Below are 1,038,027 nucleotides of genomic sequence, written 5' to 3'. Positions count from 1 at the left end.
CGGTGGATGCAGAAAAATCCTCTACAAGTCTTCGAAAAAAATTTGCTTCCTCATAAAGTTTTCAAACACTCCCTATTTACCACAGCGTTAACAAAATTCGTAGAATATTTCATTCTTAAATTTATCATCGAAAATGATAGAGAATGAAGATTAATTGGAGAATTCACTTGAGAGGAGCGACGTATATCTTTAATTTTAAAATTAAATTTAAAAATTTTATTCAAAAAGCAAAAGGGACATTTTATAATTTTATAATGGTTCACATACTTTTAATAACCTGTTCGGTATTCCAGGCATAACAGATGAAATTCAAGGAAACGATCCACGTAGAAGCGAAACTGCGGAGCTCGAAAAATATTCGACAGATGGTGGAACTCGTTCTCTGTGAAGAATGATCGATCAATCCTGAGGAGGCAATAGAAATCCGTGTATTATCGTCGTCCTCGATGTAAAGACTCATTACGAGACGTGTAAGGTGATAAAAAGATGTTCATTGATTTATAAAACATGTAATGGAGAATTGCTTGGGAAATAAATATAAATTGAAACAGGGGAGGAAAAATTTTTGTTCAATCTATCTCCTGAATCGATCTAAGGAATAAACCGAATATACGCGTAGTACGTGTGAAATATAAAAGTGTCTCGTTCACATGATTTAACGAATCAGTTCTATATGCTGATATGCATATAATTAACAACGTAGAATGCATATTTTATTGAAGAAACGAGGATCGGAAGATTTTAATTTTACAGTTTAAGGAAAAAGATGAAAATCAAAGGGTAAACGGGTTAAAAAATGATATGATCGACGAGAAATAAAAAATTATCGAGGGTCTGGAAGGCAAAGAAGACGAGTTGAATCGTTTGATCAGAATGGAAAGAGATTTCCAAAGGAGGGACACGATCTAACCCGGGGATCACACATCAGGGTTGAAGGTCAGGACAGATACGGATGTGCACGGGTGAAGATATACGTGTCAGAGACATCCACGCTGGGATCAAGGAAACCGCTAAACTCTCCTGTCCGATAATAGATCTCTCTCACAGTGCGTCTCCTGCCAGATCTGTTGGCTAAATTGCCTGCTAAGTAAGATCGAGTTAGCGAGGACGAGCATTTAATTAAGTTTAATTAATCATTTTATATTGCAAAATAATATTAATATTAATATAAAGTGTTTTGTTAATCTCGATTGTGATATATTTGAACGTTGAATCGTTTAATTATTATTATTGTGAATTTTAACGAAGTGACACAAATAAGAAGAAACACTTACTCGATGTGCGAAGCGTCATCGTATTGGCTCATTAACTGTATACATTGTTACGAATGCTCTTTAACGATTTGATTTGGCTTTGATTCGGTTTGATTTCGGTTTACCCTAATTCGATGCATTCACTGGCGCATTTACTGGCATAATGATTTACGGCCATTCTGCAATTTACCTAAGTGTTTGCCTTTCAAATTTTCAGTTTACGATTTAATCTTAAAATTAATTTTGTAGAACAATAACGTGATAAAATGTACATTATTGTTCAAAAGTTTGAAAGCGGTAAATAATCTCTGAATAAAAATATCCAAAGCATGATGATAAAAAAGTGTATCGATACGAAAGATGACAAAATAATTACTTATTAAATTAAAATTAAATTTTTGCTTTATTACAAATATTCATTATTTTATTTTTAATTGAATAAATTTAAACAAATTTTGAATATTCTGTCTGGAAAAATATGATTGCTTTCGAAACTTTTGAACAGGATTTGTCGATACTTGAATAAAATTTCAACATTGTTATTTATATTTCAATTAATCCCTCTTTTTAAATTTCAGAAAAACAGTGTATAAAATAATTTCAACAAGCTTCGTATTTTCGTGAATGTTCAATTTTCGCTATACGTTTTAAAATTTTAATCTGTTGGACCGATTTTAGATCTATTCTAGGAAACGAAATGAATCACTTAATCCTCGTTACCATAGTTTGAATATCATTGAAAATCAAATGACCTGAAAATTATATACGAGATAGGACATAACGTGGATGAAGGTGTTTTAACATTCAAAGGAATTTGATAGATTTATTCTATTGGGGCGAATCGATACTTCATTGTTCACGGCAACGTTCCTCCGCTACTAAACTAAAATCTGCTCGAATCAATTCCATTCGAATATCCACAGACATTATGCGCCAGCATAAGCATATCCATCGCTTAAACATATATTCTTCCCATATTTAACTCCAATCGGAAATAAATATTCCTTCAATTGATCGAGTACTAAGGCGTCCAATTCGCCAACATCGGGAAGTAATTCGACGACGATCGTGAATTTCGAGGGGAATGATTCCAAAGGGGATGAAAGAATCTCTCGAGTTCAACGATGAATCACGAGATAAGGAACAAGTCCTTCATCCGATATAATCTCGTTTAATGGACTTCTCGAGATTTCGCGCGACTCTCATTCAGCAACGGAGGAGAAAGGATACCCTTCTCGATAAGCAGCCGTAAGATGGTGTCGAACGGTCGAACAATAGCCGAGGCAAATGATGTGTTAAGTGACCAAAAACGAAAGTGTGGGCGCGTAAAATCAGGTTCCATTGTGTGTTCCTTGTAAACTTCGCTCTTCATACCGAATAGGTCGAAGTGCGAAGTGAATGAAGAGAAGCAACACAGACAGAGGGAGAGAGAGGGGGAGAGATAGAGAGGAGGGTGAGGATAGAGGAGATTCGAGAGCTGTTTCTAGCCCATCAATCATGGTATTTACGCGCGCAGGCTAACCTCCGCGTGCTAGCCGGCACAATGCTGAAAGCTCGTCGAAAGGAAAGCCCCGAGTTTACTGGGAGAGCTTCGGAAACCTCGTTCGTAAAGCTCGCCCTTTCTGTACCCTCCTCCATTCTTCGCATAATAATATCCAACAAGTATGGTGCTGGCGAACCGTGAATCATACGAATCGGAAGAAAGTAAAGACTTGATTATTATAGCTGGCGATATTTCCATTAGAAATGAGATTACGAAGGATCTGGAATTAACGCACACGTTAATCAAGATTAAACCTGAGATCGAGAAGATTTTTCGTATGATTTTTTTAAAAGAGCTACAGAGAATTTCGTTATAAAGTAACGATTTTTCAACTAAACTACTTATTGTATCAACAATTTCATGTTGTATGATTTAAAATTCTTGATTAATTTGATTAATAAAGTGAGGTGATAAGACGATATATAAAAATCTAAAAAATTTGGATCTCGAAGATGTGTATCTTCCAATTTGAGCAACACAATATGTAAAGTTAGATGGTAGCAGAAAATTTACGTAAAATGTGTCTCGAGTTAAAAAACTTTTTTATTGTGTTTTCGACAAACACGTATGAAATAAAATATCTGGTTCTTATTTTAAAAATACATTCGGAATGCAGTTTTTCCTGTATTCCATCGACGATCTTATTTTAAATTCCAGTACAGTCGTGTCGGGTCTAGGGAATTCGCAGATCCACAATTTTCTTTCCAAACTGTTATCAGTTTCCTGGAATTCCTCTCTACTGTATTAACCTGTTTTCTTATTCGTTCGTATTAAATTTCTTCCTGAAACGATATCAATATAGTGTCCGCGTTCACTTCTTTACGCTTGCAATGATTTTGCTTTACGAGACAGCACAGAAATCGTAAATTCGATCAAAAAGGCACTCTGATCTCTATGAATCTATTCACTTCTAACTTTTCCATGAAATATTACTTCTGAAAATTAACGCTAGAAATGTTTCCTAGCTAACTATTTTCCAGAACGCTTCTGCATTCGTTAGATCAAGAAATTGAAAAGTTTCAGCTCAAATTTTATCACTCTCTTCGTCTAAATTTTGAAGTAAATATAGAAATTTCCAAGTACTTTTAATCGATCTATATACAAGTAGCGTACGTAAATTTAGAAAATTAAAAATTTTCACAAATTAAAAATTTCACATTCCCCTCGTCTCGCTTTAAAATAAATACAAAACAAATTCAAACAAAAATCTCCGATTATTTTCTACGTTAATCTCTATTTTAATAATCACCAACGCTTCATTTCTCTCGAATAAAAACCCACTCGAAACGCGCAACGTCTACACGATCGCGATATAAAAAAATGTTTATTCACCTCTCCATCGTTGTAATTCCACCGATGTTGCCACACATTTTTGCGTGCTGCTTGTAACTCGTCGAGGATCTACGATGATAAGGAAGTAAAATTGCACGCGGATGCTTTTTAGCAAAGGACAAAAGCGTGTCCAACGAACGAACCGGCTAATTACTCGTCGACTACGTTGCTGTATCAACTGCGTAAAACCAAATACACGTACGCTCTGTATGCGGTTTGCGTCCGTCTAATTGAGGTGGGGAGAGACTTGGAAAGCAGACTGATGCACCTTTACAAAGTGATTCCATTTCGAAGAGAGAAAGAGAGAGAATGAGAGGAGGAATAGAAAGAAGAATCATCAGGTGTAAACACCGTAAATGCAGTCTGTCGCGATGCTCAAGCCTGGTATGGATGAACACGATGAGTATCGATTCGATGAAATTGGCTGTGTGTCGAGAAAGTAATCCGCGGTGGAACGAGTCCTTTCAACTTAAAGCGAACGATAGGGTGTACGTGGCGATTCAAGATGCAAAATACGCTGTTTCCAGCTCGGAGAAGCTTTTACGACTTTCACCGGTGGAACTCTAGTTCCATCGGTGAAACGTGCCGAGAAATATTTATACGTTCGTTATTTAATTAACGAAACGTGGAACATGGCGAGCATTTATTCGATTATGCGCTCTTTCATGCTTCTTTTTTTTCTTTCTTTCTTTCTTTTTCCACAGACATTTGTATGTTGCGAATTGTGTCAATTGGAACCTCGTAGATTGGAACGTTTGACGGAAATTTTCTTTCTGGCGTCACCTATTGAAATAACACAAATAAAATTGTACTCCATTTTCGAAAATCTTAAAGCGATTAAATTAAAAATGAATAATTACTCGCGAGTAAGAACTGTCCTTTTTTTTAACCTTTGAAAAATGATCTTTCCTCGCGATTACGTCATTGTTCCGGAGAGCATTACGCGTCTGTGGGTTTTAATTTTTTCGAGCCGGTTCTTCTAGCACGGTGGCATAAATCGTATCCAAGCACATAAAACGATCCGCTCGATTTATGCCCTCCGTTTCTTTTTTGAACCGAAGCCAGAAGAAAATCTATCGATGGAAAAGATCAAAGGTCAGCAATCGAGAGATGCTGTGCAGCTGCGGGTGACGTCCGGTTGGTGTAGCGCATTTATAGCCGCGTGGTATTCCGCGTGGGCGAGACGGCCTGAAACAGGTAACTTTTATTCAAAGAGTGTCCCCGAACGCGAGATCAAATTAGTTCTGGGTGTCGGGTAAAAATAAACTCGCTCCTTCTCTCGCGTTTCATCGCGAGAAAAAGGGCGAGACAAGGGACAAGGGACGAGGGAAGGGAAATAAGAATGAGAGGAGAAAAATACGAGAAAGGAGGCATTCACGCCCTTTTCATCCCCTTCCGCTCGCGTTCCACCATTTTATTTCGCCGTGGCTGGATGGAAGAGCTGGATGGCTCGAGCCAGGAAAAGAAAAGAAGCTTGGCAAAAAGGGGGCGAGGGGAGGGGGAGGAGTAGCTGCGGATATAGCGAAGGAATTGCACGTGACGCGGAAATTCGTTTACACGATGTCTGCTCCTCTTGCCCCCTGTAATGTGTACTGATGACCCCGCGTTCCATTCTAGCCCAATGACGCGGATTCTCGGAAACTTTATTTCTTAAGCACGAAGAGAATACATTTTTACGAACGGGCGCCACAATGTACACCATTGGCTGGTGTTGTTACGTCGTACGTAGAAGGAATTGTTGGGAAGAAAAGAATGGAAAGTTTGCTTTGGAGGAAACTTGGTTTCTTTCTTCTTTTTTTTTAGAATTTATTCTTTTTGGGCACAAGAATCGCAACAATTTTTCTTGACGCGTCATTAATGTTCAAATCTTTTCTTGATCGAATGTGGATTGAATAATAAAGTGGATTGAGAACATACTTTGAATCGAATTGAATTCAGAGTTTTGGAGTCAAGGGAAACGCGTTGTTAAATGAATTTTTTGGCTGGTATTTAAATTTATTTTTCGAGCAGTTTTTTGAGCGTTCGGTTGAATAAATTCGAAGCAATTCTCAAATCTCTAAGGCGATTTCATTCGAATTCACGGATAACGTGTTCTAAAATTGACGTTGGAAGGGTAATTTCGAAAATTGCTCGTTGTGGCGCGGAGGCAGACACGAAAGGGGACAGAATTACCCCTTCCATGCCTTTGGAGGGCTGAATTACCAACCCTACATCCTGTGAGTGACGTTATCACGGTGCATTTGGTGCATTTGATGCATCCGGTAGGTTCTGTCTAGGTGTCTGTCTGTCCAGAACAGCCAAGTCACTGCATTCGATATTCCATATTGCAGAATGCTTCTGCTTGCCAACAGGTACAACCCGCTCAGCTGTTATTTGCATTTACCTTTGCTCTAATAGCAAACAACGCATAGCTCTCATAGGTTATGATAAATCTGCAATTATCTTTCCCATTTCATTATCCACATTTCATTATCGTCCATTGCTCGAAATAAAATTCCAAAATCACCGTAATTCTCGTAACATTCTCAGCTTCTGAAAAAATTTCAAAGAAATTAGAATTACTTTTTCCTTTTATTTTTTCTTTCCTGATTCTTTTGAAAAAGTTCTAAAAGTTCTAAAAGAAAATCTAGATCAACCCAATGACATCTTCGATTTCGTTTCGTCAATTTTATTTCACCTTTTTTGTTTGTTTCCTCGTCGAATTATCAAAGATATCTGAGCACAATAACATTTCGCGGCTTCAAACACTCTCTCCCTCAATGGCCCTAATTAAGTGCTCTGTTTAGCGCAACACTCTCATCGGCGAGCAAAGTTCCGCCGGTCAATCGAAAGTTTCCTCCAAGTTGGTGGGAGGAAACTTAACCGAGGCAAATATTCTATACACCGAGGTAACACGTGCACGGCCAACCAACGTCCTCCCCAAGACGAGATCCTGTCTTGCATCCGCGGCTTCTGCATTCCCAGCAATCCAACGACTAATTCCCTGCAGTCCTCGAGTAGAAACGTGAGACACGGAGGAGATCGTGTGTCGTAATGGCGATAACCTTTACGGTTCCAGCACCATAGTAAAGATACCAACTACCTACGTCTCAAAATCTCAAGTCTACAACTATAGCCATTGGGGATGCTACGTGATTTCATCCATTTCCTACGTTCCTGAGATCATCTAAGATATAGGGATATATCACTCCTTGTGAACGATCGATGTTCACCACAGTTGTTAAATGTTGCCCCATCTCGACTTGTAATTACTCTTTAAATCTTTAAAATATCTATCTTTAGATATTTTTGGATTGGACACTTGAAAGTAATCTTTACGGATTAATTTTTTTTATTAGTATATATAATACTTACAGAGCTTTGTACGAATAAAATTATCTTTGTTCAAATCGATAATTCGTAATCTATCCATCACTTTATCCACGTCGAAAACAGAGAATTGCTATTTATAGCATGTCACAGTGTAGTTATTAATTACCAACACGTTGTATGTATGTGTTACCTTTGTTCAATTAACAATTATCGATTCGGTTTGTTGTTTGTTTTATTGAATTCCAAAAAATGTCCACCTGCGTTGATAAATTATGGACGAATAAATACACAAAAGTCGATATAATTATATAAAATTTACGTTCCAGAGAGAATATAATGATTTTACTCTCGTATCTTGTAAACGTTGAAGACAATTCCACATTTGCATAGATATTTATTAAAAATAATTTCCAATATATAATAATAAAAAAAACAGACAGGAAATTTCTATTACCTTTTATTTTTTCTTAAGTATCATATTTATTCTGAAGATTCTGTATCTATCGAGCAATTTCACCATCGAGAACAAGGAGAGCACGTCTTGTATCGAATCGATCGAATCGCAATTTGGATGGACCCCTCATACAAGACGAATATTTCGCTTCGTCGAGCAGCCTCTCTAGCAATAGACGTTTCAGATACTAGATAAGAGCTGTTGGGTGTTAGATTGTACTCCTGGGTTTGCATCATCCTTCATCCCTGATCTCGCAACCCTTACCATACATGCATTTCCTAACCCTATAAATACTCCAATATCATGCAACAAATATTTATGATTTTTAAACGAGTTTCTCTGATACTTCTTGGCCAAGTGATACATTTTTTAAATTGGCATTTTAGATTGGAAAGTAATAAAGAAATATCTTTCAATAAAATAAAAGTATAAATATACGTTACAAATAAAAAAGTATCCTTGCAAACCACTTTCTTTCTTAAACGTATCTTTATAACAATTTTGTAACTCGCTGCACCTGGAAAATGAAAAACAATTAAACTCATAATAATAATAATAAGCTCTGTAACGATCGAAGAATCAAATCTTATTATCCTATTTAAACGATTCGTTCAAATTTGAAGAAATTTATTCCTTTCCTAAATTTCCTCGTTGATTTTAATTATACCAAAATAAAAAGAGAGAGGCAGCAATGCAGCAAGCAATTGGGCTGGCAAATGATCTAACTTCCGGATTTCGAAGCTATCGTAACGAAGAAGGGAAGGGGATGAATCTGGAAAAAGAGCAAGTTTCCCTCAGTGCATAATAAAATTAGCATAATCGTACGTAACAATTATCGTTCATCGGGGCCACCGAAACCCAGTTGAATCTTTCCTCCTCACGATTTGCATATACACGGCGAATCTCGAACGACTTCCGAACAATATCCATCCATCGAGGAACAATTCTAAATTCCATTGTCCCGTTTAACGAAATCTCCTTCTTTTTTAATTTATCTTCTCCAAAAAAAAGAACAGGAACGATTCGTTGCTGAAAAAGAAAAAAACAAAAGAATATGAGAAAAAAAATAAAAGTGCAGAAGTGGAAGAATAATGCAAGAAGGTCAAAGATATCGTGGACGAGGGATGCTGGCGGCACAGATCGAGCAACGGTGGCTGTAAAAAGTAGTAATTCGCGAGGGGTCTATAAAAATGTTTATCACCTTCAATAAAAAGTCTCTCTGGCTCTGGCGGCTTCCTACCTCTTTTTCGCCCCGCCAACGTACGATGCTGAAAACGCGAAGCTGAAAAGGAAGCCAAAAAAAGATGGGAAGAAGACAAAGGAGAATTTCTAATCTTAACGATGGAGCGCTCGATAAAATCTGCTGGCCGTTTTCCTTTTTTTGTTTTTTTCGTTTATTGGAACGAATTTTTAATTCGCTCGAGACTTCGTTGCACCATTTTTCAGTTGTAATTTGAGATTTTTTATTAGTGGTGGAAATAATGGAACGAGATTTCGTTCGAAATTTGCAATATTTCTCAACACATTTTTACAATAAAGTGAAGAAATATTTTCTAATTGCTGAAACAAAAATTTAAAAACGTTTTAATAAGATGAAAATAAAATAATATCGAAATAATATCGAATAAAATAATATGCATTGAGAAATATTAAACATATTAAAATTGAAATTTAATTAACAATCTTTTTATATTATTATTTGAGATTCTACCATCCATAACTATAAAATATACACGTGATTTTAACTGTTAACATCATTTTGGTATCTATCGATTTTTAGATACAATAATTTTGCGGTATCACTATATCGCCATTCCCTATTACACTGCGGTTCCAATACCTTAGCCCCTTAATTATTGGTCTATCATGAACCTAAGGTCGTATTATAGCAATTAACAACCCTTAGTCGTCGAGTACGACATCGACAATCTGACCTTGTGATCTTTCTCGTGTCTGTGTCATCCCCATGCACTTCGTAATATGATAGCAAATCTCGAATCCATCATTTTTCAAAAGCATTACAATAAATTTTTATTCTTTAATTATTAAGATTTACAAGTCAAGAGTTACGAAAAATATGTACGTGAAATTTAGATGCTAGGATAAATAAACGTGTATTTTCAAAAAAAAAAGAACAAGAATGGAAATCTAGTGAGTTAACATTATCGTGAAATATTTCAACGTGGTAAATCCGTATTCACCATCAACAAAGAATATACGAGACAACGCTCTTCTATGTTTACGAGTCGAAAATATATTCGAGGAAATGGTTTGAAAGTAGTCGAATAAAAATAAAAAAAAAAAAAAGAAAAGAAATGATGGACGACTTTATGGTTGGTTGGAAACAGTTTCGATTTTCTGTAGACTTGATTCAAGACACCAAATCGACATATCGTCGAAGTTCTCCTCGATACCTTCGAGATACCTTTCGAAATTGTAAAATGGAAATGTAACATCTTTGACTGTCGTCTATTTAACATCTTCAAACATCGCGCAATAAACGTAATTGTGATAATATCTTTTTCCAATATTTCTGGATCCAAAATTTTTTATTCTCGTCCATCTCCATTTCCAACTATCCATCTTTCCATCTTTTAAACGGGTTTCACTTGACGATGCAAGCGTGAAAGATGTAACGTTGCAATACAGTTATCTGCATCCGTGGCAAAGAAAGTGTCATTCGACAATAAATAACGTCATTATTTCCACAGATAGCATTGTGCTTTCTCTCGGTATACGACACGTGCAAGGGCAATTTCATCGTGTTTCTGCATAAACTTTTATAGAGGTAATAGACATCGCGAAGTCTTGTAAGTACAGTTAAAATTGTCGTCGAGCTAAACAAGCTTCACTGTATGTATATATATGTATATACAGAATGTACTGTACGGAATTAAAAATCTTGGTAACAAATTCTTAATTGGATGAATAGAAATTCCCGATGTAATGTTGAAAATCTTTAAAATGTCCGTTCCATCGTCAGATAATGTTTTATTGTTATTGCTTTGGGGAAGATAAAGTTAAAATCTCTTTCAAGATTTTATCCAAGCCGTTGGCACGTGAGTGGAAAATAAAGCAGATGGTTGATACATTGGACAGGTTAATACGAAGAGATTTATCTAGCTTATCAGGTGCAAAGATTGACGAGTTAATTTTAAAAGATTCATGTCTGATAATTAGAAACGAAATCTGATAATCAATTGCAAAAAGTTATATCGACAATATATTCTGTCAAAATTAAGAAATAAAGAACAAGTAAAACTTAAGATCTATAATCTCGTCGATTATAGAAACATAATTTCTATAAAAAAAATATAATTTTTGAAATTTAGTAAATTAAGAAATTGAGAAAAACTTCTATTGAGATAAACAAAAATCAATTTCGAATTGAATTAAATTTCGTAAAAATTGTTGTCCGTCATAAAATCCATTTACTTTGTTACGAATACTTATTAAGTGGCGAAACCAATATCCAAACACCCCGATTAGTTCCCTAGTTTATCGCTCGTGTCGGAACTTTGATGGTATTAAATTTCTAACGCAGAATTATTCCAAACATCCGTCAAGTTTTATCGAAGCCAGAATTTCAAACGTTTAGGAAACTCTAGCGTTGTACAGCTGCCGTTCCTAATTTTCACAACTACATCTGTCAAACACCTGTTGAAAATTAAAATAAAAGTTTCGAAATTCGTGAATTTTAATTTCACATTACGACCATCGAAAATTCTATCTGTAAAATAATCTTCTACTGCATCATTTTAATTGGATTGAAATGTATTAAAAAAAAAAAAAAAAAAAAAAGGCTAATTAATTATTATTCACGTTAACAACCCATTGTTTGATTATTACTCTACAAATGCTGATAGAGCAATATTATAATTGTTATTTCATGCTGTATGAAACATTTTCTGTAATTACGGCACAAATTACAATGCGGTCCACGAGAACCTCTCGTTAATATAACACCAATGCCTAGTATTCTGTGAACGCCCAAACTAACCACTCATCCAAAGCACATCTCATTAGTATGCATGGGTTCCGCGATGAACGTTTGCATTCAAGTAACAGTCGATACCTGTTAGACGACTGGGCAATATTACAATAACTGGAACCAACGTGTAATTTAATAGTAATTAACGTTAGCGGATAATGTATTGACATCGACGCAATGTCCAGAAGCATCAAAATATAATTCTCGAAAGTGTATTTATTCTATTAAACGCTATAAGTACATTTGGCTATATTGTTTAAAATTTTTCTTTAATCTATTAAATTTCAAAAATTATATTTTTTTTTATAGAAAGAAATTACGTTTATGGAGATTTGATTTGAATATTAATTTTTCCTCTATTTTTAACGATTCCGTCTTATAAAGTGTTCGTGTTTAATAATTGTAAAGATTATATTGCAAGTGTATATTTTTTATTTTAAAAGCTATTTTCAAAAAAATAAATGTACGAAAATACTTTTTCTTGGAGATGAAATTTCTCTGACAGCGTTAAGTCTTTTTCAACCTATGAGATAATTGAATTCTCAAGAATCATTACGTCAAAACATTCAAATAATCGAGTTAAAGATATATTAACTACACGTGAAAATGATTCAATCCCACAGATACTGCAATCACTTTGCAAGATGACCTATCGAAAAATCATTATCAAGCTTTACGACACGATTAAAATTACTCGACGTTCGAACGATGTCCAAATACGATTAAATATTAATAAAAAAAAATATTTTAATATTCAATTTTAGGCGAGAGCAATTTTACTTTGGAAAATTGAGCAAAATATCTCGTTATAAATTCATGAATATTTCTGTTGTTTTCTATCGACGAGAGGGCATCACTTTCCCCGTTGACAAGATTTTAAATTATTTTCGCGAGGCGAGGACGGAAGAGAGAAACGGTGAATTTCCATCAAAGGGAGCGATAAGCACGGTAACTTTTATCTCGGTACACTTTGTCCATCCCCTTCCCTCCCCCCGCCCTCCCCTTTCCTTTGTCTAGACGCAACCCCTCCATATCCGTGCGACTCGCTTTTTAACATAATTTCACGTTTCATTGTCTCCGGGAGTTCCGAGTTCCTGTGAGGGAGTCTTGAATTTTAATACATCCGAGTATACCGAGTGCACCGTCTTTTCTACCTGGGATAAATTTGCGTACAAATGCGAGCGCGATCCCCCATACGCATAAGAAAGAAATTTCGCTATGCGATTGCATCCTGAAAATTTGATGAATCTGGTAAATTTGCAACGAACCTCGACACGTACCTCGTGATCTGGTATTTCTTATGGAATAGAAATAAAACGAGTCTTTTATATCGTGGGAATATTGTATATAATAATAAATGTGTGTGAAATTATAAGGATAAAGATAAAATAAGATAATAATCTATTCTCAAAATTTAAGAATTTCTGTTCTTCCAGGAAAATTTCTTGTAATGACAAATTATGGATGTAATATATTGATTTTTTCGTTTCGATTCGTTTGATGTGTTTCAGAATATGAATTGATATCCAAAAATTGGCAATGCGAATGGTGAATTATAACTGTTATTGTCTTGGAACGGTGCACAAAGTTAAAGAGGTTCATATTCACGCAGTTCAACTCAAATAGCATTCAGAGAGTTGCTGTATTCGATATAATTTCATATTTCATTGTCTTCCGAGTTCCGAGCTATCGCGCCAAGTTTGCACAGAGTACTGAATTTTAATACACCTGTGTGGAAAGTTTCTATCGCCTTTTCTGCCTTCCGAGTTTCTCGGAACACCAACACCGTTTCCCCTCGTAACAAACTGATTTTCGGCTAAGGTTATTACCGCTATTACCATCGAATTATATAGAAAAAAGAAAGAGGAAGAAAAAACAGCGATGTTTTCATTTCTTTTCCTATTCCATTTATTTTTTATCGCGAAAATTTCCAATCCCAATTCCTTTTACGCGAAGGATGATAAATTATAATTCGAAACACGTTTCTCCCTTATTCCAAGGATTTTTAAATGATCATTTCGCGAGATTGCAAACTTGAAGAATCAACAGAGTTTGAGGATGAGAGGGTGAGAAAACAGTGGACGGAGCGCCTCATTATTCCTAAAGCTTGACTTCCCGTAAATCCCATTGCGAGCTTTGTGGCACGTTCCACCCACAAACAACCCTTCTTGCCCGGAAGGGAGAAACCTCGCAATAATATCCAGGAATATCGATCACAAAATACAACATCTAGAATAACTCAATTGATATTATTCTCCAAATATTCTCGAAAAATTCTACACGATTTCTTCGTTATTTTTGTAACAAACAGTAGAATATTTCTTTTAAATTTCTTTCTCCTTTTTACATAGAATTAATAACAAAACAGCAAAATTTATTAAGAAAAAGACTTCAAATTTCAAATTGAAATACAAAGTAAATGATTCGTTTCTAAATTGTTAAATCACTCTCGAACCATTTAATTTTCCTTATCCACGAAATCAAATTCGATCGTGACATCGTTTGATTCGTTTCTCGCAAGAGAGAAAAAAGTACAAGAAACAATTCGCTCGTCGAGAGAACCAAAATCAATTCAATTCTTTCGACGATCAGCCTCCTCGAATCTACATCTATTCGAGGATGAAAAACAGTGGTTTATATCGTGACCGTTGACGAGATCGTTTCTCCTCCGCCGATTCATCGGCAATTTTTCTCCCGAAATCGAGGAACAAAGGTTTTCCTCGGATCACACGCCCCCCTTGACGTGTTCGGCCACCCGTTGTGACGAGAGAACGGGTCCCCTGAACGAGGGGTCGGGAACAAACGAGCACATTTTCCTGAAGGCCAGGGCGAGAAAGCAAAGCCAGTGGAGAGGACTTTTATCGTTCCGGGACGACTGGCTCGTGTGTAAATACGTATTTCTTTTGTTTTCCCTCGGACCCTCATCAAATTTCCTGTCGCAGAAAAGTACCGGCTGTTTAACGGGGAAACGTTCTATATACGTGCAAGTTTGCACGAGTAGCGTGAGATCGTTGTTGGAAGTCGAGGAAACGGAAATGGAAAACGATTTGGAGTATTTGATGACGTAAAAATTGATTGTGGCGCGCTCTATGGATAAATTTAATTATTGTTGTAAAGAGGTTTGATAATATTGTTAATGATTATGGATGATTATTATTTTTGGATGCAATCCTCTTTATAATTGTTAATAAACTGTTTTCCATCTTGAGTTTTAATAGATATTCATCGTTGGAATCTATCTGCACCACAATATATCGATAGATATTATCTAAAGATAGTTTTTAATTTTAATGATAATCATTATTGATTCATTCTCTCAAATTTTGAGACCTCCTAATCTAGAAATCCAGTTTATGATACAGTTTAGTTAGCATGTATGAGTGCAAAATTTAAAAAGAGAAATTTATCATCTATCATCCCTTAGAAAGTTTCTATTTTCTCAAACTTACTTACAAAACCGCAATTTTATAAAGGACAAGATCAGAGTACAGGTTGATACATGATTGATGGAAAGTAAGATGGAATTTATTCACCGATGGCTAATAATCGTATAATGGATAGCTTTGGAAGCTCCAAGTGCACCAGATATATCCATAATCCATATATATATAAGATTCCAGCAAGTTTCATGGGTGTTGAAGTTATTAACGGCTTCACGATTCTATAGAGGTTCTATGGGAGTTGAGATATTGAATATCCAAAGGCATCCAAAGGCTTTCACGAACAGTAGTTATTCTAATGTCTTGTGAGATCCATACGATCCTTGAACCAAGGATATGAACTATAAGATTAAACTGAGAGTTCAATTAGAATAAGTTTAGAATTGGAAAGTAAGAACTTTCAGAATCTTAAAGTATATCTTCCCTTCTATTAATCATGCATAAAATCTTTGTGGAATCACAGATGATTATAATAATATTAGGTATATAATAATATTAGGTATGAATATATAGATAATGAAACTAATCATCAATATATAGATATCAGTACACAAGAGAGAGAGTTAACTATTAATGCAAATATTAGTGGAGGATAATATTTCAGATATTAAATGATGATGTAACATTAATTATCATGTGTAATATTAAATGAAATTATTATCAATAATATCAATGAATAAATATATACAGAATTAGTCACTAGAAATGGATCTAAATATTAGATGACGTTCTATATTTGTATTATGATGATACCAAGCATCGATATATAAATACCAATAAAACTATTTATCGATGCATAAATATCGAAGCATAGATACAAAAAGAATAAACCTTGACCAAAGAGAAACGTGAAGCTCAATTGCGGTTTAGTAGTTTCCTTTTAAAGTGAAATTGAATGGTAAATCGACGTAAAGGTCTTCTCTTTCAGATACTTCTCGAAATCGAGTTCTACATGTTTAATAGCTATTGTAATTGATCTAAACAGAGGACGGAATTGCTTGTGGAAAATAATGGAAATGAGAGAAGGATGGACCCGGTCTGATCCAAGTTTCCTTCATTGAGATGCAAGGATAACAATTTGAAAGGGTTGCTCGATGCTTCGGGAGACCATCGTGTAACGGTGCGAAAATCGATGTTCTGTACCGTCGACAAAGTGACATTGGTTATAAAGATAAATTGTACTCTGCATCTATTGCAAAAAGGAATTACAAAATTTTTTACTTCCGTCGCAATCTTATCTCATTGATAAATAATTTTTCAGTCCTTAATAATTTTGGAATATTATTTCAACCCTTAAACAATTGAGATTTTGCACCTGTACGTAGAATTTTATTAAAAATCGACGTGTCAATTGATACGTGAATTTAATTTTCTTTATTTATTGAAAAATCGTGCAACTGTATAACTATTTTATTAAATTTGTTATATTTTATTGCTCGTGATATATATATATATGTATATTTTATTTATATATTTTTTTAAACATTTATTTTGACTTTTCACTATAATTGGCATCGATGAATGAGGATTTAACGATCAGAAATAACGAGCAATTAAAAACTAATATCGATACATTTGAATTTTATAACTGGTCCCTGGTTATTTTTACGATTTCGAAATATTGAAGTCATTAATTTAATATAAACGTTTCCAAACTCTGTAGTTAACGAAATTTTATTCCCAAACTTTCAACCAGTTTAAAATTCAGTTTCAACTTCCCCCCTCATTTTTTATTCAGTGCCGATTCAAACAGAAGAGATAACGAATAAATTTTTCGCGATATCCGTTCGTGAACTGAAAAATTCGGGAAAATATCTCATATTAATTTGCACGAAAATTAAATAAAATCTATTCGAAATAATTATAATTATTCCATTGAAATAAAAATGAAACCCACGATATTATAAACTTACTTTTCAAATATTTATTAAAAAAGCAACCTCTTCTTTTTTCAATCTCAAACCAATTTTCCTTATCGATCCTCTACAAGAAACCAACAACGAATGTCACTTTCCTCCTCAATTTTCGCTATCCATACGTCGAAATAATCGAGAAACATTTCACAAACCGTTCCCCTCTCGTCTTGAAAAAGCTTGAAAGAAACTTTCCTCATAGCTTTTATTCGCAGTTGTTGTTTTCTTCATAGGAATAATTATTAATTAATCCTGGCGGACAATAGAGGGTACAGAGAAAGCTGGTGGAAATCCGGCAAAGTGAATCACGGCAAAGTAAATCTGCCGAACTAAATTGCACGAGAGGATATCCTCGACCCGCGAGTGGACGAATTTGGAAATGGCCGATCCCTTTGGGATCGGTTTAAGAGGAGATCGATCGTCCAGAGGAGTTTCCACGATGGAGGACACCCCGAGGATCCTGCAGGTAATAGCGCTTAACTATGAAATATCATTGTCTAGAACGATCCTGGCCGAACTCAGACACCGGAAACGGGACTAAATGGACGTTGAACCCCCTGTTTGAACGAGCCTCACCGGAAATAATTGAACGCCTTTCGAGTGGCCATCCTGCGCGTGACGTCTACACCAGTGACGCCACCGATTTTGATAATCGTTCGAACCGGATAATTAATCGTTGCTTGGCCTAGGTGTCGAGGGAGATTAATGGACAGGGAGGTGGGCGCAAGTTGTTTCGCTGGAAATAAATGAATCCGATCGAAGTTTCGAATGAAATGCTAAATCGAGTGAAACCGAGGAGGAGGGATGGGCTTCTTCAAAGGGGAACTCGACTCAGGATTAATTGCAGGGAGACAATAAAAATTAGGAGGATCGTTTATCTTTGGTACCGATGGTCTGAGTATCAATCTCGTACGTTCAAAACGAAAAGTCCAAATATGAATTCGTATACATTCCCTTATCTCAGCAGTAGAATTTAATTTGATATATACACTATAATTTGATTGTATTTCGGGATTGTTTGAAAGAAAACGTGACCTTTTTTTTTTTCTTTCTTAGAAATAATTGTAAAACATAACGCATACCACGGGACGTATTACGTTAGACTAGTGGAAAGATCGATACACTCGTATCCCATCAAGTTTCGAAAGGAATTCACCGATCGTATCGAGGGTGAGCCGAGACAGGGGGATCCTTGGCAATAGTTGGTGGGGTCGAAACATTCCCAAAGGAGTCCTAACGCGGTATATTCATAGGAGTGTATATCAGGCCCATACGTATGCGGACGTGCGAATACACTTGGACAGCTCCAAACTGATGCATCCGGACACATAATCCATAAGAACGTCTCAGATGTACAGCATCTAGAAAGAGAGAGAGAGATCTATTTACGAAAGGTGATACGAAATTCGATGATACTTTTCCGTATTTTGCAATTGTTTCCAGTTTCTTATTTTTGGAATTGGAAGTGAAAAGCGATCGTGCATCGATTAATCGATCAACGGATCGTGCAATATTTGAAAGAAAATAAATAGTTGAAGCGCATTTAAAAATTTCTAAGGATAAAAAGAATTAATGGAAAAGTGAGGGAAGAGAAGTGGATAAAACAAATGAAACTGAATGGATATTTATGACATGTGGATATTACAGTACACTAGAGTTGAAGAATGCAGATAAATGGACGCGATAAAAATTCTAGATGTACGTGCTTACTTATAATCTTTGCGTAGTAAGTTAGATACTTCGCAAGAAAGAGTGTTAAATAAGAAATTTTCAAATAAATAAACGAAGAAAAATATAACACGATTGAAATAACTTTTGCGTGATCTAATATAAATTTTTAAAATATTGTTGTTGTTAAATTCAAATTATGATATTCTTTCAAAATATTCTTAATATTTGTATCGTATTCTGTACAGGAAATCTGTAAAGAAATTTGATTTAATATATAGTTTGATCGTACATGACTACTTGCATAATTCACCGGAGGACACGTAAAAGATATCGAGGAGGTTGGGTCTCGGTTTGGTCAGAAACGAGATTGGTCAGGAATCCTGGGCATTTTTATGGGGCTTCCTTCCCAGCAAGATTATAGAGAAGACACGTGGGATGTATACTTTGAAAGGGCGGAAAAGGAAGAACGCAAAGAAGCTTCCTCAAAACGACTCTGTCTTTGAAAAAAACTATCCCGTTTGTTTTCATAAACATCGATCGATCGATTAGTTTCATTTGCTTTCAAACTTCTTCCAAAATTTCTTCTCAAAATTCTTCTGAAAACAATATATCACAGGTTACAGAAATTTTTATTATTTCATAGAAATTAAAGAATTCATTCAATTATTTAAAATTACTGTTTCTAGTAAAAAAATTGAAAAATTCTTTGAAACTCGGAGAAAGAATCGTTTCCTTCCCAAATAAAAGGCTGAACTCTAGAAATAAATTCTCGGTTAATAAAATGACAAAGCAAACCTTTCAACAGGAAGTTCTCACAATTTTTATAAAATTTTCCCTTGGATGGATAACAAGCCGGAAGCTACGTCCCCCTCTCACGTTCCTGTCTGCAGCTACCAGACAATTTTCACATATTCCATGAGATTTATTCAATAGACCAAGGTACCTGGCTCGATGAGCCAGGTGAAAGCGTGAATATGAAAAATAAGAGGGGGAAAAGAGACGGCATTTAAATAAGGATAGCTACCTTCCCTTATGGATATCCCACATGGACTGCATTGTGTCGGCCAGCTTTGACCACTGAAGACGGTTTCCATATTATTTTCTCGCTTCTCACCTTTTCCATGGATTTACCCCTGTGTCTGCAAACTTTTCCCAAGTCATTTCCACGTCTGTTCGAATCTGCTTTGGATGGAACTTTATGCGAAAAGTTTTCATGCGTTGTGAAAAATCTTTCTTCGTTGACCGTTGTTAAAAGCTTTTCAATAGTCGATTCGATTCTATGAGAAAGATAAAAAAAAGAAATTATTGTTATTCGTCTTGCGTTAAAAATATTCTAAAAGTTAAGAAAATTGATATTATCAACTTTTTCTTTGTTCACTTCTATTCCTCATCCAATTTTACTTTTGTACTTCAAAAAAGTACAAGTCAAGATTGAATCCGTGGATAAAAAATATTCAAGCAAGATCAAGGGAGAAAAAGAATAAGCAAAGTTTCAAAAATTTATCCAAGAAAAGAAAAAAATTCGCGAGCAATATCTTTACAAATGCCGAAATCTTTACAAGACTGCCTCCGGACATTCTTCGAAATGGTTCTTCGATATCCAGTGAGTCAAGCAAGCAGTGTGCTAGCCTAAATTCATCCCCAGGGATTCTCACCACCGTGAAGTAATTTTCACGAGACTATTCTTTGGTCGTGGATAAAATCGAACATGATATGCAGCAATAAGAAAAAAAAAAGAAAAAAATGAAAAGAAAGAAAGAAAGAAAAAAGAAATAGATAAAGAGGTGGAGAGAAATTCTTGGATGATTTAAGGGCGAGGGAAGCAAGATTGACCTCTTGTTAGGTCTAGAGAAGAAGAAAAGACGTGTTCCTCGTTTGAAACGTGATGGTCGAGTGGCAATAAAAGTCAGTGAGTCCGGATAATCGAGAGAAATCCAACCTAGCGAACCGATGTCTCTTTGATACTGTATCACTCACGTTTCAAATGTTTCCATTGCTTCGTAAATTGAGAAACAACCGGTCGAATCGATCGGTTTCGCCTCGATACTTTTTACGAGTATGTATTTTTAAGTTCCACGCTTTTTGGTTACGAGAAATCCTTGATTTAATACGTTTCAATTGTTCGTGAAAAATCGTTGATTTAGTATGAGAAAGGCAGAGGATGAATTTCTTTTTTTTTTTTCATTATAAGAAGAACTTCGTTCCATCTTTAATATTCGATTTCGAATTTTTTCGAAAATTTATCAGAGTCGAGATTTTGAAACGGATTTATATCTCATCTATGTTTTCGTCGTATCCTTTATGAATGACAATGGAAAGCTTTTCTCTCTGCGTTAATTAGAGAGAAGCTAATATTTCTTCACTGGCCAGACGAATTAAACAGGCGTGAAACTGTTTCACGTATTCGCCAATTTAACCGTGAAAAGATTCACCATGCATGTGCAAGCAAAACGTTATACACTGCACGCTGCTGTGACGTATAATATCTTCCTTCCTAGGTCGTTCGTACTTGCCCAAGGGAGCCTTGCTTCCTGCAGGATAATAAATAATTTAGTCCAGGAAATGTTGCAAGTTATTACGGTCCACACCGTCTACGTATCCAGTTTACTTGGTTGACAGAAAAAAGCTCGTATCGCATCAGATTTATTTAAGATCCGCGTCCTTCCACTCATGCATTTCTTTTCATCTTTCACAATTTTATTCCCCTCTCCTTATTTTTTTCGTTTACGAAATTGCGCAGAAGAAATTGGCGAAATTTGTGATTCGAAACTCGTAGTTTCTTTTTTTTTTTCCCCCTTGAAAAATTTCGTATGTGGATGCAAATTAAGACTCGTGAGTATGAATTTATGTTATATTTGTCCAATGGGGCGTATATATTTGTATAACGTGGATTTAGAATAGCAGAGAAGAATGTAGTCGTGAATTTGTATTCGAGGAATTGATGATCGTGACAAATTCGACTAATTTATCTGATATACTTTTCCAATTTTAATATTTTTATTATTTTCGTTTCAAATTATTTATAACAAGATGTTGAAATTTTGTTCAAAGTTTTATTAAAATTTATGAACATTTAAATAAAAATAATGTAAAAATAATTTCAAAAAAAAGCTTTGTATCATGAACACAATAAAAATATTATGGAAATGGATCAGATGCATCTAGGTGAATAATATGCATGCGTATAATCCACAAAAATGAAATATTCATAATACAAGCAAACATGAATTCTTGTGGAGAAATACGTATATTTATATTTTCAGTATGGATTTAAAAGTATTACGTCGATGAACGAAATATGAAGGAATACAGCGTCGAAAATTACACATTGGAAAAGTGTATAATAGAGGGATCGTAATGCATTCTTGGCAAGAAAATTATAGCGATACACGACAGATGCGTGAAACGTGTAAGTACAGCGGAATGCATATAATAAATCATATGTATTACAACTAGAATTTTCACACAACATTATGATGCATTAACAACTTTTGTGAATTTTGCGAAGATGAATTCTTGAATGGAATTTGTTTTTGTCATTTCAAGGCGATCGTATTATATTATTTGCAATTCTTGATAAAATAAAAATTAAGAGAATATTTTCATATAATTATATAGAATTTCCACTGAAAAAATAAAATTAAATTTATTCAATCTTGAGAACATTAAGACGGATGTGTTCTCTTTATTATCTTTATTGAATCTTGTCGATGCATTCAATTGATATCCTGTATTCCGTCTTGATAAGTATAGACAAGGAAAGTAAATATTGGAAGAAGGATAGAGATATAGTAAAAATTATGCAATTAGCGCCATCTCCAGAGTGCCGCAGATGAAACATATAGACAGAGAAAGGTATAAGTGAAAGAAGGATAGAGATAGAGTAAAAATTATGAAATCAGCGCCATCTCCAGAGTGCCGCAGATGAAACATATAGATAGAGAAAGGTATTAGTAGGAGAAGGATAGAGAAAACGACAGAAGTGATTGTCAGCGCCATCTCTAGTCGAATAGTTGGTGTGTCAAGTGTGAAGTTTGAATATTTTTGCGTGCGTGCGTTAAGAAAAGAATTTGTTTGAAAGTGAATAAATTTTTGTGCAAGAGAAGTATGAATAGGATGCCGTTATTAAGATCTTCAATTGGCACCAACTTCAATATGGTGAGTCTTGAGAAACCATTATTATTTAATAAAATATATCTCGTCGTGCAGCCGTGATGTCGCAGTACAATTGTAGTACAATTATATACGTTATAAAAAATAATACGAGCGTAATTACATTTCGTGGATAGAAAATTTATTAAGATAATGGATTATATTCTCGTTTTCGTTTCTAAAATCATAAAATATAAGCAGATTTTTACTTTGTAGTTTTTGAATAATTTCATATGATTTCGCATATGCGCATTTAGATTATAACATACTAGATGGCGTAAAAGGCAGTCTACTCTTTTCTGACATCGGTAAATATGACGCAGTTGCATAAGATAACGACTGTTCTATTATTTCTGTGTTATTTAAGAGATGGCGCCACATTTACAATTTTTACTCTATTTCTATTCTTATTCCCATTACTTGCTCTCCTATAGTTTGTAAATTTTTAACTTCTAAAGATATATTAATTATTTTTATAATTCTGCTTAATTTATTTGAGAAATTTATATGAAAATGATTCTCATTTTATCTTCCCTTGGAAATATCATTGAATTCCATAGCAGCATCTGCAATAGTAGTTTCAGAATCAATAATTTTCCCATTGATAAAATTTAAAAGAATATATACTTATAATTTTACAATTGTCTTGCACAATATATTACTTCTAATACACATATATATTAATATATTTCACATTTCTATATTTTCCAATATTCCTAATCAAATTTATCTTCTATTTCCATATTCAACTTTATGAATCCAATCTAGGATTTTTAAAATAACTTTTAAACTTTCTTATTCAAATACAATCATCCAATATTTGATACGTATCTTCTTCTGCATCAAATTAATCAATAATATTTTGTCTCATTTTCTCATTCTGAAAAACTTTACTCCAAATTCTTGTTTATATTTAACACGATACCTAATAATTATCAATTAAACCAGCAACGTTGAAAATTCTCACCGGACTAATACTGTTGTTAAAATTAAAAAAGTAAGAGTAGAGTAACAGTAGGAAGAAGAGAAACCAAGATCGATGCAAAGGAAGTTATAGGTCTCGATTTCTGACAAACCCTGATAAATATTTATATCTGACTTTCTCGAAACCAATAGTTTCGCCTCCTGTATCCCACTCGGAATTTTACCCTCTTGTTTCCTGCCGATAGATACTGTTCCTGTGCTCACGTTCCACGCACGTTGGTCGGTAACACAGATAGCATTGTAATGCCCTATTTTAACCAACAACCGGCTGCCGAAGAATTCGAACGTTTCCGGAATAATCTCCGGATTCGGATGCCACGCAATTCTTCCTCGAGTGTCTCTTCCGACTTTTAGTTTCCATTCGACCATCCTTGACTCCTATACCGTATTCTATGTGAGGGTACGCGCCCTATGTGTATTGTTTCCACCGTGTATTGGTGAGGTATTGGAAACGTGGGCTCGAGAAATCACGTCTCGCCAATCGGGCCAAAGTTTGAAATTTTTAAGGGATGAGAAGAAAAATGGGAAAATCGTGATTCACATGCTATCTCATTCTTATACTGATTATGACACCATGAAGAGCCCGGTTCATTTTTCATCAAATTTTAAGTTGATTTCTTTTTTTTTTAAAGTCCTTCCTTTTATATCCCCCACGCAATGAACGTAAATTTTTAATTTTCTTTTATATCTTTACTACCAATTTTTCTTTCTTCCATTAACGAATTATCCAATCTTTCAATTCTTCTCAATCGAGCAGCACAGGCCATTTCTTTAGAAAATAAACGCGGAATCACTCAAAACGGTACCTCCTCCCCCTCATTATCCATTAAACATCGGGGATCCAGCATAAAAAGCTGGCACGTCGCGTCAACACGCACGCCACCCCCAATTTACAATTAATCAATCCGCGGCCGCTTAAACAACCCCCTGAGCGTGACTTCAAAGACTGGTGACACCGTTCCGGTATATAAATCATCGCCGATTTCCCGATTTCGAACCCCCTCCCCTCCTCCCTTCCAAACGCTTTCACCGTCAACCCGGATGCCCGGAGTATCTCGACTGCATAATAACAGGGGCCCATAGTTTATTCACCGGCAGGTTTCGAATAAACACACCGTCACCGATTCGGTTTTCACCGATCGCGCCCCCGTTTAATTGTCGGCATTACCCCCTTCCCTCCCCCGTTCATCCCCCTCCCGGGGAATGAAAATATTTCGCCCGGGTTGTGACATCGATTCGCCGCGATTCGTGGATATTCGTGGATGCACACTCGCACGCGCACACACTATGATGCACGCTACGTTTTCGGATCCACGGGGCCCATTAACCATCCCACGCTTCGTCTAAATGCCGTCAGTTACGCCCTCGTTTAACGATACTTACATTAACCGAAGCGTGTTTATAACGCCGGACACGGGGGGGAGGGAGGAAGGAAGGAAGGGGGGATGGAAATGCGCCGTTTTTGGCGCATGGCACGTGCACGTGTGATTAATTAACGCCGCTTTTGAATGACAAAGCGCGAGTTTCGCCGCGCTGGGATATGTACACGCGGATGATCGATGGTCATCTGGGGTCTTTAAGGTTGAATCTTGGACTTAATTCTTGGAAGAGGGAAGGGGATGTCAAAGAGATTTTTTTTTTATTTATTCGTTGGAAATTTTTCGAGGGCTTTTGGATCTTTTTTTTTTACGGGTTTGAAGAAAAAGTTTTTAATTTTTGAGAGTTATTTATATAAATAGATGATTTTTGGTTAAGTTAATTAGATTTTAGAATTGAAACGAAATTTCTTTTTTAACGAGGGTATCCTGAATTTAAAAATGTTTTGAGAATCTAGAGAAAATTTTCCAAAATTGTTATAAGAATGTATATTTATAAAATATTTACGAAAGGCACGTGTTATTCTGATTAAAAATTCGTAAAATAAATTATATATACGTGAAATAAATTAATTATGCGTTTGAATATCCGTACGCGAATATTAGTGGCCTCTAATTCAAATATACATATGTATTAACATATTCATACTTTAATTCGCGCGCATTTGAATACATGGATATTCAACTATTTAAATACAATTTGCGGAACAAAGATACGACTCTACAAATTTCCTGGATAAATGGAAATTTCGATGTAATTTCATTTGACAAAATTTAATCAATTAATTTTCCGTTTTGATTTGATACAACATCAGTTTTATGACAAATATGTATTTTGTCCTACGACATATATAGATACATGCATCATATATATATTTGCGCGAATATTAATAATTTTTCACGAACATTTATAATATCAATAATAATACGTAGTATCGTAATTGAAAATTGAATTTTTGTTGCAACTTTGACGTAATTTCTATAAGAATAATTATACATTGTTGCACGTTATTAATTTGCTTGGGCAATTTGAATTAAAAGTGATTAAATTTGATAGTCGAATACATTTTTGTATAATTTTGAGAGATGAAAATGTTTTTGAAAATCAAAAAACAGAATGATTGAAAATTCCAAATATCAAGCTCTTTATTCTGCAACAATTCATAATATTTCCTTCTGGAAAATGTTCAAAATCTAATCATCTGAATTTCCTCCCCTCTCCTCTTCATTATAAAATGATACATTGAATACATCGATACATTAAATACAACGTAGTATATTTTAATACAAATGTAATATGAAAATAATCGTTCAGAATTAAATATTAAACATTGAAGATAGACTGTGGAATGATAGAATGCGTCAATTAGTGCAATTAAATTATTCGTGCATAGTTTGGAACTTCCGGATAGCAGTGAAGCGCAAATTAGCAGAAGTGAATAGTACTTCAATCTCTAAATTATAACTAAACAGGGGATAATTCGATTAAATCTATTAGTTGAAACATAATTAGTTTCTGTTTGAGGTATTAGCTTGTCAAATATCATGCCTATAAATAAATAAGGAGGAAACATTTAATGGCATATCAATTTGAACATATATATATACATAAAATAGTGGTAATAACTTCACAAATAACTTCCTATTATCAAACAAATAATTACATAATTATACATTATTTATTAATTATTTATCGCGAAATTCTTCAACGGTTATTCTAAATGAATTTTGAGCGGAAATTCCAAACGTCTGCAACTTTGGTAACAATGATTAATGATTTTTGTCAGAAATACACAACAATTTATACAAAATGAAATTCCTTTCACTTACATTCTCTTATAAAAGAGAAACTCGTACAACAACTCGTCGAAAACTTTTAATAGTTTTCCTTACAAAATTCAACTTTGTAAATTTAATAAACAGGAACGTTAAACTTTTCCTATATCTTTCGATATATAACTCGACTTTCATCTTTTGGAATCGTGATATTTGTAAAAAAAATAAAAGCTTAATCGTATCAATATTTTTCTTTCAATCAAAAATTTTTTAAAAATTTCACCACTTGGTGTAATCAAAAAAAGTAAACAAATAATTCCGATAAACGTTGATTCAACATCAATCGTCCGAAACTGGTCGTCCATGGTAAATGATTAAAAGATTGGACGTTGCTCGTTTAACCGCTCGACAACGCGAATCACCTGGAGGAACACACGTTTCTACTTACCTGTTGAAAATTAATCGAACTATCCACGACTACATCGGTTTTCAATTAATTTTCCCGCGCTATCGGCGTCGATTGCTACAAAGGCGACAGCTCCCAGGAACCTGGGAGGATGAGGGGGAGGGAGGGGGTGGGGGTGCATGCATTTGACAGGATGTCGGCTAATCACTTTCCTCAAATCTCGCCTTTACTCCGCCACGCCACTCACCTGTCTCTTCCGCGATCCAACGTGTTTCACGCGTGTACAAGCTTTCACTCCCCTCTCACTCGCTAGTAACGGGATAAACCTTGCCACTCAAAACGGTCCAAGGAAATAGAAATCGTAGACAGATACTTCGTACTTCTATCGACAAGCTGCGGATCGGATCGGGATGATTCGATACTCGTGATCCAACGTGTCGATTTCTCTCCTTCCAAAACGTATCGCGTCGTACTTCCATATACTTGGATATTGTGAATAATCGCATCAATTTCACATTGTTGAGAATTCCTTCTTAATATTCGAGAATACGAGAATTCTTCTTCGAGAGCGACGCCTTGTCTCGAGATAAATAAATAATCTCATCGTCGAGAGGCGAACGAATAAATTTTAAAAATCATCGAAAGAATGAATGGTAATAAAAGTAATTGTAACATCGACGTGGTCAAGAGATTCCCAGATCCAGATCCAGATCCGTGTCCACCTACACCAAATTCCATTTGTAAAATAGAAGCACGAATGGTTCGCATCTTCATCAGTTTAATTAATTCAATCTATGCCGAAATACTTTTCACGAATACTTCGCGCCCCCTCCCCACGATACCTGACCCTTCCATTAAGGGTATTGAATTTCGACTGTACGTTTTGGCTCATCTCCTCCCCACTACCCCCTTTCGGTGGCCCGAATTCCAGCACCGATCAGACTATCCGGACCATCCGATTCCAGCTAACCAGATCCGTTGAGACACGATTGTACCGGCGTGCCAGAGGTGGACGTTACCGCGAAGGCTATTTTCAATTCGGTGTCGGGTAGAGGAAATTCAATGGGAAGGGGGTGGACCAATTCGAGCTGGAAGCATGTTTAATCAATTGTTGCCGGACGGACAATCCCCCTCCCCTTTTCCTTCACCCACGATGCCTCTATTCCTTACGTCCTTCCGTTTCTATCTCCAACGATTCGCCATCTTCCATCATCGCCACTGTTTTCTGTTCGTTAAAGGGTTACGCGACGATTTCTTTCGATCTGTATTCGAGATTCGATTTATAATTTTAGAGGTGAAACATGAATTATGACAGGTTTGTGGTTTAGGGTGATGGCATAGAAGAAATGATGAAAAGAATTTATTTAGTAAATTTGTTTTCTTTAATTTTGTTAAAGGAGGATTTTTATTGAATAATGCAATTTGTTCCTTTTATCTTCTTATAGTTACTTTATGTGATATATTATAGCGAGATTGGTAATCTTCTTATAGTTACTTTATGTGATATATTATAGCGAGATTGGTATTATCACGGATTGATATTTTTGAATGGTTTCCTCTTATTTGTTATTTTGAAATTGCTTTATACGTGTTATTTTTTCTTTACATTTTCGCATTTCTTTTTCTTCCTTCGTATTCTCACTCGAGAAATGTGGAAAGAGACAAGTTTCGTCCCCTTCCAATCTCTACCTTCTTGCGCCTTTCCTAATTATTTCGAAGAGAGAATGTTTTAATGCATTCACGTAGCCGTTGCATCACGGATAGAGAAACGCGTCTCAACTCCTTGAGTCGCAACAAGCATCCTTGTCATAAGTCGAGAGAAACTTGTCGAATAGTTTTAATTCTGGTTCACGCTCTCCGATGGATACTGATTGAAAAGCCATTGGATTACTTTAACCATTGTCAAACGTTTGATTCCTTTTTCTTGTCAGTTTTTCTTCGTTATAGAAGGAATAAAAGGATGATACTTTAATCAGATATTCTTCTTGTATTTGCCCAGGCTCGAAATCTTTTATAGATATATTTTCGAAATTAGAACATTCTTCGATTCATTTTATTTAAAAATAATTATAGTAGCTCGACAACGAATTTATATCTCGTACACACGTACACCTCTTTTTATATAGTAAATATTATGCATGAAAAGTTTTATAACATTTAATTTATAACAAAGTATCATTGTTAAAGTGAATTTGCATTGGATTAAAGCGAAATATCATATGAAAGGAAAAAACAAATTAAAATATAAAATAGAAATGCATTCGATAAAAAACATTTTATCCAATGGACGCATAAAAGAAAGCGTATGAAGAAAAGTTGAAAAAACTGAAAATATTTTCAGAGCCGAGAATTCTTGCATATTGTTATTTACCGAATTATTCGAAACTTATTTAATTTTTTCCCCTTTCTTTTCGTTGCTCGAAAATGAAGGAAGAATAGGTCAATGCTTGTTGGAATCGTAATTCCAAATGCTCGAGGATTCGCGACGCTCTCGTCCTTGGATCCTCCCATTAACCTTGATAATTCCCCTTACAAAGTGGAGGAAATCTTGCCGCGGAATGAAAAACGCACCAGGAAACCGAGCAGACAAAAATTTTAATTAAATTTCGAGGAAAACGCAGTTGCGAAAATTTCTCGTCCCGTGGCCTGGCCGGAATTTCATTATACCTCCTCCTCGATCCTACGAATTTATATCGTTCTGTTATGAAAAACAGTTCTTATACTGGTATAGAAAAGGATGGTCAAATATGATTCGTACTTTTTTACGTGTTAATTCTGCAATTTTAACACGTTGCCCTCTTTTCCTTTACCCTTTTTAATTTTTATTGATTAATTAGCTTATTCACCTAAGAGTGAATGTCATTAAAAAAATAATATCCACTTGTATATGTTTCTTCGATTCGACAAATTTGTTTGCTTTTTAATTAGAGAATTCCTTTAATTTTAATTTTTCTGCATTTCCAAAGATATTAATATATAATAATAAAAAGAAATTGGATGATAATTGCTATTGAAGGATTAGAAAGATATTGATATCGATATGATCTTCGAGCTGTTATCGCTTTTGTTGTGTACGATCCATCTTTATTGTAAAGAATTTTATATATAAAATTAGGAATAAAATGTATAACGGTATATACAAGTAGGATTAAATTAATCGAATATTGTTTTCTCTATAATGAAATTCCATGATTATTTAGATGTGTATAATTAGTTTTCAATTTAATTAGAAACGTTACAGCTCTTTGAACACCTAAAATCCTTCGTATCTTCAAGTCCTTTGAGTAATATTCCTTTATTCTTAATTACAATTCTTCACTTCCAATTTATTTTCTTTTTTTGCTAATCTAATTATCTATCCTTTTCACTTTTGGTTGCAACCTTTCAATTATAGAAAAAATCGATAATACTTTGCAATACCATTATTCTTCCTATTCGTATTTTCCACGTTCATTTACATTTTTCAATTTTCTTCTTACTGTCCTTCTCCCTAATTTTAACAGCATCGACAAAACGATATTATTTTCACAAAATTTACCCTGCAAAAGAAAATAAATAAATTAATATCATTCCTTCCACGTAACAAGAAGCAAACTTCAAATCTTCACATTTCAACTCGAAAACAATACACAGTTAACGATACACCCGTCACAAGCAAGCTCAGGAATATTAACTCTCTCTCTCTCTCTTGCTTTTCCTTCAATTATTTCATCCGAGATTCCACGATTAAACGGATAAAGAGAGGAATGAAACGGGAGGGTGCTGCTCCTTCTCTTCCGGGATCTTGGACGGATCCATTGGCAAAAACGAGGGTATGGCCCACTTAATATTTCACCGTGTATATAACCGCGGCATTCGCAGATTACTCATGGGGCCTCTCATGGCGGGGCCCCCGCCTCGAGAGTGGCAATCGTCGATAAAACGGAATTACCGGCGTTAATAATCGAGGCAAACTCGCGCGTTTACTCGCGGGACACACACCCCTCCCCTCCTGGTTGTCCAGCAACGCGTGAATGTGAATTATAGAACGTAACGACGACGCTGCCATTTCAACTGCTCTGCGAATTTCTCGGTGAAAATTTCGGTTTGCGCGTTTAGTTTGGTGGGAAAGATGGGGGTGAGAAGTTCTCTTGTAATTAAATAATTGTTACGACTAGTTTGTGAGATTTAAAGGGGATGTAATATAATGTTTGACCACTGATGAAATCGTAGAGATATGCAAAGATTGATTATGATTGATATTGTGACTTTTGATGAAATATAAGGATTTGTACACAAAAGAAGAATTCCATGACAGAGAATAAGCAGAATCAAAAATAAAAATTGCATTGATTGAATTAAAAACGTTATTAAATATTAAATCAAATGGAATAAGGTTTGATACTTTAAGTATAATTATGATAAGTATTTAATTTCAGAAGTAGCTGACAAGTAAGTCAATCAATTGTTTCCAAAAGTATTTCCATATATGAAGTAACACATATATGGCATCGTGAATGATAAATATATTTGATATATATATTTATAATGGCTTTTTTTAAAATGTTTAATAACGTTATTAAAGAATAAACGCAATTTAAATTCACGATTTATATCAAAGATTAAAGTTATCTGAGAAATAGACGGCGCTCTGAAAGTTTTGAGGGTAGAGGTATAATCCATGAAAATGTATGCATTACACTCTTGTGTGGTTTTAGAAGATGTTGTTTTAAGAGGAGGAGAGTTGTAAAGCGGGGGAAACGAATCCCAGGATACGCATCGATACTTTGGGGGTGCAAGCGTCATAACCGTACTTGATAAAAACATCGTCGAGGGGGAAAAAGAAATGAGAAAGGGTGATCCACGAGAATTGAAACTTGACGATAAAAAATTAAAAAAAAAGAAAAAAATCCTCCCTAAAATCGATATTCTATAAATGGAAAGCAATTACTTTTATTATCGAATACAAATAACGCGATTATACGTATATCTAACGAGTATATTGACATACCGTGAGTTGAAACGCGATCTTTAAGTAATGAGCTCCCTTGCATATATATAACAAATGGATCTATTATACAAATTTGGTTACTTGGAAACTGGTACATTGTGTACTTTCCCCAAATTCCTCTAACAAATATTATTCTTATACATTGTATCTATCTCCATTATAATTGTTCCCTCGTAACGAGATGTATACCAAATTTCTTAACACAATTTCAAGATATATCGAGCTAATCTTCTTAAATTATTATATAGAAAAACTCCTGAAATTTCGAATTAGAAAAGATCCCTATAACTTATAACAATAACGGCGATGTCTCTCCACGTTGAGTGAGAAAAAAAAAAAAGGAGAAGAGAAACTTCCGAATATCCCATAGATACGAAACGCACGAAACCGTGGTCGTCTCCAGTTTCCCAACTCGAGGGGCAGCTCGCCAAAGAACTTGGCCCCGCAAAAACTTCCCGGAGAACCTATTACTCGGTAATTATCGAGGGGCGTGGGTACCATCCCCGGGATTATCATAAAAATGCCCCCTTATTATCACGTGAAAATTTCCCTCGATATTATTCCCCGAGAATTACCACCCCCTCCCCCCACTCCCCTCCCCCGCGTTGATAAGCTTTAACGAGCGACCAACGAAACTTTTATTTTTCAATGATAGGGCTAACTGCAGAATGGAGGGGGAGGGGGAAGGAGGGATACGTCCACGAGGACCGCGAAACGCGCAATATCTGCCGCCCACTGTCACGTTTCGGGGATTTATCAGGCCGCCGGTTGACAGGCAAAATAATGAAGTCGCCGCGGTGTGAAAGCCGGCCGAGAAGTGGCCGTTTTTCGCGATCGCTTGTATATCTGCATATTTAAATCGGCGGCCGGCCTCTATTTCGCTTTTTCGAAAACGTCCATTACGTGACGTTACACCCGATCGATGGCACCGCATAAATTTTCTTCGCGGAAGGGGTCCGTTCGAGTGAGTGGCGGACAGGATACGATTTGGATTGCTTTTGATTGTTTTTGAACGGCACGCGTTTGCCTTTCGAACGCGAGAGATGGAATCAAATTTTTAATTACTTGGTCGTTGAACCAAGTTTTTAAGAAGACATGGCGCGAAGTATTTTTTAAAGTTGTTTTTTTTCCTTGAAAAGTTTCGTTCCGTTAAATTTTGATAGTAATTGGTTGGGTATAATAATCGAGATATTTCTTTGAATTTTTTGAATTTAGAAAATTTGTCGAGCTCCTGAATTCTTGAAATTCAATTTTTTTGAATGTTAAAAGTTCATAGAATAATTTTTATTTGTAAAATTTTTTTGTTCGATCTTGTGTTTGGACGTGAGCATGAAACGACAGCTGTTGAAATGTTTTTTCGACTCTCCACTGGAATTAATTAATTGATTCATGCTTTGTAATTTTCGAAAATTTATCAGAGCGCGAAGATTCTACCTCTGGAAATTCAATTTTTTTTTTTCTGTTTTTATTTCAAAATGTATCGATAAATATAATAAACGTTACAGTCACACGACTCGTTCTACTTTATGCAGAGTGAACAACTCGTGATTAATATTTGATGGACAAACAGCCTTTCGATACACGACAACGTGTGGATAATTTTAAAGCGATTCGATGTTCACTGTTCTAATTAGTGCTAATGGTGTGGTAAACAGAATTGAAATTTTCCCGACGTCGAGATATGATTTATAACCCCGTAACGTCATATTTCGAAGAACAACAAGTGATTCTGTTGGCATCAGGTGGCGAGATAGGTCCAACTTTTACCAAAAGTCGTTAACCGAGTGTTGCGTTTAATCACATTGTGAATTTATTAGAAGGGTGGAATTTTTCCTCGTAAAAAATGCGGTGCGAAAAGGTTTCAAAAGGAGACAAAGAATTTATTTCTGCTAGGTATTTGCCTTGGAAAATCCGTGTATTCATCAAACGTACTTTGTTAACGGGTATCCACACCGTCATAAAATTACCCAAGCGGAAATCATCGCTGGTGTAAATCAAAACTGTGGAAAATATAAATTTAATTTCCCACGGCCTGTGTATTCGCCTGTGTTCGGCCAGAATTAACACTCCTTTTATTAAATGTAGACCAACTTCCGTGAAGCGAATTTAATACTGTCACGGAAGTTTCAACGTTGCGTTCTGTTCCATTTAAAAGGAAGTTCTCCACGTTTGCTCGAACCAACCGAAACCAAACGATTCACGTACACATTTTCTACTTGCGTTACACGTTCTCCTTTCATTACAGTTACACCCTTGTGTAAGGGTGTTTTCGTTACTACTTTCGTACCTGGACCACACGCAAAGAAAACGCGATAAATTCGTGACTCTAAAACGTGATTAAGCTTCTCTTCTCTTAACAAGTCCAAGAAGATTAGATTATTAGAGCGTTGTGCCCCTGTAAAGATAAAATAATTATACCAGATAATTACAAGATTTACAAGAAAAGTTACTTCCTGTAAGATTTTCAGGATTTTTATTTCGAGCCTTCTTTTGAAATTGAACACACAATCTTATTTTGGAAAATAAATCTCTTCACTGTATCTCTTCACTTTATTTCTTTACATTAGCCTTTCCTATTTAGATTTTAATCTTTTACAAAATGTAGATAGGATCCAATATCTGTATCGTAAAACTATATGCGATTAATAAAAATTCTCAACAAATTCCAAAGAAAAAAAAAAGAATTTCACTATTAAAATATATATCATTTTCATTTCTCTTTTCGTATCGTCATAAAAAAGAATAAAGCTCAATTTTTCTTGCGTCTCTTTCCTTCTTTTACGCGCTTATATATTTTTACAGTTTCTATATCACTTCCGTATATAAGCAGAAAACCCTCTCTTAACTCTTTTCGCTACGAATTCCGACCATTTTTCCGTTGTTTGCATAAGCATGCGTTATCTTACGATACTACATTTTCACATTTTGACTTGCTCATAAAAAAAAAAAAAAAGAAAAAGGAGAGAGGAAAGCGCCTCAGTTTCCGTGTATACTCGAAGCAATAAAATCTCTTCAGGAGATGGTTTTTTCTTTTTTATGAACAATTCGGAGGTGGCGACATATGCAACGAGATTTTTCTTCGCCTTTTCCTTCGTGTCCACATTTTAAGGCCATATAAATCGCAATATCGAATACGTTATCCGGATTACATTCTACTTCACGATGCATTTTTATCTTTTTTCCATTTTTTTTCCTTTTCTTCTTTTTTTCTTTTTTTACGTGGTCGTGGCAAGACCACTTTATATTGGCTTTTACTCTAAATTTTAGGATGAAATTTGGTTGGGAATTTTTTTTTAATCGATTTTTCGTTTTTATGTCGTTAATAGCGGATTAATTGAAGTAAAAATTTGTTTCCTATGAATTTTTGAATCTTTCATTTTGTATATTCCTTTCCTCCTTTTTTCCTTTCTTTCTTTCTTTCTTTCTTTCTTCGTTTTTTCAGCGGTCATATTTTCTTTCCCAATGGGAAACGAATATTTGAATCATTTATGTATGTTATGTATATATATATCTGAATGATGGAGGAAGGTTGAATTATTTTTAATACATTCTGTCTCGATTATTTTTTAAACGAATATACCATGTAGAAGGGAATTTTAGGGAGAGAGAAAAAAAAAGGGAAAGTAGCAGCGAAAATTGATTTTAGCTTGGACATATCCAGCCTTTCGGGTTAGCATATTCATAACTGACTCCACTATGTACATTGCCATCAAACATGCTATCTATCAAAACTTTGCAACTCCTGTCGAAACTCTCTTGCTACGCGAATATGATTCAAATATTGTGTAATAATATATACCAATAAAATTATTATTGTCGATATATTACCTGGAATTATGTTAAATTTCTTATAACAAGTGAAAAGTCGAAAAAAAGACTTACCGTTGGAAATATTTCTCGGCCGTTCCTCGATGATTTCATTTTACGACATCATAACAATTCTTAATTTGAAATTAAAAATATTCCATTCCATTTTATTATATCCCTCTAATTATTTCATATACAAACGAAGGAAATATTTATATTCGATTCTAAAACCTTCGACAATAATCCGATAATAATCCGAAAATAAGAAGAATCTTGAAAGGAAAATCATCCCAAGAATTCGCTCCCTCTGAAATAACAAAAGCTCAAAATCGCGAAGAGCAAATCGAATTTAATCGCGATTCAATACCCGAGCAGCAGCGATTAATTAATCGAACTAAACTCGAATCTCATAGAACAACAGAATTTCCCCCGATCCCGATATCCGGGGATACGCATCTCTGAAAGGAAATTTCTCGTTGGAAAAATCGGCCGGCTAATTAGCCCAGTGTGCAATAACGATAGGGATCCGCCAATTGGATCGATCGCCCCGCCATGTCGGCCCGGAACACACATCCGTTGACCGTGAATAAAAGGGAGAGCAATGCGAATGATAATTAACCGCTTCGCAAATATTCTCTCCAGCTTTGCCGCATTCCATAAGCCAAAAACTTGGGTACAGCACTCGACGGTTCAAAGTAAAGCAAACAACAAGCGCCCCACCTAGGTAAGGGATTCCTCGCGTAATGAACGTTGATGGGGAGGGGAGGGGGTTGATATCGCGAAATTGCACCGATTAATGGGTGGTACAGCGGTTCCCCCAATCAGCAATTCGTCGACTGTTGTGATTTTGTCGTCCAGTTTTTATTCCTCTCCTCTTCTTTCTTTTTTTTATTGCCCATTCCTCAAACAGGATAAAAAACAGGGATGGTTGGGGTTGGCCGCGTGGCTGGAGAATGACTGTCGGTTACAGAGCCCAGAATTTCCAGGGATTTTCGTTTTCGAAAACACGCGTGATTTAAATGATACCCGTGTAATTTAATTGCATTGTTCGTCAACGATATTTGTTACGCCCGGATAATTAGCCCTTGCTCGTTCCATTTTTTTTTCCGGAAATGGAATTGGAAAGTTTGGAATTTCGATGGATGAAACGTTTTTTTTTTTTTTTGACACCTCTTTCCGGGAATTTGGAGATTCCATTTTACAGCACGGTCCATTGTCTCGAATCATGACGAAATTTTTTTGTTCTTTTTTCTTTTTTCTTTTGTGACGGGGAAATCGAACCGAATGATCGGTTGACAAAGTATGGTGAACAGCTGTCTAAAAAAAAGAATTAAAAAAAAATATTGTAAAATTATTGTTTCGATTTAATATTGAAGAAATAATAATTTAAAAAATATGATATATTTATACAATAAATAATAGTCATCGAATCGATAAATCTTTACTTCAATTTCTTTATTCCACGAAAAATAATTATTTTTTGATATAATTTATTGATGTATTACTGATTGATGTATTACTCATTTTATTAATCAAATATCGAAAAATAATATGATCATACTTACACAAAATAATAATAGAGGTCTAGGTTTCAAAATCTAAAAATAAATCGCTCTTTTTTTTTTTTTCTATCTGAAACATGCAAACGATGCAGAATATTTTTTTCTTTTTACACATATTACACGTAACGGTTAAAAAATTCGAAAATTGAGTTTGCCCCTTTGTTGCAAGGTCCTCAATTTCGCGTATTTGCCGATTCCTCCAGGCGAAAGCGAAACAAACGTATCCCTCGTGTTTAATCATCTGCCTCCCTCCTTCCAACGTCATCGTCCATCGAGTTACCGGTTTAATCGTTACGATTCTCCTGGGAGAATGAAAAAAAAAAAAAAAATAAAGAAGAAGAAGAAGAAGAAAAAAAGGGAAAAAGTAAATTAGGCTACTTTCGCAGTCAGATTTGCGCCCAATTCATCGAATGAATGGGATGCTTGCGAATCGCTTGTGAAACGGTACACACGTTTAACCCTTTCACTCTGCGGAGAATTGTTTGCTGACGGAAAATCGATAATCCTTATTTAGAGACAATTGTGCGGGGAATTTCGTACGAATGTTTATAAGGGGTGAATGGGATTAAAAGTTCGGGGGTGGGTTGAACATTTTAGATTAGGAGCAGGAGTGTGTGTGGTTATGTGTGATATGATCGAATTTGATGTTAAAGAGAAAAATAATTTGGAAAAACAACCTTTTAATGGTTTTTAGAGTATTCAGTTTTTTGATTTCCGAAAGGATTTTTTTTTTATTTTTTTTGATTAATGTAGAATTAATCCGTCGTGGATGTAGCACGATTAATTTTTGGCCTAGGGTTTTTTTTCTGCAAAAAAAAAAATAAAATAAAATAAATTGAAATTTATAAAATATAAAAATCGCCAAAATATTGAACACAGGCCAATATTTATAAAATAAAATGGACAGTCGATGAGAGGAGATGAATTAAACAAAATATTCTCCTTGATTTTATTCCCATTTTATATTCTTTATTTCAATTTTTTCATAAAAATAAATCACGTCTAATGGGCTTAACCATACGATATTGAACTATAAAAATACCTACCTGATCTCATCCGTGAGATTATCGTCCAAAGGATAAGCTTTCTTTTTTTCGTGATTGGATAACAGATGGTACGTTTTGTTCAATTTCGTTGATACGAGATAAGGAAAGAAAAGCAACGAAGATCATTTCGTTATAAAATCGTCAAATAAAAGAAAAATATACATACGTGGTACATCCATGTAACCGATAAATTGTAACTATACATGGAATTAAATTTTGATCGTACAAACGTAACAAATTTTTTGAAACTGTTATTAACTGTTGAAGTGAAATCATAAAGTGGAAATATCTGTGTTGAAGGTAACAACGTTAAAAACGTATAACATTGTTTTTTCAAACAAATTGTTTTCAAATATCTATCTCGAAATTGCGAATCAATATTGTAGTAAAGTCTTCCAATATACATTACAAAAAAATATCTCAAGTCTTCTGTAAATTTTATATTATTAATAATCCATATATAATACATATAATTTCTCTGAAGTTCTCTTCGAAGTCATACCTGAAATAATGATAGGGTTAAATTAAAATAAATAATACTCCAAGGATGCACAAAAACGTTAATATAATAACAATAATATATATATATATATAACGTATATGCATGTATACATGGTTCTTATTAACAATTTCATCATTTTCTTTCCCTAGACTATCTAAAAATGTCACTGGAAGTGGCCGGTCAAACCCGTCTCGTTTCCTCCCCATGAAAAATCTCACTAGACAAACGATAATTTTCACAGGTTGAAACGAACAGGTTTCCATAAATTTCCCCTAACCACCCGGCATTCTCGCCGGTATATGCGTATTTATAATATATTAACATTTTTCTCTCTCTTTCTCTTATCTCTGGACTCTCGTTCGCTCGCTTATCTAAACGCAATTGCAAAAAAATGTTGCCCTAAACCTTTTAATTTCCTTTTTATACTCGTATTTCCATCGGAAGTAATGTAATTTTACATCAGGAATCTCGAGATCGATGACGAGCAATCCGATTATAAAAATTATATAAAACTAGAACGGAAAACTCCGAACAACGTTACTATGATTTGGTGAAAAATATATTGTTATTTAGAAATTGATTAGTATTATATTTTTAGGGTGTGTTTTAATCCTTAACCGGCGAGATGTGATCCGATAAATTTGTGTTTATAGAGTTTTTTTTTTAATTTTATTTTTTTCAAAAAATATTAATTAGCTAATTTCTAATAGGTCGACTATTTTTAGTTTCTTTTCTCTTTTTTTTTTCTTTTTTGATTATTTCGAAATCCATAACACACTCGAGGATGAACGATATGAAAATCTATGGGTTCTCTTTCAAAATACATGGAAGACGCGAAACAAAAATTTTCTAGACATCCAACTACCCCTTTTCACATGTGTGTTACTATCAATATATACAACTATTTTGGATTTCTCTTTTGTACTCGTCGAAAAATCGACATACATCTTCGATTTTCCATTTCTCTTTTTTTTCTTTTTTCTTTAAACTTTATATGAAACTTTCCTTCGAAATTTCCTATATATAAATTTCATTGTCTATTTTACCGTCTCTACGTAATAAAACGATCACTCACACGGTCAAAGATTAATCATCGACACAAAAAGTAAAAAATACGAATATTCGGACGAAAAAGGGGTGTCGTTCCATCTCGGGCAAAGATCTCGAGATTCCTGCCCTATCGTTTATCTCTGTTTCAACGTGACGCAGAGTGATAACAATACGTGTCGATCTGGAGCAACGATAATACGTTGTTTTTTTCTTTTATCCATATCCGAGGATTCGTGATACAGTTATTTACAATTACAATATTCGAAACAGTGTTCGAGCCAGGAATGACCGTGGTTATCACTTAGGTTCCCAATTGCTGGAAAGCGTTAGACAGTTTTAAAACAGTTTTGTTAAGGGGGTTGTTTTCGATACGTTACGACCGGTGTCTCGTATCTCGTTGACGAACTCGGCAGCTTTTCCGATTCCGTGGAAATGTTTCGGGAATGGAAAAACATCGGAATGTCTGCGGCAGTGCACGCGATAAAATTCGCAGTAAAAGTTCTCTATCGATACGGGGCGATCTTTCGACCTCCTGGTGTTCACAACTTTTCGTGTCTTTCGTGTGTGCACCTACGTAGTCTGATAGTTCCTTCTTTTTATCTCTTTATTTTCCTTCATGCTCTGAGCTTGGTTGGAAATTTATATATTTTTCTGAAACGTGTCTGTTTCTGGATAATCGTGGTGAAAAAAGAGCGGAGAACAATGACAGAATTGGGGAAAAATTGAATATCATGTTGTATCAAATTTTGAAGAATCTTCGATCGTTCATTTTGATCTTTATTAGTTTCAATTTTAAAAAATAGAATCCTTGCTGTGTTTGATTGGTAAAGCGTTCAGGTTTCTGAAAGAAGAGTATTCCAGTTTAGTGATACTGAATATAGGTGAGGCTATTCCGTTTTATAGGGCAAATAGAGTCGAACCTCCTCCAGCTGAGGTCTAAAATTTGTTGCTTGTTCCTTATCGAAACACAAATTTCGAAGTTTAGTATCCAACTAAGAGTGCGGTTATTTGTCGAATCTGACGTTTCATTACTTGGAAAAGGTTCTTGTAACAAATAGCCTTATTCCAGCGCTGTCGAATAAAATAAAATAACTGCATCGATTATCGAACCTATTCCTTTACGATCCAATATTTCAATTTCACAAAGAAATCTACTACAAGGAGATAAAATTATCGTTAAATTACAAAAAATGGCACGTTTTTCAAATTTTCATTATCGAAAGAAATAGAATATATTTCTGAAATCATATATATGAAAAAAAAATTGCCAATTATGTCATTGTTCTTGCGAATCGACGATATTTTGTTGCAAGTTTAACTTGTTTAACCCAAGAACGGTTTATATTTACAATTCAACATCGTGTAAGTGAATCAATATATAAATATTAAAAGGGTTAACAACTTGAAGATACAAAATATTATATGGAAAAATCTAGAGTCACAAGTTTTTAAAAACTTGAATACTCGAAATCATGTTATGTAGAAGTATAAATTCATATAGGCAGTTGGAGTAGCTGTAGAGACAATCGTGTATTATTTTCTTCTTCATAAATATAATATAATCATAATATATATTTATATATATATATATGAAACTTACGTATTTCCTATTCAAATGAACGTATAAATACAAACGTAAGTGAATGACTGTAATAACACAGTGAAATCCTACAACTATGAATATTCGTTTAAAAATTCATGTTTTTATATCGCGATGTTTTATATCTTCTTAAGTGAAACCTAAATTGTACTAAATCTATTTCAATATTAACCCTTTCAGTAATTTTTAAAAGATATTAACGTCCCTTCTTACGTATTTTGGAATATTTAATAGGCCTTCGTTCCACAATTGTAACAATGTATAATAAACAAAGTATAACGCAAAAGCCATATTGAAACTTTTCCATTTTTTTATACATTTGCCAATCCAAAAGACTGTTACAATTACTCCCAACACAACAAAACACTTTTCACTCCCAAAGAAGAATATTTTCGCTTTCGAAGAATTAATTAATCGTTCGATCGATATCGCTCGTACCATTCCACGATCACAATGTGATACATTTTATATCAAGAATCACTGAAAGAGTTAATCCAAATTGACCATAACAAATCATGGCAGTGTGGAGATACACGTATCTAACGAATCCTATTACCCTGGAATAAGTGGAGCGAATTCGATAGCAAAGGAAGCGAGATTAAGAAGGAAAAGAAGGGGGAAGAAAGGGGGAGGGGGGCTGCAAAACGTGCACGTCAGATGGAACCGGAACAAAAGTCACGAAACTCGAGAGCCCGGTTTTCCTCCCCGGACGAAACACGTATCTCGACGAGGAGGAGGCGATGGGGAGGAAAAAAACCAGTGCCACGCTTTCACAGGGTTTATTTTCACAGACGAACAAGCCGAAGAAGTCGGCGACAGTGGAGAAAAAGCTTCGTGACAGTGGGGGAAACGCGCGCGAACACAGAAGAAGGAGGAGGAGGAGAAGGAGAGAAAAAAATGAGGAGTGAAATTTTACGAGCCTTAACCCGTGGCCGCCCGTGGACGTAAAGCGGCTTTACGACGTCTAGAATGAAAGTTTCATTCCGTGACGGCGCGACAGAGTCGTCGAAGGAGAGGAAACGGCGTCGGGGATTAACTTGGCCGGAAATAAAGCGCGGGGGCTTCCGATAAAGATAAAGAATTGCTTGGTTGCTTTCGCGTTCGAATCGATTTTCGATCGGATCTAGTTGGTGGAGGAGGGGAGGGGTGGTAACGTATAAGATGAATGAGGGAACGTGGCACTGCGATATACTAATTTACATGATTACAGGATGCACTAAACGAGGGATGGGGAAATGTAGGGCACAATGCGAAGTACATGAAGGATAGGACGCTTTCTTGTTTGGGAATATTGTAAAGATGTTTTTCTTTTTTTTTTTGTTTTTTTTTATTGGAAAAATTAATACTTTGACAACTGCATTTCAATAGTTAGTAACACTTAGATAAATTTTTAAAGTAAATATAAGATTAAAAATTCGATCAATTTCTCTTGTTACTTGAGAACGTTTGTTGTATTCGTGTAGTAAGTTTGGAATTTTATTATTAGAAGAAAAACTATTGAGAATTAATTATACTTATTGTAAATTTTCTTCTAATATTTTTTTTTCTTTTTTATTATAGATTAGCTTTATTTTAGCGTTATTTTACTACGCAATACTTTTTCAATTCAATAGAAATGAAAAAGTTTTCGAATCGCGATTAAAAACATTAGTTTAAACACGGACAAACGAACTGGACAAGGAATATGTTGATGTAAAAAATTATAAATCACATATATAAAAGCGATAGCAGTTGTTAAAGTGTTAATTTCAGGGGAAAAAAGAAAAAGTAATAAATCCTAGATAAAAATAAGAACAAATATATAAGAAAGTTCGTATTCCTATCTTACAAAAGAACGTAAATAATTATCGAAACAACAAAAATTACAATTATTAATTACATAGACAAGAAGGAATGTCGGAAACAATCGATAAAGACAAAATACAGAAGAAACTTGTCAATCTTACCTGGACGAAGACAGACACTTTCATGATCCTTATTAGGTCCTCTTAATTTTCAATCCTCTATGATAAAAAAATACTCGCAAGGTAATGATCTTAAAAACTTCGTGTATAAAAAACGTATCGTTGTTGATCGTACAAATGGTCCCCTAATAACTCTACGATCATCGATCGTGCCATTTCGTTCGATGGATCGAAACGCGATTGAAATCTTTTAAAACTTGTTACAGTTGAGCGGAAGGAATTCTTTTACTCGCAAAAAAAAAAAAAAAAAAAAAGAAAACTGTTAACAAATTTCAATTCCGTATCCGTAGCAGAGCCTCATCATCGTCATCAGCTTGAAAAATCTTCAACTCCGCTGGTTGGAAAAGAAATATATATTCATAGAGGATCAAAGTGAGACGTGTTCGTTGGACGGACATTCACGCCTTGAAAAAAAGTAAAAAAAAAAAAAAAAAAAAGAAAGAAAAAAAGGGAAGGAGAAACATCTCCCGAAGCGGAGTCGTTTCAGAAGCTCTCTCGTGAAAGGAACTGTTGTCTCTCGGACAGAGAGGCACCACCTTTGTCGGTATCGTCTAACATCACGCGAGGAAAGTAATCTAGATGAAGAGTTTATCTCATGACAACGCCGGCGCCGAGCGATCGTTCGTCTTCGTTTTGCGTAGCTTTACCGTTGCGAATATGTTTGTCCTGGAAGAATCGAATCATCAAAGGGGATTTAATCAGTCGAAATTGTGGATCTCTATAAAGAATTGATGGAATTTTTTTTTTAAATTTTCTCATTTATCCAAGCAGTTCTTCTTCTTCTTCTTTTTTTTTTTAATAAAGTAAGAAATTTTAAAAGTAATCTTCAAACAAGTTGCCCAGAAATTAATTGCGATTTATTAATATATTTCGTTTGAAATATTATTAATTAATTGTGAGGAGATATAAAAATATGATATTTTATAATTAAGAATATAAGAAAATCGAAAAGAATTTTTAGCTCTGGATATCGATTTTTGATAAATATAATTTTGGTAAAAAGTAATAGTAAAATGGCCAAAAGCGTAATAAAATCAAGGATGCATGTAAAAGGGAAATTCGAATGCTCGAAAATTCTATTGTTTAAATTTCTGTCTTTTGAATTTTTTCTTTTTTTTTTCATTTTTATGACGCGATTGTCAGCCGTTCTGAAATAAAAAATCCTCGCGTCAGTCGCTAAATGTTAAACCAAGAAGCGAAAAAAGAAGAATGCAAAACTAAATTTTAAATTGAAATAAAAATTTGTAATTCAAATATTCAATAAAAACTGCAATTTATTTCCGGACAACTTATGCATGATAGAAAAGATAAGAGACTAAACGAAAATTTTAACAGGAAAGATTGAACTGCTTTGATCTTAAAAGATATACTTGTAAAAAAATCTTTCGCAAGCTATAAATTTACCATGAAAAAAATGTAAAAAATTCCATGCAAAAATTGGAAATAAAAATTGCAAAATCCGCAGAAATCCGTAGATTGGTTACAATAAACTGACGTTACAGTATCACAGAACAACAATGGACAGCATACAGCGATTCTCCAACATTGACACGATATTTCATGCGAAGCGTAAACACAAATAAAAATGAAAATTTTTTTTCGCACGAGAACAACGCGCTATTTAACATTCAAATTTCATCGGATGGCAAGTGCTATGAAAGAAGATACGCAAACGAATTCTTCGAGCTACGCAAAAATGAAACGGAACATACACACAAACGCACAAACGTTCGAAAACAAAAACGATTGATGAAGATTTTTTACAGTTGCGACAAAAATTCGTTTGGATTAAAATACGACACCACTGGCATAGTGATATCAAATTCCCCCCCTCCCTCCCAAAAAAAAGAAAAAAAAAGAAATTTAAAGCAACGAATGGTATCCTTCATGACATATCGAAATGAAACATCGTGGGAATGGAATTGAATTCTTCGTGAACACTCGTGCGCAAACTGCAGATTTTTATGCAAATGCAAAAATTTTGTATCGCATATATTTTGCATATATTACATAAATATCAATCAATGTAACATATCTTTCCTTTTATACCAGTTTCATCTGCATAATAGCTAAATGTTATAAATAAATCTAATAATATTCTGAATGTTGATTATGATTGTGGCGTATCGAAAATTGCAAAAATTTTGAATAGTTGTGTTCGTAAAAGGATAAAGTTTCATTATATAAATTAATTTTTTTTTTTCGAATAAACGATACAATTTATCAAGAAAAAATTTAAAAAAACTATTATTTGCATTACTTATAAGATATATTTATTAAAATAATCTGTTAAGTTTTCTATGATTTAGTTAAATATTTGAATAAATTTGCATAAGAATCTACAGTCTATTCATATGCAACAGTCGAATGAATGTTACGACATCGAGTATCAAATTGTTTCGGTCAGAAACTAATTTACACGGGTAATGAAGGAATGGGCACAAAGTTTCGAACTCGAATAATTATTAATGCGGAAACTAGTTTACACGATCGTTTTTAAGCCTGTCGTGGAAATGCGCGCAATATTATTTATGCGTTCGTTTATGCATCGACAGGAACGATTTATGGTAACTGACAGATTTAATTCCGATCATTCAAGCATACGATTAAATTTCTAAAAACTTTTCTACTCGTGTTTCGTTCAATTAATTGTCGAAGCGCGAATAAAAATACGAATCAAGCGTGAAACTTTTAATTGTTAGAGAATTAATTCGAAACCATCGAATTTAATGGTTGATCAGAAATTTGAAATTAAAATTGAAAAATTCACAATACACGTTAATAAAATAATCATTGAACGACGAATCCAACAAGAGTTACGATTGAATCATCATCCATAACATTGTTCTTTCCATCGTTGTGACAGGCTGATATAAATATGGACCAAAACTTGTTCCTTGCATTCTAAATTACGATATGCTTTATGCTTAACGTCAACACAATGATATCCGATCATAAACAAGCGTCGACGAAAGCAGTAATAAAATAACAACTATGCTCGCAAAACATAGGCTTAAACGTATCAAAAAAAGCAATGGGAACTGCACTATGTGGAAGACTTGCGAAACGGTCATTCATGGTGTTGATCTGATATACGAGGGTGGAGATGATATAATAAAACTGGAACATAACGACAAACACAAAAGAAGAAGAGAAAAAAAAAAATAATAAAAAAACGAGCAAAATCTTAAAATTATAAATCATATCGTAAGTATCTTCTCTTATCCTCGAGCTCGTTCTCGTCTCAAAAATCGATCATCTCGTTTCGTTTCGGATCCTTTTTCGAAAGAAGACGATCTCACGTCTCGTCGACGTATGTACGTGATAATAACTCGACGTAATAACGTTTTTTAATAAACTTCGAGACGTGATAAAACACTTCCAGTTCGAGGCCCACGAGGGATTCAAACAACGATACTGATTCAAGACGCGGTGGACGAAGAAGAGAGTTTAATAGATTTATTGCTGTTTCTTCTTCTTCTTCTTGTTCACGGAGGCGTCCACTCCCCAAAGGTCGTACCACGGTCCACAAGTATTTTTATCTCGGTCAGAATCCCTACGGAGTTTAGTTCTAGGAAGAAGAGTCTTCTCGGCCACTGTTTGATCTTTGACCACGATGCAACTGTACGTAGACTCCTCGTCCGATGCTTCCGTCTCGCTCAACGTCTGGGTCAAACCGTCCTCGTCGTCCGTGTACTTTTTCCTCCTCTCGTTCCTCTTCGCCTCGTTGTTCTCCTTCAATTCGGCCACTATCATGTTGCGTTTAGCCTCCAGGCTCCGCTTCCTTTCCTTCTCGATTATGGCTTTCCGCGATACATTGCCCATGAAGTAGGATCTCTCGTCCTGGTGCATTCGATATTCGGACCGCTCGACAGTCTTTGGTCTTTCCGCGGGCGTAGGGAAATCCTCGAAGTAATCCGATTTCTCGGGCACGTGGATCCTCTCAGCCGGTTTCGGCTCCTCGTGATGCGAATCGTTGGTGATCGTCACGTCACTGTTCCTTTTCTCCAAACTTTGCCGAGAATTCGGGCTACCCTCCGGGCTCTGCTTCTTCGAATCGTCCATGGCGTCCTCCTTCGCTTCCTTTTTGATCATTTTTGGAATGTCGACCAGGGATCTGTGCTGCCAAAGTGCCATCCCTTCGAGAACGTCGGAATCTCTCCTGAACCTCCAGAAGGATTTCGTTCTCTTCACCAATTTAGGACTCTTGGAATCGACATCGAACGCTCTACCGGTCTGTATCAGGTGCCCAACCGCGGTCGTCTGCCTTGGTAGCAACGGTTTCCTATTGTCGTCTTTCAGCATATTGTTATTCGTGTCGTTCTTCTCCAAGATTTGCCCGTTCCTCTGGAACTTCTGAAGATTGCTCTGCCCAAGATTCTGATAACCGTGCCTCTCGATCACCTTCGTCCTCTCGAGCTTCGTCTCGAAATTCGACTCGTAGCCGCGTTCCTTGTCCATAGACACGTTTTCTCTTACGTATCTCGTCTCTCCGTAGATAGCTTCCTCCTTGTCCGAGTATCTACGCTCTCTGTAGACGTTGCGGGGCTCGGTCGGTCTCTCAGGAGCTTCTTCGGAGGGCGGCCTCGGCCTCTCGAAGCGGCGACTCGAGGCTCGCTCGATGTTCCTATTTCTATCGGGATTCTTCTCGAACGTTCTTTCCCTTTCGTAAGTGGACGTCTTCTGGGCCGTGGTTGGAGACTTTTCCAAGTATCTCTCCCTCTCCCTCTCCCTCTCGAACCTCTGTGGCCCACCACGATTCCTCTCGCAATCGTTATACCTCTCGTACGGCGGGGGTGGCTGCTTATCCTCCCTGCGCTCTAAACTTCTGTAATCGTTCCTTCGTTCTATGAACTTGGGAGGACTGTGCTCACGAGCGTACTTTTGCGCCGTTTGCTCCAGTTTCTGCGCGATATGCTCCACCTTTCTGCCGGTCTCTGGAATCGTGATTGTGCTCTCGTCATCCGTCCCCGAGGAAGACACCGAGGACATCATCTTCTCGTTCTCGTACTTCGCCTCCTCCTGGGCAATCGGCCGATAACCTCGACGAGAGTTGCGGTTATCCTGGCCCTCGCTTCTGTCTCCGTAATACTTCTTCCCATCGTACTTCTGATAATCCATCCTGCCACCATAGGTATCCTCCTCCTCCTCCTCCTCCAACTCTATCTCGTCCTCCTCGGTCTCCTCTTGCTCCTTCCTCTTCGACTCCCTGCCACGTTCCTGCTCGGTTTGCTCGTTGCTCCTCCTCGTAGATTTCCTAGATTGTTCCTCGTTGTTCAACGGCTTGCCCTTGTGGCCGGGATTAACGCGGCCACGGTTATCGTACTCGTTCTTCTGCCCTCTCTCCTGCGCAGATTTCTTCCCGGATTTCCTGCCCGGTCCGTTCTCCATAACTGCGCGGTCCGAGAAGTCACGCTTCCGTTCTTGACTGTTGTAGTGGCGATTCTGCTGATGGTACCTCGCCTCCCCGTTCTCGTTGCTCTGATTCGCATTCGCCTCCGCCCAAATGTCCATCGCTGTCCTGTAAAGGTGCCAGCTCTTCTCGTCCCTCGGTATCGTCTTCCAGGAATCGTTCTCCCAATCCTTGCCGTTCGACTTGTCTTCCTTCTGGTGTTGCTTCACCGCCTCCGTTATTCTATCGGCACGCGGCTTTCTTCTTCGTTGTCTGCGTTTTCGTGCGGGCTCGGGATGAGTAAAAAAAAAAGAGAGAGAAAGAAAGAGAGAAAGAGAGAGAGAGAGAGTGAAAAAGAGAAGAAGAGTAGAGAAGAAAGAAGAGAAAGAAGAGAACGAGAGACGAAGAAAAAGAAGAAGAAAAAGAGGAAGAAGAAGAAGAAGAAGAGAAGAGAGCGGAATAGTGCAGCAGTATGGAGAAAAAGAACCAAGAGCCAAGTACGTGGGTAGGATTAGTTATGCGGCTGTCGAGCTTTGTGGTCGCGGACATTGCGATATGCGGGGATGGGGATATGGCTGCTGGCATCGCAGGAGCCCGGAGAGGTGAATGAGCCACCACCACGCCGTATTTTATTTCCATCGACCACGATAACGCATGCGGAATCTACAAATCAGGAGAGAAAACAAAATCGTGACTCTGAGATAAAGCCTACGGGTTCGATAATGCTGGATAATTGGGTGTGATCGCGATTATTTCCTTTTTCTCTTTCCTTTTCTTTTTTTTTTTTTTTTTTTTTTAAGAAACGATGAGCGAAACTGATCGCAGATCGAAGATCTAATTTTTGGTTGCCGGCCATCGCTCTTTTCGTTAAATGTTAAACACATGGATTCTTCTGCAACTCGAAATACAGAGAGTAGACTTTATATCGATTGTTATTAGTTCGCGGTTATTAATTCACGGGATTAAAAAAAAATAAAGAAGACATTATATGAAAATGATTCGAGCACAAAAGGTATTGTCTAAGGAAAGGGTCTATGAATTCTACATACGCATGCATAATATATATATATATATATACACATATATATATGTACATCCTATATTATTTCGATTCATACGGAAATGAAACGAAATGAGAAGAAGATATTTAATGGAAAGAGGGAATGGGGGGACGTTAGATAAAAGAAAAAAAAAAGAAGCTACGATATCTATGATACAAATCTATTTCTGTACACTTCGTTAGGGAGAATACCGAGGAACCAAGACAACGAAATTAACAGGGCTGCAGAGCAGGGATAAAATACAAAGCTCGAAGTCGACGAATCAGACAGCCAAAAGCGTTTTCCACAGGTTTGCCAAACAATCATCAACTACTTCCGACGAGGTTCAATTAGAGTTATCTAAAGTGTGTCTCTTCGACGAAATTTTCGTGGTTGTCGCTCACCTCATGGCCTCGTCGTCGCTGTAGTCGATGTCCGGTTGAGCTGGTGGCTCGTTTGAGAAACCGCTGTCGTTACTGCTGTGAAGAGACGTCACGACTTGAGGGGGCGGAACGGGTGGAGCAGGTGGCTGTATCCTCCGGCCACCGGCCAAAACAGTGGGCAATGTGCCCGATGGACGGATCTGTGTGGAGGAAGAAGTGAAGGTTTATGAGATTTACGTTTCCTTCTTTCTTTTTTTTTATCTTTTTTTTTTTTTTTTTTTTGGAAAAGACGCTGATCGAAGGAAGAGATATCCGGTTTCTGAGGGTATATCTCTGTTATTGAATCTCTGTTCAGGCTCTTTGTGCACGAAGATGTTTCTTTTATTTGAACGTTCTTAAATCTTTTAAAACGTGAACATTTAAAGGAATTTTTATTTCTTATATTTGAATCTCTTTCAGATTTCATTTAAATTTTTCGTTGTTAAAAATTCTCTTTTCTATCCGATATACTAAATATCTTTTTTTCCAGATTTTAGATTTAACAAAATTTTTACACTCAAAACAAGCATGATTACATTTCTGTACATCTTTTATAAATAACAAGGTAATGCAATAATTCATCAAAATGTCATATCGTGGCAAATGAACGAATTTATTGGGGGAAAATGGTGATTTCTCCGAAATGAATTCAACGATATCGATATTCGAGCGAAAAATCATTCTCACCGGTTTCGTTTGACGTGCAGTAGGTGTCGCCAAATTGTGAGAACTGTTGCTGTTCGGCACATTAGTGGGTGTGCCTGTACTGCTGTTATTGTTGTTACTGTTGTTGACGTTGTTGTTTCCCACCCCATGGAATCCACTCGACACTTCATCGATGCTCGGTGTCACTGGCGGGCGGGAGGGTGGCGGCTTACAGGGTGGAACCGCCTGTGGCTCCGATGCGCGACCATTGTTTGTTCCGTGACTCGGCGATCTTCACATATTATCGTACACATTCGATTTTAGTGATAATGCTAACGATTGTGGCTAAATCCGAATCGTTGAAAATGTCAAGGGGTGGAGAGAAGGGGAAGCGTCATTTGTCAGAGATGCATTCTCTGTTGCGGAATATTGGTAATCATAAAATGTATCTCCCTGACAGGGGGAGGAGAAAATACGTATATGTAGGAAATATTATTGACTTTGTCATGTCGATTTTTCTCCTCTTTTTATTTATTTTGTTTTTCCTTTCGTTTAAATTTTGTTCTATCCATTTTAATTGGAATTTCAAATAAATTTGTAAGATTTATCTAATTCTTATTAATTAAAAATTGTATTATATGATTACAAATGTAATTTTTACACACGACATCTTCGTTTTCGTAGTCAAGATCATAATATGTCGTTAACATTTTGGTGTTAATTGTTGAATATTACGAATTCTTTCATCATTTTAGACAAGATTGACTCGGATATAAAATTATTCTTACAATTTTCTCATAGTCCGAGTCTTCCTAATAATAATATTTCTTGCAAACTACATTTAACAAATACATTAACAGAACTGGTTTTTAAATAAATATTCAAAGTGTTTGACATTTTCTTAGATAAACGAAATTAAGAGAAAGGAGAGGAATAAAAATTTACGTTTATGCATAATTGCCAATTCGAGAGGATCGTTCGAAAGATTAAGAACCGGGATTAACATTTTTATGCCATCGAAATTCCGAGGCGGCCGATACATATATCAAACGTTAAAAGCTTTTGTGACAAAATTTCCATATCGTAAATCGAGTGTCGGAATAAGGGGATTTAGTGGAGTGTATGCAACAATAACACCAAGACAAATATAGGTTTAATGGGAATAGCTAGTATCGATATCACCCATTGCTGTCCCCTCCCCCTCTCCCCTTTCCCTTCCTCCCCTCTCCTCTCCTCGTTATCGTTCTAGATTAGCGTAATTGCATTCGACCCATGCAATTGTTAACCAACGAGCAAGCTGTAACAAGATCTGTTGTGATATCGTTCAGCTTGAACCAAAACCAGGAGTCTTTCCTACCCCTCTGTTAACTTACCCTAGACTATCGTCGATAATAATTTCTGTGTACGCCAGTGGGAACCATCCGGAACTCTGTGTGCGGAGATTCTCCCCAAATTGCCACCCTTTCTGACGATCTCCTAATAATAAGGTAGTTTTGTGAAATAGAAATAATCGTTTATGGCGATTGTTCGGTCGGAGACGGTTCGATAAGGGGTTGGTAATTTCGAAGGGATGATTTTTGTCTTACTATCTTATCTTTTGTACGGATAAAATAGTCTACACGATATTTTGATTAAGCAGCTTCGTTTCGATTTCTGGGGAGAGCGATATATGTATACGTAAACTATATTAACTAATCAAAGTTTAATCAACTTTTGTCATTTGCTTCGAAATATTTTTAGAACGATTGCATATAAAATATTGCAAATTCGTGTCATAGATTCAATTCTTCAATGATTCGAATGAAAAAATTGGAAAATAGTAGACCTTGGATCTGATTAATTATTAATATTATTCCTCTATACAATAGAAAATATCCAAACTAAACTAATAAGTAAATAAAATAAAAAAAAGGTCTTCGAATTCCATTTCTTCAAAAATTTTAACACGTGTCACTCGATATCCACACACATATAAACACAGACTACCCTCAAAATTTTCGCGATTCACCCAGGAATACTTGGAAATTTCTCAAAGTCCAACGAACACCCAGAAATATTTCACGTGTTTCCCGATCACGATTTCAATTCTATTATATAACATTGTGGAACCGTAATTACAAGTTATCGTGCATATACGAATTCCGGTGGCCGTTATACTAATCTCGTTGCGGTCAGGCCGAATAATAATCCCGTGTCTCGAAATCCTGGGTCCAGACATCATCCACTCACCCATCAACGCGATGAGATCGCCCTCGAGGAAACTCAGCTGATTTTCCCCCGAGCTCAAATAGGCGAAGAGGGCCCTCGCGAGGGGTGCGTCACCCCATCCGCCGGAGCTCACCCCTGTCCCGCTGCCTCCACCGCCTCCGCTTCCGCTGTTGCGTGATGCCGGGGGCGCCATGGACCTCGGCCTTGGCGGAGTTTCCGGTACCTCTGCGAAAATAATAAGAGGGGGAAAGGGGCGAAAGGGGAGGGGGGACGATTAACCCGGCTCATTTCGTAATTTGCGCGTGGCGTGAGGGGTGTGTTTGGGATCCTGGAGTGGAAAAGGATTTCAGTCGTTTGGGATGGGATGGGAGTTTTCGAACTCTTCCTCGCGTTCTTGCGTTCCACATATTACTGGATCTTCTTGAGGAATTGGGCGGGTGAGCGTTTGTGATAAAGAACGAATGTAAAAATCAGGTATGTGAGTATTCATTGGTCGTCAGGTATAGGTAAGAAAAAGAAATTCTATTGTCTACGTACTAATATCGTTCATAAGATTGTATCTTTTCATTCCTTGTCCTTATAAAAGCTAATAAATTTTTCTTTTTTTTTTTCTTCACTCACACGGGATGTAAATTTGCGAATTTGTTGGTAGTTTTACGTTATGGTTTTTGGAAAGGTAAAATATATAAAATCGATAAAAAACTATGGTTATAAGTTGTGTTCCACGTTATTTTACAACGTTCCATTCTTCTGGCCCCGAAAGAATGGCCGTTGGCCAAAAACCATCACGGTCGAAACAAAATGCTTATTCGAATATTTTTATCCGAATCCTTTTTTTTCCTCCTCATTATGTAGTATATTTCTCCATCGCATCATTACCAACTGATTCATAATGCGTTTGGCTTGAAAAGAATACCATGAAACACGAAAAATTTCGACAATCTGTTTACTGCAAAGGAAAAAAAAAATAAAAAAGAAAGAAATAATCGATAACTTCACTTTCGATCAAATCAATTCAATCAATCAAGATATTTTAGTTTCCAAATTTCAATGGAAAGGGATCGTCAGTTCTCGTCAGTTCGTTATTATACAGATATCGATTAATATAATTTTTTTTCTTTTTTTTCTTTTTCTTTTTTTTTTTTTTTGCTCCACGAAGTCGCAAAATTCCCGACCGTGTGAAACGATCGACAAATGGAATTCGATATTCGATACAGCGGACTCTCTCGGCTTTCCAACTGCTTCACGAGCACTTCTCCACCCGATCGTGTTGCACTCGTTTGTTACGTGTTCAACCCCCACTCGATACGACCATTGGTATTCGTTAAAATAAAAAGGATCGTGCGGTGTCGCGTTTTCGCATTCTCCATTCGCTGCATAGCCTATCGTGATTCCATATATATATATACATATATATGTATATATACAAGATCGAATTAAAATTTCAATCCTTTCGGATTTACATCCCATGTCGAGTGTTCAGGGAGTGCCCTTCCAATTTCATCGTTTCAAAATTTTTATCAGATTGTTTTTCCTTTGTGCTAATCCTGCGCGAGATTTTGTAATGTAAAAATGGGGGAGAATTTACCTGGATCGAGGGACAATGTCGAAGCGTGGAGATTGGCCTCCGATCTTGCTCTCGAGAGGGCGGATGAAAGATGCGAGGTTGGACCTTGATAAGTGGTACTTGGCACATTTCCGGATGGCGGCCCAGGTCGAAGTTCCAAGCAAGAACTATCCATGCTTCTGGTCTTTCTCAATTGTGAGCTCATCGTTAATTCGGATCCACCGTTCTCTTCGTCCTCCGGCCAGAATGACACTTGCTAAAACACGAAGTGAAAAAAAAAGAAATTAAATATCACGGATAATATCGATGCGTTTCTTCTGAAGAATGATGCTATGATTATTTAATTTCAAAGACGGTTAAAAGATTAATTTTTCATTAATAGTTTTTACAGACGAAGAAAAAATAGGAAAATTTAGAGTCTGATGGTTAACATGTTAAAATATGTACGTTGTAAATTCATAGAACTGGTGATTGTAGCTAAGAAAAATACATTCTGTCTAATAAACTCCGAAAGAAAGAGACTGTAGCGGAAAAATATTCGAGATATCACTCACTCTAAGCCTGGAAGCGAACATATCTTCCACGGATTGGGGTAAATATTCCCTGGTAGCAGCTACCTCGCGCCACTTATCAACCGAGGGATGAAGAGCAGCTAACGCGACCTCATGAAAACTCGCATAATGTTTCGCCAACGAGCATTGTCGTTCGAGAACAAAGCCGTACCTTCTTCGTTCCTGAGTCATAGCCTGAAAAAATAAAGTAGAAAAGGTTCTTCAAAATCTTTCTTTCTTTGTACCTTGATCTAATTGATCTATTTCTCTCGACGTTGCGAAGCCAACATGATTTCATCTCTTGATAATTAGCCAGTTAATATTGTTAATACAGAAAAAAACTTTAAGTCGAAATAGAATTTAATTTTAGACTACTTAAAATTTTGAAAAATTAAGTAAGAGGTGCTCATATATGGAAAAATGTCAAAAATTTAATTTTCTTTTGTTTAAAAGTATAAAACATTTTTTTTTTTGGTATAAAAGTTAATACTGATTAAGAAAAATATCTATTTTCTAGAAAACTATATCATTAACTTAACATATACCAAATTCATGCTTATATTTCATATCAAATAACAAAAATATATCTATATGAATCAATTTATTAATTTAAACAGAATATCAATTAAATTTTTTCTCTTAAAAAAAAATCTACATTCTTCCGTGGATCTACATTCGTGGATCTACATTATTCCGACATTCCTCAATCAAGGGTTAATTATCATCTCCCCTGTTACCTATCGTGAACAGTTGGCACAAAAAAAAAGGAAGAAAAAAAAAGATTTCAAACGAGAACGTATCTGGTCGCTTTTCATTATAAGAGCTTGTCCATTACATACTTACATTCTTCAAACTCTGTTCACAAAAGGCGTCTAGCTTAGACTTCTCCTCCTCGAGGATCTGCATATTCTTCAGCTCTTTGTCCATGGCCAGTCCACTCTTGCTCGCGCCCCTCGACTTTTTCCTCTGCTTCTTCATCGTGGCCGCCGCTTTGCTATAAGTTTCGGACCTGGTCTTGTGCTGCTGCAGAAACTTCTTCTGCTCGCTCTATACGGAACGAATATTACATTGAATTATTCAGAAAAAAAGAAAGAAAGAAAAAGAAACGACGAATCCGCTGGTGCCATCCCACCAGGATACTGGTCGAGGCGATACTACTCACCTGCACGACCTTGGTGTCTTTCTCCAGATTCGTCTCGAGGGGGACCAGTAGGTCGACGTAGAACGCTTTCAGCTGAAAGCAAAGTGAAACGCTAGTTAGACAGAGTTCAAGACGGTGGAAAATTTTAAAGCGTGGAAGAGGTGAATTCGAAACGAGCTTAGGTAATGAGGGACTTTTAACGTTTCCTATGTAAAAGAGGCAACCGTTTCTTTTCTCATTTCGCGATGTTGCTGGTTTTTACAACCCGCCTGTTTTTAAACCTGCTTCACGTGGGGTTTAGGGGGGAACAGTATGACCGGTTGAACGCGATCTCGTAAAATTTTTTAACCACCATTTATTGTTATCTTTGCGATTATTCCAGAGACACATTATTATTTTAGAGACAGTCTTAGGGACGGTTGGATGATTTATATTTATGGTTATTAAGTAAATTTTTATGCGAATGTTTAAAACGAGCGAGGATGGACGAGAAGTGTTATATAAAAGTATTTTTCTGTTCGAATTTCTTCGGAGTTTCATTCATTTTTTATGAAACTCAAGAATATAGTTTCGCGACAGAGATACGAATAGATTCAATAACTAGAAGTATATTTTAAACGTGTAATACATAGTAAAATAATTTTTGAGATTCTTTTCTAAGATGTTAGGGGGATCTTTGCTTAAGAAAAAGAATTTGAATATTGATGATATCTTCTATATAAGAGGAACTATATTTGTAGGATCTTTTAATTAATTTTGTGAAATATTCAATTAACTTTCGTGATATTTGATCGTGATATTTATCTATAATTTAAAATTTTTTCGATCCGATCAATCAATATTTAAGTATTATACGTGTATAACAAATAGAGTAACAAATATTTTAATACAGTAATTGGTTACTTAATTGGTTACCGCGATTTTTATTTTTTTAACTTTGACAAAAACGCGTTTGCTTTTTGAGCAACAATCAAAATTGTACGTTTTCCAGTGAACTATCTATCGGGCACGACAAAATAGAAATCAGAGAATCTATTCGTCGAGACCCACGGAGTTGACGTTGGTTGTGGACAACTGGATAACTGGGGGTTGATCGGAATTTTTTTTTTTCCATCCCATCCACGACTTAATGGATATTGATTAGAGACAGCGTTTCGATCAGAAATACGTTTTCACGAGTGGATAGCCTTCTATCCCCCGATGGTGTCCATGAAAAGGGAACAGAAATACGAGGAGTTGAAATGGAGTTGTTGATCCGTTGAAAAGATCTTCACGATTCGTTTTGCACGATCTCTTACTGAGGATCAGCTTTCGAATAAGTCGAAATATTTCTTAAGAAAAGAACTTGTGTATTAACTTATCAATGAGCATTTCGTGTATGCCGACTAATACGTTTGATCATTTTCATTCATAAATGAGGAAACTCGAAAAGAGATATTGAGCAGCTTTAATATTAATTTAGAATCTAGAATAATTGTATAGTTATGTTTTTCGTAGCTGTTTCTTCTTATCGGTATCTTTGTTCTAACATCAAGAAGACAATAATGGAATTTTACAAGATGATAAGAGTATTTTTTTAATTTTTTTTTTTTAGATATTAAATTTATTTTCACGATACACGCGAATCCGTACGAATATATATTACTTTATTTCTCCAATTCCAGAATACGCAATATTCTCGAAAAGAGAAGGATTCAAAGGAGACGTTTCAGAGACAAAAGTTATCCATACGAGTGTATATAAAATATCGTGAAGCGATTGTTAGTTTTTTCATTGTGCGGCGAACAAATCATGAATTTTTCCACGTGACTCTCGTTGCGACTCTTCTTGAAGCGATGCAATGCACGCACGGTCGATTTTATTTAAGCGTTTTGACAGTTTTACGTTCGGCTTTCTCGTCGCCTCATAGAAGCACATGGAGTTATTTATTCGTCGGATCTTTCCCTCCTCTCTTTCTCTCTCTCCTCCTCCCTTTCCCATGATTTTTTCTTCCTTCCTTGTTCCCTGACAAGCCGATCAAAAAGTACATTTTGCCAGGAAACTTTTCACGCTGGCAAACCGTTGCTTTCTCCCTCTCGAGCAAAATGCTCGAAATTTCGTTCAACGTGTTTTGATTTACAAAGTCTCGAATTTAATTAAGCAATTCGAGCAACGGGAAGGATAACCGTGAAACAACACCGTGCAATTTTAATGCCGAGTTCGAAACTTTTACAGTCGGACTTTACGATCCATTTCCAGGCTTGTGGCTTTAGTTGCTTATTTCATTGTTTTCACCCCTTCTCCCTTCCCTCTCCCGCTCCCTTTTTACTCTCCATTGCGGAGAAGGAATCCACCACCGTTAACCCCTTTGTTCTTCGCGATCGGCCAATACCAATATTCCAAGTATAACGATTGATCGAAAACCAATCAACTTTTGCCTGTATTTTTAATCACTGTTGACCGAACATATCAGTGAAAAGAGTTCATACATCTTTTTCCTCACATTTTTAAAACATAATTATTGGCTCATCATGTTATCAACTTATAATATTTAGATTTTTTTTCACGGAGGACACTTTATAGTGCATAAGACACAAATAAAACAGACCTTTTACCATAATAAATATACAGATAGATTGTCTTTATTAAATTTTATTCGCGCGATACTTAATTTTGAATCTACATCCCCTACATGCCTCCTATTCCTTCGGAATTCCTCCTCCTCCTCAGATCCAAGAATGCATCAGGGCTTGATGACGACTTGGCCCCGGCAAGCATCCATCTAAACTACGAAATCTATTCAGTAATTCCCAAGTTCTGGGGGAAAGAAGGCGGGCCATCGGGCGGACAGCTTTATGTTCTTAAGTGGATTGCCAAAAGGGGGTGAGAGAGAAAGGGTTTGGCGGGGGTGGAAAGGAGCGAGGATGAATCTTTCGAGTGGTCTGGCTCAAATTCGAGCAGCTTGCATTACCTTTCGAACCTTTTGAAGCTATTGGCGGTGAAACGATCGTCTGCAAAAAGGGAAAGGGAGGGGGGAGGGGGCGATGGACCCTTTCGCGCAGATTAGCGGGGAATCCAATGGGCCGTGGTGAAAGGTCGTGACTCGGAGGGGTCTTCTATCATGTTCAATCAATGGTTATTCAATACAAACCCCTCCTCCTCCCCTTTTTTATTTTTTTGCAAATTTTTCAAGAAGAACCATTCTTAAAGCCGGAACCGGAATGTTCAAGGATTGTTTGTCGGATATTTTTTAAAAATATATGTATGTCTCCTCGATTATGTTGGCGGTGTCAAGGGAGAAAAGTTTCTGAAAGCTCGCATCCGAAAGAAGCAAGTTCCACGAAACGTTCGCAGGATTTTCTGTCAGATATTGAATACGATGAAACGTTTGATATACCGTACGAACTTGGAAGGAAGGGAACTTTTGTGGAAATCGTATGATATTTTTTTCTTTTCAATAGAGTATTAGAGTGGATGATCAAATTATCACGAATACCTTTGAAATTATTATCACTCGATTGAAATTTGATCAAGGATGGAATTGAATTAATACTAATATTAGAATTATTATTCATAAAGATAGAATGTTTTTTATATTTTATTGTTTTATTGTATATATATAGCAATATTTTATAATACTAAAATTTATTTGAAAAAAGAAGATAAAGACATTTTATTCGTTTAACAAAAAAATAGAAAGAAATAAACAAGTTGACTTTTAATTATTTAACGAGCATCTTTTTGAATCATCAATTCCGTTCCTCGATCAAAACTTTGAAGGGATGACAATTTACAATTCTTCGTAACAATCTGATATATAGGGTAGTAAATTCATAGATAGAGTAATTGAAACACGAAACGAAAGGGGCCACCGCTCCTTTCAGCAACAAGTTACGAATTTAATGATCACGGCTTCTGAAAGGTTTCTCAAAGAGTCCCCAAAGCTGTTCCGCCGGCAACTTTACACTGGGAAAAGTAAAAGTTCTCAAAGGAGGGAGGGGGAGGCTTCATTATAAACATCGCACCTTTGTGCCGAAGAAGGCCGCTTCTACGATTGTTGTTACAGGATTCCCCCTCTCGAACGAATGGCTAAGTAACTTGAATCGAATCTTCATGAACTTTCCCCTTCCTCGTTATTAATCGTTTTTTTCCTCGACGAGAAAAAGGGATGGTAGGGTAGCACGGTGAATCGGCAATAATAAAGACCGATATATTAACGGGCCTCGAGTTTTTGCCAAGTGAAAAGGTACGATACGACGAAGTTTTTCTTCCCTTCCCCTCCCCTTGTTGTGACTAGAGAATGTCCCTGGCTGGAATGAAGCCAATCGACGAGCCTTGTTTTCCCTTTTTATCGAGGATGGTGGGAGCGCCTCTGAAATATGGCAATCGAGTCGAAAGTGTTGACGGAGACTCTTGAAAAACTCAAACTTCTTCGGGAAAAACTTTCCTCCGCATACATGGAAACGGCATAAAATAAATTGAATACAAATCGAGGATTCCTATTGGATATATATATATATATACGTACGAGTTCTTAATAAGTTTAAATAGATATGTGTACAGTTTCTGTATTCTTTGAACCAGAATTATATTATCTGTCCGAAAGTTTGTAAGTTTAAAAACGAAATCGGATTAAGAAAATAAGTAAATATCAACAACTATATATCTAATATAATCTTTCATAAAGTTGAAATGTTTAATTTTAATTTTAGCAAGCGTTTTATGAAAATAATAAAGCACAAATGAAGCCTTCCTATTGAATATCACGTTGAATAGCGTACACGTTTCTGAATACAGGAGATATACGAAATATCTCATTAAACCCCGGGTTAGCCACTTGTACAATACATTATTTAATCAGATTTACTAGAGAAAATTTGAATGGGAAATTTATCGTACAAGCTAATTCCAATTTTCAACTCAATTCTTCCATTCTTCCCGTCGCAATTCTACACGTAACTCCGACCCCCCCCAAAAATTTCGAATTTTAATTCCCTCCTTTTTAAAATTCCTATTCCTCGATCCCTTACAATAAATCTCTTAATCCCATTACGCTTAAATAAACAATTTCGTCGTTAGAAAACTTGAAAAAAGAAAAACAAAGAGACCCTGTTGAAAAACGGGTCATACACCTTCCGTTTTACCTGCCGCCCTTTCCCAGTGGCGAATCGCGACCAAAAATACCCAGCCCCGGCAACGTATCATTACGTCTGGCCCGGAACGAAAAAGAACCTAACGTTGGGGGAGGGGAGGAACGTTGGAATTCCGTCCGTTCGCCCTTTCTAATGAATATTGAAACGCGGACGTAAAACTCGCGCTCACCCGCCAACGTTAGACGTTCCATTGACGCACGGCACCCGGAAGTGCCCAGGATTCGGCCCCGATGAAAGCGAATACCATCCGGTACCAACCGGCTAGACGTCGAGTTTGGGAAAGGGAGATGGGGGCGCAGAGAGGAGCAGAGGGCGCTGACGCGCTGAGTTCCCACCCGTTCAAATTTGCACACGAGGGGGGCGAGGACGAGGCGGGAGAGGGTGGGAAAGAGACAGAGATGTTTGCCACGGGGAAGGTCCGTGACTTTGCCCGGCTTTTTATACCCGGGTTTCCCCACATCCCCGCGTCTTGAAAAGCCCTTGCTTCCCTGGCTACGCAGGAAAGGGGGGAGGGATGAGGAAGAAAGAGGAATGGAAGGATGGATAGAGAGGATTTTTCTTTTTCACTTCGCTTTGGAGCAAATCTTAGCGCGAGACAGTGGCTGAGGATTTTTTTGTTTGTATTTTTTTTTCGGGTTTTTTGGGGGGAATTTTGATTGGTATTGGATTTATTATTTGGTGTGTCTGGTATCTTGGTAGGAGTGAGATTTGTCTCGAAGAGAATTCGCAATGAGTTGAAGGTAATGGAGGAGGAAGCGGAGGATTTTATTCGGTTGTTATCTCGTTACTGGCCTAGTTTTTGCGGGCAACCATTTGCTCGTTGACTCCTTGTTAAATTTCGCTTGGGGGGTAGCACAAGTTTCCAAGTTTTTCATGATAAATAGATGAATGAATTAGAGAAAAGAGGGACGAATGTTTGTTATTCGATTCTATTTCTCTCTCTCTCTCTCTCTCTTTTAATCTAATCCAATCTAATAAATAAATAAACTTGTACTTCTGATTGTTATACGATATGACGAGATCACTTGTCAAAGAATTGAATCGCATTAACATCTATCCACACTTGGAAAGAACAGGGTTACATTTGTAAATTGTAACCCTGAACCCTGAAAAAGATGGGAGAAAAATTGGGACACAATCATAAAATATCTGAATGGAGAAGGCCCAAAATTTCATCCGACCAACCGAGCTATTCTATCCTGCTTATTCCACGCCATTCACATCCCATTAACCCCTCGAATAATCCACTAACCCTGCTCGTCACTTCGGGGGAAACTATATCGACAAGTGTAGCTGGAAAAGCTTTGGCACAACCGGGGAGGGAGGGGAGGGAGGGGTGAGAGTAGTTTTCATCGAGAGAGGCGACTTTTCCCCGGGGAAGCCGCTTGTCCGCCCTGACAGTAACTACATATCGAGCTCGAGTTTTTTCCGCGCTTTTTCTCCTTTTTTCCCTCCCCCTCCTTCCCCCCTTTTCGCCTCCCTCCCCCCCCCACGCAACGGATCGGGGCTACGAATTACACGTCACGAGAACCATATCTCAAAAGTTTCTCTTTCGCTCCCCGGAGAAACAAACCGAGCCAAACGCGGCGATCAATCGACGACGCGCACTCTTTTGTAACAATGAAGCCGCCACGAGAGGAGACAGTGAATTTTCATCTGGCGAATGTTTTTCGCCCCCTCCCCCTCCATTCCGTTTCTTAGTCGCGGGGAAATTCCGCGAGACAACCGATGGAATCAACCGTGAATGGAACTATTGGGGGAATTCTAATGGAAATTCGATGTGTGGGATCGAACAGTCACTTGTTTCTCGTTGATTGCCTTTCGTTTCGAATTAGAGGAACGGATGTGGATGGGTCGTAACGTGATGAGCAACGCGAGTTGGAATTACATTTATGTAAATTTTGAATATGCTTCTCGAATCTCCTCTTTTTTTTTTTTTTCTTTTTCCTTTTCGCTCGATAGTTTTTGAAACTTCGTTTCGTTGTTTAAGCGAGCTCTAGTAAGCTTCGTCACGATGATACCCTTTGATTTGATTAATTTTATTATCGGGGCAACCGATTCATTTGGATTGGAACGCTAATAATTTCATTTCGGTTTATTTTTTTATTTATGTTGTGGATGATCAGAAACGTTTTGTAATATGATATTACAGAGGGATCTCTTTCTATTCTAATCTCCTCTTACAGTTCCAAGTACAAATCTCGAGAATATCTTTAAAGTAGAATTTAATCTGGGAAGAAAACAAGAAAAAAATAAAATTTATTTCTTACGCTGCGAATTAACCGAGTTTATTAAAATAACGAGTTCTCCTCTTATCTTATCTTATTAATTCTATCTTATCGGCGATGTAGCATTCCCGAGAATTATTATTTTTTTTTTTTTAAGCGTGGAACGGTACCACGTATTAATCGATGAAAACAATAAAAATGCAAATGAAACTTTCTAAAAGCTGAAACTCCATTTGTTCTTCCTCATTTCTTTGTCGCTTTTACGCATTTCCACCGTCCGGTACGTAGACGGGATATATGTTATCTATGGAAAAATTTTTATCGTGGATTTCATTAAAACCTTATATCGGTATAGCCGGGTTGGCTTAATTACGTCGAAAATTAATTCACTCGCGACGCAGATACCAGGACGAATATTAAATATTCTCCACGCAATTTTCTTTCCTTTATAAAAGATTTTTATAATAAATGGTATCACGTCATGTGGAACTGAAAGAATTATTTCCTTCCAATGTATAAGCGACGAGTTAATTAAAATGTCGAAAAGAAAAAAGAAAAAAAAAAAGAAAAAAAGAAAGGAAAAAAGACATTTGTTGCGAATTACATTTGTGAAATCTTGTGGAAACACGACGCGACTGTTCCATATAATCAACTAACTTTTGCACCCAAGAAAATGATCCTCGAAAATGTTTAATACGATATTATATAACATCAATTATCGCATTTACTGTATAAAATACAATAAATATGTAAAATACAAAACAATGGAACGAAAATTTAGCGATTTTCTTCGAGTTCTATTTTAATTTTTTAATCTCGTTGATCAATCGTTATTCCGATAATCGAGACTCTCTCTGTATTTCAAGTTTCCAATGGGACGATGGGAAGGAAATAAAGTGATAATGTCTATGGAGGAAAATTTAAAATTTCGATGGCTCGAGAATCTTGGGTACACAAAGGGATATTTCGTCATAAAATATACAGAGAAGAATCTATCCCCGATAGTAGCTAAAATATCCATCCATTCACGGCCTTGAAGATCGAGGGGAGTAATTTGACCTCCTTCCATTTTCCGCCATCGCTGTTCTCATTTCAGTCTTCAGGCTCATCCGGTCGTCGAGCATCGTAGTCGATTTTCAGCCTCGAAGAAAAATGCGATAATGCCTGGTGACGCTTTCCAGGTATTACCCTTCCAAATTGAATTAGTCCCTTCGACCAAGAAGAAGGAATCGGCGTCGTTTATCTTGTTAAGCGAGTGCATCGAGGGTTGATATTCGTATGTTGAGAATGGAATGGTGATTTAATAAATAAAATTCTATTTAATTATTCTGGCCGTCGATACATTGCGTAAATCGATGAGATGAAATTTTTAATTTACAGATTCTTCGTTTTCGGAAGAGTTAAATTATATTGGAATAATGCAATTCGATGTCCGCCACGACGGAATTTATCCGGGAAATATCGAAGTAACTGTAAAACGTTCGTCGAATATTTAAAATGTAAAAAATTTTTCCCCAATTAGTTAGATTAAATCGCAACAATTCATTGATTTGAAGTTATTCGGCCGAAAAATTCAATAAAAGAAGATACGGTGTATATCCACGATACAATAAAATATTTTAGATACGAGAAAATTCAATAATATGCGCTGTGCAATCCATCTGAAAAAAGGATCTATTGAAAAACCTTTATTAAAAATCGGTTCATGATTTCGATTTCGAATAATTGAAAATAACTCGACACGATATATTTACGCGAAACAAAAATAGGGCCGCAGCTTATGATAAGATAAAATTTTGCTTAAAAAATTCGGCAATAAATTTTCGCCCATCATCCCCCTAACCGTTTCTTCTCCATCAAACCACCACGATAATTAATCTTCCTCCTTCGACCGGACAAACTTCCCATCTTCCCCGATGAACCTGACATAACCCACGACTCCTTTACCATCCTCCAAACATTTTACCGTAACAACCACTTTCACTATTTTCCTTCACTCGATATCCAATCCACTCGTAAAATGCAAATCCCCAATAATTAATCTTCTCCCCTCCCTCCCCACAGACAAGCCTCTTCCACCTTTCCACCTTCGGTTTCACATTTCACGCATACTTTCTCCCGTTTAATATTTTCACCCCGCGTTCCGTACATATGTCTCGCCCCTCCCCCTGCATTTCCTTTCCTCTGAATTCTCAGCGGGCCCTCTCGACCCCGGGACCGTTTCCACCACGCCACCACTGCGTTATAGGAAACGCATATCCAAACCCATTCACGCACGAAAGGTCGTTGTCTCAGGCCAACGCGCATAGCAGCATCCCTCTTCTCCCCAATCCTGAGCTTTCTTCGCCTCGCGCCGCTCCCCTTCTTCCGCTTCCATTCCCGAAGATTACGTCAGAACCTCGGCTCTCGTCTGGCAACATCCGCGAGGATGTCCTTTCCTCGCCACTCCGCTCGTTCTCGCGCCTCCCCCGTGCTTCGTTGCCAAGCCTAATCGCGCGGAAATACACAGTGGAAGAACAATTTGGTCCGGCCGTTGAATCAGTTTTATGGGTTTAAAAGATGAACGGTCGAGGGCGGGGGAGGGGGGCTCTCGTTTAAAGTAACGAGATCGGAGTTGCGGTCGAGGTTCGGTTTACCGGTACCGCCACGGGGTGGCAGCACTATGCGGTGAACGAATTCGAAAACGTCTTTCGTTTCTCCCCGAAATGAATAATATATACGAATTAAATTAAGGTATCCTGGAAAATCGGTAAAATTGGAATTATTGGATTATTTAATTAAATAGGAAAATTAACTCGAACGACTCGATGCGTTTGCAGGAATTATTCCGAATTATTTTTGATCTTGGTGGAGCAAATTGTGCTGTGTATAATCTGATCTTTATTTCGATTATTAATCGAAAACACTTTAACAGCGATAGTAATAGTAAATATGTAAAATATTTGATAGGTTCTCGATATAAAATTAGGACAATAATTGTGAAAATTTCATGACAAATATCAGGGATGTCTCCTCGTTTTCTAATTTCATTGGAAATTCGTTATGTAATATTTTCTATGAAAAAAAAAATATATATACAATTTACTACGACTCGGAATCGAATAAGGGAAAAAAGATACTCGAATCGAATAGAACGAAATCTCATAACACGAGGCGGCAAAGTTTACTTCAACCCCTTATTCATCCTTATCGCGGAGAAATCGAACGCGAAACATTCATATACAGGAATCTCCATCGAAAAACTTCCTTTGATACGACTCTGTATCTTTGAAAGATTCGACGATTATTCCCACGAATCCTACCCCTCCCCAGGAAAGGAAGAAGCTCTAAATCATCCAATATCGAGCCGAGCCACCCCCTCGAGAGCTATAAAACGCGGAAAGGAGATCATATCTGGCAGTTGTTAAGAGAAACAATTACTTCTCGATTGTCTCGACCACGATCACGTACAAGAAACAATTAGAGTTCGAACGAATCTCGTGGCCTTCTTTCATGTCCACGTGATTTTCACGTCCGATCTCAGAGTGGAAATGGAGATGGAACGAGATGGTTCGACAATTCCCGTGGAAATAACTGTCGTACAATAACCAACTGGTCCTCGTTATTGCCGCTCGAAACATTGTTCTTCGTTTGGTGGAAAATATGGGGAGAGAGGGGGAAGGGTTTGGATCCCCCAGCTCGAGGGGGGATCAAAGGGGCTCAATCTTCGAGACTTTAACGTTTCGCTTGGAAACGATTGCGCGGCGACGGCTGTTACGAACGGAGGATCGTTCATAATGGGTCTGGGATCATTGTTGGGGGGATATTCTCCATAAAGGAGGACGGGTATCAACGCGACGGGAATATATTTCGGAGAAAACGGAACAAGGGACGTTGCCACGGATTTTAAACACCGCGTGGAATCAGCACAGTGGCCCCGGAGGGTGGACGGTGGATCTTTATGGCGCATTGTCATTGAAATGAAAACGGGGTGTTACCTTGCGATACTTGGACAATGGCAGTTTTGGAATATTCATATGAAGGAAGGGGAAAGGTATATATGTACCGATCTATCGTTTCAGATCCACTGTTTTTTTACAGGATCTTGATTATGCTCGATTATCAAGGATCTTAAGAGCTAATAATGTGCAAAAATGAACAATTTTGGTAAAGAAAGATTCTTTTTTCTCATTCGCTTTTGAAAATATTATTTTTATTGAATTAAAGAAGATGATTTCTCTTACTCAAAGGGGAAGTTATTCGTACTAAGCTTTAGGATAAACAAATAATGAATATTGCTTGCGAGCAAAACCACACCTTTCGAGATTTCTCACTTCTCCACTCGCTTCCAAGATCCAAAAGGATCTTTTTTTAAAATTCCAAGAACACCCACCGCCACAGTGGAGGAGTGGGCAGAACGTTTCCTCGCGGAATGCCATTTCGAAAACACGGTTGCCCGTATCACTGTCCGCGGGGCGAAATCGTAATAACATGTCGTTACGGTCGAAACGAATTTTCACTCTCAAAAGAGAGACGTCTGCAGGTGTGTAATCTCACCCGGAAGGCAGGCTAGGGGTCGCGCAAGGATCAAAGAGATTTTCCATGTGTTTCTGAGCCGAGGGCGGATGGGAGGGATGAAAAAAAAAGGAAAAAAAGAAAAAGGAGGAGCCACCGGGGGAGGCGGGTGTTGGAACATCCGCCGAAAGACTGGAAGAACATCGAGAATAAGGGAGGGTACGAAGTTGGGCGATCAAGGGAGGGGAGGGTTAAATGACCAAAACTCCCTTTTAACTTTCCAATTAATATTCCAGAGAGGAGGGAGGGGGTTGGATTGGAACTTTGGCCCCCGCGTCACGGATTCGCCGTTTCGTCTCTTCCCTCCCCTTCCCCAGTTTTAATTGCGTCAGCCAACGCTCGTTTATTTAAATAATTCGAACGTGAACAGGTAGAGGCGATTTATATCCGAAATCTCGATTTCTCGAGAAGAAATTCTTGGAAATCCTCGTTACGAATGCTTGCTCTACCGTGGATCGTTCTTATCAAGTATTCAACGTTTGATTTTGGGAAGGTGGCCGGCGATACTCGGTGAGATGCGATTTATCGAGGGAGATGTATACGCAGGGGGTGTGTATAGGGTTCGTTAGGGTGGAAGATTTATCGCGTTCCGCGCGGATTGGAAACGTTATGGTACATAATTCATTGCATTGGCCGGGGATTTGGAAAATCTTTGCCTCCACGTTTATGGTGTTGAGAGATTTCTTCAGATATTAACGAAAGGAATTTTGTCTTTTTTTTTTATAAAATCACCGTACTTGGAACGCTACATGTTTAATATTTAATTCTTCCATCAGACGTTTCTTTCTTTCGTTTTTTTGAATGGTTTTGGTAATTTATCGTTGTTTTCTTGTGATCTGATAGAGTTTCAGTCCAATGTTACTTTCCCTTAATTTGCAATTTATCGTCGGATTCTACATTATTGATTTCTTGCAACAATTTAATAACATTCAATATAAATATTTATCATTCTAAGAATCACGAAGATACCAAAGGAATTATATGAGATAATAATACATCGAAAACATTTCTCTTACTCATTTTTTTCTTCTCTCCCTGCGTCCACTCACCTTAACTAATATCCATCGATCGGAATAATCTCGACCAGAATAATCTCGAGCACTCTTCTTTCAACACTCCGGAGAGATTCGCGTAGCGTAGCTACCTCTCTACTCAACAAAATCCTATTACATTCACCCCCTTCCCCTCCAAAAAAAAAGAAAAATAAAACGAGAACAAAACACAGGCCAAGTTAATGGAACAAAAATGTTATCCCAGAAAATTTTCCGGTTAAATTTCCAACAACAGCGGCGACAAATCCGAAATACCAAAAAAATTATAAAAAAAAAAAAGGACAAAGGTACTCACGATATTCATCTCCTGCTCCTGTATCTCCTTGTACACCTCGACGATCCTCATCAGCGCGAAGCCTGCAACACAAAGCGAATTTCGATCGTTTTGAAAAGCTCTCAAGCTCTGTCTCTTCGTCGACGACACACCAGAGGCTTTCTCCTCCCCCTCCTCCCCCGTCTTGCGGCTCTCAAACTTTCGTCCTGAATTATTCAGTCGCGGCTGGTGTCGCCGATACTTTAATCCGCGGCTAAAGCACGGGGAAGGAGGAGGAAGAGGAGGAGGAGGAGGAGAGGAGACTTCTTGGTAACACGTTGCCGCCGATTTTTGAGCGAATCTTCGGTTCGAAGAAGACCTTCCCTCGAGAAAAGATGTGGAAAAAAAAGGATGAAACTGCGGTGAAGAGAAGATAAAGATGGAAGGGGGATGTGAAAGAGTCGCAATGCTCCTCGAATGTTCTGGGCACGGCCAGTTTCGCGGTGGAAAGTTTTCTCTGCCCCTGCGTCGTTTCCTGTCCGTTTCCTCTCAGGAGGAAGTCCTCCCTGGAAGAAGTGTTCCAGGGGTTAGCTGTGTTTGTCGTAGGTGTGTTACGTATGCATGCGTCGCGTTCGGGGAGAAACGCGATTAGGAGTTTCGAAGTGGGGATAAATTTTGGAGAAGATTTTTAGAAGTGGGTGGGAACGAGAAAAGGAAATGGGTTGGTGAATTTTGTGGATTCAGGAGGAGGATATTGTTGATGTTGATGAGAAGAGGAGGATCGACTTTTATCCTTGGAATTTTTTTTTCCTTTCAGGACGATTTCCTCGATGAATCGATTGAATTTTTCCCCACATCTCTTTCCAGGATCGATATTGTTTAATTGAAAAAGCGGTAACAAAAAAAAAAAGAAGAATATTCTTAAGTTTGATCGACTAATTAAAGTTTTAATTAAGTTAGATGAACGCCAATCGGCTCTAAGTTTAAATTAGATTATTAAAGTATCAAATAAAATAAAGTTTTCTGTCCGATTATGAACTGGCTTTTGGTTACTGAAAACTTTCATCCCATGGAAACTTATTGTAATCGAGGGTTTTCTCTTTGTAAATTCTACGATACAGAGAAGTAGAACGAATTGATACGCCTTTTTTTCGATAATCAAGAGATTGGTCGTTTCTATTAAAAAAAATTTTACACAATAAAAAATTTCTGTTGCCTCTTGTTTCTCTCGTTTCCAAGAATATCCACTTTAATGTATGGTCAAGATATATTTGTTTTTTCTCTCTTTTCTCTCTCTCTTTTCTGGCATAAACATTTACTGCGATTCAACTAAAGCGAATTTTTTGTATCCTTCATTGAAAAAAATGTTGGTATGATTTTTTATCGTAGCACATTTATATTTAATGGGCGCAGAATGATCGTAAAATCATTGTTTATATTTTCACGGTTTACATGGAACCACGCAATGGCATTGAAAAAATATAATAGAGTATATCGTAACGCTTTACGATACTTCCTATAGCATCCTATAATAAAAATTGAAATTTTTCTTCTTAGACTCGAATAATAATTTCTTATCATTGTATAAAATATACAATGATTTCATATCGCTCTTTAACCAGATGAAAAGAATAACATGGTAATAATTTTTCTTTCAATCTCTTAGACATATATTAAAAAATACATTTAGCATCGTTCAATTCCTTCGATTTCAAAATAATTCTCTGAAATTCTTTTCCACCGATCTTCAAGTCGAAATCAAATATTTTTAATACTTCAGATAAAATATTTAAATCTCTCTCTTGACGTTATCGTTAACGTTCGATCACTTTCCTTCCTTCGTTAATAATATTAACAAAATCTTACACGCTCGATTTGAACATGGATTTTCGCAAATCCTCCTTTTCTTTTTTTAATTACTGGTCGTCGAGGGAATGAGGAGCGATAGAGAACGGAAGAAATCATGAGAGTGAAATGAAAAGGAATACGGGGATGAAAATCTTGTCAAGGACCTGTGTCTCTCCACTCGGTCCCTCCCTTCAATTCCCGGGTTAATATATGGTGGATCGAGGGTAACGCGCTGGGACTTCTCGACATATGGGATTTCCTTTCCTCGTCGAATTTAACCCCGCACGAATCGCAAAGGGTTTCCTACGCGTAACGAGTATGCGCGTTCCTGTAACCTCTCAGGCGAAAGGTTTCGCGATAATAATCGGCGAACGTTTCTCCCCATCGTTTACTTTCTTACTCATATATATATACTATGATGCAACCGCTATGATACAATTTTACCACCGAAGAACCGCGTAAATTACATACCTCGCGTTTCATCGTTCCTGCAATCTTGCAGAGTCGTAACGTCTGTTTACGTTCGCTTGTAACGTTCGTGAAACATCAATTACGGACGAGGCTGGTTTCCTAGATTACGAAGAAAATGAATCTAAGGGAGTTTCATATTTCTGAATTCCAATTATAATAATTTTAAGATAATAACAATTATCCTTACATTTTCAGAAAAATCCGAATTAGCGATATATTAAACTTTCTAAATTCAATACACCAATAGCAACAATTTAATCTTGCAAAAAAAGAAACATACGAAAGCAAAATATCCAATATTAAATCAACAATCCAACTTCCTGCTAATTCCAATTCATCCAAGTGCGAAGCATCTAACCCGCCGAAAGCACGCCTCAAAATTCCAACAGAACCTGTCCCCGCAGTTTCGAAACGGCAAAGCCACGGGATCTTTGCTCTTCCTCATTTAGCATACGCCAACTACATCCCCCCATCCGTTCCCACCGAATTACGCGGCGCGAATTAACTCTCAGCCCGGAAACCGAGACGGGGGAGTGTCGGATACGAAGTTGCGGCTTGCCAGGTGTCGAAGAAGAGTTAAGGAGTGGGGGGGGATCGTGTGTTCGTGCGGAAAGGTGCAGGAGATTCTGCAGGAGAGGGTTTGGGGGAGGAGGAGAGAGGGGTTGTATAAGCGTCCCGTATCTCAACTGCACAATATCGTGATCCCTAGCCGTATGTAAAGCTACGCACATGCGTACGTCTTGTCTACGCGATGTACACATACACAAATATATACGTGCGCTCGATGTACGCACACGTAAATTTGTAAGACGAAGGGCTGAGTGGCTACGTTAAGTGTAGTAACGTGTACTCTCGACATGCGGATGATCCATTCCAAGGAGCTACTTCCGATGCACATGTTTTGAAATTCTTCTACCTTTTATGGGATGGTATTCCTTGGGGAAATTTTAGGTATGTATGAGGGGAGGGAGGTATCGGATGAATTATGCTCCGCTATAAAGCGAAGCGAGAATTTTATGAAGATTTATTTATTCTTGTTTGTAGTTTGTATATATATATGGAAATACAACGTCGACTATTATATTATTTATTATAAAATTTGAGGATTGTCGTTTCTTCCAAACAATATTCTATCTCCATGTTGTATGTTTTTAAAAAGTTGAATTTCAATCTCAAATGAAATTTGAATTTGTCGTTAATTTTATGAAATATATTTTAATCGGATATAGAATTAACTTTGAACACTTTAATCTCTTTTAAGGGTATTGCAGGCGTCTCTCGGGTTGCTTGTTCGCTTGTATGATGCTAAACGCTTCCATAATTTTCATCTTGCGCGAAGTAACACTCAAAGGGTTACTCCTTTGTAACATGAGCGTTAAAGAAGTCATATAAAAGATTAACGTGTATCCTTTATAAAGTGACGAAATTCGTAATTTTGTGTATTATTAAATAAAACTATTTTAAAGATCTTCTTTCTATTATATCTATCTTGTTTAATCTACCTCCAATGTCCTGATTTCTGACTTCGATTCTCCTTCAAAGAAATTCTTCCCTTTAATTTCGACCGATTAAAAATCTCTTTCGAAACTAATCCCATCGTTTTAATCAACGTTGCAAGTTCGTAAAACTCGTAAAACTTTGTATTAATCACAGTCGAATTTTGTTTGCATCAAAATTTTTCCACGAAATTCGCAACCAATCAAAAATTTACGTGTAAAACGTAACAAATGCCTGGTACAAAGGATCGCGATTAATCCCATCAAGGGTTACTAAACTGAAAAATTAGATTGTTATCCCCACTGGATCGATTCACGTCGGTGTTACCGTTGAAAAATTGTCTCGAAAAATTCGCCGTGCGTACAACTCGTGACAAATAAAGAAGGTTGGGTTTACACTCGTCTTTCTCGCGCAACATTTACAATCCATAAAATGGATCCATAAAATATCTCAGGATTAATCGATTCAAAAAATTTCTAAAAAAGTCAAATTCACATTGAAATAAAATATATCCCCGTATTCGCAAAAAATATAATAATTCGAATTTAAAACTTACTTAAAGTTCGAAAGGGGGTCAATTTCGTTGGCTTGGACAGGAAACGAGTGTGCGCGAATGCGATACGGATTAATTTCCAGGGGTAGCTGGACTGGTAGGTGGTATATATAGGTGTCAGTAATTTCGGGATCGAGGGAGGAGGGTGGAAGGCGTAACGCGGCGTAACGATGCTTATGGGGCTTTGGATCCTCGGCGTGGGGGTTGTCTGGTTTAATGCACGGCGCAACGGGTTTAACGCGTAACGTAAACACGAACGAAGCGGATCTATCGGCGGCCAAACAGCCGACTTCCCTTGCGAAAATCAACCGGCGTCTCTCGTCGCATCCACGCAAAGAAGTCGATCGCTTGTTTGGAAAATATAGCCGGAGAGACACGGCTCGTTGGAGATCGACAAGGGAGGGGAGGGGCGCGTTTGAAAACGTGATATTGCACGAGAAGTTATCTCCTTCCGGAAAGTGGATGGATAGTTGGATTCCGGATATGTATATGCACGCTGCATTGTTATTTTCGTAAAGTTGAAAAGTATGTAATTTAGTTTGGGAATTGTGCTTGTTTCCGGAGAAACGAATGGTTTCGTGCCACTCCCTGGTTTGTTTGAGAAACTGTAATAACAATATGACGGTATATAATGTTAATGTGGAAGTGTAGGGTACAGGGAATTAATTAACTTGTATTATTCATAAGTTGGATTTCTTTTCTTTTTTTTTTTTTATTTGAGATTCTGTTAAATTTTACCGAGATATTACTTTGTATTGTCATTTTTAAGAAGGTTAAAAAGAAAATTTCGAAAGCTATATGTAAAAAGTTTTTAAAAAATGGAATTCTCGCAAAAATTAACGCAATTAATTCGTAACATAATTGCGTCAATCATTCGCCGAAGCTGTATAATTTACACGATTACACCCACCGAAAAATACCCCCGAGAAAAACAATTCATAACGATAATTAAAACTGGAACACTCCAGCCAGAGCCCACTGTTATTACAATTTTTTCCCACCCTCCGCGAAACATTTTAAACCGTAATTCCACCCTCGGACTGTGCGTTCCACTCTCTACCCGCGGCCCTGGCTAAAACAACTCTGAAGCTTAATTACTCTAAATTTTCGAATTCAAGCACCGTGCGACAAACCGTCTGAAAAATTCGCGGCCCAACCCCAACGCTTCCAAACGGCATCCCCGAAAATCTCGCGCGTCCAACGCGGAGGAATAAATACGAAGAGGGTGAAGCGGCCTCTGCTCGACCCCTTGTGTTGCAGAGACACCGTTTCTCTCCCTCCTCTACCCCATTTCCCGTGCGCTGCACCGCGAGCCAACATCATAAACATATTCGTTCGAAGGCCAGCAGCGAATCCCCCTCACCCCTTTCGTGAAACATTGCGTTGCGCGTGACTTGGCGTGCTGGAAAAAGAAAAAGAAAAAAAAGAAAAGAAAAGAAAGGGGAAAAGGAATTTAGAATTTAGTCGTAAAGGATGGAACAATCTCGAGTCCATCAAAAAGGGTGGAAGAGCACGGCTGAATATTTGATGTCCCGGGAGCGATCTCTGATCGATCAACCGCTCGGACAGAGCCCAACGTTCCCGAACTTGCAAGAATCCCTCAAGAAAAGTTTACCGGTTGCAAGCTTTCCACTTTTCTGCCCTCCTTATTCGAGTCTCACGAGAACTTTCACGCGTGTTTACGCGCCCTGTGCATAATTTATGTACGAGTTTTGGGCGGGGATTGGTAAGGAATATTCGTGGGCAATCTTACCTGTTTCGATTCTTACCTCTTCGATTCTCCTGGTTCTCGTTTGTTTGTGAAGATCAATTTAAATTAAGAAAATACTTCTTGGAGAAGGAATTTTTTAAATATATGATGAATATCGGTTCTAAAATGTAGATATCCGTTTCCATATAAAGGGTTAATGAATGGAATAACGTGACAATATTTTTTGTAATGCCTCTGTGAATGCCTCTTGTTAAAATGAATTGTCCAGAGAAATAATTTCATAACGATGAAATGAAAGTAAAACACACCGGTTAATTATTGTTTCTTTTTTCTTTTTTTTAACAGGAAAAGATATCTGACGATAAATCGTTGGTATCCACCTGCGATTCTGCATAAGGATGAAAACACCTCTCGCAAAGGATATATTCGATAGTATATGAAATATTTTAGAGAGGTATTGCATTTTACTTTATCGTGGTACTCTTAGGGAAACGGTGCATCGAAAGAATCGAAAACAAATTCCGCTTATCCGCAGTGGTTCAATATTGGTTGATCTCGACCGCCTTCGACTTTGTACTTTTTCCTTGCCATTCACCCTTGATCCGAAAATCGTCCATTCCTTTCCGTTTCGAGCCCCGAGATATTTCCCCGTTTCTATCTTGTTTGACATTTTGTTGCAAATCGAACGATTCCTCGCGCTCCCTCCCTCCGAGAAAAGGTCTTGGAATGCATTCAAAATTGGATCTCGTTCGAGTTCTACGAACGGTCCTTTTCCTCCATGCGTGTATTTGTTTCATTCGATTCGACGGCAGAGAGCAGCGATCCTTCTCTTTCAGATTATTCAACTTGTCGTTTCGACGGAAAGAAAATATTTTGGAGAAACAGATTATAAATCTATTTGTCATTTTGCATCGTTAAACGTAAATAATTCGAGAGAAAGTGCGTTTAAAATTAAGATACAATATTCGATACTCGATGAAAATGGTTAAAATTGTATCGAATATGATTGTCTGCGCTGTCTAATACGATAGCATTCACGTTTCGTAGTAGTTTCGAATGGTCGACTGCGTGCAGAAACTGTTTAAGAGGATTAGTCATTAATCTTGAAAGGAGTCTGCCTTCCCTATCCTCTTACCATCTTCGAAATTAATTAATATAATCCTTTGTATTAAATTAGATCGTGAATACATACGAATTCGAGCAATAGTTTCGTTCACTCATCTAACTTTATTTAAACCAGAAATATCGCGAAAACTGTATGCTCCATAAAAATTAAATTTCTTCTTTCTTTGAGATCAAACAACTGTACGTACATTCCAAAACAATTTATATATTTTTATTAAACCCATCCTGTTTTTTTTATAATCTATATAGAATGTCATGAACAAGTTCGATGAATGAGAAAGAAATGTATGCCTTTCCACGAGAAGCAAGTTAATCGAAAAAGAGTGTCTCTCGGGCAGCAAAGTCAAACAATTTTTCCCTTCCCTTTGATGTGGTTCCCAACACTACTAATTAAGATCGAATTCGTAGAGGGCGGCCCGTGAAAAGTGAAGACCAAGACAAACAAAATTACGCGACTGTCTGACTGGGTGAAGATCGGGCAAGCGAAATAAGGGGAAGGGGACGAGAGGGATCTCGAGCACCGATGTAAACACACGAAACGTACCACTTAATTAACGAATCGAGCAAAACGCACGCAAAGTGGGCGATAGTTTTAATTGACTCGAAAGAAGATGAAAGAGGTTGCAGATATATATATCTCGAATGTAAAGAAAACGTGAAAAATTCTTTGGAATTTGATAAAGAATGACTCTAAAGAGAACGAATTCTAAAGAAGGGAATAGAGAAAGTACAAGTATAGAATTTTTAGAAAATATATCTTCGAAGAAGTGAAATTCGAAATGAAGAGAGTTTAAATTTCTCAGAAGCGAAAAATTCATATTAATCAATAATTAATCAATAATTAAGAAAGAGGACGAAAAAAAATTCTGTGAATTATTCTCGCGATTATTTCGAAACCTGGCAAAAATATTTTTATTGGTTCGAATTTCAGTTAGGAATTCATTGTGTTTACCGGCCTGCAAAAAATCCGAGCCAATTCGGGGGTAGTTTTTAACGAGGCCTTCGAAACAAAACCGCTCCCCATGAAAACTTTTTCCAGTTGTAAACAACGAATCGTCTCTGCAAAAAGAGACGAAACTTCAATTCGAAATAATTATTCGTCGAACGAATATATATAGCCTTTATTATTTTTCAACGAGTTAAAAGATTTTTAATTAAAAAAAAAACAATAATAACAACAACGATCCATATCCATAACGATATAATCATCAAAATTATCTCACCGAGATCGAAAGATCAATTGATCGAAATGGGATTCAACTCGAGCTTAAAAAGGTATTATCTCGAAGAATTGGCAAGATTAAAAACTAATCGAAGATTAGTTTATTCCCGAAACAAATTATCCGGGTAAACTGTCAAGGAAACCGAGCCAGGAAATCCGATTATCAAACACGGGCAAGCATCAATCATCCGTTCCGACCAAGAAGCGACATCAATCCACCCTCTCCGGCTACTTGATTCCTTGCTCAAATCACCGTGATATCCCCCTTCATCCTTCGATTAGAAAGGGATAGACGGCGCCCAACCCCGTCCAAGGGAGGGGAAATGACCAGGTTCCAAAAGTTGCCCCTCGAAGAGAAGGACGTTACGTAGTTTTCCGCATCTGTGCCATCCCATCCCTTGGTGTTAACCTTAACCAAGAACCTCCTCCTCCTCCTTCTCTTCCTTCGAGTCGAGAGAAAAAAAGGAAGAAAGGAAAGCAGAGGGAGAAGCAGACGGAAGAAGGATGGAGAGCAACAATCACGAGTTATCCCCGCCGGCTAACTAGTCGTACGCGGACAGGAAGAAGGGTAAGGCAAACAGTTTTCGCCCGGCCCGACCATCTCGAACTAATTAACGTGGGACAGGGGCAGGCGGCGGCATGTGGCCGAATAAAAGCCCCGCCGCGAAAACTGAGGGGATCAAACCCCCTTCCCTCCTCCTCTCGTAGGGAGAACGCCCATTTCGAATCGAACGAGTAGGATGATGTAATCTTGGTAATGGAATTGGTTGATAAGAGAGCGTTGGCCCCTCTCTGTACTCGCCTCTGTGTTTCCTTCCTTCTTCGCGATTATGATGGAATTTGAATACATCCTCGGCTCGATAACTGAGTTTCGCGATAGTTTCTCCACTCGGGCAAATTGACAAACTTGAGAGGAGCAAGATCCATACCCGCGGAAACTCGCTTCACAGGTCGAATTTATTCCCCAGTTTATTGTCGCCGGCTCACCTTTCAACTTCTCCAAGAAACTTCTCCGGAAGCTTCTCGTCCGAACTTCTTCTCCTCGAAGAAGAAGAATGGGTTTTGAGATTTTTCCATTCCGAATTAGGCTCGCGAAGAACGGGAAGAAATATCTCGTGCTCGAAGCTGAAATATTATTAAGATCGAAGGGCACGTTTGTTTTAGAGTGCAAGAAAAAAAAAAGAAAGAAAGAAAAACAATCAATTCGATTTCCTTCTCCTCGAGGTCCATTGTGCAAGGGATGCGCTCGTTCGATGGAAGGGAAGATAGAAAGGCCTAATCAATTTCGTAACCGTGATCAAGAAATCCATCTGGAAAACTCGTCTCTCTCCCGGAACCGTTTCCGCAGCGTTGAATTGCATTTCCTTCCCTTCTCTTTCGCTGCGATGCGCAGGAGGAAACGAAAGGGAAAGGGTGTCTATCGGGGCGGAAGGGGATCCCGACTCGCGCGAGTAAATAGTGACACGAGCGGGTGTTACGCGGTATCAGCGCATTTGAAATGGAAATGCGCCCTAAGATTCAGCAGCCTCGCCGGTAGTAGCCGGCTCGCGCCACCCTTTTGTTTCATAACTCGCTGCGACACGTCTCCATGGCGCCATCTTGGGTTTCACATTCTCTTCCATTCTCTCATCCCCTCGTCCACCACCCCTCCCCGACTTATATATCCCGACGCGCACCGTCGGATCCACGGCCTCGCTCCTTTGTTACGGAATCCTCCTCCTTGCCGAAGGGGGCAACTTCTCGGACGTCAAAAGTATCGCGTTACTACCCCGTGTCGAAAAGGAAAAGGAAAAATGGAGGAGGAGGAGGAGGAGGATCGTGGAAGGAATACGAAAGATACGAGAGAGCAGGTGACCGAGATAAGGAGATTTATCGTCACGAGGAATAATTGAGTTGAAGGGCCATCGGGGGAGAGGGGGCAGGGGTCGATACTTCATCGAGTGGACACGGGAGAGGGTTGTTTCCGGTCGAGGGTCCCTCGAGCTGCATCTCAAGTGCCACTTGAAGCTGAGATTGGAGGGGTGGGAGGATGGAGAGGGATGATTCTCGTCCTGGGACGTCCTGGACGTCTTAGATTGTCCTTGGGATTATGTGCAAGTATCCTGTAAGCTGTTAGATTAACAGGATTACTCGTCTTGCGGGTGTGTATGTATATATATCTTGTTTCTCTTTCGGAAGGAATTCTAAAAATTTTCGGAAAGGAAATAATTTAATTAAGAAAGGGATTTTTCTTGTTCGAAACAAGATTCGGGGGAATTCCAATTTTACGAGAATATCTTATCCAATTATCAGATCTCGATTAGAGACGAGCGACGTTTCGAAGATAAGATTCAAAACACGAGGAACGATTCGCCGTTGAGCGAAAGTTTTACCTTTTTGCTAATTGGCGGATGAACGAAGATGTTTCGAAATAACCTGACGATTGCACCCGCTTCTTCCATTCGAGTCGTTTTCTTGATAAGCCTCGTGCAAAATTGAAATCCTCTCTCTCGCTCTCTCTTTCCCGCGAGAGTTTTTTCGAGCACGAATCCAAACAGACGGGGCAAACGAGATTAAAACGAAAAATAATTTACGTCTTCCAGAGAGGAGGGAAAGGGAGGTGAAATGTTTCTTGGACTCGAATTATCGACGAGTCGTTTTAATATTGGAAGAAAAAAAAATGTTGCAATGACAACGATAATAGAAAAATTGTTCTAAGTCAATAGACCGAATCATTACGCGGATTATACGCGTTATTCAATCGCCTATTCTTACGTGCATCAACGATTTCTTTCATTTCTATCTTTTTATATCTTTTTTCATTCGCAGCCATGTCTCCAAGAGACACTCAATCTTCTATGCTTTGATTAAACATTTCCTCGCGAGATCGTAATGGTGACCGACAAATAAAGCGTAATAATTGTTCATCCACTAATGAAACGAGGACTAATATAAAAAATATCCTCGTTCGAATCGTGGAATAGTCTCTCTCTCTCTCTCTCTGTCTTTCGATAATTCACAATAATTCTATTTACGACGATCGAACCGATATGATAAATTTCAATTCATCTTTCTCCGCGTAAAAAAAAAAAAAAAAGAACAAAATTCGAAAATCGCTCAAAATAGCTCGCTACTTTAATTCGTTCCATCGACGACATTGTCCGCGAACAACGCCATACATACGATCGAACGATCATTGGCAAAGAATTGCGGCGCACGCGTGCCCCCGACAACAAACCGAAAGAAAAACCGAAATACCGGCAGTTGCAGCCAACCGTGTCCATAATACAAACCAGCCAGCGTATTCGTATATTACAATAGCGAATTCTCGACACGCGCGATTCGTCGAACCACCTCTCCACCTCGAATAAATCCGTGGAACACCGAGATTACGGCTCATTACGCTTTCAACCCCCTCCCCCTTTCCGCGCGTACATTCTCCAAGATTCACAAGAGGCGCGCGACTCTTCCTCCCCCTCCGGAATTCTTCCAGCCTCCTCCTTCCTTCCACCCGTCCATCCATCCAGAGATTTCGGTATTCCGTGGGAGTAATGGTTGATAAGGGTGGGGGAGGAAAGATGCATCCCTGGTGGAAGACGGGAAGGTAGATTCGCCGGATAAACGCGAGATAGAGCTGTCAGGAAGAGGGATGGAGGGTGCACGTGCCGCCTCCCTCGTGTGTTTCGTTATTCAACGCCGTGTGTAACACGTTCAACCTTCCTCCTCGCCCTCCCTCCTCTGCCCTGTGTGCATCCATCCCTCGTGCAACTTTCGAGGAGGGAGGGCCTTTCCTCGTGTTCTTGGCGACACGCGTGTTTGCATTGCTTGCGCGACACGCGTGTTCACGCATACGTTGCCCCCTGTATGACTATGCATTTGTTTTTTGTAGTATTTTTTTTTCCCCCGTTTTATTTTCACTTCCTTCCCTCCCTCTTTTTTATGCAAATATTCCGCGCGTTCGTATTTTTGTTTCCCGTCCTCTCTCCCTCCCCTCTCCCCACGTTGGAAAATAAAATGCGAGAACGTTGTAGAGAAGGAGAGGTGGGGAGGAGGGGATTTCAACCGCTTGAACCGCGCGAGCCGGGGAGGGGGGAGGGGGAGAAGGGTGAGTAGGTTTGTTTAATTTAAAAACATATCGATTCGTATCGCGTTTCCGTGCAATTTACAGATTTGATTTTTCGCGCTGTTAAACGAATCGCACAGGAGGCCTGCCCCCCTCCCCTCCTGTTATTTTGTTACAGTCGGTCTCGATAACGGATGTAATTTGCGCGAACGAGGGACAAGTATCGAGCATTCGAAATGAAATTCTTCCCGATTATCGGTGGCTTTGTTTGCAAAATGTTTTGTAATATTTCGTTTCATTAACGACTCGCCCCCGAGTTTCCCCATTCGTCCAAAACGAAGGAAGAGGGAATTTCGAGAGAGAATATCGTGCATCGAGTATTAACGTATTAATAACAAAAATTCGAATACTCGAGAATGAAACATAAACGATAAATTAGTTAGAAAAATTGAGAACAATCCTCCCTTAAAAATCATTTCGAATTTGATTCTTCCAAATTATATTCCGAAAGAAGAAAAAACTCGTCCTTTGATTAATCCTCACTGCCCTCGTAGACCGATAATAGCGGCAAACGCTGCTATTTGCGCGTGTATGCGCGCGTGTACCGCAAGAACCGTTTCTCACGAAGGCGGAAAATCGTCCTGGGACGCGAGAAAAGCTTGCTTCCCGAAACGAGATAGGGTGGGTGGGGGTGGCCGAGGACTCCTGAGAAGAGGGGGGTTGGTTGCGCGAAACCGGGGTGGGCTGCTTCGGAATTTAATCTAAAGTAGAATCGCCCTCCCCTCCCTCTCCACGGGGGAAAGCTCGCTTACACTTTACTTTATTTCGCTTTATACCTTTTTGGCGTGGCCGGAATGGTACTTTCTCTCTGTATAATATCCACACGACTGGTACAGGCGTGGATATCTGTTCCACGGTATTTTCAACCCTGTGAACGGAGGCACAGGGTTTTACAAGGGCACGTTTCGCGAAATACCGCGGCGACGATGGAGAAATTTTGATTTCGAGACGAAGTAAGACGATTTGTGAAGTGAGAAGACTCGTTGAAATATTACATTTCAAGAATACGAATCTTTCTTCTTCTCCCCTCTTCCCCCTTTTCTTCAATTTTTAATATTCGCGAAGAAACGCGAGCGATATGAAATTTCTCCTTCGAGCGACGAATTCTCTTCGAATTATATTTATAAATTTACACATCTTGAGAATCTTTGATTCCATTAATTTTCCGATCCTCTTTCGAAGTAGAAATAAAAAAAATCGATCAAATATAATAATTTCTATTTCGTGAAACGAAACCCAATAATCTAATTATTTCAACATCCCCTGTAATATTTTCTAACAGAGATATCGCGTAACACCTTTACAACGATCCTGTCCCATTAAACGCTTTTTACTCGCGTGCGTATTACTAATCGCTATCTACGTGGAAATCTTATAAATTTTGCATCCCCCGCCGCATGAAACAATGGCGCACGCTATTTAAATCGGTCTCGCTCGTTGAACAATATCGCGTGCCGCATCAATTGCAATATGTTAAAACGCGCGAGGGGGAGACGCAACGCGTGGATTAATCCGCAAATTTTTATCACGGCTCAACGCAGCCGCAACGCACGCAGCCGTGTCGCAGACAGATTTTTTTCTTGACGAGTGGAAAAAACTAACCGACAAACTAACTAACGGACAAATAGTTCCGTCATTAATTTACGCACGACGTCATTAAGCAAATTGAAACGAACTCGTGCGAACGGATCGGTGTGTATTCAGCGTCGAGGAAGGCCAGATGTTTCAACGAACGAAATGATTAAATGAAATACATTCGGTTCTCGTCCAAGAGTGCCGTTGCCACAGGTGTGCGCGATACACGATGTTTCGCGATGTCTAGAATCTCGAATAAACGGAGATAGACGTAAATGCCAAATTTGAGGAAGGAATACGAGGAGGATGCAAATTTGCGGATCGATCATGTTGGTGAATTAAATTTGAATTTTCATCTTCACGAATTCCTCGATACTCGATGCTTGGATAAATTTTCTAATTGCGCACACAGTTTCGCGAGAGAACTGCGGCAAAAGGGAAATTCGAAAAGTATTATTATAGGTACAAAAGTATTATCTTCCTCTTAAAAATTTGTCAACAAGCGCTAACAATAACGAGTACGCAACCGCGACAAAACAAGACACGACTCTTATTATTACACTGACACCAAATGAAATAATTGCTTCACCAACGATCAATAACACATTCAAGAAACATCAAAGGAAACTTCCTCGTCGTTAACTCGAACGAACAACACTTTTATCGTTACACAAGTTCGATCCCTTCGAAGGCGAAACCAAAGATTCATAGATCGTGCGGCAAAGGGCCGCGTAATTAACTTTTTCTTCCGTATCCAGCGAATCGATTCTTCGATTTCCAAGCAAATTAACCTCCTTCCCTCTCCAAACGATCCAAGCCGTGCGCACAGAAGACGGAAGAACAAAGAGGGGGGAGGGGAGCACACACGCGAAGACAGGAGACACGTTTACGTTACCTCGCGCATAATTAATCCGAGAATAATTTCTTTCTTCTCCTCCATTTCCCTTTTTCTTCCGTCGCTCGCTTCGAGTTGCGAACACTCCGCGTGCAAATTGTCGACTGAAAATTCGAGTAACGTTATCGTACGTATTCCCCGTTTGTATATAAACATTCCATTCGAACGTTCGTTTCGCACAAGCGAATGCTCGAACGCTTATCGCGATATAAATATTTGGCACGATTTATTATCTCTTATTTTCCTTTTCTTTCGAACGATTCTCGCGAGTTAATCGCGCTTTGTGATTTTTTTATTATTTTAAGCGAGGCGTATCGTTCGTTAAAAAACATTATTATTATTATTTTATAAAGAAGATTTTTTAAATAAAATATCTTTTGAATGAACGAGTTTAATGGAACCGATATCGTATTAAAATTTTTTATTACAAATAAAAAAAAAGATTTTTTTAATCATTTTTTTTATATCCCTTAAATAAATAAAAAATATATATATATATTTTTATACGATTCGCGCGTCCTTTCAATTTCGAGATCGGGAATAATAATCTTAAAAAAAAAAAAAAACAACAAATTCTCACGTAAGACAAGAACACATTAGGATTCATCGATGAATCGGGAATCGCGAAACCGCTTCGATGCCAATCAACGCGCATCCGAAACAAGGTTAAAACAATTTCCGAGACAGCGAGCCGCGCTTCGGTTCGATTTTATAATTAAATAAACTGTACGCAACAATACCCGTGGAATAAACCCCGGTGCTCTCCTCCCCCTCCCCTCTTTCTCTCTCTCTCTCTCTCTGCGTCCGTTATATGCTTCTTTCTCCCCCTCTGAATAAACTGCGTTATAACACAGTTTTCCGTCATAACTCGATTGCATCGGCTTGCTCGGACAAATGTCGTGTGCAATAATTCCGAATCAATTACGCTTCTGGCTGAACGATTCCCAGCCGCGCCCAGTGTCGAGGGAGGGGGAGAGGGTAGGTTTGCACTGAATGACATTCCACCTGCACTACGCGTGGCAATAGTATCGAAGACAGAGTGCCTGGCGTGTATTTTTCTTCTTTTTTTTTTTTTAACCCCTCCCCCTTTTATTCATCGACAAATATTGTCGTTTCATTTTCATCCGTCGAAACGAAAAAATAAAAAGGGGAAATTTATAAAATAATAAAGATGTAAAATAATCTCGAAGAGGGAAAAGCGAAACAACAAGTCCCTTCTCTTTTTAGATTCAGAATTTTTATAAATGGGTAGATAGGTGGATAGGTTTCGACGAGTGAGAATTTGGAAATTCAGGGTTGTTTTTTTGTTTCGAACGATTTTGAGGGAGAGAATCTCATCGTGTGGCGTTTATAACGGTATTCTATTAGCCTCGCCATTAAACGCTTGCTAATCTACGTTTGCATGCATCCTGCGGTTTCGCGGTTTTCTCACAAACACCTAATTTGCAATAATGAAGATGGGCGGAGCGTGTCGAATCGTGGAAACAGCGGAGGACCGGAAGGAAAATGTATACGCAATTTGGAAATTTCGAAAGTATCTTTCCAGCAAATTATAATCAATCCTATTAACAAATTAAAAAAAGAGTCACGAGTAATCAGAAAAATTCAAATTTTGGATCGTACTTTTCCTTTCAAAATTTTAATTAAGATTTAGACTAAACGTTTTGTAAACTTGAATATATTCTTAATTTTATTTTACGCGAGGTAAAAAAAGAAAAAAGAAAATTAATAATCGATGAATTATTTTCATCGGATAAATCTCAATATATCTTTACAGAAATTCAAACGAATTTACCGCGAGCTCTTTGCGAATCATATTTCGATACAGCGTTGATTCAGCCCTTTGATCAAATATCATAAAAATTCTATTATTATTATCGAGCAATACGAATGCGTTAAACGGACGTATATATATATATATATATATAAAACAAATACGTATTAACAAATTTTTGCGACATTTGATCAAAGGGACGACGATAGCCGCCAACGAGGGGAATTTACAACGTGAATGAGAAGCGAGGGGATTACGACACACAACCACCAACTTTTCGAGCCGTCCATCAATCGCGACAAAATAATCCTTTGTCGACGGCGAATTTAGAAATCGAAGCATACACGTTTCAACGGGGGATTAAACCCGAAAGTAATGAGAGCTTACTATCAAATCGATTTTGCATAAATATGAAAAGTAAAAGAGAGGAAACGGCTGCCTTCGTGTTATTTCGCATTTTGCCATTCCCGTTTCCATCCGCTCGCATATTATATTCTCTTCAATAATAATAATAATGATATAAAACGTTTAAAAATTACCATCCCTTTTTCGATCTTCGTACAACGTTCGAATTCCAAATTTTGAATATTGTTTTATCATAAGGAAAAATAAAAGAATATATGTATATACAGAATACAAATTTTTTCCCCTTTGAGACTTAATTTTAGGAAAAATCATACGTAATTTAGTAACACATACGTTTTTTCTAATAGAATATATATGCTCCTTTAAATTTTAAAAACTCCTAATTAATATCATTTTGTGAAATTTTCATCTTTACATTATCCAAACATTGATATTTCCCAAACTGAGAAAATTTCCTCCTCTTTTTACCTTTTCTTAACGCGAACGAATCTCGGACAGAGCTCGCATCACAGTCATTCAGTCGCAGAAACGAAGCAATATCCCTGTATATGTAATCGTGATGTTTTACCACGAACGAAACGCAAATATATTTATTGCACGGGCCTTGGTGTGTACACAGGATGTCTGAAATTTTGGGAGAGGGGAGAGGGCCCGCCGCAAAGACAAACACCTGAATCTGTCAAGCTGACTCGGCAGTAAACCATCCTCGGCTGCTCCCTCCATTCGTCCGCAACGCGCACGGAGGGAGGCAAATTACTCGAGGATAGCAATTAATAAAGCTCGTAATAGCGGCATCGCCCCCCCCGTTAATCACCTTAACGAGTGCTTTTGTTAAAGGCCAACCTAACCTTAACCTCGAACCCCCAAGCCGAACGAAGAATCGGAAATAAAGAGGCGAGCCGACTCGCCTTCGGGCTGTTTGCTACCCTCTCTGATCTTTTACCCGCCTTGCATCTCAACGTGCTCGCAACAACCTGTTTGCCTTTCTGATTATCCGGAAAGGAAGTCGACCCGATTAAGAGTTAACCGATGTCTAGCTTGTTTTTTCCTTCAATTTTTCTTCCGTTTATTATTTTGCTTGAGTATATTTTTCCCCGAGGAACACGGGGAGATAAATAATTGGATATTTTGGAAAGTGAAGCGATGGAATTTAATTCGTTTCTTCGTTCGCGAATGAATTGTAGCTATTTCAAAGATACGATTCAAGTAATTTCATTTCTCGTGGATTTGTTTCATAGATTTATAAGATTGGACATAATAATAATAATAATAAGAGAAAGAAAGAATTTAAGATAAAAAAAGTGCTCGTTACTTTACCTGTATCAAAGTTATAAAAAAATTCAAAAATAAGATAATGAAGGACGAAGGAGAAAAAAAAGAGAGAAAGAAAATAGCACGCGACAGCTTTTGTGCGATGAAATTTTCACAGGAGGACGGGGCGTTCGTGAAAAAGGTGGAAAAAAAACCTGTCGAATCAATTTGGCTATCAATTTGAGGAATGTTGGATATACATTTGTCGCGGTGTATGAACAAAAATGGTATCTTTTTTTTCACGGGAGGTGGACGAATGAACACAGAAGCGCTAAATCGAGGATTTAAACAACGTTCACGGCGGTGAGATAGGCCAGTCATTTACGTGGATTAAAAGCCGTGAGGGAGGCGTCCAGGCACCCCGAGGGATGCGGGAGAGAGAGATGGTTTTGGGGGCTTTGGCCACAATCCGGTCACACGCCTGACCAATTCCTCCAACGCTCGCTCCCAACCATCACCGTTGTTGTTCGCAGAAAACTAGAGTGTTAAACCATATCCATTGTTCATTCCTTTAAACCGCTGTGTAATCTGTCGAGCACGAGTCAAAACAATATGCGGGATATCGAGGGGCAGGGAGAACGTGGCTCTCTTCCGCCACGTTCAGTTATTATTCTTCTTCGACCAATTGTTGAAAAGTTGTCGAAACAAATTCTTGCGAAAGATTTCCGATTTTGGAGGTGTTGTACATGCGCGAATGTAAAACTCTGCTATGAAATATTTACATTGATAATATCGGGGATCGAATATCGCGATGTGTCGATTGAATTTTTAAAATATTTTTCATTACTGCATAAACGTCCAAGTTTTTCACATCGATTTTTATTAATTAAAAATTGATTAATATATATCTGAATACGAGCAGTTGAACTTGACTATTGAATTATTCCTTATTAGGATTTTTTATTTATTAAAATCGAAACGACTGTTAAATATGCAACTTTTTATCTAAAACGTTTTTTTCTGTTCATCTCGATATGATTTTCGATTCCCAATATATCGTCGCGATAAAATACATACAGATAAAATTTTCTCGTATATTTCGCGTATTATTGTATCAATTGAATACTCGAACACGTTTTGTATAAAAATTCACAGTTTATGATAATTTTAAAGGAACTCAGGGAAGACTTTAAAAAAGGCAAGATCATCTTCGATTTGAATTCAACTATTGAATGGAAAATTAATCTCGCATAAATAAAATTACTTTTGCATAAATGAAAATATGGAGACACAATTTAAATCAAAAACACAGTGAATTTCAAAATAAACCCTTAAAACCTTAATACCCTTAAGAAATCCATGGTTCAACGGACGAAAGTAGGTCGAATCTCAGATCGGAATCGGGAAGCCAGTTTTCGTGTAACCGAACTAAGTGGCGAAGTGGACAAGTTTGGGGGAGGGAATGAACGAAGCGAGTAACGGAAGCAACTCTCCCCCCTTTCCCTCCCATTCTGGCAGCCTTATCTGCCAAGGCAGTCGACCGTCTCCCGCACGGTTAGCCCATTATACGTGCAATGCCGGCTAGACGCAATTAAGTGGGCCTCGCACCAGCACACCACCAGATATACCATTCTCCTCGTGTTCCGCGAGGAAGGATACAGGTCGGCGGAGGGAAACGTGCCACGAGCAAGGACACGGCCGATATCCTTTACGGTCCGTCTACCTTCTCTCCTCTCTCGCCCCTATTGCGCGGACCAACCCCTTCTCTCTGTTCCTGACGTGTGAAACTGGGATCCTGACTGGCCGAATGCGGCTACCAGAACCGTCTTTACCCCCAACCGACGTTACTGGTCAATTCCGACGCCACTGGTAAATTCCTTGATTAGTTTGTACAAGCTTTGCATCACTTTTGTTTGTTTAACGTAACTTGGAGTAATGGGCTCGGGGAAGCTTGATTTTGTGGAATGCGATTCGTGATTCGAAGAGGTAATCATCGAATTTTGTTAATTTAAATTTACTTTTGACGTGGAATTCTACTTCTATTTGAAAAAAGAAAAAATATGGATATTGTTTACAGAGTCTTCGAACGATTTCGATTTAATTAGGTTTTCGTCGTGTGCTATAAATGGCGTGAAATTTAAGAAGCTTCGTTCATCGAGTCTGAAAAACTGTTTGAAAAACCGTTGATTGTCATTGTTGGGCCGGCCACGACTAGTAACATGGCTGTACTACTTAAATCCCGAGCCAAAACGCTTGAAACAAACTGCATCGAATAAGTGGTCGTTCCAGGGCATGGTAATTGCTTTCCTGGAGGATTCGCGGAATGATCGAGATCACAATTTTGGGATAGAGAGTCGTGGCCGCCGTTGCTCAACAAGGTTAGCAGGAGAAACGTTGAATTTCAATTTAAATTCCAATTTTTCGTCGCGAACGGGGAAAAGTTTTGGGGAGGGGGTGGAGGGAAACGGACGCGGCGGCGCAAACTTCGCGGTAAATTGATTTAACGCTTGAAAATATTTTCAATGACCACAGGGGTCAGCCGGGGAAATTTTACGGAAATTCTGCTCCCTCCGTATCGAAATACCTTGAAAACTGAAAAGCCGGATTATCACGCGAAATATCAATTATCGGTTATCAAGTTTAACGACCAAGATTAATATAATATTCCTGGGCTACAAATAGATATTGCGTGCAGAGACTATTACTGCCAATATCGTAATACCGCATTAAATTTGTAAACCGTGACGGATTACGAAGCTCTAATATTCCTACAAATTCATAGTGCTTGTATTTAATGAGCTTATATTACAAAATGTACAGGATTAATAAGCAACGATTACAACAATATTTACAATAATTAATTTTAATTATTTTTCACGTAAAACTCGAGCCAAAGTCGATTCCTTTCTTCATTTCTCTTCTTAAATATTAAAAGTTCGATCCGCGTTTCGAAAGTGAATTTAGCGGCGAAAAATTTAATAGGAAAGAATGTTAATCGAAATTCTGTCGATATTTTCTCGTTGAATATAAATAAATCGTATTTAAGATATTCGAAGGAAAGAATGTAAATATTCTGAAAGGATATACGAACGTACTTTATGCGTCGGATTCGACGATAATTGCGGGAGGAATTCGTGATTGAGAAGAGATGAAGAGAGGAATGTTAAAGGGATACAATTGTCGACGAGCATAAAGGTGTGATATAATACCAGATTTTTTTCAACGTAACCGATGCATGCAGAGCGAGTGCACTCTTCAATTTGTCGCGCCGGGCTACTTGACTCGACAGTAATTTTTGCAACGCTTCGCCAGACAGCAATGCAATTGTCTCTCTCGTTGTATGTAACAACTAAATCAGCGAATAAATTGATGCTCGGCTGGACAGATTTCGCTTGATACGTTTATTTTATGACACCTCGAAGGGAGAAAACACACGTTTGCTTTATTCAAAGAGAGTAAACGAAGCATCGTAAAATCGATCGATTTTGTGAAAGTTCGTTTGACGGAATTAGGCAAAGAAAAATTTCAAATATTTGAAGAAATTATTTACTCGTAGCTCAATTTTCAGAAACTTTCTAATTGCTAAATGATTCATTGTTAAAAATAAACCTGGCAGTAAAATAAAATCTATATACTTTGCGAAATTTCAAACATAACAAAAGCGATGGAGCTCTTCAACGAGTTCCGTTCGATCAAAAATTCTATTTCACTTTTAAATTTCAACTTCTCGGTAAAATTCAAAACTTGAGGAGAGGAATACAAATACATAAGAAAAAAAAAAAAAAAATACCAAATTTCAATACCAAGTTTTTCCTTCATTCTCTCAATTTTTTTTCTCGTCAAAATTCTTATCCGAAAACGGGGCGAATAAGCCGAAATCGATTTAGCGAAATTCTGTTCGGGTAAACATGGCATTATCTATGCGCCGCCCGCATTGACTATGAAATAGGAAGAACGGAATTGGCGGACTAACAACGGATCCCGCGCAACGTGCAACTGCACATCGATTTCGTTGCCCGGTAGGCAATATTCAGGGGGCGAAGTGCAGGTATCCAGCCGCGCTCGATAAACATTGCCGTGTCTGCAGCCTGTGCCACTGCAGTCAGCGATCCTTTCATCGGCTCAGATCACCGCTACAATTGAGACGACGCGTATAATGCGGGGGTTGCAACATCAAAGTGGTGAATACGAGTTAATTGCGGCGTGACTATTCAGCTCTGCGTGAAAGCTGAGCAGTAACACTGGAGGAGGATACCCGCCGTTCTCCCTCAGCCAGGAGGAGCAGGAGGAGGAGGAGAAAACTTTATTTCCCGACCACGTGGACGAACGACGCGTGCAAGCTTTGATTTAAATGGCCGGCATCTGCTTCTCTATCCCCCTCCCGATCGATCCGATCCATGATAAAGGATGCAAAGCGCGAAGCCGAACATTGATCGTGGATAATGATTTCGTGTTGATGAAACGCTTCGCTCCTCTCTGATTTCGTTCGCTTTGACAGACGAACGGTGGAATTTCGGGAGAGGGAAGCACTGTTCCGGCACTTTTGTGATTACGAGATTCGAAAGATCCTTTTTTTTTTGTTTTTTATCTTGATTTGGAGATTTTTTTTTTTACAAATTGGATGGATCAATTATTCTGGGGTGGCAGGTTCAATCTGTGAACAATCGTGTCGTTTCGTTTCATTTTGATTCGAATCGGGGATCGAGAGTTTTTTCGAGGGCAAATGCAAAAAATTGTCAAGAAATTCGTCATTGATCCATATTCGCAGAGGGAAAAACTGCGTTTGGCTTCTTGGGTGAAACAGATTCTTATGTTGTAACATTGTAATTACGAGCGAATAAGCTCGTTAAATGTGCTATTTACGCGTGCTTTAACCGATTAAATTTGGCCGATGGATAAATGAAATTCCGCGTAAACAGAAGAGGCGAAATAAATGAACGAAATATAAAAGAATAAGAGCAACGAAAGTGAGCTTCAAGTTCCGATCAATTAATCTTGGCATCTCCTAATCTCCTAAAGCATAAACATTTTTTTCTTTTTTCTCTTCCTGGAATTCTTACAGCGCATTCCTCGTTCGTCGATAAAATTTATATAACGTTACTCTTACTCTTTGCGTCCCCTGCATAATTGAGATTCAACGAGACGATGAACCATCAAAACTTTATATAAGATGTAACAAGTATCCACATAAATATTTAAAAAAAATTTAACAAAATTCTAATTTGTCTCACGTTGCAAGGAAAAATTACCGATCTATATAAAATTCACCTAGCGTTTCCGCGAGGAGGGGGAACGAGAAAAATCAAACAAAAAAAGGGAGAAGGAAAAAAAGAAAGGAAGAACAAACGGAAGATGTAACAAGTATCCACATAAATATTTAAAAAAAATTTAACAAAATTCTAATTTGTCTCACGTTGCAAGGAAAAATTACCGATCTATATAAAATTCACCTAGCGTTTCCGCGAGGAGGGGGAACGAGAAAAATCAAACAAAAAAAGGGAGAAAAAGGGGAAAAAAAAAGAAAGGAAGAACAAACGGAAGGCAACTATAGCGAAATTTCACCCTCGGCGATTTTTAACCCCCCTTGTTGCCGCTTGGGTTCGAAGATAACAGGAAGGGGACGAAAATTAAAATTCCACGAGGCGCTCGCGCCAACGGCCGTGTAAATGCGCTTTAATAATAATGTAAACGCGTAACGAATGGGAGTTAACGCGCGGTCACTTTACCGTGAAACGAGGCGACGCGGCGTTTCCAGGGTGGCGTGGGCGGACAGGGGCTCGCGGAGGGCACGTGGACACCCGAAATCCTCCTACCCCACACCCTCCCCTTCGAATTCCAGCCGCGCCACGACCCCTCAGTCTCCGTGCAAACGCACAAACTCGGCGGCGGCCGGGTTAATACGCATAATTGCATAAAATTACCGGGGCCCCCGAATTATCGGGGGCCGTGCTTTAAACGAGCGCCCGATTACACCCGCGACCTCGCCGCGAATAATTCGACTCGGGTTTTCTTCTTTTCCGGACACGTAGATTCTTGGATGAAATTAGCCGATGGCTCGAGAGAAATGGTTCCGCGATGTTTCGAGCATGATTTTCGACGAAGCTTTGCAAATAGATGGTCCGTCTCGGGGCTGGAAGAATTGGAATCTTATAAGCGTCTATGGCTCTAGTTTAGGGGCAGAATAGTGGAATAGTTTTGATGGATAGAATGTTTAACGAAAAGGGAAAGATTGGAGTTTAAGTAACGATATTATTTGCCAATTCGTTTCGTCGATGCTTGCATTCGACGGGTTATATTAAATAATTTATTTGTTACATTGCAATAATGTGCAAGACGGGTGTATTTCTATGTATATAGCCCTGCTGCATCAATCAACGTCATGATTTAATATTTTAATTTAAACTGTGTGTATATACAAACTCTATATATATATGTATATATAAATAATTTAATATAGGCCGGGAAAATATCGCGTGTAATTTAAATGCACGAATAATGAATAGGCCGGATATTGTTTTAACGCGATTTTCCACGGATCAATGCCTCGTGAAGAGGACAATCGAGTTGGTGATAAGCTTATTAACGAAGTAGGAAGTCAACGCCAATTATTCGCCTACCCGTGTATCCGCCAATCTCAAACGCCTCGTCTCAAATCCTGTCCCCCTTCGATACGGAAAGAGAGGGGGGGTTCGATCGGATTGTCGCGGCTATGCTTCAATTTACCCTATTAGACCGTGACGCGCTTCGCTGTTGATTTCTGCCAGGTATCAGATGCACAATGTTTATTGATTCGTTTTAACATGATTAAGCCTATCCGCAGTCGTCGTGAATTTGTTTCATACGGGCTTTAATAGCATTGTCCCTTGTATCTTGTTATCCAATAAGAGGTATTTAATGGAATCGAGAAGCCCTCGTAGAGAAAGAAACTGTAGAGAAAAATTGATTAATCAACGAGCAACGTTTGTTTAAAAAAAAAATCTTATAGATAAATTACAGGGTTATATTAGAGAATATATATATCTATAAATTTTTTGATAATCTCAAGAAATTAGATATTTCATAATGGTAAAGCTCAAAAGGGATTTATAGGGAATTACATTATTATTTTCAGAAAATTTCCTCACCTCAAAGTGGAATAATAATTTTACACGGGGGAAGGATTGGCCCTTTACAATTCCCGTTAATCCCCTACGAATCGTAGAAGTGGCAATCGACCAGATATTAAAACTCGTTCTCCATCGGCAGATATTATCGGGATATTTTGAATAACTGGAAATCCATTCGATATTAATTGGCATTCGGTTTTAATATCACTTGCGATATTCTTCGACACTTTTCGACGGATGGCAGATTTTTCATCGGAATTCATCAACCGCTCGTTAAAAACGTTATAGGACATTCGCGCGGGACGAATTTACAATAATTCGCCATTAATGAAATTACTTGGCGTGCACGCTCGATTGTTGCGTGTATCCTCGTTACGTGCCGATCCGCGTACTACGACTAATTGTAGAGAAAAGCAAGCGAACGAGTACTCCGTTCGTTGTATAAATATAAATATTGTCGATGAATCGACAAAAGGGCACGGAGATTTCGACGCGGAGAAAGAGAACGTTTTCGAAAACAATAATAATAATTTATTCGATAATAACGAGGACGCTAATTGTACGGATTATTGGCAGGATATAATTGTTTATCGACGAACCAACGATTCGCGAAGGATGTTGAAAAATAAAACATGACACGTGTCGCGTTTCATGTTCCATACGAAATTAAACGCTGGAAACTATAAAGTTGTTATATGCAACAAATTAATAAATATATATCATTAATTAATTAAACGAAACGAACTCCTTCTCCCGACATGTAAATAAAATATTCCAAAGATATGGAAGAAACGATAATTTAAAATCATCCATACGAACTTTTAACTCGCTTTCACAATCATCTAATATGAAACATAAATTTGAAAACAATACACCCGGATATAATAAATTATTAAAAATACAATCGTCTCGTTCCAATTTTTCTCCACGAGGACGATTTAAAAAGGGTGAGAAACTGAACTCCTCCTCCACGTTAAGGAATTAATATCGAACGAATCTTTAACGAAATCTCAACAATCTCGTTACCATCGAGTGGAAAGGGTGGATTCTGAATGGAAAGGAAATTCGCCACCGGTGGAGGGGAGGGATCGCGATCGATTTTAGAGGGAAGAAGGGAGAAATGGTAGGGAAAAGTCGCGATATTGCCAATTTCGCTATCACGCTTTCATTTCGACGCAACCCTGCCACCTAACATCGTAAGCATCGTGAACGTTTCCCTTCACCAAGCCAAGACGGGTAAGGGAAAACGAATTTTCCTCGCTATCCCCGAATTTCCACCCCCACTTTCCTCGCAAATGCGTTATGTTATGGTAATACGCGTGTAAGACGCGTTTCCACGCCGTTGTATCGCTCCCGACGTATGCTCGTGCAAGAATTATTGAAAAATCCTGATCCTGATTTCGACAAAGGGATTTCCCTCAGCCTAGAAAAACGGCGATAGCCGTGGAAAAACGGGAGGGGAGAGCGGGAAACGTTATTTCAACGAGAAATTGATATAATAATTTAGAGAAAGCGATGTGGCAATATAGAGATACAGTTTTTAGAAAGTTTGGGATAAAAATTTGGGAAACTGAATTATTATCGGATAATTAGTTAAGATAATTAAGACAGGATTTATTCCTCCTGGATTTTAAATAAATAATAATTGGAACGGCGATAATACTGGAAAACAATTTGTATATATTTGTTATACGTTTGTTTAACGAAATGATATAACAAAAAATTAATTGATGAATATTAATTTCATTGAGATAAAATTACGTTAGAGGATAAAGCATTGAAACATTTTGTATACAGGTATAGCAGGCTGTACGCAAATAATACGCGGTATAATAAATATTTACGGAACAAATAATTCGTGGCAGACTGGCCATAATTAAGTAAAATTGGGACAAATGCGGCAAACAGTGTATTTTGCAAGCAAATGAGCAAACAGGAATATTCCCAAATAAATGCAGAATATAATTCGTAATATAAATAAGCGCGTGTAAATTTTGAAATTGAAGGTGCATTTATTGTAAATCTTACCATTATATTATGAATAAATACACACGTGTAGACACAAGACACTCGACAAATTACACTTTTCTTAATATAATAATTCCCTAACTCGAATATCTTTGAACAAAGATTAACGAAATTCAATAGAAGAATATATATATATTCTTTTTACCACTTTGCCTTACTCCAACTCGATATTTTTCACGTTCCCTCAAATACCTTTCGCTTAAGCGCGAAACCTAATTTTACAGAAGGAAAACCGAAGTGGATACCGGCCGACCGATAATCGGGGTCAACAGGAAGCTGTTCAAACAGGGGTGTAGCAGCAAGCCATCGATCGACGACTCTTCGATCAATCTGTCGAACACGACTTTTCAATTTCCACGCGTAGGTTGATTCGGGTCGGCCCCATACGAGGGTTCGAATGAAACCTCTAAAGAGGCCGCCGCCGGGAAATTCGGGGCGCTGACTCCGGGTTAGAATTAGAAAGGATTATCGGATCAAACGATGGATGCTGACTGCGGATAGATAAATCTCGCTGATGAAGATCGGCTGATAATGGCCCTCGTGGCGTGATTGAATCGAGTGACCCACTAAAGGAAACATTAATCCACGATGAATTGTTATTAATCACGACCGCGCGATCTTATCCTTCGATTTTTCCTTCGATGTTAATGTGGAACGGCGAAAGTGGAAGAACTTGGAAGAAACGGATAAGAGAAAAGACTTAATAAAATTGGAAAGGATTTGTAAGCTTTTAGAAATTTTTACGATAATTTGAAATATTCTATTTTATATATTTAATATTATTGTATTTTTAGGAACTCGTGATGGATAATGGAGATATATTCGAGATTGTATCTTCTCACACGACAGGTTTCACATATCCCTCTGTAATTAAATGATACGTACAAGGAAGTGATTAAAGATTAATTTCACTTCTTCGGAATGAATTTTTCCATAGAAAAACTTGCGGCACGTTACGAACGTTAAAGTTTGATTAAAAATAGAAATTCCATTATCGATTAAATTGTTTTGTTTGCACGAAGACTTTCTCGTCTCTCGGTAATATAACGTTAACGATTGACCGAAATATGGCTGGTTCAGGAACTCGGAATCTGAACGAGCAGTGTCAGCCAAATTACCGATTCGAAGTGATCGATACTGACTACAACCCTACAATGAAGACCCAGATGCATCGTTTCCTCCGCGTCTCTTTGAAATCGAATTTCGGCCATTATAGTTATTCGAATTACCGAAAACCTCGAGGCTTCTCCAGCCTCTGCTCCGTATTTAACGTTTTATTGCCGAGGCTGTTGGCGAATGAAGCCGTGGAAACTGGTACTTGAAATCCATGGTATTTGAATTTGTCGATTTACTTATGGAAATTGGGGCTTCCTTCCCCGACCAAGGAAGAAGATTTTCGGAAATATTATCGTCCAAACTACTCGTTCAAGAGCCTCTCGCCGAGAAGTCATTTAATGGCAAAGCGAATTTCGTTGGAAATTTTTAGAACGTCGTCGTCGATATTTCTTGAAGAGTGCTATTCGAGAAGAAATATTACGGAGGAAATTCCACGATTATTCCTTTAATTTTAATTGAATTACTGTCTTCAAGAATAATATCTCTTCTATAGAATGATATTACATCGAATATATGTACGTATAACTTTAAGTATTATTATTAATTACAAATATCCATCCAAATTGGCTATTTTGGCAGATATCTCGATATTCATCACGAGATGTTTAATGTTAAATCCGAAAAAACAAAATATTTAAAAGGAACGAAAGAGGACAGGCGTGGAATAACAATCTTTTTCCGGATTCTCTCGTTCGTAATAATTAAAAAGTTTAATTTAGTTTTCGACAAGGCCGAAAACGGGAGAATCTCGTGTCTAAATTGAACGAGTTTGTCTCTCCGCCGGGCGTGTGTCGTTTCGCAGTTGACAAAAGTCCGTCGATTTAAACTTGAGCCGCCGGATTCCTCGGTGAGCAAGTTTGAAAGGTTCGTCGCGGGGGCAAAGGAAATCCCCGCCCTATTCAAGAAACGCCTTGGTAAACTGTCGATGCAACCTGAAACGACCTTCTTTGAGAATGTTTCGCAATAACAGAGAAACGTTCGATTAATCAATTCCCAAAAGCAATCGGCGTTATTTCGCTCGATTTCATTCTCGTCGACTCGATTCGAAATTTTTGACTTCTTGCTCGATTTCAGAATCCTCGTTTCTTTTTCCTTAAAAAAAAAAAGAAAAGATGAAATAAAGATGAAGATAATTCACAGGAATTAATATTATATACCCGAGATCGATGTATCTCTCTCTCTCTCTCTCTTGTTATTTCGCATCGAAGATGAAACGCGGTTTAAATTCGCGGAGAATTTAATTTAAGGAAGGTGGAAAAAAGCGTGCAGTATCCTGGCACGAGGTTGGCCACGTTCTAATGAAAATTGAGTTCTGTAAAGAAGGGAGGAAACGTTTAGTCAACATTGGCCGAGCGGGGAAAAGTTTCGAAGGCATCTCTTTAACGAGTGCAAATTGGGATACACTGGAAAACTGCCAAACGTCCAAACGGAGGTAATAAGATATTCCATCCTGCTATCCCCATCGATTGTTGTAAGAAATTCCAAAAGTGTCCTCCAAACGCGATCAATTTTCCACGAATTTCATTCGGTCCCCTAACCTTCCGTTTTATCATTCGCACCGTGATCCGAGCAAAATTGAATCGTTGTAATAATTTTATTGTTCTCCACGCGATGAGATATGTTTCTATTGGACGAATGAACACTTCAGAATAAACATAGACATCTTATCTTACAATAATCGTAATATCGAAATATGAAACGTACTAATAAAAATTTCCAAAAGTACGTACATAAGTTTTTCTTCTCTGATTCGGAAAGTAGGATAAATATTTTTCTATCGATTTTATATTTTAATTTTAACGACGCGAAAATAATTTCCTTTTTTTCTTCTTCTTCTTCTTCTAAGAAGTTAAATCAACTTTAATTAAAAGAAGACCGGTGTAGCGGTGTACTTGGAACGAAGCCTGATAGAGCAATAATTTATACGCTTTTCTCTTATTCGTGGCCAGTTGGAAGGACAAATAATAATACGGTAACCCTATTTCGAGGTAGCACATACAGGGCAGAGTTTAAATTGGAAGCCGCCCGAGGGCTTCTCGTATGCAGTTAACAGGGGTTGTACCCAAGCCTCGGATATTCTACCCGACCACCGATTGCAGTTAACTTCGGCCACTATCCACGAGGATGATACAACGTAGGCGTGTTCGAGAACTCGTTTTGTATTATCTTTCATAACAGCGACCGTGAAATCCTTTCCTTTAATTACTGCATCCCGCGTTCGAGTATAAAACGACTCGGTGCAGATCGGGAGAATTTTTTTGGACGTCATTTCTTTTTCTTTTCTTTTCTTTTCTTTTTTTTTTCAGACGCGCAAAAATATCTTGATAACTTGTGAATTTTGTCTACGACAAAAATTACTACGGTCGATGATCGATGAATATTAGCAATATTGTTCGACGTCTTGATGATAGACCAAGTTTGCCTTTGTTAGAAGTTGGTATGGATATAATAATATCCTGTAATTATATTGTAATACGTGTTAATTAATATCACAGTGTGCGATATGCTCGCTTCTGAGATCTGTATTTGTTACCAAAGTGTCGAAACTTTAAATGATTGGATCGGGTTCCTCGTAAAGTGATTTTAATGATTCTATTATTTCATCTTATCGAAAAGTGATTTCGATTTTCTCTACTTCTCGAATAGATTTCAATGAAATAAAGGCAAACGAATATCACTCTTTACTGACCTCGATTCATATTTCCAAAATTCGGATCAACGGGCAAAATAAAAATTATTATTTTTCGATTCTTCGACGAAGAACTCTGGACGAGAGAAATATCCCGCGCCTAACTATTCAACTATCCAACTATCGTCGCGAGGAAAATACTAAACGAGCAACAAACGGCCAATTCGTTTCGAGATCGAATGGGATTTCCGGGCGAAAAACAAATAAAAACTCTTCCGTCGCACTTGGGCAGCTTCCTAAGACTGTTGCCTTCGTCTCGAGGCTTGGCCAGCCAGGCCAAGGAACGGGTTATCGACCCAGCCCTTAATACGTACACTTATCACGCTGCAATGATCCTGTTAGCAACTTTTTTCCACCTCTCCCTCCCCCTGCCTCCTCTATTCTTTCCATAAGATGGACGAAGAGAGAGAGAAAGAGAGAGAGGCGGAGAGACGGTTAAACAGAGCGGGTCTTTATTGGCTTTGGAAACCACGAAAGTGCTCGACCGACGTTTCTCGCGCTGACAGACCAAATTTCGTCCAAGGCTGATGATAATATCGTTTCTCGGAAGCGAGAATCCTCTATAGGATAAATTAGAGTTATTTATATCGATTATCCTTGTCCCTATTTTTACCACATCAGGAATTGTAATTCTGACGAAGATAATTGCGATAATGGCGAAACGGTGAAAGCGATAGGAAGATAATAAAAAGGAAAATCGTTAGGGGAATATTTTAATACAAAGAGGATAAAAGGAAATTTTTGATAGATACCTCGTCAAGGTATCGAATATTCTGTCGAATATTGTTAGTAGGATAGTTTCACGCCTATCACGCTCGTAAATTTTAATAATAACGGCATTCGTAAAATTACCACGTTGATCCGTGTAACGATATCGAAACATCGATTGTGCACCGTGGAGTGATTATTCCATTATGATGCAATTACTTCACAACTATATTATAATGTATTCCTTGTTATGTATATTGGACGTTAATTTAAACACGGGTGATACGCTGTGAATTGTTTCATCAACCGTGCGGTAGGATTATCATATCGAAGGTAATAATAATAATAATAATAATAATAATAATAATAGGTTGACACGAAATTACATTTAGAGCCATTGTAACTGCAAGACACGAGTCCCTTTGCCTTCGTCAAACAACTACGCGAAATGTTGTTTCTTTATTTCGTCAGATTTATTCGTCGAGAAAAAAAAGAAAAAATTGGCACGCATCAATTACATCCTTCTACTCTAAAAAAAAAAAAAAAAGAACGATAGACACAACTCAAAATAAATATATATTATTTCATCGTGTAATCGCTTACATGATTTCGTCACGGAGATATCGTCCAAAATTAATAGACATTTCGAACTCTGTCTGTAGCACGTACACGTAAGAAGTATAACCCGATCCTATAAAAGTTAACTCGTTATATCCATTGAAATCGTTTTCCATTTCATTCCCTTTACAATCGAGTCGGGAACAAGCGACGAATCAATACGAATTAAAATCCTTATTAACCGGATACCGTTGATACGAGCCGGGCGTGAGTGTTTGCTGGCCATTAAAATCACGGAAAAAACAATTAAAAACGCAGCGCCGGTGTAGATGAATCGGCGACCAGGCCGATTTTAATTGCGAGCCGGTTCTCTATTAATTTCCTATAAATATCCCCGGCTGCGTCGGCGTAATTGAAATAATTATCATGGAACGCGGGCAATCTGGTAATTAAGAGGCGCATCGAAACGAAGACAAAGTCGTGGAAGGGATATGTGTGCGTGCGTGTGGGAGGAAGAAGAGAAGGTAGGGGAGGGGGTTCGCGTGTAAAACTACGGGTCTAAATTCAACGGTATAACGGCAAAGCGTTTTCGAACAAAACGTAACGATCGCGGGGACAAACAAATTTTCCAACAGCTGTGCCACGATCCAACGATTTATTTGCCCGTCTAATGATGCGTGGAACGCTAATTAATTAACCTTCGTCGACGCAGCTGTCGTTTAAGAATCGACCCTGGTTCATTCGTCCATAATTACGTGACAAATTTTAATTAATTCACCGTAATTATCAAGAACCGGCGGGGAGGGAGAGACAAAAGAGATAATATACGGGCACATATACCATGATCCAAGGTTTCTTAAAACTAAAAAGAATAATTTCAATTGTTTCGAAAATAAATATTTCCTTTCGCGTTCTTTTAACATGTATTTCCGAATTTTTCAAAGATCATGTCAGAGACTTAAGGAGGAAACGGCGAGTTACTTTTCAACGATTTCAATGAAAGAGGAATTACTGGACGCCCGGTATATGCAATTATCGTTTTGTCGCGGGGAGCCACGTATTCCTATCTCCGTGGGGACGCGTCGACGACGAGAAACAGGAAGAAGAAGTTTCGAGGGACGACGATAATAAGAAGATTGGGAAACTTACCGACATCCTTGGAACCACCCCATGTACCCAGTTGCGCCTGGCGTGCTAATCGAGACAATGCGTCCACGTACACCCTGGATGCGGCTGCGGCTCCTGGAAAATAACGAAGCACACACACACAACGTGCGTTTGAGTTGTGTTTACAGCAAGTGTTTACATCGCGATTTTCCTATATCTCTTTATTTCTTTCTTTTATTTTCTTTTTTTTTTTCTCTCTCTCTCTCCCTGGTCGCGATAATTCAACGACACGGTACTTTCTCTTTAATTAAAAGGGTCCACGCGCACAGAGATATATGGCTCCTTAATCGTATGGAAGTTCCATCGACTCGTCTGGGATGGGACCGTTTTTAATTTCTCTTGGGAATTATTTAATAATTAAACCGTGTATTCTTCCGTGTATTCCGACAATTGTTACTTTTCTCTTTCGATTATATTTTAATTTCTGCCTCCACTACACGGACGGATTAATATTTAGCGGGCGAGTAACGGGTAGTCTTTGACCTTCCGCCTTCTTTTTCTTTCTCTTTCCTTCGTCGTGTGATGGATCAATGAACGAATTAAATCCGTTGTCTTTTTTTCTATCTCTTTCTCTCTCGCGTTGAATATACAGGTGTGAGAATCAATTACAAGGTATTGTTCAACCTTTTAAACGTTATAGTTTCACCAATACTTATTTAAGTAAATAGTATTCTCGTATAAAATTCATTTTGATAAATAATTAGAATTGATAAATCAAAGAGAAAAGAATCAAGTAGGCTCGATAATATGGCGAATATAATTTCTTTTCATCCAGAATATACATCTTTTTTCTTAATACGATGAATTCCAAGTTAAATTTTACACAAAATTTTTCAAAAGATTTATCTAAAAAAAAAATCTAATTGCAATTAAATATTCATCGAAGTCGTTTCTTTGTAATATTTTACATACAAAAAAAATAAAGCTTTATTCGTGATCATAAATTAAATTTGACGATACACAAGAATATCCCCAATACAAATATATCCATTACATATTCGCTAATTATCGATCACCTAATTATTACATGCACGCACGTGTATGCAATCAAATAAATAAATTAACCATCCAAATACAAATTACCGTTAATTCGAGCAAAATTAAAAGAGAATGAAAACTTTTCATTCGACTTTCCTTTTCCATATATATACAACAACCCCTTACGTATAACGAAAGTCCAGCTCGTTCATAGCCTCGTCGAAGGGGTGGTGGAATAAAACCGCCGTTAGAAGTGGTCTGGTTATCAATAAAGAACGATCATTTCCCACGAAAAGTCCTCGTTAAAGGCTATGGGGTGGAAAAATTGGGACGGTACTAGGAAGAGCACGAATGGGTGGTAGTATGAGTGGTGGAGGGGGTGGTACGGTGGAAATTGGCCGGTGTGTACCCTGTTTCCTCGGAGAATCCCTCATAAATATAAGGGTTGTTTGGTTCGTAACTGGCTGCCGTGGCGTAGGGAAAAAAAGGAGAGAAAGAGAGGAAAAAAGGAAGAAAAGCTCGGACAAGAGGGATAGGGAATATCTCGAAAAGAATGAACTTGTATAAAAGTGTAAGGGTTGTTTTATGGCGAAGGGAGAGGCGATCGTTCTCCTGTTGTCCTCTTAAGATCGGCCCATGGTTCTGCCAAGGAAAATAGTGGACACTTTGGATTTAATTGTGTAATTTCTTTTAAATTTTATTAATAATAGACGTTTAATAACTCGATATTTTGAGGAGATTATATAGTTTTTTCTTATGTGATATAAGAAGACTTTTTCGTACAATAAAAGTATCTTCGTTGATAGTTACCAAAATCGATCAACTTTTATTTGGAAAATTTTTGATTAATCAAAGAGCCTTGTTTTATTCGAATTATCCTGTTTAATCTTTTCGCGTTGGTGAAATTCTTTGGTGAAGAACTTTCCAGAGGCAAAAAAAGAAAAGGAGGTCGAGGCTGATCTGGTTTACCCATTACGTTCTCCTCGAGGAAAATCGCTCGCCCCATTCATCCCTATTGAGACAAAAGCAAGGCATTAGACGTGCACCACAACCGAATACCAATTGCAACCGAGAAGTATTAAGTCGCACCCTCCAGTTTAATCCTTCTTGCTCTTCTTCAAGAACGATTGTGAACGCGTTGTGAATCGATTTTATATTTGTCAAAGTCACCTGAAAAATCTTAAATCTTTCTCGTTTCTTTTTTTTTTTTAAATTAGAACTCCTTCATCGATTTTACTCGCGATGCATAAATAACAAATAACGAATATTATAAATTATAGAAAGAAAAAGAAAAACGTATTTGTAATGCAATACGAGCGTGAAAGGATTAACGATTTATCACTCCATTATTCGTACAGGCTTCGTTATCAAACGTGGAGAGAAATTTGAATAATTCTATTTTCTTTATATCCAATATATTTTATACGTACGAATAATTCTTTAATTTTCTCTAATATAAAGATAAGGATATCGTCCCATCGTCTTTTTAAATTTAAAATTTTCACGAGTAGATTCACCGTCTGCCGTCTGAAATATTTAATAAAAGCGCGTTAATAACACAATTTAGGAAAGTAGGTGAAACTAATTAGTCCCCTCTCGATCACAGCCCCAACCCCGTGTTTACTGTAATGCAAATTCAAACGACCTTGAAGCTTATAACCTCCATCGTACACCTCGAGTCCCATTCTGTTTCCTGGTCCTTGTCCGAATAGGTTTGCTTGACGGGGATGGAGGAGGCCACCCTCCACTCGTTACGGTGTTAATTGTTATTCTCGGTCGTTCTCCGTAATTACACAACGTTTCACGAGCAAAGGCCTCGCTCGACATCGAGTATGTAACGCCAAGGTTTCCCCCAGCACTATACCCCCACTTGCAATTGGAAATTGGAATAATAATCAGGCAGGTGATGAAATTAATTATCGATTATTTCCAACGCCTTTCCTATCTTCCATCGTGGATAATTTCATTTCAAAATATATCCTTTCGTGCCTGAGCACGATGAATAAAATCCGTAGTCACGAAACGTACATTCGGATTATCCCTTGTTTGAATTATTATTATTCCAACAAGATTTATCATTCAACAAGAAAGATTTTCTTGTTTCATTTCCATCAATATTCGGGCCAAGACAATACTGCCTCGCCATTAAATTATATCCTAGTCGTATCCTTTCGTATAAAAAATCAATGGATACAAAATTTGCAAAATCAACAAAATCGAACAAAATTGTATCTGTACAACATCTGTACTCGAAAAATTGATTCGATCGACTCGATGAAAAACTTCAATCGTCTCGAACTTTCGCCTATAAATTAAATAAAGATAAATTCCAAATCCAATTTCTCAAAAAAAAAAAAAATAAATAAAAAGAAATAAGAAGAGAACCCCTAACGACCTTCACCCTATCAAAAAGAATCCGCATAGTCCAACCCTCTCGTAGAAGAGGGATCGTTTAAGCGAAATCATTCAGAATCCCATCCGGAAGGTTGAAAATCCCGAAAGGCGCGTACGGGAGAAATTTTCAACCGACAACATCCCTCCCTCCCTCCCTCCCTCTCTCGGAAATGAAGCGGAAGAGAGACGCGTGTAATCAAGCGGATGTCGACAAGCGGAATTTCGAAGAGGTGTGCCCCCTCCCCCCTCGATAGCGGGGTTGGAAGGTTGGAAGGTTTCAAATATGACGCGGGGGAGCAGATTTCCAGAGTATTAGCAACCCCTCCGGTAACCACCAGTCAGCACCACGGCCGCTTTTACGACGACGGCGCCTCGATTCTGACCTTGCGCGAGGCAAAACTCGCGTGAATACTTGAGACTGGGGTGCTCCTTTCTTCCGCCTTCTTCCTCTTCCCCTCTCCCCCCTTTCCACGCTACGTCTCACTTCCCGCGACTCTTTAACGTCGGAAACGCGTCTGGCTACCGGTGGAGAGAATCTGATTCCATGGTAATTGCGTAGTTTACTAGCTTGTCGGGAGTAGAAGAGACCTCGTGATTTGGAAAATTGGAGAATTATACCGGTGGGTATGGGTGAGAAAGATGTTTGTCTCCCTTATTCTTATCTTCACAGAATGTAAAAAATAGGATGAATTTCTGAAACAATTATTGAAATAAAGTGGCGAAACGTAAAGAAACGTGGAATAAATGATATTTAATTTGGAAGAGGGATATAAAAAGAACTGTCTATAATTTTCCAAAGGAAAATCGTAATACAATTGATTTTATTTTTTTAAGGCAATTTCTCGTGCAATCTTTATTACGTGCACGGAGCAAGAAATTATTAAAAGTCTGATCCGTTTCCTGTGTCGCGATTTCATCCAAGCTTCTCGGTTATAATTCGACTGGTAATTGGAGATTAATCTTGGCGACAGACTCATCATAAGCCCGAATAAAATTCATCGATCACCTTTCGAAATTCGTTTCACCGAAGGCAAATAGCGAAGAATCCCCCGTTGAACTTTGCTCTTCACTCTTGGAGAGTGAATCGATCAAGCCATTTACATTCAAATATCGTTGCAAACCTTCGTTTCCTTATAACGAGACACAATTTAATTTTCCTTCTTGTAATTAAGCGGTTGCTAAATCGGTGCGAATGTTTCACGTTCAATTTAACTCAATTATCAATCATAGTATTACGAATAATATTAATACCAATAGCGATATTTAACAACATCAATATTAATAAGAACATTAATATTAATGTTAAATAATTAATTTTATAATCATTCATGTTTATTTCATCATCGTTAATATTTAAAAATTGTAAATTTAAATTACGATACGAATGAAACAATATCCCCAATATCCAATTTCTTTCGTAACGAAACAACTTTGAGGTAATTTATAATTAAAACTACAACATTTACGTTTCACTAACTGCAAATAATTCTACCTTTTCTTGATAATAATATTACCGTCCAATACGTACGATATCTTTCTCGTCTCGATCAGAAATTCGTCACAAATCTCTGACAAATTTCCAACGATAAAGAATTTATCCTCAGCCACCGATAAACACACTCTTCTCCCTACGGTTCAAAGAACTCGCCGGGATTGGATTCGAGAAGAAGCTCCCTTCCCTGGTCAGAGACATTAAATTACACAGCTCGATGCTAATTAAGCATAGTTACCACGCCATTCGAATTAACTCGGCAAATTCTCTCGATGGGTTGACAAAAACCGTCCTCCCCATTCTCGTCTCATCCCCTCCTCCCCGAGCTTAGCTCGTTCGCCTGTCCGCGGAACACCGACATAACGAGATGTGGGTCTGAAAAACGCGAGCCATAAGGGAGGCTGTGAGTGTGTTGGAGGGGTAAACAGGAGAGGAAAGGGTCTGAAAGGATGCGACTGAATCGGATTCGTCGTCAACTAATTCGTTTCAAAAACCGGAGGCGACGGAGCCAGTCAATTAGCGCTTCCCTCTCCCTCCTCCCCCTGTATCCGGGGGTAAGCTGCCTCGGAAATATGGGCTTTTCCATCCGAGCTATTTAAGAGCGATGACGACGACGACGACGACGACGACGACGACGAGGACCGTCGTTGATTACCTTGGCTTGGAGGATTCCGGGGTGTTGGGATACCGAGGGGGTGGAGGCTCGTGAAAACGCTTTCGATCGGAGGCGGAAAAAAAAAAAAAACGAACGTTCCATACCGTTTGGTGGTATTCGAATTATCGGGGATCCTGTAATCCTGCGTGCGGATCGAATTGTTGAACGTGGAACGGCTCGAGGAAATTGTAGGGTTTGTTAAATTCTCTTCCGATCACTTGTTGCGATTTAGATCCGTTCTCTCGATCGTGCAACCTGTGAATGGAATTATGGATTAAGTGGATTAAGTTTCTTTTTCTCGTATCGAAACGTCTCCCTTTCAGCGTTTAAAAAAATTATCGTAGCCTCTTCAGATCATTTCGGGATAATTTCGTCGGGATAAGCTTCGAAGATCTCTCGTTTTTCGACTGTATATTTAACGAGAACAACATCATTGTAGCGCAATAATGAACATCTCTTTCATCTCGAACGCAAAAATCACACAATCACACGGGAAATGAGGAAATGAGCCACGAGTAAAAAAAAAAAAGAGAAAAAAGAGAGAGAGAGGAAGAACAATTATTCAAATTGAACCATGACGCGTTTCAATTTCAACAGCGGTGTAATTCCGCGGGAAGGAGAGGGAGGGAACGCATCGTCATCGCGTTAATTCGATGCAAAAGCTTGAAACACGCCCCCAGGATAGACGACGCGCGAATATCTTTGACGAGCGTTACCAATTCACAGCCGGCTCGTTTGTTTACTGAAAAACAGGCTGGCAGAATAAACCGAGTGTTTAAGAGAGAGATTTGAAGAGTGGAAGAGACTCTGGAGAGTCTCGCTCGCGAGAACCGCCTCCAGGCCCTGAACTCTCTTCTTCTCTTCCTCTCTTTCCCTTTCTTTCTCTCTCTCTCTCTCTCTTTCTTTTTTAAATTTTTCTCATCAGAATAGTCGGACGGATGGGGAGTGTTCTCTCATCATCAACGAGAAGGAGGAAGAACGTCAAATAACGTTCGAACGAGGAACGACAAAGAGGAAATCGTATCCAATCTTGTTGCAGGATCACAAGGAGGGGGTGGTATTTTTTTAAAATTAAATTTCTCATCCCGTTGGATAGAACGATCTCTTCTCTCCTCGGCCTGAAACAATAAAAGACATCCCTCCAACCAACAACTCTTCCCTCTCGCTCCTTCATTCTCCCCTTTCTTTCTTCCTCTTCTCTATTACCATCTCTCTCTCTCTCTCTCTGTTTCTCTCTCTGTTTCTCTCCCTCTCGAGGAGAAACAAGGCACAGGTTGAGGTTGAAGTATAGAAAGTCGGAGCTCTCGTTCAAGAGGGTACCATAATTTACGCTTCACTCGTTTCCTCATCGTGTATACGTAACGTGTACGAATGAAGCATAAATTCACCCCGCGCGCCTTCCCTCCTTTTCCGTCTCTTTTTCCTTGCCCGAGCACGGAGAGGGGGAGGGGGAAGGGTACTTGTACGCCCGAACAGGGAACGTTTAGCAGCGCGAAAACCCGTGGACGAGGAAAGGAAAGGAAAGAGAGGATGGAAGGAAGGAAGGAAGGAAGGAAGGAAGGGTTTAAACGGTGGAGATAGGGATGGTGAATGGGCGAGACGAAATGAAGGAAAAAGTTCTGCCCCTTTTCTACCCTCGCTAGTTCCACGCTCACGGTTTGTTTCATTTGCGCGTTACACTGCGAATGAACGATGGGATCATATCAAAGATGCACGCGTGAAAATTATGCGTGCGCAAATTGATGGTGGAGTTGTGGCGAAAATGTAATTCTATATCTGTAAAATCCACGTGGAAAATGGGGAGGAATGTTCCATCTTGCGGCGGGGTGAGACCGTCTTTATGAATTTTTGACCCTGCATTAATTTTTATCTCTCTGGGAAGAAACCAAGCCATCTATGTATAAAATGAAATTCTGTATTCATCTGTAAGAGAAATAGAATCGAGACAAATATATATATGTAAAAATACATAAGTAAATAGACACATTGACTGGAAGTTTCAATTTTTCTTTCCTCCTTCCTTTTCTTGGTAAAATTTTCAAATTTTCTAGGATTATTTTATGGAATGATCGTTTCGAATTCGATCTTCGGAATCTTTCTTTAACGAGATCAAAGGATTTCATATTTTATTTCCCTCTTGTCCAATTATCCAGTAAAGAGGGTAGAATCGTGTAGAAGGAAAGACGTTTCCAGAATTTTATTCTATCGATAGAATTTTATCTTTATTCTCTTGTTTTTGTCCGATCTGGAACACCTGGGATATCGCTGTTCCCACGATTCTTTGCCGCGTCCCACGTTTATTTATCGATGAAAAGAAAATGGAACGGCGAGAATAAAAAGTTTGGAGAATCTCGTACATTATTTTTCACCTGGAGATTAGCCTGGACTATAATCGTCGCGCGACGTATCAGAAAAATTAATTTATCCAGCATCCAGAGTTATTTTATTTAATTTCATTTCTACGGGGAAACTGGTATTTTTCCATTCTGAACGCGATAACGATTCTCAAAATCTCATGAATATCTTGATTTATCGGTACTTGGTATTTGGAACGGAGAGAATCTTTCTTTTAAAATTTACCTTTAAAACTGGCGTGGCTCTTACTGTTTCCCGAGAGTTTATCTTTCCTTTATTCACATGGAAATTGGGAGGAGGGGGAGAAAAAAGAAAAACGAAGCAGGAAACATCGCGACCATGAATACAGATTACCTTCTTTCATTCTATTAAACTCGCTTGTTATAAATCAAAATATATATACAACTCCAAGAATAAGAATTTCTGACACGAAGAATTTCTCTCGCCCATTTATCAAGAGAATAAACATTCGATTAAATTTAGAAAATTTTAAGCAAGGAATATCATTTACGAAGCGTTAAAATGTTCCGTTATTTCGTTTTTAAAATTGATTCCATAAAACTTCGAGCCGTGTTTATTTTATCTTTTCATTGCTAAATTTTAGAAAAATCTATGGAAACTTATCGATCTAATTTCAATATTAAAAATAGCGTTCCGAATATATAAAATCTTGATTATTATAATCTTAAAATTAGCTTAAAATTTTCTCCAAAACAACGCGCTGAAAATCACGTACCGCAAATTAAAAAGAAAAAAAAAACAGAAATTATTCCCTGCATAAAAATTAATCGAAAAATTTCACTTTCCAACTAAAAAATCCAATTCAAACGTATCCAATAAATTTAAAAAAAAATTCGATTCCACGGCGTCCACGGTAAAATAACCTCGGACCGATTATCTTCTCGTATCCAATCAGGCATCGATTTTATTTTTTACACCGGAAACCTATTCACTTTCCGTTCTCTCTCACACGTCCTCTTCTCGCGGAAAACATTGGAATAGCCTAATGGTGGGAGAAAGAGTCTAATGGGGGGAGAGAAAGACGCGTGGCAAACGAACGAAAACAAAGGGAAGGGGGAAAGGGGGGCTGGCAGAGCGGAAGAGACAAAGCTGTCCTCGGTCACACTGGGATTTTCCGAGTTTCCACAACACGGAGCCGGGGTATTAACCTGGATAACAATAAACGTTAAGGTCCGGTGCAGGAGCGGTGGCTGCGCTTCCGGTACGCTTGCACCACCGGAATAATCCACAGACGTACGGTAAAGCGCGCCAGTCTAACGTGAAAATAGCCCTGGAAAACGTGGCCGCAACTGTTTCGAATTATTCGCGATCGTGGAATCGCGTCTCCCCGTCTTTGCGATTTCCCCTCTTCGAAAAAAGGGGAAACGCGTCAAGGAAACATTGTATTTTCTCTAAGTAAGGGATCAAATAATTTTCGTTTCCTATTTATTTCAATTCTCGAATTCAGAGATCCCTTAAGGATTGTTGTAACGATCGGGTCCATTTTAATTCGAAGCGATCGATGGAATGAAATCGATGGAAAGTGATTTGGATTTGCTGGAAAAAAAAACAATATGTATATTTTTGTTTCGCTTGAGTTTTTACAATTGGAAAAAGTGTATTAATATTTATATAATTTTTATTCGAAGATTTTAATTGTAGAGATTTTACCTTTGAGATTTGAGTTGCAAGTCGTATTTATTTATTCTGCGCGTAACAGGCAGACAGAGTACAGTCGATAGATCATTATTTCGTGAAAGAGGATCGAAGGCGATGTATTTTTCTTCGCCTTTTGAACGGGATGATGACGAAGCACTTATGTACAGAGAAAGTTACGTGTATGCTTTTCGTTATTAATTACCTTGCTCGTTGGAAAATCTTCTCTTCACATCTGAGAGAGACTCCGCATGACATGGCGGAAACAAGATAAATTTAATGGAAAAAATTCGAAAAAGAAATGAACGAGAGGAAGACGGTGATAAAGCAACAGCAAGCCATAAAATTCATACGTTTTATAATAATTCCACCAACCACCAGTTTTATTAACAAACTCAATTTTACTCTGATGTTAATGAAACTTTGTGAATATAATACACAGCTCAATGATTGTACGCACCGGTCTTTTTTTTTTAAATATTATTTTTCGTGTAAAACGAATAATTTTAAATTTTAATACTATCAATATTCTATCGTTCCAATATTCAAAACAGATAATTCGCCAAGATCAGAATTCTCGGATTAAACGAATTTTCTTTGATAATAAATCACTCATTAAAATCAGAGTTATAACAAACTTTTATCTCAATTACTCACTGTACTTAATTTACCAAATTTCCAAATCCAAATAATTTGCGATGGAATAGAAAATTTATTCCATATCGTACGTACTACTTTAAATAGACCCCTTTCCGACCTCATCAGCTTCGCACATCCCCCTCCTCCCCCCAAAAACATCGGATATCCACGATGTCACAAAGGATCCAACGAATCGTCCCTTCGAATCTTCGATCGAATCACCGGATCAGCAAGATCTCTCTCAGCGGCGATGAAGTTCTCGAAGGAATGCGAAAGCGTCTAACGTTGATCGCTAGAGAACGAGATAAAGAGATACAGATAGATAGAGAAAGAGAGAGAGAGAGAGAAATCGTCCAACAGGGTAGAAACGCTGAGCAACCCCGAAATTGCCCACCCTCTTGTTTGCGGCCAGCCTAGCGGAGGGTGGTTCCAGGAGAGGGAATCAGAAGGCTGATGGTTGAGGCAAAGGCATCAGGAATTGGAATCTGTCCGAATGTGAACGATCCCCATCCTCCTTCAAGGGGGATCTGTACACGTACGTGTCGGTGGACACTGTCTTCGAGCTGTCTCCAAGTTGCACGCAAAGCCAACCAATCATCCTTCGTCTTCGTTCACAACTATCGGCAAACTTTCGTCTGTTGGAATGAATGTGTCCCGGCCTGATGGATCAACCACCGATCGCGACCCACTATTAGAACGTTTCGAAATTGAGTCGAGGAATCTTGGTGATATTCGGTTTGTTCGTTGTTGCTCGCAAATATTCGTTTGTTATATATTTTCATTATTATCGTGGATACTGAAAACAAATTTCATTTGCGAAATTCGAAATATAAAATTGCAGGGGGATTTTTTAACGCAGGAACATTTCGATATATTGAAAACGGTTAGGATCGGTTACGTGAAATTTTGTCATACCCCTGCGATATCTCATGTATGCAATAACCTTCGCTCACTTTGGTATTCGCCACCGTTTCGCATCAATTTGTCAATGCCACAAGATTCTCCCCCATTGACGGATCAATTTGACATGATATGGGGATGAGGAGAGGTATTTACAAGAGCAAGTCTTGCGGCAACTCTGTTTCTCTCGATTAACTTTTCAACCATTTAAAAGTAATTGTATATTATATCAGTCTCATTTAATATCTTGCTATTGCAAATGTTTTATATTGAACGTGGATCAAAGCCAAGCAAAAATCCACGTATATTCATCAATTCCCTTCGAATTTTTAAAACCACGTACAATTTTCGTAAATATCCCTACTTGGAATTATATGTGAAAAGAATCCATGAGCTTTAATTTTAATTATAACGACGAATCCACACTGTCTGTTTCAACTCTTCGATCGAATAGGGGAAAAAAAAAAACTTCAAACTCAATCGATCGGAAATTACGTTGGATAGAAAGAAAAATTCCCCCTGTCGAGAAAACGAGGCGTCGTTGATGATAGCGCGACACCCGTCTTAAGCAATCGATCGCAGACTGGAAAAACCGATACGCGCCCACACCCGCGACAGATTTTTCCTCGAATCGAGACACGCGGTTATAGCGGCGCAATTTCACGGCTGAACGCCTGGCCGCGAAATAAAAAGCCGCGAGTAACCGACGAAGGGGGTACAATTGAAAACGTTGACGTGTTCGGCGGCTTGCATAACGAGAGTCATTCCTCAAGCACGAAACTTTGCCGGGGGAATAAATGGCGTCGTCGTATTTTTTCCCCCTTTCTCTTTTTTCTTCCTTTTTTCGGCCACGATCCGTCACCACGGTCCGTTTTCCACCCCCGATTTCGCGGGCCGAGGAAAACTCGTGGAAACTCTTTTTCTCGTTCCAACGATCGAAATATCGATTCGATCTCTCCGTGCACGAATTGCGAACGAAGCCGCAGACGAGGAAAATATCGGTATTGTTATTTCGATTTTTGCTTAGGTAATTCCACTCCCACTCCTCGAACATTGTTCGTGAACCTGTGAGAGAAAAGTTTGGCATTATTTTTGTTTGCGATCGATAGCGTTGCAGATAATCGCGCTTTGTAATAAAAATTTTACTCCATTTGCGTATGAAGAATTGTTCATGTATCATGGTAAGAAAAAAGTGCGTATACCTGTTTTGAAAATAATTGGATCGAGTTGGAAGGATTTTTCGAGCAAAGGGACGAACAAAAGGAAAATATAAAGGCGGAGATACTTGGAAATTTGCAAATTCGATAATTATACTGCTAATTTCCCCGACAATTCTGAATTGAGCCTAGCGACAAATTAAGCTATTGACGACACGGAGGTGGGTAAGCGCTTTTAATTAGAAAAGTCTCTCTTTCCACGGTCGTCAAAAAACACGATTCCAGTTCCAAACACGAGTGCCCGTCCTAATTTCCCTTACAATGAGCCATCGCACACTCCAATTAAAACCGACTCGTCGTGAAATTCATCCTCCTTTTTCACTCCCTTCGTAGGAGCTATCACCGCACGCTTTCGTCCCTATTACATTTTTCAAAGAAATCAATTTCGATTCTTGCGCTCTCCTTGATCGAAAAAATATATACTTCCCTCAAAATTGCCCCCAAACTCGAAACAAAAATTTCCTTTCGACAGCGTTTCCATTCCACGCTCAAATAACTCGTCCGATACTTTTTATATCGTGTCCCAAACAATTCTCAATAAATTTCCTCCTCTCCAGAGCGCGGAAACAGGGGGATTAACGACGTTTTAAGCGTCGTGGCGCCACCCCCAGAATTTCTATTCGCAAGCTTATTCGAAAGTACGCGAGTCACGCGTCAAGGAGATATTGTTTCTCGCGTAATACACTCGATATGCGTCTCCCATAAATCACCACGGCGAGAGAAGACAGTGGCGAAGGAGAAGGGATTGCTTGTCGATATACGCTCGGATCAAAATATCCATTTTTCACGATTTAATACAGCCTGTGTACGGGGGAGATCTTTGGCGGAGTGTAGAGGAGAGAAGGCAACAGCTGCCAACGGCAACCCGCCCTCCAAGACCCTGGAATCGTAAAATTCGTATATGAAACGCGTGAATGAAACTTGCACCGTGCATACAACGGTGTCTTGTATATATCACACATATACATAACTTCAGAAACGTGTTTTCTACCAGTGAAAAAAAGTTCTTGTAAAAGTGTCGCGGATTTATTCGAAAATTTGTGACTCGAGAAAGTACGTACTTTTTTTTTTAGATAAGGCCAAATCCATAAATATTCTATTTAATGCACGAAATTACCTGTTATAACTATATGATGACTTGAAATACACGATCTGTTTGTTTTCGAATTATTTTTTTAACATGATGCATCTGGTTAACTTTACAAAAAATGCTTCTATGCTTTCTTCCATAATTTTCAATTTTTTGTTTCCACACACGATAACACATTGCTACGCACTTTGCCATTAAATGAATTTAACGATTCGTGAAATATTAAATTACTTCAATCTACATCTATTCCCCTAAAAGAATTAATGAAATTTGTTATAAAGCAGGATCAATTCTTTAAACGAAATTAAATTAATTTACCATTGACGATCAATTTATGAATATTTTTTTTTTTTCATTCTTTCCATCTATTATAAAACTATTCCCAAAACGATTCAAACGATTTGTATGTACAATTGCAGAAAAAAATAAAAATAAAAATAAAAAAGAAAAGAAGCTGATCCGTGGAAAATTTCTCCCATTGAAAGTTTGTTGGATGGTCGGTGACATCGAATGGTGTCACGTGACACTACGGGGAACCACATAAATTTTCCTTGGCGTTGAGAAATAATAAACGCCGTCGAAAGAAACCCGTGAAGCGTTGCCACTCTGGAGAGAATAGAAAAAAAAAATAAATAAATAAATAAGCGAGAAAAGGGGAGAGGAAAGAGGAGGAAGGGATTGTTCTTCTAGCAGCAAGTTGCTTAAAAAGAAGGGGAAACAGGTTTGTGTGATACTTTGAAAACAAGCCGAGGAACGAAGAAACTTAGTTTTCCGGCTGGATGCCTCGTAAAAATTTTAATGCGAGCGCCGCCGGCCAAGAAACTTCGATCCTAGGGAATTTTAATAATAACAATAAAAATACCCAGCCGCCTAGTTGAAATCAAGTTCAAGAATCGAAGAACGTTTCCGCGAGTGGAATATCGGCGTATTTCCTTCCTTCGTCCATCGCTCGAGGGGGATGAAAAATTATAGACAGAAAGAGGGAGAGAGAGAGAGAGTAATCGAGGCGATGCGCTTTTATCGTCGCCCAATTAAAACTCCATTTCTCACTAGGACTTTTCATTTTCCACGCCGGTGTCGTGAACAGTCATCCGAACTTCTCGAACCAACTTCCCTGTAATCGTCCCTTGATTCATTCATCATTGAGCAACCAAGTGTTGGTTCTTTGCCCGTTTTATAGTTCCTTTTTATCACGGTTTATTACTGCGATTAAGCGATAATTATTATCACAGAGAAACGAAACTTTTTATTTAGCGCGATATGAAGTTATGAAATTCTATTCTATTATTTCAAAAAGAATTTGACATTTGAATTCTTTAAGACTTGAATCATCATCATTATCATCATTCAATGTGAAATTGTTGAAGTCAAATTGTCTATCTACGTCTTGTCAAATCTACGTCGGTTTGTATCTTAATGAAACGTGATAATACGTAAAAGTTAAGTGAAAATTATGAATATGATTAGAGTAAACTCTTAAACAACCGAGATTTCATCCAAAAAGGTAAGCTTCTTCAGATTTTCATTTTTTCAAAGTTTTCAATGAATCGTTGTTGAAGCACAAGTTCCTCCAACTATCGTTTATCATCTTGTGTGTTTCACGTTGATTAGAAAGCGAGAATAAGGTCCCCGAGGAGCTTCTAAATCTCACTCGTTACTGTGTTTATTCGTGGCCTACCAGGAGACAGACGAAACAGAGGTAATTTCGCCAAGATTAATACAGATTAATGGAAATTCTCGATAACTAAAACTTCTCTTATCAACTCCCAATATCTTCAATCTTATCTTTTACAAAATCTTATTTTCCTCAACGCTGAAATAAAACAGAAAATTGACATATTAATAAATATAGTGCTCTATTATATAATCAAATCAAATAATTTTGTTTTACGACGAATTTTAAATATTGGAAAGTAATAAAGTTTTATAGGAGGGAGGGGATGAAACGCGTCTGTATTGTTAAAATCCATCCCAAATAAAAAATAGCTTTCACTCGTACCATCAACTCATGTTCCGGATATTCTGTAATATTTACAGCCTTTCTTCCTAGTCAAAGAGCTTCCGTTTCAAGGAAGGAGGAACACGAGGAACATTATTGTGTGAACAAGGATACTGGAGGGGGATAGCAAACAGAAAAGAGAAAGCTTTCTCTACTTTTTTCCCTTCTATGTTAATGTTAGTTCACGCTTAACAAACGTGAATCGAAACGTTAATTTCGCTTACGTATGAATATCACGTACGTCTCGTCTCGTTATTTCTTTCTTTTTTCTTTTTTTTTTCTCTCCTCGCTGATCGAAAGTGTCATTTTGTGTCAACGAGACACAAAATTAAATATCATAGTTTTCCACGAGTATGAAATATCTCGTAATTTATGCAACTTGTAATTGGCCCCCTTTTAACCATGGAACGCAATTTGTTAGAAATTTTACGGGGACGGGCCCGTGCTAAATTAATTACATTTCAACGGTAATTTTATATCAAGAATACGAGGGAATTTAATCAAATTCGTTCTGTTAATGGTAAAGTTAACTGTACCACTTTTTCCAATATTTTCTTTTTTTCGTCCCCATCGTTCTTTCGTCCAACGTGTAATTAATTAAAGGGCCGGCAATTTTTTCTGTACACACGTCATCGAACCCCTCCTTTGCCCCTTTTCCTTCCTTCGAAAATAACGACAACCTTATCGAGACAACCTTGCCATTTTCAACGAGCTCGCTCTAATTTAAAATAATTGCATTGAAAAAATACGAAGAAACTCGTATCGACAACATGTTTATTCAAATAACGAGACGAGAAAAATCAATTGTCAACAAGTAGGAGTCGTAAACATTAATATTCGAATAATTCACGATCTAGTTGGATTAAAAAAATTTTTAAACTTCCAAATACCAAAATAATCTGGATGATTATTTCCGAATATCCAAATATTTACGACTACGTTCTTTTAAATCTATCTAAAGAAAAAATAAATTACAATTTTAATTAATTCCACTTACGAACTTCAACCGATTCCTCTCCCAGCAAGTATTCTACGATATTTTCAGTCTCGCGCATCATATCGAAAAGAAGATGAAGAAAACATCGGGAAAATAAACGAAGGATTCGCGTTTTCTTTTTTCTTCCTGTAAGACGGAGTCATTGCTCCTCACACGTGGAGGAGGAGACTGGAATACATGCTGTTGCAACTTCGAAGGGATGGCTGGCTTTAATATAAGGACAGGGAGGATCTTGATGACGAGATAGCGGGGGATGGATGCCACCACGTCGAAATGGTATGCGAGGAGGGCAAGTAACCCGACACGAATTCCTGCCACCCTCCGGCTGACGATAAGCTGCGCCACTCTGCTTAAGCGTATCACGTGCAATAACACACACGATAACACCTTTTCTCCATCGTTTCTGTTACTTGAACGCCTTGTATGCAAAATCATGGCCCATGATTCTTGGTGGTTGAATTGGTTTAATGGCTTGGACGATGTTCGAATGTTCGAGACTGGTTGAACGGATAAGGATCTTCTAATTTCTCTTTTCCTTTCTTCTTAAGATAGAAAAATTCTTATATTAGATTACAATTTGAATGTTCGAAGTCGAATAATTTATTTTTTGCGTAGATATTTCACAAAGATTCTTTTATTCTAATTGAACAAAAGTTCGTTGATATCGACTGGAATTCATAATCCATATAATACCGATACTTGTCGTTTTGTCGTTGAAAATGAAAAGAAACTTTCAAAATAAATTATTGCTATTTCTCGCTATTAAATAAATTTAAAAAATTTAAACGAAAACTTCTCTAATACGAGATTTTACTCCAAGATTTTACGCACGACCGACAACCTCGACGCGAACTTCTATACTGCGACGAATAAAGGTGTATCGATTCTAATATAAACAAATCCCCACCGAACTCGCTTATATACGATACGTATATCGATTTGTTTTTATTCTCGTATTTACATTTTCGAAACCGTAACAATCATTATTATTTCCAACTCGATTCAATCTTTCGTCCAATTTAACATTTCCAACTCCCTTTCAAATGTTTACTCGTTAAATATTTTATACATTTTATCGTATCGTAAAATTTTACAAGTTTTTTTTACAAAAAAATTTCTAAAATTCCTTGCAAATAAAATAAAATAAAATATTCGCGAGGAACGAGCACATTTCGAACATTCGTTACAACGAACTTGAAAACGCGAGGGGGAGGGAGAGGTCATAGGAAAACTGTTTTCCTACGAGGGCGTCGAATGAAGAGGTGTCGGTTAATTGACATCCTCCTCCCCGAGTGCCTCTGTCATTTATTCTTCTTCCAGTAAAACATCGTCTACCCTTTGTCGCGGCGTGATTGTCTCCGGTGATTACGGTTTCGGGGGTTGTTTGCATTTAGGAAGCCATCAACGCTTAATCGCATTCCTTCTCGCCTCGGGAGATTGGAAGTTCTCTCGTCGGGAGAGAGAGAGAGCTTTCGTTCCCGTAACTTGCCGCATTTACATCGTATCCACGTACAAGCTAAATAGGCTTTTCCATGGGAAAAGAAAAAAAAAAAGAAAAAAGAAAAAAGAAAAAAAGAAAGGTACAGCTATAAAAATCCAGCGCGCGTGGGAATAGAGGAGGGGTCCGCGGCGAATGGAGAAGCAAACCGTGAAAAGCACCCCGGATCGATTTTACATACCGTTAAATCAGGCTGTGCGAAAGAGAGGATAGAGAGGGAAGGATAAAGATCAATGATGGCGGACATAATGATGAGAGGAGGGAAGTTCAAGGCTATGAGGGGGAAAAAAATCCTTTTGATTCTCCCGTTATATCTATAAATAATGGGAATACGGCAGAATTTTATCGAGCGTTTTTCAAGAAGATTTCAATCGAAGAAAAAGTTTTAATTTAATATATAAGAAAGTAACATTTGTGTAAAAAAAAGAATATAACTTTTAAAAGTTATTCTTGGTGTAACAAAGAATTCTTTGATTCTCTTGAAAGAGACGATACTTAAAAAAAATAAATACCAACGACGACAATAATAATAATTGGACACAAGAAAAGCAAAGTTCAATGGTAAGGGGACGAGTGAAAGAAAAATTTCTCTCTCCCCTCCCCCGGATTCAATTAATCAATGGAATGCAAAGTTAATCAGGAATTTCGTAAAGGAGACGTTAATTGAAATGTGTCTGGTTCTGAGCGCAGCCGCTCAGAGCACTCGAAACTTGCCACGGAAAGAAGAGAAAATTCGATAAACCACAATGGCAAAACTCGTCGAGGGACCATTTTCCGTTCCGCGCCGTGTAACTTCCTTTTAAAGCCTCCCGCGTACCCTTGCATCAACCGAGGGGGGTCCATAAAGGAAGGGGGAAGGAGGGTGAAGGAGGGTGGACTCGCGAAAAACTTGGCCCCGTGTTAAAACGAGCCCTCCGCCGCGCATAATTAAGACCAATTAATATTCGGCTCTCGTGCTCCTCCACGCCCTGCCGACACTTCCGGGACTCGCATTCCGGTCGAGAACGTTACTTCCCCGCGTCGATCCGCGGCGATGACTCGAGAACGGGTATGAATAATTAAGATAAATAGAAGAGGATGCTCGTTCCGAAGGGAAGTTGAGAAATTAGTTTATCCTCGACTTTTCCCGTTCTTTAACGCGAGTACAGTCGTTTTCGACTTTTCCATCTTTCGATAAAGATATCGATGCTTGCTGTAAATGCCTCGAATAAATTACGACAGGATCATTGATATATATTTTGGAATAGTGTTGAATCTGAAAATTATTATTATTACTTTTTTTTTAGTTCCTGTATGAAAATTGTTTAATTGAACGTGATGTTAGGATATCAATTTTACATCGATCTTATTTAATACTTGAGAACGTATATTTAAAAAATCATATATCATCTTTTTCTATTGAATAATATTTAATATTTAGAGAGAGAGAGAGAGAAATTGTTATTCGCTAAGTTGCATAGTTGTACACGATGAAATACAGAATGTTACAATTCGTACGAGAGAAAATCCAATGCGTCGTAGCAGGAAATCCTAAATCATCCCCTATTTTTCCCTTCGCGTTTTCCCTTTCTGATTCTTATTCACCTCTTCGACGTTCTCGAGGCATCCTCGAGCACCGATTCCAGAACGATATATCGTACACGGGAAACCAGTTCATACCAGAATAGACTTTCTCGAAATATTTCTGACATTTCAAACAATAAATTTATTTCGCTTTATTCAAACTCGACTATCCACTTTGTCTCGTCCCGTTACCTGCGTTATCCATCGAAAAATTTTCCCACGTGTTTTCCAGATGCATCGTCGAAATTATTGGACGCGAGTTAAAATTTCCATCCAGGAGGAAATCATTAGAAATCGAATCGTAAGTGAATCAAAATCATCGAGAGATCGATAGAACGCCAGTGTTTCGGTGAAATTGGCCCCCTGAGCAAGACGAAGCACGATTCAATGGGAAATGGAAATGGTCATTGCATAAGAAATTGAAAATTCCCGATTCGATGCTTCGTCAGAATTGAATTGGCAGCTTGAAATACCGTTCAACGATAGGAGTGGCGTGTCCTATGCGTGTTTCGCGCAGAGTTCTTTCTTCGTTCTCATAGCGGGTCGCTCAATTTTCCAGCGCAACTCCAATTCCGTTGGAAAAATATCTGAATCCGAGGTGAATCTGAAAATCAATATTGTTCCACGAATTCTCTTGTAATTTGCCAATAGGAGGAAATAAAATTTGGAGATTTTACTTGCATTTCCAGAAGAAGCGAAAGAGAAACGACGAAAGAAGCGGCATTGAAGCTTCGCTCCCTTCGACGAAATAAAAAAGTAACACGATGTCACGAACGAAATCAATTCCTTTGATTCATGCAAACTCGCCCTTCCCAGCCTGTGGCCGTTAAATCCAATGACAAAAAGCCTCGTCTAACGCCATCAGTATCACGCCAACACTGCAACCCCCGAAACGTCACCCATTCTTTCTCCATTTCGAATCACTTTGCGCCCCATGACCTTCCGTCTACACTGTCCAAGATATATATACGTTCGAAATCGTACTTTTCCACCCTCGTACACTTACGGTTCTATAACATACCCCGCACGAGTCGTCCAGACCGACGTTTTCCCTCCATTATTTGCGCGTCTACTCATTGGACCACCCTCCAAGAGCTTAACAATACCGCAATTGTGGAGCTCGTAGTAATATCATTACACTCGCATTTGCTTTCGAACAGACTGTCGCGTAATTTCCATGAATCATTCCTCGTATTCCTTTATTCTTTCCTTTTCTCGAACAGGACGTAGGAGGAACATCCCTTTGATCCGTTTATTGATTTTCAGAAATCCATCGTTTCTTTCACTTATCCCAATTTTTAACATTCAATTTTCAACTTTCTCTTTGTTAAAGAGAATTCAACGATGAATTTGTCGAAAATAAATTCGAACGAAAAGAGGAAAGACGAAAATACAAACAATTTCAAATCTTCCGAGAAGAAACCCTGGCCCAAACATCACGCGACGACGGAATTTCCACGGAACTCTCCCCTCCCCCTTGGAAACTTGCCCGAATTGCATAATTCAACGAATTACGAATCCAATTCGTTCGTCAGCATATCGTGCACACGAATTCCACCTCGAAAAACACCAACTCTGGCGAAACTGAGAACTGTCATCTCGCCATCTCGTCCACCTCACCCTTTAATGGCCGTGTGCCATTCCTTTATTATTTCCCCGCGAAACGGGGGATATAGGATTCCCGGGGGGTGTTTCGCTTCTTCGCTGCGCGAGAGGAAGAAAAGAGGACGGAGAAGAGAGAGAGAGAAAGAAGGGGTGGATGAAGAGGATGAAAGGTGAGAAGAAAGGGGTTCGAGACTCGGCCCTAGGCTCTTCTTGGCCGTTTCTTTTTTCTTTTTTCAGGTTTTCCACGCGCGAAAGGGGTGCACGACGAAACGTAAACTTTAAACGCGGACAATGCCGGAGTTGTCGGCGCGCCATTCTATTATTTTCGCTCGTTCGGTCGGCCGTCAAGCTTGCAACCTCCAGGCGACACCCTCCCCTCCCTAGCCGCGACAGACGCTTTTAATTTCGTTATTCCCTCGCCGCTCGCCTTTTCCCCGATGCCGCCATCTTCTTCCTTTCGCCGGCTGTCGTCAACGACGTCTCGAAGGAAAGCCGCGAATCAGTTTAATCGATTCGACGATGTCGATGGTGGAAGAAGATTTGGATAAGATGAGATACGTTTCCCTTGAAATGAGGATGTTTGTTATAATGTATTTCTTGATATTTGCTTAAAGAAGAATTAAAAAACAAGTATGCTCGTAATTAAGGTGAGGCTGAAAATTGGCCCATTATTATTTTTTCTCACCAGAATCAAAAAAGGCGTGGAGTAATGGACGGTGAGAAGAATTGTAAGTGCTACACTTCTGACGGACATTTTTAGCTCGAAGTGTACAGCGTGTTCTTGTTTAACCTCGCGTTAAGCTAAAGGGTTGCTATGCACAAGGTACGCACGTGCTCGGGTGGAATGGGTGGAGAACAAACATTTTATATAAAAAAATGGTCGGTCAAGAGATGACCGTAGGGGTGGAAACAAGAGTACACTATAGAATTTTTCCAAGATACGAAGTTTTTTCTTGGAACAATTACCTTTCAAATTTGATCTTGCCAACCAGAATGTTGGAACAAATTACTCCTTTTGCTTTTTTCTCGATGAATAATGAAACATAAAATTTATCATTAAAAAAAAAAAGAAGAAGAAGAAGGAAAGAAACGTTGAATAAATATTCTACACAACGTTATCTCGAATTTCTGTTAAATTTAAAAAGAGAAATGGAACAATGCATCCATATTCCAAAAATCGTACTTCTATAATTCTTGTGCGTATTTAAATATATACAACTTTTATTATTTTCAAATTTAATTTACGAGTCGATGCAGAACTTTTCATTCTCAGCATATTTTAATCAGCAAATTTAAAAAAATAAAAAAAGATCTCTCCTTCTCTCTCCTCTTCTCTTTGAAAGATCCTCGATTTCATTTACGCTCGCTTCGCCCCACGAACCTTTAAAAAAGAAAAAAGAAAGAAAGAAACGATGATCGAAGGAACAACTCGAGACGGGAAAGGAAGAAATAATCCTTTGAATTAAAAAAAATATCCCGTGCAAACTTCAACATCTTCGATTCGCTCTTTGCTTCGACTTGGAGCTCTTACCGCCATTGAAATTCGCGATAAGAGGGCGAAGAATCAAAATCGTTTTTCCCCTTCGAATTCCCGCCCGTGTTAAACCGCTCGATTCATCCGAACCGATTTTCTTAATCCACGAAAGGAAGGAAATGGGAAAGAAAGAAACAGGATGTTGAAAATCGATACGTCTAAAATCAACGCGAGGATTTATAATCGAAGAGAGAGAGAGAGAGAAAGGAAGATCTCGAGATTGTCAGACATAATATTTAAGGATTATTCTGTCTCGAATAATTCGTGAAACGGAAGGAGCGTGGCATTGTTCCGATCCATTAATATCGTTCGACCGGCAAATTGGATTACCGGGGAATCCCTTTAAAGGGGCGTTGCACCGATCCCCTGTCGCGATATTTCTTTTTTTTCTTCAAAGACATCGATGTTACGTCTCAAATAAACTTGTATAATAAATTTATATTTATCTCGCGTCCATACTTTGCGAATAAATAGAATTTTTTTAACCGGATGAACTGGATAAAGATCAATAAAGTTATCGTATTAATAAAAATTCGTGAATTAATTTTTATCATTGCCGTTTTAAATCTTTAAAAGAAAAAAAACAAAGAAGGTAATTAAGCAGCATTAGCCTTCAACCTGAGTTGAATTTATTAACGATTCGATATGCCTTCGAAAAAATCTTAAAAATTCCTGAGAAATATCTCTTCGACATCTTCATCCCCCTTCACTGAATATTATTATATTCCATTTTTTAACTTTGAAGGAAACACGCAGTACATTTTCGAGATTTTATTATCCCCAAGGTGAGGGGATGGGGGGAATCACGATGGAAATTCAGGTTGAAGGGGGCCTCGAAAGGATACAGGTCTGACAGGTTAATAACTTCTTTGTGAGAGGATACACGGGTGCACGATGAGGCTAACGATAACCGAAAGAAGAGAAGCGATCTTAACGCGCAATTTCGCGATAAAGTGAGACAAAGAGGGAGGGGGAAGAGAGGGGGAGGGCAGATTCTCGGTGGTTACGACTTTGCAATTACAATTACGAACGAGCACGATGGGATTAATCGACGAGCGATGTGGATCTCGCATCGGATGGAAATGAAATCGGATTTCTTTGACAACTATTGCACAGACAGGTGCGCGGTTGGCACGAAAATAATAATCACAGCCGACTAAACGACCCTCCGCAACGGTTCAATTTACTTAACGTCATTTAAACCGGTACGTGACAAAGGGCACCGCGGCTGCTACGCGGGAACAGACTTAATAAAGAGAGGCAACGGGGTGACGAGAGGAGAACAACAATTACTCGAGTTAAACAAATTTTCGTTTCATTGAGTGAACAAAGGACCGGAGATACCTTCCTCCGTTTTATCATAATAAGGACCGCGCGACACTCGCGCTCCTCCACCTCGACATTGAAGAGGAAAACAGCGTAAAGCGTTTCCTAAAAAGGGCTCTCGCGTTTTAATAAATATGCTGTGGAAGAAGTCGAGCCGGGAGATCTGGAACGAACAAAGGATCTTTTTCTTCTTCTTTTTTCTCTTTTCCCCTCCTCGCCACTTTTTGCCTCGTTTGGAGTCGCGTTGTTGCGAGGAAACTTCTTCCTTCTTTCTGAATCTCTCTCTTTTTCTTTTTTTTTTTAGATATCGAAGAGGAACGAGATATCTATGAACGTTGATTCAAAGTAAGTGTGTCGATACGATGCCAATAAAGATTTGGATTCTTTTTTTTATCGTAATTAAAATCATTCGTGCGGAATATTCAAATAGAGAAATTATATTTATTAAACCTATTAAGACACGGTATTATTAAGTTACGAAGAATTGCGTAAAGTTTGCTTCGTTATTCTTCAACGCAGAAACAAATAATTTTTCTACACAAACATTTTTACATTTCTACCTCTAAAATCAACAAAGATGAATGTATCAATTAATTATACGTAAAAAGAAACGGTGGCTCTTCTTCGTTATTCAATCTCGCATCTCCGTAAACATAATTTTACCAAGGAAACGCGTAATAACAAACGGGAAGAATGAATCGTGTTGAATCAATTTAAATTGCCTTCTAAAGTTCACCGCCAAAGAAACTGTGAATGACTAATTAGCATCTAATTACACGTCGCACCTTTTTCTCGGTCACGGTGTAAAATGAAAAGTTGGAAAGAAAGAGGTGGCATTGAAATACCTGAATCCTGTAATTAAATGTTAATTCGCCCGGCTCGCTTCTTCGTTCAATTAAACGTACCCGGTGTCCTCGATGTATCAATTAACAGGGAGCCGAGGGCCAAGTACAGCAAACAGACGCGAACGAAATCGATCTACATTGACAGACACCGTGCAAATGAAAATAGCATTTCTTCTTGCTTTGGCAATCCGAATTGGAAAGCGGCGTTTAACGATCCGGCTCACAAAGGAAGCAATTTCAAAGTGAAACTTAAAATCGTTCCAATAATTAATCGAAAGGGAAAAAGAAGAAGAAGAACCTGCAAGAATTCAGACAAACTTTTCTTTCTTTCTCCCTTTTTTCCGTCCATTTATTTTTTTTTTTATAATTATAAAACCAAACACAAATAATATATCGCCATTGAATTAAATATAATTCGATTTTCTTTATCACGGGATACAACAAAGATGGGGGGATAGATTTAATTAACCGAGATAATTTTTTGATCTCCAGAGGGAGAAAGAAAATCAAGAACATCTCCCCCCTCCACTGTTATTCCTCGTAACAATGGGACATCCATGGTAAGAAATAATAGCGCGTCTCCGGGTAAAAATAGATCTTTATATATATCGAGAGATGAACTGTCGAATGAAAAGCTCCAAGCTCTTTCATCGAGGAAGGATGAAATCCTGATATCGTACGAATCTTTCTCTTATCAAACCGATAGGAGAAGAGGGCTACTCTTCCAAGTGTTCACCAACCGAAAATAATTGAATCTTCGCTACTCATTGGTTAGCCTTTTTTTTTTTTTTTTTTACAGGGACGTGGCCTTCCCCGATTCGCGCTCGATTCCGTCAGACAAACACTCGAACGAGAACGAGAGAACGGGATAAGCAACGGATAAAGGGTATCGCAGCGTTGATAAAGGGGATGGAAAAGGGAAAATTTCGGTGTTAAACGAACCAAAATTATTCCTTTACACGGGGCATGTCCGATGGATTATAGGATTATCGATGGGAAGGAATCGAGTTTACACCGAATTCGATTTCTAATCTAGAACTTAACTACATTGGTTGGGAAAAAAGGGAGAAGAAGAATAGGAGGGAGGAAAGAGGAAGAAAGAAAATAAAAGCTTTCGCGTTGGGTTGGATTTTAAAAAAAACCAGAAGAGGCTGTGATTGGAGAGAGAGAGAGAGGAAGGGGAGTGTAAAAAAATGCGGAGGGGGGAAAAAAAGGAAGAGGGATAATGGAAGAAGGTACTAAACATTTTCCTCACCTATATGACCGAAAAGGTGGAAATTATTCAGGCTCTTTAACTCTCTCTTCAGAACCGTGCATAATAGAATCTATAATGGCGCATCTCGGCATCCCTTTGGACGTTTTTGAATCTTTTAAAGCGACTGATTGCTTTTACATTTCACCCTCGCACGCTCACCCTCACCATTCGGATAAATACTTCGTCGAAAGCGGTGGCTGACACTTGCCCCTTTCTTTCTTCCTTCCTTCCTTCCTTTCTTTTTTTTTCTTTCTTTTTTCGAGGGGGAGGGGGAGATGTCACGAGGAAATCGGAGAAAATTCAGACCTTCGACGGTTTGGAAAGGGATAAGAGTGTTTCTAGGAAATCCTTCGCCAAGATTTCACCCTGCTTTCGGATATTTCGTATTATTTTCCAAGAGCTTAGAGAAAAGAGAAATCATGGAAGCAGGACGAATATGGAAAATAATTTTTCCATTCCTCTTATTCAATTAATCAATTATTATATCCATATATGTCATTCATAAATTTATCAATTTTTTTCCTTTTCAACTCTATTCACGAGTTGTTAAAAAAATTTATAAAATACGCGCAATTTCGAAAAAAGAGAAAAATAAAATTTTTGCTCGACTCGTACGAACATCTCTCTACTTGAGCCAACATTTCTTTTCCTTTCTTCATCACCGTTTCTCTCTTGTTTTCTCCACCCCCTGAATTCCTACAAGCATCGGGCAAATACTTCTGCAGGGACAATTGTCGATATCTCATTCTCTTCCCGGGCAGAAAGTGACACGCAGAAGGTAGCTCGTTACCAGAAGAAAATCATTCCTAATTATATTTACTCTACCTCTAGCCATTTTCTCGGGCGCGGTGAGCAAACGTGCCGGATGAAAGGAAACCGGAATTAATTAATTTACTCGTCTCTATATAATTAAATCAAATAAAATGTTTAAATACGTTAAATATAGCGATAACGATTATATTGGACATTTTATAATTGGACTTTGTAACGAGACTCCATCATAAGTTATTAAATTTCTGCCTTATTGTTAGAAATAATTTATTAATTAAAATTTATTATTAACAATAAGTAGAAATTTTAATAATGAGACTTGTGCAATTAAAAGTTCTCACATATGATATTTAGATAATATATATTTTAACGATATCGTATCTCATTGCATCGTATTTATGATCAAGAGATTAAATAACAGAATGCAGAAGTGGAACGATCTTTTCATTTCCTTGAAGAAAATAGTGCAACAGGTTGACGCTTTGTTTCTTCAATGTAGTGCACTCCAATTAATTTTCGCCATCTTTGTTTCCATTGCTGTTTTAATCGTTAATTAAACCATCATCGATTGTTCAGAAGATCAGAAGATTCAATACAGAAGATTCTTCAAAAAATTCTTTGATTAATAATGTGGTTTAAACAGAAATATAATTCAACTTTGTAAAATATCGTTTGATTTAAGACCATTGTTCTGATCTGTTGAAAAATTTTGCTTCTCAAGAGTTCTGATTAAAATCGAATAATATTCTTTCCAGTCTTTCAAATAGTTCTTAATACGAGTTGCAAATAGAGAGAGAGAATTCAAATATACGTTTAATTTATCATCTGATGAAATTTTTCAAACTTTTACGAAATTACGTGTTTCTACGTTAAAGTTATTGCTAAATATATAATGATTAATAGTTAAGACTTTCACCAATCTCTACTTTCTATCCAGTAACGTTAAATTGTAATTTCTGAAAAATGACAAGAAATAATATTAAGTATTAACTTATTTCAGTCAAGTGAGAATAATACGTCAATTAGTGCAGACCTAGAAAAACTTTTAAACTTTCTCTCGCTAACTTGTTTCCAAACTGTTGCTAAAATAAAATTTATATTATTCGTGTGAAACATTCAATGTTGTGATAATAAATTTGTTTTAAAAATAACTTTCTTTTATTATTCATTTTAACCGAATTTAAATTCTCTTATTTGCGCACGTATAATTATATCTAATAATTTTATTTACAACCAATTAATTATTATCTTTCTTGAAATATTTCGAATTCATCGTGTACGTTGCAAAATATCATGCATCAATTTTTTAAAAAAACCGAAATAATTAACAAATTTTATTTAAAATTTCCTTTAAATTATAACGATTAAAAAGAGAGATTTAAATATCGTTGATACATTTTCTTTTGAATATAATAATACAATTAAATAAAGAAAGACATAAAAATTCCATTCAAGGTAACAAATTTCGAAACAATATCTATTAAAAATAACGAGGAAATAAAAATCGTTAAGCTAACAAACAATAAATAAAAAGAAAAGGCCGATGGAAACGTAACTCGAAACGCGTTACAAATTCGAACATTGACAACCGTGTTCCCCTATCCACAATTCCACAATTCCCAGAGAGAGGCATAGATTTCTATCTTGCGGAAATTACGATTGGCAAATGAAGCTTTCACGCAACACCATTAAAGAGTCAATGTAGCGCAACACAGTTTAGGAATCCGCCTCAATTTCGGTTAATCGCGAATACCTTACATATTCGTATCCACATACATCATCCCCATCGCGCATACCGGGTGTGCTAATGGAACCATTACGGAAACCGATTCCACGCACGTCCGTAGATCGATCATATCCAACTAATCACGGCCTGGCGACGATTCTAATTAACCGTATGAAAGCTGCGAACTCGAAATATCACCCCTCGAAATATCATCCTTCAATATCTATTTACTCTTAGATTTCGCCTCGTTCGTTTTTCGAAAACACGTATGGAATTAACGTTTGATCGCGGTGGGAACGAAGATGGAAATCGGAATCATTTTTCCCATTGTGTCTGGCCGAATTTTCTTCTGTTAATCTTTTTTATTAATTCGAAATTAATTATGAATAATAGTTGTAATTATTTTGATAACTTGTTGGCCAATAAAGAACACAATTTTAAATGTTTAAGTTTTCTGAAAAGAAAAAAAAGAGATTAAAATCAGTGTGGCGATATTCTAATCTCTGTTTTTTAAATAAATTTTTGAATTCCACGGAATAAGATATGATGCTAATTTCATTCAAGCGTATCGAATGAAATCTAATAACTTTGGAAAACTCGCATTTCGTGCAGAATATTTTAAAAATCAACAATTGGAATATGCGTGGATATTTTCAACGCAGATAATGAATCTCACCTAGCTAATATATAGAAAATATCGAAATAATAAGAAAGATTAAGTAAAGTAATAAATAAATATTGTTTAATCTACTATCGCTAAGATTAAAAAAAGAGAAATACTAAACTCATATCAAACACGTAAACAAATCTCGTATTTTAACTCGAGATCGTTCTCTCCACGTTTCGTATTCGTATTTCTCCCTTCAGAAAGCAATATCCACTGTCCCATTTAAGAAGAAAAGGGTGAAACCACTCGATGAAATCGTTCTGCCGTCGAAACTGGGCCACGTAGATCAACAACAAATACGCGTAAATTTCCACGATTGCCATGAAATCAAATCGCCATTGAGCCGATGGAAATACGCGTTCGAATTACGTACGATGATGATCGAATCCTCCCTTCCCTCCTCCTCTTTTCCTCCTCCTCTAAGTGATTACCATCGATCTACTTTCGTCTACCCTTCCCTTCCACTCTCCCCTTATTTTCCACCCTTCTTCCCACTCGAAGAAACACTCGAGGATACTTATCAGACTACTAATCCGCGAGATTTCCCTTATTACACCCCCTCTCCCCTCAGAGAAAACAAACGAGACTCGTCATAAGCGTTGCGGTCTTCCTTGTGATAAATCTCTGTCCCTGTAAGGGATGAACGAGAGGACGAGAAGAAATACAAAACGACTGTGGACGAAGGAAGGGCGACAAGGGAGTGACAACAACGTGACGAGGATGAAGAAGAAAGAAAAAAGATGGAGAAAGACGGGGGTGGGAGCCCCTAGAATGTAATTTGAAAAGTTTTCTCGTTAAATTGCGCGAAACGCGTGCGGTACGCGGCCACGCAGACGGGACACCAAGGGGGACAAAGTGGACTGGAGGTCCAACCAGTCGGGGACAATGATGGGGACACGCCAACTGATTTTAATTATGGAATCCGCGCAGGTAAAACTCTCGATTCTCCCCACGCCGCCCTCTTTGGCCACCTCTTTTTCGCCTCCACCTGGCAATTTCAATCGAGCGCACCCCTATGCATTACGTTCTCTACGTTGCAACCCCCTCTAACCTCCCCCTGGATCGATCTCCACTCGACTCCAGGAAAATATCGACGAATTACGATTCGACGAATCGTGTTCGTCGAATAACAAATAAAACGCTCGTGAACCCTCGTTTATTTTTTTCTCTCTCTCTCTTTCTCTTTCTACTTGTGTCTTCTGTGCAACGATACGCAAAATGGACAGTGGTCGCACGAGATGTCTGCGTGATTCGATATATATCATATTTTTCGATATTAAATTGGCGGAGATATTTGGGCGGATTCCAGGGCTGGCGTTCTCGTGTATTTGTAAAAGTTTGGCGAAGGGTGATTTTTGTATGGTGTAAACGATTGTATAGGGGACTTTTTGTGATACAGAAACCGAGCATCGCCCCTTCGGATTGTTCTATACACAATTCAAATTAATCGAAGCTCTTTTGAATTCAAGTTTATCTTCGATTCAATTTAATCTGCTAAACTTTCGAAAATTTCGATCCACATTAATCCACCTCCCCAAAAGAATCCTCCCCAATTCGAAAAGTAAATCCTCTACACCCTTTCATTATTCATTCACCCTTTTCACCATAGTCGAGGGCATACTCTTCATATCATCGTGGCTGGTCAAAGTGCAAAACCATTTACTTCCGCGAGCGTGGATCCGAAATAACCACCGCCACTCCAATTACCTTGGTCTACATTTTTTTTCTTTTTTTCCTTCCACGCAGAAGAAAGCTCGGGGAAAAAATGGGGAGAGGACACGCGAAAAACGCGGGAAATGGTGGACGAACGACGTATGCGAGAAACCGAACGGCTGGGTGAAGAAGGATGGCGCGAAAGAAAAAGACCTTTGGGGAGGGGGAGAGTAAGAGGGTGGACAGAGAGATCGGTCCACTGTCGGCTGTTTCACGGGTCTCGGTAATTACGGTTTTGGTGTTTTCCGGTGTTAACAGTTGTATCTGGCCCTGACATCTACCTGACCCCCCACCATCCTGCTGCTTTTCCACCCTCCTTGCGACTGCCCTCGCAGACGACGCAATTTTCCAATTCGGGAATAACGCTTGCCAGGCTGCCTCCTTTTGTCCTCGTTTTTTCCTCTTCCCTTTGTGTGCACAGCCCGCTGTTTCGCAGGATAAACACGTGCCAGACACGATGTTCGGGTCCGTGTTTCGCGCGTGAAATCTTTTTGAACGTGTTATCTTCACCCCTTTTTTTTTTGTTGAATATTTATTCTTACGCACGAATAAAAGAAGTTGTTGGAAAATCCATGTTAATCCATCTGGTATGTTTCTTCCTTTTCAAGTATTGAACGTGGTAGAGATCAGTGAGAAAAGTATTAGGTTTCGACATTGGTAACGTGGAATGGAATTTGCATGAAAAAAGAGGGTGCGAGAGTGCACGAGAAAAGGGAAATAGCGGCGCGAATTTTCACGAAAACACTTTAAACCTTGTTCTTCTCACTTACATCGCCATTATCGTAACGAAAAGAAAGAACCGGTGTTAAAAGTCTGGAACACACGGTGGCACAATACCAGGTGCGCACGTCGAATGGCAATTAACGTTCTAAACGATGTACTCGTGCGACCCTTTGCCACTTTTGCATCGAAAGCGTCGAGAGACGTTTCTCTCGCGGAGGGTGAAAACGCTCTCTCCAAAGGGATCAAGATATTTCGCAGCTCGATAACAGCAGCGCCAGTTTCTTCCACGCTTTTTCGAATAATTCTGCCTTTCCGCCAAGAATTTCCTCCGCCTTCTCGATCGCAAGATTCACTCTCCGTCTGAATCTTTGCGAACCGGTATTTAAAACAATTTTATGCCATTTGAATTACGAGTCGGTGATCCAATAACTCTTTCAACTGGAATATTAGATTCAATATTATTTAGGGATGGTCTAATACATATCTATCGTAGCTTCTCCATTTAATTCCATTTACGTTGTTATTAAAATCGAGGTTTCCATAATCCGTGTCTCTGCGAACGACTCGACGACGAACCGATATCCGGTTTCAGCGATAATCAGTTACTATTTCAGTCATTCGATCTGCGAAGCTGCAATATTTGCGAAAGGACGGTGTCCATCGATTTTGATATCGATCGGTATTTTATTATAAAATTTTCCGCAGGCATTCGAAATAAGAAATAAGAGGGCGGGAAAGGCAAAATTTTAATAAAAATTATCAATAATCCCTGAAAAGATCAATTAGAAATCGTCAAAATTTAATCCACGATTTCACCGATCCAACCTCTTCAACGTTTCAAAAAATGGTAGAAATTTTTCCGAATTGGGGGAGGGAAAAAAACCATCCGGATCATTCAAAGAATTTAATTAGCTCGTTACGCGTTTTCGAGCCAATCTCACTCGGCGGTTAAAAAAAAAAATTCCGCAATAAGTGGTCGTTTCGAATAGGCAGGGATCAGAGGATGATCCGGAGTTCGGTTCGAGAGGAGGAATAGGAGGGCGGGAGAGCCCTCAAAGTAGCTCAACGACTCGTTATAAATTGTCGTCGACTGCTCCATCTTGGATCCCGGCTGAAACGCGGTGTAATGGCGCGGAGGAGAGAGGAGGGTGGTGTGGGTCCGCCTCTATCGGCAACTTCCTTCCGACTGGCGGAGGAATTAATTCCGTAAGGACGAAAACTCGGGAACAAAGACGAGATGCAGGATTCAAAGGGAGGCAATTGGATTCGAGGAAGGACCGTTCAGCGTCTCTCTTCGCTACTTTCCTGGATACAGTGGTGAACTTTCTTCATTCCACGCCACCACCTCTTCTTTTCTTTTTTTTTTTCCCCTTCGACGAAACGCGAATCCTCGCGACAATTGTAACGATAACGTAATGGGATAATGCATAAGTTTTACACAGAATTTTTAACGTGTAACTTTCGTAAAGCAAACGATAGTGAAAAAGTACTTATTTTCGTAATATAGATTAGAGCTTAAATAATATTTAAACGTACATGTAGTATGAAAAGTTCAGAATCAAATCGAATGCGAGACCCTTTTCACACATCTGATTTCTCCTTATCAATCGATACAAAAAAAAACATTAAAAGACTTTAATAAGAACTCGAAAGAAGGAAAGCGAAGCAACAACGAGAGAACAATCGGGATGACCGTTGTCCGGCGACTATATCGATCCTCCACGAACAATTTCTCTATGCGAACGAATATTCAAAGTCGGCCGTATAAAATTTATCAGAAGCATCTTCTTGCCATGTTTAAATAGGGGCAAGGCAAACAATTTGTCAATCGTTTCTTGCGTGTCTGGGGCGGAAACGATGCCTGCGTAGACCGCTTTCGACAAAGTGCTCTCTAATTACTGCTCTCCGGTGAAATATCACCGATCGCAAGAACTACCTAATGATTTCCCCGAGCGCGGAGCCGCGGTAAAAAGGAGCGGATCGAATTCAGTGAGAAGGAGCGAAGGGGGAGGAGGAAGGGAGGAAAGGAGAGAGAGAGAGAGAAAAAAATACACGGGGACCATGGCTCAAAGAACTTAATTGGATTTGCTAGGCTATTCGAAACGGACGGGAATCGCGTTCTATTTTCTTCATCGCGTTCCTCGTGATTTTACTTTACTTCACCGTCCTTGTTTCGCGCATGAAACAAAGAATTTCGAGCGAGAATTTTGCGAAAGGCAGAAGGAGCTGCGGAGACGGTTGCCTCACGTTTTGCATAATTTATCGCAATCTCGAGAAGTGTGTTTTCAAGTAAGAAGCAAGAGTTGGGAAACTCCGTGAAAGGGAGAAGAGAATTTTCTTTTGCGAAGAAGGAGAGAGGACAAGTATTTTGATGGTTATCTTAATGTTTTCGTTCTTTGGAAACTTCGCTTTCTTTTTATATATATTGGTTGTTTGGATCGATAACATCGATAAGAAATCTTTTCGAAATTGTATCCTTTTGGCTTGGTGAATCAACTTGATCTTGATTAACTTTTAATAGATTTGCGTATTATCGATATCGATGAATGTTAAATCATCGATGAAATCATCTATGATAGTTTTCAAAGATTAGAAAAGAAAAGTAATTTTGCGTTGTATTAAGAAAGTAAATACTATTTATTGTCAATTGACATTGAAAGAAATCGAATTAAAATTGGAAAAGTTTCTCTTCTCCAAATAATAATTGGCAAACTTTTATGACATTTATTCTATCCAAAGGGACGATCAGATTCTTTCACGACGAATTATAGGATTCGGGAGAATTTCGTGAATTGCGATTAATAGCCCGCGAAACGAGGTTACGAGCTGCCAACTACCTAACGTGCGTTTTGCATAATTCATTACGTTTTCGCAATGTCGCGTTCACGAGGCCGATTAAACGGAGACGTAATTTATGTCAGAATCGCGTTTTCATTCTCTCCAACATTCTTACTCTCATCATTTGTATTCCGTGAAGCTTCCGCGAATTAAACTTCATCCACCGCGTGTTTAATCGTTCCGACTTTTAATCGTGTAAAAACCTTGACAGCGATTAAATTTCTCTCTCTCTCTCTATCTCTCTCTTTCTCAAAATTTTCATAATTCCTTTTTACGATCGATAAAAATACATTCGTACGTTCCAAACAAACGGATGTGGCATAAATTCTGGAAAAAAGAGAAATTCCAAGGTGAAACGTGTGTTTGCACAGGCATGACGACTGCAACGAGAATTTATTAGGTATGTTTACAGAGTAAATATACGCGGGGAAAGGAAGCGTTTAAGGAAGATATTTACGAGTGTACTAAGAAAGATAGAAAGTGTCGCGGATTAGTTCCAGAAATACGGAAGTATATTTATTGTTACGAATACCATCGCGAATATATATATATTAAAAACTCAGTTTATAAAATCGTTGATGTTTCTCCGTCAAAAATATCTTCCATCGTACAATTTCTTTTTTTTAAATTTAATAATTCAAAACTTTCCTCTTTTCTTCTCTTTTGTAAAATATAAAATTGTACTCAAAGTATAATTTGTTATAATATATATCGTTGTTATAAGTGTTGTTATAGTAGAAATATGTTTTTTTATTTGTGTCCACGTGTTCTTCCGAGAAAAAAAAAAGAAATTTCACAATTCCATTCGATTCGAAGAGTCACTATAAATTTACAGGAATAAATACGTCGATATTTCTAGCTGACATCAGCTGGATCTTGAATCCCAATCCTTCCTTTTTGCCGCTTCCCTCGTCGCACCCTTCTTCCCACTTTCCATTCTTTCCATTCCACCCTTCCCCCTTTCCAATCCATATTCCGATGTTAAACAATATTTCTCTTTTCACCCATTTTCTCCCTTTTGTCTCATCAGCATCGCCTTTGTACTTTTTTTTCACCCCTCTTTTCTCTCTTCTTTCATTCTTATTTTCTTTCTTTCTTTTTTTTTTTTTTTTTAATCTCGATACATTCGACAGAATATACTTTCCTCCATTTCTTTCATTCCAATCATTTTTATTTTTACACCAGATCCCTTCGTGTTTCTTTCTCTCTAGGTTCTTGTTTCAACATAGCCCCTTATCTCACGTTGACATTTTCATAGGACATATTTTACACTTTATTCAACGTTTCCCCCTATTCCACCCTTGAAAAGCGCCCAAGAGCACCATAAACAGCACATAAATGCCCCCTTATCGTTCCCTATTTTTCTCCCATATTATCCTTTCTTACTTTTAATTTCCTCGTTATTTTTCAAGTATTTTCTACCCCCGATCGATTCCATCTTCATTGGTTCTAATTTTCTACGCCACCTCTTCGTTTACTTTATCCACGTATTTCTTCAACCAACTCAATAGAAACTTTTATATATATATATATATATATATATATATATATATATATATATATGTACGATTTTCTTCTCCTCGCTTATTCTTTCGCCAACCTGCTTCTCCATCCACCGTTTCTCCTTTGTACTCCCTCCCCTTTTTCCATCCCCCCTCATCTAATTGTCTTCGTTTTGACCCTCATTACAGACCATTTTTCTCGCCTCTGGCACATCTTCCACCTCGTACGACAATGACTCACCATTGTCTTTATTTCTTTTTCCCCGGCCACCTATTCTCGATCGACCATCACTACCACCACCCTCCATCGATTTCTCGCAGGAGCCGTATCTCTTCATCCGCGTTGACCACACGTCTTTCCTTCCGTTCCTTTCCATCCCTGTATTCAAATCCTCTCTCCACCTTTGTTTGTCATCAATCTTACTTGCACGCCATCCGTCTCTCTTATTTCGTTTCATTCCCTTGAAATTCGAGTGGAAATTTATTTTATAAAATCTCCTACATGAGTATAGATAGATACGTAATAGAGCGAAGAAATAAATACGTCAACTCGAACCACTTGTTACTCTCGTTCAATTTTCTAATTACATTTCATCCTGATTTGTTTTTAATTTTTTTTTCTTATTCGACCATTCATTTATATACAGATTTCGCAATAATATTATCTACGTTTCCAGTATACGTACAATTTAACTCTCTCCTTCTCTCTATGCGCGCACATTCCTCTATTCTTCGTTTGAACCATCCCAAGAGGATCGTGTCCAGACCAGGGTGCAAGCATCACCTCCTCGTGTGATTCCACGTGTGCGCCTCTCCGTGACAAAGCCAGATTTAAGCCCCGCTTACGAGTCGGAGTTTTCCAGCTGGAACTTCTCTCTCTCTCTCTCTCTCCTATTGCAACTACACGTATAACGATTTTCCTCCCCCCTGACGTTTCGTTATCAACCATAATAGACTGCGTTCCGTGGAACCAGAGTGAATGCACACACCGAGATTTAGAGGGAAGCTCTCCCCGTTGGATGTTGCCGCGAACATTTTCGAATGGAAAAAAAAGAAATGGAAAAAAAAGAGGGGGGAAAAAAATAAAATAAAATAAAAAAAATGAGAGAAGGGAAAAAAGAGACGAGAGAGAGAGAGAGAGAGAGAGATCACGGGGGACACAATGGCTGCCCTTTGTGTCGTGTAATGGGGATGGAGGCTCTCCCTCCCCCCTGTATCGCCTGCTTGCCAAATATTTCCCCGTTGGATGACTCCTATTCGCTGGTATCCGTTTCAAACGCGGTCTTTGAGGGAATTTTGTCTTTGAGCCGCGCGGCGGTCGGACTAAATTTTTTAACAGGTTGAAAAACTGCTTTTCGTTTTCTTTTTGCGCGGGGGAAGCGAGGGGGGAGGATGGGATAATAAAACGCGTCGATCGGTGGGCGGAATGGCGCGTGGTTTTGTTGTTGGTAGATGCGTTTTTCGTTTTTGCTCTATTTTCTAGTAGTTTGTTGTCGATGGAAAGCAGTATAGTAGCCTTGAAATCTTTTGGAAAGGGATTTTTATATACCATTTCGAAGCTGTGAAATGATAAGTAACGATTTCTAAATTTAAAGCGGATAAATTTGGATCCATCTTATTACACGAGTAAAAATTTTAGCGCGTGCAACTTTCGATGTGATTAAACGAAGGCTAATTCGAAAGCAATCCAGGATTAATGAAACGATGTGGAAATAATTTGGAAAATATTCCGTTGAAATATAATTTTCAAATTGTGAAAAGTGAAATCTAAATTAAATTTAATAAGATGAAAGATACATTGGAAAATTTCCAAATATATTTCAAATTTTTCCACTGATTCAATGATCAATAACGATTTCGCACGCGAGCAAATACGAAACTCGACAATTTGTTTCTCACGGTAATATTTACTTTTCTATTAATTATGATTCGTAATTTTTTAAGAATGATAAAGCAAGGAGAAAGAAGAAAGTTATGCGGCAAATTATACTTTTTGTTGTTGATAATCGGGAGAAGTGAAGTGAAAAATACGACACCTGTCATCAAACGCACAATTAACCGTGAATGAGTACTCCGCGCTTTGCGCACAACTCTTAAACGCCAACAATTTCGAGTTCCGTTATGTTTTCACGTACGTTCGAACATCCATCGGGGATTAATCTCGCCGATGATAATGCGGGCGACACACATTTTTCATCTTGGCTCAAGCCTAGCTGCGGGATTTCTTTCAAGGTCAGTGGGTTAATTCTCGAAAATGATCGATCATTGCAAAAATGCAGGAACGAAAGTGGAGGAAGGAAGATTGGTGATCTTTTTTCGCGAATCACATGGAAAAAGAAACTCGAGAGAAATGTGTGAAAGCATCGTGATCAATGTTCGTGAATATTTAATGAAATATTGGAAATTTTTTTTGTTCTAATTAAATTGAAAGAAATACATGTAGCAATTAATTCTTGTCTATAAGGAGAAATAAAGAAGTTTCTCTTTAAGAATTCGATTGAATAATCGAATTCCTTTAATCTCTATTAGAAAATTAATGATTAAGTGTACATAAAAGGTATCTGCATACCGTAAATATTTTAGCTTGGTAATTCAAGTTGATTAGATCGTAAAGAAAACTAAACGAGCGATTACATTCTTTTCTTTTTTCCCTTTTACTTCATTTTAAATTTTTCTCCAAAATTAAAAATCAAAAATATTCCATTCCATTGATCGATAAAAAGAACTGAAATAAAATAAACCGAGTTTAATTGCAAGACTCTTAATTGAATGAGCTACCAAGGGACGGATGAGTCTGTTTATTCATTGGGAGAATCGTGTCTAAGATTCGAGGAAAGGAGAGAGAAGATCGATCGATCGTCGATAAAAGGGAAAAAGAAAAGCAAGACACGTGGAACGAGAGAATGAGGGGGACAGGGATGGAATAGAGGCACTGTCACCCCTCCAGTGTGCAATTGTGACGAGCTGGCAATTCGATTCCGAAACAGGACTCAGGAGAGGGCATAAACCTCGCTCCACGTTTGTCCTTTCTTTCTTCATTTCAACCCTGCTCCACCCCCGACACATCGACGATCGTCCTCCTGTCGCTATTTGTCTCTCTAACTTCCCCGCCTTTTTGTTCCAGGCCATCCTGATCCACGCCACCCTTCTCCCTTAAAGATTCAATTTAATTCACTCACCATGAAGAGCTTTCAAATATGCCTTGCCGGCGTTGATCAGCTGCCTGGCCCCCGGGTTGAACTTGTCCAGGATGTTCTGCAATCAGAAACGTAAAACGTGTTTGTGATTCTGCGTTCGTTGGTTATCCGTGAATTAAATTTTATTGGAGATCGTCCAAAGTTTTAATAAAAATTGAAATATATTATCTATTATTTTTTTTAATATATTCTAAATTTTTTAATAAGCGTGGATATGAGTTTAATCTAATTCAATGGATGTTTTAAAAATATATCAATTCCTTTGACTGTATTTTTAAATTAAATGAAAATTTTGAAAAAAGAATTTTTGTCTATGATTATACCAGTCGAGAAATAGTATATATTTCTTGTTATTTTCTTTTTTAAGATTCTACTGAATTTAATAAATCTATATGCCACATTCAAAACCAATCGAGGCTTTAAAATAAAAAAAGGGTGTGCATGTCAAAAATTTCACAGGTAGAGAGATAATAATTCACCGTGGAAAAATTCGATTAAAATTAATCCAATCAAAAATTGATGAATTATTCAACAGAAATAAATATTGCACGCAAATTGTCACTTTTAATCCGGGATCGATCAATTTGTTTTCGTCCAGATTTAACCGGACCTCCACCTTGATCGAAACTTTTAATTGGATAAAAATGACGAATGGATACGATGCAATAGAAAGAATGCATTCGACGTGTTCGATTTCATCACGAGTTGTTCTTCGCGTGATATAAATAGCCGTCTACGCAATCGTAACTGCGTGTCTCTTTAACTTCACGATTATCAAACAAGCGTCTTCATCGGACCTTGATCGATAACCGGCCATACTGGCCAATACATTAACAAGCATGAGCTAATCGGAATGTATCTATGACGAATTAGTTATTATCTCGAGCAAAAGACAGCCTTCAAGATCGTGGAATGCGGTTTTCTTTCTAAGTAAGAAATTCATGGATTCGCTCCCTCGCTGTTATTTATCTTGCTTTATAGTTGAAAATTTTGAAATGTGATAAGTAAATAATTATGTTGAAATATTATTGAGAATTTATTTTTCAATGAGGATCAATTTATCAATATTGAAGTGGTGAAATTTAAAGTCTTGCTCAAGAAACTACAATTGCTCGATTACCTCTAAACTTTTCGAAATTTTTTAGTTATATATTAACAATCAAGAAATGAAATAATAATTACATCATGTGACAAATTCTATCAAAATTACCAGATAGACAAAGACAAAACCCTATATAAAATCACAATTGCTGTTCAAAATTCCAATTCAAACATCACTAAAACAAATCTGCATCATCGAAGAACAACAACAACGATGAAAATTGAGTACTCAAGTATCCCTTTCTTACCGTCAATTTCTCAAATGCAATCGTTCATATCCAACACATTCAATATCCAAATGTATCCAAATTCCACAAAATTCATACTCGTCTCCAAGATCATTCTCCTCTTCGAAAGTGAAGCGGAAAAGTAAACCGAAACAATGTCAGCGGAAATTTGGCGGTCAGAATAAACAAGATTCCCCGGTGGTGGACGAATAACGAGGCCGGTGGTTGCATTATCAGGCGTATACGAACGCCTGCGGCATTCCAGCTTTGAGGACAAGCGATTCACCGTCTCTTCCTGCGTCTATCTCTTCCTACGAGCCATCCTCTCTCTCTTCTCCTAGAGCTTCCTTTCACTCAACCGTTCAAGGCGGCGCCTTTTACTCGCCTCGGCCTTTACGCTCTCTTATAGAGACCCGTGTCTACTGCGGTTGGAGGACGGCCAGAACTCGAGTGTGAACTCGATTTTTCGAGAATAAATAAATAAGAAAAAGGAAACGATAAATAGAAATCATTGGCGTAATAACTGAGATTTGTCATTCCGTGTACCGCCGTTGCTTCTCTCTTTCGTGGTGGAGAATGGAAGAAATTGGCTCTGAGAGGAATGTTAATAATGGTATAGTCTGTGTAATGATCCGTGTATACCAAAAGAAATAATTCTAGAGGAGAATGGATAGCTTCGTGGAATTTCGAGAGGATACATCTGGGCTATGGATGATCGAAGAATTCTTTTGATTCACAATGATTTTCTATCATTCTTTATCCGTAGAATTTTAGACAGCAGAGATTATTTATCGTTTCACTTGAAAGAGATTGGAAAAAAAATGGAGAAAGGGAATTGGAGGGTAAAGAGATGTCGTGTTTGGTTATCTGATTTCGATTGTGGATCTTGTATAAACGAAGAAGGCCAGTAAATGATGGAGCGCGAATGCGTGTTGAAGATAAACAGAGGTTTCAACAAATTTTCATGCGCCTTGTGGATATAACAATAAAACTTTGTAAGTTTGGATAAATTTAATTTAATTGGAAAGATCGACGAGGATCGTCAGCCAAGTTATTAATTGATAAATTGAATTTTTAACGCATTGATCCACAAATATGACAGAGCTATGCTTCTAAATCCATTTTCAATTTACTCGAATCCTTTAAAAATTCTCTTAGAAGGGTTCAAAATTAAAAACAAACAGAAAAATTCCACGTATCTAAAAACTCGAACTGAATAAATGGAACAATAAATGATAATTTCTTATCGTAGAGGAAGAAACTACTTCAGAAATCAGATCTCGAAACTAAAGGAGAGTTTCGCGGGCAGAGTCGAAGAACAACATAAATGTGAGCTGGATAATGGCCTATAGAGGATATCCTCAGGCGGAATAACGATTCTCGTTGTTTGGGGAGGCGGTGGAGGGGACGCAGGCGGCGGGAAATGTCTTTGGTTATCACCATTACGTAATTTGGTTGGCGCAAACGTGGCAATACAAGCGGAGGAACGGTCAAAGGGCCAAGTATCCTCCCACAGCGAGTCCCAATGGTGCGTTGACTCGAATTCGAAATTCCTGTCCGGGGATGATCATGTGCGACTGCACGCTACTGCATTAGAGCACCGCAATCCGTGGAGAATTCTTCTTCTTAGATAACAATTAAACGTGAACCATTTGCGTTCTAAAAGTCGAGGAAAATTGTTACAATTTTAATTATATTTATTTGTTATATTCTATGAAGAAAGAATTGATTTTTCTTTTTTTTTTTTTTGAATTATCGACTTAAACTTTCCACTTTTCATCGTACTTACATCTTGTTCATCTTTGAGAAATTAAGAATCGCTTCACGAATGAAATTTCACAGACATCGTGGTTCAATCTGTCCACAAGAAGGAGCGCAACAGGCGAGTCGTGCAGTTTGGATAAATTCAGGATTAAAACGTCGTAGAATTCTTCGCTTTTCCACGCGCGAGGCTTTAATTCGTGCGATTTCGATTCGAGAGTGTGTCGCTGTAGACAATCGTTTCGCAGTGACCTGCAATGACCACGGACACGAAACGGTTCGAGGCGGTGCGCTGTCAGCTTGGAACGTGGACGAGGTGAACGAACGATTCAAGTTGGCCTTCCGCTATTCGAGAAACGACTTGTTTGCTCGACGATATTGCGCCCCATTACGCCAGCATTCCGTGGACGAGACGACGCATATCATTTCGCGGACTGTCCGATATTTTTCGGGGTTACATATTGTCACCTCGCCTCCCCCTTCCCCCGTTTCTGAATTTAATAAACGAGGGGGGTGTCGTTTGCTGAGTCTCGCACGAGCTCGAGAGACTATTGATGGTCGCTTATAAATCCGTGTCGAGTATCGGGTATTTTTATTCTCTGCCCTCCTCCGTGGAATTCGAATATTATGCGGAAGGAATACTTGGCTATTTTTTATTTTTGGTGAAATTTTACGTATAGAATTTTACGTAGCTGCATATGTTAATAAAGAGGAAGAAGTGGGTTTATTTATAGATACTTATTCAAGTATCTTGTTATTTTTTTTTTCCAGAGGAAATATTTATAGAAATTGATCTCTCATACGGATATTGTTCGTGGGATATTTTTGAATGATCCTCTAAAAACGTAAATCTCGATCGAGATTCATTTATTAAGTTTATAATATAATTTAAGCGATGGATAAAAGTGAAAATTCCTATTTCTTTCGATCGATATTTATCCTATTTACGTCGTGTTTGTCGCCTTCGACAACTGGCACTCGAAACGTTTCTATGGAAAGAGATTTAAAGGCAAATGCCTCGTTCACGCTGGATTGGAGCAAACGAATACGTTTTAATGGAATTATTGGACGATCTAATGGAATCACCAGGGTTCCGCCAACGATCCCAGAATAACGTAACCCGGTGAATCGGCGATCGCCACGCGAATTCGAGCCGCGATTCCTTTCAGAGAACCGGTTTCCCTCGGAAACCGCATCATCCTTGACCTCGACGTCCGTTTTAAAGAAAAATATCCTCCGAGTACCGTATGCCAGCGCCCAACTACCGTGATACGTGGTTTCGCAATATTAATTTATAGCGCTGCTTTTCCTCGCCCTGTCGTTAACGCGAAAACAATATATTTTCTATGCTTATTTACGACGTTATAGAAATTAAAGATTAGACGTTTTGCGTGAAAGAGGAGGAGCGGTTGAATTTCTCGAATGGGATAAATTAATGTAACGAAACGGTAAGTAATAACATCGAAGGATGAACAGAAGATATTTAAATATTTCTTCGATATATTCGCGGTATAAAGACACTTCAAATGCAATATATTTCGAATAAAATATATCTTCTTTCTTCACAACCGTTTGAAAAATTTGTATCGTCAAAAAAGTATTCAAGGAAAATGTTAATAAAATATTTGCCCTTTATGTTATTCCACCCTTATACTTTAATTTCTCAGATTTTAAAACACGTGGAAATATATACATACATATTTTTCCCCCCTCCATATACCAAGAACTATCATTTTATACGCGTGAACTTATTTTATGTCATATTACATCGCGTTCTACCTGTAATAAACGGTAGAGAGTAGTAATGGCGCAATATCTCACCGGCTAGTCGGAACGTCGAGTTATTTTTCTGCGGGGGAAAACATTAGACAAAAATTTTGATATAATAAACGAAGCAACATATTGCGCCGTGGCACGTGTGCAACGCGTGGAAATATTTTCATTCAACAAATGGTTCCATGCCCATTGTGCATCGTCGAAACGAATTACAGTCATAACTTCTTCGAGTAGAATTTTTCACATAGTTTATTATAAAACGTAATTTAAAAAAATTACTTGTAAAATCCAAAATAAAATGAAATAAAAATTCTTTAGTTTCACTGGGATTTGGATGGAACTATTTGTTGTGTAAATTATTGTCTAAATTTTTACTCCAAACGGTTTTAAAAATGATAATATAACAAATGAACTGATCTTTCTTCAATTAGACGACCATTTATCTTACAAGTAAAATTTATCGTTTAATCTAAACGCCATTAAAATTATTATTCCGTCGAGAAAGAAATAAACGAATAATTGGAATAAGATCTGCGTGCAAAAGAGGGGGGAAAAAAAAGGTATAGCGCAAAGATTTATTGAGTTTCGATCAAAGTTGTCATTGGAACGTCGAAACCGAAGATGGATCGCGGTGAAACAACAGAAAAATAGAGTGGAACAGTATACTTCGATTTCAAGCAATACCGTTACAAGTACGACTGTTATACACCGTAGCCACAATGGTTGCCATTGAAAACGTTTTGTTCGCGATAAAAATGCCTTTCCACTTCCCGCTATTCCTTTTGTCCTTGCCTCTTTCGATCTGTGGTAAACAGATCACGTATAATCGCGTAGAAATTTCAGCCTTCGCGAGCATATAAAGGAAACGTTTCCTATAAAAATGTATTTATACGTGTGTACGTACAGTAAGAGACAAACGTTCTAGTTTACCATTTTAAAAAATAAATTCGTTTAGAAATTCTATTTTATAACATATGATATAAAGATTTGCGGGTAATTACGAATGAGAAGCACTGATACAAACTGATTATGATAATACATATAAAGTGTTCGTTACGTAAACAGGATTTCCTTTCCGTTTTGGTGACACAATTTATCAGGGGTGAGGAAAAAAAAGATTTTCATCTCGCACTGTACATACTGTACTTCCACGAGAAATCCATCTATCGACGCCATTAAAATACATCGAGGCAGGATAAAGAGGACACGTTCGAAGATAGATGAAGGGAATTCATTAAATATTCCATTCCAAGACTGTAGGAAATACACTTTGTGTATCTTGTTCACCGGTATAACATTTTATAACGTTTATCTTGGATGGTGAAATAACACGTTACGCCTCATGAATATTTTAATATATCGAAATCATCATCCTCCTGTCCAAGGTGTTCGTTATCCTTGATCAACGCGGCGATTTTCTATCCCTTGGAGGATTTCTGCGGCTATCGATGATTGGAAATAGTTAGCTCGATCATTTGCATAGAATTACCATATAAGTAGCGTCCTACGTGACAGTGGCGAGTGATTATTTGATTAAACGGATTTGCGGTCATTGAGATCGCGACATTTGATGATCATGATGATATGATTATTCATGCTCCATTTTTACACGCATCTTCCCTTAATAAAAACGCCCTTATCTTGATAATAAACGATAATAAGTATTAATTACAGATACGAGTAATTATGATTCAAATATAATTATAAAACGAGCAAGATCTAAAAGTCTAACTATTTTTCACGTTTCAAAAAAAAGTGTCTCAAATTAATTAGCAATAATTATGAATTATACGATTGATTAATTTTTAATCAAATTATTATAATTATCTAGTGACAAATACTCTTATGTCTTCTCTTGTAAAGATCCCACGGCTGTTCAAGGATGACAGGAAGGGCGCAGGACGCGAAACAAGGTCAGTGGCGGGCGCAGCGAGGTTAAATTTAACCCGGTACCGATTCCGTTATAGTCCACATAACTGGGCAGGCTGGGTAACAGGCTAAGAAAATGGAAGCAACGCGAGCAACAAGAAGAATTTCTCTTATTGGCAACCAGTTGGTCTCCTCCAACGGGTATGGAAAGAGGAGGAGAGAGGAGGAAGGGATCGAAGGTTGGACGAGGACAGGGAGACGGAATCGGAGGAGAAGGGGAATGAGAGGTCGTGGTGGGACGTTGGTAGGTGAGAGAGAAAACGAAGGGGAACCGGGCTTGGAGATGAAGAAGAAGCCAATGAATGTCGACTAACGGTACGCGGTGCATGGATTTCGATGTGCAACGATGTATCGGTGCGTGCGCTCTTGTAAATGCCATTCGACACGTGTAAATGTATATCCAGGGACGGGGCAACGACACCCGAAACCCGGCCTCACTTTTCAATTGATTTCAATTTTTCACGGACCAGATACCGTTATCGTTACGTCCCACTGTGAATTTTAATACCACTTTTCAAAGTGTTGTCTAACCAGAATTCGAGTTTCTTCTTTTTAATTCTGAGTTTGGAGTTGGTTAAATGATATATTTTATTTTTCTATTAAATAATAATATTTTTAACTGTTAAAATATTCCCTTCAAAAGATAGCAAAAAATATAGAAAAAGAAGATTTATCGTATTCGCGTTCGCGACGTGTGCTCGCAATTTAAAGCACAATTATTTAAAAGTAATAAATTGAGCTGAACGATTATAAACTGAGATTACAATTGTGCAATTTTTTTCTGCGGACGTATATAATTTATACGCACAGATAAGAATGAAATTCTACCCGAAACACGAGGGAATTTTCTATCATAATTCAGTCAATCGATCAAATTTATAAAAATATTTCTATTATTTAAATTAATCCCAGAATTCTCTGATCAAATATCTAAGCCTCTCGCTTATCGAAACGATCATCAACAAGATAGAACAACAATTTAAACTTGGCGCGCAATGTTTCAACGACCATTCGATGATTTCGAATATTAACGCAACGATCTTAAACGACATATGTTAAACAGCGATTTAACTTTCGTGAAATTTTCCGACTCCAGTGGAGAAAGTCGTGGGAAATTTCTGGGGAAGTGAATCCCAATGATATATCGTACGAAAAGAAAAAGAAAGGAATACCGGTACAAATTTAATCGCATAACATAAACTTCGGATGTATATTTTTTTTTCTCCCCCGCACTCGTTCAAATTCCACCCTTTTCCTTTTGCAACTTTTCAGCTTCAAAGGGGGCAAAATATCGTTAAACCGAGCCTGAGCACACGAATCGCTGATACATCCGTCCATCTTTCTCCAACCGCCGTTCCCTCGCTCTCTCTATCCAGCGACTCCAGCTCTTCGATTCTCTGTTTGTCTATCCGTGAATTCATCCTGACTATCTGGGAACGCCATCGACTGATCTGAATTTCAGATTTCCATCCTCTCTCTCTCTCTTTTGCTCGTTCTCTCTCTCTCGCTCTCTTTCTCTTTATTTAAGTAATGCTCGGGCTCGAAACGTATGATCTGTCGGCACGACACTTGTAACGAATGTAATTTTTGGCGCTTGTTCGGTTCCACGAATATAATGATAGATGATAGACGAACAGAGACTTTCTGACTTTCTCGGGAATTACGTTACATACGTCGCGTTTCGGGCGACTTTTTCGATTAATTTTGATCGATCCGGATCGTGGATTTGATTTTTTAAATTGTTAAATTTATTATTCGTGCATTTTTGCGTTAAAATATTTTTATAATATCTCTGGCTTTTGATATTATTCAAAAGTGGTCTTTCTATGTTATTTTCTGGAGGAACGATTTAAAATTATTCTAATATAAGAAAGGCATTGAATAAATTTCACTTTCGATTTTCTATTGGAAAAGTAATATAATCGAAAGCATATTAATATTTGAACGAACCAATTTGTAGAGATAAAAACCGAATTAGAAAAATGTGTCAAAGCGAATGAATTTCAATTACGTTCTGAAGCAAAGGAGGAGAAATCTGTTTAAAGTGTTGATCCACGATGCCCGATTTCTCGGTGCAAATTCATTCTTCCTTGCAACGAGCGAGTGCAACGAGAGGGATTTAGCCAGATACAGGTCGTAATCGCAAACGAGGCTGAAACGTTGGTGAAATAGATTTGCTCACGGCTATAACGACGGTTGTAGACATCTAAGGAAAGCTGTTGGATTATTTTCATAATTTTACGACGCCAATGTGTTCTCGCGTTCACACGTCAATTATCCAGCTTTCTTGTTCTTCTTTTCCTTTTAATTTGAAAAATATAAAAAGAATTAAAGCAAATACAAAAAATAATAAAGCGTCGAAGTGTAAAATCGAAAAGAGTTGTGACGGATCGATGGAAAAAAAAATTTGTTAAATAAAATTGGAAAAGAGATAGAGTTGAATAGTTTTAAAAAATTGAAGTTGCCGCAAAAATGAGCAAAAAGATTACTGAAATTGGTTGTCACGTGAAATTGAAAAAAAAAAAGAAATAAACAAAACTAGACACGAAATTCAAAGGGACGATGCTCTTTGCTGCATAAAGTTGAAAATAGATATAAAACAGGTTTGAAAACTTGAGGAAAGTTGCAGCTGGTTACTCTACGAAATTAAAAAAAGAAAAAAAATTGAATATAGTCAAAATAAGTTGAAAAAAATCGAAACTAAAAGTTTGAAGCAGATAATCAAAGATATCAAAGCAGTGCAGAACTTTAATTAATTAGATTGTAATTATTATAAAAACGATCTTTTCGACGAGTGATTAAACTTTTATCCAATTAATTTCCCCCATTAATTATATCCCCGTTTCGTTTAAACTTGGATCGAATTAACGCACGAAATATCATATACTAATCGTTATAATCACAATACCAATATTACACAACGAAATTAAACCGCGGAACAATCGAATTGCGAATGAATTGTCGCTTCTTCAAAAACAAAAAACCGTTCCAATATCCACCAACCATCTTTCGTAAAATTAACCACCGTGTAACGATTCGATTAATTTGCAACGCGATTTCAAGCTCCATCGAGTGTGAATTATTTTTCGACTGTGTGAATATCGAGATAACGAAAGTCGAACGGAGAAGAACCAAGTTTGAAAGAAAGGGGACGCACCCCCTCCCCCCATTTTCTTCTCGCGGCTGAGTAACGAAGTTTCACGTTAGAACAATTTTATCACCGCGGGACTCGCGAATGCTTTCAGCCGTGTGTGGCTGTAACGAAAGGGCAGAAAACGAGAGGGGGAAGTCTGGACGGAATGAAGGAACAACCCCTCGTTCACTGTATTCCAGCAACGTGGAGGGAACTCATCGCCGGTCCCACGATCATAAATATCGAAATAAAAGAAACGCGTCGTGTGTGTGTGGGGGAGAAGGAAGGAAAGAAACGAAAAAAGAATGTGCGCCACTGTGATTCCTATTTACGCTTCGGATAACGTCTGGAAGGAGGAAACATGGGAGGAAAAACGTGGAAGGGGGGATGTATCTGCCGAGTCTTTGAATTATGCACATTTAAATCGGCTGAGAGAGAAGACGAACGGTGTTAGAAAGTGTGCGGCGGTAATTTAGAATTTGCATTTTTCCAAAATGGAAATTATGGTCGGGGTAATGCGTAGAGCGTTGATGGAAAAAATGATCAAAGGATTGCTTTTTTTTTTTCTTTAGACTGGTGTGCAGCATTGACGGGAACAAACAATTTTTCAATGGTTTTTAGATTTTTCTCTCAGGCTTGTTTCAACTTGTCAACTTTGATCCACGTTGCTTGATATCATTCAAGTGTTGTAAAAAAGAAAAAAGGTATTTGCAGATTAAACTTGCGGTTCGATTATATTTTTCTATCATTAAAAACTTTTTGAAATTTAAACCTTTGCGAGAGAAATATGAAAGAGCAATTGTCAGTGACTTCTCGTTCTAATTTTATTTCCAAATTGTTTACGAAACGATAAATATACACTTTTGATTTACATATACAAGATCCTGACTGCTGACTTATAAATCGATTCTCGCGTTAAATTCCTTCTCTATTTTTCTCAATAATTATAAGAGATAAATTGGCTTTTTCTGTTCAAAAAAATTCATAATTCATTTCCAATTAACTTCTCCACTATAATGTAAAATCGCTCGAAACCTGGCAGTACAGTAAATCACCAATTAAATCACCACGTAAACGCAAACACGTGGCAGCCCCTGGCCTCTGCCAGTGGCTCGATGGCCCACGATCGCCGAGCGGAAAACAAATTCCGGGAAAAACTGTCGGGCAGACGAGGAGGCTCGAGCGTCTAATTATCCTCTTCAATTTCATCGATCGCCACGTTGGCCACGCGCGAGCCAACGAACGCCAGTTTCCACGAGTTGTCCGTGGAAATTTCTCATCGTTGAGGCGGAACGAGACGTGTCTCCGCGCCCGGCAAACTCCAATTGAGGATTAAATTAAATAATGACAAGGACGCACCGGCCTCTCTCGCCACCCCTTCCCCGTGCGTGCGCGCGGCTTTGCCAGCGAATCGTGGAAAAGGGCACGGGATTTTAAATAACACACCGTTCCATCGGGGTGGCGTGTAATTTTGCTTGGAAAAAGAACATCGATAAAGAGAAATTAACGATGGAAGCGCAGATACGGGGGGGAGGACTTCAAAGGGGCGTCTTTAAACGACGCAATTGGATGAAATGCGAGATCCGGGTTTCATTTTCTTCTTCTCTATTCCCTTCCCATCGGGAATTTTTCTTCGATCGGGCGAGAGATTCGTCTTTTTTTAGACCTCTCTCTCTCACTCTTCTTTCGGAATTAAATTTTCCACCGTTGAAAATCGAGGATGGTTCCGTGGAGGATGAGAAATTTTTGATCGAACGTGTATTTTTGATTGTATCTCGTTGAAAATGATCGATATTATTTGTTCGAAGGATTAGGATTATTATCGAAAGTAAGGTGTATTTTATTGTATTTTATTAAGTTTCAGGTGTTGTGAATATTTATTTTCTTCGATTTCTTTCTTTCTTCTTTTTTTTTTTTGGAATAAAGTGATTAAAAATGAACGATAAAATCGGAGATGAAGAAAATATGATGGAATTTTATGGTCATATTTAATATTTAATACATATTTAATACGATATTAATATCTCGGTTTTCGGTAAAAATTTCACCAACGGTAGGAAATAATGCAATAACGTTGTATAAACAGAGACCTCTGAAAAATTTGTGAAAAATACGGGATATAAAAGATGATAATGATATTACTTTCAAAAACAAGAATAAATTAATTCATAAAATTAATTCAATGACATGTTGATTTTAAATTTACATCACGTAGATATATTTATTCAGTATTTATTCCAAATTTATTCATGAATCCTCGCTATCTCCTTTTTTTTTTCAAGTAAATAAATAACTGTGTATAAAACTAATTTCCATAAAAGTATATTCGCGAATAATCTCTCTGTTGGAAAATTAATCTTTACGGTATCTCCAATTCGTTCTCCAATTTTCTTCGCCAATTTTTCACAATATTTTACATTTAATTCCATCAATGGAAACACAACATTTTACTCAAGGAATCACTGTCACCGAACAGTTGCACTCGAATGTTTGATAAGCTTTCACGAGGGACGAGATAAGCCAAACGGATCAGGGAGAAGCAGGAAAGTAGAAATCGAAAGAGTCGTAGGATGAGATAAGGTGAAATATATGGAGACAGCGAAGGAGGTAAGAGAATCGGTAAAGAGGTGAAGAGAGAAATGTGGGTCTCTTGGGCACGACCTCATGACCCTTGTGAGTTAAGAGGCGATTGTCATGCCCGTCCTCCACGCAAAATAAATCCTTGGAAACTCTGTTGGCCAATAATTTAGTAGCCTGGGGTCGTTGTTCCAAGAAAAAGCTACGTTAAAGAACTGCGAAACATGGTTTGAAGAGATCTGTCATGACACGAATAAATTTTATTATTAGTATCACAATACAACGTAAACCACGAAATAATTATTCTATATAAGTGTACAAATTTTTATGCCCAGTCCAGTGAATTTGATTAAAGATTACGAATTATTATCTTTCAACTTTGTCGCTCAAGTTTTATAAATTTTGAAAGTTTTCTTCGAGTGAAAATCCCACGAAAAGAACAACTTTTCGTTCAAATTTACAAAATTTCAATCAATCGTCGTTTCATCAATGTAATTAAAAAGAAATAAAAATCGACTCTTCTTCATTCACGGTTCCAAGAAAGTTGAATTAATCCCAGTTTTAATCCGAGTTTCGCTCCTGATCAACTCTGACACCGATACATGAAATTAGACGAGCGAAATTATGTAAAAAATTGAATGATAAGCGAGACAGTACAACGAGAGAATAACTCTTTAATCAGGTCCACGACCTTTAAAAGTAATAAAGCGTAATTATCGTTAATTGGTAGCTGGATTACTTGACGAATGACGCCTACGATTCCAGACAGGTTGAAGAAGGCACCGTAATAAAACGGGGATTAACACTTCGTTCAAGACTGATCGCCATTCGTAGCGAGAATCCTTCGCATTCTTGCGCCCTTCCATCTCCACCTCTGCTACTTTCATTCCGATCCTCGTTTTATTTAATCTCAATGGCCGGAAGTCATCAGTCACGAGACGCAGCCGTGAAATTGATGAACGAAAGAGTAGATTTCGGAGTAGATTGATTGATTTTTCTTCTTCTTTTCTTTCTTTTTTGGATTTAAATGGAAGAATGGAAGAATTAGAGGCAGGGGATGGTATGTTTGTCGGAATAAAAATATTTTTCATAGATTTTTTTATCGACCATGTCCATTGAGAATTAATTTTGTCCGAGAAAGGGGATAGATAGTTGGATTAGTTGGAAGAAAAAAGCGGGATTAATTCAGAGAATAAAGTGTTATTAAAAGATAGAAGATAGGTGGAAAAGTATGGAATAATTATTCCATATAAATTCGAGGAATGATTATCAGTAATTATTATTTTAAAGAACGAAGATTAAAGAAACATTACGTTATATTCCTAACCATTAACTTTTTTAATATAGAAAAAAATATACTTGCTAGCTATTATAATATTTTATAATAACTTTTACAAGTTCTATTACAAATAATTATTATAAGAACATTGATCTTAAAAGAATCAATTTATTACAATAAATGAATTAGTTAATTGATTAACACTATTTGTAATATACTCGTATTTCATTCAAAGAAATCTTGGAAAATTTTAAAAGAAAGAATTTATTCGTAAACAGAACTATCCAACCTACGTAATAACAATCATAAATAAAAAAAATCCATAGCTAATCAAGATTTGATAATTCTAACGAATTAAAAAATCTTTATTAGACTCAACGATTTGATCTTCTTCCCAAAAGAGAGAGAATTCAAAAAAGAAGAGGGGAAAGATCGGTTGACAAAATGAGCCATTCGTATGCTTAATTTAAAGAGATCGTTTCGGAAGATATCGAACAGCCATTAGAGAGATAGCCATAATTTCTAACGATTATCTCCAACAATTAATTCGATATTACGTTCGGAGGATCGAAGCGTTCACTCGTGGAAAACGATTTCCCAAAGGAGCCGTAAATTCCACCCTTGGATACGAATCAATTATATGTTAACATTTAACACGGTGCAATGCCGTTTCCGCCACGCTTTGATTCAAGTGGTATTAAACCGGGAATTTAACTGACAGCTCAGCCAATCGGTTCTTGGGACCTCACGGTTAAACTTCGTTTAACGCCCACGACTTCACGGCTAAACTCTGTTTAACGCTTAAACTAAGCTGTAGGAGCTTAGTTCTTGGGGGAAACGTACACACAACTTGCCCCTGTTTAGATCTTGAAACATCTGCCTGGAATCCACGCGAACTTGAATAAACTTCCGATCTCTCTTCCGTGAAATTAGTTATTACACCCCCAACTGTTTAATGCAAATGTATTCCGCCATTACGCGTATACGTGTGCACAATGATATTCGATATCGATTTGGTATCGATAACAATCGTTTGACGATCGGATGTTCGCCAGGGAAATTATTTTATGCTTTCGATCACAGTTTTCTTCATCGTTGAACGATATTTTCAGAGTTTTAAGATGACTTGGATACATTTCCAATGATATTTTGCTGCATCGTTTTCGAGGATTGTTCATCATCGAGCTTGTATCCGTTTTAAATATTCTTCTTCGAGATTATTAAATAAGGAATATATTTCAGAAAAAAAAAGAAAGAAATTAATGACTTGAAAATAATTAAATTTAACTTTCTCTCTAATCAAACGATGTCACTTAAAAGATTATTCCTTATCTTCGAAAATTACTACAATTTTTCATTTTTCTTCCCGTTTCTTTTTTCTTCAATTAAATTTATTTTCTTTTCAGAAATTCTCCTCTTCCGGAATAAAATTATTCGATCAACCGAGGAATTATTCACGATCGCTGCTTCTTAAAGCACGTCCGCAATTATTGTCTTCGAACAAGTGGTAAGTAAAGAAACGGTGCATCGATGAAAGAAGCCGATTACACGTTGAAGAAGGAAGTATTACGTTTTCCCGTGTACTCAGTTGGAACGAAGAACGAGAGAGAGAGAGAGAGAGAGAGAGAGAAAAAGTGATAGCACTTGATATATACCGTTACGATGGAGGAAAGGCTAAGAAAACCGGTCGAATTTTTGGGAGAACGGATTGCAACGATTGAACTCGTTAATAAATTATCTGAGACGCGATACAGTTACATAATTTCTACATAGTATCTATTTTATGCACGCGATTATGGTAAATGCAAAGGTATAATTATTTTTTTTCCATTTAATTAAGTCTTGAATTAAATACTTTTTCTTTCTTTTTTTTCTTCTTTATATTTGAATAACGGAATATCTTTCCAATTTAGATATACATCCGAATGGAAATGAAAAATTATTTACATAATCACGAGATAACGCTTAATTGAAGTGTTATGTAAAAAAAAATTTTTTTTCAACACGATAAAATTAACTGCTCGCATTAATTCGATTAATTTATTACACTTGACACGCACTGCTTTTTAAATTGTATCTTGTAAAAACGCTTTTATTATACATCGTTTCTATCTAATTCTATCTAATTAAGAATATAAATTTTTCGAAACAAGAATAATTCTTCTGGAAATTATTCGACCGCTTTTTCGAATGATCAAATTAATAAAATTACTGGTGAATATATTTTGGTAAAAATTTATGACGTAATTTATATAATTAATAAGATTTTATCCTCTAATTGTTAATAAGTATGGAATAATCGGAGCATAATAATCCAACGAAAACAGATTTAATCCGAACGACAAGCAGAAAATTTATAGTTAAACAGTTAGCGAAGCTAATTAGACAGAAAGCATCGAACTGATAAATTTACCTATTAATTCTCGATAAGGCCGTCGACGATGAATTACGCTTTTAATATCCGATAATCAAATACCATCGATCTATTGTCCCGTTTTAGTCCTTATTCAAAAATCCTTATCAAAAATTTACACGTTATACGATCTCCAAAATTCGTTCACAGAGTTCGTATTAAAAAAAAAGGCAAAAAAAATTTTAATATCAAATATAAAAATAGAAAATTATAATCGATGCTCCGTACATCGAAGGATATTAAAAAGATTAGAACGATATAATTCATATTTAACAGTATCTATTTAACGAATTATCGCGAATTATTAAAAAAATATAATTACAATTTCAATAATCCGTTAATCCTGCATACGAGACGATATTAAAATGATGCCAATGATTAAAAAGTTCGACCAAAGATCTTTGCACGATTTTCGGTCTCCAAGTAATTATGCAATCCGGAAGCCAAAAAAAAGAGCCAAAGGCTCAGACGTCTCGTAGCGATCGTTTCTCCCAATTTACATGGCATGAATATATATCGTAGAGCTGCGTGGAATTATTCTTTGGACCTCGCGTTCCCACACAAATGATTGTCCCGTGTTGATGGTTAACCACCGAACAACCGAGACATTTCTATCGGATTAGATGGCTCCGAGGAACCTGACGAAGTTTTAATTAAATTCAGTTAACAACAGCAAGAAGATGGCGCCTCACTTGGCCTCGTCACGCGAAAGATCGTTCATATTTATGAAATTTACTCTTCCTGTCTGAAATGTGCGTGGTCTTGAGATTCCCACGGAATCTCTTTTATCCGGATCGCGAATTCGATTTAATGACGCGTAACCGGCCAGAATTAGGGGAACAAAGGATGATGATGATGATGATGATGATGTAATCTGAGTTTTTGAGGTTATGACGAGAAAAATTCATTTGTGAATTATATGGCGAATTGTTTGTTGGAGATCGTTCTCTTTTTTTTATTTTGAATCGTACTTTAATGTTTGAAAAATTGATATTTTATTTAACGTTTCCTTTTAAAACGTTACGAGTCTTCTTGTTTTCTTGGATAAGAGGGAGAGCAGGACATAAAAATTCGAGGGCCGTAGCAGAGTTAAGGAGGAGATCGACGGGACAAGTGGATAGAAGCGTGAGCAGATTTTTTTCGATGAAACTTTGTGAAACGTTAGGTTCATCGGAAATTTCTGTTGCTAAAACTGTATAGTTCTAAACTGTTTGAAACTTTGTACTCTACGTTATAACAAATGTTGTAACATCGCTAAAGGAACGAATTATTAAATTAAAATTCAATAATAATTGTGAAAGATACGACAAAATGAAAAAAATATTAGATTTTGGAACATTTATTTTTATTCCAACACAAGAATATATCCATTTATCCTGAACAAATGATTTGGAATTCCTGTATCTTATTGCAAAGCAGCACCCCTTTGATCGAAACACGAATATACGAATTCGCAAACTTATTCATTGAAAGCCCTATGCGATAAAGGACAGGTCGTAACAGATATTTCCAAATCGGTAGACTTTAAAAAAAAATTACGATTCGATGAATATCATTAAAGGGATAAAAGAAACTACATTACAACGACCGTTCTTTTCCGTTTGATCGATCGATCGTTGTAAAAACAATAAGAAATAATGGACAGAAAGGTAAATATGGGAAATTTCACGAGGGAAACTTTTGAGGAAAATCCACAAATTTTCTTTTTCTTTTATTATTATTATTATTTCTCGAATTTCAAACAGCCGCAGGTTTGCATAAAATCTGATCTTCGCGTACGGTGAAACGGAGAGCACGGTAACAACAGTGTCCTCGTTGAAGATATTTCGCGTAAACGGTCGCTCTCCAACCTAGTTCTCGAAAAAAGAAAAAAAGGAAAAGGAAAAAGGAAAAGGTCGAGAGAAAAGGAGGATACGAAATGGAGGATGTACGTGCCCTTCCACGAGTTCTTTCCTTCTGTTTTATCCTAGAACGTGTATCTCGAACGAGGGATTGAGAGCTATTGAAAGCTACAAAAGAGGATGTATACGTTTATAGAAGAGGTAAAAGGGAAATACGAAAAAGCGGCGCGCAAATGGAAGAAATCTTGGAAGAAGTCTTAAATCCTTGGAAAGAGAAGGGATTGTTATTTCTACGTGTCTATCTGTTGCATCCTCCTCGATGGCACCGTGTGCCTTCTTACAAAGGCGCGGGAAAAAACGCTGAGAGCGCCATGTGTCTGAGGGGCCAGGCGAATTTCTTCAATCTTTTTTTCATCCAAAGCAAGAGACACACCATCGTTTATGCTTCCTACCTTTGATGAGATTGTACGTCGTTATTGTAACTCTGAAAGAATTCCTCTCTTTCTTTTTTCTTTTTCCAAGTTCGAAAAATTGTTAGGAAATTGTTTCAATATTTTGAAACTTTAATGACGTTGGATAAAGGAAATAGCGATGAAGGAAGGTTCAAAGGTTTTCATCTTCTTCCAAGCGAAATTTAATACCTTCTGCTTTCTCGTTAAACGTTATAATTATTGATTTATATGATTTATATGATCCGTGTTATCGGAGGAATTACGTACAATCGATCGGAATTGTGTTTAATTTTTTTTGGAAAATTTTTTCGTCCAATTGTTACGATCCTATTATCAGATAAATTATCAATCGTTCGATTTATAAGGATTACATCGATAGATTCTTTCCAGAAACGAGACATTTCGAATACATCGTGCTTTTTTAGGGATACTTGCAAAGAATCTATATATATATGCATGGATATTGCGACATATTGCTTGGAAAACTATTTCTTTCCCTCTTTTTCCAATTTTTTTTCTTTTTTCGATAGAAAAAACGCAATGCTCCCACTTTATCGCGTACCGTATCGTGAAATCTAATATTTCAGATTCCTGTATTTCGCTCGACCACTCAATATTAATCTGGCGGGCCGCCAGAATACCAGAGAAAGCCGGACATATGTTTTCATATGTGTGCACGCGCGCGATATCTATGGACATTACAATCGTACTAACAAATTCTTTTATATAACGGCAGACATTTGCATTAAATTTTCTGCGCATGCAAATCAACTGTTTAAACGTTTATCTTCAATTTCCCGTTTTTGTTTTTTTTTCTCTCTCTCTCTCTTGTTGTAGTAATGTACAATTCGAAACTCAAAACTTTCCGTAATAATTGTTCATCTCTCGAACACTATATTCATTCGTTTTTCTTGTTGTTATTAACTTTTATCCTTGAAATCTTCCTATTGTGTTCTCTCCTCTTTTTTTCTTTTTTCATTAAAATTCACTTTGAATTTATAGCTTTTCGAAACCGCGGTTTCCAATTCGCTCAGCTTCAATTTCTCACTTCTAAGCAAATCTTAAATCAAACGCTTGTAATTAAAATTTCGCACCATAAATTTCTATCGGCCGCCCCATAATGCTCAATCTAAACGTTGGAATAAAAAAGGAAAAAGTTTCTTCGATGGGAAGTAATTACATGGAGGATGATTAATCGAATCACCGCTCCTTTACTTTTCTCGATTCGTCGATTCGTCGGCTTTATGCTTTCGCAAGTTCGTGACGCGGCCAAAGTTCGTTAACGGGGTGGAAACTTGGTAATTAATATCATAAACGAAATGAAGGAACGTCGGAAGGGTTGCTACGCCCCCTCAACATTGAGTTAAGCTGCGTTTACACGAGTGAAAAGTTACACACGCGACAAGAGAAAAGCCTTTCGATGGATTAGCAATAGCTGGTCTAATTTTAACATTATAACATCAATAAGAAAAATATTGTTCGATATTTTTATAAAATCAAGGATGTATTTGACAATTGGATCGCTATTATGTATTTACATAATCGAAAATACAATTTGCATAACAATTCCAACCAACTTTAATAACTCTAATCGATCATTGGCGTTGTCACACGAGGAAGACATATAAACTTATTATCGAAAGTAAGACCAGCTTCAGTTCCAAGGGAAAAAGAGGGAAAGGAAAATTTCATTCCTTATTAAGAAGAAAGGCGATATTTTGTGGAAACTATCGTAGCCAGAAAAACAAGAGTGATAATAATTTAAAAATACATCTCTCGAGAATGTTGTACGGAAGATAATACGGGGATGAATATCGCGAAACTCGATACTTTTTCATCTGACAAAGGAAAAAAGATTCCTCCTCGGTCATTGCCCTAAGGAAATGCCATACGTTACGAACCTGGCGAGCTTTTTTATTGCTGAAATATACCGCTTTCTTCCCCGATATTGCTCTTGTTTTAATGGCGAAAATTTCTTGGTGAAAATTTCGCGGTGAAAAGGAGTGGAAGGTAATTCGAGTCGGTCAGCTGGTATAAATTTTGCACTGGGGGTAATACGTAAGAGGCGGATGTTTCGTTGCGCCAAGAAGTTATATTTTTACGCGCGAGGAACAAATGCAAAATACGTGACAGTTTTAAGTCGACGAGATAAATTGCGATCCGCGATTCTTGGGGAGGGGGAACGTTGCTGCTATTGCCAGTTACTTTGTTCGAGAGAGAACGAAGCTTCTCGTGTAAAATTGTTGGAACGTCTCGAGAACTAAAATGTCTCGGCGAAAAGAAGAGTTTCTGGGACGAATTCGAGATACGTGGAGTCATATGACATAGAATGAATTTAACGTAAATTTCTTAAAATAAAATAATATAGGATTAATTTATCGAACAATATTCTACTTCAAATTTTATTCGAATTCGATTATCTCTCTCTCCTAATCTTCACTTTTTCTAACTCGAAATAACTTTTATATAAAACATATAAAACTTCTTCGAAACTATTTGAATTAACACTTTAAATAATTCTCGTTAACACTAAACTTTTGCACACGTATAATTGTTTTCAAAAATGTTGCAATAATCTTAATCAACCATGTACGAATTATATTCAACTACGAATTACAGATTGATAATTCTACCTTTTTATATACCCCCATCCCTCCCCGCAATGTATATTCTAACGTTAAAGCGTCGTTTCAAAGCTTCATTTGCATAACCTCGAATATCAAAACGGTTTAAACTTGCACGTTCTATCCCCAACTTTTGGAAACTCAATTTTCTCCGCCGTATCGACGAATCCTGTCATCCGGCCAAACTTTTAACACACAAACAGGCAAATTAACGAACGTTCAAGTGAAAAACCGAGTTCCCGAAATTCCACGTTAATTTCGTGCCGCTGGCCACTCGACGACTAATTATCACCGCAACTTCTTTTCAGAAACCGGTTAGTTAATTAACACGGAAGGATCAAAATGGACAGAAAATCACCTGACGCGATCGAGTTTCCTTGCTTTCGCCCTCGTTCATGGCCTTTGCGGAGGTGGGGCCGTGGATTTCACGAGGAGAAACGGAGAAGGTGTAATTATCGGTGGCGCGTGAACAGGCCGTGGAAACGATGTGAGAACGAGCGAGTTTGGCGAGAAACTGCGACGACACTCGAGTAAGATGTTTATTGTCCTTCCGGGTTTCTCTTGTTTTTATTTTACTATGTGATTCATACTTCGCGATTTGTTTTGTTTCGTGTCACATTCTAGCGTTGTTATTGTTCCCAGCTTTAGGAGGTTATCGCCGTTTGTGTTTGGAAAATTTCATCCTCCGAATCGCTCGAAGAGAAATATTTTTAAATATTTGAACGAGATTAGTGTTGAATTTTTCCACACATTTTTGAGAAATAAGAGCGGTATAGATATTATGGAATGATTTTGTTTATTGTTTTAAATACTACGATGCACCGTGATGAACGAAATATATTACTTTTATTTTTTAATCGATTCACTTCTTCTCCAGTGTTCTATTTTCGAACAATATAATAATTGGTACACAAGGAAATTAGAATCTCATTGTTAATTCCAACTTGCCTTAATTTTTACTTCTAGTCCTTCCTTTTGCATTCGATTCTCCGATTATAATCTTTGAAAAATCAAGTCCAAATTGAGATCGCGTTAGAGCATAAAATTTTGAAATGCCAGACAGATAGAGTACGTATAATTTCCATTTCTAATGGAAAATAAACGGATAAAACGGTATGAAATCGTAACAAGTGGATTGGACAAGTGGTACTTTTTTTTTTTTTGTGAAAACGATAAATTCCAGTCGAAAAATAAATATCGTTTTCGATCCGCGGTGTACATTCGCATTTGAAACGCGCTACATCGTGTGTGTAATTCAAAAGAGGTATCATGATCCTCTTTAATGGAATTTGCTTTTCAAATTTTACAGATTTCTCTGTAAGAGATTTTTTTTCGACCCCCACCATAAATTTCGTTTCGCGGTTTACCAAGTTTCACGATTGAAAACGTTCCACTAGAATTACCGTTCGAGATTGCCTATACGATGTTAACCAACTTCTTGTAATCTAATCTACATTAAAGGCGAGGCGAGAATAGTGATTATATAAAATGAATTTCTAAATCGCGTAAAACTAATCGTTCGTGAATAATATATTTACAGACGATAAAAATTGGTGTTCAATAATCTGAGCAAACCCGTAAATTCTAAAATTATTAATTGGATATATGACGTAAGAATTAATTATGGCAACACCTATAAATTTTACACACGAGTCAATTAAATTGCATAACGGACAGATACATATATAAAAATAGGAAACAGTTGATACTCAATCTACGCGATATATGCGATTCTGAGAATAAGTTGATACGAGCCACGAGGAGGGATGAAAACACGGGCGGGACAATCGGTCATTTAAGCGTAAGTAAAGTACAAAAGATATGCGTACTTGGATAAAGTTCCATCCATCTTTTATTGACTCTCGACAACGAGCCGTGCACTTGAAACAACATGGAATCTTCAAAAGATCCCCGGGGACAAAGCGAATAGCCAGTGTCTATCGTGTTTGCCAATCGGTCAATCGTGATCCGTATAGTCAGACAGATTGTTAACAGTGGACCAGTGGAATGCTCTGGCAGAATTACGCAACCGACTAAGTGCCCCGGAGCAACTGGACAACTTTACTATCGCTCGAGAAAGGGATATACCCTTCTCTTTCCTCCCCTCCCTCTCCCCTCCATCCGTCTGTCTCTTACCAACACAATTGTACACTCACTTGGCTACTTTACCACCTCTCAACGGATTCGACAGCAATTTGTGTAACCGTGGTTATCAACCGTGCTTACGATGCTTTATATTTCCGTCGTGAATTTTCTTCCAGTCGAATATTTTCCAAATTAGAATACGATGTGTCGCGTTATCGAGTGCGAATATATGTCATCATGACGTAACGACGTGTCGAAAGAATGATAATGAAATCGAGTTTTTTCTTTCTTGGTAAAAGATACATAAGAGAGAAACGTAGCTCATCTTTGAGAAACATCCAGTGGCCTAGAATCTCTGCGGTATAAATCGGTGTTCCGTAAGACTCGCGTTGCAAATGACGCGAGAACATGGAAAGCTGATCTATTAGCGCCTCGCAGTTTCTGCTTAAAGAGGTCGAGTTCGGCGTAGGAGAGGTGAAAAGAGAAATTGTTCAATGATTCGCCGACGAGTTTTCTGATCCAATTTTCTGAACGGAAAGGGTTTCGTGAAGCAAAAGTTACTGCTATATTTACCTAAACAGGGTTTATTGAAATGAAATTCGAGTTGGAGATTGATCGAGCCACTTTTGCCAATTAAATCCAGTTGGACGAACCATTGAATGGTTTAGAATTTTTGATACGATTGCAAATGAAATCAAGGAAAAGTTTATCCTCTAACGAATCCTCGAAACTATTCGACGTAACCTCATCGAAATTGTTAAACAGATCGGTATAAATGAAACATTTTTATCCATTCTTTCGTCAATTTACATCCCTCGAAACAATTGTTCGAATCTACTCTCAAAATATTCAAATAGATTAATTTAAATGCAACACCTTGTATATAAATGCCTAAAACAAAATTCGATCCCGTGGTACGTTCATAAACATCTCCCCTCCTCCCCCTCCCCAAGAGATTTACCTAAATCAAGTTCCACGCACCAAGTACACAAAATACTCGACAAAAGTAAACCAATACATGCATATATGATCCACCTTTGAACGATGTAAATCAGCTTTCACGATATTAATGGATAAGCTTTATACAACTGCTCGAACCTGGTCGCACCTTCCCCCCTCGCCCCCACCCCCGCCCCTGATTCATTCAACCTTTGCCTTTATCTCGCGATTTAGTATCGCGCCGGATACAATGGTACAATGGCGTGATAATATCACGAGTAAAAGTCCTGGCATTGTTCGAACGATTACGCCCGCCCGCGTAATCCTTAATTGCGTTCGCCACGATCCATACGATCCTTCGTGTAACCCGAAACTACGACGACACCGTCCGTCGTAGCGAGGCCGTCACCCTGTGGATCGAGATCCATCCCTCTCGACATTGTCCACGAATATATATATATATGTACACTGTATCGAAATTATTATATCTATTATTATATGAACGAATAAATCGAGGAGGTTTCTCGTTTTCGTAATTTGAAGTTATTAGATTTTCTTTTTTCTTTCGACGCAAGTTTTGGTCAAGGCGATGAGAATTTATTGGGATCAACTGTGAAATCTTTTGTTCTTGGAGAAAGAGAGAACAAATTTTCCTCGAGGCTTATTTCACTTTAGACGCTAAAATTTACGACTATTTTTTATCACCCTATGTAAGTCAAATTCAAATTCTTCGTAACTTTGAGAATATTAATTTTTTTAATTCAATCTACCGTGATCTTTTACTCTGATCTGTCCTCGGTAAAAGTATTCAATTTTTCACGTATCACTCTCATACAATTCGATATATAGAGTCTACTGTACTATGGATCTGGAATGGCCTGTACACAATAATCAATCTACAGATCAACAGCACGTACGATTCAATAATACATATCCACACGTGCATCGATGACCTCGATTGATGGAATATCGAAACGAGATATCCTAATAGATCGAACGTTGATTTATCAGAAAAAAGAAGAAAGACGGAGGGAGCTCATTAGAGTAAATTTTCCTTATCCGTTCCATCGTGTCTCGAAGTATCCAGTTTTATATAAATTCGGGGCAGCGATCGCTGTTAATGCACAAAGTGACGAAACGAATGGCCGGCGATAAATAATCCCTTCCCTAATACATATTCAGACACGGCAGTTTCTCAGTAAGTTAAGGTAATTGGTTACAACGGGGCAACTATCGACGCATTTAATTGGACGATATAACCCTTTCGCGTCTGCTTTATGCCTAGTCATTTATAAAAGAAGCTTACCGCGATACGATAGAACTACAAGCGAACCGGTTCCTCTCCACGAGAACGTCGTTTGATCTCGCAACACCTCGTGCACGAGCCGAATCATTTTGAAATTCTCTATGGCTAGATGTGTATCTGAGTCTCGAGATGCATGCCGTACGTTAACCGTGTACACGCTTGTTAAAAAGTAATGATTTCAAGTTTTATGGACTTAACTCGGTGGAAAGGTGTAAAAGAGACTTGCATTAGATGCCTAAGAGGCTTTTAAATTTCGAGAAAAATGACGAGTATATCTCCTTTATTTTATTTTATTTTTTTTTCCTTTTTTTGATCGACGAATGTTTGTGAATAGAGGAATATTATTTTTTTTTTTTGGAACAATTTCCGTTTTTGAATTTATAATGGAGAGTATGTGATATATTTGGATTTGCAATAGGATGAAAGTTATAAATGGAATTTAAAATTTCACGAATTTTGTAACATTTAGTTAAAATTTAGTTAGTAGTTTATTTTATCTATGTGGATATAGGCCATGAAAGTATTCCGACGTGTAGAGATCAATTGAATGAATAATGTTCTGTTGCAGAAGACGTAAGAACTAATAGCTCCAATTTGCGTGGAAATATTACACAACGAGTTTCACTAATAATTATTCTTTGTTTCGAAAGTTTTGACAGTTTCGAGAAATAAAAAGAAAAAGAACGATATTTAGCGAATAATTTTTTGAAAAATCTAAATTGGACAATTTCCTTAAATATTTGATTCTTTGAGAGATCGTTACCTTTAAATGACTAACACTCTTCTTCATTCATCAATGAATTTGAATATTAATCAATAAAATTGTATCGTTATGTAAATTTACTTTTTGGAATAAAATTTCTAATTTTGGATATATGGCGAGAGATAATATTTACCCACGCGTAATATTACGAAAGTGGATCTTAAGGGATTAATTAAGTGTAATTATGAAATGTAATTACATATTTGCGAGCTACTTGAATACAGAAAATAATATATTAAATATAAATGAAGAAATTCCATCTTGAAATTATGATTGTTAATTCTTCTATATTTACATTAATTCAATATATATTACATTGCTCTATAATAAGAATTCATTGTTCTTGAACACTTTTCTTGGGACACCCTATACGTATCTACAATGCCTAGAATTAGTGGTGTACAGGTATAGATCTTACTTCATGGTTGGCTTCTCCATTTGAATACTAAACCTATTGGATTTGATCTATTCTAATGCATCGAATACTCAGACTGGAAATTATTGGAACTACTAATTGGTATTTTCTACAAAATAATATCGAATATTTTAATTCTATACATTGGAATTGATGGATATACGACGAATTTACATGTACATGTTATTATTTCAATAAATAATAAAATTGCAAAAAATTGTTCGATAGAAACTAGAGAAGAATAGAATATCCAAGCAGAATATCACTTACAATTTAATATTTATTCCATTTATCTTGTGAAATATTATGGGAATATTTTATGGAAAAATAAACATATATATACATACATTCGACAAAACGTGGAAAATTAAAAATCTGCAAAACATTTTATCGATCTATCGAGCCAAACAAGAGAATTTTTCCGCGCGAAAAAAAAGAATTTGTCAATAGTTGAAAATGATAGCGCGCACACCCATCTAAATCGTAAATACACAAAATCGCCGATATTTAAATTTCAAACGGTTCAGATTTCAAAGCGAAAACAAACATGGTTCTATCGCGGCAGAAAATACGGTAACAGTTACACTCGTGAAAATCTGTGTGCTAGAAACCCGTCACTCAACTACTACACTGCCTAAAGCACCTTCGACCTTTCTGCGGCAGTTTACAGCCGCAATTGCACAACCTTAATCGACAACCATGATCCGGAAAACTATCATTGTCTGTTCCACTTCTATCGAAACACACGTACTCAGTGAAAGTGGCAAAGAACTCTGTTTTAACAGGAGAAATATCTTAACAATCCTCGAAAGGAAGATTTAATAGAGGACATTTCTTTGTTTCAAAATGAAACAATTGGAATAATCCGTAAAATAACATCTAAATTCTCCTTTCGTTGAAAAATCTTACAATTAAAATTGTGAATTATTAATGCAATTCGAGTCAATATCGAAATAATATTCGTCTGTCAAATTTAATTAAGAAAAAGGAAAAGAAGATCGGAGACATTCATAAATCGTCTAAACGTATCTACGTTTCAATATCGCTGCACAATACTGTTCTATTCAACGCTGTTGGAACTTTCGAGTGCACGCAGATTGTGATATAACTTCATAAATAGAACGGAATGACGCGTTCGATAATAACTCTTTGCATACGCATAAATCCTGGTTGTGCAACCGGAGGTTGTGCACCACGCCACACCACACGTTGCTGGAGAAGGTCGTAGGTGGTCTCAGGTAGGTTAGTCGCCCAACAGGTTTCCATCGTGGCCGACCATCTCCTGGAAACGGCGTGGAAAGTCCTCGGGTTTACCATTCGAGGATACGCAAGAATGTTCTTCCGGAAAAGACGCTCTCGCATATATTTGCATTAATTTCTCGGTTGACCGGTTACGCGTGTGCGTAACCCTTTGTAAAGGTTTAACGATGAATCCTAATTAGCATTCATCCTGGAATTCTCGCCGCCTTCCTCTCTCCGCCTTTCTGACATGTTAATTTCGATTTAAACTTACTTTAAACTGTAATTTCCTACGTATAATATTAATCCCGACTCGCTTCGAAAGATTTAAAGGTCGGTTTAATCCTTTCCATTCGTCCAGCTCTTTTGTTAAATCGTTTTGTGAATTCTGTTAAATTTTAATAACTCTTTTTTTTTCTACGATCTTCACATATTCGAAAAAAAGAAATTGGAACACGAAATCATCGAAGAAATGGGTACCCAGATGCCCACATGAAGATTACTATTGGAAAAGTTATTTTAAGTCCGGATAATATTTAATTTTTTCCCCTTTGAAATTCAATTTGTATACAATAGTGAAATATAGGATAATTGGATACTCTGGTAAAAAAGGTTACATAAGTATGCATTGTTAACGATCTGTTATTAAAATATTGTAGTTTCAATATTTATTAAACAATTTTTCGAGTTATTTCCGAGTTTGTTTTTTCTATTTGCAAAAGTGATAGAAAGAATCGATTTTGTTGGAAAATTATGAATAATTTTTCCCGTGTTTTTTTTAGCTCGCAGCTGATTTACTCCATCATTAGAATTAATGTAACGAGTGTGTTCAACAAACAAGTTGATTAATAGATGAGAACCACGATATGAAAACCACGTTGAAGACAAGAGAATAGTAAAAACCTCCAAGCTTATTCTACGGGGAAATACACTACCTCTCAAAAGTAAACCGCTTTCCTTCGAATAAACGAATAAACAGGTTTCGTTGAATTTTAATTGGATAAAAAAATTTGTGCAAAGTTTTTGGACAAACTTTAAACAAAACGGTTCAAACGCGTATCGTTTAAAAATATCGCTTTTATTGTTTTTAATATGTCGTACTGATTTTTAATTTACATCTCGAATCGATACCACACGCGTATCATAAAAGAGTCATATACAATGCGCGTGATTAATTCAAGCAATGATATTTAAAACCGGCACACCGAGGAATCGCGTATTTAATTTCAATATATTGTTGATGAATTTTCAAGTAAACAATTTAAATTTACAATCTCGCCATTTCACGCGAAGATGACATATATTTTTATTATTTATTGGCCGATCATTAAATTCCATTACAGGATGGGGAAAATAAATTACGATTTTTAATAGTGACATGTTTAAAACTTCGAATCCATGTTTATTATGCGACATGTCACTTTATTATGACACGTCGTTTAATTAATATTTTAATTTCCTGAAAACGTTAAGTCTTATTTGCTTGTTGTTCCATACGTTACGTGAGATAACTCACTCAAAATAATCTCTCCGCAAAAATGCTTCGTTGCAATAGTGTGATGATAAAATGAAACTACGAAGTAATTTTTTTAATAATTGACAAATCACGGGATCTCAAATTTTTATAATGATGCTATATACGTTTATAAAAACTTTATAAAGTCCTGCGAAAATTATATTCCACGATGAAAATCACACTTTTCTAATTTCTTAAAACGTTTCTTGAAACATATATATATATATAAATATGTACAAATTATTATTTATTTTGTGCATATCTTTTTAATTATTGCACAATCGGCCGGTATATAACGTGGAAAAGTTCGAAACGACATAACTTCAAAAATTGCAATTAAGTTCCAGGCAACCATAAAGTTTAATAATATTTTTCCATTGTCGTCAGAGATTGTCCAGATATTTATAGACGATAGTGTACGTCTATACGTGTTCGACGAATGGAAAATCGCGTAGGATTGTCGCTCGTTGTGGAACTCGCGGAGCGAAAGATCACGCGGCACGACGAGAAAGTTGCTTTCGCTCGGTTCTTCGAGAGGAGATCGGCCACTTCTCGTAGCCATTAAAACGCGGTGCACCGTATGTCCAGGGCCGTAATCAAAGAGGAAGAAGAAGAAGAAGAAGACGTTCACTTCTGTTAATCGAATTCTCGACAGAACTCACGATTTTTTATCGTGAAGAAGTATTCAACATATATATACATATGTTGATATTTTTATTCTTACAATCGAAAATTAATTAACGGGAAAGATTAAGATTAAGTTTGAGCTCCATAATTGATAAAGGAAATCCATAATTGATAATTGAAAATGAAACGATTTTTCAAATAAGAAGCTGAAGTAAATTTCACGAATTGGATGGATTTTTTATCCTTACATTTGGAAATTAATTATATATGTGTCTCCGGATATTGATAAAATTTATCACAAAGGAAATAAATAAAAGAAAGAGACGTGAAAGAAACGTTGAATTGAATTTACGGGCAAATTTTATGAAGAAATTTTAAGATTTAGAGAATGAGAATGTGTAAATCTCTCGCGTTATTAAATATATTTTATTTTAAGTCTTCGAGGATGAGTTTCGAGTTTAGATAACGTGTCATATTCGTTACAGAATTTACGTAACAACCAATTTACGTTGTCCCGTTATTTATGCAAACGAAGTTTACGGCAATCGTTATGAATAGAAATAAAAAGAATATGTGAATAGTAAATGAAATCATGAAAACGGTTACTAAATTTTACAATACTAAATAGCATGGCTATTCATACAATACAATTACTCAGGAAAAGCATTCAGCGACTAATGTTTGGATCTGACAAAAGAATCAATTTTGCAAGATAATGATAAAAATGAAAATATTAATTGTAGGAAATATTTGTTGGAGAAATAGAAAAAAATTGGGCAACCATCTATGCGCGAATATTAATTTGATAGTCCGTAAAATATTGAAAAATTTATGATCCATGCCGAATAGAAATATTCCCAAAAGTTTTAAAAATTATTACGCAAGAATTAATTGTCAAGCTATGTTTCTAATTTTTGCACAAACACTGGATACACCGTGTACACATATATGATAATAAAATTTCGAATTTCTTTTTTCCTTTATAATCTCTTTAAATTAAATTGCTAAAAATTTCACCAACGGCCTCGTCGATCCGAAAAACTTATCCATCATATATAAAATTCCACTCTTCGTCAACGTGTTGAAAATTCTTTTCACTCCGTCTATCCAATTTTATAAATCTCGTAAAACGATAGTAAATCTTATCTCGACAGTGATTAACTTCGAAACACCCGATTGTTGGACACGGCGGAGCTCCGAAATCGCGTTTGGTCATGGTTGTAAAATACCTCGTCAGACTTTAACGTTCGATACGACTAGTCGGACGGTCAGATACAAAATTCATTTAACTTGAAAAACTCCTGACTTTTTTCTCTTTTTTCGAATAAAAAATTTATCCGCATGAAAACCATAATGGATCGCGCGTAATGGAGCGATTTCATTTTCCAGTAATCATTAAATTAAGAAAAATTAATATAATCCTACTGGATCGTTGATCCAAACGTTATGCACAATACACCATCATTTTCTACTAATATCATTAATAATACAAGCGATAGTGTTTCGATAGTATAAGATGGAAAATATTTATTTCCAACAATTTTACTTATTCGAATACTTTCACGAGCCGCTGCATACGGCACTGCAACCCGTATCTCCGAGTTACTTCGCTATCGAGCGCACGAACCACGTTCCTTATTATTTCCCATTAAGGCTGGAGATGTTCCCTGTTGCCCTCGAAAGAGTTTCTCGTCCTCACCGCAAGGCGTTTTAAAAGCAAACGGTCGGCAGGAAATTTCACAGGGATTCGGGGGCAACTCGTGATAAGTCCTCACAGTTAGTTTCGCTTTCTCCCTTCGTTCTATCCACCATCTTCTAAAACGTGGAAAGGACTGGGAGGCGAACGAGCAAGGAAACGGGCCACGTCTCTCGATCTCCGGTGGATAACCACACCGTGGAAAAACTCGGCGAGCTCCAGTTTTATCCGCGAATTTACGTAACTTTTGTCAAGCTAATGCTGAATTATGGCCGTCCACGATTTCCTCTGTATTAAAGAGGACCATTAAACGTGGAATTTATATGGAATTCCTCTCCAATTCTTTTATCGCTCCTCGTTTATTGTTTGAAACACGGTGCGACGAGGAAAAGAATAATAATTATTCGATGATATATATTATTTTTACGGCGATTTGCTTAAAATATATTCCATTTATCCCCGCTCGTTTATTTATCGTCATTTTCTTTCTCTCATAAACGACACATCGATCCTTAATAATTTCACTCACATTACGAAACGAAAAGACGAAAGTATTTCTTCTCGAAACTTTATCTCAAAAAAAAAAAAAATCCTTTATCCTGGCCCCGTTTCACGATAACCTTTCGCGCAAGCTCGATTTTCGAAATTCGAAACACAAAGGGGGAAGCGGAGGGGTGCACACGGAAGCGCGGAAACGATACATTTGGTTTTGGAAAATTCAGAAGCGCGCAGGAAAGTTTCGAACAAACAAGCTATCGATGGTATTCGATGGTTCAGCAGCGAGAATCGGCTCGCAACTTTTACAAACCGGTGGATAGATAGATAGGTAGGTAGGTAGGTGGATAGGTAGGTAGGTACTGTTACAAAACGGGAAACTCGAAACGGCCAGAACAAGTAACAAGTACAACGGCATGTAAACTTCGAATGCGTTTTATTTGGTATATAACAGGAGAAGCTGGTAGCCGGCGATAAGCATATTGGAAGAAAGTTCTCCTCGTTTGCAGTTTGGAAACTCGATGCGGAGATAATGCGGGGAGAAATTTGCCGAAGAGTCGGATCGATTTGCCGAATTGGGACCGTGGATGTGTCGTTGATTTATGAGCCAAATGAGGGTGGAGGAGGGTAAAATCGGTGGCCTCGTTACGTTGCATATTTCCTCTTGTTTAGAGAGAGGAGAGGGTTACGTAAAAATTCTCGAAAGCGTGTAATTAAAGAGGATGGGGATCGCGCGATGCACTGACACGTTCGGATAAACTTTCCCGGTGTCGATATTTTTACGATCCTCCTCCCCTCTCCCCACTTTCGAAGAAAAAATTATTGGTATTCGGGGAATTTGCGATTGTAGGGGAGAGGGGGTGGGGAGAAAGTGAGAAGAGAATTTGTTATAAAGTTAACTTTTTAATTGGCTGAAACTTCTTATCGCGTTTGAAATCGCGTTTGAATAAAAGAAAAAAGTAATAATTGCGTGTTCTTCAGAGATTAAATAAAGTGATAAAGGTAAAGTTGGAATTCCTTCGGAGGAAATAAGCGTTACTTTCTAGAAAGGATTTTGTTAAAAATAAACCAGAATTTGTTGCAAATAATATTTATCATAAGCATAATAACAAATAATGAAAAAGAAAGGAAAAAAGAATATTAGATAATACGATTGTATATTTTTTCCAAAACCGTTCTTCGAATAATTTTTTATATCTATCGACCAAGTATTATTATTTTACACGGAAAGTTTTATTTCAACGTTTCCTCTTTGATAGTGAGCGAAAATTTTTATTACTTTCTGTCGCTTTTAGCTTGATATTTTTACAATAGCTTTTTACACTTTATACAACAAAAAACCCTTCAGTCACCTGCCATTTCGATCGAAAACGTTTTGTCAAAAGTAATGTCAACATTTTACATTTTCTAGAAGATTAAAAAATTCTTTACTTTTTATTTAAAAACAAATATGTATATATATGTATATTTGAAATGTTATAAAAATTGATCAAGCCTTGTAATTGAAGTTAATTTCAACGAAATTGAATCAATTTTTATTTCGAACTATCAGGTGTCGATAGAAAAAGTCGTCAAACTTTATTTTATCGATGTCGAGACTTGGAAAACAATCGTAAATTTACAGCAAATTTATGCGGATAATTCCAGGAGCAGAGAAGGGTTTATACGAGTGAAATTAGGGCAATCAGGTTTCGGCCACGACTTAAGAGGGAAATGCGGTGTTCCGAAATTTTCGGAATTCGCCTCTTCGCGAGGGAAATGAAACGGAATGATCATTTTCCGGCAGAGTGGATATCTAGTTTTGAGTCGAATGAAAATTAGGGTTCAAAGCAAACGTGAACAGAAATAGGTCGGACGATTGATCGCGAGAGAGCTCGAGTAATTTCATTGGTGTTTAAAAATTTTTTTATATAACAATACGGATTATTTTCAAACTTAATATTACAGATCTTTACATATCTTATCGTCCTCATTGAAAACTTATTTTTGAAATTTAACTCTCATCTGCTTAAATATAAAAATTATCTTTAATATTTACAATTAACATTAATAAAATGTTACATAACTATCCCAAAAACTATATATATAGAATAATATTGACGTAAAAATATATGAGAATAATTCCTCGGGGGAAAGACGAACGAGAGTGCTCGTCATCGAATTTTTCACTGTCTAAAAACTGCATCCGTATTCTATCGATTTCCATGGAAATCGAGCCGAATCGTGGAAAAGTACGCAAGAAGTTGGACCAAAAAATCCAAGTCGATATCCGGGGGAATAAGTTCGCGAAGGGGAGCCCGGAGGAAGAGGAAGATCGTTGGAAAAGTTTTTCCACGCCGGAAACAAGGCCCTAATGCCTCGGTTCTGTCCCTCGGCCGGTTCATATCCAGTTCCAGATATGACTCACAAACAGATTTCATATCCGGCGGGAGGAAATTGCATTATTCGTTGTGCTAAGTGATATCTCTGATATTATTTTATCTGGAAATCCATGGACCGTTTTTACCATACGCGCATCCTTCTCTTGTACATTTCGAGTTCACTTGGAACTGTGTGAAAGGGAAAATTTCATTTTCACCCTGACAAACTTTATTCCAAGGGATTGTGGTCGAAGGAAAAAAAAAGGGGGTGCAAATCGAAGGGTCGAATTGGATAAACTTGCTCGATTGCAGATTCGTGATTGGAATCTACATGGTGGACTCTGCAAATCGCTTGAGAAAGAGGTAGTAAAAAGAAATAGAAAATGAAGAAATTTTGTGATTATCTCTATTTTATATTATCAAAATATTATTAGAAAGGAATATCAGAGTGGAATGAAATTGTTCATTTATGATAATTGTTATTTTTCAGATTTCGCGTGCTATTATTATTTTATTTCCTTTCCATCAATTTTTATTAATATATTTCGTTTTCCAAACGAAAAGATATTTATTTGAATCCCCATATAAACGCAAATACAAAACGAATAGAAAAATCTGCGGGAAGAAACGTGTCGAATTAAATCCGAGTGGATGAGGAACGAATTAGACGAGCGTCGTAAAACTGCAAACGGAGTACTATGGCGGCGATAAAAGAAAGATAAAATTGTTTCGAAGAAATCGTGACACCTTCATAGCATCGTTCCGCTTAATTGTAATTGTAAACCATTTCCATCCGTGACAAAGAACTGATAAAATTCAGCTCTCGTGTAAATAAATAATCAGATACTTGCACGATCAGGAAATTGTATATAATAATCAAACGAGAATAAAAAAAGATATAGAAAAAAGAAACTCATCTTTCCTCCACTTTTTCCTTACTTTTGACATTTCGACATTCACCTAAATCGTACAATTCCTTCCTTGGCAATTAATGTGCCAATAATTTATAAATATGCACAGCTGATCTCGTTTAATATTCTCTCATCCCTTAAACGCGATTCCCTAAACGCGATATTAACCGACAAGTATTGGCAAGATCGGTAGAGAAACAGGGTAGTAGCGATAATTAACCGGATGCCCAATGGAATGGAAAATCGTGGGGATCGATCAAAGATTTTTAATTCAACTTGGAGACGGAGCTTGGAGATTGATAAAAAACGGGAAAAAAGAAGAAGAAGAAGCCTCATAAGCCGTGGCAAGAAAGCGAGTTTAGAGCAAGCGGATTCGAAACTCTCGAACCATTCTACCGTTAATTCCATCTCGGCTTTAACGGCTTGTTTATAGAAGCGCACTATGATTTTATAACGATTATGGAGGAGCGCAGACACGGTGGTATAAGCAGGTAAATAGATGGACATGGCCAGAGGAAAGGAATCGTCTATTTATTAGAAATAATAACTGAGAAGACATTTCTCATGGAGAAATGGAGAAATTTTATTTTATTTTTTTCTTTTTTATAATTTAGACAATGGTTTTAAATTATAAATGGCTCATTATTGAAAAGAAGATTATAAGATTTTTGTATACGATAGTATACATTATGAACAATTACGATATTTTATTCGAAAGAAATTAATATAAACTAGCATTTAAAAGATTCAAACATTATTTATAGTTACACTCCTTTAACGATTAATTTATCTATACCCTACACAGTTCAATTTGCATGCACGCGTTCACATTCCAATCCCAAGTTTACTTTCACAATTCCTAGAAACCAATATAAACAACGCAACCAAATATCCATTATCTATAAATTCCAGCATATTTAAAATAGAATAACAATTTCTCGGTCGTCGCGACGAGAAAAAAAGGAGCGTATCGACACGAGAGAAGGACGGACGTATGGGGAGGGAAACAGAGATTCCATCCACCGCGGCCTGGTCGAGATGGTCGCTCATAAATATTCATACAGAATTCCTGAAGCCAGGAAAACATCCATTCCTGTAGGAGCGCACGTGTGCCCCCGTGCATTCGGCAATTTCGTGAACGACAAATGAAAAAAGAGCACCGGGTGGATCCGGAACCGGCATGAACCTCCAACAGACGAGGGAAATTACCATAGGCCAATTTCTGATCGGTTGCCGCGCACCGAAAATGTGCCCCGTTGCTTTCGTTTAAACGGAATTTAAGGAGGGGGAGGGGGGCCATGCGCGACACAAACGACCGGTTTGTATAAATAAGAATTAACGATTGCAAGGCGATGAAATTAACGTCCAAGTGGCCGAGGAATGGCATTGTTCAGTCGAGTTGTTAATTTTATGGAAGATTTTTGAATTTTCAAAACGTGAAATGTGAAATTGAGGGATTATATAATGTTAATGTCGAGAATTGGATATTTTTTTCAGAATTGTGTGCGTCTCGAGAATGATTTTGAAATAATTTTTGGCATAATTGAATATCGATTTGGTTAATGTTGTGGTAATACCATTTTTATTTATCAGATTTCTTTCAATATTTCGTATATTTTAGCATAATGTATATAAATGTATAACCATTTGCACTTGGGCTTTCAAGTTAAAATGTTAAGAAATATTTATAATTTTTATTTCCTACATTATTTTGTATATTTTAGCATATCGTTCGTAACAATTCATACATAAGTGAAAAATTTTCGAATAATAAATGTATAATAGTGGTTAGACAATTATTTAATTATCGGATTCGAAGATCTTTTGTCAAGAAGATAACAAATTTTATCTTAAATGAATGATTGCTCCGAGGTGGCGAGTATTGACAAAAGAATTAATCATGAGAGTAGAGGCTTTTACCATATCGTACATTTATGACGATATTGTATTTCATAGTATCTCAATTATCAAAGTTCAGGCTTTTAGATGTAAAGTGGGTCCTTTTGAAAGTAACACTTGAACATTTAGTGAATCCACCAGTCACTCTTCTGTGAAGAGTTTCGAGCGAATAATGTCAGACTGTTTAAAAGGATACAGTTTACACCCGAAACCTATCGTACTGATAATTTAATCTTGGACCTCTTTTAAATCTTAAACCAGGTCGAGGTCAAGGATCGATGCATTCAAGTGTCGATCCAAATCCTAATTCTTTCTTCATCCTTTTATATTTCTTATTATCCCTAATTTTTATCCCTATTATTTTCCTAATAAAATCGTAAATTGGTAAAAAGCTTGCAACAAGTAGAACCAACGTGTCAATCATGATGCAAATTCTACTTTCAAAAAAGAAAGAAAAATAATTTTTCCATTTTCCTCGATTATATCTCTCACTACAATTTTCTCGAATAAACTCGAGACTCTCGCACTTGTTATAAGACACATTTTGCAAACAGAGTTGAATCGAACCGATGGATTCTTCTTTCTCTATCGTTCTTATTAGGATATGGAAAACTTCTGGAAAATTGTGAATCGCGCAGAGCAAACAAAGGAAACGCGACGAATTTCGCGCGAGCGTGCAAATAAAAAGAGGTATAATGTTTAGTTTATTTTCTCGACCGCTATACACTCGATTTTCCCATGTCACGATTTCGCTTATGCGCAATGGTGGGCGAGATACGAGAAACGAAACGGGGGAGATTGATAGTGGTTTGAACAAAGAAAAAAATGATAGGGAAGGAATCTCTTCGCGGAATGAAATGTCGGTAGTTTGAATCGAAACTTTTATACTGAGATATACGGGGTGATAGATAAAAAGGATTTATAACTTTCGAGATAGATAAGTGTTGGATAAAGAGAGAAAAATATTTTAATGAGCAATTAATGTATTCAGAATTGCAAATGTCAAGATAAAATATGTAGATATATATAAATATGTATATATTTACGTTGTATTAGGAAAAAATGATAAAAAAATGATCCAATTAATTCTCACGTCGATAACTAAAGTTCCTAAAAAAAAGTTCCTGATATTATTCAATTTCGATTATTTTTTTTTAATTACATAATTCAATCATACAGCGAGTAATTTCTTATAAAAAAAATACAAGGAACAATTTTCTTTAATCTTAGTGTCTAAATATCAAATTTACCTTATACAATATAATCCAATTGAATTTAAAAACTTTCGATAACAAATTTTAAATTTTCTTTCAAATAAAATAATATTATCGGAAATTAACAAACAAATCTTTATATAAAATATTAATTTTCCAACTTATTAAGACTAACCAAATTGTTAATTGTCAAGCGTTTCGTCCTAAAACCTCCGAAACCCTCTTTTCTCATCACCCTGTAGAAATGACGCTTCCGAAAAAAGAGAAAAAAAAGACGAATTCTTCTTCCAATATCGATTCCGCGCTTTTTGCAAATAGTTGCACACGTTTCGACTGGGTACGCTTTGCAACGCGGAAAAAAAAAGAGAAGGTAAGAGGAATCTAACGGGGAGGGAAGGGAGGAGAGACACGGTGTATTTTTACAGGTCACCGAGCGCGGGAATTTTTCTTTTCGACGGGAAATACAGTTGGAGAAGAACGGTACACGCGCGATTTGTCACCGCGAGGATTCTTCCTACGGCGTTAAAATCGCTAGATAAATTTTACGACGTGTCATTGCGCGCGTTTTTTGTTTTTTTTTTTTTCGCCAAATCAAAAAAAGAATGCCGCCTCGATTGCCGTAACTCGTATTTACGTTTATAGCCTGTAGGAAATTTCTAATCCTGATGGCGTTATCACGCTTACATATATAAGAAGCAATCATCGTGGAAATAATCGTGAAGAGTATTCGGGGAATAACTACAGGGATTTCCTTCGTCTTAATTAACTTCTCGAAACGATTTCTCCTGATACGATGCTCGAATTTTTATTTTCCATTTGACAAATTTTGTTGAAATTTTTCGACGTAGATGCGTCTGTCCAGATTATTTGTTAAAAATTAGAACTTAATTTATGATTACATGTATACGTGGATGACTAAAAATTAATATCAATTTTGAATAATTCAAATTTCTAAAAGGTTTGTACGCTGAACTGAAATGGATAACTTTATGGTGATATATAAAAAGATTTCAGAATTTTTGTAGAAGAAGTAAGAGTAATAAAAATTTTACGAATTCGTCAACAATCGACAAGATCGACATCTTGCTCGAAACACAACGTAATTCCAGAAGAGCCAAATGAGTATCGATCCTAGAGAAGATTTACGATCTATCCCAGGAAAAGAGCCATAGAAGGGTGAAGAAAAAGCAATAAAATCGGCATTCAAATTGCCTGTTCGAAACAAATCTTCCAGATATACATATACGTTCAATAAGTTTCGAGTCCCCCCCTTCTCGATCATTTCGTTTCTATCGGAACAATAATTTCTCTACCACGAATGTTTGCTTGGCATTGGCCGAGAGAAATTTGCACGAGGAGATGGCGTTCTCCCCCTATAAAGTAAAAATTTATAATTGGCTGTTGGCCAACGTTCTGCGACGTTCGCGCAACAATCGGAATTTTTGATTCTGATCGTGATTGCAGCAACAAGAAAGATTCGAAAAATTTCGTGGCAATCGTGCGGAAAATTATGCAATTCTTCTCTCTTCGTTCGTGTTCCCAATGTTCTTCGAGACCTATGAAATTGAGTTGGAAAGAAGTAAGAAATATGAAGGAAGAAGTTGGTTCGTCATCGAGGAAGATCGTAGAAGATCTGTGATAAACTTGAAAATCTGGATTATGATAAGATTTAAGCCGACTTATTAAGAGTTTAATGGAAGAAACGTGTAGGAGGAATATTGATAAGAACCTTTTGCTAAGTTTCTAATATGAATGGTTTAATAAATTAATAAATTATTTTACATGTAATTCTTTTAAAATTATGTTAACAGCTTTTTTTATTAATATATTCTATTTTTACCTAAAATTACGTGGCAAAATTACTTCAAACACGACATGACAATTAGAATATTAGAAGGGGAAAATATTACTAATATATAAAATGAATTCTCTCTCAAAACAGAATAAAAAGTCTCCAACTTTCCTTTCTTATATTTTTCGTCTACCAGGAAAATTTAAAAGGAACAAAAATGCAGTTTTATACAATTATATAAGCCATTCAATTAAATAATAATAAATAGAGAAAAAAAAACTCCTTACAAAATAATCGAACAGGAATATCTTCTCACTAATTTCACTATTTCTTCAGCCAATTCAATCCAAACAATACTCGATATAAACGATATCAAATTTACTAAATTAAGTTAATAAATGTATTTAATAAATCATATCATGGGTTAAAGAAAAATTTGCAAATTTGTTAATCGTCTTATTTAGGCAGCAAATTTTACACGTTGAACAAAAACAAGAATGTTTGTTTCGCTTTTTTTTTTTTTTCGTTCCCCACTGAATGTTTATCTCCTCGTTGGAAACCCGTGGTTATACGTCAGTTACAAGTCTGCTCCTCTCAACGCGGAACACATGACTCAGAGAGGTTGACTACTTTGACAATTAATAACCAGGGAAGCCCGAAACACCTGGATCGCGATACTATATAAGTATCATAAATGTTGGCGGCTCAGGAACAAGCTTTCTCTATATCACGCGGCGGTGGACTGTTTTCAACAACCGCGTTATTTCAACAAGTTTTTATTAAGTTCCTTGGAAAAACACTGAAATATGTATCGTAAAACTGTAGCTTGAAATAGTCGGCTTTAATGAAACGAAAGGAGCAACAACGTAACTTCAATTTTGCTCGTTTTCTAATTTCAGTGTTAGATGGTATTTATGATACTGATACTTTTCTTCCTTTTCCCCCGAAAAATTTGACGTTTCTTGATTAATACGTACTTCTGACATTATACAGATTTTCAATTTTTTTAAGATACCATGTTTGATTGCCGATTTAATGGTAGAAAATTATATAATTTCTGATTTATAACAGCAATAAGATATAAATAATATAGACATGAAAATAGTCATGAAAGTAATGAAAAGAAGTATTATTAAAAGGAATAAGGAATAATTAACTTTTCCTTTTGCAAATATTAAAAGTGTGCAAATTAATTTTCATTCATTAAGGCAGAAGTAATATAAACATTTATATAAAAATATTACTTGCGTGTATAATACATTTAAACATATTAATATTATATTAATAACTGTATTTCCAATATTTAATAATCAAGATATCAAAAATACGACTCATTACGACAAGAACGTACTTTCCACTGGAATACTCGACCAAACAGAAAATCATCTAATCGCTTTCTACAAATTCCATCAAGCTAACCAATGGTTACAATTTTACGGAGGCTTAATTTACAAGCATTACTCGAATTACTACCAATAATTGATTGTAAAAATGGCTACCATTCGTCGAAAGAATTCGTGGCCAGTTCGTATCGAATCGAAACAGCGGTATGCAATCGGCAGAACTCGGTATCCTCGCCCTTAATTGGCCGTTTCTAGTTCCTTTCTCTATCTACATCCTTCTCGAATGACGACAATGTGCCCTGGTACGATAACGCGCGGTATGCACATCGATTTCAACCTGCTCCTTCTCCATCGCCCATGAAACGAGCATTACCTGTGGAATATCACGTTTCGGATTGCGATCCGGCCAAGTCGCGTCAAGGATTCGCGCAATTCGCAGATTTCACAGAGGAATCTCGAATATTTTTCCTTCGGTGAATAAGAGGACAAGATGGATAAAGTGATGTAAAAATTTGTCAAACTGGAATTTCGGATTTTCTAAAATTTTTCTATCGTGATGATCGAGACGAAAGAATGGAATATCTTTCGATCGTTAAAATTGAATCGAGATTTTTAAAATATTCTACATCGAGATACAGCGAATCTCGTATTCTGCTTAGAATTAGAGTTGAAGGATTGGAAAAAGGATCTTTGTCATTTTCTACACTTTTTAAGAAGGATGGAAAAATATTTCATTCATCAATTATGTGTACATATTATAAATGTTATCTCTCAAATATTTATAAAATCTTAATTGACATCAAATTTATTCTTTGAATTGATCAAAAACTGTTTACACGTTTACAGATCGGAGAGGGCACGTGCCCCCCTCGTTCAGGAATGGATTTCGACTGAGAGTTCTTGGACCGATAAAATCAATTGATATAACACCGTTGTTTCAACGCGGCGTGCAATTAATTATATTACTAATGTCTATAAATGTTTTCGTACCCGAATTATTAAATTGAAATTATAATTTCTCCCCGGCTGAAAATGCGGCATCATGAAAATTCATTCACGGTGGTGCGCCCCCGCGTTCATTGAATAATGGCTTTAATAATGTAACAATAACGCAACCGATATAAATCCTTTGTGGGCAAATTGGAAATGCAAAATGTCCCTGGACAATCGCGTTAATTTCCAATTGTATCTTTCAATCGAAACGAAATTCCTTTCCCGTATGAATATTTCTTCCTCACTTTCCGCGATCTCTTAATCTCCTAAAAGATACAAATTGAATTGTATTCAATTGTCTTAGAGAATATTTCTATCTTCGTTTCATGGTTTAATTTCTTTCTTCGCAATTTTACTTTAATAAAAGACGCGGAATTAAGAAATTATCGTTAGAATTGTGTATTTTCAAATTTTTAGTTTTCTCAAAATGATAGCTAATGATAAAAATATTACGTAACTCTTCACGATTAAACAATATTAAAAATATTCCTTCCTTCCTTCCCAAAGTGTATATTCATTTTTTTTTTTTTTGCATGAAATTTATTTCAAAAAATTCTAACGAAGCAGCGCGTGGTTATCAAAGGGCGTCAGAGAAGCTGCACAAGTGCCGCGGTAAAAAAGAAGAAGGAAAGAAAAGAAAAGGAGAAGAAGGAAAGTTGTTCATTCACGCGATACTCTTCACAGGACCAGGCCGGTTCATTACTATTTCTATCTCATTAACGACCCAGACTATCAAGACGAGGCAACCGTGTCTACTCCTTTCGGCGAGAAAATATAGCCGCGCCTCATTAATTGGACCGGCTAACAACGTCGTCGTGTCCACGACGTTAGATAACGAAAAAATTTATCCGCGTTATTAACCGTCGGTTAAAAAAATGGCGCGATTTCCCCAGGAGCCGGGCTGGCGGAAGAACGATATTTTATCGCAATTGCATCTAGATTCGATCATTAACCAGCCCGGTTGCCCACCCCACCCCTCGTCCAAAATCACGATACGAACTTTGTTTCTCTTCGTCGATCGTGATACTCGTTTTTCATCATGCCCATGCTTTGTTTGGCCATCAACGTGAGTTCGTATTGCACGTTTTTTTTCGTTGTACCATTTATTCGTACGTGTTGGATCGAAAATTGTATGATTCGTAATAAGATAGATTGCGAATTTTTTTTTATTGCAAATTTATTATAAGACATCCGTTCTTTCTAGCAAAGTATTTAGTAGTTTATTATTTGTAATTCTAAATCTTATCCATCGAAGATACTTTTCAATAATAAAATTTCAATAATGAAATTTTTCGTCCTTTTTATCTTTTAATCGAGATATTTTAATTACAAAGCATAGGAACAGGAAAGATAGAATTAAAATTCCTCGAGCTCGACGTAAGAAGACAAACATCGAAACTTCTGCCGAAGGTTTCTTATCACTGTTTGAAGGTAGGGAACAGTTAAATCCGAGAGCTGCTTTATTAAAAAAGGGAAGGAAGAAGGGTGACTCGATACGGAATCACCCTCGCGAAATTACATCGTTCGGTTTTTTATTGTACCCTGAAACGCCCCTCCTTCGAACGTGCCTTCATATTACGGACGTGGTAACGAATTCTTTTCTTCACCAGATAGATCTCAGATGTCTTGTATCACGGTCGAAGGAATAGAAAATTAAACGGATATTAATTTTTTCCTTTGACGAATTCGCGTTACAAAAAAATAATTTTAATATCGTTCTCACTTCTCGCACAAGAAATCATTTCAATATAATTAAAATTCTAATCTTAAAACTGTTCCAATCTTTTTGTTACCGATAGAACACTTACTAAAATGTATATTTCGTAAAAAATAATTATTATTTTTAATTTATTATTGTAATATTGTGTTCATTGCCAAAAAAAAAGAGATTAAAACGTTTTATAAACGTATTTCCCGTTGTTGCTAAATTTAACAAAAAGGATAAAATTAGAATTGGCGAAGAGTGGAATGATGAAACGATAAATTGTATTATATCGGAGGTCGGTCGATCGTAAAATTGCAAATCTTTGGTGGAAGAATTTCTCTCGCTTTGAATATTAAAAAAATGAATCCCGATGGACTGTTCAGGAATAGAGGGGGGACGTCTAGTGGACGACAAATGGTCATAATGAACGTTCTAATGAATATGCACAATGAACAGACCCTCGTTAGGACACGTGCAGTACTTACTTGGCCAACTAAATCGCGTTAGTCGCGGCTTACCACTGTACGTCTGCTCACCTTTTTTAAAAATTATTAACAGCCTTGTAGCAATTAGGAATCTTAGCTTTGTACTCTCTAATCACAGCAGTTTTTTAATTAAGAGGAACGAGCGACAATTATTAGATGTTATTAACTTTCCCGAGAATTCCAAATTCTATCCTAACGATATCTTGACGATAAAAATGATTCAAGAATCGATTATTGCTTTAAGTTTCAACGAGAAAAATCTTAGAGAAATATTGAAAATTATAATTTTTAGTCTTAAGTTATTGTCTCCATTTTTATTTTCATTCCGATCACAATCAATACACAAACCAGACACGTTATGTTAAATGGCTTTCGAATGAGTCAAAATAATAACATCAACATCTGTTTCCAAATTCGTAGAATTTCTATTTCCACGAACGCGAACGAAATAATTCTCTTTCGTAAATAAACACACAGCCTCGAACCTCGTCCTTATACGTCGTAACTTATTTGTATACCAGTTTAACCAGTTATCCAAACCGCGCAGGGAATAATCGAATAATCGAATAATCCTTCGTATCTCCTCTCAAATAAAGAATAACCCTTCTAATAAAATTCCATGAACCTTGCGACACACGCGAGGAAAAAAAAATAAGCGAAGCAAGCCTCTCCTCCGGTCGTCGCCTCGGCAATAAATTTTCTGCTGGAATCGCCATAATGATAAATCAGCCGAAGAGGTAAATCACGAAGAGGAAGAAAGATTTCCAGAAAAGAAAGGGGACAACCCCCTTTTCTCTCTCCCCTCCTCTCACTCTTTCTCTTTCTTCCTCGTTACAACCTCGATTTCCTCGAGACGAAGGCCGTTAGAAAATAACGAGGTAACTACAGGTTAACGCCGCGTTATCGCATGACGAGGTTTATGGGGGCCCCATCGCCGACAACCGAGCCCCATGGCGCGTGTATATCACGGCTCCGTGCAGTTATGTTTCAACGGTGGTGTGTTCCATGGAGGAGGAGGAGGAGGAAAGGTGCGCGTGGATGTATCGGTGGATATTAATTGGCTTCCGATCGGGATCGGGGCCACCTGAGTGGAGACTCCCCATCCCCTCGAAGTTGGCCGCGAGGCGTCACCGACCACCGACCCCCATCCCCCTCAGGAACCGGTGTTTAGGCCTCTCGGCGTGGCCAAGTACGCGAGTAATTTATCTCGGAAACGTAATAATCCGATCGAGCACAAGTGAGCGGCCCCCTCCCTTCGGCCATCGATTAATCAAGATGGTACAGGGAAAAGGGGGAGAGGGGTACATAGATAGGATTCGTCGAAGCGAGTATTTAGATGATTACTTTTGATATTAAACGGTGATGCGATCGATTTTCATATAATTTTGCGTATAATTACGTTTAATTATATTCAAAGAGTTATAAAAGTAAAAGAAAGATAGCGTGGAAAATCGGTCGAAAAACCGATTGTTATCGTGCGAACGCAAATCCTATTGCATTCGTAATCTTGCGTGAATCCCTGTTAATTAATGAAATTTATTTATTGCGGTCTTTGTCCAAACAAATCGACAAACGCAATCAATATAAATTTCATTTAAATGTGACATCGATAATCGATCGATACGTAATACATCGAGATAGAATGTTGCAAAATTTTACAAAGAAGAAAAGGAAGAATTATTTTCAACGGAGAATTGAACACCGATCTCTAAAAACTCTACGAGTATCTCTAAGTAAAGGTATTTTAATATCGAAATAATTTGTACAGTTTATTAAACTGAAGTGATTTTCGAAACTGGCAAATACTACGGAAATCAAGTGCCGTAAAATGGCACAGATTATTTCTTAAACCTCTTCGGTATCTTCAATACACCCTCCAAAGTGTGATCAACCATAAATTACACAATTTATAATTTAACACCCCGCACATGCAATATACAAAACTCGATCTCGTCACTCAATCCCATCGCTCAACATTCGCAACGCGTCTACGTGCACCGATCTATACGTATCGATACGTGCTCTACATCCAGCTTCGCCTATGATTAATATATGCGCCGATGGATACAAATAGCCGTCTTTACGCGTCACCATGCGTAAGTTTCGAATCCGCATGGTATACACACCGTGCGTTCATACACACACACACACGGTCCCTGCCCTGCAAAATCGAATCCGCAAAAATTAAAGGATTATCCCGGATTACGAGCTGCAACAGCGTCACGCAACGGCCGCGTCACCACGCCCGTACCCCTCGATCATCCGACGTGGTTTAATTTGGACGCGGGAAAAACCGATTTGTATCCTTTATTTCCTGCGGGCCGGGGATGTTAGATCGATTACCGGGGGTGCGAAAAAGGGGGTGTAGCCGCGCCACGAGCCACCCCCTTAAGCTTTTCACTGGTAATTACGTTAATAACTTCACGACGGGAGTGGAATTTATGAACGTTGGTCAGAGGGATGGATCTCTCTCTCTTTCTCTCTCTTCTTCGCACCACTTGGAGAAAGATCGGGGCGTCTTAACGAAGCGTTAGTATTAATATTCCCTCGGCCATATTTAATTGGGGCAGCGTCTTCCGTCCAATTTGTCGCGATTTATTAATGATTGGTCGATTCGATTGGAACGATTGGGGAAATCGTTCGCCCGTTGTAATTATTTCATCGTTCTTTTAAACAGATCTCGAGATTTCGTTGTTTGGTGGACCTGAATCAGGATGGTTCAGCATCATGGTGATAGAGAGGAATGTGAAGGATTGAGGGTTAAGAAACTTCATTAAGGAAGACGATAATTACTGTAAACAATTTTATTCCCCTTGTATTTAATGCCCTCTGGAGGAATTATTCAGGAATATTGGGAAAGAGGATTTTCTCGAGTTTGTATCCACCGCTCCTCGGCAAACTGGAACTGCTTATTATGTTAGGGAATATAATAAGCTTCGTACAAATCTCGTTTCCGGGTATAAGACGGCCGTCGTTGAAAGGTTACCAACGTAATTTTTCCTCGATTCTCCTTTATTCTTCTGTCTCTCTGGATCAGGACACTTGAGGCGCACGTCTGTGCTGATTACATCCCGCAATTTGTGTTTGCGATTCTCGTGAAAGAGTGTAGAAAGAGGGTATTATTTGAGTATCCTGGAAAATTTTCCTTTCATGGAAATAAACTTTGCCTCTCTCTCTCTCTTCGAGAAATCGTTCGATCGAACATGATCTTTGGATCATTCTGACGGTGTATTCTTTAATTTGTAAAGTTTAGGAACGAAAATAGATGTTTGAAAAGATTAAGCGAAACTTCGATCTTTAAAATGTGTCTGTATAAATTTTTTTATTTTATTTTTGCAACAGTTTGCAATATTTTTCTACTAAAAATTTAGCTCTTCTTTAATTTTGCATACGAACGTGGATAAAGCTCTTTTCCTTCTCTTTTTTCCTTCTCTGAAGTCGTTATGGAAGATATTCTTGGATAATAAAGATGTCTCGAGCGAATTATCATAGAAGGTACAATATATAAATGTGGTAATAACCGAGATAAGTAGAAAGTCAGGAGAGTTCATCGTAGATTTACGAAGGTGAAACGTCGAAGAAATTGTCAAAGAAGAAATAAATCGTGGAATCTAATTTTTATTCTTTTGGAGAAAACTTTGCGAGATTGTTCGAGTAGTTTAAGGGTAATTTTCAGTTATAAATTGCACGGAAAAGTTTTCCGTTGAGATAAAGAGATAAACGATGGGAAGAGTATAGGTATTTTTTTTTTTTTTTTTGCATCGATTCGAATGATGAGTTGTTAACAGTTTTCAATAGCTCAACTCATCTCTAAATGCATTTCGATATTTGAATACGAGGTTTTAATTGCAACGCCGACAACAATTCGATACTTCGTAATTTGTTGCGAAAAAAAAAAAATTGCGATCTATATCTATCACTTTTCCCATGTGTTTGGAATACATTTTTCTCCCCCTGTTGAAATCGTAGCTTTCGAATTGTTGTTTGGAAAGGATGATAGGTATTCCATTTCTAACCATATTTATTCGCGAAAGTTAAAAGTTTGGCAAATATTAATAAATACCACGCTATTACTCTGATACTTTTTTTTATAAAACAGACGAGTTAAATATTAACTCAATTGTATCGAAATATAATATTAAAATAAATTTTATCGAAATTGATTGATTGAAATTATTCTATATCAAATATATATATATTTATTTCCACGAAAGAAGGAGATGCGTTGACTATTTCGATTTTCCACGAAACATCCGTGTCGTTAGTACGCGGAAACAGGCTCGTCTATGGGGATAATAGGGGATGCCGGGCTCCGTGGCGCGAAGGATCGCGACAAGGATGAAGAGAAGGGCGTCAGGGTTTAAAGGAAAGCTTGACTGCCGAACGACTAATAAGATTACCTTCCGCCTAATCATTCTCGCTTCCGTGAACGCCATCCGACGAATCCCTCTCCATCTCTCTTTCTCTCTCTTTCTCTCCCCCTCCCCCTCTCTCTCCACCTTTCTCCACTCCATACCCCTCGATCCAGGCCCGCCGCCATGCTTGTATTCGCGACGGATAATTTTCCAAGGCGACACCTAATTATCGGGAAATTCCGCGGGAACGTTGTCTAAGGGTTTCCGCGTAAACGCACGTTTTCGAGGCAGACAGTCGGATAAGTGGAGGGATAAACGGATGGATTAACCGGAAACCCGGAAGAGGACACGATGGAACTTTTGTACAGATACGGATGAGAAGTGTGAGAGCTTTCTGTAGATGGGAGGATGATGGTTATGGTTCCGCGGATAGAGAAAGTCGAGGCTTGTTGCCGATCAATTTTCCGTGAAATTCCTTTTACCTGGGAGGAAACGTGAAGAAAGAAATAGGTCTGCTCAGGGAATATTTATACGTTAGGTGTTTTCCAATTGATTTCAGTTATTGAGTTTACACTTCTGATAATTTAATTTGGAAAATTATTCATTTTTTGTTTTATATATATATTGTGAATTGAGCAATCTGAATTTTAAATTTTGTGTTCCAAGCTATCGGCTCTAAAAATTGAATTGAATTCTCTTCGCGAGTTTTAAAACTTGTTTTTACCTTTTTTCAAAGGGTTACACTACAGTCGTTGAATATTCGAAAGAAGAATTTTTAAAAAATATACGTTTCATTTTCTTTTTTTTTTTTTTTTCTATCGATTGAATATTTTAATTTCGAACTTTCTATTCCGAGTAATTAGTTCAATATTCCATGCATTTTCTAAATTATTTTCGAAACTATCTAACAACGTGACCACTTTTTCAAAAATGTTCTATCTATCGCATGTATCTTCTATATATTTCAAACTTTCTATCTCCAATAATAATCAAGTTTAAAATTCTATACATTTTAAAAACTATTCCATTTCGAGCTACGAATATTTTTTTCATTATTGAATATTTCAGTTTCAATAAATAATTATCCTTAAAATTATTCCAATCATATCATAAAAATTAAACATTTTTTTTCTTAATTCTTAAATTCCATTCGTAAGGCGATATATTTTGCTGGTTGTATTGGCAACTTGTTGTATTGCGTTGGTATTTTTTTATAGTTATATAGGACACACGTGTACCGTTAGAATCGAGAGGGTTGAATGACCTGGCCATTTATCAATCACTACACCTATGATTCCTAGTAGACATTACAGACTTCGAAATTGTCTTCATTGTCTCGATATGGCGGCGCGAGGTTTACGATCTTTCATCTATAGATCATAGTTCATCGTACCTGTTGATTGTCTACTAAATAAATCTATTTGTCAATTTTATAGCTTTCTCAAGATTGAATATTCTCCGATGATTGATGCCATTTGTCCAGCAATAATTTTTTATAAACTAAAATAATATTTATACAATTTTAATCAATATCAATTTTCCCAATATTTTCATCTATAGATTTACAAATAATTATCGAGAGAGAGAAAAATTTGGAACAATTTCTAATATCAATAAACAAGAAAAAGAATACGAAAGTACATCTTTCCATCCGTAAAATTTTTCAAACGTTGAGACATTCGAAAGGAACCTTCAGAAAATAAATGAAAATGATTTCCAATAGCGCAGATCGATATCAATTTTCTTTCGACAGAGAATAGAAAGAGAGAGATAAAGGAACAGGACACGCGAAAAACTGGGATCACGGAAAAATAGCACGCCATTACAGCAACGATAAGTAATATTCGCGAAAAACATTCCAGGAGTTTTCTAAATTCAATATCCATGGTAAACTTTCACGTTCCACAATTTTATCACGTACGAAGCATCCCTGGACAATGAGATAGCACCTTATCGCGTGATGTATAGAGCCAAGAAAAAACTTGGCAAACGGTTAAGAAGGGGCGGATAATGTCGCGAATTTCATACGCGCGTATACATAAGAGAAAATCCATTTTTCATTATATCACGTGTACCGACCAAATAATCGAGATATCTTGGTGTGTTTACACGGCGGCGATGGGTGACAAGGCTTGATGGAAAATTCGTTGAACGAAGGGAGAAAATCCCTTGTGATCTCATCACACAGGTATCAAAACGATTCGTGTTGGTTTGGAAATTAGGAAAAGTGGAATTATTATATATAAATATTGATAGATTTTTACTATTGCTTCGATGAATGCTTCGTGTAATTTGTTTTTGACATTTTATAGGAAATTATCAACTTCCTATCGCGTTATCATTAACTAATTATTAAAAAGGAAAGTATGACGTGGAAAATCGAAATTATATATTCCCAAAACAAAACTGTAGACATCAAGAATTTAAAATTAAGAATTCACATTTGCGATCCCGCATACCTTGCGTGAAATCATCCGTTCCACATTATAAACAGCCATTAATTATAGACCATCATCCTCATTCCATTCGCCTGACCATCTCTCCCCTTTACTTTTTTCATTCGTCTCTTTTATCATCTCTTTTTCCACGGAATAAAATCGCCGACACTATCGCCTAATTATGCAATTAATGAACCGCAATATCGCTCGACCGATTAATTTTATCGAAAGTGTAACAGAACTTTCCCCTTTTCCCTGCCAATTTCCACACCAATTCCACCTTTCCACGAAGCGAAACCAATTTAAATAACGATTTTAACCGCGAATATCATCCTGGATCCTGGATCGATACTAGATTGGCCCTTGATTGCTTACCTTGTAGATCTCATCTACGAGTCTAGTGAGTTCTTCGGTCTCCATGGTAATACTCCTTCGATGTCTGAAAGCTGCACTTTAACCGACTTCACGAGATGCTCATATTTTTTCGTCCTTCCGAAAACCGGATCTCACGTAGCCGTTCCACTTTCGCGAGGTCGATCGTTCGGGATCGGAAACCGATAAATTCCCTCCTAATTCGTCTCTCGGCCGGACCTGGAATAAAAAAAAAAGAAAGAAAGAAAGGGGGGAGGAAAAAGAAGAAAATGAAAAATTATAATAATAATAATAAAAGAAAAGAATTAACGGAATGATTCGTTTTAATGTCGATACGCGCCTTGAGCGTTCATTGGTCGTTATCGAAGTTGCGAAATTTGAAGAAGGGGAGGAGGGAGGACTTTAAATTCGATTCCTCGAGTTTTGCACTCTTGGAAAATTGGAAATCGGCGGAAGGGATGATAGTTTCAAGCTGGATCAAACTATTGGATTGTAATAGGGGGTTGAAGGTTCGTAACATTCGAACATAATACTGGATACGCTGTTCGAATGTTGCGTTATCCTATAGCGTTCTGCTATATCGAACTGATGCTTGCTTCATTAGCTTAAATATGAATGTTATTGTACGTGTTAACACCTCATGTGAAATGGAATTGAGAAGGGGAGTTTGTGATATTGATTGTACGGAATAGAATATATTAAAGAAATTGGGAAATAATGGTGAATATTGTGAAAGAAACGATAGAAATAGGTTTTTCAAAACGAAGGTTATCTAAAAAATAATGATAATTTTTAATCTCGACGACTTCCTTTGGTCACATTTTATTTCATTACGGAATATTTTCTTTTCAACTATATTCAATAAAATCATAATTTCAGAGCTTTAAAGAAAAGAGCGTGAGAATGAAAAAATGGATTTGGCTCTCGGGTATATCTCTTCTCTCGAGCATCGTTCTCAACTTGTAAGTCGTTTCTACTCATCATTCAGCTTCATTACGACAGTCGAACAATGATATCTCTAGAAATTTGAATTTAAATCGTTAGATTAGGTTCGGGGCATTATGCAAATTCGCGAAAATCTGTAAATTATTAACGCAGCGAGTCCTGGATACCTGGTCCCCGGTTCAACAAGATCCTCTGTATTCAAATTAATATAAAGAGGCTTAACAAAGTCGAAACAGTTGCCAAGCATGCTAATGCATCATGCTGATACAGCGCTAAGTGAATTTAACTGCTATCTCGCCGGTCGAAGTTTCGTTTACGGGCAACGAAATTGAACGAATTATCTTCTGGGTCGGGTTGTTAGAGGCTGGTGGTGGCCTCAGGTGCAATAATTCACGGGTAACGGGCGCATTTAGAATAACAATTTACAAAATCTTGAACGGTGGGTTCAACAATGTTGCTTTTATGTTAATGTTGACGCATTAAAATTCTCATCGCGCGATACCTCGCAAGGACTCGCAGCATCTCCTCACTGCGTGCTTAATGAAAACGATCATGCCACTTCTCCTGTCGCGAACTTTCCATCAGCAACAAATAACAATTCGAAACCTCGTTTTCTTTTTAAAAAAAGATTAATTTATTTCGAGAAAGATAATTAACACTATCGTTGTCCAATTTTTTCGTTGTTGTTTCGATGGATGAAAGATTAAATTATTTTAATACTTGGTTAAAAACGAATTATCAATCTAGGATTATTAGATGAATGAATTACGAATTGTATTAATTCAATAATCAAATCAATGATAAATAATTCTCGAATATGTCAAGCTTGCACTTGAACAATCCATCGCAGAAATCTGTAAACTTTTCCATTCGAGAAAGCATGCTCAGGCTTAGCCTACAACCTAACCGCTGCGGCTAGCATTACTCACAGCTGGAAGGAGAGGTCACGTTTTCCAGGGTACTTTCATCCCGCAAGGACACCCGGTATACGTGTCTGCGCGTGTACGTAAACAAGTGGAGGGAGATCAGGGCGGAAAAAGCGGCATAACTTGGCCGTTTTATTTCTCGACACGGAGCGTGTGGCCAAGCGTGTGTCCACATAAGCGCACGCTTAAGGTGTCACGGATCGTCGATCGAGAGTCACTCAGGTTTTCAACCTGATTCGAGAGCAGATCGAGAAATCGTGAAAGCACGACACGGCCATGCAGTAATTGAGAAGATTTAATCGTTTCTTTCCTTTTTTTTTCTCCCCTGTTTTTGTTTCTCTCTTCTCGATCGAGAGAATCGAGATTAGATAGAATTCTTTTGTTTTTTTTCATTTCGATTTCGAATAGAGTTGATATTTCTTTTGCAGGTTAGAACGATATTCTGCATTTTATCTTACAATCGTTGTAATATCTTTTATTATCTATTGGCCACGAGCCACGAGAAGGATCATTGAAAATAACGTCTGATAAGATTGTCCAAGAAATAAACACGTATGTTTTTCTATCTTACAAATTGGCCACTTAACGCAATACATAGATGTTACTTGAACAAAATAAAAACAAGATAAAAACACGTGTAAAAGTATCGTTAAACTTAAATATTATATCTTACGAACGAAAATCTTTTTTCACTCAACCTAGTTTTTCCTCATTGTCGCGAAAAACACGGAAGAAAGAAAAGATTTCTGGATGAACGGTGCCGTGTAACGATCAAAGCATAACGATAAAAGATAGGAGAATAGATCTCGAATCTTTTGTAATTATTTCGGTTCTGAGGCAAGCAAACCTCCTTTCTCTCCTTATTTTACAATAATTTATCGATGCGTTGGAGAAGAAGTTAACTACGATATCGTAATATTGAAAGAGTATTGCGGCTGCACAGCGATTAATTTTTCGCATCGACGTTGTGAATTATGATACCGGGAAAGAATGGATCGATTAGTTAAAAAGCTTGACTTAGTAGGGCGTGAAGGAAACATATTGCAGCCAGCTATTTCTACTTCTGTAACTTCGAGTTTATTAAACTAATCTCCTCTATCTTTGTCAAGATGTTAATTAAAATATTTTCCTTTAATTTTTTTTCTTTCTATTTATAATATTGAAATATCGAATAATGTTAAAAATTGAAATTCAATAGAGTATAGTCTGCAATACAATCGCATGTTATATATTTATGAAAAATATTGAAATTATTAAATATATATATATATATATAAAGGATATTTTTAAATTATCATAGTGATTTTTATGCTGATAGTTTTAATATTTTTTTATAAAAAAATTGAATATATCACGATAGACTTAACTGAATATCTATTGAACTTTAAATCATCTCATTATCGGATATACATTGTCGAATATCATATCATAATCGATAGTTCTGAAATATTATGGATATAATCAATTAATCAAATACGATAAGATATTACAATAAAGTAAATAGATTAAAATAAAATACCGATATATTGATTTTATCTACACGCGTTTTCGTAAAATCTGATATGAAGAAAAAAAAATATTTATAAAAAAAAGTTATTTATATTAGTTACGATGAAAGCAAAGAAACTCAATCGTCCTGTTTGAAAATATATCGCAATCGCATGATTCCACGTTATTGCAAAGTGAATTTTACAGTAACTTTCCAAATGTGACGATACCCTCTAAAAGCTTTCAGGTGAATTAAATTCTCTCGAAACGTTTACGATAAAATGTTTCCCTTTAATCTCTCTAATCACATGTGCTAGGCTTGTTCCACGCATGCTACAAACTTTGGGAATTTCATTCGATACATTCGTTCGCCTGATATTTTTCTCATACGAGGAGGGTATCGATAAACTTGAAATATTTCGCTTCAGAACTGATCTCTGAAGGAAAGGATCCCATAAATTTTGTATTACGATCGGATAATTCGGCATAAAATATAATTAATGCGTGATTTCATTCGAACGTCATTTCTTGAAAATTAATAAAATTCCTCGATTTTCAGAATTAATTATGGAAAGGATAATTGAACGAACGAAATTGTATTTTATATCAATGATATAAAATATGATCAATGATACAAAATGATATAATATTCTCCTTTTTGTCTTTCGTTTTGTTTTCACAATTTTTATCATTATTAACATTCTTAATTGAAAATGAACGAATTGACTTGTAAAAGAGGAATTTAAAAAAATATGAAGGATACGATATGAACGTATGTGTAATTTAAAATATTTTGTTTTCTTCCCCTTCCTGTTTCAAAAACAAAAAATATTACTAATACAAATTATTTTGCATTCGTTATACACTGATATTCGTTCATAAATAATAAGTGTGATTTTATGCAAACAATGATGAATTTCAATAATCAAAGTTAACGAATTTTGTATTTAGCAGCCTAATAGATAATTAATTATAAAATAGCAATTCTGTAAATTGATTTCTAACGATCGTTATAATAATTTAATTAATAATATGATTACAAATTAATTTACAAATTATTAATTAATAATATATATATACGTTTATTATTATTCTTTCGAATCATTAATACGATATTCGGATTAAATAATAAATAAATAAAGATAATACGATCCATTAAACATTACACAAAATTTATCAATACATTCATTATCCTTGAGTGAATTAATGGCAAAAAAAAGAAGGAGAAAAAAGAAAAAACTAAAGATTTACGACCAAGCAATGAATCTTTGCAGCTTTATAGTTAGCCAATCCCATAAATCCACCAACATTGTTCTCCGCATTTAAATCGTGGATCCTTACGGAACGGAAATTGGAGATATAAGCGGATACGGATAGAATCTAAGAAATTGAAGAAGTTTTCAAGCAGAAGGGATTGAAGTTTGCTTATCGATTAACCAGAATGCAACAAAGTCACGCGTCACTACAAGAAAATCGAACGTCTATCGTGTCCCTACTGGAAACCACTTTAACGGTCTAAGATTTTCAACAAACTTAATCCAAACTTTTTTTCAGATATGCATATTCTAGGATAATATGAGAGGAAGAGCAATTCGCTATCGTTGTGCATCTAATATGATTATTTTGGACATTGACTTTTATGAAGATGAAATTGCTATTTCGTATATTTTTGTAAAATAAATATTTGCAATCGAATAGTTTACTTATAAATCTGCGGTATCGAATAACGCGGAACACATTTGTACGAATTCTAACACCGTTTTTTGTACCATGGAACCAGTTAATCCTGTTATTCGAGGATTGTTCGCATATTGATAGGGTAGAAAGGAGAAAAATCGAGATTCAAGCCATGGAAAATAAATTATTATCTCTCGTAAATATAGATTTTGTAATCAAATTAGAAAAAGAAATTAACCTGTCATAAGTGATCAGAATATTATACGCGATACTCTGTTTAATCGTTCTGCAAATATCTAAATTCCAAATGTAAAATAATAAATATTTGGATTATAAAAATAATTTTTAATAATCACTTTTTAATAAAGATCGATACAACGATAAATTGCTTCCTCTCCAAATAATTCCACGAAATTTAAATTCTTCTAAATCAACTTCACGCATTTTTCACTACCCATACAAACATTTTAAAAAGAAAAATATTTTCCAAATATACACGAACCGCATTTAACTTTCGCCGTTCTTGCATCGAAAGATTGACGAGAAAATATATACGTATATATATATTATTTTATCGAAGCGGTCGACAACCTGTATCTTCTCGAATCAACGCTCTGCTCTCACTTTTCCAGAAACATTCTCCGCCTTTCTTGATAAATTTCTCTTCTCTCCTCTTCCATAATGTTAAATAACCGATCTCTCTCTTTTTTCCCCTCTCTCTATTCTCGAATAATCGGCAGCAAGAATGCAACAGCGAAATACGCTTGGAAATAGTGGCAAAAGCCTCTAACCTATCGTGACGAACAGCTGCTCGAAAACGAATTAACCGTTCGTGCGGTGGCCGTGCGGATTCGAGCGTGTAATTTTATGGAAATGAATGAATCAAACGTTACTGTCCTTTTACTGCCTCGGTCCTGGCCATTTTTATCCCGCCGTCCGATAGACCGGCTGCGGCGGAAATGCATTCTTTCACGGTTTATTGGCCAATCGAGAATTATTCCATTGATCTTTCCAATCGAATCGGTTACAAAAACTTGTAATTATTGAAATTTTGAAACTTGCATTTTTCGTTTCTTTTATTTTTAAAAAGATTCGAAACGCTTACAAACATGAATTTAATTCTCTACCAATTTACACGATTTGATATTGCATCTAAAATATAGCTCCTTCGTGTATTTGTCCAACAACTTGAGGATAAAGATTTCTTTAAAAAGTTTAAATCAGATCCACGAGAAATCACACGTTTTTAAATATTTTTGAAAACACAGAGGTCTCTATTCATTTTCGTCCTATGATTTTCAATCATAGGAGTGAATAGTGTTGACAATAAAAATTGGAATGCCTCTGGAAGAATCGAAAGAAATATCCAATGGTTTCGCGTGCTTGAAATCCGTAGAAATTCGCGAGTTTTATGACTTAATTGGAACGAGTGAAAGGAATTATGCAATGGCCGCGACTCCTTGTGTAGATATATACATAATACACGTACAGAAACGGCGTGGAGATCGCGGGGACAATACGAGGAATTTCTGCGCGTCGTAGAATCGAAATGACATCAACCGCATCTGTATCCTTTACATTCCATGGGCTTGTAATTCCTGCGGCATTTATAGAATGTAAACCTGTTGGTCGTGAGCAACGTGCACCTGTGTGAGCGTTCTCCTACACACGATACGTTCGTTCGTAAATAACCGGATGTTTTGATCGGTTAATAATAATCGAGGAAATTAAGTTGGGTAAATTAATAATATCCATAATTGGATTTATTTATGGCGATAATTTAACGATTATCCTGCATGGTACAATATCAAAATGAATTCTTTTCACCGAGTTGTTCAAAAGAAACTATATTACGATGCCATCAATGGAAAATATAAAATTCGATATTAATATTTTAATCGATACGTCAAATTATCTTTCCTACGTGTTAAGTTCTACAGTTCTAAGAAATTAAAGAATTTTTCGAACATCGGAGTGATCGACAGCCATATAAAGAATATATTTCTTTTATCGCGTATTTTTTTCAAACCTCTCGCATCTATGGACGACATATCTCGTGACGCAACGTCATTCATACCACGCTCCAGACGAGATATCGCAGGTGTGTCTTTTTTATTAAAGCACGAGATATATCGTCCATAGATTCGTTCATAAAAAAAAAAAAAAATCATTCCTCAAACAAGGAATGGGTTAACGACTTATATCACGTATTTCGAAAAAAAAATTTTGTTTAGCTTCCCGTTTTACACAAAAACAACATTCACTTGTTTATGCATGTTATATCGTAAATTAAACACGCGAGATATCTCGTCCAAAGCGGAGCATCGAGTCGTGAGATATCTCGTTCATAGCGTTGCATGAACGACATTGCGCCGTGAGATATCTCTACCGCCAATGTAAAAGGGGGTTGGAAATCAATTTTACCCTGCTATAATATTCTGTAAAGTGTATTCGAATTAATTCGATATTTTTGAAGTGTATAATTGTACCGATTAAAAAAATAAAATTATTTCTTCTTAAAAAAACCACGACATTTATCAATCCACTGAATCATTATTTTATAATTATATTTAAAATTCAAATTTGCGATTTGTCACTAAAAATTTTCGTTCAAATTTTTTTTTTAAATTTGACAGAATCGATTAACTTCTTATTCGGATCAAATATCTTTGATCTAAAATAAAATTTTAAATCCGATATAAATCCCAAATTAAGCACCGCTTTGAATCCTTCGTTTGAAATATAAGCAATCGATCACAGCCTATTTAAAATAATCTGAGCCTGGTTAATTAGATCATTTGAGCATGGTCCAAACGAGCGTTCTACGCGATTTCGATGAGTAGCACACACCTGTAAAATAATCGAGAAGCGCGTGAACGAGGGGAACATCGCAAACTTGGGGGGAAAAATCGAAATTTTCACGGACGAGTCGAGTTACACGAGAGCAACTATTGGCGCTATTGGAAGAGGATTGAATGGGGGACTCGGGGAAAAAACTTGGGCGGAGAAATGAAATTAGCGGGAATCGTTCGAAAAACGTTCTCGAAACTGGCTGGATTGTTTGCATGAATTTTTCGACAGGTACGCATAGAGCGGCATAACGCGGCAAATTAACGAACGGAAGAGAAAACTGTTTCCCGTTGATTGAAGGATACAAAATAAAATGTCGGGAAATCCAACGGCGAGTTGAACGAGTCGAAAACGAGGCACAGGGAATAATCCATTTGCCCGTGTTCCGAGATTAATTATACATCCGATGAATTCGAAGAATATCAAAGTTCAATACTTAAAACTTGGCGCAAAAGCGACCAAATTTACACCAATATGAAAAATTATGCGTCCGAGTTTACGCCATATGCTCCTAATTTATGTCGAGGAGAGAGATATCACGTATGTACAATTTAAATCGCGTTTGGAAGAAATTATGAACAAACTTTGATTTATTCTCGTTTAAACGATACTTGGATACTGAATTTATTATATAATTCACATGCTGATCAATTAGGCCCAAGTATCATTTTCGTATAATCTAGAAAACTAGACGCTATAAAAATGAAATATAGAACCGGATTGGAAAATGTTGAATCGAGAAAATGAAAAAAGAAAAATGCGTGCACGACCGTTCAAAAGGAGTCAAGAGATTAAAATATCGCGATAATATTAATATTGCACAGAAATTCCGTCATTATAAATTCTTCGTTACGAATAAAATTACTAATATATTCGTATTTCATTCGATAACGCGTCGACAATTATATATTTCATTCAAATAAAACAGCATTGGAAATATCCATGATATCGAAAGCATCCGGGGACACGTGTTTCGAGTCACACGATAAAAGGAATCTCGGGTTTTAGGGAGTTAAACATTTCGGGAAAGAATCCCGTCGAATCTCCCGCCCGGAAGACACATGGCCACGTTAATAAATACCGATACCAATTTGCCTAAGGTCCTGGAGGATGAGGGAAGAGGGATGTCCAATAAATTTCGCAGCGGGGAAAACCGATTTCCGTGCTCTGCCCCGGTGATACTTTCCGCGGGAGAAGCAAGATAAAACGCTTCTTTTTTTCCGTGAGAAAGGCTGTAGTAGCTGCTGGAATTCAGGACAAATTCCTGATCTGGCAGTGGTTCTTTTGCCAGCCCCCGCCGTCAAGGTACCGTGGAAAATGTACAGAAAGTGGGGAAAAAAGAGAGGGAGGGAGAGAAAAAAGGAAAACAGGAGGACGAAATAAAATTAAAGAAAGTCACCGATGACCGGTGACTTTTTATCGAGTAAATGTTGGATCAGAGTGAGAGGGAAAGAGGAGGGAGAGAGAGAAGAATGGCGGAGGAAAAAAATGTGAAAGGTGCGCCAGGCGGAGAATTATCGGGATTTGTTCGTGAGGTCGCATTCAAATCGGGCCGACGTTGGAATGTCGTCCTGCCTCTTCTGTCGTAACAGTTATAAAACGGTCCTGATATCCTGCAGGCAGTAACGCACATGGCCGCGTGTGCGCACCATCGTCTGTGCACCTGTGCAATCGTGGGCGTATTCGTTCGGAGCGAGGGGTTCAACGGGTTCAAACCTTCGATAATATCGATCGATCGCCGATTATGGGAAGGGTGGAGGGCTCGACAATGGCGAGATTTTTCGTGTTTTGGATTATTCTTTGTCTTCCTGCGTCCGCTACGGGTAATTAGGATAATTCTTTCGCCACGTGGAAAGCGAAATAAGGGTGGCAGAGGACGAGTAGTCGTTTCGACCGTGTGAGTGTTACGTGTGTCGAGGTATTGTTGGATAGTTGTCTTTTTTTTTGTTAAATTTTTCTTCTTTTTCTTTCCCAATCTAAATCAATTATCGAATCTCACACACGATACTCGATACTTGTAATATATATATACATATATTTTTTCCCCCCCTCTCACTGTTAAACTTATCCGAAACGTCTAACGATTACAAGTCTGGAAAAAGCAACTGCGTACCGCAATTTGAAACTTCAAAGTTCGAAGTTTCCCTTGTCGATCGCGGTAGTATAGACAAAGGCAGAGAACGTAAAAAAGGAAAGGAAAAAGAAAAATGGAAAAATGGAAAAATCAAACTCGGCGCGCGTGTAATAAATTACAAAGTTCTGGCATTGTCTGTGCACGGGGTGAAGGGGGGGGAGGGGGGGAAGGAAGGAAACGGTTTCACGAGAGGAAAAGTTGGGTGATATGCGGGACAAAAGAATGTTGTCGACCGCAGTCAATGCCTTGTCTCTCTGTACTCGAATAAGGATCGATAACGTGGTTTCATTTAAAGGGTGCATTATCATTTCGCTCCACAGGATGAAAAAGCGTGGCGAATAATCTCGCGAGGTTCGGGAAGGGAAGAAACGGGAGGGAAATCGAGGAAAATAACACTGAAAAGGGAGTGGAAACGACAACAGAGGAGGGCGAATTGCAACAAAGAGTTGTTAAAACAATAAAGTTACGCGATTCTCGCCACGAAATCGTTGTTTATTGTTCGGTTGTTTCAATATCGACGGGAGGAGAGGGAAGAAAAAGGGAGGGCCGTTATCGTCGTGAAGAAACGTGATCATGAAATGTGTAAAGTCGAAATTCAGAGGCGGGGAAGATATGTGACAATTATGCTTGATTTATCCAGATATAAAATCGGCGCGAATTAACTCTCGAAAATTTCTGATCAAAGTAACGTGTACATTTGCCGATTGGCATTGTTTATCGCTCAATACTAGAGTCTTGGGAATTTCGTCTCCATGTATGTACGTGAACACAATAAATCGCTTTTAACAAAGAAATTATAACATCACAAATATACGGAACGACTGATTAATCTAATTGTCGATGATTGATTTAAAACTTAATGAAACGACAGCGCATCCCTAATTGGAAGAAATACAAAAGATCTAAAGGTTAATAAATTGAAAATTATGAAATACGAAAAATCATCGAGCGCAAAGCGCGCGAGAAAGAAAAACGAAAAGCGCAGAAGTGGTAATAATGCAAGGGGTGGAATGCAAGAATAATTAGTTGCGGCGTTAATTCGGCCGAATGGCCGTAAAACTAGGAGGAGGCTAGGTGTAAAGTTTCGCAGTGTTCCAAACTCAGGTGGAACAATTCGTGGTCGTTAACCGGAAAAGAAGTTTTCCGCCCGCTTATTTTCTTCGCGCAAATATTTTTGCTCTTCGCCGGCTCGTACAGCACGAGTTTTCCACAGCGGCCACCGCGTGTATGCATTTTCCCTGGCATTGTGCCGCAATGAAACGAAGAAACTGAACGTTAAGTGGCGAGCGTTGTAAAGTTCCGCGAAAGCTTTTAATTAGGATTACGCATTATCTCAAGCTCCCCGTTGTGCGAGTAGCTATTTCAATTATACCGCCGAACAGCTCCATGGAAATGAAACTGTTTCGAGTTAATTTCAGATACGCGGGCAATTACGATCTGAATTATTTCTACTTTTCGTTCGAACGTTACACGTGTCGTTTATTTCTTCCCCTTTCTCTCGTTTTGTTAACGAACGAATTCCATGTCCGAAAAATTATGAAAGATATTCAAAAATGGAACTCTCATATCTTTCTCGTGAAATTTGCAGTTAATTTCTCGGCTGAAATTCAAACTGCGGCAAGAAGTGTCCGTTGCTGGTGTCTTTCTCTGTTTCCTTCTACTCGTGAATACAAATACGTCTGTCCGAAAAAGTGAGAAACATTGACGATACGAGCGGGGATAGAGAGAAAGAGCAAAAGGTAAAATTGGAAAAAAAAATTTTGTCACGAGTCTGAAGTAAATTTAATTTAACATGAGTTATACATGCGGAGTTAGATTATAAAATAAGAATCTTAACGTAAAATTTAATTAAAATCTCTTCCTCTTTCTTACTCATATATATATATATTGTATTCATTTATTGAAAATAGAAAATAAATCTCACTACAATCTCTCTACGCTAAAAATAAGCGTATAATGATTTTATCTTTATACGCGTAATCTTGAAGATATGATTAAGAAAGGAAATGAATGTTGAAGTTTCTAAACTAGTTTTCTCTAAATACGATCTAGGATAACTTTCCAATTGCTTATACACTCCGGTATAAATTTTTGTTCCCACCGCGAATGCAGATTTTCCGCCAACGAGCGGAACGCGATATGATATCTAGGTAAAAAAAAAACTGGTGATTTTAACGGCGAGCAAACGAAATTTGATTTATACCCACGAACGTATGAAATAAATTCACAACTGATCCGTGTCCAGTGCTCGATATCGGCTTAAAACAGGAAAAATATTTTCGATTAATACTCCTTTCGAATCTTTGTCCCCGCTCATGTCCGCCCCTGTGGATGCTCATTAAACTCATTGAAACGAGTCATGCGTTGAAAAACAAACGTCATCGGAGACCATCGAACCGGGGAATCGAATAAATTCCATCGCGCTCTATTTTCGATCGACTCGAGGGGATGTGGGGTTACGATAATGCACCTGTCGCTCGAATTTTTATTGAATTTTTTATTCGATGGCAAACCCTTACGAAAATCCGTACCTATACACGCGATTGAACGAAATTTTACACAGGTATATTCGAAACATTGAAAAGTAAAAGTTGCTATTTTATAATTTTAATCTTTATCTGATGATAAGAAGTGCGATATGGATCTATACGGGATATCGATATATTTATAAAATATTTTTGAAGGTTTTAAAGGTTAAAACGAGCACAAAAGTTGATGTATGTCTATTTGTGAATTTATTTGTTTATTAAGCTATTAAAATTTGCATTATTATGATTCTTAGATTCTATAGATTTTCAATTTCCATAAATGTATAAACAATATTTACTTAAAACTTGACTCATGAGAATTGTTCCACAAATATAATTAACACTCTGTGAATGAACAAACTAATAAATATAATCTATGTACAAAGAAAAAGTTTTCCAAATAAAGTTTTTTTTAAAAAAGAAACCAAACCAACAATTTTCATTCTCTCGAATATTTACCATTATCTTCGAGCGATACATCACTTTTACTGTTTGAGAATCGAAATAAGTCGTGATATAAATGATACTCCTTTCATATATCTCATCAAACGATAAAAATGTTTAAATCAGAGTTATAAATGATGCAAAAGGATGGAATGAAATTATAGATTTAATAAATTTTATCCTTTGAAATATTACCTTCGACGATTACCACTCTCATCACTCTCACGAGTCAATTTGCATCGATGGCTCGAAAATCGGATCGAATCGTAGCAAAGATATGGTTTCCTTTATCTCACCGAATGTAAGTAATTACAAACGTTTAAATCAGAATTATAAACGGTGCAAAGGCATCGAATTAAATTCCAGACTTAATAAATACGAAATTCAGAGGAGACAAAAGGAGGAAAACGAGCAGCATCGATCAATTTCCCTTCTTATTATTCGTCGATTAGAAAGAAGGCAGCGGGAAGAGCAAGGGGAAATTACGATCTCCAGGCGATAAAACAGCTCGTGCAATGAGAACGAATATTCGCCGCTGATTAAGGAAGGAAATTACGATCACGGATGGATAAAATGGCTGCGAGATGAGAACGAATGCGACTTGGATGGAAATTGTTCTTTATCTTTTTTTGTGCGGATGCAACGTCTACTATGAGAAAGAAGCATCGACAAACCGATCATCTGGGGAGATATTCGATTATTTACTTTCAATGCCATCGATCGAAATTAACGCGAGATAACAGGATTGTTTCTTTTCACCCTCTGTTTTAAAAATACATCAGAGGAAAAAGGGAGGTTTCGTTGCTAATTACCATTTAAACTGGTAGTTTTTAACCATAGTTGTAACTATGTTAACAGACTACAGTTAACAGACTAGGATTAAATCTTATAAAACGAAAATTATATTCCAAAAAATCAGAGAGTATTATTCTATAATTCTCTTTCTGTCTTCCATCGATATCAGAAGAATAAAGATAGAGATTCGATTATAAAATTTACATCCATTGAAAAAAAAACATTTGCATTAAAAACAATTTTCCTATTCTTCTTATTTAATAAATAAAATAACACGTTCTTATATTACACTTTTTCAAAAGAGTGTATACAGATCTTCAAGACATAAAGGGAAGGGGTTGGAAAACGCTGATTATAAACAAAGAAATTGCATTATGTATTATGAGGTCGCAATATTCACGGAATTTTCCTCGTTCAACGTTCAACAACTTTTCCACCGGAATAATCGTGTCCGAGTGCTACATAAATTTTCTCTTCGGGTGGAGTTAAGTACGTGAATTATACTCGTTTCTTTCCTTCGAACAGTTCATCCTCCCCGTTTCTTCTTTCCTTCTCTTTTTCTCCCCTCCCCCTCCTCGGATATATTAACCGTGGATCGAAAACAGAATGCTAATTACAGGGACAAGGGATGAAATGGCCTCGATTATCGTTCCCTGATCGGCCATTCGATGCGAGCATGCCACTTTTAAAACAAAAGCGACCTCTTTTCCTATCGCATTATCGTCCCCGGACTCTTCACTTTCTTTCCGCTAATTGAAACTTCCCTAATTGTCGGCAAGAATTGTCTGTAGAAGTATCATCCTCTCCATAGTTAGTTCTATTCGATCGTGTTACCCCTCCCTCCGAACAAATTGACCTCTTTCAATCGGCCACCATCTTGCCGGGGAAAAAATTTTCCAGAGAAGGAGAAGGGAATTGTTCGAGGAGAAAACATAAATACGTGAAGGGGGAAGTTGAACGAAAGTTTTAAAATTTATATTTTAAGGGCCGAGTTAAGTGCGAGGGTCTATTTACAGCAGTGGTGAAGATGAAAAGAATAAGGGAATAATTTTATTTTGATGTACTTCACTCGTTGATGGAACGACCAGAAACAAGTTTCCGGTTTTAGCAACTTCCTCTTGGCCATAAGTTTTCATTTTCTGTGGCCTAGCGTGAATCGTTTTTTTTTTTTTTTGTTTTTTGAAGTTTCACAGAATGGAAATTTATTCGCCAAACTTCTTTGGGGCGAACGTGGAAACGGGGTTACTTTGCCACGTTGTGAGAATGTGGCTTAATTAACGTTAGCAAGGGATTCGTCGAAGATGTTTCTAACAAAACGTTTCTACGAGGTTGAATGAAAATTTGGATGTAAAATTTCTGTGTTCGAAGCAAAGAAAAGTTCGTACGAGTTTTAATAACTGATATGAATTAACTGGAAAATTCGTCAAAATTTTTGTTTACAAACGAATATCGAACGATTTTCATAAAAATTATATGCAAATAAAATTTTAAATTACAATAATAATAATAAAAAAATGTTTCGTTGAAAAATAAAAGTATGCCACTATATAAAACTTCTATTCTAAATTCAATCAATATTTTTGAAACACCCTGTACATTGTTCCCGAAAAAATAAGAGAAAATTCGATTTTAAATGTGTTGTTCGAGGTTCGTAAATTGGCGGGGTGAAAATTCTTTGTTCGAAATAAAGGGAGCAAGGTAGCACGTGGTATCTCGAACCGGAAGTTTAACGACACAGTTTTGAAAGCGATCAATTCAAAGGGGGATCTTATACGCGGTGATTTCCCGGTTAGAACGTCATCAGTTTAAAACGACTCTATTTACAGTGTAGCGTAGTAATATTCACGGTTTATTTGCATAATCGAAAAAAGAAGAGGCGAAGAGGGGAAACGTCTTCAAAAGACGTTTTTTAAATAGAAAACGCAATCTCCCATGGTCTCCCTCGAATGCTACGTTAATAACGTGCCATCTTACTGCTGGGCTGCACGGCATTCTCGAGGTTCAAAAAATACTTGGCGACGTTTTCTCGTAACTGGACTTCGAATCTCCCTTTTGCGATGCACAAGAACGCTTGTGGAATATTCTCTTTAATTAAATTGCGTTTCTCGCGGTATATACAAAATTAGAAATTAAAAAGTTAGGATAGAGAGTTAATGACAACCTTTTTCCTGTTTTCTTTTTTCTTAATAATGAGAAATTCTTCATGTTAATTTATGTTATTAATATATGAAAAAATTAAAATAAATATTATATTAATTGATATTATTAATTTTTATCTTTTTCCTAAAAATGGAACAGGAATTCATTTCTCATTTCTGTAACGTTTTTGTATGTCTTTCTTCTAACGTTTAATATAGAATAATCGTATCTTTAAATGTTTAATCAATGTCAGGTAATAATTTCAAAATATTTTTCAATTTCATCGATCATACGAATTCGAAAAACAAGATTAATGTCTTTGTTTTTATCTAATCTCTATTTCGTTTCTCTTTTAATAATCCGCATAATCTTTAAGTTTCGTCAGAAATCGATGAAAGTATTATTCACGCGCGATAACGAATCATTAAAAGCCGCGATTTAATTTTTTTATTGAATCGATGAAAACGATACAGTATTTTTATCAATAGCCTCGAGCATCGATTATCGGTTATTTAATATCCTCAATTAATTTTTCCTTATCTTCACCGATATATTCGACATACAATCCTTTACTTTCTAACATTTCTCACTTGACACGCGAATATCTGATTTCCCCAATTATTATTTGTTTAAATATAACGAATATTATAATATAATTCTATTAATTCTACGTTAATACTGTGATCATTCTGTGGAAATACTCGAATTGGTTTTAGATGAAATTCAGTTTTGATTTTTGCTCAATAAGAAGCACTTTTCGATTAGCAGAAAACACGAAAAGTTTACACCACGTGAGAAATTCACTTGGGTGTTTCGTTTCATCCACTGTTATCAATCATCCTCCCTCAACTTATGTGTGTACTTTTTATGGAGCGCGAAGAAAGATGAAAACTAAACATTTACTTTTGCAATAGGGAAAGTTGATCCAATTTTTCGAAACATCGTCTGAATAGGAGATTTAAGTGATTAACATTCGACGAATATTTTCCTCATTATGATTATCATTCGTCATTTTTGAATTTTTAATTTTTAAAGCAATATCAAATGATGGAACGACTATAAATAATAGTATTAATTCTCGAAAAGAAATCTTATTCTATCATAAAAGTTCGATTGTATAAAATAAAAAGTATATTAAATAAAATTAAATAAAATAAAAAATTATAATTGACAATTATTTTCTTTATCTCTCCATTCCTTATATTTAATACAAATCGAGATTTTAAATTTTAAATCAAATATAAAAATAATGATTTAACACCAGAATAACTGGAATTATATTGTTTTCAAAATCTCAATAATATTAAAAATAAATAAGTAAATAAAATTAAAAAGAAATAGAAATAAATGCATTAAAATAGATCCTATTTTAATATAGATAAAAATTTAGAAATATGTTTAATTTTAAAATTTTAAAAAGCAAAAAAAATATTATTGATCGTTTAATCCTTTCTACTTTCTTTTTTTTTTTCGATATCTATTTTCTGTATTACTATTTTCCTTTTTTTTTTGAAATTGTAAGCAGCAATGCCACGTCATACTAAAAACCGTTTGTCACTGAGTTCGCAAAAACGTCTGTTCTATTTTTTTTATCTCTAAAAACACGTCGCATACCCCCAAATTATTGGAGCGAGAAGAAAACTAACTGACCGAACGCATATTGAACGGTACCAAACGTCAGCTCCAAAACAGAATTTATGTTCGTACAAAATGACAAATAATTCACGGTCGACCCGGTCATATCATGAAAAATTGTACTCGTATTTAGACCATAATATAGAGTTTAATGCGAGAGACGAATATATATATCTGTTTCTAAAAACGAAACATTGTGATCGGAAATCGTGTTATTTTTATTCGAATCAAAATAGAAAAATATTGTTTCAATATTTTCGTAGCAATTTTTCTACATTTTCATGGAGATTCTATATTCATATTGCGACATCTGTGTATTAAACAACTTCGATCAAACGCGACATCTATTAAAGTAAATTGATCATAAAATTTTTATATACGACATATCGCTAATTTAAAGTAAAAATCTTTTATACATCATTAGAAAACGATATTTTCACAAGATTAAGATTAACCGATAGCCAAATCCCAGAATCTTATTTGTCGATTTATTACTAGATTCAGTAATAAGGAAAAAATTAATTATTTATTAATCATCTATTATTGTCACTTTCGAAAATAGCATCAAATTAATAATTATTCTTCATCAATCGAATAATCATCAATTCAATTATCTTATAAAACAATGATCTATCACGAGACTAAACAAAAGCATTTATAATAATATTATAAAAATATTAATCTTTCGAAATATTCTAAAGACGCAATATCAAATTTAAAAAAGCGTTAAAAACGCGCGCTTTTTGTACTTACCTCAGCCAGTGGGCCGAGCCGGAAACTTTCAAAACGAAACTTGGAAAAATTCGGGAAAAAAAGAACGAACACTTAAAAAAATATATATCACGTTATTCGTAAACTGTTGTATAATATCTACACGTAAAAAACTGACTTTCAAACAATGATTAACACACGAAACAATCCGTTTTTCACGATCGACAATCGGTAGAGAATAGATGCAACACAACGGCACGAGGCGCGCGAAGCGACTGAACCTCTTTCGAGCGCTGGAGTCGCTGCAGACTAACCGACCTCTACCGAATCAAGCGAAGACTATCGCTCGTGCGAGATCGTAAGGATTCAGCGCGTCCACGTTGCAAAACCATGCTACTTTACGCGCCCGCGAAATAATCGTGCCACCGACGTTGAGTAGTCAATATGGTTCCACGCGTACATGATGTCTCTGTCAAATGCGAATGCTTGGTGTGAAATGAATATTTATTGACGTGAATATCGCCGATTACGACAATCTGACATCAAGTCTGAAATGTTTTGCTGTGTTTATGAATTATAAATCTTATAAATCGTGATGTCTGCTATCAAGGATTAAGGTTTACACAAAAGATTAAAATTTTAAATTTATAGATTGATAGGTTATAAAGAATAATAAAATAATAAGGATTTATGAATTTTAGGATAATAGAAACTTGACAAATGAAGAAATAAAGTTCTAATAAATATAGATGGAGAGATTTATTGAGCTGATAAATCATCAGGTAAGATGTGAGATTGAGAATTTTAGGTTAAACAGGATATTGAAATGAAGAAAAGTTTTTTCTTAAAAAATTTAAATTTATTTTTAATCTATGATGTAATACGAGCTATTGAAATTTTCAAGATTTTAGATATATAGAAAATTAAATTTTTAAATTTTATGAATAAATATTTTGCATATGAATGCATATGGATATTTTCCAGAGTTCAAGTTTCTGATCAAATTATATTTAAATAATCAATATGGTAAAAGAATTTAAATATATTCAAATCTATCCATAATTTCATCATTATACTTTTAAGATTTATTAAATTTTAGATGATAAATGAGATTGGAGATTTAAGAATATATATACATAATATAAAACCTAACCTAAATTTAAATTTTCTTATTTCGTTATTTTATAATTTCATAAATGAATTCAATTCAAAAGTATTGACGTTAAAAATTTGAATTTGCAAATTGCTATTCAAATTTGTAAACTATAGACAATAGATAAAATAAAATTAATATTTAAAAACATTGAATATATTTTTGATAGAAGTAATCTTCAAATATTATATCTTTATAAATAGATTGACCTAACAAAAAATTTATAATAAATTTCTGAAATTAAAAATTCAAATTTCTCTATAAGATTCATATTAAGATTCATGAGATGATGGATGAAAAATAAAATAGAATAAATATTTAAGAATGGATAAAGTAATATACATAATCTGTAATAATCTGTAATAATATGAAATACTAGTTTAATAATGTAAATAAAACTGTACTTCATTAAAATAGTTGATACTATTGAATCGAAACACGTAGTACAATTAATTTGCGTGAATATCGGGACAATTATTACGATTATTAATTTATAGCAGCAAGAGTAGAAATTAATGCAATAAACAAACAAGTTTGCAGGAGATAACAGTTTCAAATGAAATATATCTGTTTCAACATACGTATCGTGAAACGATAACGGTAACTAGCATTCGTTTTTCAATTTACCTGGAATTTATGTATATTTTAAAAATTGCGTTTCATTTTGTACCTCGGTATGAACACGTGTGCTAAATATCGATTATTCTCTCATGAATATTTCCCTTCCCGATTCACAGGAATCATCAGCATTCACAATTATGGAAAAATACATCAACTGTTATTTATTTATACAGGTATCAAGAGAAAAAGAAATTTTTTATGGAAAATTTCTAGAAATTCCGTGAAGCAATGGCATTTTTTAAAGATTTAAAGATTCTTCGATAATTCACTAATCGATTTCTAATTATACGATTGGATTTCATTCAACTGTAAATATCTTCAAGTTTATGAGGTCATGTTGAAAGGAGGAATCGATGGAATTTATTGGCTTTTATTGGAATATGGCAAAGGCCAAAATGAAGGTCTTTCAATTGGTTGTACAAATCTCTAGTTAGTCATATTTCCAATTTAATAGAGTTAGTAAGTACATACAAATCTTTGGGCTATATTCTAAAATAGCAATAAATTTAGTTAAAATCATGTTACACGAATATGTTACAAAATAGGAAAACATTCAAGTTTTCTTTTTTTTCTTGGCTTGAGAAACTGAAACCATGAATAAATGAATGAAATAGATCATTCTAAATATTAAATAAACATTAAAATTTTTCATTGCAAGTTTTTAAGAGTTGTGAAAGCTAAATCTGTGAAAATGTTTTTGAAAATTATTTTAAAAATTTATCAAATTCTAATTATTATTTATATTATTTAAATTATATATAAATAGCAATTTTTTCCTTTAATATTAAAACTCATCAAACTCATCACTTTTTTTTTCTTAACTTTTATTTTCTTGATCTATCTTTATTTTCTTTATTAAGAAATTATTAATTGGTGATACTAAGTAAGTTCCCTTTCTTTCTCCCTTTTCGAAACTTCTCAAAGAAGATCCTTTCAGATGCTTATCGATTTCCCTCGAAAACTCTTCGGTATCTTTAACATTGAAACTTCGTTATTTTATTGAGACAACGTCGAGGAAACGCGATTATGAGTTTCAAATGAAAGTTTCAACGCCGTCCAAATACAAGAATCGAGGATAATCTAGTGATGTCGACCCACTTGCAACTAAAATTTATTACTCGCATCCGAGCCCTATCATCTTCGATCGGTGAAAATAGCTTTTCTTCTTTCTCATGATGCTTATTTCCGCCTGCATGAACGATGTCGGTTATTTTCTATCTTCGCACTTCGTCCCAACGTTCACTCATTTCTTCTCAGATTTTTTATTCTCATGATTGAAGTATTGACTGAAAAGAAATAAGATTCATGAGAATCTGAGTAGAAAAAGTTGTTATGACATTTTAATTGATTAATCATAAAAAACTTTGTAGAAAAAAATTTATTCAAAAATTTGTATCTTTTGCGAAAAGAAATTATATTTTTCACACTCTGCTTAGAATATCAAATCGATAGAAAATTAATATTCTCCGCTCTGCGAAGTCACGAAAAGAAGTACCGGCAATTATATTTCTCCATCAAATGTTTTTCGTCGAAAAAAAAAAAGAATGAAATGCATTCCGCATGGTTTGTTATGCAAACGAGCAGAAGCTGTGCAGGGTCGGTTCGAATTGGAATCTCCCTTGCGAATCAGTCTGAAAACACTTGGCCGAACAGAACGAACGAACTGTCAAGCGAAGCACGTATGTTCCCTAATTACACGCACGGGACGCGTGCGTACACCATTTCGAACAAGTCCGAAGCCCTTGGTACATCGGTTCGTTACGCACCGGATCGGACTACAATTTACGTAGTCGTTTACCGTGTCCAGGCACGCTTGTACGCGTTAATCGTGACTTATTTCGATTCTTCGATTGTAACCGCGTTAACGCTTGCAAATCTGTTTCCATTTTACTCCTATTCTCTTACTGCGTGTTCGATCCGAAGGGAGAAAGCGAAATCAGAGAGAATTAAATACGAATGTAATTATCAGATTGATGAGAATTTCGTTTTTTATATTATAAATATAACAAAGGTTTTTTTTTTTAATTTTGAGAAGAGAAATTTAAACGTATTAATTTAGATAATAAATTAATAATGAAGAAATAGTGTTGGTTTATTAAAATTTAGATTAATTTTTGAAATGTAGATTAATTACTAATAAAATATAAACGTTTCTTTACGTTTAAATTCTTCAAATTATTGTAGATATATTTCGATATATTTTCACTTTCCAATTTCACTGGTTCGTGAAATGTATAAAAAAAATCATTATCTCTGGGAATACAAAAGTTATTTAAGAATCTAGAGATAATGAAAAATTCTGAAAATTTTAAATTACAATTGAAGGTTTGAATTTTCTTTTCCAATTAAAAATAATTTAGTGTTATAGATTTAATCAGAAGAAAGTGAAATTGAACAGAAGAAAGTTGTTACGCACAGATGTGATTTCCATGTGTTGCTCTTTTCACCGTGACCACTTTCTTCTATTTGATCCAAGTGTCACGCGTTCCAGCACTTTGTCATTTTACGTAACGACTTGTCTTTATTCGTATAATACGGGAAAAATTTATTCGCGTCACGTTAAAAATTATTTTTTTTAACGAATCTATTATCTCTTGTACAAATTATATTTATAAGATTTGCACATTTGGTTGAACGTGTCAGCATCATGAGAGCAATTGCGTGTCATATCACATTAGGAAAATTTACACAATTATCTGATTCCGAATTGATGCTCTAGGCAACGATGTGAATTAATCGTGATTTCATCTGATCAAGCTTGAATAAACTTGCTTGTATTTCTGCTTAACGATATACTTGTTCATGATAAATTGATTGCGCAGCTAAACTTTGCACTCATTGATCCTAACTTATTGCAACATTGAACGATTATATTCTGTTTAGACTCTATCAAAAAATAAATATTTAAGAGTTGAAAGATTTATAGTGTTCGTACCAATTAGAATCTGTATTAATTCTTTTGAAATGTGAAATTATTTATGTAATTTTATACGTAGAAAGAACATTAAGCTATGTGCTAATAAATAATATTAAAATAATTAAAGAGATCAATATTGAAATTATATAGATCTAAGAAAAAAATATTGTATTGAAACATATTATTAAGAATATAAAGAAAGAAAATATTAAATAGAAATAATAAAACAAAATTTGATTTTTACAAATCTTTCATTTTCTTTTCATTTGAATATATTTATAAAATATTCTTATGTATAAATCACATGTATTTTTAAATTCTCACTTTGTATATACGTTTTCCATTGTTGTTATTCAATTGTATTGTTGATTATGAGGCAGTAAATTATTTTATTAAGTATTCCTACAAAAAAAAATATGAAATTGCATCAAAGGTATTTATTTTAGAATTATTTCTCATTCTTCTCAATAGTTAATAAACTTATTTAATATTAATAAATTTATAAATAAAAATAATTTATTTAATTATTCTTATATATTAAAAATCTTATTTATTATCAAAAAACAAAATGCAATTAGACCATTTGGTTCGTTTAATATTACTGTAAATGTTACTCTATGATTATTAATTATAATACAACTCGATATATTGTAAATAATTTTTAACAGAGTATTACAAATTATATATTTTCAATTCAATTTAATTTACTTGCGATTATATATGTTAATTATAAAAATTCACGATACCAATATCGCAACTCGTTACAATTTACCAAGCTATTTGATGTACTTGAACAAGTTAACGCTGCAGGCGTCGACACGAGCTTCTCGTGACTTGGTCTGATTAGGCTTGCTTATGCTTCATTAAATTTAGCAATGACTGCTCGAAGGCAAATTACGTCTAAATACGGTTTTCAAAGGCTCGAAAATTTCTCTTTCAATGATGTTCATCTATATGTTCATTGTGTGTTTCGTTTGATCGTGCCAATTATACATTTTCTATGAACTTTATCGCAAAAAGGAGAAAAGAGGAAATAAACTTTGCAATTTTAATTAAAATTAACGATAGAGTTTAATTAAATTCTGAAATAATTTATTCAAATGCAAATATCGAATGCGATGCAATTGTCAGAAGATAAATTAATTAATTGTAATTTCTAAATTTTTTTAACGTAATAATTTAGTACTAAATTTATTAATGTTTTGTTTTTAAATATTAAATCATTCATTCATTATTAAACAGAAATCAAAGTTGATATAAATTTCAATTTCTAAATTTTCTTATTTTATATTAATATTTCATTTTTATCTAATAATTTTCATTCGTAATATAAATATAATATTGATCAAAAATTTTTATTTTTAATTCCAACATATATTTATCTTTTTAGAAACTAAATAATTAATTTCAATGGATTATTTAAATATAACTTATTTATATTTTATATAAATAAGATCAAATAATAGAACAGAGATAAAATTTTGATTATTTCAAGAAATATAAACTACTTTACAACTAGGAAATTATAAATACGATGGTAATGTATAAGGATGAACGATCTGGAGTATGTAAACCATTTATTATGGTCTCGTGGTTGATGTTATACCCAAGCAAAACAACTGAACGATATGACTCATTGTTTTGTAGATATTTGCCTGTTGCCTAATTCCACCACAATTTGATTACTAATTCGTGAATCTGTATTTCCTTTCTTTCAATCCGAACGAATAAAACTGTTTGCTCTCGTTTTAAATACCGAAGTTTTTTATGTTGGATATTATCGATGAATATAAAAATTGAGATAAATTGAGAAAAACATGTTTTTATCAAATATATGTAGAGATGAAAATTTAAAATTAATACAAGTTTTATAAAAATTGTTTCTCTATTTGATATTTATTATTAATTTTATTACAATATTTAGAAAATATTATTATTCGTTAACGTCGTTGTTATTTCTAGAAAATATAATGTTTTATTGTGAATAGCTTAAATAATTCTTATATTTTATATGTCAATATAATTATATTTTTAAGTCCAAACAATTTATTCATATAAAAATTTCTGATTTCGAAATTAAAATTACGCAATTAATTACATCTTTTACTCTCATAATTAAAAGTATCCTCTTTTTGCCATAAAATAACATCAAAGTCAGGAAATCGGCAAAGACTAACTGGTAACATTTTCCTTTTTCAGTCTAATTAGACGGAAAATTTCGGAAAAAGACGCGTGAAATACAGATCCTCGATAAATTTGCGAATATTCATGCTGGGGCAAAATGTTGGCATAGTTGTTAATCAAACACGCTGTAATTGACACCAGTAATTTGCAGCATCTTGAGAAGCATGCGACGCTTCTCATCGCAAACCTATGGCCGCGAGCGACAGTTTAAGTTGTCGCAACTTCGTCGTCGTTAGGGTGGTTGTTATCCCGTATTAAGGTTAAACACATACGAAAATATTAGACCAACAGCTTGAATATTTAATCATTCAATGGAAAAATATGGACGTAACAAATCAAATGAATAATAATTTAAAAATGATTGATATAAATAAAATTAATTTCAACAATGTGATTCATTAATTCTTTTCCAATTTTTCATTGTCGTATTTAATGTTCTAAATGAAACGTTTCTTTATTTTTAACAAATTGATTTAATAAATTCTTCAAGTATTGTGTATCGATGATTTGTATTCGCTGTTCTTGAATTTCAATTTTTTAGAGTCATCTGATGTATGTAACTCATCAAGTCAGAATATTCGTATTCTAAAGTTGCAATCTTTCTGATGTCATCTCCGATATCATCTTTATATATAGCATGAAAATATTATTGTATCGATACCAAGATTAGAAAAAAAAGTTATCTCGTATTCATTTGAAAAATTAAATTGCAAAATAAAACGTGCAACAAATTTTTTTTTCTGCATTTAATAATTTCAAAATTTATTGAAATGTTGAACGTGCAAATTTGATCAAACAAGCAACACGTATATTTTATAAATACGCTTTGGAAAATAATTTTCCTTGATATTTGAATCGTGAACAGAAATTTTATCGTGTTCGTATAACATACTTCATGCCTAATTTAAAAATCATATATTAGTATTTTCTATGTAGAAACTTTCACCAATTTTCTGATCTCATCACTTTCTCGAATTTTTCATAAATTTTTCATTACACAAAGAGGAAAGATATTTTAAAAAATCGATATCAGATTATGACAAATGTGATAATATGGCGCGTAAGCATTTGTGAGAGCGAGGATAAGCATGTAGTATGTAAAAAGAAAAAAAAAAATATTACGATAAATAAATGCTCTTTATTATTGCGCATTTATTTTAAAAATAAACGTTGAACAAGTGGGCTGCAATGAAAAATATTTGCATTGTAATTATAAATCTCTTATTTTTTTTAGCATGATACAATGCAATATGCATACGTAATATATGTATGTACATGTATCCTGTTAAAAAGTAAACTCATTTAAACGCTCTTTGATACAGTCAGTTTGTTACAATTAATTTTTCTCGTATCACTCTATAATTTAATACTTAAAATATATTTATGTTTAATATTTCACGAATTGTTTAACGTTTTTAATTAGTTCAGCAATTGTTTATGAGTAATATCTATTTAAAGTGTTCAATATTTTAATAATATATTCTTAAATAATAAATATAAATAATAAATATATTCTTAACAGGTCTAAAAAATTTAATCACAATATGTTTTCTCTATAAAAATTCACAAAAACAAAAAAATAACTTTTGTATCATAACTCAAACAATTGATAAAAAAAATTAATTATTATTACATCATACCGATCATCAATAATCGACAAGTTTATCGCAAATTCATTTCTAGATAATCATCATATTGATAATTAATTATATTCACCAAGAGATGAAATATAAAAAAAGAATATAAACCTCTATACTTCATTATCATACAATTACATGTTTCTCAAATCCATTGTCTGTATTTCATACCGCGAAATTTATGCAACGTCAGTTCTATCTTATATAAACCTGTTTCGCAAAAAAAAAAAATATAGGCTGAAAGTGCCAGTGAACCGTCGAAATGACTACGAAACGCAGATATAATTAATACACCGCCAGTCGATATCAGCTTATCAAGCTCTCATCCAATGAATTTTCATCGATGCACTCGAGAGTGCATAACAATTTGTACGACTCTAGTTACGAGTGTACACACTCATTTAAATTCGTACTTTATTATTGTCGATTGTGATTTATAAGGATCGACCGTTCCACTTGACATTTTCATTTTTTTCTCTTTTTTTTTTTTTTTCTCCTGAATTATAAAGGCTGTGATTGTTCGCCAGACACGCCTAACGTGAAATTGTCGTGTTACAGCTGTATATTAATACGCAACGAAAGTTATAAAATTTTCGAGATTTATCGTCTCGATGGAATTATTAGCAGTGAAATCGATACACGAGTTTGAGCGAGTTGAGCTTAGTTTGTTGGAAAAAGAAACTTTATGAAACGACATGTTTTTAATTAAATAACGTTACGTAAGAGTGAAGATTATTGAAGGAGAAAACATTGGTGAATGATATCGATCTTAAATTTGTTTTTGTACGAGTGTTTTTGTTGGACAAACTTAATTTCACAGGTGTTCGATTTGTGCTATTTTTCTTCTTTAAGGGAGAACCTTACTATAAGAGTCATCTATTTTACTTAACCTAGATAAGACAGTTCACCTTTTAGAAGGATGAGAAACCTAAATAAAAGAGCTAAATAGAGTTTCTAAATTAATTCCTGGTTTTTTCGATAAAGATATCATATTAGTTTAATATCATCTTGGAAGAATGGCTTGTTATATTAGCAGTCGATAATTGAAAAAACTATTGAAAATATTGTATAAAGTGGTATCCATTGAAATAATTTAGTATGAAAAATGGAATTTAATATCTAATTATTTATAATAATTTTAAAACTTATAAACAATAAGAGATACGTCAAATTAATTAAATAAAAGTTAAACTATTTTAAATAATTTTTTAAAATTTATAAGAAATTATAAGATAATATAAAGACTTTCATCAAAAGGGGTGGTTTTTTATTTTTTATAAAATGTACAAGTTAACATAAACGTACAAAGTTCCATTAAAATCAGTGTATCGGTCATTATTCTTAACAAATTGAAATTGAACAATAGTTTAAAGAAAAAATATAAAAGTAATTTTAGAGGCTAAGAACAAAATTTAATATTTTCACGATTTTGCAAAATTCCAACGTGATCGCCACGTGTAATTATAGAAGTAAGTAGATGTAGGAAAGTTTAAGATCAGGCTAATTTGGTAAATTACGATGTATAATTTATCTCAGTGTGTAAACTGCTCTTAGGAAGAAGTTTAACCCTTTAAGTTTCATGAACGCATGCAGGAACGCATACAAACGTACGTACTTACATTACGTTTGGTGAAATCTCATCATGGATTATGAACCAGCTTAAAACCAAAAGATACGTTTTATTTATTACGATTTATATAATATAAATATAAAAATGAGAAAAATTCACCTCGTACAATTTTATATAATGTAATAATATTGTATATTATTTCAACAATAAATAATGTCAACACCATGTATAAAATAAATTTTATTTTTATTCCATATTTTTATACTTTCCACAAATAAATCAGCAGGGAGATGTTCTGTAAAAATTTTATTCCAGTGAGTTTATCGTACAAATGACCTCGTTTAAAGTACGTGAAATTAAAGAAGAGTTGATATGAAATATAATTTATATTTAATTCATATTTTTTTTTATTTTTGAAAGGAAGAGAGTAAATTTTTTAAAAAATTTTATTGATCCACTTTATGATTAAAAATCAAATTTATAAAATTTTATATATAAAATGATACCAATAAATCCAACGACGAATCAAAAATGTTCAATTGCAAATTATTCAAATCTTAAGAATATATTTTTATAAAATAAGATTTGTGAAAACATATTTTATCAAGATATCTTAAACGATGATATTTTGAAAATAGAAAAAAAAATGTTATATATAAAAGAAATTTTAACTAAGGACAGCATGTATTGCATTTATATCTAAAGTATCTAAAGTAGAATCGACGAGGAAAATTTTAAAATTTCGCGTCTTTAATTGAAACAAGTATGCAGATTGAGATATATATATATATATTTCTTTTAAATATAATAATGTAATAATTGGCGAGCGTCGAGGGAATATATTTTAATCTATACGAGGAAGAATTTTAATTTATACCCATGGATGCGTAATTAAATTTATAAAACGAGAAACTGTATATATATCGTGTTTGTATTAATTAAAGAATAACCGAGATAAAAGAATAGTTTTACGTATCCGAGTTATTAATAAATTAAATAATATAAATCTTCTGTTTTGCAGTGCATTAAAGATAAAATATATTTTAATGAAACATCATTTATTGTAATCGTTGAATATTTTTAATGAATTTCACGTATGATTGATTCTCCTTTTTTTTTTTATGTATAATATTTATCGTATAAAGTATCTACTTTCACGATTAAACGTGATTGATGCATCGAAATATTTTTCATTTATAAAAAAAACTTCTCCTATAACTGTCCCATAGGGAAATCCCGATGTTTTATCGAATATTCCATTATAAAAAAATTTATTGTACAAGGATTGAACAAAAGAAGAAAAGAAAAGCACGAATATGTCGTTTCAAATAGGCAATCGTTATATATATAAATGGAACAAATATATTGTATACGTTTACATACGTTCCGCGAATTATATCTTTTATTTATCGCAAGCAATGACTTTTCTATCTTATCGTCACATTTTATCGACTCTGTCTTAATTCTCTTTACTTTTATCATCAAAATATTTACTCATTTATTAACAATGTAACATATTTCTATGAATGAATTTATAAAAATCTTTTCTATTTTCGTGTCAGAAATATCAATCACTTTCAGTGTTAAAAAATTAATCAATCAATCTCACCCAAAAATATTCCAATAGATTAAAAAACCTTCGTCTTCAAATTTAATCTCCAAATTCCACGATTCGAAGCACACCCACCCACCAATTAAACAGCAACGATCGCGAGCACAGCAAAAATATCTAACACCTCCCCAGTCTCCAGCCACCAACTCCAGTCTCCAGCCCAAAACTCGAGGCAAGGCTTCAATCTTAAACCTCTACGTTTATTCCACGTGGGTTTGACAGGTCGCGTGATGGATACGCTGAAAATCGTCCCCCCTCGAAGGCGAAAGCTCGACCCTTGCGAGCGAAATCCAGTCGGATGCCTCCACCCTCTCGCGCCAACTTGTACTACGTTCCACCAACCCTCTCACCCCGCAATATTTCACGGCTTATTTACTTTTCGCGGCGCGAGGAGGGCCACGCGAGCGGTCACGTGCCGTGCTCTTTCACGACTTTCACGAAGAAAACGCTCGCGTCGATAAGAGGAAAGTAATGGGATACAATAGTTGGGGAAATTTATTTGCGCCCGAACGAAGACGGGCCCTTGGGCCAAGCTTTATTGAAACCTTTCCCTCCTCTCTGAGATTCCGTGAACAAAAGCTGTGTTTTCCTACTATGCGCCTCGATACTCTATGCCTACCCATGGAGAAACGGTTCTTACGTTTTCCTTTCGGCGGAGCATCGAGGACGAATCGCACGGAAGGGTGAGTTGGGGTAAGTTGTACGTACGAGGGGCGGTTGTGATTTCTCGAGCGTTATTGTTGCGTGGTCCCGCATCAAGTGGATGGAACGTTCAAGCGGGGGTTTCCTCTTTGCGGTTTGTCGTCATTTGCTGGAACAATAATTGGAGAAGTGAGAAACATAGCCGTGCTCGATGCATTATTGGTAAGAATTTCACTTACACTATTTTTATTTCACAGGGCGTAATCGAAGGAAACCGGGGCAACGTGTAATAGATAAATTTTGTTGTGCGTCTGCTGAAAATGGAAATGGAAATAGTAGGAGGAGAGACGCGTTAGAGTCGAAGGGTTGCAGGATTCGGGAGGAATGCGGGGATGTCGAATCGATCTTACATCTCGTCGCCGCCGCGCGGAGAACAATTCAAGTAGGGCGTACGTATGCGTTTACATAACTGTCTCCTCCGGTGGAGAAGATAGGCTTTCATCGTGGCGGGAAGAAACCGAGACGAGAGACAGACATTCGAGGGTCGAAAGCTTTTTCACGCTGATGCACATTCTACGTTAACGCACCGCAGTTAGTGTAGACGGGCATTAAAAGCGTGCGATTAAAACTTTTCGATCGAAAAGTCCATCCATTATTTAGACAGCTTGTCGTATCTGTGACAAATAAAATTCTCGAATCATTTTAATGCAAACGATTTATTGTTAGGTTTTGATTCGATAGAGTTTTATTTGATTGCGATGATTAATCTGGGATTAATGGAATTTTATTCGAAATGAAAATTTAATTTTGCCTGTTTGGAATTAAGAAATTTTTGATACGTATACGCAGGAATTTCGTGTTTAATTTTCATTCATCTTTTCTTTTTTCAAAATGTTATGGAAATATGTTAGAGCAGTACAATTCACGGTAAGTTCTACGAATTTTTTTAATTTTGCGATTGATTCAGTGATTTCTATTGCGATTTATTTTTCCATTTCTCATAGTTCCTCGAAATTTCAGAATTTACTTACAGAAATATGAAACTTTTCTCTCGTCGAAATAAAATATCTTGTTTCTAACCCTTGGGAAAGTCTCTACTTTACTTTTCGACTCTATCCTTTTCATTTTTCCCCCTTGCTCCATTAAATATCTCCGTTTCACAGCTCCCCATTAAGGACGTCGCAATCTACGTGTTGTGGGTGACGCCTTTTATAAAGATTCGAATAATCGAGAGTCGACTATCAATTCGAGGATCTTCCTGCACGAAAATATTTCACGATCAGAAGAATCTGGTAAGGAAAAACAAATCTTTTTAACGAGAGAAACCAAAAACTAAAATTTACAGTCATATATTTGAAAATATATTTTTAAATTTAAAACGATGAAAAATATTCTACATCTCCATATGTTATAACAATTCTGAATGGTATGAATCTCTTTGTCTTTTAAACTTTCGATTGACAAATCAATTAAGTCGTTACTGCATTATGAAAGTAGTTATTTAATCGACTCGTCAACTGAAAGTTTCAAAAGTAAAGGAATTCCTGAATTGCATAAGCCATCTTCAAGGAATTATTTACAATTGGTAATAGTTAAATGATTTCTGAATTGTCTCTCTCTCTATATAAAATAACAGCAAGAATTATATTTCCTTTTAATCAACTCATTTATTCTAATTTCCCAATAAAATTATTTTCGAATTACAGTGTCTAATTTCTATTTTCTTTTTTTTTTTTAAGAAACCAATATTTCCAAATAATTCTCGTAGAATTATATGATTACATCCTTTTCCACAGATCATCACATCTTCACAGCCGCATCCAATAACGTATTATAAAACAGACGAGTCTCGATCGATTAGCATACGTTTTAAAATCCGCACGAAAAACATCGGTGTTATTAATACGTTATTTTGCATAATGCATGATGGAGGGGTGGGTTTCTTTTCTGATTTGGCCGACGATCTAGCTCGTTCGTCTTTGTCTTATAGGGGAATCGTGAACAGAATTCGGAGGTTCTTTCACGATGTGTCGCGGCCGTTTAGAAGGTAAAACAGCACGATGGAACGTGATTGTGCAAGAATCATAGAATTAGAAGGACAACCGGATTCCACGAGCCGTTCAACGATGATCGTGCCTTTTGTTTTGTTAGTTGGCGGATTCCTGATTATCGATTCAGGTATTTCACTTTGTTATTCTCGTGCACTTTGCCTTTCCCTCTTTCGCGATATTTATTCTTTCGAATTTTATTCTTTTCTCTATCTTCTTCTTTTTTTTTTTATAATTGAGTAAATTCTTCTTTGCGATTGATAATTGGATAAGTAAAGTAAAGTTTCACTTATAAAGAAATAATTAACCATATTAAATTAAGATTGATTATTATTTATTTAAGAAATTACAGAAAATTTTTAATTTTTAATTAACTCGGTATTTTATTTATGAGAGAATTTTACTTTATGATTAATTCAGGATAAAAGAGAGTTTGATTTATAAAGAAATTAATGATTTATTTCGTTAAACGTGTATAATTCTTGAAAATATTTCAATTTGATGAAATCCGAGATTTAATATAATAATATTATATTTTTATAAAAATTCTATGCTCGTTCGTTCGTTGATAAAAGACAATTAATTTGCGAATAATTTAAAAGAATGAATTTTAATAATATAATGTAAAAACTTTTAACTCGTATAATTTACAACGGTTTATAATTATTTTTTATCTAATTTAAATTCATCTATGATGGATGACGATAACGGCAAGTATAATGATAACTTATAAATTTACGATGCAAATGTACACGATAAAACATGCGTGTTATAATTGCAAATGTGAAATCTTCTTAATGAATATTTATTTATCTGGTAAAATTTCAATATTAATCGAGAATGTAGTGAACATCAAGGGAATTACGCTCTTCGTATCGTGTACACAATGACAGTAGAAACTTACCGCCGGTATGAACACGAATGTTAAAACACCAAAGTGGTAATGGCGACATTTCGCGTGTAATAGCCTGATTCAGATGTCCCTAATGCACGTTTCAGGGAATATTTGTTATGGACGAGACAGGCAACGAAGAAACTTTCTGCAATGTTCAATTTTACAGAGATATTATTTTTCAATGGCCCTTTCATAGCGATATTCAATTCGTTCATGTAATAATAATTCTGTTCTCTTAAATTTCATTCAAATTACACACGCATTAATGTGAGATATTATTTCATAGAGCAATATTTTATGGATGAAATGAATTGTGCGTGATCATTAAAAGTATCGTTATTATTGTTACAAAAAAATATAAAACTTGTTTCAAAAGTAATTTAAATTTTCGAGAATTATTTTAAATATTAATATTAAGAATGTTTTATATTAATTGATCTTTAAGAAAGAAAAAAGTATATAAATTAATTTAAATAAAAATTGTAGCTGAAAATAAAATACAACTCTTCATCGAAATGAAGATTTAAAAAGTAATTGTATAAATTGTACACAAGCGAATATATAATATTTGTTCAAATAATAATAATTTAAACGAGAATCGTAATAAATATGAACGTTCAATCTCCGAAATCAAAATCTAAAAGTAATATTTTAATACAAATTTTACACAAGTAATTAATTTATAAATTTCCAGAAATAAATACACGAAGCTTATCCAAAGAACAATAATTTAAATAAAATACGATTATTCAATCGTACGAAACGAATGTTTTTAAAAATAATGATTTTATACGAATTAAATATATCCACATATCTTCTCTCCACACAAATAATTAATTCATAAAATTGTACAAATACATAAAATTATAAAATGTAACGTATCTATGTACAAAAGTAACGTAATATACACAATTCAACCATTGATTGTAATTAAATTTTAAAAAATAATAAAAACCACTTCGATAAAAGTCTTTCCAACTACCGGAAATACCATCATAATTAACGACAAAGGTATTTCTAAGATGTCACGTCCCTTTTATGGGATTATCATACGTTGGGCTGACTTCGAAGAGACAAATATCAGACAAGGAAGCCCTAGTAACAGCCATACAGGAAGTCTAACGCTTCGAACACGTGCACTCAGGTGTCTTTAATGTAGCCTGCACATTGCTGTCACTTTATCCGCCACCTACTTTGCTCCAAGCATGGAGATATCCATGTGACGTAATGGGGAAAGTTCGCGGAATATCTGGCACGTTGTGTCTTCCTTTTCATTAGCCTGCTCTTTGCGAAACCATCCCTTGAAAATTTCATCCCATTTTCTATCCCTTCGATTTTTGCATCGAGGATAGTTTTCCTCGGTTAAATGAATTTTCTTCGAAATTTATTTGTGTCGTTAACGTGGAGAAAAGATTTGTATTTCCATAAAAGTATCATTCGTAATATGGATTTGCATGAAAATACATATTTTTCATATATATGTTTTACTTATTTTAATCAACGTAATATATAATTAATTTGATTAAAATTTGAACCGCTATAACTTCGAAGTTGATGACTTCCAGTCAACGAATGAATGGCCATTAAAAATACGGAATCTTGCCTCTTGAAATGGTTTCTCGTTTATTTCGATATGGTTTCCAGTTTTTGAGATATCGTTGTCTAAAGAAAGGGATAATAATCAAATATTTGAATGTAATTAAAAAAATCGATGAGACATCGTGTAATATTTTAACGCCAACGTTAAAAGATTTTTCTTAACTTTTATAAATCTCCATATCATCGTATTCCATTCCATTCCCGTTAGTTTTACAATTATATGATTAATACGATATTGCGAGTAAATTCTTTCTTTCCTTTGGCAGGACAAATCCTCTTGAAATTCGAGGATTACCAGGGATGATACGTCTCGCGGAAAGTAGAAGAAGATCATAAAGGTCTGGAAGCCTATGGACGGTTGAAATCCTGTTGAACTATTGAAATCGTTTAAGTTAAACTATGTTTGGTATAATAAATCCTTCCTGAAATGTTGGAAATGTTAGACACGCTCTCGGTAATATGGTAAATCGGTTTGAAAATTTAAGAGCTTTCGTGGTCAGCTTCTGGGCAAACCGCACATGATTCAATAGTGGATTTTAATGAATTCTATCAATTTTCATTGCAACCGCCTTGCGCAGATATGTGCCACTGTACGAATTCAATTTCGACCGATGCTTCTTCCTGTTATCTTGCTACTGTCGTAAAAAAATAATTAGTAGAAGAAAAAGAATTTTATTGCACAGATTTATCTTAATTGCCGGTGTTGTGATATATATATATCTGCAACTCTGCTTCCGCTTTTCTTGCGAGCTTCATTTCTATATAGAAGGAAACAACTTTGGTAGATAAATTCATCTAATGTATTATCGTGGAAATTACTTTTTATTATATGTAATTAGTTCAACAATACTTCAAGAGCGTCTAATTTATTTCAAGCTTTATTTCAAACTTCGGATCTTCACGATCTTCATTAACTTCACTTCACAATACTTCTTACTAATTCTCCAATCAAATTATATCAAATAGGAAAAGCACGAAAACTTAACAAACTTAACATTAAAATTCAAAATATAATCAAGGATAAATCACTTAACCCCTTAAATGTCTATTCAAAGCACCACAACTTTTCCTTCAACTTTCAAATCCAATTACACGTCCAAATCCAATTATACGAAACAAAAAGAAAATCTATCAAAAAAGAAAAACTTAACATTTCGTGGGATTAGAATAAATCACCCCATCCATATACAACACAATAACCCCAATAATGTCCACTTGAATCTCCACACTTCCTCTGAAAATCCACCGCAATCCCCGCAATAATCCAACCATTCCGCATCCAACGCGGCACATCAACTAATTTATCCATGCACGTATCCACGAATCGCGATGGAGGAAAGTTCTCCTTCTATCCTTCTGCGAAGGCTTAACTTCCGTTCCCCACGCGCACAAGCGTAAACACGGATAGAGACAAGGAGATCGCGTTACGTAAGGTTTAGCAGACATATTGTCGGCTCAATGTTCCATCCACGGGATCTCAGTTGGCACAAAGGCACGCTGTGTGCATCCCCTTCACCCCCAACCCTATCACGCTCTACGCAACCCCCTTCTTCGCCCTATGGATCCGTATTGTTCCTGCACGTCTAACCGTTATCTGGCCACGCACCTGATGGTTCCTCCTGCAAACATATTGCGGTTGTGTTGGTACGCGTGGAAAATGGTTGGTACCACTGCCTGATGTATTAGAGGGATTGATTTCTGGCAACGTGCATGCGTTTTATGATGATTTGGAAAATAAATCTTTCTGAAAAATGTGAGGATATTAGCGAGATTTTAGCGAGTTTTTTTTTGATGTTTGATTTATAATTGTTTGAAGTTCTTTAAATCTAGCAATTTTTTATAATTCATCAGTGAATTCTGCAATGAATACGAATATTTTATTCCTGTTACTATATTAGATATAATGTTTTAGTTTTTTATTTTTTTTAATTTTCTTTTATTGTTATTTTCACCATTGAAACTAAAATTATATATTTAGATTTATATTAAACTTATAAATATGAGAAATTATTCTGATTAGAACTTTTATACGGGGAACAAGTTTTAAAACTTTATTATCATTGTTATATTAATTTTTTTTATCTTTTCTTGTTGTATCATATTATCATGTGATATATTATAGGGGGATAATGAAATGATTTGGAATTTATTTCTTCAAGATTCCAAGAAAAGAATTTATTCTTTTTTTGTTATAGATTTACGAAGATATTTTTAGGGATACTAATTTTTGTTGGATTTATCTGAGCTTTCTATATATTTCTATTCTCTTTCTTTTCGTGGATATAATTTATGAAGGGATGAAGAAGGTTAGAAATATAATTTTGGTTAGAATATCCTCAAAGAAGATCATGGATATTCGAATTTTTCTTTTTTTTTTTTAAGTTATTGAATATATTGAATTGTCTAAACTGTACATATTTAATTATCTTTTTTATGTATATCTGTATTTGTATATTTGTAATGAATACGCAATTGAGAAAGAAGTTGCAAGAGTGGTTCAAAGCTAATGGAATTTTTGTCGAGGAAAAACTGAAGAGTTTTAGGAGAGAAGTAACATAATTTTACCGAAGTTTCGAGACATGCTTAAGTGTTCTATTAAAGGAAAATTATTAAATGATGTTTTACATCCTTTGAAGTAAATTTCAGGCTTAAAATTATCTTTTTTAAATTATAGAATTTTTTAATTCATTAAAAAATAAATTCTTTTAACTTATCCACTCTCTTCTAATCAAATACAATTCTCTTATTCGAAATGAAATGAATAAATTTCCTTTCCTTTCCATTTTTCAATTTATCATTTTAAATTTATCGTCCAAATTCTATATTGTGATTATCGAAAAAGAATTTAATTTATGACCTAAAAAAAAAATTCGGTGAGCATATATTTTTTATACAACAATGCCAATCATATCGGGAAATTAATTTTAACTTTCCATCGCCAGTAACACGTTCCCTAACTACGGTAATCGAAATATGTACATCGAAGTTCAAACGAACATTGATTAAAATCATCGATCACCAATCAATCTAATTAGCAATTAAACATATATCTATTACCTATTACCTGATAAATTAATAAATCGCAACGCATCAAGAGATGAAATTTTATTGTACATTCACAAGTGTAGATTAATTTTAATCATTTCAGAGTTTTATAACTCTGCGCTTTTGTTCGAGATTTAAATCAGTCTGCTGTGAACTATCGTATGACCTAATAGAAAAGAAAAAAAGAGAAGAATGAAAAAGAAAGAAAGTAAATTATTATGCTTATTATTTGGATTATTTATAAATATTTATAAAGCGAGAAAGGAATCGAGATTAAAAAGAAATAAATTTTCATAATTATTTTCGTTAATCACTGAATATAATAGGTATATGATTAAATGTATTTAATTACTGATTGAATTATAATATGAATAATCTTTGATATATTTTGTAAAGAGATTAATTTTTATATTAAAAACAAGGTAACTTTTTTTCTTAAGAAATTGGTCGAGTATCTATTTTTGTTTGCTCATCTTTAATACATGATTCTCGTAACTAAAACGGTGTCAACAAGCATGCTCCATTTGCGAAAGAAGAACAAGGTGGTTGAGTTATCATACACGTAGAAAAAAGGATCTCTCACGGTTTCGTCTCTAATTTACTGAAACTACGACTAAAGAGGATGCGTATTTATTAAAATTTTTCTGAATTAATTCGAGGAAGAAAAATACAAACCATATGCATATTATTAAATACTAATATTTTAATAAAAAATTTTATATATTGTTATAAAAACTTGAAGAACTTTTTATTAATAAATTTGGTAAGTATATCTATATCTAATATTTATAAAATATTATGAAACGAAATATTGTTTTTCTTCCTACCTAATAAGCATAAAAATATATTACATCTTAAGGAAAATACATGTACAAATACAATTATGGTAAACATCATAAGATTTTCTTTATAACATTTTTCCAATTAGATTTATATATATTGGAAATAATATTACAAATAATATTATAAGCAATTATTTAAATAATTTATTTTTTAAAAGGAATTATTTTTTTTCAAAATAAACATTTGTTTATTTAATTTATTTCAGAAATCATATGATGGATATATTCACAAGCAAATACTAAGTTTAAATATTTTGATAAAAGTTTTCTGTATTCTATTATGTAGACTAGAACATAATATTCCATAAAATAATCATTTAAATAAAATAAAAGATGTTTTACACATGAATATTCTCCTCCTTTCTCCTCCTTTTCGACAAAGCGTAAAAGGAATATTATATTTTAATTAAATAATATAGAGGAATATTATATTTTGAAATTAAATGTCATAAAATGGTACGAGTTACATTCAATCTTTCTTCTTCGTTTTTTCTTCTTCCTTACAATAGAATATTCTATATCGCTTTATTAATATTTTCAATGTTCCGGGTGCAATTCCATTTTATTGTAATGGAGATGAAACGATGCTGAGAAACATCATGAATGAAGACAGATTATAACCAAGGGAAAAGAAATATGGAAATAAATTAAATAAAAGGATATTGCAATTAGATAAATTTACAATATACGATAATACTTTTTAAAGTATGTTTTCGCAAATTGTCTTCATGAAAATTAAATAGACAGTTAAAAACAAATTTAATAGTAGCTTTTACACAAATAATTTGACACCTAATATTGTAAAATAAGTAAATAATATTCTAACTAAATAGTACATATTGTTTCGAATAATAAATTATTGATTAAATTTATTATTAGAAATACGTATTAAATTTATTATAGAAATATTATAGAAATTTTATTAAGTAATAAATTTTAATAATTAAAAATTATTATGTATATATGTTACTTTAAAAATTAACAAATTTAATAAATGACTTCATAGAATTAATATAGTTATTTATATAGCTTATTAGTAAAAATGATAAATTTTATTTACTTTAATTAAGAAATATAATAAATTATAATGTTATATAGAATTAATAAAATATTATTTTAATCAATGAAATATTGATTATAATATTTAAAATAAAATAATTCGATAAAATTACAGGTATCTATTTGAACGGTTATGGATATCATGTAATTTTCATTCCCTGTTTTCATTTACATAAAATTATGTATGAATTTTATATTAAATATATATTTTTTTTATCTATGAGTGTTTAATGCACGTTTATTTGCAAATATATAAAACAGTTTCATTCATTTTATTCAATACATTTTATTTTATCGTTATTATGGATTGATGGTAAGTTACTCTTATGCCAGTATATAATCTACGAACGGTAAGATGGATGTTTTTTTAATATTAATTAAATATAAAATAGATATAAAATATATTTTCTAATTATTCTTCGGAAAAAATAACAGTTAGAATATTTTAAGACGACAAAAAGTCGATAATTAATTACATAAAGCAGTTAAATTTATCTTAAATTCGTAAAAATATATTTCAATTATTATATTTAATATCGCAATAAATTTTTAGATATATAAATTAATAATAAAAATTAAAAATTTGCTAATTATTGATCGATATATTCAAAGAGGCGTTTCTAATAAAGATCGGCAAAGAACGTATGTTTTCGGTAGACTTCGTTGCCACGGCCTATAAAAGGAAGGTCGCACAGGTTGAGCGATCATTTCTTAACAAACTTACCTGATAAGAATATCGATACTATAGCATTCTAACTAAATTCTTATAACATAGAGAATAATTTTTAATCATTTATTTTTAATTAATATTTAATATTGCTATCATATATTAGATATTATTTATTCATTTACATATTCATTTACTTTTAAACATTTATTTTTTAATTTGACTTACTTTTTAATTTTTTTACTTTCAATTTTAATTTTTAATTTTTTATTTTTAACTTTAACTTTTAATTTTTTATTTTTAACTTTAACTTTTAATTTTTTACTTTTAACTTTAACTTTTAATTTTTATTTTTAACTTTAACTTTTAATTTTTTACTTTTAACTTTAACTTTTAATTTTTTACTTTTAACTTTAACTTTTAATTTTTTATTTTTAACTTTAACTTTTAATTTTTTATTTTTAACTTTAACTTTTAATTTTTACTTTTAACTTTAACTTTTAATTTTTTATTTTTAACTTTAACTTTTAATTTTTTATTTTTAACTTTAACTTTTAATTTTTTATTTTTAACTTTAACTTTTAATTTTTTACTTTTAACTTTAACTTTTAATTTTTTATTTTTAACTTTAACTTTTAATTTTTACTTTTAACTTTAACTTTTAATTTTTTATTTTTAACTTTAACTTTTAATTTTTTATTTTTAACTTTAACTTTTAATTTTTTATTTTTAACTTTAACTTTTAATTTTTACTTTTAACTTTAACTTTTAATTTTTTATTTTTAACTTTAACTTTTAATTTTTTATTTTTAACTTTAACTTTTAATTTTTACTTTTAACTTTAACTTTTAATTTTTTATTTTTAACTTTAACTTTTAATTTTTTACTTTTAACTTTAACTTTTAATTTTTTATTTTTAACTTTAACTTTTAATTTTTACTTTTAACTTTAACTTTTAATTTTTTACTTTTAACTTTAACTTTTAATTTTTTATTTTTAACTTTAACTTTTAATTTTTACTTTTAACTTTAACTTTTAATTTTTATTTTTAACTTTAACTTTTAATTTTTACTTTTAACTTTAACTTTTAATTTTTTATTTTTAACTTTAACTTTTAATTTTTTATTTTTAACTTTAACTTTTAATTTTTTTATTTTTAACTTTAACTTTTAATTTTTTACTTTTAACTTTAACTTTTAATTTTTTATTTTTAACTTTAACTTTTAATTTTTTATTTTTAACTTTAACTTTTAATTTTTTACTTTTAACTTTAACTTTTAATTTTTTATTTTTAACTTTAACTTTTAATTTTTTATTTTTAACTTTAACTTTTAATTTTTTATTTTTAACTTTAACTTTTAATTTTTTATTTTTAACTTTAACTTTTAATTTTTTATTTTTAACTTTAACTTTTAATTTTTTATTTTTAACTTTTAATTATTATTTTACTTTAACTTTTAATTTTTAATTTTCTATAACTTTGAATTTTTATTTTTAACTTTAACTTTTAATTTTTTATTTTTAACTTTAACTTTTAATTTTTAATTTATTTTAACTTTCAATTATTATTTTACTTTAACTTTGAATTTTTTTTAAAAATTTTATTTTATTTTTACTTTAAATTTTTAATTTGATTTACTTTTTGATTTATTATTTTTAACTTTAACTTTTAATTTTTAATTTATTTTAACTTTCAATTATTATTTTACTTTAACTTTTAGTTTTTAATTTTCTATAACTTTGAATTTTTATTTTTAAATTTTTATTTTATTTTTACTTTAAATTTTTAATTTGATTTACTTTTTGATTTTTTATTTACTTTTACTTTTAATTTTTAATTTTCTATAACTTTGAATTTTTATTTTTAAACTTTCATTTTATTTTTACTTTAAATTTTTAATTTGATTTACTTTTTAATTTTTTATTTCTTTCAACTTTTAATTTGCTTTATTCTTAATTTATATTATTAAAATTTATAATTGTAATATATGGGTCTCGATGTAGTCACCTCCTCGTTGGTGAGACCCGGTAATTGGCATCGGTTTTCATTTTATATTATTTGATTTTAATTTATATTGCAAAAATTGTATTAAAATTATATTAGAAAGATTAGTTTCTGAAAACGGATGCCAAGCTAAGAACTACACTAACTTTTTTTTCTATGTTTCAGATCCTTTTAATTTATTTATTTGTACTATATACTATTTTGCTTTCTCATATTCAACTATAGAATTATTGATTATTTTGCAAAAAATTTCGAATATTTATAATTCATATCTTATTAAAATCTATAATCTAAATTTTAATAACGAAGAATTATAATATAATTTTTCCAAATTAAAAATTCATAAACATTTTTAAATATTAAGAAATATTTTGTAACTTTTAGCAATATTTTCTTAACAAATGCTTAAAAGAAGAAAGAAAAAGAAGGGAAAATATCAAAGAATATTTTACTTCTTTTTCTACCCCATCCCTCTCTATTAATTCCATTTTTATTTTCAGCAAATTTTTGTAACCGCGCGCAATGCGGTTAGTAGAGTCAGTGTTTGCTCTCGTGAAAGTTTTCTTCCTTAATGAATAACGCGAAATTAGAGTCAGTGTTTGTTCGCCGATTATAATATTCGCGAATATATTAAATTCAGTGCTCCTCTCAAGAGAACAAGGCGACTTCCACTTCCTCCTACACGATGATGGCCTTTACGATGACTTTCCATAGCAGCATCAACGTTTCTCGCATCGAATGGTGAGTCGCATGCATTTATGTTCCTCCGATCATTCAATCATGTCGTAGGATGAAAGGTCCTAATCGACACGGGTGATTGGTTGTATACGTAGATTTTTGCAACGAGCATAGTGACCATGGGTATTTATTATACCCGTGAGTAGTAATATTTCTTATGTTTTATTTATTAGCTTAGGCTAGATCTTCTTGCACATCGCGTCTTTCAAATATTAACATAAGCAACTTTCTTTATTTTTCATTTTGCTTTGTATAATAGTTATATATTTTAAATATATAGTTTGATAAAATTTTTAATTCTATTTCCTTCGTATATAATAATGTGCAAGAGGATATTTCGCGACAGGTAGATTTCGGAATCAAAGCAATAACTTTTGAACATTACTTTCTTATTTTCGAAAATATGCTTTGATAAAGGAATCGCCTGAGGTTATCAGTTTTTAACTTTAACTTAGAGCCAATTATTTTTAACTTTTTCCTGTTTACCTAATAGATATTTAAATTTTAGTATTTAATTAAATTAAAGAAACAGAGTCATCAAATAAAATTATAATGATAAATTAAAGAATATTAGCCCGTTAGAAATACACTTATAATAATTCTTTTTAGTTTAGGATTTTCAGATTTAACCCCTTCCGTGTCCATTGCCACGATCTCACTCACGTGCCCAGGTGTTACTTGGGTGAGAGAGAGGCAATGGGTACGATGACCAATAGTTTATAAGTTTTTTATCAGCGATTGACTGATGAGCTAGTGATCGTGCACGACGTATTTTCCACATTACGTATGTGTGGTTAGGCTGTGGAATTGCGTCGGTTTACGATTCTCATTTCACTCACCATATCAATTATACGATTATACAATCGCAATATTTCATCTTCCATGAAATATTGCAAATTTTGAATAACAATTTCATCGATCTCGTTGACCAAATTTCTCTTTTACATCGATGATTAAAATTAAAATTAAAATTAAAATTTTTTAACGCGGTTTACGCAATGATCACTAGCCATCGTCGATCGATTTCAGGAAAATGGTACGTAAAGTTAGAGTGTGAAAGTATTGCCAAGCTCGGGTGTCGGAGGCGTCCCGGGACGCTCTCTCTAGTGTAGGCTTTTTGCACCCGGGTGTAATGTGTGAGAACCGTGGAGTGAGTGTGTTGGTGTGCCTGTCTTGCCATTTTTTAAATATAGAGTTAGGTAGGATAGGTAGCATACTTTCTGGTGCGCCTGTTAATAATAAGTAGGTAGGGCCGGGCAGGTTGTCACAGTCTCTGGTCGGGTAGGCGCGTTCTCGCGTGACAACCTGTTTCAGGAAATCAAATTTGAAAAATCGAGAGCGAAGCTGAGACAAGTGGTCATTTTAGATCGCTTGTTTCTGGTTTTGCTTATCGAGTTTTCGAATTTCGCGGTCGCGGTCGCGGAAATGAGTCGAAACGAACGTTGCGCTCGAGATTTTGCGCATGTGCGGACAATGACTATTGGTCGTCCATGTGCATTTCAGCTTTCGCGATTTAGTCTTTTTTTTTTTTTTTTTTTTCTTTTGCGATCAGGGAATCTCGAGCCTAGTTGTAAGTTTCAGCGGGCATCGCGCCCGAAGAAGGAAGACCGAAGAGGCCCGACAAACTGTCACGAAGAGGGCTGCAACGAATGGCTTCTCATTTTTTGGTTCTTGTTTGGGTCCAAAGAATGGGAAGTCATATTGTTACTACTTTGTCACTATGCTCGTTTTAGAGTCTGTAGTAGTAGTTGTAGTAATAGTAGTTATATTTACTGGCCGATGTGCATTCCGGCCCAACGTAACAATCATCATGGGCAAATGGGCAATCGCGATTTTTTAATTAGCGTTGCGATAAATAAATCACGGTTTGAATTAGAGTTGCGAATAAATAACGATCGCGTTTGCTTTAGTTTTGCGTTTTACGAGACATCGCGATTTTTTTAATAATTCTAATGAAATATTTAATTTTTTAAAAGAGAAAACGGTATCAAAGATCTTTATTTCGAGTTTTAATTAATACCGAGATATTAATTTTCAATTTATCTCTATTTTTATTAAATTCATTTTAAGATTTTAGTGTTGTGTTAAAAAAATTATCGCGTTTTTGAAAATAGTGTTGCGTACATAAAATTGTCGCGTTTTTCAAAGTAGTTATTGCGTACATAAAATGCCCATAATTCTTCCACTAATATTGTGGAAGTGATCCTCTTCTTGGATCACCAGACGCAGCTATAACAGCTGCAAGAATGTGATCCGATTTTTTGGATCATAAAGTGGGCAAATGGGCAATCGCGATTTTTTTAATTAGCGTTGCGACAAATAAATCACGGTTTGAATTAGAGTTGCGAATAAATAATGATCGCGTTTGTTTTAGTGTTGCGTTTTATGAGACATCGATTTTTTTTTTAATAATTTTAATTTTAATATTTTTTTTTAATATTAAAGAATTTTATGTCGAGTTTTTCATTATATAGATATTAGTTTTTAATATATTTGAATTTTTATTAAATTCATTTTAAAAGTTAGTATTGCGTTAAAAAATTATCGCGTTTTTGAAAATACTGTTGCGTACATAAAATGCCCATAATTCTTCCACTAATATTGTGGAAGTGGTCCTATTTTTGGATCACCATGTGCAGCTATAAAAACTGCAAGAGGGTGATTTTTATAGCCCTTTCTGGCTATCTTTTCTTTTCAGCATCCCAAATTTGAAGCATTTGTCAATGAAAATATTGCTAAAAAGTTTGCTCTTGTGAATTTTTTTAATTCTTTTAGTATTAAAATCATTATGGTTATAATAAGAATATTAATTTATTTAATATTCTTATTATAACATATTAATAAAAATTTAATTTAATTTTTTAGAATATATATACAATATTTTTTGATTCTTTAATTAATAAAATAAATGTTCGAAATTGCTATGCAAAATATCAAAATCAAATTTAATTTTCATTTACCTCTTTTATGTTTCAGATTTTTACTGCCTTTTTATCTTGCGAATATTTTTAATTATTTTTTTACAGACGTGTCTCGATGTTTAACCTTCTCCTCGTGGTGAGACTTATTGTTTTTTCTTACCAAATTTTTATTATTGCCTTTAAGGATTTTTCAGAAATTAATCTGTCTGAAAAAGCAATATAAGTTAAGAATTAAGTATCAGTAATCAAGTCTAGACATATATCAAATTCTTTTTGATTATTTTACTCGTCTAGACTGGACTGCATCATTTTTTTCCCTCGCAATGAAATGGGTATATTTTAAATTTGGATATATATTAAAATTAAATCTTAATTTTAAGTATAACGTAAGATGTTTAAATTAAGTTTATTGTAAGCACATTCCGTACAAAAATACGCTCCTTAACACAAAATGAATTACAATACGTGCTTTCAATCTCTTTATTTCTTCTCTTGTCAATAGAATCAAATCGTTTTTATTTTTTTTCCTTGGATCTTTTTTTCTCTTAGTTGTTTTACTCATTCATTTTGTTTTTTTGAATTTCCTTTTTGCAACGATGGAAAATACTTGAATATCAATTGAATAATTAATAGTTTTTCTTTAAATAAGCAGTGTATCTTTAATACGGATGATACCAATAGAATACACGAATCTTAGATTTAATATTTAATATTAAGATTTAGTATTAAAATTTAGATGTAAACCTCATCGACTTACACTTTTGTAAAAATCAATGTAAACACTTTTATTATCTTTAAATGTAAGTTTTAGATTTATTTTTATATGATTATTTTTATTTTTATATTTTGTTTATTTCATATATATTTTGTATTCTTTTATTTCATTCAATCTTTATCACTAATGAACTTTCCATGTTTTATATTTTTATAATTTGTTTAATTTAATCGTTAATTTTAATGTTTTTTTTTATTTTTTAGGTTTAGGTGGGTCTCGATGCGTAGTCACCTCCTCGTCGGTGAGACTCGGTAATTGGCATCGCTTTCAAAAATCTTATATCACAAAATTTATTTCATTAAAAAGTTTTCGAAATATTTCAAAATAAAATCTATATATATCAAATATATTTCATCAATGATAGTGTGTGGAAAGCGATGGCAAGCTAAGAACTACGCACATCTGCAGTCCAGTATAAACTTTGTATAATTTATTTAATTATTTTGATTTTAATTTTTAATTAATTAAACTGGACTGCAGATATTAGTTATAAGTTAATGTAATATATATATTGGATTAAATTTATTGTAATAAGTGCGTTTCCGTTTATTACAATAAGTATCAAAATATACTTCCTAATTTAAAGCGAAAAATAAAAATTTTTAATTTTCTTATTCTTTTTTTATATTTTTTTTATATTCTCGATTATTTTAATCTCATGTCATGCAACGGTGGTAGGAGTTGTTGGGCCGATGCTCTACTTCCGGTGGCCAGTTAAGGGTCCGCGCTCTGATTAGTATCTTCGAGTACTCAATTAGAGTTAGGTCTTGTGGTAGAACGTCGTCTTTGTAATCCTATGGTGGTCAGGGATTTATGCCTTGCTCCTTCCTGTGTTGTTGGGACATAAGGCGTTCAACTATTAGGCCGTTGTCGTAACCCTCGATTGGTCACTGGTGAGTATCATCTGTCCATCGATTTTCGTAAATCCATTGATATAAGTCGTAATATGAGAGCGACAAAGAGGGTTGATTTTTCATCAATCACGTATCTTTATTCTTCTTTTAATGTTTCTTTTTATGTTTTAGTATAAATTAATAATATTTTGAATTTTTATTTTTTTTGCTTTAAGTTAGACGAGAGTATTCTTGATACGAATAATTATTAATTATTAATAAAAATGTTATGTATTATAAATTATAGGTTTAAGATTTTAAAATATAGTTTAAGTTAGTTTTATAAGCTATCATCGTGCGATTAATTAGCGAGCGAATGTAAAAAACTTTTGTAAAAATCGTTGTAAAGATCCATTATACATTAATTCAAATAATTATGTCATTTCATTAATGTATTTACAATTAATAAATATTTCTTTTATATTTCTTTTAATATATTTATGTATAGCTATTAATTAATCTTTTATATTTTATTTGTTATTTTTCATATTTAATTTATTTGAATTAATCATTAATTTTAATGTTTTTTCTTACTTTTAACCTTAGGTGGGTTTCGATGCATAGTTACCCACCTCCTCGTCGATGTAACCCGCAATCTGCAGTCCAGTAAACTTTATATAATTCATTTAATTATTTTGATTTTTAATTTTTAATTAATTAAATTGGACTGCAGATATTAGTTATAAGTTAATGTATTATATGTATTAGATTAAATTTATTGTAATAAGTGCGTTCCCGTTTATTGTAATAAGTATCAAGATATACTCTCTAATTTAAAGCGAAAAATAAAAATTTTTAATTTTCTTATTCTTTTTTTATATTTTTTTTATATTCTCGATTATTTTAATCTCATATTATGCAACGGTGGTAGGAGTTGTTGGGCCGATGCTCTACTTCCGGTGGCCAGTTAAGGGTCCGCGCTCTGATTAGTATCTTCTAATACTCAATTAGAGTTAGGTCTTGTGGTAGAACGTCGTCTTTGTAATCCTATGGTGGTCAGGGATTTATGCCTTGCTCCTTCCTGTGTTGTTGGGACATAAGGCGTTCAACTATTAGGCCGTTGTCGTAACCCTCGATTGGTCACTGGTGAGTATCATCCGTCCAGCGACTTTCGTCCACCGATGTAAGTCGTGACATGAGGGCGATAGAGAAGATTAATTTTTTAAGTTTTTTCTTCTTTTTCATCAATCATCGGACTTTAGATGTTTTTTTAATACTTTTTATTCTTTTGGATCGCATTTGATACGTTTTTGAACATTTGTATTTTAAATGCTCTTTATATTGTAATTTTGTTTATTAGTAATGATTAATATTTTTAATTTTACTTTCTTCGCTTTAAATTAGATGATAGTATTTTTGATACTGATTCTATGTTAATAGAAATGTTATATATATTTTGGATTTAGTATTAACATGTTATTATTTAGATAATTTAAGATAACTTAATATCTCGATGGACAATATGGGACAACATGGGACAACATAAGATGACGATGGACAACATAAGATGACGATGGACAACGGGGAACGACGTTGGACAATGTATGACAACTTGGAATGACCTTGGATGACGATGGACAACATGAGACTTAATTTTCAATTTTATTATATATTTCTTATAATATATACATATATAGTACAAATAGTACAATAGTACAAAGCGAAAAATGTAAAAAATTTCTGCAATAATTTTTATAAAAATTTATTGCATGTTTATTAATTTATGTTATTAATCTTTATTTTGTGTTTCAGATTTGTTTAATTTTTATATAACATTTTTTTAATGTATTTTGTTTTGTATTATTGTATTTTTTGTATTATTTAATGTATTTCTTAGCTTTATTGCATGTTTATTAATTTATGTTATTAATCTTTATTTTGTGTTTCAGATTTGTTTAATTTTTATATAACATTTTTTAATGTATTTTGTTTTGTATTATTGTATTTTTTGTATTATTTAATGTATTTCTTAGCTTTATTGCATGTTTATTAATTTATGTTATTAATCTTTATTTTGTGTTTCAGATTTGTTTAATTTTTATATAACATTTTTTTAATGTATTTTGTTTTGTATTATTGTATTTTTTGTATTATTTAATGTATTTCTTAGTTTTAGGTCTCGATGAGTAATTATCTCTTCATCGGTGGTAATTAACATCGCTTTCCAAACTTTTTATTCTTCAAAAATCTTTCATTCTTCAAAAATTCTTCAAAATTCTTTTCTCATTTCTATGGGAATTGGAATCCTTTTCTCAATTTTATTTTTATGTTTTATAATTCGTTATTTTCGTCGCTTTTTTGGCGTCACTGTGAATCATCACAAAAAAATTGTAAGATTTCATCGGACTGATGTTCTACTTTCGGTGGTCAGTCGAAGGTCCGCGCTCTGATCGATTGATATCTTTGTATATTTGATCAGAGATAGGTCCTGTATATTAAATGTCGTCTTCGGTAATTCGACTTCAGTGGTTTTAGAAAGATTTTAGTTCCTTCCTGTAAGTCGTTAGGACTATGTCTTGGTAATTCGGCTCAGGTGGTCCTGAAATGATTTCTAATTCCTTCTCGTGGTCGTTGTGGACATTATGCATTTAATTACTAGGCCGCTGTCGTAACTCTCTGCTGATCAACAAGGTTATCATTTGTTTGATGATTCTTATAAATCGACTATTATATAAAATTTAAATTTTCTTAATTTCTTTTTTTTCTTATACATATATATAATTTTTTTATTGTGTCAATAACTTTTCTTCGTTTAAAGTGGGTATCTTTAATATCAAGTGATATCAATGGGGTGCATGAATCTTTGATTTAGTATTATTATTAGGTGTAAATTAAGGTAGATTTAGTATTATTATTAGGATTAAATTAAGATAGATTTAGTTTCATCGCTGGACATTGTGGGATAAATTTGTGGGGTAAAAAATATAAAAAAAAATGCTGTAAAGATCATTGTCAAGTTCTATTGTATAATAATTCAAATAATTATTTCCTTTTATGTATTCATAATTCATATTTTTTTTATATTTCAGATTTATTTAATTTTTATATTTATTTATAATTTATATTTATATTTATTATATTATATTAATATTTGTATTTATTATTATATTTATATATTTTATATTTTTTTTAATTTGTTAAAGTTAATAATTAATTTTAATTTTTTTTTTTAGTTTTAGGTGAGTCTCGATGCATAGTCACCTCCTCGTTGGTGAGACCTGGTAATTGATATTGATTTTTGTATTAATTGGATTAATCTTTGAAAATTTTCTAAAAATTATTCTTTAAAAACGATACCAAACTAAGAATTACGGAGTGTCTACAGCTCAATTTAAATTATTAAATTCTTTTTGGATATTTTGGATATTTGATATTTTGATATTTCGTCTAGATTGAGCTATAGGTAGTATTAGGATTTTTGATATTTTGCAAAATATCAAAATCAAATTTATATTTTTATTTATTTATTTTACATTTAAGATTTTTAATTTATTTTTATTTCATATAATTGTTTTTATATTTAATTCTTTTCAGATTCTTTTTTTTCAGGTTCTTTTTTTCAGATTTAATTTATTCTTACATTAAATTATTTTTTACATTTCATGCATATTTAATATGTAATATATATAATATATGTAATATTTGCAGTTCAATTTAAACATTCCATTTAATTATCTTGATCAATTGTTGATATGCATTGTTGATATAGTTGATATATATTGTTGATATGGATATAGTATAATATGGACATATAGTATATATAGACTGCAAATACAAATAAAATCTGTACCAAGATATTATCGTTTTTTATTTTATTCTTCAACAATGTAAATACTAAGTAAGTATGTAAGTATACTAAGTAATTTAAACATTCCATTTAATTATCTTGATCAATTGTTGATATAGATTTTTTGATATTGTTGATATGGATATAGTATAATGGACATATAGTATATATAGACTGCAAGTACAAATAAAATCTATACCAAGATATTCTCGTTTTTTATTTTATTCTTCAACAATGTAAATACTAAGTAAGTATGAACATAAATTTTTTGAAGCAACTAAAATATCCCCGATGCAATTAAGTTGCAAGTTGTATTTACTATACGCATTTCGTATCAAAATATTCTCCCTAACTTAAAGCGAAAACAAAATTATTTTACTTATTCCCATATGATTTCTTTTTTTGCCATTCCATCACAAATTCCCATTTATATTTAAAGTATTCGTTTATTTCTTCTAGAATATATTCCTTTTTATTTATTATTTTAAGATGTTTGCAAATTTTTCGTCGCTTTTTCTAAATCACTGTCAATCACAATATTGCACTGTCATGCAATAGTGGCAGGACTTCCATCGATTTTCGTAAGTTTATTGATGTAAGTCGTATGGGGGCGACAGAAAAAGTTGATTTTTTATCGATCGTAAGTTCTTCTTCTAATGCTTATTATTTTTCTGGTCTGTATTTACTTGCTTTTTGACTTCTCTTTTTTTTTTTTTTTAAATTTTATTTATTATAAATGATTTAGTATAAATGATTTTGAATTTTTCTTTTTTTCGCTTTAAGTTAGACGAGAATATTTTTGATACGAATAATATTAATAAAATTGTTATGTATTGTAAATTATAGGTTTAAGATTTAGGTTGGACAACGTGGAATTAATTAGCGAGCGAATATAAAAAACTTTTGTAAAAATCGTTGTAAAGATCCATTGTACATTAATTCAAATAATTATGTCATTTTATAATGTATTTATAATTAATAAATATTTCTTTTATATTTCTTTTATATTTCTTTTCATCTATTTATTGTTTTTAATTAATCTTTTATATTTTATTTGTTATTTTTTTATATTTAATTTATTTGAACTAATCATTAATTTTAATGTTTTTTTTTATTTTTTAGGTTTAGGTGGGTCTCGATGCGTAGTCACCTCCTCGTCGGTGAGACTCGGTAATTGGCATCGCTTTCAAAAATCTTATATCACAAAATTTATTTCATTAAAAAGTTTTCGAAATATTTCAAAATAAAATCTATATATATCAAATATATTTCATCAATGATAGTGTGTGGAAAGCGATGGCAAGCTAAGAACTACGCACATCTGCAGTCCAGTATAAACTTTGTATAATTTATTTAATTATTTTGATTTTAATTTTTAATTAATTAAACTGGACTGCAGATATTAGTTATAAGTTAATGTAATATATATATTGGATTAAATTTATTGTAATAAGTGCGTTTCCGTTTATTACAATAAGTATCAAAATATACTTCCTAATTTAAAGCGAAAAATAAAAATTTTTAATTTTCTTATTCTTTTTTTATATTTTTTTTATATTCTCGATTATTTTAATCTCATGTCATGCAACGGTGGTAGGAGTTGTTGGGCCGATGCTCTACTTCCGGTGGCCAGTTAAGGGTCCGCGCTCTGATTAGTATCTTCGAGTACTCAATTAGAGTTAGGTCTTGTGGTAGAACGTCGTCTTTGTAATCCTATGGTGGTCAGGGATTTATGCCTTGCTCCTTCCTGTGTTGTTGGGACATAAGGCGTTCAACTATTAGGCCGTTGTCGTAACCCTCGATTGGTCACTGGTGAGTATCATCTGTCCATCGATTTTCGTAAATCCATTGATATAAGTCGTAATATGAGAGCGACAAAGAGGGTTGATTTTTCATCAATCACGTATCTTTATTCTTCTTTTAATGTTTCTTTTTATGTTTTAGTATAAATTAATAATATTTTGAATTTTTATTTTTTTTGCTTTAAGTTAGACGAGAGTATTCTTGATACGAATAATTATTAATTATTAATAAAAATGTTATGTATTATAAATTATAGGTTTAAGATTTTAAAATATAGTTTAAGTTAGTTTTATAAGCTATCATCGTGCGATTAATTAGCGAGCGAATGTAAAAAACTTTTGTAAAAATCGTTGTAAAGATCCATTATACATTAATTCAAATAATTATGTCATTTCATTAATGTATTTACAATTAATAAATATTTCTTTTATATTTCTTTTAATATATTTATGTATAGCTATTAATTAATCTTTTATATTTTATTTGTTATTTTTCATATTTAATTTATTTGAATTAATCATTAATTTTAATGTTTTTTCTTACTTTTAACCTTAGGTGGGTTTCGATGCATAGTTACCCACCTCCTCGTCGATGTAACCCGCAATCTGCAGTCCAGTAAACTTTATATAATTCATTTAATTATTTTGATTTTTAATTTTTAATTAATTAAATTGGACTGCAGATATTAGTTATAAGTTAATGTATTATATGTATTAGATTAAATTTATTGTAATAAGTGCGTTCCCGTTTATTGTAATAAGTATCAAGATATACTCTCTAATTTAAAGCGAAAAATAAAAATTTTTAATTTTCTTATTCTTTTTTTATATTTTTTTTATATTCTCGATTATTTTAATCTCATATTATGCAACGGTGGTAGGAGTTGTTGGGCCGATGCTCTACTTCCGGTGGCCAGTTAAGGGTCCGCGCTCTGATTAGTATCTTCTAGTACTCAATTAGAGTTAGGTCTTGTGGTAGAACGTCGTCTTTGTAATCCTATGGTGGTCAGGGATTTATGCCTTGCTCCTTCCTGTGTTGTTGGGACATAAGGCGTTCAACTATTAGGCCGTTGTCGTAACCCTCGATTGGTCACTGGTGAGTATCATCCGTCCAGCGACTTTCGTCCACCGATGTAAGTCGTGACATGAGGGCGATAGAGAAGATTAATTTTTTAAGTTTTTTCTTCTTTTTCATCAATCATCGGACTTTAGATGTTTTTTAATACTTTTTATTCTTTTGGATCGCATTTGATACGTTTTTGAACATTTGTATTTTAAATGCTCTTTATATTGTAATTTTGTTTATTAGTAATGATTAATATTTTTAATTTTACTTTCTTCGCTTTAAATTAGATGATAGTATTTTTGATACTGATTCTATGTTAATAGAAATGTTATATATATTTTGGATTTAGTATTAACATGTTATTATTTAGATAATTTAAGATAACTTAATATCTCGATGGACAATATGGGACAACATGGGACAACATAAGATGACGATGGACAACATAAGATGACGATGGACAACGGGGAACGACGTTGGACAATGTATGACAACTTGGAATGACCTTGGATGACGATGGACAACATGAGACTTAATTTTCAATTTTATTATATATTTCTTATAATATATACATATATAGTACAAATAGTACAATAGTACAAAGCGAAAAATGTAAAAAATTTCTGCAATAATTTTTATAAAAATTTATTGCATGTTTATTAATTTATGTTATTAATCTTTATTTTGTGTTTCAGATTTGTTTAATTTTTATATAACATTTTTTTAATGTATTTTGTTTTGTATTATTGTATTTTTTGTATTATTTAATGTATTTCTTAGCTTTATTGCATGTTTATTAATTTATGTTATTAATATTTATTTTGTGTTTCAGATTTGTTTAATTTTTATATAACATTTTTTAATGTATTTTGTTTTGTATTATTGTATTTTTTGTATTATTTAATGTATTTCTTAGCTTTATTGCATGTTTATTAATTTATGTTATTAATCTTTATTTTGTGTTTCAGATTTGTTTAATTTTTATATAACATTTTTTTAATGTATTTTGTTTTGTATTATTGTATTTTTTGTATTATTTAATGTATTTCTTAGTTTTAGGTCTCGATGAGTAATTATCTCTTCATCGGTGGTAATTAACATCGCTTTCCAAACTTTTTATTCTTCAAAAATCTTTCATTCTTCAAAAATTCTTCAAAATTCTTTTCTCATTTCTATGGGAATTGGAATCCTTTTCTCAATTTTATTTTTATGTTTTATAATTCGTTATTTTCGTCGCTTTTTGGCGTCACTGTGAATCATCACAAAAAATTGTAAGATTTCATCGGACTGATGTTCTACTTTCGGTGGTCAGTCGAAGGTCCGCGCTCTGATCGATTGATATCTTTGTATATTTGATCAGAGATAGGTCCTGTATATTAAATGTCGTCTTCGGTAATTCGACTTCAGTGGTTTTAGAAAGATTTTAGTTCCTTCCTGTAAGTCGTTAGGACTATGTCTTGGTAATTCGGCTCAGGTGGTCCTGAAATGATTTCTAATTCCTTCTCGTGGTCGTTGTGGACATTATGCATTTAATTACTAGGCCGCTGTCGTAACTCTCTGCTGATCAACAAGGTTATCATTTGTTTGATGATTCTTATAAATCGACTATTATATAAAATTTAAATTTTCTTAATTTCTTTTTTTTCTTATACATATATAATTTTTTTATTGTGTCAATAACTTTTCTTCGTTTAAAGTGGGTATCTTTAATATCAAGTGATATCAATGGGGTGCATGAATCTTTGATTTAGTATTATTATTAGGTGTAAATTAAGGTAGATTTAGTATTATTATTAGGATTAAATTAAGATAGATTTAGTTTCATCGCTGGACATTGTGGGATAAATTTGTGGGGTAAAAAATATAAAAAAAAAATGCTGTAAAGATCATTGTCAAGTTCTATTGTATAATAATTCAAATAATTATTTCCTTTTATGTATTCATAATTCATATTTTTTTTATATTTCAGATTTATTTAATTTTTATATTTATTTATAATTTATATTTATATTTATTATATTATATTAATATTTGTATTTATTATTATATTTATATATTTTATATTTTTTTTAATTTGTTAAAGTTAATAATTAATTTTAATTTTTTTTTTTTTAGTTTTAGGTGAGTCTCGATGCATAGTCACCTCCTCGTTGGTGAGACCTGGTAATTGATATTGATTTTTGTATTAATTGGATTAATCTTTGAAAATTTTCTAAAAATTATTCTTTAAAAACGATACCAAACTAAGAATTACGGAGTGTCTACAGCTCAATTTAAATTATTAAATTCTTTTTGGATATTTTGGATATTTGATATTTTGATATTTCGTCTAGATTGAGCTATAGGTAGTATTAGGATTTTTGATATTTTGCAAAATATCAAAATCAAATTTATATTTTTATTTATTTATTTTACATTTAAGATTTTTAATTTATTTTTATTTCATATAATTGTTTTTATATTTAATTCTTTTCAGATTCTTTTTTTTCAGGTTCTTTTTTTCAGATTTAATTTATTCTTACATTAAATTATTTTTTACATTTCATGCATATTTAATATGTAATATATATAATATATGTAATATTTGCAGTTCAATTTAAACATTCCATTTAATTATCTTGATCAATTGTTGATATGCATTGTTGATATAGTTGATATATATTGTTGATATGGATATAGTATAATATGGACATATAGTATATATAGACTGCAAATACAAATAAAATCTGTACCAAGATATTATCGTTTTTTATTTTATTCTTCAACAATGTAAATACTAAGTAAGTATGTAAGTATACTAAGTAATTTAAACATTCCATTTAATTATCTTGATCAATTGTTGATATAGATTTTTTGATATTGTTGATATGGATATAGTATAATGGACATATAGTATATATAGACTGCAAGTACAAATAAAATCTATACCAAGATATTCTCGTTTTTTATTTTATTCTTCAACAATGTAAATACTAAGTAAGTATGAACATAAATTTTTTGAAGCAACTAAAATATCCCCGATGCAATTAAGTTGCAAGTTGTATTTACTATACGCATTTCGTATCAAAATATTCTCCCTAACTTAAAGCGAAAACAAAATTATTTTACTTATTCCCATATGATTTCTTTTTGCCATTCCATCACAAATTCCCATTTATATTTAAAGTATTCGTTTATTTCTTCTAGAATATATTCCTTTTTATTTATTATTTTAAGATGTTTGCAAATTTTTCGTCGCTTTTTCTAAATCACTGTCAATCACAATATTGCACTGTCATGCAATAGTGGCAGGACTTCCATCGATTTTCGTAAGTTTATTGATGTAAGTCGTATGGGGGCGACAGAAAAAGTTGATTTTTTATCGATCGTAAGTTCTTCTTCTAATGCTTATTATTTTTCTGGTCTGTATTTACTTGCTTTTTGACTTCTCTTTTTTTTTTATTGAAATTTTATTTATTATAAATGATTTAGTATAAATGATTTTGAATTTTTCTTTTTTTCGCTTTAAGTTAGACGAGAATATTTTTGATACGAATAATATTAATAAAATTGTTATGTATTGTAAATTATAGGTTTAAGATTTAGGTTGGACAACGTGGAATTAATTAGCGAGCGAATATAAAAAACTTTTGTAAAAATCGTTGTAAAGATCCATTGTACATTAATTCAAATAATTATGTCATTTTATAATGTATTTATAATTAATAAATATTTCTTTTATATTTCTTTTATATTTCTTTTCATCTATTTATTGTTTTTAATTAATCTTTTATATTTTATTTGTTATTTTTTTATATTTAATTTATTTGAACTAATCATTAATTTTAATGTTTTTTTATTTTTTAGGTTTAGGTGGGTCTCGATGCGTAGTCACCTCCTCGTCGGTGAGACTCGGTAATTGGCATCGCTTTCAAAAATCTTATATCACAAAATTTATTTCATTAAAAAGTTTTCGAAATATTTCAAAATAAAATCTATATATATCAAATATATTTCATCAATGATAGTGTGTGGAAAGCGATGGCAAGCTAAGAACTACGCACATCTGCAGTCCAGTATAAACTTTGTATAATTTATTTAATTATTTTGATTTTAATTTTTAATTAATTAAACTGGACTGCAGATATTAGTTATAAGTTAATGTAATATATATATTGGATTAAATTTATTGTAATAAGTGCGTTTCCGTTTATTACAATAAGTATCAAAATATACTTCCTAATTTAAAGCGAAAAATAAAAATTTTTAATTTTCTTATTCTTTTTTTATATTTTTTTTATATTCTCGATTATTTTAATCTCATGTCATGCAACGGTGGTAGGAGTTGTTGGGCCGATGCTCTACTTCCGGTGGCCAGTTAAGGGTCCGCGCTCTGATTAGTATCTTCGAGTACTCAATTAGAGTTAGGTCTTGTGGTAGAACGTCGTCTTTGTAATCCTATGGTGGTCAGGGATTTATGCCTTGCTCCTTCCTGTGTTGTTGGGACATAAGGCGTTCAACTATTAGGCCGTTGTCGTAACCCTCGATTGGTCACTGGTGAGTATCATCTGTCCATCGATTTTCGTAAATCCATTGATATAAGTCGTAATATGAGAGCGACAAAGAGGGTTGATTTTTCATCAATCACGTATCTTTATTCTTCTTTTAATGTTTCTTTTTATGTTTTAGTATAAATTAATAATATTTTGAATTTTTATTTTTTTTGCTTTAAGTTAGACGAGAGTATTCTTGATACGAATAATTATTAATTATTAATAAAAATGTTATGTATTATAAATTATAGGTTTAAGATTTTAAAATATAGTTTAAGTTAGTTTTATAAGCTATCATCGTGCGATTAATTAGCGAGCGAATGTAAAAAACTTTTGTAAAAATCGTTGTAAAGATCCATTATACATTAATTCAAATAATTATGTCATTTCATTAATGTATTTACAATTAATAAATATTTCTTTTATATTTCTTTTAATATATTTATGTATAGCTATTAATTAATCTTTTATATTTTATTTGTTATTTTTCATATTTAATTTATTTGAATTAATCATTAATTTTAATGTTTTTTCTTACTTTTTAACCTTAGGTGGGTTTCGATGCATAGTTACCCACCTCCTCGTCGATGTAACCCGCAATCTGCAGTCCAGTAAACTTTATATAATTCATTTAATTATTTTGATTTTTAATTTTTAATTAATTAAATTGGACTGCAGATATTAGTTATAAGTTAATGTATTATATGTATTAGATTAAATTTATTGTAATAAGTGCGTTCCCGTTTATTGTAATAAGTATCAAGATATACTCTCTAATTTAAAGCGAAAAATAAAAATTTTTAATTTTCTTATTCTTTTTTTATATTTTTTTTATATTCTCGATTATTTTAATCTCATATTATGCAACGGTGGTAGGAGTTGTTGGGCCGATGCTCTACTTCCGGTGGCCAGTTAAGGGTCCGCGCTCTGATTAGTATCTTCTAATACTCAATTAGAGTTAGGTCTTGTGGTAGAACGTCGTCTTTGTAATCCTATGGTGGTCAGGGATTTATGCCTTGCTCCTTCCTGTGTTGTTGGGACATAAGGCGTTCAACTATTAGGCCGTTGTCGTAACCCTCGATTGGTCACTGGTGAGTATCATCCGTCCAGCGACTTTCGTCCACCGATGTAAGTCGTGACATGAGGGCGATAGAGAAGATTAATTTTTTAAGTTTTTTCTTCTTTTTCATCAATCATCGGACTTTAGATGTTTTTTTAATACTTTTTATTCTTTTGGATCGCATTTGATACGTTTTTGAACATTTGTATTTTAAATGCTCTTTATATTGTAATTTTGTTTATTAGTAATGATTAATATTTTTAATTTTACTTTCTTCGCTTTAAATTAGATGATAGTATTTTTGATACTGATTCTATGTTAATAGAAATGTTATATATATTTTGGATTTAGTATTAACATGTTATTATTTAGATAATTTAAGATAACTTAATATCTCGATGGACAATATGGGACAACATGGGACAACATAAGATGACGATGGACAACATAAGATGACGATGGACAACGGGGAACGACGTTGGACAATGTATGACAACTTGGAATGACCTTGGATGACGATGGACAACATGAGACTTAATTTTCAATTTTATTATATATTTCTTATAATATATACATATATAGTACAAATAGTACAATAGTACAAAGCGAAAAATGTAAAAAATTTCTGCAATAATTTTTATAAAAATTTATTGCATGTTTATTAATTTATGTTATTAATCTTTATTTTGTGTTTTGATTGTTTAATTTTTATATAATATTTTTTAATGTATTTTGTTTTGTATTATTGTATTTTTTGTATTATTTAATGTATTTCTTAGCTTTATTGCATGTTTATTAATTTATGTTATTAATATTTATTTTGTGTTTCAGATTTGTTTAATTTTTATATAACATTTTTAATGTATTTTGTTTTGTATTATTGTATTTTTTGTATTATTTAATGTATTTCTTAGCTTTATTGCATGTTTATTAATTTATGTTATTAATCTTTATTTTGTGTTTCAGATTTGTTTAATTTTTATATAACATTTTTTTAATGTATTTTGTTTTGTATTATTGTATTTTTTGTATTATTTAATGTATTTCTTAGTTTTAGGTCTCGATGAGTAATTATCTCTTCATCGGTGGTAATTAACATCGCTTTCCAAACTTTTTATTCTTCAAAAATCTTTCATTCTTCAAAAATTCTTCAAAATTCTTTTCTCATTTCTATGGGAATTGGAATCCTTTTCTCAATTTTATTTTTATGTTTTATAATTCGTTATTTTCGTCGCTTTTTTGGCGTCACTGTGAATCATCACAAAAAAATTGTAAGATTTCATCGGACTGATGTTCTACTTTCGGTGGTCAGTCGAAGGTCCGCGCTCTGATCGATTGATATCTTTGTATATTTGATCAGAGATAGGTCCTGTATATTAAATGTCGTCTTCGGTAATTCGACTTCAGTGGTTTTAGAAAGATTTTAGTTCCTTCCTGTAAGTCGTTAGGACTATGTCTTGGTAATTCGGCTCAGGTGGTCCTGAAATGATTTCTAATTCCTTCTCGTGGTCGTTGTGGACATTATGCATTTAATTACTAGGCCGCTGTCGTAACTCTCTGCTGATCAACAAGGTTATCATTTGTTTGATGATTCTTATAAATCGACTATTATATAAAATTTAAATTTTCTTAATTTCTTTTTTTTCTTATACATATATATAATTTTTTTATTGTGTCAATAACTTTTCTTCGTTTAAAGTGGGTATCTTTAATATCAAGTGATATCAATGGGGTGCATGAATCTTTGATTTAGTATTATTATTAGGTGTAAATTAAGGTAGATTTAGTATTATTATTAGGATTAAATTAAGATAGATTTAGTTTCATCGCTGGACATTGTGGGATAAATTTGTGGGGTAAAAAATATAAAAAAAAATGCTGTAAAGATCATTGTCAAGTTCTATTGTATAATAATTCAAATAATTATTTCCTTTTATGTATTCATAATTCATATTTTTTTTATATTTCAGATTTATTTAATTTTTATATTTATTTATAATTTATATTTATATTTATTATATTATATTAATATTTGTATTTATTATTATATTTATATATTTTATATTTTTTTTAATTTGTTAAAGTTAATAATTAATTTTAATTTTTTTTTTTTTAGTTTTAGGTGAGTCTCGATGCATAGTCACCTCCTCGTTGGTGAGACCTGGTAATTGATATTGATTTTTGTATTAATTGGATTAATCTTTGAAAATTTTCTAAAAATTATTCTTTAAAAACGATACCAAACTAAGAATTACGGAGTGTCTACAGCTCAATTTAAATTATTAAATTCTTTTTGGATATTTTGGATATTTGATATTTTGATATTTCGTCTAGATTGAGCTATAGGTAGTATTAGGATTTTTGATATTTTGCAAAATATCAAAATCAAATTTATATTTTTATTTATTTATTTTACATTTAAGATTTTTAATTTATTTTTATTTCATATAATTGTTTTTATATTTAATTCTTTTCAGATTCTTTTTTTTCAGGTTCTTTTTTTCAGATTTAATTTATTCTTACATTAAATTATTTTTTACATTTCATGCATATTTAATATGTAATATATATAATATATGTAATATTTGCAGTTCAATTTAAACATTCCATTTAATTATCTTGATCAATTGTTGATATGCATTGTTGATATAGTTGATATATATTGTTGATATGGATATAGTATAATATGGACATATAGTATATATAGACTGCAAATACAAATAAAATCTGTACCAAGATATTATCGTTTTTTATTTTATTCTTCAACAATGTAAATACTAAGTAAGTATGTAAGTATACTAAGTAATTTAAACATTCCATTTAATTATCTTGATCAATTGTTGATATAGATTTTTTGATATTGTTGATATGGATATAGTATAATGGACATATAGTATATATAGACTGCAAGTACAAATAAAATCTATACCAAGATATTCTCGTTTTTTATTTTATTCTTCAACAATGTAAATACTAAGTAAGTATGAACATAAATTTTTTGAAGCAACTAAAATATCCCCGATGCAATTAAGTTGCAAGTTGTATTTACTATACGCATTTCGTATCAAAATATTCTCCCTAACTTAAAGCGAAAACAAAATTATTTTACTTATTCCCATATGATTTCTTTTTTTGCCATTCCATCACAAATTCCCATTTATATTTAAAGTATTCGTTTATTTCTTCTAGAATATATTCCTTTTTATTTATTATTTTAAGATGTTTGCAAATTTTTCGTCGCTTTTTCTAAATCACTGTCAATCACAATATTGCACTGTCATGCAATAGTGGCAGGACTTCCATCGATTTTCGTAAGTTTATTGATGTAAGTCGTATGGGGGCGACAGAAAAAGTTGATTTTTTATCGATCGTAAGTTCTTCTTCTAATGCTTATTATTTTTCTGGTCTGTATTTACTTGCTTTTTGACTTCTCTTTTTTTTTTTTTTTAAATTTTATTTATTATAAATGATTTAGTATAAATGATTTTGAATTTTTCTTTTTTTCGCTTTAAGTTAGACGAGAATATTTTTGATACGAATAATATTAATAAAATTGTTATGTATTGTAAATTATAGGTTTAAGATTTAGGTTGGACAACGTGGAATTAATTAGCGAGCGAATATAAAAAACTTTTGTAAAAATCGTTGTAAAGATCCATTGTACATTAATTCAAATAATTATGTCATTTTATAATGTATTTATAATTAATAAATATTTCTTTTATATTTCTTTTCATCTATTTATTGTTTTTAATTAATCTTTTATATTTTATTTGTTATTTTTTTATATTTAATTTATTTGAACTAATCATTAATTTTAATGTTTTTTTTTATTTTTTAGGTTTAGGTGGGTCTCGATGCGTAGTCACCTCCTCGTCGGTGAGACTCGGTAATTGGCATCGCTTTCAAAAATCTTATATCACAAAATTTATTTCATTAAAAAGTTTTCGAAATATTTCAAAATAAAATCTATATATATCAAATATATTTCATCAATAATAATGTGTGGAAAGCGATGGCAAGCTAAGAACTACGCACATCTGCATTCCAGTATAAACTTTGTATAATTTATTTAATTATTTTGATTTTAATTTTTAATTAATTAAACTGGACTGCAGATATTAGTTATAAGTTAATGTATTATTACAATAAACTTAATCTAATTTATATAAGTGCGTTATAAGTGCATTTTCCGTATCGAGATATACTCTCTAATTTATAGCGAAAACTAAAAACTAAATTTTTAATTCTCTTTCTTTACTTCCCTTTTATATTCTCGCTTTTCGTTTTTATTATTTTTCATCTCGAGTTTTTATTTAAATAATTATTCGCTTTTCACTTTCTTCCTCAATTTATCCTTTTAATTATTTTATATTTTCTTTTTTTCTTTTCTCGCGTATTTTAATCTCATGTCATGCAACAGTGGTAGGAGTCGTTGGGCCGGTGCTCTACTTCCGGTGGCCAGTTAAGGGTCCGCGTTCTGATCGATTGGTATTTTCGAATACTCGATTAGAATTAGGTCTTGTAGTGGAACGTCGTCTTTGTAATCCGGCTCCGGTGGTCAGGGATTTATGCCTTGCTCCTTCCTGTGTCGTTGGGACATAAGACGTTCAACTATTAGGCCGTTGTCGTAACCCTTGATTGGTCACGACTGGCAAGTATCATCTGTCTATCGATTTTCGTAAGTCCATTGATGTAAGTCGTAATATGAGGGCGACAGAGAGACTCGATTTTCTATCGATCATAGATTCTTCTTCTAACTCTTATTATTTTCATGGCCTGTATTTAATTGCTTTTTGAACTTTTTAAGTTCTCTTTTTTTATTGAAGATTTGTTTAATGATTAGCATTTTCTTCCTCAATTTAACTCTTTTCGTTATTTTATATTTTCTTCTTCTCTTTCATTGCTTATTTCAAGTCAATCTCATGTCATGCAACAGTGGTAGGAGTCGTTGGGCCGGTGCTCTACTTCCGGTGGCCAGTTAAGGGTCCGCGTTCTGATCGATTGGTATCTTCGAATACTCGATTAGAATTAGGTCTTGTAGTGGAACGTCGTCTTTGTAATCCGGCTCCGGTGGTCAGGGATTTATGCCTTGCTCCTTCCTGTGTCGTTGGGACATAAGACGTTCAACTATTAGGCCGTTGTCGTAACCCTTGATTGGTCACGACTGGCAAGTATCATCTGTCCATCGATTTTAGTAAATCCAGTGATGTAAGTCGTGATATGAGGGCGATAGAAAGAGTCGATTTTCCATCGATCTCACAGTCTTCTTCTAACTCTTATTATTTTCATGGCCTGTATTTAATTGCTTTTTGAACTTTTTAAGTTCTCTTTTTTTATTGAAGATTTGTTTAATGATTAGCATTTTCTTCCTCAATTTAACTCTTTTCGTTATTTTATATTTTCTTCTTCTCTTTCATTGCTTATTTCAAGTCAATCTCATGTCATGCAACAGTGGTAGGAGTCGTTGGGCCGGTGCTCTACTTCCGGTGGCCAGTTAAGGGTCCGCGTTCTGATCGATTGGTATCTTCGAATACTCGAGCAGAGTTCGGCCTCGTGGTCGAACGTCGTTCTCGTAAATCGATTCCGGTGGTCAGGGATTTATTCCTTGCTCCTTCCTGTGTCGTCAGGACGTAAGTCGTTCTTCTGCGAGGCCGGTGTCGTAACCCTTGATTGGTCACGACTGGCAAGTATCATCTGTCCATCGATTTTAGTAAATCCAGTGATGTAAGTCGTGATATGAGGGCGATAGAAAGAGTCGATTTTCCATCGATCTCAGAGTCTTCTTCTAATGCTTACTATTTTCTTGACTAGCATTTAACAAATGCTTTTTGAACTTTTCTCTTTTTTTAGTTTTGTTTAGTATAAGTGATTAGCATTTTCTTCCTCAATTTTTCCTTTTGATATTTTATATTTTCTTCTTTTCTTTCGTCGCTTATTTCAAGTCAATCTCATGTCATGCAATGGTGGTAGGAGTTGTTGGATCGGTACTCTACTTGGAACATGATCTTTGTAATTCGGTTATGGTTACAGATTTATGTTTTGCTCCTTTCTGTAGCGTTAGGATATAAGGCATTCTTTTGATGGATCGCTGTTGTCTTCTATTGGTCACAACTGAGAATATCATCTATCGATTCATGTAAGTCTACTGACATAAGACATAAATGTTGAGGCGTACAGTAAGTGTAAATTTTTCTTCATTTCTTTATTATTTTCCCTTTTTTTGATTCTTCTGCCTTATTAATTCTTTTGCTTCTTTACACTTCCTTTTCATGTATTTTCTTTGTATCTGTAATAATTGAAGATATTTGAGTATCGATTAAATAAGTAATAATTTTAAATTTTTCTTATTTAAATAGAAGTGTATCTTTGATACGGATAATGCCAATAGGATAATATGAATCGTAGATTTATGATTTAGTATTAAGATTTAGATTAAGATAGATTTAAGCCTCATCGATGGACAACGATGGACAACGATGGACAACGATGGACAACGATGGACAACGATGGACAACGATGGACAACGATGGACAACGATGGACAACGAGGGACATCGAAGACAGCGATTTATTTTTTAATTTAGATTTAATTGTATGAACTTATGAAAACATATTGTATTTATATGTATTTAATTTTTATGCTAAAATTTTATTTATTTTTCAGTATTTTATTTCTAAGACATATCTTCCTTAAGTTTCAGCTTTCGTATTAATTTGTTTAATTTTTAATGTGAATATGTTTGTCATGTTTTTTTCTATATTAACTTCTTTAATATAATATAATATAATATAATCTGTTGATTATTTAATTGATTTTTGCTTGTAAATTTTCTTTTTTTTAGATGGGTCTCGATGCGTAGTCACCTCCTCGGTGGTGAGACCTGGTAATTGATATCGCTTTTCATAAGTTATTATTTAAAAAAGTTTCAATACTATTCTTAGTAATGTAACTTTTTTAATTTACTTTATGAAAAAACGATATCAAGCTAAGAACTACGATATTAAAATTTTTAATAAATAACTCGTTAATTACATTGCAATAAATCGAATCAGAAGTAAGAATATAAATTTGTAGATTAAGATAAGGAAAACAAATAATCGAATATAAGAGAAAAATTATGGAATTAACGCTATCTCCAGATTATATTTATGAACAAAAACAGATAGTAATAAGTAAGAATTAACCATTATTTCTTACATATCAAAGATTTATAAAGATATTAAGATAAAATAAAGACTAAAGATTAAAAATAGAATAGAATAAAATAAAAGAAATGCAATCTTTAAAAATTTTTTGTTTTTAACATAATAGTATTAAAGTATTTACAATATTTTATTATTTATCTTCTTTTTATCTCTTTTGTTATTAAGCTATGTATTTTTATGAAAATGCATATTTATTAAATTAAGTTTTAAATTTTCCTATGAATAATATATATATATATAAATAATACAAAAAGAGGAAGGAAAACAATGAAAAAAGAACAATGATAGTAATAAAAATTCTATAACTAGTATTACTTTCCAGAATACTATAAATTACACGTAAAACCAAAAAAAAAAAAAAAAAAATAGTGAGAAAAAGATAGAGAGAGTATAAGAATTATATGTAATAACTAGTGCTATCTTTTGAATATCGAAGTACTCATATTTTCAATAGTAGAATAGACAACAAGAATTGAAGTACAGCTCCATCTTTTGGATGGTATAGATGGTATATTTTTTAGATAGTTAAAAGATAGCGTTGCCAATTAATTCTTACTCTGTCTAAAAAGATTTCTTCAATACTCGAAAGATGGCACTAGCAATCAATTTTTACCTTATCTCTATCCTTCTCCAACTATTTCCTCTCCTTGTTCATATGTGTTTCATCTGCGGCACTCTGAAGATGGCGCTGATTACACTATTTTTACTCTATATCTATCTTTCTTCTTCTATTTGCTCTCTTTGTCTATATTCTACGAAATTCGTATATCTCTAAGAGACGGCGTCGACGTTCTATTAATTTTATTACTTTATTTGCATAACCTATTGATTAAAAATTTTAATAAATCATATTTATTCGTATGTATTTATATATTTACGTATTATATATAAGTATACATTATTCTAAAGGCCGAAACAAAAATAAGAAAAAGAAATACAAAAATATCGATTATTTATTAAATTATAAGGAATTTAAATTTGCATTATTAGACGATGGTCTTTAACAAATAAAAATATAATACATTTTCGTTCTGAAATTTAAAATTAGATACATAAATTCAGAAAACACAAATTTCTGTAAAAATACGAAGACATATAAACCCTGAACCAAATCTGTTGTACCGCCCTGTTCACGTCTTCCATTAAAAAAATAAACTACCACGATACCGCCAACATACCACTAATAACACGCTGTACATAAACGAAGCAATTGAAAGAAATCACATTACATCTGGCAGCCAAGCTTTTGGTCGTCCTCTTTTAATTATTACATATACCACCTGTGTTCCTGACCCGGCGCACAGAGGTTCCCAACATCAAAGCAAACGAACACGCGAGTCAACAACCTACGGACCTACATAACGAGCGGTATTATTCACGATATCGCGTTGCAACGAGTAGACTGTGATATTGTAACGGGAAAATAAAAAGGAAACGGTAGAGGAGGGGCTGACTGGGATGGAGAAAGAGAGGGGAAAAAAATCGAACTCTGGTGTCTTTCTCTTTTTTATTTTTGCGCGCGCGAGAACGAGGGTTTAAACCCGTTACTTTCGCCTAATTTTCCACGAACGTTTCGCAAACTGTTTCGCGGAACTTTCAAAGCGTTTTCAGATGGAAAAAAGGGGGGAAAAAAACGGGGAAACCGCGAACAAAACGGGATAGAGTTCTCGTTACGAAGAACCTTTTTCTTTCTTTTTTTTTTTTTTAATTCGAAATTATTTTTTTCGCGCTAAATACAAAATGTGCTTCGTGCCGATTCGAATAGGCAAATAAGCGATTCGTCGCATGCATTTTCTCGCTGGAGAAAACGCGATTATGAAAAATTATGGCGGAATGAGTCTTTTGGAGCGTGTTTTATAATAAAGAGCAAACTTGATTAAGCGCGATACTTTTTTATTTTTATTTTTATTTTGCGCTTGTCGCCAACTATCGCGTAATCGTTAATTCTCTGTAACGTATCGGTCCCGAGAACCGATCGATCAAACTTTCAGCTCTGCTCTGCTGTGTCAGGTTGGGACAGAATATCTTAATACTTTCAACCGTGATACATCAAATGTTAGTTTTTCCGCATCATTTCGTTCCAATCTCTCTATATATTATGCTTCTATTTCCGTTTCCTAACATTAAACGAATATTTAACACGTTATTTTATTTCTTGATCGAATAACCATCATTCTTAGACTCGCAATAAATAAAAATAACTGATATTCAAAAATTGTCTTGCAAAAAGAGAAAGAATTATATTTGAAAATATATTTAGTTTCGAGGAATCATAAATTAATTCGAGGATAATTTCTCTTTTGATTTTTCGATGATTGTTAAAAATTTAAATTTCGTTTCATCGTACGATGCTTACTCTCAAGAAATACGAATAACCCATAATTCTAAAACGTTCTGCGATAAATCCACCCGTTCAAATCCACACTTTCCACGGAAAAAGAAAAGGCACAATGATCAGTCATTTATCGAGATACAAGAAACTTCTTCCCCAACGAAAGAGTGCCAATTACAGCGCGTAGCTTAGTAAATTAATCGGAGAAAGCGAAAAATCGGTGGCAAGAAGAGTGGCGTCAGTCGGTGGCCCCATTATTGCACGAGTCGAAGGTTAAGGAAGATATAGTGAGGGTAATGACCCGTTTAGGGCACATTGTGGGCGCGAGGAGGGCGAGGAAAATCGATATCATTCTGCGTTTAGTCTGTGGGAAAGCGCAGGATGGATCTTAAACCGCGATTTCTTAGCTGCTCGAATTCTCGGCTAAACACGTGTTCCGGGGATCTTCTCGATATATCTCGAAGGGATTTAATTTTGCACAATTGACGCGAAAGAATCCGCGTGGGAATCCTGTAATAAGTTATGTAAAAAATTATTTTTCGTGTCATCTTCGAAGTTTATGTAATAATTTTGAAGATAATTTAACTTGGACAATGTCCTTTTTAATTTTCCTCGATAATTTTCTCCTAATATAAATTCTAAAAAAAGAAAATCCTTATTTAATTATACTCTCACGATTGAACAAAGATCTACAAACTCTATATATTGTTTATAAGATTTTTAAGTCATAGAAAAATCATCGATTCGAATTCGAACCAAAAATTTCGCGACGAGAACGTCTCAAACGAGAGACACTTAACGTTTTAAAAACACGCCATTACGATTCTCTCGTTGAAAAAAAAATCCATAATCCTTCAAACACGAAAAAAAAGAAGAAGTAATTCTACTCCAAAGATCAGATTACCAATCTACTTCCTGGATATTCAAAAGACCATTTGAAGGATTTGGAAAAGCATCTCATCATCTTAGATTCTGCTCGCTACAATTTCGTGGGCCACAAAGAATTTCACTTCAAGAAGCAAGAAATTAATCATTTTTATCGTCCCTCGTCGAAGCCTCTGTGGAAGCATGGCCTCTCGTGAACCATAAGGATAAAAGATAAAGCTTTCGCTCGATTGTCTCTTTGAACCCTCTAATTCCGATCCACGTTACCCACGTGCTCCTCGTTGTTTAAGCTCGATTGGCCTTGCCGCCACCCGTTTTCGAGTTCTTTTCCCGTCAATGGGCCGAGGAAAATCAGCAGGAGGGAAGGAAAAGGCGGGAAAACCCGTATATCTGATAGCCCTTCAACGTGGCAACTTGCATGGACGATTCTTTTCGTCTCGTTACGAACGAACGAACGAACGAACGAACGAAGAACGAGGATTCCGAGCCACTCGAGGAGAGAAGACGTTTGTGTGTTTCTGAACGAGCGTTGGGGGGAGGGTAGCGATAGGATCGAGTGTACCACGAGTATTATTTTGTTCCTTAAGATATTAAGATATTTGAACAAAAAGGAGAGTTATAACGAAGAGATTAAGACGATATGATAGAAAATACTCGACAAGTGGAATGATTATTCATCACAGCAAAGCAGATATTTCTCGGTGATTTATCAGGCAAATAGAATGGTCTTGATAAAAAAAAAAAAGTGAGACATTTGATTAAGATAAATAGAACGATGCGTATACAATTTTTTGCATTGGAATTCTTGCAATTTCGATTAGAATTTATGAGTACGTATTGAAGTTAATCCCATCGCTAGTCGAGGGAGGAAGATTCGTCTTCGATGACCATGAAGAATCATTGCCTCTCCACAGGACTGGGTCAAAGATAAAGTAGAAGAGAAAGAAATGAAGTGTGGGAGAGGCATCTTCAGAGATTGAAATCTTTCCAAATTCTTAAGGGATATGGATTTTGGTTCATTGATCTCGAGTTTTATTGCTCGACCGGTCCACGAAGAGTTGAAAATTATATTCCTCTGCGACAGGGGAATTTTTATCATCACATTTCCCCTTCCATTATTTCATTCATTATCGTAGATATATATTTGATTTAAACGGACCATGTAAAAAGAATCGGCTGTTTATTTTTCTTCGTTGCTGATACACCTTTTGAAAAATATTCCTTGCAAATTAGAAAAATGAATTATAAAATTCTTACACGCGATATTATATTCAACGATTGTAAACTTTATTATTGAAAATATATATACAAAGATATGTATATATATATATATCCGACTTTGATAAGTTTTATTTAGTTTTAGAATGGAAGAAAGTAATCAATAATGTTCGACAACAATCGAACAACTGAAAACTACCTCACCAGAAATCGCAATCAACCCTTAATCATCGCATTACACCCCAGATACATCAAACCCAACAAAATCCAAACTTTCGGTTGAATCAACTTCAACCCTTTCCCAATCAAACTCTCTCCCTCGTTCTAATCAAACGTTCGGGACGCGACATAAAAATCCCCGACACGTATCCCCAAAATCAACGTAGGAAGTCTCAACGATCAACGTCGTTTTCGCCGATCAACCAAACACCGCATCACCATTAACCATTACCATTATGATCGAGATAGAGTTCCTCTAGACACCGCAACGCCCATCGTCTCGAGTACAAGAGAAACCACGCGTTGGATCAACCACGAGTAGCGATGGGATCAAGTTTGATCAAAAGCAAATTAGTTTCACAAAATTCGAATATTTGTTAGGATGATACGCGATATATTAATAGTAGTTCTCAAGTTCCAAAAATCTAATTATAAATATTATCGAGATGAACAAATGAATATTAAAATATTTCATTGAATAATTCATTCTTATAATAAAATTAGAAAAATTATAAAAAATTCTATACATATTCAATAGACAAAATTTCTACAATTCGTTACATTTGTATATAATCGATCGATCAAATCCAATTATAATAAATTTTATACTACTTGTTTTCGCGTAACTATATAATAGATTCAATACAAATATAAATTCAAAGTGCAAATCCGATTCTTTTCTTTTCTCGAATGTTCAAATCACGCTCGCGATCTGCTTAGCCCCATCACTAGCCACGAGGCCGTGAGCGCGATATCCGTATGCTTGGCCGTGCAAGCGTGTAACACACGGAACATTGTGCACCCGATGTCGATCAATCCGATGTGAAAGGTGTTCCACCAAGCGCCGCCCGTATCCTTTTACCATGATTCCGTGTACATCGTGTGTGCCCGCCTTCCAAAGCCATGAAGAAAAGATAGAGTGATAACGCCGCTGAAAGAAAGTGGCTGTTCCATTTCGCGTTGGATCCCACGTTATTGGAACCGGTCGTTAAAAAAAGGGGGTTGTTAAAGATGAGGAACGAGGGCCAACGTTCGCGAGAGAATCTTCTCCCTCCCCCTTCTTCTCCTTTCGTCCAGAGATTAATGGAATCGTTGCGCCTGTGATATTGAGCTGTTAATGAGAGACAAGAGTCTCTTTTTGCTGAGAGTAGGAGTTTATTAGCGAACGATGCCGTGGCTATATTGATTTCGCGCGTTTGAGGATTAAGTTAAACCGTTTGTGTACCACGCTCTACTTTCATTTTATATATATATATATTACTTTTCTGGCTTCACAGTGTATTGTTATATTGTAATTTCTGTGAACATTTTTGTGGTTTCAATTTTGTAATATAAATATATGAAATTAATTTTTCTTTTGAATTGAAAATTGAGGATGTAATAAATAGAAATGAGAAATTGTATTTTGTTTCTAGTAGGTAGCTATTTGTATGTCATTCTTTTCACTTTTTTCAATAATTTTTCTTTTAAATGAAAATTGAAGAATTGAATATAAGAGAAATTGTATTCTTTTTTTGTGCAGTTATTTGTTATTTGTTTCATTCTAATCTTATATTTGTATACATATATATGAAATGTAAAAATTTTGTACATTTTTTCAAATACAAACTTATGAGTTTCTGAGTTTGTGAGTTTACTTTATCATTTCGTAATGTATCTGTGCTTGTTAAATCTGTGTTAGTTAAAAATGTATAATTTTCTCTTATTACTAATATAAAAAATATTTTCATAAAGAGTTTGCTACCATGTTTTATCGTTAAAAATAATACGACGGTTTCGTATAAACAAAAGCCTTTAAAAGCATTATTAAAAAGTCAGAACAAGAATATGGGACACGAAGAAAATGGTAATGGTCTCGCTCTTGATGTACGGTAAAGCAAAAATAGATAAACGACGTTCATGTCATGCGTTAATACGTCACGTTCATTGAATTAATGGTTCGTTTGTCGAATAAATTCAATAGCAAGCCGATATTTTAGGCTCAACGAGATGAATAGCATTTTTCGAAATATGATAATTCATAGATGCAGTAATAATATTAATGTATTTCTGAATTTATACGATATCTATTCGATCTTTAATATATTTATTTCGTTATTTTTCTTGTTTCATCACTCGGCTATTTTTGTTATTTATTCAAATTAATAATTTTATAGTATTTAATATAATGATTATTAAAAATAGACGTAACTTACAATTTTAATAATAAAGTAAAAAAATATGAAAAGAGAGAAGAAACATTAGAAGATCTGTGTATAATATTTTTATGCAGACAATTCTTATACAAAAATATTAAATATATTTATTATACTGAAATATTAGAAGTTATATTCTCTCATTAATCAATTATTTTACATAACTTTTTTTAAAAATTAATCTGTATATTCTCTGTATAATCCTTTCTGTGTATTCTCAGAATCATTTCTCTCATTCGCATCAATTATTTTGATGATTCCATTCAATTATCCAATATAAAATAATATAAAAATTTTGGAAAAGCCTTATCTTGAATAACCAAAAGATCTCATTCGAGTGACCAATACCTTTAAGCACTACTCAACAATAGTCACACGCTATCATCGTTATTTATGGACTCTTCTTCGAACGATTCTGAACCAACTAAAGTAATATTTACGAGCATGGTTAATACTGATACGAAGTTTCAAATACGAATGATACTTCTTGCACACAATATCGTGCCACCCATAATTGTTTGCTGTACCCACGAATCCTGTTCATAGAAATTGGTCCACTTCCTGATTAATATCCTTTTCATCGATATTAATGAGCCAGAAATTGAATTTTGTTAAAGGTAATATTTTAAGTTATCTTCAGAAATTTTTCCTTTACGCCAATTGATTATAATTACTTTTGAATTAATTTTAAAATTTTTTATAAATATATTTTCATATTCGATGAATATTTACATGTCAAAACATATTTACATGTCTATGACTCTATATGATTACTATAAAAAAATAAAAACTGAAAACAAATGGCACTTCCTATTGTAGAAATTAAGTATGCAATCAGTGAGTATCTCAAAAACTAATAACAATTGTTGAAAACAGGATCCAAAATAAAAAATAACATATATACTAAAAATAAGTGTCCAGAAAAAAGTATAAAATATTTAATAAAAAGTCTTACTCAATCAAAATAACAGAAAAATTTTGTACCTCTTATTAAATTATTACAAATTCGAAAATTTTTACATAAAATTATGTCTTGAATGAAATATGCATGACACTTCGCAATCATATAATTAAAAAAAATTATTCGAATTATTTAAGGGCTAAAAAAATCATAAAAAACACACTAAAGGTGGCAGTTTTTTACGATAGAAAATGGATATCTACAAAATACGTACAGAAATTTACATAAATTATGAAGAAAAATGTTTTAAAGCTCTAAAAATATACCAACGCTACGTAAAACGGTAAAAAATTACGTACCGAATCGGTATATATGTGATAAATGTGAAAAAACTCCTTTTAAGTTATGTTTTCCTAATACAGAATAAAATATTTGGCCGAAAGTTGCGTTCGTACGAAATTCATTCGGAAATTTCCAAGAATTTGACGTCATTTCCAAGAATTTCGGAGGTTCCAAGAATTTGACGTCATTTCCAAGAATTTCCGAGATTCCGAGAACTTGACGTCATTTCTCTGTATTCTCTACAAAAAAGTATTAGGGCATATATAGCGAAAAACGAATAGTTTAAGAGATATTTAAAAAAATTTAAATTATAAGACCTCCTCTCGTATCATGTTCTCCTAATACAAAATCGAATTTTTCGACAAAAATTTTTCTATCCCTCGGTGAATTTTGACGTTAACAATTTTTCTTTAATATCTCGCTTAATACTCGGAATATTAAAAAATGCTTGGAATAAAAGTTGAAAGGTATCGAAAGGGCTACATTCTGGTGTCCTCAGTTTTTTCGTTCGTCGATCCATAAAAAAGTTATCAACGTCAGTTGTATTTGTTTAAATGTAATGGTACATTTTTTAATGCATCAGTCGATACACCTCCGTATTCTCTACAAAAAAGTATTAGGGCATATATAGCGAAAAACGAATAGTTTAAGAGATATTTAAAAAAATTTAAATTAGAAGACCTCCTCTCGTATCATGTTCTCCTAATACAAAATCGAATTTTTCGACAAAAATTTTTCTATCCCTCGGTGAATTTTGACGTTAACAATTTTTCTTTAATATCTCGCTTAATACTCGGAATATTAAAAAATGCTTGGAATAAAAGTTGAAAGGTATCGAAAGGGCTATATTCTGGTGTCCTCAGTTTTTTCGTACGTCGATACATAAAAAAGTTATCAACGTCAGTTGTATTTGTTTAAATGTAATGGTACATTTTTTAATGCATCAGTCGATGCACCTCCGTATTCTCTACAAAAAAGTATTAGGGCATATATAGCGAAAAACGAATAGTTTAAGAGATATTTAAAAAAATTTAAATTATAAGACCTCCTCTCGTATCATGTTCTCCTAATACAAAATCGAATTTTTCGACAAAAATTTTTCTATCCCTCGGTGAATTTTGACGTTAACAATTTTTCTTTAATATCTCGCTTAATACTCGGAATATTAAAAAATGCTTGGAATAAAAGTTGAAAGGTATCGAAAGGGCTACATTCTGGTGTCCTCAGTTTTTTCGTTCGTCGATCCATAAAAAAGTTATCAACGTCAGTTGTATTTGTTTAAATGTAATGGTACATTTTTTAATGCATCAGTCGATGCACCTCCGTATTCTCTACAAAAAAGTATTAGGGCATATATAGCGAAAAACGAATAGTTTAAGAGATATTTAAAAAAATTTAAATTATAAGACCTCCTCTCGTATCATGTTCTCCTAATACAAAATCGAATTTTTCGACAAAAATTTTTCTATCCCTCGGTGAATTTTGACGTTAACAATTTTTCTTTAATAACTCGCTTAATACTCGGAATATTAAAAAATGCTTGGAATAAAAGTTGAAAGGTATCGAAAGGGCTACATTCTGGTGTCCTCAGTTTTTTCGTTCGTCGATCCATAAAAAAGTTATCAACGTCAGTTGTATTTGTTTAAATGTAATGGTACATTTTTTAATGCATCAGTCGATGCACCTCCGTATTCTCTACAAAAAAGTATTAGGGCATATATAGCGAAAAACGAATAGTTTAAGAGATATTTAAAAAAATTTAAATTATAAGACCTCCTCTCGTATCATGTTCTCCTAATACAAAATCGAATTTTTCGACAAAAATTTTTCTATCCCTCGGTGAATTTTGACGTTAACAATTTTTCTTTAATATCTCGCTTAATACTCGGAATATTAAAAAATGCTTGGAATAAAAGTTGAAAGGTATCGAAAGGGCTACATTCTGGTGTCCTCAGTTTTTTCGTTCGTCGATCCATAAAAAAGTTATCAACGTCAGTTGTATTTGTTTAAATGTAATGGTACATTTTTTAATGCATCGGTCGATGCACCTCTCTATTCTCTACAAAAAAGTATTAGGCCATATATAGCGAAAAACGAATAGTTTAAGAGATATTTAAAAAAACTTAAATTATAAGACCTCCTCTCGTATCATGTTCTCCTAATACAAAATCGAATTTTTCGACAAAAATTTTTCTATCCCTCGGTGAATTTTGACGTTAACAATTTTTCTTTAATATCTCGCTTAATACTCGGAATATTAAAAAATGCTTGGAATAAAAGTTGAAAGGTATCGAAAGGGCTATATTCTGGTGTCCTCAGTTTTTTCGTACGTCGATACATAAAAAAGTTATCAACGTCAGTTGTATTTGTTTAAATGTAATGGTACATTTTTTAATGCATCAGTCGATGCACCTCCGTATTCTCTACAAAAAAGTATTAGGGCATATATAGCGAAAAACGAATAGTTTAAGAGATATTTAAAAAAATTTAAATTAGAAGACCTCCTCTCGTATCATGTTCTCCTAATACAAAATCGAATTTTTCGACAAAAATTTTTCTATCCCTCGGTGAATTTTGACGTTAACAATTTTTCTTTAATATCTCGCTTAATACTCGGAATATTAAAAAATGCTTGGAATAAAAGTTGAAAGGTATCGAAAGGGCTACATTCTGGTGTCCTCAGTTTTTTCGTACGTCGATCCATAAAAAAGTTATCAACGTCAGTTGTATTTGTTTAAATGTAATGGTACATTTTTTAATGCATCAGTCGATGCACCTCCGTATTCTCTACAAAAAAGTATTAGGGCATATATAGCGAAAAACGAATAGTTTAAGAGATATTTAAAAAAATTTAAATTATAAGACCTCCTCTCGTATCATGTTCTCCTAATACAAAATCGAATTTTTCGACAAAAATTTTTCTATCCCTCGGTGAATTTTGACGTTAACAATTTTTCTTTAATATCTCGCTTAATACTCGGAATATTAAAAAATGCTTGGAATAAAAGTTGAAAGGTATCGAAAGGGCTACATTCTGGTGTCCTCAGTTTTTTCGTACGTCGATCCATAAAAAAGTTATCAACATCAGTTGTATTTGTTTAAATGTAATGGTACATTTTTTAATGCATCGGTCGATGCACCTCTCTATTCTCTACAAAAAAGTATTAGGCCATATATAGCGAAAAACGAATAGTTTAAGAGATATTTAAAAAAATTTAAATTAGAAGACCTCCTCTCGTATCATGTTCTCCTAATACAAAATCGAATTTTTCGACAAAAATTTTTCTATCCCTCGGTGAATTTTGACGTTAACAATTTTTCTTTAATATCTCGCTTAATACTCGGAATATTAAAAAATGCTTGGAATAAAAGTTGAAAGGTATCGAAAGGGCTACATTCTGGTGTCCTCAGTTTTTTCGTTCGTCGATCCATAAAAAAGTTATCAACGTCAGTTGTATTTGTTTAAATGTAATGGTACATTTTTTAATGCATCAGTCGATGCACCTCTGTATTCTCTACAAAAAGTATTAGGCCATATATAGCCAAAAACGAATAGTTTAAGAGATATTTAAAAAATTTAAATTATAAGACCTCCTCTCGTATCATGTTCTCCTAATACAAAATCGAATTTTTCGACAAAAATTTTTCTATCCCTCGGTGAATTTTGACGTTAACAATTTTTCTTTAATATCTCGCTTAATACTCGGAATATTAAAAAATGCTTGGAATAAAAGTTGAAAGGTATCGAAAGGGCTACATTCTGATGTCCTCAGTTTTTCGTAAATCGATCCATAAAAAAGTTATCAACGTCAGTTGTATTTGTTTAAATGTAATGGTACATTTTTTAATGCATCAGTCGATGCACCTCCGTATTCTCTACAAAAAAGTATTAGGGCATATATAGCGAAAAACGAATAGTTTAAGAGATATTTAAAAAAATTTAAATTATAAGACCTCCTCTCGTATCATGTTCTCCTAATACAAAATCGAATTTTTCGACAAAAATTTTTCTATCCCTCGGTGAATTTTGACGTTAACAATTTTTCTTTAATATCTCGCTTAATACTCGGAATATTAAAAAATGCTTGGAATAAAAGTTGAAAGGTATCGAAAGGGCTATATTCTGGTGTCCTCAGTTTTTTCGTACGTCGATACATAAAAAGTTATCAACGTCAGTTGTATTTGTTTAAATGTAATGGTACATTTTTTAATGCATCAGTCGATGCACCTCCGTATTCTCTACAAAAAAGTATTAGGGCATATATAGCGAAAAACGAATAGTTTAAGAGATATTTAAAAAAATTTAAATTATAAGACCTCCTCTCGTATCATGTTCTCCTAATACAAAATCGAATTTTTCGACAAAAATTTTTCTATCCCTCGGTGAATTTTGACGTTAACAATTTTTCTTTAATATCTCGCTTAATACTCGGAATATTAAAAAATGCTTGGAATAAAAGTTGAAAGGTATCGAAAGGGCTACATTCTGATGTCCTCAGTTTTTTCGTACATCGATCCATAAAAAGTTATCAACGTCAGTTGTATTTGTTTAAATGTAATGGTACATTTTTTAATGCATCAGTCGATGCACCTCCGTATTCTCTACAAAAAAGTATTAGGGCATATATAGCGAAAAACGAATAGTTTAAGAGATATTTAAAAAATTTAAATTATAAGACCTCCTCTCGTATCATGTTCTCCTAATACAAAATCGAATTTTTCGACAAAAATTTTTCTATCCCTCGGTGAATTTTGACGTTAACAATTTTTCTTTAATATCTCGCTTAATACTCGGAATATTAAAAAATGCTTGGAATAAAAGTTGAAAGGTATCGAAAGGGCTACATTCTGATGTCCTCAGTTTTTTCGTTCGTCGATCCATAAAAAAGTTATCAACGTCAGTTGTATTTGTTTAAATGTAATGGTACATTTTTAATGCATCAATCGATGCACCTCCGTATTCTCTACAAAAAAGTATTAGGGCATATATAGCGAAAAACGAATAGTTTAAGAGATATTTAAAAAAATTTAAATTATAAGACCTCCTCTCGTATCATGTTCTCCTAATACAAAATCGAATTTTTCGACAAAAATTTTTCTATCCCTCGGTGAATTTTGACGTTAACAATTTTTCTTTAATATCTCGCTTAATACTCGGAATATTAAAAAATGCTTGGAATAAAAGTTGAAAGGTATCGAAAGGGCATTCTGATGTCCTCAGTTTTTTCGTACGTCGATACATAAAAAAGTTATCAACGTCAGTTGTATTTGTTTAAATGTAATGGTACATTTTTTAATGCATCAGTCGATGCACCTCCGTATTCTCTACAAAAAAGTATTAGGGCATATATAGCGAAAAACGAATAGTTTAAGAGATATTTAAAAAATTTAAATTATAAGACCTCCTCTCGTATCATGTTCTCCTAATACAAAATCGAATTTTTCGACAAAAATTTTTCTATCCCTCGGTGAATTTTGACGTTAACAATTTTTCTTTAATATCTCGCTTAATACTCGGAATATTAAAAAATGCTTGGAATAAAAGTTGAAAGGTATCGAAAGGGCTACATTCTGATGTCCTCAGTTTTTTCGTTCGTCGATCCATAAAAAAGTTATCAACGTCAGTTGTATTTGTTTAAATGGAATGGTACATTTTTTAATGCATCGGTCGATGCACCTCTGTATTCTCTACAAAAAAGTATTAGGCCATATATAGCGAAAAACGAATAGTTTAAGAGATATTTAAAAAAATTTAAATTATAAGACCTCCTCTCGTATCATGTTCTCCTAATACAAAATCGAATTTTTCGACAAAAATTTTTCTATCCCTCGGTGAATTTTGACGTTAACAATTTTTCTTTAATATCTCGCTTAATACTCGGAATATTAAAAAATGCTTGGAATAAAAGTTGAAAGGTATCGAAAGGGCTACATTCTGGTGTCCTCAGTTTTTTCGTTCGTCGATCCATAAAAAAGTTATCAACGTCAGTTGTATTTGTTTAAATGTAATGGTACATTTTTTAATGCATCAGTCGATGCACCTCCGTATTCTCTACAAAAAAGTATTAGGCCATATATAGCGAAAAACGAATAGTTTAAGAGATATTTAAGAAAATTTAAATTATAAGACCTCCTCTCGTATCATGTTCTCCTAATACAAAATCGAATTTTTCGACAAAAATTTTTCTATCCCTCGGTGAATTTTGACGTTAACAATTTTTCTTTAATATCTCGCTTAATACTCGGAATATTAAAAAATGCTTGGAATAAAAGTTGAAAGGTATCGAAAGGGCTACATTCTGATGTCCTCAGTTTTTTCGTTCGTCGATCCATAAAAAAGTTATCAACGTCAGTTGTATTTGTTTAAATGTAATGGTACATTTTTTAATGCATCAGTCGATGCACCTCCGTATTCTCTACAAAAAAGTATTAGGGCATATATAGCGAAAAACGAATAGTTTAAGAGATATTTAAAAAAATTTAAATTATAAGACCTCCTCTCGTATCATGTTCTCCTAATACAAAATCGAATTTTTCGACAAAAATTTTTCTATCCCTCTGTGAATTTTGACGTTAACAATTTTTCTTTAATATCTCGCTTAATACTCGGAATATTAAAAAATGCTTGGAATAAAAGTTGAAAGGTATCGAAAGGGCTACATTCTGATGTCCTCAGTTTTTTCGTTCGTCGATCCATAAAAGAGTTATCAACATCAGTTGTATTTGTTTAAATGGAATGGTACATTTTTAATGCATCAGTCGATGCACCTCTGTATTCTCTACAAAAAGTATTAGGCCATATATAGCGAAAAAGGAATAGTTTAAGAGATATTTAAAAAATTTAAATTATAAGACCTCCTCTCGTATCATGTTCTCCTAATACAAAATCGAATTTTTCGACAAAAATTTTTCTATCCCTCGGTGAATTTTGACGTTAACAATTTTTCTTTAATATCTCGCTTAATACTCGGAATATTAAAAAATGCTTGGAATAAAAGTTGAAAGGTATCGAAAGGGCTATATTCTGGTGTCCTCAGTTTTTTCGTACGTCGATACATAAAAAAGTTATCAACGTCAGTTGTATTTGTTTAAATGTAATGGTACATTTTTAATGCATCAGTCGATGCACCTCTGTATTCTCTACAAAAAAGTATTAGGGCATATATAGCGAAAAACGAATAGTTTAAGAGATATTTAAAAAATTTAAATTATAAGACCTCCTCTCGTATCATGTTCTCCTAATACAAAATCGAATTTTTCGACAAAAATTTTTCTATCCCTCGGTGAATTTTGACGTTAACAATTTTTCTTTAATATCTCGCTTAATACTCGGAATATTAAAAAATGCTTGGAATAAAAGTTGAAAGGTATCGAAAGGGCTACATTCTGATGTCCTCAGTTTTTTCGTAAATCGATCCATAAAAAGTTATCAACGTCAGTTGTATTTGTTTAAATGGAATGGTACATTTTTAATGCATGCATCAGTCGATGCACCTCCGTATTCTCTACAAAAAAGTATTAGGGCATATATAGCGAAAAACGAATAGTTTAAGAGATATTTAAAAAAATTTAAATTATAAGACCTCCTCTCGTATCATGTTCTCCTAATACAAAATCGAATTTTTCGACAAAAATTTTTCTATCCCTCGGTGAATTTTGACGTTAACAATTTTTCTTTAATATCTCGCTTAATACTCGGAATATTAAAAATGCTTGGAATAAAAGTTGAAAGGTATCGAAAGGGCTACATTCTGATGTCCTCAGTTTTTTCGTACATCGATCCATAAAAAAGTTATCAACGTCAGTTGTATTTGTTTAAATGGAATGGTACATTTTTAATGCATCAGTCGATGCACCTCCGTATTCTCTACAAAAAAGTATTAGGGCATATATAGCGAAAAACGAATAGTTTAAGAGATATTTAAAAAAATTTAAATTATAAGACCTCCTCTCGTATCATGTTCTCCTAATACAAAATCGAATTTTTCGACAAAAATTTTTCTATCCCTCGGTGAATTTTGACGTTAACAATTTTTCTTTAATATCTCGCTTAATACTCGGAATATTAAAAAATGCTTGGAATAAAAGTTGAAAGGTATCGAAAGGGCTACATTCTGATGTCCTCAGTTTTTTCGTACATCGATCCATAAAAAAGTTATCAACGTCAGTTGTATTTGTTTAAATGGAATGGTACATTTTTAATGCATCGGTCGATGCACCTCTGTATTCTCTACAAAAAAGTATTAGGCCATATATAGCGAAAAACGAATAGTTTAAGAGATATTTAAAAAAATTTAAATTATAAGACCTCCTCTCGTATCATGTTCTCCTAATACAAAATCGAATTTTTCGACAAAAATTTTTCTATCCCTCAGGGAATTTTGACGTTAACAATTTTTCTTTAATATCTCGCTTAATACTCGGAATATTAAAAAATGCTTGGAATAAAAGTTGAAAGGTATCGAAAGGGCTACATTCTGATGTCCTCAGTTTTTTCGTTCGTCGATCCATAAAAAAGTTATCAACGTCAGTTGTATTTGTTTAAATGTAATGGTACATTTTTTAATGCATCAGTCGATGCACCTCTGTATTCTCTACAAAAAAGTATTAGGCCATATATAGCGAAAAACGAATAGTTTAAGAGATATTTAAAAAAATTTAAATTATAAGACCTCCTCTCGTATCATGTTCTCCTAATACAAAATCGAATTTTTCGACAAAAATTTTTCTATCCCTCGGTGAATTTTGACGTTAACAATTTTTCTTTAATATCTCGCTTAATACTCGGAATATTAAAAAATGCTTGGAATAAAAGTTGAAAGGTATCGAAAGGGCTATATTCTGGTGTCCTCAGTTTTTTCGTACGTCGATACATAAAAAAGTTATCAACGTCAGTTGTATTTGTTTAAATGTAATGGTACATTTTTTAATGCATCAGTCGATGCACCTCTGTATTCTCTACAAAAAAGTATTAGGGCATATATAGCGAAAAACGAATAGTTTAAGAGATATTTAAAAAAATTTAAATTATAAGACCTCCTCTCGTATCATGTTCTCCTAATACAAAATCGAATTTTTCGACAAAAATTTTTCTATCCCTCGGTGAATTTTGACGTTAACAATTTTTCTTTAATATCTCGCTTAATACTCGGAATATTAAAAAATGCTTGGAATAAAGTTGAAAGGTATGGAAAGGGCTATATTTCGGCAACCTTTGTTTTTTCGTAAGTCCACGCATAAAAAACTTATCGAATCCAATTTTTTAAATGGCATCGTATACTTTTTAATGGACAAATCAATGCGTCTTAGCATTCTCTATAAAAATGGATAGGGCCACCTATAATAAAAAACCATTAGTTTACGAGATATTTAAATAAATTTAATTATTTTCTAAACTATCAATTTTTTACCATGTATGGCTCAATACTTTTTTGTAGGGAATAAATATAAACATCAACTAATGCATAAAAAATGCGTAGTTACATTTAAAGAAACAACATTCACGTTCATAATTCCTTTACTCTTCAACGTATAAAAAAATAAATCGCAACAGTATGTGCCACCCTGCAAATCACGTAATTTTTATTAGAAACATTTTTTAATATATTCCACAAGAAGCGAGATACACTAAATATTATTATTTGGACACCCGGTATAATATATGGTGTCATAGGTTGTTAAAAATAATCGTGATACACCGAATAATTAAAAAAAATGGCTCGAATTCTTTAAGGGTTAAAAAAATCATAAAAAACACTAAAGGTGGCAGTTTTTTACGATAGAAAATGGATATCTAGAAAATACATATGGAAATTTACATAAATTGTGAAGAAAAGTGTTTTAAAGCTCTAAAAAGATACCAACACTACGTAAAACGATAAAAAATTACGTACCGTATCGGTAGATATATGATAAATGTGAAAAAACTCCTTTTAAGTTATGTTTTCCTAATACAGAATAAAATATTTGGCCGAAAGTTGCGTTCATACGAAATTCATTCGAAAATTTCCAAGAATTTGACGTCACTTCCAAGAATTTCAGGCATTCCGAGAATTTGACGTCATTTCTCGAAAAAATTTTTCGATCGACCTCCTATCGTATCATGTTCTCCTAATACAAAGTGGAATTTTTGGACAAAAATTTTTCCACACCTTTGGGATTTCCGATATTATTCTTTTTTATTGAATATCTCGCTTATTCTTCGTTATATTAAAAAATGCTTCAAATAAAAGTTAAATGACTTCGAAAGGGCTATATTTCAGCCAGCTTAGTTTTTTCGTAGGTCCACGCATAAAAAACTTATCGAACCCAATCTTATTTTTTTAAATGGCATCGTATACTTTTTAATGGACAAATCGATGCGTCTTAGCATTCTCTATAAAAATGTATAGGGCCACCTATAATAAAAAAACCATTAGTTTACGAGATATTTAAATAAATTTAATTATTTTCTAAACTATCAGTTTTTTAGCATGTATGGCTCAATACTTTTTTGTAGGGAATAAATATAGACATCAACTGCATAAAAAATGCGTAGTTACATTTAAAGAAACAACATTCACGTTCATAATTCCTTTACTCTTCAACGTATAAAAAAATAAATCGCAACAGGATGTGCCACCCTGCAAATCATGTAATTTTTATTAGAAACATTTTTTAATATATTCCACAAGAAGCGAGATACACTAAATTTATTATTTGGACATCCGGTATAATATATTGTATCATACGCTGTTAAAAATAATCGTGATACACCGAATAATTAAAAAAAATTGCTCGAATTCTTTAAGGGTTAAAAAAATCATAAAAAACACACTAAAGGAGGCATTTTTTTACGATAGAAAATGGATATCTAGAAAATACATATGGAAATTTACATAAATTGTGAAGAAAAATGTTTTAAAGCTCTAAAAATGTACCAACATTACGTAAAACGGTAAAAAATTACGTATCTAATCGGTATATATGTGATAAATGCGTAAAAACTCTTTTTAAGTTATGTTTTCCTAATACAGAATAAAATATTTGGCCGAAAGTTGCGTTCGTACGAAATTCGTTCGGAAATTTCCAAGAATTTCGGAGGTTCCGAGAATTTGACGTCATTTCCAAGAATTTCCGAAGTTCCGAGAATTTGACGTCATTTCCAAGAATTTCCGAGGTTCCGAGAATTTGACGTTATTTCTCAGAAAAATTTTTCGAACCTCCTATCATATCATGTTCTCCTAATACAAAATGGAATTTTTGGACAAAAATTTTTCCACATCTTCAGGATTTCCGATATTATTCTTTTTTGTTGAATATCTCGCTTATTCTTCGTTATATTAAAAAATGCTTCGAATAAAAGTTGAATGGTTTCTAAAGGGCTATATTTTGACGTCCTTAATTTTTTCGTAGGTCAACGCATAAAAAACTTATCGAGCCCAATTTTAATTTTTTGAATGGCATCGTATACTTTTTAATGGACAAATCGATGCGTCTTAGCATTCTCTATAAAAATGTATAGGGCCACCTATAATAAAAAACCATTAGAGATATTTAATTAAATTTCTTTCGTTTCAAAATATAAATTAACAAAGCAAGATTTTAATCTTAGAGCTGTGAATTTTTTAAAATTTTTCTTTATTTTTTTGAAGGATATTAATTGAAAAGAATTAGCAGATTAAGTATTTGTAAAAGTATACTTACCTTAATACTTACCTTGATACTTACTTTTTTGTCGGTAAATTTTTCAGGCATATACAGTTTTTCAACATTTTACTTAATTCTAGCTATTAACTATTTGATATTTTTAATTGCTATTTATTGCTACTTACGTATTTTAGCAAAGGATGTGTGTGGATGTACCATTTGAGAAACTATAAATAGATAGTGAAAACATTTACAAATCTGTTTTTTTTATTGTTATGTTTTCCTAATGATGCATCCTATTTTTTAGATTTTAAAAATTTTACATATTATCTTCTTATTGATTATATTCTTATAATAAAAAATCAAAAAGTTTTCCAGAAGTTCCTTTCTTTCAATTCATTTCAAGAAAATTCTATTTCGAAAATTGTAAAAATTTGATGTCAGTTTTAAGAATTTTAAAGAGATTCCGAGAATTTGTTATCTATGAACTGCTAAAATTTTTGAAAAAAATTCTCAAACGATCTCCTATCAAATTATATTCTCCTATATAATACAACATCAAAAATTTGATAAAAATTTGTCTTGGAAAAATTTCGCGTGCTATCTCCTGTCACATCATATTCTTCTAATACAAAGTTAAAAAATTTCTATATGTAAGAAATTTCGTGTTATCAGTAGGAGAATATAATCTTAAAGAAATTGGCACAAAATTTTTCTTGAAACTTCAAAATTAAAAATTTCCATTCATCTAATATTATTGGTCAATTTTTATGATTTTTTATCAGAAGAATATAATTCACGAGGAAATGAAGCATAAAATTTTTCTTATAATTTAACATACTTTTACACATTAAATGTGTTACATTTTCAAAAAATTCTTTTCTGTATTTTTATGTAATATTAATTATGGAATTCAGCATACCTGTTTCGGCTACAGTTTTTAATTGTATCCGTTTTATATATAAAGGAAAATTGTTAGAGATAATGTTCCTTACGTATTTCATATTTAAAATCGATGAGAAGGAAGCTAATCGGCAGGTTCACTCGAAAATTTATTATCATAAAATCCAGTGCCAACTATGCACCAAAACCTCGTTCGCTTTCTATGCCCGAATGGTGTTAATGCTCTCCAAAGTGTACCACGTGGGCGTTATTGAAACGGCTGGTCTCAGATGCGGCCAATTTACACTTTGAGAACGTTGCTGACCGAATTGGTTCACGTATTATTTGGAATCTTGTCAAACTATGTAACGTTCATTGTCGAAAGAATTGGTGAATGATTTTATTCGAGGTTTCCAAATTATGATACGGATCGTGAGAGAAACTGTGGGGGAAAAAGTAAAGAAAGGATAATCTTTTGGTGAGAATTTGCGAGAAGTTTATATCAGAATAATTTTATCCATCCTTGGGTTCCTCTACGTGGTCTGAACTATTTTTCCATAACGTTGGTATAGCAGAAATATCAACAGGTTAACGTAACTTTTATTTATTACTTCGAGTTTGGAATACGAAGGAGGACCTGTAGTTTCAACGAATAATATTGGAAAATATAGCAATTAATATAACTAATAGTTGTCTCTCTTTTGTACTCTCTTGTACCAAATAATTGTAGAATTAAATTTTTAAATTATCTTACAGTAAAAATAGAAAATTGTCTGTAATTTTTACAAATCATAAATGCAACAGAAAAAAAAGCAATCAAGTTAAATAATTAGGAATTCAGGAAGAATTGAATTTCCCATTACCTTTTTCCCTCGAATGATAATACATATAATTACGATAATTATTCTTGTTAAATTCGAAGCAGAAATGGGAATGCAATGTCTCGGTTCCTTAATCTCGTACACATCCTACGCAAGCTTGCCACAAAGGACATGTAAGCATGCAATGTAGGGGCGTTGCACATGCCCTTAATTTTCGAAACCAGTCCTACTACGGTCCTAACTTCCACTACGTTCCAACTTTAGGTATTCTCGCAGGCTTGTGATACGTGGTAATCGTTATCGAGAAGCAAGAAACAACCGAGAGCCTTCGAACTTGCTAATTAAAATCGTGAATTTCCCATTCCTCAATCGCGGAATCGAAATAATTGTACCATCGATACCAATATTATCCGAAATTTATTAATAATAAAGCTAAAAAAAGCCGATTATTACATCGATTAAAATAGCAAGTACGCGTCAGCAAAGGGAGAAGTGGAAGAAAATGTAAAGAATAACACAAAATTTATACAATTTAAACAATTTAATGTCATTAATTAAAATTAAAAGAAATTGAACTGAAATTAACCATAATCGATACTTTAATCTCAACCATAACATCCCTCCAAAAAATCAGAAATTATTTAAATGATCGAATATTCAATATTAGACGTGCCCACAATAATTTATTCAAATTTCACTCTTTACATTACAAATAACAAAAACATAAATTCGCAGAGAAATCCTCGCCGAAACGATTGCCAGCAACTCGAATATTTTAATGATCCCCTCCTGGATTCTGCAAAGGTGGTTTCTCGCAAAGAGAGCTTTCCCTCATAAGTCAAGGGAGATACCTGGCTTGCATACTGGACGATAATACGCGAGGTACTTTTCTTTCCCCGTGAAATCCTACGCTCGAAGGAGGGAAGAAACGCGAAGATTAGTGCGCGTCTCGTGCCGTTCTTAAATGCAACGTGCCCCACGGATAACCGGCGGGATCCAACGTGGAGGCCACGATAACGAAACCTTTATACAGTCTGTACGCCCCGTGTCTAGACGTTCAGAAATAATTTATGTCGGATCCGTGCGAAATTTTTGCGGATTTCATAACTTCTTCCCCGAAATGGATGGCTTCCGTATTTTCCTTAACACCCCTGGCAATCGTAAATTTCATTACTTGCTGTCCCTCCATTAATCGCAGCGTTGATACCAGCGCTCAGAGGATTCTCGTCGAACGAGTACAATCCAGGCTCGATAATTGATGCACCTTTTTTACTATGAACTTTATGCAAGTTGTTTTCTAGAAAAAAATAACAAAAGAAATTTGAATATCATTTGTTCTTGTACGTTATTCGAGAATGTGATTGCAAACATTTAAAGAAACGGGACTTTAAATTTTGGAAAAATCTCGATCCAAAACTTTCCCCATTTCTTCATCCCGGAATAAATTACAAAACCTATAATAATACATCAACAAGTACACGTTTTAATCCGGACGATTTAACGCGCATTCTATCATCCGGTCCACTCACCTTTCAAATCCCTTCTCGAGAAAGAAAATCTCAAGGTTTCCGTCTCGGTGTGCAAATGGTTACCTACCTCTCCCCTCCCCCTTAACGTTTAACACCGCTGCCTCGTTTCAGCCCGAGAATTCCCCGGATTTGTGCGAGGCGAGCGCGGGGGGTATCCCTGTCACGACGCCCTCAAAGATCGTATCGCGTCGGAGAGGGTTGCGTGGCAGCTGACCCGACGACAACGAGAGAGAAAGAGAAAGAGAGAGATCATTCCCGACCCGTACCAGCCGAGAGCCAGTCGGTTCTCGAGCGCGTCAAGTAGAAGTGGTCTGCGCGTAACCCGTCCGCGCCTCGTAACGCGTAGAGGTAGGGCGCATGCGTGGACGAGGAGACGCCAGGCCGCACCATCATTTCGCGCCGCGACGCCGAGCGGCACCGCGTCCGTGGTGAAAACGCGGCTGGTCCATGTGCGTTCGACGTCGTCGCGTGCACGCCGTCGAGCAGGTCGACGAACGAGCGTGTATCCCCGCGCGTGTCCCCCCGCCAAGGATCTACCACTACCATCCGCCTCATCGAGGAAGTGATCGTCGTCTCCGTTACCGGTGATCCCTCACTCCCCCCCCGGAAAAAGTGATTTTTCTCCAAGCTCGGGTTGAGGAAGGGGGGAGAGGGGTAGGACGCGTCCCTCGACGAGACACATCTGTCAGCGGACATCGAGGATACATCGGGAGAAGGGGAGGGGGGGGACGTGAGGAAAAGATGCGACAGACGAGTGGCGATCGCGTGTCGAGGATGCGTGTCGCGATTAACAGTAGCAAGGATCCACGTGTGGTCGGACGTGGGTTTGAGCGCGGCTGCGGCAGTGAACAGTCGCCCTGCATCTGAGGAAGGATCGTGCGTCGCGGTGGAGTTTGGCAGGCACGAGAGGGATAGGCCGGTTTATACGCATCTTCCCCGCGGCTTGATCCTCCCCTCCGCGGTTAGGCGAATCATCCCGATTTGCAAAACACGCGATACAATCGAAGGATAATTTCGAGGCGAGTCGAATGAGTGGAGTACGCGAGTCCGATGGCGAAGCTTCGTTCGGTATATGTGTCCTTCGGGTAACAGTGACTGCGTAAGTAAAGATGGTACAGTGAAGTTGTCGTGTACGAGTTGCATAACACGGTCCGATAGAGTGTGTGGATATATATATGTACATATATATGGATGTCGTGAAGGGAAAGTGGTCGAGAAAAGGGGGTGGATAAGAGTTTGGAAGCTGTTTTAAGCTCCAAGCTCGTTCTTGGCTTCCTTCTACGTCTGCATCGAGGATAATAACGATAGAAGAAGAAAAAAGGACGAAATTAAACGACGGTGGGAACGAAGTGAACCGAAGTGTTAAAAATGCTGTGTCGTTGGCTCGCCCTCCTGATACTCGCTGCTTTTCTCTTGGTTATCGAAGGGATCGCGGTCACTCAAGGTACGTGTATGTGTGTGTGTGTGTGTGTGCGCGCGATCAACATCTCGCTATCATCTCGGTAAATTCGTGGAACGTGCACGAAAGAAGCGCGTTGTTCTTACTTTGAATTCACCTGGAGCATCCCGTTTAAGAGCTTCCCGCAGCTTGTTCCGGGTGCATTCGCATGCATGGCTCAGAGTTTCCAATGGTTCGACCAACGGTTTAACAAGAATCCCAGAGGGGGCAGGGGGTATTATTCGATAATATTCGGTATCCATACGGGGCGAATTTAACGAAGTGCATGAGAAGTGTTGCAAAACGGAACGTAAAAGTGTGAGAACGTTCCGGTTTTGCGGTTGAATAGATGCTTCGTTTTCGAATGCATGTGTTAAACAACGTGCTCTAATCTTTGGATGCTGGATTTGAAACATCTTTTGCCCGAGAATTTTTCTATTTTTGCTTTTTAATTGTTTATCGAAGGTGTTGAGTGATCGTCTTGAAGAATTGAAATATCTTTTTAAGAAGATATCGTTATCAATATTAATTTTCGGATAATAGTGTGTATTCGTTTTGTGTTCAATTCTTTTATAAATGATAAGAAATTTTATCAAGTTGAAATTGAAAAAATACATTAGTGATTCTATAACAATGTAAAAAAATTATGCGACAAGTTTTAATTTTCTTCTCAGGATTGAACTCGCAGTTTATCGATGAAAGAAGTAAATTTAAAACGAGTTCATCGTTGAATTAAAATAATAGATAGCATTTACGATGCGATAATTCTCTTCTTAAACTTCCAAATAATGTTGTTATTTCGTGAAATACAACATACGACATACTATCATTTGGAATTTACATTTTTGTCAGTGAATACTTCATCCGACACGCATCTTGTAAATTGAGGAAACTCGGAGAGAAAATTTTTATCTTTAGAAAATTACGATTCAAGCTGAATTTGAATGGAGGGAAAATATGTATATTCTTAATTTTAAAAGATACGTTAATACACAACCTTAAAGACTCGGAGATTTATCATTCCTTAAATGAATTCGTATCTTATCCGATTTCCTCTACTTCATTTCGTGTTTAAATAAATGCACTTGTACCACATTTTTCACAATACTTCTCAATTAAAAGTTTTTTAATCTTCCATATTGTGCGACCACATATACGCAGGAACAATCTCGACGAATCTTTGCACATTCAAAGTTTTCCGAATGAATATATAATCGGTAGGACATAAATTTTAAAAACCTCGCAATAAATAAAATAACGAAACCAAAATTAAATATTTCTTATTAAATTATCTCAAAATTTAATCTCGAATTATCCCTCCTCCCCATAAAACACACGATCAATTTCGACGTCTTAACAACTCGGTACACAGAGGCGCTGCATTAAGACGCATCATTCACCCCAACATCTTTCTCCTCCACCCCCTGTCGCCTAATGCGGCTGCTCGCGGACCCAACCGTCTCACGGCTAGTTTATGAACCACTTCGGAAGGGAGACACACCCGGGTTAAGTTCCGAAACCAGAAATTTCATCTCGCCCAACAATACCTCACGTATCATCCATCCGACGTTATTCCATCGATCAGCAATTCGATTTCGCTTGCAAGCTCGACGATTAAAAGGCGAGGAAAAGAAATAAGTGGGAGTAGGCCGCAAGCCGCGGTTCATTGCCGATGAACAACGCGCCACGATCGCATTTACAAATCAAGCAAGACGTCAGCGAGGAGCTGCACCGATGCTAATTGAATAATTAAAAGTCCGCCGTGGTCTGTCCAGTGGAAAGTGCAATGTCCGTGACACGGCGGTGACACGCTGCGGCAAAGCAAATAATCGCCGGCCGTAATTGTGCAATCAGTGGAACAGAGGCTGCTCAAGTGGTCTCACGTGTAACGTGTAACGTGTGGCCCAGGAATAACCGATTCGAGTTGCACGCGATTAAATATGGAATTCCGTCGATACACATCCTCGAAACATTAACGCGTTCGCCGCGTTAACGTTTCACGAGAGTTGCAGTGTTGAGAGAATAAGTTTTTTATCCTTATATTTATCGCTAATTGAAATATTCCGATTGAAATGTTTCGATATTCGATCGAGAATGGTTTATTATTAATATATCCAAGATAAATGTATCTTGAAAAAAATCTTGTAAAATTTGAAACAGATGAAAGTATTTTGCATTTCGATCATCTATATTTTTACCTTCAATTAAGGAAATTTCTTTTAAATTTGTATGTGGTTTGTAGATTTAATTATGATACGATTACATGAATGTAACAATTTAAAAAGATAAGGAATCCAAGTACTATTAGTCGAATGATGAATAAAATATTGATTAAATTTATGCTAGTAATTTTTACTTTAATACGTCGTTGGTGTATAAAAGAAATATGTCGTGCAGAAAATTTGCAATATCTATCACCGCAGTAATTTCTCCATTTTTTTTGATATGAGAATTGCAAAAAAAAAATTCTATAAAATAAAAACGAAATATTGTATAACATGCAATATTCAGTTATTTTGCTGGAAATTTCTAACCTTTGTTGAAAATTTTTCAATATATTTCACTGTGATATTCAATTTTTAAAAAATATCATATTCCGTATCACAATTAAAAGTGTAAATTGTTAATACAATTTCATATTATTCAATTACTTCGTTCTATTCTATAATATTAAATTATATTCTTATATAACTTATTTAAATCGTTAAAAATTTTTTCGAGGAAATTTAATTTCAATTTCACGAGAAGGAGGAATTTTTCTTTTTTCATTAAAAATTTCGCTACTACTTCTTTTTCATGAAATTTGAAAAAATTAAATAATAAATAATTAACTTACATTTACGAGCTTTAATTTTCAATGTTGCAATTATAATGAAAAATTTCGAGGATTTTTGATATTTTAATACAGGTATTGTTCCTTTCTAAAATACGTTCTTTAATAAATATTACATAATAATTTACATAAATTTACTTTTCGATTCTGAATAGAATCGATTCAATGTTTGTTGAAAAGAAATCCAAACTCGGAATGTTCGAGATTAGTTCGTGTGATAAAATATTAAAATATTTGAGATTGATATTTTCAAGATCAGCTTGGAATCATGAATCGTGTTGGACGTGCACTTTCTCGTGCCTGATCTGAAATTCCAATGGTGGAAACATTATGCGTGGTTCTCTCAGACGCGAAATTATTTATGAATTATTGAACGTGTTATGTTGTTTGTCGTAGGATTTGCGGAAAGTATCTGCGTCAAATAATGCGGGAGCATAGTAGATACGTTTCCCGTATATATTAAATTTATTTCGAAATATCGAATTTCGATTAATATCAATCAAGGAACGAAAATTCTATAAAACATTTTCCATCGTATAAAGTCCAGAAAGATATATTACGCTTCATGTCCTTTTTTCTTGTTAATTAAACCGATTAGGTGGCAATTATTGGAAGATAAAGGAAAACTGTAGATAACAATCGGCTAGAAGACTTATTGAATTACGGAGAAGAAAAGTTGCAAGAAATTGAATACGATATTTCTCGAGAGATAATATCGAATTCTTGCAAGATTTAATGAATGCTGTATAAGTTTATTTCTAATTATAATTGAAGATTGAATAATAGACACGAAAAATTGCAAAGTTTCTAATAAATAGAAATACCAGCAGAGATTCTTATCTCTTATTTACGATATAAAATTAAATTTAATTGACGTAAAAATACCAAAACGTGGTATGAAGAATAAATTTAGATTCATGTTTCTATTATCTTTAATGATATAAAAATCTTAAGATTTTTATATCCAATTAAAAATAATTTCGTAGTCAAATTATTTTTTATATGGATAATTCGAATATCCAAGTTGGTTTTGTCCAATATGAAATATTGCTAGCACATTTTTTTTTATATTGCAAAGTTACAGACGTTTCTATTGATTATCCGATGATGAAGGCAGCGAGTAGTGGTGGAAGCAGTATTAGGGGAGGTGACGATGCTTCGTCATGGTGGATGGAAATTTCACGCGAGAAAAGGAATTATGGTTGTACACTCCATCAATCTTTTTTTACCATGCATCTATTTTAATAAATAAACAAATTATTATATCTCTTCTCTGAATATTAATAACATAATACAAAAGTTACAGCAAAAAGAATCGATAAATTGCAATTTTATTACTGAATTATTTCCCTACAATTAAAACGACTATAAAATATACCTTAAAATCTGTAAAAACGCGCATTTATGAGGCAACTTTCCTCAACTACTACACGAAAAAAATAGAAAACTTTCCTTTGAAATATAATTCTTACAAATCCTCATTCTTTTTTCATTCCAATAAATTACAAATTACAAACGATTAAAAATTACAAATTGAATCTTGTCACAGATCTCGTCAAAACGCGCCGACAATCCCGGGAGACGCAATAAAAAATAAGAAGAAGAGAAGCTCGAGGATCTGGAGAAACTGCCAAAAGATCCGGAGGCATTCAATTGCCAAGCGTTGCGGATAAAGTCGGCACGTATTAAAATGCAACTTTGAGCCGGCGTGAATCTGAAAAATCGATGAATCGTGGGTGCACGGGCTTACAAATGGTCGGATCTTTAGACGATAACCAACTTTCAGCGCGGGCACGCGGGGTAAAAGCTCATTCATCATCGTGTACTTGGGTGCAGCGCATTGTCCGCATCACGTGCACGCGCCACGGGAACATTAAATCGATTCTCGTTCACGCGTGATTTACCGCCGCGAATTGAATCGTGAAGAGGCTCGGGATGCTTACGATTTTTCCTCTGTAATAATCGTCGCGCCATCCCTCTGTCGAGGACACGGGGATTTCGCGCAAAATCGCGAAATTATTTTTGATCTCGATCTGAATACGAAATATTTGTTGCGTTTTCTTTAAATGATATTAGGCTTGCTCGCAGTATTTGGTATTTTAATATATGTAAATTTGATATTAGAATAAAAAGATATGGATGTTTTTATTATTATTCTTATTATTTCTTATTGAAGAGTAATTTTATTTTGTGATTTTTCGAGGGTCTATTAATATTTTCTGAACATCTTAAAAGAAAATATAACAGAAAAATTTGATCAATTTCCAATTTTATTAAATAAAAGGAAATAAAAGGAAAAGTAAATTTTATTGATCTCTAAGAGAATAAAATTGCTTAATTTTAAATTCGTTTTAATATTTATCTAGCTCTACTCTATTTTAGTTCCATTAGCTCTGTCTACAATCTATTTACGACCTGTTCTCTGTGATGTTTAACAATCTTAATTCAATAAAGACACTTCTATCACTTCACAGTGTATTTTAAAAACTTGATATACGTATTTACATATCCATCACTTGAAACTACCGTTCTCATTTGTCTTCTCCATTTATCTTCTCTCCCATACGTCTCCAAGTTTATTCATCCTTTTAAACTGAAACTGTAAAAAGACTCGTCGAAGATAAAACAACAAACTACACATCGAATTGAATTAAAAATCTCTTCATCTTCGTATCTTACAAACGATATTTCCCTCAAATGATATCGAGAATAAATCAGTAAATCATCTGTCAAAGTTTTATGCTTGTATTAAATCACGTTTAAATTTACAATATTTATAACATATCTGATTTAATAATAAATATCTTGATTTTAAGTATTTTGCAAGTAATCATCAGTCTTGTTCTTCTTATTAATTTATTTACGATTAATTTCTACATCTTCGTTAATATTTCAACTTTCATTATTTTAATTTCTTAAATAATAATATTCAACGTGTCAGAGATTCAATTAAATTATTAATCATCAATCTATCGCAAATATAAAAGCGAAATAACATTGTTTTCACAGCAAGTTTTCGAAACACAAATCGAAAAACAAAAACGAAATTTCAACCGAGGATTACACTCTAAGTCTACAATTATTTATTTCCTTCTCTCTCCAAGTCTCTTATTGTCTCATTGTATCACGTGCCAAAAGTCGTTTAGTGGTTCCTTTTTCCTCGGGATCGCGAGAATTTTTAGAGAGAATCGTACACGACATTGCTTTGTCTCGCCTGGTCCAGCAAAATTTCTTCCTTCGATAATCGAGGAAAACTTGTTAAATTTTCTTACATCGTTCGAAACTTGTTCCTTGGGAGAGGAATTACGATGAAAACAAGTGGTTGATAGCGCAAGAAATTATTTCCAGATGCATTTGAAAAATGAAGTTTCAATGAAGTTTTAATTACAACTCCGTTTTACGTCCGAAAGGTTAAGTAGCAAGTTCTGTGCTCTCATTTTTATGAAGCTTGGAAAACTCTTTGTTCTTTAGATTATCTTAAATTTGAAGTACACGAGCAATTGTTAAGATTTTGAAAATTAAAAAATTTATGAGATTATTTCGGCAAATGAATTAATTGAAAATGGATATTTATTTCAATATATATTCATTTCGAAACTATCTCTAATCGAAAAAGATAAAAATATCAGAAAAATTTGACGAGAGGAATGGTACGAAGAAAAATTAACTAAAAGTTATCTTAAAATTCTAATTTTGTTCAGATCTTGAGCAGTCGATTTCTAATGTATTACAAATATGATTACAAGTTTATTACAAACATTATTCATCAGATCAAATTAATTTGAAATTACTCGAGCTTAAATCTTGCCTTTACTATTATACCTCCGAAGGAATAGACGAGGAACGAAGAAAAAGCATGATTATGAAAACATTTCTTATTATTATCAGACAATAAATAAATTTAGGACTGGCGGTGAGCAAACTTTACCTTGAAGAAAACTGCAAAGAAACATTTAACTATCATTAAACTGCAATTCGAAGAAATTTACTATTTGGTTCTTACTGAAACTTCTGATAGCATATGGTATCCTTAATTTTAATATCAGATTTTAAATCAAATATCAAAACATGAACGTTTTCATGAACAAATCTAAACTAACACTTTTTATTAAAAGACTTCTAAGACTATTTTAAGATTAAATATATAGTTTTATACAATTTTAAAGTTTGCAAATTAAATTATTAAATCTTTAATCACTTTAATTCATTTTGCTGTTCACTATTCTTCTGTATAATATTATTTTTTCGTAATAATTTTTATTTTCATCATTACAAATTAAATTGGATTAAAAAGATTCACGAGCTTGTCTTTACTTGTCGCAAATTATACAATTTATTTAATCCCAATCATGTCGAGCATCCACTATCGCGTACAATAAACTGTGCGATACAATTTGATTACAATTAAAACGCGCTATTTTATTATTAGGACCGCGTGATGCGAGCAGTAATAGAATTGTCCAACGTGCCAATTGAACCGATAAGATAATAACACGATGAATAATGCATCGAGATAATTATCGAGGGAAGGAGGGGGGTGAGGAAATAATATAGGCGCGTGCCATGGAAAATATTATCGATGTAACGCGCTTGTGGAAATTTCCGCCCAATCGATGTACCCCTCGGACGAGCTTCTCGAGGAGATGAACACCTCGATGCACAAAAATCTGCACAACCTTCGAAGGTGGATCATAAATCATCGTTGGCACTATGACACTTTTGCCTTTATATGTCGCAAAACCCTGCTCTGTTTTATGCATTGCGTAAAGTCCGTCTTTGCCACTCGATACGCCCCTCTCTCTCTCTCTCCTCCGCGCCGGGTTGCGATTACGTTGCGCTCTCTCGCTCGTTGCCCGTACAATTTTGCCGCACTTAATTCATTTCCGTGTCGCAAAAGAAAGTAATTTCAATCTCTTTAGCGAATGAAACGCTTGATCGAATTATAAATTTGAATACGACGATGATCAAATTTAGTAACCGTTGATCAAGTTTTGATTACTTTTTTGAGACGAGAGAAAAACAAATGTGAAAAAAGAAGGATCGAGGAAACGAGTGCAATTATGAGATTATCGAAAGGGGAATTTAAAAAGTACTTGGAATAAAAGGAAACCGATCAGGTATTTTTCTTTCTTTAAGTAGTAGATAAAACTTTGTACCAATTGTTTGAAAATTCGTCGAATAAATTTCTACGGAACACGAGTGAAATTTATGCAGAATTAATCAATATCGTGCAATTTAGAATTTCAATCGTAAGCGAGAACTTACAACTAACAGTTCGCAGTGAATTCGAAGCCGATATTATCGAAAATGTTTCGACAATGTCTTATTGATATTGGAAAATGTATCGCAAACAGCTAATATATCGATTTAACAGGCGCAAGGGATAGGTGTATTAACGTATACAATAGGACATTAAGTAAACCGTAATATTGGCACAGGGATCGTTCGATTGGTAATAGTTTAATGACGACAATTCTCTGATAATGCCCGTGGTATTAGCGTTCTCCTCTGCCTACGGATTGTTGCATATCAGATTAAGATTTAGACCTGCCCCAGGCATTGGGGTACTAACTTCGAAACAATCTTGCGTATGTGTGCGTGTATACGTACACTTAAATGTTACAAGAGACCCAACATGTTGTGCACAGTCAAAGTGTTGCCTCAAGTTCAAGAACGTAAGCTCCGGGATATACAGATTTAACGTGATTAAACTTATCGTTAGTGTCCTGTAGTTCTATACACAACGATCTATATACTTTATGCACATATCGAAAAAGTTTCCATCCGATAATCTACTTTCTCCTTTCTCTTATCCCTTCTCTTATTACTCGAAAGATTATTATTCAAAAATCGAAACGATTCCTTGATGTCTCGATTAAAAATTCCTCGACGTTAATTTTTGGAGAAATAAAAGAAAAAAAATGTTGCGCGCAAATTTCACATTTCAGAATGCAGCAGAAATAAAGTTAGAGCGGGGAAAAAAAACGGAGAAATTTATTCTCATTATCACCCTAAAAGCATACATTAACGGGGACAATTTTCGCGCGTTCTCGTATCTGCCGTGAAACTCGAAAAGTGTGTGGCTCGATTACGAGTACCTTACGATATCGATTCCGGGGAATTCGAGGAGTTCGCACTATCGGTGATTTTTATCGAAAAATACGCGGCCGTATAACAGTGGCATCGACGGTTCTTCATCAATGATGCGAAAATCGTCCCGCAATAGAGGCCACATTTACGATACTTCTTCAGGTCATAAATTACCTTTTTATAACACCATTTCACAGTTCTTTCTCGATGGCTCGTGGCATCGCGAAGAGTTTTACCAGATATCGCTGGCAGATTTAAGGACACCGTTCCTTTTAAAATCATTTTGAGAGAGAAAGAGTGAGAGGGGAGGTATACTCTCTGTAATCACGTATATCGCTTTCCTTCCGAAGCTTATCACTGGCGCGCCAGTTTCTAGGAATTACTAGTCATAAATTTCCAACTTTCTTTTCTCGAAAATCGCGATACTTCCCAGTATTTATCCTATCTTTCTATAACGATAGTTGAAAACTTTTATTCCAAGTTCAAAAGAGGATAGATTTCCATCAGGATATATTCAAATTATCATTCAAAATTTTTAATAATTCTTCCTTTTATCCCCTGTAACTCGACGTTTCTCGGGAAAATACGAACAAATACGTAACTCGATTCTAAATTCGAATCCGAATTCTAAAAAAAGAAAATAGAATTTTAAGATGTTGAAATTTTTAAAAATAGAAAAAAAAATCGAAGAAAAATTTCCGGATGGATATCGCGGCAAGTATTCAGCTTGGAGATCTCGAAATTGGATCTCATAATGGAATATATATCGATATTATCACTCAACCGATCGTAAATTATTCTTTCACAACATCGAGACAACATCGAGGTCCAAGGGCTATCCCAGTTTTTGCGTTGTCGTTGATACACCCACTACGCGTTCACGTCAGTTTAGAGAGGACTTGGCTATGCATGGAAAATGTCAAGCAACTTTTTCAACAAAATATTCCAGTCGTACCGCCCTCGATAATGATTGATGCATCGAATGCCCACACACTGCGGAAAGGGATCCGGGATTTATGGCTCGATTCTCTTGGATAAAGGGAATCTTTTGTATAACTATAACCCGGCATTATAGGACACGTATATAATACGTTCGTGGATGGTGCGTAATTAGAAAAACCGAAATTATGTATTCGGTTTTTCTTCCTTTCCAATCGTCCACTCTCGTTTACGATCCTATAAACAGGAAGATTAACCTAGATTCTCTTTCAGATTTTTTAATCAGCCTTTTTTTGTTCCAGAAATTGTGCTCCGTGAAACGGTGAACCCCTAATATATTCTTGATGAACCTTTTGTTGTTCTTTTCGAATATTCTTCTCAAGAAATAGATATTGCACGTTATTCACATGTAAATAATATGATCGAACACGATAGTTAATCATTTTTTTAATAGATTTTTTTCATCTTACATAGTTTATCTAGTTAGATTAATATTTTTAAAGTGTTTTATTTAAGAATAAGAATATACAAGGGAGGAATTGGATGTAACGAGAGATATATTATAATTATAAAAATAATCCTTTTTCATTATCTAAATATATTCGAATAAACAACGCTGAGCATACAAATTACCAATTAATAATCATAATTAGTAATTTCTAGAAAAAAAAGGAATGGAGAGCTTCTATCTCAAGATAATCCAGACTTTATTCCAAATCGTATTTCGACGGACATCCCCCTTCTATATTCATTATGCATTAGATTGGTCTTATATAAGTACGATAGACTATTATACGGAAGATTAGAAGAGGTTTTAGGATCCTCGGATTTCAGGGGTCTCTCGAGGTTATTATCCCTTCTTATAATAATAACCTGTCAAATCGTTTACCTAATTTTTAACAAGTTACACTCCAAAGTAACGCGACAAGATTACGTTTCGCATAAAATAAATAACGCACTATATTGTACGATACGAACGAGGGAGAGAGGATAAAGCTGTGCCCTGTCAATGAAGAAGAGGAACGAGAGAAACGAATTATCCTTTAGCGATATCTGTTTTAAAACAAGGGGAGGGAGGAAAAAGGAGAAACTGAAGAGAGAGAGAGAGAGAGAGAATAAAAAATAAAACTGGAAACCAGGATATCCCTGTGTATATCCACGACTACGAAACTGCTCGATAAATTTCTCCTGGCAGCTCGACTTTTTTCCCCTCCTGCCGACTAAGTTTTTTTCGCAAATTGAAACTGATCATGCGAGGCGTGCGTCAGGTAATTACGGAAGCAGTGTCCACGAACTAGGCGGAAACACGGGCGGTCCCTGCGTAATTGTGTCGTCACAGCTTTCCTTCCTTTCTCTCCCTTCTAACCCCTCCACCCCTCGCTTTTGCCATTCGGTAATTAATGGACCGCTATTTTTCTTCCACAATGGTTATTTTTTTCCAACTCGACCCCGAAGAGAAATGAAAGTTTCAAATCTATCGATTGCGCTGTGTTTATCCCGATGATCGAATTATTGGAGTTGGGAAATTTTAGAGATTAATTTTTCTTTTCGTCTCCAATTTTTAATTAAATTCAATAACACGAGTCGATTTTATTTAATTATACGGTTTGTAAGTATGCAAAATATACGTACAGCGAAACAACAGCAATAATAAGTTTATAAAACACCGTTTCAAATTATTACCAATTACTTTTATTACATATTTGTTATATTACAATATAACAAAATTTGAAACGAAATGACATACGACGCGTTATATATAAATATATAAATTTTCTTTTGCGATAACGGCAACAAGGATTGTTAAATTAAATATTTTAAAACTGTGATGCACGAAATGAAAACAAACACGTGTAAATCAAACTTCCCTATATCGTAAAATTCAATTAATTATAAGATCGGATACGAATATTAAATACTTTAATTAAATCCAAATACTAGCGAAGTACCGAAACGCGTGCACAATTCACGGTTCGATGATGCGGTCATATATTTCCCATCCACGCTCAGGCACCCCTAAAGGCACCACCACCCCACCAATGCGTGATGGCGCACGGAGGGAGAGCCAGCAGACAACCCCTAAAACGGACAATCCGGATAATCTCGCGCAATGAGAATGATGACTCCGGCATTCTTTCGTCTCCCCCTCTTTATCACGAAATCACCGGCCGCCATAATTACACGATCGATTCGAGGGGAGAGAAAGAGAGGGGGAGGGACAAGGATTCGTTGAATGGTTCGTTATTACGTTTCAATTAGCAAGAGGCGGATATTTACGGTAATTGCGATCGGGTCACGCTGTCAGGAATATTCGAATAACGAGTGGTGGACAAAGATAAACGGGATCCGGGTAATTTCCTACTCGTGACGTTCTCCACTTCTTATTGTTTCGAAATTAACTTGGTCAGTTACCAGGGATTTGTCCAAGAATTTCAATGGGGAAAGTTAATTAATTCCGAGCCACCGGTCGATCCCCTCCCTCGATTATTCATTCCGTGGCGAATGTCAGGTCTCGAAACGTCGAATTGTTTGTCTTAAGTCTTGTGTGCGAATAACCAACAACGTTGCGCGAGGATGTTAGCTTCGTTGGAGAGTCTCGATTATAGTATTTTCAGCATTGCTGCTTATTGATTTTGTCCTGGAACGATTTGTGGATTTACGGTTGGAATTGTTGGTGGATTGGAAATTTTTAACTTATTTTTTCTCTTCTACTCGCACATAAATGATTCAGATCTGGTAAATTGATCGAAAGTACGTATAGTATCCCAGAAAGTTACTTAAGCAGTAGTATAAGTCAAACAATGAGGAGATTAATAGTGTTTCGCAAGACAAATTTATTTCAAGTAACTTGATACGTTTTCAAATTTCTATAATGCAATTTTAAATTTTAAATTAATAATTTTCTTGATCCCACGAATTCCGGTAGCACATTGTTTAATCCCACTTTGATATACCGTGCTATTTATCCTCTAATAAATTCACGGAACCGAAAACATAACAATAAGCCCTTGAAATAGTTTAAGCAAAATTAATAATCGACGAGTAGTGAACTGGACAAAGCGGTCCGCGAAGGGAGTCTCTCCCCGTAAGAGATTCGACATGGCGAGAACTGTATAATGAGCTTGTGCACAGTTAATAATAATTACCGTGCTTCGTACGGTCGATACGGAATCCCATGCATATAGGAGAATACGGCGATGTTTGAAGTACAATTTACAAGGTTGTCGTTTCACCCAACAGGGGAAATTAGTACTTAGAGACGTTCGAGTCATCTTTAAGAGCGTTGTGAATAAATAATATAGGCACGCGAGACCATAACGAGATATTTCCATCGAGTTTTCTTTTTTTGAGATGACGACTAAATAAAGAACAAGAATTAATTGTTCGTTTCTCAATTTCCGTGAATCTCACGCGACTTGTCGTCGACTTATTCTACTTGGTTGACGAACGATTGAGATGTACTATTCGACCTAGATGTCCCATTCTACTTGTCTGATCAATGATTGATGTACCGCGCGACTGACTATGACTATTCTATTCTACTAGATTAAACGTGACCGACCTATTCTAGACGTCTATTCACGGCGGTCTTGTTCTACTTATTAAACATGACTTGGTGACATGATTAGGTAAAAATTAAAGGTAAATCTGGTTAGAAAATTTTCAAGCGATAAATGTCACTTGCTAGGTTTTAAATATGATTTAAACGACCTGCATGGAAACATTTGCCTCGTTGCAATTTACTTGGTAATTACGTAATTATTTATTTTCGCGTTGTGAATATGCGAGCAAAATATTTTTTAGGATAATAAATTTAAATAACTTCTTTTAAAATGTTGAAAAATATTTTAGAATTTAGAATTAATTTTAAAACATTTGTTTATGCGTAAAAATACCCTTTTCGGAAATATAGAAGAAAAAAACTATTCCTTCAAAAGAGAGAGAAAAAAAAAAGACAGGCGGGAAAGAAATTTCAATTTTGTCTCCGATCGCCTTTATCTCGAATCTTTCGTTCATCCATCGATGCAATTACAATTTTTTACAATATCTAGAAAATTGAGGTTTAATGCCAAATCCACTTTTTCAGAGTTCATTGAACACTATTGCCGATTCGAAAAGAGTTAAACGAAAATTCCTGTTTTTCCGTCGATACGTTATATAGATATTTGCCGCCACGATTTCAATATTCAATGGCTAAGTGGGAGGAGTGGAAATTTCTGAAACGAAATTAATCTCTTTCTTTGGGAAAAAAAAATTCACCCATTCGATTCGAACATTTTCATTACGGATTTAATCTATGCCCCATGATATAATGAACCGTCTGGCCTTCGAAAAAAAAAAAAGAAAAAAGAAAAATGGTTTTTTGCCCCTATTAAAATTCCAATCGGTTCAATGTTTACGCGTGTCCCCCGTAATCCTCTTAAAACCGTTTCGCAGAGTTAAAGCGGGCAGAATTTGTATTATTACCGACGTTATTTCGCCCAATTTTCCCGGTTTAACCCTCTACCCCGTCGATTCTTTATCGTAAAACGAAACCTGTAGATTCTCGTCCCATCGATATTTCGAATATTCATACGAACGTAGAACTTTCCCGGATAAAACTGAAATTTACACAAGCCGCTTTACGGATCGCAAATACGGATGTTCGACGTATAAAGTACGAAATTCGATGACGTTGATTGAAACGGTACACGAATATACGTAAATATACGTAATTTTAACGATAAAAATATATATAAATTACTTTGTGTATCGAGATAATGAGAGGGGCGTTGATTCGTTTAAATCGAATATTAATTTAAATGGACGAATTTTTAAAAATTCGAAACGAATATAATAATTCTTTGGTGGTTTGTTAAATTTAAACGAATCGAGAATTAAGACGGTGAAAGTGATACGATCGATTGAACGAGGTTGAGAATAATAATTTGTATGAAATTAGGAAGGAAAATTGTAAGAAGCGATAAATTCCCTTTAATTCTAACAATTGACAGAGTTTAAATGATCAAAGCAATCAAGTATAGGGAGGGGGGTATGGATTACTTAGTCTCGGTTTTAAGCGAAATTTATTTATTCTATTTTCCATTATCGCTAAACGAATCGCAGAAACTTTGATAGAGGTTCAAGAACCAAGAATCGAGTATACGAATGGTCAGGTAAATTGACTGAATGGAATACTAACGAAGTGAACGAATCGGAGAAGTTCATGAATTCAATTGACTAATTGCTATATTCTTTTTATAGTATATATCTCCGTTTCCTCGATTCCTCCTTGTGCAAAATTCATTATCTTCGCTTTTCTATCGATTTTTCCCATATCTGTTCCTATTTATTTTAAAATTAAATTAATAAAGGAAATAATTATTTCCAAGTAGCATTTTATTATAAATTAAATGATATTCAATGCTTGTCGATTCTCAAAATACTATTCAAACTGAATGGCTCAAAGAAGAATGTAAATTTGAAAAACTTTTTCTTGATTTACTTAAAGAAAGATCCTGAATTCTAGCAAACAAACGTTAAGCTATTCTAACATTTACAGAAACTTCTAACTTCATACTTTTCGTAATTTCCACGATTTCCTTTACTTCACTCTAAAATATTTAACTTGTATATATTCTAACAAATTCGTCTTTCTTTAATTTCGCTTTAAAAAAATTTAAATCAATGAAAAAAAACGATTAAAAAATTATTCAAAATTACAATAAAAATATCCAAAATTTCGATTACAAAACATTCAAAGTTCCAACAGCAAAATTTACATATCCAAGAACTCGTTCGACAAACTCAATTATAACATAACATTTCAATACTTTATTTTCATCAGTCTCTCGTCATTAATTATCCATCATTCCCAAATTGTCCAATATCGAAATCTAACGATTCGTTCACCTTTCTCTCATCGAACAACTTTGATCAATCATGAAAATTGCGGAATCTCGAAACCGCGAGAATTAAATCGTAGTGCGGTTAATTTGCAACTATCAGGATTATCGGGGCTGTTTCCATGTCGTTCGCCCGCATATAACGTGATGGACATCGATGATTTCCCGATTCGGCCATCGCCGAGTAATCTCTATCCATCCATCGTTTATCCAGTTATGAAACGATTCAACGAGTCGTAAAATCATTGTCGTAAATTTTCGCGGTTAGGGGGGGAAAAAGCAGTGGTGGCGGGGGAATTAGTTTCGCCCCCGTTTTCGGGGCTTTCCTTGAAAATCATCGCGGCAATTTTCATTTCGACCGACGAGAGAAGGAATGTTCCAATTCTCTCCCGTCGACTGGTTCCCCTCCCCCCTTTTTTAATCCTTCGATCCGGAATTTCAGCGAATTCGAGGTCGAATGGATGGTTGTTGGATTCTTTATCGTTTTGGATTTGGACAGGGGGGTAAGAAAATTTGGGGTGAACGTTTGGCTCGGTGACCACGGATCGATGCATCCTTTGGGGAAAATTTTATAACTCGGAATTTCAATGGTTAATAACGAAATCTATCGTTAGTTATAATTTCAATAATAGAAGATTCTACCAATCTGTTATCTATTTTAAGTTTCAAAATAAAACAGGGTTCTATCGGGTTCAATAAGAAAACTTGGAAATTTTGTTTAAAGTTTGAGCGAAAATTTGAAGATCTTGACGAAAAATTAGAACAAAAGATGAATACGATTCGTATCAAGGTTTCGGCTGTAAATTTAACGTTCTGTATTAAGAGATAGTTGAAATTTTACTTCCTGCGCTATCTTAATATAGTACAATTCCGTTGATAAAATCTGTCCATTCTGTCCACGTAGCTTAAAATGATCCAATAAAATTCCTACGCGTGCCCTATGTAAATATACATACATTCCATTTTATCTTCTTGATGTTATAAAAAACGATATCGCCGAATGTGAAATACATTACGGATTATTACACCAATGTGCGGTAAACCACGACGTGAACAAAGATTTTATCCAAAGTGCCATGTAATTGCCCGACAGAAACGTGAAAGGAATAGAAATTTTTAAAACTTTGTTCTGTAAAGTATAAAAACATTACAGAAACGATTTAATTAGTGGTAATAACAATTACGAAGATTAAAATTATATTTAATCACGTATATTATTTACATAACCATTAATTTTGAAATGTTGCTTTCCGATTTTTCAAAATCATTTTACGAATAATTTTAAATTTAATTTGTTTATTGGCGGATAATGGATAAGCAGAGAGAGAGAATTATTCATAATGAATAATTTATTGTTACCTCAACAACTAGAGTCTACCTACGTTCGCACGTTGATATATGTTGGCTGCGTATATTATAGTGGCCATTTGTACGCAATGGTAGTAGCTTCGTCAGATGGTCACCATGTATAGTGGCTATTTGAATACAGAGACAGAGTCTCTGGAAAGCCATTGTAAGCGGCCGATATTATATTACACGAAAAATTTAATGAATTAAAAATTAAATCAAATTGTCCAAATTCGTAACAATATAGTAGCGTGGAATAATTTTGAAGAAGCAATAACTGCATTAAAAAGAACAGAGAGAAATAAATATTTAATAACAATATTGTTGATCGATATAATTTTATGTAAAAAAAAACATTTAATATTGACGAATATATAAGCAAAATTCTTTCGACAATAAAAACCTTCGCGGTATCGCGTTATGGGAGAAGTGTTTGGATTGCAAAAAACGATCTCGACGATTCCAAGTTTCTGAAAAGAAGTTTCCAAACTACCCTTCCATGTCATACCTTCAATGGACGTGTAAAGAGTGGTTCTTTGCAAAAATTGTCTAACTATGGGCGAAAGATTTGCAACTTTTAAACCTGACAAATCCTTTAGCTACTATCTTAACTATCTTTACCACTCCCCTCCCCCTCTCGCCTCGCGTGATCGAGAATCTTTCCTTTCTGCGCGCAAGAAATTCTTGGCAATTTTCTAAAAAGCTTTTGTACATTGAACTTGTCGCAAATCCGCAAGAAAACACAGTAATAATTGCGAACTTTTCAAATAGTGGAAAGTACTTGTTCGTGACCGATACTACGCTACTAGATTTTATGATTTCAACAATATTCTAGTCTGGATGATTCGACGAAAATAAACGAAAACTTTGTAATAAAAAAGAAATCTCCAATTTCGCTCTCAAGATTTTCTTTCAAAAAGAAAAGAAAAGAAAAGAAAAATAGAAATAATAAATTACAATAAACCGATCGAAATTCCTAATACAAACAAATTTTTATTCGTATTTTATTGCTCTAATCTTATTCATAAAAGCGTAAGTTTGTATAAATATGTTCTGTTAACTAACTGTAAGAATAAAAATAAAATTCGACGCTACTTAAAAATTAAAAAACACAATTTCTCACACATAATGTTAAACATACGAAACAATATTCGACAAGAATAATCGGATTAATACGATATTGTCGCTGGATGTTGGTACTTATAAGCTAAAATTTCCAAATCTTGTGACGCATTCATCATCCCCGACGAAAGCTCGTAATGTACACCTGTTTACGTTACAACATCTCGCGTTTTCAAGCTTAAACGATATAACAAGTGTTTGCATGCCGTACTTCACGAAGATAAGTCCGATCACATTTCAACGTCATCCAAAAACGGGCAAGAGGACTCTGAGAAATCGACTGGCTTCGTATCTTCGTGTTCCTGTTTTTCGAGGGCTTAAGATTGCTCGATATTTCAGGAAGGTATAATAAATGATTCATGAAAGCAGATTAAACATAATCGATCAATTTTAATAACCAGAAAAATGCACGATACATCATATTCCCTTTAATACCAAAACGGATTATCTAGTGTTATCGAGCTAAATTATCTCGTTTTTCTTTTTTTTCAAACGCGATACATTTCGTTTTTATCAATCGGAGCGAAACATATCGATGACGAAAGATCACATGTACGAAATGCATAAATGTATATGAACACGTAATTAACACATTTTCTTTAATCGCGAATGATCAAAATTATTAGAAATCGAATTACGAATCGATCATCTTGTTTCTCACGTATACGCCGAGAATTTCATACGTGACCTAATAACCCAGCCAACGAGAAATATGAAGCATGGAATCTCATAATTGACAACTAGTATCGTGTAACGACATTCGTGCAACCACGTGACAAGCCCAATTATCCGACGAGTCTGTCCTCCCCTTGCGCAACGTTCCAATCTACTTGGGAAACACAACCCTTAAGCACGCGTTTCGATTGTTAAAAGCCTTCTGCCATCGTTTCGTTCCGTTTCGTGCACGTGCACCCGTCGTTTATTCGGTTTATCGCGACGAACCATCCCCGTACTTACCGGGGCGAAAATTCCGTTCACTGTCGAATTATTTCGCCGAACCAACTATCGAATTTACACGGGCGTTAACACGGACTTCGGTTGCACGTTTCATTACGCGCGATAACGGTGTACACTAACGTCCCGTTTTAACGAGCATTTAATACGTTTACATTGAAAACATACAATCGTTACCAACTTGCTTCTCCAACGCTAATTCCGCTCCTTCCATTTTACTTAAAACTTTGAAAATTAAAAGTCAATTGAAACGCAAATTCACTTCAACTTTGAGAATGGTTTCACACTGTGTCATTTTATACCTGTAATTCCGATTCCGAATCGTCCGATTATTACGAGTTGGTGTTTAACTTTTACAATTTTCAATAGTTATATGCCACTATTACTAGCCTTTGAATTTACGTACGTAAAAGTCGGGAGAGTATATGAAAAATTTTGTCATCAAAAGCTAGTCGGAACGCACTCTTTTTTATTCATTCGAGTATCTCGATTCGTTGCAGAGATATAAGGACTCGAAGTCTCTGTAGTACTTAACGCAGTGCAGAAATTGTGAATGGTGGCGCCATCTAGCGATCTACCACATATTTTTCCTAGAAGCGCATAGTGTACGTTTTTCCAGGAATCGCGTCTGTCGCTCGTCTGGAGTTTAAGATAGGTCAGTGAAAGGAGGTGCGAGCGAGAGATCCGAATAAGCGATAAGGAGAGAAATAGTAAACGATTAAAAATTACCCTTCGCTTTACACGATGATATCTCTGGAACCGGAAGTGGTATCGAGATAAATGAAAAAGCGTTTTAAAGAGAAAGATTCCGCGCTTCTAACGATCGTTCGCTCGTTGACCGGAAGTCAGTATCTTGAAAGTTACAGCGGTTTAAAGTTTTCGTAATTTCAATAAAGTTTAATCGAATTCCAAGGTAAATTATACGATAGATATATTAATTTTCGAAAGAATGTTACCTATACAGATGATATATTAAAGATTCTGATTTAAAAATTGTCTCAACCCTTTTATATTTATTACAAGTTGCAAAATGTTTAATATTTCACAATCTTCTCGTATTTTATAATAACGTTTAATTACTGTGTGTGAGATCGATTCACGTATGAATAGAAAGAGTATTGCGTATTGCTCGAAAACAATTGTTAAGATATAAAATGTTTCGGGAAACGAAACAGAGGGGGATATTTCGTAATTGTTCGTTTTATTCCCGCTATTTTCATCTCTCGTGGGGATATAAAATTCCAAACTGTTTAATCTGCCGGCAAACATTCTGCACAATAAAAAATGGTTGTTTCTCTGTATTCAAAACGGGGAACGCGAAACTCATACGTTAAATGGCGCTTTTGTCGACAAGAAAGCGGGGAACGCGACGATAAAATCGCCGGTTCGAGTCTTTGTGCGTTCACAATCAGAAGTAGGACGTGCAATTAGTCAAAGTTTGTATCGAAAACTTAACAATTATATTAACAATCAACATTGAACTCGATGGAAAAATAACCGTGAGTATAATTCCATAACTTATATGTGTTTCAATTCTATATAACACACAAACATATATATATCAAAATCAACGAGAATTCATTAATTTTGTATAAAAGATGATATATAATATTTCCTTTCCTATTCTTTATAAAAATTATAAATTGCTTGAAAAAAATAAACAAATTAATTGAATATTTATAAATATTCCGATATATCTACGATCGAAGATGTAACATATAAAACTTGAAACATTTCGATACGATCGTTGACAAATATTGAATTAAAAAGTGCGAAACATATTGCCATTTTTCGAAATAATTCCTACGAGAAATTAAATAAATCGCAAGATAAATTTTTTTTCTTCCAGCATCGTGTTTCCAACAAATTGACACATACGATCTTCCTATAAAAATCATATTCCGATCACGAAAATATCTCGTCCAAAAAGTGAATTACAATAAACATTATATCTGAAAACTCGTGTATATATCTATCCATGAGAACGATCATCTCTCGACTTCTCAATTGGGGGATGGCTATCGGTCCAATTAAAAATCATTTTCGCAGCTTTCTGTTTAATCGTGTCGATCCTCCACCCGCTGGCAATTACTTTTCACGTTCGAACACTTTTCATTAATTCGCGCTACTTGGAAATTGGACTATCAGGGAAAATGCGCCGCTTCGAAAAATACGAATAGAAAATATACCGTGGATCGATTCAATAAGAAACTGGAAAAAAAAAAAAAGAAACAAAAGGCAAACCGTATATTTTTTTTTATTCTTTTTTCTTTTCCTTTCTTGTGCTTGGTATAATTACATATACGAGTATTATATATATTATAGAGATGCATAGAATGTATTCATACGATATAGATAATTAAAAATTGAGAAAATGATTTTCCAAATTTCTTCTAAATATAATAATTTCTTTCGAAGATTTTTCATACTAATTGAAACAATGTTGTATAATAAATACGTATCCTTAAATAAACTTGTTCTGAACAGATAATAAAAAGAATAAATAATTTGATTCGAGAAATTCATTTTCTCAAACACTTTATATAAACTCGATTAATCACCTGCTAATCCCACAAATAAATTAAGCTGTCAGTAACAATTAGACCAGCCATACGTAGAAAATCACGTTCAGAATAAACCTATCATTTGTACCCCTCCTCTTTCCTTCCTCTCCAAAAAAGAAGTCTCCCCCACCTCATCGTTATAAGAAACAGAAACGTTCCACCCTGAAACGTTTCCGCCAATTAAACTACCCTCGGTCTATCCCATTCCCTCGAATTCCCAACCCTCGAACTCTGAAACTCCACTTTCCTCACGCAGCATATTCCCATTAATGAAAAATGCTCGACTCAGAGTTATCCCCGTCTCGTAATTCCCGGGTGTGCCGTTCACAAGGTTCGATAAATAAAAAGACCTCGTTATAATCTCGACCATTCGGACCCTGTGTACAAAAGGTCTACTTATTATATATATAGAAATAGAATTATTTTCTCAGTGATATTTGATATTGGAAATTTCTTCCAATTTTGTATTCAAAATCAATATCAGAAATATACATTTGATAAATTTCATAGAAAAATTTTCCAACCCCTTTCTCTAACGATTCTAATCCGAATCTTTCTTTGTCTGTAAAATAATTATACGTTGGTGATCTGCAGTATCCATTTCATCTAATCATCATCTTCCATCTTCGGATCACAATAGGTAGATCACTGTATCACATGTACGAAACCATAGTCAAGCATATCTCTATTCTGTCTATATCTAGGCCATAGTGCATTCCTTCGTTATCTATTTCAATAATATTGAATATATTCTATATAATCCTTCGATACATCGATCTAAACAATAATAACCAATACGTCCACATTCCTTGTTCATTATCTGTTCCACTCTTTATTTCAATATGATAATTTATCTTCTTTGAACGCACGCTGAGCTAATTTGATTCATCAGCAATTTATAACAGCAATTAATGATATCCAGTTGACAATGTTGTACATTGAACGGACAGAATCTATTGTTTTCTCTAACGAGAAATAGAGCCTCGAGAGATGATTATTACTCGCGGTCGAGGAACATTGAATTATATCGGTAGCCCTCGGGATAAATCCGAGACTTGTTATCCGAGGTTATGACAGTGTAAAAATGGCCGTCGTTAAGCCGTCGCCGAAGAGAGTGACGGGTTATGACGGAGGGTTGAAGCCGGGAACAAGGTCAATTGACGTTTTTCGTTGCCTGTTTCGTTCGTCTGCTTTCTGGCTTTTGTTGCACAGCTCTCTCTCTCTCTCTCTCTCTAACGTTCCCTCCCTCCCTCTTTCTCTTCTTTTTCTTTTTTTCCTGGAGGAGAGGGCATTTGAAAAAGTTCTGTTCTACTCACTTCTCGTGAATGAATGTATTCCCGCTACTTGGAAATAGCGTAGAAAATGAAGAAAGAAAGAGAGAAAGGGAGAGAGATGAAGTTGAAGAATGCAAAGCATTGCATGCTAATAAAATGAAAAATGCACAGTGGATTTGGAATGATGATGACAATCGAATAATTTTTTGAATCTTGGATTTTGTAAAGAGATGTTGAATAGATGAAAAATTTTTCGATTTAAACAATTTGATAATTTTGTCTCTGAGAAGGATATGAAAAGGATATTATTATATAGGATAGTAATGAAAGAGATTAATGAATATTTATTCCAAGATTCTAAATGTTATAGTTATATTGTAATAAATGTTAATATTGATTAATTCAAATACGATAATCTTACAATCAAATACATTAAATATAAAAAGTTATAGAGGATTCTATTGAAGAAGCTTCTCTCGTTTCGCTTAAATATTTCATCGCGTGTATTACGATCTTTGTTAAGTGAAAATTACACACGAAAATAATACCTTGATAATTAATGAACTCGATATTTTAATATTCTCTCGCGCAATATTAATCTCTAAAGTGAGAAAATTTGGAAGATGCTATTAATTTTATATTTGAATTTCAACACATACGCACAATATAAAATTGCAATTCATTTGTCCAAACGATTAATTCTGTATCGAATAAAACACACGTGAAATAAATTTAATTTCCCAAACAATTCTTCTCGTCATTCTTTTTTTTTTTTTCAAGAATCTAACCCCTCAGAATCTAAACCCTCGACCGAGTTTCAAGATTCTACTTCGTCGAAATATTATGAGTCGACTGTTGGCAAGCTTTCTGTCGCGATTACTTTCGAAACTTATTCGAGCCCGCAATAAATTTCTCCCGCGGCTAGGCGCGAGAAAAATATTTTCCAAGCAAAAACGATGCCCACAAACACGGTTCTACGCCACCACGGCAACTCGATCTGATTTCCCCGGGCGAAATCTTTTTCGAAGAATGATCGTTCGCTTTTTTTTTTCCTTTCGCCAGCCCCTCTGCATCAATAGATTTTGTTCGAATGAATTCGATATAAAATCGACATATGAAATTTCATATTCCAGAGGCTGTCGAGATGGAGAAATTTCGCGATGGATGTCGCGTTAAGTTCCTCCGTGTAGCAATTAAAACGAATTAAAATCGACGCACTTTTCGAATTAAAACTATTGTTCCAATAATTCTGGCAAAAATTGTATCATTGTATATGGAAGATAGGAAAATTGAAGAATTTTCTAGATATCTAAAAAAGTTCGAGATAATAATAGATTCAAAAATTTTAGAGACATTTTGTAATAATTTGTCTATATTTATGTATAGAGAGAGTTATACGAAAAATAAAACGTTAATTCTCGTACGAATGAACTTTCAAGCTCCTTCGAGTTTTAAAAATTCAAAGAAAATTCCGTTATCGTTAAAATAATCTTTAATCGCGCATTGTTCCAGAATAATTTTCCATCGTGTGAAAATTAACGACGCGTTATAAACACTCCTATCATTGCCTCTATAATAAATGTATCCGGACATTAACTTTTATCATTAAATACATAATAACCGAATCGAAACAAACGCAACGAGACTATCATCGCTAATTTCCACTAATTACCATCCACTAAACGAACAAAATTGTATCCGTTAATTTTACAATATACCGATTAATCAATCGGTTCCCTCCTCAAAATCCGCATAACGTTTCTCTCGAGTGGAAACTGTGTATGCAAATAGCACAAAAATATTGGGCCCTGTTACATCCTCGATAATAGGGAAAGAAATAAAACGAAAAAAAAAGAGAGGGGGGAGGAGAGTTTCGAAAGAAGAAAATTGACAGAGAAAATTGGATATACAAGGAATTAGCGATGCGGAACACGCTGTTTGCTCGAGCGGAAAGGAAAAGAAGAGGGATACGAGAAACGAAAGATGGTGGTGGAAGAACAAGTGACCGCCTGGGGGCCAATAATTGCACGCCACTTGCCATAAGTTGTATTACGCGGTAGTGAACGCATTAGCGAAATGACGCGATACTTGTGCGAGATACAATTAAATATAATGAACTTAAATTGGTTAGAAAATTTAGGAATTGGAACGATGATCGAGTGTGATGAATTAATGAATTTTGTTCGTGCATCGATCTTTATTGTGGAATTAAGGAAATTGTAAATTAAAATCGCGAAAATAAATCGTTTCGTATCGTGAATTATTGTTCATATACCTTGCACTGCACATTGCATCCCTTCAACCGCCACACTATCCTAATATTTCCTCATCCAATATTGATTTTCTTGTAATACAATTTGAGAAAAATCTGCAAACTCTATTCTTATATGTAAAATTATAAATTAAAAACTGAAGAACAGTTAGAATATATATTAAAAATGAGAAACAAATTAATTTCTATCATAGTGCGATGATACACGTATTAATACATTTTGAATATCACACCAATCCATCGTTCTTCCATCATTTATTTCCTTGCGGATCCTTCTGTCAAACGAGAGAAAGTTTGCTCTGGCCAGTTATGATACCGGTTAAAGTGAAAAATAACTATCGGATGCGAATCGCGCAGATGCGCTTAAACGGTGATCTATTCTCATTAAACGCAGGCCGTCTTTATTAGGGGCAACGGCCTTCCACATTTCCTTGAAACGAACGCCAGAAAGTTCGACTGAAATTAGTTCAACAACTAGGAAGTGGAATCTGGTTGATTTAATTTGGAGATAAATAGCACGAATGATATTCTTTGATACTTTTCAGTGTTTGATATCTTTGAATAATACTTTTTATTAATAGATGAATAAAATATTCTCGTAAGCTTGTTAAAATTAATTTAAGACGAATATTTAAACAGAATTATTTGTGTCTTTTATCTTCTATCTATTTTTACATTAACGGAGATACTTTTTAATATCATTATCCGTAAACATCCGTGTAAAAAAAAAAAAGGATTCGTTCCTTCTTCTTCCATTTCCAAGAAGGAACAAAAATGTCAGAGTCGATCGAACGATAAGAATGATGAGAACGATCTTCGGCCGCACGCAAATCGACAGTATTCTACGAAAAACCTTTTGTAAAATAACAACTCCATTAGAAGTAACTCGGTTCGAGCTATGCGATGGAAAAACTCGAGAAATTCCCCTTTTCTGGCCGAGAATCGAAATACCTGGTCGGTGAATTCAACGGACGGTGGTGGTGGCCTTTGTACACGAGCGATTCATTCACTTCTCCAATGTGGAGGAACGTCAAAGAATTCTTGGCCCAGGTTTCCTTTCCGTCGCACTAACCACCATAATGTATTCTCTCTATTTATCTTCCGCATTGTACAAAGCATCCTCGGTTCCTTTTCATCGCGATACACGCACGTCGAGGTAAGTGGTAGTCGTCGAAATATGTGAAAAAAAAAAAAAAAAAAAACATGAGCGAAATATACGTGAAAAAACCACGGTTCTCCGTTTGGAATGATATCCGGATTGCACGCGGTATACGCGTTTCTTCCTTGTTATTATTATTCGAGAACGTTGATACTTTTCTACGTGGAAAGAACATCAACGAGGAGATCGTTCTAGTTTTCGTACGAAATATAATAGAATTCGATACATTAAAAAAACTAGGATGCGACTAGATAACAATAATATTTAATAAAACGATAAAATTATATAAGGAATTGGTATGAAGTTGTTCGATTTCTAACAATCGATTAATTTAATTTTTCTCGAAATATCGATTAGTCTCCGAAATTTGACCATTTTTTGAATAAAATCTTTCTAATATTTTCGTAATGAAATATATATTACATTTTTACGATTCACTTCACTCTTGAAATACTTAGTAATTTTATTTACCACGAATAATTCGATACCGTCTTTCCCAATATATATTCAACAATAACTAACCTCAAAATTTACGCGTCCGAAACTTCATCGCAAAATTCTTCAATTTCCTTACGATAATCAAACCAGTCACTTTTATTGAGAAACCTCGAGATTGTTAAGACACCAAGAATGTTTACGTATTACGCAAATTTATAGGGATGCTGAGAAATATGACGGAACACAGTTTAAAGGACTAACTTGTAACAATGCACGGAACGAAAACTTGGGTATCGTAAATTATCCGCGTGGTGGCGCCTCGGTTCCGAGAACAGAACACGCGTAATATTTTCTTCCCGCCAACACTGTGTTTACAACCTTGTTTCCTGAACATTTCACAGCTACGCTGCTAATATCAACCGGTGAATGTGTGCAAGGGAAAAACACTCATTCGCGGCTAATACGTCCAAGCATCGTGTTTATAGCGAATTCGAGTGCCCGCGAAATATATTCAAACGATGCTGTTACGGTTTTCTCTATTATACAAGACTTATACGAGCTAGTAGTAACGTGACCAGGAATAATTTTTTTTTATGGTAAAATTGTACGGTAATGCAGAGGAAATAACATTGTAATTCCGATGTTTTTTTTTTTTATTTGAATGAAATATAAGATGAAATACAGACGATATTTTATAAAAAAAAATTTTGTATTCAAATTGTATTAGAAGAAATTTGTAAATTAAAATGAATTATACAAATATTGTTCATAGAATAACTAATTCTGATTTTGTAAATGGAAAATAAAATTACAAATAATTTCTATCCTTTTTTAAGGATAGAATTAAGAATAAAAAATAACGAATTGTTTCTATAAATTTTAATAAAAAAAAAAGAATATGATATTCCTTATCATATTATTTCTTTATTAAATACTCTCTTGCAACATTCATACTGCAGATGAATCGATTAGAACAAGTTGAAAATTACAGTAAATAATACTTTCATAGAATATCAATGGTGCAATCGAATCTAGTCTATGACAGACTGATAACTAAATATCCACTTCCGTTATCACAGTTTAATACAGGAACACAGGAGGTTAGTGATATGTTAGCCTAAATAACCTAGTTTCGCACAATTTGCAATTATTTGATAATCCGTTAACATGCTCGGTTTAATTGATTACTAATTTATTAACCCGAAGAATTCATTGAAATTACTGAAATTGAGAGAGATTATTATCGGACAAACCATTTCGATATATAGATATCGTGGAACGTTGGGAGTCCATTGTTTCCAACGGCACAATGCTCTGTGTTTGGAAAACGTTTCCGGTAAATCAATTTTTCCGAATTCCCTTGAATTCGGGAACCGTCAAGAAGAAACCGCTCGTTAACGAATAACGCTGTTTTAATTTCCGCTCGATTATTTTTTTTTTCAGAGGATACACTTATAGTGAAAAAATTTTGTTTATCGAATTAGTATTGAAATTGTATCGAGAAATATGTTTAAATTAAAATTGATACTTTCATTATTTTTGCTTTAACAAAAGTTAAATTCATCGCTATATTTAATTCTGCTGTATAGAATTTAAGTTTTTTATTTAAATTTTTAACGAAGTGAAATTTTTAAAAGTGTTTCGCAAACTTTTAATATTAATTCTATAATTTATTTTAATTTATGGGAAATTATGAGATTAATTATTAAAAGTATAATTTTCTATTAAAAGAATAAAACGTGGAATAAGATAAAGATGAATTCCCGGAATTTCTTTTTCAAAAATAATTTTATATTCGAATAGTAACGATTATCAAAATTAATATTTATTGAACGTAATTTTCGTGATTTTCAGAGGCAAGAAACTTGATTTTTTTTTAAATATTTCCATTATACGGTAAATTTTCTATCAAGCAACGGCTTAATAATTTATTAATTCCATTAATCCTTTGTCCCCAACATCCTAAACAAAATGGTCACTCATCCCATCCGCATCATTCACCCGAAATATCGACCAAACAGACCAAACCACCAACAAACGACAAGCCAAAACTTCCTTAGTAGCTTTGGAAGCATTACGCGATCATATAAATCAGTGGAAGCTTTCGCAGAATTATCGTCCCAAGTTTGGCCTAACTCTATACTGGGAAAACTCGATTCATATACCTAGAGAAGGTATGCATCGAACATTTTACAATCAATAAATAATTCAGATGCCAAGTTGTATCGACCTTTTCGACATGGATTTTTAAAGATAAATTATAATGGATCAAATAAATTCATTTTTTAATAAGATCCTTACATAAGATCCCCACACTATTTAACAATTAATTAGATTTTCTATTCTATTCCAAGTATATAGTTTCTTCTTAAAGAACTGAAGATATTGCTCAAATTTTTATAAAAACTTGAAACGTTATAGACAAAAATTTGCACGAATAGTGGGAGAGCTATTGCTCGTCGAATAGAAAAAAATTACAACAACCTTGCAATCGTTAAAAGTAACATCTATATCTGTCATTAATTCAATTATACTTCCACCTGAATAAATATAAATATCACTTTTCTATCGTTAAATTAAAAAACAATTTGTATCCAACCTCAGAAACGCGAATATAAATGCAACAGCAAAGAAGTAGCTGAAATTTGTACGTGTCTCGATATATAACGAAAGCAAGTCATCCGCGTTTCCCTTAATCCGAGCCGCACACACGATCGTAGTGGCAGCATTCAATCACGATTGAAATGTGGTTTTCTTATCGCGCGGAAACCCGCACATATCGTGGGCACACGAGTTGCCCTCTTTGTAACGCGGACATATTGAGATCCTTCATCGTTTCCGCCCGTCACAGAGCCTTGTGCGTCGGCCCTTTTATACGTGTGCCCCCTCCCCCTCCCATCTCAATAGATTTTCCGATCGGTTAACGCGAAAGGATATCCCGCCGTTCCATTGCCAATGCGATTCAACCGTAAATTGCAGTCACCGGATTCGAGGGGGAAGGAGGGATGCTCTCGAGGCGCATCCAATTTGATTGTTCTCGTTTTCTAAATAAGATATGGGGACAATAACTGCAGTTGGAACGAGGTTTTTGAGGTGCGAAGGAAGATATTGGATCGGAAGAACGAATAGAGCGATCCCTATTTTTCTTTGCGCGTTGTGGAAAATTTAAATATACGAGATAGAAAGGCGCGATACATGGGCAGCGTTAATTTTTCCATAAATAAATATATATATATATATAAAGAAAAGAAATTTGTCAAAAGATATCAGATAATTTCTGTTCGCGAATGCCAGAAAAAAAGATAGAAAATCTCTCTCCCTGTATGGAGATTTAATTCCTCCCTTCATTACCATCCCGTTCATTGCCATCAAAGGGGATATTTCGGGGAAACCGCGGAGGACTTTGTCAAAGGCGATCGAAAACAAAAATACCATTCCCGTGGACGGATCGAATTAAAGCAGCCGATCAAACGTTGGCCGTTGGAAAGCCAATTTTCCGCAACTCGTGCAGGATTAAAATTGCACGCGCCTCGCCCTAATTCGCCGACACGTGACACGATAAAACTGGAATACCGGGGCTGGATGAAATAATGTAATCCCCGCAAGGGCCGCAAGACCTTAAACTCCTCCATGTATTAAATTTAATGACGAGAATCGTTTGCGGTCGCTCGTTCTAATTCGGCCATCACGACTCTGCACACCCATGACCCATATCCACCGTGGCGTATTATCTCGTTAAATCACCGAAACCACTCGTTTCCCTAAACGAAAATCCATTAATGCCCCCACTGTATAGGGTGACGCTTCCTCTTATTGGGCCGAGGGGAGATTGGATCGAATCATTTCATCGATTCCAGCCAGGTTTATTCTCTCTTCAAGTTCTTCTCGTTCATTTTCTCGTTTCTTTTTTTTTTTCTTTCAATTTTACCGATCAATTAATCAGAGCTCGCTGTTCCATTTTTGCTCCTCCTATGAAATTGCATTTCTTTTCAGAATTGGAACGTGTATACACACGTATGTCGTTTGAATTTGTATTATTTTTATATTTAATGAATTTTTGGAATGAATGCGTTTGGCGTTTGTGGAGAGATAATTAATTTTTTAATCGACCTGACAATTTCTTTATTTATAAATTTTACATTATTGCTTTTATCATAATGTATTTGTATTTTTAAGTATTGAAAACAATTTAATCGAGAAAAGTATTAAAAATTTACCCGAAATTGAAATTGGCCAGATTAATCTTTGATTTCAACGTTATCGAGGAGTCTGATTAAATGATATACAAACTATCTAACGAAATGATTGATCAACACAGTTGGAAAATAAAAATAAGCGAGATAATAAAATCGGGAGGAGATAAAATAAACAAATAAAACAAATAAGAATAAGCAAGCATCGTTTGCAATACCATCGAGCGATAGCGTAGCAATAACCTGCTTTGCAAACTTTTGACTCGTCCTCCTTTCTGATAGTCGGTTCCCCATTGTGCTCCAACTTCCGTGCAACGACAAAGCGTTACGGCAAATCGTCGACCATAAATCGTCAACCGCGCTCCTCAGTATTTTTCATAACAAGACGCTACTATCTTGTATCTCGAAAGTTGTTAAACGCGCGCACGCTCGAACGCATTATTCTCGAAGAAGCTTATGTCCGTCTCAAAAGAAACGCGTATAACAACGACGAATCTCTCGTTTGAACCATTGCAATTTTTGACTCGTTATAAATCCTTGAGAAACGATTCACAAGGAAAGCGTGGAAAGAAAATTTCAAAACTGAATTATTTCACACTCCTTGCAATTCAAATATTATTATTTCCAAGAAATATGAATTTCTGTATTAATTTGTCATCATCATCAGGAATAATAAAACCAATTTTTTCTAATTTTCTGACTACAACCTTAACTAAGCTTCTCTTCACCAAACAATTGAATATCAAGTAATAATGAGACACTCGATTCCTAAACGATAACAAAAATGTAATAACTTAAAACGTGTCCACTTGAAAATTCCACAAAAACAACAAATCCTCCTACTAGATTAATTTCTCCTATTATTCCTAACCGCTCACACGGTGAAACGCAGATATCAAAGAGAAAAAGAGAGAGAGAAAAAACCACTTCTCCGTATCTCGATCCCCTTTACTCGCACAGGTGATCGCCCTTTCGAAAAACGAGGATCATCCTCGCGGAATCGAATCGAGAAGTGGAAAATAGCGCGCTGGGGGATGCGTTGGCAGTGCATCAACAAGATAAGAAAAGTTAGGGGAGGAGACAGAGGAGGAGAGAGAAAGGGTGGAATGGACCACTGCTTTGCTAACGGCGTGCATAAAACTCTGCGCGCCTGATACGTGTACTTGGAAGGTCGATGCCGATGTATCGAGCCGGTCCTTCCTCCCGTGTAATCGTGATATACAGCCAATATTACGGGACATATAGATACCGCAACAATGCTTTCAAACGCAGCGGGGTAGATGAAGGGAGGAGGGAGGAAGGGTTGGTCGGAGAGAAAAGTAGGATTAATCCACGATGTGTATTGGAATTCTGTGTTGAGCTCGTGGCCGCCGTCCCTGGCTAGTTCTTCCGCCATGCTGCGCGGGGAAATTAGAAAATTTTTGGGGAACACGCGTGGAAGAGTAATGGCCACGTTGCACGATGACGATTCATAAATTCTACCACCCCCCCTCGTGAAATATTTTTTTCTATTGCGGCGATTTTCAATCGTTGCAGCAATGAAAGCTCATGACTGTGTTAACGTTTGATAATTATCGAGGAGTTTTCATTTTTAGTATAGATTTGATAGGTATAGATTGGCTTTTCTCTTTTTTTTAATCTCTTCTAAAATCATTTTTGTAGAGATTTGGTATTTGATGCGGAAATTGAAACTGATCTATTTTTGGTTTTTTAAGATTCTTTGTACGATGTAAATTTTTCTTTCAAATTGATCAATCTCGCAGTATCTTGTATTTTATCGTATATTATTATATTTTACAAATTTGGAAACTGTATATAATTTTTTAATCGATGGTCTAGATAATAGATCAAAATATTTCAAATCAATAGTTTGAAAGAAAAAAGAAAACCATTTGGTATCCTGATCTGTTTTGCATCAAATACGTTTTTTTCCCCAAAAATAAACGAGACAAACTCGTGAATACAAATAGAAGTAAATCTATGAGTTACATATATTTCGTTCCCTACGATATTTCGAACAGCTCTCCACCATTCAAAAATCGTATATTTATTTTTACATAGTTTAGTTTCTGAACGCTACCAATAAACACAAAGGTTTGAAGAGAAATACGAGTACACAGGACAATGGTTTTGATGTTTATAGGATTGCCTTCTACATTTTTTTGTTCCTTTTTCCCCCATGTTTTTTTTTTCCTTTTTTTCCCCCCTCCCTGTTTGATCCCATATCCTGTCTGAAATCGAATATATCTGCTCTCTGTTGTATATAAATCTGCAGAGAACGTTTGCCGACCTATTGCGTTTCGTGCCTGCGTATTTGTTAACAATGCGGTTGTAACTGTAGAAACAGCGAATGTATGCACTACTAAACGATGAAACACGTTAGACTATAAACGATCGTTGGATCGAAACCATTCGATCTCGGATCGAAAAAGGTTCCTTCCAGATAAAACATGTGAAAGGAATCCTTTCATAGGGAAGAGAACTAAAGCTAGATATATCGCATATTTGCTCCCAATGGAATAAACTATTTTATCAACGCGATGGGGAAAAAAACCGATATAGGAGATATTGTACATCGACAGAAATTTCGACACGTTTTATCAAACGAATCTTGAAAAAAAGGAAACAATGGTTTCCATTCAATTCTGGTTATTAGAAATTAATCAATATCTTTTTTATGACTGTGTATTTTACTTCTACCACGCTACAACTCGAGATCTTAACAATTTTCATTCAAAAATTTCCATCGCGCCATTGGCAATAAAATTCCAAAAAAAAAAGAAAAAGAGAGAAAAAGAAACTTACCATAAAAGGAATCCATTATCGCCATCACACGTCATTACGCCACAATTCCCATCATCCATTCTTGACAAACCTCATTGTCAACGAGCTAGAAGGGAGGCTAGAATCGTCTCTCTCCACTATATAAAACTCGACGACCCATTCTCCCACCCACAACGTATCACGATCCATCGCCAACTCCCCTCCAACAACGAAATAATCGAACAACGAGCCCGGCGTTGTAATTAATCGATCACGCGAGAAATATCAGGACAGAAGTCTCCGCCACGTACTTGGACAGCCGCATTCCTCTCGCTTGCATTTGATCAACGCTTGACGCCCGATCATTATTCGACATATGGACTACAGTGGCTTGTTCGATGATCCAATTATAGAGGCGCACGCGTTTCCACCGTGTTTGGCATACTTGCGCGCGATCTGCGTTTGACGCCGCTTGATTCATTCCCCCCCCCCCTCCCCGGCCCCTTGTTTAACACCGAAACGCATTTTCCGCCGGTTTAATGCCGCCGTGAAAATCACCGCCGCAGGAACATTGAAATCGTCGCGTAATTTACCCCCACCCCTCCCCCACAGGTACAATGGCGCGTTGGATTTTCAATCAGATGGGGGAGGAGAGCGTTTATACGAGCACTCGTCGTAAAAATCTGCGCGAGAGTATGACGGTTCGAGCGACGTTTAAACGCGGGCCGATTATTTTCGGAAGGGTTTCAACTGGGATCTGGGCTTGATGATGAAAGATTAATATTCGATGCATCTTTGAAGTCTTCGAGAAGGGGTTGGTTTTGTTCAGTTTTGTAGCATGTTTTTTTGATTATTACGAAATGGAGTTGGTTTTCTCGCTAATGAATGTTTATTGTGAAATTTATTATTCAGTTGATACAATCGATCAATGAGTGGTAAGTAAGTCGAGTTGTAAATTGATATTGTACGTACGTTTCAGAATATTTCTACGTACGCGTCACTCTGTAATTCTTCGTGACATTTTCCACATACCACATGTTCCAATTTTCCATGGATTTTCAATTTCGAAATATTCCTCGATACGAGAAACAAAATCGAAACAATTTAATTCAAGTTTGAAATTTAAAAATTTTCTGCGAACAATCAAATATGGCCAGTTAATTGATTTGCAATTTCGTAAGATGACACGAAATTGGTCAATTGGTTTTAAAAAACCAAGTTTACGATTAATTTAAAATCCCAATATCAATGTAAAAAAGAAACTTACTAATCTATCCGTTATTATAAATTCGAATTTAAAAACTTTCGTAATTTCGTAAGATTGTCTCTAATCCCTGAATGAAAATTTTCACACCGATTGAAACAGCGCCAATTAGTTCGATAAAAATATGAATAATAATTTCACGTTCTTTTCAAGTCGGACAAAATTCTTAATTCTTTTAATTAAATTCTTCCATTCACGAAAGAAACAAGTGATTCCACTGACTTTTTTCTCGTATTATATTTCCATCGATCAACGAATCATCCCTTACCTTCTTCTATTCCACTTAAAAATTTAAAACAATCGATACATTTGTACCGCTTAACGAGTTGAATTGTAAATGCGGTAACAACTCTTTCCTCCACCTCCTTCCTCGTCCTCCACGAGCGCAAGAAAAGGGCAGCGCCATTATAACCGTTGCGTTGCCGTTTCACTGCGACGAGAAGAGGGTTGGCCGGCCAAGTAACGAGGCTATCCGTAAGGCTGAAAAGAAGAAACGACTCGAATGAATATTGTGCCGCGAGATTGTAATAGGTTGAGAGATGCGCCGTCAAAAGTGGAAAGAAGTTTCCTCGAGATTTGTATTCCTGTCTTATAGCTCCCTTCTTCTATGAATCTCCCTCTTTTGCATTTTCCTTAGCGCGCGTCTAAAGGAGCGCGTATTCAGCTTGTCTTATCGTCGCTCTTTTGAACGATCCTTGGAAGAGAGAAAAAAAAAAAAGGAAGAAAGAAAAAAAGGGGAAAAAAAAATCACCGAGTCCGAGTAACGAGAAAAACGACAGCCTTGAGACTTTAACTCTTTTGAAGCTAGAATTATGCATCATACACAGTTATCTTTGCTGTTACAATTTTTATTTCAGACAGTTCACAAAGGTGTGTGCGTAATTGAAATTAAAACTTTTGCTTCTTTTTTCTAACATGTATGATTCTTTTGATCGATATTTAATAATCGTTCCATTTTTATCTCGATTGTGTCAAATATTTCTTTTCTGGATTCTTTTTTTTTTTTTTGTTATTGAAAATTCTGGAACGCTTCCTCTTGTTAAAAATTTGACCACTTGGTTCCATACTTTCTTTCGCGGTCTTAAACCTTTTATGGGTAGTTTGATAATCGCTTTAATCGAAGAAGTTTTCTGCGATTACGGATTCTATTTAGGGGAAGGAGAACAATTTATTACCCTAAGAAAATAACCTCAACGTTCCATAATGCCAAACTTCAAATGGCTATAAATTTCAAAGCGTTTCTTAACAAAGAACCCCCCTTTTTATAACGCCGGTTTAGTAATTTTCGCGCCTCGATATATTATAGTTCCCTTCCTTTATCCTTTTTTTCAACGTCCGAGTGATGCATTCACCAGCGTAAATCCACTTAAACAAGAATCAAAAGAAATATAACATACACGAATCGTGTACTTTTACTTTTACCTTACACTTTGCTGAAAAACTTATACGTTTTCGAAAAAGGTTTTTAAAAGGAAAAGAAAAAAAAACTTTAATTATTCTTTTAACGAGCAAAGAAAAATTTCTCATTCCTCTTATCCTTTCAGAATAAATGTTTCGCGCACCACAATAGACGTTTTATCTGAAACAAAAATTATTATATAAAATATACATTCTACTTCCTTAAAAATAAAATAAAATACAACGCAGTATACAGCTATATATCTTCTATTTATAATTTTCCACGATATTTCACAAATTTCGACGAAATTGCGTTCGAACAATTTTAAAATTTCTTTCCCAATCCATATCTATAATCCAAGCCCCGAGTAAAAGCCAGCCTCCATAAAAACCAAACACTCACCCCAGGAACACGGGGTAAACAAGTGACGATTTAACGGCCAGAGCGATAATTTCAAGAGCCTTTAGAAGAAGCATCCTCGAGGATCGATGCCGGAAGATAAGGTTCGCCTTTCCACTTTCTTAAGCTCCTTCAACCGCCTATTACTTTCATACCCCGTCAAAGTGTTTTCGCGAGATGTAGCGGAAGGATGAATCGAAATGGAAGGGTGGCTGCTTCCAGATCCTGTTCTATTGGGGGAGCAAAGTCTCTCGAAGGAGAGAGGGAGAGAGAAAGAACTTGGAAACTCATTTAACCGATACGTTGTGTCACGGATGACACGGTTATATCGGTCACGAAACTCGTTTCGATTCGTGCCACGGTTTCTAATCGAGGGGAGGGGGTGTGGAGGGTGAACGTTTGTCAGTAACAGGGGTTATAGATCGCCGCGGTATGGAAAGCATTGGCGAATCGTGGGTGATTTACGATTCGAGAAATCGTCGAGAATTCGGTGGAAGCTGCTCGATGTCGACTGGGTATTTACTGGATATCGAAGGTCGACAGGGGATTCACGTTGAAAGCGTCATCAGGCATATTACTTTTTCAAACGTCTCCCAATGTCAATTCCCGGATCCTTCGTTATATTATAGAAATTCTTGGTAAAACGAGATTTCCTTCGAGATATCTCGCTGAATTTGCTCTCGATAATTGTCGCCGATTGAATTTTACGCGAAATATTTTATACACGGTTTTCAAGCAATAATTTTTCTTTCGATCAGGACGAATTAAACCGCATCACAAATATATTCGAACGCGCACGCATATTTTATCGATAAAAGAGACGAGAGGTTACGTTCATCTCGCACCGAAAAACTCAAAATGAAATAAATATATCCAACGTAACAGAGGCTCTAGCCGATTTACGTCAAAATTTTCTTCTTTTGTTCCTTTTATTCGCAGCGAACACGAATTCTGGCGAAAAAAAGAAAGAAAAAAATTCTCGTTTAGCAGAAATTTGGCGCAAAGGAGCAAGGGTACATATTCGTGTGTCGAGATTTGTTCGAAAAAGTTAATAAAAATTCTGGCTTTACCAATTGCACGGCCAGTATTGTTTAACCACATTGCGGCGGGTCATGCAACTCGCCAAACATTTGTCGGCCTTTTGCCGGCAGAGATTTTCGCAGTCGGTTACACGTTCCCTATGGTCTAAGCAGCTTTCTCGTGCTTTTATCGAGCAAACACTGGTCTCGACCAATATTTCATTAGGCGGAAAACTATCGAGATTACTCCGCTTTTTTTTCTCGTCCCTCCTTCCCTTTCTTTCTTTCACAAACGATAAATGAAAATTGCACTTGTTGTTGTTGCGTACAATCGTGTTTCATCGATTATCGAGCATATACACGTAATTGGAACACGTTTCTACTCTACTTGAAATCTTTCTACTATCCCGATTATCACTACACTTGTACGCATCAAATTTGTCTCTTTCTTTCTTTGAACTTTATCGCACAATTTCGCCAAGTTTATCGTGAAAATATGCTCTTTGATTCTTCGTTTTTCGGCAAAAGTTCCGAATTGGGTTGGTTCGATGAATGAGAGCGAAGGCTTAAAGAGTTAAAGAAGAGGTGTTCAAGATGTATAATTAGTTTGAAACTTGAATGTGGAGTGGAGAGGATTGAGGAAGAAAATTTTGGAAGTTTCAATTGCATTAATTTCTCTTTTCTTTTATCCAGATGTTCCAGATATATTATTTTCATTCAACAATAATAATAATAATAATTTACGATTATTACACGAATCTCGAATACGATATTACGAGAAATCATCTCGATCATTTTAAATAAAATAAAATCTTCACTTCGGTCGCGACTCTCCAAGAGATTTCCAGTAATTTAATTTTCGATCTCGCTCGAGGTATTACGTTCCTTCATCTTCTGTCCCAGTTGCCGCATTAAGGATAGTGGTTTTCTCTCCCTTCGTGCTCCACTTATGCTAGTTTATGGATCTTGCGAAGGGACACTGAGGGAAAGGATAATGGAGAGCCTTTTGTGTTCCAAGAAAATACATATGCGCCCCCTCCCCGATAAAATATCGTATTGGTGAGAAGAGAAATATTTATCCATGCCCTGTTTAAGACAACATCCGGCTCAATCTCGGATTACTTGATCAAAGTGCTTAATCATTCGTGTACACTTTGTTAACGAACGCTTTTATTTAATCCCTCCAATTCTCTTTATTTGAGAATTTATTTATTTAATCCATAGAAATATATGAAATGTAAAAGTAGAAAATAGCGTATGTATCAGAGCAACGAATTAATCTTGGTTGATCATTTAGACGAGGAGTTATTTGGATGTGCTATTTCTCGTAATTCGTTTTGTAGATTCATTTCACGAGCATGAAGAAACAAATAAGACACAAAGTCTTTCCACGATAGAAAGATATATTTCAGAAGAATATATTCTATATGTTGCTATTTTTTTTTTCGCATTAAAAATATTCTTTTAGAAGACACGAAAAATTAAAAACATCATCGAGGTTTTTTGAAATACCTTATGAATGACGTTTCTGTGTTATTCTTTCTAGTTTCGCAATTAATTACTGGACAATGTATTTACGAGGATAGGTTTTATTTTTAAAAGGAAGACAGAGATCTACGTCTTTTAAATCCGTCGAGATTTAATAAAAATTGTAATTTTACTCGGCAAATAAGGTACGCGGGGAATGAGAAAGTTCAAGTTACAAACAGTTTTGTTTCTTTCTCCCCGTTACATTTCCTCTTTCTTTTATTAATTTCTCTTCTTCTTCTTAACGTTCTTCAAATATGTGTTATTCATCGTTCGTTTGCTAGAAACTGTAGTTTGTCCTTTCACATCACGATTTTATTTATTTTGAATAAGAAATAAATTTTATTTGTTCATTCCCGAAGAATGATGTGATTCGATGTAATTATTTAGAAATAGGATCAATATTTTTTTATATTCATACAACTTTTTCGCACTGGATTTGTTCATGCTCTCGTGCGGTCAATACCCAACGCTACTAGTTGCACTTTGGTTATTGGCCAATGTTTTGTAAGGAAAAATATGAATTCACCTCGGAAATCTTTCGTCAATCGACGATCATGAACGAAAAAAACTTTTAAAAAATGCTAAGGTTTCTAATGATCGTTCGTTCCTCGATGGAAAATTATTATCTTTCAAGTTGGAAGTTTGGTTTAAAGTTTTCCTAAAAATTCAATAGAGTTTAATCGATTTTAAAGTAAATTTCGTACCAGATACGTTTATTTCTGGAAGAATACTATCCATAATGTTCTTACTCTCACGGTATGTTAAAAACTTTAAATTGATTTAAAAGTTATCTCAAGTCTTTTGCTTCGAAGTTATCTCGAGTAAGTTGGAGAGGCTTTGATCGATCTGGTCGTGAATCGTGTCAATTAATAGAGGAAATTTTATAAGTTCTTGGAATACACAGATTCAGATAACAAGTGTTCTTCCATGCAAATACTCTTCTCGATTCTTCTTTTCCGAATTCTTCTTCCGCGCGTAATACATTCGATTCGAAGTTTCTTCTTCCCCTCGTTCAACTTTCTCAAATTATCCCGATTGTCTCTCAACTTTCCCGGCCGCAATAATTTTTTAATCTTTTTTTTCTCCACCTACGGAATTCCACTCTCCCCACCATCTTCTCAACTTTCTTCGACCGAGTTCCAAACGATCCGTTAATTAACCGGTCGAGGGAGAGATTTCATTAAAAAAGATTATCGAGGAGAGGAAAAGAAAGGAACGACGCTCGAAGAGAAAGAACCGCCCCTCCGTCTACTCCATCCATATTTTCGTAATGCCTTTGTATCTGGTCAAGCGATGTTTAAAGTTCCAGATCCCAAGATTCAAAGCGCTGCGTAGCTCTACGTCCATGATAAACCTTTCACGATCGTGCAAGCAAATGGGATTGGTCCGCTTCCAGCCGGAGCTATTTGATTTCTAAAACACGGGCGATCCTTTGTCGATGGCCATCGGTTAAATGAGACAAAGCTTCATCACGTGGATACGCGAATCTCTGTGTAAAATGTCGCCACGTCCGGTTGGATCAAACAAGAAACTTTACGGATTTCTGAGCTCAATTTGTACCCTCGCCCCTATATGTGTGTATGTGTATATATATATATATATATATATATATGTGACGTGCGTAATTGCGAAAGGTCCAACGTTAAATTCATGAAGGAATATTCATGAAACTTGGCACTTGGAAAGCGATTAAAATCTCTTTATTATTTTTTTTTAACTTCGCAAAGTCGTAAAATCTAATTGACTTTCCTTTATTACGTCTCTTTGTTGCCGACAAACAATGGGGCACGATGAACGCAAACTGAAAGAATCTCCTCTCTGTAATCCCGTAAGATATCTATATCTCGATTAATCCATTACGACCGCGTAGTTTTCAATTATCCACGATTTCATCGAGAGAATCATCGGATTAAACTTCCTTCTGCAAACAAATCTCTTGATTTGTTGATTAGCTCGGATTACTTTCTATTCTACAACTTTTTCGGGAAAATTTGACACAATTCTCCTTCTTCCGATCCCTTCCAAGAATTATCCTACCTCTTCACGCGTCTTTTCTCTTTAATCTTAAATTTAACAAACGATAATTCAACATATACACACATACGTATATTACTCCAAGAACAATCTAATTTTTCCCGCCCGACGTAGAGGCATTCATTCATTCATTCATTCATTCATCCGTCCAAAGCGAAAGAGGGGCGGGCACGCGGAAACAGTTTATTCTCGGCCGCGGCGAGGCGCGAAATTCTTCGCGTTAACAAGCGTCATTTTGCCCCCTCCCCTCCCCCCGTGCCATGTAATTGTCTCTTTCCTTTCCCCTCCGCTTCTTTCTCTCAACACGCCTGTTATCGCGTGGGCGAGGCGCATTTTCGTTTCCTGCATTTTTCAACAGAAGGGAATTCGGAATCGCGAAGAGGAGAGGAGAGGGACGAGGGAAGGTTAATTTGTCGAGGCGTGTATCGCGTTATCTCGTCTTGTCTCGCGAATGCTGGAGAAATGCTCGACTCGGCCGAAACCTCGGCGAGAGAGATTTAATTTCACGGATCAAAAATTCGAACAATTCGGGGAGAGGCCGAAGCGAATTTCACGCGGCGTTGCGGCCGCGTGTTTCGCCGGGGATACGTAAATCCTCGGCTGCGGTCACGGAATCCTATGATTCAGTTTTAGGCGCCGAGCGGTGTTGTGTATCGACGATAAATCGCACGAACGTTTCTTTGTCCTGTGCGGCGCAACTGTATTTAATCACCTCATTGTTGCGCGAAGAAAACGGTCACGGCTTTCACCGCGCCATTTGTAACTCGCGCGTAGTCTCTGTCGTGTATGATGAAAACGCTAGGTTAGGAGGCTGTTTCTGTCCGGATAAATCTACTACGAGGCTGTCTTCCCCTATTGTTTTACACCCATCGTGTCTCTTCCTCTCGAGAGGAGAAATCGAAGCAATCCATCCGGCTTAATTCTTCGATTTTCTTTTTTTTAAATTAGTTATTGATCGACATCGAAACGTGGGGATTATCTTCCAAAGATTCTTATGCGAGGAAATTGCTCGAAATATCCAAGCGTTGGTTCAAGAATTTGTGTAAAGAGAAATCGTCGAGTTTTGTTCGAGGTGCGCAGGGTATGAAATCGCGGGCGAGGATGATTTACGATTGGATGGCGGCCTTATCGAGGCGGGCCGCTGTTTACAGCGCGATCCCGCAAGCGGCGGGACAAACGGCGGCGGCGTTACGCTCCGTCGAAAACTCATAAAATCACAATATAAATTACGGGACAATAGGTCGGCAGATACCATGAGGAAACCATTGTATCGCCGGCAGCCAGGTAACAATGGTCCACTGGGACAATAATATGGCAGAGAGGGATGTAATTATCTTTGGCGCATGAGATAGTCGGCATTGTGTCCCGGCGAATGTCTATCCGACCGCCATTCGAGGCGTCGGCAGATCCGTCAAACGATGAAAGATCCGCGACAGTTTCCAAGTTTCGTCGATCGTGAATATTCGCCGTATCGCTCGATAAATCGATCTGTACAAGCTTTTTCCACGGGTTAAACGCTTTCGTATTGATTTTATCGAGGGTACGACGATCCTCTCTCTTCGCAGATTTTGATTTTCGTCGAATTTTTATTTATCGATTTATGACTCGTCGTACAATGGAAAGTAAGAGATGGAAATTAGCTCGAGTTGATTACATTGATTCAATTTTGGTAGAATTGTTTTGCGCGAGACAGATAAAGGGAAACAAAATTTACACGATACAATGAGATATAAATGTATCACTCGTAAAATGGAATATCATATATATACACATTGATATGATTCACGCATGGATCTAGCCACCCTCTTCTACAAGTCCGACACGAGAGGGGGTGGCATGTTCGTGGTCTGAATATGTCTCTTCTACCTTTATATCACGTAGTAGAGGTAACTTACCAAGAGAAAAACTAATTTTCTCTTGTATAACAACGTGTATACATGTGATGCACGTATAATGAAAAGAAGAAAAAAAATTCTACGATCAAAAAAAAAGCATAAGGAAAATAAGAAGAAGAGTCAATTTCTATCGTATATTATCTCCGTTCGAACGAAATAAAAATATTCAATTTTGAACACGTGCTATTTTCTTAAAATACTTAAAAAAAAAATGATTAAAAGAGGGAGCGTATAACTTTCGAAAAATTAAAATCAGCTTTCATTTTCACAAACACTCGATATCGTATCGGAGAATTTCCCATTTCTTCATTTACCAAATATTATCCACGAAAAAGGTTATTCATTCTTTTATTAAATCAATGGAATATATTTTCATATACTGCATGCAGATATGACGCGTAACAAACATCGACTAGAGTTAGCAAGGGGTAGATAGATCGTTGTGGAGTATTATTTTTGATCGACGAAGAAGAAAAAAGCTCGAGAACAATCCCTTCGGATATCGAGTTTCGCGTTTCCGCCGGATAAAAGAAGCTTTAGCCTTGGTGTACATCGTCGAGTTATAGGGATTCGAGAGGAAATTGTTTTATCGATGATCGCGATTACCTTGTTGCCAATGATAAGGGAAAAACGTTGGTGCAAGTGGATGACATTTGTATAATGTACGATATTCCCTTAAAAACGTCTCGACGACTTATGGAAACCGATTTAGACACATGAGCAACAGATGAACAACAGTTTGGTCGTTTTTGATAAAAGTAATTCCCGAACCAATAGATTTTTACGCGATCAATATTTAAGAGATGTTGATGTAGGTATGTAATTTTTTTTTAAAATTGTCTTAATAAGGAAAAATTGTTCCTCTTTTCTACGATTTGTGTAAATTAAACTTTTATTCCTGTCTTAAATTTATATATAATCTTGTTTCATCTTATCGTTGTTTCGTCGAATTTATTAAACTGGCTTCAAACATGAATGTATTATTCTAAAATCTACGTATAATTATTCGGGAGAAAGAGAAAAAATATAAAAATAAACTTCTTCTTTCAAGATTAATTTTTCTCTAACGTCGAATGCATTAATTATGCACGTACGAGAAACGAAATCAGAAATTCGTCCGATAAAAAAGGCAAGAACACGACGTTGCACAGGCGTTAATTTCGCTTCGAAATTCAGTTCGACCACGGACCTCTTTCATCTCGCACGTCACTTTCAGATTCCAGTTTCGTTATACTCGATATTCTATCAGTGATTCTCTCTACTTATCGAGAAATTCGAGAAATTCTCCTCTGTAATTCTCCCTTTACTGAAAACTTGCACTCGAATTGCAGAGGATCTGCACGTGAATTTAACTTGAAAATCTAAAATTTACCTCTCGTGATCCTCGTTATAATCAATTATCTCGTAGAAATCACTCTTTATCGACAAGACTTATTTATTCCTAAGAATTTAGAAGTGACAGAGGAAAAGAATATTCTTATAGACACTTGTAATAAATTTCTCATCCCCATAAACGTAAATTAATAAATATTAGTTTAACGCACGATTCATATCTTGTGGCCAAAGAAAAAATTAGGTAAAGTCTTTAAGGATGAATTTTACTTACCTGCAGACATAGAGAAGAAAATTCCAGTGGACCAGTTGAAACTAGTCTACGAGTAGTTCGTGAAACACTTCATTGCCGGATCGAGGGAGTGAATTCTTGGGGAGAAAGTCGCGAGGTTTCATCAAAGTCTCTCGATTGACCGGTTTCTTTTAAGAAAAACTGCCAATTAGAGAGAGGAACTCTCGAGCTCTGAGGAAACTAAAAGTTTCAAGAGTCATAGCTCGGTACAATCAATTAAAAAAAAAAAAAAAAGAAAACTAAGTCGATATTAACGGATCAATCAGACAGGTTTAGAATTGATCGATCCAAGAACAATCCGTTTGATTCTGGATTCTGGAATTTAGGCTCTCATTCGAGAGATTTTGATCAAATAGAATGGTAGCTACGAGTTTACCTATATCTTGTGGCCCTGTAACAGTGTCGAACAATGGAATCGAACAGAACTCTCCAATGTCACGTCATTTTCTACAAATATTCTCGTGTGAGAAAGGGATCGTGTGAAGTATTCGTAGAACCCTTCGAACTATTCCATTATGCAACTCTCTGTGCGGGTAGAACGTGTCTTTTACACGTCCTCCGTTTAATTTGGACAGGTTTTGAAAAAGAAACATTCATAAGGGAACATTCATGAAGGGAATACGAGTTTGTACAAATGTTACGTGAATTTCGTGTAAAATTATCTGTCTCTTCAAGAAGAAATTACAATTATTCAAGCGACGTTTCTTTTGTACAATTTCATCATAATATAAAGGGTTGAACAAGTATTTTAAAGTTCGATGATAATACGTATTGCATTACGATCTTTCTTTACGCAACTTTACACGTTACAGAGTGTAATTTGTTAGACACGATCCCCTTTTTTCTTATAAATATTTCGTGCAATAGAAGTGGCAAGTTTTTACGAGACTTTCTCCCTCGATGGTAAAAATTTTCTTTCGAAAGAATGTTTCCCTAGAAGAGTCGGAACATTTCCCTCATTTCGAGAATAGTTTTCTTCTTTCTCGCGTGGAAAATGGAATATCCAAGTCGCGAAAAAATATATAAATATAAAAATTTCAACGATCAAACGGACGATAATACCCGATTCCGGTCATTTCGAAGGATTAATAGGACTTGAAAAATTTATCCTCCATCAAAATTCGTAGAAAATACAGACTACTACGAAATAGAAGTTGCTCGAACAGAAGCACGATCACGTATTAATCGCCAAGTGCGATCAACCTACATCCCTCCAACCCCTTTCCACGCATACCTCTCGACTGCCGCTTGAAAAGGGAATAACAAATCACTCTCCAATTCCTCGAGTCGAATTCATCCGATGAATTCACCCGACGCAGGCATTATCGATACATCGAAATAGCTATTTTATTTGCTCGGAGAGCGCGACCGCGAGCAAGGAAACACCTCTTCCTCCCCATTTTCGCTCTCGAAACGGGCCCCAAAATCGGGTGGTGCATCCCTCCCTTTCTCCCTTTCTCTCTCGAACGTACGCAAGTGGATTCGCAAACCCGATACTTTATGCTACAAAAACCATTCGTACTTGGGCAACACGCTTCGCATTCGCCTCTATTTACATACACCCGGCAAGCTTTGTACACGCCTCGACCGAGTTTATGTACACCGTCTCTGTATCCACTCTGACAACTGTTCCTTTACAAACCCGGCTTCAACGGTGCATTTATGGTGCTCGATATGTGGTGCAGTGTGTGTCCTTGGGTGTACCAAAAATGCGAATTCGATTATACTCCTTTTGTCTTTCAATGATCGTCAAAGGGTAAAAATTGAAATACGATACGAGACGACGATTGATCGATATCGTTCGAGTGTTAAATATTCTCTACAGCTAGTGAATTAATAGTATAATTGCGAGTAATTTAGATCTGTTAGATGATTAATATAACGCGGGAACAAATAAGAAAAGCAATAGTTAAGAATTTAGAATTTAATGAATTTCATTGTCGGTCAAATATATTCTTCGAAATATTAAATAAATGTTGAATATATAAAATTTATCAGGATTCGCGAACGGTTTTGTAACTTTTTTTTAAATAATTGTTACGACTAAGATGATGCAGAGGGAATATATATAGTTTGGCCATGCGTCTGATTACGCATACGCTCACTCTACTTGGAAAGTAGCACACAGATGCCGCGGTTCACGAAGCGGCTCTCTTCTCTTCGTATTTGAAATTTTCGCATCAAGATTTCGTGGATTAAATGGCCTTTTGAGCTATTTACGGATGAAACATCGGTTTTACGCCGATACAAAATATATAAAATCGGCCTCTATAGGAGCGTTTACACAAATGATATTTTTTTTCTCTTTCCTTTCTAAACATCGAGAGAGAGAAACGTTTAAAAAATGGCGAATTTGTGAAAAAATACGCAAAGCGAATGGAAAAGAAAAAAAAATATATTCGGCTATATTTCATGCCGGATGGATATTCGAAAATAAAACGTGGTTATAAATTTGAGTAATTTTTATAAGAAGAACTTTGAAAATTAATTCAATCGAGTTTATCAATGTAAATCAGTTTGTGTTTTTGTTTGACGTAAAAATTAATAATTTTAAATGATAAATATCCATTTTTTTTTAAATTTTAAATTTTAAAAAAAGAAAAACAATTGATTTTTTCCGTCCGTTGCAATGGTCGCTCTCTCGACGTGACGTTTTAATTTTTCAAAAATCAATCGAAAATAAAAAAAAAACAAGAAAAAACAAGATCTATCGAAGCGTTCATTTGTAGTTCGTTAACATTCGCTACAGTTAACAACCATTCACTCGTACTAATTTGTGTGAACGATGTAAATTGGTCGTGTAATTTCATCACGCGCTAACAAAATAACTGGAAGGAAAATCTGTACAGAGGACTCGTTACTTTTTTAATCCTTTGTTCTAATTTTTAATACGGCTTACGTTAAAATGCTGCCACGAACTAAATACGGCTAGAATCTAGAGAAGATTTATAAATACTACTTCTTTCAAGTCTTCCAAGCCGCTGTAGTAAAGCGCCAGCACTCAGAAAACGCCATATTTAACTACACAAAGAGGAAGTTTCATTGTGAGACGTTGTTACAGCTTCTTTTGTCCGATTTATATTGTTGCCATGTTAAAAGGCATTTATTGTCGTAATTAATTATCGCATACTAGTAAATACTTTTCAATATGTTTCAACAGGATTATTTTTCGATTATCGATTACAAAATTGGATACAAAATGATATTACTTTGTCAGCTAACAATCGAATTATTTGCTAGGAAAATTTGGAACAGAAAAAAATCTCATTCGAAAATCATTCACTTTGCTATTAATCTGTCTTATATCTTACATAAAAATGAAATTTGTAAATTTTCTTCGCACCTTCATTAGATCAAAAATTAAATAAAAAAAAAATATACATATAAATAGAATTTTCTAAATTAAACAATCCTCGAGAAGAGCGTACAGATTTAGAAAATACCTGAAAACAAATATATATATATATCTTCAAAAAAAAAGATACTTTAATCAAAAAGTATTTCTTCGATCAACCATAAAAGTTTCTTCGAAAAATGAACAAATCTGGAAGAGCATGCAAGGGACGACAGACACGTTGACACCTGTATCCAAGATCTGCTCGAGTGGATAGAGAGACGAGGTGAGGGTGGAACGTGTCCAGGTGCAAGCGAATCTTCGCAGGAAATAAGTGGAGAGGGGAACGAGGTGACACGCCTCGTCAGCGTCTCCAACCTTTCGCTCTTTCATTAACTCGAACAGCTACGTTCGGCCAAATGTAACCGTGGTCCACCGGATTGCGTTCTGGAAGGTTGCCGATCAAACTGCTGCCCGTTTCTTTCCGCCTCTCCACTTTTCCCCGCTTCGAAATTAACGAGTAGACGAGGAGGATGGATCGCACCAACCACCAAAACCTTTGCGCAGTTGGCCGCTGCGTGACATCGACAGAAAAGACGCGAGGGGAATAAAAAAGGAGAGAAACGAAGAGAAATACGGGAGAGACTGTATCCCAGATCCGCGAATGGAATTGTAACAATATCGAAAATTTATTCTTGGTACATTCGATGAAATAATCCAATCATAAAGAAGCTTCCTTCTAATTTAGGTAAATAGTTTCTGTAATTATTTTCACAATAATTGTCGTTTAAAAAAATTAATCACGGTAATCAAGTAAAACTTGATATTACATCCAATTTGGACAATAAAAAGAAACACGATTACTTACACCAATAATCGTTTCCTCGAGCGATCACAGACAACGAGAGAGACAAGGTGAAGATTGTTTTGGATATTTGCATTTTCGCGTCGCTAATCCCCCCGTGTAATTACAATTCGGCTTGAACAAACAACAATTACGGGCAGGTATGTAGCAGCAATAATGTAAACGATCGAAATCATTATTTCGTGCAATTACGTGCCTCCCTTCCCCCTCCAATTACGGGGGTTTCAATGTTTTATCGGGAATCGTGTTTGAACTAAAGATTATTTGCAAATGATCGTTCCATAACGAGACACTTATCACCGAATTTATGAGTTTGTTACGCACACCGTAACCTAATTGAAGTTACCCCCGGTGTGCCCGTGTTGTTGCATGAAAATACGCTCATAACGTGCCCAGTCACGTAGTCAATACTTGCATCCGGATTCAGTGTTTGGCGCATCGCGGCAGATGGCTTCGCGTCCTCCTTTCCTTTCCTCCCCGTTTTTCACTATATATCACTTAGGTAAGCGGAACACCCTTTTTTTTCACTCCATGCTAGGACAAACTACTCGGCGAATAATCTTCCTGCAATCTGCGCAATCGTGTTTTAACTTTCTATACGAGAGTAAGGAGATTCCATCCCGAATATTAATCGTTTAATTCTTAAAAAAGAATTTCTTCCGGTTTACTTTACCCAGTAAAATTGTAATATTTGAACAACGTTTTTCTAAATATATAAAGTTCGATGTTGAAAAAATTTTTGAACAATTTTTGAACAAAATTTCTGAAGAATTTAAATGATACGAAGAGAGGAAAACAAGTAATAAAAAATAGCAAGAGAAATTCCAACAGCAATGCCCTCCTCTCTCTTTCTCCTTAAATTTCACATCGGATCAAAAATCGCTCGAATAAAAATAAAAAGAAGAAGGAGAAGAAGAACGAATGAATGGGAAGAAAAATACAAAGAATATTCTTTTTCAAAGGAAAAGGAAAGAAACTACTGCAAAGAACGCAACAACGAAGGAACAAGGTCAATTAAAGCAGTTCACCCGCCACTTGGAGAAGTCGGTCGATTCCACTTCAGCCACCCACACCCTCTTGGTCAATCCGCAGCCCGTGGGCTCTGCGTAAACGTTAAGCGGAGTCTTTATGAACTTGTTGCGGCGGTTACGCGCGCATTAAGCAGCGAAATTTTCACCCCTGCGAGGGGGAGGGGGATGATACGCGCGAGGAGCGATTCAATTAGACGGAGAATACAACCCTGCGCAATGCTAGTATAAGTATCCCCCGATGGAACTCCGGAAAACCGAGTTCCTCTCCCCCTCCCCTTCCCCCTTCCCTTCATTTAACCGCGAATGCCAACTAATTTCATGGGTTTTGGTGTACGCGCATTGAAATCGTACATCGGGACAAGTTCAACACAACTCCTCGGTAATCCTGGATTTTCGAGGGAAACTGACCATCCCCGATCTTCCGCGTTCAAACAAAGAAAAAGCCTCCTCTCCGACGCACAAGGATCCATCCACATTAAACTGTGGATTCGTTACTCGTTTGAAGATGTTTGAGATTTTGGGGAATAATGGACAAGAACTTTTTTTATAAATTTAATTATAAAATATCTTACGTAAATTTCTCTTTCGTTTAATCGTTTAATAATGTCGCGTTTGAAACGTGGGTTAATATAACGTGGATTAATCAGAGGATCAGCAAGAATATTATACGTCTTCGGGTAAGGGTAACCTGGTTTAGAAATTGCATTCTAGAAATTGCCGATGAAGCTGTTTTGCTCGCGTTTTAAATAATTGCGGTCCACCACCATTCAATCACTATTGTACATAACTGTTATTAGATCTGTTGGATCCATCACGGAGTAGCCGAGCCATTGTTCCATTGTTGACGGAGCAACCCTCCGACGAGGAACAAAGTGAATCTACTTTACAGTAATTACTTCATTTATTTCCCTTCTATTTCTCGATCCGATAAAAAGATGCGCGCGGAAAACAGTCGGAATTATCCTGTTTCCACTCAATTCGCCAATTTTATTTCAACGAGGCCCGCTTACGACCTTCTTGCGATCAATTGTTCCCTTTTTTTTTGCTTCGATAAAAAAATATCCCATCCACCCCTTCGTTTCAACGATAAATATTAGGTCATTCCATAAATAATTTTCAAATGTGAGTTGTAAACAATTCGTGTTTTTTTTAGGAAAATTACGTGTCGAAATACTTTCATAAAGGAACGAAAGATGGTTACGAGAAAGTTAAGACATTATTGGAATAGAATAGAATATAAATTAGAATAAATAACGTTTGGACATAAATTGGCAGATAGAAACAGATGTAAAACGAAACATGTGGTAAAAGTATGTCAAGAGGAAGCGAGATGTTTTATTCATAATAAATTTCTATAAAGGAGAAAGAAATTAAAAAATTACTTCCAAAAATAACAACCGATATCTTAAAATCAAAACGATTAAATCATCCTTTTTAAATTATATATATCTTTTTAATGTATCTTATATAAATTACGAATAAAATAATTTGTTTATATCATCGATATTACCATAATTGTATACGCGTTTATAAGATCGGACAAAGGATTGTTCTCGGGTCAGAAAATACTTTTGTCTTTTTTTTTTCTCTCTTCTTCTTTTTTATTGCATCATCATTAACAGACAACAACTCGCAACGTTCCCTTGAAGCCCACTCCAATTACAGTATTGCAACAGCCGAATTACTCTTCATACACTCTCGTACGTAACACGCCCCACATATCTTGAAAGAAGACAAAAGCATAACCCATCGAAAAAAAAAAAAAAAAAAAGAAATACTCGAAAATCTCGCGATTCTACGAACTTTGATTCTTTATCCAAGATTCATTGTTGCGCCGAAAACAATTTTTTAATCCCGGCTTGACCGCGATATGGCCTGCAATTTTGTGAATCACAATGAAACGATATTAAGTATTTAAAAGAAAGTGAACAAACTGCACTGTTGCATGAAAATTATCTATAAGGATGATCATGAACGCCAAGGAATTTTCGTTCGAACGTGGAGGATTAAAGTGGAAGCATAGAATTTTCTTTTAATCTCCGTTTTCTTTACAAAGTCTATCAAATTGGATCCAATAAAAATATACCTTTCTTTTTCAGAGAACTAAAAATGACACTTAACAATATTCTTTCAGAATCGTATATTTCCCATACTATTTCATTTCTTTTATCCGAATTTATGGAATTTACGTATCAAAATATGTGTTTTAAAAATAAGTTTCTTATTTTGAAGAAGAAGATTCGAATAGAGAGGCATCACTCGCCAAAATGTAGTCTCTACAGCTGATTGAAAACGTTGTATCTCGAGTATATTATAGGAATTGCAGATGACCCGTATCGATGTTTACTGGATGCTTCAATCGCTTTGCTCGATGCAAAGATTAATCCCACGTGGACTCGATGAATCTTTGTCGATGCAACGCGTTCTGTGGAATTCTCGGGCTTCCCTTTCGAGAATGTGTATTAATTTTCGATTCCACATATTATGATATATACGTTATCTCGCTTCAAACGAAATCGCCTAATAAACGTTCCCAGACTTTCTGATCGATTACCGATTACATTGTGGTAACGAAACACGAACGTGTTATTGCTCGCAGTAATCGTAAGAGGAATTTTCGCCAAGAGATCCTCGTTATGTAGACGAGTCAATTAGGCTCGTTCTTGCTTTTGACACTTTATCGTTTCTTCGCCCGAGATCGACGTACACGCACATCTGTTGGAACATTCCCGATGTTGGCGCAACCACTTCTAGTTATTAATTTGCGTAATTACCACGCCACGTGACACATCGAGCAATTGGTTTTTAATTGGGCCTCGATGCATATCCTTGATTTTCTGATCCCTTCCGTTTCGATGGAATATATACCTCTTTGAAATCATCTCTTCGGTTCCTTACTTTTTGTTCTATTTTTAGTTTAAAGAAAAATTTATAATAAATCCTAGCGATTTTTTGTTACGTTAATTGGATTCCTTCTCGAACGATGATAAGTGTAATCCAGTATAGAGAAATTCCTTGTATTCGCAAATTATTTATTTCCAGAATCAGAATCAAAAGTATAATTTTAACGAGTCTTTTCAAAATCATATAATAAATTGAATAAATAATTATGAATAATCGAATAAAATCGCATTTAGAAAAAAACGAGACGAAGATTATAAATAAGCTTAGAAAATTCAATTTCAACGTTCCAACGAATACGAAATTCAAGAGGAGAAAATCAATTGTACCACTTGTGCGTCATTTTTTTCCCTCCCCTTCAACTTGGAGATACTGGACATCGTATTTGAAATACTGGAGGGAAGATAGATCCTCCGGATTTTTTTCCTGCCGATATAGAAGCGTCAAACTGCGCACCAACCGACTCGAAAAACTGGTGCTGATAATAACGAAACGGGTTTCGAGATAAAACGAACGAGCGAGTTTTCAGACCACTTATCGATTCTCCGCTCCTCTTTTTTCCCCCTCTCTCCCCCTCCTTCTTTTTTTATCGTCGATCTCGAAAAAATGATCCACGACTTTTTCGTTAACAAGGAGCGGAGAGATAGACGGTGATCGTCGAGAAGAAATCCCTCGAAAATGGTCGAGATGTGAAATTGATAGAGCAAGTGAAAATGGAAACCGACGATCGTTTCCAACGTACATGAAAAATGTGTACATCCGATAAGCGTTGAGTCACTGATATAACAAACAAGCAGCTTCGAGATTGAAATTCTGTACGAATCTTCGTGATGAAATTACGTATATTTGTATAATTAATCGAGAACAGAGAGAAACGAAATTCGAGAAAAAAAAAATCTCCTTCAGAAAACGATTGCTTTGGAATACGCAAAATTATCAATCAATATTTTTAATTATTCGTTTGTAGCATTTATATTTAAGTGTATCATTGTTAAAAATAATAAGAAATAAAAAATTGTTGCAGTTTACAATTATCTAGAACGTTTAAACAAATTTTATAAAATTGTCGAATCGCTACTTCATTTTAAAACGATTACGAATATTTAAAATTATATAAAAGGAAATTGTATAAAATAAAATATTTACAGTGTTAGTAATAAAAGTACATATCCGCAAAGTATCGTTTCACCCTCGATCAGAATAAATTCTCAAGCAGCACGCCACATTTTTCCCATCAAGTTTACACGTTGCATTATTCAACAACAAGCCGCGTGCAGTTAAAGAGCATTGATAGGGCTCGGTCCCATTGTATACATGAAGTATCCGATTCGATACTACGAATTCGCGAAGCACCGTGTAGAAAGTGTATTCAAAGTATAGAGGCACGTAGTATAGAGTAGAGCAAGGACGGTGGTTGAAGTTATCGTGGTTGATAACTTTTCCAGATGAAAAAAAAAAAAAAAAAAGGAAAAAAAGGAAAGAGAAAAAGGTAGAACTCGTACGCTCCTTTTGTAACTTTTCGAGCGACTGACTTCTTTCTGTTCCTTTTTACTCTTTTCCCTCTTTCTATCACTATTACCGTGAACGCTTCCGTGGACAATTGGCCCCATACTCTCCTTTTCGAAGAGAGTGACCGTACCACTTATTCGGACCACATTTTGAAAAAAAAATAAAAAATAAAAATACACGATATTTTAAAACTCACGAATGAAACTAATGAATCGAACAGAATCGATTTAAAAAAGTTAATAGAGGCTGGGGTTCTTCTAGAAGAGGATTTTAACCAGGGCTGACCAAACGTATGATAGATCACTTAAAGTGATACAAGTGATCGTAAAAATCTTATAAAGATTACTTCGAATATTGTTCCAATTTTGTTTGATACTAAATTGAAAATAATTAAGAATATAATAAGAAAGATATAATTAAAATTCTTCGAGTTCTAAATAACTTGATAGAATAAAAATTTTTATTAACGAGAGAGATTTCTATTTTCTTTTTATTTAAAAAAAAAAGTATCCATGGAATCTATGAAGTGTTTCTATTCAAGTAATTGTAAACTTGTATCATAATTTCTATTTTATAAACTCTCTATGACCCATTCAACATTATTTTCACGAGTTATTCGATAAAAGCGGGTCATCAGCCGTTTCATCGTACGATCGACGTTAATTTGAACGCACGATAAACGCGTGGAAATTCCAAGCGGCACCCGAATGCTCGATTTTCGTGTCGAAGCGACAGTCAGTCCGTTGTTTTCGATCACTTCGCATCCATCGATTGAATACATTTTGCTTTTGATCAAAATTCAATATCTTTATGTCCAAAATGGAACGAATGAATCATTTTTGAAATTGAGAAATATACTATCATTGAAAATTCGTCAAACAAATTCTCGAATTATTCTGTATACAAAAATATGATAGCTTTTTTTTTTAATTCAAATCGAAAACCATCTTTTAAATAAAAATAATTTATTTCACGTTTCTCGTTTATTTTTTTTTTTTTTTGCAATTAAAAACGTGTTACTTCTATCATTTCTCTTCTTGATTATTACAATTTTTTTATCGTCATCAAATTCTTTTAATATAAGGATGATTGATATACGGATTGGCTTTAAAAAATTCACACTTAGGAAATCAATGCGACTGCGAACATCGATTTCTATTCATCCTCACAATTTCTACGAACGTTGAAATCTGGATCGTTAATGAAAACCACCGTTCGAAGTTAATGACGTGCTTGATAATTCTGTTGCCGTAGAATTTCGATTGCGATTCAATTGCTCGATCGTGATAACGCAAGAAGACCAACAGAACCAATGTCCGAATGCACTTTTAACTAAAATCCAGTCTCTATTGGAAACATTATGCATTCTCTTTATTTCCCCGATAAATCTTCCTGTGCAGCGATAAATTATTATTTCATTCTTCAAACATGCGATTCAGCGAGACGAATAAAATTCATTGATTAATTCCTCTAACGAAGGAGTTTCGATTTTGTAAAAATTTTTTGGCAACTGAACTAACGATAAGATTCGTTAAAACCTTGCGATAATTATCGAGATTAATTATGAAACGTGACGCCGTCGTTAAATAATAATCATGGAACCGTGAATAATACAATGTGGGAAGCATATTTCCCATTAAAATTGTTGTATGTATAAACCATAAGCGTCACGAATCATTTCCCTGAAAGATATCGAAGATAACGAGGAAATTCTTGTTTGACGTCTCGGAGAGATAAGGGAAATGCAACTCTTCCCCCTTGGGGTGCGCCGATGCTACACATGTCACAATAAATAAGTTCTAAAATGTCGAAGAACTTTGCTTTTACCATCTTGAAGAACTAACACCATGAATAATTTATTTGAACCGATATTGGCGTGTAATATATCGTATTACGTGATAATTATATTTTTATAATCACGATACTTACGAATTTGTTAATAAATGTAATTTTACATTGCGTCAATATATTGAAAGTTACAGATATTAAATATTAAGGGGAGAATTGCTTGATACCATAAAAAATGTTTAGGATGATCAGATATTTTATCGTGACAAATAGCGCGTCGTTCTTTAATACCCTGGGAGCAACATCACTGACTGTTACTACTGCAAATGAAATATGTCGGACGAGGAGCACATCCCATCACTCATTTGTTCTGTTTCGAAAAACGAAACAGTGGCATTGAAAATACATCGCGCTAAATAAAACGAAAGATAATTTCAATATCGAGAAAGTAACCTTTTTTTATTATTATCATGCGATAATGACATACGAATCCGTTATTCCGTTGAAATTTATAATTGAAATATATTGTTCTTTTGAATATATTTACTTATTTTTTTATTATTCCCTTTGCAATATTTTATCTTTATCTTATTTCTCTTCATCCTTCGTTTTACTTCATAAACGTTCAAATTATTTGAAGACTATATTTTATCATTCCACGAGTTTAAACAAATAATTATTGATTCTAAATCGAATTCCACGTTACATTTAATCTTTTTCCACAAAAATTCCAATTCACACCGGTTTAAATTCTTCTCGATCCAACGCCTCGATATTTGAAAATGTTCCAACTAACTCGAAGCGGGCGAAAAAAACAATGATTGGCTGTGGATCACTCTTTTCACCAGGGGTACCACACAAGAAACCGAATTGAATTCGTGCGATCGATCAGAAAACAATTTACATAGACGTGTCCGCAACGAGACGTAACCTAGCTCCGCAAGCTGTTACACGTAACAAGAAGAAGGGTGCTTAAGACGCCACAGCGATTCAACTGGGAAATTCCTCTCTTTCTTTCCCTCTCGTGTGGTCACCTTTGAGTGACCTCACGTCCTTCCAGAGGGCTTGTATTGGCTTGAATTTAATGCATTTCGAATTTTCTTCTCCCACTTGGAAATATATTCTCTTGAACATCGAGTTTCTCGAGGATCCTCGTCCTGATTATTTGAAAGTGATGTATAGTATTTAAAAAGAGTGAACTCTCCGATTAACTTTCAGTTTTCGACGTCAAGTTTATATTTTTTTGAAATTACACGTCGAATACGCGTTGTAGAATTTAATGAATCGTCTATGGGTAAAAAAAATTTTGTAATAAAAATTGCGAAAGTTAAAAGGTTAATAGAGTTGAAATTGTTATCGAGTAGACAGTAGAACTACACAAAGAATAGTCGGGCAAGATGATAAGCTTGAATGTATCGATGCCTCGAATTTGATTACGTGAAATTTAAAAGTGAAAAATCGAAATTTTTAATGGAACATCAGAAAGATGCGAAATTAAAATTATGAAAGATTAACAAGATTAAAAGATTTCTATGTGAACACCCAGAAGTAGTATAGACAGAGAATAATCGGATGGTGGATGAAATATTGATTCGAAAAAAATCCATAAATGAGGTTTAAAAATAAAAATCGAAACTATTTGGAGTATAAAAAAAAGATATAAAATGATGAAAATCCGAAATAAAGAATTGTTATGCGAATAGACAAAAATAGCATTAGATGGAGAACAGTCAGACACGAGATCCAACTTTAATGAATCTCTGGAAAGATATAACGATTCATACCAAGATTCACTGGTGCTTTTCATGATGCTTCATAAAAGTATCAAAAGAAGCTAGATCTTTTGACAGAAAAATAAAAATAACTTATTTAAAAAAACACTGAAGCAAGAAGAGAAGTGCAATTATTCAAAAGTATTATTTCTTTCACAATAAAATTTATTTAAATTTTAATATTTAATTTAATATTAAAATTTATTCCAAATAAAACCTCCTTTTCGAAAAATATTTTTCAAAAAAATCCACTTGATTGATCTCATTGATCCCCTATCCTCCCCTTTCCTCCCCAAAAACATATCCATTCCATCCTTGAACACCATCCTCTCTTGGACAAAATTTCCAAGTGATCCTAATACGTTTCTTCCCCGAAAACTTTCTTCAGCTAATTACTGGCTGCATTTCCTATATTTACAGCCGATGTGATACTTGCTGCTCATATATCATCGAAGCCTGTTAGTCGAGTATCAATGGGGAAGAGGAAGGGTGGAAGAGATGATGGTATGGATCCGCGAATTATTGAGCCGGATTTCGAGTCGTAGGTTGATTGAACTCGGTGGTAACGCAGCAGGGATCGTTAGACGATGGCCAGGTATCGATTTCGCCTCGCAATCGCGCTACACTCTCTCTCTCTCTCCTCTTCACGTATTATTGTCGCGCGAGTATCTCGCGGCCAACACATCGTGACAGATCGTTCGTTCTCGAGGAAGAGGAGGAGGAGGAAACAGCCTCGAGGTATCGAGGAGCAGTCTTGACAGCGGTGTTAATTACGATTGATTGTTCCGCTCAGGAGGGCGAGAGTAACTTTTGTGTCGCGGACGAAGCGTGAGAGGGAGGTGAATCGACGAGAATAAGATTTTTTTTCTTTCTTTCTTTCTTTTTTTTTTTCTTTTTTTTTAATTTGTGGCAGTTGGTAATTTTGAATGAAATCTTGATGAGCAAGTATGATGGAAAGATAATTATTGGATATTTTTTTTTATGCGCGAGATGGGGGATATGAAATGTGTGTGAAAGGTTGCGGAGATTGATTGCGAGGAAATTTCAAATCTGAAATGATTTATGGAAATAAATTTTAATTAATGGAAAAGGGAGGAAAAAAAAGAAATTCAAGAGACGATTATTATTAGAGAGGAAGATAAAATTGTAATAATTGTCTAATATTTCTCTCCCCTCCCTCCTTTTTTCGTATTATTTCAGGTTTTAAATTTTTATTACATAGCGAAAATACGAAATAGATTTTCAAGAAGAAATGGAGAAGATCATCGGTCTCTGTCTCAACCGAAGATAATAATTAATCAATTATCAAGATGTATCAAGTATTCGGTATGGAATTCTGCAAGGAAAACATGAGTTCAAATTGTATGATTGAACGATTGAATAAAATATTACTTTAATCAGTCTTTGGAATTGAATTGAAAGATATTAGAATTCATGATTGAATTATATCTAAAAATTTTGTTAAAAACAAGAATAATTGAAATTATTTTCAATTAACGGCAAATATATCACACGGCCATGCAACTATTCACGTGGCAATCTTAAAGGATCAAACGTATTTCACATATCTCTGATCATCCTATTTGTAAGTAATTAGGATATATGAGGATTGTTAACTGATCCAGCTGGTTAATCTGTTGCTGATGAGCTGTTCCATAGGCCTCTCGATCCGAGTGTCCTAACGGTAGAGCTTGGTCGTCTCGCTACGGATGAACACACGGTTCCACAGACTGCTTACTCTTCCTCTGACCGGTTCTCGTCGTGGTTCCACACTGTAATCTGGTTCCATTCGCTATTTGCATAGGCACGACGATTGATTCCCCGCAATTCTTGCGAATAAATCCGAATCGAGGAGCCAATGTTGCGTGAACTAATCTTTTGATCGCATTTGCAAAGTGTTATCTCTCATACGTCAAGTGCTCTTCTAATTTGTGGAATTCATCGGATAGAACGATCCTCCGAAATATTTCGAGATGAGAAATTTGTAATAGTAATATTTTAGAATTATGTCCAATTTATTTCTTTTTTTTTTTTTTAGATATTTTAATATAATAATTTTTATGTAACTTTTAATAGATATTCAAACTTTTTCTTGTCAATATTTCGAAACGAAGACGAATTAAAATTTTTAGATAAAATCTTGAAATAATTCCACGAGTGGAATGGGGGGGAAAAGTTGATAAAGTGTAACGTGAAGTAATTTAAATGGAAAGCGAAATTGGTAACAGCTTAACCATAAATCGAAGGAAATGTAACAGTATATTATTAATGCAAAACAACATCTTTGTTGATTAATTCCTATTCATAACACGTAACATCGTGTTCCCTAATATTACAATTTCCGGGAAGCGTAATATATCGGAAAGTAGACATTTCCAGTTTCGACATAACCAACTATTATGAAATTTAATGCAACCCGAGTAATACACGAGCGAAATATGATATTTCTAGTCAAATATATCCAATATTAATACGAATCATAACGCGAAAATTTAACGATGGCCTATTAATGAATATATAATCTATTAATCAATACATCCACGCTTCAAATTGAAATTTTTTTCCTATAAATATATTTCTATAAGTATATTATATCAATTTTCCTCCATGATATATTGAAAATTTTTCTTTAGGACTTTGAATGATAAACGCGATAAACTATCTCGATCGATATTGTGCAAATAAATGATAGCAATCTTTGAAAAATGGCATCATAAGATTTTTCGAAAGAAGATGATAAAACAAAATGGATGAGCTACATATATCCTACCACTATTCATCGAATTTTGCACTATCTAATATCCATAAATAAAAATAGACAAAAACGGACACAGGCGCAAAAGAAAAACCAACTTCTCTCAATTCTGTTCTATTTAACAATCTTGACAATTTCTATATTACGACGAATACTACCGCGATATCCGTGGCGTAAAATTACGCGTTACGGAATTATTTCAAATCCGAAATCGATACTAAATTAATTAAGAGAAAACCACCTTTCTCGACCCTACCACGGAATTCGCCAGCGAAATGATAATAAGCGTCCCCGTGTCACGCGACTGTCGCATAAAACGAGCAACTGGGGCTCGTATAAACCAATCACAGGGACAGGATCGAGGGCAGGATGTATTTTACGATACGCGTGCCGTCGACCGGTACGTATATTTCTATGCGACCGGCCTATGGCGAAATCGCATTGTCGCGTTTTCATCAGGGTAGGGGTACAGCTGACCGGCTCGAGATACGCCGGTGTACAGTCTGGTAAAAGGATTTGACAAGATATAGGCGAGAGACGAATACAGGAGGTGAATCCTGGTTATCTGGCATCGTGGCCACTGTGGCCAGATCAATGGTACAAGGGGCGCTATCTGACACCACTGTGATGGGGAGTATTGGCAGCACGCGTTGATTGACACGTTCAAACTGGTCCATTTTCGCTGATCTAAATAATAATATCGTGAATGTTATTCGGAATGTATTAACAGGGGATGGAAAGCTCGCCCTCGACGTCGAGGATTATTTTCGAGGAATATTTTTGGTCGTGTGATTTTGTAAGAAAGATTTTTTTAAAATATCTCGTCTCTCTCTCATGCTCTCTTTCAAGGAAATTAATGTATTCAGCTACGTAGAATTCTCGTACAATTCCTCGGTTTATAACAAAACAATTTATACCAACTTTCCATTCGCGTAATCTTCTTTTACGAAACTTTGATTAATTCGCAGGAAAGTTGAATTAAATTCAACGCATTTCACTTTAATTGAGAAAAATAATCGATATAGAGAGATACTGTGATCTAATCAACCTCCGCCCTCACAACTTTCCAATAATAATAAATTCACTTAAAATTCACTTCGAAAATTCAAATAAACAATTTACGGATTTAAGTTTTCTTAATCACTCGAATTTTTATCAATCGACGTCCTCGGATTGGAAGACTCGAGTCAATCCTCGTCATTTTCCTTCTCGATAAATCGATCAATAGAGGGACATCTGACCGAGGCCAGAAGAACTTCTCCCTTCTTTCCTCCCCTTTCAACCAACGGCCTCCTCTTGAAAGGGGGTGGGAAACTTTTCAGCCTCGTTTAGACACGCAAGAACGTCCCAATCCGAAGAGAAGAGGAGAAAGAAGGAGGAGGAGAGGCGCATAAGAGGATTGTTAAATATTTCTCGTGGAATTCAACCGATCATTTAACCCCCTCGCTCGTAATACTTCGTTACAACACTCGAACGGTGGATAATTAATCGGCCGTGCAATCCACCCAAGACTTAATTCGCCTCCAATTCACTTCTTCGTTCGTGGCCCCGTTTCCCCCGGAAACATTAGAATTAACCGTGAAATTAGCATATTCAAAAGTTTTGCAGTTTAACGAACGAGAATCTTGCATGAATGCATCGGGTGTCTTGAGAGGCAGATCGTGCATAAAATGTGATCGTGTCGATCTTTCGCGGGGGGAAAGAGATTTGTTCGAGATTTTATTGTTACTTGAGAAAGAAATATTAATCAATGAAAAAGATTTCGAAAGGGAGTCTTATTTGGAGAAAAATTTTTTCGCCAGAGTTGAGTGGAATTCTTTCTTGGAAACGAAGAGAGAAACAAAGAAATTGTGCTTTTGATTTATACATATCGGTTTTGAAATTTCAGTATTTATTCTTCTTTATAAAGTTTGCATTAAAAATAAGCAACGGTATATTTTGTGAAGATGAATTTCGTGTATACCGAGGCTGAATAATTACAATCGAAAATAAAATTGGAGGAATTAACAACGCGGATTTACAACGGACTCATTATGCCAACTGTTTAATTAGGTTTCTAAAAAATATTCGTTCACATACACCGTGTATTAAAATGGATAAATTTGCCTCGTGTTCAATACTTAATTTGCATAAAGAATTTATCGCGAAGTTGTATGCAAAAGCACGCGCACCACGACGCATTATGTACAAATAAATCTTTATAAATAAGTTGAAACGCTTAAAAAATTCATTCTCATTAAATATTTATCCAAAAGATTGAAATTTCTATCTAATTTTATATTTAATCTCTATCTTTTTTATTTTGAAAAATTAAAATTGGAAAAGATAAAATTAATTTCACAATTTTTCAAAAATAAAAAAGAAATTATAACACAAATTATAATTTCGATCGCAAATTTTCTATATTTTTATTTTTTTTATTTAGAAAAAGAATCGTAATTTTATTATTCAAAAATTAAAATCGATGCTTCGACCGGTGTTTACAAATTTCATAATCGTCCAAGGATAAAAATTAAAACTGAACTTCTCCGTTTAACAATGTTACGTCGTCAGATAGGATTTCATTCCTTTCAAACAGGTTTCCTGCTTTATCGAAATTTTTCCCGTCGAGATGATTCCCTGCTATTAATTAAACGCCACTTGAGGAGGTGGTGGAAAAAGTTTTTCCAGCCACTCCCCCCCGCCACAAAGAAGGAAAAGTTAGAGGCTTATTTACTCTCACACCCCCTCCTCCAATAACGTTCCTTGCAACGTGGTTTCGGCTGTCAATCACTAAAACTTGCTAAATTACCTGTGCTCAGCCATCGAATTTATTTCGTCGATACAGTAATGGCAAAACTTTTCCACTCTTGGCTGTGTGTGATTGAAATATATAGCGGAGGAAATTTTTTTTGGCGTCGAGCAAGTTACGAAAGATTTACCGGCTACCCTGGAATTTGTTCCCCGATCTTTTATTAACCCGCTCAAGTGAGGAAAAAAACAAGTACTCGAACTATTTTTAGAAATAAATTATTTCTGCGAAAGGAAAGAAAAGATTGACAAATAAAGATTAAAGGAATTATAATTACGAAAAATTGGGATTTAGAAAGAAAGTTAGGAATTATGATTCATAAAAATTGAAATTGTGAAAATTTGAAGCTTCTTAGGAGTAAAAAAATAGAATATAAAAAATTTGAAATTTCCTTAAAAATCCCATGAAAATTGCAATTACGAAGATGCCGAAGAAGAACTTATAATTGGAAAAATCGACATCTTCGCGTTTTTAAATTAAACTTCGTATAAGAAGTTGTTATAAATTGATAAGAGGCTCGTTAGGGGAGCACGACTATAGTATAGATGAGGCCAGTTAACGTTTTTTTCAATTAATTAGACGCTCGACAAAACCATGCATATTTACGCGAGGGTGGATGCTCGGCAGAGTTTTCGCAACGAGCATGCAAAATTCAAGAGAAACGCCCAGGAGTCATATCTATTTCATCGACAGGTTTCAAGTTCGTGCCCACGTTTACAACACTCTTTGAACCTGTAAAAGTATAAAAGTGGAAAAAGAAAAAAGAAAAAAAAGAAAGAGAGAAAGTTGGTATTAACAAAACCTTTAGCGACATTATTTTTGCTTTAAAAAAAAAGGAGATCCCGTAAAAGGTTAGACACGTTGTAAAGAATTAATCTCGAAACATGAATAAAACATGCTTCAATAAACGCAGGTTTTTTAAAATTTAAAATTTTTATATAAATTCACCTAAAAAGAAAAGTCACCTTTGCTTAAAATTATTACCAAAGAAAAAACAAAAATTTTACTTTACTGACAGACACGTATTTCTAAAAAAATCATCGCTATATGAATCGAACGAATTTTTAAAATTCTTTTTTTATTACATACGAAATGGATTATCTGTCAAAGAGAAAAGAAAATTAGAAATATCGACGCAAATATCGTTAAAAATGATATCCATTATTAACTTCCATCTTTTAACATCTAACTAATGTGAAATTAAAAAAGAAGGAACAATATTCTTATTTCGTCTTAGAAAGTGAAGAAAAATGAAAAGCGAAACAGTATGGAAGCAAGTTTAAAGAGACCGAACAGACCACCCTTTTGCCTGGATTACAAATCTGGCCTTGTTCGAATTCCCATCCAACCGAGCTAGTTCGAAAATCGATCTTCGTAATTACAATCGACTTTCAGAGCTTTATAATCGAACGTACGTAATCGTTGCTTCCTCCCCAAGTGCAATTACCGGCCATCGTTCTGCTAAGCTTGCAATTAAACCTTATCTTTAATCGGTGTAACTCCTCGGATAATGATCCTTCATAGATTTCGCGCGGCTTTGTAAGTCTGAATCAAGAAATCGGGATATTCATTGTCAAACGGAATTTCTTGAATCTACTATAATTTTATACGCGAGGATGAACATTAAGAATGAATTGAAGATTTTTCCCTGATTTAACGATATTTTAATCAGTCCAAGTAGATTTAAATTTTTATGACATCAAAAATTTAGCATTATATATATATATACGAAATCCTGATTTGATGCGTTTCGGTTCAAAGTAGAACAATTTGGGAAATGCTTGAAGAAGTTACTTTGAAATTATTCGCGTATATAGAATTTTAATTCGAATATTATTTGCCTAGAATAAAAAATTTGTTGAAGCGCTCAAAGATTTATCGGGAATTATTTATGAAAATAGCGTTATATATCGCGATGAAATATTTGATAAATCATAAGTTATAAATTTTCTAGCATTAACCCTCGATCGATTAATGGCGATACGAGTGGCTGACTCTGGATCATTTATGAACCACTCAACCGTGTATTTCAGGAACAATTTCTCTAAAATCAAAATTTTAAACTGAAATTTTGCGTTAAAAAAAATACGCCTATATCAAAACATTTAAAAAGTAGGAAATAAAATTATCATTATGGATCATCATCTATTCTAGCATTTATTTTAAATATACCTCTTCTCTATAAAAATTCTATATTAAACAAAAATTACTTGATTAATGGAAAAAGTGGGGAATAATTAATAGAGAATAATATGAATTTACACGAATAATATTAATTTCTCTTTTAGAAAAAGAATCCACTTATCCAAATGAATGAACGTATTCACGATCCACATATGCAATTATACACGTAATACTATATTTATTTTACACTTCCAAACTCTCGAATTAATTGCTTACTTATTATGTATTAAATCTTCTTTTCGCGTTTATGGTTTTAATGACTTCCTAACGAGTTTCTCGCTTTCCCTGACCCAAAGAAAATCGTATCTCTCTATAACATCCATCTTCTATTAAATTCTCAAAATTGAATAATTACTTTCGTATATATCGCTTATTTTATTAGATTACAAATTTTTTCGTTATTTGTACATTCCAATCTAATACATTTATCAAAAAATGAATTTTAATTTTCTCAATTTAATTAGTTATATATCATTAAAAATTAAAAAATTCCAATTTTATAACCCGTTATATATTTCATGAAAAATATATCACATTTATTTTTATTATTAGTTATTATAGTTTATTATAAAAAAATTTAATGAAAATTCACTCGTAAAAATAACAAAACACATTTCCAAAGACAAACATAAAAAAAAAATCTAACATTTTACATCATTCAACGAACCAATTCGATGGTCTCTAATTCGAAAAACAATTTCATTCAATGTTAGCAGGTTACGTAACGAACATAAAATGCGTTTTACACATTCACCGATAACACAAATAGTGTATGTGCAATTAAATAACGATCGTTCGCAACTGAACGACAATGAGTAATGTCGCGCAAAATAGAGCAACGTGTTTTTGCAATAAACACGGAAAATCGGTTGCCACGTGTCGCGTGTCAACCAATCGTTCATCACTAATTACTTCTAACCACGTTGGTGGAATTGTTCCGATTTAATAACGTAATTTTTCATCGTTATAATCACAGTTATCATTCGGAAAATTTGCATTCGCCGAATAAATTCCCTTTCCTTCACGTTTCAATGATTTTCACGGTATTTTGTGCATTGTGCATACGTGGTATTCGATAATGTAACAACAACGTTGTTTAAATGCTTTCCTCGCGATATCATTGATCTAATTATAAATGATAAAAATAATGGAAAACGAATCAGTAAACTTTATCACGAGGTGTTAGATTTTTTAAAAATATCAAATATTAATTATATGTTTCGAATTGTTGATCAAGTAATTTTTAACCTGAATTACGATTACTATATATCAATTTAAGTCAGATATGTGTAGATAATACGTCTTGCACGAAAGTTTTAAAAATAATTTATTAATTTCCTTCCAAATATCTACTTTTTGAACTTGTAATATTTTATTGAGAAAAAAAAGAATTAAAAAATTACAATTTTTATTAAAAAGAAAACAAAGAATTGTTTGCCGTATCATGACGTATGTGTACCAGTTTGAAGGTCTATTTACTGAAAAATTAATTCAATTGTTCCCGAGTTATTTCTGGAAAAAAAAACAAATAAAACAATGGAAGAGATGTTATACGAAGAAAGGAATATTTACATACAAATTTAAAATTATGAATTATGAAATAGAATTATGACGACACTTGAAACGAACACTGTCAACACTCAAAAGGGAGCAAATATTCACGGTTGATAGCTAGGGGCGATTTTTCGAGTTTGAGAAAAGATTAAAAATTTTCCATTCCCTCTTCGCATTGTTCTGCGTTCCTCCCGGAAATAAAAATCAAGAAACTTTTTAAAATAACGATCTTAAAGTTAAATCGATATAACTAAAAAGTATATAAATTCTTGCAACATTACGTGCTCACAAAATATTTCTCTCTACCAATATTCTTTTTCCTATTAATTCGAATAACCGTCCAATAAAAAATTCCATATTTCCTTTCTACACAGAAAAGATTAGCTTCGCTTCAACGCCTCAAAATTTTCACGAACTTTCGCAAATTCTCTACAGATTCAAAGAAATCAATTATATATAAACAAGACATTTTTCCCTTTCCTTTACCATCTCCAAGACCTCAATAATCGACACCTTACCCCACCTGCATTATGTCACCTATATTATAGTCTAACCTTTGCTAAATAATAATCCTATTACCAAACCATAAGTCATTATTAATCGACTCCCTTTTCTTCCTCCACTACTATCTTCTCCTTAAGTCCTTCGAATCCCTCAATATGCTTCCCAGTAACACGATCAATTCACCACCATCAAAACCTCGATACTTCATCTCTCATGCAACCTCTAAGCGAATTATTTGCACTGCATGAAGTACGAGAGAAAAGATAAAATTAAGAAAAGAATACGATTCTATCGTTCGATTTTAAATAAATTTTCACTGACCAGGAGAATAAACGGACGCAATACCTCGAGTGGTTAAGGTTTCTTGATTCCTCTCCTTGAGGAGCCAATAGCAATCTGGTTGGAATCGTAAAAATACGGAAAGTTGTTGGGCAAAGTACGTGGCGACAATGTATCCCAAAACGAAGTTGTTGAACGCAACAACCTGTGTAAAAGGGAACTTATTGTCTCACTCGTTATCCAAGGAACGAGGCCCCGATCCTCCTCAAAGATGTCGTAGAAAAAAAAAAAGAAAAAGGAGAGATCTTGCTCGTGGATCATCCAGGAGGGGACGTTGTTACGATGCCTAGTTTTTTACAAGTTTATGGCAAGGAATGAATCTCATTATCCTGATGTATCCTCGCAAAACATCTATACGTGATAAATTTCTCTCCGTTTCTCTCTTAGATTAGAGATTTAATCGAGATAGAAAAATTTTCTCGAAATACGAAATAAATTTATTTGTTAGTTTTCGCGTTCAATATATTTTAGTTGATTACTAGTAAAACTTGATAGGTTGAAAATTATAATTTTTGTGGAAAATCATTGTGAATTCAATTTTTTCGAATATTAAATTCGTATCTTATCGGAAGTTTATCTGATTGGAATCAATCTCAGTTGAAGATTTATCAAAGTTGAATCGTTCGAGGAAGAAGCGTCAAATGATAAAATTAGTATTCTTTCATGAATAATATATAAAGATCGTATCGTATTTTTCTGTCGATAAAGCAATGAAAGAATCTTAAATGGAAAGTTGTATTTTCTTTTTACAAAAATATCGGGACAATTCTGCATAGAAATAAACGAAGAAAATATGATAATTCGGTCTTCGGAAAAAGTTAACTTTCAAATCGCAATCGTTAAATTCTACACACAATGGCCTCATCATCTCGTTCCTTTTTAATCGTATAAATTATATTAATTTTCATTTTAAGCAGATTCCGCCTCGTGAAAATAAAAAAAAATAAAGAAAGCAATATATATACATTCATTCGGATAAAATTCCAAGAGGAAACGTGCCATTTAAATAATAGAACAGAGATTCTGCTGCAATAATGGCCACATTTAAATTCTTTTACGGAACAATCCTTTTAATTCAACTTATTTCCCCGACGAATTTAATCCAGAATCAATAGAATGTAAAATCAATCCATGCAGAAATTTATTTTGAAACGAATCCATTACCAAATCTATCCATCTTGCGATCAAATTTTATTACCTTAAAACAATTCTATCCCGGGAATATCATATTTTCGAATTCAAATATTCCAAAGAGCATCTCTTCAAAATTGCTCGGCCACTCTTAAAAATACCCACGAAATCGATCCGGCCTCGGAATTTCTTACTCACATCGAAGAATATTCCATTTGTTTCCAGTGCACACCGAGTCGAATTAACCGAGAAGAAGACTATGCATGCCTTCGAATCAATCATCTTCTCTGCCATAATCTCTTCAAGTTCTATACAGTTAACCGCAAACTTATAGCGGCCATGTTGTACAAGTAAAGTTCTCCTCGAGTATATGAATTATTAATCCACTTAGGAGAAGTCCAGATATGTTGCAATGCTTGTTTAAAGATTTATACATAAAAAAATATATACATATTGACACGAAAAAATAATCGATTTTGCGAGTATGAATATTCATCCAAAAAGAAAAAGAAGAAAAGAAACTAGGAATGAAATTGTAAATTTTATTTCCAATGTACCTGTTGAGAAACAATTTGCACTCGATCCAAAATACAAGCGAAAGGATAACGTAATGTAATATTACATACGATTGCCAGTTTTCATACGACTGATTAATAGAAACGGAGACTTTCTCGCGCGGACTAATAACATTCCAGAGAAAGGAAATTTGGGATGTCGAACTGTTAACGGGTCCATCGACAAATTGCTTATTTGCGTCAAATGCTGTGGAACGTTCTGTACAAGACCGGTCCAATTGCAATGCAATTCCAACCCCGGCATATAATGTCCTGCGTCCGTATGAACGTGCCAAAGAGGGATATTGAATTAACTGGTTCTAACTTTGAAAGCCTCGCCGTGTAACTCGCTTACGCTTCACACGGAAAATCCGTTCAAATATTTAAATATCATTTATGGTATTACATATCGTCGCAATCGAAGTTGTATAACGAAAAAATTTGATTATATGGGGATGTGTTGAATTGAACAGTGCTCGTTAATTATTTTAATCATTTTCAATTTAAATTTTGTTATATATTATACATTTCGTGTGCGCGAAACACCGTGTAAATTTACATGCAAATCTAGAAATTTAATGATAAAAAAGGAATAAATTATAATTCGTAAAAGTAGAAATATACTTTGTACAAATTGTATAATTTTAAACTGTATCACTTGCGATATCACGAAATTGAGATAATTGTAACCCGAATATAAATTCTCGTGAAAATTTAACCAAGTTCACGTGGTAACCGAGCGTAAATCGTACATAATTATACTTGGACGACGAAATTCAATCAGTGTAAGTTTCGGTTTGAGAGAGTTTCGAGAGGAAGGTAAAAATTTGCGAAGACGTTTCGCTCTATCCGTGACAACAATTTTTCCAAATTCGTTGATTTGCAACAAATCGGAAGATGAAACTTTTATCGAAGAATATTGGAATTAACATAACTCGATTTTTATATTTTGAATTGTAAAGTAGCATATGTCGAAGATAATAATTCTCACGAAATCGAGGAAAAAGATCAGAAACATATATCGATATACTTCATCGTATATCGTGATCAATAGTTTTCCAATTACAAATTTTGCAGGAAATATTGTTATAAAACTAAGTTTCGCGAGAATTATCTGCGTGATAGAATTGCATACGCGCGAAATGCAAAGCAATTTCTCAGATATAACGAAACTTTACGTATTTGAATTAATTTTTCCCGCAATTTATAATGCTTCAAAACAAACATTGCGCAGTGAGTTTTCTCCAGATTCGCGAAATTAAATCATCGAAAGTGTGCTTCTCATACACGATAAATTTTTCCACGAAAATTAATATATTATACATAATGCTCGTGAATGTTAATATAGAACTTGAAAATTTACGATTAGAAAATTCTAAGCTTTACTTCTGAAAATTGTTTAATCTTAATTTAAATGTTCAAAAACCAAGAAATTTTAATCAAGTTTGAAGTTTTAACCAATTTACAATTCTGTGTAATTTATTTTTTGGAAGCTATGAATATTAATGCAAATTCATATACTTGCAAATAATGAATAAAGTATAGAAACCTAAATAAAGGCTAACTCTAATAAATATTATAATCTGGAACTTGAATTTGAATATCTTCCAACCAAAATAATCTATAATATACCCAAATATATTCTGAATCCAAAATTTGTTCTACATACCATGTACATTTTACAAATGTTTACACATTTAAATGCAACATCTGCTGTCTAATAATGCGTTCTAATATGTTTTTGGAAGCACACGGAACGTTAATTTTACGTTTATTTTATATTTTACCTACAATTTTTCTCCAACTCTGAAGATATACAAAGTAGATACTGAAGATATACAAATATAAGTGAAGTAATTCATAACTGTGTGATGAATTAACAACTTTTTTAAACTAAAAAGAATCTTACAAATATCAACAAGAGCTTTTCTCGTCGTACAAAACGCCATTCACAACAAAAATTTCTCTTTCCTAAAAAAACTAAATTTAGAATTTTTTTTTTTGATAAAAGTTAGAAAGAAATTTGCGTGCGTGCAAATTTAAATATGTATACAACAAGGTGTTTTCCATCGGTTTTGCATTCTATTGAAAGAATTCTACTGGAATAATTGCCAATCGACTAAATGGATTTCACCACCATTCTCAAAGAGGCAGTAATTACTCTCGACCCGAGGAAACTCAAGTGCTCGAGCACACCTGTCGCCAATAAAATAATTTTATAACTCATGATGATGACTGTTGTTCGATTGCCTTCTAGCAATAAAATGAAAAAGCTGTCTGTGAATATTCAACCAATAGATATCCCTATCTTTTTCTTTTCTCGCCTATTTTCGCTCAATGAGATTCGAAAAACACAAGCAGAGAAGAAGGATAATTCTTTGAAAAATATACGAGAGAAATTACTATTCCAAATTCATAATCAAACTTTGTTTTGAAACTCGAATTTTAAGAGGAAAATTAAAATCTTTGAGCTATGGAAGTCCGAGAAAATAGATTCGATAAATTGAAAATTTAACATAGCGTTAAACAAAATTTGAATTGCAGAATAAGATTTAAATATTTTTGCTCATCGAGATTTCACGAAAGAAATAAAATAAAGACAATTATATACAGTTTTAGACAGGTTTTCAAATTACAAAGTTTTAATCCACGTATTACAATTAGAATTTAAAGCAACATGTAATAAAATTCCTTACCTACATCTTAAAATAGTAATAAGATTTTTACGGAGATAAAATATGTACAAATATCAGTTCCTCTTTACGAGTAAATGAAAATCGCCTCAACCACGAATAACATTAACGTGAAGCATCTACGTTTAATAAAATACAAATACAATTTTAAAAATTATCGCATCATCAAATTAATCTAATTATACTGTACTATAAAGTACATTGACCAATAATATCCAAAAACAAAATGTCAAAAATCTTTGACAATTTAGAGTTAACAAGTTCCAATATTAAACTTCTCTACATCGAACACATAATAAAATTGCATCAAAGAAAACCCATTGTAACCGATTCTCGGAGCAAAAAAATCTCAAACACTCTTCAAGTTAACGAGGCTGACAGTTTCGGTATTAAATCCACCCTGCACTGAAAATATAATAAAGTTTCAAGTCAAAGGGCAAAAACTCATTGCAACCCAATTTACCTTCTCATCTCCCTATATAAATCGAATAAAGTTTCGAGTTTTCATTTTGTTTCATACTCTTCGTAAAAACATGAGCGAGTTCCATGCCGAAAAACGCCAACGAGTGAAAATCATTTACATCTATATTCCTTATTCCACTCGTGTACAAGAAGAAAATATATCCCGCAGTGAGAAATCCAGTTGTATCAAACCATAGTCTGTTTTCTTCTTGGCGGAAGACACTTCCTCACGTACTCGGTGACATCTCGGAGCGTTTTGGTGGCCTCTTCTTTACCTCGCGCGAAAAATCTAGCCGCACGTCTCCGTCATTTTTAGATCTGACGAAAATAACAACGTTCAACGAGGAACACGGTTTCTGCATTTAGAACGTGTCATTTCTTTCTTTCTTTCTTTCTTTCTTTTTTGTTTATCTTAAGCTTGATAAACTAAACTTAAGTTTAATCTTGGATTAAACTGGTTTTTCAAACAACTTGGTCAAATTACCGCAAGTTTTCTTCAAATTTTCACGTACGTTGCGAGTAGCGTGTATACGGGAGAAGAATACCAGGGGAGTTGGAAAAAAAGTGTGTAGAAATTGTTTTATTATTCGATAGAAATGATTTCGATTCCAAGTTTTATACGCATTAAATAACCCCATACATCAATAACAGCATTATAGTTTTCCATATCGACTCCTCCTAAAATAGCGATTCCTTGAATACGATCTATTTGAAAATAAGTAGAAAAAAAAATATATAAATTTCTACCTTCCATTCCAAAACTTAAACACTAGAGACATCTAGCGACATTATTTCCCACGTATCCATTCCTCCTCCTGAAAAGAAGAGATATACAAAACGCGTGTCGAATCACACACACACAATCGCACATACATATACACACGTATCACGAGAACGGTCCCCATCACGATGAAATTTGCAAGTCCATGCATCTAAATGATAACCGAGAGGCCTGCCTCTCCCCCGATGGCCCGTCTTAGCAAGGCCCTGAGGGCATCTTTTTCCTTTTTTCCAATTTCCCCGCACAGCCCTGAACCACGTGGGACACGCGAAAAGCAATAAAAGCACCTTCTGTCCGTCTTAAAAGTTCGGCCTGGCTGCCAGGAAAAGACTAGTTTATGGCCGTGGCTACGATCCGCTCGGGAGCCATGGCGGACCAGGAGTACGTTCTCTCCCTTCCCCCTCCGCCCCCCTCGTTGTTTATCTTTTGTTGTTGGCCTTAAACTAGTTTCCCCTGTTCCTGAATTATTAGCGGCCACTCCCTGGGTCGACTTTTTCAAACGAGAGGATCGATCTAACTGGTTCAACTGGTTGGAATTTGGATTTTGCATGCATGCGGAGATCACGGATGGGATCTCGGCGATATTCGAGCCCTTTTCCTTTCGCCAATCAAAATTATAATAAAGATGAAATTTCCTACGAAACGATCCAAGTTAATAAATTGACATACGATGATAAAATTCTTCTTGTAAATTCTACTTGTTACTCGTTCAATTTATTCTGCCTATATTTATTTTTTCGCATCGTGCGAAAACGGATGGAAAATTTCTACGTCAAATTTGCACGTTCTCGTAACGCGACACGATTCGAATGAAAACGTATGCGCGAGCAAACGGAGGTATCGCGATAAAATTCTATTATATCGGGAATAAATGCAACATTCTTGTTTGCGAATTCCTGCAACGCAGCCCGAATAATTTTCCTCGAATAATGGAAATAACGAAGGAATAATTTTGCGTTTCATCGCCACTTAAATCGAATCAATAACCATCCCCCCCCACACCACCACCACCAGCCGGGTTATCGAAAATCCGACCGAATTTTTACCCTTTCGGTTGGAAAGAATTTTTCATTCCTCCACAAAAGGACATTCTTATCGCGTATAATCGATGAAAATTGAACGCCATAACGGACGGCCCAACGGAAAGGTATTTTATCATCCACCTTGGTGCATGCGATATCGATAACTGGGCTAGGCGGTCATATTACCTATTATTTCCAAAAATTCGTTTGAAATCTGTTATACTTGGTACGAGAATAATCGAAATAGAAGCAAGAGCGAGATTTTAATAACTTCCTTTACCTTCGATCACGGGGAAAAGTGACGATAAAATTGAAGTTTGAAACGATAATTATTTGTAAGAGTTTCGTAGAAATTTGGTTTCTTCGCTCGTGATATGGAAATCAGTTTAAAAAGAAAAGGAATCGCGTGACAATTCCGACAGTTTAGAAGTAAACGATATGGAGAAAATACCTGAATCTTTAATTAACACCGATGAATATAAAAAAATTGTTTACATTATCACCGGTTGCCCTGTCGTTCAAGAAGATAAAGAAAAATTCGTCGAATCGTAAAACGTTAAACACAGAATTCTGGCAGTAGATAACTTCACGGGCGATGAATGTTTTATTACGTCATAAAACGCTAACTTAACAAAGTCCAGTCTGGTTCACTTTATGCTCGAGGATCGATAAAACTGATTCATTTATGCCCAGTGTCGTAAATCGGGATCGGGACGTTTGACTTTGTGAAAACGATTTGTCCCCAAAACTTCTACATTTAACTTCAACGGGCAAGTTTATGATTGTCCAGAGTTCGAGACTGGTCAGGATGTATAAAAAGTGGAACAAGGGAGAGAAAAAAAAAGAAGAAGAGAGAGAAAATCATTCGCCATTACTTTTCTAGATGTATTTATTTTAAAAGTTAAAAGCAACGCTCTCGCCCGGTTACGAATTTGTATTCGAGATTGACGTTTTTGCTATACAAAAGGATGCGTTATTGAAATCGTACATCCTGTCCAAGTTATTTATTCGACAGAGAAATTCCAAATATGGGATAAATGAACGTGAGATTCGAGGAATACGAGTTTTTGAATTAAAAATACGATCAAGATATCGAGAAAATGATGTGCAGGTTTTAAAATCGTAAAAGTTACGAAATTGAGTAATCGTTGGAGCAGTTTGGAAATTGGAGAGAAAGAATTTTTAAAAATTTTCGAAGAGTTGGCTATATTTTAAAATTGGTAATATTAAAAGATAGGAAAGTTGAAAGATATTGAAATTTCGAAGATAATTTCTAAGTTTTAAAAGTTGAAAGTTAGGAGTGAAAAAATTCCTGATACTTTCAAGAAATTGAAAATCCTCGATTTTGAGAAATTAAAAAGTTTGAAAGATGATCTCTAGAATTTATTAAATTAAATCCTTTCTAAAAATCTAAGAATAAAAAGAAAAAGTGGAAAATAAATTCTTAAATAAAAATTAATCTTAATTTCAAAAAGATAGATGTTCAATAACCACCAATTAAATCACAACAGGAATATCTCTATGCGAATTGCAAATTTCCTAATATCTCTCTCTCTCTCTCTAATTTCAAAGACCTTTATTTAGAATAGAATTCGAGAAACTACACAGTTACCATTATTTACTCCGTGTACACTTAGCCGTGAGCGAGCTGTTTTCACACGATCCTGCAGCCGAGGCAATTTCAAAGATGCATGCATTCACTTCCAATGATATCAACCTGAAAGGGTGAAATCAGCGAAAGGGGAAAGAGACACTTGAACGAAATAAAAGAAAAGGAGGGAGGGAGGGAGGGGGGAGGCCACTTCGTTTAACGGTGATTCGCTTGATTCGATAACCTTAAATCTTGTTGCTGATTCATTCACCCGTAGCATATCGTTTTTCCTCTTTGACATCGCACGAGTTTTCTTCCCCGTGTGCGCAAGAACGATTCTTCTTTTGTAACTCTACGAGTGGCTGTCACTGTTTGATTCATTATTTCTTCTTTCATCTGTTTTATCTTTGTGAAGCCGCTTAAAAGAAGGTAATTTCAATTCGAATGTAATTTTCGAACTGGAAAGAGAAATTTCATATACCAAGAATTTTACGTAGAATTATAATTTAGGACAATTATCGTTGAATGCAACAGATATATTCGGTTATAATTTCAAGCTGATAGAGATATGTGGGAGATGTGCGAATGAGAATTTTTTCTTCTTTTTCAACGAAAAATTCGAAATATCTATTATGACGAGGAAAGATAATTAATTTTGTGAATAACTTCGATTGAAATTAAAAGGATTAAAATTAATGTCCGATAATTGTAAAATTTTAATTTCTTTCCACTTAATTAGAGCTGATAGAGTAGATTTCTCTAAAATTCTCGAAATTCTTCCCTCTTCCACCATGGTTAAATATAAACTTCCCAGGCACAGGAGGTAAATTTAAATTCCATCTGAACTATGGTTTTCGAAGTACGGTACCATGTAAATCATTTTCCTCGAATATAGTCGTAGACCAATTAGTATGCAAATAGATTTTCATTATTAATCTATGACTTGGCTGAAAGTACTCGAGGATATGCTTCAACTTTATCTCCTTCTCTTTTTTTCAAATACTTTTCCGAAGGAACTCGATTACCAATTCTGATATCATATTATAAAACAATCAAGGAGGAATCGATTAAAAATTATAACGAATAAAGATATTCCTCTTCTTCTTCTTACAAATCATAAGATAATATTACTAAAAAATATTAGAATAACTAAATTCATCTAAATATTTTAAGTGTTCAATCATTCAAATCATTAATGAAATATGTTATCCGATAAATATATAAATATATAAATTTAATATATAATCTTGACATCATATCCATTATATAATATGCCTAGAATAAATAGATCAATAAATAAATTCTCCTAAAAAATCAAACCACAAATCAAACCTAATCAACATATAATCGATAATTCCTAATAAATTTTACTCCGTGATTCAAACATCTAATTCTTCCAAATACTTTCCATTAATCTATCCCAAATTACGAACAAACAACCACGAAACAAATACATCAGCAAACCAACCGAGGAGCATGAAATATTTCAACGAAATTCGAATTTTGTAGTATAAATATTTATCTAAAAAAAAAAAAAAAAAAAAAAACTATAGTCTGTTCGTAATTCCTCCCTTATCACCAGTCTAAAACTTGAAAAGTTCGCGTCTCCACGAGTTGGTGGAGAAGAAACTTATCCCAGACACGAAAAAAAAAAAAAAAAGAAAAGAAAGAAAGAAAGAAAGAAAGATGAGCATACGTGAAAAGAAGAACGAGGAAACATTTTTCATCGTTCAGACGAGGGTGTTATACTTATACGTATCCACTAGTCGCATGTCCAAATCTCGCGTCCCGACGTTACTTATAGTTAGGTCGGTCGAAATCCTGCGAGGATTTCCCGATTTCCTCGATCGGCCCGAGCCTTTTTACTCTTCTTGTTCGAGGGGCGGAGGAGTGGAACCAACACGCGTCCATCTTTGGACCGACATCAATAAAATCAGGGATCGTGCACGTCCATTTTCGGAGCTGAGTAGCAACGGCCATTGTCTTCCACGCTCTTGAAACCCTTACGAAAGCTTTGGGAACGAGAGAGAGTCTCCTCTTTAAGACGTGATTCATTCCCTGGGACTACGTTTGAGGGATTCGGTGGTTAAGACTGTGGAGAAGACTGATGCTGTGTTCTTAAGAGTTCTCTCTATGTTCTTTTCGGGAGAGTGGTTTAAATCATGTGGACGGAAGTTTAATTATGGATTGGGCCATCTTTGAATCATGATTTCCCATTTTTTTTTCTTTCATATCGAAGAATGGCTATTTTTAAATTTCATTTAAAAATTATATCCTTGAAATTGGGTAATCCTCTTTAAGAAGAATTTTGTTGCTCAATTTTCTTCAAATATTTAATTATTCGTGGATAATTTGCACATCGTACGATACCAATTAATTAGATTCGAATGTATTCGATTTAATATCATCATCAACAGTGGAAATGAATTTAACATTAAACAGAACCTGATAGAAATACCTTTAAATTAAAAAATAAAATTTTCCCTACCCTTCGAAACGAGAAAGGGAAATTATACCTATTTTCCCTGTAACAAATGTATAATACTCGACGAATATTTACGCACCGTGTCAAAATTTCAAATCTACAAAAAGTACACACGAGGGACAACAAGAGGTATACCACATTAAACGATAATAAAAATATCCATATTAATCCGGGTTCATAAAAATTCGTATTTGCGTAAAAATCCGCGGCCCCCGCTAATAAATCTCGTTTGCACTTTCAACAATGTTGAAACAACCAATTTGCAACACTATGAAACTGGACCGCATCGACACGCAACCGCGCCACGACATATCTCGTGCGTCGCTTTTATGAATTATGCAAGGGACGAGCGCGACCCTCAACTCCGACCACGCGGCTTTTTCCGTGTACGCTCTGAAATCCGAACACGGAGAAAGAGAGAGAGCCATGAAACGAATGACCGGTCGTGTCGTTACCTTTTATGATCGACGGAAAAGCTAACGTTGGAAAACACAACTCGTCAGCGAACGATAAAAATTTCGCGAGAGAGACCATCTTTCTCTCTCTCTCCCTGATACGATTGACCGCCATTTTTCTTCCACCTTAATTTCCCTCTTCTCTTTGAGCGGATAAGAATTTCGATGATGCGCCGCAAAAAATGAACGACGAACATTTTTGCCCGTCCATTTTCGTCATTTTCTCCCGATCCTCGAGTTCCTGCGATCGGAATTTCGAGAGGTCTTGTTGGAAAAATATCTCGCGATTTTCAACAGACGCGTCGAATAATTTCCTTTCAAATTCTTCCAAATGTGCATCGTGATATTTGAATTTTTAAATTTCTTTAACGCGTTCTCTCGAGCGAAAGGAAAATTTCAATGGAGCATTCGCAGCGGGGGAAGGAAAATGAAATTCGATACGAAAGTCGGAATGTTCGTGAAAAATAGGAAGTGTCCAACCGTGAAACTGAGATTAATAATCGGTGGGTCGGCTTTGTTCGTTTAACGAGGAACAAAGGCTACCAGGAGAGAGGATAGTTTTGATGGGAACGAATGGAACAATAGGACGCACCATCCCACAACTTTGTCGGAGGATGATGCAAAACTGTGTGCACCTCTGATCTATGTCAACTTCTAAAATGTCAATTATCGGAGACGAGAACTTCTCGAGAAAAATGAAACTCTCCTTAACGAATGTTATCGAACTTTGAACCCAGTTGAATAGAATTATTATTATTTCCAAAATAACAAAAGATCTTTCCTTCTTATAATTAATCTGAATTTTCAAAGTTCCTTTAATCCATCCCATATTGTTTTAATATTAAAAAAAGGAAACAATTGAATCTATCTTATCAACGATATAAATAAATCGAAATCTTAGAACAATCCCGTATAAACCGAGCTTAAAACGCAATTTATTTACCCATTCTCACCTTCCTAATTCATCCACCAGTTTCATTAACAAGTTTCTCTAATACGAATAAAATGATTCGTTCCCTCGACAAGACCAAACCTCCTCCTTCCCCTCCCGCACGAAGACGAAGAAAGTTCCCGATTAAGAAGCGACCCAGTTAACAAAAGCAACCCCCGCTGAACTATCATCCCATTTCTCGGCGGAGGGCAGAATTCGTGGCGCGGCAATGAAGGAAATACCTTCGTTTCCCGTGGATAAAACGATCATAATCCCGTGGAACATCGGATTACGATCTTTGCGCGAGGATCACGTGAAAATCCCGGGCGGAAGTTCCGGTCGCCGCCGAAATTCCGCGAATTCCGCCACCCGGTCGTTCGTTTTTTGGGCCGAAAAAGGGCCAACAAGGACGTTCATTTCCGGTAAAAGGCTTCCTTTGCCAACCAGCGCTCTTAATGGATCACGAGATGCTTCCGCTGAAACAGGGAGCCCTCCGGTGCGAACAGCTTTGCAAATCAGCCTTGCAATAAAGCGCCACCCTTCCCCCCTCTACCCCTTGCCACAGAATCCCAAGAAAACGGCTCCACACGGCTCCCTGGCAACTGAACAGAACTCTGCACGGATCATGGTGAATCTCCTCTCTCTCGTTTTCTGAATTTCAATATATTCGGAGCTGCGTCCGTTAATTACCATTACCTTACCCCCTTCGACAAATATTTGGCGACTCTTCGGGGATCGGAAGAAAGTGTCGTCGTCTCTTTGAAATTTTAATTCAACGTTCGAGAGCAACGGCTTTCATTAATTTCGAGAGCTGCACGCGACCCTCTCCTTCTGTCCTCTCGTTCTTTCTTTTTTTCTTTCTTTTTTTCTTTGCTTCCTCTTTGTTTCCTCTTCGCGGCGGATGATAAATGACGGTACCGGGGGGAGGATAGGATAGTTAAAAATGGCCGTGGAAATTTTTCGTATCGCAAATCCTCGGTTTCTTGTAAACGGCCCGTCGTTCGACTGGTGTGTGTAAACGTCGGACGATCCTCACGTTGATATTATTACGCGGAAATTTCGATTCCCGGTGTTCAACTTCGCTTTTCGACGCAGGTTTTTATCGTAATAAATACAAGGGATTAAAAAAGGAGGGAATTGAAAGGACAAGATGAAGAGTGTAGGAGATTTTTTTGTAAGTAAGAGTGTCACAAGATACTTCAAATATTATTCGTTCTTCGAGCTTTCTTCGATTTCTACGCGCAATTGATAATTTATCCGGAGAAAAAGAAGAAAGAAAGAGAAACGTCCACGGTCAGCGAACGAAACCGCGGACATTGCAAGAATATTATATATGGAAGTTAATTAATTTATCCGAGATATTTACGAAACATCAAGTAAGCAGGGACACTTAATTTCGATGAAAGCGGATAATTTACAGTGAAATTTCAATTACGATAAAACATCGGATAACGTTAAAATATCGCGGTTTTAATTCACGCTGTTGCCAACCCGTTTAATCACTCTTTCGTACCGGAGAGTTTCCCTCGCTTCCACGAAAAATTACTTGATTTATCTGTTTAAACTTTCTGCTCGAAATTTTCTCTCGTACGAACGAGAGTTGGAGGTTATTTCATACTCCAGGTTTCCAAACTCTTTTTATTATTTTCTTTTCTGTCTCTCTCTCCTCTCTCTCTCTCTCTCTCTCTCTCTTTCTCTCTCTCTCGATGAAGATTGGCAAAGTTTTAATATTAACGTCATATATTTTAATATCACAATGCCGGGATGGGGTATTGTTTCGAATGACATTAATATTATGTTCGTTCAGACTCGTCGGCCTTGTTTTAAGAACAAAGACCATTCTTACCGGTTAGAATGGAAGAAAAATTGCTAACTTTTCCAACAATAAGCTTTCCACCTCTTTTATCGAATACTTCTCAACTCGATGATTGATACGAAATCACACGAAATTTTGAAACTTTTTCCCCGGGGAGAGAGGGGGAGAGACACGTGAAAAATATAACTTTGACAATTTTGAAGAAAAGGAATTTATTAAATATGAAATTTGACGATAATTGGCGTGGAGGACGTGAAAATATAAATTCTACATGCATCGAGATATATTACTATAAATACCTTTGTGATAAAATCTAAGATAAAATAACTCTAATTGGAATTCGTTTAAAAAAAAAAAAGAAAAAAGAAAGAAGAAAATTTAATCTTTTCAAATATCGAATAATATTTATTCCGAAAAATTTTTGTATTATACCATACTCGTTGTAAATTTGATGATAAATATCTTTGAACGTTGTCAATAACAAATAATAAAATTTTATTTCATTTCAAATTAATATAACGCGTAATATAAATTGGAAAATTGCATAAAATCTCGTATCCTACGCATTAAATAATTAACTCTTTATGCCAATTAAAAATAATCCTGGCTTTTTGGAAAACAGCGAGGAGAGGTGAATTTATCGAAAGCTGAAGGGAATGGAAGCAATTCAAACGGAAACGGATCGATTCCGTATTGGCACATTAAATTGGCAGATCAATGAAGGCCATACTTACTTGTTTGCTTTTCAATTTCCATGATAATAGGACTGAACTGCCACGGGCAATTCCTTTCCATTGGTTTACATACACTTTCTCCTCTTTCCAACGAGGGTCAAGTGTTTTGCGCTCGTTAACCAACACCCTATTCGAGATCTTATTAATCCGACGAGGGATTAAAAATATAATCAAATGAAAGTAACGTTAAAACACGCGCTTCACGTTCGTTAAACGCGACGCATGCCCCAGGAATCCATTAATCAAAGCACTGGAAATTTTCTCTTTACAAAATGGGGAGAATTAAATTCTTCGATTAATTAAATTTCACAACAGACACCCTCAGGAATTTAAATATTAAATTTACACGAATTATAAATAAATTTCTCGATTGATATAAACGTTTCGATAATTTTCCTTTGATAAAAGAACACTTATGATATCAGCGAAGTATTCCATTCGTTTAATACGAAGTAATTGAAAGGAAATTGCTTTGTTACAATATACTTTCTTTTAATGAAAATTGGAAAAGTTCAAGATAAATATCTTTCCTGTACACGAAATTGGGAAATGAGAACAGGATTTTTGACCCTGTAAGTTTTTTTTAACATAATTAAATACTATTACCAAAAATTTATGACGAAGATTTAATAACTCGTTGTTATACTATTAAATTACAATATTCTTTCTCTTTTATTCTCCTAACAATTTTAATTTTGTTAATTGTTCGAGATATGCTAAATGGAAAAACAAACAATTCGTTGAATTCGAAGATATTAATACAATCCTTTTCTACACATCCTATACCAACTTTTATCTCTCACGATGCAATAATAATAATCTTACCAAATCGATCCGACCAAACTTATCAAAAAATCCCGCTCGTCCATTCAGAATCAATCACTCTTCCGAAGAAACGATAAATAATCCAACGAAATCGAGAAATAATTTTCAAAATTTACAAAATTTACTTTAAATTACTTAATACATTATCCGAAGTTAGTAGAAAAATTCTTTCGTTTTCTGTCTAATAATCGATTCTTTATTCCTGTTTTCACTAATAATTCTATCTTTTAAAATCTAACGATATTATTCTTTCATGCTCTTGCAAAATTAAGATTTACACGATAGTTATTTCGAACATTTTTGATACGATTTTGTAACGAAACGTATCCCCCCTTTTCATTTCGACTCGACGGAACAAGTTACGAAGAATCGAGAAAAATAATTTTCAAAATTTCCACTCCCAAAATTTACACCAACCTCGATTTACCGAACCCATCGGGAATCCTGTTCTCATTTCCCAGTTCCGTGTATCCACGGGGAACACAAACACCCTTAAGGGAACTCCGGGTTTGCTCCCGTTTACGAAGATCGACAACCCGGGGGAAGGACAAGACGGGGGCGAATTGATAAAAGCATCGTTAATCGTGAACCGAACTCTCCATCCATTCATATATATATATATCGCGTATTCTATTCCCACAAGGGAAGGGGCGAGCGCAAATGCGAGCTAGTTAAGCAGAGGGAAGTGGGGATCGAGAAATCTGACTTGGCAAACGCGAGGATAGTAATGGTCGTTTGTTTTTCAATTTCCCGTCGTATCGACGCACGGGACGCACAAATATACGCAGACGCACGCGTGTGTGTGTGTGGAAGGAGGGTGGAAAACAGCGTCGTGAAATATACGGGGGAGAGTTGAGGGATAACGCCATTCGTTCCGGTCAGACCAGAAGAATTTTCCGCTACCTAGCTGCTAGCTGCGACACGGGATTCTGGATACCCAGTCGATCCGACTTCCTTCGTGATAGATAGTACGATTTCGTCCAGAGACTTTCTATACTTAATACATTATCCGAAGTTAGTTTGGAGAAAAATTGGAGAAAAATTCTTTCGATACGATTTAATATTATGGTGATAATTAGACAACGAATTCTGTTTTGGGTAATAATTCTATCTCTTAAAATCTAACGATATTGTTCTTTTGTGCTCTCGCAAAATTAAGGAGATTTACACGATAGTTATTTTGAATATTTTTGATACGATTTTGTAATGGATATATGTTCATTGGAATTAGAAAATACACAATTTGGAATTAATCGAATTTTCTATGTCCCTAATAGCGGTTGAGAGATATAATGGTAAATTTACATGAATGATGAGAGGTTCCATTTAATTGTACACGTATCAATTACACGTAGGTATATTTGGTTTTTATTGATTAATCGTGTACCAGTTACGTACGAATTTATAACTGAATTTACACAATGTGTATCGAATAATGGTTGATTAGTTGTATGAAAATTATGTAATTCTAAATTGAGTGTATAATGGAATGAATTAAAATAGTCGAGCCACAATCTAACCGCAAACACCAGACACGTAACATCGTCGAAACAATAGTTAAGAATTATTCTGCTCGTTTCATTATGATCCATTGAAATCGAATCGTAAATCGATCAATTCATCGCAAAGTTGCCTCTAATTGAATCTCATTATGCACGTGAAAATGCAGGAAATAAAGGGATATCTGCTTGATAATTAAATATCATTATTATTTATTTCTATATCTCTGTAAATTATACCTGGGTTCCAATTATCTTTTTTTTTCCTTTTTTTTTTATTTACAGAGCGAACGAGTATAATCGATTTCATTCAATCACGTATAATTGAAAAGTGATTAAAATAAAAGATTGAAATATATTACGTTTAATATTTGCATCTCGTCGTTTATTTTTAACGTAATTATTCTTTTTAACAATGGGAAAAGGATGAATGAAATATTCAACAATATTTTAATTACTGCTATTTCATCGTTCAAGGGTTTAATTTGTGAAGAAATTATGAAACCTAATCGAATCATCGACGAAACAACAACGAAAAAATATCTATACATACTTATTTAATCAAATAACAAATAACACAATGAATTTAGATGCGAATTAATTGCAATTTTTGATGTTTAAAATTTCTATTTCTAAAATAGAAACATATTCAATAGAAATAAGAACAATGCAATTTACGATACAATGCACCTCTCTATAAACTGATTCCCATTTTTGGAAAAATATAGGATTTTACAATTGACAAATTCTCCAAACATTTACATAATTTGTTCTCGAAAATTATGGAAATCGTAGAAAATCGTAGAAAATTGCAATCTATTTTGAAGAAATGGAATAACATAAAAATAATGTACACTTTCAGTTCGACGCCTTTTTACGAAGATACTATCAATCATCAAAATATGATTCTGACAAATGATCACGACGTCCAGAGTTTACGTTACATCGCCAGATTAATCCGAAAGAATATCTAAAAAGTATCGTCACTTCCTTCCCACGTATCCCTCGATGACGTGGACAAAATCGAACGCTTTCCAAAGGCAACTACCTGCGATTTGTCAAGGATTTGGAATCGCGACGACGAACAGAAATATACGATGTGGTGATCCTTTGCATTACATCGAATCTCGTTCACGAATCAATAAAAATTCCAGAGAATTCCTCTGATATTCGAGGAACTTATCAGATGATTCCTACATGATTTCGGGAGCCAACACCTCGAAGAAGATCAATTTAAACATTTTGGAAAGCAATTTTAGAATTTTACAGGCATTTGTTTGATTTAACATTTATAAATTTATAAATTTCCATTGTTTAGAAAAATTTTACGATTCTAAAAGAGAATCTTCTATCCATATCGAAGTTCTACAACGAATCAACGTCGAACGTTTTATTATAACACGTATCCTGGATACGATCGTTGGTTCGATAATCGAACCGGGGAAGCAATCAGGAACAGGTGCCACTTATTACTCAGAACGATCGTGATTAAAGAAATTAGCGGCCGCCACGGTTCCTCCATTACATCGCCGTCTATAAATAAGGATTACGAGTAATCTCGCCGAATAACCGGTGCCCTCTTTTCCACGTTTTAAAGAAACCGTGCCCGCAAACTCAATTAATTTCGTGTTTGAACCGTCTCCAGGGGGAGGGGGGAGAGAAAAGGCGAGAGAGAAACGCGTAAAAATATACATGTCGACTTTAACTGGATAAATATTTCATACGGGGCTCTCATCTCTTAATCCGTGGGGTTTTGTACGCGATCCTTTCGCGTGCAATGTAAAACCAGACCTTTTCTTTCCTCTCTTCGTTTTTTCGGTGGCGTACTTCGGTTTCTCGAATGGTTTCTCGGTGTGAAGGGAATGAAAATTGTTTTTTACATCTAGTAAAAGGATTGTTATCAGATCGTAATAATTATCGATGAAAGTATTAATTTTGTAAAATCTATTTTTCCAATAGAGGGAAGCTCTATTGATCGAAAGTTAAATGAACGTGAGAATCGTATGATGTGCAAATTTGAGACTTTGGGATTTCTGACATTTGCCTCCCAAAAAATATTGAACTTTCTGAGAGCATGAAGCCGATCTAAAATTCTTAAGAACTATCATTGAAACTGAACTACCGTGCTTGTTGTTTCATCACGTAACATTTTTCTTATTCGAAATACACGTTAACTAAAAAAAGCAAAAACTTGCGTATATAAAGAATGCTTAATTGATCATAACAACATTAAGTCGTGGAATATAAAATAAAGAAAGTAACTAACGAAAACATTGCTTCGTTGTTCGCAATACTAATGAAATTTCGTGCAACTATGTTTCATAATGCATGACACTAATCTAGAAAATCTAGTACAAGCGTGCAAGTCTGCGAAAGAGAATTATAATAATGCGGTAGTTTTGTTTTTAGTTCTTAAATTCTACGCTACAATTCATCGTTAGTAAAGATTTTAAATTGTTTGCAACTTGGTTGGCAAATTAAGACACGTGTTCATTTCGCGTCGCAAATTTAAAAATTAAAATACGCCCCCTTATTTCATATTAAAACGATAAGTTAAAAATTAAAATTGAAACGACTTGAAAAAATATATTGTGTTTGAAATTAAAAAAAAATTATATTAAATACGAGATCATAATTTAATACCGAAACTTTTGCGCAGTTTATTGCTAAAAAGAGTGCGAAATTATTCTAATACTACAGTACACCCTAAAGCAACATTCTATAATCAAATTTAATGACGAATAATACGATTATTAAATCGTGACACAACTTTTAAAAAATCACGATAAATGCAATTACTAAAGCCATTTCAAATTAGATCCAAAACTACTTTGAAGGATTAATTAAAATTAATAGTTCTTCACAATGGTAGGACAAAACGTGATCAATATCAATTCATATCACTTACCTAAACTTAAGGATTGTCTCAATACCTTCACGTGAAAATGCATGCAAAGTTAATTATTACTACTATTATTACAGGCAAGTACAGTGACAGAATAATGAAAAGAATGACCCTCCATCCAAAGATGCAGAGCCATTAGTAGTTACCCTCTTGCATGGCAATTTGCCGGGCCTCTTCGGCACACAGCCTCTTTTTTCTCTTTCTGAAACTCGAGTTTTAGCATTCGAGGAACACTAATTTCGAAGGGAAGTAGAAAATTTAAGAAGCGTAAATGATCTACGATTCCATCCCGTATTCTTCGATAAAATGCAAAATTCAAATTACAAAGCACTCTCATTGCCGTGAAAATAAAAATTGAAATTGATTTCATTGAAAGGATTTTCAACTATAATTTATTTCAACGCGAGTACTTTGCAATATTCAATAGAATTTTCAACGCTAATTTATATCAATATGAATACATTGCAATATCCAAAGGGGATTTTCAACATTAATTTATTTCAACGTGAATATTTTCCAATACATTAACACATTAAAAAAATAACATAACACCTTACAATCGAACAAGCGTTAATGTGAAAATTCCGAACAAACCAATTGAATTTTTGCTACGTGACAAACCTACACAAACCTCGTTTAAAGATTTTTCTGTGCGATACTCTGTGCAAGGACCTATACTAGAAAGAATGTCTCGAGACGCCTTCGATACCCAAGCTTGGCATACTTGTATCATTTAAAATAATACATACCATTTTCTTGAAATCGATTAGCAGAGGTTGGTGACCATTACATAAAGAATATTCGCATTTTATATATATATAGAGAGAGAGAGAGAGAGAGAGAGAAAGTATTGTAACATTTTATTTCAAATTTTCTTACTATTATTTTTATTATTTCTAATGAATATTCATCTACTAATTGTACACAGTGTATAATTAGCAGTTATTATTATTTCATAGATATGATATTTTAAACTAACTGATAGTAAAATATAGTAATATGATTTGGTTTATAATATCCAAAACTATGAATAATATTAATAGATTATTTAAGAGGTTTCATACAATTCCATAAATTTACCACAAACTAACCGTAAACTAAGCACGAATAAATTTATATATAGATATATATTGAAAATATATTATGCATCGATACAACAATATATTGTTAATTGTTTGGAAATTATAAATATTATATAATATTATATAATATTATGAAATAATTAATTGTCTATTTAACTAACACCGAATAGAATCATATAACGAGATAATAAATAAAGAACGTGCAAAATATAAAAAAAAAAGATTCTATTCCTATTATTTTTTACTTATTTATTTTTTTATTATTTTAATATGCAACATAAAAGTTATGATCCGTTTCACACATGTAATATGCAAATTACAGACAATAACTCAACATTCTTATCGATTAAAATATTTTAACAAATATTTATTGCTACCAATATTATTATTGTTATCGTGCAACAATAACAATAACGAGAATCGGATATTTAAACGAAATTCTACTACATTTAAAACTCGAGGGATTTATATCAACATGTTAATCCTCAAAAATTAAAAACATTCGTTCCGAGTTACTTATTTATATTATAAATATATTTATAATATAATATATTTATATTATAAATACAAAAATTTATCGAATATAGAAAGATTTATATCTTAATATCTTTTAAAATATTTTTAAAAATTAGATATACAAAAAAAATTCTAATTTTATTATTTCAAAAAATATAAAATTGTAATTTATGAATATATTTATATTTATAATCACTGTACTTGCCAAATCCAAAATAAAAAAAAATATAACCAGTCATTCCATACTGATTCATTTATTTTATGGTTGGAGACTGGAGGAATTAAAAAATATGACTCACCATTTGTAGAAAATGAATGAAACTAACAGTGAAAAACCCCAAATGACGATAGGTTGATGATACTGTTATTCTGAGACAGTCATCAGATGAGTTTCCAGGAAAATTCATCAGGGACATCATTAAGGTAGATCCTCTATGTCGATGAATAAAGGTGAAAAATTGCAAAGAATCTATAAAAAACAAAAATAAAACCAAAAAAGATTATTATCTTATCTAGAAATTATATATAGGTGAAAATTCCAAAGAAAAGCTGAAAACTTTAATTTTTATTTATTAATTATTAAGGAATTTAGATATATTAATTGCATTATGCATTAAATGTAAATTTAAATGTAAATTTGTAAAAGATAACAATTCTCTAATAATAAAAAATCATTTATTTTAATTTCTAATAACAGATTAGATATTATTAACATTAATTTCTAATTTCTATTAGTTTTTTTAAATTTAAATTTTTTTTTAAATATCTAATATCCAAATGATATTCATAACAGTATAATAAAGAAAATAATATAAATATATGAAAAAGAATGGGGAAAAAAAAAGAAACTATCAAAGCAAAACACAGAAAATTGCCAACAAAAACCTTCGCGATTAAAAAGTCAAAGAGACTGCGACGCTCTGGAAGCAATTTACAATGCGCAACAAACACAGACTCTATTGTCACATGTCCCTAAACCATAAACGAAACGCTACTCAGTGCCACTATGCTCTAAAAAACAATAAAAAGCTTCTATACAGCATGCACTGACCCTACCAACTGCATTGCGCATGGTCACTAAATTTCCTGAAAGTAAAAACTTCGTTAACGGATGAAGAAAAAGAATGAAAAAAATCAGACAATATCCTCTATCATTTTCGTTTTCTTTACTTGTTATTGTTTTTTCCCTAGAATAATTAAATTTACAATTAAAATTTCTCCATTGATCTTAATCAAATTGAAAAAGTTAAGATAAACAATAATTGAAGATAGAAATACCAAAAATATAATATGATATACAATATTTATGAATTATGATTTATGAATTATCGAACACAATAAAATAATGAACATTAATTATTCGATTCCTACAGATTCCTATTGAATGCTATTAATAAATGTTCAATATATTAGGTTATGTCTAACATGCTGGGGATAACGTATCATACTTACAAGAAATAATTAATGTTTCTCCGTTTTCGAATCACTACAAATATTTTTCTCAAATATTATTTATTACAAGGAGAATAATATTAAACACATTTACTACACTAATATTTGCACTAAACAATAATTCTACGTGAATAGGAAAAAATATTTTACCGACTTCTTACGAAATTTTTTAAACTGAATATTCTAACTGCGTCATTGCAACTTACATGCTGCCCTCTAATGTATATATTCAACAAACAGGTGTCATGGCGTCTTTACTGCGCAATATTTCATCCAATTGGACATCAAGTGTCATGACGTGGGCTCGCTATTATTCGAATTTTAAATGATTACATTTATATCAATGTAAATATATAAATTTACAACAAATAAATTCAAGTGACATATTTTATAACGAATTAATACAATATTACATTTAGATATTTATAATATATTACAATAATTCGATATAAATTACAATTTGTATTCTACACTTACAATAATAATAATTTGCAATATTAAATAAATTTAAAATTAAAATCTTATGAATGTGGAAACACAATATTGATAATATACGAATAAACATAATGATAATGTCTAAAAAAAAGTTAAAAAATAATAAATAAACGTACCTCGATTTCAAAGCAGCGTAAATATACGTCCTACCAGTTCAATGTTCCAATAACTAATGAAGATTGCGAGTCGTGTGGTGGGGATAAACACATTCCCCTTCCACTAATTTGCCGCGTATTCAATGTTATTAAATGTTTATACTATGAATATGTAATACTATTATTTTAAGAAAACGAGATATAGCAAATATATATTTAAAAATCTTATAAAATTTCAAATCTGTCAATATTTAAATAAAATATTTCATATTTATATTTTTAAAGATTTTCTTTCTTTAATCAATATGTCAATATGAAGATCGTTTAAAAATTTAATATATATAATTGTTAAAATATAATTATTAACTGTAAAATTTTAATAAATTACTATAGTTACTTGATTTTTTTGAAATTTAAATATATATATATATATTTAAAATATATTTAATATATAAAAGATAACTATTATATTTTTAATTATATTTTTAAATTTCAAAAAAATCAAGTGACTATTGTAATTTATTAAAATTTTATAATTAATAATTATATATATATATATAATAGATTCTATTCATTATATTTTTTGAAATGTTAAAATAAATAAAACAAATAAATGTAAAATAATATTACTTATATTATAATATTATATATATTATAATATATATATTATAATATCTATCTTATTCATTTCTTTACTAAAATCTAAATAAGAGAAGTAGAAAAAATTTCCTTAATATATCATGATAAATCATGATAATATGAACATTATATATTATGGACATTAAATTGCAATATTTAAATAACAAATCCTTAGAAGATTATGAGAAACATGAAGATAGAAGTATCAAAAATATAAAATGATATACATTATTTAAACAACTATGAATTATAGTTTATAAATTATCGAACACAATAAAATAATGAACACTAATTATTATTATATATATATATATAAAATATATTTAATATATTATATATACAAGATAACTATTATATTTTTAAATTTCAAAAAATCAAGTAACTATAATAATTTATTAAAATTTTACAATTAATAATTATATGTATATATATATAATAGATTCTATTCTATTTTTGAAATGTTAAAATAAATAAAATAAATAAATGTAAAATAATATTACTTATATTATAATATTATATATATTATAATATATATATTATATCTAACTCTTATTCATTTCTTTAGTTAAAATCTAAATATGGAGAAAAGAAATTTCCTTAATATATCACTGTTTAATCATGGTAATATGAACATTACATATTATGGACATTAAATTGCAATATTTAAATAACAAATCCTTAGAAGGTGTAAGAAAAATGAAGATAGAAGTATCAAAATAAAATGATATACATTATTTAAACAACTGAATTATAGTTTATAAATTATCGAACACAATAAAATAATGAACACTAATTATTATATATATATATATATATATATATATATAAAATATATTTAATATATTATATATAAAAAGATAACTTTATTATATTTTTAAATTTTAAAAAATCAAAGTAACTATAGTAATTATTAAAATTACACAATTAATAATTATATATATATATATAATAATTCTATTCATTTGAAATGTTAAAATAATAGTAAAATAAATAATGTAAAATAATATTATATTATAATATTATATATATTTATAATATATATATTATATCTATCTTATTCATTTCTTTATTAAAATCTAAATAAGAGAAGTAGAAGAAATTTCCTTCATATATCATGATAAATCATGGTAATATGAACATTATATATTATGGACATTAAATTGCAATATTTAAATAACAAATCCTTAGAAGATTATGAGAAAAATGAAGAGAGAAGTATCAAAAATATAAAATGATATACATTATTTAAACAACTATGAATTATAGTTTATAAATTATCGAACACAATAAAATAATGAACACTAATTATTATTATATATATATATATAAAATATATTTAATATATTATATATAAAAGATAACTATTATATTTTTAAATTTTAAAAAAATCAAGTAACTATAGTAATTTATTAAAATTTTACAATTAATAATTATATGTATATATATATAATAGATTCTATTCATATTTTTTGAAATGTTAAAATAAATAAAATAAATAAATGTAAAATAATATTACTTATATTATAATATTATATATATTATAATATATATATATTATAATATCTATCTTATTCATTTCTTTATTAAAATCTAAATAAGAGAATTAGAAGAAATTTCCTTAATATATCATGATAAATCATGGTAATATGAACATTATATATTATGGACATTAAATTGCAATATTTAAATAACAAATCCTTAGAAGATTCTGAGAAAAATGAAGATAGTAGTATCAAAAATATAATATGATATATATTATTTAAACAATTATGAATTATAGTTTATAAATTATCGAACACAATAAAATAATGAACACTAATTATTCGATTCCTGTAGTTATTGAAAGCTATTAATGAATATTCAATATATTAGGTTATGTCTAACATGCTAGGGATACATGTATCATACTTACATGAAATAATTAATGTTTCTCCGTTTTCGAATCACTACAAATATTTTTCTCAAATATTATTTATTACAAGGAGAATAATATTAAACACATTTACTACACTAATATTTGCACTAAACAATAATTCTACGTGAATAGGAAAAAATATTTTACCGACTTCTTACGAAATTTTTTAAACTGAATATTCTAACTGCGTCATTGCAACTTACATGCTGCCCTCTAATGTATATATTCAACAAACAGGTGTCATGGCGTCTTTACTGCGCAATATTTCATCCAATTGGACATCAAGTGTCATGACGTGGGCTCGCTATTATTCGAATTTTAAATGATTACATTTATATCAATGTAAATATATAAATTTACAACAAATAAATTCAAGTGACATATTTTATAACGAATTAATACAATATTACATTTAGATATTTATAATATATTACAATAATTCGATATAAATTACAATTTGTATTCTACACTTACAATAATAATAATTTGCAATATTAAATAAATTTAAAATTAAAATCTTATGAATGTGGAAACACAATATTGATAATATACGAATAAACATAATGATAATGTCTAAAAAAAAGTTAAAAAATAATAAATAAACGTACCTCGATTTCAAAGCAGCGTAAATATACGTCCTACCAGTTCAATGTTCCAATAACTAATGAAGATTGCGAGTCGTGTGGTGGGGATAAACACATTCCCCTTCCACTAATTTTGCCGCGTATTCAATGTTATTAAATGTTTATAATATGAATATGTAATACTATTATTTTAAGAAAACTAGATATAGCAAATATATATTTAAAAATCTTATAAAATTTCAAATCTGTCAATATTTAAATAAAATATTTCATATTTATATTTTTAAAGATTTTCTTTCTTTAATCAATATGTCAATATGAAGATCGTTTAAAAATTTAATATATATAATTGTTAAAATATAATTATTAACTGTAAAATTTTAATAAATTACTATAGTTACTTGATTTTTTTGAAATTTAAATATATATATATATATTTAAAATATATTTAATATATTATATATAAAAGATAACTATATTTTTAAATTTCAAAATCAAGTAACTATAGTAATTTATTAAAATTTTACAATTAATAATTATATGTATATATATATATAATAGATTCTATTCATTATATTTTTGAAATGTTAAAATAAATAAAATAAATAAATGTAAAATATTATTATTTATATTATAATATTATATATATTATAATATATATATTATAATATCTATCTTATTCATTTCTTTACTAAAATCTAAATAAGAGAAGTAGAAGAAATTTCCTTAATGTATCATGATAAATCATGGTAATATGAACATTATATATTATGGACATTAAATTGCAATATTTAAATAACAAATCCTTAGAAGATTATGAGAAAAATGAAGATAAAAGTATCAAAAATATAAAATGATATACATTATTTAAACAACTATGAATTATAGTTTATAAATTATCGAACACAATAAAATAATGAACACTAATTATTATTATATATATATACATATATATATATTTAAAATATATTTAATATATTATATATAAAAGATAACTATTATATTTTTAAATTTCAAAAAAATCAAGTAACTATAGTAATTTATTAAAATTTTACAATTAATAATTATATGTATATATATATAATAGATTCTATTCATTATATTTTTTGAAATGTTAAAATAAATAAAATAAATAAATGTAAAATAATATTACTTATATTATAATATTATATATATTATAATATATATATATTATAATATCTATCTTATTCATTTCTTTATTAAAATCTAAATAAGAGAATTAGAAGAAATTTCCTTAATATATCATGATAAATCATGGTAATATGAACATTATATATTATGGACATTAAATTGCAATATTTAAATAACAAATCCTTAGAAGATTATGAGAAAAATGAAGAGAGAAGTATCAAAAATATAAAATGATATACATTATTTAAACAATTATGAATTATAGTTTATAAATTATCGGACACAATAAAATAATGAACACTAATTATTCGATTCCTGTAGCTATTGAAAGCTATTAATGAATATTCAATATATTAGGTTATGTCTAACATGCTGGGGATATACGTATCATACTTACAAGAAATAATTAATGTTTCTCCGTTTTCGAATCACTACAAATATTTTTCTCAAATATTATTTATTACAAGGAGAATAATATTAAACACATTTACTACACTAATATTTGCACTAAACAATAATTCTACGTGAATAGGAAAAAATATTTTACCGACTTCTTACGAAATTTTTTAAACTGAATTTTTTTACTGCGTCATTGCAACTTACTTACACGATGCTGCCCTCTAATGTATATTTAACTAACAGGTGTCATGGCGTCTTTATTGCGCAATATTTCATCCAACTGGGCATCAAGTGTCATGGCGTAGACTAGGGCTATTCGAATTTTAAATAATTATATTTGCATCAACGTAAACATACAAATTTAAAACAAATAAATTCAAGTGATATATTTTATAATAACGAATTAATACAATATTACATTTAGATATTTGTAATATATTACAATAATTCGATAAAGATTGCAATTCGTATTGTGCATTTATAATAATAAATTATTCGCAATATTAAATAAATTTAAAATTAAAATCTCATGAATAGGAAAGTCAATATTGATAATATACGAATAAATATAATGATAATGTCTAAAAAAAATTAAAAAATAATAAATAAACGTACCTCGATTTCAAAGCAGCGTAAATATACGTCCGACTAGTTCAATGTTCCAATAACTAATGAAGATCGCGTGGTATGTGGTGGGGATAAACAGTTTCCCCTTCCACTAATTTTACCGCGTAGAATGTATTCAATGTTATTAAATGTTTATATTATGAATATATAATACTATTATTTCAACAAAATTAGATACAGCAAACATACGTTAAAAAATCTTGAAAAAATTTCAAATTTCTCAATATTTAAATAAAATATTTCACATTTATATTTTTAAAGATTTTCTTTCTTTAATCAATATGTCAATATGATTAAAAATTGGTTTAAAAATTTAATATATATATAATTGTTAAAATATAATTATTAACTGTAAAATTTTAATAAATTACTATAGTTACTTGATTTTTGGAAATTTAAAAATATAATAGTTATCTCTTATATATATATATATATATATATATATATATAACTTCTATTTATTATATTTTTGAAATGTTAAAATAAATAAATATAAAATAATATTATATTATATTATAATATTATATATATAAAATATTATATATATAATAACATTATATAATATATTATTAATAATATTATATAATATTATATTATATCTAATATATTATATTACATATATTATAATACAATATCTATCTCATTCATTTGTTTATTAATATCTAAATAAGAAAAGTAGAAGAAATTTCCTTAATATATCATGATAAATCATGGTAATATGAATATTATATATTATGGACATTAAATTGCAATATTTAAATAACAAATCCTTAGAATGAAAAAAAATTTACTAAATTAAAAAGTACAAAGGTACTTGACAAAAAATGAAGATTATGAGAAAAATGAAGATAGTAGTATCAAAAATATAATATGATATATATTATTTAAACAATTATGAATTATGATTTATAAATTATCGAACATAATAAAATAATGAACACTAATTATTCGATTCCTATAACTTTTGAATGCTATTAATGCATGTTCAATATATTAGGTTATGTCTAACATGCTGGGGATACATGTATCATACTTACATGAAATAATTAATGTTTCTGCGTTTTCGAATTATTAAAGTTTTCTCAATTATTATATATTACAACGAGAAAAATATTGAACACATTCACTACACTATATTTCCTCTAAACGATAAATTTACGTAAATATGAAAGAATATCTCACTAATTTCCGACGAAATTTTTTAAACTGAATTTTCTTACTGCGTCATTACAACTTACTTACACGATGCTGCCCTCTAATGTATATATTTAACTAACAGGTGTCATGGCGTCTTTACTGCGCAATATTTCATCCAAGTGGGCATCAAGTGTCATGGCGTGGACTAGGGCTATTCGAATTTTAAATAATTATATTTGTATCAACATAAACATACAAATTTAAAAGAAATAAATTCAAGTGATATATTTTATAATAACGAATTAATACAATATTACATTTAGATATTTGTAATATATTACAATAATTCGATATATATTGCAATTTGTATTCTGCACTTATAATAATAAATTATTCGCAATATTAAATAAATTTAAAATTAAAATCTCATGAATAGGAAAGACAGTATTGATAATATACGAATAAACATAATGATGATGTCTAAAAAAAGTTAAAAAATAATAAATAAGCGTACCTCGATTTCAAAGTAGCGTAAATATACGTCCTACCAGTTCAATGTTCCAATAACTAATGAAGATCGCGAGTTGTGTGGTGGGGATAAACAGTTTCCCCTTCCACTAATTTTACCGCGTAGATCGTATTCAATATTAAATGTTTATAATATGAATATATAATACTATTATTTTAAAAAAATGATATAGCAAATATATGTTAAAAAATCTTATAAAATTTCAAATCAATTTATTTTTTCGAAATTTAAAAACATAATAGCTATCTTTTATATAATATATTATATATATATATATATATATATTATAAATATATATAATAGCTTCTATTGATTATATTTTTTATGAAATGTTAAAACAATTAAAATAAATAAATATAAAATAATATTATTTGTATTATAATATTATATCTATTTGTTTATTAATATCTAAATAGGAGAAGTAGAAAAATTTTATTAATATATGATAAATGTTCATATGATAAGTCATATATGAACATTATATATATATATATATATATATATATATTACAATATTTAAACGACAAATCTTAGCACTAAAAAACTTATTAAAAAGTAAAAATACATATAATTAATTCACATAAAATATAATTTCCTTTATTAAAATTAATTCTATACTTTTTTTTTACGTACCTGTCAAATTAATTTTCTCTTTTACAATCCCATGCATTTATGAAATCACATTTATGAATAAATTCCTAAAAAAATAGTTTACATTGAATTAATTCAAACAATTACCATTTATAAAACAATATTCAACATAACCACCATTTATTACTCGAACGAATAATCGAAATAATCACTAAATAACTTAACATAATACCAAAATATTCAACCTACACTCTCTGTTTTCACCGTTCTCGTGTCAAACCATACCCAAACTTGTTTCACATGCGGTGAACACACCTTGGACGCAGAAACGCGACCAAACACGCATCGATAACGCCACATCCGCACATTTATCCGTGACAATGGTCTCGTTCATTCCGCCACCGGTCCCAAAAACCATAGAGCCACCATGAGAATCGCAAATTGTCGCGCGGAACGAGGGCGATCTCCAAAGAGCGGCCGGGGATGAACCGCGTCAAAGCCAGAAACTTGGCCGCGTTGTTCTATTATGCAACGGAAAAAGCAGGTACAGCAGCAGCAGCTGCACGCGACGTTGGCAATAGAATTTACTACTCTTTCGTCGACGACTTCTTCCGTGAGGAGAGACCGCGCGACGCCACCTGAAATATCGATGAGGACGCAGGCGAGCACGAAATCGGTGCTCATCCAGTTAGCTTGTGTTACTTTCCAATTCGTTCACCTTCCAACCTGGATCGAACGAGCATTTTGCAAAGCATTTCGCCGGATGATGTATCGCAAATCGAGTGTTCGCCACGCCGCTGAAACGCACGGATGCGAATCTTTGAAATTTATTAACCGTGGAGGGATGACGGCTCAGTGGAACGTAAACAAGATTCCATATTGCGCCCCTAGTGTTATATCTTGTTTGTAACTGGAGAGTAAAATAACGGTCGGCTCTTCTCTGTCGAATCCGAGCAACTGCTGTGCAATTTGTCGAGCAATTTATGCATCGCATATTTGTGCATATTGACGCGAAAAAAATATTATTATAATATCATTTGTTTTTATGATTCGAGATTCATTGGGAATTGAACGACACTATTCTGAATCGATTTAGATGTTTCGTTCACTTCGATTTCTGTCTATTTTTACGAGTAGTGAAATTGGATGCTGTGCGATTCTGTGAAATTGTAATATGATGATGCTTTCATTGTTGTCTTTTCCACAAAAGAATAGTTCGTTATATTATATTATATTTTTTGATTCCGTGTTTATTTAAAAAATATAATTGATAAAATTGATATAAATTTCAAACAAGTGGTTAAAAACAAATAGGGGAAATTTTATTTAAGAATCGTATTGACTTCGATACTTTACGTACGCGAATTACCTTTAACATGTGGACGATGCAAATAAAAATAATACCGCATTGAAGCATCAAAAAATATCTCAAATACCAATATTTTTTTTCTCCAGTATCTCAATTGAAAAATATTCGAAATACTTTTATACAAATGGAAAATGTAATATTCAACTTCGAACCACGAACTTTTAATTGGCTATAAAATGTTTTTTTATAAAATCCATAAAAAAATAAATTTCCAGTTTGTATCTATTTGTACGTGAACAAAAAGTATAACATTCAATTTCAATTTACGTAGATTATATTATGTTTCTACAAAATGAATTCTAGGATCACAGGAAATAAGAGAAAATGAAAGATTTATTCCTTTGATTCAATTTTTTTTCGAAAAAATTCAATATTACGATTCTTTACACGTTCATATCTGTGCAAAAAAATCGAATTTGATGTTGAATTATAATTTACAAAATTTCCTTCGTTATACAATAACAATTTCAATAAAACAATTGCATTTATCCCGATTAGGAAAATTTAAATAGACACACGCAAGAAATATTATTCAACAATGCGCTCTCGTTTTTAAATAATTTTACCAATTATATGCAATAATACTTTTCTGAACGTAATTGTACAGTTACACGAATTCTCCTGAATTTTATCATATGAAAATATGAAGAGAACGAAAGGGCACCGACGTAGAAATCAGACAGATTAGTTGATACGATTGTTAGCCCGGGCTAATCGTACCACTGCAAATGAGCTATTTCGTTTTCTACGTTGATTACGCGTCAGCCAATGGTGATAACGTTTGTATAGAGTCCCTTTATATCGTCCAACAACAAGGATTCCAAAGGATTTCACGTGCAACGTAGCTAAATTCACCCGTGAAATTGTGGCGCAACCTTTAGTCTCGTCACCGGCCTGTCACAGAGAAATCTCGTGATCCGGGTCAATGTGGCCAAAAGCGTACCTCCTCTCCCCCTCCCCGAGAATCGGTTTTACCTTTTCCACCGTGAATTCGATTCCAATTGAAAGTTATTAGCGTGAATCGAAAGTGTTTCTCTCGCCACTTTTTTCTCTTCGCTCTTTCGATTTTGTCACTCTTTCTTTTTTTTCCTCTATCTTTTTCTCTTTTTTTTTTTTTCCTACCAGTTAGATGACTCGCAACGGTCTTTATCGATGTCGCGGAAAAGGAAATAATTGAAATTTAAATCTCGTCGAGGTGGATGGTTTTAATTTTCAGAAATCGCTTTTTTCGCCCACCCGCTCTTCTGCGGGAAACAATTTTGATTTTGGATTCACGACGATTATTAACATGTTCTGAGAAGGTTAATTGGAAGATTGATGATTCAAAAATTATGATTCAATTATCTTGATTTTCCAACCTTTTCTTTTCGATAATAATTTTCGAATTTAATATCGAAGAATAGAATAGCATCGATGAAAAATAGATATAAAGTAATTATTAAAATTCATACTTGTCACCAATATTATAGATTTTACTCGTAGAAAAATGAAATGAAATAGTCCAAAGCATCCATCGTTATCTCCATTATCAATTCCTTGATTAATCAACGCGTGGATTAATTCTGAGTTGAATATTAAAATATAATATTTAATTGAATTTAATTTCACGAACGAATGACAATATACTCGGGACAAATCCATAATCGATGCAAAATCTTTTTGCAGATACAATTTTATTTACACGTTGCTATTATCCGGATCTTCTTCGGTCAGCTATTTCTGCAACGAGTAGAGTACACGCCCTCCTGAAAATCTAATTAACCGGTTGCAATTACTAACTCCCTCTCCCCCTATGTAATTACAGTTGATTCTCATATCCACTCGACGTCGCGGCAAAATATACTTTTTGATGAATTTCCGTGACTCGTGCGCGTTACTGCTTCCTTTGCAGAAATTTTCATGTTTAATTGCGCACGAGAACGATCGACTATTAAAAACCATGCTTTAATCTCTCTTCTTGTTTTCCTTTTTTTCTCGAATTTTTTTACCAAAAGAAAAAAAAATGCAATTGCACGTATATTTGTGATTCGTTAACGTTGTACCATGATATATTAAACCCACGTATAAATTATCATAAAAGAGGAGAAATAAATTTTATTTGATAATAAATATTGTTTGTTAATTAATTAAATTTATACATTAATTTTTTCATTTGTTGTCTGACGATACATCGATATTTATAAAAATGGCGAAACATGCAACGATAATTTATATATAGAGATATACTTTTGTTGAAGATGTCGCGAAAATTAAACGGGAGACAAACTATTCTAGAATTAAAATTATTCATCTTGAAAAACAAGTTGAATAACAAGTTATTGATGAATAATTTTCTATAAATGTGAATGTAAATCACGGAGGAAGAAGCATGGAACAGTAAATATTATTAAAAATTAATATTTCAGGTACAAGAACATATTTCTCTTACAACATCCTTGAACCTTGTCGAGATAGTCGCAAAATACAGAGAATACCCGAGGAAATTCGATATCCGCATAAAGCACTTGAGAACCGCGTTGGTCTATTGAATTCATGACACAAGGTGACCAAGTTCACGTGATCAAAGAGACTAGTCTGTCTTCTTGGATATCACGTTCACGGAAATTCGAAGGTTGTCGAGAAATTTGCGAGGAACAGGTTCCAAGCATTAGAGGAACCATCAAGGAACTTTGAATATCTTCAGTTTCCTTTTTCCGTAGAAACTTGGATGCCAAAGACGCGCTCCTTCACGCGTCGAATTCATAGACAAAAAAGAAAAAAAAATATTCATAAAATAATATGATAATTAATGATTTATATAAACGACATTTATCGGTAACCGATATTTTGCAAGAATATTCCACGTACAATAAAGTCGAAATGATTTAAAAGGAGTTAAAAAAAATCGATCATTCGAATTCAAATTATTAAATTATTAGATTAAATTTACAAAATAAATTGATACATTCGTTCCAATAAACGGTGATTTAATTTCCTTTATTACTGTAACTGTAGGGTAGTGTAATTTTTGCGATAAATAATCGCAAATATTCGGAAATTCCAGGAACAAATTTTAAAATTAATCAATTTCGTAATAATATTAATAATATTTAATAAATAAATTCAGTATATTTATACGATTATACCTCGGATGTTTATAAATTAATTTTATTTCGTTCCATTTAATGATATTTCTGTTCTTTTTTTCATACGAAAAAATAAAAATATACACGTTTATTTCTCTTCCATTCCAAACAGGGGACACATTTCTCGTTCCATTTCAACAATCAGGATGGTAACTGCTTAAAAATGATCCATTTTTTTTTATTATTAAATTCGAAAGGAATATAATCGATAGAAACGCAAATATCTCGTCAACCGCGTAGAGGGAACGTTTTTATTTCCCCGCAAAAATTCACTTTACTACCCTGTCAGGCGAACGAATTGACGAGGTGATATATATATATACATATATATATACACAGTATGATATAACTGGTATTATAAATGTTTTTCGCGTGAAAATAAACGTCCGATTTTGGAGGATAAAAAAAAGAGAGAGAGAGAAGAGAGAGAGAAAAAAAGGGAGAAAGGGTTGCGCGATATCGCGTTTACTATATTATTAATCGTGAAAACGAACTCGCTTGAATTATGACGTGGAAAATGCTCCAGGCAGCCATTGCACAGACATGTAACGATTTTTGCTCGTTGCAATCGACAACTCGTGTTATTTAGTGTTCCTATCTATTGATCAGGGCGGATGAAACGACCGCAATGACAAAACTATATCACAGTGTTGTGGTACATTGGCGGAAGGTATCGAGTATACGTTTTTTTTTTTATTTATCGCGTTTAATTCGTAGATCGTTCGTTTTCGTAACGACACGATACGATTCGAAGTAATATCTTTTTTAATCATTGCCGTTCGCGAGATAAATAACCAAATAGCAATGTTTCACGAAAAAGAGAATATACTCGTGAGAACGCGATCCGCTAATTGATATTTGATTCTTTATGAGAAATTCGGGCCGTGGAAGAAAAATCCGATTAATCGCGTTTTTAAAAAATTTTCAGTCGAGAATTATTACTTTTTTTTTTAACATCTTAGGAGTTGCTTCTCGAATGAGCCGCTGATCGAATGTCAATTCCAGAATCTCCAAGTTTTCGAATCCGATCGGGAGAAAAACGGTTAACAGGTTTTTGATACGTGGAATCGATCATAAATCTTCGTCGCAAAAAGGGGATGACAATTCGAGAGAAATGTAAGGCGAGAATGAAACACCAGAGATTAGAAAATTTAAGAAAAAGTTGGAGTAAGAGAGCGAAGAGAAGAAGAAAAAAATAGGGGGAAAGTTAGAAAAGCGTGGGAATCAATGGAGAGATTTAGAAATAGGACACGGTAACGCCATCTATGAGCAGAACGGAAGCTAGGCGCGGGATTAACATACAAATTCCAACGAAACTAATAAAATTTCCATCATCCACGAAGCGAAGCCATGATCTGCATAATTCCAGCCGTGTCGACGTTCGATACCGTTTTCCGGAGGATAGGTGCGGAGTTAATAAAACAAAATTCAAAACTGAATATAGGTATATCCTTTGGAGGAACGATCAAACAGGGCTCACGTTTCTCTACTAACTAAATTCACTTCGATATACGGCGTTGAAAATGGCTCGACTTCGGCAAGCAATATTACAGAGATCACTGGCCAGATAGCCTTCACGTTGCACGTCCGATAAGTCGTTTTACGGCCGTTGTAAAAAGCTGAAATATCTCCTTTCTACGCGTCACACGGAAGTTGGTCTTTTTCCACCAACATTCCCTCTGAATCCGATGGAAACCTGGCATGTAGTTTTGAATTCTCTGGCAAGAGATTCTTCTTTCTCGTTTCTGGTATTTTTTTTCCTTTTTTCTTTTTTCCGTACTTCATTTTGATCAAATTTTTATTTCACCTTATCGTTTCGTTCGATTGAATTTTACGCGCGAAATTTAAATATTTATCCGTGGCACGATTTTCCGTTTGAAGGAATTGTTTGTGCAATTGTTGTTGTTAAATTAATTATTCGTGTTATTAGTTGAGGTAAAAATTACACGATTGATCGCTATTATGATGTTTAAATATATATATATGTGTGTGTGCGAATGATTAAATTGTTAAATAATAAAATGAATCAACTAGAAACTTGATATATTTCGATTATTCATAACTAATTTCGAAATAATAAAAGAGTGGAAATCGAAATTTTATCGTTCTTGGATTTTTCAATATAATATTTTGTGAATTAAATAAATAAACTCGCATATGACGGATCTAAAGAATACCATTTAATTTACCATTTCTGAACGAGAACTATTTATTTAATTAAATATCCAAATACATTCAATATCAACGAGTCAATATTAATGTAATAATTATCGAAACATTTCTCACCAATTTAAAACGGACTTTAAATAGGGTCTGCGACCGCGAGAGCTCATTATTATTCATTCCATTACCAGCTATTATAATCCCGAGCAAACCGTTCCAAACTTTAATAAAAAGTTCTCTCCGGTGTTTGATCGAAGTACAAAGAGTACAGGGGAAGTTTCAGGTGTTGACTGAAATACGAATGAAATCGAAACTCAATTCCGCCTGATACTCGATAACACGAGCTGTTTTTGAAAAGCGAGTCCTACAAACGACAGCTAGTTTCCCTTTGAATGTCTGCTCCCGCGACGAAATTTAACGAACGGGCAGAGGTGGGGCGATAATAAAAACTATCAAGCAAACTATCGTGTCGATGTCAAAGAGGTATCTCCCGACCGACGACGAGCAGTCGTCCCTCCAACTTTTCGTATCTCGTTGATAAAAGTGTCGTTTCTCAAATGCGAGGACGAAAATTGTCTTGTCGGAAGATGAAAACCAATTAATAGATTTCACTACGCGGTGGACGGGTGTCTGATGAAATGGTTGATTCGGTCGACGTTTCTCCCCGGTTAACGAGGATCGAATCGACGTTGAAATATAACGTGTGCTGGTTGCACACCGTTTTCAACCGTACTTTGCAAATGATAGATTAGCAATAAATATAGCTTGACGTATGAATTATGCGTTCCATATTTGAGGAATGATGGGACTAACGTAATGATTTATTAATAACGCATTTCGAACGTGCGTATTTGTAGAATACTTTGAAAATAATGTGAAATTGTATGTCTCGATGTATTGGTAGAAAGAAGATACTGTAATTCGATTAAATATTTCGTGTATATAATTTATATGTAATTCTTTGATATAATTTTATTATTTTTATTCAATTTATCATTTTCTTCGTTATAATAATTTCGAAAATTTTAGTTATATCCCCGCGTCGGGATATTCTGAACGTTCCCATGAATTTTTTAATTCATTTCCTAATGTTTCTTAATGTTTATTGCAGGCTAGTCATTTATCTTATTCATTCGTGCAAAATTTATTCTCCCTCCTCGGTGTACATAAATCTTGCTATTATTTATGAGAATTTCTCCCTTCCTTTGTTCCGTTCCATGAAAATTTTAACCCTTATATAACGCAAGTTGCACTTTTTCCGACTGCAACGTTCAATCTTCTTAAAAGACTCTATGATGAATAACCTTTCCAAAATGCTAAATGTTGTCGTAATCATTGCATATAATAAAGAATATATATATATATAATTCAAACCATTCATTCAATCGTTGAACATATATATCTGAAAATAATTACATTTAAATTTACAGACAAAGTAAAAATTAAATATTAGAAACATTACCTATTTATCCACAATTTTAATAATAAATATTAAATAACGTTCATCGAAACTTGTACGAGAAACTAAAAAAAAAGGAACAGAAATTTTTTCTGTACAACGAGAGAATGCTTCGACCATAAAACTCGTACAAATTCCGAGCAAGGAATTAAAATAAACGTGCGCAAACGTCGCGCGGAGAGGAAGTTTGATACTTTAAAACGTATCCGCAGATTTGAAGAGAGTTTGAACGACGACTCGTACGTGTCGCGAAACCTTAAATGCACCGAATGCGAGCAACAATCGCGAGTGGCGGATGGCAGGTCGATTTCGGGGTCGAAACTCGCTTCGAATTCTCCTACTTTATGGCTCTATAATTTTGCGCTGTACTACTTCAGCCTGGCCTTGTGCAACCCTCGTGTCTTGAACGGGCACGTATAAAATAAGATATTGCGGACAGAGGGATAAGGGTTGAATGTGGAAGATTTACGAAGATACAAGGATTTAGCAAGAGAATTCTCTTTTTATTCTCTTTTATTTTCTCCTTCCTTAATATCGTATGTTCCGGATTATTAGCGCCCTAAAAGAGTTACCATTTTTATTCGGTAATGCGTGCAAGTGTTCGGCGAATGTCGAGAGTTTCCATCCGACAAGTTTGCGAAACAATTTACGAAGCGAAATGAAACGAATTATAAAATTATATACCGTTGTATATATATATCATAAAACATGCGTTGAACTATTTGGAATAAATGTTGAAATTTTTTAATAACAATCTACAAAATCACGTTATTTTATTATTTGTTCTTTCAACAATTTCATCCGTTACCTTAAATTATTCGATAAACATGACGTCGATGTACTTAACTCCTTCCATTTCTACGGTTTCTTGTCTTGTCTCTAGTTGCAGTAACCTATATATCAACATCGAAAAAAAAAAAAAAAGAATAAACTTTCTTGCGGGCGGAGGAAGAGAGCCAAGACTGTCTTCGAGACTTAGACAGTGAATGGAGTGATCAAAAGACGACGCTGCAATTTATCCAGCTTGTCACTTCCTCGTAGCGCCAAGAGAGAGAGTAGCGTGGTGATTATAAGATACAGGCGAACATCTAGGTATTCATGAAAGCCCCACAGATTCACCCAAAGATTATCCAAGACTTCTATCGATTTCTACCTCTTTCTCGTTTATTCGAAAGTAATTTCACAAGGATATATTCCGTCTTTAATAAAATGGATTTTTAAATCGACAATATTTATAAAATTTTTTTATTATCCATCGTTAAACGAAGCTAATAATTTAAGAAAGAATTAATATGCTCATATCCTAAAAAAAAAAATATAAAATAAGCCTCAATAATATCAAAGTTTTAAATTGAACAAAACTATATAAACTTTTACAGTTCGTTGAATTATTATTCCAAGGAAATTGTCTTTGGGAAATAGTTTGGAGGAAAAAGCTTGGTCTCTTGGACAAATCTTTGAAGCAAGTATCCATCTATCTCTCTCTATCTTCCACCGCATCAAAACATCATCCAAGATCTCTAAATTTACCAACTAGAAAGCTTCCCAGTCGAACTCGAAGAGGAACCAAAAAAGGAACAAAGAGCACCTCCTCCTCGGTATCTGATATTCAAATAAATGCGCCGAGCCATCAGAACTGGTATGAACGCTCCGCGAAATTTTTCCTCCCTCGACAAGTCTTCGACAATCGATCCTCACCGATTCCAATAAAGAAATGGATGAAGGCTAAGTGCGCGTTATCGATCCAAGCAAAAAAAAGAAAAAAAAGAAAAGAAAAGAAAAAGAAGAGAACAAGTTCGATCAAGAATCAAGAATTCTCTTCTTCGATCTTTCTAGTTAATTAGCAAAAGTCTTACCGCGATCCGAAAGAATTTTTCTCGAGTCCGGTTTATAACAAAAAGGGCAGCCAATATCCAAGAGAATCTGGCGAGGATAATCAGAAAGGTGGAATATTAGTCTTTTAAAGAATAAACCGGATGAAAATCTCGTGTTAGGCAGGCGCAATCTGCAAATATTGCGCCTGTTCCTTTACCTTTCTGTTAAAATTCTCGGATTAATAAACGAAACGAGATGAAGCGCCCCCCCCTCTCTCTCTCTCCCTTTTTGCCTCTTTCTTTCCATCCCTCCGCGATTTCCTTTAGATCCGAACCTACTTGGAAAGGTGGTTCCGTGGCACAATTGAAACTCCTTGGGAAGAAGAAAAAAATGAGAAGGAAATAAGAGACTTTCTTCCTCCCTTCCTTGTGCGAAGATTGCGAAGATTATCGTGTCGCGAGACACGAGATTTAATTTGTTCGTTTAATCGAGCGACTCGTCGATTCGTCGTTATTTAGATCTCCATCTCTTTTAAGGAATTCCTCTTATTGAATTTTTCTTTCGATAAAAAAATAGTGCGCGCACAACGTGGCGGTATGGAAATACGAGTGGAGTTGCCTCTCGCCAAAATTCAAATCTTATTCAAATGCGGATGACCCGGCGTTTAACCGCGAAATTTCGCGATGATCGCATGGAAAATACAGGGCGGACTGCAATGCACACACCGGCGCAAAGTTTGCCTTCCTGGATGGATGGTCGATGCGAGGGTGTTGGCGCGTATCGATATTATTTCAACGTTTCCATCGATAGATTTTGTAATAGGGGTACGGTGTCAAGAGTAGATCTATCTAGAAAAGTACGAGGTGGTAAAATCGATGGTGGAATTATATTTGAAGAAGGAATACGGATTCTTCGCGTTATTTTTATATATCGTATAAAAATGGACGAAAGATGTAAATTTAATTCGTAATTTATTAATAGAGAAACGTGTATATATATATGCGTGAAATAAATTGAATTAATTTAATTCAATCTTGGTATATTTGACCTACAGAGATGGGGGCTGATATTAAATTAAAATTTCTCTACTTCGATTAGAAATTTATGCGTTTCATATCGAACCGATTCGATTTCGATCGAAGCATTAATAAAGGAAATTCATCTTCTACACGCTACTCCATTGCATTAAAAATCCTATCTCGAATAATTAAACTCGTGCAAAAAAGTATTTTCCGTTGCACGCGAGTTATTAAATTAGTATGAAAGATAAATGAAATATAAATATAGAAAGTATCCGCATATTGAATCCCTAATAAATATAAAATTAATATTATTCCAGGTGAATTTTAATAAAAAATATATATATTGGTCAGGCGATCATATATTTGAATATAGAGAAATATTAAGAATTTCGTCTCCATCCTAAGAAATAAAAACAATAAGAGTTTATTTTTGATACGAAAGAAAGAATAATATACATACGAAAAAAACACTTTCTGATATCTAATTAATAAATCGAATTTACGAATAACACTTTGAGCAACGATTCCAAAGCATTTCCTCGCAAATAGGGCTTTCACATGCTGTAACACGATCCTATAAGTAACCTAATTTAGGGATGCATTAAGCTCGGTTCGCCTGAAGTCAAATTCGATGCTTTGCCGACATCGTCACAGTGAAACTATCCATTGTTCCAGTTTCGAAAAGAACCTGTTATCGTGGAATCTAGAACGTTGAAACCATAACTCGAAACAGACTTTTCACCTCCGGAGGGACCTCCTCGAAGGAGAGAGGGAGAGGATTAATCGAGCGATTTCACGATTTCTGGCCAGCGTCGGAGACGCCCAGTGTCGTACAGCTATCTGGTTCAGGCATCGATGCAATCAATGATGAAGTAGGCATTGACAGCTGTCATTGGAATTCCGCTATTTCTCTTGATAACGCCAACAATAGCCAATAGAAATCACAATGCGCCGCGACGATTCCTTGTCGATCTGGGATCACATAATAGTCACTGTCATAAAAGACTATCGTGACCGTGGGAAACAATAGGCCCCCTTCCAAGTGTTAATGGTGACGTTGAACGAGCATTGGTGTTCGAAAGGTGTTATTGAATTTCGCTCAGGAAATAGGAAAGGAACGAATGGTATCTGGCGAGGTTACGAAAGATCTTGGATTAATTCTTGCCAATTTTGGAAATATTCCTTTTCATTTCGAGGATTCTTTTTCAGACTCTGATGCTATCCCGACGAATACGAAAAGCTTCGAATCGCTTTTGTTACGAGTTCGATAATGATTAATTATTAAAATTTAACTAACTATATATATTCTGTAGTCTGATTAGATAGAAAGTTTGATAAAGGAAAGAAAAGGGGGAAATTTAATTTTGGCGACTCACGTTTTTCAGGCACTTTTGCTCGAGATCAAAAGCTGGTGGGAGGAAATGTGTTTGGCAATCACAATTTCACCAACGGACCAACGTTCGAAATGAACGTTCCACGAAATGTGACCACAGCAGTTGGCCAGACTGCTTTCCTTCATTGCAGAGTTCATCAACTGGGTGACAAAGAGGTAAGAGGATTTACCTGTTACTTCCGCTCTGGTGTAGCATTCATCCAGGAGGGGGAAATAACGAGGAAAAACGATCTCGCATTTTATTGCTATTTAATTTCTCCAATGTAATAAAAGTATATTGCACTTACATTTGAAACAATTAGAATTAAAATATACATATATATATATATTTCAACTTATTCCTGTGAACCAATGATTCGATAACTATTCTAACTTTTATAATTCTTAAACTTCAAGCAATATTCTTAATCCCATATATAAATCATATTTGTAATATTTGCTCCTAGAATTAAAATAACGTTAATTAATCACGGAATCGTTGGATATTTAAACCGAAAGAATACAGAAAAATTCAAAGATCAGGAATTCACAACGATCCTCGAGTTGAAAAGAAAGCAATTCTTCACAAATTTTCGTTAAACTTCGCTCTCGTTTATCTTCTTTTTTTTTTTTCTTCCTTCGATATAATTCGTGGGGAGCGAGATGCCAGCGGGAAGAAAAGAGGAAAAGAAAAGTCACGTCCGCAACTTGATCACGGGATCAAAGGCGAGCAAGCGTGGCTTGCTCTGTTGCGGTCACGGCCACTGCCTCGTTTTTCAAAATCTTCCCGATCCAAAGCCGTGGATCGATATGGATCCGACAGACTTCCGGAATAACATTACCGCGAGGTTGCCGTGCGGTTTTGCGCTCGTCGATAGAATATGCATGGGGCGTGCTCTAAGAAGGGAAATGGCCTCAAAGACCGACGGGCGCGGTCATTAAATTTTTCATTTTATATCGCGAAAAATTGCGGATACGTATATCCGCGGGAAAAAACGTGTACGGAAAGAGTAACAGGTGGAGGCGTTTAAACAGGCCATCTCTGAGCTTTATGCTATTTTTCGTATTATTGTATGCATAGTATATTGATAAACACAACGTGCACGTTCGTTGTAAATGGTGGAGTCATCGTGCGATGATCGATAGAAATACAAGCTCGAGAAGAATTATAATTTTGATCCAAGGAGGGATAGAAAAATTGTTATTTAATCGTTAACGAATTGCAGTACATTGATTCGAGATGTATGCAAAATTTATGTATTTATGTCGTATCATCGATAGGGCAACGAAGTGATAAATTACATCGATCATTTCGATATTTATTTTTACATCATTCGCTTATCTTTATATTCTCTCACAACAGATGATAAAAATATTTAAAATCTCGGGCGGATTAATTAGGGAATGCGAGAAGCGTAATAATTTAAATTTACCGCGTGTATGTTTAAAGAGAAATAATAAGAGAACGTGTATCGCATACGATCTTTAATTACATCACGTACACATTGCGAAGAAAAACCACATTTAATGAGATTCCGAAATGAATTCGCAAAAAAGAAAGCGAGTAGTTGAGAAGCAACTACAGGAAAAAGAGAAGAAATTATTTTCCAACATGTCGAATTAACTCTAGAGAATTGACTCTGCAACAAAAGCTGGCCAAAATAAAGAATCGCTTCCCTTCTTTCAACGTTTCTCTTATCGTAAATTTCTCGACAATGATTTGAACAGCAATTAACCACGTGTAATCAGGAATTTGACGGATACGTAACACAAAATCTACGATAAATGTCACAATTTTGTAAATACTGTAAATTGTCCGGTATCCAGCTTGACAAACGGGCTACGTAATAGCAATCGTACATATTTATATGTTAATCGACTTGATACAAATTAACGACACTAAACTAGACGCTAATTCATTTGGAACGTGTGATGACGTTGCAGTAGGAGCTTTCGATAATCGGATTGTCACAAATTTTACCTCGTTAATACGATGCGTATTAGAATAGGAAAGGCTACTTCGACACGTTAATGCCAATTCGATTTCCGTCTCCATCACAAGTGCAAAATATTTCCTATTATTTTCTTATATAAGCTTGAAAATAATCTTTCAATTCTGATAATTGTTTAATTTCACTTTGTAGAGGTGGTTTAAAAATATGCTTTTTCCACTCCAAGTAGTGTAAGTCGATAACAGGATCGGGCTTGGTTTTCAACTTTCCGTAACGATACGAGCGCGATGAAAATTGGAGGAAAACGGGAGGAATCAAAATTGAAGCGAAATTTCACGAATGCGCAACGTTTCATAATGTCTATCGTAGTTTTAATAAGAGAAGAATGCCGAGTTAAAGTCTTCCTTACGTCCCCCGTCAAACGATGTAAAAATTAAGGAAACGCAATTACTGTAAGCACGTTATAAAGGAGGATATAACGTCGTTACGCCACGGCAAGAGTCGCTCCTACGGATATTTCCTAATTTAATTCCTCCACGCCCGTCGGAGAAATGGTTGAGCTCGTCTCTGGATGCTGTTGAAAAATGCAACTTAACCACGGATGCGCGAGGGAAATGGCACATGGTTAGGAGGTCACACGTGATGCGTGGTGAAATCTGTGAACCATCCATCTCCTTCTTCTTCTCTTTTTTCTCCCCCTTTCCACGCTTTCACGTCGAAAAAATTTCGAGTTTCGGGTTTTCAGGCCGTGGCGCCGACCAGAATATCGTTTCATCCCTTCTAATTAGGTCACAGCTTGTCGGTGGATGCCCCTTTCCTTTTAAAGCCATTGATGTTCGTCGAATGAGGCAATTAGAAGACCCTTGGAATAGGCCAGAAAGACCAAAGGAATAAAGCCAATCGATTTTATCTTTTGATATATAAATCATTACGGGAGAATTAATCCCGTTCGATTGGCAGGAAATATTTTCTGTCTGTCGGATAATGGATTTATAATATTCCTTCCATTCGTGTGATATTTTTTTTTCTCTTTTTTTAAGTTTATCGTTACGCGAGAATTATTACACTGAAAGTTATATCGAATATTAATAGAGTTCGGTGTTATTTCATTTTATATATAATGTAGGTTAAAGTATGAGAGTTATGAAATTGAAATATTGATCACGGCATAATTTACATTTGGGTCAGCAACGTCAAATAATAAACTTTTTCAACTAAATTTGTGTAATAGAGCTGTGCAACTGTGTAAGCAAAAAGTTGATTTTAATTTGCTCAATATTAAATGTTCTTCTGTTAATATTTGTAAATTAAGGAATGATAAAATGAACGAAATAAATGCAAACCCGATGGAATCTGGAATAAAGAAATTAATTAATGATTTTTGTATTGACCGAACGATTATTACGAGAGCACGATAAATAAATATGTATTAAAAAAAAATTATTCTTATCAATTTGAAAAAAATCCATCAAGAATCAAATAAGCATATATAACTCTCGATTTATCCATTTTTATCAAAGAGAGATCAAACTCTTTCATACAAAATTATAATCTATCAAAGAAACCGGAAAATTCATAGAACCAAGAATTTTATTAATCAATTTACAAAGTTAAAAAAAATTTTTATAACCAAGGAAGATTATTTCTCATTAAAAAAATTTCCTTCATTCTTCAATCAATTATACACTCTTATTTAAATATCGAACCATTCACTTTTAACCATTAAATTTACACGAATACTACTTCTCAAAAGTATCAACTACGATAAAAATGGTTTACGAGAGTTTAATTGGAGGGTAAAGGATAAAAATAACAGGGATTTTTATTCACGTACTTACCGTATAATGTTCCATTTCGTTCGAAATGATTACCTGGAACGCTGATTTTATTATTATTAACCCTTTCTCAGTTGCGACCGTTTCTCAAACGAAAGATTTTTCATCTTGGAAGGGAAGAATCGTTTTTTTGGTGGGAAGAGGGAAGAAGAAAACTCCCTTTTCGGAACGAAAACAACATTCATTTTTTAATTTATTATCTTGAAACGTAAATTAACTACCGGTAATTACACTGGGTAGATAGAGAGCGGAATTAATTTTGTTACCCTTTGTAAATTTTTATGAGAAAACTGTAGAAATGTTTGCAGACTGCTTAATTAAATTTTAGATATATTTTAATGGACTTTTAATAAAGATACATTTGATTTTTTCGTTGCTTTGTGTCACGTTTTTGAGAAAGAGAATATCTTTAACGAGTTACTCTTTTTTGTTCAATTTTTTATTCATTTCAATCGTCGATCGTATAATTAAATGGAAGAAAGATTAGGATGGAAAATGGCAGATAAATTATGCAATTATCACATTTCCGTTAGAATTTTATATTAGATCTAAATGATATCAATCTTCAAATTTTGAAAGATGAAATAAATGTTTGGTAAAGGAATAACTACAAAGACTATCTGTATTTCAATCACGTCTTTTATGCAAGCTTAAAAGTTAAATGCAACTTATTTGAATAATAATACACTCAACGAATGAATGTTATCTGATAATTTAAATATCTTCTCGATTCAAAGGATCATAAAAGAGCTTTGGTGTCGTTCAGTGGTGAACACGTGACAATGTGGGATGCAGATGGCCAAATATTTTACATCTTATGACGTTGCCGAATGATAAAGTAATTTCAGAGTTGCATAGCTCTCATAAATTCGGATAATTTTATGCAAGCACATTTATCTTATTCATTTTACGAAGCGCGTAAAACGTAAAATTTAAATTATTACCCTTAATAAATGTAGAAGCATCCTAACAAATTTCTTAATTTCCTTAAGCCCACGAAAATTCTGATGATATTAACAATTACTAAAAATTTATTCCATATATTTTGCCTACGTATAACAATTCCAATCAAACTCGCTATTGATTAAAATTAAAAATTAAATTAATTTCCCTAAGATATTACAAAACTTTTTTTTTTACATAATTTATCAACGAAAATTATTACCTTGTATAATATCTTGTGAATCATTTCTTCAGAGAGATACTATTTTTTTAACCAGATTACGAAGGCAATTTCCAAAAGCCTTACTCGACACCCAGAGACAAGTAAATGTATTAAGAAATATGACGTGACCATTAGGCTACCCTTAATGGAAACGAAGCCAAGGCATAAAAGTCGAATAAGATCAACAAGATACACGAGAAAATCTCTCAGAATACGATGCTCAGAATAGAAATTACTACCGTTTCTTAAAATTAATCCCATTAAAAACCAAAACCATTCTAAGACAACAAAAATTCATTCGTCAACTTTCAATATTCAACTGAAAGATATCTGGTGAAATTTATCATAACGTTCGATTTCGTTGTGGGATATCGGCACAATACCAGCCAAGCTACGTTTCTTCTTTCGTAACGAAGTTAATAACGCGCGACGGGCGGTCTAATGCTGTTTAGAATGTTGCGGAATTTCGACAGAGTGTTTACTCTGGCATATTATGTCAGTGGTTTAGCCCCGCACGAAATCGGAACATTAACTACGTTTGCACGTGTGCCCGGGTACCGACTTCGCGCTGGCTTACGCGGCTTACACACAGCCTGCCCATCCGTAAAATGGGACGGAGCATTTGCATTGCTAATTTCCTGCATCGCGCGCGTTTGTTGACCCAGAACGGAAGATCCACTGTCGCTTCTTATTTGATAACGAACGTGCTGAGATCTGCTCTTTTCTTTTTTTTCCTCTTCATTGATCGCCCGCAAGGCTTACGTGTATCCTGGTTTGCGACGGATTTGGCGGCGCGGATCAAAACATATTTTCGTCCGCTTCTTTGTTTTGCGAACCAAGTATAAACAGAAAGTGGATTACGGAGTGGATTCGAAAGTGGAAAATCGATGAGCGAGGATCCGCGATGGATTTGTATGGAAATGTAAATAGAAACTGTTATTGTATGTTTGATGAAAAAAATTGGTAACTGGTTTTGCAAGTTGATTTGAGCGGGATTTTGACCGATGAGAAATAGGAAATATATGCGTTCCAATCACCTGACTTCGGATCGTAATCGAAGGTAACGGAGGGATTAAAAAATTTTAAAAGTTTGGATCGAATTATCGAAGAGTTCCATTTCGGTTCGGAAGATGATGATCGCGTTTATAGATTGAAGTGGATCATTCTACACACTCCAAAGATTACATTAATAACAATGGTTGGTACTCTGCAGAGCGATAATAATTGTGTTCTGTTGCGCTTGGATGATTTTGTTGAGACTGACTACTCCAGCTTTCGAGCTCGAATATAGTAACACCTGCGCGCATTGAGGCGGATTACAAAAACTAAGAAATTAAATTTTGATTGAATTTCTGTTCGAATTATTTGTTATTCCTTAATTATTAATATAAAGATAGAAATTGTTCCAACGAAATCTTCTTCCGCGTGGAAAGTCGATTTTAAAAAATAATTCAATGCCGATAATCCCTTCGAGATGACTTTTTCAAGTTTCGATTGAATTCAGGGATACGGATAAATATTAAATCTTTCGATGAAAATACGGTTTTGAATGACACGGATGATCCATTCGGGTGAAATTTACTCGTGGGGAGGCAGGGTTGACCCTTGAGATATGAAATCTCAAGTTTGGCAATTCATATACTTACATAAAATATAGGATCCGATGTACCAGATGTGCTACCAAAAGTGATGCAGCCTATTTTCTCGCAAACTGTTGCACGTAGATTCTGACACTCCATTTTTTAAATTTGTCGATTCAATGAAGAGAAAAAATTTTTTTTTCTACGCACGTGGTTAAAATGGATTGATTATATCTGGTGTTTATAATTATTCGTCATATTGAATAACATGCTACGTTTAATTAACACGAGTACTAAATATAAGCTAGCATAAGGAGGACATTCTTTGAGGAGGACGTAAGGGATGTTTATAACATAAGGGATATAAATATTATACGTCGATAATGAAAGACGAAGATATTCCTGTTCAACAAACAACTAATTTTATAAATAGGTTAATTGATAAGATACTTCGAAAGGAAATAATATTTTCTCGTCATCGAGAGTAACGCAGGCAAAATACTATTTTTATTACTGTACCACATTTCACTTCAATTTGTTTAAGAGAATTGCAGAGAAAGAATTATAAAAGTATTCGTATAAAACAACTTATTATTTCTATCACGTTAATTCTAACTTTTTTATTTACTTTTTATTATATTGTAATATTACAAGTTGTGAAAAGGAAAATTTAATAGCACAAGAGGATTCGCTTGTACTATTAACAAATTATTGTACAAAGACACAGCGACGATTAAAACATCGCAGTAATGAATTTCATTACAATTAATCCACGATTAATAATTCAAAATCCATTATCATAACCATATTACATTACATTAATTGACGCGGGGAGTCAATGATTTTTAAATAATCAATTTCTTTTTCTAATTTATTTTCCAAAAATTAAATCAAAACCTTCCGACAATATAACGAGACATTTGATACGCTCCCCAAAGATCTATAAAGTTGAGCCGCTGTTCAAATCGCTATGAAAGTCGGAAATTTATCCGCGGGAAAGCCCTGTTCGAAATCGAAGCCGAGGCTCGGTCGTTTCGAGTTTCTGCTCGTTTGAGGAGAGACGTTAAAGAAAGTTTAATTCGAGCAAAGTCCTCTTGAGAATGCCACGGAACGAAGTTACGGGGGCAAAGTGTCAACGGTAGGCAGTTTCGTAATTTAATCGTTTCGAAAGAACTCACCTTCCTCGTTTCGCATAAATATCACCTGGGAGACGTTCCGTTTCGTTTATTAGCGAACTGGAGGATCGAGAAAGTCGAGGCCATTGTTTGCATATCCCAACTTTCAATTTGACCGGATTATTTGCTCTCTTTTTTTTTCCCCGAGATCAAAGTGGACAAATAGAGTGCTCTTACTCCCGGATAAAGTCGAAATAAAATTGTCGAGGAAATTCTTCGAATTTTTCGGCTCGGAATTTCGTGGCTAACCCGAGACCACGCGTTTCGAAATAATTTTTACGCGGTTCTTTAGAATTTTAACAATTTTTTCGTACGAGAGATGATGCGCTGTCACGAAAGATTGATTAAAATTTTGAAAATTTAAAACTAATTTTTTATTCAATTTGTTATCGTTATAATATTTGTCGTTGTAATATTATCAACAGTTGTTGTTTAGAATTAATATGGACGTGATGAAAGTTATAGACGGTAAATGGCAAGGAAAAATTTATTTGCCAGAAAAGAAAAACCGAGTTTCTTCTAGTAAGCAGTCTCTAGAGGATTTAATTCGAAAAGGAATTTAATTTCAAGATTCTTATTCCAATTAGAGTTAAAAAGGTTTAATTCTAATTTGATCCGAGTTAAACTCATTCGTTCATGCTTCAAATGGTTGAAGACTATAATAGAATTCGTAAGATAAATGAATTCAAGCAGTTTTCGGTTGGAAAAAAAAAAAATTGAAAAAGATTACTAATTTGTTATGCACACATATGCGTACATATGTAGAACGACGATGAAATGAATCACTTTATATATATTTTTTTTTAATTCCACTTCCCTCGAATTACGAATTAAATTGAATTGGCGATGAGCTTACGTTTGTATAATTCTTAATTTCAAGAAATTCTTGCGAAAGATTTTACACAATTTTCCATGCATATATATTCAGATTCAAAGTAAACAAAAGTTGACGTAACAAATATTAGATCTGTCAGAAAGTTTTATCGTGGATTACGCTGATGACGTAATATATTTACCTTAAGGTTCGTCACAAATATAATTTCCATTAATTTCCATAACAAAGTCATGCTTTTCCGACAATCCATGATGCATCTCACTCTAGTCAAACTTTTATACTTCGGGATCGAAGTGTTTCGAATATCATCGAACTTTATATTCTTCGATATCTTAAGAAAGAAGATCGAATAGAGTTTATAATGTTTTTAAAATGAAAATCCTATCAAAAGAAAGCGATTTATTAAGGATAAATAATTTAAATATAAAAAATGATATTATAAATCTTAAATAATGAAGATTTCCGAAGATAATTAATTAAAATTCGTAACTGTTTGATTGTAATTCGTTCTATTACATATCTGTATACCTCTTGTACATTTTTTTTCTTTTTTTAATAAAATCTAATCGAAACAATTTCGAATTCGTTAAATTTAAACGTATAATTACAAATTTGGTTGAAAGATTATGCGTTTAAATTATACATAAATCTCCGAATAATTTCAAAATTGAATTCAAACTAAAATTCACAGAGTTATAAATTTAAAAATATAATTGAAAATTTGATCGAAATGGTATATCTTTTGAATTATATAATTTTACACCAATTCATTGCAAATTTTCGTAGAAATTGTATATGCACAAATGCTGATTCGATTGAAATAATAAAATTGGATATACGCTCTTTTGAATAATTTCAAAATAATTGAAAACAAAATCCATAGAATTTGAATTTAAAAGATAGAATTATAACTTCGATTGGAAGAGATACTGTGCACTATATTTGTGCATTAAAATTTTCTTTTTTAATAATTGAAACTTTTCAATATTCACGAATCAAATTTTTGAAGAACGCATCTTCTAATATCAGAATATATTTTTTAATAAAAAATTGATTCTAATAACAATTCAAGCAATTGAAAAAAAGCTTAAATTTGTCAAATTGAATCTCAGAAACGATGATGAGATATTTTCACTCGAAACTTGCATATCGACGTGAACGAGTTTTCAAATAGTTTCGAGAGAATTGTTTAATGGAAAATAATTTGTGCATTCTGAAAAAAAAGAAACAAACAAAAAAATAGAGGAGGAGCAAGTTCGGGCCATAATACAGTTCGAAAAGTCGATTAAGGCTGCCGTTTCGAAGTTTCGACATCTCGACGATCGTTACAGAGTTTTGATTGCGTAATGAGCTCATTAGTGCTTCCCGAATTCTCATGGTGACATGAAAGGTCGCTGAAATTTATTTTTGTAACAATTTTATCCATTCACGCCCTCGAAATTATGATAAATATATTTATTAAATGGAACAAAATATTACATTATAATTCATAAAATAATTTCTGTTATTTAATAAGTACGCAATGATGATCGAATCTAAAGAAACATTGCAGAGATTTATATTCAGCAGATACGTTAGGTCGATGTTCATTAAAGTAATTAATTTGAAATTAATGAAAACTCGAAAACGTAAACGTTTATGCAAAATGATTTGATGAAGAGAAAGAGAGAGAGAGAGAGAGAGATTTCAATTTATAATTAATATTCATAAATGTATTAAAGTGGAGAGATACTTTTCATAATTATATTCAAATAACGAGAATCAAGAAGTTTCGAGTTACATCAAATTTAAAATTTAAACTTAATCGTTTCCAAATGAATACAATTTCAAGAAAAATTAATTCGTTCTCGTCTATGAATAAATATTCTTTTTTTTCCTTTTGTCTTGTTTGAATTCGGATTCAAATTTATGTTCCCTTTTAGATCTTGGATTTCGATGGAAAATTGATGAATGCATTAATAATAATCTATTCCACCTATAAAGATAAAATATTTTCATCTTGCAATTGCAAAATAAATTATAACAGTTTCGGGGATAATCAATATTGCAAATTTTTCGTTTTTGTGAAATTTAAAAATTAAAAAGGCAATTAAAATTCAATATAACAACGATTTGTAAACGATTCTTTTTTTGTAGTAATTTTTTCTTCTTCCATTTAATTAAACTCGAATGATGAAAATGTTAAATTTATATTCCGTTATAAATATCAATTTCTCACGCTCATATTCAATTTTTCGAAATACGAAATATTTCGTAGAATTTTCCAAATTACAGTGATTAAGATTTATCATCATTTTCACCTTTGAAATTTGAGATAATTTAACGCAATGTGAAAAATAATTATCGCGAGGAATCGCAGTGGTACAATTCATTGTTTCAAATCCTTTCTCATAATTTAACGTTTCAAATAGAAATACAATCTGTATAACTCTCCGCGATGAACAAATATATCTTTCAATTACTCGGAACAAATTGACAGAAGGATATCCGTTTGTCAATGTAATGCATATACAGATTCGAAGCGATAATTGGTGGCAAATTTTGAGCAATATTATCGAGGACGTATAAATTACGATTACAAATAGAGAAAATTGGCGAGACCACGTGCCAATTAACTAATTCGATTCTTCTGAAACAATAAGTTATCATCGCAATAATAATCTATTCTGACGTTGTCGACATTCCACTTCGATCCATTCGAATCGCAATTCACGTTAAATTCGATTAATTAACAAAGAGTATTTAAAATCGATGGTAAATTTGTATAGAACATATTCACAAATATTCTAGTTTTCACAGTTATTAGATGATAAATCGAGAAACTTTTGAATCGTAAACAAGATTATCACCTATTAGGAATGAAAAATAAAGATATCAGAGGAACAACAATAATATTTAACGAAGAGAATTTTACTAGCTGGTGGTTCTCGTTAAAACTTTATTAAATTCTAAGAAATGCACTTTCATTTGCATTCATTAACGCATAAAAAAAAAAGGAACGATTCAAAGTTTCCTTTCTTTTTCAATCCATCTCCCCCACTCGTCTCAAAACTCGCTGAAAATTAATTTTCATCAAAAAAGAAAAAAAAAGAAATGACTCGTTAACGAGAATGAAAGAACCCAAAATTTGCTTTAATTACGAAACATTGGCCCTCTTTTATTCCGTTTCCACTTATATAATTGTATCAACAATTCGGCCAATGTTACCCAGATAAACAGATGGTAGCTCGTTTGCTTAAAAACGAAATATAATAAAAATCAGACTTCACCTTTCGACGAAAATAATTTTTCTTCCCCCTCTTGAAACGAAAATTGTTGAAAATATCCGATAACTTAACGGCCAAGTGATTAAGCAAACTTCCCAATAACACATCCCCACCCCTCCCCTTCCCGTAATCGCAATCATCGCTCCTCGATCTGCGCGATTACTGGCGCAACGAAATAACGCCGATTCCGCAGTAAAAGTTAATCGTGTCGTGAGACGGAGCAATTTATACGGTTGACGCGGCGCACAGCGGCCGTGCAATTTGATCCTGATACAAATTATGGCCGGGGAAAAGTTTGCAGCGATGATCATGACCGACATAACGGGGCGCGCCAGCCTGCTCCCGGCTCCCTGTGGTTCCACACCCCAATTTTCCCTAACAAATTATCGGGCACGCAGGCAGCTTGTTAACGCAAACATAAAGCTCATAATACGACAGGCATTTATCGGTGTCGTTAAATTAAAATGCGCTTATTTAAATCGGCCACCGCGGACAAATCGCGGGACAAATTTCGAATCGTTGGCAAACTGCGTGATATCTCGCCATTTCGCCCCCCTCCCCCCTCTTGATGAATATTTTTCGCGACGAATTAGATACGAGGCGAATATTATTAAACGCGAGTTGCGAAGAAATGTAAATAAGGATAGGTTTCGTGAGGGGTTTCGATAGATATTGTTGCGAATTTCGAAGAGGCTAAACGAATAATTAATTGTATAATTTCAAATGTGGAGGATTAATAAAAATATTTTATAATTCAAAATTATTTATAAGAGAAAGAATCTTATCTTATCATTTTCGTTTTATTGCCATTCACTTTTGCGCGATAAATGTGATTTTTTTTTTTTTTAATTCGTAAATTATTTTATATGTCGAACGCCAAATAAATGGAAAACAATGCTTTTATTCGCATCAAAATTAATTCCGCTGAAAAATTTCGCTATTTACATTATTATATGAATAATCGAAAGAACAGTTTGTATTTCCAATAAATTTACGTGAATTTTATCCTTTTTCGGAAAAAAAGGATATAAAAATTTAAATTGTTTAAAAATAAGTATCATCAAACATCGAATCCTATTTATTACCACCACGTTCTTTTCAAAAGATTCTTCGATCCAAACGGAAAAAAGGCATTCCTAAATCAATTTCTTCGCCGCAAGAAGCTAGAATGGCCGATCCTCGAATCGATCTAATCGATAAAGAAATGCAGGGGAGGAAAAAAACGAATCGAATCGAACGAATAAGAAGGAGCAATTTAACGAATAATTCGTCAAACGTTCACGCATCCCTCTCATACTTTCCCATTCATACCCTCCCCCCTCCCCTTAAACCCTAATCCACGTATTTATCCCGAAAAACTGGAATGCTCGATATTCAAGATCGGTCGAGGAATGTTTTGTACGAGGATCTAACACCCCTCGATCGACGGATGGCAGCCGTGAAATTAATTGAATATTTCGAATTTCTGATCAGGGCAGCAGGGCGGTAATCGCGATTCGATCGCGCGTCCAGCGGCGCGATATCGGTGGAATAAATTAAATCTGGATATGAAAAGGTCCGGGGCGGAAGACCGCCAACGTTTAATCCGGACAATTGCTTTTCCGATGCCCGGCATTTTGCCTCGCGCTCCTCCAATTTCGCAATGTCCACCCTCTGCCCTCCTTTTTTCCCCCCCTCTGTTTACCCCCCGCGCTTACTTTTTATGGCGTAGCAATTGGCCGGACAAAACGAGCCGATAAAATTGCAAAATAACTTGGACCGGAATCCGATTTCTTTCCCCCTCCCAGCCCCATTTCTTCTTCGACCGTTTCGTCGTTGAACGCGATGTTTTCGATCGTAAAAAGAGAGAGAAAAAAGAAATTTGATAACAAATAAGTCGATAGGAATCGTAATTTCGCGTAACATTTTCTCCGATCGATGTGACATTATCGATGTATTTTTTCCCCCGAGCAAATTCTCGCTGTTATTAATCGTGGGACAAAGAGGGAGAAGAAGATTCACTTGTGTCGTTCGGCGAGATCGTTCACGGTTTCCATCTCTCTCCTTCTCCCACTATCTCCCTCTATCGACCCTTCTTCCCGCTTCGAGGCGCGCCACTTCGTTAATTAAGATACTTTGCGAGCGTCGAAGCACCTCTCGCCAGAAAGAATTGGTCACTTGTGACGGGGCGCGTTTTAGCTTGAAGAGGGTTTCGTGAATTATATTTTCGCGGAGGGAAATTGCGGCGATTCTTTGAGGAAGTGGAAGGGGCGCCCGTTAACCTACTACTTGTGTAACCAGTCTCGTTCTGGATGATGATCTTTATTCCCCCACGATTTATCTTTCGTTAAATTTTATATTCTCCGAGGCTAACTTCTTTCTTTTCGTTATTGTAAATGTGATTAATTCGTAAGTAACCTCGACATGTTGGAGTTTGTACAACTCGCCTTTCCTCTGCACTTTTTTCGGTCTAGAAATGCTATTCGAAACTCCTGAAAGTATAACGAAAAGAGCGAGTGGGTGAGCGAGAGAGAAACCAGTTGAAAACTACTACTAACCCCTCTAAAAAACGAAACACAATTTAAACGCGGCACTTTCGGCTGGCGAGCCATCCTCTCGCATAATAAACCAATGGTGAAATCAACTTTCGAATGGAAAAATAGCATTGGAGTCGCGGGACAGGTTTGCAAAAAGTGGCCAGAGAACCAGTTTTTCGCGGAAACAGGAATAATAAAAGGTGTTCCGTGAATATTCTGGCACGTTGCGCGAAAAATTCCCGCAAAATGTCTGAGGCTAAGCTCCGCGCCCCAAAAAAAAAAAAAAAAGAAAAAAAAGCGCTACGCGCAAACAAACTAACGAATGACTCGCGCCACCGTGTATTAATAAAAGTGCCACCGTTGGCGTTGGCCTTCGAGCAAAGCGAGAGAAACTAAAACCGGATCCTTTGTAAGATTATGAAAGTATCAAATGAACAGAAAGTGTTAAAACGTGTTTGTGAACCTCAAGTATTTGCATTTGTTAATAATTAATTAGGGATGAAGAAAAATTTGATAGATGCGAATTTATTATAATGCTTTACGTATCCTCTTTTCTTTTTTTCTAAAATTTAGATTGTTATGATTAGAAGGATAATGGAGAGTGCATCATATGCATACCGTATATCCATACATTTGTTTGTTAAAGAAAATAGAACAAAAAATTTTCGCATTCCATTTTCTCGCATCCCGAATATCATACATTTAATTTTTACTTTAATTCTTACTTACTCGTTACGAGAGGATAATACAGAAAATAAAAATTCCGCGTTTAAAAATGTCTAATTTTTAATTCGGGGATGAAGCGAAGAGAGAAGAAAAAAATGAAAGAAAAAGAAAAAGAAAAATTAAATAGATTAAAATTTAAACATCGAAATTCATCTCGACTTTTCATAATTTATATGCAAATCGAGAGAATTTTTTTTTCCTAACTAATCCTTATTAACTAGACTTAAAAATCCAACAGATAAAAAAGAATACTTTTTGCGTTACAATATATTTAATAATCAACGATAGAAATCGATATTGCAATATCAATCGAGAGTATACTCTTCATCGGATATCATTAATTAATTGATCATTAGACGCTTTTGGTTCAAGTTCGATAATTGAACAGTTAATTAGCAGTAAACCCAAAATACCCTAGATATGTGTATGCATATTATGATGTTGTATATCACTGAAAATGTTTTGACTCGAAGCTCGAGACCGCAACTCCCAAGACCTCCACTCCTCCACGAGACGTATCCCCAAGTGTGCGGATGGAGGGGGTGTAACATGCCTGTTCCGTGTCCGCTGTGTGAACGAAACTTTGGCAACGGGAAGCCGAATTTCCTCCGAATACCGAATCCGCGCCCAGAAACCGGCAAAAACTAATTTCTGTCCCGCTCTTCAGAAAGTTGGGAGCCCATGACACGTTAGACTCCCATTGAAACGCGGGGAAGAAATGAAAATCTGAATTGAATTGTCGTTTCCATCGTTACAATAGTTTCTCTCTTTTTTTTTTTTTTTTTTGCTAAACCCAGCGGTAAAGGGGATGAAAAAGAGATCTAACTTTGTTGGCGAACTCTAATAGAAGTTTCATCGTGTATCTTGCGATGAAGATATAAAGTTCTCTTAAAAAAAAAAAAAAGAAAAAAAAGGGGGAAGTTGAAATTCTGTTATTTGTATTTTAATATTCATTATCGTATTTTTTTGTATAGGAATTTTAGGAATATCACCTTTTCTTAATTATATTAATTTATTAAAAATTGTATTTGCAAAATGCAATAAATGAAAAGATATTTAAATAATTCTTTTTTATATGCTAATATAGGGAATTTCAGGAATTATAAGGATATAAATATTTATCACAAAAATCTGTGCCTGTGTAATCGTGATATAATTTGATTTTCATTCAAAGTAATTTATTTAATCCATTTTTTTCTACTTGTTTGACCACGACACTCTTGTGCTATTCGTTTTGTTAAAATTATATTTTTCCACTCATCACGACTGTCTCTCGCATACAACGTAAATTTGATATTTTCATGGAAAAATATTTGCAACGATCGAAGCTAACAGATTTCTGCACGCGTGTTTATCACTTTTATACTAATATTAATATTTCATTTCAGAAAGTTTCATTTTCTTTCAAGAGAGACAGAACTTACGTCCATATACTTGTAAAGAAGATTTGCAGCTTAAAGTATTCTCGTGGAAACCTGTAATATCTTTGTAGGTCACAGATAGAATTTTATATTAGAATTCTTAAATAACTTGGAGAACTTAGGAAAGTAACTCGGTAGGCAGGAAAATTGATCGAAACAGCCAACTTCGGATTGTTAATTCCCTTAAATATTCGTCGCATTTTTATTAATTCCCTTATTAAAAATGCATCTTCAATATTTTTAATAAAAACGACAAATATTTCACCTCAAAAAAATCAAAGTTCCCTATCCCTCTCTTTACCTTCCATTCATCGAAACCAAGGGTGGAACACATACAAAAAAAAAAAGAAAAATCATAAACACCGCGAGTACGTCTCAGTCTTCTCGACTAACGAATCCGTAAATCCATGGAATTTCCACCGAGACTAAGAAACACCCCCTCCTCCTACTCCTTTAACGAGTGCCTTCCCCGGCGACGAATAATCGCGACGAACCCTGAGCAGGCTGAACATAAGAATAATTCATCGCCAGGGCAACAAGGGCGGCCGTTGCCGCATTGCTGATACGTTTTCTCGCGTCTCTCTCTCTCTCTCGCCTCTATTTCTACGCGCATACACGCTGTATGCGCGTTCAGGTGTGCCGAGATGTATGTGGGTCAAGTTAACAATGCATGGCACGAGGCTAGCGGGGACTAAAGACGTCCGTTTTTTAAAATATTGCCACCGGAAGGCGATAAGCGCGAGGAGGCCGACCGAGGATTTTCCAGACGGCCGACGTTCCTTTGGCTGGCCGCTTTGTTGAGGGAAGGGAGAAAGAAGGGAAGAAAGGGAGAAAGAAAAAGGGCCGCGGAGATCCATTAACGCAAGACGTTTGTACGTCGCCAGAGGGAAATTCTTCTGAGGGCCAAGCAACCCTTTTCGCGGATGCGTTTTGTGTTTATTGGGCATAATATACTGGGTGAACGAGTGAACGTGGGCGTTTATTGGGGCGAAATTGGTGAATGGAAAAGTGGATCTGTTTCTGTTTTGCATTAGAAAAATCGTTGTTTGATCGATCGATCAGTAAGTGTAGATAAAGTGAAGATGATTAATAAGTGGATTAATAAATCAATCCTATTTAGAATTAAAAAGAATTAAAAAGAGAAATTGGAGGAATATTTTAGGAAAAATTATGGATTTGAATAATTATCAAAAATTCCAGGCGCGCACGCGTCTCAAGTAATGAAATGGCACAAGGATCAAAAAATGTGCCAGAACGCCACCAGGGCAAATTTAAGTATGCTCTAATTACAACTGTACAATGTGGAACGGCTTTTCGGCTGCATGTAAATTAATTTTCGTAAACGAATCTCGTTAATTAATAATTGTAAATTTGAGAAATTCTTTACAATTTATCATTTATTGTTTATGTCATTCCTGAAATATTTTCCACGCATGAAAATATGCAAGTTATTTATTACACTTGTTATTATATACTAATCAAAAATTCTTATATGGCGTTTAAAAGAATAATCGAAGCTGGTTACGTGGTTCACTCTGTATGCATAGGGAAGAAAAATACGCAGGAAAGATCTAGGGTAAAGATAAAGAGCAACGAGACGCATTGTTTGGGATCTTAAGATTGTGAATCTTAAATGTAGTGCATACACATCCTGAGACACAGTGGTGTGCAGCCTGTTCTATTCATAGTGAATTAGATAATTATCGCTAGAAGAATATTCTTGGATTTCATTGCAAGTATATAAATTCACTTTCATACCTCGTTAGATAAACAAAGAAATGAAATGAAAATGAAAATTGTAGACAAGAAACATATCAAGAAGTGTAAAATGTGAAAATGATTTTTCCAATGATAAAATCCACAAGATTTCTCGAATGCATACAGTTAATAGAAGAGACAGATATAATTTCATTTAACCCTCGGTAATTGCATTTCGAGGAATCGTCAACATTCTGTAAGCGTAAATATGGAATATTATGAAATTTCCAACTATTCAAAACAAACTATTCTACAGCGTGGGAAATTCGCGACATTAATTAACTTGAACTGAATTAATATAATCCTACTCGATCACGATTTATACGTACATATTAACAAGGGATGTGTGGCTATTCGGTGGACAAAGAACCGATTTAACCGAAACCGCGGGAAATTAATTTCTTTCCTGCGATAATTTCAATTTTGTGATTGAAATGTTTCTTTGAAGGATCGAGTAAAAAGTAATGGATCCGGTTTATTTATTAATTCATTCAAATTAACGCGTCGTTCCTTCAACGTATCCAATAAATATTTATTAAATTATATAATTATAAAATTATATATAGCTTGTGAAAATGAATATATTTTTCTATTCGTTCGAAAAATTGAATTACTCCATTCAAGTTTTATCACGTATAATTCAATCTTGGGTCGCAAGTGGAATTTCTTGAAAAAATATTTTCAAAATTTAAGAACCGACGTAGTCAATTTTTCATGACTTCTTAGAACTCGCTGCTCAATAGAATAGATTGGTCATAAAGGAAAACGTTTTACTTTAAAACGCAAGAATCGTAAATCCAATATCGAAATTTTTGAACTCGAAATTAATGAAGACATAATATTTAAACATAAGGCGATTTCTCGATGAATTTCCCGACGATTCTTCCCTCTCTCGATCATTCGTTTCTTTTTTTAAATAAATATTTGACCATTGGCAATACTCTCTTTACAACAACGACAAATATTTTCAAGAAATAAAATAATTCCAATTCACAGACCCATATAAAATCATACAAAATAATAATCAATATAGAATAAAAAATGAAAAGGTTCAAGTATAACGTTCTTTTTCTCGAAACTAATACAAATATATACGCTACAAGTACTAATACCAACATATATAGAGAACATTTTACATCTTCACTCTGAATCCGAAAATGCTACGAAATAATTCCAGTTGCCTGGAACGCATACACGTGCCCACATCATGTACGTGGCTGCATCGATTTGTTTATCCGCGAAACGTGGGAGAAAGAGGAACAGGGTTAAAAGGAAGACTCTGATTTAGCATCGTAAAGGGTGTGTACATCCCCCGTTTAAATATTTGCTCTTGCCTCTATACACCCCTATAATTTCAACTTCAATCGAATCCGCCGTCTTTTAGCGACCGTAATATTTCTCAACATAAATTCCATTCTTGCCAATATTTCTCGCCCCCAATACGATCAACAATTTCAATCGTCAAAGCACGCTACATTGAAAATATTCACTCAACATTCCGTGTCTCGTGTTTTTAATTTAGAAATCAATATTTATACATATTCTTAAAGTATGCGTGAAAATTATTAAAAAAGGAATAATGAATGAAAGGAGGTAAGAAAACAAGCTCGAACGATTACAGCGAAACTAACATCTTTCGAATACAAATAGAAGAAGAAAAAATTTATACAATTATCGATCGAGGAAAGCGCAATCCCTGGGCAATCGTTCGAAACGACGACAAAAGCCAAATACCAAGAGTTAGTACAGCGGAAACAAACAAGGGGGTGGAGGGGGAGCGCACACTGTCTTAGCTCGAAGCCTTTCCAGTCAAGTCTCCTCCCCTCTTTTCCAGACTTTTCCCTTGTTAAAACTTATTTTTGCATTTTGATGCAGACCGGCTGTCGATTCTTCGCCTCGAATTCCCCCCAGAACCCCGGCGAATTTCGAAACTTCGGACACGCGGAGAATAAATTAGGGGGGATGGGATTTCGGGGCCAATCCTTTCCGGAACATGCATCCTTTCCGCGCATGCATCGAACGGCTCGCGTTCAGGAGGACTGGCTGCACGCTATTTCTCCAGCAAAATTTCTTCGATTCTGTCACATTCGGAGAGGAGATTCGTTTTTATTTCGGTCTCTTGACGAAACAGGGAATTGGGGACGTGTGTTTGGCCGTTACCGCTTTCAGTAGAAGTGAAATTCTCTGGTTTTCTCAATGTTATGAATTTTTCATTCCACTTTTAACGCTGTTGTTGTCGTTATTTCTTTTTTTTCTTTTTTTGGCGAGATGAAGAATTTATGCAAAAATAATATTTTAATCATGTTTGTAAAACGTCGGTTTGGGAGGTAGTTTTTTGTTGATACGATGCGTTTGTATTTAATATTTTACAATAAGCCTCGTGCTTTCCATGAAACTTGATTCCGGAATTCGCGCAAAAAAGTATCTCGCCAATTATTTTTAATTTGTGAAGCCACGTAATGCGAAGTTGGAAAAAAAATTTTAATCTTAAAACCAAATATTATTATTCTTGAAAAAATTTTTTAACGAGGAATCAGAGTGGTTAAAGTAATTAATAAAAAAAAAAAACGTTATTGGAAAAAGGAACAAACATAGTTAGAACGTTACAGTTTGTAAAATTTCCGATATCGATATTGAAAAAATTCTGTTCCAGAATTCATTATAAGCTACCTTTCGTTGGTAGTTAATTTAAAATTCTCATTATAAGATAAAAATCATTTAGATCTTTAAATACGTTTCACGTTCTCTCCGTCTCGATTTAATTTTACAATATAAAAGTAGTCGAATAAATAAATTATGGAGGAGGGGAAAAAAGAGAAATCTATGAAACAAATATCTGAAACGCTTCTGTTCCATGAATAAAATATGCGTGTGCGAGAAAAATATACGACGACATTATTTAAAACTATCGTGGAAAATCTGTTACTCGATGCTATTAAAAAATAACCATCATACCTCGTAATAAACTCTTATTGGAAACTATAAAAATCATGGTACATATTTAATATTGCACTAGCCCCTAAAGTCTTCATCCTCTTTTTATCATAGCTTTTTATGATTAAACTGACAATCTTTTACCAAGATCGTAACGTTGATCGATTCCCTTTGGAGAATTAATTTTAATCGTATTCTCAAATTTTTCTCAAACTTTTTCTCGCATTTTTATACACGTGCATGTTCTAAGACAAATTCTTTCGAGAAACGAATAAATTCCATAACGAATTACGAATAAAAAGGAATTTTTCCACGGATTTTCCTCGACGATTCTTGACAAAAAGTCGGTTCGATATCAATGTCAAGATTCGATCTTGTCCAGTACGATTATCTTTAATCGACCCGTCGCTAGTCGATGAAGAAGGGAAGGTATTATTTCAAGCAGAGATGAACGAGCGGCATCCCTAAGCTATCCTGTCGCTATTCAACTTCCTCTAATTTGATCAGAGCAGAGATATTGTCGCGAGAAAATGCTACAGATTCGAAAATCTTTCCGCAAACTCTCGAGACTCTCGAGAAAACTCTTTTCATCCCTCCAAGAAACAGAATTTGATGCATTTTGCGAGGGGAAGAAATTGATTTTCATTTTAATTTTAAACGTGTTAGGTTCGTAGAATCTTGTGTTAAGTGTAAAGAAAGTATGATTCCAATGAGTATTAATTATCCTGAAATAATTGTAAAAAAATAAAAGAAATTAAAATTATCAGAAATTTAAGATGATTTAATTTCTATTTATCGTATTATTGTAATTTTTTAATTCTAAAGTATATTGTTATTGATAAATTAAAATAATATTCTCTCCTGAACGTATCAAAAATACAAATTTTTGTTACAAAGAAAGCTTCCTTTTCTTTCTTATATATAATTTATAAATTTATATAATTAAAATATTTAAAATATCTTCTTTAGAATCATATTGACTTTAACCACTATTGTTGTTTAATGACAAAACACATTTTACATCGATCAAAGGAAAGAATCTGAATTCTTTTTAATCCGCGAATTCTTACGCTAATATAAAAGTAAGATTAATTTAAATCACTATGACCATAAAAGTATAAAGGGTTGCGGTGAACCAACCTTGATTGGCCATTAAACGACGAAAGGAATCGATTTAAATTTCTTTCGTTGATTAAGATTCCTCGTTAATTATCAGCGTTCTTCATTTATGCATAAAAGAACTTCCTTTTTAACATTGAAACAGAGATGAAACGAAATCGAGTAACACGCGATAATTCTATAAGTGGAAATTTATCACAAGGAATCACTGATATTATATAATTCCCGTAGATAAATATAAATTTCTCCAATAATATCGTAATTATTTTCAATTAAGAATCTGATTGATAAAAAATCATCATGAAATTATTTCAAATTGCTGGAAACGAGAATAGGTAAAAAACGAGGAAAAATTTATTTACACCCGCATTAAATATTATTCTATACCAAACATAAATTTTGATTTAACACGATATTACCGCATATCTTCTTTATACATCATTCTACGAGAAACTGAAAGGGAAGGAAGCCGCCATAATAATCGCCATAATCACTGTAATCCGAAAGGGTTAGCGGTTTTCTCTCTTCCAGCCAAGTAAATAATGAAATGCTAGAGAGGAAAGAAGGCATCCTATCGTTACGATCTTGCAGAAGTCTACTCTAAGCTAACATTGAATCAACTTTTAAATTAAATTAAATATTTCTCAATTTCTTTCTTTTCTTCTTAAATAAAAACTTGTCCCTGGATTTATATTTAAATAAATAACACTTGAAACATTTTTATTCGAATAACGAGAGAATCGCATTAAAAATTATACACAATATTAAAAGAATAATGGAGAAATTTTTCCAAAGATCTTCATTAGTTTAATCCTTTAAAAATTATATAAAAAAGTATTCGAAACAAAAAGAAACGACAATAATTGAATCAATTGCTGAAAAAAATTGCTAGAAAACAAGGAAGAAAATAATAACAATAATAAAAATAAATCTGAAAGCGTATAAAACACGATATTTACTTGATAAAGAAAAAGAGAAATCATTGGATCCATTCCATGCTGATATATAAATTCGATAAAGCTTAACTTGCGAAAGTAATCGATTAGTTGAAGCCGAGATAATATCGAAGAAATCGAGGCCGAATCGCATTCGACGGGGAATCAAATTATAACCCGCTTCTTCCTCCTCCTCTTCCTCTTCTCGTTGGGTAAAACATCTCCCCTGCACCATCCATTTCCATCAGAGTAAATCTTCCCTTCCCCCTCCCCTCCCCGGAATTATCAAACGTTCGAGGCCGTGGTTTATGCGCATAGATCGCTGAAACGAAATAACTCGCCAAAATGGTGAAATCTCTCCCTCTCGTGGGACAGACGGTTTGCGTAAACCTCTGATCAATTTGCTGTCGCGAATGCGCATCGGGCAAGCGATACGTAATTTCGACCGGATCTCGTCACGCGTTTACACGGTCAAGTGGCAATCATTGCATCCCCCGGGCGGACAAATGATGAATTCATTCATTACCGCGTCAGCTTACTAAGGAATTCTACTATCCTCTTCCCACGAGTTTATATCCCGTTGGATTTACTTTGGTGTTGTTGTGATTCCTACGAGTAATAATATATATGTATGAATTTGTGGCCAGAATGTAAAAATTGAGGTACAAAAAGATTTTGAAGATATCCCTCTCTAAAGGGTTAGTGTTGTGAGTATATTAATAGCGTGTATGTTTGTTTTAATAAATGTGCGTGTTGTAATCTTTTTAGTAGATTAACAAGAATAACGTGAAGAGATTAGTTTTCGGATTAACAGGTGAAATCAAAAATTTACAAGTGTCAAAGTATCGGGAAGAGGGTGGTAATTTTTATGGAGAATAAAAATTCGTGAAAAGAATCGATGAAGATGAATTAATTATCGAATGAACGAGGGTATCGATCAGGTATTATTTATTTGCAATACGGTTCGACAATTTCCAATTCAAAAAAGAAAAAAAAAAACAAAGCTTTCGCTCGTCGTATCCTAAAATTTCCCAAAAGCCATTCAACAGCTCTTTAATTCAATCAACCGCGAACGCTCGATGAAAACCGATGAAATAATTCTCGAACGCGAAAACTAGATGGCGGCCGTTTATTATTTATCCCCAATTTACATAAACGATACCACGGCGATGCAGCCGACGACCAATCCACGGCTAGATAAAACATAAAGCACGATTTTGTTGTTCGAAACTTGTTGTGATTTCCACGGTTGATTGATAAAACCAATGTGTATGTATAAAATATATCTCGACTAATTTCTAGCCGCGAGAGAATCGATCGAAGCGAAATAAATTTTCATATCCTCGATCGCGTATCTCCACGCGGCTACGCATTAGTTATCAACGAGGAATTCGAACGATACCCCTCCTCCAATGCGTTAACAATCGAGATTTTCCACGTGTTCACCAATGATTCCACAAAGATTAAAAGATTTACACTATGGAGGCAACATCGAGATTTTTCGTACCCCGAAACAAGAGCAACCGATTATTGGTGAATAATTATATATTATTCAGTTCAGCTTGTGTAGAATTGAATATTTTCAACGATACTTTTATGAGTGTACTCGAAAGCAAGTTAGGCATTGGTAGAACTCTATTCTTTATATTTTGTTTGACGTTTAAAGGAGCAATTTATCGATAGGGTGACAACAAGGTGTCATTATTAACAGTTTGAGCGTTGATAGGACAGCTCAGGTACGAGTACATTAACTGAGGGACTCAGGTGTGGGCCTGCATGAATGGCCTAATGCAGGTCCGGATAACCCCTGAAGGGACATATTAGGGACATATTAGGTTCATTAACCTCTCTGTTTCCTCCGCGTAGTTAAGGAAACTGAGATCAGATTTGACGATTTGATATTTGTACAAGCGATAAATATCTTCTTTGAATTCTAAATTCATTATTAAGAAAAGCAAAATTATCTTCTGATATTTCTGTAATGTAGTACTAGCGATATATATTTTTTCGTTTCTTTATTCTGATTTCAATCTTTGGATATTGATATTGGTCGTATTTAGAGAAAATATTCGTCGAAATTGGTTTGCGAATTCTCGATTTAATCGATAAAAACGCGAATAATCTTATTCGAATTTTAAGTGGGAATATTTTAAAAACTTAAATACAGATAATTGGATGAATTTTAATTTAATTTTGACAGAAATCTGTAAAATTGTTATTTCGAAAAATATTGAAGCGAAATCTCTTAAAGGAAATAGTGGTAAAATAGTTGAATACGAGTATACGAGATAAAAATAGCAAGAATATTTTTTAAAATAATTAATTTGCATATATTTGATTTATTTTATGACTGCAGCTATCATTAAAATATAATATATTATTTATCAGATATCATTACGAATAAATTTATCTCGTTCGTTTTATTTCTTCCTCAATTTAATTCCTTAAAAAAAAAAAAAAAAAAATATTCCAATTAAATCAAATATATACGATTATGAAAAATACACGATTACGAAATTTTCCTCAAACGGATTCGCTCTTTTTAAAATTGAAAATTTAATAATTTAAAGACAATTAAAAACATTTGAGGGTGCAATGGACTAATTATATCGTAGAAATATGTATCCAGATCCCTCCCATTTGCATCCTAATTAAAAATTAAACTGCGTGTCTCTCGTATTTTACTTCGCGTGTTGTTTTTAATAAATCAAGATAATGATAATCAGAATAATAAATTGAATCGAGGAAAATTCGAAATTAAAATATTAATAAAAAATTAATGGATGCATGCATTCCCCGATTGAAAACCTTGCATATCTTCACATTCGTGCAATGATCGTCGCTCATTACACCCGTATGCGTCAAAATATTATCAACCTTTATTATTTCGCTGTAATCAATCAACACATATTTCACATTTTTCGAAATTTCACCCCGTGTTTTATTTATATGCTTCGTATCTCCCATTAATTAACCAATTACCTTTAATTTGTATTTAATACCATTCACGAAATTCTACGAGAAAACGAATTTTCAAATCGTTAATTCTAATTAAATGTTTGTCATGCTCAATTAGAAATTTGAAATATAGAATCGCGAAATTTTCTAAGCAAAAATAAAAGGAAAATAAGATTAATCTTACTCTCCATACTCTATTATTTCCCCCTTATTTATTTGATTTACAACGAAACATCGAAACGGAACGTAACGAGGATATAAAAAATACGCAAGGAGAATTGTTCTCTTCTTTTCAATCGGATATATAATATTTTTTTCAAAAGAACGTGAACGCGCCAATTTGATTAATCGACGATATAAAATGGCGAGTGATTCGTATTATTTATAGAAATTTATGGATTTCGATATAGAATTGAATTCAAGATGATTTTAAATCCGCCATAATACTGTTGGATTTTTCAACAATCGCGGTTTCAAACCCGCGCGAAAGCCGGCTCGATCCCTTCGAATATTTTCATTTCATTACGGCAGGAGGGGGGAAAGAGGGGAATCGATAATCGTACGGCCGTGTTGTATCGAAAATCTTGCGCAAATAAAAGTTGAACAATAAGAGTGGCTCGATGGAAAATCGATCAATGAAACCCGTCCGCGATCGACTGAAAATTCCAACGATCGTTCTATTACGGTGTCACGTGTAATGAGATCGAATGTACGCGATAACAATGGCGAAATTGAAAATAAATTTAACGAGGCAGAGAAGTGATAATTATTCGGGAGAAGTATTGTACGTTACTTCCAATACTAAAAACACTAAAAATAATTTCATATATTCCGTATTTTTAAATTACGAGATTTCGAGAAGATACATCGTTTTAATTTTTCTAAAAGGTTCATTCAAATCGAACGAATATTACACTCCTGATAAATCCAGTGAATAATGGCAATAATTAAACAATTGCGACGAATTCTGAAATAATAAGCCAGAGAAAAATAATCGATAACGAAAAAATAAAAAGGAAAACGTTCCAACAACATCGAGCTACTGAAAAATAAACCAGTTACCAACAAATCCTCGAATTAAACGTCGATTCGTAAACGAATTACTATCTCGATAATAAGAAAAATCGAAGAAGCGGAGCGATCTTTTTTCCTCCCAGGGAAACGTGGAATAATACCTGTTAATTCTCGCGCGAAATAATTGATGCCCGTTTGAAAAACGGGGCGATATAAATAATCCTGTTCGGAGATTGAGAACGCGTGAAAATAGAGAATTTACGCGGGGACGAGACGCGTGCGCATGCATCATGGATTATTGCGAGCGTATTCGAAACGAGCGAGAATATGCACGGGGCGATATCATACTTTTTGCGAAGCGAAAGTGGGGGGCCATGAATGTAAGGTTTAGATGCGGAATAACGTGAATTACGGGGCCACGTTAACGTGGAAAATATACCGTCCAATCCGCAAAGTGTAGCCGATAAGGGATCGGAATTATTAGTAACGGTTACGACAAGTTCGTGAGAAAGTGGAAACGACGCGAATTTTCATATAGTCTTCCTATTTCTATAACCGTGGAAATCACTCGCGATTATTTTTTGCGATATGATATAAAAAAAAACGTGGATCGAAGATAGACAAAGAGTCCATCTCGAGTGATATCGGATTGTTATTGGAAGGAATAATTGGAAGGCTCGTGTTTTTCGTGATTAATTTTAATTCATATCTGCTACTTTATAAATACTGGCGATTTCTCCTTTTTTATTCAATATCTAGAATTAACTAGGAATAACGAAACAAGAAATTTTATTATTGTTAATCAAAGAGGAGATAATTCCACGAATCTGGAAATAAATTCAAATTACACACGAAAATAGAAATATTTTTAAAAATTATAATATCGGAAAATTTCGAAAAATTTGTCGCAAGCTATGATATTGTTTTCTTTTCTTCTTCTTCTTCTTCTTTTTTTAATAATTAATATAAGAAAGCAAGGTAAGCATACGCCGTAGTTTCACTTTGTTGCATAGAGATATACCATAGTCCACTACCACAATACGTGACCAACGTGAATATCACCTCTTAAACCTTTCGTCAACCCCCTTCAACTTTTCTCCCTTGTGAAATTCTATCCACATTGTTCCTATGTACTGGCAACTCGAAGCATACTCCTCGTGCCATGGTTGTTAAGAGGATTTAGAAAAACTGATGTGCTTGCACATAACATATTTTACAACACAACAAAGGCAACAGTGTAATTACGTCAAATAAGTGAGAAAAAAGGTGGATGCATATATATATATAATCAACTTAATTAATCATGGGATATGATCGATATATTTCGTCGAGAAATTAAATAATTAATTTATATTTAAATCAGAATCTACATATAATGTTTCAATTTATCTTTCAAGGGAAACATACTTCAACTTTATATAACTTTATTTACTATTACAGTGGACATATTCGTATGTTTTTGTTTTGCAATTTTTTTCCTAAACATAAGTTTCAAGAAGAGGCTTGACAAAATTCTTTCTGGACCACGTTTTGAGCCATTTATGAATGGAAATTTTTTGAAGTAGTAGAAAAATTTTTTGAGCTTATATACACATGTGTAATTTAATTGAAAAGTTTAGTATGTGAGAAATGTTCAGTGGTGAATTGGATTAAAACTTGAGAAACGTAGGAGTTAAGACAAGAGCGTAATGTAATTGTACATGTTGAAATTCAGTAGTTAAGAGACGAAACAGTGAAATGATGTTGGCATAAGAACCTCACAATTTCCTAAAAACATCTTGACAAAGTCGTGACAGAGGAATTGAATTATCCACTGGAGATTTCAACGCGTCTCTGGATCTTCTCTTGTTATTCTACAAAAATTTTTGCAATAAACCCATAAACTGTTTATCAACTTGTAAGTGTTGCACAAAGCAGGACCGTTGTTGCTCGAACAAACAGTCACACCAAGTAACTCTTGATAGGTCAAACGAAATCGATTGACTTCGAGTCGACTCGAAATCCCCTTTGTAAACTGAATTTCGAGTAAAATAATTATACAGTATGGAACAATTTCCAAGTTGCCAGAATTTCAGGGTATAATACGAAAGAAAATCGCCACAAGTCTTTGTTCAAGTTGAAATTGTATGTTTGAACGAAAATAAAGCTGAATAATAAGCACGATTAATTTTTGAAAAGAGAAAATAGAATATCGGTTCGAGGGAAAATTTGACACAGTTTTCGAAACGAGGTTTGTATCAAGATCTGAACGTGAATTGCAAGAAACATTCCATTATTTCAGAATATTAAATATAAACTAAACGAAATTCAACGAATGTTTTTCGTTATTTTATACAAAAGTTCTTGAAATATGTAATAAAACCGTGTTTCTTCGGTTTCCCCGTATTTATCTAAAATCTACGCAAACATCTTGCCCCAATTTCACAACGAAAAATATAACTGAGAGCAACCATACTAAAAGAAAAAATTTCTAATAAAAATCCTCGCTATTTATCTCATTGTATATTTATCGACAAGTTTTCATGAGTTTAAATAATTTAAATGAAAAAGAAAACGTATTTTATATATAAAATATCACTTCCATACGCTTCTTTTTCAACAACCCCTTAAATATAATTTCGAAATATTGAATACCATAAAATAATAATTAATTCTTCAGAAAAATCATACTACCACAAATATCCTCACATCAGTCACGCAACCAATTGATTAATCAATTAATTAGAGAAAAGAAATGGAAGTTTCGATAGCTAGCCCGATTCTGAAAAATCATCTATGCGATAGCGGTGATATGGAAAGAAAGAGGAGACGTTGGCCGAATGGAGTGGCAATGAAAGAGTTCGCTAGATTGAACGAATCAAATATGAGCCGTGAAGCGGGAAAGCGCGAAATAAAGCGCGAGTGGAGAGGTTACAAAGGGTTGAAAGACGTGTTGCATTTTTCCGGATGAAGTAACCGTGGCGAAACTTTTGTAGAAACGTGCCACGCCGGAATATCGATTCACGCCGCCGCGCGACAATGCGGGAAGGGTGGAGGAGGTGATTTCACGCAAGGTGGTAGGCCAAAATTCGCCAAGCAAAGGAGAAGAGTTTCGAGATAGTTGGTTTCTATCGACGAGAATAAAAAGTAACTCGTGAAATCGTGCTTGCTATCGTGCTTGAAATCGTGCAAGAAGAAAAATTCCAATCTTGTTTGAATTTTAACGAAAGTAACGTATTCGCCGAGATCAAGATTTAGGAAATTTCTTTTTCGTATATTCGAATGGAATTTTGCCCGAGTGAAAATTTTCTTCTCGCTTTTTCCATGACGAGAACGATAGAGCTTTGGAATTAAGTATTTTTTTATATGAAAAATTCTTTGTCTCGCAAAGTTATGTTAAAAGGAAGGGAAAAGACGCCGAAAACTTTAAACGTTGGTTTCCTTAAAACGTTATTCCTCGAAGGAAGATTATTCCAAATATGTAATGCATTATTCGCTGAATAGTTTGAACGGGAGAAAAGTTTGAAGGAGAAGGGATTTTTCAGTTTTTTCCTTTATCTCGCCACGCGAGATATCTCGTCCAGAGAATTGCATTAACGATTCCATTGTGGTCCCGAGGTTCGTCTCGTCTATGGTGGCGAAAGGGTTAAGGATTGGTCGGAGCGGATATCTCGTGGTCGAAGAATGGTCGCCATTCCGTGCCTCGATGATCACGAATGAGAGAAGTTAAACGGGACTTGGAAAGGAGATCACTTTTAATTTGGAATAATGGATTTCGAAGTCGTTGTTTGGCTTTCGAGGTGATAGACGAGGTGGTCGCTTCGAAAAGGAAAATCGATTTCGAAACGGGGGATTGTTTCGTAGACGAATAAAGAAGGTAATTTGGGACGGTTGAAATATTTGAAATTTATACATCGGATATAAAATTCGAATATACGTAAAATTGGTTTGAGAAAAATTATCACGATTGATCAAGACAAAAATATACGAAACGGAATAATTTGCATTCGGTAATCTTTCCTTTTTTTTTCCAAAAATATACCAATTTTTTTATGCAAATTTTAATTCGAACCTTAAAAAGGAAAAAATTCTTAACTCGAAGATATCATTGATCAAAAAAAAGATTCTTACGTAACCTCTCACGAGTTTCTCTGCGAAAAATATGATACAGGACTAATCACGATCGATCAATTAACGAAACATCACCAGGCCAGGATCGAACAAAATCGAAACGGATCCTAATGATTCTGGCAGAGACAACGGATCTAGCCGCGCTAACCACCATATCAGACGGTCTTGTCAAACCTATCGAATGAGCGATCGAACAACTAGATTTGGCACGTTTACGTGCACGCATTGTAGCAAACATTGGATCAAAGCTATTGCTACTCCCGGCCACTCTGCCCCCATCCACCCCCTCCTGGCCTATCCAGGCCAAAACCTGTGTGCATCCAATCCAGGAGGGTGGCCAATTGCGTTACACGCTGCGAAAGCTATCGTTACAATGCTCAAAGTCGTCTTTACGTTCCGTTACGTGACTCCGGACACCGGCGATAACGGGAAATCCACGAATTCGGAGCAATCCGGAACCCGTCCACCCTCCACCCTACTTTCCTAACTACTCTGTTTGTGAGAAGGGGCTTATATAAAGACGTTCGTCCAAGATTGATCGTCCGGATTCGAATCGAAATATCGGTCAATCGACTTCGATCGATCTTCTCCCCAATCTTGTTCTAATGATGAAGTAACCAAACGGTGAATTGGTTTCGAGTCGATGGTGGAACAATCGTTATGATGAGATTCGTGCAAGTGATCGTTATTAAAATGGTACGAGTGATATAGCTGTCTTCTTTCTTTTTTTAATGGATTTTTAAATTTATCGAATATTTTTTTGGGGGAAAATGTATTTATCTGGGGAGAAAAAAAAATTAAAAAGCGTTGTTCTCGATGTAAACTCTTGATAAAAAATGGAAAAATTTTTTGGTTTTCATAACACTTAATTTTTTTCAATCTACGTATCATGCTTCTCCCGTTTCAAAAAATATATACATGTGATACACTCATCCATGAAAATCATTTCTCTCCAACATTTCGAAATAAATTTCAATATTATTCTTTCAGTATATTTGTTAAATATACATTTTACGAATAATACGTACAAGTGGGGGTAATAAATTTACCTACGAAAAGTTTTAAACTGTCTATTTACAAAACGAATTCAATACAGTTTTAATACGTTAAAAATATCGGTTTTATTCTGATCTTTCTATACCATTTTACCGAAGTGTTCTTTACGTGTCGACGATAAGTTGAAATGGAATTTTTCAAAGGAGATTTTCAACAGTTTCCTATATCCTGCTCGACTTCAAAAATTGCGCGTGAAAACGCGCGTATTGTCCAAGTTCAGTTCAAAGGATTTCAACCACAGTTCCATTTGCGCCTCTCGATACGTCGTATCGGCTCGTGTAACTACGGTTTGTACTTTTCCAAGAGAACTTGCACCGCTTTTGAAGGAGCAACATGCCGATCGTAAAAGTTCACGCGAGGGAAATGCACTCGAAGAGTATCACTTTGTGAATTCTGACAGAAGAAGAACTTTTGTTAGACGTGGAGGTTTCGTTTTATTGTTTAAAAGTTCGTAATTTGTTATACCAGATGTTAGATAATTAAATATCTCAAAATTTATTTATTGCAGACCATTTTTGCCGTCAGAATTCTATCTTTTTTTCAATTGAAATTCTGTAAAGGCATCTATCCGTGTACTAGCTTCGTAATTCGGTCAATGAGATCGGAAAAAAAAGTTACATGAACGCAAATCTTTATTTACAAAACCGATATCAACTCTTCGAGATATAAACGTACGATGAATCATAATCACACATTCTCTATATCTTTTGGATAACGAAAACCGAGAAGAGAGAATCTAAAAATGAAGAAAACAAAGAAAATAAGGAACTCTATCACAACTTTTCCAAATATTCCCATTTAATCAATTTCGCCGCCGCGAAAAATGATTCGGCAAACGCGAAGAATCGTTCTCGTTAACTTGTCAAAGTTATTATTTCCCGAAATTTCTCCCGAAACCGAACTCTCCTCCAAGTCTCGACGATCGACGGACAGAAATTGTGCAAATTATAGACACCTCCTGGTCTTAGTTATAGATAATGAGAGCCAGTGCTCGAACGGATATCAGTCGAGGAAGTGAGTCGTTCGTATGAGGGGGTTGTTGTGACTGCGGCAACTTTTAACAACAGAGAACACAAGTGAGCAGAACCGCGTCCCATCCCCGGTAATGAGTTTAATGCACAAGTTTCCAAGTTTCGTTCCCGTTTCGCCCAGAGAGAGAGAGAGAGAGAGGGAAGTTTTTCTTTAAACTGTGACCTCGATTTTCAGCCAAGAGCGAGATGATTCTTAGGGATCGGGATTGAAGTATCTGGGATCGTTGACGCGGAGATGCACGGGGAAATGTCATGGATAAACTTTTGACACGCGAGAAAGGTTCGCTCTCGAGTCGACTTCCGCCTCCGAGTTCTTAATTTTCGACGAAGGAAACTGTGTATGAAAATTTAACAAGCGTCAAACGTCGCGTTTATCTGGACGGAATGAGAAGAAATGGGAAGAATTTCTTGGCTTGATGGAAGGCATCCATGAAGAAGGATCTTCTTAAAAATGCAATGTTTTAAATGAAAGTAGTAGTTATTCGCAATTTTCGTGCAAATTATTTTCTAATTTCTTCGAGATTCTATCGGGATATTTGTTAATTAAACGAAGATTATAAGAATTTAATAGATTAGATTCCTTCGATTTCTTTATTGCATTTTCTTCGCACGAATCAATCGTTCCATCAGCGAAATGACAAGATCCTGTATTAATTAGTTACATTTCAGGACGAGGCTGTAATTTTTAAAGAGATCTGAGACGAATAAAATCGAGAAAAAGGATTCGAAAAGAGGAGAAAACACTCCCTTTCGTCTCCACCAACGAATTACACCGAATAATACATTTTTCCCCTCGACTCGCGAGACCATCTTTCCTATTATCCAGCTCGTCACTGACCAACCGTTCATTTACCCTGCCGACTCCGCCCTTCCATAAATCACCCTCTCCCCTCCTTCCCTAACCCCCGTTAAATCGAGAGGTCAATCTCGGGGAAACCAGTTAAAATCGCCGATAAATTTCCAAAGAGGGAAGAAACAGAATTTTTATGAATCTCGGGAATTAATCATCATTACCCCTCTGATATCGAAACGCGAGGAGAGCCTCTGATTCTGGAAAACCGGATACACAACGCCTCTCCCTGTGAATCCAGAATTCGTCGATACATCCAGAGGCTATCGAAGAAGAAGTGGCGAAAGTTTCCGCCGCAATCCCGATTTATCGCGCTAATTGAAAGCCGACTCTTAATTCAACTTGGCCGAGTTTAAGTTTTCGGTCGACTCTCGTCCAGAAGACAAGGGAAATCTTGTAGTCTCCTAGCTCGAGAGGAATCGCTCCTGCGTGTGGCAAATGGGGACGTGATTCTTGTTAAAACTGTGTTCATGACGCGGTGATTCTTCATCTTGTTCGATTTTGTACGAAGTAAAAATCGCACACGAGCAACGTGCAAATGGAAAAAACGAAATATAAATAAAAGTGGAACAGAAGAGATAAATTAATTCAATCGGCGTGGAAAGGACATATAACAGAATTCGAACGAACGAAAATTTAGAAAAGGTGGCTAAAAGATTGAGCTTAATCTTGATAAATGTAAACGCGCAGAAAGTAATAACGATATTTCAGAGAAATGATGGAAAAAGTGAAAGGAACAACGCGGTTAATCGCGGCCAGCTTGGCCGCAAAGATTTCCCCTGGAACCAATGGCTTTATCGCGCCCTCGCAGCGTGCCAATTCCCGAAGAACCTGAATACCGGTTCATCCTCCCTTCGGTTTCTCGATAATTTCGAGAATCCGGAGACGGCGTCGTCGCTTCTAACCGGTCTTGGCTACAGTTCGCGTCGTTGGTTAGACTACTACGTTTCGCAAAATTTCGAGCCTCGATAAACAATGCGATGAGAAGGTTGGGCAAGCCCTTCGTGCACGGAATTTGTTAACGAAAGGAGGCAGAGAGCGTGTTTGCGTATTCGGTATTTGTTCGACGCAACCGTTTGTTCCCCTCCATGTTTGTCCGTGTATTTGTCAAAGGGATCCTAATCAAGTGTCAAGAAAATAATGTGTGGAAATGTAAATATAAACGTGGACGAGATTTTTCCACTTTTAATGAATTAATTTTGCTTCAAAATCCGTTTTCATTTTTTCATTAGTTCTCATCGAACTCGTAAACTGGAAATTCGTAAAATGAAATAAAAATTCGAGAATTATTCATAAGAAAATCGAACCAAATAACATCTCGATTTGAAATACCAAAGATATTCTTCGTCAAAACCCATCAAACATTCGAATCTCCCTCTCCTTCTCCCCCCAATTAACGAAAAACAAATCTCCACGTCGGTTTAGGAAGGAAATCGTATTCCGGTGAAACGCTTTCACCACGAACCGGTGATAAGACCGTTGCTGGGAGGACTGTGATAATTCTTGACGAAACCTGTCTCCACCCTTCAACGTTCACCTTTGAAAACTGAGCCATCCTCGCGTTTCAAATCTAAAGGATATTAAGTCTAAGATTCTCCAAGAATCTCGAAGAAGAGGAGGAGGAGGAGGAAAGGTTTATCGCCCTCGGACAGATACGCTTTTATGCAGAGAAGTTAAACCGAGTTGCTTTCGAAAATCTCCTCATTATCTCGAGAGTTGGCCGTTTTCGATCGTCGTGGTTGAGGATGTTGGAGAAATCGGGTAACATAACTTCGTAACGCAAGTTTCACGGCTGTTATTCCCTCCATCGAAACATACACACGGCTCTTCCGGATCTAAGTAGGTCGTTCCTCACGCCCTGTTAACGCGTCAAGATAAATCGCTCGTGCTCGGATATTTCCCGCGAGGAAACGATTTTCTTAATCGCCTTTCCCGAATTCTGAAGACGACGACCATCGCACTTCTCGAAACTTCGCGATTGTCCAAGGATTTTCCGCGAGTTTAATATCCGTATCCGTGGATACGTTTGTAAAGAAGGGTTGAAACTCGAATTCTTGGAGAAGGAGAGTAACGATTTTAATCCTTTAAGGAAGACGGGAAGGGAGAGAAAAAAGAGAGGGCATTGTGAATTTATTTCCAGGTGTTTACTCTAGTTTCCCGAAATTAAACTTTTCTTCGAAAGTTTTTCGAATGGAGGGAAGAAACTAATTTAAAAAATGAATATTTCAATCGCTCTGCTCCTTTAATTTAGGGAAATTTTAAATTTTTCATGCATTTTTGAACAATCTTTTCTTTTTCGCGCGATATCCTGTTTATACATATTTTCCCTCCATAAGACGGATAATTTTACAGTCTGACGGATAAAAATATAAAAATTCGAAGTATAAAGATTGGATTGGATACATAAAACGGGAGAATCCCTTGAATTTTTCTAATATAAGGTTGCGTTTAATATGGTAGTGAAGCTTTCTAAATTGTCGATAAATCGAACGTGTGATAAAATTTTAGATGAGTTGACAGATATTTTTCTCAACAGCATGATCTGCTGCAAAATATAGCGGCCATAAAAATTCTGGAACCTGCAAGTTTACAGCGCGAATATCGCATCTGTAATCTCCTTTCCAATGATAAGACTCGGATGGAAAGATGCTTGAAAAAACTACCCTGTCAAAAATACCACTGAAACGTTAAATCACCCCTGCGAAGAAATTTTTCGAAATAGAATCATGAAAAGTTAAACCGTTCGTGTAAACCTAACTCTTTTCGCGATCCAGAACAGTGTTTTCTTTTTCTTATAATTCAACGTAATTCTAAAAAAGCATTAAGAATTTTATTTTTATCGTCAAATTATTTATCCTTAACGGAAAGAACACAAGTAAATTAAAGAATCACCGTAGAGTAATTAAAAAGAAGAATCAAATTATCAAGGATTTCTGGAAGAAATTCGAAAGATCAAGAAATCAATTCTCGTATTTTAATTCATCCGATAGTCGCAATTGTGGAAAGCAGGGAATCTTAGCGAAGAAGAGTGTTAGTCGGAAGAGTTATCGACGCACAAACTCTTCGTTATGACGCGATGAGTCGACCATAATCGTTACTGTCCAAGTTAAGCGCTCTACATCGAGATTGAGTCGAGCCGAGGAGATGACGTTTAACCAGCCGCGTTTAAGTTAATGGAATCCTGTCCGAACTACAAATTATCCCCCTTAATCGAATGAGCGGAAAAAGTTATTTGTCTCGAGGATCGATTTCATCTCGAAACGCAATTTTCCCAGTCGAAATCATTTAAGATAGTTAAATTATAGTTAAAGTTGTACGCCTTCCAACTCGACCTTACCTAAATTATCGTTCGTTAATGGACAATTTTGCGATTTCTCATTGATAGGTTGCAATTTGCAAAGGAAATTCGAATAATAGTTTGAATTTGAAATGGTCTCCAACGAGAGAGAAATTCAGGTTCCAGAATTTTTCCAGCAAACAGACGGATTGAATTATTTTGAAGTCGATTCATTTTAAATTCTTGCAATCGTTAAAAATGCTTAATATTATTATTCGTTCGAATAAAAATTCATAATGCTGCTTTTGAAAATGAATTCACTATGGACAATTATTCTCTTCCTCCCGTAAAATGAACGGTCCATCGAGAAAATATTCGATCGAAATGGGCATACCGTTCAAATTAAAATAGAGAAACACGATTTTTGTAAAGTTCGAAACCTAACGCTCTAATTTTATTGGTTCATTTAATACCGTGCAGAATGAGAGAAGGGGCATAATATGCAAATGATTAGGGGGAAGGATGAATTTAAATGAAATGAAGCGCAAAGCGAAAAAGTTATATTCGTTTCGAGGACTGAAAAGCCGGCGGACGCCTCGAGCAAAGAGCGCTCTATTCGAAAATCCGCTTTTGCAGGCCGCCCCGTGGGCTCTTCCTACGCTCACTTTCCCCTTTTTTCCACCCCCTCCCCCTGGTTCAGAAGGGCAACTCGACTCGGCCGCCCGCCGATAAACGGAACCCGATTCCTTGTTTTATTTGCCTTTATCGGCGCTCATATCCCTTGGACCGCCGAATTATTGGAAAAACCGATAATAACGAAACGCGCGATATCACCGTCAATGAACTGCAATTGCTTATTGCGGACCATTTTTGTAAGCTTGAATTTACGTTGTGTGCCCAAAAGAGATACATATACCACCACGAAAAATTAAAATTATCTCTTTTTGGATTTAAGATTTTTATTTTATTTCGCGTATTAAAATATCGTCAATTGAATTTTATACCGATAAATATATTTTCTATTATATTACGAAATCGTGGATAAAAAAAAAAAAAAAAAAAAAAAGGAATATTTTCATTCGTGAAATGTACAATTCTTCCGTTTAAACTCTTGTTATTAATAATCGATAATGGTGAACAATGGTGAAAACAAATGGAAACAGTTTAACAATTTTTTGTTTGAGTAATAACGTTTTTGTTTTTATATTAAATTCAAGCTTAACGTGCTCCTATCGGCTGATCATTCACGGGTCATACTACTGTGGAATGGAGCACCCTTCGGTGTAAAAAGTGCCATTCTACGTGAAAGAATTTCAAGTGCAATTGATCAACGATGTCAACACGGATAAATCGTGAATCGTATTGAAAATTTTTTCTAATCTAATTAATTACACGCGTTGAATTATTTTTACGCAATTGCAATATTTTTCAATATTGTAATATTTTATTACATTTTTTTTTTCACATTTTAGAAATTAATTAATGAAATCGCTAGAGTTGAAAGAGATTTAAATAAAATAAAAAATATTATCAATCTCGTGTGACTGATACTCAATTAATCGAATCAATTAACCATTTACTTCAATTAAATTTTATATCAAATGAATCAAATTTTATAGAGAATTTCTCTCGATACGAGATCGCTTACCTTTCGAACGAAATAATTCAATAATTAATCTATAAAATCTATCTATGCATTATAATTACCAAGATTGATATAAACTGCGATACACAAACGATAAAATTACCAAATTTTTACTAAACTTACTTACAAAATTTGATTATAACAAGTGGAAAAATTACGAGATATTCATAACTGCGATTGAAAGCCAATTTCGCGAACTCTAATTTCTTCTATCTAATTAAAACTATAATTAAAATCCAGTTTCATCCAGAAACAAGAAATCTTTCTTCAAATTCTACCGCTATTATCCAAATTACCCGCCTAATCAATCCAACAATTCACATTTCATCCAAAATACAATCCTACCTAAATACAATCGAAATCCAGTTCTATTTTACCATAACCAAAAAAGAAAGAAAGAGAGAAAGAAAAAAAAGAATCTTTCTTCAAAATTACTTACCCAATTTATTATTATTCATCAATGTTTCGTCGCCAATAATCTCAACTTATTCTCAAACTTATTCTCAACATCCTGGAAAGAAGGAAACGAGAGGAAAAGGCATCGATCGTCCGACTTTGGCCAAGTGACGATCGAAATTTTCAACCGGCTTAATCGAATCAACGACGTCCCCCTCCTCGCGAGCCGGGAATCGGCAATCGGATTTTATCGGGCATTTGTCGGCCCAGCGTTCACCAGAAGCAATTTTCCGTGGCGTAAAAACTATGTATCCGAGGTTTGGAAGAGGATAGTGTCCACGGGTTTTTTACGGTCACGGGCCGTGGTAATTGTTTTTTTATTGACCGTCCAACCTCTCGCCAAGTCGATGGCGTTGGCGCCTCCTCCTCCTGCATAAAAGCGGAAGTCCGGGACTCGGTCGGTAACCGATTGACTGGGAACGTCATTCCGCGGACAGTTCGTTGCACGCTTGGTTCGTTGATTTTGCTAACGTTTCTGCCGCAAATTAGCCGTGAAAACCCCTTTGATGTTCGAATCGACAGATGCACGCCGCGGTTTACCTTTTATCGCCTTAATTTCTTTTGAGACCGGCCATCGTTTCCACGCGGATGATCCTTTTTCGATCGCTCCTCGCGTCGAGGGATGTAAGTGATTCGACGAGTGTTTCGTTAATAACTCTGTCATTAGCGTGGATACACGATGTTTGGTCTTTTTGTTCCCAGATATTTGTCCCCACGAGTGCAAAATTTTATAATCCGTAATCGTTAGATCTATCGAAATATTGAAATTGAGTTAGTCTTACCATCATCTGAATCACAGCGATCCAATAGAGGAATAGGATATATTCGCGCAGAGGATATTTCTCTAAATTATTCCGTGAACTGGTTAAATCGCGTTTTAACGAATAATAATAATAATAATAATTTTCTTAGAGTTGAAAATGTTCCATAGTGCCGGTAATTAGCGTCGTAAAATTTAAAGTTAACTAGAGCGCGATAAAGGGAAGGAAATTTAGAGTAAGAGCACAAAGAAAAAGAATAAATTTGAATAAAAATTAAATACCATAAACAACCATTGTCGTTCCTTCGAATAAGAAATAAATAAATTTCGATCGCTCGACGTTTATAGCATAATCTCGACACACACGTTGATTAATTATGTAAAGATTGAAACAAATGCAAGAAGAGAAACGAGCTCAGGAATAAAATACAAACACGTATGGAATAATATGGGAAAGGATCGATAAAAATATCATTCTATCTTTTTAATCATAGATGAATTTCCCTGCGGCGGATGGAACGAAAAAAAATAAAAAAAAAAAAAAAAAAAAAAGGGAACCGAAGCCACGTTAAGGGAATATATCTATATCTATAATTAGAGATTATACGGAATATATAGTGGCCGTAATTATCTCGAACAGGCAAACATCTCACCTGGGGTTTCTCCGCTGGCGAGCGTAAAAATGAACGGGGGGAGGGAAGGGGAGGGAGGGGGAAAAAGCTACCAATGACCTCGTTTCGCTGGCCACTCTCGTATCACCTCTTTATCCCCCTTCGCATGCGTTTATTTACATAGCTTATTTCGTTGAAGTTTTATCTGCTCCGTGTCACTCCGTGTCCGGTTTTATTACGCCAGGAATTTTCATTGAACGGCCGTAACCTGGAACGAAAATGGAAGAGGGAAATTGATTAACCAGAAGGATGTCGAGGTAATCCTCAAAGTCTGATGAAAATGGACTCGCGGTTTCGTGAAATATCCCCCCCCCCCTGACTTGAAATTCGCGTCATCCGACGATGTGCTCAAAGTGTTTCTTGCCTCTTTAGAAATTTGCGTTGCGATCACGAATTGAGATCGAAATGAAACTTGTTAAAAATCAATAAGAAGGAAAGCATATTTTTAAGTTATTTAAATTCTAAATGTGAATAATTTACATTGTGTTATCCCGTTCCTTTTTCGGAATCATATTCAGTTCCAAGGGATTTACACAGCACCCGAGAATAATCTTCGAAGCAATTACTGTTAAGTAAAGATTAATAGCTTTCAAGGAAGGGTGAAACAATCTTGTCTTACCGTGAAATAATTCGATAGTAGAAAATAATTAGAAGCTCAAAATTGGAACGAACTTAAATTCAACGAGCCTATCAAACCCTTCTCCCGCAATTAAAATACAAACACGTCGAATAATCGAAAAATCGAGAACGCGTTTACCTTCGAAATCTCTCCAATATCATAATCATCCGAATATATATCACAACCGTCACCAATATCGATACCCGAATTACCAGTAAAATTCTCCGAATCGACCCAATAACAAACCAATAACACCAAATTTCCGCCTCGATCAACGGCCCACATTCGAAAACAAAGGGTGCGAGGCCGTAAATGACAAATCTAACAACAATCGCCAAAATCCATCATCCCGCCCTTTATTCGTCGAATCAAAATTCGCGAAAATTCCTCCAGATCCGATTATAATTATGCGTAATTCCACAGCTAAGTCGTGCACCGGGTTAACGATCCTATTTCGTCGATCGAATCGATGATAAATTTCCTTCCGGTGTTAATTAAAAATCGACCCTTTATGCATCTGGGTCGCGGCTCGAATAAGTGAATTATCGATTCATCGATTTTCTATTTTTTCTCCCCTTCGCGACACAGAGGGAGGGGAAGGGTGGACGAGTGTTTGGCTTAATCGAGATGAAGCGAAGGTATCGGTCGATCGGCTCGGTAAATAAATCATTGCTCATTGCACGCAACGTCGAAACGGATTGGTTTGGCTGCTTTCCAGCAATAGTTGACATCGACGACGTTGATCTTCGGTGTGGATTCAGATTAGGGGTTGATATCTAGATGTTGCTTCACGAACACGCACACGTGTGCGATTTTCTTTCGAATTTGTAGTTGTTTTAAAGCGAATGTAATATTGTTTAAATTGAAGTTTGTATGAACTTGTTGAAACGTGTGATTAGAGGATTGTGAAAGTGTTTGAACAAATATTACGTTTGATTTAATATTACATTACGTAGCAACGTGTTAGTCGTTTTATTTTTTTCGAAAATAAATATCACGAATCATGAATAATCAATTCTCTCGCATAATTTATTATTATCCGTCACTTGTATATTTAATCGTATTTGCGAATTATTTTATATTATTCCTTCAACTTACTTCGTAATGTGTGTTCAAAATTTATAGAAACGAAAATTGTTTAGATACCTTCGAACGTGTTGAATATAATTTAAAAGTTTAAAAGATAACGTGAAATCACTTTTCTGATATAAATATCGTGTTATCTTGGTGGAATATATCTATATATTCTATTACGTGTATGTCTTTGCGTTCAATTAATTTTATATTCAATTAATTACGTCATTTCCATCATCATCATTCATCGACTGTCGATAAAGTAATCACCGAAATAATATCGTTGGTACGGAAGAACCGAAATGAAACGAAGTGTAAAATCATCATATTGCATTTTAAGTTAATATTTGTCTCAACGAAAACGTAATCCATTTACGATACAACAATTGATATGATTGTAACCATCGCAGTAACAACATCCCATTTTAATTAATTCAACTTCGATTATATATAACAACGTTATTCCCAATTTTTTTTAATTATTTCCCTGTTGAAAAATAACTTTTCTCCAACATAATCATTGTTTGAAACGCTGCGAGTTTTTACGTGTCGAAGTAGAAATTCTTTTACGCCGCTTCGATAAATTTCTAATTTCCATATCGTCCTTTAATCCACGAAGATATGATCTTTCCGTATAAATACACAGACTATCGAGTGTGTAAGTAATTGGCAGGAATGATGTAGTACTAGGTGTCGTAGATTATATCCGGCCCATAATCAAAATTTATTGAAAGTAATCCCATTATTCAATGGACATCGTAAATCAAGCATCTCTTCTGCTTGCTTGTTCCGACAAGCTGAAATCAGGATCGCGATATTCGGCCTGGTATATGAATAGTTTGTCAACCGTCCAGAACTTTTTTAATACGAACGTTAATATCTCGGATCTATTCGCGAAACAGCAATTATTTTGCAATTTTTTATTTTAATCTAACCGATATTTACCAACGATTTATCGTTAAATTAGAATGAATTGAATTACAACAATGAACGTAACGAAGAAAATGAGAATCACGTTATAAAAACAAAAGAAAGAAACTAGATTATCATACTTTTTTACCATCGATATTTCCACCAACGATCTACGGTTAAATTATAATGAATTATGCAATCAATGAGTAAAGAAGATGGTATGAAAATCACGTTTCATATAAGATACGCTTAAAACTATTTTCTCGTATTATAAATTAATCTAATCGACATTTCGATCTATGGTTAAATTATAATGAATTGAACAAGTAACGAAGAAAATGAGAATCACGTTTGATATAAGAAGCGTTTAAAATTATTATAAAAAAGAAAAAGAACAACGTAACCATACCTTCTTCATTATTATTCATTGTACGATATTTTAATTAAGAAATTCAACCGGTCAAAAGCAGGTCAAATAACGTTAATGGGATGTAAATTAAGCGTGTTACGAATATCGGTAGCAGTACACAGTATATGCAAATTTGTCTCCTACTATACTCGTGCTTATTAGTTCAAATTATAGTTGTGTGGGAATGTTGTCGTAGCGACAGGATTCACAAATAACTGATAACTCCGATGTATGATTATATAGAAAATCGAGCAACAGACGTGAATTAATCATCGATACTTACTTTGCAAGACTTATAAATATGCAACGAGGGATATTTAAATTTCGATAGAATTATATTAAATTCTCACGTCGTGTATATCGATGTATTTTCTATATATTATTCTATATATTAGCAGGAGTAATGAGTTATATAAATGGATCGGAGAATTGGAAGCAATATAAAAATGTTAAAATTTTTTTTCCTACATAACATTCCATCGCGACAAAAATAAAATCTCACGGCAAAGAAATATCATACTGTTTAATTAATTATAAAAAAAAGATTTGTTTTCTAAAAATTTCCAAATTATTGATCCAGATTGAATTGATAGATAAAGCAAGCGGACGTATATATCTATCTACTAACAGATAAACTACCATTCTAAATTCACTGCTATCATCCGACGATCGAAAAACGAATAAATCTCCATTTCCCCATAAAATTTCCCGTTTGATACACCGTATCGAATAACAGTGAACAGAGTTCCATTTGCCATTTAAAGTGGTAACGAGGACGAGCATTTTCGCTGGCTAGCATGGTTTATTGACAATTTTAACAGAAATTTTGGGCGTGTGTATCGTATTCGTGAGTAATGGGAAGAGCGAGTCGGAGACAAGATTAGAACGATATCTCGCCAACTTAATCTCGTGAGCCACAATTTCCCCTTTAAGCTTGTCACTGCTCATCGGATAAAGTTCACGCAATTAACGGGCAGACGCGATTAAGAGGTCCTTGAACGTGAGGATAGGCCACTTTTAGGCGACTTATCTCGAAGAAAAGAATTTCACGAGAAGAAATTGTTTTCTCGCGAGGTGATCGATAAGCTCATCGATGAACTTTCCATTTTGGGATTGACATATCTGGAAATTTGCTTACAAATGTCTTCTTCTTAGATATAATTTTTAATTATACCGAGATAGAGTAGTTTGTGTTAAATATAATGCTATTGAAGAGAGAAATTGATTTTGCGTGTGAAAATTTTTTTGTACATATGAATAAAAATACGAAACGACAATTAATTATCGATAAAAGTCATATTCTGAAATTTCAATTATCGACAGGCCAATTTTATATTTGCCGATTCAGAGACTCCAACAACCGAAATTACGAACATAATTACTCGTAAATCGTTTACCTAATTGACTTCTATTGCTCCCATTATCAATGTTAGAATTATTGTTGTTCGCGAGATATGAACTAGTCGATATATGAAGCATATTTCATTTTATTAGTCGACCGTGAAACATTCTGATTAACATCGTACTAGAATCAATAGAATTATAATGGAGAATCATATAATCAAACCATAGTTCGAATTCACGATGGAAAATACGGAAAAAGTACAATTACTCTACAATGATTTCGTTAAGAATTTAGATGCTACTTAAATGATGCGATTGAAGAGTAAAAAATATTAAGACGCTCTTAAATTTCAATTGCTCAAATATCATTAATTAACTAACCGTGTTTGAAGTGGAATCTGAAATACCAAGATTATTCTAGCTCTCTAAGATACTTTAGAAACGAAGTGCCTCGAGTTTTACGCGATCTTCAACTACAGAACTTACTTGGAACGCTCGTGATGAGCAAATATCTCTTATTATATTACACGCATTATGGAAACGTTACACTACTTTCGTGCCTCTACAGAGAATCCGTTAGTATAAACGGAATAATTTTGTCTACAGAAATTCAACAATACGTATCATTTGATTCGATCTCAATTATCATTGTACACATCTATCCAATTAGAGATAACATATTCAAATAACACTAGAACATTCGAAATTATCGTTTCCATCATTTCGAATTATCCGAATAGAATATTTACTATCGTTGCTGTCAGTAAATCCAAAGAATCTTCAAGACTATAGATTCTATATCATTCAAAATTCTTTGTTATTAAGGATTAAAAAATACTTTTCCTTTTCCTTTTTCTTTTTTTCATCAAATCAAATAAATCACAATAACCAATACACACAAAGAAATATCTCAACCCTATGATTCCTTTTATATTCTGATCACTCGAGTAGTAATTTTCCACTCGGAAAATCACCGAACGTAGCAAATCCTCCTTATTTCTTCCGAATTGTCGGGAGTTTTCATCCCTATTGTCGCGAAAACAATGGACAACAATGGAATAAAATATCCCGTTGCGTCCACAAAAGAGAGAACGGATAAAAAGGGGCGAAGGAGGGACAATCGAGTGCGAGTTATACATTTAGGCCAATACATCGGGGTCAGAGACACGGATGAGGAAAAACAATCCCCCCGTGATTCAATCGATCGTCGAAATGGGTTGAGATCGGTTGCAAGACGACCGATGATTTAGCCGTGGATAAAGCTGACCGACCCGAACGGATGAGATCCCGGATGTTCCCGCCCGGAAATCTCAACTGAGACGTCTCGAGAGAAAAACGTGACAATCGTAATGTCATGTTTTTTGGCCGCTCGCCAAGCATTCTTGAAGAAGCTCGGTTAGCTTAGCTGGAACCATCTTCAGACGACTATCGAACGATACTTGTCATTTTTTCCCATTTCAAACTTGTTTTTCGAGAAAGGAAAAATCGAGGGGACGAATAAAAACGAAGCGATACGAGCCTTTTCTTTTTTTTATTTAAAATTTTGTTTCAGAGGGAAAGGAAATTTTATTCCTTTGATAAAAATTAGAGTCAGTTGTTATTGAAAATTGACGGGAGAGGAGGAATTAAATTTTCCCTACTATCATCTCATCCATCTATCGAAGATTAAAAATTGAAAAAAGAAGAGGTAGAAATGCTCTCCCGTTTGAAATTTTGTTTTAAGGATGAGAGAAAGATATTCCTTAATAAAGATTAAACTGGATTAAATTTTTCCAGACCATCATCGATTCCTATCTCTTTTTATTTTCTGAATTACATCCAAGATTTAATCACCTTTCGTCAAATATTTTATCGGCCTTTTCGAGAGGCGAACAACGAACGATATCGTATATTACGCTAATCTGTCATTCGATAATTCCTCCCGGAGAGAAGATAAGAAAGAGAAGGTGGAGGAGCCTTTGCTTTCGAATAGAAAAGGAAAAAGTTGCGAAAAGATAAGATAAACAGCCCTTGCTTGGCCGAATTGCGAGGGTAAACGGAGAATGGCGTCGAGGGTAATTAACTTCGTCTTTAGAGCAAACGAAACTTAGTAGCAGGAAAACAGTACAAGTTTCGATGTTACGTAAAGAAAAAGCTCGTAAAATAAAAAGCACATTAGACGTACGAAGCGAATTGTAATGCGATTCAAGAAGCGTGTATTCTTTTTCTAAAATTCACAATCTCAAAGATTTCATCCCTCGTTTTCCAAATATTTCACGTAAAAAGCACGATTTGCCTAATTTCAATGGCAAATAATTATACACAAGACACTCCGTGTCGCAGTATATACGTACCTAAGCTCACTTAATTGGTTTGAGTTCAAATAATCCCTACTCGAGAAACTGGTAAATTGGAATCAGCTATTTCCACGTGAACACCGTCTGCGCTTTCATCCATGCACAGATCCAACTATAAGCCATTGGTCTTATTCGATGTCTTGCCATTTAACCATCTATCAATTCCTTCCATTCCGCTAATTATCTGTTCGCCAAAGTACGAAACTATATTCGACCCCGGCTGAAACGTGCACTTGCGAATTTCGACGATTCGAACGTTCCATCATTCACTCGTCGACTTTCTTGGATCTGACAACGCATTGACAGCGAAACCGCCAATGGAAATCCTTGCGGAGGAATTCGCGGCGATGACACTTTGCATTTCCGAATTCGACAGATACTGTCAGTACAATAGTTGCCATTCCGCGACTCATTTGTTTCCCGTGCTTCTATCGCGTTAAATTCTATGTAACGGTTAACCTGAACTGTTCCCTACAGGTGTTCACATTTCGAGCTAGAAGTTCGAAGCTTTGAATCGCGTGGATTAAATTGGTTATTCGTAAATTTGACGGGAGAGTCGCGTTAATGAAGTTCGGATTGCTTCGAAATTTCATCACCGAGTGTTGAATTATTGTCGATTCTGACGGTATTTGTTATTCAATAGGATGATATTTTAAGTAGAAGCTAGTTCAAGCTTTTTGAAAAGAGTTAAAATATTTTAATTCTAGATATCGATTCTAATTTCGTCAGATATATTCGTATCAGAACGAGTAATTAACTCTATTTTACTCGAAACTATTCTATACAAAGTTCCTATCGATCAATTAATATGACTATAAGATGCATAGTATGCAAGTTCGGTAAATCTTGCTTCTCTGATACATTGCAAGAGGTCACTTATTGAAGACGAGTTGCTAATCTTCGAGATCTTCGTGAACCGCACTACGGATAGTTATCGCCAAGTTTAGAATACTTCTAAACTTCCATGGTTTCTACATCACTATTCAAGAAGAACTAGTCAAGAGTTTGTATTTGATCTAGAGAATCACTATCGAGAAGAAAAACATTGTATGAATGTATTCGTTCAATGATATTTCATATTGTATGCTTTCGCGTGAAATTTTAAAGCAATGTTTTTTTACGAGTATTCAAAAGGGTATAAGCCAAGCAATATCGTTTACAAAAAGAAAATTCTATTTGATTCGATGCATCAAACAGATCTGTATCTTCAAAAATTGATCACTAGATTATTATCAAATGAATGGAATGAAAGCTAGAATGAAAAGATAAAACGAAGCCAATTCATCTCTGTTCGACTGCAAAGGAATCTCTGATCGTGGATAAAATACAATCACGATCATCTGTCGCTCGTGTTTCTCTCTTTTTCATTTTTATCTTTTAACGCATTAGAAATTGGAACATTTAACACGAGGTAATTGGGATTTTGAAACAACAATTGTGTGGCAATTGTGGCGCACATACAATTGTTTAAATTTTCAGAAGAAATCTCAAAGAAAATGAAAAAAAGAGAACAAAAAGAAAAAAATATTTTCTTCTGAAAGAAGCTAATCTAACCTAGCCTGAATTCTTATTTCAAAGAGAGAGTGAGATTTTATTTTTATTTTTTTCTAATAGTAAAATATATTACTTTGTTGATTATAAATATCAATTTTTATTGATATTTATAAGAGTTTTAAATTGATAAAGATACTTATAGATACAAATTAACAAAATCAATCTTTATTTTATAATTTGACAGTGATAAAAGTAAATATGAAAATAATATAACTTATATTCAAATCAAATCATATAAAAGAATAAATCAAATAAAAGAGGATAAAGAGAATATCATATATGATTATATTATATATGATTAAAATTAATTAAATCATTTATGATGTATTAACTAAAAAGAAATATGAATTTTGAAATGATTTTGAAATATTGTTTTAATTACTATGCTAAATTTAATGTAGATAGAATATAAAACATTGAAAATTATAACATTAATAAAAATTAAATGTTTACGTTATATAAATTTCTAAAATACTATATAATGGAATCAATAAAACATAAAAAACATATAAAATTATAAAATTAATATAATTTTAAATATTTCTTTAATTTAAGATCAATTATAAATGGAAATGTTTTCTATTCTATATTCTATATTCTATATTATATTCTATTTTCATAATCTATTCTAAAATATTCTATTCTATGCTTTAAAATCTATTCTAAAAGTATTTTTATTTTTATTTTTAATACATTTGATTAGTTTTTCAATAAATATATTAAATATTCAAAAAAATTAAATATATGCACAAACTAAAATTTATTTGAATATTATTTTAATAAGAATAAGATTATTTTGAAATATTTAAAAAAAAAACTGTAAAAAAAAAACAAAAATATTCTTTATATTTTAATGATACAAATAAATATAATATAATATATTATATTATTGAACTACATACGTTCTAATCTTAAGAATAAGATTATTTTGAAATATTTAAAAAAAAAACTGTAAAAAAAAAAACAAAAAATATTCTGTATATTTTAATGATACAAATAAATATAATATAATATATTATATTATTGAACTACATACGTTTTAATCTATTGGTAAAAAAATATTTCATTGTTGAATTGCAATACGTTGAATAATATATTGATAATATATTTTACTATTAGATTATTTTAGGTTATTTTAAATTAATACTTTCAAAATATTAAATTTACATTAAATAATATTTGAATGATAAATTAATAAAATAAATATAAATTCCTATTTAATTATAATTATCAAAGTATAAAGCTACAGAAGAAAAATACATAAGAAAGTAGATTAAGGATAATTGAGGTTAAAATCAAATTTATGAATAAAATATATTTATCGTTTGTATTTTCGCATTTCTAATATATTTTAATTTGATAAATATTATTCAAATAGTATAAATTAAAACATAAATTATAAAAAAATGTGTAATATATACCTGTAACACAGAAGTTGTCTTGTCACGAACAGAAATATAGTCTGTCAATCGCACAATGTACTACGTCGTACCACTTATTCAAGCACTTTAATAAGTAATTTAATAAGTAGTTACATTAACTTTATTCGAAATTTTCAATTAATTAATTTTTCAACGATAAATGCCCACTTATGATTCCAAAGCACGATATCACTTTCCTTTAATGGCGAACTTCACGTCACTAGTCAAAACAAGTACAATTTGCAATTATTAATTAACCAAGAAAAATATATAACGTGTAAGAAAAATATATAAAATTATTTTTGTGTGGAAATATTTTATGTAAAATTAATTTCAAAATATGGATTATATTTGATTGATAATCAAAATACGAAAATATATGTCAAATTATATACATCAAAAATATATATAATTCAATAAACAAAAAGTTTTTATATCTATTGTAAAATTAATATTTTCAGTTTAACAGCCATTATTTAATTAAAGTCATTTAATTTACAGTAATAAAATAAATTTAAACGATCATTAATAATAAAATTCAAACATCATTCATATTATACATAATAAATTAAACAAATATTTGACTAGCATTTTTCTGATGTTCCGTTATGCTGCTTGCATATTTGCTGATTTTTATGAAAAATCATTTTTCATAAAAAATTTAAAATGTAAAAATTATAAAAAAAAATGTTAGAATTTTCTGTATTTTCAGATATTTACATAGTTCTTTTAATTTTTAATAAATTAAGAAAATAGACATTCATTTGGCGGGATTTTCTTTGGCATACTTGCTCTTGACGCATGCGCAGCGTCACGTTTATTCATTTGGCATTCTAGTGTCGTCAAGTGAAGTGCGCAGTTACAGTAGTGTAAATTTGGAAAGTTTTGTAGTTTTATTGTTTAAAAAGTGTATTTTTGCATCAAGAAAGCTATAAGGAGTTGCATCCTAGTACAAGTGTCGTCTATATTTATTCGCAGAAGTGGTAAGTACAAGAATAAATCTTAAATCTGTCGAATACGTAGCATGTTTCATACGACAATACGGAAAGACGTAGAAGCCGGGACAATTGCTAAAATCACAATAAAAAATAGCTTTATCTCGTATTTAGATTATATATACGAATGAATGACTAGGAGAATTATCGTAATATCATATTTTTTATTATATAATTATATAAATATTGGCACATAAGTACAGGCATTCTATAGAGCTCAAGTAATTGCAAAGATTGCTTTGCTTGTGTTAGTATATATAAATTAAGATGGCGACCATTTCGAATCGTACATTGAATTTTATTTTTAATGCTTCAAGTTTTATCTCGTGTTTAGATTATATATACGAATTTCTTTATAAGAGAATTGTTATAATGTTATACATTTTACAGTTATATAAATATAGGCACGTAAATATATATGCATTCTATAGAGCTTATATAATTGATTCTTTGCATGTATTAATATATAAGATAATTAATATAAAATAAGATGGCGACCAATTCGAATCATATATTGAATCTTATTTTTAATATTTCAGGATACTGTATGAGCATAAAGAATATTCGTATAATAATTATAATTAAAGCATTATATCTATTGAACAATATTTGTAAAAAATATATCTTCTGAAATTTTTAAAATATAACACCATTAATTTAAATTAACAAATTTATAATAGTTTTAATTAATTTATATATATATATATATATATATATATACACATACATACATACATACATATACATACATACATACATACATACATACATACATACATACATACATACATACATACATATATATATATATATACATACATACATACATACATACATACATACATACATACATAATTTTACATACACATATAATTTTTATATTTATATTTTTTATGCTCATTATATTTCAAATTTTAATTTAATATACGGTTTATTATTAGTAAATAACAAAACAAACCATATTAATTTGTGTTTAATATAGAAAAAATTTATTCAAATCTCTATACCAATCTTCACATTAATATTTTCTACGTTATATTTGGTCAACTGAATAAAGATTTTTTTTTCTTTTTTTCAACTTCCCGTGATTTCTATCTTTCGTATACTTGGTTTATCCCATGCTTAAAAGATAGAAGAGAATCCCTTTCAATTTCACCCAGGGACCAAATGTTTTATTCCCAGTAATGCGATATTTCACCAATTCCGCGAAAGCAAAAAGCCAGAAGTACGAATCTCGGCTAGGAATCTTTGTTTTTTCGCCTCTACGATCGATAGACCCCCTTAAACGTATTTTTCTCGTGTCACGATATTTCTTCCATTTCATAAAAACAATTCCGAAAGCCAAAGGTTCAGGTGTGGGGGATCAGGAACGAGAGACAAAAGAGGGAATATCTAGAATCCACTGTTTTTTTCGCGGATAGATCTCTCACAAATGCATTTTCCACACCCGGGAAAATGACAGTGGACAAGGGAACGTGTGTGCATTGGACACAGCGTATAATTTTCTAGTATCCAGCGGCCAATGACACAGACGCACTGGCACCAAGTTTTCCGGTTTCGAGATATCGATTAAATATAGACCAAATTCGCGGCTCAATGTATGTCCTAAAATGGACAATAATTTTTCTACCGCGCAGGATGCTACATGTTAAATAGAACATCGCATACAGGCGCAGATAATAAATTTCTGAGAATCGCGAGAAATTGTTTTTAAGTCGATAACAATAATAATTCGTACAAATCGATTTCGTTGCGCAAAGATTATTAAGATTGAGGTTATGTATAATACGATTTCGATACAAAATGATGAATAAGTTTGAGATATTCGAGGAAATGCAGTAAAAATGATATTGTATATAATCGTAGATGAAAGATGAGAACATTTTTTTGATAAAATTATTGTAATTTGGATTTAACAGGAATTCTGAATTAATAGGAATTTTCTCTCTTTTTTTTTTTTTTTTTTGTAGAAATTTTTCAATATTATTCTTTCGATAAATTTATAGTTCAGAAATAGAATAATGTTACGAGCTTTAAAGAAAAATAGTTTTGGTATCAAAAACCGTTGATGTAGAAAATATCCACAATAAATATGGATAGTCGTGCCTTGAGATAACTGACATGACGTGTGGTTAGAATATAAAATATTTTTTAAAACGCGAATACAATGATACGGAAAAGAATAAAAAATTTTTTACCGAAACATCAAAGTAATAATAATTATAAATGTAATTCTAATAACAATTAATTAATAGAAACAACTTAACGGTAGTAAAAGTTATAATCAATTAGAACAATATGTAGAATTCATTTCTCACTTGAAAGGAAGTTATCTCTCAAGCAGAATTCAGTCAGCCAGAAATAGAATTATAGCCCAACATTTAGTTATAATCCAATTAACGTCTCGTTAAAGTGAATATATTAAATACATTGTACAAACGAGAACTCATCATCGCGTTCAAATCTCATTCTTTGAACATTAGATGATAGTAGCTCAGATATTTTAAAACTGCTGTAGAGTTACAGGGAAACTTCTATCCAATAATTAACAATAATAATCTCTTTATTTAGAATTCTCTTATCTAAATTCTCCAGCGTGATATTAATAATCACGAAATCCTTTCTCATCAAACATACTCGATATTCCGATATTCGAATCGAAAGTTTTAAAATAATTTTTCCACCTTGCAACACGATAGAACGAACCGATCCTATTCATTGAAAACAATGGGAATGGGAATCGAATCCGAAAGAAGATCCGTGTCGTTTCACTTTCCTGTAATTCGCGCGCCTCCCGTAAATCACGTTATATAATTTCAACCGTGTTATGAACTCGTAAAATGAACATCGGAGAACGAGAATATTCAACAACAGGCGGGCATTTTTAATTAATCCAGGCAAAGCTCGTCCAACTCGATACAATCTCGTCGAAACTCTCTTGTTCCACGTGGAAAATAATAAAAGGAAATCATTTTTCATTTATACACCGATACAGAAGATCGCTTTCGACTCGCGATCAATCTAATCTCTCGTTCGCCATTCACAAGTCCCCTCCTTTTATCCTTTCGAAAAGCGTTTAGAACACGTGGATCATTCTCTGTGCAAAGCTAGGGAAATGGAGCGAAATGGCAATTTGCCCGTTTGGTGAAAAACGTTTCGGGCATTCTCGTCGAAAAAAAAAAAAAAGAAAGGGAAAAAATATCGGCTTCTCTTTTTCTTCGTCGCGTCGTCACGGTAAACAATCTTTTTGCTAGTTTTCGATCCCGGCCAAAATCAATTCAGAAGCGTGCTTAAACCGATTCTTTTCATACTTTTCTCGTTAATTTTGGAAACAGAAGAGAATGATAGGCTTTCATCACCATAAGAGAGAGAGAGAGATGGTTGTTCGTGTGTCGATTCACTTCATCCGTTTTCCCTGTTTTATTTATACGTTTGTCGAAACGAATTGCACGCGGTTGTGAATCGTCTCTTTCAATATCTTGATGCTTTGTATCGTTTCCAATGCATTGTGTTTTTTTATCCGTGAACAAACGTGTTTCGAAAGATTCCTTATTTACGTATCACTCGAATCGAGTTGGACTAATCTTTTCTTTCGAATAGGCATTCACCGCGCGGAAAGGCCTTTCTTCTTTTTTCTTTTTTTTTTCTTTTTAGCTACAATAAAAGCAATGGTCATTTTCTTTTATTTTCAAGTTTGAACACGCTTTTACGCGGTATTTTAAAGAGTTAGCGCTCCTTTTTATCCGTGAAACTTCCTTCAGTTAACATTGATGAAGTAATTAAGGTCTTTTCTGGGTACTGAAAGCAACGTCCATCAAAATTTTTAATATAAGAATTCCTGGTTTCGACACGTGCAATTGTGAAATAAAAAAGGAAGGGGATGTTCGTGAAGTATGTCTGTGAATATCAAATTTTTTAATCCTAGTCGTGATGAAGTAAGATCTAAGAATTTAGGGATTTTAACGATTAAGAAATACGTTTTTCCATGATTAATTATTTTCTTATATACGTAAATTTGATACATGATCACGGATATGATTTAAAATCTGAAATATTCACAGAAACAACAATTTTAATATTAAATTGATATGTTTCATTATTGCATTAAAAACAATATGCTTACGATACAATAGAACGTGCGTTTCTTTACAACAATTTTAAATTAAAAAGAATAATCAAAGGGTTCGAGACAAAGTGATATTTTTGAAAGAGTTCATAGAACGAAAAAGAATCTGTTCCTTGCAGAATCTGAGAATGATATAATTTTAAAAAAAGATTAAAAAGAGAATTCGTAAAAGAGGTCAGAGCACAATGAACTCCTTTGGCACAATAGGAAGTGAATAGCGATCGATCACATCTCGAATTTCCAACAACGGTAATCCCCTTCCTTATATTTTTCCGTGTGATTTGCACAATGAAACTTGTTACCTCCTTTGCAAGGAATGCGCGATGAAAATCGTGTAGATGAGGTGGAATGTTAAGGAAACGTCGATTCTTCCGCCGAACAATAAAAGTGAAAACTTTTCCAATCTAGATGGATCGCGTGCAGGCAGAAATCTGTCTTTGAACTTGCGTTTGGATTAATCTTTCCAACCTTTCTCTTGAAAATAAGGTTAAATGATTCATTCGGTTCAATGATCAATAATCTTATCGATCGTGGATCGTACTTTCCTTGCTCGATTAGTTGGAAATTGATTCTTTTTTATCGAAACGAGCGTATTTTTCAGCTTCTTTCAATAGATGATAAATTTTTGATAAATTTCAAACATCTAGGAAAATTTGTACAGATATAAAATTAATTTTCCGACTCCGCATATTTAAAGCAAATTTTCTTTTTATTCTCGGATATCATAAATATAGTTTAAAATGTGAAAATTTAATCAAAATATCATTTTAATCTTCCGCGAATATTTCGTAATCATTTCTTTCCTGTAATGATAAATGAAATTAATAATTCCAATAAATAAAATCGAAATAAACAATAAATTACGCGTACCGTGAACAAGTGTACACGTAATATTAATTATTATATCCGTAACAATGCCGATCATTGTCGTAATGATAAACACAACTACAACTCGTATCATTGTCGGGCGAATCCTGTTTACAAAATTAACCTCGAAAAATATATTATTAACTGTTGCGAAGATGGGGAAAAAACGCACGGGTATTAACGAACGAAACAGTGGTTGATGTTGAAAAAAGAACGCGTCGATAGAATCTTATCTCGTAGCTCAACAATATTCCGCATCGAACGATTAATTGAAACAAACCCTGCTACGTGACCTGAACATTTTAACGAGCAGTAACCAGACAATGAAAGAAAATGAATTTTATTAAAACGTACTACCATTCTTCCACCTAGTGTTCTTCAAACACGATCGATCCGGTTTAACCGAGGAGGGAAACCGAGTTTTCGAGTTTTCTTTTAATTTTTACGCGGAAGAAAAGAGGAGGGAAAAAGAAAAGCACGCAATTAGTGGGAATATCGAACGCGCGACACGCGAGCAAAATCGGCGCAATTTTCACTCGAAATGGCGAAATGGCGCGCAATTTGCAATTATAACGATGCTCTTAATGTTTCTTTAATTTTATCGGCAATTTTTTAAACGAATAAACCACCGGGGTAGATATTTCAATGACGTATACAACGAGAGTGAATGTATAATAATGATCGAATGTATAAATTATATATGCGCAGAATTAAATAGGAGAAAAATTTACATCTATTGTATTGTACGCATCAATATCGATCTCTTGTTTTACAATTTAATCGAGAGGCGATGGATGGAAACGAAAATATTCAGAATTTTCCTTTACGAAATTTTCGATAAACGGCTCTCAAAATTACAATCGACATCTTCTTCGCGCTGAAAAAAATTGATTATTTTTACAAGATTCATTTTTTATTCTCACTGTACGTGTGTCGCAAAAATATCGAACGTTAATGTCGGAAAAAATTATTATATCTTCGGTGAAAATTAGCAACCGATAAATAATATCGCGGTCGTGCTGCATGTGACTCTCGTAAAAACCATCTCGTTCCACGGATTTGAACGAGGAACGAAAACGTATCGGGAATCGCGAATAATTATCGTTTTAATTGCGATAAAAAAAAGGAGGAAAGAAAAATCTGGAAAAACGAGAATTGCCCCGATGTTTTTCGCATCGTTCCCGCGCCAAATTTGTGGACATTGTAACGTTAACAGCGCTGCCCCTTCGCCGATATATCGGTTATCAATCGACCATTCGAACAGCCGATGCAAAATTCAGTCGGTCAGAAATCCTTTCATCGCGCACACGCGGGAAACAAAACAATTTTTGCGCAGAAGGTAGAAGGCAGAGTTTTGCCCGGGTTTCGAATTTCCGATTGTTCGCAGGATTCGTTGTTCTGTCGGGAGATCGATATTTTCGTAAATAACGATTAAATGTTTTTTGTTTTCGTTCTGAAATGAAAGTAGATCTCGTGGATCTTGGCTACTTTTATTCCTTTTTTAATTATTTTTAACGTACGATGTTTTTGCTCGAAATTTTTCTTGAAATTTTTTAGAGAATCCAGGAATTTGAATCCAGAGATCCGCGAAAGGGATTATCAAAGTCGTTTAATATTCTATCTAAACCAAAAATGTTTAAACTCGATGATTTTCCTTGAATTAGATACTAATCCTTTGAAATTCCAAATTCGAGAGACTCACGAGGAAGATCGAAAAGGTGATTACACTCGTTTCTCGTAATTCGAGTTCCTTTAAAATTTAACTATATTCGTAGCTAGATCATTTTATGAAATTCGTACAATCCTTCCTATAATCGCGAATGTATTTCATAGAACCTACATGAAATCCTTATTTTAATTATGCAAGATTTCTATCATAGTTATCTTGCTCGATATATAAAGATTAATATTCTTGACATTTTTAACTAACGAGTAATCCACTAGATCCCAATTCTGTGCTTATCAAGAATCGACGAAGAGATTCCTCTTTCCAAATCAATCCCCCGAATTGCTAAATTCGATCTGTAAAATTAATAAATTTAAATGTAGATACCCCAAAAATTTCGATCACTCAACAACAAACCAGAATGAAATAGAATCGCGAAATCACGTTGAATCCCGAGCGCTGAATCGGATCTGAAAGAGTTGGAAGATAGAGTTGGAACGATTACACGTCCGTAACAATCTGTGTTTCGCGTTATCAGTCCAGTGGCCCGGCAAAATTATGATCAGAGTAAGAAAGACGGAAGAAAGGATAGGCGGGTTCGCTCGATAAAGGAGGAAATAATATCTTCTACCTCCGGCTAGTCGATAAGCATCATTCCGTGGCGGTTGGATGGGAAATTGGATTGTCTCCTCTCATACATTTTATTCCTATTACCTGGAACTATACCCGATACGGTCTAATTCAGGCGGACGCTCGCGCGATTAGCGAAAACTTGGCCGCGTCTCCTGCGCCTCTTTCCAATTCTTCCCATCTTCTTGCATGTCTCGTTGTTCTTTTCTTTTTTTCTCCCCCCAAATTGTTTTCCAAAACAGTGAACAAGCGATTGCCGATTTCTTTCCTGCTCGTTCGATACCGGTTCGTCACGTCGAGCTTGTTTAGACAAGTGTTTGATGTCAGAGAAATTGATTGATTGGCATCCCCCTTTCCTTTTCTTCTTTTTTCCTTGCATAAACGTGGAAAATTTTGAAGGGATGAGTAGGAAGATTCTGATTTTCTGCTAATAGAATTCTATTTGTGTACAAATCAATAAGTTAAATAAATAAGTACGATTTAGATTGGATGATTCGAGGAAGTAACGTTAAAAAATTTTCCACTTCCGATCAGATATCGGTCAAGAATTCCTTGCTGCCTCGTATTTCTTTTTCCGTTCTATGATCCATGATTCGATGCAATTTTAACAAGTAATTAAACTTCAACGTCCTGTTCCTCTATTCTATTTGAAGTTCCAGAAACGGAAGTTGTTTGACCGCACAGTTTGAAACTACTGCATAATAAATTACCATTCACTCGTAACTCTGATTTGCACTTAAATGTTAAATATTACCAAGGTGGTTGTCTGTGTAATCTTCAATTGTAATTTCTAAATCCTTTAAAGAAACATTCAATTTCTTGGATCCCAAAATTAGAACGCTCCACGAATTCCTTCAATTCATCGAATTAAATTCACGGAATATTTGAATTTCGATTAAGCAGGTCACAAATTTTCCTTCCGAATTCTGATAATTCGCATCATCCAATTCTAATTATTCTTCAAACTGAAAACAGAACGAAAGAAACAATTACCACCATTATCGCAATTATCCAAAAAGCAATCGGCCTCGAAAACATTAGGAAGGAAACCCTTCTCCTCCCCAGACGAACGCACACGAATGATTATAAAAATTTCAGACCTACTCGTTCACCCCGCTTCTTTACCTTTCCTCCCACTCGAGTCTTCCAAGCCTTCTCCCGAACCGGAAGAAGGAGAGGCCCGTGGCGGAGATCATTACGGCCTAAGAAAATAGAGTCTGGTGCTATGGGGAAAAAAAGTTGGAAGGAAACCGAATCTTTGATAAACGAGTCGCGTTTCTCCTTTGCATCCTCCTCGACCGATCCAACTCCCTCCCAGTTTCTTTCTTTCTTTCTTTCTTTCCTTTCCTTTCCTTTCGAGCCTCGCTCTCGACCGTGTCTCGAGGCTGTCCCGCGGCAGAATTCGAGAGCGATAAAAAGCTCGAAACTTCGCTCGAACAATCGTTTTTCCGCCCGCTTCGGGGCAAACCTCGAAGGGGGGAGCGCGTGAAGTCACGTATACACGGTCGAAGGAAGGGTTGCATTCACGGATGCTCAAGGTACTTTGAACCTTGTGCATTTTCTTGTGTCTGGCTGGAAACGAGCCGCAAGTTTAGAACTGTTAGGAATTGTAGATGGAGAGAGTCTCGACCGAGAAAGTTCAGCATTCTTGCTTCTTACGCGGCCGAATTCTTCCTTGGAGGGAGGGTTTTAAAACGCGGCTTGGAAATTTTTAATGGCCCCGACCCCGTTGTTTCGATCCCCTGGAATTTTTCCAGTTGATAGGGTCGCCAGGATAATGATAATGATCGTCGTTAACCCATTAACTATCAAAGGAATTGGATCGGATGATTATTCGTCGAGATATCGCGTGTAAATTTTACCACGAATGTCTTTTTTTTCTTTTTTTTTGTTTTTTTAGTAGTAATTCTAACGTTATGGAATTATATCTGAAACAGAAAGACAAAAGGAATATTAATCGTATAATTAGATAAACGAAATCCTTCCACGATTATTATATCGAATTTTGAATAAGTTTATTATGTGTATGGTGGATTGATTTTATAAGATTATTAAGGAAGGAAGTTGCATGGAATAATACAGAGGAATTCAATTAGAAATGGAAATTTTGCAATGAGCCAGTTTAAGTTAATCCGAATGTTTGAAGAGATAATAGTTGGCCCCGCTCCTGGTTAATTTAATAACGCGTCGAATAAAGATTAGTTAATTCATATGCAACGGAAATTGCGAGAAAGTTTCCTCCAACCGGGAGAACTTTTCTTGCGTTTTCGTATAAGTTACATACGGTGAATACATTAATCCCGATCACAAATCCGGGAAGAGGATTTCCGTGTTGTAAAAATAGCTTGCTGCTCCCTCCCTCCTCTCCTCCCATTTCATAAACCTCCGAGACATCTGTCAACGTTTCATTTTCTTAATAAAGAGGGTGCGCTTCGAGGAATAATATGGAGAGCGTATAAATGTAATATAATACAAATTACGAAGAATTATTTAAAAGTGGAACGGTGGAATATTACTTGGAAACTTTTAATACGAGAGAACGTAATTCAGTTGTTATATCGACTTTCATACGGAGATATTAAATATATTTGTTTCATAATTTCCGAGAGAAAGAGAATTTACAGATTTCTTTTTTCTTTTTTTAAGAGGAAACGAGGTATTTTATGAGAAACGAATATAATTATACGAAAGGGACAACAACGAATTGTTATGTCTTATCATCAACTTTTCTGAAACGATTAGATGACGCGATAAGTAACTTTCGTTACTTTCTTTAAACTTTCTTTAAACAATGAAAACAAAATTCGAGGATATTTTTCATAAACAGATACTGCGTTCAGGATTCACTCTTCGAAATCTTTAATTTCCGAACTCTCGATAAAATTGTCTATTAACAAAAAAAAAATAATTCTCAAGAACAACTTTTGCGAATTTTTATTATCAAATATATTCGCGTTCGTGGAAAGCAAATATTGCTAGAGTTTCTGTCGAATAAAATTTGTTTTTTGATGATTCCATCGGTGAGAACAAACGAAAGCGCAAACAACGTAATCCAATTTTAGCCTGATCGAACAGAGCCTCGATTAATATCGAGCGAATCGTAGTCTCAGCATCCGATATTTTCGAGCGAGCTGCTAATTGATCACTCCTCTATTCCCTAGCGGGGGAGAGGATAAAAAAAAAAAGAAATCTCGCGATAAATTAATCCTGGATTGGCTATTATTTTTCTTTCTTGAACGCCATACGTCACTATAAGCGGTGAGCATATTTTCTGGTGGTCCATCTGAGCCGAAAGTGAGGAAATTCATTTTGTTGAACTTGCTCTCGCGTTGGTCCGTTCGAAGTTAAATTACTATCGAGCTCTTTATTTTATTTCTGTCCGGAGAGAGAAAGAAAAAAGGAGAAATAGCTGTTTAATATACTGTAAAAAGAAATTGTAAAAATTTCGTGTCACGAATATTTGTGAAATGGAAAGGGAGTGAAAAATTAAATAGGATAATTTTCCAAATCTATTTTTATAACATATTTTTATAACTATTATGCATTCAAAATTAGAATGCAATATGTGAATATAATTTTTTGAAGAATGTTGCTTATTTTTAGACTTTTAAACAGTGTCTTCTTTGATCATGATTCCATATTAATAACCACAATTTTCATTTAATTTCTTCTTAATTAGTCACCGATGAAAAGTTTGATAACAAGATCCATTTCAAGCGGCATACCAAAGATCTTTTATCGCCCTTCGAAAACAAAGAATCTTTGACTTTATTCCTCCATTTCCCTCCCATAATTTGTGAAAAATGAAACGAGCAAACATATCTAAATTATACGATCCAAATCTTCATTGCAACCCTGGTGTACCCGCGACCACCAATTTATCATGACCGCAACGGTATCGATATTCCCGCACAATTTTCTTCCCATTCGAATCTCCTCGCAATAGATACGCAAATAGCTATCCCCTCGATCGAGGATTATCAGCCGAATCGTACAAACTTGCTCGTACCAACTTGTCTCCCTATTTCCATAGTCTTTCGCCTCCTCTCTCCTCTGTTTCCCTCCCATTCTGCCGGATTCCTCCTTCGGTATCCAATTATCGGCTATTTGGAACGTCGAAGCGGGTCAACGGGTCAACCCATTTCCAATTCGTGTTGTCGCCGTTATCTTAAAGGCAAGGTGAAAAAGATTCTCGTCAATCGTGAAAATATGATATCGTTTTAGAGTGTGGAGTCAGTTTAATTCTTGATTAAGTTTTTCTGGATAAGGTAATTATGAGAATGGAGTGGAGAAAAAAAATTGTAAAGAAACAGGCGTGATTGTAGAAAATGTTTCGTTGATACTGGACTATCCAAGGGATAAACGAAACATTTTGTGGAGGAATTTTATTTTGGAGTAAATTGTTAAGCCTCGAAATAGTATAAAATGTAATAATTTTTCAAATTTAATCGTCTTCTCGAGAAACAACTAATGTATTCGTAATATTCTTGTATTAGTTAATTAATTAATATTCACGAGAGATTAATTTCAGGGATGTTCTATCTCCGTTTACAAAATATATCGTAATCCTATCTTTACAATATTCTCTCGAAATTGAATACGCTTCGATAAATTCTTTATATAAAAACAATTTACGAAAAATTACCGAATCACGTTCGAATTAATTCGAGATTAATTCCAACTTAGTGAAAAAAGAAAAAGTATCGATTCCTAAAATTCCCTCCTCTCGGTCAAATTTGAAAATTTAATCTTCGAGGCAAGATTTCGAGTAAACAGACCAAAGAAGTAAACAAATTTTATCGTCTCTCTTCTCATACGCGCGACGACATCGTATATAACCATCGCCGCTCCGAAATATCTCGTACACAAAACAAAACGAAACACGAAAGTGAGGGATTTGCATTCAGTTACACCCGAATAATACGTGATTAAAGTTAAATTTCGACAACAAACGCAGATTTCCCGTCAGATTTATGTATATCTTGATTCACGAGTGTGTTACTTTAGAAAACCGACAAAGAGTTTGATCGGCTCCGCCGGAAGAAATTAATCGAACCATCCAGAGTTTTGTGTTTTACCGGGTTTGAGTTGAGAAAGGAGGAGAAAAGGGAGGGGTTTGCGAGAGGCGAAAGAAGCGAAGGAGGGAACAGTTTCTGGGCAAGTTTCTGTATGAAAATTTCATGGTTAAAGGGGAGGGGGGAGAGGTTTTTCAATTTCGTTTTGGAAAGTTTGCCCGAGTCAGGCCGAGTTTATAGGATTTCCCGGTGGTTATGGAAGCTTTTAAAGTTTGAATTGGACCGTGTCTCAACCATCGATTCCGGGATTGGTCAGTTATTTTTTATTGTCCGGATTATAAGTTGTCTTATTATCGTGTAGCAAAAGGGGGGAGGGGAATAATCGTTGCTGGAAAATACTTGGAAATATCCCCTCCTTTTTGCGCCTCTTTATAATTTCATCGCCTCTTCTCTGCAAGTACGAGTCTCGGATCCGTTTTTATTAATATCCGTCTGTAACGAACGTTTCTACGTTTTCTAGAAACTGAGAATCGAGAAGTTGTTGATCGATTTCTTCCTTATCCATCGATTTTGAATCGTGCCTCTTGCTCGCAGATAATTGTCGCGTTTTTAATTTCGAATTCATTTTTTTTAAACTTCATCGCTTTCCAATTATCTCGAATAAGAGGGGAATAAGTTTTTCGTTGCAAAGTAGAAAGTCAAGTCTGATAACACAGTTTGTTAAAAATTATATCCGTTCCATCGATGCATTAAAATCCTATGTTTCTATATTCGATTCGATCGTCGAGATCGTGACACAGCAGCGTTTATAATTCGAAGCTAAAGCGGACGATCTCGCCAGTGTTGTTATTAAACTGCCCCCATTTTCAAAATCGCGGGATAACGCAACCTGGCGCAATTCGGGGCTGGTATTCTGTCCAGCCAGCAGATAGTTGGTTGACCCAATCCAGTCATAACCATTAGAGTTGGCTTTGCTCCTTTCCCTCCCTCCCTTCTCCCTTTCCTTCCGACCGTTTGGATTTTGCATCAACTGCACGTTTACTACCAATATCGAGTCTCCTTTTGGTTTATGACACCGAACCGGGGGGCGTTCTAATAAAAATATAACCGAAAACCGTAATTCCCTATCCTCTTCACGATTATTGACCAGTTTTCCACTGATGTATATATATATATATGTATATGTCGAATTTGATTTATTGCAAATGGGAAATTATAGAATCGTTCTACTAAATCGTTCTAAGAAATAGCCTAGGATGTAATAATTAGTTTTCTCTATCTTTTTTTTTATTTATGATATGTTTTATTTTATTTTTTATTTATTCCTGTCATTAGTTGAAGGATGGAGTTAGGCTCTTAAGGAGATGTAGAATCATGGTATTAATAATTTATTGATGCTTTAGAAATTCAAATTATTTAAAATGATTGAATATTGACGTAGCAGCAGTACTAGAGTTATTACTAGAATTATTATTAAAATTAGCAATGTCGAAATATGACAGAATATAAATTAATCTTTGAATCTTCAAAACTTTGAAATCCTTTGATAATTGGACTTTGAAATTTGAAAATTTTAAATTTATCAGAAAGTGCAAAACTTTTCGATTTCATTTTTCATCGATAAAAAATCATCTATAATCTCCATTCGTATAAATACTCGTTTGAATTCCATATCGCCACTCTGTCCTCGAACGAAACTTCTTCTTTCCAGTTTCCAGTTCAAATATCTCGATATTCATGCCCAATCGAGTAAAAAATAACACAGGCACCTATATTTCGATAATTTATAGAGTTGGCAGGACACACTCGCGAAGGATTCGGTTGTGGAGGACACTTTAATAACTCGAAATGAAGAGAAAGTTTTGTTTCGACGAGATTTAAACATGCTGTAGATCGTTTGCAATTTCGAAACGTCTATAAAAGTGCACTTATCGATAATTCACTGGTAATTTATTTGATCCAAGATTGCCGACGATTCTTCAGGGAAAACTTGAGATTTCGATTACCAATGCTGTAGTTGCTGGAAGATTTAATAGGTTTGAAGTAACTCTGAATTGTTCGAAAAATAATAGTAAGTTTCTTCATATATATATAGTCTTCCAGAAGAATTTATCATTCCAAATATTAAATTTTATTTAGAAATGGTTACAAGCTATTTATTATAATGTTATGATATATTATATAAGGCATGGTAAGAATTTGATAATCTTGTTTGTTATTACACGAATCTTTATGGAAAGAATATACAAAGGATTGTATAAAACTAACATTTTTCAGCGGCGTATAAATCATCAAAAATATTTCTGACACGGTTGCTTTCTTAAAATTGCAACATTACAATTTCCTTGTATTTCGGCATAATTTATCTTCGTCAGGGGTTGCATTCGTGATGCAACATCCTTAGCATAATCCGTCTGACAATAAATCATCTCTATACGCTTCTTATTCCGCGAATAAATGGACTTTCCAGTACGGGGAAAGTAAAAAGCCAAAGGATTAACTCGGATATTTCGTGGGGGGGGATGTTTTTCGCAGAAATATTAGCCGGATGGATATACAGGATCCGTGTTTTTAATTATTGTTATTATTTCCCTTCTTCTTCTTTTTTAAAAAAAACTGTATCTTATGTAGAGTTTGAATTGGAAAAGGAAAAAGTTTGCTCGTTTTTCGAATGAATTTCAAAAATAATTGCTGGTCATATTGACACTTTGATTATAATTAAAAGTTTGGAAATATTCAATAAAAAAACAAAGTTGAAGACTGTTTAAGATTAATATTATTCGTTAGACAAACTTCTGTTTTTTCAATTTTATATCTCGACAACTCTTTACGAGTCTTCTTTCGTTAATTATTGTGATATTTGTTCAGTCGTGTTCAAGGAAGTATCGAGGAATGTGTTTAAAAACAAGTTTTGAAATGGGCGCGTATAATCGTTCAAACAACATAATCCACGGAATAATTGAATTTCTCCGCCATCTTCTTTGCATTCCACTTTTACGTGGACGTTTAATTAATCGTAAAACGCGAAGGAATTTATTGTATCTCATTAATCGTAAAAAATAGACACCAAGTTTTACATTCGTGCAATAAAAGCGCGCGAAACGTGGCCGATTCTCGAACGTTGATTGGACAAAGTTGGGAAGGGATCGGATGGTGTTTCGCACTCGTATTTCCAGGTATTTCATCAGAGAAATGTTTCGCGTGCTTGGATTGCTTTAAAAATTCCATTCGTCAGCACGAAACGCTTTGTGCGTTCCCCCATTTATTTCAGCAGTATCGATAATTGGCTTTCCCGGATCTCCGCCTTTCTTCTGAAAGGTTATAAAGTGTATAACTACGAGCTTCTGTTCCACTGCCAATCGTGCGCCATCAATTTCACGATGGAAAGTATAATAAATTTCTACCCGTTTCTTTTTTCTTTCTCTTTCCCCTTTTCCTTTTTCGTCCTTTCGTAGAAATCTTCATAACAAGAGAAACAATTTTGTAAATGCCTCGAATGAAAGTATATATTTAAGGTATATCGAAACGAGATGTGTTCGAAAGGGGAAACTGTAATAGGATAATTTAAATATAATTTGTGTGCAGTTAAATTATCTTTTAGAGAGAACGAAAATTCGTGCAATCGACGATACGAATGTTACAATTGCCATGAAATCGGATTTTAATTAGTTTTAGATCTTTATAAATTTCGATTTCCAATTGAATCACAGATGAAAAACGCAGCATAGTTTTCCCTCGAATTTTAGTAAAAACTTCTTTCACCATACGTAGTATTATTAATTTTATTTTTCTTATCGATTGCGAATCAATTCGAAAGAGAATTTCAATTATTCGAGGAGAAGAATCAAAGGAACGAATATTTTATAAAACATGAAGCGCACAGAGATGTCTGTTTCGCGCCCCTTTGTTCAGTTTACCTGTATGTGACCATCCGGCGAAATCTTGACGGGTGTGAAACAATTCCTCGACTGTGTCGGTGGTGCGATAATTAAATTCTACAGAACAGGCACAAAGGAGGGTTAAATGAGTCACTCGTACGTTTAGAGTTAGAGGATCGGGTATGTGCGCGCCTTTACATGATATTTCGTCTCCATGAAACTGAACTCGATTCCATGGTTTCTGGTTCTCTTGTCGGTCTTAAGCCCCCATCCTTTACCAACGTTCTCAATTGCGCAAGAAATAATATTCCGTGAGACAAATTCTAGATTATTAATAACTAGTTTTCGAGATCTTTTACGTCTACACCAAATGTGTAGAGTTTTTATTTTTCCTTTTTCATCTTTTTTTTGAATTATCGCATCATGACTGATCAAATAGTATTTAAAATTTTCTATTCAACTCCTTGGAAATCCTTAGCTCGAGAACTTGAATTTTGGATAATTTTGGATACTTTTCCTAACGAGATTGAAGTTTGAAAGAGGACAACCTATCACTTTATTTTACATGGAAATTAGTGTTGCGACAGAATATCACGATGTATCCAATCTTTCTAATAAGATTTTCCATACTAATAATTTCGAACAAGGGTGAAATATATTTTGTTCGAGCAAGATATTTAATAGTTTCGTGCATTCGGATTAATTTCATTCGTTTTTTTTTTTTTTGGTTGTTTAATTTCATTTTATTTTCTAAGAAAATTTTTTCCTCGCCTTCGAGAGATATTTTAAACTCGATGTGGGACAAGAGTAATTGGGACTGATATAATTTAGTTTCGTTAGTCTTAGAGGTGATATAGGAACGTCTTCTCAAAGCGGATTATAAACTTTTCACCAAGATCATGGTGAATTACTCTTATGAACTCGGTGAAATTGTTAGCATGGAATGAAGTTTCGTTGCTTTTATGTTTGTCCCTCTTATCGTTCCCGTGCCTCTTTGTTTCAGAAATTGAAAGACTTAAAAAAGACGCGTTCCTATAAGAATTTATCATAAATGTATATTTCTTTAACTGTAATTTAATTGTCGTAGAAAAGAGGGGATCGTAATCGAAAATGTAAATATTCGTTTCCATTTCCAAAATGAGAAATAAAAAGAAGAAAGAAAATATTTTTTCATTCGACAAGTATACTGATCCGTCTCTCATTAAAATTTCCATTAAAAAAAAGTCGGAATAAAATTATTATCTTAATCCTTAACTTCCTTTTCCATCGTGATTCTTTTGCTCAAAGTGAGCATTGTCAAGATTCAAGGTGGCGTATGAATATTGAAATTCTCATTATTCCAACCTGCCTGCAATTCGGCTATGGACGGGCTCGCGTGTCACCAGATATAATTTAAAGTTTCTAAACTAGCCGGCTTAATTACGAATGTATACACGACCATTAGACATTTGCAAAAAGTCAACAGAGTCGCCTCGTTCATCGTGCACACCGGACACTCGCTATTTAAATAGTAGATTTAAATATAATAAAGAAAAAAAAAAGGGAAGAAGAAATGAACGTAATAGGGGAGTTACGTTTAATCGAGGTGAAAGAAAAGAGAGAAACAAATTAATTTATTTCCAAGTATACGATGAAAAGTTTGTTCTATCGACATTGTTTTTTAAAAGTGTTTTTTCATACGCGTTTGCTTTCCTCGTGAAAAGAGATCTCTGCATAAATTTCATCATTTTAGCGTTGAACAATATTTTGTAATTCGATTGAAATTTTTTTTTTTTTTTTTTTTAAGAGAATACACGATGGATCTTAAGGGAATTATCTTATTGGAAGGAAAATTTAAAAATTTGTTTTTGAAAATCAAAGAGTAGATAATTTTGTTTAATGTTTCAAAATAATTGGGTACATTTCAGCGCGAAAGTTCAAAAGTGACGTTGAACGAAAGAAGAGAATGAATTACGTTGAAATTTATAAGAGCAATTATTTAAATAGATTTCGACGAACTTTAATCACGGCGATAATTTTACTTTGATACTTGTTTATCAATTTCAAAATAATTGATGGTGGTTATAATAGGCGCGTTCGAAATTTCTTGTAAATTATTAGGTGTTTGTACGAGTTTAACGTGAACAGAGAGACGCTTCAGGAGAAAATAATTAAAGCTTGGGCCGGTGAATTTGAAATCCCATCAATTTTTGAATATTCATTAACGAGACCCGGATTGCATACTGAAATAAGCTTTATTATTTTCTCTAAACTATAAAGTTTTTCGATTGAATAATCAATCCTGCGTATTAATTGAATATTCTTCTATTTCCAGCATTGTAAACATTTATCTTTCCTTTAATATTAAAAGCCACCCTCGTTCTTTAAAAGAGATACGGTTATACGCGCGAAGAATAATTCGATTCAATCTCTTTCAATTTTGTAGAATAAGAAAAAGAACGGAAGTGAGAAAAATGATATATGTATAAGCGAAATTGTTTATAAAATATTTTCATTGCAAATTCGAATCCAGGTTGTACAAAGTTGAAAAATGTTTAAAAGTTCGATGACATTTTGGTCCATGTTGTACGAAGTTGGAAAACTACTCCACAATTTTGAAGTGTATATAGCGATCAATAATATTCTGACATCTGAAATGTCGTTGCAAATATTTCTCTGGATATTCCGCACCACGTTTTTGTCATATGAAAAGTGGTTCGACAAGTGGAAGGACAGTAAATTCAATGGAAATATTTGATGTACCGTTTTATCGAGAACTATTAGAGAAATGATCTTTTCAAATATTTTGAACGTAATAACAGGTTGTTATAGGTAATTGTTGTCATCCTTTTGTTTATAGATTGATGGATTATCATTGTGTATATTTATAGATTGCAATTATTTTCTTTGCATACCAGTGGTAATTTATCGATCGATATCGTTCGATCGTCATAAAATTTATACAATTATAGGATTTAATCGGAGATAAATTGTTCGATACGAGGATATATTGAAAACACTTGTTAGTCAATTATGATGTCGGATATTCGTAAAATATGGCAGTTCAAAATTTACAAAGAAGGGAAAAATATTTTTGATTCCACGAATCTCGATACAAATTTAACTAAACATCATTAATTAAGTAAAACTGAATTATGAACAATTAGTTAATTTTCATTGAGAACAAAAATTAGAATAAAAAGTATCGTTAAAATATTTGCAATTTTAAAAAATCTTTTAATTAATTTCTCTCGAAAGTGGCATTTTCTTTTCTTTTTGTTTATTTAAATAGTCAGGCTTCTTTGTTTATTTTGCCTTTAAAAAACACCTATTTGTTTCCTTTCGATATTTCCATTCGTTGGATTCTTTGATTATTTTCTTTCTTCTTTTATTATGAATGCATTCTTGATAATTCTTTCGCAAAGATTTTGTTAAATGGAGAGAATAAATCGTGAAAAATTTATGATCAGTAAATTATCGAATCTTTTTTTTCTTAATAATAATATATTTCATAAATTGCAAACTGCTTTTTTTATTCTGAATTCACTAATTTATACTTACACGAGTTATTCAGCCTCATAATTGAATCCACCTTCCTATCAATTATATAGTATAACATTATATATAGTACTACATTTAAAAAAATTAAAATAATCTTGATGTATCATTACATCTCCCTCAGAATATTTTACGGATCCGTGAAACGAAAATTCAAATATCCAAAAACCTGCAGAATCCGTGTAAAATGATGTTGTAAAATATCCAAAGAAAGATACGTTTTATCCAAAAACGTGGAACGGGTATCTTTCTATTCCATTTCTGTATTCATGAAAAATTAAAATTGCATAAACGTCAGCCCCACTCTATTAATTATACAATCAGAACTAGCACAACTTTGACTTTGATTTTTCTCTTTTTTTTTTTTATCTTATTCCTTTCCACCGTAAATTTTCACACATTGCTCCATATTGTGTGAATAACATCAATGTTTACGAGAACACGTGCCAGCGGCTAGTGGATTATCACGAGACGATGTTATTATATAACGTTTCTGTTTGAAAGAAAGAAAGGAAAAAATGATTTTCAAAGCACAGCCACGGCCAAGAGAGAGAGAGAGAGGTTCATACGTGGTAAATTACGTATCTCGAAGCGACAGGACAAGTTTGTTCTCCCTGGCATTCGAGTATCGCACCCTCCGCTATCGCACACCGTGCAAACTTGGAAAGTTGACAAAAAAGTTGGCGTTGTTTTTGAAATCGCACTTACATTTGAAATGAGGGTGTTTCGGGAAGGGGGAAGGGTCCTTTTTAAAGCGTTTAAGAGACAAGAGGCGACGCGGGGATTCGTAAGGGAGGATAAAAACGTTGAAATACGCGGAATGGGGAATGGGTGTGCATTTTTTATATCGGCTCCCTTGCGGCATTGGTAAAACGCATTTTAATCCCTCGAAATCTATGCTCCGCTCATTTTTTCTTTTTCTTTTTTTTTTTTTTTTTCAAGATTGGACCGCTGTTGCGGTTATTAAAATGTTCCTCCTCCTCCTCCCCCCCATGTATCACGTACACTTTTCGTATTTTCTATTCATATTCTTCCACCCATTTTTCGTTATTTATATTCGTGGATTTTTGAGGAAGAAAAAATTGGGGAAGGGGGGATATAAAACGATATAATTTTTAATTATAAAGGGACGTTTCGTCGTTGAAATATTTGACGATGTGGTGGTTGAACTTGCTTTTTTATTTATTTTACTTTTTTTAATTACAAATTTGTTTAATTATTGTTCAAAAAGAATGGAAATTTAGACTGCATGTGAAAAATATTTTTTTTTATATACAACCTTTCCTTGATACATTTAATTAAAGTAAAATGAAGATGAAGATTGATTGCGTCAATGAGTAAAATTTCGGTGAATAAAGAATTGTTTTTTTTTTTTTTTTTAATTTAGCTCTTGTATATTCATCAGTTACATTTTTTTTAAAAACAGAGTAATAGGTTCAATCATAAATGCGACGACATACGCAATTTCATGGTAAAATGTTTCTAATTTCCAAGTCTGATTCGTCAGCAACATATTTAGATAACATATTCTCGCTCGTTGATTCCGATGTTGGAAACTGAATTATTCCTGAAATTATCTTGATGAGATCTCCGCGTATATCTTGATAAAATTATATCGCACTGAATTTTCTTCTACTTCTTCTAAATATTACCACATTCATCGAACGACAATACATATTATTTGTCGAAACGTAACATTTCAAAGATGTGTTTGATCAGAGTTAATTAATATTTCTCGATATCTGAGCTGCATTTAATTATAAGACGATTTGCATACCCGTTCCAATGTTGGATTTCGCAAAAAATTATCCCGATGAAACTTATATCGTTTATATCATAAACTCCAATAATTATCTCTTCGTTAATTACATAATACAGCGAATATCGATTTAACGTTATTTCTTAAACATAATTATTTACCCTCCGACCTATCTAAAACGCAATCGATCCATGGAATTTTCCTATTTCCCTTATCCAATCACGATTGCCTCGATCTACCTGTTTAACCAAGACATTCTCTTCGTTTAACCACGCTTTTTCTACTTGCCCGATCACAACTCGGCTTGATTCATTTGTCTAATCAAGACTGACCTACTCCTCTCGCTTCCAACCACCACTCGAGTTCGTCTGCTCCTAACTAATCCTATTCCACTTACCCCTTCCTTTTCGTTCGTACAAATATAAATCGCAACTTTTATTACATCCATTCTCAGTTTCATCACGCTCTCCTCCTCTTTCGACTGCATCCTTTCAATCACGATCTCGAAACACTCTATTTCCTCCGAATCCATCAAATTCGTCTATTCCTCTACGTCAAGACGACTATCCACTTTCCTTCCAACAGAAGCTCGACGATTGTTGGCCGTTGAACGAATGTATGGCGCGTGTCAAAGCTTCGGTAGATTCTCGCGTCGTATAACCGGACACGTCGGCCGGGCCCATTAATTACACCGGCTAATTCCGCGAATTGGTCATTAAGGATCAGCTGTTCCGCACTTAATGTCAAGCTAACCGCGCTCAGTTCACTTGGCCCCTTGATCCAACGATAGTCAGTGCTCCTTCGTACGACGCGGGACGCTGTAATTGGTTTGTTGGAGCTTAACTAACTACCGGATAAAGTCGAACGAACCGGCCGCCGTTTAAGCACGGATTATCCAGAACGAGGTGAACAATATTTACTGCTAATTGCCCGGATTTAGTTTCCCCGATTTATTCCCGCGATAAGAAAATCTGGCGAGCACGCACCTGCGATTCTTTTACTTTTTTTCACTCTCCCCCTCCTCCTCTTTTTCTATTCTTCTCCTCCCCCGATTTTGACGAGTCTCTCTCTCTCGTATGAAGAGCGGGGGGAATTATTAACGGCTAAGTTTCCTGTGTTATTTTCGCGATAATTTCGAGAAAGTGTTCTCGATCTGATTAATTTCTTTCGTCTCGAAAAGAGTTGGCCTTGCCTCGCGATTACGTGTGTAGAAAGATATCGAAGAAATGTTTGTCTCTCGCCAATTTCACGGGAATAGTGAATTTTTGCCGGGTGATGGCCGCTCGTTCGTTCGTTCTTTCGTCATAAAAACGAGTACAATAATTTCGCGCGTCGTACGAAAGATTTAATCTCTCAAATGAGATTCGAATACGTGGCTCGAGGCAGGCCGCATTAAGCAGAGAGAGAGAGAGAGAGAATATCCCGCAGAGAGCTTAAGCACACCTTTTTGCCAAGAAAAAATTAACCGTTCTCCATCGCGGAGAAAACGAAACTGCCGCTGATCTGGCAATTAACCGAACCTGGACCAGCGCCAACTATTTATATCGCCCCTATTATCATACGTTTCGAGGAGAGGGGGAGGAGAGAGAGGGGGGGTAGGCACAAATAGTCACCGGTTATCCGTGTAATTCAGAGGAGGAATTAAATTATAGGAGAAGGGATGGTGGATTTTAATTTTAACTCGTCGGATCGAGGGAATTTGATAAGATAAGATAGAGGGTAGTCGAAGTAATTTTTACACGGATTTCTTGTCGAGATCGCGTGGATACTGTTTTGGAGAATTGAGTCAAGTTTTTGAACGATCTGTTGCGATCTGTTATTTTGAAACGGCTTCTGTGATTTATATCGTAATAGGAATTGTAAAAAATTGTAAGGATTGTTTTTTAGTGATATTTAATACGATAAAATTACAAAAATGTTCGACTCAATGCAATAATAATGATAAAGAATATTAGAATATTGAATGAAATTAAGGATTTAACACACGAAATTTTTGTTACGTAAACTTGTTAGAAAAAAAAATAATAAAAAATTAAATTCTTCTCTCACACGATGCAATTATCATATCCCCACATCTCTACGGATAATATACGAGATAATAGTAGTAATTTCCTTCTTGGTTACTGGTGCTGAGGGCTGTTGTTGATACATCTGAATGAAACATAGGCACAAAGATGAGATAAATTGACGTGCAAATACATACGTACACGAGGAATAAAATCGTTTATTTAAAAAAAAAAAAAAAAAAGAGAAAAGAAAGAAAAATTTTGTTTGAATTATCTTTGCAATTACGAACCTAGGATTCTGTATAATCGAGTTACCAGACGTTTGATTCTCGTGCGGTTGAAACGTCTCGTTGGACGGCCTCCTGAACAGTTGAGGATCCATGATGAGCCTCACGTTGACAGTGCTCTTCCACCACCTATACCAGGGCGACACCTGGTCCTGACGAAAAGAAAAATGAGTTGACCGAATTGGGGTGGCGAAGTGGAATGAGGGGGAGGGGGAGGATCTGTACAAGCGTACTCCCCGTGCTTCTTTTCGAAACCGGATTAAATTATCCGGATAGTTTCGGTTGTCACTGGCAAAAGACACTCCGGTTCGATAAATTAGAGCGGAGTGGTTTCGAAGTGGGCAGGTTTCGAGCTGGCCTAATCGAAATCCTGGCCGAAACTGATTCCTGTGCCGTCACGTATCAGCGATAATTCTTAATTAAATGGCTGGATTTCGATTCCGACTACTCGACGACCAATTGAATTTATGCAGCCGCGAACAAGATTTTGCTTGAAATTCTTGCCCCGTCCACGTACAGATATTCGTATCCAACGTCCTCCAACGCGTGATTTATCATCTCTTGAGAATCTATCCTTGCTACTCCATCGCTGTTTCCTTGATTCAAAAAACGGAATCGTTCTTTGGGCAAGTGTTGTTCGTTCCTTTTTGTGAAATTTTTCATGGAATAATTTTAAAATAACTCGAAGATCGTTCGAATCTGAGAATTCTAAATTGTGGAAAATTCGTTACAAGATCTTCGAGTGTATTAAAAATCGTTCCCCAACATCAAAAAGACATTGATCCAAAAGGCAAAGAGAAATTCTGTCTCATTGTATTTTCGTGGCTTCTATCAACCAAGTTCCAAAGGATGAAAGGAACTGCTGGCGATTCCTGGCTTAGCTCAGCTCTTCGCTTTTTCATTATCTCGTTGCTCCTTTTGGAATTCAACTCGCCATTTTTTGTCCCTCCACGTTGTTCGTTACTTTACGACCGTGTCTAATCGAGGCAATTTTACAACTGCTTTTTCTTCGTAACCTCGAAAACTTGTACGAGAAAAAGAGGGAGAGAGAGAGAAATATAGTCAGAAACGTGACGTGTAATTTTCTGCCTCAAAGCGATTGTCCCCTTTATACATCACCTCGATTGTTCGTTAAAAATTTTCATCGATGTTTCTCATTCTTTCTATTTTCTTATATCTTTATTAAAGGGAGGAACTTGGATGATGGAATTTTATAAAACGTTTGATCGTGCAACTCGTCGCGCTTCTTCGAACACCCTTCAGCATTTGACTTCTCGAAGATAATGATTTTCTTTTATCCGGAAAAACCGATTCTTTTCTACAATTGCGGAGGATGCAAAATGGTTTCTCTTTTGATTCGAGAGCAGATTTATCTTATTGAGGTAGATCACGAATATTAATAAAAATTTACTTATAAATATATACCATCGAAATTTATTTTTCCAAGAAAAAAAAACAAAACAATAAATATTCGAATCTTGATAATAAGGAGCCTTCGACAATTTGAAAAAGAAAGAAAGAAGAGAAAGAATCGCATTACGAAAGCGTCACCTCGTTTATAAAAACTCCCCGCGTAGTCTTGTGTTTCCTTAACCGGAAAGAGCGTGTCGCGCCACGTTTGTTCCGGTTCACCACGTTGACGCTTTTCCCATTCAACGCGGCGCACCGTCGCCTCACCTGTTTCACCTTTGCGCCCCTTAATGCATCCGCTTCGAGGCAGCTTGTTATCTGGGTCGGCGGGATCGCGCCGCGTAAACATAAACCGCGAAAGACAGTCGACAACCCCTCGACGCGCCGCGCCGCAAAGAGAGGAGGACGTCGACCTAGACCCGCCTTTTCGAGCAGCCGCATTCGTTCGTCCTCGAACGAAAACGTAACTCGATACACACCGACGCGAAGGGTGAAAAATTGGAAGGAGAATGGAAGTTGGAAGTGGAACGAAAAACGACCCCGCATTTCGGGGGAGAGATCCTTTAATAGGATAATTGGAGTTTGTCGAGGAGGGAAGGCGATACTTTCGATTCCATCGTGGATTATCCATCGAGAAATCGGGCGAGGCCGATGATTGGGATTACGATCGAGTCGTGTGGTAAACAAGAGGGAAGGACGAGATGGAGGAGGATAGATTGGGAATCGATAGATTGATTGGGATTGATGGATTTTGATCGATGGATTTTGAAAGGTGTTTGTTGTATATTGTAGAAATATAAGGATATCTGAAAGAGATATGTAAAAATATATTCGGTTTGGAAATCGTGTGTTTCTAAATCGATTTTTCCATGTTACAAGCAACCACCGATTATTTAAATAATTCGTTGGCGAAAAAGTAAGAAATTGAAAAGTATATATCGTCGAAAGTTTGATGTAATTTTGGTTATTATTGTTCGATCCTTGTAACACGGATTTCAAACTTAATTGTATTATTTGTTGGTACTTTGAATGAAAGATTAATAATTACTTTTCCAAGTAAATAGACTGTTGTGATGTAACCCAGCACCACGATAGTAAGAAAAAACCAAATAGCTCCTCTTGTCCAGAGCTTCGAAATTCCAATTTTTTTCCCTTCGATAACGAAATATTGCATACCTATATGTTACAACATAAATAACATCAATTTAAACAATTAAACAATAATATATATATGTAATATATATATATATATATAATATATATATGTAATATAGTTTCTCGTTAACTTCATCTCGGATAGAAAATAATAAAAAAGAAAGAGGTAAGAAAAATTTTATTTGCAATTTTATTTCGCTATTTATTACATCTAGACTCACCTAAAAGACAAACAGTAACCAAACCGACCGTAACGACAGAAAGTAATGTGAAGATAAGCAAATCTGACTGTATGTTTCTACGATTCCTGGGATGGGTAATCCATATTCTCAACGATTCTGGCCTGAAGGTTCCCATAAAAGTGATCACTATACAGGTCGAAAACAAGTTGAATTTCATGTGTTATTTTCGACGTAAAATCGAGTTACTTGGGTCAAATATTCATGAACAATTGCAAATATTAGAACGAAATTTGAATATCGTCTACTTTTACACTTTTACACCAAAATTGTTATTATGCGTGTAATGACGAGTCGAAGAGAATAATCAACGAATTCTTTTTTAATGAATGGAACGTTGGATAATTTAAATTCATCGAGAAGGAATTGAAAAAAAATTGATAAGATACGAAATATATAGAAATCGAGTACTTACCATCGATAGCGTGGTGTTTCGATAACGTTGAAGTGATAGCGACATAACTCGCAATAAGAGCGACACGATTGATTCAACCATCTTTCCAGGCAGGCCAGGTGCACATAAGCTAAGGATCCCTTACACCTGAACAAATTGTTTCGTTCTATGAAATCGATTCAAAAATCTAAACGTGTATTCTATTTTAAGTCTATTTTCTTGGCTGGCCATTGTTATTCTATTCTACTCGTCTTCCGCCTCGCCATGCCTGATTTACACTACTCGTTAATACTCTTATTTTATTCAATGTATCATTAAAAAAATATATAAATTTATTTACCAATTTCACAATTTCTCTTCAACTTTTTCTTTTTTAATAAATTCTTTTAAATTTTGAATTTATCGAACATAAACGAAGAGGAGATAAAAATGGCAGAGAAGGAGGAAAAATTAGAAATCCAAAGTATAACTTCTTTTTATATCAAAATTTTTATAACGTCATTCTCAAATCTTTAGTAACTGTATCTTCCTTGGAATTTTATCTTATCCTTACTGTTTTTACTCCATTGTTTCAATTTTCTTTCTTTATTCCTTTCTCTTGCGTTGCTCTTTATCCCTGAAATTCCTTCTTCCATGGAAAAATGTTCTTTCGTCGGCAGAATTCATTCTAGAATCGCCAATAGCGAACCATTTCTTCGAATATGGAAATTTTTCTGAATTTTCATCCTGGTTCGAGCGAGATATTCTTTGGACTAATAGATTACTTCGTACCATTGATCCACATTGACATCGTCCATGGAAATAGTTCGAATCGGACAAAGAACCGTCAGAAAGATGTCTCAAAGATCAAATAGTAGAGATGATTTCGAAGAAAGTGGCCAATGGAGACCACGGAATGGACGCCATTTAATGCAAGTGGTCCACAACTTTGGAGATTCTGAATTAATTAGAGTCGTCCGTCGGAAAAAATTTTTGATATTTTACTTGAAAGAACTTTACGCTCACATATTGATGATTGAAAAATAAAGAAAATGGAAATATTTTTCGATCGATAGAAAAATTCAAAATCAATCATAATAATTTTTTCCTTATTTTGATTGGCACGATATACGGAAAGAAATCAACTTATCGTCCCTGAATACTATTTATATCGAAGGAAATTAACGCGGGAAGTAAGTTGAATTTCTTCTTTCCTCGTCGATTCAATCTTGCAACTCGGCGAACGCGTCGAAATTCGCATTATAAAACTGGTCGCGCATACATCACAAAGCGGAATCAAGCTAGCTCGATCTTATTTCCTTCAGGGTGTTCAGGCTCCTTATATTTCACAGTAACATTCGAATAAGAATAGAAGTTGAGTAAGTTTGAAAATTACGATGTCGACCGTTCACCGAAGTGATTTGCATCCGACCATCTTCTCTTCTCGCGTTTCTCGCTCTCTCTCTTTCCCTTTTCCAACTTTCCCATCATATCGAGTATCTTTAATCATTCGAACGCCGGTTATCTTGATATCGTGATTGCGAGTCGATGATTCATAGAAAAATTTTCACGTCGACTTATATTTTCCTTTATAAATATAAAAGGGGTGGGAGGGGAAGAATTATTTTATCCATTGAAGGATCGAGTGAATGATACGCGTTCAAATTGAAACAATTTAATCAATGATGCAATTTTTGGAATTTTCTTTTTTTCTTTTGGATCGAAAGAATAACGAAGAATTTATTAGAATGTGGCTTATTAATTTTTAAACATATTTTGTGTTACAGGTAAGGAACTCGAATATTTGAAAAAAAGGGTCAGAAACTATAGTGATCGGCATCGAGCAGATAATGGGTAAAGTACACGTTCCAACTAGCTTACTTCATTATCTCTGATCGAACAATTCCATTTCAATAGAATGATCCTCCACGGTTCAGTTTTATTTTCAAAAAAATCCAAGTAAAGATCAAACGAATGAAAAAAAAGATCTGTCGTCATTCGAGTGAATCGTTATGAAAATATGAATTGCACGACGTCCCTTGTTTACCTCACAACACGACGCCACGTTAATTAATTAATCCACTTGGAGGACGTTGTTCTCGATTTATATATATTTATCGCCAACAGAATTTTACTTCGTTTTATTTTATTTAACTACGGCCAAGTTTTCGCGTGCTGTAAAGAATTCACCGCCCCTATTATTCAAATCTTTTCCTCTTTCGTGTAAGGGAGACGCGAGGAAGATGTTGAAGGAACAGTTGGAAAGGGATACTCGCGTGTACCTCGCAATGATTTCTCTATTTTCCGCAAAGTGGTGCACGAAGATAGCGTTTCCATTACATCCTTTCTCCGTTTATACCTTCTTCGTAATTTTCTATTTCTCCTTTTTTTCTTCTTGCCCATAATTTTTGATCGTTTGATATCTCTTTCGTAGAAAGATAATTCGATATAATTGCGTTTGTAAATTCTTTGGATTGTTCTTTGAATATTTTACGCTATTGTGAAATGAGAATAGGAAAACTCGAGAACTGGAGAAGTGAAAAAAGGAAAAGGAAAAAGAAAGATCGCATCGGTGTTCGATGGACGACTGTTAGTTGGGATGAAGAATCTGACATGCAACGAAACAAAGTTTTAAAAACTTTCAAAGGAGAGGCTCCTATAACTTGCACAACGATTTCTCGTTACACTGGAACAAGCGTAACAAAGTTTAAAGACTAATTGACTCAACGTGATACATTTGTAACGCGCTGTTTTCGCAGTTGGTCCAACTACTTCGAGAAAATATGTGTATTAATGTGTTTCACAAAGTTCAACCAATCTTTGTTCTTATTATTAGTTAATAGGTTTTATAAATAGAGCTTCGAGTCTCCTGTTATATTTCCAACAAGAGATATACTTTAATTCCAAACTTACGAATCTCTCAATGAATCTCAATATACCTTCTTTCTAACAACTTTTTAATTTTCTCCGATCATTTCCCAAAATTAAGTTTTAATAGAACAAGAAAAGATAAACTCGGCTGGCCTTTTTTTTTATCCGATTTTTCACACGTTTCTCGAACCACTCGTTTCAACGCGAAAGCAAAAGTTCATCCCCCTTCAATTATTCCCCGCATCCCGTTAAACTAAATTGCACAGTCTACTTTCTAAATTTCCATCCCGACCGCCATTTCATCAAACTGTTCGTTCCTCGCCATTTATTTGCATGTCCCCCACTCGAGTCTCATAGGAAAATAATAGAAAAATTCCGCGCGAAAAACGAGGCGGTTCACGATCGAACGTTTACTTTTTTTTTCCTTTTTTTTCTTTTTTCTTTTTTTCATAATTTGTCCGACCGATCTTTTCGCCGACCAATATTACGAACGCTCCGCTTCCGTCCCTCGTCAATGTCGAAAATATTTTTTTTCCTCCGTCGATCATCGATTGATTGGTATTCGAAAAAACGATATTCACCTCGCGTTTCCCATTTACACTTTCTTCTTCGCTGATAATCTGCGTTTGAATATTTTATTCTCGGTATATAAATCAGGAGATCGATTTGTTAATTTCTAGAATTATTGGAATAGGATATATTTATTACAATAAAAATTATAATCGTTATAAATGAAATAATTCGGATAAAAAACAGTAAATAAACAAATTACGTGCCTGTCTCCTATTCACCATCTATAGATCGTCGATCTACATCAACTGATAAGATAAAATAATCAATTACATGAAAATAATTCAACAGACACCCTCAATAATAAATAATTATAAGATGATCCGATACTTAAAGAGAGCAGATTGCGAAGAAAAATCAATCTCTCGCCCCAATCAAGCTTCGATCCAATTCTAATCCATAGACGTAGTTAGGGATCAAAGGCAGTCTCTATGGAAGGGGAGGGAAGATCCCCATCGCGATCTGGCTAATCTCAATGACGGATTGCGTAAGCAGATCAATGCTCGCGCCAATGTCTCTGTTAATCCCCGTGAATACGTATCGCCGTAACACGGCCTGTCACTTTTGTTCCCTGTCACCCCCTGTTACGCAACCGTTGGACGGCGCGAGATTAAATAATACATCCGCCTGTAAACACATTTCACGTGTAACGCGGGCAGGGGAGGGGGATAAAAAACGGGCAACGGTCTTTTGACACGCTGTTGGACACGATATTTACCAGACTTTTGAGAATGTCGAGTCGAGTCGGGGGCGAAAGTCGAAGCGAACGAGTGAAAAGAAATGGGTCGCGTGATACGCGTGTCGTTCCACGAGAATTCTCGCGAGGGCCACGAGGTGAATTAAGTTCCTTGTGGATGGCTGTGCGAAAAGGAACGAGTTGAGATGGAGAGAGGGAGAAAGGTGAACGAATAGGTGGGAAAGACGAACGAGTGAAAAGTAATCGAAGGAAAAATTTAAGAAGGGGGATTTATTTATTGTCTTTTCTTTCGGAAAAATATTCAGAAGAAGATTGCTTCGAACTTTGAATCTTTTTCCCCCTCTCTTGAAGCGAAAACTCGAAATTCGAAAAGTTAAAGAAGAAGAAAATTTACACGCAATTTGAAATTTTCATGCATTCGTGATTCGAATTTAACGATTAAATCGATAAAATGAAAAATACAATTAAAAAAGGGTGTAATATGATGAGATTTTTATTCGCGTATCGAAAACACGACTCTCGAGACGAGATTAAAACTGTAGAGCCGGGACCAACACGAGTCCTCGAATTCGATTAAGAAGGGTTAGAAAGTGTGGTGGGGGGAGGGGGTGGTCGTAAAGTTCGGAGCAAACGTTTCGTGAAACCGAGATAACAACTGCGAAAGAAGTTTGCCGTCCGTGCCATTGTTTCATTGAAACGATTTATTTACGTTGGAATAATTTTAACGGATTTACTCGGCAAGGGTGAGGGTGTTAGACAGAGGGATAATTCCAATTTGAACGCAATCGCGTTTTCCCTTTCCACGAAAAATCTAATTTCGAGGGAACGAGACGGTTAAATGGGAGCCCACTTGGGGACACTCGAACGCCACAAAACAGTTGCTACCGTTTCTTTGGGTTAATGGAGTGTTGTTTAGAAACGTGAGGATATTAATATCGCGCGAGAAATTCAAGAAAAAATATTCACGCGATTATATGAATATTTAGATTCATATAACGTTCTTCGATTTTCATCTTCTTTTTTTTTTTTTTTTAACATAATACATACGTATTGGAATCAAAGTGTTTTATATTCTCGTTTACGTATACACGTTACGAGCAATTGGTCGCTTGAAATCTAATTTCCGCATTGTTTCGCATAGCAGAGCGTAATACTGCGGTCCAAGATACGCGATTAACGTATTTCGACGAGCCGTGTTTCACGTGATTATTTTAGTATTGTGAAAATACAGGAATGTACACATTTATCGGCAAACCTGCACGTCATTGCATTCGATAAATTTGTGAGTATAATTCTGAAAGGATTTATTCCTGCCGATACCGATTGTTCCCGACAACCAAGTGTTTGTCACCTGTCTCGCCTTTCGTCTAAACAAATGGTGATATGGTAATATTGACTCGGTATCGGTGAACCGTTTAGAAATGAAAATCGATTGGAAATTTGTTAAATGCATCCCATTTGTTAAATTTGTTTCTTCGATGGTTTCTCTCGTTTTCTTTTTTATCTTTGGAAGTTAAATAACGCAACTGTAAATAAATTTAAAAATCAAAGAGGAATAGCAGTTTCCATTTACGATCTGTTGAACTTTGATAGGTGGATAAATTATCGTCATTTTTAATTGCGTTCGTTTATGACAGACAGAGTATTAAAAACAATTGTAAGAAATCATTTGCGTAAATTTCGAAAAAGAAAAAAAAGAAAATTCAACGTTACTTCCATCGATATTCATTTCCTGAAGCGAATTAAAGATAAATTCTTTGAATTTCAAACGGCATTCCCTGGTTAATGTTGACGGGATTTCACGGTAATTAGTCGACACAGGATAACCATTACTCGATCGACTAACGTGAGAATTAATTAGCATTCTCCTCGCCCTGAAATTTTACTTGCAAAATTGGCCGCCCTTCGAGCCGTGCGTTGTTAACGCGCGTGAGTGGCAAATGGATTCTCTTGTTTTAAGACCTTGATAAGTTTACGAGAATCAGATTTAGATAAAATTTTATTTTCTCGTAAAAATATCCTGGACAATTAATGATTTTTATACAAATATACTCTGATGCGTGGATGGAAAGAAGTAGCGAAAGTAGAATTGTAAATTTCGCCTGCAACAATTTAATGTATTTTTAAATTTAACGAATGAATAATTTTAAACGATTTGAATAAATTCTTTATAAAGAGGAGCGAATATATTCGAATTTTTAAAACTATTCGCATCGTCAAAGGATATCAATAGTTTAAAATATCGGAAATACCACCAGTGTCTCTCTATCCGTTGAATTTATCTCAAATTCCCTTTCAAATTCCTATTCGAAAATTTTTAAACTTTGGTTATATTTGTCTTTCCTTTTTCCCTTTTTTTTTTTTTTTTAAATTGTAAATGCTAACTGACAGATTTTTCGTGGCGATAACAGTGACGGTTGATCCTGCATCATACTACTTCCTGAATTTGAATTCAAATGTAGTTTCCTTGAAATAGAAATCCATGTTTGCACGATGGTGTTATATCGAATGTGCCGCGCTTTATATCGCTCGTTGATATGAAGTATTTTATACGTTTCTTCGATATCTTTTTCGGTTATTTTTTTTTTATATTTCTCGTTTGATTTATAATACGTGAAAAAACATATGGAAAAAAAAGAGAGAGAGATTGTATAACAGGTTGAATCGGTATAAATTGGAATATTATTCGAAACGAATTCTAAAGAACAAAAAAGTTAGAGATTTGACGAGCGAAACGTGGCTTGTTCCAATTTTAATTCCGATTTCGATCGATAGATCGCCTCTAAATATTCATTCAACTTTAAATGAACGATCAAGTCTATCTTTTAAATCCATATTTAACGAGAATTTGAGAGAAGGTTAATTTTTTATCGATTTCTTCTCAAAATATATATATATCAATGATGCTCGAAAAGTTGTCAGAATTTGTGAAATTAGCTCGTCGAAAGTTTAAGAATAATTTGTAAGAAACAAAAATTTTTATTCGAAAATAGAAATTAAAGGTAATATAAATTTCAATTTCCAATAACAAATTGGACAGGAATTTTTACAATTGCTTGCCGTGATCTTTATTCTTTTTCCCTTTCAAAAAATCAATCACAAATTCCCCCAAAATATTCTCCCAACATTTGAAACTGTCCCAAAGTCGGTGTGGGCTAAAAAGAATTTTAATCTTCGCTTCCCATAATATCCACCTTTCCAAGCTTTCATTCGAATTCCACCCTATCGGAATCCTTCACCTCGCTCGAGAAAGAGAGAGAGAGAGATCACGGCAAGCTGATCTAAAAAGGGATCGATTGGTTGGTCGGCCGAGGACCGATTCAATTGGTCGATGATACATTTACCTACAAGGCGAAATGAGCGGCTCCTTGGACGTGTTTGTGTGACATATTCGGCATACGATGGAGCCAACCGAGACCAGGCTGCGGGTAAGCCTGTGTTGTTGGCCGAGCCCGAGAGACATTTGCTGCGTGTCGCAGTCATTTAAATTGCAGGACGAGCCCTCGGGAACGGTGACCGGTAGCATCGGGATGCCGTGCTCGTGATCCAAGTTAACTGGAATCGAAGAGAAGGATACACAGGGAGCCGGTGCATATGTATGATCCACTTCCCCTACGCGTTTACTTACACCCCCTATTCCGCGTAATGGCCGGCTTTCTGCGAAATCCCCTCCCTCGAATATCGATTAACGCGCCTCCCCCTCCATTCGATTCGCCTCGATATATCGGCAACTTGTTTTTGCAATTGGTTTGGCAAAGGTTGGCTTGTTGCTTGAAAGAATAAAAGTGGAGGATATTAGGGTTTTCTGAAGACGTAAATCTGATCGTGTAATGTGTAGTAAAAATTCGATATCGCGGGAGAAAAAGTTAGCAAACGGTTTAGGGATGGGCGGTTGAGGAAACTTTGGAAACAAGTACAGGTAGTTGATCAAATGCGGCGTATGATAAAACCATTATCCCTATCGAACTCTCCCCAGGAGACGTGCAGGTATTAACGAAATTTAGCATCATCGCAAAACTTGGGATCTGCAGTTCGAATAGTGCCATCCTGTTTGTAATTCAAGGGGGCAATATCAGATTTCGCATTGATTAATTCCGGGGAGTAAATTCCCACAAAGCCTGCCATTACGCCTAATAGGCTGTAAATACACGCAGATGCGTGCAGAACGTGGCGGATCATACATATGCACCGTGTTCTCCGTTTCCTTCCTGTGTTATTTCAAGTATCCTTAAGATTAATTATCATCCCTAACGACGCGCCTTTTCACGATCATATTTATTCTTGGAGACACGATTTTTATATATCGTCCGTATTTTAATTAAATAAAACTGCGGATAAAAGAAACGCACTTATCATTCTTAAAGAAGGAATCTTAAGGTGGGGAAATTCACGATTAATTTGCGAAATCGAGGAAAAAAAGGAATTTACTCGGATAACGAAGGGACGGTTAGCTCGATCTGATTTCTCAATTTCTTCTAAATTCAATTGTAACGTTTGGGATAGTCGAAGGAGCGCGAATTCTTTTAATTTAAACGATCACGTACCTACTTGCATCCCCGACGATGAAAATATAACCAAAAGGTTGAACGGTCTCTTGAGACGTCTGACCAAAGGGTTATTCGGGAGCGAATCGATACTGTAATTTCTGAAAGATCTGTTTCTTATTCAATGCGATCCTTCCGTATGCAAATGAGGCGCAGAACCAGGGGAACCAGCTGGAAAAAGGATAACGTTGCTGGTTTGGATAACCGATAGAACTGTCAGTTCATCGTAGTGAAACGCGACGATGCGCCCCCTTTTTACGTACGACAGCTATTCCCTTCTCGTTTCCAGACAAACGATAAACGAATAAACAAATAAGAGAAGGGAGCGAACAACGATGATATTATATTTGTCGAAAATTATCTCCAAGATTTTTTTTTTTTTCCTTCGACGTCAATGATCGGGGAGAACGATCGAGGAGCGGTTTGAGTGCATTATTATTAAAATTTTTGCAATTAATTTTATTTTATTTTCGAGATCACTGTCGAGGAATAGTTTTAAAACTAGCAGCTTTGATCGTATCTTTACGAATTTTAGATTTGTGGAAATTAGATTTTAAATGTAAAGGGAAACGTTAGATTTATTTCGTTTGACAGTTTTTCGACCGCGGATAAAAAGTGCGTTCTATAATTGGAGATAAAAATATCACGCGATATATTTTTTTTTCATACAATAAATATTCCTGTGACTGCAATTTTGCAAAAAAAGGACAAAAAACGAGGACGAATTTTGTCAAATGATTCGATTTTTTTTTGTTCTCTCTCTTGAAAAAATTTAATTAAACGTACATCCAGATTAACTTCCACCAAGTGTAATATATTCCCAATAAAAATGATATTCCGTGAAATTTATTCGAATGTTTTTCCCGTAATAAATTCACTCGTCCTTGTCGTATTTTCAATTTTATTTAATGTCCAATCTCGCATGCGCGCCCATTGTTTGCTCAATATTTCGATTTTACAAATGTTTACAGAGCCCGGTCCATTCTTTGTCGCCTGCGAGATATCATGAATTATTAAAGGAAATTCATGATCCAACGCCAATTTCCAACGCGAGCTGTGATATTAATTTGCCCGTGTCTCGTTAAACCGAGCACTTTTCCTTCAATTTTTTAAAGCGTAGAGAGCGGTGAAATTGTTGCAACAACGATTCCTGCGAAATCAAAGGATTCTTCGCTTCTCCTTATCTCTTTACGTTTCTATAAATGAAATTAATACGCAACACGAATCTTTGATCGATTGAATTATGGAATTAATTATGGATAATGTATTCTTTTTCTCGTCGTGGAAAAGTCTATGGTGTCATATCCTCTTCGATCTCGTTGCAATTTCAAATTTAACGACAATCGATGGTTCGTGATTTTTCTTTTTATTGCAACATTCTGGAAAATTAGGTTCTTCGTCCTCTTTTTTATCGAGCAAGTCGTGTGAATTTTCATATTCAAATGTTGGAGAAATTATTCTCTTTACGAGTGGATTATATTATCCTTCAGAATTAGAATTTTATAATAGGATTTACCTGCCCCTATTTAATCCTCTTTGATAATAGAAATTCCACTTCGAATTATTTGTTGTTATGTGTATTCTGTAATTCGTGTTATTCGGTTGAAAATTGATGTTCTTCCATGTAATATATAGCTTCGATTTTTAAAACCTTTCTTATTTTCCAAAGAATGTTCCATTTGATTATTGGGGGGGGGGGGGAAGAAAGGGAGAAAGTTTAAAGACAATTTAATAAAAGTAGGATCCTCCTATTTAATTCCCACGAGATTTTAATTCACGTATAATCCTATCATAATCACCGTCTCTGCAACTGAGATTATCCATAAAATTACTCCAACAATCGTAAATATTCTTATCCTACAAAATTGAAGTAGAGCGAACTTGATGCGAGGTAATGAAATTAAAGGAGAGATAAAATAACGTGTCCAACGTGAAATATCGATGTATCGGTTGTTATTATTGAAAAATATAGCGGAAGGAATGTATCTTGAGACGTTGGCCCTGCCGGTCATAGGATTATGAAGATTAATTAACTGCAGAAAACCGTGCTACGAGGCCACGCTGTAAATTGAATCTCTCCCAAGTCAACTGATTTATGGCGGTATCGCGTCGAAACTTTTTCCCGCGAAATACCCAGATTTGCATTGCATTAAACGGAAAGGTCTATCACTCATAAGGCGATAACCATCGCCTGGGTGGAATTTTTTTAACCCTCCAATCCCACCCTTGCCGTTCTTTAAGCCTCAACAAATTGCAATAGGAAGGGTGGACGCGGAATAACGAGTATATTTTAGAATCAAATCAATTTCTTCTCGCGTGTGCGCGAGCTTTTCAGAGAGGGAATTTCAAAACGATTAATTCTCTTGTCGTGGCTCACGTTACAAAATTCAGGAAAACAAGCTTACCTTTTTACATCTGTCTCGATTTTCTCAAATTTCGCGACGTGTCATATATGTACTTTCGAGCCCAACTTCGTACAAAAGGCGATTCTCGAAATCGAATTCCGTCCCCTGATCCCTGATGCCACGTTTCGAATTGAATTTACTCGCCTCTTAGAGCTGGCATAACGCTTCTCGCCGAACAACTTTACCTTCCGACTTTCGTATTCGAGATTTTGTTTTCGCCAATCCCGGGCCGAGCCGCCAAACTTTCCCGCCCCCGGGTCGCCGTTCACTCGGATTTCCTCCTTCGAAATTTTCCATTTTTCCTTCTCTCGCCCTGTCCAGAAAAACAGAAACATTCCCCCGCAAAAATCCTCCCGATGCATTCTCCGGAGGACCAAAATATGTCGTCCCGGTGGAACGGATAAAATTAAGAAGGAAGTGAGGAGCGTGGATATTTAGAATATTTCTTCCGTTTTAATCTCGAAGGAGTTGAGCTTTTCCCTTGAATTCGAGATATTTCTTCTCGCGAGTTGCGATGAAATTATATGAAACTGCAATTTTTTTTTGTATCTAATTTTTATTTCAATCTAGGATCTTGTTACTTTCGAAGAAGAATTCTAATTAATATGCTCTTGCGGTATTTAATTTTTTAGATTTAAACGCGAGGAAGAATTAGAAGGAATAGTAATAGATCGAAATTCCCATCGATGTTGTATAAATTCCAACATCCCGGCACACGACGCTTTTTGAATGGAAAACGAGCAAAATCACGACTCGATGTTGATGTACCGGCGTGAATATACCTGTATTAATCCCATTGTGAGAATACCTTAGATAGTTCAGTCCATTTCATCTCCACCGCTTTATCACTAAATATTGCCTGACTTACGCCACGGATACGGATTCGACGAAGGGGGAGGCATCCGCAACGATTTCATTGTTCACGGTTCTGTTCACCGTTATAGAATACGGGCGGCCACATTTGTCATTTCACAGGGAAATAGTTTGATTCAACGCTTCTAATTAAATGGGTGCAATAAGTGTATATAAGGGCGCTCCTATAATTTATCGATGTTGGTGATTTATTCGTTAACTTTCGGGAACGACTGCATTGTTCGTGGGAACTTTGAATTCCGATTTGTTAACTAATTAATATTCTGTTGAGTTTCGATAGCTTCGACGTTTGTTTTTTGGATTATCAATAATTATAATATGATAAAGTTTCGTGATAAAAATTTTCTTGGAAAAAAATTATATATGTTTGTTGTCACCTCAAATATCGATTAATTATTTTTACCTCGAGAAAAATACGTTCCTTTTTAACGAGTTTTAATAAGATTCTCTTACACGACCAGAATTACCAATTCCAACTTGCAACAACGCACGATTAACGTTAACACGTTATCATCGCCCTGTTTACTGACAGATGCGAATTAAAAACGCTTTCCAGCATTATAATATTCGAACATTCTTCGAAAAATTCTACAAATTCTACAAATCAATTAATTAAAATACCAAAGATCTAAACGCCTCGTTCAATGTTTCAATAAATTATGGCCATATTTACACGTTCCCTGGAAAGAAAAGGGAATTAAAGAAAGATCAGAGAGATATTTTCCAGGGAGACACGGAGACAATACACCACATTACAACGGCCGGATCCCAGACGATACGCGTTATGGGATACGCGCGCCATTTTCACGAGCACCTCTGGAGACGGGTTTTCGTGGGGGTGTCGTGTTTAGTGGCGATAAATTTCGGGGTTGTACCTTAAGACGGTCAGATACGTGCGTGTACACGCGAACGGAATGTGTATGTATGGGGGACGAGCGCACAGGGCGCTCTTGGCGTGTTGGTGACGTGGTAGTTAGTAATGTGGCACGGTGTAGAACGGCGCGAGGAGCACAAATTTTCCGAGCTGCCAGCTACGAGGACGTATTTAGGGCGTCTGCCCCCTCTCTCCTCGTGTTTTCATAATCTCTCTAATTTCCATTAGCGAGAGATCGCGCGCGATATTCTTGGAATTTATTTTTTTAATCGGGGCGATCGTTTTTCTCGAGTTGCCGCTTCTATCCATCTGTTGTGCGAATTTTTCTTCCCTCGCTTTCGAAATACTATTTTGTCGAAGGCTGCTGTGTTTTTGTCATTTTTGCTTTGCTCTTTTCTTTCTTTTTTGGGTAAAATTTAAACGGATAGGAAAATTTATATGAAGGGAAGGATGTTTTTTTTATTGAATAATTCATAGGTTTATTATTCAGCAATTGGACGTGATAAATTTTCTTCAATTTTTCTTGCAAATTTCGCCGCCTAATATCGAGTAAACGTTACGCATCGAGCAAGAAATAAATTTATGGCACTCCACCGACGTTTATGCATTCGGTAATGTGCTTTACACTGTAATATCGCCTTTCTTGGTTTCCAATTTCTCGTCGTTTCCCGCTCGAGGGAAACATCGTAGCTAAATGTATCGCAGGGTATAAGGTTCGGGAGGATCCTTGAAGGGAGGAGAATCGAAACTCGCAAGCCGCTTAAAGCCGGTTTTGTAGTCATTTGTCGTGGAAGAGATCGAATCGTGGAAAAACCGGGCCCAACATGGAGGGATGATTTCAAAGAATTTTTCTTGTGATCGTGGATTTTATGCGAGGAAGGTAAAGTAGTTTGCAAATATATATATATTTTTCTCTCTTCTCAACTCGTCCATTGTCGATCATTTGTACTTGCGTTTCTTTCTTCTTTTTTACAGACAAATAAAATTTTCAAACGATACGAAAATTGATTAAATCATTTGATCCGCGCTAGAAATTATTTTATATCGATTTTCTGTAACGGATTAAACGGATGCTCAAATTTTCCTCGATCAATACGAAAATTAGATCGAAAATATCGCTATAAATCAATTTTGAGACGGTAATTTCGGAAAATCTAGAGAAAAGTAATCCTCAATTATCGTCAAAATTTGTTATTCGTAATCGATATATCTGTATCGATACAAGAAGGAGAAATTCAGCTTTGGAAGAATTTTTATCGTATATATAATATCGCGTTTCCTAAATATTTTTATCCGAATCGACGAGGCCAACGCGTCGAAACAACGCGCAACAACACGGGGTGTAGAAAGAGATATCGGTGTGCGGTTTAATTTGTATCCAGCCCGAGGCTCACGTTTTTGGGTATAAAACCTGTGGATCAACAAAGGTTGTTTTACCGATGTTTGCGCGGAGAACCAGAACAGAGCTATCTCTCGTGGCTATTTTCAAACGCCCCCTTTCATCTTTCGGATAAATTTCACGATACAAGTACTTCTCCTTGAAGCCTCGTGATATCATTTTTTGGCGAGTCTCGCGTTTCCTTCTCCTCCTTTTTTTTTTTTCGTCGCAAATGTTTCGTGGATTATTGTATTTCCTTCACGAACATTTTTATAATATCGCATTTATATTATATTATGTATGGTAGGAAAGAAAAAATAGTTATATAAATAAGTTATTTCTCTCGAAATGATTAATTATTTAAAAATCATTTTCATAAATTTGTATATTCACTTTAATAATCTATTAAAAAGGTATTCGAGATAAATTAAATTATCTATATCATGCATCATTTTCCACAAATACATCAAAATCCGCAGACGAATTATAAATTGATATTAAAATAAACTCAATGGAGATAATTTTAAAAAAAGAATATCAAAGAAAACAAGTGGAAAACCTTTGTTGGAAAAATTAAAAATTATCAAAGTGGTTTCGATTATGCACGTTACATGTGCAAAAAAATCGAATTTTTTACTCGCGATATTTTTATTCGAAAATTGTTTCGTTTCAACCTCGATATAATCATCGAAACGGAAGACAAAAATTTTCCTTCCGCTAATAAAGATTAACGAGAACTCGCCTCGTTTGCCTCCGGTTCGATGCTAACATTTTTTCGAACACGGAAAGAGAAACGTGAAAACAGGCGTCGAGAGATAATCGTTGACGAAAAATACGAGGAAGGAGATTTAATCGAATCGACGGGCAAAAGTCGCGATTATAGTAAAAATTACGCGCCATAATTTTTACATCGCGTGTCCTCTCAGCTGCGTGCGAGATCTTCATTTGCAAGAGTATAAAAATATTCGGTTGAGAAGCGGGACAAAGTGGATTGCTCGAGATTTGCCTCGCGATTTCTAAAAAAATTAAAAATTAGAAATTAAAATACCGAGTCTGATGAACGAGCATAAATACACAATTTTTATAAATTTATATATTATATAATTATAAATTTATATGATTATATAATTACGAGTCGATGTGGATCGCGACAAAGTCGAAATGGAAATGAGACAAGAAATTATACGGCACGAAAATGTAAATAATCGACGATTCGAAACAATGTTACGAAAGTGACATTTGGAATTGTTTATTGATATAAGCGAAATGCCGAGCGATTTAACGAAGTCGCTCTCGGGACACCGAGCGGAACGGTCGTATACTCTCTCTCTCTTTGCTCGAATATATATATATTGTTAAATAAATTATTAAATAAATTATTGCGTCGTGTGAATAGTTGTAAACAAATAAACATCGTGATTATTTATTTACGAAGAAAATGGTAAACTGTTGTAAATTATAAATTGTTATATAATTAATATATAATTAAGAATTATTTTTTAGAATTTTTATTCCATTCAGATGTAAGAATAATTTACACCATAAATTTTTACGTGAAATATTAAAAATCGTCGTGGAATAATTTTCAATGAAATAAGACGCGTCGAACGAATCGTTTAATAAATATATTTCAAGAATAAAAATCAACATCCGATTAAAAAACGTGTACGGACATTCATATACGTTTTTTTTATTTTTGTATTTCCAATACACGTATTCGTACATTTTTCAATGTCCGCGATTTTTTTTTAAATTATTTCGAAGAAGAGAGAGAGAGAGAGTTTTCAAGGTTTCTCTCAGTGGAAATTTTTTACTATATTACGATTGGAAAATAGATTTATCTTATGATTATTCTTATTTCTTTTCTTTGTATTCAATATTTTTTAAAAGGAAAGTGGTTAGTACTTCTTTATTCGATCTTTATTCAATCTCGATTCATAGATTTGTTCTTATCTCTAAGAACACTTTTGCAAATGAATATTAACATCCTCACATTTAGTTGAATTAATTTTTTTATATTGCAAATCGGAGCCCACTATATTCTTCCAAAAATTTCAAGTAATAATTTCTCGTAGGTTTCGATCATAGTTTTTCCCTCGCATAACGCTTTCGATTGAAGAACAAAAAAACTTGTTGTACGTGGTTTTGCTCTAAATAATTAGAAAGAAGTTTTTTTTTTTATTTTTGATAATCACGAGAGATGGAATTCTTCGAGTTGCAATTCGTCGATTCTCTTTCTTCCTTTCCCTTTTTTCTTTTTTCCAAAAAACTTCGCCTATTCGCTTGTGTCTTTCGGGATGTTTCGAGATGTATATTTGCGATGCGCAGCGACGAGGTTGCCATTTTCGTGACCGGCATACGAATTTTGCAAAACTTGATGCGCGAAAGATAAAATACCTTTGCACGTTCCTCATACGCGCAATAAGTTTTACGAAATGAACGTGATAACGTTTCTTAATCAACGTGTTGTACTTAAAATAGAATTCGTAATTTCTTAAAACAGTACGAAAGGATTTCACAGCTAGCTCGATCGAATTTTTTCGCAAAAATCGATATTCGTTTCGATTCGAGCTCGATTGGGACGCAGCCGTCAACCATTAATGAAAAATCGACAAACACGATACGAATTTCCACCCAATTCGTGAGCCACTGAATCGATTACAGGGGCGGCCTTTAAACGATCGTTTATAAAAACGTTCCATCTTCTTTAATCGCGCGATCAATCCGGCCAAGGGACGACGTGTCGCGCCATTCCGTCAGATAAAGGGCGAAATCACGGTTTTTTTTTCCTTTTTGATAACGAGAATATTCTTTGGGGGAAGCAAGTGAAATTCTATCTATCCGATACGCCCAATTCGTATCTGTCGACCAACGCATTGGCGAAGATAACTCTTCTCTTTCGATGGGTATCTCAACGAAATATCGCTCGATCTAAGCGTTTTGTTTTTGGACACGCAACGCCACGAAGGTGTTGTAAGGGAACTCGTGCAGCAACGAGGGGAATGGAATTTTTCCTCTTTTGGAAATCGAGGTGATATTATTTATCATTATTTCTTTCAATAATAACAACGAAGTAGGGAAGATCGAAGTGGATGATTGGAGAATAAGTTTAGAGGCGAATAGGTTTTTCTTCTTCTGATAAATATATTGTATTTTAAATAATACGTTTAATTAATTAATGGATGAACGAGAGAATCTGGAAATCTGATAGAGTCGTAACGTGTGTATACACGATGAAAGGATAATAGATTAGTCGATCTCTTTTACTGGTCATCAAAATCTCTGTAACCCAATTTCATTCGCGAAATTCCATACATTTCCAAAGAAATGGAAGACGCAAAAATATAAATCCATAAATCCGATAATCTCCTCTTTCATCCAATTTTATTCATTCGTCTGCTTGAAAATCAAACGAGCCAGTCAAATGCAAGCGTTTAAGACGGTGAATGATCTCAAAACACGGTCGAGTCGAATGAAAAAATGAAGCAACGGTTTAACACTTCGAAGATTCCTTTGATATCGCGAATTCGAACCCGTGAACGGTCGTCGTCATCTTAGGCATCCTTGGAAATGGAATCAGAGGCGAGCATCAAAGGACGGTTTCACGGCGTCTCCTCTTCCGCAATGAGAATCCCAGAGAGAGAGAGAGAGAGAGGGAAGGTTCACCGATGTAAATACGACAAGTCAACGGAGGGGGTCTCTGATCTCGACGTGAGACGGAGGCAACGTCCCATTTCGCGAGGGCGAAACGTAATTAACGCTCGAGATCAGACCGAGGCTACTTCGTGCCTTACCTATTCCCCCCTCGCTGTTCCACGAACAGAACCACGATTGAAAGCTTGCTGAATTGATATATTAATTACGATACTGGACAGTGGAGAGTGGAGAGAGAGCTTTTAGTCGTGGACGGATAGGTATCGAGCTTATGGTAGATTGAAATATTAGAAAGACGTTCCTTTTTCTTTTTTTTTTTTTTTCCTTCCTCATTTCGTCTCGTGACAATCGAGAATTTAATTCGGTAGAACGAATAGAATATGGGCGAGATGAAACGTGAAATCCTTTTTTTTTTTTTTTTTTGAAAGGAAAGTTCTCTATGGGAAACTCGAGCCGGAAGTCGAAATACAGAAAGGGGACGGAAAGCGGCCGGTGAATTAACCGGGACTTCACAGACTAATTTCAACGTCGCTCTTGGGTTTTGATTTGTACTCGTCTGCAGGATCTGGTTATGGTTTTAAAGCAACGGAAAAATATTGGCGAATCAAACTTGTAGTTGGCTAGTTCTGCTACAAGCTTGATGATCTTGACGATTTTAGAATGGGTTAATACGGAGTATAAATTTTATCTCGTTCGAATTTTACGGATCTTCAACTTTTCGTGCGAAATGCTCGAAAGAAATTAAAAGTTTTGTCGTCGAAGTGTGCTTAAAAGATGGAGGAAATCGTGCCATTGAAATCGGTTTTTCGTTCATCCCGATATCTTGATCCGTCGCCGAGATACAAAGCTTCAAAGTCTATAACACTTAACGCAGGGCTGAAAAATGAATGGTGGCGCCATCTATTGACTTATATATTTTAGAAGCGCGTGCTACGCTTTTCCAAGAATCGCGTCTGTCGTTTGTCTGGAATTTGAGATAGGTCAGTGAAAGGAGGTGCAAGCGAGAGGTCCGAATAAGAGACAGGGAGAGAAATAGTAAACGATCAAAAATTACCCTTCGCTTTACACGACGATATCTCGGGAACCGGAAGTGATATCGAGATAAATGAAAAAGCGTTTTAAAGGGCAAGGTTCCACGCTTCCAACGATCGTTCATTCGTTGACCGGAAGTTATTATTTTCGGAGTTGTAGCATTTCAAAGTTTTCCTAATTTTAATAACGTTTAATCGGGTTTAAGGTAAACAATCAGGAATTAGCCTTTGTTTCACGCGATGATATCTCGGGAACCGGAAGTGATATCGAGATGAATCAAAGAACATTTTAAAGAGGAAGATTCCGCGCTTCTATTCATCTTTTATTCGTTGACCGGAAATCATTATTTTCCGAGTTATGGCGGTTCAAAGTTTTAATATCGATCTAATCGTGTTCAAGGAAAATGATTAGAAATTAAACTTTGCTTTATACGATGATATCTTCGGGACCGAAAGTGATATCGGGATAAATCAAAAAGCGTTTTAAAGAGGAAGCTTTAACGCATCCAATGATCGTTGATCCGCTGACCGGAAGTCACTATCTTGGAAGTTACAGCGTTTCAAAGTTTTCCTAAATTTAATAGAGTTGAATCGAGTCTTTATGGTAATTTATATGATAGATATATATTTATTTTTGGAAAAGAATCGCTTACAGCAGCCTTTCAACATTTCCAACTTTCGCAATATCCTTTCCTTCAAACTTGCCTTTGCAAAGAAAAATCCCCAAAACTTTGTCTCCGGGTTTAATTCAAATTCTTCCAAAGTTTCTAACAACAATCCGTCCCTAAATCGAATCATGGAAAAATGTTGGTCGCATTCGCAGTGTGTCGCGACAAAGATCGAATTGGCCAAAGTGTGATTAGAACGTAGCCATCCGAGGAATCATTCCATTCGAGATGGATGTGCATCCATCTCGAGGGAAGAGCCGAGAACGGAATGAAGGCAGGGGCTTCTAATCCGACCGGTTGGAAAATGAAGCGAAAGAAATAGAAGCAGCGTTGTACGTGCGATGCACTTTTACTGCATCATCGAGGTGGATATTCGTTGGAACGTGGTATCAGTGGTAGCTTCTTCTTCTGTGCACGGAATTTTAAAGCGCTGCAAATTACATTTACTTGCCATAGTTGTTGGATACGCGCTTCCACGCGATAGAAAAGAATTTTTCTCCCTTCCTTCGTCCAATCTTGCCCCGTGATTTTGGTGAATCGTAACAGAAGTTTTTATCTTCGCTCGCCTGGAATAATTTCGTATTTTGTATCGGTATTCGGAACTTCTTAACGAGCGTATTTATAAAGCGTTTCTCAATTAAAATATTTTTATTAGATCATATGTAGGAGTATTCGTAGGAATAAAAGAATTATTTGAATTAATAGGAAACTTTATTAAATAAAGTTTCTACTTGAAATGACGTGAACATTCATCTCGAATATTTTCTTCAAATACAAGAAGGGTTTCGAAGGAAAATATTGTTGTAATAATCGAAAGTTTGTTACGTTGAATATCATTCAACTGACTGTTAACGGATGACGAGTCATCTTTCCAAATACTAACCATGAGGTTGTCAGTGGCTGTTCTGCTTTACCTCTTTTGATATATCGTTGCACGCCGTCCATTTTTCATCCACGGTAATCAATCTGTCTAAAAACGGATCGACATTGTGGCAACTGACAGGGGACGAACAAATTCTTACTGGTCAGCGAAATTCTTCCCTGACAATTCGTGTGAAATGCTGCCGGACAGGCTACGGTTTGAAACAGATTCGAGGTGTTTCGTGCATTCCATCGTGCAACGATTCTACGTGATCCATGTTACCGAAACTGTGCTCCAGTGAGAGAAAATAGAGTGGTAAATATCTCCACTATGATTCATTCCGTCACTTGAACTTTCCTTTCTTTTTTTCATCCCATTCTTCTCGGGTATCTTATTAGGCACGAAGTGTAGAAAAAATTCTTGTTAGTATTCCCTTTTTTCGAGTCTTTTATCGTGACTGTAATACAGAATTTGTACTGGATGGAAAGTGTACTATAGCTTATCACACTCTCGAAAGAAACTATTGCCTTTTCCCCTTGTGATACAATTGATAGAGGGAAAATATAAGATAGAATACCGCCTCGTTTCGGAGCAAGTGACGACACACAATGTGTATTTTTCAATCGATAGAAGCAAAATGATAAGCCACGATAGCTTGTCAGTGATCGCGCGTGTACAAAGTGTCTCGTTTACAAATCTCAATTTTTATCTTAATGAGATTTCCAAAGGGAAAGAAAGTTCCTCCACATAATATGGAACTTGTAATTTCCAATTTGAAAAATAATATATATCGTGAGAAAATGCCAATTTCATAATTTCAAAAACTCTACTTTCGAAATGGATTTTTGGAGGTAATATTAAAATCGATATATGCAAATTTTTCCTCTCATTTTGAATATCCTCGTCGATAATAGAATTTATCGATTTAAAAAAAAAAGAATCGCAATTTATTTAATAATAACTCGTGTTTCTCTTTTTTCGGTGGATCAACAGAGGACGATGAAGAGAGGGAAGAACACAGAGATCTCGTTACAACGCGAAGCGAGATATGTATTTAGGCCGACAGTTAGCATAGAAACGGCGAATATCCACTTGGCGTGGCTCTGATTTAAACTAATCTTGTGCAATCTCGCGCAGAGGTATGTGTACACGTGTACACAAGTAGACACGGAAGTTTATTTGCCCTAAATATATTTCGTCGCGGCCGAATCAATTTAATCGCGGGAGAACGAATTCGCAAGCGGATTATTTCAAAGAATAATTTTCGAATTTTGGGCGCGAAGGATGAAATTTCCAATGGGACTCGTTCGAAAGTTCAAGAACAATATAAATATATATATTTTTTATATATTTTTCGAATCAAATCGTTCGTTTTTGTTTCGATTGTTTTGCAGAATTTGGAAATATGTGTTAATTTTTGAACTTGGACAAACAAGAATGTTCGTGATTATGGTTTTAAAGAAAAAGTTGCAGATTGACAGGAATGAATTTATTGATTATGGATTAACATTTTATTGGATAGAGGATGCAATAGCGTAAGTGATAGAGATAGCAAAGATTTATGGGCAGGGAATTACTTTAGGGATGAATAGGTAGACTTCGAGGTGAATTTATTGTGCCAAGTTTTCCAATATTTTGAAAACTTTAAAAATCAATCACCAACAAATATATTTGAATGGCATATGTGCTTTCATGATTGACGTAATTGGAAGAATCATGAATAACGTTACAAATATCGAAGAATATCTCTTTCAAATCCAAAATGTAAACAAATGTGCCATTTCAATTTTTATGCAAAGGATCGTTCCCCTAATTTAAAGTTATGAAGTTCAAAAAAAATGAAGAATTTCAATCCAACACTATATATACACGTACGTACATACAATTTTCAATACTTCTTCACCAATATTATTCTCCAAAATCTGACCACTTTTCTCAGGAAAATAAAATCTCCCTCCCTCTCCAAGGAACGGAAGACACCTTCCCTCTCAGGATCCTAGAATCTCCGAACTCGCGTTCGCCACCCTCGTTGAGGATAAAAAAAAAAAAGGAGGAAACGTGGGAGCAGGTTGTCAGAGGCAGAGAAGGGTCGATAGCATGGAAGGAAAAGTCTGATGGAAAGTCGAAGCCGGGTCGTTACGACGAACAGCAATATTTTCTGCGTGGCTAAATTGGATTGGCAGTTTATTGGCAATATTCGTTTGCGTGGCGTTACGCCAAGCTTTCGTGTTCCCTGTAACCAACAAAAATCTCCTCTCTCTCCATCTCTCTCTATTACTCCATCTCCAATCCTCGCTGCCCTCCACACGTTGGATGCAAGTTTGCTCGATCGTTGGAACGTCTGATACCCCAACAGGGGGGGTAACGATTCCATTCCACTGGCTGCTGTCAATGCGCCCCACTGACACTGTTCCCTGGACCGATGCAACTGCTGCTCGAGGCCGCATTTGCATCACCTTCGTTCTTCTCGCCGTGGCCTCGAGTGGCCCCCTGACGATATTCGAATTTTATTCGCTGAATCCGCAGCTGCTTCCCTTTCCATTCGATTCGATGATTTTTCCGAAAATTCATCGGGAGTTTACACTTTTCTCTTTGAATGTTCTTTTTTTCTTTTCGAGGATTTGACGAGAATGTAATTGTTTTATGTATACTGGTCGCGTACGAGGAAGAGAACGAAATTGAAATTATTATCTCGTCTATAAGGAATTTATTGGAATTGGAATTTATTTCTCAAAAAGTAATTTGGAATGGAGGAAGTTGGAAGGATAAATTTTTGGTATACGAAATATCAAAGAGTTGGATCGTTGAGTTTTGTCGTCTCCTTTTTTTTTTTTTCCTCTTTCTCGTCCACGAAACAACCGAAGTAAATCTATTCTGGTTTAGGGCGAAAAAGTTTCGCAAAATAACCGAGTTAAACAAGAAAACGAATTACTTGGAAAAGCATGAAACAGGTTCCGCGAAATTCATGAGAAAGAGAGGAAGAAAATTTACAGAATTCAACTTCGATGTTGATCCTGAACTTCGTTCCGTAACTGAGAAGGAATCGATAAGGGAAACGTTATCGAAAATATTTATTTGCTTCGTTTATTACAGATAAAATAAACTCGCCTTTTTAAACGAAGAAAAATCTATTCTTCCATTCCTTCTTAACAATAATAATAATTGGATAGTGTAAACAATATTCAAATTTGCGTAACAAAGTTATTTTTCTTTCTTCTTTTGATACAATTTTAATAGGATCGGTAATAAGTTCAAAGGAAATATTTCCATTAAAATTTACGAATTTACGAATTTTCATTGTGAATTGGAGAAAATACACGTATCGCATAATCCTTGAACAAATATTTCTCAGGATAAGCTCGTGGAAACTTTGCGATAGCAGTTTCTATTCCTTATCTTTTAGAAGTGATGCAAGATTTCGATCCTTTCCGATGCATTTTCACGCGTGTCGCAAGTGTCTCGAAACAATGTCACTCGATTCCATCCACTGTCAAAGAAAAATCCATCGATGAAAAACTCTTGGCGACAATGGCGGGGTCTCTTCCACTCCCTTCGATGTTTCCATTTCCCTTGAACTTTCGTTTCAAATATACAGCGTGATTCAAAATTCATAGCTGCAAATGCAGATCTAGAAAATGCTATGACAAAGCAAGAAGGTAGAAACGAAGCATGTAATTTTACAACAATTTCTTACTGCATTAATAATATCGTTCGTAAATTTAATAATTGGCAGATACGAATGATCAAATCGAATACACGTGAGGCCTTCGAAAATTTTTATTTACTTTCATAAAATAACAAATCTTATCAATTATCCATCCTTATCGTTAATTGGCAACAAGTCAATTGCACGTGTGCTTGGCTCGATACACTTTCGAATACATTTTTCTCGAAAAGCCTCCAACTTAATTTAGCCACACCAAGTTTCACTTGCGCCACGAATTTTGGCCCACACTGTACACGTCACAACGTTGGAACCCTCCTGTTTTTACCTTTGTCAATCCGTTCTAACGCGAAACGAAATTTCGTGGGTGGATGGAACCGGTGGAAAGTGTATCCTTGGAATTGTTAAGACTTTCGTCGATGGTTGATACCAAGTGAGACTGGTTGACAGAATTGCGGGAACCATCTCTTATCTTCTCTAAGTTCCAACGAATTTTAGGAATATTCGTGAGGAAGCTTGATAACCGAGGATTACGCCATCAAAGGCTTTTAGCCGGAGGAATAAACTGTTCTTAAAATGCTTCAGATTATCTTGGATCGAGACGTCAAATATTGCATCACAGAGACTCCATTTTTCGGTATCCTCTCCTGAACACTCGTGTTTTAATGCCGATAAATTTAAAATTCTTTTCGAACCTTTTTCTTCTTTATTTTTTAGTCGATGTATTTTTATCGAGGAGCATTTTTTTTCTTTGCCGTAGGAAATAAGAATTGGAGCAGAATATTATTGTGGATTCTACACGCGATTAAATTAATTTTAAAATCTAAGATACCTTGAAAATATCTAATTATATTAAATAGTCATTCGAAGTAATAAATCAAGAGTATTTTGAAAGTGTATGATGGAATGATTCGAGTAATTTGGCACTTTATTTTGAACACGTTTGAAAATGAGATTTGGCAACAAGATACTTCAATTTTTATGAAATTCTGTCTGCCTTATGGCGCGCCATCTCGAACATTTCCCCGTGTTTTCTTCAAAATTTCGTGTCGCTGTGTATAGCAACAGGTCGATAAATTGACTATCTCAAGACGTTTTCTAGAAAAAGTAATGGGCGTCGTGAATTTATATTCGTCAAGGGATCCTCCCCTTGATGGTTACACTCTCTTTATTACGATACTCCCCCTCCAAAACGATAAAAAAGGATTATTCAAATAAGATTTTATATTACAAAAAAAATGTAATATTACAAGGCTCGAGAATAGGAGCACAGGCTGTAAAATTCGTCGATGTGATCTCTTCTCGTTACGAAAGAGAATTAACCTTTAAAAATTCTCAAGTATCTGAAACATTTCTTAAAAATAATTTTTAGGAAATTTTTATTTCAAATTTTCAAAATTATTTATCTATTGCTTATTAATATATCAAATATCAACTTTGCCGATGATTCAAACAAGAGAATACGCCAACTTTTCTCCACTTTGCTTGTGCTTTCTACCAAGAAATAGCCAGTCATATTGTCAGAAAGGGGTGAAAGTGGTTCACAGCTCGAAGCAGTTCCACTTGCAATTTGCCTACGTCCACTACCCTTAACTCGAGACCGTCCTCATAGAACGGTATTGTACGATATTTCAAGAAAGTGAATTTTTCCTGCAATATTCCGGCCAACAGAATCATCCCTTGTTCCTCTACGAAACCATTCTCCATCCCCTTCTCATCTCTCAAATCCTCAAAGATCGAAGATCACTTATGAAACCTTTACCTCTTCCTTTATTACAATTTTCATTGTCCACGTTTCGTTTCACGTATCTGAAAATCTCGAGACATCCGCAAGATTCTCGACGAATAAAAACGATTGGGGGGGAAAAAAAGGAATAGAAAGAATCTGGTTGAAGCGAGAAATTTTTTTCCTCTCTCCTTGGTATTTCACGGGTGGTAGAATTGTTCGAACTTCTGACCAATTCGGATTGGAGGATCGATTTATACGGACGTAGAAACGCCATTGAATCGTTTTTTTTTTGCTCCAATCCAAAGGATCAATCAGATAGAGTCGTTCATCGAGTTCTTGTCTTTTCTTTTTGTCTCTGTCTTGTCTCCATGTGTGGGGAAAGGATTTTCTCTCCTTTTTTTATAAAATCGTCGACAAAATCTTTCTTTCTTTCATCCGTGTTCCTCAAACATAGATGTTCGACGTACAGAGATTTTTCTGCCTATCTTTCTTCCTATATCTCTTTTATTCTACTGGAACTGGTAAAAGAACTGGTAAAAGATCTTCCAATTCATCGATTAGAGTAGAGATTTTCTCGTTGCAATTGATTCTTTAGAGAGATTTTTAATTATTTGTGTTTCTTTCGATTCGTATATTTATAATAACGTTGTTTCAATCCATTTTTAAAGAAGGATTAAAGTGTTTGAAATCGTGGCTTTCGCCACGTTTGTTATTAAACGTGTACATGTGTCAAGGTAGGGGAAACATGTTCTGGAAGAGATCGCCATTATCGAACTTCTTGGACGATCTTTAGAAGAGGAAGCAGACGGTATTGTAACAAAAGGTCAAATCTTTCGGTGAAAAGAATGAAATAAGAAAATGTCTGCGACTTCTTTTCTCTCTTAACTCACTCTGCTTCTTTCATTGTTCTCGGTTCATGTGGTTCTTCAAGTTCGCCCACAAAACATACGTTTTCAAGAAGAAACTTCATAAAACTTCATCTTGCAATTTACTGTGAGAAAAATTGTAAAAGAAAAGGGATTTAACAAAATTGTAAAGGATAGGTTTCCAGTGGGAAATACATAGTCTTTTAATAGGAAATCTTCTTTTGCCGCAATTTAATTTTCTCGCGATGAAAAAAAAAAGAAAAAAAAAGATAAAGTGGCGATATATCTCTTTTTCGATAATTTTGTATCTTTCACGCCAACTTAACATTGGAATCGAGTACAATTTCAAGGAATGCTCGTTTCATTTCGTTTCAAGATTCATCTGTGAAAAATATACAAAAATTAAATTGCCACTTAATTCCCATTTTCTTTTATACTTCCACTCGTTGATCCACGTTTCTTCTATCAATATTTTTCAATGACTTTCTTACCTTCCAGTTTTTCTAAAGATAATCCACGATGATCTTTTTTATCCGCCGAATTCATTTTCATCTTTTGTCGCTGAAAAAGTAGAGTAACAAAATACTCGAGCAAAGAGCAAGCTATATATATCTCTCGTTGCCATACGATACTCTAAATTATTATCTTCTAAACGCATAATATACCCTTGACGCGCAAAATTCAGCGGTATTATATTTACGAAGGCACAAAGCGAACATGCACGCGGGGAGGGAACTATCAAGTGTCACAACGAGAGTAACGACGAGCAACGAAGAAATCTAGTATCAAAATCTCTAGAAAGTGTAAGTCTCCATGAGAAATTACAAAGAGAGGCCGCTCTTTAGTATCCTCTCCATCCCCAAAAGAAACGAGTTGGACGAAAAAATAACAAATTCGAAATGACAACCAGCAGAACTCGTTCATTCTTCGATATTTTTTCAGGAATAATAACGAGGCGTGGAAAAAGAGAAAGGAATGAAAATAATTTCGAGAGATTTCGGTCTCTCATCAACCCTTTGGAAATTTCTAAATCCCGCGCGGACCGTCTGCTCTCCTCTCCTCTTGGCTCTCCCAAAAGGCTCGAGTATCGTCGCGCATACCGAACAAGTTTGCTTTGATGCATCCTCGAGGGTGCAACGGGCTGCATGCAATCTGCAAATGCGTTGGCCAAGTCGCGTTTCAACGATTCCTTCGTATCCCGCTTGTAACGACGTTGCCGCCTATCTTTTTCGCCCGCTTCGTGCGTTTAACCCTTGCGGAATGAACCTTTCAATCGTGGCTCGCGTTAGGAAGAAGATTTAAGGAGGAATATTATTATTATTATTATTGGAAATTTATCAAATTACGAATGTACTATTGGAACCTGCGCAGAATGTTTTCCACGAGCTGTAAACTCTGGTTCCAAATTTTTTACAAATTTCCAGTTCGATTCGAGCAATCGAGTTTTCGGCGATTCTCCGCGTTCAAAAAATCGGTGTATCGCCGATAACCCTTCCCATGATTTACGACTCATAAACGTATCCCATCCGATTCCCACAAATATACGGCGGAGGGTGCGTTATTGCGAGGCCGCGTCGGGCGCGATCAGCGGATTAAATCGTTTCCAGAGGAGGAATCTATTTTTTATTCGCGGATGCAACGTCGAGTCTTGGAGGAGGGGGAAAAAGAAAGGAGACACTGGTGTCGAGGGATGAGTTACGATACAATCGTTACGTTGATTTCTTTGGATGATGTTTGACGGTGATTAAATCAAATTTTCATAGAGTGAGTAAGTGATAATATTACGAGCAAGTGGATAATGATTAGAAATAATTGTACAGGATTCGATATTACATCGAATAAAACAAATTACGAATATCGCAAATTTGTTTATACAAAGAATTTCTTTAAAATTGATTAACTGAAGGATCAGTAATAAAGAGTTATGTAAAATAATTTATAAATGGCGCGATTGAAATTTATTTTAGAAAAATATATTCCACCAGGAATGTATTAACCGAGCCAATTCTTCGCAATTCTGGGACCGTTCATGCGCAATATAGCACTTATCTTAAAAGCTCGAAAGCTTTCGGCGTATCCCTGTATCGGTCGGATTCCATCTACGAATGAAAAAGATTACGCGCGAAAATGTGTCTGAATAGTCTGAAAAAAAGGATTTGCAGGATATCTGCACGTGAAAGGATGGGTGTATGATTCTTGTTGGAGAAAAGAAAAAAAAAGGAAAGGAGAAAAAATCGAATTTCGAAACAAACATATTTTACATCCGATGATTATTACTCGGTATTTGTTTATTCGAATCGAAGCCCGTAATTTTCCTTATCTTACTAAGCGTACCTTTCCACAGGAACAAAGGAATAAACGTCTTTGAAATACGAGTCGAGACGCTTTTGTTTAAACCAATGGACAAACTGACCCGTTACTCGGTAATTACACCATTGAAAGACCCGATGAGGAATTTAATAGGAAGCTTCTTATCACTTTTCTCTCCCTCTCTCTCTCTCTTATCAAACAGCTCTCGACAAGCTCTATCTCGAAGGAAAACTCAATTCGATGTATGCGAATTACCTTCGACGATTTTCCAAAATTTATCTTAACTTTCACGAGTCGGAAAAATCATATCCAAACACGAAACGACGAAATTTCGAAATGATTATTTTTCAAAATAGTAAAGAGCCTGGATAGATAAAAAAACGAACGTTGATATTTGGGATATTCTCGAGGGACAGAACGTCACATCCGGTGGCAATCAATCGACCACGAAGAGGAGGCCGGCCCTCGTGTTCCCTGCTTAGCTTCTCGCTCGCAATTTACAGAGGCGAGAAGTTTGGGGATGGAGAACAAGAAGACCTCGCTCTAGGAGGACTAGCGCGCAATAACTTTGCCGATTGTCAAATCGTGAGCTGGTTTTGTCTCGGCCCCGAGGAAACCCGGCCCAACTTCTGCGGATTACTTAGACAGCAGTTCGAATGGCGGCTATTTGGTATTTGGAACAAGCGGATATCTCGCGCGTGAACAATGGATACAGCGTGTTAATATTGAAGTACCGGAATTTCCGTTCCCCAACTTCCGCGCTCCAAATGACTTTCTCCGGAGATTTTACTTTTTCTTTTCTTGTTCAGAGACAAGTTCCTGTTAGATCGATTGAAATCGATTGGTTCGAGCAAGCACGATTAATTTGTCTCGAAAAGAAATTTGGTTTTTTGGTATTGCAAGATGTATTGGAGTCGGTCGTTCATACTCGTTGTGAGAAAATGAATTCTTGTATAAAATAAGAAATTACGTTTCTTTCCAATTAAACCAATTAAACTTGTGATTTCAGTATTGCAGAAAGGGTATTGACAATAGTATCGAAAGACCTTTACAAAAATATTTTCCGTCCTTTTGAAGGAATCTTGGACTCCGAGAAATTAATCACGGTACAACTGGGGCGATTGCACTTGACGACAAGTGGGACGATAGTTGTAACAGACTTGTAAGTGTACATTTATAAAAAGCCAATGATTAATGGTATACCAGAGAGACGAAAGATAATAATTTCTTCGTCTTTCCACAAATCGTAGCAAGCATTTTCGTGAATTCTTCGCGAGTTTGGGGATAAAGAAAGAGAGAGAGAGAAAAATGGATTTATAAAACGAAGGAAACGAAGATTTCTCCCAAGAATGAAGTTACCCAAGAAGTTATTCAATTAATAAACAGCCGGTGATCCCTTCCCTTTTTTTCTCTATCTCTCATAAAGTTATTTTACTGTAATTACTCGGCCCATTATACCCATTAAAACTTGCTCTCAAAAACTTTCAAGACATAGTTGTTTTCGGTGTATTCCGATAAAACTATTAGGTCAGTGCAAAAGTTGGTTCGTTCTCTGTTACAGGGTGTTAGACAGCGGGGCAAGTGTCCTTTTCTTTTTTTTTCTTGTCCCTGCTGTTAATGTTGCACAACTTGAAGAAACGAGCGATCAGAGATCGTTAACGGAACACTTTCTCAAACTCTTTATTTTTAACGATGCTCTTTAGACGAGGAGACGTTGCAAATCGTTTCTCACAGCAAACGATTGTCACAAGGATAAAAATTCTTGGATTGTGGGATCATCCGTCGAATTCGACGATAATTACACACGCTCGACATCGTCTGTTTATCTCGAGAAAATGAGGAGAAAGTAATAAGTAGCAACACGAGACACCCACCTTCCTCTCCTCCAAAACCCAAGCGTTTCGTTTGCTTTGAGATCCCCGCAAGACACGCCATCCGGCTAAGTGTTAATATCGTTGATTCTAACTTAATGAGTCACGATGAAATTCGAAGCCGAGCAAGGAGAAGCGGCAATTTCGAAAACGCATTAGCGAAACACGCCGAGGCTTCTTCCTCCTCGTCCTTTGAAATTAGTGGAAACTCATCCCGCCCCTTTGAGGACGAATTCGCGCCACGCCGAGTGGGAAAAGCGGCAGTCCAAGAATTTAATATCAAACTTTATATCTGGCGAAATTCACCAGCGTAACAACTTCAATTCGAACGGTCGTGGGTGGTGTGATGGCTGAGGCGACGCGAGCGAGGAATAAAAAATAAGAAAGAGACTGCAATTGCCACGTTACGTGTATATATTTAGAATAATTTTATAATGAGATGATCTACGAGGAATATAATCCGGAGTATTGATCTAGGAGGAAATAACAGGTTTTGATTTTATGTATAAAGTTTCGGGAAAAAGAGCAAGAAGGATTATACGAGGATTCGTGTTTGATATTGATATTGAGGAAAAGTTTGAATGGAGAATAATTTTGAAATGTACGTATTATTATACCGCTGCTAATAAATCAGATTTGTTTCGTTTTATCACGCGAAAACCATCTATTTTACGGCCTTTATAAAACATATTTGGTCGCTTGTAATTCTGTTCTATAATTGGATAATGGAATACCACAAAATCTGAGCGCTTGCGTCGCTAATTACATGTATTAAACAAATACCTTGCATGTAAAATAAACCTCAAAGGACGTGTAATTAAATTACAGATACGTGTACAACGCGACAAATTTAATCCGATTATAAGTTTAAATCGAATCAAGTGGACGAAAAAGACGTTGAAAAATGACAAAGAAAAATCATTTCTTCAGATAATAAACATCATCGATGTTGATTACGTTATACGCGTTTCTTCGTACTTGACAATCTTCTTGCTTGGAAAATGTTTTAATTAGATTTAATTTTTAATATAACTCTATGGAAATTGATAAAAATGCCCGCAAACGCAAATAATTCAAAAGCTCGTCGTCCGCTCGAGTTAAAAATATTTCCGTTTTAAACGGAGTCGATCTTCGCGAAATTTATTATTATGCATCGACCTATATGTTCAACCGGAACTCGATAAAACGCGCGTCGATCGTGGCCAGGATTGCCCTTTCACGGCGGTTTCCATCATCGATTCCCTTTTAAACATAGTTTATTTATCGTCGTAATAAATTTCCTTAGACAAGTGCCGCTCGATTCTCGCTCGAGTTAAAACGGGACGATTGCCCGATATATCTCTCTTTCTTTCCGATAAACGGCTGTCAAATTTTGCGTGCAATTTGGACATTGTTTACAACGATATCGACGAGCGCTTCATCATCTCGTTGGGGCCGTTGAAATATCCGAATCGACGTTCATTTGAAATTGACGAGGATCGATCTCTCCAAATATCCTGATCTGTCGCGTGAACCGAGCGTCAGCATTTTGACAAAATTCAATCCTCCTCTCTCTCTCTCTTTCTCCTGTTTTCTTTTATCCTTTTTCGTAAGAGGATTAAGTTGGAGTTGGTCGGTTTTTTGCACGATTCAACGGGAGAATAAAAAAAAGTATATAAAATTACATGTACTCTCTTTGTAATATCCTGTTATATTCAGGGATTGCACGTTTAAATCGAAGGAAATAGATATAATTCTAGATTTCTGTAAGACTTTCCAAGTTGCTGTTATTTTAAAGCCGAGGAAAGGGTAGAGCTTCATATCTTTGAGAAATGAAAATAATTAGATACAGCAAAATTATCTATCCGAATAAAAGTTAATATTAATTTTGCCAAAAGTGATACAAATGTTGAAATTAATTTAAAATTTAACCCTTTTGGTCGGTTATCAGATTCCATCCCAAAAAATGGAGTACAAAATACGAAACGGAAAATAGCGAAATAGATGTTGTATGTTAAATACTTGACTAATGACCAACCGTATCAAGAGAGATCTAATTACATAAAACATTTCTATTAAACCGGTGATGTTCGATCTCCCCTTTGATAGAATCGCAGTGTGGACATTGCTTTACTAATGCCTAACAGGCATTGCCAATAATCATCCTGGTAAACGTATTAATCGATGCCATGCTACGTGTAACTGTGACATTCACCCCGTGGCTATGAGATGAGAGTGATATGGAATCAATAACGATCATCGTTGATAATCCATAAAGTAATACTTTGTGTCCACTCTCGTGACTTCAAACGTGTCTCTTCGTTCTCTCTCTCTCTCTCTTTCTCCGATACAAGATGTGACAAGCTGCAACTAATAGGCGATATTCGATATATTATCCGAAGGACCACGAATTAGTCGAATTAATTCGACTTCCTAATAAGATTCGATGACGATAATACAGTTAGCGAGAGATGTGTATTCGCGTAATGTAAATTCACAGCGTAATGTTTCATCGTGTATATTAGAAGGAATGTAATTTTTATTTGGAAATTGAATGGATTCGTTTGATTGAAAAAAAAAGAAGAAAAAAGAAAACGTAAGTAAATCTTCTGCGTGTCGACAAATTTCAAACATTTGTAAAGAAATTAAATTTATTGTTATTCGTGCACGCTTTTCTTACAAACTTGTCACATTTGTTTGATTCATGAAACGGGTATAATCGAATTTCAAAAGTGTTCAAAGATTCAGATACACGCCTTAAAATATTCCATATCCAATATGAGCGATGATACGATCCCTGTTCCCTGCGAGAAAATTTCCTCCAAGTATGAGCGAACTTCTGTCGGAACAAGTATTCTGTGGAGAGCATAAAAGAGCTAACCTAAATCCGAAACCAACCGCATCTACAAAGACTAAATTTTAATTATATAATACGAATCCAACTACTAAAACAGATTTTTCTCAATTCTATATTCAATATCAAACATACCAGCTAATTTCTATATCCCTTACACAAAATAACAATCCACTTCTCTTAAGACCTTTCCAATATAATCTAATCAACCGAAATCGAACTTGCAGAACGCAAATACCCCTCCAGTTTCGTTAACTGCATTAACGACATAACTGGGATACGGAGAAATTTAACTCGTGCAACGAACGAGTTTCAACAGTTTCCGCAACGAAATCGACGGGGGCGCTTGATTCTGTAATCCTTTTGATAAGCTTAAACGGGAACAGGTGCTCGTTCCAGGGGAGGGGAGATCGATCGTTCGATTAGAAACAGCGAATTACCTTTGGCTGCAGCCAGAAATCTATTCGGATGGTAATTATTAACCTCGTGACGTCGGTTATTCGCGCCTTTCGGTTACACGTTGTTTCGTACGTGTTACACGACTTCCTGCTGCATTATGCATATTCGACGGGAAACAAGCCTCGCGCGGCGCATTAAGCCACCGGCTGACACGTCTCGATTCCAACGGATGGAAACGAGCGGTGTCGAATATCGACGAGATGGATCGACAGAGGATCGCAATGAAAATGATCGAAAATTTGTAGAATTATAATTTTCTCGACTGTAACCTTTAACCATTCTGATGCAAACTTTCAATTCTTACAGAAATTGATCAACGAACTCTACGAGTAAGAAATCAAACAAGTTTAGGCGATAAAGAAGAATGAAATTTGTGAATCTTCTGATTTTATTAATTTCTCCTCGTGGATGCAATAAAAGTTTGTACCAATAATCAAAGAACGAATTAATTGCGCCTTCAGGGAGAGAAAACGTGTTCATCACCAAGTGACAATGTCTGTTTTTTTTTTACATTGTGAATTTCTCTAACTTGTCATCGTGGAGAGAGAATACTATCGAGAATGCTTAATTACGAGTGATATCAAATCGTTTTAATTATTTACATTATCGTTGTTAATTCTCGCCCGGTGTAATTATCGTGCAAAAACTTCTTGCCGAGGAATCTGTCTGAAATGCTTTTAATTGCATCTCCCGTATCGCGAGAAAGTGCAGTCGCGAAATTAATTATGAAACGATCCTCCGGCCAAGTTGGTGGTTAGACACGGTTTCCTGTGTAGGAAAATTCTGTGACGTGTAATCCGGCGCGAGCAACAATTTATTTTATTAATTGCCCCGCGCAAGTTCGTCAGCGTGGAAAATAAATTTTCGTCGATTATCTTAAAGGGAATTGTGTCTTGGGAATTTTTTTTTAAATGAAATCTCGTCGAATCGCGTTACCTCGCGTTAATGAAACGGAGATGATCGATGACGATAAGAAGAAAAGAAATTGATGATATTTTTTTTTGAATGAAAAGAGAATTTTATTCTCTGAGAAACCATTGGAGAAACTTTGAATATGATAAAATTATAAAATCACGAATTCTTAGAAGACAATTGAACGTAAGCGTATTTCACATATCGTATCGATAAAAAGGATGCAAACAAGGATAAGTTTAAAGAGAAATTTTCTATTTAAAAGTTTCCAACTCTTGTCTGCTTGATTAGAGAATAAATATAAAAAGGAGGAGAGAGAGAGAGAGAAAAGAAGAAACATGGAATACAAAATAAAGTTTTCTTTTGTTATCAAAACGAAACCCGTTGAAAGAAAGTGCGCGCCTAGCAATGCATAGTGGTGTGAATAATTGAAGCGAAATATTGAATTTATTCTTCCCTCTCCAAAATATCATTTTCCCTACATCCACGCAACATCTGAAAACATCTTTCGTTGATCGAAAGATCTGCAAGGATGAAAAATAAGAAACGTAAAACTCGCGTTTCAATTTCCAAAAAAATATCCAAATAACACAAACCCTTGATTAAATCCACTGTCATTTTCAAACAAAAGAGTAATCACATCTCGGCTAACGACAGAATTATATTTCACCATTTAAAATCATTTTCATAAATCGAATCGCCCCTCCAACCATCTCCAGCCTCATTTCCCTCAAATCCAACTCGCCCCTCCGAAGACTCCATCCATCATCGGTCAAGAGCAGCTGCACAACCCCCCGAGATGAAGTATCGCCGGCTTACACCCGCATCTTCTGTTTATCTCGCAGGTGTCCTGGATGCGCAAAAGGGACATGCACATCCTGAGCGCGGGCATCCTGATGTACACCTCGGATCTAAGGTTCCAAGTGATCCATCCGGACAAGTCTGAGAACTGGACCCTGCAGATCAAGTCGCCCCAGGAACGGGACTCGGGGGTTTACGAGTGCCAGGTCAGCACCGAGCCCAAGATGTCGTTGAACTACAGCCTCAACGTGGTCGGTGAGTGAAGTATTCAGAGTGAATAATTCAGTTCGCCTTCTACATTTTACAATTCAAGAATCCTTCCCGCCGATACTCGATCGGCCAGGGATCCGCGAAAATCGTTCCAGTCGTGATCGCGGATCACGGCTTGAATTTTTAACCCCCGATCGATTTGCAAATCGTTACCGCCGTTTCAATTTCAACAAGAACAAAGCTTGCTTCGTTCAATTTTCAATTCCTTTCAAAAGGAGGAATTGTTGATATTTTTGATTCCCTTGATCGAGTATTTTTCTCAGTCTCGAAGCGAATAAAGTTACTTCAACCTCGATTGCTTATATTATAGTAAGAATAAATTATCGAAGTGACTTTACTCGTTAATTCATTAACCGGTATTAGATATCGTCTAATTAGTCTTTCTTCTAGAGAACGGCAGTGCTTTCGATTCGGATTTTTTCGATCGTGTGGCGCTTTAACTTATAGGAGAGGTTAGGAACGATACCGATAACGGGGCGTTATTTCTCGTTCCTTCTTCCCGCGAAATAAAACACCGATGCCGGGAATAAGTTATCCCGCTATCGGAAGCCCGGAGTTAAGGCGCGCTATAAACAACCTAACTCGATCCCCCTCCCTCCGGAAGGCTTTCATATTGGCATAACTTAATCTTCGCAGTTCGATAACTCCGCAACTCTTGCGCCTCGATTTCCCCTAAACTTTCCACCCTTAGCCGCCAATTCCTGAATTAAAAGCAACGAATTATGTCCAACTCCGATCGACTGTTTTCTCAGGGGAATTCACGAACGGAACGGTGTTGTTGTATATCGAGTAGTGAGTATCGAGAAAATTAATAATTGATCTCTGGATAGAATATTAATGGTTATGGATTAATGTTAGTTTTGATTGTTGGTGTGAGAGAGGGGGTGAGAACAGTCACAAGCTCGGTACATCTTTTCAATTCGACTCGCAAACCTCGCCATATGTCCCTGTGAAAACATCCCTAACGAACTTCAAATCCTCGAAATCAAACAAAGAAAAAAAGAAATGCAGCCGCAATTCACGAAAATTCTCCGAACCACCGCCAAAAAAACGGAAAAGAAAGGGGGAAAACCAGTAAATTCCAATTTTCCGAGCTCTTTCTCCAACACACCCCTATCACGAGCCACGACCACGAGTGTCACGGGTGGAAAAGAACTTATCTACCCTGGTGGAAAAACCCAGATGCAGATGCAGAGGAGAGAAACGTCGACGTTGAAATCTTTAGATAACGACGAAACAGAGGACTGGGTGAAAGAAAAGTGAGTCCAAGGGATTCCTCCTCCCTTTGAAAACAGTCGTGGACGAGGGGTGGCGCGGTTCGATAAGCGGCTTGATGGAAGCCGCTCCCTCTCGACTCCCTTTGTAGATCTCGCAGAATCTCGTGCGTGGTCTTTATGATACAAAGTGAAAATGGCCGCCGACGGGGAGAGGGAGGGGAAAAGTTAGCGCGAATAATAAATCGTTCTTCCTTCCATCCGTAACTCGTAAACCATGGACTCGATGGCGAAATCAATTTTACAAATCCGTCGTGGCAAAAACTATACGTCTCGAAACTTTACGCGTGACGTCTCTCTCCCGTGGACGAGAGATTTGTTGCCTGGGGGGATGAGAGAGAAAGAGAGAGAGTTGCTTTCACGTTGAATGGAACGTGTTTTGGGTTAACAGCCGACTGTTTGTCCGTGGTGATAAGTTATAAGGGATTTGCGCTAGGAAATCTTTTTTCGAATCTGAAAAAAATTCCCTTTATTGGGCCTTTTTGCTCGATTTTTCTTTTTTTGGGTGGATAATATCTTTTAATTTGTTATTGCAGGGGGTGAATGGGTCGAGAGGCGTACAAACAGGATGCGTTTCAGAATTTTGTTAAGGTTTTTGATGAATATTGCAATAATCGAGTCATTGAAAAGTTGAGTTTTACTATTTTTAAGAATCGGATTCTTTAAAAAATTTTTTTATTATGAACGTTACGCATCGAAAGTTTCGATCGGATAACGAATGGATTTACACGGTGAAATTAGGAGAGGGTTCGTTTGAAATATGGAACAAGAAACGGTAATTCCTATTACAATTCAACAGATATATCGGAGGATACTTTATTGTGATACAGGTTTAGTGTTGAATTATATCGTAACATAAATTTAAGTATTTTACATATCAAACTATAAATATCGTTCAATTACACTATTTACCATTATTTGTAAATCAAAAATCATGTCGTTTATATCATCGTTATCCAAATTAAAACGATAAATCGATATCGATTTGTCTAATCATTTTAACAGGGAAGAGATCTCGCGTTCTGAATTTTCTATTTTCCATCGAAACACGATTTTCGATTTCCATTAATAATTCGAAATAATTCGTTTGTATCATCGATACAAATGATCCAATAATATATAATAATTTTCAATTATTAAAGAAAAATTTCACCAGCGATTCTTCGAAAACGCGATATAATCGAACATTTTCCCAAAAATTCGCTAATTACGCTTCATCGATTTCTCTTTTTACATCCTTCAACATCCTTTTCCCTTCGTTTTGCCATTCGATTCCAGGATCTCCTTCGTTCAATCCACGCGATCTTCTGGAAAAGACTTTAAAAGTGAGGAAAAATCGTACGATCGAGAAAAGATTAACCTCCGAGTCTGTAACCAATTTGTTCGTATGATCGAACGAAATCGTTTGAAATTTATCTTAATGATTCACCTTTGTTGAAACAAATATATCCTAGGTAGAATAACGTGTTCCATCTTTGCTTGATTCGTCCAGTTTCTTCCGGTTGATCGGTTGCTTCTTGAAGAGAAACTGCTGCTTCTGATGGAACGTTCTCAGATCGGTATATAAATATAGCGGCGAATATCTAGGAGATCTAAGAACTTTAATATTGGATCGGTGGCATTTCGGTGATTAATAACGTGAGAATAAATAGACGATAAAAATTTTTCATTGTAAGAAAAGCTGGTAGTTCAAATGGGAGAGAAGAAGGTTGATGTTTTTTTCCAATGGTAACGGAACGAAGTAAGTGTGAAAAGAAAGAAGGATCGCATTGGCAACCAGGTAACAAAGAGTGAAGTTTGCCAAGGGAATGAATTTTGAACTGTTTCTCCTCGAGGGGGATTTTATTCTTTTATTTTTCCAACCACTCGAATCCAACGTAATAATCTATATATCGTCCGTTGATAAAATCCTTCTCGATTCGATATCCTTCTTTATCCTGTTATTACTTATTAACAACTTATTTTGATTCCACGTTGTGGATCGCTCCTTTGTTTTCATACAATGTACGCGAAAATTTTTCCATTTCGCCGGCATAAATCCAACGAAACCTTTCTCAAAAATTCGCCAACCAATCCTTCCATTTATATTCTTCGCTGACCACAAAACAGTTCAACTGTCTAAAAGATGCATAAAGACTTTTCATTCCTCGAATCGCAATTACTTCTTATTGTATAACCGTGAATTTGAAACGGTGAAAATAGTAATCTTTTCGCGGTAAAATTAGAAAGAAAAATTTCCTACGCTTCCAATTATTGATTATCAAAACATATACAAATTTTTTCCTCTTCTGAATTTTTCATTTTTATTATACCGGCGAAGGGTTTCAGTGGTGATGCGATAACGATTCCAGAAATTGGGGCAAAGTTAACTTTATACGGTTTATACCAGCATCGATACAACTCTGGCCGAGATCTCAGCTTCTTATTTTCCCAGCTTTCTATTCCATTCATCCGCTTGTATCACCCACTCGTACAAACTTTATCGTTCGATTTTATAACGGCGCACCAAAGAGACTTTAACGCTGGAATTTATGAATATTGACCGTTTACAGATAGTAAGAAGTAATTTCTATTATATCGCTCCACTATAACAACCACCTCTCCTTTATTTCATTTTCTACGATATTTTTCCAAAGGAAATATTCGAGAAAAACAAACTGCCTTTGCCTCTCCTCATTATCTTTATTTACATTCGATATTTCCTATTCAGTTTCGAAGAAACTGAAGCAATTATACAGCTGATAAGATTAGATAAGATTAGAAAATTTCCTTCTCTCCTATATAAGACGTACACATTCGGCGTTCCATTCCGATTGCAAAAGAAGAATATCTTCTATCGAATCCCCTAATTCTCCCCTGCTTCAACCAATTATGCTTCGACCATTCCATAATACGTTCTGTATACACGTCCATAGTTGCACGATGTCGAAAGGGTGCCCTCCGAGAAGCAAAGTCCCTCCCCTGGATCGTGTCCTTGTTTTGCTTTTGCGATAGATAGTTGTTGGTCGCCAAATCCTCGCCAGGGTTAATTAGCATTTTCGCCGGTGTGTCTGTCATCCAAGCTATATGCACCCCCAACGATGACACGGCGCAGGCTGGAGACACGCCGGTTCAACGATCGATGATATCGGTCCCGATCGTTGCAACATCCCCCGTGGCAAGATATTCGAGCGACGCGGAAAGGGTGGAAGGGTGGAGGTTGTGGAGGAAGAAGGGGTGGAGGGTGTTTTGATGTGTCAATTAATAGCGAGGAAATTAGAGAGAATCGCGTTAAACGATCGTGCGGATGTTGCGGGGTTGAAGGAAGGGTTGAGAGGGGAGGGGAAATTGGAAGGTTTAGTTTCGATTTTTTTTTCCAAGGATGAAAGGGGAAAATATTTGTGAATTTATTTATTTTGGTTAGGTTAGGTTAGGTTAGATTCGATTGACTCTGAATTTGAGGAGAATTTAAGAAATAATCGTTACAATTTCCTCGAAAGAGAATCGAAGGATTTTGATGTTTCTTTTTTTTGCTCATTGAACGAAAATATTGAAGGAAATAATCTCGATTTGTTGTGCAATTTTTCTTTTTTTTTTCTTTTTTTTTTTGCAACATCGAATGTACACGGTATGAATAATTTTCTCATAAACTTGTCCGAAAATGCTTGATAGAATAAAAGGGAATGAATGAATCTCGTGGAGGAAAAGCAAGAAGAGAAATTTATGCCCGGCCATCATAGTTTCCATTAATAATAAATATTACTTTGCTGCTTTCTTATTCGAGCTTTATTCGGAAAATAGGGAATCACGAGTGAAACATATTTTTTCGTACGAGGCAGTAATTTTAAAACGTTCGCTTGACATTCTCCATTTCATAATGAAAAGCGAATAGCGCAATTGCGTCTGTTTCCTCTTCTCTTATTCCTTTTTTTCCCCCTCTTTTTTTTATATATATATTTTTTATTTTGGAACTGAAGCAGAGACAGAAATATATTTCATATGACTTCTGAACATTTTTTTCCTCTACGTATCCAGGTTTGTTTCGTTCCCATGAATATTGGATAGAGAGATCTTTTTTTTTTCCTTTTTTTTTTTCTTTTTTTTTTCGTACGTTAATTACGCACGCTTATTAAATTTATTATATATATATATATATTTATATCAATCGTTTTATTTCGAATAATCCTTCAAATTTTCGTTTAATTATACGATAGAAATTGCACGTTTTAACGAATTCAATCTTTCATATTATGATTTTAATAAAGTGCGGTTGAAATTAGAATTTTAGAATTTAATATTTCTTTCTTTCTTTTTTTTTTCGCGTATAGAACAAAATTTATAGAATTTTATCTGTGCGTGAAATACATTTTTTTTTTTAATTTGAAGAAATTTTCACGTGTATTTGTGAAATAGGAATTTTTTAATTTGCTAATGTTTCAGTTCAAAGTTGAAATAAGAAAAAAGTTTACATATAACTTAATCGATACAAACATTGAGTTATTTAAAATTATTTCAATAATTTCGATTTTCATTGCGAAGATAATTAAACAAACATATTCGTGAAAAGGAAATTTTTAAGTGAATATTAAAACAAATTTCTTTCTCGTTTTAATCGAAATGGAAAAATATATTATTAGAATCTCGTATCTTAATTTCATTTCGTTCGAATATTTTAATTTCAAGATGAAATATCGATTGTTCCATTAAAAAAAAAAAATTCAAAATAACATCCTCACATTTCAATAAAAATACAAAGTTACAAAAGTTTCATTAATTTTCGATTCTATATATTTATCAAAAATCCATTTCTTTCTCTCGCTTCACCTTATTAAACACCAGAATACAAACATTGCTGAATACATTAATTTAATTACATGGAATACGTGTTACGCGAATCGCGTTTAGATTACAAGTAATTTGAATAATCAAAATTTGCATAATCGATTTCAAACTCAAAATTTCAATGTCACAGTCGTATCCACGATCCAAGGATGATCACAGACAATAATCCATACGATATAATAAAGCTCTGTCTACTTTTTATCGATCTTTAAAATTCCATACGCGCATTAATCGATTGCCAATTAGCAATGAGATGATAGTGTAGAATTTTGTACCTACATATATATATATATATATATATTGGTAATTTATTTACGAGGCAGGGCGTCGAATGGGCAGGCATTACAGCATGATTCCGCTATAAATGAATATTGGTTAGCCGAGCATAACATCGTGATCAATTATGCAATCTGACGAGCGGGTACCGACACGAAATTACCCCGTTGCTCGATTCGAGGTGAATTAACAATGTTTTCCACCCCCGCGAATCGTTGAACCTTCATCGGAGATTTTCGTTTCTCGTAATAAACATCCTTGCGCATTGGCCTTGGTGAATGTGATGTACCATGACTTGGTGAAATTTACATATACTTTCCACTGTTTCGTTTCGTCAGAAAGATGGATCATTGGATATTTTTCGGGACAATTGTATAACGTTCTTCGAGCGTTAACGAATAATGATTTTTATTAAAATGAAAGGCGAGTATGGAGGATTTTAAGAATACGAATTTTCAATAATTATATCCGTAAGAGGAGGGATAAACGTTTCAGGAAATTTCGGTAAATTTCATCATTCATGGACGAAGAACTCGGCGGATAATCAATGATTCTAACACGATACTCTCTTCCTATTCTAGAAATCTAGAATTGAGATCGAACTAGGACGTTTCGAAAAATTCGACAGGACAAGTGTGGAATCAAAGTTGAATCAATCTGCATTATTTAACCCCAAGTTATTGAAGGACCAAGGTGACGATCGAAGACGGCGAATAAGGAGGGGAATCGTTGAAAGGGTGTTGGATAATTCCTTCGCCTCTTGAAACCGACTCCTCGAATAATTCGAGGGAAAATGGGGGGGAATATCACTAACCGTCTCTAATAACACGGAATATCTTACCCCAACTGAATCTCCTTATCACGCTCTTGGATGTTTTCATCAACCCGGGCGAAAGATTGAGAAACGTAATTTTCTTTGATTAAAATCCATCGAGTGGATCGATTCTTTCTTCACGTGCCTGCAATTTCGTCCGGAACGTATTATTTTGATCGATCTGTTCTTCTTGCCGATGCGTGCACGCTATTCTCCTCTATTGTTGCGTGAAATAAAATGGTAGAAGAGTATTTGGATTAGGGTAGTAATTAGGCTAATGTTGGAATGATACAAGTTCGACGAGATAAATGCAAAAGTGGTTTTAAGATTAAGATTTTATGGAGAAAATTATCACGAAATATCACAGGCGGATAGATAAGACAGTCGTAATAAGAAATTATTTTATCGTTGAAAGATTTTTCCCACGATTGTTTGAAGCCTTTGAAAATTAAGATCGGCGTGAATTAAGGTGAAAGAAAAATATTTGTTATTAATGCTTAATTACTTCGGAAGATGAAGAAGAATATTCATTTGTAACGTTGCGTAACTAAATCTCTGATAGAGTCAGGTATGAAAATAGAGATGGTAGAGATACTTTTTTCTTTTTTTACTTTAATGGATTTCTTGGATGCAAGATTCTTACGAGGATTAAATTAAATTTCATTTTTCCAACGTTATGTTTAATTTAAAATTAAATACTGGTAATACTAGCCATAATACTCGCTCTTGTTTACGATCTCGCCGTGTCTTTTGTGTTCCAGCTTTTCCCAGTATTTTCTAATCAAACGATGATTTACAAGCTGATTAAAACTCTAATTAAAATGGTCGATAAAAAATCGGGTTGAATATTAATCTATTCAAATAATGACTACGAAACTTTATTCACAGTTCTAGAATAATTTTTAATATCGAAGAGATTACACGAATATTGGAAAGAATAGTTTAATTTCAAGGAGAGGCTTCTAAATAATTAAATTAAGTTTAATTTAACAAAATTTTCCAACTTTAGTTTCTTTCTTTGCTCGTTATTCATAGCTGTGTCATCATCACTTGAATTATTGCAATCCAAAGATTTTCCAGATCCAAAAATTAAAGTCACAATTTTTCATAGCTACCGTCCCCATCTCACAATCTCACAATCTCTTCAAAGAGATAAAAATATCCTCCTACGTTCATCTCAAAAAAAAAAAAAATACCACTACCAGGAACGAAGCAAGGAAAAACGGAGGAAAATCTCTCAAAATTCTCCTCGTTTCATCGTGCCAATAACGCAAAGGCAAATTCACAGGGAAGTTTTCTCTTTGAAACTCTCGAATTGAAAGAAAAAAAAGAAAATCAAGACAACGACAGGCGATTATTAGGCACGCGCTTGACATTGTTCGTGCAATTAAGTCTCATTGTCACGATTGGCCACACTTGGTTACAATATGGGGCCGAATGACACGCGTTAACGCACTGACGGCTTAATTGGTTTCACCCTGGCCCATCCCCCTCCATCGCTGATCCACGCCCCGCAACCATTGTTGCAACGCAGCACGGGAGGCTACAAATCAATTGCGAAATTCGCGGTAATCGCGCGAGAATAATGGCATTCGTTCTTCGAGAACGTTCCGGATGATTTAACCGGGGATCGAATCGTCCATCGCGAGAAATCTCCCTAAATCTCGTTCCTCTGCCTTTCCAATTTTTATTATTATCCCATAATTTCTTCTTTTCCGACTAACGCGAATATCGGCGTGGTCTTTTTATTAATTACGAATCGATAATTTTGGATATTTTTATCTTTGTATATGATAAAACTTTCCCCAAAATTGAGATACTTTGACACGCAGATATCCCAAGATAAGATTTTATCTCGAAAACGGAAATATGGAAGCAAGGAAAATTTTGTTAGAGAGATACACGGTACTGAACTCCCGTTTAAAACGCGTTCCCTGTTAATCTTTTTCAAATCGGCCGTATTATCGGCCGAAAATTCACCCCCGGCGCGCGATCCCTGCAAGGACTGCATCCGCCGTTACACGCGTATCCGTTCCCAGCATCCCGCAATAACCGCCCATTGAAACGCGGCGGCGGCAACCCGCCATTAAGCGTATCAAAATCGTTAACGATAAAGCTCGATAACAGGCGGCCGTGCGATTAAACGCGCTTTATTCGCGGACGCAGCGCGCATCTAAATCCCGCAGCGGGTGGAAACGTCACCGAAGCGGCCGACCTTCTCAGCGCGCGAATAAACATCTGCAAACGCGTGATATCATCGCTCTGCAATCGTGTTTCGCGCGATCGTAAATTTTACACGAATGAATGAAGAAGGGACAACAAGGGTCCTCGTTGCGCGTAGAGAGAAGATGCTGCTGTTAGCGTGAGATATTTTAATAAACTTGAGAAATTTTTATATCGATGTTCTTTTTTAATTTATTGTATATATTAATTGTTTTATCTTTTTGTAGAGAAAGAAAAAATTATTGAAAAAACACGTTTGAGATTACGCGTATCACTGGTTAATTTATCAGATTTTCTTCAATTTTATCACGAAAAGGAAATTGATTTCATTAAAAATTGGTTGTTCCTGATAGAATTTAGTTATTTCTCTCGTTTAAATTTAATTTTTTTTTTAATTTCTTTTTATAGCTCAAAAAAGAATTAATCAAAATTTTCCAGAGAAATATAAAATAAAACTCTTTGCCGATGAAATAACGGAAATAAAAGATGTGGTTCGAAAGCACGGTCGATTTGCAGGGGCGCTATTTGTGCTCGTGTGGATGGAAAACTGATCTCCATGACGTAGAATCGAGTCTTTTTCTCGAATAACCAACAGATTCACTCGCGGGAAGCGTTACGCGACTGAATCGAATAAATTTTCACTTTGGGAAATTTATGAGGAGAAATCGACGATTCTGCGAACATCGAATCAACCGGTGCATTCAGCTCGATACGAGAATTACATCCCAAGCGATCGAAAGGTTTCTCAAATAACGTATCAGTTGATGAAATATAGTGAACAACACGTTAAATCTGCTATTAAAATTAGGAAAAATTCAAATCGTTGTAACTCTCAAGATAACCAATTCTCATCGATGAACGAAAAACCGTAAGAAGCGTGGAATCTTCCCCTTTAAAATGCTTTTTGATTTATCTCGATACGACTTCCGGTTTCCGAGATATCATCGTGTAAACCAAAGGATAATTTTTAATCGTTTACCTTAAACCCGATGAGATCCCATTAAAATTAGGAAAACTTTGAACCGCCATAACTCCGAAAATAATAACTTGCGGTCGACGAATGAACGATGGTTGGAAGCGGGGAACCTTGCCCTTTAAAACGCTTTTTCATTTATCTCGATATCACTTCCGGTTCCCGAGATATCGTCGTGTAAAGCGAAGGGTAATTTTTAATCGTTTGCTATTTCTCTCCCTGTCTCTTATTCGGACCTCTCGCTCGCACCTTCTTTCACTGACCTATCTCAAATTTCAGACAAGCGACAGACGCGATTCCTGGAAAAACGTAGTACGCGCTTCTAAAATATATAGGTCAATAGATGGCGCCACCATTCATATTTTTAGCCCTGTGTTGAGTACCATGGACACTTGGAATCGTTATATCTCGGCAACCGATTGAGATATCGGGATGAATGAAAAAGTGACTTCAATGGCATGGTTCCCTCCATCTTTTGAACAGAGTTTGACGATAAAATTTTCAATTTCTTTTTCACAATTTTTAGATGAAAAATTAAAAGTATATTTATTTTAATTTTATCTTTAATGGATTGAAATTAGTGAAAGATATGTTGTACATATTCTTGTATTATTGTTACGAAAATGTAACGAAAAGAATTTGTTCGCGCATAATGGGAGAAATTAAAAATAAACTGATCCTTCAAATTATAATGATAAATGATAGGCGATGACGAGAAAAAAATTCAGAGCATACTAAATCGAAAAATTCTCTTACAAGTGATATAACATTCGCATAAACTGCTCGCACGAGCATTTTAACGCACGCTATTATCGGACAAAAAGCGAAAAAGGGATCGATATGGGATATTACAGATTCACTTGGTCCACAAAACCCCTTTCTCAAATAAACCGGTCACACGATAGCGAATAAAATTGTCCGATTCGAACAGTAATCTCGCGTGTTCACCAGGCAGAAAACAAAGAAATTATCTTTTCCTTTTCTTTTTTTTCTACCATTTGATGAAGTGCCCTTTCCCCCCTTTCGGTTTTCCGATAATTGGAAGAATTCCTCGAGAGCGAGCCACTTGCATTATTAATCGCTTCTATCGCATATTTTTGTCACGTCTCGACGTCGTTATCGAAAGTAATATCCCTTGGAAAGAATAGCCGGAGCAATTTCGGATTCCGAGTCGAGTGAAATTATTTGTTCCAACGATTACGATAGACCATCACGGTGTAATTGTTCGAGTGTAAGTAACGTTTAATGGTGCTCACACTATATCAATTTTATTTCTAGATTTCACCTTCTACCTCGCTCCCATGTAAATTTCGTATCTTACAACTGAAGAAACTCGAAGAATTCTGCGATTCTTTCCTTTCCTTTAATTCCCCGAATTAACGTTTCAATTAATTTTACCAGACGTTGAGATCGTCCTGGAGATTTTCAGAAATATCAAATGTGTTTTCGATCTTACCAAGAAGATTCGTAATAATAATAAGAATTCGCGAGGAGAAAATTTTCGAAACGATCTCGTAACCGTAACATTTGTCCCACTTTTCAGAGTTAGCAACTGTCACCAGCAAACACGTATAAAACGGCAGTTGAACACATTCGCCAGGACGAATTTCGCCGGGTGGATCGATATTCTCATCCCCGATGGGATGAGGGATTCGAAGATTAAAATCAACCGGCCGCCGCGGAATTTCGAACACGGCATTTGCATCGCTCGTGCCCCACGACGAATAATTCAAATTTCCTTTTTTCCAACGCGAGCTCTCCCCCAATTTCGAATTAAATCAAGTTCGATCGATTACGTTCGAAATAATCGCGGACAATTTCGAAACGACCTTTCGCGATTCTATATCCGGAGAGATCGACCTCTTTGAATAAAATAAAAGTCTCTCTTCTTTCTTGCATCTTCTTGGATCAAGTTGGAAGCGTCGAAGATAGATTAATAATTGTTCTTTTAACGATGACGAATTTAGATACAAATTTATCTCGAGTCTGTGTAACGAAAGAATTCGAAAGGCATTGACGATTGAAATTATTTCTTGTCAAATTTATAGGATTTCTTTTTTCGCAAATTTTCTGTTGTTACACACGTACGCAAATCGAACAAAATTTTGATGGTAGAAGTAAGAATTGAGAAGAATTTTTGTGCCTGATTGTTAATATTCAGCTTCTCGTATTCACTGTCTGAAAATATGGAACAAAAATATGGAATGATTTCTGTGATTAATTGATGGTTAACGTGCTTAAAAAATATACATTTATTTTTTGAAGGGATTAAATTGTTTATGACATCCTTTAAAACGTTATTTTCAGTGAGGTAGTAAAAGTAGATAGGAGCTGGAGTCCTGTAACTTATTTTATGGATGGAGATGCAGCGTAGACCTTACTGGTAAGTAAATGCCAATAAAGATTTTCTTTTCCCCGACGAAAAAGTTGCACGAGTTTTAAACGAAGTGAAATTTTAACGAGGTTAAGAAAATCTAGAATTACATATATTTTTAAAAAAGTGCATGTTTCGAATAACTTATCCCTACTAAAGAATTAATAAGAAAAATTATTTTTCTCGCTTTTCATTAATTAATCGTTCGATACTTTCTCTTTGCAAAAGCAAAAAGTTGGGTAGAAGCATTTTTTTTCTTTAAATATTGAAATTTAAAAATCATTAAAGTCTATCTTCTGATACCTAACATGCTAAGTTTAATTTTTCTCAATTCCATATTACGAAAGAAAATGCTTTTCGTAAAGCAATTCGTTCTAATTTCTACTTTATTCTAAATTATTCTGAATCCTACTAGGATATATCGAAAAATTAAGAATCTTTAGAATCGTGTAACTTATAGCTAGGCCCTGAAAAAAAATATTGTTCTCAAAACGATCCATTTTACGAGCTATTTCTCTTTTACTACGTTTGTTAATAACTTTTCTTCATTCTTTCTCATTTTTTTTTTTTTTGCGACATGATTCAGCTTAATCCTGCTTCCTTACCTCGTAAACTCTTATGAATACTAAAGTAATACGCAGTATTACGATCGATATAGGAAATTAATGCTCTCTATTATTATCATCGCGACTATATAACCCTCCCTGTACACTGTTCCACGAGATATTTTATACGTGACGCTGCATTTCCATATTTCTGCATTCCTCACATTCAAATCTCTTAATTAATAAACGATTAATCGTTATCTTTATCTGTAAATCATTTTAACCACGTCTCTCGTCACGGAATACGAGGAATTCTTTTCGAAATTTCCATCATCGAAACGAGTAAAAATAAAACAGCCATCTAGGATTCGAGCGAAACAGCACGTGACCTTAAAACGATCGTAAAACGGAGGAACAGTGTCTGCGATTTATGACGCTGTTTCTGGATTGTATGGGACAGCTTAACACCGAGAGAATTCGAAGAGAATTTGTACGAGGACGGTGCATAGTTCTGCGTGAGTCGAAAATCAATCGCATATTTCGCTGCTGTAATAATAATAATCTTGATGTATAACGTGTATAATTACCTAGGGTGAAGAATGCATCGAGGAAGAAACGTCGAGTCTCTGCGCTCAATGCGAATTACGATTATATTTTATTAGGAAAGACATGGACTGGAGAATTCTTTGGATTATTCGTTTCGAGTAAAAATTGTTTAAAATACTTTGATATTCGACTTTTTGCAGACGGATGGGTAGATTGGGGATAACTATTGGAGCAGGTAAGTTTGTAGACGAGTTCTTGTCATCGAGTTCTCGTGCCGGTGTAACAGTTGGCGTGACACCGGCATCTCAGATTCATGACAGATTCGAGATTCCAGATAATGCGCGGATAATTATTGAAGATATCAGATTATCGAGCAAAAGGATTTTCACGATGAAAGAAGATAAAAGAAATATTTCGTATAAATTTAACGATGTAACAATTTGAAAAAGGAAATCAAATTGTCAAAATTCTTAATATTTATCTGCCTGCGGCGCATAATCGAACGCGAGACGCATCGAAGAAATTGATATCGGTTCCTCGAAGACATGGAAACACAACGTTATGTTTCGGTGATTCGGTAAAATGTTATTTTACGATTTCTCTAATTAGAAGCATCCGCGCCGGTTGTTCAAGTTACTTAAATTTAATTGAAGTACCTCGTCGTCGTTTCCAATCCGCATTCAACGGGGGATCCGTGTCGGCCATTAATTATAAAAATCAGGCGCTCGCATTGAATCCCTCGTGGTTCGTTTCACGTTTGAAAAAAAAATAAAGAAGTAAGAGAGAGCATCTTGTTTGGAAAATATCTCGCAAGATTGAAATTATATTTAATCTTAAAGCGAATCGTCGTTGAAACATATCATTATACCAAGAATCTTGGAGGAATGTAGGATAGAATTCGAAGCAATTTTTGAATTTTAAACTTTCTCGATAGAAAGGAGAGACAATGTTATCAGGAGACGAGAATCGAGTCATTTCTTTTCTATATTTGTAATTAATTCAATTATTTGGTGGATATTTGAAACTCTTTCGAGAGAAATGGTAAAATTTTATAAATGAATATGTTTTGAAGTGACACAATTTTTCAGTTTATAAATATAATTAACTCGCGTTTCAATCCTTTGTAGTAATATCGAGTAAGCCAGAAGATAAAACGCGTTAATATTTCGCGCATTATGGAACAAAAAATATTTGCTCGCGTCCTGGCCAATTTTATAGTTGTCGTAATTAACGCGTTGGAAACAACGTTGAGTATGAACGAGAGAGAGAGAGAGAAAATTCTTTTGGAAGTATCGCTTCGTTTCATTTTCCCGAAAATTCATCTCGCATCTGTTCACGGAATAAAATTTAAAACCTTTAAAATTTAAAGCTATTAGCCGTTTGTGCCGACGTGGACTGAACTTGACAAGAGATTTTCGCGAAAAGGCTTTCGTAATCAGCCTTAAAACGAAGTACATTAAATTATTTCCTTTTTCTTTAATTTGATTTTTCTCTTCTCTTTTTCTTTCTTTTTTTTCGGAATTTTTGTAAGTTGATGAAATCGAGATTCGGAACTTTTCACCGATGTTTCTCTTATTATTTGGATTATCTTCCATTCGACATTTCCCAAGCAAAAAATTTCTTAATTTGGAAGAGAGAAAGGAATAATTTTTTATTACATTGTTTTTTTTATAATTAGGAGTAAGGATATTTAAAATGAGAATTTTAATATAATTTAATTTCTTGTAATAATTGGTGGAACAGCAATCACTGCAAGATTCCTTCCACGATAAAAATATATAACGACGAATACAGAATATAATTGAAACTCCTGATTAGACCGCAATAAATTCATTTTCAATCTGTTCGTACATCGAACGATAAAATTCGCTCCAAGATTTATGGATTATAATTCATTCGTCACACATTCGCCCGTCACACAAAAGAAATTAAAAAAGCACCATTGCGAAATGAATAAATTACTGTTGATAGTAAAAGTATCTCTAATTTCTAACGAGACAACAACCAACTAATTGCATAGAAATAGAGGTCGCAGCGTTTATAGAAATTTGTTTCTCCTCGAACAAAAGATCCAGACTTCTCCTGCCATTACCTTTAGCATATGAAAAGACCCAACAGCGGACGATAATCTGCATGCAAAAAGATACGGCGAGATAGCGTGTACGCCACGTTATAGTCCAGCCTCGAATAATACGTGTAATCTCATACTTGGGCGCGCGTATTAACGTGGCCGATCGTCGACTCTTAGTCGTGGTTGCGTTAATCCACGCAATCTATTCGCGACATGCTGAAACGCCATATTGATTCACGGATTTGCGGCCACGAGATAAATAAATGTAATTTCGTGGATCGTGGCAGCTCTCTTTTCATATTTTGATATGTAACGTTTCGAACGGCATTGATATTCTAGTAAAGAAACGTGTAAAGTTTTGAGGATTCTTATTATTTTTTAATTGTTCAAATTGTAATGAAGGAAAAATTATGGAAAGAATGGAAAGAAAAGAAAAAAAGACTCGTTTAATATAATTGAGATACATCCGAGAAATTAAATATCTACTTCGAGTACAATATTTCAATCAAACGCGATTATGATGATCTCTTCTTCGAAAAAAGGATCGTTTAATTTATTGTTCAAACGTCATTTTAATCAAGACTGCAAATTGATGCGCCATAAATTATAACATGTTAATTAACGTAATTTTTCAGCGGAGCAGTTTAATTTTTTCCACTCGTTCAAATAAAATTCTTGAATACGCACAGGTGAATGTGTTCCAACTCTGCTCTTCAATTTCTATTGCAAAGAAGAAAAAGGGGGGAAAAACCGCCGCTAAAGTTTGATCAGAAAAGTTCCAGGTATCTCGTTATATAATTAGTTATGCAAAACATCGTTATCGCCTTTTCTCCTGAATCTAATTTTGCAAATGTGAAAGTGTGCGTAACGAGCCGCTGATTTACGAGTTTCGACTTAATGGCGGGAACAAATCTATCTTTCGGATAATTTGCAGTAACGGTGACGAAATTATTTGGACGAGAGCTTTTGAAAGCTTAATAATCTACGAATATAGCTGGAATTTTTAATGACAATTTTTCCTCGTACTTTGAACATGGAGGAATTTTTCCTTTTTTTTATTTAATTACAACTTTTACTATATCACTCTTCTAATTAGTAATGTGTTAACAGAGTTTATGATACAGTGAAATTTCGCTATGTTAATTATATAATGACTAGTGTGCAAATGTGTGTTATCCTGGTAAATTTGGAAATTGTTATTACCCCAAGTAATACTTTCGAAAACTTTTTAATTAACGTTAATGGGGAAAAATTTCACGTTTTAATTCACAAGTTGGAGGATATATATATATATTTGCGATATAAAAACTGTTACACAAGTTAAAATATCCAGATTTTTACAGAACTTTTTCGTAAAATTAATTTATTATAAATATTCGTTTAATAAAAATTGATACGAATCAATAAAAATAACAATAATGGCGATATACGTAAGCTTCTATAGTTAATTCTATAAACAAGTTTCAAGTTGAACGAGACATATCAATGTTTATCGTGACGATACGTAGGGATACGTAATATAAATAGATAGGATTTTCAAATACTCACGTTGCGTCGTGACGGAAGTTGGCAGTGAAACAAGATGATTGGTCGGTCGAAAAACTCTCCCTTTTTTTCCTTTTTTTTTTTTAATCGTTACGTAGAGACAAGCATAACGAATGGAGAGTAACGTAATAGTCGGTGACGTGCGAACTAATCCGATTGTTGCAGTCACTGTCCGATTATTCCCAATAATCTGCGACACACGTGTAACGAGCCACGTCGTGTGCTGACAATGAAACACCCATGTGTCTCTGTGTCTCTGATTAAGCAAGAATCGGACTTCTTATCTGATGTATAACGTAAAAATTGTATTATATACGATCGTGGATTCGTATAAAATACAATTAACGTATCGTTTAATGACAGCATTTAATTTTTATTTCTATTCTATTGTTCAATTATCGTTTTGTTCAATTATCGCAATCATCCTGAATTATATATTTATCGATTTCCAAAGTTCGTGTATTATTTCTATACACTGTTTTCTTTTTCAAAGAAAATTAAATGGTTTAAATCGCGTCGACTGTTCGGATGCGATCCAACTTTTTTCTTGCTTTTTTTTGAAATAAGATGAGAATTTCCAAAATTAATCTTCTCGAGATGAATTAAAAAAAAATTACTTTAATCGCACAAACGAGCGTGACCATCAGCCGCAAATCTGATCGAAATCGGCGTTAATTAGCTCTCCCGGATCACGAAAGTTTTGGTCCACGTCCAAGACGCGGCCCCTTGTTTAATTTACACCCACGCACAAAATTGCGCCGTGTATAATCGGGTCAGGGATGACAATGATAATCGAATCGGCCCCGTTTCCCTCGTTTTATTCGATCGAACCAGCGTGTAATCCCATGTGAGTAATAGGCGTGTTTTTGAAATTTTTGGAGAGGAAGAGGGAAGGGAATTTTGACGAATTTTGGCGCGGTAGATTTCGATTGAATTTTTTGCCACGCGATAAATAAAAAACTGGATCGATCCGGTTTCAATTGTCGCTGGACAATTATGGATCGATGTGTATGGAAGCGAGGATGCGTGGGTTATTTTTATTTTTACCTTCTAATCGCGAGAAAAAATTTTCTTATTCTGCATTGGGTAGGTTTTTTTTTCTTTTCGGAAAGAATGGAACGGAACGAATGTATTCTTCTTGCTTGTCGCGATGAAAGTTTTGCTTTTTAAAGAGAATCAAGATGAATGTGCTCATTTTTTTCTTTTTTTTTTGTAGTTTTTATCGAGAAAGAATTTTGTTCGTTCTAGATGCTCTTTGCTTTTAATGATACGTTGGAATGGAATAAGATGGATCCGGGTCAGGTTATTGTTCTTGCTTTGTATCGAAAGGAAATTTGATTGTGCCGGTGAAAATTCGAATTGGACATTAATAATAATGAAATTTTAGTCGCGATAACTATAGAATTTTTAAAAATTCTGTTCAACTTCTTTTAACACATTTACAAGTTTGATTTTGCATAAATGTCTAATTGTAATCTTACTCGTTTGCAATGTTGCTTCGAGGTATATGGATTCCATTCCTGGTGTTTATGAATCGCTGAAAATTATCCACTACCCAGATCAGATTTTATTTCTCCCTATTTAATATTTTTAACGCAATCGTTTAATGGTGGATTCTTTATAAAACAATAACCCTATTAATTAATTCTAATCTAGCGTAAATAACACTGTAAGATTATAATGCCAAAAAATATTACTTGGCTAATACCGTTAATATTCACTTCCTTCTCGCCTCTTTTATCTTCCAATATACGTGAACGCATTATCTCTGAATTTTCACCAACTATAAACACCGCGGCTTTATTAAATTCACCGTGTCGTATATCCTCTAACGAAAAGTGGAAAGTAACCAGGAGGGAAGGTGAAAAAAAGAAAATGGTTCGCGTAGAAAGTCAACGAAGATGAGGTAGCAATTAATGGTAATTGCAATCCTGTTTACGTTTCGTTAACCAATGTTTCATGATATAATTATCTTTCAGATTTATTCTATAAAAATACAAAAATACTTTCGTTGCATTATTTTAATTCCCTGTGGGAATATATGGAGAAAGTTGTTGAAACGATTCACGGCCACGTGAGTAGAATGGAATAGTTCATTATTGACAAGTAGAATGGGAGAAATGGAAGCAAGGCAATCGAACGGACGAGCAAGTGGAATAAAACAAATTATGATCGGGCGAAGCAAGGCAGCCCACGTAATCGCGTAGGATTAAGACCTAAGTGAAAGGCTGGGCAAATGGAATAAGAACATAAATATAGTGAGAATAATAAATAAGCATAAGAGAGATAGATTACGAAGGCGAGTGAAACAGAATAGAAGAAGACAATTTGAACATCGAAACTGATGATTCTATGACTTTTTAATACAATTATGAATAGAACCAATTTTTACACGATCAAAAATATAGAATTTGTTTGTTTAAAACAAATTGATTTAACTTACGTAGATTATTTAGAAGATTGTATATCAAAATATCGATTATAAAATGTTTTTATACTAAAATTTTCATACACAAAATAATCGAGATAGTTGCACTTCGCGTTTCTCTACGATTTCAAGAATTCAACGAATCGGCATTTTTTTTTTTTCATGGAAATGGAATCGGCGAACTCATGAAACGTTTGAAAATAAAAAGAATGGCATCGTGAAAAATTACCATGGCCAGGAAAAACTGTGCAATCGTTTCGAAAACTCAGCTGACTCTTGCTCTAAGAAAATATTGTTCAAACGACATGGAACGATATGTTCTCTCTCTCTCTCTTTTTTAAAGAGAACTTTATTGCGTCCTTTTTTTTTTTGAATTGGCAAAGTGAGATAACAGGTTTGTGAAATTGTCAGTATGAGGGAAATATTGGGTGTTGAATTTGAAACAGATAAAAGGTTGTAAAAAATGGATAAATTTTTAGATTCTATTTTTGTAATTTTTTTTTTTCTAACAGGTGAAAAAATTCATTGTTGCATGAAAAATTGAGGAGATTTGGCGAACGCGAGTTAAAGGGAATATTTTATACGACAATACTCGATAAGATTGCCAATTATTTACTTGTCTCCGTTTTTCAATTACGAAATTACGAAATTGTTACAAAGTTGAGCTATTGTAACTAAATGTAACTATTAATCGTCACATAATAGAGGAAGAAGAGTAATATCTTTTATACCCAAAAAACTATTCTCTCATTATTTCCCCACACTTAATTTATCAGACAGATTTCACATTCTCCGCTTTCACTAAATTCATTCTCCAACCGCTTACATGATATATAAATATTAAAAGGAAAAAAGAGAATCCTCAGGAACAAAATATAAATTCGAACAGCTAAGCATCTCCTCGAGCTACGTTCAGCTCCCTGATCAATCAGAGAAATTCCACCCTCCATCGATTCCCTTCAAAAAGATAGAGAAAGAGAGAGAAGTAACCGCAAGCACACGTGCAGCACCGATGCAACCAAATTCCCATGAAACTCGCGAGTTTAAAGCGGTCCCCGTAATGCGGTGGAGGAAAAGAACGGCTCTCTGTGTTGTATTCCTTCGATACAAGAAAAATCACACGAGAAGGTCTCCCCCTCCCATTGACAGAGACAGTGGAAGCGACTCTTTCGATGATCGTAGGATATCAACGTTTCTCTCTCGCCGATAGAAACCGCACAAGAGTGTATATATATATATATATATGCTCGGCTGAAAGCCAGGATCTCTCACTCTTCACCCCCTTCGAATACCAGGATCAATATTATTTTTATACAGCTGACGTTTGAAGCGTGTCGTCGCCGGGACACGAAGCGACTTCTTTCATTTCGGGATTCTTGGGGGGCGGGGGAGGGGAGGAAAATAGGGAAGGGGAGGGGAAGGAGGCCGATCGATTCCCCTCGAATTGAAAAGAAAAGTCGGTGGTGGGTTTCGCCCGATGGGAATAAAATAACTTCTCTCCTCGCCCTTGAAAGACGAGCGTTCCCTTCTTTTTTTCTCGCGTGGCCTCGTGCGCCGTGTAATTTTCGAAATTGATGTCTCGCTGCGGGGGGAGGGGGGATGATTGTGATGCCGATGGAAAGAGACCAAAGTGTTTTTTTTTCTTCTTTCAGGTTTTTTCTCTAAGCGAAAGAAGAACACCTTGGATCTCGTTTGGATTTGGGGGGATTTGAATATAGCTTCTTCGAGTTTGTCTTTCTTTTTTCGTGTGAAAAGGAGAGTTTTACAAAATAATTTGGAAATATCGAGAAATATTCAATAAAGGGTTTTTTTTCACGAAAGTACAAGATACATTTACATTCAACGTTTGTTCGAAAAATACGAAAGGGGGATTATTTCAACAGTTCCAAGGGAACGATTTTCAAGGAAACAAGTGGAAAAGAGGAACTAATAGGCCCGAGAGATTTCGTAATATCGTATGTACAAACGCTTATCAGTCCTTTTATCATTTTATGTTTCGAAGATACGATAAAATTAGCGTCAATAGTGGGCACCAGGGGGCAAGTAAATATTCGATTCCGTCATTTTCTTTTGTTCATTCGCGATTCTTTATCTGTTCGTCGAAATCGCAGAAACGAAATTTCACGATCGTCGTTAAATCTTTCTGCGAAATTTCGCGCGAAATATTTCCTCCCCCATATATTTCGAGGCGATATAATTATTTTCGATAGTATTAAGAATTTATTATTTCAAATTTGTTATCAAACATTCGAAATGATATCGTGCAAAATAATTATTGAACGCTCTCGAATATTATGTGTATCGATGCAGTTTAAACACCGCCCCGAAATTTAGTTAAAGTTATAGGATAAGTTAAAATTAAATTGTTAATTACGTTGGCGATATTGCCGTGTTTAACTCGAAGAGTATTAGTTTAATTTTACAAAATGTTAAAATATTCTCTCTTGCACCGTTATTGAAACATTAAATTGGAGACATTTGATTCTTTGAAAAATTATCCCTAGCTAAAATCGTTATGAATGAAATTAGAAATTTTCTGCAGTCGTTAATCGTCGACCTGAAAATACCATTTATTTAATCCAGAATTGAAGAATCATCGAATTAATATTTCTCTTTGATATAATATCAAAAATACATATTAAAAAATTTTATTTCGTTCAATAATAATCATTTCTTTTTACAATAAATATTTTCTCTACAAGGGATCGAAAAATAATTTTCTCGTTTTACTCGTTGTAATTGGAAAATTTCTATAATCCTAATGATAAATTGCGCAACAAATTATTTAGCATGGTGGATATCGATTTTAAAATTAACGATCCATCTTTTTTCCGCCATAAATCTGATTTATTTCCTTTTTTTCCTCTTCATCTTGGGATGGGGAATTGAAAAATTATTCAGCGCGAAGGGCGGTGCGTCACACCGAGACCAGCCTCAGAAGGTTTTTAAACCACTTCCTTTACGGTTTGGCGACTTCATTTTCTCGGTTCAAGCGTTGCGAATCTCTTACGCCACTTCCGAAAGAGCCGGCCGCGGCGCGGTCGCCGTGAAAATTGCTCTTAGAAAAATCCCTCAGCCACGAGCCGCGCTCGAGGACCCGATTTCCCACGAACGAAACAGCTGTTAATGTTTGCCAACTTTCCTCCACGAGTCACGACACGTTACGTGGGAAACGCGTACAAGAAAATATTTGTACACGGTGTTATTAAAAACTCGGGAAAAAGTGAAGTTTCGCGAGTGTTTTGCACCTTTCGTAGTGATATATTTTTGTGCAACGTTTTAATCGTGTTGTTAAATTTTCCAAAGGGAGGAAAGGGGGGAAAAGTTTTGTTTTTCTTTGATTTCAACAGTGAAATTGTTTAATTCTTTTTTTTTTTTATTACAATTTTTATGGCAATAGGAAGTGTTTTTAGTGGCAAACTTTTAACTTGATTTTCACCCATAAGGAAAAGAAATGTGTTTCGTGAACGTTATTAAGATAATTAGGATTAAGATAACGTTTCTTTAAACGCTTCTTTGAAAATCGATTTGTGGTATTTTATTACGAGTTGTAGAGTGTTATTAAATTTTGACTTTTTATTGGAATTCAATCAAGAAATTCTTTTACTTATAAAATTATTTAGAAAATTCGTAAAATTCTTTTGTTGCAAATTCAAGGAATATAAATTAAAAATTCTCGAAGATATAAATATCTCTATACTTTTTATTCGTCGTTAAAAATTATTTTTAAATCCTGCTTCGTGGATATAAAAAGACTGTTTATAGAATATTTATATATTTCATATTTTCATAAATGAAAGTACAACATTGATAGCGAGTACAGTGATACAATATTTAACCTTGCTCTTCCACTCGGTTGAAGTGGAATTTCGATCCACTCGTTTCTGGAGGTTAGTTTCTTGAAATATCCACCAAGTGCATCTCCAATTTCACGAAATGAACGCCGCTGTAGAAATTCTTGTGTTATTCCATCCCAGACACATTTCTTCGTCGAGGAGTTTGCTTGGCGTCTGACAACGTTGAAATTCGATTGATTTCAACCGTCCCGATCAAAATTTTAAGAATGTCGTGTTCTATTTAAATCATATTTATTCACATTTGTAACAGTGTAGTTGGATAGAAATAACAAGTTTGATATTATAAATATAACGTGATTTCTATTCGTTATTCGATTCAGTTATTTTCTCAATTTTCTCTCGATAAATAAAATAACTCTTATTGATGAAATAATTACAATTAAAGGGGAATATAATCGTTAATCGAGAAATTTATAAAAATGAGCAGATGATGTTTCATAAAATGATTATATTTGCTTTAAAAATATTTTCGTAAATAATTTTGCAATTTCAATATGTAATAAATTTATGGCATTAAATGCCTCATAATATCATATAAATGTGTCGCATAAACAAGAATTACACGAATAATAATACGAGATATAATATAAAATTTTATCAATAACTCTCGCTAATTATTTTTTCCAAGCTTATATCGATATCTCTTTTATCTCGTGCATTGTAATTTTTATATTTTTCGATTTCTCTGAAACGAAACAACCTTCAATAGGATATCTTTTAATTTTTCCTCATCAGAGGGAACATTGTGTATGATTCTCGCAAGTAACAATATCCAAGAAATGAACGGTTTTGAATTACAATTTAAAACCAGCACGACGAAATCATAAATATCGATATAACGTAAATTTCTACGCTCATAAACAATTTATATTATAAAAAGAACAAAGAGAAAATTTGCAGCCATCCGATTCAGCAAATGTCTCGATACTTTCCAACCCCATCCGCAACAGGAATCGAACTATCTGGGACATAAATCTAATCCACGGACGGTTTCGAATCGGGAAAAGTTTGGCAAATCAATTTCGAACGGGCCCTCCGCTCGTATAAGATTCTCTAATTACTTTTCCCTGGCTAGGCGACACGCTATCCCGCTCGAAACAAACCGATCGAGCAGAGTACAAAGTCTCCTTCCCACCGCAGAAACCTGCTACTTCGATCGAACGAATCCCAGGCTTTGGCAGCGAGCAAAAGTTTCTCAGACGGTACCCGCCCCCCGTGTGTCGAATACTTTTCTATCTACCTGAACGCTCTGAATGTGACAGCCCCCGGTTTCCCTCCTCCACGCAATCCCTTCTGACGCCGCCAGTAACAATCGTATCGAGGAGTATCGGATCTTGGAATTGCCAATTATATAATTCATGTCGCATACGGACAGTGGCTAAGTAAGGATCTTTATATCTTGGATATGTATTAAGAATGTATATTGTAGCGAGTGACAATCGAAAAATAACAATTTGATAATTTTCAAATGAAAATTGTACGCGTTTATGACAAGATTGATTTTTTTAGATAATATTCTCTTGCGTAGAAAGATACGAACGAATGTGGCGAGTCGAAACCTTTGAAAACTGTTATCTACGAGTATTCATCACGAATCACGGGATGTTTCAAATTTTGGAAGATATGATATTTATTAAAATAATGAAATCTCATTTTTCTTGTCACTGACACAAGTGTTTAGTAGACGATTAGAGAAGAATTTATTACGAAACTCGGACGAAGCGAGTGAATTTCAATTTGTAATGAGTCTCTCTCGATAACCGGCGAGTCACGTAATCGCATAAATAAATAAACGAAAACGACAGGGGGCATCCGAACGAGGAGGGGGATAACTTTGATTCAACTTTAATTCATTCGAAGATTGCGCTTTTAAGCGTTTGAAACCGAGATGATGTTCAGAATCGTAACCTCGACGATAATTAAACAGCCAAGGGAAATAATCCTCTTGACTCTTCCTTCCCTTTCCTCCTCCTCTTCCTTCTTCTACTCTCGTTTCTTTTTCTAACGATTAACGAATCGTATTCCAGTCAGTTGTTCAGCGTCGTCGATGCTGAACCTACGGTATTTTATTTCTTTTTTATCCGACCGTATTGCGACTCCTCGTCGCTTGTCGTCGATTGTGTGCTCAACCCCTTCAGACGGTATAATGAATCTGAGTCGTTAAAATTTTCTGCGAGGATAAGGTTTCTGCGTGGGAAACTGGTTGTTGCGACCGTTTTAAGAATCGAAATTCTTCTTCCCTTTCGATATGTGTATACGTGTTTGTTGCGGATGATATTTATAAGAGATTTGTAAGAGAAAGATAAGGTTTTAAACATTTCTCTCTTTTCTTTCTTTCAGATTGATGAGATTCGAAATTAATATCGGATCGAGAGATTTGGAAAGAATCGCGTAACAATTATTTTCCAAGATTTAAAATTGTTCTTCATTCACGAACAGTCTTTCAGAATTTAAACGATCGCAATTTAAAATTTAAAATTATTCGCGCGAAAAAGAGAAACGAAGAAATTGATGAAAGGAGGAGGGGATATAATTGATTGGAAATCAATCGAAAACGATTGCAAACGTTTCGAAAAATTCAGCAAATGGACTCGATTCCAGAATCGATTCCTTATATTCTAAACGGCACGTGAAATTTCACGATCGGGGGCTTCTTTGGATACGGTTCCATCAAAAGTGGCGCCCTTTTCCTTCGTTCTCGGGAAAACGGGATCGCTCTCCTCGGCAAAAATCCACGTGGAAAAGGATTCCACGATCGTTTCTATACATCGGTGGCCCATAAACCGACGCCATACAACCTCGTCCTCTATTCCTCGAAGGGGTGGGATCGTCTAACGTCCTCCCCCTCCTCCTCAGACTTGGAGCAATATTATTATTATTATTATTATTATTATTATTATTATTATTATTACATATGGAATAATAATCCTGTTGGAAATTTATTTTAATCACGCGTGCCCCATCGGGGATAAAAATGAACGAGTGCATCGACTCTTTGAAACCTTTGAAACCTGCATTTATTCCCTGAACGGCTCGATCGGTTGAACGCCCGTTCGAAGCAGCGATTATTTTCGTCCACCATGAATTTCAAGGAGGAAGAGAAAACGATTCGAGAAATAAGCTCCCTCTTTCCTTTCATCTGTTCTATCCTGTATCATTTTATCTGTTACGGAAGAATTTTTAATTTTTAACGTAAAGAAAGAATTCGTTTCAAATTTGCAATATTGTAAAATACAAGGGATATGTAAAATGGCGAATTTTTTTAACGTGCTTCAGAATCAATTATAAAATCCACGAGGGATTACTAGTTTTCTTTCTTTACAACACGTGTGCCATGATACTCCGATCCTCGATGTTTCTCGTGCATTGCCCCTCATCCATTATCCTTATCTTGTCAAGTTCAGGTTGGCACTCGAAAAGTCCAATAGAGTCTCATTCCTTACCCCGACGTCAACGGGGGACAATAGCCAGGGAGTATTCATTATGGGGGAATAATTTTCTACGGAGAAGCGGAAATCCAAAGTGCCTCGCCCCTGCTTCCTCCTTCCATTTTCCGAGTCGAGTCTCGGCTCTTGTTTGTTTCGAACGCGGATTTAATTGCGCCCGATCCCGCGCCGCCTGCAATTGGAACCGTTCTGGATGCTTGAAATTGCGAGAAAAGAAGGAAAGTACGTGTGTGGAGATTAGATCTTTTTTATTTTCATTCGTTTATTTGTTTTCAGTAAAGGATTGAATTATTTCCGTTTAATATTAATACTCGAATTATCTCCCAAAGACGATCGTCAAATCTTGGAACAGGTTGACGGGACCGATCTCGATTCTTTATTAAAGAAAAGAAGAAGCGAAGAGATTTTTCGGGAATTTTGAAAAGCGTTGCCGTGAATTATTTCGCTTAGGGAAACGGCTCGCCTTCATACGTGATACGTTCCCCCTCTCCTCTCCTATATTTCCTTTCCACGCTTGCGTGTGACAAGCCAAATGGGAGTTTTCCCCCCTCCTCCGCAACTATAAAATTTTCTTACCCAAAGAAAGCCACTTGCTGCTATCTCTAGATAATTCTCCCTCCCTCTTCCTCCCTCTCTTTCTCTCCTGTCCTCGTACACCTGTGTGCGTGTGTGTGTGTGTTATCCTCCGCTATTGTGTTTCGCGGATTCGAATCGTTCCTGGGATGGGTGTGCAGGTTACACCGATTTCGTTTCAGAAGGTTTGGTTGGCGGAATTTATCGGTGGACCCGGGAGTGAAAAGAATCGGATTTCGTTGTGCCAGGTTTTTGAAATGAATTGGACATTGTTCGGGTGTGGAATCAAATGAAACGTTCTTTAAGCTATTCGAAGCCATTTTGAATCAAAGGGGAGGGAGAGTTTCTCGGGGTAGATACAGTGGCTGTCTATCTGTTGCTCCTCGTATCGAGGAGGGGCGACACGTTGGAGACGAATAGGATTGAAAAAAAAAGAAAAGAAGGACTGTTTCTTCGATTAATTAATTAATAGAGGAAAGAAATTGGAGTTGAATGACAGTTTGAAAATGGAAAAGAAAAGAAGGACCGTTTCTTTGATTAATTAATTACTGGATGAAAGAAATAAGTGTTTGGAAGAGGAGAAGAGATATCGTCGCGGTGTTTGTTAGAAGATACAAGGCGCTAGATTTATGAGGTCATCAAGTTGAACGTGGAGCAAATAAATTACTTCCGCTTCGTCGCTAATCCAAGAAAACCGCTGCAAGACCACAATTTCCAGAGCAACAATCACGGAGCGGCTGGGTCGCCATAAAACATTCATCGAGCATCTGATTCCGGGGAAAGGGTCAAGGAAAATGTTGCGGTCGATCCTTGCGGGCTTCCTCGAAGGATTCGAGGGATTTCCTCGAATTAAAACGGCTTCGTTCGTTATTTACTTTTACAGGGACGACAAATTTCAAATTAAAATTCGATTCATCGGTTCTCTAAGATAATTCTTTCAACTTGCCAACTCGTTTCTCGTTCGAATGGCGAGCAGATTATTTCCCTGAGTTTTTCCATTCAAATCCTTCACGTATCTACGTGAAACTGTTATTCGATCTTGCGATTGCCAATCGAAATGATTATTAATAAAATTAAGGTGTCGAAAGAAGTTTCACAAACTCGTGAATTTTAAAGAAAGATCTAGATCGCTCGACGAAATCTTTATCGGCTGGAACGCGAACGTGCGTTGCATATTTAAAACTAATCACGCGTAAGTGAACCATCCATTCCATTCGATAATATCTCTTGTTTGCTCCTAAGAGTGTTGGAGGTTCGAATAGCGCTATTATCCTCGCCTGTTGACGTTCCTTGCGATTATTTCCAAGATGATGGGATTCATTAAACAGCAGGATGTCACGTTTCTCGAAATCTCCTTGACTGCTTTTCGAGAAATCGTGATAATAACGATAATAAACAAAGTGTTTTCCATACGACCGTGGTATTTCGCGGGAAATGTTGCTCGTATTTAATTAATTCCTCGCTCGTCGAGATTATAATCGATTGGTGGGGGAGGAGAAGGAGGTAGTCGCTGCAACATCGCGAATTCTAAGCAGCAAACTGCAGAATTCTCGGTGAAAATTTGTCTAATGAGATGCTCGTGACGAAATCGTATTAATATTTTCTCTCTCCCTCTCTGTCTTTTCGATTCTTTCGAAAATTTCCTTTTTGAGATTCTGAAAAAATAAAAAATAGATATCCAACTTTCTATCCAACATCGTTTCCATCCTTAAACTCAACCAAATAAAAAGAAGAATTTTACTGTATACTAAGCTCAGCTCTGGAATCCAAATTCTTTCGTCAATTGCACATCTTCAACCCTTCCATAGCAACGAAGCCAGAAACGTTGTTTCGAAACTATTCATATAAATTTTCCATTGCAAGGAATAGATGAGATCCTTTTCATCCGAATTCTCGTGGTGTCGTTGCGTGACTCTTGTTGATACAACGACGAATATCGATGTTTCTAATTTTCTTAAAAAATTAGGAAAATAATTAAAATTAACGATTATCATCGTGTTTTAACGTTCAATTTATTTGCTTAGTTTCATTTTTCATTCGAAAAGGAAACACAGCTCGTGCACAAGGAGAATGAAATTTAATTGAAGGTGGAGAGAATCATCCAATTGTGCCTAAATTTGATTGATTGCATTTCCATGCTAATTCTACGAACTATTAATCATAGGTTAATATAGCTGTTTAAACTTCTCTATTTGATCATCCGTGAATTTAACGATAAATACCAAATATTGTTATTAACGTAATTATTACGATTTAATTGCGAAATGAAAATAAATATCTTCCATTTAAATATCGAAGAATTTTAAATGGAATTCGTGAGGAATCTCTTAAGATTTCATCTTAAATCAAATTTACATTAAATTTGTTGAAGCATTATTTCGTAAAAAAAAAATTAACACTTCTTTCGAACAATAATAATAAAATTCAAGATGAACAATTTTTCGCAGCATGATCACAAATCGACCACCAATTTCTTCATCCTCCTATAATAAACCATAAACTAAGCTTTTTAATAATCTAACCATTCGATTTCAGGCGTTCACGACTCGAAATAAGGGATGTCCGACAAACGAGCGACTCGTACTACTGAAAACACCAACATATCTTTACCTTCTCACAATCTTATACACGATGTAAATCGTTTTACAAAATGGTGTACAACCGATTTCTCCACTTCTTCTCGCAAATCGAACTCTTTTCTCTCTCTCGATTCAATCTACGAAATCCTGCTTACCACGAAACGCATTCCAACGACGAACAAAACCGCCTCCCCATCCAGATCATGGTAGTGTTTTTCCACAATCGAGTTTCATAACTCGAGTCGGCTTACACATCTAATCCATTACTCGGCTCGTGATACACGAGGGTATAAGCAGAAACGTGGATCGGATCGTAAAGGAGATTGTTGAGTCGGTGGTGGATGCTTAAAGTTGAAAGAACTTGGATCGCCGAAGGGGCAATCGGTGTAATGGCGACACAGCGAGGAAAGAGCGATTCCTCGTTGCTCTTTGGATTCTTCTAATCGATGGAAAGAGTAACGTCGATGGCCTCCCGTCGATATTTCCTAAAGGATAGTGATTTTGAAAAAAGGATAATTTGGGATTATGATTAAGCATGGGAAGATATTGGAGAAGTAATATTTTGGTGAAGCAAATATTTGGAAGTTGGTAAATTTATGTAAATAATATATATACAAGATTTTGTCAATTTCGTTACTAATTGTTTTAATATTTTTAGGTTCAATTTTAACAAATCGTACAAATTGATTAAGAGATTCGTATTAAGATTCATATTAATCATACGTAGAATGACACGGAGAAAATAACATGGATAACCAGACAATTTGTCGAAAATTAAAATAGCGGAGATGACATTGAAATGTGTACAATTTGAAATATATTTTAATTTTGGATCTACTCTTTTAAGGAATTTCAAACTTGCGGAATGAAAGTATTTTGTGGAATAAAAATTTCTACAAGTGTTAATTAATAAAAAACTCTTTGAAAATCGTCTCATAAATTAATAATACTTTTATTCCTCGAATACGATAACGAATTAACATATTAAATTATCTGAATCAGATTACCAGATCAACGGATTACAAAACTGTCGCAATTATAATTCAAAAAAATAATCTTTATCTTCCGTATATAATTACAAATGTTTGTCACGAATGATATATACGCAAGTTTATCAGATTTAAATGCAAACTCTACAAATCCTACGTATTCTTCTTGATCGTGGAACGGAGCAGAGCTTTATCGTTGACAAAACGCGTTAAGCGGAATGAATTTTCGCCTGGTCTCCACTTTAGACACCGCGGTGAGTACATTGAAACATAGGAGAGATTATAGTAAGACTTTGGAGAATAGGCAATTGTACGATGTCGCGTGTGTCCCGTGTTTGTAAAGTGTACGAAACTTCGGCCCTGCTGTTTTAGAGTTACAACGTGGAATCGCATTGTTGCGTCCCGCGTCTAGTTAATGCTTAGGAGGATTAAATCGCGATCGAGGGGGATTGACCAGCATCCATTTCCACCCTCATCTCGCCGTACGTACCATGACGCAGGTGTTTCCAATCCCTGGAATATATTTTATATTTCCACTTTCGCGATATCTCGTTCGAAACCCTTAACTCACTTATCCTATAATTATCCATACGCCTGTGTAATCAATTTTTCCTCTCCAATCGACCTTCTTTCCTTTTAAACTTAAATTTTACCTCCATCCAATTAAAAAGATATTCGAAAGGAAGTAAATAAATCTCGTATTAATAGATTTCGAATAAAAAGAATGCGTCGTATATAATAGCATCGGGCGGACCATTTTCAGGGAAAGCATAAAAATTCACGGCGCGCCTCTCCAGAAAACTTATTTCAATTCTAAAGAACAGCGAACGGTACTCACGGTACACACCTCCCAATAAGTTTATAGAACAATAACCCGGGTGTTATTCCGTCGTGTCGCTTTTGATCGTCCATTTACCGTTTTCTCCCCGAACAGGCAGTCCTCTCCCTCTCCCTCTCTGAATCGAAATTTCGAAAACGAGGGAGGGGGAGGGAAGGCCGAATTTTATATCGCGTGATTTCGGTATCGATATGCGCAATCTCACGTCCCGATATCGCGATCCCGCGTACGCGGAACGCATTCGAAATTAGTTTACAGTGTAAAAGCTCGTCGCTCTGGTATCTCGACGCGTGTTTCGAAATTACTATTTCGTAATTAGCGGGGAAGATCGATGGAAAGTAATGAAGCATAACGCCCACCCCCTCCCCCGGTTTAATTTTCTAATTAAATTTCACGACTCGGGATTGATATTTCGGCCGATGATCGGGTTTGGAAATTGCGATCCCGGCGTGTTGGGGGAAAATTTCGCGAGAACGAAGGAGGAGGGTTCTTTTGCAAATGTAATAATCCATAGTGGTGGAAGAGAGGTATCGTTGTTATCGACGAAGCTCGTCGAGTTTAGCTTGGAGGAAAAATCAATCCGGGATTGGCATTCGTCGATCAAGATATGCATCATTCGTAGTCTTACTTGGTCTTACTCGGGTCTTACAGTCGGATGGTGATTTATATCCGGGTTCTTTCGCGCCACTTTTCTTCCATCGTCGCGAAATAAGCGACGAGATTCCCTCGAACGGGGGAACTCGTTATCGGGGAGGAGGGCGTCTCCCCGATGGAGAAAAGCATCGAGAAACGCGATACTCGAAGATTCTCACACGGGAAATATACATATGTATATGAATTTCTCTGTTCGCGGATGATACGAATGCATGCGAACACGGAAGTGCGTCCACTTTTCATTTTTCCGCGAGAAAAGGCAATTTGTATCCCTGTCGTCGAAACGGGATTCTTATTATCGGGATGGAAGAGAGAGAGGTAAAAAAAGAATTTGCATTTCTATAAAATTTCTCATCGTTATTTTTCTTTCTAGCTGCATCTTTTTCAGGATTTTTTTTAATGATTCTTTCGCGATCGAGAACAGAGTAATCTCTTGTTGAATTTGAATAATTTAAATTATTTTACGCGAGGAAAGTTTTTTTTTCTTTTGTTAAAATATCTTACAAGTTACATCTATTACACGTTGAAATAATTATAATTTTGTTCCAATTTTTGCAAATAAATTCACAAACTCGTTTAACAGATCCAACTTTTCGGATCTATTAATTTCGGGAATATACGAGATTTCCTCCGAGTTTTCCCGCAAATTTTGAATCGTTTGAAACGTGTTACGTAAATATTAGAACGGTTCCGCATCGTTTCGTAAAATTCGATTCGCTGTTGATTTTTCATTACGAAATGAAACCAGGAAGAGGAAGAGGAGGGAGAATATGTTTCTCGAACATGTTTCAAAAAGATTATTAATCCGTGACAAAGAAGAAGAGGAATAACTCTTGGAGGGAAAATAAGCCATTTCCATCATTATTCATCGCTCGACTCGAATACGAAAGACGGACAAATGGATTCCGAGATATAAGCAAGCTTACGTACGAATGGATCGAAGCTACTTCGTGGAAATAAATAAGGATTCTCGACTCGTTTGGAAAATAGATTTTCAACGATCCGAAAACATTCGAAGGAGCTAAGCTTCATCAAGGAAAGATTATAACGATTTTTTTTATTCGTGATAAATATCTATTTCTCGTCGACGCACTATAGAAAAAGAATTTTTCTACGTAATCGAGAATGGATACGAAATATTATTTCACACGATCTGTCTATACGTATCTATATATATGTCTCCTCCTCGAGAAATTTCGATAAGATCGATTATCTCGACCGGTTTATCACGTTTTCCTTCTATTCCTCGGGCGAGAGAAAGCGTTTGGAATCTCGTTATGCACGTTTCTGCTGATAGAACACGCGCGATAAATTTGAAAGATCCTCGGAAAGATGGAGGAAAAGATCAAGAAATTCGTGATCGACCGTCTTTTTCACCTCGCCACGGATCGACAATGCGTCATTTCTCCTGCTGTCGAATTTGTTTCCCGATTTTCGGCCAACATTATCGCTCCTCCGATTCGGACAATCGGAAGGAAATACGTTGGATGGATATCGTAAAGGATTTATTTTTGTAATTAAAAAATTTGTATAAATTAAGAAGGGTGCAGATCAGGGAAGAAAATCATGCTTAGTTCAATAATTAAGAATTTGCATGGGTATTTTTAGATTCTGATTTTATAAGTTATGAGTAATGTTTTTGAAACGAGAATTTTTATAAATTATGTGCGTGTTTCCTGATGACGATTATTTATTATAAATCTATTATATACAATTTACGTAAACGTTCTTAGATTATAACGTAATATTTCTCTAAAAACTTCGTACAAGTATTTTCCTTTCGTTCACGAATAACCGATTCCATTAAGAATTCACATTTTTAGATTCTAATTTAATCACTTACCATCAATTTCCATAAACATCTCTTGATTCTGACTAAATTGCAGATTCTTTTTGAAAATTTCTCGAAAGAAATCGTCGTGAATTACACTACGAACCTTTCTTAATCAACTTCCACTATAAACAAATTTCCATAACATCCCTTGACACTAATCAAATCCAAAGTTTCAATACTTTCTTAAGAATTTCTTTTAAAAGAGAGAGATCGTTTCACTTTGTTCAAAGAATCTTTCATTAACACCTGGCCACGCAACCAGACACCATCTCGTTACTTTTCGCTACTCTATTTATCTTTCATCCCTTTGAACTCTTTCGCTCGTCGTTTAAGGCGCATCGATTTCCAGCCAGAAATCTTGATCTGCTCGTAAACTTGCGTCTTTGGTGTTTTACATTCGAAGAAGGGTTGTTCTCCTCCTCGTAAGATACTCCTGAAGGGAAGAGGAAAACGTAAAAGCACGATGATTGATACTTCAGGAAACGATTCGTTCACTTATTCTTCGTCACTCAAGACGATTCTTGAATATTTTAGTATTTCTTGAATCCTTGCTTCTGTTTTTCCTTCTCTCTTTCTTTCCTCCTCGGTATGCAAGAATTTTTCTTCGCTGATGGATCTTTGTCTTTATATTGAAAGAAAGTGATGAAGTAGTGAAAAAGTTTTTTTGAATAAGTACGAATTAATCATTATAATTATCGCTGAATTATTATAAATCAAATAATACAGTAAAATTGTGTAAATTTTTTCGATGATAAAGAATATGAGATTCAATAGAGATCGGTTTCATCGTTTAAACTTTGAGCATTTTCGTATCTCTCCTTTTAATTTCTTTCAAATTAATTAAATTAGAGAAAACGGATATTGATCGATTAACAGGTGTATTAAATCAAGATTGATTCAAAAACAGTTACCAATTTTTTGACCCATATTTATCAAAAGCTTTCCTCTTTCATCATCTGTATACTGAAAATTATTTTGAATCACTTCTATTCCTGCTAGAAAATCCGATCTCGGTGGATTAATCTTTATTAATGCTAAGAGAAATTTATGAATAAGAAATGACGGGGTAAAAAGCTTGTGTATTTTTGTTGATCCCTCTCTTTCTCCCTCTCTTTTATCTTGAAAAAAGATCGTCTAATCTTCTCTAAAGAAAACTTGCTTCCACAATTTTCGTAACTGAAAGAAAAAAATTTCTCTAATAAATAAAGAAAAAGACATCGAACGCGAAAATCAATATCGATCCGGTCTATATACCCTCGAATAATACCTTGTACGAATTAAATACATAAGAGAGGGTAAATGGTGACGTATTAGCATTGAAACAAGTTCTGAAGGGGTCGAGCTGAATGCAAATGCGCGATTCGAATGATTCAGCCGATAATTGGAAAAGCTCCAAGAGTTGAGAGGGATTGGGAAAGTTATTCGTACCGCCGTTCGTCGAGGGGAGGGAGAAAGAGAAATGCAGGGAAAAAAAAAAAGAAAGGAAAGAAAGAAAACGAGAAACTGTGCGCGAAGAAAACGAGAACGACGAATTTCGTGGGTAAGCATTGTTAATGGATGTGTTTATGGTGAGTATGATCGAGCATTAAAAACTTGGATCGATAAAAGTTTATATTTGTAAGAATACCGGAATTTTTATTGATCGAGTATCGTTGGATTATAGACTATCTATAACTCTTTGGACCAGAAATTAAGGCCAGTTTATTTTAAGTTGACATTTTGTGCGAATATACATGAGAATACCATAAATATTTATTAATCCTCAATTAGCATTGCCCGATTATAACGATTTAAATCAAATTTAAGCCAGGTTAGATTAAGTTGGATTAGGAACGATTTATGATTTTTTGTTTGCGCGAATACGTGCGAGTACTGAAGATTCTCTTACAATTTTAATTCGAAGAAAAGGAATGTTCTCTCACTTTTCAGTTTGTAAAAAAAAAAGAAAAAAAAAGAAGAAGAAAGGAAAAGAAACTCGATTACATCGAAGCGTGAAAAGAGGCGATTAATTTCCTTATCCAAACTTCACGGTCCTTTTAGCCGATGGAATATCTATCTGGACCCAGTAACCGACGGTTGATAAGGTAGTGGAGAGACACCTGACAGGTAAAAAAGGCGGAAAAAAAAAGAATATCGATTCGATGAAAAAAACTCGGTTGCGGCGAAACGTCATTTTATAGCCTCTGTAAAGGAAAACTAATAATCCACGAGATACATTCTTTGCCATACTCTGTGCGAGGAGACCTCTCGTGCGTGAAACGAATTACGCTGATCAAAGAACAAAAATTATTCTCGTTCAGCAATTGAGGAGAGAACTCTCTTAGAAACCTTCTCACTTGACGCCTTGCCACGACGTTTAAAGAATATTCGTGTCGATCAGTCTTCTTTGATGTCTCTCTCTCTCTTTCTGTTTCGATGAAACGTTGCTTCGAGAAATTCGAGGCTGCGTTAATCGAAGAAGAAAGTGTGATTCTGAGAATTTATTTTCGTTTGGATGATTAAATGGCTGTACGTAACGAGTTTGTCGTTTATTATTGTTATAAGTATTTGGCAAAAGATAAATTAAATTTCTTGTATTTATATTATCCAATATTCGTTATTAAATAAAACGATATATATTAAAAGGAAGAATAGTAAACACGCTATAATACAACAGGATAGAAAGATAAATAACATAACGAGGCAAGGAGATTCGGATCATACGTGGTCAGACTTGATTCGTAATCGATATTAAGCAAAGGATATTTATTTTCTCGAAGGAGTTTGATTCGTCGATATTTCGAGAGTAAATAATATCGTAATTTGACGAATCGTGTTTAAAATTCAATACAATTAGTAAAACGAATCAACGAAAACTTGCAATTTTTAAACAACCGTATTAACATATAATGTATTTCCATACAATTTTTTGCTCGTACGAAGAAACGAAGAGTGTATTAACAAATGGCGTGCATCGAAAGGTTATCGTGTATTAATTAATTGTATTTCCATTGTATCGTATTATTAATATACATCACAAGAGCACTTCACGCGGCATACCTTTACAGACCCAGTATCCCAAATAAATTTTCATCAAAGCCATTATTTCCCTTAGTTATTGCCAACAATTCCGCTGTTATCGTATTTCGATAACTATATCGAGAATTGTTCCTCGTATCCCGTTATCGACGTTGCAATTATACATATAATAATACTTTTACGAATTTTCCCACGTTGTTGAACCATACATTACATGGTGCAAGTTTAATTTAAGGTAATAAATAATACTTTTCATATCATCGACACGAATGTTCAATTGTTCAATTGTTAAAAGTGTTGTTAAGCGTGATCGAATATTTCAATCATTATATTTCTCAAATTACGTTTTAAACGCGTGGGGAAAAAATCATATCCCGAATCGTTGAAATAATATTCGAACATTTCCATTTGTATCTCGCGCAAGGAACATGGCTGAATGAATGCGTACTGGGAAATGACTGCGCGAACTCTACAATATCTTGCACGTTCCATACAACCGACTTAGGTCGACACACGCGCAGCCAACTTCACCTGTTTGCACCCTGCAACACGGTACATTTTCGAGAAAGCCAACGGAACCCTTACCTTGGATTAAACATTCAAAGATATATTCGTGCACCACCTCGATTTGCCTTTCGTTTCGAAACTTGTGCAACTAAGGTGAATGCAACTTCGTATTTAAAGTTTGCTCTTGAATTGTTTCAGATGGTATTAACGATGGTTTATCATTTCGTGTCTTCTTCCTTAATTAAAACTTCCTATTGAGAATTCGTATTTTGTAATTTCTGTTTCGAAACTTTTTGGAAAAAAGATGGTAAAATTACAATTAATAACGAGGATTTGTATTAAATTTATTCCGTTTATAAAGTAAAATTAATAACGATCGATTTAATGTGCATTATGAATCGACGAATTACGATATAAATGCGGAATCGAGTGTCGTAAGTTTCGCGAATTTCTGAAATTTCGGATTAATATGAAACTGTTGTACGAACAACAATGTATCGATTCGATAGGAATCCAATCGGCGATTGTGTAAACGCAATCAGTGAATTCCTGTCCTTTCGGTGTGCATTGCTATTTTCGCGTTAGCGACGATGGAAACGTGTCCAGAACAGAATGACCCTCGTTTCCGCTTCCGCTGGATGTTGTCTTATAAATCGCATTTCGTGGACTATCTGATACCGAGTATATCATCAAGTGGTCACGATAGAGACGTAATCCTTCCGATTCTTTTTCAAATTTTTATATTTTCACATAACGTAACGAAATATAAAACGAATCTTACACGGAAATAAATACGTTTATCGTTAAGTTAGTTGAAGCACTAGCGTACTGGTGAAAGTGTGAAAATATCGAACGTGGGACAGGTTTGATATTGATTTGCAAAATATTTTTGAACGATTTTTTTTACATTCTTCTAAACAAATTAAATATCGAGTACTATATTTTATTATTAATAAAAGAATATCACGTATCATTTTACACTTTCTCTCTCCCATTTATTAAACAAACGTCGATTTCTCGCTACAAAAATCTCACTACACAACTGAAAAAATAAACCGACCACGTTTTCCAACTACGGGCGGAACAAAAATCACGGGAGAAAAGAAACGGAAAACGACGATGAATAAAAGAGGTGGCGGGATAAAAATGCGTGTATTTCAATATGTACAATTTATTATCGTCTCCCTCGTACGTATTTCCGTGCAAATATAGAACAATATTGCAGACTTTTTCCCCCCTCCTCTCCCGGTGAAAATCGTTCCCTACCGGAAGTAGCGAAGTGATGAACACGACCCGTGCAAACACCGAGATTTTCCCAATATCAAGCGCCATGTAATATTTGTCTTTAATTATAAATATTGCCGTCGAGATGAAACGAGTCCGGCCGATAAAATCGTAGATAGATACCGTTTAAACGACGATGTTCGTCTCATTATCGATCTCTCGTCTCGAGATTCAACAAGCAATTCTTCAAATCTTTCTTCTATTCTCCGAGACGTCGTCCCTGCCCTCGGTTATTCGCGACGGTTTCAGGATTTATAGGGACGCATAATTTTGGGCAAGATTCGGGGCATTCTTGGTGATCCCGCTGGCTGGACGGGAATATTTATCAACGTGGTGACGGGGGCTAGTATTGAATTTTTATTTCGAATAATAATCGTTCCGCGTGGCCGGTCGTACGTGAAAATCGGGGTGGCGTGGAAATATTTGTTTTCGATGCATTCGATATTCGCGCGGCCAGCGTTGAATTCTCTTCGTTCTCGAAATAGGTAAAGGGATGTCGAGGTAAGAGGCGAGATTTACTCGCGATGCTTTCTCGCTCGTGTTTGCGCTTCATTCATTCGGGATAATAGACGGGGATAAAGTTAATATTTGAAATGGACTCGCACGATCGTTCGATCGTTCGACTTTATTTTAACATGATTTTATTGCCGCTTGTTAAATTTCCCGCTATTTTAAGATGGCGATAGAAGAAATTTATAACGAAGTGAATAATATCACGAGGCGTTGTATAAAGGGAACAGAGATGAAAATCCATTGAAAATCATTAATATTGGAAATTACAAATTGCAAAGCTTAAATGGCACGATTGAAATATTGGAAAGGAAGGAATTGAACATCGATATAATATATAATAGATAAATAAATCATATTTTTGTTATTGATTATACGAGAGAATTATTAATTTCGTATTATTCCGTTCATTTTAATTTTTCCTTTCTTTTCTTTTCTTTTTTTTTTTTTATGTTGTACATTATACGAGACAATGAATCAATAAATCAATTTCAATTATTAATTTATTCGGAGAATCGCGCCATATATATATACCAAACATTGAATTCGTAATTGCGTAAAATACCTCGCACTTGCACCACCAATAATATATCTAAAAATTTATCATTATCATGGAAAATTTTAAAAAATGGAAATTCCAATCTAAAAATTAAATTCAAGAGAAAAATATAAACCTTAGACGATTGTTTTCCTACGAGGATAAAAACAAATTTGTGCTCCGTAATAAATTCATCTCTCTCTCCCTCCCGTTAATTAATTCGAGTTTTCGAGATATCGTTGTCTAGGATAAGAGGCGAATGCCTCGCTTTAACGTGAACGAGACTTTAAAATCGTCTAATAGAACATTGTTAACGAGGGGAAACGTGAAACGATGCGAAACACGAGAGAACGGAAAGAAACACCCTCCCCTCGCTCGTTGAAATGACGTTTGAGTAATTAAAATGCAGTCGTGCCCTCGCGAAAATTCTGGTTTTATGCGACGAAAACTGGCGAGACGCGCGATTTTCAAAGATTCGTCGTCTGATGCCGATGGAACGCGTTCGAGAATCGGTAAATATTCTGATTCTGTACTTCAAAAATCAAGTCTACTTTTATCAAATATTCTTAATCACTTAGAAATACGATATAATCCTCGATAAAAAAAGAAGAAAAGATGTTACAGATAAAAATCTTTCTTGATCGATGTTACGCTATTGAAAACTTCAAAGTTGAATTCTCCAATTTCAATTCACACGAATACAATAATCAAAATATATATAAAATATTCGTGTTTATCGCACGAAACACGTCCTTATTCAATTACCGCGCGATGTAATCGAATAAAGCCGCCATTAATTTCAAAGCAGGCCCGGTGTACAAAGGGGAGGGGGTGGCACGAAATTTTCACGGTGAATTTTCAATGGGGGCCGCCCGCGATCGAGGACAAAGCCGGACCAACGCTCGCAATCCTTTTTCCACCTCCTCCCCTCCCTTTACTCCCCTCAAAGTCGTTGCAACCCCGCCTCGTCCCGTCTCGTTGCTCTATCGCCGTATCTACCACTCCGCTTACATCCTTCCTTTCCCCACCGACGTGCACACGCATCGCCTTCTCCACCTTTTCCCGCATTTCCGAGTGGTTCCTGCGGGGAAGCGTCATCGCCAGCCACCACAGGTTTGTCCCGGTGGCTTTTCACGAGCAAACGAGTCTCGGCAAAGCTCTGGAAGAGGTACGAGCCCGAGTTTTTAGGGGATGCTTGTGTGCTCGTTGTGTTTAAGTGAACGAAGATGGTGGATGGGGAGGGTGGATGCAAGGTTTTTCCTTGGGTCGACGGGTGGGTAGTTGTTGGAACGATGATGTCGTGGCTCGAGTCGAGAGTAATAACGAGGATACGGTTTCTTGCGAACGGTGGAGGGCGTTTATATTGAATTTGGACCTGGATCTTTGAGAATGACTTAGAGATTTCCCGTGGAGTGTTTGTTTTTGTATCGTAGAAGGGGTGAGTTTTGGTTTTTTTTTCTTTCTTGGATTCGAGGGATAGCAATCTTTCGTGCTGAGTGATATTTTGGTTAGTTGTTAAATGGTTGAATGAGAGATGTATTGGGTATATATATTTATTGGTGTATATCTTTATAAAAGCATAGAGTTTACATGAAGAGTATAAATAGGAAATTATTGCTTTAAGAAAAAAAATTGAAAGAATTTTATGGTTTAATTATATAAGTAATATACAGTTCTTCTCTGGAGGATTCTATTTATTCTATTGATCTAGTATTTTAAATTTTGTACAAGATGATTAAACGATAATGGTAATATTAAGATCTTTTTTGAGATTTGATATTAGTGAAAATATTAGTAATATTTTGAAAATGTTTTTGGGTTTGATAATTAAGGTGATGATATTAGATGTGGATTTAATCCTAGTAGAAGTAATTTACCGGAATTTTCATTCAGTAACGAATAGAATTCTTCTTTCTGGTGAGTACGAAAAAGAAGGAATTAAGGTAATTACATTAAAAAAAAGTGATAATGTTTGTTTGATAATGAAAAAGCTTCTTCTTGGATAAAAACCGGTTGAAATAATGACGTTAACTTTGGCTTTAATTCTTGATACTAATTTAAATTTTTTTTTTATTAAGAACAAAATGCTTCAAGTAGTAATAATGAGCTTGTTGTTTAATTTTTTAAATTGGTAGAGTTTTTTCCAAAAAATTTGAAAGAAACGAACGTCGAATAAAAGATATACAATTTAACAAATAAATTTTAATTTTCCAAAACAAACAGTTTTAAAATTTTTAATTATCTATGTTTGTGTTCAAATAGTGAATTTCGGTCGATAATGTTTTCAATTACGTGCATGAAAAGCAAACAACTAAAAGAATAAAAACTCTTGTAACTCGAAATTTGAATACAAATTTATCAATACAAATATTTAAAATTATTTCACAATTCTAATATTACTTATGAATAAAGTATCAAACATTTTGACCCTAATTTTAACAATATTAATCTAATCCCATTAATTTCTGTCCATTCCTCAATAGGATTTGCATACGTGTTTCGATAAAGCGGAACAATCCTCTTAAAACTAAGTTAGGGGCACTTTGGCAAAACTTGGAACTAATTTCACTTTCATGGAGGGTTCGTGTTTAAAAGACGGTAAGCCCACGTTCTATATCATTTAACATGAAATTTCAGCTCGGTTGAATCTCGAGCTCAAAGTTCATCGATTTAAAAATCTTCTCGAGAGTTTCTTTTCTATCGCCTAAAGTGTGCTATCAACGTCGCTTCGTTAATATCGATTACTTATACCCCGGTTGCTTTTATTTAAACAGCTTACTTCGCGATGGAAATTAAAAAATTTTCTCCTAGAAAATGCACATTTTACATAAATTTCCATGACATCGTTCCTTTTCCGCGAAATATGCTTTCATTTTTCAGTCTCATTAGTATTTTACGTAACTTTAATCGCTAGATTAAGATTATAAAAAAAAGGAAGAAAAAAGAATGATTTCCACGAACAAAAAATTACTCCCAGCAAATATCGATTATCTACTTTAACCTGTACTATTATTTACTCCAATTATTTTACAATTCGAAAACAAACTCCCATACACACAACGTAACTAAAGCCGAAGCTTCGTCGAAAACGGGGGAAAAAATCGTATCTATCATAATATCGTGCACATATATCCAGTTTCGTGATCCAATTGAAAAGTTTCGGTCGAGTCGGCTCGGCTCGAAGTGGTACGGGACGATAAATGGTCAGGCATTATACGTAACAACGCGGAGCGTGTAGTTTACCTTCCTCCCTTTATTTCATCCTCACGGTTGCACCGCGCTATTTTGCGTCCGTTTCCACGCACGATTTCACGGGTTCGCCAACATTACGCTCCACCTTTTTGCTGGCGACACGTAAGTTTTTTCACGTTAGTTTCCTTTCAGGAAGCTTCATTGTCGACGAAAGCTCGTCATGGTCGCTCCACAATCCTCTCTGTTTCGTGCAACCATTGCTCGGCCTTTATCCACGGTAACGAGGTTAATTTATCGACCGTATATCGCGCGAGTAACGCACCGGTGTTATTTAAACACGTTTTCAGGACCGATTCTTATTATGCGTTCACTTGTTCGATCGGAAGAGAGACGTTTCTTGGACAATTTTCTGTTGGAATATTCTATTCGAATACGTAATTCCGCTCCACGATTGCTTCAATCTATTTATCTGACCATGACTATTCTAGATGTTCTATTCTTGCCTTATTACGATTGGCTCGAGTTAGTTAGTCGTATCAGTGGTTTACGTTACTACTGTCTGCCTATAACTGTCTACTTGTTTGACCACAGCATCCTTATTCTATCCACGAATGCGTTGTTCTAGACTAGACTGAGCATGACTGTTTCAATCTATTTGTTCGACCGTAACTCGATTATTCTACTTGTCTTGCTCGCCACGCCTGACTTCTCGCGTAGAATGACTAATATATATACTACTTGTCCAAACAACAGGCATTTAAACATAAAATGCAATTGATTAAAAATTATCTATACGTTTTGCACATCGAAACATTACTCAAAACTTTTTCGTTGATATCAAAAATATGTAATCAACTTTAAATCTCATCAACTTTAATTTCACATTCGATTAAAAAAAAACAACTCGACGATCATTAATTAACCGTTGTTCGACCGACGAAGGAAGGAACGACGAAAAATCGAGTGGAACGCTGTTCGCGTTTTCTCGAGAGTCGATTTCTAAATTCGAAGGGGGGGAGAGGAGGAGAGGAAGGGGGAGCAGCCGACAAGAGACGTATTTTCCATCGATAGGGGTGTCGCCGTGGAAAGCTCGGCTTAAAGTTTAATGCGAGGGGCTTAGGCTGCGCCAGATCCAGTATTACAGTAAGGCGATCGTTAACTTTGACGTGGCACGGACAGCCGTGCATGCCTGTTCGATCGGCAGATTAACCGAAGAAGCCTCGTCAAGAACTTGTTTCTTATCCTCCATGAAATATTCGACGGCTGCTTTTTGCGATACACACGGATCTGGTAACTGGGACGTGTCTTATCCTTTCCCGCTGTTAAACGGGATCAAAAGAGTTGTATGATTTTGTGCTTTTATTCGAGAATTGTACGTAATGCGAGGGAGGAGAGAGAAAAATTTTTACAAAGGAGTTGCACGAGATCGATTTTGATTTTTTTTTTTAAATGAAATAATTTTCCATGCATTAATTTAAAGTTAAATAAAAGATAGTGTGAAAGATGAGGAAAGTGTCGCATATCTGTTTTTGCGTAATTGAATTTTCTTTACAAGGAATGACTGAATAATTTTTATTATAATGGGATCGAAGGATGGTTCGAATCATTCAATTTTATTTAAAAAAAGAAAAGATTAAAGATTTTTGTAAGATTTCTTATTGATACACAATTTCTTTCGAAAGAAAATATATACATGTAACTTTACAAACGGTTTGGTATATTCTTGCGAAAAATTTTCACTAAAGAAATATTTATTTTTACACCGTTTTTCTCTTATTTCTTTCTATTTTCGTTTGTTTCTACGCGCAACAGAGAAGAGAATCCTTCTACATATAAATATATATTGTTATATTTGTAGAAATGGTTTCGTCATAGAACAATAGACCTCTTCGAACGAAAGTTTTTCTCTAAAATATTTTTCTAGTGCAAGTTCACTAAAAAAAAAAAAAAAAAAAAGCAAAGTGCTATTACACGTTACATTTGGAAAGAAAGTTTGAAATGGATAAAGTTATTCAATTTTTTCCCTCCGAAATTTTATTTTCGTCAATAATAAATACACGATTTCTAGCGTTACACTTTAAAGGAATATTTTAAATATCTTTTTTTTTTTTTACAAAATATTTGTAAAAATCGTTTCAATTTCAATTCGACGATGGGAAAGATATAAATATTTTTCTCTTTTATAATATATGACATATTCATTGTGTGCGTGTGTGATCAATTTGATCAGAAAGTTTGATGGAGTTATTTGCTTTTTTAAATTCTTTTTTTTTTTTATCTTTTTTTCTCTGATATTTATTCTCATTCCATCGACTAACTGACAAAGTAATTAGCAGTAGTTACCGTGGAGAGTAAATGTTTATCTATTGAAGCTTATGGAGTATTTTTTTTTTTTTTTTTTTTTAACTTTAATACTGAAACGATTTATGACACTTTAAATTTCCTTCCTGAAATGTTTGACAGGAATTTCCATTTCCACGCGTACACAGATTCACGATCAATCGGTTTTTAATTTGAAATCTGTCGATCACCCATTAGAATTTTCACTACGTTAATGGACCATTAATGGCAATTGAAAATAGCTTATTAATTACTGAACGGTTTTCAATTAATAATTTATCATCTTTATTGTCGACAAGGCTATCTGTGGCTGATAAATTGATATCTATATCGAACTTGAACAGACTGGATATTGTGTTAATTAATTTAAATCTCGATTTATATCTTTGGCTCATTAGTAACAATAATAGTTTACTCGTTAAATTGTTTAATCTTACTTTATATTTTATTAGACCATTTATCGTGCGAAATGTGAAATAAATTGAAATTAAGATCAAAATCAAATAATTATATGATTAAGTGATTATAATTTATCGTATGACAGATTTATGATTACGATTTATTATGTTCTTCGATTTGTTTTTTATTTTTCATAGATAATTTGATGTATATACATGTCAATATTTTAATTATCAGTTAAAAATTAGAAATATTAAAGGAATTTTGCATAAGGATAATTCCACCCAGTTTTTGAATTCCAGAATTCAATCGCTCAGTTCAATAAGGCTGCACTGAATACTGCATCATTAAACGCGTAATATCATTAAAATATTATAATAAATAAAATAAAATAATTAAAATATTTTGCATTCAACGTATATATAATTTTTCAAATTAAATTATTATTATAGTTATATGTATATTTAAATGTAAAAATAGGAGAAATAATATTTAAAAAATATCATTCTATGTTAATTAAAAAATTTTAATGAACTCGACGTAAAATATAATTTTTTTTATTTCTCTTTTATTTTCAATTCTAACAAAAAAACTTTACATTCTATAAAATGATATAAAATAATTCTAAAAAAACAAATTTTATTTCAACGCTACATTTCTATATCTTAAAATAATTTTAATTACGTATGAAATATAGCGTGTCGATCATTTTGCTTCAAGAAATAAAATCACGAATCGAAATAAAATATTAAAAAGATAAGAATATCTGTTAACACAAAAGGGAGGATAATTAAAATCATGGTATGGATCAACGATTCAAAAGATCTATCCTGAGAATGTTATAGAGCGTCAAGAAAGTAGTTCTCGGCTTACTGGAAACGTAATCTCGCAACTTGGCTGCTCAATCCTTATTAGCTGTTAACAGGTTTCTCGCTGGAAAGCTTCGACACCTTTTCTTCGATTCTAGTTTCTCGAGTTGCTAATGTCGTGAATGAAAGGCCCCCATTGGACCTTGTTTCCTATTCGACTCGTATTTCGTTCGTTATCTCAGTGATAATGATCGCTATTTCAATCCACGATCTCCTTCCTTCTCCACGGACTATTTCCAATTTATCGGGGAATTGTCTGATTCGAAATTGGATTACGTAACAAACGTGAATATGGAAAAAATCTCTCACTAATCTTCAACGCGTGAAATTTTATTTCTAAAATTAATTTTTTAGTATTCCTCTATTTTCGTTATTTTCCGAATGACCGTGTTAAAAAACAAATCCTTCGAAATTTCCTTGAAATTTAATCATTCGTGGAAGATTAAAAAAAAAAGAGATCGAAAAAAATTTGCCAAGCCAAACACGGAGAATTGAGAAATCGCCTGGTAACTTTCGAATCCGCGTTGTAGAATTTTCGCACCTATGTCGAAAAATCTTCTGGCGTTAAAAAAAAGAAGGAGAAAGTTTCTCGAGTTGGAAAAAGGAATCGTGATATTGGAAAGGTTGTTAATCACACGGCTACGTGAACTATCGTTGCCACGGCTTTCAGAGTATTCCAGCCACGTAATTAGCCTACGGTGGAGAATAGGGTTTGTGGGTGTCCTCTTTTCCCCCGAAAAACGGGCGGAAAGGTTTCGAAAGGTAGTCGAAAACCGCAAAGAGAGAAAGCTGCTCGTCCAAAGACACATTGCGAATCGAGAGATTTTCCTTTTTGCCGGGAGGAGGAAATCCGGGCGAAAAAGAGAAGCAACTTTTTCTAATTTATCTGGTGTTTTATACATATGTGTGTATTTCGGAAGAATTTTGTAAGAGGGTGAAACAAAATTAAAATTAAGATCGATATTCAAGTTATCGATACTGAATTTAATTTGTTTTATAGAAATTCGATTTTGTTGAGGAAAATTGTAATATTACAGATGATAATTTTCTCCGAGATAATGAAATTTTATAAGTTTTTTTTTTTGTGTTCTCGTTTAAAAGTTTAATTTTACATTCAGAGAGCATTTAACACGCTATTTTCCGATATTTCCGACTTATAATCCACACCACAGTTCTCAGCCAATCGAGATAAGAGGGAAGGGGCGTTCGTTCAACCCTTGCTCCGAATAGTTTTCACCAATTTATGGAAAATCGCTGTGTCCCCGGTATTATTGCCGTCGTTTTTACACCGGTTTCCTTACATTCGAGGGGATCAGGCTTTATTTTTTGCCGCATTGCAGTCTCCAATTTCGCGAACAGAACATTCGTGATGAATTCTCGAGGCTTTTGCCCGAAAGCGCTTCTTCTTCCTCGCAAAAAGTAGTGGTTACGACGCAATGTATCGAGCGATTCTTGTTTCTGAAAAATCGGTGCAAAGGATGAATCGAATTTGGGATTCGTAAAGAGAATCGATTTTTCAATTGTGCTCTGATCTGTGTGACTCGATTGCATTTCTTTTTTTTTTTTTTTAAATGGAGACTTTTCGTTTATTGAAATTCATTTTGGAAATTGTTAATTTTGAAATTATCCACTTTAGAAAATGTGAGTTAATTTTTTTCGTATTTATTTCTTCTCGAGATAAGATTTATAATGGTATATAAAAAAATTGAATGTAATAGATAAGTTAATCGAGGAGGAAAGAATCAATTTACAAAAAAAATTACTTTTTCTTTCTTTTCTTCTTAAAACAACGAAAGATCGGTAAAAACAAATTGCAATTGGAAATTTTATATTTTTATAAAATATTTGAAATTTGCAATTTATTATTTGATAAGAAGGGGTATTTTTAGCGTGGAAAGTGTTTTCGTTGCGAAAAAATGAAAATTGATCGCGAGCCATATTCATCCGTTTTATCCGTTTCAACATGAGAAAGAGATATTCATTTGAAAAACAAGGATCGATCTCAATATTTGACAGTCGGAGGGAATGGAAGATTTTTTATTTTACACGGTGTCAGCAATTTTCGAGCCGCAAAAATGTAACCAATAAATATTCGTTTTAATATAGTACAGACAGTTCAATTGCTGGCGATGAACATTTGCGTGTGGAAATTAACTTTATATGTATATTTTCATGCTTCGATTCTTTTGAAAATTATGTTTCATATTTTTTTCGTATCAAAATCCTATTTTTCTTTTTTTCTTTTTTTCTTTTTTTTTTTGTTCGCTGAACTAGCATCGATGAAAATTATCGCTATCATCTGCAAAATGAATATTAATCGTTTATCATTAACAATTTATCAAAATATTTAAAGTTGTGTTAAAAGTTTCAAGTTCAAAGTATCAAACTATTTGAAAATTTAAAAAACAATTCGAACTGAAATTATTTTCGTTACAATCAAATCATAATTAAATAATTTATAAAAAAAATATTGTAAATAAATTCTTACTTATAATTATTATTAAAAAATATTATAAAAATATAATCATATTAAAAAGTACGATGCTAAAAAATTATATTACTACTTTTCTTCCAAAAAACACAAATTTCAATCGTGTCTATAATTTAATTAATAAAACTAATTTTCGTTTTGGAATTAAATTTCCAAAGGTTACACGCGTACGCTGCGTATTACACGATATACGTACAATATGTACACATTGGATTAAATAAGAATAACAAGTTAACGCGACATTGAGGCATAATAAATGGAATGGAACGACTTATTTCACGGCATAACGAGTTCGAGCGTGGAACCGAGAGGACGTCGATTGATAAATCGTCGTTTCATCAAGCGGTCAACTAAATACGATATTCTGGACACGTGCGGGTGATCTTTGTGCCGCTCATGGACGAGAAAGACACGATAAATGATGATTCGATCAATAGTTGCGTTTCCTTCGTTCCCGATAACGATCCTCATCGACGTGATGGAAATATATTTGGTAAAGCATCATTGGAACGCAACTTTGGAATCGAAGATATGGAAGGAAAGATATTTAATCGCGAGAAAGAATTTGAACGTTGGTCAGTATTGAAATTTGATTAAATAAACGGAGGGATAATAAATGAGATGATTCTTTTACACGGTTCTTTTTTTAATTCAGCTCATATCTAACGAAATTGTAAATGTCGAAACGCGATCTATGAGGCATTAAGGAAGATATTTTTAATATAGAGATGGAATGGAATATCTGGGACGCGGTTTGTTAAATCGGAATTTGATTTTAATTTGAAAGATCGTTGAGAAGATACGAAAATTGATGCGGGTCTGTATAAAAATTCTTATTAAAATTTAAATTAATTTTTTCTCCTTCCTTTATTCCCTTTAACAGTCGTTGTTGCTGGAGGATTATTAAAATTACTGAAGTTGAAAAAAATACGGGAGAACGATTTTAGAGATTCATTTTGCAAAAATCATGTCCATTTAATTAAGAGAAACTTGCGTTTATCTGCAAGATAAACTGTGAAATAAAAGTTGAGTGAAATTATTTTTAAAAAAATTAGCCGTGAAATACCAACAACTTGCGTTTACTTTTCTTTTTTTCGAAAAAGAAAAATTTATTTTTCACATCATCATTCGTACAAATTCACTTCTAACAAATTTCTCGATTCGATTCCATTAAAATTCTCACTATTCTTTCCACAAAATATTTCCAATATAGATTTATCTATACGTTGTTCTTCGATCTTATCATTCGATTATTCGCTCTCCGAATATAAATATAACAAAATATTAGATCGAAACTTTATTTCTTTATCTTTTCGAAAGAATACGTCGAGGAACAACAATGTCCGATTAATTATTATGGTGGAATCGATAAAAACAATGGCGTTAAGCCGCGAAACGGAGAAGAGAACGGATAGATTGGACGATGGAGAGTCTGTGTTATACACGTTAAGCGTATAAATATTGAAAATGGGTGAATATCTGTTCATCATCGAACTCGTTAATTAGAAACTCGAACCGTTTATTATAGGAGAAAGATCGATTCAATGCTAAGAGCTTAAAAATCGGCCGATATCGAAAGTTGCGTTATCACGTTGTCGATCCATGCTCCTCGATGAACAATTTATAATTATTCGTTAATAAATACAATGAATCGATCGTGTTCACGAAATATGATTTAATATGAATTTTAATTATGGGAGAGAATTGATCAGTATTATTTATTTCTTACTGATAGAAAACGTTCAAAAAATCAAGTATATTTTAATCTTGAATCGGTATTTTCTTTTCGTTTGTTTTTCCTTTCAATGTTAGAAAACTAAACAAGGATATTGTTAAAATGCAGGGTAAAATCAACTTTAAATATTTCTGTACAAAATTTTTAATACACCAGATCGAACTGCATTTCTAAATTGTCAATCATTAAATTGTTCCCACAATATTTTATACGCGCACGCACGAAACATTTAAATTTCGGGAATCGCGAACATTTTTCAATCGCGTAAAATCAATAAAAGGATTATCACGGATTGACTGTTTTATTCATTAATCGGACAATTTAAATACAACGTTAATGGAACGATTCCGCTCGTTTTTTCGTTTAGAGAAGTCGCGTTTAGGAATTTGCCGATAAAGTGAATTGTTCAAGTGAATCCGGTCTACAATTTCGGTATGTGCAACAACTTCGAGGTATGTTGGTAAATCGATATAGCGGTTTGAAACTTGGTCAGCTCTCGAAGTTCACGTTACACTGTTTCCGATTCCTCGTCTAATTTCGTTATTTTCACCCGCCCCTTTTTTACACTTGCCGCCACTTTCCATTTATACCTTCTTGTAATTAAATTCCCGCCTAATTAATTAAACAAAGCGATCCTCGTTTCTTTTGTTTTTATTTTCCAACCGCCTCGTTACCGAATGGAAAAAAATTTTCTTTTTCCATCAAATCGTACTTCAGGAATATTTCAAACGATATCGATTTACAATTTGAGAACGAAGAATCGGGAATCGACCTTGAGTCCCGATATTACATTTGAAAAATTACAAATTCTGTCTGTTTTAATCGGTGAAATTTTTATGTGCATTTAGCGAGATCGATTTTTCTTGAATTGAAGATTAATCGCATGCTGTTTTTAATTTTTAATAACACGAGGGATAAGGATAAAATTCTTCCGTCTATCGTCATGTTTTCACAACTTGGAGAAATTTCGAAAAAGCAGAGTCAAAAGCAGAGTCCATAATACCAAAATATTATATCGCAAAAAGCAAAATTCGAGTCCTCGGGCGCGAAAGCAGAATGGAACGAACGAAATCGATGAATCGGAAGAATGCGCGCAATTTATTCCTTTCCAAACAAAATCCACTTTATAACTCGAAGAATCGTGGAAACATTCGTTCATTAAGCGGAGAGGTGCAACCGTGTTTCAAAAAACGTGGTTACATTCCGAACCGAATTCAAACCTGGGATTCGATGGATCCCATCGAAACATCATTTCCGATACGTTCGAACCTAGTATTTGCAATTAAAAGACCGCGAAAAGGTTGGAATTAGAGCGCAAAATAAATTTCACGTTGCACATCCGGGAACGGGTGCGAATTTGCTCTCTCGCCCCCCCAACAGGGAAATTTCACCCTCTGATCGAGAGGCGAGAAATGACATGGCATAAAAAAAAAAAAAGAAACAGTTGGAACGATTTTCGAAAAAGGTATATTAATTTCTTCTTTTTTAATTCGATTATTTACGATGAATTTATAATATTTCTATCGATCCTTAAAAGTTTGTGTCATCGAAGAATGTGAAAATGATGACGAATTTGGACGAAATTTCGCGTACAGTTTCGATATGCAAGAGTTAAATTTTAATTCCAATATTAATTCTCGATGTATCGTTCTTCGTTTCGTCGATTTCAATCTCCTTAATAATTATCGCATAGAAAGATGTTTTACGTGAAAATATGAGTCTGGATGAAATGAAATTTCGCTCGTAATCATTTTTCAAGAATATAAATATTAATTTTCGAAATGTATATATCATCTTTTTTGTACGTTCTTTTTATTTATCCTTTATTTTTATTATGTTTTTGTTGAGTTTTCCTTATTTTTTTGACTCCATGTTTACGTATACTTGGATATTTTTATAATATCTTTTTACTTCGGTATCTTGTTTGCACTTGTTTTTTTTTTTTTTTTGATTCTTTCTCTTTCCTCCTCTTTCCGTTCATTTTCTTTTAGACGTCCTCTATTTGCTTTTTTATACATTATCCCTTTTTACACGCTCTTCTTCACTTTTTCTTTCTATAATTTTCTTCGTACTCTTTTATTCCACCTCAACTTCTCCATTTACAATTTTTTTGCACTTTTTCTTTCTTCGTAATTTCTGCTTTTTTCTCCCTATACACTTACTCATTTTTCTGTTTGCTCCTCTTTTTACGCGATTCTTTTCCGTTTCTCGTTTCGAATGTTGATCGAATCAACATTGAGCGACATTAGAACTAATTAAAGTTAAAAAATAATTGATTTGATGGAACTTTTCAGATTTCGTTCGTAAAAACATCATTTAAAAATGTTTCGGAATAGAAATGAAGTAACATCGGTTACAGAAATCTGGAAATCATTAAAACGCGGGAAAACTCGTAACAAACAAAAGTAATTTATCTCACGCCAAGAAGCATCGAACAGATTAACCTCTTGACCTCTTTCAACGTGTCCCACCATTTTGTCGCCCCGTGTCTCTCTGTTTTCACTCCCATTTTCACTCTTCACCTTCCTTTCACTTTGCTCAACCACTTTGATCTGTAATTTCTCATACTATATGCATTGTGCCATTTAACAACAAAGAACGAATCGATTAATTAATAGTCAAAGGTAAAGAAAAAAAGAGGAAAGGATCGTTATTCTTCATGATATTTCGTAGAAATAAAATGTCTAATATTCCTGAAAAATAGATTTTTTTTAACGATATATCGTCAAAAGAAAAAAAGAAAGAAAAATTCGATTTTCCTTCGTAGTTTGCAAGACAAAATAGAATTTTTAAAATCCTCCCTTCACATTTATAAAAACAGTCGCGAAAAATTATTTCATAAAAAATTCTAACGAATGGAACATCCACTGCGTGTTCAAAAAAAAAAGTATATTGTCCAAGCAAAGCATTAATTTCGATATAATATCGAGTTCCAGAGAACTTGACTAATTTTTATACAAAGAAAATACGGTACATGGTTTCAATATTTTTTATTTATTTTTTTTTTTTTCTTTAAAAATTTCTCATCGTGAAGAATAGGTTTGACAATTTTTCCGCCCTTCTTTTTTCCCGTACGTTGGAAGCGAATAAAAATGTCGGGACACTTGATACGCGAGAACAAAAAAAAACTAAGCCCTTTGAATAATGACAGTATGTTAAAAAAAAAAAGTGTCGATGCCAAGAGGATTCTTGATCATCGCAATTGAAAACGAATGTTCCATTCGTTAGCGAAAACGAGATCAAAAGAGATAAACAAAGTTTCTTAGAATTTAATCCTTTTCCATTATTCACAAGATTTTAATATAATCTTCTATTTTCTATTTTCCCTTTTAGATTTTAAATTATTCCTATTACACATTTTTGAAGTAACGAGTAATCATTGGTATCCCGAAAATGACCGATTCGTTTAATATTTTATTTAAGATAATTATAAGATATCGAATCGAATCTGAGACAGGCATTGATTTTTATCAGAAACGTAAAAGTATTAAACACTCGATGCTTTATAAAAGGTATGGTTACAAAATATCGTAAAATGGAAAAATTTAAAAATCGAAAATCGTTTTCGTTCCTTTAAAAGTGATCCTACATATCTACCCTTCTCCTCCATTTCAACAACAACAACATCATTATTTCATTCGCTCTCCACCACCTATTTTCTTCACCCGTCACTCCATCACACAACTCCATCCCCCTTTCGCTCTCTACTTATCATTCCACCCTATCATTTTCTTTCCACCACCCTCTCTCTCCCTTTCTCTCTCCCTTTCTCTCTCCCTCTTCTTTCTCCCAGGTAAGCAGGCGAATGGAAATTGGCGAGTCGACGGGGATGCGGCTGTAATTAGAAAGCTCCTGTCCGGACCTCCCCCGTCGTGCTTCATCCGTTCACCCCCTCCCGAACCCTTCACAGCGGAGCGGCGTTCTAATACACAATAAGCCCTGGGTCACCGCCGTGGGAATCGAATGCACTTAGCGAAAATTAACAATGAGCCGGACGAATTTTTGCGAATTTTTCCTCGTCCTCCCCGTGGAAAGGGTCGTCTGGAAATTGAAAGGGTTTGCGTTTCTGGGCAGGAAGCCGGGGGTGTCGCGACCTTTTCGAGTATTTGGAAGCGGTTTTTCGAGGCTTTCGCCGGATCTTTCTCTTTCTGGACAAGTTTGGGGAGGGGGGATTTAATTAATGTCGGTGGACCGCGAGGGAAATGTGTTTTCAGAGGGATATTTGCGGGATATGTGGATTTTTCCCTTTTTTCTTTACGAAGGTCTCTACGAAGTTTTAATAATCATGGACGATGGAAGGTAAATCGTTGTGACTTTTGCCTTTTTCTTCTTGATTTTGTTTATTAATTACGAAATGGAAATTGAAGCGTCTGAAGTTTAAATACTTGATATATATTTGTACAATAATCTAATATAAATTTAAATTGTTCACGGATACAGATATTAACACCGTGTACAACAATATACGCGTAAATATATTTGCATAAAAATTCAATAAAGGTCTAACGATATTCTTTTCGCGAATTTGCATCGGACAACGAGAAAAGAACGCGAAGAATCACAATACGCCCTCTTCGTTTCGACCATTTCTAACACATGCACGATCATTCTCCACTTGGTAGCTTTTACACCTGAATCATGAACGCGTTTCCTATTCCGCAGTGAGAACAATCGCTCGTAAAACGTTCCCTGTAACGAATTCAATATTATTTTGTCGAGGATAAAATTCTTAATATCGGATTCGTTTTCGGATAGGCGATAAATTTCTCTCGTTTTCACGTGCAACGAAAAATTTCACGAATATTCTTCTCTTCCTCGGCCAAGAAAATAAAACATCGCGCCGTTTATTGACAGCTCTCGGTGAACCACGGCTCGATTAAAGTTCTATCACAGATATTTAATTCGCCTTATATCGTTATATAATTTGGATTTTATACCCATCGAACGCGTAATTTTATAATTCGACGAATTCGACGCAATCATTCTGAGAACCTTTTTTATATGCCTATAAATTTTGAGATACAAATTCTGTACGATACTGTGTCAATAAAAAAGAGTTGGAGCAAAATTTACAAGGATCGATTTTTCTCGCGACCAGTTACCAGTCGAAGAATGATTAACACAGGATCAGGTGAGTAATATACGGTAGAAATAGGTCGGAGAAATTATAACAAAGTACAAGTGGCGCATTGAAACATTTATGAAACATTCATTAAACCATTACGAATTTATATCGGATGGAATGTATATTCCTTGGCGATTTAATCGTTTATAAATATACGTGGAATTGTTAGTCGAAAAGAAGAAAAAAAGGAAGAAAAATGGGTCAGTATATAAAACGAGTTTACTTCATCTAGGGGAAGAATTCTGCTTTCGCATTCATATTTCAGAGGCGGGAATTTAATTCTCTTAATGCACTATGCAAGTGCTATCACGCGGATTAAATGGAAGCACAGTTTCCATTAAATTATTAATTGTCCACCACTTACGATACAACGGCCCTCCCCCAGTTACGTCTAAATCCATTCAAGTTTCTGTAATTAACCGATGATAATCGTGTTATTAATCGATCAAAGTCATCATTTTAATTCTATATCGATGGGATTGATCAAATTTGAAAGAATTTCCATAATTTTGCTACAATTCGGACGGTCTTTCGTAAATTATATAATGGAAGGTAAGAAATTATTCTATTTTTAATAGGTTCAGAATAATAGGAATATCAGCTACGAATTTGTAGCAGACATGGACCTTCTTTCAAGAAATACGTGCTGATAATAATAAACGTAAAGAAACGCTGATTCACCGTCGTCTATCCTTAAGACAGATCAAGATTCTAACTCGTGATAGCGAAAGTAAGTTAAAAAAACAAATATATTGTGAACTTTGAGTATGTATCTTCAATTAATTTGCAAAATTTTATTTAATCTATTATCAATTTCATTTTTTAGGTTGGAATATTAATATTCTGTTGTTGTACTGGCATCACGTGCACGAGCCGATAGAAAAATATTTCCTTTTCAGTCGGTCTAGAAAACAAATCTTGTAATTTATTACACTGATTAAACCACGAGCTAACATTCTTTCAACGAAAGATACCGATATAAACGTACTTATCGTGCAATTAAATTTCCCTACACCGGTCTATTATTATGCTATATCAGAACCATTTATTCTCCTGCTTAAATATTGCGAAATCGATATATCAGATTATTTGTTAATGGTTGAACAATTTTCATCACGCGAAACAAAGTTGGTCGGAGAAGGAAAAAAAAAAAAAGGAAAAGAAAGGAAAGAACAAAGTTCGAAACGAAAGCAATGAGTTTTAAATTTATTCCCTTGTTACTCTATTTTTTTAGTCTGACGAAGATTAGAAATTGTAAAATAGAAATTTATTCTTTTTGTTTTATTTTTTTTTTTGTTTCGTTTTATTTTGTTTTTTTTTTTTTGCAATAGATTCGACGAAAATTTTGGCGATGAGAATGCCATGGGAAAAATATTTTTTGCAAAACGGTCTACGTAAATATCGGCACGATTTTTCACCTGTAAACGATGGATATGATAGATATAGAAATATTTTTTTTTGCTCGAAGAACCATCGTTAAAGTTTGAATGTAACTGATGAATGTCGTTATCTTCAGTTGTTTCTGTAATGTATACGATACGTAGTTTATATATATATATATATATATGAATAAAAGGTAGAAATTTTATCAAAAAAAAAAAAAGAAAAAAAACGAAATTGATGTTTTTGAGGTATTTTGATATAAAAGGAAATCGATCGCAATGTTATTTTTGAAAAATTACTTTTGTTCGTCGTGTTTTCTAATTCAAAAAATTGTTCACAAAAAGTGTATCGCGAAACAAAATACTATAAAAATTCTATATTTCATCATTATCAAAATTAAAACAAATAAAGTGTAATTTGTAAATATGTAAGTAAGAGAGAAATTTTCGATCAATTTATTTATATTTTTCAAATATTTTCATAAATCTATCATTTGGAAAAATATATATATATATATATAATGAAAACAGATATGTATATTTTCTGTCAGAGAAGTGTATATATCGAATAATTTTCAAAATATAATCGTCAGGAAAAGTTAGGCTTGACAGTTAGATGGGTTTAAAACTTGGGACGTCGAATAATATTTTTCAAGAATTATTTTTGCTATTTCATAATAATACATTTTTACAATAGATATTCAATTGATATTCTATTCTTGCAGCACATGTAACAAAATTATTATTGTTTCTATTTTTTTCTTCTCCTTTTCTGCCCTTCGAATTACGAATTAAAATTGACATTTGTATCTTCAAAAATTAATTTGAACTTTATATTCGAGGATTTGATTCTCTTTATTCAATTATGCATAGATTTAAAAAGGAAAATTTATTGACAAAACTCTTGGCTACTAAAATATATATCATAGAGAAAAGGAAATGAACATTATTCCACGAAGTGAAATGGAATAAAATTGCATACTCTGTGCAATTTTTCTCATGTCAATACGAATTGAAGATCGCAATGCATCATGTAGTGAATGGCGAATCCCGTTTGAATTGATTGTACGAATATCAAAGAAAAGAATGAACAAATACAAAAAAAAAAAGAGAAAAAAAAATCCTTTTCAATTAACGTATCAAAATTCTTTAATCCTTATTTCCTTCATTCTCACCACTTGAAATGAAGAAGCATAATTTTTATAAGATTATCGAGTTAACAAGATCAACTGTTTAAAAATAAAATTTGCTTTCTAATATTTAATACAAAAATCACGAATTTCAAAAGAAAACTACCATATCGGATAAAAAGATCATAGAATCACACGGTATAATATAATTCTAAATAATCAAGATATTATTATTCCACGAATTTACGAAAATTACGGAGCCCACCGAATAATTTTGGAATTAAAGGATTAAGAGATGGAGATTTCAAACACGGTCCACCGGGGTAAATACGTTAAATACGTCAAGGTTGATCAATCCTGTTTGGTCGTTAAACGTTGATTTCACGACTGTTTGGCCCCGTTTGAAAACGAGATGGCGGACGGATATCGTTGCGATATCGCCGCCATTAATATTATTATTCCCGATCGTTGGCAAAATAATCGAGGACAAACCCGTGCGCCAGGTGCGCGGGTCCGACTGACGCCTGATACGTTAATGAACATTCAATTGTTGGATAAAAAAAAAGCCGCCGCCATTATTTCCTCGGCTAGGTAAATGCCAATTTAAATCGAATCGAATGTTGCGCCGTTTTGCAAGGCCACGCTCCCCCTGGATATTTTCTCTCTCCTCTTTTTCTCCTTCCTTCTCTTCCCTCTTCTCCCCCGTATTTCCTTCCTTTCCTATCTTTCTTTCTTTCTCTCTTTTCTTCTTATCCCCCTCTTTCTTTACCTCCGCGCTTTTTACGGCGTCCATTTATCACGCGGCGCATTTTATCGTGTTGTAGCCGGTTCTACGAGGAATAAGTAATTCTGACGATTTCGATAATTTCGAGCCGATGGCGATTGGAATGAGAGAGTTCTTTGCGATGTATTTTTTCTTTTTTTTTTCTAAGTGAAAATTGAGTGGAATTCAGAGAAAGGTATTACTTTGAATGATTTCGTTAATCGTTCGATTTTAAAACGAATATTTAATTAAGATGAAATTCTTGATAGATATTTTAAACGTTTGAACATTTGTTAAGTTGAAATCTTTATATAAAAATATTAAAATCTTTGAATAATATCATCAACGTTATTAAATCCAACGTCCTTTCTCCGTATTTTATATATTTTATCATCTTTTAAATCATCTTTTTAATACATCGTTTGATGTATTAAATCGGAGTTTAAGTTTCTAAACATATTTTACAACGAGAAAAAAAGAAAATAAAATTTTCGTTCGATCATTTATACGTAAATACACGTAATCACTTGATAAGCATATTACAACAATAAGGTATATCGCTTCCCCTGCATTGTGCAGTATAAAAGAGAGAAGTCTATTTTCCGTGTCAAAGTGGAGAGGAACGAAAGAGGCGTTGTCAGCGCGACTCCGCTTTAATATTAATTATCGCCGCTATAATTAATAGTCCATTCATTAATACAATTTATAACTTGGGGGCCGAACGAACTCTTTGTCGGCTGACGAAGAGCGCCACGCTTTTTTATTTTTATTTTTTTTTCAAAGATGATCGAACGATCGAACGATCGAAGCCAGCTTTAATCGTTCCCTCGCGCCTAATAAATTGGTCGACAACAGCAAACCGTGAATAAATTCAACCTCGTTTCCTATCTATCTTTGCTTAAAACATTTTAATTAAACTAAGAAGTTGTACCGTTGTTTCGTATTCAGACACGGTTAACCTGCGTTTTAATATCGTTAAAACTTTTGTGCGAAATTTTATTAGTGCTCCTTGTAGAGAGGAGATTTTGTACGGAATCCTTTTTAAAAAATAATTATTCTTTGTGAAAAAAAATGTATCGCGCGACGAAATTTTCAAATATTTTATTGATGTTACGTAGGAACGGAGAATTCAATTTTGAAAGATTAATTTTTGACAAAAGGATTGCTTTTTAGTAGATAAAAAAATTAGGTGGAATTTTTTCCATTGTAATTTCTATCATAAATTTAACTTTATTTGAAAAAAAAATGGTTCGTTCTACTTATTCAGGTATATTCGTAGCCCACGCTACTTGTCTGGCTACAAGTGTTCCATTCTACTTGTCGAACAATGACTCTTCTTATTTATCCGTCCGACTACAATGGATCGATACTACTTGTCTAACTGCGTCTACACTATTGCTCTGACTAGGATTGCTTCACTCCTTTTGTTTCGTTGTAACAATCTTTGCTCCTCTCTAACCATCGTTGGCATATTCTTATTTATTCTTCATTTATTTAAAAGAAATACACAAAGTTGCATCGAGTTATATTTTTGTATAAACTTTTCGTCACTTTAAAACGAATCAAATTTTGAAATAGTTATATAGGACGTTACAAATTGTATTTTAAAATATATAGCATTTAATTTTATGCTTCAGACAATGTGTGTTACACGATTAGTTTCAGAATTATAATACAAGAAATATAATTAATATAATTAATATTCTTGCACAGACACGAATGGAACAGTTGTTTACGAAATGGAAGACATAGGTTAAATAAATTGAACAAACGAAAATTACCGTTGTATAAGCATTCTAAACAGGATATCGAAATAAAAGTCAGTCGAGTTTCCAAGAAAGATTATTTCAAAATAAAGATTTTATGATCTTCAATTGAAACGACACCATCTGGTTTGATGACGGTCATGAAACTGAGTGCTCAGCGTTTTTTTAAAAACCTTAAAGTTTAAAAACGTTTGGCTCAGAGTTGCTTTAAATGAGAGTACGATAAATTTTAAAGGCCGTTTAAAGCCTCCTGGAAAATCGACCACGTACAAGTACTCGATATTGCGTTTCTTACGACTTAAATGCTTTATGGCCTGATCCATATTCCTGATAAATATAACTGTGCAACTCCGTTGCATCGGATAAATATCGGTATATATTAGATTATCGTAAATTTTATATCCGTCTAACTTCTTACTGTTATTTTAAAATGGAATTAATTTAAATTTTGACGATCCAATGAAAATTTATACTAAATCATGATATCAATAAAGTGCATTTATTATTTTCCATATTATTTTACATCTATTTATCGGTTGATTGGCATCTCTATCAATTTGATAATCCATAAATCAGTTATATCGGTTATTAGTACGCCTATATCGGTTCTATTTTAACGTCTATCGTAAATTAATATCGAGCTTTGTGTTGTAATTTCATATCCTTCAGCGTTTCAATTTTACATATAAAATGTTATAATATAAAGCAAATGAACTTGTAGCAATAAGTTGCTTTCGAGTTACGATAATTTTAGATTCTTCGCGTGCATATAATAATTTTAATTAGTTAACTTTAATAACTTATCAATAACTTATTAAAATAATACGTATTTATACGTACGATTGTAAATCAATATTTTCATTCTCGAAACCCCATTTCATTTTTTTTTTTTTTTGAAAAATATTTGTCAAGATTTCCCGAATAAGATTTTATTATTCATTAGAATTTTAATTTCGAAATACCTCCTTAAAAAAAAAAGAAGGAGATATAGTTTCAAGATCTCAGGTTACTCATGCTAAAATAACGAGAAAATTTTCTATTTGAATAATAAAACATTTGCACAACAAATATTCTACTTTTCATTCGGAAAAATCAACTCCAAACTGGACAAAAGTTCGTCATGCCTAATATCTCGAGGATCAAAAAAAAAAAAAGAAAGAAAAAAACGGAATACTCTCTTTTGCAGCTTCCCTGACAGTTTACTCTCAAAATTCCGCCATTCCTTTCTCAAAATAACACAGGCTTGCAAAACGTGGACGAGGAAGGGAGAGAGAGGGAAGGAAAAAGAGGAAAATCCGACGCACCCAACGTTCAATTCAACGTTGATTCATCGGACAAACACACCGTCGATTCGGACGAATGATCAACGCGCGTATACCTAACACGCTTGGAAAATGAAAAACAAGCGGAGACGATGACGAGTCGGATTGACGAGGCGAAGCGAGGCATTTATTGACAAGGGACAATGTGTGCGTAAAAATGTAACGACGTGGCGAGAAGATCGCGGAGATGTAATATTTCTCTGAAGAGATTGGATTGCTTTAATTGCATGTTTGTAATTACCATTACTCGAAGGTAAAATACAACGTAAATGTATACTTGATTAAATTATGTTAAATCGGTTATCTGTTCTACTTATTATTATTTCTTTATTTTTCAGCTATTTTCGTTCCTATTGCTTCCACATTGCGCTTCAATGATATTGGATGAATGTCATCGCAACGATATACTTGTACTACTTGATTCGTTTCGTTCTTCGATTATTATTACCATTTCTGAGAAACATTTATATTATATTGCTGTCTCGTTTCTTCGATCACTTCACAATTGTCGTTACCTCTGATAATACCTGTACTACTCGGCTGTATATCGTATATTGTATAATAATTAATTTTTCATTAAAAAAGAAGAAAGAAAAAACAAGAGAAGAAACTTTATTTCATGAACAAAAAGAAGTCATAAAACACCCATAATAAAATTTATTATATCAATTCTCAAATATTATTTCTCAACGATATATATAGCACGATGAAAAGAAAAGTATAATAATTTTATTCCACAACAAAGAAGAAGAAGAAGAAAAAAGAAAAGATTCATAAGGAGGAAACGCTACATCGTATACTACCGAACAACGCCGAAAAAAAAAAGAAGAAGGTATAGTAAAACCAGAAAATTTCATAAAACGACTCCAAACAACCTCGCGTTTTATCTCGTAAGCGGATATTAATTTGGTCGTATTATTTCTCGGTCGGGTGGAGAAAGAGGGAGGAGGAGAAGGAGGTTCCATTTACGATACCGGAAGTTACACGGAATCTGCAGGAAAATTAACTACCAGTCTTCTTCTTCTTCTTCTTCCTCTTCTTCTTCCTCCTCTTCTTCTTCTTCTTCCTTCTCCTCCTCTTCTTCTTTCTCTTCTTCCTCCTCTTCTGGTATATGGCCGCGATTTATACGGTTCTTTGACATTTATGTGAAAACGCGCGGAAAGAAATTATTACCGCCCTCGAAATCCTCGACCCTCCACGAATTCCACCCCCTTAAGTTCCCTGTTGTCTTGGGAATTCATTTTTATCGTTGGCCAACTTGCACGCGTGCACCTCTTAGCACGATGTTTGAGCTGTTGAATTTTTTACGTTTAATGTCTTGGAATGCCAACGCCCCCCTCCGTGGTAAATTATAAGATCTTGAAGGGGGAAACGTGGCGTACACTTGAAAAGAGGATAAATATTCGCGGTTAAATATTTCTCGCCCCTAATATTTCGGTTGAAATGGTGACACTTTGCCGTGTAATATGCAGTGCAGAGTGTTCTAGGAATAGAATTATTTGATGGGTGTATAACACGTGGTTCGTGTATTCTTCGATAATAAGATTTTGAACAGATTGAAACGAATATTTTATACGTGGAATAAAATTTTTGAATATTACAGTAGGAAGTAAGTTGGCGTACCTAATAATTATTGTTTAACGACTTTTTTATTTACGGTAATAATAAAAATGTATATATATATATATAGTCATTAATTATTTAACAATATATTTGAATATCTACGAAATTCAATGTGATTTATTTTTCCAGAAACCTCCCCAATTTAAAATTATAATTTAGAAAGACAAATCTTTCGAAATAAATCGGAGATTTCTCAAGATTTGCGATAATAAAAACTCAATTCTGTATTCCAAGCTATAAATAGCAATCGTTGCAAAAATTGTAAACATGTTTGTGAAAATGTGAGGTTCTTCCTTGTCAAAACAGGGTGTTTAATCTTTCGAAAGATTCGATGAGAGAAAATAGTTTTGTATCGTTTCATTTATTTAACGATCCATTTAATTCACAGGTACTTTTCAGTAAACAATGATGTAAATATCATCCGCGTTTTTGAGCTTCAAGAGTTATAAAATCGATCTGGAGAGATCGTTGTCTTGTTTCAGTTTCTTTAAATGTTTCTTTCGAATTAAGATAACGAAAGACTGCGCTACAATAAATACGAAATCGCAAGTTAATTTTATTATTAGATATTGGTGTACGTAACATCGAATGAATAAGAAATTTTTCCAAACTTATCTTCCACGGATTTTCTTATAATATTATATTTTTAATTTTAAATTGAAACAAGAATTTGATAACATACTTGATGATTTATTCAAATCTGAAGTGAAATCTACATTACATACAAGAAAAACTTTATCATCCATTATCTTTCATTTATTATCATTATTATTATTATTTACACAATCAAACACTTGACGATAAATTCAAGGAAAATTAAAAAGAAGAATTTACTCACAGGTATGTCTTATTTTAAATAAATTTACTTTCCGTATTTCAAGTGACAACTATCCATTCTTTTTTTGCTCTTTTCCGAAAAGCATCCGATCCAGATTCGAAATCGACTCGAATAAACGAAAATCGAAAGAATCGAAAAAAAGGACCATAACCCGTATGCCACTCCACTAAATTACGAAACAATCGTGGAAATCTCAAAGATCGATCCCTCTTACAACGTTCTCAGGAGAATTTTGCAAGGGAAGAAACGGATTTTTCCCCGACTCGAAAATTGCGAGCTCCTCGGGGAGAGATATCTGTTTCTCTAAGCAGGGGTTCCCCGCCCCGGTAATGCCTCGTTCGAAACAACTTTTGCCAACCAAGTTCGCCAAGTTTTTCCACGAGAAACTCCAAGTCAACTCCCTCTCGCGAATACCTATTAATTTAGGCTGGCTCCCTTCGTGTTCTTTTTCTCGTCGACACTTGAGCCGTGCAAGATTTCGATAGAGCGCTTTGACGAGCGGATCGAACGAGGAAAAATCGAAAAGAAAAAAGAATCCGCGAAAAATCCTCTCCGCTCGATCTCCATCCGCGCCTTTGTAGGCGGAACTTTGATTGCTGTGTAATTAAGGTCAACGACTGTTTTAATTCGTTTTTCGTTTTCCTCTCTCTCATTTCAATCTCTTTCTTTTTTATTGTTATTTTCTTTGTCTCTTTTATTCATTGTTCCGTGAAGAGTTCTTTTTCCGTTTGAAGAGTTGTTTCTTTTTGGACGAACGTTTTAAGTTCCGTTTGAAAGTGAGGAATTTTTGCGGGTTTAATGGGGTCCTCTCGACAGGAAATAGATATAACATATTTAAAGCGAGCAAAAAATAATTTGATTACTTTGAATATTTTAGTTGGGTGATAGGAAAAGATGTTGTAGATAAAAATTGAGTAAAAAGGGGATGTTGATCTATAATGATTATTATGATAAATTATTACAATTCTATTGATATCTCGTGAAACTTTTTTTACCAATTTGTATTCAAATTTGTATTTATCCTTTTTCATTTTCCAAGTAAAACTGAATAAAAGTTGAAAATAATAAAAAAAAACATCAAAATGATGCTATTTCAAAAAACTAGGTCGAACATTTCAATTAAATAATAACGTAAAGTTATATTAATAAGAAAAAAATAATAATCATTTTTCCACTAAAAAAGAAAAAATCCTCCAATCTTTAATCTTCTAAGAACTTCAAAGAGCAGAACCTTCATTTCTCTCTCAACTTGCCAAGAAGAAGAAAGAATTCGAAGAAGAGGAAGAAGAAGAAGAAAAAACTCTGAAAAACATCTACCTAATTCGGTTTAAACTTTCTTAATAATTTAATTCTCGCCGTTGGAAAAAAAGGAAGAGAATATCCTGGGAGAAATGAAACGTCAGAATTTTTAATTTGCCGCCTATCCGAACCAACTTCCGAAGAAAAAACTAACGGGTATCCTCGGATTTGTAACGACCAAATAGGGTCTCCTTCCATTGGTCGTTAGATTGGGTCAGTTTATTCACTCGAGGCGGCCATTCTGCTTGCGGTAATTTGTCCCGAGGCGAGAAAAATCTTCCCCCTGTGAAGAGGTCGTGTCTAATAGCGAGTGAAAGAGCGTGAAATGACTGGTGGTGAATCGAAGAGCAATTGGTGTCCACTTGGACAATGCGATTGATATAAAAAAAATAGGGGGAGAAATCTCTTCTTGCCCCACGTGTTCCTCTTCGAGGATATTCGATTAGGCGCACAGCTTTCGAAATCTGTCGAAGGAATCGATCGTCTTATGACGATCCATCCGCCTCAATTGTCTCTGCGGATGATCAGTGAAAATATCGAAGAAATTGGCGACAAGCATGTTTGAAAGTGTCTTAGGATGTCTATTAGTATTGAGAGTTATAATTAATATATTTCAAAATTAAAATAAGAAAATCAAGGAATCTTGATCAATTCTTCTCTCGTATCATTGACCTATCTCAAACTTCAGATTTAATAAGCTCTAACATCTAAAATTTATACTTTTTAATAAAAAGAAATGAAAATTTCATTTATAATTTTGCAACACTACTGCTATATTACATCTCGTCATTTCTTCCATATTTTTCACCAACTTCGATACATCAATCTAGCGTATCTAATAATCTTCCTTATTATTTCCTGTATATGTATATATCTCTCTCAAATCCCCAAACAACCCCCAAGAACACTCTATAATCCATAATACCCATATCTCACGCACACAATCCCGCAAACCCCTGTGTCGACGATCCATCGAAAGGGATTCGAACACGCGACATCCAGGCCGCACAAAGCCGCACCCCCATGGATCACAAGGGTCTTAAGCAGTCCGGATGTAAAGTCATTGAGCATGATTCCTCGAGTAGCGTGGGCATTCCAGCCATTCATTCGACGAGCCTTCGACGACATTCCTCGGTATCATCCAGGAGCCCCGGAAGGAACTTGGCTCTAATTCGGCTGAAGAATTCTGCTGATCGTTGCAAACGCGCTCCAAGGAGGAGCCAGCCTCTCCTCCTCTTCCTTCACTCGCCCCTTCATCTTCCTTTCTTCGTCCCTCTCCAACTCTTTCACCTTCGAACTTCGGTCAACCAGCAACCGGTCGCCATTGTTTCGCGGGACAAAAGGGCCCACTCCCGAAAGGAATTCCATCGAATCTTGATTACGAATCGAATTGTAAGAGATACAGATTCTTTGATTAATCCAATGATGAATCTTTCAACGCCTGGAAATGGCCGGCATTGTCGATTTTGTTGAATCGAGTTGGGTGCACGATGAAAGAAAAATTGGAAGAGGTCGATTGGAGGATTTGGAAATTTGAAAATTACGTTTTATGGAAGTCATCGATTGTTTGTTTGTAGGTAATGAGACAGGTAAGAATTAGATGATATTTTATTGCTTCTAAAGGTTATTGGTATTTTCAAAGGGAAGTTATTAATTTTCCTCGATATATTCATATTTATGTATATATATTTAGAATTATATTGTTCATTTGTTTAGTTATTTAACGTTGATTTAATTATCTGATTTCATTTGGAATGATATTTGTTGTTTCATTAATTTAACGGTGATTTAACTTTATAATATTATTTGTGGAATTATATTTGTTGATTTACTAATTTAACGTGATTTAATTGCTATCTAAATGTTATGTTATAATTATTGAAAATGTTGTTTAATTTTCTCTGAATTAAATAATAGTTCCTTTAACGCTATACCACGAAAAATATCAGAAGAATATAATTTTGAAAAATTAAACGCTCGAAAGTTTTTGTGATATTTTATTAATGAATCTCTAAAATAATCTATGCAATACCATTTTCTCTCGAGTAAAATACGAATATAAATATTAACAAACCGGATCCTTTATATTTAATTTCGTCATAAAAAAAAAATTATTACGATGCAGAGAATTTAATTTAAAATAATTCACCAAGTTAATTTTGTAAATTACCATAAATACCGGTATTCCCGAAGAGTGAATTTTCCACGTAATCTCGTATTCACCATTAAAAGTATATTATTCTGTAGAGTGGCAAATTGGTCGGTCGTTGCTATTATGTCGTGTGAATATGTACTTTGCCACAATGTGTCGCAACTTCATCGTCTGCGATAAACATACCGTTACGATAGTCTAGTGCGCATAAATTATCCAAAGATGCACACGTTCATGTACGTTCCAAAAGCTCTATTCTGAAACGTGTTGTTCAATGAAAATCAAATATTATTTTAGAATAATCACATGAATAATCAGCAAATGTTTTGATCAGTCATTCCTTTCATTTCCTTCCCTAACGAGAACTTTTAATATTTTTTTACAGTGACAGTAATTGCGAAACATACAATTATTTCAGAGAAGAATTATAACATTTTAAATAAATCTCATTCTTGAACTTCTATCTCACAAATATCAAAAAAAAATATATTTAATATACATCAAAAATTCGTATAGAATTCGAAACTAACTCTCTAGTTAGTTCATAAACGAACAATCAAACAGCATCACTCTCCAACTATTCTCGAACTGATCTTAACTGATCTTTGGCGATTGCGTCTTTTATCTTCGATCCTTCAAAAGAGCTTTAAAATTATATCGTTTCATCCCGCAATCCAGAACGATAAACAGTTTAGAATCTTCTTCCAAACCCGTATGCATTGTAAGGATATGTACGAATGGCCGAAGAGGAAAAGAGAGGATATCTCTTGAATATTTCTTTCCTCTTATCGTTAACGCCCCTCCCTCAAGAGGAAGAAGTCTCGAACTACTTATTTCCTCCGTGATAGAAGATCGAAAAGTCATATTGTGCCGATCGCCGAGACATTTGCGGATCCGCCGCGTGTTCATCCTTATCTTCCTTTTTGTCTTTTGTTTGGATTGCCGCCTCTTTTTGGCCCGGTCTTTGCCATTTTCCCTCTCTTCCCTTCTCTTTTTCTCCCTGGTGAGAAATCGTCGTGGGCGGAACCCGGGCGACGGAGAGACCGTTCCCTCGGCGCGGTAATTTTGTTTACCCGACGCTGGGCCAGGTTGTTGATAGAGGATTCAACGTTGGTGATTTTTGCGAGATTCGAAAGGGAGGAAGGAGGTGTGCGCGCTCGGTTGATTGTGCTTTGTGATTTCGTTCGGGGGACGATTGTGGCGCAGTTGATGATCGAACGGTTCTGTAACGATTTCGGATGGAAAAGTTGCACACTCGAAATAATCGATATTGTTTTTCAATTTGATATATTTTCGATTTATCGGTGTTGAAATTTCTTCCTTTTATCGAAAAAGAAAAAATTACAAATGCTATTAATGTCTCTCGAAAATTTTTAAATTATTGGAAATATTCTTCCAGACGGGTGATAAATAGAATAAAAATGAAAATAAGATAGATCACGTGACACGATTTCGCAGGTTGATTTTAATATTCGATATGCAGATTCGAAGAAAATCTTTAAAGAGATGGAATTATTCGTGTCAAAGACAGATACGTCTGACCGTATACGTGCTTTTACTAGTTACTTCATTAAAAATACTAGATAATTATGTATTTATAAATCCTGATATATACATTATTTTAAAAATCTCTTTCAATTTTAAAATTTAAGAAGAAAAATGAAAGGGAATTGGATAAAATTTTTATTTCTTTAACATTTTCCCTCAATTGCTTGTAAATTGTTATTTAATTCAGTTGGAAGAATTATTTTATTTCTTCTTAACTCGATAAATCTTTTACACGCCAAAAACGTGATTCTCCCGTTCTAAATTTTCCAATTGTTACTTGTAATATTATTTCCCAAACGTATCTACGGAAACAATTCACTAAAAAAAAAAAAAATATCCAATTATCTTCCAATCGTTGCAAATTTTCAGATTTATACAAACGAAACACGATCTCGATTACGTTTCTACAGTTATTTGTTCCTTTCGATCTCTAATTTGAATCAATTGTACAACGCGATCAGTTGGAACGAGAAAGGGGTAGGCCAGGAATTGTGCGATTGGATAAATGTCGAAAACAAATAGGACGATACCATTCAGAAAAGAGGCGAGTTGGGGAAAAAACGTGAAAGGCGGGGGGGGGGGAGGGGCGATGTGTGGACGGGGTGAGAACACTTCTCAGCGCGGAGCATTGTTCAACATGCGTTCATTTTAATTGAAAGGATACATGGCGCGCGCGAAACCTAACAAACGGCACGTGTCATCGCGCCAGCTTCAATATTTGCGCTCTAGCACATGGCCACTGAGATTGAAATGAATTGGATGTACGCAGGGAGGATGGTAAAAACAACAAGATACTGTGCAAATATATAGAAATACACGAGAAATATAACGGCTACACTTGTGCCCAACCGTTGACAGTTGTAAACAACCGTGGTGAGTAATAACAGCGGCCGGCGAGAGATATGGTTTTCGAGCGTTTTTCGATTACAGCATACCAAGATGTCCCACTTCATTCATATTTTATCCGCCACGTCATCACGTTTGATGATATACTTTTTCTTTTTGCTACAACGTGTGTATAAATAAATATACGTACAGTTATAGATGTGAAATTGAAATTGGATATATATTTGAAAAACTGTGAAGAGTTATCATTTATCATGATAATTTTACAGTACAAGTGTACTTGTACTTTATATCATTCAACTTCGTTCTTCTCATACGATTGGAAAAATTTGAAATATAATAAAAAAATTCTGTATCCACTCACAATACGTATAAGTATATTCAATTAACCATATTTAATATTCGTATTTACTAACCAACGAATGTTTATCCAAAGAATCCATCATCAAAATCCAATTTTGTCTTGTCCAGATCCAAATCCTCTCACGCGTTCAGAAAGATTGCAAGAAAGTAGTAAAAAACGTGAAAGAAACAGAGGTGTCAAGCGACGAAAAATTCTCCCCTTCCAATGCAACACAGCTAAATATTTGCTCGAGTTGCAATTGTCGTTAAGGACTAGGAGACAAGGAGAGAGAGAGAGAGAGAGAGAGAGGGGGAGAGAAAGAGAGAGAAAAAAGGAGAAAGCGAGAGAGGAATACACGTATTCTCTTGGATGGGTTGGCTGTTTTAATTGAAACGGCGCGAAAAGAAGCGTGGTCGTGGTGCAGGAACACGGCACGCGGCAATATTTGCAGCGAAGTGTAGAAATTGGAACGGTTCGCCCTGAAGAATGGCGTCATTTTGTTTGCCAGGCTTTGTTCAAGCCGTTTACCTGTTCCCCGACGTTCGCCCAAGCATCCGGTCGATCGATTCTCGTCGAACGCGGATAAATCCGATTCCGTCGTCCGGTCATCCGATGCTAAATAGTTGGACCATTGTGCTCCGTTGTTTAGTTACCTGTGCAGGGATTTTATTATTATTATTTTTTTTTTTGCGAAACTGGATTCTAAAGAATAATTTTTAATCGTTTCCTTGTTTGTTTCTTGGTTTGATTGATTAGTTAATTTATTAAAATGGAGGAGATAAGAAGAGAAAGAGCAAAAAATACAATGTTTATGATGATATTCAATTTTTTTTTTTAATATTTTCAAGAGTATCTAAGACAATTTAATAATAATTTCTATAAATTTAGGATTTCAATTGATTTAGAAAAAAAGGTATTGATCATTGGTTTGATGATATAAAATTTTTTTTTCCATTTGTATATGTGAACTGATTTAGTGTGAAGAAATTAGATTTTTGAAATTTATTTCGCTATAGTTTCTTTTTTTTTTTTTTTTTTGTATTTCTGTTTCATAGGTTTTTATTGAAAATTTCGTGCATCTGTGTATATGCAATAATAAAGTTGTGAAAATTGAATTCTATCCATGCCTGAATTTATATCAGCAATCTTTTTACCTTGCCATTTGAAATATTATACATTTTTCATATCATGAAATGAATATTCCTCAAAAAGAATATTACAAATTGATTTGTGAATATTTCTACTAATAATTGAAAAGTTTGAAGATAGATTAAAGATATAGAATATAGAAATAACCATCTACTAATGATTAATTCATACCTAATAAAAATATTTCCTATATTTTACAAATTTTCAATGTTCCAGGGAACGAAATGTATGAATGTTATTTTTTTTTATTTAATTTTGCATAGAATCATTTAATATTCCGTTACATTATTTTAGATTCTCACCTCAAATCCATCCAATTCTTGAATCCAAATTATCAGAAAACACGCTTCTGAGAAGACGGCATCAATTAAGAACCAACGAAAAGTGTTTTGAAATTTGAAAAAGATGAAAAAAATTAAATTAAAGTCAAATTGCACGGCTGAGCCAAGTCATTTACCCTCAAACAAACAAAAAACTCAAACTATTAAAATTATCAAATTAAAATTATCAATAAAACCAAATCATTTCCTTTTTAGAACAAATGTGTCCAACATGTCGAACCAATATTAATAACGATCGATCGTTGAATCGAAATTCTGGCAAGAGGATGGCATGGAACAAGATACATTGGAACACTCGAAAACGATGAAACGAAGGAAGGGCAAAGTCAAACCGCACGGACACTGCAAAGCGACGTGGCCAGGCGCCATTTGCCCTCCAACAGATTCTAAGATCTGGTGGTGCAGCAAACTAAGTTGCCGAAACTCGGTGGCAGTCGTCAAAGCAGGCAGCATCGAGGCAAGTGACATGGTGGCGCAATGTGGAGGGATTAGGGCAGGTTCACATGGCAGTTCCATGACCGACTGGCTCCGGCCACCGCAGGATCTAATTGTGCGCCCTGTATTTCCCTATGTATGTACACAGGTTTGCACGTTTGTGGCGCACATGCACGCGTGCATATCGTATCGTGTAATCCACGGAATGATTTGTATTCAAAGCTCGCGAAGGAGATAACGTCGCGATATCCTGGTATTCTAATTGACTGGTTGCACGCTGACCAAGTACCAGTCGGATTTTGCCATTTCGATTCTCCTCTTCGTCCGATTAATTTTCACCTTCTCCTTGATTGTGATACCACGTTTTTTTTTTTTTTTAAGGAATGTCTTTGAAGGAATTGGAGGATTTGGAATGGAGGCTGGAGAAGGATTAATCTTGCGAAGACACGTTGGAGTGGTGTTGCATTTCGTGTGTGAATACGATGTGTGGAAGATAGAATGTAGCGATTTATTTTGTGATTGGAATGATTAATTTTCAATGTAGTTGGAATATAGACGTACATTTGAAAAGTGTCTTTGAGGATTTGAAATAAAGGCTGGAGAAGGATTAAATTCGCGAAAATACGTCGGGATGGGTATTGGACTTCGTGTGTGAATGATGGTGCGTATGGAGATGAAAAATAGAATAGGAAATTGTGACGATTTATTTTATGGTTATAGGAATATCCATTCTATCTCTAATTCAGAGCAATTGGACAGCGGAAAAATTTAAAATGAGGTAATGGAAATGAGGTAATGCAAAAAGTGCATTTTTGAATAGGTGTCGAAAATGAGTGGAAGTCTGTGCACGATCCGATATATAAAAATTAATTTACAATATGTCAAAACGAAATTTTGAAAGAATTTATCTCGGGAAAAATGAAATCTATATCACGTACAAACAATGTCCACGCTTTTTAACGCTGTGTTAAAACAATGTTAAAGAATAAAATTAAAATATTTCCTCCATTAAACGGCAAATATCGAAGAGTTAACCAGCAAATTGTATTTTCAAAAATTCGATTAAGTATCTCGATTCATTATTGATGAAACATTTTTTCTTCCTATTTTAAAACAATTAAAATTATTCCGTTTAACCGAAAGTTATTCTATCCGATAATAAAAAGATTTGTTTTTTATTTATTTTCAAAGAATATTATTCTCAAGTTGCGTAATTTTAATTAAAATATGAATGCCACGTTAGAGACAAAGATTAAGAAAAGTTTTCAATTTACTTTTACAGAGAAAAAAAAAGGAATACAATCAAGTTGCACATTTTTATAATTATTTTCTTTTCATATCACGAATCATATAGGAATTTCAATTATCAAGAGGACCCTGAGTCTCGGTTAACCAATAAATTTCCGCATGACGGAACAAATATTTTCCAATTCTTTTTTTCTCTCCTATTTTTTTTTTCGGCAGTTTTCGAGATAGAAACGAAAAAAGCAGATCTGATCTGAAAATGTTTGAAAATTGACATTTTTTTTTTTTTGTTTTCGTTGACGAATCCGATCGAACCAACCGCAACGTGAATAGGTGGTAAAAGGTATTTTCTAATATGTCAATAAGGTTTGTAGAGAAAAATTGTTAGTTGTTATAAATTTAAAGACATGGAGTGAATATTATAGAAGAAATTAATATTAATTGTTGATGCGCATACATCAATTTACATAGATGTTAAAGTAAGAAATTATGTGAGTTATGTTTATTAATGTTGGACAGAGCTTGTTAATATTATGCATTTACAAATAATATTATTGTAAATTATTCATCGGTCATGAGTATGCTCATGTTTATACATACATCAATTTATGCAATTAAAAATCGTGTGAGTTATTATTATTATATTGTTTATTACATTGCTTATTCAATTCATATATTTGTTCAATTAATTGCATTCAAATATATTTTTTATATTAATATGGAAATAATGATATATGTATACATCAGTTACTGATGTTATAATATAATCATATAATATTATTTTCAATACATTAAATTTATGGAAACAATACAAAATTGTATTTCATAATTGTAAATGAAATTAATAATGCAAAAAAGAAAATTGAATTTTGATTAAATTTTAAATAATCATAATTTTAAAATAATTGCATGAAATGCAAAAAAAAGAGAATTAAACTCAAAACTATTTAAAAAAAAAAATATATATACATTAAAAAGAAACTTTTATTTTTTTGGAATATTTTTATAAATATAACAAAAATTGATTATCTATCTCATCAATTTAATAAGCAATTTTTATTCTTTAATTTGTATTCATTGATCTATCTTCTATTTGATATAAATTTGTCAAATTTCAGAAAAAAATGAATTACAAATTTTCCTATATTTTCTTTATTAAGAAAGAGATATATACGAATATATATATAAAATATAGATATGTCGCTCAACAAACATCATAAGTTAAAATCATAATGTTATCATTGTCAGAAATATCAGAATATATCAGAAATATAAATGAACAATAACATTCATTTTTATTTCTTTCCAAAGAATCGAGAAATCTTACCATTGTCTAAATAAAATATCATGAATAGTTAAATTAATCAGAAGTTTGACATGGATTACTCGAAACATCCGGGAGATTAACACAGTTCTGTAATTGGTTTCGTAGCTGCCTGGTACAGCTGTGAGTTGCAATTGCGTTCGATCGGTATGTATATGTGTGTATAAAGCCCTCTCGAGAGGACATCCAGTCGACAAATTACGTTTACTTTCACATCCAAACGAGCTGCGACCGCGCTTAAATTCATCGTGCACTTGACTTGCAACCACTTGATCTTCCTGTTCACTAGATCAACTGGAAACTTTTAGAACACATTACGTATGTATGATCATTGGTTAGAAACTCATTGATCTTCACCAGCAATCTCTTCTTTCTTTGACCTTCTTTAACAAGTAAACTAATATTATTAATGGAATATTAAAAGTTACTTTCAAGAATAGTGACAGCAAACTTTGAAGCAAAATAAGTTATTATTGAACTTCAAGAATGAAGTCTAAAGGATTTACATAAATAAGAATTTCTTTCATCCTTTAAATATTATAATTATAATATATTAATATTATAATTATTTTTATTATATTAATTTTATATTAAATATTAATATTAATATTATATTAATATATAATAATATTATAATAATATAATATTAATAATAATATAATATTATAATAATATAATAATATTAATATATTAAATATTAATATTATAAACATTGAATATTTTCCATAAAACTATTAATATATTTTATGAAATAATTTATTATATGAAATAATAAAATATTGATTTATCAATATTTTTAATATAATTGATTATAAAAATATATATTTCCTGTTTTTCTGTCTTTATTTTTATCAATAACAATTATATTATAATCAATATAATCAATAAATCAATATAATAATTTAAAATAGTTAATTGAATCAGAGAAATAATAAAAATTTGTTATGTCAATTATAAAGTACATTTAAAACTTATTTAAATCTATCTTATTTAAAATTTAATTAATTTTATTTAAATTTAATTCAAAATAAACATATTGTTCTAATATTTTCTAATCAAAATATTTATTATTCTTCTAATTATTATGATTTTTTTTAAACAAATCGATTTGAAATGGAAATGGTAGTTATAGGTTATAGGTAGTTAAGTTATAGGTTATAGTACATTAGAAACGTATTAATTAATAAAATATATTCGATAACACGAACTTTATTAGGTTAACGTATAAAAATCGAATATCGTATCTCTGAATTCTCATGGGACAAACATTGTCGAGTTAAATTTATCCTCCATAATACTGATGCACGTTTAGAGTCACCATAAAACCCGATCACGTTCCCGAATGCACTTTAACACCATAAAACAACCATAAACATAGACATGTCGTGTTCGGTGAAGCCTTTCCATCTTCAGCCTTCGTACAGTTAAAAAATTGCGAAACTCACCCATACGTATTGTGGGATATACATCCTTTCTCGCCTCCCGATCGTTGAAATGAGAACGCTTTCGAAAATAAAGTTCAATCGTCCATTCGCAGATTAAATCCGTGATTTTCGTCCGTTTCAGTGTGAAAATCCCATATTGATAATGGCGTTTTCTACAAAATTCAATTTGCTCGTTGTTTACCGTAACACGCGAACGATCGTTTCACGATTTAGCGTAGAACGATTTTAATTTTCACAAAAAAGAATTGTTGTGCAATCATGTATGTATCTTATAAATTTCCTGAAAAAAATATTTTTAAAAATTCGTATGAACATTATAAGAATATTATGATATTTTTGTGAGATAGTTTGATACAAATGATTGAAAATTGAATGTTTGAGGTTAAAATGTGAAAAGTATTGTACGAACGATCAAGATTTTAGATAACACATAAAAAATAAAAGAATGTATCAATAATAGAATTTTTCTTATTTCTTTTTTTTGTGAAATTATTCTTTCTAAAATGCAAAATATTCGTTATTCAATATTCACTATTTCAAATTGAATGTTCTGTTATCTGAAGATTTCTCCATCTTATTTAGATACAGTAATTCTGCAAAATACACATATTGTAAATTCTACATAAATGTAACATGTACATAAATGTAGTATTCCACAATATATATATATATAAATATGTATTCTAAATTTACTCTGTGCTTCTTACCTGTAATTTCTATACGTATGCACATATATATACGTGCGTATATACGCATACATACAAATGGAGACAAATTCAGTCGTAATGTGGAAACATATTTGTGCGATACTATTACGATTCAAAATCGCTTCTCAGAGCATAAATACACGTCTCTCTTCCGTACCTGAATCTGATTATCTTAGAGTATTCAAAATTTAATTAGCGAATGTCAGCTAGCACGTTCCGCTTGCAAAGTTGGTTAATGTATAAACCAGGGTTCAAAGAGTACCAAGAGTAAAGCTCATCTTTCGGTTGCTATTTACGTTTAACATGTAATTGCGGTTTATTTAAATGAAGGATATCATCGAAAATTTGCATCGAAACATTATATTATATATAGAAGTCCTTTTGTCACTAGATATAATTGTCCTCTCACAGATTGGTTAGGTACTGATAGGTTGATGGATAGGTTTATTGATTGAAATTTTATGAAATTTAAATTTATGAAATTTGTGAAATTTAAATTCAAATTAGAATGTAAGATATGGTTTTATTTAACTAAATAATATAATATAATATAATATAATATAATATATTTAATATGAAAGAAATTAACTATATAATATTTATTATGTCGAAGTTGGTAATAAGAACCAATAGGCAAATTGTTTAGGTTGGCAACACTTTCAACAGTAGCTAACTGCGTCATCACGTATAACGGTTGTGAGTTTCTTTCTTGTGTGAATAAAATTAAGTTAAATAACATATAATTTGTGTCAATATATTGAAAAAGTAAGATTTTTAATTGATTAAAGTAACATTTTATTATATATATATTATTTTGGCTTTTGAAACTTGAATAAAAATTAGAATATCACAAAGAATTTCGTTCCGTATTCTAATCGAAATTGCGTATTCCAATCGAAAGTTTTATAATAAAATTTCTTTAAGAAATATTAAATATATATCAATACTTTCCATTAAATTTTAGAATAAATATGATAAAATAATATTTTTCGCGAATTTTATTAAACTCATTCAATTACGTTTCATGCAGGAAGATGATATTATTCCCGTATTTCAGATCTAAATACCGTCTTCAATCTTCTTTTGAGTGCTGTCTCGAACTAGTTTTGATAACGCTAAACGACTTTCGAGAGAAAATGTCTATGTTCTTCAGTAATATTCTCATTGACAACTTGGTGCATTGTTTCTACGAGAGCTCTCAGTTCGACAATGTGAAACGCTTCAAGTCTTGATGAGGTAAGAATATCATTTCTGCTTTATTAATTCTATGATTTCAAAGAACTTGAAAATTGCTAAAAAAGTGAAGAAAAGTTAGAAAGAAATTCTTTTTATTCTATGAAAAGTAAAGAAAATAATAATTGCTAAAGAAAATAAATTTTTGTAGAAAATTGTGCAATGATTATTCAATTGTAGAATTCAATGTTGCATATAACTTATAAAGGTTATGTTATATGCAAGAAATTGAGATAAATGATTATAAAGTTATGAAATGATATGATAATGATAAAGCTAAAGGAATTTGATGTAAAATTATTAATTTAATTTTAATTACATAGGAATATAATTGTTTAAAAACCATTGAAAGTTAAAAAAAGAAAAAGAAAGATAAAAAGAATTGAAATCTTATATTTTCTATTTGAATAAAGAAATAGATTTTTTAAATTTATATTAGAATTTATCATTAATTGTATATCATATCATTTCTTTCTTTATCACAAATGCATTTGTAAAAATAAGTCATTTATTTTTTGAAAAATTAAACATTAGACATAACCTTAAATATTATTACTGATAAAATAATGTGAAATTGTTCATTTTGGTTTTTGAGAATCAATAATAATTACATATTATTGAAATATAATTATTATATAATTCTAATTATTTAGAAAAGCATAAAATATAGAAATATTCAATTTTTTTTTTTCATTCTTTTCATGATGCAATGTTACAAAGAAAGTAGATATTTCTCAAAAATAAAATCGAAATAATACAAAATCCTTCCGAGAATTCGTTTTGTCTTTTCTCACGTAGACCAATCATGCTTTCAAAGTCGCTTTTATAATACCGATATAAAGTCAATCTCGAATAAGCCTTAGTTCGGCAGCTTTATCGTGGAAGAAAGATTTTACATTATATGCAAAGCAGCCGAAAGTCGATCCATCCCGGATCAGCATAAAAATTGCAACAAAGTTACCGCGAATCTTGGCCGTGACTGATAGCATCCTTTGTCCATGATTCTCATTTATCACTTTATAATATTTTGAATACATTTTTGACTAGATATATCTTTTTTTCTTAACAATATGATTTCATCAAGAATATTTTTTAAAAATTAAATAATTAAAAATTTAAGAATTTTATTTAAAAAAATAAAGTTAATTATCTTTGTTTAGTAATTATTATTACTGTGAATATTTATGCAAATTTATACACACATTTTTATAAGTAAAAATCTACATTCAATTTTTTAAATATTATAACAATTTTGAATATTTTATATATTCTGTATACCAATCAATTTTGTGAATTTTTGTGAATATTTAAATTTTCCATAAATATATAAATATTCACAGTATAATTATTATATTTTAGAACTATATTTATGAATTTGAAGCTATTGGAAAAGAAGCATTTAATATTAAGTAGAATTCATATAATTGGAATTCACCAATTAGCTCAATACCTATAATTTCTCGTTCAAATAATAGGAATTCACGTTTGGACAAGTGGATTTAGTCTACTGGATTTAGTTAATTGGATATTGACTAAAATTTTGTTCCAATAAATGGAGTTCTACTTCGAGGAAAGGAAAGGTTTAGATATATGTAGATTGGTAATTAACCAATTAATCTACATTTGAATATTAGCAATCCCTTTCATATTAGATACTTTGATAGTAGTATTTTTTTGAAGTGAAAAAATACTATGAATTTGATATTATGATTTATTTTATTTTATTTTATTTTATTTTTTAAATATTTCCTATTAAATAAACTTTTTCTATAACACTTGAAACTTTTCTAAACACTTCAATATTTTGTATTTTAACATTTTATGTATTTTTTTTAAAACGAGTACTTGATTTTGTAATTAATATTTTATATTATCCATTTTAGTATATTCTCTCTTATTATTTTCAATTATCTTTTGCATTCTATATTTTTCATCTATTTATCCCATTCCATTGATATTTTTCTATCCATTTGTAAAAATTTTCATAAATATTACTCTAATACTTTTTGATACTACTCATAGTATTTTCCAAATAATTTCATAACACATATATCAATCATTCATTCATTCAAAAATAGCAACCCTCTACAATAAAATATATAACAAACTTGTACATATTCAAGTTTATATCTTCTCTAAATCAACATCCAATACTCTTCATCCTCCACAGTTTTCCATTCAAGCGTATTATCTCTTCTCAAGATCCAGCACCGGATCAAAGATCCTTTTCAATACATTGGCCAAGAAAGAAGAGAAATTTCTTTCCGGAATCGATTCGAATCGTTCGTTTTTCACCACCAACGAGGTCTCGAACCTTTTATCCCGAATAATTATCAACCGGATTTCGAAAGGAGAAAGTCCCTCGGATAGTTCCGTCCGCGCGAGCCGGATTGCAGGGCGGAAATTTAAGAACTTAGTTGGAAATCCCCTTTCATTTCGAAAACGGACGGCTTTTATTGTTAGCGCCCCTGAAACTCGTTTTCCACCGGTCGGCCATTCATTCTTGGCGGCGTACATAACTGCCTTCACTGAAAATCTCATCTCCTGACAAATTTTGTTACGTGCCCGCAGCAATTTCCTCGTATAGCCCCAGTTGCTCAGTTTCCATCTCTGTTTCGCTCCCCCTTCGTAACGTATTCTCTTTCGTTTCAACTAAAACTGATCTGCATATTTCTTTCTCCTCGAGCGAAAATCGAAAACCAAGATAATAGTTCGATATTACTTGTTTTCGCCCGGTTTCGAAGAAGTTTACAGTTTGTCACCATAGAGAGATCGTTTTATGATCGAAATCCTTGAAATATCTTTAAACACATAGAGCAGTCGCCCGTTGAATATGCGTTCATCAGTGGAATGTATTCTGTACACGGCTGTTCCCTCTTCCTTTCTCTCTCTCCCCCCTCCTCCCACCTCACACACACGCGCGCAAAATCGAAATAGAGAATGGCGAGGAAACACGCGAGGCGTGTAAGCTCGCGTTGCGATTCAAGTCAAACGGTCGCATAATACGCGTGAACCGCAGAAAATAGCCGCGCGGCTGAAACCGAGCACGGAGAGAATTACGAGCTCCTTCGTCTTCCCTTTGCCGGCCAAAGCAGCAGGGCTCAAAGGACAAACCTTCTCTCGTGGAAATTCACAATCGTCTGTGCAAACGTGTTCTATCTCGGTATGCGTGCGCATTCTCATTCACACCTTTATATATTTCGGTGTGTATTTAGTTATACGTGTGTACATCTTTGTGTGAACGTCTCTCTCTCTCTCTTCCTCTTCGCGAATGTGTATTTCTCTCGCCCTTTCGCTTATACGTGTACGTGTACTCTGGTTCAAAAGTTTCTAGATACATTTTGTATTATAAATTAAAACAAATTGAATTGTACTAATGTTTGTTGTGTATAATGAGTCAATTGATTAGCTGAAGTAAATAGATTTTTGAAATGGAAAGGAATATTTTTCTTTTTATCGATTGATTCTAAAAATGAATGTTATAGAAAAAAAAGTATGACGAGTTATTATTTTTGATGTCTAAGGAATAAGGAAAGGATAAAAGTAATAAATATTCTGAAATATTTGAATAGAAGTAGGTTTTTCCCTCTCTCCTTTTCTTTGTGTGCGTAAATGAATGAACTCTTAAGCTCATCCAAGAGAATTCATTCTTTTCTCTTTCTGCGGAATATAAAAGACAGGCGGTGAGAGTATAAGATTAATTAGAAAGGTATCCGATATGTGGATTTAATCGAGTACACATTCGCGAGTCATTCGTTCGACGACACAGACTCTCTATTTCTTTTGTCTCTTTTCTTTTTGTCCCCTGCTCTTTTCCACCTTCAAACGACACGAAACCCTTGATGAGCGTCCCTTGAGTAGATTTCCAGATTGCGGAGAGCCTTAGCGATTGGATTGATTGAACGATCTTGTTTCCATGAAGTTTCGAACGATCCAATCGACGTTTGACGAATGATTTTTACCATTTTTATTTTTGATTTCAGTGAGTTACTGATTATAGTAGAAATAATTGTGGTACATGAAAAGAATTATTCGTTTAATATATTAAATTTTCGTTCCACGATCTTTTAATCATTTCTTGTCGTAATAATATATTTAAAATCAGTTTCATTCAATCAACTAGGGATTCTAAACTATATAAATAACACTTTAATCAAAGATTAATTATAAATGATTGTGTGTCTGCGCTTCTGTATCACCCATTTCAAAAACATCGTGTACACAGTTAGATGTACCACTCGAATGATTTAAACTTACAAATGCACGAACACCCTCGGTTTACTTATCAAACGTGCGTTCAAAGAGGGATCTCAAATACTCGCTTAACACCCCATACATCACATTTCTCGATACAAGTGCTTCCTCATCGACGCACAGAGAGGCCCTGAATAGAAACATTCCGCCGCGGGTGGAGTTGGGCAACAGCCAACACAGGCTGCAATTAGTCTGCAGCGATAATTCTCCAGAATACTAACCATTAGCCCAGTTCTTGCCACGAGAAAGCGTGCATAATCGAGAGACGTGCTTTCCCTTTTTCCTCTCGTTTCTGCCCGACAATCTGCTCTCCTTATCCCTCTTCTTTTCACTCCCTGTCGGCGTCGATTCGTCTTTCATCCACGCATCATCTTCCCCGAATTGAAAGAAATGATATCCAAAAGATTCGTTGGACGAATTATATTTTACGATGTAAAAATAACATTGAAATTATCGATAATCGACGAGAACAATGATGAAGAATTTTTTCTTAACGTGGCGAGTATTGAAAGAGATATATATAGAGAGAGAAGAGGAAGAACAGACACTCGAGAGCAGAGGGTAGAAATTGTGAAAAAGAATGGTGGAAAAGTAAAGTACTAGCAACGGTCAACTAGGCCCAAGTGAAACTTTGCAAAGAAACGTGGAAAATGAGGGCAAAATTGAAAGAGATGGGAATGGAGAGCGGAAACTATGGAAATAGAAATAAAAATAGAGAAATAGAGCTCGTGTAGGTTTTCGAGAATGACGAGGGATATTTTTAAAGAAAGTTATTAAGGATTATAGAAAAAAGAAGAATAGGAATTTGAAATGCAATGTGAAGTTAGTTCGAAAAAAAATGGCTTGTTAAATGTTTCATCTGATTAGTTGTTAAAAATTGCTCGGTACTTGAAGGAAAAACTTTGAACTTAAAAGATGTAGGATCAGACATATTGTGCGTGAGAGATCTCTGGGGAGCGAGGTATCTTTTCTTGATTAAAGAGATCCTTGTTTCGACGAGGATGGGTGGGTTGTCGAGGGAATTTAACGAAGATATTCATTTTTCTCTGGAGGAATTAAGTTCTTCTATTTCATTCGTACGTTGAATTATTTATTTAAAAAAATAAAAATCGAACTTGAAATTTTGCGAAATTTCTCTGTTAACTTAAGAATTAAAATCTTAAGAAATTTTGCTTTCTAGAATTCTTCAAACTCAAACAATTTAGTGATTTCATAAATTTCTATATCCTAATTGATTTTAATTTATTACATTTCATATTTAATAAATCTCATATAACTTATTACATTTATATTTTATTACATGAAAGTGCATTGTATATGCACTTTATACAGAGAAATATGTAAACAAGTGGATATTAGCCGGATAACAGATAGCCAAATTAACCTCAGGTTTCAATTCAGCGTAACACACGATCAAAATTACATCTCCATTACACCAGTTCGCTTAAGTTAGTGACAAGATGCGTTTAATACGATCCAATCCAGACTTTGTTAAGCATTAATAATCCTTCACTGTTATTATATATCTGTTTCCATTACCATTCCATTCTCGTGATTTCCACCGATAATTGTTGTTGCGTTTACGCTTACCCAATAATAGTCGTACTTGTCCAATCACGTGTGAATGTCCATCGATTCCCATAATTCTCAATTTGCATTTTAGAATATCCGTTTCCGATAAAACGTCACATTTCTTGAAACTGTATATCTCCATTTCGTTTCAAACTGTTCGTTGTGGATCTGTTTGAATTATTATTTGTTTTATCGAATAAGCACCATGGATCAAAATTCTTCGGATAAATTCTCAAGATTAGAAAGTTTTTTAAAAAAAAAAAAAATTGGTCTATCGATGAGTTAATGCGTTTCAAGGAAGATGTATCTGAAGCTTGACTGAGGTCAGCTTTGAAGCATCGAGATCGATATTTGAACGAATATTTGAAAAATACGTAAATATTCGTTGCTCGTGAATTATGGAACAACGTATTTTAAGAGAGTAGTAATCATCTTGAAACAATTTGAATAATGGTTAATTTATATATGAATAATATGTTTGTGGAAACTCTATGAATCGTTCGTTTAATCTCGGTTATAAATTTTTGAAAACTTGGAACCGTTTTGGAACAATTACGTTTGAATTCGTTTCCAAATTGATTTCCGCGATGAAATTGTAAATATCATATCGTTCGAATAGTTTCGTCTGTAAATTGCACGTGTTTACTATTTTCTTTTCGTATTTACTCAAAATGGTAAATATAATAATTGAAATTTATCGCAAATTTATATTTAATCTTTTAGATACAAGCTGTAAAAAACCGAAAGAGAAACAATTTGGAAATAATTAAAACAAGTAATTAATTGGAAATTTAAGAAGAAAAAAGATGATGGAATAGTCGTTTTTTTCTTGTAAAATTTTTCGTAAGATAAAAAAATTCGTATATAAGGATGATTAATAGGAAATCAACGTTTCGTTATTTAAATTTAATATTCCAAATTTTTTCAAAAAAGGAATAATGGAATGGAATCGTAAGAGAATGTTCATTGGAAAAATCAAACTTGTACTTTTCTGTGCACTCGTGCCAAGATTTATCAGAGAAAGACAATCTGGGAACAAGTAATGGTTTCCATTCAGGTGGAAAAAGGAAAACGTGTAATGACCAGAGGGAGTTGGCGTTAACTTGAATATTCAGACGCAAGTAGATAAGTAGTTATCTAGTCAGACATTCTTGCCAACTTGCAATCGCGTTCTTAGCTTCAACTTTTTTCTTGTCTCCGACAATTTTACTGAAACGAATTCGGAAACGGAAGCATTTCATATTACTTCTCGTACAATGATACATTTCTTTACATTCATTTTTCTTTTTTATCGATTTCGACAGATATATTTAAAATAAGAAATTAAATTATCGAATATAGAATTTGTTTAGAGAGTGATTTGATTTATTTTGGAAGTTAAAAAAATTAATAGATTTGTTTTTCCTTTCATTTCTTTCTAATAAATTTTCCAATGTTTTCAAATGGTTATTAAAACTACGGTCATTCTTTTTTTTTTTAATCTATTCTCTAGCTTGAAAGTTTTGTATCTTTAAAGATGGAATCCTCCAATTTTAATTAATTAAAAAATCGTACGTCATGTATGAAATTTAATTTCTCATCGCTTTTTCTTATAATTCTGAAATTTGATTACACACAGGCACAGTGAAATTTAATTAATTTCTAAGAAGTCTATACCAGATGTTGCGAACAATCGTGTTCGCAAAAAAGTGAAGTAATAAAGGCAGAAATGGGGAGAGGGAGAGGGAGGGAAATGAAAAGAGAAAAAAAAAACGATTTCTACTACAAATGAAACGAGAACGCGAGTCTCACATCGTTGAACAACAGTCGGTTATTGATTTATTTCTCTAAAATTTCTAGGAAATTGCTTTTTGAAAATTGAAGTGTCGGGATTCACTCTGATCAGATCGAATGCGGAAGAATCTGTACAAAAAGTAACGCGCTTTACCGAGCACGAGAATTCAATCGATTTATAAAAATGACGAAATGTATTTACATTCATTTACTTCCTGATTTTTGCTTTGGATATCAAAATAACGTGAATACATTTGCGTACAGAATCTATTTTATTTTATCAATTTAATTGCAAAATTATGCTCAACATCAAATGTATAATGTAAATTCATAGGTGAATCTTTATTATCTTGATTAAATCGTGTTAGATAACGTTTGCAATAATGACGAAACATAATACTTATTATAGGTTTATTATTAAAAATATTCGATTAAAATCTACAAATTTTTTGTTTGTGCTTTTGATGAAATTTTTAACATATATATAAATGTCATAAATCTACATTACAGGGTCAGATAAAAATCGCAATTTTTTCTTTACACATCATCCAATAAACTAATTCTTCTAATTTGTCAAAAATTATTCAATTATTTTGTTCATCTCTAATTTAGAAAAAAGTTATTTTACCTTAAAATATAATTGAATACTTTTTGCCAATTTAATAGTTCAAACAGGAGAAAGGGATGTTATAAAAATTATGTTTCAAATTTGTATTAAGACAAGTCGCTGTTTCGATGCACATGTTGCACTAACAGTATAATACAATCATGAAAATCTGTCAGAGTTGCAACTGCAGCTGACGAATAATAAAAGTCTAAGCTGAGTCACTGTTCATTTTCCATTCAAAATATTCCACGATTGTTTTATTTCAAAAATCGACGATCCGAACCGATCATCCGTTCCATCTTTGCTTTCTTGTTATGCGCGTGATTAAAACGCCACGGATTTTCCTGGCATTCCTCCCAGAATTCGCTAGATTCTCCTTTTCCGTACATTTCTTACGAATAATCTTTGATTCGTGTGGAATACTAGCTTTTTCTCTTTACAAGGATAGTTGAAATTTAGAGGATTGCAGCATTTGTTGAAGAAAATTTTATAGAGATTTTATAATATATAATCTTTATTGTATAAGAGAATTTAATTTATTGAATTTAAGGAATTGATTGAAAGCATAATAAATTCATTATCATCGCAAAAAAATCATTTGTATAAATATTGGTAGACCATTATCATCGAATCTGAATTTCTACGGGTAATAAACTAGAAATAGAATAGACTGATTCATTTCTAATTTTTTTATTAAACGTGCTTTTGGCAAAATCGATATTAATTTTTATCCACATGGATAGAAACGTAAAGGTATTCAATTATATATTCAATTTTTACAATGATAGCTCTACCGTTCTTTCGTCCATTTTTAAAAAATTCTTTGTCAAGTCGCAAACCCCACCTACACCTTAACCAATTCGAGCGGAGGAACGATCGATGCACCCGGATCGAAAGAAAAATTGCGGCGGCGTGTAAACAAATACTTTTCGAATAAGAGGATTCGAATACGAAGAGAGGTGCAATTTTATTTTTCCTTCTCCCCCTATCTCCTTTTTATCTCTCGTTTTTTCCTCCCCAGCTCGTACCGGTGGACGCGTCTAGCTGCCCAATTTGTATTTGGCGCCATTTTCGATACGCTGACCGCGTGTAACCGAGAAAAATATCGCGACTGTAGCCGTTCAGAGCGAAACTCTCGGAAAAATTGGTGCTTTTCGACGACGACAAACTCGAAACGATTTGAATCTACGCGGTAACGAGGTATCGATGGAGGGGGATATAAAAACGAAATGATGAAGATTGCGTCGATGACAAAGTGGAGGAAAAGAAAAAGAATCGTGTATTTAACAACTATTGCACAATTTTAAACATTTTTGAAATTTTCTTTTTTAATTTATTTAAATTATGAATATTCGTAATTTTATTTAACTGGCAGATAATTTATCTGTCTCAGAAGTGTAAGATATGATTTTTTTTCTTTTTTAAATTCGAAATTTACTTTCTTCGCATGAAAAAAAGAATTGCATTGCAGATAATAGCCAAGCGAGAAATTAGGTTTCATTTTCGTGATAAAAAAAAAAAAGAGGAGGAAGAAAAAGAAGAAAAGATTTAAAATAACAAGACGATACGAAAAGTACGGTAGGATGCGGTTATATTTATAGACTTCATCATTAGATGCATTTTCTGCATGCGACTTTTTCCTAATGATATCTCTGTGGTCGATTTTACGTGACCGGAAACCGTGATTTGCCGCAAAGAAAATATGGGATAGATAGTTGTTTCCTCGAGAGACTTTAATGTGAAGATCGACAGAGCGTAAAAAATAAATACGAGATCTTGTAAAATTTTTTAATATAAATTAATAGGCAAATTTTAGGCTCGATGATTAGTATACAAAGAAGAGGAATGAAACCTAGTGTATTACGATAATTGGCGTGAATTATATATAAGTAATATATCAACAATTATTTTTCATTTTTTTTTTGTTTTGTTTGCCACACACGATTACCTTGTTTGAAATAATTCAACAAGTTCTCGATAGATTTCTCTACACAACGATCCCAATAAAACACGAATAATCGATTCAACAATTATCGATACTCCAGAACCATTAAAAGCACGCTTCGAGAACAAAAATTTGTTTCAAGTAATAATTCGAGCAGCCCCTAATTAATAATCCCGATGAGATTTCTAAAACGTCGTCGATAATCGATACTCGACCTTTGTTTTTTTTTTTTTTGTTTTCTATTTTTTTCCCCCTTCTTTTCCTCTCTTGATTTTTGTTCAATCGTGCCACTCGACGATTGGACAAATAATTCGTGGCTCGATCCAAGTGGCTCGTTAATTCTTCGGTGTCGTGATTCCACCCGGCATCGAAAGTCGATTTCGAACTCTCTCTTTCTCTCTCTCTCTCGCTCCGCACGAGAGGAACTCACCCCTCTCCGCGTGACAGTTTCCTCCCTTTTGAACACGGCCAAAACACCAACTTCCCTCCCTCGAGCCAGCCAATAAAAATTCACTTTGCGAACTTTACGTTACCCCGATTTTTCGCCGGTTTGCTCGAAAATTCTCCCCCCGAAGTTCGTGACACGTACGTTGGCCCCGAAATAAGATTTTTAGACGTATCGTCGATGACTTTTTCCTGGGCTATTTGATAGTTACTTGTCTCCGCGATACGTGTCTTTTTTTAACAGATTTTTTTTAATTGGAATTTTTGTTCGTTCGTAAGAAGAAAAGTTACGATTGAATTAGAGAAATTGACTTGGAAACTCGCGTTATAGAATATTTTAAGGGTTTTAAGGAGGAAATTTTTATTATATATATAAATACAATAGTAAAGTTTTACGTATACGTGATTAAGTGGTATATTTGGGAGAGAAATAAGTTGCTCGTTTTACGAGCAACGAAAAATATTTTATGTTTGACGTCATAAGTTATCCACGAGTCATATACTCAGTGACACGTTTACACTCGGCTAACCGCTCAAGTTGCGCTTGATCGAGCACATCGTAACGCGAAACTTTATAACTTTCTTACCGCATGAGCTACCGAAATAGAATTTAAAAAGGTTAAAAAGCTTTGGTAATCCAGAATATTTATATATCCTTCAATATTTAATAACAATCTCTCACAATAGCGCAATCAAATATTTCCCGAACGCTGTTTGAAAAAAGAGAGAGTCAACGCCTGGTGTAACGCTTTCCAACGAAATCTACGAAATTGTTGAAAGATCGCCTGTACACCTATTCCAAAATGACAGAACCCTGAGCACTTTGCAAGCCAATTCTCGAATCCCTGTGTTTACACGAGATTCCGATACGACGACACCTTGGGAGGAGGGGGAGGGGTGGCGAAAGGCGTTCGAACCTCGCTCTGTCGTTTCGTTGCGCTTGTTTGCGCAGTTGATTGCCTTTGCAGACAGCCGGCGGAAGTTAACCGATCAATTAAAAATGTAAACCAAGGCTAATTGGCACGTTAAACGGCTTTGAGAACGTATCGGCGACCTGATTACACGGCTCTCGTGTCTTCTCCCTTATCGCTCGCTCTAGTGAAGAATCCGAAAAATGATTCGAATTTGAATTTTTCGAATGGATCTGTTGGCGGGGCGAAATCCAAGGAAGTCTTTTTTTAATTTTAGTAGAATTATTAAGGTAAATCGATAAGGGTTATAGGTATCTGGAATTTTTTCTTTTCTCTAATTGTGTTGTTTTATTGCAGGATTGTATTCAATTATAAATAAATATTGGTTATATCAAGTAGAATTGTATCTACGATGGATTCGTTGAAAAGGGAATGAATGAAAAATTATTGAGATGGAAATTTAAAATTAAATAATAATTCACGAACGAAGATTATTAAATAATATTTCAGAGAATCATTGGGAAGATGAATTCGGATTGCTAATGTATAACTATTGTACAATTTTAACGAATTCCGAACTTAAATTTATATTTGATTCATAAAAAATTCGTATAATCTTAAATTAAGTTAAATAATTTCGTTCGGATGGATAATTGGCTCATTCGTCCGTTCTTTTCTTTCCCCCCGCGATATATTTCTGCGCGGAATTTCCCTCTTAATCGGTAAACAGGAAGTTACGCAGCCACCATTACCGGAAGATTAAAGAAAAGCGTTCGAGCCATAAACGAGCGTATAATATGCCGCAACGTAAATTCATAAATGTTCATTGAAACGTTCCCTCCAATTTTCTCGTAATCACGGCACGCAGACAGAGCTTTTTAATTGCCAGGTTTCCAACCTTCTGTATCCAATTTTGCTAAATTTTTATCGTAACGAGAGCTATTATAATATATATATATATAATAACATGCGTTTATTTTAAACACGAAGATTGTTCCTTTTATTAATTTTTCCCATTTATTTGATACATTCGTTCCAAATTGAGCGATAATGAAAGCGAAGAGTGAATTAATAAATTATTTCAACGGATATGATAAATGTATCGAGTCCATGAAATAATTATTATACACGTAATGAAAATTGGTAAACGATGTGGAACTACGATGTTTAAGGGTCACGATGTTCTTGGAATATTAATTAGGGTATTACAGTATCCGATGGACTATCGTCAGATTAAACACTCTAAAATTATCGTGCGTTGTTCGCTTACAGTCTGCACAAACGTTGAAAAATATTTGCATCTTCCCTCCTGCTGATCATACAAGAGCAACGGGCTTGGTTAAATTCATTATCCTAATTGAAAATGTGTTTTACTTTCGAAGAATCGAAGGTAAGAGAACATAACTCGATGCAATGATCGATCGTTACAATATTGTGTTTCCTAGGGAAAACTTTTTTCTAAAGATCTTATCTCAATATTTGATAATCACTGAAAGTTAATTCATGTTTCATCAAAAATTTCCTATACGCCAGAAATACGATATCGCAATTTCGTACGCTATTGAGAATCATCTTCCATATCCAAAAAAAAAAAAAAATGACAAATTTCCATCGGACGAAACAATTTCCCAACTTCTCTTCCAAAATTAATCCACGGACCTATGCCACTCTCGCGCATTTTTACCTACTAAATCACCTCTTTCATTCCCAGCCGCATAAAGTTTAAACACACACTCGGGCGAAAACACACAACGATCAAAAAACCGACGGCCCACGCTGTAACAATTTCATCAGGCGCGCATCTCTCGTGTTTTCCACGTAACGCGATCAACAGAGTGATAATGCGACACGCATCTCGAGATTTCCCCGTGAAAAGGGAAAAAATTGGAAAAAATTGTTTCGAGTGGTAATCGATGGGTTCGAATTCGACTTTGTACTTGTAAATTCAAGTGCAATTCAATGGAGAGGGGGAAGAGAATTCATTTGTCGAAGACTTGATTTTTGCAGAGTAAAACGAGGAGGAAAATTGTACCAAGATTTATTTATTAAATTGTAAACAATAATGATGTAATAGAAACAAACTTTTATAATTTCGAAAAGATATTGAATTTGGAATAGAAGAAATTATTTTAGAGTAACTGACTCTCTACTCGGCAAAACTTTATAAAAGAGTTTTCGAAAATAAAGTATTTTTCCAATTCTTTTCTTTCTTATTCTTTTTTTTTTTCTTTTAGAAATAATCGATCGATTTTTGAAACGTCTCCGAAAATTCCGACCGGTCAACGTTTGAACCCACCCCCCGTCACCAGCGACGAGCTGGTGGAAATAGGTTGCATAAATTACAGGACTGGTGGCGGGAATGTGTCGTATAACGAGATAATTAATACATGGACGACTGTTCACCGAGGCGAAAGCTCTGCCCGGTAGAATGCGTTTACCGACTGTTTCGTTGCTTATAACCGGTCATGTACATTGTTACCAGGAAACACGTGCTGCCTCTTTTGTTCAATTGTACGATCTATGCGCCGAAGAACGATCCGCGAATTCGAGAAATTCGAGTGATGCAGCTTTGAATCGGGCTAGGGTAGAACAATTAGAATTCTCCGGTTGGCTGGCCAGGTTGGACGCCCGTTGTATGGATGGCCCCTCGTCCACCACCACCGCCAACTTTCGCCATTTTGTGGGACTGCCAGCGTGAACCAAAATTATGCTGCCCGGATCGATAAGGCGATCGATTCTTTTTCAAGAATTTTCCTTTCTCGAGGAGATGATGAAAAAGTGGAAAATACATGGAGATTTCAGGTCCAATTTTCACGAAGATTCCTTTTAATTCTTGCAAAGACCATCGGTTGATGTGTCGCGCGTCTAAATTCAATCTTATTTATTCCTAGATCTCTGTCATATTGGATTTTATTTGTCGAGTTTAATTCATGCGCTTTCACGATTTCATTAAGAATTGAATAACGCGAGGGTGGGGAGAGAAGGGAACGTTTTTTTACGATATTCGGCATACATTTTACCGGATGTTATGGATATTGAATATTTGAACGTGCAACCAAAGCTCCATATTTAACGTGATACGAATCAAAGATATATAAAAACTTTTATGAGATAAAAACTTTTTTCCAGCAATATAGATATTTTTTAAGTATCTATAAAAATTCGTTTCACTTTTCAACGCTATTTACTTAAAAAAAAAAAAGAAAGAAAGAAAGAAAACGTCGATACTGTTTTCGATCGAGTTTCCAAAGCAAATTCTACGTATAAATATTATTCACGTGTAAATGGGAAGCTCAAAGAATCCCCGAACCGTTGAAACTCTCAAAACACTGAACGGTCGAAACAACAAGTTCCACTGCCGCGCGACAATTTCGAGTTCACTTGATCCAAACGGGATAACCTACGTCGCTACCTCCCGAGGGCCTGGGAATAACACCGTTTTACAAGGGCCATCTTGGCTTAATGGTGTTATTATTAAGCTACAAGTGGTTTCGTTCGTTGCTATCTCTCGTACGTTTTAGCAGAATACCCAACGAGATTGTAATTATCAAGCAGATGAACGCGGTATGTTGGCGGATAATAATCGATGTCCCCTTCCCCCTTCTTGATAACGAGGGAGGGGGGCAGCGACCACGCGTGTCGTGGTGTATAACCGTAGCTATTCTAATCATAAACACGATTATGCTCTCGAGCGGCACACGCCCCCTCCCCCTCGACTCTGAAAGTTTCACGATAATTACTCGGTTCGACGGTATATCGCCAAATACCAGGAGAGCGATTACGTCGTATGTAAATGCGCGCCTTGACGAGTGTTTGTTCAACCTCGTATGCTTGGGAGCGAGCAGCAACGTAATCGTGGCGAAAATTGGTTCAGGGTATTCTTTAAGGGTTAGGGAAGGGCTAAGATCGCGTTCTGTCTGACGAACGTTGTTGTTCGGGCTTGCCAATTATTGTTTCTTGCGTGGCTTGTCGCGGATGCTGTTGCTGTTTCCACGAAATGGTGTTGACGTTGTGTTAATTGCGATGATTCGTTTGTAATGCGAATTGTCATGGAGACACCAGTTTGGAAATACGATCTCTCGAACGTATCTGATTTCGCTTTTTCGTTGTTTTTGAAGAATGATCGATTACTTCTTCGATATCCTATTTTTATCTGAGGAATTTAATGATGAAGTTTGCGTAAATTTCTTGTAGCTATCTCAAACATTTTCAAACGGTACTAAAATATTAATCTTTTGATCGTTTCATTACATTTTTTGATTTAGAAATTAGTTTTCTAAGAGTACTTGATATATTGGATAGGATAAGTATTTTTTCTTTTTGTATTCCCATTAATCCATGCACGTATTTTGAATTACAAAGGATGATAAACATAGTGGAACCTTTCTGTGGATATCGTGGACACGTTCTGAATTATTTTGACACTAAGCAGCTTAAGGAGCGAGATAACCTAGATTACGTCGTCCATAAGACAGAGACTTAACTATTCCACCGGCTATTTGGTTGTACATATTCTAAATTGAAATTTCACACACAATGACGTATTAGCTTAGATGTTAAGCCACAGCTCACATTGGGCTTTGGATACGTTTGTTGGATGGTAAAAAAATCTTGGCACGCAGGAAGAGATGTTCAAATAAGATCTTGCAATCATAAACATATATATGTAAAAATTTCAAAGGATTAAATTTTTAGATTATTTGCCAAGTTGATGTATTTCAATTCTGAATTGGAAAGTTAGTTTCTTATTAATTTTTTACTTTTAGCTTATCTTTATATCTTCAATAAAATGTATTGAAACATTGAGTAAAGTTTAAGTGTAATCTTTAATGAAATTTTTTTATTTTATGAGTATTGTTTGGAATGTGTTTGTTGAAAATATTTGTATTTTCCAATTCAACAAATATTACTTAGTTTTTTAGTTTGGAATATTTTTCAAATTTTATTACTATTTTATTTTTTGTACTTTTGTGTTTTTCTTTTTTCTTTTTTCTTTATTTCTTTTTTCTTTTTTTTTTTTATCTGTTTCAATTTTTTCCAATCAAAAATAAATAATAAAAAGTAATCAAACAATATCGATAAAAAAAATCTACAAAAACATATTGAAGACATTTTTCAATCAAAATTTAATTTTAATTGTTTTGTTTCTCCAATGATTTCGTTTTTTAAATTATCTCTTGTCTGACATTAACATGTTTCTTAATTAAATTTCTGAGAATCGTTTGTTTTAAATCTTCGATCAATTTATTTCAGTCAGAAGTCGAAAATAATAAGTCGTAAGTTTCCAATTTCAACGCTATTGTTTGACAAACAATTTAACAATTCGTAAAATTTCTCAATTAAAACTTAATTGATTTCCAATAATTTCAGGCTTCCTTTTTTTATATATCTATTTATATATCTATTTTTATAAATTATTTCTAATTTTTCTGTATCAAATCTTTCATTAATTGTGTGCATCATAATTATTTTTATTAAAAAGTTTAATAATAGAGTTAAATAGCAAAATATTATATCAATTCTTAAATAATATATCAATCGAGCAAGTAGAATACAACAATCATGGCCAGACATATAACATAGCTCATAAGAAATACATATCAGAAAAGTATTATAAACCAGTGATCAGGCATATAACACACAGGTATTTAGAATCAAATCTAATTCTAAAATTCTATTTCGATCTCGCTCCTTTAATCTTCCATTACTTCTTCCGAACCAACAATTCTCTTCGATACCAAATACGATCCATTCGACTCTTCGTTTCTGCAATTTCTCGCGTATCCTCCGCGAATCGTCGCGACAGCTCCATTCGAGACTTCCACTCATTAGCATCCAAACTTAAACGAACTTCCACCCAACTCGTCCCGGGTGTTTTGCGGCGAATTTTCTTCCACGTCGAACGGATCCACCCCGTTTTTCGCCACGAAAATCCGACCGCCTCGTTGTTCCAACAACGAGGTGATTATCATCAGCAACGATTGTTCGCGCCTCGCGACCCCGCGAGTCGAATAACTTAGCCACCGGCTCTCTCGTCTTCCTTCGCCCTATAAATTCACTTCACCCCCGTCGAAATCACGGAAACTTGGAGGGCATCGGATTTACGGAGGCGAAAGATTCGAGTTGATCTTTTTTCTTTTTTTTTTTTTTTTTTTTTTTTTCAAGATTTATGATACGCGTGGAAAAATATGCGCTCGAAGGGAAAGAGTTTTGGTTTTAGATTTCGCGATTTATGATCCAGGGAATGCGGAGATAAATGATAAATCGTTGAAGCATTTGCATGTTTAAGTGAGCGCGGAACGTGGGGGGAGGATAGTAAAATTTTCATCAAATTTCGTTTATAATCACGGTTACTGTAGCTTTAACGAACTCTTTAACGAGCTTCTCGATGTAAGAATTTGAAGGAGCAAACTGCTTTGAAAATCTGAAAGAAATAAAGGGGTGATACAATTGAGTAATTGAACGTTATTGAAGCTCAACGCTTCTGGAGTTAACTTGAAGAGTCTGAAGTAGTTTATAATGCTTCTATGGGAACTTTACTTAGCTTTTGATTTCGAAAACTATTCATTCTCCCCTTTTTGCTGCACCCTTAACTACACTCTTGCTTGCTTTCTTCCGTTAACAAGGGGGAACTTTTAACATTTGTCATTCTCGTCAAACGATTCTGTTGCAAAAATAAAAATTCCACGAGTTGTAGTCATCTTCCAAGTGGAAACAAAAAATTGTAATTAAAATTTTTTCCCATAATTTCTGTTCACGTTTCAGACAAATGATCTTACAATTATTTTTAATTTTCTGTTTTCTTTAAAATAAACTATACATAAATCCAAAAATGAAAAAACTAATACAGGAAAGAATTTACTGCTATTTAGAATACAAAATTTCTATAGAATTCACCAATTATCATTGCAACATCTGTCTAATATCTTTTTATCTTTTCTCCTTCTTCAATCTTTCATTTTCTATATCATACATAAAAACGAGATATAAAATGTACAAAGCACGGCGAAAGAAACGATCGAGGGAATGAAGAGTATCTCCAGTAAAAATTCTCGATTTAAGCCTCGATGCATAAAAGATCGAAACCTATAAATAACGCACAGGATCGATTCAAAAACTCGCCAGTAGCAGTGACAATCCTCCAGAGGGGGACGTTTGTATCGTGCAGGGTTGCACGTTGTAAAATTTGGAATGTTGCCCGGGTTGTATGGGTTAAGGGTGGCCGTCGAAGAAAAATCGTTGGCCGTCGTTCGTGGTCGGTGGATACCGATCTCGAACCCTTTGATCGATTTCCATCCATCGATCCCTCGACACATGGATCGATTGATCCTTGCAAGGAATGCCTGCCTGACGAATGATAGACTCGAACTACTCGATATCGGTGAAATGCAGTTACCACTCGTTTGAATTGGAAATCGAGGAAATGTTTTAGATTAGATTTTTCTTGTAAAGATTATTCTCGCGTGAAATGATTCGTTATTCGAAATATATTTAATAAAAATAGAGCGAAAGTTTCTTCTTTCTTTTTGCAACGACGCATACTCGGAATTCGTGGAACAGGTTTTATATTTTCGAAGTAGTTCACGGATGAATTGCGTCAATAGACGTTATAGTTACGTGGATATTAATAACCAGTCTGCAGAGTCTATCTTCATCTAAAAGATCGAAGAGGTTATTCTATTATTAGACGATGTAACAAGATTGAATCTACCTCGCTCGGGATTTTTAAACGTTCATAAAGAATGTAAAGAGGATTGAATTGATTCGACATCTTCGAAATCCTCGAAGTGTGTATGAAACGTGTGCTCGTTATTCGTTCAGAAATTCGTTCAATTTCAATTTATCGTGGTATTAATTTAATTTTAGGAACAAATATTTAATATAATTCGTTTACAACGTGAATAGCTATTATCTGAACAAAACATCATAGTTAGCAAAGAGGATTAACTGGACTCCTATCGCGTACACGACCTAGTTATTAGGTCATCCCATAAATAATGTTGTTTTGGAAGTCTGGCCTCTGGTTAAACTCTGATTAAATTTTAATGTGTAAATCAAATTATCACGATTACAATTTGTAAGCGAAGAATTAAATAAATAATACACTCGACGTATATATTCTTTCAATCAACGACACTTGCCATATCTCTCTTATTCATCTCTTATAAAATTATTAATAATCGATTGATCGAGGATAAAATACTCATCGAAATGAATAATCTCGAAAAATCAAGCTTCCTATAATATATATAAAAAGAATAGAAGTATATAATTTCGTTTAAAAGAAAAAAATATCTTCAGCAAAAGAATTATCTTCCTCGATTCGAATTATTTTTTCATCCTCGCGCGAAATCCTTTTATTCCTTCAAATCGCACGAGTAGCAATAGGCTTAAATAATCGAAGATGGCCGTCTGAAGCGTGAGCACCGGCAGCTGGCAGTGTATCAAACGTCGGTAAGCCGGATTTATTACGCGTTTCGAAGTTTAACAATGTCAAACGGTGGGGTTGGGCCGATCGGCGCGACTTTAAGGCGAATTCGCAGCAAGCTCGGTCATCCGGACTTCGGACAATGGCGGGACAAGGGATTGGATCGCGATTCGAGCGGAAGTTGGCAAGGGTTTATTGGTGCGCCACCAGGCTTCGATTCAACCGGAAGAAAATAAAGAGCACGCCAGACGGATCACGGAACAAGCTAAGATGCTTGTTCGCGAGCTTTCCGCGCGATTGCTGTACCGTTCGTAATTTTTCTTCAGGGTTTTGAAAAAGGGTTTTTAAAAAAGGCGTAGAATTGTGGAGGAAAAGTTTGAATTGTTATTCAATCGATAATTTTGATTATCGATGCGAGAGTGTATTCGAATAAAGAAGAAATTTATTCGATTTAAATAAATCGATTTTAAATTATGATGGATTATGAAAATGTGAAGTTACATTTATGGATTTGCTGACTCTGGTTTAAACGTGTTTGAAATTTGAAAGTTTAAAATTTTGCGCGGAGCAGCGCTGGATAATTTTGTCGGGAAAGGGAAGTTTTAAAAATTGTAAGAACTGCAACGAGTTAATTGGATGAGTCTATAAACTTTGAGCCAACTAAATTGGGGAACTGCGAGTAAAAGGCAGTTAATTCCTGTCAGATAGGATCTAAGTCGATTTCGACTAATTCCTTTTCAACTCGAAATCTAATTTTGAACCTAAACTTGATATAAAATATATCGAAAGAAATATATTCTGATAAATATCCACTTAGCTACTTAAAAACTTGCTACTCTTCCAGTTGCTTGACAAAAAATTTCATGTCACACTTATATTTCAAAATATCGTACAATTTCTGTTTTATCACTTTAAACAAATGGAAAGCCTGAAACGGCTCGTAAAAATTGATAGATCTAGATCCATGGGATCGCCGAATGATACATCAAGGATGATGTAGCAGTCCTCTGTTTCCTCCGCAACTCGCTCGCGGCAAACTTAAGGACGAGTCGTCTGAATTAATTGCACCCTTGATGCATCGTTTCGATTGCAGGACTGGCAGTTGTTGATACGTTATCGTATCGAGGATTATTCGTGTAATTTACGCCGGTAACGCAATGCCTGACCGAAATCGATTATTTGCCACGTTTAACTTCCATCAGCGTCCAACCAACTGTGATTATGCGCTCGACAGTTGTAACAGGAATTGCGTGCAATTAGACACAAACTGCAATGATGCAACTTAACGCCCTCTCCAAGAGAATGTACTTTCCTATTGTTAACTGTCGTTGATGCAGTCACCTGAGAAATTTATTTTCGTTCGACGCAATAGTACGATTCCTATAGTTTATCATGAATCGACACTCGTATTCGATTATTTTATCAGTTATTGATTAATATTCGTGTCAATCTTTGGTTTGACGTTGTTGCAAATGAAAGAGGAGTAAGAAATGGGAAAAAGAGGGGATTTATTAATGGACTCACTTAAATGCATATCCAAATGTTGCACTCCTTCAAGAAAAAATATTTAATACTCTGCAAACTAATATATTTCTTCAGAAAGATAGAAAGATGTGTATTATCTTACAATTGCACGATTATAAGTATTAATAATATTGATGAAAATTTTACAAAAGATTTAACGATAATGTGGAAAAATATTCAAGTGCACGGTATATAAATGAAATAGAAATTTAAACATATAGATATTCTGTATAGAAAATTAATTTAAACACCCCTTCTCGAATTCAATTGTTCACTTACAACTCTCTAAAACTCCTAACCAACCCTTATTTCCCTTCCTTATCGCTCTTCCACGTTACTTGGAACACAGAATTTTTTCCATCTATCTCGGGAGGGGAAAAAAGGTGAAAATCGTCTGAAACAACGAGAAATAAAAAGGGTTGTTAATTAAACTTTGAATTTCTCGAAAGATCCCCACTGAGAACTGCATCGTTGTTAATTATTCGGTGGAGAATCTTGGACGAAGATGCAGGATGAATCACTGAAAATTAGGTTGCGAAGTGGAAGACAAGTGTCATTATTACAAGAGGCGTTTAATCGGATTTGCCGGTCGAGCAATTCACCTCGACTCGAAAACTGGCAACATCGTTCAATTTGCATAACGATGTAATTTAACGCGTATCTGCTTGATCATAGTTCTTTTTTTTCTTCTCCCTGTGAACGTAAACAGATTTAATTTAAAAAAAAGAAAAAAGTTTCGTTCATTTTTATTTTCATACACCATTCTGATGATCTGCAATTACGTTTGAAGATACTTTCTGTACGAAAAATTTTGCAAATATAATCGTGTTTATGTTTAATTGCTTCTAAAATTGATGGATATCAAGTGCAGATTCTGATTTTTAAATTTAAGCGAAGATGGATAGAAAAATAGAGACAAAATTACATAATACTAACGATAGACAAAATACACACTATTGTAACATATAACGTTTCAACAATCCGATTAATTATTAAGATAGGAGGCAAAGAGATTAATAAAAAATTTCAAAATTTAATCAATCCCAATATCGAAGAAATATAATCTTAGAATGATCTATCCTTCGTTTCGAATCACTTTAAAATCTCTCCTTCCATCACATGAAGCAAAATCAACGAAAAGAGAGAAAGAAAAAGACACAACATTCATCGAATTGTGTATATATCCGTCGCAATTAAGTTGGGAAGGAAGTCGCCGATTAGAAACCGACCATTAAACAAGAAACCACGTCCACGTGTGGTCCGTGCAAAGAAAAGAAAAAGATAAGGTCGAGGAAACGAAAAAGAGAGGCGAGGGAAAAGAAACTGCGAGGTTGCACGAAAAGGCTTGCTTCTAATAAACTATAACGTTCTACTCGAGATATTAGCATCACCGGTAACGACGAGCAACGTCGCGACACCGGGTGTCGGCGGTTTCCACGGTGGAGCGACAAAAGAGCAGCCACCCTTTCAGCGTCTCTCTCTCTCTCCCTTTCTCTCTGTTTGTCTCTGTCTTTTTTTTCCTCGTGCCACCGTTAGGTCTCGCTCTTTTTCACCGCTATTCCAGAAGTACCTCAGGTAAGCTCATTGCCGCTGCTTACAAAGCTTACCATCCCTCGTCATCGTCATCTTCTCTTTTTCCTCCTTTCCTTCACTTCCTGCGCTCCGTCTTTTTTCGCCCCTTTGCCTGCTTTTTTTGGAAAACTCGACGAGCGAAGGTTTCCTCGGATTTTTTGTTTTTCTCTGGTTTCGTTTTATTTTTTGTTCAGCAGCTAGGCTTTTTCTTATCCTTATTCTGGGGATGCTCGTTTTGACGAGATGCGGCTGATCACGAGGAACGAATTTTTTTTTCTACGGTATTAGATTAGGTTGGATTATAATCATTGTGACGAGCGAATATCAATCGATAAAAATTTACGAAAATTGTGCGATTAGACGAATATCCAAATGATCATTGGAAATTTTCTCTATCACTCTATTCAAAATTTTGTTGGAAATTGAGAACATTTAAAACGGGAGAATAATGATAAAATTACAATGTAATGATTGAATGAATATAAAATGATTTTCACGGTGATTTAAAGTGTTTAACGTTTAATTCTTTCGACGTTATTTGGAATTTTTTTTTATTTAATTTTCAAGAAAATTTACTTGAACAGTGTTTCGTGTAATTCCTCGCGAAATTTATGTATTTAAAAGAAATTTTTTCCACGCGAACGTATTCGAGAGACTTTCCACCGTGTGCAAAAGTTGCTGATTATTACTCGCACCTCGACCTGGAAACTGCATAAATCTGTCCTCGAAAAGGTAGTTAGTGCAATTAGAGGCACGCGAGCGGTTCTTTGCAAATTTCCACGATGAGCACAGCGATGAGCTCTGCAATTTTGCATCGCGCGAATGTTCATACTTTTAAAAATCTCCCCCTATTGTCTATTTTGTACATTGTTTAAAGTATGTTTCTACGTGACGAAGTACTAACAATAATAATAACGTGGGATTAAGAAAGAAGTAGAGATTATCTTTCTACTTTTAATAAATATTTCATATTTTTTTTAATAACTTATTTAAATTTTTTTTAAAAGTTTTACAGTACATGTCAGTCAAAAGACGCTTAAGAAACATTATAGTTATAGTTTTTAATAGTAATAATAATAATAATGAGATATCTAACACAGAAGTATTTCTCTTACTTAATTTTCGAGAGAAAACAATAGCGTTCAATAAAATGTAACTAATGTAGATTTTTTTAAAAACTTTCAATCTTCGAAATTTTATATTTTTTTACACTCGATAACCTGCTATATTTTGAGCGAGAAATATCCAATATCTAAATACACTCGCAATTTTTTCAATTGGACAAATAATTTCCAATAAAATCCAATTAATTTCCACACAAAATTTTTTTCACTCCGCGTGACAATCACTCTTGTTTCGTACAATCTATTTAACTTGCCTCAAAAAAAAAAAAATATTTTTTTCCCAATCCAGGACCCTCGATTATTAATTGAACAATTTCCAAAGCAGAAATATACGACAAAAATTCGTCGAGCCTGATTAAATTTTTAATCATTTTCGAAATTAACAATCGGGAAAATTCTCTGATGATAGTTTTTTTTTTCCTTTCCTTTTTTTATCGTTCATTTTCCCGGCGCAATTTCGAGCGCACTCCCGAAAATTCGCCGAGATAGGGAAGAGCTTCCCTAGCGCGACGAGATCTGCCGCGTGCATTCATTCGTGCTCTTAAATCTTCAGCGAAATATGCACAACAATAGCGGCGATAATAAATTCACGCGAGGACATTAATTAGCGAACGCGTTGCGTGGAGATAAAAGTCGCGTTTTATCGAAATGGTCGTTTGAAAAAAAGGAGGAAAAAACGTGAAAACGTATTTTCACGTGCTCGGGAACATTTTTATTTGGGTGGAAATGGAGGTTTGGCTCGAGCCGGTGGATAAATATCAAGAAAGAGATAATCTTGTTCGACCTATTGAATCGAACTCGAAAATGTGAAATAAATTGGATTTTTGCACGTACTATTATTTGTCGATTGTCGTGTACAAAGAATATATATATTTTAGTGAAATGTCGATGAACAATGTTTTGTTTTTAATCTTGAAATTTTGTAATTAAAAATTTTTTTAATTAAATTTTATAGAGCATCATGTATGGGACAATTTTTTTTATCGAAATTTTTTATTAGTTTTGGAAGGTGTTTTTGAAAGTGTTATTTTGTAAAGTGTAAAATTTAATATTTTGAATTATGTATATTTTATTATCGATCTGATATTCTAATTGGAGCGGCGTATTGTCTTAGAGATTTAGAACTTTCTGAATGTAACGTTATATATTTGCTGAAACTGTTTGAGCAACCTTTGAGCAATTGACAGCTGTTTGAGTTTCCAAAGTAGTTTATATCTCCGATTATGTGCAAGATACCGATACAATTACGATATAAATTCTATTTATTATTTAATTAACGATTGAGAATAAATGAAACTATTATACGTATATAACATGCAAAAGATTACATTATTCTACAGATTTCTGAAAATAAAAATTCTGTTAAAATTTTTAGAATTTTTCAGAATCCTCTTTTGCATTTTATTATAATAAAAACAGTTTTCAATAGTAATCTTATCCTTTATTTTATCACAATATTACACGAACCTTATTATCCTTCTACTACTGTTTCATGGAAAATATCAAAATACATAGGAATTTTATATTAAAAAGTTAATTGACCAGTAAAGAAATTACGGATATACGATATTATATACGATACAATAGAATCGCAAATTTGGGGGAATTGCAAATTCCAAATTTATTTTTAAATTTGCAACGCAACAGTTTAACCGAGTTTAATATTTTTAAATCATTATAACCTCGTATTCGTCGAAACAAGTCTCGATTCCCACTCCTCGATCGAAATTTAACCGAATAAAAATTCATTTTCTTCATCCCCTGGAAAAAACAACCCCATAAAATTGGTTCGTACAGGCAAACATCGATGAAATCCTCCGTATCCCATATTAATTCTTATCTACGTACAATACATTGAAAACATTTATCTCTACACAACGATGTTATCTATAGTTTCGACGATCTCGATTAAAACGTAAATTCACTTCGACGCGGAGAATAAATTGTTATTCACTCGGATCGAAGATAATCATGAAATGCATCATACTACGAGACTGGCCACGCTCTAGGATTCTACTTTCATAATTCGAACATCGGTTAAGCGTGAACGATCCCATAAAAACGCGCATTAAACGTAGATTAAACCGATTTGGTGGGAGGGGAGAGATCTTCCATCACCTCCCTACGATCCCACGATTCCTTCATCTCGATGGATCTTGCAATTTACATTCGAACAAATCGTTTCTTATCTCCGATGCATTAATGGATTTTCTACGCGCATTTTCCATTCAGATAAGGGACGATATACACGCATGATTTCTTGCGTGTCATTCTCAGATTTTTTCTTATGGAGTATTGAATATTAATTATTACTTTCTTGCTGTAGATTCACTTTTGATATTTGGAAATTATCGAAAGAAATTCAAGGGGTAACGCATAACACACTGCAAAAGATTAATTTAGAATTCAAATTTTTATTCAAATCCTTATTCAAAAGATACGTATAAAAGTTCTCGAAGCTGATGATTATGATTATCTTCGTATTCACTGCGCGTATGATTAAAGTATAACGATTTTTAGTAAGAAATTGCTTTTAATATCTCGATATTATTATTATGTCGAAATCTTTTCTTTTAAATTATTCCACGATAATCGAGATTAAGATGAGCAATCTTCTGCAATAGAATCTTCTAAAAAATATCCGATATTTTTCAACGATAAAGGTGCAATTGAAAAATTTAATAATCCTTTATCTCCAAATTTTATTCTCGTCATTTTTAACTTTTATCCCTGTGTGGAAATAGACAAAATTTATTTAAGAATAATGCCTTCTGTATGATGATATTTAATATTCGAATGTGTGTAAAATTAAAATATTATTCATTTAAAGGAGAAGAAGAATGAGATAGAAAAATGAAGAAAGAAAATCAGAGAGATATTTCGTATCAATTAGAACAATAGAAGCAAGATTGTTTATCTATTATTATATACAGAAGTATATTCAATAAATTTCACTTTGATTTATTTTGTTAATTATTCAAGCGTATAACACGGTGTATTACTGGTATTATTGACGTATCGATAATCGCACATCATTATACCGACTAAATTACTTAAATAAATTAATTCGTACTTTATTTCGTGAAATTAATTCGTTCATTCAGGACGAATGTTGTTTAATTGTTTATCTCGTAGCTCTATTGTAAAGCGCATTCCTACAATTTACCGCGATACACGATAACAACGTTATTTTTCATCCCTCGATTTCTGTCGTACGATCTTTTGTCGTATTTTTTTTCTTCCTTTTTTTTTTTTTTTTTTTTCCTCTCCAATAACCCGGTATTTGTTTATGCCCATGTCACAATTTGCCCTTAACAAAAGGCCACCAATGAAATAAATGATCCTTTGTCCATCAGAGAAATGCGAATCAGTGACGAAATCGAAAAGTGAGGATGGAAATTCATATTCCTTTATTTCATTCCCATTCGAAATGGTGCACGTACACGTTCCACCGACTGATTTCCAATTCCAATTTTTCATCATTTCACTTTTCGATCTCGACGACCAATTAAATTCATCTGACGCTTGTTTAAACAAAATAAACTTTGCCGCGCGCATTTCCTGCCCCCCACGCCAAAGAACGTGTTTTCACGATCGAATTTTAATCGATATGTAAATATCTGAGATATTTTTTTCCCTGAAATTTCTGTTCAATCGAATTATTTATGATTCTTGGACGTTAAATTAGAATCGTTTGTGCGTGTTTTTCTTTTCTTTTTGTTGAAAAATTCATAACAATTCCAAACATCCACAACTTCGTGATTCGATTAAAAATGTAATAATTCTATATTTATTCTAAGAAAATTTATCAAAGATCCAATAAAACACTAATATTTTTTCCATTATATAATTTTAAACGTTTAAAAGTCGGTACATTTATAACACAAAATATATTCTTGTTTTAATATTAAAATTGATTACAAAATAAAATATTATTATATTAATCGCACGATAAAAAGTTTCGATAATTCATTTTTTTTATAATCCTACTAAATAGCCAATGAAACTTTTTCCATCTCTCTCAAAAAAGACTTTATCAAACCAACTTGAAATTAATCGTCTCTTCGACCAACTAAAAGAATGTTTCGAATAAAATACAATTTCCAATCCAAGTAATTCGACAAAACTTCGAATCGAAAATCAATAATTTATTCATTTATTTCTCTCGACTGCGAATCTGCGCGGGAGACGGATTAAATCGAATTACGATTCGCGACTTACGACTTACTTTTTTTTTTTTTCTTTCGGATGCTACGCGTATCTTCATAACGCGTCACGAATCACGGCCATAAATCCAACGAGATCTTTTTATCAGATCAGCTTTTGTCAGATATCTGAACGTCCCCATACGCGCGTATCGAGCGATTATTCGTGTAATCGCGAGTTCCTCCTCTTCGGCCACGATGATAAACGAGGGAACATCTTGGCAACGTTCGATCGATGAACACGTATTCTCTCTTAACCCCTTCTCCCGAGAGATATCCAGAAAGAGGATGTCGCTCGTTCAAAAGCTTTCGACTAGATACCTTCCCGAATGTTTGTTCCCCGATATTTACCGGAATATTTCGGATACAGACAGGATTTGATACATAAAAAGGATTTGGAAATTTTTGGTGAGATTCCTTCTTTTCCTTTTTTATTTTTTAAGTCCATAATATTTTTGTAATTGATAACACTTATGGTGATATTAAAATTTAAAATTGGAGTCATTTAAAAGTTGCTGAAAACTGTTTCACTTTTAATTTCTAATTTAGTCTGTCAAAGAGTATAAGTTGTAATAATTTCTTTTTTTGTAAATTTATAAAATGCTTTTTAGAAAAATCCACTTTGGATTAATTTATCTAAATAAATATAATTCTATATAATTGTCTTACAAAATTGTCCAAATTTTTTCCACCATAAATTTATCTTCATTTTTATATTTTCAAACAACAATAATTCAACGTTGGAATGACTCGTTTGACTAGTACCAGACAAAAATCAAAAAATCATATTTTAATCCGATTTTATCAAAGATTAAAGGATTATACAGTTTTTAAATTTAAATTTAAAAAAAAAAAATAACAGTACAATAGCTTATCGACAAATTAACCAGGACAATGTTTCGTGATACCGGACAATATACGAGGAAATATCAGTGCGCAAAAATTGTGGTATTAACGGAACACGTTGAAATTCAAAGCGAAAATCGATACCCACAACCCCCCTCGATGCTGGAACGGGCGTGAATCATATGTCCGTTATTCTTGCACGAATTTGATGCATCAACGGTGACTAGACACATTCTTCTTTCTGTTCTCTCGAAGTCATTGAACTGTTGCCTGATAGGACCTTTTGCTTGTCATAGTAAAATTGATGAATATTAAAAAAAAAAAGGAGGAAAAAATAAAGAAAAAAGGAAGAAGGAAGAAGAGTGTGGGAAAAAAGAAAAAGGTAAAATGGCAGAAACGAAAAGCGGCTTTACATGGAAAAACTGGACGATTCGAAATCGTCTGTGAAAATGGCAAAGATTTAGCGTATTATTTTAGAAGACCGTGAATTTTCTTTAAAAATATACTTACTTCAAAAATTTCTCTTAAAATTTTAGACCTTTTTACAAATTTTATGTATCGAATCGATCCTTTTTCAAGCGTAACATTTCCCTCTTCTTATTCTTTTTTAATGAGAACCCTTGTATCTCTAAATTGCAAAAAATAGATTCGGAAAGAACATTTTAGAAAATTACATCTTTTGCTGGAATAAAAGGAAAAAAGCGAGACTCCTCCTTTAATCATCGTGGATACCCAAAACTATTTAATAATTTATGTCGATCCTTTTAATCCCATATATATATATATATATATATATAAACCGAAAATTTCATACATATATATTGGAAATACAATTTTAAACGATTTAATAACCGGCGCATGTTTCAGCGAAGTTTATCCTCTCGTTCTCTCCGTTTCGGCGACAATTTCGCTCGCACATAATTACCAGCTCGGTCATTATAAATGCACAGCGCCGAGGAAACATTCGCGTGCTAATCAGAAAGTAGGTCGAACTGAATCCCCAGGATAGCTGAACGCTCGCTGCTTATACACCACGCGATTTCCTCGCGATATGAATAATTTATCGGCAACGGATATCGGGATAATAGCCTCTAAAATTGACACAGGCTGGGAAACGGCGTTTAGCGACTATTTGACACGCCTCGTATCCCGACTTCTTATCTTTTCACGCTCTTGTATCTGAAAGAAGATTGCATCAGATCACGTCGAAACACGCTAATCGTTGTATTAGTCGATTAATTATTTATTATGTATACAGAATGAGAGCCGGAATTTTTATTTTTCCGAATGTAAAGTTTCTTTTACCAAACTTTTAAGGAAACCAGAAATCGGTTTTGTGCTCCTTGAATGTGGAATTATTTACATTATTTGTACATAACGTGGATGTATGTTCGTTTTTATTCAAAGGGACGAATATTAAGGAATAAGTGATTGAACGTAAGCTGATGAAATATATTTTTATTTGCAGAGGCACGGGCCAGGATAAACGGGCAAACGGATATTTACGTGAAAACCGGCAGTCTTCTCACTCTCACCTGCCTCATGTCTCAAGGGCCTCACGACCTTGGCACAGTGGCTTGGTATCGTGGTAGCCAGCCAGTAGTTACGTCGCCTCATTCGGAGAACGACGTGAACGGCGAGCCTCGCATCACCGTCGAAACCGAGTGGAGCGATGCCCTCACGTCGAGGTGAGCTTAGTTTTCCATTCTTCTTTTTTTATTCGGGAATTCGGGATATAGAAAAATGAACAATCGATATTATCGAGGAAAAGGAGAGTATATCTTTGAGAAATATGCGAAAGTTTGATGCACGAGACAATAATACAATATTTATTAATGAAAATATATTCAGAAGGAGGAAATTTGGTATATGGAATGGTTTCGTTTTGTAATGATTTAGAAATAACCAAGTTTTTAATCCTATTTTGATTAAACGGGGGATGCCAGTTTCAGAAGTCAGAAACGATCTGATACTGTTTATAAAATCTCTATCAAACAATTCAAAAATTAATTATATATTTGATCAACGTGTTATCAAGATTGAGGGCGGGTTTCAATCTGAAAACTAGACAACCAACGTATTGGCTACGTTAAACCAAATCCCTGTCCATACATTCGAAATTACTTATCGAAACTACAGTTATTATTCAACGCACTAATGCACGGGACACGTAATCTGATCATCTGAGCCAATTCTCGAAAAATGTGTATGCACACTTCGCGTGTACGTTACTCGTCGTGCTAAATATAAATTGATTTAATTTACAATCGCGTAAATATTAAAATTTGAAAGAAAAAAAGAAAGTATCGATCGATACGTTATTTCGATATTTCTCGATGGTAAATAATTTCAAGTGATTGGTTAATTTGAAATTTTATCTTATCGATGATACATATTTTCATATATATTCGTTGAATATTTAGCATCGCGGGGATTACAACTTTGCGTTTATTTGACGTTTTCGTGCCAGTTATTATCGAAATTTGAATTTGGAAATTTCACACGGTATATTTGAGATTGATTGTACGTACACAGTTACGTGCACATTTGAAGATATTACGCCTGTGAATTAATAGAATAGAAGTAGAACAATTTACATTTATGGGAAATTCAATCTTGACACAATCTATCGAAACCTAGAATCCTTAATTAACAAATTATTTCGTGAAATTACGATGAACAATTAATAATGAAAGACGAAGCAAAATATATTTCTGTACTCTCGTATGTCATATATCACATATCGTATATCGAATTCGTCAAACGAATTCACGCGATAATCACTATCTTTCTATATTAGAAATCTGCAAAGTTTATGAAACGTCTTATCGGACAAGTTATCTTCGAAAAGAAAAATTTCTATTCTAATTTCTTGGATTTAAATAAATTTTCGTATTAACAATCCTTGCTTATCGAGTATGTTTAAAAATTATCATCATCGATAAGAAAATTAAGAGAAGAATTTGAAAAGAACAATTCCAAAATTCTTTCAATATCGTACCAAAGCTGACCGTGGCGCCATCCCCGAAGCCATCCATCAAAATTACCGCCATTGATTGAACCGATATCGCGTTAATATCTCGATGACAATTCCTGATCCAGATATTCCTGTTCCTCTTCCAAAGATGACGCGCTCAATGGCGATTAATTCCTGGTTCTTGAGAGATTCTCTGGCCGGGGAGAGAGAGTGGCCCCTCGTAAATTCGTCGGCGTGAAACGGCGAGACTGACAATCGTCAATCACGTCCAAAAACAGACGCAGCACGGGTGCAATATTCCCGCGACGCACAAACGGCAGGGCTGACAAGGGCGTAGAAATGCAGAGCATGCCCGATGCGTCTTCACGGTGCATAGGCCGCCTGACAAAGGACTGGCCTGTGTCTCCTCCATAGTTGGGGGGCCGGTAGAATATTGTGCCACGCGGTGGAACTGTCTGGATAAGGTAAATGGGGGGATAAATTAATCTTGAATTTGATACTGGAAGAGGAAAAGGAATATCGTTGTTGAATCGAAACGTGTTTGTGAATAATTATGTCTCTTGGTCATTGTGATGTTTTGTTGTGAAAGAAAGAAAAAGATCGAGTATCGAGAGAAGAAAGAAAGGTAGAAGAAAACTTTTAGAAAAAAATGTTAGATTTTGAAACTATAAATTTATAATTTCAATCACGATGGACAAGCTGTATGTAACTATTTATCTATATATATCAGCACATGTTTTTTCTTTCTTATTTCTCTTCCTTTCTATTTTTCTGTCTCTTTCATTTGATTCAGACATTCCTAGGAGATATTCAGGCACGTTGGAAATCTCGAGCGGCTGATGCACTTTTCATTCATAGCAACAATAAACCAGTCGGTCCAAATATCCTTGTTTCTCACCTCCAACCTTCTGCAGAGTACTTCATCCATAAACTACAATCCAAACTTGAATGTGAGGTTTAATTTTATTTTTAAAATTAATTCCAAATTGAATCTGCACGAATTTTTCATCCCTTTATATCACGATAATAACGATATTACTATCGATTTAACTGATATCTTCGGTGATTCTATCTAAATTACAAGAGATATTATTATTTATTAGAATCTCAAAGGCTTGGTTGAATTATTAATTATAAGAAGAAAAAAAATATTAAGGCTCTTTCATAAATTCAGAGTTCAGGTGCATTGGCTTCGAACCATTACACCGTTACGTATCCCTTAAACGATCGTCATTACCCTCAGGGGTGCGATACGTTACCGTGAAACTACGATGAAACTAACTGCTAAAATACGGCGAATAAATGATTAATCAATAATCTATCGAGACAAAGTTGTCAGAACTTCTTTACGAGTCCTATTGTCCTACGACTGGTGCATCTGACGTGGAATTATTTCCATCGATTCGAAAATTTATTGGAACAACGTTCAACCGATTTCGATCGTTGCAGAAAGACGATTTTCGTTATTATTTTCACCTTATTTCCGATTTATTGAGATGGAAATCATCGTCAAGAAACTTTTCGAATCGTAAACGATCCTTGAATTGATTTATATATCCAATTTTCACGTCGTAAGGATAATTTAGAGATGAATCTTTTTTATCTACGTATTTGTGAAAACTTCATTCGATTCAGAAAGTTGAGAATAATAATTTTACATATTTCTGGATGAAAGTATTGATCACTGATCTTAATAATTTGATTCGTCGGGCAAGGATTGATCAATAATTAAATAAAATACAGAAGATATTATTATTTTGCGAATTGAATACAAAATGACGTTATTCAATCTTGTAATTAAATCTTTAAGAATTTTCGAAATGGGTAAACGTGAACACCTCGAGCTTTCCAACCAATTTCCAATCGTCATTAGTTAGGAGGAAATACAAAAATACGAAAATGCTTTTCGTGACTGAAACTGTATCCCTCCTAAGGGGACTATTTATTTTACTTACAACCGACACGTTGCTCCCCTAACGTCAATGTGTACCAAACATTATGTTGCACCAGAGAAGAGAAGTATTTGGGGTTATTATCACGAGGTTGAAAAGAATGATGTAGAGCACTATCTCTTGGATAATACGCTTAAGTGAACACGATTGTGAGATTTATTTTACGACGCTTGTCTATGATACCTGATATATATCCACTGTTTCTGAAAATGGTCATAGTGCGCGAAGAGACTTATCTCTGGTTGCTGAACGTTTGGATAAAGTGTCGTTGAAAATTTGATGTAACGCATAATTGATTTAATCCTGGAAAAATAATTATCGATTATAATAAAATAGAAGAATCAATGCTTCTTGAACTTTATAAAAATCTGCAAACTGGTTGTTAAAGTTGTTAAATTGGAAACGTTTATCGGGTATTTTGTTATATTTTGATTTAACGTGAAATGTTAAAGTAATTAAAGTAATTTGGAAAATAGTAAAATATTAACTGAAATATTCAGTCACTATTATCCTATTCAATGATTCATGTTACTAATTGAATTGTTAAACACGATATTTTATTAATAATCAATTTTGTTGGTTATTAATAATTGTAATTAAATGGAAGTAATTCTAACTATATTTACTCGATAAAATGTTTCTCGTTGGAGATATATTTTATTGATAATCGATTCTCCTTTAATTAAATATAATAAAATATAAAATTGACGGAATGTAATGAAAATTAATTTTTGTATCTTTATAAATAACAGAATTTTTATTCAGAAAAATAAAAGTTTGTTTTTCAAAGAGTTTGTTTAGTTTGTCGGGAACTAAAATTTTAGCAAATTTTGATTTCTCGAATTTTTTCTTTTTTAAGTTATTATTTCAAATTTCGAGTGACATACATTTCTAGATTAAAATACAATTTCGTATTAAATAATTTAATATTGCAGAAAATTAATTTCCAGATTGTTTAATTAGTCTAGGTATAATAAATGTAAATTAAATTTCATACAAATATTTACCTCGATGCACAGCCATAAATTTCAACGATAAATGAGAATTTCTTAATATAAATTTCAATCAAGACACCTCATTTAAAAATACAGACAGTATAATTCAAATTCCCTATTTATAACTATTAAAAATAATTGAACACGGTAACTTTAACAAGAATTCTATTTGGAAAAAAAAATCAATCCATCACTATTAAAGATAATTAAATACAAAAATTTCAATAAGAAATCAAGAACGAAGGAAAGAAAGAACAAAAAAAAAAAGAAAGAAAGAATTCGAGTGGTAATTAAAAAAAATTTACTGTAAATTATTCGCTTTACGAAATCATAAACATTTCTAAATTTATCGTTCACAGAGGAACAGAAAACATTCGTTATATATTTTATCCACAATTTATTTCTAAATCTCAAGTGTGAAATACTTAGCCCGTGGCTTTTTAATAGTAATTACGGTAATTCGTATTAATGAATTACTATGAAGTAATTAAAGTCTCGATTGATGAACACCCGGTTAAATTGAATCACGGAACGCTTGTATTTTTCCCTCTCCCTCACCCTCCCCCTTTAAACGATAGAGCGGTGAAGAGAGAATTCATGATACCGCAAGTGGTATTAACCGGCAATTAATAGCCGTTAGATCATCGTTGCTTCATTATTAATTTCGACGTGAATTATTTCATATAGCCCTTATACCGGAACCGCGTATCGATAACCACTCGCGAAATTAAAGCCATTTCTATCATTCGTGGCCAATTGTTAGGCCAAATTTATGCGTCTGACGTGTGTTTTCGCGTTTCGGTGGCCCGCGATTAAATGGGACATGATGACAGTCGAATTATACGACCCTGTTGTTTGCTTGATCCCGACATTGGGATATTTCGAGGAAATGCTGGTAATAATTTCATATTTCCATCGATTATTCCCAAAGATGACAGCCACTTATTTATACTTGACTTTTTAATATGTAAAAATTAGAGACGTTTGATATATATATGTACATGTGTGTAACATAGGAAAGAGATATTTTCAAGATTCAATGTCGTGACGTAACTGTAAGAATGTTAACTGTAATTCTTAAACATTATTGATCTTTGAGACGCCAATTATTTATTTCAGAAAGTTGAACTTATAGATGCGTATCTTTGGCGCGAACGATGGAAAAAAGTATGTTTTTAATTACGGATAATTAAAAAATTTGCGGAATAACAGTCGGTTATGCTTTCGGTCTGATATCGGTTTTTTTTGTTCTGTTATAGATTGAGGATCACCCATGCAAAGCTAAGCGACTCTGGAAACTACAGTTGCGTGCCCACTGTGGCGGAGAGAGCCAGCGTCAACGTGCATGTTATTAATGGTGAGCTCTATGTATATGTATATATAAATTGCATGCCATATTGCTCTTAATACCATAGTATTTTAGACAGGCTTGATTATACAGGATCGATATGCATTAAAATCATCTCCAATTATATTATCTGTATCATATATATATATATATATATTGTAGATAGTAGCAAAGCTATTATCTCTTATAATTCATTCAATAGACTTTGATCGAGTCGAAAAGATGTATACTTTCAGAATTTTTATTCTAGTTTTTACTTTGAATTTTCATAAAGAATTTTCAGATTTAAAATTTAAAAGGGGATGGATAAATATAAAGTTGATACTAGGATAGTAACGATTAGATTCTGGTAAAAATTCTTATCCATTTGAGAGAGAATCGGAGCCAGGAATATGTATATATATATATATATATATATACGTAATTTAAATGAAAAGAATCGATGGAACAATTGGAAGCAATTTTTAAGAGATTGTCTTCGTTTCGAATTTAATCTTGAAAATTGAACAGCTCGTAAGGGAAATACAATTGGATATTTTTTATCGTGGAATATATTGTAAAGATGGGACAATATGTCAAACGGAATCGAATGTCGTGACACCGATATTAAATTTTTAGCATTTTGTATAATTCAATTAATTTATCTAACTTTGCCGCAACTCGGATATCTTTCTTTGTCCTTTGCAAATGTTTTCAACAATAAATTTCAATTGTAGTTTAATTTTTATTTGCACAGAATTGAAATCGAATGGAAATCAAAAATATAACGTACGAATCTTTCAAAGCTTCGTTTTTCTTTTTCCTTTTTTTTTTTTTATTTTTTAATTAATTCTCCAGAAGAAAGATATCTCCTTGCTTATAATGTAAACTATCCTCGAAGCTTCCATCCGCTTTCTAACTTTATCCCAATTCTATTTCCCGAATTTTCGTAAGTCAAGGATTGCAAAATCGATCGAATGCGAAAGCGAATCTCCCCAAGATTCGGTTATTCCCTTATGCATTCTTGCAATCGGCCGCCACCGAGATCCAATTACGAATTTTCGATTAGCAATATTCTGAAAGCATGGTAATCGCGTGTGGTAACTCGATAGATAAAAATAAGATGAGAAGCAGTAAGAATTAGATTAAAAGGGATCGGAGGAAAATATTGTTCGATCGAATTTATTTATTTATTTAAACGGAAAGGCATGCGATGAAGGAAAAATAAAGGAAACAAGATTAGTACATTCGTTTTTTAATTTCTTTATTAATATTATTAACATAAGTGTATAAATATAATATTCATAGGAATTCGATGCACATGATGTATTCAATTAAGAAATTCCAACATGGTATGGTCGGCTCTAAATGTTCAACATACCTTGACTATCTGTTTCAAGAATTTGCTGTTTACATCATTCCGCTTATTTCTTTTAATGCTCGATTTAAAAAATTTCATTCAACGAAATAATTAATTTTTCGGTTGGAATGTTAAATTAATTACTCATTTCCATGATCACTTTGTTTTACTATCAGGTTGGAATTTTCTTCGACTCCGTTCGGAACTTTCGTTAAAAATATTGTTAAACGGTTAAACATTGAATGATATATGTTTGAAAAATTGTATATTGGGAAAAAATTCAATATTTATTTTGTGAATAAGTATGAAATATTTAAAATTTTACGTAAGTAACTTTATTTTTTCTTCAAATAAAATACTCGTGCTCGTTACTTTCAAAATTTATAATTATTACTCTTTCATTTACGTGTCTGTTAAATTATTATTTTCAATAAAGCGTCGAAGCGTCGAAAAATTCTATCGTTAAATTCTATCTAAAAATTCAAATCTTGATTAACATTTTGCATGAAATTAGCAAATTCGTACGTGTGCAGTGAAAGGATCAAGTCAATGAATCAAAATTCATTGCCCTCGTCAAATCAAAATGATTTCTATCTTGGTTCGAAGTCGAATTTGCTGATTTTCTCATCAAGGCTGTTTCATTGATAGTCGATTTTGTAAATAGGCGAAATTACGTATATAAGGACAAGATGGTGCACCGGTAATCCAAAGATCTTAGGGTATGTCTCCGGTTTTCTATCGGCCATTATGTCGCTTTTGTCACGCCAGCTGCACCGAAACGTAATTCGATTTCCTTCCTTGATCTTCGATAGAATCTTCCATCTGGAACGAGCTTCTGACCACTGTACTTCCTTTTCTCCCTATCCACTTCAGCAACCTGACTTCCTCAAATCGACCGATATTTCTTTGAGCATTGATTTTTATGAATTATAATACAAAGAATGAGATATCAGATATATGCGCATTGAATATTTATGCGAGAATCTAATCAATAGGATATAGAAGAAGATCTTTATTTTTAAATTCCTATACGAAATATCTCTTGGATGATATTGGAATATTTCAAATTTCGTTTTATTATATAGGATATAAATCTATGAAATGGTTGAGAATTATTTATAGATAATACTATTATCTATATCATACGCATGATTTTCTATCGTTTCAAGTTACGAAAGGAATCTATAGAAAATGCCTCTTTTCCACGTTATTTTTACCTTTTCTCGGAGGGTTTTTATTTGGCTGTAAAGTGACGTCGAAACGAGTCTTCTGAAATTTGAACGTCTCATTTATGAACGTGTAAAAACGGACACAGGAAAAAGAAAATGAGAAGTGGAAGTTCAATTTCGTCTAAGTACAAGTTCCGAAATTTTACATGATTTTCTTATTAATCGTTGACGGTACACATATATACAGGAATATAGTGAAATATCGATAATAAAACATTTTACGAAAAAAGGAAATAATTTAACTCGTAACTGATACGATAATCATTAGACTGTAAATTTTTATGCAATTACAGAATTATATGGGAAAATGTAAAGCATACATTACCTCAGTATATATTTCACGCAAAATGAAACTTCTATTTTTCGTCAAAAAAATTTAAAATTTTATCATTAAGATACACTCGATATATGGAGAAAACCGCGCCATTGAAATCGGTTTTTCATTCATCCCGATATCTCGATCCGTTGCCGAGATATAAGGATTCAAAGTGTCCATGGTATTTAACATAGTGCAGGAAATATGAATGGTGGCGCCATCTATTGACCTATATATTTTATAAGCGCGTTTTTCCAGGAATCGCGTCTGTCGCTTGTCTGGACTTTGAGATAGGTCAGTGAAAGGAGGTGCGAGCGAGAGGTCCGAATAAGAGACAGGGAGAGAAATAGCAAACGATTAAAAATTACCCTTCGCTTTACACGACGATATCTCGGGAACCGGAAGTGATATCGAGATAAGTGAAAAAGCGTTTTAAAGGGCAAGGTTCCGCGCTTCCAACGATCGTTCATTCGTTGACCGGAAGTCATTATTTTCGGAGTTATAGCATTTCAAAGTTTTCCTAATTTTAATAACGTTTAATCGGGTTTAAGGTAAACGATCGGGAATTAGCCTTTGTTTCACGCGATGATATCTCGGGTACCGGAAGTGATATCGAAATAAATGAAAAAGCATTTTAAAGAGTAAGCTTCCGCGCTTCTAGTGATCTTTTATTCGTTCACCGGAAGTCAGTATTTTCAGAGTTACAGCGACTCGAAATATTTTTAATTTTAATAGAGTTTAATCGAGTTTCAAATAGATTATGCGATAGATTGCTGGTATTCAGGGGATATTTCGGCCAATTTTTAATTAATACAATTAAATTTTGCAGCAATTTTACTTTATTTAACGAGCATGATCATGATGAATTCAAGCGCAGGTTCAAAAATAAAATTCCACAATTAAAAAGTAAAATCAATCGTAGCGCGTATCTTTCAATTTTTATCATGAAAAATCATGATTAAAGAAATAAACAATTCAATTCTTCGTTGTTCAACTCGTTGTTCCCTTTTATTATTATCCCGGGAAAACAACGGGAAAAAACCAACCTGTTGGAAAATCTTGAACGAAACGGCGATTCGTTCAAAGTTTGAAAAACGAAAAAGAAAAGAAAAGAAAAAATCTGGAGGAAAAATTAGAAATGAAAAATTCATAACCTGACCAAAGTTCTCGCCCGGTTATAGATGCAATAATCATCGACAAAACGTGCCAGGAGTTAATTAACTCCTGGCGCTCCGTTAATTTCGCGTTGTTCCAACAGCGGAGAACCCTTTAATTACAAACAGCCGTGAAATTCTAGACGATGGATCGATCCCTATCGACGATCGATACCGTGTGATCCACTCTCTCTCTCTCCGCCTGTTGCGCCTCGCGATACCTCTCGATCCTTCTCCCTCTCCCTCTTTCTCTCTCTTTTGCTCTCGCCACGTTTCATCGTTTCGAGAGACGAGCGAAAATTCAAACTCGAAAATCGAGTGGAAAACGAGCTCGAATTTCCACGGCGACTTTTCCAACGCGAAATTGTTATTCCGATGGAAACGTGGGTTATTACGAGACCGGTGGACAATCGGCCGTGGTTTAATTATGCGATATGCCAGGCGATCATTTTCGATCCTCGCTTCGCTGGGCTATCACGGTTTTCACGTTACGCGCCGATTACCGAAATTAACACGGTTGGACTCGATTTAATTGCCGTGTGAGAGAGAGCCGTTGTCAAGTTTTTAATTCTATTCGATTTTTTTCTTCTTCTTCTTCTCTCTGCGCGCGTTTTAATCGTTGGGAATATTAAAATTGGCAATTCGAAGCACAAGTGTCGGAAGTTTAACGTTGTCGAAGCTGAGAAAAGATCGATCTTTCTTTTTTTAATTTTCTCCGTTGTAAATAATCTTGCGATAGTTTCGATACCGAAATTAATTCTGTAATTCTCTTTGTTCGAACGTATACCCTGCTCCGTTGAAATGATAAACAGATCCTTAAACGAGACCTTTAACACGGTAACGGATAAGGACATATCGTTAATTGAGGCAATCGTGCAACTATCAAACTATCTTGCTTGTGTCATCACGCCAGGCGTATGTCTTCTCGGGTAAGTTGGGACATTCTCCCGAGACTCGTGACAACAGACGGTGTAAACTACATTCGTAGCTGTACATTTTAGCGCCGGTTAAGGCGATAAGAGAGCAACTAGGAGTATCGAGAGATGTTAACTGATGGAAAATTTGCGGTGAAGAAAAATGTCGTAGTTTCGTTCGTGGATAAAACTAGAAAAGGTAGAGATCTCTAATCTTAGCATTGTTATTAATAATTTTCAGTACCTTTTCTTTTTCCAACAATATGAAAATATAAAACTTTTTCCAATTTTCTAAGTGCAATGTTCTCTGCTCGACAACGATGATAAAAACGGAGGGACAATTTTGAAAATTATATTCCTTGTATCAAAAAGAATTTGTCTTTTATATCTCTTTATATCAATTAACGAAAAGGCTTTTCACCGTTTCCATTTTCGTCGATAAAATTTATTTATTATTTTATATGGTACATATTAAAAGCAGTTTATTACTCTACGTGGAAAATATTTTTCCTGATCGATCGTCTTACGTCACGCGTAAACGATTATGCAAATTCGAATTAACGTCCGGAACCGCGGTGCTAATAGGATTTTCATTTCTTGCGGGAAAACAGATTATACACGAATCGCCGTGAATCTTGACGAAAATTAACACGTCAAAATTAACGCGATATCTATGGAAGACATTTATTAAAAAGGTATATCGTTGTTGTAAATATTAAATATTAAATCTTTCGACATTGATAAATGAAATTGAATCGAAGCTGAATTAATTAATAAATTCATTCGTTTTCCTATAAACGATATATCGTGAGAATTCTTATTATATAGAATTAACATAGATACAACGAAGATGAAAGGATAATGTGATATAACGCGTTTTGCGAAATTAGCATGGTAATTGTTGCTTGTAAATTTGATAATTTTATAATCATTCAAAATTGTTTCTTCTGAAATCGTTATTTTTTATTATATCGTGTCGTCGCGTATGTGAATATAAATATTAAATTTAGAATACTTGGAAGAAGATCCTCGATCCACTGCTGTTTTCTTCGGACAATTTTACTGTGTTGCCTTTGCAAGCATCTCGACGTCACTGATCGGCACCGTGGTGACAAGGTTTGACGAGCTCTTTGACATTTCTGCGAGCCGAGGACCTACACGATCACCTGTGTTTGACAGATTAATTAGTCTACAAGCATTTTAGAATGATGTAGTGATAGACTGGCCGCGGTAAAAAGGTGGCCAAAGAGTCGAGGGAATTCTTATTTTTCGCTCTTATTTCCCTTTATATCGTTATATCGTTTTTCATCCCTCTTTTCATCTGTTTTCCCCCGAGTTTTCAAGATACGCCGTAAGATTGGTTTGTTTTTCGCGCGATGATCGACCGAGAGAGAGGATTCAGCCATGAATAGGTGATGGATCGGTGATTGAAGGCTGCCACGTTCCCTCGATTGCACGTTTCCTTGCTTGCTTTTTTTCGATATGAGATTTCTATGGAGATCGATTAGAAAGATTATTTTTCCTTCCCTGAGGCGCTTTTCATCGGGTGTTTATTAATAGAAATTTGAAATTTATTCCTGTTTCATTCGATTCGTGATCTCAGAGGAAAATTGTTTGTATTTGAAAGAAATGGGAGATATTGAATAATGAAAATGTTTTTAATATTTATGTATATTTGAAAGAACAATTTTAAAAAACAGAAAAGAACCACATTCTTATGTAATAAAAAGAAGCAAGTAGCAACTTTTTACTCGTTAATTTTTTCTGAAATCTAAACACTGCGTAAAGACATTAATTAAATCCTTAATTAATTGAAAACCTCGTTCCTGTATACATATATTATTTCATTATTCCATTACAAGTGCAATAATGCAGTTTACAATTAAATAACTAAACAATAAATATTTCCTCTTAATGAAACGGATATCTTCTTTACCAAAGAATCACAGGAAAAAAAGAATCCCGTCGTCGATAATTGGTAAAAAAGAAGAATTTTCTTCTCCTTTGAAGGGCGAGTTAAAATCTAATTATCGCATCGTTCCGTTACAATTAATCAGAAGGTTGAATACCGATATCAATCTCGATACCAAAATCGATATAATTCAAATCCCCCTTCTTGTCTCCCCACAAAAAAGAAGAGAAGAAAAAAGAGAATTTAATAAGAATCATCGGAAGAGAAAAGGAAAAAACTGCGAGAGAAGAAAGGGGATAGGAATATCCAGCCAATCAGAGCTTTTCGTTCGAGTTCATTTGATATTCCTTATCGAGCAATCCTTCCAAGAAAGCGATCATAAACCAAAGGCGAAGCATCCACCACCAACCAAGATCCAGATCGCAAAAGTTTGTGTCATCGATTGAGCAGCCAATCGAGCCGAAAGAAAATTATCGAGGCAGCAGCTCGACGAGTTATCAACCTCGATGAACGAGCGGGAAACGTGATGAGAGAGAGAAAGAGAGAGAGAGAGAGAGAGAAGCGGCGAAGGTTTAACAAGATTAGCAGCGATCGCGAGGCTTGCAACCTTGCAAGTCACTCGAAGATCCGGCTGGTAACCCTTTAACCCTTAGATGAGCCGCATACCGACGTGGCATTCCGTGATATCGCCACTTCCTTATACCCTGTCGCCATCCACCGTTCATCCTCCACTCACAAGCCACTTCCGGTAACGTTAGAGCTTCTGAGAGCCGTGTCAGACCTACTTGGCTTCGCATACGCGCGCAGGAAATGATTAAAGAGGGGTCGAGAATGATCTTGAACTTGATCTCGTGCTTCGATTCATCCTTTGAGTTTCTTTTTTTCTTTTTTTTTTCAGTTTGGGATAATACAGTAAAAATCAGAGAGTTAAGAGATCCGTGTTTTACTCGGGTGTTTTGAGGAAGTGATTACGTTTTATGTACGAGGAAGAGTTTAAATGTTAATTTCTGTTTAAATTGACAAGGAAAAATTATGAATATAAATTTCTATTATTGTAATAGTAAGTTTAATGTTTATTTCTATTTAATTGAAAAAAAGAGGAGGAGGAATTTTAATACGAATTATTTAATTTTTCGTAATAATGATCTCAAATTATTTTTTATTAACTCTTAATTTTAAAAAAAAAAGCCATCACATAAAGATGAATATTCCCTTTGATTCGATATTTTCTCTTTTATTACACGTCAAAATAAAGAGAAAAAATTGTAAATTTGTAAAATATCCAAAAAACATTCTTTTAACGACATTTTAAAAAGGATCTATTATTATTATGGGAAGCAAACTTTATTAAAATCTTTTATATATAAGATTAAAATTAAAAAAGAGGAGGAAAAGGAAGGAAATTTCTACATTATCGTATCCATTCGGAATATAAATTTTCATATAAATTTAACTCTATATTCCTACTTTCAATTCTTCGCGTGTACCAAAGATGGCGGCAAGAAGCAAGAAACAAACGGCATAATAAATGTAAATATATTCGGCGGACATTATGCGCGATTCAGGTGCATTTCTGAAGGATGCATACGCCCGGTCGGATACGATTTTCCATCCCGTATTTCTATGGTAATCGAACCGGGCATAGTCCAAGGTATTTTCTCCAAAGTCTTCGAAAATACTTGGTAATTCGATACGTTGCGTATATGTATGGAATGTATGTTGTGTATATATATATATATATATTCGATACATACCCGTGTGTCGAAATAACCCGAGATATCTGCTCTCGAGCTCTCTTGGCTTCGTGTGAAAATTGAAGTTTGGAAACGCGGTTAAAATTGAAACTGCGAGATTCGTTCCGTGAAAGTAATGGTATTAATGGGGAAATAATAACGAGGGAAGTTATTAGAATACAATAGGGTAAGGCGAGATGAGGAATTTCAAACGGAGTTTGAAACCGATTCGTGATGTCGAGTTTCGAATTTTTGAATGAATAATTCGTTTAGATTCATTTTTAGAAATATACGTGAAAATTTGAATCTTCTTTATCTTGAGTTTTTAGAGATTTTAATTAATATTATTGAAGGGAATATAGTTTGAAAATTATAAAAATATTAGGCAAAATATTAATTCTAATTTGATTAAATTAATATTTATAGATTTCTGTTTAAAATATTTCATAAAAATATAATAATTCTATATAATTGTGATACATTTGAACATCTTTGTAGATTCTGGATGGATATGTACCAAAAGAAGGAGTATAATAATTAGTTTACGATAAAATATAAAATTTGTGTAAAATTAAAATAATAAACAATAAGCTAAATATTTTATTCGATAAACATGTAGCATAATAGAAATATTAACATGTCAAGAAAAATGAAAAAAATATATATATTTTTTAAAATTGTTTGAAGTATTTTTATAAAAATAAATAAAACGTGTGAACAAAATCGTGCAAATATAAATAAAACATGTTGAAAAATCACGTAACAATGAACAAAACATTCATATTAAAAAATCGTATAACTGTGAATCGTAAAAAAAAAAAAAAGAAAAAAAAAGATAAAAAAGTATTTTGTGAAAAGAGATCCAGCTGTGCATATTTTTATTATAAAATAAAATTTGATATTAGAGTTAATCCTCTTTTAAAAATGGAATCACATTAATAAAAATTGAATACAAATAATATATGAAAACAAAAATTAAAATATTCACTATCTAGAAAAATTACAAATCAAAATTATCCAATGATTCTGAATATTTGAATTTTATTCAATCCATAAACGATCTTTATAATTTTTTTTTCTCTCAATGAAAAAAATAAAATTCCTCAATATCAAATCAAGAGAATACTAAAAAAAATTTATGATCAATAACAACTACGATATGAGAATATCGAACTTCTTAAGCAAGAAATATCTATTTCCTCTTATTGCATCCGTTTCTTTTTACAACGAAATCTAGAATTTTATTTCGTTAAATGAAAAATTTTAATAATCCTATCTTTAATCAGTGAATCAGTTTTAGATTGTTACTAGAGAAAATGAAAATACTGACAGAGTATTCAAAATTATATCGCACGTTTAACATTTCAACCAGGTGGACGACAATTGTTGTAAAACAAGATGGATCGAAGGTATTTTATTGCACAATAAAACGCAACAGATTACTATCACGAAATGACCTATCGAAACTGACACACGTTTCAACATCGAAATAACGATTCTGAATCCATCAATGTCCTGAACTTGTATAAAGGTTCAATTTGAATAGTAACTTTTACATCCTTGGCATTTCTTTCTAACTTTGAAAATCTTAAAATATGGAACGTTTGAAAAATAGAACAAAGATTTGTTTCGATCAAAATTAAACTATTTGAAATTGAATCAAATTTTTATCTATTATTATAATTTTAAATTTATTTAGGTTGAGTTAAAATATCCCGTAGATTTTGTGTAAATTAACAAGGAATATTTTAAACAAAAATAAATATTAAGATAGTTTCGATTAATAAAATAAAATAATATATCAGTAAATCATTTAATCGTTCAAATTATAAATTGTTATAATAATAATTTAATTAATATGATATAAGAACACAAACATTTTACTTTTTATAAGATTTTTATATTATATTTTTCATTATTTATAGAATGACTTTATGAATATCAGAAATCACTCTTCTAATATTTATGTAATTGATTTCATAAATGGAAACGAAATCTCATGGGAAATCAATGAAGTGCTCGTCAAAATGAGATAAAAGTAAAATAAATAAACTTGAAACGTGAGATGAAAGAAAATGAAATCATTAATATCGATGAATTCTTAAAAGAAAAATCTTATATTAAATATTATCGTTAACACGTATTTTAAAGAAATTACATTCTGTATTTATCTAAAAAAAAATTAGTAACAAAATAGAAATAAAATTAATTTATTCTCGATTGAAGGCAGAAATAAAAATTGGCAATAATATTTCAATTATATGTCCATAATAATAACATTCCATAATTAAATAATAATTTATTTGAAATAAGAGATACATAAAATGGACGAACAACAATTTTCTATAATATTTTATGATAATAATTTAATTGTTAAAAATTAAAAAGCAATTTCGAAATGTCCGACGAATTTAAAATTTTCTCATTTTCTTTATATTTCATATAACTTTTCTTAAAAAATAACGTTGCTTGAAAAATGTGCGAGAGAAGATCAAAATATCGCAACATAAACATTTTAAATAACGAAAAGACATTATATTGCACGAGGACAAATATCCAACCCATATTCATCACCCATATGATCCAATTAAATTCCTCTCGAATAAAATCCTCTGTCATAAAAATTCATCACCAAAAAAAAAAAAAAAAGAAAAAAGAAAAAAATACACATAGAAAAATAGAATATTTTAAGAAAATCAATATTCCAAATAAAAAAAGCAATACGCTAAACAAAATTTCATACAACAAACGACACCTTATCTCCATATCACACCGTACCTCCAATTCCTTCGAAATAACCTCCTCATAAAAATTCATCGTGAAATTCACATAAAAAAAAAAAAAAAATACGAAATAACTCATCGACCATATTTTACAAAGAAAACGCAACAGCATCCAACATTCGATGAGTCGATTCCACATTGAGACGTAGAGCCACAAAAGGAAGTTTTTCGTAATTCGTAAGGCCAGTCGAACGAAAACTTCACTTTCTCCTCGGTGAGGAAACGACGGATTCTCGTGGGATATCGAAATCAAATCAGGATCAAGTAGACAAGCGGAGGAAGCCGTGGGCACGTAGCACACGGAGCTAACGCGTGCCACTTCGCGCCTCCACGGCTAAGTCCACGCTCCTCGAATCTCGATCGTATTAGAGCGAAAGGCTCGCGAATTCGGCTTCTTTTCATCGGGCGAGAAGTATCAGTTTTCTTTCCAAAAGCAATTTCCTTGTTGGGAATTCTCTCCTCGGTGGAAGAGGAGATGATGGTGCTACTTGTCAGGAATTTATGTTCGCTATATATATATAGGGGAGAAAGAGAAATGAAATTCTTTTTAATTTGTTTAACAGAGTGTATTGTAAAGTATATTTAAGGGCGTTGAAGAAATTTGTAAAATTGAGATTTAGAAATTATTGTTTTTATCAATTTTTGTTCATTTCAATCTTCGTTATTTGAAATTCGATTAAATTTGAAAGCAATTGGTTTTTTAATGGATATAATTCGTTTTAAAAACTAAGGAGAAAGTATTGTAGTGCAAGTAACATAATAAATTAATTGAAAATCATATTCACAATAATATCTATAAAGATAGTTTAATAACACGTATTATTCGTTCATTCGCCTTCTATTTTTCTTTCTTTATGCAGTTTAGTAACATGACTCGTGGTTTGTGGAATGTTGGATAGCTTATTTAGCTTTCATAGAATTTGATACAGAGAATTGATTGCCAGGCTTCAAACTCTTTTCTCGTAGAGGAGTTTGGATTAGAAAATGGAATGGGGGGTTGATTGTTTGACGAAGGGATGGTTGAAGATATAGCGTTGGATGCAGAAGATAAGAAAGTGGAAGATGTTTTTTTTTGGAATTTGGTGATATCAATCGGTTTATCAAATGCTTAAAGACAATTTTTATCATAAATTAATAAATTAATAAACTTCAGTTGATATTACGTTAACATTTTACGTTCGTTTTTCTAAAAACGATTCTCCAAAGGAATTATACGAATATTATTAACACTCTGCGAAAATATTAACGATAAATAAACGTTATATTAATAAAAAGTGATACTGAAACAATTTATCTTCTCGTAAGCGGAGACAAAGTAGTAGGGAAAGGGAAGTTAAGGGGTTGAAAACAGGGGAAAAAGGCAGAAATAGGCAAACCGTTAAGTAGGTGGAAAGAAATGTGTGATAGGGAAAACGATTACAGAGTAGGAGAAAATTGCAGGTTGCAAAGCTTTCTCTCCCCCCTCGTCTCCTCCTCCCTCCCCACAAGAGATTATACGTGTGTAACGCAAAGGCGGAAAGCTCTTCTTTTCTGTTGTGTTCTTACCACTTGGCTTTTAAAAGTTGCCTCAGAGAGGTTCACGGTAGGTGGAAGCGAGTTAAGGGTAACTATGTACGCTGCCGTGATAATGAACGATCGATTCTGCGCGAAGAAACACGTATGTTCGTTTATAGAGAGCGAAGCTTTTTCAGATAATTGAGAATTTCGTTGAACGAGGTGGAAAAAAGAAGTCGAGGTTAACGTTAATTGGGGGAACGTGAATGGGGTTGAAAGTATTTTACATAATATATTTAAAATAAATATTGGAACCAATAATGGAAATTAAAAAATATTAATTTCTTCCTTTTCTTTCTTTATTAATCTAAAATATAAACTGTTATTAAATTCAATTCTGGAAAATATATGATGCTAATGATAAATATAATTTATCATTAGGATTATGAAATCTAAATCTCTTATTTTTCGCATGTGTTTTATACTTATTATACCTTATTTTCAAATACTAAAGTTCATTTCTTTTCTTTAAATTCAAAAAATAAAACTCATATAACTTTTAGGATAAAACATTTTAGTCAATGATTGTCCACGATCGAAATTCGAACCAGATCAAAATCCCTCGAATTTATGGCGGTCAAAAATTTCACGCACATGCTTGCACAATTAACCGAAGACGTGAGAGATACGCAGAAAGACAATGAAATATCGTGGAAGCGTCGATGCGAGATTAATTGGCGAAAAGTGAAAGTAGAAAGCGACGCGTTGCAAGCAACAAACGACGTATTAATTAAAAGGATGGGAACATTTTCAATTCGACGATCGTGGACGGTCTGTGAAAATCTGATGCTGCGTAAAATCGTGAAACGATAATAAAACGTTTCTTCGGTTATCTTCCATATTCGATCATCGTCCATATTTGCATAATTCGCCGGCCAATTTAATTTCCGGCATCTCCGGAGACGTTCGCCGGAAATTCTCGCGCGATTCTTCTACGTCGACCACGTGGAAATGATTCTTCGGTTCCAAGAGGATTTTAATATTTGTTGCGCGGCGATTTTATAGGATTTCATTGGATGGAAGTAATTGGAAATTTAATTGATGATCGAGTTTGTTGTTTGTAATTCGATGAATGTACAAGCTTCGTTGAAAATCAAAGGATGAGGAAGATTTTTGAAAAGGGAGGTTTTCTAATAGGAAATATTTAATTGGATTTTTCAATTGGAAGGATTTTAATATTTTCTGGTGAAAATTTGGTAATTTTTTGATGACACTCCAAAAGTGAATTTCTCTTTTCCTTTTTTTAAAGAGACTTTTAATATTCATTGTAAATTATGATATAACGAGTAATTTTATAGGTTTAATCGATGGATTATTTATTGGAAATAATACACGTGATGAATGTAATTTATGTTTTCGATAATGTAAAGAGGAATATGAATATTTTATTTGGCAAAAAGTTTCGTATTATTGAAAACATTCTTGACAAGAATTTTAGTATTTATTACAACTTGTCATAACATGTAACTAAAGGCTTTGATGTTTTATCAGCAATGCGATGATTTTATTTGTTTTTACTGGGTTTTATTGGGTGAGAATAAAAAATTTAATTATTGATTTCGTTGATATAATTTAAAGGAAATAAATTTCGTTTGTTCAGGAAAGAAGCTTTGTAAATTATGATACTATATGTTTTTATTGGAAAACTTTCGTATCTGCAGCATAATATTTTTTATTGAATTTTATCACGTGCAAATTCAAATGACAATTTGTTTCGAAGATGATTTATTCTCGTTTTGTTTGATGAAAAAGTATATTATTATTTATTATCGACCCCTTTCAAAAGAATTTCTACATATCCACGATTTTATTCGATTTTTATGATAAATTAATGTAATATATGCGACAGCTATAATTAATCAATCAATATTCCCAATTTATCTTTCGCTGAAAGATATATCTAATTTTTTTATCCTGTATTGATATGATTTATCATTTTTTTATTTAATTATAAGCATATATCGATTTGAAAAAAATTATTCAAAATATGATAAAATATATCTCCGTTAGAACAAATTTTCGAAAAAGTTTCGAACACGCTCGAGTTGAAATTGGACAGTTTGAAATTAAATTTAAAGTTTAAATCTAGTTCTCTTTTTAATTTCAATTAATTTTATACAAAATTCATTAACCACTTCCTTCGAGAATATCGTCAAACGAACTATAAAATAAAAACCAATAATAATTTATAGCATCAAATTGTAAAACGTCGTATCTTTATGAATTGAAAAAAAAAAGAGAGAAAGACAAATAAATATTAATACATTCCTTCCAAACAATATCAAAAACCGTAATTATAAAATTATCTACTATATTCGGAGCAAAAAAGAAATTGCAAAAATTTAAAATAATTTGATAAATCGCGTGCAATGAAACAAAAAATATATTTAGAAAAAAGGTATTCGTCCACGTGCCAAAAAATTCGAGGTCACAATCTCGAATTCCCCCCGTGCTCGCCAATGTGGCCAATATAAATCGATACCACTCCGATTTCTCTCGATTCCACCGCTTAAACCGCCACCGTCTAACCACCCACCTCCTGGATCCATAAATTACAATCTCCCTGCCCTTACAAAACTCGACTCCTGTCGACTTTGGGAGGGGAGTCGATTTTGTATAAACCGTCGTCATGTATTTATACCGGTCGCGTTTATGCCGGTGCACTCGGTATTTCCGCGGGTTAATTCGGTCATAAATATACGCCGACGTCTTTACACCGATAATCTCGTCCACGGTGTGTAGGTGTGTACGCACACACCTGTGTACACGACTGTGCAGGCTGCCACGAGAAATATCGCGGCAGGAATCATAGCAGTCCAGAGTTTCTTTCGCTTTATAACCTGAGGATATGTCGTTTCCGGGATTTTTGAATTTACAGCGATCGGCAAAAAAAGATATTCGATATCTTTTAATTTTCTTTACTTTTAATGGAAGGGATATATATATGTGTGTGTGTGTGATGCGCGTGTTAAAAATGAAATATTGTTCTCTTCGTTCAAATTTAATTTCCATCCGATATTTATTCGTATATTTGTACACCTCTTCTAATCCTCTCTGACGCAACGTTTCCTTCTTTCACCGGTTGCAGTAGTTCTATTTACAGGTTGCATAATAGGTTATTACGGTAATTAACGGAGCAATGTCGTTACTTAAGCGTAAATTCGCAATTCGATTCATCGAAACCACGGCTCCAATCCGGAACGTGTTGCCGTTCCGGCGCAATTTTCGTTTCATTTCAAAATGGTAATAGGCGAATCCACGATACGGGATTAGAATTCGTGGGTCATTTGTATGTTTCGCGCGTCGTGGATGATCATCCATGTTGTTTCCCTCTGTGAAATCATTTTCGGTGAGCATAAAGTATTTTTGAAGAAATGTTTCCAAATTTTTAACGTTACTTTTTCCTTCTCGTTCTTTTTTGGATGAAATTGAACGATCTATAATGTTTGTTAATTATTAAAGTGTTAAAAATACATCGATGATAAATAGGTTTGCAAATAAAAATTTGTTATAATGGAAACGGAAGAATGAAATTTTTGGTGACGAAGATTAAAGTAGAATCGTGTATGCTTTGATTGATAAAATGCATAATTTTTCTAATATAATAAAAAAGAGAGTATATAAGATATTCCAATCCCTGTGTTTTATTTTAATTGCTAAAATAATACACGATTTCACTTTCACGAAAAATATTTTTTCGCCAAAAAATTTAATATTTTAAATTACATAGAAAAAAGTATGTTTAAAATTCGTATTTTTTTTAATGTTAAAACAATTTTATACCTGGCATTGAAATAACGATACAATTGGGCAGAACGTTGAAAAGCGTAGCAATCATATTTTTAACGTGCAGAGTGATATTAAAGCTTCCAGAATGGAAGCATAAAATTTAATTACTTCGAAATAACCCAGAAAATTATATTTTATAATCCATGGTTTTCGATAATACACCAGACAGAGAGATTAACTTTTTAATTTGCAATTTTAAATGGTAAATTACAAGTTATATCGGAATTATATCACATTTGGGTAATAATATTTCAATGAGAAATTAAACGAAACTCATAAATAAAATTAAACAACCGATTATTATCCTTTGATGTTTCTCTTCATGAAGTACAATGTGAAAGTTAACTGTCGGTCGAAATATAAAATAAAATACAACTATATAAAAACTTTCTTTTGAATAAAAACATCGAATTCATTGCTAATTGAAAATAATGTTAAAGTTATAAATTTTAAAATAAAATAAATCCTTTTCTTTTTTTTTATAAATCATGTAAACGATTAAAAATTTTTTGGGAATCTTCCAGAGATCCAAAGTTTAATTTATCTCACATTCACAGAAGAAAAAAGCATACATTAATTAATAATTATCAGCTATCCAATAATTATAAGAATAGTTTCTTTATCAATATTTAAAAAAAAAACAATCATTAAACATTCTTTCTATTCTTTAAATCTAATCTTTCCCAACAACTTTTCTCCAAGAATATCAAAAGAAATGAATTCCGATATCATCAAGACTGACTCATGGAGACATTTCACACTTTTAAAATTATTTCCAAGATAAGATTCTGCATGATAAGATTCTTCAGAAGAGAAGTACTTTGAAACTTAAATAATAAAATTAAATATATACACGATAATTTTAGCACAAATATCGTCAAACTCCATATATCACATTTTTCCTTTTTTTTTTAATTTTCATTTCGTAATCAAATTTCACACATCAATATTCCTTTCTAATTTCTCGTATCCGAATCGTGATTCGTTCTCCACAGTCAATTTCCAGTTATCGAAACAAGATATTCCCAGTAAATAACGCGTGAAAACAGGTCGAGGAGCGAACAGTCTCGTAACATCGTTAGCAGAACCCTGGGAGAGGAGCTAATTCAGTCGAAAAAGGTGTTCTGTTCTCCAATGGAAAACTAATATCCGGTATTATCGAAGGGCGTTATTTATTTTACTTTACCTTCGTAACTGATTGCTTTTCCGATATTTATTTCACCTGTCGTCGATTAATCGCGAATAGAGGGGGTGGCTTTGCACGTACGTTGAACAGAATTCTCGTTTCGATTCGTATCGTTGCATCGATAGACGGATCTCGTTTCGACGTATATGCAAATTGAACGTTTTCTTTTCTTTCCTTTTCTTTTTTTATTTTTCTCGTCGATCCAATAATCTGGATGTATTATGTATCAATACATGTATTGGTCGTTAATCTTCGAAAATATTAAGGATCATCGTAAAATTTTTTAAATTTCTAAAAATTTGAAGATTCGAAGATTGAATTTGAAGATTTTATTTATCAAAGCTAGCGACTTTTGCGTATCCAAATTCTTCTTATAATCAAAAAATGAAAAGGATATATATTGAAAAGAATCACTGGATTTTTTTTGTTTGTTCGACTTAGATAGCGAAAATCGAGTTCGTTATTTCTTCTCCTTCTCTCTTTGTTTCCGTATCATGACCTGGGTGCATTGCAGTTTTCATAAATTATGTGAACCCAGTTGTTGAAATTGTGCTGATTGAATACGCTTGAGCGCTTCTTTTGTGCTCTATGTTCCATTTCACCTTTTTGTTTTTTTCTTTTCGTTTCTTTTCTTTTCTTTTCTTTTCTGTTCTGTTCTTTTCTCTTCTTTTTCCTTCTCCCGTTCGTTTCCTCGAACGAAATTGAATGTAGTTTGTTCGATGAATCTTTTATTTCAACGAGATCTTCCCTTTCTTGTTTAAGTGCAGAGAAGAAGAATTTCTGTTTTCTTTTTTTTTTTTCCTTCTTCTTCTTTTTCTAATAAAAAATAAGCTTATTTGCTTGAGAAACAATATTCAAGTTTCGCTCCTTTCTTCTTCCTTTATTCATTGATTCCTCGTTAATTCGATAATAGGGTTAGAGCCTTTTTTTTTATAACAAAGAATAGAAATAAGAATATTAAGAAGAATATTCGTGTAGATGAAAATATTACGATAGAAACTTTTGTATCATTGGATCTCTTAGAATAAATTTTTCTCAGGTTTGTCTTGAACAGATTCTACATATTTGCACAATTTGCGTTTCAAATGATAATGTTATTTGTTTCATAATTATCTTTAAACTAATCACGAAATATTATTTCAAACAATTGTTGTTCGTTTACATATAATTACATCTTGCATTCCTACTTCAAAATTATTTTTTCTTTTTTCGTCAGATCGAGAGTAAAGTAACTAATTTACAAGAACAACAAATCGGCAAAATTTCCTTTTCTCGATTCACCTTTAATAATAAATACTTTATACGAGCTTCATAAACTTCATAAACTTTACGACTACACGATTTTATATATATACACACAAATATATTCATCTCTAATAATAATATTTCGTTGCACGATCAAGTTCACAAACTTCATAAACAACATACTTACTCTTCCGCTCTAACAATAACACTTCGTAACAGATTCAAGAATCTGCAAATTCAAGTATCCGAAAAAATATTAAATTATAATAATCCCTTTATCTTTTTCTCTATATCAAGCCCATCATGTCGTTTCTTTTCCTGTACAAGGAACAAGGACGAATTATCGCGCCTATTCGCCATGTTTGCTCGTCGACGAAGCGGCCCGATGAAACGATTTTCATAAGGCATTTGTTGATTCGCGTAGGCGCGTACGCGATGCACACGTTCGTCCAATATTTGCGAAAAGTGTGCAGAAGCGAGTGTCAACGTGCAAACATCACCGGGGACGTGTTTGCCACCCCCTCCCTGCCCCAACCCCTTCACGGAACCGTTGTAATATTTAATTCCTTGTTTCGAAGTTTGTACTGGCGACTGTTCGATTGATTACAAACTCGCGCCCCCCTTTCAGGGGAGGGAAGGGAAGGAGAGATGGAGATGATGCGGTCTTACTCCGGATTTTATTCCGATTTTCCCGATTCCTCGATATTTCGGCGCATTGGAGAAGCGTTTGATTGAAAAAAAAGCCTTGTTTTTCGTTTTCTTGATCATATTTATGTTGGAACGATGCGCCCAGCTTTTGAAAGTTTCGAAGTTTGGATTGGATATTTAGATTTGTTTGTTTTATTTGAATATTTAAAAGTGTCTACTTTTTTTTCTTATTAAGTTGAATCTTGACAATTTTAAGCAATGTGGATATATCAAGGATTGAACAGAAGGAAATTTTCTTAATTTTCTTAATCGAGATTAAATACGTTTAATGATTGCAAAAATAAAAATTTAATACTTGTAAAACTTGTTGGTTCAAACATTTTATTATTTATTCGTAAGAATAATATATATGATAAAGATGAATAGATTAAATTGTTTAGATACGTTTTGGATCGAAAAGATTAATTTTGGTAATTAATTTGGAATATTCATATTCTGTCACATCCATATTATTGTTAATCATTCGGTGTTCGTGTTTCTTGTGGAATTTCTCTGGAATCAAAGGTATATCAGTGCTGATGGTATCCCAGGGAAACTTTTCGACCGTAAGGAAACGACAAAGGAACTGCAGCTTCTTTGCAAGCTCCTTTACAATTCTTCAGAAACGTGTTTCGTGCAAGGAACAACTCGCGAAGAGGGAGAAAAGTTTTGCGTCATTTCGTGAAAAGCACCCCGCGATAGACACAAATATTTATAAATATCAGAGATTTGTCATTTTAAAAATTAAAAAATTATCGAGTTTAATAGACTGTTTTTTTTTTAACTTTCTAATAATCAATTCCCTGTTAATTAAAATCATTTCTAAACATGCATGAATCATTTTACAGGTACAATTTCAATACAAATTTTCGCGTACAATCATCACCATCGGAAAATTAAAAATCTCCTCCGAGCAGCTCATAGCAGAGAGTGTATTTCAAACTATCCTACATCAAAGAGCTCCTCCATCAGAGGATCTAAAACATACGAAGCCGTGAATTGCCCAAAGACGTCGAGAAAGCGCCAAAACCCTTCCGTTTATTTAACGAAATTAGCCTCTCGACCGTGAAACGTACGAGACAAAAGGTGTACCCCTCCTCTTAGCTTCTGCGTGTATAACAGGCTGCCAAAGAAAAAGTCTTGGAGCGAAACATTTCTAACATTTCTTTCGCGAGGCCTTCTTTTAATTCAAATGAGAAAAAAAAGGAAGGAAGGAAGGAAGGAAAATCTTAAAATGGAAGGAAAAACAATTCTCGGTTGTATAGTCGTCTGCTTTACCGATCTCATGAGGATAACAAATGTCCACGTGAAAAATAAAGCGAGAGGACGTCATGGATCCTTTTGATTGTCGCAGGATTCAACGACAAAAGAAGAATAAAAAATGAAGACAATAACGAGGGGCTTAAGAAATCTCGTCTCTCTCTCAAAGGAAATCATCTTCATCACTGGGATGGGATCGTGTCTGACCGCGTCCTTGGTCTTCCACCGTCTTTTTTGCCTTTTTTTCCTTCTTCTTTTTTTCTCTCTCTCTCTTTTTTTTCACGTTCGAGACATTAAAGTCTGGAGAATTAAGAGAGTGCTCTCTCTCTCTCACTTTCTCTCTTCGCTCTAAAGGCAGAGGATGGTCTTAATGGGGTAGTGTAAAGTGAAGTAGGTACGGTTTTGGAATTTTTTAAAGTGGATTTAAGGCGGGTAAAGGGTGGAGTAGAACGACGGTGAAAGGGGTTAATTGGTGGGGGTGAACGTGTGTATGTGTATGTGCGTGTGTATGAGAGGGATAAATTGTATTGAATTTTAGCAGATATTGGAAATTGGTGGAAAATATATCGTTGGAGTTTCCATTATGAAGATGGATTATAATGAATTTTTATCTTTTATCATCTTCAAAATAGATACCGTGGATGCAAAAAGTATTTTCACGTTATTATTTTCATTTTATTTTCATGGTGTTAAAAGTTTTTATATATAATGATGTATATTGTGAAATATGATATACTTGAATCTTATATTAAACAATTACAATGAATATGAATTTTTTGAGCCAGTGTACATTTATAAAATATCATTGCAAATACGTAGAAATTGGAAGAAAAAAAAGAAATAATAGAAATCGTTTTTGATCAAAGAATTATTGAATTTGATGAATTCTCATTTATATATTAAGGGATGTATAAGAATTTAAAAAATCGTTTTCTTCCTTTCTTTTTTCACTTTTCATTCATTTCTTTTCTAAAAGAAAATTATTAACCTTACAAGGGAATCCTTCTTAATAACAAACAATTGTTAAGGGGAATAAAAGAAAGTGTGTTATGCAGAGCAACATTAAAATCGAACAAAAGTGCTTCGCTAAAGCCGCTAAAGAGTAGCTTTTTTCTTTTTACTTCGTTTTTAAATAAGTTTGAAAAGGAAGCGATGTGGAATATTGGATGAAATAATTCAGAAACAATGGAATTTCGATAAAAATTGCTTCGAAAGAAATATGGCTCTTCTTCGTAGGAAATGACCCATATTTGCAGTAAGCTGAATCTGATTTAATTAAATATATATGAAGGGAAATTGTGTCGAACTTCAAATAACAAGGATACAATTTAAAAGTAAAATTTCGTGTATCTCGGTCCAATTTTCATTTCTTTAATTACATTCATGATATATATACAAATAAAAATAATAAAGATATTAAATTTAAAGAAATTTATATTTCAAATTTATTTAATATTTAGAAAAATCTTTTGAAAACGGATAATATAATAATAATTGTATCTCAAAATAATAGAAATATTTTAAAAATCATATATAAAAATAATAATTTTTTCTTTATTAACGAATAACGAAAATTAAACTCATTGTTCTACATGCACGTTACACGTTTTCAAACGAATGTAAAATATTCCTTTTATTTCTTTTCGATTGAAAAGAACTCTAGCAAACGTTATTATTCTAATTAAAGTGATTAAATATCTCGTGTTTTTAATCTCGCATATAATAATTTACCAAAGATGATTATTAAAAATTTCCAATCTAAACTCGAAATTATACGAAATTTCGGATTCTCTCCTTTTTGTTATATTGATACGATTAAAATATATGTATAGCCTAAAATTATTCAAAGAGAACGAAAGAAGGTGATTAGATTAATAATCTTATACGCGAAATTTTCACGTACAGAGAAGGTTTATCCTCCCGATCAAGTATTTTTCTTGCATTAACGTTAATTAAGTTAAGTTCATTTTAAAAGCAATGGTACGCAATGTTTGCACTCGATAGCGTTGCATTTTGCCGTCAGTTGAAACGGTTCGAGCGGGGCGGGGTTGATTTAAAATGATCGATTTGCGTTTGAAATGTGAAAGGTAATTTGATTTCGACGAAAATGTTTAACGCGATAAATCGAGAGAGAGAGAGAGAAAGAGAAGAGAGAGAGAGAGAGAGAGAGAGAGAGAGAGAGAGAGAGAGAGAGAAAGAGAAGAGGGGAGAGGGGGATTCTCGCGCTAAATTAAATGCGAGAAACGAAATTATTGTTCCTACTCTTTGTGCTTGATCAAAGTTGAAAGTGGTAAAATTTTTTTCCAGATGAAAAAGGATTTAAGATGAGAAGATAAGCCGAGAGGTGTTGTCGTATTTTCACTCTTGATAAATGATCGATTGGCACGTAACAAATATTAGTAGATTAAGATTAAAGGGAATGAGTGGCAAATTAAGTTTCGCCAATTTTATATCTTTCTTCTCTTTCACTCGTGGATGCTATTTTGTAAGCACTTGAAAAATAAATAACGATATAAAAAAAAGGGAAAAACTTTCAACCACTTCAAAGTAAATACGAGACCTTAATAAGAATATAGGAAAAAATTAGGAGAATGTAATGAAGTTAATTCTGCACTCTTTTTAAAGAACAAGATAGTGTTTCAACAAAAGAAATCTCTCGAAAAATTTTCGAACATTTCCTAAAAGAAAATGATCTTTTTTCCATTTTCTTTTCCATGATATTTAAAATTGTACATTCCGTTAAACGATTTTGAACAACTCGGCATAATATCGAACCATCTATCAAATTATTATCCTTTTATTGTACGTGATTGGCCATAATGTCGAAAGATCCATTATCTCCTCTCACGAAGATTAAGGCAATGCTTGAATCTTCTTCTCATAGAGGCGGTCGACCGACCCAGTTTCAAATTCCACGCGAAAACATATATATATCTAAAGGCGGTATCAAAAGCACGTTCATGTGGATCCAACAACCTAGAATGATTCGATACGCGAATTTCAATTCGTTAACAACTTCTAAACATGTTGAATTCCAGCATACTCGTTCATCCGGACTGTTAATTTCACGAACCATCATTCGTATGGAAAATTCGTGTTCTTAAAACTATTCGATCCTGTTTTTTAAGAACTTAAGGAGAAATTTTTCGACTTGACCTCGTTGGAGAAAAGAACATGTGGATAAATGATGGAGATATTCTGTAATTAAAGAGACGAGTTAATTGTTAATACAAATTTGTATTTAACGCATTAAAAATGTATAAAACAGAAACTGTTTATTCTACATAATTGAAGCGACGTTGGATAATTCTCAATCCTCCGACTTGACAATATCATTAAAGAAAAATTCGACAGAATTGAAAAAGGAGGAAGATCGTTGGAGGAAGAAAAATACAAAGGATCACGTTGGAAATTTTCTGCTGGTTCCTCGATAGTTGGAAGGTATCTGGAGACGGGTAAAATCGGCTGCCTTTTTTCACGATTCAACGACGCGTGATAACCCAAAGCCGTGATTCTCTCTCTCTCTCTCTCTCTCTTCCTCCCTCCTTTTCCATGGAAAACCTTTTGCCTTTGATCGGCTGCTACGAAATCAATGTCGGATCAAAGAACTTGAGGGTTACTCCTACGTCTCAATACGACTGCTCGAAAAGGGCCAGCTTTCGTGGATATGTGACAAGGTGACTTTTCAAAAAGCTGCTGATTCGCGCGCAGTGCTGAGCGGACCATTTCTGTTGCGAGGTAACAGAGGGAACATTTGTATACACGTGGCTTGGCCTCTGCAATTCTCGCAATAATTATTATGTCGAGAAATGGCGCACGAATCGTTTTAACACTCAAATTGTTGACTGGTAAATGAAGAAAGGAATTTTTAAATTATTATTCTTCGATGCAATTTCTTTTTTTAAATATCGATATCTTAATTGGTTCGCCATATTTATAGTAGTTCAAAAAGTGTGAATGGGCAATATACTAGCGAGTTGAAGTGACCTACATTTTTTCCTCGAATCGAATAGGTCGCGTATGGGGGAGGGGGGTGGCCGAAAGGACATTGACACGTGTTTGTGAATGGAGCGGCGACAATCTTGGAACGGTGAAAAGAACACAGACGAATAATAATACGCTTTCAAGCTCTGACTGACAAGTTCTCTAGAATACAAAAACCTTATCTATGTACGAAGAGAAAGAAGAGGCTTTTCCATTTTAACTTTGACACACCGATATTTATGAAAACTTGTTTAAATAATTCTCCCATAATTTTCTGTTAATATTCGAGTACTTGATCCCATCGTTTCCAGTTCTCGGTATTTATCCTCATAAATCGATCTTTTCTACATTGTTGCTTGAAAACCTTATACGAAACGAAGAAGAGGTTTTCCATTTTAATTTTAATACACCGATATTTAAACCTGTTTAAATAATTCTTCCATAATTTCTTAAAAGTATTCGAATACTCGATCCCTCGTTTCCTATATTTATCCTCATAAATCGATCATTGTAGCTTGAAAATTTTATCTTATACAAAAGAAGAGGCTTTTCCATTTTAATTTTAATCTTCCATAATTTCCTGTAAGTATTCGTATACTCGATCCCTCGTTCTCGATATGTCCTCGTAAATCGACCAATCTCTGGCCAATAATCCCAATTGTCGACGTCGCTCGAAATTTCTTCTCGATCATTCTTCCAAGCAACGAGATAAACCGGCCGTTTTTCAAACCGATCGAGCCGAGTCAATTAACGAAACAGCTTTTTCCATAAATTCGTTCGAACAAACTCTCCTCGAACGCGTTGTCCGCTCGAGAAAATTTCCTCCTGCGACGACTCGTCGGGACAAGATCGGTGCACCGTTTACGATTTAACGACAGTTCGCAGTTACTTAACGATATCCGGAAGTGTAATTTGGATTACTGGCCCACGATGTTTCTTGTTCCTGGGGAAGTCGTTAATGAGAGTTGATGAGAATTTTAGCTCCGGATAGGGGGGTGGTAAATGATATTTAGCGTGACCATTCCGAGGTATCTTAACGATCGGTATTCTCGGTCTATTGTTTTGTTCAACTATGCGGAGTGAATGATTTATGGATATTTGAAGCTATTAGCAGAAGCGTGAATCGTAAATTCGAGCCGTGTGTGAGAATATATAAAAGAAAACGATATCAAGAGGGAAACGTTCCTTTTTAATTTTAGAAGATAATTTTTATCCTCGGTATACACGATCGTTTAAAAATGCATTGTCACTGAACAGGAAGGTTGGCAGTTGACCTTTGACGAGAAACTGCTTGATCTTGCTTTTGAATTAATTCAATCGCGGAACGCGATGCGCTTTGATGCATCTCCACCGAAATAATGCAGGCAGTAGTCACGGCTTCAAAGGCGGCTTCCATTGCGAGTAATTAATGAAGACGAATCGGCTCCTGCCTTCTTCGTTTCAAAGCGAAAGATTCGTCCTCCGTGCAAACTGTGTACACGCTTCTTCTTGATGAATCGTTCCCCTTAATTAAGGCGAATGACGAGAGCGTGTATCGTTCTTCGCGTGGATTCTCCTCATTTTTTATTTCTTATTAAAATCGAGGAGAAGGGGGACACGCTTTTTTAAATTCAAACGCAATTGTAATAATCCTCTCAACAAGGAAATAACAAGGATTAACTCGGCGGGTCAATCGATCGAAATAATTTAAACACGCGCGTATCGATGAACAATTTTTTTTTTTTTAAAGATATAAAGGCACATCGTGTATGCGCTTTGTGGAAAATTGTTGCGTCGATAAACACCCTCGATATAGATAATATTTACGCATTCAAGCGTATATTCGTGTATATATATATATTATATTCATCAACGGAATATAGATTTCGAAGTTGGCGCTAGGTGAAATCTATCTATCTTGTTGCCGCAAGATGCGATTCTGTACACACCTGCATCTTCTTGAGCACAACGAGCGTGATGGATTTCCATATTAATCACATTAGATTCCCGTTCATTTCCACGTGATCTTCCACGTATAAATTATAACAAGGGACACGGAAGACACGTTTATACGAAAATAGATTAATCTTAAGTCGTCGAGAGCGGATTATATTAAAATTTTATTTAAAAAAAATATCGCGAGAGCCTTGATATATTTAATTCTCAAAACGAGTTAAAAAAAATATCATAATTTCGAAACAAAAATTGAACGAATTGAGAAGAGAACCAGATCTCCAATAAAACAGAGCCGGTAGACGCTAGTTTGAGCAACAATTATATTAAACTTATCCCAGTTATAAAAGAAAGCACCGTAAGTCATAGACAATTCTCCTCATAAGTGCCTTCCTTATCGCTCGTTACTCCCTATATATCATCCCTTCTTTATTCTCACCCTATCTACCTACCCCCTACTCTCCTTATCTCTGTGTACTCGACTATTTCCCTTCCCCCCGCTATTTTTCTCAGTCTCTCCAACCCCTCTATCTTTTCGCCCCTTTTCCACTCGAGGGAGAGTGGAGAGGGACAATTATCATGGGCGAAATCGCGCCGGTAATTGTACATGTTAAAGGGATATTCGAATTCATTTAATTCGGGCCATTAGGGAGAGAAAAATTAGAGAGGGGTAATTAGAGGGAATTGGAATTCTTTTGGTATTGGATCGGGATGAAAATAAGGATATTGAAGGGATTCACGGACTCGGTTTCATTGAATTTTAATTTTTACGTATAAATATTGTCAGAAAATTAGAATCCTGTTTGTTGCAACGAAATTTGTCGAAAGAGAGAGAGAGAGAGGGAGGAAGGGAGGAATGGAGGGAGGAAAAGGAGGAATGGAATCGAAACGGAAACGGAAGTTAATATGCAGCTCCGTTGCAATCTTTCATCATCAAAAACCGCATTTCTTGTTCCATCCAGTGCAAATGAACTGCGGACTCGCTTCGAACCGCAATTATCTCAAGCAGAGTGCATGAATTCATCCTCCACTCCATGCCCGATGAATGCGCTGGACACACCGCGGAAAGATAAATATTCAAATATGCATAACAGCCACGGAACCACGGAGAACTCTACCGCGCCAACTATTTCTACTATTTCTACTAGTGGCGGATGCTTTTCGTTTCCCCTCAAATATTCATCCTTCCGTTGATCGTGTGCCTGGGTGGGAGGAGAGGTGAGGGGAGGGAGAAAATATCAATCGCCGCAGAGGTGGCTGTCAGTGGAAATTAATACTAATTAATAATTATTTGAGACGAATCTTTTTTGAAAATTTGTTCAAATCGATGGATATATCCATTACATGCGAATTGAATTGTACATTCACTGTGAAAGTGTGTGGAAGGATTGGTATAATAAGATGTGAAATAACGAGATTATTTATGTAACGAAAATAATGTATCGTACGAACTAGGTGAATGAATTTAACACGATCCGACAATTATTCTATAGTTTCTTCTGAATTAATGAAGAAGCATCAAATTCTGATCTCGCCTCGGAAACCCGTTAAATATTTAATCGATATCTTTATCGTAAATATATATATATACATATATATGGTGTGAAAATTTGTGAATTCATGAGAGATTTAAAGGGATGCAAAGCGATGACGAAACGTAATGAACGAGCAAATCGTGCATACAAAAATCACGCATACTTTTATTATTGATATTAATACGAAATTATATTTTTCATCGTTAATTTTTTCTTTTTTTTCGCGAAACGAATAATTTTACTTAATAATAATCTCTCTACAACGAGTTTTCTCCCCGACAGATTTTTCGTATATCGTTTAACGATCGTTGTTCGGTGATTCGTTCATATGGTGCCCTCTTTTTTTCCTCCCCGTTTTCCATGGCGAAACGAAATAAAATTGCCATGTATTTTCGGCGCAAAGCCGAGGCTTGCTTTCGCTACTAATTTCAACCCGTCATACACCTTACTTGCAGTTGCACATCACGCGCAATACGATTTACGTGACGTGGCCGGCCTCGTGACGAGGTTTCCCAGTGTTCCGTAACAAGCTCCATCCCCTTACCTGGTAATTTGCAACGAAAATATCGCGCTACCGAGCCGGGGCTAAACACGCTTCTAAATAGAGTTTTCACGAGTTTTTGATTCTTTGAAAAAGGACGGTTTGTGTAACGGGGTGTGTTTAAGGATTAAACTTTTTCCGCTGTTATGCTTCGATGAATTTACATCCATATTGGGAAATATTTTTTAATATTTTATATATATATATATATATTTGGTGGATAAAAGATTATCGATCGATTGGAAATTTTAAATTTCTTGAGAGAAAGTTTCTCGATGTTTCGAACGATGCTTCTCTCAATTGAATGAAAATTTGAAACTCGAAGTTGGAATAAAAAGTTGATAAATCATAGTGTTAATTACTTAACTTGCGCGCGATTAATTTTCCAAGCTTCGAAATATTAAAAAATTTAAAACACCTTCGAGATTTTGTGAGAAATTTGAAAGTTTTGATATTTTGAAATTTCAAAGCTTGAAAACTAGAGCTTCGAAATTTGATATTTGAAATTCAGATGAAAGTTTGTATCCTGATATCTTCTAAAACTTCAAAAACTTGCTTCGAAAACTTTTAAACATATCATTTTACGATATTAAAATAGAATATTTTCGTTGCTATTCGTCAAAAACCAACGGATATTCAATCGAAAGTACGTAGATATTTAAATTCGTAGAAATATATTTCTGTTTCTTTCGACAAAGGAAATATATATAAAAAACAATCTTCTGCCTGAAAGATAAATATAAATTTAATTAAAAATTCCTCTGACTCGAGTGAAAAAGAAATGCAAAGGAGGAAATTACTCATTGATTGGTCTTTAATCAATATTTTATTTTATTCCCGTGTTGAACTTGTTAAATCATATTGTAATTACAGGAGTTTTAATAATTAATATTATTATATAATATTACATTCATACATAATATTACAGGAAGGACAATAAAAATTTTAATCATTTGCTCTTCTTCTGTGATAAAATAAAATCTGACTTGCGTGTCTTGTCTCGCTCGTTTCGAAATAGGAATTTTAACTTATTAATTATATTATTTTCTTCTATTTCATTCCTTCCACAAAAAGAATTTTATTTTTCGTTAACCACACTATTTCTTTCCACTCTTTTTCCACAGAGAAAATTATTAATAGTCAACTATTCCGTTTCCTTCCACTCTTCTTCCCACAGAGAAAACTTCAATTTGCCAACTATGCAAACATCTTTCCCTCACTTTTCCCACGCATACCATTTCATCGATCCGACACTATTCCTTTCCGTTCCTCGTCACAAAGAATATTTTATTCCGTTGATTACTCCTTCCCCCCAATTTCGCTGACCATTTCGATTCCAATTCATTAATACCAACCATAATTAACTATACGCTACCTTTTTCATATACAGAGGGAATTTTATATTCGCCACAATTTTATTCTCTCCCACCAGAACGAATTTCAATTCATCGATCCTCCCTTCCTTTTTTCTTTTTATCCAAAAATTGTCTATCCACAACCTATTCTCGTCGTCATCACCATCGTCTCGTCAAATCGAGGTGTAAATCCCTCTCCCCTCTTAATTAAGAATTAAGACGCGGGAACGTTAATCAGGGTTTGGTGGCCGTCAATTGCGTGGGTCGACAGGGGGCGAGGGGGGCTTTAAACCGTCATGACGGAACAGGAATTAGAGCATCGATTAGACGGTCAATTATGGAATTGCGTCGAGCAGACATCATACGAGTAATTCGACGCTTCCAGCCGGAATACTCGTGCCGGGAATGTGGATCGTTACCGGGCCGCGCGCGACCCGTTCGAAATATAATTAGTTAACGTCGATAATTAAAAGCATTCGGTACGAGGCTCACGTAGCTTCGACACGATTTCACCTGCCTCCCGGAATGATTAAATATTCTATTATCAGTGATGAGAGGGGTCAGAGAGGTTTTTGGCGTCCATTAGAGCAACCGGAAATCGGACTGAATTCATCTGCCAGACACTGGATACCGACGGATGTGACGGACATCGTTCTGCGTTTTATCCAGAATATGAAAGCGTGCGAAATCGAAGAATTTTTCCGTGAGATGGTACAAAACGTGAAATATTTTGATGTTTGGAGGTTTTTTCTCTCTGTGTGTTGTGAATGTTTGAGATCGGAGAAGTATTTTGGAATTTCTCTTTTATTAGAGTATTGTAATTATTGTATAATATAAATTAATAATTGATTGATTTGGCAATTTTAATTTTAATATATTGTAAGTTTCTGTTTATAAGTTGTGGACACCTGTTTGGTTGAAAATATTAGGAAATATATTTTACAACAATAATAAATTTCCTTTATCTCGATACAACCATTCATTGTGAATTACCAAAACTTTTTTGACTAATCTTTGCATTTTTTATCATTACTTCATAGTTAATACTTGTTCGTTAAAGAAACATTCATAATTTATATTCGGGAATTTATTATTTATTATTTTCGAAGAAATTTGTTTTATAGTGCAGGCATAAATTTTAGTATCAGAAGCAATAAAACTGAAGAGATATATTTCCATACTATTAAGAACAAGGAAAATAAATTGGTTAAAAGTCTGGAAGATAAGTATCGCCAAGGATGAGACAGAAATCTTTAAACTCAAAACTGGAACGTGTCACGAACGGCCAAAGTCTAGGAAAAATAGTATCATTCCAAGTGTGAACCGAAATTCAGCTTGAAAGTGCACTTCTTGGAAGAAATATAGCGGGACTGAAAACGTAGAAGATGGAAATGGTAATCAGAGTCATACACATTTTAAAATTCGTTGTGATAACTTCTTGGAATATTATCGTTCTATCTTCCAAGAATTTATATAAATACAAAAATATAAATGTATATAACTTTTTAATTTATATTTAAAATTATATATGAACATTTTCTCTTGTTAATTTGTTATGCTAAATGTTATTAATTTCCAATAAAAAATCTCATACTATTTATTATTTGATTTTGAATTATTCTATATACATGCAGTAACACAATAATAATTAAAATATGTGTAAAGGTTGATTGTTGTTAATTAATTACAATGCTAACATATTAGAAATTAACCTGTTGATAGACAGAGTGAGATTTGGTGTATCGAACATTTCACTTTTAATTAAACATTTTATCAAATAGTTTAGAGATAAAGATATTAAAAAAAAAAATTGAAAAAAAATCATTAAATGAAAGTTACTGTATACTAAACATAGCGATAAATGTAAACTACGTGAGAGCAAATAAAGAAAATGATCGAAAGTTATTGCTTAATTCATCCATAACACGGTGAAACCTGCTAATTGCAATTATTATGTAATTGCCTATACGAAATGGACATCTAATCTGATACATATCATGGTTCTGTAGCCAATAGCAGTAATTCTCTGGCTTATCCCCTCAACGTCACTCTCAGTTTATATGTAATTAGCGAGAAATCATTTAAGAATATAAAGCCAAAAATATAATTAGTTGTAAAAAAAAATATCAATGGTGATAAGATACAAAAAAATTTATTATTTACGTGTGAAAGTAATAATTAATTTATGCGATGCTAGCGCCACGTGACTATTAACTACTATCCGTCCAATACGCTTATTGTACTTATCTATTTCTTTAATTTATTACTTTTATTTTTTTTGCAAATATTCGAAGAAAAAAATAAAAATTGAAAAAGATACAAGTTCGTAGAATTGCGATTGACCTAAGTTTAAAACTACAGGACAATATTTCAGAAATTAAGCCACTGTGACTTTATATCCCCGTGAATTTTGTTCTCATTTTAAGTATCTCCACGCTCTTCGAAACTTTGTCCATTTAAGCCAGAAGCAAGCTGTTTATGTTTCATGAGTTTACGACTCTCGAGACCATTTAAAGCACACAGAAAGTCTTTTTGCGCAATACCTCCTAGGTTTCTTATAACTAAAAGTACGATCTATTTAATGAGTGTGGTTATTTTGTTTTTATTTGACTAAAATGTTTATTTGATCAAGAAAATACAATTCTATTTTTTCAAAATTCAAAAAATGTAATTATCCAAGAGAAATACTATTTCCAAATAATACAGATATAAAAATCAGTGAACAAAATATATATATGACGTTCAAAGGTTTAAAATAGAGGGAAAATAAAAAAAAATTTTAAAGAGCAAGAATAAATATAACAAAAAAACATGAAAACGAAAAGAAAAAAGGTAACGGAGAAAAACTATCTTCCTTTGTCCCCTTTTGGCGTGAGGCATGAAAAAAAAAAAACGAAGTGTTCCGGTTGGAACCGGAAGTGCAGGGCAGACACTAATCCAACCCTCGTTGTTCTTGTTCCAGGAGAGCATCCAGCTGCAATGCAGCACGGGAACACGGCAGCAGGCTCGCCAACATCGAAGACGGTCCTCGTAATGCTCGCCTTCTTTTTGGGTCAATTGAGATAATGTGTGTTCTCGTACGTGTGTCCCTCGTGAGTGTGTCTCCAATCTGTCTGTATGCGTGTGTACTATGCGCATGTACTCTCGACTGTGGTACTTGCATGTGTGCGAGCTTGAGTATGATGTGTTGTGCACGTGCGAATTAAACGCGACCATGAATGGATCTTAAACGCGAGCATTAAGTGAATAAAAAAAAGAAAAAAGAAAAATAAGAAAAACTCGATGGATCGTTGGACACAATAAGACGTAGCCACCCTCCTAAAACCCTGTTTGTACCTTGATCGAAATTAAATTACCGACCGAGCACGCGACCGGAACGATCATCGATGAAGAAGCTCTCTTCTGACCGACATAATCGATCGATAATTGGGAATGGAAGGTTGATTGGTGAGATATTTTTATCTTTATTTCGTATTCGTTAAATTTGAGATAATAAATTGTAATTGCTGTTCATTTAATACATTTTATGATATACGACAAAAAAAGTTCGTACGAAATATCTTTTAAATATTTATAGAATTATTAATATTATTTTAAGGATTAACGTATTGCATACACAATATTCACGATAGCTCTTTCCAATCTCAAAATTGCTCAACTTCCCGTCAAAGGCATAACTGAATCATCAATTTCACTAACTACATTCACTTTTCTATACTCAACTTTTAACCAAATTCACGACATTACAAAAATTAAAATTTTATTCGATAAATTAAAAGTGATATTTCATCGAAAGAACGTTCTTTCAATCTTTTCGACTACATCAATTCATCGAAATGGGGAAAAAAGATCGATTCGATCAATCGATACGAAACTTTTCAACGACATATACTATTCAATGGGCTCGTTTAAAAAAGAAAAGTCAGTTCTCGGTGAAAGGAAGAAACATCGATGAAGGAACTCTTAGTAGCTGCCGGTTCGTCGCGTGAAAATCGCGATTTTCAGTGAATCTCATAGGAGAGAACTCTATCGAAAACGTCGTAGTATCCCAGGTTCGATATGTTTAATAACTTGCAAATTACCACTGCGTTCTAGTGTCGTCAAAGTAAGGAAAAAAAAAATGAAGTATCGAAGTAAACAATTGTACATGACGTATGATGTTGTAAATGACGATTCAATAATGAACGAGAAAAAAAAAATAAATGAAAATGTAAGAGCGTGAGACGTGTGCTCGAATAAATTCGATGTGTAAGTTTACAACTTAGTAGGGACGATTATGTATATTGTAATTGTTACATACGAGAGCGATCGTTCGTGTAACGAAAGAGTTCGTTCGTTCGTGATAAATAAAGTTTTGATGTCGATTTTTTAATATCTGTGCGAATTTTATGCGGTTATTATATCTATCGATTTTCGTTCTTGAAAAATTTTTGATGGATTTGATTACTCGAAGGGATTGCTTGGAGGAAAAGTTTTATGGATAATAATTTTTATTATTATTATATTATTTTTTTTATATATATAAATTAATTATTAATTACTCGTTTCAATTAAGTTGAATAAAGTTGAATTAAGTCGAATGAAAACATATACTTTTTTTTTTTATTGAAATATTTTAATACCAGATACTATTTATTTTATTTTTGGAAATTCAAAATAAAATTCTCTGGACAAATAAGAATTCTGGATCTATTTTCTGTTTGAGAAAATCCATTTACTTTTCCGCTAAACATCTCATTTTATCCTAAAATTTTTATCTAGGTTTTTCTACTTGAAAATTCATGAAAATATGCGACATATGTAAGTATTCAATTTTTTAAACATATTTTATTCTTACTACTACTGTTTTCTTATAAAATAACGAGGGTTATTTAAACTTTTTATGTAAAGTAATAAATAAATATAAGAAAATATATATATATAAATCAAATTTGATTTTTTTAAATAATTTTTAATAAGAATATTTTTAAAGAAATTCGTTAATTATATTATGTTCGTACAGTACACTTAATATAATAATATAAATAAACTAAATAAAATGTATATCAATCTATACAGATAAGCATGTATTCAAAATTTTTTAACTCGTTAATTTTTAAAAAATCTTGTAGAACAACTTTTTTGAAAACCATATTTGCTGTTTTTATATTCCTTCATTTACACCTGTATCTCTTTATAAAATTTTCTAAACTTTTACTTAATTTTTTTAATAACTTATATAACCTATATAGAATTATTCACGAATACAAATTGTGAACTCTTACTGCCACTACTATTAAATTTATCAAGGAATGTCACACACACAATAGATTTAATTTCACCAATCTCGTTTTCTTCCATTTTTAAAATAATTATACAAGCGTACATAAAATAAAAACCAAAATAATGTTATTCCACAAATCACGCAAAGTATCCTGATTATCTTTCCACGACGAGTACTTCAAAAGTACTAACTTTTCCTCCATAAAACAAACTTCACGAGAAACGAGAAAGCTTTCTCTTTAAGATGCTTTCCGTTTCATATCGATAAGACTTTCCGTTTCAGAGATCCTCGTTCCGAACCGAAGCGTAATTTCTGCTATTTTTACCGTTTCATCCTCCTCTCTTTCGCTTGCTCACGCTTTCTCACTGACCTATCCCAAGATCACGACGCGTGCGTTGGTCATTGACAAACATCTGTCAATGTCCTTTCACCACATCCCCACTACACGTGCACTGGATTCCAAGAAAAAAAATATAGGTCACGTGTATTTCGACCGTCATCTATGTCCTTTGAAGCCTTGTATTTAGGGAACCAGGTGAGATATCGATTTGAAATAAAAATGCATTTTTAAGAAGATGAATGCTTTCTATTATCTTCAGAGTGTGCAAAGTTTCAATAATGACGTAGTAATACTAGAATTATTTTTTCATTTGTCTTTATCAAAATTAATCTTGGAATAATCTTCAAAAAGAATTCAAGAAAGATACGTGTTACATTTTTATCACGCGATAATTCATAGCTTTTTCGAAATATCATAAAATATCACGAATATCACGTTAAAAATTTAATCAACCGCGTTTGATTTTTCACAATAACGCTCTACAAATCCAAACGTATAACTCAACGACGTGAAAACAAGCAAAGAGGGAGAAAGAATGCCGATGCCTGGGACACGCGTTTCGTTCCCTTTTGTCCAGCTATGAAGCTTTCATCTCCAACAAAGGAAACTCTAGCATTATTTCGTAACGCAGGCCAATATTGACAAGAGATTCTCTCTTTCTCTCTCTCCCTCGCGGAGATGCCTCCAGTCTCCGCGAAAAGAAATTCTGATATTACAACGCTCCACGATAGTTTTCGCGGGGGTGGAAACTCGTGGATGCTGCGCCGTATCGAATTTTACGCTTCGTTGTGTGTTCCTTGAATGAGACGTGCATTATCCGGTTCTGGATGCATGATGGAGTAATGCGAATTCTTGTCGAAATCCGAGGAAAACTTGAAAGGAACGCGGGAACGAGTTTAACGATTGCGAGGTACAATGACGAGATGATCGTGTTTTACTCTTTTTTTATTTTAGAGAGGTAAAATATTTTACAAATTGAGAAAAGGAATTCGCGAGGACGTGAGATTGAAGTAAAAATAAAATTGATAAACGAGATCTTGATAAAATGAACGATGCGACGAAGTGGAGGTTATATTCTTGCTCGATCTCTTTAAGTGGAGACGATATATTTGAAAGTTATTGATTTTCCAAGATAAGATTAATTACGACCTTGAACTTGACGATAACATCTAAATGTTTCTTCGATTTCAGATAGATCTAAGAGGGTCTAAAGCTCTCTCGAATACCTTGATTCTTAAATTCTGCCTTCTCTCATTTTTAATTAAATTCCGCATTAGTGATTCTAAATTTTGTAAATCGGTAGTATATACCAATTCCATGAATATAAAATTTAATTTCTTTCCTTATTTTTCTTTTTTTTTTTAATTCTACACATTCGCGAAAAGATTGAGAGTCACTGATCTAAATTATTCAAAGCTTCCGCGGGAGAAACCGAGAAATGAGAAAGAAAATCAGACTCCCCTGTTTCTTGCGAGAGAAATAAAAAAGGAAAAAGAAAAAAAAATCCTCGCGCAAATACCGAAGACTTTTCCGCTTCTTTATAATACGGCGAAGAAAATTAGAGGAGGAGTCGAAGAAGGGAAAGAAGGGGACTGTTTTACAGCGACATGCATATCAACAGCGTGGATTGTGAATTTTATTGCGGAAGCCTTTGGAAACGTCCGACCACGCTCCTTGCAAAACCGCGCCAAGTGTCTTTGTGGTACAAAGAGTTTGTTTGATTGTTCCCCGGTGAAATAACTCGATCTCGATGTCTGAATTGTGGAGAGAAAAGAACACTTCGTGAAGAGGGAGGAAAACAATGCGGGCATTAATGCCTCGGTTAAAATTCAGAAGATACCTCAATGTTAGTACGATTTCTTTATTTTATTTCTTAAATTTATATATATTTTATTGAAAAATAATAAAATTATCGAATTGGTTGAATTCAATTTTATTGTGAAAAAAATTGTAAATTTGTATAATTGTTTTTATGAATATTTCATTATTTTAGAATGCTCTATGTGATAAATTTATGAGGCAGCAAAAAGAAAAATAATATTTGAATGTGCTTTTAAATTGTGTGTAAATTTATTTTTAAATTTATTAAAATTTATTTTATTGAAATAACAATGAAATTTTATTATTACTAAATATTTTATATCGATTGGAATATCGTATAGATTTTTATTTCTTAAAATACCGAAAAATTATATTTATCGATTAATAAAATCGTTCGAAACTTTATTAATCTTTTTTTGAAATTAAAAAATAGTTTCGATCTAAATAAAAAAAAAGATATGGAAGCCATATAAATATTTGAATTGAATTTTCTATTTTATTCGTTTTTGCTTTGATTCATTTGTCTTGGTATTTCGTTTCAACAAATGATGATAAATATGACAATGATATATTCAAGAAAACAAAACATGAAATATAAAGAAATAATGTAATATTTTAAATTATGTCAATATAATAGAATAAATTCAATAATATATAAAATAATATTAAATAAACATAAAAAAAAAAAGAAATCGCCAAAAATCAAATTACGAACGAACGAATTCATTGTTGATTGTCAAAATAGTCTTTTAATCGTCAATTATCAAAGACTATTTGATAATCATCTATATATGTATAGATATATATATATATATATATATATATATATATATATAGATAACAAGATCGATTGAAATGACTCAGACTCAATCATATTAATCTAAAAAAACGTTTTATAATCATTTTAATTGTTGTTTTTGTTATCATATCGTTAGAAATTCTAATAACTTATAATATATCTTAAGTATTCAATACTAATCACTCTATTATCGATATTTTTTACAGTCACTTGAGAAGTTCTAACGATTAATCAACAGCAAACAATTTAACAAAGAAATAATTTAAAATGAAAAAAGAAAAAGAAAACTCTTTCAAATGTTTAAGTTCCACAAAGAAACCATAAGTGCGTAATTGCATAGTGAATGTATGATGATACAAATATTAATTATGAAGTGTCGGGTATCCAAAAAAGTTCTGTTATTCTTTTCTCGATGGAAAAACAATGGTTTTTTCTAATAAAAATTATAAAATCTTTACAATCTTTTTATTTCTTATTTGTTATAGATATAAATATATTCTCAATTTATGGATTTTTATTGATATATTTATATTTAATGACTTTTTAAAAAAAAAAATGTTTCCTTTTTAAAAATTTATACGAATTAATAATTGTGTTAACAAAAATGATGATAATTATATTAATGATCAAATCTTTTTCCTTCACAATTTTCCTTGCACTCTTTCTTCTCTTTCACAAAAGAACAACAGAACTTTCTCAATTACCTAGGAATGATCTCGACGGTAAATAAAGTTTTTGTAACATGAAATTTTTGTCGAAGAATGGGAGGAAATAAATATGAATATAATAATATACGGTATATAAAACACGTATAACATAGACACGCAAGTTTGTACAGAGAGAATGCGACGTGGCGATGGAAAAATTTCTTTGGATTCGAGCGATAAATTAAAATAAACGCAGAGCCGAGCTCTCTGAGAGCTTAAAGAGTCGTAAAAGGGGATGAACGAATCTTTCTCGTACCAATTATTCTTTTCTATTCGTTTGTTCATTTCCACGTCGAATCCAGAAGGATTTTCGATATCCTCGGCTGCGTCGTTTTCAAACGACCCTCGACGATCTCGTTCGTTCGATCGACGTGAGTGGTGTTCGTTTAATAATTACTGATCGAATGGAGAACGAGTATCTTGGTCGAATAAGAAATTTTGTATGAGGAAATATTGTATTATTGTAATATTGTGATTTCTGGTGAACGAAAATCGAAATGATTAATTTAGACAAAGTTTCAAATTCGAATAAATGAATTTTATTTTCAACATCGCGATATAATTTTAATTATATTTTAATTAAAGATATATTTCTCTAAAAGAGAAACATTTCTTCAATTTATTTTCTTACAAATTTATAAATATATTGAATATTTATAAATACTTTTAAAGTTTTGCACATTTTTCTCGAATTAAAATCAAAATCTCTCCATTTGTACTCATTTCTGTGAGTGATTATGTATCTAATAGAAATTAAAAGATAATAGTCTCAAACTTTCAGAACGATTTTCGTCCACCCAAATATAAACTTTTGATTCACATGATCTCTGATCCAATTAATTTCGATCAATCATCATGTGATTATTGAATACAAAAATAAACCATAGAATGTATGAAAAAAAGAGAGAGAAAGAGAAAGAATAAAATGAGTTAACAAGAAACATATTAAAACTCCAAAACAGTGGAGAAACCAAAGGAAAGATCAGACGTCGTTATAGAGGAACGACGTCCACCGAATTATTCACTCATCCCATCTCTTAACAAAATACTTTCTACTATGAAATAAGTGTTAATATAAACGAAGAAAAAGTGAAAAAAAAAAAGAAGAAAATTATGATCCCTGGACTGCCACTTTTAAAAACAAATTTGAAACTCGAACGAGAGGTTTATAAGTTTTCAAAATGGCTGCTGGAATTTTATACCGTGTGGAAAATATTGTCTTCGTGATTTTAACAATTTTTAGGTTAGATTTTTAATGATTCTTCAAAGCGTTGAAATCTTAAACGCAGAGATCGTTATTACACATCGTTTATATTCGAAACCATTGTAACTTTGCAGTTTTCTTTTATTGAGAGTTTTTTATTAGTTTTGTTGAACCTTTTGAAATAGATAGTTGTATGGAATATTGTTGACCGAGTTTCGTAACTGGAAATGAATTTTTTTTTTTTTCTTTCTTTTATCGACATAAAGTATAATAAAAGATATGTATCGTTTACAAGTGTGAGATCAAATTCCGATAAAAATACAAAGATTTACGAATATATTTTCAAGTTGATGTTTAATTAAATATGTATGTTAAATACATAAGATAGATTAAGTTATTTTGTTAATTTTAATATATTAATTTATATTTTCATTTATTCGTAAATCTAATCTTTTATGAATTAATATGATTATTTATAAATCTTTTGTGTGAATGTAAAACTTGAGAATAAAATAAAAAAAAAATAAAAAAAGTTGAAAGAAGAAATAAATAAATTATTAAACAAAATATAAGTACATTTTTATTCTAATTTTTATCTATGATATTAAAGCTTCTTTTCCATCCTTATATATCTTAATATTTTCATTACAATATTATAACAATTAATTATTTTCCATTATTGAAATCAAGCATAATTAATTGTTGAAACTAAATATTTATTTGTCTACAGGAGTATATAGAAGTTAATGGTTTATATTTTGATATATATTATGAATTCAAGTAAATTTATAGCTATATAATTATTGTATAATTATTATTTGTCTGTTATTTTCATTATTACATATTATTTCATTGAATTATTTATTTTTAATTCGATTAATTATTCTAATTAATTGTATCATAATAAATTTTCTATTTTTTTATATAAAATAAAATTAAAATATATCATGATATACATTTATGAATTCAAAATATTAAAAAGGTATAAGAAAATACGAATTTTCCATATTTATATTCTTTCATTTTATAGGAGAAATAATAAACGAACAATGCAAAGAGAGAAAAGAAATTATTCTCAGAAATAATATGCATAAAACAACACAAAAGCTTTGGATAAAAAATGTCCTTGACCAACCAGTATACTCGACCTCGTCTTTAAAAGATTTGTTTCCAACAAGAGAAATAAGTTCGACATTTCTTTTTTTTTTTTTTTTTTTTTTTCCTACCAATTCCTCTAACGAAGTTTCCCCAAACGAAACGTAATTAATCACGGTTTTTGTACTACGTTCTAGTTGTTCGAGTTCAGGGTTGAAATGCTACATAACGAGGATTTCGAAGTTTGGTCGAATATCGGGAAAAAAAGATGGCAGTTCAGGGTTACAAGGAACGAAACGAGGATGATTTGAAATACACATCAGGATAGGAAAAATATTTCTATATCACATGTATGATTTTCAACCAAAAGAGTAAGACCAAAAAACAGATTTAAAAACAAAAAAAAAATTGGAAAAAGAAAGGAAATTCCCTCTTCACGATCTTTGATGTATTGTTTTCACACGATTCTCGATACATTCTTGTACATAATATTTTACTCTTGTAAATAAACTATGATCCGAACGAGTTGGTTCATTATCATCTGTTATTAGCATTGAATATTATTTTCATTGTTCATATTGATTTAAGAATATTTATGAATATTTGTTAATCGATATTAAATTAATATTATCCTTATACAATAACAATTTTTCTCGCAAAATTAAAAATAATCGATGAATTGTTGTTAATCTCTAATTTTTTGATTCCTCGTTTTCGAATTTTCACAAACGCAATTTTGCGAAAACAAACAGATCATGAACTTTATTTTCCAAGATTTTGACTTTGACTTTAAAGATATCTCCGAGGAAACTGATTGCGATTCGGAAATGATAGAAACTGGAACGAAGATCTGCCAAACTTGGAAAAAGATCGATAAGTCTGACCCCGATGCGGTTCAACTTTTCTCTTCCCTTACAGGATACTTAAGGATGCTCGACTTCGAATTGTAATATTTCTTCTTACAGATCGACGTACGAGATCGTTCGCGATTAATTTTATCGTTCACGTGAAAATATGAAATTAAATTATATGATTAACTAGAATTTTAATATTAAATTTTAACAATTATTCTTTATATTAATCCCATTAACACTTTACAATGAGATGCCAAAAAGGGATAAAAGTTATCTTGGGACAACATGTTATTCTACCTACCTCAAAAGAAATAATCTCATAGTAATTTATTCATCGATATTCTTATATGAAGATTAATGTACAAAATCTTTGAAAAAGCAGATATTTTGGTAAACTTTCCATAGAATTGGTAGTATCAGGGATGACAGAGGATAGAAAACTTCGATGAAAGTTATATAACTCGAGTTTCTCCAAGTTTGTGTACTGAATATTCGTTACTCGACAGCTGGCCATCATAAAACGAGCATCACCCAAAAGTTGAAGCCTTTGCTTTTGATACGTCTCGAAAAATCCTAGAATTAAATTTAACGTTTCTAAGAAAAAAATCTTTAAATTTTAAAAATCACTCGACTCGAACTTCCACCGAGTCATTTCTTTACTTTTAAGAACGCAAACATTCCAACAAACTGGCTCAACAATACTCTTCATCAATCGCCACAACCTCGTCTTAAGACGTCAAGAAAGGCCAATCAATCGATTTTCGCTAATGGAGTTAATCAACTTCTTCAACGTTCTCAACGGCTCTCGTTCGCCGCTTCATTTCACTCATTCCACTTCCTCTCGAATTTCACGGGGTAAAAAAGAGGTGGATTCGAATGGAAATTCCGTGGAATTCCACGAGATCGTGTCATTTCACGCGTGCCCATGAATCGCGCGGATCGCAAACAACGAAAGTTCAAAAGACCGAATGGATGAGCCCGTGCTCTTTTCAATTCCCGTTGGAATCGGTTCTTTCAGGCCTCGGTAATATTCTTCGCACGCTTCCAGATCGTGAATCTGGAGGAGACGGCAAGATGGTGGTAGAATTAAACGAATGGATCCGTAAATAAAGCTTTTTGAGCGAGATGACGATGATAATGATGGAACTTACATAAAATGAAAATGTTATTTAATCGTGTTCATTCGTATTATCGTCTGTTTGAGAAGAGAGGAAAAATTTACAAATAATTGGCAACTACTTGGCAAGTTGGACAAATTATCGCCGTTCTACATTTTGCTGCACGTTTAATATTAATGGTATAGAAGAAAACGTGTACTGTTCGTGCTATAACACTATATCCAATTAAAACACACGACCTAAAAATGCTAACGAATTTGTGTTGGCACCGTTTCACGTAGAATTCATCTCCTGATCCCGGGAATTTATAGTGATTTACGCGAAACATGGACACGGTAATTATATTAGCTCTGAAATTTTTATAGATACACAGCCGATATTAGATTATAATATATTTCTGATTCGTATCATTTGAATCATTTAAGTGAAAAAGTATCAGATTTCTGAAAATATAAATAAAACAGATATTTTATAAATAAACAGATATTATATGATGGATTAAATAGAATATTTTACACCCTGTATAATATTCGTCAGATTTTCTTTTTTCCGTCGTTTTTATACACATTTCAATTTATACAACTTTTTCATTAATTATAATTATATTTATCCTAATATCTGTTTAAGGAAAACAATTGTCGAACAGCTCGGGTTTAAAATTATTTCCACACGAAGTACAACCATCGGTTCACGCCGTGGGGAGAAACAACGCGATAAACAACACTCGTGTAATTTTCTCTTTCGTTATCGTTATATACATTATAAAACTCTCGCCATCATCAGAAACGCATCTCCATGGACGAGAAAACAATCGAAATATTTCCCGCCAAGCGGATAGCATCCTTTCGTCGGCCAGGTGAAAGTGAAGTGGCCTGATTAACGTTAATTAAGTTCGACCGGCAAACAACAGTAGGCCGGCTCGCATCGCCGAATTTAGGATACTGGCTGGCTCGAATGCCCGTTAATCAGCGTGGCGTGTCCCTGCGTCTGCTGTTTCACAAACTCGCGGAAAATGTTGAATTAGCATTCATCGCAGCCTGGAATAATTAAGGCGACTCGTTTCGAGCAAGAATATCTCATTGCTCTGTTTCTTCGTTCTCCTCCACTCTTGTATTTGTAGTTTCTTTTTTCTCTCTTTTTTTTTTATTCTTCTCTTTCCTTTGTTTCTCTCTGTTTTATCAACAGTGCGCGTATAAACGTGCGCCAATATCGAACGATTGTTTTTAGTCGAGTCGAATAATATTGAATTTTAATTTTGTTTATTCTTTTGAAGAAGATCGATTTATATATATATATATATATATATATATATATATATCGTTTGTTTTCGATATAGTTCTAATTTATTGTTTAATATCTTTTATTAACGTATTGCTTGTTAAAATTTTTATTATTTATCGTGCAAATGTTACATAGTCGACGTAATGAGTGAGACGTATTTTTTTTCGAGTTGTTAAATCAAAGTTATTATAAATTTAATTATACACCAAAAATGCCTAGACGTAGGCAACCAGCCAACCGTCAGCAAGCTAAGTTGGCCAGACAGCAGGGAATGTCCGTTAATGTATCACGGTGTCGCTTGTCTAGCGAAATCTCTAAATGAAAAATTTTCTAGACACGAGATATTTATATTATTAGATATATAAAAAATAATGTATCGATCATATAAATATAATTATTCTCAATCAAAAATACAAACAAAAATTTTAATACTGCATTATCGAATGGAATTAAAGTATTATGTAAAATATATATATATATATTCTGTTTAAAAAAAAAATTAATATTAATTCTCTTAAAAAATATTTACACACTAATTATCCAAAATCGATCAATTCGACTTACTTTGAGTTACTTGTAGCGTTAATAATCGAAAAAGTAATTGAAAATCGCATTCCATCCATCCAGAGCAGAGAAAATATTCGTTCACATTTCACTAAATATTCCAAAATCGCACTTTTCTAACCTTTGCCTCTAACAAACGATCCGTGTCATTCGGAAACGTATATCGAACGGTAACAAACAATAAGAAATACGCGCGATGGGAATTTCGGTGACAGTGTCAAAGCCGAACTCAAAATAACCGCAAAATCCTGTCTGTTCGTGAAAATATTTTCCTCGAATTTTACGAGGCAAACCGTTTTACCAAACCCTTTCCAAACGCTCATACGAAAGGCGTCCTATTGTGACGAATTAATGTTCCCATATATATATTTTTTACTCTATATTATTGTAGTTAGAATCAAGACGCTTTAAAAATATTTTCTTTAAAGTAATTATCCTGATTTTAACCAATTTTCCAATACAATTGATTTTGTGGATATGTATTTACGTGTTTTATCTTTATTCAGTCTTCATTCAAAAAAAAATTAGATATTTATTAAAACCTTTATTAACTGTTATTTTTATCGATCTTTGCACGCTCATAAATACGATCTCGGTCTATCTAAATTGGCTTCGATTTTTTCAAACAAATATATAATACACGTATATCTCTATAATTAATTTAATTATCTTTAATGTTATTTTAATTCTAATCTAATTCGCACGCGATATCTGCACGCGTACATAGCTTCAAACGTATTCGTTAATCCCAAAAACAAATCTATTCCTCTTTTAGTTTACTCGGTACTATCGGTACTATTGATAACGACACCCCGTTAACAAACGTCAATATGTGGCGCATAATATTTGCGAAAAATATTTTTTTTTTTTGAAAAACACGTTTCGATACTACGTTCTGAAGTAATCGAGAGTTTGTGCTCTGGAAAAAAAAAATTCATCATATATAGAGGGATCTCTTGGTGTTGCAGGGATCTCGATTTATTAGTCGAACGTTCTTTCGGCAACGTGCATTGTTACGTCCCTATTGGATGATGATCAATGGTGCAGCAATTTTAGTTTGTCGGGCATGGCTGGTCGAAGGCAAGTTTATCGTAACCCCGGATATAGGAGGAAATTTGAGCTCGTGGATCTGAAAGTTGATTTCGGATTTTCGATGAATCTTTTTTCTCCTTTTTTTTTTTTTTTTTATTTAAATGAAAAAACGACCCGATTAGTTTTTGTGTCGAATTGGACGTATTTTGCCAGAATATAGGAACGTGATATTTTTTTTTTTTTTTAAGATAATTGAAGAATATTTTTAGAAATAATATTTATTAGAATATGGAGATTATGTGATATTTTAATTTAAATGTGCAAATTATTTTATCTTTCGTGATTATAAGATTCTGAATAGCTAATTATTTTCTTGATAATAATATTTTCTTAATAATTTTATATTTTGCGTAGAATCATTAATTATTTTAATATTTATCAATAATGACGTATATGTATGTATATGTATGTATACATATTGTTTGCAAGAAAAAATTTTAATGAAACGCAGAATAATACACTTTTTTAATACACATTCGTTTCCTTTTCCTTTAAATGATATTCAACATCATTTATATTATTAAAACTTTTCAAATTTTCAAATCAAAAGGATGAAAATAATAGATTAGCAAAAGTAAGAACAAATTATCCATCTTCTACCACTTTAAAATAATAAAACTTAAAAATAAAAATACAATTGTTTTCCAATCTGTCAATTAATTAAACTAAATATCATATTTCATTATTACAACTATTATTCTCATATATCTCCTCATCTCAACGATTATAATCGCAAAAAAAAGAAATTACCATTGAAATGTATCGGGAAAATCAATAATTCGACGAAAGAAAGTTGATCAAATCGTAACGATGAACCTAATCGCGATCATTTCACGCATTTCCACACAAGAGAAATCGGTTGATCGTGCGACTTCGCCACTCAGGATTGTCCCGGAGCAACGATATTAAGACCACTCTCGTTACGTGCTTGCGAGCATATAAAGGTGCTTAGCTAACCGTGCGAACCACCATTCGAAATCAGCAGGGGGAATTCTCGCGTACGTTCGAAACGATACACTCGCCACTTTGATCGACGAACCGAGACTCGCAGTGTTACGCAAGCCTCTTCTGATGTCCCCCTTCTGGGGAATTAGATTATAACGACGCTCCGTGTTTAATTAAAGAGTTAGAATTTCCATTTCTGCCGCCGTTATACGCGTGTGTCGTTCCTACGGTTCTTTAACTCTTCTGTCCCACCGTTTTCGAAATTCACGAATGAAATAAATTGATGAATCAAAGTGCGGTCAAAGTGGACGATAAAGATTTTGATTTTGAAAGGGGAGGAGATTTTAGGGGGAGATTGTTTGAAATGAAATTCAATTCGTCACGTAATTAAGCTTCGTTAAAGAGTTACGGAAAAACGTAATTTGTTGTTGGATACTTAATGTTTCTTTTATCAAAGTATAAAATAAAATGTATTAAAACGTAATATAGAATAAAATATAATAACGCGTTAATAAATGAAATAATGAAATTTACAATATAAAAGTGAATTGATCCCGTAGAATATTTATTTTCATTTAATGAGCGGGAAATCGTATTGAAAGCAATTCAAAATGTTGCAATAAATGAATATTTATAATTATTTATATAATATAAATTTACTATTGCAATAAATTTTATATATATATAATAATTAATATAAAATTTAATAGAAGAATAGAACTGCAAAATTATTCATTATCGAAACTTATCGTTAAAAAAAATTAGAATGGTAATTTGGTTTGATTGTAATTAATATACAATTTAATAAATTTGATAAATTATAGCATTTAACAGCTTTTTAACAAATCTTTTGTGTACAAATATCTATCGATAAAAGTAGGTAGAATATAGATATGAGATATTTTACTCGATCACTTCTCCATTTTAATTGTATGTATTATTCATACATTCCATCGATTTTTAACATTTCATCGCGTTGCAATAAATATCACCTAGAACGAGGCAAAAATTTTATTGCTCTTAATGATTGTTTTAATATCTCTATACCTGGATTCCTGATAAAATTTATTTTTATTTATTTAAATTCTTTCAATTCTCGCTATCGATTTTACAATTGTTTTATAAGAGGATGATGAGAATAAAATAATTTACGTAATCCGTAACAACAATTTGAAGCATTAAAAATACCATAAAAAGAAAGATTTGGATAAAAATATAAAATGGAAATGTTATTTTTGGAAAGACGAGATCCTTGTTCATCTTTAATGGTCCCATTCAAAACGGCTAAAAACAATTAGTTTGGTGAATAGAATTTTACGATGGAATTTTAATACGTTGTTTATTGATGAACACTGGCATATCGTGCGATATCATCGTGCCACTCACCCTACGTGATAAATGTTTTCGCACGTTTAATCTCCCGCCGATGGAATTTTAATGGTTTCCTTAGGATTAATTTTCCGATGACAAATGGAATTTTCTTCGAATATTGAACTGTGTTACGAATTTTTCCACGAAATATCAAGCAATATTTTTCAGACGCATGCATCTTTCTTTTTAACAAAATATTAAATTTCAAATATCGAATGTCTAAAAAGTCTAAGATCATTTCAAAATTTTTATTCAAAATAGAAGATTAATTTAACTTACATTTATTATATTAAAAAAATATTTCAGACAAAAATGATTAAATAGTTTCTTCAAAGGAGGCTACACTTGACGTTGTTATTAAAATTTTATTGTCAATCAAGAGTATGTAATTCAACAAGGGTTAGCAAACGAAATTCTCCTCTACTCTTGAAACTAATTAATCGTCTGAAAAATTTTTTAACACTGCCAAAAACAAGTAAAATAAAAATACATCAGGCGATAGGTTTTTACATGCAATTCAACCATCAAGATTTAAATCGCATACAAGCAAATCCTTTAAATCCATAATAGCTACTTTTCTACAAATACACCTCCTCCTAGTTCAAAAACTCTTCGACTTTCTTTCAATGTCTTTCCATCGATACTTTTCAACTTTTCCCCCTCCCAACCTCCCAAATCCTCCGGAAAATGTCGCGATAAATCCGCAGCCGCTTGGCAATAACTATCGAAGTGGAAGGGTTAATGGACTCGATCGAAGTTCAAACAACGACAAGGGTTGGGAAATCGAGGCGACATACCGACCACCATAAACCAGCCGAAGAAACATTGACATACTCATTTTGACGTTGGCCCCAACGACAAATTTGTCGATCAATCCCCGGGACAGATTAGCTTCATTCCACCACGGTTCTAAATTTCGCGTGAAACGGCCGGACGTTATCGATCCCCCCAAAGATCGATCGAAAGCGGATATAATTTTCTCTCTCTCTCTCTTTGGTAGGATAGAAATTATGCGATTGTTCATACAATCGCGTTAAATGGCTACAAGACAATCGTTTCACGTTTGACGTGCAAACATGCTTACGCGGAACGACTGTAATACGTAAACAGCCACGGTCTCTGGTTGCGTTAACAGTATTCCGTGCGTAGTGTACATTTCTGGCTGGATTGCAGAGGGGATCCTGTTGAACGATGGAATCTGATTAGCGGAGACCTTGTCGCGTTCTTGGATAGAGTTAGACTTGGGTCGGAGATAACAGAGGAGAAGGGGGACGAGTTGATTAAATATTTTAAAATGTATAATGTTGTGACTGGAGATGGGTCGAATTAGAATTTAGAAACTCGTCTAACTTTTGTGAATTCCGTCAAACTTTTGAAAGTGTTTGTCTTTTCGTTTCTTTTTATTTATTTGTTTTTTTCTTGTTTTGAATTAATAAATTTTGGTTTCTCGAAAATTCGAGAATAACAGGAAGATGAAGTTTTAGAATTCGAAGTTTTTTTTTTTTTAATCTTTGGATGTGGGAGAACTCAATGTAGTTCAATAACAAAATTAAAATTTTTACGTTAAAGCATTGTCTTTTTAGATGAGTATATCTTAAAAATCAAACGCGCACGCTATGAGAGAATCTTTACAATATGTGTATTATTCGAAACATTCGATTGTTAAGTCTTAGAACGAACAACGGATATAATAAAGAGAAGCGAATTGGAAGGAATCCAGTTCCAGTAAAATGGAACGAACAACGGAAGCGGGACGTTTATGCAAGTGGAACGTGAAACGAGGATGAAATTGACTTAATTTAATCTTCAACGATCACCTTGCGAAATTTGTTTGGGTTACGTTAGAATTTTTTTAGAAATTTAAGAAAGGGAAAATTGGTTTGCGACAAAAATTTTGGGATATAAACAACGATCCAAGAGATTGAAAAACGTTAATAAAATAATAGACTAATATACAGCATAATTTAATAAATAAATAAGAAATAGATAGAACAAGTATATATAGATTGTATGAGAGGATTAAAAATAAAGTGAAATTTGTTCTCTCGAAATTTTCTTCTCATAGGGATATACATTAAAATAAAAAATAAATTTAAGTGTCCATCATAAGGTAAAAAGTGCGTTTCGCAATATAAAGTTAACAAATTAAAACTTCGGTTCTTCTAACTTTTTTTTCGATGCACTTACAGCAGCTTTGCAATTAAAAAGTTGTAAGTTAAACTTTCCCTGTGGAAGAGTATCGGCTCGTTGGAAGCCAAAGGGGAATAAATAAACGAGACGATATTAAAACAATTTCGAGGATGTTCGTATCCAGTGTACATTCCACGCGTATTTAAACATTCTCTTTGAAAGATGAAAAGAGGGAATAAATTAACAAAAAAAGCTTGTTTATTCGCGTCAAAGTGTCACGGTGCAAATTACTCCTCGTGGATGCCTATGAAAATTCTAAAGAGGAAATTGCACCTTCCAAAGTAACGCGATTTAATCATAAATATATTAAAATATTTTAATCTTCGAATTTTTTAATAAAATATATTTTTACGTGCACTTTCATTGAATTGAATTTATATGTGTTTATTAATTTAATAATTTAAGAACGATATCTTTTTAGGAATATCAAATTAAATTTGATTTTATTTAAAGCAAAAGGAATTACTTTTAAAATTCTGACTTCAACAATGCTGAATAAAAAAACATTCATTAAATTCGAATCAATTATATTATACCTACTTGAACAATACAAATCCAATTAATCTTTACATTTTACTATTCATATACTAATCAAGATTCATCTATATGCAAAATATAAAATATTTTAAAAAAATATATCCATGTAAAATATGGATTGCCATCTTTGCTAAAAGAGATCCTATAATTGGAACTATCCAATCAGAATTCTGTATCTAATATAATTCAACGAACAGTATTCAATCGTGCAGAAAATCAAAAAATCCTACACTGTCAAAATGAACGAGATTTCTAAATCACTAATTCTCAATCTTTTTTAAGATATTTTCTTGCCTGCTATTATCCCTCAATACCTTATCTTTATAACAAATAAAAAAATCGTCAAATAATAAGGATAACGATATCAATTCCTTAGAAAACACTTAGTAACCCTCTAAGAAACACCTGACAATCCTTAGAAGTCCTTATTTGGCAACCCTCCAAAAAATATTTGGCGATCCTCTAAAAAATATGATCCTGACGATCCCTTAAAAAAAACAATTGACTCCTACTTGGCAACTCGTAAGAAAGCTACGATCTACGAATTGAGAACCACTATTCCTGGTAAAAGAAAATTAGCCTCGCTTCTACTATTAAAACACGGTCTCGAGTCTGGGATTACCATACAAAAGCCTTTTAATTTCGAACGATTTTATACGACGATGATTATCAACCGATCCTCTCCTCCATCAACAGCAAATTGCCTTTTCACCTTTCCATTTAACATCGATGTAACATCGGGGAATAGAGTTACGATTCGAGGGATCGTTCGATAAGATCGAGGGCCCTTCCTCATCGGATTGGGGTTGGGGAAAAAATGATAAGATGAGAGAGAGAGAGAGGGAGGGAAGAAAAACAATGATAGAAGAAAAGGGAAGATTATCTGACGAAGAGATCGACCAGTCATGGTCGATCGTGCCTCGCAACCGATCGCCAGAGACCGTTTCCGGTATATTCGATTTCCTGCACGCGAGAGTCAAGAGGAAATTGATTCGAACGATGCGCCGCCATCGCTGCATTTCAAAGTTAGGCTTGGAAAAACGAATCCCCTCCCAGAGAAAAATGTAGTATCGAGCTGATGAGAGTTGACATCGGAACCCGCTGTTTGCGTTGGACGTTCAAGAGATACCTTTATCGTCGTTTAATTATTATCTGAACGATTGTGTCGCGAGATAGAATATTAGGAAGATTTAAACCGTAATGAATAAGAGATGAAAAATGTTTAATGCGGAAATGATCATAATTATAATTATTATCTTCATTAGAACGATTAGAATAAGAACAAATTAATGATGATGATTATTACAGTGGTTGGAATGGTGAATTTTGTTTCATTTTATATAATCATTCGATTATTTTTTTTAAAATATCCTCTTTCATAATGGCAAGCAAAATTCTAGAGTAGTAACAAAGGAAATCAATTTTCTGTCGTTACCAACGTAACAATGGAGACCACATCATTAAAGCGAAACAAACGGACTCTTACTGAAATTTTCTTTTAACGAATATTGATTTCATGGATTATGATTCTAATCATGTTTCTGAAGTATAATAAAACTAAAATGCAGTTCTACCTGAATTACAAACATTCTCATTATTTTATTCTACGAATTTATCTCATCTATCTTAACAATTTAAATTTTATTATATAATTGTTAATATGTGTATTGATATAGTCAATATTTTATGATTGTCATATTTCACTATTATTAATATAACCATTATAAATTTTAATGATAATAAAAGAAATGAATAATAGAAATGAATAAAATTGTGAAATAAAATCATTTATTGTTATTGTTAATTTAAATAATACAAAATATTTTGATCTAATTTCTACTAAATGAAACTTGAAATATGCTGTATTTTATAATAGTTCGAAGAATTATTGTAAATATAATAAGTGCCTTACATTCGTTATCACATTCTCCTTTTCTTTTTTTGCTTTCCTTGATCTAATAACTGTACCTTTTAGCTGCATATTTACGATTTTTTTTCCTCTTTTTTCTCTTATTTTTCCATAGTCACGATAAAAAGTGATCATAGAGTAGAAAATTGCCCACAATTTATGATGAATTTCAATAAGGTATTGATAATTTAAACTTTTTTCCTTTAAAAACAATTTTAAAGCTTTTTAAATATCTTAAAGAAAACTTAAAGGTTTCTTAAGTATATAGATAAATGAATGAATACACTAATCTTAATGTTACATTCTATTCATATTCATATTCGTATCGCCGATACAAGAACAATGCAACGATTGAGAATCTTATAGTAAGAGAGATACAAGTCCACTCTTACGTTCATTTAACTTTAAGAAAATTAAAAATTATTAATTTGATTGCTCAACAGAACGGAAATAATATAACTGTATCTTTACATAATAACTAAAAATATAATCTAATAAATATTTTACAAACCTTTTTATATTATATATCATAACTAAAAAATTATTAAAATTAGATCCTTTCACCTAAATCCTTCCCACCTAATAATTATCTAATTATACTTTTCATTGTTGAATTCAATCAATGATTAAATCTGAAAATAATAATAATAAGAGAAAAAACGAAACTTTTATTCCACTTTTACTTTATATCTCCTATTATAAAAATTACGAAAATTATACTTAAAACAAAAAAAAACAAGAATGAATTGAACCATTCTACTACCATGCTCCATATACAAACATTCGTTAAAATAAAATAACGAATTTTGTAAAAATAATCGGACGAATGTTAATCAAAACTCTATCCTAATTAATCTCTGAACGATCTCGTTCGTCCGCAATAATTAAACACGTCAAAACACGAAAACACAAAGTCGAGATTTTGTCGAAATATATTCGAACGGATATTCGGCGTCGTCGTCGGAGAAACTGTTGCGGAATACAGATATTAGAGGATCATTTATCTTACTTACGCGATACCGGCCCGATGAGCCTGACCCATTACAGTCGCCGGGGAGTAAAATTCCTCCGGCCCCTGGTCTAGTTTCTTCCTACGGTGGCGAGTTGCCACCTTCGGGGATCAATATTCATTAGGGCGTGCGACTAGCTTTCTCTGCTCCCAACGGCTGTTCACGGTTCTCTGTACTCATCGATTAATAGTTGGAAGGTTTGATTGACCGATCGCCTCGCAAACAGGGTGTAGTTAATCGTGATGGGATTTGCGTGCATCGGCCGCCTCTGGTAATCGTTTTACAAGAGAGAAATATTCGAGGAGGGGGGAGGGTGATGTATCGGCCCTGCGTGCAAACGAAACTTTCCGCGTGGAGGAAACTTATTTATTTTTCCTTTCTTTTTCTTCTTCCTTTTTTTATTGATACTTAAGAAAGTTCTTTTTTGTTTTCAGATCTGTCTTGTATTCGTGAAATGCTTGCGTTTGAAATGTTGAAAATTGAGATTATCGAAGGAAGAATTGGGATTGTATCGTCGATTGGAAGAATGATGAAGAGTGTGAATTTTTAAAAGAAGCAAGGAAAGAAGTGTTGTTTGTAATTGCAATAGAATGTCCGAATTTTTGTTATGATCATCCGAATATAAGGTGAGCGCACACACACACACATATATATATTTAAAAACGATTAATTTATTCTTTATAATGCATTTTTCTTATATATAATAAATGTCCATATTTATAAAATTGTTTAATTTTTATTTTAATTGTAAATAAATGTCAAAATGTAAATTGAATGAATGCCAGATTATTTTATAATAAATGTGTTTCAAGAGATCTCGTTGAAACGAACGAATCGATTCTTTTTTTTTTTTTTTTTTTTACATAAGCAAATATCATTATAAATTTTAAAATAATTACACGTATTCTTGAATGTTACAATTTAGATCATACATTAAATAAACAACGATGATTGCGATTTGCACAGAGGATAATACCAATGATAATCGTTTTATGACGCGATTGTAAAGACTCCAACTGAATCTACTATCTGGGTCAACCAATAAAGAAATAAATATGAACGATAAAAGCTCATGTGTATTCCATCGATCGGAAAATTTTTAGTCGAAAGAGGTGGATAGAACTTCTCTCTTTTGTATCTGTTCGATATACGAGATGAAAAGTAAATAATAGAAGTAAGAAGGGAACAATATTATTCTTGATCCATGACAACGTGTATTCTATACTCTTTGATATCGTTTTCTTTATCGCAATTTTTGTAAGAGTTTATCTAACTAAAAGCATTAGTTTTTACTTTGACAAGGAAGAATTTCTCGAATATTGACATGATGTATTAAAATATTATTTTATATGATAAAGATAAGAAATAAATTAAAAAATTAAAATTATCTAAACGAATATATTTATATTATCGTTCTATGAGTGTATTAAAAAATATAATATAAAGATTAAAAATAACAGAATAAATAATTTGAATTACTTATTTTGCAGTGATAATAATTTTTCAACACTTTTTTGTTATTTCATTAATTGAAATAATTTTTTATTTTTAATTAATTTTATATTAAAAAATAATTTTATAATAATATAATAAATCATACACTTTCCAAGTTTGAATCTCATTAAAATATTATTGAAATGTATGATTCATATATTAGCACATGTATGAACACCCACATCAAATCTAAAAATAAAACACAGTCATGTTCATGAATTCATAATAATAAAATCTTATGATATAATACCAAATTTTTAATTTTATAAAAAATCTTCAATACATTTTTTTTTATTTTACTTCTTAAATATAGTAATTTTCTTGTATTAAATTTTTCTATTTTATAATTAACATTACCGATGATGAGATATAAAAATCTTTATCAATCTTCAACTTCATCTTTAAAAGGAAAAATTTTCGATGTTAGACATTTTATGCTATGAACAAATCATGCAAATTTCTTTTGTAAAAAGTCGACAAAATGATTATACAAGTAAGCAAGCAAGAAAGGAACATGATGTCATCGACATTAATTATAAATGATATCATCTCCTTAATAAGTTTCTCTCGTTTCTTTCCTTCCTTTTTTGTTTTTCAGAAAACAAGAAGCATCATCAATATTTTTATAAAAAAATTATTAATAATTTGAACAGCAAATATATATTTTAATTTTATATATATTTAATGTGAAGTACTTAAATAATATTAAATTTCTATTAAATTTACATACAATTTTTTATCAAATATAATATAGATAGAACTTTTATCAATATAGAATTTGAAATAAATATTTTTATTTTTCCGCAGATACATACTTAATGAGATTTCAATTTAATTTACATGTAATAGGTAAGAAATGGAAAATGAATGTGCATATCAAACATCATGAATCAATGTAAGAATGGTTTGGAATATATCAATTCTTAATTGTGAATAGACAAATTGAAGAAAAATATATTAAATACTTTTTACAAAAAAAGAAAAATAATTTTTATATCTTATTATTATATAGCTTTATTATTAAAAAATATCATTAACATATTTTTAAATTTTCAGATAATTCCATAATTTTTATATAATGAATTACCAACAGACATGCACATAATTAATAAAGAGATGAGTGAGATATTCACATACATATGCATATCAAAATTTTTTCATTGGAAATTTACTCGAATTAGAAAGTATAATAAACTATTAATTATTGTAATATATTCATTGTTAAAAAAAAAAAACTCGATGAATATCAAAATAATATTCATATTTTTATCTTTCTACTTAATTAGATTTATTTCCACTTTAAATTCATTAACAGAAGAAAAAAAACTCAAAGAGAAGAAGTGTGACGTTGAGAATCAGAAGAGTTTTTCGTACTTTGCTCAGACGTGAATCGCCTTTTATTGGCTCCTTCGACTCTGATTTTTCCCACGTAATAACGAGAATTCAAAGCTTTTTTCTCTCTATTTGAAGGAAGAGAATAAGTTTTATTATATTTATTATATAATATGAAGAATAATAATGAATTCAATGATAATATGTGATATTATTACTGAATTAAACAACTATAGATATGATATTTTATGTTATATTCACACATCATATTATATTTATATCTAATAATTATCGATAATTTAGAAATAAAATAATAAAATATTTAATTTTTATAGCGAATTCTACAATATAAAGTATTTTAAAATTAAATCAATAGTTTTCTATATAAAAATATCTCAATCTCCGCTCGAAAGACTATTCTACTTGAAATCGATTTCGTAATAAAATTTCGTAATCGATTTAAAAAAAAATGAATCATTCCATTTCAAGCTTTTCGAGATCTAGAATTTTCTATCGAATCGAACGATTCCGTTTCCCTGCTGAAAATATAAGGAACTATTCATGTCGTCGAGTAAGAGAAAAACGTCGAGCTCGAGGCAGCTAATGAGGCTCATTTTTCCTATTTCGAATCCAACTAGACAATCGTGGTGAACCACGTTGACGAAGAGAGAACCCGTTTCGAGTCGTTTGTCTCAACAAGGCACGGATGAAGAACTGACTCTTGATTAATCTCTTGAGGAACAACATCGTATTTGTACGAATACGAAGTTTAATTTTTCTTTAATTTAAAAATAATATTATAAATAATACTTGCCTTGCAATTTTTTCTCAGAAAATCAAATGGATATTTATTAAATATTTAATAGATAGATACAAAATATTTAAATGTTATCTCGTTCTTTTTATCACTTTTGTGATTTAATTAATTTCATTAATATTTATAAGCAATCAATCAATATTCATGACATTTAAATTAGTGAAATATGAAATAATTAATAAATGATACATTCAGGATGAAGAATTCATTGAATATATTTCGTTGTAAACTCATGTATGTACAATCGAAATGGTACTGTTAATGTAACATGATACTAATTATGATAATATAAATTAGAGAAATCAAAATATACTATAGTATTCGTAAACAAAGTTGATCAATATTATAATCAAATGTTTACTTGCAGATAGTTTAATAAATCAGAGAAAAATAAAACCAAAAAAAAGAAGTGCAAGAATATAAATTGTAATCAAACTAATTACGCGAACAAGTGGCCGGTAGTCCTAACGATCGACCACAAAAACCACAGATTTCTGGAGTGCTGTGCGGTAATTGTGTGAGTAAAATCGCATAAAATCCACGTGGTGACCAGGAGCCGAGTAACGACATGTCGACAATGTGCCTGGCACAAGCTGTAGAGATGACCAGCTTGCGTGGAGAAGATCAACACCGTTCAAAGTGGCCACGAAGCTTAACGAGGGTGTACCACGATTTGTCTCTTCGTTTCTATTGTTTCTAGATATTCTCAGATAAATCTCAATTCTGAAATAATAACGATAGAAATATGTTATCTAAAATTTTGATTTGATCATTAGAAATATTTAGTCTATAACTAGATTCTTTTGATAATGAATTCTATGGTGGATTCAGATAGTGATAGTAACCAAAAATGTTTGCAGAAATTTCATATCTAGGAATATGACTCGTTGACGACACCATGGAATATCTGTGAACTTTCTACCGTTTAATATTTGTTACTAGTCTTGTTTACATATTTCCAATATTCGAAAGATATACATTCTATATATAGAAACTGTCTATCTTATGTAAATAGGAATTTTATAGTGAAGAAAATTTTTAAAATTCATTTTAAAACATTTATTAATGTAATATATTTATTATACCAGAAGAAGAAGAATTTGTTTTTTTTTAAATTCTTAATGAAAAAAAAAATAGAGATAATATTTAATTTATATAGAGTGAAAATCAAAAAATTAGACTTTATTTGATATAGAAATAATTGGTGGAAAATTGAATTATAATGGAGAATATTGTACATATGAATATTTGAGATTCAAATCTTTCATAACACAATAAAATAAATAAATGAAAAAAAAGATAGTAATTCAGATAAATTCACAAAATTTAAAAGAGCAAATATTTGATGAAAAGAAATATGAAAACATAAAAACAGATAATATAAAGAGATAAACTGAAAAGATATTTGGTGAATAATATTCTTGAAAAATTATGAAAAACATTTATATCAACTTTTTTTACATGTTTTTGTAATTAAATACTTCCTCTTTTTTAAAAAACGAGATCTGTTATAATTTTCGCAGCTTTTTGCTCGTGAACATCACACTCTATGCTCGTTCAATAAAAATTTGATGCAATCTTTTCATATCGAAAAACGCAATCCGGAAAAACAAAAACGAGAAAGCTATAAAAACATATATAGGATTTTGAATCGGTGTTTTAAAGAAACGAGAGAAACGTAGTAAAAACTATTTCATGCTATTCTCGTAGTTTTATTATCTGTCGTATTTATATTTTAAAATTTTACAAGCCATAACTTTAATAACATTAATAAATTTTGTTCCATAAAGTTCTATTTATAAAAATAAAATAAAAAAATAAAAATAATCAAATTTTACAAATTATAATTGATTTAATTAAAATTGTTGAAAGAGAATCTAATCATTACTATTATTAATTGTAAATTATCATACAAGATATCCTAATCATTTTCTATTAGAAAAAGAAATTTCTAAACTATTAATAGCAAAAAATTATCAGTTTAGAATATAATTTTAACTTTTATATTGAACAAAATTTATGATTTGAAAGATAAGAAAGTCACGTAGAGATATTCGTGTTTTTCATGTACCATTGGACATCTTTTGGAGAAATTCTCGCAGTACGAAAATTAAGCAAACCGGTGAACCAACGTTGGACGTTAAAACTGAAACAAGGGTTAGGTACCATTTTCCACCAGGTACGATATTACCAGTTGTGTAATTAGATAAGCTGGTATATACACACCCACACTCCAAGGAGCATATTGTACACATTAGAATATGTGTACAATGTCGCGTGCTAATTATACCATAACGTGCAACACGTCGCATCCCTTATACAAGTCGATAATAACAAACAAGCATGTTTGTCTTTTCTCATAATTTAATGCAACAATCGGTTTGTCTTTGGATGAAAACCATTAAATCGATAAATCATATCGATTAATTGGTATCTGAAAAATTTCTTGAGTTCTGAAAAATAAGTTGAAAAAAATCAGGTATAAGCGACTATATTTTATACAAGATATATCTATGAATGTTTGATAACTTATGAAAACATATTTTAAACGTAAAATAATAGTAATCAAGTAAGAGATCAACTTTTGTAAAAGGTCAGTATTTATTTTGGAATTGTATTTTATTAAAAAACTGATTCATTGTATTCATTTTATATCATCGTTGTAATTTAAATTTTAAAAAAATGAGATTCGTTTCACATTTTTTCAAAGAGAGAATTTATATCTTCTACAAACATTGAAAGACTGTATCGGTGAGACTTCACCAAAGAATGGTTTCTTATGGAATGTGAATGGTTTCTTATGGAATAAAAGTGATGAAAAATAATGTAGTCTAAAATAAATGATTTTCTCATGAAATGCAATTTTTAGCAAGATGCAATTTTCTTTTTTTGAATAAATGATGAAGCATTGATATAAATTATTTCCATTACTAGATAATAAATTTATATTAAAATAAACAAGTAATGAAAATTTCTAACATAAATAATTGTAAAAAAAAAAACTGTGAAAATCACTTCATGAAAATTTATTAAGTCATATGATAAATTTATGCATTAAAAAATTGTCATGAAAATAATATATTATTTCACCGTTTTTGTTTTAAAATTGATATTGAAATCAGTATGAATTCATACAGTAATTGCTATGTGTGTACGAAAAGCAAATTTTGCACGTCAAAACATCGAGGAGAACGCGAACGATAAATCAGTCAGCGTCGACTGTGCGAACAGTTGCGAATGACGCGAAACGGAAAGTTTTCCGCCTCTTGCATTGATCAAAGATCACAACTTTCTTTTAAAATCCACACTGGTCGTGAAGTGATTAAAGTTTCTGTTTGAATTGACTTGGGCTGTGCCGGTAACTACTTTTAATTAAAAGAAAAGTAGGAACGCCCTACCTTTGTAAAAAAGGAGAGAAGAATGAACGATTTCTTCGTTGTTGCAGATTGATCATTGAACGTAGAATAAAACCTGAAGAATTCTTTCTGCAGCTGATCGAAGATTATGATATTATTTCTGGAACAGAGATTTTAAAAATTTCTCAAAATTTTTATCGTATTTTTATATATTAAAGAAAAAAGGTAATGGTAAATAAAGGTAAACAGGTATTGTTAAATATTGTTTTGATTTAATCCATTTTTATTTTTTTTAATAACTAAGAATTTAAAATAAAAATAAAAATTGAATGCTAAGTCACATTACTTAATAATTTGATTATAAAAATTTGGTTATTAGAAAAAATTTAAAAAAATTTTTAAATACTTTTGCAACTATTATATAGAAGATCTTAATCTAACTCAAAATGATTAAAATTATATCTATAATTTCCCTGCTCTATTACATTGATGGAAAATTAAAATTTTATAAAATGCATCTGATATAATTGAACTGACCTATAATAAAGAGAAAAGATTGATTACTTAAAAAATTTTCGTTGACAAATATATTTTTTCATAATTTAATATATCATATTATACTTCCATATTATAATAACTTGATAAAAATTTAAACTTAATTCATTCCATTACATTTATTCGTATTCATCAAAAAAAAAATGCATTTCGTAAAATTCTGTCATCATTCGATTAAATTTATTCCGTAATTCTCAACGTACGCATATGCAGCCTGGATTACAAATTATACGTTTCTTCGGTAGAAACGTAAATTTATATCCGCATGTCATTATTATGCAACTCGAGGTACACGAAATGTATCAAGTATACGATTAATGGGCTCGTTTTAATGTCGCTAAAAGCACCAATTTGTTCCCAGAATTAGAATGCATTTACAAAGGAAACGCATTGTCCTACTGTTTACCACGTAACACGATGTATCTCGATATCGCGTTCTAATATTCATTTATCACACCGTTACGAATCATAATTGTTCTTATAATTTTAATTAATTTTAATATTCATACGCGTAATATATGTATAAGTACTGTTAATCGTTTCGTATATTATTAATGAGAATAATATTATTTTCGATAATTACATTTACCGCATGATATCCTTATTAATATTATAATTATTATTATTATTATTTAAAGAACGCATTTTTGCTTGAATTCAAAAGAATCAACGTTATTTATAAATCTTAACGCAAAAGTTTTTGAAATGTTTTCGAAAACAACTGAAACTATTACCTGTTATCGTTTCGTATTATGGAAATTTAATTGCTACTGCACAGCAAACGACTTTAATAGGTGTTTCTAATATTTTTAATTACATTTCATATATCGTGTTTCGTAATGTGCGTGTTAACCGCTATTCGTTGTTGCTGAGTTAAATAGCTGTAGATCTCGAAGTATAACCTTTTGAAATTTTATTAAGATATATTTAATAAAATTCTTGTCGTTACGATAGATAAAAATACGTAATTATTTGCGTGATAAATATTTGTGTATGGAATTGTGTGATAGTGTTCATGTAAGTTATAATTATTTCATTATGTAAATTGAATGATTATTATACTGATTCTAAGATTTGTAATAGTTTCATTATATTTTATTTTTTTTCCGTAAAGAACGAATTTAAATTTTTAGGGACAGATTATTTAATAATAAGATTATATAATAAATTAATATTTTTTAAACTGTTGTGTATTTTATGATTTAATTAAAAATTAATATATGTAATTCATTTTATAAATTTAATGATAACATCAAATAAAATTATAATTCTTTCTATATATGTGGAATTCAAGATAAAAGAAATCTTTATCCTATTATCGTAAAAAAAATTGACCTTTACATCTAGATAAATATTAAATAAATACCACAAAATCAATATTTTCTTCTAAGAAATATGAGATAATCTATTTAACACGAAAGAAATCAAATAACCGGTATGATTAGTTATAAAAAAGAAATCAAATAAAGAAGTAAAAAAACAGCAAAATTCAATTTAATCAAATTTAGTTATCCCAATTTGTTATTAAAAATTTTACATAATCTCTATTATTTTATTATACAATTTTTTTCAATGCATTTATATTGTTACAAAATATAATTGCATTTATTTCTTAAATAGATAATGCTAATAATTTTCACTTCGTAAGATTAATGTAGAAATTTGAAATATTTCACGAAAAATTTTTGTTGTTACATGAAATGAGCAATCTCACCTACACAACAAGATTATACTTCAGCACTATATTTATATATATATTTATCTATATATATATATATATATGTGTGTAAGTACATATGATTTTTAAATGTCAGATATGATTTCCACACGCGAAACATGCATTTTTACGAGAAACATATCATAAATCACAAAAAACCGACATTCTTATCAATTAACTAGTTCTCACAATTTATGATATTATCAAACAAATGAACATGCATGCATGACATTTTCAAGTGTCATTCATGTAATTGTAATATGACATTAAATAAACTGTAAAATGTATTTTATTCAGAATCAATCAAAAAAACACAATATTCATGATAATTTGCACGATATGATAATTTTATTGAAAATGTATTTTGTTTGTTGCACTTAAAAAAAGACAGAAAGAAAAAAGTAAAAACAGAGGATAAAATCATTCATTATTGAATAACGAGATTGTATTATAATGAATTAGTAGATAAACTTTTACATGTCCTGGATTATTTTATAAGTCATGTTATTATATAAATATTATATAATACATGTTATTATATAATTAATTTAAATAAATGTATTATTTCATATTTTATATCTATAGATATTTAGTGTTTTAAATTTTTTAGAAATTAAAATATACAAATAATTTGTATATTTTCTTATCTTGTAAATTTAGGATTTATCAATTGTATAATAATTTTTTATTCTTTCATTATCAAGTGATTAATTAGAATATTAAACTCTTATATGCTAATAGTGATATATTCTTTGATTATAAAAACAACTTTCTATATTTAAAACTGAGAATTCCATAATCATATGTTAAATAAATTATTTATTAAAAATTAAAAATTTAATAATCAATGTTCAAATATTTATTATATATGTTATCATAAATTACTATATATTATTTTATTCATTTATATATATTATTTTATTTATCATATTTTTTAATTATTATCATATTTATCATATTATATTATTATTGTATTTAAAAAATTTATAAATTTTATTTTATAAATTATCTAGAAATTTAAAATATATAAATATTAAAATAATATCCACAGTATTTTCTTCAAGCAAATATTATGTATAATAATATTAGAAATTCGAGGAACACTCAAAACGAAAAAATTCAATATAAGTACATAACGCGAGACGATCTTATCACTTCATTGCAATTCCACGAGTTGCATGCTTATCACACAATACGTAATATCGTACACAAATTCTATTATCACATTCAATAATGTATATCACGTTGTAAAGTTTTTATTCCAACGATAACTATATAATTTATCAAACTTCTAATATATAAAGAACTGTCAAATTTATAAATAATATAGTTGAAACTGAAAATTTATATTAATTTTATTTATCTTTTTTAAAATTTATTATAAAAAATTAAATTAATAAAAATTAAAACGATGTATTGAATATAATCTTGTTCATATTCAACATATCTTTTTTTTATGTTTTTAATCTATTAATATAATAAAAAATTACTTTATTGATAACAAGAAACTTTTTCTTAAAAATATAGAAAACATATCATCGATAAAAATAAAATTGATATCATTCATAGCTATAAAATGAATTATTTTAGGTTAGTTTTAGTATATTTTTTAATTATATACTTTTTAATCATAAAATTTTTTATAGTAATAAAAACGTAAAAAGTTTATTTAGTTGAAACATAAAAGTAATTGAAATTTTTTTACTGGAATAATCTCAATAATAAATTAAATTATATTTTTCGATTGTCAAATAAAAGTTTAAAAATGAATATAAATATGTGTTACATTTATATCATAGTAAAAAGAAATATTTTTACATATTAAATTCATACTGGATTTTACCATACAATAATAATCTTTCTCTATAATTTCATAAAATATTACAATTATACGAATTCATTAAATGTAATATATGTCTCATTAGATTTAATATTTTATCTTAATACTTTGAATTAAGGTTATTACCATTTTCTACATTTTTATTTTTCAATGTATATCAATTTTCCTAATCAATCCTTTAATTTATATTAAAAATGAAATTATACTACCGCAAAGTAATCATTCCATTGGAAAATTTAAAAATTTCAATTCAATAACTCCATCTATATTTTACCTTGCTACGCATCAAAAATCACACCTATATGCATACAAGAAATGCAACCTTATCACTTGTTCACCACAAATCACTCGTATATCAGACACGTTGCAGATACGTGCAAATCTCACGCTATCTTGTTGCAATGCTACGTTATCAGCGAAAGTGTGGCTAACCGAATCGAATATGAGCAAAGATGATTGCGATAGATACGAAGAGGGGCGCCTCATCATCGTCAATTAGTGAAAGCTTAAGGCGGTATTCCATATAACCAAAAAATGGTCTGGATACATGCGTTCAAATATTTTTAACTATACGCCAGCGCCACGTGTAGGTTATTTTTAGTACATACATGAATACATGTAACTGACATATTAGACATACTATGTCATCTAACAATTATAGGAAATTCTACCTTTAGTGAAACAAAAGATGAACGAAAAATAACGCGCGGAAATGAGATAAAGATAATATCCTAGGGAAAGCCGAAAACGAAGGAAAAACAATAGACTATCGGGATCTGTGCGTCGAGTGTCGAGTCAACGGTCTTTTGTCTACATTTCACGGCGTTTACGAAGGCGTCACGGTGAACAGAAAGGATCGAGATCGCGGGAAAAAAAGTGTCACGTACGCGGCGCAACCGCGACGAAGAATCGTTTTTTAACGACCGATCATCCCAGTCGATCCATCGCAAAAAAGAACGATCGGGAGCCAACGGTGAAATAATTTCTTCTCTCAGACGGGATTCACGACGAGATTGTTCAGTATTGTGAGTCTTTCTTTTATTCAGAACCTCTTTCGATTATTCTTTGTGTGCAGTGTGGTTAAATTAAGATAAATAAAACTTTCGTTCCGGTGGACATTTCGATTTTTTAGTGAAATCATTGTGAAAGGAAAGAAAAATGATTTTGATTATGTGTATTATGTGTGTGTATTTCATTATAAGTTTGACATGTTGTATACTTGAAAAAATATTTCGTAATGAAATGGATGTATATTGTTTTATTTATTTAAATAAGTCTTGGAATATTTAGTATATGTTGTACAGTTATATTTAAAAAAGCGATTTATTTATAAAATTCATATATTAACATGATATATCGTAACGAATGAATGCATGAAATGTCTGAAAACAAATGCAAATACTTTGTTGTATTTTGTATTTAATAAAAAGATGTTTTCAGAAAAATTTTAAGACCAAGCCAAGTTAAAAAAATTTTTTTAAATATGTAAATTGAAAAAAAGTATAAAAATCAATATATTATTTTATACAAATGATGTAAGTTTATTTCAATTTTATTTAAATTTTCTTTTAATATTAGATAATTAAATAAAAAAATAATTAAAAAATTATTTTTAAATTATAAAATTTAATTAATACTGAAATTTTTAAGATTTCTAAGAAAATATTTTTTTGTTCTTTTACTATTAAAGAAATCGATTTAAAGATCTTTCATATTTAGATAGTATTATTTTTAAATAGTATAATTTTATTGTTTAACGATATTTTTTTATTATTCAAAAAGTAATTTAATCTTGTCGTTTACCTCAAATTAAAAAACTATAATCATTTTATTAATAATAATAATTAAAAAGTAATTATTTATTACGATATGCATCTAAAATAAATTTAAATTTATTCTCATATTATTTTATCTACTTTTTCAATATTTATCAATATAAATTATCAATATAAATAATAAAATCTTTTTTAATAGTTTTTTTTCAATATTATGATTGGCATATTTAATTATACTAGCATCGACTAACAGGTTATGAGTTACTCTGTTCGACGGGGGTGAATGAATTTCACGAATGTCAGATATGAATGAGCTTATCATGCATTCTGTGTGAATGACAAGTGCAGAACGGACTGAGTGGTTGTTTGTGGTTGAAATTCGGTTTCATGCGAAATACAAGTCTGAATGAACTCTAGAAACGTATATGCTTATGGTATTTCTGTAAGGAGATATATATACGTGAAATGAATGTATAAAATGTATTTGTGATATACATGTGATGTATATTTCTATTCATAAATCATTGACAATCAGTGAAATAAATCAATGTTTGAAATAATAAATAATATTAAATATATTCCAAGCAAATTTTATTTAGAATTATTATTTTTAGCTTATATAAATGAACATATAATGTTGTTTCTGCATATATAGATTTAATTTTGCTGATCTATTTAAATCCATTTAATCTTAATTTAATAAGAAATTTTTTCAGGATTTTAAAACGATCGTAAGATCTTCACATTTAATTAATCTCTTTTCTACTTTTATCTCTCATACAATGTTTGCCAATGACTCTATTACATTTGTGGGTGATAGACTGAATATTAATGAAGAGCAAACGTGTGAATCTAAAATTCGTTTCCCGATATTCTCCATTTGTAGTCATCCTCCATACTGAATTTTGATGTACCATTTATCTCGATAGCTGTTAGCTGTTGCTCTCTAATTTCTTTATTTTGAAACTGCATAATTTATAAAATCTATATATTTCATTTATATGATATAGTAATAAATCAATATTGTTTTAATATTGAATTATAAATATATATTTTAATTAAATTAGAATATTATGATTAAAATTTTACATTCTCCATTATTTATTTGAAATTTTTAAAAATGAATCTAATGTAAAATATTTAAAAAATAAACAATAAACAATATTGATTTAAAGAAATTAATACGAAAATTTTTTTAAGAAAAATTTAAAAAATATTATTATCAGTATTTTTAATTTTTTTTAATTTATCAACATGACTGTATAATGATGATGTATGAAGTACACAGATGATGATGAGGTACATAAAAAAAGATGATTTTTTTTCTTTTTTCAGAAATTACTCTTTTCAATTTCCATTGAAATTTATGTATACATATTGTGTTTCATTTTCTCGTTACTATTTTTTAATTTCAATGAAACACTATTTTTTTCTATCAGTCGAGAAAGAAAGTGCACACGCTAGAGATACAGACATGATCGATTTTACGTTTGCTGAAGCTAGGTTGAATACTAATCAACTTATTAAGATGTTTCAATATTCTTTCATCCATTTTTTTTCTTTTTTTTATTGTCGAAATTCTCTTCAAAGCAATCGTCATATTTAAATACGATGTTTATTATAGTATAATATATTTCAAAAAAATTATTGACTCTAATGAAATATAAATTTGATCTTTGCCTTTCGATATTCACTTTTTTCTTCTAAAATATTTATTCATATTATATATCAATTGCATTTATAGTGATTATTAAACTGATATTTACTATAAAAATGATCAATTCTTGTTAGACTACATTTCATTCAAATTTCACAGTATCACATATTCCATCAGAGAGTAGATATGAAACTGTCATATGGACAAATAGCAAAACCAAGCTCGAATATTAACTGATCCACGAACGTGAAATGTTCCAAACGCGCTTTAATGGTTTTTACTATTTACATGAGATTTTGCTTTGCCACATATTGTAAAAAGCAAATGTGACGGTGGTTGAAAAAAAGCTTTCAGGCGTAAAACTATAATAGATTAATTTCATTTTGACAAAATTCATGACAAAATTCATAAAATTCGGAAGTTTTTTTTATTATTACAATTTTGATATTTAATTTTGACTTATCCATATTTATTATGACTTATTTATATATATATATAATTTAATCTTTCACGTATTATTATCATTATTTTTTCATAATTTTAAATCTATAAATATTGATAAATTCTATACATTATTTTTTGAAAGAAAAATAATTTTCCTAACTAAAATTTTTATTTTCAATATATGTAATATTCATTTTCTTTTATGTTTTTCAAATACATATTCAACATTTACTTATTATACTTGGTGCAAAATATTTCATTTTTGTTATTAAAATATCATGTCAAAATATTTATGAACAATTTAATTTATGTAATATGCTAATAACTCTAACAACAAATAATATAATTGATTCTGAAATGGATGTCATTTATAAGTAAATAACATTTAACTTATTTAATTTAACTTAACATCGTTACATCTTTCCATAAATATTTTTGAATATTAATTTTAATATTAACATATTTATAAATATGTGTAAAATAAAGCTTTCTTAGCCGTAACTTAGTAAATATATATAAATGAAAATTTTCTAAATTAAACTATGTATGTGAAAATGTTTCTATAGTCATTGCTTTTTTTAATATTGAAATAAAATAAATATTTATGAAAGAAATAAATATGTATGAAGAATACAATTATTGCAGATAATTGTAAAAATGAAAAAATTCTTAAAAATGAATAGATATTAAATTTATATTTATAATAAACGTAAATTTATTAAAATAATTATAAAAAAATAAAAAAGACTTAATAACTGACTTAATAAATTATAATATCACAATAAAAAAATTCTTTAATAATTTATCATAGACAAAAATAAATTATATATAAATTTATTTGATTTCAAATTAACACCTTGAAAACCATCGAAATGCTCATGTTAAATTACTTATGTAGGTATAAAAAGCAAATGATAATAATAACAATATTCGGTTTACTGTACAATATATACATTAACGTAATAATGGTAATTACCAGTTTAGATAATTATTCTTCTAATATTATACGGAAACATGTGTATATTGTGAAGTTGCATCATAATGGGAATTTAATCACACGAAAAAATGCAATGATAGTTGACCGTGTGCGGCTCGCCTTTCAATTTTCTCGCGTTAAATACCGCGGAGAATTCGATAAATTTGGAACAACCGGCACGGTAGAAATTCCACGGATAAATGAAAAGACAAAAACGAGCCGTAGCGACCCAGTTGAAACAATTTATCAGTGCCACAAAGCATGTGGACCGCTCTAAAAAAGGATAAATAATAGATAACGAAAGATAAGCTACATGCCAATTTATCGCTACCGTCAACAATTTTAACCAAAGTGCAACGTGCAAATGAAATTTTATATAGATATATAGATTCATTACAATAACAAATAAGATTCTCATCATTTCACATTAATGAATTTTAACACTTATAAATGAATTTTCAGTTTAGAATTCGATTCGGAAACAATATTGAATATATATTTAATATATTTAATGTGTATATGTGTGAATTTCTTTTACATACCATTAGTATGCAGCTACTTTCATATTAAATATGAATGACACATGTGTATCTTTAGAACACGCCGTAATTGCAACAGCATTCTTGGTTCATTTCGAATAAATTTCCACTTGTCATTGTCGAATAGAAAAACATAAAGGAAAATGATGTAATTAAATCAATTAAATTATTATTTATTTTTTATATAAATTATACAAACAATATAATTCGAAAATTATACAAAATTAATATTTTTACTGTTTAATTGTTCATTATTTTGATCACGTTCAATTTTCTTCAAAAGTTGAAACAATTTTCTGTGAATATTGTATTGAATCAAATATTTTCAATATGATAAAAATGTTATAAAAAAAAATTATAACTTTAATCAATAATGAAATATAATTATTATCAATTTTATCAAAATATTTTTGAATTTACAAAAAATTGTTTTCACTTTTTTAAGTAATTTTTTCTATTTTATTATATCCTATTATATTTTATTATAACAATGATATTATAACAATAGATAAATCATTATCTTAAAAAATCATTACAATTGTAAATAATCTAATTCAATAGAGGAATAAGATTCTATTAATCAATTCTTTCTTATTTTTTTCGATCATTAATCATATATGATTGATAAAATTTAGATCTACAACTAATTATATTGAAATATAAGAAACAAATGCGTACACACGTTTCGATTTGATCACGTACTGTATTAGAAGATCTACTGTATTAGAAGAACTACAATTGCCAATCTTTCCTTCACCAATAGTGACATTAGAACCACGTGACTTACGATCAAGCACGCATGCGCAGATCATCGAGCGGGCGGTTTACTGCCAATCTCGCACGTGTGTTCAAACGAATCTAGTTGCGTTCCAGTAGTTTCCAGTATCTACAAAGGATTTATAGTGCTATCGTCTGTTTCAATCATCATAATAAGAAAAAACGTGAAAAAAAAAGGAACTGCAAAATCACGTGAATTGGTGAGTGAACGTAGTGAATCTGATGTTGAATTAATGAAAACGAAAATATCGAAATCGAGGCTATTCATGAATTGCAATAGATCCACGTGTGATGAAAATATCTATTTTACATACATGACATGATTCGTCGCAAGCTGATGTGTAATGCGTGTTGCATAGACGTCACGGAATAGCAAAAATTCATGCAACATTCAGTTTCCTTACTGGTAAATGCACTTATGCAAAACAAGATACCAGCTGTTAGACTGTTATTTTTTCATCGTCGTTGATGGCGTAACATTATTCTCATGCAAAATTTCTTGTTCCCGATAATAATACTAATAGATTTACAAAACGTGAGTCTGTGTATTTATTTCTGATTAATATTTTTGTCGTTTCGTTCTTGGCATCTCTTTTACGTGACATAAGAAAAATCATTACGTATAAGATATGATATAAAATAATTTTTGAAAAATAATTTGTAAGTTAATTCCAGAAAGTAAGACAATATTAACAGTCATGTTTTCAATTATTAATCTTTCGTGTTCTGAAGTATTTGTGTATTGTATTGAATTTCAAGGTCGACCTTGCCGATACCATGTATAATCTGCTCTACGCATGTACCAAAATATCTCGCCCTTGTACAAAAACTGAGTGTTCGTTCCAAACATTTACTAAAGAAAAACTTAAGTTATATACATAGATTATACAAAGATATATATATTTTGCTATTATTTTGAAATATATATATTTTATAATAATAAAATTAATTAGATAATATATAACTTTTAGTTATTTATATTTAATTTGTCTTATATATATACATAAAATATATTATATATATATATATATATATATATATATATATTATATATATATTACATTTATTATTTATTAATTAATTTATTAATTTTATTGATAAAATTAATATTGATACATTATTTTTTATCTTGTATAAGTTAAATTAAATATATTTTATAGAAATTTTTATGCATTTTCAGACTTTTAATTTATAAAAATGGTATCATCAACAATAATGGAAAATGGAAAATCCAACCCATCAAGAAAACCTTCTGCAGTGGGTATTGGTCCAGGCAACTATCGTTTAGTTGGTTGGGATATGGATACTACGGGCAAAAAAGTTATAGATGAAATATGTCAAATAGCTGGATATACACCTAGTTCCTCATATTCTCAATATGTAATGCCATATAAAGATCTTAATCCTCCAGCTATGAAAAGACATAATATGAAAATAGTAACTATTGGCAAGTTTCGTGTACTTAAAGATAATAAAACTAATAAGGTAAAATTTTTATTAATATTAAAGAATTAATATTTTGTATTTAATTATATTAAATCCTATATTTTTATATAGGCATTAAAAACTAAAAGTGAAGTGTCTGCATTAACAGATTTTATAACATGGCTTTCCTCTATAAGAGGAGATGCAGCAGATGGTATAATATTAGTTTATCATGAACCACGTAAAGTTATTCCTGCTATGTTAATTGAGTCTTTAAAAAAATATAATCTTCTGGAAAGATTTAAACAAATTGTAAAAGGCTTTGCAAATGGATTTAATATTGCTGAAGTAAAATGTGCAAACACAGTTCGTGCATATACTCTCAGGACATTATCCCAAAGTTTATTTAATCAAGTTAGCAAATTTTTCTTAAAATATTATTATGCATGAACTTTTTATATTTTAAATAATAAAAAGATATTTCTCTATATAATTATTTTAATATAAAATTGTTATTATTTAAGGAAACACAATTAGGCAATGCAAAAGATAGAGCATGCCTGGCTTTACAAATAGTACAACATTTAAGTTCATTAGAAGTTACAAAAGGAAATGAAGCAGATGGCAGTGGTGATAGTGATAGTGCCATGAAAAATACTGTTGAATTTATTAGGGAATTTGTTCAACCAGTAGAAATAGAAGAACAAGAATATGCAGGTAATATGAATATGCAATAGAAATTAAAAGTTATTTTTAATATGAGATATTTTATTATGTAATATAATGATTTTGTTTTAGAATTAAAAATAGTATTTGAACGACAAAATAGTTTAAGGCCTATTTTTGGAGTTCTATTTCGTGTAAATCGTCGAGAACGTCAACATGCTAGTCCTTTACGACGATTGCTTGCTGAAGCAGGAATAGAATATTCTCAGTTACAAGTTCGTACAAATTAAAATAAAATTATTATATTTAATTAAATTAATACGATAATGTAAATAATTATTATTTTAATAATTTTTAATTATTGTTATATATTATATAGGAAGCATGGAGTAATGGAAAGAAAGAAGGTTTAGATAAATTAATTAAGGAAAAATTAACTGCAACTGACGAAAAAAAAATAGAAGATGTACTAATCGTTCTTGAAGGTCATTTTGATCCTGATAAGAAATCCAAATTAAAAATATCAAGAGACAAGAGTCAGATAAAAATGAAAAACTCTAATATTAACGACGATAGAGAAAATAATAATAAATGTGATTCAGGTACCGAAACTCCCGACAGCACTACTCCTAATTCGCCACTTAAAATAAAATCCGAATCTTCTGAGAATAGTACATTTATAGCAGAGGAATAAGAATTATATGATTCTTTTTCAGTGCCTTTTAACTAATTATAAGATCAATATTGTTATCAGTAACAGAGTTTATGATCATTCCGTTCATTCTTATCATAACGTTATTCTAGTGTGATAAAGTATGAGTGTTATTTGTTGCAGTATTGTATTTAAGTTTTTATTTTCGTTATAACAAAGGATAGTGTATCCTTAAAGGATACAAAACTCGATTTAACAAAATTATGTACAAATAACACATTAATTAGTTTTTTAGTTTATATTTTTTTTAGTTTAATAATTCATTTTATGCTCATTGATTTCTATTTAATCGGATTAACGTTATAAAAAGTGATTGTTTAGAGACTGTCGACATAGAAATATATTCAAGTGCTACAGAATTTTTGTTTTCTATATTTTCTGAGATTAGCATATAATTTTTTTTTTTAATGCTAGTGAGATTTGCGTACAAAGTGCATAAGTGATATTTAAAGAAAAATATATATATATATATTTTTGTACCTCAAAAATTTAATAAAACGAATGATGCATCATGTTGCATTTACATGTTAAATTTTGTTAAATTAAACAATTAAATAAAGACTTCGAATTGTAATTCTTTGTTCGATTATTAACTTACGATATTTTGTTCTATTTTTATTCCTTTCTTTCTTTCATTTCTTTTTTAATTTATGAGAAATTATAAATTATAATTTACAATTAAACGACATATCATGCAATATCGATCTTATGTTCTGAAATGGGTGCGATAACAGCATTTTTTTCATATAAAGAAATCAGATGACTTCGGCGTAATTTCTCTTTATTATAAAATGCATCTCGATTCAGTGCAGCCATCGAGATAAAGTCAGAAATGAATTAAATATATGAATGCCTATGCAGTGGACCATTGTATCCGTTTATGGACTTCCATAAAGCATGCCAAACTCCTCGAAGCGTAAACAGGCTGGTGCACTGCGTACGAGATTAAAGAAGTATATGCTTACTAAGAAAAGTATCGACGTAGATCTCTTTAGAACAAAACTTAATTGTATAAATGAAACATTATGAAAAAAATTTATCGAATAAAGCAATTTTTAATTAATAGAAATGTAAAAGATATTTCTTCTTCTTATTTTAATCTCCTAAACATGATATATCTTCAAAACTTTATTTTATTATTACAATTTTCTTTTAAAAAAGAAATATATTATATATAATACTGAAAATTTATAATTTTTCTAATTAGATAGATGATAAATGTAATTTTTGAAAAGTATTTGTATAAAATTGATTAAAATCTTTAAAATATTGAGAAATGAAATTTAGAAATATTTTTTTATATAAAATTTTATTGAAAAATTTAATACATATTAAGTAGAAATTCTTATTTCATATATATCTATGAAATGAACATATAGTAAATTAAATTGAACTTCAATCTATCTAATTTTTCGTATTTTTTTATTTTCTTTTCTTTCTTCTAAGACATTTCATTTTCCTATCTTTCTCAATACTTCTACAAATTTCTTACTTCGAAATATTTGTATACAGATTCATTTATTTCTCAATAAATATTTCAAAATATTATAAAATTAACGTTGCCCTTATTCTTTTTCGTATAAATTGTTGATATAAATTATATTTTGTTCATAAAGAAATCAAATCGATACTTGTGGCGCCATCTCGCGTTTGAACGCTAGAAGCTCTGACTTGTTAGTAGGAACACAGAATATATAAGGAGGTATTCGTGACGTCACAAATAAGGATAGCAACATTGCACGAGAAGGATAGAGAATTTTAGTTATAAATCATACAAATCGGTACTTGTGGCGCCATCTCGCGTTTGAACGCTAGAAGCTCTGACTTGTTAGTAGGAACACAGAATATATAAGGAGGTATTCGTGACGTCACAAATAAGGATAGCAACATTGCACGAGAAGGATAGAGAATTTTAGTTATAAATCATACAAATCGGTACTTGTGGCGCCATCTCGCGTTTGAACGCTAGAAGCTCTGACTTGTTAGTAGGAACACAGAATATATAAGGAGGTATTCGTGACGTCACAAATAAGGATAGCAACATTGTACGAGAAGGATAGAGAATTTTAGTTATAAATCATACAAATCGGTACTTGTGGCGCCATCTCGCGTTTGAACGCTAGAACTCTGACTTGTTAGTAGGAACACAGAATATATAAGGAGGTATTCATGACGTCACAAATAAGGATAGCAACATCATACGAGAAAGATAAAGAAGATGCCATTAATTTTGGTTATATAACCTTCTATGTTAAAAACGTAATATTGAAAATTAATGAATTATTAGTTTTCTACAAAAAAATTCTGCATTTTTAAGTTTATATCTCAAAATTAAAACCTCAAATAATTTTCTCGTATAAATTTTAATGGGAAATTCTGTTCAATTAATTATTTATTAATGATTATAATAGAAAATGTCTCAGTTGCAAATTCCCGAGATATAATTAAGTAATAAGTAATCAATTTATTTATTCAAATAACAAAAAAATTATGAATAAAATTTATATATGAATATAGAGAAAGAAACAATATTTAAAATCTATACATTGATATTCAGAAATAAATCTTGTAACAATGTAAAATTAATGAAAAATGCATTGAATGTCGATTGAGTTAGTTCGAAAGTGATGTACTAATCATTAATAAATAATTAATTAAACAAAATTTCCTGTTAAAATTTATATAAGAAAATTATTTGAAGTTCTAACTTTGAGATACGAACTTAAAAGTGCAGAACTTTTTTGTAGAAAACTAATAATTCATTAATTTTTGCGTTTTTGATATAGAAGATTACATAATAAAATGTAATGGCGTATTTTCTATCTTTTTCGTACAGTTTTTTCTTTGTCTGTGACGTCATAAATACCTCCTTGCATGTCTATTCTCCTATTAACAAATTAGAGCTTCCAAAGTCCAAACGCGAGATGGCGCCACGAGTACCTAAATTTAATTTCTTTTGTTTTTATTTATTCATTTCAAATATATATTACATAGAAAATTTATATTTCTATCTATATACATAAATTTTATATATTTTTGTATTTTTATATATCAAATATATATATTTTTTTATCTATATATTTTTATATATCGTAGATATATTTTATGTATTTTTATTGTATATATATGTAAAAGAATTTAAAGAGAATGTATAAATAAATATATTAAATTTTATATTTAATTAAATTTTAAAAAATATTTAGTATTTATAAATATGGTGACATAAAAGGAAAAATATGTAAAAGATAAATATAAAATAAATAAATATATTAATAAAATATAAATATATAAATTGTAGAAAATTCGAAAAAAATTTCCCATATTACAAATTTTGCAAATTTGTTTTTCAATTGTATTCCTCTAATACAAAATTTTAATATTTGAATAAAAAAAATTTTAGTATTGAAAATTTCGATTTTTTATTAGAAAAAGAAAATCCGAAAAGAAGTGGCACGTAAAATATTATCTACTTCCAAGAATAAAAATTTTTTTACGAGGAATAATGTATATTTATAATTTCTATATATATGCATGTATAATCAATACGTATGAATTGTGCTCACATATTTTTAAATTCTTAATACATGTTCCATGTAAATATACGTGTACTTCGATATATCTTGAAAATTACTCTAATAAAAGAGGAGATAGCTAAATCTTTATGAGTTCCAGTTTTCATCGTCGACACTATAGCAATATACAAGTAACGGATACATTTTCGTCTTGAAGCGTAACAAACGATAACGGTCAACGATTATTGCTAAAATCTCAAGCGAGTGAAGCCACATAACAAACGTAATTACAAAGAATACGCGCGTGCCATCGTTGAAACGGATCCCTCGTTAAGGGAGAGTGCCTCGGAGGATAGGAGGGACGAGAGAACGATTCGATTTTCATTAAAAAGCAATCGTTTCACGGCGTACGGTCGTTGGCAATGATTCACTCCGTGCCCAAGGCAGACAGAAAACAACGGGAGAGCAATTTTCCCCTAGAATCTCTAGATGCGTTCGAACGAACGCGTGACATCGCACTGCGCCTCTATTAGTCTCAGTCAGTCAGTGACAGGTACGGTAAACCAGCATGAAAATGACGACCAACACGATGTCATTTTCACTTTTTACGGAGGCATCTGACGCTGAAAGCAACGATTCTTTGTGAGAGATAAAACGCAATGAAACCAGAAACGTTGCCCGTCTTTCGCTATTTGATCATACGAGAATGAAAAGAATCGAGTTATTCAACATTAAACGATTAAAATACACGTGCGGTATCTTTTTATACATCTTTTTATACGAAATGATCATTTTTATTGAAATAAAATAATTTCAAAGGAAAGGATTTTCTGTTTCAAAGAAAATTCGAAAAAAATATATCTGATATTCCTATTTTTGTTCAATATATGCATAAATTACTAAAAAAATTTCACATACTTTATAGATTATTGAATTTAAATTACATTTTATTTTAAAGTTTCATTAAAACTTAAAGATACGTAAATTTTAAATATTTGAACAATTGTTTGGAATAAATTTTTTTTTATGAAATAAAGCCTTTTTTCGATTCGAACGTTAATACTTTTAAATTTTCATTAAATTATTTTCGATATTTTTTAATCTTATCATTCAAGTACAAATCTTTCAATATGTTTGATCAAGTGCTGGCATTAACCCAAAATCAACACACCGGAAAAGTCAGCAACCGGCTAAGCAATTCGCCTTTTATGCATGTCAGAATCACGTAATGTTTCGCAATTCCGCCAATTCACCAAGACTTCCTAGATTGGAATGCCGCGCGGTTAGTAAAAGAAACCGAAATGAAATTTTGATTCGTAATAAAAATGCTTCACGGTTAATGAACATTTCCATTCTTCGTTAACGATTGCATCCTCTTCCGATAGGATAAAACAAAAGGGGAAAAGACATTGAATACAAATACTCACCGTTGAAGATATTTACTTCGATTTCTTTTCTACCACATCTATTTCACGTTTCTTTATGACTATATATCTAAAAAATAGAAAATAAAATATGTTAAAGTTATTAATAAAATTTTTAATAAATTCAATTAAATTCAATTTATTAGTATATAAGTTATTATATCTTTTTCTTTCGATTAATATTAATAAATTATCCCAAAATTATTGAAATTACATTCTAAAAAAAAAAAAAAATTCTCCGATTATATAAACAATTAAAAATACATTATTACCTAAATTTTTTATATCTCCATCCTTCTATTTTAAAAGCTTCATTCACACAACTTTTCCCAAAATAAAAAAAATAAAAATATATATCTTCACTTTTCAATTAAAACCAATTATTATCGTTATTATTATCGTTAATACCTATCACTAATTATTAATATTGCAAATTTACAAAAGAGAAGAAAAGACAATTAAACGAGAAGGGGAAAAAAAAAAAGAAAAAAAGAAGCAAAAGAACTCAACGAAAGCCGCCATCCCGAAGGAAGATCGAGGAAACGCGGTGTCCGTTCGAGGCCGTCGCTGCTCGCGAAGAGGTAAGGATGGTTGTTAGTGGAGGCAGCAAGCATGCATTAACAGTACTCTGGATGGGCCGGTGGTTCCTTGATTTCCGTTCCTCCCCTCCAGGAGACGGTACCCGTTGGAAGAACATCTACCACGGAGGGAGAATTCTTGCATGGTACACGCGCCTCAGTTCATCGGGAATCTTCGTCAAAATTGCATCCCTCTCTGCGCGATCCTTCTTACAAGGAAGTGCGTATCTCGCGTGTTTCGCGATTACGATTAGAAAGAAATAAGGATAAGTAAGAGAAAGTACGTCGAGCGGGATCATGTGGACCATTCTGATCGTTGGATTTTGCATGGTGGGTGACAATTTTTATTTTTACTCTTAACACGGTTCACACGAACCATTGCCGGACCTGTGGTGGATTTTCAAGTTTTAAAATTATCTTACGTTTGATCATGTGGTGAGATTAAATTTGAAACTTATATTTTCCATTTATGGTTAAGAAAGCTTTTGCGAATATGATATCCATAGTTTTAAAAAAGTAAATGTTTAGATATGATTGTCAAAATTATATATAAGTAAAATTTGAAATAAATCTAAATATAAGATATGTGTTATTAATATTTTATATCTCTTATTTATACTTTTATATTCATTTTAAATTTTATAATTCTAGTAATCGTTATTTATTTATGGTGTTAAGATTTTAACATATATATAGTGTATGTATGTTCGTAGAATTTTCGCAAGTACTTACCTGTATATTTCTAAGAAATTATATAACTGTATATAACAACTCGATTTTACTGCCGATATTTTTATCGTTTATTTTTATTTTATTTATATTAATACTTTAAACTTCTAAGATAAAAGAATGATAGTATTTTTATCTGTTTCTATATTTTGATAAAATAAGGAAACTTGTAAATTTTTTTTGTAGAGATAAAATAATAACGATAGCGGAAATGTAAAATTTTATTTGTATAAGAAAACCAAGAGTGTAATGTTTAAAATGCGTTTCACGTTGAAGTGTTAACTTGGATCCCTTTAATGTGTTCGGTATTCCATCAAACTTTTTCAATTCCAACTTTTTCTTTTAAATTATGATTTTAAGGGTCACGGATAATTGAATCAAAATCCAAAAAGGTACAGCCAAGGAAACACTTCAATAAAATATAAAAATAAAAAAATAAAAAATTTTCAAATTTAATTAAAAATAATTTGTTTTTATAATTACTTATTTATTTTATTTAGTAATTATTTTTGAAAAATAATATTATTTTATATGTTTTATTTTATCAACAATCTATAACAATAAAAGAAAGATAAATACGTAAACTAATAATTCAAGATATATATTTAAATATATTTAATTATACAAAATAGATTTTATTAATTTATATTTTATTTATAAAATAAAAACATACGAATAGTAAACAAGACACGTGATAGTCTTTCAATAATAATTTCAAAATTTCTTCGTCAAAAAAACTTTTTAAGAGGCTATTAACTTATACGGAAACCCACGTGTAGAAATAACTAAATGTCATCTTACCAAAAGTGCCTAGGAAATAAGAATGAAATTTATGGCGTCGTAAAAAGACGGTTGCGGTTCTTTCGTGAAAAAGGAAAAAAAATGTGAAAAAAACATTCGTATGAGTATATATATATATATATGTATATATATAGTTATCTAGGGGACAATCTCAAGGGAACCAAGCAAAGAGGACCGTTTCTCGTAACAGATTCGACTGTTTGTCTCTTCCCGTTAACTTTCTGCACATCAATCGAATCGAAAAACACCTCATACATATGTGACACTTTGTATAAATCCTTTTTGAAACATTTTTACTTCTATTTTTTAAACACATTATTTATGTACATGCATAAATTATTTATATACGGTACTATTACTTTTCCTTTTTTTTTTTACTAATCTACATATTTTTAATAATTATACCAAAATTTTAATCGAGTAACTATATCTTGTATATTCTCATGTATATACGCCTCTAAAAAGATTAGCCTTTTCATCACATCCCTTGAAAAAGGTTCAATCCAAAACATTTCAATTCCGATAATCGAGAATTTATACAAAATAAATAATAAAAATTCATCGATACGTTGTGCCTGTTAGAATCGAGTTTGTTATTACTATTACTGCTATAATCGGTTCTATTACTATTCGCAGTCTAAATTGAATTTCGTAGAATGCAGGTCACATCTCGCGTTCGAATAGCACGGTATCGATCGGTCGATCGAAAAAACATTAACGTTTCGATAAAAGTTCTATCGACCGGTCACAATCCATAATTTGGCATTCAATTTGAAACAAGGCTTGATCAAACTTCTATTAACTCCACAAATTGGATACCACGACTCTGTGATGGCAATAGCAACGGTAACAGAGTCTTCACTTATTTTTCCCTTCCAACCGGACGGCTCCTTCTTTAACGCGAATAGTTTTCGTTTAACGATTCGGAAATCATCGTCGAACGTTTCATCGAAATTACATCGATCCTATCGAGGAATGGAAATGGAAACTTTGAATTTCGCGCCGTTTGCTTCGCTCGTCCCCGATTAAAGTGCTATTTTATTATAACAGCACTTATTATAACAGTTTTCAACGCACACCATATTGGGCAAATGATGGCCTGACTGCTTATCAACTTTCAAGATTCGATTGTTGTATTATTTTTTCATTCAGTCGATTTAACAATCGACGGTAAAATTAGAGTAAGTTTAGACTAAGTTTAGATACTGATCGATCTTGACCTAGTCACCATATAAAGATTGATCTGTCGATTGTATCGATCCCTAAATCGATCATTTTATTATTGTCAAGTATTCGAGGAATTAGAAAAAAGGGGATATCAAATTTTTTAAATTATAGAAATCAAATTTTCTTGTTAAGTTTAAATTTTTTTATTTAAAAATTCATTAAATACAAAATGTATGTAGATCTGTACAATCTTTATTTTATAAATTTAAAAAAAATTCAATAAAAGAAATCAGAAATACAAATATTGAAATAGTATTTTAATAAAAAAAAATATTTTTCTATTTCTTATTTATCTAATATTACGCCTTAATTACTAATTAAAGCAACAGCGAAGATATTTATAAATTATTCATAATTTTATACGATACTTAATTAATATTCATATTAATTAATATTAATTATTATTCATATAATTGACATAATAACGCGAATTAGTTAAATGCATTTATTAAAATAATTATACAATTTTATTTGAATTAAAATATCACAGATCCTATAATTTCTCAATCGTAAACTCGCTTATTTTATATTGATATTTATACAAAATCTTGACTAATAAATAATTTATTTATAAAGTATTTCGATTTAATTATCTAATTTTGCTCCATTCTATTTAATGCTCCATATAAAAAAATAATGAGAAAAATAATCTTATAATTTATAGAAGATATTTCAATATTTGAAAAATATCAAATGTATGAAGATGAAACTCTTATAATCATTAAATATGCAATCTGATATTGATTTGAATAATTTAATATAATAATTTGAATAATTCAATACATTTTACGTCAAAATGATTTTTTTAACATCGAACTAAAATTTATTTCCTATCTAATAAAATGATTAATTAAATGAAATATCAAGTTTTTTTTTTAATCTTCAATTGAATATATTACTTTATTGATTCGAAGTACTATAATTAAAATTTATTTTAATACAACATTATTCCAATATTTAATTTTACAAATATTTAATATGTTGTAATATTCATATATTTAATGTTAACAAATTAAAATTAAGTTTTTTTTTATATTTTTTTCATCATAGCAGATTCACTCTGAAAATAAACGATTTTAATATCATGCAAATTGCAAATCTAAAAAATTGAACAATATTATTACAGAGTATATATATATATTTCTTTTCAACAAATAAACAGTTAAATACATTAAAAGAATTTAAAACAGGTTCTTCAAGAGATATCAACTTATCAATTTTACCTTGAAAATCAGCCAATCTTAAAAGCCCGGGTAACCTACCTCTAACATAAGAAATAACCATGACCTGTACTACGATTATACGTCTGGCTGACTGTACGATGGACAACTTGTATGGTACGCATATAACGAATAACTTAGGCGGGTACCAGAGCGTTTCTTTACACCGTTATTTGTATTGAAGTCTTCTCTCCTCGCGTGTTGGCCATCTTATTTCATATCGAAGTTTCATGCTGCACTAGACATCGGCACATGCGATGGTAACGCGCCTTAAGCTTGATATCGAGCAAAAAGTGTTAATTAAGGAAATAAGTATTTTCCATGATCAGAGGAGAGGTCACTCAACATCACTGTCCAGATGTTGAGAGGAAAAAACGATTGTGTCAAGAACGGTGACAGGGCTGAACAGATGTTATTTCACGGTAAAATAGTTCAGAAGTTTGTTAGCAAAGTATGTTAATGGTTAATGCACTTCTGCCACTATGGAATATCCACTGAACTATGAAATTCTTCGTTACTGTGGTTGCATTGTATTCTTTTTCATTAACGCCTAGAGATTATAGCATTCTTTCAAGCCTTTCTCATTGAGTTTTATCATTAATTACAATCAAATGACAAACACGATTAGTATGATTATATATATACATATGTAATTATATTATTTGTAAGATCGTGTCGTGGAAATGTACATCATAGATAATGAGGCCAATGACGTAAAAGATAATTGAAGATTTGATTGAATCATTGATGATAATTGAACTCTACTTGACATTATTTTAAACGTAATAATTGATTGTATCTTATCTGATATGTTGAATTATTGGAAATTTTAATCTGATTCAATACGATTAAATTTTTTAAGATATTTAATAAAAAAATTAAGATAATCATTATAGAGATAGTATTTTTAAGAAAAAAAAATAATATGAATTATTTTAATCTTAGCAGATATATGTTAAAAAATTTTTTTTTAAATTAAGAATTATTTATATTGAATGTAAAAAAATAGGATTGAAATATGATTTGAAATATTATATATAATACAAATAAAATTAAACAATTTTAAAATATCACGTAGAAAAATATCCAGAATTTTTTTTTACGATTTTAATTATGTATTAAATTATAATAATATATATACGTAATCATTCTATATTACTTTATATATAATGACATATTTTATGATAATATTCATTTACATTTATCATAAACATTTATTTTCATTTATTATATCGCAAAATTATTTCAAATATAAAATATGTATAATTTTAAACATTTTTAAATTATATAGTTAAAATAAATAAATATTTCAAACTACATGGATGAATTTTTTCAGAACATATTGTATGGCAAAAAACATGTATGCAAATAAAAAATATTTTTAAAAATATTTTAATTTTAATTAAATTTGCCATCCATTTTAAATTTGTCTTATAATCTAATTTTAATGTTTTGTAAAGTCATTACGAATTTTAACTGAAATATATCTATATATAGATCATTATTTTTATAATAAAATTAATAATAATTATACCATTTAATATGGAAAAAATTCATTCAAAGGCATTATGAGAGATTGATTATTTTTAATTGAGATACAAATTAATTTGATTTTTTTATTTTCAAAAATATTATTCTCCAACAATAACAATATTACTTATATTATAATAATATTCAAGTTTTTTCTTAACAAACTGCCTATTATTATATTTCAATTAGAAAAAAGAGCAATACATAAAAACAAAATGAATTACATACCAGAACGTCGCGAATATCGCTCGAGCAAAACTGGGTAGATGAATGACAGTGGTATTGTTTCAGATTGCCGCCACCGTTGCCCAGGATTACGAGGTCTCTGACATTCAGTGCAGCGGCGCAGGATCAGCCGCCGATCTCCTGACAGCGAAGATCAAAAGGCCAGTTAGTTTCAGAGGAGCGCCGCTCTTTGCCGACGACAGATCCGCCAATCCACTCACCGACATTCACTGCCAGATCAGGCCAGATCCCAACGATCCTCAGGAAGATAACTACTTCCTGAAGGTGACTGACTTCTCGAGATGCGGCATCCTGAAGAGGAATGTGAGTCATCGATCGAAATTTTCGTTTCCCGCCTTCACTGCGCTTTTCTCCTCGTTCTGCATCGTGCATCGATAAATGAAACCGATCAGCTAATACATAATCGCTTTCGTGTAACAACTTGTTACATAATTGTAATTATCATCTGGTTTTCTCGATGATCACATGATCGTTAAATTAATAAGAGTCACGCGATGTTTATGATCGTGTTACAAAAATTAAAAACAGATAGAATTGTAATTATATTTTATATATCTTTAATTTGTAATTTTTTTGATTGAATTTAAGTATTTTAATCATAATCTTAATATTTTAATGATAATGAATCTTAAATAATTAAAATTCAAGTCTTTCAGAGAAGAGTATTATTTGATAATTGTTAAGAAAAAAGACATAAATTTAAGTTTATTAAACGCATGATAAATTATTATTATTAGGGTTTTATTCACCTGCGAATATGGTTTCCGGCTTTTCCTGGTGTTGTAATGTTAGCTGATCAAGAGTTGATTTTGATGTGTCGACCACCTGAGCCCACGTTACTTCGACACAAAGCCGCTGGATTCGCTGGAACCTTGTAAGTTGTTTTTCAGTAAAGCCACGTTTTATCCAATAACTTTACTGGGAAACATACATGAATCGCAAATTAATTCAATGCAATATAATTCTTTTATGATAATCAAATTGTAAAAATATTTTTAACAAAATGTAACTAAAATTTAGTATACATTTTATAATTCTCTTAAAAATCGCGGCTCATAAGTTAAAATTTTTCTCTATTGCAAACTTTTTATTAATTTCATCATAAATTTATTTAACTTCGTTATTATAAATCTAAATGAAACATATTAGAACACAATATAAAAGAAAATATAATTATATACATACATTTACATAAAGAATTTTCAAGAATATATACAAAAATCTTTTTTACATACATTTCTTTTAGTCCACACGGAGCAAGAGTGTCCGGAGTAGTTGAAGAAACTCCTGGAAGGCTAGAATACGAGGTAGCCCTTTATCGTGAGGCCACAGGCAATGTATCAGATGCATCAGGGTCGCAAACAGTCGATCAAGCGGTTCCCATCGGCACGAAGCTTCAGTTAAGAGCTCGAATCAGTGCAGATAGTGCATGGGGTTATATTAAACTATTGGAAGTGACCGTTAGCCCTGATCCCGATCAGCCTCACGCACCAGGAAGTGTTATATTGGTGAAGGATGGTTGTAGGAATCGAGATTTCGCATCAATAATTCCTCATCAACCAGCCCGCTATAGGGAAAGAAAAAATGAAGTTTTCCTGGATTTCGAGGCATTTCTTCTCAGCTCAATGAGGGAGCGATCGACGCTGTGGATCCACTCGCAGATCAAAGCTTGTATGGAGCCGCAGGACTGCCAACCGGTAAGGACATAATTTGCGGTCAAACCTATCTCGTGGTCGACGACTGAATGAGTGGCTATTGACCTGTTCGTAATTCGGTGTCTGTGGTAACAAAAACGTTCATCCTTTAACCCGCTCGTGCGGCTTTCAACGAGTTTGCGGCTTTTCAAATGATTGTTTGCACACGCTCTTTGTTTGAACGCAAACAATTTCGATATAAAAACAAGATTAATGCATATTGTTGCACGATATTTATTGTTAGCAAGAGTTTTATTCGATTATGATGACATGATTGAAAAAGAATAAGAATTAACTTATAAAATAAATTATAACTTATAAAATTCTTGCATTGGCAACTCATTTTTGGACATAATAAATAGAAGATTATATAATAGACATAAGACATAATAATAGAAGATAAATAGAAGATCTAAATATATCGTTTGCGTAGAGATAAAAAAATTTGATATCAAAATCTTAATATTTATCAGAAGCGTTTACTTTAATTTATAGAAATTATAATGAATAATATATGTATAGAAATTAACTTATTAAATATTTATTTTTATATCTATTACAGGATTTTTGTCTTGATCTTTTTGAACCATCAGGACATGGTAAAAAAAAGAAAAGATCTATCGAAGAAAGTACAAATGAGATATTTCCTAAAATAGATCACTTAATAAAAGAATACAACGATTCGACACCTTATACAAAATTTAAGGAAAATATCGAATATACAGTGATGATGTCTGATGGTAAATTTCATTTTTTGTCAACATTAAATTAATAATTATTTCAAAGTTTTAAAGACTGAAATTTAAATAAATTTTTATCATGTTAAAATAACAAAATAATGTAATATTAATATTATAATTATAAAATTCCTTAAATTTTTATTTTTTATCTTTTAGATTTGTATCAAAAAGTGGCTGCTGGACTTGAAAACAGCTGTGGTAGTTTTCTTTACGTTGCAACTGGACTAGGTGCACTTCTTGTTTTATCAGCTTTTATCATGTGCTATCTAGCAACACGACTTCATAACTTATCATCCACTATACCGCAAAATAAATCGATCGATGAATTAGTACGAGATCGCGCTAGAAAATATTCTGAACCAATACCAGGTTACACTGGCCGATCTACAGTTCAGTAGCAGGATACAAACACTACTTTATTTGTGTTCAATCAAAATGAAACATTTTTATGGAATGAAATAGAAAACCAAATTAAAGGATTAAATTGTTGTACGAAGAGAAGCATATTATATACAAATAATTAAAATTATAATATTCAATGATAAGCTTTAAAAAATTATTAAGATAAGGACATAGAGTTTCAGATATATAAATATAATTAATATATTTAATTAAAAAATTAAATTTTAATAAGATATTTATATTAATTTTAGTTTAAAATATATAAAATAATAAGATTTAATAAAATTGCTATAAATTGAATATGAATATGTTATAAATTGCGATTTATAATATACTATTTATAATATAAAAAGACAAATGTAATTTACAAATTTAAGAAATACTAAATTTTTTTATTATTGTCTTTCTAACTGATCATTCACTTTGCACGTTTTTATATAGCAAATTGCACGAAAAATTATTTTACTTTTCTCACGTTAAGTATATATTTATTATTTATGAAACTATTTTTTTATTATTTCAAGATAAATTTATTAAACGTGCAGTGCTATTACGTGACCTGAAACAGTGCATATGTAATCTCAAATAGTAATTTAGATTAATCATATTAAGTTACTAATTATAGAATAATTTATTACCTATCCCAATATGGATTCATCAAAATGAACCAAGTTTTCTTGGATAAGACAGTTTGAATCAATGTATATATATGTAAACATAATGAGACATATTAATCATATGTGAAATTTTATCATTTATGAATTCTAATTTTAAACTACTTAATCGACTATATGTATAAATAAATAAATACGATAAGATATTTATTGTATTAATACGATCGTATAATAATTTTATTTATTGCAAAATAAAACATTATTACATATTTACGCATGTCATGCTTTTAGATACATTAAATTGATGGCAAATATTAAATCAACCATTCCATATCACAATATTTTATAGCCTATTATTTTATTACATTATTGCGAATATAATACGTAATATGGAATGCTATAATGCTGTGCAATTGCGCTTATACATACATACAAATAAAAATATATTTATAATAATAAATTTTAATTTAAAAAAGTAAATAAAGTACATAGAAAATAAATTTTAAATATGCTTCGATACAAATATATAACATCAAAAATAAAAATGTAGAATAGATCTTTTCTATATCACGTATATGACTAAAATATATCTTTGGTTAATATTTTACTTTCAAATAATATAATAATTAATAAAAAATAATATAATATAATATTTATATAATTATAAAATGTGGCACTTACGATTTATTTTACATTTTATATTTTTAAATGTACATTTTTTTGTATGCACTGTTCATTCGTATTAAATATATTATATTTGACAAAAATAATTAATATTATATTTGAGAATATTTTCTATATATATAATAAGATTTTATGAATATTGCACAATTGAATATCATAGAAAAATATAAATCAAAAAAATATAATTCATTTTTATAAAAATATACAAAATTATAATGGATTTCATAGAATAAATAATATAATAAATAAATTGTTTAATTAATTATATTTTTTTATAATTAATTATAAAATTTATTATAACATTGGTATTTCTTTAAAATTTCTCATTTTCTAAAAAATATATATATTTTTTTTGATAAATTTTGATAAAAAATTATATAAAATTATTATAACTGCACTGCAGCTGCATTATAAAACTTAAAAATACTTAAAAACATTTAATATAAAAATTACTATTTTTACTATGATAAAACCACTATAAAAAATTAAATATAAAATACGTAAATAAAAACCAATTTTGTAAGAATTACACTTTTACATAATGTCAAAATATTTTGATATTTAATTTTCTTCTATATTTATCTCAAATATACACGATGTTAATATTGTAATAATCAAAACTTTTTAATGATATTCTTATATCAAATATATATATGTGCATAATTATAACATCGCAACATAAAATAAAATTTTCTAAATTTTTTTAATTAAAAATATTTGAATATACAAATATTCACAATTTTGTATACATTTATCGTTGTATTTGTTTTTATCGTTGAATCATTAGGAATGAAAAATAATATTTCTATAAAATATTAATATATACTTATATTATATATTAATATTTTAAATATTTAGTATAATTATAAATGTATATCCAAATAGAATTAAATAATTTAAATATTAGTGTGATATCATATTTACAAATATATATTTCATAAAATATAATTATCACACACTCTGCATATAGAGAGAAAATTATTCAGTTCTTTCTTTTTTCTGGGATTTTATAAAGGCTTCATAAGCTGCTAACTCTTTTTTTTCTTTCTTTAAGTTTCTATCTTCAAATTCCAACCTGTAATTAAGGACTATGTGACAACATGGTAAATTTATCTTAAATATTTGGGATATGCAAATATTTTTGATTATAAATTAATTTTTTTTATAAAAAGTACACACATATGAAAATTATAAATAGATAGAAATAATTACAAGATGAATCTGTGAATTCTATTATTTTTTATATATATAAATACAAAATTGCATATCCCATTATGAAAGCAAATAGATGAATGATAAAAAATTATAAAGAAAAAGAATTTTTATTACAAATTAAATGAACAATTACAAAATGCAAGATGGTAACAGGTCAACGGTTGTTCAAGTTCTTAATTATCATATATAGTTCATTTGACCTAGGAAGATAAAATACTGTATACAGTATATTTTTATTACCAATTTTGTATCAATAGTGTGTGTATATATATATATATATATATATATATATAAAACAAAAAGATATTTATATCTTTAAATAAATAAAATTGAATATTCATTAAAGTTACATAATATTATTATTATTAAATATTTAATACTTTTTTATTGAATGATAATTTTAAAAAATTTATATTTAGAATTAATCTATCATCTAATATAATTCTAATATAAATATCTTTTTTAAACAAATCTTTTTTAAACAAACAACTTTTATAATATCTTTATTATTTAAAATGATAAAAATTATTTTTACTATTATTTATTTATTCTTCTCATTTTTAATTTTTCTAAATCATTATAATTTCAATTTTATTTTTTTTTATTGAATTTTTATTTTTAAATATAAATAAATTAATATAAAATTTATATATTATATATAACTTTAATTTAGAATTTAAAAATCTTTGATTGTAATTAATAAAATACTTTTAATCATATAATATTATATAATATATAATTATTTAACATACCTATGAAGAATTATACGCTCAACAATTTTTTCTGTTGTCATATCATTACCACTGTCCAACAATTTAAATTTATTTTGTCTTTTAGGTTCAACATATGGATCTGAACCATCTTCACAAGGCATGATAGGAGTTTGACCATGACAAACAATAGATACATCAAAATGTTCCATAAGATCTTTAGTAACTTCATATGGTGCTCCAATTACTACTTCATTAACATACTATTTATAAATCAAATAATAAATTTTAAATATGTCATAATTCAATTATTTTAATCATTTAATTAATAATTTTATTTCTTACCTTGCATGCCAACACACTAAGTACTCTTTCATGAAGATTCATAATTGGATGATTACCATATTTATACCGATTAACTACTGGATCTGTATGAAGTCCAACTATAAGATAATCACCTTCTTTTTTTGCAACTTCTAAGAAATCTAAATGACCAACATGAAAAAGATCAAATGCTCCTGCTACATAAACTATTTTGTCTCCAGGTTGTGGACTTTTTCCATCACTAAATTGAATAATTTTTTGTGTAGTAGGTAAAAATTGTGAACAACCTGTCCAAGGACTTCGAGCTGTTCTGTCTTGACCCATGCTTTTACTGGGTTCTCTATCAACACTATATTCACTATCTCCTTGTTTAAAATGTTGTCGTGTCATTAAAAGCATACGTCCTACTAAATCAGTTGTTGATACACCAGCTGTTCTTTGAACTTCTCTACAATAATTACATTTTTATATATATATTTTATTTATGTATAATTTATATTATTATTATTATTATTGATTATTATTATTAATAAGCTCTATTCCAAAGCTCTTTCTTTTTCTCTTTCTCTTTCTCTGTCTCATTATTTTATTATTCTATTTATACCTGTAACGACCTGCTGCTTTAACCAAATGATACGTATCTACACCATCTGCTGTCATAGTAATATCATCACCGTGAACACAAAAATCACAATTATATTTGTCTAATGTTTCCAGAGTTGTAACATAAGGTGCTCCTTCAACTACTTCATCTACCCACTTAATACCACGTACCATTTTATATCTAATAGAAATATATTAAACAACAACATATATAAATTAAAAATCATTCTAAAAATATTTGAATTTTTTTCATATTATTTAAAAAAAAATATAGAAATTATTTAAAATATAAAATTTTAAAATTTTAAAATTTAAAATATAAATTGTTTTACTGCAATAAAATCATACCTTTCTTGTTCCATAAATACTGGTGGTCCTTTATGTTTAGTAATTTCTTCATCTGTATGTACACCCACAACTAAATAATCACCTAATGCTTTCGCTTGACGCAAAGAATTCGCATGGCCAAAATGTACCATATCATAACTGTATTGAAAAAAATTCTTGTACATTTATTTATACTTATTTAAAAATATAGATCACATCATTGTCAATTTAATTTAAAAAAAATATCGTAATTTTGTTATACATATAATTTTTTATTTTTCATGAATGATTATGTCATCATTCAATTAAGAAAAAGTTATAATCATGTATCAATTTCGAATAATAAGCATGTGAAATTTAAGATAAATAGAATAAGGTTATAATTTGATAAAAACTTACCATCCATCACACCATACTCTCACTTCTTTACGATTTTCTGTCATAATGAAGAAAATTGTATTTATTATATAAGAAACAATTTTTTTTTTTTTTTTTTTTTACTCAATAAATAATCGATAACCACGATACACACTCCACCAAATCTGGAAAAGCACTAAGATACTGCGTGCTTGCTTCGTCAATCCACATTATTGCTTACACATCATATATTTTTCAATAATATCCCCACTCCTTTTATTTCTCTCTCTCTCTCTAGACATTTATAAGAGATATTAAATATTTAAAAAGAGAAATCCAATAATTGAAATCAATTGTAAGATATTTTTAAATTTTGAATAGTTTTAAAATAATTTTAAAATAATATTTGATATTCATATATATTAAACGTATAAAATGATTTACAATTCAATATAATAAGTCCAAATAATTTTTATCAGTTACGGATTTTTTTAAATTTTATTAATTTCATAAATAAATTTATATTCCTATTCTTAAAATATAAATTTTAAATTTATTATAAATTACGTAATTTAAAATTAATATATTTTTTCAATTTTTTTTATGTAATTTTAAACATAAATTTGAAATACAATAAACGCAATAGTATAATGACATAATATATTATTACAATGAAAATGGAATATTTCATTATTTATTAGACAACATTGTACAATATAAAAATATTACGATTATTTCAGATCTATAAAATTTACTATTGATAAGATATTAATATCTTGTACGTAGAATTCTGATCTAATGATCTTTTAATTTATTTAACATCAAAAAATATATTCACGCAAAGTTATAAAACACTGAAATTTACACATAAATATATTATATGATAAATACTATGATAAATGACTAATGATGTTACAATGTGAATTCTATTATCGCAAAAATAATTAGACAGGCACACGTAATCGGCAGTTATAGCTCTAATAATATCGCTAAAGTGTAATTGTAGAGAATATTGGAATGAATCAATAGATTCTGATCTGGATCATATGATAAATCTTTATCTTAAATGATAAATATCTTTTTTTAAAGCATTAACATTAATCATTCACAACGACACATATCATTGTAATATTTTATGAACGATATTAATGTTAAATGTAATAATCATTTTTTTTTCTTTTTGACAAAATACGTATGAAAAATATAATAATTATAACAATATCTCAAAGTAATATGATTTTTTAATATAATACCCTTAAATTTAATAAAAAATTTAATGAATGCAATTTTTTCTGAATAAGGAATCTATATATAAATATAAATATATATATATTTATATATTTATATATATATATATATATATATATATAGAATTTTATCTAAAATTATTTAAATATTTTATATTCATATTATCTTATTAAATTTTTAATATTATAATGCATAGAGTTTTATACCCCTTTAATACAGTGCAATGTATTGTATATTTGAAATGATATAAATAATTCATGCATTTACAATTTATGTCAATACTTACAGAAGAATCGAATTTCTGTAAATTAAACAATATTTATAATTACCACAAATTATAATATTATTATTAATCTAATTGTTTTGAAATTAATTTTTTTCATTATTTATGTTTCTTAATCTCCTTTATTTAAAAAAACATTATTTTTTATTATTTCTTATTATATTTTATAATTAAATTTTCGTTTTTATTTTTTTCTAATCTATATTAAGTATCTAACATTTTCAAACAATGAAGCATAAAATTCCATGAAAATAATATTATATTTGCAAAAATCGAAGTTAAAAATCAGCAGTAATGTGATCTGCTATTACATTTACATGTACATTTTTTTCTTTTTTCTTTTTTTTTTTTATTATAAAAAAGAATGCTTATTAATATCCTTAAATTATCATAATCTAAATCTTCTAATACATTTAATTATATTGTTTTAATCGCTATTACGTGAATTTTATTCTACTTTATGTTTAGTTAGCGTAAGAAGCACGTTATATAGAAAAAATATTCTATTTGAACAGAACATGTTTAGTCATGATAAAAACTACACTACATAGAAAACATGTTCTAATGAAATAGAATATTTTTCTGTTTCTTTCTTGTTTTTTTACTATATTACATAAAAGTTTTTCTTAAAATTAATTATTTTAAAATTAATAACCATTTTGTCTATAATTACTGCCACTACTTCCTCCCCCGCTTCCTCCATATCCACCATTTTGACTATAACTGTTGGAACCACCACCAGAGCCTCCACCATAATTGTTTTGAGAAAATACTTTACTATTATAACTGCCACTTCCCATACCACCTGAATAGACATAAATTATTTAATAACTATACATAAAAAATGCAAAAAATAAAAATTCTTACAATTTTTATTTGAAGTCATACTGCTATTATTGCCATTCCATTTATTTCCTCGATCTCCACCACTACCATTATTAGAACGATCAAATCTTCCACCTCTATCTCCATCACGACCTCCTCGCGAACCTCGTGAACCGCCGCCACCGCGGCCTCCAGAACCACGTCCACTGCCACCTCCGCTACGTCCTCCATAACGACCTCCTGTAGTAAAAATATAAGAAAATAAAATACAATGAAAGTAAATATAAAAATAAATTGATTAATTAAAATTAAATTAAAGCATACTTTTATAAATGCCTGGATTTCTCGATAATTCGTATAATTTAGGATTTACAACTTGTTTTGCTTCTTCTAAAACTTGTATTAAGTCACTAGCCTTGTGTGCATTACCGGGAGTGAAAAATGCGTACGCGGTTCCGGTACGCTGTGACCGTCCCGTACGTCCGATCCGATGTACATAATCTTCCGAATTGGACGGGTAATCCAAATTTATCACAAACTTAACATCTTCCACATCTACATAACATTAAAAATTAAAATCATCGAAAACGAAAATTACTTATGTCTTTGTGGTTCAATTAACTTACAAAGCGAATTAATAAAGCATTAGTAAACATATGTACAGTATAAATGGAATTAAATATTATTTATAAATTAAAAAATATATTATTATTCTTATTATATGTAGTTTTATTATTAACTTTTATAAGATTTTTAATTCCATTTATAATTTTCATATAAAATATATAAATGAGTTGACCACAAAGAGCAAATTTTTATATTATTTACCTGTGGTTGTCAAAAGCTGGAAACGTAAATACATTTTTGGAAATGTAGAGGAATCAGAGCTCAGATGGTTCTCATGGAATTCTCACTTTATGCGTTAGTGAGCTGTATATTTACTCTTAGTAACTTCACACCCTTCTCTCCCGCACCAAAGTATGGATCTGTGCTGGTCTTTCAAAATTTGGTCCTTGCGTATTGCTTCCGTGAGGTTGGAACATTGGACAACATGTGCATTCTCCGATCAACCCCACATGCATTCCATTGTATGAGTAACATCAACATTTATTTTGCAATGTTAAAAGTTCATAAATTTTTTTTTTAAATTTTGTAAAATCAATTATTTTATATAATAATATATTTTCAAGAAAAATAAAAAAATGAGATAAATATATATACATATAAATATTATATCATCCATATATATAATATACAATATATATATATATACATATATTTATTTCATTTGGAAATCTATATTAAATTTTTCTTTTTAATTTTTAATTTTATAAACATTGCAAAACAAAGTAATGCCATTTCCTATCCATTTCCTATTTTCTAATCTAAGAATGTAAATGGTACAACATTTATCCTGTTCAGTAGTCCTTGTATGCTAGATACCCTAATTCTATAACTTCCATACTTTGGACCGTCGCAGGTACAGAGTGAGAGTGTGTTTTTCAAGTGGCACGGTGAGCCGAGGCACAGCGTTAGGTTAGCTTGTTGCGCGGGGACAGACCAGCAGTCACGCCCCATTCAATTATATATTCCAAAGCAAGCTCTCCAGAGTTCTTATCATTGATAAAACTCCGTCGCATGTGCCTCTGAAAACACATAGAACAGCACGTTAATACCAGACTGACAAGACTTTTCTTAATCAGAACAAAATTTAAAAACATGAATTTTCTATCATCTTACCTGTTTACCTAATTTAATTTTATTGCTGAAATATTTTGACTTACTTTTTATTCTAATACTAATATTAATATAATTACATAATATATTTTAGAGTAAAAAAAAATTAATATTTTTTTTTAGAATGTAATTCATAATTTAAAATAATAATAAATTTATTTAATAAGATTAATAAATTGAATTTTATTATAGATTGAAGAAAAATATTATTTTAATATATACAATATCATTATTAGAAATTAAAAGTATGTCAAAATCCATCTAAACTATGATAAAATTAAAATTATAAAATATTTCTTCAATATTATTATGCTGAAAAGATGAGAATAATATAACATTAACTTCTTTTTTATATGATTTTATAGTATATTCCTGGATAATGAGTTAATGGAAATCAATTAAAATATCCTAAACAAAATAAAAAAAAATTTATATCACTAATTGTATTAATTGATTATTCTGGACCTCTGCAGTTTTTAAACAATTTCCATTCACACCAAGAAAGGACTAATGTCAATCAGTCTGGCACATGCCGTTATCCGTTGCCACATCACAATTATACAACTCTCACAAATGTGAAATAACCATCGCAGCCTGACCCTTACATCATACCCACTCATGTGTAAACAGATTCTTACCTAATCCTCTTGCTGCAACATCTGTAGCTACTAGAATGGCAGATCTGCTATTCCGGAACTCTGAAATAAATTCTCTAGTATTGAGCAGAATATGTTTAAGCACAAAGAAAAAGGAATCTTAATTAGAACTTACGATTTAATACATAATCTCTTTCTTGTTGACTTTTATCACCATGGATGCCAATTGCTTGCCATCCATATCTATTAATTGCACGTGTTATATCATCTACTTTTCTCTTAGTTTCAACAAAAATGATAGTTTTATTTTCTGGTTCATTTGATATTTCTTCTAAAAGTTTCATAAGTTTACCCTCTTTTTCATATTCTTCACATACATCAACAATTTGGAGAATATTATGATTAGCAGCTAATTGTAGAGAACCAATGTTAATTTGTATATAATCAGTTAAAAATTCTTCTGCAAGATTACGAACTTCTTTTGGCCATGTTGCAGACCACATAAGAGTCTGTCTATCAGGTCGTATTTGTTCTACAATTTTTCTAATTTGTGGTTCAAAACCCATATCAAGCATTCTATCAGCCTCATCAAGTACTAAATATGTACATCTACGTAAATTTGTTGTACCTCGTTCTAAAAAATCAATAAGACGTCCAGGTGTTGCTATACAAATTTCAACACCTCGTTCAAGATCACGAGCTTGAGGACCTTTTGGAGCTCCACCAAAAATACAAGTATTTCTTACTTGTGATGAGATACCAAAATCTGATGCAACTTGTTGAATTTGTTGTGCAAGTTCTCTTGTTGGTGCCAGAATTAGAGCTATAGGTCCATCATTTCGATTTAATCTTGGTTGATGATTTATATGTACAATTGCTGGTAAAATATATGCCAATGTTTTTCCAGATCCAGTTTGAGCAATTCCAACCATGTCACGTCCAGATAAAGCAATAGGCCAACCTTGTGCCTGAATTGCAGTTGGTTCTCCAAAACCTTGTCTATGAATTTCATTTAACACATAATCTGGAAATCCACCTTCCTCAAAATATATGTTTGGACCTGGTACATTTGTTCCTTTCACAGTAATTTCTTTATCAGAACGATAAGCTTCAACTACATGTGAACTTCGAGTTGTAACATTAGGATGTGGCTGATAAAAATCTTTTCTAAATGGTTGTAATGTACTCATATCCCATCTTGGTTTCCGTAACCGTTCTCCAGGTTGTCTGTTTTTAAAATTATTGTTTCCAAAATTACTATCTCTATTGGAATTACTACTAAATCTTCCACCTCCACTATTTCCATCTCGACCATTAAAACGGCCTCCACCACGTGCTCCTCCTCCTCTTCTATCATTACGTTCACGATCACGATATGCCCTTTAAAATAAAATGATTAGTGATTAAATATATAAATAATATTTACAGATTTTATATATATATATATATATATATATCAAATAAAATATCAAATATCAAATAAAATATGATCAATTGAAAACAGCATTATCATGAAAGAATATTCCTTTTCTTTTTTAATTAATCGTTTAATATATTTTTTATTCATATTTAAAATTTCGAATTAAATTAAATTTTAATATACATTGAACACGTGTTATCACTTTATAAAAATATAATTATAAAATAAAAAATATATCTTACATTTCTAAAAAGTATCATGAAAAATTGTTAATATTAAAAATTTCTTCTAATATTTTTTTCAATTTATTATAAAAAAAAATACAAAAATCTTTTATGCATCATGAACGCAAAAATTTCATCAATATAAAAGCAATATGGAGTAAAACAGTCAATCATATACATTAAATGTCAGTAAGAAATTCGAAGAAAATTAATATTTTTTTACAATATTAATGAAAATTTCATATAACTTACATTTTTTAGGAAAATCTGTGTTATTTTAAATTCAGAATTATAAAGATTTTCCTTAACAGAAACACAAACCAATGATCAGAATCAAGGAAAAGTATGCTCTACTCGTTACACGATTCGAAGAGAATCTATGAAACAAATATCATGGCGTCGTATTATATCAGAAAATAGTTCCATTTTAGTTTTAATTTTACTATTTTTTATGTATTATTACTTTAATATATATGAAGATGTATATTAATTACATATAAAATATATTATTTATTTTTTAAATATTAAAATTTAAATATTAATAGTAAATATTTTACGAAATATAATTAAAATACCGGAAATTATTAATATTAGTACAGAATGTTAAAAGAAAAAATATATTAAAATAAAATTTATAAATAAACTTTTAATTTATTATTTTTTATTATTATAATTTATAAATAAAAACTATTCAGCAAAAATTTTATAAGAAATAATTTTTTATTAACATAATCTGTAATATAACAAAAAATGTAACTCAATACATTCAATTACATTCATTTAATATAAATTTTAATATTTATAATTCGTTTATATGTTCATGTAATAAGATAAATAAAAATAAACAGATTTGTTTTAAATTTTAAATAATATCAATAAATATAAGATATATTAAAATTTATTTAATAAAATTTCACAATAATAGATATTTTACTATATAAATTAACTTTTCTACATACCATAAAGATGTATATATTTTATATTTTTTAAATACAAATTAGTTTTTCTACATGTCACATATATATATTTTGTATATTTTTTTATATATAAATTAGTTTATTTATTTAATAATTTCTAATAATTTTAAAAAGTTCAATAATAAAATAAATAAAAAGGTTATATAATTATACACAACAAGATTATACAAAAATACACAACAAGATTATACAAAAATACACAACAAAGATTTTTACAAAAATTATCTTGATTTTTTTCTAATCACAAATAATGCATATATAAAAATAAAAACTGTACAAAAATACATATAAAAGTTAAAATTATTCTTTTTTTTTTTTTTCTTTTTTTTTTTTTTTTTTTTATTAAAATGTCTGTAAACCTTGCAAACATATAGAATAAGTAAGAAAATATTCGATAACCTCTTCGCAACGACATAGATTAAAGTAGTAGATGACAGAAGACAAAACAGGAAAAATTGTGAAATCAACGCCATCTCTAGAATGTTATTGATATTTATCAAAAAAAAGAATAAAATAGAATAATTAAACATTAGTGTTAGTTTTAAAGCATTTTCAAAAACAAATATTTTTAACATTCAATTTTATAATTTTTACTTTATCTCTGTTTTTATTTCACTTTATTTATTCTTTTTATCTATATATGTTTTGCAAAATTTATGTGTTTAGAATAGAAGAATCAATTTCTATTTAATTTTATCTTTTTCTTTGTTTAAAATATTGATTAAAAATCTTATTAAAATTTAATTCAATTATTACATATCATAAATATATATTTATACAAAATATTAATATTGATATAATTATATAATGAATATTAAATTATAAAATTATAAAATTATTTAATATTGATATATCAAATAAAATTGTATATTGTATTATATATATTAATATTAAATAATTTTTTTTACAAAGATTCTTTAAATTATTTTTTTCTTCAACACAAAATATAAAATTATAAATTATATAATAAAAATACAATGTTTATTAATCTTAAATATTTTTTATTATTTTTTCATATAGTGAAATTTAGTTTTTAAATTTTATAATAATACATATACATATTTAACAAACTTTTTTTTATCATTATTATACTAATTTTTTTATCATGTATATATAAAATACATGATATCCAATTCTATTTCATATTTTATATAATTTTTATTTTAAATTATTTTAAGTTTAACACAAATTTAACTAACTGTAAATATACTATGTTTTAATAGTTTTTATAGTAAAATTTTATTTTACTATGTAAATATATAAGTATAAGAATAGTGAGAGTATTATTAATATGTTGTTCCTCTATATTGATAAGTTCCATAATTATCTCCTCCTCCATAATTTTGGGCTAAATTACTTTGACTATAAGTTCTCTGTGTATATCCATATCCTGTATTCTGATTAGTTGAATTATTTTGCTTCATATTGCTATAGCTACTGTAATCTGAATTTGAATAACTGTTTGAAGTAGATTGATAAGAATTTCCTCCACGACCACCTACACCACCTCTTCCTCTTGTAGAACCTCTTCCTCTAGTATCATTGATACCTCGTCTACCATTATTTCTATCATTAGTTATAAATCGTTTGCCACCTTTCATAAGATAAATAAATGAGTTAGAAGAAAAATTATTTAAATATTACATGAAAATATTTTAAGAACATACTTCTACTTCCGTAAGTTCCTGATTTAGCTAATTCTGCCATTTCAGTAAGTCGTGGATTTATATTTTGCCCTGCTTCTCTTAATACTTCTATTAAATCTCCTGCATGTTTCATGTTATGACTTGTGAAGAATGCATAGGCGGTACCGGTTTGTCTTCTTCGTCCGGTACGACCAATTCTATGTATATAATCTTCTGATGATGATGGATAATCAAAGTTTATCACATATTTAACATCATCCACATCTATGACAAAATAATTAAAAAATATTAGAACTTTACTAATATTTATAATTATGTTCACATTGTTTATAATAATCATCACCCCATTTGTTGATTGTGTCAAGTTCACAGAATGATCTTCAAACTTGCGAAAAGTAATTATATGGAATGCTTAAGATTAAATATATAAAATGATTTCAAATATATTAAATTATCATATATTATATAATTTTTAAAACTTTTAATTCTTATTGAGATGAAATAAAATCCCCTGATTTTCACTTAAACGTAAAATTTGTCTAAGTCAGGTTTGAAAACCACCCACCTTTTAGTTGGAAATTCCATTTCAAAATCAGCAAAAACAGCCCCATTTACTTTTAAATGTAGAGCTATTCAGTTGGTTTCATAATGTATGATGGCCTAGAGATTAGACAGACACAGCGGTGGTGTCTGGTTTGGGATAAAGGCAGCATTTTAGGTTTAAGCCTGAATGCATTAACCTTTTTAGATTTTAAATAACAATTTTAACAATTAGAGGCACTAGAAAACACTTGAGAATAATTTGATATTATAATAATAAAGTAAGTAGAAAAGATAAAAAAATAAATCTGATATTATTAAAGATAAATCTAATATTAGTATATATAATAAAATGTAAAAAGATTTTAAAAATCTATAATAATTAAAAATTTATGATAATTATTTATTAAAAATATTTTGAAAGCAATTACTATATAAATTATAAAATAAAATTAAATAATTATATTAAATTCTTTAATTCTGTATTCAAAACACATTTGTAGAAATATATAATATTATGTAAGAATTTTTAATTTGAAAATATATTTTTTAAGTATTTTGACATAGTTATCGATATAATACAAGCAAAGAAAAATAAAACATTCACTGTGTCTGCCCAATACTGGCAGTACACCGCGTTCACTTAGGGTACTCTGTGCCTCTGAAAAAAAAAGCAGACAGTCTTAGTGGTAGCTTGTGTGCATCTCTTTAGAACCCTTTATATAAATTTTATTATTAAAAAAATATAATTTAAATATTTACACTTATAAATCTTAAATATTTTATTAATTATAAAAAAAATACAAACCTGTTTAAAATATATAATACCATAAAATATGAAAATAAAGTAAAAATTGAGTTTAATCTATATACATTATCAGGGCTCTGCTATAAAAAAATTTTAATAAATCACACATTGCTACATACACAGCTGTCCACTGGTCTCATTAATAACGCATCACTGGCTAATCCAATAAGTGTTGCCAATTCCCATATTTACCTGATTCTTGAATGATCTAGACACTGTAAATTAAAAAATGATACATACCTAAACCTCTAGCAGCTACATCTGTTGCAACTAAAATAGGGGCTCTTCCACTTTTAAATTCTTGTAATACATGATCTCTTTCTTGTTGATTTTTATCACCATGAATACTTAGTGCTTGCCATCCATCTCGTCTAATATTTCTTGTAATATCATCTACTTTTCGTTTTGTTTCAACAAAAATGATTGTTTTATTTTCTTTTTCATTTCCTATTTCTTGAAGTAATCTATATAATTTTAAATCTTTTTCGAATTCCTGACAAACATCCACAATTTGAATAATATTATGATTAGCTGATAAAGTCAGAGAACCAATATTAAGATGCATATAATCAGATAAAAAGTCTTCAGCTAATGCCCGAACTTCTTTAGGCCAAGTAGCCGACCACATTAAAACTTGTCTATCAGGTCGAATTTGTTCAATTATTTTTCTTATTTGAGGTTCAAAACCCATATCTAACATTCTATCAGCTTCATCTAATACTAAATATGTGCATCTAAAATTAAAATATCATATGTTAAAATGATATAAATTAATATGATAAATATTAAAAATGTTTATTTTAATATTATTAAATATTATAATTATTTTACCTGCGTAAATTTGTAGTTCCTCTTTCTAAGAAATCAATAAGTCTACCTGGTGTTGCAATACATATTTCAACACCTCGTTCTAGATCATGTGCTTGTGGACCTTTGGGTGCACCACCAAAGATGCAAGTATTTCTTACACCTGCTGCTTCTCCAAAACAATTAGCTACTTCCTGAATTTGTTGAGCTAATTCTCTTGTAGGAGCTAAGATTAAAGCAATTGGACCATCTCCATTACTAAGTCGTGGTTGATGTATGATATGTACAATTGCAGGTAAAACATACTAAAATATATAAAAAATAAAATTAACATAAAATATCTTAATAATAGAATCAATTTATATAAATTCATTAAAACCTAATTTATATATTATAGATTTATATATTCTAATATCTAATAAAAAAAACGTCTTTACATTTTTTACAAATTAAAAATTAATGTATCTTTAATCTGGCTCACTCCTAGTGTTTTTCCAGAGCCAGTTTGAGCAATGGCAACTAGATCTCTGCCACTAAGTGCAATAGGCCATCCTTGTGCCTGAATTGCTGTAGGTTGAGAATATCCTTGTTTATGTATTTCTTCCAAAACATAAGGTGGAAAATTTCCTTCTTCAAAATATTGTATAGGATTAGGTATATTATCACCTTTTATAGTTATTTCTGCATTTTCTCGAAATTGGCATACTTCTTCTTTTGATCTAATATAAAGTTTATTAAATTACATTGAAATATTTTAATTAACAAAAAAGAAAATTATGAAAAATAAAATTTTTACCTGCTTCTAACTGTAGGATGCTCTATATAAAAATCTTTGCGTAAAGGTTCTAAAGATCTTACATCCCAATTGATTTTTCTAAGGGCCCCTCCAGGTTGTTTATTTTTTATAATACCTCTAAGAGTGTTAGTAGTACCTCTACCACGTATACCAAATCTATTGATACTACTTCCACGAATATTATCATTTCCTCTATTGCTGCCTCTACCACCACCACCTCTACGACCTCTATTATGATCTCTATCTCGATTGAACCTGAATATATAATATATCATATAAAAATATAAAATCATATAAAATAATTATATATAAATTATTATTATTATTATTATTATATTATAAATTATTAATAGTCAATATCTTAACGAATAAATGTTAAATTTAATTTTTACTATAATTTACATTTCTTAATATATTTATTTATTTAAAAAAAATGAAATATATTTATATAAAGATAAAATATTTCTTCGATATTTTTCTTCTTTAATTCGGAATTATTTTTTTACAGATATAATAATTTATATATATGATAATATCAATGTATATAAAAATGTATAAAAATAAATACAACTATTTTTTTTATCATAAATTTTAATTATTGATTACCATTATTTGCAATACAATTCGGTACTATTTATTTGAAAACAAATATTTAGACATTTCTATTCAAAATATAAATATGAATAATTTGATACATTGAAACATTTATCATATAATTTTAAATTAGATTATTACATTATACTTACATTTGGAAATTGAAATATCTTCAATTAACAAGCAACAGTTTATTCTGCTTTACGGTCACTTTTGGAAACACCAATCGATAATTTAGTAGTAGCGAATATTAGGAACAATCAATATTCTTATGAGAAAAATTGTATTAAGCTTACACGCTTCAAAGTTTTTTTAATACTAAAAATGCAATTATATGAATAAAATGTAATTGTTTTCTTTAAACATGCCGGTAAATCCGGCAGATCAAATTGACAAGTGAACTTCCGAAAGTAGTTCCGTATAAACTGTTTCCATGACAGCATTCGCGTAGTAATACGTAAAAAAAAAAAAAAAATAAAATAAAATAAAACAAAATATATAAAATATAAAATATTTAAATTTAGAAGAAATATTATTAGACATGATATAAATGAAAATAAATTTTTTTCCACGAAATCTAAATTTAATTCAAAACATTTTAAATGTGATTTATGAAATAATGTAAATACAATTCATAATTTATTATATAAAAAATTAATTTTATTTTTGATATTAAATATATTTCTATGATAATAATCAAATCAAATAAAATTTTAATTCAAATAAAATAGAAATAGAAAATAATAAATAAAAAAGAAAGTTAAATTATCAAAATTGAATATACCGCGATTTATTGATTAGTGTATTTTAAAAAAATGACATTAAAGTCAAGTTCATATACAAGATTGCCAACATACGGGAATAAAATGGTAATAATGTATTAGAAGGAGAAAACAATACCATGTGATTTTGTTAAGCAAATCATCAGTGCAGTGAGCCTTTCGTTACGTGTAATAGTGTTTTATTCTTTTATCTGTTCATGCATTACTTGTTAACTTCATTTTTGTCTACGATTTATAGTACAATTGTAAATATATAAAAAAAGTTTAATGACATTCAATGTTTTATTATTAAATTAAATTTAAAATGTCATCAAAGACAACACAGGTAATTTTATATACTTATACACATATAATTAAAAAATCATAAATTATAATTTTATTATATATATGTTATAAATTGTATTACTAATATTGAACCTATGAAAAATTTTTTTTAAATTTTTTCTATTTTTAATTTTTATTTTATTTTCAAATTTAAAGTAATTATAAATAATATTTTATTTTTTAAATTTACAAAAAAGTAATGTATTTTTAAATATTTATATTAAATATGAAATATTTATTTTAGATCTCTGATACACTTAGAATTCTTCATTTGCCACCAGAACTTTCTGATGAACGACGTAATGAATTATTTAAAAAATATGGTGCTGTTAAAACACAAACTTTAAGACTATCTAAAAAGTATACTATAACTTTTGCAAAATTTCAATCACAAGAAATAGCTACAGAAGCATTACTACGTTTGCATCAATTAAATGTCAAAGGTCAATATTTGACAGTTGAATTTGCTAAAAAATCTATATCAATAGATAAAACAGAAGATAATATTGATAATGATAAACTTATTAAAGAAGAAAATAAGAAAGAATATATAAATAAATCCAATTTTCAAGCATTTTTACAAAAATTAAATAGTTGGACTATGAATCAGGTTTTTACTCAACCACCTCCACCAAATATTCAATACAAATATTCAGCACCAACAAAAGGCACTTTAATAAGAATATGCATACAATTATTAAAAGAACCAGCATTTTATACACAGGTATATTAATTAAAATATAGTTTAATATGATATTTTGATAATTTGATATTTAATATATTTTTTATTTTTATAAAATTTTTTATATTTATGTATATAATTTCTTATATTTGTTAGGTTTTACATCTAATGAATAGAATGAATTTGCCACCTCCTTTTGAAGAATTAGAATCAGAATTTCCAGCACTTAAAGAAGTTTATAATATAGAAAAATATAAAGATATATTTTTAAAAGAAAATTTATATGATAAAGAAAATGAAGGTAATAATATTTATAATTTTTTTTCATTTTTATTTTTAAATTTTATATTTTCTATAATTATAATAAATAATATATTCAATAGATATTTGTAATGAGGAATCAGATGAAGAAGAATCTGAAATAGAATCAAACGAAGAAGACAATACAAAATCTATAGAAATTATACCTGTTAAAAGAAAACGTCGGCAACATATAAAACGCTTGAAAATTCCAAAATTTATTAATCCTAGTAAACATATAACATCTTCAAGTTCTACACAAAAGATTGTAAAACCAGCAGATATGTTTGAGCCAATACAACGTGGGGAAACAAAAAATCTTAAAATTGAACTGAAAATGGTAGATAAATTATTGAATATATCAAATAAAGAAGAAAATACTGATTTTAAAAGTCATAATACTCCAGATAGTGGTTTTGGATTAATGTTTCCAATTTCTAAAAATCTTGATACTATAGAAAATAGTGAAATCACTGAAAATATTAATCAAAAAATAATTACATCTAATGAATTAGCAAATAATAGAATTTCAGCTAATGGTAAGAATTTTTCCAGTTATTTTATTTAGTTAATGTATTTCTAACAAAATATTATATTTCGTCTAAAATATCAAAAGAAAATATTTAGTATACTATATACTAAATAAATATTTATTCATATGATTAAATATTTTATTTTATTATATATATTATAGATCAGAGATTGCTTCCTGTATTTAAAAATTATCATCCTGGGAAGCCATCAAATCGTTTATATATAAAAAATCTTGCAAAACAAGTTGAAGAAAAAGATCTCCATTTTATTTATCGAAAATATATAATACCTGAATTAAAAGCAGAATTTGAGTAAGTATCTTTAATTAAGACATTTTTTATATAGAATTTTTTGTGAATATATTTATCATAATTATTTATATAAAAAATTATTTATTTATTTATTTATTTATTTTTTTAGATATGATGTGCGACTTATGCAAGAGGGTAGAATGAAAGGTCAAGCATTTATTACATTGCAAAATGTAGAACAAGCACAATTAGCTCTTGATGAAACAAATGGTTTCATTTTAAAGGACAAGCCTATGGTTGTACAGTTTGCTAAAATAGCAAAAAATTAATAAGAATATTAGAATATTAGAATATTTTCTTTAATATATTCTATATATGTATTATGTTATTTATAAACAATATTTTAATAAAAAAAATTTTTTTACACTTCCTAATAAATTTACATTATATGTAATATTATATCTATTTACGGAAACTTTAATCGTATGCAATAATATGGATCTTAGAATCAATGCGGTGAAATGATTAAATTCAATACTTTTTATACAAAAGAATAAAAAATTTATATAAAAATTTATTCTTTTGTTATTAATAAATCATATTTATTAATTTAATAATATTTTGACATATTAATACTAATAAATACTTTAATTTAATTTATACAAAAACTTTTGTAGATATATGAAACAAAATCTCGCTTGAGTTACTTAGTGGCATGTCATAGCCGCGTCAGCGGAGATCGGCGCCCGCCTGGCATACAGTAATTCGAAGACTTTCCACTAGAGTGCTATGTTTTGAGTTGTTCGATCTGTATCGTGTACGTTAAGCGTTTGGTTCACCGATCACCGCTGAGTTGTAACCGTATGTGTTGTCGCCGTCATTCTATTGCCGTCCCTCATTTCCGTCGTCGATCTCGCACACGTTGACACGTCCTTTGTATTGCCATGGACGTCAGCTTGCTATTTCAGCATTCGCAATATGCATTACCTGTGGGTATCGTGCTTATATGTGCGATTCTCGTTTTCGTCTTTGGTTTCAAGAAGGCTGAACAACCACCTTTTGCACAGCTTTCGGTAGGCTCCGACGTGGACCGGAAATTTACCAATAAGAAACGTATCAAGATCAAAGAAAAGGTTAGCACGATACAAGTAAATGATTTAAATGGTATATCTTTCTTTTTTTTTTTTTTCGAATTAATTAACAATAAAAATCTAACAATGTATACTGTTCACCCTCCATATGGTTGCTTATTTGTTGCGAATATTTATACACGCATACATGATTCATAATCAGCTGGTATAACTGTTTTAAAAGATTCGTTATTGTTTTTATCATTGCATAGAATACAATTTAATTATGTGCATATTATCCTATTTAAAGACTTTTTTTTATAAATTTAATTTATTTATTGTAATACATATATTTTTTATTTATAATTTTGAAGTTTTATAATATAATATAATTATATTTTTAAAATCTTAAAAATTTGTTATTCTATGTTTCATTTATTATTCATTGATATTATTTATAATACGTATATTATAGAAATCTGCTAATGGTCAAATTGTAATTGAAAAGACAAGTCCTATTAAAAAAAGTATATCAACAAAGACAGAAGTTTCAAAAAAAGTTGTATCTAAACCAAATGATACTGAAGGAAAATTAAAGGAACGAAAACAAGAAGATAATAAAATTTCTATAACAAAGAAAGATAAAGATCAAGTTCTTATAAAAGTTGGTAAAGAAAACAAAATTGAACAAGTAAAAAATAAAAAGAATTTAAAAAACTTATTTCAAGAGAAACCAATAGACTTTGATGAAGGTAAGGTTTAATTGAATTATTTTTAGAATTGTATAACACTAAAAAAATATTAATTTTATATTTAAAATATAGGTGATTGGGAACAAGCTTATTCCAAAAAAGATAAAAAAAATAAAAAAAAAGAGGAAGAATCTCCTTCAAAGAAAAACAAAAAGAATACTAAGAAGATTGATTTAATTAATGAAGAAGTAATTAAACAAAAGGTTTCAGAAAAAGTAGAAATTAAAGATAAAATTATAAAGGAAACAGAAAATAAAGAATTAAAAGAGAAAGATAAAAAAGATGTGATACTTACACCTATTTCCAATGAGGAAATATCTAAAGAAAAAGAACAGCAAAAAGAAGAACAATCTAAGGTATTTTTCAAGTGTATTTATATTTATTTTAAATATTTTTAATATTATTACATATATTTTTTGTATTTTTTTTATTTAAGAATGAAAAAATAGAAAAAGAAGAAAAAAAAAGTGGAAAATCAAAGAAAGGAAAAAAAATTTCTGAAAATGAAAATATCCCTATAATGATTGTATCTACACCAAAAGTAGATAATAAAATCCAAGAACAAAGGACAAAAAAGAAGGATGACAATATAGAAAAAGAACTAGATAATTTTGAAGAAAAAAATCCTAATGTTATGCAAACACAAGAAAAAAGTGGTCCTGTGTTTGATGAATTAGGAGGTAATTTAATATATTATAATTATATTTTTATATTATCATATATTATATAATTCTTATCATAAATTATATAATCTCACATTTCAAGAATAAAAAATTTACATGTATCTTAAATATATTTTAGATATCTGGACAGAAGCCAAACCTCAAAAGAAAAGTAAAAAGAAAGCTCGTAAAGATAATTGAAAAAGATTAAATATGATAAAAATTATGTTCCTTGTGAAGAGGAATAGAGTAAGAATCCTGCTTGGTCCAAACGACATATGTCATTTCGGACTCATCAGGTGTGTTTTAAGTGACTTACCAATTAACCACCTGACCAAATTGTTCCTTTCCCTTGTATATAATGCCAATTGGACTAGGTTGTTCGATTAATTCATATATTTCATAGACTTCATATCTACAGGGGCACTTTGTATAGAAAAAAAAAGATTATTGATTTTTTAACATACTGAATGTTTTAATGAAGCTGTATTTGTATTTACATTTGATGGAAGAGGCATAAGTCATAGTTTTCATTATAAAATAATTATTTTTATAGATTCTATTCTTTTAAGAATTATCTCATATATGTCTATATTTTACTAGATATATATTAGTATATATTTATAAATTTCATAACCATAAATTATTAATAAATTGTACTTATGTCTTTTATATTTCATCAAGAAGTCTTAAAAAGAATCTTCATTAGATTAATGTGTTTGCATCCACGTTATTAACATTTTGATTATTTATCTTTTATAATTAATTTAAATATTATAGATACAAATGGTTGAAAACTTAAAAAAATATATCATATTCCAAAACAAACAAAATAATAATAAAGTGCAGGACAATCTCTTCTGAGAAAAGTTTATATTACTGATGTACCGTGTCTTTTTCAATATATTAAGAGAAATATTTTCTTATATTTGATAACGAGTAATTTATTGCAACATATAGATCTAAAATTATATACTTTGTAATAATAAACTGTATTTTATTAGTAAAAGTACATCAGTAATGAATTATAAAGATTACATATTTATATAAGAATATACAAATATGTGACAAAATTTGTGCCAAGTTAATAAAAAAAAAAATGAGATATAATGAAAATCATTATACAATTATGTATAACTAATTCAAACCAAATAATTATAATTTAGATATATTAATTTTATCTATTTTTTTCCATATAGTAAATAATAATATATATTTTCATTTTTGGATTTTTGAATTTACATATTTTATTTATATAAATACATATATATATTATTAAAAATATAAAAAAATATGTAATTTATATTTAAAAATATTTTTAAAATTAATTTTATTGATTATATTACATTATATGATAATAATTGTATTCTGACTTTCAAAGTATCTTATAATATATACTTAATAAAAACGAAGCTTTTTAAAAATTTTATGAAAATATTTCAATAATTTGAACAAATTTTTATAAATGAATGATCAAACGTGGATCAAATAATTAAAGATTTTATGTTGATTTTTAATTTTTTACGAACAATCTAATCCAACCGTTCATATTTTATGCCATGTATAAAATATAGTGAGTATATTGATTATATTTTAAAAGTTATCTCTTAATAGTCTTTTTAATTAATGTAATAACGATTATTATAATCGTTAATATCTATATTATGTATAGAATATTATGTATAAAAGTGCAAGAGTTTTAAACTCTACAAGGACAGTAATGTCTTCAAAAAAAAATTTAGATATTAAGAATTTAAAAAAACAGTAAAATTGAATATACTATACTCAGAGTTTTTTGGCTTCTATTTTCTAAAAAAAAAAAAAAAAAATAAAAAGAGAAAAATTCAAATTGAAAAGTGATGTTAATTACATAATCTTATTGCAAATAAATGCATAATAATTAATATGAAAGATACGTTATAATATCATTTGCTCGAAAAAATTTATTAATTAATGTTGTATGTTAATATGTAAAATATCAATAATTAGTAACAAGATAAAAAAAAGAATATTTAGGATGTATGGCGAATGAAATATTGTGATAAATATACTGTATACCTGAACGTTACATGAACGTTGTAAAATAGTACCATCAAATATTATCGTTTATAGCTTTTACTTATAAAAAGAAAATGAAAAAATATTTAAATAGCTATTCATATTTTGTATTTTTATTCTTAATATATTTTCACAAAATATTCGTTGCTTGTAACATTTGCAACATATGTCATCAATAATTTTAATATTTTACATACCTTATGAAAATTCTTTGTTACAACATATTGATACTCAAAAGAAAAAGGAGTTTCTTCATGAATACAACTTTCGAACGAGCTTCAATTCTATATATATATATAGAATTCTTTCTATATATATATATATATATATATATATATAAAACAATGAATCATTATTGCTACGTAAAGTTAAATGAAATAGACAGTCCCTTATATTGAGTATTTCTATTCCGTGCCAAAAGTATATACTTTACAAGGGTAACTGTTTTTTTTTTTAATAATTTTTCGTAATAAAATTAAGAATAATTTTTTAATTACTTATTATTACTTATAAATGCTAAGCAAGGCATTCAAAATAGATCATCTAAACAATCTAAAAAAAAATCTATTACAATAATTATATTGAATTAAAAAAGAATATAATCTGATATCAATAGTTTTTTATAAATAAAGAAATAGAGAAGATAGAAAGATTCAATTTTTAAAAAATTTTTTTATTTCTAATGAAATTTTTTGAAACATAATCTATAAAAATTATTTAAAATCTTCAGAGATCAACTATTATCGAAATAATTTTTCAAGAAATTGTTTTTCAATAATTTATTTATTTATACATATTTGATACACATATTTAATGTATAATTATTTCGATTTGAATAACGGTATAATTTAATATAATTTTTTAAATAAATTAAATTAGCGTAAATTTTATTTTTATTTTATTTTTTTAATTTATTATTTTAATTTTATTTTTATTGCATTATATTTGCAATATTTTTATATTGCAAATTTTCAATGACTTAATAACAACATTAATCATAAGGTGCGAGTTAAAATAATCTATTACAAATAGAATAAAATATGATTTCATTTAAAAAAAAAAAAGCAAAGTTGATTGAGAGTCTGCATTAATTATTGTGTTAATTTTCATTTGAAAAATGACTCTATTTCTCTATTTAAAAAATAACTTATCATCAGGTTGACAAGTCATTTATCTTTCATATTTTTTTTTATTACCAAGACGTAATATTATTACCATAGTTTTGTTTTAAATTCGTCAATATTGTATATTGTTTTTATTTTTTATTCTTTAATTTTGAAATAATAGTCTGTGTTTTTTTATAATTTTATTCTTCTGTAGTTATTCCTTTTTAGTTATTATAATAAATTGTTGTATCTACTCAATTATAATTAAAGTAAATCGTAAAAAAAATGTAAAAATCGTCCTAAAAGCATTATGATCAGTGTTGGAATATGTAATGATTTTTCTCATCAGTACAAATTGTTCCATTTTATTGCTTAAACATATAAATAGTACTAAAGAACAATGGAAATATTTTAAATCTATATTTTGTTTCTATTATATCTATAAATATAAATATCATTTAAATAATTACATATATCCTATTCAGAATGTTAACTACATTGATACATGAAAAACATATATTTAAGTGAAAAATTAGTTGTCAGAAATTGAATTTAATTAATTATAATTATATTACTACGAATAAAAATATAATGTTACTATTCAACGCTGGTCGTAAGAAATATTTATATAATGTATAATCATTGATGTACTTAAGTTTAATAATCGAAACAAAATTTGAGCAGCTGCCGAAATCATGCGGTAGATATTTAAATATTATCATATTTTTGTATCTAATATTCTTCGAATCACTAACTCGCATGATACAATGATAAAGAGACAAAATTAATTTTTGATTAACGAACCTGATAATTAGAAGAATATTTAAATGTGTATTAATAAAAGGATATTATATTTTGAATAACATTTATATGCACTTTACTCGTGTCTATCGAATAATTATAAATATCGATGTAAAAATCACTATAAAACTTGTTATTTCAAAATTTTAATAAAAAAAAAAAGAATTGCACACAAAATTAAATATTGACGATATAAGGATGTCGATAAAATTTAAATTTAAATTAAAATTTAATTGTACTGATTATAATTAAAAAAATATTATTGCAATTGTACATATGTATATTAAACAGTAATGTTCTATATATATTCTTATTGTATAAAATATAGTAGCTTAAAAAAGATAGTGATTGAATAACATTATCTGTATAAGTATGTATAAGATTGTAGAGTATTGTTGGTGATCAGTGTCCAATGAAATTAAAATATAATACTTTATTTAGCATAATATTTTTTATTATAACAAAACTATAGTTTGATATAATAATTGATATTTTACTTAAATTTAGTTTGAAATAACTGAAATATTTTTTGTTATAAACGTTTTTTTTTATATAATCATCATCAAAATAAAAATATAGATAGAAATTTTGAAACTTTAGTGGCCTAATATTTACAATATTATTAAAATAATAGTGAATAGAACTCTGATCATAATTAAGATGAATGAAACTAAATAAAATATAGATAAATTTAGAATATTACTTGAAACAAAAATATCATGGTTATATACGATGTATTTTATTCACCAAAAGTGTTATTGTAGCTATTGATATTATCTATATATCTATATAAATATATTTGTGTAAAATGTATGTACTTCAGTCAGTTTAAATATTATTATTATACTAGCGTATGACTCAATGTTGAGATAAAAAATCGATATAATGGAGTTTTCTTTTAAAATCAATAGAAAAAATATAATTCAAAAGGAATGTTCTGTTTCCATAGATGCATATTTCTATTTGAATTATATAATTATTACAAACTTCGAAATTTTTTTAAATGTAAAAATTTTAAAATTTTTAAACTATATTAAAATCGAGGAATAGATTTAAATAAAGAAACAGAATATTTTTCCTTTTATGATTGATTTTTGGTTGCGACATTTTTTAGATAAAAGAAAAAAAAGAATGGATCATAAAATAAAAAGACACAAAAAGAAATAAATGAAATGAGGAATAAAAATTATATTTTTCCAACATTTAGTTGCAACCATTTACTGCGCCTGCCCGTTAATTATCGTTATGTTGTTTTATATATATTTAATTGTCATTACAATGTTTAAATATTGTAAGACAGATCAGTTTATTCCATGTTTTGAGGGACCACAGAATATAGATAAATAATAAACGTACATAACTCTTCGTTTTCATTTTGCATCAATTAATCCTTAATTCTTTTTTAATTTTCACTTTCTACATAAATTATTTACATATAAGCATAAATAGCATCTATTTAATATTATTAAAATACATACATCTCATATTTATTATATTTTACTTTAATAATTATATATTAATATACAATAATATAAAAAGAATTTATTCAAATTTACTTTCGTAACAAATAAATTTTAATTCGTGATAAATATTTTCGGAATTTATAACATGTATTAATTTTTGTTACCTTTTACGTTTATTTTCGAAATCCTTTTTTAGTATATTTACTGCATTTTCTTTTAAATGGTTTAACAGGCTTTGAATTGTTCTCATTATTCTCTAGCTTGTCTTTATTATTTTTTCTTCCTAAATCATTAGCCATAGATTTCATTCTTTTGTTTCTAATTAACAGTCTACTATTTTTTCTAGTATTTTTAATTTTTATTCTCTTTTTTCTCTTGCGTTTCTTTTTACGATCCATATTGGCTATTATTGCTTCAGTATCAGCGGATATTTTTATTTTCGGTTGTTGAACCGTCACATTTATTCTTACATATAAATCATATATGACATCACCACAAAATTCACCAAGGCAATATTCTTCTCCACATTCATTACATATTTTTACGCTACTCTCAATCATACCAGCACGATTTTTACTACGTCTAATGGGACTTATAATTGATCGTCGTTCTTTAGCAATTGTTTTTGCTTCCAGTTTTCCCATTTCCACCTAAGAAAAGAGAAATAAAAAAAAGACATGAAATAAAATAACTACTACTTTATTAAATATAAGATTTATAAATAAATATAAATAATTATATTAAGCTAAAGATAAATTAAAGCTAATTAAAAGTTAATTTCTCACAAAATATAAGATCTGAATGAAATTACCAATCTAGAGAACATTTCTTCATCTTGTCGATTTTTTGGTCTAATAGGTGTTAACATTCTCCAATCAATAGCAACTTGTTGTAATTCGTGAAGATTTAAATCTTTCATATCTGGAGGTATTGGATTTCCGTAATTCCATTCTTTTCCAAATACTTTCAACTCTTTTTTAGTTGGTTTCCAAGAAAATTCTTTGTCACGCACTTTTGCATCTTCTTTTTTTACCTATTATTGTAATTGTTACTAAATTGTTATTAAATAAGAAAGTATTAAATACAATAATCATTTTTATTTAAAATATTCTTTGTTCAATTTAATGAGTATTTGGAATTTTTTGTTAATTTTATATAATTGTAGTTGAATTAAATTATTCATATTATTTAAACCTTTTCTGGTTTAATTTTAAATTCAGGACAATTCTCCAGAAGTCGACGGAACTCTTCTTGAGAATTACAAATTGCTTTACTTAGATCAGGTAATAAATTTGCATCCTTCTTATCTTCCTTTAAAAGATCGTCCAATTGGAAGGCCATTATTTATATCTGCAATCCAAGAATAATATTCAGATTTTTATTTTCATTTTCCAAAACATAAATTATTATTCTTTCCTTATTTTATGTAGTTTATACAATCTCACTTTCTACAAAAATAAAATAAAAGTAACAAAAATGTGCACAAAAACGCGGCATTTGATTCTTGTTAATAGATTTCTGATGCAACGGGAGAGATTAGACATCTCTCGGAATTCCATTCCATTTGCTTCATTAAAAGGCCCTAAAAAATAAACATATTTAAGATACTAATATATTAAAGCATATAACAAGCATATAACATAAAGTATATACATTTTTCAAGGTAGATAATTTGGATAAAATTTCTTGTCCGCACCAGATATTAGAATTTCCATTTTGTAATTCTTTAATATTTTCAATATCATTAATATGAGTGTTTAATCGAATTTTATCATTATGTTCACATTTATTTTCTTCAATAATGATTCTTCCATTTTTATCGGTTCGTAATGGTATAATAGTAGAATTCAAACTATCCATCGAAAGATCTGCATCGTAGGTAGCAATTTTTACTTTTGATTTATTTAATGTTCGAATTTTCGATTTAGTGTTTATAAATTTTCTTCTATCAGGAGATGGTGATCTATGAAAGAATTGATTATTCATTATAAAATTCTTAATATAAAAAATTAGAAAAAAATCAATCAAATACCTAGAGCGTTCATCGCTAGATTCGATTTGACGTCTTCTCATTCGTAATCGACGTTGATAATGAGGATCTTTTTCACTCTGCGTGCGATAACGAGTTCCTGGTCTAAAAAATATTTTATTTAATTATCATTATAATTCATTAAAAATATTTAATATAATGTTATTAAAAATTACCTATTAGCATTCCATTGTGGTCTAGATTCAATAGTTCTTCTGGGCATAGATTTTGATCGAGGGAAAGTTTTCACGATAATATCTTCTGGCAAATCAATGTTAGTGGACCTTTCAAATTAACAAGTAAATCTTGCATATAACAATTAATAATATGTAAATATTTCATCATAATTATAGCATGAAATAGTTGCATGTTTATAAACATTCAAATATAATGCAAATAAATATAACTTGCAATAATAAATAATGTATATCCGTGTAAATAAATATAAAATAAAAAAAACAATTAAATAAATTATATAATTAAAATTATATAATTTAAAATATGCAAAAAATAAAATTTCAAACGACAAACGAAATGAAATAATAATTACCGCTTCTATTTGCAAGACAGAAGAATAATATCCTCTACGATTCTTCAACTTTTGAAGTGATTCAATGCATCATATTTTGACTCACTTTTCAATATCCCTTTTACTAGCATTTGTTGCATCCTTATGGTCCTTCACAGAGATATCCTTAATGGTGCAGTTCTGCATTTTCTCCAGAAAATCTTGAGAATCATTCTCTACATCTGTTTGTGTACCAAAATCTCGACCATTTGTAATCCTATACTTGCTTGGTGTGAGCAATCTGTTTTCTACGATCACTGGTGGAATTTTGAAAGAATTTGAAGTAAAATTCGAATTTCCTATGTTCTGTATAAGACTGTTCAAGCCTACAGATAAATTTGTGTTAGAATTATTTTCTAGTTGTCTTGGTGTTGGAGTTAACACTAAATTAACTAATTGCAAATTCGCTTTATTGAGTAATTCTGAATCTTCGAGTCGACCACTTAGTACAATCGCCACATCTTTACTGACAGGAACTTGAACAGCTTTTATATTATTCTGTTCCAATTCTTCTAATATATTATTATTATCATTGTTATCGGTAAATATTTCATTATTATTATTATTATTATTATTATTATTATTATTGAAATTATTATTTTCTTTTTCATTTAAAATTTCTTGTTTAATTTTTTTATCTTTAACATCATCATTATTAATAGTTAGATTTTGTTGATTTGCATTTAGATAATTTTCATTAAACTGATTTTCATTTAAAGTATTAGATTCAGAACTTCTAGAGGATATAATAGAATTTTCTTCATTAGTTTTTTCGCTTTTACGTCGAAATTTTTTTTGTTCTTTTGCCAAACGTTCTGCTGCTTCTAAAACTTCACGCATTGCTTCGGCTTGTCTTAATTTAGCCGCTTCTCGTTCTTTTAGTCTTTTTTGTTCTTCTTCGAATCTATAGTAAAAATAATCAGATTGAGCAATTAAATTCGCACAATAAACATAGATTATTATAATTTATTATAAAAAAATAAATTCAATTTATTTGTACCTTTCTTTCTCTCTTTCTCTTTCTCGTTTGATTCGTTCTTCTTCTAATCGTTCTTCTCTCAATCTTTGTTCTTTTTCTTCTTTTTTCTGTCGATCTTTCTCTTCAAGTTGCTTTTTAATCGCATTCTGAAGTTCTAGAGCTTTCTGTCTCTTTGCTTCTCTTTCTTGAAGAATATTAGTATCAACAGGAATATTTTGACCACGAAGATAAGTTTTATTATCAGATCCAATTGAGCCAACTGTCGAGCAATCTGAACTGCTTGCACTCTCGTGATTAATAACTAAAACCTTTTTAAAAACCAATAAAAATATTACAAATTTTGAGTGAAAAAAATGAATAATATTAAAACAATTCATAAAAATAAAGAATATAACTTTTTTTCACGTTAATTAAAATTAATTCTAATTATTAAATAGAATTACAAAGTATTTCTGATAATCATACTTGACTCGAATGTCCTAATCTTGACAACCAAGAAGGTGGTGGTGGATCTCCTCGCGAAGTCTCTTGACCCCAGACACTACCCCACCTTGGCCTGTTAAGTTCTCCTATTCTACCATCAGATAATCTCCTTGATGGTGGTAATGAACTCTCAGGTGTTGTTTGATAAGGATTTTGCCACATCTTTTCGGCCATTTCCGTTCCTGATGGCTTGCAATCAGGTAAAAATGCTAAAATAAAGAAAAAATTTTAATATAATTGATTAAAAATTTCAATTTAAAAAATATCATATCAATTTTAATAATTATATCTATTTTCATGTTAAATTTTAATATTGTATATATTATTTTTTATTACATAAATGATATAAATGATTAAATATAAATGATTATATTTAAATTTTATAATTATAATATTTTAAATATTGCACTATATTTATTTATATATCATATATTTCAAAATTTTTTAAATTTTATATTATATTAACTTACTTCCTTTCACTGATGCAGGTGCCTCTACAGAATCACTGGCATAGCCGGAAGTCTCTCCTTCGCGTTCTTCAGCTTGCAGACCATAACGATTATTTTTTGAATTTTCACAACGATCGTATAGTCGTTGAGGTTTTTTGGAATTGTAATGCAATCTTTCTATAGCGAAATCTCGTTGTTGATCCTAGAATACAAAATAATCAATTTTTATCGATTCAACGAAAGCTAAAAAAAGAAAGAAAAGAGCTCGCGTGACAAAAGGGTAATATTCTATTTTTGCATCAATTTGTAAATCATGTTTAACATGTACATTTATTTATACTGAAGATTGGATATGATTACTGTACCAGTATGAGACAGGAACGATAAAGCAGAACAGAATTCTGTGTCGATTTATAAGATTTATAGTGCTTCTTATTTAGAAATGGATTTCACATTAAGATGAACAATTGTTTTGCCTTTATTGAATTTCATTATTTAAAATAGACAATCTTTTTAAAAGAAAAAGAAAGTAAAATTTTTTTTAATATTTTAAATATAGTTATAATTTCTTTATAATTATTATAATTAATAATTAATTCTAATTAAAAATATTACAAATATTTTGATCAAAGTCTATAAATGTAGTCAATATATTAAATATAATTGCTTTGATATTATATGTATACCCTATATTCAGTATGAAAATTAGGGTATGTAAATAGTATGTAATTTAAATATTAAGAAATCTGGTCATGCTATATAAGAGCTAATCAAGAGGTGAGTGAACTTTAGTTGGAAGAATCGATTTACCAGACTGTCTTACTTTTGCTTTCCCCTCACGAATAATAAGAATAGTTTACAACACAATCTCAAAGTAGCAATTAAAAGTATATATTCATTTATTATTCTGTCATCAGATAAAAGAAATTTCTTTTAAAAGACTTTTAAAAGAAATTACACACGTTGAATATTCAAAAATAATCGATCATATAATAGGATATGTATCATAAAAAATTCATTTAGGAAATAATTACTATTATTCTAAATTTTTTTATAATCGAATTTCGATAATTTGAATCTTAGAAAAAAATTAAAATCTTTTCGCGGAAGGGATAAATAAAGTTTTAATCTTAAAAGTTTGAATTGCCGAGATTTGAGTATATGAGTATAGAGTATAGAGTATATGAGTATATTGAGTATATAGAATATTTATAAATATTTATAAAAAATATTTAAAATATAATCTCGTTACTTTCAGGAAATTTTAATTTAAAAATTAAAAGAAATTGCCATATATTTTTTTCACAAAAAATATTTTAGAAATCATTCTCTTGATCTGTGCATGACTATTTAAAGCGTACTGTGTAGACAAACCTGACAAAGATATTGCTGTTGATCCTTGTTATAAATTGGTGGTAAACTTGGACTTCTGTGCCTGATTTGCGATGCTTCCGTTTGCTCGTGTAAATTTATCAAGCTACCACCATTGCAATCCAGATATTTTACATTTGTGCCGCTGTTTCCGGAACTTTCAGTTCCCAAACTCTTCAAGCTGATGGTACTTCCGTAATGTCCACTAGCACGGAAAGGTTTCGAGGGTGACTGCTTGTCTTTCGTTTCCATTAAGGACATTCTTGTGCCATCCGGATAGGTTCTGCGTTATACATTTTATTAATATATTATGGCATAAAAGCAACTTGATTTATAATCGAGATGTAATTCTTTTATTGAAAACATTTAGTGTTATTTATCTAATGAATTTTGGTTAAATAAATTCTGTCTTATAAATTCAAGCATTAATATATTTTTGAATTGTTTAATTATTTTTCAACTTTTTGAAAAACAGATAATTTTTATTGCAGAATTTATATATACATTATTATTTATATATGTAGAATTTAATTTTATGTAAAATGTAATGTATAATTTATATTGACTTATATATTGATCTATTTTATTTAATATTCGAATATTAGTAAAAAAATGATCAATTGCAAAATAGATATTTATTTGGATATATAATTTCTTAATTCTATACCAATATTTTTTATAATATTATTAAGTATGCTTATTATCTTAAACTATAAATTTTATAAAATTTCGAATAAAATTTATTTTATTACTTTAATATTAGAAATATTAATATAATAACAAAAATTAGTAATTTTTTTTAAAACAATAAAATTTTTTCATAAATTTTTAATATTGATTTAATTATTTCAACTAATTTATAGTATGTATATAGATGTTAATGTTTTTTATAAAAGATTTATTTAAAAAAATGATATAAAATTTTATTATTAATTATTTGCTTATGATTTGCATAATTTATTTCAATTTATTCTATAATATCTTATATTTAAATCTTATATTTAATACTTCGAATTAAAAAAACTGAAATTTATCGTGATCATACTTTTTATACTATTTTTATATACTTACCGGATGTTGGTGCGGATATTAACATTATTTTTCAGAAGACCCCAACTTCCGCCAAGACGTGCCATTTCTTCTATAGTATTCATATTAATTTTTCATTCAACATTATTATATATAATAATGCCTATTTTATATTTAATTTAATAATAATTTAATATGTATATTAATATTTTATATAACATCATTTTAAAACAATTATTCATTTGAATTTAATATATTTTTAATACAAAACATAACTATGCTTTATGCTATATTTCACATATATTATTAATTCTAATATTATTATTCTAGATTTTATTTTGATAGTTTGGATTATTTTCAACAAATATTACAAATATTTTATATATTTGTCAAAATTGTTGATTTTTGGATTATAAAATGATTGGAATTCCATAGTTACCTCTCTCTTTCGCCCATTGGATCCTTTTTTGTTCCACTAATGATGTTCTCCCAATCATTATTGGCGCGCGACACGATTTGTGCGAAAAGAAATTTGTACGATCGGTAATGACAATATAATCAAGTACGCAGAAAAATAAAAGAAAAATAATCTACATCAATCAATATTTATTTAATCACGCGACAATTTTACCTATTCAGCTGTTTTCTTCAAATGAACATCATACACCAACGAATCAACGATCTTCCGATGCGACACAACTTCCGGCGCGAATGTCGAGTTTGAATGTCAAAAGATGTTACACGAGTTCATCGCAGGTCGTGTCAATATTTGAGACTGCGGTAGGGCTGCAAGACTATACAAGGTTTGCCTGATACATACACACACATGTAGCTTATATTAAATACGAAAGGAACGCGCGGTCGCGATTCGATCGCAAGGTACGTTTCTATGGGAACAATCGTAAATCAACCATGGAACCTCCTGTATTACTGTCAGGGTCGATAATATTGACCAGACATGCGAGATAAGGGATAATGACCTCTAACGTTTGTTTGACGGTCAAAGATCACATCTTCGACAGTAATATATATTATCTTCGATATAGGATCACTAAAAATATATAAAACATTTGCAATGAATAAAGATTTAAATATAATTATAATAGTAGATAATAATAATAATGTAAAACAAAAGATGCAACATTTATAACCAATTGTACAACTTTAAATGTAATTATATTATATATAATAACGTTTTATCTTAGAATTTTGATTATCTTAGGATTTGATTTCATTTCTTCTATTTAAATTTTATTAAGATTAAAATCTTACATATATTTCATTATTTTATATTATTGTAATGATATTTTGCAATGATATTTTATTTCTTAACATTCAAACTTTTTTTTTTATTAATTTTTTATAATTATTTTTCATTTTCATATTATTATATCATATTAAGCTAAAATAAATTTTATCTTATAAATTCTGACATTTAATAGATACACCAGGATTAAAAATTATGATTTTAAATGGAAATATATATATGAAATATATATAATTAATTTAAAAAAATCTATATTTGTAATATATATTTATATTTTACATGTGTAGTATTATATAAATTATAAACTATACTATTATATGAATATATAATATATATATAATATTTATAATATTTATATATATGATGAAATATATATAAAAATGTATACAAAATATACATTTGAAATTTAATTATATTATTTAATTTATATATATATATATATATATATTTAATATATATATATATATATATATTTAATATATGAAAAATATATATAGAATCTGATATATAAATACATAAAATATATATACTTTTATTCACAAGATGAATAAAAAAAATAAATTCAATATAATTTAGAAATTCATGGCGTCATCTCGTGTTTGGTTAAGAAAGCTTTAAGTTAGTATCATGCCATAATATATTTATGATATTACAAACAAAGAAAATAATATTACGCAAAAAATTTTTCTTTCACGTAGTGACTTTCTTTGTCTGTGACATTACGAGTGTACTTATAAATATCTCATATATTTTATTAACAAGTCAGAGTTTTCACACATCCAAACTAGATAACACTAATTTCTAAATTATTCGATTTGTTTTTTATTTGATTTATGGACAGAATATAATATATCAATAGTTTAAAAAAAAGAATAAATATAACGTTAATTTTACAATGTTAAAATAAAATTAATGTTAAAATATTTGTTTGAGAAATACTGTAAATGAATTTGTACGCAAAAATATCAAAAAAGTTAGAAAAAAGTAAAGAAAATAGAAAATATAAAGATAAAAAATTATATACAAGATATAAAAATATATCATGATATATAAAAATAAAAAAATGTATATGTATATATATCAATAATATTTTTAATAAAAATACATAGATATTCATGTGTTAAAAATTATATGGATTTCATAAAATTATATTTCATTTATAATACGTATATATGTGTATTTAGATTCATGAAACAGGAACATGTGTAATTAGCTTAAATAAATTCTAAATAAAATTTAAGATTTAAATGATGTTAAAATATTAAAAAATGTTAAAAAATTTGAAATTATAATTTATACATGTAAAATTTTAGTTTTGTTGTTCTTTAATTCAAAAGAAAATATTTGACTATTACATTATTTTTATGAATGATTAAAATTTAGTATATATATATATATATATGTATTGAATATAGAATTTATTGTATTGTTACAAACTTATAGAATAATTAATTCATAGAATAACCAAACTATGATATGAAGCTATAATTAGAATCAAATATTTAAAATTATGAAGTATCATAGTATCACGTTTAATTTAGAGAATAAAATATTTAGTGATTTTTTTTTTCTTATGACTTTTAAATAAATATCAATAACATGTATATATATATTATACTATTTTATTGAATATATTTTGTACCAAATAGAAACATTTTTATTATTTATATTTATATTTTTATGGTATTAATAAAAAAATTAAATAATAATAATAGTATATTTAAATTATGTATGGCATTAAAAAATATATATATCTTATATTATACATAAATGTGTACAACAATTCATTTTTTTAACGATAGTGACGTGAATGATGTGATCCAACCGGAATTATTTGTAACTCATTTTAATTAAATAACACACACATACATGAAAAATGTCTTTAGATCAAACGGTGTGTGAAGGTAAAAATGAAAATTTTTACTTATTAAATGATTTTTTTTATGTTTAATAAGAAGTAATATAGAGATATAATATACACAATAAGAGTGTATAATTTTGAGGTTATCTTTTTCATATAATTCTTTTCAGATTTAAAAGCATTTGAAAGACGACTTACCGAAGTAATTGCTAGTTTACAACCAGCTACTCTACGATGGAGAAGTATGTTTTTCTATTTCTTTAAGTTTTATAAAATTTTTTATTAATTTCTTAATGATTTCTAAATGATAATGTAATATTAATATTATTTTATTACATTATAAAGTTAATAATTGTTCTTATACATGTATTTAATATAATATTATTTTCAGTGCTACTAGGTTTTATTTCTGTATGCACTGCTGTTGGTGCATGGCATTGGCTAACAGATCCAAATACACCAGCTGTATCATTTACACAAAGCCTATGTAATCATCCATTTTTTGCGATTGCTAGTATAATTTTAGGTAAGCATAATAATATAACATTTTTATTGATGCATTTAGTCAAATATTATTGATTTTTTTAGTAATATTATTTATGATGGGAGTACATAGACGTGTAATAGCACCAAGTATTATAACTCAAAGAGCTAGAAGTGTTCTTAGTAATTTTAATATGAGTTGTGATGATACTGGAAAACTCATTCTTAAACCAACAAGATCACGACATCATGAAAATTAAAGAGAAAAAAGACATAATTTTTATGTTAATTGTGAAAGTGTTTATAAAAATCTGAATTATTATGCAAGGTGATCATAAAAAATATGTATAAATCACATTTTTGATACTAGTGTAAGATTTAAGATATTATTTTGTTGTACTTAGTATTTAAAAAAATGATAATATTATATTTAATAATTCAAATTTATATTTTTTATTCTTTAAAACTTTAATCTCATTAAAAAAAACAATACATAGTTTATTTGTATAAATTTAGTCTGAAAAGTAATAAAATACATAAATTATAAATATATTAAAAATAATGACCAAAGTATTAACATTTTTCAATAAAATAATTTAAATAATAGATTACTATGATTTATTTCAAAATAATAATAAATGTAATATTGTATGTACTAAAATGTCATACATTTCTAAATAATATAGTTTATTGTATATATATATGTATATTATGATTAAAAAATTTGTTATTTCAACATATAAAACTGTAAATATTAAGAATTTTCCAATGAAATAAACATAACAATATAATTCTCTATATAAATCTTTACTCAATATTAATATGAATTATAATTTTAGTTATTACAATATAATTCTTCTAAACTTATATACAGATATGATATTGTAAAATTTCAAGAAATGTTAAATAAAGATAAATATTATTCAAATGTAAAATAAATTTATTTTAATGTATTTTAAATAAAATTTTTTATTAAGAATGTATATTTTTAATTTTGAATTTTATATTCATTTTTAATTTTTAAGTTTATTAATTGTATCTTTTTATAATTAATAACGTAATTATGATTAAACTATTTTAAATAATATAAAATGAAAACAAATAATAACATTTAAATATTTGTATGGATTAGGTTATTAAATGAAAAATACTATTATAACGAACAAAACATCTATTCGTATTAATATTTTGCATATTATTACAATTTTCGCAATGCACAATCACGCGATTTATTTCGTACAATATTTCATATACAATATTATTTATTTACGCAGACCAGTATTCATTCAAAATCAACTATAGCGTTATATGTTAAGACGCATTTCTCAGTCCCAGTATTACATTACCTACGATATATATATATACAAGGGATAATTATCAAATATTATACGTGTAACATTCTAAACATTGCTTTTAAGCAATATTTATTATAATGTTTAACTAAAAATTTTCAGTATCTGTATGTTTCTAAGTGCACATTTTTAACATGTAATATATTTAATTATTTCATACATGTACTTTTTTTTTTATTTTTTGTGGAAGTCTTTATAATAATTTGAATTAATTTTATTAAAAATAAAATTGTCAATTTATATAATTTTAAATTTGAAGAAATGACATATTTTTTCGAATTTCTTACATATCTTATAATTTATAATATATCCAATTTATGAGTGAAATATTTAAAAATTATTAGCTGATTAAATTATAAATGAAAAATGAGATTATGTGAAATTTTTTCAATATTTTGAGTTCCTTATGCATTTTATTATTAGCAGGAACATTATTATTTTTGAATTAAAAATTCGTTTATTATATCTTTTAAATAGTAAAAATTAATTATGACTGTTTGCTGCTTTATATTTATAAAACAAAAGAACACAAATAGGCAATTTTTAATTGATATATAAAATTGAAAATTACAATAGTTTTATAAATTCTGAAGTGTATATAATTACTTGGTTCATTTGCTTATTCACATTGCTAAAGTATTTTGTAAAATTATTTATTTATGGTATTTGTTTCAGTACTTTTTCATACCTTGTACATGCGAGGATCAATATTTAATATATTAAATATTGAAAAATAGAAAGTTATAGTATAAGATATATTTCATCACAAAAACCAAGCTAACATAGCATGGTTGAATTCATTTATGCATGGAACTCAAAAATAATTCAATGATCATGCTCTCTAAACTCACGTGCTAGTGCATAGAAAATAAATCACCAGCTGAAGGGAGAGGTGCTAATCCACCCGTAACATCAGGTAGTTGAGTCAAATCAGGTAAATTGGAAATATGTGATTTAACTTCAGATCGTACTGCACATACCTTTTTAAGTTTTTCTTTATAATCCTGAAATATCATTAAATTCTATAAATCATATACATATATTTTTTAATAAATATAAAGCATTTATTTATCAAAAAGAGTATAACCATACTTCCAATGTTGCTTGAGCTTGTTGGAGTAATTGTCTTTGTGCCAAAGTGTAATCTCTAAGCATAGTTAATAATCTTCTTCTGTCTTCCATTTCTGCTTGTAATCTTCCATTATAATCAGCTAATAATGCAGCAGCTTCATTTACTGCAACACTTAATTGATCAGCAGCTGCTCTATCTGCTAAATTTGCAAGAAGTGAAACTTCAGATACTTCTGGTGGTAAAGATGCAATACGTTCTCTAACACCAGCATCTGAAGATGCTGTGTTTTCCAAATCCTGAAATAAAGAAGGCTTTTTTTAGTAATTGCCTTCAATACATTCATGTGCATATACACATATTTAAGTATTTAATTTATATTTTTACATTATTTCTAGATGCAATATTTATTTAAGAAAATAAGAGTACTATTTTTTTGTTTTATTAAACTTCGAATTTAATTAAATAAAAATATCTATTTTTCATAAAGTAAAAGGACTATTTAATATGTAAATTTTAAATGAAATCAATATTATATTATTTTATTGTTTAAAATCAACAAACAAGAAATCAAATATTTTTTATTAAAAACGTAAAAATGTATTATGAAATAGATTAAGAATATAGATGATATATAAATAGAATATAAAACTACTATTGGGGGTGGAAATATCAAATTGTAATTATGCTTGCCAATATGCCTTATGGATTCAACATATATTTTTCTATATATAAGATAGTTTATTGCTAACGATACATATTCCGAATTTTTGTTCTTTTTATAAATGGTATTAACCATTAAAGCTTTGATGAGTTCCTCTGTTTCTGGTGGGTCTCCTGCAGGAGTACGAGGACTTAATGTTACATGTAGCTCTTTGGTTCCATCCACTTCAACTTCAGTCTCTGATTTTTTTCTCTCCTTTTTATCTTTCTGTAATAATAAACATAATAAACATAATTAGAGATATTATAATTAATACAAATTAAAATTAGTATTATATGTTACCTTTACTTTTTCTATATCATTCTTAAGTTTTTTTTTTGGAGGTGGTGTTCCTGGATCTCTTGATGTGTCTGTAAAAGCAGCCTTAAACTCTGCAATTTGTGTCTTATCATAAACTCCCCTTTCCTCCCAAATTTGAAGCAGCCTATTTAATCTTTCTCTTGTCTTTTCATCAAATCCTTTCATATGTTCAAAAGCTTTTGGTAAAACTGTTTCAAATTCTTTTCCAAATTCTGGTCCTTTTTTTTTACTGTTTTGAATAACATCATTTGCCAGATACATAAACATAAGTTTACGATTATCCTTCACTGTAAAAAATATAGTAATAATAATAATATTTGAAAAAAATTTATTACTTTTATGGAATTTTAAAATAAATTAACATTTTATTTGCTAAATTGCTATTTTAAAATTTAATTTATAATAAAAATTATAATTAAGAAATTAAACAGAATTAAATAAATTATAGCATTTATAAAAAAATATATTGAAATATATATTTATGATATAATTACAATTTATATAACAAAACTGTAAATATCAAGAAATATTATAAACAATTTTATAATAATATAATTTACGTAAAGAATTAAATATAAATTACAATTGTATATTTGTATGAAAATATATTTCTAAATTAATATTAAAAATTATAATATCATTTAAAATGTTATATATTATAATTGTAACAGATAATTATCAATAATTCTAAATACAATTTTATAGTTGACATACTGTTACGAGAAATATGTTCATAATTACGTATGAAGGACTAATTTACAAGTTAACCTAAAAATTTTGTTGAAGATCATTTTATATTTATTTTATTTGGAATATAATATAAAAATAATTTAATAACAAAATAATATTTGACATTCAAAATTTGAAATAAAAAGATATACTTACGGCAATCTTAACGTACCTTTACACATCTCTTTAAACCAGACTTTCACGATGGTCGGATGGTGTTTTCTGTGATGAATTAACCAAAGAGAAAGTGTTTGAATACTCTGTTGCGAAGGATTTAAGTCCATTAGTCTTTTCACCAGTGCACTTTCTGTAAATCCTGTCATTTTATAATTAAAACGTTGTTTCGTCAATAAAAATTATTAAAAATTGCTCGTATTTCAACTCACGAGCACGAGCCGCACAAGTGTACGACTCAACAGCTGAAATACAAACACGAACGGCGTATAAAATGTTGCACTGCATGTACTTCCGTCACTTTTGATATTAGCGCCATCTTTTTCAAATTTTTTGAACTACATTGCATCGTATTATCAATTTCAATCGATAATTTAAATATTGTTATAATTAGTAGTTAGTAACTATTGTGCACATATTTGTATGTATGTTAATATATATATATATATTAACATATTTAACAATTATATATATATATATATATATATAATTCTTAAAAATTTTTACTTTAAAAAGAAAAATACAACTTATAATATTAACAAGTATATATTATCAAAATAAAGTTTATTCTAATTATCTATTTTATATATACGAGAAATATTATAATTTTTTTAAGTATGAAAGCAATAACTACAAATTAAAAAGAAAATAAATAATAAACAAATTTATCGTAACTCTTCTTTATCGATAACACAAAGATTCGATAAGAACTGCGCATACTAGGTACTGCATTTTCTTGAATAGAGCGCAGCAGTGATTTCCAGGGATCAGTGCGTCGTCGTAGTCGAGGGGTGAAAAGGGATTATGTATCGTGGGTTAGTTCGTTCTTCGTACCTGCCAATTCGTATTTCGTGTTTCGTTGCGCGTGAGACTCGTGCGATCCTCGAGCGAGGCACATCGTAATGGCCGCGACCTGACTCGGGTGATGTGCATGCGAGCTACCGTGTTCGCGTTACGTGAAGCAGACGAGCGGAAAAAGAGGTAGGGTAAGCAAATACGAAAAACGAAAAGATACGACGAAGTTTAAGAGTTACGCGATTTCTGTGCGTATCGTGAGTGCTTGTGGGTGGGCGAGGCGTGAGCTCACAATAAGAGTCTCGAGGACGACGAACCATGAGCGAAGATCGAAGCGAAGAAGATCCTTTAATGGATCTTTGGTATAGCAATTGGGAACAACAGTGCGTTGAAGCATTGGAAACAGAACAAGATTATGAAACGCAACTGCACAACGAAAAGGAACTTTATTCCCAGCAGATGTGGACGAGTTTTCAGACGACTGCGTCGGCCATCGCCCAGCTGTATAAAGGCAAGTTAATTTGATGATAATATTGATCATCATTTATATCTTTCCTTCATTCATTTATAAAATGACTTTCGATGTCTATGAGAAACGAGAACATTTCGTAGTTACATCCATTTGCGTGACATCCATTTTGTGCGACGTACGAGAGGATACGCCACTGTTCTCGCTCCTCGTTTGCTTCGATTCCCTTTTTTCGCCGCATGTGCATATCGATCTGATCGTGTAACCAGTTCCTTTCGGCTTTGCTCTTTTACAGATCGTACGCAGGGTGTCTCTCTATGGGTACCTTTCCAGACTGCTGCAGGTACCGTCACATCGTTGTACAAAGGTGCGTGCACTTCCTTGGTCTCTCTTGTCAACAATGTGAGCAAGATAAATCTTCATTCTAACTTTCTTATTCTCCTTTTTTTCTCTTTTTATAACATTATCCTTTTTCTGTCGCTTTTCCTCTCTTTTTTATCCTTATCTCTAGTATTCAGTCATTCTTTTGTACAATCGTCATTTACACACAATACATACACATAGTGGTAATGTGTTTGCACGTATATGTGCGTCAGATCGCTTCGCACAGCTGACCATTGCTGAAGGTCAGCTGTTAATTGACGCAAACTTTCAGGACTATTACGAATATTTATAGAAAATAGAGTTGATTTCTGTTATTTTCAGGAAATTAGATCATTTTTTGCAGATAATTATATATAAATTCTATATTAAATCATTATCAAATATTTATTAATGATTGCAAGTATTATGTATGTTGATTATGATGCTTGTTTTAATGATTATTTTTATATTTTTATTCATTTTGAAATAAATATAATATTTCTTTTTTGTATTAAAATTTTAACTTTTTTATTCTATTATTATTTGAAAATAATTTTAAATTTTCAAAATTATTATTTCAATTTTTTAATTTTATTTAAAATAATGCATTTTAGTTTTAAAAATATAAGTTTATGATTATATCATGAAAGTTCTATTCTTTTATGGCTGTTATATTATTTATTTATTTATATAATATAATAACTTCAATAATTTGTATTATTATTTTATAGTTATTATAGTTATTTTAAGTGTTTTTCTGATTATAATTATTTATATAAAGATAATTTTTTAATATTATTCTTTTGATTATTTAGTTATTTTATTATATTAAAAATATGTATATATTTTACATAATATATTACATAATATATACATAATATATAAAAAATATGTATATATTATATATTTGAGTTAACATTATTTATATAATTATTTATATAATTTTCTATGTAATAAATATTATTTAGTTTAAGTGTGAAATATTTTAACAGATTCTATGGATAGCATGCGTCGATGCAGTGAATTAGGTATAGAAATGGGCCGACAAAAGCGTAGTAAAGAAATTATGAATTGGGCTAGGAAGAAAAGGCGTATGATTCGTAGAGAAGATTTGTTAGCATATCTAGCTGGAAAACCACCTCCACCTCGACCACATTCGCATAGGTAAGTGTTGTATCAATTTCTTTAATATATATACAAATGTGTTCTCTATAGCTTTTAGATAAAATAATTTCAAAAGCTAGGGAAGACATTAAAATCACACTATTATATTTCACTTAAAAAAATATCTTAATTGTTTTATTTTATAGGCATTAATGCATCAATAACTTTTATAAGGTTTGTCCTATTAATGGAAGTAACACAGATATAAAATGAATATTAACAAATTTCAGAAGTTCACCTAAACCAAGGATGATGGTTTGTAGTTCGCCTTCTACAGAAAGTTCAACACCAAATATGGTTGTTGCACCAACACCAATACCTGGAAATGATCCTGATCCTGAATTACATACATTTAGAGAAGCAATTGCATTGTCTGGTAAGAATTATTTTAATTATTTTAATACAATGAATATAATTAAAATATAAAGAATAAAAAATATAAATAAAAAAAAACATTAGTATCATACATTATTTAAAATTTATAGTATTTCATAATTGTAATAATAAAAAGATTATATTAATGCTGATATTTCATTTATTATAATTAATATAATATAATGGTTTTTTTAAATAATTAAAAAAAATTTTCTTAATAATTTTAAATAGGCTCACCAATATCTCGGCGTACTGGAAGACAAGCCGAATTGTCGGCTTTTATTAGTAGCGAATTCGCTCGACATCATAAACGGCCTGCTTCGCATGACGTGGATATGGGATCTCCCACGCACAAACGTTCACGTTTCATGTAACGGCGCGCGATGTGTAAAGTAGCCTCACTCCCTTGTTCCCCATTAATTAATCAATTGATAAATTAATTATTAACGGTTCAACTCCCCTACATAGTTCCCGGTTAAACATAATCACTTCAAGAAAATGGCAATGACTTGCATTGTCATATAAAACACGTTCGTATATTTCGAGTAATTTATATTATCTGTCACGTTTCATTATTATTATTTATTAAGCTTTATAGTTTTGGTTTTTATATCAATAATCAGGGTAATTAATTTTATTTAATAAATAATTAATTTAATTAAATAATATATCATTTAAAATAATTATAATCATTTAAATTACTGTATATTATTTGGGGAAATTTTAGTTTGTTAAAGTTTAAAGTTATGATGCAAAAATTTATTATTATACATATTAGAAAAAATCTATTTTGAAATTATTTATTTATTTATATAAGCTGTGAGATAATACAAACGTGTTATAACAATACCATTCAAAGTGCCCATGCAGAGTGAATGTCATTGTTTTATAAGCATAAAATCTGTATATGTGATTATTAGTTTATCGATCTATAAACCAAGAGTATGAACCTTGCCAAATGTATTATGAGATGTTAAAAGCTGTAACTAACATGCTTTACACAATTGATGTGTATGTTAAAAATTAGCAGCTAATATTTCGTGATACTTTTTTCAGTCACTTCATAGTGTACTGTAATTTTTTTAAATGGGATGTTCTAAAAGTGAGAAATGAATTGAAGATTTAATGTTTTATAAATATATTACTATCTACGATTGTAATTTTGCGAGATAAAAGGGAACGGGGAGAGGATGATTATAAAATGTTTTTTCATAATCCAAAGGATCGCTTTTTCTGATTATAATATTGTTATAATTATTAAATGATCGTAGATAATTCACATTTGGACGCTTTTATCAATAAAAAAAAATCATTTCATATGGCTTTCGTTGGCAATAAAAAAGAAATAATAATAGAAAAAATAAGAACATAAGTGAAAGTACTAAAAAAAAAAATGAAATATTGACAAATTGATTTTTGTAATTCTGTAATTTTTATTTACTATTTATGAACAAGGGATCTACATTTTCTGTTATATGATAGAATAATCATACTCTATATGTAGAATAATCATAAAATTGTCTTTTCGATAATATATTTAATTGTTTTTACAATCCTTTTGTTTGTAATTTTGCATCTACTTCATATATTTATGTGTGCGATCCCTTGGAAATAATCTAAAAATGCTGCTGCCATGTTTTATGCGTCATGACATCCACGCCAAAGGTTTAATTAGATTGAGATCGAGCTTGAAAGCAAGGTTCAAAGAAGACTTTAAAAAATGATGTTCACGTTTCATTCTTTCCATATGTGTCGCGGGTGCTCATAATTGTGTAACTAATTGATAAAATTCTTAAATAGACTTTGTGTAGTTATAAATCTTAAACATGTTAGGATAAGCAATGCTTATATCAAACAAAATCGACGGATAAAATGAACGGATCGGTAGGAAAAATCTATACGAAGTTCCTTCCAATCTCTTTATATCCGATGTCAATTGGATAATGTCAGTGATGAAAAGATGATCATAATATAAAATTGATTTTTATCTTTTGGCGTATATGTTATAAGCAAAGGGTTGAGCAATGTGTTGGAAATATGTCTCAGGCAAAGTCTGTATAAAGACAGTGCAATGTAAAGGGATCTACTTTTACACTAGTATGGACTTAATCAATAAACGAGCTTTTCGTCTTAGATGTAGCCGTTGTCGGGGAGACATGGGCAGCTCTTTGCTGTATATGCATATACATATACGTTATGTATATGTGTATTTGTACATATACGTGCATATCTTATAAAAAGCATTATATTCAAAGACTCATATTGGAGTGATTTATCGCTTCATTTTTAAGGTCATTGTAAATGTATATTATTTCTAGCGTTGTGCCTCGTAATTACTTCTATTTGAATTTTGAAGATTATTAATTATAGGAAATTCGAAAATGTTTCAATCGAACTGCCGGTAAATTTATTTAAGAAAAGAGTTCAATTTTCCTATACATTTTCGAATTTCTTTTTATTTGTTCTTCAAAGTCATTTAGAAGTGAATTCATTTTAGTTTGTTTCCTTTTTCTCGACATTGTTTGAGCACCGTTCCGGAAACAAGCGAAAAAATTGTTATTCAGTTGTAAATATTAAATATAGCGTAAATTCGTAATGATAACGATAAACAATAGCCTTAGGGGTATTGCTAATATTATCATTAATATCGATAACTATGCGATAGCTTTAATAATATTTATCATATGATCGGCAATTATAATAAAACTACAAGGACTGCACTTGACTCTACTTTCCTGACCAGTTTGGTACGCAGGGTCATGTTTCTGAAAGTTCTAAAAGTTCCATTCAAACGAAATGTATAATACAATATTAAAGAGTATCTTTGTACGTTAATAATTTAATTGCATCATTTGTTTTTAAAGTTTCAAAATGAAATTCTTTTTTACGGCAATATTCTATTGATTGATTTCTTGATGGATCTTCGTACAAAGATAACTCTAAAAAAACATATAGAAGAAAGTAACATGCTGAAGATGCCATATTTAGGAATATTTTATTGATAAGAAAATAATAGTTAATGATGAACATCGAGTCATTTTGTACAGGCACCGTCATCTTTATTTCTGTTCTTTTAGTAAAGTAATATTTTCAATTTATACTCAAGAGCTGTTCTTGGTCGTGATAAAAAAATCTATGTTTGTTTATATTGGATTGATAACGTGTTATTTGTTTGATTACTTGCAAGATTTTGTCGGTATAATTGATATTGTCTTATCTTGCATAAAACTAACTGTATTCGTGAAATATTTTGAAGTCAGCAATTAAGTTCTCCCATATATATAGGGAGTTTTCCCTTTCTCAGAAAGAGTTAATCTTGTTAGTAATCTGTTGTATTTTATACTGAAAATATATTTTTTATTTATACGGTCCATGCAATATATTGTGCACAGTTTGAAAAAGAAATAAATGATTTTATTAAAGTTTGGTATTATTTATAACTTAAAGTTGTAAAATAATATTTTTTGTATGTAAATTTTTTGAGATTGTAAAAAATAGGAAAAGATATGAATAGTATGTCTTTCATAATGAAATTTAAGATTTTGTGTTATTAATAATCTTTTTGTCAATCGATGACTTCCGTCTTTCTTTAATGAAATGTGTAATTCATATGTACTTGCTGCCAAAAAAAGTTTCCAATGATGTTGCCATTATGCAAAACCGACTGTTGTGTATAGAAATAGAAATAGCTTATAGGGCGCTAAAATTAATCGATTAATAGTAAAAATAAATTAATCCGTTTTTATATTAATAAATTGATAGTTGTCTAGAATAATCAGATAAGTTAAACAAATATCAATATTTATTATTCATTAATCGATTAATCTTCAGCCTTGATAGGTGAAATCGCGAGGAATCACTTCTGTATCATATCTTTTTCACAGTAATAGTAGTTCGTACGCTAATCATACAGGTGCATAGAGACGCGTACGTGTCACAAACACAGGGCACCAAGAAATTTTCTACGAGCCATTTTTTTTATTCTGATGCACATTAATCGCAACATGATGTACTTTTTTGTCAAAAAAATGTATCATCATATTCTACTTGCACGAACACTGAAAAGCCGTGATATGATATGAAAATGTATGCTCACGGCAAGGCGAGAAATGGTGCTGTTATTTTTTGCGAACATAAGAAGCTTGTATATTTTTGCGTCTCTTGTTTGTAAGATAATTATTTACAAATAAAATTACAAAGAAAAAAATATTGTTATATCGTCAGTAATCACCTTTTGTATACAAATTATTTATATATTTTTCATAATATGTATAAGGAGATTTTACAAATCGCTTTAGATATTCATTGTGATATTTACACGTTTTATTTTTATGCATTCGATTTGTACACTTTGTATAAAATTCATTGTATAACCAATAAGAAAAAAAATAATTTCTTTATCTTACTCTTATTTCTTATTGTCTAAATAGTTTATAAAAATATATTCTATTATATTGGCATTTACATTTCCATTTACATTGATTAATTTAATCCATAATCGTAGATAAACAATATGTGAAACTTTAAAAAGTTCAGATTTTTATATTTTTTTTTTACTTAATTTTTTAATATTTATCAATAAATATAATATAATATTATAATACAATTAATTGGAGTAAATCAATGTAATAATTTTAATATTTTGATATATGAAAAAAATTAAGAATACATAAAATTTATGCAAGATACTATAAAATTAATACAGTTTTCAATGTTATCTATGATAATGATAATATTTAACGACATATCTATGATTATGGATTAATAAAATGTATAATTATTTTAAGGCACTATAGAGTAGAAAAGAATTAAAATATGATAAGATAATTTTACATTGAAAATATTTATATGATATTTCAACATGTATTGAATTAATTTATATTTTTATGGCTTATGTAAAACTATATTTCTTCTGGAAATAAATGAATTTTTTTTATAATATTTTAATATTATAAAAAAAAAATGACAGAATGACATATGTCATCTTGTGATTTAATTAGAAATTAATTGATTTAATAAAAATTGTATATAATCTTATTGTATTTATAAATTCATATAGTTAAAATGACTCTACATATGTTATAATCACATAAAATTTACATTGACTAAATAAACTCAAATATAATTTGTCGACTTTTTATATATTGATATATACATTTAATATTTGAATTAAAAATTATATATATATTAGTAAGTAATTAGATAATTTATTAGACAAAATTAAAATATTCGAAAATAAGATTAATGTTTTTCTATCAATATTTTGAATTTCATAATCTGCTATCTTTAATAATATTTTCTGGTGCATCTAATGCTCTTTTTCTGTTAGCTATAGCATTCATTAATTTTCTTTTAGGTCCAAGTGGAAGTTTAAGCATGGCGATGTCAGTTTCAGTTAATAACATCAAGGCTTCTAAATCAATTTGTTCTGATTCTAAAACCGGATGAATTGATGATAAATTGTTGGCAACTAAAAATCTTTGCAATGGTGTCCATTCCTCATCAGTCTCTTCCTCTATAAATTTAATTTGTTTTTATATAAATTTTAAAATAAAAATTTAAAATAAAAATGTCATATATTGACAAAATAACAAAATTTGACTATACACAATAAATACCTGAAAGTAAATCATCATCCCACATGTTTTGCCGACGAGCTAAACTACCTGCACTTCCTATGCTGATTTCTTCGTTGTGCCCATTGATTCTATGACCATTTATAGATCCATTTACGGAACCATTCACGCAAGAGTTACCGTTTTGTTCATGTGTATCCACTTGCGAGAGTGGTAGGTTATCGAAAGTAGTAGTTATCTAAAGTTAGAAAACAGCAGTCTTCTATAAACTGCTTTAAATAAATTTTAAATCATTATATTTGAGACATTTCAATAATGTTAATAAACTATTATTTCAATAAATATCTATAGTAATAATAATAAATTCTTGAATAATGTTTTTTTTTCTTAATTATTATTAAATTATTTAAAATGTATTGTATAATAATGTATTGTAAATAATAATATATAACATAAATTTACAACTATTTATTATAAAAATAATCAAAAAAATAATATCGAGATATATTTTATAATTTTGTGAATATTTATTATTAAGTCCAAATATTTATTAAAAATCATTTCGCGATTTTATATATTTATATATTTATAAAATTATAATGTGATTTAATTAAAATGTCCCGTATCATTATAGAATATTTTACAAAATATTGCCTTAACTTTCTAAAAAACATTAAACTTATTTAAAATAATAAATCTTTTTTGTTTAATTTTATTATAATATAAATATATTATAAACTTACTGCTCTTCGAAATGCTACTGATCCAAAACCAGGTCGATTGAAAATACTCGCTGGTTCTTGTAATAAGACATTATCTTTTATATCATTTATATCTTCTCTATTATCTTGCTCTATATCATCATCGAAGGATCGATCACCTAAGAGATCAGGAGTGCTTTGTGCTTTGCTTAATGTACCCCAAACATCCGAAATTTTTCCTCTCTTTCCTATTTGTTGATTTTGTGTTTCATAAGTCCCTACATACATTATTTCAGAATCTCTTCTAAGTCCAGTGAGACTACGTATCGATTTTTTTCCATTTACTTCAATCTAAAAATATATAATTTAATTAGAAACATGAAAATTTATTTTTTTTTTTTTTAAATGTGTTTTATGTAACTAAAATAGAATTTTTATTTGATATTTTTTTGATAACTTTCACATTTAGAAAAATTTTATTGATAACATTAATCATTTTTTAATTATGTAATATATAATTAAATATATAAAAAGTATACATTGAAATATTCAGTCACCTCTACTACTTTAAAATCATCAACGGCTTTTTTTGCTAAAGCTTTTTTACATACTGCACTACCATGTTTCTTGGTGGTAGTGCCGACGATATCGCTGAAGGTTGGTGAAGGTTTTACTCGACCTTTGAAGGTCAACACAGTATGTTTGTGAGGTAGAATACCGATTTCGTCAACCGTACTTAAATCCAATTTTGTTCGATTTTTTGATAATTTTTTTTGTTCCTTTTCAGCTCGAATTTCTGCCATTTTTTGTTTTTTCATATATTCTTTTAACCTATTTTGTGCATATTTATCATAAACATATATAATCATAAAAATTAAAATTGCATTAATATTAAATTATATTAATGTTGATATAAATTTTTTACATTTAATGATTGCATAAATACCTTTTTTCAGCATCTTTTTCTGCTTTTTCTCGAAGTAGACGACTTTTTTTGCGATTATTTAATTCTTGATCGGCTTGAGCAAGATCTAAAAACTGAAGAGTCATTTCTCTTCCATTTATAGCAGCTAAATCTCTAGCTGAATGTCTATCGATGTCTAAGGACCAAATATTACAACCAAATTTCACGAGGAACTTGACGCAAAATTCATGACCCCTTGCTGCCGCCAGGTGAAGGGCTGTATTACCAAAATAATCGGTTTTGTCGGGATCACCCCTATGAAAAAAATCGTTAAAACATAAATTATACTACATCTGCTGTTTAATATCTACGTTCACGCAAAATAAATTACAGGATGGATTCTTTTTACAATGAATAGTACTTAGTATTACTTTCGAATTTTTTAAAATTTTATTATTTTACTAGTATATCTTTGAAAAAATAATATTTGTATTTTATTATTGTTAAATTTTAAGAATGTATATATATATATATATATGTACATATTGTATATATATTGTGTACATTGTATATATATACAATATTTTTTGTTTTTGTAATTGTTATTTTTGAAAATAAATATTTTTGTTATCAGGAATTTATCCTGTGAAAACAATGAAATAAATGAGTTTTGTACCATCATATCCTGTCACGCGATGTCACACAAACGGAACAAAGTTCCGGAAGGATAGCAGGTCTTATATCGAATTTCTATCGTTCGTCGACCACACTGAAGCCAGTCGAACGACATATGATCTTATTTACAATAGGGCACGTGCTATCTTTTAGCTCTTATGTCGCTTATTCACGAATCATTAGTGATTTTATGAAATAATATATTGTTATAAAATTTCTATGATTCGACATGAATTATATTTAAAAAGGAAACAAATAGTAGTAAAATTTTAATGATATTTCATTAAATATATTTATGCTACATAAATATTATTTATGTTATATATTATGCTATTATATATATTACATTAAACCGTTTACTATCCATGCATAATAACGTAAATAATAGTAAATTACAATAATAAAATACAATATGAAACACGATTATTTTATATTATATTAGATTTTAAATTTTCGAATTTTGTTCTTTTAACATATTTGAAAATATTTAAATTTAGTACATATATAATTCATATGTTTTAAATACTTTTTAATGATTTATATTTTCCACATATATTTATTTTTATCTTAAAGATCAATATTAAAAATATGATCTTCATTTATTTTTTTCATATTTTATAAATTATATTTTTTACAATTAGTTATAAATATTAATCTTGACTAAAGTAGTACTTTCCGATTCATTTCAGTAGTATTTCAAATACAGCAGTAGAAAGTGGTTGTGTCATGTTAGTGGTCGAAATTATCGATTATTTTTCTTTTATTTCCAAACGAATGTGTTTGTATTTTCTAAATTTATTGAAAATTTATCTTTAAAATGGGTAAGTGAATATTTTTGTTAAAAAAAACCTTAAAATTGAGAAATGATTTTAAATAATTAGTTACAGTTAAGTATATAGGCATATACATGGGTAGTATAACAATTCCTCGTTCCCCTGTTTCATTTCATTCCGTTCCCTTGCATTTTGTTCCATTCGTATTCGATTGTTTTTCATCAGTGCTCGCTTGGCCGTAATTTCCGTTTGTAGGGTCGATAGATGCCAGATTATACCATATATTTCCGGTTTCACACATCTGTCAACTTTTAATAGAACATTCTCGTATATACAATACGCATACGTAATTAAAAAAAAAGGAAACTACGTTCTAATCTTAGATATATTTTAAAAGTAATCAACGTTACACTGATTAATATAACTTTTTCAATGTTTCGTGAATTTTTATTCATACGAAGTATTGTTAAAATTTTCGTGTTCACTAACCACAACGACCTCGTATTTAATTTACATGTGACTTTCAAGGTTAACTAGAGATATGTGTAAACTTTTTAACTTTCGCATGAAATTCTAATTTTCTTAAAAAATCTTTTAATTTAAGTATTATATTATAAAATTCGAAATAGAAATTTTAAAGAAATTCTTAAATTCACAATATGATACGGTAAGAAAATTCATTATAATTAAATTCATTATAATTATAAAATATTTATAATATCAAAATATTTAATTTTAATTAAATAATTTTTTTCGAAATATAGAAATAAATTTCAAAAAATTTACATTTTTATTACTTTAAAGTAGAATATATTATAGAATATATTGTGAATAAGCTTGTTATTAAAATTATAGATTCTGCGCATGCGTAAGTGATTTAACCGCGGAAAGCACTGCTCAAATAAGAAAAGTTATATAGTGGCGCCAAAAAATAATAACCTCATTGCGGTAATATATAAGTTACATTATTGTGATCAAGAATTTTATTATTTATGAGTTACTGCAAATAATATGGTAAGTTTATGCAAGCATATACATTAATAAATAAAATTTATACAATAATAAAATCTTTTTTTCACAATTATTAATTATAATACGTAAAAAGAATACTTTTAGAAAATTCTATTATATCTATATATGTTTCTAGAATATGTTTATAAGTAAATAGTTTTGCGAGCATACCCTCTGGCGACGAGCAGTCTCAGAGCATCTATATGACCTTCAAAGGCTGCCCATAATGTAGGGGTCATTCCTCCGTCATCCCGTGCGTTACAATCCTTTTTTGTTGTTTCTTTTAAGATGTCTAAGGCGCCATCGCGTGCAGCTCTATAGAGGAAACAATTATATTCAAATAATCATATACAAAATACTACTAAAAGATTTTTTTTCTCTATAGAATCATATATATATATATATATATATATATATATATATATATATATATATATATTTATTTATTTAATTATGTTAAATGTTTAACATATATATTTATCTTTTCAATATTTAATGATATTTTTAATTTTTTTTTATGAATTATTTTAGAATAAAAAAAATTAAAATGAATCAAAAATATTATTATTATATACAATTTATTTTTATATATCTTTTTAAATTGTATTTATTGTCATAAAATTAATTTGACATAATACAATTGAAACATTAAAATAATTATTTTTTGTTAAAATATTATTAATTTTTTAAATAATTAATTTAATTCATTGTAGATATATTTTTCTGTTTAAAACATCTATATTTACAAATTGATGTTTAATTACTAATTATCACATTTTTTTCATAAATTTCTTTTATTTTTGAATTAAATTGTATATCTTGTAATAGATTAATAATACGATACTCTATATTATAGTTTTCTCTTTCGTTCGAGTTTTCTTCCTTTAATTAATTTTTCTCTAATTAAGAAGTTTTATACAAGATTTTATATACTTATACATATATAATGTTTAAAATGTATATATATGATTCTATATTTAAAAAATTATATATATTTTTTTAAATATTTGATTACTTCATTATATTTTATTATATTCTACAAATTTTTAGAAATTTAATTACTGATTTAGAATATTCCTATAAAAAATTAGAAAAAAATTCTAAATAAGAAATGATGTGAAAGAATTAGTGAAAGAATATTGTATATAACGTTTTAATAAGATATATTATAATTTTTTATTTTAGAAATAATTTATCGCATTTTAACATTTTTGTTTGTCATATTAAATGAAAATTTAAGTAAAATACTTAAATATTTTACTTAAATGAGTAAAAAAAAAGAATATTTTATCTTTATTATATAAAATGAATCTTTTAATATATATTTTTCGAGTTAGAATAATTGTTATTATAAAAATATTAGTTATTATATAAATATTATAAAAATAGTTTAAAAAAAGAGTAAAATTAATTAAATGAAATTAATTCTAAAGATATTTAATTATAAAAAACAATTTATATATTATATTAATTTTAAAATAACGATTTAGTTTATTAAATATTTCTATTTGAAATAAATTATTGTATCTCTTAATTAAATGAATATTTTTTCAGTGAAAAATGATATTCAGAAGTGCTATGTATACCTAGTATTCGTAGAAGTGAATTGGGTGATAAATCTTCGTGCTGAATCAAATAAAAGCAAAGGTGTTCTCATGCATAAATTCCGCACGCGCGGCGTGATATACATGTACCGATGAGATAGTGTAGAATCATAAATATTGTGTCTTTTTAGGTAAGTAGACATTTAAAATTTTTGTGAATTCTTTCATTCAACAATTATTTATATTATTTGAATTAAATGATAATTTTATCATAAAAATTTTCATTAGCATTGATGAAGTTACATGAATAATGTAATAAATCAGTTAATGTAATATTGATAGTTTAAAAATATTATTAATTTATATTAGTAAATAATATAGTAATTTTAAAAATTGAATAATTAAAGTTATTTTTTCTATCATTTTTTTAATAATTCTTAAAAAAGAGAAATATTTATATAAAATTAATGTCTTATAAATTATAATATTATACTGATTATGAAACAATGAATTTCTCTAACTGATCCCCTATTGAATTGCAGTCGGTGATCAAGATTTCAAAGTGCAATACTTCGTTCTCATGGTTAACCAGGCATGTCATTTTTTCACTTTAACCAGAGACAAGAACCTGGTTCTTCGACATTTCTCTACTTCCTGGGTCTTAAATAGATATCTTATTGTAATATAAAAATGCGTATTGATAGAGAAATAAAAATATGAAAATTCGGAAAGGTATGTACAAAGTCTATTGTATAAAAGGAAACTTACTTGTGAAACCGTTCGGACGTCATTCTGTTCCTTGATCCTTTAGAAATTTTTGTTACCGATGGCAAAACATCATTATTGAAAACAAAATTTTTTGACACTTTTTTAATAAAAATCACTTTTAATAACAATGAATGCGAGATTCATAGATACTGCATATTTTTTTTATTTTTTTTATTATTTTTTTTTTTTTTTTAGACAGTAAAAAATTCACAAGCGCTGAGTATGGCGTCCAGCAGTGTACTGCTCAAACGAACGAAGGTATTACTTCGACGATGTTCTGTGGCCCCTCACCAACTCTATCTTGCTTTCAACCATTAATTTGATAAGTTCTCTCTCGCTCTTTCTTCAGTTCCCGCCGTCGCTCACCTGTACCGATACCCCCATACGAATACTAACCGCCACCTAGTGTTCAATATGCTATTGTGGAAATATACAGCCTCTACTCTACCGACATATTTTCATATTGTTTTATAAAAATTAATTTATTGTAGTAATATATTAATAATTATGCGATTATATAATTTTTTAATTATATAAGAATTTAAGAATTCTTTTGTGGATTAATTAATTGCTTAAAAAACTATAAAAATTCAAATTAATTTAAATTCTAAATTTTTATTTATTGAATTCTTTATTGATGATTGATTATATATTATATTTGCACATTTTATTTTTTTTATTATTTTAATTTGGTTTGATATCTTTATTTGGTTTATAGAATATAATTAGAAATTATAAATTTTGTTAATATAGATTGAAAATATAAATATATATTAATACTAATTTAATTCATTTATATATTACAGGCTGGAAAAATATGAAAAAATCAATCATATTAACGATTGCTGGATTAGTTGAATTCTTTTTACCAGAGATGAACTAAGACGAAAGAGGAATAGAGAGAGGACGCCGCAATCGGTGAGTACTTTTTATCAACTGAAAGTATATAATAAAACAAATATTTCGCGCCTAAATTTTTATTTTTACTTTTTGTATGAAACAAATATATTCATATACGAATAATATTTGAAAGTTGTTTTATTGAGACTTTACAACAATCAGCATGCAAAGATTACATTGAATCTTACAGCGATATTCATTTATTTCAACGCATTTGCTAAATATACAATTGGATTACAACAAAACCATTTATATTAAGTAAAGAATATTGTTAGTGCTGCAAAAGATACTCTTGATTACACTTGAATGATTTTATATAAATATATTCAAATTTTTGACAAATTGAATTATTATAATAAAGATTTTCTTGATATATTTTTTTATTATTCAAATATAAATTTGAAAAAAATAATGATTTTATATTTGTATATTGCATATTTATTGCCTTCATTTAATTTTAATATAAAGATATTTTATAAAGTGATAATATAGAAGATAATATTATATACATATAGTATCGAGTTAACTTTTTTAGATTTATCAGAAATATTTTTTAATTAATAAAAAAAATAGTTCTTAATTTTAACAAATGCATATTAAAATATATTTTAATTATCATACATATCAATACTACCATATATCATTCAATTTTTAAGAAATTGATTTTTAATCGCGTTTTTAAATTATTTAATAATAAAAATATGAAATTGTCATTGATTGTGTATTTCATGAGTATCTTTAAATCATTTATAACTTTATCGTACATAATTTTTTTTGAATTTATGTTGTATATTGTATATCTGTAAATATTGCCTCAAATATACAGCACTAACTATGATAGCAAGTAATTCATAGTACTATTAGTAACTTTTATTTACTTACAATTTCATCACAGCTTGATTATGTTTTTCTTGTTAATTATTAATTAAATATTTTCTATATATTTACACGATATTGACATAAATAATTAACATAGCATTCTCATATTTAATATACATATAATTTTCAATAATTAAGATTATATTATGTAGATATATAAAATCAAATTTTAAAAGATAATATTTATTAATATCTGTTTATACTCAAGTTTAGAAAAAAAACACAAATATTTTGTTTTTGTTAAATGTATTTTAATAATTTTATTGAAAAAGAACTAAAAAATTTGTTTCATCATAAAGAAAGATAACAATATTTGAATCTCGTGACAGTGTAGAAGTAAAAAATTGTTAAATTTTAGCTTCTAAAAATAAGTATGTACATAATGTATTATATATTATTTAATAAATAATTTCTCAAGTATATCATACATATGTACATAATAATTGGGCGTGAAATATTAGACCGAATCAGAGAAGCAATCTTCCAAAGACGTATTATCATTGAATTATCATTTTTATACGTATATTTTTTTGTTAAACATTGGTCCATTCAAACTCGAATAACAAACAATTTTTGTTTTCTGAATAAACGCATTTCGTCTCTTTTCATTTTATTTCGTTTGCCAAGAAAATATTTTTGAATATTTTATCTTTTCATTATCAATTTTTAGTGCAAAATGTCGAACGAAAATAAACGAAGAAGTTTCTCTGCGCATAAAATCGCTTCTTTACTGATTTCAAATGTGTATTATTCGCACTAAAAATAAATTAAACTAAAATTAGAAAGAACGTGATTTTCATCTTACGATGATTTAATACGTTCAATCGTATTTCATCAATTCAATCATCATATCGTAGGAGAAATATAAAAATAGATTCTTTTATTATCATTTGACTAAACCTTTTCATTTTTTTTTTAAACAACGCATATATATCACTCGACGTTAATGGATTGTCATTTTTTGCTAGATTTCTTTTTTTCTTTTTTTTTTTTATTTATATTCGATTCGAATGCATACAAAATCGATTGATTCTTTCGTTCTCGTTACATTATCTAAGAAAAAAATATTTCTTATCGAATCTGAAAGATCGATTTCGATATCTGGTATAATGAAATAGGCCACAATTTATGCCTATTCAATTATGTGAAACGGTTTAACAATAGAATAAGAAAGTTCTTGAAAGTTAATTCTATTTTCGAATTATTGAACTTTCGTAAAATGTATTATTAGAGATATTTCAACATTGTATAATGTAATGATTGTATATATGTTTGGTATGATATGAAAAAACCATGTCATATGAGTATATAAATACACATTGATTTTTCTTGGCATGGTTTTTAAAATTTTATTTTTAATCATGTTTCGAGAAAAATGTTGTTTGAAACATTGATACATTCTTTTTAGCAGTCATTTAATAGCATAAGTTTAGATTAAAAAGTGGTAATACGATATATATTGAAAGCTTTAAAAACTGGAAAATATATTTTTAGTAAAATTTCAAGAATCATTGCAAATAGTTCGTAAGATTTGCATTGTTTCAATTTTATTTTTTAGATATTTCAAGTTTATTAAAAATTTATGCTACGTTTGCATAGTTTATATTAAATATTTTTAAGAGAGAACTTTGATACATCGCCAAGTTTGAAATAGCTCAAATAATTGCATGAATCAGCGCGAATCAATTCGTCTCTTCGCTTTATTTTTTTCGTCATAAACAATGACGAAATTATTCGTCCATATGCAGAAGGCTATAATAATCTTCGGCAGAAATATGTTTCGTGATCATTTCAACATAATTTCTATGTATCTTCATTATAAATATTATTAATTTTGTACAGATCAACGGATCACATAAGAAGGTATGTATATTTATTATTTGTCATCAGTGCGGCAAATTTTTATATTTATTCATGTTTTTTTTTCTCGTGAGGGAAGTAATATTCTTTCGAAATGATTGTCCTGCAACAAAATACAATCCGCGATAAACTATATTAACTTTATTTACACTAATGTTTTGAGATCATTGAGCATGTATCGCGTTACTGTATTTAATATTAATCGAGAAGATAAATTTAATTATTCAAGTAATTGCAAAACGAAATACAACAAAGAACATAATAATTATAAAAAGAAAATATAACAAACAATAAAATTCGGAGCGAATTTTATTAATAAGAACATTTATTCGCTCGAAAAGAATTATTTTAATAATTGTCGTACTCGTTCCATCACATTTGTTTCAAATTTCGTTTAAATTTCACGTAAAAATGCAATCGTGACAAACTGCCACATAACAAACTATCTATCCTTTCTAAACGTGATCATTATTTTATACAATTTGCGCGATGTTCATTGAATTTTATATCGTCGAATATTATAAATATTTAATTTTCTTTTTTTTTTTTTAACAAATATACGTTATCAAACAACAAGCGGTGTATCAACTTGGATACAATAAATTTATCAATTTCTCAATATCCTATTAAACGTTTACTTAACGTGGAAAATTCAAACATTTTTCAAAAATTTTCCCCCGAATCATTCGAGGGAGGCGCAATACACGTTTTATTATTACAATCATATCTCATATACGATCAGATGATAGTCTTTCTTCTAAATTTCGTGCTCTTTTATGTACAATATGGTTTCTTTGCTTTTCACAAAATCATCCAATCTTTCGTCCATGTTACGAATATTATTTCTCCCCTGTCTCTTCGATATCTGGTCATTAGATATTAAATTTTTCGTTCTTAACGCAGCTTCATCGTACGTTTCAGTCTCATCCATGTCGTATCTCGAGCTCTCAACGTCGATTTCGGGCACGTTCTCTAATTCAGGTTCCTCGAGTAAGGCATCAGCTTCTGTCGGTCCGTCGGACGGCACATTCGCTGCTATCTGTTCGTCTATATCGATCGCGTGGCTGTCGTCTGAATTGTCAGCGCGACTTTCTTCCGTGTCAAGTGACGTTGCTGTGAAATACTTGAATTCGGCCTCTGATCCCCCACTCTCGATGACCGCTTGCGTGTTCAAAGAGTATCGGCTCGATTGAGCGTCTTTTTGGTGTCTTTCGAACGACGCCCTCTTATTGTCATCCGATCTAGAATGATGCAGTTTCGGTTGCCGTTGTCTTCTCAGATTGTCACCGCTGCTCGCCCTTGATCTCATTTCCACATCGTCGGATAGGTATTTAGCGCAATCGATACTGAATCTGTCCACTGACAATTTCCTGGGATAAATTTATCAAATATTTTTATTCACGCTTTCGAATTTTCCTTTTTAATTACTATAACGTTGAACAATAAGGATTAATATTAAAAGAATTTTGATATTTTAAAAGGAAAGATATATTATATTATATATAAGTTTAAATTATGTATCTTATATCTTATGTAAAAGATGGTTAAATTTAAAAGAAATTTAATTTCTCCCTTATTAGCAGGAAAGTCAAATTTAAAATTATAAAATGTGAAAAATTATTCTTTCTTAATTAATAACGCGTGATTAAAAAAAAAGATCCTTTATTTCTAAGTTTAAACGTGCATAATTCATAACATTACCTATAATCTCCCCTTCGAAAGTCGGGACTTTTCCTGAATTCAAGGCTGGCTTTACGTTGGCCCATGCTTCTCTCGATCCTACGATCACTTCCACTTTTGTCGAATGACATTTTATGGAAGCTCGGCGAAGAAATTTTACGAAAATCTCTAGGCGATATTTTTGTAAGATCTTTCGACGCTGTCAATTCTTCTAATAATTTTATATCTATCGAGTTTCTTTTCCTCGGTACAAAATCGTCTGGATATTTGCTATAGGCACCTGTACGGAAATAATTCGTAGTTCGTTAAAAATTCATTAGAGACGGATAACATTTTCGTATAATCACCGTAACGACTGACCTGATAATTTAGGCGAGTAACCGCGACCAGTCGGTGATTTAACAGCTTCATCAACTTCTTCGACGTAATCAACTTTCGTTTGTCGAAGCAGTTGATGACGTCTCGCTGTGTCCGATCTATCTTTAACTTTCAACGTAACTGGGCCTTTATTAGGAATGTGCAAATCCATAGCCATTGAAACCTGGCTGCCTCCCATCTTTTGCTGATCCAAACTTTCTCTGCTGACCTATTCAGAAAATTACTTTGATTACGTGCTTGATTGACAAATGATGTAGAGGAAATCTGTACAAAATTGTGTAATTAAAATAATATGATTTTATAAAATGATTCCATAATTAACGCAAAATAATTGATAAAAATATAACGTGGAATGTACAACAAATTTTTTTTTTTTGATTTTCGATATGATACAGTTTTTAATCTAAATTAATAGCAACATTTAAAAATTATTCAACATGTGATACTTAATATTTGTACAAGTGTTGCATGTTATATCTATTCTTTGAGAATTTACTTATTTTCTTTGTTTATCTTCAAGGTTTATCTCGTTCGTTAACTTTTGCTTTTTAATTCTTATTGCAAAAAAATCATAAAGCAATTTATGAACACTCAAACGGGTTTTATGCCGGTTTCACTTCATACGGGTCTTATCTTATCTGCATACCAAGAGATACAAGTAATAAATGCATAAACTTTTATATTAAATATTTAAATTGTACATATTTGAAATCAATTCAAAGATCAATTTGAGAGCAAAACATACGAAAATAATTTATTGTAGATTTAGAGATGAATCAAATTTTGTCTCAATATTGAAAGAAGTTATCCTAACTGAGTTATTCAAAATTCGTATAGTTAGCTTTACTCGGCAAATAAATCTTCAGTTTGAAGCATATATATTTTCTAACAATTTGTTATTAACAAATACTTTAACATCATTTCCAATAACTATTTCCATTAAATAAAAATATTATCACCTTAATAATTATTAAAACGAGAATCTAATTAATTTTAAAAAAAGATTTTTGGAAAAATAAAAATTTCTCTCTTATTATCCTTCTATCTTTGTAATACCTGGTGAGGGCTGTAGCTCGGATTATCAACGGAAAGGGCATGTCTCTGCAATAATTCTGGATTTAATAAAGCGCATCCAGCGTACTTTGATGTTCTTTTACGTGGTGATTTTTTGTCTATCAAAGTTGGCGCGCTGGGACTCTTCTTAATCGAGTGGCCAGCCTGTTTCTCGTTCAATTCTTTCGAAAACTGCATGAACTCCGCGGTCAATTGTTTCCTCGAAACCTCGTGTATGCTTGGGCTCGGACTTCTGTTCACTTTGAACACGCCCAATTGATGATCCCATTTCGTCGTTTGACTAGACGTGGATCTACGGTTCCGTTGATTCCTCGTATTTTTTATTGTCGACGTTTGATTAAAGCGGAAACGGGCCGGAACCACTTTGGCAGCGTTGTCACGGGCCTCGAAGGTCATTACACAGGCTGCCACCACGATAAATCCTGTGGGATTTTATCGCATTACCGAGGGATCACGGGTTACAAGTTCAAGTACTTCAGGTCATCGACTTAACCTATTAAGCTAACGTTATTTTCATTTGGAGATTGTGGAGAGAAAGCGTAAAATTTTAAGTAATTATGATTTATAAATCGAAATTTCTTTTTTTTCAATAAAAGGGATAAATAAAATTTGATATTTTTCTTTTCTTTTTTTCTTTTTTAAAAAATATGTACATTGATCGTTCATTTTGTGAAAATTATAGGATTGTAAATAGATATAATGTACTTTTTGTGAGGTTTGGTATTTTTATTTAGAGATATTATAATTAAAGTTTCGAGATCTTTTGAAGTACAGTTAACGAAAATAATTCGTAATATAACGTCAGATATTTTAATTATTCTAGAAATAATTGAATATATATTTCGTAATATCAATTATTTAAAAATTATTAATTAATAATAATTTTAATTAATTAAAATCAGTAATGATAAAGTATTATCAATGCGATAATCGAAGAATTTTCAGGAATTAAAGCGAAATATGCTGTTAATTTGTTCTTTTTAATTATTCTTTTGTGCTGAAAAAATCAATTCGTGAAACGGATCAGAGAACAAAGCGTTGATAATGGACGGATTAAGTGGTCTCTAAAGGTTTTTGAACATTTTATCAGACGAGATAAAAAGAAATATGAAATTATTATCTTAATATGTGAAATATATTTTAATTATAATTTTACTAGATAAAGTTGTATTATAATGAAAATCATTAACTTTTAATTATTAAATATACTTTATAGTATTGGTAATATTTTCTTTGATATATATTATTTTTATTTAAAAATAAATTATTATTTATTTTGCAAAATTATATTATATTTTATAATATAATTTTATTATACACGATTATATATCATCTATATCATTATTTTTTAAATTATATACGTATTATATTCTAAATTATCATGATTTATATTATAAAATATATTTGCAATTTAATAATAACAATTTTTTTTATTAAATTCAAATTAACATAATTTGAATTTTTTAATCGTATTATATACGCGTTTAAGTAATTGTTATTGTTTTTTCCAATTTTTAATGAAAATTACCTTATATTAAATTATACTAATAGAAATAATTATTAATTTAGTTTAAAGTTTTTATATTTAATTGAAAATTCTTCGAAGAATGTATAAGAAGAATGTCTGTCGTTATATACGATTTTCAAGACGTAGCTAACCGTGAGCCTCCATAGCTCAGGGGTTAGAGCACTGGTCTTGTAAACCAGGGGTCGAGAGTTCAAATCTCTCTGGGGGCAAAACTTATTTTTTCATTTTTTTTTCCAGAAAAAAAAAAGAAATGACATGTGCAGTACATTGTTTCAGACAACAAATCAAATATCATTTTTTGTTTTATTATTAAATAAGTTAAATTTTCAGCAATAGATGCTCTATCTTGTTTGTTACGCTTCCATACTCTATTTCATTTCATTATATTTGTACTATCATACGATTATATTTTCTATTTCGTTTTTTAATGAATGTATACAGATATAACAATTTATTAGAAACTTTTATAAAATATCGATGCAATTTTGCAATTTTTAAATATTCTTTTATAATTTTATCATTGTAAAATGTCGACTGTTGTGATCATTTGTTAAATTTTATATTTCCATGTATTATTGGAACTTATGTTTATTCAATGTTCGAAATGTTATCTTAAAAAATAATATATACATTGTAAATAATAAATTTCTTTAAAATAATTTTACTATCGAAACGATGACCATAGTCCGTAGCAATAACTATTATAAAATGAGAAATATTATTCGAGAAATATCATTCTAAATATTCTATAAAATGTTACCATTACCTCCTACGCCCATTACAATTGGGCCAGCATAACTGAGGTTATTCAGATGAAATCCACGTGATTCATTCTTCACTTTTATTGTTAAGTTACCTCTGATCTCTTGAGCCACGGATAGCTGATCTGCGAAGTATCCTACATGATATGCAGATATAAAATTCTTTGATATTTCCGAGAAAAATAGGCACGTTATGATTCAACGATTATTAGAATCGTTGAATCAAATTATTAGAATATATATGTTTGATCATCAGTGTAATAGAAAGTTTCAATTCAGATGCTGTTTATATTAATAATTTGCAATATTATTAATCCCTATTGAACTAGATTTGATTGGTAATTGATAAAGTTAATTTAATTCTATTCATGCTGATCAAATCGCAAATTTGTGAGCGGTGTAATTCGTATATCGCTTCGCATAGATATTATAAAATTGTTACAAGCATCGAGGAAAAAGCAAATCATTAATCAATATCATGCATCTATTATATCTTTCATATATTTTAAAGAAATACTAAAGAATGATTTGTTTACTATTTTTTAACCCTTTCGTTACTATTAAAAAACTGATTTATACTTTTTAATTATAAAATTTTACAGAATACACATAATTCTACGTTGGATACTCTGAAAAAAAAAATGTTTTTACATGCATTCTCTCGTAACAAAAGAGTTAATAATTACGTATCTCTGTGTAATTTTAAAAGGTGTCTGGTATATTAAACACAATTTGTTGAGTTATTTTCACATTATTCTCAAACAGATAGTAACAGTAATAATATTAATGGAAATTAATTAGTCCCCGGAGTTCTACTCACCTATGGTCGCCATGCAAGCTCCTAAAAGCATTAGTAGCAGACCAATTCCGAGAGCTTTGCAGGCGTACCACAAGCATCGTGTTGTCACTTTGCCTCTCACCACCTATTCGATTTAATTGCTTTCGTTAACAGTTAATAAACCTGGACGATGATCATGGATGGATCTCTCGCTGATCATGGATGCTTTATCATCGTTTCGTTTTTAATTAGCTTATAAGCTGTTCAAATCAGACTTGACACTTTATACGATGTCACGTATTCGAATGTTCAATTTATCTTCATAGCATAATTATTAAACGATTGATAACATATCAAAAATTTGTACAATCCCTTTTGTCTTTATTTAAGGGAAAATAAGAATTATATTTAATATAATTCTATTTATCTGATCATTTCTTTTTTTTTTTTTCAAATTAGTGTTGTAAAGTATATTTTCGGTGTTAAATATTTCTTGCCACAAAAAATCTACGTGATCTAATTTTAAACAAATATCTACGATAATAATTAAGAAAGATGATAAGTTGATTCTGTGCTACAGCTTAGAAAGATTGGAGAAAATTGTAGAAAAATATCAAGTAGCATAAATTAAGAAATTTTGATATAAAGTTAATAAAATTTTGGTGCATGCTTCTTTCTAATTATCGGATATATAAAAGTGGGTTAAAATTATTCGAGTTTTATGTAAAATATATAACTTCAATGTAATTAAGAAACGTAATTAGATTTTCATTTGCACGAAATTATTTCCTCGTTAACGTGTTGTTTCTCGTATTGCAAATATAGATGTAACAGTCGCGTTTGTATGCACAGCCGAGCTTCTGTTTGCATATACACTTGAACAATATCGCATGTTCGCGAATAATATCTCTCTGCGGATACTGTCGAGAGAACTCGCGTTTCACTTTCCAGATTACACACGAAGATTATTCAGATAACAATTTTTTTAGTGAAAGGCATATTCTATTTCTCTCTTAGAAAAATCAAAATCGATTATTCATGTTCATTGATGTTTCGATTTCGAACTGCCAATATTTGACGAATGCAAATATGCAAGTGGATATTCGCAAAAATTTTATACAAATAATTGAAAATAGAATGATTCAAAATTTGAGAAGAAACGTTGAATTGAAATGTGGAATGATTTCTTTTTTAAATTTTAAAATTATATTAATTAATTTTATTCATTTTCTTTCTTAGAAAATATATCGACACAGTTCAATTTTAGATCAATTTATGCAGATGTAGTCGTATCTATTACTATACATGCTCTATTTATACAATATGTATCTATAACATAACATAATCGATCAAAAGAAAATGAATGAATCGTATCTCTATTAAAAAAAAAAAAAAAAGAAAGGATTACTTATGCAAATTTGTAATTGAATATATATAGCATGTACTTTGTTCTATTTAATATATCACTAAAATTATTTTCATTTATTTTATTAGATACAAAATTATTATAATAAATAATAACAGTAATATAAATTTAAAAAAAGTGTTTCGTTAAATGCGTTTACAATTTAAATAGAAATTTTTTAAAATTATGATACAAATTCAATAATTGAAACACAGACAAAAGATAGAAAGATTGGTGTATTTAATAAAATAAACGAAAATGATTTCGAGTAGATTCTTAGATACGTGAATTAATTTTGAAAGTACTTTGTACTTGGAAGTTTGAAACCAACCTGAACATTCCAGTGAGCTCCTGGACCGCAGGCTCTTCTCTGCGTCCCCTGCCAATGGATGCTTCCTTGGGGCATTTTGCGCTCCTAAAGTTGGAACAAATCCTGCATTATTAAAAACGAGTTAGCGTCGTAGTAAATTTAATAAAAGATAATGTTCCGGGGCGCGGTTAAAGCGAAAAGTTAGTTGGCCGGAAGTTGATCTAGTCCGGATCAAAGATAATAATGGAATTAACCCAAGAATGAAAACGAAACGTTTATAATAAATTTCTTTTCGCTTTTTATATGTATATATTTTTCAAATTCGCATACTTTTTCATCATTATATTCATTGTGAATTTTATCGCACGTTTCTTATCGACCGAATTTCCATCAATTCTTAATTTTATGAAAACAAGAAACACATTTCTTTATTCCTCACTATTCCAATTCAATGATAAGAGGCCGTAAGAAAACGAACGTAACATTTTTCTGACTCGAACCACGGTTTCATTGAATGCATCAATTCCGTGCACCATTTACCAGCAAACATTTCTCGTAAACAAGTTACGTCTACGAGTTTCTCGAAAATGGAGTACCAGCCCAGTACCTCGTTTCATTTAACAGAAGGCGAAACTTCTTGCTCGACGTCGCTTTAATACAACTTCGTGATACGTATACAGCGCACGCCTCGCCGTTTACCATCCTCTCGTGCCCATTCACTTTTACATAAGGATAGATATACATAACCAGAGCGTGTATAACGCGTTTGTGCAAAATTATCTGTCAATTTTCGTACATACGCGCACAACACAGTACGAACAGGAAAGCATTGTTCGTCCACGTTTCGTATCTCTTCGTGCGCCTTCCACCAAGTGGAAAGTTCTCACTTTGTATCGATCCAAATCCTTCTTTACGCTTCTTTTCGCAATCTATGTTTATGACCGAAAACTTATCTATTTTCTTATCACGGGCTTAGCCGGGATTCGAGATCTATTCGAGCTCGATTGCGGTTTCAACCCCGTCTCAGGGGTATATATATATATATATTGGTACTGCGGTTTGAATTTTATCGTTTCCAATATTCACAGGATATTTTGTGAGAGAATAAGTATACATGAGATGTTAAAGATGGTGTTTTTAAATCGATTCCTGACTCTCTACTTTTGTGATAAATTGTAACGTGTCGTCCTTCTTCTAAATTCTTTTTAGGAAAGTTAGAATCAGATTTTCGAAGATTTTCATCTGCTTTCGAGAAAGGAATATGTTTTAATGGAATATTTGAGAGTTTCATATTTTCTTGAGGTGTGATTGATATATGTAGTATTCGTAAAATAATAATATTTGTATACGGGAATCTTTGAAACAATATTAACGATCGATAGATAGAATTTACGTACGATTTATAAAGAAAATGAATTCTGTATTAAGATTGCGTGTAGTAAATTACAACAATGAGTGTATCGAACAATGTGGAACAAAGCAAGGAATATCTCAAAGCATGAGTATGTCAATTCATAATTTACATTTGTGAATGGTTTATTGAAATGAAAACAAGATGCATCGAATGTCTCGTAGACGAAATAAAATTTTGTTTTATTATAAATATTCATTTCATACAATCAAAAATATTTATTCATATAATGATATTACCGTATCGCGAATGATGAGGCATTAAAAATATTTTTTAATATTGTTCATATTATTTTATCCGTATAAATATAAATATAAATATTTTCACATTTTGAAGAATCAATAATTTATTCACATTCGACTAATATATTTTATCAAATAAAAAAGTTTAAGTTTTGCGGATGTTTAACAATTAATTCATATTGACTTCAACTCAACAGTACAGAATGGAAGAATAAAGTGTAAGAAACATGTATAAGTCCTAGAAATTTTATCATTTTATTAAAAATTTTGTGATACAAAAAGTGGCACGATCCAATTTCTTATTTTTTATTCGGATCGTATTCCCGTGAAAAAAATTTTTATCTCTTCCTATTCGAATAAAATATTGTAGGTCAAACACGAAACAAGTTCCATTGTGCATAAAGTGAACTCTTTCAATGCATAAAAAGATTCATTACAATTAAAGTGATTTAACCTCGACACGTTCTGCACTTTTAAATTCTTTTGACGATTGCTATTTTCTCTCTATTGATCAATCTTCGGAAGCAAGAAAGCTCGAAACTTTTTAATTTTTTCTTCCAAATCATACTTTATAGATAGTTCAGAAAAAAAGAAAAAGAGAATAAGAGTCAAAGCAAGAAACGTTAAAAAAATTTTTATGATAAAGGAGTAATTTCTTATTTTGAATTTCTCATAATTTAATCGCACTATCAAAGAGTCAAATATTAAATATCTCTGGTTCATATTTAGTCAAGTAAAGTCACAAAAGGAAGTCACGTATCCGCAACAAAGAGAAAATCTTAAATAAAGTAAATAACGAATTCCATTGGTTGTCAAGGATTGGTTGCTGTAACGATCGAACCAGCCATTTTCATTTGCATAACCGCGACCTTCGGTCGCATTGCACTGTTCTTCTTTGTCCAATTCGGTTGCGACTAACAGTACTGCCCCTTTGAATAATGCATTTCGAGAGATAAAAAAAAAAAAAAAAAAAAGAAATATTTAATATATTCCAGTAACTTTTTCTCGATATTTTCATACGAATATTTGATCGTCGAAGAAAGAATCTTCCATTCCATTCTTCCATTTACGAGATTATTTGCGATGGTCGAACGAATCCTCTGGTACACCGGAGTGAAAAGGGTGATTTCGGCTTTTAAGTTCATCCCCTTCTCCTCCCAACCCGAAGGGATGTTTTAATATGCGGAGAGCAGGATTGCTTTTGTGATTAAACTTCATCCTGCGAAGGTGCTTTCTTGCTAACGATGCGGGAAATGTTCACGTGAGATAAGAAATTTAAAAGAAGATAATGCAAACTTTGGAATAGCCAGCAATGATGTTAGATCGTTCGAGCGACATGGTATGATAGAGAATGTTAGAGAAATGGTATAAATTGGAAAAAAAGTGATGAATATACGCGTGGAGAAATAAACGAAAAACTTTTTTATATTTTAAACTTTATTTTTGGATAAATCGATGTTGGAGATTCGTATTTACCTATATTTTCGTTTAATTTGATAGACATTCGTTTCAATAATTTTGTATTGTTATATTTATTATATAAGATAGGAATAATTATTAATAATTTTTTCTTTTATATTAATTTTAATAATATCAGATTTTTCATATATCAGTTTAGATATTGTTGGAAATAATTTTTCTATTATTACAATTATGCGTACTATTTATTATTTTGAACGTATTTTTGTGATATTTCATTGAATAATTTTGTTTTTATTATTTATTTATGCGTACTATTTATTTCTGTGCACGCTTTTCAGAGTGTTTCAATTCTGTTCTTTTGTTAATATAATTTATGAGGTTTTTCTAATTTAATTATACTCTGCGTATTATTTATTTCTGTGAACGCTTCTCAGACTATTTTATATAGTTTCTAAATATTCTCTAATTCATAATTAAACTATTAATAATTCATAATTTCGTCTTTCCATTCAGATACTATAGATAAAAATTTATTATTAAGTTCAGCTATTTTAGAAAATAACATTTTTAAAATCCTCTCTATCGATTTTCTAATATTCTGTATATATATCGTGCCTCTGAAATTTTTCAATTATTTTTTCACAATTTAAAAGTGTATCTTAATTTTAAATCTTCCACTATGTTTATAAAGTTTTTATGAATCGTAAACCAGTTATGATCGTGCATTTTCCCGACTGAAATCCACTAAAAAATTTAATCATAACAAGGTATACGAAATTAAGCAAGATAACATTTCAATCCACATATATAATACAAAGTTAAATCACATAGATAAAACGGGAAGAAATCATCAATCGAAACAAGAAAAAACAAATTTTCTCTTTCTCCACTCACCTTCCCGCCACTCCGTATTCCTTATCGTGCCATCTCTCTACTCTCTTCCTCGACGACCAATATTCGTGCGCGTCTCTTCCAACGTTTCCTCCATTCGAATGTCCATTAAAACATATCGTTAAAACCGTACAACCAGTCCGCACCTCGTCAAATTTTCAAAGATATAACAGATCCCTTCGATCAATCCATCAATTCACAAATCAATGGATCAAACTTTAAAAAGCACATCGTTTTATTCACAACGACAATAGAATCGTTTCCTCGTGCATCGATACGGAGGGTTTTATTTTCATCCCAACACGTGGCACGCGAGAAACACTGGCGGCGAGAAATGCACTTAGCCTCTTGAACCACGTTCGACTTCTCTTCCTAGGCTCCCTAATTCCCCAATTAACCGACTGTCGAGCGAATTGCCAATTAATCCTGTAACGTGCGAATTTCATTCACACCCGCCGATCCTCGTTGTCGTTAACGGTGGTGTTTGGCCTTTGTTCCCGAAACGGTTTTCCCGACGTTTCAAAATTCGGACAGAGTATCGATTCAACTGCACGCACAGAGTGTTAGACACTCGGGATAATTTTGTAACTGGGGCGGCCGGATGAAGTTTCGAAAAAAAAGAACTCTTTTATATTTATCTCGTTTCGACTAGTTCAAGTCCCTCTTTGAGAAGTCCCTTCTGTTTGATATTTTTTTTCTTTTAATGGATTCATTCGTATCTCTTCTACTTTACACGAGATGATTGTAAACGGTTGCGGCTCGTTTCTTTTCAGGAGAGATGCGTCTTTTTTCTTTTTTTTTTTTAAAGTGGTTTAATTGTCGTGTTGTGTTTCACGAGAGTTAAGTTTCGGTTGAGAGACGTGTTAATAAACTCGTTCGATCGTTTTCATTCAACGGAGTAAATTGTTTTTGTATTTTTATTTATTTTTTTTTAAGAATTATTTATTATAAATTTTGGTAAAAATTTGACGATGAACTTTTTTTTTTTGGTTGCGGGTTTTGTGCGCTTTCAACGCTTCGGGAAGGCAGTTGAAAGCATTCGGCACGCCGATTTTATCCGACAATTTGCAATCAGATTTATCGTAGATTAAATTGAACGGGGTTTCATCATATTATAGTGTAATCAGGGAAGTCAGAGTCATTTACCACTAGCAATCGATTGCTCCAATTTTCCATTCCGAATTTCCAGATGCTATTTATTTGTATCTGTGCTGTGCATTTATTTCTCGTGCTGTTTTTAATATCGTCGATACTCATTTATTTATCCCACGGTATCCCTTTCGTGTACGTGCAAATATATCTTATATTTATTTCTCTCTCGTATCATTTAATTGTTATATTTCAATAATTAATTAAATCCTTAAGTTATCCAAAAAGAAAGAGATAGAAGAGAATTTTTCGTGAAAACGATATTACGAATAATAATAATCGTTAATAATAATTCCGCGATAAATTTACATTATATCTCGGAAAAAAGAGAAATACCTTTTGCTCTCTTCCTCCCTCGGCGTTCACCGATTCTCTCCTCTAAATTTAAAAATTTCCTTCAAAACACAAAGACGTGGAAAATGGAAAACTTCATTTCTTCATCGACACATCGATTTTTTCGACAATCTTCTTTCACATCTCTTCCACATCCTCCTTGCTTCTTTCCCTCAACGATCTTCGATGCTCGACTGATCGACGAATCGGCCCGTTTCACTCCCCAAACATCCATCCCCATCGAGAGAAACAAATCCAATCGTATATTCGAATTAATCCAATTTATAAATTTCCTCTTTTCTTTCCTTCTCACGCACGATCCTGCGACTCATTAGCCGGGACCCGCTGAATCCGCACTGGATCATCATCCATGACTTTTCCCACCACGATAATTCCCACCTCCCTTCGTGTCCCACCTTACGGGACACGCGTTGCCCACGGCTTTCCAACTTCGACGTGCATAAACCACGAGGCAGCGATCTCCCGAAGAACCGGCCGACCACCGACTATCTATCAGTCTATCGAGGGTTAATCCCTTCTGGCGGGATTTTCGGTATCTCTTCTTGTTATCTCAGAGATATCACAGTCTCTTGCAAAAAAAAAAAAAAAGAAAGAAAAAAGCAAGTAACAAGGTAAACCACTATACGAGTAAATAAAAGCGAGCAGAAAGAAAAGAGAAAAATCAACAACGATTAGAAACTTGAATATTCGTTCACTGAAACTACGATCAGAAGCTCGATCGAGGAAAGGCTTTGATCGCCGACTATATATTATAACCCGCCCCGATCCTCTTCTCGTTTCTCATTTAACGTTACGTTTTTAACGATTGATCCCTCCTTCGCCGAGAACGAGTTGAACAGGAAACAGGGGAGTCGCTGGAAAACGTTTACTAAATCACCAGTCAGGATCAGGACTCGGGGGACGACGATCAACGATGCCGCTTGAGGGAGTGTCTCCGTACTCCTCCAGCATCACCTGTTGGTATCGTATCCCGGTCACGGCCTATACAGGGTGGCACGGGCAAAATCTGCTCGGGCTGCCAGACAACGGGGAAACACGCTTGCGCGAACGCAGATCGATGTGTTATATCGCACGCTCTCTTCTCTACGGATCCTTCTGTCCTCTCTCGCTTCGTCTCTCTCTCTCTTTCTCTCTCTCTCTCACGTTCAAAATGAGACGGGGCGACACGTCGACGCTTATCGTCGATTTGACGAGTGCCATTGTGTCAGTCGCTATCGGACGCTGTTTTGTATCGTCTTTTTTCCCCTCTCCTTTTCTTTTTTTCCGGACAGAGGTGGCTCGATCAAATTTTTTTCCCTACTTTCGCTCGTTTTCGAGGGGTTGGAGAGAGACATATATATGTATATATATATATATATAAGATGATTTCTTTTGGGAAGAATTTGGATCTTGAGATTTGGGTTTTTTTTTTGGTTCAATTGGATTTTTGTGGCAATTTGTTTCGATTTGATTCGTGAATCGTTTTTATTTATCGGTTTCGTTTGAAGATTAAAAGTATTTCGTCGTTTTTTTATTTTAGGGTTTGGAATATCTTTCATCACGAACGATTTTGGTTGGTATTTTGAACATTTTTTAACATTTTTATTATTTCAAAAGTCGAACGATGGTTTCGAAGGTTTGGTTGAGAAAGTAAATTATTTTCTTTAATATTTTTTTTATTTTAGAATTCTTTATTTTAAGAATTTTTCTTCGATTTTGTATTTTTTGCGATACGTGTTACGGTTATTATACATCCAGTTACTTATATTTTTTTTTGTGAAATAAAAAATTCCTGATCTTCAAATGTCTTTTGATTCTTCGTATAATTAAAATTTTGAATACTTTTTGATATGTTCGGTTTGAAATTGAAAATTCTTAGTATCCTCATTATTTTTATACGGTATTTTTATATATTATTGCATATATTAAAACATATGAAAAAAAAAGGATTGAATATTCGATCGATTTTTCATTATAGATTCTAATATTTTTCTTTGGACCGCACTTTTGCGACGGATGACTTCCCTCGATGAGAAATTGTTGATCAGTTCATTGGCTCGTAAAACATTGATACCAACTACTTTTTGTTCCTTTCTGGGTATATTATTAACTTGATCTTCCTTTCCAGGCATATTATTAACTTATCAGACTTAAGAAAACTTTGTTTTGCGAAAAATATTTTTTTAAAAGGTTAAATGGTAAGAGTTCATCATCGATGTTGCGACATCATCCTACGTTTTACAAAGATGAAAATATAAATATAAAATTACGCTATTTAAAAAATTTTTCAATAAATAAAATTAATATTTTCGTTGTAATAGGGGAAAAAAAACTTCTTTGCAGTTTGCTATTTCTTTATCAAAATTACGTATTATCTATTTTATTCCACACTATAAATTTCGCGATGATTCAATCGCGATGCTTTAAATTTGTTAATTAAATAAAATTTTTCGAAAACGGAATTACTCAAGGAATTGATATTGAACTTTTTAACAAAGGAAGAATTTTTATAGTAAAATTTGAAAAAAAAATGTTCAATGATTTATGATTATTTCCAGGGAGAAAAATGAAAAAAATTCTCTTGTCATTGAATCGATTCGTTTTGTAAATAATGTTTATTAGATAATGCGTGCTTACGAGTATTAGGTAACATAATGTATTCTACGGTCCTTCATAGAAGGCGTACAAATCATTGTTCCAGCAATGTCTTCTAGATTAACATAGATAAAATCATCGTCGTTGTCATCGCTATCGCCTTTGTCCTCGTTCGATTCATTAAATTCTATTTCTCTCGCGTGAATCATTATCACGCGAGACGTGATTACCTTTTGTCCACACATAAAATCGAATCTGTTTGTCAAACTTCGAGACCATTTTCATTTTACTTTTGCTCAATTATTTCAAATTTCCCTCCAAAAGTACGAGATATTTTGACACATTTCGCGTTACGTCTATACAACTTGCTCCAAATGATTATTTTTGACAATAATATTTAAATATTCAGATATTCAGATATATTTTTATCCTGTAATTATATTTTGGAAAAATTCTTGTAATTGAGAAAGTAAATTAATTCGATTCATTGTTAATAATATTGTTGCTTAAAGGAAAGAATATCCCTTATTATTGATATTTCTACTAAATCAGAAATTCAAAATATCATAATAACTCTATAATAAAAAAAAAAATACTCGACAAATTAAGAATAAAAATATTAAATCTTATTGGCGCGAAATATCTAGTCTACATCAAAATCAGCGAGAAAAGTATTTTCGCGAAGTTAATAGAACGGAAATATACTTGCGGGGGAAAAAAAAATATTTTTCTCCATAGTTCCGTATTTGTGTATCTAACCCGGGGTTTAATTTTCATCTGTGCACCATGCTGCACATCAAAGAGTAGGATTCGAGGTGTTTGACTCACGTTCTAAGAAAAGAAAAGGAGAAGAAGAAAAAAAAAAACGATTAAACAAAATCGACTACACATCGCGCAATGATGAATCACTCGCTGTTGAACCGAAATTGCGCGCTTCTCCTCAGAACGGATCCAGATCAAATAAATAATTTCGAATAGGAACGCGATGGCCTCCGATATTCTAATAAACATCATTCGATTTTAGTGGTCTGTTGTGTGTACGAGTCCACGACGATCGATTCAACGTTCTTCCGCGGGTTCTTCAACATCAAACAAACCGAAGTCCCTAAAATTATAATGGTTTATTACACGATCTAAGATTCACCCCATTGGGCCTAACTAAAAATTATCGATAAATAACGTATCACTTTTGGATGTTTCTCTAAAGTCCAGTCGGAGCCCATTCACTTTTTCGAGCCGAATAATCAACTCGCGAGAAATTGGCCCGACGATTTTTTTCTTTTTTATTTATTTTTAAAAAAATCCTCCATTTACTTCCCTTCACGTTCGCTCAATCTCTTCCTCGTTTTCGCATTCTTCATTCATTCCTCACTTCTATATATATATATATTTGTTTTTTTTATTTATATAATATATATATTTTTTATATACGTAATAGCAAGTAACCTTAGTCTTATGTGTCTGTTTCATGTTCGTTAATTGTATCGATCTCGAGTCGAATGGAGATTAACATGTTCGCTGCCACGCATATATTATTATACGACGCTTTAGTTTCTTTTTTTTTTTTTTAATTTCTTACAAACTTTTTACTCGCTTTTATTCGTATTTTTTTTTCGTATTTTTTTTTTTTATTATAATCAAAGCAAAACTCGGGACAGAATTTTCCCTCAAACGTATGGTAGCGAACGTATTAATTCATTTACGCGCGGTATTTTGCATATTTTTCATCCTTTTCTATCTTGTGTATATGTACGTATGTATATATGTATGTATGTATGTATGAGTTTTTAAATTTTTGAATCGATTGTATAGTATTAGGTAGTGTAAATGTTTTGCATACATGCTCGTAAATTTACTATGTTCCTTAGGTAATAGGTATCAATAGTGTCTCTTGCTTGTAGCGTTAATAATTAATTTATTAAAACTTTCTATATCATCTTAATTCTCATAGTCTCTTTAATAATCGCCTATACATTCTTCTCGTATGTCTCTCTCTCTCTCTCATTCTCTCATTCTCTATCTTTCTTCTCATCTCATACATCTTCTTTACAATCTCTCTCTCTCTCTCTCTCTCTCTCTCCGTCGCACAATTTCTCTCGTAAATAGCTGCTCTTTTTACCTCGTAAACTCTTTTTGCTTCATTTATTAATTTAAATTCATCTAAAAAGATTTTTCGCGTGCGTTGTTCGTCGAATAGCTCGAGACAATTCGCATTTTTTTTTTATATTCATTATATTAAAAATATGATCGATCGTAGATGCTAAAAATCCTAGTCCGTTGGAAGATTATACATATTTTATTAAAGCACGAGGTGTGATTTGAATATGTAACGTATAATTAATCGAATTAAAAATAAACGAGATAATAAATAAGAATGATTTATTGATGATTTAAACAGGGTAGGTTATCACAAATTGGAAAAAAGATAAAAATATATCCGTAGGGTGAACTTTTTAATATTATTAAACACGTTAATATATGTTTTCTATCTGGTTTAAATTTCTCTCTCTCTCTCTCTCTCTCTCACTTTCTCTCTCTGTCTCTCTTTCTCTCTCTCTCCCTCTCTCTCTCCCTCTCTCTCTCTCTCTCTCTCGAAACATTATTAAATCATCTAAAATCTTTAATTATTTCACACGCTTTATCTCGAGCGTTCGACTATTTATTTTCATAGTTTGAAAAGATTAACGGACGAAGTTGCAGCATCAAGTTCTGTGAACATATTCGAATAACAATTATTAAAAATCTGCAAAACCAAATAATCTTTTTATCAATCTAAGTGCTCTCACGCTTCTATATAAATACAATAAAATTCTTTTTTAAAAACATTTTACAAACTTTTTTACAATAAATATTCGATCGTTCAACACTAGGTAAAAATTTTATGCGCCCAACGAGATATATAAATCCCATTTTCACCCAATTAAAACACGGAAAACTCGCAATTCTGTAACTTCGTCTATTCACCCCTTCTAACACATTGGCTTACGAATTTTCCATTTCCCACTCCGAATGATCGTAAATGTTAAACACATTCTCTCGAGGAATAAAGTGAAAAATCGTAGCCGTAGATAAGACAGAAAACGAGCTTCGAGTTTCCTCTCCGATTCTCATCAGTTCTCGAAACTGATCCCTCTTCGTTTCCCCTGTTATATACAACTGTGGATTACACCTCTCGATAATATCCTATTTACATGTCTTCTCGTCTTGCCAAACTTGCCCCTTTGTGCGTTTGGACATGTCGGTTGTAATTGTATATAATATAGTAAGTTACAATATTATTAATCTGAGTTTCTAGGCAGTTGTGTGTTGTATGTTTATATGTACGTTAAGATTTATCTCTAAGGTTCTTCTTTCTCTCTCTTTCTCTCTCTTTCTCTCTTTTTCTCTCGAGCACACGCACACACACACACTCTCATACACAGACGCCTCTCTCCCTCATATACGTTCAAACGATATACTTTCGCCCATTACACGAACGATTGATTTTGGCCTCTCGTTTCAATGCTAAATCGGTTCAGAAAAAGAAGGTTCATCTACGCATGCGTGATGAATCGATCGTTTCACTACTCATTAGATTCGTAGGAAATGAACACACGAACGACAACATGATTTCAATTCGATATTTGAACTTAATTTGAGAGAGAGAGAAAAAAAAAACGCTGATATCGACATCGATTTCACGAAAAAGGAAATTGCGACCTGTGATCAAATTTTTAATATCGTAGCTAATATCGTTATACGCGTTCCACAGTGAAATTAAATTGTGAGATTGATATCTTCAATTTTTCGAACATCTCCCTTCCTCGAGAAAGCTCGAGAATATCGAATTGATTCAATTCGTGCTACGTTTTCCTTGATTATTACGATTTACTTTAATCATATTTCTCATTCTTCCATCCCGTATCATCCACACGTATCAGCATGCACCCTCGAAATGATTATCTAGAGTTTCCTCCACCCACGAGTCGATTCGAAATTACTTCATATTTTCGGCATCTCATGCGGCTTCGAGACCTTATATACTTCCGGCGATATTTTTTTTTTTATCTTTTTTTTTCGAATGATTTCGTTTTTTCCCTTCCTTCCTTCCTTCTTCATCCGCTATTTTTTTTTTCTGTTTATACAAAGAATACACCGTTGCGGCTATACGAAACTAGAACGGTATTATTTTTGTCTACACGTGAATGAATAATTCCATGAGTCGTGTGGTTTGTAACGCTATCGTAAACACAAGAGTGAGTCTTGTTTCCATTTCCATGTCCCGATCAATGGTATTGAGCAATGTACTGACATCGAATCGATCGTTTGAGAGATATATCTTTGTCCTTCTCCTTCTCTCCTTTTTTTTTTATATAAGAAAATTAGAGTAATTAAAAATATCAAAGATCATATAGATAGATTATTATAAGTGAGAATAAACCGATTTTAATTAAATCTTGATATTTTTTATCAAGATCAATATTGCGAGTGATCTTACTCATATAACGTATAATTGTTGGTCAATTCTAATTTTGGAGAAAGTAATAACGATACAAATTTTAAATCATATTTCTAAAGTTTAAGGGTATAGTATACCTTTTTACAAATTATTTTTTACCATTCGGAAGAAACTCGTGTATTAATATTTAAAATTAAATATTATTTGAAAATAGAATTGTATCATAATTAAAATTTTCTCTATTATGAAATTACTATCTGATTTACGAATTCAAATCTAATATCAGTCAATTAACAATGCCCGATAGATTTGAATAATTTCGAAAATATTAATTGCCAATTGTTCTGAATTAATCGGTCAAATTACAAATTCGAAATTGCTAATCTGTTAATAATCTGTAATATCACGTGTGTATATATATATATATATTTCCCAACCAATCGATCCAATCAATATATTAACGTGCTAGACTTACTCTTTACGAATTAGAAATCGTAAATATCGTCCTATTGGTCTTTTACACTACTTAATCTTTTTTCACTACGTGGCGGTTATCAGTGTTATTGCTGCTAAAAGTTCATTCAACAGGATCCTGCTGCCTCGCTAAAATGTTATTTTATCGTAGACAATAAATTATGCTCGCCGATCTCTCCATCCTTTGTCAACGTCGAGGAAAACGCAAGCGTACGTATTTTTTTTTATTTCTTTTTTTTTACTTTTACGAGGAAAAAAAAAGCTTCCACTAACGACCTGTGTATCTCAATATCTCTCGTGTCGATCGAATTAACGAATATTCGTATAATGCAGTATCAGATATTTTCATCTAACCCGATATTTCTCCCGATATCCTTTGACACGCGCGTTCACATTTAAAAAAAAAAAGGTTTGACCACGAATCTTCGTTAATCCTCTCTCCTCCACGATCCCCTAACAATCCTCTGTCGAAGGTTCGTACAGAATGGTGGTGCGAGTCGTCGAAGGCGCCTTGGTTTCTTTTATATATATATATAATATATGTATATAATATATATGTATAGTCGTTAACAATGTTAATTACAGGTACCTAAAAATTTCTCGCACGCGTTCTCCACGTCGGAAAAAAGTAAGAAAAGTCGAAATGTTCGTTACAAGCTAGGACAGTCTACGCTAGTTTTCGGTATCATCATTCGCATCTTCTTCTTCGCTGCGCCTCTTTTCCTTCATTATTCTCTCTCTCTCTTTTTTTTTCTTCTTTTTCAACCTTTTGATCAATCGACCGCTCTCTCTTTCTCTCATCTCGCTATCTATTCCGTGATATCGTTACAAAGTCGATAATGGAAAAATGCCGTTTACATAAAAAGAAAGATCGCTTGCGAGAGTTGATCTCTTCGTCGAGTAAACCGCTAGGGAAATCGGTGTAATATTTGATGTATGCGAGCACACGACGCAATATTATTTACAATGTCTTCGAGACAATAGTAATTGATCCGATATTTATATCCCACAACTCGTTTCCTTGTGCAATTATTCTTGCAATTTGTGTATATATATATATATATATACGTTCAGATTTTTTCTCCACTTCTTTTTTTCTTTTTTTCTCGTTGATTGTTCGCTACACCATTTCTTAGTAGATCTTGAATGATTTTAGGACAATGTTCGAGAGCGATTGGCAAACCGGATGAAATTTTCTTTTTCCCCCTCTTTTGTTCTTTTCAAGTATCATCCATTCGAGCATCTAATTTCAGTTACATCCCACAAAGAGTTGCCATTTTCTAGATATGTGGAAGTACGTTCCCTCACATTCCCGAGTTCTTTATTTTTACGACTTTACCGACTAAAAATTGTTTATTGCTACGTCTCGACTACTATATCGAAAAGGGAATTTGGCAATTATAGTTTCACGTGTGTGTCGTAATGGTTCAGTACAAAGTGGCTTGGCAGTGTTTAATATTGGTGAGCGTAATAAACAGATCTGCCAATTTATCCGGATCCTTGATGTTTCATCTAATTGAGACGATATTCGAATATCCAAATTTGATCGAATGTTTAAAATTATATTGTATCGTATATGCGTCTATTGTTATTAATATTATTAATATTTGATAAAAAATTAATTATAAATTTTTATGATAACATAAAAATGCATTTATATATATATATTTATAGTACGTAAATTTATTTAAATAAAGATATATAAATGAAAATAATTTAGCTTATTTTTCCTATTTTCCTATTTTATAAAAAAAAGGAATTTTTAAAAATCTTCAATTATTAAGCTAACTAACGACATCATTTTATCATTGAATCTACTATTTTCCAAAAATGTTTTCTAAAATATTACTACTAATATCAATATAATAAGTTTAAGTACAATTTTAATTATTGAATTATTGTTGAGTTTTCTCATATATAAAATATCAACTCTATTTGTATATATTCGATAAAATTAATTGGATATTCGAATATCAAAAATATCCCGGATACTCGCAGTTCTAATAAAGTGTTCCTTTTACAAATGAACAAGCAGTGGCGTGAAATAATAGCGTCATGCATGTGTAATAGAAGCCTCGTTATAATAAACGCTATAAGAACAGTATTCAAGGATCTCAGTCGAAGGATTGGAAACATTCAATAAGTGACGAACAAGTCTTTCATTTTAATGGTCTTTGGCAACGAGCTCTATACGACAAAATTCTCTCTGCCATTTGTAAATATAGAAACTCTAAAAAGCTTGAAACAATCGAATATACGCAAATATTAGTTTCTGTGATTCTCTGGTTCGAAAAATTTCTAGTTAAATATTACAAAAGTTTCATCATCTCGTCGATTTTTTTTTTCTACTTCTTCGCATCTTCCCTTTTTTTTTTTCTTCTTCTTATTTTCCATCGTTTAATTCCTTGGTCTTAAGCGCACTTGTTAAATTGATATTACTTTAGAAGCAAGCATTCAAATGATCGTTTATATTTTTGTAAGATTGTATTCTACATATGATTACATATAATCTTCGCTAATTTCATTGATCTTAAAATTTTCTTCTACGAGACAAATTTTTAAATCGAGTGTAAATTTATCAGAAAAATAAAAAAGAAAGTATTGATAAAAATTTTTTCATCATTCGATATTTCAATTATTCTCCTTCAAGGAAATTTGATAATTCATTAAGTTAGAAGATAAACAATATAACGTAAAATTTAACAATGTATCATTTGATCGTTGAACGATAGATCTTTTTCTAATCGTCATTTGAATGCATACCACTTAATATAGTATCCATCGCTTCAGATCTTATATAATTATTCCAAGGTAGAAGTATCGAAAAACATTTATTGAAATTCTGTCAGGAGAATATTCTTTTCTTCCTTCTTTACGAATATTCTCGAAATAAATGCTTTTTCCAGCAAGCATTCTTGGCCGCCTCGATTGTCCGCATCATTATAAGTTATTCATTCAGGAACGCTTTTTCTTTCTACGAATTAGAATTCGTTCAGCATGCATTTCTTCAGAACAAGTTCACATTTCCACACAGATGAATACATGCTTAATTAATAAAAATCTCTGCTTCGATCATCACTTACATCCCCACAAAAACTAAATATAAAATATTTCTTAATATATTCTTAATAAATTAGAACTCAGTTTCTCGATCAAAAAAATACATTTTGATCAAGAAAATATCACGAGGTTGATTTCTGAAATGAATGCAATTAATAATAAAGGAAAAATGAAAGTTAAAAAAAAAATTCTCAAAAATAATTCTGTGAGGACATGGACGAACATATCCAGCTATTGAAATAGCAGCAAATAAATGGTTAATTTGTTGCACAGATACGTATACACAGAGGTGAATTGTTCTACAGCTCTTGAAAAATGATCAGAAATATGGAATCGCATAATTTATGAACGGAATGGGAGCGGAACGTCGGCGAGAAAATTGAACTTGTTCTGAAGATGATCGTTCGGCACATGCCCTCGATCTTATCAGTTTTCACGGATGGATCGTGTACGCTCTTTCTCAATTTTTCATCCTTCGTAAGGCGCGATCGAGATCCCCAGGAAAACTCGAAAAGATGTTATCAGGGTGGGGCGATCCGATCCAATTCCCGCACGTTTACAGGCTCCTATAGTTCCACGAGACGTGTCGAATCTTCGGCGATCGTACAAAATCGAGGAATCCTGATGCGAGCGTCCTCAAAGAAGATCAAGACGCTCCGTAGACGCAGGCAGAATTGTCCGGCGGACTGATCTTCTCCTCTGGCAACACTGCCGCTCTGTGCCATTCGTCTCGTACCTGAAATTTATTTTTAACAAATTATAAACTTGATACGAATAGTGAGCGTTGGTTAAAAAGTAGTGATTTTATTTGTTTTAATATACTTCTGATATGAAATAATTTTTCTGGAGTGATAGAATTATAATTTGCCTTTCTTTCGAATAATTAGAAATGGAACGGTGTTGGTAATTCCAATTTTAGTTTTAAACAATATTGGCTGGGAATTTTAGGAAAAAAAAAATAAAAAAATCCCACAAATTATTTGATTTATATGAATAAGTACAATCATTTATAAACATATAATTAGATCACATATCAGAATTCCATTTTCTTTCAAAGATAGCTAAGAATATTGATTTTAAATAGAATAGAAAATTTTTACTCGGAGAACGGTTATAAAGTTTCGTACCTATTTGACCAATGTTCCATTCTACTTGCAAGTACTTTTCTCCATCGTGTTCGAATCCCCACTCTACTTAAAACTTACTACTCCTCTTTCTTGCGAAATATACGTAACAAAGATTCTCCTCAACCGTTATTAAAATGAACGTACTACCGACATAAAAAAAAATTTCCAATTTATTACCCATCCACCTCAATTAATTTAAAGAAGGAAAGAAAAAAAAATATCCAACTCACCTGCTCGACCTTGGCGAACACCCTCAGCAAATTGAGGCCAGCCAACTTCTTGATATCGTCCTCGGTCCACGTCGGGTCCTCGAGCAGTGTTGCCAACAACTGAGGATACCTCGAAACGTCCTCCAACCCGGTAGGAGTGCTGGAAAAGCGCGCATCGATAATCCACCAACTCCAGCACTTTCAATTTCCAATTTCGTGCTGTTCAGAGAACACAGAGAGAAAGAGAGATGCAGAGTTTCCACGACAATAAAACTAAATTCGTCCCTGGGTATCAATTTTACGATTTACGCCTATATAAGTGTCGCCATTGTGCGTACACCGTGTATCCGAGCTCGGTATCCATTAGATTGTAATTGGTTCGTCGAGGTGTCGAGCATCGATAATGATTATTCTCTGAACAGCGCGTTGCGATACTCGAAAAGATAATTACAAATTTATCCCGTCGAAGCCGGCTCCTATTCCAACGTGATCGATCCCCGCCACCTTTCGAATGTGATTGATGTGCGCTGAAACAGCATGGATAACACGCGCCCTAATATTAACCTCTGCCGTGACAAATTTAAAATGTTGATTTTATTATTTTGTAACACGCGCTTTAATGCATTCGCGCTGAATAAAATCCCCTCCTCCGTATTTGATTCGCGTTTAAATTCGAATCAATTTCGAAGAAACGAATCGATCAGCGCGAATACGAAATGTGTTTTTTTTTTATATCCAGAAGTTAATACGCTGGATATATATATAATACATGTTATTTTATTCGGCGTTTCGATATAGGGGAAGGAGATATATAAATTAGCAAGTTTAATGGAAAATATGGGTATATTAAAATCGTTGAATATGTGTATAGCTAATTTATATCGCGTTGCGCGAAGGATAAATTTTGCGGAATTGAAATAAATTCGAGAATATAAAAATTTAGAAAATATTTGTATTTGTATTTGATTTTTATTTATGGATTTTTTATTTAATTGTTAAACTTGTTGTCCATTTTTCTAAAACGTATTCTTTTTTTTTAATTATTTTAATAAGAGAGAATTTTAAATTTTAGTTACGAAAAATAGTTTTTAATTAATTAAATGAATTATATGTATCTCTTAAATAAATACATACATTATAATTTTATTGTATATAGGTATATACGAATATATTCAAAGATATGTATAATGAAATTACTTAAACGAATTTTTATTCTAAATTGAAATTAATTCTAATTAACTTTTAATTATCTCGGTAATTTTGTGTAAAGAGATAATGAGATTCTAAATTGAAATTCTTTTTTCAATAGAATTCCAAGTCAATTCCTTTATTTGGATAATAGAATTTAAAAAGTTTATCGGTCAATTTTAACTCTTCACAACTTTCTACTTCTGATTTTAAACTTTTAAATCTCGATATAATACAATTATACTAGTTTATCACGTTCATTTAATTTCCTTATTTTTTAATCAGAATATCGATACTATTAAATTTGATTATTATCGATAAATATTCGATTAAATGATTACAGAAACTTGGAAATTGACATATTACAAATATTTTTAATAATTTTATCCTAATTTTGTGAAATGAATAATGAATAAAAAAAAGGAAAAAACGAAAGATTTCAAAACTAATAATCGCAAGGCATTCTCCAGAAACGATCATAGCTTTTTTTAGTAAGATAAGAAATAATATATCGATGTTTTACGTACCAATAACGTCCTTTATAGTGGCTGTACTGTTGCACGTTATGAAGTATGTATAAAACGGAACCATTGCCACACCGCCATTTTTAGCCTGTGAACAGATGCATTAACCTCAGACATGCCAAGATTGTACCGGCCCTGAATATTATTCGCGCGAAGAAAAGCGATTGTAAAATTGTGTCGAGTAGAATAAAGCGGGTATTTCATTTCCTGTATAGAAGGAAATGTATAGAAGCATTGAATTTGCGGTTCTATTGTGCCCTCAAAAAATTCTTCTCGTTTCTCTGCATTACATAGGCTACTTCGAAATTATAGAGATAAAAAATTTAATTAACTACCGAAGTTTAATAAAAGAAATCGATAAAAAGATTTCTCTTTCGTGATCTAATTATAGAAGTTTCTTTCCGAAAGATCATATTACTCGAAATTATATTCACTTTTCTTCTTTTTTCAAGTAACGCTTAATAATCAAGTGTCGATAGTATGACAGAGGTGAATCAGTGATGAATCAGTGCATACATATTTCTAGTTTTTTTTTTATATTCTTTATCGCTTAAGATAAATAAGACAAGTATTGGAAATTTCTTGATTATCAGTTTAATTATGCATCTTTTAAAATGACTTTTTTCTTGAATAAATTTATATTATCTTAATATATCGTATTATAATTTCTATTTTATCTTAAATCAATGAGAAAAGAGAGAAATAATAACGAATATTATTTTTTTCTTACATTTACCAATGTAAATACAATTTTTACGTTAAAGTATTTATTTATTCGTGCATTCATAAAAGTAAAAGTATGTATCCCCTTTTCTAATTATTTACCGCCTTTTAAATTATATTTAATATCACGTTTTGAGAAATTGTCATTACGTTCGTGAACATAATGCCTTCGGCTTCGGATAATTTGAATATCAGATTTACGCGGGAAATTTATATTCCGTTGGAAAAGATTTCACGGGAACTAATGATTTATGATTTCCCTCTAATTTCATATTAAAATGTTTCCGAGGAATGATTTGTACAGAAAATACCGGCCGAAAAAATAAATGTAAGACCATAGAAGAAGACTTTTACAAGGAACACAAGTTATTTTCTCTTTTCTACATTCAGGATCGTACATCATAATTATTTCTGAACGTGAATTTAAATAAACCCTTAACTCTTAATTATAATCGTTAAATTATGGTTCCCAAAATGATGCAGCAAGAGCTTATCTTTTCTATTCTAATGTCTTCGCTATTCAGAAAAAAAAAGGATATCTCTATGAAATACGGCTGCATATTTTACCGAGATCATAAAGTAGAAGGAAACCACACAGGTGATTTCGAGCTCAGATATGACGAGGATGAAAATCACGATAGATTTCACAGAAAAATTCGTGATTTCTGTTATTTTCGATGTTGGAAAATTTTTGAACATAATGCAAGAATGAAAAATCATCGATGACTTCTCGAAAAATATTCTTATCAAACTTAGCTTGATTTTGCTGATTTCGAATTTAAAAAGTACGACCTCGTAAAATTTCTCCGATTCAATTTTTATTTATATTATATCTGTCTCTTAAATAAAATATCGCGCACCTTGATTCGATCGAGAATTATTCCATAAATTTAAAAATTTTTAAATTTAAACAAACAAACAGCGATTAAAAGTATTTGTCTACAAGTCGTTTAAAGATGCTTTTACGTTTACACAACAACGGCAGATTTTTCCGCTTTAATTCGTGGCTCGTCCATTCGACATTGTTCAAGCGATATTAAAAAAGTTACGATTCGAAACGGAATACTTTCTCAAATCGCATGCGCGAATGGAAAATGTACATTGAAATTCGATGAGGTTGTTCAAATCTGAGGCGTATTTGTTGCTTCCCATATTGATTTTGTCTTTTTCGAAAGACAAGCAAGAAACGAGAACGATTCTGCCATCAGAATCATCTGCCTCCACTTGTTTTTATATTTGTCTCTTTTACGGGGTTAGCAAAGTTCCTCCTCTCCTTCCTTTGCCACGATTTACCGCCATTGTAAGCATATTTTTGTTTCATGAAAATTTTACTTATCATCCAGTATTTAACAAGGTAGTTTTTAATCTCTCTTTTTTGATCATAATATTAATATTAATTTTATACAAATGCATTATGGGATTTTGAATATTTAAAGTTGGAAATCAATAGCTACGTTCGATTATTCCGTTTGGTTTCAATTATCCTTTATTCCGTATTTTATATATTTTGAAATTAACGAAGATCTTTGATTCTCTTGCCGACGAATGCTTGTTAAATAACTTATCGCGTAACACATTTAAATCATAAGCTTTCTAAACTTTGAAAATACGAAAATTAAGTAATATCATTTTCACGCTGCTATCGAAAATTAAATGATCCAATACTCGATATTCTCTGTCATGAAAAGGAGTGACAGATTTTCAAGTCACGTAAAATGTCATTCTTTTAAAAGACGTGGACTTATTCCCAGGCTCCGGCTCTGAACTACAAATATGCTTTCTTGGACAGATCTTGAAATGTTCGCCAATAAAATTCCAAGGAATCGTAAAGTTACCCCGGAGAAATGCAATTCCGCTTCCACGGGGGACGGTATATACTGCGTTAAAATTTTAATATCGCCAACTGCTGTAAATCATATTTCCCTCTCACCAGGATTTTTCTCAACGATTGATTCGGAATCCCATGAAACATTTAATATCCACGACGTGTCCGGACACCGTTTGAAAAATCTACCCGGTTTTTCGATGGAAAAATTTTTCTTTCGAATTTTCTAAACGATGCGTGGAAAACGCGACACGATGGAGATGTTTCTTCCATCACAACATCGTAAAGAATTAAAGAATTCTCTTTGTTTAAACAATTTTGTCTCGTTCGAAATTGATTTAATATTCGAGTTATCTTCCACTATTCAATTTTTAAGTCGATGGAAATATTTATATTTAGATAAGAAGTTATGACGATTTGTAAGAAAAGAATTTTTAAATTGAAAGATTGACAAATTTTTGGAAATGGAAATTCTCTCGTCGATATAAATTTATAATTTATATTGAAAACATTTTATTATATTTCTTTTTATATTAATGCCACTGACGACGACGAGTCAATCCATCTGTCGGATCTTAAACGTTTTAGAGGAAGGAATATTTTATATGAAATCTAATAATATCAGAATAATCAGAATTTATGCGTATCAGATTTGCGTTATTCGCGTATATTAAGATTAGTATCTATCGTGATAAATTATACAAAGGCATCGAACGGAATTCCCAATTAATTTGCATAATGGAGAGTTCTACGGTACAATACATTCTAATTAGAACGAAAGAGCGATATGGTAGAAATCGGTGAGAAAGGAATAGGGAAAACTAATTTCGTCCATTTATTTACATTGACCTCTATATTTTCTCTTCGATTTTATTTCGATATTCTCCACCTTTCGTTCGACGATGTCAGATTATTAAGTTAATGAGAAGTAGAATAATAATAAAAAAAAATATAAAGAATAATAGAGTGAATATAAAAATTATTCCCAACAATAAATAATTTTAACAAAAGCGAATTTTGTAAAAATTTCGTTTATCTCGATAAAATTTCAATAAATAATAATCTTGAAAAATTAGAAACTGCGATAAACCGTTAAAATGTTAATAAATATAAAAGAAAAATAGGAAAAATTTGCTCAAAATATTATATATGGATCCATACATCATTTATAATTACGAAATAAGATCTAGCTTACTCTGGAACAAAATAAAATTTAGACGTGAACGAATCCATTCCACTATTTTCTAAATTCATTCCGTTACGTCAGATTATTGAATTACTAGAATTCATTACGACGAGGATACGCTTCCTTTTCGATTATTTATCCATATCGAATTCGCGATAAAAATGTAAAGAAAAAACCAAGATTAAGCAAGGATCTTTATCGGTTAGCTCGGAAAATGGCCGAAGTCTTTGGCGCAATGGGTGTATCCAGTTTTATCGGATTTCTTTTTATCTTCGCCCTCCATCGAAAATTACTGAATGTGCCAATCGAGAAGAGACAATGGCCCGCTGTTTCTAGTCGATACCTGACCCGACTTAAACTATGAGGTAGCCAACGTTAATTGGGACAGCAGTGTGGCACGGCTAATAACATGTTACCAGACAGGCCATCGTTCGCCCTCTGATTGGTGTAACTCATCCCCTTGTTGCTTCATCATGATCGAGCTTGGTATTGATTGCGCTGGCGAGACAAATAAGAAACACCTTGATTCGATCTCATTTAATAAAGAAACAATCCGTTGGGATTTTAATCAAGGAGCCATCGAGATATTTCTCGTTATTTGTTTTATTTCGATTAGAAATATTTTAAATATTTGTCCAAGTTTTTGTGTTATATATTTTTACATAACGATACATTCGTAGAAAAAAAATAATTATTGGGGTTTTAATAATCAAGTTAATCGAGGTATCTGTCATATTTCAGAAATCAGGTTATCCTTTCAATCTTTTCTTCGATATATTTATATTTAAAATAAATTTGTTTCGATTGAAATAAAAATTATTACATTTCATATAGTCGAAAATAAAGAAGTTTACATTATAATATACACGAGATTGATAACGATATCGAATGGACAAAGAAAATTTTTCATTTCGATATATTCTACAAGTGGTATTTGTTGATTTTCAATAATTTTGCGACGTTGAAAAGAAAATCAATGAAATTGGAAGCAGGACGACTTGAAACCAAATTATATATCCTGCGATATAATTTATCTTCGTTACGCGAGTCTTAGCACAGCTTCTATTACGATTATTGGATTCATAAGTGATTTCGAATTAACGGCGAAACATTGGGTAAACTAAGTGATCAAGTCCAGGCAAAGCTCGATTAAAATTTAATCCTATCCGTGCCCTGCGCTTGCCAATCACTGACGCTGAAATGACAATTACCTTGCATCGATGCTTCGCTCTAATCTGTGGGATTAAATTTGAGACGAGGACAATGCCTTAAATACCATTTAACCACACGTTCGTGAACTTAGCCCGAACGATTATTAATTTCCATTCGCGCGAGGCTAGTAATTAACAATGGCCTCAAATGCGCAAGTAGGTCTCCAATAGTTCGTAACTTCATTATTCTGTCTCCAATAAATTTAAGAAGATGCCAGATCAGAATTTTATTAACTTCGACCATTTTTTTTAAATCTATATCTAATCTCAATTAAGAAGATTAAGCCATTTTCCTCCGATATTTCCCTACAAATGTTCTTAAATTTTCATTAAAAGTTCTCTTAACTTTCCAAATCTTTTTCTTTAAATTGTTGAACGTTTAAATTACAAAAGGGTAGATAATTGTTTCCCCAATTTCGTTACACTTTTTACCTATTCTGTTCGTTTATATTCAACTTCCAAGACCAAAAAGGCACAGACAAAAACCAGATGAAAGGCTCGTAAATATTCGAATAATTATTTCCCCCAATGAGAATGTTTATCCTTTTAAAAACAGATTATACGTTCTCATTGACCGACCACCGCCATAAATCAACCGTCTATATCCTCTTTGCAATTTACAATTTAATCCAACAACAGGATATCCTCTGCAGAACTATTTTTTCGCGGCCTCATTGACCCATCTCGTATATTATTTTACACGAGTGCAACTTTTTCCCTCCAACCTCGAAATTCCGTCAAACTGCTCCCTCGAATGTACATCCTCCTGGTCGTTTCGAGCTCGTTTCGAATTTTCCTCGTTTTTTTTCACCCACCCTCTTCCTTCTCTCTCTCTCTCTCGATTTCGTTTGTCCACGAATCCAACACGTCCACGTTTCGTTCCCTGATATATCTATCAAATGAATGAATTTTTATTTTTTTTTTCCTAACCAAGAAACAGGATTGGAAGGGTAACGCGTTTTTCATCAAATCGAAAATTTGGAATCTGAACTTTTCGAAAACTTCTCGCTGTTTACTCACCTACGATCAAATAATCCTACGTTGATCAAAACGTAGCAAATTCGATCGAGAAGGATGATAATATTCGCACGCATTCCAAGTTACAACAAGTTGATATACATTGAACGAATCACGGTCTAGAAATTATTAAAAAATGTATAAACGATTTTGGAAAAATTAATATTAGTTTATTGAGATAGGAAGAGAACAATATCGTATCAAAGAACAATATTGATTGAGTTTTGGATTTATGAATTTTGTATTTTAATTATTGAAGAGGATATATAAAATACGTCACAATTAATTATAATAATTAAAAGATGCAAAAGATAAATTTTGATGGTGCAAATTAATCGATTGAAAAGACTTTTTTTATTTTTATATTTTAGAAATTATCTTTCATTGAACGATGAAATCCACATCAAATATCGTAGTCATATCAAACTTGATTGATCGATCCATAATTATGGAACATTCTATCTGCAATTCCACGTTTAAACGTATATAATATCCGTTCTGCACATCGTTCATGTACATCGTACGTGGAATATTGAAAAAAATTCACTTCATTGATCGTATTAAATCTGCGTCCGTGTTTCGAATCCACTTTATACAAAATTTTTACTCGACATTAAACGCAAACGAACTTTTGGTATATTGTCGAAAAGGGATTAAACTCGACTCGCTGTTCCACTAACTTTGAATGTAGCAGTCGGAAAACTGCAACTAAAACGTTAAAATTTATCGACCGACCCAAAAAGCAACGTCGGTAGGTTGTGGGTTAAGCATGGATTACATTATAAATGCTCACTAACAATTTTATCTGCTATGGTATTTATACTCAAAGTAAATTATTTTCTTCCCCAACACTATCATTTTGGGCGGAAATTGCATACGAAATTTTTAACAATTATAAACCTGGAAAATAATACGCGACCGAGAAAAGTTAAGGGCATCGGTTTGCTCTTTGAAAGATTAGTAAATTTTTGAAAGTCACATACCTACGATTATAAAACAAATTTAATCTTCTAAAATAAATGGTCAAATCTTGATCAAATGTTTTGTGGAAAATTTCAAACATTTTTCTTTTTATGGTTTCTTTTATATTAGTAACTATAGAGTTACTTTTCTTATTATAAAGAATTTTTTCTGATTATTTCATGTAGCGTGATAAATTTTTCTAAATCGAAGAAATATTCCAAATAATAGAATTATAATTTTTCCTTTCAATTTTTCTAGAAATCGTGATATTAAATTTTTTTATGTACAATGATAAGAAAAATTTTCAGATTTATACAAGATATTTTCAATCAAGAGCAGGAGATATATCAGTGATCGTATTTTATCCAATTTCGTGCGGAATAAATTCATTGATTTTAGTAAAGTATCTACTTTGCTTCTTCAGCAAGATGCAGAGAAACTCGTAACCATAAAGTCAGAACTTTTACGTTCTTTGCCATCCTATCCGGTTGATAAGGTGCACAGAAGAAATGTGTTTGTACACAAACACATAAAAAGCACAAAAATAATATATGGAGCACTTGTGCAAATTATTAAATTTTCTCACTTTTTTTCAAGAAATTTTTTTAATTCTTCTCGTCTCTTTTTTTTAAATCTGCGTGCTAATGTTATGATTTTTGATCATCGAATAAAGATCAATTAAAATTTTCAACATTTCTCCCCTCAACAGATTTGATAATATAAAATAAAGAAGTTTTAGAAGAATCGAAAATACTTCAAATATTCATTTATAATCTAATGTCTGATGAAACGTCGATGTTCGTGATAAATTTTCTTAGAGACAAAACGCAGATGCGTTTCTTAAGATATAATAAACAAAATTACGCCATTGCGTATTTATATTAATTAATTAATAAATTGAAAAATAAGAAAATAAAAAGTGAGAGAACTTTCTGCCCAACTCCTTCCGTTTCCTCCACCTTTAAACACAATTTTCTGCAGAGACGGTCAAGCCTGTTTCCTTTCTGTATGCAACACTCGTTGCATTGCAACTTGTGCCACCCCTTGACAGATGCACCTCTCCAGATGAACTCGCGAACAGTCGATTTTTCTTCTTTCGTTTTAATTTTTAATTCCCGTTTCCTTCCTTTGATTTTACACACGTCCGATTTTTCCTTTCCTTTTCTTTTCCTTTCCTCTCCCTTCTTTTCTTTTTCGTTTCATCCGCGCTCATTTCCGCAACCGGATACTGTACTGAATTATGTAAGTTTTTGCAACGACCACGTTCCTTTTTCTTCTCTTACATTACGTGAGCTTGTTCGTTTGCTAATTGCACCAGTGTTTCTCCTTCCGTTTAATGTTACCATAGTAAGAGCATTAGGGGGCGCGGTAAGCGAATTTGTCAAGTCGCTGGGTTGTTCGCTTGCGAAGAAATTTGAGAAAAATTTTAAAGTATTTTTTTAGTGGAAAATTCTTTGAATTATTTAGTTTTCAAAAAGTTTTTCAATTTACCTATCATCGATTTATTTTGATATGTGTATTATGTTTGATTAATGAGTGATTCCAAATTTTTTCGATCGTGTACTGCGTTCCAAATCTATCACGATTATCTAACATGGATAAGAATTAAAAGTTTTCGTGAAAATTTATCAACTAGAAATAGATTTCCCTTTTATTGAGATTAAAGTGCGAAAAAGGATTCCGCTTTTAGAAGCGATTATCCTGGAAATATTTACGCAATTTTTCTGAAACGAATAAAGAAACTGTGTAAATTAAAAATAACGTTGAATACAGAATCGGTATGTTTTAAAAAATATGTTGGAAAAATTTCCATTGGGTTGTTATTACTCTTATTCTATTTCGCATCATTTTCTTCCGAGTTTGAAAAAAGGAGGGAAAGGAAAAAAAAGAAGGGTCGAACGGAGGCAGGAAAAAGACATTTGTACGATGTCCAATTCGCGGGGGAGGATGGAATCGCATAATAATGCTCCGATCTGATCGAGTATCGAAATTGGCTTAACCTTGCACTATACCCTCCCATCGCATTTCCATATACCCTTAACTTTCCCACATGGACTTGGTTGCACATCTAAACTCACCAGATTTCTAAGCACGTCGTCTGGCACATTTCTGGTGGAATTGCAGAGTGCCCTGGCAGCACTGTGAGAGAAAATCACCGGCGCTCTCGTCGTTTGCAGGGCTGCCCTCATAGTCCTTGTCGAGACATGAGAGAGATCCACTAGCATTCCCAGTCTGTTTAGCTCCCTGACAACTGCCTGGAAAATAATAAAAAATAATATGCCATATTTCCTCCCTCCTCTCCCCCGCCCATCCATTTTAGACTTCGACCCTTCCTCCCGAGCGAAAAATAGAGATTTTCACCTTGTAAAATATTTAATCTCTTCTTATCCGAAAAAATTAACCCCGTTTCTTAACCCAGCGTCGACACCTTTGTGAGATTTCTTTTCTCGATTATTAATTACAAATACGAAGATAACAAATAATCCTTAAACAAAACATTGATAATAATTCAATTCGCAACACGATTTTAGATTAAAAAACAAACAAACAAATTATTTCTTATTATCGACACACATAAAAAAGAAATAAATCTTTAAATATCGAGGTCGTTGAATCGACAGGGGTTTTAATACGCGAATTCGATCGATTCACGCGTAATTCCGCGAACACGGTTAGAATGCAAATTTTCGTCCACCAGCGGCAAAGAGATTACGTGATTTTACAGTTTGCATTACCTTTAGCCGCGGCAACTTTATTCGGTACGCGGTACGACTGGAATTTCGCTTCGGCGGCCTGCGCAGCCACGTGTCCCTGTTTTGCATTCGCCTCTGCAACCGGCATTATAGAAATTAACTGACATAACGAATTGGCCTGTGCATTCTCCCGTGATGCGTACACGTATATACACGCGGCTCTTTAATTAACAGAACGAAACTCGCGGAGCGCAACATTGACCGTAATCTGCCGCGTTGCTACCAATTCTTTTTCCTTTCTTTCTTTTCTTTTCTTTTCTTTTTTTAATCCCCTCAACCATTTTCTTCGTTTCTGCGTCTTTTTTCCTTTCTCGGCTAGCGCAAATCTCTGAATCGTGGACAACTCGTGGAAAACGGAAATGTACGCTTATATACTCGCCGTTTTGCCGACAATGCGGGTTTTTTGCGAGAAGGAAAGATCGAGGAAGTTGGCGACGATTGGAGGGACAGTGTCGATCAATTTGTGGAATTGCAGTTTGGATTGTTTATTTTATTCCGTTCTTTTTCTTATTAATTAAAATTAAAAATGAAAATTATTCCAATTATATATTTAATTCTGGAACGAGGTAAAGAGAGTTTAGAAGATAATTAGAAATGTTATTTAAGAGCTGGATATATATATATATATATATATATGGAAATTTTTAGAAATGGAAATTGGATTAGAAAGTTTCATGGAAATTGACTTTGCGATTAAATGGACGTATTAGTTTAGGGGTTGATTCGAAGGAAAGGGAATGGTTAGACAGTTCTTCTTTAACGAGATATTTGGCTACAGTTTGGAGTTTCGGTTTAGATAACGTTGATTTTGCGAATTATTTAAATTCGCGAGGGACTTATGAAATTTCATTTTACGTCTCGAATCAAATAATATACAAAATATTTCAAAATATCGAGACAATCGAATTTTAAATCAAATTAACACTCTCCACAGACGTTTCAAAAATTTTTCCCCCTCCTCCTCCTTTAATACCGAATTACTATACAAATAACACCGATCAATCTGGCACAATTACTCGGGAGGCAATTACAGCGAGACGTTGAAAACTCTTACACACACACATAAACGTGTGCTTGTACCGTTAATTCGCCGCGATTCCACAGAGCGTTGATTAAGAAAGATGATCGGGGAACTTGACACGAGGAGAAGGATGGGTCTCGAGGTATTACGCGGCCTCGAAGAATGATCACGGTTGGAGGGTGAGGAATAGAAGAAATCAGAGAGAGAGAGAGAGAAAGAGGGAGAGGTGGATGATGGTGAAGGGTGAAAAATAGCGGCGAGGACGGAGAAAACGTCGGTATTTCGACCGATGAACATTTGTCGATGGCGTAAGCAAGCCGCCTCCTCTATCGCGAGGAAAATAGAAGGAAAAAGCCTGGTGCATAGACCGGAGGGCGTCGATACGGGAGAAAGGAAAGGAAGGAGCGCACAATGGGTGCTGCCTTTTTTCCTCTCTCTTTCTTCTTTTTCTTTCTTTTTTCTTTCTTTCTTCTTTTTTTTTTTTGTAAGAGCACCCCTGCTTTAATAAGAAGCCAGTGATGTTCGTTTTTCCCCCCGGCACGCGCGATTTTGCAGAGACAACGGGGACGAGGTGTTTCCATCGATTTACCACCGCTTTTCCACACACATTCGCCTCCCAACGAATATGTATTTAAAACCGTACGTACGTGTGCGCGTTGATTGACGCGGCAAATAAACGAGATTTTCGTCAACCAGTTGGAATAATTGAATTATTCGCAGAAGAAGAATTTCGATACTAAAAAAATTTTAGAAAAATTTCTCCCCGGGCGAAAGACCGTTCCTTATCTAATCTCTCGGGAATTAATGATATAATAACGTGTCTCCAAGAGCGAAAAATTGCATTCCATTTCGAGAACTACGTCCTCTCGGAACATCCTATAAAGAGACACGTGTGCTTGGTCGGTCGGGGAGGGCAACAAGAGGAAAAATACCAGTATAGGCGATACGAGTGTTGGGTAATCGAAGAACGAAATAGAAAAGGAACAGGGAGGGGAGATATTGTAGATATCGCGTACGAGTGCACATCGAGAGCGAAATCCAAATATACATTTGGTGCATGGAAGATATAGTTTCGAATTTAAATGAGAAAAATGCATCGGGCCGCGAAACTCTGTACGGGGACAAATAAATAGGCGGAGATCGTAGGATTTTCAGGACGTCGATTTCCTTTATTTCTCCGTTCCCGATCATTTTTCAAACCAAACCGTGCAAGTATTCGTTTTCAGTCCCTTTTTCTCTTCTCTCCCCCTTTTACTTCCACGCGGAATCGACAAATTGCGGATACCGGCGTTCAACGAGAGAGTGCCCCACTCTCCGACTCACTTCTCTCTCTGTTTTACTCAAGTTTTCTTCAGATTGTTCTTCCAGATGTATTTCTTTTATATACAGGAAAGGTTGAAAAATAAAGTGGCGGCTGTTTGATCGAGCAAATAAGAGAGACGAGAGATAAAATATATAGCTGAATAATAAACTTATTGAATAATAAACGGAAATAGGAAATAAATTTTTACCCGAACGAGATATATTTTTCAGTATCTGCTACCTGGAGAGAAACTTGTGCATCGATAATAATTTAAACGGGTTTTTACGTTACATTTTTCAACACGTCCTTTTATCGTAAGAATTAATCGTAAATTCGCGAAACTTTTCACATTCTTTCCGACACAATAGAATCGAATTTTTCTTTTCAAATTTCGCAATCAACTCAATGACGATGCTGCTATCGAAATTACCCGATTCCCATCAACGACCGACGCAAACTTCCTGGAAATGAAATAATAGATTAAATCTCAACGATTTATTCGACGAAGGAGTTAGCCTTACGTAATGCGTCTGCACTATTGAAAACCGGTCCAATTCAATATCACAGAGACAAAACGCGATCGGATATAGCATAGAAGAAGGAGAAGAAGGGAAAATCCTTTCGGTGGTGGAACTCGGTTACATCACGAAAATTATTTTTCAACCCCCGTGTATCCCTGTACCGCGGGGTGAGAGGAGGGGGGGAAGGGAGAGAGCGAGAGAAAGGGGAAACAAGACAAACGGAATAGCTTTGGAATCCTCAGATTAGTGGAATTTTGTAGTAAATCGTCTGGCAGGGTTGGTGTGCCTGCACAATAACGATTTTGTACCGACGTTGTTTCGATATAGTCGGTGAAGGGGGGAGGGGGAGGTGCGCGCTCCAACAATCGAGCCGTGTCTGGCGATGTGGTTTTCGTGTGTTTGCGCGCACGAATACACAATTGGAAATTGTGGTGGTCGGCGTGATGCTGGTGGTTGTGCATGTGCATGTAAATGAGAGGAGGAGGGATGGGTGGTCGAGGAGAGAAAGAAACGAGAGGAAGGACGAGTATCCGGAAGAAGGGGGAAGATTAGGGGTGGAGGTGGTGGGAATAGTGGAAGGTGAAAGGGTGGTGGGGGAAGATAGCAGAGATGGCTTATTTGATTTACGTTCTCGTTTGCCTCCCTTGCGTTTCCAACTCTTTTCTTCCTTTTTCTTCCTTCGTCTCTCCCTCTTTCTCTTTAACAATTTTCCTTTTTTTCCCTTTTATCGCGTGGAGAGAGAGAGAGAGGGTGAGAGGGAGGATGAAAATTTTGCAGGATCGATGGAAAAAATTGAGTCCCAGAGATCTGTGTGCTGGAGATGTGAAAGATTCATTCGATATTCATACGGATGCTACATGTCGAAATATGTAAAATATATGCGAGCAATATGTGGTACAGGGGGATGCGTACGTCCATATGTCGTATATCGCATTCACTTTATTGTTTTTTTTTTATTAAGATGTGATCTAAGTTGAAATATTCAAGTACCTCGTTCTTCCACAACGTGTTTTCATTTTCACGATATAGCGTCGCGATAATTAATTAATTTATAACTATAGTTGCGCAAAATTAATTAATTTAACTTAAACGATACAACCTTCTTGCGCAGAGAGCAGAGAGCGACGCGTCCGTTCCGCTCCGTGTCTGGAAAACGACTCCGTTAAATCGATATTTATATATATATATATATTTGTGTGTGTGTGTGTGTGTGTATATAATTTGTGGATATCAATGACGAGCGATGTTGTCATTTCCTGTGCCGCGATTCACGTTTTGTTTCATAACGTTTTATACTGTGCCTGTTATGCAAATTAATTTTGTATTTTGTAAGAAATGTTTATTAAAACATACATCGTTTTTATAGAAGATCTTTGAATATATAATTTAAAATCGATTAATAAAATTCTTTAATTTTTCTACGTAACGAATCCAATAAAAGGGACGTACGTTTTCTTTTCTTTTTTTTTTTAATATAAATGTACGCATTCTGCAAATCTTTTTGAATTATCTAATAACAAAACAAGAATAAGTTCCCCTCAAATTCCATTTCTTTCTTATATATTTCTTTTCTGATTTTTCTTTCTCTTTCTCTCTCTCTCTCTCTCTCTCTCTCTCTCTGGTCTCGTTTCTTTCTCTCTTATCGATATATTGGGATTCGTGTGCTAGAAATTCGGGTGGAAAATCCTGTTCGATTCCATTTTACCAGTGTGAAAGTTTGCGGCGAGATTCCATTCCATAAAATGGGTCACGCGCTCATAAGTTGAGAGAAGAATGAAGAATCGTGGCATAAATAGAGCGCGCATCGTCATTGATCGCTTTTCATTGATTATTATTTATCGCCGTGGGAGTACCACGTTAAGTATAAAAATATATCGTTTATCGATTATCGATCGATCGATCGATCCTTCTTCGATACTTGCCCGTTTATTTTCAACAAGCTGTAGAAAATATTCAAGTGAAACTTTATAAATGGAATATAAATGGAATGAAAGCTTATTAAATATCATATGATATTTTATTTTATATTAAATTCTTGAAATACGTTCAACATTTTTAATTGATATTATTTTTAATTCGTTATTATGCTAATTATAATATATTAGTGTATTATATTAACTCCAAGAAATTATTTTAGAGATTCTTACACTACTCGAACGAAAGAAATCAAATTATTTTCAAAATTAAAAACTTCCATTGAAATAATCCATTCTTCTTTTTTTTTTTTAATCTCGAATAAAATATATTATATATTTTTTACAATAACAAATAATTAAATTAAAATAAAATATGAAAAATTCTTATCTTATCTCGTGATATTTACGTGATAATTTTGTATATTTAACTCACCTTTCCAAACTCACTGAGGCCTGGCGTCGTATCCTGGGTACTGTTCGTCTCGCCAACTGAACAGACTGCCCTGCCAAGAAAATGTCTGTTAAAACTCTTTTCTCCTCTCGCGAAAAACCGGACGGAAAATTCAATAATTTTTCAATACACACGCCTTCGTTTCTCTTCACTCGGTGAAACACCGATAACATTTTTCACGTGTCGATTTCTCTCTACTGTCTGCTCTCTTTCCTTTGTAATGATAGATCTAGATATCTATAAATTTCGACCTGTTCCTTGATAAATCGAAAAACAGGAACACCAAAGGAAAATTTTATTTATAAATTGAATTTAATAATGTACTTTGAAATTATAACGATAATATTTCTTACGAATTTCTTCTGTATCAATCAATGTAATAATAATAATAATAATAATAACAATAATAAGATCTGAAAGAAGAAGAAAAAATCATTTCAAGCAAATAAAAATTCTCTTTCCAAGAATTATAATCATGTCTCGACAAATTATTGAATTACTCGCTTAAACTTTTCACTCTGATCTCAACTTAAAATATCTAAAAAACAAAAACCATACAAATCACTTTTACACCTCACGAAGACTTTTTACTAAACGATAAATATCTCCTTCTTAAATTATCAGAATTAAAATAAATTACCGATCAACGTTTCCTATAATAAATTACACCGTTTTAAAACAGTTCAATAATTCAAGAATGTCCGAGAATCGTTTTAAAAATCGACAATAATAATTTATCATCGCGAATCGAAGAGCGATTCCTGAGCGCAAGGAGACAATTTGGTAGAAGGGGTAGTATTGGGGGGAGGATAAAGAGGAGGATCGAACCCATAGAAAATTTAATCCGACCCGCGTAATCTTTCTTCTCTCGATTCTCACTTCGATGCTTGCCTCGTTCTTAAAGCAACGAGGAAGGGTGAGGAGGAGGAGGAGGGGATGTCGACTCGTCATCGAGAACCGCGGAAAATCCAATCGTCTCCACGGTCTCGGGGGAAACGGTGGACGAAGACAAAAGAAAGGGGAAAAGGAGAGAGAGAAAGAGAGGGGGACACGGCTCTAAGAATTGATGTTAGGCCAATGGAACACATTCTCCAAAGCGATTCGGCCATTGTCGCGATGAAACGAGTGGCTTGGCGATAACTGAGCAGGGGGAGAGATGCAAATGGGTATATCTCTTAGTCTTTCCTTCCCTTTTTCCCCCTTTTCTTTTATTATTCAAGAGAGGAGAAGAATTGGACGGTGTTCTCTTTTTTCTTTTTAATTCAAATAAAATATATAAGAATAAAGGAGAAAAATTGAATTAGCAACGCCAAACAAGCAAACAGAAATTTTTGATCTCGTAAAAAAATACTTTTTTGTTCCCCTTTATATATTTTATTACTTGCTCCAACATCCTGCACAATTTCTAAACGCAACGATCAACGACTTATCGATCGTCGACAAAGGGAAGAAAGAAAGAATCCAATTATCTCCGCGTAAGCCTCGACAAATCCACCTCCGCCGTCGTTGATTCGTCTTCCGAGCACGAGAAACTGAATTCCATTAGATGGAGTTCGCGTTTCCTCGAGATATGATATCCTTACCTATTCCCTTATCCGTGCATTACGCCGATCCGTTTCGAGGGAAAATAAAATACTCGTGGCGTCGAAAGGGAGAGATTTGCTCGGCGAGTTTCTTATTTACGCGGGTGGGATGGGGCGTCGAGGAGCGCATAAACTAGGCAAGGATTGAAAGGCAACGGGCTGTGAATCGGGGTCGTGAGACTCGGGCTATTGTCGTCCCTCGATACTTTCCCCTCGAACCGGTTAGTTACGAGCTTCGAGGATATCGGCCGTGGTGTGTTATACGTTTTGCATCCGCGATACGGGGGGAGAGGGAGGGGGGGTCGTCCCTTTCAGTGGAAACACCGCGGATACGGTATAAATTCCGGCTTCGTGGAATTATATCTCGACTTAATGGCGGGAAGGATGTCGAGTTATGTGGGTCGTGTTGCGCGTGGATATATTTCAAGGAGTTGCCGCTCTTTGTTTTCGAGAAATGTTCCTCTTGCGAAATTGATGCCCGATAGGAGGAAGGGGGTGATATCTAAAAGGAACTTGTTGTCTCGCTCGATTTTCGATATTCTTCTACTCTCCAGTTTCTGTCTATTTTGTATAGCGAAACGTATAATTCACTTGAAAGGAGATTATTTTTCTTGGATTTATTTCTTGCTCTCGTTTATATTGATTATTTTGAGACTGGATAGAGGAAAGTTTAGTGAAAATGTTAATTTAACAAAGATCCGGAATTAAAGACGAAATCAGTTTAAATGATGTACTTGTAATTAATGTACAATTATTATATAAATAATATAATGAATAAAATAGAATTATATTTTGAAATCTATCGATATTTCCGTATTTACATATTTTATATATTTTTATATATATAATGTGAAAAAGAGCAACATCGTTTCGTCAATTTTACAACAATCTAAAACGTTCATTCACGTCTGGAAATATCGAAAATCAAATACGGAACCTCGACCCAATCCAAGCAACAAACTGGACCGAATGATGCGCGTCTCAAAGATTCCTCCTACAACCGATTCCTTTTTTACGAGAAGAGTTGATCCTTCTCAGAAATCTCTTTCATTCGTGTCTCAATCCGTGTTGCATGCAGAAAAAGTTCCCTTCGCTACGGTTTCCTTTTCGCTATATTTCAACGAATTCCCCGGAGATCCCCTCCTTCGCATTTACACGCGCAAAGTTTCTTATTATTTTCTCCCTGCGCGGAAATCGGCCGGTTCTCGAGGACGTCAATTCTCGATGCAAGTTTTATGCGCCCCACGGTGCCCCCTGCAAATCAGACTCTTCCTCGCGCGTCCCTTCGATTCAATTTTTCAATTTTTACACGCCCTTGCTAAAACTCGAACACCGATTGTAAGTTTACCAACGGATTTCAAAAATTTTGAAAAGTCGAAACATTGGAACGGAATCTTCAACAAGATTATTGAAATTTGAATTTTTGGAAGATGGAGAGAAATCATGGCGCGAGGGGATGAGATGGAAACGGAATACTTTTCGTTTCGGTTACGTTTGTTCGGGGACGTGGGTGAAAATTTGCTATAAAATTTTGAAAAGTCATTGGAATCTTCTACACGATTATAGTTTCGCTTGAAATTTGAATCTTTGGAGGATGGAGAGAAACTGTAGTGCGGATGGTGGATCTCGGTGGAAACGGAGTACTTTTCGTTTCCTTTCGAGGAAACAAAGTTCTTTGCCCGGTTACGTTTGTTCGTAACGGAGATGTGGGTTTTGGCAGTGGAAATTTTCTGAGGTTTCGGTTTGCTCCTCGAGCTCTTTCAACCTGATCGAGCATGGGAACGGGTTTTTCTTTCTTCTTAGACGAAAACGGTTACAAAGAGGTTAGAAAAAGTGGCAAAAGCTGCGAGACGATGGAAGTTTCTTCGAATTAATTGAAATGGAAAGGGATCATTTGGTCGAGTCAAATGTTTTTACACGAGACAACGCCACGAGATTTCGGTGCCGATAACGATGCCATTTTTCTTTCGTACGTCTTTTGGTTTTTCTTTTTATTTTTATAAGATGTTTAAGGGAATAGCATAAGGAAGAAATATGTAAAAATAAAATTAATAGTTTGACTCTTTAACGAAGTAAATCTATTTCATATTTTCATTGATCATTGTAGATTTGAACAATGAATATTTAGACTTTATTACAATTTCATCCTACTTAAATTAACAAAATTAATTTATGCAAATGAATAAATTGTTTAATTCGCTGGCTATTAAAGCGTTAAAGAATCTATCTTTTTTAGAAATTTTGCCGATCTATGTCATAGATACTAAAATTAAATTGATCGTCATAATGAGAATAATTCGATATGAAATTGCATTGTATTGTAATTTAATTGCTAATTAAATTATTCTGGAATCTCGAATAGATTATCAATGTATCCGGGTATTCCAAATATATTTTGATAGTTAATTAATGGACCGATATTATGACAGAGAAAGCAATTAAAAAAAATCTACCATATTAGTGAATTTGCTGGTCTATTCACGGAATATTGCAATAAATTTCGATTCCAATTTAGCTTGTCCATTAAGCTTATCCAAACGTCATAATTCGAAACTATAATTGTAGAATATAAAGCTCTGTAAATGACAAGAACGAACTCGATGAGGATATTTTTCGAATAAATAAAAATTTAGAATAAAAAGAAAGTACTTTCTTTACTCTTATAATAACGAGAAAATATGTTAAACATTTTATTGGATCGAAGAAATAAGAACAAAGAAAAAAGAAATAAATTATAAAAAAAATGTAACGTACCTTAAAATTTGTTCATTTTCCATAAAATTTTAGATATCCATAGATATATTTTAATTCCCTCTTTTTAAAATAAGAAATCTTTCGTAAAATATCCACTCACACGGGGTACTTATATCCCCATATAATAAAAAATCATAACGAAATCATTATGCTCCACTTTTATCTAAACAATATTTACGATCGCGTAAATATATTTGTTTTTGGATATTTCAAAAGTGGCATGAAATGTACTCACCAGGAAGTGTCGCAAGCATGCGTCAGGGTAAGGTATCTCGCGCCCAGGCCGTAAAATGTCCTGAGAACACCCAAGGAATTTCCAAGGGAGTGACCACCTTCCACCCCTATAAGACTTGCGATTTTCCCTTCTCGATGAGCCTCGATGAGACCTACAAAAAAAAGAAAAATATCACTCTTCGCGTGTGGTTATTCTCCATTTTTATTCCTTTATATCGTTTCTCTTGTCGCGAAATACAAAGAAATATTTAGAAAACTCCATTCCTTCCAACACGGTAATTCATTTTCAAGAAAGAAAATCTTTCAGAAAAAAAAAGACAAAGAGATCGAGTTTCTTTCCCAATTCGATTTCTCCAGGGAAGAAAATTTCTTTGCGAATGCTTTAAGCCGCGTCTTTTACTTTTACTTTCACGCGATGTCCGACTTGTTCCACTGTATTTTTTCAACCCAAACTCGTAGCAATTTGAAATTTGTCTAATCCTTTCAATCCGTCGCACGAGGAAAGTAATCAGAGAAAAAATAACCCAAGCAAAACTTCCTAATGCCACTCGTTCGATTTTTCCCCAATATTTGCAATAAGATGGTTGAATCGCGGAAAGAATCTTATATTTTCCTCTGGGTGGAACGGGATTCATTCCAAAGCTAATTCAAAGTCCAGGTAATATCTCTGATCAGTATGCAGGTTGGTGCAGATGGCGGCACAGGCAAGATCGTTCGAAGACCACCGATCTCCTCGCCTCCGAATCACGCCTTTTCCATCCACTGCCCTTTCCCTCGACCTCGTTTCGCCCTCCCGGAGTTTCTCAAGCTTATGAAAATGGCCGACAGTTTTCTGGAGCGGGTTTGCTCGTCGCGAGAAGTTTTCACAACGAGGCGCGTGCACCTCGTGGCTCTCCTCCACGGATGTCGCGCTCCCCTCATTTTTCTGCGACGGCGCATGCATAACGCGATCTTTGCTTTACGTTTGCCGCGGCGCGAGCACGCAATGGAATTCGTGCCCAACGAAATTTCCCCAGTTGTCGACGTTTATCCATTTGTAATGAATGTGGAGGGGGTGGAAATGCCGTTTCTCGAACGTGCAGTCGAGATTCCACCCGTATTGGGATGGGATGGAGTAAGAACGAGTATTTAGAGGAATAATGTTCGTGAAATTGAGTAAGATAGATTTTTGCAACGATTCAAAATATTCCATCGCCCTTCCGCGTTTTTATTCGTATCTGAAATGGGGAGAAATAATGGAAATGATAATTATTCTTGAGACAAGTTGGAAATTGTCTCTTTATACATTGTAATTCGAGAATTGTAGTAGAGTTCAAGAAAATTTTTCCCGAATTTGTTGAAACTTTAAATTTTCCATCATCAATCACAAAACAATGTGATACTCTATGAATAGAAAAGTATGTCATGCAAGAAGATATATAAGGAGTATTCGAAAGTGATGAAACAGATTTAAAAATTTTAAATTGTCGATAAATTTTACACCTTTAATCCTATATTTATTTATTTATTTTTTCCATGCATCTTGGAAAATAAATAGTATCTCGCAATTGTTTCGATCAAAGTCGTTTAACAACTGGGGAGGCTAATTACACGGGAAATCAATAATACATTTACAAGTAACCATACATGCATATATATGTATCAATGTCAATAACAAATTGACACTTGTAATTTAGTTAGAAACTTCAACACAAGAGCGGGGCAGAAACGTCCGTTTCCATTCTATTCGGAAGTTCAAATACAAAGTTCAAGATGTAAGTAGGTTATAAACTTCAAATACAAATGTGCGAAATTCCAAGAATCCGCCACTATCTTAAAATGACGCGTAACAGTTTCCAATAATATTATACTGACCCGTTCATCGAAGCTTTTATTGTTAAATTTTATTCGACTTTGTTACCCCCTCCTGAGGGATGATTTAAACTTCTCTTGAAAGATTTGTAAATCACATGATTATCAATATTTACTATAGTTTTATATTTATAGATTGGAATTTTAGCTTTCAAAAAAATTACTGAAGATTATTATGCTTAATTTTCTTCAGAATGAGAAAGAATTGGAAACTTTTAATTCAAGTAACAGGCTGTTTAGCTTTGGTGTAATAATAATTGGAAAGCTGCAAAATTAATACTTATTGATTGTATTTAAAGAATATTTTTACCTAATGTAGCAGAATTTAATAATTTCCACGCACATCGATGATACATCCGTTGGAAGGAAATTATTCCACTTTTGGACTCCTTTTCCAAAACAATTTCATTAAAAATACAAAATCCTTCGTGACGTAAGCAGGAAATTCCCTTCTTTATCCAGCATTGTTCAGTCAAACAATACTCGAGCTCCTCGTTTCTTTCAAGAAACACAAAATGATTCTTTCGCCAAAGAAAGTTTGGAAATTTACCGGGAGAGGGGGTGGAAACAAAAAAGCAAAGAGTCTATAACCTGCGAGGAAACTTGTAAAAGTTTGGGCGACAAGTAACCCCCCTCTCCTCCCCGTTGGAAAGCTGTCAGCCATTTTCATAAGCCGAGGAAACTCTCGCCAACCGAATCGAGGTTGGAAAAAGGAACTTTTCACTTGTCTTTTCGGGCCTCTACGCGCCTTTTCCTTTCGTATTCCGAAGCCGAGAACAGAAATATGGGGAATTAAATAAAACCTGGTCGAATAACGTTTTTGAATAACGATTTTGACGGAATTGGAATTTTAACCAGATAGATTGATGCAACGCGGGGAGCATCGTGGATATAATTTTCTTGACAGCCACTTGTTCCCGTTATTATTCAAATTGGTATCGGTTTGAGGGAAGCTCGTGTCAGAATCGGTTTCTTGCGACGTATGAAATTGAATATGAAATTGATATTATGAATTTCAACGAGTTTGATAAAAAGTTTATCCTGCTATTCTTGCGTTGCGTTGTTTTCTAAATGCGAGGAAGATCATTTTAAAAGAAATCAGAATGGAAAGAACAAGTTTCTTTGATCGATATTTTTATCGATTAATTGTTAACTGTATTAACAAGAACATTTATAATATTTTTTTTTCATTTTACATCTCAAATAAAAAAGAAAAGAATTGCTTGTGATAATCAAGACTACAAATGTCAAGATAACAGCATCTGTGAACGATGGGATATAATAACAGAGGGAGCATCTTAAGCCAAAATTCCAAATTTCTTGGCCAGAGTATCTCGAGTCCTCTTATTTGTATTCTTTTAAAATAGATTTCGAATTTTGAATCGTTCTAAATATTTCATTCGTTTTATTATCGAAGGAAATAACGTTAAAATTTGCATGAAATTTTATCGATTATCAAGAAACCGCCGATAAGCAAACATTTTTCCCAACTGTCGGTAAAGCTACGAATCATGAAACGGTGTCACAAAGTTGGAACCAATAATTACTTTTCTCTTGAATGATACTTGCTCGAGCAATTAATACCAGATCTCCTTTGTCCCCTCGAGTTTCCTCGAGAGCAAACTTTCTGCCTAGTTTCTGTCGTTTCTGTTGCATCCATTGTTATTCACAGTTGGTACACGTTTCTAAGCAATCTAATTATCAATGGGACAAGTAGCAATGTACTCAAACTTGAAAATTCCTTGAACTATTGATTGTTATTACGATCGAGAGTTCCTCGAAATTATTAATTTACACTGGCTATCAAACGATCGCTCCGACATGATTGCTTACCAAGATTTTTACTTTTTATCAATTATCAAGAAACTCTAAATCGACAAAAATCAAAAGTAATAAACGATCAAACGCAAGAAAAATAAATAAATGTACATATGGATCCTTAGTTAGTTGATAGCCAGCAGTATCGAATTATGAATCATAGTAATTCTTTTTCTTTCACGATCTTCTACAAAATTTCTTCCTTCTTGCTAAATTTCTTAACATTATTCAGAGTATACATTCTCACAAATGTACACGTAATCAATGATTAAAGGAACAAGAGGCAATGTTTCGAAGTCCACATCTCGCGATGCAGTTTCCACTTTTGTGAAATAGAGAATTATAAATCTTTCGAAATCCGTGGTAATGCATTGTACGTTCACGGAAACGTAAGTCTCGATCCTTTTTCTGTTTCTTAGCGCTATGAAGCTGCATCTTTTATGTCTACAGCAACCTTAGGGAATCATGGTTGATAAATATTGTCTGAACCATTACGTACACCTTGATCTTTCCGTGTTACAATTTTCCCCGAGACTATCTCCTTCCTAGAAAATTTTAGTTACACTTTATATATACACTTTATACACTTTATCTTCCCACCATACTTTTTACGTGGATGGAATCGAACGTGTCTTAAATCTCTTAGGGTTCATCGCGAAACGAAAATCTCACCGGATTCTCAATCTCTAAAAATATAATTTTAAAGTGTAGTAATAAAAATAGTCGTACAACATCATTATATTCCTTATTTTGCGATTCTATTTACTCACTAAGATCCTGAAAACAATTGTTTAATTAGAAATTATCTTTGGCATATTTACGTACATTAATTCTTTATACTTTTTATTTTATTCAAACACGAAAAATTTAATTTCTTTCCTATAATAAATTTTCCAATTTATCGACTTTACATTTACGATTTTACAGACGTGTATCAATAAACTAATTCACTACACATTTTAAACAGAGAGAGAGAGAGAGAGAAATTAATAAAATAACGTAAACGATTTTATTAATTCGCATTTTAAATCGATAGACGAGAATTGAATCGAAAAATTGTTTCATGATCGAACAAAAAAAAAATAAAATAATAAAAAAGAGGGGGAGAAAAAAGAAACAAACCATGTACCGTTAAAACCAATAAAATTCAACTTTGATTCGAAACCACGCACTTTCCACAATGCAGATTTTCCGAGGCGAAATGGTTTGCAATTAAAAACCGTATCATTGGATCGAAAGTTCGAAACGCTCACCTTTTACGGAGGTAACCAAAGTTAAATGTTGAGCATTCATCTCGGCGAGGCGGCGGATCACGTCGATCTGTTCCAAGGAAAGTTGAACCGCGTTCAACTGTGCCGCACCGCATGGAACGTAGGCGGACCAAAACTGAAAAAAGAAAAGAAAACAAGCAATCGTTAGAAATGGCCTGTAACGATTTCGCTAAAAACTGTGTAAAAAAAAAAAAAAAAACATTGATACAGTTAATTGGATCTCTCGCACATAAACGGATTCTTTTAATCGGTAAATCTTTGAATCTTGATTACATTTGCTCGTTAAAATCAAGTTAATATCGAGTTTATTTGTTGGGAGAGAAGGATTGTTGATTTTTAAATTATATATAAATAATTCATTTCGTTAAATAGATTTATCGAGGTTATTTTACAAATATATATATTTACGTAAGAAATATCCTCGTAATACTGGATTATCATTTCCAAGCGCTGTTAAACCTCGAATTCTTTCACGTTCAATTACAAAATTAGATTCGAGTGATTATCTTCGAGCGTAATCGATGCACGCTTATCTTTGCGGTTCGATAATCATACGTTCCGCTCAAACAAAATAGATGCATTTTTACGCTTCGGTTAATTTAACTGTGAACAGTAACAAGAAGATTATCATATCGTAATGTAATCGTTGCACGGTATATTAATTTCTGGTTGCGAAAGAATTAAATTGCAGTCGCAAATCCGACGATAAGTATTCTTAGAGAATTAAATATTTCTTCTTCCAATTTGTTCTAATCGAAGATAAAACGGGGACCAATGATTCATCAATATTCATCGCGCATTTAAGCGCTTTCATTATTATCGCGTGATGCTAATTAACCACCGATTGTAGCGTCGGTAATATCGTAATCATAACACTTGAGAACACTTAGCAATGGACGAGATAGACCAGTTAATTAACGTCTCTCGCTCTACAAATTGCACTCACGCGAACCGCTCTCCCCTCTATTTTGAAAATAATAATTATTCGCGGATAGTTAATCAGCTTGGTAATAATCAATTCAATCGAAAGTAGAGATTAAAATTTATATAAAGGAAAATAAAGAAAAATCATTGACGTTCTTTTTTTAAAATTTTACCTGACAGCAAATTTATTCGTTATTCGAGTTATAAAAATATAACTCGTCGCTTAAATCTAAATCATTGATAATTCTCTAAAATTCTAGCAGAAAATTTATTTATTTGTCGAATAGTTGCATATTTTTCGTTCCAGATACAACTCGTCGTTTAAACAAAAATTGACATTCTTTCTTTAAAATTTTACCTGACAGCAAATTTATTTATTCGTCAAATAATACAATATTTCAAATATAATGATATTTATTTATCAAATAATATGTTTCTCGTTCGAAAATTATGAAAGAAGAGATCAAGCGTTACGGGAAATATTCTTCAGTGTAAATTTAAACACAACAGACGACTTCGAATCGTCGAATAATGTTAATGGACGCAACAGAAGTTATCGTTTCACGTTTCCAAGATGTTATTAACCGGTGCACGAAAAGAAAGACCGGTCGTGACGAATAGAAAGTTGTCCAGGGGCGATTTTCGAGGGGTTTGGAAGAGGCTATTCGAGCATTTCACTAGCCTTCCTCCCCTTTGAGAAGGGAACGTTACCAATTACTCGGCGGTCTGATTACCGTCGAGTTTCTCTGCCAGTGTAAATATTGAATTTACCCCTCCCCTAACCCGATTGGCATCCCTAATTCTCACGAGGCTGCCGTGACGTCAACGTTATCATACTAATCGCGATGCGTTGAAATTTCCATCCTTTCGAACTCTTTCGGATCCTTGTTTCAAACGACTCGTATTCCCTTTGATTCAAGGAAAAATTTGACTCGACTTTGGTGAAAGTCGCGGGGAGGTGAAAGGAATCGGAAAATTTTTTTTGAAAATAATAAAAGATTCGTTCAAGCTGAAGATAGGCTATGAAGAGATTTCATCTCTCTTAAATCGCGTGTTTAAAAAAAGTAACGTAAAAATTATTAATAACAAAGAGAGATGATAGAGAATTCTCGTGGATGCTTTTTAAAAAGCATCGAATTTGAAACGATCCGGATTGTCAACTATGAATAATATCGTAAAAAGAAAACGAGCAAAATGACTCTCAAAAATGTTCCATATCGCGGAAACATTTTCTCCGTTTAACGTAAATCGATCGCAATTATAACGTTAATGCAGTTTTAACGCGATACGATTTAAACGTAGCCAAAGTTGGGTGTAATAAATGGGGAAGTCGGATAATGGAAACAGCAAATACAGGTTACACGAAGATTCGTTCAAGCTTATAAACCTGTGTACATCTCTGTAATTTAAATCGACCTTAGCTAACTTACGTTAAATCTGCTCGATTTTAACGAGAAGGGAAACTTTTTATCTCGAGTTTTATCGCGAGTTACCTGTTATTAATTACCCTCTCTCGAATTTCTTTTCTTTCTTTGAGGAGGGGAAGGGAGGCCTCAATTCGAGAAAGAACCAAGAAAAATGATTTCTCCAACTCTCTCTCTCTCTCTCCTCCCCCCCTCCTCTCGAAAAATGGATTAAACACGACGCGAGACTCGACGTTTCACGGTTGGCTTTTTACCCCCTCCCCCGCATCAGAGAAAATAATTGAGTTGTTGCCGCGTTGCCTGAAACTTTCACGGTAAATTGGGTATTTTCCCAACTATAAAATGACAGGATCCAGGCTAAAAGGCGTTGGATATTCCGGGAACGACGCACGGTGTACACACGCTTGAAAATGAAAAATTTCGTTTCGGAATTTGCCTCACCGAAACGAAGATTTTTATTCCCTCCCGTGAATCTTTCACGGGATTTTGATTATGCATCGATCGATTATCGATCCAAAAACGTAATATTTTTAATAACCACTTTCGAATCATTGAACAATTGCAACAAACAATTCCCTTTCCCCGATATATTCCTTCCTCGCAAATATATATATATATATAAAAAAAAAAAATAGAAGCAAGATCGGCATCCGAATTAACCGATCGAGTTAACGTCCAAGCTCGACCAAGTTGACGGTTCTATCTTCCCTGTGACACCCGGTACAGTTAAGTAGCGCTAAACGCGCGTACACAGGGCAGTGGAAATGGCGGTTAATAAGCGGACAGGAGATAAACCCGTCCGACTGGAAAGAGACGTGCGTTCTTCCAGAAGAGAGGCAGATAATACCGACCGAGTTCGGCTCGCGTATTTTATTCAAAACACGAAACCATCGTTTCGTGGGAAATGTGCTTTCTGCGATAAAAAAGGGGAGGAGATTAAAAAAAAAAAAAAGAAGAAAAGAGAACAAAGAGGAGGATACGATCAAACACGAGATGGGAGATTTCGAAGGAAAATATCCGATCCGAGAGCTCGCGCTAACGGCTCTTTCTAACGTGGAGTGAAAATAAAAAAAGAAGAGACCAGCCTCTTCGTTCCGTCCAAGTTGAACGAGTTCGGGAACAATTTGCTCGTGGCCAAGCCGCGAAAAAAGGGAGGGGGCGGGGGGCAATTAAAATTCTTCTCGATTTTCATCGCGCGGCCCACGCGAGCTTTCACCACATTTGAGTCGAGGAAAGCAATTTCAACCGTCATAGTCATAGAAAGGAGGGATGAGGGAGGGGGAAAAATCTTGTTGATTCAATTACCCCCCGGCTCGAAAGTTTTCTCCTTGGTCGTGTTAATTAAACGCGAACGAGTCACGCGCGACGATTCTTTCTTCCTTTTCCTGCCGGATCGTGTTTCTCTTCTTTTGTAAAATTAATATTGCGCGAAAGTGAAATTTTTAATTCGCAATTATTATATTAATTGTGTGCCGACAGTTTGTAGTCCATGAATCGTTTTATTATCGTTCGATGCGTGATAAAGAATAGGGGAGGTATAAGTGTATATACCTGGAAATAAAAAGAAGAAAAATGTGAGGATTAATCTTGCATAGAAACTTTCTAAATTAAATCTGAAAGGGGTTCGTAATAATTCGATCGAAACGAAATCTAGAAATTTGAAACAATTTCGAGGTGAAGTTTTCAGTTTCGAATTTTCGCTAAACAAAAGGAAGAAAAAAAAAAAAAGAAAAGGAAAAAAAATTCCACAAAAGGATTAATATTCTTAAGGAGGCCTCTTAACCCGATCTCATTTCTCGGCCAGCGATAACCAACAGAACGAAAAGTTCCTTTGATAACGATACCGAGACTGTAATAATGCCGGTTATTTACGCCATAACGAAATCTTTTATATAAGAATACGAGAGCCTCTCGAAAAGACACGTTTACACCACGATGCCTTTCTTCACGCTTTTATATTTCTTATTTTGCCCCCTGCCTTCTTCTTTCTTCATCCACCCTCTCTCATCATCCCCGAAGAAACGATTCTCTTGCTTCCTAGAGATTTTAACACAGCTAACTCGGCCGTGAAATAATGGAATATGATTCGAGAAGATGTGGCGACGATAGTTGGATCGATTATCGTCGAAGATTTCACGGCTAAATTTACCATCTTTATCGCAATAATCGTTAAACAAGGGATGATTAAAATAACTTGAATCGTCTCGTTTATATCGATACGAACTTTGTGGGTAATAAAATATTTATGTAACAAAAAGAAGCTATTGACGATAGATCTCTGAGATTCAAATGTAGAGTGTCTTTGATTATTTTGATTAATCTCGATCTTCTTTATCTTTATCTCGCTTTCTTTTTCTTTTCTTTCTCTTTTTCGAGGGGAGGAAGAAATCGATATCAGAACGGAGAATTCTACTTCTGTTTTCGTAAACGAGAGGACGGAATTTCGTTGTTTTTCCTAGACCAAAGATCCTCCAATTCGGTAAACAGGATAATTTTCGCGGGATATTTATCGACGTTCAAGCATTTTCTCTGTTATCAGCTTCCCGTGACCGGGACTTTTATTGACTTTCCAGCTTTCCGATTCTCCCCAAGTTTAAGCTGGAAGGAGATCAACTTCTAACTAAGCTGTTGGCTGGAAATGAGAAATTTCTTTCACTTCTTTCCTTACACGGGAAGATTTTTTTCTCCGCGGGCGGAAATTAAATAGTTCAAAAAGACTTCTTCTCGTTATTTCTATTATTTAAATCGAAAACCCGGATTTCCAAGTTTCGCTCATCTTTCGACAAATTGAACACCGCATAGCACGGGTTATTTTTAATTTATTCAATTGTCAAACAGTTGTTTCGAGTATCTCAAAAGAAGATCCTTTCAGAAAATAATCGTACAATTTCTTCGTCTCACCATATATATATATACACACACACAGACACACGTTACATTATTCTATTCTTCCTTCGAACAAACTTTCCTTTCCCCTGATCGATCGAAACAAACTCGAGAGGGCATCGAAAGTGCATTAACACGGGAAGGAGATCTGCATCGTGCAACTTCGGCATGGATAAAAGCTCGAGGTCGAAGAAACAAGGGAGGAGGAGAGGGAGGGAAAACTCGTTTCCCGAATCCCCGATGAAAAACTCCAAGGGAAGCGAGGATAACCGCGAAAAGTGCTCGTGACACGGAATTTCGTCGATGGCTGGTCACTCGCGACCGCCCTTCGAGCAAGCAAACAATCGTGGTGGAAAAGTTTCGTAACGCGGACTTAAGTTGAGGGGAAAACGGGGAGTTAACATAAGGGGAATCGAAAATCGTTAGCGCGGAATAAGTTGTCCAAGTGGGAATGGGTTGTATATATTTTAACAACTTTCAACTTTTAACAGGCGCGAAGAAATTGGATTAAACGGGTTCTTATAATGAAATTCGGAAAGGTTCGTGAGGAGAGTGATCCTGGAATAATTCTTTTATTGCGAAATTAGTCGTAGCTTCGTAGATTTAGATCAGATCAGAAATTTATGCGGAAGACGTGGTTCGATTCGTAAAAATTATACTATTACATGTTGTGTAACACAAGGGATGAAATTTTGCGTTGAAATTAGAAGAAGAAAAAAGAAGAAAAATTTTAAAAACGATTACTTCTGTTTCTTTCTTGATTTATAATTTCTTTCTTTTTTTTTACGCAATCGATCTTTTTACAGAATTTAGATAAAATTTTTCTATTTAAATATTTTTTTTTTTTACATATGCTGGGAATTTAGATACTAACGAATCGAATACAGTGCAATTTCTTTCTTTTTTTGTTTCGTTTTCACACGTAAAAAACTGTTGGAATTTTCACGGGGCCAGAAATTTAGAAATTTACATCGCGGGGGCCATTAATCGCGACGCAAGAAAAGAATGTGTTGCAAATTATCTGTCCCGGAAAAATGTACGTGCGTAATTAATAATTGAATACGAGCAGTTACATAGAAATAGCGAGCAATTGTTAGAGCAATAAGTTAAAAGCTCGTACAATTGCATCAATTAAAAGGATTAGAAATATTCTTACTCTTGTTGCACGTTCTTCGATAAAATTATTCTTGAATATATCTCGAATAAATAATTTTCTACGAAGACAAGCGTAATATTCTAGGGAAAACTTGGACCGACCTTTCAACTGACCTCACATTTAACCTTTTCTCTTTTAAAAAATAGTATCTACTCTCACATTTTTGCGGACCAAGTTTCATTTACCAGAATTAAACGGATAATCGATTTACAAATTATTTAAAAAAATAATATATTTATAGATGCGTTAAATTAAGATTTCGTTAACAATGAAAAATCGTTTAGAAAAAAAACTGTCGAATTAAAAAAGGTAATGGATATAATTTGAATATTATATCTAATCAGAATTTCCAACGTGTAACCACAATAGAAACCAATTATCGATAATGTCCATTGACGTTACGTCTGCAGGTGTCAACTCATTATTATCGATGTCGAACGAGAAAGCCATACAGAGAGGCAGAAGCATAACACCGAGGGAAGGAAAATGATCCTTCAGGAAACCAGTTCGTATCGAATCCTCCCCAGAAGCCGTAAAACATATCGCTCCCCCAATTTCTGTTACCCTCTCGCAAGGGTGAGAATAATCGTTCTTTCACTTCTTCGAAAGTAAAAGGTTCCGTTATTTTTTTTTTTCTCCAATAAAATCACACAATAATTCGCGAACAATTTTAAATTTTCGTCACTCAAAAATTTCAATCGTTCGTTTTCAATTGTAATATCGAATCGATAAAACTTTGCCTTATATATTTATACAAGTCAGATTAGAAGAATTTAAACGATATTCAATTATATATAACGATAAGCATATTCTTAAATATATTATATCGTGTAGGTTATAAAAATATTAATTCACCCAGAAATTAATAATTAATTAAATTAACGTTCTATCTATAATTTTCTTTTCTCTGCAACGATATCCTCGATACCTTTAAGAGCGCACAAATTTCCAGTCCATCGATTCTTCGATACCAAGAACACGTTTGTACATCCGATATTTGCATCATTAATGAAATAATGGATCCTGAAAGCATCTTCTTACGTTCGTTTCATCAGTTGGTTTCAAAGTCTTGCAGTTTTCGAATCGGGGTCAAGGAAATGGTTCCGGATCCTCCCCTTCCCTTCCGATTCCCTTGCTACTTTCTGGGGAGGGTATAGGCTTTTATCTGCACGTAGACACTCGTGAAGAGGAGAGGAAGAGGAAAGTTTTAGTCAGGTATAACAGGATCCCTCCTCCTGCTTCGTTGACCCCCCTCCATCGTTAATACGGTATGGATTCATTTTCAAGTAAGTTGGATCGATTTATCGGCGTGAAAGTGATTCCTCTAAGGGAAACCTTAGAGACGTCGTTTCCATGGGAAAGTGCTCAATTGGATTATCGGATGACCTCGGCTTTAGACCTTTTCCCCACACTTGCCTTCCTTATATTTCACCTTAACGCTATCGCTTTTCTTACTTACTTAATTGTCTCCCTCCCTTCCCAGGTATTTTATACGGTTATTGTTAATTTTCTTCATCATTCTTTCGGCGGAGGTGGAGAGGATAAGTGTGAAATTTTAACGATTTGACAATGGTTAATCAGAATTTACCACCTCGATTAAAATCTTGAAATTGGTTTTTAAAATTAGAAACTTTTTTTCCAGCATTGTATTAACGATGTGATGCGATAACGAAAGTTGATTAAACGTTCTTTATTCTCAATTTTCCACTCGAAATTTCGCTACTGTACAACACGTTGATCACGGTTACTGTCGTGTAACCATTACTCAGTCACTTTGTCCATAGTGTCTCTGAAATTCCAATTTTACGTGTATATATCACAGATATGTTACGTTTTGGAAAGGTTATTTTATCTCACGAAACTTATGAGAATTAAATGTATAGTTGGAAACTACAAAAAAGATTTAAAAATAAGAGCACACGTAGACGAAATGATCGAAGTCCATTGAAATTAAGACAATTTTCAGATGCTTCGAATTTTTGCATGAAAATATAAATCAGTTAAGAAAAGGAATTACAGAGAAGGACTTTCAACGTGCTCTTTCTCTTTTTAGAAGCTAGTTGCATAAAGCAAGGGAAGATAAAACTGGGATGAAATAAGACTTTAAAGCCCTTTTATATTTTGCTACTTAAAAATTAAACAATAAGAGAATACGACTATTCAACAAAGTAATAATAATACCCATTCTGTAAAAATAATTATAAAATAAAATAATCTTATTTCCAAGTCTCGCTGATTAATTAATTAGCCAAAAACCTAAAGAATCTATAAAATACAATCTTGAAACGATAATGTCTCAAGAAAATAAACGACCACCCACTTTGGAAGAGATTTGTATTCGCGTTTACTTTTTATGTTCCCTTTTTCCCCCCTTTAAACAAACCGAAATAAATTTACAGGTTTAGAAAACAACGGGAAGGGAATTCTCGTTTTCACGAAGAAGAATTCTCTCTCGTATGCGGCTCTCGTGTTCGATCAATTTACAGGGCGTTCCGCACTTTTCCGAGTAGTTTCCACGTAACCCTACCTTGTTAGACGTCAAAGTCAATATGCAAACGAGGAAGGGGCGAAGTGGTGCCTTATCGAGTTTTAATATTTATTCGTGCCGCGGGACTGTGCACTTCCCTTCTAGAAGAAACTAAAAAATTGAATTCCAGGCGGAGGGAGTAGGCGGTCGCAGGCCGATGACAATGGAGGAATTGCGCCTCGATAATCGAATTACAAATCGCCAATGGCAGGAGGAGGGGGCTTTCTAGCTTTTCTGAACGAAACGCAATCGGAATTTCAGATCCGGTTTTTTTCTCCTCTTACGTTCCCTTTTCTTTCTACCTTTGTAGCTTCGAGTGTCGAAACAGGAGATGATTCTCGAAACGAGAAAATGGGGAGAGTAATACACAAGAGATTATCTTATCACGATTCGATCACTCGGCAGATGCTTTCATTCGTGGTAGAGTAATAATAGAAAGCAAGAATATAAAGTTGGCAATGTACGTAAAGTTTTCTCTGAATGATAAAATATCAAATGGTTGTATCTTTTGTGTTTTTGGAAGTAGGGTCGATGCCTCTTAAGTAATAATTATAATATGGGCAATTTGACGACGATTCTTCTCAACATTTTTCGAAAATTTCCCATTTTACTTCGCATCGGGTTACACGAAGGACCCGGATCTTCGACTTATAGCCAAACAATTTGCATCTCGCTCCTTTTTCCCGGTATTTATCTTGCCCCTTTTTGCTTGTTTAATCTTTTTCCACCTATCTTTCCCTTTCTTCCCAGTTTCTTCACCATTGTCATAGGAAGACGAGAAAATTTAAAGCTCCCCCGTTGCCCGTGGAACCGCCTCGTCGATTTATCAGCGAAACTCGGGTTAAATAGAGAGGGTGGAAAAACGGGAGGCGAGGGTGAAAAAAAAGGGGAACGAAAAATATTCTGGCGAGAAAAAAATTTTCCCTAGAATTGCGATTGTTAACTTATGAATGTTATTCGCATCGTGAAACTTGTCCAATATTTTCTCTCTCTCAGTGGATTTTAACGAAATTTTCCGAGATTATCGTGAGATTACGAATTTTAAGAATGATCAGCTTATGAAGAGTTAAACGATATTTTTTTTCAAAACATCAGAAACAACTATTACGTCGTGAAATTATCGTGAATATAAAGTCGGGACGATTAGGTTATAGAGATACGAACAGATTTTATCGTGGTTAAGTTGCTCCAACTGTGTTTAAACGAAATGGAGAAAGAAAAATTTGATCCAAATTCGAAACATAATTTCGAAAGTGCATAAAACGATCGATATAGTTTAGACGTAGTTTTAATGAACCTGTTCTCACAAATTGGGTACGTTTGGGAAAATAAACGAGGGGGGAGGGAGAGGAGGATGCATTTATCCTCGGTCTGCTCGAAATGAATCTTCGATACGGCGTGCGGTCTGTTGTTAATTGCTGAAATAACTTTCTGTAGCGCATTTACGAATTCCGCTTAGCCTTTCCGCATAACTATGGTTTCCATACACTTTATCACGCGCGTAGATATTCATTTCGAAGTATCCAGACAGCTCGTGTATTGCATTTTGGATATCTTTGGTTCCTGGATATATTTCAATCCGTGCTGATAATTTCGGTCGTTGAAGATTTTTCTTCGCCTTCGAAGTTTTTATTTCTTCGAGGGAAGAAAATTGGAAATTTTAAGAAAGAGATAAAGGAGATTATTCGAATATTTTCAATTCGATTAGAGATCACAATGATTATCTTTTAATTATTTTTAAAGTAATGGAAAGCTTGTTGTGTAAGAGGAACGAAGTAATAACTCGCTCATTAATTGGCTAAATTAAACAGATGATATTCCAAGAAGTTGAAATACATCATTAAACTCGAATTCTCCAAGCTTTGAGTTTAAACTTCATCCACCCAAGCCATTTCATTACTTGCTCGCACCTTCTTAATTACAACGCACCATCTAAGTTTCCAGACAGACAGACTTTCTTCATTCACGATATATCTCCATAATATTAACCCGAAAAACGGCTTCATTTTCCGCGTTTAACTGCGAGTTTAATATTCAAATCAGGGATCAGGTGTCGATCGAACGAAGCTCACGATTATGTACAACTTGTAGATAAAATTAATTCAAATTTATAAGTTCGATCACGCGTAATTAAGATTCAAGCTCTCTCTCCAACGATAAGTTTCCATCGTCAACTTCCTTGAATTAATCCTTTATTATTCCAACGATTTAGAAAATTACCTAATTTTTATCCAATTTCGATAAATTTTTCAATTCTCTTTACGACGACAATTTAAAATTTCCATAATAATTCCGTATGTTCTCCGTGTTAGAATATTTGTTAGAAAGTCGATACAAGGGGGTTCACGAGAAATAAAAATATCGACTCGAACGTGATCTTCGTCCCCGAAATCTCAGGACAGGAAGTATGGGACACACGTTGGCCGCATAACAAATATCCCCAGAGCGGGGGAGATTTATTAAAATCGGGAAAGCCGGCTTGGCTGGTGAAAAATTTGAGACGCATCTTCCCACCGCGGATGTTTTTCACGGAAATTTCGCGCAACTTTGCCTGGTCTCCAACTTCCCAGACAGGATCATTCGTAATTCAAAGACGCATCCATCTCTTATCTCCGCCTATGCATATATGTACGCGTGAGAATAACCCCAGCATTTGCAAACTTCTCGGCAGTTGCGTTACTTCATTTTCAAGTGTTTGTTTTCTTCGGCGTTAGTTCCTCGGGATTCGCAAACATCGTTCGCGATGCGAGCTGAAAAAAGACCCAGTTCTCTTTCTTTCGCTTCCTCTGTCCCCGAAAGAGATCTATCTTCGTTTTCCTCTTGTTCGATACGTGTGTTGCGAAACAGGATTTGCAAGAGGGGAGGAAGAACTTTCAATTTCGTAAACAACGGGTCGGAGCTTTTTATTATTTCTTTTTGCTGTGCTTTAAGCATTCGTGCGAAGTAGATATCGAAGATGAATCATTAGTAAGATTAAATTTTTGCTTCGACGAATTCGAATATCGATTTTGCTTTTGTCGATGATTATTAATCGGGAATTGTTTCCCTCTTTAATGTAAATTGAATTTTGAATTTAATTTCCTTTATAATAGTTCGTGGAATGAACAATTTGTATTTTTGTAACAAAAGGATCGATAAAATGGTATTCATATTATTCTTAGATTGCAAGTGTTTATTTATTTTGAATATACAAAGAGGTGAAAAAATATCCAAAGTGATATATATATATATTTTCCAACAACGAAGAAGACGAATATTTCTCTCATAAAGTTAAGCCTTTCAGATCGCTTGTTTATCTTTGTCTTATCAAATTACCATTTCCATATCTTAAAAATCAATGGGAGCGAGTCATCCATATTGTAGAACAGGAAATTAAGCTTTTGGCGAACGGCCCGGCCAATCAATACTTCTCATGAGCAGCGCGCAATAAAACACACCTCTCGTTATTAGCACTCGTTGAATTCCGTCGAACCATTTCTTACACGAGAAAAATGGGGCAGAACAGCCGCGATAAATTTTACTCCGAACGCGGATTATTCGAGGAAAAATCCGTTCGAGTAAACTGAATACGTTCATTATTACAAAACTCGCTGTGCAATTTGTCAACCGTTTCGATTCCATTTTCCAACGTAATACCTTATTATTCGTTCAGAAAAATTACACATCGCGCACGAATCATCATCGTGTCGAGTTCCAGTCGACAAACGAAATTTTTAAAAATTCTCCTTCGATCAATTACTGCTCGTTCGTATCGCAAGATCAATAATTCAATCCGCCAAAAAAAGAAACGAAATTTCACGTGCATCCATCCGGTCGTGCTTAATGCGTTCCGCACGAAAGGGTCTCCCTCCTCGCTCAGTAAGCGCTCTGTTTGCTTGTAACCAACACCGGGAGGGGGGGAAAGTCCCGTTCAAATAAAGAACCGAGTGAAATCCACTCGTTAAGTAGCAAGCAGGGGGTTGCGTTCGCTCTTTGAAAATGGCTGCGTGCATCAGGGCTTCGCATGACCTAATTATGATAGCGGCGCGCCACTACACAGCAGAGAGCGAGTGCCGTTCACCTACTATAAATGGATGCCCGTAAACCAGTCCCTGCATCGCGATTATACCCCTCTCGTAATAACAACCGATCCGTCTCGCCAACGTGAATGGCGATAAGGAGAGAGAGAGATGGATGGATGGGTAGAACGAGAGAGGTGCACGTGCGGAAGAAACGTTTTGCGAGGCTCGAGTCTTCCGTAACCTCGGCAAAAGCCGATTGACGTATCGACACCTCCCTCCTCGATTTTATCATCTCCCCTCTTGTAAAACTTCCATTCGCTATTAATCGTTAACGATTAACCACGCTCCACTTTTCACAGAGGCGGTTTTATTTTATTTAAGGGGAAATCTTCCTCCTTTGGGAGAAAATTGGCAAAGATCGTGAAGCGAGGCTGGACGTGTTTCGCTATTATTTAGCTGGAGCTCCTTGCGATTAGAATGATACGATTTTTTCTTCTTCTTCTTCTTTTTTTTAAATAGAACAAGTTCACGGGAGTGACGTTTTCGATAGTTCGGCCGGAATACATAATTGAATAATTTGAACGTTCGATCAGAATTTCGTTCGCGTCGCGTCAGTCGCAGGATACGAGGAGAGGATAGGGAAGGCCGTATGTGATAGCGGTGCTTCTGTTCCTGTAGATGGAACAAGAGGCAAAAAGAGGATGCGCGTTATGCAGGGTGGGTTCCAATGATCTCCAACAGTGATTGACATATCGACACGTGCCATCTCTTTCACCTGGTTTTCTCGTCACTCGCACAATGAAATTTCACCTTTTTTCCCCCTCTTCTTATTTTCAATGTCGAATTAACGAAGCTCCAACGAATTTACGGATCACGGTGTATTACGGAGGCGGAAAATTAGTTTCGTTTCATGGCCCCTGCCGTGGCGAGATTTGGCAGATTTCGCGCGACGCGGTTCCTGCTAAATTTACAAATCGAATTTGCATGTGAAAGTTTATGCAAACGTTTAAACACCGGCCGATAACGTTTGCCACAGACGCCGCTCCCCGATAATTTTATGATAATTTTACGGTAATTTTCCACCCTCTCCCGGTTTCCCTTATCTTTGATCGCGATGTATCGACACATTGGGCGAGGGAGAGAACTTTGCTCATTAGCGATCCGCGTGCTCGGATCGTTTCCAATACGCCGATCCTTTGACTCTCAACGTATAAACAGGTTTGTTCCAGGTATGAATCTGGTGATTAGAAACTATTGATTACAGCCTGGCAATTACGCTCGAATCGTGCGGCGCTGGAATTTTGATGCGGACCCTGTGCTCGTTCCGAATTCACGATCGATTCGGAGAAAGAGAGAGCACGGAAAGAATCAATTCTGAATCCTTGATCGAACACCTTGGATACGATCAATGTTTAAAGAGTGACGATACATCGTATTGTCGTAGAAAAGTTATATCTTTCAAAAGTTTCTGATAAATTTCCAATAAACGGCGATGAAATTCGAATCCATCCAAGCGGAATGGAACATTTCTAAATTTATTATCGATCTAAAATTTCAAATTACGACGAGTCCTCCCGCTCGATAGGCTTGGAGATTCGAATGGTTAAAGGATGGAGCGCGAGGTAACCGAGCCCGCGTAATTATCGCGTCGATAATCGAAGGGCAAAGTTTCTCTTAAACGTTGCCGGCCCATTGACACTGGCAGAGTCGTTAGGAGCCGTCGTCCAACCCTTCCCAAGTCTAAATAGTACCGGTGCAAACTCGTCCAAGTTTCGAATGCCCAACCCGAATACGTAATGAGTACGTGGCCTGTTGGGTTTCGGCGGCATTACGCGAGCCGGACTATTATGACTAATCGTTTGGAATGCTTCGCTATTTGGGCCAACATTTCCCGTGCAGAATAAAAATCTCCCCGATAACCTTCCATTTAATATCTTTCTCATACACACCTTGTGTTATCGGCGCCGATTAATAACTTTCTTAAAAGTTTAACGAAAGAATACGTACTCCTCCAGTCGCACCGAATTTTCCAAAATTTCTGAGGATCCTAATTGAGCGTTGTAGTCAAATCGAGTGTTCTTATTATTGTTATACGGGAGTTTTCCATTAATTTTCTTTCCTTCGCTATCGTATCATTCGATATTTTTGGTTCTTTACCCATTGAAAAATTTTAAAAATTTTCTCTGGTGTCTCTAGATAAATTTCTTCCATCCAAACGGAATAAATATCATTTTCCAACAAATATATATGTTTCTTAACAAAATTTCCTCGGTTCACGACTCAGGTTCCCCAGGGTGTACACTCACTCGACGTCATCTAATCTATGACCTAATCTGAAACGTAAGTACAGTTCAACAGCCCCAGTGGAATAGATAGAGAGAGGAAGATGGAGTGCGATATACAGGGTGTTTTATCCAAATACAAGGAAATATCTCGTAAGAAAGAAACATCGTAACATTCTTATTTAAAATTACACGCAAGAAGATACATTATTATATAAAGATAAGATTCCTTAAAAACAATATTTCGCGATATTTAAACGAAAGAGACACCCTGTATACGCGTACATGTCGCCGCAAGAGGGACAGAGATGGATCAGGGAAGCAATGGGGCCGAGACTGAGAGGGACAGTGATAAATACACGTACAAAGAGATGGCGCGAGGAAGAGGGGAACAAGATGGCGGAATAGAGATGGAAAATGGACGTAGCCGGGCATTGGACGTATTAGTGCAACGATTGCCCGCAGCAGGTCTGGGTTAAGTGAATGGCTCTGCCGAGGGCTTTGCTGATTATGGTGTCGTCATTGATCCAGATCGAAATTGGCTTGCTTCTGTCATGGAACGCGCTCAGAGGACCATTAATATCCTCCTGGGTGCTTCGATGGAACGAGAGAAATGGCCAAAAGGGGAAAGGGGTGGCCGGTCACAAATTTTACCATGTACGAAGATCTCGTGGCGATCCTGCAACGAAATTATTGGATTCGATAATTCGGTTATTTAATTTTCTGGCTTCGAATTTCATCGTTGATACGATTTTCTTTCTTCTTCTTCTTTTTTTTTGAGATTCTCGTAAAATATATCGTTCCAATAATTTTGCACTTTTATTATTCATTAAAAAAGGAATTGAAGGAAAAGATGGAATTAAGGGAAATTTTATATATTAATGGCATAATCGTTTATTGATGATAAATCTAAAATGATAAATCGAATTGATAAAAAAGGAAGGAGAAAAAGAAAAAGGTTCTCTTAGCAACACCGATTCGAGAAAATTTTCTATAGAATCATACGCAAATAGGATTTTATATAGTTGGAGGAGAAAGCAGGATAAGGAAGAATGAAAAGAAAAGGAATGAGGGGGAAAAAGGAATGATTACAATGGTGAATCCATTGAGTGGTCTGCATTCAATTCGTGTGATTGAATTGGTTTTCTGCAACGGGGTTTTCTGCGCGAGATATACTGGCTCGATAATGCACGTTGACGGACTTTATAATTAGGGGAGAAGTCAATTACACGAGCAGCTTTCTTTTATCGAATGCTTTTACAATTCTTGCATCTTGTATCGAACGTTTTAAAAAAACCTGTCGAAAATTATCATTTACACATCTTGGATTAGTCAATTGTCAATTAATTAATCGTTCCTCCAATTAAAAATGAATTTATTAATTTCCAATATTTACTCCTTATCATTGTTCGTTACTTCTGAAGGCAAAATTCTTTTGAAGAATTTCATAGTTCGATTAACGATCGTTCTTAACCTCCAATTTCGACAAACAACCTGTCTGCAACCAAAAGAAACAATTTTCCACATTTCTAAAACTACCAAAAGCAACATCTCCCCCCTTTCTCCCTCCCCTTACCCATGTCAAATATCGAGATCAAAGAATTAATTACAAGCCTGTCCAATTTCCAATCCAGCCCGATAGAAAGGCCCGTAATTTCGAATTGCCATCGTGTCACGCCAATTCGAGAACAAAGGCCTATAACTGATAACACGACCGTCGAAGATACGTACCGTCCACCCTCTCCAATCTGTGAACAACCATCGTACTTAGAGAGAGAGAGAGAGAGAGGTAACTGGAAAAAGGCAGAGAGAGAGAAAAAGAGAGAGTTACTTTCACCGACAGACTTTTCGACAATCGTTCAAAGATAGACCCTCTGTATTCCGGCTTATTCACTAATCGAAGATTCCAAGGCAGATAAATATCCCTGGAATCAGATTAAAACTCCGTTACGCGAGATCAAAGGAATCAATTCTCTAATGGCCGGTTAAAAATACTGGTATTGTTGCGTCATCGTGTTCCGATTGAATGTGAACAGGAAGTGGAAGGTGGAAGTGGAAGATCGTTTCTCTCTCTCCCCTATCCATATCTGTCGATTGCCAATATCTTGGCAAGATGGGAAGGAACGAACGGGATCTCTGGGTCAGATAAGAGTTAGTGCTCACTTGTTGACCCGTTTCAACCGATCGTAATTTATAGAGATATACCGGGTGTCGTCATCGATTTCAAGATTGCGATTAATTTTTCATTGAAATATTTTTTTCAAGATCGATAACGTTCTACAAATATGTATATAACTGTTTATTGAAACATCTTGATTTATTTATAACTTTTGAATTTTTGAATTTAGTTAGTTTTAATTTCGCTATATTCAATTCAATTACATAAAGCCGATTAATTTGCTCACGTCATAATGCGCAAAATTATATATATATATATATATATAAAAATATCATTTTTCATCGGTCGCAAACATTTCCCATTTAAATTAATTTACACTTGTCAATCGAGACAATACATCAATCATCAACAATCAACTTGATTAAATTCCTTCTTCATAATAATATACTCTTAACAACAAACAACACGATTATCAATTACACTCGATTCCTTGTGTGCAGTTACCAGAACAATATGTACACATATATACAACAAAATCTCCCTAATTAATTAGAAACACGAGATTTAATCACGGAATATTTTCATCAAATTATATCATCCGTATGCGGGACGAATATTTACCCGTCCGTTTTAATTAAACGCGCGATCATTCGAGGGGGATTTTTCGATTGTCACTATCTTAATTATGCGCACGATTCGTTACATTAATATTCCGCGTCCCCGGCAAATGTTCCTCGAACAATTTCCGCTTCCACCGATTCGACAGGTCCTCTTCGAATTTAATTGAGCGCTCTTCGATTACTGCCCTCCCCTCGAGGGTTTAGGCATAAACTTGCTCGGGATTTACCGATACGTTCCCCTCTGAGGCCGGCCGAATAGTTTCGATCGAAAGTTTGCGGGTCCCGCCGCCATTAAACGGTAACCAATCCCGCCAATATAATTCTCGGAGCGAAATTCGAATGATTAGAAATCGTAGTGAAATATCGAGGGGTGGCCGAGTTTCCAACTGATAATCATGATTGGGAATCGAGTTTCGTTTCGTTTCGTTTCGAGTTCGATCGAAGAAGGAATCCTCGAGTAATAATAATAACGAAGATCGAGTAAGATTTTTGGATTTACAATATTTAAAAGTTGTAATAAGAAAGTTTTACTTTGTAGAAATTTCTTTAATCGTTCGAAATATCTGATTCAAATAAATTCTACTTTTTTATGTACAAAATAAATTCTACTTTTTTATATTTTAAAATATTCATTTACATTACTTTAAATTATAAATTAAATAATTATTTCTAAAATAGTTAATTAAACATAAATTTTTTATAAACTTTTAAAAATTATAAAATTAATTTTGACAAATAAAAAAATTAAATAAATCAATTTAAAATTTTAAACAATTGTTTTAATCTTTTCAATGTAAAAGAAATGTTTTACTTAAACTAAAATTTTTAAATCTAAAAACACTTTCCAGTACTTTTACTATGTTATGACTTATTTCAACTTTTAAATGAAATTGACGGGCGATTTGTACACTTTTTAAAACTACCTTCAATTAAAGAAATTACTTTAATTTACTTTTAAATTCTCTTTCATATTTATATTAAAATAAATATTCCAAAAATTAAATTTATCGAAACTCATCTAAATCTTGAATATACTACATTTTGATTTGAATTATTATTATCTAAAATATTTCTAATTCAAATTCATTCAAGCCAGTTAAAACAACAATAAAAACTCAAGTATTTCTTATCGTGGATCATCAAATTAATCGACAAGTTTCTCTAATTAGATATAAAATAGGAATGAATTTAATTTTATATTCGATTAATTATGCGTTGATTATTTTCATAAAAAGGAAAGATGATTACGGCCTTACAATAAATTGGCCCTATTCAATTAAAAGTCTTTTCAAACGCCACGTCAAAAACAGTTATTCAAATAGAAGCGGGACTATTAGGGGTTGACAAGGGGTTGGAAAGTTTGTTTAAAACAGCGGAACAATTAAGTTTGGATTGAAGTAATTAAAACGCGGAGGAGGTCCTCGCGTTCGAAACTTGTAATTAGAAATGAGCGAAAAAGCGAACAAAGTTAAAGCGTTTGTATATTATTTTCATCCTCACCTGTGCACCGACCAGACCAGCTCGTAATCTAGGAATGTCCGTGTGACTCCAGTCTGATCTGGCCCAAGGATCAACCCTTCCGAGATCGCTGCTCAGATTCACCTCGCCGAGTTGATTGTGTACGAACTTTCTGACGTTCCAGGGCAAATCGTTGTGCCTGGTCAGGGAAACGAAGGGAACGTTACAAACAAATCTTTCCATTTAATCTTTTCTACAATCGAGCAATGCAACTCATTGTGATCAAACTCAATACTCAATTGCGAATAGACGAGCAGAGTGAGACAGTTTGGCGTAAATCAATCATAGCGTTTCCAATTTCGATACGATTCTTCTGCACGAGCTTACCCGTCGATCAGAGGCACTTCAGTGAGGATCCTCCTGATCACGTCCAGCCTCTGCTGATGCGTGACAGGCGCGGATTGTAGAAGCAATGGTAGACAAAGCCCCCCGAGGAGGAGAGCCGCGACTAGGAGCAAGATGGGCGCCAATACTCGGCACCTCCTGCGAGGACTCTCTTCCCTCCGATCTTTGCTGCTACCGCTGCTCGGCGAATCCTCGCACGGTGGTGGCAGTCGCACTGTGCCGTTGCACGGTGCCACGTCTGGCAGTTCTGTTAGGCACGTCGTCTGCAACGGAAACACACCCTCTAAATTATTATCGTCACGCGTGTCCTTTCATTTCGTGCATTACGATTACCATCATTTCTATAGGCAGAATCTGGATTTATTTCTAAACTAAGTATCGAATGACGGAGAAGTAGAATTGATATTAGTAGAGTTTAATAAGTTTTGAATCATCTTGATCTTTTAAAAGAGTGAAACGTGAAAATAGAACTGTTAAAAATAATGTAATAGTAATCGAGGAGATGTTCTCGAGAGTCGCATTGCAGACACTGTGCAACTTTTCTTCGCACTTATTCCAACTCCTATAAAGTAGAGTAACATCGAGACGGGTTCACCACGCGTGTCCTCAAATCCTTCCACCATTTACCAACACTCCGAGGAAACTTTTATCTGGCTGACACGAAGCAGTGCATTCTTTCTCTCGATATAGCAAGCAAGTTGGAAACGATCTCGTGCCAATCTTGTGTAAACGATGATACACAATCGTCGTGATTGTGATATCTCGCTTCGAGATAATCCTGAGTTATTTGTAACAAAATTTTTAGAATATCATAATTTCATACTTTTACTCGAGGGATGATCATTTTGAAATTTTTATCAATCATTTATCAGTCATTGTCTTTGAAGAAAATTTTAAAATTGGAACGATTCTATTGATTATTTATGATTTTTTTGTAAATTGAATTAAAAAGATTCGATCCATCTTGTACGATATTCCTTGGTAGACACTATTCACTAGTTTCATACACTACGATCCAATATCAATTTCGGGAACAAGTAAACGAAGCATCACTGCTGACAGCAAACCAATTCACGCACGACTCTATTTTTCTATTTCCAACCATAACGGTTTTATTTCCCAGCCAAATTCCATTTACATATCACATACAGGGAACGATACGTATCCGCGAAAAATAAATTTTCAAGATTCCGTATGGATAACTGTTTGCATTTCACTTTTATATACGCTGTTAATACATGATCAAACTCTATTAATCGCTTCGCTTTATTTTTAATGTTACGTATCGAATGTTTGTTTTCAACAGAATTTAACATACTTTTTCCAGATAAACGCATTTTTTTCTTTATCATCCACGCAATTTCGAACGAAATAACGAATCATCGAGTTTCACGCACAATCGTCGGTCCTTTCGCCGCATTGCTAATTTGGCGGATAGCAGTTTAGGGCAACATTGGGTAGCGTGCAAGTGAGAGGGAATCCCAGTCTCATTCCGTAGTTCTCTTCTCTTTCTCTATCTCTCTCTATATATATATACTTATACACACACGCTGCGCCCACTAGAAACTTGGTATCTCCGTGCATCCGCATTATTGTGCTCTATAAATACAGGAAACTCGGCTGTGCCGAGTCTACACACGGCCAAAGAGAGAGAGGGAGAAATTGTACGTCAGCCAGATAAAAGTTTCGTCGAAGTGCCAGCTTCTTTCGACTTTCTCGCTTCCGCAGTATAAAAACGTTGTATCCAACGACAACAGAGAGGATTGCGGATATTCACGTTGCGAAACTGCGAAATTCGCTCGAGGTTATGCGGAAGCGTTACGGATGATATTTGCCGTGCACATCCGAGGATAAATTGCGATTTTCGAATTGGTGTTATAATCGTTCCAGCTGGACACCGGCTTGAGCTTTGTAACTTTTTTACGATTCGATTTTCTTCTTCTTTAAAAAGAAGTTAGCCAGTATTTGTATTCGTAAAGGAAGTAAATGGAGAAGTTTAGAAATTTCGAAAGATTCTCGCCAATTAAATCGATCTTCTTAATATCGGTGAAATAGGTTTTTGTTGAACACACGTTTCACTCGAAACATTTTTAAATCTCCAAACAATTAAGTATATATATATCGTCAAATGAATTATCTCTTGGAGCAATCTCCGTTGTAACGTGTTCTTGGGTTAAACAGTCGATAAAGGAGGACGTAAATCGAGGTTTTACACGGGTTTACCGTGTACAACGGTATAAAATTGGATTCATTTAGGCGAAACACAAACGGCGGCCACCGAACGCGGGCCCGTGAAATTTAATTTTCCCTTTTAATTGATCGATACTATCCGGAATTCGAATTCCAATTTTAATTAGAATAGATCTACGATGCGTCGGTGTAACGCCCGTACAAACTATAACGGGCAACGTCACGGTACGTTAACAAGGAATTTGCCGTGGCGGATAAATGTTATTAATGTTACACGCGGCCCGCTCCTCGTAAATAATCGTTTAATTACACCCGATCGTTGTTTGATATGCGCGGTTTTCGAACATGCTCGCAACCGATCCCCATCTTCCGCCTCGATGGATTTCCAGTTTGCGGCTTGCATTAATCGACCAATTCGGTATTATTTCTTTCGATCCTCTACTTTTATTCGATTCATATCGTTTATCATATCTCTCTTTCTCTTTTCAAATCACGTTGCTCGTTATTTTCCTTCCTTGGAAATTTAAAATACTTGCAATATCGTTCGAAGATATTCCCCAGCGTGAAACGAATGCGCCATAAGATGGATTCTTCCGCATTCTATTATTCCTTTTTATCGTCTACGTAAAATTCCAAACGAATTGGCATTGGTTTCACTGGAAAACGCAGCTATATATCCCAAAATTACTTATCCACGGAGCTTCCTTACTCGATTAAATTTCACCGCAGTGCGATAAAATATTAATCGAGCCTGCCACCGTATTCGTTTCGCCTGAAACACGCATCATCATTCTCCCGTTCACCACCACCACGATAAATCACCCCCCAATCATCCCCAATACGCGCCCATTCGTTCCATTTACGATCTTAAAATTTCCCACCTCCTCTCCCCGATTCACGATCCCAAACAACCGATTCCACGATACACGATAGCAAGAGAGGGCGATAACGCGCTCACTCTTCCTCCAAATCTTTCCAAACGAGGTCCAAAGCCGCGAACTTTCGACTTTCGAACTTCCTCGCGCGATTGTCTCCGCCCCCCTCCACAGATTCCTCCTTTCTCGTTACTGGCACACCGCCACGCGTTAACGAGGGAACAAGATGAAACTTCGCCCACAGATATTCCCGAGCCGCGGAATTCCTCCATTCCTCCTCGAATATTGACGCGACATCACGTACGTCCCGGGCTTTCCGCGCGATTGAACAACCATGGATCCCCTCATCATGGCCTGATGAAGGCCAATGAAGGCCGATGAAGATGGGTAGAGATCCTGTTCTTGGCGAGACTCGCTTGTTTCGCTGCACGATTCTGATAAATCGGCTGATAAGTGCTATTCTAAGTGCGACGGAATTTGTATTATTAATAGAAATTAATAGAGTTTAATGATAGTATATATTTTGTATTGGAAAGTTTTAAGTAACTTTTGAATTTTGTCGGATTCTCAAATTCAATAAAAATATGGTAGAGATCCTGTTCTTGGCGCTTGTTTCGTTGCACGATTCTGATAAATCGGCTGATAAGTGGTATTCTACAGAATTTGTATTATTAATAGAAATTAATAGAGTTTAATGATCGTATATATTTTGTATTGGAAAGTTTTAAGTAACTTTTGAATTTTGTCGGATTCTCAAATTCGTGATATTCGTTTTGGGACGAATTCATCGAAAGTGGGATAAAAATGTTCAACGTATTGCCCGGATGTATCGTCGTTGAAAAAGAAATTTCGCGAAAAAATACGATAAAAGCGAGCGGCCGACATCCATCAAGTTTAGAAGAACCACCCTTGATATCTTCCAACATCGTACACTCGAGGGGAGCCCCAGAATTCCATTTTAACGGTTCGCTTCAACAAAGTGTGTCAACATTTCCTATCCATCCGTGCCAGAGACAAAATAATTGCGGCACAATAATTGTTCACAATTATAACTTCGCCTCGTTTGCCATAGCGATTCACTCTTCTAGAGTGAAATAAACGCGCTGCACCCGTCAGAAAGTTTCTACAACCGTCACATCGAATTCGTCCCCTGGTTAATAATCGAGAAATTTTGAAAGAAAATTTCCAAGAATCGAGAGAGGGCCTTATTCTTCTTCCCTATTGAAAAAAAGGAATTGTCATTCGATAAATTTTTATGGTTATCGAAATTTAAAAATTTACAAATTATCGCGTAAACAAAATTGAAACAACATTTGCAGTTTAAATTTTTAATCAACGAAAAAATCAACTTCGTGGAAGAGAATTGGACGAAGGATTGGATTGAAAAAATGACTTTAATACACGTAATGTTGGAAAACGAAAAAAGAAAGAAAAAAGGAGAAGTTTTTTATTTTCTTCGATACTTGAATACTCGAATATTTCAAGCATCGATGAAGCACGGTTAATTGTTTCGGGGATATAGGGATAATTTTGTCACAGGGGAGGGGGAGGAAACGTGCACATTTTATTGCAGTTTCTTTCTCGACACGAGCCCGGGCCTCGATAAATCAGAATTATTACGCAATGCGGAACCAATTTCGATATCTATCCTCGGGGAGAAATTGCCAATTCGTTCCACGATCTCCTCGAAAAATTACGATCGGGATAAAAAGTAATTGAAATTTTTGGGAACTCCGTCGCTATAAGGCGTCGTCGAAAATCGAGTTTCGAGTTTTATTCGAATCGAGTTCCTCGAGTATTCCTCGGGAGACTTAGAGATTCCAATATCAAAAACGCAGGGTTACTCGCTTTCAAAATCAAATCGTTGCCTGTTAAAATTCTTTCTTACCAAAGATTGTCCAAAAAAAAGTCTTTCCCAGAGCGGGAAGCGAAAATCGTCCATCCCTCGAGTTCGTTTTCCCACCCTCGAATTATTTCCACCATTCGAATTGGACGATTAAAATATCGGAGCCCCTTTCAAACGGGGGCGTTCATTGGAATCGAGCATTACCAGCTGGTTCGACATAATTATTCGGAGGGGGCGGGCTTGCTTAAGGCGGTGTTGCTCGATCGCAAAATCGATCGCCGCCGTAATTCTCCGTTGTTCTGTCGTCTTCCGTTTACGCGGCCTTTCCTCTCCTTCGTTTTTTGGCCATCGTCTGTTCCAGTAATTAAGGGAACGGTCGACGCCGGAGTCGTAAATGGTTATTAAAGGCCGCGTGTTACGCTCGTTATAGAGTTTCCACGAAGGTGGGTTCATTAATTAAAAATTCTTTAAAACTAGTTCCTACGGTTCAGCTTGCGCGATACCCACGGGACATCTTCCGTGGACTTTGCCGTGGAAAGAAAAGAAATGAAAGAAAAAAAAAAATGCTCGACGCACACAAAGTGACTCTTCCTCTCTTTTCTTTTTTTCTTTTTTTTCCAGGGAGAAAACTCGACGGCCAACGAACTTTGACTCTTCTCCGATTTTGTTTCTCTCTTCTTTTTCTTTTTCGACGAGTTTCTTAATTTTTTTTCCACGCGAAAATCGCTCTCCCATCCTTCAGGGATATACCTTCGGATTGGATTTAATTTTAATTAATTTCCTTGACACCGAATTGAAAATTGAAATCCCCAGGAAGGAGAGATCGGCACGGTTTGATGTAAACACGCGTGCGCGTGTTTCGTGATCTGCTTTGTAATTACCCAGGCTGCGTATAATTACACGCTTTGTGCCCGGCTCGCGGGATTTTCAAGGTATTAAAATCTTTGCGAAAATGCACGGTATAATTGTTATAACGACCGACCGTATTGAAAACGAGACCAATTAGAAAAGTAGTTGTTGCGAATGAGTTTCTCGCGAGATAAATAAAAACAACGCTGTTATTATTATAATTTAGTACAAGAGGTACGATGCAACTTTTTATAAACGCTGCATAAACACGGATGATTTCGAGGATCAATCAAAATTAATTCTTATCCTCTCATCTTTCTATATCACGTTTTCATAACGGGCTAATCTAACCTAATTTAGTCAAATTCGACTCGAGGCTACGTACAACGCTCCTCCCATCGGAAGAAAGCAATACAATTAGGCAATTTTTACAACAAGACTTTACATTTCACAGCTGACACACCGAAGAACACAACAACCCGAACTTATTTATCGAATTAGCGAGCATCGTTAGCGAGATCCCCTCCGTAATTTGCATTGCCCTCTCACGCGAACTTGCAAATCCACGAGTTTCAATTCGGATTCCCTGCTTAGAAGGAAGGCAATATTATGGAAAGCAGGGGAAAGATTAAAGTGTCCGGGGGTTTGGAGGAGGATATAGAGAGAAGGGGCGATCTTATTCGAGAGTGTCTGCGATTCGCGGGAAAGAAAGAGATGGGTCAAAAAGCAGGGTGGCGGAAGGTGGCTGCCAGTTAATGGAACTAAGAACCATGCGAATCTGTTAAGCCTGGGAAAGGCTTTTCGCTTTGATCCAGCCAGCTGCCACGTACCCTTCCATCTTTACCCGTCTGAATGCCTCGGCTGGCACTTGATGCACACTCGTATCTGCATCCGTTCTCTGTTGTTCATTTGTCGTTATCTTCTTTGCTTGCTGTGATATTAAAATCCCAAAGGTAACGGACGCTGTTGAACTACTTTCAACGGGAGGGATAAAGCTTTGAAACTGCACGCCGCGTGTGTCTGTATCGTATCGGTTTAGCTGGGAGCAACGGAAATATTACAGTTATGGTGGCGACCTACTACTATTCGGATTTTATTATTTTTATCGGGGGAGGAATTAGGAGTTACGCGATGATAACGTACCATCAGTCTATATCCCCATTATATAAAATCGATTTTATTAAATTCATCTTTAGAATCGAGGAGCACGTACATTGAAGAAAAGGGGAAAGAATTATTCGCGCGAAATCCCTATAAATAATTTTTTCACGTTATCTTCAAAGAGAAGACTCTATCCCAAAGGGCATATTAATACCCCTCTACATCCACTATACTTTGGAACTCATATCCGTCGTCGAACTTTATCTTTAATTACACTTTCGTATCTGGAAAGCGCATATCTCTGCAGTAAAACAGCCCCGTCGAACACGGTAGACCTCACCCCGAGAAATACTAAATCAAACGCGCTCCGCCCTGGCAAAAGTTTCGAGGGCCGCGCAAACTGTTCCAAACTATCGACACTCAGCGCGATAGTTTTCATTGGAGGCCAGCTCCTGCTAGACGGATCCAACCCCAGAAACCTCGACGTATCCCGAATGACATCGGCCCTCTCCCACAACGCCTTCCACGGCCATAATTCACGCGTCCACGATCGCTCCACACGATTTTCGACCTCTTTTATTCTTTTATGTATTGGTGTCTTCCCATACTTTCTTCCTATTTTTTTTTTAATAATATCTCCTTTATATTTTGCATTCCGTTTTTTAACGAAGCGAAAGAGAATTGAATTATCGATCATTTACGATTGATAATCAGATTTAAATTTTTCCTGCGCAATTCTAGCACGAACGCGTATATGCAAAAGAGAGGGATGGAAAGGTCAGGAGAGGACTTGAAAGCCGGCGAAAGCTCGGTCCGAGCATTGTCGAGTTTTCGTATAAATTTCTCCTCGACGTAAATTCAAAGGCCGCATCCGGTGGTGCACAAAGCTGGCTCGAAGGGGTGACGTAGTCGGGGAGGGTGTATCCAGAAGGGGTTGAAAAGAGAGAGAAAGGAGGACGCAACTGGGGGTAAACTCCCTTTCCTTCTCCTACTTTTCTTTCTCATCCGTCTCCTCCATCTCTTCCGCCATCGTCTTTATCCACGGTTGTCTGCTCGTCCTCTTAATTCTGCACCGATTAACGACCCACGCCAGCGAGAAATTAGTCCTGCTTGTTTTCGTCCCCACCTTCTCTTAAACATCTTCCTTCTCTTTTCCCTGCTTCTCATTATTCTCTTTTCGTTTCACGTAATACGAGAAATTTGGCTTTGGCTTTGGACCGGCGAAAAAATTATTACACTTACAGAAGAAATTTTTATCATCGACATTGTATTTGACGATTATTGGGTGATTTCAGTCCAACTTGTTATTAAGAAGTTTGAGAAAATAGTGTCGTATCATAATTTAGTTTAACTTAACGCTATTACTTCGAAATAAATCTCGGGGATGCACGTGAGAAACGAGGAAGAAAAGGAGATAATGAAAATAACTTGCATCGAGAGAAATGTTCTTGAACGGAGAGTATATTAAAAAAATGAGCCAATGAATTGTACTTTCAATAATTCTTTCCAAAACCGACATCTTGCTTATCAAACAATCTAATAAAAAAAAAAAATTGTCCTTAAAAAAATCACAAAAAAGAGAATCGAATCTGTGTATACCATGATACGCACACATCACGAAACATTATAAAACAAAACTTAATTACAGCCCAGTTTGCAGCAGCGATCCGGTGGGAATATTCTGGCATGTATTATTTTATAATTCAAACGGTTGTGCACACGATTGATGCGAAATATTTCCCTGCTGGTAGCCGGGTAATGAGACAAATCGCGTTCGGTTGCTCGTCGATGTTTTATTTCGACGGTTGTTTGCCCTGGCCACGGAGCACCGCCAGTACCCGTGTTTCACGTTAATTAGCTCAGTTTCGAACGACGTTTGCGCGATGGTGTATCACCGATTCGTTCCAACCATTTTCTGCACGTTAAACAATGCGAAATCCTTCTCTATTTACGCATAAAATAAGTTTAAACACGGTCGAAAACTCGACCGAGCCGGCCTCGTTTGAAATCGTTTTCGATTTACATAGGAGCACGATGTCGCGATTTGTAAACAAGCTTTCGGCCGATTTTCCAAGATTATTCTCGGCCGCATAATTTTCCGCTATATTGGCATCAATCCGGCCCAAATTTATATATTTTTGCACCGTGTTTTCTCCACCGGTTTGAATAATTCGAGGAACAATGTGACTGGCGCAGTGTTTCGCGAGATGGATTCCGATGGCAGAGAATGTGTACAGAGTTATGATCATTTGATTGATGTGATTATCTTCGTCGAGTAATTTTCCATGTTCTATAATCTAATTTTAACGAAACATTGATTTGTGGAAAATATTTGCTGTAAAATAGTTTGTGTCTCGAGAAGAAAATTTCCACATCATTCGTATAATTCTTTTCCTCAAGAATGAAAAATATTATGTATTTTTGGAGCACACGTTATATATTTTATTACAGTCAATCTACAACGTTGCATTCTACCAGGATTGTAAAACTCTCGTTCTTATTTAATATGAGAATAGTATATATATATAATAATCTAGCAATCTACCCAACCATATTGTACAATATTGCGGTAACTAAAGCAACTGTGTTGGATTACTATCTCTAAACTCTGCCACGCATCTTCCAATCCTTTGACGTTCGATAATTACGTGACTTGGATCACAATCTATGCTTCGAATGCGTTTAAATTGTTCATTCTCACGACTACTTCCTCTCGTGTATCTATGATTTCAGCTATTAATTGTCTATACAGTTACTAGTACATAAGACTAATTATACGAAAATTTTTCAAATAACTCACGACATCACTAATAAAATTTGTTAAATTTAACGAAAAACACGTCCCTAAAATATTACCTTGTTAATCGAACGAATTTTTTGAAAAAGTGAAAAAGAAATATCCCCCTTTTACACGAAATCCTATCGAAATAAAAATCGTATTTCATTGTGAAGTATAATAATATTGGTTAATCAAAAGGGGAAGAAAAAAATCTGAACGAATTGAAATCGAAAAATGGAGCACGAGAGAGACACTCTTCTATGCGAAATCCTATCGAGATAAATCGCGTTTTATTAATATTATTTCGTTGATCAAAAAGATATCTCGAACGAAATTGGAGAAGCGTTTTACAACGAAACGAGAGACGAACGTCGTCCCACTCTTTTATAAAAGGAAAAGTGTCATCGTGTCGAAACACGAGAGTCGTGTTTCGAGGGGGTAAATATTTCAACGGCCGTCTAAGTGGACCACGGTTCGCGACGCAACAAACAACAACGTGCCTCGTGCCCTAACTTCTCGTCGTCCAGACTTTAATTTAAATGCGTTCGCGGCGAATTTTACAAAAGTATGACGGCGTGTTTGGCGCAGGAGGCATCCTGCCCTAAGTAAAAAGTTGGCAGGCAAAGTTGGCCGCGTGCACAGGGATGCCCTATTTTTATTTGTACGAGGTGGAAATATGCTTGAAGAACTTGTCGCGGATGTAATTGTTACCGTTGCTACGAGAAACAATTAGGAGAGGGGGTGTTTTTCAACGATACAGTCGGTCGCAAGAGTATTCGTTTGTTTTTTTTTGAGCAAATTGTGTCGTCAAAATTGGGGATAATTTTGTTTCGTGTGTTTATCGTGAAATTTTTAAATTAAGAATTTATCAAACTCGTCGAAATGGAAGATTTTTGTTTACAATTACTATTTTTTAATAATTAAAATGTAATTAATTTTATCAAGATCTATTTTACACAATGCTCTTAACTCTTCAATTGCAATTATTTATATATAAAATATTGGATTGTTAAATATAATTTGTATATATAAATTATATTATATATAATCCATAATACATAAAAATTTGTATTAAAATTGGATTCTTTAAAAATTTCCTTATAAAATGTGTGAATACTTTTGCGACTGACTGTTGTATGGAAGAAAGAGGACGAGATGTAATGATGTTTTCTGATCTTTTTTGGTTCATGTTTTTTTCATAGTGTGAAGAATTAACGAGGTGTAGATTTTAAAGGGAAAAATTTTTTCCGAGGTATGTTTCTACATTTCGAAATGTTAAAAGAATAATATTTTATAATATAATAATTATTCTTAAGACTCGAAAAAAGTTTCGAAACAATACAAATAATACAATAATTTTATTTATTTTACACCAATTAGAGAGAATTACGTTATATATGAATATTTGAAAATTTTGGAAAATTAAAAAAATTTTTTATCGTCCACTCGTTCTCCCATAATGTATTTTTTATTAATAATTTTCACACTTAGTTACAATAATTAATTAATTATTAATCACACAAAATTAATTTACTAAATATAATATAATATTCTTACGAGGAGCGAAGAGAAACACGTCCGTCCTTCTCGGCGTTCGAAAACCGACTGCGTAAAATCGATAATTTCGATACCAATAACAACCAATGTTTTCGTTTCTTGTGTCGTGATTTCACATTGCCACTCATAACAGTATTATTTCTTATAACAAATCCATACATTATACGATATATTACAACAATATATATTTATAACAAATTTAAAAATTTGTAAAATAAGAATTTTTCACAATAAAAGTAAACGAAAAAAATGAAAAAAAAAAAGAAATAAAATTTCTTGTATCCAACGAACTACTCCATTAACGAGACGAATAATTTAATTTACAACGATTAATATTAATCTTACACTTACGTCCAAGACAGATTATCCTTAATAATATATCACAGGATTTTCACCGATCCCTTAACAAATCATTTTAATTATTTTATCCCCGATTATCTCACAGGAGGGACTGTCACACCGAATATATATATATATATTTCAACGATAATAATTGTTTCCACCGTTAAAACGGTATCGCGTTCGCTACCTTACACCGATCATTATATTTTCACGTTGATCACGTTTAAAACGGGCGATAATTTATAGGCGGGCGGGTAACGATGACGGTATGCAATTATAAACAAACGGTATTTCACAGGCACAGTTCACGAGATTAAAGGGCTATTCATGATCTGATCGTATAATTTAACGATGCGGTTATTTTCGCCACGCTAATGGCACCGGTGGAGTCATATTTACAGTAATGAGAGAAAGCTATTATCACTTTCGAGTATGCATTAGAACGGACGTATCTGTATCGCGAACGCGCTCTCTCTCTCTCTCTCTTTCCCCATCAAATGGTAGGAATGCAATATGTTCTATACCACTGTTCCATATATGCGATCCGTGGAATGCAAATAAAGTTTACGGGCAGTGCACTTCATTATCTTTCCATTTCGCGTTACGGGCCCCCGTTATTTAAGTGAACGTTATGAAAGTTTCCAGCGCAGAGGAGGGTAAAGGATCGTTCCTCTGTCTGTTTAGGTGTAATAATAGTTTGGAACGGGAAGGGAATTCGAAAGAAATTTTGTACCAAGTTCTCCATTTAGATTTTCGTAGATTTTATGTGTTTCGCTGTTGGAAGAAGTTGGTGAGAAAGATTTGATTCCTTTTTGTACGTTGATTAAGCGTGTACTTCACTTTTATCGAAGATCTTTATTCTATGTATATAACATTTTACGATATTTATTTTCTTATATCGTATCGTTAATCTGTAAATTTAATTACATTTCGTTTTACGAATTTTAGAAATATAAATACTCGCTTATTGTATTTTAAAAGACTTGTTATCGATGGCAATCCGATATCCAAAAATTCTCGTGCTCGAAATCAAAAATTAATTCCAATGGAACGACCGAGGCTTTTGTATTAAAATTTTCGCGCGCATTTTAACCACTGCTAAAATTTCTTTATCGGCGATCAATAAAGTAGAATAATTTCCCGGGGATATAAACATATTCGACGATCGAGGGATAGGATTAAAACCGCGTTCGAAGGTACATCGTGAAAATGGAAGCGAGGATTAAGGTGATTAAACGGCGGCCATCGTGATTGCATTCGAAAGTTGGGTTTAATAACATTTTTGATTATCCGTGTCCAGTTTTTCTGCTTATTCCACGGAAGTGACGGCGTTAATCAACGATATCCGATTAAGCCGTGGTGGATGTCTTTGCATTTGCGAAATTTAATAAACAAAAAAAAAAAAAAAACCACCGTTGCTGCACTATAAAATAAAATAAAACTATTATGCCGATCGGATAACGTCGCGATATGGTTTCTTTTGCATCTCGAGGCTTGATTCGAAGGAATATCGATCGATCGTTTTTAAGCTGATGCTTGCAAAAATATTCTGAGATACACTCCTGTTTTCTTTCGTCTCGATTAATCGCTTGATTCTTTGGCGATTTAATTTGTAAAACTAGAAAAAAAAAAGGTAAGCGAGGATAAGAAATTATTTTTAAATTATTTTTATAAGTGTTTTAGTAGATTTTGCATCAAAAATATCAGAAAAATTATAAGTCTATTAATCTTAAAATTTGCTTGGGAAACTGTGGTTAGTTACCACGAACTGACCACAAAGTGGACATCATCCACGTCAGTAGAGGATATTTGTAGGAATTAATTCGAATCTCTCTCGACAAATGTGTGGTTGGCCATCATCTTGGAATATAATATCCGCTTAATTCTCACAATGAAAATATAAAATTTTCAAAAAATATCCAATCTCTTCTTTTATGTTTTGCTATAAAAAAAAACAATTATGTGAATTTTTCATTAAAGTTACACACATTATATTAGAATATTCAATTCCTCTAATGGAAACAAATTACAAACACGGTTCATTTTACTGAATAAATTTAAATTGATACTTGAACATCATTTAACCGTACATTTAATTCGTCTTAATACCATTTATCAACAAAGTATTCTCGAACTTGATTGACCAATTGAACTTCGAACGACATTCGAAGATCTTACAAATTACATTTCGAGCTAATGACTCGCCAAAACTTCTTTCATCCGACGATACGTATCAGTACGAACGAGTTTCTTGCTTTACTTCGAAACAAAGTGTGTCCGTTTCGTTTATTTTTTAAAAAAGGGACCCGTTTTCCTTGTCACGACTCGCGGAAAGAAGCTTCTTATGGTCGGTAATCAATCAATTTATTTCCAGATAGAGTTCCCGTTCCGGCAAAAATTTCGAACCGGATTAAAAAGCGAAAATTACATTTACCTTTGACAGGAATTTTTATGTTCGATCGAGTTTCATTGAAATAAATTCGATCGCGGAATTTGCATTGAGAGATTAAAAAGTTAAATTTAATTTTTTGCAATGTTTGTATTTTATATCATATTATTGGTAAACGGAATTTTTAGAATTTTTGGGATTAAAAAAAAAGGAAACATAGTTTTTAAATTATTTTAGGAAAATGATTAATATGTAGACAATGCTTTTATTATAATTTTAATTTATAATAGTGTATTTTTTGGTATCGTGAACGATGAATGATGTTTTGCATATAAAACGGTATAAAAATTCTTCAAGAGTGATAAGCAAATAAGCTGAATGTGATGAATAAAGTAAACTCAATGTTTTCATTCGATCTAGTTTCTACGTGTGTACATAGACTTAATACATAGACATTAAAGGATTTCATTGGATTAAAGTAGAAATAAGAAATCTGATTCAACTGAAAGCTTTACACAAGAAGTAAATATCCGAATTGCAATTTAAATTCCATTAATCTCATTGCATTATAGAGGGTATCTCAGAGAGAAAGAGAGAGAAAAAGAGAGAGTAAAAGAGACATTGAAAAATTATTTGTCATTTTGTTATTTTTAATAAAAGATATACACATTTTTAGAACTCGATAATTTTAAATTTAATTTTTCTAAAATTCTATAGTAAAAAGCCATGCACGTAATTCCATTCTATTAATCGATAATTATCTAATTTATTATCACGAAATACCACGTTCCCACTAACCACAATTGTTATCGATCTCATTTGTTCTATTATAAATTCTTTAAATCTACAGGGAGTCATAAAAGTTTCATCGATTTTATAATAAATGACATTTCGAATTCAAATAACGCGTAGATTAAATCCATTCAAACAAGATCGGACAATTTTTTTGCTATTTCCACCAAAAAATATTTAAAAAATATACGTTTTAGGTTTCTCCAAATAATTTACTTCTTTAATTGGCCTCAAAAATACAAATTAACATTAATGAAATGAAAACTCGACGTAGATATAAATAAATATTCAATTCCTCGAATCCTAACCTCAAAATCTTCAGAAATTTTTCTCTCTCAACATTATTATTACGTTTAAATCACATTTCCTCGAGATTACTAGAGAATAATTACGAATATTACACATTTGTGATAGCCAATTTAAATGTAATTAATGTAGTGGTAGTTAAAATTCTTATCCAACTATTCGAGACATCACGAAAACTATTTTCTCACTTATCGTTTCCTTTATATAACATTCCTAGGTAGAAGAGACAAATTAGATCCGATCCCCATTGAATAACGTAGAACCTAACCTAAAATATTTCAACATATATATATATATATATTCTATGAAAATAAAAGATAAGAAATTTTAACCGAGGGAAAATTATCGCCAAGGTGAGTTTTATCGCCGTTCCAAGCATAAATCACTGCAACGGGTCGAGTTTTCGAGAGATAATGCAGAGCACCGCCCTATGAAATGGCGGGAGATTCAAAGGGCGTAGCACAAAGTTCGCGTGAATTCTCCCCCGGCCTCTACCTCTGTTTTCAGCCGAGGTTGTAATACCGACGAGCCACAGCCGTGACTTTTGTTCCCGTATAATAAAAGGAGAGAAGTTCGATCTGGTCGAGGATCAACCAGCGGGGAGGAAACTTGAACAGCAGCGCGAAACCTCGTGGCGCGGATGAAAAATGCATAAAACATTATCGGCCTTCTATTAGAGTTCGCCTTGAGAACTCGTCTCCTATTGAAAACCTATCTTCGTCCAGTTTCCGGTGTTTTATGCGATGGCGTTTACTTCCGTGAGCCACGTTGCAACCGTTCATGAAAAATGGCTATCGGGAATGAATCGATACCTGATCTCTCTAGGAAAATTCGTCACGTTCGAAGACCGTAATCATTGATACGTTCGAGGATAAAATAATGGTGATTGTTACGTTTAAATATTATGGTGCAAGGTTCAGCGAATTTTCTTGCGATCTTATGAAACAAGATAGTTGTATAATATAACAATACTGATATGTAAAAACAATATAATATTTAAAAGAACAAGCGTGGAAAAGAATATATAATTTGTGCAAGAGATTATTTGAGATATCGATCAAGTATTATATATGGCGTTATTTCACTTGTAGCATCAGTTTCATGCAATATAGTTCATAACAGTAGACCGCGATAAATGCACGTGAATATATAATGAACATCGCAATTCATGACAACGTTATCTAGGTACGTGTATTCTCTTGTGTAATAGCTTATATCGGAAGTCGAGTTTCGAAATTTTAATTGTCGCTACCTCAATTACGAACTTTCTAATTGCAAAATTGTGAAAAGAGCTTTCATTTCTTTCCTTGCGAGTATTTTTATTAAAAATCGCCTAATCTAATTTTTCGAAAGTAATTTTCTTTAATCTATAAATTCTAAATCGTACAATTCTATTCACGTATTCATATTATCGAAAAGTTTCGTCGCTCCCTGAAAAATGTTTCAAATTTCAAAAAGAATTCATTCACGAGAATCTTCTCTTTAGAAATGTAAAAAAAGAATTTCAATTTCCTCGTTTCTTTTTTTCCTTTTCTTCCTTTTACATTGAAATTTTAATTCCAATTTTTCTATTTTCCTCAACCTCTCGTATTACCATATATTATGTTATTCAAATTACCGCATATTCTCTAAAAAAGAAAAAAAAGTTTAAACATCAAAACCCTTTCATCCACCATCCCAATTTCAAAACATACCAAAAACTAAAATAAAATTCCACCTCATCCCTCTTTTGAATCCCCCTTTAAATACACGCATAAAATGTATTAGCACACAATCTTTCCGCGTATCAACAAATTTCTAATGCATCTCCCAATTCATCTGTTTATTCTAAACCATGGACACGAATCGATAATTCAAACGCTCCCTGTTACCTTCATCAATTCTCTTTCTCTCTCCCCTTTAATTCCTCCAGTTCCCTCGATTTCGCCCACTCATTTCTTTCCACCGCCCCATTTTCCCACTTTTATCAGTCTCACTTGATATTACATTTTCCAATTCTTCTTCCCACTTTAAACTCTCATCCTACACGACTTTTTTCCCCTTTCGATGAACCCCTGGCTCGGGTTACCTCCATTTTCGGTCCATTGTTCCACATTCCCCCTCTCCCCCTACCCCATCACATTCCTCTCTCGCTAAGTTAAACTTTCTCGAGGTTTTTTTTAACCTCGATTATATTATCGATTCCTTTATCTCCGTCTTTATCACAGCCACTTCCGCCTCTATTATCTCTTTCGCCCCTCGCTTGGATCTTTCAGGTCTAGGCCGGCGTCGTTGCACACCTCTCTCCTCCGAGGGGGTGGTGAAACTTCAACGTCTGGGTAACGTTTAACTTTGCCCCGCAAACACGCTCGTATCGAACCGTTCCCTCGATATATTTTCTCTATTTGCATTTTCTCCTCGGTGGAGGATGAGGAAGGATAAATGAAAATCGTCAGGATATGTTTCTTCTCGAAATGACGTTGTTTCAACGTTCACAGGTGTTCAAATAACGATATTGTTTTTTTTTTTAAATCATTGACGATTAAAAATCGGTAAAAATGAACGTTTGTCGCACACATTTGAAACTCGTTATTGAATAAATCGAAAAGGGAAAATTTGAAGAGCTGTAAGTTTGAAGACGAGGTGATTTCACGATGGTTAATGAACGAAAGAAAAAGGGTGGAATCTTTTCCTTTAATTATGATTTTCTAAGAATTATTTTTTTAGAACCTAAAAGAAGATTCGAATATGTTGATCTTCATATTTACTTTCATATTCTGTTTTGAATATGATTCGCATTTCATAGTTGCAAAATTCTTTGATAATATTGTATCGATGATTTGTTGTAGCAACACGCAGAATCGTGATCGATACTGTTAATTAATTTCGTTGAAATAGCGAATCAAACCGGCTTGTCCGATTTATGCCCGAGAGGAAAGTGTTACAGGATGAATTATTATTGGAATACAATTACCAGGATAATTACTGACCCGATTTAAAAATGAGTCGAATTATTATAAGAAAGGGATCGTTTAATCATCGCGTGAGATTTATTAATAACAAATTATATTATTCTTTAAAGAAATACGTACATATACATTTGCTCTTATAAGAAATCATTTATTCTATCTTGAACACAAATTATTCTTGCATAATAATTTACGTTTAATCGATTTCAATTTATTACCATAATTGAAATTGATTCAAAACATTAACCGTTTCCCCATATTTTGCGAATTGGATCGAACAATTAAATTACGATTCAATTAAATTATATACTCTGTATGATAATTTGCAATAATTTACAATGTCAATTATTAGCGAGATCGATTACATTTTGTTTCAAAATGTAAAACTTCTAATTTGATATTACTAAAAAAGAAAAAAAAAAGGAAAATTAATTATATAAATTAATTAAATAACCAGCCAATAGTTATTTTCCTATACGTTACACTTGACAAATTGGAACAAGTTTCATCCATGCGTTAAAAATACTCCGCTTCGTACATGGATTTCTTGACAAAAGTTTGCACACGCAAACGATAATATTGACATTAGAGGGGATCGATTTTTGCAGCCGACCGACCGCCCGATTGATTGATTCCCTTTTTATTTTTTTATTTCTAATTTTGAGAGGGAAAATTGGCATTCATTGTTACTGTTATTCATTGGAATCCCATCGCCAAGGCAATTTGCGGAACGTGTAACGCTATTGTGATTAATTTCGACTGGTTCTGGCTGTCAGGGAATTCAATTGGAACGTAAAAGTATGAAACTGATACTAAATCAATGAAATGGCAACGGCGAAATTCGCGGAGCCCCTGTTTTATCGGTGATTTTATCGTTGAATTTCTCTGAATTTTATTGCGCGTGTATGCACGTATACACGATTACCCTTTTCAGGACTAATTAGACCGTTGTCTTTTTTTGCTCTGTTGTTTCGATCGATTGAACGCGTAATAGGATCATTGCGTCGCGTATTTGTGTAGTTTTTATAAATTGCTCTTCATCGTTGTCGAGTTAAAACGTTCTAGCAATTTTTTTTGTATAAATTGTAAACGATTTATTTGTTGGAAATTGTTTTTGCAGCGTGAAAATATGTTTGATTAGAGATGGTTACAATTTTCCAGCGATTCTTCCTTTTTTTTTTTAGTTGTGTAAAAAAAATTAAAAATTATTACAAATATCGCATTACTTGTATTCTTATTTGATCATTTAATTCTTCGAGTAGCATTTATTTTTCTCTCATTCGAGTAACAAAATATAATAATTCATTTTCTAGATATTTATTTTTCAATATTTCAATAATATACGTAATCTAAAAAATATATCGAATTCGAAACCGAATACTCTTACATTCCCCATCAACATTTCATATATTTTGTCAATACTTGCATCAATAATAATAAGATTAATATCGTGACGATTAAAAATTGAATTAAAAATTAAAAATCAAGAAGCTCCATTACGGAAGCGTATATATCCTACGTTATCGGGCTTTTACAATTTTTATTTCGATTTAGTCCGCCGTTATCGTTTTATACGAGATCGATATTCCGGTGTTTTCGTGCTCGCAACGAGCACCGGCTCGAGTATTCGGCCAGCAATGAACCGTGGAACGATGTCCAGATGACTGACTTTTCCTGGAATTGCGCGCATTCAAGGGTTCCAGTTTAGTGGCACCCAGGCGTCGTGATAGTACGAAACGTCCTCGTAAAACAAGCAATTTTCCACGAAACTGTGAACGAGCCTACACAAGACGATGCGAAATATCAATCCTTTCGATCGTTTTGTATTCCTATCGTCCTGCCTCCAAAGTGTATCGAGATTCGTAGATTTCTTTTCTTCTTTTTGTTATTTTTTCAACACACTTGTATATTCGATACGATAAAATATTTGTTCTCGAACGAGCGATGGAAAAATGTTTGGACAGCGAAATGCAAGTATGGGATAGTTTAGAAAGGGTACAATGTTTATCCAAGTTTCTAAAAACACCTCGGATCTTAATTTTTTTCCTTCCATTAAGATGTACAATTATATATAATTTTTATGAACGATGAAATGAAATCTATAAATTTATATCTTTGACGAAAAGTCAATAAAAGATATACATTTTAGTTTATGATAATTTCTAACATACATCTCCTTCCACTTTCCAGGATAAACATAATTTTACGTACGTTCGATAAATGTTTTTTCCCCCTCCTATTTCGATTAAATCCCAAATGGATATTGCAAAACTATTCAGCCTGGTATTGCAAAAGCTTGTTCCACGAACGATTCTCCGCTTGTATAAATAATCTAATAGCATAAACTCACCGCGGTACATCTGTGGCTGGTTTGTGTGTAGTCTGAGGATAGTTATCCCCGCGGGAATCTCCCTTTACGTGTTCAATCCTATATAAACAGGCTCGCAGTTCCCATGTAAGCGTAAATCTCGTATAAACAAAGCCTTTGTAATACTTTTTAACATCGTTTGCTCAGTTAAATACTTCCCCCTTTTTTTTTTTTTTATTTCGTACAATCTGGCAAACGGTCGATTTTTTCACAGGGAAAGAATGTTTCGCGCTAAAATGAGAAAAACAACAAGTGAGAAGTGTTTTCAACTGCCAATTTCATTATTTCGCGGGAAAAGATATATTTCAAATGCGTTAATTTTATTTAAGTATTCTACACAATGTAGAATTTCATTATTCAATCATATTATAATATTGTAATATAATGATTGTGCTATATTATATCCGAGAAACGTTCCATTGTTGGTTTTTCTAATATCAATACGGTAATTTTTTTAATTAATCTTCGTTTGAATATCGATCTGGAAATTTATGATGTGAATTTATTTGTTGAATGTAGTAAAGGGATGTTTTTTCTTACACCTAATCATTAAAATCTCAAAAATTTTATTCAATATATACTAAACATCAAAGGATTGTATCACCGAATTTCCCTCTCAAAGAGCACAACGAAAGACCTAAACAAGTAAGAAAATAATTATACATATCAAAAATTTCACACGGAAAAATTCCCTCTATCAAAAATACAAAAAGATATACAAGATCTCTGTTAGAAAAATAATTCCAACCGAGGAAAAATAGATCGCTTTTAAGAAAATAATTTCGAGGATCGAAAATTGCACGCAAAAAAAAAAAAATTCTTCCGTCGAACACACAAAGAGAGGGATACAAAGAGCGACGTTCCCCCCTCTGCCTCCCTTTCTTCGTCTCTTCTCGCCCAACCTTGGAGACGCGCGTCCCTCTCCAACGGCGGATCCGCGCCTTTTTTTCCACAGGGCAATAAGACGACAAAGGAATTAAAAGCGGGCCACATTACGTAACCACCACCGTCACACCGCTGTTTGCTTCGTTATGAAACTAAGCGGCATGCTTTAGAGAGACTCTCGCCCTTAAATAGCCTCCCGGGTACCGCGAGATCGACAGAGATGTACAGGGCGAGGGAACGAGAGGGGAGGTGGAGAACGGTGGCGCACTTTACGAGTTAGGACGCTCCTGTTTGCCGTCTTTCCACTCTCTCTCTTTTTATTCCTCTCTTCTACCTACTTTTCGACTCTCTCGTTCTTTTCGTTCATCTCGCCCGCCCATGTGAACATTATCGCGTATTCTTCCATTCGTCTTCTGGTTCTTTTGTGTAAGCTCGAAGGGTGTATTTGGATACCTTTTGATCGACTCGGAGAGAAAAATGAACGGGGGGAGTTATATTTAATTCGTAAACTTTTTGGGTTAAATTTCAACGTTTGATTAGATTCACGAGAAATTTGTTCGATTAATTTGGTCAATTGTTTTTGATTCTCCGTTTATTTCCTTGCAATATTAACTTTAATATTTTTATTCTCTTGTAATTGCCAATAAACTAATTGTCAAAAGATTTCTTCTTTCGAACGGACGAGATATTATTTGCTTCCACTACTGATCTCAAGTTTTAAATAGTGACGTTTCTTCAAAGATTTAAATTCCAATATCTAAATTCCAAAATAACTTCGACTTGGCTCGAAAAACAGAAACGAAAATCCCATCGACGATTGAAATCACCCTGCAAATCCTTCGCAATTCTAATAATTGCTAAACTAAATCGAACCCTCGTGCCTTTAAAATACTTTTAACGGACAGTGTATTTCAACTTATCATCCCCTCTTTCTCCAACTTCTCCATTTCCCCCTCCACCTTTCCCTTTCCACGAGTTAATTCGCGAGATAATCCCCCGGATTAACCCGGATGCGATTTCGGCGAAGTGTTTAATCGCGTCCCTTATTTTAATTTCCCTTTTACCCTCCCACCCCTCCCTTTCCTTACTTCTTCCCTCTCGCTCGCTCTCGAAAACTGGACGTTCGCACGGCAGCCGAATTAACTCGAGCACCTCCGCGGCATTAACGTAAATAATGCTGTTCACCGGATGTATGCAAATTAAACGCGGCAGATTTAATTCCGTAATTGCTTCATTAAGATTTATGCGTGCGCCCCCGGCTCAAGAGTGCTTCCGGCGTATCGGGACGGGGACAATTTGTCCGAGGATGGGTTCCATTTGTTTCTTGGAAAAAAAAAGAAAGAAAGAAAGAATCAGCAATGGTTAAGAAGAGGGTTGTTATGTAAACCTGCGGTGGGAATCGTGTTTTAAAAATGTTCGAGGGGAAGGAAAAAGAAAGGATTCTTCTCGTTTCGATAATTTTCGCTGACTGAAAATTGATTTGCGATTTTCTGTTTCTTGGATTGATAGTCGAAAATTGTAAAAAAATTTCGAGTGAAATGGAAATATTTCGAATGGATAAAAATGTAATTGTAATTTCTTCTTTTTTCTTTTATTTCAATAAAACTCTACTTATTATTCGTTATATCCAATTCTTCTTCTTTTTTGGATCGAACGATTCGAGAGGAATCTCTAAGAGTTATTGTAAATAGTCAGTGTGAATGTGTAAGCCGCGACTTCAGTTTCGCACAATAGACTTCACGGAGGATTTGTAATAGAATAGGATTATTGGAAATCGATAAATTTGGCCCGTCACTGGACCGATATCTATGGAATATAGTTATTTGCAAGTTTGCACCCCTAAATGCAACCGAGTCTTTAATAAATCCTGACTCCTATATCACGATAGAATTAATCGAGCTTCTTAGTTATCTATGTTCAAAGTTTCAGAAACGCGTCATCTGTTTAATGTTCGAATCCTTTGATATTTCATTATAGAATTCCATTTATCATCGATAAATAATACGTATATATACATTCAATTTTCGAATTAATTCTAAACGAATGAATGTTTCGCGATATTCCAACGAATAATAAATATCACTATATAGAAAAAAAAATAGTCAAGATTATTTCTTGTCTCTAATGATATTTAGAACTATCTACGTGAAAAATTCTTCTGCAAATTCAACCCCTTCGTTTCGAACAACCTATGAATACAAATGGAACCTGATGCACCAAGCTAAACAGTTGATCTACATACAAAAAAGGTTTAAGCGTAATCTAGATTCTTTACCGTAGCACTCTTTAATTTATAGATCGCCGACAGTCTCTAAAACGTGACGCGAAACGAAGCGTAAAGTTGATTCTAAACATAATAAAAAAAAAAAAATATACTTGAATTAATCCCTCGTCCGTTTAAGTAACACTCATTAGTTAAGAACATCCTTCGAATCTCAATGATTCTCAATTCTTTTACAACATACGAATTCGTTCTTCCATAAATTTTACAAATTGGACGAAAAATAAATTGGAAATTGTAAAATTTGATGGAACAAAATTTACAAAATCGCCAGATCTGTAGCGAGTCAAGAATTAATTATGATTATCTTCAAACAAGCTAACCTTTCACCCTCCCCTCCCCCCCCATCTCATCGATAGCTGGATCCCTTTTAGACCTATCGCTCGTTCCACAGACGAGCGATTTCTCGTTAAATCGATCGCCAAGGCAAACTTGAATGAGAACGAATTTTCGACGGCGTGCAATAGGGTCGCCTTCTTTCCTTCGTCCCCCGGCAGAAGAGCCCCTATCATCCGGATTAACGGAGGGTAATGGACATTGGAAGACTCCTCCTCAGAGGCCTTCCTCCTCTCGCTTTTTCCCCTCCATTTTTGCCTCACCCGTCTTATTGAAGTATCATCTAGTTGTGCATAAAGGCACGACTATCCGTGGGCAAAGCGACCTATCGACACGTAACTACGTTCAAGCCTGACGAGGCGTGAAGCGTGACCCTTCCACGTAGCTCCTGGGTCACTTCGACCGATTCTAACGTTGGATTTAATGGAGTCACAGAGGTGAGATACGTGTGAGAGTAGTAGGTTGTCGTGGCAAGGCTAGACTTCCAACGATACCGCCTCGAAGGTCGACGATCTTTCCATCAACGCGACCGTCTCTGTGAGACGCCCTCGGGTGTGGCTAAAGCTTGTCTGAGCGCCTTAAGCGTTTGGGTTGTGGATCGCTGAATGCACTTGGCTCAACTTGGGCTGAAATTTCGCTGGATCTTGTTTATTAGTGTTATTCCACTCGATACCATGTTTTTGTCTTGAAATTTCAAATCGTGTCGATTGGAAAATATTCGTTATTACTAAAAAGGAATTTGATAAGACAAATTGATAAATTCAAATTAAAATGCGAATAAATTATTGAGGTACTTTATGTATATGTGTCTTATAATTTAGATTCAGATATTCGTTCGATAGAAAGAACGTATATCGTTGTATATCAAGAGAGTTATATACTCTTATAGAGAAAGCTTCTCATTAAAATTGTTCCAAATATAGCGAAGAAGCATGGCTAAATTTCTATCAAAAAAAAAAAAAAAAATGCCACGAGTTCTAATTTAAGAAAATAGGGGTCACAGTCGTTACTTCAGGGCTCATGGTCACGTGTAAGATTCAAAAGAACTTAAATAAAGGAGGGAAAAAGGAAAACGTGGAAAAGAAAAAAATTCAGTGAATCATATACTCACTTTCTTAACAGAAATTTCTCCCTTGAAATTTTCTTAATTCTATTCTCTTAATTACAAAACCCTCGACACTTCTTTTTCGCTTCTTCGAATTTTTTTCGATGCTGCGAAGTTTCCTTTTTCGTCAAAATCTCATCCACGTTAATCGGAAAAATAAATGAATCCACAATTCCTGAAAAATTTCCTCGAAAAAAGGAAACTTTCTCTCGAAAATGAAATTCTCTCGAGGTGCGCAAAGATGGATCGAAGTATTTTATTTCCCCTTATTCGTACAACGATAATTCGACGAAGGAGAAGAAATGAAAAAAAAAAAAAGAAGAAGAAGAAAAGATTTTGGCAATTCGTTGGAAGCGAGGTCCGGGGAATTAAATGCTTGGAGGGAACGTGGCTCGAGTTTCCGGTTGTTTAAGTTATGAATAGGTTCCGTAGGAAATCTCATCAGAAAAGTTTTCATAGAAAAATGCAATCCTGTTTCCGCCTCGATCTTACCTTTCGTGTCGCGGCTACGAATTTCGCACGCTGGGGGAGGAGAAAGAGAGTCGAGTTTCCATCCGGGAAACAAATAAGTAAGACGTATCTTCCTCAAAATAGAGTCTTATTATTAATGTGCGTTGCAGCTCAAGGGTTTGGAAAGAACGGGGCAGTTTGTATTCTAAGAGGATTACGCGTTTTCCTCGGGTATATAACCTTGGGGAACGGTCGCGATAAATAGGAAAATACGGTGATTTCGTGTTTTAATATTTTACGTGTATCCGATCTCCTTCCTTTCCTTACTACTTTTTCTTAAATTTTGTAGTTAGACTTTTTTCCTTCTTTCTTTTTTTTCAGGATACGATAATTTGAAAACTAGAATGAACATTTTAATAATTTTCCCATGAATTTCATTATCGCGTCCTTTTCGACGTTATTCAACATTATATATTTTTCAACGTTATTGCATATTTTACATTATCACATCTTCATAATGTGAAACTTATCTATCATCATTATTTTGGAATTTCTCATTAAAATTCAGTAAAATTCCGATTTTATCGATGCCCCAATCGCGAAAATCTCGCAATCATCTTTAATTTATAGCGGGTTAATTAATATTTCCATCTAATTAAAGCCCACCTGAATTAGCTATTTTCCAATTTTCATCTAATTTTGCTTACAGAATCGGTGATAATGTTGTTTCCAGACAGAATGCATTCAAAATACGCTCGTAATATTTCATTTTTCGATTAATTGCTTCGTTGGCCGGTCACGTATTGTTTTGTAAATCGAGAAAGAGAGAGATCTAACGATAATGCACGGCCAATATCCGGTTCTGAAAACTTGCCGACAGGAAATTAAAATGTGACGTAGATGACTACGATATTCCACATTATTTTTCGTTTTGCGCGATCAGCTGGTTGCAAATATCGTTATTATGAATGGATTTTAATTTTTATTTTGTTGTTTATTTTTCTGAAGAGGGTTGAAATAATTGAGGCGTATAATAAGAAATTTTTTTAATTTCTTTTATCGCAAATTTTAATTCTTTCTTTAAATTCGAGAAAAGAAAATCGAAGAATTAAAATTATCGCACTAGAAAAAGGAAAGATGGAGAAAATTTAAAAAAACAGGATCCTAGAATTTAAATTCTTAAAAAAAGAAAATTTGAGTAAAAATTTAAAAACAAAACTTCACGTTTTCGAGGAAAGGAAAATTTAAAGTTTAAAAAAGAAGAAATATTTAAAAATAGTATCTACTCGAATTAATTGAAAATCGCTAGTCTACGGTTCCAATTGGTTATAGCAGCCATATTCCATCAGCTTTTGACGAAAAACGAGTGAAATTTTCCAGATTTACGAGAAATTCGAAATTACGTGGCTTTATATTTTTCATTTTTTTCTCTTTTCGTCATCCTCTCGTCTCTTTTTCCATTGCGTCGAATTTTCTATGAAATGTTTTTAATTAAAATTCCTGCGTACGAATATTGTTCCAAGCAGAGGATGCAGAAATTAAATTACAGCGTTTTAATAGATATGTCCACCCTATTTACAGCCATACAGGATTAAGGCTACTATACTTAAAAAAGATTTTCTTCTCCACTATCTTTCTACCCAAATACAAATTTGTTGAAATACAATTATTCCTTCTTTTTTTCAAATAAAATCATATATCTCTTCGACGTACATGTTCTCTGCAAAGAAAAGAGTTCGTATAAATTAAAAAATATATATTAAAAATTAAGTATCAACTATTATTATCGATATATACATATATACGACAATTACACAAACAATAAGATATTAAAAGTCAAAATCATTTTCCCTTTTAAATGATCCCAACCACCAATAATTATCGCTGAACGAAACACGAGGCCAGCACCACAACCACCCATAACAAATCGTTCCGAAATAATCTTCATCCCTCACCATCGAGCCCATTAAAGACGCTCTTCAACGCGCTTCAGGTTAATAAATCATCTTCTCGCCCAAGGCGAAGGCGGAGAGAAACTTTAAAAGAAATATCTCTCGAAAGGAGAAACGCGTCTGAAGGAGGGAGAGGGTGGTCGTTGAGGGAAGGGTGAAAAATCGCGCACGATCCAGCCAATAGGCTTACACAATAGCGTCCTCCTCGAGATGCGAGAAGTTCGAGTGCCATGATTTCCCGCGCACAAAGAGCCTTACCCACAATTTCCCTCTCCCCGTCTTTTCCATCTCCACGGGAGAAATGCCCTAACTACTTGAAAAACCCTTCCTTCCACGCGAATGCCGCGCTAACGAGGTGATTGCCACGTGTCGCCCACCTTTTGTCACATTTTCGTTTTCCATTCTGCCCCCTCCCTCCTTCTATACATACACATACAACGTTTCTCCTCCCCGCTGATTTAACCTTACGATCTTTTGTACGTTTCAAGAAAGTTTTTTAGGGGGAGGGAAAGGGAGAGAAGAAGATTGTGTATAATTCGTTCGAATTTTACAACGAATTTTGTAAGAGAGGGGGATAAATTAGAGAAATTTTGTAATCGATAAAAGTATGTATATATATCGTAGAAAGGGTAAATCGTGAGCGCGGTAAACGTAAAGGCTGAAAAAATTAAAATCCAATCTTCTAATGAGCAATTTCTAAAAAACACTATTTTATATTACGCAAGATTAAATTGTAGTCGAGAAATGGAATGGAAACAACAGCGTCGCAGAAAGAATGCAATAATAATAAGAGGATAACTTTTCGCATTACGTTCCATATTTGTTTTAATATATTAATCATGCGCGTTTCTCTTTATGGAAATTCTGGATCTCTCTCGTCCTCGTAAATTTTTTAACGTAAACATGTAATTGAAACGATCATTTATACCTCGTCTGAAAATATTTAAAATTCTTTCTTCGCGCTTTTTAAAACATGTCTTGTACGATACATTAAATTGTATAATAAAATATAGCTTTCATCCAGTCTGTACACGTTTAATTCAATGTAATTATTTCCAATCTGAATGATGCTTTTTCCCTTCGTTCGAGAATTGATCGCGTTTTAAATAATGTTCACAGGAAACGCTCTAATTTACATCAGAGATGTAGAGTTTCGCCTATTCCCTCTCGATACTCCATTTTCCGAGCAATCTTAAATCAATGTGCACTCTGCCGTGTAAATTCCCTTTATAACTGCAATTTAACACCAAATTCTTGGTAACCTGATAAAAGCTGATCAGACATATCCGTGCGAGAGGGGAGCGAAGGAGGAAAATTCGTCGATTCATCGCTTCGACGGTGAGGTATCTGCTACGTGTTCCATTTAGGAAATTTCCTTCCCCGGCATTAAATTTGTTGTTTCCACGGAGAATAATGAAAGAGCAACAAAATCTTTGACCGACACCGAGCAATCGTGCTTTTTCTCTTGGAAAATTATTTCAAGCTTGATTTAAAAATTAAATTCCGTGTGAACGTATTTATAATTTTTTTTCCCCTAATTTTTTACGTATATTTTAACCGTTTCAACGTTATACTTATTCGTATAAATTATGGTACAATACAATTTTTGGGAGGAGCAGAGAGAAACACGTCTGTTCTCCTCCGTGTTCGAAAACCGACTGAATTAAATCGATATATTCGATATCAATAACAAACGATCGTCCTCGTTCCTTGTGCCGCTGTTTACGTTCGTATTCGTATGATTATCGACGCTCGTAATATACTTTTATTTCGATACGATGAATTATTGGATTTTCTTTCTTTAATAAAATAAAAAATATAATTTTTGAAATTATTATTATATACGGAGCTTAGATTTTTAATATTTTTAATTTTTAAATTTATGAAATTTATAAAAATACGATGAATTATTGGATTTTCTTTCTTTAATAAAATAAAAAATATAATTTTTGAAATTATTATTATATACGGAGCTTAGATTTTTAATATTTTTAATTTTTAAATTTATGAAATTTATGAAAATAGTTTTAACAATATAAAATAATAATATTTTAGATTCATTTTTATATCGAGAAAATTCATTTAATTTTTTTAAATTTTATTTTTAATTATTCTTATTTTAAGTAAAAAAAAAAAAAAATTGTCGATCCTATTTCATATCATCGTCTTACTTCATCGATATATTTTGCAATACAGAATGTGATACAGAGAAGAATTAATGTAATTATCGACTTTGCTGGACGGTCTCGTGAAATTCACTTGCTTGTTGATTCGTCGAGTGTCTCCTTGAGATGAAATAGAGGGCGAGGGGTATTCAGGTGTTAAGAGAGGTCAAAGTGCCTGGTTGATGAGTTGCAGAAAGGTTCACAGGATGAAAAGTCAGGGTGGCACTTCGTCAATTGATCGACCCTCCACGAAATAACAGTACGAAATAAGTTTCCTCATTTGTACTTTGTCGATTCAAAAATTACTTCCCACGAGATTTCCACGCTTTAATTAAAAGAAGTTTTTCAATTTGTTCACTTTGTTCACCTCGAGATTCGCATTATTTATTTAGATTATATAGAAAGGAATATTGATTTACATCGGACAAAAATTCGAAGAGCTTTTAGTTCAATTCAAAATGGAAAAATTTATAATATATATGAATTATAAATTATTAAAATATACAAAAATCCTTTATAAAAATAAATTCAAAATATTATCAAATATATCAAAAACACAAAATATAACAATAAATTATATCTTTTCATATGAAATGTAAAATTGAGAAATAAATTTTAATCTTATCAATAAATAATAATATGATAATTAAAAATTCTATCGTCGAGAACAAAAGAGAATCAAATTCTCCATGTTTCAAGCATATAATAACAACAGTCCCTTCTTAATTCTTTATCAAAACTGTGCAACCCATAATAATAATTTAATAAAACATATACACAATTGTAGATTCCATGTCCAGAAAAAAGTGGTGAAAGTTTTTTTTTTTTATTTATTAAGCCTTCAATCTGAAGCTCGAGATAAATCGAGGGGTGAGCATGTTACTACCCTCTATTCCGTTTCCTTTCATCCCTTTTGCATCCGCTATATATATATATCGCTGCACAGTTTTGGTAAGCGGATAAATTACTCGGAATAAATTTTCTCTTCAAGGAAATCAGCCGATCTGGAGGATTTCCAACGAAATCGATCAGTTTCGATATCTTCGAGTAGTCCGGAAATTAGAGACACCCGGTATAGCATAGTATCGAAGGAGGACACACAATAGATTCGAAAAGGAAAATGACGGAGGGGTTGAGTGAAATTGTATTCCAATTTTTATGCTATGTATTTATTCGTATGCAAATAATGTATCGTTGGTGTTATATTGAACGAGGTATTTTGAAGATCAATTTCCTTAGAAAGATACTTTTCTTTAATATTTAGAGAACATTGATTATAAATTTCGTTTTTCTTGATCTGAGTTAATATAAGTTTATTAAAGAAATTTTTACTAAAAATATTCCATGCATAGAGCGAAAATAAATTTTTAATATCTATTCAATTACGATTAATAAGTAATCTTATTGCAGAACAGCAATAATTCTAAAAATTTAGGAAAGTACAAATCAATTATCCGAGCAATAAGAAGATAAATTCAATGTAATTATACTGTTAACGACAAAAATTCTATCCAAAATAATCTTTCACTTTCGTGAACAATTAAATTAAAAACAATCGAAGAAATCGTGGATGGATTTCGTTCGTTGAAAATACGTGTTGTTAACGAAATAAAGCGTTGTTATGCACAGTGTTATGCACGTAGATTATGCGTCCTCTATGCACACTGGTGTTGTTGCAATGAACTATAATGAATAATAAAATTTATTATCCAACCGTCGCGTTGTTGAATCTCCCATCTCATCTGCAACATCTCGCGATGTCGTTACAACAGTCCAAAGTGAAACTGGCGTTGGTGAATATATCGAGATACAGTCAAATATCGTGTAAAGTGTTTCCTCAAATTTATTAATATCTCATACATTAATAGTTTTAATTATACTAATATAATTATGCTTAAAGAATGTTCTTCGATTGAGAATCAAACGAAATTTCCGTACACTCTTTGTATCCTTACGATAAAATTCGAATTCATGAAACGAATATATTTATCCATTTCTTACCATAAGTGGCAATAAATCCTGAAAATAAATTACTTCTTTTAATTAATTTTAACTTGACGCGTTATTTCAACGAGATAATTTGAACAATTTTATCGTAAATTTCGTTAGAAGAAGAACGTTAGACATAAAATAGAATTCTTTAAAATACGATTAATAATAATAATGACAGCAGAACAAGATATAACGTATCAGGGAAACGATATTTCATTCGCATTAACTTAATGGGTTGTTGCAATATTTGTATCTCGCGTGTGTTGTATATTCAACCACGGATAGATATTTTATCGAAGAATTCTAATTACGTTTAAATGCGTTGGATAATTGCTCGTATGAAATAATTGGTTCTCGTTTGATATGGCTGCAGTTCATATATTAATTTTATTATCCCGTATCATCGAGACAATTTTCAAGTTACGCGTTTCCTTTATTCCAATTGTGACGAACGAGCAACTTTCGCCATATCCAAGAAAATATTCGCAATTGTGAACGAATGAACGAAGTTTGAAGAAGATTAAAAAGGTTCGAGAAAGAATCTTTAGAAATAAAATTTTAATCTGTGCGCGTATTGTACAGGCTTTGGATAATTCTGCACTTTTTAATATGGGTTAAACCTTGGTTTCGAAATGTCCAAGTTAAAGAATCGTGTTTATGTTATTATATAAGAGATGAATTGCTTGTTTTTTTATCATTAATTTAATCGCAATTTTCTTGTTCGAAATACAATTCCAATAGCCGAACAATTAATAATGCCTTGCTTGTGAACGAATTTGCTTCAATTATAAATAACTATGGACGTTGATGTGCGTGTACAATACGTTACGAATTCAGGTCGAAAAGACAATGAAAAACATTCCTATAGAATTGGCTGTCCTAATTAATTTCCCTTTTAATAATAAATCATCCATTGTTTACGGTTAAAAATATAATCCAAAGTTTTGATGTATCATTTTAACACGTTTCATTCGAAAGAGTATGATAAAAACATCCTTAAATTAAATTTAATTCGCACTTTGACAAATTTCAATCCTTTACTATTACTTTTAAAACAGATAATATTCTTTCACTCAACAACCCTCTTTCATCCCTTCACTTTCATTTCCAAAATACTCTGTACTAAATACCCGAATAACAAACACTTTAATTCTACTCTGATACCGGAATTTTCACATCTCTCAACTCGCGAATAAATTGTTAACATTATCAGGAAACAAGAGCATAACGAAACACTCGAAAGAATTCTCGCACGATCACGCACTGGAAAGAGCGATTAAAACGTGTTTCCAAACGCGCGTTTTTCGCTTTTCTTTTCTTCTCTTTTTTTTCCTTTCCTTTTTTTTTCACGATCGGCCGTATATTCAGAGGGATGGTGGTCTCCATTACCAGAGATACCGTGCCTCTATGTGCGAGGGGGTAAACGAGAGTCGAATGGAAATTCGATAATAATTATTGCGAGGCTCCTAAGCGTCGAAAAGCTGTGTGGTGGAGCGCGGGTCGCGGCTGTACCAGCCATAAATTCCGGGCCGAGCCACGGTTATACGGCGCTGCGCCGTGCTCAGATTGGCCAAGGTAGCACAGCCAGACGAATGTGCGCATTTATCAGGGGCGAGCCTCGGCTGATAATTCGATTAAAAAATCGTCGACCGCTCGCGAAAAGACGTATTCCATCCTTGTCTTTTTCCCCCGAATATTTATCCCGCTAATCCTCGTCGTTTCCGCTCGAGCAAATTGCTCATGGCGGGGGCGGCATCATGTCTTGATCGCCTGTGAGAAATATCGTGATTCATGCTCGAGTTTCGTTTTCTTTCCTATCGTTCTTCGAGTTCCATCAAATTTTGTTCACGATTGTTCGTGTGAAATTAATATGATTATTGTTGTTAAGTTCGTGGAAGGTTTTGATTTTTAAGAAGGGAATTTTTTTTACTGATTATTAATTATTGATTTGTTGTCTTAGTTGATCTGATCGCATGATCGTTCTATTCTTATTTGACTGCGTACAGTTCGTCTGACCATAGTTAGTTTGTTCTACTCGTACGATGCGACTTGTTCAAATACGATTCTTCTACTTGTCTGAATTATGATCGAGCTACTTTACTTGTTTACGACTATGCCTATCGTGGATTAGTTTTTCTTTTCTTTCTTCTTTTTTCTTTCATATCTTTTTGTATATTTTAGATGATCTTTGCCCGAGGAGATTACTATGGAAAGTTACCGACGATACATCCTTCTTCGAACTTGTTTCAATAGAACTTTTTAGTTTTCGAAAAGTTGTTTTAACTTGAAGAGAGATTGAAGTTATTATTAGGGCATGTATACTTCGTCTCGTAACATTATAGTGAAAGTTTTGCAAGGAGTAAAAGTTTTTCTGCAAATCGAGAAGAGTGTAAGGGATCTGTAACTAAAGTTTATTATTTCGATGGAAGTTTTATAATACAAAGGAGAATTATTACTTCGGCTTGTCAATCAATATCAATATTTTTCTATCATGAATATATATCTTCGTTATACTTTTCCAAGATTTTACTTTATATTTTTTCCTTTCCTTATCATAACGAGATGATATAAAGTACTTATAGATCGCTTATTAATAGAAATTTGATTCAATTAATTAAAAATTCAATAACTCGTTTTAATTTTAATTTTAATTTCCATAAAATCTATCGCTTCTTTGGAAATTTCTCTACAAAAGAAATTATCCATGATAAACCATAGGAAACATTCAATATTCATAGAACGTAAGTCCTTGGAATTCTATACAGGATATTTCACTGATTCCATTACAACGACTTAATATTAATTCCTCTCTGAATTTATGCACGATTATTGTATTATCATTTGATATTAATCAGGAGGAAGAATAATTCGAGGTTAAGCGATAAAATATCGCGTTAATCAGATATTCTCCTTTAAATCCTTTATTAATCGTTAATTTAATATAGTCGATATTAAGTTCCTAATAATGAAGCAGGAATTGATCAATATCTCAAACATAGACAACGTCCATAAACTATTCTCTTCAGGATGTCGAAATGATGCACATTTCCGGTTTATGGGAATACCTGGGATAATGGAATCAGTCGGTTATTAGATGTAAGACAATATGAACTTATGGCAGAATCATTGCTATTGAAAAATTGAAATTAATTCTCTAACAATGCCTAACGAGTGATGAATAAATTTCACGAATTATAACTTTGAAAAATTTTAAATATTGTATCTGATATTTTTTTTAATAATTTTCACTTATACATCAATTATAATCACTCGAATAAAATTGATAATAAATCAATTCGCTCATTTATCATTTCATCAAGTCGGCTTATTCATTCTTAAAAAGTAAAATTATTCCATTAATCCTCAGAATTAAAGATATAACGAGAAAAAAAAAATTAAAAAGAAAGATGCCACGACCACTCGTTCGTTCACAATTCCATTAATATAAACTACAAACAAGAAAATGCCTACGTAACTGAACGACCACCTCATTTCGTCTATCGATCGATCCCTTTCCGTTCAAATGTAGCGATACCGCTTCCAATAATGCGCCGGAATATGCGTACATTCGAGTAGGCATTACGGAATGTTATTATAACCGAGTGGAATTCTGTTGCGTGTATTACAGTGGATCACTATTCCGACTAAACGCCACTTCCGAACGATGCTAACATGAAAATGTTCGGTTAATGAGCTGCATGTAATCATGATTTCACTCTGTGTACGAAGACTGGTTGCCATTAAATTTTGGCAAACTTGTTCGATCCCTCTTGTAATCCATTAATCCCCAACTTGAATTAAAACAAATCTTAAAAAGGGCACAATACGAATAATTCCATTTTTTTATCAAGTATATAAAGATAATTCGATCGAGAAAATTTTTAATTTTGGTATATAGATTAAATTTTATAAAAGTCTAAAAGGATTCGAAAATTTCGAAGCTGTAACTTCGCGTCGATTTCTAAAACTTTAATGAGATATGGAGCAAAGCTCTCTAACCTTCTTTCATATACACGTTGTACACCAAGCAGCGTGTACAAATCGAGTTGGGAATACTTTCTCATTTATTAGACAAGCGATTAAACGAGACTTTATCAGGGGAGAGCATTATATCGTACAAGAGTTTTTATCCTCTCCGCTCTTTGATGCGACTTTCATGGATTTCTCAAAACGATAATTCTAAGTCATTAAACGTGTCGCACGATTTTCAATTCATGGGGATAAATTCGAAATTCGTGTAGAGTAAATTTCGTACGAATCTCGTCTAATGAATTAGATCGCATAATCAACGATATTACATCCATAAAATACTTTCATAATTTATGACGGCACAAAAAGGACGAATCTCGAGAACCATTGAAGAATATATTCGAATAAAATCCCTCCTATTAACAACCCTATTAATTAAGAGAATAACTTTGAAGCCGCGGCATATACGCTCCAAGAGAAAAATCTCCTATTAAATTGAACAATGCCGAGGCGAAATACATTATAACAGGTCTTTGTTTCTTTCATTATACCTATACTTAGCGCTTAAACACTCCTTTGAAGGAAAGAGCCGCTTGCACCCTCCCGAGAGGGTTGCACGCCGTACACAAGTATCACGTAAGGAATTACATCGAAAGAGCGGGATGGCAAAGGAGGTGGAAATATGGAACGGAGGTCGGCACGAGGTGTGAGTGTAATTATTTAAATATACGTCGCCGTCGGCGAGTTTCGAGCGGGAATATTTCACAGCTCGCGCCATATTACGCCAGTAACTTACGTCCGGCCATCCGGGCCAGATGTTTCTGGGAGGTTGAGACGGACGAATATTTACGAGAGGAGCCGACCTCGGCCGATTCCTCCCCTCCACGACTCCGACTCGGTCACGTGGTCGCCTTTGGTCGCGGAGTGGGGGAGAAATCGGCGGTAGTGGGGGAATTATATCGCGCTGTGGTGGGGCAAATCGTCTAGGGTGGGGGAAAACGGTAGGTGGCTGTTGTGCCCGATATTGATGTCAAGGTCTTCCATCTCGGTTGTACTCTCTTCTCGCGTGGGTCGCGCGAAATCAATAGGATAAAATCGTTGCCGACAGGCATCTCGCCTCTTCCCGTTTCCCGCAGATTCTGATTCTGGTTCCCACCGATGCAACTAGCGGCGATTAAAGCGTAACACGTTGCGGAATTTATTTGCAGGTTTCATCCCCTAGTCTCTTTGACTTTGAAGAATGGATCCGAAATATTCAGTTAGCGAATTTTCTTGAATAATTTAGATTCCTCTTTTTTATTCCTTTTTGATTGAGGAATTTTTTAATTATTATTTTTTTAATATCATTTCGTCCAATTCAATTTTTCCTAAAAATTACATTACTTAAAAATATAATCCTCACGAAAAGTTGAGAATTCAGGATCTAGAATACTTTTTTATCCCTCTGTAAAATATGATAATAGTCAAATATAGGGGTCTTTCACTTTAATCTTTAATGTATCGGTATCGCGCATTTTTTTCTCTCGACTCGCAAGCATTTTTTTTTCTTTTTACGATACTTCTTGCTTCATAGTTCATAAAATTTTACAACTTCTCGCAAGAAAGAAGAGTTTCGATACTTTTCTCTCTCTCTCTCTCTCTCTCTCTCTCTCTCTCTCTCTCTCTCTTTCTCTTTCTTCTTTTTCCCGTAAACGCAGAAACTTTGCAACTTCTTAGCCTCGTTGGTTTATATTCGTGCATCGTAGAGGCAGTTAATCACCATGACTTTAATTCCAGTGTTATCACATGCAGCCTCCATCCCGAAGGACCAAGTTGTCGCGTGTAATAAATTATGCGCCCCCTCCCCCTGCTTTGTTTCTCCGTCCGATTGTTTCCTTTCTTCTACCAACTAAACTTTATCAAAGCTATTTCTTGCTCTTCCGTCTTCGTTTCGCTCCTCTTCGAGCAGGAATTCGAGTTTCCACGATTGTTTACGCCTTCGTTATTGTTATTACTTGCACGTTTTTATCGTTTAATGATCTTTTTATTCATAGGGGGAGGGGGGAAGAAAAAGAGAAAGATACTTCATATTTGAGATTCATCGAGAGACGGAAAATAATTTATAATTATGAATTTGAATGTCATTTAATAATGATATAAATTGTTACGATATTTTATAGTTAATTACATTTGTACAATCGTGGGGAATTTCGTGTCTGTATGAATCCATTTGAAAAGGTCCAAAATAGAATTGTTCTGCAAATATTCCCATAATACGTGTGCCCCTTTATAATGTCCGATTGCAAAACTCGATATCTACTTTGACAAGTTCGAATCTGCCTACACTATTTCGACGATTGACGTCAGTGAATGCACAATCATCGATTTACTTCCAATGTCTCTTATTACCGGTTAATGTCGAAGGTCCATTTCATTCTCGATACTCGAAATTATTTGTTCTTTTTTTAATTATAATTAAAAAACCTACGAAAATAAATACGTTCCAGATTCAAAAATATTTTTGTTTATACGACAGCAAGTAAAGATTTATTATTTATCCAAAAAAAAATTGATCATGAAAAAAATATTAAAATAATGAAACATAAATTGAATATTATTTTTTATTTAAGAAATTTTAGAAACTTTTTTATTTGATATTTATAAAAGTAGGAATTACAAGTTTAAAAGTTATCCCTGCAATTTACAGGAAGTAGATGTTGTGACGTAAATGTTTATAAAAAGTTTTCCTTGATATTAATACAACGATGTACATCAATAAATATGAATAACTTTTAAGTGACATACGAACCGTGAAAAGTATTGCACTCTTTCACCTTTTGCATATCTCATCCAGCTATTAATATTTTAAATAGAATGAAAATAACTGCTTAAAATAATACACATAGATTATTTCTTATAATTATTTAATAGGAAATAATTATTCTTTATAAAAAATATAAATGAGAAATTATATTTCATTAAAAAGAAAATATATAATTCCTTCTATCATAGAAATTTCTATTAAATATAATTTAAAATTATTTTTATTTTTAATCATTTTTAATCTCATACAAAACCGCTCAACGAATATTTCTTCTATCCATTTCATTAAAATTTTTCCAGAAAAAGAGATTTCCAAATATTTTTAAAAATTTCTAAAAAGTGAACAATATTTATCCGCAAACAATAATCGTCCGCGATATCGTTGGTCGCAGAAAAAAATGTCGATGCCAACAAGTTTTAAAGTTTTTATTTAACCAGATTCAGCGACGCGTTCTTTATTCCATCGTTTACTTTAGATACAACGATACAACAGATTCATCCAAAAAACTATTTGTTCATCGATGCGGGGAAAATAGTTCGGTACAATTTTTTAATTGTTCGGCTATCAAAACTTTTTTTGTTTTTTTTTTTTTTTTGTTTTCCATCAGGATGACCATAGACGAATGAAAAAGTCGGGCTAGATGGAGCCAGCGTAGGTGCTTTTAAATAAATAACGTCCTCTTTCCTCATCGATCAGTCTCGTAAAGCGATTTAGATGGCAACAGGTGCAGTCGGTGAAAAAAAAAAAAAAAAAAAGGAAGGAAGAGAAGGTTATATCAACCCGACGAGGATTTCAGATTAATGGGATAACCTGGGTGGAGAGGTTGTGGAGGAGTGGAACGGAATAGAAGGAAACGATCCGGTAACACGATGCAAATTGCAAATGAAATTTTGAAAGGAGAGGGTGGTTTCGAGGCCATTGCTGTCTTCCTTCTCCTTCAGGATATCATTTAAGGGTATCACTTTGATTTCGTTATCTCTTAGAAAATTAGAAAATTTATTTCTAGGAATGACAGATTTTGTTACTTTCTTAGATTTCTTAGAAAATTAAATAATACAATTTCTTAAGCATGATATATACCGCTCAATGAATTTTAAGATAAACGTCGAGATATTATTATCAAAGATCTTAGAAATGATCAATTTATAGCTACGTGAACAATTAAAAAAAAAAAAAGAATTACATGCAAAATTTGAATATTGCCTTACCTTCTAAATATATAATGCAATGTCGCGTATTCATTGGCCATTTATATTAAACATCAATATATAATATTAATGGTCATTTCAATCGTACAAATTCGTCAAATAAGTCCAGTTTCCGCAACGATAAACGATAAAACGAAATTGAATCGAACGTGAACGATGATAGGAGACGTATGGCTCTGGAAAGCATGAACGGATGGAATGATTTCAAAACAAGGAACGAACGAGCGTATATTGTGTCACATTCGGATTAAATACTCAATAATCGCGTATCAACAAGAAAGCGTGAGAAATCATGTTCCATCCGATGGTTACGATATACATCGATTAACAATTGTTAACAACGTTAAACGATTTTATGTGACGTTTTGGTAAACGTTTCTGCACTGATAATTCTTGAATTAATTACCGTGGAACCTTATTCGAGTGGGTGCAGAAGGTATCGAACGAGGGGAGAAGAGAAATTATCAGATAACTGTCACCGAAATTCTGACAGTTATTTTCATTCCGCTAAATTTATATTTACGATATATGCAAATTTATTTTATTTAGTTAACGTATTGTTGACTAAAATATATTTCGACGTGCTAAATTTCGATAATAATTGTTCTGTTATCCGAATAATAATCGTTTATGATGTTTGTAAAGTGTGGAAAAATATTCAATTTTATACAGTGCACAAGTGGAAATTTTCTTACGCATTGCGTTAAGTCAAACACAAAAAAACAATCAGAGAAAATAAAAAGATATTGAGATTAATTGATCTTTCGAATGTTCGTTGTTTAAATAATATCATAACGGTGAAGTAACAGAGAAAATAAAAAAAATAAGAATATTAAATGGGAATCAACGTTATCTGACTAAACAATGTTCGCGTAATCGGATGTTGGATCAAGAAATGTTTGGATAACGTTCGTTAAATAATATTCCAGTAATCGAACATTTGGATAATCTGTTAAATATTGTTTAGACGAACGCAATAATGTGTTTAATTTTTACAAGAAAAAAAAAACGTTCACAGTTTTTTCAATAATATCAACAATACTCACAATTCGTTAAACAAAATTCAACGAAAAAGAAACAGCAGAAACATCCAATTATTCAATTCAAATTCGTACTCGAGCAGGATTTCCTTTTTTCCTTTTGATTTTTCACCTGGAAACGCTCTAATTGCATTCAGCAGTTTTCCAGTTAATTTCCAGACCATAGTAACCTAATTAAAACTTGATCAAGAGGGGATGGGAAAAGAATGGAGGAGAAGGAAGGCAAGAAAGAAGTAAAAGATCCTGATTACGAAAATGCGACACTGTCTAATGAAATAAGGGGCGAAGTCAATTTTGAAAAATTCGATTAGCGAACCACAATGGCTGGTGCCACCCCCGCAAGTCTTCGAACAAGTAATCTCTCGCTCATTTCCTGATCTATCTCTTTTTTCTTTTCCTATCGAACACCTTTTCTTTTCTTTCTTTCTTTCTTTCTCTTCGATTACAAGCTCTTGTTGTGATTGTATCGGATAAAACGATACTCATTTAAGATTAAAAACAATTGGCAGTAATTGAATATTTAAGTAATTGTTATCTCAAAATTATAAATCGTGGAAGCATTTGAATATCCTTGTATTTGATATCTCTGACGCGAAACATCAAAATAATCAATCCAAACATCATTTGACGCAACATGTTATGCCATAACTGCACAAACTCTCGAATTATACTATAATTAATGATTCAATTATAATTCTTCCCAATAATTCTCACATTTCTACACGCACAACTCCTATGTATTAATTAATAATTCACGGATTGTTTTGTTGTAATATCTCCACAAATTCTCTACGTATGCATAACACTCAAATATATAAGTCGATGACAATCAGCGTTAAATTTTACATAATTTTATTCGTCTCCATAGAACGAGAAATACTATGCCAGGGAGCAGAAATGGTAGACCGATTTCACCGACTGTTACTGGTGCGAACAAAAGGCGCAACCATCGCACCTGGAAGGCAGCCATGTAGAAAGGCAGAGTCAGAGTTGAAACATGGAAAGAACAGAATAGATTCTCTCTCTGCTGTTTCGAAATTTTTCTCTGTGCCGTTTTGTCTGTACATTGTACATCAGAATTACGCGACACCGTGGATAATTGCAAAACAGCCGACTATGCCGCGTAATGCCCTATTTAAACGCTGTACAAGGGTGGCTGGAAGTTTCTCTATTCTAACTTTTAGGTTAGGTTGGGTCGAATGGGAGTTCTACCGGTAAGGTAGATCAACAACCTATATGGAACTGATGTTCCACCTCTTGTAATGTTTATTGTTGGTAGTGTGCGAAACTTTAGTTAAGTGGAGAATGTGGCCAAATCTAGTCAACTCGCGTTCTTGTGGTGTCAGCTAGGATTTGAATGGTTTCCCTGAAACGAACCCAGTTCAATTGGGTTAGCCTGTATTAAGTTATTTAACGACAGAGATCAAAGGAATGCTCTTTGGCGTTTGGAGAATCTCAAGGTATTCAACAGTGAATTTTCTGGTTTCTAATATTGTGAATATTTTTTTTAAATACTATAAGAGGACAAAATTTGAATTGTTCTTTTAAAAAGAAGAGCCTTGATTCACTTGGAATCCATATTCTGAACTTCATCTTATCTATGAGGATTATTTCATATTCTTGATTGAGACCAGAAAAATCTTTTGTTGAAATATGGTATAAAAGAAGAATTTGAAGAACATGAATACAAAGAAAGATAATTTTGGAATTCATTATTGTCTGCATACTTTTTATTTTAACAAAGATACTTGCAATTTTTAATCAAGATTTCAATCCATGTTTAGTTTTAATTTTAATCAGAAAAATTTTATATTGGAAATTTGAAATATATATTTTATTAATATATTTGTATCAATTTCAAAGAAAAAAAATATATATATTTAATTATTGAAATCAAATTATTTAATATGTAATATTTATCTTTCTCACAATTACTTTGATCATGTTTCAACTAAAATTTATCTCAGTCTTGCTTCTTTATATTAGGATTAAAAGAATTTTCAAAGAAGATTTCAGTCGACTTCTTTTAAAAAATCTTTAACTTTAATCATTTCCTTTAAAAGTAGTTCCATCCATTAAAACACCTGCATATCACTTATAAAATATTACACATAAACTTCTACTTAACTTTATTACTCGAAATATTACTCTCACTTTTTTATTTTAAAAAAAAACTGTATCACATTATCCATATATAAAAAATTATCTTAAATTATATTTTCAAAATATTTTCGTAAAATAGACAGAAAAGATTTCTTAAAATATTAAAAAATAGAATAAATAATGAAATTAATTATTAATGACATATTTATATACATTCTTTCTTCTACGTAATTTTGAAAAATGAATTTCTTTTTATTTTATATTAAAAAAGAAAATTTCAATTCTATATATATAATTCTTTCATTTCTTTTTTCACAAATATATATATCTATGTTTTGTGTTATCCATAAAATGGACAATTATTTTATTTTGCAATCAAATGCATTCAATAAATCGTTATATTTATCCGATTGGTCCTGATATCGTTGTAAAATAAATACACCAGCTATCCGCAAATCAAACTATCAAACTAATTTCAATTCACATTAAGTAAATTCAAAGCACCGCGTTCCCATTATGAACACGAAGCTTCCAATCGTTCCTCTCTTGACTCGAGTCCAAACTTTCAACTCTATATCACTCCCTGAGTTAATTTAGGAAATTCTATTATATGGGTATCGTTTATGGCGAGTGAACATATGCAACGATCCTTTTGATCACTCATAAAATTATTATATTGTATGCATTGTAAATTATTATAAATTACTTGGGGTTCCTATGATTATTTGATCGTTTTATTTCACTTGTCTGATCAGTATTAAAATATTCTACTCCCATTGTGCGAGAATAACTGTTTTATTCTACTTGTGTATCTATGAATCTTTTTATACTCCGATCATTACTGAACTTTTTTATTCGTCTGATTATCTGATTCTCTTTTTCCATTGGTCTGACAAATATAAAGTTATTTTATTTGTCTGTCTATCACTTTTTTATTCCATTCCACTTGCCATGACTGTCATATTCCATTTGATTGTTCAATGATAAATTTCTTCATTTGTTTAGATACAACTGTCTCACTTTATGGTTTTTATTTTACTTCAATAAATTTATATATTTTTGAACAAAATATTCATTTCATACTGTTGTAAAATTATTATGGATATTATTTTTAATTATACTGCAGAAAAATTATATCCAATCCAATTACGAAACAAATGTTATTTTTGTTTCGTAATTCTTCACTAAAGCTTCTCAATTTATATTGAAAATAATTAATTTAAATTTAAGTAGTTTTCACTTTAATTCTTATTTTTATTACGTATATTTCTTTATTTCATTTTACATTTGTAATGGCATATATTACGATACACGTGTTTCTTTATCGAAATTTCAAACAATTTTAAACAGTCGCACGTAACACAGAACTAATTCCAGTCTTCCTTTGCGACACGACAGGCTGAACGAGAACCCCAAAGAAGTTTGAACGCGGAAACTTCGATTAGCTTCCACTCGGGTGAAGAAGAAACTTCATCTAATATCCGGGGTTCATCGTGTTTCAAAAATAATTTTATTTCTTCGCCGTGAAACACATTACACAATTCGAAATTTCTCGTTTCCTTTAAATTGCACGACGATTATTAAAATTGCCATCATAAGAAATATTTATTCACGCGAATATATGTGTTGTATCGTGAATTAAGTTGAGAAAATTCCAGGATTTGATCCAACAACGGGAAATTAATTGTAAATTGTGATTCCACCGATAGTTTAATTCGATATTCCCCGGGCTAAGTGAAATTTTTATAGCTTAAATATACTATTTTATACCTAACCTAATCTCGTTCCTGGATCACGTCTTTCACCGGGACTTAATTTAATATAGTTAACGATGAAAACGCGAGGCGCGTGCGACGAAACGCGTGTGTGCATCGCCGCTTAAGTTAACACCGTCCCTTAATAAGCCCAAACAAGCCACCGCATGTGAAGATCGATCTATATGGACGTCGTTACTTGGTTCGGTAAACAGAAAATAGATTGACCAACCAAATATCATTAGTTTGCGTACGCGATAAGCTAGCGCCAGAAATACAGTGCAGCGGCTGGTTGAGAAACTACAAAGAAAATGGTGAATTATCAATGAGTGGCTTTTTTCCCCCTTTTTTTTTTTTAAAGATGATTCATTGGATAAAAATAACGATTGGTACATATTTGAGGAGAAGGTTTCCCTCCCCCTTTTTTTAATTGATCATTGGTTAAATGCTGGATTGGTCGAACGCAATACACGAAGAAGAGAAATGTTCATGATAGGATACGTTGCGAAAAATTTTTTGTTAAAATATAAAAATGAATATGATATATGTAACTATTATTTTTATACTTATATTAAGGATGAAAGAAAAATGTAGATATAAATCGTGCAGTGATTAACAATTGGAATATAATTAAAATTTTATCAAAATTACGTGACATTATAGCGGGAGGATGAAGAAATAACAATATATTTTATACGAAATATATATGAATACATCATATAAATTCAATACGTTCGTGGAATAATAAAAGAGATAAAATTGCAAATCAATTTTTAAACGCATTACATTTCCTCGACAATTGAAATAAATACGAGACAATTTAAACTATAAATTGATATTTTTCATTTTCTTTTTCTTACTCACCCTCCCCCATTTTGGTGCACGCATTTCTTAATGTTTCAAACGGAACGGATTTATAGATACAATTTGGATAAATTTCACTCGGTGTGATGCAAGATTAAACACGGGATTGCGGGTATAATATTTAACGCAAAGAAGATAGGGACGATGAGCGTCGAGGGAAATATATTTATCCGCGGTTCTGTTTCAACACGTTGGGATATTAAAGCTGGAAAACGTATGCAGATTCAGAGCTCAGATGTTCCATTAACTTCTACGATTTGTGCACACGCTCGTAAAGTAGGGGGGAAACCTTTATATCGGGCGGATGAAAGTGTAATCTTAACATCTGTGAACTTTAACCGTGTTTCGTGTTATCGTTTGTCATGCTCACGTAAAACTGAATGAGCACCTGTTAACCTGAAATGGTTGTTGCTCGCCCTTTACGGAAACGAGACGCGATAAATTTTTATCCTTGGGAATAGAATTTATTTTCTGGAAGAATATTCGAAACAGGGAGGAGAGATTTCTCCATTTCTTATATTATTATTATTATTATTATTTATCTACATTGTAAAATATCTCTTATTACGCTGATCTTTTTCCCAATTTATTTTATTGTTTTCACGAAAAATTACTTAAAAACTGAAATTATGCTTTCTGTTGTTGCACATCTACTTCTGCTAATTTTCTTTATGATTCAAAATTATGAATAATAATGATAATAACGAAGTCACATTCATCATAATAATAATAAATCGAATATCCGAGATTCACTACGATGGAACGCACGCGGTTTGTTCAGTAGTATGTATCAACGTATAGCAATACTCACGTCCCTTTAACAATGCGTTAAACTCCTCACGAATTCAAGAGAATTCAACAACCGATCTTCATCCGCGATTTCCCTTTTTACCCCGTTGGGATAAAAACATCTATTCTTAAACAGAATTAATAAATTGAAATAGATAACATTTGAATCGTTCCACAAGCGAAATTATATTCGTTGACTCGAAAATAGAGAAAGAGAGGAACGCGCCAGTGTGCAGCAAGGTTAATGACAAAGAGACAGCACGATAAAAATTCCAAGCGGAATATTAAAGTCGCCTTAAACAGTCACTGGATATGAGCCACAATAACGTTGCATATTTTCTGTCATCCGTGGTTGCCAGCTAGAGCGGGGGAGGGAGTGAATAAAAAGGAGGGTAGTTTGTGTCGCGCACTTATGTCAACAAGCGAGGTTCGGGGTCAACTCTCGGATTCAACACGCGGAAACAGAGAAAATCCAATATCCGTGGTGAAACGAAAACGGCAGGGAAGATGAAGATCTGGTCGTGAAACTCGCGGATCGAATCAGGATTTATTGAAGTTTTCGTGAAACGGGGAATAAATAAGATTTTGATTTTATATTGTTTTAATTTAAATAATATTTTTTTAATGGAAATGTAACTATATATAAGAAGATAAATTAGTGTAATTTAATACACAGTGTATTATAAGTAATAATTACTTTTTAAAGTATTTTTGACGATATTAAAGTAACAGGTTAATAATTATTTTGTAAATTTTTTTTTTTGATTTTGTACTAATAGACAACAATTTGCCTCACGTAATTATTAATATGCACTTAATATTAATGGTTCTATATCCATGACAAAGGATAGAGGATAAAATGGAGGGAATTTAATTTTCTTGTTATTGTTTTATAAATTTTAATGGATATTAATTGATCAAGTATAATTTTAAGATTGATGAATATGTATTTGCATTAAGGCAATATTTATAGATAAAATAATGAAATGATAAAAATATTTCTGATTCCTCTATTTCTGTTAATTGTATTTAGATTTATAATAAATTCTAGATGAATTGTAAATATCTCATAGATTTAAAAGAAAAATTTCTTTAATAATGTTGCAATAAGAAAAATTTGAAAATATCTATCTATGAGATATGATATGCATTATATAGTATATTGCATTATAATCATATCGAATTACATTTTCATCGAAATAAAATTTCACTTCTCCACTATTCCCATTATTGTATAAATATTTATATATCGATATTTACGCAATACACGGATATTAATATATAATCCATATTGTCTAAACAACAGAGGTCCAATCGTGCTACAATGTTAATTTGTTCCATGTTACACGACAATTTGACACGTAATATTGATACTGCAGTGGTGCAAGCATGAACGTCACTCCCGTGTAATTTAGTAACGGGAATGATAAATACCTTGGATCCAAACCCGATGTCTTTTCAACGCTTATTAATTGATTAATGTTGAAATAAATTAAATTCAACATGGATCTAATAACAGGCTGCTGTTTATCCGGTTGATGAAAGTAACGAAAGATCTGTTTATCGTTTACATTATTAACTTGCCGCTTTTGCAAACGAATCGAATCGATTAATAGGAGGGCGTGAAGAGAAATATTTACGTGTATATAAGTTATGCGAAATTATAACAAGGGGATCGATGTGTGCACGTATTACGCCTTCTTTTTCGTGATATTAATTTCTGAAATATCTGGGAATTTTGAGAGAAATTCGTAATTTCTCTTTTTACAATCTCACTTTCAATCGCTTTGAAAAAAAGTACGAAGAATAGAATTTGTAGATTGTGGCATATTCATGATTTATAATTTTCCCGGTAATTTTATTTTATAACAAATAATAAATAAAATTAGGTAAGGATATGAGTCATTATTCTGATTGCTTTTAATTTATTTAATAAGTTGATTTGATTGGGAATCCCTCGTGGCTAGCACTAGATTTTACAACGATTCCATAGTGGTCTCCAGTGACCGACCATACCAGAAATAACTAGAAATTATTGGAATAGGAATTAATCAGAATATTTGAACGTCTCGTGTTAATAAAATTTTCATTTCATTCGTTATTAACGTAATAACGGATAATCTCTACTTATTAAAAATTCATCCATTCGTCATATTAAAAAATACGAAATTTAAAATTTGCATAAACACAGCCTTGCTTCACTTTTTAATCCAAAAAGAATTTATACTTTCACCCTTGATAAAATCACTTTCGCAATAATTAAAAATTAAATTAAAAGAAGAAATTTATCTTAAAACTTTTAAAAAAAAGGTAAACAAATTTCCCAAAAGTAAAAAATTCGATCTCCTGTTTTTAATATCTGTCGAAGAGGAGCAACGACCAAAAAAAAAAAGTCGCAAACGTTGAATATTCTGAGATGGAGCTATTCAGATCGTTTAAAAAACAAGTGCAGAGGTTGTTGACTTCCAAGATGGCTCGAGCTGCTCGAAATTAACCCGATTTATAATCATGCAGAGTGACTTTTTAACGAGAATAACGCGATCTATCGTGGCGTGCATCCATCTCCACTCTCTCTCTCCTCTCCTCTCCTCTCCTCTCCTCTCCTCTCCTCCTCTTCTCTTTCGACATAATTATACCGAGTCGAGTTCTTGAGGAACTCGAGGAGCCACGATTTGCCCGAAATCCTCCGACGGCATGAAATTCCTGGATATAATCCGTGGAATCCCTTTTACGTAGTTCTCAAACACTCACAAGTACATAGAAAACTATTATTCCGTCAAATATTTCGAATCCAATCAAGTGCTTGTCTATGACCGTAATATATAACGCGTTTCCATCCGATCTCGATAGATTTCGATTTGAAAATATCGGGGAAAAATCTCGAATTATAAGGATATCGACTGTGAAATTTATTACGTTATAATTGAATGCGATAAACCGTTGTGAAAGATGATACATTGAAGTAAAATATATAGTAGAGATTAATTGTTTGAAATACTGTAAGAGCTTCGTCCACGTTAATTGGAAGATATGAGTATTGAGATTGTAATCTCTTCTCTCGTGTGTAACGATTTTTACGCACATTTTTGAGAAAGGAAATTATTAATTTAGAATTTTTAAAAAAATATTTTTTTAAGATACTTTATTTTCATGATTATCGATATTGTTTATTGATTAGAGTCAAAATTGCTCTAAAATTAATTAATTTAAATCTAAACTGTTGTGATCATCTGTGACCCAGATAGATACCGATAGAGAATTAATAGATTTAGAATCTTCTGGGATTATATTTAAATATAGATATACATATATATATTTAGCGTTTAATTAATATATAACGTAATACTTAGACTCATTAAATTTTTCATAGAACAATGACAGGAAAAAAATTCAAACAGTAATTAGAAGCCTTTAGAATTATTTTTCTCGACCGAATATAATGTCTTCAAATGTATGTCTCAATTTTATCTCAACGAGATTTCCAATCTATTCATCTCATATTATAATCGTATTATTAAAATAGAATTTCTATTTATTTTACAAAAGTTTCCCCCGTGGAACATTATTTCTCATTTATTTTTTCGAGATAAATGAAATATATGTTGAAATTTACCACGAGATCGATCGATCGTGTAAAATAAAATAAAACCACAGTGCCTTTGAAACCACGCTTGTAGTGCAGTATTTGCATCCTTTCGTCACGAGCGGCAAAAATCAACGTGAACGTAGCCAAAAAACCAAACACGGAAGAGCGAAAAGAAAACAAAAGGTGTGAGACTCGCAGGTAAAAGAGTACCTGGAGCTCGATAAAACGGTATGTAAATCAGAAGCGGATAGAGGAAGACAACGATAAAAAAAAAGGAAGAAAACATACGAGTTCCATCGAAGGACCTGACCATGTGGATTTCGCTTACATATCCGCAAATCCACGCAAGAATCGATATACAGGGTGTTCCACGAAAAACTATTCCAAAATAAACACGTCTTACTTGATCTCGATCGTGATTTATAATAAAACAAATAGAAGTCATTTATATAAGTGATACTAAGTAGTTACGAGCATTTTTAATCTGACAAATATTCCAGCTGGATAATCATAACTGGATAAATAAAAAGAGACAATTCCCTTCAAACAAGTAGTATAAGTTAGTCAATATTCTATAGTTCAATATAAGAAGTAAGGGTCAATTATGTGTCAGATAAGCAGAATAAGTACAAAAAAACTATGAGAAGACAAGTGGAAGAAAAATAATAAATAAGAAAATAATAATCACTTTTATTACCAGACTTACGCAATTCGTTGTATTTAATGAAAAAGCAAGGCTTAAATTCATTCTAGAATCGTTACACGTTTCCAAAGATCAAAATAGAATGCTAGTATGATCTTCCAACGTTGATTTTTAACCTTTGTACGTGATTTAAACCAACTTCCTTCGGAATCGCTCCCTAAAAATATATTTTCTCCTCGTTACTGGACACCCCGTACATATGTATATCGCCGAAGTTTACTTGCTGCACTGCAGTAGTAACCTAGTCGCCCCTTCATCCCCCCTGTGCCAGTACCATGTACCCTCTGTGCATCTCTCTCTCTCCCTCTCCTCTTCACTTTCTGCCTTCCATGTGCATGCACATGGTTTCATCTTTCTCTCTCTCTCTCTCTCTCTCCTCCTCGTTCTCCACCCTATATCTCCGTCTCCCTCCCATCCCTCTCCATCCCGCAACTGCCATCCCCCCATCCCCCTTTTCACTCCGCACCAACGTCCGAAAATGGATTCCCTACCTGGACCTGGAATGGTTTTCGAAAAGTTTTGCTCACATGCGGCCACCCACGCAAACACACACCACACACGTGACCGCACAGTGTACGCGTATCCACACTGATCCGCGCGCGCCCCGGACACAGCCGCACACAGCCACACACCTGACAGGTATTACGATGATAGATACGCGCGTACCACTTTTTTCCTTCCTCCCCTCTCCCCCTCTTTCTCTCTTCTCGCGCTCCACCCCGGATCTCTTCCGGTCCTTTTGCAACTGGCTGGCAGCCAGCCAGAATTCACTGGTGCTACCACGAACCAGGACACCAGAGTTCGACGTGTAGCATCTCCGTGGGCAGCGCCATTTCAAAATGAATTTTTCTTTCCTCTTCTTCGTGCCTTTCTCTCCTCTGTGTGTGTGCGTGTTTTTTTTTACTGTAACCACGCGGCTTACACGGTCAAACGAGGGCATGATAGGGAAGTTGGAGCCAGAGGACCGCGCGGTTTGTTCAAAAGGATTCGTTTTCACGAGAGAGCATTTTTTCTCTCCCTCTCTCTCTTTCTCTCTCTCTCCCTTGGATGGTTCTTTTTCTTTCTTCCCCCTTTTTCTTCTTTCTCACCTTTTGTTTCTCTCACTTCCTTCTCTCCTTCCTCCTATTTTCGCCTTCCTGTTTTCTTCTTCGTCGCTTTCTCTCCTCCTTGTTCTTTCGTTTCGTTTTTCCGAACGATCGCTCGCTTTCGATGTTATTGAAGGGAGTGGATGGATATCGGTGAAACGGTTGTTTGTGAGAGGTTCCTGTATTGGAGGGATACGGTTTCCTGTTACGGTGCAACCGCTTGATTGGGGTAGTTAAAGAAGTTTGATTAATATCGAGGCTTCGGTTGATTAATCTCGAGGTGGATTTGAATTAAGCCAGTTACTAATGGTTATTGATAGTGTCCTCGATTTACGGGTAATTTTGATAAGCTGATTTTGATGGTGTCAAAGTGGAGAAAAAAGGATGGGAGGGGGTTTTCTTTATTGTTTGTTGTGTTTTATAAATTATTAAATGATATAATTAAAATAAATTGTAAAATAAGTTTTCATTAAGAATTTTCTGTTACACAAATGGATGAAAAGTATTGGATTGAAAAGAAATTATCAAATAATTCTCGATCTTATATCCTTTTGTACATGTTTTAAAAAATTAAAACTTATATCTTTTTTGTACGAGAAGCTTGTGATCGAATTTCCCTTCTATTTTGAAACTGTCAAATAAATAAAATATTTTTCAACGTGAATTCATTTTTAGAATTTTACCAATTAAAAAACTTCTAATTAAACTCTCTGCACATAGTTCATTCCAATTTTCATAAAAATTGAATTTTAATTCTTTTTTAATAAAGTGGAATATTTAAAATAGAATTCAAAAAAATATAATAGAAATTAATGAATTTTTTGAAAAGATTTACAAAATGTAGATTACTTTTTCATAAAAGTTCGAAATTTGAAACAAAAATAAATTTTAAACAACATCAAAAAAATCATATACCATCCAACAGTTAATAAATCTTCAATAATCTAAAAGAATCGATTCAAAAATTTGCACAGTATCTGAAAAAAATTTTTATTGTAGTTGTAATACCTAAAAAGAAAAAAAAAACGATAAAACATATATTCTACATACCCAAGGATTAATAATAAAATTCCTTCACCAATAATTTCACCAAAAAAAAAGAAAAAAAACTGTTAGAGTACTAAAATTTGCATTACCCTGTACCATTCGTGCAAAAGAGGGGAGCGATCGCGCGATAGAGCCATCGTTTCGAGTGTTCCATAACGAGCCTTGAAATTCTTTTCGGTGCAAGGGATGCTCTCGAGCTTTACCGCTCCGGTCGTGTGTAAAAGATACGTTCCAACACCGCCCCACCCGTTAAAGGGAAAGTTCGCTCAGCGGTTCCGTGCATAATCGTAAAGAAACAATGTTGCTAGAATCGCAACACGAGGGGGAGAGCACTAGGTCCACCGCCCATTTCGCCTCGTCGCTTCCGCTTTTCGTGTTCCTTCCTCCCTTGCGGCCAGGGACCAGCTTTAAAGCGTTTCAAATTAGCACGGGGGAGAGTGAGACAAGGAAATTTAAATGGTTCACTTTGGAATGAATTAATTCGTGGATTTTGGAATAATAATTAAAGTTTGTTATAATGAAGGAAAGAATTTGCGAGTGATCTTTAATTTTCCATTGTTGTATAAGATAGATTTCCATAAATATCCAACACGATCCATTTAATCATACGATTAATGCGATAATTAATAAACTGATTCAATTGTTTATCTAATTTTTAATAAGAACATTTAATAAACATCGCGGATTAATATTCTATTACGTATCTATCTTATGAAATATTCTTGAAAATTTTACAAGTATAACGTTTAAGAATAATAGATCAATTAATCAAGCTTTAATCCTTTAAAAATACTCCACAAATTACTCATTCCGCAGTTAAAATCCACACCAATTCCAAACTTCTTTCGACCATCGACTCATTAAACTAAAATCCTCTCCCCTTTCCCCTCAAAAAAAAAACACCAAAAAGAAAAAAAACCAGCGAGAACAAACGTTATTCCCCAGATCCTTTTCCACTATCCGACCCGGACAAAGGTTGTCCAAACCTCGAGCTACATTTTCCTCCCTGAATCGACAAAAGAACAATCGATCTTTCTCATCGCAGTTGGACGCGTTCCCGTGGCATCAGGCTACCTTCAAATTTCCCCCCCAAAGCGTTCAGCCGCGCCACTGAAAGCGAGAGAGAGAGAGAGAGAGAGAGAGAGAGAGAGAAAGCACGGCGACAACAAACGCCCACCATAGCCCTCTATAAGAGGAGAAGCCTTTTGTCGAGGTTCCATAGAGAGGCTCGTACGTTATCGCAAGTACGTAATCGTAAAGACTTAAAGTATAACGCCGTCGGGTCCTTTCTTTCGCCGGAAACTGAGTGCCGCCTCATCATCCTTTCCCTTCTTTATCCTTTCTCCCTCCTTTCTTTCTTTCTTTCTTTCTTTCGTTCTCTCCCTCCGTATCCCATTCCATTCTATCGCGGCCACGATGGCGACCCCTCTTGCTCCGACCCACGAGAGGGAGAGAAAGAGAATTTTCAGGGTCCGATATAAAAGACAAGAAGACGGTCCGCCAGAAGCCAGGAAGCGTGGAGGCAGACGAGAAATTCTTTGTGAATTTTTCAGACTGCAATGAATTACTCGCGATAGTAAGGTTGAACGAGCTCGTGGAAAAGGAGGGGAGGTTGGGGGGAAAGGAGGGAGGGGAGGGGGAAAGCTTGAGAAAAATTGGAGCACGTGATAGATTTGAACCGTGGAGTTGGTCGTGCGTTTGGTTTGTTTATTTATTTCGCAGTCGAGACAGAATTGATTCATTCGATCTCGAAAGAATTCCAAATATTATCGTTAAGTGTCGATTTTCGATTCTTTTTGTCGTTTTAACGGTGGTTTATTCCTTGTTTGTGGCTCGAGAAGAATCGTGAGTCTTTTTGAATTTTTTTTAGAGGTCTTCCTCGAGTAAAGAAGGAAAACCAGGAAAAAGAAGAATCGCTTTCTGCTTTTTTTAATACGAAAGACTCTTTTGAAATTCGATTTAGGAATTCAAAGATAAATAATTCTGTTCTCTTTTCTCAAAATTTAACGATCCATTAATTCTGGTTTTTTTTTTTTTACTAATTTTTTATTTATTTTTTTTCGTGCAATTCGGTAAGAAATATGCAATGAGCGAGGTTAAAAAATTTCAATTAAATAATAATATCGATGTAAAATTATATTATCAATAATTATTCACACACGATAGAAAATATTTCAGGAATATTCAAAAAATTAGCGAAGCATCGTATTAATTTTATGCCGGGTCAATAATTTTCTCCAAGCGCTCTTCTCAAAATTTTCAAACTTGCTAACTCAGCACAAAAATGTTACTATAGTTGGTAAAATAGAAAAAGTGATGTATAATAGGTCAAGTGGAGTGTTCTGGTTAACTGATCATACATTAAAGTTAATAGTATGTACTTTAAATTTACGTTCTTTGAACAAAGTGAATGGAGAACAAACGTGGGATGATCGATTTCACTAAACATATGAATATTTCCCATAAAAAGGAAACAGTATGGCACGAAAATCTCTTGGAATTTTATTTCGCGAGTGTCAAGAGAAAGAATCATTTTCAAAATGTTTAAAAAATTTAAAAAAATTTACTTTTTCTTTCACAAATCTAATTCAGTAATTAAAATAAAAATTATAAATTAAAAATTTGTACAACTTATTGTATATACAAAACAATTTTTTATAAATATATTACACTGATGATTAAGATATACGAATTATGTAATTTCTCAATGTAATAACATATTTTCAAACTTAATTTTTAATCACAATATTTTATAGACTAGATCACACTTTATTATATTAGAATCTTTTTTGAATATTAACCATTCTATTTATCATTCATATATAAAAACTTCATTCACTTCACAATTAATATTAAACAAAATTCAAAGTACACTACTATATCCACTTATCTGTCTATAACTATTCTTCAATGATAAATATTATGAATATTAACTACTTTATTTAGCAATTCACGATCAATAAAATAACTTTTACAATATGATAACCTTCCTCTTCGAAACTTCTCTCTGAAATTATATTGGAAAGATCGACGACCCAAAGATTCCTTCAAAACATTCAAACGACATCGAGGCCTTCTCCGCATGTCCTCAAAAACTCTCAGACTCTTGTTAGAGCGCAACGTCACAGTTTCATGAGGATCCAGTTTCAGAGTCAAGGACTTAAAAGCAGGTTCGTACACGATGAAGTTCGAACACGTTGAAAGTTGGACATTTAACCGCCGTTTGTCGAGTCAGTCCAGGTTTTCTTATGCAAGGATCGAACCGTGCCATTAACGTTAAAACGTTTACTTTCGACGGTTGGGAAAGCGATCAAAAAGTGGGTGTTCTCGGCTCATAAATGGAACAAACAATCTTAGAATCGTACTCGCAAATTCGTACGAAACCCTGATCGAAGTGCGAGGAAGTAAAGTCGTCAATGGATCAATTTTTTGATCTTCATAATTCCAAATTACCACTCTTCTTCTCGTGCTAAAATCAATATCAGCCTCGAAATTGTCAAGAATTCACAATTCGTGGAACGTTTCAAATTTTTCTCAAAATGATTTGAAAAAATTTTTATCAAATATCTATCATTCTAAAAAATGAACAAAAGAAAAGAGAGATACGAAGAATTAAAGAATTAAAATCTCTCGAGAAGAAAATTGTTATAGTCGATGCAATTCCAAAAGTGATTTTGCAGTAGAAATTGCAAATTCTGAGAAGGACTTGCACAGCTAATACTTGAATATTTTATTCGGTTCAATTTTCTCGCGTTTAATGCGCCACTTTCGCACGGAACGCGACCACGGAAACAATTTAATTCCCGCCGACCGATAATCCGGCCCGAAACAAAGGCGCGAACGCTAAATTTCATTTTGCACCCGTGACATCACCCGCCTCCACCACGAATAATACCTCTGATGAACGTACCACAAACACCGGGAACGAAATGTTTGAACATGCCGAAATGTTTGAACGTGTTCGTCACAGGTCGAAATTATTGCACAATAGTTGGCAGTGATCTCGACCCCAACAGTGGCTAGAATAAATTTTATTTTTCCTTTGTGGATACGTATAAACGTACACAACCATCCACGAAACGAGGCGATTTTTATTATATCGTGTTTCCAATACGACCAAACATGTACAAAGAGAGTTTTTAATATTCCTTCTTCGTATAGATATTATACAAACGATCGAATCTTAAAAATTACAACCTGAATCGAATATTGTATGAATATTCTTATACAACCACCATATTACTATAACCTGACAACGTTAATTAAATAGCAATTAGAAAAAGCCAATTCCATAACAATCGCGAACAAAATCCTTAAGCGGCCTAATCAAATAATCTTCGTAGATCCTAGATTAAAGTCCACGTTTCCCATTGCGATGTCATTATTACACCGATTAGAACCCATAAAGCGAACGATACGAATTGGAAATTCAGGGCAATTTACCTGATAGTCCATGTAGTTCCCGTAGCCCATGTGGTTGCAGGTGCAGGCACACGCCTGGATGTGCCTCCTCATGTCCAACTCGACCTCCTCCCCGCAGACACCCCTGCTCGCCGCCATCATTGTATCGCCCATGCAGTAACCACTGGTGCAATACATCCTGGGATCGGTCTGGTCCAGGTATCCGCCACCGGTGTCGTCGTATCCGAGCCCGCTGGCGCACCTGGAATCCGAGGTGTATCCCACGCGAGATTGGGGACGCTCCTCGTATCCCAGCCTGGACTGGGGCCGATGGAAGCTCGGAGGTACGTCCTGCGACACGAGCAAGATTTTGCTGTAAGCTGGTGCCCCTTCACCTGGTGAATTATTGAGGAGGAAGTTTGGAAGGAAGTTTGAGCGCGGAGTGAAAGGTTTGGTTGGTTGAAAGGGGTGGTTGGATTGCTTTAACTACGTGGTTCCGTGGTATTATTGAGCGAGGGGGTTAAGAATTGCCGGAGAGACGAATATTCGAACGAGAGAATTTTAATTAAATTAAACAGGTTCGTCGAACATTATTTATTTTGTCGAAACGAAACGAGGAATTCGGAATTTTAAATATTCGAGGACAAATATATAATAATAGAGTATAACGATTTTTAAGTATTCTAAATAAGATTTGATTGAACTTTTAAATGAACTGATATTTCATATCTGGATTGGAGAAAGTCTCAATGAAAAAGATAATCCTGGGTTAAACGCAGTGGAGAAGGAAAAAGATATATCTTTTGCTTTTTTTTTTACAGATATTACAAGAGAAGAAAATTGATTCTAAATGAAAAGAAATTGGCGAATAATCGATGAACGAAATTTATCTTACGAAACTTTTAGTTAAGTAATATCAATATTTTAATATATAAATTTGATAAACTTTAATGCAATCTTCCAGAACAAAAGACATCTGTTACTTCCCAGAATCAGAATCTCTTCATCATCAAAAATATTCTATTTTTCATTTGACACCGTCCACTTTTAATTCGATTAACCAACTCAACACCTTGATAAAGGATACCTCCAAGAAATGTCTTAGCGAGACGATAGTAACGGCGCACATTCCATTGACCTACATCGTTCGAATTCTAATCAGCCCTCATTCCGTATGAGTAATCTGCTACCCTATAATTCTTCGCGTTGAAAAGCGTCCGGGGAGACAACGGATATCGATTTCAATTTGAAAATGGTCTCGATCCGTGAATCCGGCGAAACACACCACGGGGAACTTTTGGCCACCAGGCTTTGTTCTTGGGAAGTGGACGATGAACACGATTCTTGACAAAAGAAAGTCGTCTTATCTTGTCGGAGAGGATATTGTTCGTTCATTGTTTATTTCTCTCTAAGCTATTTTTATGAATTCATTTTTTTTTTTACCATATGGAAGAAAACCATATATTTCAAGAGACGGAAGGAGGAACGTTGAACTCTTGAAACGAAGGAAAAGTCGAATCGAAGATCTGGCCTGTATGTATTCGAAGTAATACTTCCATTTTGCCTTCGTAAACGACGCATTGATTTGTCATTTGCCGAGATAAAGGTAGACAGTTTCCCTCTTTGGAGAGTGGCTTTTAAGAATGGCAATAGAGAAGGAGGAGAAAAAGGGAAATCGGTTCGATGACCGCCCGCTTCGACACCGACTGACAATGAAACACTTCAGAGAAACATTATCGATCCCTCGCGATTCTTTCGTCATCGATGTTCCCTCTTCTCTCTCTCTCTCTTTCCCTCTTTCTCTCTTTGTGTTGCAGAATCTCGTAAACGTTACGAGTATCGAGAATCGTTACGATCCATTGTTCCACGATGTATTTTCAGATGCACTTTTTTAATTTTTTGAATTAGCATTTCTATTTTAAATGCAACCGGTTTTTTTTGGAATCTCTCAAATGATTAATACGAAATGATTAAACGATTAAAATACCGAAACGATCGAAGAAAAATTGAATGAAATTAAATTTAAATCGTTTTATATCTTATTATTTTCAAAATTTATTCGAGAAATAGAGGGAACAATCGAAGTGCTTTTTCATTTTATTCCAATATTGCCGAGATGCAAGGAATATCCAAAGTGTCCATAACGTTTAAGACGGTACGGAAATTATGAATGGCCTTGCAACCCAGTGACCTATATTTTTTCTTGGAAAAAATGTGCGCTACGTTCTTCCAGGAATCTGTCTGGAATTTGAGATAGGTCAGTGAGACAAGAGATCCGAATAAGCAGCGAGAAGAGAATCAATGTCGAAAGTTATATATCGAGATGAATCGAAAAAGCAGGTTAAAGGGGATGATTTCTAATAACTTTTCACTGAAAGTAATGTTCCTTAATGTTAAGATATATTTGAAATAAACGAAAAGGCAACATTTTAAAGGGCAACGTCCCTTCCTTCTACCCATTAATAATAATCCTGGATATCCTCCACCCTTATTACACCCACTTTAATTTCAACGCGATTCATCTTGAGGCTCGCCTCATCTTTAAATCGCATACAATTCGATTCATCGAATTAATTAAAATACGCAGAAAAAGAAAGAGAAAAAGAGAAAGAGAGAGAGAGAAAAGAAAAATATTCTCCTCGTTCCGCGCGCATTGAAAATTGCAAAGCAATGGCTGGACAGGTGGCTGCATTCCCGGGCTTATTGCCGGGAAGAATAAACGTTGATTTATTTCTAACAGGATAGCATTTCCCCCTCCCCCGTCCTCAACTCGTTGCACGTTGCCCGAATTTCTAAAATATGGGGGGAGGAACGGAAACGCGCGGGACGGGGAAACTGGGCCAAATCGATACCGGGCCAAATATACGTACGTGCAGGCACAAAAGTTCGAACTTGAAGCGTGCATACCCTCTTCTCCCCACCCCCACTCGCCCCGTGGTCGAATCAATTTTCGGCAACCGAAAGGCTGTAATGGTCGACGGGGGGAAGGGAAGATTTCGAGGCCGGTGGCCAGCGGCCAACCGTGCCTATTTCTGCCCGAGAGCCCGTGCCTTTCCACCTGATGAACACGCAGGTTTGCTCTTCGATATCGCAGCCGCGATACGTGGAGCAGTTGGAGGGAGAGGGGGTGTGGAGATGGGCGAGCCTGTGTGTTATTACTGTACGTAGATGCGTGATGGTCGTCGTTAATGACACGTGTTCGATTCGATGGTGACGGGTCGATGAATAATTGGATTGGGCAAGGGGACGTATGAGGGGGAGAAGGGGGAGGTGGTGACAATTTGATCGGAGGATGGGATGGATACGGATGAGGATACATGGAGTATTGGCAAAGTTTTGCAGTTTTAAGGAAGATGAACGAAGAGTTTGCAAGGTTTATATATTATTGTTATTTTCTTTTTTCTTCTTCTTGCAGAGAGAATGCGTGGGAAAATAGTTTTTAGTGTATTATTGTAGGAAATTGTATTGTAGGAATCGAATCGAAATGTGTATCTGTTCAAATTTGTAATTTATTTTTTGGTAATGCGGTTCTCCTCGATATTTGAAAATTGTTTAATTTATGGTTCGTTTTAAAACCTATATTTCAGAGATTTGGTTCCTCCTAACGGATTAAATTCGGGACGAATTTGCGTCGCCAATTAATTCTGGTAATTCTATTATATTATTGTATTATCAACACTTTTGCACTTGGAATACCAGTTTTTATTGACCACGTTTATTCATCCCCTAATACGCAATTATACGAGGCTATATTTATTTGTATTTGTAGAGATTTTAATCGATGATAATTATCGATTATCAATTGTACTTTTGCGATAGGAAATCTGGATTTCATCCGGAAAATTGTTTCGAAGAAATTACTCAAAATGTATAAATTAATGAATTAAACCACGATATAATTGTATAATTTTTATCTTTGACGGTATCAAATTATATTCAAAATATATATTTCATGGTTGAAGTACAATTTTTATTAGTGATAACCAATTTCATTTCTCAAATTAACAATTTCAACATTTTTCAACTTGCACACGCAACTATCTCGCGTTAAACACTTCAACTTCTCGAATCAGCGCAACGTACTTCGCGAAAAGAATACTTGAAAAATTCTCTTCGAGGAGAGTTTGGAAAATCAACAGAAATCGAATCGAACTCAACAGCTGTTCAACAATCAGCTTTCTGACTGAATTCGAATTCTCAAAGTTGAAACACTGGAATAGACGTCAGTAATATTCGCAATTCGTTATTGTCAATGACAAATCTTTCTGCCGTTGAACGAAACGATACACTTCACTTGACAACTAGGTCGTGAAATGGGAAGAGTATGGGGAGAAAAACAATTTTTTTCACTCCCTTTTGAAATATATTTTTCCCCCTTTATTTCTATTTTCCCTTTTTTTCTTTTTCTTTTTTCTTTTTTTTTTTTTTTTTTTCTAAATCGGTACAACGTTACGATTCACGATGAATATTGTTGACAGTGATGAATATTCCTCTGATATGTAACACTTCGACTGACAATTGGGTCGTAAAGTGAAAACGGTAAGGAAGGATCGTGATTCGTTTCGTTTAGATATTTTAGAACGAGTAGAAAATGTATCTGTTTCCAATAAAATGAAATATTATCGCATATACTTGTTCTATGTTACTATGTTGTATTGTGTTGAGTACGATATAAGTTCTCTTTTGATAATGCAATATATTCTGTGGTTACATTTATTTTTGTGATATTTTTTTTTTTTTTTTTCTAATTGAAAGAATTCTGCAAAAACGTATAGATTTTATTTCCTTATTACGGATCCAAAGACGGTTCCAAATTTCAATACATTGCACTCAAATAATCCAAATAAGATAATGTCTGATTATGTTTTATTATTCATTAAGAAATACAATTTAAGTTATCAATAAAATAATCATCATCATTTAATAAAATTTGATTGAATTTCTATACTCTATCTTCTATACTCATATTATCAACATAATAAAATGTAACGTAAAACAATTATAGATTAATAAATGATTTATCTTTGATCTGCTATATAGATGATATAAGATGATATAAATATGTGCAAAATATTTGAGGAATATAGCTTGTTATTTCATGTCCAATTGACTTTTAAAAGCCACTCGTTTATGAATAACGTTACAAGTGGCCTTTTCTTTTGTATTTTCAATACATACTTCAACTATTATTTGATAAATTTCAGACAAAGAATAAATACTTCTCCAAATTTAAGATTTTAGATACTAATTAAAGTATTGAGTATGTTTAGTAGAAAAAAAGCAACAGTTAATCGTTATAAAAATTAGAATAATTAATTTTTGTAATTTTTTATGAAAGTTAATTGAGTGAAATGAAAATTTTAATATATATTTTAGAATATATATCTTTCATATGAAGTACATTTGAATGGATTATTTAATTTATAATTGTTTACCTTGCACAATCTTAATTATAATAATCTACAAGATTATTTCATCAAAGAATCATAATAAACTTAATTAAACTTAATTCGTTATTTTATTTATCCTTTATTTATTTTTAATTAAAAATGAAACGATTATCACGTTTTAACCTCATATCCATTCAAACCAACCAACCAGAAGATTATTTCAATTCGTTTTAACTATTTTTTATTTTAATCCATCACTTTTTCATCAAAGAGAAAGAGCGAGTTTTATTTGTATTCTTTTATATTAACATATTTCATCGCTCAATGTTTGATCAATTTAAAATTATTAACACTTTCTAATTGCATCTATTTGAAGAATTTCGTCTCATCTCGTTTCACCATCGATTTTCACCACAAAATTTTCAATAATCATTCAAAGAATGCGTAAAAGAAAGAAAAGACAGAAATAAAAAAGAAAATAGAAATAAGAAAAATATATTCTCTTAAATAATACGACGACAAAGCGAAAGTACAACGCGTAACTCGTTGTTCTTGGCAATCATAATTTCGGTTTCACAAAACCTTTCTGTTCATTAACAACTGTTACTTGGAGACTCGGCGGAGGGCGAACGAGTAACAGCCGGAAAATATGTATAACAGTGGGAATAGTTTAAGGCGTAACGACGCGTTTCCATGAAACGCAGCCGCGTTAATATTACTCAAGCTCAAAGCAATATGCGCATATCGTTAATTTTAGGTGCAACGAAGTAGTAATGCTCGCTGAAGCGAGGATCAAAGTAAAATACGTGGCTCGCGCGTTGCTTAGGAATTTTAAAAACGAGAAGTTTCATTGAAACGGAGATGGCACCACGTTGTGCTTACGCGCAGAAGAAAGAAGAACGTGGAAATCGATGACTTAGGAAATAGACAGATTACTATCACGAATTTTTCATTCGTTTTCTTCCACTTCATTGCCGTCGATATATTCGATAAACACATTTTTTAATCAATTGATTGTCTGTTCGCGATTATACGCATATTTCTTCCGTCTGACTATGACTGGTATATATGGCTAGTCTATTCCACTTGATCACTTGGCTTGCGTGGCTGGCTAATACTGATCTGAATACGAGGCCATATTCCATCGGCTCGCCTATAATTGCCCTATTCTACTTGTAGGACAAAGCCAGATCTGTATCACTTATCTTGCAATAACTGTATCACTCTATTGCCCCAACATATTTTATTTGACCGTCTTATTTTTATTCATCTCTAACCATTATTATTATTATTATTCTTTCCGGCAAAAAAGTAATTCAACTTATTCTCAACTTCTCGATTAACAAGAGATATCAGCAGGCATTGTAATAACATTTACATCCCGTCTAAATCTCTGGCCAGATTCCATAAAATCGCCAACGACCGTCGACACTGAACAATAATCGTCCGAGAAATTAGCCCCAGGTGCTCCGAATTAATGCCCCAATTAGAAGCGTTTCAGGGCCGCGTAAGGTCGATGTAAGTCTTTAACGTTGCACCAACTACTCCCCAACCCCCGTACCACACGAAGAGGGGAGCAGGTCTTGGAATTAGTTAAGCCGAAATGGCTCATATTGCCTGGCGTCAGACTATCGAACAAAGTTTCCACCCCGCTGAATCATCAGCGGCTTTAAAGTTTCCCCTCTCCCCGCCGCTAATTAACCCCTCCCCCTCCTCCAACGCGGGAAATTTAATTTCCAGCGCGCAATAATCGTAAATATCAGGATCGAGAGGAGTGCGCGACGAACTCGTCCAATTCTATCCCGCCCGATCAAAGAAAAAGGCACTCTCTACCCCTCCCTCCCCTCTCTTTCTCTCTCTAAACCAAAATTAAACTTAATTTCAACGCGACAGTACGATGTTAACGAAGAGGAGGGAATACTCGAGGCAAGAACGAAGAATCTCGCGATTCCAATCAAATTCCTCGAATCTTTTTGATCATCGATGACTACTCGACGATTCGAAGACGCTACGTACCTGAGGATAGGCGTCCTCCTGGTAAGGGGTCCTGCGATGACACTCGTCGTAGCACCTGCCATCATATCCGCTGGGCGGGCGTGGGTACGGGTCCTGGACCGCGGCTGCGGCCGCACAGCAGTCGGGTATCTGCGCCTGGTAGGTCTCGTACGGGCACTTGTCAGGTTGGCCGGCTGCTCGCGGCGCCTGGTGCACCCTCTCCTGGGGACCGGTCCCGTAACCGGTTCCGCCGGAGTGATGCATCGTACCTCCCGTCCTTTCACTTCTCCACGGGAACCACGATCACTGCATCGTCGAGCGAACCAACGATCGACGCCGCGCACCACGTCTTTGCTGGCTGCCGCGCCTCGCGCGGGCCCATCGTCACTTTTCACCGCACCCCGCCGCGTGCACCATCCCCGCCGCCCCGATCTAACCAGGGCCCAACGTGGTCCTGGATGGATGATGGACAGGGTGAGACAGGGCAGAACTGTCTCACCCCCGTCTGGTCAACTGTCTCGAACCCTTCTTCTCTCGCCCTCGGTTGTCGTTGCGAGAGAATTGAGAAATGTATACGTTTCTTTTATCTCCTGTCCGGAGGTGTTTCTTTGAACAAGGAAGTGGATTTTATTGCCTCTTATTTTCTTTTTTTTTGAACAAAGATTCAATTAGGTTCAGATGAAGTAAAGAATGACAACCGAGGGTTAAAGTTGAGGTTCGATATTTTGGAGGATAGAGAGAGAGAAACTCGATTAAAGATTGGATAATGATTTTGAAATAGATATATAGAAATAGATATTCGTGATTCAATATCTGGGATGGATGTTTGTATGATTTTTTTTTATTTGGAAAAACAATCCTACGTTAAATATGTGGTTTCATTTTGACAGAAGAAACTTTTTCCAGCATTAGCTGCAAGAAGAGAATGTTTAAGGTGAACAGAAGAAGAAGAGACACGAAATTGGACAGCAAATCTATAGTAATCCTTCGTTGTTGAATTTCAGTATGGTCAAAATATAAAAAAATGGAAAGAGAGATAATAAATTTCGGGGTAGTTTGTTAAAATAAATAAGAAGAAAAAAACAAAAGATAAAAAAATTCATGCACGAGAGGAGAAAGATATTTCTCGATTGATTTTAGCGTAGATTGTATAAGAATTGGCAAAGTTTAACAGGATGTAGGGATAGGAAGTTTCGAAGTTCGTAAAAGGGAAGACTTGGTGGTGCTCCTCTGATCTTGGATTTTCCTACTTTTTGTAAAGTTCGATAAGTCGAGATTAAGCTTTCAACTGATTTCACAAGTTGAAGAAATTCGTTGTAGAAATTGCAACAATAAATCGGCAACTTTTCTTATTTTCGTTTCAAATTTAATATTTGAACATTTGTCAATCGATTAGAAAGAAGATAAATCTTCTTCCTCTGCACAAAAAAAAAGAATCTTCTACAATCGAAAGAAAAATTCTCTATAAAGTAGATTCCTTCCCTTCTTCAAATTTCTTACGTTCAAATTCCTGACTAACTTCAGATCGATCAATTTTCATGCCAATCAAGAAAAAAATCGATCAATCGATTAATATTATTATTACGAGAGGTAATAAAACCCGATCTAATTTCCCACACAGAGAAGAAGATATTCTTCATTATTCCACGGATATCCAAATATCATCGGATATCAACAAGAAGAAAACAAATAGATTCGAGGAAAATCTCTCCAATTATAGGTTCGTATAATGCGAAAGTATCGGCTTCCATCGAATTGGGCACGATCGTGCGATTCCAATTTACCACAGGTTATTCCTCGTACGAGGCCATTATTTTCTTCCACATTTCTTACACACAGAATGTTCTGGAAATACTCTCTTCCACCCTCCTCCCTCCTCTTCCCTATCTCGAATCTGAAAAACTCGTCTCGATGAAGTGATATCGATGGATAAAAGGTTGATTCGTCCAATGGAACGATTTCCTGGCGCAAATACTTCGAAAAAGATATCCGCGCTAACGTGAAAAAAAAAAAAAAAGAAAAAAGGAAGACTCCGGATTTCTAACAGAACACCAGCCACTCGAGAAATTCATTGGTTTCGAAGCAATTATCGTGGCCAATGTCGTGTTTCGAATACCGCTTTAAAATTTCAATCCGTCTTTAATTACGAGAAGATTCTCGTGTCTCGTTTCACCGGGCTACTGTTTCGCCACGAAAATCCGACAAGGAAAGGTACTTAAGGGGAAATACGTGTGTTCAACGAGCGTGATATTTCTTCGTTTCATTTAAGAGAAGAATATGTTTCATTTAAATCTCTATTGATTTGGAATTTTCCTCGTTTCTCGGGGAAAATTAAAATTAATTTTAAAATTTAATTCGAAACTTTAAAAGTTATAAGAGACAATGGTAAAATGGATAAATAAAATAGAATTTTTAGAATTTATCTTCCGATAAATCATTTTCCTTTTAATTAAGGAAACAATTTTCAAACAATGTTTATTAGGATGATGTAGTTCGAAAAGTAAAAATCTCTAATGTCCAGCCCCATCGAAGATAAAGTCTCTTCAATTTCTTAAAGAACAACATCATTATCCTCTCTCACTATTACCCAGCCAATCGTCGTGAAACTTTCGAAAAGAAAACCCTCGTGGAATAGAAAGTATCCACTTTTGGAGAGGGAAGAAATCGACGACGTGCAGGATGGTATAGAAAGTAGAATTGATGGAATAAAGGCACGTACACCGGAAGTAGAGCTCCAAGGACCTCCGCTTGTGTGGAAACGCGAGAACTGGTTTGAAACAAAAGGGTCTGAACAGGGGAATTCGTGGTCGAATTGGGGTCAGAAACGATCCCAGGTAGATAGACGTGGACAATACACGTGTGTGTACGCGTGTCTGGCCGGAGAGAAAGAGAAAAAGAAAGAGAGAGAAGAGAAGCGTGCAGAGATTTCGCCTCTTTCCTTCGATGTTCGAAGATTGATGATTCGAATTGATAAGGATTGATCGCCCTGGAATAATTCGAGATGAATTTCTGTTCAACGCGACGAATATATTTCTCGACATTGTGGATGTTTTTTTATTTTATTTTAAATAATATTATTCGAATGTAAAGATAAATTATTATGTTGTTTTGGCAATGCAAATAATTCTTAAATGATATTATTTGAAATATAAATTATTTTAATATATTTGTTTAATCTGTAAATATGTTGTATTTCTGATGGAATTTTAATTTAATTTAATTCCTCGAGGGCCGTTTTTTAAAAGATTTATCGGACCGGCGAAATCATCGTGGCAATTTATAGCAAAAAGTTTAAATCGTATATGTTCCTTTATCTGTTTCGTTGGACGTGAAGAGTAGGTTTCGAAGTTTGGGATATCGATCTCAACTGAAACTTTTGGGGCACGTAGCAGGATTCTTCCGCTTTACAAATCACGTATACGTGTATAAGGGCAAATACTGGAAACTTTTTGAATTATTCGTTTTCAAAGTTCAGAGAATTCTTCGTGACTCAAATACAAGTCACTTGATTAAATTATTAAAATCAATTTGCGTTGCGAGAATAGAGCTCGACATATTTCTAAACTCTTCGAATTTGTATCAAAGATGAACCGAATTTTAAAACTTTGCCCTCAAAATTCTCAAAATAACTCAAAATTGTTGTGCCAAAGATTAAGAGGAGCATCCATCATCAAACATCGTTTCGAAACTGCAACGAGGTTCATATTGCTGACAATTTTAATTAAACCTGCCTAAAGCGTTCACAAAGAGGCAACCTGCAACCCTGTTAAATCCATAATTCCGAGAGAAGGTCTCCTTCCCCTCTCTTCTTCCCCTATTTCCTCTTTGCCGTTGCTCCTCCTTGATCAGAAGGCTTGCCACGAAGGAAAAAGCTCTTCCTTGCTTTCAGCGATCAGAAAGTTCGAATGTAGAGAAATGTAAGAAACAAGAAGAGAAAGAAAGATGGTACGAGAGAAGACGAAGAGGAGAAATATGAAACGAATTGGAGAAAGAGAGAGAGAGAGAGAGAAAGAGTGGAGGTAAGAATCTCGTCGGTATGATTTCCTTGGCGTTACCATCCTGTTTTATTCATCACCATAGTCATCGGGATAAGATAGGATTGGTCAGTTTCAGTTCCCTTGGTAGCTTATACCGTGGACACTCGATGAACTCGAAGGAAATCTTGTTTTCGTTTCATTATAACCTATGTGTGCGCGCGCGCCGTCGAAAACGAATTTTCTTGGAACAGTCGAGTCTCGTTTCCTTCTCACTGAATTCGTGTTTCATTTCATATTCTTATGTTAATTGTAAACCGTGGTCTCGTTACATTTTATATTAATTAGAATTTAAGACTTCTAAAAAAAAAAATGATGGATCGTAAGAGATATTGATATTATAATTTGTAAAATTAGAAAATAATTATAATAATATTGGATAATTTTTTTAGTTTATATTTCTTATTTTATTTCAATTCTTTATATATTTCATTTATATAATTTAATTAATTAATGTCATTAGTTTCGGTAAATTATTATCTATCGTTAAAAACTTATTTTTAATTTTATTATTTTCCAGGTAAATATAATAAATTTAATTTTAAACGAGAGTGGATGAATACAATTATTGATATTTCTCTCCCTGAAGATATTTTTTCACTGTTTATTTTTCCCAGGGAAATTCTTTTTCACCGAGTAATTTTCATTTCAAAAGTATTTCTATCCGAATAATTTATTCTTGGAGAAAAGTAGTTTTACACGAAGATGTAAGTAGAATGGAGCTTGTTGTAAATAAACAATACTTTGTTCGTCTTATTTTAATCCAAAATGCAAATTGAATAATAAATATAAAGAGGTAAAACTGAGATAATTAAAAGGTGACAAAATTGTGCTTCTAAATTCGTCTAAAATAATGGTTCCTCTTCTAAGTTTAATTTTCCTTGATTTTCATAATTTTTATTTGAATTTATTCATACACTTCTCGAAGATTCTATCCGATTACGTTTAATTATAACGATAATTGTATTTACTTCGTCATTTCCTTTTCATCGAATTACGCAAGTTTTCAATTTTCAAAATATTTCTCCATTTAAGAGTTAGTTGAAATTAAGATCTTACTCCATTCTATAGAGTTTCTCACTACGTTCATTCGCAAAATATCTACTTCAATTGGTGTAGGAACAAATTATGAACAAAGGAACATTGAACGTCCGTTTATTAAAGAAACATTAATTTCCATCCAAATATTATTCAGAAACATAATATTCTAAGGCATCTTTTCTCGTTTCCAATTATCGTTATCCATTTTCCTCTTCGCTATCAAAACTTTTGTTTTAATGTTATTTCGACAATTGATCCTTGATAGAGGAACATTAATTAATTGTTTGTTGAAAAATATTATCTATCTTTCTATTATTATACTATCAATTTCCATCTTTTCAACTTTTGTGACTCTAGAAGTTGATGAAAGAACATTTATTATTCCTGGTATTAAATTCGTGAAACAAAAAATTTCCAAAATTCCATCGAAATACATTTATTTATCGAGTACTTGTACTTTTCATAAGAAAATATCTTTCATTTTGATATTATTTTAAAACATCCATTTTGATAAACAGACAAAAAAAATACTTATCATCTATTCGTTACAAACATTTTTCCAAATTCTTTCGTATTTTTCTACACTCCTTCAAAGCTTGAAAATCTTTCAACCTTCAGTTTCAATTTATTTAATTCATCTTCGACAAAGGAATCCTCCCTATTTATGTACACATTACACAAAATATTAGTCCTCAAAACAATCAATCCCCCGCAATAAAACCTCAATACTCAAAACTCCTCTTCGGTTTATCCAGCAGCTCCCCATAAAAAAGACACGCACTATTTACCCTCTTCAAAGCGCCAAGCCCCATTTAAATATCCCCAGGAATACCGCGCAAGCATTTCTCCCTTCCCCTCTCATATCGAACGACTTCGAAACACGCAATTTCTCGCATTGCCGCCGCGTTGAACCGCGAATAATTCGCCTCCGGATTCCCGGAGGCCGTTTACACGCAGGAATTATCATCCATTGGCGCGAAATAAAGGCGACGTTGATCTTCGAACGCGTAAAACTCTTCCTTCTTGTTTTCGATTTTTCTTTAAATTCATCCATAACGATTCGACATTAATATCACGACAATCGAATACAACTTTTTTAACAAGCGGAGAATTTAACAAAATATGTTTGTTTTTGGAAAATAATTCGAAAGGTAGAAGTAAACGAATGATTGAATAGATGCAGAAATAGATCAATCGAGGATAAATAAATATATTTAAGTAATTAACGGTCACGTGGCGCTAGTGTCACGTCACGTGATAGACTTAATAATACTTGAATACTATGATATATGATATATTTTTCTCTTTACACGATTACGTAAATATAACAACATTTATTATTTCAATGTATTAAAAAAAATCGGCTCGAACGAATATATTTAACAATTATAAATTAATAATTTTCCACACATCATAATATCCAAATAATTAATTGTAATCAGATAATTTTCTCTCCTTGTTGGATGGGAAAATCCGTTTCGTTGGAGCCAGAGGCTTCCTCTTTTACGTCGAGCTTCCTCGAGACGCGGTGGCATTCGTCTTTTCGCCGGGATGGCGATCATCAATCTTGGACAGCGAGGGTAACACGTTCATCTCCCAATTACGTGGTCCTTCCTTCCAAGGAAGAAGATTTGCATCCCGAGATCACTCTTCGATAAATCGACTTCTTGGACGTGCATCTTCTCGGCATCTCCTTCGCTTCGAAATGGGGGATAAACTTGCTGACGGGGCTTTGTGAAGAGAGCGCTTCTTTCTATTTTTCTTCGTTGCTTTTTGGAACTTCCTTCCTTGGTGGAAGGATTATTATCGCGAATTTTCATTCGTTTCACAGATTTGGACCGGTTTTGCTATTCCGATCAGCGAAGCACATGCGAAAAGAGATGCTTTGGGGATCAGAAAACACACTTTATTTAATTTCTTTCGTTTGACGATTCTTTGATATAATTTATAATAGATTTTTGATACTTTCGATCATCGAAGATTACGATATGTATATTTTCCATTCGAGAATTATTATGTATTCGATATGTTCTATATAAAATTTCACGTATGTCATATTTATAAAAGAAACAATGTCCAACGATGTATATATAATATAGTTTTGAAATTGGTTTCTCTCTCGCGAAATGTTATTGATCCATTTTACCGTTTAATTAAAATATCGCGCCTGTATTTTTGCCTGAAATGGAAAGATATCTAAACGAACGTAGCACGATAGATACTGTAATAATATAAGGTTTTCAATTGATACAATTGTAGTAATCCCATTTTCATTTAATGTTTTAATATGAAATTCGATATACTTGTACGATCATCTAATTTATATTAATTTCTGAGACTGTTATAAAGGCCATTATAAAGGATTCAGTGAATTCGGGCACCAGACGCGTTTTACGATATCCAGGTGTCGAGCAGTCATGTGCAACAAATTTTCGTTTCTAAAGGTGGAAAAATCCAGACCCCTGGTTTCCCTGATAATTTCCATTCATCTTTCAGAGAACTAATCGTATGGAACATTAATTTTGCCCTACGAAATATAAGAAAAATAATTTATAACTATTAGAGGGATATTCTTTAAATGGAAAAAAAAGTTCTAATACACGTAGATTGAACAATTATTATCTCTAAAGTTATTAAAGTTATTAATTTTTTGTGATATTTCAACTGAAATATTATTCTATAATGTTCTCAACAATGTATACAATATTTTATAATTAACAAAAGTAATAATGAAAAATTCTTTTAATCCACTTATAAAATTCTTTTTAGAAAATTCAATAATAATTTTTCAATTGAATATTGCTCTCTTGCGACCAAGAGAAGCTACAATAATAATAAAAAAAATCCAATTACTTCTCAATTATACTGATTCAATGATTCTTATCCTCTTCCTATTATAAAATTCATTGATAAATTTCCAATTGGATCTATCTATAATTCTTTTTCAATCAACAAAGATTGCAATCAATTTCCTTTTTAATTCTTCCTTATCCTTCCTTTTCTTTTCATTTGAATAATCTATTAATTACTTTTTCTCAAAAATAATTAAGAATAACAATAATTAAGAAAAAGAAATAATTTCCAAAAATTTCTTTCCTCCAAAATCATCCTTACATAGCAATAAGTTTCAATAAAAGTCAGATATAATTTTATTCCTATGCATATACATATTCGTATATCCTTATAATAAACAATTCTTTCTCCATCCACGATCTAGTAAAAGAAAAATTCATCTCGACACGAATCTGTCGTCTTTAACGTTCGATCCTCCGAGTAATCGATAACACGTACACTCTAAAAGTTGAACGGTTAATAGAAAGCTCAGATTACGACGTAGAAGATTCAATGGAAAAACCCTTTCTCCCCTCCCAGATATTTCCTCGTCATCGATAGTTGCTTCTTTGAAAATGCGAGGCGCGCATCCCGCGATGCTTAAGGTGGTCCTCTCCATCAAAGAATTACGACCCGGTTCGTAGCACAAACGTATACTTGACTGTGGAAAATCCTCGATTTCAAAGGGACAGAGGTGTTGGAGAATAGAAAGAAAGGGAGAGGAGGGAGTTGTCTTGTCTCTCTTGATCTCGAGAGGGGATGATAAGGATGGAGAAACGAGAAAACTCTCCCTCCAAGGATCATCTTCCAGTTTTCACCTGTACGAGCAAGATCGTTCCATCGTCGTGTCAAAATTTTGGAATTTCTTTGGAATTCGATAGAAAGGAACGATCTTTTGAAGACATCTTCTATTTCGATACAGTTTCTTCTCTTCCTCCAGTTTAGTAATTAAATTCCAATTAATTATTTTAATTGGCAAGACTTTCGGAGCAAATATACGATCTGTACACGATTCTCTTACTTTGAAAAGAGTTGGTTCGCGAAAGCCACGAGAACTTGTGCAACGATCGGTCACCCATAAACACACGTTTTGGACAAAGAGCCAGTTCCATTTCTCGTAATCGAGCGTAGTTGTAGCTCGTGTCTCCTCTTAATCCCACCAACTCTCTGAAAGTCAATTAAATCACAGCTCTGCATCCTCGATTTCGAGCACCATCCTTTACCAGAAGATCCACAAGGATCCTCGATTTCCAAGACACTGTGTGCAAGCTATTACGTTTTCTTATCCCTCCTTCCTGTCTTCCTTCCACACACGTGAAAAAAAGATTACATTTTTGGAAGTTCATGGATAACTTTCTCGTTTCCCTTCAGATTCCATGTTTCTGGCATGCCATAGTTGATTGAAATGTAGAAAAACGTGACGAAGTTTAAGATTTCTTTATCTTTATTATCTGTGAATATATTATTGTTTGTAAATAAAAAATTATAGGAAAAGAAATTATTAATTGTTGAATAAACGTATTTTTTAATTTATTTAACTCAGAATTATTTAGAAATTATATTCGTTGTTAACATTCAACAATAGTTTGTAATAATAAAAATATAATTATAGAAAAGAAAAGTTGTATATAAACGTAGGAATAATTTATAATAATGAAAAAATTGAATATTTTAGATTTCTATTTATCTCGTAATGCAATCATCATTTCGTCTCATGGCACGTGCCAACGTGGAAACTTTTCTTCGAACTATCTTCACGCGGACGTATTCGAGGTGTGTATTTTCTTTCTTTCATTCTATTTTTTCTCTTCTTCCTCAATGGATGATAACTGCGAAACCGACGAGGAAAAGTTTCTTCGAAACTTTGGAACGGGTTGACGTTTTTTTTTTTTTTTCTTTTTTCTATCCCAGTGCAAGGGTGGTTTGAGTGGGTAAATGGGGTGGATATTAAAGTTTAGCGTTCTATGTTTCTATCGAATTTTTATGTTTCAATTTAATACTTTGGCTACGTGCTTCGAATGTTTTGAGTTGGAAAATTTAGAAGAAACATGGATGGAGAATGAAAAAAGAAAAAAAAAAGTGGATTTTTCGAAAGAAGAGTTTTTTTCGCGATATTCCAATCAGTATATCAAATTTAATTTTTTAATTTAATTTTTATTAATCGGTATATAACTTCTTTAATTATAATAATAAATAATTATACGAAAAATAAATAATTATACAATTTTATTAACGAATCTTAAATATTCAGATATTTCAAATATTTTAAATGTAAAATAAAGTACTCTGTTTCGTTTATTTTACATATTATTCAAGTTTATTATTTTTATTTGATCAATTATAATTTTTTATTTAACATTTATGATAATAATAATAAAAAAAAATTCTCGAAAAACAAGAGAGGAAAAAGAAATTTGAGGGGAAAAATATCCAATCTAGCATCTTTATACGCTTTTGCATAAGAGAGCGTATTATTTGGAGAAGCATTTTTTGTTATATTTCAAGAGGGCATACGGATAAAAATTCGAAATAATAAAATATTCGAATGCCAGAGGGAAATATCCCCGATATTTCGAGACGCATGTGGAAACAAATTTTCAAATTTTTCGTGCATCTTCAACGTATTCTCGTGGATTCATCAGATCCTTGGTTCCCTAAGTATAACGGAAATTGTAGCTCGAATATACGTGCGAAACGTGTTTCGATATCCTTACAAGATCTTTACGAGCTTTTTACGAGTTTCTCGGTAGAGAAGTAGCTCTCACGGAGATACATATTCAAATCTGCCGTTTATTGAATTTACCTTTTCACTATAACCGTCATTTTCAACGTGTGTGAAAGAATTTTCTTTACTCGTATCATTCTTCGACTGTATTACAATTATTTTTCTGCTCCGTATACCTTTTACTTATTACGTTTTCTCGTTTTAAATTTCGAAGATTTTTAATCAGATTAATTTAATCTATATTTTAAATGCATTTTGATATTTGATGATAATAAGCTCTTTGTGAACTATCTGAATATTAATTAAAATTCGTTGTCTTCATTGCACGTTACAATATTATTGCTATTATTGGTCAGAGATATCTAATCCTACATCAATTGGAACCTCATATTTTCATAAAATTCGTATCATATTCTCTTTCCTCCATCTGTTGCATCATCGATATAAAGAAAAAGAAAAACGTAATACAACGTAAATATATCATCAAATTATTAAAATTATTTTTTATTATGAAATTTATTGGAGTATCATTGCAAAATATAATTAATTTTATTAAATTCTCTTTTTCTGATCGGAGAAAGATCTTCTCCACAGACGAATATCTTAATAAATTATATATCATTACTAATTACTTAATCAATATTAATTATAACAAAAAAGATTTTTAATTCAATTTTTCGATTTCACCAAGCATCGATCTTAATAAAAGATTATTCAAAATTTCTCTTCTTCTTCCTTCTTCTCATAGAAATTTTTCACAGATACGAATACTCTTTCCATCTCCGTGGTCGATAATGAAAAAAATCGCTGAGGGTAGAGGATTTTTAGCGGGGAAACTCCTTCGTAAAATTCTAAGAGGCGGATTTAGCTTAACGAAGCCTCGCGATATTCAGACCGTGGCCGCTCGTAAATTTCTCCCTGAGACAGATAAAGCTTGCCGGACGGCTTAACCACGAGAGGTAACTCGAATGTTTATCTCGTTGGATTCTACGAATTTTTTGGGGAGCCATGAATTTCTAAGTGTCGACCATCACGTGTGTCGTTCATCGATTTATCCGATTATCTCTTGTCGCCCTCGTAAATTTGTTTCCTCTTGAGGAAAAGGAAATGGGGATTTTCGTTTTTCTTTTTCTTGGAAATCTTATGATTTTTATCTCTCTTTAAAGAGCGAGGAAGAGTAGTGCATTGAATTTTTGATCGGTGAATCAAAGATTGCAGGAGTGAAATGAAATTTTATTTTTCTATATTTTTAGTGGACGATGAACGAGTAAAAATTGAATTATCCTTTGAATTCTTTTTAAAGTAGCTGCAGAAAGGATTCTATTTTATCGATTATTAATAGTGGAACTTGAATTAAATTTGGAAAAGTTAAAGATAATAATTTCAAATTAAAAGAGATATGTTGCAAAAGATGTTTGATTTAACAAAAATAATTAATATTTTTTTATCACTCCATTTTTTTCATTATACTTTAATTTATATTAGAGAATGTAAAATGTGAGTTTCCTTTCTTTGATATTTTAAAATAAATATACACAAAAGCAACGATCAGAGATATGGAAAATTTATTTTTTCTTGTTTCGTTTGATGAATAAATATTCAAATATTTGTTCGAGAAAGCCATGAATATATATCATATGTATATATTTTATTGTTCCAAATTTTTTTATTTTATATTTATTATTTAGTTTATTTCATTTTTTTTTATTTTGAATCGTTTATCTTTTTGTTATAACGAAGTGCAATCGATGGAAATAAATAATTCACGATGCTATAAAGAATGAATCAAAATCCTTTTTAAAAATTGTGCGTGCATTATAAATATCAAGAATTAAAATACTATTGTAAGTACTTTTAATTATTTAAAAATTAATATTATAATTATTATATCCATATTCCAGTGTAAAAGTTTGTAATGTATAACAAGATGAACTGAAGGAAAACAATTTAATAATTAAATAAAATATATCGAATAAAAATAGATTATAATTATAATTACTGATTTATCTATTTTTCCTCTTCCTAAATTTTTAGAAATAATCATTACAATATCATCAATCCATCTTATCATTCCAATTCTTAAAGCAATAACTATAAAATCCCAAAACTACAGTTGTAAAAACACGAATCAACAGACTAGAAAGAAATACTACCAACAAACTACCCCTTTCTTTAATTAACACTCGACTTAAAATCGACGACAACCTCAATCTTTAAAAAAAACTTCTAACTGTCAACGAATTTAACTCATCCAAAATTCATTGGGAGGGATAGATCGTCGTCTCACGGTAAAACAGGCAATGAAAGACGCAGTCGAGAGTTTCTTTCGAGTTTCTTCCAGGATAAAAAAATAAAATTACTTTTACGAGCGACACTCCCCATAGGCCGACCATAAACGCGGATGCTCGACTCATCTTAGTCGAATCCCCGTGAAATTTTTTAATAAAAGAAATCTTGCCAACAGTCTGGAGAGAAATTTATCGCCTTGGAAAATAATTTTTGCCTCAGATCCGGCCGAGATGAAGTATCCCACAAGTGATGCTGCGTTGGAGAAGTATTATAAATTTCTCGACCGTGATGTTGTTTCTTTTTCTTCCTTTTTCTTCCTTTTTTTGCCACAACTATTCGTTACCTTTTTACTTATTTATCAAGTCCAGTGTGCGATCGTTAGAATTTAGTTTTTTCTTTTTTTTCGATTCGTATTCCAAAGCTCGTTTTCGAGAATTCGTTGGCCGATTGCTTTTGGGTGCATTGACTCGTCGTGAGAGAGACGGTTGTCAGTAGAATGACGAGTGTTCCTTTATCTCTTTGGTATGATGTTTTGTTTTGTATTGGTGAAGTAGTGAGCATTGATGCGGTTTTAAAAAATATACGTATGTGTGTGTGTTCTATGATGTGAAGTGTGGAAGTATTTTTGTTTTTATCGAGGTTATTTTATAAATAATGAATAAAGTGATTTATTTATGTTCTATGTCTAAGTAAATATTTTTTCTTGATGTATTTATCAATATTTTCAAATAGGTATTGTTTTATTTTGTAAATAATTAAGAATTCTCTTCAAATATCGAAGAAAATCTACGATACCATGACAAACATGTCATATATCGCGTTACTCATAATAATTGAATATTATGAGAAAATTTTAATCACTTATCTAATGTGAATCGTATATATTCGTTTTGATCTTTGAAATCGATCTATAAAAATGTTCATCTTTTCAAAACACGATTTGTACACTCCATTGGTCTTCGTTTTTCTTTTTTTTTTTTTTTTTTTACGTGTTTACGCTTTTCACGCTTTTTAATTTCTCTTTACCTCACGATTTCTTTTTTCTATTTTTTCCTTTTTCAACCTCTGCACCCACTTCTTCTAAGCTATTCATCGAATTGCTCAATAAGGTTTCGCAGTTGAACCTTCAGGTCAGAGGTATTTGTTGAAGACTTCATAGTACAACGACCTCACTTTAGACTCTGCTTGGACTTAGATTTATTCTTCTTATTTTCTTTTTTTTCAATGTTTCAATGGAATCAGTTGAAGGCAATTGTTCTCTTTTTCATTAGATAGTAAAGTTGATATTCCTCTTGAAAATGCAACTCGATGTTTTTTTCGTTGGATTTGTATCAATTGCACAATCATCTTATTTTTATTTTACATGTAACGTAAAGAAATAAAACTCCATAATATTAAAATTAGTTTTATCACTTTTTTCAATCGATTCCACAAAACTTTCCTCCAAAATAATTAAAGTACAATTATACTCTTTTAATCTACAAATATCATATAATACGACGCATATAATTTTACCTTCAACTTTTCTACTCTTTTATTACTCGAAGTAATTGCATCATCAAATAGATAAAAATAAATTATCAAAGCTTTCATCGCTCCAAATTCCTTCCCCATACAATTATCCCTTAATTCCATCCCGACAAATTTCCCCTTCTCTCGTTATTCATAAAACAATTTCTATCGGTTCCAGATCGATAGGAAAAAATAAAAAAAAAAACCCCTCCATTTCCTTGAAATTTATTCGAATATTACAATCAACGTGGCGCAGAACGATGGTCGGGGAATCTCGTCAGAGTCGGTGATGGCTCGGTGCAGCTCGTTCCATTTCCTGATATAACGACCTCGAGAGCTCTATCAGAGCTGGCGTCGTCGATGTTCGACGAGCTTCCGACGAGCTTCCACGTTCTCGTGGAACGAGGAAGGGGTGTATTTCCGCGTGACCTACACCGAATCTTCTCGCGTCGACTCGATACCGATCTCGCGAGCGGATTTTCCGCCTGATAACCTTGAATTTCGCATTCAAAGGTCAATGATATTTCTCCCTCCTGCTTTCCACGGGATTCATCCGCCTTGTCTCTCGACGTTTCAGAATTTGTTTCGAATTGCAACCAATTTTACGCGATGTACTATAAAGAAAAGAATGACGGAATTCCTTTCGCTTAGTTCCAAATTTTTTTGGATCGATTTTTAGATATTTCATTTTTTCTCTCGCGTGATTTAATTGTATATTAATTTTATTTATCGTTAAAAAAATATATAAGATTTTTACATCTTCGTCCAAGATGAGTGGAGCGAGGTATGTATGTACATTTACAACCAGATTATATTAAATTATTGTCTCCTGGACAAAATCCAAATTGCGCACACTATCTGACGCGTAAAATCGTATTTAGAGAAGATTGACAAAGGATTCGTATTGATGGATCGTCAAATTGAATCGTTCAATGACAGATTATTAGGTGTCGGATTATCGAGATTCCATTGTTTAGGTTATAATAAGCGCCACAAATGAATAGAGATTTAGACGATCTGAACGCCAATGCGTACGTCTATTCAAGATAAGTTATGGCATATTCCATTAGGGATCTGAATTATCCGAATTAATTGGAAGCTCTTGCTCCATCCAGATTGCTAAGCAATAATATTTCTCTTCAAATGGAAATATTATTTGCCATAGAAAAATTACAATGTAATATTTATCACGCGTATAATATTACATGCATAATTTTGTTTACGATCGAAATAATATATTTGCTGTTACGAATGATTAATTTTATTTAAAATTAGATGAGGAATGGAATTATTATGGCTACGATTTTATCTAATGTAATTGGTTTTCGTTCTTTCGAGGAGGAGGCAAGATATTCGACGAAGAAAATCCATCGAGTTTCTCTTAGTGTATTTACATGCTTAAGAAAGATTCGAAGCGTGTAATACCATTCCTTTTTTTTCTTTTGCTCGAAGAGGTTCCAATCACTTGAACAACTGAAACATGCTAATTCGATAAGTATTTACGAGTATAACAAGAGAATATTACGCTTCTCACAATTCAACTTCTTGCTTCGAGTATATTTTACAAAATGAGATAAAATGTAATTGATTTGTGTCAGTGTTTATTTTACTTAATTTAATTGTAATTTATTTAAAGAAAATTGTCAAGAAAAAACGAATGTTCCAGTTTTTCTTCCTTGTCAAATTTAATTTAACGAGTTTATTAATTGATTAATCGAAATTTCGACGAGAAATTACTTAAACTTCATTTTCATCATCTCAAATTTATCCTCAAATTCTTCCTTTCCTTCCTTTTTAATAATTCCATACTTTTACTTCGAGTTTCTATTGGTTTCTTCCTGTTTCGTAACTTGAAAATAAATATATACTTTTTATATAAGTATATATTAAGATATCATTAAATATATTCATTAAATATTAGATTATTTGATATTTCATCCTCTTAATTTCTCTCTCAAACAGAATTAAGTATATTTTGATTATCTTTCAAGAAACTTTGTTTCAAGATAGTTACATAATTGAAGAAAATTTAATCACTTCATTTCCCTGTTGATTTTTCATCTTAAATAATTTAAACTTGATGATATATTTATTCGTTCTTATTTATATATTTACACATTCTTTCAATTAAAATTATTCCAATATGTACAAAATTACTTTTATCGATCAATAATAAATATCCTTCAATTTCAACAATAACCGCTAATAACGATACTTTATTATATTATAAATTTTCTCGTTAAATTATTAATTATAAATCATCTTTAATATAAATCATCGAGTTAATATGTTAAACAGATGAATGGACATCTTTCCAATATTTTTCGATAAATAAGAATCCACAAAAAAAAATTATAAAAATCAATCGTTCCTCTCCACCTTCCTCTAACGATCGCACACGACTTTTTCATCAGCTCTATCCTCCCACCCCCTCTTTCTCGAGCCATAGTATCGGCGAGTCGGTCGATTTTTCCACGATTTCCACGCGTTAACGAGCCACGAATCTCGAGTTTCCCCGGCAAAACTTGAAGAAATATCGCGGTGGTGGGTGTGCTTGAGCGTGAGTGGAAAAGTCTGTAGGCCATTTCCTCGGGCGTTTCGACTTTTTCTTTTTTTCTTTTTCGCCCCCCTTTTCTTTCTCCTCGCCGCGTTTGCTGCATCTTAGCTTCGCATCTCCTTCTCTTCTTCTTTCTTCTGTCGTCTATGCTCGGACTTCTCTTTCTTTGGAACTTGCTCGTATTTAATGAAATATTAATTTGGCATGGAGCTGGTAAATGATATAATAATATAAGCCTTCTTATTCTTTTATTTTCACATGTATATGTTTAAGACGAGTTTTACCAAAGCTTTCACTTCAAGCTTTCGAGCTTTATGATTTCGGTAGGGTAATACAATGGGCTGAATTTTTGACAAGAAAAGTTTCCTTGTCGAAGGTTTTGCTAGAAAGTAAGCTTCAGAATTAAAAGAACTCTAAGATATTGTTGGGATCTGGATGAAAAGAGTGCAAAACTCTGCTTTAGAAACATTTCTCAACCAATCTTTATTTCCTACATTAAACAGTTGTTTTCTTCCCTTACAGTTTTCATTATTATATTATTGATATTTTTTAATCTCGTATCATAACACTGCGTTTATCGAAATTTAATTAATCGAAGTTTAATTAAATCAATTAAATTACTCGATCTTCTGTTAATGCAATAGAAATTAATTTCATATTTTCAGGAAATTATCTCATTGTTATGTAATTATAATAATATTTCATAAATCACAGAATAAAATAAATTGAAATTAAAATATATTATGTTATTAATTTTAATTTCTTATATCTTCTCTCTCAGAAATTTTCAAATATGTGGATGATCTGTATTCCTTTTAATGAATTATTTTTAAATTCTGAAAATATATATATATATATTCGATTTCATTAACGAATAATAATTAAATAACTGACTCTTTGAAATTTTAGAATCATAGATAATTAATTTCGTCCAAATAGTAGATAATTAATTAATAAGCAGATGATTACTTCTTCGATATAATTTTTCTTTCTGCTTTATTTTCTTCTCTTATTATTAATTCGAATATTCGTTAAGTGTGGCAAATAAAATTCCAGAAATTCTTTTATGCATAGTTTTAAAACATATCTAATTTTAAACGAGAAATATCAGAAAAGCATATCTCTTGAATTTCCCTTAAAATTATTTCACAGATCCATTTAATCAAATCCAATTAATTAAACAATTAACTCTTCATTATTATCCAATATAATTCTTCGATACAAATTAAATCGTTTAAAATCACAGATGTAATTAATTCCTCGATAAAATCTATCCATTTAAAATCATTTCTTCTTTTTTCATCTCTTTGTTATTAATTCAAATATCCAATCAACAAATTACCATGATAGCTTGATAGAAATTTTTATAACGTGGAGGAATTTTTTCATGAAAAATAAATTGATTCGAAAAAAGAAAATTTAATTTCTCATTGACAGACATCAATAGAGTTTTTCTTTTTAATACAGTTGAAACGAATTATAAATTTATTTGCTAGAGAAATAAGAAGAAAGGACTCCTTTGAGAAATCATGTAACTATTATTTCAATAGGCTTGGACAACTTTAAAGTTTACAGTTCAGAAACTTGGTTGTAATTTGACCTAAATTCACCAGAGACGAACCCCTTTTGCACATAATATCCGATAATCTCGAACTCATATAATTAATAGGTTCTATGAAGCATTCACTTCGCTATTGATCGTAACTTAAATATGGTTAATTTTCCTGGATAATTAATTTGTCGTTTTAAAAATTGATTAAACTCCATTCACATGATGGATCGATCGTTGCTAAGATTCATCGCATAATGTAAAAATTACATTACAGTTTTGCAATTTTTATTTTATTCACTTCAGAATCAGAAAGTTTTAAAGGACTTAAAATCACAGAAAATTTTATAGGTTTTTTTTTCAAACGAATTTTTGTTACACAATGACTTCCCTTTGTAAGATTTTGCCACATCTTCCCTCTGATGAATTGTTTCCACTCTTTCATTAAGAATGAAATTTACATTTCATTTCACTTAGTCCATTACCAATACTTTTTTTATTACATCGTGTCGAATTAAAATGTCTTCATCATATCAAAGTTGTTTTTAAAACTTCGCTTGGAAAATGTATCAAAACTTTTCTAATTTTGCCTTTCCAAGAATTGTCAGGGGAGTGAGTTCCTTATCTTAAAGTTCCACTTCTTATAAATGTGTCTTTTTAGTATCTTTGTGGTTCTCTTTCAGGTTCTCTTTTACTCGAATTTCTCTTCTTTTTTTTTTTGTGTGTTTATCAAATTTTGCAACGAAATATAAGGAATGAAAGTCTGGATTAAATTTTTGTTGGATCGATTTGGATACAAAAATGTATTCACGTTGTGTGTTACTAATATGCGCGATCGTGAATGATAAAGGGAAGAGAGAAAAAATTAATTAAAAAAGAAACCTCATCAAGGTTAATTATTCTATACATCGTCTATTTCTAGCAAAAGGCAGACGCCCACGTGTACAAGACCAATCCATTCAACCCCTAAGTTTATAAATAATAAAACTCTATAAATAATGATTACAAATAACGAAAAAAAAATTAAAAGAAAACCAGATTAATTAAATCTACTTCCAGTCCAATAAATCTTCTTCTATTAAAAATAGAATGGTGAACAAAATTTAATAATTACGAATAAAGTTACTTCAATATTACAATTTATTGTTCAAATTAATTTATTATTTCTAATCTAAACTTACTCTTTCAATGCTCGTTTCTCTTTTGAAACAACGAATAAAAAAAAAAGAAATTAGCAAGATTAATCATCCTTTACATACAATCTGTCGATAACAAAACAAATACAAGAATCGATATACGGTCCAAAATATCCATTTCCCTCCATCTCTATACTTCTCCTAATCAACATCTCTCTTTTAACCAACTTTATTTTCTAGAATCCCATTTCTTATCATTCCACGAAATATACTTTCCCCATTGGAAACACAACCCTTAAATTCTCGCAAGAGTCACAAGAATTCTTTTTCCTCCTCTCGCGAGGTTGCCTCGCATTCTATTAACGCTCGGCATCGGGTCAAAGGGCATGGTAATCGAAGATGGAGGGAATAGGGGAGTGGAGGATCGATCCTAATCGAATCACGCCAACCAGGGGCGGATTATATCCTTCTCACGAGATTGGTCGCGGTCAAAGGACATATCGACAATCACTTAAGGCCCACTGGTCGGTTGGGGGAAGGGGGGGCCCTTATCCATCGGTCAAATCGATCCGTCGAACTCTTGGGACCGTAAGAGCGCCCCCCTCCTCTGTCCAACTTCGATTCAATCTTCTGGGCGAGCATTCGTCAAAGGAATTATCATTCTCCCTCGATCGATCGAAACTCTTTGAAAGACGAATACTTTGACGATGCCGGCCGACCACGCTGTCGATTTGGTTCACTCTGATGAAATTCCAAAATGTCTCAATGTTTCGAAATTATTGTTGGTTAATTGTTTGAACTGCTTGAAACTATTTGGAAGTTATAGAAAGATTCGTTCTTTAATCGTTTTATCTGGATTTTTAAATTGGAAGTTAAATTTTTTGATATAATTTTTCACAACGTGTATAAATGTTTCTATGGTTTATGTTGTACGTATTTGCACCACGTTGTCGATATCGAGGCGAAAATGGAAAAGTAAAGAATCGATGCCAGAATTTTAGGGCACGTGTGAACTTTTATGGGAAAACGTGTCCAAATGCACGTTGAAAGAAGACGGTGGGAGACAAATGGAAGGTTTGCTTAGAGAAAAAGAATTATTTTATATCCATTATAAAATTATTTTTTATTCATTCTTCTTAATATTTTTTTTTCAATTAGATATATTTTTGTTGATGTTTATAATTGTGTCGAGAGAATAACATATCCTGTAGCTTGAAAAGATTTAATTAAAAATTACAGTTAAAATTTATTATTTTCATTTTAAAATTGTTAATATGGCTAACTTAATCTTAACTTAATATTTAATGTTTAATATTAAATTTGTATTCCAATATCGTTCAATTTGAAAATAAATATAACTAAAGTTTGAATATGAAACTGAATATAATTCCTTTCACGAGTGTGAATATAAAATAAATATTCAATATTATAATGTCTGATAAATAATACTTTTGATCAAAATTGTTGAATAAATATATTTAAATTTTCCAATAATCATTCCAAATAATAATATTTAATAAAAACTTTTAATCTCAACTGCAACATTTTGTAATGATTAATTTCTACACATTTTCACTTTTTAAAAGTTAACAATATTAATCTACGTATTAAAATAAATCCTGTTCAAAGAGTATATATTAAAATTTATTTCTTTCATCACCACCTTTAAGCTTCGATCTTCGAAAACTTTTCACTTAATTATTAAATACTTAATACTTTCGAGTTTTATATTATAAAAAAAAAAGAAAAAGCTATTTTCCAGCCAAATTACACCCAATCTTCAATTATCATAAATTATTATAATAATCGCACGAATTAATTGTCTTCCGAATTTAATCTCTCCCACTTCTTCCTCAACAATAAAAAAAAAAATCTCCAACAATCCTCTTCCTCCACGAAATTTCAACATATCGCTCTCGAGACCGGTTATCAAACATTATTTCCATAATTTTTAATCCAACTTTCCCGTCGAGAGATAATTCGCGCGGATAAAAAATCGCCGCCTCTTCGAGGATTCTTATCAAACTTTTTTTATCAAAGGCCCTCGCCCTCAAAAAAAAAAAGAAACCTCCCTCCTCCCTCCCTCTTTCGAAAAAACTTTCCCTGAAAATTCAATTCCGTATTACCGGCCGGATTAATTATTCGAACGGACAGATTCTAAGGATGCGGAGGGGGACGTATTGCTCGTCAAAGATCGATTAAATCCACCTCCTCCCCCTCCCTCCCCCTCCCTATTCCGCTGAATATTCCCTCTTCATAAATATGCTAATGTAGGACCGAGCACGGATGCAATCCGGCCGCATTTCGTCTGGCAATCGTTTTAACCTCTCTTGTTAGTTGGAGGAAGCAATCGGGGCTTGGATACACCTGTCTCCATCTATCACGGCCACCTTTCGTTATTTAGCGTGGCCTGTCTGTAATTGAGCGTACCACGAATCTGTCTCACCGGGAATTTCGCATAAATCATATCTCGCCCCAACTTGAAGGGGATCTGCATAAATCAATATCGATTGTTGTTTTATGCGGGACGAATCTTTTCTTTCCTTTATTTTTTTTTTCTTTCTTTCTTTCTTTTTTTTTATACGGTTTCAATCGGAAGGAGAAGTCGATGATTCGATCGATGATTCTTGCTTGGTTCGAAAGAAAGATGTTGCTGGATTTTTTTTTGAAAATTCAATATACAACAAGGATTCGATTATTCTCGAGTTGTTGGGATTTTTTGAATAGTGGATCCATCCAAGAAGCGAGATTATTAATTTATTATAATATACATTTATTATTGTATTTAAAGAAAAATCTCAAAAGGGTTGAATGAATTTTTAAAACGTCAATTTAGCGGTGTAATTTAAGGATAAAAAGTTAGATCGAATTGTTGTCGTTTCATAAATAACAATATCATTAGATTTCCTCTCAAAATTCGTTCAATTGGCGTAATTTAATTCGATTTTCCTAGCACGCGATCGATCTACAAATCAAATGAAATTTCCCATTATTAAAAGCTAAATTTATCGTCAACTTTATTTCCATATATCGTAGCTATTCGCGAAAATATCTAATTCGAGAAACAATTATTCTCATCGAATGAAAAATTGGAACGTCGATTTTTGCAATTATTTTCAATATCTTTTCCCTCGAAAATTGATCAGCCCGCTTCGTCGAATTATTGCTTTTTTCGACACTGACAAAAATCGCCAGGGAGAGAAACTCGATCGAAAATTTCGCAGCCTGTGTGCGGTTGTCTGACCACAAATAACTCACTCCATTCTGCTCTCTCTCTCTCTCTCTCTCTCTCTCTCTCTCTCTCTCTCTCTCTCTCTCTCTCTCTCTCTCTCTCTCTCTCTCTCTCTCTCGCCTCTCGCCATACAAAATTCGTAACAGTCCTCCACCCGTATTTACGCTTCATCAAACCACTTAGGCCGTATTATGACGAACAACAGCCGGGAATGGATTATCGAATTCTCTGGTTATTCGAAGATTACAGCTCTCCATCACTCCGTGAAACGATTGTTGGGGGGAAACGAGAAGAAATTTTTATCTTGTTAATTTAAAATCACGTTCCTACGTAGGAAATTTTGATAAACTTCACTCATATTTCTTCAAATTATCCAACTCTCGGAAGAAGAAACAACAGAAGGATATTAAAATAGAGCGAAACTTGGAAAAATTCGATCCGACGAAATTAGAAATTAATATTATCGCTACGTATTCATTCCTTCCGAATGGTAAACGTTTTCCATATACGAGATATGGTCCATCGAGCCGAAAATATCTCCGCCATATTGTCCAGGGAACGGTGGAAGAAGGGGTTAGGCTGTCTTTGTCGGGGGCAAGTGGACCGATAAAAATCTCCACGCGATAATATCGTTTCGAGATACTTTCACGGTGGATTCACGGATGGGCAGAGAGAAAAGAATACCGGCGACAAAAATACGATCGAGCCAGGGATCTTTCCAACTAGTTTCTCCGCGCGTTTTTCATTCAGGCCGCCAAACCTTTCGATTCGATGAAAAACTCACATGGATAGATATCCGAATCTGGAACTATCCCTTGCGAAAGTGAAACCAGAGATTCCTTCCCTTCCTTTCGTTGCAACAATAACAATGGCACTGTGTCGTAAATTAATCCGAACGTGTTTTTAATAAAGAGTAGTTTGTACCTCTTCTGTAAAGAAACGAGATGAAGGGAAGAAAAAGAGAGGAACAGGGAAGATAACGAGAGATACGAGAATGCATGGAAGTAAGTGGAATAGGGGCGCGAATGGCCAGACATTCCAGTGACACCGTCACGAAACAAAAGGAGTGCATCAATTTCGCGTAAGCATGAGCTGTCCCTCGAATCACGACGTGTAATCACCGAACCGGTTTATTGTCCACCGTGATGAGAATGCAATCGTTTACTCTCTAACGAGATGAAACTGTAATTACGCGTTCTAATCACGAATGCCATGGTATCGTGCGATACCACCGGTTCCATCAACCAGAAGATTTCCACCAATAATCCATTCGCCTTCTAGACGAATCTTTCTATACGAATTGTGTTATTTTGAAATCAATGTTAGTTTTATCGATAAACATTTAAGAACGGTATATTATTTATTTTTCTATAATTTTTGAAGAGGATTTGATTTGAAAAGAAATAAATTCGAGTTGGAAGTATTCAAATCGTTATAGCACTTTCTCCTTAAAAAAAAGAAAAAAGGGAAATTTCTCAGGAAGCGGGAAAATCACTTTAAGACCAACCAAGGAAGAAATTAAGAAACTTAATATTTCCACGTAATACAATATCGAGAATTAAACTTTGATTCCTTAAAGTTTCTTTTAAAATTCCATAAAACTTTGTTGCGCATCAAACAGGGATATTGCATATTGAATTGAATGAGGAAAATAAACGGACGCTTTTAACTTTCGAGTTAAATAAGTTAATAACGAAAAGCAACAAAACTTAACGTAACAACAATACGATTATAATTGTAATTTCTTTATTCCATAATATGTCCGTGATATAATTAACGCAAACTCAACCAAACAATCAAGAAAAATCTCATCGATTATTTCATTCGTCAACAATAACCCATCCGAGTGGATCCATCCTCGTTATTCGAACGAATAATAATCACAAATAATACAAATAAAACCACGATTATCAAATTTTTGGTAAAATTCGAACTCGATTCGACGGTGGAGAAATCGGTTTGGAAAGCGATTCCTCGCCGTCGATTTAATTATCGAGAATCTATAAAAAGGTTGGGAACGATCTTGTTTGAGGAGAATGAAATTGCGGCGCTGCGTAAAAATCAGCCGAGCACCCAGATCCCCGGGTGGTATCGGCGAGGAAACGCGGCTATTTGCTTTCGAATCTGTCGGATTAATCACCCTGGATATCAGTCTTGTCGTGCTCGATTGCCGATCCGCTCTAACGTGATCGAAACGCGTTGAAATGAGTGAGTCATTTGCGAGAATATTTGATCGAACGTTTTTATTTATTTGTCTATTTCTCTTGGAGATAGAACAACCTTTCTTATTTTCTCGTGTGTTTAGATTGGTGAATTCGAGATTTGTACTGCGTTGATGTTTATATAGATTTTAGGTTGGTCATTACGATTAAAATATATCGTTTATATACGAATTTCACTGGGAAATTTATTCGTTGAATTGAAAATAAGAAGAAACATTCTATAAATATTTGTAAAAAAAAATACCATATATATATCGATAGATAAGATTGTGGAAATATTTGCAAATTTTTGTGCAATTCTAAATAATAATCTTCTTTGAAATTTCATTTAACCACAGACGATAAGTCGTCGAATTCACTCGAGAATACTCTACCTGCGTTTTCCACACGAACTTACTTCTCGCTCTTGTTTGGGCAAACAATTTTCCAAATATCCTCATAAATACTCATCAGAATTTGCAATCGTCACTGCTCATTATCACGGGGTACAACATCACGCGCAACATCACCCACTTATTTTCCTTTTCCAACGAAAACATGGCGAAGAGGGAACGAAAATAACATAACATCGTCACTCGTCGTTCATTTATATTTATTCTTCTTTTTCTTCTTCTTCTTCGTCGAATCCCTCTCGATTCATCTCACTGGCGATATCACTGCACACGTACTTCATCGGTGGAAATATCACTGCCGGTCGTTAATCGAAGTCTTTAACACGAGTTCAATTTCAATTAGTGGTTGATATCGGTCACGATCGTTTGAAAGATCAGAGATACCCGCGTTCAAACGTCGGCCACAGTGTTCAGAAACAGAAATTATTCCAGCTGTTTCGTCAAACACTTCCGCACGATTAACAGGCACCTGTGATTGGGACAACGTGAATTGGCTGATATTGGACTTTGTAATTCCTCTACCTCTGCCAGACAATTTACAAACGATTGCTTTTTGTTGCTTTGTGGACGATACACGTGCATACTTGTTCGTTCAAAAGAGAACTCGTACGAAATGTAATTTTGAAGATTGCATTTTTTCTTTTTATATGTGATTTTGTGGAAAATCCTATGCATCGTAAGAAAATGATGTACCCTGTCTATATAAATATTAAATTTATGAAAGTTATTGGAGATGAAAGTGTTACATTTTGTCACAAATGTGATAGTATATTTCATAAAATAATTATGTTTATTGTTTGCACAGTTGGATAGTTGCAACTGTGAAGATTGAGAAGCTTGAAATTTTGTTTGAGATAAGAATAATCTTTAAAAAGTAAAGTGCATACTATTTATTTTTGATTAATTAAAAAGCAAATTTAAAATATTATTCTGATTGAAACTATTATTTTTAAATATTCTGTAATTATGGATAATATGTGTATCTTTATATTACTTTGAACATTCCAAAACTGAATATTTCAAAAGCAACTAACTAACAATATTTAAATCTCCCCAATTAAAAACCCATTTTAATTCAATATTTCACAATCTGAACATGCCATTTTCTCAAAATACCTTTAAATACTTATCTAAACTATTCATCTTATGTATTTCATTACACAATCTTTCTTCACATATTTATGAATACCAAAAAATAATAGAAAAAAGAAACGTAAAATTCCCCCTTTGAAAAATATACAATGTCTTAAATATATCTTCCTCAACAATCACTTTTCCCAAATATCCTCTAGAGAGGATATTCCACAGAACCAACATCCCTCCAATCGTCCTTCCTGTTGCAAAATTCAGAGAAACCTTCGAAACTTCGATGTCCCTCCTCTTTTCTTGAATAATAAAAAAAAAGAAAAAAAGAAGGAAAAGAGAATGGCGGATGAAAAAAAAAAGAAATCGCACAGGAAACGTCTGGAAAAGATAACAAGAGGTCGCTATTTATCGAGACATCGGTAGCGACTGGGTGGCACGTACGTTTTATTTACGACGCGATTGAACCGTTGCCAATCAATCCATCGACTTCACGTGTTTCCTGCGAGGGCGGGACGAAAGCCGCGTCGGCTGATCGATATCGAGCGGATATCAGGACGATATCGAGACGATCGTCGCGTGGAAATCTCCACCGTGGGAATGGAAAAAAAGTCCAGAGAACGTCTTCCAGCGGAAGAATTACGATCGACTGGCGGGTATTGGATATGTGTGCGCTCTCGATGGAGACAGTTTCATCCTTTCGAAGACAGATGTTTCTTTTAAGGAACGCGATAATTCAATAATTATTGTACTTAATGCGGTGGATGGATCTGATTCGTAAAATTAATATATTAATAAGTAATTCAATTTTATGTGTGGAATATATTGTTCTGTATTAGCTTTTATTTATAAGAAGAAACTTGGAAACATTTTGCAATTTGTTATAGTGTAATGAATGGAAGAAGTAATTGAAGGGCACGCAATAAATTGAGAAGAGATAAATAAATAACGTGTCTTTTGAAATATTATTCCAGCCTGAAGATTGTTATTAATTTCTAAAAATTGTATCAATATTATTCGTTCAGATTCATTTCTGTGAAATTTAAATTGACTAATTTGAAGACGATCAATTGTTAATGATGTCATCAATCTCTAAGATTTTTCTCACTGATGACGCATAATTTTTTCCAATTTTATTATATATTTTATATCGCAAAAAGAAATAAAAATTCTGAATAAAAATCAGATCAAAATCAGAGTTGAAAGACAAGTCATGACAAAGTAGTAACGTCATGTGTCATCGTGAACAAATCGAGTAACTAACTGTACTCGTCCAACATTCACACTTAATTTACGAATTCTAACGCGAGATCTCGAAAAAAGGAGGAGAAAAAAAAAGAAAAACGAAACTTGAAGCAACTGGTTGCGAAAACGAGGAGAACAGGGTCTCCTTGGAATATTCGGTGCGGAGAAAGAGTTCCTCAGAGGTGGCGTTACGCCGAATTCTTTTCGAGGCTGGTGGAGAAGGGGTGGTGGAGGATGATCTCGTATTTGCGAAGTTTTCGAGGGTGAGATAGGAACTATGAGTGGGTGTTGCGTTGCTTTCAGCGATTTAAGCGAGTAAGGATCTTTCCGTTATTCGTATATTGTGTGTTATTGATGTTGGCAATCTTTTAAATACTTTAAACAAAAAATAGTAAGTATTAATATTAACAAGTAAAGAATATAAATGTTAAAATGCGACTAAATATTGGATCAAATGTGCGTTAGAAGAATCATCTTCGGAATAAAATTTCTTTGGCGAGAGATTTCTAGTTCTGTGCTTCATCGGGACATTTGTATTAGAAGAAGTCTTGTTATTTAGAAAAAGAAGTAGTCGTGTGTTTCTCCATTGCTAAGAAGTCAAGTGAAATTTTAATTGGACAGTTGAGAAATAAACAGAAACTTGAGAAAAGGAATTCATGTTCTTTGAGTTATTTTTCTATTTTGAATCATGTTTGTTCATATTTTTTCAAGAAATAATCATTATTTCTTGTTATAATAGTGTAACAGTGATATAATTAGTGTGAATAATACACTGTGAGCACAGAAAACTTTAATTGTAAAAAACCTAATGTTTAGAGTGGTCAAGATTATATTGACAGAAAAAAATGGTTTGAATATTTTGTTACCTCGCAATTTGAAAACAATACAACGTGATTGCTTTAGGGAAAATTCATTCGAAAAGTTTTATTTTATCGTCTATTATTTATTTTACCGAAAGAAATAATAAACTGAAACATTTTTTTAACGAAACAATAAACAAAAACGAAAACAATTGTCAAACGTTTATCATTATTATTAAAATAATTGGAAACAAGACTCACAAAGGGATATTTATTATACAATAATTAATAGTCTATTTCTTTCTATTACATACACATGTATAAACAATTGTTGATAAAATTCTGCTATAAAAACTACGTTATTATGATATATTACTATATTTTATTATATTTTATACTATAATTCATATTATTGTATTATTATTGCAATAACGAATTATTACATCAATTATACATAAAATATACATTCGATGACACGTTTGATGTATCACGAACAAATATCTGCAGACGTGTTCAAACGAAAAAAAAGAAGGACCAGGTTAAATTTCTTTGTATAAAGACACGTAAAGACTTCAGCCTACTCATCGATGGACAGAAAATGCACACGATACGAATACTTGAAAATGTATGAACAAATACAAAAGGAATACTTGAAAACTTCTTTCGCCGATCCATAACCTTTAGACATCAATCGAAATGGAAATAAGAAATATCGAATGTTTCAATCTCTTGAAAGGATTTTGCTTTTTTAAAAGAATGAAGAAATGAAAAAGTTTCAATCAATCATTTTAATTAAAACTTCAAATTAACTATTAAAATATTCCGAAAATTTTTCACTTCTATCCATAAGTAATATATCTATTATTTTTCTGACAAAATAACAATAATAGAAAATTTTATATTATTTAAAAAAAAATAAAATAAAATCTAATTTGCATATTTGCACATGTATATTTGCATTTTATCAATATAATATTAAAAAAAAATTGAATCATTTTCAGAATACACTGTAAAGTAAATTTCATCCAAAAATTTATAATAATTAGATATTTTTCCTTAGAAAGTTTATAAAAAAAATATAACATCCAATTAAAACTGGACATCACACTGGAGAATATCTAAATAATCTTTTAATCTTTCTCTTGATCCTTAAACATCACGAATATTCCCCTCGCGCTTCCTTAAAAAGAAAAAAAAAAAAGAAATCAATTCTCAATTCCTTAAAAACTAATAAACTTATTTACACTGCGACCATCCGACGAAATAAACTCTCTAAAAATTTTACATCCCTCCACCGTGCAATTTTCTCGCCCTCCTCCACTCGATCGTCAACAAAAAAACACAACCCGCGAATGTTTGAAAGTGTTGAGGTCGGCCTTATAAAACTGACGAAGAACGATCAGAAGTGTGCCTTCTTGATCCTTCGAGATCAACAGAGAGAAACGAGGCGAGAAGAGAAAGAGGGAGAGACGGCAAGAAGGCAGACAGAGGCGAGAAGTTCTCAATTTTGAAAATTACGTTCCTTCGCTTATCTCGCAGCCAGCCAAGGATCTCGCATCTCGTCGTCTCGACCCGGCGTGGAGAACGCGGGCGTGAACCTGTTAAGTAGGAAGTAAACGAGCCGTCATCACGGATGGAAAATTGTTTGTCGAGGGAAGGGGCGATTCAGGTGGACGAGGTATCGGGAAGCCGCGGGTTGAAAATCGTGGACGAGAGGGAAAGTGAGCCTGGTTTATTTACCTATACGGCCGACGTTGCGGTGAAACGTGTTTCCACCGCGCTCGATAATTTTATATACACGCGTGAAGGGAGGAGAGGGGAGGGGAGGGAAAGGATGTGAAATTTTTACAGCATCCGAAGAACGTGAGGGTATATCGGAGGAATCGGTGGTGTTTTTGTACGGAATTTCGATATTTTTGGTAGGGGAAGACGAGTTGATGCTTGAGAGATTTTGGTGACAGAGTTTTGGAAAGAGATAACGAATAGAGTAAACGAATTTTAGGAGATAGGTAAAATTAAGGTAGAAAGTAATAACAGAGATTGAAAATATTATTGGACATTGTGGAGATACAGATGAACGATAACAAGCTTTACAAGTTGAAAAATATTGAAAAAACATTTTTAGTAGATTCGAAGTTGGAAATCATTCAGAAATTACGATTCACGGAGAATATAAACAAATTCCAAATATAGATTTCGACAAGTAAAATTATCCAAAAAACGATATTTGAGTTTGCAACTTGAAAATTGATTATTCCTTCGTTGAATACTCTCAATATACAGTAGTTAAAGTAAATCTTATATCCTCCTTCGAGTCATCTTCGAGCACATTAAAAAATCGAATTTCTTTTGATTATGAAGACACGAGAAAATATTTAGTTATTAAAAATACAACGTCAAGAAGAATATGAAATATTCTTCTTGAAAATTGAGCTTGAGAAAAAGAATACTATGCATCGTTCATAAATGCAAGAAACGAGATCCTATCACTTATCTTCGTCGTCGTACGATTCCAGGTCAATCGTCGATTCTTTATACAGATCCTTCGTGTTTTAAGGACACGAAAATAAAATAGTCGCATAAAACGCGAAACGAACGAACAGCAAATAAAAAACAAAAAAAAATCCCTTTCCTTCTTTAAAGTACGATTTAAAACTCTTGTAAAACTATCAGACAGCTTAACGAAAACAAGGATCGAAGATTTGAAGTACTCTGCGAAGTTTAATCCTCCCAAATCCTGACAAACAAACTTTCTATAAAACGAGTTATACTCCCAACTTCGGAGAGTAAAACTGATGCCACTTAAACTGTAAAACTATAAAATATTTAATCACGAAAAAAAAGACATAACACGCGTGTATCGCTCCAAGATTTTTCAAAATAAAGAAATTTTTACGCGTCTTTTCATCTTTCATCTTTTCTTATGTAAAAATAAAAGTGATGAGATAACATTGGATAGTTAGATCATGAAACAGAAGATTTTTTTTGAATTCTATCTATCTATATTACTCTAAAATTTTCAAAAAGGGAAATTTATTAATGTAATGAATTTCCATTGAATGAAATAGTACAAAGTCTATATCGACAAAACCGAGAAATAAAATCTTGCAAACTTTATATTATTAATGATCGTTTTAATCTCTATAAAATAAATATATAATTAATAGAAACTGATAATACGATCATGAATACAAATGCTCCTATTCTATTTCAATTTTTCAGAATGATCAAGTTTTACACTAATGTCACTAATCATAATTCATTTGTACCATGCAACCAGCATAGTAGAATTGATAACATAAGTACATCTTCAATATACTTAAATATATTAAATCAGGAAATTTATAGAAGAAACTGACACTGACAGAATTTACATTACAAAAATATTATCTTCAAAATTTCTCATTATCACTTGTAATAAAACTAACAAGTTTTGCTTTTCAAGAATACTCAACAAAATTTTTATATCACTATGAATTAAAAAAATAAAATTAGTGTCTAAATTCCTTGATAGAAAATTTTTCATATAAATTATAAAATGAAGAGTGGAATCATGGCTAAACGATATAACTACTACAAAAGAAACTACGAAAAAGGAGTCTAAAACGCGGACTTTTGCACATATATGTCCACGAATTCCAAGGAGAGCGAAGGATTGACCATCCCTTAAAATCCCACACTCGATAACTTTCGAAAACACTTATCTCAGTTTCCCCACAGCCACGCGTTTCCACGACTTTATGATCTAAAATCCCGCAATCTTCTTCCCCCGACCTTTTCATCCCACCCTAGATCCACGAAGAAATATATTCACCGCCGCAAAATCTTAATCAACCTCCGAAAATCCCCGTTGCGATGCGTAATCCATCCGACACTTCAACACTACAACTCCTATTTAAAATCACCGTGTGTATCCGTGTGTAAGCTTTATCGTTCCGGGAAGGAGCGACAAAGATAGGGAAGAAAGACAGAAAGAGAAAGAAAGAAAGAGAGAGAGAAAGAGAAAGAGAGAAATCTGCGTCGATCGGACACCTGGCGCGGCCAGGTATTCACGCGTGGCGATTTCATCACTGGAGCGAAAACAAGCAGCAAAAGAATTACATTCTACTGGATGTCGTTGGATCACGGTTGGCATCCAGTTAACTCGGTCGCGCGCACTTGCCAGCCTCCTCCGTTGATCACTTATAGACTTATTCACCAGAACCGGGTTAGAACCGAGCCACGAGCAAAACCGGGCATATATCACCGAGTATATCACCGATCAGACGAACGAGAAGCGGACAAGGAATGGAGCCGTGCGCACTCGGCGACCGCCGCGGCAAGACTGGGGTCTGCTACCCGGCCGGGGCAGCTGCCATGGCAACCCGACCACCCCCGAAACCCACGATCGGCTCTTCTCGCTCTTTCCTCGGCCTTCCGCAATCGTCGCGTCCCTTTCCAACCCGCTGCACCTTTCGCTGCACACACTCGCTCCTCCGTCCTCCTCTGTCCGCCGAGCTTTCACGCCTGCTTCTTTGTCTGTTGTACGTTGTTGTCCCGCTCGCACCTGCGACTTCTCTCACTCTCTCTATTTCTCTCTCTATCTATCTATCTCTCTTCTTTTCTCCTCCCCTCGCACGATGTTTCTCTCTGGAGCAGAGAGCAGAGCTGGCCTCGCGCAAGCTCCGATCGCTGCCGGAGGAAAAGTCGCAGAAGCTCGTGGCCTCCAGGAGAATCTCTGTCTTCAAGGATGATATTCTGTGTCTTTCTCTATATAGAGTGGAGCGCGCGAGCGCGCGTGCATGCTTTACCGCGCGATTCTTATGATTCTTATGACGACACGTTAGAGTTTTCTGACGATTTTATATATATTTTGTTGTATTGTAACGTAATGATTCAGATTTTAAAATATGGGATATCGTATCGTAAAAATTGGTATTTATTTTTTTTTAGAAATGTGCATATCGAAGGACAATATATTGGATTATTCGTAGACAGTTTTTCGTTCCTCTGTAAAAATTACGAGTCTCCTCTTCTTTTTAATTCTTCATAAATAATTTCGTTCATTGTTCTGCATCGAATATTCTTTAATTGCTTGATAGCGTCGAATATTAAGGAATAAGAGTGTGCAACGCCAAAACTCGATTAAACGTTTAAAACTTACTTTCTCGGAGAGAAACTTTTGCTTGCGAGAAGAACTTAACTTGAAACAACTGTTGCTAATAAAGAATTTGCCAGAGGTTCCCTAGTTACTTGTATATCCCACTATAACGTGTTAAGTATAAGATAAGCTAAAGTATAAAATTGATTTGTCATTGAATATTTGAATATTTTCGCTTATAACCTTGTTCCATCGATTTTTGATCGATTTAAAAATTTTGATTAGATTTGCTGTTATTAATTATCAATTTAATATTGAATATTCATAAGAAAAAATAGAATAACGATTCTATATAAATTGTTTCTATTAGTAAAATAAATAAAGTTAAAATCTATTTTCATAATTTATAAAAATAAGTATTTTTTTAATCTTCATAGTCGTTCTACACGAAGAGAACAATAAGAATTCGAAAATGGAAAATATGGACAGATAAAAAGCTTTTTATTTATTCATATTTTCCATTTTTAATGGAAACTATCTATAAATCAATATACGCAAGATTTGAATCGCAGTTCTTTTCACGTTCCATCAACTTTCTTCGATGGGGAATATTCCCTAAAGCAGGACACAAATCTGGCTTTACCTTTTTTTAAATCCAGAAAAATATGTTTGATTGACGCACATTTCTAAAGAATGTTCCGTACATATACGAATATCCGACATTCAATTTATACGTTCCAAAAAGATTTTAAAATGAATAAAAATTCTACTCGTTTTATCACCCTTTCTACGCGTATAAAAATTATCCGTGTATCCGTATACAGAAAATAATGTGCATATTTAATATTACATCCGTGTAATATAATTTAATTTTCATCATATATTATGAAATTTATAATTATATTTTATAAATTAAAATTTTAATTAATACCGAATCACAAAATTTTTTGATATACAACTTTTAATTCAATATCTGCCACTGTTAAATTCGATGGATCAATTTTTCGAAATCCATTTTATACTCCAATCAGAGATTGAATTCCTATGTATTTTAAGGTTTCGATGTTGTACCAGTATTTGTTATTGTTATTATACATTTGATAAAATTTTTTTTTAATCCAATATCACATACATATATTGATATTTTTATATTTATATATGTCGTTATTTGATATCTATACTTATATGAATAAATCTTATCGATATGATTCAATCAGAAAAATGTAAAGAAAAAAATAATAAATTCATTTTTGTATCGAATGAAAAGAAACGTTTCAAAAATAATAGAAAAATTATATTATTAATTACTAATTATTGTTATTTTTTCAATAAAATTTCATAATTTTTTAAATCAATACTACTTAATTTAATTTATTAATTGATTGACAAATATTCTTCACTTATTATTCAGATAAAATTTATTACCTTCTTATCACAAGAATTTTGAATCCAATTGCTTGCTACATCCACCATCAATTTACATTCCAAACGAAAGAATTTTATTTTCTTCGAACATTCTTCCACACTTCCATTTCAAACAGAAAATGTGCAACTTTGAAACGTCTCGTATTGAAATAATATTTTTGCTCAAAAGTGAAGAACATATAATTTCTTGCAACAATATTCGAATGTCACTTTTCCAAATTTGATCTTGCTAGAAATATATAACAATGAATATATTAACATCTTTTACGTATCAAGCAAAGATCAAGCTTCTAAGAAAAAATTAGAGGAGAGAGAGAAAGAGAGAGAGAGAGAGAAGAAAAAGAATCAGAGACGATCATAAATCCAACGATTATTCGTCGTCCGTCTTAGAAAAGGGAATAAAACGAGCATCGCCTTTGTCATTCTTTGGAATGCACTCGAAACTATCGTTTTATCCCAGATGAATGCTAGGGTTGAAAAAAGACGCAAGCTTCTGATGGATTCTCTCGCTCCACTGTCTTCCTCCTAAGGCGACCGGTATAGATTACAAAGGAACAGCTTGTAGGAATGTCGAGCTGGTTCCTCACCGGGTGAGAAATACCAACTCTTGAATTTCTTCTTCCTGTATCCGTGCATCGGTTTCCCGTGGAATAAACGACTTCATTTTCACGCGCTTCACAAGAGAGTATTGTTCATCCATTTTGCAACAATTGTCGTTAACAACATTTTTATTTTTCCATACGCCAATTAAACGTATGTATGTACATACATTTTATAAAATCGATTTTATCCTCTGTTACCTTTCGTCCTAGTCGAGTTTCAGATTTCAAAAAAGCGTTGAAGTTATATTTCATGACGAAATCATGAATTTGTACCAATTTCTTTCTCGTTTAAATAGAATAATCTCCGATGATAATTTCGTTGAACGAGTATAAATATCGATAAAATTCTACTTTATCATTAAACGTATGTTATTCTACATGTAAAACAATTTGTGTTACATTCATAATAATGATAATATTAATATTACATTACGTAACACGTTTCAATATCAATATTACAACTGTAATACAATATTCCCCGATAATGTTATTTCAAGTGATGTGCAAGTGATAATAAGTCCCTCCCATACGATTTTCGACAGAACAATAACAACGTAACTTCGTCATAAAGAAAGTCAAACATTTCAAAGGGGCGATGCATGTACAGCGGCTAAAAAGGAAAAAGGAACATATGAAGTAAAACTATGCGAATATTTAACGTGCAAGACAAAGAGGAATAAAAACAAGAAGGAGGGAAGAAATAGCGGAGGAGAGGAAATTCTAAAATTCTGGAGAAAGAAACTTAAGAGAAGCAAGATGGACAAGAGTAAGAAAAATAGAGTTCCTGTTGAAGAAGAGAAGAGGTTAAAGCAGATTTATCGTTAATAATTATCTTATAAGAACGAAGGATATGGTTTAAGTTAATTGCGGTCTGGACAACTATTTTGCACGATAAATTCGAGAAATGGATTCTCTAATTTTTGATCTGCATTCATTTCATGATATTCATTTTATGAATATTTCTTAGAAATATATATATATTTATTTAGTAATAAATTACCTCATTTTTATATTTACAAGTATCAAAAAAGTAATTTTAATTGAAAGAACTAGCTTCTCCAATATTATTGTTTCATATCCAAACTGAACCAAATACAAAATGTCTTCTTAGATTTATCTTCTTTAATATAACCAATAACAACAGAAGATGATTTTAAAAATTCAAGCGGAAACATTTCGTTCGTACATATTCCCAATCCAAATACACTTAAAACAGCAATAGGGCCGGTAATGCATTCTTCTCTCTTGAAACGAGAGAATTCCTTTCGAATCATCGAACAAAATAACTCTCGACTACCCTAACTACACCCTCCCCTCCTCTCCCCCCATTGACATCCACCCTCTGCAGAAACATTTTCCAGAAATGTTACCGGAAAACGAAACCGAACTTTCCGCCCGAACCATTCATTCGACGGTACAAAAATTAGCATCCCGTGTTTCCACGTGGAACACGTTCGCGCCAGTAACCCAGTTTCATCCCGAAATCCTGGCTGGTTGTACTAAACGAAAGCAACCAGAGAAGGGAGAAACAGGGAGAGAGAGAGAGAGTTTTTAAAAACCATCAACCCAACGACAAACCACGAAGACGAATCGGCTGGTGGCCAACGTTAATTACCCTTTAATTATCCTTGGTCGAGCATGGTCATTAAGTTATACAGAAATAGAGGATAAGGTGGGTGGGTCGGTCTCTCGGTTTTTCTCTCCTCTTTCCTCTCTCTTTCTCTCTCTCTCTGCGGACACGTCCCTCCGCATTTTCTTGGCTCGAGGAAACCTGGGGGTTGACAGCGTTCGGGGGGAAAGGGATGGGGGATTTTAAACGGTTCTTAATTTAATTTTAAGTAGATTCGGATCCCTTTCCAGCGGTGGTAATGGCGCCTACCGGGATTTAATCGTGCCGCCTCAAGGAAATAATTGTGGAAACTGAAGTTTTGCCCTTGCTCGAAATCGATCTTGTTCCGATTGGAGTACAGGGGTGTGCGAATTGTTGCGGTATTGGTGGTGAAGAGTAGGAGAAAATGTCAAGTTGAATCGAAGGTAAATTTATATACTCGTTACACATTCGATCGGGAGTGTGTTAGGGATTAAAGGGGAAAGTGTCAAGCTGAACATTTAGTTTTATTCTTTTTTAATGTAAAATTATACAGGATTTTTCGAATATAAATTTAATATTCATTGAAACGGGGACGTGTAAATTATTACCAACGTCGATGAAAAGAAGAAAAGAATGTTTTTGAATTTGATATTTTTAAATATAAAATTGAAATATGGTGAAGCCAGAGTTTTCTTGCCGAATATAACGTTTTGGGTATATTTTTTGAATGTTAAAATTTAAATATTTTTCAATGTTTGAAACACAGGGATGTGTAAATTATTATCGTTCTTATTATAAAGAGAAATAGAATAATGGCAAGCCTGAATGTAACGCTTCAAATTGTTCTTGAAACGTGAATTTAATTAACTTTTAAAAATTAATTCGAAGATGATGATCGCGTTATATTAATCAAAGGTAGACGAGCTTACGTTAAAAGATAATGCAATTAGAACGCAGTAATGTCGTTGATAGATATTAATGACGCGGTTGAATTAATTACACGCGTTTCTGCGTAACTTTATCCGAGTTCGAATTATCGACGACCCATTCTAAACGATATCGTACTCGATATTTCTTTCTAGCTATTTCTTTCGACATTTACCAACTTCTTCGGATAAGTATATCGGAAATTAATTTCGATTTTAAATTGGATTAAATCGATATTCTTTATTATTACAGTCTATTTCAAAGAGGAAGCTATATGAAATGTAAAAGTAATCGTAACATCGATCGAATCGTTTATGGAATTTTGATTGTACAATGTGTCTTCTCTCTTAAATTCCTATTTATGGTTATTTAAGAATAAGTATCCTTTGAAATTAAAAAATACTAGAATAATTTTTACAATATATCTAGATATACACGTATGATTATCCTTTCATCTGAATAAAAACTATATATTAACTTTATCAAAATTTACTTTACTATTATCTTCGATAATTGGAGAATAAACAATTTGATTTTGTCGAGCAATTTTAGCGTTAAAGTTTTAGATAATATTTGAAACGTGATACGTTCGATGGAATTTCCTTAACATCCTCGACACGGTAGATCAAATTCTAATATATATTTGAGGTTAAGATCCATCGAATTTTTCCACGTTGAATAATTGAAGAGGTCGGCATGTTATCCCATTCCGTTTTAATTATTTTCACGCCTAATTTGTAAGAGAATTGACGCTTGTCTCTCGATATTTCCTGCTGAAGAAACGAGTGTATAATTAGGGATCAGGTGGTGAAAAACTGGAACACGGGGCGAGTGCAATATCAGACAGGGTGACAGGGTTATTAAAAAATTCCAAATTTTCATATAAATTCCACTTTGACGATCGCAATATTTTGTTCCGACGCGCGAACACGTAAAGGCAAACTATATCGTTTGTACAACAAAAGTGATTCAATTTTAAACGAATATAAAATATATATATATATATACATGTACATTTGATTGGTAAATTTAAAAGAGATGAATTATTTTAAATTTTTTAAAATTTAATTTTTAGCACTTTTCCTAAACTTTATAATGAATAAAATGAAGCTATCAAATATGTCAAAATAATGAATCTTAGATATTCTGTTTTTACTGAAAAAGTAGATATTTTTGAAAATCTGAATATTGCATTTCATTAAAATATAAATACAATTATGTATACTTATTATGGATAAAAAAATGGATAAAAGAAAGATTGATCGAAAATTTCAAAATGATTGCATTATCCGTGGTAAAAAATTTGAAATAGTCCACTAATAAAATAAATGATTGAAGTTATGATAAATGATGTACATCCACGATAAATAGCAAAATTTCCGATTGGAAAATAAATGATTTCCAATTCGTTTGCCACGTAAAATCAATTCGAGCAGATTTTTATAGAATTGTTTTTTTTTATTTTTTAAATGATTTTTTACGTAAAAATTCATTCGTCAAGCTGAAAAATGAAAGCTCGTAATTGATATAAAAATTTGTTTTCTTTTTTGTCTTGCTTTCTTGTTTCTTTTTTTTTTTCCTCCAAAAAAATTTATCAAACTACAATTTTTAATATGCACGTTTAATTCATCGATTGATTTGACGAATATTATTAAGAATATAGTCTATTTTCAGAAATATAATGGGATTATTTTTACATTCATAACATTTGATTCACAGTTTACATATCATCCATATTACACGATAAATTCCAAATAATAAATTCATTAGAAATGAATCTTAACAATGAATAAATTTCTTTTGTAAAAAGAAACTATCCACCGCAATAATGAATTTACATTTTCAGAATTTAAAAGATTTAACAATGGATCAAATTTTTTTTTGTTCGCAAAAAAGAAATCATCTATTTTCTTCGTTTGCAAAAACAAGAATTTCGAAAGGAAGAAAGAAAAAAACAAAGTATTTTCACTCTGTAGCCCGAAATTTTTACAATGCTATCCCGTTACAACTCCCGCGCAATTTCTTCCACGGACACAAAGGACTCGTATCACTGGTTATACATTGCACAGAATATAATTTCACAGAAGCGTGATGCTTTTCCATCTCGTTTCGACTGCTACGCGTACATATTAAAATCGAATTCCTCCGTTTCGATTCATCCCCGACGAGACAAGAAGCGCAGATAATAGAAACGGGGGTGTCCCAATGACGAGCATGAAAAATCTAAAGGACAATAATCGAAACTGGAATGATAAACGAGCGACGACCGATCAATTATCGGGGTGAAATTATTTTTACGGAGGAAAGAGGGTGAAAGGAATCGATGCTCATCGAAATCTCCAATTAATAATCCGTTCTCTCAACTGTCGCACGCACTTGAATGTTTATCCGTTATTACTAAACGTGAATTCTCGTCTCGATTTCTCGTCGAAATTTCACATCGTTGAAGTGTTTTTCTTTTTTCTTTTATTATTATTATTACTTTTCAGTCGAAATTTATTTTTCATTTCGATTAAATACTTGATCCTTCGCGAATAAAAGATTTTATTTTCCAATTCCTTTCGAAGGGATTTTTATTTTATTTTAGATGTCTTTTAAATATTTGATCGAAATAGAAGCTTTGATATAAATATTCCATAAATTGTTCCGGTTTTTTCAAGGAACAAGTTTTCGAGACTGATAAATGTATTTCAGAGAAAGATTTTTTTTTTTTTAACAAGAGATGTGTTATAGGAATTTACTTAAAATATTTATTTACTTGAAATATGCAGTATAATTCCATAAACTTTTTTTATAAAAATTCATTAATGTCAAATAAAGAATAATAAATATTTGCACTACTATCACTTCGCAACGATATTAGAACTAATTAAAATCATGTACAATTTCTATTATAAAAATCTTTTTAAAAAATTCCCCCGCAGATTAATTCCTCTCAAATTCTTAATTCCTTAAAAAAAAAATCGATTACAATCCAAATCGTCGTTGCAAAACACTCCGAGTACAAAGGAAACGTACTGAAAGCATTCAATCGTCAAGAAACGTTTCATCACACGCACACGTGGAACAGTTCTAAGTTCCCTACATCGATCTACTTCACTCATCCTTTCAAAAAAAAGCACGCATCCCGAGGATCGATTAATTAAAAACCGTCTGCCGGTATTATCTAACACCGCCGTATTATCGAGAGCTCGAATCTGTAAAATAAACCTTGGAGAGCCCGCTTGGAGCAGAAAGGAACAAGAATGGATAGATAAGATTGGGGAAAGAGAGAGAGAGAGAAGAAAAAGAAACGAGAAATTCGTTCCACCGATTGAATCGAGGAGTGCAGCGGCGATTTATCGACGACTCGAGGGAGGGACAAGTAAATGAGGATGGCGTGGTGCGGGAAAAAGAGGGAGGAATAAGAGAAAGAGAGAGAGAGAGAGAAAGTAGAGGTGTAACGAAACGATAATAACGCTAATTGATGCGTCGACTGAATCGATAAAAATCGGATGAAGGATTGGGCGCAGAGGCGAGAATCGTTGTTTGTTCGAGCGACGAGATACAATTTATGGTCGCTGGTTATTCGTCTCGTAATCACGCGACCCGTGCACGCGACTTGTTTTCCTTTTCGAGTTTCGAGAGGTGCCGTCGAGTTTCGAAATTTCTGTTTGTCGATTGGGCTGCTCGTTGATTTTATTTCTTTTCTTTTTTTTTTTTTGCCGCGTGTAGGGTCGAAGCAAAATTTTGAAGGTTCGATGGTTTTTGAAGATTTTTTTTTCTCTCGCGAGTTTTTCTTTCGTAAGTTTTTTTTTTTACGTGTGATTAATTCGTTAAATTTTCAATTATAAATTAATAAAAATTATATATATTAGGATTGAAAAGAAAATTTGAGACAGTATTATTCAGTTAATTTGACAGTAAAAAGAATGAATATTTCCTATAATAATAAAGTGTAATATAACGTATTTTGTTAAAAACACGTGCGATTATTACGAAAGTGTATTTCTACCGTCTCCAAACCAAGATAACATATAAATCCAACCACCGTCAATCTCGTAACAATTATCCTCGATAGTTTTCCAATCGTCACAACTAATAAAACTAAAACTAATACCGAGAAACCGATGAGAAAATATAGAAGGGATTAAAAATCTTAAAATCCTTCGAGAAACTATCGAAATTGAACGGTCAGCACCGGTGGGTTGGCGTGTCGAGAACTCGTTTCTCCGTGTCGATCGAGGTGAAATTTCGTGACGACTTTTCGTCCAAAGGGGTTTCGAAAACCTCTGTGATCCACGTGGCCGCCACGCTCGGGTTAAGCTGTGTGGAAAAGCTTCCGAAAACGCGGCTTCCCGTGGCAATAAATAAACCTGATAAGCCGTTCACCGTGTTTGCCAACGTTTTACTATTACTTTTCCATCCCGCCGCCATTATTCTTCATCGTTTCCGTGTCACGATGAACGAATCTCCTAGATCCCAAGATCCTAGCCTCCTTTTTCGAAAACTAATATGTCCACGACAATGGATCGAATCCTTTTGATCGAATCCCTGGATCGATTTTCTACAAAAGTAATTGGAAGAATGGGAGAAATTTTTATCGTGTTCCTCGATTAGATTTTGACGAGGGCTGTATCGATTAACGCATTATAATATAATATTTATAATTATAGGATTTTTCGATCATTAATGAATAACAAAATTATTAACAAATTAAAAAACTTGTCGATTACACACTTGTGTATCTGTAAGGAAAAATCTTAACTGGATACAATTGTGGAAATTGTTTGAAATTTGCTCAACAGGTAGAAAACAAAGAGGGGAAACCGTATTAGAAAAATGAGTAGAGGGTTCTTAACCGAATCACACGGTAAATAAAATTGATAAACCCGCAATATTGACTGACAGTATCCTATTATTCCTCCTCGATTCCGCTATTAGTCTTCATCGTTCCTCCCGAGGAACGAACGTTTACGCGAGCTCTTGATCTTCATGACTCGGTATCATTAATAATGATCCCTTTTATCGAAACCTGCCCCACTTGCTAGATGCCATTATTCTTTTTCTCTTTATACTACTTCCCCTGAGTGAAATCTGCTTAATAATATTCTTTAAAGGATTTAAATTAAGATGTAGTGATAATTTTACAAAAAGAAAAGAGTTTAAAAAATTGACTTCATATAAAAATTAAAACAACAGAAATTTTAAATTTACAAATTCAATGATTTGATAAATTCCAAATTTTTATTGTTTCCTCCAATCTAGAATTAAATTACAGTGCAAATTTATGGCACTGTAACATACATACAATTCGTTACAACTGCATTAGCATAAAATATTAACGAATGATATTTTGGATATAGAAACATAGTGTACGTATAATTAGAAAGAATTCCTTTTTCGTAAAATACGTTGATTAAAAAATGTTAGGCTATACTCAAGTTACAAGGGTAAAAATTATCTTATGAACAGAAAATGTTGCTACGAGACAAATGAAATGCTACTGTCACAACGATGAACGTGTCATAAAGCCATAACAAGGAGCAATTCGTGAAGGTGAAGACCATATCCCCTTGGGACTATTTCACACGTTGACCTACACCACCTACCTAATCTCCTGGTTACCAACGTGGATGAGATATTAGAGCTCCTAGCAGAATTAAATATCGAATGTGAGAAAAACTATAAATGATATTTCAAAAATAAAGGAAACTTAACGATTTTCAAAATTATACTTCTACAAGTATCTACTATAATCTTTATTCGATAATTGTAACTGCACTTTGAAATTCATTATATATCTAATATTTCATTGATCGATAAAAAAAATTGTTTTGTCTCTTTCTCTTTCTTACTAAATGATAGCCACAACGAAATAATATTTGGAAAAATTTATAAAATACTATTTCTAGCACTGCTATAAAAAATTATTATTCCAATCATACGTATAATTTCCATTTTGTTTCCAAATATATATATTCACCGCTATCGGATAAATCTTCAATACTTTTACTACGTTCTAGAAAAATCTACATTCACCATTACATGAAATAATATTATCTTCGAATATTATTTCTAATAGCTATTTTCCAATATCTTTCACTTGGAATCGAACGAATCGAATTCGACGTCTCTTTGCCTCCGTTCTTTCTTATTATCCCTTCAACGAAAAAAAAAAAAAGAAAAAAGAAAAAAAAGAAAGGAAACACTCGCAACAAATAAAGACCCATTTGCAAACGACGATGACGACGTTAACGTGGCTCCACCGGTTTTCCGCAGCGCGTGTATCAAAAGCACGTGCTCTGTTGCGCGACGAGCAAAAACAACGTGGCGCATAAAAGCGAGGGAACGAGGTTTTGTTTCACCGGGGCGCAACAATTCGCGGCTCGTTGCGAGATTTTTCGAAACGCGTTTCCGCACTCTCGAAACGATTTTTCTTTTTTCTTTTTTTTTTTTTTTTTTTCTCTTTTCTTTTTTGGCAATTTACGGCACTGGAGGAACCGCGTTCCGGTCGAGAGCTTTCAGCTCGGCTGTGTTCCTATAATGAGGTGTCAAAAAATTTCGAACGTATTTCGTTTGGATTAATTGTGTATTAAAAAAGGAGAGGGGGAGGGAGAAAATTTATAAATGTTTGGAACGAAATTTGTTTGATCAAAAGTGAAATTGATGCTGGAAGATGATGTGAAAATAAGTAGGTGTACGTATCAATAAGTTTCTATCACAATAAATTACGATTTTAATTTTGTCAAAAATTATTTTCATGTTCTGAACAATCATAAAACGAAAAATATCAAAAATAAATCATTTCATCGAGTTTGATTGTTTCAGTGTTAATAAATTTTTTGTTAAGTGGAGTTTGAATTAGAAATTATTGTTACATTTGTGATTGTTAATTTCGAATTAATATACACGTTTACAATAATTATGATATGTAAAGGAATTGCAGTGTTCGAATGGAATGAATTTAAATGAATTGTATGATCAATGAGAAATTCTAAAATTCTAATATGCAACTTGGAAAAGATACAATATTATTTATACTGGAATATTATATGCAAATCAATCAAGATATTGCTTCCTCAAAAAAATTTTTCATTGTAAAAAGTAAATGAATCTATAAGAATTAAAAAAAAATCAATTTCGATTCACTTTTTATATTTATACATTATAATTAAACTTCAAGATAAATAATCATATAATTTCAAGTCAAATCTCATAGATCTGAATCTCTGAAATAAATAGAACTAAACAAAATAATTTACGACACTTTATGAATTAATATATGCTAAAGAGTTTCAATAAAAATTTGTTACAAAAATTAAATCAAAATTACCAGGAAAAAAAGAAAAAGAAAAGAAAAGAAAAGAAACAAGGAATACTTTAATGTCTTCGTAATATTAAAATTCATCCCATAAGGTTGCAAATTAAAATTTTTCAACTTCGAAATCTAACTATTCGAACGTCTTTCCACGGATAAAGAAGAACGAAGGGATATCAAACACTTTGGGTGGTACTTTTTTAAGGAAATGTCATCGTTTATTCGTCTCTCGACTCGACGAGAAGAAATGGAATAGAATTAAACGAGCCGCGGATCTCTCAGACGTGGAAGTTCGACGGCTTATATCATACGCGGCGACAATTCAAGAGAAGCACTTTAAACTTCGTCAATTTTTTACCCTACGGAAATTGAACGCCCTTTTCCTCCCCCTCTTTTTGCGTTCCTCCTTGACATGTCGATGAGACTTTTCTTCTTTTTTTTTTATCCGATGAAAATCAAAATTAAAACGGGATTCATTGCACTCTTTTGTACGTAAAAAAGTCCTACATTAAATATTCAATGAAATTTTCTTTTCATATTGTTCTCAGAATTTCGATTCGAGATGCTAGCAAGAGTAATTTAAGAAATAATTTTAAAGTACTAGTTCATTTTAATTTTTCTTTTATTTCGTTATTATATATTATTGGAAAAATATTTTTAATACCAATTAAACGATAAACGAAATTAAAAATAATAATGCAATTTTTTTTTGAATGGAAAATTGTGCGAATATAAAACGGATGGGAATAATAATTTAAACTTTTGATTTCGAGAAGAAAGTAGTTGAAACAATTAATAATTTCAATATCGATTGAACGTACAGTTAATAACTCTAATAATGCAGTAATAAAAGCAATTATATGTGCATATATATGGAAATATTACAAAATATCAGTACATAATTTATCGATTCTTTTTTATAATTACATTCAAAAAAGTAATATTACCTTGAATGTTAAGAAAAATTGGAGATAGAAAAATATTTATTCAATATTAATTTTATATGTTTATAATGATTCTAAGAGATAGAAAAAATAATTACTTTTTAAAATTTTAATAATCATTCGATGATGTAAATTTTGAAATTATTAACTCTTGTAGCTATTAGATGCTTAAATTTTGAATATTTCCATAAAAGTGAAAAAATTCATTATATAATTTTAATGTTAAATTTTGAGCTTTGAGAATTTGAGGATAGATTAGAGTAATTTGAATTTTGGAGTTTCGAAGCTACTTCAATTACAATTTTCTACTCTAACATTATTCAAATTAGAATCTACAAGCTTTGGAACTATTTACATTCAAATTTCCAAATTTTCCAACGATCGAATATTAAAATTTGCAAACTTCTCTGCAGATTTTCAAACTTCAATTCTAACGCTATGAAGCTCGATATTTTTGAATTGTAAAAAAAGCTATTGAACTCCATCCATAAAATTAGCAATTTTTATGGTAAAATTATTTCGCGGAGATATTATTTAAATTCAAATTTCTAAATTTTTAAATCATCGAGCAATTATTTTGTAATTATTAAATAATTGTAATATCATAAAACGAAAAATTTTCAAGCTATTAAACTGTGCACGTCCATATTCGATTAAAAATTTCAAATTTTAACATCATCGTCATTTTTTCCCCACCAAACTTTTTATAAAACTAAAAACAAAATATTTCGAAACGAAAAAATTCGCATGCCACGAAATCATTTTCCAAAATTTTCAAAAAACAAACGAATATCAAAATCTCGAAATTTTTTCACTATCAAATATTCAAACCGCAATTTTAATATCGCAAAATTCAATATTTTTCAGTTTCTAAACCTGTTCAACTCCGCAACTCGCCACCTATAAAACTAGCGATTTTTCCACTCAAAAACTCATTCGTACCCTCAATTCATCGCGCAAAAAAAATTTTTTTTTTTCGTTTTTTTTAGTTTCCATAAAATCCGCAGTAAAATGTCGATTTTCAAGGCCTTCGAAACAAAAAAAAAAAAAAAAGAAGAGAGAGGAACGAGCGAAAAATATCGATTATGAAATCGAATGGGCGAAGTAGAGCATTTCCTATGACACCGACATAAATAATTAACCCCATTAATGAGCATATGTAAATGCCATAATGTTGAATACTCCTATGATACGCCATGTGTTTGCCATTTCGGTTTGGTTAATTTGCCAGAAATATGCACCCGTTTCGTGTCTTAATTACATTCGAAATATGGAGTTGAAAAACATTGGGAATGAAACGTTTAATTACAAATACTTTGGATGGAGGAATAATTTTTAAAAAATTATTTTTGATTCAATTTTTTCGTGATGAATTGCTAATGAAATTGATTTCTTAAGGTACACGATAAATCATCACAAACGCATTTTCTGATTAAATGTGATTGCTTGGCGTTTTATCGATATTGAAGCAATCAAATAGTATATAAAGTATAGTAATATATATTTGCTGAGAAATATTAATGATTTATATGATAATTAAATGATTATTACGTAACTGTGTTTCTATGTTCGATATTGAAATATATTTTGATATTGAAATTGATTGCTTTCGTTGCTAATTGTAGGATAATTGTAATAACGAAGAAAGGGAATATATAATTTTTGTTAATTACCCGAATTCTAATTTTAGCGATCGAAAAAAAATTGGATAATAATATTTCATTAATATTGGATATTTTTAAATATTTTATTACTGTATCGTGATATTTTTTAAAACAGATCTCTATTTTAAGTTTTAAATTCTCTCTCTAAATTTTAATTTGCATAAACATCCGCAGTCTGGCAATAACATTAACAGTTCTCTGCTTATTAATAAAATCCATTTCTCGATATAACTTTGTCATACACGATAAATGAAATTTCGCTTTCTCGAGACGAGGATTTATTAAATTCAACAGTTATCTCATTGTAGATCCATTAAAATGGCTTAATTTTCATTCCTGTTTAATTCTTTTTAATACTCGAACCAGGGATAAAGAATTTTCTTAAAAAAAAAACTAAATTATTTTCGAAAAATAAAATTCTGAAATTCACAACAATCAATGAAATAAGAAACCTTTGACTTATATATAAAAATAATACAAACAATAATTAAAGTGCAATTAATAATAACTTTGTACAATACACTTTGCTCATGAATTATTATTATCATATTATTATAGTATACGTTGACTTTAGTTGCTCTAACATAAATTATGCTCGTAAACAAACTATGCGATGCTATATATACGGAATATTTTACATTTATCCTGTGGTGTTTATAATTTTTGTCACTCAAATAAGACGAGATATTCCGCGTTTAACTTTGTTCGCAATTATAGTTTGTACGATAATTATAGCATAGCTTGACAGGAAGTGTATAATTTACACAAACACAATGGATAACGGATGGAAACTAGATATTTTACGACGTCCCGCTATAATGCAGTTGCAGCGCATTTTCAAGCATCTCATCTCGACTGAAATACGAAAATTATTTTATAACAAATGTAGAGTTTTACAGAAATCTATATTAACGAGATTCTCTCTTCAACAACAAACGCATTAATTATTAATTACTATTTCTCGAATCTCGTGATATTCGAAACGATATCAATAACCAACTGGATATTTTACAAATGATATAAATAACCTTCGATCGATCGAGGGAAGAATATCGATTACCAATCTACCATTCCTACAAATCGAGTCTCCCGTCATTCCAGCCGCGATCCTGGTCTTGGAAACAAGTCGTGTGCCAGCTTATAATTGCTACGTGTCGAACCAACACCGATATAATCCCGGATACACCGACTCGAGGAATGTTTGGTTTTGGCTCGCACCGCAGACCTGTCCCGCCTTCTTGGCCCGCAGCGCTGCAGCGGCATTAATTACCACGCGTACACATCCACAACCCTTTCGTTGATCCCCCGCCAAACCCATCCTCCCTCTCTTTATCCGCGAAACTCGTGCTCTCGTCTCGTGAAAATCGCTGACAAGGTAACATTCCTTCACCCATCTCTGAAATTACGTGGACGAAATTTTTGCACGCTGTATGGAACACGATATATATTTTTGTTACATTCGAATCGTCAATTTTCGATAGGGAGTAAGAAAAATTCGATTTTTTTTTAATTAAAAAATGAACGAGTTGCAATACGAGGATACTTTTTTTTTTAAATACGAATTTTGAACAAATAATTTTATCATGTATAATATCTACGTGTGAAACAAACGAGGAGATATTTATTATCGATTAATCTGGTATAATTTGGCACTCGAAAGTAGGGATCAAATTGTTTCACAGATGGATGGAAGCTTGGCTCCAAAATTACCCTTGCGAAATATCTAATGAGACATGATGAACTTTGTTATAATTGTTTGTTACATATATGTGTTATACCGAATATCCTGCAAAGTCGTCAATTATTAATATAAGATATAAATTGAAAAATTCCTGTCTCAGATTTTTTAAGAATTTTATACGTCGCTGCAGTTTTTTCTATCTTATTCATTTATCGAATAATTAAATAGAGAAACTTCGATTAATTTCTTCACAAATAACAAGGATGATACGTCAAACTCGGACGAAACAAAATCGAAATAGGACAAGAACGAATTACAGAAATAATTATAATGCAACGCAAAACTTAATTTTCCACTGTTCCGTATCGTTTAACTTAAAATTAACTCAACGTGAAACTACGAACCGTGTCACATTAGCTCCCATCTTGCCGGAGCCTATCTTCGATCTTACAACCCATTTCCTTTTAATCTTGCCACGTTCCCTTTGTCAAAGTCCCTTCCCCGAATCTGTCGAGCATTCTAATAACTTAATAACCTGCTGACTAAATAAGCCACATCGGGGAAAATGCGTAGGTGTCACGGTACGGAACAATACTGTAGGTGAAACTTGGCGATTACAGACAGTATCTGATTCACCCAGTTTATCCAGTCTTGTTGTTCCCCAAATCTTACATAAGCTTCCGTTCAAGCTTGCCCCCTTCCCCTCCTGTTCGAATTGCGAATACACAATAGGCAGTGAGGCGAGTTTGCAACGCGAATCAATCTAATTAGTATGTCGAGACAATGACGAGTTGTCGATTCGCACGAGGCAAAGTGAATTCTGCGGAACTTTTTCATCTTTTCAGCGTCCTTGAAATCTTTTGATTCAAAAATCTATCGCTATTTTGGAATTAAATATTTATTAATAAATTCATAAATTTATTTTATTATTATATTTATTTCTTAATAAATAATAATTTTAGAAATTAGACGAAATTTGTCTTTTTTGTTAAAAAGAAAAATATCAAATTTTACGTACGCAATACGAAGACAAAAGAAGAGCAAAGGATCCTCGTTATAAGAATAAAAGAAAAAAAAGTCTGTTCATTGATACAGCTTGAACAATTGAAACATTGTTCGTGCCAAATCGGTCATTTATTTGTCGCTGGTTACACACGGGCACACTCTGTTTGAAAGAGTAATTCTGACTATATAATACTCATTGAAAGAGGAAACGGAGAAAGAAATCGAATATAGACTGTCTGCCAACTCGTTGAGATGAACAAGTTCGCTTTGTAGATGAACTTCGTCCGACGTTGAATATCAAGTTGGATATAAGCGGAACAGATGTACATTTTTATTTCTGTATTTCCAAGTAAGGATAATTCGAAATTTCACGTACTTTCGTCCTATTAAATTTCACATAACTTTCAAGAAAAATTTATTATATCGTGATATATTTGACTATAGTGTGGATCGCTTATCTCGTTCTTCGAACAAATGTTAATTGTTTTTTTAATTGCAAAAGAATTTCTCTCAAGATTAAATTTTCTTGAAATAAAATTAATTTCTAATCTAATCACTTCAAATTTGAAATCGTTTATAAATACAATTTAAAAATTAATTGAGACATAACTTTATTGTTATTCTCAATTAGATAAAAAAAATGAAATTCTTCCTAATTTACATATAATTTACGAAAATAAAATATATATATATATTTTTTAGAAACTATTTTTCCAGCTTTATTTTCCTATTACAATTATAAATCTTGAAATGAATGGGAAAATTATACGTATCAAAATTTGCAGAATATCTCATTAAAATAATTATAAAAATTTCTTTAAAATATTTTACCAGAGATAAAAGGGAGCTATTCTATTTGATAAAATTTTAATCGTTGTACGTCAAATTTTCATTCAATTTTACAATAAAAAGTGGCATCGATGTCCGTTCTTTTTTTTTTATATATATATTTTCATTCCAATAATAAATCGTTCAAATTTCTTCGTTATAACGTTCTATCCATTTTCATCGATTCCGCATATTTTTTCACTCAACTTCGTCGAAAGCGGTGATATGAGGCAAATAATTCATATTTATTTTGCGTTTTATTTACGGTTTCATGAACATTTATAAATTATGACGCGTGTCTCGGTGTGTATCGTCCTTTTCAAATTTCGTCTGTATATTTTTAAATTTTTCTTTCGAAGAATTTTACTCTTTGAAACTATACATATATATATTTTTTTCAATTAATTAAAAATCTTTTCACATTATGAAGACAGAATATTACGAATAATAATGAATCTGAAAATTATTTATCGATATAAGAGTTATTTAATATCTCCATAATTTTTAAAATTAGAAATTAAAATTACACTGTACGTACTTGAAAACTTCAAATTTATGTTAAACTTTTCTAAATGCAAAATATCCTAACTTTAGAATTTCGTGTTTTAATATATCTCAATATATTCGTGGAGAAAATTATATAAAAAATATTATGATCGAATAAAAATTGGTACAAATTTACAGGAAAATAAAATATATATATATATATACTGTATTAATAAATATAATATACACGTAATAAATAATAACATTTCTTGTCCTGTTATCGAAAATTCACTCAATCAAAGGATCAAAGATTATAAATCAGTGTTTTCCAAACATCTCATAAATCCCATCTCATAAATTCACGTGTCAATTGTCTTTTTTTAATCAAAATAAATAAAATACTTATAAGAGATAAAGAGAAATAAAGCACGACATGGTACTGGTGAAAAGAACATGGTAAAATAATTATAGCTACCGGTGAAGAGGATTTTAATCGCGTAACAGTTTCACTGAGAGTGTTCACCGAGCCAAGATCTTTGTTCGAGTCAGAGAAAGGGGACGCGTGTTCCATAATTGCAGGGAATTTTTCCTAATGAAAGGCCGCGCCGGTCAAAAAGATCCTCGAGCCGAAAAGGGAGGCGATAATTATAGAGTGAATCGCTCGCGAGTTTGATGGAAAGCTCAAAGTGTCGAGAATCACGCCATACGCGACGCAATATTCTCTACGAGCACGTTAAACAATGTAGGATCGAATATTATTAATCTACAACTATAATTAATATCGTATATTCCTATAAAAATTTTATTAATTCTTAAAAGAAAAATATATAGAAGATAGAAAAGTGTTAACTTTTAACTATAAAGTATTAATGGAAACAAATATATTTAGCTTGGCATATTTAACTACTCGATTAAACCATACTGAAATTACGAAAAACTTTAAATCGCTATAATTTCGAGCATAGTTGCTTTTAGTCAACGATTGAACAATCATTAGAAGCTTTCTTCTTTAACGTATTTGAATTATCTCGATACGGTTCCCGAAATAAAATCGTCGTGTAAAGAAAAGGATAATTTTGATCGTTTACTCCGTTTTTGTCATCTACTCGGATCTCTCGCTCGCACCTTGTCTCGCTGACCTATCTCAAATTCCAGACAAGCGACAGACGCGATTCCTGGAAGAACGGATTTCCAGGAAAAAATATAGGGTCACTGGGACGCGTAGAGAACTCGTAACTCTATCAAGTAGAGTTATTGGACACTTTGAGTCCTTATATCTCGACAACGAATTGAGATATCGGGATAAAACGAAAAGTGACTTCAATGGCATGGTTTTCTCTATTTCCTGAACGGCTTTTGATAAAATTTTCCGTTTGTTCTCGTGTTTTTTGAACGAAAAATCAAAGTTTCGTTTGTAACGTAATTGTGAATGTAATGGTTTGTTGTTGTAACGTAATTTAACATATATTTGAACATGTTTTAGTTAAATAAAAATTTACTACTAAGTTCAATACCAACGAAGAGTTTAATTCATTTTACACATAATTGAAATACGATTCTTTCGTAAGCTAATTTCATAGCATTTTTGTGATCTCTAGGATTTTATGATTTTTCATAATTTTCTCTAATAATACTTTTCAGAATTTTTAGAAACTATATTATGATTTTTTCTTCATATAATACTTTTAATACTACTAGTTATTGAATGATAAAATTTTGAACTTTTAATGTTTCGTTAAATTATTGATTAACAAACTTTTTATCATCTCATCATTATTTTCTATATTAAAAAAAAAAAAAGTAAAAAATTGTATATAATAATGTTCGTTTTTATATGAAAACAAAATTCTGTTTAACAAAAAGCTATATTTTTCCAATGCTTTAATTAATATTTTTACAAATTATTTTTATATTTTTTTTTACCGCCAATTATTTTTATAAATAATAATCAGTTCATTCCACTACATAAAAAATATTACAAAAAAAAAAAGAATTGAAATAATTAAAATGATTCTACAATTTTTTACAAAAAAGTAAAAAACCCGTAACATGATGTATCTCTTACTAAATTCATTCAATTAAAAAAAACAAAACAAGAAAACAAAACAAAAAAAGAAAAAAAAAGAAGTAAAATAAAATATTCAGTTTTTCAAAAATATATTCGATCATAATATTATTCCTCAAATATTGTACTTGTATTTTTATTCAGCATCAATAAATGCAATTACAAATAACAAATCAAAAATCCTTCAATTGAACATTACCGAACAAACTTTAAACAAAAACAACTTATAAATTACGTTCAAACGTATTATTATCCGTACCATTGTAATAAACTTATTAATAACTGATAAAGGAGAAAAGAGGGAGAGAAAAATTTTTATCCTGTTCAAAAAAAAAAAAAAAAGAAAAAAAAGAAAGAGAGAAAAATCGAGGAATAAAAAGTTAAGCCAGGGAAAGCAAAAAGGAGCAAAAAGGAGAAAAGAAAAAAATCCCATCGTGTACACGCGACATGTGGAATAGCTTTTTATTTAGCGAGTCGATTTAAACGGGGGCGAAGGGTCGAGGTTCGATCGGTTTTTCCCGTGGCTAAATCCCTGTCGCGATGCTATTGAGAATGGCCGGGATTCAGGAATGGATTTCAATGGAGCTACACCGCCTCTCTCTCCCATGGGTATCGCGTTTTGCGGATCCGCCTTAACGAACCGTGCACCCGGTTTACCGTTCGCGTGTAGTTAGGCGTGAACCCATCCACTGAGGATCATTACACCGCGGCAAATAAAAAGGAGTCGGCCTCTTGCCCTTCTTTTTTTCTTTCTGTCTCTCTTCCTCTCTCTCTTTTCAAGGACAAGTGGGAAATCCTGCTGGAGGATAGGGATGGAAGAGATTGATTCCCAGACCCTTCTGAAGAGTACTTTCGAGCTAACTCATGGAAACTGAGTTCTCTTTGTAACAGAGCTGAAAATGCACGTGATGCCGTGCGTGCGCCGATCGCAAAAGTAAATGGATTGAGCGAAGAGTGTGATTGAGAAGTGTTCAATGAAAATAAAGAGTTGTAGAATTAACCTTGTTTTTTTTTCTAAATTAAAATTATTCTAAATAGAAAAAAAAGAAAATCCGTTGAAGAACTTTTCTTATATTCACGGAATCTTTTTAATAAAAACTCGAAGCACTGATAATATTTTATTTTACAATCAATCGTTTAAAAGTCTTTTGTAGATTTTGTAAAATGGATTTTAATATGTTATTAGAATTAGAAATAACAGTATTAAATTATTAGTAGATTGTAAAAATATACTATTTTAATTAGAACTATAAATTTATACATTGAAAGTAGAATATGATGTTGGATTAGATCAATAGATTCTGATGGAAAATTAAATTATTAGATTAAAATATTACTTCAATTTATTATTCTACTAAAATTAGAATTTTCAGATTAGAATTTAATTCTTGCAACAATATTATATCAAAAAACTTTGTTTTACTGTATATGGACTTAGAATATGAGTATACGTAGAAATGGAAATTGTTAGTAAGAATATACAGTTGAAACGGTTAATAGTCGATAAGGTGAAACGATACCCGGCGGGACTAATACGATTCGATTGGATTGAAACGTTTATAGCGAATGGGTTGACCAGGGAATTGACAAATTGGATTATTATAGGTTTCTAATTTCTTTAAGACCGGAGGTGAAAAGAAGTTGAAAAATAAATTGAAATTTAATAACATACGTACGATTTTTCTTTCTTTTTCTAACCGATTATCCTTTATTGGACACATGATAAAAACAAGAATAACCTCAAAACGTATTAATAAAACAAACGAGTAATATTTATTAAAATCCCAAAACTTTTTCGAAACCTATCGTTTCCAAATTAATCTTCGATCAAACTACACCACAAAAATCTTCCCCTTTAAAACATATCTCGTTTCATATCGATACAACTTCTCGTTATCGAGATATTATCGTTCAAACCGAACCGTAGTTTCTAATGTTTCTCTATCGTCGTCTCGCTCCTAGTCTCGGACCTCTTGCTCGCTCTCCTTCATCGACCTATTCAGCGTGACGCACCAGTGGAATAGGTCAGTGACAGAGACTGAGTCTACACTTTTCTTCTTTTTTTTACTACTACTACCACTACTAGTATTACTACTACTATTACTATTACTATTACTACTACTACTACTATCGCTGCTATTAGACTTACGCGTTTTTCCAGAAAAGAATTTGGGTCATGGCGCGTTCAATCCGCGTTCAGTGATCTGTACACAGTGTGCGTGCTTTGAAGTCCAATTTGCGAGATATTGATTTGAAACAAACTTTGCCTTTCGCTGGACAATTTTCCCCTATCCGTTTGAGTACGAGATTAAAATTTGATCAACGAACTGGATACTCCTGGTTTTTATCACGAAATATTATGTTACATGATAGGGGGAGAGAAGAAAGAGAGAGAAAGAGAGAGTTTTATGATTTTTGATTTGTTGCTTATGGTAAATGATTTGTTAGGGAATATTAGTACGAATGTAATATATAAATATATGAATGTATGAAATTGAATTGTAGATGAATTAATAGAAATTTAAAAAAAAAATTGATTGTTTAAGGAGGCAGAAACAAAAATAAATGACTTGGAAGTAGAAGTGAAATTCACGTTGAAATTAATTAGACGTTAATTTGGTTTCTAACGATCTTTTTGTTGAAAAAATGAATGACGAAGCACTGTATATGCTCTATAATATAAATAATTTGTAAACATTATTCTTATTGTTAAATCAATATCAAATAATTGGAATATAATATTTCCAAGTTAATTAATAAAAAATTACATCAACATATATTTTTAACAATCAAGAAATATATTTGGTTGATTATCTTCCGATCGATCCAATGTACAAAATCACGTTTTAATCTGTCTTCCATGCCATTTAAATAGTCTCCTAAATTCATTTTTAGCAAGTTGGCACCATCCGTGGTACCCGACCATGCAAAGTTCCACGCGGATCTCTTTGTTGGCTCGCCTCTTCTTAACCCTTCCCCTCCACGAAAGAGTGGTACATGCACTTTTAATCCTTGGTTCTCTGCACTTGCCACGCTTTGTCGAGATCATCGTCGAGGATTAAACGAGAGGATGGGGCAACGTGCGTCTCGTTCAAGTTTCTGAGATTATCGAAGCTGCGAGTTTTCAGCTTGCAACGAGGCTTTTTTTCGAAGTTAGCGAGCTTAAAGGGGTCTCTACGCGTGTAGAAGAATCTCGGAATATTAGCAGGGACTATGTGCAATTTATTTGCAAGTACGAGGGCTTTAAAATGCTGAATGATAAATTAAAAATTGCACGGGAGAAGAATTTTTCTTCGCGTAGATTAAATTATAAACAGACAGAGGAATACGAAAGGGATGACGACTCGTTTTGACGTAGAATTTTCTTTTTTTATGGAAGTTGTTTGGGTTAATGGAAGAGTGATGATAAAGAACGAAGGTGGTTAATTTGTGAGGAAATTAGTTTGAAAGAGAATAATTAATTATTCTTAATCGTTTGGAAATAATGAAATTTCTTCTTTAATTTATAATAGTTAAAGTTAAGTAAATTCTTTTTATTTTGAATTATTTCATTATATTATTCCAATTCTTACGTAATTTAAGAATTATTTTGAATACTTTTGAAATTTTATTCTCTTTCATTGATTATATATATATATATATATTTATATTTAAAATTATATTTATGCATTTTTTTTTCATTTATGTGTTATATTTATTCATTGATTTACATTTGGAAGCTATTTAAATACAATGTTGGTAAATTTTTGTTCATTTCATTGATCGACTATCCATGTGTTTCCAATAATATTTATAAATATTAATAAACGTTGGATATTTTTATGTTTAATATAAAATTTTAATATAATTCTCGTGACACATTGATGCGACGTGTCGATCGAGAACATTGATGTACACTATCATCAATTATTGATTTATTCAAACGTGAATTATTAAAAATTTTATCGATATGCATATATTTTTTTACGAAATTTTAAACGTGCCTGTTGATTCAGTCGTGAAAATACAATAAATGAATAGAAAGCGTGCAACAGAAAATGATTTTAATTAAAGTAACCACATTGATTAAAATTTTAAATGATTATAGTGCCTTGAAATAATATTGAAAACATTGAAAATACAATGTAAAATCGCAATCAGAAAAAACAAAGGATTTCTGTAATATAATTAATCCAATATAACATTATCATTTCAACTCCCTTTGTGTAATTATTCAAATTCAAGGAAGAATCTATATTTTTGAATGTGTATCTCGTAATAATAATCACAAAATCATTTTAATAATTAATAATTAATAAAGAAACAACGTCCAAGATATTATACCTCGACTTTTATATTCTGGATCTTCTTAAATTCATTAGAAATTAAATAAATTATTTTAGAATAAGAAAAATCGTATTTTCTTTTTCTATATTTAAAAAAAAATTTTAGTTAGTCACACAGTTTCTTATATTTCACGTTTTGAATATACAAAAATTGTATTTTCTTTTTTCCAACTTTAATAATCATGATTTAATTTTTTTTAATTATAGGGAGAAAAAAGGAAATAAACTTTACTTAAGAATCAAAATGAAAAGATAATTGGGAAGAATATTTTATTTTTGATTTAAGAAAGGTAAAGAAAACTATGTCGAATGATTTTTTCACAACTTTGAAACATTTCTATCATTTGTAGTAAGCTAGAAAACATTTCGTTCATAACTTTTTATTTTATATCCCAACGCGTGCTATTTGTGTAACAAAGGAAAAACACGAGAAAAAAAAAAGAAGGAAATACATTGTTATGAAAACAAATGGAGAAAATGTTACGATCAATAGCACAATCAAAGTGGACGCAGGATGCAATATTTTTTTCTAGCGAAATTCGTCGAAAAAAAAGATTCTAACGAAGAAAAAAGTTAGTTCATAAAAAAAAAAAATACCGAGGAGATTTTGTTTGAAAAAGTCTAACGGTGTACGAAAATTTCATATTGGATTTAATTTTCCGTATTCGCAGGATACAAAGCATCAAAATATCTTTTTCATTTAGATTTTCAACTAAGATAGGTCTATTATAAAAAAGAAATAAAAATTAAACGTTTAATTAAATTTATATTTAATTTTAAAAATTCATATTCATCTAACATAGTATTTAAGAAACATTTATTGATTCTTAATCTATATAATAACATTTCTAATAATATCAAACAACTTTACTATGGAATCTCTTTTTTATATCAAAATCTTTCTAACGATTGATTTTAACAAATAATCTAAACAAATCTTTAAATTAGCATTGAAAATAATATTTGAAGATCTTATGAATCTAGATATAATATACACCTTCTTAACAATGTATAACTACTCGCACTTGTGTAAGGAAACTTCCTAATAGCAGCAAAGTTTACCTAAGCAAGTAACTCAAAGTCGATCCGACATCTCTCACAGAAGATACATCGTCAACATTACAATATCTATTAGTGATTAAGCGATAGATAAACTTGAAAATTTTATATAATATAAATATTACAATGTTATTACATTATTAGTTAGATTTTATTCTATTACCAGTGAAAAAGCTATGTTATTGTTCAGCCATAAGACTTTGTTCCATTAGTAGTGAAATAGCTATCTTTTTGATCAACCATGAGACATTATTGCGTTACAAGTGAAATAATTACGTTATTGATCAGCCAAGAGACTTTATTCTGTTAGATAGTGAAATAGCTAGTCTCTTTGGTCAACTATGAAACTTTATTATCTGTACTAGTGAAATGGTAGTTATTGGTTAGCCGTGAGACTTTAATCAATATTGACAGGTATTGACAATATAATTGATCGTAAAACGAAAGATTAAAAGAAAAATGATCAAAATGGATTGAAAACATTGTAATACAGTTCAATATTGTTTATATTTTTGAAAATATTTTTAATAATGTTGCTGTCAATATTGTTAATCATGTAGATTTTGAATATTGGATTCATTAAACGTGAAATATTCCATTTTCTTTGGATGATATAAATCATTTTAGAAATGGCCAATATTAAATATAACTAATAACGTAATTATAAATATTATTGATACCTATATCTCTATAAATATAACAAATAAAAAATACTAAATTGAAATAATTATTGAAAATTCTTTCATGCGTTTCTGTTATTTTGTTCGTGTGAATTCAAATGATTTTATACATTTGAACAGAAAATTACTTCCATTGGAATTTAATTACGACTCGTGAATATTCACAAATCGGTATTTAACAATCCCTTCAATTACGTATCTTTAATAAACCGAGGAATTAAAATTAGTTTTAATTAAAATCTCGAAAAAAATAAAAATCTTTTATTATTTTTAGAAGAGGATGAAAAAACTTTTCGTGAAATTGACTTTAATGAAGCGTTATGTTCAATCTTGCATTGCAAAAATAACGCGATGAAAACGCAGAAGCGAATAAAAATCGATTCCCAAGTTACATAATCGAAAATAAAATAAATAAATAAATAAATAAAATATTTGCGAATAAAAATTTGCAAAATCTTTTTATTAAAAAATAATAATTATAGTTTTCACAAAAAGGGAACAGAATATTTAAAAAAAAAAATTATTGTATACCTCCAATACTCTACACGAACAAAATATTGACTTGTTAATCATAATCAATCGTCGATTCATCCCCTTTAATTGATGTTTATTTACATTTTAAAATTAATACAAACAAAAATACGAAATTCTGAATAAATTTCAATAAAATTTATCCTCATCGAATTGAAATATTTGGCATGAAAATCTGACCAAAAAAAAAAAAAAAAAAATGTTCAAAAATCTGTTATTCGATTAAGTTACCAATTTCAATATTTATGCGAAATGCGAAAGTGGATACGAGATTATGGTTAATGACTTTGTCCATAGCTATTAAACATCAGATACTGTCCTTATTTTGTCCCTCGTGACAGAGTTGATTCAGGATGATAAAATGACGGGTCAATTTCGAAACAGTGCCTGGCTTTATGGCCTCCGTTCATTTTATCACTGCAATTAGGCTACCGTGTCACGCAACACTTAAACCCCTTACATCGACTCTCGACACATATTTCATAAGGATACATGTTTAAGCATGACTGAACGATAGCTATAATTAGCTACGCATCACCATCTTTTATCTTTCATTAAAAATAAAACTGGATATCTAATTCCAAAATCGGTTTTACTTAAAAAACAAATGTAATCGAACAGGTTCGATATTTCAATAATTTTTTTAAATCCGTAATTCAACATTTATAAGAATCGTGAATTCTTCTTGATGAAATTCAAATCAATTTGCGAACACGATTCTCACAAATAATTTACCAAACAATTATCTACTCGAATTGAACTATTAAATAAAACTAACACAAGTTTCATTGTGCGAATCTACTTATTCTTACTTATTCTACAACACAAAGACCTTTGTCTCCCAATTAATTCCGCCATGCAAATTTTGCGACAAAATATACCGTAAGGAATGGAATGTTCTGAATAATAAATAAATAAATGATCTATCTCGTCCAAAAAATTGGAAGCCAATCCACGATTCAATCGAGCTTCCCTTCTTCTTCTTCTTCTTCTTCCTCTTATTCCAGCCATTTCAATTAGCCCCGATTCGAAAGGGAGGTTCGTTTCACGATTTCTCGCAACTAGTTCGAGGCTCGAAGTGACGAGAAGCGACTACCGGTAAAGCGCAGTAAATTGGTCAGCGGTAGAAAAGCAGTACAGCGCGGTGCAGTGACGTGGCACCGCGTCAAGCCCCCGAGCGGATTAATTTAAGGGTCGGATAAATCATTCCCCTATCTGGCTGGTGTATACGGCAAAAACATTTATCTTCCTGCTACGTTTCGCCCCTACGAAATACACGCGGTTATAATCGGCAACCGGTTCGCGTTGATCATTATCCTTGGGATTTTTCACAGACCCAACAATGATGGTGGTGGAAGTGGTGCCGCTTTTGTCGTCTCGTTTTGGGTCATTAGTTGATCTTGCGGATGATTAAATTTTCTATTTCCTTTTTCCTCTTAACTCGTTTTGAAAATGTCACTATTTGAGTCATTCAGGGAAGAGGAAAAATATTATAGGATCCATGATAATTATCACATGCATCGTTAACACGATATAAACGTAGATTAAATTCCTTGAAAATATATGAATTTAAGAATTTTGAAAATCTCTTTAACGCGTTTCACGAATTTTATTTAGAAATTAAAACAAAAGATAGAATAATAATTCCTGATATATATAAACGCATCTCAAAAATTCTTCATTCGAGTAATAAAAATAAAACATTCCAATATGGATGCCAATTCGTAGACAGGAAGGAACTAATTACGATCAATCTATCCCATAAAGCAAACTTATGCACGTGACTTTTGCACGATACAATTTGTTTCTGCATACAATGTAATTGATTGTTCATATCCTCCTCTCCTTTTTCTGTCTGTGAACGTGATTCGTTAGCATGAACTTGAAGGAAATCTCATAGTTAACGCACGAGAAATTCTCAAGCTAATTCGACTAAATTGGAGAATGCTGAATACCTGCACATCCTTGTATCTTTGGATCCGCTATTTACAAGATATTCCCCATTCTCGTTTACCTTTGCTCCATTGAAGAGGAGGGGTTCTCGTTTGATACACGACGAACGATTATGTACACGCGAAGGAACGTTTCAATTGGTTCAATGTTTCAATAGTATAGAATAGAAGTTTATAAAAGAAGTCTCAAGTTCAATAAAAACTTAATTTCAATAGAAAAATTTATAATATATATTCTTTTCTAATCTCCTTTCAATTTTCTCTCCAAATTTAAAATTTCCCCAATAAATCGAAAATTAGGAAAAAAGATAAATAAATAAATTGAAAAATAAGAGAAATCCACTCTTTACAATCTTCACTTTAACTCGCTCGATTAACAAATCGTTCTTTATTAATCCAATTAACCACTCGATCCTACGAAACACACAATAGGACAATTTCGTTGCTCGCGAATACTTGCAATTAGGAAAAAATATTTCTCGTGGAAACTTTTTACAATGGAAGAAAATTCCAACGAGGTCTTTCTCCCCCGTTGGAGCGAAATTCGCGAAAAAAAAAAGAACTGTCAAGGTTGTCAAGGGCTTAAACCTGGCTCTAACCCGGCACAGTTCACAGTATTAAACGTAACAAGCCGATCCGCGTGCGAGGCCGCCACCACGACTACGTAATTATGTGTAAGGCTTAATTACGGAAAGCGGTCGCTAACTGAGATAATAGAATGCCGTGTAGCAGAATTAAACTGAATTAACGGAAACTGCACACAGCGCGAAATAAATCAAAATGCAAATGCGAGGACGTAAGCTGCCCGTATTGCGTCAGCAATGCGTATATATATATGTATATATCACGGGGAAGAAAAAGAATTTTTTCCAACGAATTTTGACAGAATTCGTAAAAATTTTTGCTTTAAGAAGTTGCATGTTACTTTGTGAAATAGAACGATGAGTGTTTGAAGTAGTGGAATACTTTTCGAGGGTTGATTCTAAACGGAAGAAAATTCAGTTGTACGAGGGATTTAAGTTTGAATAAATTAAAACTTTGATTCTTTAAATCTGTGGCGAAAGGAGAATATATTAACACTCTGTATAGAAGTTTTTGTAAGGAAACTTGGAAGAAAGGTTGTTTAAAGTGAAAATTGAACATTCGCATCGAATACACCGACATGGTGGACAGTTAATAGACGCGTGTTAAACTCATGACAGAGGATACAGAGGATACGCAGCGTCATCTTGCTAGCACTCTGTTGAATTAATTAAAAAATTGCAAATCGAATTAGAGAATGATGAAGACGCGAATGGAGCGAATTATATCAATGATGATTTATAAATTAATTAATTAAAAAACGAAAGTGTGACGATGATGAGACGAGCGCGATTGAAAAGTGAGAATTAAACTAGAGAGAATCGAAAATTGATTTAGGATAATGAACTGGATAATGAACTGGAGAAATGGATTCAGATGGTATTTATAATCGAGAAGATTCGTTAAAGAGTTATGGGTGTTATGATGAATTCTACAATTGATTCCTTAATATCGTTCTGCCTTCCTCGAAGAAAACTTAAATTTGTTTTCAAACATTATTCGAAGAAATGTACATCATTTCTTTAATGTTCTCATTTCATAACTTGTTTTATTACAATGGTGCGGAATTCAAACAAATCTCGAACAAAATTCTGATGGTCGAGTATAAAAGAAACTGAATTGACAGTTCAGGAATACGTAGAAAGATTGAAATTACACTAAAATATCTAATCCTTTGGACATAAAATCAGTCGTGTATATTAAAATTCACGACTAGAATAAGTTCATATCTGATCAAATATAAATCCATAAAAATGAAACGAAAGAAAATTACCAAAAAATTTTGTTATATTACTGATAAAAGAAAAATTTCTTTTAACTCGAGCCGGATATAATCAATCTTCACTAGGCAAAAGTTAAACTAATATTTATATGTAATAATATAGATAAAAGACATAAAACCGTTCGATGGAAAACTTTCTAGCCGAAGCAAATTAATAAAGTACCTATAGACTTTTAAGAGCAGAGTTTCCTGTGATAGACGAATATGTGCATTGAAAATGCAACTTACCTCTCTCTGTTTCTATTTGACATGGTTGCATTCCATGCATTAAATGTAATACGGAAGAGCGTGTATGCATGCATGAATAGTTCATGGGAAGCTGAACAAGTCGCCGTTACCTACCCCCTCCCCCCTTCCCTCGATGAATCGACCTCTCCATCGGCTGGGAAAGAATTTCAAGTGAGCAAAGCCACCAACGGCAACGGTCCACGTTTCTTTTTCCCTGCGTCGAATGTTTACAGTTATCGATGCACCAGCAACTTGTGTGCACTTGCTCCTTTCGTTTCATGGGTATACGTACTGCTTGCGAAATGTCGCGTAAATATGTAATACTTTCGGCTTATCTGGATCCGTATTAAGCTTTATTCCGCCATTCCAGGATGGAGGAGGGTAAATTTTTATCGATCTTTTCGTTCGATACGGTTCAATGGATAATGAATTTTGATCGTGTTCGAGTATGTTTTAATAAGCGTGAATTTTTCAGCTACCAATCGTACAGATTCGTTGAATTTTCGCATTCAAGGGATTACGTTCTCGTTATTTGTCTTGGGAATTGACAATTGAGAATCGAAGATTGAAGAATTGAGAATAAAAGCAGTGAATATTAAGAATATTGATCGACTAAAACGATTGAGCGCCAATTATTAATAATAAACATTGAAAAGTGAGCATCAAATATTGAGAAGATATCGAGAAAATATCAAATAGAAATACGATTAATCTAACTGAATCAAATTGGAAATGTAGAAACAAAATTGAAGAAGATTTTCAGTTGAAAAATATCTTTCTATATATTTCGTTAAATCGCTTCGTTCACTGTATTACGAGATCTTAAAAAATTTATAGCTAAATCGAGAGTGAGCGTGCAAGAATTTTTACCAACGTTCCTCGATCATAAATACTTGGCAGACCGGTAGTTCCTCGTCACAGTACTCCATTTTACACCGAAACGGTCGATTCGATACCGTTCCCGACAGCGGATCATTAATTCAATCGTATATCCCGAAACGTTGGTGTAAAGTCCGGCTACACCACTATATCAATTTCGAGCAACTGTCGCCAACTTTGCAGCCTTTATATAACGTATCTTGTCGATCAACCACAACTTTAATCCAATATTCTATTTCGATTATTGGCGATGAAGAATTCATAGATAGATTCATTTCTGTGATTTTTGGAAATTTTGAATATTCCCAATTTTTTCGAATAAAAACTTTAATCTTTAATTTTTAATTATTTATACGACAGATAAATTTTCCTTCCTTTTTATTCTATAAATATATTCGTGTATTTTCCTATATTTCTTTCCTATTGAATCCAAAATATAATGTTAAAATTAAAATAATCTTAGAGATTAAAAGATATTATCGATCTTTTTAACACTGAAACAATTTAAATGACAATTTAAACGCGAGAAAAAATTTTATATAAATTACACAATCGTATAAATTTTATCAAGAAAAAATTATTATTAAATCCAAGTATTCGATTCGTAATAAATCCAGGTCGTTTGAAGTTTTAAGGGTTCGTTACATAATAATTAATAACCTCGTTGGCAAGATATATCGAGACAGTAGAATTACTACTTTGATTGAGACCATTTCCAATAAAGCTAGTGACTATTATTTTAAATATTCAACCAATTCTATCTACAATGACATTTTAAATTTTTAAAAAATTTTGATTCAAGTATAATTCAAGTTTCTTTTTTTTTTTTTTTTATAACAAAGTATTGTAATTCAAATAAAAATTTAAAGAATGAAAACATATCAATCTTCTCTGCACATATGAATATTTATAACGAATATAAATAGTAGCTCGTATTCCGCTCTAACTCTAACTCTAAAAACGAAGCTACAAAATTGAGAGCCATATTTAATCGGACAACGCATTTTCATCAAACTGTCCAGCAAAACTTCTAAAAATGGTGGAGCGACGAGCAATTTTTGCGACCCGCGTTTTCTGCCTTTGCCTCGTTCCCCAAACTCTCTCATTTCATTTTTTTTTTTTTCCTCCCCATTCTTTATACCTCACAGACTGCTATATCACTGCTAATCAACAGGAATGTCTGTGACCGGCATGATTTATGCAGCAGAACCGTCTGCCAATAATCGGCTGACTGCACAGCATTCTCTACCTACCACTTAACCACACTTAGGTAGTCCTTTGTAATCTTTGTGCAAAGTTGAAAGAAAATTTCTGCCCTGAACTAAAATCAATACGTACAACATTTGATATACTTTGAGGGTTATCACGAGAATACAGAGATGATGATCAGTAGAATAAAATATAGAATTTAATTCTTTTCAAACGTTTGAGTGGTACAATTTAAAAGAGAAACATTTGAAACTTGATTTTTTGAATTCGAAAAATTTAATATTAATCTGTCTCGATTGATTCGTTCGTTGCGAATTATCTGCTACGATTTTCTCATCCTCTAAACCCGATCAAATATACGATTAATGGATGAGGATTCTCTATCAATGTAACATGCGTGCACGAGGCAATAAGTAAGTTGATTGAAATTGAGACAGACCAACGAAATTTATATCGGAATCAAACATCTAATTCAATGCCTTTTTAAGATAAAGTTATAATTTATTTGGAAGGAACCATTATTCTTCGAAATATTCGATTTCGATGACTCGAGCAATTTTGAACAAATAATCGACCGACGTTTATATGAATCTAATTAACCGTTTAAAAAATATTTTACAGGAAAATGTACTTCAAGAAGAAGAAGAACAAGAAGAAGAAAAATTCCTCAACGTCGTTACACGATCCTTCTCCTGTTAAGCAAGCTCTACGAAAACGAAAAGAACGATAGAGGAAACGAAGAGCGGTGTCGTTAAATTCCATTTGCTCGTCTACGAAAATAACACGAAAATAGCGGATGGCCGTTCGGTGGCCGCCTTTACGATCCAAGTGTGTTGTATCGTTTTTTTTTTTTTTTTCCCCTCTTTCCACGAGAGTTAAAGCTTCTGGTGGTATCTAAGTGAAACGTAGATGCACGCTAAGGGCTAAGGACGATGAAGCTACGACGTTGTTCGTATCTATAAACGGGAGCGTAAAGTTCACTAAGGTGAACGAGACTTCGCGTTTCCGGTAATAAGATCTTAACACGCAACTGTTCGTAAAATGCAATTCTAGTTCAAACGAGAATTTAATAACGAATCATCTTGTTCCATTCGATTATTCTTCCATATTTGATCCACTTCTCTTATTTGATTCTAACCTAATTCGCACAAATGGATGATTAAATTTTTTCATTTAAATATATATTTACACGTGTCTTAATTTAACACTGTCAAACAAGTGAAATTGGCTAGTTTCAAAATTTGATTTCTTAATCAATATAGAATATATTATCAAAACAAATCCGTGTATGTCGCTGATAAAATCTTCACAGATGAAAGTTTATATTTTTAATAGAATAATTATTAATAAACGCACAAAAATTATTTTATTATTGTGTGTATAATTTAAATAACGTGTACCAGTTATACCTTGAAATATATTTTAATATACTGGTATATTTCTGTCATGAGCAGACGTAATAAACGAATACATCAATAACGATAAGTAACGATGATCGGCAAACAGCATTCGATATACCAGTTATCGAACTGGTGAAAAAAGGTGAATTTCGTTGGGAAATATAAGTGGATATATAGGGGTAGATTCGTTCAGATATCCACGGTTGAAACGAAGTTAACAAGTTGGAGTTAATAATGCAGTACGAACGAGTGGCGTACCGACTCGCAGAGTACACAGATACCGAGGCCGGGGTCGTTCCTTCTTCAAGAAATTGAGAATCTCTCGGGTCAACGGAGCAAAAATGGAAGAAAGTAGATTCGAATGAAAGGCTAATAAGTCTGTACCGCGATTTATTGTACTCCAACACTGGCTCATTGAGGTTCGTGTTAATGAATTTATTATCGATGCCGAGAGAGGGTTGGATCTTTCACCGATTCCGCGCGTTTCCTCTCGGTTTTAATGCGTTCTCGAATACTTTATCTACTTTGTGTACTCTTCCTCTCGTGTTTTAATTTAACATGGGTAAAGTATCGCGAATAATTTTATAAATTTATTCTATATTTTTTATGAAAAAGATTCATATGCGTTTTCGTAATATGATAAAGTTTTAGCAATGAAATATAATTTATTTATTATTTGAAGAAAGATTATTTGACGTTTGAAAATTGTTAAAATAAAGAGGCTTGAATCACGTGACTCATTTTCAAAGAAAACTTATACACTATTGTGTGTGTCTTCATCTTTAATATACTTAAACGACAAAATTTCGATCTCTGAGAAAAATCGTATTCCCCTTCATTGTGAATAAATCACAATGGCACAGTAACGATATAAAATAAAACATCACGTTCGTAAATACAGAATTATACCGCGTGAACAAACAAATTCAAAAGCCGGACAAAATCGCCTCGATCAAACGACGAAAAAAATTCGACTTACCCCCCCGTTTGACTTGGTCGGTCCATCCCATCGAGGGGACCTTTCACGAGAGAAAAGAAAACGGTGATTCGAGGAACGTGGGTCGCTTCTTGCGCGGCCAAGAAGGGTAGATTTCGACGCGATTTCTTCCTCGAGAAAGCCACGAGAGAGAGAGAAGAGGGATGAGGAGGAAAGAGAAGGAAGGGAGGAATGCCAAAGGGCGAGGAGTTAGACAGAAGGGAACGGATTGAAATATATTCTTCATCCTTTTGCCTCGAGGCTCTTCCAACGGTGCACACGCCGTTAACCTGTCCTTTTCCCGACACTTGTTCCAACCCTCGCCTCCCCTCGCTCTCTTATCCCCGGGTGAAATTTCGTCGATCGTCACGGCGATGGAAAGTAAAGGGATTGGGAAGATGAAGGAATCGGTGGCGGCACCTTTTCTCGGTGCTAGTTGTTGTTTGCACAAGCGGTAATAGGATTGTTCTACGTGATAAAATAAAAAAGCGAGGAACGCGGGATGAAATTTTTTCCACTCGAACCTTTGTTTTTTCAAGGGAACATATGTTATCGATGCTTAAGCTTCGATATTTGTTCTAATATTGGTTTTTCTTCGAAAAACGAAGATCCGGATTGAAAAATTTTATTCTACATTTCTTTTTTTTTCTTTTTACCGGTTTTCGAGCTTTCTGTTAATTATTCAATCGGCAATTAATCCAGAATCAGGAATTAAGTAAATTGTTTAAAAACAGAGAGTTTAAACAGGAAAAATTTTAATTCCCTTCCGCTAATTATAGATTCATGATCGATGAATTTAATTAGAGATTCCATTAAGAATCGGTCAAATTCAAACGTATCTATTACGAATTGTTCGAGAGTGAAGGTTTAAATGGAACTTCACCTCGCACTTTTTATTCTCTTGTGCGGAATAATTTTATTCGTTCTTGCTTGAGGAATAAACAATATTATTCTTTTTTTTTTATTTATTTAAATTTACGAGGATCGAACAAATTTTATTCGATTTAACTTTATTTTTGCAAGCGGAATTATCTTCCTTCTACTTATCTACTATATGATTACTAGGCCACTACATGGTACATACATAGATACCATGTATACACACGTGTGTTGAATTTACGAAATTGTTATACCAGCCAGATATTGTCGCGAAGAACGTTCCCGGGGAAACTTAAGCACCATTTTCACCATAGTGAAACTGCCGTGGATTTATCGTTAGAGATTTGTGTATCTCGAGTCTCGCGAGCTTTTTACTTTTGCGAAGTTGATTTCATCAGAGCACACGATTTATTCTTGTTGCCGAGTTGATAAACTGACGATATTAACGATGACGAGTGGAATTTTGTATAGTTTCGTTGTTATCATTTAATAAGTATTTCATCGAATTTGAATCTGAATTATAATTTCCCGTATGACGAATTTTATTTAAATTTAATATTATTAATAAAAAAAAATATGTTGCACAGAGCTTGATCTTACATTACATTTTTTAAATTATATTCAAAGAAAGATTTGAAAAGTACATTATTGTTGGAATATAATATACGATATCTGTTCAACGTATAAATTTTAAACTCGAAATAGAGGATGAATCGAAATCTAAACCGAATCGTTAATTATTCGATGAATGAATTTAACGATGAATTCTTCCACGCCATAAATATTTCGATGCATAAATAGTGGGAATACACGAAATCCCAGCCGGACAGCCGACATCCCGCGAGAATCCATTTCTGGCCCTTAAGCACCGTACACGTCTCGTTTTCTTGAGAGGAAAACCATTCCAAGATTTGTCGTTTGCACGAATCCGATTTGCAACTCTTTCCCTCCTCTCTCTCTCATCCTATCTCTGTCTCTCCACGCTCAACCTCCGCCCCCACCCTCTTATTCTTGTCTCCCAAAGAAATATGCACGAAAGAAGCAGACAGTTTTCTCGACATCTTGTCATTTCTGTCCTGGATTGCGATACGGAATTTTAAATGGCACCTTCTGCAAACCTTCTCACGCGAAAATTATTATTTTTTTTTTATTTGCTCACGGACTGTATAAATTTATTTTCGTCGCGATTTTAAAAATTTTCAATTCTATTTGCAATATTTCAGGTTTTTAAAGATATGTAAAAGGTGTTTAGAAAATTCGATTTTAGAGATCAAACCAGATATAAAAATAATTTTCATTTTCATATTTCTTTCATGATCGCGATGTTATCAGAAAGTTTGTCTTTTATTAATCCTTTCCTCCCAATTCCAATATATTTTTAATTCAAAAATTGTATAAATAAAAACGAGAAACAGAAAGCGTATAAAAAAGTGAAAAATTTTTAAAGTGACGATTTTAATATCTTTTTAAAATTTTTAAAATTCTCTTCCTAAAATAATATGCATACAAAGCGAAACTCTCATCGATAAATAAACGCATACGTTTCGTCAAAAGTGATTTTTAATTTGATTAAAACTGATCGCACCTCGATGTGCTTACTTTATTACGTATAATTAATTCTTTATCGGTTTTGAGCAAAATTGAATAACTTGTACGAAAACAATATGAAAATTTACAATTAAATAACACTCTTATAGATTCGAAATCCAAACTATTTCTGAATCCTATCTTATATTTTTTCTACTATCAAAAATACTATCAATAATATTAATTATAATATATTTGGTTTTAAATTAAATAGATATTTAATATCTATTAATTAAATAGATTTAAATTAAATAAATAGATTTAAATTAAATAGATATTTAATATCAATTAATAATTATTATCTTTTATACAATGATAGTAAAATATTGTGATAACATAATGAAAATATATTTCCGCGAATTATTAATGAATTCAAAATTATATTATAATTCTGTATCTGAAATATCAGTAATTATCATATATTTTCCTAATTTTATTCTATACATCTTATCTCGAGCATTTTAACATTAAATTCTACATTTTATGTACAAATTCATCCTACGAGGAAATATAAAATTATACGCATAATTAAAAATTCAAATAAGTAAGATGATTAAATAATTAAATCTGAAAAAAATTGTTTAAATCTTTTAAATTAAAAATATGCGTATCCTTCCTTTCGTTATTTTGTAATATTTAAATGTGTATAAAACGATATTTTTTTATTTATAAAATAAATAAAGAATTTTGATTCCATCCGAGAATTTTCTTTTCGAATAATTATCACAATATTTATGATTCTTCGTGTTCTTATCTCCCCCTTTTTTAATTAATTTAATATTTTATATTAATTCCAATTCAATTCAGAAATATAGAAACTGATTTTTGCATCGAATTGAAGTCGATTTATTTTATAAAAATGAGAAGCGAACAAACAATAAATAAAATGAATTTGGTATCTTAATTTTATGCTTATGTACATCTTCTCTCCTGTGTAAAATTCAGTCAACAGGGAGGAAAGGTGGTTACTTTCTTGTGTAAAGGTTTGGATATATATCACTTTTATGTAAATACATCAAAGGTGATGCAAATTTTGCATGTCGTGTATGAATAACTACCCCTATCTTTTTTTTAAAAGGGGGAGGGGGATCAAAGTGGTTTAAAATCTATATTCTGGAGCCACTGAGAAACAACGCCGTTAAAAATTGATTTAGTCACGTGCAAACATTTTTTTTTAAAAAGTCTCAATTTATATAATTTAACATAACCCTTCGATATTTTGGCAACCTAAATATTATTATATTTCTATTTTTATCCAATTTTTAGAAATCATTAAAATTATTGTAAAATTACTGTTTTCAATAATATCGAATGTTAAACAATATTATAGATATCATCCGTTTTATTTACAGATTTAAGCAAAAACAATTGTTAATAATAATATACATATCATATGCAAATATATACAATTCATATCCAATTATTATCCGGGATTTATTTAAAATAACTGCACGCGTTAAGTATATTAAATAATTAATGCATAATAATTGGATAATTCTCGTAACAAAATTAGAGAGCAATCATGCAATTAATCTTTAATTGAGCTAATTATTCGTCGCTAATTATTTCTCGTTGTAAAAGATCGCTGTACAACTAATTTCATTAAATTATTAATTTAACGAACAATTTAATGGATATAACTCTAATTATATCAAAGATATTACCGACAAAAAAAACAAATAACAAATTTTACTTCATCGAAATATCCTGTCTTACGTTATAAATACGTTTATTTTTGCAAAAAAAAAAAAATTCTTGTAAAATATTGTTCAGTGACAAACAGTGATAGACAAATTACAATGAAATAAAATAATTATCAAAGATGTACGTAACTCAACGGTGGAATCAAATTGAATTCAATTACCATGAACATACAGAATTATAAGGAAAATTGGAAGCTGTCTCGGTTCGGTAAGTCAACTCATTAATTTTCGCTCAGTAACTGCTGGTTAGAACCCTTTCTAGGTGGCAAATGGTGTGTTAATGCTATTCTCTGCAAAGTGTTATTAGGTTTTGGCGCTAACATAGCAATGAAACATCTCGTAAAATGATAACGCATCATCGTGATTACAACTTTCTATTTTATCACTTCTCCTAATTTCAATTCCCTCGCGCGGACACGTTTCCAGCTGTTCAACGTATGTAGATAGAAATATCGATATAGATACGTACGAGAATGGAAAATTTTTATGCGCATAAATGAGAATGTTTGTAAGCAGATGAAAATAGAAAAGAAGTTATTGCGGCCACAGTAGAAATTCCCTGTATATACGTCTTGTAAAGTAAATTTTTGATCAAAGTATATTTAGAATTTCATAAGTCTTCCGAGGAATTTATGTAGAAGAGTATCGTAAAGTTGCTACTATGAAATTTAAAATAACTCACCACTGTGTGTGCGTGTGTATGTGTGTCATCGTTTTGAAATATGCCACGTTTACATTTCACGAGTTGACCGAGGTGTGCTGAAATTTGCTCAACTATTCTTTAACTATCTTAAAAGAATTTAAGTAGGGAGATAGGGGGCAAATAAAATGGCGAAGTAAAGCATTAAATGATGAAAAGAATTTCAACAGTTATCGTTTCTTTCTAACGATTGGAAAAAATTAAATTTTAAATTCCGAATATAAAAAATAATAGCTTTGATAATAGAATACAATTTAAAATATATACCTTGAGTTTTAAAAAATTTCAATAATCTTTTTTTACCGTATTTTTATACCGAATTACTATGTAATTCTTGATTATTCACAAAAGACAAAATCTAAAATAAAACCTAGCATAGAAACGCAATTCCATTTGTTTATACCGTTTGTATCCCACGATGGCTGTCAAGGTACACCGAAACGCATTTGGCCACGGAAATAAAAATTGGTTAGCGAAAATAGGCGAGCTGTTCACCGCGAAATAAAGAGCGCGAGGCTTTGCTAGTTTTAATTTTCCCGCCATAAATCAACCCGATATAAATCGCGGCGTACGATTTATCGCCATTAATAATATGCAGACTGTCACCGCGGCCGAACCAATATTCCCATTGAAATTAAACGATGATTGTTTTCGACATCAAGATATCGGGGACGACACGTATCTGATTCGAAATTAAAATCGGAACGAACAAAAGAGGTGTGTACGTACACCTATCGATGAACGATTCTTGATGGATTTATTGTGAGATATAATGGCGAGCGAGTATATCAAAAAAATTATATATATTCTATATTTTTCAATAATTTCACTAATTTTTATTTTTTTCGACTACCGACACATTTTGTATATTTTGTACAAAATTCCCCCTTCATTTCAAGTTCAAATATTTCGACGCTATCTTATCAAATTTATTTTATATGGATAATATTAAATTTTCATAAACATTTTATCTTATTTACTCTTAGTTTTATTTTCGCGTTATATTTTATGAATTTAAACATCGCGTCATTGAGAATTAAACATTGTAGTGTATTTATTATTTATTATACGTATGAATGTGTATTCATGAATACGTAATTAAATAGAAATAAAGATGGTACAATAATATTTCCGTACCAATGACAAATACGAACGTAATATTTCATAACATTGCGATTGATTTCATTGCAAATAAGTCGCGATTAAATTTATTTTTCGATTTTGTGCGATAAATTTTTCCATCCCTCTCAACGCACAAAATATTTTCTCAAAGCGTCCAATAATTATTTCTTTTGTGAAATAACGTTCTAAACTTTTTTCCAATATAAACTCCTAATTCAAAAAATAAATACAATTAATACCATTTATTATCGAGCCTATTTATTTTGACTAATTGCAAACTTTTATCTTGGCAATTGAAATACATAGACAAAACAAATTCGAAAAACAGAAATAATTATTAAACTATGGACGTTTATACATTTATGCAAAACTTGAATTTAATAATTCTATAATTATGATCCTCTGACTATAATATATTGAGATACACACATTAGGTATTACAATAATTCCAATATAATATTTCCATCACAAGAACAAATATTTCCATTACAGCAAAATCTAAATTCAAATTAAACAAACAGAATCATTAAGAACGTGTAGTTAATATGTCAATGAGATAATTAAAAATTAGAAGAAACGTTGGATATTATACGTCGAATCGTTATGGTTTCTCGAACCAAGCGATTAAGAATAGAAAAGAAAAAAGAAACGAGAGAAGAAAAAAATTTTCCTGTCTCGATATAGACTCAAAATGCTTGGGGCCCAGTCTCAGTCAGGACACCGGTTATTATTTGCTGTCGCCTGCGAAAGTCGTGAGAAAGCAGAAAACGGAAAATTATTCAAGCGTGCCTCGACACAATGAGCAAAAAAGACGTCGGTGGAGGGTGGCACGTCAAGGGGAGGGGGTTCGCCAGGGGGTCCAATCTAACGATTTGTGTTTACCTTGGCAGTTGGCGCCCTCTGAGCGATACCTTCACTCTCTTTCGATTTCTCTTTTTCCCTATTTTCCCCCTATTTTTCGAATCGTAACGACAATTCATCGGATCGATAATTTGAAAATCTTCATTTCTCTTATTTTCCTGATATTTTTCTGTTTGGAAATGTGTATATTCATTGAATCGAGTTGCAGAAACTTTTAATTTTTCCGTAAGATCGTTAAAAATATTTTATTCATATATTATTATTATTTAATTGTATTTATAACGAAGGATCAAGCTTTTTATTTTAATTTATTTTCGACTTTAAACCGTAATTGCACTTTCGACATTAAATTTACAGTCGATTGCACGATACAAGAAAATTTCTCTAACCTGAAAATTTGGATTTTAATAGAAATTTGTGTTCGTGTAGAGTATAATGGATTTATGTATGGAACAATTTTTCTTTAGGAGAGAAACTATTTGAGGGAGTGAATTTAATTCTCAAAATTTAAACATCTTTCCCTGCTTGAATAAAATTTCAAAATATTATTAGAGCGACAGAATAATAAATGTTGAACGTTATAATTTTTGTTGAATCTTTCTCCATTACGAAGTTAAATTAAAAAATAAATAAATAAATAAAAGAGATACTAAAAAACATTTTGGTGTTTCGTTTCACTCTCTGAAAATAATACTCCATTAATAAAAATTGCCTCATGTATAACATTATGCTCTATCTACTAAGCAAAGTTTCATTAAAAATCACAATTTTCCTTAATTCTGATAACCTGTTGACAAAATTCGTATAAGCTGTACTCTCTTATCGTATATTTTATTCAATATCAAAGTTAAAAAAAAATTCTAAGAGAATTATTATTTTTGTGCCTCCCTATATTTATATATATATATTTTTCACGTTATTGTACACAAATTTCAAACACTTACAAATTACAAAAATTATATAATAATTATCCAAACTTTACACTTATATCTCGATTTTAAATAATTTTAAATTTTCCAAGCCCGCGCGATACGAATTTTAAGAGTCAAGGGAAAACAGTTTCGCGAATTTAAAAGTTTGCATCAATGGCGTGAACAATGCGTCTAGTTTTATAAACGCGGAACGAAAACTTTGATGAGGAGCCACTTCAATGTTCTGATTGACCGAGTTCACCAGTACACCGTTACGTTATATATATTTTACTTTCAACTCGACATGGTCCTTTTAATTTTAGCTTTGATCCGATCAATTCATCGTGTTGCTTCGTTTAACTCACCGCCGGTCAAAGTAAACGTTCTCTTAATTTCATCTGGAAATTTTCTATTTCTCGATTTTTTCAACATTCGTTCGTCAAACGATCTATTCGTGATATAGGATGATGTTTTTAAATAATCGTGAAATCATCGACGACTGTACACGTTAGAATTTATCCCCTTTGTTCATCAATATGAGATTTCTTTAAATTTTAATTCATCTGATCGAATGAATTTTTGATTTTTCGAATTTGAGAACGATTCACAATTTATAATACAAGATTAAATAGTTTATAAATAATTAATGAACAAATATTATATATTTCTAAGCCTTATATTTTAACTTCCGAAATCTAACATCCAAAAGTATCTCTCGAATATATTTACGAATGCAAAGAAAGATAGATTGAATCTTGAAAACTTCGAAGAAAAATGATTTTTGGAAAAAAAATATTCATTTTAAGATGATACAAATTGCATAACAAATATTATCATAATTAAAGAAGATATTTACGTGACTATCTTTAAATATTTGACTTATGTTCCAGTTAAATTTGAATTAGATTCGAATTAAAGAAATATTCTATTGTTTGCACTAGATAATAAAACCAAAAATCCATTTTTTTAATATCTTTCTGAAGAAATAGAGGAGGAGGAAATGGAAAGAAAGGAAATCATCAGACAGGATGATTTATCTTTCAAAAATACGACCATGATCCTTACGTCGAACTGATATTCCTACCAAGAAATATTAAATTAAATTAAATTACATATGGATGTAGCCATGTACGGGTTTACTCGTGAGGCTGAGCGGATGTGCACGTGGATAGACTGTCGAGAAATTTTCACGGGAAATGTTCATCTCGTTCGGGCTTGCCTCTGGAATCTATTACTTTCGTCACTCGTCGTCGTTCGAGGAGTTTCGCGATTTCGAGACGACGACGCGAGAATTATAATCCCCGGAAGTGGCAACTCGGCTCAGCTGGAATTTTTAATAGCGTCGAATTTTGTGAAACGCGATTTATCTTCGAAATTGTCGAGAAAAAATATTGGACGGTCCAAGAAATTGAATTTGTCGAATTAATGAAAGGATACTCGACTGCGGATTTTCTTGCAAACACATATTTTTCGCATGATGTGTGTATAATTTTATTTGTATGTAAATACTGAATATTATAAAGAAATATATCATATTAAAAACGAAAATTTCATTTACTATATAATATTAGAAATTGGAAAAATTTTGAATAATTTATTTGTAAAAAGGACAAATTTTATATTGGACAAATTATGTTACATATTGTAAATTATTTTTAAACTGTACAACAATACAAATCATTTTGAATAACATATTTTGTGTATTATAATATCATGTATTGATTAAATATTTAAATTTATTATAGCTGCATTATGAAAATCCGCAATCCAATTATCATAAAAAGATTTTTTTCCTTTTTTAAAAACGAAAAAATTTTTTAAAGAACATTATACGACTAACCCTTTCCAATTCACATTTTCAACAATCAATAATCCATAGAAACACCTATAATTCTTCCACACCAGGACATACTCGCGACCGTAAACATCACAAATCGTGGTGGAAAATTCGATATTCCATTCATTCTCGAAAAATCATCTCGAATATTCATAAGCAATCGACTCGCATAAATTCGTAAATAAAAATTCCTATTTCCAAACATTCCTCCCTCGATCCTCACTTCCTCAAATTTCTTCTTTCGGGGAAGAAAAGAGAGAGAATCGAAAATCGTGCAGGACTGTAGATCCATCCCCTCGGTGCCCTGGACACCGAGGGATGGATACGGGCCAGTCGCAGTGTTTTTAAGATATTGCTCGTGCCTTCGGCCGTCCGCGACTTGGAAAATGAGGGAAAAAACGGGGAAGGAGGGAGGGAGGTGGACGTTGGTGAGGTGGTGAAATAAAGGGAAAGTCGAAGAAGAAGAAACCGGGAAGATGTTTCGCTATGAAGAGACAAGAGGGGGTGGAGGGGTAGGGAGGGGTAGTACGTCGAAAGATACATCGCTTTCAAATATTTCAACCGCAACAAAAGCTCCGTACTCCCGGAATCCTCGACCCAGCCGTATAACACACTGTCTATTCTCTATCTTCCGCTTCTGTTTTGAACCACGTCTATACAGTGTTTCCCCATTTCCAAGGATTGCACCAATATGTCTTATGGGCGGAACTACTAGGAATATTTCTGATGATGGATCAATTTTAATAACAACTTTCTGATTAAAAGGGGAATCGTTCGTTAAATTTGAACAAAGATACAGAGATATGGATTAATGCGAATTTAAATGAATAGCGAGTATTCGAATTTCTTATATTGCGTGCGTGTATGTTTTTTAGAGGGATGATTTAGAAGTTCTTCGAAGAAAGAAATTTATAAAAATAATCATTTTGTGGGAATACATATTTTTAAGGATTTTTATGGATATAAGTAAGAAAAAATGGAGATTGAAAATTTGTTTCGTCTGATAAATATTTCGAATAATATATATTTTTATATACTACGTTGAAATTCAAGTATCGTTACATTTTCTTATTAGAATTTTTATAAATGAATTTACACGTTATTGAATCTATTGAATTTTTCATTAACTTTAATGGACGAGTGATTAAATTAACATTATTAATCCATTCTAATATAACAGCAATTATGTGCATTATGTCTATATGAATTTCAAAATTATAATTTATGCGTTTAAAATATTATAACATTGCAAAATTTGCACAATCAATGATGAATCTTTTAATATTCATGCAAACGTCTCGTTTTTTCCAACGATATATAATTTGTGCGTCTGGATAAAAAGAAATATTCGACGAAACACTTTTAATTTCAATCTTCATCCAATAATTTACCATTTCCGACACGTAACAATACAAAATTATTTCTAACTTTAAACCATTGTTCGATCGTTTAAACAAGAAACACCCTGTATACACAAAACACGGCATTGCAAGAATCGTTCACGGAGGCCGTCAGTGTAATGAGACCGGTATTTCTATGGAGTCAGGCCGACCTATAGACAAATGTGACTGGTATACACTTAACAATGGAGAATTTTAGAGGGAACGTGAGGATGCATTTTCATGTGGCGCGTGTTCGAATCAAATTACAACGTTCGATCGATTCGGGGATCTCATTCTTGTTTGTTGCCAAGAGAGATGAATTCCAAGTCACGAGGATCGATCGTGGCAGCTGTCACGGAATTAACGACACGACGATCTGCCATGGAAAAGTGAATCGAAAGTTTTCGTCCCGAGGATTATGCTCTCGAAGAGAATGTTTTATCGTCTGACAAATAATGATCGAGAAAAAAAACTTTGTTTTCTTACTCTTTTTCGTTTGACTGCAAATTTTGAGAACATCTTTTGTGTAAGATACGCATTTTTCGTCGCAATAATAATAAATTATTATTTATCCAATCGTATATTGATATTTAATCGATAAACTTTATTAAAAATTTTTTTATTTGCTCGAAGCCTAATGTAAATTTTATTTGAAACGATAATGTTTAAATACGATAATGTATAAATAGTGAATTATAGTAGAATATTGATTATTAAAAATGTGGTTATTCAAATGACCGATTATATGAACACAGAATGAACATTTAAATTAATGTATCTAACAATTCTAAAATGTGTATTTTAAAATAAAACGATTAATTTATTTTTTAATTGATACATGGAATATTGACAAGTTATTATAGTTTTTTCTTGACCTAACTTAATTATCTAATTTATCTATTGAATCATCTAATTAATTAATCAGATAATTTTGTATAATATTATTCGTAATTACTAAGCTAAGTATAATCTAATTTACAATATTGCAAGCCTAACGTAGAATTCATCAAATCTAATTATTAACAAATATTTTTCCACGAAACAGAGGAATCGACGAGAAATAAGAAATCAATTTCTCACCTAGGCTTTAGCTTTGAAAGGATAAATCAAATAAAAAAAAATGTTATTTCCTTTGACGAGTCAAAGAGGGAGCAAAACGTCGAACGTAAGAAATAATCGTGGATTGGAGTGAAAAAAAAAACTTGGCAACTCGATGTGGAAGGCAAGAATTAGATCATAGAAGAAAAGTGGATCTTTCTCGGGGACTTACCTCCGGATTCAAGATAGAGGGACACAAAATAGAAGGAAGGCAGTGAGAGTGGCGAGTGGAAACACGGGAAGAGAGAGGCTCGAGGTGGAACAGACAAGATAAAGTACACCGAGGTCCACAATTCTAAGTGAATGGTGGGCAAACACTGGAAAGGAACGAAGAGACCTTTGGAGGCTCGCCGAGTGGGTGGTGAAGATGGTGAAGGATTACACGAAACCGGAAACCGAGGGGAATAATCGTGACAACGGGATACCGCGTTATATTCAGGTTTATCTTTGGATAAAATGGACCATGCCGAGTTTTGTTATTAATTCGTTTGTAAAATAACCGATATTTTGAAGGGAATTTTTTTTATATTTAGTTTTTGGTGTTGAATTCAGTTAAAAGCGAATCGGTTGAACGGATGATACGATTTTTTATATTGTTGGAAATTTAAATTGTCTGTGTAAAATATTGTTATTTAGTTTCCTATTTTTTTTTGTCTGAATTAATCTTGCAGTTTAAATTGGAAAACGAACTTTAATCTTCATTTTTTTTTTATAAATTTTGTATTTTAAATAGTCGCAACTATTTTTGATCAAATATATTGTTTCTATAAACATTTTAAATTGAATTCATCTAATTTTTGTTAATAATAAAAATTAAATTATTATCAATATATAACAAAAATATTCAAAAGAGGATGAAATTGAATATTCTTGCTAAAATAAAAATTTGAATTAAAAGATCTCTAAATTATTATTATTATTATTATACTATGAAAAGAAATTTCGTGATAATATATCTAGAAGTAGGAAAAACATGACAAGGGTAACAAAAGAAGCTAGGAAGGTAGAATCAACGAACTGCATATTTAGTAGAGGAGGATAGTAACAAGATGAAGAGTGTCTGGTAGCGGCCAGTCAAGAGCCATCAACCCATCTTTCTTGAGCTTCACCCCTTCGAACCCCTAGTAAACCCCAGAACAACAACTCTTCCTGTCCGGCCTAGCGAACATCATGAATATTACATCTTGTTATATTACTGATTGTGAGATATTCTTCCACAACATTCCACAACATATTTTAAGTAAAATATGCAGCAATATCTTTTTCGAAACATATTATATTTCACCAGAAAATGATTTTTCCTTTCGTAATCTTTGACCATTATATATAAATGTTTAATTAATTTATTTTTTTCTTAACTAAAAGGAGAGAGGAAAAATGAGAAACAAAACGAAGAAACTATAAAATATCTAAACGAGAAACTATAAATTTAATACAAGAAAAAAACAAAATAGATTATTTTTCAAAAAGTCTTGAAATGATTTCAGAGAATCATCAGAGAATTTACATATTAATTTTTAAAATTTTCAAAAATATTTAAAAATTTATTAACAATTAAAACAGTATCAAATAAATCTACCTTAATATAATTATTCCATATTTTTATTCATCATCATTGTTATTAAATGTTAAAATAAAATTCATCTTAAAAAAGTTAAAAGACTCTTCATAGTGCCTAACCAAACTCATATTATAACCTCATTAAAAATTCATGACCAAATATGAATATAAATGAAGTTCATCAAATCTGTAAATCTTCAGAAATTACTTCCCTAATTCCGTAATTAAATCATAAACTATTTTAAACTCTAATCAATTCAATTTCCTATTATATTCTGTACATTGAAATTTTTATTTTAAAATCACTATAATCTTTTTGTATAGTGGTAAATTTTTATTGTTTTATTGGCTGCAGTTGAATTGGATTCTCAATTGGATTCTCAATATCTAAACACTATAATTGCTTTTCTTTTTTCGAGTACTTTTCAAAACTCCTGCCGAGTACTTAAACATTTTTTGAAAGCGTTTAATTACTTTTCTTTTTTGTAATTCAGAGTGTGTGCACTAGTTATTGGAAGTTTTGTTTTGTATCATGTTTTTCTATTTTGAAGTTTCGCTATATATTCTCTGTAAACACTATACAATTTTACTCGTGTGAAATCGACTTTATAACATCGTTCAACTTTCAATATTGTGTTTAATACGGCGCAAAAAATTATTAGATTTTTTTTTAAACGAATACTCTTTCACTTCTATCTTTGGCTTTTTTTCAATTATCTCAATCTTATTCGGATTTTACAAAGGTTTTGAGTGTACGAAATGAGAATTTTTCTATTAAAAAAAAAGAAATTAGTGGTATAAAAACAAGAATATATTGATGAAAATTTGTTAAACTTATAATTATTTCAGAATATTTAAATTCAGCTTTAGAAAAACCATAATTGAAAATATGAATTAATATAAATATTTTTTAACTTTTCTATAATATCTAAAAAACCTAACAATATAATTGGAAATATAAATAATTATTAATAATTTTTAATTCAATTTACTTGCATTATTTTTAAAATATTGTATAAAAAAAAAATATTTTAAAAAACTACTAAAATATTATGTCAAATTACAAGTCGAATACTTTTAAATACTATTATTACCTGATAAATTTATCATGATCGTTATCATTTAAGTTCATGTAATAGATTTCATATATTACATAGGAAGCTTTAATACCAGCATAAACAATTTTCTTGATTGGTCATTTTATTACCACATTATAGGTTCACTTCTCTTTAAGCACGCAATCATAGAGCGTTATAGTAGACAAGCGTAAACAGCTTTTTGTTTTTTGAATTGCCAATTAAAACATAATATAAATTTCTATCCTGTCCAATGCTGGTGTGCACACATTGCAACAAAACAATTATAGATTTTATCAAGCAATAAAAATTCTTAGGCAATTGAAGTTAACTAGATATTTGATAAATAAATATGTGAATAAGAAGATAACTTTTTCTTTCATACGAAGATTGTTACTTGTACTTTAATCATAAAATGGAAAATTTAAAACGCAGTATCTCGCGTGAAATTAAATATTCTATGATAAAAATTATTAATCGAAAGTATATTACTCTATTCTACTTAAAATAAAAATTGTAAACCACAAAAGTTTGAATTGCAGGTTACGAGAAAAGAAAGGCGACCTGAAACGGTACTATATAATACAGGCTTTCATTTTATCCGCCAGAAAGTAAACAGCGTGGAAAAATTGCGAGAGAAGCTTGAATATTATGAAGGAGCAACGACGTTATGGAACACGACTGATAACAACAACAAACTTGTATCGATTGGCAAGAAGCCGATTGATACGGAAGCAAAATATAACGAGTTCAGACTTATTGTGAGGTAAGAGCACTCGAATTTGTTTGTTTTTCGCCCGCAAAACTTTTTCAAAGCGTTCAGATCGTTTCCATGGCAAACTCATTGAAAACACATTTCCGTCGGTGGCTTAGCGATAATTGGAATACGCGTTTAGAAGTTGAATTTCAACGAAAAGAAATTTTTTTAATGATTTAAGAATAATACAGTGTCATTTGATGGAAATAATAATGTGAAATGAAATTAGCTATTGCAGCAAAATTTTCTTGAAAAATATTCTTATATCTATTACAGACGAAAATACAAAATATAAAAATTGATAATTAAATTGATAACGAAAACTCACATTCAATTTCTGCGAAAGACATTCTCCTATATATTCAATATTTCATAATTCTTTTATATTAATATTTTTCACAATTTAAAATTAAAAGCTTCTCTATTGTTAATAAAAAATAATGATAGCAAGATAGCAAGATAGCAAATCAGGAAAATGGCGGGAAATGTAGAATATCCTATATTGATATATTTTTCGATTGAAGTCGACTCTTACGATAATAAATATCGTAATATTACGATAATAAATACATACTTTTTAGAATTACCTAATTTTCTTTTCACGAATCATTTTTATGATTATTTGATGAATAATTTTAGTAATTTTATATATAATATGATTTAATTTTATGTACAATTCTAGATATATTTTATAGAATTATCATAAAAATTTATAATCGATTAATTATACTAAATTTGTTTAAAAATTTTATACATTGAAAAATTCTTAAATAAGATAAGCTAGTAAAATATTGAAAACCGTAGAAATTTAATCAATTAGCGATCGTTTCGAATTCATTACGATATTTCTTGCAAAAATGTCAATTGCGTCGCAAATTTATTCATAAAAAGGTTAAGATAAATCTTACATCTAATATTATGCTCTACTAATATAAACGTTTTCAACTTACATAATTACGTAGAATTGATGACTCGTCGATCAAGTGTTGATTGTTTAAACAAACATAAGACACTATATTTTATCATTTTGACACTTTTATTATTACTTTTGACACTTAATATTTCAACATGTCACTCCGACGTGACGTTTACCGAGAGACTCTAGACCTCTACTTCGCGCATGCGTATTAAACTGTGCGCATGCGTATTAAATTACACGCATGCGTATTAAACTACACGCATGCGTATTAAACTACACGCATGCGTATTAAATTGTGCATATGCTCCTGCGCAGATTCAATCTCTGTGGTTTTTGAATTTGAAAACGAAGTAATAAATATTTGTTTAATAAAATATATTACTTAAAAGATATTTTTTTAATTAAAGTTTAATTATAAAATATAATAATAATATTTGTTTAGTAATAATATTTGTAATTATAAAACATAATAAAGATAAATACACTAAAAAAATTTAAATTTTTAAACAAAATCTATTAAAAAGTTTTAAGATAAATATTTTTTATATCAAAAGACTTGAATAAAATAATTATAATAAATAATTATTATAGAAAAATACTTTTAAGTAATATATAATAAACTATAAATAATTTAAAATCAAAAAAATGATTCTTACTTTAAATATTAAATATATGTATATAGCGTAATAGATAATATTGATAAACAATATTATTGCACTGAGCATTCACTTTACATCTCTGTAAACAGAATCAATAAGAGCTTTCGTTTACTACTCCAAATTTTCGCAAACATACGATATTGTTATCAATGTTACAGATATCCTATGTATGGAAATGTAACTGTTGCCAATTTAAAACCCTACATTGTTATCTTTTATTTTATTACTTTCAATACTCAAATATTGGGTTATATACAATTTGAAACTTTAAATTGAAACACAAAACAAAGTATTATAAATTGTTGCGTAACAATAAACATTCCGTTATAAATTTATTTTTATTTTTTTATTACTATTTAAGAATTTTTTATTATAAATTTATTTCTTCCTAATACAATGTTTTATAGAAAAAAATTCCTATTATATAACATATAAAATACCTATTCGATTCTTTCCATTAGCCTTCATACATTTTTCAATGTTAAACGTAATTTATAAAGTAAATCGACGGCTCTTGTTTAAAAGAAAAACTCGATAATGGAGAAAGAGATATAGGGAAAAGGAAGCGAAACATTTTGAAACTTGAATGAAAAATTTCACAGGCTCTTTTGCATACTTTCCTCCATGAATTCACCAAAAATAACACAAAATACGTAATAGAGTCATTCGTTTCTATGAGACAATTTTTTTGTACGAAAAGATATAGAGAAGACAAAAAAATGAATCGGAAGAGAAATGATAGCGATTGCGAACGAATGGAAACAACGAAAAAAAAAGAAAAAAAGTGAAAGAGAGGGAAATTTTTTTCACGTCGACAGCATACGCATTAAATATGAACGACAGATTTATTTCTGTCATGCATTCATCGATTCGAGAAGTTTTTATGATAAATAAAGCAAATATCGATAGTAAGAGGAGTTTACTTTTTTTACGTTTAAAATTTAATACTCTGTTTCTAATACTAATTTAGACTTGATATATATAATATTTTTAATCGTTATATGTCTTATCTCATATAATCATTTACTAATGATTGATATGACAAAACTTACTGATAAAAGATTAACCCTCAACTTAATGTTTTATTCCTGCATTCAGAGAATATGTTTGAAAATTTCACAATGTTATTATATTCGAAATAATGTTCTTGTAAGTGTTATTCTTCGTTTAAGCTCGTTTGTTCGTATTTCCTTGTTTCAACTGAATGTTACGCATCGCGAAAAACTACATCAGCGTGAAAATCTGTGCTCGGTTAATCGAACGTATTCAACACGGACCAGCCACCGTTTATCTGTGCCCCAATCGTTGAATTCGAATAAATCTTCACCAGATCGGTTGATCGTCCTTGTTTGCGACCTACATTTTGTTTTTGGCAACGCCACCAGAGAGTTAGTTTCGTGTATTCGAAAGTACGACACGGATAGTCGATGTTTCCATTGATTCATATTTTTTTAGACAATTCTCTATGCGTTCCCCTATAAACACCAGATAAATTTTGTATTTCCGTATGAAAAAGGTGCAAAAGATGAAACGAATGCTATATTTAGAGCAAAAATTAAAAAAGACAAATTAATATCGATTCATCATTAATTTAAAAATTTGTCTACCACAATGTATTTTTGAAATTTATTTTATATAGAGAAATTGATATTAATTTATCGAATATTCTGAAATGTTCGTTGTAAATGTATTTTGCCTCGAAATGTCAGAAATGTTATGAGAATTAATATTAGGAATCTTTTATTAAATAAATTGATATATATATTTCAAATACAGAGAAAGCAATATGATGTTTGATAGAATTGATTATTGAAAATCTGAAGAATGTCGCGTGTTGGAATTTCAATATCTGACTTAATTACAGAACAGTACATTTTGATAATGTACATTAATTTTTTATATAAATGACAATAAAAATTATATTAAAACAAGAAAAAAAAATCTGATCATTTCTTTAGAATTTTATCCTTTTTCTTTTTTCTTTCTTTTTTTATTTTTACAATCCACGTAAAAGATTTTATCATTTCGAATAGAGGTACGAAAAAACGCGTTTGAAATTTTTTTCGTTTAAAATAAACTACATTTACATTTATAATCATTTATTGTAGATGGTTCATCTTAAAATAATTTCTTGTGAGATTCTTTTTAACGTTTTAAAGAGATGACAAAATATTTAACAAGACTTACCGCAAAAATCTCACGGTAAGTGCGTGGTAAAATTTTATTTCCCTCTACCGTTCGAATAGTCTTGGAGGAAATCGATATTCACGGTTCGATTAAAGCGAAACGGTTTAATAAGAAGAAATAACTCGACGAAATGAAAAGATTTCACGAATCTTACTTCTTGTTCAACCACGAAGCTGCGAACATTAAATATCATGGTCCTTTTCACGGTTGAAAAGGAGACGCAAGCGTCTCGATCTCTTGATCTTAAAGAATGGCCTTAAATTCCTTTCCTCCCCGCCTTTTCTATAGATAGGTTCCTAGTTGAAATATTCCTATGAAAATTTATTCCTTTGTTATATTCTATGGGACGATATTTAAAGACTCTAAGAATCATGATTGTTTCGAAGCATTGTGTCAATTTATAACGTTTAATTTAAATTGTTAATGAGAATATTATATTTTCACACTTTCTAGACGCGTTAAAGCAACTCAATTTATTCAGCTGTTTTTTTTTTTATTTAAGAAACAACGTTTATTTGAAACGATGTGATTATAATTTTAAATGAAATTATAATTTATTGGATTTGTTGTAATTCAGGAATGGATGTATATTTTATTCGAATAATAAATTTTCCATTTCATAAACTTTCTGCTTTTTAATAATCTAGAAGATTCCCTCTATTTTCTAATTTCTTTATTAACATATTAACACATCGAATTTGGCTTCGAAACGTTTATATCAAATTAAATTTTCCTTGCACTTGTTATAAGAACAAAAGACGTTCACATTACCGCTAATAAAGATGGTAGATAACAAAATACTCGAATAACGGACGTTCGAACATTCTATTGTGTACGCATAAATCTTACAATGAACGATATAATTTCTGAACTATGCAGCTGCCAATAAACCAATCCAGGATTTCTAAAGAAACCCACCAATTTGCGCATTCCAATAACAGGCAGCTCCAGAGGCGTTCAGCTTGCCTGAGAAGCCTGTCGTCGATCGGACAGCCACTCTCTGGGAAGCTCATCCTCGTAGCGAATGCGTTACAAATAGGCTCGATTAATTAGGGAACAGTCGGCTGCGAAATGACTTGACGCGGCGGACTTGCGTTATCGTGCATCCTGTGTATACCCGAGTGCACGCGGACAAAATCGATGGCCCTGGACGATGGTGGACGTTTCCCCTCGAACAGCGGAACATATCGCGAAACGTATGTCACCTATTCAACGACTGACAGCCGACTGGCGCACTCCAATTAAGGCTAATGACTTTACGCGCCCGTGCACGTCCCCTTACCTTTAATTGTCACCTCTCTTCTCTGCCCTCCAGTTTCCTCTCTTTTTTTCCTTTCGCTTTTTTCCTTCTTCTTCGTTTTTACCACTTGCGTTCCTATTGTTTCCTTCTTCTTTTTCCTTTTTTGTTTTCTTTTTCCTTTTTTCTGTGTAACATAGCAATCACTTTTTTGTTAGGAGATAACTTAATGAATCAGTATGCATGTTGTATTAAGTAATAGGTGAGATTAAGTAATATCAATCGTAATATCAAAGAATTGTTGCTCATTTAAATAGAAGTTAAATTTTCTTTTTTTTTTTTTTTTCAACTTTTTTCAGGTTCATAGAAATACAGAATTGATCCTGATATCGAGATAAATTAATATACTATTATTCTAAGATTAGATTTTCTTCATCCTCTTTATAATAATAAAAAAAATTGTCAAAAAAAAAAACAGTCAAGTGAATACAAGCATTCAAATTAAGATGAATTAATTAACACGAGATTGTCGATGTGTCTCACCATCCGGAGGTAAGATAATTGCCTGGATTCAAGGTGAATTAGTACATCACGGTTGAAATCGATCGGTTTTAAGGAGTAATTTTCATCACGGTACTACGTCACTCTTGTTCATCGTATGTTGGAGGACTATTTGCTTTCACTCTACATCTACGTCTATCTCTCTTTCACGCCAATTCTGTGTGTATGTGTATATGTGTGTGCGTTAAGTTGTCGGTGAATCAATTAGTTCTCGATGTTTATTTGCACGATCGAGTTTGCGTTTCCTTCGAGGAGCTGTTTCGAGGAGGATTTGTTGCGTGCCGGAATGAATAGTTGGAGTAAATCGTTCCTACGAATGTATTCCGCCCCTAGATAACGCCGTTCCATCCAACCGATTCTTAATTGTCACGTGATTGCAACGTGATTTATTTCTAGTGCTACGGACGTTTTTTAATTGAAAATTGAACGTAATAGACGCTCTACAATCATATCAAAATATAAATTTTCCATCGAACAACGCGCCCGCCTTTCATCTATTCTCTCTAGATCATCGTTTTATTATAATCAATCCAAAGTCACGCAATTCAAAAAATAAAAAAAAATCGCGAACAACGAATTCAACGTGGAACTAGCGTGTTCAATGAGCCTCCGGTATTTCCCGGAAGTCCCAAACGGAGCACGTAACTCACCTCGACTCTCGAGCATCCTCATCCGCGTCGTTATTTGCATAACACAACTTTCACAATATCCGACGATCGAAGAGCATAGTTCTTGCTCTCGTTCGTAACCGTGGGCAAGGAACGCGTGGAGGATCATGATTTCGATATACAAAAGCCGCGAATGCAAACAATAATCCCGTATCTATAGAATCTTTCATTCCGATGTATATTCCATGTCCGCAAACATTTATCATTCGACGAATAAAAATATAATACTATAATACTAAATGAATATATATACACGTTTAAAATTTAAAAAAATCAATTATTGTAAACAGATAGATTAAATAGATCGAGATATAAGTGAAATTTAATTCCGTATAGTGAGCAATTTTTACGTGACATTATAAAATAGTTGATTCAGAAAAAAAAAGTACTTGAACTAGTATTATCTAATTACGATTTTAAAAATTCATGATAAACATTTGAATACATTCTCTGAAAACAGCAGGTACAAATTAAGCGGAATTAAATTCAGCGGTGGAATTCATTATTCATTTGCTTATGAATAAGAGTTCATGAAATAGTGCGTTGATCGGACGAGGAAGCAATGATTGGATACTCGAACGAGGGAGAGAGATAGCGAGATGCAGAGAGGAAGTCGAGTATAGAAAGGGAGCGTGTGTAAGTGGTTCGGGTTCGAATCGCAGCCGCGTTGAATTGCAAGGTGGTCCACGAACTATTGAACGTATGCTCGCTACGTTTCTGCCGCGCTGATTCGACGATTGTTGGCATCGCGATATTGGACTGACGTTCTCTCGGTGACGTGACAATTTGCTGCCATACCGTTTCGTTCGTTCGTTGCTTGTTGGATGCTTAGGAACGATATTTTCGGGGAATGGAATAGACGGCTAGAAATTTCAAATCCTCGTATTTTTACGTATCTAATCTATTGTTCCGTTTTCGATTTAGATTTTGAAATCATTTAAACTTCGTGCAAACATCGCAAAAATTTATTTCTACTCTTCACACACTGTCTTAATAAATCAATCGAATCTGATTAAATTTACGATATTTGTCATTGTTTCTGAAAATATTTAAAATATTCAAATCTTATCCCTTATGTTGTATATATAACATTTCCAATTTCAAAGGTAATAATCATAGAGAAATGATTGATAATTGATAAAATGATTCGTTTAATGACTTTCATCACGGAGTCAAAAGAGGTGCTCGATGCGGCATGGGTCTGCGCTATACCCCCTTGACATCAATAATTTCAATCCGATGTCGTTTCCTTTGATTACGAGAGCCTTGCGGCTGCCAGCATGGGCCGATGTATACGACACCCAGTGGCATTTCTCTTCCATAGCGGAATTGCGCGGTACAATGGCCCATTACATAATGGAATACAGACGTATGGCCAGCGCCCCATAATGCGGCGCACAGCGGCCAGAAACTCGGCATAGCGTTCCTCCGTCCTTGCTGCTGCATCCTTCGGACTACCGCAACAAGGACAATGCGACCAAGTGTGAACGTCTATTCGAGAAACTTGCGGAAGGACAAAACCACAAATCTCTACAAATTGATCATTTTCCCTTATACATATATATATCAAATAAGCTATAATAAAACTGAAAAATTATAGAGAAATAAATAAAATATTTTAACAAAGTATATTTCGAATTAATAAGAAAAATCTATTATATGATACATTATAATTATTTAGAAATCAAACTAAATATAATATATAAACGTAAATATTATTACTTATATATAAAATTATATTAATAAATATTATATTACTAATACGTAGAATATGTATAATACGTAAAAAAAAATTGAAATTACAAACGCAGCCAATTAGCTCATATTATTTACTATAAAATTTACAATTATATCGAGGATACAAAAATAAAGAATATAGTAAATAATAATGATTTCCAGGTCTCACCAACTTGGAGGTTGCTGCGAATGGAGACCCACCCTATCCACGGTCCCATCCACCCTCCATTAAGCAAAAATTTATTCAAAATCAATAATAAATATTCCTTTTGATGTAAATTTGCAAAACGTTCAATCTCTGACCGTAATACAAAACAAACAGCAAAAGGAAAATCAAGGAAAACCGAAAAGCTAAACCTGAAAACAAAACCTGAATTAAATCTTAATCGCTAATACAACTGTACATGAAACGCAAATACACAAATACATTCGTACATACATCAATATTTTATATTATTATGAGTATAAATATATAAAATATTAATATATTACGAAGTTTGAAAGCGAAAAAAAAAAAAAGAGTGAAATGCATTTCACATAGAATTATACTTATTTTATTAATCATCATCACTTTCAATATCAATCATCATTACCAGCATTATTAAGCATGCATTTGCAAATATATTTTATCTTCTATAACAGCAATTCTACAAGCAATCTATTTACTGCTTTTTGATACTTTTCAATATAAAAATTTTAACAACTCAATTTAGAAATATATTAATATGTTAAATCATAAATATGATTTAACATAGTCCTAAAGGAAATTTAACATATAATCTTCAAGATCAAGTCTCATTTAAACCTCCTATTTTCCTAGTTTCTACTTACTATATACTAACTAAATCCTTATTTCAATCACTTTATTCCTAAATCTAAAAGTAGTACCTTCCTCATTCAAAGATTTAGGGAATCTATCCATATAAAAATTTTCTTAATACAATTAAGATTAAGGATTGTACGAAATATAAATATAATATATCATTGTTGATTCCACCACACTTTGATCTCTGAAATAAATAAGAATGTTTATAAAAGATTAGTACAAAATTTTATAAAATACAGTTTCTTTCCAATTCAATACAGACTCACACGATCCCTACCTACACAGAATCTAATTTTACAAAATACAACTATATAATTTTCCATTTTATTACTCAGACTCACACCCTATCACATCATCCCTACCTACATAGAATATAATTTTATGAAATACAGTTATACCTTTCCAATTCATTATAGACTCACACCCTATCACACCATGCAAACAATATCCAAAGAATCTAATAAAATACAATCATACCTTTCCAATTAATTACAGAGTCACACCTTATGACACCATCCCTATCAACACAGAATCTAAATGCATTTCTCTCTGTTTTAAAGGAAGGTACTACCTATCTATACAAAAATCTATCTATCTAAATGATTTGTTTAGGGGCCCCTTCTATTTAAAAATAAACATAACCGAAAAAAAAGAGAGAAACATTATGTAAAATGTTTATTATGAGTGATGATTGATTGATTTCATTAATAGGTCCTGAAACGAATCAAATTATAAATAATTAGTAACATATAATTATTTATTAATCGATGATACAAAATTTTCTTGAAATAAATAACTGCTCTCCTAGAATTGATATGGACCTGAAACAAACTCAAATAAAGGATTAGCATAATGGTATAAAAAATATTCCAAACAAATATTGTAATTTTTTTGGAAAAATTCGTAATATAATTATATAAAATGATAAATATAACGAACATTCAACATTATTGACTTCAAGAAATTCATAATTTCATAAAAACAATATTAATTCGAAATTTCAATGATTCTCTTCGTCAAAGAGAAAAACAAATATTACAGTAACATTTTCTGCGAGGAACGTGATAAGGGGTGCTGAAAAATAAAAGAATATAGCAGCCAGAAGGACTACTAAAATAAAAATATTTTCCACTCGATATGAATCGAACAACAAACCGCGAGTGGAATATTCATTTTGTATCGCAACACTAATAAAATAATATATTTTTTAATAAAATAACAAATTTTTTAAATCAATCGCGATGAGTGCTTTCTTATGCTTGCAATATTAATTAATTTATACTTAAAAAAAAAAAAAAACAAAGATATGGAAAAATCCCGGAAACAATCGATTATATTTACGCAACGTTACTCTACGCACTCAAATTTAAACAACGCAACACTAATAAAGAATGATTCAAGAAAAATCCAATGGTCTCCTTATTGATTACCATTGTATAATCACCCTTGTAGCTTCTTTAGCCACTTAAGGTGATTCAGGAACAGGAACGTGAGTTCTTCCACAATTCCAGTGAAAGAAATTTGGGCATTCAATATTCGCAACACTACTTGAACAAACGCGATTATTTATCAACGCAACGCTATATTTTAAAACAAACTATATTTTAAAACAAATATTTTAAAACTATGGAAATCGTTAATTCTGACTATAAATTATTATTATTAGTGATCAGAAATAAAGAATCTTAATCACAAAGATATAAATTTTACTTTATAAGAAATTTATACAATTCATAGCAAAAAAAAATCGCGATATCTTATAATTCATATCTTATAATGCAAACGCGATTCTCATTTTATAAAGCAACATATGTAATAAAGGACTCTAATTCAACCCGTTATTAATCAATCGCAACACTAATAAAAACGCGATGCCCATGATGACTGGATCTTAATGATGGGCCGGCATGCAAAACGGCCAAACGATACAACAACAATTACTACATACTACTAAACGAGCACAGTGACAAAATAGTAACAATGACTTCCCATTCTTTGGACCCAAACAAGAACCAAAAAATGAGAAGCCATTCGTTGCAGCCCTCTTCGTGACAGTTTGTCGGGCCTCTTCGGTCTTCCTCCTTCGGGCGCAATGCCCGCTGAAACTTAAATCTAGGCTCGAGATTCACTAATCGCACTAATCAAAGAAAAAAAGAAAAAAAAGTCTAAATCGCGGAAACTGAGTGCACATGAATTGATTAACGATCTTAATGATCGTCCATCGTACGTGTGCAGAATCTCGAGCTCAACGTTCGTTTCGAAATCTTTCGCGACCGCGACCGCGGAAATTCGAAAAATCGATGAGCAAAGCCAAAAACGAGTGGCATGCTCCACTCGTTTCAACCGGCTTCACTCTCGATTCTTCAAATTTTATTTCCTGAAACAGATTGTCACGCGAAAACGCGCCTACCCGATCAGAGACTGTGACAACCTGCCCGGCCCTACCTACTTATAATTAACATACACACCAGAAAGTATGCTACCTATCCTACCTAGCCCTATATTTAAAAAATAGCAAAACAGGCGCACCAACACACTCATTCAACGATTCTCACGCATAATACTCGGGCGCAAAATCCTACACTAGGGAAAACGTCCCGGGACGCCTCCGACACCCGAGCTTGGCACACTACTTTCATACTCTAACTTTACGTACCATTTTCCTGAAATCGATTGACGATGGCTAGCGATCATTGCGTCAAATGTCATGAAAATATCTCTGAATGTGTATATCTCTATTTTAATTGTCAATATTTGTTAACAAAAAAATATGCCTTTTATCATATCAAATCAAATTTGTTGTAATTTCAAAGTAAAAAATCCAATATTGTGGGTAATATTATTTGTGGATGTTGCGAATTGTAACGAGATTAATCGATAATAAATATGTTAAATATCTCGAGTTATATCGTATAGAATAACGTAAATCGTATAGAATAACTATTGAACGACGCAATTCCACAGCCTAACCACACACACAAAATGTGGAAAATACGTCGTGCACGATACACTAACGCATCGTCAATCGCTGAAAGATTTTTATTAGCTTATGAACTAAAATCATCATGCCCTTCGCCTCTCTCTCACCCAAGTAACACCTGGGCACGTGAGTGAGATCCTGGCAAAGAACACGGAAAGGATTAAACCTGAAAATCCTGAGCTAAAAAAAATTATTAGTACATCTAACGGACTAATGTTTTCTCACTTTCTCACTCTCTTAGATTTGCTCATTTGCTTTATTTCAAACTTTAATAAATTCTCTTTGTAAACTTTATGAATTTTCTTATTAATTTTAGCAAGCAAAAATATTGAAATATAGAATAAAGAAGAAATTTATTTTTGATATATTATAAAAATTGACTATATTAAATTTACGTATGACAATTAATAATAGAAAATAATTGACTCTAAAAGAATTTCAATGAAAATAACCTCAGGCGATCTCTTTATCCAAACATGTTTTCGAAAACATAAAACTAGCGCAAAAAACTTCTTGTTTAGATTCAGAAATCTACCTGTCGCGAAGTATCTTCTTGCACGTAATATTTCACATATTCTCTTACGGAAAAAATAAATATTTTTACATTTAGAATCATACTTAAGTTTAAAAATAAATATCAAGTAATTAAATATTACGATGAAATGAAAAAAATAAAATTATTATATAAATTGTTTATTACCATATCTATAACCATACACCATAACGATAATATCCACTATCAATTGTATTATTGTATAATTGTGTAATAATTCATATTTTTATATTGATATTGTAACGAAGTCGGATGGTATCCGACTTCTTCACAATTTTGAATTCATTTCATTATTTCTCACTTATTTGAATCTTAATTTTTATTCGTAAATAATATTTGTAACAATATTCATAAATATATGTTCATTCATTTTACAAATAATCGTAGAGAAAATAAATAAATCAATCATAGATCAATCAAACTACTAATTATTCATATCATTCTATATATTCATAATTAACGTGTTGTTTAATATTAAAATTAACTATCAATATCATCTTTACAAAAACGCGACGTGCAAGAAGATCTATCCTGATCTAATAAATAAAATACAAGAAAAATGTTACTATTCACGAGTATAATAAATACCCGTGGTCACTGTGCTCGTGCAAAATTCTACGTATACAACCAGTCATCCGTGTCGATACGGACCTTTCGTCCTACGACATGATTGAATGACCGGAGGAACATAAATGCATGCGACTCACCAATAGATGCGAAGAATCTGCATTGTCGTGGCCCAAGATGTCATCGCCAAATAGTCATCACGAGGAAGGGAGAACTGTAACCAAACATGAAACACTCTCATTAAAATTCTGATTATTTGAAAAAGTCGAAGCGAATAGAAAATGTATAAAAACAATTACCTCTTCGCGTGATGGATGACCGCCCTATTCCTCGAGGAACACTGATTCTACCCTGTACCGAAAACGAATAAAATTTCAAAAAAATAAAAAAAATAAAAATAAAAAACTACTAACGCGTCGATTTCAAATAGAAGCGGCGAACAAGCACTGACTCTAGTTTCGCGAATAATTATAGTAATTTAATTAGAGCTATTGTGCTCTAAATACTCTAAAAAACTATTACGAAGCAAACACTGAATCTACCGATCGCATTGCGCGCGATCACAAAAATTCTCTGGAAATAAAGTTGTATTAGTAATGAGTGGGAGGGGGGCGCGTGGAATCTATAGAAAAAGAAGCAAAATATTTTTTCTTTCTATCCAACATTTGTTTCGGAAAGAATTAACGTTTTTATTAAAACTCTGAATCGATTATTATCCATTTTTTTTCATGAATAAAAACATTTAAAATGGAACGATCATATCAAATTTAATGCAAAACTATTAATAATTATGATGAATGTTCATTATACATATAGGATAAAATACACGTTTACGTAATGACAAAGTATATCAAATAATAACGATCGAATGAATAAAGAATAAATACATACAATGCACGAGCGAAAAATCATACTTTTCTCTTTGAAAAAGTACAATGGCGTCCATGTTGGAATTTTTCCCGCCTTCCCGACCAATATATCGGCCCAGTAATAATCTGGTAATAATCTGTACAAAAGAAAACGAGATTTTCAAATATACACGTGAAATCTATGAAATTAATCGGTCACAAATAAAAAATGAAGCAACGATCAAAGCATAAATTTTAATTCAAAAGATTGCCAAGTAATAATAATAATAATCGTGTATTTATTGAATAGTAATGATAGGAATGATAGGATGATTAAGAAAAAAATATGTACGTACTACGCAGCAAACAAATTAAAAGAAAAAGTGAAGTTTCTAATACGAATATGGATACACAAAGACGGTTAGCACAATTTCGGTTAACGAATTTTCGCGGGGAGAGGTGGGGGTGGGGGGAGATGCGCGAGTCGAAACCTGTCGAAACTTGTCGAAGCCTGTCGAAGCCTGTCGAAACATGTCGAGCGTGGCAAAAAATACAAACACCTAATTTCTTAGAAAAGCTATGTTATGAACACACATTTTATTTTATCAGCTTCGACCATCATAACAACAAAACAGAAAAACTACATAAACGTTACAAAGAGACGCATTTAGAAACGAAATATGATCACCGATATAATATATATACGTATATAACCGATATGAAGTAAAATTGTTGTCTTCCTTTCGTTTCTTACAATATGTCGAAAAATTATAGAAATTTATTCTAAATAAATTTATTCTAATAAATTTATTCTAATAAATTTATTTGTCGAAAGTTACGAAACATTAAAATCAATCGTAAACCGTAAACCGTAAACCGTATATCGTAATATATGCACACTACAAATCATTTTTCTTTCAAATTATCCCGAAAATCGATAATTCTTTCAAATGGCAATCAAAATCGTAAAACGAATGCGTAGGAAAAGTAGACGAAAGTGAAGCAACAAGTCTATTCGAATCTCGTCTCGACGAAACACGAATTACCGGTATTCAATGATCGAAAACACAAAAAAAACTCAAAATATCAATTAATTTCGACACTCAAAATAATAAAAGGATGATTAAATGAACGAAAATAATAATAATTTATAAATTCGTAGCAGAATTTGATCAAAATTACTTACTGCGCAGTAGAATTTTCCAAGCCGGCAGCGGTCACACGTCCTCACTTGTTCACTTTCCACTGAAGACTGACGCTGCGCGCCAAATTTCGCCAAGAAGCTCTCTCATTGGCTGGTAACGGAACTCGATTATATCGATCCTATCGATATTATTTCGATAATCGAAATCGTATGGAAAATTGAAATATTGCATGATATATTTTAATTTTTTTAATTAACAATATTAAAAATATATATTATTAATTTATTTGTATTATTAAATTTTAATTAATTGATTATTAATATCATTCCTCTATTCGTACATTTTCCATTATATAATTTATTTACTAATAATCGATTTATCGATTATTACCGACATTATCGATATATTTGTCCAATGATTTATTTGTACATTTTTTACATGAAATCATTTATTTATTTAATCTTTATCCATTTATATATTTATTTATTCGTTTGTTTCTTTTTATATATATATTATATATATATATATATATATATATATATATATATATATATATATATAAATATATATATAAGATATATATATATATATATAAATGTATATATAAATAATTTTTAAATATATATATATTTTTATATATATATAAAATATTATGTATATATATATATAAATATATATATAAATAATTTTTAAATATATATATGTTTTTATATATATATATATATATATAATAAATTATTATATATATATATATATATAATATATATAAATAATATATATATATATAAATAATTATATATATATATAATAAATAAATTATAAATTTCTTGTAAACGTTCTTGTCTCATTCATTTAAGTAAATTATATATTTCAATTTCTATTTATTAATTTATTTATTTAATTATCATCATTATATCCCTACCCTATATATTTACTTATTAATATCATTGTGTATTACTTATATATTCATTAATTCATTTAAACAGTGTCTCGTTTCTAAATTTTTTTCTTATGTTCATTTATATCTCAAATTATTTATTTACTTAATTACTTACAGATTTATTCATTCATTTTATTCATTCAATGATTTATTTCTAGACTTTATTGGAGACTTTTCTTCATTTATATCATATGCATCATAAATTTATTTATTACTCTACTGATTTACTTATTACATACTGATTTACTTATATTCATTAACTTGCTAATGATTCATTTAAAGACTTCTTAGATTTGTTAATACTTCTTAGATTGTTAATATATTATAATTATAATGTATGTATGCATCAAATTATTTGTTCACTGTTTCATTTATTTAATTGTTTATATATCAATGTGTTTCAATTATATTATTTTATAATTAATCTACAAATCTACATAAAGGTAAGTATAAGTAGATATAAATCATGAATGAATAAAGAAATGAATAAATAAAAGGATTCTTATAAATATGTTGATGTATATACAAGTGAATAAAACAAAAAAGAATTGGGCATAGAGTTCAAAAGTCTTTAGTCAAATAATAATTATAAATTATTAAATTAAAGTAAGAAATATATACATCATTTCATGCATTTGAGCATTTGAGCATTCATTTCAAAATAAATGAACAAAACAAATGGACAAATCTGTAAGTAAATCAATAGACAAATTAATCTATAAAAGAATGAATAAAAATATTAATAACTGCATAAATAAAAGATAAATATATATTAAATAATTGGGTGCATGCATAAATGTCAAAAATATATAAATGAATAAAACAAAACAATTTATGAATAAATCAGTAAAAAAATGTACAAATAACTGAATAAATGAAGCAATGGGCAAATAAATAAATAAATGAACAAAATATAAAGGTCTAAATATTAATCACATAGACAGACAAATGAGTGAACATAAACATAAAAGCAATTAAATAATTAAAAGGATTAATAAATAAATTTATGTAATGTGTACATAAATTTGATAAAAAAAATATACAAATAAATCAATATACAAATAATACAAATAAATAAAAAATTATTAAATATATAAATAATTATATAACCAAAGGAATAAAGATATCAATAATTTTAAGAATATGTAATTAAACAAAGCAAAATGTATAAAAGCAAATTTTAATTTAACAAAGCAAAATGAAATAGGAGCTAGTCAAATGGATGAATAAATATATATATAAATAATTAAATAACTAAAATAGTAAATACATATAAATGACTTGATGCATACATAAGTGAACAAGAATGAAAACTAAGAATCATGTATATATTTATCATTTTAGTTATTTAATTATTTAAATATTTCATCTTTTTACACTTATTGTTTTATTTATTTATGCACATTTTAAATTATTTATATATTTATTTTTTCCATATTATTTACTATAAAATTTATACTTGTATCAAGGATACAAAAATAAATTATGTAGTAAATAATGATGATTTCTAAGTCTTACCAACTTGGAGGGTTGTTGCGAATCTCAAGAAAAAGCTAATTCTGAAACTAAAAAACTTGAATTAAATCTTAATCGCTAATACAACTGTACATGAAACACAAATACACAAATACATTCGTACATACATCAATATTTTATATTATTATGAGTATAAATATATAAAATATTAATATATTACGAAGTTTGAAAGCGAAAAAAAAAAAAAGAGTGAAATGCATTTCACATAGAATTATACTTATTTTATTAATCATCATCACTTTCAATATCAATCATCATTACCAGCATTATTAAGCATGCATTTGCAAATATATTTTATCTTCTATAACAGCAATTCTACAAGCAATCTATTTACTGCTTTTTGATACTTTTCAATATAAAAATTTTAACAACTCAATTTAGAAATATATTAATATGTTAAATCATAAATATGATTAAATCATAAATATGATTTCCTAAAGGAAATTTAACATATAATCTTCAAGATCAAGTCTCATTTAAACCTCCTATTTTCCTAGTTTCTACTTACTATATACTAACTAAATCCTTATTTCAATCACTTTATTCCTAAATCTAAAAGTAGTACCTTCCTCATTCAAAGATTTAGGGAATCTATCCATATAAAAATTTTCTTAATACAATTAAGATTAAGGATTGTACGAAATATAAATATAATATATCATTGTTGATTCCACCACACTTTGATCTCTGAAATAAATAAGAATGTTTATAAAAGATTAGTACAAAATTTTATAAAATACAGTTTCTTTCCAATTCAATACAGACTCACACGATCCCTACCTACACAGAATCTAATTTTACAAAATACAACTATATAATTTTCCATTTTATTACTCAGACTCACACCCTATCACATCATCCCTACCTACATAGAATATAATTTTATGAAATACAGTTATACCTTTCCAATTCATTATAGACTCACACCCTATCACACCATGCAAACAATATCCAAAGAATCTAATAAAATACGGTTATATCCTTCCAATTAATTGCAGAGTCACACCGTCCCTACCTATCCAAAGAATCTAATAAAATACAATCATACCTTTCCAATTAATTACAGAGTCACACCTTATGACACCATCCCTATCAACACAGAATCTAAATGCATTTCTCTCTGTTTTAAAGGAAGGTACTACCTATCTATACAAAAATCTATCTATCTAAATGATTTGTTTAGGGGCCCCTTCTATTTAAAAATAAACATAACCGAAAAAAAAGAGAGAAACATTATGTAAAATGTTTATTATGAGTGATGATTGATTGATTTCATTAATAGGTCCTGAAACGAATCAAATTATAAATAATTAGTAACATATAATTATTTATTAATCGATGATACAAAATTTTCTTGAAATAAATAACTGCTCTCCTAGAATTGATATGGACCTGAAACAAACTCAAATAAAGGATTAGCATAATGGTATAAAAAATATTCCAAACAAATATTGTAATTTTTTGGAAAAATTCGTAATATAATTATATAAAATGATAAATATAACGAACATTCAACATTATTGACTTCAAGAAATTCACAATTTCATAAAAACAATATTAATTCGAAATTTCAATGATTCTCTTCGTCAAAGAGAAAAACAAATATTACAGTAACATTTTCTGCGAGGAACGTGATAAGGGGTGCTGAAAAATAAAAGAATATAGCAGCCAGAAGGACTACTAAAATAAAAATATTTTCCACTCGATATGAATCGAACAACAAACCGCGAGTGGAATATTCATTTTGTATCGCAACACTAATAAAATAATATATTTTTTAATAAAATAACAAATTTTTTAAATCAATCGCGATGAGTGCTTTCTTATGCTTGCAATATTAATTAATTTATACTTAAAAAAAAAAAAAAAAAAACAAAGATATGGAAAAATCCCGGAAACAATCGATTATATTTACGCAACGTTACTCTACGCACTCAAATTTAAACAACGCAACACTAATAAAGAATGATTCAAGAAAAATCCAATGGTCTCCTTATTGATTACCATTGTATAATCACCCTTGTAGCTTCTTTAGCCACTTAAGGTGATTCAGGAACAGGAACGTGAGTTCTTCCACAATTCCAGTGAAAGAAATTTGGGCATTCAATATTCGCAACACTACTTGAACAAACGCGATTATTTATCAACGCAACGCTATATTTTAAAACAAACTATATTTTAAAACAAATATTTTAAAACTATGGAAATCGTTAATTCTGACTATAAATTATTATTATTAGTGATCAGAAATAAAGAATCTTAATCACAAAGATATAAATTTTACTTTATAAGAAATTTATACAATTCATAGCAAAAAAAAAAAATCGCGATATCTTATAATTCATATCTTATAATGCAAACGCGATTCTCATTTTATAAAGCAACATATGTAATAAAGGACTCTAATTCAACCCGTTATTAATCAATCGCAACACTAATAAAAACGCGATGCCCATGATGACTGGATCTTAATGATGGGCCGGCATGCAAAACGGCCAAACGATACAACAACAATTACTACATACTACTAAACGAGCACAGTGACAAAATAGTAACAATGACTTCCCATTCTTTGGACCCAAACAAGAACCAAAAAATGAGAAGCCATTCGTTGCAGCCCTCTTCGTGACAGTTTGTCGGGCCTCTTCGGTCTTCCTCCTTCGGGCGCAATGCCCGCTGAAACTTAAATCTAGGCTCGAGATTCACTAATCGCACTAATCAAAGAAAAAAAAAAGAAAAAGTCTAAATCGCGGAAACTGAGTGCACATGAATTGATTAACGATCTTAATGATCGTCCATCGTACGTGTGCAGAATCTCGAGCTCAACGTTCGTTTCGAAATCTTTCGCGACCGCGACCGCGGAAATTCGAAAATCGATGAGCAAAGCCAAAAACGAGTGGCATGCTCCACTCGTTTCAACCGGCTTCACTCTCGATTCTTCAAATTTTATTTCCTGAAACAGATTGTCACGCGAAAACGCGCCTACCCGATCAGAGACTGTGACAACCTGCCCGGCCCTACCTACTTATAATTAACATACACACCAGAAAGTATGCTACCTATCCTACCTAGCCCTATATTTAAAAAATAGCAAAACAGGCGCACCAACACACTCATTCAACGATTCTCACGCATAATACTCGGGCGCAAAATCCTACACTAGGAAAACGTCCCGGGACGCCTCCGACACCCGAGCTTGGCACACTACTTTCATACTCTAACTTTACGTACCATTTTCCTGAAATCGATTGACGATGGCTAGCGATCATTGCGTCAAATGTCATGAAAATATCTCTGAATGTGTATATCTCTATTTTAATTGTCAATATTTGTTAACAAAAAATATGCCTTTTATCATATCAAATCAAATTTGTTGTAATTTCAAAGTAAAAAATCCAATATTGTGGGTAATATTATTTGTGGATGTTGCGAATTGTAACGAGATTAATCGATAATAAATATGTTAAATATCTCGAGTTATATCGTATAGAATAACGTAAATCGTATAGAATAACTATTGAACGACGCAATTCCACAGCCTAACCACACACACAAAATGTGGAAAATACGTCGTGCACGATACACTAACGCATCGTCAATCGCTGAAAGATTTTTATTAGCTTATGAACTAAAATCATCATGCCCTTCGCCTCTCTCTCACCCAAGTAACACCTGGGCACGTGAGTGAGATCCTGGCAAAGAACACGGAAAGGATTAAACCTGAAAATCCTGAGCTAAAAAAAATTATTAGTACATCTAACGGACTAATGTTTTCTCACTTTCTCACTCTCTTAGATTTGCTCATTTGCTTTATTTCAAACTTTAATAAATTCTCTTTGTAAACTTTATGAATTTTCTTATTAATTTTAGCAAGCAAAAATATTGAAATATAGAATAAAGAAGAAATTTATTTTTGATATATTATAAAAATTGACTATATTAAATTTACGTATGACAATTAATAATAGAAAATAATTGACTCTAAAAAGAATTTCAATGAAAATAACCTCAGGCGATCTCTTTATCCAAACATGTTTTCGAAAACATAAAACTAGCGCAAAAACTTCTTGTTTAGATTCAGAAATCTACCTGTCGCGAAGTATCTTCTTGCACGTAATATTTCACATATTCTCTTACGGAAAAATAAATATTTTTACATTTAGAATCATACTTAAGTTTAAAAATAAATATCAAGTAATTAAATATTACGATGAAATGGAAAAAAATAAAATTATTATATAAATTGTTTATTACCATATCTATAACCATACACCATAACGATAATATCCACTATCAATTGTATTATTGTATAATTGTGTAATAATTCATATTTTTATATTGATATTGTAACGAAGTCGGATGGTATCCGACTTCTTCACAATTTTGAATTCATTTCATTATTTCTCACTTATTTGAATCTTAATTTTTATTCGTAAATAATATTTGTAACAATATTCATAAATATATGTTCATTCATTTTACAAATAATCGTAGAGAAAATAAATAAATCAATCATAGATCAATCAAACTACTAATTATTCATATCATTCTATATATTCATAATTAACGTGTTGTTTAATATTAAAATTAACTATCAATATCATCTTTACAAAAACGCGACGTGCAAGAAGATCTATCCTGATCTAATAAATAAAATACAAGAAAAATGTTACTATTCACGAGTATAATAAATACCCGTGGTCACTGTGCTCGTGCAAAATTCTACGTATACAACCAGTCATCCGTGTCGATACGGACCTTTCGTCCTACGACATGATTGAATGACCGGAGGAACATAAATGCATGCGACTCACCAATAGATGCGAAGAATCTGCATTGTCGTGGCCCAAGATGTCATCGCCAAATAGTCATCACGAGGAAGGGAGAACTGTAACCAAACATGAAACACTCTCATTAAAATTCTGATTATTTGAAAAAGTCGAAGCGAATAGAAAATGTATAAAAACAATTACCTCTTCGCGTGATGGATGACCGCCCTATTCCTCGAGGAACACTGATTCTACCCTGTACCGAAAACGAATAAAATTTCAAAAAAATAAAAAAAATAAAAATAAAAAACTACTAACGCGTCGATTTCAAATAGAAGCGGCGAACAAGCACTGACTCTAGTTTCGCGAATAATTATAGTAATTTAATTAGAGCTATTGTGCTCTAAATACTCTAAAAAACTATTACGAAGCAAACACTGAATCTACCGATCGCATTGCGCGCGATCACAAAAATTCTCTGGAAATAAAGTTGTATTAGTAATGAGTGGGAGGGGGGCGCGTGGAATCTATAGAAAAAGAAGCAAAATATTTTTTCTTTCTATCCAACATTTGTTTCGGAAAGAATTAACGTTTTTATTAAAACTCTGAATCGATTATTATCCATTTTTTTTCATGAATAAAAACATTTAAAATGGAACGATCATATCAAATTTAATGCAAAACTATTAATAATTATGATGAATGTTCATTATACATATAGGATAAAATACACGTTTACGTAATGACAAAGTATATCAAATAATAACGATCGAATGAATAAAGAATAAATACATACAATGCACGAGCGAAAAATCATACTTTTCTCTTTGAAAAAGTACAATGGCGTCCATGTTGGAATTTTTCCCGCCTTCCCGACCAATATATCGGCCCAGTAATAATCTGGTAATAATCTGTACAAAAGAAAACGAGATTTTTCAAATATACACGTGAAATCTATGAAATTAATCGGTCACAAATAAAAAATGAAGCAACGATCAAAGCATAAATTTTAATTCAAAAGATTGCCAAGTAATAATAATAATAATAATCGCGTATTTATTGAATAGTAATGATAGGAATGATAGGATGATTAAGAAAAAAATATGTACGTACTACGCAGCAAACAAATTAAAAGAAAAAGTGAAGTTTCTAATACGAATATGGATACACAAAGACGGTTAGCACAATTTCGGTTAACGAATTTTCGCGGGGGAGAGGTGGGGGTGGGGGGAGATGCGCGAGTCGAAACCTGTCGAAACTTGTCGAAGCCTGTCGAAGCCTGTCGAAGCCTGTCGAAACATGTCGAGCGTGGCAAAAAATACAAACACCTAATTTCTTAGAAAAGCTATGTTATGAACACACATTTTATTTTATCAGCTTCGACCATCATAACAACAAAACAGAAAAACTACATAAACGTTACAAAGAGACGCATTTAGAAACGAAATATGATCACCGATATAATATATATACGTATATAACCGATATGAAGTAAAATTGTTGTCTTCCTTTCGTTTCTTACAATATGTCGAAAAATTATAGAAATTTATTCTAAATAAATTTATTCTAATAAATTTATTCTAATAAATTTATTTGTCGAAAGTTACGAAACATTAAAATCAATCGTAAACCGTAAACCGTAAACCGTAAACCGTATATCGTAATATATGCACACTACAAATCATTTTTTCTTTCAAATTATCCCGAAAATCGATAATTCTTTCAAATGGCAATCAAAATCGTAAAACGAATGCGTAGGAAAAGTAGACGAAAGTGAAGCAACAAGTCTATTCGAATCTCGTCTCGACGAAACACGAATTACCGGTATTCAATGATCGAAAACACAAAAAAAACTCAAAATATCAATTAATTTCGACACTCAAAATAATAAAAGGATGATTAAATGAACGAAAATAATAATAATTTATAAATTCGTAGCAGAATTTGATCAAAATTACTTACTGCGCAGTAGAATTTTCCAAGCCGGCAGCGGTCACACGTCCTCACTTGTTCACTTTCCACTGAAGACTGACGCTGCGCGCCAAATTTCGCCAAGAAGCTCTCTCATTGGCTGGTAACGGAACTCGATTATATCGATCCTATCGATATTATTTCGATAATCGAAATCGTATGGAAAATTGAAATATTGCATGATATATTTTAATTTTTTTAATTAACAATATTAAAAATATATATTATTAATTTATTTGTATTATTAAATTTTAATTAATTGATTATTAATATCATTCCTCTATTCGTACATTTTCCATTATATAATTTATTTACTAATAATCGATTTATCGATTATTACCGACATTATCGATATATTTGTCCAATGATTTATTTGTACATTTTTTTACATGAAATCATTTATTTATTTAATCTTTATCCATTTATATATTTATTTATTCGTTTGTTTCTTTTTTTATATATATTATATATATATATATATATTTTTTTATATATATATAAGATATTATATATATATATATAAATATATATATAAATAATTTTTAAATATATATATATTTTTATATATATATAAAATAATTATGTTATGTATATATATATATAAATATATATATAAATAATTTTTAAATATATATATGTTTTATATATATATATATATATATATATATATATATATATATATATATATATATATATATATATATATATATAATAAATTATTATATATATATATATATATATAATATATATAAATAATATATATATATATAAATAATTATATATATATATAATAAATAAATTATAAATTTCTTGTAAACGTTCTTGTCTCATTCATTTAAGTAAATTATATATTTCAATTTCTATTTATTAATTTATTTATTTAATTATCATCATTATATCCCTACCCTATATATTTACTTATTAATATCATTGTGTATTACTTATATATTCATTAATTCATTTAAACAGTGTCTCGTTTCTAAATTTTTTTCTTATGTTCATTTATATCTCAAATTATTTATTTACTTAATTACTTACAGATTTATTCATTCATTTTATTCATTCAATGATTTATTTCTAGACTTTATTGGAGACTTTTCTTCATTTATATCATATGCATCATAAATTTATTTATTACTCTACTGATTTACTTATTACATACTGATTTACTTATATTCATTAACTTGCTAATGATTCATTTAAAGACTTCTTAGATTTGTTAATACTTCTTAGATTGTTAATATATTATAATTATAATGTATGTATGCATCAAATTATTTGTTCACTGTTTCATTTATTTAATTGTTTATATATCAATGTGTTTCAATTATATTATTTTATAATTAATCTACAAATCTACATAAAGGTAAGTATAAGTAGATATAAATCATGAATGAATAAAGAAATGAATAAATAAAAGGATTCTTATAAATATGTTGATGTATATACAAGTGAATAAAACAAAAAAGAATTGGGCATAGAGTTCAAAAGTCTTTAGTCAAATAATAATTATAAATTATTAAATTAAAGTAAGAAATATATACATCATTTCATGCATTTGAGCATTTGAGCATTCATTTCAAAATAAATGAACAAAACAAATGGACAAATCTGTAAGTAAATCAATAGACAAATTAATCTATAAAAGAATGAATAAAAATATTAATAACTGCATAAATAAAAGATAAATATATATTAAATAATTGGGTGCATGCATAAATGTCAAAAATATATAAATGAATAAAACAAAAAAATTTATGAATAAATCAGTAAAAAAATGTACAAATAACTGAATAAATGAAGCAATGGGCAAATAAATAAATAAATGAACAAAATATAAAGGTTTAAATATTAATCACATAGACAGACAAATGAGTGAACATAAACATAAAAGCAATTAAATAATTAAAAGGATTAATAAATAAATTTATGTAATGTGTACATAAATTTGATAAAAAAAATATACAAATAAATCAATATACAAATAATACAAATAAATAAAAAAATTATTAAATATATAAATAATTATATAACCAAAGGAATAAAGATATCAATAATTTTAAGAATATGTAATTAAACAAAGCAAAATGTATAAAAGCAAATTTTAATTTAACAAAGCAAAATGAAATAGGAGCTAGTCAAATGGATGAATAAATATATATATAAATAATTAAATAACTAAAATAGTAAATACATATAAATGACTTGATGCATACATAAGTGAACAAGAATGAAAACTAAGAATCATGTATATATTTATCATTTTAGTTATTTAATTATTTAAATATTTCATCTTTTTTTTACACTTATTGTTTTATTTATTTATGCACATTTTAAATTATTTATATATTTATTTTTTCCATATTATTTACTATAAAATTTATACTTGTATCAAGGATACAAAAATAAATTATGTAGTAAATAATGATGATTTCTAAGTCTTACCAACTTGGAGGGTTGTTGCGAATCTCAAGAAAAAGCTAATTCTGAAACTAAAAAACTTGAATTAAATCTTAATCGCTAATACAAATGTACATGAAACACAAATACACAAATACATTCGTACATACATCAATATTTTATATTATTATGAGTATAAATATATAAAATATTAATATATTACGAAGTTTGAAAGCGAAAAAAAAAGAGTGAAATGCATTTCACATAGAATTATACTTATTTTATTAATCATCATCACTTTCAATATCAATCATCATTACCAGCATTATTAAGCATGCATTTGCAAATATATTTTATCTTCTATAACAGCAATTCTACAAGCAATCTATTTACTGCTTTTTGATACTTTTCAATATAAAAATTTTAACAACTCAATTTAGAAATATATTAATATGTTAAATCATAAATATGATTAAATCATAAATATGATTTCCTAAAGGAAATTTAACATATAATCTTCAAGATCAAGTCTCATTTAAACCTCCTATTTTCCTAGTTTCTACTTACTATATACTAACTAAATCCTTATTTCAATCACTTTATTCCTAAATCTAAAAGTAGTACCTTCCTCATTCAAAGATTTAGGGAATCTATCCATATAAAAATTTTCTTAATACAATTAAGATTAAGGATTGTACGAAATATAAATATAATATATCATTGTTGATTCCACCACACTTTGATCTCTGAAATAAATAAGAATGTTTATAAAAGATTAGTACAAAATTTTATAAAATACAGTTTCTTTCCAATTCAATACAGACTCACACGATCCCTACCTACACAGAATCTAATTTTACAAAATACAACTATATAATTTTCCATTTTATTACTCAGACTCACACCCTATCACATCATCCCTACCTACATAGAATATAATTTTATGAAATACAGTTATACCTTTCCAATTCATTATAGACTCACACCCTATCACACCATGCAAACAATATCCAAAGAATCTAATAAAATACGGTTATATCCTTCCAATTAATTGCAGAGTCACACCGTCCCTACCTATCCAAAGAATCTAATAAAATACAATCATACCTTTCCAATTAATTACAGAGTCACACCTTATGACACCATCCCTATCAACACAGAATCTAAATGCATTTCTCTCTGTTTTAAAGGAAGGTACTACCTATCTATACAAAAATCTATCTATCTAAATGATTTGTTTAGGGGCCCCTTCTATTTAAAAATAAACATAACCGAAAAAAAAGAGAGAAACATTATGTAAAATGTTTATTATGAGTGATGATTGATTGATTTCATTAATAGGTCCTGAAACGAATCAAATTATAAATAATTAGTAACATATAATTATTTATTAATCGATGATACAAAATTTTCTTGAAATAAATAACTGCTCTCCTAGAATTGATATGGACCTGAAACAAACTCAAATAAAGGATTAGCATAATGGTATAAAAAATATTCCAAACAAATATTGTAATTTTTTTGGAAAAATTCGTAATATAATTATATAAAATGATAAATATAACGAACATTCAACATTATTGACTTCAAGAAATTCATAATTTCATAAAAACAATATTAATTCGAAATTTCAATGATTCTCTTCGACAAAGAGAAAACAAATATTACAGTAACATTTTCTGCGAGGAACGTGATAAGGGGTGCTGAAAAATAAAAGAATATAGCAGCCAGAAGGACTACTAAAATAAAAATATTTTCCACTCGATATGAATCGAACAACAAACCGCGAGTGGAATATTCATTTTGTATCGCAACACTAATAAAATAATATATTTTTTAATAAAATAACAAATTTTTTAAATCAATCGCGATGAGTGCTTTCTTATGCTTGCAATATTAATTAATTTATACTTACAAAAAAAAAAAAAAAAAACAAAGATATGGAAAAATCCCGGAAACAATCGATTATATTTACGCAACGTTACTCTACGCACTCAAATTTAAACAACGCAACACTAATAAAGAATGATTCAAGAAAAATCCAATGGTCTCCTTATTGATTACCATTGTATAATCACCCTTGTAGCTTCTTTAGCCACTTAAGGTGATTCAGGAACAGGAACGTGAGTTCTTCCACAATTCCAGTGAAAGAAATTTGGGCATTCAATATTCGCAACACTACTTGAACAAACGCGATTATTTATCAACGCAACGCTATATTTTAAAACAAACTATATTTTAAAACAAATATTTTAAAACTATGGAAATCGTTAATTCTGACTATAAATTATTATTATTAGTGATCAGAAATAAAGAATCTTAATCACAAAGATATAAATTTTACTTTATAAGAAATTTATACAATTCATAGCAAAAAAAAAAATCGCGATATCTTATAATTCATATCTTATAATGCAAACGCGATTCTCATTTTATAAAGCAACATATGTAATAAAGGACTCTAATTCAACCCGTTATTAATCAATCGCAACACTAATAAAAAACGCGATGCCCATGATGACTGGATCTTAATGATGGGCCGGCATGCAAAACGGCCAAACGATACAACAACAATTACTACATACTACTAAACGAGCACAGTGACAAAATAGTAACAATGACTTCCCATTCTTTGGACCCAAACAAGAACCAAAAAATGAGAAGCCATTCGTTGCAGCCCTCTTCGTGACAGTTTGTCGGGCCTCTTCGGTCTTCCTCCTTCGGGCGCAATGCCCGCTGAAACTTAAATCTAGGCTCGAGATTCACTAATCGCACTAATCAAAGAAAAAAAAAAGAAAAAAAAAAAGTCTAAATCGCGGAAACTGAGTGCACATGAATTGATTAACGATCTTAATGATCGTCCATCGTACGTGTGCAGAATCTCGAGCTCAACGTTCGTTTCGAAATCTTTCGCGACCGCGACCGCGGAAATTCGAAAAATCGATGAGCAAAGCCAAAAACGAGTGGCATGCTCCACTCGTTTCAACCGGCTTCACTCTCGATTCTTCAAATTTTATTTCCTGAAACAGATTGTCACGCGAAAACGCGCCTACCCGATCAGAGACTGTGACAACCTGCCCGGCCCTACCTACTTATAATTAACATACACACCAGAAAGTATGCTACCTATCCTACCTAGCCCTATATTTAAAAATAGCAAAACAGGCGCACCAACACACTCATTCAACGATTCTCACGCATAATACTCGGGCGCAAAATCCTACACTAGGAAAACGTCCCGGGACGCCTCCGACACCCGAGCTTGGCACACTACTTTCATACTCTAACTTTACGTACCATTTTCCTGAAATCGATTGACGATGGCTAGCGATCATTGCGTCAAATGTCATGAAAATATCTCTGAATGTGTATATCTCTATTTTAATTGTCAATATTTGTTAACAAAAAATATGCCTTTTATCATATCAAATCAAATTTGTTGTAATTTCAAAGTAAAAAATCCAATATTGTGGGTAATATTATTTGTGGATGTTGCGAATTGTAACGAGATTAATCGATAATAAATATGTTAAATATCTCGAGTTATATCGTATAGAATAACGTAAATCGTATAGAATAACTATTGAACGACGCAATTCCACAGCCTAACCACACACACAAAATGTGGAAAATACGTCGTGCACGATACACTAACGCATCGTCAATCGCTGAAAGATTTTTATTAGCTTATGAACTAAAATCATCATGCCCTTCGCCTCTCTCTCACCCAAGTAACACCTGGGCACGTGAGTGAGATCCTGGCAAAGAACACGGAAAGGATTAAACCTGAAAATCCTGAGCTAAAAAAAATTATTAGTACATCTAACGGACTAATGTTTTCTCACTTTCTCACTCTCTTAGATTTGCTCATTTGCTTTATTTCAAACTTTAATAAATTCTCTTTGTAAACTTTATGAATTTTCTTATTAATTTTAGCAAGCAAAAATATTGAAATATAGAATAAAGAAGAAATTTATTTTTGATATATTATAAAAATTGACTATATTAAATTTACGTATGACAATTAATAATAGAAAATAATTGACTCTAAAAAGAATTTCAATGAAAATAACCTCAGGCGATCTCTTTATCCAAACATGTTTTCGAAAACATAAAACTAGCGCAAAAACTTCTTGTTTAGATTCAGAAATCTACCTGTCGCGAAGTATCTTCTTGCACGTAATATTTCACATATTCTCTTACGGAAAAAATAAATATTTTTACATTTAGAATCATACTTAAGTTTAAAAATAAATATCAAGTAATTAAATATTACGATGAAATGGAAAAAATAAAATTATTATATAAATTGTTTATTACCATATCTATAACCATACACCATAACGATAATATCCACTATCAATTGTATTATTGTATAATTGTGTAATAATTCATATTTTTATATTGATATTGTAACGAAGTCGGATGGTATCCGACTTCTTCACAATTTTGAATTCATTTCATTATTTCTCACTTATTTGAATCTTAATTTTTATTCGTAAATAATATTTGTAACAATATTCATAAATATATGTTCATTCATTTTACAAATAATCGTAGAGAAAATAAATAAATCAATCATAGATCAATCAAACTACTAATTATTCATATCATTCTATATATTCATAATTAACGTGTTGTTTAATATTAAAATTAACTATCAATATCATCTTTACAAAAACGCGACGTGCAAGAAGATCTATCCTGATCTAATAAATAAAATACAAGAAAAATGTTACTATTCACGAGTATAATAAATACCCGTGGTCACTGTGCTCGTGCAAAATTCTACGTATACAACCAGTCATCCGTGTCGATACGGACCTTTCGTCCTACGACATGATTGAATGACCGGAGGAACATAAATGCATGCGACTCACCAATAGATGCGAAGAATCTGCATTGTCGTGGCCCAAGATGTCATCGCCAAATAGTCATCACGAGGAAGGGAGAACTGTAACCAAACATGAAACACTCTCATTAAAATTCTGATTATTTGAAAAAGTCGAAGCGAATAGAAAATGTATAAAAACAATTACCTCTTCGCGTGATGGATGACCGCCCTATTCCTCGAGGAACACTGATTCTACCCTGTACCGAAAACGAATAAAATTTCAAAAAAATAAAAAAAATAAAAATAAAAAACTACTAACGCGTCGATTTCAAATAGAAGCGGCGAACAAGCACTGACTCTAGTTTCGCGAATAATTATAGTAATTTAATTAGAGCTATTGTGCTCTAAATACTCTAAAAAACTATTACGAAGCAAACACTGAATCTACCGATCGCATTGCGCGCGATCACAAAAATTCTCTGGAAATAAAGTTGTATTAGTAATGAGTGGGAGGGGGGCGCGTGGAATCTATAGAAAAAGAAGCAAAATATTTTTTCTTTCTATCCAACATTTGTTTCGGAAAGAATTAACGTTTTTATTAAAACTCTGAATCGATTATTATCCATTTTTTTTCATGAATAAAAACATTTAAAATGGAACGATCATATCAAATTTAATGCAAAACTATTAATAATTATGATGAATGTTCATTATACATATAGGATAAAATACACGTTTACGTAATGACAAAGTATATCAAATAATAACGATCGAATGAATAAAGAATAAATACATACAATGCACGAGCGAAAAATCATACTTTTCTCTTTGAAAAAGTACAATGGCGTCCATGTTGGAATTTTTCCCGCCTTCCCGACCAATATATCGGCCCAGTAATAATCTGGTAATAATCTGAAAGATTACAAAAGAAAACGAGATTTTTCAAATATACACGTGAAATCTATGAAATTAATCGGTCACAAATAAAAAATGAAGCAACGATCAAAGCATAAATTTTAATTCAAAAGATTGCCAAGTAATAATAATAATAATAATCGCGTATTTATTGAATAGTAATGATAGGAATGATAGGATGATTAAGAAAAAAATATGTACGTACTACGCAGCAAACAAATTAAAAGAAAAAGTGAAGTTTCTAATACGAATATGGATACACAAAGACGGTTAGCACAATTTCGGTTAACGAATTTTCGCGGGGAGAGGTGGGGGTGGGGGGAGATGCGCGAGTCGAAACCTGTCGAAACTTGTCGAAGCCTGTCGAAGCCTGTCGAAACATGTCGAGCGTGGCAAAAAATACAAACACCTAATTTCTTAGAAAAGCTATGTTATGAACACACATTTTATCAGCTTCGACCATCATAACAACAAAACAGAAAAACTACATAAACGTTACAAAGAGACGCATTTAGAAACGAAATATGATCACCGATATAATATATATACGTATATAACCGATATGAAGTAAAATTGTTGTCTTCCTTTCGTTTCTTACAATATGTCGAAAAATTATAGAAATTTATTCTAAATAAATTTATTCTAATAAATTTATTCTAATAAATTTATTTGTCGAAAGTTACGAAACATTAAAATCAATCGTAAACCGTAAACCGTAAACCGTAAACCGTATATCGTAATATATGCACACTACAAATCATTTTTTCTTTCAAATTATCCCGAAAATCGATAATTCTTTCAAATGGCAATCAAAATCGTAAAACGAATGCGTAGGAAAAGTAGACGAAAGTGAAGCAACAAGTCTATTCGAATCTCGTCTCGACGAAACACGAATTACCGGTATTCAATGATCGAAAACACAAAAAAAACTCAAAATATCAATTAATTTCGACACTCAAAATAATAAAAGGATGATTAAATGAACGAAAATAATAATAATTTATAAATTCGTAGCAGAATTTGATCAAAATTACTTACTGCGCAGTAGAATTTTCCAAGCCGGCAGCGGTCACACGTCCTCACTTGTTCACTTTCCACTGAAGACTGACGCTGCGCGCCAAATTTCGCCAAGAAGCTCTCTCATTGGCTGGTAACGGAACTCGATTATATCGATCCTATCGATATTATTTCGATAATCGAAATCGTATGGAAAATTGAAATATTGCATGATATATTTTAATTTTTTAATTAACAATATTAAAAATATATATTATTAATTTATTTGTATTATTAAATTTTAATTAATTGATTATTAATATCATTCCTCTATTCGTACATTTTCCATTATATAATTTATTTACTAATAATCGATTTATCGATTATTACCGACATTATCGATATATTTGTCCAATGATTTATTTGTACATTTTTACATGAAATCATTTATTTATTTAATCTTTATCCATTTATATATTTATTTATTCGTTTGTTTCTTTTTTTATATATATATTATATATATATATATATATTTATATATATATAAGATATTATATATATATATATAAATATATATATAAATAATTTTTAAATATATATATATTTTTATATATATATAAAATATTATGTATATATATATATAAATATATATATAAATAATTTTAAATATATATATGTTTTTATATATATATATATATATATATATATATAATAAATTATTATATATATATATATATATATAATATATATAAATAATATATATATATATAAATAATTATATATATATATAATAAATAAATTATAAATTTCTTGTAAACGTTCTTGTCTCATTCATTTAAGTAAATTATATATTTCAATTTCTATTTATTAATTTATTTATTTAATTATCATCATTATATCCCTACCCTATATATTTACTTATTAATATCATTGTGTATTACTTATATATTCATTAATTCATTTAAACAGTGTCTCGTTTCTAAATTTTTTTCTTATGTTCATTTATATCTCAAATTATTTATTTACTTAATTACTTACAGATTTATTCATTCATTTTATTCATTCAATGATTTATTTCTAGACTTTATTGGAGACTTTTCTTCATTTATATCATATGCATCATAAATTTATTTATTACTCTACTGATTTACTTATTACATACTGATTTACTTATATTCATTAACTTGCTAATGATTCATTTAAAGACTTCTTAGATTTGTTAATACTTCTTAGATTGTTAATATATTATAATTATAATGTATGTATGCATCAAATTATTTGTTCACTGTTTCATTTATTTAATTGTTTATATATCAATGTGTTTCAATTATATTATTTTATAATTAATCTACAAATCTACATAAAGGTAAGTATAAGTAGATATAAATCATGAATGAATAAAGAAATGAATAAATAAAAGGATTCTTATAAATATGTTGATGTATATACAAGTGAATAAAACAAAAAAGAATTGGGCATAGAGTTCAAAAGTCTTTAGTCAAATAATAATTATAAATTATTAAATTAAAGTAAGAAATATATACATCATTTCATGCATTTGAGCATTTGAGCATTCATTTCAAAATAAATGAACAAAACAAATGGACAAATCTGTAAGTAAATCAATAGACAAATTAATCTATAAAAGAATGAATAAAAATATTAATAACTGCATAAATAAAAGATAAATATATATTAAATAATTGGGTGCATGCATAAATGTCAAAAATATATAAATGAATAAAACAAAACAATTTATGAATAAATCAGTAAAAAATGTACAAATAACTGAATAAATGAAGCAATGGGCAAATAAATAAATAAATGAACAAAATATAAAGGTCTAAATATTAATCACATAGACAGACAAATGAGTGAACATAAACATAAAAGCAATTAAATAATTAAAAGGATTAATAAATAAATTTATGTAATGTGTACATAAATTTGATAAAAAAAATATACAAATAAATCAATATACAAATAATACAAATAAATAAAAAATTATTAAATATATAAATAATTATATAACCAAAGGAATAAAGATATCAATAATTTTAAGAATATGTAATTAAACAAAGCAAAATGTATAAAAGCAAATTTTAATTTAACAAAGCAAAATGAAATAGGAGCTAGTCAAATGGATGAATAAATATATATATAAATAATTAAATAACTAAAATAGTAAATACATATAAATGACTTGATGCATACATAAGTGAACAAGAATGAAAACTAAGAATCATGTATATATTTATCATTTTAGTTATTTAATTATTTAAATATTTCATCTTTTTACACTTATTGTTTTATTTATTTATGCACATTTTAAATTATTTATATATTTATTTTTTCCATATTATTTACTATAAAATTTATACTTGTATCAAAGATACAAAAATAAATTATGTAGTAAATAATGATGATTTCTAAGTCTTACCAACTTGGAGGGTTGTTGCGAATCTCAAGAAAAGGTAAGGTAATTCTGAAACTAAAAAACTTGAATTAAATCTTAATCGCTAATACAAATGTACATGAAACACAAATACACAAATACATTCGTACATACATCAATATTTTATATTATTATGAGTATAAATATATAAAATATTAATATATTACGAAGTTTGAAAGCGAAAAAAAAAAAAAGAGTGAAATGCATTTCACATAGAATTATACTTATTTTATTAATCATCATCACTTTCAATATCAATCATCATTACCAGCATTATTAAGCATGCATTTGCAAATATATTTTATCTTCTATAACAGCAATTCTACAAGCAATCTATTTACTGCTTTTTGATACTTTTCAATATAAAAATTTTAACAACTCAATTTAGAAATATATTAATATGTTAAATCATAAATATGATTAAATCATAAATATGATTTCCTAAAGGAAATTTAACATATAATCTTCAAGATCAAGTCTCATTTAAACCTCCTATTTTCCTAGTTTCTACTTACTATATACTAACTAAATCCTTATTTCAATCACTTTATTCCTAAATCTAAAAGTAGTACCTTCCTCATTCAAAGATTTAGGAATCTATCCATATAAAAATTTTCTTAATACAATTAAGATTAAGGATTGTACGAAATATAAATATAATATATCATTGTTGATTCCACCACACTTTGATCTCTGAAATAAATAAGAATGTTTATAAAAGATTAGTACAAAATTTTATAAAATACAGTTTCTTTCCAATTCAATACAGACTCACACGATCCCTACCTACACAGAATCTAATTTTACAAAATACAACTATATAATTTTCCATTTTATTACTCAGACTCACACCCTATCACATCATCCCTACCTACATAGAATATAATTTTATGAAATACAGTTATACCTTTCCAATTCATTATAGACTCACACCCTATCACACCATGCAAACAATATCCAAAGAATCTAATAAAATACAATCATACCTTTCCAATTAATTACAGAGTCACACCTTATGACACCATCCCTATCAACACAGAATCTAAATGCATTTCTCTCTGTTTTAAAGGAAGGTACTACCTATCTATACAAAAATCTATCTATCTAAATGATTTGTTTAGGGGCCCCTTCTATTTAAAAATAAACATAACCGAAAAAAAAGAGAGAAACATTATGTAAAATGTTTATTATGAGTGATGATTGATTGATTTCATTAATAGGTCCTGAAACGAATCAAATTATAAATAATTAGTAACATATAATTATTTATTAATCGATGATACAAAATTTTCTTGAAATAAATAACTGCTCTCCTAGAATTGATATGGACCTGAAACAAACTCAAATAAAGGATTAGCATAATGGTATAAAAAATATTCCAAACAAATATTGTAATTTTTTGGAAAAATTCGTAATATAATTATATAAAATGATAAATATAACGAACATTCAACATTATTGACTTCAAGAAATTCACAATTTCATAAAAACAATATTAATTCGAAATTTCAATGATTCTCTTCGTCAAAGAGAAAAACAAATATTACAGTAACATTTTCTGCGAGGAACGTGATAAGGGGTGCTGAAAAATAAAAGAATATAGCAGCCAGAAGGACTACTAAAATAAAAATATTTTCCACTCGATATGAATCGAACAACAAACCGCGAGTGGAATATTCATTTTGTATCGCAACACTAATAAAATAATATTTTTTAATAAAATAACAAATTTTTTAAATCAATCGCGATGAGTGCTTTCTTATGCTTGCAATATTAATTAATTTATACTTAAAAAAAAAAAAAAAAAAACA

The 1,038,027-nt window shown here is 33.1% G+C and overlaps 17 protein-coding genes, 20 long non-coding RNA genes, 1 other non-coding gene and 1 pseudogene across 71 annotated transcripts; 21 read left to right on the top strand and 18 right to left on the bottom strand.

Moving 5' to 3' along the window:
* The first annotated feature begins 22,912 nt into the window (after nt 1-22,912).
* LOC114576878 (uncharacterized) lies at nt 22,913-164,768 on the top strand. 2 transcript variants are annotated; one of them, XR_009832759.1, is made up of 3 exons: nt 22,913-23,067; nt 158,396-158,496; nt 164,628-164,768. It is a non-coding gene; the product is annotated as an uncharacterized LOC114576878 (long non-coding RNA). The 2 variants fall into 2 exon arrangements; XR_003696399.2 differs by lacking the exons at nt 158,396-158,496; nt 164,628-164,768 and adding exons at nt 98,058-98,555; nt 98,628-99,475 and having other exon boundaries at nt 22,929-23,067.
* Nucleotides 39,557-213,938, bottom strand: LOC108000921 (trichohyalin). 4 transcript variants are annotated; one of them, XM_062085269.1, is made up of 14 exons: nt 213,582-213,938; nt 195,271-195,486; nt 143,189-143,264; nt 104,054-104,146; nt 70,352-70,413; nt 57,112-57,183; nt 56,793-56,996; nt 55,953-56,144; nt 55,420-55,654; nt 53,853-54,056; nt 52,997-53,099; nt 51,666-51,915; nt 50,961-51,139; nt 39,557-49,789 (listed from the first exon to the last, which is right to left on the bottom strand). In XM_062085269.1, the coding sequence occupies exons 2-14, from the start codon at nt 195,313-195,315 to the stop codon at nt 47,584-47,586; spliced, it is 3,921 nt and encodes a 1,306-aa protein (XP_061941253.1). In that variant the 5' UTR covers nt 195,316-195,486; nt 213,582-213,938; the 3' UTR covers nt 39,557-47,583. The 4 variants fall into 4 exon arrangements, with proteins under 4 accessions (XP_061941253.1, XP_061941255.1, XP_061941254.1 ...); XM_062085271.1 differs by lacking the exon at nt 104,054-104,146 and having other exon boundaries at nt 213,582-213,860; XM_062085270.1 differs by lacking the exons at nt 195,271-195,486; nt 213,582-213,938 and adding an exon at nt 164,678-164,813.
* On the bottom strand, nt 106,244-143,180 carry LOC114576877 (uncharacterized). Of its 3 annotated transcripts, none has more exons than XR_009832754.1 (3): nt 117,475-143,180; nt 109,695-117,237; nt 106,244-109,310 (listed from the first exon to the last, which is right to left on the bottom strand). It is a non-coding gene; the product is annotated as an uncharacterized LOC114576877 (long non-coding RNA). The 3 variants fall into 3 exon arrangements; XR_009832753.1 differs by having other exon boundaries at nt 106,244-117,237; nt 117,475-117,698; nt 117,766-143,180; XR_009832752.1 differs by having other exon boundaries at nt 106,244-117,237; nt 117,475-118,053; nt 118,310-143,180.
* Nucleotides 213,907-218,477, top strand: LOC107992930 (uncharacterized). 2 transcript variants are annotated; one of them, XR_009832741.1, is made up of 4 exons: nt 213,907-214,156; nt 214,241-214,321; nt 215,487-215,772; nt 216,251-218,477. It is a non-coding gene; the product is annotated as an uncharacterized LOC107992930 (long non-coding RNA). The 2 variants fall into 2 exon arrangements; XR_001765025.3 differs by having other exon boundaries at nt 213,978-214,156; nt 215,487-218,477.
* A 7,428-nt stretch (nt 218,478-225,905) lies between these two features.
* On the bottom strand, nt 225,906-230,689 carry LOC114576880 (uncharacterized). Its single transcript, XR_003696401.2, has 4 exons — nt 228,828-230,689; nt 226,907-227,164; nt 226,115-226,549; nt 225,906-226,044 (listed from the first exon to the last, which is right to left on the bottom strand). It is a non-coding gene; the product is annotated as an uncharacterized LOC114576880 (long non-coding RNA).
* Nucleotides 227,159-233,175, top strand: LOC133667347 (uncharacterized). Its single transcript, XR_009832760.1, has 2 exons — nt 227,159-228,053; nt 230,684-233,175. It is a non-coding gene; the product is annotated as an uncharacterized LOC133667347 (long non-coding RNA).
* Nucleotides 233,176-237,972: 4,797 nt separating this feature from the next.
* Nucleotides 237,973-248,145, top strand: LOC133667340 (uncharacterized). 3 transcript variants are annotated; one of them, XR_009832743.1, is made up of 3 exons: nt 241,644-246,765; nt 246,912-247,200; nt 247,269-248,145. It is a non-coding gene; the product is annotated as an uncharacterized LOC133667340 (long non-coding RNA). The 3 variants fall into 3 exon arrangements; XR_009832744.1 differs by having other exon boundaries at nt 241,646-246,583; XR_009832742.1 differs by having other exon boundaries at nt 237,973-247,200.
* A 5-nt stretch (nt 248,146-248,150) lies between these two features.
* Nucleotides 248,151-253,739, top strand: LOC133667343 (uncharacterized). Of its 2 annotated transcripts, XR_009832749.1 has the most exons (3): nt 250,855-252,362; nt 252,509-252,797; nt 252,866-253,739. It is a non-coding gene; the product is annotated as an uncharacterized LOC133667343 (long non-coding RNA). The 2 variants fall into 2 exon arrangements; XR_009832748.1 differs by having other exon boundaries at nt 248,151-252,797.
* A 134-nt stretch (nt 253,740-253,873) lies between these two features.
* On the top strand, nt 253,874-259,335 carry LOC133667341 (uncharacterized). 2 transcript variants are annotated; one of them, XR_009832746.1, is made up of 3 exons: nt 253,874-257,773; nt 258,102-258,390; nt 258,459-259,335. It is a non-coding gene; the product is annotated as an uncharacterized LOC133667341 (long non-coding RNA). The 2 variants fall into 2 exon arrangements; XR_009832745.1 differs by having other exon boundaries at nt 253,874-257,955.
* A 26,199-nt stretch (nt 259,336-285,534) lies between these two features.
* Nucleotides 285,535-670,942, top strand: LOC108003171 (zwei Ig domain protein zig-8). Its single transcript, XM_017065300.3, has 6 exons — nt 285,535-287,213; nt 398,967-399,130; nt 513,527-513,737; nt 623,985-624,204; nt 629,700-629,797; nt 663,199-670,942. Exons 1-6 carry the CDS (start codon nt 287,138-287,140, stop codon nt 663,300-663,302), a joined length of 873 nt encoding a protein of 290 aa, XP_016920789.1. The 5' UTR covers nt 285,535-287,137; the 3' UTR covers nt 663,303-670,942.
* LOC133667349 (uncharacterized) lies at nt 359,886-362,319 on the bottom strand. The gene is made up of 3 exons (XR_009832762.1): nt 361,245-362,319; nt 361,119-361,186; nt 359,886-361,049 (listed from the first exon to the last, which is right to left on the bottom strand). It is a non-coding gene; the product is annotated as an uncharacterized LOC133667349 (long non-coding RNA).
* Nucleotides 526,546-545,025, top strand: LOC108003175 (uncharacterized). Its single transcript, XR_009832756.1, has 4 exons — nt 526,546-527,567; nt 527,644-527,833; nt 544,054-544,681; nt 544,756-545,025. It is a non-coding gene; the product is annotated as an uncharacterized LOC108003175 (long non-coding RNA).
* On the top strand, nt 563,500-564,417 carry LOC133667348 (uncharacterized). Its single transcript, XR_009832761.1, has 2 exons — nt 563,500-564,135; nt 564,216-564,417. It is a non-coding gene; the product is annotated as an uncharacterized LOC133667348 (long non-coding RNA).
* Nucleotides 670,943-673,908: 2,966 nt separating the features above from the next.
* Nucleotides 673,909-677,677, bottom strand: LOC133667346 (uncharacterized). The gene is made up of 2 exons (XR_009832758.1): nt 677,125-677,677; nt 673,909-676,411 (listed from the first exon to the last, which is right to left on the bottom strand). It is a non-coding gene; the product is annotated as an uncharacterized LOC133667346 (long non-coding RNA).
* Nucleotides 677,678-684,409: 6,732 nt separating this feature from the next.
* Nucleotides 684,410-685,802, top strand: LOC133667345 (uncharacterized). The gene is made up of 3 exons (XR_009832757.1): nt 684,410-684,607; nt 684,771-684,962; nt 685,262-685,802. It is a non-coding gene; the product is annotated as an uncharacterized LOC133667345 (long non-coding RNA).
* A 2,181-nt stretch (nt 685,803-687,983) lies between these two features.
* On the bottom strand, nt 687,984-695,970 carry LOC133665615 (uncharacterized; annotated as a pseudogene).
* Nucleotides 690,558-692,970, top strand: LOC133667342 (uncharacterized). Its single transcript, XR_009832747.1, has 3 exons — nt 690,558-690,572; nt 691,117-691,337; nt 691,425-692,970. It is a non-coding gene; the product is annotated as an uncharacterized LOC133667342 (long non-coding RNA).
* Nucleotides 695,971-696,334: 364 nt separating the features above from the next.
* LOC108003169 (maternal protein exuperantia) lies at nt 696,335-704,774 on the top strand. 4 transcript variants are annotated; one of them, XM_062085280.1, is made up of 7 exons: nt 696,336-696,472; nt 701,474-701,815; nt 702,796-703,100; nt 703,173-703,454; nt 703,565-703,757; nt 703,839-703,981; nt 704,086-704,774. In XM_062085280.1, the coding sequence occupies exons 3-7, from the start codon at nt 702,813-702,815 to the stop codon at nt 704,398-704,400; spliced, it is 1,221 nt and encodes a 406-aa protein (XP_061941264.1). In that variant the 5' UTR covers nt 696,336-696,472; nt 701,474-701,815; nt 702,796-702,812; the 3' UTR covers nt 704,401-704,774. The 4 variants fall into 4 exon arrangements, with proteins under 4 accessions (XP_061941265.1, XP_061941264.1, XP_061941266.1 ...); XM_062085282.1 differs by lacking the exon at nt 696,336-696,472 and adding an exon at nt 701,896-702,021 and having other exon boundaries at nt 701,508-701,815; XM_062085279.1 differs by lacking the exon at nt 696,336-696,472 and adding an exon at nt 701,896-702,150 and having other exon boundaries at nt 701,509-701,815.
* Nucleotides 704,775-707,752: 2,978 nt separating this feature from the next.
* Nucleotides 707,753-709,767, bottom strand: LOC133665624 (uncharacterized). Its single transcript, XR_009832751.1, has 3 exons — nt 709,627-709,767; nt 709,358-709,424; nt 707,753-708,553 (listed from the first exon to the last, which is right to left on the bottom strand). It is a non-coding gene; the product is annotated as an uncharacterized LOC133665624 (long non-coding RNA).
* A 352-nt stretch (nt 709,768-710,119) lies between these two features.
* Nucleotides 710,120-718,827, top strand: LOC108003168 (uncharacterized). Its single transcript, XM_017065296.3, has 6 exons — nt 710,120-710,262; nt 715,731-715,988; nt 716,423-716,559; nt 716,932-717,382; nt 717,942-718,119; nt 718,276-718,827. Exons 1-6 carry the CDS (start codon nt 710,230-710,232, stop codon nt 718,515-718,517), a joined length of 1,299 nt encoding a protein of 432 aa, XP_016920785.1. The 5' UTR covers nt 710,120-710,229; the 3' UTR covers nt 718,518-718,827.
* LOC108003173 (uncharacterized) lies at nt 712,809-717,060 on the bottom strand. The gene is made up of 3 exons (XR_009832750.1): nt 716,921-717,060; nt 715,886-716,603; nt 712,809-715,805 (listed from the first exon to the last, which is right to left on the bottom strand). It is a non-coding gene; the product is annotated as an uncharacterized LOC108003173 (long non-coding RNA).
* Nucleotides 718,828-719,341: 514 nt separating the features above from the next.
* LOC108003170 (ethanolamine-phosphate cytidylyltransferase) lies at nt 719,342-723,610 on the bottom strand. 2 transcript variants are annotated; one of them, XM_017065299.3, is made up of 6 exons: nt 723,398-723,610; nt 723,020-723,157; nt 722,673-722,852; nt 722,090-722,516; nt 721,787-722,007; nt 719,342-720,894 (listed from the first exon to the last, which is right to left on the bottom strand). In XM_017065299.3, the coding sequence occupies exons 1-6, from the start codon at nt 723,439-723,441 to the stop codon at nt 720,798-720,800; spliced, it is 1,107 nt and encodes a 368-aa protein (XP_016920788.2). In that variant the 5' UTR covers nt 723,442-723,610; the 3' UTR covers nt 719,342-720,797. The 2 variants fall into 2 exon arrangements, with proteins under 2 accessions (XP_016920788.2, XP_061941267.1); XM_062085283.1 differs by having other exon boundaries at nt 720,809-721,234.
* A 533-nt stretch (nt 723,611-724,143) lies between these two features.
* LOC108003167 (uncharacterized) lies at nt 724,144-731,087 on the bottom strand. 2 transcript variants are annotated; one of them, XM_062085278.1, is made up of 7 exons: nt 730,648-731,087; nt 729,941-730,065; nt 728,220-729,424; nt 728,087-728,146; nt 726,036-726,266; nt 725,754-725,951; nt 724,144-725,691 (listed from the first exon to the last, which is right to left on the bottom strand). In XM_062085278.1, coding segments are annotated over exons 2-7 (1,854 nt in total). In that variant the 5' UTR covers nt 729,943-730,065; nt 730,648-731,087; the 3' UTR covers nt 724,144-725,533. The 2 variants fall into 2 exon arrangements, with proteins under 2 accessions (XP_061941262.1, XP_061941261.1); XM_062085277.1 differs by lacking the exon at nt 730,648-731,087 and having other exon boundaries at nt 729,941-730,115.
* A 558-nt stretch (nt 731,088-731,645) lies between these two features.
* Nucleotides 731,646-736,345, bottom strand: LOC108003178 (uncharacterized). The gene is made up of 7 exons (XM_017065307.3): nt 736,009-736,345; nt 735,263-735,517; nt 734,948-735,185; nt 734,491-734,771; nt 733,900-734,393; nt 732,333-732,575; nt 731,646-732,259 (listed from the first exon to the last, which is right to left on the bottom strand). Coding segments are annotated over exons 1-7 (1,821 nt in total). The 5' UTR covers nt 736,011-736,345; the 3' UTR covers nt 731,646-731,951.
* Nucleotides 736,346-736,691: 346 nt separating this feature from the next.
* LOC108003162 (RNA-binding region-containing protein 3) lies at nt 736,692-739,167 on the top strand. The gene is made up of 6 exons (XM_017065290.3): nt 736,692-736,963; nt 737,207-737,686; nt 737,801-737,945; nt 738,028-738,483; nt 738,639-738,789; nt 738,899-739,167. The coding sequence occupies exons 1-6, from the start codon at nt 736,943-736,945 to the stop codon at nt 739,056-739,058; spliced, it is 1,413 nt and encodes a 470-aa protein (XP_016920779.1). The 5' UTR covers nt 736,692-736,942; the 3' UTR covers nt 739,059-739,167.
* A 135-nt stretch (nt 739,168-739,302) lies between these two features.
* LOC108003181 (uncharacterized) lies at nt 739,303-754,691 on the bottom strand. The gene is made up of 4 exons (XM_062085285.1): nt 754,181-754,691; nt 747,836-747,991; nt 747,453-747,674; nt 739,303-747,291 (listed from the first exon to the last, which is right to left on the bottom strand). The coding sequence occupies exons 2-4, from the start codon at nt 747,980-747,982 to the stop codon at nt 746,815-746,817; spliced, it is 846 nt and encodes a 281-aa protein (XP_061941269.1). The 5' UTR covers nt 747,983-747,991; nt 754,181-754,691; the 3' UTR covers nt 739,303-746,814.
* Nucleotides 739,674-743,056, top strand: LOC108003180 (DNA ligase 1-like). The gene is made up of 5 exons (XM_062085284.1): nt 739,674-739,862; nt 740,275-740,551; nt 740,624-740,907; nt 740,988-741,231; nt 741,353-743,056. Exons 1-5 carry the CDS (start codon nt 739,674-739,676, stop codon nt 741,412-741,414), a joined length of 1,056 nt encoding a protein of 351 aa, XP_061941268.1. The 3' UTR covers nt 741,415-743,056.
* On the bottom strand, nt 748,087-754,185 carry LOC108003182 (uncharacterized protein DDB_G0284459). 3 transcript variants are annotated; one of them, XM_062085275.1, is made up of 11 exons: nt 753,989-754,185; nt 753,592-753,661; nt 752,524-752,803; nt 751,171-751,351; nt 750,683-750,909; nt 750,239-750,525; nt 749,306-750,142; nt 748,847-748,954; nt 748,674-748,775; nt 748,295-748,604; nt 748,087-748,223 (listed from the first exon to the last, which is right to left on the bottom strand). In XM_062085275.1, the coding sequence occupies exons 1-11, from the start codon at nt 754,044-754,046 to the stop codon at nt 748,149-748,151; spliced, it is 2,535 nt and encodes an 844-aa protein (XP_061941259.1). In that variant the 5' UTR covers nt 754,047-754,185; the 3' UTR covers nt 748,087-748,148. The 3 variants fall into 3 exon arrangements, with proteins under 3 accessions (XP_061941259.1, XP_028525191.2, XP_061941260.1); XM_028669390.2 differs by having other exon boundaries at nt 748,295-748,775; XM_062085276.1 differs by lacking the exon at nt 753,592-753,661.
* On the top strand, nt 749,685-751,826 carry LOC133667344 (uncharacterized). Its single transcript, XR_009832755.1, has 3 exons — nt 749,685-749,779; nt 750,715-750,900; nt 751,189-751,826. It is a non-coding gene; the product is annotated as an uncharacterized LOC133667344 (long non-coding RNA).
* Nucleotides 754,692-755,515: 824 nt separating the features above from the next.
* On the top strand, nt 755,516-758,143 carry LOC108003165 (nuclear envelope phosphatase-regulatory subunit 1). 3 transcript variants are annotated; one of them, XM_062085267.1, is made up of 5 exons: nt 755,516-755,577; nt 756,619-756,720; nt 756,848-756,919; nt 757,069-757,203; nt 757,266-758,143. In XM_062085267.1, the coding sequence occupies exons 2-5, from the start codon at nt 756,693-756,695 to the stop codon at nt 757,418-757,420; spliced, it is 390 nt and encodes a 129-aa protein (XP_061941251.1). In that variant the 5' UTR covers nt 755,516-755,577; nt 756,619-756,692; the 3' UTR covers nt 757,421-758,143. The 3 variants fall into 3 exon arrangements, with proteins under 3 accessions (XP_061941251.1, XP_061941252.1, XP_016920783.1); XM_062085268.1 differs by lacking the exon at nt 755,516-755,577 and adding an exon at nt 756,322-756,417; XM_017065294.3 differs by lacking the exon at nt 755,516-755,577 and adding an exon at nt 756,338-756,499.
* Nucleotides 758,144-758,313: 170 nt separating this feature from the next.
* LOC108003161 (regulation of nuclear pre-mRNA domain-containing protein 1B) lies at nt 758,314-761,785 on the bottom strand. Of its 2 annotated transcripts, none has more exons than XM_017065287.3 (5): nt 761,507-761,785; nt 760,588-760,892; nt 760,378-760,512; nt 759,605-759,880; nt 758,314-759,516 (listed from the first exon to the last, which is right to left on the bottom strand). In XM_017065287.3, exons 1-5 carry the CDS (start codon nt 761,655-761,657, stop codon nt 759,367-759,369), a joined length of 1,017 nt encoding a protein of 338 aa, XP_016920776.1. In that variant the 5' UTR covers nt 761,658-761,785; the 3' UTR covers nt 758,314-759,366. The 2 variants fall into 2 exon arrangements, with proteins under 2 accessions (XP_016920776.1, XP_016920777.1); XM_017065288.3 differs by having other exon boundaries at nt 760,594-760,892; nt 761,507-761,780.
* A 75-nt stretch (nt 761,786-761,860) lies between these two features.
* On the top strand, nt 761,861-766,227 carry LOC108003177 (HUWE1-associated protein modifying stress responses). Its single transcript, XM_017065306.3, has 5 exons — nt 761,861-762,814; nt 763,068-763,139; nt 764,128-764,299; nt 764,530-764,675; nt 764,906-766,227. Exons 1-5 carry the CDS (start codon nt 762,622-762,624, stop codon nt 765,046-765,048), a joined length of 726 nt encoding a protein of 241 aa, XP_016920795.1. The 5' UTR covers nt 761,861-762,621; the 3' UTR covers nt 765,049-766,227.
* A 2,751-nt stretch (nt 766,228-768,978) lies between these two features.
* Nucleotides 768,979-776,876, bottom strand: LOC108003163 (pre-mRNA splicing regulator USH1G). 2 transcript variants are annotated; one of them, XM_017065291.3, is made up of 7 exons: nt 776,627-776,876; nt 774,486-774,629; nt 771,898-772,170; nt 771,509-771,782; nt 770,994-771,302; nt 770,293-770,488; nt 768,979-770,189 (listed from the first exon to the last, which is right to left on the bottom strand). In XM_017065291.3, exons 1-7 carry the CDS (start codon nt 776,647-776,649, stop codon nt 769,945-769,947), a joined length of 1,464 nt encoding a protein of 487 aa, XP_016920780.1. In that variant the 5' UTR covers nt 776,650-776,876; the 3' UTR covers nt 768,979-769,944. The 2 variants fall into 2 exon arrangements, with proteins under 2 accessions (XP_016920780.1, XP_016920782.1); XM_017065293.3 differs by lacking the exon at nt 776,627-776,876 and adding an exon at nt 773,438-773,611 and having other exon boundaries at nt 774,486-774,627.
* Nucleotides 773,608-774,567, top strand: LOC133667339 (uncharacterized). Its single transcript, XR_009832740.1, has 3 exons — nt 773,608-773,970; nt 774,159-774,317; nt 774,451-774,567. It is a non-coding gene; the product is annotated as an uncharacterized LOC133667339 (long non-coding RNA).
* Nucleotides 775,782-984,107, top strand: LOC108003164 (uncharacterized). Of its 2 annotated transcripts, XR_009832738.1 has the most exons (5): nt 775,782-776,049; nt 776,401-776,590; nt 776,822-776,884; nt 777,433-777,544; nt 983,286-984,107. It is a non-coding gene; the product is annotated as an uncharacterized LOC108003164 (long non-coding RNA). The 2 variants fall into 2 exon arrangements; XR_009832739.1 differs by lacking the exon at nt 776,822-776,884.
* Nucleotides 777,647-794,842, bottom strand: LOC108003179 (uncharacterized). 4 transcript variants are annotated; one of them, XM_062085114.1, is made up of 8 exons: nt 792,149-794,842; nt 788,201-788,302; nt 786,507-786,609; nt 785,692-785,823; nt 783,380-783,819; nt 782,306-782,531; nt 781,967-782,225; nt 777,647-781,635 (listed from the first exon to the last, which is right to left on the bottom strand). In XM_062085114.1, exons 2-8 carry the CDS (start codon nt 788,273-788,275, stop codon nt 781,023-781,025), a joined length of 1,848 nt encoding a protein of 615 aa, XP_061941098.1. In that variant the 5' UTR covers nt 788,276-788,302; nt 792,149-794,842; the 3' UTR covers nt 777,647-781,022. The 4 variants fall into 4 exon arrangements, with proteins under 4 accessions (XP_061941098.1, XP_028525193.1, XP_061941099.1 ...); XM_028669392.2 differs by having other exon boundaries at nt 788,201-788,284; XM_062085115.1 differs by having other exon boundaries at nt 788,201-788,284; nt 793,631-794,842.
* On the top strand, nt 785,062-785,134 carry Trnat-ugu (transfer RNA threonine (anticodon UGU)). Its single transcript has one exon. It is a non-coding gene; the product is annotated as a tRNA-Thr (tRNA).
* On the bottom strand, nt 796,224-1,001,621 carry LOC108003176 (dipeptidase 1-like). Of its 4 annotated transcripts, none has more exons than XM_062085265.1 (13): nt 1,001,464-1,001,621; nt 915,712-916,144; nt 908,348-908,656; nt 851,428-851,708; nt 851,083-851,239; nt 831,626-831,758; nt 826,705-826,855; nt 822,115-822,184; nt 816,246-816,422; nt 807,246-807,330; nt 805,982-806,057; nt 805,552-805,690; nt 796,224-804,930 (listed from the first exon to the last, which is right to left on the bottom strand). In XM_062085265.1, the coding sequence occupies exons 2-13, from the start codon at nt 915,952-915,954 to the stop codon at nt 804,841-804,843; spliced, it is 1,911 nt and encodes a 636-aa protein (XP_061941249.1). In that variant the 5' UTR covers nt 915,955-916,144; nt 1,001,464-1,001,621; the 3' UTR covers nt 796,224-804,840. The 4 variants fall into 4 exon arrangements, 3 of the variants coding, with proteins under 3 accessions (XP_061941249.1, XP_028525192.1, XP_016920794.1); XM_028669391.2 differs by lacking the exon at nt 1,001,464-1,001,621 and adding an exon at nt 948,441-948,674 and having other exon boundaries at nt 915,712-916,296; XM_017065305.3 differs by lacking the exon at nt 1,001,464-1,001,621 and adding an exon at nt 948,441-948,674.
* Nucleotides 1,001,622-1,009,774: 8,153 nt separating this feature from the next.
* Nucleotides 1,009,775-1,033,958, bottom strand: LOC107995466 (uncharacterized). 5 transcript variants are annotated; one of them, XR_009832700.1, is made up of 14 exons: nt 1,033,804-1,033,958; nt 1,032,648-1,032,762; nt 1,032,056-1,032,329; nt 1,031,897-1,031,970; nt 1,027,062-1,027,108; nt 1,024,608-1,024,744; nt 1,023,442-1,023,556; nt 1,022,850-1,023,123; nt 1,022,691-1,022,764; nt 1,017,859-1,017,905; nt 1,015,442-1,015,578; nt 1,014,299-1,014,413; nt 1,013,707-1,013,980; nt 1,013,230-1,013,621 (listed from the first exon to the last, which is right to left on the bottom strand). It is a non-coding gene; the product is annotated as an uncharacterized LOC107995466 (long non-coding RNA). The 5 variants fall into 5 exon arrangements; XR_009832701.1 differs by lacking the exons at nt 1,013,230-1,013,621; nt 1,013,707-1,013,980 and adding an exon at nt 1,009,775-1,010,128; XR_009832697.1 differs by having other exon boundaries at nt 1,013,707-1,014,413.
* Nucleotides 1,033,959-1,038,027: the final 4,069 nt, after the last annotated feature.

This window comes from Apis cerana, linkage group LG14 (assembly GCF_029169275.1).
Source record: "Apis cerana isolate GH-2021 linkage group LG14, AcerK_1.0, whole genome shotgun sequence".
NCBI classification, from domain to species: domain Eukaryota; kingdom Metazoa; phylum Arthropoda; class Insecta; order Hymenoptera; family Apidae; genus Apis; species Apis cerana.
The sequence above is the reverse complement of the archived record's forward strand: the minus strand, read 5'-3'. Positions and strand labels throughout refer to the sequence as shown.

Coding starts and splice junctions, on each gene's coding strand:
- LOC108003182 (XM_028669390.2), bottom strand. CDS start 754,046: ATGATTGGGAGAACATCATTAGTGGAACAAAAAAGGATCCAATGGGCG. Junction 751,352..752,523: donor AACAGCAATATCTTTGTCAG/GTTTGTCTACAC, acceptor TTTGTATTCTAG/GATCAACAACGAGATTTCGC. Junction 748,224..748,294: donor AATTATCTACCTTGAAAAAT/GTATATACTTTA, acceptor TTTATTTTTTAG/GGCCTTTTAATGAAGCAAAT.
- LOC108003168 (XM_017065296.3), top strand. CDS start 710,230: ATGTGGACCATTCTGATCGTTGGATTTTGCATG. Junction 717,383..717,941: donor AGCCGCAGGACTGCCAACCG/GTAAGGACATAA, acceptor TATCTATTACAG/GATTTTTGTCTTGATCTTTT. Junction 718,120..718,275: donor TACAGTGATGATGTCTGATG/GTAAATTTCATT, acceptor TTTATCTTTTAG/ATTTGTATCAAAAAGTGGCT.
- LOC108003179 (XM_062085114.1), bottom strand. CDS start 788,275: ATGCCCCAAGGAAGCATCCATTGGCAGGGGACGCAGAGAAGAGCCTGC. Junction 783,820..785,691: donor AATTGTAATGGGCGTAGGAG/GTAATGGTAACA, acceptor AAAATCCCACAG/GATTTATCGTGGTGGCAGCC. Junction 782,532..783,379: donor CGAGCTACAGCCCTCACCAG/GTATTACAAAGA, acceptor TTTTCTGAATAG/GTCAGCAGAGAAAGTTTGGA.
- LOC108003165 (XM_062085267.1), top strand. CDS start 756,693: ATGTCTTTAGATCAAACGGTGTGTGAAG. Junction 756,721..756,847: donor AGATCAAACGGTGTGTGAAG/GTAAAAATGAAA, acceptor AATTCTTTTCAG/ATTTAAAAGCATTTGAAAGA. Junction 757,204..757,265: donor GATTGCTAGTATAATTTTAG/GTAAGCATAATA, acceptor TGATTTTTTTAG/TAATATTATTTATGATGGGA.
- LOC108003163 (XM_017065291.3), bottom strand. CDS start 776,649: ATGACGTCCGAACGGTTTCACAA. Junction 772,171..774,485: donor AGACTGCTCGTCGCCAGAGG/GTATGCTCGCAA, acceptor TTTTTTTCATAG/GGGTGATCCCGACAAAACCG. Junction 771,303..771,508: donor ATGATTTTAAAGTAGTAGAG/GTGACTGAATAT, acceptor ATATATTTTTAG/ATTGAAGTAAATGGAAAAAA.
- LOC108003177 (XM_017065306.3), top strand. CDS start 762,622: ATGAGCGAAGATCGAAGCGAAGAAGATCCTTTAATGGATCTTTGGTAT. Junction 762,815..763,067: donor CATCGCCCAGCTGTATAAAG/GCAAGTTAATTT, acceptor GCTCTTTTACAG/ATCGTACGCAGGGTGTCTCT. Junction 764,300..764,529: donor CCTCGACCACATTCGCATAG/GTAAGTGTTGTA, acceptor AACAAATTTCAG/AAGTTCACCTAAACCAAGGA.
- LOC108003176 (XM_062085265.1), bottom strand. CDS start 915,954: ATGCATCACTCCGGCGGAACCGGTTACGGGACCGGTCCCCAGGAGAGG. Junction 851,240..851,427: donor GAAGTGCCTCTGATCGACGG/GTAAGCTCGTGC, acceptor TTCCCTGACCAG/GCACAACGATTTGCCCTGGA. Junction 826,856..831,625: donor TTTGGTTACCTCCGTAAAAG/GTGAGCGTTTCG, acceptor TTTTTTTTGTAG/GTCTCATCGAGGCTCATCGA.
- LOC108003171 (XM_017065300.3), top strand. CDS start 287,138: ATGCTGTGTCGTTGGCTCGCCCTCCTGATACTCGCTGCTTTTCTCTTG. Junction 287,214..398,966: donor AGGGATCGCGGTCACTCAAG/GTACGTGTATGT, acceptor CACGTTTTTCAG/GCACTTTTGCTCGAGATCAA. Junction 513,738..623,984: donor CTACAGCCTCAACGTGGTCG/GTGAGTGAAGTA, acceptor TTTTATTTGCAG/AGGCACGGGCCAGGATAAAC.
- LOC108003169 (XM_062085281.1), top strand. CDS start 702,813: ATGGTATCATCAACAATAATGGAAAATGGAAAATCCAACCCATCAAGA. Junction 703,101..703,172: donor AAGATAATAAAACTAATAAG/GTAAAATTTTTA, acceptor ATTTTTATATAG/GCATTAAAAACTAAAAGTGA. Junction 703,758..703,838: donor AGAAGAACAAGAATATGCAG/GTAATATGAATA, acceptor ATTTTGTTTTAG/AATTAAAAATAGTATTTGAA.
- LOC108003161 (XM_017065287.3), bottom strand. CDS start 761,657: ATGACAGGATTTACAGAAAGTGCACTGGTGAAAAGACTAATGGACTTA. Junction 759,881..760,377: donor AACTCATCAAAGCTTTAATG/GTTAATACCATT, acceptor TCTTTATTTCAG/GATTTGGAAAACACAGCATC. Junction 759,517..759,604: donor AAGCTCAAGCAACATTGGAA/GTATGGTTATAC, acceptor ATGATATTTCAG/GATTATAAAGAAAAACTTAA.
- LOC108003167 (XM_062085278.1), bottom strand. Junction 728,147..728,219: donor AAGAGATTATGTATTAAATC/GTAAGTTCTAAT, acceptor AATTTATTTCAG/AGTTCCGGAATAGCAGATCT. Junction 725,952..726,035: donor AAATCCAGGCATTTATAAAA/GTATGCTTTAAT, acceptor TTTTTACTACAG/GAGGTCGTTATGGAGGACGT.
- LOC108000921 (XM_062085269.1), bottom strand. CDS start 195,315: ATGGAGACCGAAGAACTCACTAGACTCGTAGATGAGATCTACAAG. Junction 53,100..53,852: donor CGATCTCATCGCGTTGATGG/GTGAGTGGATGA, acceptor CCTTATTATTAG/GAGATCGTCAGAAAGGGTGG. Junction 51,140..51,665: donor CTGCACGTCAAACGAAACCG/GTGAGAATGATT, acceptor TCCTCCACACAG/ATCCGTCCATCGGGCACATT.
- LOC108003180 (XM_062085284.1), top strand. CDS start 739,674: ATGGACGTCAGCTTGCTATTTCAGCATTCGCAATATGCATTACCTGTG. Junction 740,552..740,623: donor ACCAATAGACTTTGATGAAG/GTAAGGTTTAAT, acceptor TTTAAAATATAG/GTGATTGGGAACAAGCTTAT. Junction 741,232..741,352: donor TGTGTTTGATGAATTAGGAG/GTAATTTAATAT, acceptor AATATATTTTAG/ATATCTGGACAGAAGCCAAA.
- LOC108003181 (XM_062085285.1), bottom strand. CDS start 747,982: ATGGCCTTCCAATTGGACGATCTTTTAAAGGAAGATAAGAAGGATGCA. Junction 747,675..747,835: donor TTAAAATTAAACCAGAAAAG/GTTTAAATAATA, acceptor TTACAATAATAG/GTAAAAAAAGAAGATGCAAA. Junction 747,292..747,452: donor AAGAAATGTTCTCTAGATTG/GTAATTTCATTC, acceptor CTCTTTTCTTAG/GTGGAAATGGGAAAACTGGA.
- LOC108003162 (XM_017065290.3), top strand. CDS start 736,943: ATGTCATCAAAGACAACACAG. Junction 736,964..737,206: donor TGTCATCAAAGACAACACAG/GTAATTTTATAT, acceptor TATTTATTTTAG/ATCTCTGATACACTTAGAAT. Junction 737,946..738,027: donor ATATGATAAAGAAAATGAAG/GTAATAATATTT, acceptor TATATTCAATAG/ATATTTGTAATGAGGAATCA.
- LOC108003170 (XM_017065299.3), bottom strand. CDS start 723,441: ATGACAGAAAATCGTAAAGAAGTGAGAGTATGGTGTGATGGATG. Junction 723,158..723,397: donor AGAGTATGGTGTGATGGATG/GTAAGTTTTTAT, acceptor TTTTCAATACAG/TTATGATATGGTACATTTTG. Junction 722,517..722,672: donor AAAGCAGCAGGTCGTTACAG/GTATAAATAGAA, acceptor TAATTATTGTAG/AGAAGTTCAAAGAACAGCTG.
- LOC108003178 (XM_017065307.3), bottom strand. Junction 735,186..735,262: donor CATCCTACAGTTAGAAGCAG/GTAAAAATTTTA, acceptor ACTTTATATTAG/ATCAAAAGAAGAAGTATGCC. Junction 734,772..734,947: donor GCTCTGGAAAAACACTAGGA/GTGAGCCAGATT, acceptor TATATATTTTAG/TATGTTTTACCTGCAATTGT.